The 1,044,250-nt window shown below is 36.0% G+C and overlaps 3 protein-coding genes and 1 long non-coding RNA gene across 7 annotated transcripts in view; 2 read left to right on the forward strand and 2 right to left on the reverse strand.

Moving 5' to 3' along the window:
• The first annotated feature begins 251,633 nt into the window (after positions 1-251,633).
• On the forward strand, positions 251,634-862,570 carry LOC145694628 (uncharacterized). 3 transcript variants are annotated; one of them, XM_081771034.1, is made up of 19 exons: positions 251,634-252,320; positions 499,989-500,111; positions 563,340-563,450; positions 569,041-569,076; positions 642,992-643,018; positions 772,123-772,165; positions 786,723-786,877; positions 807,562-808,083; positions 820,920-821,022; positions 826,857-827,025; positions 838,259-838,399; positions 838,937-839,244; positions 843,158-843,372; positions 844,281-844,442; positions 848,183-848,212; positions 852,278-852,310; positions 853,394-853,709; positions 855,019-855,172; positions 859,679-862,570. In XM_081771034.1, exons 1-19 carry the CDS (start codon positions 252,081-252,083, stop codon positions 861,033-861,035), a joined length of 4,245 nt encoding a protein of 1,414 aa, XP_081627160.1. In that variant the 5' UTR covers positions 251,634-252,080; the 3' UTR covers positions 861,036-862,570. The 3 variants fall into 3 exon arrangements, with proteins under 3 accessions (XP_081627160.1, XP_081627162.1, XP_081627161.1); XM_081771035.1 differs by lacking the exon at positions 852,278-852,310 and having other exon boundaries at positions 251,635-252,320; XM_081771036.1 differs by lacking the exons at positions 848,183-848,212; positions 852,278-852,310.
• LOC145694629 (uncharacterized) lies at positions 855,180-881,463 on the reverse strand. The gene is made up of 3 exons (XR_014133031.1): positions 881,284-881,463; positions 869,226-869,388; positions 855,180-859,460 (listed from the first exon to the last, which is right to left on the reverse strand). It is a non-coding gene; the product is annotated as an uncharacterized LOC145694629 (long non-coding RNA).
• An 84,134-nt stretch (positions 881,464-965,597) lies between these two features.
• The window catches only part of LOC145694630 (uncharacterized), a gene marked incomplete in the record, with an annotated part of 79,597 nt that continues 944 nt past the window's right edge, over positions 965,598-1,044,250 (forward strand). The window contains 8 exon segments of the mRNA XM_081771037.1: positions 965,598-965,733; positions 978,090-978,174; positions 980,372-980,473; positions 1,026,715-1,026,810; positions 1,029,244-1,029,339; positions 1,035,030-1,035,096; positions 1,039,064-1,039,182; positions 1,041,278-1,044,250. Of these exon segments, the coding sequence (XP_081627163.1) occupies positions 965,708-965,733; positions 978,090-978,174; positions 980,372-980,473; positions 1,026,715-1,026,810; positions 1,029,244-1,029,339; positions 1,035,030-1,035,096; positions 1,039,064-1,039,182; positions 1,041,278-1,044,250 (3,564 nt within the window).
• On the reverse strand, positions 989,458-1,005,493 carry LOC145693974 (uncharacterized). Of its 2 annotated transcripts, none has more exons than XM_081770134.1 (3): positions 1,005,330-1,005,493; positions 1,001,391-1,001,505; positions 989,458-991,179 (listed from the first exon to the last, which is right to left on the reverse strand). In XM_081770134.1, the coding sequence occupies exons 1-3, from the start codon at positions 1,005,389-1,005,391 to the stop codon at positions 990,283-990,285; spliced, it is 1,074 nt and encodes a 357-aa protein (XP_081626260.1). In that variant the 5' UTR covers positions 1,005,392-1,005,493; the 3' UTR covers positions 989,458-990,282. The 2 variants fall into 2 exon arrangements, with proteins under 2 accessions (XP_081626260.1, XP_081626261.1); XM_081770135.1 differs by lacking the exon at positions 989,458-991,179 and adding an exon at positions 994,108-994,664 and having other exon boundaries at positions 1,005,330-1,005,483.

The raw sequence follows: 1,044,250 nt of genomic DNA on the forward strand, positions 1-1,044,250 counted from the left end.
AGCATTCATCCCTAGAAAACAGTCTATAACAATCAGGGCACTCGCGTTTAATATTATTATTACAAACATTGTGATACTTTTCGCACATTATGCATTTGAAGTTACACTTATGATTTTCTGTGTGATGATATCCTTCCAAACAATATTGACAATAACTTTTCTTGTTTAATAGCGTTGTAATATTAGTAATTAATTCATAATGTCCTTCAGTATACAAAATAAAAATTTTCTTTGGTCCATGTATTCCAGGATAAATTACATTGTAGTTTCGAGTTAAACGATTCTTTTCGTAAACAACAATTTGATAATGAGGTACTAGCTTATTTTGAAACTTTTTTACATCATCAATAGTGCATCCATGCTGGATTTCAATGTCAACTTTAGCATTGACACAGAATTCCTTTGCCTGATTTAACAAACGTTCAGAATTGTTTTTCAATGTATGTAGATAGTTATAACGATGATCAGCCCTACCCATTCCAAGAATAATACTTTTGGGAAGACAATACACATCCTTTTGTATAGGAATAGTACATTGCTGCATGTGTGTTACAAGATCAACATATTTTGCTGAACCCATAGTTCGTCCCCTACCTTTACGTGAATCAACAATATGAATTTTGAAATGTACTTTATCACCAAAATAAATAATTTTCATTACTATTTAATACATTTTCAATACTACGAAATAGAATGTCGGAGCTTAAATCTGACTTTTGACGCCACGAAATATATATTGGTTTATTAATCGTCGAAGCAGAACTTTCTATTGTTATACCAACATACATATCATCGGCGGCATCATTTAACACATTCTCCTTTACAAATTCAAATAACAACTGAATATATTTTTCAGGATCATCAATTCCATTTGTGTGCATACGTTCAATTGTAACTTCCTTTCCTGTAAGTCCAAAATAAGTATAATGTTTGGTTGTATTATTAACAATACGAAAATATTCAGCCGTTCCACCACTCCCATACATGTTAAGTTCTGATACAGAATTAGTGTTAGGGCTTGGGAAGTTTATAGAATTTCCCATGAACACGCTAAAGTCATCAGTAGTTAAACCGTTAGTTTTTCCTTCAGACATAAGCTTTATAAATTTTTCACGGGCTAAATTCCTCATATTATCTTGATGAAAGAAGCCTACATGATATAAATCAATAATATCTTTCGCAGTCTTACAAGTCTTCAAAACAACACGAGGATTACAACTAAAATGCATAAATAATGCATGCAATAACTTTACATATGATTCATTGCTTATCCTTACACCCGTACCATGGCATTGCGTTAACACTTCCCACGTAAATAAAACTTCGTTAGGATTTTCGTATCCGCGCGATTCTTGTGTTGATAACATGGTGCAGATCACAGAGTGTCCTTCCATTGTATTACTCTTGCACAATGTATGTAATCGCAGTTTCAATTATTGTTTTTAAAACAGTAAATATTTTACACGGCGATGTACTATAAATAAATTAATAGTGTTATTCGCAGTGGACACAGAAGTTTTGATAGTTCTTTTCGTAGTTTTCAAATGACAAGGTTCCGTAGGTAGACTTTGTGATATGATCCAGAATGTGTTTACCGAAGATACACTTTTTAAGAATCCTTTCACACTTATCAGTAACTATAAATCACAATGTCCCGTATCTTTTTTCAGTTCACTAAGGATACACTTAATACTTTACTGTTTCAATGTAATACAACTTCACTTAATCCACAAGATTTACCGGCAATACACTTGAAAGCTTATCGGCAATTGCACCAATACTTGCCGTTAACTATAATAATAATATTTCCCGTAACTTTCAGTTGAGCTTAGATGCACTAGTACTTGCCACTAACTATATTTTATAGTTTACCGAAGATATACTTCTAAGTTTATCGGTTAATCCTTCACTACTTTCCGATAATTGTAATTTACAAATTGCCGTAATGAAATTGTTTTTAGACTATTTACAGCACGCAGCGTAAACCAGGAAACGTATTCACTTTCTCAATGATTCTTCAATACTGAATTACAAACAATGTATTGTTTTATTATGAACACAAATAATTGGAAATTTGAACAAGTTAACACGAAGATTGCCGAACTTTCCCGAACTTTCCCGAAGTTTTACAAAAAAATGCCGAACATAAGCATGAGAATGTATTAACTATTTTTGTACACGTTTATTAAATGTAACTTTAAAAATCAGCAAAGGTATACTTGAAAGTTTGTTAGATGTACGTGTACTTTGCAATCATTGTAATTTTATAACGAAATTGTAGTAACAACACACAGAGTATAATGATAAACGGCTTCACTTTAACGGTATTTGTTGTATAGGGCACGGTGAGACTTGCTGCGGGAAATTTAATCTCGTACCCAAAGGCATTTAGTTTGTAATCTCGTACCCAAAACCATTTAGTTTTGTAGTCTTGTACGCAGGTGCTTTAACATATTTTATATTAGTAACAGTAATATTACATAATGTGATGTAATTTGTAATGGTAGTATTATTTTTTATTAATTTGCTTGCGGTTCAAACTCCTTATTTATTTAACCTTTCGTATCTTTTATTCTATCGTTTCCTTTGGAAACTCATTGTTAAAAATGTGAGCATACCAAAGATGTTCCGAAAATATTAAAAGTTGTGTGAACCGATAAGAAATGTCCCGAAAATACTAAAATGTGTGAACCTACAAATAATTTGTTTTACTACGTAAACTTCTAATTTTAATGGATCGCTTGCTAATCAATCTCATAAAGAGAAACTGCGTTTCGAACTTATAAATAATTCGCTTCGTATGGAAGCTCAGAACAGCCACGCTGTGATCCTACAAAATAATTTTACGTGTTATTTCAAATAACACTCCTTGTTAAAAATGTTTGAAAATACTAATTGTTTATATTCTCCTAATAAATTAGTCGGAAGAGCAAATTTCATTTGTGAACATATTAAGAATTCTATAGGAATGTGAGCAAACTATGATTGTGAACCTACTAATAATTCCGAAAATATTAAAATTGTAAACTGTTAAATAATCAGAAATACTAAACTTGACAAAACATACGTTGAACACAAAGTTATTTTTCTTAACACAACACTCGTTCACTGTGAACGTATTTAAAAATCCATAGAAATCTGAGCAATCTATGATTATGAACCTGCAAATAATTCTGATAGAAACTCAAATTAACATAGTTGCAAACTGTAAACTAATTCGAAATACTAATTGACAAAACATACGTTGAACATAAGAAAGTTATTTCTGTAACACAACACTCGTACTGTGAACTTGAAAATTATTTACATGAAACTCTTTGATTGTAAAATGGAGAAGTAAAATTTTAAGGCAGTGTTGCAAACCAATACGCAATTAAAAACAAAAAGAACAAGTTACGAAATAAAATGTAGAGCTCAAAATTAAAACGCAGAATCAAAATTTAAACAGTGTTGAATTCCAAAATGTAAGAAAGAAAATTAAAACTACAAGTTACGAAATAAAAGCGTAAAACTGAAAATAGGAAATGCACAAAAACATTTGAAACACGATGTTGAAATTCAAAATGCAGAAAGTAAAAAATAAAAATGCATAAACAAAATGCACAACTTTAAGCAAAAAGAACAGAAACAAAAAATTAAAAACACATTGTTGCAATCCAAATTGCGAAAGATAATTAAAAGTACAACTTTTAATATTAGAAATGTAAAACTGAAAATAAAAAAAAAACAGAAACAAAATTTAAAACACAATGTTGCATTCCAAAATGCAAAAGAAAATTTAAAGTACAACTTTAAAATTAAATAATGCAAAACTAAAAATAATAAAAAATCAGAAGTAAAAAATTTAAAACACAATGTCACAATTCAAATTCCGAAAACAAAATTAAAAATACAACTTACGAAACAAAAATGTGAAACGAAAAATAAACAATGCAGAAGCAAAACTAAAACTAAAACTTTAAAATTAATATGCAACCTAAAATAAAAAAATGCACAAATTAAAAATGTAAACTGAAAATAAAAATACAGAAATGAGATTGAAACAATGATGCATTCTAAAATACAGAAAGGAAAAATAAAAATGCAGAAAGTAAAAACTCAAAGTGCAGAAACAAATTAAAAATGTTAAACTGAAAACGAAAATACAGACACGATATTAAACCAATGTTGCAATCCAAAATACAGAATGGAAAAAAATGCAAAAAGTAGAAAAAAACTAAAATCGCAGATACAAAATTAAAATTACAAGAAATGAGAATACAAAACTGAAAATAAAAAATACAGAAACAAAATTTAAACCACAATGTTGAAATTCAAATTGCAAAAAGAAAATTAAAAATACAGCTTTAAAATTATAAGATGACATCTGAAAATAAAAAATGAAGAAGTAAAATTTTAGAACACAATGTTACAATTCAAATTCCGAAAACAAAATTAAAACTATAAGCTAAGAAATGAAAATGCAAAACTAAAATAAAGTGAGAAAACAAATTAAAAAATGTAAACTGAAAATGAAAATACAGAAACAAGATTAAAACAATGTTGCAATCCAAAATACGAAAAGGAAAATAAAAATACAAACATAGGATATACACGAAACATTATGTAGTAGTATAGACCGTACTTCTCCCCGTAATTCGTTGCAAACTCATGTCATTAAAATAATGACTGTAGAAGTATGGTCTATACTACTACATAATGTTTCGTGTATATCCTATGTTTGTATTTTTATTTTCCTTTTCGTATTTTGGATTGCAACATTGTTTTAATCTTGTTTCTGTATTTTCATTTTCAGTTTACATTTTTTAATTTGTTTCCTCACTTTATTTTAGTTTTGCATTTTCATTTCTTAGCTTATAGTTTTAATTTTGTTTTCGGAATTTGAATTGTAACATTGTGTTCTAAAATTTTACTTCTTCATTTTTTATTTTCAGATGTCATCTTATAATTTTAAAGCTGTATTTTTAATTTTCTTTTTGCAATTTGAATTTCAACATTGTGGTTTAAATTTTGTTTCTGTATTTTTTATTTTCAGTTTTGTATTCTCATTTCTTGTAATTTTAATTTTGTATCTGCGATTTTAGTTTTTTTCTACTTTTTGCATTTTTTTCCATTCTGTATTTTGGATTGCAACATTGGTTTAATATCGTGTCTGTATTTTCGTTTTCAGTTTTACATTTTTAATTTGTTTCTGCACTTTGAGTTTTTACTTTCTGCATTTTTATTTTTCCTTTCTGTATTTTAGAATGCATCATTGTTTCAATCTCATTTCTGTATTTTTATTTTCAGTTTACATTTTTAATTTGTGCAATTTTTTATTTTAGGTTGCATATTAATTTTAAAGTTTTAGTTTTAGTTTTGCTTCTGCATTGTTTATTTTTCGTTTCACATTTTTGTTTCGTAAGTTGTATTTTTAATTTTGTTTTCGGAATTTGAATTGTGACATTGTGTTTTAAATTTTTTACTTCTGATTTTTTATTATTTTTAGTTTTGCATTATTTAATTTTAAAGTTGTACTTTAAATTTTCTTTTGCATTTTGGAATGCAACATTGTGTTTTAAATTTTGTTTCTGTTTTTTTTTTATTTTCAGTTTTACATTTCTAATATTAAAAGTTGTACTTTTAATTATCTTTCGCAATTTGGATTGCAACAATGTGTTTTTAATTTTTTGTTTCTGTTCTTTTTGCTTAAAGTTGTGCATTTTGTTTATGCATTTTTATTTTTTACTTTCTGCATTTTGAATTTCAACATCGTGTTTCAAATGTTTTTGTGCATTTCCTATTTTCAGTTTTACGCTTTTATTTCGTAACTTGTAGTTTTAATTTTCTTTCTTACATTTTGGAATTCAACACTGTTTAAATTTTGATTCTGCGTTTTAATTTTGAGCTCTACATTTTATTTCGTAACTTGTTCTTTTTGTTTTTAATTGCGTATTGGTTTGCAACACTGCCTTAAAATTTTACTTCTCCATTTTACAATCAAAGAGTTTCATGTAAATAATTTTCAAGTTCACAGTACGAGTGTTGTGTTACAGAAATAACTTTCTTATGTTCAACGTATGTTTTGTCAATTAGTATTTCGAATTAGTTTACAGTTTGCAACTATGTTAATTTGAGTTTCTATCAGAATTATTTGCAGGTTCATAATCATAGATTGCTCAGATTTCTATGGATTTTTAAATACGTTCACAGTGAACGAGTGTTGTGTTAAGAAAAATAACTTTGTGTTCAACGTATGTTTTGTCAAGTTTAGTATTTCTGATTATTTAACAGTTTACAATTTTAATATTTTCGGAATTATTAGTAGGTTCACAATCATAGTTTGCTCACATTCCTATAGAATTCTTAATATGTTCACAAATGAAATTTGCTCTTCCGACTAATTTATTAGGAGAATATAAACAATTAGTATTTTCAAACATTTTTAACAAGGAGTGTTATTTGAAATAACACGTAAAATTATTTTGTAGGATCACAGCGTGGCTGTTCTGAGCTTCCATACGAAGCGAATTATTTATAAGTTCGAAACGCAGTTTCTCTTTATGAGATTGATTAGCAAGCGATCCATTAAAATTAGAAGTTTACGTAGTAAAACAAATTATTTGTAGGTTCACACATTTTAGTATTTTCGGGACATTTCTTATCGGTTCACACAACTTTTAATATTTTCGGAACATCTTTGGTATGCTCACATTTTTAACAATGAGTTTCCAAAGGAAACGATAGAATAAAAGATACGAAAGGTTAAATAAATAAGGAGTTTGAACCGCAAGCAAATTAATAAAAAATAATACTACCATTACAAATTACATCACATTATGTAATATTACTGTTACTAATATAAAATATGTTAAAGCACCTGCGTACAAGACTACAAAACTAAATAGTTTTGGGTACGAGATTACAAACTAAATGCCTTTGGGTACGAGATTAAATTTCCCGCAGCAAGTCTCACCGTGCCCTATACAACAAATACCGTTAAAGTGAAGCCGTTTATCATTATACTCTGTGTGTTGTTACTACAATTTCGTTATAAAATTACAATGATTGCAAAGTACACGTACATCTAACAAACTTTCAAGTATACCTTTGCTGATTTTTAAAGTTACATTTAATAAACGTGTACAAAAATAGTTAATACATTCTCATGCTTATGTTCGGCATTTTTTTGTAAAACTTCGGGAAAGTTCGGGAAAGTTCGGCAATCTTCGTGTTAACTTGTTCAAATTTCCAATTATTTGTGTTCATAATAAAACAATACATTGTTTGTAATTCAGTATTGAAGAATCATTGAGAAAGTGAATACGTTTCCTGGTTTACGCTGCGTGCTGTAAATAGTCTAAAAACAATTTCATTACGGCAATTTGTAAATTACAATTATCGGAAAGTAGTGAAGGATTAACCGATAAACTTAGAAGTATATCTTCGGTAAACTATAAAATATAGTTAGTGGCAAGTACTAGTGCATCTAAGCTCAACTGAAAGTTACGGGAAATATTATTATTATAGTTAACGGCAAGTATTGGTGCAATTGCCGATAAGCTTTCAAGTGTATTGCCGGTAAATCTTGTGGATTAAGTGAAGTTGTATTACATTGAAACAGTAAAGTATTAAGTGTATCCTTAGTGAACTGAAAAAAGATACGGGACATTGTGATTTATAGTTACTGATAAGTGTGAAAGGATTCTTAAAAAGTGTATCTTCGGTAAACACATTCTGGATCATATCACAAAGTCTACCTACGGAACCTTGTCATTTGAAAACTACGAAAAGAACTATCAAAACTTCTGTGTCCACTGCGAATAACACTATTAATTTATTTATAGTACATCGTCGTGTAAAATATTTACTGTTTTAAAAACAATAATTGAAACTGCGATTACATACATTGTGCAAGAGTAATACAATGGAAGGACACTCTGTGATCTGCACCATGTTATCAACACAAGAATCGCGCGGATACGAAAATCCTAACGAAGTTTTATTTACGTGGGAAGTGTTAACGCAATGCCATGGTACGGGTGTAAGGATAAGCAATGAATCATATGTAAAGTTATTGCATGCATTATTTATGCATTTTAGTTGTAATCCTCGTGTTGTTTTGAAGACTTGTAAGACTGCGAAAGATATTATTGATTTATATCATGTAGGCTTCTTTCATCAAGATAATATGAGGAATTTAGCCCGTGAAAAATTTATAAAGCTTATGTCTGAAGGAAAAACTAACGGTTTAACTACTGATGACTTTAGCGTGTTCATGGGAAATTCTATAAACTTCCCAAGCCCTAACACTAATTCTGTATCAGAACTTAACATGTATGGGAGTGGTGGAACGGCTGAATATTTTCGTATTGTTAATAATACAACCAAACATTATACTTATTTTGGACTTACAGGAAAGGAAGTTACAATTGAACGTATGCACACAAATGGAATTGATGATCCTGAAAAATATATTCAGTTGTTATTTGAATTTGTAAAGGAGAATGTGTTAAATGATGCCGCCGATGATATGTATGTTGGTATAACAATAGAAAGTTCTGCTTCGACGATTAATAAACCAATATATATTTCGTGGCGTCAAAAGTCAGATTTAAGCTCCGACATTCTATTTCGTAGTATTGAAAATGTATTAAATAGTAATGAAAATTATTTATTTGGTGATAAAGTAAATTTCAAAATTCATATTGTTGATTCACGTAAAGGTAGGGGACGAACTATGGGTTCAGCAAAATATGTTGATCTTGTAACACACATGCAGCAATGTACTATTCCTATACAAAAGGATGTGTATTGTCTTCCCAAAAGTATTATTCTTGGAATGGGTAGGGCTGATCATCGTTATAACTATCTACATACATTGAAAAACAATTCTGAACGTTTGTTAAATCAGGCAAAGGAATTCTGTGTCAATGCTAAAGTTGACATTGAAATCCAGCATGGATGCACTATTGATGATGTAAAAAAGTTTCAAAATAAGCTAGTACCTCATTATCAAATTGTTGTTTACGAAAAGAATCGTTTAACTCGAAACTACAATGTAATTTATCCTGGAATACATGGACCAAAGAAAATTTTTATTTTGTATACTGAAGGACATTATGAATTAATTACTAATATTACAACGCTATTAAACAAGAAAAGTTATTGTCAATATTGTTTGGAAGGATATCATCACACAGAAAATCATAAGTGTAACTTCAAATGCATAATGTGCGAAAAGTATCACAATGTTTGTAATAATAATATTAAACGCGAGTGCCCTGATTGTTATAGACTGTTTTCTAGGGATGAATGCTTTGCCAATCATAAAACAGTATTTGTTTGCGGAAAGAGTTTATGCGAAACAAAGAAAATCTGTGTCCAATGCGGTGATATGGTTGACATGCGTTCACGTAAGTCTGAACATAAATGTGGTGAACGTTATTGTAAAACATGTTATACATATGTAAACGATGACCATATTTGTTTTGTTCAAACGTCTATGGTGCAGCATGTAGATACCTTTTTGTATATCATCTTTGATGTAGAAACAATGTTGCTTCCTAAAAATGAACAGGGAGAACAAGAACATCACGTAAATTTCGTGAATTGTATTCATGCCTGCTACAAGTGTAAGGACATAAAGCTTGATGATACATGCTTTGTATGCGGAGATAAAAACGGATTCCGTTCGTTTGATTTCTACGACATTGATGGATTTGTTAATCATGTATTAATAACTCGACCAATATTTAAAAAAATCATTGTACTTTCACATAATGGCAGTAATTATGATATGCAATTCTGTGCTAAAACTTTAATAATGAACCATCATTTTACACCTGAAGTAATAATGTCAGGGCAAAAAATTGTTGAAATGCGTTTAGGACAAAAGATTTACTTCCGTGACACGTATTTGTATATGGGCGTTAAATTATCTAAATTACCTAAGACGTTAGGTCTTTCTGCAAATTTACGAAAAGGAGATTTCCCGTACTTGTTTAATACATTAGAAAACCAAAATTACATGGACAAAATTCCTGATCTAAAATATTTTGATCCTGATTCACGGAGCACTGAAGATCGAGAGCAACTTATCATATGGCACAAAGAACGTGTTGCAAGTAATGAGGAATATAATTTCCAAAAGGAAATGATTGAATATTGTCGGAATGATGTTAAAATTTTAGCAGAGGCTGTCATTAAATTTTCAAACTTAATTGAAGACAAAACAAATGGTATCCAATGTTTTATCGTCGCGTCAACTATTGCTAGTTTGGCAATACTAACGTATCGTACCTTATATTTACCCAAAGAAATTATTCCCATTATTCCACCCTATGGGTTTGACCATCGTGATCGTCAAAGTCTCAAGGCAATGTACTGGCTGCGATACTTAGAACGTACTACTGGTAATGAAATCCGTCATTCCGGAAATGACTTGGAAAAGCGATTTGGGAGGTATAAGGTTGATGGATTTGAAAGTAAAACAAATACAGTTTACGAGTTTCATGGATGTTACTATCACGGGTGCTTGAACTGTTATCCTACACTGCGACACGTATCCTTGAATTCCACCTCTAAGCAATGTACATCACTACAAGATCGGTATGAAAAAACTATCACGAAAATCGCATTTCTTAAAAAATTAAATCTTAATGTTGTTGAAATGTGGGAATGCGAATGGGACCACCTGGTGAGAAACGACAAAAAATTACAAGAGTTTATTCAAACACAGTGTCATGATCTTGTCGATCACCTGGTACCTAAGGATAGTTTTCATGGTGGACGTACTGAATGTTTCAATGCATTGTACGAATGTACCAGCGAAGAGTTCGTGGCATATTATGATGTAACATCGTTATACCCGTGGGTAATGGCACGTAAACCATTGCCTATAGGTAAACCAAAAATATACAAGGGGCCAGACTTTCCACAAGTGGAAAGTATTCATGGATTAGTCAAATGCACCATCTTGCCTCCAAAAGACTTATATTTTCCAATTTTACCATATACGTGTAATGGACGCCTTTTGTTTGGGTTATGCCGTACGTGTATGGAACAAAATATTAACAATTGCATGCACTGCGATTCCGAACGTGTCATCACTAGTACGTACTGTACCCCTGAACTTCATGTAGCTTTACAGCTCGGATACAAAATTCTGCAAATTATCGAAATTTGGGAATTCAAATTATCCGGATTGGAAAATAATCTGTTTCAAGATTATGTGAATTCCTTCCTAAAAATGAAACAGGAGTCTTCAGGGTTTCCCAGCGGGTGTAAGACTAAAGAAGACAAAGAAAAATATATTGCAAACTATTATGAACATGAATGCATTCAGTTAACGGAAAATAACATTCAATCGAACCCTGGTCTGAGGTATATTTCCAAAATATTCCTCAACTCGTTATATGGAAAATGGGGACAGCGAACAGATTTATCGCAATCTGTGATTGTTGATACTCCAGAAAAATTTTTGAGTTATCTATGGGCGCCACAATATGAGGTACAAACTGTATTACCCATTGGAGAGCAACATCTCATTGTAACGTATAAAAACATTGAAAACAAAAACAAACCATGGAAATTTTCAAATGTTGTCCTTGCAGCATTCATCACCTCGTGGGCACGTCTAAAACTTTACGAGTTGTTAACAGCTGTACAGCCTGATCGTGTATTGTACTGCGACACTGATAGTATTATGTTTGTACAGCGACGTGATGAAAAGTCTCCACTTTCTTTAGGTTCCTACCTGGGTGAACTAACTAATGAAGTTCCCGAGGGATGGGAAATAAATGCATTTATAGGATTAGGGCCAAAAAATTATGCGTATCGTTTAAAAGAAGTTGAAACGGGGAAAGTAGATTATGTATTTAAAATTAGAGGAATAACTTTAAATCATCGCACACGACAAGAAATTAATTTTGATCATTTTTATCAACTAGTTCGGGATAAAGTTGACAAAAAACAGTTAAACAACCCAGGGAGGATTGTACGAAAGCCAGGTTTTGTCATCGTGTCCAAGTCTGAAGCTAAAACACATCAAAAAGTTGAAAATAAAAGACGACGATTAAATCATGACAGTATTACTGACTATAGGACATTACCTTATGGTTATCAAAGTATTATGTGTGTTAAATGATTGGTATTGTGTATATATAAGTATATAAGTAAATATGTAAATAGTAAACTGTGTAAAGGTAACATTGTGTCGTAACATAGTCATAATATCCTCAGATATGTTCATAAGTTTTCACAACACCCTTCAGTTGATACTCCTACCTATATATATATATATATATATATATATATATATATATATATATATATATATATATATATGTAAATATGGGCATAAGTTATTAAAGAATATTGTAAGTATCGTAAATATCTTATTTAAAGAATATTGCAAATATAGAAATATATATATATGTCATTATTGGAAATAGAATATTGTAAACTATATAAATACAATAAATCGTTACAATTTACGCTATTATGTTTTATTCTATAACTATATACAATCAAGTATTGATATATTACGAAGTATGTGTATTCTATATAAGATAAAGGAAGAATACGTATGCTTCATATAAGGTTATTTATACGTATTTATAATATTTTGTGTTCCTACAATAAATCATCCTCAGTTGGAAACCATGTTGACGTCATAATGTCTTCTACAAGATGAATCATCTTTATAAGTAAGTAAACGTATCAATATTTTTATTAGAAGCCTTGACTTAAAAGATACACATAAGCAAATGAATTATACTACAGTGATATCCTTTATACTTAAAATACACCTAGGACATGCTTAACAAACACTTACGCACGTAAAAATCACAATATATATCCCAACATTACATTCAAGGTAAAGTTAAAACACTTACATACATAAACAGTCATAATATATAAGCCTACAATACAAACGAAAAGTTGGAGGTTATGCAACCCATCATTACATTCAACGCATGATTAAAACCCCTACATGCATAAAAAGTCATAATATATAAGTCTACAATACAACCCAATATTAATACAATACAAACAATTCAAATGTTTGCATCCATCCTAGCATAGCCCCAAAGTTATGCAACCCATCATTACATTGAGGGCATGCTTAAAACACTTACATGCAAACGGAAGATGATATGCAGGCAATATTGTACATATATTCCTGTCCACATATCAAAACAATATGTATACATTCGTCTCTTAACTAAACTATTCATATATACATATCTAATTTGTAATTCAACTGAGTTTCGTACACGAATATACCCTTACATCACCCCAAAGATGATACTCTATGCTAAAATTCCCTATCAGCTAGTAAAAACACCATATAAATACATAAAATACTTTTCTTAGAGTTGCGTCTCTTTCCTCCCACAATATCTGATACATTTATGTACAATATGTACTACTCTATACTACACATATCACAATATACCTCTAAATAAACGTTAAACACGAAAAAAATCATTCTTTCTAAACCTTTCATTACCAATTAATTAATATTCATGAATAATTAATTCATTAATCTAATTTTTAAAAAATGTGTTAAAGAAATCTTGTTTGAAGCCTTCCTGCTAAAGGAAAAAAGGAAGACTCAACTCAGGTAAAGATTTTATTCTATCTGTAATGAATTCAAACTCAGGTAAAGAAGGGTCGATCTTCCCTAACCTCAGGTAGTAGGGTCATTATCAAGCTTGTTGACAATAACAAGCCAATTTAAAAAAGGTTCGTTTCCTCATGAAAGGACTCCCACTCCACCTCCAATCCTCTGGACCATCAACATTCATACCATCTGGCACTAAGCCCTTTCTTTACATGCCGTCAAAGAATTCTATACACGTTCTCACCCCTCCAACCCATGTTTTTCTGTCGTCTCATATTGTATCCCTCCTACCTCTCACAAGGGATTCTATTGTTTTGATTACCTCCCCTTTTCTCCCATAAGTTTAACATTGAGGTCCGATAAGCGCATAAGTCTACTCCCACCCCCTCTTCCTGCTCCTTTCCCCCACTGGTTACCTGACCTTAGGACCCACCATTCTTTCACCATATGTCTCTCCTTCCTTCAACCATTTCCAATTAGTTTCTTGAACACAAACACCAGTTCTATTTAAGATTACCATAACCCTCTCTTGGCATCCCCTCAAGCTCATTCAGCTATTCTTCACCACTTCAGGGAGGAATAAGAAAGGGAAGGAACAAGTTTCTTAGAGGCTTGGGAAGAACGGTAAGTAACCTTTGCATTCTTAACCATTTGTGTGTTTCTATCAAGTGTTACCCTCTTTAGATATCAAAGTATATTATCAAAAATATTTTACAATAATTTTTTGTTGGATGGCAACACTGAAAATCACTATAAATATGGCAAAATGTAGGAAAAATCACCAAAAATTGTATAAAATTATCATAAAATCACCATAAATTGTATAAAATCACCACTAATTATACCAAAAAATAGCATAAAATTCGTAAAATTTTAATAAAATAGTATAAAAACAGATAATTTAATTTTAGGGGGTTGGCAACGAATTACGGGGAGAAGTACGGTCTATACTACTCCGCTCTGATGGTAAAAGGCCTGATGGCATGACTCTGGTACCGTGGAAAAATGGAAAGGCACTAGTCTGGGATTTCACATGTTCCGATACGTTTGCTCCTTCCAACTTATCCCATTCTTCAATTCAGGCAGGTCTCGTCGCCGCTCACAGAGAATCAGACAAAAGACTAAAATACTCAAACCTATTGGACAAATATTGGTTTGTAACAGTAGCAATAGAAACCAGTGGGTCTTGGGGTCACGAAGGATCTAATTTCATTAATGAGGTTGGTCATCGAATAGCAATCAAAACTGGTGACCCCCGAGCTACTGCATTCCTTTTCCAACGTATCAGCATCGCCATCCAGCGCGGAAATGTGTCATCGATCTTAGGCACATTACCTCCTGGTAAAGAACTGGACGAGATTTTTCTTCTATAACACACAATAAGACGGAAGTAGAGACATCCTAGGAGGCTGACAACCACTTTGACTATGTTCATGAAGAATGTTTTGAATCCAGTTTGGATAAATATAAATTCTAGGAAGTCATGGCTAATGCCGGTAAATTTGGGAGTGGTAGCAACATTCTTTGTTGTACAATACAACAATTTACTAAATAATTTTTTCACACATATTTAATTGATAGAATATACTGTAAGTAAATATACATTTGTGCGTACTCTCTACATCTAATAAAGTGTTAATAAAGTTTAAAAAAAAATTTAAATAATCTTTATCAACATCTATGTCAAATTTTAACTTGTTATTAATTACATCCTAAGTTCAATAAAATTTTAAATCAGTTTGACGGTAGTTTCCGGAATTTTAGAATTTAGAGCTAAATATTTCTAAAAGCATGCGTTTTATGAAAAATTGTTTCTCTTTTAAAAATATTGTGTTATCTATGTCCTATACAACGACACTAAATTTATCTCTTTATGTTCCACCATAGCGAAGATATTGCTATTTTTACCTGGGTATTGTTCATTTAACACTTCCGGCTGCCATTTTCCAATATGGCGGCGAAGGTCACGTGGGATTTCAGGGAACTTTTAGTATGTTGTCTAGAACATCATTCCCAACATCTGTACCAATTTTCAGCTTATTACTAATTTGTTCCTTACTTTTTGCTAATTTGACTGCACTAATAATAACGTGTATCATCTACAGATGGTGATCAGAAAAATGGAAACACCTGTAGTTGGCAACACGTCAGATGTATGGTTTGGCAGTGGTGTCGTGGCGCCCGCAGCGCCGGACCGCTGGTGGTGGTGTGTTAGGTCGGTCTCCATACTACGTCAGGCGTAGTGGAACAGCAGTGTCCAGTGGCTGCAGCAGGCGGAGGTAGTGTAAAATGGGAGACCTCTCAGATTTTCAAAGAGGGCAAATTGTTGCTCCGCGGTTATGTGCAGTGAGTGTGACGGCAGTGGCTACTGTGTTAGGTGTGTCGCGTGGGACAGTGTTGAAGATGATGACAGCCTACACAACACACGGGAAAACCACATCGGGGAAGCGGAACAGTGGGCGGAAGAAAATCATGAGTGACAGGTCACGCCGGGTATTAAAGGGCATTGTCACGCAGAACCGTCATGCCACTGCGGAGCAAGTGACGGAGGAACTCAATCAGCACCTCCCCCACCCTGTTTCGACAATCACAATCCGCTGCGAATAACATGGCATGAACTTACGGGGTCGTGTTGCACGGGCCAAACCGCTCATCAGGGACCATAACTCTTTCGCACGCCGCAAATGGTGCCGCGACCATGCAACTTGGACCGTTCAGGACTGGAAACCTGTGATATGGTCGGATGAGTCATCCTTCACCCTATTCCCAACTACGGGCCATGTTTATGTGTGGAGAACGACCAAAGAAGCTTATGATCTGTAGTGTCTCCGCCCAACTGTGAAACATGGCGGCGGCTCGGTGATGCTGTGGACCGCAATATCATGGTTTTCATTGGGTCCTGTGGTCACACTTAGCGGACGAATCACTGCCAACGATTATGTCGCAATTTTAGGAGAGCAGTTGCATCCTATGGTCCTGATGTTGTTCCCGGACAATGACGCCATCTTCCAGAATGATAATCACCCATTCACACAGCTGGCGTTGTTGCAGCGTGGTTTGAGGAACATCGGGTTGAAGTTCAACACCTCCCTTGGCCGGCCCAATCCCCAGGTCTCAACATAATTGAACATCTGTGGTCCGTCTTGGAAACACGACTTCGGCGACGATTTCCACCTCCATCCTCTCTCACAGAACTGGCCGATGTCCTGCACGATGAATGGTGTAAAATTCCACTTGCTACCATTCACGACCTCTATGCCTTCATCCCACGTCGCATCAAGACTGTTCTGAAGGCGAAAGGTGGCCCGACACAGCATATTAATCTGGTAAGTTGCAATTTCGTTCAGGTGTTTCCATTTTTCTGATCACCATCTGTACGTACACTCATGTCCAAAATTATTGTCGCATGACTATAAATATGTTGTTCTAGTAATATAATTTGATAACGAATTCGCCCGGTATTTCTTATAATGTTAGTATGTGTATAATCAGCAAAGACAAGTATGTGGTAAATTTCATGTCAAAAGAACAGTAAATAAGAACAATGAAAGGAAAATAAATATTTTTGTCCATTTAGTTACATTTTATTTTACTCATTATGATTTTCGTATCTATAATTCTTTTTCTATGAAATTTACCACAAAGACACATTTCCTGATTATACACATAGTATCAGTATTAAAAGTTCTCTGCAAAATCATTATCAAATTATATTCTTACAAGAAGACAGTTATAGATATGCGACAATAATTTTGGACATGAGTGTACATACCTGATCTGTCTCCCAATCTTGAAATCTCCAATTCCTGTTAATGCTTCCTTCATTAACCATTCACTGCAAATGCTGAATAATTAGGACAACATACTACATCCTTGTCTGACTCGTCTTCCAATCTCCACATGATTTTTTTTCTCCTTCATTCAAGCGCATCTTGAATCGTTGTTCTATATACAGGTTGCGAATGAGCCATTGGTCTCTCCAGTTGACCCCAATTTTTAAAAGTATTTGCAAAAGTTTCGTCCAATTGACCCTGTCGAAAGCTTACTGTAAATCCAAAACTAAAGACAGCTTTTTGTGTTTCTTTATCTAAAGAGATAAGACAATATGAATGTTCAGGAATTTGTTAAACTAACGATTTTATCGTCAGAGAGAGAACATAGAAAACTATCTATTAAAGAATATGCCTTACCTTTAGTAGGTAAATAGATTATTGAAATTACGTTTAAATCATAGCATGCAAAAAGTAAAGTAACGTTGCTTATATAAGTTTTTTTTTTTTTTTTTTTTTTTTTTAAGAGACGGAGAACTTTATGTTGAAATAACACAGAAAAACGTTTTTAATATCCATGAAATTGGCTTTATTTGATAAACCATTTTATGGCATTAATATTTGAATATGATTTCGGGCATGTGGCCACCGCGACTGGCGCGTACATGGCGTAATCTGGAGGTCCAATTTTCACACATTCTTTGCAATAAATCAAGCTGTATTTCGGCAATAACGTGTCGAATATTGGCTTCCAAGTGCTCAATTGTTTCTGGTTTCTCGGCCTAGACATACGACTTCACATATACCCCAGAGAAAATAAACTACAGAAGTAATGGCGTCAAATCTCACGAACAAGGTGGCCAGTTAACAGGTCTATTTCGTGAAATTAATAGTTCGTCAAATGTTTCAGTAAATTGTGGTGCGCGCTGTGTGGCATGTGGCGCCGTCCTGCTGAAACTACGTGTCTGCAGCATTAATGTCTTTCAATTGAAGCATGAAAAAGTTAGTAATCATGTCTCTGTACCGCTCACCGTTGACTGTAACGTTCTTACCAGCATAATTTTTGAAGACATATGGACCAATCAATGATTCCACCGACCCATGCGTCTTACGGGATGCGTACTATAGTTTAGAGTATTACGAAAACGATCCAATTCTCGAATTAATCGCTCTGATGGACAATTATGAGCACCGTAAAATGCACGCAATGCCCGATGAGTTGGTCAAATTGAACCATGGTTTTCAAAATAAATTCGCACAATTTGCAAACGTTGCTCTGGCGTGAGTCTATTCATGATGAATTGCCAAATCAAACTAATCTCAAAACAACCGAGAGCGGTAATATCAGCTGTCAAAGAAAACAGTGTTGCCAGTTTAAACTTCTCCGCCTCTTTAAAAAAAAACACCCTTTATTACAGAAACACCCTTTACTCTTATTTATTTGTATCATGGCGCATGTGGGCTTTAGAAGATTGTAGTGTAAGTATATCGTCCCTACGTACTCCCATGCGCAAAAAAAAATTGCGCGTATACTGTAACTCAAGATTTTTCGCATTTATTCCATTTTCCTTACGTTTATGGGTAAAATTCAGTTATTAGTATGTGGAGATAATAGAAAGCAATTCATCTAAGGAGATATTTCCAAAAAATATAATAAAATAATAAAAATATAAGCAAAAAACAAAATTATGCTCGGTTTTGTGTATACTGGCAACGATGATTTCTAGGGATTTTTTCAGTAGCAGATCACAATTGCGGAGGGAATTCAGTAGGGGAATCGAGAAGTTGGATCAAGAAATGGATAGTGGACTAAAATGTTGCATTTATTGGTTAAAACCTAGTGTGTAGATTGCCTGCCAAATATAAATTAGCTTCTGTAACTAAGATGTCGTACGAAAATATAGAATTAAACAGAAAAACTCTTATCTTAAGGTTCGAAGCGATACGGACCATGGTTATGAAGATTATTTCTTTAAAAAAAAGAGCCAATACAAAGAAGCCTCCGTGGCTAGGTGGATAGAGTGGTGGACTCGTAGTTATTTTATAATTTTGACACTACATCGAATCCCATCCCATCCCATCCCATTTCTTTTTCTTTTCTTTCTTTTTTTCTTTTCTTTTTCTTTTTCTTTTCTTTTTTTTTACAAAACATTATAATTTTCATGTTAATAAGAACCGAAGCAATATAATAAGGACAACTTACTGATATTTTGCTGTAATGACGTATTTATCGAGGATTAGAGAACTATTGTTTTCTGTTCATGCTGTTGTATAGTTTCTCTCATCCTGGTTTCTTGGGGAAAAAACAATTTTGTCTCCAACGAAGTGTGAAGGATATATACGGACAGAAAAAGACATCTGAGTACCAAACGTGATTTATCGTGATGAAGTGGACTAGTTTGCCATTATTTAAAAAAAAAATGAAGTTGGCTTTTCTTTAGGATTTAGCTTAAAAAAATATTTTTTTCTTTATAAGACTATACTTTATGAGGCAAGGTGTGTGATCATACCCACAAATTTAGCTAGGGAGTGAAAGATAATTGTTTATACAAACATTTTACAGGTTTAGGTGCGTGAAACACCAATACACCATGGTCTCGCTTATCCGACCATCCTTTGTTCCACATACCATATGATCCGATATATCATTGCAAATAGCATCAATCGGCAAGAAGATCTGCAAGTTGTGGTCTTAATCTATTTTTCATGCTGTGGAGTCTATCGCCTAGCGCGCCCGTCTACACCTTGACTCATACGTCTATCATTCAGTGCAGACACGTATCCAGGTTTTCTATTCGGAGGGGACCCAACACGAATCCTCGTAAGCACGTAATTCTAATGTTTTTAAATATCAATAATAATAATAATAATAATAATAATAATAATAATAATAATAATAATAATAATAATAATAATAATAATAATGCAACAGTTCTGTACCTCTCTTAAACTTTTTCCTACTTTTCATTTATAAACCGGTTTATTTTGGAAACTGCATTATAGCACAAACAAAATGAAACATATTTTCGAGAGAAATGTAACTAAAGAAAACTGTCTGCTACGTATATCACATAACAAAAATAGCAAGAAGACATGGAGTGTATCGTTCTAATATATTAAAGTTAAAAACAGAACGGAAACGAAATGTTAATCCTATTTAAAACTGTTCTTTAATTCCACCTGGTCAGTGGCGTATTTACGATTTTGTTTCGGGAGGGGCTTTGCTAACTTTCGGGGGGGGGGCTTTGCCTGGAAATGTGAAAATTCTGCAAGATTTCATTTACTTTACTATACTAAGTAAGATTTCGTGGGGGGCTTAAGCCCGGAAGCCATCCCCCTAAATACGCCACTGCACCTGGTATAATGGCATTATGGTATGTTCTTAGAATTATAACAAGACAACAGCACATTGCCCAAAGTTTGGACACTGACTACTAGTAAACTGATATAAAAGAACCTCAAAAGGGTAAAGGCAAGTTTATTAAAAAGTGCTTGTGTTTCGGAGAGAGACAGCTGTCAGGCCCTCACGCTGGATACGTCCCTGATTCAGTGCAGTGCAGTTATTTGTTATAAAACATTATTATTAGATGCGTAATATGTAAAATTATATCATAAGTTTTACTTTTAATAGGTCTTTTCTTAACACATCCATATTATCCAACGTTCTGCCTGCCTGTTTATGTCGGATAAGCGAAACTCTACTGTATTTCCAAAGCTAGCATATACATGAACTAGAATTGTATCGTCCTAGAACAGACAATAGTCTAAAATGCTTATATTAAAAGGCTGAATAAAAAAAAGCATAAGTACTGATTTGGAAGCGTGAGAACAAATTAAAAACAATTCAATATATTTCCTAGGTATCAGATTATCATCTTATTATGTCGATGTGTATTCTTTTTTAAACATAGTTTTAAAAGTTATACCATTCGCAATATTCCTGAGGAAATCGAAAGAAAAACTCCTTGTGCCTCTTATGGCAAAGAGGCTTAAGTGCATGGTCCGAAACCGATTCCCACGTTAAGGTATAGATAAAGTTCCCGGACTTCAAAAATGCAAATCCGGGACGCTACTAAATTACGAGAATCTTTGAAATGCTTAAAACTGAAAGAAGTGTTGAATACTAATTTACTTTCCTCCATTAGATAGAGTTGTTCAAGTATTACGTTATCACATTTTTATTCATTTCACTAGAACTTCCAAGGACGCCAATTTCTCTTTAAATTTGGAGGGGGGGGGCATTCAAATGCAGAAGATATATATATGACGATTTTAAGACAAATTACACTAAAATAATGCCAAATATTGTATATTCATAAATACAAAGGAGGCCTACATGAGCTTTGAGCGGGCTCGGCCCCGCAGGATCGGCGCCCTTGCCTTCTTCCTAGTTAAGCAAACGTAAGCAGATGATTTACTCCCTCCCCCTGGTAAGCAAAATTGTTTTTTTTTTTTTCCCTCAAGATCTGTTGTGTTTCGTGAAATAACAGCAGGAATTTCCTGATTACTTAACCATCTAAATGAATGTTTTCACTTAGAGCCATCCCGTCGATTCGCGTTGCCTAGGACTAAAATAAATTAAGGATCAATAATGAAGATGAGACTTCCATATCAAACATGAAGAGACATGTGGATCGGAGATCTTTCTTTGCTCCAACTTTGATTTTTTTCAAATCCATGATGGGAAATTATATTATGAGTACAATTTTCGAAATTAATAGTATACAATCGTAAAAATATCTTACAAAACGATGGTTTATTGCAAAATACTTTGACTCAAAGAATAAATTACAAGTAATAAACTTGTTACTTTTCCTGAAGAGTCTAAGTCGTGAATGAGACGGAAGCTGTCGAGCGTAGTGCTTGGAACGATTGCCTCACTTGTTCTACCTTCCCGTGGCGCAGCCTTCATTCGACTTGATCCTAAACGGATTGTTCAGAAGTCGAAGTCGGAAGATGTTTCCCATTTTTCCAAAACACTCTTGGTCGATTACAATCTGCCTCACTCGTGAGGGGACAATCCCATGCCGTAAGCGTCGGTGGACCACCGATAGGCGACTAGTGAGATGTCCCCAAAAATTGGCGGTCCCGCAGCCAAAAATTGGTCCCACTTCCGTTTTGAAAATTATACCACCACCGGCAGAGAAGCGACGGAACGCCAACGAACCACAAAATTATTCCCCTAAAACACGTTAAATCGCCTATATGCGTAATTTCTTTGCATCAAGATGAATCTAAAAACATTTTTTAAAAAATAAAACGAAAGTGCCCTGAGCTGGGCGTGAACCATCAACCTTAGGATTACTAATTGCGTGTTCTTCCGAATTCGTCACGGAGGCGATTATGAAGACACAGCTTGTAGAGTGATAAATCGTTGAAGTCTTTTTAATATTTCTAATTAGAGTGCTTCTTTAACCGTGTATATTTGAAGACAACTGTTTGGAATCAAATCAAATGCACTCGTCATGTAATTTTATAACAAAATGACAAGCGTCTATTTACTTTTTTCATAGTTCTCCCATATTCACTTGCTAGTGATCGGCGATAGTTGCCAACCAAATTCATACAATTATACGCACCCACCTCAAGATTTTTCACTTCATGATGTAAAGGCAGGAGTTACTCTTGACCCCCGGAGCTCAAATATTGTTCTCATAATAACAATTCGTCAGGGAAAAATAATATATAATAATAACCGCATGCACATGACTGGCGATAGTTCATATTGGTCCCTTTACGATTCTCCGTAACAAATCAAACGAGCGCGGACAAAAATGAAGTCCTCGTTCTTACGTTGTGGTAACTTCAATACCCCCGATTCTAGATATCTGCTTCGACTCGACGAATCCCTGCCACTAGTGGCACGTTAGCGGCAATCCTTCGACGCGTCGCTATATCGACGATCGCCATTTACCGGCAAGTGAGCCACTAGGAGTTGGCGACGTTTACGGCATGGGGAAGCTAATAAATAAACAAAATAATAATAATAATAATAATAATAATAATAATAATAATAATAATAATAATAATAATAATAATAATAATAATAATAATAATAATAATAATAAATCTAAAGCCTTATAAAAAAGTTTTCTGAAAAGTTACATCTAGCAAAATCATTTGTTGGTATTCCAGAACTGTGAATTCACCTTTATTCATAATTTACTTCTATCGTAGTTTTGATATGAGAATGATATGTCTGAAACTAACACAGGTCACTAATACTTTTTTTTTTTTTTGCTTTACTCAGATTTAGCAGTTTTACTTAACAGTCAGTCAATTTGGATCTGTGATATCAGAGTTTTAGAGATTTCCTTAATTTTTTCATTTCTAAAAAAGTTTGCAACTAACACCATTAACGTATCTCTTTCGATATTTCCATATGTAATGGCTTGGTCACTCCTAGTATATTTCAAACAATAAAATATTTACGGTGTCTTACTCCATTAATCCGAACTACATTTTATATCCAACAACTCTGTGCATTTTCCCTTAAATCCGCAAACTTTCTACTAGGTTAAAACTCAGTATTTTCTATTTTCTTCCTTTCTTGCTAAAACGAAAGTGTTCTTTAGACAACCTGGAATGATGACTCTATACTACATTATGTTGCATAGAGCATTTTATGTAGCATATCATTTGACAGTTGGACACTTTCTTTTTATATTGAAAGCAACAGGGATTAAGTCCTTCTACACTTATATGATAAGTAAACACATTCTTTCTAATTCGTGGAATTGTGCCAATGCACTAAGTCCAGAGAGTTTTTAATTTAAGATAATAATAATAATAATAATAATAATAACTATTATTATTATTATTATTATTATTATTATTATTATTATTATTATTATTATTATTATTATTATTATTTTATTGACAGGTTTTCCTGAATATTAAGCAATATTTCACAAAAAGCTGGTATTTTTAAACAAATGTGTTCGATATCAAGTTTTCATAAAAGTAGTCACTCTCTCCTATAAATAATTTCAGAGGGGCCGCGGTGGCTCAGTGATAAAGCGTTCACCTTTGGTGCATGGGATCCTTGGTTCGACCCCAGCTCGCAACAAATGAATTTTGTGGTGGAGAAACACCATGTGCAAGGGTTTTCTCGGGGTTCTTCCGTTTTCTCCCACTTTTTCATTCCACCATTGCATTCATTTCTCATCATCACCGTGTCCTTTAGCCTAGCCGGTATAACCGTGGGTCGTAAAACTTAAAAATTTGATTTCAAATAATTCCAACCCAAACAGTTGCAGGAAGTATGTCATTTCGAATAAAACAAACCACTCTATAAAATTCTGAGTATTATTATTTTTTATATATACAATTCTAGCGGACCTTATTTCTAAATCGAAGGGTAAGAAGACTAAATTCATTCTCTTATTATTATAAATCCATTTCAATTGAAGCAGTTAAAATAGTTGGGAAAAATTAGAAAGCCATACCCTATATTCCAGTGTGCCACAACCGGATAACGTGGCACACTGACGTGCCCAGCAAAATGAACAGTGTGACGCAAACTTTTACCTATTATTTACAAGAATATTTGTCGAGGTTATTTTATTTATTATTATGAACGATTTTTCCACGGATCAGCTCTCTGTATACAATTAAACAAACAAGTATCACATTGAGGGAATGAGTGTAATTATTTACTTTAATAGTAATAGAAATGTATATATATATATTTGTATTTTCTACCAGGAATAACTGCATCCGGTCTAGAAAGCTGGGACTAACAACAAAGGAACCCGATGTGGTAAACACACACCACCTACGCACTTCAATACACCAACGAAGGTGCAGACTATTCATGAATTAAAGTCTCTCACCCAATGTATTCTCCTAACATGTCTCCCAGCGATTACAACATTTTTTGGTATCTCAATCACTTCCTAGTAGGATAGCTTTACCTAGAGACCACTGATTAACCTGGTAGAAAAAAATATTGGATGTTTCACTTTCTTACCTTTGGAGTTGACAGTCATCGGTTGGACAATCTCAGACGCAAATATCTAATATTAACAACGTTTCTTCTATAATTTCGTAATATTGTATTATTTCTTTGTATTATTTATTAGGTTGGTTAGGCTTGTTTCAACACTTTTCTCTTTGCACCTACTTATTACCTATACCTTAACGTTGGATAAAAATACACTAGCCCTCACCGGGAATCAAATCCAGAACCAATGGACTTGAACCATTTGGCAACAACGAGGCACATTTAAATAGAAGTTTCGATTTTGTTAGGAAAATTGTGATTAGGTGTAACATTTAAAAATATATTTAAGAATGGGTACGGATGAAACGCACTGAATTTTCTCGCTCGAATTTCTTAAACTGACTCGTGTTAGGCTGCAGCTATTACTGAAACATTTATTTGGGAAATGCGAATAAAATAATGTGTTTTGGAAAACTTTGTTCGAAGCAACTTATGTCCAAAAGTAAAGTACCCATTGGTCATATTTCTGTTAGAAATAACTTATGCCATGTATTAGAATTATTAAGGAAATAATTGCATGTGAACTATGAGCAAAAGCGTCTGAGTACTTTCTGAGAAATCGTCAAAAAAGTCATCCCCAAGAATAAAATATCCCTTGTGTATCTTTTCAGGACAAACGAAATACGAACAAAATTGCCTGAGTCGTTCTCCACAAAATCGTAGGGTAAATCTTACTCCGAAAAGTATTATACCACTTCTAGCTTTTTAGGATGATGGAATTATGCCGTATCGTTAGGTTATTTATGTGACATTTATTTATGAAATATGAACAAAATTGGGTCAGGCGCTAATGGGAAAATCGTCGAAGAGTAGGCTAAACTATCCTTCTGAATGTTTACAGGACGAACGAGTTGTGTCATATTGTTAGGTTATTAATGATACATTTATTTATAAAATGTGATTGAGAAAATTGTTCGAAAAAACGCATCCCATACAGTAAATTACACCTTACGTATTTTTTCAGAGCAATGATTCAAACTATATTTGTAAAAAAAAAAAAAAAAAAAAAAATCTTTACAGCTATTTTTGAAACAATTTAATTATTTTAAATTTTCATCCTTCAGGAAACTACCCTTATTTTTATGTGTCGGAGAATATAGAATTCGAAACGATAAAGTGTTATAAAAACTTCATGTCTAGACTTAGGTCCAGATACGTCGAACAGTATGGCCTCTATTTGAATGCATGTAAAAGCGTGACGAACCAACAAACGAACAGATGGACAGACATCAAAATAAGTTTTTCGATATGTGGGGGCGTGAAACTTGAATTCATTGAAATCTCGAATTCGATTTTTATCATTATTACTACAATTTCTTCTTTTTTCGTCGCTTGAACGTGAAAAAGAATAGGAATACGACACGTAAGGTGATAATTTGTAATTCTTAAAATTTAATGAGTTACGTTTAATGTGTTGCCATGCTAGAAAAAAAAGCTTATGCCTGTTTGTTATATCATTTTAATATCAGTTTTTCACGCTACTATATAATGTAGAAATATGGTATGATTATCGTTCATATTCATTCTACATTTGGAAATATTCGTGTTCCGTATACATAGATCTGTATAATTTAGTTACGTTCAACGAAAGCATTCTTGCACTTGTGGATATGAAAAAAAAGAGAGAGAGAGAGAGAGAGAGAGAGAAAGTCTATACTCTAAAAAGCAAAAAACAAGCACACACACACACACACATAAACGATCATTTAACATCAGGTCGATGTAACAAGGGGTAAGACGGCAGACTGTCAAGGTCGCGTATGTTCTTCCTGACACACAAACCCGAAGTGAGTTGTCTGCTGTTCAAGAACGGGAAGTAACATGCAAGACTATAAACTGAAAACAATAACTGTTTCCAATAGTACACGTATTCTAATACTGAATAAATACGTCGATTAAAGGATACTACCAATAAATTATTTCCTTATTATATTGTTTCGGTTCTTATTAAGATCAAAATTAAACACTTCCTATAATGTTTTGTAAAAAAAAAAAAAAAAAAAGGATGGGATGGGATTCGATGTGGTGTCAAAATTATAAAATAACTACGACTCCGCCACTCTATCCACCGAACCACAGAGGCTACGTTGTGTTGGCTCTTTTTTTAAAGAAATTCTCTTCATAACCATGGTGCGTATCGCTTCGAACCTTAAGATAAGAGTTTTTCTGTTTAATTCTATATTTTCGTACGACATCTTAGTTACAGAAGCTAATTTATATTTGGCAGGCAATCTACACACTAGGTTTTAACCAATAAATGCAACATTTTAGTCCACTATCCATTTCTTGATCCAACTTCTCGATTCCCCTACTGAATTCCCTCCGCAATTGTGATCTGCTACTGAAAAAATCCCTAGAAATCATCGTTGCCAGTATACACAAAACCGAGCATAATTTTGTTTTTTGCTTATATTTTTATTATTTTATTATATTTTTTGGAAATATCTCCTTAGATGAATTGCTTTCTATTATCTCCACATACTAATAACTGAATTTTACCCATAAACGTAAGGAAAATGGAATAAATGCGAAAAATCTTGAGTTACAGTATACGCGCAATTTTTTTGCGCATGGGAGTACATGCATATGTTATTCTACATGATAACTCTTGAACGAATCGAATTTTTGAATTCTTTCTTGGCAGTAAATAACTACAGCGATTACCTTGGCCAAGTATGTTAATGGAATCAACCCGTTAACATCTTAATCGGTAATGGTGCCTTTAACGGTTTCTATCCATATTCCATACATACAAATAGGAGCTGAGGTCAGATTTTCTAAAGTTAAAAGGTAAAAGATATATATATATATATATATATATATATATATATATATATATATATATATATATATATATATATATATATATATATATATTGTTGAGGAAGTAAAGTTAAATGGATTTATATTTAAAAATTTATAATAATTGGCTCAAATAGAGACAAATAAAATGTAACAAAATTAAAGACAAAATTAAAAGATAAAATTAAGAGTCAAGAAATTACAACAACGCAGAATTAGGTTAAGAAAATAGATTTCAAAATTATGTTGTCTAAGTTATTGTTTTGGTTTATGTTAGATGTAAATACAGACGTGTGAATGTGCAATGTTTTGATTACAAAGGACAACAAAGAAGTAATGCAGAGTCAGGAATATTGTGAGAGTCGTTGTAATATTTATTTTGTTATTTGTTAATTGTTAACATCAACACAAATTTTATGATGTGACAAAATTGTCAGATTATGGAGATAGACGTCTGGAGATTTTGTCTATTTGATGATCGTTGCAGAAATGTGAATTTCGGCAATGAGATAGCAAACATGTGGAGTGACGCGAAGCAAGGTGGCAGTTTGGAAATTGACATGTTGGAAATAAATACCCTACCAAGATTGGAAGGTGATCATTGAAAGGAGAGAAGTCTCAGACGATCAGTTGAGGACTAGCTTTCCAAGTATTACGATTCGACGAGATTTATTTAGAGAATATTCACTAGCTATGGTGAACTGGTCTACAGTATAATTTCTACAACTATTCTACGTTTTAACATCTTGGTAGCATTATCATTACAAGTGGTTGGAGTTACACCCTTTATTACAGAAACACCCTTTACTCTTATTTATTTGTATCATGGCGCATGTGGGCTTTAGAAGATTGTAGTGTAAGTATATCGTCCCTACGTACATGCATATGTTATTCTACATGATAACTCTTGAACGAATCGAATTTTTGAATTCTTTCTTGGCAGTAAATAACTAGAGCGATTACCTTGGCCAAGTATGTTAATGGAATCAACCCGTTAACATCTTAATCGGTAATGGTGCCTTTAACGGTTTCTATCCATATTCCATACATACAAATAGGAGCTGAGGTAAGATTTTCTAAAGTTAAAAGGTAAAAGATATATATACATATATACATATATATATATATATATATATATATATATATATATATATATTGTTGAGGAAGTAAAGTTAAATGGATTTATATTTAAAAATTTATAATAATTGGCTCAAATAGAGACAAATAAAATGTAACAAAATTAAAGACAAAATTAAAAGATAAAATAGATTTCAAAGGTATGTGTTTGCTATCCGATTATCGTCGTCAAATAGAGAAAATAGTCAGACTTCACGGGTTGTGATCTGATGACGTTTTGTTCATTCTCTACCCAACACACAATACACTTTAATAACAAAATATTTTACTGAAAATACAATGATTATTAATGAAACTTGGCATGTGTTTATTTTCTTGGAATTAGTTACTGAATTTTCCCGGACATTATAGAGAATGTTCGGAGGACTATCTCCCTGCGGTTTTGAGCTACGCATTTGCTTTAAAAGGCACACGTAGGGGGGTTGACAATATATATATATATATATATATATATATATATATATATATTGGTGAGGTTAAAACCTTGAATACTTTACTGGAGATATGAGAGAGTATATAGAGCCCAAATGTTTTCTTATCCTTTGGCATTAGTTTAAAATCAAATATAAGATGGTTTTTTTAAACATCTAAAAAATATTGGTGATATTAAGAACACCACATACTTTGGTATACTTGCTACGTTCAAATCATCCCCAACCGGCTTAAGTTGTACTCAAGCAGAAACTTTACCCTAACCAAATTCATAAATACATTTTGTTAATATGTATCAATAATAATAATATGAATAACATAGAAACATTAAAGTAAGACTCCTTTCAAAGTTATTCAACATATAAAATATGGAACTATAAAGATCAAACATGTTACTAAGTTTGTATATTGCTTTCTGTACAAGAGGGTAAAAAAATAAAATAAAATACGTCTCTTTCTTTTCCAACGGGTCAACTGGAAGATCACCCTGAATTGAAAGGATTTATTGAAATATCCCTCTCATGTAACAAAGAAACATTTGGGTTACTTCAATTGTATTCCGCTTCCTTAGAAGCCACTTGAGGATAGTTTGGTCGCGCCGACTTTACGTGAGAATATATATAAAATCTAGAGCAGCGTTTCTCAACCTTTTTTTCCTTTAAGACACACCAAAGTACGTTTCAATATTTCGCGAGACCCCTGCATGTGATTTTTTTTCCTAGATGCAAAAATCGTGTTATTGAAATTACATTCCTGCCCAGTCTTTCTTTCCAAAGAAAAATGAACACCGTTAAAAACAAACTTTCCAACTTTAAACTTGGAAAAAACAAGTGTGATATCAAGTTGACTGGCGATAAATTTTTATTTTCTTCTAAAGATAATTTCTTTTTGGAAGATCTTAGAAGACGTTAAAAATCTCGCGACACACCAATGTGTCGCGACAGATTGATTGAGAAACGCTGATCTAGAGTATTGTTGTTCAGCAATAGTTTAATAAATGTAAATTTCGTATGATTATCTTTACTGCTTTTACCAGAGTTTATATAGAATTTATTATTATTATTATTATTATTATTATTATTATTATTATTATTATTATTATTATTATTATTATTATTATTATTATTATTATTATTATTGGTGTTTATAGTTGCTTTGAGAGGTAATTAACCTGCTTACCTTCTCCGTAGCACGCCACGGTTAGCATTATACTTTTATATAATGTTAGAAGTTTTAGAGGCTCTTTTAGGAGGCTTTTCATCTCGTTTTAATAAGAGTCTAAAATTTTAAAGCCTACTTACGACGTTCCACTCTCTAACCAGCGAACCATAATTCTTTAACAAAAATCAGTTCACATTAATAAATTAGCATCTCTTGTTTCCGATAGTTGTGTATCATGAAGAATTCATTAGGGAATTCATCTAAGGTCATAATGGAGACGCTCGTTACTTTTTTTTAATTATTAAAACGAATAAAAAGAGAAGAGGAAGAAAGAAACGAGAAAGAGGGTGACAATATTCTAGTTTTTATCGCAATGTTAACAACAGATTTCAGGGAATTACATTTCCACGTTTAAGTGCCACTTTGTTTCAGAGTGTAGTTCCCAAATATCCTGAAGGAAGAGAAACTCTGGGCGAGAAAATCTTTCTCTCTTTTTGCTATTTTCTGGAAGGCAAGAAAGTAAACAAGATGGCAGCAAGAAAAAGTACTTAACAGTGTTACCAGGAATGGCGAAATTTCTTGTTGCATCAGATAATTTTGTTTCCAAGTTTTATTAGTAATCTATTTTTGTAATTTATAGCAATACCAACTGATAAGTGCTAGTCTTCGCACGGAGAAAATAATGTATATGGAAAATATTCAATATTGCCAGATCTGACCATTGAAAAGTAGCGAAGTTGTGCTCCAAAAAAGTAACTAATTTGAACTATTTTTTGCCCAAAAATAAAAATGAATTATTTAGCAACTACACACTTTTGTTACTACTGCTGCTGCTGCTGCTACTGCTACTACTACTACTAATACTACTACTACTACTACTACTACTACTACTACTACTACTACTACTACTAATAATAATAATAATAATAATAATAATAATAATAATAATAATAATAATAATAATAATATAACTTTATCGATTTAATGGAATGTACGTCAGGTGTCTGGATTAGCAACTGTCAGGCGGCGACCGCGGCTGTTGGTGGTGGTGTGTTAAGGAAAACTCACTGGGTAAGAATCAGTTAGACGGCAATGTGCAGTGAATTCAGGAGAATGTGGTAATGTTAAAGAAGGCAATTCAATTTTGTGGGCTCTGAGATACACTTTAAATTATTATTATTATTATTATTATTATTATTATTATTATTATTATTATTATTATTATTTACTTTTATTCCTCACTTCTTCCATTTATTCCTCACTTCTATCTCCGAGCGATGAATTTTACAAATTTTTATTATATTTACTCCACTATCTCATTCTGTTAATTTAGGTAATACAATAACACAATTAAATTTAAGATGTTCCCATTTACACAGATCCGTTTAACTTTAGCTTAGGTATTAACCGAGACAGGAACACGGTCAGTGATACTGCAACAGCACAAACTCAACAAAAGTCTAGTATTGCCAGATTTGAAACTTAAAAGGCATTAATACAAAGATTGAATTAGTATCGAACATGTTATAGTGCGTCCAGTAAGAGAACGTCTCTGACAGCTCGCAGTGACATTGCCACTACTCGCGTGTCAAGGTTTTTTTCGGTGCAACTGTAGTGACAATTTAATTAATGGTATAAGATAGAGTGATCGTGGTTGGTAACACTGGTATCAAAGTAGGGGCTGCAATGTCCCACCGCATGTGGTAAGAAATGTCAGAGACCATCTCTTGTTGGCCGTGCTATAGTGAAACAATTATTCATTGCGAATAGAATATTCGACAAATTTTAATTGCATTATAACTAATATTGAAACTATAATTTTTTTGTGATTTCATACATGAAAATAAAAATAGTAGCGTATTCTTTAAGAGTTATAGCCCGCAGATAATTGAAAGTAGAACAAAAAGTAGTGTGTCGCCCAATTTGATATTTTGATAGCGTGGGCACTTAAAAAAAATGCCCAATCCGCTACTTGTAGTTGAATCTGTCGACACCGAAAATATTTGAGTTGCACTCCTTAAGATACGTATCCCAATCGAAATGAAATGATAACAACCTAGCTCGATTCAAGTGCTAACTACTTTCAAAAGTTCATTTCAAACGGTTCAGACATTTCCTCATATTTGGACATCCTTTGAGTACAAAATTGAAAGTTAAAATTTTATATGGTTACTCTTCTTCATCCTTAAAAGCGAAATTTTTGAAATCACTGGAACAAACGACCAATTATCTTTTAATGAGATCAATTTATGTGCCAAGTTACAACTATCTAACTTGAAGGGATCATGAGATTCTCTATTTTTGGCTAAAATTTTGAGCCTCTCTTCGGAAACTTGGTTTAATGAAAGTGATGTGATAAAAGCCAAGTTCGAAGTAGGTACTATGTTCCAAAAATTTATTTTAAACAGTTCATCGAACAGGGTGGATTTGTACAGCACACCAACATATATTCAGCTATATATATATATATATATATATATATATACAGGGTTTTCGGAAACAATGCCAACATATTTTGGGAAACAATTCTTCTTCTTCTAAGCCTTCTTCCTATTTGGCTTGGGTCGGTTTTTCGAATCACTGTTCTCCACCTGTTTCTATCTTCTATCATATCCACTGCAACAACACACTGCACCATTTTAGTCCCCAAACCATTTCAGTCTACTTTCTTGCAGTTCTCCACAACTGGACTCATTTTTACTGTTCCTTTCATCCTTAATTCTGTCCTTCAGCGTCATTCCACACATTCACTGCAGCATCTTCATCTCCACAATACGCAACTTCTATTGTTCTTTCTTCTTTGTTATCCAGTACTTAACTTCCGCTCCATATAATATACACTGCTTGACAAATGCTAAGGAATAGGGTAATTTTTCGGAATAATTCAGAATAGACATCGAGGGAAGAAATGAAACGTAGTACATATGCAATAGAGACAGTGTGCAATTATTCTAACGAGAAATGGTACAGATTGTGCCACGTGGAGAAAGAAGAAAAGGAAGAAAAGAAAAAGATGCTCTTTGGAGCATGCCCAAACAGCCACGCGAAAAGGGTCTTCCTGCCAGAAGGCCAAAGATATGAATACCTCAGTAAATGTGTAACCTCCACGGATACTAATGCACATTCTGCATGTGTTATTTATGCTGTCCATCAAATTAGTGAGAAGTCCTTAGGGAATATTATTCTACTCCTTTCGCAAGGCGTTTGTCAGTTCTTGTACAGTTCGGGAAGGGAGAGTTCGTTGAGAAATATGTCTTCTGAGGACATCCCAGGCATGGTCAATAAAATTAAGTTGCGGAGAGTAAGCAGCCCATTGCATACGTGTAATATCTTCACGTTGAAGTGTGTCCGATACTTCAACGGTCCTGTGTGGGCCCGCAATGTCGTCCATAAACAGAAAGTCCGGGCCTACCGCACCCCGAAAACGACGAACATGATTCAGAAGAATCTCTCTGCAATACCACTGTGATCTCACGCTACCTCGCTCAAAGATGTGAAGCGGGGTTCTGCCATTCTGTATAATGATTGCCCACACCATCACGCCTTGTCCATAGCGATCACGTTCATGAACATTTTGTTATGCATAACGTGTTCCCGCTCTCTCCGCAGTAACTGGTGGCCAGAATCACTTGTTACAGTAAAACTGGATTCGTCGGAGGACATCACTCTGAACCACTGTTGCTGATCCCAACCAACATCTTCCTGACACCACTGTAATCGTTCGCGACGACGATGTAGTTGAAATGAAATGCATTTAACAGGCTTCCGTGCACACAGACCAACCTGATTTAAGCGCCTTCAAAATGATTCTGGCAGATAAATGTGTGCCGGTAACGGTTGCAAGATTTGCAGCTATCTGACGCGCTGTCTGTTTCTTTTCGCCACTAGGAATACTTATCGATCATCTTGAAGCGTGGTCTTCCTTTGACGACTACTGGATGCTTTTGCATTCCATTTCCACCGTCTGCGTCCTTTCTCAATCATGAGATGTAACTTTTTGACACTTCCCATTGCTATCACCACAGTAGGGACATTTTTACCCGCTTCCAGCCATCCAATTGCACGTCCACAATCGTACGCACTCAAATGCTGTCTTGAAGCCATTTTGCACTTAATTATTGTCCAACCACACTAAATTTCAAAGAACTGAGTTCCACCACCTACGGCGCTATTATCGTCAAACACCTTACTGCATGCATTTTCGACTGAATAATGACCTTTCGTGCACTGCCATTTATACAGATAACAGGTCCTCCTCAACTTCACCCTCTGCATTGCATTTGATTGTAATTGGTCGGCTGCCGGGAATGCTACGTGGCACAAATCAGTCGTTCCTTAGTAATTGTCAAGCAGTGTAGTAAGTCTCTACTCTTTTGCAAATCTTTCCTTTCAGGCGAATTGGTACCTTATGATCACACAATACTACTTCCGCTTCTCTCCATTTTGTCCAACCGCTACTAATTCTGTCTTTACATATGCTTCTATTCCTACATTTTCCTGCAATATTGATACCAATTACTTGAATTTCGTCGCCATTACCACCTCTTCCTCGCCCATATTCTCGTATTCTCGATTACATTTTTTCCTGAAAGTACAATGTGAATATTCTATCTTGTGTTTCCTAATTCTAAGTCCTTTGCTCTCCAATGATACTTTCCAAGCATCCAATTTCTCTTGCAGTGCTGCCTTGGTTTCCCTCACCAGCATGGTGTCTCTGTAAATACCATACTCCAAGACGATAACTCTTGGATATCCTTTGTAGGCTTGTCCATCATTGCACGGACATATGGGCTAAGACTAGATCCCTGATGACGTCCCACTTTAACTGTTAACTCTTTTATTGTTTCACACGCGCTCCTCACTCCTGTCCCAAATCCATCATATATGTCTTGAATTACACGGATGTATGTGTTCGGAATACACTTCTTCAGTGCCTACCAAATCAGATCCCATAGCACTATATCATACGCTTTCTCTAGGTCAACGAAAACCATATGGAGGTCCTTCTGGCATTGTCTGTACTTTTCCATTAGCACCCTAAGTGCAAATATTGCATCTGTTGTCAACCGTCGTGGCATGAAACCATATTAGTTCTTTGCTATTTCAGTCTCTTCCGTCACTCTTGCTTCTATCACTTTCTCCCAGATTTCATTACATGACTCGTAAGTTTTATTCCCTTGTAGTTGCCACATTCTTGCACATTTCTTTTGTTTTTAAAATAGAGCAATTAGCTGCTTCTCCATTTTTTTAACATATTTCCTGTTTCTAATATCCAATTGAAAAGTGGAGTAAATGACTGCACTTTTTTTTACCTCAACATTTCCATGCTTCAACAGGAATATTATTCGGTCCTGGAGTTTTTCCTTTCGAATATTTTCAGCACTTGTCAAATCTTTTTTTCACCACTTCGTTCGAACAGGAACACTTTTTCGTCGTCTTCCTACTTTTTTTCCCTGATGTAGAACGATGCAGTGTTGCTCCGCTAGACTCTCACTTGGTACTACTTTGCAGTCTTTTGCACCACGTAGGTTTTGTCTCCCCCATACAATAAATCGATCCTAGACCTTGAGGTGCTATCCTTGTATGTAATAAAGTGTTCTTCTTATAGGACCTATCCGGGACAGCAAGATCGTATGCTTTCTCCACTTCTATCACATCCGTCAGAATATGGTTTCTTCTCAGATAATGTCAGAACCAATTCCTAGTTTCCTCTTTTTGATCATATCCAGTATTGTTTCTTCCTCACTGACTACGTATTTTCAGCTCCTCCTCAATGTTTTTCCAAACGATGAACAGGTTATTTGAGGAAGAAATCGAACCTTTTTTTTATGTCAATCGCTTACTTCCTTCTCCGAGCCCACATCTTTTTAATAACTTGTACTATGGTAGAAATATCAGAAGGCTATGACATCCATGCATGTAACTAAATAAATGCTATTCCCATCATAAGATTAGACGCCCTAAAAGCTACTAGTCCCTAGATACCTTTAAGAATGCGTAATTAATTTCATACGTGCATCGTTCCATCAGAATCTTTTTCTCTCTTTTCTTTTACCTCTTTCTTTAAATTTTACCTGTTCTCCCAGTTTGTAACTTTAAAGAAATCCACGTTCTTCCTCTTTGATATATTTATACAAAATCATATTTCGAATTTCGGTGTATGTATACGATTTCCTGTTCTTTTTCTGGCAAATACTTATTGAATAATCATTTCTCCACATCTCATGCAGCCGATAAGTTGAGAATAGCTACCATATGGCACACTCTTTCATTAGCCTGTGCCCTAGCCTTTCATGTCTCCCGATTTAAATTAATCTACATTTATCGTTAAATAAACTATATTTTCCACTTCTAATCAGAAATTTCCTTTTAACTTTTGGCAACACTGATTCAAAGGAGTAAAGAGAAGAAAGAAAGGAAGAGTTCGTAAAATTTTGTGAGTTGAAGTGAAAGAAAATAGAGTATAAAACAGAAAGAAGACAAGAAACAAGAAAGAATAGAAGACAGAAGAATGGAGGGAAAGCTATGTGGTGGGGAATAAAGAAAAGTTGTTCCAAGTTTTATGAGTTATAATATCAAGATGAGTTGCCGCTTATGAAGGGAAAACTTTTTCTGCTCACTAAGAGAAAGAGTTTTGTAGGTTTTTTCTTTCTAGTTTTTAGAAAACACACTGAAAACAAGTTGGAACAATACAAAAACGCCACAACTTTCAGAAACAAACTCCTATTTTCTTACTAAATAAAATGAAAAACTCTTGTTCTTCCTTTACAAAATATAATGGAAAATTAAAAAGATCTAAAGTCATTTAAGTTTTATTTTTCGGTTCTGCAATTCTTGTATGTTTGGCACGTCATGTGTGAAACAGGCCAAGTTATCTTATCTCTTTATACAGGGTGTTTACACAAAAATGTTGATTTTTTCAAGTGGAAAAGTAAAGTTTTTACTACCTTACAAGGCTATAAGTTTCTCCGTTTGTACGGAGAACAACTGTCCAAGTTTGACATTAGAAGATGGTAATTTGCCTCATTACAGAGTGCAGTTGTCCCTGTTTGACAGGAGTAGGATGTAACTTACTCTATTAAAGAAAGCAGCTGTCTAAATCTGACATGAGAAGGATATCAGTTGTGTCATTAGATAGATCAGTTGCCCAAGTTAGACATAAGAAAGATCTAACTGGCTACCATTAGAACAGAGATAGCGTGGGTCAATGTAAAGTTGATCCATGACCCACTGACCACCATCCATCGTGATACACGATCCACGGACCCACCACCCATCGTGACTCACTTTCATCCACCAAAACATATTGCCATCAACTATGACCCACACCCTCCATTTCACTGACTTCACTGAATTTACACTTGTAATAAAACAAGAGTATGAAATTATCACTAATTGTAGTTTGAATTTCTACGGCCAATGGTTCAAGCACCACTCTGTTACAATACCGATGGACCTCATCGTTACTATATGAAATGGTAATGTGTTTGGCATGAGCCAAATTACGATGAATTTCAATTTATTTATCATATATAATTATTTCCTTGTTGAATTACACATACTTTTCAGTGAGAAATAGACTGAAATTTGAAAATCTCAAATTTGAGAGCGAGTCGATAGGTCAGAGTAGATCATGATGGGTCGGTGGGTCAGAGCGGCTCACGGTGAGTGGTGGTCACAGTGGGTCATGTCCCGTTGACCCACGACTCACTGACCCACTTCATCTCTGCATTAGAGAGCAAAGGTGTCCAAGTATAACATGAGAGGGATGTAGCTTGCGCTATTGGAGATAGAAACTACGTATAATTTTCACATGAGAAGGCTAAGTAAAGAGAGCCGCTGTCCGGAATGTCCAAATTAGACATGAGACGGGTGTAATTTGGGCCCTTAGAGAAAGTATCTATCCAAATATAACATGAGGAAGAGCTAACTCGCGGCTTTCGAAGTTTGTCATGAGAAAAACGTAACAAGAATATTTTGAAGAGTAGCTATTCATATTTGACCTAAGAAGGACGCAAATTGTCCCACTAAACAAAGCAGCTCTTTAATATTGGAATCAGTAAATGTAACATGCAATATTAGAAAGAGTCCACTGTCCACGTTTGACATCAGAAGGATGTGATTTCGTCAGGAATAGCAGCTGATCAAGTTAAGATGAATTAATCATAGTCCTACATGTGTGTGTATTCTTGATATGTGGTACACATTCATAAGTTAGCCAAATTCCTGTTATAACTGATGAAGTCTATTATTTGGAGTGCCATATGTTGTCAGACCACGACGATACTCAATATGTCTGGCGTTATGGTATCCAATTCCTCATGTTACCACATCATGAAGGCCCTAGAAAGATGTGAATAATGATGACACGAAACTGTGTTTTTTAGCTCTTTGGGAGTCCATGCACACAAAGTGCACCTAGAAATATTAGGTATACTTAATTAATCCATTAAATATTAAAAAAAACTAGTTACAATAATGCAGCAAATTATAGATGGGGTTAATTCATTTCTGAAACTACTGAAAGCTCAAAGAAGCTTGCAATAACCGTAAAGTCCTCCCTTTAAAAAAAAAATCGCTATTTGGTTTCCTATATATTGGTGACGAGTTCTTGGAAGTAATGTTTGGTATCAGAAGAAGGATTAATATATACTATATCTATGCCAGAGAATCACTCATGTGTCTCCTATAGCATTCAATTTTGAAAAGTGATATTGCAAATTATTAGCACCCAATAATTAAGTATGTTAATCGAAAACAGGGATCTCAGATGAAACAATGGAGCTGATTATAAAATAAGAAGACTGTGGATACATAAGAGTATATCTTCAAAATTTCGTTATTTTATTATTAGCTCCCGGCGTAAGCGTAGGGAAGCTTATACTTTCACGCCAGAGGCATTGTTCTGTAACGGTCTTCGCGAAATTTGCGGACTGTCGTTTATGTATATATTCAGTTCTTTATTTTCTGACAGGGACAACGCTACGCTATATAGGGCAAGTCAAAATGATAGACCCGATTTCACAAATTTATTCTGTGAAGTCTAATAATAATATGTTATTGTGAGAAATGTGCTAAGAAAGGTAAACTGTCCAAGTTTTCTTCAAACGTGCTAAACTACAAATGTTCTATATGAGCACCTTCCGTAACACACCACACATCAAGTCGATAGTCCATCTCTTATCAAACCTTTTGTAGAATCTTATGGTCAATATCAGCAATTTATTTCGTGCTCGCTGTTATAGTGCTGCCAAAATGTCTTGAGCCGTGGCAAAAAATGCTTACTAAAGCTCATTCCCTCTACTCACCCACGCGTTGCACCAATAAGGGTTCAGCTGTTGCTAAGCAAGAGAGCCTTAGCGAAAGGGAGTGAAATTCCTTCAGCCGATAGCAACGCTTGGAACGGAAGACTAAGTGTCAAGTCAATGTGGTATAACTATGACTCTTAGCGGTAGAAAGAGGAAACACTGCATGGAAGCCAAAGTTTGAAAGTTAACCTTTCGAAGAGCATGTCTCACAATAACATGTGTTTATTAGATTTCACCTAATAAATTTCTGAAATCGAGTCCATCATTTTGAATTCCCCTGTACTTTGTATACAGATTTGGATGTATATTATAAGGTAACTCTGGGATCCCTAAAGCAGTTTCAACCAAATGTGGTAGACATATGACATACAATGAGTAAAATGTACTGTGGGAGTAAGACACCCTAAAGGTTGAGAGTTGGAAGGGGTGACATGTAAAAATAGTCCAAAATGACCGATATTAATGTGCAATCCATTTTTGCAGAGTAGCTGAAATGACTAGTGACGCCCCCAATACCGTTTTAGTTCAAGTTCAGTATCATCGAAGAAGGTACAGGAAAGGGATAAAAAAATATCAAAAATGACAGAGATTTGTGTCGAATTCATAGTGTTAGGGATTGGCAAAACGATTGACCCGTTTGAAACGACTTTTGGAACATAGGTAGTACTTACTTCAAGCTGGTCTTTTGGTTCATGTCAATTTGATTAAAGGGGTAAGATTTTCAAAATTTATGCCAAAGGTAAAGTATCGTCTACATTTTTTTTAACCCTTATCCGGGCAAGACATTTTTGTAACGTAAGCGGGCAACCGGGGCCTGTGAGGCCCATTATATATTTTAAGTGCAGAATACACAAAATCAATGCCTATTGTCACTTACTGTTCAGACTAGTCTAGAATGTACCGGCAAATATATATTTTTGTCAAGTAGCGAAACTTCGTGTCACGCTTTTGTAAGCCGACCAAGCAGAATAGCAAATCCGGTCCAGACATTTTTGTAACGTAAACGGGCAACCGGGGCCTGTGAAGCCCAGTATATATTTTAAGTGCAGAACACTCAAAATTCAATGTCTGTTGCCGCATACTGTTCCGACTAAAGGTTACAATAGTCACGTGTTCAATATATAATTATGTGACAATTTGATCTAATATTTGACAGGAATTTCACTAAAGTTATACGGGGCCTCCTAGGCCCCGGTTGCCCGGTTACGCCAGGAAAAGATTTTCAAATTTAAAAAAAAAAAAGCTTTACCAACTCGATATGTTCATGATTTTAACTTCGACGAAAGATAGAAGAATTCAGTATTTTATGTCTTCGAAATATGTATGGTTATTGAGAAATTTTAGAAAAATGAAGCTACTGGGCCTGGGAGGCCCCGGTTGCCCGGATAAGGGTTAACTTTAGACTTTCATTAAAATACGAATTCTAAGGGAGAAAGAGATTCAAATAATTCCATAAACTTATGTCCTTCATGCGAAGAGCAGGCATTTTCAGGCTGCTGCTTGCGTCGTTAATATTTGCTTTGAGAAATAAATAGAGTACGTCTGAAATCTAAAACAAAATCTTTCCACTTTTCTTCCTTACTCACGAGGATAAATACATATTGTACATATAAATAACAATAAAAAAAAAATACTTGGCCTAACAGCCCATTTTGTGAGCCCAAGCCTGCTCCAGCGCCTTCCGCTAGCGACAGGCTGAACGTCGTGAAGACTAGCGCGAGCACGTCCTTAACAGGTGCATCAGGAGCTTCTTGTTTCCACGTGACTCCTCAGTTTGCCTCACGATGCTGGGTGGACGACGAAACTTGGGAAGCACCGGCCAGGAATGGAAGCCGGATCATATGAGTCTAATGCAGTAACATCTAGACCACGGTGATCCCATAAAGAACAATAAAGAGGAAACCAAAAATTTATTGTAAAAACTAAAATTACAAATATGCACCTGGCAAAATTTAGTGCTGTCTGTGTTTTTTTTCGGGGAACTCCCGTTTTCTTCCACATTCTCGTTTCATCGACCCTTCCATGTTCCATCATCATTCACTTGCCTTAATCATCCCTTAGCATAAAAGCCATTCTCATGGGGCGTTAAACTGAAAGATTACATTTCATTAAAAAAGAAATTCAAATATTTGAACCGCGTTTTTTTTTTGAAATATTTAAACGAAATAATTGAAAGGGTGTATTCCAAAAGAGTCTAAGTCTTTTTTTTTTGTCAATTTTGATATATTGGAGTAGTATTGATTTAGTGTGGTGACCATCAAAGAGATGCCGCGCCTTGATAAGAGATAGTTTATCGCTTGTTTAATTAAGGATAAGGCCAGATAGTGAGTATGGAAGGAGGTGACGAAATAGGGTCAGGTTTTTTTTTTCCTGGAGATAGATGACGAAAGGAAAGGTTGAATGACCACTACGAAGGTCACAGTGGATGCTCCCTACTGCATGGTCCCTGTGCAGGACCACAATGGATGACCCCTAGGGCCCATGGCCCCTGTGCAGGACCCACGCTTCATTAGAAGCTACCTGTTAAAAGATGTGAGATTATTTTAATCCCTCCGCTTCATTAGAAGCTACCTGTTAAAAAAGGTGGGAGCAGATAAAAGGAAATGGCCCCCGTACAGGACTACAGTGGATGACCCTGGAAATGACCCCTAGGACCCATGGCTCCTGTGCAGGACCCACGCTTCATTAGAAGCTACCTGTTAAAAAAGGTGGGAGCAGATAAAAGGAAATGGCCCCCGTACAGGACCACAGTGGATGACCCAGGACCCACGCTTCATTAGAAGCTACCTGTTAAAAAGGTGGGAGCAGATAAAAGCTAATGGCTCCCTTCCCTGCGTGAAGGGCCCCTGGAAATGAGCCCCCAGGACCCATGCAGGACCCACGCTTCATTAGAAGCTGCCTGTTAAAAAGATGTGAGCATCCCTCGACTGGAACAACGTGAAAAGTTAAAAATAAGCCCCTCCCCCTCCTACAAGTATACTATGAAAAGGGTAATATTTATTAAAATTAATTTTTCTTACTTGAGAGTTGAAGACTGAGTGGCATAGACATCCTTCCTTGAGAGCCGTTGAAATTGAAATGAACGAGCGAAAAGCCGTTTGGCTTGGCTTTAGTGACGTCAAGATTAACTTTGTACCGTATCAGAATGATAAAACTGATTAAGCTAGACTTTACTTATTTACAATAAACAGAGATTACTTGCAATCATCTACAAACATTTGTATGATTTGAACTTAATGAGAACTCTGAATAACAATCACGTGCAAGGTTAAAAACCTTTATTATTGACAATCATGAGTGATATCTAACAGAGTTAATCACAGACGGATCACGAGTTTATGCGTCCGAGTTTAATTAATATTGATGATAGAGAAAAAATAAACCGATAATTACGAGAACTGATGGGTTATTGAACGCTTGCCCTATTACAAACTGAACTTGTATTGTAAATATATATAAACAATTTGGAAACGTTATTTCTTAGAGATAACCAGAGAACGGCGAAAACATTTATTTTGTTATTAGAATGTAATACGAGAAAATAAACTGCAATTTTAGAGATTAATGCCCCGAACTGAACAATTATTATTATTGTATGGATTCAATGTTCACAGTGAGAACATTGAGCATGCCCCGCCTATATGCAATAAAGCATATGGACTTATGGGTAAAAAAATGGTTCCGCCTATACTAAATAAAGTACTTATATATATAAATTCCTTTGCTCCCTTTTTTCTATATATTATAATTGTTACTATTGAGAGTGTCTTTTATAGTAATTAATTGTGTGATTTTATGTGTGTGTGTGTGTGTGTGTGTGTTTGCGATTTTGAAAAAAAGTTTGGACGACAAACGAAAATTGTAAGTTATTATTGTAGTTGATGTGTTTATCCACACATATTCACTGACGCGCCTTTTGTACATTAATATTTAAACCTAGGGCTACCGAACAAATGTAAAATTGTAATTCACTTTAAAAGTATAACACATAATCGTTAACGTGCCACCACAAGCATTCACATTGAAACGTGAGAAAAAAGTGATTATTTGTAAAACATTTTAGCATTAATGCCGAACCTTTGTTTAAAATGCTATTAATCTTGCACGCTTACACAAAGATTTATTTTTATTATAGCAAGCATTCCCCTAACATATGTTGGTTGTACTTTTTACAATTGCACGTACGCGAACGCGAAATAAAAATTACTGTGTGCACCTAGCACATACTGGTTGCACTTTTTACAATTGCACGTACGCGAACGCGAAATAAAAATTACTGTGTTCACCTAACACATTTTAAATGTACTTTTTACAATTGCACGTACGCGAACATGAAATAAAAATTACTGTGTGCACCTAGCACATATTGGTTGTACTTTTAAAATTGCACGGACGCTAATACGGCCACCAGCTTACATTTAAGAACGCATTATAAAATAGTTTGTGTTATATATAATTTCCGCGGACAAATTAGTTGCCTAGCACAAAATTTAAATTGCCTATCCATTATTAAGCTAAGCTAAGATGGATATACTTGCTAACGCGCCTTAGTGGAAAACCACATTTTTTTACTAAGCTATTGTAACGTAGCCGTCGCTAACGCGCCTTTACTGGAAACCATATGGTTCCTTACTAAACTAACCTAAACTGGATATACTTGCTAATGAACACCTATGGTAACGTAACCGTCGGTAACGCGCCTTTACCGTATAACCTAACTTAACGCAGCATTATCCACCTTTGAGAATAATGTATAAAATAATTATTATTTTGTTTTAACTTGTTGCTACGCGTTTGCTAATACTGAATAGTTGCTTGGAAATGCACACCGACCTTACCCTACCCTGAACCACTTGGTTGCGCGGTGATTTTACTCTGGCCTGAACCAATTGTTTGCGCGTATGTTTTGCCCTACCCTGAACCACTTGTTTGCGCGTTGACTTTACCCTGCCCAGCACACTTGTTGCCGCGTAGCTTTTTTATATAGAATAAACGCAAGTGCTATGTATATACCCTAAACTTATTTGTGGAAACAAGTTAAATGCACACCGGCTTTGCACCGCCCGGCCCACTTGTTTGCGAGTATGTTTTACCCTGCCCTGCCCTGCTTAATTGTTGGGAGGTATGTTTTTTATATAAATTAAGCGCAACTGCTATGTATATACCCTAAACTTATTTGTGGAAACAAGTTAAATGCACACCGGCTTTGCACCGCCCGGCCCACTTGTTTGCGCGTATGTTTTACCCTGCCCTGCCCTGCTTAATTGTTGGGAGGTATGTTTTTTATATAAATTAAGCGCAACTGCTATGTATATACCCTAAACTTATTTGTGGAAACAAGTTAAATGCACACCGACTGTGTTCCGCCCGGCCCACATGGTTGCGCGTATGCTTTACCCCGCCCTGCCCTGCTTAAATGTTGGGAGGTATGCTTTTTTATATAGATTAAGCCCAAGTGCCATGTATATACCCTAAACTTATTTGTGGAAACAAGTTAAATGCACACCGGCTGTACCCCGCCCGGCCCACATGGTTGCGCGTATGCCTTACCCTGCCCAGCCCTGCTTAAATGTTGGGAGGTATGCTTTTTTATATAGAATAAACGCAACTGCTATGTATATACCCTAAACTTATTTGTGGAAATAACTTATATGCACACCGGCTTTGCACCGCCCGGCCCACTTGTTTGCGCGTATGCTTTACCCCGTCCTGCCCTGCTTAAATGTTGGGAGGTATGCTTTTTTTATATAGATTAAGCCCAAGTGCCATGTATATACCCTAAACTTATTTGTGGAAACAAGTTAAATGCACACCGGCTGTGCCCCGCCCGGCCCACATGGTTGCGCGTATGCTTTACCCTGCCCAGCCCTGCTTAAATGTTGGGAGGTATGCTTTTTTATATAGAATAAACGCAACTGCTATGTATATACCCTAAGCTTATTGTGGAAACAAGTTAAATGCACACCGGTTGTGCCCCGTCCTTCCCACATGGTTGCGCGTATGCTTTATTTTGCCCTGCCCTGATTATATGCGTGTTCATATGGTTTTTATATATAGATTAAGCGACACTGCCATGTATATACCTTGAACTTATTTGTGAAAACAACTTAAAGGTATACTTGCTTTGCACGGCCCCGCCCACATGATGGCACGCATGGTTCTTTTTTATATAAATGGACACTGATTGCCACGGCTTTAAAACTAATTATTGTACACATGCTTCCGTATAAATGCACGCACGTTTTTCCACATGGACATCGACTGTTACGCCTTAAAATTAATAAAGGTACGATTGCTTCCGTATAAATGCAAACACGCATGGGCAGCAATTACAACGCTTTTAAAAATAATTATCAATATATTTTTATGTACCTACATTAATAAATACGAAATATATTTCATTTTTAAAACACGGAAAACAAGAACAACCTGCAATCGGCTAACATTCACATGTCTGAAATACCTTTAAATAGTGTAGGCCAGCATCATTTGCTTAATGAACATAACAACGTTTATATTTTCATAAGTATTTATAAAATAAATGTAGAAAAAAGATCAATAATTTGAAATACTTCATTTCTAGTACATACTAAATAATTTAATGGTAAAAAATGATATTAAACTTACCTTTATCTTCATAATTTCAGCATGTGAGCACACACCACTTATTCCAACATACGCGTCAATAGGAAGTGACTCAACTTCCTGTAGCAGTGTTGGTAAATTTTTATATTTTGTGTTTAGTTAGAGAATTGTAATGGAAGATTTTTGATTTAAAGAGATTAATAAATAAGAAATTATTATGAAATGTGGAATTGTTTTTGGTATACTTTAATTACAAGTGCGGGAAAAGTATTTGTGTTGCCTAGTTTGTAAAATAAAAATAAATGAAAATGCTTTAGGTCATTTTGTATTGTAGCCTATAGGAAAATGAGCCGATTCACTACCCTTTATGATATTTAGACTGCAAAACACAGAATACAATGTAACACATTTGCTTATTTTATGGATTTTGCGATGGAATATTTACGCAAACTAGAATGCGAACACAATTTAGTAAGACACAATGTGTTAGTAACAGAGAAAAAAGGGGGCAAACTAAGAATAGTTAAGGTCTATTTAGGTGGTAATTAGGGGTTAGTTACGGAATACTAAAGATGGTCAGGGGGCTAATTAGGGTATACTAAAGATAGTCAAGGGGTAGTTATGGAATACTAAATATGGTCAGGGGGATAATCAAAGGTTAGTTAGCCCATAGTAAGGGTAATCAAGGAATAATCAGGGGATATTAAGAATGCTTAAAGGGTAGGTAGCCCATAGTAAGGATATTCAAGGACTATTTAGGGGATATTCAAGGAATATTCATGGTATTTTGAAGGAATATTCAGGGGAAGTTTAATTATAGACTGCAAAATAAGGACTTTTTTTGCGATACTTAGTTTCAGAATAAATATTGCGGTGGGCCGCAGTACAGAATGAGGGCCTTTTCTTTTAATATATTTAGTTTTAGAATAAATATTGCGGTGGGGCGCAGTACAGATTGAGGGCCTTTTGTTTTGGTATATTTAGTTTCAGAATAAATTTTTGCGGTGGGGCGCAGTACAGAATGCGGGCCTTTTGTTTTGGTATATTTAGTTTGAGAATAAATTTTTGCGGTGGGGCGCAGTACAGAATGCGGGCCTTTTGTTTTGGTATATTTAGTTTGAGAATAAATATTGCAGTGGGGCGCAGTACAGAATGCGGGCCTTTTGTTTCGGTATATTTAGTTTCAGAATAAATATTGCGGTGGGGCGCAGTACAGAATGAGGGCCTTTTGTTTTGGTATATTTAGTTTGAGAATAAATATTGCAATGGGGCAGAATGGGCTTTAGGATATTTTACAATTGGAATAAGGCTACATAGATGTGTAATGTTAACGCAAACGCGTATAGAATGGGTCTTAGGGTATTTTAAAATTGGAATAAGGCTACATAGATGTGTACTGTTATTGGAAACACGTATAGAATGTGAATCGGAAAAAAGGAAAGAGACGTGTTGTTTTATGAACCCGTTTGCAGACGACTTAATACTATACTGAATGCTTTTTGAATAAGGCCACTAAGTGGCAATACTTAACATATGTCTGCGTGAAAACATGGGTGAACTTGTTGAATATAATGATATATATATATATTTTATTTGGCATTATTTTGTATGTCTAGCCATATTTGATTACAGTACTAAAGACGGAGTCTTGTTCTCGCACATCCATTACCGAAGAACTTAAGACATGAACTGAGGTTTAGCGCGCTTTGAAAACCCGGATGAATTGACCTTTGTACGATTAGATAAACTTGTTGATCGACGAAACATCATGTGACGATGAGTAATTTTGACCGTTGATACATGACTAAATATCATGTGATAAGTAATTTTGTTCCTTGATACGTGATTAAACATTATGTGATAAGTAATTGGGGTCATTGACGTATGACAAGTAACTGGAGCTACAACCGTATGAATAAGTAACATGTGATTGATAATTATTCACGTTTGATTATGCATAAGGTGAACACGTGATGGCATGCACAGCAACACATGAATAAGCATCATATGACATTGCCACAACTAATGTTCATTTCACATATTGTGAACATGTGATGGGAACGCTATGATAAGATATTATAAAAGAAACTGTTGACGTACTACGAAATAAGATAGATAGGGTATTGAACTTATATGATTAAAGAACCTTGTCACTAATTAAGATTGGCAGAGCGTTGAATACACAAGCGAGAGATTACTAATAAAATTTTATCAGTGTATATTACTTGTTCTCATTTTTTTTTATTTCGTTAAATGTATTTTTCTTTTGTGTAAATGCGTTTTACATTATACTTAAACTATTCTGTGAAAATTAATTCATGCAAGTAAAAACAAAAGCTTTAACATGTGTATATAACAAGGCAAAATTCACATATTATAAAATTTACTTGTGCATTTTATAATGCATGCATGTAAGAAAGCTTTTTTTTAGTTTGCGTTTTTTGCATTTTGTATTTAAACTTGTATTTTTATTTTCATTTTGCATTTTGTTTTTTAAACTTGTTTTTTCAAACTTTTATACCATATGTATATGAAAAAGTTTCTACAGTTTTCATATTGCAATTCTAATTAACGTATAACTTTTTATAATTTACAATTTGTGTATTTAAAAATAAGTTTCTTCAAATTAAAGCTCATTGTAAATACCAATTCTTATACCCAATAATAGTATATTACCTATTTTTATTATTATTCAGGAAAAGTTTTTAATAATAAATAAAATCAGAAATAAAATTTTGGTTAAATATTTATTTCACTAACAGAAAAATATATACAAACAAAATAATATAAGTACAAAACAAAATATGTATACAAAAATCATGCTTTAAATGTTACATTTCTGTCTTTCTCCAATAGTATATTGGGTAAATCCTCAATATATTTCGGATTTTGTAATAATTCATTATATTGTTTCTTAAACAATTGTTCATTAACATACATATTAGTATGTGAAATCAAATAATGAATATAAACGTCGTTTCTTACATTTTCTGTTGACATAATAACCCATGCTTCCGCCTCCAATGACAGTTGGTTTGTCAGCAAACAATGATGTGCAAACTGATTGTAATAATTAAAGGCGCAGCCTTGACACAATAATACATTTTCAGGTTTCCAATTTAAAATACTTTTATGTACACAGTTTTTGTCCACAATATCAAAACCGCACTCACACTTTTCTTTTCGTCGCACTGATAAATCTATTGGTTCCTTTTGTGGTGATGGTGTAACACTTGCAATTGGTGTATCAGGTTTACATTCGTCCAATTCCTCAAATAAACGAAGAATTTCCTCTTCTTCCACCTCAGTAAATAAGTCTGGCGATGGGGGCCTTACTTCTTCTTCCTCCTTTACATGTGACATTGGTGGTCTTGCTTCTTCCTCCTCTTCAATAAATAAACTTGTCAATGGTGGTCTTGCTTCCTCCGCATCCACATATAATGATGGAAACCTTGCTTCTTCCTCCTCTTCAATAAATAAATCTGGTGATAGGGGTCTTGCTTCTCCCTCCTCCAGATATATCAATGGTTGTTGTTCTGGTGGTCTTCCTTCTTCTTCCTCCTCTTCAATAAATAAATCTGGCGATGGGGGTCTTGCTTCCTCATTCTCCACATATGTCAATGGTTGTGGTCTTGCTTCTTCTTCTTCTTCCTCAGCATCCGGCGTTAAGTTCCATTTCATTGCTGGTACTTTTAATGTTGTACCAAACAATGGTCCAGTATTTGATGCTCCCAATAATGAAGGTGAACCCAGTGGAGATGTTGGAATTAAAACCGGTTCATCTCTAAGATCAATAATCTCCTCCTCAATAATTATTTCTGGAGATTGCGGAGCGTCTATAAAAATTTCAGAAAAATAGTCTGAAGACTTAAACTTCTTCATTGCCGGTTCAATATTAGAATCCATCTCAAATCTGCCTCTCTACTTAACTCTTAATCGTCTCTACAGCGTTGATGACTCTATGAACAAGTTCTCTTCAAACCCCAGTATATAAGGAAACATTTTATCACCAACGTCATATCACATGATCATTATATTTTTCAAATATAATTTCAAAAACAACCCGTAATCATAAGCACATGATATACGGAAAACACGTAAACAATATGTTATCATGTTGTAGTCAATCCACATAATATTTTAAACCAACCTATTAAAACAAATATTATTTCGAAAACAACAAGTTTTCAAAGTTCAAAACATCTATAATGTTAAATTCAGTTTTATTTATCATTGGTAATCTCTCGCTTGTGTATTCAACGCTCTGCCAATCTTAATTAGTGACAAGGTTCTTTAATCATATAAGTTCAATACCCTATCTATCTTATTTCGTAGTACGTCAACAGTTTCTTTTATAATATCTTATCATAGCGTTCCCATCACATGTTCACAATATGTGAAATGAACATTAGTTGTGGCAATGTCATATGATGCTTATTCATGTGTTGCTGTGCATGCCATCACGTGTTCACCTTATGCATAATCAAACGTGAATAATTATCAATCACATGTTACTTATTCATACGGTTGTAGCTCCAGTTACTTGTCATACGTCAATGACCCCAATTACTTATCACATAATGTTTAATCACGTATCAAGGAACAAAATTACTTATCACATGATATTTAGTCATGTATCAACGGTCAAAATTACTCATCGTCACATGATGTTTCGTCGATCAACAAGTTTATCTAATCGTACAAAGGTCAATTCATCCGGGTTTTCAAAGCGCGCTAAACCTCAGTTCATGTCTTAAGTTCTTCGGTAATGGATGTGCGAGAACAAGACTCCGTCTTTAGTACTGTAATCAAATATGGCTAGACATACAAAATAATGCCAAATAAAATATATATATATCATTATATTCAACAAGTTCACCCATGTTTTCACGCAGACATATGTTAAGTATTGCCACTTAGTGGCCTTATTCAAAAAGCATTCAGTATAGTATTAAGTCGTCTGCAAACGGGTTCATAAAACAACACGTCTCTTTCCTTTTTTCCGATTCACATTCTATACGTGTTTCCAATAACAGTACACATCTATGTAGCCTTATTCCAATTTTAAAATACCCTAAGACCCATTCTATACGCGTTTGCGTTAACATTACACATCTATGTAGCCTTATTCCAATTGTAAAATATCCTAAAGCCCATTCTGCCCCATTGCAATATTTATTCTCAAACTAAATATACCAAAACAAAAGGCCCTCATTCTGTACTGCGCCCCACCGCAATATTTATTCTGAAACTAAATATACCGAAACAAAAGGCCCGCATTCTGTACTGCGCCCCACTGCAATATTTATTCTCAAACTAAATATACCAAAACAAAAGGCCCGCATTCTGTACTGCGCCCCACCGCAAAAATTCATTCTCAAACTAAATATACCAAAACAAAAGGCCCGCATTCTGTACTGCGCCCCACCGCAAAAATTTATTCTGAAACTAAATATACCAAAACAAAAGGCCCTCAATCTGTACTGCGCCCCACCGCAATATTTATTCTAAAACTAAATATATTAAAAGAAAAGGCCCTCATTCTGTACTGCGGCCCACCGCAATATTTATTCTGAAACTAAGTATCGCAAAAAAAGTCCTTATTTTGCAGTCTATAATTAAACTTCCCCTGAATATTCCTTCAAAATACCATGAATATTCCTTGAATATCCCCTAAATAGTCCTTGAATATCCTTACTATGGGCTACCTACCCTTTAAGCATTCTTAATATCCCCTGATTATTCCTTGATTACCCTTACTATGGGCTAACTAACCTTCTATTATCCCCCTGACCATATTTAGTATTCCGTAACTACCCCTTGACTATCTTTAGTATACCCTAATTAGCCCCCTGACCATCTTTAGTATTCCGTAACTAACCCCTAATTACCACCTAAATAGACCTTAACTATTCTTAGTTTGCCCCCTTTTTTCTCTGTTACTAACACATTGTGTCTTACTAAATTGTGTTCGCATTCTAGTTTGCGTAAATATTCCATCGCAAAATCCATAAAATAAGCAAATGTGTTACATTGTATTCTGTGTTTTGCAGTCTAAATATCATAAAGGGTAGTGAATCGGCTCATTTTCCTATAGGCTACAATACAAAATGACCTAAAGCATTTTCATTTATTTTTATTTTACAAACTAGGCAACACAAATACTTTTCCCGCACTTGTAATTAAAGTATACCAAAAACAATTCCACATTTCATAATAATTTCTTATTTATTAATCTCTTTAAATCAAAAATCTTCCATTACAATTCTCTAACTAAACACAAAATATAAAAATTTACCAACACTGCTACAGGAAGTTGAGTCACTTCCTATTGACGCGTATGTTGGAATAAGTGGTGTGTGCTCACATGCTGAAATTATGAAGATAAAGGTAAGTTTAATATCATTTTTTACCATTAAATTATTTAGTATGTACTAGAAATGAAGTATTTCAAATTATTGATCTTTTTTCTACATTTATTTTATAAATACTTATGAAAATATAAACGTTGTTATGTTCATTAAGCAAATGATGCTGGCCTACACTATTTAAAGGTATTTCAGACATGTGAATGTTAGCCGATTGCAGGTTGTTCTTGTTTTCCGTGTTTTAAAAATGAAATATATTTCGTATTTATTAATGTAGGTACATAAAAATATATTGATAATTATTTTTAAAAGCGTTGTAATTGCTGCCCATGCGTGTTTGCATTTATACGGAAGCAATCGTACCTTTATTAATTTTAAGGCGTAACAGTCGATGTCCATGTGGAAAAACGTGCGTGCATTTATACGGAAGCATGTGTACAATAATTAGTTTTAAAGCCGTGGCAATCAGTGTCCATTTATATAAAAAAGAACCATGCGTGCCATCATGTGGGCGGGGCCGTGCAAAGCAAGTATACCTTTAAGTTGTTTTCACAAATAAGTTCAAGGTATATACATGGCAGTGTCGCTTAATCTATATATAAAAACCATATGAACACGCATATAATCAGGGCAGGGCAAAATAAAGCATACGCGCAACCATGTGGGAAGGACGGGGCACAACCGGTGTGCATTTAACTTGTTTCCACAATAAGCTTAGGGTATATACATAGCAGTTGCGTTTATTCTATATAAAAAAGCATACCTCCCAACATTTAAGCAGGGCTGGGCAGGGTAAAGCATACGCGCAACCATGTGGGCCGGGCGGGGCACAGCCGGTGTGCATTTAACTTGTTTCCACAAATAAGTTTAGGGTATATACATGGCACTTGGGCTTAATCTATATAAAAAAAGCATACCTCCCAACATTTAAGCAGGGCAGGACGGGGTAAAGCATACGCGCAAACAAGTGGGCCGGGCGGTGCAAAGCCGGTGTGCATATAAGTTATTTCCACAAATAAGTTTAGGGTATATACATAGCAGTTGCGTTTATTCTATATAAAAAAGCATACCTCCCAACATTTAAGCAGGGCTGGGCAGGGTAAGGCATACGCGCAACCATGTGGGCCGGGCGGGGTACAGCCGGTGTGCATTTAACTTGTTTCCACAAATAAGTTTAGGGTATATACATGGCACTTGGGCTTAATCTATATAAAAAAGCATACCTCCCAACATTTAAGCAGGGCAGGGCGGGGTAAAGCATACGCGCAACCATGTGGGCCGGGCGGAACACAGTCGGTGTGCATTTAACTTGTTTCCACAAATAAGTTTAGGGTATATACATAGCAGTTGCGCTTAATTTATATAAAAAACATACCTCCCAACAATTAAGCAGGGCAGGGCAGGGTAAAACATACGCGCAAACAAGTGGGCCGGGCGGTGCAAAGCCGGTGTGCATTTAACTTGTTTCCACAAATAAGTTTAGGGTATATATATAGCAGTTGCGCTTAATTTATATAAAAAAACATACCTCCCAACAATTAAGCAGGGCAGGGCAGGGTAAAACATACGCGCAAACAAGTGGGCCGGGCGGTGCAAAGCCGGTGTGAATTTAACTTGTTTCCACAATAAGTTTAGGGTATATACATAGCACTTGCGTTTATTCTATATAAAAAAGCTACGCGGCAACAAGTGTGCTGGGCAGGGTAAAGTCAACGCGCAAACAAGTGGTTCAGGGTAGGGCAAAACATACGCGCAAACAATTGGTTCAGGCCAGAGTAAAATCACCGCGCAACCAAGTGGTTCAGGGTAGGGTAAAGTCGGTGTGCATTTCCAAGCAATTATTCAGTATTAGCAAACGCGTAGCAACAAGTTAAAACAAAATAATAATTATTTTATACATTATTCTCAAAGGTGGATAATGCTGCGTTAAGTTAGGTTATACGGTAAAGGCGCGTTACCGACGGTTACGTTACCATAGGTGTTCATTAGCAAGTATATCCAGTTTAGGTTAGTTTAGTAAGGAACCATATGGTTTCCAGTAAAGGCGCGTTAGCGACGGCTACGTTACAATAGCTTAGTAAAAAATGTGGTTTTCCACTAAGGCGCGTTAGCAAGTATATCCATCTTAGCTTAGCTTAATAATGGATAGGCAATTTAAATTTTGTGCTAGGCAACTAATTTGTCCGCGGAAATTATATATAACACAAACTATTTTATAATGCGTTCTTAAATGTAAGCTGGTGGCCGTATTAGCGTCCGTGCAATTTTAAAAGTACAACCAATATGTGCTAGGTGCACACAGTAATTTTTATTTCATGTTCGCGTACGTGCAATTGTAAAAAGTACATTTAAAATGTGTTAGGTGAACACAGTAATTTTTATTTCGCGTTCGCGTACGTGCAATTGTAAAAAGTGCAACCAGTATGTGCTAGGTGCACACAGTAATTTTTATTTCGCGTTCGCGTACGTGCAATTGTAAAAAGTACAACCAACATATGTTAGGGGAATGCTTGCTATAATAAAAATAAATCTTTGTGTAAGCGTGCAAGATTAATAGCATTTTAAACAAAGGTTCGGCATTAATGCTAAAATGTTTTACAAATAATCACTTTTTTCTCACGTTTCAATGTGAATGCTTGTGGTGGCACGTTAACGATTATGTGTTATACTTTTAAAGTGAATTACAATTTTACATTTGTTCGGTAGCCCTAGGTTTAAATATTAATGTACAAAAGGTGCGTCAGTGAATATGTGTGGATAAACACATCAACTACAATAATAACTTACAATTTTCGCTTGTCGTCCAAACTTTTTTTCAAAATCGCAAACACACACACACACACACACACACATAAAATCACACAATTAATTACTATAAAAGACACTCTCAATAGTAACAATTATAATATATAGAAAAAAGGGAGCAAAGGAATTTATATATATAAGTACTTTATTTAGTATAGGCGGAACCATTTTTTTACCCATAAGTCCATATGCTTTATTGCATATAGGCGGGGCATGCTCAATGTTCTCACTGTGAACATTGAATCCATACAATAATAATAATTGTTCAGTTCGGGGCATTAATCTCTAAAATTGCAGTTTATTTTCTCGTATTACATTCTAATAACAAAATAAATGTTTTCGCCGTTCTCTGGTTATCTCTAAGAAATAACGTTTCCAAATTGTTTATATATATTTACAATACAAGTTCAGTTTGTAATAGGGCAAGCGTTCAATAACCCATCAGTTCTCGTAATTATCGGTTTATTTTTTCTCTATCATCAATATTAATTAAACTCGGACGCATAAACTCGTGATCCGTCTGTGATTAACTCTGTTAGATATCACTCATGATTGTCAATAATAAAGGTTTTTAACCTTGCACGTGATTGTTATTCAGAGTTCTCATTAAGTTCAAATCATACAAATGTTTGTAGATGATTGCAAGTAATCTCTGTTTATTGTAAATAAGTAAAGTCTAGCTTAATCAGTTTTATCATTCTGATACGGTACAAAGTTAATCTTGACGTCACTAAAGCCAAGCCAAACGGCTTTTCGCTCGTTCATTTCAATTTCAACGGCTCTCAAGGAAGGATGTCTATGCCACTCAGTCTTCAACCCTCAAGTAAGAAAAATTAATTTTAATAAATATTACCCTTTTCATAGTATACTTGTAGGAGGGGGAGGGGCTTATTTTTAACTTTTCACGTTGTTCCAGTCGAGGGATGCTCACATCTTTTTAACAGGCAGCTTCTAATGAAGCGTGGGTCCTGGGGGCTCATTTCCAGGGGCCCTTCACGCAGGGAAGGGAGCCATTAGCTTTTATCTGCTCCCACCTTTTTAACAGGTAGCTTCTAATGAAGCGTGGGTCCTGGGTCATCCACTGTGGTCCTGTACGGGGGCCATTTCCTTTTATCTGCTCCCACCTTTTTTAACAGGTAGCTTCTAATGAAGCGTGGGTCCTGCACAGGAGCCATGGGTCCTAGGGGTCATTTCCAGGGTCATCCACTGTAGTCCTGTACGGGGGCCATTTCCTTTTATCTGCTCCCACCTTTTTTAACAGGTAGCTTCTAATGAAGCGGAGGGATTAAAATAATCTCACATCTTTTAACAGGTAGCTTCTAATGAAGCGTGGGTCCTGCACAGGGGCCATGGGCCCTAGGGGTCATCCATTGTGGTCCTGCACAGGGACCATGCAGTAGGGAGCATCCACTGTGACCTTCGTAGTGGTCATTCAACCTTTCCTTTCGTCATCTATCTCCAGAAAAAAAAACCTGACCCTATTTCGTCACCTCCTTCCATACTCACTATCTGGCCTAATCCTTAATTAAACAAGCGATAAACTATCTCTTATCAAGGCGCGGCATCTCTTTGATGGTCACCACACTAAATCAATACTACTTATTGGTTCTATTAAGTTCCCTTCCAGTATATCCGTAAACTGAACATGGTTTCATGCCAAAACTTCATAAATCAAATTAATTGTAAACAAAAGAAAACAATATTCTCTTCCAAGGTATCCTAAGTCAACAATATTCTCCGAAGCTAATTTCTGACTCATGCCTTAAAAAACACTTATAAAACTCTCGCTATAGATGATAATTTCAACGCTATCTTACAAAAAGTAGGCAATTGCAATTTTCTTTCATGTAGGTTAGTTTTCTTTCAAAGAAATAGAATGATGGAAACAAACACAAAAATGGTCTCCTGAAAAACTTACTTTTTTCGACTTAGCTGTTTTGGAATTGAGCTCTTCTATTGTACAAATAACTAACTATTCGAATAAGAAAAGGATTCATAAAATTAATGGATTTTTTTTAAAAAAATAATGATTCGAATAATGAGAATAAAATTAAATTATTACAAGGATGCGAACTACATAGCCTAACAGGTGTTCCATAATTTTTTTTTTATTTTAAAAAGGGAAAAAAACAGCGTTAGCAAAATTGTTTATAGCTCAACAGCTATAAAGAAAATTAATCTAGTAGAAATGGAAAAAAGTTGTCTGTTAGTTCGTTTTGAATAATTTGAATGAAATTTTCTAGTTTTAGTCCTTCGCTTATGCTCTTAGGCTAAAAGAAACGGATGATTAATGATAATTAGAAACCGGATGTTAGACAAAATGCCTATTCTCTAATATTAAAGATATGATAAAAAAATAATGTTTTAAAGTTTATATAGGGGGGTTACAATTTCAATATAATTTCAATCTATAAGCCAATTTTATTTTGCATATTTTGTGCCTTACTGCCTAAATTATTGTTTTAATGCCTAATGTTGCCTATTCTATGCATTTTTTTTTCAAAATAAAACATCATTGGGAGAACTATATAACTTCGTACTTCAAGAAAGGATCCTGCCTCTTCCGAGAAATAGAAGATTAAGAGAAGCTAACTTATGAGCTGGTTTAGCGAAACGATTTAGCCATTGTTCGCTAAACGATTTAGCTTTCATTGCTACCCACTATTCAATTTTGCCAGACGCGATACCGTTTCTGGAAGAGAAAAATAAAAACCTTGAGCAACTCCCTGGAACACTTTAAAGTCTGTAGTGGACATACTTTGGGGGTATCTCGTTCGATCCCAGCCCCCGCCAAGTGAACTTTGTGGTGGACAAACACCGTGTGCGTGGGTTTCCTCGGCGTTTTCCCGTTTCCTCCCACTTTCTTCATTCCATCATTTCATTCATTACTCATCATCACCGTCTCCTTTAGCCTAACCGGCATAACCGTGGGACGTAAAACTCAAAGATTTTATTTCATTTCAGCTTTGCTCTGTGCCAGATCGTTCGTGAGAAATGTGAGAGAGTTATTGCAGTCAATAAGGACTTGGATAAACTAAAAACAATTGAACAAGTATTGAAAGGCGAAAACGTACCCAACGAATTTGATCCATATGTTCTTGCGTACTTCAAATCTGTCCCGGTTACATCCATGGAAGTAGAGCGATCTTCCTCAATTTTGAAATATGTGTTGTTAGATCGAAGACAATTTATCAGTGGAAAACCTCAAAAAATATCTTGTAATCACGTGCAGTCGGAATGAATAATTCCTCGTGTTGGCAAACCATTAAAATACACGGAACAATTTATCTTTTGTTTGAAATCTGCCAATATTTCATCTTCTAACATTTGTGTGTTGTGGTATGAACTCCTGTGAGTAAAAATCAAATATTGTAAATTACGAACTGCTGTTTGTAGTAATAAAATGTCATAAAACTTTGGACTCCTATGTGTACTGATAAAGTGCTGTAAACCTTTGGACTGTTGTGTACTGATAAAATGTATAAAATTTGGACTTATGTGTAGTGATAAAGTGCTGTGTAAAATGTATTTACTAAATATATATGGAATGTATGTCAAGCTTCGTTTTTATATAGCTATCCAGTAAAAGTAAATATTAACAAACAGGCATGTTTCTGTATTATTTGAACATTATCTGTGACTTGAATTTATTTTTCTAATTATATTGAGTATTTATCTTCATTATTTCGAGTTTCATTTTAGTGTCTATTTTACAGCCTATTTTATTAAATTTTAAGTGCCTATTTGCCTGACAATTTTCCAGGTTTTTAATGCCTAAAAATCCGGTCTCTAATTATAATGAATGATTATAATATAGTTAGTGGAATCAGATGTGAGAGGAAACGGGAGAATCTAGAGAAAATCCACCAGAAACTATGTTGTCCACTAATAAAAACTAGGCCTGTAATCGAACCAGAACCATTTCTACCAGAACTGGGTTCTCTACCACTAAGCCACCTTGACCTCATACACTTCTTTTGGGCATCACTGTGTTTCTTCCCCAGTTTCCTATCTCCATAGTTTTTTTTTTTCGTGACTATAATCCGTAGCCCCAACAGCAAGCTCAATAGGCCGAACAGCGGGAAACGATAGACTGGCCAACTAACAAACTGAGCGCTTTGCCGAACATGTGTCCAACTAATTTAATTTCCAACGTGTCCTCCGCGAAAGAAATAAAATTGCGAAACAAATACCATTTGCAAATAACTAGGTGCAAACTGTTGGATAAACAATGGCAAATTACATTTTAACAAACGTTGTACCAATGTAGCTTGCGATTACCATGACGATCATTACTCTACGAAGAACCTACTAAGTGTTCTTCTAGTGAGGTTCTCTCGGGGTGAGGGTAAGTGAGGAAGAGGGTGAGAAATGCAGCTGCTGGTGATGATAAAAATATGAAAAAATAGTACGGGTTTAGTAATGGGGCCACACTATCTCACTTTTCTGTGATTGGCTGAGGAATATCATGTGACCTTATCATGTGATATGACGTCATTAATGCCCTCTTGATTTTGGCAGGAGTACTTTGGTCTGCCCCCTAAATTTTGGCAGGGGTATATAGGACCACCCCTTAAATTTTAAAAATTTACAAATTTTAAATTTGGTATGGTAGTATAGCACAAGGTATATACCTCTGTAAGTTTTGGGGGTGGGCCAACGTACCTCTGCCAAAATCAAGAGGGCATTGACGCCTATGACGTCGCATCACGTGATCAGGTTACGTGACATTCCTCAGCCAATTAGAGAAAAGTAGACAGGGTGCTCCCATTACTACTGTTGATAGTACTGAGTAAGCTGAGAATAAAATACCCTTTGTATGTAAGTGTATCGTACCTCGTTTGTCCAAACGTAAATACTACATTACATGCTGAGAACAAATAGAATTTGGTGCAAGTGGATTCCGTTACAGATAGGTTCTACTGTATTTTGTAGATAAATATTGACATTCGATTTGTGTCAATGATGGATAGTTGAATGTATAAATGATGGATAATGGCACGAAGATTGTTCCTTTAAACGCACTGCTGTGTTTTTTCAACAAATACCAGAGTGGTGCGGTACAAAATGGAGTAAAAGAAGAGGGAAGGGGGGCTTGGCAGAGTAGCAATTGAAGGGGAAAAAAGAGGCAAAAAGACGTTGCTCGGTTGGTATGGACTGGTCTGGTCTCTTATCGATCGTGGATGCCTGGAGTAGAAACCCGATGGAGAGAGAGAAAATACGCGGAAGGAAGGAGGAGGAGGTACTAGACATTACCCCTAGAGCGGCAGGGGGTAAACTACCGTAAAAAGATGTAGTCTACCTCCCCCCAGTCACCTCCCTCCGTCAGACAAACACACAGAAAACTTATGTTCCGTTCCTGGTGGTTTTGGTCTGATGAGAGTATTAGCTAAAACATGGGTAAATGTCGCTACTGGTATTTAAAAGGAGAGAGAGAAAAAAAAAACAGAAAAGCATCTAATCGCTAGTTAAAAAGTTGAAGTAAATTTGAAAATAACACCAACTCGTTATGAAAAGTATCGTCTATACAGGGCTACAAAACAGCAGGCAATTCCCTATTGACGTGCTGTGGTAGAGAACAGGTTGGTGAAGTTCTTTTGGTCAAGGCACATAACCTCTGGGTTCCATTTATTTGGTCTTTTGTTTCCGTTTTCTCTTTCCCTCTTTTGTTCCACATTGACAAAGCTTTCCTCTCTCGCTCAGTGGAACACATATTGTGTATAAAGGAAAGCTATAAACGTGTTCAGTTGATTGATGTTGGAGCCTTTGGCGCTATGAAGTAACCAAACAACATAAAAGTATATTATACCATTAGTTTAATTTCATGGCTTGAATTGTTCGTATTTTCGATGTAATATGTACGTAACTTGTCACTGTTAACCAAAACATACAGTGACGTGTGTTTACGCGCGTAATCATAAAATTCGTTACGCTAATTGTGGTGATCGCAAAGACCCATGAAGCTTGACCTGGATTTACCAATTTCACTATCCAATAGAACGCGAGGTTGTGTCCCAGTCGTCTACATCCACCGATTAAATTTCTTTCGTGTCATCTCTCGCGTTATACGGAGACATCTTCTGAGGTTACAATGTTGTTAGATAGCTGCTAAGTTTCGTTTGTTTGAGCCGCCATGGCATCTATATGTAAAATGAGAAAGTATACTTAATTATTGGAATATTTACCACATCACACGTCAAATGAGTATTTAAAATGTGCCACCTGAACTTAGGTCCAAACAGGACTAAGAAAATTGATCAAAACACTAACTGTATTGAGTTATGTTACAGTTTTGGGAATTTTTCATTGTCATAATTAGACACATTACTAAGATATGTATTCTGATTATTTATCCTGAAATATCGTCACAAATAGCCCTGCCACTGGTCAAGTTGTAAGCAAGCGTTTTTGGTGCATGCAGTTCAGATTCGATTCCTAGCGGGAAAGTGTTGAAATTTAATTATTATGCGGTGTTTGGATTTGAATTAAACTGTAGCTCCTGTCTTATAATAGAATAGGCGCTGAAAAGGGACGCTAAACTTTAGCCAATCTTCAAAAAATAAACGAGTTGAGAATGCTCCAAGAGCATTGCCAGAACGAACTTAAAAAGAATTAATTTTTCATATTAAGAGTCTTCATCCCGGCGAAATTAAAATACCGTTAATTTTACAGTAATTATGTGATATCTTCAAATAGATAAAAGATAATTGAAATATGGAACAAGAGCGCCCTAAACAATATTATTTTGCGTGAGGTACCGTTATCACAAGTCACCTAGTGGCTTTCCGTTTTCAGTTGTTTAGAAACGCGAAAATAAATGACGATTTTCAAAATGGCTCGAGATCGAAAGCAGATAAGTGAATCGTGATAACGGTATCTCATGTAATATAATATTGTCTAGGGCGCTCTTGTTCCACATTTCGATTATCTTTTATCTATTTGAAAATATCACATAATTACTGTAAAATTAGCGGTATTTTAATTTCGCCAGGATGAACACTCTTAACTTCTACAGGTTTTAAACCAATTGTTCTATGTACTTTATTATTATATTCATTAAACAATTCTTGTAATATATCTATCCATTTATAATTTGCTTGAGTACTAAATTTTTCCCACATGTTTTCTTTACGAGTTCTGTTAAAACGTTCTACGACCTGATGTTTTACGAAGACACATGCTCAAAATGGAGGGATCAAAATCGAAAAATTCGCAAAATATCGTCTCTCTATGACTTACACAGTCCCCGATATATGGCTCCTTAAATCTCCCGAAATCCGAACTTTTTTGGCCAATATCTGGGAAACGGTAGCGAGTTGGCCAGTGGCCACCGGTTACTATTTGACACCAAAATGTTCACCATTCTCTTAGGTATTGATCAACACCAATATGATCTCTCTATGAGTTACGGTTCCCAAGATATGCCTCTTTAAATATCTCGAAATCGGAAATTTTTTGGCCAATATCTCGAGAACAGTAAGAGTAACGCGAAAAATTCCATCACTTCTTTCAGATAGTTTTTGATGCTCTGTCGAATGGAGGGCTCGAAATTGAAAAATTCGCAAATAATGGTCACACACACAGACTTAGAGAATTTAGTAACAAACCTTTTAAGAGTCTTCATCCCGGCGAAATTAAAATACCGCTAATCTTACATTTATTATGTGATATCTTCAAATAGATTAAAGATAATCTAGATGTGGAACAAGAGCGCCCTAGACAATGTCATTTAACATGAGATACCGTTATCACAACTCACTTATCAGCTTTCGATTTCGAGCCATTTTGAAAATCGTCATTTATTTTCGCGTTTCTAAACAACTGAAAACGGAAAGCCACTAGGTGACTTGTGATAACGGTACCTCAAGCAAAATAATATTGTCTAGGGCGCTCTTGTTCCATATTTCAATTATCTTTTATCTATTTGAAGATATCACATAATTACTGTAAAATTAACGGTATTTTAATTTCGCCGGGATGAAGACTCTTAAGTTCGTTGAAAATTCACGCATTTACAAACGGTTATATATATATACAATCCACTTCTGTCTTTTTTTTTTCCACAAAATTGTAAATTTTGGTGCAAATTTTCAACAAATTACAATTTCCCACGATTCAAAACAACTAGACATAAGCTGAACAATTACTAACCCTCACAAACCTATTACAATATTCTTGTTTTCCTCAAACACCTGTTATATCTAACACCTGTTTAAAATAATTATACAGCATATTAACTTATTTTAACATTCAACTCTTGTTTTCTTCTTTTTATATAATACTTTTCCCTGTCCGTATACCAGTATTTCTTGTCTACTTGTTCTAGAATAAATGGGATAAAGTATTAGAACAAAAAGAACAGAAAGATAAGGACAGAGTAAAAGTAACTTATATAAAGGGACGAAAACAAAAGTTTACAACTATAATATATATATATTACAAACATTTACATGAAAATAAGAGGATATTCGAATTGATAATTAGAAATAATAATAATAATAATAAAACTGTGAGATTACGCCTAGTGATTTTGAATCGTGAGAAAGTGAAAGTTGTTTCAAATTTGCACCAAATTAAAATAGTGATTTGTGAACAAGAATCGAAAGAAGTAGCTTGACTGTTTATAAATAGAGAGGACAACTTTTTGTTTCTGTATCCTTAGAATATGACCTAAAATGTGGGACACAGTCCAATGGCGTGTGGGCTACGCAAATAAAATGAAGCCTGCAAACGCGACTTTGCAAAGTGGTAAAGGGTGTTGCTAAGAGTGAGGCAGGTAATCAGGTGACAGGTACATTTCGTTCTCTGGTTTATAGAGGTTTTCAAGGGCCGGAATTTTTAGCCCGGGCCCGACCAGGCCCGACCCGTGAATTTATAATATGAGGCCCTTCCACAGTCCGAAATATGTTTTAGCACAGGAATGCAAAAAAAGCAACAAAATTTTACTAGCCCAAGAAAAAAAGCTAGTAGCCCATATCCCACAATAGAAATCATTTACTTACCTTTGGTATGATATTAAATACTCGCCATCACCGATGAACCATTTGCCCCGGGTGAGTGGTTATTTGCATTCCTGTTTTAGCATTTAGACCTGAGGCCGGCCCGAGCTTGTGTGTTAAACAAATGAGCCCGGCATAAACCCGAATTACAGAAACTTAATAATTAACGCAAAATTGTATTATTATTTACAGCAAGTACAAGTTTAATTCTGCAGTTGTGCTCTAAACGTTTTCTAGAAAGAACGGTCCAATAAGTATCGTTATACAGTATATTTACAAAGTTAGGCCCGAAAAGGCCCGAGAAATATGGTTGTATATTTAAAAATTTACGGTCCATGCCTGGCCCGAACCCGAAGTTCTATATGCTTTGTACACCTGAGTCGGGCCTGCGGGCCGGGTCGAGCTTAAGCCCGCGGGCTCGGCCCGAGTCCGTGCAGACCTCTGCTGGTTTAACAACGTAGATAAAGCTTTAGTACACCACAGCCCTCTCATTTGCTTATATCATTTACAGAGAACTCTGAGCGCTGCCTTCAAACGGCGTAAACGGCGGCCTTCGCATACTAATTTATCTAATGTGTCGATTATTTTGAAAACCGTCTTAACAGAGATGAACGCACCTAAACAAAATGCAACTTACCTTATTTCTATTATGTACAACCACCGTTAGTCTACAGAAAGACTCTGACACTAAGTGGAAGCTGATATAAGTCATGAGTGGTTTCCCGACAAATATTGTACCATTCTTCATACAGTGCAACAAAATTACCTCAAACAGTTCCAACAGTGTAAACAGTGTGAATCAGGGTGTTGTCATTTTGGAAAATTGCGTGATTGGTTGGGAACGACACCTGGACCATAAGGAAGCACGTGGTCTCCTAAAATGTCCGCATAGTCAGTGTCAGTATATGTCCAAGTAACGCTCTGCAGTTAAGATATCGGAGATAATAAATGGGCAAATGATATGTGTCTCCCAGATTCCTGCTCATACCGCAATTTTCCCTGTAGAAACTTTTTTTTTTTTAACATGGATCTATCCACTTGGGCTTATCTGAAGACCAATAGCGTAGATTTTGTTTGCTTACTTCCCTGTAACATAAAAATTTCCATCAACGATGTGTAAAATTTTCATTGCAAAGTTGGGATCCTGCTACAAATGTTCCACTGCGCACTCACAAATTTGCACTCTCTGATCTGGGTCATCCCCAGAAAGATGTTGCTGCAGCTGCAGCTTGTCGGGATGTCACTTTTGAGTCTGTAACATCCTGCAAGTGGAAGTTTGGCTGACACGTCATTCCAGTGATAATCGGCGTGTACATCGCTGTGGAAGCCTAACAAGTTCGAAGAGGCAGGATAAGCCACGTGGCGAAGGAGGAGACGCTGTGTTCCTTCGTCAGTAGCAGTTCTGGGTCTACCTGATCGTGGCTTTCTTGCCTCTTCGAACTTGGTCAGTAATTGTGTCACTACAACGTGCGAAATTGAAACATGTTGAGGATGCCTTTCATTGAAATCACGAGATACAACATGGACACTTCCACCATCCCACATCTTGACGATGTCCATACGGTCGGCTTTGACTAATGACATAATTTAACACCTGAAAATAAGAGATAAAATTGAGTTTCATGTGATTATGACTTCAGTTTTACTATAGTTACGTTAAAGCTGATTACATCATTGCCGTTCTCTTAAAAGTCTAGCCCTGTTTCATATACTACATGCTCTCAGTTTCCCATTTAAACTTCTTGAACGAGATTCAAAACGGCGGACAACAAAGTGGCGGCAGGGTAAAAGATTTATCTTGTTACACTTTTGTAACTTTTAAACTAATGAACAAAAATGGACATGTCAATTTAAAATAACTAAATACAGTTTCATCTTTTTTATATATTTATCCTAAAAGAAGGAAAAGAGGTGAGAAGAAAAAGGGAGGGATATTTTCATCACAATATCGCACAAAGTAACACGTACAGCATTTACTAGTAGGCCTATACAAAATATAGAAGGAAGAACGCAAAATATCGCCCAAAGTAACACCTGAGGCCATTCGCTAGTATACAAAATGTAAAGGGAAGAATGCAAAATATAGCCTAAAGTAACACGGTGACTGCATTTGTTAATGTACTAAATATAAAAGGAAGAACGCAAAATAATGCAAAAGCAACACGTTGGGCATTTGCTAATATAGAAAATATAGAGGAAAAGTCGCACAATGTCGCCCAAAGTAACACATGGAGGCATTTGCTAGTGTCCCAAATGTAGAAGGAAGAACACAAAATATAGCCCAAAGTAACACATGGGAGTATTTGTTAGTATAGAAAATATAGAAGAACGCAAAATATTACCCAAAGTAACACGGGGGAGTGCATTTGCAGTATACAAAATATAGAAGGAAGAACGCACTATATCACCCAAAGTAACGCTTGGGGGCATTTGCTAATATCCAAAATATGGAAAGAACACAAAATATCGCTCAAAGTAATATGGGGGTTCTATTTGCAATATACAAAATATAGAAGGAAGAACGTACAAATTATAGAAGGAAGAACGCAAAATATCACCCAGAGTAACACGTGGGGGCATTTGCTAGTATACAAAATATGGAAAGAACTCAAAATAGTGCCCACAGTAACACGTGTTGGCATTTGGTAGTTTTTATACATATAATTCATCACTTTAACATTGAGATCACACTAATTGAACAAAAACTAATTTCACAGCATTTTTAAAGTAGCTAAAATATCATCAGAAATGTTAATATTTTTATTTCTCTAACAAAACAGAATTCAATTTATTTTGCCTGGTCTTTTATTTTTTGCTTACAACATAAATAGAATATTATTTTTCCTCGAAAATTTTATCTACATATTTCTCCTCTTTTTAACTCGCCTCTTGAAACCTTAAACAAAACTGAAAAATGTAGTCGCTTGTTCAAAAATATGCACATTATCGTAAAAAGAAATTTGAGGGTAAAAAATGACAAAATGACTTTTTTTCTTTGCTTATAAATTCTCGACTGTTTAGATCGCATACATACATGTATCTCGTACTACAAAAGGGAATGAATTAATGGAAACAGGCAGCGTTATGATGGCAGAGAAACCTTCTCCACCCATTAGTCCATAGCCATGGCAACAAGTCTAAAATGTTTGAAGAAAGAAAGAAAAAAAAACGTCAGACGAGAACTGACAGAGCTCTTGCTACATTAGATTTATTTTTTAGAAGAGAAAAAAGCGAACATAATATGCATTACTAAAGGAAGAGCATGTATAGAAAATTCACCATTTGAAAACAATACAACGCAAATTAGAAATCATATACTTTCTTTCTTTCTTTCTCTTTTCAGAAGAATTGATATGGAGTAGGAAAACACAAAACATCAGCTAAATTTATTTTTAAAAAAATTAAAACAAAAAGTGGAAACAAGGAAAAGTTGTAATACGCATTATAGACCTATACTGCCGTGCTAAGCAAAAAGGCCATAACTCCATTTCACATACTTTCGAGAAAATAAGCAAAACACGTTTTGGCTTAGGCTGTACGTTCATATTTGTTGTATTTCAGTAAAACTTTATTAAATATATTTGCACGATCTAAAATTTGTGTGGTAATACAATTAAATATTTTTGTTTATGAATTGCCACTTAAGGTCTTTTTGCTTACTTTCAGTTACAGTTTTGAACATAAGATAAACAATCATGACGTCATTACCCTCTACCTATTGGTCAAACCACGTCAATTTCACTTTAGATAGATGCAGAATTGTACTACGAACATTCCCATACCAATATCTCGAATTTCGAAAAATGTGAAGTTAAGGTCTTTTCGCTTAGGACGGCAGTATATATGAAGAATGATCGAAAGAAAATGTTACAAAGCATAAAAGTTTTATGTTATTCACTGTAACTTAACGAAAATTTATATATAAATTAACAACATATCTATCTTGGTGTAGGTTTGAAGATTCGGATACTAGTCATGTATTCTCTAGAAGCGAACATTTTGGCCAAGAGTAGAAGTGAGGTTAGTGGTGCTGTTCGTGCGCACAAAAAAAAGCTACATCTGCTGACATTCATAGACAAGTTTCAGGGGCGTATGAGAAGGCAAAATTTCAAAGGAACTCAACAATTTAATTTTATATTATCTTTTGGAGACCCTTTCAGCGGTAATAATGCGACTGACAAGGTACATTCGCGAAGTGTTCCCTTGGGATTCGTGAAAAATTTATTCAAATGCAAAGTACTCCGCGGCTCAATGTGTATTGTACTAATTTTAGCGGCAGATACAGGTAATTTGCATATTTATGGGCCTAAATATATCCGAAATTCAATCATTCACTACTATAACGCTCGGACACAAAATTGCTTTTAGTTTCTTTAGATGTAACTGGACATGAATGTGGGCATATTCAAAACAAATTGCATCAAGTATTGCTTCTCTGACACATGTTACCCACCTCGGCCACCATCTTTGATTCGCGATATTGGATTCTACTTTTGGTTTTTCAGATGGGAATAGATGTATATGATATATCAAATTCATGTACAATTTTCTCGGAAATTCATTGGTGTATTTACTTTTACAGTAGCTTGTACCGTTTGCAAGGTACCGTATTGCATGTTAAATATCAGGCACTTCACGAATATTGAACCAAAGAGAATGTTGTTCAGGGTTCCGTGTGTAAACGTAATCTTTTACATGATTTATAGTTGACAAAATATTCTCTGTGCGTACATACATACAAACAGACGTCAATACGAAAATTGTAGGTCTTCACCCAAATCTGGTCTAGCTGGATTCACATTAAGCATTTTATCTCTAATACAATATTTCCTTCTACTGTATAACATGGAAGTAATAACAATCACTCAAAGAAATGTTGTAAGATTATGACACCAATGTCATAAAGAGTTTGTTTATACCTACAGTATTTTTCCCTTCTAGAAATTGTTTTGATTTGTCAACATCAAAAACGTAAGCACAATAGACATTACTCTGCAATGTCTATTCGCGAAGTGCCAAAAGGGATTTAACATGTAACACCATCCACACGGTACAAGATACGGTAAAATTCATTACACCAGTGAATTTCCGAGAAAATTGTACATGAATTTGATGTATCGCTTGTATCTATGTCCATTTTAAAAAAACGAAAGTTGAATCCAATATGGCGGATCCAAGATGGCGGTCGAGGTGGGTAACGTGTCAGAGAATCAGTACTTGATTCAACTTCTTTTGCATATGCCCCATTCAGTTACATCTAAATAAACTAAAAGCAATTTTGTATCCGAGCGTAGTGAATGATTGAATTCTGGATACATGAAGGCCCATAAAAATGCAATCGGCATGGGCCGCTAGAATTAGTACAATATACATTGGGCCGCGGAGAACATTGCATTTAAATCAATTTTACACGAATCCCAAGGGGACACTTCGCGAATGTACCTTGTACGTGGAACTTGTGGCACGAATGGGTCAATGCGCATTCAAAGTACCTTAGTATCGAATATTATAATTATGATACCGAATAAATAGGAACAAAGTTAAAAGAAATTGAAAATTTGACTCTTTTTTAGAAGTTTTTGCATTCACACCTCAATTACTCTCACAGTCAAAGGAAAAAAGTGCGTACTTGTGCATACTACATTTGTTCAGTGTGGAGAGTAATGGTTTCTGCAAAAGTTAAGCTGAAGGGGTGGGAACACTTTCCAATCACCTTTGAATTCGTTAATCTAGCAAGAGCTCCCTCGTGGCTAAGTGGTTAGAATACATGCCTTTAGTGTGGGAGACGCGGTTTTTATTCCCGGCGGGAGCTCATGTATTTCGGATCCCACACTAAGCTGTAGCTCTACGTCTCATATAGCCTCGTTGCTGAAGGGAACGCTAAACTCAAAATCAAATCAATCTAGCATTCTTATAAGTATCTAACAATAAAGTAATGACAACATTCTTGTATATATATTGTGGTAGTCCCCTCATACAGAACTCTCCAGGTGACGACACCCTACAGGTTGGCAACACTGCTCTCGAGTCGGCGAGCCTACGAAGCGGCTATACTCTGTAAGCAGCGAGAGAGTCTCGAGCACTTCGAGGCGGCCGAAGCAGGCAGTAACTTGGGATCCAGCGTTGCGTTAGAGGAGCAAGTTATTTATCTTGTTATTTTCTCTGTGCTACTACTGAGAAAAGAAGAAAGGGGAAAACACGTGTCACAGTTTTTAGGAACAGTGGACAAATATTTACTTAACTATTTTTGCACTGTAAAATACTTTTTAAATTGTATATTTAAATATTGAGGCCCTCAGCTTAATAAATATTGTGATTTTAATTCGGTTGTTTTTGATCATTCACTTAGTTAATAGTCGCATGTCATTTAGCTGTTAACTTTCCCTGTATGTGGTTTATCTGTGTTTTTGAGTGAGTAACGTGGAAGCGTATTCCTGCTGTTAGCTACCTTGGATAACAGCGGTGAAATTTTCACTTGTTGTAAGGGTTTTTTGGTCCCCGGATCATTTAATTTCGGATATTATTCCATAATCCTTCATTTAAATGAGCCGGCGCCCACTATATATAGGGATGGGCACGAGTCGAGCTGCAACTCGACTCGACTCGATATATATATATATATATATATATATATATATATATATATATATATATATATGAGGACTTGTGGTGTTTTATAGTAACCATGACCTCTGCAAGTAGTAATTAATGAAAAAGGTCTCAATATTTCATCAATTAAATGAAAAGGAAGAGATTATCGAAAGTCTCCATTAAGTCTTAAATGTCTTGTCACAAGTGTTGAGATAGGGAACCAGAACGTTTTACCCGAAAAGATTAAAAATTCTAAAGTTTACGTCAAAATTATATACTGAAAAGTATCCAAATAATAATATAATAATAATAATAATAATAATAATAATAATAATAATAATAATAACAACTATGAGAAAGCGCGAGATGAAAAACTGGAAGAAGCTGTGCATCTAAACGGATGAAAGAGAGGTTCTGTAGTCTGGAACTTTATTTTTAAGAAAACGTTGTAATTGAACGGGAAACCCCGTGGTTTGGTCAATTTTAAGGCTAGTACCAGTTGGTTGAAGCATGATATTCTTGAGTTGAATGTCCAAAGAGAACGCTTATGTATGTAGCGATTCGATTCGACTGCAGCTGAAGAATTCAAAACTGATTTACATATTTTTTAAAACAGCTAAGGTTATTCTCTTGATGATATTTTATAACGTTTATGAGACTGGTTTATGTTGAAGATCATTACTACGTGAGTCACTTCCATCAAAGGGAAGAAAGTCAGCTCCCAGCTTTAAAAAAGCAAACATCAAGTTACCGTCTTAGTGTGTGCAAATGACAATGGTACTCACAAAATACCTTTACATAAGATTGCAAAATCTAAAAAGCCTCTTTGTTTCAAGAACGTAGAAGTGTTTTCCCGTAGACTACAAGGCCCAGGTAAGCGTTTGGATGAATGCTTGGATTATTTTATGACCGGTATGCGAACGAATTTATGCCAAATGCGAAGAGATCCAAAGAAAAAGAAAAGTGATCCTTTTACTGGGTAATGCACCATCACATCCAGATGTTGAACTGTTGAATTCAGTTGACGAGGATTTTCAAGTCAAGTATTTGCTCCCAAACGTAATAGCATTAATTCAACCGATGGATCAAAGTGTGATATACAGCAGAAGCTAAAACGAATGTACAGAAAGAAGTCTTACGTCATTTACTCTTGAGAGAAAATGACTAGAGTGTTATGGTATATCCGGAAAAAAAAAAAAAAAAAACCTCTCTTCAGGATTGTTGTTACATGTTAGCTGATGGTTGGAACACCATGTCACAAGAAAATCTTTGAAGTGCATGGAATAATTCAGCGGGAGAGTGAGAGAGAAAATGCTGAAAGAAAACAGACACTGAGAGAAAATTGAATGAAATTGCACACTTATTCCCTCAAATTCCTTTTTGTTCTGAGTGCGACAGAGAAGATACCGAGGCGTTGTTTGAAAATGACAGTGATCCAGGCTTTCAAATTTTGAATGACGATGAAATTGTTTCATTGGTGGAGGAATGGAATAATAAAGAAGAAATTGAAATATATGATGAAGAAGAGAATGGACCAAGTCACGAGAAATGTTTATTGCATTAAAAACTGTGTTATCGTGCGAAAAATCCAGGAATAGAAATTCTTCAACTTAGCTTCTTCTATTGAAAAAGATACGAGATTTAGCTTTTTTTTTTAAAAAAAAAAAAACATATAATCTGGTCCTAAAAAGATTATTTGCATAAATAACACAGGGCTGTAATTACACATATATACAGTGTCGAGTATTTTCTCATGTATTTAGTGTTTGTATATGTATTCAGCACGCGTAGTACTGTACTGTACAGTATTTTTTTCTATAGCTAGTCGAGTCACCAAACATTTTTGAGAGGTCAAAAGTCAAGGACATTGGCCAAGGTCAATAACCTAGGACCACCCCCTCTATATTATGGCGGGACATCTTGGCCCACTCCTAAATTTTGGCAGGGTACGTAGGAACATCCCCCTTAAATTTTGGAAATTGCCAAATATAAAAATTTAATATGGTAGTATAGGATCAGAGTATATACCTCTATCAGTTTTGGGGGTGCATCTCGTTCCCTTTTAGGGGTAAAAAATACCAAAAATTCAAATTTCGTGTTTTTTTATACCTAATTTATCCTCTTTTATGTGGTCGTATACTTTATATGGTTATATGGGTGTATAAAGGAGTCTATTTTCTTTCATAATATATGGGTATATTGGTGCACCCCTTTGAAAATTTGGGAGGTACGTTGACCCACCTCTTAAGTTTTGGAGATTCCCAAATATAAAAATTTAGTATAGTAATATAGGACCCTAATAAAACCACTATAAATTTGGGTGGTCAATCTCGTACTCTTTCATGAGTAAAAAAATCGCCAAAAATTAGTACTTCCACGTGTTTGCCATTAAGTCGGTTATTGACCCAATTTATTCCCTTTGGTGAAGTCTTACCACCTTATATGATTATATGGGTGTGCACAAGGGTGCTTTTTCTTTCATAAGGTATGGGTACATTAATGCACCTCTTCGAAATTTTGGGAGGGATTAACTAGAACTACTACTTAAATTTTCGAATGATCAACCACTTCGTACATTGATATACCTTTAAATATCTAAGAAATTATGTGGTTTAACTCTAGATAAAAACAATGCTGGAGCTTGTATGACTAATTTAATTTCTACCTGGCAACACTGCTATGTCGTAAAGTGAGAATACCCCACTTTCCCCATTCTCTCTGTAATACCTTGCAATATCTTTGCAAACAAAATTTCAGTTAGCCAATGATGGTTTAACCGGACCAAAATAAATCGGTTTTCATTGTGTCGTTTAATATATTTAAATTGCTTCTCTTCTTCTTCTTCTTCTTCTTCTTCTTTTTTTGTACCCATTTTAAACACGGTATTTGCTTTACCATACGCCTTTAATTTTCTTCTTCCCATTTCTCAGTGTTTCAGATACCATATAAAGTTCTCCGTAAATCTTTAACTTATTCTTCGCAGCACACTCTTCAGTGAATAGTACTAGTTTCTATAGAATGTCTACTTTCTTATACTATTCTAGTGCCAACATCTTTTTCTACACTTATTTACGTATATCGTGCTACCTTCCAAAAATTAAAATCTTTATTTCTATAATTTTCTCACAATTAGGAATATTCTTAATTCTAAATTTTCAGATAGGAAACTGATTTTATCAATATTGTGAGGATCCATATTCTCACATGCACTTTAAGCCACAAGTTCTCATTACAAACATGTTTTTACAATTATAAACAAACAATGGCAGACGACGGAAGGAGACTACACCTCCAGGAAGAAACGGAGAGGATTCGGAACGCTACGAAGAAAGCCGACAACTCCTCCATGGGTCCTCCCTCCAAGAAGATGGCTTTAAAAGAAGACGACGAAACGAGGAAATTATCAGTTCAATGTTGATCGCTCGCCTAACAAAACCTTCTGTCGAGGCTGTCACGGATGCGTAATAATTCTTTAAAGAAACATATCCTTAGGTTGCTATTAGCAAAGAAGAAATCCTCTAATATCTAATCCCGGGGCTGCTATGAGCTACGGAGTATTACCGATCCCCGTCTGAGGTTGCTGTGCACTAGAACAATTATCCTATTCGAAACCACGTTGTGTGCCGAGGAACACCTAACTTATTGTACACTGAAAACATTTTTTTTAGAGGAAAGACATACAAGAACTTTGTAAAAATTTTACAAGACAATTCTTTTTATAATACAAGATGAAGAGTTAAAACTACTCATACATTATCTAAGACTCTACCAGCCAGAACATTGAAATATATTCAATGTGTCCCTCTCAATGGATAATTATTTATACATATTGCATCTAACAAAAATGTGAGAGACGCTATGAAGAAATATGTTCAGATTAATTCGATAATAATGATCAAATGGTCAACATGGTGCCTCTTCTTGGCTAAGTTACTAACTCTCGTGGTCCTGGATTCGATCTCAGATAAGGACACTAAGCATCAAATTAGAACAAGTAGTAGTTTGAATCCTACTTAAGCAGTAGATTCTGTCCAATACGGTTCCTGAAAACGGATGCTAAGTTGAAACCAATCAATTCTTTTAATCGTATCAATGCCACTTTGTTGCATCTAACTTACTTCTACCGTAAGCTGCTTAAAATCACTGATTCATATATGTTCTTTAATCTGGTTTATTCTTAATCTGTGCCTTACTCTCTCTTCATATAAATCTCATTAGTATCATAAATCTTACATCATACTTATCTTTATAATCGTAATCTTTCTTGTAATCTTAAATTATATCTCTTCTAGTTCTCATTAATCTATATCTTCATTATATCTTATTTCTTTGTATTTGAACATACTCAAACCATTAACCATACAGACAGCTAGTGTCACATTTTTAAATACAGTATGCGGCAAAACAAACAGTACTGAAATCACATCATTGACATTTCTTTCTTTATTTTTTGTATACCGTAATGAAACATAAGAAATGTCAAAAGGATGTCAACTAATTGTTACTCAACACAAATTGTAAATTTAAGAGGCTCTATCACTTCGAAATTAAAATACCGCTAATTTTACAGTAATTACGGGATATCTTCAAATAGATAAAAGATAATTGAAAAGTGGAACAAGACCTCCCTAGACAACGTTATTTTGCATGAGTTATCGTTATCGCGAGTCACCTAGTAGCTTTCCGTTTGTAGTTATTTACAAACGCGAAAATAAATGCCGATTTTCTAAATGGTTGGAAATCGAAAGCAGATAAGTGAGTCGTGATAACGGTATCTCACTTTACATAATATTGTCTAGGGAGGTCTTGTTCCACTTTTCGATTATCTTTAATCTATTGAAAGATATCACACAATTATTGTAAAATTCGCGGTACTTTAATTTCGCAGAGATAGGGCCTCTTAAGAGGAATCGAAATGTTGACCATTACGTCTAACATCCTTCATAGCCGTTCTGTAGATCGATGAACATGTTAGGGAACACGGCTTGCTGGAACAACAACAAAAAAAAAAAAAAAAAAAAAGATCGAATCTTCTCTCTTAACTCCAGTACAGTGGTAGGGTATTATCTATTCGGAAAATTGCTTCCATTAGTATACCCCACATGGAGGGATCTCGACTCATCTCCTGCAGTGAGATGCTGGCCCACAACCTATGAGCGGAAATAATGCTCTAAAATAAACACTTTCTCCTCTGTTTTGAGTAATATTATCTTCGCTCCAAGTGCATACTCCGCTAGTCCACACACAGCTACGCATACAATGTAGCGCTCACAGCTCATACCACATTGTGCCCGCACATCATTTGCACGCGAATTTCAGTACTGTTTATTTTGCCGCATACTATACTTTCTACCTATGTACTCTTATATTCCAACAGCCCCATTTCCCAATAATGTTTTACCGGTGTGACGGAAAGGACTATTTTACACGAAGAAAGGAGTCAGATTATAGAGAGATATGGGAGCTCGGAATTATATATACTTCAACCTAGCAGAACCGAAAGTTTCGATTCAGAGTAACGAATTCTTGTTTAGAGTAATTAAATTTGAGAATCTCGTAACAACACAGAATCACTCAATGAAGTGGAATGAAAGAATTTGATCCAGAGGAACAATGCGGAATTAATTGGAAGGAATCGATTCCGGTAAATGAATCGAACTCCCGTCACTTCTGAACATGATGTGGGTAGAGCTGTGTCATGCTTACATTTAAATTTTACTCATTAGTAAGTTAACCTTTCTGATCAGTCTATTAAAATTTTTCAGGAAATATTTTTGTTTTAATTCCTTTGCATGCGTGGAAAGGTAATAACATCGGGGAAAACATCTACCACCATTTCTAGAAATAAATTTCCTGTTGTTCTTGTTATGTCCAACTGTTGGAATACAACAGAAACTTTGTTTTTCAAAAATAATTAAAAAAAAAAAAGAAAAAGAAAAAAGAGAAATAAACTGACCACATCAAAAGACAAAGCGAGCGAACGTGGGAGGAGAATGGTAGTAGAATCAGACAGAAAACAGAAAAGAGTTAAAGATAACACGGCCCAATGACAAGCCTTCGGGAATTGAAAATTCTCTTCCTTCTCCCAGGATAGCACTTGGAAAAAGAGCCTTTTTAAAAAAGAAAAATAATGACAAAACAAAAAAGGAAAGAAAAACAGACGAATATTCTCTGAGTTAAAAGCTATATTGTAAATATATACATACATACACATACACACACAGAGAGAGAGATGAGAGAGAAAGAGAGAGAGAGAGAAACTAACACAGAAAAAGACACAGATAAAGACGGAGAAAAATGAAATGTTAACTCAGAAAAGGAAAAGTAGTCAAACATAGGCAAAATAGACAAAAGAAAAGCAATATTCTGATGCAGAAAGAAAACGGCGGCTCAGTCAGAAAGGGAGGGGGGAAGTTGTAGCATGTATCTGGATCAAGATTGAAAAAAAGTAACAAAAAATATAAGGAAATACAGTAGGAAAAGAGAATCTTTTCAATCCAATTTGTTTTCGTCGTAAAAATATAGAGAAAAAAGCAGAAAAATACAAATAGAAAAAGTACACTAACCTGAAATATAATATTTTTCGACGTAACCCTTTTTCTGCTTTCTTTTCTTTCTTTTTTTTTTTTTTTTTTCTTTCTTCAACCAAAAACACATGTTATAACTTTGCAGCTTTTGATACGAAGCTATTTGCGTCTTTTACTTCCACCAAACAACAAAGACAATGCGATAGTACGCTACCATTACCATTGCTTGAGTGAAGCAGGAGAAAGATGAAAACAAAACATTAAAGAACGGAAAAAGATATGCCAAGCGTTTGAAAGAACGTAAAGAAAACCGAAAAACAAAAGGCAACTGAAACAAGAAAAGGAGGAAAAGAAAGTAATGGAATGATATAAAGGAAATTGTGACATGTATCTCAAGAAACAACAATAAATTGAAAAACCAAAAGAAGAAAAAAAAAAGCACATGAAGTAAATAGGTTTTTCGAGAATATGAAACGAAACGAACAAGATATGCTTTGAGGAATACGAATGTAAACCAGGGAAACAATATGAAAACATTTGAATCAATACTGTTTTATGGAATAAATCAGCTTCCATTTAAGCTTTGAGTCTATTTCGACTGCTAGGAACGTGGTCATTATGCAAAAGCGATGAAAGAAAAGATTGGAGGCTTTTTCGAGTGTGAGTATGAAGAAGAATGTAAAAAATCTCAGTTTAACTTCCCACGATTATGTCCTTGAGGCTAAAGGAGACGATGATAAATGCAAGTGAATGATGATGGAAGATTTGATGAAATGTGAATGTGGGAGGAAACGGGAGCACCCCGAGAAAACCCACGGACAGCAGTACCATAACTCAGGTTTAACCCATTCGCTATGGATTGAATACTAATGCGGCTATCCGCAGCTATAGCCGCATTCACCTCTTCACGCGTGTCTTCTATGGCAACAACATGGGCTTGACCAGAAGTGGGATAATCAGTTCACGCCCTTTCGGAAACATTCTGGCCCAGTCTACCACTGTTGTTTTGGAGACGCATGCATCACCATACACGTCTTTCATACGCCAAAACACTTCAGCTGGTCGACAACCTTCGGCACTCAGAAACTGGGTGACGGCACGCTGGTCTTGTTTGGACGTATTGTGGATCTTGAACGCCATCTTTCACTCGTTATAACTGCAAAACGAAAACACGTATCAACAACATTCCTATACCCAACACACAGAGACATTAGGCATTACACACTATTAAACAAACAATATCCTTCTACACTCTATACCAATAATACATGAAACGAACGGGTTTTAGTTGATTGCCCCTTATAATAATTTTTTTTTTTTCGTTTTTGTTTCATTTGATATAACTTACATGTATGTACGTGTTAATAAAGGCGAATTATTAAAGTTTGTCCTCGGGAAGATCATTTTTAGTACCCTTGCATAATTAGAAACTTTACATGAGCGTTCTAAATAAAATTATTAGCGTTTATTAGCTGTTTTATCGAGAAAAAAATATCGTGTGCAATAACTGTGGGTTCAGTTTCTAAAAATAATAGAATTAATAATTTTAGATTTATGTAATATTTTGTTCATTTATGTTTCACTTTATCCATCAAACAATAGAATTTACAATTTTTCTGTGGGCGAATCATTTTGGTAGATTATTTCTAAAGCGATATTTTCCTAGAAATTCAACCTGACAAATTGGCTTAAAAAGTTAGCACGAAATCCTCTTTACTGGTTCGTACAGGATATAGTTTCCAACTTCTGAATAAAGAGTTAAAATTTTGAAGGAGAGACTGGTACAAATAATGTTTAAATCCAATTTGTACTGGTAGTAGTATAGAAAGGAAATAACATTTTAATTTTTACTTGTTTTTTTTTTCTTTCTTTTTTTTAATTTAGAAAGCACATCTGTGGAAACTGTTTTTATCTTTTACATATATGTACATTATATACACAACAGAAATTATTTTTCGTATGAATTTATATATATTATTAATAGCTGGAAAATTAATTCGCTAGGCGATTCTAACAGCAACGTACTTTAGTATATAGATTTTTTTATTATTATTATTTATTGCACGAAACTGGTTTTTAATTGCAAAAAATAGACCTGAATGAGCATTAACTCACACTAAAGGGCAAGCTATATATATATATATATATATATATATATATATATATATATATATATATATATATATATATATGTGTGTGTGTGTGTGTGTGTGTGTGTGTGTGTGTGTATAAAGTTAAAATAATTCCTTTCAGGTTGAATACTGTATCATATTTTGTAACAAAAGAAGTATATGCTCTCCCCCTTCTCTCTCTGTATCTAATTATTTCCCTGTTTCATAAGTCCAGTCGTCTAAATCAATTGTAGTTATTCAGGTATTGATTTCAATTTTTTTTTTTACCCATTTATTTCTTTTTTGCTTTGCTCTGTGACATTTTATTTCACAAACAAACAACTAACAAAATAGGAAAGATAAAAAGGAATGCTGTAGGTAATATTTGCTACACAATTCATTTTCATTGTGACTTTTAATAACACACAAATAATGTCTCTGCTTCTGATTAAAAAAAGAAAAAGAAGGAAAGAAAAATACCAATCTAGTAAACTACTAACTTTTCTCCCCGTTTCATGCACACGTTTGTGCGCACACACACAATAATTTATTCTCGGAATCTCCGAGGTGTATTCAATCCATAATAGTAAATAAACAACTAAAATCATTCTGTTGCAGCCAAAACCGAATTGATATTATATTGGTACACAAGAATAAATTTCTATTGTGCTACCCACAGAAAGTACTCAACTATTTAATTATCCTTTATCTTTTAGAGGACACATTTATCTTTTAGAGCAACAACAAGATCTCTGAATGTATTCGAGGTGTCAAATGTTACTTCAAGTAGCGAATAGAGAAAATTTTTAAACTATTTCTTCCCTCCTTTTTTGAGCCTTTATCATCATGTTTCTTTAATGCGTCTCTAATCCCATTTTCTCCCATTTCTTATCCCTTTACTGCTACTCTCTAAATCTTCACATAGTTCATTCTAACTTTGGACTATGGTTTTCTCCCCTTTCCTCTTCTGTTACTGCTATTCTCTTAATCTTCACGCGGCTCATTCTAGCTTTCGGACTACAGTTTTCTCCCTTTTTCCCTTCGTTTACTATTACTCTCTCAATCTTCATACTGCTCATTCTAACTTTCGGACTACGTACACTTAAATAAAAATAAAATTTGTCCAAAACAAACACTCAATAGTATCAATCTGTTACGATTTTAGTTTAACGTAGCCTTTTAACGTAATGTTGCCTTGAGTAGTAATCGCGGGACTTGAGGCCATTTTTACCGCCCCCTGGAGCGAGGCGCCCGCCGCCGCCGCCCAAAATTTTGCGCCCCGGGCGCCCGGCGCCCATTTTTGGGGTTACGTGGCCCGGGGTCAATGACCTAGGGGGCGCCCCCGCCGCGAAAATTTTGCGCCCCGGGCGCCCGGCGCCCATTTTTGGGGTTACGTGGCCCGGGGTCAATGACCTGGGGGCGCCCGCCGCCGCTAAAATTTTGCGCCCCCGGGCGCCCGGCGCCCATTTTTTGGGTCAATAACCTAGGGGTACATAGGATCACACCTTTTAGATTTTGGTAGGGATACCATGGCCCACCCCCCTAAATTTTGGCAGGGGCACCTAGGACCATCCCCCTTAAATTTTGGAAATTGCCAAATCTAAAAATTTGGTGTGGTAGCCTAGGACCATAGTATGTACTTCTATCAGTATTGGGTGTCTATGTCATTCCCTTTCATGGGTAAAAAAATTGCCAAAAATTCAAATTTCGGGGTTTTTTGACCTAATTTATCCCCTTGGATGAGGTGTTATTATCCTATATGGTTATATGGGCGTATACAGGGGTCCATTACCTTTCATAAGATATGGATATATTAATGCACCCCTTGAAAAATTTGGGAAAGGTACCTTGGCCCACCCCTTAAATTTTGGAAATTGACCAATTTAAACATTGGGTATTATAGTACTGCACCCTAATATGTATTATGATAAATTTGGGTGGTGCACCTCGTTCCCTTTTAGGGGTACAAAATTGCCAAAAATATAAACGTAAGCAATACGTTGTACCACGTGTTTGTTCTTTTGGCCCAATTTATTTCCTTGGATGAGGTCCTATTACCTTATATGGTTATATGGTTATGTATAGGGGTCTATTCCCTATCATAAGACATAGGTACATTTGTGCACCCCTTTAAAAATTTGGGATGGGTACCTTGGTCCACCCCTTAAATTTTAGAAATTGACCATTTTACATATTTGGTATAATAGTATAGGACCCTAATATATATATATATATATATATATATATATATATATATATATATTACTATAAATTTGGGTGGTCCACCTCGTTCCCTTTCATGGGTACGAAATTGCCAAATTTTAATACTTTCACGTGTTTGGTTTTTGACCTAATTTATCCCCTTGGATGAGGTATTATTACCCTATATGGTTATATGAACGTATACAGGGGTCCATTACCTTTCACAAGACATGGGTATATTAATGCACCCCTTGAAAAATTTGGGAGGGGTACCTTGGCCCACCCCTTTAATTTTGGAAATTGACCAATTTAAACATTGGGTATTATAGTACAGGATCCTAATATGTATTATGATAAATTTGGGTGGTCCACCTCGTTCCCTTCTAGGTGTAAAAAATTGCCTAAATATAAACGTAAGCAATACGTTATACCAATGGGTTCATTTCCTATCATAAGACATGGGTATATTGATGCACCCCTTGAAAAAATTTGGGATGGGTACCTTGGCCCACCCCTTTAATTTTGGAAATTGACCAATTTAAACATTGGGTATTATAGTACAGGATCCTAATATGTATTATGATAAATTTGGGTGGTCCACCTCGTTCCCTTCTAGGTGTAAAAAATTGCCAAAATATAAACGTAAGCAATACGTTATACCACGTGTTTTGTTTTGGCCCAATTTCTCCCCTTTGATGATGTTTTATTACCCTATATGGTTATATGGTCATGTATATGGGTTGATTTCCTATCATAAGACATTGGTATATTAATGCACCCCTTGAAAAATTTGGGATGTGTACCTTGGCCCACCCCTTAAATTTTGGAAATTGACCAATTTAAACACTGGGTATTATAGTACAGGATCCTAATATGTATTATGATAAATTTGGGTGGTCCACCTCGTTCCCTTCTAGGGGTACAAAATTGCCAAAATATAAACGTAAGCAATACGTTATACCACGTGTTTTGTTTTGGCCCAATTTCTCCCCTTTGATGAGGTTTTATTACCTTATATGGTCATGTATATGGGTTCATTTCCTATCAAGACATGGGTACATTGATGCACCCCTTGAAAAAATTTGGGATGGGTACCTTGGCCCACCCCTTAAATTTTGGAAATTGACCAATTTAAACACTGGGTATTATAGTACAGGATCCTAATATGTATTATAATAAATTTGGGGTGGTCCACCCCGTTCCCTTTTATGGGTAAAGAACTACCAAAAATTAAATTTCGGAGGTTATTGACCCCTTTGATAAGGTTTTAACATGTTATATGGGTATGTACAGAGGTTTATTACCTTCATATGTTTATGTGCCCTTTTAAATTTGGGAATTATCAAATAACAAAATTCGGTAAACCTTTTCTAGGACCCATTGGTGTTCCTCTTATGGCCAAATATTCAAAATTTAAAGGTTATTGACCGGCTTTATTATTGAATAACTACAGGATTTATTACTTTTTCATAAGACACAGGTGTATTTGTGTACCAATCTTTAATTTTGGGAGGGGTACATTTCTTATTGTCATATCAATAATTGGTAATTGTTCTTAAAATTGGATAGTATCTCATTCATTGGGTAAATCATTGTCAAATATGAGTATGATCACGTGATCAGTTATTGACCTATGATGGGATTAGGAGTCCAGGACATTGGTACATTTAAACTTTGTAGGATAATTTGAGAATGCGTCATTGGTTTCGATTATTCCAGCCAAATATAAACGTAAGCAATACGATGTACCACATGATTGACCTTGATGAGGTAGTGTACAGGGATACATAGCTAACCTTATTGAAACTTATGACTCATAGTCTTAAGGGAATACATGCTACAACACTGGCAAAGTTATTGTTGATGCAATTTGATTGGTTGATCACTATCTTTCGTGCAATCTGCTTGGCTGATCACTATCTTTCGTGCAATCTGATTGGTTGCTGATTTTCAAATCTTTGTTGCATTCAGTTTTAAGTTTTGTTTAACATTTAAAAATCTTGGTTTCGTTCAATATTTTGCAGTCACTAATAAATATGATCAAAACCGTTTATTTGTTAATCGAATAGTTAAAAACCGGATAAAGTTTGACGGTTAACCGTGAAACGTAATTTTTTTCACTTTGAAAATTTTTTGTTTGAAAGTTTGTTTGAAAACTCTTGTTTCAAATTTGTGTTTGAATTTTTTGTTTCAGAATTTTGTTTTAAAATTTTTTTGTTTCAAATTTTTTTTGTTGCAAAATTTTGTTTGAAATTTTTTGTATACAATTTTTTTGTTTGAAATTTTTTTGTTTCGAATTTTTTCGTTTCAAAATTTTGTTTGAATTTTTTGTTTCCAAATTTTTCGTTTCAAAAATTTTGTTTCAAAGTTTGGTTTGACATTTTTTTTTAAAGATTGTGCACTCATTAGTAAAGAACCGGAACTGTTTAGAACAAAAACCTTTGTAAATATTTTTTTTCATGATGCAATAGTACACGTCAGAACCTGGGTTGTACTTAAAATGAAAAACACAAATCATTGAAATGGATCGTTTTATTACACTCCACATACATCCATACCAGATAGTGGTTCTGGATATTGTCGATACAATGTATTTTGAACTTCTTGCACTAGTTTGTCTTTAGCATATAATTTTAATTCCAATTGAAGTTTTTTAAGATCTATTGCAATATCAATTGGTGGAAACTCAATGTCCATTTGATCACAAATAAACTGTTTATCAATACAGGTATGCACCCACGAACGATGTTGACAACCATCACAATATCTAGATACATGTTGTACAATATGCATAACACATTTTTCAAAATAGTACTTTTTCAGGAATATACTTGTTTTGTTGCACACTTCCACTGCATGTTTCACACACTGAAATACGCTGATGAATTTGTTCCATTCCGTTTGTGTTAGATACACCATATTGCGAGGGACATGGAATGTACTCTTTTTACGTAACAGCACCATCTTCTCTTCGAGGACTGTACGCAGCACCACTTCATGATTTGAGCCTAATGATTTGACTATGGTCACATTTAGCTCATCATGAAAATAATCGTTCATTTGGTCGATTCGTGAACATAATATTTGCCATTCTTCAAAGGTCAGTTGTACACCAAATTGTTCTGCTTTGCCTAATCGAATCACTGGTTCAAATGTTCTAGCACTGATACCAATCATCACATGTTTTGTTTGAAATATATTTATTGGATAATAGCTTGCGAAGATGAACTCTTTATCGTTAGAAGTACACATCTTTCCTCCTGAAAAGCACTTGCTCAAATGATTTCGTGGGATGAAAGTGTATTGGTTGATTTATAGTTATTGCTGACGTCATTGGTAAGGAATGTGCTGACATTTGAATTCATGGTTTCATCACAGTTGCTGACGTCATGCTGACCAACCAAATTCATACAACTATGTCTGACGTGCTGACGTTTGAATTCATGATTTCATCACAATTGGTGACGAATCTGGCTGTGTACTAAATTCAAATTGATGACTTCGACCCAAGAATCCTTTGTAACATAAAGATACAGATCCAGTATTTAAGAAACGCAGCAGTTCTTCTTGTTTTGATGCTTCCATGGGTAAATATCTTGCTGGTAAAATTATATTCTTATCATTTTCAAGCTTCACTACGATTCTTAATCCAAACTTTGTAGGGATCATTTGGCTAGCTAAGATTCTATAAGGTACATTCTGTTGTAAATCAGTAATCTTGGTAAATGATTTCATCACATCACGCGTGTTTAGAAACTGCAGACAAGTAGCCATGATGATGTTATCATGAATACTAATTCGAACGATACTTATATATGATGCAAAACTGATGACGTTGCATTATCATGTTCTGACGTGTACTATTGCACCATAATGTTGCCAAAGGTTTTAGTTTCTAAACAGTTCCGGTTCTTTACTAATGAGTGCACAAACTTTTAAAAAAAATGTCAAACAAAAATTTTCAAACAAAAAAATTTGAAACAAAATTTTCCAAACAAAACTGTTCAAACAAAAATCTTGAAACAGAAAAAAATTTTTGGAAACGAAAAATTTCAAACGAAAAAATTTAAACAAAATATTTTCAAACAAAATTCTGAAACAAAAAAATTCAAACAAAATTTTGAAACAAAATTTTCAAACAAAAATTTTCGAAACAAACATTTTTAAACTAAAAATATCAAACGAAAAAATGTCAAACCAAAGTTTCAAACTTTTTAAATGTTAAAACAAAACTGAATGCAGCAAAGATTTGAAACTCATCAACCAATCAGATTGCACGAAAGATAGTGATCAGCCAATCAGATTGCACGAAAGATAGTGATCAACCAATCAAATTGCATCAACAATAACTTTGCCAGTGTTGTAGCATGTATTCCCTTAAGACTATGAGTCATAAGTTTCAATAAGGTTAGCTATGTATCCCTGTACACTACCTCATCAAGGTCAATCACGTGGTACATCGTATTGCTTACGTTTATATTTGGCTGGAATAATCGAAACCAATGACGCATTCTCAAATTATCCTACAAAGTTTAAATGTACCAATGTCCTGGACTCCTAATCCCATCATAGGTCAATAACTGATCACGTGATCATACTCATATTTGACAATGATTTACCCAATGAATGAGATACTATCCAATTTTAAGAACAATTACCAATTATTGATATGACAATAAGAAATGTACCCCTCCCAAAATTAAAGATTGGTACACAAATACACCTGTGTCTTATGAAAAAGTAATAAATCCTGTAGTTATTCAATAATAAAGCCGGTCAATAACCTTTAAATTTTGAATATTTGGCCATAAGAGGAACACCAATGGGTCCTAGAAAAGGTTTACCGAATTTTGTTATTTGATAATTCCCAAATTTAAAAGGGCACATAAACATATGAAGGTAATAAACCTCTGTACATACCCATATAACATGTTAAATCCTTATCAAAGGGGTCAATAACCTCCGAAATTTAATTTTTGGTAGTTCTTTACCCATAAAAGGGAACGGGGTGGACCACCCCAAATTTATTATAATACATATTAGGATCCTGTACTATAATACCCAGTGTTTAAATTGGTCAATTTCCAAAATTTAAGGGGTGGGCCAAGGTACCCATCCCAAATTTTTTCAAGGGGTGCATCAATGTACCCATGTCTTATGATAGGAAATGAACCCATATACATGACCATATAAGGTAATAAAACCTCATCAAAGGGGAGAAATTGGGCCAAAACAAAACACGTGGTATAACGTATTGCTTACGTTTATATTTTGGCAATTTTGTACCCCTAGAAGGGAACGAGGTGGACCACCCAAATTTATCATAATACATATTAGGATCCTGTACTATAATACCCAGTGTTTAAATTGGTCAATTTCCAAAATTTAAGGGGTGGGCCAAGGTACACATCCCAAATTTTTCAAGGGGTGCATTAATATACCAATGTCTTATGATAGGAAATGAACCCATATACATGACCATATAACCATATAGGGTAATAAAACATCATCAAAGGGGAGAAATTGGGCCAAAACAAAACACGTGGTATAACGTATTGCTTACGTTTATATTTTGGCAATTTTTTACACCTAGAAGGGAACGAGGTGGACCACCCAAATTTATCATAATACATATTAGGATCCTGTACTATAATACCCAATGTTTAAATTGGTCAATTTCCAAAATTAAAGGGGTGGGCCAAGGTACCCATCCCAAATTTTTTCAAGGGGTGCATCAATATACCCATGTCTTATGATAGGAAATGAATCCATTGGTATAACGTATTGCTTACGTTTATATTTTGGCAATTTTTTACACCTAGAAGGGAACGAGGTGGACCACCCAAATTTATCATAATACATATTAGGATCCTGTACTATAATACCCAATGTTTAAATTGGTCAATTTCCAAAATTAAAGGGGTGGGCCAAGGTACCCCTCCCAAATTTTTCAAGGGGTGCATTAATATACCCATGTCTTGTGAAAGGTAATGGACCCCTGTATACGTTCATATAACCATATAGGGTAATAATACCTCATCCAAGGGGATAAATTAGGTCAAAAACCAAACACGTGAAAGTATTAAAATTTGGCAATTTCGTACCCATGAAAGGGAACGAGGTGGACCACCCAAATTTATAGTAATATATATATATATATATATATATATATATATATATATATATATATATATATATATATATATATATATATTAGGGTCCTATACTATTATACCAAATATGTAAAATGGTCAATTTCTAAAATTTAAGGGGTGGGCCAAGGTACCCATCCCAAATTTTTAAAGGGGTGCACAAATGTACCTATGTCTTATGATAGGGAATAGACCCCTATACATAACCATATAACCATATAAGGTAATAGGACCTCATCCAAGGAAATAAATTGGGCCAAAAGAACAAACACGTGGTACAACGTATTGCTTACGTTTATATTTTGGAAAATTTGTACCCCTAAAAGGGAACGAGGTGGACCACCCAAATTTATCATAATACATATTAGGATCCTGTACTATTATACTAAATATGTAAAATGGTCAATTTCTAAAATTTAAGGGGTGGGCCAAGGTACCCATCCCAAATTTTTAAAGGGGTGCACAAATGTACCTATGTCTTATGATAGGGAATAAACCCCTATACATAACCATATAACCATATAAGGTAATAGGACCTCATCCAAGGAAATAAATTGGGCCAAAAGAACAAACACGTGGTACAACGTATTGCTTACGTTTATATTTTTGGCAATTTTGTACCCCTAAAAGGGAACGAGGTGCACCACCCAAATTTATCATAATACATATTAGGGTGCAGTACTATAATACCCAATGTTTAAATTGGTCAATTTCCAAAATTTAAGGGGTGGGCCAAGGTACCCTTCCCAAATTTTTCAAGGGGTGCATTAATATATCCATATCTTATGAAAGGTAATGGACCCCTGTATACGCCCATATAACCATATAGGATAATAACACCTCATCCAAGGGGATAAATTAGGTCAAAAAACCCCGAAATTTGAATTTTTGGCAATTTTTTTACCCGTGAAAGGGAATGACATAGACACCCAATACTGATAGAAGTACATACTATGGTCCTAGGCTACCACACCAAATTTTTAGATTTGGCAATTTCCAAAATTTAAGGGGGATGGTCCTAGGTGCCCCTGCCAAAATTTAGGGGGGTGGACCATGGTACCCCTACCAAAATCTAAAAGGTGTGATCCTATGTACCCCTAGGTTATTGACCCAAAAAATGGGCGCCGGGCGCCCGGGGGCGCAAAATTTTAGCGGCGGCGGGCGCCCCCTAGGTCATTGACCCCGGGCCACGTAACCCCAAAAATGGGCGCCGGGCGCCCGGGGCGCAAAATTTTGGCGGCGGGGGCGCCCCTAGGTCATTGACCGCGGGCCACGTAACCCCAAAAATGGGCGCCGGGCGCCCGGGGTGCAAATTTTTGGCGGCGGCGGCGGGCGCCTCGCTCCAGGGGGCGGTAAAAATGGCCTCAAGTTCCGCGATTACTACTCCTTGTATTCTTATTGGACACTTCTATTATATCAACATTTATTTTATCCGACAATTTTTAACTTGAACATTAATTACACTTTTTGCCATATAAAGAGTAATGTCTTACAAGGTACATTCGCGAAGTGTCCCCTCGGGATTCGTGTAAAATTGATTCAAGTGTAAAGTTCTCCGCGGCCCAATGCGTATTGTACTAATTTTAGCGGCCCATATGGGTAATTTGCATATTTATGGGCCTTCGTATATCCGAAATTTAGTCAAACACTACTATAAAGCTCGATCAAAAAATTGCTTTTAGTTTCTTTAGATATAATTGGACATGAATGTGGGTATATGCAAAACAAATAGGATCAAGTACTGCTTCACTGACACCTGTTACCCATCCCAGCCGCCAAAAAAATCGCATATCTCTGACCGTTCTTCCTGTGATATCTATCGATAAACAGACAGACGAACGGACATTAGCCGTTCTATGAGACTTTCAAAACATACTCGTAGATTAGAAGTCTACAACTCAAACTTGGGGCGTACGGTTGCTAAGTGGTAAAGCGCTTACCTTTGGTAGGTGGGCTCTCTGGTTCAACCTCCAGCCAAGTGAGTTTGTGGTGTGGTGAAGAACATCGTATCCCTAGGTTTTCTCCGTTTCCTTCCACATTTTCATTCTGCCACTTATTCCACAATCATTCACTTGTCTAAATCATCCGTCTCCCTTAGCCTAACGGGCATAGTCGTAGAACGTTGAACTGAACGAAAAAATAAAACTCAATCTCAAACTACTACTACTACTACTAGCCCTCTTTGCTGGTTTAGTGCCACACCTATGATGAACGTGATCCCGATTTCGATTCCTTCTCGGAGAGGAGTGAACGCATTACAGTGGTTCGAACTCCACCTTAAAACATTCCAAGTCTCTTATAGGCTCGACGCTAATAAGGAAAGTTAAACTTTCAATAACCATACTACTACTACTACTACTACAACAACATCCCAGTGTGGGCACTCGATCGAAAAAGTGTAAACACTTTTTCATTCCAGCCACCCTGAATGAGGTTTTCCTGGATTTTCCTCATTCACACCATACAAATGCCGAGGTGGTACCTAAATTATAGGTCCTAGGCCACTTTCTTCCTTCCCTTTCCCCGGATAGTGTGCTCGCCGAGGGACGGCGTCATCTCTCAAACGTAACGGGCTAAATGGCCATAGATGCTGAAATCCCGGAAATCTAAATCCTAAATTCTACTACTTCCACAAAAAGAAGGAAAAACCAAACATTGGAAACCGTGAGAGTCGAGAAGAGTTGAAATTGGAAATATAAACGATGCAAACCACTTCCAAAGCTTTTAAACTCTTATATCACATTAATAGCTTGGTCGCATATTAATTACTTAAAAATTAGGTCGAAATCGTAATATACAAAGAGTGTAAACAACTTGGAAGAGGGAATTTATTTTGGTTACCCACTTTAAAATAAATAAATAAAAATAAAATAAAACATAAATCCATTTTTTTTTCTTTTTTTAAATGGGAAAATCTAGACAATACACAAAAAAAGTAAGCGGATGGAGTTAAGGGAAAATTAACAAACAGAAACCAAACAAAAACAAGTGATTCTAATCCCATTTATTCTTTTATTTTTATCCGCATAATTTTTATTTTCAAAAACTAAGGCTCTTTTGTTTTTTCTCTTTTTTTCTGAAAACAAATGAAAATCTCATTATGGTTAAACATAAAACCAACATGTTTAACTAACCTTGAATTTCCATTATTTTTTAAAGAAAAACAATACAATAAACATATTTTTGATCTTTCATTTATTCTGCTTTTGTTGGAAGCAAAGAAAGAAAAAACACGACTTTTAAGCAGAAATCGAAATGTTTTGCCTGCAGTACTGCAAATTTATTCGTGCAGTGGCGGATGGCAATGGAAGATCCTCTAAACGTTCCTTTTTTAGGTACGTTTCGCCATCCTCCCACCTTGGAATTTCGAAATAAAACTAAGTAAATCATTTGTAATACGTTTATACCGGAATGTACCGCAAAAAGTTTACGTTTGTACCACTTCCGGTAGAAATATATATATGTTTTAAAGTGGGGGAGGGTTGTGGAATCGTTTTAATGGAATTCCAAAGTGGGAGGCTGAAGTTTCCAGAGACAACCACATGAAAATTCTTATATCTTTGTACCGGAAGTGGTACAAACAAAATTTTTGCGGTACATTCCGGTACAAACGTAGAACAAACAATTCACATACCTTTTTGTTTCGAAATTCCAAGGTTGGAGTGCTGTGGAAACGGCATCCTCCAGTTTAAAACTCTTGGTATCTTTGTACGGGAAGTGAAACAAACGAAAATTTTTGTTTCCCATTCCGGTACAAACGTAGTATAAACGTTTGACATACGTTTTATTTCGAAATTCCAAGGTGGGGGAAGGGGGTTGGCGAAACGTACCAATTTTTTTCTTTCTTCCAGCATTCAGTCGTTAGGGGACAGAAGTGTCGAATTGGATAATTCTGGTCCTAGTTCCTTGGGCCGGTCGCGATACAGTTCGGTATATAAAAGTGTATAAAAGAAACTAATACCTCAATTTTAGTTATCCCAGCCCCCGCCTAGTGAACTTTGTGGTGGACAAACACCGTGTGCGTGGGTTTTCTTGGGATTCTCCCGTTTCCTCCCACTTTCTTCATTCCACCATTTCATTCATTACTCATCATCACCGTCTCCTTTAGCCTAACCAGCATAATTGTGGGACGTAAAACTCGAAGATTTCATTTCATTTTTTTCAATTTTAGTTATTAATAAGAAACGAAATTTCTCGCAAAATATTTTGTATTAATAATAAAAGAAAGGGAAACAAAACAAAACTTTAAAGTTTCCATTATACATAATAGATATTATGTAGTGTTATTTTATTGGACTTTTTTATTCGTAAATACAAGCACTTTCCGCTCAATCTTTTTACTTCTTTCTATCATTTCTGGACTAATGAAATGAAATATACATAGAATGAAGTAGAAAGAAATCGACAAAAGTGCTGAAATTTTTGTTTAGTGTAAATGCACTATAAAATATAGTCTAATATCATTTCTTCTTCTTCTTCTTCTTTTTCTTCTTCAATATTTGCATGTAAATCACAAACCTTGTTGATCTTAGATTTGTGTATCGAAATATTTGTCAGTATAGCACGTTCGTTGTCGAGGAAGCTACAGCTCTGTTACAAATGCTATAATTAATAAAATAAACAATCAGTTTTGTGGCATGCTCCTTGATGTCTTTGCCACTCAGTGTTCATTTCTGCCCCCCAGAAATGTGTACATCCCCCCCCCGTCCCCTAAGAAATTGTGCTGGCCACAGAACTGGGTGGACTTGTCGTACATTACGAATTGTCTCTTTAATGGTTGTGAAGTTCTGTTCACCTTTTCACACACACACACACACACACACACACACACACACACATACATATATATATATATAGATAGATAGATAGATAGATAGATAGATAGATAGATAGATAGATAGATAGATAGATAGATAGATAGATAGATAGATAGTGGCGGATCCAGGATATGATCAAGGGTGGGGCTAAACCATTGTTTGCTGCTTTTGTAAAGCAGGATTGAAGTCCATTTTATCCAGTGTATACCTGAGCGCCAAGGGAGGGTTCCGCGCCTGTAAAGATCCATAGTTCCAATACTATAGGGACCTACCGTAGTCGGGTCAAGACTTCACTTTGGGCCTAGTATGTATCCTATTTAAATATCCATGTTTCAGAATCCTGCGGTATTTCTGCATCAATTTTTATAGAGGTAGTTGGTGAGTACTTCGAATTATATGTCGGTAGCTCTACAAAAATTGTTGCATGAGTACTTTAGGATTCTGAAATATGCATTTTTGGATAAAGCGCATAGTAGTTCCTCAGTGAAGTCTTGATTCAACTACGATAGATTCTATAGGTTTGGAGCTATGGACTTTTAAAGTTCATTTTTTCATGTTTTCGGCGGCCTATAACTCCGAAAGGAAGCATTTGTGCATCCAGGTTGCTCTATACTTTTCGTTTTATTTTGGTGTCAGGAATCACCTTCCAAACGTAGTCGGTGTTGTTCTGAAACACCCTGTATATATATATAAAGATGAAACACGTATTTAGTTATTTTAAATTGATGTGTCCATTTTTGTTCATTAGTTTAAAAGTTACAAAAGCGTAACAAGATAAATAATTTATCCTCTCGCAATTTTGAATCTCGTTCAAAAAGTTGAAATGGGAAGCTGGAAGCATGTGATATACGGAACAGACCTAGAATTTTCAGAGAAAATCATAGGTGTGTGTAATCAGATTTAACATAACTGTAATAACTTTGAAGTTATAATCACACGAAACTCGAATTTATCTCTTATTTCCAGGTACTGAACTATGTCATTAGCCAAACCTGACCACATTGAGACCATCAAGATGTGGGGTGGTAGACGTGTCTTTGCTGTAGCTCGAGAAGGCATCCTCAACATGCTCGAATTCTTCTTGCTGCAGTGGCACAGTTACTGACCGAGCTTGAAGAGACAGGTGCAGTTGAAGTCAAGCCACGATCAGGTAGGCCCAGACCTGCCACTGATGAAGGCATATGTATGGTAGTGCTCACATCGTTTATTAAGTCTCCACCGCGCAGCACAAACCGATTATCACTGAAATGCCACGTCAACCAAATCTCCATTTGCAGGGTGTTACAGACTCATGTATATAAGAAAGAAACATACCAAAAGTAGACGTCCTTCGAACTAGTAATAAGTACTTAATTACAGAAGGTCAATTTATTCACAGCATAAAAGTAGCTAATTTTGTTTTTGTCTTTTTTTTAAAAAAAAAAGTATCTTTTTTTCTATTTTGCTATCTTAGAAGCCGAGTCGATTAGATTTAGCACCTTTTGCTTCAAATTGCCAAATACAGTTAGGTAAGTCGCCCTCTTCTGGTATTTTTCCGTAACACCAAGATGGAGGCTTTACTGCTCCCATGCATGTGCCATCCCGCTGAAATTTGTACATCACAGTCTCCAGAACGAATTGGTTGATTTGGAACTTAGCATCCCGTCCTGCGCCGAGGCTATACGAGACGTTGATCTACAGTTTAGTGTGGGATCCGAAACACATTAACAACCACTGGGAATCGAGAACCCGGTTCTCCCGTATCAAGGGAGCATATGCTAATCATATAACCACGAAAGAGTTTGTTTCTAGTACAAATCCGATTAATTAGAACCCATTTTTATCATTCTTGCTAGGTGTTGCAATTTTCACGTTCAATATGTTTTGCAAAATTTGGCCTAATTGTTAAATAATAAGTACCGAGTCGAAGGGAGCTCTAAATTCAATTTGACTAGAATTTTAGAATTTCTTTTTCTTGGTTCTTCAGGTAAGCACTGCCCCATTACAGAACTTAAGCCAGAAGAAAAATCATTTTAGTCGTATTTTCGTGTTAGGGAATTCAACCCACACGCCACACGAAAGTGTCATTCTTAGCGACAGTACTTGCTAGTTGAACGCCAAAACATGATGTCGATTTTTCTCTTCAGGTTAACGTTTTATTTTACATGTAAAATCTTTTATTTTACATGTATTCTAAGGTTAACAGAAGAACCAGCCTATCTTACAAGCCGTTTACTAAGGGACAAAGAAAACGAATAAACGACCGATCCACTTTTGATTGAATTCGTACTACCACCACACCACTAGTAGATTGTCATGCTCCTTTGAAGGAGGGAGAAAACATGTGGAGACACTTCAAGAATCATAAGGAGAAAAAAAAGTGAAAAGTAGAAAAAAAGAATCAGGAGTTCTTCTACAAGTCATAGCGAAGCAGACCCTCCCTTTTCCACTACTAACAAAGTTTTTTTTTTTTTTTTTTTTTTTTTTTTTTTTTAGCAGATAAAAGAGAGTCGTTTCTTTTTAAATCGTCTCGCACAACCAAAGGTGACTTAAGAGGTCCTATCACTGCGAAATTAAAGTACCGCGAATTTTACAGTAATTGTGTGATATCTTCCAATAGATTAAAGATAATCGAAAAGTGGAACAACACCTTCCTAGACAATATTATTTTACGTGAGATACTGTTATCACGACTTACTTATCTGCTTTCGATTTCCAACCATTTAGAAAATCGGCATTTATTTTCGCGTTTCTAAATAACTGCAAACGGAAAGCTACTAGGTGACTCGTGATAACGGTAACTCATGCAAAATAACATTGTCTAGGGAGGTCTTGTTCCACTTTTCAATTATCTTTTATCTATTTGAAGATATCCCGTAATTACTGTAAAATTAGCGGTATTTTAATTTCGCAGTGATAGAGCCTCTTAATGATCAAACCAAAATTCTACAAGATAATTAACGTTTAACGGGGGGGGGGGAGAACGTGAATCGTGCAAACAGTACACGTTCAGCAATCAATAGATCTCACTGAGCTTGTTACAACTGAAAATACGTTAACTAACGTCTCAGAAAAGATACTATTTCAAATTAGACTTCTGAAAGTAAATCTCGTATGATGAACGCCTACTACAATTTGTGAATGGCTTCCATACTAATCACCGTTATCATTCAGAGAATAACACTACCTAGAAATGCATGCTACTCATTTATTCAGTATTCTCTTGATACAATTCCTTGCATGAACTTACAACTGGAACTCTAACGTTCCTTCAGACACTTTAAATATTCAATTCTTCTACAAAAACATTTTTTATTCATATCATTTTTCAACGTAGTCACCCTGTTTTTCAATTCACCTGGTCCACCATTGTACAAACTTTCCAATACTTTCTGCAAAAAAAGGTTTTGGGTTCCGCAGCAAGCCACAAATGCAACAGTTAACCTGTTCGTCAGATCTGAATTAACGGATTCCGAGAGAATCTTTAAGTGTATCAAACAGATTGTAATCTGATGGAACGAGATCGGGACTGTATGCAACACATCCAAACGCAGCAATTGAAAAGTTTGAGGCGGTATGTGTATGCGCGGTATGTGTATGCGCATTGTTATGCAACACAAGAACGCCTTCCGACAATCAACCTCTGGGTTTATTACAAATTGCAGGCTTCAACTTGCTTATCAGCATATCACTGTACCTTTTATTGTTTATTGTTGACACATTTTCCAGGTAATGTTCCAGGATTGGCTCTTGCGAGTCCCAAAACACTGTGAGCAGCACTTCCACTGTAGAAGATTGACTCTTGAATTTCTTCTTGACGGGAGATCCAGGTTGTTCAGCCTATGTTTCGCCGATTTTGTTCCTTCCCCCTCCTGGGCAGAATGGACTCACCCGACCTGGCTCGTGGCGTCCTGTAGTGTTGTGCAGTGGCTTCCTGGGAACGGAGTTGTTTTTTTCCGCTTGGACGACAATAACGCACAATACAGGACCATTATTGTGAGTGTTGTGTTAAATTTGTTTCCAAGTATGTGGGTTTCCGCTCTGTGACCAAAATGCCGCCCAAACTAAGCCGGTTTTGGGAAGGCTATGTTGCGGCTCTTTATGACGCCCACTTTGTGTTTGTCATTAGAAACCAGTGCAAGAAGAATGGTTGCAACATCAGTTTAAGAGGAATAAAAAATTTTATTAAAAAGTACAAAGGCAACGAAGCTCTACAATTTGGATCACCAACGAAGTTGCCTTGGAAGCGGGAATGCACCAAGGCCACCCCCACCATGCAGAGGAAACTTAGCAAAATGGCAATGCAAGAAAATCCACCAACACAAAGGTGTATGGCTAATCGTCTTGACGTGTCTTTGGGGACTGTGAGCCGGACGTTACACCATCAACTCAAGCTGGAAAAAGTCATGAAAGCTCGCGGCCATCTTCTCGCGGATGCCCACCAAAAGGAACGAAAGTGTAACGCCCGGAAGCTGTACGAACGGCATTTGGCAAAACAAAGGTGGATGTACGTCGTAACGCTCGATGAAGCATGGATTTACCTTTCCGACTGCGGCAAACCGAGAGCCATCATGTACCGAGAGAAAGGCGCCAAGAACTTCAGAAGGTGGGTCCGTGTCTGTAAAGAATCCTTCCCAAAAGGGCTCAAGGTCGTTACTGGCTACTGTTACCGAGGTAAACTGAAGATTCGTAGGGTGGCGAAGAACTGCAAAATAAATTCGAAGTATTTTCAGGAGCAGATCATGCGGCCGAACTACGAGCATGAGATTCCAACAATGCACGGAAATGACGCCAATCTGGTGTGCATTTACATGGACAAGGCGTCATCACTATATTTTTCTATATTTTCATAGTTTCATTCATTGAATTTTTTTTTTTTTTTTTTTTTTTTTTTTAAGAAACATGTGCAGCTGTTTCTTTTACTTTAATGTTTGCAATCCGGAAGTTAACACGTCACTGTTTCGCTTTGTACTTATGTTCTTAAGCCATATTGTTTAGAAAATAAAACTACGATCACCACAGCAACGAGACGGATGTGACGTCACACTATTTCAGTATATTGTGTTGCATCAACTGGAATTTTTCATGTTACAGAAATAAAAGTATACTGTCACTCATGTGTGCCCGAAGGAGGGGCAGGGGGTCGCTCCCCTAGCTAATGAAAACGTATTAAATTTCTTAATGCAAATAAAAAAAATACCAAATGTAATAGGGTATATAGTAAAGAGGGAGATGAGTCCCATGGAAAATTTTCATCGGGCGCCCATGCTGTCACTGCTTTTTCTGGATAAATGAATTGTTATATTTGAAAAATATTTCTGTAAATGTTGTTTTTAACTTTAATTTTGTTCTATGTGTTCTGGTGTTTTGTTAATACATATGAGCGTTTAATAAATATGGAAAGTTCTATACTCTGAAAATTTGGTGACTTTTTTTTTTTTTTTTTTTTAGCATTGATGCCACTGTTATATAATTATGCACTGTAGGCAGTGTTGTGTGAAGTCATATGGTTTTACACTTGTTTTGTCATACTTCTGGTCATTCTCAGCTATGTTGTCAGGTGCCTGCTTGGTTATCTGAAACCGTATTTGGTATAACAACTAATGTGACTCATTGCTATGGCTAGATCTGACACATTCGGTTTACGTAGGCTATTTCGATTTTTATATTTCCATAATTTCACCTATATTCGTTGCCAGATCAGTACCTTCATTATATATTCGTAAACTACTCATCTAGACGAGTTGTTTGATAGGTCACACGATATAAAAACGGTCAATAGATTTTGGTGAAAACTAGTCGTGGTAATAATTTGAGCTCATTTACTCGATCCTAACAGCTCTTTATTTTTACCTATATAAAACCGATTGGTCACCCTCCAGGGTTTAGGCCTTCTAGTCACGACAAGACCCAGATAATGAGAAGGAAGAAGGCATTGTCCCCCTAACTTTTTGAGAAAAAAGTAAAAATGCCACCTATAAGATCCTTCAATTCTCATTTGTATTTACCGTGCCCCCCCCCAGCAGACAATTCCTAACTCCGCCCATGTGTGTGAGGTCCACGTAACTCACACTGCATCACATCACTCGACGGCATGATAGTGAGGTTCATTAATAAATGATATTTATAGTGAAATAATCAGTGGCTACTCGTGCTTTGAATTTTAGGTGGTGCACAATGGATGACCTCTCCTTTTTCATTATTATTATTATTATTATTATTATTATTATTATTATTATTATTATTATTATTATTATTATTGTAAATAATAATAGTATAATAATAATAATAATAATAATAATAATAATAATAATAATAATAATAATAATAATAATAATAATAATATTTGGTCTAGGAATTAATTCGTGCGGTTGGTACGTACACATTGAAGCTGTAGTACAAACACAAAATACATAAATACCTTAAGAAAAATATTGTCCATCGCTAGCCACCACTTTCGCCCATCTGTCAGGCAATGTACGGATTCCGTGGCGAAAGAAGTCCTCATCCTTGGAAGCGATCCAGTCAGAGACCCATGTTTCGATATCTTCTGAAGAAGTAAACCGCTGTCCAATCAAATCGTTGTTCATGCAATCGAACAAGTAGTAGTCCAAAGGAGCAACGTCTGGTGAATACGGCGGGTGGGGTAAAACTTCCCATCCGACATTTTCTAAATAGGTTTTGACCGGTTTTGTGACATGTGGGCGAGCGTTATCATGTTGAACAATAAGTTTATCATGTCTGTTCTCCCATTCTGGTCGTGTTCTGGCCAGAGCTTGCTTCAAACGCATTAATTGTCGTCGATAACGTTCTCCATTCATAGTTTTACCCGGTTGCAGCAGCTCATAGTACACCACACCTTTCATATCCCACCATATGCACAGCATAACCTTTGCACAGTGAATATCTCGTTTTGGTTGTGATGGACCTGGTTCACCTGGTTTCACCCAGGCCTTTTTTCGTTTAGGGTTCTCGTAATGGATCCACTTCTCATCACCCGTAATAATTCGATGCAGAAACCCCTTTCTGCTCTGTCGTTGAAGCAGCAATTCGCAAATGGTTTTTCGTCTTTCAACTTCTCTGTCTTTCAATTCATGTGGAACCCAATGTGACATCTTTTGAATCATTCCCATGGCTTTCAAGCGTTTGGAGACTGTTGTTTGATCAACGCCTAATGCTGCTGCAAGTTGTTCCTGCGTTTGACACGAATTCTGCTCGAGCAATGCTGTCAATTCTTCGTCTTGAATTTTTTTTGGCTGTCCAGCTCGCTCTTGGTCTGCCAAGCCGAAATCACCACTTCTAAACCGTGCAAACCACTTCTGACACGTTCGCTCAGCTAGAGCATGGTCATCATACACTTCCACCAAAATACGATGACTTTCAGTCGCACTTTTCTGCATGTTAAAGTAATGCAGCAGGACACCCCGCAAAAACACTTTATCAGGCACAAATTGCGCCATGTTCACTTAACTACAAACTGGTGTTGTTGACGCTTTAATCCACTGCCCCATACTACGAACGATACGCGATGACAGGGGTTTGCAACACATGTGTGGATACACGGAACTGTGGGACGCTCCGTTCGTTGCGCCATCTCTTGTCCACCCGCACGAATTTATTCCTAGACCAAATAATAATAATAATAATAATAATAATAGTAAATATAAATTAGGGGCAGATCCAGGACAACTTGTAGGGAGGGCGGTGGTTTGTAATACTGGTACTTGGAGCTACTTTTAAAAGCTCCAAACTCTAGGATGGGTTTTATTTATATATAAAATAAAAGAAAAGTTTCTTCTTCTGTGGGGGCAATTGCCCTCCTGGTTCCGCCACTGGTATAAACAATAATAGCGATTTCTTCATGGCATTCTTGTACTGCTTGTGCTGAAAACCCTGATGAAAAGTGCATGGTTTCTTCTTAGAGCTTTCGATTACTGTGATAGTTTCCATTAGGTGGCCCGCGTGATCTCCTCTTATATATCCACATCCTACCAAAATCGGCCAATCAAAATGAATCACATAATATTAGGCTGTTTCATCTCCATACCCATCTCCTTTATTGTTGTATTCATTCTAATTTAGACTAATGTGGTGTGAAATGAATGCTTTTGGCGCACGTTTCACGATGTGTATCGCAAATGTCCCACTGTCTAAGAGAAAGTTTTGAACAGTACCGCAAATATCCGAGAAAAACTGGTTTTCTGGTTGTACCGCAAATGTCCTGATACCCTTTGATATAGCCTATAGGATATATAGGTCAAGTTGTTCTATATATTTCCAAGCCTGAAGGGGTGGGGTACTTCCGAGCAAGAAATTGAAACTTGTTTTGGAACTTGCTCGACAAACCCTTTCAGGAAATACGTAGACTATACCTAGATTCATGGTTCAACTTTGAACTCATCCCAAGTTAGATGCTGTTGCTCATTGTATACATATGAAAGATAAATACAATCTTGTATAGATGTTCTGTACTTCTTCTAGTTACTGTACTTATTTTGTTATATGAATAAATAAATAAATCAAATTGTATCTATGAATGTATTTGCAAGCCTACCAACATAAAGTTCGTAAGGCGAAACGGGAAAATGCAGATCGAGATTTCCCGTCCCGCCTTACATCAAGATAGAAAGTGAAACAGTTTTTATATGCGAATTTCATTGCTAGTGGTCATAAGGCGAAACGGGAAAAGGCGAACAGTGCAGGAACCGGTTTTCACGGACTACCACATGTTTCCGAACTTGAAGAAGTATCTTAGTGATCGAAGCTTTGATTAAATGATAAAATGATTGCTTGTGTTCAAGATTTCCTGAACATCAGTCGTTCTTTGCTGCGGGTGATGATGTTTTGCCAGAACATTCGCAAAATGCGATTGACTATCATGGAAAATTGAATAAACCTTGTTAGATGTTCAATAGCTGTTTGCTTTATACGAGTTTTTTGGCCAACTTGATACATCAATTATCTCGTAGAACTATAATAAGTTTATTTATTTATTTATTTATTTTTGTAAAGATGATGATTTTGGGCATCCTTCAATTATTAAACGGCGTGACAAACATCTTGGCATTTGAAGGCAGCGCTAGTTCCCGCTGCTAACAAATGAGAGGCCAGCAATATTGCCACGTTTACTTGTACACGTCCAAGCCTATCCCCTGCCACCTGATCCCGCTGTAGTTCGTTTGCTTAGCCAAGCCACACCCTTCTTTACTACTCGGCAACGTCGCGTCAGAGCTTGCCTTTTATTCGTTTGGCTGAAATGCCAAGATGTTTGTCACAGGCTTTTGTTTATTATTGGCGTATTTTGTTTGTGGAAGTGCTTAGCATCTAAAGCCTGTGACAAACATCTTGGCATTTCAGCTAAACAAATAAAATGCAAGCTCTGGCGCGACATTGCCAAGTGGTAAAGGGATGTGGCTATGGCTAAGCAGACAAACTACAGCGCGATCAGGTGACAGGGGAGAGACGTGAATGTGTACAAAATAAACGTGGCAATACTGCGTCAAATTAGTGCACAAGATTATCCAATAAGTAAATTTAAACAGACTCATGGCCACGTAATTATATTTCTTCTTTCTAGGTTGTGACAATGAAAAACTTATCACATGACACGCTGGTTACCAATAGTGTGATAAGAGAATACTACCTTCCTCTTCATCCGCCACTGAATTGTATCAATGGCTGTAATCTAGACACCAAAACTTGTTGGGAATCTTTTATACATTTTTCTTTTTCTTGTAGTTGTGCCTTTTTTAAAAAAAATCTTTTATTGTCTGCAAGACGAGATCTCCTTTCGTTCTTCCTGACAAACTGCCATCTTTTGGCGTTTTATCGAAACGAAGCCAAACAAAACACAAACGACCATTTTCTTCTTTTTCTTTCTTTCTCGAGTTTTTCTTTGTTTTCTTCTCTCGTTCTATCACACACACACACACACATACAAACATGTATATACACAATACTAACATACACACACGCGAGTGCAAAAAAAAAAAAAATCAAGCTTTAGGTTCTTGCCTTTTTTTTACTACCACTTTTTTCTTCAACACTAAGCTCTTTTTCTCTTCCTTTTCTTTTTTCTATTTTTTTTTATCCGCGCAGTAGTCTGTGATCTGTTGGTGTTAATTTGGTGGCCTCAGCTGAGCGGTTGCCTTTAATGAAACAGGCCTCCCGCCTTGAGATACACACACCAATATTAATTAGCCAAAAGCTCCATCCAAAGTATCGATTGCGTCTTTAAAGAACTGGCAACAGTGAACAACAATGGCTCTTCAAGGCATCTGTATAAAGGAGAAGTTAAAGAAGAGGTAGAGAAAGAAAGTGGGGAAAAAACACTCTTGCACAGCAGTGTTGGCAACTATTATCTTAAAAGATAAATTCACGTTCTTTTTTTTTTTTTTTTCGGGAGAAAAGAAGTGGGAAAGAATAGCAAATTAATGAAATTATCATCTAGTACAGAAGTTCTTAGACTGTGCAACACTGGAATTAAAATAGTACGAGTACCGAAACAAAAGAAAACCTACTTTAGGGTATTTTAATGAATCAAACAAGTTATATTCATTTAACAGTGTATGTTAACGGTGTTTCTGGGGGGGGGGGGGACCAAGCCCTTACGGAGCTAAAATAAATTAAATTAGGAGTACATGTCACTGTTGTGTAAGACATGTCCTTTACCAAAGTACTGTTCCAGTGTAGTCCAATGCAGGCAGTACCTTACATTTTGATTCTGCCAGCCCCAGACAAAGCTTTCTGGGGAAAAGTCTGTTATGTTACATTCGATATCTCGGGGCTAACCTAGCAGCACAATTGGCAGTAAGGGTGCTCGCAGGAAGGTTTTAGGGCACATTTTGCCCTATTCCCATGAGAATATTTAGGGAGAGACAGATTTTCATTGAAAATTGTACATTCAAGGAGCAAAATGGTAAATTTGAGATGGATAGAATGAGCAATTTGGGTACAAAATGGTGAATTTCAGGGGGGAAAATATTACATTTGTGGTGTAGAATGGAAAATTTGAAGGTAAAATGATAAATTTGCGGGAAAGAATATTACATTTGTGAGGTAGAATAGAAAATTTCGAGTAAAATAGTGGCTTTTACAAAAAGAGTATTACATTTGTGGGTAGAATGGAAAATTTGGGAGAAAAATGATAAATTGGAAAGAACATTATTTGTGGGATAGTATGGAAAATTTGGGGATAAAATGATAGATTTGAAGGAAAGAATATCACACTTGTAAGACAGAATGGAAAATTTTGCGTAAAATGGTAAATTTGAGGGAAATAATATTACATTTTTGGGATAGAATGAAAAATTGGGGGGGGATAAAATGGTTAATTTGAAGAAAAGAACCCCATATTTGTAGTATAGAATGAAAAACTTTAGGGTAAAATAGCATTCGTATAAAATTATAAATTTGAGGGAAATAATATTACATTTGTGGGGTTGAATGGAAAATTTGGAGCAAAATGGTGAATTTGAGGAAAAGAGTATATCATTTGTGGGTTAGAATGGAAATTTTGGGGGTAAAATGGTAAATTTGAAGGAAAGAATATTACATTTGTAGGGAAAATTTGGGGGAAAATTATAAACTTGGGGGAAAGAATATTATTTCTGGGATAGAATGGAAAATTTTGGGTACAATGATAAATTTGAAGGAAAGAATATACATTTTTGAGATGAATGAAAATTTGGGAGTAAAATGATAAATAGGGAAAGAATATTATTTGTGGGATAGAATGGAAATTTTGCGGATAAAATGGTAAATTTGAGGGAAAGAATATTACATTTTTGAGATTGAATGAAATATTTGGGGGTAAAATGGTCAATTTCAAGGAAAAAATATTAATTTTCTGATATAGAATGGAAAATTTTAGGGCAAAATAGTGTTAGGATAAAATGTTAAATTTGAAGGAAATAATGTTATATTTATGGGTTTGAATGGAAAATTTGGTGTAAAATGGTGAATTTGAAAAAAAAATGTATTACATTTGTGTGGTAAAATGAAAATTTTGGGGGTGAAATTGTAAATTTGAAGGAAAGAATATTACATTTTGGGGGTTGAATGAAACATTTGGTAGTAAAATGGTAAATTTGAGTAAAAGAACATTATCATTTGTGGAATAGAATTAAAAATTTGGTGTAAAATAATAAATTTGAGGAAAATAATATAATAATATTAAAGTGTATTTTGTAATTTGAGGATAAAATGAAAATTTGAGGATAAAATTATAAATTTCGTAGGGGGAAATCTTAAATTTAGGAGGAAATGGTAAATTTAGGATTGTGCTGGAGCCCTTTCGGAGAAGTGGGCACCCATTGGCCTTACATAGGATAACTGTCGATATGATTGGGAACTGGTAATTCCCAAACTAAATTTTTAAAATGACGTTCTTCAACGTAAAGTGTATTTGGCCAAACAACACTTGGTCAAGGGTTACCGGACATCCTCTTTTACCCTGACATGTCGCCGTTTCGGCCATAAACATATGGTCCAGGCGGAAGTTTTGAAAAATGGGGAAATGACGTCTTTTTGTAGCATAATATATAACTGTTACAACTTCAAGGTTCGTAAATATAAATATTTGTAAATATCGCTAATTTTAAATGTGAATGTGGTTGCGACCTTCAACTTTCAGAGGAAATACAGGACATCCACCTTGTAAGCACCAAAGTAGAAACTCAAGTTTTCTATAACAGGGATTCTAAAAGTTAAGTTGTACAGATTTTATTTTTTCGCTATCTAGCCATTAAGGTGAGTTTAGAGGAGAACTAACCACTAATACGTAGCAGTATATTTCCCCTGTCTTTCTAATGAACGATGCGTGTCCGGAAAGTAAATACCTTTTTGAAAAAAAAAAAAAAAAATGTTTGTTCAAGTCAAATTTAATTTTAGATGAAAGAGCACACCTCATACTATTTTTCGACGTAGTTTCCACCAATGGTCAAACACTTGTCATAGCGGGTAATGAACTTCTTCCAACCTTCCCCAACGAAACATCCTGCCAGTGTCCGGCAAGCATGCACCGTTTTGCTTGAACATTGGTGGAAACTAAGTCAAAAAATAGTTTAAAGTCTGCTCTTTCATGTGAAAATAAATTTGACTTGTACAAACCTGTTTTGTTTTTTTTTTTTTTTTTTTTTTTCAAAACGCTTCGTTTTTCGGTAGTGGGTGACAATATTCGCAACAATTGAATCAAATTCAAGAGACAAATATTCAACCTTTGTCCAAAGACAAGTTGAATCAATAATAGGATCTGTGATGTATTTTTATATATTGTTGCTTTCGTTCTTAAGAGAATTTCATTCCTGGAAGTATATTTCTGAAGAAAAAGATCAAACGCTCTCAACAATGAATAAGACAAAATAGTTATAAAGTGTACGAATTATTCTCTAGTTATTTATTCAACTTGTCTTTGGAAGCATGGTCGGAAATTCATCTCTTGAACGTCATTTAATTATTATGAACATTGTTACTTCCTACAAAATACGAGAATGATCCCAAAAGTAAGGTATCCAAAGCTCTGGGGACGCAGGGAAACTGTCCTTGAGACTGTTAGAGTCTTTCTATTGAAAGTGTGTCCGTGCTGACGCTGCTGTAGATGTGTGTTACTCCGATTTATTTCACCGGCTTCGCTGTACACTGCCTTGTTATCCATTCTAAGTAGCTCACGATCTTTATTCGCCAAGATCAAATGACTGAACGACAAATTGACAACACAGCAGAGGTCATTCACTTCCTTCCCCACAGCATCGTAAGAGAGCGGCCGGACTAAGGCCGAAGTATGTTTCACATATTTTCCGAGGACACACTTACAATACAAAAGACTAGCAACGCTATTCTCTTTGTTATTTTCCCCACTACAAAACAAGTCTTTTATCATGTCGCTGTGTGAGACATTTAGTCCTGGCTTAGCAGCCGTTTGTAATGGAGCTGCCTTTGACGGTAACGCCAAGGTAAACTTCGCACAGTTATTCGGGTTTCGAATGATTGAAATTTATCGCCATTGACGGAAGTATATGAAAAATCGTACATGAATGTCAAAAACGTCCATAAGTGCAAATACTGAAATTGACGTGAAAGAAAGAAAGGAACGGGAAACCGCCAATTTCCGACAAGACAGCCGTCAATTCCGTTAATTTCCGTGAAGGTTGAGCAAACAACTTATTAATACCATTTCCTAAATTTAAAGAAAATTGGACAAGAATGCACTTCAGCGAGGTGAAAGATGAGATTCAAGGCTTTCTCAAACATATGGCAGCAAACCGGTTTGACATGGGCATTAAAAAAAACTGCCACAGTATCTACAAAACTGCATCGACCGAAATGGTGCTTATGTAGAAAAATAAATATACAAGCTTTAAAATAATATAAACACTATTCAAAAGAAACGTTTCGTTGCATTTAAAATAAAATAGTAGGGAAGGATATACAGGGAATATAGCGGAAATGTGATGCCAATAGCGGGACCATAGTCGAACCTTTATCTTAAAGAATTTAAGTAACTAACCACCGACACAACAGTCCTTCGCGGACTTGACTCTATTCGCGGACGTGATCATCCTAGCCACGTGGGGCTGAGCGTTGTCCTGTAACAGGAGAACCCCTTTGCGATTCAGAAGTTTGAGTTTCTCTTGAACACCGCTCAACTGCTGACAGTACACACTTGCATCGATACTCTGACCAGCTGGTAGCAATTCCCGATGTACGATGTTGTAAGCAGTCTACCAACATAGAGACGCAGTGCTGGTTTCGGCTGTTTTGGAACCGTTTCATGGAATGCTAACCAATGATGACAGCGCCGTGGAGCTTCATACAAGATCCACTTTTCATAATATATCAACACGCTGTCCAGAAATGGCTAATTCCTCAGACAAGACAACAAAAATGCAGGTGTCTGCTCGGGTTGCCTTCTGGACAGCGGCAACCATGTGGGACCCATCGACCCAACTTGTAGTGCTTGTCAAGTTGATGGAGGTGCTAGCGAATGGTTTCTCCACTTACACTGGTTTGTAGTTGCAGTTTCTCATATGTCTGGCCACTTTTCGCCTCAATTGCTATCTGAAAATCTTCATTTTATACATATGTTGATCTGGCGCGTAGTGTGTCTTCGAGGGTTTTGTCACCGTCCGTAAACTTATTAAACTACCGCTGCACTGTCCGCGTAGTCATGATACCCTCATCAATGGCCTGGCATGTCCTCCGCCTCGCTGCAGTAGCGTTTGATCCCAGTTTGAACTCATACAGCAGACACGCCCTTATGACGCTCTATGGAGGTTCCATGTTCTCTTTGTTCTTACGCAAGTTCACGGTGTAACTGAACTGCCACAACCAATTAGTATGTTGGATATACTCACACCAAGAACTGACCTTCGCCTTATCTCCAATCCCATTCAACTCACGGTATGAGGGGCAGTCGAACACAGACCTCAACAAAAAGCGACAGAACCTTCTTGGTTGCCTTTATACTAAAGAATACGCATTTTGCCTAATATCCGGTCTCTAGCGATAACAAAGGATACTCTAGAGTAGGTATACAGTTGGTATTGTAAAAGCGTACACGTATTCTGCAAAGACAAACAAAAATAAATTAAAATGTAGTAACCTTGAGTAATCATCATTGTACGATTGACTAATTAATACATAAGATAAGCCAACTTTGATTACGTAACTATTAACGTTATGGGTTGGGAAATTTGATGGACATCTTTTTTGTGACTTTTCCATTAGGGTCTCTTGTTTCAACCCTTATTCTTGTTCGATCAGTTTGTCTCATAACCATTGTTTTCATTAATCATTCATGTCTTTTAGCACACGTTCATACCTATGAGGTGTAAAAATAGAAGATTTAATTTTTTGAATATATTTTAAATCTTTTACAGTCTTTTATTATTATTATTATTATTTTACTTTTCGCAAGTCTGTCTTAACAGCTTCCAGGTAGTGTTCACAGTTGGAGGGAAATTTTCGTAATGCAGGGAAATTTAGTAGATAAATTTAGCGAAAAGAAAAAAACGAATTTTTTCGACAAAACGTGAAAACCCAAGGAAATTCTCGATTAAATTAGTTGGCCAATATAAATGTTTAAACTTTTCTTTGTTCTTCAGAAACGCACCAATAGGATAGCAATTATATGCGTGTGTATGTGTGTGTGTGTACAAATTTTCAAAGTACATGTACATGTAGTATAATTTGTACCCATTGTTCACTGGGTGTATTTGTGTGTATTAAAAAAGAAACAGTTCAGGAGAAAGTAAAAAGAAATAAACAAATGAGTTGTCACTTCCTTTAATTCAGATAAACTAATATTATCACGTAACTTCTGTCATAGGAATTTTACATTCAATAAACTATGGAAAATTTGAAAAGAAAAGAGAAAATTTTGTGTTATTCGAGGGATATTTTCTTAAGGAAACCTACGAACACAGCTTTCAGGTTGCATATTACAGATCCTTACCATGCTGTTGAAAACGGCTAATTTCTATTTCGCAGAACACCTTCAAGCAATGCAACGTTGCCAAGTTTACACATTCCTGTTTCGCAGAATCACATGAAAAGTTTTCATAGGTCCTCAATATTAGAAATATTTTGGTGAAATGAAAAAAACACCAACATAAATCCAAAGAGGTGCAGCTCGCAATAGAGCTTGTCGCATAAATGCGATCATGATTTACTGCAACAAAAACGAATTACAAACACAGACACATAAATAAAAAAAATGCAATTAACAACAATGTCATGAACATTTCGTAATAAATTTAGTATACAACTGAGACTATTAATATCACATTTTTCATTGGATTGTAATTTCAACTATCCGAATTAACGCAATAAGATACTGCATTAAAGTATGGAATAAGTCCAACCTTGCCAAACCTTAACCTACTCTTAAGAACCCGATTACGACTGTCTGAACGTCTCCCCAATCTTCTCCAAAAAGTTAAATTCCCTGCTTCCAGCAGCCGCATTCTCGGACAGTGCTTGTTTCAAAAGTAGAATAATTCTGTATCAGGGTTGGCAAAAACCATGGTTTTGATTGAAGAAAACCAAAAGCCCGGTTTTTTGGTTTAAACAGTTTTTTTTTTGGGGGGGGGGGTTAAATAATAATTTGCTTTCTGTATTTAAATCACATATGAACAGAAATAAGTTTGTTTCGTCTTGGTGTTATTATGCAACAACCTGATTATGCTGGAAGGGGTCACATATGTTTAAACCGGAATCCAAACCGCTTCTCGGCTTACATCCGACAGAAATTGTCTTCCATTTGAACTTGGAACCGAGACTAATTGACCACAAATTCGAAACATCTGCCCACTCATTCACGAAGGATTCCTGATAAAAAAAAAAAAAAAAAAAACGTTTTACTGATCTTTACATACTTGTTAATGTAATTGTCAAGAGTCATTTCAAAAGGACAAAATGATAAACAGTTCGATGTATGTTATCAATAGTAAATATTATTTAAACGAGGCAATACTTAGAATTTTTTTTTTGATTGCAGTTGCATAACAATAATAACAAACTATAAAAAAACACAAAAGAAACATTCATAAACTTACAAAAGAAGTTGCTTTTGTAGTATAATCTTTTTGAGTAATGAATGGAGAATTTAGGTCTGAATTTAACACGAATAATATACGGGAGTGAAACGTGGTAACCCACAAATGTGTGCTCATCCAGACTTTTCGAACACTTAAACTTTTACGAACTTTTTTCATTTTTTGGTTTAAACCAGCCAACCTTGATCTGTATATATAGGGATGATTTAAGTCTACTTCCTATTAAACTTGAAATGCTAAACCTCGGCATGGTTCTAGTTTTTATCGCTGTTATCAAATTCATTTCTTATTGCCATGAAACATTAATAAAAATATAATTAGTACAATGTGAGTCATATAACAATCCAATATAAAAAAGTAAACTTTCAAATATTGTTGTATTAATGGGTGGAAGATTGCAGTCAGATCAACATATGTATTCGCCAAATAGTCTAGGAAAACTTGTGCCTCTGAGATTTCGGAAGCATCGTTTTGTATTTAAGATCTTGGGTTTTTGGGGTATTTTTTTTAGATTTTCAGTCAAGCAGCATCTGCATCGTCACTATTTATCCTAGGATCATGGTTCATACCTCATTCTCTTCAGAATAGAGCAGGCTTTCAAATGGTACTACTTACATGCCCATACCATATACCACGGGAGGGAAAATTGAGGGGAAAGGGGAAATTTTGGAGAATCTTTTTGTCATATTGTGGGCCCCTCTGGAACGGCCCTGTGTTAACGTAGAGATCTGAAAAAATCTTATAAATACTACTCGGTAGACTAAATGTGTGTAGCAAATATCAAGCTTCTATCTTGAATAGTAAGGACGGGAAAAATTTATCAAGAATCTCCACAATGTCCCAGATTACCGCAAAAGACCCTGATCTCAGGTTTAAAAAAATCCTGAGACATCCATATTCATCCTAGAATCATGGCCACCCATCATTCTCTTCAGAATAGAACTCAATTTCAAACGGCTATTCACATGTCCCCATCGTGTATCTGAGGCGGCAAAATTGCAAAGAAAGGGATTTTTTGGTTAAAATATATCTTTTTTCAACTTTTTGCTCCTCTGGAGCCCCTCTGTTTTAACACAGAGATCTGAAAACAACCTGATAAATACTACTCGGAGCACTGAATGTTTGTGCAAAATTTCAATCTTCTAGGTGCAAAAGTAAGTCCGCCAAAAATTATACCCACAATACCCCATATTCCCGTATAAAAAGGATCTTGGGTAAAAATTCCCTAAGACATCCCTAATTACCCTAGGATCCCGGTTCGCACATCATTCTCTTCAGAATAGAACTGCCTTTCAGACGGTACCATTCACAAGTCTTCATCATGTATCTGAGGCGTAAAATATTAAAAAAAGAAATTTTTGGTTTAATTTTTTTTTTTTTTTACTTTTTTCCCTTCTGGAGCCCCTTTGTGCTAACGCAGAGATCTGTAAAAAAAAATCTGATAAATACTACTTGGTGATCTGGATGTTTGTGCAAAATTTCAATTTTCTAGGTGCAAAATTAGGCCCGCCAAAAAATAATGAAAATAGGCCTAACAAAAGAAATATTTTTAAAATTATGACGTCATCACCTCCTATGTCTCGGCGCAAGAAGGTGTGAGATCATACGTAATGTGTAATACAATGCCTCTAGACTTGAAAACAAACAAACAAACAAAAAAAACGACGAAAAAGCTCAAATAGGAGAGTTATAATGCAAAGTACCATAAAACACCCGTAAGGTACAAATTGTGCCATAAGATCTTAAAAGGAATGTGGAAATGCATCACGAATGTCTTCAAGAGAAGCGAGTGGAAGTGCATCTGCTCTCCTAACCTATTTCCTCATATCATTATCAGCCTTGTAAACTGGAGTCAATCCAATATCTTTTACTTTTCTCCATATGGATTGGGTAAAATGAAAAAAAAAAAACGCGTAGTGTCGCTTGCTGGAATGTTTCTCTTGTAGCGTTTATTTCCGCTTGTTCAAAGTCAGTTATAAATTCTTGCATACGAAACTGGAAGCAACAATCATCAGCTTTTATCTTGATTTGCTGAAGCATGAGTGTGTACAATGACTGAGTTTTGCTTTGCAATAAGCAGAAGAGGAGTAGAAAAAATGTCCAAAATATTTTCTGTGCAATGTATATAACTATGAAAATAGACGTGGACAAATTTTAAATATTCCATTGTCACTATATTTTTATTCCTTCCACTTTACGATGTGCTGATATATCAGTCATCTTGACTTTGAGAGTAATTTATGAAATAATTTTTTTGTTACAATTTGTATATCCGATTACCATATTACGATGGAATCAATTTCTCAACATCTAATACAAATATCGGCGTATTTCTGGTACAGTACAGGGTTTCCATAAACGTATATAAAAAGTAAAATTTCTCTTTCTGCGAAACAGGAACACCCGGCATTGGATTATTTTTATGTTCTTCCAAACATTGTAACGCTGAGAGTGAAAAACAAGCTTGTACCCTTTCTTCGAAACAGGAACACAGGTTGAAAACAAGTTTGAATCATTTATGCGAAACAGGAACACGTGGTTGAAAACAAGTTTGAACCCTTTCTGCGAAACAGGAACACACGGTTGAAAACAATACATCTAGCATGACTCGTCATCGGCCTGAAAATACTGTAACAAAACTTGTAAATGTCGAGAACACCTCGACAAAGGGCAGCAAAGGGTTAAAGGAATTATGAACAAATGTAACCAAGCAGAGAGAAAATGAGGTAAATTGTTGAGAAATTTTGACTCAATGTAAAGAATCTACATGGAAGGTCAATGTTCAGCTTGATAGTTGATTCAAAGTAGGATGTTTGCATCTTACCGTTGGCGCAATGCCCTTGCAGGGATCTTTTACAATTACTACTTCTAATATTCGAATTATGTAGATGTTGTGCTCTGACACTATTAAACCTAGATAGTATATTAATATTTCGAACAGATATAGAGAAATATTCGAATGCGAACAATCATAATTGATTTATTTATTACTTTGAATGTCATACCAATGTAACAAAGAGCGATCACTAAAAATGTCTTCTAGCCATAAAATTAAGTTAATGCGTTGGGACTGGGGAAGAAGGGAAATATGTTCTTACCTTAAAAAGAAAGATAAAAGAAAAAGAAATAAATTATTGCAGAGGTACAAAACAGCAAATAAAAATCTACACTATCTATGAAATTGTCTCCAAAAAGAAATACATAACACAAAGCAGAAATAGAAAAATGATAATAAAAAAAAATTAAAACATTTTTCGCATGCAATGGAACGTCCAAGTACTTTTTTTTCCTCTATCGTCTTGTCTTCCTAAAACCATTATTTTGTCTAACAATAACAGATGATCACGGTTAACAATGAACATCAACTTTAAGAGGGAAAAAATAATAGCTTCTTCGACGGTGCTTGACTTTCAGTTGTTTTTTTTCGTGTTTCGTTTCTCTTTTGTTTTTCATTTCTTACACCAATCAGTTAGAGTGCACCACTGACGATCCTTTTTCCTTCTCTTTTTCAAGCTCTTCATCGTACTTTGGTGGAAATTTATCGTTTGACTACAGAGCCATCTTCCGAGACGAGTTTTAACTTTTTTGTGAGGGGAGGGAATGCTTTGTTCCTATTGTTATGTTACTCTCATTTTCCTGTTTTTCTTTGCGTTTCTTTCGTTTTTTTATTATTCCTGTCTATCTATTTGTAGCGTTTTTATCTGCTTTATTTTCGTTATGTTACTTTTCCATTTCCTATTTCTCTAAACGGGAGACTTTAAAAAAAAAAATTGGCCAAAGAGACTGCTTCCGCTTTTGTAATGTCAATATTAAAACAGTCTCTATCCTTTTTTTCAAAATCTCTTTTTTTCTTTTTCTCTCCATCGTTTGGCCCTGTTGATCACCATACGGACTGTCATTTTGAAGTTTCTTTATAACTTTGTAGCCCGGAAATGTAATAGTGGTTCTAGAAGTAGCAGTTTTATTCTTTTCTTTTTCATAAAATGATTTTTTATCGGTTCATAATATAAAGTCGTTGCTTGACAGCTTGAAAATAAAAATATTCCACACCAGAAATATGAACAGTCAAAGTTAAAAAGAAAAACAGCTAATGTCTACATGTGTATTCGAGATCCTATCCTGCAGTAGTGACTGGTAGAATGTAAGAGCAGCGGTTGCAGAAACAAAGGCACGTATGCGCGCTCAATTGACAGGGGAGTAAGCTTCAAAACGCAACTGGCGTCAGTCATCGACGAGCTTTCATACGGTGTGCATCATGCACCATGTTTATAGGCTCAATTGAAGCTTAAAAATGTTTTAACGTTCTATCAGAGCTACACCATTAAATTCTGTGTAGATTTGTGGAATTCGGAAAATCGGCTATGGAGACGTTGATCGCATGATTCAGCAAGTGTTCGAAAGTGAAGGCTTATCAAAAAGCTACTGGTTTGAGATAGCACAAATGCTTCAAACACGGTCGAGAGAGTGCAGAAGACGAATCCCACACAGGACGCCCGTCCACGAGCAGAACCAAGAACAATAAGCAACGTGTGCGTAATGTCTTGAACTTAAACTCAAGCGTTCGAATGATCGCAGACTGCGTAGGAATTAATGCAATAACTATCCACACCATCATTGCCGAAAATTTGCAGATGAGAAAAATCTGTGCCAAGCTATGCTGAAAAAGACGACTAAAGGCAAAATCGTGTCCTCGTTTGCAAAGATCTTTTGCAGCACGATCAAACAGACCCTTAGTTTTTAAACAATGTGATATCTGGCGTTGAAACTTAAGTATTGGAGAACGATCCAGAGAGAAAACGCCAAAGTGCCGAATGGCACGCAGCGGTGTCCCCGCCAAAAAAAAAAAAAAAAACAAAAAACAAAAAAAAAAAAAAAAAAAGACTCGGATGTGCAGGTCAGAAGCCAAGTCATGCTCACTGTCACCTTTGGCGCCAAGGGTGTGGTCCACCAAGATTTTGTATCTGAGAGACAGACAGTCACGGAAGTGCTGAAAAGATTGTAGGTAAGAGCCATAGCAGAATGAGGCCAGATATTGCCGCCAATTGGAAGCAGCATCATGACAATGCACCAAGTCACACCTGCTTTGTAGTCAACGACTGCCTGGCCCGGAACGGCATTGCAACGCTTTCCTAACCACCCTACCGTCCTGGTCTGGCCCCGGTGGAGTTTTTCCTGTTCCCCTGAGTGAAGAAAGCTCTCAAAGGACTCCGCCATGGGACCAAATCAGAGGTCAAACCGCGCTTTGACGCGATTCTTAAATAACATTTCGGAAAAGAAAGGGTGCCTTCAAAGCGTGGGAAACTCGTTGCCAGGAATGTGTCAAGGCCCAAGGATCCTATCTTGAAGCATTTTATCAATTTGTAGCCATATCTTCAATTTCCCCCGAATTTGGTCTCATTACTTTTTATACAAATACTACACATATAAACATTTCTCGCTATGTTCTACAGCTTTTGCTCTGATACCTGTCAACAAACGAGACGAACACAGGACATAGCCGTTTATAAGACTTCCGATATTTACGCAAAGTATCTCTGTACACAGTCTGAACTCGGGTTCTTACTTCAAATCCTTCAAAGTAAATACGTACTCGCCTCTGGAACAGTTTAACTCAGTCAATTCATAACGTACCAATAGTTGCCATTAAAAAAAAAGAAAAAAAAAAGAAAAAAGTATGAATTCCTTTCTCTTGGACTTAGACAAAGTTAAAATAAGAGTAGCACATGAGATAATACTCAAATATATTCATTTTAGCAGATTATCAACAACTTATGTACGAATATACACTTTATTAGTATCATTTTTTATTTCAATTGCTTATACATAATTATACATTTCCTTTTGGTTATCACTATGTATATGATATAATATACAATCCTATAATATAGTATAATATATGATTCATGTTTCTCCGTGTTATTTTTATTTTAAATTGTATTCTGTCCAAATAGATTTTATTTTATTTTATTTTTATATTCTTGTAGTATTTTACTATTTTTCACTTAAGATGTTCTCTTTTATATGGAGAACTAGTATCGATTACCCTCTTCGTCGGGTTAAAATAAAAATTTGAAATTTACAACTCCTTATTTTACGTGTTTAGTATCCGAGAAATATGCTGTTTTTGATTTGGTAGCATGGATTTAAACAGCATTGGAAGTGTCACTGTTCTTCTCAGCAACCCCGAAAACTATAGATTAGACGCTAATATCGGTCATTTTCGATCATTTTTTTTAAATATCTCCCCCTTTCCTCCCATAAGATATACCGTCAAAGTGGTATGACAAAACCCATCCCAGGTCCGAACCTCATCTATGTCGAAAATTTGATCGAGATCGGTGGGTTTTTTTTCAAGAGATTAAGGATCACAAACATATTGACTTTAAATTTTATAATACAGATACTAGCTGACCCTGTGCTATTTGTACCCAGCACACAGTTCTAATCTGAGCGTGAATCTCCTTCACACTTCTGTCTTGTGTAAGTCCCTTTACGAACACAAGTAAAGGACAGGAAGATTCTCAAAGTGAGTGAATTGCATATACATGTATAAACATATAAATGTAGTACGTATTTTAATATGTAGAATTTTGGGGTGAGTTTGTGGCAAGCCAGTTTGCAATAGATTTTGTCATTCAGATTAACGCAAAGCGCCTGAAATGTCCATCAACCCGCAATACGTAGCTCCTCTACTGGTTGCCTTTCACAAGGGTATCAACCTAGTGGCAATCTATCTATCTATATATATAAAAGAGAACGTACAAAATCCTTTGTCCGCTCATCACGCTAATACGGCTGAACCAATTTCTTTCATTTTTGGGGGGTTATTAGGATTTGGACCCTAGATGGTTTTTATCATATCACTTTAATTTTTAATTACCAGTGTCTTGAGATAATTGACCATTCAAGTGTCCATAACGTACAAATCCTTTGTTATTAGTTCATCATAGGTAAAAATAAACGTATTTATATGCAACCCGCATGACCGTGTCACTCGGCGGGTTAACATAAATGACAGGCGATATACAGCGGAAAATAGCTTGAATCTTCTGTTTAAAATTTTTTAATTGATTTGCTTATTTTTACAGACACTTTTACAATATGCCAGCACCGGGATGACCGCAGCGAAGCGGGGCGGGTTAACATAAATGACAGGCGATATAATGTTAAGATTTACTGCAATCTTCTATGGTTTTTATCATATCACTTGAAAGCGAAAAAGTAAAAATTATCTAAGTAACAAAGTTTATTGCGTTCCGGGGTGACCGCAGCGAAGCGGGGTGAACGCTGCTAGTATATATAAAAGAGAACGTACAAAATCCTTTGTCCGCTCATCACGCTAATACGGCTGAACCAATTTCTTTCATTTTTGGGGGGTTATTAGGATTTGGACCCTAGATGGTTTTTATCATATCACTTTAATTTTTAATTACCAGTGTCTTGAGATAATTGACCATTCAAGTGTCCATAACGTACAAATCCTTTGTTATTAGTTCATCATAGGTAAAAATAAACGTATTTATATGCAACCCGCATGACCGTGTCACTCGGCGGGTTAACATAAATGACAGGCGATATACAGCGGAAAATAGCTTGAATCTTCTGTTTAAAATTTTTTAATTGATTTGCTTATTTTTACAGACACTTTTACAATATGCCAGCACCGGGATGACCGCAGCGAAGCGGGGCGGGTTAACATAAATGACAGGCGATATAATGTTAAGATTTACTGCAATCTTCTATGGTTTTTATCATATCACTTGAAAGCGAAAAAGTAAAAATTATCTAAGTAACAAAGTTTATTGCGTTCCGGGGTGACCGCAGTGAAGCGGGGTGAACGCTGCTAGTGTTAAACTAAAAGAGACAAAACGACGCCTAAAATGTGGAAAAAGAAAAATAAATACTTTTTTTTTTTTTTTTTTGAAAATTTGAATGAAAACTACCAAATCTACACAAAATTTGGAATCGACGGCACGTTTCTAGCACTTGTGGTTTTCGAGATTTCATTGTCGAAAGGATTGGTTACAAACACATAACTCTTTCTTGACCACAAACATAAACCTAGCATTTTATTATATAGATGTGAGTTAAATTATTTTTTAATAATTCTTTATATTCTTTGTGTATTAATGTACTCTAAAACAATGTATGCACGTGGTTATGTATACGGAGAAGGCCACCACGTAAAGGAAGCCATCTTTCAATCAATCAATCAATTACTAGCTCGGATGTCTAACACGGAGATCGTAGTAATGGGTAAAATATCTATTTCAAATGAGGGAGATAATTTAAAAGAACCATGTTGTCTACCAAACAAAATGTTGAGAAAAAAGAAAGTGAAACTCGAAACAACTTGTTGAGTATCTACAATGAATCTGATCCAACTAACAAGTTTATCAACAGAAAATCCATTGACAATAAAGAAACACTCCTTTACAAGATACAAGGATATTACGAATGTTATCCTCCATTACAGCCTTGTTGAAAGACATTAAGTCTTATATATTACACAGTTGTTCGGTACCATTTTAAGCAAAACAAGCGCTCTTTCCTCTCTATTGGTTTATAACGGATGCCGCTGGTGGCGGATGTTCTGCTTGTACTTCGATGTCGTAGAAAAATAGTTCTTGGCTTGTTTCAATTTTTATTCACTTGTCGTGCTTTTTCTCCTTCGCATCTCCTGCTGGCTACAATGTTGCCATATATTCCAACAAGAAATTTCGGGTTTTCCCTTTTCTTACAGCAACTAAATTAGCGTTAGGTTTAATTTTCTAGTGAACAAACACGGTGGCTCACTCGTTCACTTCTGATGCAACGAATTCCTTGTTCGATCTCAGGCTATATGAGTTTGGTGTGAATACTAATTTGTCCGTGAGTTTACTCCGGGTTCTTCTGTTTTTTCCCACATTCTCATCCCACCAATTACTTTATAACGTTTTCATGAATTATTCATCTCCATTAGCCTAAAGGCAGTAGCGGATCTAGCCCAGTGCTAGGCCTAGACCCCTCAGTTTTTAAGCAAAAATAATTGAAGTTATGCATATTATTTGCCTTTTTTATGGGAACATTTTTGAAACATTAGATATAGTTTCAGCTGCAATTTTTCTGTTATGTAATGTGTAAAACAATACTTAATGTCCACAATGTAAACGTCCAATCTAATCATATCATCCGTCGGGAGAGAGTTAATTTGGGAACTTCTGCAGGGCCCATGAAAAATTGTAAACTCATGATATACCTATCATAGTCTGAATTCTGGTTGCCCCCCTAGTTTTTACCTTCTAGGTACGCCACTGCCTAAAGGACATAAGTATTGAACGTTAAATTTAAAAAAAAAAAAGTTGTAGGAAGGGAGTAAAGAAAATTTTATAGTGGAGTATATTAATCAAGTTTGAACTTAGAGAGATATCTAAAAATGAATGCAATGCAATGAAATGAAATGTATAGTTTCAGGTCCCACGGCTAAAGATTGGGTCGGAGGAAACAGGAGAACCCCGAGAAAACCCACGGACACAACGCTGTCTACCACAAACTCACTTGCCCCTGCATCTAACCAGGAATTCCTAGCACCATAGGTAATTGCTCTATCACTGAGCCACAGTGCCCCTATAAATGCATTTTGTCTATGAAGTAGACGCGCACCAGGCCCGTAGCCAGACCAAAAATGTAGGAGGTCCCGGTAGAAGTTACGGGGGCCCTACCCAACCATAGTATAGTTCATCACCATATTATAGTTCATTTGCAAGCCTACCCTGAAAATTTTAGGGGACCAGTGAAAATTTAGGGGCCCTGCCCCCTAGCCCCCCGTGGAAACGAGCCTGGCGCGCACCCAGAAATGTTTGTTGGGAGGGGTCCTAAATTGATGGGGGTCCAATACCGCAACACAATACGTTTACGTAGCATTCAGTGTTCATATGTTTCCTCCCTAGACTGACACAAAATTTTCCCTTTTCTTATCAAAATTTCTCTTAATTTGTTGAATGTTCAATTCTTATAACAGAAGTTACGTGATTACATTAATTTAGCTATATTCAAGGAAGTGGCAACTTGTTTGTTTTATTCCTTTTACTTTTTCCTTCACCTTTTTTAAAATAGAAAATACACACAAATACACCCAGTCAATAATGGGTACAATTATACTACTTTGAAAAGAAACACATTATTGGTATTGTAAAAAATGAAATGAAATGAAGTTTTACGTCCCACAGTTATGCCGGTTAGGCTAAAGAAGACGGTGATGATGAGTAATGAATGAAATGGTGGAATGAAGAAAGTGGGAGGAAACGGGAGAACCCCGAGGAAACCCACGCACACGGTGTTTGTCCACCACAAAGTTCACTTGGCGGGGGCTGGGATCGAGCCTGGGACCCCAAGCACCAGAGTTGAGCGCTCTACCACTTAGCCACCGCGCCCCCCTTGTATTCCTATTATGTTGGTTCGTTGCTGAAGAACAAGAAAAAGTTTAAACATTTATATTGTTTAACTAGTCTGAGCGAAAATTTTCCTGGATTTCCAAGTTTTATCGAAAAAAAATCTTTTTCCCCTTTATTGCTAAATTTACCTACTAAATTTCTCTAGATTCTGGAAATTTTCTTCAAACTCCGAACACTGGTAGTATTGAACCAGTGTTATTTTATACTTGAAAGAGTAGTAAGTAATGTTAGGTACTCCCACCTATAACCTCAGGAAATAGTATAGATCTAGGTGTTTTTATAAGAAGAAAAGTATAGATGAAATGTTAGAACTAAGTGTTTTTAAGAAGAAAAAGGTATTGATGAAGTGTAAGTGCAAATCTTTATACTAGATCAAGCATATCTCAGCTAACCAAATAGTTTTATATATGTTATACTATGTATAAATAAATGTCGAGTAACAATAGAAAATGTATAAATAAATGTCGAGGTACGAAGTGTGGGTGTGTGGGGGGGGGACGGGAAGAATTTGTCACATCAAAATAAAAGAAAAGTCCAGATGAACTTGTGGAGAAAAGCGCATAATTTCAGAGCTAGGGCTGTCGAAAATCGTGGAAAAGCTAAATTTTAACCCTCACTATTTCGAATTCGAGAAACGGTGGAGTGGCGATCCATATCAGCATAAAAGAAGTCACATATTCGCAAATCCAAAAATGCATATTTCATCAATGTGCAATGGGTATACAAGGAATTCCCTAGAGGGCATAATTCCAAGACATCTCCCCAACAAAACTCTGAGAAGCGTTCCAATTTCAAGGTTGATCCAAGGTAGACAAAAGGTAAACTTTGACAATAATGGACACAGAATGCTTGAGCGGGACATTAGAAGTGTTAGAGACTTAAATACGTACTTCATAGTTGTTGTTCAGTACCATTTTAATAAGACAACGTCTTCATTAGATAAGTCATATTAGGGCAATATATTTGATGAAGACATTGCTATAATGCCGAAATAGTAACGCAAGTTTACAAAATATTAATTCAACCTTAGTTTTACTCTGCTATATATTTATTTGAATATCAATATTATCCATACAACAATTCTTCCTTTATTTTCACCAAAAGAATATTAGAAATCCTTAAACGCATGTACAGTCATGCCCAAAATGATTGTCGCATATCTATAACTGTCTTCTTGTAAAAATATAATATGATAATGATTTTGCAGGGTACTTTTAATACTGATACTATATGTATAATCGAGAAATGTATATTTGTGGTAAATTTCATAGGAAAAGAATTATAAATAAGAAAATTAGAATGAGTAGAACAAAATTTTGCTAAATGGACAAGAAAGTTTTATTTTCATTTTATTGTTCTTATTTACTGCCTTTTTGACATGAAATTTGCCACATAGGCCTACATGTCTCTGCCGATCATACATATACTAACATTATAAGAAATACCGGGCGAATTCGTTAGCAAATTATATACCTACAACAACATATTTATAAACATGCGACAATAATTTTGGACATGAGTGTACGTATATGTTTTCTAAGATTCAGTGATAGACGGCGACGTATTTAGTTCAGCATTTGGATTGTGTGAGATAATTTACAGTAGTTTATCCGGTAAATTAGTAGGATGGGCTAATATCTTTAAACATTTATCTCAACAATTGAGGGGGGAAACAAAACAAAAATGTAGAAACTAAATTTAAAAATACTCCATAAAGAATTCAGTTGCTTTCAATAGTAATTTAACACATTCAAAACTTTTGTATCCACGTTGGACATAAAAAATGTAGTCCTTACACATTAATTAGATGTAATATATTAAAAACTCTTGTCACTTTATTCCCCTTCTAAGGAGTTAGGGCCCTGTGAGTTTTGTGGTGTGCAATATCGTGTCCGTGAGTTTTCTGTGGGTACTCCCATTTCCATCCACCAATTCTTTCATCATCATTCACTTGCCTTAATTATTCGCCTTCCTTAGTCTAACAGACATAGGTGTCTAATTGTGGAGCGTTAAACTGAAAGATTTCATTTTCTTGTCACTTTGCTTTTTGTTAAGAGAGAGAGAGAGAGAGAGATACTAACGGATTTAAATGTCTCATTATGAAATGCCTGCATCGAGTAAGTAGGCGTTGACGTTACTAGGGATGCGCAAGAGACAAGATTTGTGGCTGTCTCGTCTCGAAAATGTGTTGTAAAAGCACCGAAAAATGTATATTTCTCTATTGGAAAAGCCGTGTCTCGACTCGAATTTTGTCAGGAAAATCCTGTCTCGACTCGTCTCGTGCGCATCCCTAGACGTCACCCTTATATCCATCTCGAAAAAAAATGAAATGAAATGAAGTTTTACGTCCCATGGTTTTGCCGGTTAGGCTAAAGGAGACGGTGATGATGAGAGATGAGTGAAATAAAGAAAGTGGGAGGAAACGGGAGAACCCCGAGAAAACCCACGAGCACGGTGTTTGTCCACCACAAAGTCCACATTGCGCGAGATGGAATCGAACCAGGGACCCCAAGCACCGGAGGTGAACGCTCTGCCGCTGAGCCACCGCGCCCCCTATATCCATCTCGAATCATACATGTTCTTGTCTTTATTGCTAGGAGTGGTAAAATTTAGGAAGAGGTTTTTTTTTCGATATTCGATCATGAGTTATTTTGTCAGTCTTCGCATATTCTTATGATTGTCATAAAAATGACTTCTAACGTATACGTATGGTATTGCAAAATTTTCTAAGGATTACTGTTAGAGAAACCCGCTAGGAGCCCAAATTTGTAAAAAAGGGACGTTTTCCCAAAAGAAAAGATCTTCTTCAGCGCATTACAGGCTTACAAAATTAGTATAACTGGAAAGCTTGTTTCTGTGCTGAAGAAAACAATATTTGGATATGTTAATAAACCTTGAATATAGATATTATGACATGATTTCACTTGTAAGTTCATTATGTACAAGATAAATTATTTCGTAATCACTATTTTATTATAAATATGTTCCTAATTAATGTATCTTAATGGTTCATCCTTTTCATACGTTAATGAATAGCTAGATTACGATCCAAGATGGAAAATTGAAGAAAACAATAGAGACCAGAAATCAAAGATAAAACACATCGGAAAGAATTAATAAGTGTATAAGTGTTAAAATCATTATAAGTGGGGATTTAAAAAAAAGAAAAAGAGAATAAAAATAAAAATATCATCTTCAAACACACAACGGCAAAATCTTGAAGATTACATAACGATCTATGTTGCGTTACATTACTGCATGTCTCGGTTCGCTTGCTTTCCAGATTAAATTACGTGATATTACCTTAACAGGTAAATTTTAACGGTGGAACGTACAAACGTTCTTCCGCAAGGACGCTACGTCCTCAAAGTCATACAAATTTAAATGTTCTACTAGGAAACACACACATCTTTCGAGCAAGACAGAAGCCTATACATTTTACTATGTGTTATGTTTTTGAATTAGCTAACCAAGCTACTTTGATTGTAAACTCTGCAATATTATCAGCGTTTCACGAAAAATAGTCCAAAAATAAGGTATATATCAATAGATATATCTTATTAACGTGAACAAAATGACATGCATGAGTGTAAAATCTCATGCGTAGTTTTTGAGAAAAATTAATTTATTTTGTATACATAAACATTTATGCCGTACAAGAACTATACATACCACTTACTGAGGTGAAACTCATACGGTAATATATGTCCCAATCAAGCTCTTAATTGTGACATTAACAAGACGAAAGTACAGTCATGTCCAAAATTCTTGTCGCATCTCTATACATATGTTGTTGTAAGAATATAGTTTGATAACGAGTTCGCCCGGTATTTCTTACAATGTTAGTATGTGTATAATCGGCAAAGACATGTATGTGGCAAATTTAATGTCAAAAGAGCACTAAACAATAACAATAAAACGAAATTGAAATTTTTCCCCTCTATTTAGCCATATTTTGTTTTACTTATTCTAATTTTCGTATTTATAATTCTTTTCCTATGAAATTTACCGCAAATATACATTTTCTCGATTATACACATAGTATCAGTATTAGAAGTACCCTGCAAAATCGTTATAAAATTACATTCTTACAAGAAGACAGTTATAGATATGCCATAATAATTTTGGACAATAGCCTAAAATTATTATCATATTAACATTTTAATTTTAATTTTTGTTTAAAATATTTTTCAAAGGTAAGACAAATAATGCAATCGATAGTTCAAATAATTCCATTGGTATTCCTATATTTCCTGCCGAAAATTTTACAGTAGTTGGCAACAATGTGAGTATGTCTTAAATTTAACATATTCTGCTCAATTGTGCTGGTTTCTCCTTCTTCCCCCTCCGTGCCTCTCTTGGCTGCAGTGCTCGTTCAAGCATGCTTGTATGCGACAGATTTGGAGGTGTAACTATGTGTTTTGATATATGGATCATGTCTTTGTAAAGTAACTTGAGTTTATCTTGGCGGGTGGCAATATTTCACATTAGAGGAAGGAAAGAAAACTACCTACAAGTTTTAAGAATGTGCCAGCAGGAATACGCGCAAAATTTATGGGAAAACAGACAAATAAAAATAAAATCTATACATTTCTTTATACAAGAAACTCTATAAACTATTTGATTTTATTTTGTTTCCGTTAAGTTGTATGAGTATTTAATATTTGTGACACTTGAGATAAACTGATAGTGCCAAAACTAGTTTTTATGCTGGTGTTCCGATAGTTAGTTTTTATGCAAATACAGTATTACTCTCTTTTAACACAGAAGATACAAGGTGATTATATAAGGTTTGTAACTAAATAAAAGAACAGATGAACACCGTCTTATTTTAAATACAAATTTGCATTACGTGTTCGCCACAAGCCTTAATTAATGCTGTTAAAAGACAAATAATTCTACACCTCAATAGTGGAACCATTAGTGGAAAATAACAAGAGGCTTTTTTTGATGTGTATGGGGTGGAGAAGACTTAATGAGATTATCATAGTTGGACAGAAATCCAATGGGACATTATTAGGAATAGTGGGAGAAATAAGAATAATACTGGCAGGGGCGTCATTTACGGGAGGTTGAGGGGGCAATTTCCCCCCCCCAATAGTTTGAGGCATACATATACTTTAATCGATTGTCTAATAATATAATAGTACAAAACTTGAAAGTCTTATGCCGGTAGTGCTCTTGCCCCCCTTCAAGCGAAGTCTGAAATGACGCCCCTGCATACTGGAGGTATGGCTTAGTCTGTGTACGATATGCTATCATGAAAAATGTTATCTGAAGTGAGGATCTAATAGTTTATTTATTAAAGTTTAGCGTCCCTTTTCAGTGCTGAGGCTGTACAGAGCAAGTTAAAATGATGGATCCGATTTCAGAAATGAATTGTGTGAAATCTAATAATCATACGAATGTTATTGTGAGACATGTTCTAAGAAAGGCAAACGGTCAAAGTTTTCTCCAAATATATCACAAGTATTTTATGTGAGCACCTCGCGTAACACAGCATGCATCAAGCCGACAGGCTACATTGACTTGATCCCTAGTCTTCCGTTGCAAGCCCTGCTATCGGCTGAAGGAATTCCACTCGCTTTCTCTCGCTTAGCAACAGCTGAACCCTTATTGGCTCAGCGCGTGGGTGTGTGAGGGTGTGAGCGTTAGTTCGCATTTTTGCCACGGCTCAAGACATTTTGGCAGCACAATATCTTCTGCCAAACCTTTTGTAGCATTCACTGCTGAGCCTTAGCTGTAGAAAGTGGATCACTACGAAAAACTTAAAAGTTAACCTTTCGAAGCACATACGTTTATTAAATTTGAAAATGAAAATGAAATGAATTCTTTGAGTTTTACGTCCCACGAATATGCCGGTTAGGCTAAAGGAGACGGTGATGATGAGTAATGAATGAAATGGTGGAATGGAGAAAGTGGGAGGAAACGGGAGAACCCCGAGAAAACCCACACACACGGTGTTTGTCCAGCACAAAGTTCAGTTGGCGGGGGCTGGGATCGAACCCGGGACCCCAAGCACCAGAGGTGAACGCTCCACCACTGAGCCACCGCGGCCCCCCTGTTTATTAAATTTAACAGAATAAATGTCTAAATCGGGCCCATCACTTTCACTTATGCCCTATATGAGACGTGGGTCCACAATTTAAAGTGGAATCCGAACCACCGCAAAACATTCGAATTTCATTATTCTGCCAGTGGGAACATACATACCCACGACCAATGCCGGATTTACGTATAAGCTAAACAAGCTATAGCTTAGGGCCCCACTCTCTTGGGGGGGGGGGGCAAAAATTAAAGAAAACAACTGGATGTACATTTTCAAAATAAGAAAACTAATGAATAAAATATATACATACAGCAACAGTGCTTCGTGTTATGTAGACTTATGTGATGCAAGTAATGGTTCCTCTTTTGCTAGCCTGCTCTCTAAAGTATCACTAGTTTCTTTATTTCTGTATACAGGGTGGCTACAGTCATCTTGATACTTAAAGGGTCCATTACCTTCAATAGCTTAGGGCCCCACCAAACCTGAATCCGACTCTGCCCGAGACCATGTCCATCAGAGTATTTAATTGGACCCCACGCAAAATCATCTAAAGATTTGCAAAAGTGAACGTTTAACAATAGCATAAATTATTCGAAGCAATTATTTAATCAAACATTAAGTTGTCTACAATATTTTGAAAAAAAAAAAAAAAACTGCTGTGAAAGAAACTAAATAATATCATACCTTCAGTTAGATATGTTCTACACCGTTTGCACTATGCTAAAAGAACTGTAAGGTTAGTTGGTTTGAGTTGCGTCCCTTTCAGAACTGAAGTTATATGAGATGTGGTACTCGAACTACATTATTGCCTGCCGGGGATTGAACACGGGTTTCCCACGCCAAAGACGCGCACGATATCCATATAGCCACGATGGAACTGAGAATTGCAAGCAATGTTTCTTCCAGGCATACATTTGCTTGCCTTGACTTTGACTTTGCCCTCTTCATTTTTAGTCAACACATCTTGCCCGTAGTTAACATAAATTAAATTGTTATTACATATCATTCTTATACGGGTTCTCATAGTCAACACATCTCTTTCATCAAATATTGTCACAGTGCAGCCCCCTCATATTTTTATTTTTCCCTCCCTCTCGAAAAAAAATATCTTCTTGAAGAAACATTGATTACAAGTTTTTTCGGACAAAGTTACAAGAAGAGCCTTCACAATATTTTAAAATTACACTTTTTTTAAAAAAATAAAACTATATGTAATAATTATAACAAAAATAGTGCTCAACGGTGGCATTATGGAATTTACTTGAACATACCTTCGTTTGAGCCGAACACAGTTCAAGAAATGTGCGGAATGTTTCAAAGGACAGTTATCAGCAATAGAAATGGACTCCATAAAACCTTGAATTTTTGTTGTTTCTGTTTTAAGATACTAAAAAATGAAATCTTTAAGTTTTACGTCCTATGGTTATGCTGGTTAGGCTAAAGGAGGGGGTGATGATGAGAGATGAGTGAAATGAAGAAAGTGGGAGGAAACGGGAGAACCCCTAGAAAACCCATGAGTACGGTGTTTGTCCACCACAAAGTCCACACGGCGCGAGCTGGGATCGAACAAGGGACCCCAAGCACCGGAGGGGAACGCTCTACCACTGATCCACGGCGCCCCCCTTAAGATACTCAAGTTTATTTCCCTGGGATCCAAAACAAATCTCATTGTACCCACAGGTTCCAATCCTGGGGACGTGGAATCCCGGACCCCTCAATTACTTTGTCTCCTTAATATTTGTATTACGATTATCATTGATTTCTTGTAGATGATATATGACAAGGAAACACATGTATCTGACCCTCTCCCCCAGAAAGTTATACAGAAATCGGCGCCACTGAGTATACTTCGCTGGCAATAAGCTTGTACAACTTCATTCGTTCTTTTAAGTTGGTCTATGGTCATTTTGTTGAAACGGTCAACGTTCAAATAGGACATTTACTGCCAATAATCATAACCTCTACGTAAACAGTAAATTAATTTTACATTAGCGTGTCAAAAGGGAGAAAAGGAGTTTTTTTTAAATGTCATTCTCGTGTGTTATTGTGGCACAAAAGAAGAGATTATTCTAGAAGTACACTTAAAAAAAAATTAGCTGTGTAAAAACTTAATTGAAAGTCATGGACTGTGGTTAAACGTTGAACTAGCCCTGCAGCAAACATGAGATGCCAAGGTCAAATGATTTTGGACATTTAAATGTGTATTTTCTAAAAACAACATGAAACTTACAAATAAAAATGAGAAAAATTCATTTTTAAAAATTTGCATAATTATAGAACAACATTTATTCCTCATCTCGTGTTTCTGCAGCAACACAATTTGCATTTTAAACACCTAAAACATACAATAATAGACATCTGTATATGTAGATGTCAGAAAACCAGTAATGAAGAAAAAAGTTTTCCAAGAAATAAGCTGTGATTTGTTGATTAGAATATCATTGGTGTTTAAATTCGGTGCAATTAGTGGAGCTTAATGGAAACATTATGTGAAAAAAATGCATCCTGTGTTTCATGTTGAAGAGTTATAGTTTTGTATATCTTTCAGTTTTCTTTTGGCGTACCACTCAAAATAATTGTAAAATTATAGTTCTTTCACTCATTTCCTTCGTATTGTCTCCTAGATGATTTGTGCTGGGCGACATAAAAATCTCACTTGGTATAGATAAAATTCAAAGGGCCATCAGAAGTAATTGTTGAAAAATTACAATTCTTTTATGGTTTGCGCATAAATACGGCGTCCGGGTATATGGCATAAAAACTACAATGCAGAAAACACAAATCAACCTGTGCTACGTGGGCACAAAAAAGCCCGAATGCTATTTTACCGAGTCAGGGCAGGGCGAAGCTGGTGATCCTAGACGATAACTCAGGGATACATCCGAAGGGAGCAGGCGTATCAGTGTCGGTGAGTATACATGTAAGCGATGATAATGAAGGCAAATGGGTTTTGGGTTGGCAATGATACAAGTTTCAATAGCACTTGCCATGGTTTCATACTAATGACTCTACACTTGTAAACATAACATACAATTTCTGTACACTGTGCAGAAATACATCGCTGGTGAAAAATAATATCTAATACAGTCATCTTTCATACTCGTGTGCTCTTACTTATTTTATTCATCGTAAAGCACTTATAATGGTTTTACACTAGTAACCCTACACTTGTGAACCTAAAATACAGCTGTGTAATTATGTCGGCTGCAGAAATTTGTCTCTTATAAATATATCTTTTTATGCAGACTATTGAATTTTACCTGTAAACCTTCCTAAATGTGGAGTACTAAAAGTAAACCATCACGATATATATATAGTGTTTGCATCACTGTTGCGAATGTATCACAATTAGGATTTTGGATACAGTTTTACTATACGGATCCATAGATTTTAAGATGTACAGAAAAATTTGGTCAAGTTTTTAATTTGCCCACTTCGTGTCGAGAACAGAACCCAACCAACCCCTGCAGGGCTTCTAAACTCTTCCTACTACTACTACTACTACCACTACTACTTACTATTGACCCGTATAATGAAACTGCACGGGATATTGTATATTTCCATTAGAAAACAAACACCAATAAATTCAATTTGCTACATAACTGCGTATTTTTATATATTCAGTAAATAAATACATAAATAGTCTGTTTTGGCAGAAAATAAACTATAAATTATTATTGGCAATGAATGGCATATTATTTAGTGCCATGAAAATTCGTTTTCTTTGATTTTCTTAAAAACTACGTTATCAAAATTTTGCCTTCAAACATGCCATTTTGGTTAGCTTAATAAGATCTGTCGATTGAAATACACTGACCAGCCAGAAAATTATAACCGCCCACTACTTTCTGAGCGAAATTACTAGGATGGCGTAAAAGTAATATGGTGCAGCACGACCGCTCACCAGACGGTGACAGAGATTTCGCATGACCAGTCAGTCAGTGTGAAGCTTTGCGTAGAATGGGAAACGTCTGCAGTATATCAGAATTGGATGGAGTCCAGATTATGATTACAAGACGGCTGGAAGCGAGCATCTCGAAAACAGCACGGCTTGTCGATTATATATACTGTGTGAGAACTGATTCATTAACTTAATATTTCTAGTAAATAATCTACATTACTTAATGTTTTTCGCGGAAATGTTGCCTTTAATTACGCAATCTTACGTATTCCCTATATAAGCGAGGGGCATTTAAGAATAGGTTCCCTTGATATTCCTATCAGGATCTCAGGGACAAGCAATTTGAGGCGGTAGACTGACGATCGTGAGGCGAAACCAGGGATGTAACGTTAGGACCTGCAAGATCTACAATGCAGAGGGTCTCGCCATGGCTTTGGATCTAAAGACTTTCCTTTTTCTGAATAAGAAAGGCCAGGGTGTGCGTTATGGCAATTTATAGGTTAGTCCTTGTGTTTATTATGGATAGAACAGAGGAATTATCAAAATATCAAATAATTTCATATTTTAATTTTTGTGTTTGAGGTCCGTGCAATTGTAAAGAAAAAACAAACTCGATGGTATATCGACTCTCTTGCGTGCATAGTGCTCTTCTTTCTGTTAGCATTACCATAAGTCCAGCTGTGAAATCAAGTTATTTCAACATGAAAATCAGAATGGTATGGGTCAAGTTTGAAAAATTCCAGTATAAATGCAGTTAACCTGTTTCTGAGTTGAAGAGAAACATAATGAGTAACTCAACTATGGAGCATCTCCTCATATGGGCCTTAATATTTCATCTAGTCTTACATAAAATGTTTGTAACTAGCTAACAACTTTTATACAACATTAAGTATTTGCTTGTGGTAGTAGTTAAGTGGTTACCGCATTGAACTTCCACCCAAGAGAGTCAAATTCGAATCCCACCAGAACCGAACTTCATAAGATGGTTCAATTTCAATTTCAACCTATACTCAGTGTGTTAACCAGGATCTTCTCCTGTAGAAAAGGAAAGAGATAGAAGATTGAAGGGGAATCGGAGAAGGTCAATACATGGAGACAAAGATATACAAACTTATTTTCTTTAATTGTTGCAGATTTGATGTTCTCAGTTTCGTTCAACCATTTTCTAACTCAGGTGTGATCAATGCTTCTATTTGTCCTCAAATACAGCATGTAATGAAATAATGTATAATACGCACGACTTATAATAATTGATATATCAGTGTTAATTGAAGATAGGGATGCGCACGAGACGAGTCGAGACAGGATTTTCCTGACAAAATTCGAGTCGAGACACGCCTCTTCCAATAGAGAAATATACATTTTTTGAATCGAGACATCACTTTTACAGCGCATTTTCGAGACGAGACAGCCACAAATCTTGTCTCCTGCGCATCCTTAATTGAAGAACGCATTCCAAACAAGAGACTCATCTTAAATGGAGAAATTTTTCGTACATCATCCATACAGGCCCGTATCCACAGCGGGGGCTCCCCTAAATTTTTAATGGCCCTCGGCCCTCCTAAAATTTTCACGGTTGGCTTGCAAATGCACTATAATATGGTTGGATCGTCCCCCCCCCCCTCCATTTTTGGGCTGGCTACGAGCCCGATCCACTATACAGTATAAAGACAGTACAGTATACAGTATAAAGACAGTACAGTGTTGTCACTACAGAGAAATGTTTTGTGTAGTTGGGTTGCATATTATCCAGGTGTTTGAAAGCTTCAAGTGTGTTGAGGCTCAAAGAATGCAATTATAGTACTCAAGGGTCCACATTATGTTACTGGTGACTGTACAACTATTTTATTAGCGTCCAACTTAGATATTAATATACACTATGTGATCAAAAGTATCCGAACACCTCCAAAAACATTCGTTTTTCATATTAGGTGCATTGTGCTGCCACCTACTGCCAGGTACTCATTACCAGCGACCTCAGTAGTAATTATACATCGTGAGAAAGCAGAATGGGGCGCTTCGCGGAACTCACGGACTTCGAACGTGGTCAGGTGATTGGGTGTCAGTTGTGTCAGAAATCTGTACGCGAGATTAACACACTCCTAAACATCCCTAGGTCCACTGTGTCTAATGTGATAGTGAAGTGGAAACGTGAAGGGACACGTACAGCACAAAAGCGTACAGGCCGACCTCGGCTGTTGACTGACAGAGACCGCCGATAGTTGAAGAGGGTCGTAAAGTGTAATAGGCAGACATCTATCCAGACCATCACACAGGAATTCCAAACTGCATCAGGATCCACTCCAAGTACTATGACAGTTAAACGTGAGGTGAGAAAACTTTGATTTTATGGTCGAGCGCCTGCTCATAAGCCACACATCATGCAGGTAAATGCCAAACGACGCCTCGCTTGGTGTAAGGAGCGTAAACATTGGACGATTGAACAGTGGAAAAACGTTGTGTGGAGTGACGAATCACGGTACACAATGTGGCGATCCGATGCCAGGGTGTGGGTATAGCGAATGCCAAGTGAACGTCATCTGTCAGCGTATGTAGTGCCAACAGTAAAATTCGGAGATGGTGGTGTCATGGGGTGGTCGTGTTTTTCTTGGAGGGGGCTTGCACCCCTTGTTGTTTTACGTGGAACTCTCACAGCGCAGGCCTACATTGATGTTTAAGCCTTCTTGCTTCCCACTGTTGAAGAGCAATTCGGGGATAGCAATTGCATCTTTCAAGACGATCGTTCACCTGTTCATACTGCACGGCCTGTGGCGGACTGGTTACACGACCATAACATCCCTGTAATGGACTGGCCTGCACAGAGTCCTGATTTGAATCCTATAGAACACATTTAGGATGTTTTGGAACGCCGACTTCGTACCAGGCCTCACCAACCTACATCGATACCTCTTCTCAGTTCAGCATTCCGTGAAAAATGGGCTGCCATTCCCCAAGAAACCTTCCAGCACCTGATTGAAAGTATGTCTGCGAGAGTGGAAGCTGTCAAGGCTAAGGGTGGGCCAAACACCATATTGATTTGAATTGAACAGTACCGATGGAAGGCGCCACGAACTTGTAAGTCATTTTCAGCCAGTTGTCCTGATACTTTTGATCACTTAGTGTATATAATTATTCCATTAGCTCCCAACTTTGATATCCGTATAAGAACAATTATTCTACTAGCGCCCAACTTAGATATTCACCTGGAACAACTACAGTAGACTCACGAGTATCCGGCTTAATGTGGTGGAAGGCAGGCCCGTATCCACGGGGGGCAAGAGGGGGACGCCCCCCCCTAAATTTTGGCTGACCCCCATAAAATTTCGCGGTAGGCTTGCAAATTAACTATAATATGGTGATGAAGTATAACATGATTGGGTCGGCCCCCCCTAATTTCTACCGGGCCCCCCTAAATTTTGGGGCAGGCCGGAGTTCTACGAACTCATTTCTTTGCCCCACCTATATCAGAAGACAAATTTTTTATACCAAAACTCACTGTTATAATACAGTCTATTTTCTCACTTCTTATTTGGCTCTGTACTGCTAGTTTATAAATGTTCATGTACTGCACTGCACTTTTCAAGAATTTATTAGGGAAAAAGTAAGTTAAAGAATACATACAGTATATGTAAACTGATCACATTTTAACATAAATCTAGGCCTAATTCTTAAGAAAATTGACTCAAACTGATTTTACAGCACAGAGATATGAAACGGCAGCCCTAAGATAAGAGTTAAAACTTAGCTTCCTCATTTAATTACGATAAAATAAAACTATAATAAGCCAGATAGTGCGGAGGCTGGATAGTCGTGAGCCGGATACTGGGGAGTCTATTGTATTCTATTAGCTCCCAATTTAGACATCCATATGGTACAACTATTCTGTTAGTGGCCAACTTACACATCCATATAGTACAACTGCTCTATTAGCTCCCAACTTAGATATCCATATGATCAGCTATTCTATCATCTTCCGACTTCGACAACCGTATGATCTGTTCTCTTAACGCCCATCATAGATATGCATGTGCTACAACTATTGTATTTTTTTCTTCTTACATATTTTATTTATAATTTTTTTTTATATTGGTCGCGACGATAACTAAATTAAGTTGTTATAATAGGTAATATTATACCAGCGACGTCTAGCTTGCTAAACAATGGATTGCAGCCTGCATCAATGCATTCATCTAACTTTCTACATTCATATATATATGCATACGCACTACACACTCTATCTATAAGGGAACAGAATACAGTCTTCCTCGCGGCCACGTTTCAGGTTTTGTTATGAATAATTTATCTCCTAGTGTGAGGGCTGCGTGTTACATAGATTCAGCATCAAACACGCTGCCTGGACTGGGAGGAAGTTTTCGGCAACGTAACGCGAAAGAAAATATGAAAGACAGCTCGGAAGGTAGGATAATGGAAGAAAATTCTCCCCTTGTTCCTGGCTTTTTAACTGCACCACTGGCCCAGAAGACAGAATGAAAAGAGTGTGTGTAGACTCGCTCTGCAGGTAAAACACGTTCAGCGCCATCTTTTAGCGTGTTTGAGAACTAAATACTTTTCCTTGGTTTCCTTTTTTTGCCCCTACGTTCTTTTCTTTCATTTCCTCTCTTGTTGTGTCTGTGACGACAGGGAAAACATTTGCTCTTGTTCCTTTTGTAACGCTGTGTGTTAAAGTGCGTGGAAAGGGAAATGGGAGGATATACAATACACACAGCGGTTCGATTCCACAGAAAGAAGTGCTCTCATGTCAGACATATACAGGAGATTGTAGTAGAAAAAAGTTTTGAAAAAATGAAAGACGAGATTAAAAAAAAAAACATTGTTAACAAGCATAATAGAGTCATGATATAGAACTTATCGATTCTGAAAGCTTAGGGAAAAAATAAAAATAATAAAGGAAAACATTTTCGAAATATGTTTGTCAGATTTCTTTCAGTTGGGACATTAAGAAATTCCATCATCATCATCATCACAGGTATGTTTTCAAGATTTTTTTTTTTTTTACATACGCAACACCTGGGTTATAAAGGACAGAGGTTACAATTAACCTGGACTCAGACCACGACTGGGCATGAGTCTAGTGCAGTTGGTGGATGCACAGACGGCTCCATTGTTTTTGTAAACAAACTAGTTAGGACAATCACTTCACTACTGTTGCCTTCCAGTCGAATATTGTATTCTTTTGACAAGGGTTAGGTGGTAGAGCAGCCATGGCTGAACCTCGCCCGCTTCAATAAAAACATTTTCATTTCATTTCCAAATTTCAGAACATCTACATAGACTGCATAGACTCATCAAAAGGGTAGCAAGGACAAAAGATGTTGACTATGGACTTTGAAAAAGCTGCAGTGAATGTTGCTGTGCAGTTTCCCTAATTTGAAAACAGTCAAGTATAACGATACCGGTATTTCGAATTTCGTTTTTAAAAAGTGGCCCTGCAGTGGGCAAACGGTCAGTGATTGATGATTGTGCCCATGAAACTTTTTCTCAGGGTCAATATATCTACAGCATATTACGGTTTCAGTTATTTTCACCGAAATCCAGCATATCGTTATCTTCGGTTGTTATATATATAAAGTGGTTGTGCAGTGGCTAAACGGTCAGTGATTGGTGATTGTCCCCATTGAAACTTTTTCTCAGGGTCACAATATCTATAACATATTATATTTTCCAACAGTTCCTCCGAAATCTAATTTCCATAAGGATTGTGCGGGATCCTTGGTTTGATTTCTTATAGAGATACGGTACTATGTTACACTATGTTACATGCCTGATTTAGAAATGTTTAGTGCGTAGAAGTGAATGTAATATGAAGATTTTTTAAAGCGTATATATATACAGATGGTGATCAGAAAAATGGAAACACCTGTAGTTGGCAATACGTCGGATGTATGGGTTGGCAGTGGTGTCGTGGCGCCCGCAGCGCCGGACCGCTGGTGGTGGTGTGTTAGGTCGGTCTCCATACTACGTCAGGTGCAGTGGAACAGCAGTGTCCAGTAGCTGCAGCAGACGGAGGTAGTGTAAAATGGGAGACCTCACAGATTTTCAAAGAGGGCAAATTGTTAGTGCGCGGTTATGTGGAGTCAGTGTGACAGCAGTGGCTACTGTGTTAGGTGTGTCGCGTGGGACAGTGTCGAAGGTGATGACGGCCTACACAACACACGGGAAAACCACATCGGGGAAGCGGAACAGTGGGCGGAAGAAAATCATGAGTGACAGGTCACACCGGGTATTAAAGAGCATTGTCACGCAGAACCGTCGTGCCACTGCGGAGCAAGTGACGGAGGAACTCAATCAGCACCTCCCCCACCCTGTTTCGACAATCACAGTCCGCTGCGAATTACATGACATGAACTTACGGGGTCGTGTTGCACGGGCCAAACCGCTCATCATGGACCATAACGCTTTCGCACGCCGCAAATGGTGCCGCGACCATGCAACTTGGACCGTTGAGGACTGGAAACGTGTGATATATTCGGATGAGTCATCCTTCACCCTATTCCCAACCACGGGCCGTGTTTGTGTGGAGAACGACCAAAGAAGCTTATGATCTGCGGTGTCTCTGCCCAACTGTGAAACATGCCGGCGGCTCGGTGATGCTGTGTGCCGCCATATCATGGTTTTCATTGGGTCCTGTGGTCACACTTAGCGGAGGAATCACTGCCAACGATTATGTCGCAATTTCAGGAGACCATTTGCATCCTATGGTCCGGATGTTGTTCCCGGACAATGACGCCATCTTCCAGGATGATAATGCACCCATTCACACAGCTGGCGTTGTTGCAGCGTGGTTTGAGGAACATCGGGATGAAGTTCAACACCTCCCCTGGCCCACCCAATCCCCAGATCTCGACATAATTGAACATCTGTGGTCCGTCTTGGAAACACGACTCCGGCGACGATTTCCACCTCCATCCTCTCTCACAGAACTGGCCGATGCCCTACACGAGGAATGGTGTAAAATTCCACTTGCTACCATTCACGACCTCTATGCCTCCATCCCACGTCGCATCAAGGCTGTTCTGAAGCCGAAAGGTGGCCCGACACCATACTAATCTGGTAAGTTGCAATTTCGTTCAGGTGTTTCCATTTTTGTGATCACCATCTGTATATATATATATATATATATATATACTGTTTATTTCCACATATTCATTTTGAGACACGACTTGTCTCTTCATTGTGACTAATTGTTAATATTCTTTTAGTGATTTGTTCAATTTTAGTGATTTTTATTGTGTATTTGAAATAGTTTATGTTAAAGTTATTTGAAATAAACGTGTGTAAGTCTTATATGAAATAGTTAATCATTGTATTGTCAACAAAGCCTTCTTTATACATTGTCATAACTAACTAACTAACTCTATGGCCTATGGAACCCGGAGGTTCAATGCCGCGTTCACAAAAGCTCTCCACTGACTTCTATCCTTAGCTAACTGCATCCAGTTTCTACTTTGTATTCGAATCTCTGCGAGATCCATCTTAATATTGTCCTCCCATCTGCGCCTAGGTCTTCCTAATGGTCGTTTTCCGATTGGTCTTCCAGTCAAGAATTTGAAAGCGTTTCTACTTTCTTCCATTCTAGCTACATGACCCGCCCACCTAAGCCTCCTAGACTTGATGACCCTAACAATGTTGGGTAAACCGTATAAATTATGCAGTTCCTCGTTATGAAGTTTCCGCCATTCCCCATTCCCGTTCCTCTTGGGTCCGAATATTCGTTTCAGGATCTTGTTCTCAAATACTTTCAGTCTATGTTCTTCCTTCAGAGTAAGTGACCATGTTTCGCAGCCATACAGAACAACAGGCATGATTATCGTTTTGTATATTTTAAGCTTCAAATTCCTCGACAGAATTCGAGACGACAAGAGATTTTGAACCGAATAGTAACACGAATTCCCTGTTTTTAGTCGACATTTAATTTCTCCGTGAATATGATTTTCCTCTGTTAATATTTTCTATAAAAGGGGTATGTCCATCTTGATATAAGATCGTTAGGCGAACTGGGAACTGGACAAAATACGAATTCGCATTTCGCCTAAAACGATAGATGTGATTTTTATCTGTGAATGACAGCTGATAAAACTATTAGGCGATGTTGGAATTAGGCTTATTGACGAGTAAATCATGCTGATATTTCATTGCTAAACTTTATTTTTTTTAATCCCAGGCCAAAACCTATTAGAAAAAACGCCGTTTTCTTTTCTGTTTTTGTCTGCAAAAAGTCTTTTTTTCCTAGCGCTTTTATCTCTTATTCTGTTGCAAGATTTGGTACAAAAATCCTTTCTTTTACTGTTATCAATAAATAATGGTTCCTATCCTGGGACGACAATTAGGGGGGCAAGAGGGGGCAGTTGCCCCCACTTTTTTGAAGTAACTTCTTAATGTATATAGTTTCATTTAGAAATGTAAAATTTTGTATGTGTTACTTGTTCATAGAAAAAAATAGTGGCATATAATATTTGCCGTTTCGTGAGTACGTATTGGTTATTTGTCTTCCCATGGAGTTATGAAAGCTACAGAAATTGCGTTTTAATTGCAATTCAAAGCAATTAATAATCCAATTGAATATTTTTTTAAATGTCGTAGCATATGCTTGTAGTATTTACTGCCTTTCATTTTCTAAGAGTAATAACAAACATTTAATGGCATGTGTGGAATTAAAAATATAAGTTGTTCATTAATCCCCAGTTTCAATATAACGTCTACAAAAAAGCCTCATTATTCATTACTATGATTAATATTATCCCTTCTATTTATTTGTTATGCAAATTTGTTATTAAATAATCTGATCACACAAATTTCCAGACAGAATTTTAAGATGTTCATAAGCAAGTAATCAAGTCTTTTCTTACACTTTCGTTGTTTAAGAGTACAAAGTGCTAGTACTTACTTGCGTTACTCTTGTCTATTTACTTAATAAAATATGAAATACAATACGCGGTATTTTAACTGAAAAAGATGGTATTCTATTAGTTATACACCCTTTCGTCAAACAAAGTGTTAGAAACAACCAAGAAAACTAACATTGATATACAAATATCCAGATCATGTTATGCTTCCCATTTTTAACGTCCAATCACCGCCACCGTTCCTATCCATGTTAAAATTAACTTTTTAGAATCATATTTCTTTGCAGGCCGGTAGCCAGCCCAAAAATGTAGGGGGGCCTGGCTAAAGTTAGGGGGGTGATCCAACCATATTATAATTCAACACTAGGGATGCGCACGAGACAAGATTTGTGGCTGTCTCGACTTGAAAATGTGCTGTAAAAGTGATGTCTCGACTCGAAAAATATATATTTTTCTATTGGAAGAGCCGTGTCTCGACTCGAATTTTGTCAGGAAAATCCTGTCTCGACTCGAATTTTGTCAGGAAAATCCTGTCTCGACTCGTCTCGTGCATATCCCTATTCATCACCATATTATAATTCATTTGCAAGCCTACCGTAAAAATTTTATTGGGGCCAGCAAAAATTTAGGGGGGCCCGGCCCCCCTAGACCCCCCTGAATACAGGCCTATTTCTTTGGTAGCTCTTAAATCAAGAAGGGGTCACCATCCTTTTATATCTCTCTTTAACTTTAAAAAAATCCAAAAAATAAAAAAATGAAAAAACGAAATGGCAATATGAAATACTGTATTAAACGTCAGATTATAGTGAAGAAATCAAAGTGTTTAGTATTTTTGACACAAGTCGTATTGCCCACTGCTGATCACTGTATAATTTCAAAAATGTTATGTTGAGTTGTACATATATGATAAGGAAAATACTAGGAAGACCTGAAGAACAACTGTACTATCTAATACAGAGTAATTTTTCACAGTGCATCACAGAGCGCACAAACACAAAATATTACATTTGCCGACCACGTACCTTGCACGAGAGTGAAATGTAATTGGAAATTAATTTATTTGAGCTTGAGAGAGGAGGAAGGTTGATCCATTCCGAGAAGACACAGCCCAATTGAAAATATGCCTGGAAGTAATACTGCGTACGAAAGAACGTAAACTTGAAACACTATTCTCTCAAATGTTATAGAAAAAGAAATGAAAGATCGGCAGTATTTAGCTACAAAGACAATTATCAACTAGTAGCTTACACGCAGCAAAGAAAACTTCTCCAAACAGTTAAACAGTAATTAGATCACTTATGTTAGATTTAACCTGTATAACGTTTCAGCACCTCCTGAATATAAATAAGTGCTTTATACAAGCAAGCAAAACTCTACAACATGCCTCATTTACCTGTCAGTTTTTTTTTTTTTAAAGTTAAGGATGTTTCTGTTTCTTTTTTTCTGAAAAAAAACTGAAGAGCATAGGTATGAAGATAGCAACTCAAGAATTGTGATAATTAGATTTGAAAAGGTAGCAACATAACAGAAATATACAAAGAAAAATAAAAACAAAAGAAAGAATAAAAAGAATGAAAAAGAGAAAATAAACTATTTAGACGTTATTCGACCATTCTCTTCAGCAGGTGTTACTGCAGTTAAGAAACCAATGTACAGAAGGTCCATAAAGTAATATGCAAAAAAAAAAGTTGTTTTTCTGCCTTCTTTCCTTTCATGTATTACGCAATGCGATTTTCTTTCTTCTCAGTCACGTAAATGACATGCTTACTACTCAGACCCGAACTGGCCCAGGTGGCTAGGCGGTGATCGCCGTCCAGACAGGGGCCAAATGAAAATTTTAACAAAGAGAGGGGGCCACACAAATTTAGAATAAAATAATGTATATCGAAATAAAAATTCATTACACCAATTTCTTGTAGCAATATTAGGATTTATTATTGATAATTTCTTTCCTGGTCTTCCTTTTCCTTTTCATCACATCGCAACCATAGTAGATAATTTCATTACGACCACCCTGTAGACCTATATGTACAGACAATTTGCGTAAATACACACAATCTGGGTGGTACTTAACATAGTTCGTGTACCACAAGTGCTTATTGATATTAATGTCCTTATGAGAAGATTTTGTCGTGCTTGTTCTGGAAGGTATATCCCCCTCGGAAAAATATTTCGGGCTACCTGCAGTGGCGTTTATCATACCCCTTCACGAATACTAAAACCGCCAGTGCTAACTTTACATTAATTTGTCCGTAGTTCTTTATTAATAAATTACAAATTTCAGCCATCCCAAAGCGAGATGGGAAAAAAAAAGTATGCTAATGATTATTGTCTGTTTTCTCATAAATATTTTTACATAACTATACCCTGACCTTATGTAATGATCTTTATGTTATAATGTACGGTGTGGCTGCTAAAGAATAGTGGGGTTTATTTAAGATAATAGTGTGCTTTTGTCGTGGGGAAAACAGAGGGCAGTTAGGATAATGGTGGTTGGGGGGATTGTGAATTCGGGGCCAATACAATATGTCAGTCACCGGGGCCAACTAGTAGCTAGTCCGGCACTGTTACTACCAGTCGTTCAGAAAAATGTTCCGGGGGCACTGCTGGTACTATTCTATTTATTATTATATTGTATTATTTTGGTCTCCTCCAGGGGGGCACTCTCAGAGCTCCAGGGGGGAGGCAGTGCCCACCAAAAAATAGGTCTCAAAGGAACACTGTTTATTACTGTAATCAGTCACGAAGGCACCTGGTATTTATTGATAAGAAACTTACCGTTAGTTTATTTTCCTGACTATTTATTTACATCTACAAATCACCACTTGTTACACAGGATCGAATCCTTTGACTCTGATAGGTTGCTGTGTTCTAAAGTTCTATCTTGTCACAAAACTTTTTTTTTGGGGGGGGGGGTACTCCTTGGAGAAAATTGGGCGTTCGGAAAAACTGAAGCTTCCAGGATTCTTAATGTTGTTCAGTACAGTGGAATTTGATTCACACAGAGAAAATACGGCGTTAGAATAACACACTATGCTCAAGGGCATATTTAAGTTTTTGCAGCCACGGGCCAAGGGTCTTCACTACAGCGAAATTAAACTACCGTTAATTTTAGAGCTTTTCTGTAATATCTTCGAACCAAATAAAAAATATTCGAAAAGCAGAAACGTAGTGAACTAGACAATACAATTTTGCATATGATACCTTTACCACAATTCACTTATCTGCTTTTGGTATGCCGCTATTTACAGAATCCGCAAAAAATGCTAAATCTATCTACAGTTGCAAATCGAAAGCAGACAGATGAGTTGTGATAACGGTATCACATGCAAAACCGTGTTGTCTAGTTCACTACGTTTCTACTTTTCGGATATTTTTATTTATTTTGAAGATATTACAGAAGAACTCTAAAATTAACGGTAGTTTAATTTCGCTGTAATGAAGTTCTTAATGCTACTCTTACAAATGTCGTGACATTAAATAGAGATAGATTAAATTAGAATAGAATAAGTAAGCATAATACTCTTTACTATGTAAACTAATTAATGATATCTCAGAAATCTGATTAAAACACATATTTAAAGATAAATAAAATAAAAGATATAGATCTGCGCACTAAACTTTCTCCTTTCCATCTATTAAATTAAATCAAATTAGTTGCAGTTATTATTAAAACGTTTATTATGAAATAATAGCAGAATACCCCTTCTTCGCACGGGGAGAATACGTTTCATTTTGGACATAAAAGGGCGAATTTTGCATTTAAACGGCATCGGAAGTGTCACTGTTCATCTCAGCAACCCTGAAAACTATAGATTCGACACTAATATAGGTCATTTTCGAGCAATTATATATATATATATATATATATATATATATATATATATATATATATATATATATATATATATATATATATATATATCCCCTCTCCCTGCCCCAAGTTGTGGAGCAGAATTTGGATTTAAACGACATCGGAAGTATCACTATCACTGTCAACCTCGTATATGTTGAAAATTTGATCGAGATCGGTCAGGTGGTTTAAGAGATATGAAGTCACATAGTCAATATTATACTAGCAGATTGCTTGTTCTTCGCACGGGGAGAATACATTTCATTTTGGACATAAAGCGCAATGGAGGCTGGATTTGGATTTAAACGGCATCGGAAGGATCACTGTTCCTCTCAGCGACGCCGAAAGCTATGTAATCGACACTAATAGTGGTCATTTTCTATAATTTTTACCTCCCACTTCCCCCGCTCAACTTGCAGGGTTGAATTAAGATTTAAAAGGGATCGGAAGTGTCACTGCTCATCTCAGCGACCCCGAAAACGATGTATTTCGACCATATTTAAATATCTCCCTCTCCCCTAAGTTGCACCGTTAAAATGAAACGATAAAAAACTTCCCAAGCCCGAACCTCATCTATGTTGAAAATTTGATCGAGATCGACGCTAAAATTTGATCGAGGTGGTTCAAGTGACGCGAAGTCACAAATATAGTAACTTTCATTTTTAGATCTATAGATTAAGAAAATTATAGTGGGCATTTTCAGAAAACTTACTTACCCCAAAGTTAAACTACTCCTTGTTGATCTTTTTACTTCAAATGACATGTGCTATATTTAAGGGTTGTTATTTGTTTATTTATAAAATATGAGCAAAATCACCTTGAGTAATTGGAAAATTGTCTGAAAACTCATCAAAATATAAACTACCCCTTGTGGATATTTTCAGAAGAAATGGCTCACAGCACATTATTGGATTGCTTAGAAATATAAACAAAATTGGCTGAAGAGTTTTTGATAAAAGAAAGTCTGCAAACAAGACTTAAGATTTTTGAGTTTAGGATATCAGCAAAGAGAGTATATGAAACATCGACCTACAATAACATGAGATCCGAACCACATGAGTTTCCGCCGAGCACCAACTCGGGTCTCCCACGACAAAGAGTTTGGTTCGATTCTATGTATACCCCCAAAAACAAACTGTCAGTTGTGGATATCTTCACAAGAAACTGCTTCGTCACATTACAGGGTTGTTAGCGAAATATTTATTTATGAAATATGAACAAAACGGCTTGAGTAGTTTCCGATAAAACCGTCTGAAATAAGCTCATCCCAAGAGTACACAACCTCTTGTTTTTCCAGAAGAAATAGCTTCAGAATAATTTTATATGGTTATTATTATTATTTTTTTTTAATTTAAACAAAACCAGGTGATGAGGTTTTCAGAAAATCGTTCGAAAAAATTTCAGTCCCCAAGAATAAAGTAACCCTTTCGTAATTTTTCAGGAGAATGGCTTACGTTACATTACAGAACAATTAATGAAATATTTTGTTTTGAAATACGAACAAAATCACGTTAGTCGTTTACGAAAAATTCGTCTGAAAGCACAATTCAGGAGTAAAATAACAGTAGTGGATTTTTTTAAATGCGAAATTGTTTACATCGTATGTCTGTTAACGAAATATTTGTTTATAAAATATGAGCAAATTTGTCTGAGCCATTTTCTAGACAATCCTCAAGAATTTTACTCCTTGTAAATATTTTATAGAAAAATAACTTATAATGTATTAAAGGTTAATGGTATATTGATTTATGAGCTATAAACAAAATTGATAGAGCTGTTGCAAAAAAAAAAAATGCGAATTTTGGTTTTCAGCCTCCAATTATCTACCCCTATTTTTAGGGGTAGGAGGAAAAGTCCAAAAACTCTCTTGGAAAGTCTAGAAAATCTTAAAAGATCCATCAGGCAAGTGTGTATGCATCGGGAAGAACGAGCAAACAGTTGAACATCAGTTAGAGTTCGTGGGTTTTGAAACTTGTTTTATACCCTTTCTGATTTCGGCCTTGTCTAAATCCGTGTGTGATTCGTGCCATTCCGCTTAATACAATTACCATAATTTCACTCGCTATATTTTATTTAGTTCAATGTCACTGAAGAATTACCAAGAAATTTGTGTACAAGAATTTTAGGAATGATCAAAAAAATGGATCAAAAGATTGGAATATTGGCCAATAATTAGTTTTTGGATCAGGGGCGACAAAATTTTTGAACAACCCGTATATCGAGTTTTCGTATTTTTAACGGAATACGCCCATCACACTGAGTTAAGTGATAGTTTGAGTTAGGCTACACTACATGTAGTTTTCCGTATATAAGGTCTACAATATTTTTTTTGTTGAAATATATTGAATCTTTTGAACCAATTGGATCAGGGGCCACAAAATTTTTGAACGGCTCCAAAATCGAGTATTCATATTTTCTACAGAATAAGCACATTATATTGAGCTAAATGATAGTTTGGGTTGGGCTACACTGCATGTAGTTCTCCAGATATAAGGCTTACAAGAAAAATTTTGATTGAAATATATTAGATCTTTTGATCCAAAAAGTTTGCTGAAAAGATTGTCTATTATTCGTTCCTATCTGTTTACATTTCTTAATCTTGTATTTTCTTAAAAGGATTAAAATGAATTTTAAATAAACCTTATTTTTCATATATTTAAGTTGTATTTTTGTATAGCACATACGGACGCATTTGAGAGCCCAATGAATATTTAGGGGTTCCAGGCCCTTTCAGTGGTGGCCCCCCCTTATGTTCATGACGCACTTCCCGCAATTGTCTATCCATAGGTGTTCTTCCATGAAAAAAAAATGTTTTCGATTAATTTTTACACCCCCTCAAACACATTTATATAGATTTTTAACCCCCCAAATATTTCAATGACGTAGTTTGCGTCATAGCCCCCCCCCTTGTGGGCACCCCTGCTATAGTTGCGGGTGTTATACAGTAGATAAGCCAATAAAAAGTAGAATCAGGAAGGATATCTTCAAAGGTTCTGTATTTATCTTCAATATGAGACGCAGTGACCTTGAACTTTCGCTTTAGTAATATTGTTTAGTTACTGGATTTCAAAATCTCATTAAGAATCATATTTCAACCGAAAGAAGATAAAAGTAACAAAACAAAAATTAACTACCGACTGCTGAACAATGAAATGAAATTCGAAGAAACAAAATGTTCCAACATGTTTTAAAAAATCGTTATACTGTCTCCTCTCCCCCCCTTTTTTTTATATATATATCGTTTTGCTGTACAAAAGAAAATAAAGAGGAAACAATCTACTGTTTTCGTTTTAAGGTTGCAAGAAGATATTCATTATGAACCATTAATAAAATCTCAAAGTTAATTATATTTCTTTTTTGTCTACTACTTTTTTTTCTTTTACGTCTTTCCAGAAGATAATATCTCCCTTTTTTTTCCTTTTTTCTTAATATTTTGTCTTCTTTCTTTATGATATTTCAAGAAGAAATACAGTTTCTTTTGTAGTATCAATTTGCAGTTTTCGTTCTTCAATGTATCAAGTAGAGGGTGTGCTTTTATTTAGCTTGGTTCCTGGTTCGATTCTTGTAAAACACTAAGCTCTCAGTGTTCACTCAGAATTACGAGATAATAAACTAATTGAATTAAGAAGTAGAGAATTCCGATGTACTGAAACCCCACCCAGTGGCGGATCTAGCCCGGAGCTGGGGATAGGCCGGTAGCCAGCACAAAAATGTAGGGAGGTGGTAGAATTTAGGGGGGCCCGATCCAACCAACGTATAGTTGATCACCATATTATAGTTCATTTGCAATCCTACCGTGAAAAATTTAAGGGAGGCAGTAAAAATTTAAAGGGGCGGCCCCCCTAGACACCCCTGAATACGGGCCTGGCTGGGGTACCTAAGCTCCAGTTTTTTGAGTAAATAATTTATTATTTATATATGCTTGAAAGTCTATTGTAAACTCATGATAGTCTGGGTTCTTATCATAGTCTGGGTTTTGGCTGCCCCCCCCTCAGATTTTACCTTCTAGATACATCACTGTCCCCATCCCGTTAAAAAGAAAACCAGTTGAAGTTGCTCTGCTGTTCATCAATCTTCCAGACTAGAAACACTATCTATCTTAATGGGCTGTGATGCCAAAGAGCTGACAGCACAGAAGACATACGAAGGTTGATAGGTTACACATAGACGAAATGAAAAAGACACGGTACGATGCAGGGACAGCACAAAAACGTAAACTTTGCGCCACCATTGTATAAGGTTTGTTTACAAAGTAATCGAGTTGTGTGAAGTCTAATGGCACTGAAAAAGAATCAATTCTAGGAAGGCACTCTACTACTCCAGTTGTTCCAGCATAATTGCACAGTGTCATCAACACTAATTTGTTGTTGAACACTGCGCTGTGAATGTCGTAGTAGTGTAATATGCAGCACGACCGCCCATGGTCTGTGTATCACTGACCAAGCCACATGCAAAACGGACTCCAGTGAAGTTGACACCATCACCGTGAATCAAGATATTGATGGTGTCGCAGAATTCACGAACACAGTATGATAGTGTTAACCAGCTTTACATGTTCCAACTAACCATCCAACATTTTTATTCACTAAAAGTTACATCTTAAACTAACCGTATATTGGCCAGAGGAAATGCCAACTAAGCCGAGGCAGGGAGAAGCAGGAGAGGCTAGGGAGAGGGAGACTTAAATAGATTGGCCCAAGTCTCAATCACAACGTACAATAGGCTTTTGTCTAGCATACTCGGATGAGTAAGCGGTAAGAGGCTTTGTTTCTTTGTTCACAGTCTTCTTCCCGTACTGCTCCTCAATTTGACTCTTCTGTCCTCTCGTCAATAAGCGAGGTCTATGCCTAGCATGTACTCGGATTAGTAGGCGGAACGTCGCTTTCTTTCTATGTTCAGAGCCTCCTACCTGTAGTGCTCCTCAATTTGGCTTTCCTGTCCTCTGGTTAATATGCGAGGTCTATGTCTAGCAAATGCGCCGATTAGTATGCGGTACGATGTTTTATTCCGCTGTTCGCAGTGTCCTGCTTGCATTGCTCCTTAGTTTGCCTATCCTATTCTCTAGCCAATATACGAGATCTATATCTAGCATGAACTCGGGTGAGTATGTTGTACTAGGTTTTGTTCCGTTGTTCTCAGTGTCCTGCTTGTACTGCTCCTCAGTTTAACTGTTCTATTTTCTGGCCAATAAACGAGGTGTATGTATAGCATTAGCTAGGGTAGGTAAGCGGTACGAGGCTTTGTTTCTTTTTTCACAGTCTATTTCCTGTATTGCTCCTCAATTTGACTTTATTGTCCACTGGTCAATAGGTGTGGTCTATGTCTAGCACATGCTTGGATGAGTAAAGGGTACGAGGATTTCTTTCTTTGTTCGCAGTTTCTTTCCTCTACTGCTCCTCAATTGGGCTTTTCTCTCCTCTGGTCAATACGCGAGGTCTACATCTAGTACGTAACCGTGTGTATATGCAGTATAAGGATTTGTTCCGTTGTTCACAATTTTCTGCGTGTACTGGTCCTCAGTTTGCCTCTCCTTTCTTCTGGTTAATATCCAAGGCCTGTGTCTAGCACGTCGGGTTAGTAAGCGGTACGAGACTTTGTTTCTTTGTTCACAGCCTCCTGTCTGTTCCGCTCCTTAATTCTACTTTCCTGTCCTCTGATCAATATACTAGGTGTATGTCCAGCACGTGTTCAGGTGAGTATGTGGTACAAGGCTTTTCGATTGTTCTCAGTCTCCTGCTTGTGTTGCTGCTCAGTTTGGCTGTTCTATTCTCTGGTCAATATACGAGGTCTATGTCTAGCACGTTTTCAGATGGGTATGCGGTACGAGGCTTTGTTCCGTTGTTCACAGTCTCCTTTCCGTACTGCTACTCAATTTGCCTTCCCGTCCCCTAGTCAATACAAGAGGTGTATATCTCGCATGAACTCGGATGAGTAAGCGATACGAGGCTTCGTTTTATTGTTCATAGTCTTCTCCCTCAGTTTGGTTGTCTTGTCCTCTGATCAAATATGAGAAGTCTATGTCTAGCATGTGCTCGGGTGAGTATGCAGTACGAGGCTTTGTTCCATCGTTCACAGTCTTCTACATGTACTGCTCCTCAGTTTGGATGTTCTATCCTCTCTTCAATATGCGGCTAGTCTTCAGGTGGTCCATAAGATGAATCTTAGTGCACTGAAAACCAGCCATGTGTGGATGAAGCTGTACGAACTACACCAGGCAGGAGATTAATGGAAGTTAGTTGTCTCTGTTCGTAGACAATGTGTGAATATATCTGATCGATTGTGGAAAGGTTCTAGAAATTACCTACAAATGTGTCGATGTAAAACGATTAAGCATATTTCGTTCGTAAATGTACCGAAACTTAGGCAAGGAAGCAGATTCATGATTGTGACGAAGTTATGTTACAGGAGAAGATTAAAGACAGGCTTTGCCAATGAGATAGGATTTTGGGGACAGTAAAGTGAATAATCAAGTAAAATCAGGAAGAACAGGAGAAACAAGTTACATTAGAAAAAGTGGCTAGCACCTATTGTTTTGGTTTCTATTTCCAGTGAGTGTAGTCGCATCAGGTACAAATCGGGTAAAGAATCGCAGAGACGTATGCAGGAGTTTATTTCGGGAGATCCAAATTCAATACTAGGATAAATTAAATTAGAATATGTAAAATAACTCCTACAATTAGACTAAATTTACAAATAAGTCCGAATTTCGGGAGAAGGGGTCCGGATGCACCTCACTTGCCCAAAACTTCGCGTGGCCAAAACCTCGCCGCCCAAAACATCAGATGGCCAAAATCTTGCCGCCGGAAAGTTTGCGTGGCCAAAACATCGCCGCCGCAATCTCTTGGGCCAAAATCTTGCCTGGTTAAAACCTCGAAGTCGAAAACTCTCTTTTCCAAAACCCTGCGGGATGAAACGCCCTTCTTCTCTCCTAAGTTGCACCGTCAAAGTGAAATTAAAAAAAAAAAAAAAAAATCCCAGGTTCTAATTTAATATATTAGGCAAATTTGATCGAGGTCGGTCTCGTGGTTCAAGAATTATTAAATTTTATTTATTTTTATATATCTCCCCTTCGCCGTACCGTCAAAGTGAAATGATAATAACCATCCCAGGCCCGAACCTCATATCTGTTGGAAACTTGATTGATATCGTTGGGTGGCTCAACAGATATGATGTCAGAAACAGTCATTTTCATTTGTAGTCTATATACGCGTATGTATTTCCAAAAAACATGTTAGAATTTTTTTCTTGTCATTATTTTAATTCAATTATGTGTAATTACTAAATATATACATATAGCAAGCAATATATAAAACATTCTACATCGAAGAAATCGTCGTGACGAGGTTTCATACTAACAACATTTCTTTCCAGGCGAAATTACATGCCGCGTAGTTTAAGCCAGGCGAGATTCTGTGTCGCGAGATCAGGCCCGCGAGGTCTTGGCCAGGCGAGATCAGGACCGCGAGATTTTGGGACGCGAGGTTTTCGGCGACAATGTTTTAGTCAGGCAAGATATTACTCCAGCGAAATTTTGGGCCCGCGAGGTTTTGAGGGTTGAGTTTTTGGCCCGGCGAGATTTTGGGCTTCGAGGTTTTGGGCGGCGAGGTTTTGTACCCAAACCGATTAAGGCGAGTGAATGATGTGGGAAGAATTGGTGGAATGTATGTGGAAGGAAACGGGTATACCCTTAGAAAACCCACAAATACGATGTTGTCCACCACAAACTTATTTAGCTGCGGATCGAACCAGAGACCCCACGCACCAGAGGTAGACGCTCTACCACTGAGCCACCGTGCCGTCTCATATAGCCTCGTGAATGCCTTTAAAACCGCAAATCAATCCAAGCTGATAGTGTGTTAGGTCTGTATCTAATACCAAAAGTATGAAGGACGGGAACTGTTAACGTGGCTTCCGAAACAAGTACACAGACTATCATCCAAGGTCAACCCTTACAGTATGAATAATTCCCTTCCCTCACCTCTAGACAGCTGGATTACTCGATCATGTCACCGGCCTCGGGTAACTCACCCAGAACCACAATATTTTGTTATTGTGGTTATTTGTGTATTTAACAGTGTACTTCTCTAACTGCCAACAGTGTTTAAGTAGCTTAGCGCTTTGTTGTTTTTGTTTCCAAGAAGGTGTAGAGACAAGAGTTGCAGTTTTTGATGGAGCATGTGGTACAATCGAACATTTTACAATGTAGTTCGAACAATTAACTACCTTATCACAAGCAGTTACAACTAGAAGCTTTGGGAACATGTCAGAGTTTTTTATGTAGTAAATTATATGCAGTTAAAGTTACAATCCATTAAATATAGCGCATTTCATAGTTAGTTGCACTCGTGTGGTGACACGAATCAAACTTTTAAATTACAATCCGCCAGTGACGTATTTAAGGGGGCTTCCGGGTTTAAATCTTCCCCCCCGAAATTTTATTTACTATTTTAAAGTACTATCTTGCAGCATTTTCACATTTCCAGGAATAAAGTTAACAAATCTGCCCCCGAAACAAAATCGTAAATACGCCACTGCAATCCGCCATGAACATTGTTTCTAGCATTTTCATTTCATTTTAGTGAAGGTACCGTAAGACAGGGTTACTTTGCACAAGATTTAAGCAATTTTAGTGAAAATCGCGTGTAACTTACAAACGTAATGAATTGGGACACTGTATTTTAAGCATACAGTAGCTAGATATGTATATAAGGAAAACATTAGTGTAAGTACATTACTAAACATTCAGTATGACCATAGTTATTGAAATATAAACTTTGCACAACATACAAAATAGTATGTTCAACATACAAACATAACGTTTCTGTGCAGTTTTCCCTTCAGTATTTACACATTTCACTTCCCACACAAAACTGCATGCAGTCTATAAATACTGATATTAGAATGATGGTACCGGTATCAGTACTTAGTTTGAATTATCGATATTTGTAAAGAAAATTATGTATTTTCTGGTACCGGCATAGGAACCACATTCTAATAGTTAAGCGTATGTCCCACAAAGATGCCAACTCAGGAACAGAAGAAAAATTCCCCGTGAGCTGCTGATTTGCCTTGGTTATTCATTATGCCCAACAATATTACCTCAACTATAATCAGTGGAAGATTTACGGGGTTTGGGACTTTCAGACTGAAGCCCACCCAAATTTCATGATTTCTTTTTAAAAAATCTTATGTTAGTTATTCCTATGCGTGTGAGCTGCAATCCCCCCCTCCCTCCAAAAAAGTCTAGTGATTTCTGAAAAAAAAAACGAAGCCTTTGTGAGTGAAGCCCCTCTCAAACAACTTTTCTAGATCCGCCACTGTTCATAATTTATTTTCCAAGAAATTCATTCCGACATCTACCTAAATTGGAAATTTATCTAAATTTAGAATGTAGGAGGTTCCAGTGGTAATAATTTCCTATCTAAGGGGTATTTTGGACCGGTGCAAAGTAACCCCGAGTAGAGGCTGAAACCGCTTTCTCCCAGTTTTACTTTTGTTTTTATGACTTTAAAACATTTCACATTTCAATTTCAACTATTGCATCAAAATCCCATTATACACAGTAGTATTCTACGAAACTGACTTAACTTTGACGAAAATTCTTGTAGGTGATATCTTTCAAATTTTAACGGCCTTTACAGTGATTGCTTTCCATACCTCTACAACAATGAGCCCTCCCGTTAATTAGAACTGATGTTAACCGCCAACATTATAGCCAAAATACAGTTAGCTGTTCTATGTTGCGGTGGCAGTTGGAACTTTCTCTTTACTGTTCACGGTTTTGCCGACAGAGGACTTTGAAAGTTTTTTTCGTATTTTGTGCAAAGTAACCCCTGATGTGCAAAATAACCCCGTCTTACGGTATTTCAAAATATGGTACTTGTACCGATTATGGCTCAGGTCCCTAATATGGCCCACAGACAATATCTCTGCAGATTTACGTTGGTGCTATTGATTAATTTAGATGACAATATAAACTATGTCCTCATGACAAACGTAAGCATTTTTTCGCGGCTCAGAGGACATAGTTTATATTGTAATCTAGTAGCACCAACGTAAATCTGCAGAGAAATGGTGGGTGGACCATATTAGGTACCCGGGCCATAATCGGTACAAGTACCATATATACATTTACATGTACAATTACAGTTCTTTATTTTTATTTATTTATTTGCTTAATATATACTAATACATCTGTCCATGATTTGTCTTTTAAAAAAAATGTTCGTAATCTTATATAGAGATTTCCCAGTTAACATTTCCATTTAGTAACATAATTTTGCGGTTTGAAGCACTGAGCACACACACACATATATATGCATGCACAAAACATGTCAAAGAACCACCTACTCATCTACATCTATCTATATACCATTAACTTCAATGAGATAAATCACCGGAGGCGCTTGGAAACAGTTGAAGTTTTTTTTTTTTTTTAACGTACGTAAATATAGTCAGGTATTCTGCGAGAGCTCCACTTTTTTCTTTTAATCTTTTATATATAATAGACAATTTATTTCAAAACCAGTGAGGTGTAGATAGATATTCAAAGCTATTTTTTTGTTTTGAAGTTACATTTTTTCCCACCAGGAGGCAGACAACGCGAATAACACATTCAACAAAGAAAGGAACATTGAAATAAAACCAAAACAGGCTAAGATAACCTAATTAGTTGAGTGAGCGCTCGTATATACATATATCGTATAAAATGCACACAGAGAGATGAAATGGAGGGGTTTTGTTTTTATTGAAATTTAATAATTGGCTTTTTTTTAGTCAGCCACTTTTCAAACATTAATAATGCTTGTAGTTTATTTAAATTTGCTTCAGTTGCAGAGTGTGTCATTAAAACATACCAGAATGGTTGAATGTTCTCTCAATTCTGTACATACAATATTGTTGTGATATATTGATAGTGTTGTGTTATATTGAAGACTTACATGACCATATCCTACCCCCTTTTCGGTGATAAATTTTTCACTTCAGCCGTAAATTGATTATATTTTGTATCATATATGCGTATTTTTTCAGCTCCATAATGAAAGTAATGCTGTGCGAGTTTCGTCACAAAGAAAAATGTAACTAGCTTGATTCATAAAAGATGCATAATTTTTTTGTAACGTTTATTTAATACATGGACACTGGAAAAACACAATGTCCTCAAAAAGTTTAAACACTTTATTATCTTGCGGTGCCTCTACAGGTGATTCGTGTCGGCAGGGGCGAATGTAGAAGGTAAAAACTGGTGGAGGGGCCAGAACGCAGGCTATGATAGGTGTATCATAGTTTACTTTAAACTTTATATATATATATATATATATATATATATATATATATATATATATATATATATATATATATATATATATATATATATAGGAAAAGGTCTAAATACGGGCCGTGGTCTAAATATGGGCTAGGTGACGTTCTAGACTTCTGTATGCTTGTCTAGTACTAAAATCTAGTGACAAATGTGTGAAAGCATTATTCAAGGACGAAAGCGGCAGCGTGATTCAGTTGGCGATGAACAGTTGGGTCTGGTTGATCAACTTGTGTATTTTGCCTGTGTGCAATCGTGTGAAAGTTTTATCAAGTATGTGTTTTGTATTATTTTTGACCATAAGAAAACCCAGTTTGAAAAATTGTAACAGGTAAGTTGTATTATGCAGGGATAACACTTGTAGTTAGTATAAAATGAAAGGTAAATAATATTGTGTATGAGTACTGTTAAGCGACAAAGCAAAATCTATGAATGGTCTAAATACAGGCTACCTTGCTAGGTCTAAATATAAGCTAGTAGCACATATTTGGACCATCATTGTAAAATTCTCAAACTATGTAGTTTGTTTCAGCATGCCAAGATCGAAACCCAAGTACGTTCTAAAAGGCAAGAGAAAAATGCGGAAGCAAGATGTGGACATGGCGAGTGCTATTTGCGCCGTAAGAAAAAAAACGCATGGGGACACTAAAGGCAGCAAAGATTTTTAATGTCTCACTTAAAACTCTGCAAACGTTAAGGAAGAAACAATCTAATTCCCATTGAAGCAGCAACGACAAAACTTGGAAGAAAACCTATATTAGAGGACAAGCTTGAAAAGCAATTGGTAGAATATCTACTCCTCATGGAGCAAAATTTCTTTGGATACACCAGGAGCGACTTGCAACGTATGGCGTATCAACTAGCATAACGAAATGGTCTTCAACATCCATTTAGGAACACAGAAGCTGGAAAATCGTGGTTTGATCTTTTCCTTCGTCGGCACAAAAACGTTATTGCGCTTCGTAAACCATGTGGAACGTCTTTTGCTCGCGCTTTTGGTTTCAACAAGGAAGATATTCAGCAGTTTTTTCGTCTGCTCGAAGATGCATATGATGAATGGCCCAACAATTGTTCAAAGCAAATTCCCGTCTCTAATTGGAAGGAAAGGTAAAAGACAAATAGCAGCTCTAACTTCTACAGAGAAAGGTGCAACAATCACAATTATTGCCTGTATGAACGCCGCTGGACAATTTGTGCCTCCCATGGTCATATTTCCGCGAACGAACATGAGTAGTCAGTTAATAAAAGGAAGTCCTCCAGGATCCGTTGGAGTAGCGCATCCAAGTGGATAGCATGATGACGAAGATGAAAATTGTATATTCTGCGATAGGAAATTTTCTGAAGAACACAAGGGGAGCATGGGTTAGATGTATCATGTGTTCAATGTGGGCACATAACGAATGTGCTGGTGCGGAAAAACGTAGACTATCTGTGACTTTTGTAAATAGACAGTCATCACATCTACATTATTCTTTCACCTTATTTTTGTACCATCAGCCATTTTTCTTAGTATCTTTGTAGCAAATTTCGAAGGTAGCCCATATTTAGACCATACTTTCAAAACTTAACATTATGGCCTCTCTCAGAAAACTGTATGTGTTATTGTTAGTTTTGGAATTTTCAACTATATTTGTAACTCTGTTATGAAGTTAATATCTCTCAACATATTTGGACTTGTTATTTCGTACATACCTTAGAACATTTTATTGATATTCGAAAAATAAAAATGGTAGCCCGTATTTAGACCTTCTCCTCTATATATATATATATATATATAATAGCTTCAATTATTTCTGTCAGTCACTCAAAAAACTGGGAGCCTAGCCCTCTTCCCCCCCGGCTCCGGGCTAGATCCGCCACTGAATGTCGGAAATTCCCCAATGAAATTTTTAGAAAATAGAGAACTGGAACATTTAAGTTAGTTAGAAATTAACGTTTAGAATTTAAAAAATATCATTTACAAAAAAAAAAAAAAAAAAAAAAAAAATCCGAATGATTCTTGTTTAATGGAAAATGTCCTCTTTTTGAGCGGTTTAATCTTCTGTTCTTAGATTTTATTTCTTATCATTAAAATGGGAAATATTGGAATGAAAGGTGATGAAATAACACATCACTCAATAAGTTCGTTGGATGACTTAAAATAACTTATTTTAAGGCAAAATTTTACTTTATTCATCAATAGTCTCCTTCAAGAATGATACATTCATTCCAACGTTTCTCTAAGATTTCGATGCCTTTTCGGTAGAACGATTTATCTTTAGCCTCACAAATAGGCTTCAGTTTCAGCAATTCACTTCTTTATTAGAGCCAAATCTCTTTTCGTGGAGCATCGTTTTAGGTTTGCAAACTGGCAGTAGTCGTTAGGAGCCAAATTCGGAGAGTATGGTGGATGGGGAAGCAATTCAAAGTGCAATAAGTGCAATTTTGTCCTTATTGCGATCTAATTGTGACATGGTGTATTGCCTTGGTAAAAAAGCATTTTTTTCTTCCTAGTCGGTTTTCCGCAATTTCTTCCTTCGAACGGTCGAATAACTCCATATAATATTCGCTATTGATGTGATTCTCAAGGTAATCGATGAATAAAATACCATGAGCATCCCAAAATACGGAGGCCAAAACCTAACCAGCTGACATTTGCGTTTTTGGTCGCTTTGGGCGGCTTTCGCCGGTTGCTGTCCATTCAACTGACTGCCGATTGATTCTGGAGTGTAGTGATGGATCCATGTTCCATCCAGTATTACACGCCGCATGAGAAAAAAAAAATCTTTTTACTACGCTGAACACTCTGAATCGTCAACGCGTTGTTGGTTTTAGTCGACTGTGAGCTCTGTCTGTACCCATTTCGTACAGAATTTTCTCAGGGATAAATGTTCATGTAAAATGGTGAACACACTGCCGTTATCTTTAAGGTATCAGTTATCTCAAGCAACTTCACATTACGATCACCCGAAACTATTTTGCGTATGTTTCTAAAGTATCCTGGAACAACTACTGAATTTTGGGAGACTAGAGCGGTCAGCACATTGGAATTTATACGGCCGCATTTTAATTTATCAAACCACTTCTCTACGATTTATCTCGATGGAGTGGAGTCAAGCCATTGCTTTGCTTGAACGCTACTTTTGTGCATTAAAAGAAATGCTTTTTCAAAACACGAAATTCAGAGTTTTCGATTGTTTTGAAAATCACAAAAGTTGCGTTACCTAAGCCAGCGTATCTTGTGAACTAAATGTCAGATTGTTGTGAAATTGTGACACGTATTACTTGAAGGTTAGTGCTTTGTAAACATTATATGGATTTGTGAATAGTGGCGATATCTATATGTCATCCTACGAACTTATTGAGTGATGTGTTACTACAGTCCGGCTGAAACCTCCTGACGTGTAAGGCGTGTCCTCCTTTTCATAATATCCAATGCAAGCTGGGCGACGTTGTCCAATAGTTTGGTTCCTGGATTAGGAGAAAACAATTTCAAAGCTACGCCCTTATGATATATATATGTCACTATAGCGTTAATAAGATTGTAAGAACGAATGTTTTATTTTATTTTTTTCAATATCTTAAATTCTCGCCTTAATGTTTTACGTTATTCCTGTATACGAAAGGAAGCGAAATCCGACAACGTCACACTTGCACATTATTGGCTTTCGATAGATGTCAAGAGGTCTGAGCCAGACTTTACATGCCATATTTTAAATTTTAATTGATAATTATATAATTGTTGACCTGATACACTGCATTAAAACTTCCATAACCAATATTATAAAAGTTGGATTAATTACACGTTCTCACTATGTCATTAGTAGAATAATGCTATATTATACAATATGTATATCAGTTTTATTTAAATTATGTTTTTTGCATAACAAATTGCTACTAAACAAATGTAAATTTGTATATTTATCTATAAGTTTCATATAGCATTTTCGTCAGTAAAGATGATTATTATTATTATTATTATTATTATTATTATTATTATTATTATTATTATTATTATTATTATTATTATTATTATTGGTAATACTGTGTATTTTACTTTTTCCTGAGGATATGACACATATACCGTTTCTTTCTCCTTTTTTGTATACAAACAAAAATTATGATAAAAATCAAAATAGAGAAATGTAATTTAATGTCTACTTATTTTACGGAAGATAGTTTCAGCGCTACTTTCAATAAAATAGATTACTGTTTCATTATGTAATTAATCAGTAGTAGACTTATAAGTTATGTTTATCCACCAAGATAGACTTTAGTCTCCTTATAAACAAAGTCACACAAAGACATGTTGAAAGAAAATTTTCATATGATCTCAAAGACAAAAAATTGAGATGTCGTAGACCTTTCCTCGATGTTCTTTCTCGCGATTATTATTAAGTACTCTACGTCTGTGTTTATTTGAGAATGCGTTTTCGAAGCGTTACCCCCTAGAGCGAACGCGACCAAGGTGGCTATTTGGTATTTGGTGGTAACTTTACTTTTGCCAGAGTTATAAATCATACTGTGAGCCAGCCAGGATTTCCAGGCAGATAACAGCAGAGTTCCAGTACTCTGCACAAAGCATCTTCAAAGCAGCTGTTTCTTGCTAAAATCCCCTTGCCTGGCAACACGTCTTTCCTTTTTTCCTTCCTTTTGACATCTTTTAAACAGCAGGCGGTCTATTGTTCCGAAACGCACCAAATACGCTCGAACTGATGTTTTCTCCGTGTTTTTATTGCTTTTGCGTTTGTGATTAGCCATTGTTAGCGTATTTGGTTAGCTTGGTTAGCGTATTCCAAGAGTACGCATGAGAAATAAAAACGCATTTCGACGCTTCAAATGCCGCCCTGTACTTGTTGGCAGGTCCTGGGTAATAAGAGCTCTCCCTCCCCTTTAAGTTAGGGTCTGGAATTGCGATTATATGTCATAAATTTTTAGGACACACCCTTTCGCAAATAGTGTCCCAGTGCAGCCTCCTCACATTTTGATTTTACCTCCTCGGATAAAATGTTCTGCCAGACTACCTGTAGACATACGACTGAAATTTGTTCAATAAGGTAATTTTTGCTAACGAAAAACAATTCACATTGAATTGTAAAAACATTAACATCTCGAAATAGCATTCCTTAGATGGTTGTTATTAAGAATGTAGCATCCGTAGGATAGTATGAGTGTTGAACAGTTAAGACCTGCAAGGTGAGAATAACAGTAACAGTACAAGAACAAACACGTGCATACTTTGAAAATGCAGATTACATCTCGCTGTAAAGAAAGAAAATGAACTATGCCGAAGGGCACTCGTGAAACAAAACAATGTAACAAAGGACATGATACAATATGAAGAATTGTGAAAATATGTTCTAGCAGGGTGTTAAAGCTCCTTGGAAATAAATCGTATATTCATACTTTATTTAGTTCAACGACTGATCTTTTACTTAATAATTATAATAGATAAGCATCAAGTGTTGCCAGACAGTAGATGGGTTAAATACTCTTGACACTTCCGGTTAGTGCTTTCACGAAATGAGACTAGATATGTCTCTTTTTTTCTACATTTTGTGGAAGTCTCATCTCGTTTCGTTTTGTAAATTTACGTACAAATTTATGCTCTATATTTTCCCTAATTTTATCTATAAGTTATCAGAATATTTCTGTGTCATAAGAGGTCCATGAAGGCCATCGTGTCCGATCCCCCCCCCCCAAAAGAAAACTTCCTAAATCAATATACATTTGTACACTTTCTCAATAAAACTAAATTTGTTTAACAGGGAAATGATCGACGTATCATGAAAATTTGATCTTACACTTCATCTGTACTCTTTCTCTTGTAAAAGCAATCTAGTTCTATCATTTTTCTCAAAATATAGGTGAAAGTATTTTACAATTATTTATCGTCTTTTAAGGTGCAGAATAAACACGTTCAAGACTACATATAGGTAGTGACTTGTAATACTGAACCCCCCTCCCAAAGCTTGTCCCTCCCAACAATCTCGGTGCGCGTCTGTTGACATTGATCACTGGTAAGTTGTTCTGGTTATTTTCTTTTAAATATGTATACAATTGGAGAGCTTTTAGTTCCATAATGGCATAGTTTCGATCTTAAAACTTAGAATAATAAGAAAATGTTTTCTTGCGGTGAAAATTTTGAAGTTAATGTATTTCCCTTACCAACAGAGAGGCTATATAGGCTAAAATGCGTACACTTTAGTTGAATCTGAACTATCTTTCCGATCTGAACCACTGTAAGTACCCGGCTATTTGAGGCGATCGCAAAGCGTATTTCTTGCTCATGAGTACTCTTGGAATACGCTGACCATGTATTTAAATGTAGATGGCTAATCATAAACGCGAAAGCAATAAAATCGCTGAGAAAACGTCAGCTCGAGCGTATTTGGTGCGGGTCGGAACAATAGACCGCCTGTTGTTTAAAAGATTTCAAAAGGAAGGAAAAAAAGGAAAGACGTATTGCCAGGCAAAGGGATTGTAGCAAGAAACAGCTGCTTGGAAGATGGTTTGTGTAGAGTATTGGAACTCTGCTATTACATACCTGGACCTGGCAAAAAGACCTGGAAACCCTGACTGGCTCACAGTATGATTTACACATCTGGTGAAAGTAAAATTACTGAATAGCCACTTTGGCCTCGTTCGCTACAGGGGGTAACGCTTTCTCAAATAGCGTAAGATTAAGGGTTCACTAAGATAATCTACCACCAGAAATCGAACGTAGAACCTTGTGCAACAAAGGAGTGCGCAATAGACATCTGATAAGCGGATATACCTAATAATGCAGAAAGATATTTTAGTGACGGTTATCATCATAGGTATTCTGCCAATACTGGCAGGTCACTTGGCGCAACTGAGAAGCTTCCATGCTCCACGGTCTTCTGCTAACCTCTTCTTCTTCACGTACAATTTTTCTGTATTGATACCATCCATTAATTGTAGCTTCCTTCGCCCCCTCCCTCTCTTTCCTGCCCACCATTCGCCAGCACCTCCCTCATAAGAAAGATCCTTCTTAGCCAAGACCCAACCAGTTTCTTTTTCTCTTCTCAATATGAAAATTATTCTTTTCTCCCTAGCATTTCTAAGACCCTCTCATTCGTTTTCTGTTCGACCCAGCAAATTCTCTCCACTTTTCTCCACACCCACATTTCAAAAGCTTCCAGTCGTTTTTCATCACTTTTGCCTAATGTCCATGTTTCTGCCCTATACAGTACTATACTCCACACAAAGCATTTTACGAATCTTTTTCTCAACTCTTTATTCAAGGTCCCACAAAATAGTATTTTCTTCCTCCTAAAGACTTCTTTCACCACTTCTATCCTTGCTTTTATTTCACGTTTGCACTTCATATCATCAAGAATGAAAATAATATTGTGCATTACTTTGGCAGATAAATGCATTAGATTTAGGAAATGATAATGGATGTATCGAAAACTAGGTACCCGTTCTAGGTACCCCCTAACTAGGTATCGAAAACTAGGTACCGCCTACTTCGTTCCAATCGCCGTGGCTTTTGCCTTTCTAACATTTTTTTTTTTCATCCCACACTTCATAGCTCTTGCTCAACTTTTCTAATCTTGTTGATTTTCTCTTCATATTAGGCAACAACCGCCATTTCATCTGCAAAATACACCTAATCATTCTACCTCCTATCGAAATGCCGTCTTCATTGTGTAGGCTCTTTTTCAGTATCTCTTCTAGGTAGATATTAAATAAAGTTGGCGAGAGACAGCATCCCTGTGGAACTCTCTTTCCAATTGCGTTCTCTTCTGTCACTTCCTCCCCTGTTCTAACACTTACTTCCTGGTTCATATTTTTCTATATATGTTTCTTGTAAGTCTTCGATCTTTCCATTGCAACCTAACTTTCTTTAGAACTTCCAACAACAATTTCCAATTCACGTGATATAAACATTATCTACAAACGGAGCGCCTGATCCTTTAGTGTAGTAGACCCGTACGTATCCTTCGACCAGTCCGTCTATTTGTTCAAGGAGGAGACATGAATTTTAAAAAATGCGAAACTATACTGAGAACAATTTCTGTATGTTACTTTTATTAATAACATGATAGATGCGTATTTTCCACAATTAAAAAGACAAAATGTGGTTTATGTTTCGGTTCTTTAATGTTTATCTAAAAAGAAAAAGAACAAAAATCTCTTCTCGTATATCCATCTTCCCTTTTATTGCGGATCTTTGTTTTGTTTTATTTTCTTCCTCTTCAATTTGCCTTTATTTCATTTCTTTCTTTTTATTGTGACCGCTTCCTAAAAATTTTCCCTCTTTAGTCCAGCCTTCTCTCTTCGCTTGGTCTTTTCATTCTGCAACCAACTATTTTCTTCTCCCCGGCGACATTACTTAATCTGAATCCCCCCCCCGTTTCCAGAAACACTCTCTCTACATTTACCCATTCTTTCTTCCTCCTTTTCTTTCTTTCTTCCTCTCAATCTCTTTTCCTTCATCTTTCTTACCGCTCTTAGAACAGGGGAACAAAAGAAAAGAATCCTTTCTATATAGAAAAACGCCCAAGTTTACGCTATGGGATGCCATTTTCTTCTTCTCCCTCGCGAAAAAAAAATCTATTTAAAATCCGAAAGAAAAAGCGAGAGAAATGCCAATGATTTTCTTTCTTCGTTCATAAACAATTCCCTTCAGTTAGGAAAGAAAATTCATATCGCAGGGGAAAAAAATGAAAAATGAAACGAAAAAAAGTAAAATAAAAAGATAAATTTTCACGCTAAATGTTCATAAATTTGTGTTCATTATACTCACTCAAAGCTGTTTTATTTATTTATTTATTTATTTCTCTGAATAACTTCAATACAATGAAGAATACCAAAAATTTAGAAAATGAGCTAATATCATGTACGAAATGCTATTGAACAAACTATCATAGTAGATCTTTTCAGAGTTTTATATATATAAGAGTACATAAGCCAGAAATCTGATTGCAGCGTTTATGGCGAAATAGTTTTCAGGTCTCAAATTTGAAAGGATGATTGAGAAAGTAATGTCTCGAAGGTGATAGCTTTATTTGTGTTTGACAGATAGCACCGATACAGATATCAGTGGAAATCTTGCAATGTCAGCTACGAAATGGTGGCACCATTTTTCAACGTAGTCCCCATTATGGGCAACACAGTTGCCCCAACGCGAAACAAGTTTTTTTTTTTTTTTTTTTTTTTTTGCGCCGTTGGCTAAGAATTGTGGTAACAGCATTGCCATACTAGTGGTTCCATTTTTGCGTCACAACTGTAGCGTTGGCCCTTAAGTTGATCCTTAAGAGTCTTCATCCCGGCGAAATTAAAATACCGCTAATTTTACAGTAATTATCTGATATCTTCAAATAGATAAAAGATAAACGAAATGTGGAACAAGAGCGCCCTAGACAATATTATTTTACATGAGAAATCGTTATTACGACTTACTTATCTGCTTTCGATTTCGAGCCATTTTGAAAATTGGCATTTATTTTCGCGTTTCTAAACAGCTGAAAACGGAAACCCGCTAGGTGACTTGTGATAACGGTACCTCACGCAAAATAATATTGTCTAGGGCGCTCTTGTTCCATATTTCAATTATCTTTTATCTATTTGAAGATATCACATAATTACTGTAAAATTAGAGGTATTTTAATTTCGCCGGGATGAAGACTCTTAAGTTTGGGGAAGAGCCAATAGTCGCAGGGCGCAAGATCCGGATTATAGGCATGATGAGTCAGAATGTCAACAACACTTTGCCAGCAGATGGGGGGACAACTGAATTTTTTGGAGGAAGAGAGAATGTATGGCTGACTGACGCTTCGTTTCCGGGTCGTAATGGTGTATCCACGATTCGTCGCCGGTGATGAATGTTCCTGGGCGTACAACCTTCCCCAGTCAGAAATTCAATGACAGCCCGCTTCAACCGGACTTGACCATGGATTGCTCCATTACTCTGGAACGAGAAGAGATAGGCAAGTGAAACATGTGGCACATTCTATAGCTTAAACATCAGTGCATTAATGACAAACAGTTCAGAGTGTTTGCAGTACTATTGGCCAAGTAGTGGGCTTGGAGGCATTACTTTCTCAATCACCCTCGTACATTGAACTCTCTGAATATTAAACAACCATGAGACACTATCATTTGATCTTAATTGAGAGCTGACCGTTACAGAGAGTTCACAAACTTAGATTTCTTAAGTACATGTGATAATTGTATACAGTATACAGTACGAGCTCGTAAATGAATTATTTATAAATGTAAATATAGGGTAATTCCGTACTCACGTTGTTATTGGAGGAATGAGTGATCAAAACTCTCTCAGTAAAGAAACAAAAGTATCACTGTGTGTATATATAAGTGCGTGTACTGAAAGATATGATGCATGTGTGATAATTTTCGTCTTAAATATGTCATTCCTCTATAGAAGTCTGTCAATTCGCTTATTCACGTTGTGTCCCTCATTACTACTGATCAAAGTTCAAATTTGACGACGTAAAGGAATTTCCACTATATGAGAGACGGCAAGCCTCCGACCTTATATAAGACGTTACGATGAACTTATGCAGTATTTTTAGGGACAGTACATATCGCCTAGATTAGAAAGAGTACAGAAGCGTCTCCTAAACCAATGAAATATGACCTAACAAATATACACCTTTGCTAGATTTCGCCTGCAAATTAGTGGAGCGATACCAAAGAATCTCTGCCGTAGTTGACGAGAGTAAACTAATCGATCTCATTCATGTTGAATAATATTCCTCCAGAGGATGCAAATATTTTAAGAGCGAGCTCTAGTTATAGTGTCAATGAACCATTAATGCGTATCACGAATATGCAGGATTACACTTCGATGAACTGGATCATTTCCTTGAGCCGTAACCGAGACAATCTAAGAAATGGAGAATCAGAGGTAAATGGACTTGGAAAGAAGTTCAATAGGAAATGTAACCGGTAACCAAGGATTAATTGCGTGAAGAGAGCAAAGATGGACAGTAGATCCCAAACGGAGATACCTAACATGAAGCCAATATCAGAAATGCCACAAGATCCTAACAACCTGTGGTATGGACGAAGAAGAAACGGGAATAAAAATCATTAACGTGGAAGACAGAGGAGTTGGAATGCATTTCCACTTCCACCATGGGTGATACGAGCGAAGATATACCAACGAGAGCTTAACTAAACAATGACATTCAATGTTACGAGAAATGACGCTAATGTAAATGACGAAATGACGAGGAAAATTTTAGTTTAATTTTTTTTTCACTGCCTCAAACTATTAGCTCACTGGAAAAAAAAAAAACAAGTCTAAGAAAAGAATCGCTTCTGAAGAATCAAAACAGTTTAGAATAAAACATCTGGCAAGAATTTTATCATTACGATACAATCATATATTTACTAACATTTTTACTTTAAATCAGGATCCTCCTTATAAAATTATATCCAGCCAAATTATATATATATTTTTTTTTTTTTTACAAAGTTTAGATCCAGATTACTTGTGATTCTGAAACTAACTAACTAACTCTGTGGCCTATGGAACCCGGAGGTTCAATGCCGTGTTCACAAAAGCTCTCCACTGACTTCTATCCTTAGCTAACTGCATTCAGTTTCTACTTTGTATTCCAATCTCTGCAAGATCCATCTTAATATAGTTCTCCCATCTGCGCCTAGGTCTTCCTAATGGTCGTTTTCCGATTGGTCTTCCAGTCAAGACTTTGAAAGCGTTTCTACTTTCTTCCATTCTAGCTACATGACCCGCCCACCTAAGCCTCCTAGACTTGACGACCCTAACAATGTTGGGTGAACCATATAAATTATGTAGTTCCTCGTTATGAAGTTTCCGCCATTTCCCATTCCCGTTCCTCTTGGGTCCGAATATTCGTCTCAGGATCTTGTTCTCAAATACTTTCAGTCTATGTTCTTACCTCAGAGTAAGTGACCATGTTTCGCAGCCATACAGAACAACAGGCATGATTATCGTTTTGTATATTTTAAGCTTCAACTTGTGATTCTGAAAGCTGATAAAAATGTTATTTTGTCTTCAAGGAAGTTGAAAAACAACAGGAGCTATTAAGTTTTTTTTTTTTTTTTTTTTTTTTTTTAATACCAGTACTGTATACTTACCTGTATTTTACAGAAAGTTTAGTAGAAGATATCATCAATTCAGATTTAGTACACAAACGCATGAAATACTTTGTTAAATTTGAAAATAATGCTTATTGAATCTGTTTGTACGTATACGTTGACTACGATGATGGATCTTACAACGTTAGCATGACATACAATACTTGATGAGGAAATTATGCTTCTAGATAAGAAAAATACAATACATGTGGTTTGTAATATTGTATACCTGTCACAAACTTAATAAAACAAACTTACGAGCGAATTGCAGTGTACAAAACATTCTGTTGAAGTATGATGCAAAACAAGTGTATCTCTTTAATAATAATAATAATAATAATAATAATAATAATAATAATAATAATAATAATAATAATAATAATAATAATAATAATAATAATAATAATAATAATAATAATAATTCGAAAAATGCATTACTCCTATATCTCGTACATTTATGTAGACTATCTATAGTTCTCGTAATCGTTATTAGTTGCACACTCATGTCCAAAATTATTGTCGCATGTCTATAAATATGTTGTTCTAGGAATATAATTTGATAACGAATTCGCCCGGTATTTCTTATAATGTTAGTATGTGTATAATCAGCAAAGACATGTATGCGGCAAATTTCATGTCAAAAGAGTAGTAAATAAGAACAATAAAACAAAAATAAAACTTTCATGTCCATTTAGCAACATTTTGTTTTACTCATTCTAATTTTCGTATTTATAATTCTTTTCCTATGGAATTTACCACAAATATATATTTCCCGATTATACACATAGTATCAGTATTAAAAGTACCCTGCAAAATCATTGTCAAATTATATTCTTACAAGAAGACAGTTATAGATATGCGACAATCATTTTGGACATGAGTGTACATTTGTATTAATGAACAGTTTATTTGTGACAATATAGAAATTGATTTTCCATCTATACATAGTACCATAAACTTGAAAAAAAACTTCAATTTGAATTAAAATTATACTGTAAAGAAAACTGATGCAAGAAGTATAAAATAAGTTGTATGAACAATATCGAAATCCTTAGTGCAACATTAATGTTTATGATTAACAATAATGATGATAAGCCAGTGTTTATAGGAAGTAAAAATAAAATTATAATTGTAGTAAACATGTTTCTTATTGCAGGTACAATACAAAGGTATCAAAAGAAATTTAAAACGGATATGGTGCAATTCTGTTGATGTTATATAAACTTGTTCTCATATGTATAATTATATAATGATGACGAAAGTCTTGTGTAGAGTGTTGCACGATATTTTTATTCTGAAGTACTGCAATTCTTTTCTTAGACTTGTAAGTTTTTTTAGTGAGCTACAAAATTTCAGAAAGTAAAAAGTTCTTAAACATAATTTTCAAGCTAAAAATTTTTAAACAATTTTTCAGACTTAAATTACTAAACAAAAATTTAGAAACAGTGAACGATTTTTTTTAAAAAAAAAATGAAAATTCAGATTCTCTAAAAAAATGTTAAACAAACACTTGAAAGTAATCAGCCTAAAACTTTTCAACGAGTGTAACATTTTTGAAAGAAACTTGAAAAAATGTAAATAAAGATGTTTGAATAAAAATTTTAAAACAGTGGTTGAAAACAATTTAAATAAAAGTTTTCAAGAACTTTTTTTTAATTAAACAGTTTTCAAGTGATTAATTACGCCAAAAAATGACTTTCCACTAATGACCATGAGTTGTGACTAAAGTTGAAAGTAAGAACTTGTTGTCGTTGCATGTTAAAAGATGAATTAACATGTAATTATTTTTTTTTTAATTAAAAAGATTTTTGCTGACGATGCGGGCGAAAGGGGGTCAGTTCTACTACGTCCCTTGGTGATCACATTATCCAGAAAAGGATGAAGGAAGAAAACAATAGGGAAAGAAGGAAGCAGCTTGGGACATGCATGTAGGTACCACTCGACATTTGCTTGGTGTGAATGAGGAGAAACCATTCTCAGGATGGCTGACCTGAAAAATTTGCTACAAATTTTCGACTGAGAGTCCTCACTGGGAAATGAATCCGAGAAATGTCGTTTTGTGTTTGTCGTTATGAAAAGACCATGTGAAAACACTAAGAATTATGTCTTTAAATACAAGGTATTATTTTAAATTAAAAGATTATTTGTTCTAATTGATTAATAACAAAAGATAAAAAATAGAAAATAATTGTTGAAAAGAATATATAGGAAATGAAAAGAAATCTTTGAGTTTTACGTCCCACGGTTATGCCGGTTAGGCTAAAGGGGACGGTGATGATGAGTGATAAATGAAATGGTGGAATGAAGAAAGTGGGAGGAAACGGGAGAGTCCTGAGAAAACCCACGCACACGATGTTTGTCCACCACAAAGTTCACTTGGCGGAGGCTGGGATCGAACCCGGGACCCCAAGCACCAGAGGTGAACGCTCTACCACTGAGCCCCCGCGGCCCCAAAGAATATATAGAGTTATTAGATAGTGTATAATACGTTAGGAAATACATAAAGAAAATAATAGAGAAATACGTTTACCTGGCTCAAACTGACACTGAGCAAGAGGACATCTGGATCACTATCACTGTACTTTTATTGAAATTTGCATCCTAGAGGGGGGGGGGGAAAGGGTGCAAGTATTTTACCTAACCATGTCGGTCCCTGCGTCCCCCACAGGGGACATAGAATATGACGAAATTATTATTTCTTTACAACTTTAAAATCATAGATGGATCATTGGATTGTAAACAGTTTTCAATGTTGCCAGTCTGATTTTAAAGTTGTAAAGAAATAATAATTTCGTCATATTCTATGTTCCTTCTGGGGGACGCAGGGACCGACATGTTAAACCTATTCTCCCTGTGCGAGGAACGGACATTTCAAGTAATCATATTCTAAACTTAAGTTATTCGCCAAAGTTGAAAACAATAGGAATAAGCATATAGGAAACCTTTAATTGTACTTAGGCTCTTTAATAGCGTTATATCTAGTAAGCTCACTTGGGTATAAACAAAACAAACCAATATATACATATACAGTACACACACACACACACACACACACATATATATATATATATATATATATATATATATATATATATATATATATATATATATATATATATATATATATATATATATATATATATATATATATATATATGGCATTTATACTATTTATAGTAAAACGATAATATAGGAGGAGGAGACAGGAGAACCTTTGTCTCGACCGTCCTCTAATTAGTTTTGTTTCAATTTTCCACTCAATGTAACACAACAGAGACACAAACACAGATACTTCGAGGACAATTTAAAATGACCGTGCTCTTCAATGAGTCTAGAACTCACAACCGATTGCATGTTCTGATTCGAAGTTGAATGTTCTAGGATATTAGCCTATTGCTCCGTCAGCATTTAGTCAATGCGTTTTCCTGCTTGAAAAAACCTTCATAAGACTTGAAGTCTGCGTATTTGTGATGACATTGTGGATAAATAATAATAATAATAATAATAATAATAATAATAATAATAATAATAATAATAATAATAATAATAATAATAATAATAATAATAATAATAATAATATGAGATGCTGGAAGTCATTTAGGAAACGACTAAAAATAAGGCTTCGAGATGGGCTCAGTGATAGGAGTAGACATGGCCCGCCGAGCCGGGCAACTAGGCAAATGCCTATATAATAGAGCCCCTTCAAATATATATATATATATATATATATATATATATATATATATATATATATGTGTGTGTGTGTGTGTGTGTGTGTGTGTATGTGTAGGCCTATATGTATGCCGGTATATAAGCTTAATAACGAAAATAAAATTAGTAAATTTTCCTAAAATATTTACATTCTCTTTCTGAAATTATACACGTATGTTGTGAATATTTGTTGGTAATTAGTTTGCAAGGCGCGTGTAATTATTATTATTTTAATGTCCCATGATTATGCACTGAGGCAAAGAGAAACGGTGATGATGAGATGGATTATAATGTTGGGATGAGAGAAGTGGGAGGAAACGGGAGAACCTCAAGAATACACCACACATAAAGTGTTTGTCCACCACAAAATTCACTTGATGTGGGCTGGCATCAAACCTGTTCTCTGAGTCCCCAGATTTTAACATTATTGGATACCTATAATGAGTTCTGGAACTCAAACTCTGAAGCAGACCTCATCCTTCATCTTCACTGAAGGTATAGAGTGCTGCACGGCATGAAGAATGAAATGAAACAATATTCGTCTGGGAACCATTAATTACTTATGTGCCTCCATTGTCCGATGGGTCAGAATTGTTCTATATGTTAACAGTTGTCTCCTGCTGTATCACAATTCTATATTAGGTAAGTTGCATTTTCGTTAGGAGATTCCACTATTTTGATAACCATCTCTATATGTTAATGAAAATAAAAATATCATTATATATATATATATATATATATATATATATATATATATATATATATATATATATATATATATATATATATATATTCACTCTTTCATGGAATTCATAGATTTTCTACATCCTCCGGAGCTTCTTTCATATGAACCCTCCCTGCTGTCCGGAAAGTGCTTCCACTCGTGAATACTTGAAATTCTGGCTGTTGTAGCCAAAAAACCCCAAAACTGTCTGTCGTTGAAGCTTCAGAGGATTAAGGTGGGTGGTTTGCACTCCTGAGGGGGAGTTGGGGAGGAGGGAAACGATGACTCTAGTATTTCCAAAAGGAAGGAAAGAGAGAGAGGGAGAGAAAAAAAATATTCGAATGGGCAGAGACCACTGCGGAAAGCGGGTATTGTGGGATGAAAGAAGAGGATGAATTCGTTCAGTCGAAATAAAGATTTATCCAGGAAGAAAGGTTTTATGCATCAACTAAAAGGAATTGAGGGAGCTGGAAAGTAGCAAATGTAGTAAAGATTCATCCACTTCGAATGAAATGGATACGGAATGAATATGGAATGCTAACTTCCCAGTCTTCCCATTAAATAACGCTACACATATTTTTCAACGTTATGATGTAAGTAACAGGCCGTTTGACAAGGAAATTTAAGTCAAGGATGACTAGATTTCTTTGCTATTTTATTTTTCTTGTTCGATGATCATTCTATAACTTTGATATAACAAGCAGACCAAAAATGAAGATCAGTTCTAACCATTATCGTATTAATCTGACCAGTAGCGTACCCAGGAATTTATTTCGGGGGGGGGTCCAAACTAAATATGAAGCTATTTTATATTAAAATTGCTAAAATTGCCCCTAAAATTAGGCTAAATTTTTAAAAAGTCGAAATTTCGGGGGGGAGCGGACCCCCGTGTCCCCCCCCCTCCGTACGTCCCTGAATCTGACAATTGTCCCTAAAATAATTTTCTACACTGAATATCTTTGTTAAAATTAAATATGAAAATTCCACACGAATTCCAACCATGAAATTGTGCTTGATGACTAATAATCGTAAATGAGTTTTTCCGAAAACGTAAATTAGAGAGTAGGAGAAGTTGCTCAGTCCAGGGACACTTATATATATATATACTAGCATCGATTACCCTCTTCGCTGGGTGAAAATTAAAATTTAAATGTACAACTCCGTACCTCATGTGTTTTGTACCCGTGAAATACGCTGTTTTCGCTTTCATTGGCAATGATTTAAATGACATCGGAAAGACCACTGTTCACCTCAGTGACTCCGAAAACTATGGATACGACACTAATATCAATCATTTTCGATCATTTTTATATATCTCTCCGTCTTCCAATTTGCAGGGCTGAATTTGGTTTTAGATGGGATCGGAAGTGTCACCGTTCATCTCAGCGACCCCAAAAGCTAAGGATCAGACATTAATATCGGTCATTTTCGATCATTTTTATATATCTCCCCCTGCCCTGCTCCATATTGTAGGGCATGGCATGGGAAGTGTCACTGTTCATCTCAGCGACTCCGAAAACTAAGAGTTCGACACTAATATTGGTCATTTTCGGTCATTTTTATATCTCCTCCTCCCACAAGTTGCGGGGCTGAATTTGGTTTTAAACGGAATCGGAAGTGTCACAGTTAATCTTAGCGACCCGAAAACATAATATCGGTTGTTTTCATTCATTCATAAATGTTCCTCTTTCAGTTGTTCCTTCGTAGTTGCTTCTTTCAGAAAGTTAAGTAAAAATTGCAATTCTTCCTTTCTTCATAGTATTTATAAGTCAAAGCATTACGTAACCATTGTATGCTACTTACGTAGCTCAGAGTGCCTCAACCAGGTATATGGGGGAGCAAGCGTGGCACGTGCTCCGGGCATATGGTTGAGGGGCGCCTAAAAGGAAGGTTATATATTAGTATTTTTCCTGCCAGTATTTAATACTTTTCATCAGAGTGCGAAATCATGAAATGGAAGTGGGAGAAGACTGGAGGACTGAAGTGTTAAAAAAAAAAAAAAAAAAAAAAAAAAAAAAAAAAAAAGCTCTACGCACAAAGGTTCGATATAGAAATTTCACGTATTTGGGCATCCATAAGTAGTAAACAATACAAAGATATTACGAGTATACCGCTGAGCACTAGTTCACGTCAGGGGTGCCCATCCCCCCCCAAAGCTGATGGCGCACTCCCCCCCAAAACTAATAATCTCTTCCCTCCTCAAAACCCAAGTCCTCTAAAAACAATTGCCCATGTAGCAGTAGTTTTTATAGTATTAGTAATTGTTATTTTTGTTGTTTTTATTTCCTGTAGTAGTATTTATATTATAGAATACTTGTAGTAGTAGTAGGGGCAGTAATAATTATAAAAATGACATGGGCGTCTCTGGCGGGGGGACGGGGGGACGCGTCCCCCCAATATTTTGAAATACGAAATATTCAATATTTTATTTTAACTTAATTTATTTAGATACTCACTAGCAGTTAGATAATTTCCTTTGATGTCCCCCCCAAATTTTACATGCCAGAGACGCCAATGAAAAATGTCATTACTTTTATTAGTAGTCTTGATAGTGTACAATACTAAATATGTTCTATAAGGATATTGAAGGGTATAAAAACTTCTACACACTGTGTATGGCACAGGTATTCTTTTTTTACAATTAGTAGGTTTTTTTTTTTTTTTTTTTTTTTACAAAATATTGATATAATTCCCTTGTACATGAAAAGTAAGACGCAAGTTACAAGTTATTGAGTTTGATACCAAAAGAAAATGTTATCCTCGAAATTAGCCTACAAAAAGGAGTGATATCCAACAAAAAACATTCCTGTAAAAGAGCCAAGTACGAGTGGCCTTAAAAAGAATTGAAATCAAAAATAGGCGCCAAGTTCTGGTGGACAACAGTTACAAACACTCACTGGTTCACTTCAATTTTAGATTTGAAACTTGGCTGCTGTCTGTATGGTTACCACTAGCTCACAATTATGTCAAACTACTTTATAATTTTCAACATACAACATAGGCAAGTTTCAAATCTAAATTTGAAAGTGATTCCTTGAGTGTTTGTAACTGTTGTTCACCAGAACTTGGCGCCACCCTTTCATATAGCAACTTGCGCGGTACTTCATTCATCCGAGTATCGAAGCAGGGGGTACGGGGGTTCACCCCGGAAAATTTTTGAAAATTAGCTTCTCAAAATCGTGTTTTAATGCTATTCCGACAGTAAAATTGCTAGTTCGAAAGTAGAGTAAAATCCCCCCCCAAAATTTTTCTCAATGGCGCAGCTTGCGCCATACATCCCCCCTGTGGGCGGCCCTGGTTCACGTAATACACGTTGATTACATATGAATTACTGTAATTATTTTGTTCTATTTTTTATTTTTTCCTTCATTTTTTTTATTAAAAAAACACAAATACATCCAACCAACAATCGGTGCAAATTATGCTACTTTAAACAAAACACACGCGATATTGTTGTGTATTGTTATTGTATTAGTTTATTTCTGAAGAACAAAGAAAAGTTAAATATTAATTTTGGTAAATCAATCAGCGTGAAAATTTCCCTGGATTTTCAGGTAATATCCAAAAAAAATCCCTTTTGGCTAAATTTGCCCACGAATTCCCCATGTTAGGAACATTTCCCTCAAACTACTAACACTGGTTTTGTTTCGTAATAAACGCTTCAATTTGAAACACAAAACCATTAAAATCAGTAGAACTATTAATACAAAATAAGCACAGGGTGGTATGTCTATGGAAAACTGCACAATTTTGTCTGCCGTACCATATATAATAAGTCATTGCGTACATTAACAACTTTACAATATTACAAAAGCCAGACCAGAAGTTATTGGATAGAAAAACACAAAATTCCACAGCACTAGTAATGCTATACAGTACGTAACCGAAAGCGGAATTAACTGCAGTGCTAACCATGTTCCTAAGCCGACTCGGATTATGCTCTGCTTTAGAGCTTCCACAAGTACACCAAAGGCATCAATACACTCAGAATAAGGGTTTATTTACTCACGCTAATGTAATTAAACAATCTGCGTGCATACTCAAACCAATACATCAGTGACAAAACATACGATACATACCATTCATAAGCCATTCGATTAAATAATCAAGAAACTGGATACTCCAACCAATTTTAGTTGTTATATCTATTATGAAAAAGGAAAAATCCTCTACAAAACAACAAAAAGTACGTATACAGGGTCCATTCGGAAAGTATCCCAACTTATTTACTTGCAAACAATTTATTGACGACAATTAATACTGTTGTCAATAGTCGTCAATGTAGACACCTTGAGTCTCAGTACAGCTAGTATAGCTACTTTTCTCCTATTCGTAGCAGTCCTGGAAGTCCTTGATTGACACCCTCTTTAATGTTGCGGTCGTCGTGGTTTGAACCTCTCGAATTGACACAAAACGCTTCCCTCTTTTTACCTTGGCAAGTCGGCCGGTACCTAGTCCGGGCTATAAGGAAGATGAGGCAACGTTACCACCGTACCTTGGGCAGAAACTCACCTACCATCAGCGGTGGTGAAGTACCCACCGCAGCATTCGGTGAGTCAGAACGGACGCGCTGAACACCCTGTCGGAGACACTCAAGCACTGTTTTGTAGTATAAAGTACATTCACGGTGGTCCCAGCAGGTACAAATCGTGCACGACGCCCTTCACGTCGAAACAGAAAATGAGCATTGTCATTACCTTTGACTTGCACATCCGGGCCTTCTTTTCACGAAGGAACGCGGGGATGTGCCACTCTGAACTTTGTCTCTTGCTTTCGGGTCGTACTCGAATAGTCAAGTTTCATACAATAAATTTATATAAGCTATAACCAATATTGCCAGCACATTCTGGCTATTCTTCAAAATACGCTCAAGCTTAATTAGTGTGAATATCCATTTTCCTTTCCAGCATAATTTAAGTTGAAATAATAAGGGGGGGGGGGGGAACTACATAGGACGAAAAAGCAGGAACAAAAAGGTTCTTTACAGTCAAATATATATAATCCAAGTTCCGTCTAATTTATATTTTGCATTATATTTCTGGGAAGCTTACATTATAGCTTTACAAAGAATAGTGTCGGTAGATACAATTGATTAAAAAAAAAAAAAAAAAAAAAAAAAAAGCCTTCCTGAGTTGGGGTTTCTTGCGTTTTCCTCGTTCAAACCGAACAAATGCTGGGATGATACAGGTCCCAGATTGTTTTTTTCATTCCCCCTCCCCTTCTGAGGATAGTTCGTTCGCCAAAGGACTTCATCCTTCATACGTGACGGCTTAATGCCGTAAATGGCGATAATGCTCAGAAATATGTATAAATAAATAAATAATGAATAGTGTACGAAGTACGCAAATTATATTCTTCTAAGTGCGATCGCGATATGTTTATATAATAATAATAATAATAATAATAATAATAATAATAATAATAATAATAATAATAATAATAATAATAATAATAATAATATTGGAAGATTACGTTACGTCAATGTATAGATAATGTAACTGAATATTGTGTATCTTTTATAAAACTTTTCCAAATGTCTTAAGAATTCTATTCTATTAGTGACTTTTCCATCTGTGCGGAATTACTTTGGCTTGATATAAGAATAATGACTTATTATTATTATTATTATTATTATTATTATTATTATTATTATTATTATTATTATTATTATTATTATTATTATTATTATTATATCTCATTTGATGTGTCTGTGCGTGCGGCAAAATTGCAAACTAATTTCCTTGTTTACAAGTGATGTCATTCATAAGGCAGGGTTGCAAGTGTTTTTTTTTCCTTTAGATAAAAGGTTTATTTCATATTCAGTGTTTCAAGAAAAAAAGATTGATGAACTGAATCAAATGTAATAGAAGCAATTGTTTACACACTTTAAATCGCTGTGTGCTGAATACGTAAAACTATGTAATATGGGATCAAACACTAAAGCATGTAGATGGCTGTAAACTTAATTTTCCCATACGAAAATAGAACTTAAAGAATATTAAGTAGTATAAAAAACATTAGTTTATTACATCTACAGCAGTAGAGCCAAAAAAATCATCATGAAATTAATAAACCGTAATAGTGAAGAAGCGCGAACATGCATGAATATATTAGGGATGGCCACAAAGTTTCGGTTCCGACGGAACCAGTTCCGCGAAGAATCGGTTCTCGGAGATCCGGTTTTCAGGACCGGTTCTGGAACCGGTTTCGGACCTGGATACGAAAACCCGGTTCCAGAACCGGATCTTAGGAACTGGTTCCAGACCTGAATCCGAAAACCCGGTTCCAGAACCAGATCTTAGGAACCGGTTTCAGACCTGGATCCGAAAACCCAGTTACAGAACCGGATCTTAGGGACCGGTTCCAGACCTGGATCTGAAAATCCGGTTCCAGAACCAGATCTCAGGAACCGGTCCAGATCTGGATCTGAAAACCCGGTTCCAGAACCGGATCTTCTAGAACCGGATCCATTCAGACCCGAAAACCGGTTCCACCAGGAACCGCTTCTGGCCATCCTTAGAATATATATACACGATTTTGACACGTTCTGTAATCGGTATATCATTTACAATTGTCAATTGTTGACTCCAGCTCTTGCTTTGCGTTGCGTTGCGTTGCCACCCACAAAATTTTGCGCAGACTAATACGGCTCCTCGAGTTTTGAAATTACGATCTTTAGAAGTTGTGCCTTTTGCATATGTAGAATATTTCTTTGGAATTCACCGGAAGGAAGCAAATTACGCCGAAAGTACTGGTGGAAGAACATCGAGCTCAACTCATTTCTTGTAAGTTCCATATGCAGAATATTTCTTTGAAATAATTGATATAGGAAGTAATGGCGGAAGCACGTTTTGTGCTTGACTCGTCTACTGCATGTTCTATATGTAATCACTTCTTTGGAACGGTGCATGGGAGCACCCACGGGTTCACCGCGTCCGCACCTCCCCCTCCCCCCCAAAAAAACTTCCTAATCAACGTACACTTGTAAATTTTCTCAGTAAAACTATATATACTTGTTTAACAGGGAAATGGATCATGTAGCATGAAAATTCGATCATACAATTCATCTGTACTCTTTATCTCATAAAAACAACCTAGTTTTATCATTTTTTTTTCTGAAAATATAGTTGGAAGTGTTTTACAATTATTTTTGTTTTTTTTTTTTTGGGGGTGCAGAATAATACCTGTTCAATACTACATAGACCTAGCGGCCTGTAGTATTGGATCTCCCTCCCCCCCGGAAAGCTTATACTCCTACCAACAAAAATTTCTAGGTGCGCGCCTGCATTTGAGAGCTACTTGAAATAAAAATTAGAGAACTCCAATCTTTAAAAAAAAAAGTCGAAATAATGGTGATGGGAAAACGTGCTGACCACACATCACTCAATTCGAATTACAAGACGTCGAGCCTGTCATAGTCATAGGGCTCTGTAATGCATTGGAATTTTTGAATTTTTTTTTAAAACTATAATTTTGAATATATCAGCAATCAAGGTGTTGTTATACTTCATAAGCATATACCTACTAACACTGGTTTTTTTTTTTTTTTTTTTTTTTTTTTTAAATATGTTGTAACTTCCGTCTAGTTCTCACAACCTCTGATATTTATATACGTAATCTACTGTGTTTTTTGAAATAGCACGGGAAAGTCTTAGTAATTTACCCCAGTTCCTCTTAATTTGCAACTACAGTTCTTATTAACAATTCAAGGTTTGTGTGTTACTATCATGCAATGTGCAATTGGTAGACCTTTTGTTTTCAAGGACTTCAGGATTCAGAGTCGTTGCATGTTAAGTACGTAAGTTAGTTGTACGATAGGTTTTTGACTAACCTATAAGATTTTGCCGGTTACATTAAAACGAATGCCAGGCAAACATGTCCCCATTTCATTATTATTCGGTTACATACTAAGTAGTACGCAGTTCAGTTGGCCCAAGTTTTTGTGTCTATGGGTTCCTGGTCGAGGAACCATGATCCAATATTAGGACACCCCCCTCTAAATTTTCGCATTAGGTATATTGGGTTCACTCCCCTTAATTTTAAATGGAGTGCACATAATCACTTGTTAAATTTTGGATATTATCAAAATAAAGTTTGGTATAGCTGTATAGGATCAAGGTATGTACACTTGAAAACTTGGATATTCCATTTAGTTTACTTGTATGGGTTTAAAAAAAGCCAAAAATTCAAATTTTGGGGAGATTTTTGTCCTAACTTATCATCTGTGATTATGCGTTACCACGCTATACGGTCCTATGGATAAATACATAGGTTCGTTCTCTTTCATTAGATAGTGGCACTTTGGTACACCTTCTAAATTTCGGTATGCTAGCAACCTTGTATTCTTTCGTTGCTAAGAAGGTTGCCAAAAATATAAGTAATCAATGTATTTTTTTTCACGTAGGAGGTTTCTGTCCTAATTTATTCTCTAAAATGAGGTATTATTACAGCATATAGTTATATGGATGAAACAGGAAAGGAACATGGATAATATTAATACACAAGTGAAGTATTGAAATATACGAGGAGTAATCAGAAAGTAAGGTTATAAAGCCCGCAGGGAAACATGTATATATTAATTCATACAACCAATACAGCCAACAGATAGTACATACATTAGGTTATTTTTAGACATAGACTCCATATCGGCTGAGGTACTTATGGCATCGTGGGGTGAGTTTGGAGATTCTCTCCTGGCAAAAATCCTGTCCTTAGGTGTTCAGCCACGTTGTCACGAAGTGTTTCACCTCGTTGTCTGAAGCGATGCGATGGCTTCCTAGGTACTCCTTCAAGTGCGAGAACAGGTAATAGTTGCTTGGAGCGATATCTGGGTTGTAGGGAGGGTGGTCGATGATGTCCCAGTAAAACTGCTTCAATAGCGTGGTGGTCTTTTAGACTGTATGCGGGCTAATTTTTGACATTATTCTACGACATGCTGACGAGACATTACAGTCTCTCCGTAAACTTCTACCAGTTGCCGATGAATTTCAGCCGCAGTTACATGTTTTGCTCACAGAAATAGAACAACTGAGCGGACTTCTTCGCGAGACCAGTTTTCCAAACGAGTCGCCATTTGTGTTTACATACAATAGCGCCATAGATGGCGGGTGGTTGAAACTCTGCACAGTTGCCAATTGTATGTATTAAAATTACCACACACTTATCATTACTCTATAACAGACAAAGCTCCAGAAATATTGGCCTTGCATCATTACTTTTTGATCCTTCTTCATAATTTCTTACCATTATGGTCAGTACCAAGGCAGCTATTTCCGTCAAAGCATACCTACGTGTATACTATTATGTAAAATAATAATAATAATAATAATAATAATAATAATAATAATAATAATAATAATAATAATAATAATAATAATAATAATAATAAAAGTGACATAATCATCAACCTCCAAGCCGTGCTACTCTACATAGAAACGTGAAATTTTAACAGAAAATTCCTTTCGTCTCAAAAGCAAAGGCTAAGAAGAGATTTTTAAAAATACGTATCCTAAGGGGGAGGTAAAGGAGATTGAATGGTTTTGACAATAATAGAGTATCTCAAAAATCATTGAACTGAGGGAGATGAAACTTGATACATTAACTCCTTTTAAGAAAAGTATTCGCCATTTTCGAAAATCACGTACAATTTCTATAATATTCAAAATTCCGACTTTTTTTTTCTTCAGAAAATGATGTGATTATTCACCGAAGTTAGAGGTGCCAAATTCTGTATATAAGCTCTAAATTAAGAAGTGAATATGTGTTTCAGCTTTTACGAAAATTCCACTTCTAAAGGAAAAAATGGGATTAGTTGCTACAATATTCAAATTTATGTGTCTTTATTCAGAAACTAGCTTAGACTTTGGCTAGCTGGGTTCTCCACCCCCAGACCCCCGCTTTTGCTCGGCCTACGGCCTCGCATCTCTTATCTATCAGCTTTTGCATCAAGAGTGAATTTTGTGCATTTGCTCTTTAATTACATTTCCTCAATTTGGCCCAGCTGGGGGCTTCCCCCCTGACCCCAGAGTTTACTCGGCACCTCTTACACTTACAGTTCTACCGAATTTCAAGTTTCTTTTCCTATTTCAACTATCTAAAAGATAAGATTTTATATTCCAAGAAAACGCCTATTTAAATAACATGGGGAATTTCATCTCCCCTTTAGACAACCTAAAAATTAAAAATATTCACTTTTGGCAATTTTCCTGTCGGTTAGCCCCCGGAAAACTGCAATCATGTGAAATTTCAACTTTCCACGTCAACCGCAAGTACCCTTTTAATTTTTGTCAGTTCATGTAGTTTTACACAATAGTTAGGATGTCAAAAATGTGTGGATTCGCTTAAGTTAGTAATGTGAAATTCAACGTATTAACCCTTAAATAATAAATAAGGTAATACGTAGTTTCGTAGTCTAAAGAGGGGAAACAAAATAAAATTTCCGTTTCTTTGGATTCGCTATTTAAACTTTTTATTAAAAATAAAGGAACAATTGTTTAATCATTTTCGACAAATCTACTTCTAACTTAACGAGAAATGTCTACAGCATTTAAAATTCCGGTTTTGTATTCGTAACACTTTATTCTTCGCGTGCGAAGAACAGAAACTTGTGGTCGTAACAGTGTAATTGATTGAGCACTCTTCTGGAATAGTAATGTTTTGTATTGGCATGTTGTATTGATATTTGTTGTTATGAGTAAAGTGGATATCTTGTGTTTATGTCTGAATTATGAACAGTTGACACAAATCACTTTTTATTTGTTTATTTGAAGCACTAATACTCCATGTGAAACTGAAACATGGTTATATTTTTTTCTTGCATTGTATTGTCAACTCCTAACAAATATATTGCGTGAATCACCACTTTCCGAGAGGTATTTAATTCTATACCCATTTCGAAACTTCACGCTACGTTACTGTTTGGTGTTACAAAAAGCATTATGTATATTTCATGTCACAAATGCCTTTGATCTTCTATCATTTATTAATATCTACCTTTTACACTACTGCTGTATACTTTTGTTGTGGGAAACACTAAAATGACTTTACAAAGGTGTTTATATGAGAACATGGTATAAGCTACTTCTCTTCTGATCTTAAAGCTTACAAAGTTCAACTTTTTATATACAGAGTGATCACAAAGTTCCGCTACCCCCTATATATATTATATAGGTGTTAATGAATTGTTGTTTCTTATTGTTGCAGATGCTGATATGCATCTAAATGATGGCTGATGAGTCCACTTACACTATGGATAAACGGATCGTAATGAGCACGTGAGCTCACGAAAGACTCCATACAGGAAAATTAATGAGAGATATTCAGCAACCTTCAGAAGGTTTCGGAAATCTTCCCCTCTAACTGTAAAACTAACAATAGACTGAAATAGTGATGTCGTCCTTCCTTATCCGTTACCATGGTAATCGTTTTATATATATATATATATATATATATATATATATATATATATATATATATATATATATATATATATATATATATACACAAACGCGTGAAGCGAATGGTGTATTTTAAAGTCTAGTACAAGCAAAGACAACGGCTGTAAATTTATTTACAATTATAAAATATTTTAACGACTAATAAAGCTAGTGAGAAAGGGTACAGATTTAGAAATTGGAAATGCGTTTAGGAAACTACGAATAAAATCAAGGAAATCCATAAAGAAAGACTAATATCTAAGGAACTTATTTCTAAAAGCGTCACATCTCTAAGTAATAAGGTAGAAATCAAATAATTAATATAAACATCATTATCATGTAATTCACCTTAAGAAGCAATTATACACAATATAAACTCCCTAACATGCAGATTGACAAACTGTCGGCACAAGGAAAAGTGTAAAAAATATACCATTTTTTTTAAAAAAAGAAAAAATACCTTTTAGAACAATGTTCATTCTATTGGGACATTTATTTTTATTATATCCAGTCTCCATCATGGAAGTGCACAATATTAGTACCTACAATATTTAAAAAAAAAAAAAAAAAAAAAAAAAAGTAGCCTTTGGAGATTTTCAATCCGGACCATCAGTGGATCGTAGATCAGATCTTTCCTTATACAGTATTCTCTATCAACTTTTTTTTAAAAAAAAAAAAAATAGAAACAGAAGAAAACATCCAATTATGAATGGTTCAGCATATATTCTTAACAACTGTTAAACATTAATCCTGTCCACGTATGCAATGTTATGAAACTTATATTAATGAATCAAAGATTTTCCAGAATTATTTGTTAATATCTAATTATGAACAAGATGAGTACATTTGTTTTCTCTTTCTTTATCTATATCTCTGTTGTTGTTGTTTTTTTTTTTTTTTAGTTTCATTGATTAGAAATATTAAAAAGAAACATAAATATTTCATTCAGTCTAATGTTCGCGATTCAGAAATGTTTCATCACTATTTACGTTTTGCATTTACGTAATTTAGGTATTTAAGCTACTTGTTGTTTAGAAAATAAAATGGCGATCACCATGGCAACAAAAAGGATGTGACGTCACACTATTTCAATCTATTTTCTGGTGGGAGAGAAAGCTCTTTGCAACTGGTTGCATAAAAGATAAGTCACGGTCAGAACAACCACCAACATGCTCTGTTATGAAAACGGTGGTGTACGCACAGACACTCTGGAATAAATAATAAAGAATAGTCACACTACCTCAAATTTGTCGTCTGCCATGATCGCACATTAATACAATACGACCATCTATAAATATGTGGACACGTGATTGTGGTAACGGAACTTTGTGATCACTCTGTAGATAACTATAGGAAGCGTTACAAATTCCAACCTTCATTTCTTTAACTGCAAAATAATTGAGATATTTTCTTTCGATTTCTACAGTTCCAGATAGATAGGGTTGTTGGAAGGGACATCAATTTAGGATGTCATATTTATAATTCTTTTTTTACTAGTGAAGTATACAACCCAATAGACGTCTGCATCGCAAAATATTGTTACAGCACTATTCCAAATAAAAAGTCAGGATTTTGTAACCCATTAGCATATTTATGTTATCTCTGACATATTACATTTATTTAATGTCTGACACATTACATTTGTTTTCCCTTTTGATTCTCAGTGAGTCGATCTGGCTTTAAGTTGTTCACTGCCTCCCTCTTCGCCTCTCTCCAACTAAAGCTCCAAGATGTTTCAGCGCCGAGAAAATTGATCGGGAGTTTGCTCGTGGTTGTGGTTACGCTCACATCGTGAAGAACATGGTGTCTTGGTGGTGAGGTTATCTTCACAACAGTTTGACACTTGAAAACTATATGCTCCCATCAGGCCATGCGCCCACGGCGTCTAATCTTCATTATATGCTAAACCGTCAACTACTTAGCGTCTTCCATAATAGCCTCTCAATGAATATCAAAAGCAAAAGGATATGATCTAGAAGAGGAACCCCATTTTAGTAATAATAATAACTATATTATCTATATATATAAAAGAGAACGTACAATTCTTTGTCCGCTCATCACGCTAATACGGCTGAACCAATTTCTTTCATTTTTGGGGGGTTATTAGGATTTGGACCCTAGATGGTTTTTATCATATCACTTTAATTTTTAATTACCAGTGTCTTGAGATAATTGACCATTCAGGTGTCCACAAATCCTTTGTTAGTTCATCATAGGTAAAAATAAACGTATTTATATGCAACCCGCATGACCGTGTCACTCGGCGGGTTAACATAAATGACAGGCGATATACAGCGGAAAATAGCTTGAATCTTCTGTTTAAAATTTTTTAATTGATTTGCTTATTTTTACAGACACTTTTACAATATGCCAGCACCGGGATGACCGCAGCGAAGCGGGGCGGGTTAACATAAATGACAGGCGATATAATGTTAAGATTTACTGCAATCTTCTATGGTTTTTATCATATCACTTGAAAGCGAAAAAGTAAAAATTATCTAAGTAACAAAGTTTATTGCGTTCCGGGGTGACCGCAGCGAAGCGGGGTGAACGCTGCTAGTTATTATATAAAATAGAGATTCATGAAATATTTAGGTGTATCTTAAAACTAAATATGATTTTAATAATGAGTAATACAGTAAAACCTGTCTTTAGCGGAATCGAACGAAACTTGCAAGAATTCCCGTTAAAGATAAGTTGCCGATCAACGAAGGCAGACCTATGCAAAAAAAAAAAAAAAAAACGAAAAAAAGAAAAAAGAAAAGAAAAGAAAAAAGAAAAAAGAAAAAGAAAAATGCATGTATATCAAGGATGTTATAAATAGAGGATCTGCCCATATGTATCTTCATCCTATTAAATCGATGAAGCCAAAAAACAACCGAGCATCGACACGTCTGATTGGCTACTTTCGTTTCCGCCATGATTGTTGGCTCAAAACATTGCAATCCTATTGGGCGGAGTGGGCAGAGTAGGGGTGACGAACCTGTGACGTATGGCTTCAAGATTTTGTTGTAAGGGCAGATCCTCTATTTTATAAGATCCTTGATGTATATAATGGATATACTGAGATAAAATAATCCTACCTACGTATCCTAGTCAATTTCCAGTATTTATTTCTACTACGAATTGATACAAGGAAAACGTACAATAAACATAAAAATACTGTACGCACTTTAACTTAATTTTTCCAATACTCAAGAAGCTTTTCTATACACATCTTTGCATAAAGCCTTTAGTCTGAGAAACCACATTAAGCATATTAGTATAATTTCGAAGTAAGGCAAATGTTGGAGTTCCTTTAAACTTTTGACAGAATCTTGATAAGCCTTTAGCCTACACTCTTCTTCCAACTTAATGCCATATTTCTCTTCTTCCTTCACTTCATCTTCTCCTTTCAGACTTTTCGTATAGGTCTAATTCTCATTTAAAGTATTAATATCCGTTGTATCTGCTTTGGTTTGCACATCACTGTCTATTTTACCAAAAATATATCTAACCTCTCATAGGATGTCTAAATGTTGCACTTCGAAATTTGAAATTTTTCGTTAAGAGGCTTATTTTGATTTCCGTTGTCCGCGTAATACAATTTCCGCTTAATGGAGGGAATTTAACACAACAATTTTCACCAGTAAATTCATAGGACCGTGAAATATTTCCGTTTAACAAAGTTTCCGTTTAATAAAGGGTTCGTTGAAGACAGGTAGTACTGTATTTTTAATACTTATTTACGCGTGTTATGTGTTCAGATATTAGCAAAGAACGTTGAAAATAATACAATAACCAGCAATTACTTGATTTATTAAAAGAAAAAAAACTCCTGACGTTGGGACAAGGTAAGAAGATGTCAGAAATTATATATGTTAAACATATACAATCAATAGGGTAGAGGATAGGTACGAAAAAACTTTAATAGGAAAATGTCATAAAAGCATTACAAAAAGTATGCGTATTTTCATGTAATTTAATAAGAGAACAAGAAATTAGGAATGATCAAAACAAAATGGATTAAAAAGATTGTGATCTTGGCCGCCATGAATTTCAGGAATGATCAAACAGTGCATCAAAAGATTGTGATCTTGACCATTAATTAGGTTTTGGATCAGAGGCCACAAAATTTTTGAACGGCCACTAAACCGAGTTTTCGTATTTTTTACGGAATAAGCACATCATACTGAGTTAAGTGATAGCTTGGGTTTGGCTACAGTACATGTAGTTTCCCAGATATAAGGCGTAAAAGAAAATTTTTGCTTGAAATATATCGGATCTTTTGATGCATTTTTGGATCAGGGGCCACACATGTTTTGAACGTCCCCTAAATCGATTTTTCGTATTTTCTACGGAATAAGCACATCATACCGAGTTAAGTGATAGTTTGAGTTTGGCTACACTTCTTCAGATACAAAACCTACAAGAAAATTTTTGCCTGAAATATATTGATCTTTTTATCCAACAAAATATGTAATTAAAGATATGTAAATGTCAGTTTGTAAATTACAATAAATTCAAAATTACATTGATAAAAAAAAAGTTGTGTTTCTGAATGTACCGTACGTACAAAATTCTCTAAATTTCTGTCTGACTGATCAATATTTCCAGCATATAAATAAAATATTATTATTATAATCATTTTCTATTTACAATACTAATTTAATTTTGATCAACTTTTCACCTACGTCTACTCAGGCTTTCTTCCAGAAAATTTTGTCCGGGAGGACAAAATCAAAGTGACTAAAATCGAAAACTTTTTTGTTAAAATATTGTACGTGCCCTGCACAAGTGACACAAGTAGTTGCAAATAAAATTTTCTTATTTCTAGGTGGTTGGATTACTTGGAGGTTGGGGAGAGGAGAAGAGGGGGAAAGATCCCTGGAAACATTTCAGGAGGAAACACTGCTTCTACCTAATCGATATTCTTTAAACTTTTAGAGGGTACTCGTTGGCGTAAGTAGAATATTTTGCAAGGGGGTATGGTTCCTTCCTTACTTCTGAAAATCAAAAGAGCCTTTCAATGACCACAGTTTCAGCTTATGGACAAGGATTTTCTATGGGAGCCTGTCTGCATTAGTAAAGTTTATGTGGAATGTAAAACTAGATTTTTGAGGATGAAATACCGTGTCTCTTAAGAAATGTTCAGAAATGAAGTTCAAAGTATTAATAAAAGTATAAAATTAAGTCCACGAAAATTCATTAACTAACTATGTAGCTTAAAGTAACCTCAACCAAGATAACGCAGCAGGTTAGATAATTAACGAGATTTTTTTTTTCCACTTGCATTCCCCATCAGGATCCTGTCGCATGTAGTCGGACAATTTGTTCATGCCAACCAGATGCCGCGGTCGGATTGCCAGTGCCGGAAACCGGCGTCTTTCCGCGCGATTTTCGACCGCGACGAATAGTTGCCTTGCCAAGCAGTCAGCAAAGAGCCGGAAATGAGCATTAAATGTGTCGTCGTCGCCGTCGGAAAGTTGCCTTGCCGAGCAGTCGGCAAACAGCCGTAAAGACGCAGTAAATGCGCCGGCGCCGCCGTCGAAAATAGGCCGGCATAAGGAGTCGGCAGAGGATCGGAAAGAGACCTTTCCGACTGTTTTGCCGATTCTAACGATCGGCAACAGTCAGCAAAGGGCATTTTATTTTACGATTTTCGACCGTTTGCCGCCTCGGAAAAGGTCGGCAACTTTGAACAAGTAGATCGTTGTGCTGCCTCGGACGGGAGCCGGTTGCCTCCGGCGGCCTGCCACCGTCGACGGCGGTAATCCCTCTTTCCGACCGCTACTTCCTGATGGGGTTGTTCGATTAGTGAGTGACGCTACTATTGATATAACTTGTGGTTTATAGCATCATCTAGAAGAAAAGTTATTACGTACTTTTTTTGCGTGTTAATTTATTTTTCGGACAATATATATATATATATATATATATATATATATATATATATATATATATATATATTTACTACATATATGATAATCGTAATAAAATATAGGCCTTTGATATATCGGACTTTCAAGAACATTTTACTTACAGAACTCACCATTAAGTTTTGTAAATAATGAAGAAAGTACGTTTTACCTAGTAGAACAAAAAGGACGTATTCAAGATGGTCCACTACATAAAATTGCCTGCAATGAATTGTATACCTGGAGCACCATTGAGGCAAATATAAAGCAAGCAAATTTAATTTAACATTATAAAGCAATTAAACTTGTGAATGGGAAAGAAGCTAATGTATTCATGTCTATATTGTGAAGAAGTATACACCGAATCCCCAATGGATGATTGAATATTATGTAACACATGTGGGGATGGTCCCATAAAGAATGCAAGAACTATGAAGGGCACGATATTTTCCAGTGTCACTTGAACTAAAACAATTATTATGCATTACTGTACTTAGATTGACATAGGTTAAAACAATATTTAATTATACCTTATTTTGCATTATGTGATTATATGAATAAATACAGAGGTCCATTTTCTTTCAAAGGACCTTTGCCCATTGATATATTCCTCATAAATGTTGGAATTGGGCCAACAATCTTAAATTTTGAAATTGTCAAAAAATAAAAATTGATAAATCTTCTCTAGGACTCGGGTATATAGTTCTGTAAATTTGAGTGATCCTACTTGTACTCTTCCATGGATAAAAAAAAAATAGTCAAAAATATACGTAAGTAATATATTTTATCATTTGGTCGCCAAATGGTTGGCTTTATCGAAAGTTATCCTCTTGCTTTACTAAACATATGATCATGTGAATGTGTACGTATATATATTGTGCGTATATATATATTAAGTTTTTGTTTACGCTTTGACCCGTTGCCATTTTGCACAGGGTTATTGTAAAAAGAGTCGAAACTTCCTGCATTTTCTTTCATTTTAGAACAGCTTTCAAATGATGTGCCACTTAACCCCCTTGCTATTTAAAATTTTTGAGTTGGACCCCATCTGGGATCCTGCGGGGGACCCTGGGACAAAGTTTTTTACCCCAAAATTTTGTCGTTGAAAATGATGGGATACGTGTTGGCCGAGTTTTCCACTTACCCAACCGTTTCCGAACAAATGACTCGGTTCAAACCATTCTGCCAGTTTTTTTTTTTTTTTTTTCCTTTTAAGTTCTTACATTACAAAATATGTTGTAACTCAAGATATTCCGCTCGGTGGCACGTATAACTTTGGGATTCATATACTTATGACATATCAAATGCAAACACAATTGTCTCGTTCGGATCTCAGCAGAGCCACTGCGCGACCCTTCCTTGTTAGGTTTGCACTATTTGCAAGCATCAAACCATCTTATTACATCACCCGTTCTTTAATCATAATACAAATAAGCAGATAATAATAGGTCTGAAGAATTTTGTAAGCCAACCAAATGTGAGCCAGCTCCCCGTCTGTTAGAGAACATTTATCAATTTTTAGTTTCTTACAATTTTCAAATTTAAGGGATAGGTCAACACACCCCTCCCGACATTTAGGAGGGGAGTATCAGTGTACCCATGTATTATAAAAGAGAATGGTCTCCTGAAGTCCTCTATATAAAGCCGCATAATGAAAAACAAAGCCTCTTCAAAGAGAATAAATAGAACCAAAAACTCCCTAATTTGAATATTTGCTATTTTACCCATAGAAAGAAATTAGATGGACCATCCAAACATTCAGAGGTACATACCTCAATCACATGCTAACAAAATAAATTGTTTGCTGAGTTGATTTTGAGTTTTTCGTATGCGTGGAGGCCATCTTGGAATATGGTTGCCATATTAGTTTCGCACCATTTATAAGCATGAAATCATCTCATTCCACCATCAAGGCCCCAGTCCCAACACAAATGAGCAGAGAACAGCTTCAGTAAAACTTTGCAAGCGAAATGTGGTTCAACCACTGCACCTGCACTATTACCTTTATGTATGTATATACAATTGAACCACATTTAGTTCAATTGTACACAAGATTCTTATAGATCTGAACCAAGTTTCGTTCAGATGTATAACAATGCACTAAGGCAGTTGTTCTCAAAGTGGGGTACGCGAACCTCTGGGGGTCCGTGGGACGTAGCCAGGGGGTACGCGACGCCTAAAATTTGAAGTGTGTTATAATAAAATGGAACTCACAGCTGTTATGCAACTTGTCAGTGATAATTCTAATCAGTATAGTTTTTAATACCATGTGAAATTTCAGATATCATTGCAAAGGGGTCCGCGGATCACTTTCCGAATGCACAGGGAGTCACTTTCCGTTATCGGAAAGTTTGAGAACTACTGCACTAGGGTAAGACTGACAGTAGTTGGTAGAGTGAAAGAGTTGGTACAAAATTTGCATTTGACTCAATACAGCGATTATAATATAATCAGAAGAGGGAAAGTGGCTCTACCAAATGTTATCCTGAACCAAGAGGCTGGCTAGAGAAAAGATAATTTTATTAATATGTAGCCCTATTTCAGTAATATAATTAGTGTTGTCCACGGGACGAGACGAGATGAGACGAAGAATAAGGATATCTTGCCTCGTCTCGTAAATTTTGTAGAAATTTCGCCTCGTGTCGGTGCTCAAACAAATTTTTCCCGTCTCGCTTTGGAAATTTATGCCCTAATTAAAAAAAAATAATCTAAAAATGATCAGAATCCTTCTGCGTCTCGAGAGGCCCATGAAAGGTGTGGTATAACAACATTTAAAACCATATTTATGATTGGAATATATTGTGTAATGACTTATGTGCTTTTAAATGTTGATAACTGCTCTTCATTGTGTTCGCACAATCCCTTACTTCAATCTATAGTTTGTACTATAAATATGTAACACTAAAACAATATTGGAGATCTAAGACTTGAGGGAACTAGTGTTACTCACAAGACTCGTGAGATTTATCGACTCGTCTCGATTATAGTCTCAAAAATGAGACGAAAGTCTTTCGCCTCGTCTCGAATTTTTTAAAAAAATTGTCGTGTCTACTCGAGACGAAATAAGAAATTTCTGAATTCTTTTGGGAAACACTAAATATAGCTTAATGACTTATGTATTAAATAAATACTATATATATATATATATATATATATGGGGCCGGATTTAGGAGGGGCGCAAAGGTGCACGTGTACCCCCTTCCCCGTCATTGTAAATACACACTACCTAAAGTGAGAAGATAGCAGTGACTTTTGCAAAATTAATAGTTTAAGTCAATTTTCTGAAGGTTGAAGGAAAAGAATTCATCGAGAGCAGACACACAGCATTTCCAAAGTAATACCTCATTCACATCACAGATGTCTAAAGGCATTTAAAAAACTCAATTTAATTCAAATGTACTGGTAGTTGTTGGTGCCCCTTCCCCCTCAGAGAATCCTGGATCTTGCATCAAAATAAGAGAAAAAGTTCATATGGACCTGTGGGGAAAAGTGCATAAGTTAGAGAGCTAGAGCTGTCCAAAATCGCGAAAATATCCAATTTCAAGAGGCCCTATTTCGAATTCGAGAAACTGTGGATGGTGGTCTATATCAGCGTAAAGGAAGTCACACATACGAAATCCAAAAATGCATACTTCATTAATGTTCAATGGGTGTACAGACTGTTCCATACAGGGTGAAATTCCCAGATATGCCATCAACCGAATTTTGAGATATGCTCTGATTTTATGATTGGTCCAAAGTAGGCAAACGATAAGCTTAGATAGCAGTGAACACGGAATCTTTTGTCGCGATGTCCGAAGTGTTAAGGATCGTCAGCAGCACGGTCTCTCGTAGTCGGGAGAACGCATGCTGTAATGTTTTCATTCACGCTTATAAATGAAGAAAACGTGAAATATACCGAGACGAAATACATCGCATCACACGTTATTCCGAACACACACACACACACACACAAATGAAACTACCGGTTCCTAACACTTCTGACTTCCATCCGAAGCATTGGATGTCCATTGTCGCCAAAGCTTACCTCCTGCCTACTTTGAACCCTCCTTGAAAGCAGGGTATATCTGAAAACTCTATTGAGAGCAAATGCGAGAATTACACCCTGTAGGGAATGCCCTGTACTGTACACCTATTGAAAATTGACGAAATATGCACTTTTGGATTGTGGATGCGTGGCTTCCTTTACGCTGATAAGGACCACCATCCACAGTTTCTGGAATTCGAAATTGGACCTGTTGAAATTTGGCTTTTGTGCGATTTTGGACAATCGTAGCTCTGAAACTATGCATTTTTGCCATAGGTCCATATGACCTTTATCTCTTATATATATATATATATATATATATATATATATATATATATATATATATATATATATATATATATATATATATATATATATATATATATATATATATAAAACTACATAAGCTGACATAAATTATTGAGCACTTCCTGTAGGGCTACAATGATTAAATTTGGCACGATTGTAGCTTTCCGGAACTAACCCACAGAAAAATTACCAAAAGTGAATATTTTTAATTTTTAGGGTGTCTAAATATGGGATGAAGAATTTCCCTATGTTATTTAAATGGGCCTTTTTTTGGATGTATAAGCTCGTGTTTTAGGTACTTGGAATAAAAACTTGAAATTCCGTATGCTTGTACGTTTTCATTAACGTTGCCTAAGTGAATCACCAGAAATAAAAAATTCCAACCGTAGAGTGGTTTTATGGGAAATTGAAAAATCTTTCCCATGTTATTTATATGGGACGTCTTCTACACCCCAAAATGTTTAAGCACTTCCGGCAGGATTAGAATGATGAAATTTGGCATGATTGTGACCTTCCAGAACTAACCGACAGGAAAATTGCCAAAAGTGAATATTTTTAATTTTTTTAGGGGTCTAAAAGGGGGATCAAAAAATCCCCATGCTATTTAAATGAGCGTTTTCTTGGGATACAAAATCTTATGTTTTAGATAGTTGAAATATTAAAAGAAACGATAAAATTGCGGTTTCAAGAGGTGCGAGGCCGTAGGCCGAGCAAAGACAGTATGTGGGGGCGAAGCCCTGGGACGGACAGATTGAGAAAATATGAAAAGCAAGTTCACGAAATTCACTGTGGATGCAAATGCCGATAGATAAGAAATGCGAGGCCGTAGGCCGAGCAGGCACGGAGGTGTGGGGGCGGAGCCCCGACTATCCACAACCTAGTATATATATATATATATATATATATATATATATATATATATATATATATATATATATATATATATATATATATATATATATACTCTGCCCTACGTGGACATAAAACTACTTACATTGCAAATAATGCCTCTGAATAACACGAGAAAACCTTCGCTTCCCTGGGCGCAAGAAGGAGGGCAGGGGGCCCGGCCTCCCCCTGGCGCACGAAAATGTATCAAACAATAACTTAAATTTCTTAAGATTTTCTTAATACAAATAAAAAAAATACCAAATGTAACATAGTAACCAGGAAGATGGCCCCCTAGAAAATTTTCTTCGGGCGCCCATGATTCCCCATATACCAATCAAGTTCACATATTCAAGAAGACTGAAACATATGGAGGAAAACATGCAATAGTAAGCAACAATTACCAACAAGATAAATCACATCTCATAAATGCATAATACTGTTTAAAACATTACTTTTTAAAAAAATACATACTTTTGGTATTTGAGACCAATGGCATTTAGCTTTAACTGAGCAATTTGGCTTCCACTTTAAACTTGCTGCTGGGCCTTAGGACCCTGGGCTCCTACTGAGTTTCTTCCTGACTCAATCCATATCAATGTTTAATACGTGAACATAAATTAAGCAAGAGCTGGTCTTCTATGTCATCAGATAAATACTGACTAGTGTAACGAATTGACTGCTGCAGAAAGATTCAGTTCCCGATTTATGGAGGAAAAATGTTTAAAATAAACGATTTGATAAATATATATCTAGCTTGTAATATAGGGAAGATTGCTTTGATCCGTTTCCTTTTTGGATTGAGTACATGTAGCCATTTGGTTTTTATTTACTGCGTATGATGTCATCCTGTGTCCTGTGTTTACTTTTTGCTTTCTTTTTTAACTTTACTTGATACGTAGCCAATTAGGTTAAGTTGCTGTTTGTGTTGTAGATTACCGTGTGAATACATGCAAGTGACTCAAACGAAACGTTTTTGCTAATCGAAACAACTACGGGTTGCTAATGAAAATTATGCGTCTTTGTGTAAATATCACAGAATAAACAGTATGTTACAGATATGAATATATATTCTATGATTCGTATTTATCTTACTGTGCTGGATATTACCACACTTGATTTATTATGAAGTTATAAAATTGTTAATCACTTGTCGAAATGAGTAAGTGGCAGGCGATAAGTCGTGCCGACGTTACTTTGTTTTTATGCAAAGTTCAGCACTTGTGCCAGAATTCGAACAGCTTGGAATACGAACAAAAACTTCATACAAAATTTTGCCTCGGAACACGGATGCTGCTTTAGAATTCGAAATCGCGGTACGCTTTTTCTTTTCTTTTCTTTTTTTTTTTCTTCTACGTTTTACATTCGCTTTGTCGTTCAATTTGTTGTCGACTCACAAGCTGAAGTTAAAAAAAAAAAAAAAAAAAAAAAGCATCTCGTGTTATTGTATTGTACCTGTTGTGTGTTATTTTCTTGTATAGTATATTCGCCATTGTCCTGAAAAGTTCATATTTATTCAAGTATTAGAAGAATACCCGTTCTTCGCATGGGAAGAATACTTTTCATTTTGGATATAAAGGGCTGGATTTGTATTTAAACGGCATCGGAAGTGTCACTGTTCATCTCAACGACCCCGAAAATTGTGGATTTGACACTAATATCGGTCATTTCGATCATAATTATGTATCTATATTTGTCTGAGTATATAGTCCACCTTACACTGTTAGATATGGGCCTCCGCACCTAACGCAGGGGCGGATCCAGGGGGCGATCGGGGCGATCGCCCCCACCCCAGAAGTTTTTTTTTTTTAAATTTTATATATAAATAAAACCCATCCCCGAGTTTGACGCTCTTAAAAGTAGCTCTAAGTACCAGTATTACAACTCACCGCCCCCCTCCCCAGAAGTCCGTTCTGGATCCGCCCCTGGCCTAACGTCTCACACGTATATTACGTTAACTGCATACCACTAATCGATGACGCCTAGAATGGATAAGTGCCAATCATCATCAGGCCGCAGATCACATTGCATGATTCGATGGATCATTATACTGTCTCCATTACATTGATGGCCAGGTCAGAATCTATCGTCGTTGAGGGGTACAGCTACTCGAGACGTGCAAAGCAGAGTGACGGCAGGTCGGTGGTGGCTCACTTATGCTTTGAACAACCTTCATATGGTCATCCATGAACCCATAGTGTGTGGGGGGCCAGCCAGGGGTGTAGCCAGCAGGTTTATCTAGGAGGGGCTCGTGGTTTGTGAGGGGGGCAGCTAAAATGTACAAAACAAAAAAAAAGTGTTACAGCTAGTTATTTTGAGGTCTTAAAAAACGGAGAAATTTAGTTTTCATCCGAAAAACTAAAAACACTGTTATCTAAGCTTTTTTATTCTTTTTCCCCATAAATATTATGTACCAGGTATATTTTTTATGCTTAACCAAGAACTACTGTCCTGGACCAAACATCACACCTTTGTACATAACTATTTGAAATTTAGCCCTTGTACCAGAATCTATCTACATAAGACTGACTTTCTTTGAAATTTCATTTAATTTCTTAATACGAATAATGAAGATTTCCTAACAAAAATATTTATTTATTATTTGTGACTAAAACACCATAATTATTTTCTAAATTTAACCAAGGAAGTTCTGTCGCTTTTTCACCCACCACCTTCGAACATCGACATGTCACCTAAAACGTACCTAGAAGATCAAAAATAGTCCCCATCAGCGTCTACGACATTCTGATAACGTTCTGGAAGGCCATAGATTCCATTGCGGTAGAAATTGGTGCGCTGTGAAGTGAAGAAGGTATCAAGTGCATTTTGCACCTCTACTAGGGATTTGAACTGGCGTCTTCTTAGGTGATAGTCCAAGGAATAGAACAGGTGATAGTCGGACGGTGTAACGTCCGGGAAGTATGACGGATGAAATAGTGTTTCACATCCAAGATGTAGAATGGTGTCCCGGGTCATCTTAGCCAAGTGGGGCTTAGCGTTATCCTGTAACAGGAGGAGCCCTTTACAATCCAGAAGTGCTGGCTTCAGAGTTTTGAGTTTTTCTTAAACATGACTGAACTGCTGACAGTACATAATTGCATTGATGCTCTGACCAGCTGATAGCAGTTATCGATGCACGATGCTGTGTGTAGTCTGCCAAACACAAATGAGGACCTTCTGTTGCAGTTCTGGTTTCGGCTGTTCTGGAACCGGTTCATGGGATGCTAACCAATGATAAGGGCACCATGGAGCTTCGTACAGGACCCACTTCTCATCACATGTCAACATCCTGTCCAGAAATGGCTCCTTCCTCAGACGAGATAGCAAAGAAACACAGATGTCTGCTCGGATTGCCTTCTGGTCCGGAGTCAAATCATGTGGGACTCATCGACCCAACTTGTAGTGCTTTTCAAGTTGATGAAGGTGCTTCCGAATGGTTTGTCCACTCACACTGAATTGTAGTCCCACTTCTTCACATGTCTGGCCAGTGTTCGCCTTAATTGCTGCCTGAAGATCTTCATTTCGTACATGTGTTGATCTTCCGGCACGTGGTTCGTCTTCGAGTGTTTCATCACCCTCCCTAAACTTGTTAAACCACCGCTGTACTGTCCTCGTAGTCACGATACCCTCACCACAGGCCTGACATATCTTCCGCCTCGCTGCAGCAGCGTTTACCCCAGTTTGAACTCGTACAGCATATACGCCCTTATGACGATCTGTGTAGGTTCTATGTTCACTTTATCTTTACGCAAGTTCACGGTGTAACTGAACTGTCACAACTGGATAGTATATTGGATATATCCACACCAACAACTGACCTTCGCCTTATCACCGTTAATTCAACTCACGGTGTGAGGGCCAATATAACACAGACCTCCACAAAAAGAGATAGAACTTTCTTGGTTACGTTTATATTAACAGCTATATCTCACTTCCTGTTTTACACCAAGTAGTAAAAAAAAAAAAAAAAAAAAAAACAATAAAACGTTGTTTTTCACCAATTTTTTTCCATCTAATAAAAAGTATGTTGTTTTAAAACACTAGGCTAGTTACAGTATGTAAAAAATATAATGTACTTACAAGTCAGTTTATTACCATTGTTTTACTTACGACAATATTATGGTACCTTGTTAAACATTTGTTTTCAAGCTGTCAAATATATAGGTAAATCATAGTAAATTGTGTAATCTGTTGTCACAAAAAAAGTAATTAAAACTGAACTTCAAGAGTTTAATAGTTTTTTTTTTTTACCATTGGTCATTTGGGGGGGTCCACGAAATCATTTTGGGAGCCTGATCTCGATGCCCCCCTGGCTACACTCCTGCCATGATAGCTGCTAACTATCGGCAGATCATTGCTGATCACGTACATTTACTCATGTCAGCGTTATTTCTAGCTGGAAATAGAATAGTTCAGCAGGGTAACACTTTCACAAGGCCACTGTTGTGCAGTGGTTAGAGGAGCACTGTGATGACTTTCAAATGCTTCATTGGCCCCCAAATTCACCCGATCTTAACCAAGTTGTACACCTTTGAGATGTCATTGAACGTAAGATTCGTGTTCATTGACCTACCTCCATAGCCACCTACTAAAGTACAGTGTTGGGTAAGTTACTTGTAAAAATGTAACGCGTTACAAGTTACTTTAATTTCTCTTAAAATGTAACGCGTTAGTAACGCGTTACTTGCCCCCAAAAAGTAACTGTTACTTTACTTCGAAAGTAACGCGTTACTAACGCGTTACTTTTAGGTCCGAAACTTTAAAAATGTGAAAAAATTATGACTTCAATTTTCCGTACTACTATTACTACCGCTATTCTTCTTCTTCTTCTTATTATTATTATTATTATTATTATTATTATTATTATTATTATTATTATTATTATTATTATACGTTCTGAATCGCTTTATGTAAATGCGAATTTTTACTTGATATATGAACATTTTCATGTAATGTAACATTGATAAAATGCCATACTGCGTTACTCGTAGGGATGGACACGAGCGAGTTCGAATGAGTTTTCTTTGACACTCGATTCGACTAGAAACAGACATCTTTGAGCTCGACCCGAGCACTCGACTCGAAAAATTTCCTCCAACTCGACTTGAATTGGGGTAGAGTTCCGAGTCGACTCGAGCCAAATCCGGTGTGTAGTTTCGAGTACATTTTTCAAGTATATTACATAGACAGTATAATTATTATCAATTACTACAACCTTTATTATATTTATTATTATTATTATTATTATTATTATTATTATTATTATTATTATTATTATTATTATTATTATTATTATTATTATTATTATTATTATTATTATAACACTGTATATAAAAAGAAAGATAGGTGGTTTGTAGTTGAATACTAAAACACTAGTTGAATGAGAACCTCGGTAGTCGTGAACTCTAGGAGTCAAGGACATTGTTCACTAGCTTCTGAATTTGGGTTGAGGGTCTAGGTTGAGTATTCGGGCTCGAGCCAAACACTGTTAAAAGTTATAGGGCACTGGCCAAATATCTTCAAAACTGCTCGGCCCGGGTTTAGAATTGTCAACGACTCGAGCAGCTCGACTCACAGCTCATTCACTATCGATCCGAACCGAGAAGTGAGCCGAGCCAACAGCTCACCCAACCGAATCGGCTACAGCCCTCGGCTCAGTTGAGCCGAACCAAGCAGATGGCTCATCCCAACCAAGACAGCTCGAGCCGATGGTTCGATGGTTCACCCCAAGTGAGCCGGCTCGAGCCATCTTCTCAGTTGAGTCAAGCCGAGCTGAGCTTGTTATTAAAAAATCTCTTGTGGTCTCGTTATCGAGTCGAGATGAGATGCGAGCAGTGTCCCCTCTCGTGAGCAACACTAAAAGTATTCCATGGCTTTCGTTTTCCAGTGTAATCAGGCCATGAAAACGAACGAGCAATTTATCAAACTCGACTGGACACTAAACTCGACGCCAAAAAACTGAATCGGCTCGGAACTCGACTCGAGGATATTACCCTTGACTTGACTCGAAACTCGACTTGAATTAGAGTCGAGTCGAGTTTTAGCTTGACTCGTGTTCATCCCTATGCGTTAAGAAAAAATGGTTGCTTATTATTATTGTGCTAAACTAATTATATAATAATAACAATGTTATCTAAAATTCAAAATAAAGAATATAGAGAAACATTACACTACTCTATAATCAACGGGACTCTAGGATAAGCAAACTGATCTGATAGAACTCCAATATTACATACCATCAGCAAACTATTTTCTAGTAATAAAGTAGGCCTGCTCATCAAAACACAGTTTATTCATATTAACCCCTTATTGTAAATCGTTAATTATGGCACCCTAGTTGTTGATAAATATTTTCCGCCGGGGCACTTCAGACACTTTACTTTTAAATTCTGTCCACCATCATCCTCAGCTCTTAAGAAAAAGGTATTCTTTCAAATGTTCGAATGGTAAAATATTTTCGTTTTCCATCTTTGTAAAAACAACACCAAAGTAAAATAGACTACCGGTATCATTGCACTCCTAGTTCACTCACTGGATGTATTGATTTGGAGCTGTCGAAATCTACGACAAAATCTTCCAGGTGCTTGCAATCAGTACACGTGATTTCCCTAAGGCTGTCCTCATCTAAAAAAAAAAAAAAAAAAAAAAAAAAAAAAAAAAAAAAAAAAAAAGCAAGTGGCACTACGAACTTATCTTTTTCTCTGTGTGTCTGTGACTGTGGGTCACTGACATACGTAGTTCATGCTCGATTGTTTCATTCTGAGAAATTCATTTACAGGAAAGAACCATTTGTTTCCGAAAAACAAAAATACATATATTGTAGTTACTCATTCGAAATGTAACGCGAAAAAAGTAACGCAAACTAGGTACGTTACTTAAAAATTTGTAACGCGTTACCGTTACAATTACTTTGGAAAAACTGTAACGCGTTACTAGGAAACGTTACTTAAAAAGTAATGCGTTACAAGTAACGTGTTACTTGCGTTACGTTACTTCCCAACACTGCTAAAGTATCATTGTTTCCATGCCAAATCGCATTATTGCTGTCCTGCGAACCAAACATGGACGTACCAGTAGTAGGTAGTTATAATTTTCTGGCTGATCAGTGTATATTTGTCGCATAATGTTGCAGATGATTGAGCTTTTTCTTAATCTTGAGCATTGAAAGCCCAAAAAATAACATATTGATACTAACAAAGTAGTCAACGAAATCCTCTTCTAAACGGTTGGAGGAGCAGGAGTTGGAACATTGTGAGCAGTATCGAGAAGTTTTCGTGAGTTTTCATATATTAGTTGTGAATATTTTATATGTTAATTCATTTAGGAAGAAATTTCTCTTATTTTTTTTAAATTCCATCCAATTGCTTCAAATAATAATAATAATAATAATAATAATAATAATAATAATAATAATAATAATAATAATAATAATAATAATAATAATAATAATTATTATTATTATTATTATTATTATTATTATTATTATTATTATTATTATTATTATTATTATTATTATTATTAGCATTTTTTGCATAATATGAGCAAGTAATAACTGATTATGGACCATCCAAGATCAATAATATGTTCTCTATAAATTTTACTTGCCTTCATGAACGAGGAAACAAGGAGGGGAGGGGCTTTTGACATTTTTGCGGAGAGTATCCAAACATTCTTAGTTACGCTACTGACTCTCCTTCAGGAAGCAATTGTATCATTTGTCCGCCCATGTTAACCTGCAGCAGTGCCTTATCTTCAATTTGCTGTACTGAAAAATTTGACTTTCAGTTGTGTCACTTCTCTACTAAAGAAACTGCTATTTCATATCATTGGAAACACCATGGATGCATATTATTATTATTATTATTATTATTATTATTATTATTATTATTATTATTATTATTATTATTATTATTATTATTATTATTATTATTATTATTCAATTTTAACGTATTACTGACTGGCCTCTAGATAGATCTACTGGGTTTCACTTGCAAAAATGAACTACTGTTGTAACCCAAGTGGGGAGTCAGAAAGGGTCGAGTAAGCGAATAGCACAGACGGTCAGGGCAAAGAAAGTTCAGGGGGCAGGCGCTGTACGAGGTTGCTCTCACAAAAAGTACAGCACACGTAAGAACCCTTTGTTCAGGAAGATCACATACTGGTTCTATAGTAGTTGTTCCCAGCGTTGTTTACCTGGCGGCGTCCTCTCTGAATTCTGTATAGTTCGCGCCTCCTTCTCTTTCCTTGTCTGATCCCTTTTGCGGTTTCAGGTGTTAGATTGAGTTATCAAATCTTCAATAATAGTTATTCTCATCAATTTATATTTATTTCCATCAAAATTTTTGAAACACTTCTATATTACATATAAATAGCATTAAATGCCCGTTCTTCACAACGGGAGAATATGTTAATGGAAAATAATTGAACTCTCTCTCTCCCCCCTTAGGCATGGGTGCCCACAAGGGGGGCTATGATGCAAACTGCGTCATTGAAATATTTGTGGGGGGGGTTAAAAATCTATATAAATATGTTTGAGTTGGTGTAAAAATTAATTGAAAAGTTTTTTTCATGGAAAAACACCTACGGATAGACAATTGAGGGGGGGGTGCGTCATGGACATGAGGGGGGTGGGCCCCACTGCCTTAGGATACGTGTTTACACAGAAGTATAATGATAAAAATGCATAAGACACTCTGTTTCTGTCATACGTTTCAATTAATCAAGAGCCTGCCTTACTAAAAATAATACAAATTTTACCATTTTTCTTTTACTTGTTTATTCATAAGTGAAAGGAGATAACAAAATGCAACTTACCGAAATCATAGATAATGCTATTTTACAACAGAAATATGAACCTGAAGAATGTTCAGTGGTGCCATCCATAGAAATTACAATGTTGCCAGAATAACAATTCCCCTAAAATCTAAGTTAAGGCAGCGACTAGAAGAACGAACTCAACTGTATTTGATTACGTATCATGTTGTTTTGGTTCGCTGTGAACTACTTTTTAAATAATAGTTGTATTTGGTTTGTAATAAACAAAATAGTTTTAACATACAGTTATTAATATTAAACAATAATGCTGTTTAAAAAGTAGTTCACATCAAACCAAAACAACATGATACGTAATCAAATGCAGTTGAGTTCGTTCTTCTAGTCGCTGCCTTAACTTAGATTTTAGGGGAATTGTTATTCTGGCAACATTGTAATTTCTATGGATGGCAACACTGAACATTCTTCAGGTTCATATTTTCTGTTGTGGAATAACATTGTCTATGATTGTGGTAAGTTGCAGTTTATTATCTCCTTTCACTTATGAATAAACAAGTAAAAGAAAAATGGTAAAATTTGTATTATTTTTAGTAAGGCATGAGGCTCTTAATTTCTAAAATTCATTTCAAACGGGCCAGCCGTTCTCTTGTGACGCGATTCACCAATGCAGACAATATCACTTTCTGTATGGCGAAATATATTTATATGTTTCAGAAACGTTGAGACACGTGTCCGCTCCTTTTTAATACGATTATATACTGAGTTTCAACGTCCTAACCTGACGGGTACATGACAATACTTTTCCACATAAATTATGACTCTCGCTCCTCCCTTAGAGTACTCATTTTAATCATAGTACAGTGAAACCTCTCTAAAGCGGACAGCCGCGGGGAATCAAAAATTGTCCACTATAGAGAGGTGTCCGCCTTCAAGAGGTTTCAGTATTTTTATGTAAATTAGTAAGCAAGAATATATACAATTAGAAAAAATATTTTTGCATGAATCACGTATTTACGAATATTACATGCATTATTCTCTGTCATCCAATACTCTATGTTCGAGGCACAACATGGAAATAACATATTATAGTTCTCTGCACTTTACACTTATCAGTACTTCCTTCGTTTTCAGTATGGTGCTTTAATTTGTGGGGTAATTGGAGTCCTGAAGTGTTCTTTTTGAGACAATATACATACCTGAGGGCAAAAAGTACTAAAGTTGTCTTCTGGTTGGTTAGAGACTCCAATGGGACAGTAGCATAATGTGTCATCCCTAACGGCGGGCAACTGTCAATCACTTTTGTGCCTAAAACAGCTTGGGTGGGAGTGGGATGCAAGCAAAGGACAGAGTGTTGTTAAACAGAGACGATTCGTCTGGGTTGCTGAGCAGACAGTTGAGGAGGCAAAATGTTGTCACAATGCTTCCTTGGTGATACATGTATGAATTACTAAAAATGTATTTTTACTACATTTTTCAACTTATTTCTAGAGAAAGTGTCCGTAATACGGAAGTAAATAATACCTATAAAAGACAGAAAAGACTGTCCGTGTCCGTACTAGAGAGTGTCCGCTTTAGAGAGGTTTGTCAATATGCTTTTTCCTATTCCAGTGTTTGGGGAATACAAAATATGTCCGTTAAGGGAGGTGTCCGCTTTATAGAGGTGTCCGTTAGTAGAGGTTTCACTGTAACATGATTTTTAAAAGAAGTTCGAGTTAGAACTATCATATTCTAAAATTAATTTCAAATGGTTCACCTGCTCTCCCGTGATTCGATCGTACACAAGGTCCGTTTCGTTTCCATTATACGAGGAATGATCAGTAAGTAAGGTAAGGTAAGCCTGCAGTGAAACGTATATATCCGGACCTTAAAGGCAGAGGGAAGTAAGTCATTTTTATTAAATTTTCAGGAGAGACAGAAAACAGTGACTTACTTCTTTTTTCCCTTTAAGTGCCTTCGGACTTATATCCAATTTTATTGTTGCTATTTGATAAAGTATTCATAATACAACTACAAGCTTTCTAAGAATGAGAGATATCAGAACACGCGTTTCAAGTCTGGCAATAACTCATTTTCAGGAAAAAAAAAAAAAAGACTTACTCCCCTCTGCCTTTAAGGTCCGGATATATTATACAGCCAACAGATAGTACATACATTAGGTTATTTTTCGACATAGTTTTCATATCGGTTGAGGCATTTGTTACATCGTTTGATGAGTTTGAAGATTCCCTCCTGATAAAAAAAAAAAAAAAAAAATACTGTCTTTGTGTGTTCAGTCACGTTGTCACGAAGCAAAGCGACGGCCTCCTAGGTGCTCGAACAGACGAAAGTCGCTTGGAGAGAGGGCCTCCTGTTGTCCTTAAAATCAGCTGCTCCACGCGAGCTGTATTCAAATGTGTTGATGCCGTGCTGGGTCAGCCGCTGCGCTCCTCCGTCGCTGACGTTTTCTCTACCAGCCGTAAACTTTCGACATCATTCTGCGACATGCTGACGAGACATTACAGTCTCTTCGTAAACCTCTACCAGCTGCTGGTGAATTTCAGCCGCGGTTACATGTTTCACCCCACAGAAATCGAATAACTGAGCGGACTTCTTTGCGAGACCAGTTTTCCAAACGAGTCGCCATTTGTGTTTCCCTACTACTAGCGCCGTAGGTGACGGGTTGCTGAAACTCTACATAGTTGCCAACTTCATGTATTAAAATTACCGAACATGCCTCATTCCTCTACAACAGACGACACTCCAGAAATATCGGCTTTGTAACCTTAGTTTTTGGTCCTTCCTCGTATTATACTATCTGAAATGTGCGTTCTTCGCACAAGGAGAATAGGCTAGTGGAGAATATTTGAATCCTCTCTCCCTCCTAAGGATATGAATTTTAATGAAAGCATAATGATAAAAGCCTATAAAATATTCTATTTTGAGCCCCCTCTACACCCTTTAATCAAAATGTAAAAGAAAAAAATAGCTCTAGGTAGGTCTAGTTATTCAGCTGTTAGGCAATCACAAATAACACGTGTCTGCTTAGTTTTAATGAGGAATTTACATACCGAGTTTCCTCTTCCTAAATTGGCAGGCTCGTGAGATACTCAATTTCTCGCATAAATTATGACCCCTGCTTTCCCCCTTACGATATACATTTTAATCAAAGCTACAGGATAAAAGCCAGTTCGAGTTAGATTATTACTGTAACCAAATATTCACTTCGATCGGTTCAACGTGATTCCAGTGATTCGATCACAAATAATGCCAGTTTATTTTATATATTAGGTTACAAATATAGTTTAACTTCTGTCAGTGGCTTGCGCTCCTCACCCCACCCCGCGGTTGGGAACCACTGTTCTAGAATTTATTGCACGTAGAGGTTCAACTACAGCGAATAACTACCCTTGTATTAAAGCGTACCGTGTTCATGTTTCTTACTTTCTTTGTGTATTCTAAAGTAGATTGTAAATACAACTTGAGTCGTTATAGCCTACACTTATCTTTCTGTTTGGAATTAGTTTAACCATACAGTTTTCTTCTAATCAAAAACATTAATAAAAACGAATTTAATGTAATGTTAAGGATATCTGACATCCTTGTTCGATGAAGTGTCTACCACATTATAGTCGTGTCACTGCATGAACCATCCTCCAATCAGGTAATACTACCGTCTAAAGCAGAAGACAGTACCAGACAGCGCGCTTGTCGTTGACTACTGATGGCTTAATACGCTGGTGAAGAAAACGTCATTTCCGCTTCCTGTTTAGCTAACTGGTTACAAACAACCCCAGCTTCGAGCGGGCAATATAAAAAATTTTACGTACTCGCCTCTGAAAATGATTTGTTTCGCTTTCGGATATAACCATAATAGTTTAAAATACATGCATCTTTTTTGTTATACCAAGAATGAAATTAGAAATATTGTACTATATAATATACGAAAGGAACAACAAAGCCACACTATACAACAAACGATTGGACGAACAGATGAATATCTCAATCTTCTTGACACTTTCTCTCCTTGCATATTCTGCCACAAAGAAATTAAAACACTTTTTTCTTTTTAGCAAAAGCCCCCTTTCTCTGTGTTTTCTTGTTTGTGACATTTTTAGGCTAATTTCACTAACTATTTAATACATATTAATACTCAGAGCACTGTAATATCGTTTCTTAGTAGTGATAACTGAATCACATGTTTAAAAAAACATACTGTAATCTTCGAACAGTATATTCCCCAGCTTGGAGTGTGATACGTCAAAAGCGCAAGTTTGATAACAATTTTACCCTTGTGGTAACATTTACGCATAAAAATTTGAAACAATTGAGATTTGCAGGCAATGAATGATTTTAAAATTGGTAAATCGGCGTTACATATATACGTAAGACAATCACATTTAAATAAGTACAAGCTAACCTAACCGCACCTTACCGCATATGAATGTTGGTAAGAGTATAGTACAGGGAATATAGTAAACTTTAAACCGGACTTGTTAATTTGTCTGATTTCGTTTGACATAAACTATAATTGTTCCATCCTATCGATCTACACTAAGTAGGCATGAAGAATACGGGATTATTTTTCGAAAATTAATCTACAAAAATAGTTATGTGCATCAAAAGTATTTATGCAGGAGAACATAGAAACCGTTAAGAAGTGTCATGGTTACTAAGAAATTGAAATGCAAATCCACTTGTAGTGTTTACTAGCCCAGGCTGGTTTACGTTTTTCGTACCATTTTTTCCACGCATACCCAACTTCACTGATCCACCTGCTACCTACAGATGCATCCTTACATGCGCTCGAGCTTCAACTGTTCTGAATCATCATAGATGTGTTACGTAAAGTGACCACCCAGCGTAAGTTGGTACGTGATTTATGTCCTTTTCACATTATCCGGCGATTTGCCGGATCCGGTTCCGGCGAATTGCCTGACGAGGTAGAAAGACATTGCAAGCAATGAAGCTCTTCACATATGTCCGGCGGTCGCCGGACATTCATCCGGCGAGCAAAAACAGCCGGATCTCCCTGCTAGAATCCGGCGCGGCAAAGCGCCGTGTATAGCCAAGCGGGACATTACAAGCAATAAAGCTCTTCACATATACGCGGCAAACTACCGGATAGGTGTTGGGGGGGGGGAAGCAAGTGTTGCCAGGAAAGAGCAGAAAGTGGCTGCTATAATATGGGAGCGTGTGGTTTTGTGTGTTATGTGGAGTGTGTTTGTGTATGTGGTTATGTTCTAGCCCAGTACATCTGGAGTAATTAACCAAACCTGTATATACAACATATGGGGAAAGATGACATGTAAAATTAATTGAAAACGACCAATACTACCCAAGTGTCGAAATCAATATAAATTATTATTTTTCTATGTAATAGAAGATTGGGAGATGTCCGTGTAGCACTGGACAAATGACCTTCTATAAATTTGTAGTGACCCAAAATTGAAATATACACTATCAAATATTTCAGCAATACAGTCTTTTGCTATATATTTATGTACTATTTTGCTACGCAAAGCAAGAGAGAATTCATGATGTGATATTTGATAAATATACCGTACTTTATATATTTTATAATTATCTGGCTGTAATTTCTTGAATAGTCCTCTGAATTCAGAGACTAGAGCAGTGCTTTAAAGAGACTTGAGGCAATAGTCGGAACGCTTAAAACAAAAGAATAAACCCGAAATAGTATAATAATAATAATAATAATAATAATAATAATAATAATAATAATAATAATAATAATAATAATAATAATAATCTAATATAAACAAAATAAAGAGTTTATGTGTCTGTCTGTCTTTGTGCGGCCTAGGGACCATATGAGTGGACCGAAAGTTACCAAAATTTGGTCACGGGTACCTTGGTCCAGGCTCCAGATCAAACCGATGCGGTTTTTTTTTTTTAAATTCGAACCAGGATGTCTCAGGGGGGCGTTTACCAGGACATGTAAAAGTAGTAGAAAATGACCGATATTAGTGTCAAATCCATAGTTTTCGCGGTCGCTGAGATCAATGGTAACACTACCATTAGCGATGACTTCAGCCACCATTTGTATGCGGGCCGGGGATCACCAGAGGGGGGGGAGGAATTTCGAAACATGTAAACATGTCGAAAATGACCGATATTAATGTCAAATCCATAGCTTTCGGGGTCACTGAGCTCAATGGTGAAACTCAAGATAGCGTTTACTTTCACATTTAGTCCCCATCAGCTAAGGAACTTGGGCCAGGAGATCACTGAGACATGTAAAAGATAATCCACAATGACCGATAATTCACAGTTTTCACGGTCTGAGATAAATGGTGATACTTTCATTGGCAGTGATTTTCAAATTCAGCCACCATTATATGCGGGCCGGGAGTCACCGGGCTGGAGAATTGCGAGACATGTAAAAATAATTGAAAATGACCAATATTAGTGTCAAATCAATAGTTTTCGCTGTCGCTGAGATGAATGGTGATTCTCCCAAGGCGTTGACTTCCAAATACAGCCCCCGTTAACTGGGAGCCAGAGGCGTTGTATTTTCAAAATTGGAACCAGAGGATCAGAGAGGCGTTTACTTTCTATGTAAAAGTAGTAGAAGATGACAGTTGTTAGTGTCACATTCATAGTTTTTGCGGTATCGACTGAAGATTAGAGGCGATTTTTTCACAATTTGAACCAGAGAGGGGTCTCAGGGGGCGTTTACCGGGACATGTAAAAGTAGTAGAAAATGAGCAATATTTGTGTCCAATTCATATTTATCGAGGTCGCTCAGATGTATATTGATACTCCTGATAGTTCAAATTCAGCCTCCATCGGCCTTCCCAATGAAAACACGTACGTTGTTGGATACACATTCACACAAAATGTATCTAATTTTAGAAATGCTTCTTAATTCTTCTCTCATTTTTCAGTTTGTTTACATTGATATTTTATCTGACCCGTGCGAAGAACGGGTATAACAGCTAGTAATAACCAGGGCCCGAATTTTGTTGACCTAAAATTTTCTAAAAAGTGACCTATAAAATGACACTAAAATTCCTGTAAAATGACCCTAAAATTCACAAAAGTTGACCTTAAAACTTGCAGTTTTTTAAACGTTTATTTCATTAAAACACTGATATTTTTGAATATCTATTGGATTTTAATTACCGTTTACACTCATTTTCAAAAGTTTTGTTTCAGTTAGTTGCAGTCAATTGATCATTTGTGTCTTTGGTTTTAAAAAAGCAATAATATTAAAACTAAACTTTCACCAATTTAGTAAATAGCTAAGCATTTCATATTTGAATTACAAATATATAGGCCTATATCCACTTAAACAACATATAAACATTTTATAAGCAGTGATACAACAAACTAACTCAGGAACTTTGCAATCGTCAGAAAATTTAGCTCATACTTTATTCAGCATTGCACTAGACAACTGTGAACATTGTTAAGATTTTATTAAATTAGCAGCCTTAATTATACACGGAGCAGCATCTGATATAAAAACAACATGGTCATGCTGGACACCTTCAGGCCAAAGTAGGGATATCGATTTATCGATAAGTCTACATATTGTAAAATGGTTGACAGATTCCAACACTTCACCAGTTAGCAAAAATATTTTGCTAGATTCGTCGGCTTTCATTTCCCCAACAATAATATTGACTATATAGCGTTCCTTCACATCACTAGTCTTGTCTATAGAAACAAAAATTTTCAGAGTCCAAAGTTCCTCTCTTATTTTTCTTATTGTGCCCTCGTTACACTTTGGCATGTAATTTTTCCTAAGATTCGTTTCGTCTGGAATGGAACGACCTGTATGACGCTCCAGGAAATCCCGCAATTTCACATTACTGAGTTTCCAAGGAGGAATATTTGAAGACACAAAAACTTCACACAACTCTTTTGAAAACTGAGGATTTGCCTTTACTAATCGGAGCACTCTCCACAAGTAACAGCTGTGAACACTTGGTTCTATATTTGTTTTCAACTACGGGTAAATGTTTTTCGCTTCCGATATGCTTTTGCACAGTGTATCTTTTCTCTGTTGCCACTTTTGCTTCACATACCTTGCAAAGTAATATTGTGCTGTCAGTACTAAAAACATCCACACCAAATTCAGAAACAATCTGTCTTAAATGAGAAGTTGTAGATGGTTTAGGCCTCGGCATTCTACCTACTGAAAGCATCAATTCACTCTCAAGTTGAAACTAGGAAGCACACTTAAAGAATAAAAGTTCGCAAGTGTAGATTGTATACACCAGAATAATAGATAAAAACCCTGTTTAAAATCTTTGTACGTCTTCTAATCTATTTTTAGTTATTCACGTAGTCATATCCTTTGTGGTAAACAACCTACAACCATCTGGTTTGGCCACTTACGAACCCCCAGTCCTCGTCAACCAGCTACATTAACTTGTTAGGAATGCAGTTTTTCCATCCCAATAATCAAGAATCAGGAAAAAAGATCATTTAACTTCGTGTTTTTAAATCCGTAAACAGTTTTCATTTTAAGATTTCCTTATGTAGAAAAAAAAGAATAAAAAGACCATAACTAACTAACTAACTCTATGGCCTATGGAACCCGGAGGTTCAGTACCGCGTTCACAAAAGCTCTCCACTGACTTCTATCCTTAGCTAATTGGATCCAGTTTCTACTTTGTATTCCTATCTCTGCGAGATCCATCTTAATATTATCCTCCCATCTGCGCGTAGGTCTTCCTAATGGTCGTTTTCCTATGGGTCTACCAGTCAAGACTTTGAAAGCGTTTCTACTTTCTTCCATTCTAGCTACATGACCTGCCCACCTAAGCCTCCTAGACTTGACGACCCTAACAATGTTGGGTAAACCGTATAAACTATGTAGTTCCTCGTTAGGAAGCTTCCGCCATTCCCCATTCTCGTTCCTCTTGGGTCCGAATATTCTTCTCAGGATCCTGTTCTCAAATACTTTCAGTCTATGTTCTTCCCTCAGAGTAAGCGACCATGTTTCGCAACCATACAGAACAACAGGCATGATTATCGTTTTATATATTTTAAGCTTCAAATTCCTCGACAGAATTCGCGACGAAAAGAGATTTTGAACCGAATAGTAACACGAATTCCCTGCTTTTAGTCGACATTTAATTTCTTCGTGAATATGATTTTCGTCTGTTAATATTGATCCTAAATATTTGAAAGTATCCACTTTATCAAAAGTATTATTTAATATTTTAACGCACCCACAATTTGCCGTATTACGGTCCCGACGCACTTCCATGTATTTAGTTTTCTCTGCATTTACTTCTAAACCCATGTCCCTGCAAGCGTTTAATAAGATCTTGCATTTATTTCTACTGTTCTCCTATCATCCCCTATTAAATTTACATCATCAGCATATGCCATAACCTGGTGAATGCCGTTCAACTGTAGGCCCTGGTTGCTATCTTTGATTTTCCTTATGGCGTATTCCAGCACAAAGTTAAATAATAATGGCGACAACGCATCTCCTTCTTTCAGGCCATTTTCGACGTGGAAGCTCGTGGACAAAAATTTTCCTACCCGGACTTTACTTTGGGATTCACTTAAACATATCTTAATTAATCTAATTAGCTTTCTCGGTATTCCAAGCTCTATAAGAACGTTGTATAATGTTTCTCTCCTAACCGAGTCGTAAGCCTTTCTAAAATCAATAAATAGTTGATGTACCGGGGTATTGTATTCCCACTTCTTTTCGAGTATTTGGCGAATGGTAAATATTTGGTCGATAGTTGATCGATTTCGTCTAAATCCGCACTGATAATCTCCAATAATTTCATCTGCTTACGGGGTCAATCTTGCTAACAGAATATTTGAAAGGATTTTATAGGATGTTGACAGAAGAGAAATGCCTCGATAATTATTACAGTCAGTTTTGTCGCCTTTCTGGTGAATTGGAACAATGATTATAAAAAGACCATAAGTGACCTAAAAGTTACCTTAAAATATTAAAAATTGACCTGAAACTTCAAAACGGCAAAAAGTGACCAAAAGTTGACCCTAAAAAAATATATTTTTAAAACCAAGAGTTGATGGATAATGTTTTTATTTGAACTTGCCTTGTGCTATGCGTAACAGAAAAAAGTTGATTTGTCAACAAGATCCGGGCCCTGGTAATAACAATAATAATGCCTACAGACCAGTCTTCGGGTCAGTGGCTGAATGTTGGCTTGAGATTCTCGAATAGACCTCAACGGTTGACTATCCAGAGAGGACTTTGGCCTGATTTTCTCAGTCACAACAGTTGAATACCGGAACGGTATTTTAAATATCCAGAACCGGGCCGCTATTTTGCCCAAGTTTATCAATTGTGGAAACAGTATAGAAAATGTCTTCCAAAATACCGCTTCTCTAATAAAAAGTGCACATCTTTTCTGTATGTGGTATGTTCTCTCATTCGGTAGCAATCAGGCCCGTGTGTGTCTCTGACGTTTTTTTTTTCTGCCTGTGTCTTAACAAGGCGAGTAGAAAACACATTTTGCGTCTGTCCATTACAACCACCACAACACGACAAGAGTCACTGAGTTTTGTATCTTCAGTTGCACAGCAACCCTGCTCGCATATTTTTCATCCACGGCAAAATGCCGGATAATATGAAAGGGGCCGAAACCGGATCCGGCAAACAGCCGGAACCGGATCCGGCAAATCGCCGGATAATGTGAAAGAGGCATAACTTATGACTTTTAATACATGTGTATCCGGCATGTTACAAATCTGTACGCCGTTCGTGGCAGATCGTAAAGAAAATAATTCAGTTAACAATAGGACATTAGGTAGGATAGTTAGAGAATTATACATTTAAATAATTATTTCTGGTGGCGCCGTTCAACTTTACCAGTGCAAAGCAGGAAATGGACAGTCGCTAACAAAAGAATGAAGAATAGGCCTAAATGAGGAATTATTCCCATAAAGAGATGCTAAGTTTCTGACATCACATATGTTTTAAAATGCATTGGTTATTCTAGCGCTGTCCCGAATATCTGATTATTAATTTAAAAAAAAAAAAAATCAAGTTCCTTTCATATTAAACGTTTTCAGTGAAGATAAACAAACAATATGACAAAAGTATATAGCATGCCAATTTTCTATAATTTTAATTAATCTCAATCTAAAATAATTATTATGAGGCCCTCGTGTACATGCTTGGGGTTGTCACTCACTTGTTGTCACTCATGCCAGCAAGATATTGGCGATCGCAGTAATTAACATGTACTGCAGAGTAATTTTCTTTCATATTATGATAAATATAGCTTTCCTATACGCATAGAGTAAATATATTCATTGCTATTGGTGAAATAAATTACTTTTTTTTCTTCATAATTTTAAGTTTATTTCACAATATTCCCAGGTGCTACATACGACGCCATTGAAACTGCCTTAACAACCACCTTAGCAACAGTTTGTAACCAATATGGCTGCGCCCAGTAAAATTCACAGCAGACGACTTCAGCAGCGTATATCCTAGAAAGCACTCGGCTGTTGCCAGTCACGGTAATACGCAAAACCTGCACAGCCATGACTGATTGAGATTGTTAAGGGGTGTGCGCTAAATTGCAACACAGTATTAACTCCACATGCTTCCAGGTCAGCGAGGATAAACAAGTGGGTTGGACCGGGCCAGGAGTATAGTTCTCCGTTGTAAATAAGCAGTCGGCCATCTTGGTGGTTGAAACGTCGTAATATCCTTAAACCGATCTGTAGGTCCTTGCTCCTAGGGTGATTATTCAAAAAGTTGGTACCCTAAATTTGTGTGTAGTATGGGACATAACTCATGCAATTAAGATAATGGGATATACCCTTAACTACATGTCTAAAGGTTAAAACTACCTCCCAGTTATACCTATTGGTGGATGAAACTTCTCTAGTGAGGAATCTTTTTACATCTGTGGTGTTGGCATGTGAGCATTAAGACAAGCTCACACCCTCCTTTCGGTACCTGAAGGCACCGCCAGGTATCGCATTCCGTGATATAACTACGAACCAGCATATTCTAATCCATTCTGAGATAACCCATGGAATTCCAGAAAAGGCTTCCAATCCAAGCTCTGCTTACTTCAGCAACATTCAAAATACCGTGTTAAGGACCTCTACATCCCCAGACTCAATGACACGTGTTAGTCGCCCATTTATGAGACGAGACAAACCTCTTCTCCCTAGTAGAGCCGGATACCTAAATAGCAATATATATATATATATATATATATATATATATATATATATATATATATATATATATATATATAAATCCAAATTTTGCCACAATTAATCTCTTTAAATATTAGAGTAACAGAATCATTATTCCTCTGGTGGAAATCGAACCTATGATGCTCACGATCTCTATTATGAAAGAAATTAGTTAAATTCTTGGTTACTGGGAAACTTAAGGCACTTAAGAAAAAAAGTATTACAATAGTTCTTCAGTATTTGCTGCATGAACGTTTTCTTTAAGGATTTCCACTTAAACCAGATAGTGTTCAAAGATAATATTTCCGGTGCAGAATATTTGAAATTCCTAATATCTCTAATACTTCTATAATCCTAGTACGGTGGAAAAAGGACACTAACTGATAAATTCCTTTCCTTTCAAATGGTCGACCTCAGATGAAGCAATAATGTGTGGGCCAAAGAGTCTTATCACGTTAACGACACACTGTCAGAAGATTGCTATTTGTTAAGGAGAGAGTCACTGGCCTACGAAATGTCTAGCTGGCAACGTGGAACTATTGGATGGGTTTCCCATGACTAGAAGCAACTCTGTGCACAAGGAGAAAACAGAAATATCAAAATTGATGCAGTGGCGTATTGAAAAGTGGCAGTTCTTCAGTCTTTCTGATTGTGTGAATTCCTATTATAGGGGAAATAATTGTATGATAAAAATGGTGAATAAAATTAACTTCTCATTTGAGTAATTGGAATTTATTTATTTTTTTAACATCGAGATGGGAGCTACTGCTTCAAGTAGGATCCGAACACTACAGGAGTTCGTATCTGAGACTGAATGTTCCCTACCGGAAATTAAACTCAGAACCACGGGTGTTAGCTACTTGGGCATGAGGGAAATAAAATTACTTTCGTATTTCCAATTCTTTTCTTCTTCTTTTTTTTTTTTTTTTTTTTAAAAAAAGCTCTACATTGATATTATTATATTGCCCAGTTTCTAATGGCTGAAGTTTACACAACAATGAAATTAAACGTATTGATGAAAAAAATTGAGCAAGATTTCGAAATTTTCTTTTGATCTTTAATCGTTTGATTCTAGGCACGTAATCAAGAATTTATTTCCAAAAGGGTTCAATTCAAAACTTTTGGGGAGAACAAAATTTAATACGAGGATAAATTTTACTAAAATTTTCTAAATATCGCACTAGTAATATTAACGATTGTTTTGGAGAAAAAAAAGAAAGAAAAGAAAAGCAGGACAGATGGTGTAAATCTGGAATATCTAGGACCTTTACTCATATTTTGTGTTTATTTGCTTTTTTTGGGATTTAGCGCCCCTTGTAACAGCAAGGTTATATGAGGCGTGGGCCTACAGCTTAAGGTGGGACCAGAACCACATTAACTTCCGTCGGGAATCGAACCAAGGTCTTTAGTGTACCAATATTTGATACTGCAGAAGTTAAAGCAGTAAGAAGAAATTAATTTATGTTCTTATTGAGGCTACTAATGTTCTTGTTCGGGGTGCTGAGAAAATTCGAAAGGAGTACAGAAATCATCGTAGAGTTTAGTTGGGGATGGTCTGACATTGAAGTTCGGCAAATGTTGGCATTCGAGTGTGAACCTATGTAAACATGATTATGGATAAGCTCTAAATGGTTCATGGCTAGTCTTTGGACAATGCAAATGCGAATGTGGGAAAACGGAATCCGAATTACGCTCGTGCCCTGAATGTGAGGCTTTGCATAGCACTCTTCCTTTTTTCTTTTTGATGCTCCAAAACCATGTAACCACCTATTCGTGCCACAAATGAAATTACAAGAACAATGTTATGTCAAACGTAAATACTTCGAATCGTTGAGTGTTTGCTTTGATAACATGCTGTTACAGAACGTAATCGTTAAGTACTTATTCAACGATATGAACGTATTTTAACATTATCCATTATCAGTCACTTGAACTTAGATAGTGTTAAGAATTGTGGACTTTAGAAATATAATAAAAATATCGTTCTAACCAATGAAGAAAGTACTTCACTAATGGATTTAAAATGAAACGAACAAATACTTTCATATGTCTGTGGCAGTTAGTATTTTACAGCATATTCCTTCCTTGCATTCACTCTCGCTACTTAGGAGGCCGCGGTGGCTCAGTGGTAAAGCGTTCACCTTTGGTACATGGGGTTCCTGATTCGATCCCTGCTCGCACCAAGTGAACTTTGTGGTGGACAAACACGTGTGCGTGGGTCTCCTCGGAATTCTCCCGTTTTCTTTCACTTTCTTCCTTACACCATTTCATTCATTTCTCATCATCACTGTCTCCTTTAGCGTAGCCGGCATAACCGTGGGACGTAAAACTTAAAAGATTTCCTTTTTTCTCGCTACTTAACAAATTTTAAATTTGTGCAAGTGAACAACAGATTCCAATTCTCAGATACCATTATATGCTAAATATACATCTGGAAATCTCTCTACCTTCGTTACGTACGTCCAGTAATTCAATAGAAATATTTAAAAACTAATGAAAACACTTTAGCCTCCTCTACTTTCTCAGGCTCAAATTTGAGGAAACCGATTTTATATAGAGAGATTGTTTTCGTTTTGACTAATAACCCTCCAGCATTTTGTAGCACAGTTCATCTTCAAACAAATATCATTGTCTTCTGTATTTCTTTTCTAATTGACCTCAATATTATTAGAAATACTGAAGCTTAAAGGAACATCTCATCAAATGCTTCTCTCAGAAATGCATATTCACTATTTAAGCAATGTCCCATCAGCAGCCCAAAAAATCCATTTTGTCGTGACATTTTACGCTGTCACTGTAAGCTGAAATTAGGTAACATTAAAATGTTTATAAATTTGAATTTTAGAGTACACTGAGCTACATACAATATCTTAAATGGTAAATTAATGTCTTAACTATATTCAAATTCGGTTCATGGAAATATACTACAACCAATAACAAATTTAGATCCTTTATGCCTGTAGGTCCAAGAAGGTGTTATAAACATGCTAAGTACTAAATGAAGGTTCTTTTTAGAGAAACAAAATTATTCTTTTAATCTTTATTTTATTTTTTTATTTATTTATTTATTTACATATAAGGAGTACGTAAGGAGAAATGAATGGGTGAAAATCGTAACGGTACCAACCAGTAACATTTTGGTCAAAATTGGGATAAGTTCATAAGTGACAACTACAAATTAGGAAAATCGCGGCAAACAGCTCTATACAGATAATGTTATATTCTGCAATTGTTAATAATCTCAGATTTTAAAAGAAACTTGAGAATTGAGCCAACTTTAAACTCATTATTCTCGAAAACAAAATTTAAGCATTTACAGTATACTGTTATGGTTTTCAGCCATTTGAATAAGCATCCACAAAAGAAGATAGTTACTGGTGAGTAGTGTGCAGATGCCATCAGAGCAGTCCTTGGAGAGTGGAGGCTGACTACAGGTAATTCTCATTATGTACGTAGTGCGTAAGGGTGAACTGCCCGCCGGGCAACCGGACAAATGCCCAGTGCGCCCGGTTGTCTATGGTGTTCTCTAATATATATATGGTACTTGTACCGATTATGGCCAGGGTCCGTAATATGGCCCATCCACCATATCTATGCAGATTTACGTTGGTGCTACTAGATGGCAATATAAACTGTGTCCTCATGACAAACGTAAGCATATTTGCGCAGCTCAGAGGACATAGTTTATATTGTCATCTAGTAACACCAACGTAAATCTGCAGAGGTATGGTGGGTGGTCATATTAGGGACCCGGTCCATAATCGGTACAAGTACCATATATATATATATATATATCGGGGGACTATATAACAAAATAAAATGAATACATTTTATCTTTGTATGTTGTGAAACTTTGTTGGTTGTAACTTTTCAAGATGCGTGCAAGGTTGATTAAATTACCCGTATATTGGCGGAGCGCACTCCTAATGTCTATACCACTGCCAACCCAATATTTAGGTAGTTTACGCTCCTGGACCCGAAAAAATCCCCCCCCCCCATTCTTCCTTACTTGTTCCCAGTCAGTATAGCTCTAAACAATATGGCCGCGTCTGCTTACATTGAGCCACTAGCAACGGTGCGGGAGTAGGAAACCAAGTGCTTGGATTACTCTGGCAGCCTGTAATACTTTGTGTGAAGTAATACCTTCTTCTAGTGTGTGCAATTCTAGACAGAATGCCACCATTTCGTCGTACTGCCGCAGTGCTTAGTAACATAACATTTGTTGAAAAGCTAAATTTCCCTACATTTTATCTCATATTCATAAAATCTCCCTTCTCTCTCCTTAAATAATTCTTTGTTAAATTTCCCTGCCCCGCGGGAAATTTCCCTCAAACTAGCATCAGTGGGCAGTATTTGGTCTTGTTCTTAAATGGTAACCCGTGTAAGGGTTACAATGAATGAGATGTGGCACCCTTAGTAGCCATGTCCGCTACCGCCCTGGAATCATTAAAAGATAGAACTAAGGTTAAGCTCTGTTAAAGGCATTGCAAAAGTTGTAGTTGTAACTCCTTGCGTCCAGTAAAAATCCTTGGAGAAGGTGTATATTGTGTGCGCTGGATGGCAGTACTTCTCAATTACTCATCGTCTTTTCGGATACAGAATAATACTGGTTCAATACTACATAGACGTAGTGACTCGTATTTTTGAATCTCAAACTTTGGATCACTCCCAACCAGTAATGCTAACCCGTGGGGAAAAAAATCCCATTTTGTAGAATTTTTTGACAAATTTCTCGAAAAAGGATAAAGGGAATTTTCGTGACGATTAGCAACACATATTTTTCATACTTCATCAAAAACAACAGAGTTCTCTACGGAGACTAATTACTCTTTAATAAACTTAAAATCAGTGGTCAAATTTTGATGATGTGCTGTAAAATGCATGCATGTTGCTGCAGAAGTAACTTGTGTTTCTCAAACAACAAGCTCCAGGACACCTAAATTGTGCTCTGGTGCTTAATAAATAAAATAATAATAAAAAGCAATTAACGAAAAAGTAAAGACAACTACTTGAAAAATATTCCACACAAACTGACTGGAGAATAAAATTCTTCCAAAATCGTTAAGATCATTAAAAGATGATCTCGCAACAACATGATGAAAATGCTAAATGCTTTTAAAAAATGTACTTGCTTAAGTTTACATTTTCAATTTTCTTTTCCAATTAAAGAAAATACTTACTCATAAACTATTTGGCAAATGCACAAATCGAAATTTACGAACAGACTAATTCACTCATTGAAGAAAGCAAGTGATATGCAATATAATTATTACATTTTGTAATTAGTTTAATGTGGGAAATTCAAGAGTAAACTGGAAATTTCTGCCTCTTCATATGGGATTTTATAACGTTTCAGGCTGGCATCAGTACTCCCAACGTTAATCTCTATGTGCGCCTCTGGGTCAGAGATAGAATTTATTGTCGTGACGTTGGAGCCATATCAAGAAGCTATATGTTGTTATCTCTTGCCGTTTTGGCTGTATGAACCTTAATATTAAAGCCGTAAGTGGTTGTAGAATTGTACAACTTCCAGCTGCACTATAGTGATCGCGACTACACATGAAATCTAACCTCTATACCAATCACAGAACTGCTTTGCCTCAAATGTGATGCATCGGAAGAATTCGACATGATTCGTGGAGCTGTCTTCCGAATAGGGATGCGCTCGAGTCGAGACATGTCTCGAATCTCGACTCGACTCGACTCGAATTCGAGTCGAGACACACTTTGTAAAATTCGAGACGAGTCGAGACAAACGTATTTCTCGACTCGAATTTTCGAGTCGAGACAGCTGGTAAAAATCTCGACTCGACTCGAATGTCTCGAAAATTTGTCTATAATTTTTAATATTATTTTGAAGAAAGAGCTCGCTCAGAAACACTCGGCACGAGAATTTCGGAAACTGCAGGACTTGTCAGGTGTTCGAGGAGTGTTGTGGTGATTGTCTTCAGCAAGTGGCGAAACCAAGGGGAAAAGCCGTCCAAATGTCGAGGGGTTGGGTGCCCCCACCTCATTACAGATGTCGAACGTCGTAAGCTGGGCAGACTGGTAAAACAGAACAGGCGGCGAACTGCGTCGGAACCAAGATCAGAGTTTAATGCTGGGCAAAGTACAAGTGTGTCTGAACTAGTGTTGTCAAATTTCCGGAAATTTTGAACCTGTTTTTCAAAAAAAAAACGTTTTTTTTTTCGTTTTTCCGGAAAAATTGAAAAAAATAAATATGTTTGTATTAGGTTAATTTTACTAGTAATGATATCTCTTTTTTTTTTCAAACACGCGAAAAATTTCAATATTGCGAATATTTAAAAATAGCACTCGAAAATATAACTATTCCAATTATTATCTATATATTAAAATACTAGATTTACGCGTATATGTTTTTCCTCACAGAAAATTTTATATGTTTGTCTCCAATCCTTTCAACAATGAGATCTCGAATCCATAAGTGCTGGAAACGTGTCGTTTTCATTTGTCGATTCCAAATTTTATGTAAATTGCCCAATTCTAATTGAATATTTTTATTTAAAAAAACATGGCCATTAGTTCTTTATTACATTTATAGGGGTACACAAGAAGTACTGTGGGAGCGCGGTGGCTCAGTGGTAGGGCGTTCACCTCCGGTGCTCGTTGTCCCTGGTTCGATCCCAAATCGCGCCGTGTGGACTTTGTGGTGGACAAACACCATGCTCGTGAGTTTTCTCGGGGTACTCCCGTTTCCTCCCACTTTCTTCATTCCACCATTTCATTCCTTTCTCATCATCACCGTCTCCTTTAGCCTAACCGGCATAAGCGTGGGACGTAAAACTAAAGATTTCATTTCACTAGAAGTACTGAAATTTTTGAAAAAGTAAAGCATCATACCCTATGAGTTATATATTCCAACATCACATAGTTGTATATAGGGGTTGTATATCTGTCAGGCGTTTGTTTCATGGCCAAATGATAATGAAAACGAAGGATAACCATTTCTCCAGTCTAAGATTCATCTTCATTGTTTGGAGTGTTTTTTTTTTTTTTAAATAAACACCGTTTATCACTGACATAACTAATTGTGTGTGTACTTTATTTGCTTATTAAATAATGCATGGAAATGCATGCATACACGATATGGGCATTCAGTAAATGGATACTTGAATATTTTAATTCAATTATCTATACAAGCCGGCTACGACTTGGTGCTAGATCTAGCATAATTCACTCCCGTTTAGCATCTTGACTTTAGCATCTTGGCAAAATCTCATTCTTTCCTCTGGAGAACAGAAAAAGAACGAAAATTTAGGTGGCTCACTGACCGTTGGGAATTATCCCTTAGTTGAAGCGATGGTTGGAGTAATAAAACCAGTTAGTATTTCCGCTGTTGTATTGTTGAATTCACAGAAATGTTTAAAAATAAGCAAAACGTGACTCTGCACAAGATGTTTACTTACCAATAGTTTTATTATTCAGCTTCAAGCTGAATTTGATATTCTGATCGCAATAAACTGCTTTTTGGTGAAAATCCTAGAAAACCTTCCATATGCAATAGCACTTATGCAGGGTCAGTCGTATGGCCAAGAATTCTACGCAAAAGATGCAAAGATCTTCCCTTCCTTAACAAATTTAGTCCCTTTCCTCCCCCCCCCCACATGTTTCTTCTGCACTGAGGATTCTCAGGACACTTGCTAATGAGTTTTATTACCCTTGTAGAGGAAAAAGTATGCCCTTTTCGTTAAACAGAAGAGTTTAGTCTGTTGAAGTATATGAATCCCTCAGCAATATTATTTAACAGAAATGAATTTCTCCTTCAACCCTCCCAGTAATTTAAATACTAAATAGAGTATTTTCTCATTGAATTTTACGTATTTAGTCTTATACATAATGTATTTACTGTATATTACTGCATATAATTACCGCTGAGAGAAATTAAATTTCTGTAACCTCTCTGTAACGGACACCTCTTAGTAACGGACAAATATTCATGTCCCATTGTTGTCCGTTATTCAGAGGTTTCACTGTATTAATATCCACTGGATCAAGTGAAAGTATAAAATAGATTTGATGACTGCCAAATTGACGTCATTTTGGTAAGTCATTATTTTTTAATATTTAGTAATATTAAATTAGATTATAGTTTAGCGTCGTTTTCAGGAGCAAAGCTCTACAAGACGTGAACGTACAGTTTAACGTCGGATTTGAAACACATGAGCTCCTACCATGAATCAAACCTCGTTCGAGAAAGGCGTATAGGCTAACCACATAGCAACGGGGAGCTCAACATTTAGTGATATGTATATTAAGTTGTAAAATTATATTCGTTTAATTTTCACTAATATAATCTTCACAATGTAAAGCATTCGCTAGGCACGTTATCTTGTTTAAAAACAAAAAGCCTATCTCTTATGTTTCCGTCTCGGGGTTGGACTGCGGGATGATAGAAATCCGAAAGAGATGTTTTTATTATATTTTGTACAGTAGATCTACTCCTTCATAATCTCCGTGTTTGATAAGATTGAACCTCCCTGGCTCACGAAAATGTATACGTAATATAAAAAACCATGCACATTAAATGCCAGACAAATATAGCAAACATTGAAGATGCCCTCCTAGAAAATTTTCTTCGGCCGCCCATGTCTGAAGGTACACAATTTCGCAACTCAGTGGATACGATGTGGATGTATTCAAAGTCTACTGATTTACCCATAAAATTTAAATTTTATAACAATATTCTCAGTGAATACTAACCTGAAGAGAACTATTTTTTTTTTTTAATTCGATCGCTAAAGGATTTTTTTTTTCACCAGGTCTCGGTAATCGTCCGGCACGAAAACTGAAGTTTCTACAAGTGTTTCCCCAGCAATTTTTTTGAGAAAAGGGTCCTCCAGGAGCGTTATTTAGGGGGTAATTTCCTTCGTTTGTTATATACATATATAGATATAGATAGATATAAATATAGATATACTGTGTATATATATAAAGATAAGTAGGAGCGGGTCTTTAAAATTAGTTCGGAAAGATAATATGAAAATCTGGCATAATTTGCAAGAATCTATCGTCTAATATAAATAAAATAAATAGTTTGTTTGTGTTTGTCTGTCTGTATGCGGCCTGGGGACCAGACGAGTGGACCGAGAGTTACCAAATTTTGGTCAGGGGTACCTTGACCCAGGCCCCAGATCAAGACGAATCTTTTTTTTTTTTTAATTCGAACCAGGGGCTCTCAGGAGGCGCTTACAGGGACATGTAAAAGTGGTAGGAAATGGCCGATATTACTGTCGAATTCATAGTTTTCGCGGTCGCTGAAATCAGTGGTGAAACACTGATCACATTAACTTACAAATTCACCCTATTCGGGCCGAGGGTCACCAGGGGGGGGGGTCGGATGCCGAGACAAGTAAAAGTAATCCATAATGACCGATATTAGTGTGAAATCCATACTTTTCGCGGTCGCTGAAATCAATGGTGACAATTCCATTAGCGATGATATGCAAATTCAGCTACAATTGCATGCGGGCCGGGAGTCAACGGGAAGGGAGGGGGATACCGACACATGTAAAAGTAATCCAAAATGACCGATATTAGTGTCAAATCCATAGTTTTCGCGGTCGCTAATATTGATGATGACACTCCCATTTGCGATGATTTGCAAATTGAGCTATAATTGTATGCAGGCCGGGAAAAAATCTTTAAATTTTACGTCCCACTGTTATGCCGGTTAGGTTAAAGAAGACGGTAATGATGAGAGATGAGTGAAAGGGTGGAATGAAGAAAGTGGGAGGAAACGGGAGAACCCCGAGGAAACCCACGCACACGGTGTTTGTCCACCACAAAGTTCACTTTGCAGGGGCTGGGATCGAACCCGGGGCCCCAAGCACCAGAGGTGAACGCTCTACCACTGCGGGCCGGCAGTCAGCAGGGGGATACTGAGACATGTAAAAATAATCCAAAATGACCGATATTAGTATCAATTCCAGTTTTCGAGGTCGTTGAGATCATTGGTGACACTTTCATTAGCGAGGACTTGCAAATTCAGCTATAATTGTATGCGGGCCGGGAGTTAGCGGGGTCTCAGGGGGACGGTATCCGCCCCCCGGTGACCCCCGGCCCGAAAAGGGTGAATTTGGAAGTTAATGCGATTAGAGTTTCACCATTGATTTCAGCGACCGCGAAAACTATGAATTCGACAGTAATTTCGGCCATTTCCTACCACTTTTACATGTCCCTGTAAACTCCCCTCTGAGACCGCCTTGATGGATTCCGAGACATGTAAAAGTAATCCAAAATGATCGATATTAGTGTCAGATTCATAGTTTTTGCGGTCGCAGAAATGAATGGTGATACTACAACAGGCGTTGTCTTCCAAATACTGCCCCCATGCCAAGAATGGGTCTATTCAGCTGTCTAATATAAATAAAATAAAAGAGTTTGTTTGTGTGTTTGTCTGTCTGTGTGCGGCCTGGGGACCAGACGAGTGGACCGAGAGTTACCAAATTTTGGTCAGGGATACCTTGGCCTAGGCCCCAATCAAGACGAAAAGTTGTTTTCAAAATTTGAACCAGGGGAGTCTCAGGGGGGGGTTACCGGAACCAGCTTGGGAACCAGAAAAATTGACCGAGAGTTACCAAATTTTAGTCACGAATACCTTGGTCCAGGCTCCAGACCAAAGTTAAACGATTTTGTCAAAATTCGAACCAGGGGGGTCTCAGGGGTCGTTATCGGGACATGTAAAAGTAGTAGAAAATAACAGATATTAGTGTTGAACCGCGGTCACTGAAATCAATGGTGAAACTCCAATCGCATTAACTTCCAAATTCATGCTATGCGGCACCAGGCCGGGGGTCACCGGGGGGGGGGGGGAGTTGAGATATCGAGACATATAAAAGTAATCCACAATGACCGATATTAGTGTCAAATCCATAGTTTTCGCGGTCGCTGAGATCAATAATGGCACTTCCATTAGCGATGATTTGCAAATTCAGCTATAATGTATGTGGGCCGCAAGTCAGCGGGGGGGGGGGGGATACCGAGACAAGTAAAAGTGACAAATGACCGATATTAGTGTCAAATCCATAGTTTTCGCAGTCGCTGAGATCAATGGTGACACTTTCATTAGTGATCACTTGCAAATTCAGCTACCATTGTATGCGGGCCAGGAGTCAGCAGGGGGGGGGGGAGGATACCGAGACATCTAAAAGTAATCCAAAATGATCGATTTAGTCTCAGATCCATAGATTTCGCGGTCGCGGAAATGAGGGTAATATTTCCACAGGCCTTGACATTCATGCGAAGAATGGGTATATTTAGCTAATATATACCAGTATGTATGTATATATATATATATACTGATCAAAAAATTAGGGAATCAGATGAAAACACATGTAAAACTTCTTACGAATAATGTGAGAACACTGTATCTTGTCCAGTTCAGATTAAAATCATGAAGGCCCAACGTGCAAACGAACCGTTTGGAACATCTGTGCACGTGATCAAAGACGTGGCGCTAGCAGATATAATTTTGTAGTGTGGCGCTGCCAACACATTCCAGCTCCAGGATACCTTTGTTTTCATTGTGTTTAGTGCGTCACAAATCTACGTAGTGAAATTGCGCAACAACGTGATTTGCCAGAATCGTTGGCATGGCGAGCTGTCGGCAGGTTGGAAGCTGGTCAGCCATGGCGGAAGGTGGCACATGCCACAGGAGTGGAACAAAGTGTGATTTCCCGATTGTGAAATCGATTTCAAACAACTGGAAGTGTTCGAAGAAGACAAGGGCAGGGCCGTCCACTAGCAACCAAAGCCAGAGACGATCGTTATCTCTTGTTAACAGCCAGTCAAAACCGGCGTCAGAATACAACTCTGCTCCCGCGAACCTCCCGAACAACCACAGGACGCACAATATCTACTCAAAGGTCCGCAATCGCCTTCGAGAAGGTGGTCTTTACGCACGTAGGCCTATGGTGTGTGTCCCATTAACTGCACGACACCGTGTTGATCGAAGAGCGTAGGCGGAGGAACATCGTGGGTGGGGACGCAATGAATGGGGCAATGTTTTGTTCCCTGACGAGTCTCGATTCAGTGTAGAGCCTGATAATCGACGTGTTTTCATCTGGAGAGTGTGGAACACGACACAATCCCATGTTTGTGCGGGAAAGATCATTGTGGTGGACTGATGGTGTAGGCAGGAATCAGCATTGGTGGGCGTACTGAGCTCCACATCATCCGAAATGGCTCTTTGACGGCTCTCAGATATAGGAATAAGATCATGAAAACTCTTGTTCTTCCTTATGCTGGTACCATTGGTGATTCGTTCCTTTTCATGGATGACAATACTCGTCCTCATAGAGCTCGGTTAGTGGATGAGATGCTGGATGCTGAGGGTATCGCTCGGATGAAGTGGCCAGCATGCTCTCCGGATCTCGTTCCAGTTGAGCATGTCTGGGATATGCTTGGCAGACGAACTGCCGCTAGGCCAGTAAATCCAACAACCATTCCAGAGCTGGAAGTCGCTCTTCTGGATGAGTGGCACAACATCCCCCAAGAACTCGTCGATAATCTGATTGAATCCATACCACGCAGGTGCGAGGTTCTGTTGGCAATTCGAAGTGATCATATGACATATTAAGAAACAACCAGTGTTATTGCCTTGCCTGTTTGTGAGCAGTTCGAGAGGTGCACACATAACCATCTTGTGTCATGAGCCATGTGAACAAGGTTTTCCGTGCCCCAACACCAGTATGTGCCCCATTTTTCTAGTGTATCTTAAAGCATTCCTTCTTGTATGATATATATGAGTCAAACACAAGCTTATTCATACACTATCTTAAGGTCTTGTGTGATATTTCAGCTGAACCTCTAATTTTTTTTAGCATTATATACAGTATATATATACAGTGGCGGATCCAGGATATGATCAAGGGAGGGGCTAAGCCATAGTTTGCAGTTTTATCCAGTGTATAGCAGGATTGAAGCCCATTTTATGCAGTGTATACTTGAGTTTGAAGGGGGGCTATAGCCCCCTTGGATCCGCCTATGTATATATATATATATACATGATCGAAAATGGCCTCGAATCCATACTCGCTGAGATGAACAGAAGATGCTGTTTAAATCCACAAATTCAGCCCCATTAGTACTCTAAGGAGGATGGTGACATGTAAAGATAATTGAAAATGATCGATATTAATGTCAAATTCATAGTTTTGGGGCTCCACAAGTTCATTGGTGACAGTTTTGGTGCCGTTTGTGTTCAAAATGAAACGTATTCTCACCGTGCGAAGAACGGATATTCTGCTACTCTGTAATAATAACTAACGGAAGTTTCACTTAATATATTTCTCGCTGCTCAAATTTACTCACTTGTGCGGTATATGTGTGTAAAGTAGAATTAAAACCTGTTGCTTTAAGTATTTTTCCGTTAGCGAAATACATTGTATATACAGTAGGACGTCGATAATCCTAACGTCAAAAATCCGAACGCGGTCCCTAGAAGCTTTTTACATTTTGTCTTAACGCTGGCGATAAACAAACAATAGCGTGTCCATCGACGTTATGTGAAGTCAGGTTTTTACAAAAGTTCATTTATATGTAATTGTTTGTCATGTATTTTTATTTTTTCTTAGGCCTATAAGTTTTAAGTGTGACTTGCAAGAACAGTGTTATTTAGAGTACAAGCAGGTTCTTCAGAAACATTAAATGTAAGTAGCCTTACGTACGGTATTCTAATTACTGTATGTACTGAATAACCACTGTATCGATAGAAGAACATACCGTGCAGTATATGTAAGCCTAAATGGCATTTTCTTGGTCATATTCGAAAATCCGAACAATTTGAAAATCCGAATAGCTGTGGTCCCAATTAGTTCGGATTTTCGACTTCCCACTGTATATGTTGCAGACATGTTACAGCAAGTAAGATTACTAGCATCAGGCCAAGAAATAGTTTTTAAACTACATTTTCCTGTTTCTGTCAATATTTCCGAATAAATTATTTTTTCTAATGGTTTCAAAATTTCCGGAATTTTACATAGAACAATGAAGATATCTCTATGAAATATATGTTTGATTTAACATATTAACTAAAATGATTCTGTGATTAACAAAAATGATGATTCTGATAATACTCAAATTTTCATTTCTTCCCCAGCTCGGGGAAACAGAAAAAAAAACTGTTTTTTACCCAAAATTTCCGTTTTTTTCACAGGCCTTCACAACACTAGTCTGAACACACAGTGCACCGAACACTCCTAACGATGGCAAATGTTAACACCACGACATCGGCAACTATAACTGAAATGAACACGTGACCATCGCCACTAGACCTTGGCACAATGGCAGAGCGTTTCATTGTCTGATGAATCCCGATATCTTCTTCATCATGACGATTTGAGAGTGCGAATCCGTCGTGTTCCAAGGGAAGAGCTCGTTGACATCTGTACTGCGGGACGGAGACAAACTGGCTGCGGCTTAATTATTATCTGGGGAATATTCAGGTGAGCATCCATGTGTCTAGTGGAGCTCGAGCAAGGCACCATGACGGCCGAGGCTTCGCACGCTGCTTGCAGATTACGTACACCCCTTTCATTACGGCCATGTTTCCCATCGGTAGTGGCATTTTTCGACAAGATAATGCACCATGTCACAAGGCCAGGAGTGTAATGGAGTGGTTCAAGGAACACAGGAGCGAGTTCCCAGTGATGTGATGTCCCCCAAACTCTCCGGATCTGAACCCAATCGATCACATCTGGGATGTGATTGAACGTGACGTGAGGGCGCATCACCCCCTCCCCGGAATTTACGGGAATTAGATGACCTTTGTGTGCATATGTGGTGCCAACTCTCTCCAGCGACCCACCGAGGAACATTGCGACCATGCCAAGACGCGTTGCCGTTGTTACTCGTGCCAAAAGGTGGACATACTAACAATTAGGTATGTAGTCATAACGGTCTGGCTGATGTGTGTGCATATTTTAACTCGTATATTTTGTCTTGACTCGAATTTCGAGACGTCTCGACTCGAATTCGAGTCGAGTCGAGACAGAGACTGTCGAGTCGAGACACGAGTCGAGACAGCAACATATTTTCGAGTCGAGACAACATTTTCTCGAGACGAGTCGAGACAGGCTTCAATCTCGACTCGACTCGACTCGTGGGCATCCCTACTTCCGAACGCACACTTAAGAGTCTTCATCCGAGCTAAATTAAAATATCGCTAATTTTACAGTAATTATGTGATATCTTCAAATAGATAAAAGATAATCGAAATGTGGAACAAGAGCGCCCTAGACAATATTATTTTACATGAGAAACCGTTATCACGACTCACTTATCTGCTTTCGATTTCGAGCCATTTTGAAAATCGGCATTTATTTTCGCATTTCTAAACAGATGAAACGGAAAGCCGCTAGGTGACCTGTGATAACGGTACCTCACGCAAAATAATATTGTCTAGGGCGCTCTTGTTCCATATTTCAATTATCTCTTAACTATTTGAAGATATCACATAATTACTGAAAAATTAGCTGTATTTTAATTTCGCCGGGATGAAGACTCTTAAAGAAACGTAAAACAACGGAAGTGCATCAACAATGTTGCCAAACCTAGAAGACATGGCGAACGAGCGACAAAAAAAACTATAACACGGACAATAACAATTACTTGAATTGAACAGTAAAATAATAGCAAAAGTATAAAACAAAGACACAACATTAACAAACATAAACAAAATGAAACTTAGCGTTAATCTGACAACACTGTACTCTGTAAAGCACGAGAATCGACAGTGGTAAAACCTTATGAATGGAGGTTGACGACCGAGACACACGCCCTCGCGTTCTATTGTATGCTTAAATTGATAAATCTAGGTCAAGCTTCATGACTCGTTGCGATCACTGTAGAGTAATAAACTCGGAGATGGAACATAATCTTCGGACGCGTAATCGATTGCAGAAATTTGTTTGTCTTACGGGCTATTCTTAGAAAGTAGTGTAACCGAAGATATAGTAAATTTCTAAAACTCTTTGTTTTAGTAGGGATATGCAGGTGAAGGTGCCACGGTGGCTCAGTGGTAGAGCGTTCAGGTATTTCCGGTAGGATTAGAATTACGGAATTTGGCATAATTGTAGCCTTTTGGGACTAACTTACAGGAAAATTGCCAAAAGTGAATATTTTTAGTTTTTAAGGGATCTACGGTAAAGGGGGATGAAGAAATTCCTCATGTTATTTAAATGAGTATTTTCTTTGGATACAAAATCTTATCTTCTAGGTAGTTGAAATGGGAAAAGGAAATTTAATTTCAGTAGTATTGTGGGTCAGTATAATTATATGGTGTAACATAAATGCATGGCCAAAAGTGACGAGGTGATCCAAATAAATAAAAATGTTCTTATAAACATGGGGTCCGATCCGCTTCGTTTCCGAGATACAGAATGTTCAAATGTCGAGCCCTTCCAATGGCTCCCTATGGGGAAGTGAATGGAAATGTTCAATAATACGAGAATAATACAATCAAGTGGAATTATGCCTGTGTAACCCTAGTAGCAGAGACAATTTGCAAACCGCTTCCAGTAAGCTTGAATTGCAAGTCGGCCAAGCTTGCATTCAGCTTGATTGGAAAACGTGCTAGCATGCCGCAAGCTGGATTCCAGTAACGAAGTAACATGGGGACAACCTTGCATTCAGTGTTTTATTTAAGCTTGACGCAATCGTTTTACAAGTCAAGAGCCAATGAACGGCCAATAATGATATGACGCTCTGCGAAGGGTCTAAAGCATTGCTTCCAGGTACAACAAAGGACAGATTGTATAAAAGCATGCGTTTCAAGTGCAAGCATAGAAAGCCAAAAACCAAGCACTCGTCAACTGGCAGAAAGCTTTCTTGCTACTAGGGTATACATTTACACTAACATAGAGAATGAAACATTCAACATTTGAGGTTATTGGGTTGTCAGTATTGCCAACCTAATACAAAGTATTATGTTTTGAAATAATCTAAATGTTTAGATATCAAAATGTTTCTAAACATGGGGCACTTGTCTTCCGAAGTTTATGTGCGGTATAGACGAACGATGTGGCCTCCATCGAATACCTTTCCCAATTACTTATCTTTGGAAACATGCAATAATATTCAACCGTTGTGAGCCGTGAATTGACTTCACACTTGGACGCCTTGTCTTTCGACAATAAAGTGGAATTTGCCCCATGTTTATAGGAACATTTTTACTTACTTGGATGTACGCAATCACCTCGTTTCTTTTGGCAATGCATTTATCCTACACCCAGGGCTGCAGTCGAGGGTACACGGCGGTACACGCCTTATACCCTCTGCTTAATCTTAGGCATTAGAGTGTACAGTACCTTCTGATTCAAAGCGTATAGTAGTTTCTACTTTTGTTTTATTTTTATTTATTTATTTAATCGGACCACGACTCCAATGATAAAGTGAATATATCACCATTTTCCTCTTATATTCTTAGCAGGTGTTCAAATGAGTCATGAAGAAAAATCAGACGCTATCTTTTCTGTTCCTTTGAATGAGTTGGTTCCCTCTCCATACCTACACCCATTTATGTTATTAATGCTGTGATTTAGGTAAGGAGTGTCATCAAGAAAATAGCATGAAGTGCTTTTAGACTATAAAACAGTAACGTATTCTTTATATATATTGAATTAATTAATACATACGATTTACATAGTTTATTTAAAAATTAATTTAATGTTTCTTATGACAATGATAGATGATGACAAATCAGCGTATACCCTCTGAAAATTTCAGGACTACAGCACTGGCTACACCCTATATATATATATATATATATATATATATATATATATATATATATATATATATATATAAGGGCGGATCCAAGGGGGGCTACGGGGCTATAGCCCCCCCTTGAGGCTCAGGTTTACACTGGATAAAATGGGCTTCATTTCTGCTTTACACTGGATAAAACGGCAAATTATGGTTTAGCCCCTCCCTTGATCATATCCTAGATCCGCCACTATATATATATATATATATATATATATATATAGGGTGTAGCCAGTGCTGTAGTCCTAAAATGTTCAGACATATACTCTATACACTATAAAGCATGATAAAATAAAGGTATCAACATTAGTACAGTATTTGGAAATTATTTCACTGTTATTCTAGAATTTCTACTTCACCATATTTTACTACTTGTACGACTTGTACTAATAATAATACGCTCAGGCACACAGCCAAGCACCCTCCCCCTTCGAGACCAGAAATAAAAAAAAAAATAAGGAAGGATGAAACAAAATGAAATGAGAAAAAGAAGGATCAGCGTTAAAAATTAAAAAAAAAAAAACTACAGGAAGCTTTTGGTTACTTTTTCTTATGAGGAGATTTGTATTACAGTAGGACGTCGATAATCCGAACGTCAAAAATCCGAACGTGGTTCCTAGAAGCTTTTTACATTTTGTCTTACTGCTAGCGATAAACAAACAATAGAGTTGTCCGTCGGCGTTGTGTGAAATTAGTGTTTTTCAAAAGATCACTAATATGAAATTGTTTGTCATGCATATTTCTATTTTTAATTTCCCTTAGGCCTAAATAGGTTAAGTTTTAAGTGTGAGTTACAAGAACTGTGTAATTTAGTGTACGAGCAGATTCTTCAGAAACATTAAATGTAAGTAGCCTTATGTACGGTATTGTAATTACTGTATGTGCTGTATAATCACTGTATCGATAAAAGAGCATACCGTACAGTATATTTAAGTCTAAATAGCATTTCCTTGGTTATTTTAGAAAATCCGAACAAATTGAAAATCCAAACAACCTGTGGTTCCAATTAGCTCGGATTTTCGATTTCCTACTGTTCTTGCAATATATGGTGGCGAGGTGAGCGAGATATCCTGGAAGAGTCAGGGAATTTGAAATTTCTAGAAAAGTTACGGAATTCTCAGAATTTCTGCTACTGGTCAGGAAGATTTCAAGCTTCTGAAAGCATAGTGCCGTTGTGTAACAGCGTGGTCATTTTTTAATGTAATTTTTCTTCATCGCATCCTTGCAGTATCAAACATGTTATTTGTCATTTGGAACCGACAGTAGTTGACGGAATAATAAAAACAAAAATTTATGTGGAAAGAAAGTTCTGTTAGCATTTGATTCAACAGAGAAAGAAACGCAGATATTGTAAAATATTTTCCAACACATTATTGAGTGTGTACTTTTTATAATAGTAAATATGTACTTTTTATAATAGTTGAGGTCATAATGAAAGGAAAATTGTTATATTTGAAATAAACAGAGGAAGGACGTAAATATAAAATCTTTTTCAATACGTTTTTATTATTATTATTATTATTATTATACTCGAGATTTTTTCGTAGTTTGTTATTAAAATACTTACCAACACATCCTCATTTTATTGTCCTATCAAACCAATGTATGTTGATAGTAAAGTAGTTTACATTGATCAAGCTCCTGGGCCTTCAGAATTTCATGTCAAGCCCCCCTCCCCCCTTCCGTTAAGAAATCCTGGGTAAACGAACCAATATATGTTCCAGTAAAATAGTCTAGAATGATCGAGCCCCTGGTGTGATGACCACAGTATTTCATGTCACGGAACCCCCATTCACGAAATCCTGACTACGTGCCTGATACGCCTATGTTAAATTGGCTCGTAATTCGCAATAGCGCCAGAAAATCTATGTAATATACATTTAATATTCTTAAATTACGAATTTATACCAAGGTACTGTACATCTGACATAATGGTCCCAGGCTACTTTCTTCCTTCTCCTTTCTTTTCTTCCTCCCCACTTCCCCAGGGAGTGTGATCTTCGAGGGACGTCATGCCTCACACGAACGGACTAACATGACCATAGATGCTGAAAGCCCAGAGATCTAATTCCGAATCGATGAGTCATGCTAGTATCTCAACGAGGGTAGGCAGAACTGCTATTATTTGCGCTTCCCAATCGAGAGATCCCGGGTTTGAATTCTGCAGCCGTGGTATCCAATCTGATGATTTTGCTTTAAGTAAGGTGACCAGACATACTCTTTTTAAGAGTATTATACTCTTTTCGAGGTTTATATACTCTATACTCTTTTTTCTTCCCAAAAATATCGAATATACTCTTTTGTGGTATTTTCAAATTCATTTAACGTTTAATGCATTTTCCCATTGAAAATCGCATTTTTTTTTTTTTCCTGTAAAAACTTGGACGTTTTCAAGGCTGCGTTTCTCGTCTTCGTTGCGTTGTAGGGTTGCCAGATTTTCTTTTTGCAAAAGAAAAAAAATAATATAACTAAACTGTTTTTATTAATTAGTACTAAAACTATAGTAAAGACGGCAAAATTGAAGTGATAGATTTATCCAAACTTTCAACGTTTTAATTATTAAATTGTTAATTAAATTGATTGAGTACCTGGAATGATTTATATTTTCGGAACTTATATCTGGTATTCCTACAGTTCATGGCACGGGGTTTTGTTTTCCCTTCAAAGTGAGTCAGTTCTTGGTAGTGGGATCGTGCAGTGATTATTATTCTAATTAACGTGCGTACCTACACTCAATCAATTATATTATTTGAGGATTGGAAGGATTTATTTTATTAATAAAGTCGCGAAGAAAATGTCAGTATAATCAAGCGTTTGAATTAAGCTATCCTTGCATTAAAAGGGCCCGCAGTAACGATGTTTACAAAGCATGGTGCACGGTATGTAAGAAGGAGTTCTCTATAAAAATAAAGGGAAATATGATATAGAGCAACATATAAAATCTAAGTCGCACACTGAGTGCTCATCAACTTCCGAAGCAGGTAAGTTGGATAGTTTTTTCACCACAGAATCTTCAGAAGAGCTAGATTTAATTCAACTAGAACTTGTGTGGTCATACCATAATGTTAAACATAACCACTCTTTTAGAAGCATGGACTGCACTAGCAAACTTGAAATCAACAGTGAAAAATAATACAACAGGAAACGTGCATAGCGGACTAGAGTGCAGGTTGAAGAAAAGTGTTTTGCCTATCGGGTGTGGGACTCATATCCTTCACAATGGAATTTCTGTGGCGTGTTCGAGAGTAATACCGATCGATGTTGAGAATTTGTTTTTTAAAATATACAATCATTTCAGTATTTTTACTGTAAGGACAGAAAATTCGAAAAACTTTTGTGAGTTCATTGGCTGTCATTATGAGTTTTGTATCACTCAAAGACGAGATTCTTGTCTCTCCTTCCGTGTGTAGAAAAAATTGTACGTCAGTATGAACCACTTAAGGAGTACTTTTTGAGTGATGAAAATGCTCCAATAGCTATAGTCAATTTCTTTCGAGACGAAACAAGTCAGTTGTGGCTGTATTTCCTGCATGTTCAGCTAATCTTGTTCACTGAAACAATTACAAAAATTGATAAGGAGGATATAACAGTGACTGAAGTTTCTGTTGAATATTTTGAACTTCTGAGGAAATACAAAGATAGAATTGAACAAAACCTTTTTCCGTTTTTTTGCTAGAAATTTACTTACGAAACTTGTAGAAGAAGGGAATATAAAAGAGGAATATGCCTACTCAGTGTCAAGAAGGTTTTACTTTGAAGTAATAGCATACTTAGAGATGTGGTCGCAGCGTTTTTTCGGAGAAGTAAACAAGATGAAACATTTACTACTTGAGACATCAGTTACCTATGATGAATTTCAGGAGTCGTTTGCATATTTCTATGAGCAGGTAAAACATGTAGACAGTTCGTTGGAATTCAGTGATAATGATATTTTTGACACTTACCGTACAATATCCAGATATCTTAAAGAACACCTTGAACAATGGGGAGAGAAAAGAGAGACAATGATGGGCAAATGGAAAATAGTGGACAAAGATTTAGTGCGGGCTGGGTCAAATTTAAAAGTGATTGTGCCACTCGTGGAATTCTTGTTTACCGGGCACTAATGTTGATTGTGAGAGGCTCTTTAATGCTATTAACACTTACTGGAGCGAGGAAAAAAGTCAACTCACAGTATCGACACTGGAACAAGTGATGAAAGTGAAGTTCAATGTAAGCATGGCCTGTGAAGAGTTCAGACTGGCAATAAAGGATGACATTAACTTACTCAAGAAAGCAAGATCGTCGCAGAAGTATGAATGATGGCGAGTAAAACTGTTTTAAGTATTTAACTCATTTGCATGCGCATTGGATAAAATACTGTAATTCATCTTGTCTTCATACTTAGTCATCTTTTATATATATATATATATATATATATATATATATATATATATATATATATATATATATATATATATATATATATATATATATATACTCTTTTGGATTTAAAAAAATCTGGTCACCCTACTTTAAGGCTTTTCTCCAATGACATCGCAGATTGAGCCCCGGGACGGTATTTCTAAACGCTTCATTGATAGCATTCCTAGGTTCACAGCTATATCGTGGGTAGTTTATCTGTACTTGTATTTTTACATTTTCTACAGAGTTTAGGAACCTTCTTGTAGCTTCTATGATGCACTTGGAAGTTATTACACAGAGTGTCCGAAAAATTCCCTATTAATAGGTTTGAGAGCAATGTCAATGTAATTTTAATTTATTTATTTAGTATATGCTCCTTCGTGCTGATCACACATATACTGTATGCGCAGGATTGGATCCAGGATTTTCTGGCGGGAGGTGCACCAATAAATACCAGTACATTTGAATTAAATTTGGATTCTTTTACTGCCTTTAGGCATCTGTGGTATGAGTAAGGAATACTGTTTTCCTTGGTGACACTCCTTTTCCTTCAACCATCAAAAACTTCGACGTAAACTATTGCTTTTGCAAAACTCCACTTTCTTTTAAGCCTTAACAAGACGTGAGTGCAGAAAGTTCCGGAAAGTGTTGCTATTTTCACTGCTAGCTTCTCATTTTAGATAGTGTATATCTATTTACAACAAACGGGAGGGGGGTTGCATGTGTACAGGTGCACCTCCTTTAAATCCGGCCTGTATGTGTGTGTCTCACGTTCTTCTTGACATGTTACGGAACATCTGAGGAGTTACCGGTCGTAAACCTTCTCCACATTTACGCGCAGTTATTTGTCTGCCTTGTATTGATAATGAGATATATGTGACTTATTTTTTCTCGACAATTAGTTATAAGTTTCTGGATTCGTGAGGATGGAGATGTTGGAGAGCAACGCCCAATCCAGCGAACTAGAAATTGTTTATTGAAGAAATCACACACCTGAAGAGTCCCGTCCTGTTATACCCACACACAATCTACGACTCCCTTCTCTTGTAGCTGAGGTATTACCCACGTTGCACTGACATTGTTTTTTTATGATACTCAAACCTAGGAGTACGAGAACTTGTCGGACACCCTGTAGATCCACGTCTCGTATGGCCTCGGAGATGAAAAGAGACGCTAAATTACAACAAACAGGAAAAGTTGAAAGATTTTGAGATATAGTGTTCATGTATTTATTTGGCACATTCTGAAGCAAATGCATGTTTCTCTTAATGAGACAAAGCTACTTTAGAGATAGGTGTTTGCCGAAAAAATCTCTAAACTCACTCGTTGTATCTGTTATTTTTTGGTTCGTATATAGTCATTCGTGCACATGCCACTAAAACGCTCCACATCTTGAAACAGAAACCAGTCACATCACCCATGGCTTCACAATTGCAATGTTGTACATGACCTTGAACACAGAGTTATTAGACAGTGCATGAAAGCTAAAAAACCAGACAGTACTGTATATGATCTGTGTCACATAGGCGTTATTCTCTATAATACTCAAACTTAGGGTTATGGAGACTTTTCGGACATTCTGTAAAATATAATTTGTAAAAAAGTTATTGACAGTTAATGATTTGGTACTGAGTGCCGTAAAATGTTGGGTCACCCGTATACAACATACTCTATTTAATAGTACACACACCTTCAAACAGGGGCGGGTCCAGGACGGACTTCTGGGGTGGGGCGGTGGGTTGTAATACGGCTACTTAGAGCTACTTTTAAAAGCTCCAAACTCTGGGATGGGTTTTATTTATAGATGTATAAAATAAGCAAGTTACCTCTTCTGGGGGAGGGGTGATCACCCCTCCCTTCAAACTATAAGATCACTCAATCCTACATCTTTCATCATCATCAATCATTTTAATCAATTTTACATAAAAATTACTGTATTACAGATCAATTATTAATAACAAACTCAATGAATAGGTAATTGGGACTTAGGTACAGTATGAACCTGAGGCCACATTTTGTAATGGTTAGCGTGACAACAACGCAAAATATGCTGTTTACTTTGCGTTAACTGGCATAGCATTACAAATTGTACGTAGTTTGATAGAAGTTTCTCTAATCTAGTGAAATTTTGTAGGTAAATTTAGCAGAAAGGGAAAATGAGATATTTATTTCGAAAAAACGTGAAAATCCAGGGAAATTCTCACGCAGACTAGTTGACCAGTAAATACATAATTTTTATTTGTTCTTTAAAAATAAACAAATAGAATAGCAATACTGTGTATGCGTTCAAAGTAGCATAATTTGAACCTATTCTTGGCTGAGTATATTTGTGTGTATTTTTTGGTAAAAACAATTGCAGGAAAAATAAAGAAATACAAGCAAAAAGCAAATGAACAAAATGTATGTGATTAGCAGTTCCTTTATTTAATATATCTAAATTAATCTTATCACATTACTTCTCACATAGGAATTGGACACTGAATAAACTAAGGAAAATTTGATAAGAAAAGGTAAATTTTTATGTCAGTCGAGGGAAATTTTCTTCAGGAAACCTACGAACTCGGATTACAATTGATTTTTGCAAGTTTTGTGTTGCTGAATGTTACGCTCCATAATGTTTGCGAAGTTTAATACGGAATAAGGCCACTGAAGATACAAGTCCTAAGTTGAGATTAAGAAAGGAAATAAACTCACAAATTACCTAGTAACACCACGAAAAAATGTAATCAACCGCTACACCTCCCTCGACCGTGTCGCATGACATAATAATGTTTTCTAGTGTCAGAATGCATGTTCTGATATTTCTTTCTATTTAAAATGTTATTTATTTAGTTATTTTGTACCACCGAGATAAACCATGGAAATACTGAAGAAATAAATTATGAAAACCTGGAAAATATAGTTGAAGTAGGTGATAAGTACTTTGACATATACCTCACGTTTTGATACACAAGAAGAAAGAAACTTTTTCGAATCGAAATTAATAAACAAACAAATGATTGATTTTAAAAGGTTGACTTGAAATCAAAAGTGTATAAAAGAAGTAAATTGGAATAAACTTCTTCGATTCTAGCAGAATAAATTTATTTGAAGTAAAAAAAAAAAAAAAAAAAAAAAAAAGTAACAGGTAATATATAAAATGTATTTAAGTGTTGTTTTGTGAAAGTGATAAGTAAGTTATGGATACTAATTTCAAATCTTAGGTCGAGAAAGACTTTCTCTCCCTAAACCATCTGCCACCGTAATATGGAATTTGATGTGCAAAAATATATAATTAAATTCATAAAAATTTTATGTTTATATAAAACATTAAAATTCTGGATCGTAGATGTGCTGAATATACATTAGAACGACATTGAATTTCTGATACCCGAGAAGGTAAAAGTGTAATAAATCATTTTACCTTTAGCTACAATTAGAGTACGGTGCAGTACCATGCCGAAGGGGGACGAGCGAGGCGACGGCCCCGGGCGCCGAAGTAAGGGGCGCAAAATTCGGGAGGAAAAAAGAAAAATATACATAAAATGAAAGGAAAAGTATTAAAAAGTGTTCAAAATTAAGGAAAAACCGGGTTCATTTTTGAAAATTTTCTTACGGTTCGCGCCAACCATGTTAGCGCTTCACGGCTGGTCTGTCGACCTCACTCATATGTACGGGAGGGCGCCGTTGTATACTTTCGCCCCGCGTGCTGAATTTTCCCGGCACGGCACTGGTACCGTGAAACTGTTAATAGAAAATGAATCTTGTCTAAAATACAGATATAATTATATACGTTGTTACATAAAATTGATAACTTAATTAAATAAAAATAATTTTTAAGTAAACAAAGTAACAATATTAACAATGCAAACACTACCAAAATAAACATAATGAAGGATAGAAAGAGGAAAATATTTATGTAAAATAAATAAATAAACGTATACAATAATAAATACTGTCGGTGTGACATATTCACAACACTTCAAAACATGCCATTTATTGCGCAAAAGAAAATTAGAACAAAGAAACAAACACACAGAACAGAGTTATTTGAAAGAAGAAATAGGTGACGAAACCTTTGACCTGCGCCGAAACACTTACCACAGAAGCTGGTATGAAAAAGAAGAAGAAATTCAAAATGAATTTAATTATGTCTTGTTCACATATTTAGTATAGACGGATACTACGATGAATGGAAGGAGAACTAAAGGAAGCAGTGGCGGATCCAGAGGGGAAACTTTTATTTTATTTTATATATAAATAAAACCCATCCCAGAGATTGGAGCGAACTCTTAAAAGTAACTCTAAGTAGCAGTCTTACAACCCACCGCCCCCCCCCCCCAGAAGTCGGTCCTGGATCCGCCCTTGGAAGGAAGCCATACGAAACTTGAAAATGAGGTTCCGACGGAGTGTCTCGAACTTATATTTTAGGCAAGAGTTCACTTTGGGATGAACAAGTAATTTTGCTTATCTTTTAGTTTCTCCTCAACCTTGCCCCTAAGCAGCCAAGAATCCAAGGATGTAATAAAATAGCACCTATCTTATAACATCCTTGCAAGAATCATTGCATTCGTTTCGCATTTTTTTCTACAATACTAGTGCTGAGTCCGAACACTATCTCAAAGTGAGTTTGAAATAGAGTAATGGATGACACTAAACTGTAATGAGATTTCAAATATATTTAAATGCCAGTTTCTATTTTAATACTTTCAATTCAATTCTGTTGCCTGGAGAAATTTGTTCCTTATAAATATGCCGTTTCATGGAATGTATTGAATTTGACCTCTTAATTTTCCAAAATGTGGTGTGCAAAAACTTGACCCGGACAAACTTATAAGAGTACATTCATTAAAAACATTCCCTTCCTGTCGAAATTTTGGTACTCACTTTTTTAATTTGCACCAAATAATTACTGTTAGGTAGCAATGAAATGAATTTAAATGAAAATTTTTCAGTTTAGTTCCCACGTTATGCCTTTAGGCTAAGAGAGACGATGACTAGAGTAAGTGAATGATGATAGAAAAATTGTTGGAATGACAAAGTGGGAGTACCCCCGAGAAAACCCCCACACACGATGTTGTCCACCACAAACTTACTTGGCCGGGAATTGAATCAGTGACCCCACGACAGAGAGGTAAAATCTTTACCACAGAGCCACCGTGCCACCTATGTCTCAATGAATATGCCATTTTGAATACATACATTTAGCGGCGTACCCACGGGAGGGTCCACCAAGCCCGGACCTACACAGAAACTTCTTAACTCAACATACATTTGTACACTTTCTCATTAAAACTATTATTGTTTAATAGAGAAATGATTCATGTAGCATGAATATTTGATCTTACACTCTTCATCTGTACTCTTTCTCTTATAATCAGTGGTATGCGTTCACCTCTGGTGCTTGGGGTCCCGCGTACGATCCCAGCCCCCGTCAAGTGAACTTCGTGGTGGACAAACACCGTGTGCGTGGGTTTTCTCGGGGTTCTCCCGTTTCCTCCCACTTTCTTCATTCCACCATTTCATTCATTACTCATCATCACCGTCTTTTTTAGCCTAACCGGCATAACCGTGGGACGTAAAACTCAAAGACTTCATTTCATTTTCTTTCTCTTATAAAAACTTCTAATTTTATCATTTTCCCCCTGAAAATACAGGTGGAAATATTTTACAATTACTTACCGTTTTTTCGGATGCAGAATAATATCTGTTCAATATTACATAGAAGTAGTGGCTTCTAGTATTGGACCCCACAACAAAAATTTCTGGTTACGCGATTGCACACATTACGTATAACACATTATCTAAAAACAACTGATTTACGAGGGGAGGCCACAAATTTCTTACCCTCACCATGATAGAAATATACGTACTAGTAATGAAACTATTTACACAATGATAGGTTAGCATCTCACTAATATCTGTAGCAGACACATGAAGAAATTTATTTTGAGAGGATTCCAAAGCTTCTGGAGGGGTCCAAAGTCAATGTGAGTATAAATTGTATTAGAAATTTGTAAAATCTAATCTAGACTAAATTTTCAGAAAAGTCGGGATTTCGGGTGGGGAGTAGGTCGTGGACTCATGGGTACGTCCCTATTTTATAGGTCCTGTTAAATTTATGTTAGCCAGAAAACTAGGAAGTGGTAACAGACAAAATCGAATACAGAACTGTGGTTAGGTTCCTTCATATTCAAGGAGAATCGGCACAAACGACACATAAGGAGAGGTCAGCTGTATGTAGTGAGTAATTTCCATTTTATGCCACAATGAAATATTGGAAGAGAATATTAAATTATAGATGCAGAAGTCTACTGAATTACCCAAGAGATGGTCGTCTAGTAACGGCTGCAGACCCAAGTGTGGTAACAAAGCTTGATTAGCCAGTGTTTAAAGATAGACTATTAATTGTTTAGCTAGGGTGGTAAATATTAGTAGGGAATTGTTCACATATTATTACGTGACATTCTGCATACGTACAAAGTGGCAACGAGGTTTCCTTCAGATTGTTGATATTTTTTTAAAAAACAGCAATATGAGCAATGCTCATAAAGCATCCTGCACCTATACCAGAAGGACAAGGTAACTTCTGTAAACAGATTAGTGCATACGAATGAATGCTGTGTTCTAATTGACCCTGAAACCAAAGAAATAAGTAACACATGGCATCATACCTTGTCTTCACCCCCAAAAGGTCCAAGTGCAGCATTCATACAAGGTCATATTGTCCATGTTTTGGGACCACAATGACTGACAACTTACAAAAAGGGACTACAGCTACAGAAACATATTACAGGGATCTGCTACAAACATCACAGGATGCTACCAAAACAAAGACATGGTGCCTGCTCTCGAAATGATCTGCTAGCTGGCACACCAATCAGCAGAAACTCTCACTTTCGTGCGCCAACGTGGTTATGAAACTTTGCTTCACCTTCCATATTCACCTGACGTGGCTCCATCTGAGAACTTCCTGTTCACAAATATAAAGAAACATTGTAGGGTAGGCGTTTCCTGGATGATTAAGTCATTAATGCTGTGAAAACCTGGTTTGAATTCCAACTTCGCAAACTTCTATGGCCATGGTATAACGACCTGGTTCATAGAAGATAATACCAAGTGAATATGAAGAGATGGATGCATCTATGAACCAAATGGCAGACTTTTAGATCATCTCTATTATTGTAAGGATAAGATGTTTCTGTCTACTTCTCGTATAATATCAACTGTTGAAGAACGTCTTGTAATATTCAGCCATTTTGGGGCCAATAGTGGTCGAATTGGAGTCAAGAACTTTGCCTCGCATGGTATATTGTCATTTAGTTTATGCAGTCATTTATCACAAAACACATTAGAGGAGGAGACTTTCCTAAACTGTGTGCCTTGTCTGGCTTTCAGCAGAGCCACGAAATATTTGGAAAATTTTATCAAAATTGAACTTACCCTGGTAACCCACGTCATTTTCGAACTTGACTGATTATTTACAGTGACTCTTCCGTCCACTAATTAGTTTCACTCATGAGAGAAGACAAGACGAGAAATAAGGTTCTCTCGTCTCGTCTCCTTTTGTTAATGAATGTACAAAATTTATGTCCTGACACTCTTCTTAATTTCATCTGGGAGTTATTATAATCGTTCCGAGATACGAGAGGTACACGCATACATTTAAATCATAGTTATTATTAGAGTATATCATGTGTTCCTAAAAATCATTGTAAGGATTTATATTTTTTAAAAAATATTATGAATTATGTAACACTAAAATCATAGGCGCTGACTTTGGAGGGGGGGGGCAGGGCAATTTCGGCCCATCCAATATTTAAAGGTGGGGTCCTCGCCCCCCAGTATATTCCAGGCGAGGGAGAATTAACGAAGAGGAGCAATAATTTCTCTGGTAAATTTCGTCGTGCCTTTATTTCAAAATTAGGAATGGCCTTCTTATTCGAGAGAAAATGCTGTTTTCAAAATGGTGTTCTTAATAGAGCACTGAAGCTTCAACCAACACTCAAGGCAGCACGATGTGAAAAATAAAGATTAATATGGTGCTCAAAGGTGCAGTAATGGAGTAGTGGACCGAGATATGGGGTGGGAAGGGGACTTTCATCAAGCAGTTGATAGAAAACAGCTGAATATGATGATATATTTATTCATTGTTTGCCCCCCCCCCAATGTGTTCAAGTCGGCGCCTATGACTAAAACAAAGCTTTGAAATGTAAAGCTTGGGTTAAGTCTTCCTCCCGGCGAACTTAAAATACCGCTAATTTTACAGTAATTATGTGATATCTTCAAATAGATAAAAGATAATTGAAATATGGAACAAGAGCTCCTTAGACAATTTTATTTTGCGTGAGGTACCGTTATCACAAGTCACTTAGTGGTTTTCCGTTTTCAGCCGTTTAGAAACGCGAAAATAAATGCCGATTTTCAAAATGGCTCGAAATCGAAAGCAGATAAGTGAATCGTGATAACGGTTTCTCATCTAAAATAATATTGTCTAGGGCGCTCTTGTTGCACATATCGATTATCTTTTATCTATTTGAAGATATCACATAATTACTGTAAAATTAGCGGTATTTTAATTTCGCCGGGATGAAGTCTCTTAACTAGTGCTGATCACGAAACAAGTTAAAATTTTCGTCTTGTCTCGTTTTCAAAGCGAGAAAATTTCTCGTCTCAGAATTTCTTCCAATGCTACCAGTGTTAAAACCAAACAAACGACTTGGTGTAACATCCCATTTTGTAGGCCTAACCCTGTTCCAGCGCCATCTGCCAGTGACCGGCAGAACTACGTCCAGCCTAGCGATGGGCAGCTGTGACGCCCTGTCCATATCAGATGCATCAAGACCTTTCTAGACCTAGTGGCCGTCACGTCTTGTTTTCACATGATTCGCCAGTTTTGTCATTCTACTCTGGGTGGACGACGAAAATTGGGATGCACCGATCGGGAATCGAACCCGGGACCACGCGGACGTGAATCCAGCGCTCTAACAAGTGAATCCAGCACTCTACGGTGTCCCCCATACTCCCATACTGCCACGACTACTTCACGAAAACAAAGAATGTTTGCTTTCTCAAAATATGTACGTACCCAAATATTTTTCACGCTTCCTTCATAAATTGATCCTGAATTTAAAATGCGTTTCAGTTTGTTCTATGTATGTAAGGCAAGGCAAGTGAATGATGATGGAAGAATTTATGGAATGATAATGTGAGAGAAAACGATAACTCATTCTAAGGTATTAGAATAGGTCTAAGATAAAAAAAAATAATAATAGCAATAAAGTGAAAAGTAATTTAGAACCAAATTCATAGTCAAAGGTTATTTGATTCATTCAAATAATTCACTGCTGGGAGTAAGAAAAACAAAAATAGCTGGCAGCATGAGTCTGGTTACTGCCACGAATCTAACGTTGTTGCTTCATATGCATTTGATCCAGGGTTTTACCCCCTGGGGGGGGGGGTATTATCTCTCGGAGTAGTAATTCAGATCCTACTAGATCCGATCTCATATAGCCTTGAAGTTAAAAAATAACGTTAAACTTGTTTTTCATGATTAATCACTATATAATTTAATATTTGTCTCCTTAGTCCAGTGGAGGGTACGGTGGCTTGGTGCTACAGCGCTTTCTCTGATGCGTGCGGTCTTTGGTTCGATTCCCGATCAAGTAAGCTTGTGGTGGATATATTGTGTCCGTGGGTTTTCTCGAGGTACTTACGCTTCCTCTCACATTATCATTCCACCAATTCTTCCATTATCATTCACTTGTGTTAATCATTGTCTACCTTAGCCTAAAGAGCATAACGTGAGACGTTAAACTCAAAGATTTCATTTCATTTTTCTTAGCCCAATGCTTCTCAACCATTTTTACTGACCACACATTTTTTTTTAAATCACCTACGACATCGTGACTAATGATGTCCACGAGACGAAACATTTCTCTCCTAGTCTCGATTCTAATCTGATTCGAGACGAAAAGTCAATTTTAAGAGTCTTCATCCCTGCGAAATTAAAATACCGCTAATTTTACAGTAATTATGTAATATCTTCCAATAGATAAAAGATAATTGAAATATGGAACAAGAGCGAACTAGGCAATATCATTTTACATGAGATACAGTTATTACCATCGCTTTCGATTACCGAGTTACCGTTATCTGCTTTCGATTTTAAGCCATTTTGAAAATCGGCATTTATTTTCGCGTTTCTAAACAGCTGAAAACGGAAAACGACTAGATGACTTGTGATAACGGTACCCCACGCAAAATAATATTGTCTAGGGCGCTCTTGTTCCATATTTGAATTATCTTTTATCTATTTGAAGATATCACATAATTACTGTAAAATTAGCGGTATTTTAATTTCGCCGGGATGAAGACTCTTAAAATTGACTTTTCGTCTCGAATCAGATTAGAATCGAGACTAGGAGAGAAATGTTTCGTCTCGTGGACATCATTAGTCACGATGTCGTAGGTGAGTTGAGACCGAACTAGAAATTTCATGTATCTCGTGGGCAACACAAGTCTTGGATCTCAGACACTATTTCAGCATAACATGATTCATACATACATTGATATTGTCATGTATAAACATCAATTTATCAACATCATGTATAAATTGATGAAGTGATTGTACGAACACAATGAGGAACATTTATCAATGTTTAAAGATACGCAAGTCATTACTCAATATTCTCCAATAATAAAATATGGTTTGAATTCTGCGATGTTTCAGTGGTAGAGTGCTCACTTTTGGTAATTAGGATCCCTGGATTCAATTTCAATGTGCGCCAAGTGCTCTTTGTTTTTTCGGGGTTCCCCTTCTTCCTCCCATTTTCTTCATTCCACCATTATCATCAATCTCGTCATCTCCGCCTTCCTTCGCCTTGGTGAATAATCGTGTCACGTTAAAAAAAAAAAAATTTGGTTTTAATGTTATCACACGGTACTAAACCTCTCGTGTCGCGGAAAAATTTTGATAATTGCAACAGGAAATCAAGAAATGGTCAGAGAATAAATTTTGTACATAAATTCACAATACGAGAAGAGAAAATATTTTTCGAGAATCCAGACGAGACGAAACTTCTACAAAATTGAAGAGACAAGACTGGAAAAATCTTTTTCGTCTTGTGATCAGCGCTAACGACAAACGTACTGGTGTTGAATACCTGTGCAATTTTTGACTTACAAATACATTTCTATCGATTTTCCCCAATATCTTTATGATGAACTCGGATTTTAATTGATTGATTTTTACAGATTTTTTAAAAATCTATTTTTAAGTGTCTCTAAGTTCGTAAAGGTTAACTAACTCTATAGCCTATGTAACCCGGATATTCAACGCCACATTCACAAAAGCTCTCCATTGACTTCTGTTCTTAGCCAACTGGAACCAGTTTCTGTTTTCTATTCCTATTTCTAAGAGATCCATCTTAATATTGTCCTACCGTCTGCTCCTAGGTCTTCCTAATGGTCGTTTTCCGATTGGACTTCCAATTAAAACTTTGAAAACGTTCCTACTTTCTTCCATTCTGGCTACATGACCTGCCCACCTAAGCCTCTTAGACTTAATGACCCTAACAATGTTTGGTAAACCGTATAAATTATGTAGTTCCTCTTTGTGAAGTTTCCACCATTCCCGTTCCTCTTGGTTCCGAATATTCGTCGTAGGATCTTCTTAAATACTCTCAGTCTGCGTTATTCCCTCAGATTAAGCGACTATGTTTCGCAACCACACAGAACAACAGGCATGATAATCGTTTTTTATATTTTAAGCTTCAAATTCCTCGACAGGATTCGTGATGACAAAGATTTTGAACTGAATAATAACACGAATTTGTGGCTTTTAGTCAACGTTTAGTTTCTTTGTGAAAATTAAATTTTCTGAAATCGTATAAGTTAATATTTAGTAATGAATTTGAAATAGTATTGAATATAAATACGTATTATGCAAATTCATTTTGTTTTTCTTTTTAAAAGCAGGGGGAGCTTTAAGAAGAAGTAAAATAAAACTAGATTCATTTCGAAGAAAACAGACGTGTTTACCCAATATATCAATGAGTTAAAAAAAATTAAGATGGTGTAGGTCACTCAACATTTTTCAATTCTTCATGGTAAAAATAAAACGTGTCATATGAAGTCTAGAGTAATAGGCTTTTAGGATAACATAAAATTTATTTTTAAATTCGAAAAATGCACGACATATCGGTTAGGAAAAACAGCCTAATAGATTACAAATCATAAACCATGAATTGCAAAACTTTTTGTTTTCTTTTCTTAAGCAATCAATGAATATCATTATGTAAAAGGAAGAACTTGAGTACTTTGTGAATAAGTTTACACTAGCTGAACCTGCGCTGTCTACTCAACGCATCATTTTGATATGATCATCTTTCTTCTCCCCACTTCCAGTAACGGATTTAGAAGGTAAAAACTGGGGAAGCCAGCCAGAACCCAGACTATGACAGGTATATCATGAGTTTACTATAAACTTTCAAAAATATATAAATAATACCTTAAATTATTTTTGTCACTCAAAAACTGGGGACCTAGCCGCCCTGGCCCTCACATAGATTCGCCATTGCCCACTTCCTCACTATTTGCTAATTTCCTTTAATATAAGTAAAATACAAGACGATTTACAAAGGGAGAGAAAATATAAACGTAGCTTTTAATACATAGGCGTTGGGTTGAATTTGTGGCAAACTTGGAGAAGTAACAGATGATATCAGATGGAGTTTTCTTCCCCTTGTAAATCCATATCCGTCCAAGTATGGCCCATTGCGGCTCTCCTAGCATGCAATAGGTTTTGCCATTCCGATTTCAGCAAAATGCCTGTAATGCCCGTCAACCCGCCATACATAACTCCTCTGCTGGTTGCCTAGTACAAGGATATAAACCTTAGCTTCGGCCTAGCGACAATGCTAACCTTAGGGGCTCAAAACGGCTCCTAAAATGTTGAATAGAACTATAACGACATGGTATTTGAAAATTTAAATGGGAACTGGCAGGTGCACACAAAATTCGAAATAGACCAGTGAACATAGCACGTTTCTAGAGCTTGTAGCTTCCGAGATCTCATTGTCGAAGAGAATGGGCCACAAACGGAACATCGGGCCATAAACGGAATTAACCAGAAACATATAAACCTAACATTTTAATATATAGATTCTTTAATGAAGAAAAATGCAACAGAATAATTATTAATAAATGTGAATATATGTATCAAATGTACTAACTTTTTTAAGACTTGAATACATGCAAAATAATATGATAACAACAATTATTGAACCTTTAACCGTTTATTTCTCGCAGCTCGTGTTCCCAGTGATAAAATTTATTGTCCATTTGCATCTGGTTTCACGTGGTGTCCAGCTGATTCTGTTATTTATTACCAACCCTTTTTTTATAAATCAATAATATCCGAATATTGAATGGCTTACTGAAATTTCGCTTTCAACTTCCTTGGTAATCCATAATATAAAGCCGAGACTGACGCCTGAATAAAATAGGAAGAAATATGATGTCGGTATAGAAACCATTTTCTTGAAATTTTTTTTTTTTTTTTTTTGGAAATTCCTGAGATTTATATCTTGATGCTGAAGAAAGTAAAATTTCTTCTTCTTCTTCTTGGTGCATTAAAATCTAGTAATTTTACTGTGAATTTTTAATCGATAAACTAATTTAATTAATTGTTATTTTTATTTTTATTTTCGTAAACACAAACTACCATGTTCGTGTAAAAAAGGTTATTTATTTTACAAGCAACACTTTCCAGATTTAATTTATTAAAACCAACTTTCATTTAAACCTATTAATTTAATACAACGTAACGCAAATTGCGTTTCTAGTAGGGATATTAAAGTAGCAAATGAAATAAAAAGGAGAGTTCGGAAGCTTAAAACGTGTTAATTTCAATCTGCTAGTCACAGTTAATTAATGAATCCTATTTGGTAATTATTTGCTTTAATAATATGCCGAGGGCGTTGTTATGTTGTGTTGAGAACGCTCTGTAGATCTTACGACTAGCGTCGTGTGTTATCGCCGTACCCACTACAGCTGATAGCGTCCGCTGTCATGGCCCCAACTCCCAATTTCTTACCATGTGAGGTTAGCAAGTTTACGGCTACACTTCCCCCCTCCAAGCTTATGGGTTTATACAATGGCTGAGAGTTGCTGAGTATTTAATCCCATTTAGTGGTTCCAGTGTGGTGTATAGTTGTTTAAATGTTTGATAATACAAAATACTAAACTTGTACGTAATTGTGTTACAGTGATTTAGATATTTAGAAGTGTTTATTTCAAGAATGTAGAGACTAGGTACATTGGTGGCGGAAGGATACACGGCCATGTTAGCGGCGATGCGGCAGGCTGTATTTTCCGCCATTTGAAACAATCAAAGTGTTTTTCCCCAGGTGCAACCATAGGAATTTTGACGTATAATCTGCAGTATTTGTGAAAATTGTGAATGTGTGGTAGTTTATGCGTAATCTAGAAATCTTGAGGATTTCATTGATGTGACAATATTGTGTGTATGTGCAGTTAAAGATGAAATAAAGCGATGGAAAGCGAAGTGAAGCAACGGAATCAAAGAAATCGTCGACGTGAACGGGCTCAGCGCATGCAAGCCCAAAGAGAAAGCAAAGCTAAAGATGGGGATAGTGGGGAAGATGAATCCCCTATAAGAGAAAAACCTCCTCGGCCACCAAATCGGAGAAAGAAATTAAAAGAACCAGTGTTTGAAGAGGACATAATTGACGGTTTTGCCATCTTGGCATTCAAGACTTACGAGGATTTAGAGGTAAAATTTCTACTCTCGCACGCTTTATTTTTTTCTGTGTTGTAGTATTGATTTGAAAAAATATATTATTTGAAGTCTAAAATTCATCGACCAGTCATCATATATTTATATAAAAAATCCCCATTAGTGAAATAAATAGCTAAAACCATTTAGTTTATTACAATCTGACACTCCTAGTGCTTCTCCCATGAGCCTATAATTATTTTCGGAAATAATTTTCTAGAGCCCGTGAACGCAGTTTTTTCGCAAAATTAGAAAGAAAAATAAATAAATTTTTGAATAAAATGTGAGTGAGCAACATTGCTGTGCTTTGTGAAATTTTACTTAGAAGTGATTTCTTTTTTTTATTTTTTTAAAAGTGCGCTGTCGTATATACTCAATGTGTGTATTTATTTATTTATTTATTGGGAGTGCATTTATTTATCCTGTTTTACTTGGTAGTAACTAATAACTACCATTATTGGAAATTAATCTGTGTACGTTATTGATCTTTTAAGTGTAGTGCGTTGTTTGTAAACAATCCCAGAGATCCGATCAATAATGTCAACAATTCGTTTAATTTCACTTTTTGAAATTATCGACAGAATAATCGATATTTATGTAGTGGTGCTCTTTCACAAAAGAAATCAGAACTACAAATTAAAATAATTTCAAGTGATAGGAAGTCTGAATTTTATATAGTGACAAGCTGTTTACAAAGACAGAATTTACCTCCACTCCCCCCATTTTTTGAAAACTATTAAATTTAGTTTTGGGGTAGGCCTCTTGTTTAGTTTGTAATATAATTACCTGTTTCGACCCCAGGAGATTGAAGTCTAATCTCATTTTAGGCGTAGACGTTTGCATGGAGTAAGCGCCATTGTGCATACTACACACAGAACAAAGAGAAGAATGCTGTTTATAATAAATACGGTAGCTAGTGCAGCACGGATAATTAAAAACTTATATTCGGAATACAAGAAAAACTTTATTTTTTCTAATCTCAGCTGAGATAGATGTTGGTTGCTAATTCAATACAATATTTTAAATTATTTTAAGTGCAAGGGTAAAATCATTACTTGTGCCCTTGTACATAAACGAAGCAAGCTTATTTTGCTGCTTGCTTTTTAGAATTTGTTTCTGTTAAGGGGGAAGTTAATTTGGACACTGTGAATGTTATATATTACTATATAGGTTAAACCGGAAGATCCATCGCCACAGAAACGGAAATTTACAGTTTCATTCTGTTTGTTGTACGTAAGGTCAGTTAGTATTATTGTTAACTGACCTTCGATTATCTTTCCATTTTGGCCAGTTCGAAAGTAGCTCTCCGACGGATTTCGGGGAATTGTACCTATTGGATGAGTCAAGAGTTCAGTTTTCAGTTTACATGTAGCTTAGTTAATTTTCAGAGATCTTTGCGGACAATTGTGGTTATCTTCTTTGTTGTTAGGAGTGTGATCTGTGGACAGTTCAAGAACTTTAATTATAATGATTATTTTTGAGAGAAGTAGTACATTAACCATTGTTGTTGTACGTAGAACCTACCCTTGCACTTGGTTTATTCTATGTATGTAACATTGTGCAAAAATACTAACGTGTCTACGTTTGTGACGTATCGGTAGCTGAGATAATTCATAAATATATATTTATTTTCCATACTGGTCAGCTAAGGTAGCGTTCGTAGAAAACTTTTTTTTTCCTACGCAATATATTGAATTTACAAGTTCTTAAATCTATTTACTGACATACTGGGGGCGAGGAAATTTGGATTTTTGGTGTCAGTTGTACAGTAGTTGAAACTACAGGCAATTATAGCTACACACTTGAAATACGGTAGTTTGATCGTAGCTCTCTTTTACATTTGCTTCGTTGCCAGTGTGCTTTCTCCATGTAAATATTTCTGTCCATTCCGTGAGTGCACAGGGTGCATAGATTGGTTTCTCGATGTTAACATTAGATACTTCCGCCATGTAATTTTCAATTTTTGGCGCTAGAGGTCGAAGGGTAAATAAGGTGATACAGGGGGGTTAAACATCGACTATATCTTTTTAATATGCTGTATCTAAGGTGCACTGATTTGAATGTTGCTACTTTTACTTGTAAAAGTAATTCACGTAGTAAACTTCAAAATTTATCAATACCAGAAAGACTCGTTGTTTATAACAGTGAAGGCTTTGTGCTTGTCTTTTGCTCAAGTTTTGAAGTGAATGAGATAGCTACTTTGTAGCTAATTCTGTGTAATTACAGAGTAGACTCTCGCCAGTTTTTATTTTAGCACACGTTGGGCCAGTGGCTGCATATTCATTTTTCTGTAATGAGTTCTAAGCTATTCCGATGGAAAAGTTCATTGAACCGTTAGTTTGGGTACCGTTACTGAGTTAGTTTGATCTACGTATATTTGCCACTATTTAATTTCTATTTTCACCTGTACAAATTTCTCAGAATAAGGTACCGTATTGTTTATTTACGGTATGTTTCTGTGAAGTGATATAGGCTATTAAGAGTACTATTCTAAACTTCTTCAGTAATGTCCTCCAAAGTAGTGTTTAGAGAAAATAAATGAAATGTTACTTCTTCATTTACTAAACGAAGGTTTTTATTTATATATTTGTATGATGGGATGATCTTCAGTACTGGGTGTTTTGTCCTCTTTTAAGATTTTACAAATCGTATTCTGTTGCTGTTGTGTGTTTCAGTCGCTAAATATTGTGTTGGGTTGTAGGCGTTGTGCAAGTAGTATTTATTTCCGTTACTGGTTTATTCTTCCAGTCTCAGTATTACTTATTCTCGCCATTGGTTTATTCTCTCAATCTCAGGTATTATTTATTTTTCCTATTGGTTTATTCTGCCAGTCTCATTTTTATTTATATTCAGTATTGGTGTATTCTTTTAGTTACATTCTACTTGTTGCTTAATTGTGTGCTATTAAAATCAGCTGTATTCTTTTTTGTAAATGTTAAATCACTTTGTTCTGTAAATACAACTTATTAGTTGTATTTGATATTCTGAATTCAAGTCTCCACTGCCAATCTTGGAACCATGTAAATCAGCCATAGCCTAGATCGTTAGCCGAAATACATGTTTTCAAGGCTCACCTAATGTGCAGAGAGAATTAGTTGTAGCTAGTAGGTAAACCTCAGGTTATCGAACTTCTCTGACTACAAGTTGAATACATTTGTATTGTCTATTCGATAGCGTTCAGTTGATGTTTCATTCATTATTAATTTGATGATTGAACCAGTTCGAACCAGTGACTGATCAGTGACGTCGGACCAGTGACAGTTCCACGTGGCTGGTGAGTGACGTTTCGAAGGATGGCTTCGTCTTCGTCGGGAAGGAGCAAACTCATAGTTTTCTTTTTTCTTTCCTTTTATTTTTTTACCATATAATTTACACGGAGACAAACAAGGAAATGTGTGTATTTTTGTAGATGCATGTAGATATATTCTGTCAAGGATTTGTCTTCTTAACACTAGGAGAGTGCAGTGTCTTAGATACTAATTTACCTGTCCTAGTGAATATCTGTGGCCAAAACAGTCAGTTCTTACATGCGTTGATGCGTTATATCCAACTTAACCAGGTTCACAATTGCAAAACAGGGACACCTTGTATCATTTTTTCAGATTTTTGTTTTAGCGTGTTTCTATTATGTCCCTTAAGCGTTGCTATAGTAATAGTTGTACTTATTTATATAGGAAGTAGGCTTTTTAAAACAGCATTTAACTATTTAACACTACCTATATTTCCATTTTAATACAATTTAAATAACTAATAAAGGATATTTAATTTACCTCACAATTTAGATATGCTTCTCAGAAGAATTAATTAAGGAAGAGCTTATTGAGTATGAAATAATAGTCAGATTGTAAGCAGGAGTGATGAAATTGTGATCTAATAATAAGGGCAGCTTTTAATGTTTCTGTATTAAGCTAGTGTTTCCTTTAGTCCAATTCATGTTCATTAGACTACAGATGCATTCCACATATTCGGGAATATATAAAATAAACTGCAACGTTTTGCACACGCTGTCAACGATGATATGTAGATCCTAGCACAGTACAAATCTTTTTTAGTTTTTCAAACGAAGTAACCATTTCCTTAAAAAAAATTCTAACGTTTCTAACGCCCTGGAAAGTATTCTTGGGACATCGGGACAGCTAGCAGATAACTGGGACTGTTCCGGTAAGTCCTGAACGTCTGATCGGCTTGTTTGTGTCTCCTGTTTTGATTCTCAACCTACCTCTGTGGTAGAGTTCCGTAAATGTAATTTTCAGGTAGTTTTTATTATTTTTTTTTAAATAATTATTATAGAGAAGGGAGCTGCAGCTACTGCAGCAACTAAATATCTTCTGCTTTACTGGCCCTACTAGCTACGTGTGGTAAGTGGGCGAGAACTGAAAGTTACATTTGACCAGGACACACTTGAGAAGATAATATTGAATTATCTATTTCAATTCAATGATTCTAAGGAAAAAAAAAAAAAAACTAGTCACTGTAGAGTAGAGATGCTGTTGACACCAAGGTCATGTACCACGCGAGTTGAGATTAGTAACGGTACCACATGTAGTGATTAGTGCGAAATGTGTGGTGATCTAGCTCTCAAGCTAAGTTACTTGATAATGTTATTTTCCTACAGTATGACTCTGCATACCTTTCTCTATTTCCCATTAAGCAGGCCATAACCTCTCATTTACCCGCAAAGTAACAATGAAGATAAAACAAGTTATTGTATGTTAGGTCCTTAGGATTTAAAGGTTACAACTAGAGTGTTAACACAGACTCCTGTTTTTCTTGAAGGTATTTAGTTGTTATCGGCAGATTGAAATTGTTCCTTTAGTTCAAAGCTTTTACCTTTCTGTTGAAAGCAATATGTTTCTTACTCTTTCAAGTTGAGGAGTTTGAGGTATGAATGTAGGAGTACCTTTAATTTTTATTTTATTTTTTTAAGCAGAGGTAGGACGTATGCTCGTTTCAGAGTGAAGTCTCCATCACTTAAAATTACTTTTGATCTTCACTCCGTACTTCTGACTGTATTGGTCTGTGAGGATTTATGGATTTTTTTTTTCTCGGTAGTTGTATGTCTTTATAAGTTTTACAGAAATTAATTTTATCCCTTAATAGTACGATTTTATACGAAGTGTTTGTGTTAGTAATTTTCTTTTCTTTTCGTGCTGTATATCATTTTTTAGTATTGTAAACTGGCCTTTATTTATGATTTTGTAAGAGGTCGAGGATTTATTAAATGACAGATCAGGTACTTGTGAATTTTTTCATTCTGTTTCTTTTTTCGTAGTTCTTTTTCTTCCTTTTTTTTAAAAAAAAAATAATGATCGAAATTCGTCAAGTTTCGTAGGGCAAGACGTTTTGATAGGCTACCCAGATAGTAGACCGATACGAAAGAAGTGAGTAATCATCATTGTGATGTAATTGGTTTGGCATAGACTGGGAGGCTTTTGTTTCTCTAATAATGAAGCTTCCTGTTTCTTAAACCATTGAGTGAGTTTGTAGAGTTACCCAATAATAGAATAAGTTTGTAGGTCATAGAGTGAGGTTTTCGCTTATCTAACAATATAATGGGATTGCAGACCATAGATTGAGTTTTCAGGCTTGTCCAGTAATACAAGGCCCGAAATTTCAGGTCTGAATCTAATAGTTAGATTATAGAATTCGATTGCCATTTTTTTTCTTTACAGTTTGAAGGTAAAACAAAGTAAGGCTACATGCCTTTCGTCAAACTAAAGTATTTAATCGCCAATGGCGACTGGAAATTTCACCGTACAATAACAGAATGAATTTGTAGGCGTATCTAGTAGTAGAATTAGGTTATAGGATTATCGAGTACCAAGCATAATGAAGGTCATCCTTTTTGGAGACATGCTTTCCTCGCTGGTCTAGTAATTGCACGCGTGCTTCTGGTGCGCGTGCTCCCTGGTTTGATTCCCAACGCAGGATCACTGAACTCATTACGGTGGTTCGAAAATGAAATGAAATCTTTCAGCTTAACGTCCTACGTGTGTGCCCTTTAGGCTGAGAGAGATGGTGATTAAAGCAAGTGAATGATTTTGATAGAACTAGTGGAATGAGAAAGTGGGAGGAAACATGAGTACCCCGAGAAAACCCAGTGACACGATGTTGTCCAACACAAACTTACTTGGTCGGAGATCGAAGGAGGGACCCCACGTACCAGAGGTAAACACTCTGCCACTGAACGGTGCTTCGAAATCCATAGTAAACTGTAGAACCATGTCTCATGTAATATTTATTTATTTATTTATTTATTTATTGTGAGGAAGAGTAGCAGAAAATAAGGGCAGTACTTCTATATAAATACCCCGGTAATAAAGTGCATAACCCTTATATCGTCGCTGTTCTCACAAGTAACTAGATCCAGAATATTAGTTTTGAGGTAAAGCTGTTTTAAAGTTCCTGACCATTCCTAAGATCGGTTTGGCAGTATTACTTAATTTGCTGTTAGGACATACATCTTCGTGTGTAAATGTTTGTGCTGCAAATAGCTGCTTCATTGGCCAAGATCCTAACTATGCTTCTAGGGAATGCTAATAACTCACAGTGGAGCCAAATTAACTTTTCGTTACATTTTATTACTTCTCAGGTGCTACATCACACTTCCTTATCACAATGGACACGTAGTTTCACGTTGCAGAAAATATTCTCACAACTTCAATTGCTTCAAAACTACACAGAATGCAAATGATTCCCTAAAACTTTAACTTAGAACAAGTACCCGACTTCAGCTGCCACAAAGTTTATATTGTCTGTTTACACAGAATGACATTGCTGCGTACTACTCATCTAAGTGTGTGTTTCACTTTCCGTCCAATTACTTCTAATAGATGTCAAATCAAAATTTAATATGATTAAAATGCAAGCTTACCCAAGCCCATATGATTAAGAATCAAACCAGGGACCTTTTGTACAAGAAGTGAGCGCTTTTCCACAGATTCACCGTGCTCCTGTTTGTCAGTACAATGACTGTTGATCGGCTGGTTGTCCCCCGAGTTGCCGAACATTTTTGTCCCCATAGGGAATCGTCCTTGAGATTATTTATGTTAAACATTTGGGAGCACACATGTGTGATAGTCATACGATAATCCCGTCGCTATTTTTATGTTTCATCATTGCTTTAAAAATATACAGTGAAATAGAACATGTTTTGTGTACGAATTTAAAAAAAAATTAAGTTTCATTCTATATCTTGATTATGAATTATTATTTATATCTTTCGAGTCGATGTAGTGGAATTGCTAATACCTGTTTGTTCCGCACTACCCGCGCGAGTATTGATTTTGCTGTAAATCCACGAGGTGTTATGAATATGATTAAGGGAAAAGAAAAAGCAAACGACTATCGTGACAGTTATTAACTAGGATTTGTTATTCGCTTTTTATTCGTTGTTTAAATATATAGACTATCACATAGATCTCTGTTTCTCCGCTTTGAAAAGTGTTTTCAAAGCAATTTAAAAGCTTTCTGATATTTAATTTTTAGATTATATCAATGTGAACACTTTTATCGCATTTTAAAAATATTTTTCAATGTCTTTTGTGTTTTCAGTAAGGGCTCGGATTGATTTTTATTGTTATTGTTATTGTTGGAGTGTTAGAAGTGTAATAGTCTGGTGGTTAGGAAGGTAGTGGAATATTTATGAGGTTCTGGTTTCGTGATTTAGTTTGTGTTATTACGTCTATTCTGTTAATACAGCTACGTATTTCTTACATTTATTTTTCACATTTGTTGTCATAAAACCAAGCGGTTACGTAGCGAAATGATTGCAGATTTAGTTGTCGATAAGAGCACGGAATTTTCGAATTGATGCAACTTCGTGGTACACTTTGGAAGCTAATTGAATTAAGAGTCTTCTTCCCGGCGAAATTAAAATACCGCTAATTTTACAGTAATTATGTGATAAATAGATAAAAGATAATCGAAATGTGGAACAAGAGCGCCCTAGACAATATTATTTTACATAAGAAACCGTTATCACGACTCACTTATCTGCTTTTGATTTCGAGCCATTTTGAAAATCGGCATTTATTTTCGCGTTTCTAAACAGCTGAAAACGGAAAGCCACTAGGTGACTTGTGATAACGGTATCTCATGCAAAATAATACTGTGTAGGGCGCTCTTGTTCCATATTTCAATTATCTTTTATCTATTTGATGATATCACATAATTACTGTAAAATTAGCGGTATTTTAATTTCGCCGGGATGAAGAGACTTAAGAATGGGAACGGTTGCTCAGTATTAAAGTGTGACGGATTTCTGGTTCAATCCCAGATAATGAAGAGTTTAAGAGGAACAATATTGTGTGTGTTTGGCCGGAAGGACTTCTCGGGTTCTCCCGTTTCCTTCCACATTTTTATTCCACTTATTTCATTGCCATTCAGTTCCATTAATCATCTGTCTTCTTTAGCGTGAAAGCCATAAACGTGAAACAAGAAGATTAAATTAATTTCATTTGAATTCAGAGTAAATGCAATGGGACTGATTACATATCATGTATGGTGCACTGGGTCTCGGGTTCGATTCCCTGTGGAAGAATCTTGGCATTTGAACTAACACATCACGGTGGTTCGAATACCATTCAAAACTAGAGCCACGCCTCAAAAATGAAATCTTTCTGTTTTAGGTCCCTCGGTTATGCCGGCTAGAATAAAGGGAACGGTGATGAGAAATGAATGCGATGGTGGAATGAATAACGTGGGAGAAAACGGAACAGTGGCGTAACCAGGATTTTATTTCGAAAGGGTCCAATACTACCTAGTACAGTAGTCTGCAAACGACGTGCTGGACCACCTGATATGGGGAAAATTGAAAGTTTGAATTCTTCTCATCACAAGAAATGTAGTTGTCCCTATTATTACCATACCAAGATCTTTAAATAAAAATTCAAATTCAGAAGTATTAAGGCGATATTTCGCACGTGTTGTCTCATTCCTCAATGTAGAATAAGAACACTCGTCACACACGGTGCATGTGTATGTAAGTTTGGATACTTTTAAAGATACTGGACAAATAATAAGCAATAATGACTTTTTTTGGGGGGGGGGGATTTAAAATTTGTCTACAACGCTGTTGTATAAGATAGGCCAGGTTAGTTTCGGGAGAGGCCGGGGCCCCCGAGCTCATAGCTGGTTGCGCCACGGAAACAGGAGACCTTCGAGAAAATCAGCGCACACGGTATTTGTTCATCATAGAGTACACTAGGCGCAAGCTGGTATCGAATCAGGGACCCCACGCACCACAGATGAACACTAGGCCCCACCGCGGCCCCGAACACGTCTCGGGTTGACTCGGCTGATCCCCAATCCAATCCAGTCCAGTCCAGTCAGCCAGTGACATATCATCTAAATACTCATGGTGAGAACGTTAGAGAACTTGTTCGTAATTTCCAATTTCCAGTATTTCTTCCATAACTTTTATTTATTTAATTTTCGGAGTGTGTATGAGTAATATCACAATAACACGTCTATATCTAGTTATCATTAGGACTAAGATTAGAGGTTTGTTTAAAAAGTATTAATAACGTAAAGAAGACAAGCTTTTGGAAAAAAAAATATATATATAGAGAGAGAGAAAATAGGAAATCAGTAAGGAAAAGAAACAGATCTTGCTAAACGTGGTTTATTTATGGATGCAAAATAAAAGAGTGTAACATTTCAATATTCCATACACGAGATGAATGCAAGATTGAATCAATAAAGGAATGAAGCACCATAATAAAAATTATTAATACGTTGTAATGTAAATGCAAATGTTTAACCAACATTTCTAACTTAAATGGATCACCGTAATTGTCGATTTTGGCGTTTGACAGGCTGAGTGTGACGTTTCGATTGTCGTATCAGTCCATCTTTATTTTTTTTCTCGTTCACTGTTGTCATTAATAGATCAAAAGCGTTTTAATGAGAAGTACATTATATAATTAATAGTTGATAATTATGTATGGAGACAAGTGTAATAATTCATAATTCTTAATTGTTGTCCTTATTTAAAATGGCATATATATGTTTATTGAAAATGAGCCATTTATCAATACTTCATTGTATGATGGATCACTCTATTCAGAATCAGATTGACAAAGTAATGTGAATTGGTTTTTAAATGTGATAAGAACAAGGCTTAAAGTTTTTTCCTAAATATTTTTATATTACCATACATAATTCTATATGCATAAACCGTTACAACTAGAGACCGGATGTTTAGCCATTTAAAAACCTGGGAAATAGGCAGGCAAATAAGCACTTAAAATTTAAAAAAATAGGTACTAAACTGTAACTCGAAATAAAGAAGATAAATATGTATTCAATGCAATTAAAAAATAGATTCAAGTCATAGACAATGTTTAAAGGATATAAAACATACCTGTCTTAATATTTTCTTTTACGGTATATATAAAAACGAAGCATCATATGCGGTCAATGCAGCAAAACTTCATATCACATATTCACTCAAGCACGTGCTACACAGAGATCTCTACCTCGACTTGGCTGGCCTTCCTTGGTCAATATACAGCTCGTTTAATAATTAATTTCTGTCCTTCATAGGATTGGTGTTGTATTAGGACGCAAAACATAAAGCTCAAACGCCTTGAAATTTGAACAGTTTTTGGAGGTTCAGATTTGACGTTAAATCCTCCAGACTTTAGGTTCATACAGCCTCGGTTTTCAAAGATGCTAAAATCCATTCGAACAATCGACTCATTTGTGTGTATTATCCGAGGGGCACGGATGGCTCAGTAGTAGGACGCTCGCCTCTGGTGCGTGGAGCTCCTGGTTTGTTCCCTGGCCAAGTAAATTTGTGGTAGACAACATCGTTTCCGTAGGTTTTCTCAGGGTACTCCCGTTTTCTCCCACTTTCTCATCCCACCAATTCTTCCATAATGAGTCAATTCCTTTAATCGTCTCCCTTTGCCTAAATGCTGTAAACGTGGGACGTTAAACAGATTTTATTTTATTTTTGCATATATTATTTTCTTTGTTCTATTGTGGTACGTTAAAGTGTAAGTTTCATACGCGTTTTATTGAACGAAATCTTGCCAGTGCAATATTCTTTTCTTCTTTGTTTTCCTGTGTTGATCTGTGTGGTGGTTCATAGTTCCCGTCGTGTACGGTTCACTAAGCTTACGGCCTAGAATATACGAGAACCATTAGATTTCAAATGGGGAAGAAAACAAAGAGAAGAATTTAATGGTTTTAACTCGCGATATATAAAGTTTTTTTTTTTCGAAAACTTTTTTTTTTTCTTTCTGAACGAAAAGAACAAAAAATAGTTCTGTAAGGCAGATGCTAGGAAGATGGTGACTAGTGAGCAGTTTAATTTTCTTTTGTTGGTTTGGTATTTGTAGACTTTCCAGTTTCATTCCTTTTTGTCAATTACAACTAGCAAGCGCTTCCTCGTGAAAGTGTAATCGAATTTGTTAACAGGTCTTTTGTTTTCTAGACTTTGATTTTTTTCCTTTCTGTCGTGTAGTTTCTCTGTTGACTGCTTTTTCTCTTCTTGTTATTTTCTGTTTTCTTCTTTCCGTGAGCAATCTCTCTTTCTCTCTCTCTCTTTTGTTTTAATAATAAGTAATTGTTCCCTCATAGTTTAGAAATTCCAACTCGAATTCAGTAGTAATTTACGTGTACCGTATGGGATTTACCTACTGCTCTCATGTGTCCTAATAGTATGCTTCACTTCGTTTGGTGCTTGTGATATGTGTGATTTCCACAGAGAGCGGAGAATTTAAGGCAATTGGAGACGTACTTGAATTAAGGCTTTTCGTCACGCTTTCCAGCCTAAGTTGTTGCACCCAAGCCTTCGGCCTGCTGTACATAGCTAGTTAAAATCGCACTTAATTAAGGATTCTAATTGTTTACATTTAACTTTTTTTTTTTTGTTCACGTAGCAACTACCCCAAACTCCATACGATATTTTTTTTTTATGTTACTCAAGAATTTCGTCATACACAACAATCCCACAGGTAGCGACATATATTAGCTTTTGTTTACTGCTAGGATTTAACATGACAGAATTTTCAGTCTCTCTCTCTCTCTCTCGTTTTTCTACAAAGTTGTAAAAATTCCAGAGTAACGGAACGCACAGGCTGACTTTTTTCTTTTATTATTATTATTATTATTATTATTATTATTATTATTATTATTATTATTATTATTATTATTATTATTATTATTCAGGTTACTCTGAGGAATGAATGCAGACTGAAAGTGTTTGAAAATATAATCCTGAGACGTCGGGAATGGGCAGGGTCGAATATGAAACCCTTTAGATTCCCTTTAAAAGATTTTGGCGCCCGCACATTGAAGTACAGTAAGACCCTTTGTGAACCGACCATCATGGGTCCAAGCTCTAGTCGGATAAGAAAAAAAAAAGTAGATTAAAACGAAAACAACATTTCATAGTCATACATTTTATTGTGACGCGACTGTACGTTGCAGCGCGCTCTAGCCGCCAAGATCGATGGTGGTGTAGGTCAACTATCAAGCGAGTGCTTGCTCAGTTTCTCCAGCTTTCGGAAGTTAAGAGCGGTCAATTTCGTAAACGTCTTGTTTTAATCTTGTACCTCTCTTGTACAAGTCGCGATGCAGCGCGCACTTGTCGTGACCAGTTATCTGGCCAGATTAATATGGCAACGCTGCCCTAGCCACCCTACAGCCCCGACTTGGCTCCCGTGAACTTTTGTGTTTCCCCATTTGAAATCTCCGTGAAGGGACATCATTAGGGAACAATTTAGGACGTGAAAGTAGCTTGTGGAATGGCTTTAAACGTATTTCCTGAACAGGTCTTCCAGGATATTTTCGCAGATTGGAAGTCGTGCTGGCAAAGATGTATTTACGCAGGGGTTTTCATGTACAGGTATTATTATTCGTAGGATATGTTTCTTTTCTTTTTTTTTTCATACTTGTAGAGTAGGTGACGTCACTTTCCGGGTATGCCCGGTGACGTCACCTATTCTAGTGATATATATATGTCTCATCTTGGAACATCTCTTTCTTTTCGTTAAACGCTAATACTATTTGTAGAATTTAGTTTTACAATTCATAGTGCCCTGTAAGTACTAGCGGACCAGCCAGGATGAAACTTGACAACCTTACACATCTGTGACTATTGTAGTACCAAGCATTCGGCTATTCGAAAGATACTTCAGTGTAGTTATTTACTTGTCTACTCGTTATATATATATTGCATATTAATTAACAGTACGTCGATTGATTTCCTTATTTCTTTTTATCGGAGAATGTTCATTCCGTAACAATACAGAGCGCACAGTGCATTAGCCTACGTGGTCATTGGCCTATTCTAGGCAAGCGCGTATATGTTTGATCTCCCGTCAGGCAGTTACATAGATCAATGTTTGCTTTTAGCATTATCTGTTGTTAACATGGATTTGGACAAGTCCCAATAAAATTAATGTGGAAATTGCTACTTAAGCTGTACTAATGAAGTTGTGAGTGACCTTCAAATGGAGTGGTTTAGACACTTAGATGAAGAAAAGGAAAAAAAAAAAAACGAAGGAAATGAACGGAAATGTGGGTGGGATCATGCCTGTAAAGAACAAAAAAAAAAAAAAAAAAAAAAAAAAGTATGTAGAAAAAATATTTTGTAAGCTGTAACATGGATAGGATTTTCTTTTAAAATATTGATATTAAGAAGCAAAACAAAATTAATGAAGCCGATAATTTTGCTTGCTCTTTGTTAAAACCTTTTGTTGTTTGTAACTTGTTAGATGATGTGAGTGGGCGGGGCTTACTGTCAGTTGTAGAACACTTATTTCTGGTGCATGGGGGCAGTGGCGGATCCAGGATATGATCAAGGGAGGGGCTAAACCATAGTTCGCCGTTTTATCCAGTGTAAACCAAGATTGAAGCCCATTTTATCCAGTTTAAACCTGAGCGTCAAGGGGGGGGGGCTATAGCCCTCCACTTGGATCCGCCACTGCATGGGGGTCCCTGGTCCGATCTCCAGTCAAGTAAGTTTGGTGGATAACGTTGTGTCCGCGGGTGTCTTCAGGATACTCCCGTTTCCTTCTACTTTTTCACTTCACCAATTTTTCCATCCCCATGCACTTAGGCTAAAGGGTATAATCATGGGGCGTTAAACTAAAAGATGTTATTTTTTGTTAGATGATGTGACACATTTAGCTCTCTGTGTGTAAAATGAATTGAAATTTGTTTAATGATTATGCCCCTTACTCTAAAGGAGAGAGATGATTAATGAATGTGAATTATGCAATAATTAGTGGAATGATCATGTAGGAGGGAATGGGAGAAGACCAAAAAGTAAGTTAGCATTTTCGCTTCAAAGTGAAGATATCCTTGGTGTGCTTCTGCAAATCATTTATTCTCTTTCTAAATCTTTCGTTCTTTTCCAGAATTTGTGTTATTCAGGATGTGTATCTGAATGGTTATAGTAGTATTTCTGGGTTCTATTCTCCTGTGGAGCAAAACATTTTTGAAGCAGTACAGGATATACTTAAATTAAACGGCACGGTTCTTTTGTTGCGCTGTAAAGTCTTTACATACAAGATGTTCATAAAAAGAACTTTAGAGTTATTAAGCTATGTAATATTTCTGAACTTTGACGTACTGTAATGAATCAGACGAAATTAATCAAATAGATAAAGTGAGAGTAGCACTTAACAGTTTTTCCTTTCGATTCTTCAATGTGAGTACCTTCAGTCGCACGGCATAATTCAACCGATAGGAAAGTTCTTCCCATATTTTAGTCAGAATTTGCGGGCCAATGAAAGCTACAGCTACTTCAATCCTGCATCGCAAATCGAATAGGTCAGTAGGTAATGAAAACACGGTCAACTAAGGCTGTCATTTAACCCCGATATTATTTTAGGTGAACACTGTATTTACAATTTGAAATGCCACTGACTGATTATCAGATTACTTGTTTCAGATAATCTTCTTAACGTAATGATGTAAAATTTAGCAGGGTTCATAACTTCCCGTTGACTAGGTCCATTTCGCCAGGTAAGGCGGTTTGGTGCCGAGGCGCTTGGCTGTGGAATACCCGACTTGGATTCTTAATGTGATCATATGGTTCAGATTCCATGTAAAGCTCCAGGGCCATGTCTCATATAGCCTCGGTGGAAGGAACGCTAACTTCAAGTCTTCCAATCTTTTTTTTTTTTTTTTTTTTTTTTTTTTTTTTTTTTAGAAAAGGATGCAATTTCTTGGAGTTACTTTCAAATATTCGTACTGTATCGTTTCCTCATTGAAGTAAACACGTTGAAAGAATAAGCAGAATACTCACAGTAAAAGAGCGGTTCAGAGCATGCATGATTTACGTCCATTAAAGAAAACTTAGCTTGAGGGATAGGGGAAGGCAGAAAATGGAAAATTAGCAGTATTGTCAAGAACGCGTTTTCTCATTTCCTCCCAGATTTTTTTTTTTTTTTAACGCAACCCATGAAAGCGGGGAAACTTGAAAAATTTTGTAGACATACCAGACTGTTGAAAATAAGATATTTTCTCTCAGAAACTTGCATCTACAACTCTGTAAAAGATAATATTGTGTAGCATGAATTTAAAAGAAAAGGGAGGACGCCAAAATTTCCCCTTTTCCTTATTTTAGATAAATATATTTTTCACGGAGAACTGTGAAAGCGGTAACAGCCATGTATTAACTAGTGAATGAGAACAAGAACATAGACTTCGATAGAAAAATAAGAATTGTAATATATTAGTGCATTTAGACTAAGGTGACTAATTAGTTATTTGGTCACCAAGACTTTACCAGAGAGTAACTAAATTTTATTACATGGTCTCCAAAAGGTTTGTTCTTAGATGCTGGTTTTTTTCTTTAGTTCAGTCTTAGGAAACTGAGCAGAGATTTCGACTTGTGCAGTACGTAATGGCACGAAATCAGAAATCTGGAAGCTTTTAATTTCAAAAAAATAGGAGTCTTGTAATTCATTTGCATGAATTTAATATGGGTGACGGTTGGGATGGAAAAGAGGGGAGTGAAATATTGATCGTAGGAAACGTGAATGAATTAGGGTTGTATACTTAAAACTTAAGTTTTCAGTTGGGCGAAATACGTAAAAGAAAGGAAGAAAGAAAAAAAAAAGATATTTTGTGCCCCACGATACGTTTTATGTTCTGTGTTATAATTTTTTATTATTTTATGTTCGGTATTATTTAGGGCTGCTCCAAACACAACACCTACGAGATTTTTCATATTAATTGTCCAAATGAGTATTGTCAGTTGCTTTATGTGCATAAATGTAATAAATGCAATACTTGTAAAAAAACAAAGGCGTAAAAGAATGTTCATTCATGTTAGCTTTTATTCTCCATACTTAGAGGCTGAGCGTCTTCATTAATTAGTATGTAGTCTGCTGTGAATAATTGTAGACCTAATTAAAATTTTAGAGAGACCTCGTGAATTAATATTACGTCTTCAAGGCCATCGTGGTCATTACTCTTCAGTCTTGTTTAAGAGTGTGGGTGTGTGTATAAATTATTAAATTGAATTAAGTATGTTTCAAGACATTCTAGTGACAGCTGCATTTTGATTGTAATTTGGAATAACTTCGGTTACTCATTAATTTAAAGATCTCATATATGGTTTTCATCTTACTAGACAGAAATCAGACCAGTCCTTCGTTATTTAACTTGCCAATCCGAAAATTATTCTGAAAAATGTTTTCGTTAAGTACAGCCATTTTTTTCTTCTGACAGTCATAAGCTAATAATTAGTTGTACTCATAATCATTTCATAAAACTAATGGTATCTGCGTTGGATGTATTAGAACATGACCACTTCAGTAACAAAGGTGTTTTTTGGGCGTTAAATAGCACGATTATGCCCTGTACGCTTATGAATACGGATGATTAATGTAAGTGAATTGTTATGAAAGAGTAAGTGGAATGGGAATGTGTTAGAAAACCCCCTAGAAACTTGCGGACACGATGTCCGTCACAAATTCACGTGTTCTGGGATCGAACCAGGTACCTTTCGGACCAGAGGAGCACCCTACCACTGAACCAGCGTGCTGTTCTTTTGAATAATATTATTTGTGTGTAATGGCAAGTTAGAATAAATAACTTTTTTGTGGTTTTAAATGATTACAGAGAAAACAGTGAATATTTTATACAACTTTTGTTTTCTAACCAAGTAACTGAGTACTAAAAATAATAAATTACCGTTGTTTTATTCACTGTGCTGTGATTTTCATGTGTGAGTTAAGCAATCTTACATGTTCTGTGGTTGCTCTGGGTTGAAGATTGGAAAGGTAAAACCGACGAAGACTCTTCTTGTATTGGGGTCAGCCTATTTCTAATGGTAGGCTTAAAGAGTAGGTTCGCTTTGTTTTCACGTGGCATTTCTTGTAAGTAGGTCCCCTCGTCGTTGTTTTAGTACCGTACGCGTCTTCTGTGTGTGTAATCCCGGGTTCGATAATATCCTTTAGTCTTACGGTGACAGTCACTATAAGGTGCAAACTCCTCCTCCTCGTTTCATTACAGATTGGGACCAGAGACCTAAAGGAAGTCTCTGTCAGTATGACTTGAATAGAACACACATTCTTTCACCTTTTTCTTCTGTCTTTTCAACAACACTCAGGTATCCACAGGCCAACAACATCGTCTGGTTGGAAGGTTTTTCTCTTTTGTAATCATGTGATGAATGAGGAAGGGATTCCAAGAAGCATTTCTAATTTATTTCAGTACTTAAAAAGTAAGAACAGTTTTGAATTCTTGTTACCAGACCAAATTGTCTGGTAGGATTGACACCCACAATAGATGAATCGGAAATAGCTAAAATCTCCAATGTGATTCATAAAATATAAATTTTGCGGATAAGGAGGTGCGTCTTTCTCTTTTAAACGAAGAAAATAGTACAAGAGTGGATGCATACTCTTTAAGACATCACGGATGACTAAAATATCCTCATCTTTGTAACCCGTTTTATCCGGATTTGGTTAGTTTGATTTCTTTTGTATTTAGTGTCCCTTTTCAGCAGCGAGGCTATAGGAGACACGAACCTACACTGTAGTATGTGAGTTGGGATCTTGTAGCGTGGTTGCCTAACCCAATTTTCTTATACTTAGAATCCTTCTCTGTAAATGAAGAATTCTTTAGATGATTATGAGCAGCGGCACAAATCTGTCTTCAATATTGGGGGGGGGGGGTGACGAGTAAGATCGTTCCCATAATCTTTTTTTTTTCTTTTTTTTTTTTTTTAAGCGTTATTCAAAATATGTATGAAGTTGAAAAACAGTGTTGTGGAGGATCAGGGGAGCAGAGGTGTCTTCAACATTGGGAAGCACGCAGATTTAAGGTATACTCTGGGGGGGGGGCATAATTTTATCTCACTTTCCTTTGTGACAATCGGACACAAGTCATCACATCTCCTCCCCCCAAAAAAAACATTTCAACTCAGGTTGTTGGGCGGACAGCCCTCAACGTCTAGTTCCAAGATTGGAGGGAACATGTTCCCCTTATCCCCCCTTGATTTGCGCCAGTGATTATGAGAGCAAACTCTTCGGATAATTTTAGGAGCACTAATCCATATTTCAAACTGATAACATGTCAAAACAGTAAGTAATTTTGCTTCTGTAGGCGTATAATGTTCAGAGCATGCCTCAGAGCCTTTTTTCTTCCCCTTCGTTTCTCAACAAACGACTTAATGCTGATAGGAAGAAGTCTTGTGCGTTGTCATTGCTTCAATTGAGTCCAGTGAACTTGCACATTCTTTGAGTGAAAGAAGATAATGTTCGTATTGTTGTGGTATTCCCAACCAGAAAGCCTCTACTAATTAAATTAGCCTGCAAGTGCTCGAAAAAAAAAAAAAATCTATACTTATTCCCTTTTGTGTACGGGTTCTCATCATTTGATAGCTTGATCGTGTGACTGATTCCGAAGTAGCATTTTAGAAATAAATAAATAAAAAAAATAAAAGATTCTACCTTGAATTATTTTATTTTCATTGAAAGTGGACAGTATAATATATAGAATCGGTAACAGTTCTTTCACCTTCCTTTCTCTCTTTCTCTTCTTTTTAAATCCATAACGATATTTAACATTTGTCGTACTCGTATATTTTAACCACGCTCAACCCTAGCCATAGGAACTAAATACACGGTTCTGATTGGTTGGAGTTATTCGTTTCTCGCCATGTAGCATACATATAGCACAAAGCAAACAGCAGATGGGCTGTCAGCCCTCGTAGCCGAGCGTGTAGCGAGCAGGCTGGTAATGAAAAGCGTGTTTGGCGTGGGTTCAAACCCGGGGTAGTTGGGCCGGTGGTACCTTTGCACACACAACTTTATTGATAAAAAAAAAAAAAAATTACTTACAGTGCAGTTGATACTACTTGTCCCTTGTGACAGCTCGCTGCGCACACCTGGTGCTCAATGCTGTGTTGCCAGCTTTTGCATCGGGTATTGAAGCTACACGAGTAGTATACTCGAAACACGAAATTATTCACTGCAAGTAAATCTCAGTTTTATAAAATTAAATGACAAAAAAAGAGAATTAAAAAGAATGCTCTCAGGAAACAGGAGGTCCACTACTCAAGAGAACATCCGACTAAAAACAATGTGCATTTGTTTATATTCAAACTGGCAACGTGCGGAGAGGTTGGAATGTTTACCACTGCAGAGCGAGAGAAATGGGCGACTATAATTGGCTGAACGTGCTGTTGCCATAGAAACAGTCCTTCTTGGCTGATTGTTATGGCCACGTGCAGGAGGGAAAAAACAGAGCAAAGCAACTGTCACAAGGGACAAGTTGTATAAATTGAATTATACGTTACGAAATATGGCTGAGCGAGCGAAAAGGGTTAGAAGCCCTGCAGGGCTCGTTTTGTTCCACCTTGACCCTCATAGATAATATGTCACACTCGGGTGGTAGACCTACATCTCGAATGTCAATCTAACCTCACCTGGTTCCTTGTCCAACTTATCAGTTGGCTAGGGTAGCGCGTAAAGAATTCTTGTACTGGGTTAACAATGTATTTTCTTACGATATCAATTATTTTTACTATTATTAATGTTGAGCTTCCGTGTTATTAAAGTATCGAAAATGACAGGAGAAAATAGTATTGTACTGAAGAATATTTCGAAAAGAAGAGATAGAATGATTGGACACATTATGAGAGGAGGAGGAATCACCCTGTTACTGGGATTGCGATAAGTCGTGATGCTTGACCTAGATTTATCAATTTCAGCACCCAATAGAACACGAGGATGCGTCTCGGTCGTCACCCACCATCCGTGAAATTTTGCCAGTGTCGTTTCACGCGCTTATGCGGAGAACATCTTGGGGGTGCAGTGTTGTCGGATTGCCGTTTTGTTGTTATTGTTTTTTTCTATTTTTTTTGCTATTATTGCTACTGTTTAATTTGAATAATAACTGTTAGTGTTTGTGTTATAGTTCTTTAAGGGCTATTTCTCTTTTTGGCTCGTTTGTAATGTCCTTTAAGTTTAGCAACGTTGGTGGTGAACTTTTTCTGTTTTACATTTTCTCAAGTGGCCGTTCGGAAGGCAACTCTGCGAATCGTACCGAGGTCTTCCGATGCATCACACGTGAGGGGAAGCAGTTCGATGATTCGTGTAGAGCCATGGCTTCAACAGTCGTCGTGGTCATTATAGCTATCGAGGGAAGAGGGAGTCCGCAATTGGAATATAATGCTATAATGCAAAATGTGGGGTAGCAAGAGTACATGAAAATGAAAAGTCTGTCTCAAGATAGGGAAAAGTGGAAAACTGTGTCGAATGAATCGAAAGGTAGTTGACCTGAGAAGAAGTAGACTTCCGAACTATGCTATACATAAGTATGGGAAGTCATGTAGCTGCCTGACCGTCTTCGAGATGTATCAGAACAAAAACGGTAAACGATAGCAAGTTTTTTTTTAAAAAATTATTCAGCTTGTCATCTCTTTACTTAATCCTCTGTGCAAAGCAGAAGTCATAGAAATCAGCATTTTCGATTTCGGCATTGATCACTATAGAGGAAAAGCGTTATAGATAGCTAGAAGGTGCAACCCTCATTATTATTATTATTATTATTATTATTATTATTATTATTATTATTATTATTATTATTATTATTATTATTACATGCTTTTGGGGTGGCATCCTTCATGTTACCAGCCAATCACGGGATACAGCATTTGTTGGTTCCACAAGTTCAGCTTTTTTTTGGGGGTGGGGTGGGGCTGGGCTTTCTTAGAGTTAGTATTGAAGCTCATTATCCCAGTCAATCCCTTCGAGATGGTGGGTCAACACGCAAATTTGCCTCGTCGAGAATTTACGTAGTCCCCTGTTGGGTGAAGAGTAATAAGCTATATTTTACTCTGACAAGGAGTTACTGTGAACATTGTCCCTCAGTTTTCTTTTTGTTCTTTTTCTCAATTTTCAAAAAGGGAGGAGATTAGAAGAAAGTTGCTGACATACAGTCTTGCTTAAAAAAAAAATCTTGGCCACCCATCTTACCTAAGAAGGCCATGTTCTTGAAACCGTACATAGGAAATTTCAGTGCCTTGGCCAAAGAATAGTCTCCAGTGACCAAAGAATAGTCATACCTGTTTAATTTAACTCCAACTGTAGGCAAAGAGTGCAGTTGATTTTCAAGCAGAGGTGGGTGGTCGGGTTTTTCTTAACAAAATTGTGCACTGGCACGTTTTTACTCTTACCTCAAAGAAATCTCTGGTGGTAGATTACCTAGGTACATATTGAATCCTAACTATATTTAGAAGCGACTATACAAGGCGAGAAAATGTTGTACTTGTTTTTGAAGGTTATGTCGTACGTAGATTTAAGCTTTTGTTTAAGGCTCTGAAATATGGAATTAACCATCCTGGACAGAATTTAGGATAACTGCACGGTGGGAACAGTGCTTAGAAACTTCAGAATAATTGGAACAATACGCGGCTGGAAACTCCAGAAGGTAGTTTATGAATGAGACGGAAATGAGTTCTGCAAAAACCTCTCTGTGTCTACTTAAGTTAAGAGGTGATAGATAAGTAACTGTAGTCTGAACATCATTGATTTTCTCTCTCTCTCTTCACAGAAATTTATCTAATATTCAGCATGCGCAGTCGGTTTGTTAAACAGAATAATTGTAATATTTTTTTCTTTATTTATTTCTGAGCTACCATGTGAGTCAAGTTTTGTATTCATTAATAATAATTATTACAAAATATATAATATAAAAGAAATTCCGACTGTCTTGACTGACTGACTGAGCAACGCCCAGGTCAAAACCGTGTAAACTAGAAGCTTGAAATTTGGACAGGACATTGGATTTTAATTTAAGATTCCATTAGAGAAGGATTTTTGGAAGTTTGACGAGGAAGGATAGGAAGAGGGGTAGCATTTATTATCTTTAAAATGTCCTTATTTTGGAATATCTCAATGTTAGAGACATAAAATTTGGTACATAGGCTTCTCATTTAAGGCATGTGTTTCAGTCTTCTTCTTCTTTTTTTTATTTAACCTAGAAAGGAAGAAAGAGGGTGCGAATTACAATTGTTATAAGATTTCCATATCTCGAAATTCGTTAAGGTTAGAGACGTGAAATTTGATACTTAATTAGATTTTATTTAAAATAATTAGAGATTTGTTTCAGTGTTTTTTGATATTTCGCCTAGAAGGGAAGGAAAAAAAACGAGTAAAAAAAAAAAAGAGTGAGGGTTCCAATTGTTAAAAGACATTTTCTCTAAATCCGTTAAGGTTAAAGACATGAAATTCGGTGTTTAGATTTTTCATTTAATATAATTAAAGACTTGTTTCACGTAGAAAGGGAGAGAAAGGCGGGAAGAAAGAAGGGTGGGGGTTTTAAATTGTTAAAATAACATTGCCATCTCTTGAAATCCTTTAAGAGTAGAGGCATGTTAATCAAAAACATGATTTTTGACGTTTTCGTTGGAAGGGAAGAAAAAAAGAGTAGGGATTGCAATTGTTGTAATAAGATGGCCATATCTCGAAATCCCTTAAGATCAACGATATGGTAGGGATATGACAAGTGCATGAACGTAGGTTGAGGAAATGCGAGCGTCTAACGATGAAGTCCGAAGGTTAGTTACAAAATAAAATAGTAAAATTAAATATTCATTCGATTAATAAAGGATTGCCGCTTATAATAATACTTAAAGGGACCAACCTAGATTAATTTCTAATTGCGCATTTTATAGTAATGTGAGGACGCTGAATTCAATGGAGCTTTTTTTTTAAAATTTATCCGTCCATGTGCTCACGAGAAAAGTGAGTATAAAATATAAAAGAATAAATATCCCAACTTTGAGGTGATTTTTCTCGTTATTCTATGGATGAATACCTTTAAAACGGTTCCAGAGATGGAGTGGGTCATTGGGTCGTGAGACAAGATTTGTGAGTGGGTTGTGGGTAAACAGGCATGACTCATCGAGGCATTCTGCTCAGTGCATTGTAGACAGCATTTTCTAAAACACTGGTGAATTTCTCTACGTTTTACTTTGAAGGCCTCCATTTTTCTTTTTCGTTTTCATTTGTTTCTATTTAGTTACCTGACATGAGCATATCTAAGTAAAAAAAAAAAAAAAAAAAAAAAAAAAAAAAAAAAGATATTGATATTTGTAATAATAGAAATATGACTTACTATTTGGCTTTCAAGACATTCGAATTTTACACTCTTTTTAACTTTCGTTTCCATTGGTCTACTTTACCTTGATTTGAGACTTTCAAATTTCATCCTATTTTTACTGAAAAGTATCTGTAATTCAACAAAGAAGTAATTGTATAAATCGTAATTAAATTGAAATACATCGTAATATGGCCCATGACGACACATTTTAATATCGTAAAGGTCAGATCTACCGGTATGTAACAGAGCGGTGCTTGTGCGATTGACTGTAGAAGTTCAAACTCCGATTTACAATAATTTTACAGCCTTGTTATATTACAAGTGTAAAAACTCTTAGTCAGTGGAGAAGAGGGCGTGGATCATGGGTCAGAGTGGGTCGTCGTGAGTATGTGGACCCACGCCATCTCTGAACATTTCCATTGGATTCAGCAACCTCACATTATTAAAAGGTACAATTAGAAATTTGTCAAGCGTGGGTACTTCTTTACCATTGTCGTAAGCGGTGGTACTTTCTTTTCTTCTGCCATTGATAACCATAGTCCTATCTTTTGGCTGCCATAGGGATTGAGGTTAAATTGTTGTGGCATCTTCAATGTTTTTGCATATTCTTGGCAATGGAAGTAAAGTCTTTACCAGCTAAAAATTGATTCTTCTTGTGTATAGAATGGTATTTACATTTGTTTAGTTCGATTGTAATTGTTATTGAATTGTTAATATCCACTAATTTGATGCATTGGATTGCTTACCTAAGTGTTTCATTTTGTATGAAAATCCTTAAAAAAAAAAAAAAAAAGTTATATACAATTGGACTGTGGCTGTCAAAGCAAGTTAAACTGTTAATTCACAGAAATATCGATTTTATTGTCTACGACACTTTTTTTTTTTTTTTTTGTCGTGATTACAACGAACGCTTACCTCTCATTCAGACTTTAATTAAAAGATGGAAACTGGCGTCACACGCATGGAATGGAAAACTTGTGTTAACACTACACGAACATCGGAATGCCGGTATATAATGTTTTATTTAATACTAGAGCATTGCAACAGTTGATGCAGAGTTTTTTCTTTTTTTCTTTTTTTTTTTGTTTTTTAAGTACAACTACTACTCTGTAATTAGCACTTAACTTAATACGAAACTAAAGCTGCCTGAAGCAGTTTGAAGCGCGACAAAAGTTGGTTATAAACTTGCACACTTCATGGTGATAAATAAATAAGCATTTCAGAATTAAACAGAAAAAGTAAGATAAATTTTGTGAAAATAATTTATATATGATAGTTAACGGTAAAATTTAGAGTTAAAATGTGTGGAACCATAGAAGAACCGATAAACGCCACGTTATTTTAATGCAAAATGTGCTTCATGTGTTCATTACCATTCTCTATATACCTCTTCCACGTACTGCTGTGCTACGTTTAGTTCTGGGACTGAGGCAGTTTGTACAGTAGTAATTCTTTTCCTGTAAATGATCCAAATCTCAGCTTTCATTTCTGAATCCAATGCAGTTTTTACACTAGTTATCCTTTCCCACAAATGAACCAGATTTTCTGAGCGTACAGTTCGAATTTCGAAGTTCTCCAAATGGCGACATTTTTGTGTTTAAGATAAAGCAGTCGTGTTGTCCACTTCACAGTTTACATTACATTTCTTCTCCCACTTCATATGGAAAATACTTCATTTAGCAGGCCTTAGATAGTAAACTATTCTGTCGTGTATTCCAGACTTGTATAGTCTTGTTAAAGGAAGGACACAGCCTGGCTATCTACCTCACTATGAAAATCTTTGCAAGATTGTGTGTAGAAGGCCGTTCAAAGTTGTGTAGGCAAGAAAAAAAAAGTGTAATTAGGATTTATAGTTCCTATGTAATGTTACCGTTCCTCGTTTCCTATTTCTAATGATATTTTAAAAATATTCTTACTAAGGATTATTTAACATCAGTATTCGTGTTGTCAGTGGCCTGAAATATTGCTTTAAATCATCTTGATGTATATTCTTTTCTCGTGATTCCCCTGTTTATTTAATTCAATAATAGATAAAGTTGTAATACAAAGACTTTTTTTCTTTTTAATGTATGTTTGAATAGTGTGTCAATTTACCTGGCCATAGGTACTAAGGTCCATTAAAGTCAATAGAGCAGAGGGTGCCCAGTTTTCCCTATTGGTTTAAACGATATACTTGAAGACCGGAAGTTTTAATCTGGAGTGAAGGATAAATTGCGAATTAGGAGGCAGATCCTGTACATAAGAACTTGTAATTATGGTTTAGTTATGTATGTATTCACTTGCATACTTCCTAAGATATATATATATATATAAATTGGCTTCGTCCTTTGAAAAAATATTTTATTTTATTTTTATTATTATTATTATTATTATTATTATTATTATTATTATTATTATTTTAAGATATTGGAGCGTGAAATAGGAAGAACTGAAAATAAAGCTTTTTGCAATACTAAGCGCGTGTGTAAAGTGGGTGTCCGATCAAGAAACATTCTTCCTACGCCGCTTCCCTGTAATGAACTATCAATGTGTTTTCTGTTTGTTGAAGTAATATACTCTTTGGGTTTGCAGAAATTAATTGTTCTTTTGAGCTTTCTATCCGCTGTCTCTGTAGGTTAAAATCGTGCTCAATTAGAAGCTTTAATCGTTTATATTTTATTGTATTGATTTAAATAATTAAGTAGCAATAGTAGCACAGATAGCAACATCTATTGCGTGACTCTTTTATTATTAGGAGTTAGCATGACAGACTGAAACGTTTGCCTTTTGTTATTAGGATTTATCCTGAAATCGACCTGTTCATTCGGAATTGATTAACAAAGTGCATTTTAGTAGGCCTACGTGGATTAACGCATTTTCTTGTCTACAGTAAACTTGGTTTTGTTAACTGCTTAACTCCGTGGCTTTAACACTTGTCAAGTTTAATTCGAAGAGCAAATGAGATATAAAGACGCGAATGAAGAAAGAAAAGAGAGAAAAAAAAGAAGGAAGGAAGCTAAAATAAGCTTTTCAGTCAGTTCCTTCACGTTCTCGTGTGCTTGCGAATCGATGCAATTGAATTCTTCCGAATAGTAGTAGTACCATCAGCAGTAGTAATACTTGGAGTATGTGAGTACACAACGAGAATTGAGGTTGAAATAAAAAAAAAAAAAAAAAAAAGGAATTGTGACGTCGCCAAGTGGTTGATAAGAACAAAGACCGATCAGTCAGGCTGATAATACTGTTGACTGCTTTTCCACTCCTCGCTTACTCTATCAGCTAGCAAAGATAATTGCGTGGACATGTTTATAATTTCTTGATTTGTTTTTCTGTAACAAACTTTAAAAGCTTGTTCCAAATTGTGTGATTACGTTGTATACAAACATAATCTTAATGACTTAAAAAAAATTAGTAATTTCCTGTTTCATTTATTTATGAATTGGTTTCTTCTATTAGAATAGATGTGTGTAATTTTATTTTTAAAGTTGTGCAACCACTTGGGTGATATTCAGGAGGTTCTTAGTTCGAGTTTAGGTGCGTCATTTATGTGCATGCGCTATTATAGTTATTGTCTTTTCAGCTTTAAAAAGAGTGCTAGAGGCACTGGCAAACATTTTTATGTGTAGTTGTGTCAATAGAAGATGAATATAGACTAATTGAAAATGAAACTTCAGTGAATGAATGCCCTGTTAAAGAATTGTGCAATTAACTTTTCATTTGTAGCTCATGATATAAATATTTAAGAAACTTTAATTCAGGCGGGCCGGCGGCGGTGGCTCAGTGGTAGAGCGTTCACCTCTGGTGCATTGGGTCCTAGGTTCGATTCCAGCTCGCGCCAAGCGAGCATTATGGTGGACAAACATGCGTGGGTTTTCTCGGGGTTCTACCGTTTCCTCCCACTTTTTCATTTCACCATTTCATTCATTTCTCATCATCACCGTCTCCTTTAACCTAGCCGGCGTAACCGTGGGGCGTAGAAGTTAATTTCATTTGATTCAAGCATATGTAATACACGTATTCCGTATTTTATTAATTAGGAATATTTTTAAAGGTACAAATTTGTCATGTAAATGAGAAATGGAAAAACGGTATAATATATATGCATCCTTTTTCCCAAGAGAGAAAATTTTTGTCATCATTTTTGTATGAGGTCGCTTTTTAAAAATGATTTTACTCCAAATCATTTTTTTTGTTGTTGTTGTTGTTTGTTTATGCTACATATATATTCAGATTCATAATCGATCTCTTCACTAGTCATTTTCATTCTTCCTGTTTCCTTGATCCAGATTTCTTTTCTCGGATGTCATCGTCAATCACCTTACTCTACTTCTTTAGAGGTTTTCTTCTTATTCCCTCGATTTCATCATTCCATTTCTTTCTGTGTAGTGTTAGTCCCTTCTCATAACACGATGAACTCAGTTTCGTCTATTGCATCCTTAGTAATTAAGTACCTATATTCTCACATAAAGGAAATCATAATCTGTCTTAAAATTATACCAAAATTTCCTAAGTTCCTCACAATGCTTGAAGAAACTGCTATGTTTTGTCTAGTTCTAGGATAAGATCATTCTGAATAAAGTTCCTGTTTCGAATTATGTGATCATACATTTCGCTCCGCACTGATATAGTGGTAGTGTGCGCGCCTTTGATAATGGGATTCCGGGTTCGATTCCCTGTGATTACCATGGTTCGGATTCCACCTTAAATTGTGGTCCTTGGTAGGAAAAAGGGGCGCTAAAGTCCAATTCAATAACCTATCCTGAGCTCCTCCGTGGCTAAGTGGTTGGCGTACGCGCCTTTGGCGTGGGAGACCCGGGTTCGATTCCCGGCGGGAGCTCATGTGGTTCGGATTCCAAGTTAATCAGTAGGTCCACGTCTCATATAGCCTCGCTGCTGAACGGGACGTTAAACTCAAAATCAACTCAACTCAATAACCTACCCATTTTGCCAGTATTCCACATGTTCAATGAAAAAGCAACATTGCCAGTTCAACAAACTGTTCCCCAGGTTCTCACACCATACGAACAATACATCACTGTAGATGTTCTTTGTTGCCAGACATAAATATGTGCATTCCGGTGAGGGCACTCGCTCGAAAAAGTGTAAAGCGCTTTTTCAGTCCAGTCATCCTGAATGAGGTTTTCCTCATTCACACCAGGCAAATGCCGAGGTGGTACCTGACTTATAGGTCCCAGGCCGATTCCTTCCTTTCCCAATTCTTTCTTCCTTCCCTTTCTAGGGATAGTGTGCTCGCCGAGGGACGTCATCCCTCAAACATGACGGGCTAGATGGCCTTAGATGCCGAAAACCCAGAAATCTAAATCCTAAATAAATATGTGCACGTTCCAAGTGCCATTTTTGCGTGATCTTACGGTTCCGTTCGAACATCATACTGCACTGGAAACGTTGTTTTCTCTTGTAACATACGGGTCCTTACGATGTGGAGCCTGAACAGACAGTGTGATTGGAAAAATTTCACCAACTTAGATCGAAAACCACTTATTTTCAGCAGCTTTCCTCTCTTTTCATCTTTTTTTTTCCGTATCTTTGCTCCTAATGGAGTAGGAACGTGGTTGTAAACTTTTGATACACCCTGTATATAAAAGTACTGATCGTTTTCTGACGTGTTAACTGATCAAGTCAAGGCCAAACTGCTTAAGAGTCTTCATCCCGGCGAAATTAGAGTACCGCTAATTTTATGTTAATTATGCGATATCTTCAAATATATAAAAGATAATCGAAATGTGGAACAAGAGCGCCCTAAACAATATCATTTTACATGAGAAACCGTTATCACGACTCACTTATCTGCTTTCGATTTCGAGCCATTTTGAAAATCGGCATTTATTTTCACGTTTCTAAACAGCTGAAAACGGAAAGCCACTAGGTGACTTGTGATAACGGTACCTCACGCAAAATGATATTGTTTAGGGCGCTCTTGTTCCATATTTCAGTTATCTTTTATCTATTTGAAGATATCGCATAATTACTGTAACACTCGAGGGTATTTTAATTTCGCCGGGATGAAGACTCTTAAGCTAGAAACGTGAAATTAAATAGTATGATATATCAGTGAGGAAGGATTTTTGGAAATTCAGTTTTGAAAGTGGGGAGGGGGAATGAGGGTAGAAGTTACTATAATAAGATGTCCATATCTCGGAATTTTTTAAGGTTAGGGACGTGATTTGGGCTTTTCGTTATATTAATTAAACAAGTGTTTAAGCGTCTTTTGATACTTTATCTAGAAGAAAAGGGAGTCTAAGATGCCTATACGGTGTTCGAATTTTGTTCAGGACTTCAGGTTGAGGCGACTTCTATATGAGAGACGCAGGAGGAGGATTGCCTGTAGTAACACTCGAGGACATTTGTTAGTTGTCAGATATTTCTTGAATTCCGTGCAATTAGAGATCAAAAATATATTATCCAACAAGATTTTCTTTCCTGTAGGAAATATGAACCGCTTGTTTATCGTATGAATAAAGAAAGTAGCAATTACCTGTGAAAGAGCGTTAGTGTAAATGCAGCAAATGATATAAATTAACGAACAAGTAATAACTCAGTTATAGACCGTTGATTGCAGTTTCCAAGTGAATAGTTAGCGTTCTTATTAACAGTTACTATGAACAGTAGTTAATGAATGGAGAAATGAGAAAGAAAGCTTCTTGTTGGCAAGGTATATGAATAGTCATTTGGCATTCTGCCTATGTACAGGTGCCAAGTTGATGTACTTAACAACTTATGGCTTTGTTAAATAGAACTAACATTTATGGTGTTTTGTATTATGTATGTTTGCATATGAGTTTAAAAATAGTTCTACTGTCAGTTAACGCATAGACACATTTTTCTAATGCATCATCGTAGGAACATTGTTGCTTTTTAGTAGAATTTATAAGTAGCTTTAAATGTAGCGTTAAGACGTATAGCTTTGTTCAACCCAAGATAGCAAGGAAAAAAGTCTAAAATGAAGTTTTAATTAAAATGTTGAGAAAATAAAGAACTTGCAAATAGGATAAAGCAAAAAGAATTGTAAATAATAGGAGAGTAGCACAAAAATGATACATTTGAGCATATCTCTTACTATGTTGACAAGTTCTGTGAAAACTAAAATCAATGCAGATTCGTGGTGACCAACCGCAACAATGAAAAATTGGATCCTTTGCAATACAACGGATACCTTATAAATTAGGTCAACTTTTGTATAATAGTGGGGGCCATCTTATTTCAATGGTAGAACGTTCACCTCTGATGCGTGGATCACCTGATTCGATCCCAGCTCGCGCCAAGTGGGCTTTGTAGTGGACAGACACCATATGCGTGGGTTTTCTCGGGGTTCTCCTGTTTCTTCGTACTTTCTTTATTCCGTCCTTTCATTCATGCTCATTGTCACCGTCTCCTTTAGCCTACAGGGTATAACCATGGGACGTAAAACAAAGGAACCATTTTGTGTATAGCAGTGATGGAACAGGTCACTTGAGTCATGACTTTTGTCTGGGTCATTCGGTCTGGATCTTGCTTCTCAGTGCGCTTACCTCTGTTGCATGGGATCCCTGGTTCGATCCCGGCCAAATATGTGGACAACATCGTGCTTATGGGTTTTCTCGGAGTACTCCCGTTTCCTCCCACTTTACCATTCCACCAATTCTTCCATTATCATTCACTTGCTTTAACCATCGTCTCCCGTAGCCTAACAGGCATAAACCTGTGACGTTAAACACAAAAATTTAATTTGATTTTCAATTGTATAATTACACTTAGTGAATAAAAAAAAGTCCCTCTCCATAAGGAGTTACACTTTTGCTTACCTTTAAAAAACGTGACACTTTCCATATCCCTGGTAAGGCACAATTGTCTTTTTTGAAGTGTCAACTAAAATTAGAAACTTTGACCTATTAACCAACTAGAAATTTGACCAATACACAAAAGTGCTTATTGTGAAGTTTGACCCGAAATGCATTTAAAACAATGCTGTTTGCAAAGATATTTTAGTTTATTGAAAGATTTATTTAGAGCTGAAATATTTCCATTATTTTATTCCTGAACAAGGTAACCCGTTCCTGTTTGAGCATTGAGTAAGGGAAGTACTTCCGTGTATGCAGATGGTTGGATGAAAGTCTTACGTTCGATTTCCGGTGAAGCTTAAGAATTTTCGTGAACCAGAAATCCATTAGATTCAAAACTTTTTTCATAATCTTCCAGGATAAATGTTGCAACACCTGGCGTGATTTCTGTAACAAGAAGTAAACTTTTTTTTTTTTTTTTTCTGACAAACTTCGGGAATACCTGATTTAGAGAGAAGTATGACATACGTCTGTTTTAAAGAAATAGAACGTTAACTGAATTCACGTTGATAATACACAAAGTGCGGGGTTTCCCAAAATGTTCTTTGCATTCCTTTCATCGACTGTACGTGTGGAAGAGAGGAAAAAAAAAATATTACAAAGTTTGAACAAGATACCTTCAGTCTACTTTTCATGCGCCACCCATCAGAAAAGCATCATTTTTAAAATCATAATATTGGATTAAAGTTTATTATTATTATTATTGAGTCAGATGATAATTCCGAAGAAGAGAAAAGAAAGCTGCACTACTTTTTTAAATGGTGATGTAACAACTATGTTGAATTGTAATGCCTTTGTGATTTAGGAAATACTGCATCCCTTGCAGTTAGCTGTGGATTCAAGTTGGTTTTGCGTATTACATTAATTGGGTTATAAAATCTCAGAGCAGCATTGTCTCTCTCTCTCTGTCTCTCGTCTTTCCCCTTTGCCAGGAAGATAGACTTCTTTTGTTTAACATCAATTGCTGATTATAGATAACTGTTATCAGTTTTTGTGCGGAACATTCTTGTAATCTTGTCCCGCTGAAGAAAAGCAGAAAATTATCAGTTTGTAAAATATAGTTTTTCTCAAGTGGCACTGAAGGATGTTATTGTCTAAAGTTGTTTCAAGAGTCTGTGTAATTCTGTTATCTCAAATAGCGAATACAAGGTTAAGAGAGGAAAACGATGCCTTCAAGTTATTTCTGTTTTTTTCTTTTGTATTTTTTCATTCATTTTGTTCTCTCTCACACACACACTATTTCGCTGTGAAATTGTAAAGGAAATCAGAATTGGAACATTGAGGAGATCATGTTCTTCGTTAAAGATTTTGAATCAATAATAATAGTTTTTGAATCAAAAGATCCAATATATTTCAGTCAAAAATTTTCTTGTACGCCTTATATTTGGAGAACTACACACGGTGTAGCCAAACCCAAACTATCACTTAACTAAGTATGATGTGCTTATTCCATAGAGAATTCGAAAACTCGATTTAGGGGAGGTTCAAAAATTTTGTGACCCCTGATTTAAAAAACAATATATGTCAATCAAAATTTTTTTGTGTTCGCATTATATCTGGAGAACTACATATAGTTGATTGAGTTGATTTTGAGTTTAACGTCCCTTTCAGCAGCTAGGCTATATGAGGCAGGACCTACTGATTAACGTGGAATCCGAATCGCATGAGCTTCCACCGGGAATCGAACTACATATAGTGGAGCCAAACCCAAACTATCAGTCAACTTAGTATGATGTGCTTATTCCGTAGAAAATACCAAAACTTGATTTAGGGGCCGTTCTAAAATTTTGTGACCCCTGATCCAAGATCCAATCAAAAATTTTCTTCTATGCCTTATATCTGGAGAACTACAGATAGTGCAGTCAGTATGATGTGCTTATTCCGTAGAAAATACGAAAACTCGATTTAGGGCCATTCAAAAATGTTGTGGCCCCTGATCCAAAAATTATGACCAAGATGACATTTTTTGGATCATTCCTAAAATTCTTGGCGAAGATTGCAATCTTTTGAGCTATTTTTGGATCACTCGTAAAATTCTTGTTTTCCTTTTTCTTTTGATATCTTCACTGGAACACCTACTAAAACTGTAGATCCTGTGTCGGGAATCTGGCAAGCACATCGCCCAATTCTTTGGAATTATCTGCCAATATTGATATGTTTATCTCCAGTATACGTTAACCAATATGACAACAAAGTGACATACGTGTATTTTAGTTTGGTGGGCGTAAAACTGTAGGAAGTCTCACTAATACCTTTTAAATAAAAGTTTAATTACGTTGTTTGAAAATAGTATTTTAATAAATTAACAGTTTTTATGTGAGTCTTGATTTTGAAAATCAGTGTCTGCTTTAAGAAATTTGTATCTTTTAACATTTATATTCATATTTTACAAAGTGCTGTATTTTTGCCCAAAGTAAGTTCGTATTTGGAGCTATTTTGGCATTTAGAATTAAGAAGCAAATAGTAGAGTTTACAATTCAAGCTATATTTTCCCGGCGGAAGCGCATGTGGTTTGGATTTCATGTTGATCAGTAGGTCCCGTCTCAAATATCCTCTCTGCTGAAGGGAACATTAAATTCAAAATCAACTGAACAAGCTATATTTATACAAAATTTAAAATTGGAATTTCTGGGATTTCAGTCGCTGTAGTGGTTTTTGTATTGTATGTATGTATAACTTAAAAACAAAAGTTCGGAAGTGTGGAAATCCATCTGTAAGAAGTAGTTAGCAAGTGCATTAAAGAGAAATAAACTAGGCTAAATATTCCTTAAAAAAAAAAAAAAAAACCTTTTATGATGGCGTGTAATTGAACACTTTCAAAGATTGCAAAGAAAGAAGAAATACAAAAAAAAAAAAAAAATTCAGGCATCCGACACCTTTTCTTTTTCCAGGGCTGTCAGTAACGTTTAATTTCATTGAAAAGCTAACCTATAGCCCTGACATAGGCTACGTTAATGTTGATCTTATAACGGTTTTATGCATTTATATATAAGATATATATTTCGGCCAAAACTTTTAAGTAATGTCAGGAAAAATGTTTAAGTAATTCCCAAAAAATGTTTGTATAACATGATTTCTGGTGCTGATTGTATATTGTATTGTGGTGAAAACATGGGTAACGTATGAAGACAGACAGTGCGATCACATTACATCATTATGATGATAAATTATTACGTTTTATCATTCATGTAATGGCTCTTTATATTAAGTATGAGGTGTTAATTTGCATTTTGGAAAAACAAGATCTTCATATACCGTTAATTCAATTAAGAGCTCCCCCCGCCCCTTATATCTACGTCTGTATTTTTTTTTCTTTTTCTAAATAATTACCACGATGACTTGCTATTGTGTAGCAGTGAATGTTTCCACCGCCGACTGCGAGTGTGTGTGAAGCCCCCATAGGCATTCTCACGCATTGTTAATCCATCAGTTTTCAAGGCCGTTTCGTGCAATACGTCATTGTCTTCTATGTGCAACGGAGCATAATTTTCATTTTCAAATGAATTCTTTCTGTTTCTAAGACTAAATGTAGAGAAAAGGAAACAGTAATAAATGCTCAATGAGAAACTGTCTGAAAATGTGCTTTTGTGCCATGATTAATGCCTAACGATAGAAGTGTTCGCTGCTGCTGCTTTTAGAAAATTAGTGTTAGTGAAATGTAACGTTTAGATTTTTTTTGTTACTTTTGTCAGTGTGTGAGAAAATGGTCTCATTCTTTTTTGAATATCGTACGTAATAAATGTAGATCACTTCATTATTTGCCTCGTGCAGTGTTCGTATTTTAAGGGAAATTTAGTAAAAAGGGAAAAAGAGAAGTTTTCGATAAAGCGTGAAAATTCAGGCAAGTTTTCGTGATGAAAGATTGACTAGTATACATGCTTAAACTTTTTTTTTTTTTTTGTTTGTTCTTGTCGAATCGGTATTGAAAGATAGCCTTCCTTGCTGGGATTTAGGAAATTTATTTCATGAAATTTAAAAATAAATTAAATAGAATAATTTATGTTCTGTGAGGCTCTTCTGTGCTCCTTATACGTGAGATTGAAATGAGTCTATAATGTAGTAATGAATTATTTATTTCCCATTGGTAAAAAAAAAAAAAAAAAAGGCGAAAAATTCGTAAAACTTCTTCGATTTTCATGAAACATAGTGAAATTGATAAATGGCGAGGTAGTGAAAATTAAAGAAACTTTTGTTCGCTTTTATAATAGACACCAACGGATCACGAGCAGACATGTACGCAAAAATTTATTTCAAGGGGATAAATTTTATTATGAGAGTAAATTATATTGAAATTCGTAAAATCGCCTCTAAAATTTTACTAAATTTAAAGAAAAGTCGAGATTTTTAGGAGGTAGGATCCACCCCTTGTGTACGCCCCTGATAACAAGTATCGCATGAAGTAATGCAGTAAGTTCTGATACATGAATTAATGAAAACCAATAAAATAGTTCACATGACAAATTGTAGATAATTCTCAGAAATAAACAAGAATTCCCTTTTTCTTGAAAATTCTTCTCGTAGCCTTAGGAAGTATTCTTGTAACAAAGTAATTTTATTCTAATAGGACAAGATTCGTGTTACGTCTCTACAATACCACAAGATTGCATCATATTTAAAAGTTCATTTGATGGTAGCTGCATTTTTTTTTTAAATATTAAAAAAGAAACGCCATCTGGTACTTCTGTGTGAGAAACAGCAGTAGCAAACTAACCAAGCTATCAATACCGTTATAGACTCCATTAATATTAATTTTCCTCACGCTTTGTGGCAACGTGAGCGATGAAAAATGAATCTGTGAAAAATATTTTTTGTGTGTGTGTTCAATTTATCTGATTGAACAAGGTATGAATTTTGTTGGATTTCTTTATTGTAGGAAGAAAATCGTGAGAAGGCTGTTTTCCTCTTTCATCTTCCTTTAATGGTAGTTGTAGCATTTCTCTGCTTTTGTAATTGAGTTTCATAGTTTTGCCTGTAGTTGTCATGTTTTGCTGATACGAATGCTGCCGCATCATGGCTTGGTTGTAAGGTTGGAAATTGTACTTCCATTACTGTAATCGTACGATAATTTATTTGTTCGGTCAAAACTTCGCTACTGTACAGTAAAATACGACAATTTTCAAGTTGTGTATTGGATATATGATCTAAAAGTTCAGAATAATTTTACTTTATTTAGGATCATAACTAGAAATATTCTTCAATGAATACCTGTCTGTCTGACATGTTTTGTTTATTGTTCCACTGCCGATTCGAATGTTTCCACGATATGCCTTGGTGTGGTAACATACCGTGATTACTTGTCGTGGAGCCAAAACCGAGAAGTTATGGATTATATATATCGGGTGTTCTAAAAATGGCGCCCACAGAGCATTATTCTACAAGTCATAATAAAGCAATATATATATATATATATACAGAGCCGTAGCTAAGGGGGGGGCAGCGGGGCTCCCGCCCCGGGCGCTGACAACAAGGGGGCGCCGAACGAGCAAGGAGAAAGAAAAAGTTTTGTTGGACATGAATAAAAGACGAGTCGCCCCCAGAAAGTATTGGCGCCCTATTAGATCAATATTGCTGTCGGTTATCAATGAAATACGTAGATTTCTTAAAAATTTTCTTGCTCGCTTCGCTCGCAATCCAAAAGTTTAAATAAGTCACAACTAGTTTTTACTTATTACTTAAAGAGTTATAGATGATTTCTTAATAACATGTGGTATACAAGGTGCCGAGTAATGACTTATAGTGTACGCAGGAGCATTTTAAAACTCAGAAACGAGCAAAGTCGTGTTTGGCGTTTTGACAGTGATGAGTTTGCTTAGTTCAAAACGTTTTTCTACCCCTGGGGGCTCAGTGGTAGAGCGTTCACCTCTGGTACTTGGGGTCCCGGATTCGATCCCAGCCCCGCCAAGTGAACTTTGTGGTGGACAAACACCGCGTGCGTGTGTTTTCTCGGGATTCTCCCGTTTGAATTCTCGGGATTCTCCCGAAGCAGAAAATTGAAAGAAAACCAATTAGTTTGGTGTGTGCAGTGGCTACAATAATGTTATTTCGACATTATTTTATCAAAAACATAGAGTGTTACATCATAAAAGGAAATATTCCTTATATTCGCGCCTAAATAATATAACAGATTATATGATTGGCATAAACAAACGCGTGGGCAATATGCTTTGATTTGGCAACTTACGATTGACTTACATTCTTACGCATGACAGGAAAAAGTGTACTTATTCTTTTTACAACTGAAGAGTAATACAATTGAAGAAAAGTTCTTGCTTCTCAAAATTATTTCCAAGTTGTGGATGATTCGTTATGACAATGAAGATGCAAGGACGCTTCAATACATAAAAATTATCTCATCACAAGTTCTCGATATATTATCAGATGTATTAAACATATTATGATTTACAAGCATCAGTAACCTGTTCAGCTTGTTTCATATATTGCATCGTGCATTACGTGGGCTGATTTCAGGGCTTGATTGGAACACTCTGAGCTAGAGCGAGCGGAGGCTCATTACAGTTGATTCCAATGTCACTTCTGTGCACGCATCGCATCACAAAAAAACGCAATACTGAATTGATCAACACCATTTTAAATATGGTTCTATCTTATGGTCCATAAATTGTATGGCAAACATTGACGTTTCAAAATATCGCCACCATTAATCACACATGTTTGACTAGAGTTTAGTTATGTTGGCGAATGCCAGAGAAGTATGATTGGATGTTGGTAACAAGATGGGTCCTAGGGGGCGAAGCACCAAGTAGGTTTGGCGGCAAAATTCCCAGAATCGATCTATATTCAACTTTGTCATTGCGTGCATGGCGATCACACGTCTAATAATCTAACACTTGCTCTCACATTCATCCCACCTCAATTCAAAAGCAGCATTGCATCCAAAATGCGGTTTTCCTCAAACATTTTCATGCGCTATATTTCCCAAAAGTGCAAATATGTGCAGGTTTTCACTTTGCATACAGTAAGAACAATATTTCCGCTACGATATATTAAAAAAATCACAGACATAACATTATTATGCCATATTTTCTACTAAAATGCCATTCTATCGTTTGACTACAGTTTATATGCTTTCAGTACCACAGCATTTTCCAAATATGATATTAAGTAGGGGATTACCATAGGGATATGATACTGATATTAACAACATTCCAAATATGATTATTGATTACACATTACCTCAACATTCTAAATATACAAAACGATACATACATGTCGGCCGTGTCACCATGTTTACCAGTCACGGAATATCTACACGCAATGTAGGAATAGTCACATTCAAAGTCAATTTCCTATCTTCTGTCACTAAGCAGCACCTTTCCTGCTTCGGTGGATAACCAAATTTACACGTCCCATGAATTCATTGTAAATAGCTATCACTTCTTTTCCTGCACACTATCTTATGTGTACACTATTAAGGTTTCATTATAGCAAATTATATCAAGTCAATCTTTTACTTCATTCTTCGAGTTTTTGCTAAGAATTGCCTGGTTTGGCCCCACTGTGCGACGTTGAGAATGAAGGTATGAAAGTGAGAAGAGTGAAGAGACACATTCAAGCTGCTGTTTGCGCGGGAATATTAAAACTAAAAGTAAACGAGGGAAACAATAACATTTTCGAACTTCAAGCAGTTGTAGAATAAGGGCTTAAGAGATCAGAACTTAGCCCGACGAAGTTCGACTTTTTTACACACACTAATCACTACCAATGATTTATTTTAAAATTCCATTGACATATCAAATGCTTCCAATTTGGAGGAATTTATTGAGGTCATTTTTTGTGTTTGCGTGTCTAGTTGTGTGATGTTTTTATCTATCTACATACATACAAAACATAAGTACACACATTCTTCATATATGTACGTGTTAGTGTATTTTAATACGTTAATTAATAATAAGTACCTTAAATTCGGAACTTTCATTCATTACGAAATTAAGTAATTACTATAATTTCAGACATATGTAGTAGCCAAAGTATATTTTGGATTTTAAGTACAAACATTGAACATATTCTTCACCTCCATCGATCAATATTTAGAAATTCACAAAGAAGGATCCTTCTGAATTTCCATTACATTTCACAAAATATTTTTTACCGTTAAGAGATCGAAATTAATTAACATACTATTGATGTGGTCACATACAGAATAAAATTAAAAAGTTTACAATTATTACTGGAAATTAATACTGTCACCCATTTGGAACAATTGAAAAGCACATAGTTTTTAATGTATTAAAATTTCATTTCTTATCAATAGTATGAAATGTTGTAAATAGTAGTAACTTTCCATAACTGTTCTCCTAGCGAATTTGTATACAACCAAAGGTAGTTTTGTAAAGTTTAACAAAAAGTCCAAAATAAGACTCTCGAAAACAGCTCTTATTTGGAAAAGGATACATAATGATCGTTTTTGGTTGTTGTAATGGTCTTTCCAAGAAGATTAATAAAAATTCAGCGTAACAACAAAAGCTGCTTTTCTTATATATATATATATATATATATATATATATATATATATATATATATATATATATATATATATATATATATATATATATATATATATATATATATAATGATTGCTAAAGTGAGTGTAGGGGCGCTGAATTCTACTTCGCCCCGGGCGCAGAAATCTCTAGCTACGGCTCTGTATATATATATATATACCTTTCATGACCTTGTCTGGAGACACGAACTGCACAATATGGCAACGTTGCAAATGAAGAACCATATAGAAGATCTACTAATCTATCAAATTGTTACATCGATTCTTTCTAGATGGCAGCTAAAATCGATAGAGATTGATACCAGCATCACTTAATAGTGTAGCAATCGATTTAACTGCTTGATGCATTTGTAGAGTGATGCTAATGGTTCCAAGTTAATCTGCGACGTTGCCACATTGTGAAATTTCAATTCCCCACAGCGGCTCAAAGAGGCCCCGGAGGGCAAAACATTATATAACATTTTTGCTTTATTTTGGCCTCTAGAATAGTGCTCTGTGGTCCGTGGGTGCCATTTTTAGAACACCCGATATATATATATCGAATTCAGCAGGGTGCAAGCAAGAATAAAGGAAAATATTCTTTCGATCCCTGGCTAATATAGTTGATGGTGGACAGCATCATGTTAGTGGACTTTCCCAGGGTACTTCCGTTTCCTTCCGCTTTCTCATTCAACCAATTCTTCCATCATTCACTCGCTTTACTCATCGTCTCCCTTAGCCCAACAAGCATAATTGCGGGATGGTACACTCAAAGATTTCATTTCATGAAAACATTCAGCTGTTTTCATGTAAGATGTGACTTACACTGTGTTCCTGTTTTTCTAAAGTGTAGAGGAAAACTAGCCTTTTTTCTAAAATAGTTCAATACCGCAAGAAACAACGCAGGAAAATGGTATTTACTTGTAATATCAATACCTGTCTTCACGACGCAGTAAAGTTACCTTATGTTAGAGAGTATAATAGAATTGAAAGTAAACTAAAATTTGAAGACACAAATAGGGGTTGATACACTTTTTCTTTCTTTCTTAAAGCCGGATAAAAGAATCCTCAATGAAGCAGCTAAAAATACGGCGTGCGGTAATTCCAGCCGAAATATGTTATTTTTTTAATGCTTCTACACGATCTTTACGATGTTCATAATTTCCAACCCTGATTCGTCGTTTATTGTTTGGACAAGGTGAAAGTAGCGCAACAGTAGGCGGAAAATTGTTTGTTTATTATACGAAGCGAAGAAAAAGGCTTGAAGAGCCCTAGAAAAAGCAAAGTAAATCTATGTAATGAAATTGTATATGGCTTTTCCCCAATTATGATGCATTTCTCTGCAACTGATCGGAGTTATTGATGTAGACAGGAGTGCATTTCCTGAGGGAATAGCTGGAAAATGAAGTTCTAATTGGACTAATTGGAATGACAGTCTAATTGTCGTATTAATTGACATATTTGTTTGTTCAGTAATATGTAGATTTCAATGCAGTAGTAATCACTTTAGTCTCTGCAGGTTACATACCGAGCATTCGGTGATGTTTAGTGGGCAATATTCTTTTAAGCTGCTGTCACATTTTATATGATTGATACTGTCCAGTTTCAAGTTTGTTTCTTTTAAGGAAATCAGTCGAATTATTGTATAAATGTTACATTATTCATTAATGTAAATTAGCAGTGAGAAAGACTAGATCAGGGTTTCCCAACCTATTTGATAGCACAACCTCCCATTTATCACATCTTGTTAGCGATTCCCATAAGTAATTTCTGATTTATAATAAGCTTTTTGATTTTGCTGCTTATCACTTACTGTGTTTTATATATATAGGGTGGCCCATAATTATGATGTTTCAAAGACTGTGGTAAAGGAACTAGCAACGTCACCTGAACATAAGCACATTACTCTAGTACCTTTCCTTACAAGAATTTTAAGTGTCTTCATCCCGGCGAAATTAAAATACCGCTAATTTTACAGTAATTGTGTGATATCTTCAAACAGATAAAAGATAATTGAAATATGGAACAAGAGCACCCTAGACAATATTATTTTGCGTGAGGTACCGTTATCACAAGTCACCTAGTGGCTTTCCGTTTTCAGCTGTTTAGAAACGCAAAAATAAATGCCGATTTTCAAAATGGCTCGAAATCGAAAGCAAATAAGTGAGTCGTTTGTCTAGGGCGCTCTTGTTCCACATTTCGATTATCTTTTATCTATTTGAAGATATCACATAATTACTGTAAAATTAGCGGTATTTTAATTTCGCCGGGATGAAGACTCTTAATCTCTGTTCTCCATGGCATAGTCCAATAGTCCACCAATGCACCACCCAAATCGATACATGCCTAGAGACGAAGAGCAACGTTGTCACAAGCAGTTTGACAGGCCCGTACTGGTATTCTGTGGAACTTTTCTGTGATAGCTTCCCGTAGTGTGATCTTGATACGCTTTGTCCTTTAAAATATCCTTTAAGAAAAAGTCCAGTGGATTCAAATCGGAAGATTAAGCTGGCCACTCCACAGACATACATCGTCCAATCCACCGATTCAGCAATGTTTCGTTCAACCACGCTCGGACTGGTGCGGCATACATAACGGTTCGAAGTCCAGTGACCGTTATTCCCATTCTCAGTCTGCAGTGTTGCCGTATCGAAACTTCTTGTCCAGAATTATAAATATCACAGTTAGTCAAACATCATATACATAATTACAAACCAACCAGTATGTGTAGCCTTCGTTTTGAATTGTATTTTAACATATATATACAGCTTCTTACTAAAGATACACCACATTGACTTGACACCTAGTCTTCCGTTCCAAGCGTTGCTATCGGCTGAAGGAATTCCACTCTCTTTCGTTATCCGCTCTCTCGCGCTTAGCAACAGCTGAACCCTCATTGGCTAAACGCGTCGGCGTATGAGGGTGCGAGTTTTAGTTCGCATTTTTGCCACAGCTCAACACTATAGTTTCATTCCTTCTTTATTCTAGTTGATTTTTAAACTATTCTTTATTAGTTTAAATTTTTGATATATTTCGCTAGGAAATGAAATGAAATTAATTTTTTTAAGTTTTACGTCCCACGGTTATGCCGGTTAGGCTAAAGGAGACGGTGATTATGAGAAATGAATGAAATGGTGGAATGAAGAAAGTGGGAGGAAACGGGAGAACCCCGAGAAAACTCACAAGCACGATGTTTGTCCACCACAAAGTCCACACGGCGTGAGCTGGGATCGAACCAGGTGCCACAAGCACCGGAGGTGAACGCTCTACCACTGAGCCACCGCGCCCCCAATATATTTCGCTAGGTTTGGCAATAAATATAGACATTAGAATGTCTTATCAAAATTTAAAATAAATAAAATAAAAATATTTTCTCCGCTATTAAATCCTAATTATATTTTATCATTTTCACCTCCGTTCGCGACCATTTTCACCTCCTCTCGCAGCTTCTAGGTTGATAAACTCTGAACTAGATGATCGATTAGTTTCGTGGGTGTTATAGGATTAGGAATTAGATTTCTGGGCTTTCGGACTCTATATCCATTTTAGCTCGACACGTGTGAGGGATGACGTCTTTCGGTGCTCACACTATCGGAGGAAGGCGAAGGTAGAAAGCGGTCTGAGATCTGTATGTTAGTTATCATTCAAGCATTTGCCTGGTGTGAATGATGAAGAAAACCCATGAAAACTTCATTTAGGATCGCTGGTCTGAGAAAGCTTTTACGCTTTTTCAACCGAGTGTCCCCACCGAGAATCGAACCCAGCACCGTTCGCTGGTTGTTATCGAATGAATAATAAGTGGAGAAAAGGATTTATCCTGTTCAAATTTTAACTATTGTAGTAACGAGTGGCCCTAATTGAGGAAAAACAATATGTATGTGATTTTAAAAAATGTTTATTAGAAGTACAGGGAATTTACTTAACATTTAACCTGAATCTAATTCAGTCGATGATTGCAAAAACGACATAAGTCACATTTTTCTGAAATTCGGTTTATGACCTTTTCTATTTCTCTAGGGATACACACAGCTTTGTGTATAGAAAGGACAAGTGTAGAAGACGCAACATTGAACTATGGGTGGAACGCAAGAAAAGCCTTCAGTCCTGAATTTAAGCAGATTTTGTTTAGTATCCCAAAGTTACACAAAATGGACGTAGGCCCTTTTTGCAAACACCGATTCAATTTTTATTATTTATTTTTAAATGATTGACAGAAAAGTACATGCAAGACAATACTTCAAACCAAAAACAGCAGAAAGAAACAGGAAAGAAATTTCTTATTTCTTTCATTGTCGTTTCCTTTTTTCGTTGTGTAGCAGCAATTGGGTTATCTTGCAAATATATATATATATATATATATATACAATATGGAACGTTGAAGTTGGTTCCCTCATTTAGTATGTTACAATCCTGATGCTCATAATCGGTAAAGAAAGTGTATGGTGATATTTAAGTGATCATTCACCTTATTTAGTTATCTTGTTTCGCCTATCTCTTTGATCGCAGGTGATTAAAGGTCGTTTCCTACGTCGTAATTGTGGTTTTCACTTCCTGTCGCTGATTAAAATACATAATGTGTATATTACCATTTCTGTTTGTTGATTAGGAAGATGCAGGACGGGGTTTATTCATCGTTTTCCTTTTAAATTGTTTGTAAATACAAGACGCGCGCCTTTTTTTTTTTTTTTAACAGATGGCTTAACATTAACGTTGTTTTAGCATTTAAAATTATATGCAAAAGTACACTTAATTACTTGATCATTTTGATTAATATATATAATTTAGGCGCTTTTAACTCTTTCTTAAGTATCGAGTATGATATGGAAATCAGAGAATTAAGATAAAAGAACAATCAAGGAATGTAATGTAATGAAATGAAATCTTTAATTTTTACGTCCCACCGTTATGCCAGCTAGGCTAAAGGAGACAGTGATGATGAGAAATGAAGGAAAATGGTGGAATGAAGAAAGTAGGAGGAAACGGGAGAACCTCGAGAAAACCCACGCACAGGTGTTTGTTCACCATAAAGTTCACTTGGCAGGAATCGAACCAAGGACCCCATGCATAAGAGGTGAACACTCTACCACTGAGCCACCGCGGCCCCCAGAGAGAATGTAATGTAATTTTCGTTTTTCTAGCATAGTAAAGATACTCTCTTTGGCATGGGTTAGTAATTTGAATTGCGCGTACCAATAAACAAATGCAGGGCAAATAATATGCATCTTTTACAGCATTAATACAAGGTAGGAAGATACTCTAGATTGTAAAATACAGGATAATCCTGTATATACGGGACGTCAGGCAAACTTACGCATGAGTTTCTAGTAAACTAAAGCAGTAATTTGAGAAGAGATGTTCTGATTTCGTGGTTAATTGCTGGGAATATTTAGCCACTCGGATGGCTTTGTGTATAGCATGCGTTCTGTGTTCTGTGATATGCGTGCTCAAGTTATTCACTCATGTCCACGATTATTATCAAATGTGTGAGTGAGGGGAAAGGAATGAGACAGAATAATTAATATACAGTTAGTTGTGTATGAAACTTCGTTAGACAGAGCCCAACATGTTTGTATTACATTTATTATGTTCGGAGTGTTTCGTTGGAAATAAGAGGTACAGTTGTCTTTGTTTCTTTCGAAGTAGGAACAAATATCTATATCTTAGTTAACTAAAGACGGATGTCCATTTTTAGCGCTTTCTACGTTTTAACATTATATTACTAAGTACGAATGACGTATCAGTGTAACAAGCTCTCACGGCGCTAAACCTGCTGGTTTCGGTGTTATAGAAAAGACGGGTGTCTAACAAGTTCATATATCAAGGGGGGGGGGCGAGGTATAGGGGGCCCCGAAGTCTTGCGATGAATAAAGATTAAAAGAAGTAGAACTTCAACCTTACTTCTGTCGACTTTACAATTGGGCCCCTTCTCTATACTTTGCGGGGGGGGGGCTGCAAAAGTGTGCTACGCCACTGTATATATATATATATATATATATATATATAATTCTGAACAAACTTCATTTTATGACAACTGCCCTTAGTGAACTATCGTACCTCTCCTTTTGATTTTTCCAGTTAGCTATATTTCGTATTTTCTCTGCATATAGTTGCGGGTTCGATTCAGGATAGAAAAATACGCGATTTCAGTCCTACGTTAAACCGAAGTTTCACACGTGGCCTCGCGTGGCGTAGTTGCTAAAGCTCTTTCCTTCGGTACGGGCAGTCCCGGGTTGGATTCTCGGTGGGGACACGTGGGCGCGAAAAGTGTAACTGCTTTATCGGGCCAACCATCTTGAGTGAAGATTTTCCTGGTTTCCTCCCAGTCACACCAGGCAAATGCCGGGATACTACCTAACATAATGATCCCAGACCGCTTTCTTCCTACCCTTTCCTCAGGTAGTGTACTCGCCGAGGGACGTCATCCCTCATGTACACACATGTCCAAAATTATTGTCGCATATCTATAACTGCCTTCTTCTAAGAATATAATTTGATAATAATGTTGCAAGGCACTTTTAATACTGATACTATGTGTATAATCGGGAAATGTAGATTTGTGGTAAATTTCATAGAAAAAGAATTATAAATACGAAAATTAGAATGAGTAAAACAAAATGTTGCCAAATGGACAAGAAAGTTTTGTTTTCATTTTATTGTTCTTATTTACTGCTCTTTTGACATGAAATTTGCCACATACATGTCTTTATCGACTATACACATACTAACATTATAAGAAATACCGGGCGAATTCGTTATCAAATTATATTCGTAGAACAATATATTTATAGACATGCGACAATAATTTTGGACATGAGTGTACGTGACGGGCTAAATGGTCATCGATGGCGACAGCCCAGAAATCGAATTTTTTCTTCTCCGAAATTTCACATACGTTTGATACTGGAGTCAGAATTTAGTTGAAATCTCCTGCTTATTGCTTTATTATTATTAATAATAATAATAATAATAATAATAATAATAATAATAATAATAATAATAATAATAATAATAATAAGATGCTAATCGCCCAGGCATATCTGAAATGGTATCTTGAAATATACATGAGTCCACCGAGAAATATCGTTCTCAATCTTAGAACAAGTTGATACTCAATAAAATCTTCTTTATTTGAAGAAATCATACACTTATACTACTGTTACTGACTTCCGGTTTTCAGTGGAAGCTTGTCTAAATCACTTGTAAAACACACCGCAAAGAGAGTTAAAAATAATCTTCAATGAAATTCATGTCTGTAGAACCTTCTGGGTGTCATTATTACTGTGTTCCTTCTAGTGTGACCATGCATTTGCACGTAACGATATATTGTTCTCTCTTTCTCCTCTTCTTATTGTTTCTCAGTGTCTTTTTATAAGATGTTTCAATTAATTTAATCGTTTCCTGTAAAATAATAGCGGAAGATCCTAGTTAATATTTTCAAGTAGTTGTCGAGATCGTTCGTGGCTAAGTGGTTAGCGTACGCGCTTTTGGCGCAGGAGACTCGGCTTCGATTTCCAGCGGGATCTCATGTGGTTGGGATTCAGAGTTAATCTGTAGGTCCCATCTTATATAGCCTCGCTGGTGAAAGGCACGTTAAACTGAAAATCAGCTCCACTCAGTTCTAAGAAGTTGTCATACTGGTAATATTATAGATAGAAGTCTGCGCGGGTGCGAATATCCTCATCAGTATGTAATATTTTGCACGTATAAAATTGCTGGTGTTTGTGAAAAGATAATTTTCATTATCATTCTTCGATTAACTTCTTGTGTCAAGGTGTGATTACTCGTTTGGAACATATAACCACCAGCGCAAAATTGTCTTGTTGGACTTCACTTTGGCTTGGAACTCGGTGGTTTGTAACCTGGGAGACGCGCTTTTTGGGAGGACGTGAAGATTGACCAAGCTACTAAGAGAAATGAACTACATTCGTAATTACAAGTAATATGAATGTTGTTACAAAGAGACGTTGAATTGAATATTGTAGAAACACAAAGTAACTGTTGAGTAAGAACTACTGCACTACAGCAGTACACCTCACAGATGACGAGAAGAACCCTAGCAGAAGTAGTGTGACGTAGGTATCGACTTGCCAACTTTTCGCACGGGGGTTTCAAATGACACCACGGAATAGCATACAGATAACTACCCGGAGTAGCAGATGACATCTAAGTATAGACCACACCTCAAAAACCAAAAATGGGCCTGACCGTGTCGTTGATCTTTCTCCGCTTCCCCTGTTTTAGGGTTCTTCTCGTCATCTGTGAGTTGTACGGTATGTAGAAGTTTTTATGGGAATAAATATGAATTGATTTTGTTATTATTATGGAAGATTTGAAAATTCAGTGCTGTATCTTGATATCGCAAAAGGAGTCAGACCAACGAGCAGTAAGGAAAAAGGGAGAATGTAAAATAGGCAGGTAGTAGGAAGGGACACCAGGTAAAAAAAGGTTGAGAACCATTGCTGTAAATGCTAATGTGATTTATTCAATTTTAAGGTACCGGTATCGTATTCTTTCTCAAGGATCCCTTATATCAATTTCGCTTTTGTGTTCTGAACAACAATGATCTATTCATACCTTATTAGTAATAAGATTTTTTTTTTAATAGAAAAAGACAGGATAACATTACTAGCAACTTCATTTCTTAAATGGAGGCCGCGGTGGCTCAGTGGTAGAGCGTTCACCTTTGGTGCTAGGGGTCCCGGATTCGATCCCAGCCTCCACCAAGTGAACCTTATGGTGGACAAACACCGTGTGCGTAAGTTTCCTCGGGGTTCTCCCGTTTCCTCCCACTTTGTTCATTCCGCCATTTCATTCATTTCTCATCTCCACCGTCTCCTTTAGCCTAGCCGGCATAACCGTGGGACGTAAAACTCAAAACTTTCATTTCATTTCTTAATTGACTGTTACGCGGTAGACCCGGGTTCGATTCTTGGTGGGAGCTCGTATGGTTCGGATCCTACATTAAACTATAGGTCCACGTCTCATATAGCCTTGCTGCGAAAAGAGACACTATCAAAACCCATCCAAAACAAAAAAAAAAAAACTTTTTAAGGGATTTAATCGTCATGGGACATTAAATGTATTTCTTTTACACTCATTTATTCATAATTTCCATCTGTGTAGATTTTATTACATTTAGCGTAGTTGAACTACAGCCGAGAAGAATTGTACAGAATTTAATGTCCAGCTTATTTTATTGATATATAGCATTTTTATTTTTAAAGCTACATAATGGATGTTTTAAAATATTTTTCAAAGAAATGTTATTGAAAGAAAGAGAAAGTAAAGAAAAATTACAACAAACATAATACAAATTACAAAAGTACATCTGAAATTTCAGATGTACAGAAGTATATAAAATGTAGATAGAGTGTAACCTAATTATAAAGTAACATAATAATACGAAAATATTTTTACAATATACTAAAGCAAAGAAAACGAAAGAGAGAGGGAAAAATATTACTCATTGGGAATTGCATAAATCCAAATTTCTTTTATTTACATTGTTCTTCATCCTTGTCTAAAGGAAATCGGACTTCCAGATTTCCTATACTGTTCAACATACCCGGTATTCCAAGGATGATAGAGGGCTTCGGATTTCCAGAAATCTCATCTTCCGGTTCGGGCAATGTAATTGACAACATTAATTTAAATAAGTACATTTGTGTGTGAGGCAGATGTTCGTGTGTAAGTCAGTTTCTTTAAGTCAGCTGATTAATGCGCATATTTAAGTTAGTTGTACATTTCAGTTTTAATCCCCCCTCTAACATAAAAATTAGAGTTTTTTTTTATATAGAACATATTCTAGGCGAACATTGATGCCTTAGGGTTGTGATACACAGTTTGAGAACCCCTGGTATGGATGAGCAAAAGACCACAGATCAGTGAAAGTGGGTAATTTGAACAAGGTTCTATTGTTGAAATACAAATTTTAACGAATTTGAGTTGTTTCTAATATCTATGTTATAACCTACCATTATTTCAGTGTTTATTGAGGCTAATTTTTTCTCTTTGTTTTGCAGGTAAGTTGTGAAATTCCAAGGACGTGGAAGGTTTACAAGATATATACCATGTATTTATTTCGCGGTGAGTAAATGTCGTGCAGAGTACACATTATTTTTTTTCCCTTTCCTAACATTATTGCTCTACATATCCTTGAACAGTTTCTATTCGCTGCTGTAAAAGCAAGGAAAGTCAGTAAAAGCATTAAGTGCATCTAGACAGTATTTTGTTTCGGAGAGTACAGTATTTTAAATTACACTACATTATTCAACATGCTTTGGTAGAGGCGGCCACTGTAACATTCAGAATATATTGAAACGAATGATATAATTTTATTTCATTTGAAACTTACGGAGAGATTGAACCCGATTGTAGGTTGGTAATTAGAAACTTCTCTGATATACGAAAGACAGGACGGCCAATGTAATGTTCAGAATACATTGAAATTAATTTATTTCATTTGAAACTTAGGTAGAGATTGGCCTCAATGTGGGTGGGCTAATTAGAAGCTTAAGACTACCTGATTGGGTTAAATTTCTTTACTGATGTTTTCTTTCTACGAGGGTCATTTCATAAATAATGCACCCATGGCAACACTGCGGAGTGGATGATGGAATCGAGATAACAATTTCGTTAGTTTAAGTTGAAGTCGAGGCTGTGCTTGTGCGCTCTCAAGTAAACTCAGTGTGGCTATGACAAGTGTTGCAAATGGAAGCAGTAGGTGTCTCAGGTAACGTGTCTCCTGAAGATCAGAGGTCGTACATAAAGATCGAAACTCCACAGAAGTTCACTGTCTTACGTGAAGTTAGTGGTGAACAGTGCACCGTAGTACATTTTCTCGTCGGGCTGTTTGTTTTCGTAGTGGTCGTGTGAGCGTAAAGGATGATGCAAGACAAAGAGAGCTAGAATCATCAACCAATGAAAGAAGTGTGCAGCTTGTGGCAGATGCATTTGAACGAGATCACCGTGTGACATGTGAGAAACTTTCGCCCACTTCTTCACTGCTGAGCAGAAACAGACAATGCAACGATGGTGAAATAATCAACATCGAAGGTGATGACTTCCTGTGTCGCATTATTGCTATTGATGAAACAGTGATCAGAACTTTGAGCCGGAGTTGAAATCACAATCCAACGAACGGAGATCTCCATCTTCTCCAAGACCAAAAAAGTGTCGCCGATCTCAATCAAACGTTAAGCAGGTGATAATTTTTGTTTACGATCACCAAGGCATTATCATAACGGAAGAAATGTCACAGCAGTGTGTTATTGTGAATTACTGAAACTGCGCAGAAAAATGCACAATACCCAACCGCAGTTGCTCAGGACGGGTTCACTGATTCTTCACTACAACGCTTGCCCGCACACCGCTAATACTGTGCGTTAGAAACTCCGCAAATACGGTTGGAAAATGTTACCTCATGCTCCTTATAGTCTGGACATGAGTCCACCTGACTACGACCTGCTTCCATGCGTTGATATCGGTTTCCGTGTCTGTAAGAGCTTTCTGCCCAAACCATTTGACATCTTCAGAAAGATGGCGTCCTAGATGAAATACAGAAGCTACCGGGACGTTGGATTCCGTCATTACCAAACAGGGAGATTGTATTGAAGGCCTATAAAGAGATTATCCAAACAATAAACGTACAAGTTACAAAAAATTAATATACATTATTTATGAAATAACCCTCGTAACAAGTTTAGAAAAAATGCACTAAAATGGGAAAATACATTTTTAGTGGGATAATTCTATGAATTAGATATATTTTAAATCAGGGCTCTCAGGTCACTATTGGCAACCACATATTTTAGTTTGGTGATAGACATTTGTCTTTTACTTTATTTGCCTTAGAATAGGAAAGAGAAAATGTCGATCAAACTGTGACGTGGCTCCTGGGTTCATATCTGAAATTTCATGCCTTGTTTTAGATTGACGGTCCTGTAAGGCTCTTCGTTAAGCTCATTCGCCACTTTAAATTATAGTAAATAACTTAGACAATGAAGATATATCAAATTGTAGAAAGTGAGCCAGATAGAATGTACGAAACTCTGTTATATGAACTAATACAGATATTGGACACTGAAACTGAAGACTTTGAACGTGCGCGCACGTAAACAGTCCGTCGTTACCTGCATAAGGCCAACATCTATGGTAAGGTTGTGATACCGAAACAGTTTATCCGTAGCACAAATGCCACAAAGCGAGGTCAGTTTTGTCTGAAGCATAAAACCTGACATTTGATGACCTAAAACGTGTCATGTTCACAAATGAGTCCAGCTACACTGTTTTCCAAACAACAAGAAGTGTGTTCGTCTAAGAAAGCCCCTCTAATGTATACAACCCAGACAGCTTCTCTCACAATCAGGCATGAAGATGGATCCGTTATGGTTTGGGGTGCAATATCTTGTCGAACTTTGGGCCCCCTAATTCTTCTAGACAGTCGTATCACTGCCAAGGACTATAGGACCATTCAGGAGGACTATTTATACCCTGTGGTTCGAACACTCTTCCAAGACAGTAGTGCAGTATTCCAGGGTGATAATTGCCCTATTCACAGTGCTAAACTTGTCACAGAGTGGTTCGATGAGCATGACAGTGAGGTTGAACTTCTTATATGGCCCACTTAATCGCCGGATCTCAACATTATTTATTTATTTTGTCTGAAGCATAAAACCTGACATTTGATGACCTAAAACGTGTCATGTTCACAAATGAGTCCAGCTACACTGTTTTCCAAACAACAAGAAGTGTGTTCGTCTAAGAAAGCCCCTCTAATGTATACAACCCAGACAGCTTCTCTCACAATCAGGCATGAAGATGGATCCGTTATGGTTGGGGGTGCAATATCTTGTCGAACTTTGGGCCCCCTAATTCTTCTAGACAGTCGTATCACTGCCAAGGACTATAGGACCATTCAGGAGGACTATTTATACCCTGTGGTTCGAACACTCTTCCAAGACAGTAGTGCAGTATTCCAGGGTGATAATTGCCCTATTCACAGTGGTTCGATGAGCATGACAGTGAGGTTGAACTTCTTATATGGCCCACTTAATCGCCGGATCTCAACATTATTGAGCCTGGATGGAGTTTGTTAGAGGATCGATTGAGGAAACGTTTCCCTCCTCCACGTGCATGTTCTGAACTTATCACGGAACTTCAGGAGGAATGGCTGAAAATCCTTTTACAGGCGGTGCAGAACTTCTATCAGTAATCCTTCTCAAGTCGTGTTGCTACTGTACTGACCGCGAAAGGCGCCTTCAACACCTTATTAAATTCAAATGGCTTTCTTTCAGGTGTTCCAGTTTCAGTGTCCACTACTTGTAATTGTTTTTGAGACCTTTGGGTGCCCAAGAATTTTAACGTCAATAAACTACACACCAAAATTTCTGGTTTATAAGAAAGTTTGAAAACGGTTATTAGTTTATTTAGTATCGTTTTGTAGATACTACGTGGCTTACTTTCTACATTGTTTATATTCATCATTGTCCTTATGTTATTCACTAGAAATCAAAAAATGCGGATAATAGTGTAGAGTTTGGAAGAGGAGTCAAATAAGGATGTTGTATGTTGCCACAGCTTTCAACATTTACAGTGAATGTTTATTGAAGGAAGCATTAATGGGAATTGGAAATTTCAAAATTGGAGGGCAGATCATTAACAAGATCAGGTATGCAGATGATATAGCTAGAACCGAAAGAGGACTGACTACCAGGAAATGATTGACAAAATAGTTGAAATTGGGAAACTAAATGAAATGGAAATCAACCGAAAGTCATGAGACTATCCCGTGAAAATGCGCCCTTGCGGATGAGAGTAGAACAAAGAGAACTTGAAGAGATCGATAATTTCAAGTATCAGGGAAGTATTTTGATGAGAGATGCTTACTGCACCCGAGAGATTAGGTCAAGAATAGCCATAACCAACGAAGCATTCAACAAGAAAGGATCACTCTTAACTAGCAGGCTCAATATTGGACTTACAAAGAAGTTGGTTAAGTGCTATATATGGAACATTGGACTGTATGGTTCAGAGGTTGGACATTACGGAAGTTGGAGATGAAATATTTAGAGAGTTTCAAAATGTGGAGTTGGAGGAAAATAAAGAAGATAAAATAGATATAGAAAGCAGTAAGCGAAGATATTTTAAAATGGATAGGAGAGAAGAGGATAGGAGGAGTTCTCTTAGCCAGCATCCTTCCTAGAAAGGCCAATTGGATTGGACCCATCTTGCGAAGAAAATTTCTTCTTACCACCATAGAAGGAAAGATGGAAGGAAAGCGAGGAATAGGAAGAACACACCTGATCGATGATTTGAAAAAAGGAAGAAAACGTTGGAAGTTAAAAGAGGAAGGTGAAGATCGAGAAACATTTCCAGACCCAAATCTAAAATTAAAAAAAAAAAAAAAAGTCCCAGTACCCGCTGAAAGGCAGAATACTTAATAATAATAATAATAATAATAATAATAATAATAATAATAATAATAATAATATACGTGCTTAACATATCTCGTTGGTAAAAAAAAGATGTGAAAATAAGAATACTAGACTGTTTAGATTTCCTTAGAAATGTCAAATTGTAAGGGAGCTAGAGATTTCCTTTAGTTGAGGTTTCTGACACTACTCGCTGACCTTGGTCCTGCCATTTCAGAACGCTTTATCGTTACAAAGGTGATCAATGATCAATTATTGAGCGATTTATGTGACAGCGTATTCTTATTACTCATATGTATATACATTTGATTGATCCATTAATGACATTAGCCGATGCAAAAACTAATGAGGAAGATACACGTATATGGAAAGAGAGAGTCATGGGAAGTCATTACAAGGTGATAGTTGCTGCGTCATTTACACAAGTAGATGGAGGCTTTTTATACTTTTCATCAAGCATTACAACACAGCAATGAAAATACAAGGAAATCACGTAATGACTACTTTCAAAGCTTTAAGTACTGGCTATAATTACGTACTGGAAACGCATCAGTCCTCTAATTATATCTCAACAATGAAAAAAATAATAACTGCAGTGGTTTAAATGGAACCATTAATTCAATAATATAATGAAAGATAATAAGCTATCACACCGGAAATTAATTCTTAAGCTGTTAAAGATATTTATTAGTTTTGAAAATTTGTCTGTGTTTAAGAGGTACTTAATTGTTTATTTCTAGTATTTTGTACAGTTCGAGTTGAGTTCCTCATACGTTGCGTACACACCTATGTCTATTATAAAAATATTGCCGTATACCAGTGATCCTCAAACTTGTTACTGCGACCCATATTAAATAGTAAAAAGTATTTTGTGGCCCACCTCCTGTCATTCAAATACTCATTGACAGTCTACGTAATGGTGGTGTATTTCAAAGCAATTAAAATGTAAATTTATGAACATAGTGGCCCTGTTGGTACGAGAATATCAGTCAGTGACGATCGAGCAAGTGCAATGTGAATTTCTTTCTCAGCAACTGTATCATATGAAATTGTACACATGCTCAAAAAGAGCTAAAGTGTTGCCATAGAAAGGTAACACAGAGCTAACACTATGCCCGACCAGTGCCCTATCCCGTTCACCTACCCACGCTCTTTCCATTCTAACCCATCATCTCTGCTGAATGTATAACAGGACACCACGTAGTTTTCACATTACGAAACGCTTCCAAGTTTCGTTTTCTGAATTGTACTTCACAACATATGGTTCTGCATCAAAATAAAATTTAGCTCGCGCCGTGTGGACTTTGTGGTGGACAAACGCCATGCTCGTGGGTTTTCTCGGGGTTCTCCCGTTTCCTCCCACTTTATTCATTCCACCATTTCACTCATCTCTCATCATCACCGTCTCCTTTAGCCTAACCGGCATAACCGTGGGACGTAAAACTTAAAGATTTCATTTCATTTTCATTTTCAAAATAAAATTTTTACAATTAAAAAGAAAAACTTATCGTAACCCACTAAAAAACGGTCCGCAACCCATACTTTGAGAAACACTGTTTTATACTATACAACTTTTGTATACACACACCTTATATTGTACTGACTTTTTTATTTATTGGACACCTATAAATTGAATAGTTCATTGTCCATCGTTGAAATGTTTAAGTGTGTAAGGTGCAGTATTGTTGCGGTTAGACTACAAGGAAGAATGTAAGGGATTGTGTGCATAAAATGAGTTACACCTTCCAGTACATACTTGTTTATTATGGCTTTCTCGACGTCAAGCTAATGTTCTGATAACACTGCGCGAAAACGTAAAACAGCAATAAAAAGGATGTGTTGTGTTTGCTTGTGGCATCCATTGTATAAATAAAAACATGGTGAAAAGAAAGAAACAGATATTGTAAATATATAAAATTAGGAAAAAAAAGTATAACTACAAATTATTGTCAACGGAAGTAGTAGGCCGGTTCATCGTATTTTATTTATTATTATTTATTATGTTAGAGCTTTTAAACACGTTATTAAGACATTGCATTGAATGAAATGTGCAATAACTGTTTCTATTTTGTATATATGTTGTTTAATAATAATTACACGCAATGGAATTTAAATCAATGAACTCATCGAGGAGAAAAAAAAAAAAAAAACTATGACAGCAAATTTATCATTATCCGCTGGCAAGCCGAAAACCCGTTTGCCTTGATATAATGAAACCTTCAGGTATTCTGCGACAATCAACACACAAGAAACCTCCAATATAACAAGATGTTCCATTCCACAGCGCGCTGTGTTGCCGTATCATCGTCATTGATCTCCATCCTCATGATCGAGAAAAACGAGAACTTTCTTTCCTGTGCTGTTCACTCATGAAACGTGTCAATCTATCAATAGTTTTCTCCCACTCAAAGGGGGGAGGGAGGGGGAGGAATAGCCGATAACACTGATCAATGCAAAAAAAAAAAAAAAGGAAAAGCATTTTGTAAACAGTCAGTGTATTCAATGTTGCATGTGGTTCGTGGCTTCCCGTCTTTGGTCTGGAAGACTAGTTTCTGGTAAAGGCTTACGCTAAATGGGGCTACAACAATATAACGCGATTTTTAAATCATCATTATTACAGCTGATTTATTTCCGCTATAAAGGAAGGAAAAGGGGTTTCTGGCGGTTACCTAGAAAGAAAGTGAAATGAAATCTTTTAAAGTTTTACGTCCCACAATTATGCCGGCTGGGCTAAAGGAAACGATGATGATGAGAAATGAATGAAATGGTGGAATAAAGAAAGTGGGAGGAAAAGGGAGGATCTCGAGAAAACCCATGCACACCGTGTTTGTCCACTGCAAAGTTAACTTGGCGTGAGCTGGGATCGAACCAAGGACCCCATGCACAAGAGATGAACACTCTACCACTGAACCAACGCGGTCCCTTTTCGCCTACAATGGAAAATATAGGTAGACACCCCATTATATCAATATTTCTTGCTGAGGATGTGTACTTTGCTTCCGCTCTCCTTCAAAAAGAATAGTTCGCTTTCATTGGCTGATGTTTTAAAATTCTTACTTTCCTGATTGGCTAGTTCGTATAGCTTCTCGGTTATGATTGATTCTTCTGTAGTCTGAGTGCTGTACAGCCTTGTCAAAGAATGCCAAATTCAAAATTTTCGAATTCGCTTAAAAAAAAAAAAACTAAATCTATGGTGGGTTGTATAATAATTAAGCTATCCCTCCAGTAGATGTTAAGATATATATATATAGTCCATATTGAAGTATCTTTTATAGATATCTATTGCTTGTTTGATTTTTTATTAAAGTTCTTCACTGTGAGAGCCAATACACGTGATGGAGTGATTCTAAAGCTTGTTTTTATTCGAACCTTTCGGTAGTTATCTTCATTTTTGGTGGGTATGTTTTTGGCTTATTTTTCCGTATTATTGTTTTAACTCGTATTGCGTCTGGTTACTGGTGTATTAATACGTGCTGTGTGAGCCTTAAAAGGGCTATTGCTATTTTTCTTGTTCCGTTCAATATCTACTGCGATTGCTTGCCCCAGTGCAGCGTCCCTTGATTTTACAAGTTGCGCAGAAGTTTTTGCTTAAAGGTATTAATTTATTTATAATTGCAGATACAGTATGTTGGCCATTTTACACTTAAGCACGTAATACCAATAATACAAAAAATAAGCCTACATTAATAATAAACAATATCAACAAATATTTACATATTATTCATAAGCTCAATTGTGTACAATTCGAACCGGAAAATTCTTTCATGGTAAAGATGTCTGTGATAGATGGAAGTTCGTTGAATTCAGTAGGAAGCCTATACATGAATGACCTTTAAACTTACACTTTGCAAGTCTTAAATTTCAGAACACAGAAAAGATTCGTATTCCATGTTGCACGAATGGGCACTTTGAAATTATGTGAGGGAAACAGAGAGTGAGAATTTAATTTTCCATTTACCATTTTATTTAGGAACTTTTTTTTTTTTTCCGACAAGAAGTGTATGATGCCATTTTGAGTGTTTTCATGATGGTTCGTTATTGGACCTACGCAGATCTGGAGCACAGTGACGAACAATGTCTTGCCTAGCTTGGAAAGATGTGGGATAGGCCATTCACCAATTGGCGAAAATAGTTCCACTACAGGAGAAATTAAGACCTAATTTATGTAGGTATGTTACTCCAGATCTGTAGCATATATAATTTGTTGCACTGAGTAGTCGATGACCATGTTGAGAACGATTCTAATATGGTGCTGATTGAGGAGCGCTTCTTGATTCTTCCACTTTGTACTTTGTTCTTCAATTTGTACTTCATGTTCCAGTATATTATTGATTGTATCTGGATCCGGAGAGAACAGTCGAGTAAGCTTTGTGGGTGTTTCGTGCGATATAATTCTGGAAGTGATAGATATTTCTTCTGGATTAACAACAATGATCACACAGGTGACGAAAGTTATTTTTTTATTTTTTATTTTATTTGTTGATGTATATTTTATCCTTCGGGCGATGAGTCATCATTGTCAATATTTCCCCCCTGAAACAGTATTCTTCGTCATTGATGATACGTGATCATGAGATGTGTTGTTCTTTGTTTGTTGAGTGATCGTCTCAGTGTAGTCATTATCTTTTTGATAATTGTCTTCTTGTCGAAACACTTCTGTTTCTTCAGTTAAGGGTAATATTCTGTAGAACTGGCTTTCTTAAGCAATTGTATATCACGAACCCCCTTTTATCGCATCCTTTAACCAGCGACTTCCGAAAGTAATTTCCCGTTTGTGATAAGCTTTTTGATTATTGCTGCATATCGCTTACAGTTGTATGTGCATGTGTAGCTTCAATATGCGGTTTTTCAACACTTTCATTCCTCTTTTATTCCAATTGTTTTTAAAACTACGGTATGCTTTAAGAGGTTTTTTTTTTTTTTTTTTTTTTAAAGTTTAGTATTGTTTCCTGCATTTGACAATAAGTATGGATTCAAAAATATGTGTATCAAAATAAGAAAGCCTTAAAAATATGTATATTCCCGCTACTACATCCTAATTACATTTTTCTTTTCATCTCCATTCGTGATCCCCATGAATTATCGAGATCCTCAGGTTGAGAAACACCGCTGTAGAATGTCTCGCTCTCGTTCAGCGAGTAATTCTCTTTCTTCACAAGTTGCCTTGTGAGTTCTTCGGCTCGATCCGCAAAGAGAAATCCTTTGCTGATAATCTCTTAAGCACTGCTATTCACTATCTTCTTAATATTGTTCATCAGAGATAGTGAATACTTTTCGAGTAAATTTTCATGTGTTTTCTGTAAGATGATCAACTGCTACTTGTTTCTTTGGAACTATATTGATCTCTTTCTTTCTTATCTTCTGTAGTTGATCAACATCATTTCGTGGAGCAAACTAAAACGCCTGTACTCTCGGGGGCGTCCCAACGATGATTCTCTTCGATTTTTGCTGTAATGCTGTTTTTGCTATTCCAGATTTTTAAAAGTAACCAGATAAAATCAGTAAACAGTACATATGCATATGTACAAATGGAAGTCGGGTCAAAGCATTTGTTTGTAAGATATGACGATATTAACTACAATTGGAAAGGGTGGGGGTACGGTAGCTGAGTGCTCGCCTCTCGTGCGAGGAGTCCTGGTTCAGCATAAAGCTATGTAAGTTTGTGGTGGACAACTTCATGTCCGGGGATTTTTCGGAGTTCCCTCGTTTCCTTCCATATTATTCCATCAATTCATTTCACAACCATTCAATTTTGTTAATCAGCTGTCTTTACGGAAAAGTGAAAGAATTCATTTCATTCAAAAAATGAAAGATGAAATCTTTCAGTTTAACGTCCCACGATTATGCTCTTCGGACTAAGAGAGATGGTTGATTAAGGCAAGTGAGTTGAGTTGATTTTAGTTTTAGCGTCCCTTTCAGCAGCGAGGCTATATGAGACGTGGACCTACTGATTAACGTGGAATCCGAACCACATGAGCTCCCGCCGGGAATCGAACCCGGGTCTCCCACGCCAAAGGCGCGTACGCTAACCGCTTAGCCACGGAGGAGCTCATTTAAGGCAAGTGAATAATGATGAAGAAATAAGTAGAATGATAATGTGCGAAGGAACGGGATTATCCCGAGAAAACTCCACCGACACGATGTTGTTCACCTTAAAGTTACTTGTGTATGGATCGAACCAAATACCCTACGCTCCAGTGGTTAGCGCTTTACCATTGAGTCATCGTACCTTCTTTCATTTTCAGATATTGAAGGATCTAATATAGGATTATTGCCACTGTGTACTCTTTAATTTCAGTACTGGACTTCCTTTCTTTTCGTGTTCTTTTCGGGTTGAAGTAGGAGAGCTGAATTATTATTGGTTAATAATGTTTCCCGTACCGGTAAAAAAAAAAAAAAAAAAAATATCTAATGCTTATCCGGTGAGATCAAAGCCGTTTCTGAACCATTTCGAAGCAAACTTACACTATTAATTACTGTAGGGCATTACCACCACATTTGAAATAATTTTGCTCATGAGAATTTACTTTTGAAACTTGATTACAATCATTATAAAATGTTTTATTATTGCAATATTTAGAATGAATGGGAAGTTACACGTAACTAGTTTGAGTGAGAGAGGGAATATTTTATACAACAACCATTACGAAAGAGTGAATATCACAATATTAAATATTTTGATACTATTAACAGTGAATAAGGTTTGTGCTCTGTTTCTCAATATTGTCGTGGACACTACTGGCGCTTAAACCGATCGGATCTAACCATATTTCATACCAGCGTTTTGTAAGCGAGTTTCGTAGACTTTTTAACACTTAGAAGGCAGATCAGTACTGAAATACAGTTTTTTTTTGTGTGTGTGTGTGTGTGTGTGTCGTTGTCAGGATTGCTTAGGCTAGTATATTGACATTCGTTTTATTTTTTATAATATAATAGACTTCATTTAATGTAATAGATAATTATTTTTAATTTTCCTACCATAAAATTGTGATTTTTTTTTTCACAAATTCTAAAGCATGTTTCCTGTGGCCAACATTCTATTATTGGAATCCACAGAGGAAGTGTAATGCTGTAAGAACATCCCATCCCACACATGAGATGTGTGTTACGAAGGATACCAGACTCTTGTAGACATGAGAAGGACCGCTTTTCTTGTATTTAGTATTTAGCTTGTGCATATGACAGCACGGGGCATAACAGGACGTGTAATGAATGTAGCCGGTTATAGGTGTAGGAGGAGCAGCAAGTAGCACCTGGCTGGATACGAAAGACAGAGAGAGAGAGAGAGAGAGAGAGAGAAGACAGGTGGGTAACCTGCCCGTTCAAGGCTATCCTCTTCCGAAGTGCAGGTTCACGACATCTAAGAGCCATGGTTGCCAGTTCACTTCCACTGCACGCAGGTATTCATCTGTTTATTCGATGAATTGTGGGTGGTTTTCCATCGATTTGTTTAATGAGATGATTTATAAAAAGATAAGAAGGAATGTAATGTACTGATATTTCTACGAAACACAAATCATTAACCTGTTAATAAAACAAAAATTAGAAAACTATAAAGGCTTGCAAATCGTACACCGTGATATATTGCAACTGTTACTTTTACATAGTGCGAACACGCATTGATTCGTCTGGTTCAGCTCCCGAAGTATATTGGGTGGATACTAAATGACCCATGTTAAGTATGCACGAAAGTAAAAAGAAAAGTATGTACCAGGACCTATGTAGACTTCCTTTAGGGCCTGTTATTGATTCATTATATTATTATTTTAAAGTTTTAACTCGCAGGAGTCAGTACTATAGTGCTGCCAAAATGTCTTGAGCCGTGGCAAAAATGCAAACTAAAACTCACACCCACACGTTGAGCCAATAAGGGTTCAGCTGTTGCTAAGCGAGAGAGTCTATAGCAAAGGAACTGGAATTCCTTCAGCCGATAGCAGGCGCTTGGAACGGAAGTCTAGGTGTCATGTCAATGTGGTATATCTATAGTAACTGAAACGTAAAGTGCAACCTGGGCTGGGTTGGGCCCATAGTCAGAATGTTAAAACAAGCGAAAGGGTCAGTGAGATACTTTTGGAAGGGATATGAAGAGGACACTTTTAGTCAGTATCCTTCATAGGAAGGGCAATTGGCTTGGAAATATCTCGCGAAGAAATTCTTCTTCATACCGTGATCGATGATTTGAAAAATGGAAGAAAATATTAGAGTTAAAAGAGGAAGCTAAAGATCAAGAAACGTGGAAGAAATATTTCCAGGCCTAAACCTATTTTTTTAAAAGCCCCAATAAATAATAATAATAACTTGAATTCACTCCACATACATACCAAGAAAGAATTGATTAATGAATGTGGATGCTTGTGGAAGCATGAGTGAAATGAGAATATGAGAAAAATGGCAGAACCTAGAAAACCCATGCCCTAGGATCGAACCATTGACTTCTTGCACCAGAAGTAAGTAGAATTTGTCCACGACACAAAAGTTGAGGCTATCTCGCCACGAAAATAGTTTAATTTCGTAGATAACCGTTAAGGTGAGCACTCTACCATTGAGCTACCGTGCCTGTTGTTTTCTGTTGAAAGAGGAGAGCTCGTAACAAATAATTTGTGAAAGAGGAAAAGTGACTTGAAGTGGATTCAGTGACTTGAACAATCTTCATATCCGACAATTTTATATTATTTATTTACGTCGGAATTGATTCAAAACGAAGTTTGTATGAGATTTAAGCTCTCCTGAAGTGAAATGACTTCCGAATTTCATCTTATCTGACAGGTTTGTGTGGTGTGTGTGTTGAAAACGGAATCTTGCCCAATACAGACTTTTTTTTTTTTTTTTTTTTTTTAAAGGACCTGCCTCGAGGAAATGGAACCACATATAAGAAATTCCTAGTAATCTTAACAGCTGCTCTGAAGCACATACACAAATTTTAAAAGAAAAAGAACATTTACTCCTAAATCTAGTTTTTTTTTTTTAAAAAAAATATTAATGTGACGTCAACAGAGACCTACGTGTGTTTCCAATTAAAATGAATACAGTTTATAATGTGATAGAATGAAAATTAATTTAATAGATATGAACTCATCTGGAATTCCTCATAAAATGTCTTTGAATGCTCATTACAGTTGATAAATAAGTGATTGTCAAATGGAATATTAAATCGTCGTTCAGAGCGGAGAAAATGTTCTTACAATTACTTCTTCCAGTGTACCGTATCCTTATCATCATGGTGTAATAGTGCAGTAAAATTGAAGGAATGTTAGTGTTGTTTGATAGGTAGAAACCTTGAGTATATGATTAGAATAGAATAGGAAGATAAAAGACGTTGCGGGAGAAAATATCGATCGTGTTCTGAAAAGATTATAAAGTGATAAAGGAACACTTAATGTTTCCTTTTATTGTTGTAGTATCTAAACGAGAGTGTATTCTTGACTTACGAACTAAGTATTATGTAAATGTTGTATGCATTTTAATGCTATGAAGGAGGGATAAATAAAGTACTGTGTATTGTACCAAAAATAGCCAGTCAGTGAAAATGTTTCTCAGTCTGATGAGATAGTTTACCGTGTTTATTTAAATGGCAAATCTTTCGGAATTAGTTTGACACTGAATCCGGCAAGGTATATCTCCTATTCTGTATTCTACAGTTAGGGTTTATTACCATTATGATTATTTTATTATTATTATTATTATTTCGCCAAGGAATATAATAATTGGTTCACTACTGTCGGGGTACGCTGCAGTGAACAGTTGGATACTTGGATTAGGTCAAGAAGTTGGACTTGCCAGTTAGAAGAAATTTTGTTCTCTTCGGTACGATCCCGTATACTTTTTTTTTTTTTTAATTTTGTGAATAACTTAGAGAATGAAGAATAATCAAAAATTTTAGAAAATAAAACCCTAATATGCACAAAATTGTATGTTTTCGTCTGGGTTTGATACACTGAGAAAAATCCATTCTCCGGACAGCGGTATATTGTATAAATATACGGAATCCTCTTGCTTACGACAGAAATCAGTATGGAGCATACATCACCCATTGCTACATACGCATTGCCCTTAGATGTTACATCATGCCGTTGCAGGATGTCTGACATCTAACAGTTTTCCGTATATCACATGCATATGCTTACGTTACATTCCTCAGCTGTATGTCATATACGTCCATTTGTATATGAGATCTTGACCGCCTATATTGTTTCATACGGAAAGTACGTATAGATGGAACACTTATACAGAAAGTATTATAAAACCTGCGTTTCCAGTTATACGTCTGCTGTACGTTAAGTCCAAAAACTACAGGAATTACGCATGTAACCTATCTTGTTAAGTATGCCACCTACAATTTTTTTTCTCAGTGTATTGGCCTTAGAAAGGCGCAATTTATGATACCATAATTGTTGGACATTTTAATTTCTTCACTCTACGAAAGGACTTAAAAACAATTATTAGCTTATGTAATGACACTAATTACTGCATCGTGGCTCAGTGGTAGAGCGCTTACCTCTGGTGTGTGGAGTTCTTCGTTCGGTCCCCGGCCAAGTAAGTTTGTGGTGGACAACCCCGGATACTCCCGTTTCCTCCCACTTTCTCATTTCACCAAGGCTTCCACCATCATCCACTTGCTTTAGTCATCGTCTTCTTTAGCCTAAAGGGCATAGTCGCGGGACGTTAAACTGAAAGATTTCATTTTACTAGTTATTGCGCTCAAGCCTTCAGCTCGTTGAACGCTGTAGGGTAATATTGAATTTGATTAAAAGTTCTGACTATTAACATATTTATTTTATTTTTTTCTAGTTTGTCCATCAAACGCCCCAAATTCCATACCATATTTTTAATGCAATTATACACAACAGGCTCGCAGGTAGCGATCGCTATTAGCGTGACTGTTTACTATTAGGAATTAGCATGGTACATTGAATGATGTTCATTTTTAAAAAAGAAATTGCCATTGTGTCCGTTATCTTACAACAACCAACATTACAGATTACTTAAGCAAAGCTGTATAACATTCCTGAATAATGTTGACGCACAAACTGACATGTTTTCCTTTCATTACAATTCTACAATGACTGTTTCTAACTTCTTAATGTCTATAATTTTAATTCTGCAATTCCTTTCTGGCTCAGTTTCTAGCTTTTTAGTGTGTATTATTAATATATGTCTGTATTTAAAATTCTGTAATTCCATTCTGGCTCAGTTTGTAACTTTTTAATGTCTATAATTAGAATTCTGCAATTACTGTTTTGTGCTAAAAAAAAAATATATAAATTTTATTTTCTGTCATTCAGTACCTTTAATTTCTAGGAAATAACCCAAAATTTTAAAAGTTTTCGTGGTGGACATAAAATACCCTCCGTTGGTGTAATGCGGTACCATAATGCGCATCAGGTTATATCCAGTTCAAGTTGAAGATTCTGACACTAGGCGTTGCTACGGGTACAGTTGACGCAAATCATCGTACACCTAAACGGAAAAGGTCTTCGATTTCAGAGTGATGATTCAAAGTGGAATCATGGGTTACGTGTAACACCACACGCGAAGGGAGGGTTTTAAAAAAATGTCCACCACATAAACAATTATTTTCTGTCCCAGAAAATGTAATATTCTTGTTTATGTTGTTCCTTCAGTTGGCTTAGTCTATAGTTAGTACGAGGGCAAGTCAAAAATTATCTACACTTTTCATTCTACAGTTTATTTACATGAAGCTAGGGTTATACTATACACATCATTTTTCTACGTAATCTCCCTCCTTATCAATGCACTTAGCCCAACGGTCAACAAGCTTACGTATTACTTCCAAAGAAAAGGTTTTCGGTTGGTCGTGAAGCCAGCCACTTTTGCACCGCATTTTGCACGTCTAAATTTGAGGTAAATCGGCAACCACTCGTCGTCGTGGATGATTTGATGGGCAGAGCCATGACTGATGTTCAGAGCAGCTGCTACCTCATCGATAGTGATTCACATATTCGCCAGAACCATCTCTCGAGCTTGCTGAATGTTGTCATCTGTAGTGGAAGTTAATGGCCGTCCTGCTCCCTCTTCATGCGTTACACTTGTTCGACCATTTTTAAACTTCTCGAGCCACAAAAACATAATTTTACGTGATAGTGCACTTCTCCCATATTGCGATGATAGTCTGCGATGAATGACTGACGTTTTGACACCCTCCGACCAGAGGAATCGGATCACTGCTCGTTGTTCCTCTTTGGTGCGAACTTCTAATGGAGAAGCTATGATATATCTGCAATAGAAGGAAGAAAAATGGAGGATTTAAGATCACAGTTTCACAGCATTAGCACAACAGTATAACAATAAAATATGCGAGGACAGAAGACAAAGTGCGCAATGTAAGAAAATTTGACAGTAGTGTAAATAATTTTTGACTCGCCCTCGTACAAAATGGGGAAGAATATTGCATTTTCTGGGACACAGAATAATGATTTGTGTTTTGGACATATTTTTACCTTCCTTTGGTGTACGCGTAACCCTTTGGTGTAAGTAGGGTTGATGTTTTGTAGTGGAGCAATGCAACTCACGAGCACCACGCCGACTTCAGTTGCAGTTGCTATTTAGTTTGAGTGTAAACGCTGTCTAACTTGGCAAAGAGAATGACTAAAATAGAACGTTTAGTACTGCAGCTAGAGATCGGATATATTCCGTCTTTGAACTAAACTGCATGACAGGAAATGAGAAGCTAATCCTGTCTGTCACGGATGATTGTGTGTGGTTGTAATGGGATGGAGCTGATGAATCATTGAATTAGTGCGGAATTATGTTGGACAGAAGGAAATGCGAAAAGACCTTCTTGCGTGTTTATCAATCATTGTCAAAGCGAGCTGATAATGAATTAGTACTTTTTAATGTAGGTCATTAGGGCTATGTTAATTAAATTCTGAAGTTGTGTTATTGACCTCCCGATAACCTATAGCAAATCGTTATGTATAGTGATTCTTGTTTCAAATGTGATATACAACATTAAAACATTTCTCTGTTCATTCATTCGAAGCGAAATTTCTGATGAAGTAGTTTGAAAATAGACTGTATTTTAACAGAACACAAAAAAGGTAAAGTAGATTGAGATAGCGAAGGTAGAAGTTTTCGATTCACTTAGTAAATATCGATTGTGTGAACCATGTTCAAACGCTCAGATTATAAATCTTCATTTTTTTTTTTTTTTTTTACACAGGCTAAATTTGTAATAATAGTCTTTGATACATAATTTTCTGTATTGCACTTAGAGGAGCGCAGTAGCTCAGTAGTAGAGCGCTTACATCTGGTCCCTGGGGTCTCTGGTTCGATCCCCGGCAAATTGATTGTATTCATTTTTTTCTGGCGAGATGCAACAATATATAGTACTGGCACCTTCTTTTCAGAAGTGTTCTGAAAATGGTGATTTCACTTCTTCTTCTTCTTCTTCTTCTTCTTCTTCTTATTATTATTATTATTATTATTATTATTATTATTATTATTATTATTATTATTATTATTATTATTATTATTAGTTTTGTATTTATGAAGTGAACGTTATAACTTAAATAAATTTGAAAACTGTAAAAAAAAAAAAAAAAAAAAAAGAGTATTGATATGTATTTGAAAAGTATACAGTTGAAGAACTTGTTAAATTCTTTCATTTGATTAAATTTAAATGACTCCCATCAGAAGGCAATCAGAATGTAGAATAACATATTCGCGATAAATACCGACATCTTAAAAAAAAAAATTAAACACTTTTTGTATATATGATCTTTACTAGAAGTAGCTCGAATGTTTTAATAAATTAATAATAGGAAGAGAAGAAATTCTTACAGGAAACCCAATTTGTATCAAGCGTTGTATGAAAGTTTGTACGTAATTGGCTTGTTTGAGGTATTTGAATTCTTTTCTTTTCCAGTACCGTAAATTGAAATTTGATTACAGGAATAATGATGCAGTATTTAGTATTGTAAAGGTTGGTAAATAGTATAGTGTAGTTAGGCATATGGATCGTTCTCGTAACAAACATGGACAATAGATTCGGCTATTTATACGAGTTGGTCAGTAGAGAAACTATATGAAAAAAAACTGGAAATAGGCTTATTTACTGTTGATATATGCATATTCAGTGGCGGATCCAGAATATGATCAAGGGAGGGGCTAAACCATAGTTTATCCAGTGTAAAACAGGATTGAAGTTTATTTTTATCTAGTGTATACCTGAGGGTCAAGGGGGGTTATAGCTCATATAGCCCCCCTTGGATCCGCCCTTGTGCATACTTATTTTTATTCATACTTAGAGAGAGAGAGAGAGAGAGATTTGATTTAATTTGATTTGAAGTTTAGCGTCTCTTTCAGCAGTGAGGTTATACGAAATGTGGACCTACAGCTTATAACGTGGGATCCGGACCACATGAGCTCCCACCGGGCCTCTAACCCGGGTCTCCCACGCCAAAGGCGGTACCCTAACCTCTTAGCCACGAGAGGCTCAAAGAGAAAGGTATGAAAAGTTAGTTCTGAATTAATAGAGATAGCAATTAGTATTGTAAATGTAGAAAGGTCTATTAAAGACTTCGTAAACATAAACTAGATTATTGAAATGTTATCTTCTATCTCAGTAGATAAAAAAAGGCCCCGTGTGGAGCATTTACCTGCCACAAATTAAATAACTTGGTAGATAGCTTATATAATCATTTACAGTTTGTGCAGTAAGTATGGAAATAGTTGAAGGAATAAAATAATAAACAAGATTCTGCTTCAACCACATCATTGCAGAATTGGTTTCAAATCCAGCTGTGAAATGCACAACGTCACGAATTTCGTCCTGTCTTGTTGTATGGAAAAGTTTACCTGTGTTGAAATATGAGGCAACCCTGGACTGCCGTAGGGATACTTGCCTTATATGGCACGCGGGACAAAGCCACATTGTTAGGAGTTTCTTTCTTAAGTGCTGGAAGTGTGTGTGTAATAATAAAAAAGTAACAACAGCAGGAGAAGGTAGAGGTGGTTTTCTTCTTTAAACATGCTACCTGCATTGCGTTAGAGAGAATCCTTTTCTAAATACCCATCGAAAGGTGTTTTACAGCTGCTTTCTGTAATAATGTTCAGAGTTCCTGAGGTTGTAATAGGGAACGAGTGCCGAAACTTTTTTTAACTTCTTTTAAAAATTACTTTTGTTTGATTCTGGAAAAACAAATCTTGCCAACTTAAATTTCATACATTTCGATACTAACTATAGCGTATCGTTTCAATACAAAATTAATCGAGCGCCTGGGGGGCGCGGTGGCTGAGTGCTAGAGCGTTCACCTCCGGTGCTTGGGATCCCTGGTTCGATGCCAGCTCGCGCCGTGTGGACTTTGTGGTGGACAAACACCGTGCTCATGGATTTTCTCGGGGTTCTCCCGTTTCCTCCCACTTTCTTCATTCCACCATTTCATTCATTTCTCATCATCACCGTCTCCTTTAGCCTAACCGACATAACGTGGGGCGTAAAACTAAACATTTCATTTTTAATCGAGCGCCTGCTGCTCATACAACACGAAACGCACACAAGTTTTGTTGGTTGCAGTCTACTAGGCGAACTAGAAACAAAGAATAAAAGTCAATAACCGTAAAAGTTGTAAAAGCAATGCTTATATAAAATGCACTAAAGTTGGGAGGGAGACATAAAATGAAGAAATATATCTAAGAACAAAAACATTTGGCGCTATTTATTATAAGGGACTTTTAGCAACCAACTTTCCTGATATCCAGAACAAAGAAATAAAATAAATAAAACCTTAGCCTTTAACCTTAGGAATAACGCCCATGTTTTAGTCACATTTGTTCATTTCAGTCTATAAATAAATCTCCGTTTAGTGCATTCCATAATAACATTTTTAAATAGTTTTTTTTGTTGGTTAATTATTAAATCACTGCATTGACATACAGATGTTAGTTAGTATGTACAGATCACGATAATAAGCCCAGCTTAGTACATGGGATATTGGTGAGAACGTTATATAAACTCCCTTTTCATTGAGAGTGAAACATTACATGAAATTTGCATTCATCTAGAGAGGGATGGGAAAGCTTTCTTTCTTTCTTTTTCTTTTCTTTCTTTCTTTCCTTCTTTTTTTAAAGCTACATTGACGATGTTCATTTGCCAAGAAGATCGCATATGATGGTTTTTAGTAGACCTAATAATTGTAGCTGACGGTTATGAGTTATATCGTTACATTAATAATTTTCCTGAAAATGTATACAACTGTAACAAAGAAATAAATAAAAGTAAGAAAATTTATCGTTCATTTACTTTTTCAGTACTTTATTTCTCGTGTATTTCACATTCCTTATATAATTGAGCATTTTTAATGACAGACCCAGAAGGTCGCACGTATGGCTCTGAAGGCAGCATGCGGGCTTTAAGGACGCAGATTTCCCTCCCCTGATCTAGAGCAAAGGTGATACATGCATCGACCGACAATTCGTGAGAGGTAGCCCGCGGTGGTCTTCTTGCACTATCGATTCTAGTGCGACTACAGAAGTGAATTAATCCTGTTAGAAATAATCAGTATAAACTACATTACCTTACAGCTTTGAGTAAGAATAAGTAGAACTTTTATACTCCCCAATCATTTTGTAGCTCTTTTGTGTAAATGTTTCAAATCTAAGCATTTTATATTCATTAATTTATATCAGTAAAGCCGTATCAAAGTCTTCCTTATTTTATAGTAAGAAAAGTTAACCCTGTTCCTTTTTATATATAAGTTTTTCACACTACAGCAAAGATCATTTTTGAGTTGCAAAAATTGCTGTATACATCATTATGATGCAATGCTGAATATGCACTGTTGTGCCTGTGGGGTACAAGAAATTATGAAAGGTATTATGACGCTCGCGTTTATTATAATTGGGTACTACTGGTTCATATTAACATAAGTAGATAGCTGGTGGTTTCTGAAATTAATAATAGTCTTCAAATCTGAAAAGGTTGACCATCCCTGATCTAAAGTATTAATTAAATCCACATGTAGTTAAAAAGTATAATCTCATTTATTGTTATTCTGGGTCTGTAGTGGCTGAGGGTAACTAAATTATAACAAACTAAGGAAAGATGGTCGATGAAGACACTAGATAATGCGTATTTGAGTGCCAAAGTGAGTTCAAGGAATTTTAATTTTCTTGTAACAGGTTGTTAGTGACTTCTGTTCATCCACCTGTATGCTGCACACTTGACTAATGTGTGACTGTGAAATACAGAATATTTCAGTATGAACAAAGCTACCATAGTCAGTATATTATTATTTTAAAACATATGGGGCAACGCAGATGTCAGGAAAGCAGTTTCCTGGCTTAATTATGTTGTTATTAGTAAACAGACAGCTATAAGGCTATTGTCAATACTTGGTTTTGTGTACATTGAAGAAAAAAAATAATAGCATTGGGGTTATTTCCCCGTTAGAGTGAATTTGCAAACTTTGATGAAAGAAAATTTCAGAAAAGAAAGGCTGTGTTTGATATCTTCATGGAATGAAACTGTTGTAGTGGTAGAATTCGCTTGCACGTGAAAGAAATATATTTTACTAAACAGGTCATCGTCGCTGCATGAACGTCAGCGCATACAAAGTATAAGTTGAATATATATAGATATCTCTATGTGTGTGTGAATGTGTGTGTGTGTATACATGTAAGGAATTTAAGTGGAGCCTGACCTTATGAAATAGCTGTAAGCTTTGCATGCCAGCCAAGTCAACTTTTGAATACTTCCCAGAAGAACTTTTAGTGATGTAGAGTAATAGGCGACTAAAGACCTTTCTACTTTTTTTTCAATCTTTGTTAGAACTCTCTTTGTGGCTGGGCCTGTGTTTCGCTTGTCCATAGGTGAATATACTGTGGAAACAAACCTTAGGATTTGGAGTCACGCAGCTTCTGGAGAGAGAGAGAAATTCCTCCCAGCCAGGAATTTCTTTTCTTTTCCTTTCTTTTCTTTTCTTTCTTTTTTTTTTCTGTTCGCTTAAAGAGTTTTCACTCGATCGTAAGGGATTTTTACCTTGTGGCAGCACGGTTTATTGACCGTCGTTCGTCACGCCAATTTATAACGTCGTGAAACACATCAAGATAGTATTCTTCGTTTTCGTTATTATTGATTTCTTTTTCACCCGGAGAATAGAGTTTGTGCTAGAGTAACAGAAGAGTATTGTACGTTGTTTCTTTCATTCATTTTCTACCTCCTTGTCTTCTTGTATAGTCGTGTAATTAACGCGAATGATGAAGTGTAGTAATAAATCATCTGACATGTTCCGGAAAAGCATTTACAGCTCTATGATATGAAAAGAAACTAACCTGGAGTTTCTTTTCATTCCAGTAGATGTTTGTGAAGGATACTGTAATTATTATAAGTATACTTATAGCATGTTCTTGTTGTAGTAGTTGGGAGACAGTTTTGGAATTGGACGTTCTTGGGTTTGATACCGACTGCATGCAGCCAGTCATCGTGACTAATTTTCTCCCGCACTCCGAGTCTCAGAATTATGTAACTGTGTTGAACAAGGTCTATTTGTGAGTATCTATGAGGATTACGGATCTTCCAGCAGATGTTTGTGGCATCTTGACAGCTTTCAGATTTCGTATTTCTAGAGGAAATGTGTTATGGTTTGAAAGTAGTTGAATGAATGATTTGTAATTTATATTTAATGTATTTGAGACTAAGTTTTGTTTTTATTACTTCTTTAATGATGATTGAAACACTATAGGAAAGCTGAAAAATATAGTATCTATTGTCCACAATAAATAAATACAAAAACAATAAATCTTCATCTTCCTATATGTCTTTTTTTTTCTTCTGAAGATTATAGAACAACATAATCTTTTTATATATCAAAATCTGAATTATCTAAATTAAACTTTATGCTGTTGATTCCCAGGCAGTTTAAAGTAAATTAGCTGGTAATTTTAAGTAGAAAAGCAGCCTTCATTACTACCTCACTTGCTGATTTTCTTACCGATGTACGGTACTACATATAATGTAAAAAATGTATGTGTATGAGTCGAACAGCACATGTTCAAAATGACATTTTTAACATCCCACAATTATGGACTTTAAGCTAAAGAAGACGGATGAGTAATTCAAATGAATGATAATGAAATAATTGGTGGAGTAATAGAATATGATAGGAAACCCATGAACATGAGGTTATCCATGGCACATTTTCACAATTTTATAATTTAGATTTATGCGATTTCGTAAAACTGGAGACGAAATTAATTCAGCAGGGTGAACGTAAAGTCATACTACACCTGACAGTGATTAATTCAGTGGAGGTCTACTGTGTTCCATATGCAAAGCAATGTGGTCCACATCCTTCATGATATGGAACAAAGTAGATTATTGATGTAGTGCTGTGGAAAGTCGCTTCTGCACATCATGCAATTGTGCGTTTTGTCGTGTAGCTACAAGCAGACTCTTGACAGTTTCCTACCAATCCAAGACAGTTCGTTGTGATGAGATTGGATGATAATGGTTTAGGTGATGATTGTACAGCAGCACCACAGGCCTTGAAACTTCTATTTAGGGAGGCGAAGACGAAGAGGGATTACGCGGATGTCCTTCCGTAAGTCTCCTTGTCTTGAAGCCGTATTAGGCATTTGTCCAATATCTTTAAAATATACCAAATTTACAGTATTTCATTATTGTCTATGGTAAAGCGACTTCACGTGGTTGTAGTTTTTTTTTCTTCAAATGACCATTAATACAGAATGACAAGAACGTTGCAGGTGCTCTATGTTAACGATATGATTATGTTAAATTACAGATAATTGAAATCTGGAAGAAATGTGTAAAATAATCGCGAATTTGTTTAGGATCATTACTTATCTAAGATCATTATTTCATTACACTATTTGCAACACCAAAATGAAAAACATTATTGTTCAAGTGATAAAAGCTGGACTTAAAAACAGTCTGGTCATATGTCTTATATTAGGCTATTTAGATTGGCAAACAGCTCAGTAAGGTTTTTTTTTTTTTTCTTCTAACTGTAATACCTGCTGTGCAAGAAAAAAAATGCGTCCTTATAAATCCAGTCAGTATCATAAACCGTGAACTTTAGATTCCATTATTAACTTTCAAAATAGAATATTGTTTGCTTATTGAAGAAAGAAAGCTGTTTTTTAGTCTTTTGTAAAGTATTCGGCAAATAAATTGACGATCATAATAATAACAGTACTAACAGCATTGAAGCTGAAATTGTAGCGTTGTGCGGAAATATTACCCGTTCTCGTGTGTAATGATTGGATCGATAAGTGAAAAAGAAAGAAAAAAAATTGATGCGCGTGCATGATATCGGGCCTTGTATCTGGGCGGATAGGCTTGTGTAATAAACAAGAGAGCTTATTGTTTACTTTTGTGTTTTGTGGAGTGATATGTGTGTGTAGACACTGGAAGAGCACATTCTTTCACTTATTTTATAGCTTTTCCTGTTAAAAGAAAAAAAAAAAAAAGAAGAAATGTAACGGCTAATGCGAGAGACTGATTTCGCTGAACATTTCTATTGAGTGAGTGACTATAAAAATTAGGACGGTCCATTTATGTTGAAAATCGGGGAGTTAGTACGACAGAATTATCAACAGGAAAGTATCTGTATGTAGCGTTAGGTGTAAGTTTTAAGATTCTCTGTAGTATTTTGAGTCAAGATACAGGAAGCATAGCTGTTTTAGACAAAACTAACTGTTCTATAGAGAACTAACAATGCCAGTTCTTCGCACGGTAAGATTATAGTTCATGGCAAATAACTGAGAAGATATTTTTTTATGGTTCTAAAATATTTGCTGATGTAAGTTAGTTTGACTAATACGAATAAACATTCTTCCCATCCTATCTTAGAGGTCACGTCAGCGTAGGGTACGTGAAAAATATTTATATAGTTTCGAAGGTCTGCGCCTAATATTTTTGAAGATCTGGAGAACAAAGAAAATCAAGTCCCTTTTCTCCCTTTCAAGAGATTTTTCTAGCAAAATCCCGTCGTATCTACAGCCTATGGTCAAGCTCAATATTTATAGGAAATTTTACGTTTCTGCTCGTAACGTAAGGTCTGGTGATGAATGAACCAATGAATTTACTATTTTATATATACAGCGTAGGTAGATTCATCCGACTGAATTTAACTTGTGTGGCTAGTGTCACTTTCATGGCTAGAGCTATATGATATGAACTTAATACCTAACGTGTTCACCGTAGGATCCCACCGGAAATCAAATCATGTCTCGTTCCTCAGGTATCCATTTAGCAATTAGGAGGAAGTTCTGAATACAGTCACAAGTTATGATACTTATAATTATATTTCTGTTACGTGGCTGACTGATTTTTACCTTGTGGAATGAGGAGTATTCAGGATTTTCACTCTGTTACCTGTCTTTCTTGTAGGCTAATGCTTTCCATTTTTAAAAACCGTTTTGGGATTGTTAAGGTAAATTTTGGACTTTCAGTGTAGCAGCTACTATATCTTCACTATTTATCCTAGGTCGTGATTCGTACTTTCTTCTCTTCAGACCATTCGCAGTACCGTTCGCATGGCCGTAACAAATACCTGAAAGGGAGAATTTGAGGAGAATGGGTATTTTTTCCAGAAAATATCCTTTTTCAAAAGTTTAGACCCCTCTGGACCAGCCCTGTGTTAACGTACAGTTCTCAAAATCACTTGAAAAAAAAATACTAAGTACTATAACACGTGTACCCTATTTGATAGTGATGTCGACGACATATGTATGTGTTCTTGGATCCTTTTTAGACATCACTTACAAGAGAACAAAATAAGCCTTTTGTGACAGGCTTACGCAAACAGATGACGTCATGACCCCCAACAACTTGACGAGCTCCTTGTCTAAATACGTGTGACCTGTTTCACAATGCATGTGCGACTGAATAATAAAAACACCCAGCAATAATACTGTAGATGTTATAACCCGAAAAGATTAACTGTCGACGAACTTTGTGTCAGTGAACATTTGCGACACGTTTAGGTTAGGTTAGATTGAACAGTGTTGCTGCTGTTGTAGGCGTTGACTGGTACAGTCTGTCGCAAAATTATTTTAACGCACTAAAAAGGCTTTATGGTAGAAATAAAATGTGTCGTATAAAGTCTATACTTACAAGGGGACAAAAAATGTATTTTCAAATTCTAAAATTTTGCGACACGCCTCACTGTGCTGTGTGACATATCGATTGGGAAAGCCTGTTTGTAGCAGTTTCTTTCCCATCCATTGCCATATTGCAGTTTCATATATATATATATACAGGGGCGGATCCAGGATATGATCAAGGGAGGGGCTAAACCATATTTTGCCGTTTTATCCAGTGTAAAGCAGGATTGAAGCTCATTTTATCCAGTGTATACTTGAGCGTCAAGGGGGGGCTATAGCCCTCCCCTTGGATCCGCCACTGTATATATATATATATATATATATATATATATATATATATATATATATATATATATATATATTTAATAAAATGAAACAAAATTTTAGTTAAACGTCTTATAATTATGCCCTACATGCTGAAGAAAACTGAAAACTTGAAATAGTACAAAAATTTGATTCCAAAAACTGCATTGCGAAAACTAAAGTAGTAGAAGATATTCCAAATGTGAGCCTTTAGAAATCGGCTAAGGCAATAGTCATTTCACAGTCAACAGAAATCATTTACCCTATTCATAAGAAGTTGCATATAGTTTTGTAGAATTCTTTTTTGCGTTTTGTTCTCCGAAAAGTTGTTCAAAGTTCAGAAGACTAGCAATAAAATGTTATTGCATGCTATAATAGTGTTGAATAGTAAGTTTTATAGAAGCGTGTGGTCTCCATAAATACAATACGTTGAAATATTGGCCTACAGTATATTGAATTAGTTGAATTGAATACAGTTTAAACCCCATAACCTGGACGCCCTTCCCTTTGGTACTTTTGTCTATGGAACCTATTACAAAGGTTTGCATATACTATTAAGCCTTATTCCGTTCTTCTTTAAATATCTCCGTAATTGGAACGGTTTTCGAAACTTTATCGTTTGAAGTTTTGAGTTTGCTTCTTTCTCAAATACGAATAGTCTTCTGTACATTATTGACAAAGCTCACTCCTTTATTGTGCTTCTCTCAATATTTCGAAACCCACAACAAACAGAAATAATACGCTGCGCGTATATACCACGTATTTGCAGTCTCTCATAAAGATTATTTATTCGATGCTTAAACGTAAGGCGTCATATTTACTCACCGAAGAAAGAGTAAAAAAACAATAAAAATATGTAACAAATACTTTTTGATAATAAACAGTGCTACTATGAATATCTCCTGTTATTATTTTTCTTATGTATGTAGTTGGAAATATTATGGCCGTCGTGAAATATAATTCAAAATTAAAACTTAGGAAGCTGATATGCATATATTATGCGTGCTCAAAGTATTGTTTGTGAACAATTCCCATGTGCATACTCACCAAAAACACTCGGACTTTAAATTTCATTTTAATTATTCAAGTCGCACACACATATATAGTTTTTAGAACAGTTCGCAGTTAACAAGCGTATTTTCTTCTCCTGAAATATTATTGGTAATATAGTAGCAAGGAAAACAATAAAAAGAAAAAAAATCGAGATTGTCATGTTTGCAGTAAAGCTCGCCATGCGCATCTAGTGCAGTTCACCTAAAACAAGTTCCGCTTTTTCTCAACTAAATTACTAGTGGCAGTACTTTATTCTATTTCTTCAGAAAGTTTCAGTGCATTCCATTGCTTATTCTAATTAGTGTGAGAAACATACATTTTATTGATGGAGTTTTTCTTTGCTTGGAGTGTAAGGGCCATGGCCCTTGTCTTCCATTTAAGTTTTACACTCTCGTTGCGTGTAGAGACGTATTTGGTGTGTAGGAGACGCACACCACCCCTTTCTTAATTGTTTCTGATTATTGGATCGTTGTGGTCCTGTTGGTTTGGGCATCCTTATGTATTTGTTTCCTGGAGGTTTGCCGGTTCCGATGTTGTCTATGTGGTTACCGTACTTGTCTTTGGTGTGGAAGACTGAATTCGATTCCCAGTGGGAGCTTATGTAGTTGGGATCCCACGTCAATCTATATATCCACGTTTTATATAGATTCGATTACTGAAAGGGACGCCAAACTCAAATTAAACAAAATAAAGCTGGTCCGATGCTTGAGAGGGTTGGACTTTTTTCCAGAAATCAGCTGAGCGTTGTGTTCTGACGTTTTGTAGATATGGAAATTCAAATCTATATGAATTTGCTCCAGTCTGGTGTCGGAATATCCGGTAATGGCTCGACTGTTTTACATTGCAGCTTATTGCTACGCAAGATGGGTGTACATCATTATTGCAGTGTTATCAGATTAGGATAACAGAGTTCCCGCCCAAAATCCTGAGGTTTCCCGATCGCTCGCAAAATTTCCCGCCAAGAAAGAATATAATTAATTAATTAACCATTATATTAATAACTTCAAATTAAAATCAAATAACTATGAATCAGAAGTACATCTTCTGCGGGAGGAGAAATCTATTATAAGGCCATCCTTCTATTTTCTATCTGTAGTTTATTTGGTAGTCTATAGAGCAGGTATGCAAATAACCTCTCGCCCAGGGCGAGTATTTAATATCATAGCGAAGGTAAGTAAATGAATTCTATTGTGGGATGTGCTAGTAGCTTTTTTCTTGGGCTAGTAAAATTTTGTTGCTTATTTGCATCCCTGCTATAGAGATACATATACATTTGTGAGTGTGCTACTTCCAAGTATTATATCCTTCCCCTCACTTCACTTTAAAATTCCGTGAATGACTGGCCATAACAAATATAGTAAGCAAAGGGCCATAAACTCTCCCTCCCTTGTTTCTTCTCGCAGAAAATGGGTTTTGGCGTGATTAACAATCAGTTCCGTTTGCTTCGGTTTATCAACCTCTCTTCCTGTTCTGGTTCTTTTGACCTTCAAAAACCCTTCCAATCCATGTATTATTCCATGTACAAAGAGATGAACACAAGAAATGATAAAGAGATGACATGAAAAGGAAGAAAAGTTGACAGAATTTCCCGCCATTCCTAAGAATTTCCCGTTTTGCGGGGAATTTCCCGCCATCTGACACCACTGCATTATTGGGTGAATGCTCATAATATATATCGTACATTTTGTCTTTGTGTGTTGGGAGGCGAAACCAGTCTGGTTTTCGGTTAAAAAAAAAGTTTACAAGAGTTGTTTGAAGTTAGTTGCATGTACGTTTGGTTCCACACAAGACTAAGAGATGATGTCTCATATCGAAAAGTCGCGAAAGTGACGTATCGATTTTATTAGTATTGTCTCGTCTTGTCTCGCGGGTAACCCCAGAAGTATACATTGGAAGATACGGTATTTCTCATTCCGTAAATACAGCAACCCATTACTACAGTTTTAAGTATCCAATCGTGGTTTGAAATTTCCCCCCCTTTAATGGCACAAAAATAAACATCAGATTTCTATATCAGAACCGTGCTATGAGTTTAGTTAACTTTTGTTACGTCTTACAGCTACTAGCCATATCAGTATTGTAGATAGTAGCGATTTGTGAATTCATAGTTTCTCTATTCGTAATAATGAAGTAAGAATTATTAACTGCTAGCTTAGAACTGAGAAGATGATGATGTCCAACACTCTCACATGGTCTGGGATTGAACCAGGGATCCCTTGTTCCAAAGGAGAATTCTCTACCACTGAGCCACATACTTTCCTCTTCCAAGAGGAGAAATGGTGTAGGAAAGGTTTCATGTAGTGTTTTGAGACTTGAGTAGCAGAATATTGACCAAAAGAAAAAAAAAAAAATCTACTTCTGCCTGTAAATGCGAATTTTCGCTTCCACCAAGTTACTGTTCATCTCAGTGTCATGGCTTATGCAAAATCTCCCGCCATCTAAATCGAATGATTATTAACTATGTCTCTGTTACCATGATTTAAGAGTATTTCAAGTTTTTAATACACTGCATTTTAATACAATACAGAGACAATTGTGAACAGGAAAAAATAATATAGTTCTTTATTCATTCGTAATACGGAGTTGAAGAAAAATTGAATTGATTCAATATTGAAACAACTTACGAATCTCAGATATGATCAGAGATGAGTGTGGGTCATTGGGTCATGCATCAACAAAACATGACCTACTGCGACCCACAATCACCCACTCCACTCTGATCCACCGATATACTCTGCTCAGTGCATTGTAGACAGCATTTTCTGAACACTGGTGAATTTGTCTACGTTTTACTTTCAAGGCCTCCGTTTTTCATCCGGTTTCATATGTTTCTATCTACTTACTTGAGATGAGTATATGTAAGTGAGAAAAAGATAAGAAACTTTTGGATATTGATATTTGTATTTGTCGAGACAGTAGAATTTTACTTTTTTATTTTTTTTTATTTTTTTTTTTTTACGTTGGTCTACTTCACCTTGATTTGAGACTGAAATTTCATCCTATTTTCCACTGAAAAGGATTTGTAATTCAACAAGGAAATAATTATATATGATAATTAAATTGAAATTCATAGTACTATAATAGTTAAGTTATATCACACACATTCTTCATTGCTGTGGTTTGTAGAACTTAACTTTCTCCCCTACACGTTCTGATGTTTTCTAGCAGAAAGGGGAGATCCTTTTCCCTGGAAAGATATTATTTAGAAAATGTTTTACGTAACTTGCTCAAAATAAGTTTCATTAATTTGTTGAAAAGTTTGTAAAGGAAAAGGAAAACATTTCAGAAGCTAGTCTTTTTTTTTTTTTTTTTTTTTTTTTTAACTACGAAAATTCGAGAAATGAAAAGAATAGTACTGTTAAACTTTGAATAATTCATTATTCGAATATTGGAAACGAATATTTTAATTTCAAATTCGAATAACAGTAGAAAAGAGTATATTTTAATTAATACTATACTGAACGTTTCAGTAATTAGAAATATTAACGAAGATTAATAATTTTCATGTATGACTCTCAGATCTTCTTACATAGTAGAAGCATTAAGTTTTTAACATGGAATTAATATCCATTTCCTCTACCTTGCGACTATCAATATGGCTGCCGCATTAGCATTCGAATTACATTCTTGTGAGTAACTAAAGGAAGGTATGTAAGCATAGCACAGCGGAAGAGCAGATAAACATCTCAGGTAAAGAAAGCCTTTTGCTGTTGTTTTTCTTTTTTTTTCTCGCGTTGCCAACAGCCGAAGAGAAGAGTAGATTCAATATCCTACGCGACTTCGGAGAAGTCCGTAGGTAATCGGGTAGATTCGTATGGGGATCCTTGCGCAAAGTCGGTGGTGGGGAGCAAAGGGCGGTTGAAAGAGGAAGATTATTCAGGCTGGGTGATCGTGTAGTGTAGCGGCAGATAGAAGAGGAAGAGCGGAGCGTAGTAACGGGAACTGGAAACAGCCTGTGTGGAAAACGGAAACTACCGCCCGGCATTTCATCTGTGGCACTTAATGATTACGCGAGTTTCGCGTTTTCATCTCCTCTTATTTTTTTTCTTTCTTCCCCCCTAGACTGAACAAGTGAAAAATCTCGTAGAACGTGACGCTAAGCGTAGGAGAGAAAAAGAGGGAGAGAGAATAAAATGGCAAAAGAAAACTTTTTGTTGTGTGCGTAAGTTGTTTTTGTTCCAAAAGTAGTGTCGTTTCAAGACAAGGGAATTGCTCAACGCACCGAAGTTACTCAGAGCGAATTAGTAGAGGCATGGCCGTTTAATCGTAGTTTAGTTGGCACTGTTCCATTTTGGATACCACTAACTACTAGTAGCAGCAGCAGAATTGAAAAATAAAATCCTATTATATCATTGGAAAAAAAAAAAAAGCTACCGAAGCTGCTGTATATGAAAATCAAAAGTTGTGTCGTTGTTAGTGTGTGTGAATGTGTGCGTTTTTTAAAAATAGTTAATATTTTTCTTTCTTTAAATTACGAAACGAATAAACGCGATTTAATTGATAACAGATGTGGATAGATACTTTTATGTTTACTTCTCGAGCACAGCGTATCAAGGAAGATTTAAAAAAGGAATAAAATGGAAATACAATAGAGAATTATATTGGATGTCACGCTAAATTACACACAGAAGACTTGTTGACAATTGTTCTCATACAGCACGTGAAACGTGTATTGTTTTGTGTGAGCAATGCTCGTGCTAAATGAGAGAGAATTAATTGTATTATGTACAGCTGTGATGGCGAGGGACAGACACATCGATACATGTTAATTCGTGATGCTGTATACACACAGTAGCAAAATAAAATCCGTGCAATATTATAACAAAACAAAGTTAGTGCTTACATGGCCATGTAGTGACAAATGATTGTGTGTGTATGTGAAAGTGTAGAGCGTATCATTTATAAGTTCGTGTATTTGTGTTACTCATATATGTATCCGAATTGTGTGCTAAAAGAGTTAATCATATGAAGGTAATATATAATTTTGGAGTTGTCTGTGTTTGTGTGTGTGTGCTGTGTAATTTGTTAATTTGTTGTTCAACATTGTGACACATTATCTTTTCGTTCATTGCAGAAGTGTTAAGTGCTATTGTGCGAAAGTGTGCGTTTTTTTTCTTGCTCGTCCGCTTGTGTGTAATTAGTAGTTGAAGCTTCGTTGTACAGTGTTATCGCACTGTCGCACTTAAAACCCAACAAATTATTTAAAAAAATACTTGAAAATGTAAAAAAAAACAAGCTTTTGTACATTCAGATTTGTGAATGATCGGCGATAAAACTCTCTCGTAGTGAAATAGTTGATATAGTCTCGCGTTTGCTGTGGGAGGTTCCAAAATAAAATAAAATTTCTATGCCCGCATCAAAATTAGAAACGAATTGTCGGATCAAAAGCATGTGGAATTCGCGAAGCTGCGTCATCGGGTTATTAAGGTCACCGATAGAGGAGTCAAATCATAAACTTCGTGGTGGTAGTTACGAGGGGATGATTTCTGTAGAAAGGGACAACAACATTACCATGTTGCTGTCTTGTAACACGGTGTTCAGAAGTGCTTGTTAATCGAAGTGACGGGAGCAAAGTTGACGCCTAAGCGCAATACACATCGGGTGGCAACAGGACAACACATGCTCCCCCAAATGTCAATTCGTTTCTTATTGTGATCGAAGTATAGTGTTTGTTCCACGTTTTTGCCGTTGGGTTAAAGGACACGAGAGATTGATGAAAGACAATCATTATACGATAATTGGTAAAATTAGAATGTGGGAGGAAACCCGAGAACTCACAAATACGATGTGTCCAACACAACTCGTTGCACCAGAGGTCAGCACTCAACCACTTAGCCACCATTCCATCCAGCGGGAGATTGGTTTGTCCCATAATTTAACATGTGAGGTTAAGGTCTATGTTCATTGTTCATATTCTTCCATATTGGGAAGGGATGCTAAGATTCTAAGAAAGAAATCGAAAAAGAGAAGTAAGTATCGGCCGATATTAGGTATTGAAAAATGAACTCATTCAGTTTAATGTCCCACGTAATGGAAGATTGGTGGAATGAAAATAGGAGGAAACGAGAGTACCCCGAGAAAACTCACGGACACGATGTTGTCCACCACAAACTTACTGGACTGGGGATCGAACCAGGGTCCCCATGCATTAGAAGTAAGCGCTCTACCACTGAACCATTGTGGCCCCTTCATTGTTTTGTGTTGAGAATTCGTCATTAGAATGATGCTTGTTGTAGATCTGTGGAGCACAGTGATGTCAACCGTGAAGTCTTCAAGATTGGAATTTTTGACGTTAACAAAATATGGGATTTGCTGCTAATAACAAGGTTATTGGATTCGGTTAGTTGAAGTTTAATACCACTTTTCAACACCAAGGCTGTATAAAAAAAAAAAAAGTTGTATTCAGGATTTTATTTGAGGTTGAGTACCTCCACACTGAAGAGCAAACCTGGTATCGCACAAGAATAGTAATTTGATTTCAGTTTTGAGTAAGATTGAAACCTGAATCCTGACGAAAATAGTGTTCTGCAATATTGATCCATAGAGAAATTTGATTCTGGTATCTAATCTGTGTAACACGATGATAAACGAACTTAGTTTCATCATTATAAATCAGAGTTAATGACCTCTCTTTATAGCAAGTTGTAAATACGGAGAACAGTACTTTTCCAGATTTTGTTCTTTATCTTTGCATTATTTTAGAGAAGATATCAAAGATATGTATAGCGTGATAATTAGTGTATGTGGAGATTTTTTAATAATGAGATAACCATGAACGGTAAGTGATACTTGGACGCGCTACTGATGTTGAGAGTAGTTTTTTTTATATTCAGAAGTCCTGTTGATTTATTTTCTTAATAAATTCGTTTCTTATACGAAATAATAAAATTCTTGTATTACTTACTATATTTAAATCGTATATTTCATTTTGTATATGTGGTTACATTGTTAAACTTTAATCTTTATTTTCTTGTTATTTTTCGTTCTTTGATCCTATCGACGACAAAACACCCCGACATTTCGTTAATTAACTGAATATTGTCTACCGTTACCGATTACTTGGGGTTTTACTTTTCAGGTTATTAGAATTTACATATGATTTTTATGATACTTACTTGAATTCTAAAATAATATAGTAACTAATGGCAGAAGCGGATTTGGTTAATTTCTTGTACATTACGCATGTTTGTTGAATTTTTATTTTTGAACATTGATGCTATAGAGACGTGGACCTAGTTTAAAGTAAGATCGAACCAGTAATGCATTCAGCTTTGAATGTTTACCAAACGGGAATTTTTATCCGGGACAACGTGCACCAAAGTCGCGCGTACTAGCTACAGGACCAGCGGGGAGGGCACGCATTTTGGTGTTCGTATGTCCACTAATTTACTTAGCCGCAAACCGCAGTTGATTAACAAGTCTAACTGTAATTATTTGTGCTTTTAATACAAAAACTACAGTAGATTATATTTTCCATTCTGATGTTGGAAATGGCTATGTTGGGGCCACAGTGACTTAGTGGCAGAGCGTTCACCTCTGGTGCACGGGGTCGTTGGTTCGATCCCGTCTCGCACCAAGTAAGCTTTGTGGTGAATAGACATCGTGTTTTTCTTGGGGGGTTTTCCGTTTCCTTCCACTTACTTTATTTCACCATTTTCATTTATTTCCCATCATCAGCGCCCCCTTTAGCCTAGCCGGCATACCATGGGACGTAAAACTTTAATATTTCATTTCATTTCTGATGTATATGTTGTTCACGAATATAGTGAATCGACAGAAGATATTTAAAATGTTCATATCTATATATATAAAAGAGAACGTACAAAATCCTTTGTCCGCTCATCACGCTAATACGGCTGAACCAATTTCTTTCATTTTTGGGGGGTTATTAGGATTTGGACCCTAGATGGTTTTTATCATATCACTTTAATTTTTAATTACCAGTGTCTTGAGATAATTGACCATTCAAGTGTCCATAACGTACAAATCCTTTGTTATTAGTTCATCATAGGTAAAAATAAACGTATTTATATGCAACCCGCATGACCGTGTCACTCGGCGGGTTAACATAAATGACAGGCGATATACAGCGGAAAATAGCTTGAATCTTCTGTTTAAAATTTTTTTAATTGATTTGCTTATTTTTACAGACACTTTTACAATATGCCAGCACCGGGATGACCGCAGCGAAGCGGGGCGGGTTAACATAAATGACAGGCGATATAATGTTAAGATTTACTGCAATCTTCTATGGTTTTTATCATATCACTTGAAAGCGAAAAAGTAAAAATTATCTAAGTAACAAAGTTTATTGCGTTCCGGGGTGACCGCAGCGAAGCGGGGTGAACGCTGCTAGTATATAATATATATATATGAACAACATATATATAATATATATATATATGAGATCTTTCAGTTTTACGTCCCGCGATTATGCCAGCTAGGCTAAAGAAAACGTTGATGGTGAGAAATGAATGAAATGGTGGAATGAATGAAGTGGGAGGAAACGGAAAAATCTCGAGAAAACTCATGCACATGGTGTTTGTCAACCATGAAGTTCACTTGACGCGAGCTAGGGTCAAACCAGGGACCGCACGTACCAGAGGCGAACGCGCTACCACTGAGCCAGTGCTGCCCCTTTCTCTGTTGAAGTGTGAAGAAGGAAAAGATTGAACATTTCTACAGTATGACCCGACAATTTTGTAGACTTACATAGGAAGGAAAAACATGATCATTTGTCCAATCAAGGGTAATGCTGCACAATAAGCTTCAAACTGAAGAAAGAAAATACTGTATCATTAAGTAGATGGATCTTTGTTGACAAAAGAGTTCCAGATGCTCATTACAAAGTGAAATCATCTTTATTATGTATGTTGGCTTTCAACATACTTCTTTGTGCCTTGTTAAGAATGAGAGTTGTTTGTTGCTTCTTTAATATACGTAGAGACTTAACGAATTATTTGCGTGCCAAGGCCTATCGTAAGCAGCTTGGCATCATTCCATCGTCAATGACATACACCAATACCATTGCAATTTCTTAAGCATTTATTTCGAAACAAATTACCTTCCGTTGCTTTCGAAAAAGACGAAGAATCGACGCGCTTTTAACTCTGACGTGTTGAACTGGCTGCCTTAGTCGAATAGAGTCAGCACCGATGCAATAGGAGACAGGTTCTGCTGCTTGAAATGGGATCGGAGACAAGTACCCTGAACAGAAGTGAAATCGGGTTCGCGTATGCTTTTGTTTGACTTAAGAGTCTTCATGCCGACGAAATTAAAATACCGCTAATTTTACAGTAATTATGTGATGTCTTCAAATAGATAAAAGATAATCGAAATGTGGAACAAGAGCGCCCTAGACAATATTATTTTACATGAGAAACCGTTATCACGACTTACTTACCTGCTTTCGATTTCGAAGCATTTTGAAATTCGACATTTATTTTCGCGTTTCTAAACAGCTGAAAACGGAAAGCCACTAGGTGACTTGTGATAACGATACCTGACGCAAAATAATATTGTCTAGGGCGCTCTTGTTCCATATTTCAATTATCTTTCATCTATTTGAAGATATCACATAATTACTGTAAAATTAGCGGTATTTTAATTTCGCCGGGACGAAGACTCTTAAAAGGGGCAGTGAATGATGGATGTCTGTTTGTCATTATGCCACTACTTAAATTTCCCAGGGCAAATTCTTATTGTTGAATTTTTCCTGTGGTCCTGTGGTGTGGTCCTTTCTTATTTATGCCCGTTTGGCCTTTGTGTGTTTCGCTTTATGCCCTCAAAACATATTTTGACAGACAACCGATAAGGATGTTATCTTAAGGCGGAACGGGATCCGTATCTATAACATCATCTTATTTCTTATTTGAGGTACAAATACAAGGCTGCATGAGCAATTGCTTCAGTGTGTAACATATAGTATGTTTGTACAAGACGCAGGTAGTCCGTCGAAACAGAAGTATTATATATTATTATTATGTTTATTTTTGTGTATTTGCTCAGCTAACATTCTATTAAAAGTCTTTGCAAAACTATTGGCCAATATAGTCACAACATAACCATACCTCTCATTCGCTTAGAATTAAGGTTTTATTTAAACTTTTTCTAAACAGTGACGCAAATAATACATTACCCTGAGTACTTAGGGAAAAAGTATCGGTGTCATCCCTTTGTTGAAAGTACATTCATTCCAGCTCTGTCGAAATATATCACTCCGTTTATTGAGAATGCTACACAGCGATGTAATGTTCTTTTATTATCGCACTTTCAAGTATCTTCTTGGCTATAGAAAGAACTTTGAGTTCCAAAAATGTTAGTGAGTATTAACATATCAGATTATCTTATTTGGGGTCGAGCCTAGAGCCTTTTGACTGAAGGGACTTCGTATCCATGTATGCACAATATATTTAGAGGACAAATTACTTGTAGCGGCAGTAGTTCTTTCCGACTACTATTTAGGTTTCTTTTTTCTTTCTTTTTCTTTTTTTTTTTTAAGTTTAAGAAAATTCCTTTTCGCTTCAGGCAAGTAAGATATATAATAATCATGACAAGATGATTATGTTCTCGCGTCGCTCCATTAATTGGAAACATGGGAAAACGAAAGTGTTAAATATATGTGACAGTATATTAATCTACCAGGAGATATTATAAGATGATGATCGTTATTTAAAACGCTTTTGGCAAATAACTCCTTCCTACATGCCTGTCGTCTTCTCTCTTTTTTTCTTTCTTTCTTTCCAAGCAACAAGTGCAAGTAAATAGTTGCTGTTGAAGAGTAATTTGATTCTATTCACTGGAATAACTGGTTTTTCTTTTATGTCTAGCATGACAGGCAGAATGAAGTTAAAGATTTTTTTTTTAAAAAAAAAGAAAGAAGAATTAAGAAAAGCTTGAATTTTGTTCGGTATTTTATCAATAAAAAAGCAATAGTAGCTTGCAATGAATGCAGAATTAATGTTAGAAGTATGTTGTTGCGAACAAAAGGAATTTGTTTCGTACGTATGTATTCAGGTACTTATGTTGCAGGTTAGGACAAAATATTCTTTGTGTTTTGATGTGAGAAATGTTTGTTTTGATATATATAAAAGTTCCTTTAGAAGTTAAATATAATAATGATAGTAATAACTTCTGCATGTATTTGTTCATACTTTGAGCTTGAATTTGGTGCTAAGTAACCGCGTTTCACTGTGATAGGTCGATAGGAAACGCTAGATCGAATCTTTTTTTTTTTTTTTTAAGTAAATTTATAGACCAATAACCAGGGAATCAAAGTTCTCCACAGGAAAATGTTCGACATGGGTACGGAGCAAGTCAGGGTCTACCCTCTTCAGCAGTAATGGAGTGAGTTATAGATTACTTGGGTCACGACTTCCGTCCGGATCTCGCTTCTCTGACCCGGACACACCCAGTCAGACCCGCTGATCCAGACTACGGGCGACCCCGAAGCCATATCATCATCTCGACAGCATTACTGCAGAATTTTATAGTTGAGTAATTAGCGTTTACTACTCGAGTTTGAACATTCATTTGTTTCATTCTCGGTGTGACATATCTTAATCAAAACAGGCTCAGCGATCTTTTATATTCAAACAAGTTTTAAATGTCGATTCAACCTTGACGATTCCTCATAAGAGAAATCTGTAGTTTATCTTTCCTGTGAATCTGACGCGTTTGTACTCTGATATACCTTGTAGTTATCTTCCAGTGCAATTATTGACACACACACACACACACACACACAAGCGCAAAGGCGAGAAAGAAAATTATGAGTAATGGAAAGACAATGAGAAAGGAGAGTATTATGTTTGTTAGATTGTGTTAATAACTTCACATATATTCCCTGTGTATGACAGCGTTTCGTCTCCAGGCCATAGGTCAATCCGGGTCAGACCAGGTCATGAATGTGTTCGGGTCATCGGATCTGATTGGTCATGAGTTTCACGAGTCAGGAAGTTCGTGACCTATTCCATCATTGTGATTGACAAATTTGGTCAAAATCGGATGGATTCTGTAGATCGTGTACGATATTTACTGTCGTTGCGATTTTTTGATTGTGTTTTAAAGAAAAAATCAAAATTAGAACGAAAATTGGGCAGAAGAAACCATGCTTTATCGATTCGTATTTTGGGAACAAATTACGGAAGGTAGTGGAGCAAATGATTTAGGAAACGATACTCTTAATTGACGAAATAAAGTGAAAGAGAACGAAATCCTTCAACGAATTTAATTGTTTATTTACTATAAACAGATTATGAAGTGTTTGAAACATAAGCCATAAGGTACGATTATTATTGAGGATGCTGATTAGTTGATCATTTCGAAGACTTTTTAATCATGATTGTCTTTTAAGATTGTAAGAGCGATATCTCTGACCTTGAATTGCCATCAGTCGACAAGCTTTTAAATCAGTGATGGCTGCAGATGGCCGGTTCACAACTAAACTAAAAAAATAATAATAATAAAATAAATAAATAAAAATAGTATTGTTTGAACTCCATGTTTAGCAGGAAGAGTAGGTGCCATCGTAAGATAACTTGCGTCGAGAAGTGTGATTTTTTTTTTTACCACCAAGCCCATTCTGCAAGGCAAAGCCGATTAAAAAAAAAAAAATCATAATTTTAGGTATTTGTTGTTCATGATCTAATTAGCATAGACATGCAACAAAAGGCAGGATACGGAGAATAGAACAACAAATCAGAAAATGTATGGCTTACATTCGATAAAGCCGCTGCTCTAGGAAAGGGAGGGAAAGATAAAATAGCCCCCAATGTTTTAATTTTTGTCCTGGCTCAGTGTACTATAAATTGTCCGTTATTGCTTCAAGTTCAAATGATTCTTGAATTCTGGACCCTGTCTTTTTGTATAAAACTAGCTGAACCTGAGCTCTCTACAAAGCGCATCATTCACATATGAACATGAATCTCCTTGTCATTCTCCACAACATCTGTACATGTCCCTTTACAGACACAAGTGAAACACGTCTTGATAAAAATCGGCAAAGGGGACACAAAGGGGAGATGTTTTCCATTATTTTTTTTCAATATCCCGCACCGTTTGCAAAATTTGAGCCTACTTCCGGTTGGAGTTTCTAATTCAGGTATGATCAGTGTTTTTTTTTTTCTTACATGCAGTATGTTATAAGCAAATATAATACACACACACAATTAATTATAATGCCAGTTATATATGGTGTTCATTGGGCAAAACACTCCCCAAAAAAGGTTCATTTTAGACTGGAGAAATGGTTATCCTTCCTTTTCCATTATTATTTGGCCATGAAACAAACGCCTGAGACATATATAACCCTGATATACAACAGTGTGGTGTTCGAATGTATAATGCTTAGGATGTTATGCTTTAGTTTGTTTTTAATTTCAACACTTTCAATGTACCCGTAAAAATGTAATAAAGAAATAGTGGCCATTTTTTTTAATGTTCAATTAGAACTGGACAATCTACATGAAATTTGCAATCGATCAGTGAAACGTCATCTTTCTAGAGCCTGTAGTTTCTGATATCTCATTGTCGAAAGGATGGGTCGCAAACATATATGCGTATTTTAAAAGAGCTCCAAAGATGGCAGCACAATTCATTTGCATTTATTTCGGAGAAGGCTTACTAAAGGCAAAGGCCTTTGAACAATAATTTAAAAGGATAAACTTTGTGAAAAATATTTCTTTAAGTAATTTATTTAAAATACACTTTTAAAAATATTTGTCTTTGCTATAAACGTGAAATCACAAATAACCGTAAATCAAAGGTTTGAATGCTAAGGTTATAGGTTAGAGCTCGGTCGCTCTTAATTGGTACTGTAGCATTTTAATATATAGATATTTGTTCCTTTATCGATGACGTTAAAGTATTTGGGTAGTTTTCTGGCTGAACTATTTTCAGATGTTGCTATTATCGATGGTGTACAGCAATTATAAATTGTAATACACTTCAAGCTATTCATACATGCCTCCCTCAAAAAAATACAGTCAATGAAACTAAATTCGGTTATAGTATTTCAGGTCGTCAAGTATAAAGTGATATGTTACATCGTGACGTTAACTCTCATTACACAATACCCTCTTGAATATTTGCAATATCTCAGTTGATGGGTGTTGCCATTGTAAAGTTCTCACAGCTATAAAGAGCCGCTTAGTGATCGCACCCATCGAGGCAGACCAGGCGAAACCTTTCAGTTTGGTGTTGGTGTGAGTGAGTGATTCTGGCTGTTATCCAAAACATTTCATTTGCAGACGATTGAGAAGTTTTGAAATCTATCCAAGGTTGACTGGAGGCAGTGACAAAGTAGATAAACATTGTCGAAGGCATTTGATTCAAGCGTCGAGGCCTGCAGTTTGTCTCTCAGCCAAGATTTCTCTTCCTCTGATGCCAGAATACATTTCGTGGATATGGGTTGAGTAAACAGACTGAGAAATCGTCCACACCTGAATATAAATTTCCACAACTTTTTCCTGTTTAGAAGAACTGTCTGAAAAATCTGTGTCGATTTGCTTGACAAGGGATTAAGCAAACTTGCTTTGCTCGTAAAAGAGTTTTGATTGGTTGCAGTTTTCCTCTCTCTCTTTTTTAAGTCTACATATTCTAACTTCTATGATGTTAGCGTATACTGAAAAAAAAAAAAAAACATACGATGTATATATATCAATCGATGGATCTTACTGGAGTAAACAGTTATATGAGTCTAAATCCTTATTTATGGTTTTCGAGAAGTTTCTTGATATCCGGTGATAAGTTCGACAAAGCACACCTGAGATCACTTTCCACTTCCAAACTCTTGCGATACTTTGATTTTATTGTGGTCAGCGTCGCAAATTGTGATTCACAGAGGTAAGTTCAGAACTGAACAAGAACTTGTAAAGCTTCTTTTACTACCTTTGAGTAAACAGGCAGGAAACAAACATTACATTATGCAGGAAACATTATGCAAACATTAAACATCTTGCGAAGACGTTGACTAAAACAGTTCTTTGCTACCAGAATCACACTTCAATGTAATTGCTTGCTTCTGAATTTCATGTAGAAGTAACTTCATATCAAGTGTTCTTAACATTTTCAGCCCCAACCCTGTTTGAGTAAATTTCACCCCTGGACCAGACTACAGTTTGCTATGAACATTGTCAGCCAATGTGTATCTATTTGATACACGTGGTCCATCAGTAAACCCTCACTGTGTATCAAAAAGATACACATGGGGCTGAAAGTGTTAATTTGCGCTGCCAGTCTTCTTCAAACAAATCAGGAAAATATTGCTTGAATTCATCATAGACTGAGTCTATGTGTGAATAGATATTGTCCCTCGACATGGTTAAATCACACTCTTTTATTGTCAAGAAGTTCATTTTATCGGGCGTAGAAGCATTCAGTGGGTGTTTCCATAATCTTTTCCATGGAAGCTCTGTTGCGTCATAAGGAGTTATACCACATTGACTTGACACCTAGTCTTATGTTCCAAGCGCTGCTGTCGGCTGAAGGAATTCCACTCGCTTTCGCTAAGGCTTTTTCTCTTAGCAACAGCTGAACCCTTATTGGCTGAACGCGTAGGTGTCGTCGAGGGTGTGAGCTTTAGTTCGCATTTTTGCCATGGCTCAAGACATTTTGGCAGCAGTATAATATGTTCGTGTTTCTACGTTGGAGTTTGAAATTATTTAATATTTCAAAAAGTCAGCAAGATATAAAAGAGAAAATACAAGTGCTGTTCAGTTATTGAATCACTGAGAAACTGAACCGTTCTAGTATTGGACATTATCAAACATAACGATGTTGTTATTAGAAAATACAAAATACTCAAGTAGCTTAATATCGGAAAAATCGATCATTAAAATTGTTCGATATTTGAAAATATTGTTCGATCCATATATATTAGAGAGTTAATTTAAGAGTCTTCATCCCGGCGAAATTAAAATACAGCTAATTTTACAGTAATTATGTGGATCTTCAAATAGATAAAAGATAATCGAAATGTGGAACAAAAGCGCCCTAGACAATATTATTTTACATGAGAAACCGTTATCACGACTCACTTATCTGCTTTCGATTTCGAGCCATTTTGAAAATCGGCATTTATTTTCGCGTTTCTGAACAGCTGAAAACGGAAAGCTACTAGGTGACTTGTGATACCGGTACCTCACGCAAAATAACATTGTCTAGGGCGCTCTTGTTCCATATTTCAATTATCTTTTATCTATTTGAAGATATCACATAATTACTGTAAAATTAGCGGTATTTTATTTTCGCCGGGATGAAGACTCTTAAGCATAGCCCTAGTAAAGCATTGCTATTGTCTATAAAGTTTTTCGTTCTTCTTCTGGAGCTTTTGGTTTGTTCTGGATTTCTGTGATACTAGCTTCAGTTGCCGTTTGACTTAACAAATAGACCAATATACATTATATGCAGGAGGATACGCAAATGTTTTCAAGATCTTGCAGATAAGAATTCATCAGTCCCTTATTTATTCTGGGATAACTTGGTTTGACAAATAAAAAATACCAGTGTCTGGTAATTTGCATATTCATCATGTTGTGTATGTATGTGTTGATAGTGAACTTTTGATCCTATTTCCTGTAGATCCTACTCCAGCAGGTCTAGACTTTTACTTGACCAGCGAGTTTTGAAAGAAGATACTTTGAATAGAGGTATTTTATATGAAGGGTAGAAACCTGGTTTAATCGGTGTTCTTCTATTCTTTGGTGTTTCTCATGACCTTGTGGAGGAAGAAGTGAAAAGGAAAGTTGTATGTCTGCCTACCTCAATCGTCTGTCGAGTTCTCTGATGTCGGTGACCGTGACTTCACTGTTGTTGGTGCGTTACATTGTATATGCGTGTACGTATAAGGGTTCATAAAAAAAAAAGTAAGGAAGGGGAGGAGTAGCGTGTGTAATGGATGTGGGTGGTGAGTGGAATATGTAAGCAATACCGCGCCACTTTATCAAACAATTGGAAGATTTTTTTCTTGGAATTGAGATAGGGAATAGAGATAGAAAAAGAATATACAGGTAAACGGTGTGTTTCAATCAGTAGCATAAATTTTGCTTTTGTGCTTCCAGTTCTCCAAGAAATATTAGCCTTACTGAAATGTAATGGACCTAGAATATATTTCACCAGAAAAATATGTGCTTTCATCGCCCAGTGTAGGATTTAGACTGAACAGTGTTTAAAATTTGTCTTGGTGAAGAATGGATTTCAAATACTATTTTTTTTTTAAGTTTTTAATTTCAGGAAAGGAACATTTAGGAAAGATTGAATTAAAGACTTCTTTATATGACAAAGAGTTACCAAGCTTGATTCACCTGTCGTCTTTGGGTTTGACCAACGAAAAAGAGCATATACCTATGTGATAATACAAAATATAATAGTACGAATGTTTAAGTGTACTAGCTATATACCGAGAATTTGAGATATTTATTCAGCACCATATTTTATGTATTGCACAAGGTTTTAGGGTAGATCTTCAAGTTAAGTTTACAGTTTGCTTGCAACAATCGTACTTATTTATTTGTTAATACGTGAGAAAATAAATAAACCGCAAAACCATTTTCATTATCGCGATATTTTTCAGTGGGACATAAAATTTGTTAAAACGACTAATGTAATACTTATTATCAGGGCTTGAAAAAACCACTCGCCAGTGGCGAGTACTTTTTTTTTTTTACATATGGCGAGTAAAGTCTGATCAGTCAAAAAGGTGAATTTAAGAATAAATAGTAGATGTCACTCTTTGTTTATTTGTAAGGGACATGTCAATAAACAAAACCAAAAAAAGTTTGATATGTTTATTATATCGCAGACTGATTTTTGTTTACTTGTATAAACACCATGACTGCAGAAAGTGGTCTGGCTAGTAGATTTTGGCCGGAGAGTACTTGCAAGCAAGATTGTTCAAGCCCTGCTTACAATAAAACAAACAAAAAAAAAAAAAAAAGATTAGTATTCTAAATAGGAAACTTAACAAATATTTGAACTAGAAAAATGTACACGAGATGATTTTAGAAGACAGTTTTGGTTATAATTATGTTGCTTTAATACCTTTTACACGTCGAACCTAAAGCACATCAAATTTCTGTTTCACCAATAAGCGTTCCTTGATACACTTGTAGTCCGTTTACTTTTAGCTTCCAAGTGCGTCGTTCATCAGGATACAAGAATTTTAGGGGGGGGGAGATGAAAAGCTTGCGATCTGGGCCAATAATTAGATTTTGGATTAAGAGCCTTAAAATTTTTGAACGGCCCCTACATCAAGTTTTCATATTTTCTACGGAATAAGCACATCATACTGAGTTAACTGATAGGTTAAGGTTTGGCTACATTATATGTAGTTCTCCAGACTACAAGAACTACATATAAGGACTACAAGATATAAGGACTACAAGAAAATTTTTGATTGAAATATATTGGATCTTTTGATCCAAAAATAAGAATTATCGGATTCCTGGAGGGTCAATTGGGTCTTTATGGAGAGACTTTTAGCTCCCTGAGTTGGATATTTATATACATTTTTAATCAATAGGATAATAATATACAATGATATACGTGAAAGTCTACTTACATTGGGGAACTGCCGGTGCAGTGGTACGTGAAGCACACAAACTGATCGATTACTCAAAAATGCTACTTGTATATATAGAGAAATAACCAAGGAAGATTCGTTTTGGACACATTTGCAGTTGAAATTGATTTTCTATATAGTTGTCTTTCGGATGTTTTCAGTGCATAAATTCATGTCTTGCATGCTACTCCATTAATATTCTTTATGGGAGGAAGAAATTGTTCTGAGTTGTAGTCAGTATTGAAAAACAATAAATTCAACACTTGCCGAGCCTTTGGTTTTAAGTATACACTAGCTGAACCTGCGCTCTCTACACAGCGCATCATTCGCATATGAGTATAAATCTCCTTATCATTCCTTACAACATCTGTACATGTCCCTTTACAGACACAAGTGAAAGTCGTAAGTAGTATAGATTTAGTATCATGACCGTCAAAGAGATGCCGCGCCTTGATAAGAGATAGTTTATCGCTTGTTTAATTAAGGATAAGGCCAGATAGTGAGTATGGAAGGAGGTGATGCAATAGGATTAGGAAAGGGGGAAAGGTCAATTGATTGATAAAGAACACGTGATGTGTTTCACAATGATAGATAACGAAAGGAAAGGTTGAATGACCACTACGAAGGTCACAGTGGATGGTCCCTGGAAATGGCCCCCAGGACCCATAGCCCCTATGCAGGACCCATGGCCCCTACGCTTCAATAGAAGCTACCTGTTAAAAAGATGTGAGCATATATAATTGATTAGAAGCTACCTGTTAAAAAGATGTGAGCATATATAATTGATTAGAAGCCACCTGTTGAAAAGAAGTGAGCAGATAAAAGGAAATGACCCTGTATAGGTACACCCTGCCCCTGTTTAATGAATTTTAAAAAATATGAAACTATATTTATGTGGACACAGGAATTGAACTTGGGAAAATAGGAAATAACTTTATTTTATTTTATTGCATTATTTAGCCGTACTAAAGACGGAGTCTTGTTCTCGCACATCCATCAACGAAGAACTTAAGACATGAACTGAGGTTTAGCGCGCTTTGAAAACCCGAATGAATTGACCTTTGTACGATTAGATAAACTTGTTGATTGACGAAACATCATGTGACGATGAGTAATTTTGACCGTTGATACATGACTAAACATCATGTGACGATGTGTAATTTTGACCGTTGATACATGACTAAACATCATGTGACTATGCCAGAAGAAGTAATTTTGACCCTTGATACATGATTAAACATCATGTGATAAGTAATTGGGTCTACAACCGTATGATTAAGTAACATGTGATTGATGACTAACCACATTGATTAGGCATAAGGTGAACACGTGATGGGATGCACAGCAACAGATGAATAAGCATTATATGACATTGCCACAAGTAATGTTGATTTTACGTATTGTGAACATGTGATGGGAACGCTATGATAAGATATTATAAAAGAAAATGTTAACGTAGTACGAAATAAGATAGATAGGGTATTGAACTTATATGATTAAAGATCCTTGTCACTAATTAAGATTGCCAGAGCGTTAAATACACAAGCGAGAGATTACCATTGATAAATAAAACTGAATTTAACATTATAGATGTTTTGAACTTTGAAAACTTGTTGTTTTCGAAATAATATTTGTTTTAATAGGTCGGTTTAAAATATCATGTGGTTTGACTACAACATGATAGCATATTGTTTACGTGTTTTCCGTATATCATGTGCTTATGATCACGGGTTGTTTTTGAAATTATATTTGAAAAAAATATAATGATCATGTGATATGACGTTGGTGATAAAATGTTTCCTTATATACTGGGGTTTGAAGAGAAGTTGTTCATAGAGGCATTAACGCTGTAGAGTCGATTGAGTTAAGTAGAGAGGCATATTTGAGATGGATTCTAATATTGAACCGGCAATGAAGAAGTTTAAGTCTTCAGACTATTTTTCTGAAATTTTTATAGACGCTCCGGAATCTCCAGAAATAATTATTGAGGAGGAGATTATTCATCTTAGACATGAACCGGTTTTAATTCCAACATCACCAGTGGGATCACCTTCATTATTGAGAGCTGGACCATTGTTTGGTACAACATTAAAAGTACCAACAATGAAATGGACGCTGGATGTTGAGAAAGAAGAAGAAGCAAGACAATCACCACCACCAGCGATATATGTGGAGAATGAGGAAGCAAGACCCCCATTGCCGGATTTATTTATTGAAGAGGAGGAAGAAGGAAGAACAGCAGCACAACTACCATTGATATATATGAATGAGGAAGAAGCAACAGCAGCACAACCACCATTGATAAATGTGGAGGATGAGGAAGCAAGACCCCCATCACCAGATTTATTTATTGAAGAGGAGGAAGAAGGAAGAACAGCAGCACAACCACCAATGATATATGTGGAGGAGGAAGAAGGAAGAACACCAGCACAACTACCATTGATATATATGAATGAGGAAGAAGCAACAGCAGCACAACCACCATTGATAAATGTGGAGGATGAGGAAGCAAGACCCCCATCACCAGATTTATTTATTGAAGAGGATGAAGAAGCAAGGTTTCCATCATTATATGTGGATGCGGAGGAAGCAAGACCACCATTGACAAGTTTATTTATTGAAGAGGAGGAAGAAGCAAGACCACCAATGTCACATGTAAAGGAGGAAGAAGATGTAAGGCTCCCATCGCCAGACTTATTTAGTGAGGTGGAAGAAGAGGAAATTCTTCGTTTATTTGCGGAATTGGACGAATGTAAACCTGATACACCAATTGCAAGTGTTACACCATCACCACAAAAGGAACCAATAGATTTATCAGTGCGACGAAAAGAAAAGTGTGAGTGCGGTTTTGATATTGTGGACAAAAACTGTGTACATAAAAGTATTTTAAATTGGAAACCTGAAAATGTATTATTGTGTCAAGGCTGCGCCTTTGATTATTACAATCAGTTTGCACATCATTGTTTGCTGACAAACCAACTGTCATTGGAGGCGGAAGCATGGGTTATTATGTCAACAGAAAATGTAAGAAACGACGTTTATATTCATTATTTGATTTCACATACCAATATGTATGTTAATGAACAATTGTTTAAGAAACAATATAATGAATTATTACAAAATCCGAATTATATTGAGGATTTACCCAATATACTATTGGAAAAAGACAGAACTGTAACATTTAAAGCATGATTTTTGTATATATATTTTGTTTTGTACACATATTATTTCTTTGTATTATTATTTTGCTTGTATATATTTTTTTTGTTAGTGAAATAAATATTTAGCCAAAATTTTATTTTTGATTTTTATTTATTATTAAAAACTTTTCCTGAATAATAATAAAAATAGGTAATATACTATTATTGGGTATAAGAATTGGTATTTACAATGAGCTTTAATCCGAAGAAACTTATTTTCCAAATACCCAAATTGTGAATTATAAAAAGTTATACGTTAATTAGAAATGCAATATGAACTCTGTAGAAACTTTTTCATATACATATGGTATAAAAATTTCAAAACAAGTTTAAAACAAAATGAAAATGAAAATAAAAATACAAGTTTAAAAACAAAATGCAAAATGAAAATAAAAATACAAGTTTAAAAACAAAATGCAAAATAAAAATAAAAATACAAGTTTAAAAACTAAATGCAAAAAACGCAAACTAAAAAAGTTTTTTACTTGCATGCATTATAAAATGCACAAGTAAATTTTATGACATGTGAATTTTGTCTTGTTATATGTACATGTTAAATTTTTTTTACTTGCATGAATTAATTTTCACAGAATACTTTAAGTATAATAATATTGTAAAACGCATTTACACAAAACAAAAAACACATTTAAGGAAATAATAAAAAATGAAAACAAGTAATATACACTGATAAAATTTTATTCACAATAAGATATACACACAGATACATTTGTATTTTTAATAATGTTAACATTCTTTGATATATTGTTTAATACATTTAATATTTATATTAGTATATGCACATTTACATATTGCACAGTTTTCACTAATTTATACACATTGTTTTATTATTTGTAATTGATTAACAGAAGAGTTTCCATTACAACTTTTTAAAATGCGGATTATATAGTAAATCTTTTTGTAAAAATAATTTGGTAATTAATTCAATGTTGTCTTTGTTTAATAAAATGTTATATAATGTCCATGTAAATTCCCAATCATCAATTTCAGTATCAGAATGTACTTTTACAAATTGTTCATATAATTAATCAAAAGTTTGTGCGCTTACCATTGTACGCCATGCATTATAGCATAACATATTATAGTCCGAAGTAATACAATCGTGTTCTTCTATTTTGCTTCTGTTTTGAAAACATCCGTAACACAAAAGTTCTCGATGTGGTTTCCAACGGGCAATACACATTAACACACAGTGTTCTTTTATAGAAAAAGAAGAAAAATGATTTTCGCATTCCTCGTATTTATTTAGGAAAATACAACGATGTTTACAATAACGATTTTTGAAACACATTTTTATCCTTTTCCAGATATGCTTCTCTTAAATCAAAAATATGATAATCATTTAATGTAATTTCTTGATATGAATAGTTAAATTTGTTTATAAGATTTAGAATATTGTTGGTATTTATATATTTTACATGAATTTTAAAATATTGTTTTAATATTTGATCACGTGTTGATTTTTTAATTAGGAAATTCCACACAACAGTATTTAATTCCTCATCGGTTTCAGTTAAACATTTATGTGCAGTTTTATTTTCACTACGATTTGCACAACCTTCACAAAGTAAAGGTTCAGAAAGTTTATAATTTTCTAGTAATTGTTTTACACAAATTTCACTTACGTTATTAGTAGTACAATTACACTTTACTTCGTTGAATATAAGATTATCATTAGAAATTGTATTTTGACTTGTTACTTTCTCTTGAAATGGTATTTCAGTTGATTCTCTCAAACTTCTTCTATACACTTGTTCGGGTATTGGCTCCTGTGTTGGAAATATTATGCGACATGTATCATCTTCTTCAGGAATTTCAGAATCATTTGGATTAACAAGTATAATTTTCTTTTGTTTTTCAAGTTGAAACTGTTTTTCACGTGGAGAAATATACTTAGAGTCTACAGTATTACTTTTGGATAATAAAAGATTAGTTTGAATTTCACCTTTTTGTTTTTTATTATGAGAAGTTGAAAATGGTTTTATATGTAGTGATGTATTTCTTTTTCGTTTTGCAGTAGCGGAAACAGACGGCCTTTGACTGTACATCTTATCACGGTAGAATCCGCTTTATATTAGTATAAGTCATGACCTCATTTATAATCACAAACCTGCGCAGAAGATTGCGCATTAACATATTTAATTTTTACATACATTGAATTTTGTTTTATATGTGAAAATAGACATTTTATAATAAATTACATGATATATAATTATTGTACTTAAAAAACATTAAACCATATATTACTAAATGTTTAAAGATAAGGTAAAGGATACAATGTATAGGAATATGTTCATACATTTAAAGGTTAAAACTAATATTGAGCGTTTTGCAGTGCATAAGGCTATACATTATATATAATTAAAATAAAAGAAGTGTAAAAGGATTACATAGTTTATTGTAGATTTCTTTAAATGAAACATTTTTATTTTATGTGCAAGCAAATTAGATAAAAATAAATATATTGCAGAATGTTATGTCCACAAAGGCATAAAGTTAATGGAGGATAATATTGGATTGAACCCTGGCTTAAGGTACATAACCAAGCTATTCCTCAATTCGCTCTACGGTAAATGGGGACAAAGAACGGATTTGTCACAATCAGTGGTTGTTAGCACGATAGAAAAGCTTTACGGCTACCTATGGGCACTGCAGTACGAAGTACAAAGCGTACTATTCATTGGGGAAAACATGCTGTTGTCACATATAAAAATGTTGAGGGCACTGCAGTACGAAGTACAAAGCGTACTATTCATTGGGGAAAACATGCTGTTGTCACATATAAAAATGTTGAAAATAAAAATAAGCCGTTAAAGTTTTAAAACGTTGTACTTGCTGCGTTTATTACATTATGCCGCGGCGGCTAAAGCTTTACAATTTGTTGACAACTGTGACACCGATAGTATTATGTTTAGCGGCGCAATGAATAACCTAAGCTTACGTTGGGTTCCTACCTGGGAGAGCTAACCAATAAAGTTTTGGAAGGGTGAAAACTAAATTATGTATACAAAATCTGGGGAAAATTAATTTTGAACATTTTTTATATTTTAGTACATGCAAAGGAGTGAGACAAAAGAAAAAAAATTTTTAAGTAAAAGAATAGACATATAGTTGTAAAAAAGTATAAGTATAACAAAACAATTGAAGTATATAATAAAAGTTTTAGCGAAAGTATTAGTTAAATTATAAAATTTATAAAAGTATGATTTTATAAGACACTAGTGCATAAATATCATGTACAAGTTTAAATATGTACATGTTGACTACTACTACTATTAAAAGCATAAACACAGCAATATTTAAACATTCATTTTTTTATTTAAGAATTAAACTCAAAGGTATTTGTCACGAAATTATATTATTAGTATTGACTGTACAATTGATGTAGTACTAAAACTGGGTAAACATCACCGTGGAACACTATTTTTGGGATGATAAAAATAATAATAATAATTATTATTATTATTATAAACAAGTATATCTATTAACGCTTACTGTTTACTATAATTATACTATTTATTAATACATAGTTTAAGTAACACATAACAATGAATACTATTTTTATATATTTCTTATACAAAGTTAATGTCATGTAAAATAGTTGGAAAAATATACTTTTCCAATTATATTGTATTTTAAGAAAACTGTTAACATTTGCAGAGAATTACTTGTTATTATTAGCACTATAAAAAAGTCACTTTTTTGAAACGTATGCATACTGAAAAAAATTGTTTAATAATAGTTCACAGCAGTGCACATTACATTTTTTGATTCATTGATAACAGTTTCACATTATTTCAAGTTTTAATTACATACATACAACATTTTCAAGTATATGCCTTTTAAAGTCCTTTTCTAGGAATATTTTTATTAGTTCATTAATAAATTCCTCAGTTTCAATTGCTTTTTCATATATATTAAAAAATTGTTGTAATGTTGTAAATGTTTTTCCATGGGATTTTTGAAACTGTAGTAAAATCTCATCTTGGATGTCCATATTAGTAATTAAACATAAGACACTTGTTTTTAAAATATCCTTGTGTATGACCAGACATTCACGGTTAATACTCTGCTTATATTTGTCTGAACACAGAACACACACTAGCAAACTTCTTCTCTTGGGCTCCCACAATTGAAAGGTTTTTATTAAACATTGAATGTTAATTTCATTATTTATGCATTGGCACATGGTATTCGCCATGATTTAGCAGTACATAGAAACAAAATTTTCAAATAAGTCTTTTACATATATACCCAAAACTAAGGTATTGAGTAGATTTCTTCATTTTAACGCTGTATTTATATATATATTGCTGTAATGTCATTGAGCAATCTTAGTGGAAACGCCCACTTAAATTTAAGCAACCAATCATTTTCATTCTTGTTTATGCTTTCCGCGGTATCAGTTTACAAAAACTTTATTCTATGTAGTTTACACTATTACTAACTGGCTCAATGTCCTATTCTTTATAACTTTAATATTGCCTTCCACGTACTGAAAACCGTACAAAACTTCGTGCAGGAAAAGTTCATCAACCATATTGAACTCACCATTGGAACACAGAAAATCCATCTAAAACAAAAGAAAGGAAAGATTTTGAGTTCTATGTAATAAAAAAAATTTAGCAAAACAGGCAATAATCAATAACTTGCTTTGAAAAACTATAAAAGAAACTTGTTTATTAATTATTGGTTAAAAAAACAACCACAGCTAAAGAAATGTTCAATAAATATATTAATTATTATTATTATGAAATACACTCACCTTTTAATTCTTAGTTGTTCTTCAAAAACTGTTAAAAACGGCCTCGCTAATGTTTATTTTTGCAAGTGCACACTGTAAAACAGTAATAATAGTTTTCACTAAATGTTATATTTTCAATTCAATACTACTATTAGCACTAGTAATATTTATTTTAAATTACGTCAAGGACGAGTACAATAAAATGATATTAAAACGAAATATTATATTATTATATATGTCATTACATTAAACAAGTTTACGCATGTTTTGACGCAATGATGTGATAAGTATTGCCACCTAGCGGCCTTATTCAAAAGCATTCAGTATAGTATTAAGTCGTCTGCAACCGGGTTCATAAAACAACACGTCTCTGTGCATTTTTTTCCAATTCCCATTCTATACGTGTTTCCAATAACAGTACATATCTATGCGGTATTGTTCCAATTGCAAAATATCCTAAGACCCATTCTATACACGTTTCCATTAACAGTATACATCTATGTAGCCTTATTCCAAAATTCTGAAATATCCTAAGACCCATTCTATACACGTTTCCATTAACAGTATACATATATGTAGCCTTATTCCAATTCTGAAATATCCTAAGACCCATTCTTTACGTGTTTCCAATAACAGTACACATGTATGAAACCTTATTCCAATTCTAAAATATCCTAAAGCCCATTTTATAGACATTTGCGTTAACAGTATACATGTATGTTGCCTTATTTCAATTCTGAAATATCCTAAAGTCCATTTGATACACGTTTGCGTTAACAGTATACATCTATGTAGCCTTATTCCAATTTTGAAATATCATAAGGTACATTCTATACACGTTTCCATTATCAGTATACATCTATGTAGCCTTATTCCAATTCTCAAATACCCTAAAACCCATTCTATATGCATTTACGTTAACAGTACACATGTATGTATCCTTATTGCAATTGTAAAATAGCTGAACGCATATTTTGTTCACCGCAATATTCATTTTTAAACTAAGTATCGCAAAAGAAATGGCCCTCATTCCGCACTCTATAATTAAGCTTCCCCCTTAAATATCCCCTAATAGTCCTTGAATATCTTTAGTAAGGGCTACCTACCCTTTAATTATTCTTAATATCCCCTAATAGTCCTTGAATATCTTTAGTAAGGGCTAACTACCCTTTAATTATTCTTAATATCCCCTAATAGTCCTTGAATATCTTTAGTAAGGGCTACCTACCCTTTAATTATTCTTAATATCCCCTAATAGTCCTTGAATATCTTTAGTAAGGGCTAACTACCCCTTAATTATTCTTAATATCCCCTAATAGTCCTTGAATATCTTTAGTAAGGGCTAACTACCCTTTAATTATTCTTGATATCCCCTGATTATTCGTTGATTATTCTTACTATGGGCTACCTACCCTTTAAGCATTCTTAATATCCCCTGATTATTCCTTGATTAACCTTACTATGGGCTAACTAGCCTTTGATTATCCCCCTGACCATATTTAGTATTCCGTAACTACCCCTTGATTATCTTTAGTATACCCTAATTAGCCCCTGCCTATCTTTAGTATTCCGTAACTAACCCCTGATTACCACCTAAATAGACCTTAACTATTCTTAGTTTGCCCCCTTTTTTCTTTGTTACTAACACATTGTGTCTTACTACATAGTCTTCGCATTCTAGTTTGCGTAAATAATCCATCGCAAAATCCATAAAATAAGCAAATGTATTACATTATAGTCTGTGTTTTGCAGTCTAAATATCATAAAGGGTAGTGAATCGGCTCATATTCCTATAGGCTACAATACAAAAATGACCTAAAGCATTTTCATTTATTTTTATTTTACAAACTAGGCAACAGAAATACTTTTTCTGCGCTTGTAAATAAAGTATACCAAAAACAATTCCCCATTTCATAATGATTTCTTATTTATTAATCTCTTTAAATCAAAAATCTTCCATTACCATTCACTAACGAAACACAAAGTATTAAGATTTACCAACACTGCTACAGGAAGTTGAGTCACTTCCTGTTCTCGTCCATGTGACTAAGATGCAGATTGCAAGTGCTGTTCATGTGTTATAATAAGAAGAATTTATAAAGGTAAGTTTAATATTTTTAGCAAATAAATTATTTAGTATGTATATGCTTTTATTATATATTATTTAGTATATATCTGCTTACAAAATCATAAAACAGCTCGCTTCCACTAGGGATAATATATTTTCAACTTTCTATTCCTGTGGTTTTCGTGATTCTTGATATATATGTACATGATTTTATGTGTTGTGCTTAATTTATTATTAAAATATAAACGTGATTTTTATATACATTAAACAATTGTTTAGCAATTGGTGTCCATGCGCGCGTGCATTTATACGGAAGCATGTTTATATTTATTAATTTCTATCCGTAGCAGTCAATTTCCATGTGGAAAAACGTGCGTGCATTTATACGGAAGCATGTGTACAATAATTACATTTATTAGTTTAAACGTATCGCAGTGCAAGTCCATTCGGAAAAAATACTTGCATTTATACGGAAGCATGCATATATTTATTAGTTCTAGCCTTAGCAGTCGATGTCCATGTGGGAAAACGTGCGTGCATTTATACGGAAGCATGTGTACAATAATTACATTTATTAGTTTAAACGTATCGCAGTGCAAGTCCATTCGGAAAAAACGTGCGTGCATTTATACGGAAGCATGCATATATTTATTAGTTCTAGCCGTAGCAGTCGATTTCCATGTGGAAAAACGTGCGTGCATTTATACGGAAGTATGTGTACAATAAATAGTTTAAGCCTTAGCAGTCGATGTCCATGTGGAAAAACGTGTCTGCATTTATACGGAAGTATGCGTACAATAAATAGTTCTAGCCGTAGCAATCGATGTCCATTTATATGAAAAAAAAAACATCCGCGGCAACAAGTGGTTCAGGGTAGGGCAAAGCCGGTGTGCATTTTCAAGCAATTATTCAGTATTAGCAAACGCGTAGCAACAAGTTAAAACAAAACAATAATTATTTTATACATTATTATTATCAAAGGTGAATAATGCTGCGTTAAGTTAGGTTATACGGTAAAGGCGCGTTAGCGACGGTTACGTTACGATAGGGGGCGTTAGCAAGTATAACCAGCTTAGGTTAATTTATTAAGGAAGCATATGGTTTTCAAGTAAAGGCGCGTTAGCGACGGTTACGTTACAATAGCTTAGTAAAAAAAAATGTGGTTTTTCACTAAGGCGCATTAGCAAATATAAACATCTTAGGTTAGCTTAGTAAAAACCATGTAGTTTTCCAGTAAAGGCGCGTTAGCCATCTTAGCTTAGCTTAATATTGGATAGGCAATTTAAATTTTGTGCTAGGCAACTAATTTGTCCGCGGAAGTTATATAACACGAACTATTTTATAATGCGTTCTTAAATGTAAGTTGGTGGCCGTATTAGCGTACGTGCAATTTTAAAAGTACAAACAGCTTGTGCTAGGTGTACACAGTAATTTTTATTTCGCTTTCGCGTACGTGCAAATGTAAAAAGTGCAACCAATATGTGTTAGGTGAACACAGTAATTTTTATTTCGCTTTCGCGTACGTGCAAATGTAAAAAGTGCCACCAATATGTGCTAGGTGCACACACTGATTTTTATTTCGCTTTCGCGTAAGTGCAATTATAACAAAGGCGTAACCAACATATGTTAGGGGAAAATTGCATTTTAAAATTATTTCCGTAAATGCTTGCTATAATAAAAATAAATCTTTGTGTAAGCGCGCAAGATTAATAGCAAAAAAACTGCTGTGGCAGCAATAAGTATTTCAACTGAACTAAAGTTTTCTTTGGCAATTATACCTTGGCACCTCTGGTGCTTGGAATTACTCTAATTATTTGAACATTTTATGACAATCATTAAATTTTGGATTTTGTGGTGGCTGTATGCCTGTGTTTTTTCAGGGCTGCTTTCTATAAAGTTTAAAGAGTTTTTTATAAAAGCTATACAGGAATTCATCCTACCCTAACTATAGTGAATCTCCATATCATTTTTCTTGAATTCAAAGTGGGTAAATGGTATCTGAATTAATATACAGGTTATGCTTTGGCATTTTTACCTTAAATAGCTGGATAATTTCGTGTTTTCATATGAAATAGCTTGGCCCAAAAAGAAATACCTAGTTAATTATTCAAGACATTCAATGCGTGTTCCCTGCTGCAAGTAAATTTTACTGTTAACAGAAAAAAAAAGTTTTGAAATTCTTTTCACTTCGCTGCATAAAATTTCTTGAAATTCTTAAATTCGGTCATTTTTTTAAGAACAGACTAAATAGTAAACGACAACCTTGTTTTAATTCTTATTTATGCAAACAAGCAATTATTTCAATAAGTTTCTTTCACCCTACAACTATGTATATTGGTCAAAAAAATAAGAAGAAAACAAAGTAGATACCATCAAAACTCAAGTGTGATTTAAAAACGTAAAGGGAAACCAAATTAGTTGTGGTAGACATTGCATCAAAATTTAAAAAAAACTTTTTAATGGTGGGTGTTAACTAAATAGTGCCTCATGCTGAAAAACCATGAACATTCAAAAGCGTTTTTAAACGCTGTTGTTAATAAGATATTTATATGGATCATTAGACAATATATTGCAATATAAGTTCAATATAACCAGGAAAGAAAAAATTAGACATTTATAACCTTTGTTAGGTAGGTTTAAAAATTCAAAGGAAAGAAAACTCAAATTTTTCCATTTTACCCAAAATACACATTTATTTCACAATATATTTATATATATATATATATATATATATATATATATATATATATATATATATTTATTTACAATTACTTACAAAACTATATACCCAAAATTACTTCCCCTTCATCCCACATTTCTTTGTCTTCTTTTGCTATTTTTTCTTCTTTTTTATGTATTTTCCTAATTTCTTCCTCTTCCTGCTGTTTTTTCTGATTTCTTTTGCCCGCTCCGCCAACTCCCACGGTAGTCCTAATATAATTTCTGTTACTTCTTTTTTCACCGATGGTTTTGCTTTTACTTTTACTACTGGAAAGTAGCATTTTCGTTTATTTTTTCTTAACTTATTTTCCACATCTTCTTCTCTACCCCTCTTCTCCTCTGCTGCATTTAATAAATTATCAATTTTGTCAAAGCACTCCAGTTGGGATATGGTAAGGGATGTCGAAGTGCTCGGTTGAGGTTCCATTTTTCTAAAATAAAAAATAAAAAAACTGTAATTAGTATCAATTATAATTATTATTTCTTAATATACAAAATATGTATATATATTTCTAGCTTGTACTATCAAATCTAAGTTAATTTGGTGTACCTAAACTCTCATAAAGTTAAACTTTGTGCTGGTTCATGTCTCATATAGGATTGCTACTAAACGGTTGGTTAACTAAAATTAAGCTGTTAGTAATATGTTCGTAAATATTTTAATGTTTGGTGCTAGCAACCCCATGTTCAATTTCCGGTTGTGGTAAACTAATAGCGACGTATAGCCACGGTGCTGAACGAAGTTATCATTGTACAAAAATTCTTTTGTTTTTTTTTCCTTTCCGTGAAACACTTCGGAAATCACTTGCCAACAAGCATACATGTAATTTCTCACAAAAATAAATAAATATTCTAAACGCTCGCTTAAATTAAGCTTCCATGCTTTTAAATAAAAAATTTGTTATTTATTCTCACGTATAAAAGTCAATCAGTCATATTTCCATAATTAATGCAAGCAAACCCTCTAGTGAATTTGTTCCCCTAAAATAGTCATTAAGGCTCTCAACTATTGTTATAATCCTAGAAAATTCTCCTATCGTACCCTCTTTTTTTTTTCAAAATTATTCAAAATTAAATCGTGGTAAGTCCCAACCTTTTGGGCTCAATTTCTAATGCTTTTACCTAACATACACGCCTTTAGTGCAACGGTTCCAAGTCGGTTTTAGAAATATTTTAATAAACAAAGTCCAACAACACAAACTTAAGGAAATACGATTAATTAATACTAAAAAAAACTTGCTTAAGCTCAATTTCAAGATTTTAAAACACTGCTAAAACTTAAAAGTAAATCCGTCTTTGGAAATCCTTAACCATAAAAAATCTATATAGACATATATCTTCTTATGGTCAATAACAATGGATTATAACTAGTAAAATCAGTATGAGTACTATGTTAAACTTTACTACCTCCAAAAAAAAAGTAGGGTAAAATAACCTCGAAACAAACGTTCCTATTTAGCGGAAAATTCTAAATTGTCATGTAGTTTTTTTCTTTCTTTCTTTTATCTCAAATTCTTTTGAACACACACACACACACACACACACTGTATTTATTTATATCAATTATGCATTATTAACTATTTGAAAATAATAACCACGCTAATAAATGAAATGAAATGTTAATTCATGCTTTTAATTTCCAAACGCAGACTAATACAATCATACGCCCGCGGGTTTAATTCCCAACGCACTCGTGCGCGGTAGCAACAAACGCGAATCTAATTCCTAACGCCCGCGGGTTTAATTCCCAGCGCAGCCGTGCGCGGTAGCAACAAACGCGAATCTAATTCCTAACGCCCGCGGGTTTAATTCCCATCGCAGCCGTGCGCGGTAGCAACAAAGGCGAATCTAATTCCTAACGCCCGTGGGTTTAATTCCCAGCGCAGCCGTGCGCGGTAGCAGCAAACGCGAGTCTAATTCCAAAGGCATTCATTTACGGTCAAAAAGTACATTAAAAATATTAATTTAATTACTAATAAGTAAAACATTATTTTATTTTCCATCCAATGGTAGATTATACTGTAATACAACAACAATTATTTATTGCCCACAACTCATATGTCATGTTTTTTCATTTACTGTAAACGGTATTATACTTCAATTCCCAATTGCTTACACATAACGTATTCATTAAAGCCTGTGCAAGCACGCGCAAATTCAATTTGCAATACATAAACTAGCGCTCACATTGCTTTTAATAATAGCTAAAGCTTAGTATAAATAAACACTCCGGGTAAGACTATGATGTCACCTTACGTGTTTTACTATCTAACGTCAGTGTAAATACACTAAAATTCACAGTATAATTGTTTTTTTTTCTTATAAAATACTATAGGATACAACCACTTCCTTCTCACCCCTCAAAAATAATCCGTTAAACAATTTTCAATACTATTCCAAAAGTCAAACAACTCAAATTATTAAAAAAAAAAACGCATTCGCTTCACATGTTTACGCTCTATACTTCAATTTTAATTCCACCCTCAACTAAACAAACACAATATATAAATATATATATATATTAAATGCATTAATAATAATACATGCATCTATTTCTTTCAAGAAATACTTATTATTTTAATACTATTACTATAATAAATTGGTGCTAGTCGTGAAACCTTTGGGTAAAAATTCTGAAATAGGATTTAGTACACAAGCTGTTCTACAATAATAATAAGCAATCTCTCTTTAATTTTAAGGTAATGTATACCATTATTTATTAAAATAAATGATATATTTCTTTTCTTAACCATTAGTTAATAATTAAAGGGATACACATGTCAAATTTTCTCTGTTGTTCCTATAATATTAAAACATTTTAATAGGCCCGTATATTCTGGAAATTATTTCAACCACTGAAAGTTAGTTCTATAATTCAAGTAATACAAGTATGGGTTACATAACTGCTTTGATTTTTAAAAAAAACATCTAAAACAATCTTCAGTAATAAAAAAGTATACGTGTACTACCTAAAAATAGTAATAAAAATTTCCTATGTTAGTGAAACCGTTCGCTTTGCGTAAATTATCTAGGGACTAATGCAAATCTAGGGGTAACTAACATGTTTCTTTCTTACCATAAGTTTCTTTTAACAACAATTCATATAATTGGAATATCCATTTCTATATTTCAAAGGAAGCTTTTCAAAGATATAACACTCATAATACTAAAAATCAATGTAAATCCACGTTAATCAAAAATAACTACAGTTCATTCATGGCTAAGCAAATAACGTACACAACTTTAACGTTAGGGCTCAATTCTAAGCGGAAAGCTCATGTAGGTTCACACTAAGTGTTCTGTGCTTGCTTAGCAATCAATCCGTGAAATAAGTTGCTCCCACTAATTTATTACAAAAGTATAAAATGTTTAATTATAAACATCCTATGTTAACTGGTCGCGTCAGTAACTAAGGGTACACTGGTCTTTTGCAAAACAAAACAAAAAATTATTTCCGCGTAAGTTGCTCCGCCTAATTTATTACAAGAGTATAAAATATTCAACCATGGACAACCTATGTTAACTGGGCGCGTGAGTAACTAAGGGTACATCGGTCTTTTGTAAAACAAAACAAGAAAATTATTTCCGCGTAAGTTGCTCCAAATAATTTATTATAAGGGCAACCGTAAACAACCTATGTTAACTGGGCGCGTGAGTAACTAAGGGTACATCGGTCTTTTGTAAAACAAAACAAAAAAATTATTTCCGCGTAAGTTGCTCCAAATAATTTATTATAAGGGCAACCGTAAACAACCTATGTTAACTGGGCGCGTGAGTAACTAAGGGTACATTGGTCTTTTGTAAAACAAAACAAAAAATTATTTCCGCGTAAGTTGTTCCAAATAATTTATTATAAGGGTATAAAATATTCAACCTATGTTAACGGGTCTTATAAATTTATTATAGTTTCCGTTCCCCTAATAAACTCGTGTGAATTAAATCCCAACCATCAACTATAAGTTTACGTTTCACATAGCCTTACTGTTAAAAGACGCTGTAAATATGGTATTATTAATATTATTATTATACAAATCTTTCTTGTGCAGTGGCGTAAAATTTAGATTCAGCTGTAGGTTCACATAACCTTACTGTTCAAAACACAGTAAATATATTATTATACATTTTTAATGTGTAAAACCTGTTAAGTTAACTAAGCAATTAGTTGGAAAACTTACGTTTTTTTTTCTCCCAAGAACCAGGTCAATCAACAAACAATAGACGTAGCACACAAATCAGTATAATGCTGCTAAAAGTAAAAATAATAGAGCAATTGTTGTACAAAGAATTATATATATATAAGCATTTGATTAATGGAGGGGGTGGAGTTACTTTATACATACATTATAGGACAATTATAACTTTGGGTTAAGTTTAAAAGTTTATTGAGCTTCAATTGGTTAGAAAATATCACATTAAATCAATGACGTATGGGAAGCATTTAAATACAGATAGTCTGTTCAAATTTTAACTTTGGCTAGTTTATTACAAATAAAGTCATTAAGCACATAATTTCTCAAACATTGGGGGAAGTCGGAAAAGTCCATGTATATTGCGGGTAAATATTGAATTTTTTCTTTCTTCATTTCCCAGTTAAGTTGCATTAAATCAAATAAGTCAAGCTATATACGACAATTAAAATTCTTGTTGCTAAAGCGTAAACAAGGTCATCATAAGTTAAGCTAATATCATAGGGTAGGGGGTAACAGCACATAAGTTCGTTCACTATAAAACATTAGCTTATCTGTCTAAATAATCTCTAAACTTAATTTCAACTTTGGTTCATGTACGTACACCTCGTGATCATTCTATGATTAACTCTGTCGTGGCAATCGGGCGAAACAATGTTCATATGACGTCATAATATCGCCAGTCAGCATCTCTATCGCAAAAGTCAGTCTCGTTTCAAAGCATGTCAAGAAAAAATCATTACAGCCAGTGCTCCAAACAACTTTCCAGCTTTAAAATAAAGTTGTTTCCTATTAAAGGCTTCATATAGATATAATTTCATTCAAGCAAAATTTTAATATAATCATAAATATTTTATTCGTAAGGATAGGGGGTCCTGCATAAGGGTCATATTTTAACAAAAAAGCTTTTTAACTTCTCACACCTTTTTAACAGGTAGCTTCTAATGAATTATATATTCTCACATCTTTTTAACAGGTGGCTTCTATTGTTCTCACATACTGTTCGTATGGGTCCTGGGGCTAGGGGGTCATCCACTGTGGTCCTGGGAAACATTTCCTTTTATCTGCTCCCACCTTTTTTAATAGGTAGCTTGTAATCAGTTATATATGCTCACATCTTTTTAACAGGTAGCTTGAGCTCCTCCGTGGCTAAGCGGTTAGCGTACGCGCCTTTGGCGTGGGAGACCCGGGTTCAATTCCCGGCGGGAGCTCATGTGGTTCGGAATCCACGTTAATCAGTAGGTCCACGTCTCATATAGCACCGCTGCTGAACGGGACGTTAAACTGAAAATCAATTTAATTAACAGGTAGCTTCTAATGAATCGTAGGAATAAATAATGTGGGTCATGCAAACGGACTTTTCTATAGGAAATATTCGGATCTTACATAAAAACTATACCACAGGAGGTTCCTGTTTTATCAATACAATTCTTCAACAACTCTATGGAATTTTTTTTAAATATTTGTAGGTTTGCATTTTTTAAAATATTTTCGAAACATTTTTACAACAAGTATGCTCTGGTATACAAACCAATAAAAATAGCAATCAATTCGTAAAATAACTTGCTCCGGCTAATATATTAGAAACATATACAATAAAAAAAACAGTCCAATTTAAAATTAGTGAATATGTCATGCATTTAGTTCGATAACTATCGTTTTTTTTCAAGTTGCAAGTCCTGCAAAACAGTATAATGGTACTAAAAGTAATAAAACGTTTATTATACAGTGAAATATGTAGACATGTATAAAATATTCAAATTTTTTAACTAGTTTATTACAGTTAAAGTGCTTAGGAAATATTCTGTTAAGCGCATAATTTCTCATTGTTTTACATATAAGAGCTCCTCTGTGGTTAAGTGAATAGCGCACACACCTTTTGGCATAAAAGGTCCAGGTTTAATTCAACGTAGGTCCACGTTTCAAATAGCTTTGACGGGCGCGGTGGCTCAGTGGTAAAGCGTTCACCTCTGGTGCTTGGGGTTCCCTGGTTCAATCCCATTACAATACAGTGTTCACCTATAGCTTTGCTGCTGCTAACGGTACAATCAAGCAATTAATACACATATAAAATACAAAATTTCGTTAACCTTAGGGTAAAAATGGAGAAAAAGTACATGTATATTTCAGCTAAATACTGGCTTTTTTTTTTCTTTCCTCATTTTCCAATTAAATTGCATATAATCAAATAAGTTTCTCATAATTCAAACTATATACGTCAGTTTGTAATAGGGCAAGCGTTCAATAACCCATCAGTTCTCGTGATTATCGGTTTATTTTTTTTTCTATCGTCAATATCATTTAAACTTGGTCACATAAACTAGTGATCCATCTGTGATTAACTCTGTTAGATATCACTCATGGTTGTCAATAATAAAGGTTTTTAACCTTGCACGTGATTGTTATTCAAAGTTCTGATGAAGTTCAACTCATACAAATGTTTGTAAATGATTGCAAGCAAGCGTTCAATAACCCATCAGTTCTCGTGATTATCGGTTTATTTTTTCTCTATCGTCAATATCAATTAAACTCGTGATCCATCTGTGATTAACTCTGTTAGATATCACTCATGGTTGTCAATAATAAAGGTTTTTAACCTTGCACGTGATTGTTATTCAGAGTTCTGATTAAGTTCAAATCATACAAATGTTTGTAGATGATTGCAATTAATCTCTCATTCGTGTAAATAATTAAAGTCTATAATCAGTTTTATCATTCTGATACGGTACAAAGTTAATCTTGACGTCACTAAAGCCATGCCATACGGCTTTTCACTCGATCATTTCAATTTCAACGGCTCTCAAGGAAGGACGTCTGTGCCATTTAGTCTTCAGCTCATAAGTAAGAAAAAAATAATTTTAATAAATATTACCCTTTTCATAGTATACTTGTAGGAGGGGGTAGGAGGGGGAGGGGCTTATTTTTAATTTCTCACATGCTGTTCGTATGGGTCCTATTTTTTACCAACAAGCTTCTATTGTTCTCACATCTTTTTAACAGGTAGCTTCTAATCAATTATATATGCTCACATACTGTTCGTATAGGTCCTGCATAGGGGCTGTGGGTCCTGCACAGGGGGCAGTGGGTCCTGGGAGTCATCCACTGTAGTCCTGGGAACCATTTCCTTTTATCTGTTCCCACCTTTTTAACATGTAGCTTCTAATCAATTATATAAGCTCACATCTTTTTAACAGGTAGCTTCTATTGAAGCGTAGGGGCCATGGGTCCTGCACAGGGGGCAATGGGTCCTGGGGGTCATCCACTGTAGTCCTGGCAACCATTTCCTTTTATCTGTTCCCACCTTTTTAACATGTAGCTTGTAAAGTTCTCACATCTTTTTAACAGGTAGCTTCTAATCAATTATATATGCTCACATACTGTTCGTATAGGTCCTGCATAGGGGCTATGGGTCCTGCATAGGGGCAATCTTGGGTCCTGGAAGTCATTTCCAGGGGTCATCCATTGTGGTCCTGCAAACCAGGGACCATCCACTGTGACCTTCATAGTGGTCATTCAACCTTTCCTTTCGTCATCTATCTCCAGGAAAAAAAAAAAACCTGACCCTATTTCATCACCTCCTTCCATACTCACTATCTGGCCTTATCCTTAATTAAACAAGCGATAAACTATCTCTTATCAAGGCGCGGCATCTCTTTGACGGTCATGATACTAAATCTATACTACTGTCGTATTGATCAAAACAAGCCAAGGGCTATCATAAAGGGGAGATTTTTTCAATTATTTTTTCTCAATATCTCGCACCGTTTGCAAAATTTGAGCCTGCTTCCGGTTGGAGTTTCTAATTCATGTATGACCAGTGTTTTCTTTCTTCTTGCGTGCAGTATGTAATAAGCAAATACATTACATACACAATTAATTATAATGTCAGTTATATATGGTGTTCATTGGGCAAAACACTCCCCCCTCAAAAAAAAAAAGTTCATCTTAGAATGGAGAAATGGTTATCCTTCCTTTTCCATTATTATTTGGCCATGAAACAGACGCGTAAGACATATACAACCCTGATATACAACAGTGTGGTGTTGGAATGCATATTGCTTAGGATGTGATGCTTTAGTTTTTTTTTTAAATTTCAACACTTCCAATGTACCCGTAAAAATGTAATAAATAAATAGTGTCCATGTTTTTTTTTTTTTTTTTTTTAATATTCAATTAGAACCGGACAATCTACATGAAATTTGCAATCGATCAGTGAAACGTCATCTTTCTAGAGCCTGTAGGTTCCGAGATCTCATTGTCGAAAGATTGGCCACAAACATATAAACGTAGTTTAAAAGAGCTCCAAAGATGGCAGCACAATTCATTTGCATTTATTTCGGAGAAGGCTTATTAAAGGCAAAGGCCTTTGAACAATAATTTAAAAGGATAAACTTTATGAAAAATATTTCTTTAAGTAATTTATTAAAAGTACACTCTTTTAAAAATATTTGTCTTTGTTATAAACGTGAAATCACAAATAACCGTAAATCAAAGGTTTGAAAGCTAAGGTTATAGGTTAGAGCTCGGTCGCTCTTGATTGGTACTGTAGCATTTTAATAGATAGATAGAATCACTTATTGTCAAACAAGAATAGAACCGCGTGATCACAATCATAATTTTGTATATACTTCCCCCTCCCCTTCGTATTATCCACACACATGACTTTACAGAGCCTCTTTCAATTATTGTAATTGTCGTACTTACATTCAAATGCGGGATCATAATAATTGTTGGTAAACGGAAACCTCCTGACATTGGTCCTTGAATGGCGAAACTAATGTTAGTTGGAGACACGATACCATTCATGATATACTGCATGATAGCCATCTACGTGGTAATTTCTATTCATGCTTCATGGTTTACGTGAGGAAGATAATTGTTAAATATAGCGCGAGTTGCTTCCAGTCATTGTTTGGTTATGTACAGGATACACGCAAAGGGGCTGTATTCCTATATATATTCTTCTTAATAAAAAGTAAAACTTTGTGTTCCAGTACTTGGCGAAGTATATTTAGTTGAAACCATTTATATGATGCACGTCCAACAAGTACAGTAATACATGTAGTAATTGCTTCTATACACGATCGATTGATGTGATGTTATTATTTGTCTTGAGCTCATTTTTATTTGTTTCCTTCACTTAGTATAAAGATATATATACGAGGTGATTCAGAAAGTAATGCCTCTAAAGTGATACCTTATTTATGTTTTGACAGATAGCGCCGATACAGGTATCAGTGAAAAGCTTGCAATGTCAGCTACAAATGATGGCATCATTTTTCAACATAGTCCTCGTTACGGGCAACACACTTGGCGCCAATGCCTTCGGCGAAGAATTGTGGTGTCTGCTGGCATCACACTTGGCGCCAACGCCTTCGGCGAAGAATTATGGTGACTGCTGGCAACACCATTGCCGAACTTCTGCGAGACTATAGGCCGAGCAGTTGCATGGCTCTGTGGACTATTTTGCAGAAGATCTAATCGGCAATAGCGCGATTAGTGGCCTTTGTTGCCTAGGAACAGTGTGAAAGAATATTGTGATTGGTGAACAACGCTATCCTTTGTTTTGTTTACAGCAAACACAGTCACCCTTCAGACGCCAATCTTTCTTAACTGTACAATAGATACGTTAGATAAATGAACTAGAATAGAATACACTGACAAGACATAAGAGGTGGAATTACTGTGTCTTACAGTGTATAAAATCCCAATAAATTAGTATGTTTCTTGCTGATATACACTTAAGACTTTTTTTTTTCTGTATGATATCAAATAAGTATTTGCTGTGCTTCATTACGTGTCAAGATACGCATAATAGAGAAGTTCCGTGACTAAGAGGAAATACAGAAAAAAAAAAATTAAATTACCACCAGCTGAGAGAGGATGGATATTCATTGCAAATTAATTAAGCGGATCTTCGTTTTATATGAGTGTCTGGTAGGAAAAGCCAGTAATTAATGAAGTCGGAAGTCAAGGAAGGTGAGCTGCATATTAATTTCCAAACTCCTTTTTATTACAAAAGAACGATGTTAACATACGAATAAGAGAAACAAAGAGTAGAACGAATTAGAAAATTCAAATACTAAAATCCAGTAATGATACACGCCAGTCGTTAAAACCGTAATCACCATAATCAAACTATTTACATTGGTTTTCCATTAAGGAATTGGCCTTTTAAATTAATAGTCTAGGGGTCTCACATATAAAATAAGGAGCGACTTGAGATTTTATGGTATTTTTCATAACTTTTTTTATGTATACAGTGTGTACAGTCACGAAAATTAATAAATGGAGGCTGAAGCCATTATTTCTTATGGCTCCAACCTCCATTTATTAATGTTCGTGACTGTACCACAAAGGAGTTTACACTGTTTGAATGTTAATAACAGAGAAGATATTAAAGATAACCTGATCAAATTGGTGTTACTTGGCCCTCTTATGACTAGTGTGTGTATGTGTGTGTAGCCATTTATTTTTGTTTCTTTTCCTAGTCATTTGTTTTTATTTTAGTTCAGTTGCCAGTAGTGACAAGTAATTGACAAGATAGCTGGGAACTTTTCCTTTGAGCAACGAAAATGGGTTTTAAATGTTTCTGGGAATATGAAGGATTGCAGAGGCGATGGCTACTGCGTTACCGTCACTGTAACAATTACGAAATTACGAGATAAGTTTGGGAGGGAAGGAAATGAAATGTGTGTGATATGAAGAAGGGATGGTGTGGGAGGTAGAAATCATTAGTAGACTTATTTAAATTGGATGGAACCACCAATCGCCACAACTAGAAAAATCGTTTTATTATTGTCAAGAAAAAAAAAATGAGTGTAAAGAAAGGATCAAACATGACTTACTCTTAACAGCAGGTCTATCCACGAAGCAGCCATTTTATTGACTGTACAAATGTAGTAGCTCAAAAGAATTAATGACAGGAATACTTGCCTTTCTTGTAGAATATTTTGAGTGTAATCCATTGTGTATGATATTTAAGATTCAACTCCTAGCAGGCAAAGTGGTGGAAAGCCAAAAAGCATAATCGAGCTGCTTCTTTGGGTTGCTGGCTGTGTTTTACCTATTTAAGATGACAAAGAGCATTCAATTTTTCATTGTTGACTCTCCGCAAGTCACACAGCATTTAGAATAATTACGGAGTGGCAAGTAGAGGAAAAAGGAGCGTTGACTGCAGAGATGTTTGTGTCTGATTTGCTGACGTGTTGAGTGAAGTGTTCTGGTGCTACTATTGATGAGCAGCCGCTGCTGTTGCGTTGTGGTTCTCTGTATCTGTGTGAGCGAAGCGCGAGGGAGGAAGGGAAGAGAAGCCGCGCTACGGGATGTTTTTGCTTTTGAGGCGGAAGGGGGGGGGGAGAGAGAACCAAGGGATGGCTGGAATGTGGGCTGCGGCGAGTGTCGGAATGTGGCCACCCTGTTTTTGCTTCCACCGATGCTGTTTCTCGCCGGACAGCCTTCACACAGCTGAGAATCAAGGTTGCCATTCGATAAATTTTCTTTTGGAAAAATCACGAATTCCAGCTGTCCTAGTTTCTCTATATATATTGTAAATATTGCAAAATTCTTTTACATAATTCCTTTTATTGCACCAAAGTCGGACGAATATGCTAAGTAAGTCAACATGGAGGATGAGAGCTTCAACCTTCAGTAGTAGTCTGAGAAGGACAAAGTTATGATGCCTACCATGTAAAATTGTAGATGCATTATATTATGAAACATTAGCACTGTAATTGGGTTGTGCGTATTTTATGAGTAAAACGTAAATAAAGTTTCTGCATATGAGTATCTAGTATTTATTTGTTAGTGAGGGAACTTTTTCTTTTCTTTTCTTTTTTTTTTTTTAAAAAAACTTTAGTGCTGAAAAGGCAACTTTTGTTATATTCGTGTTTCGGTTTTTCCAAGATTACAAAGGTGTGTTGTAAAGTTGTGATTAAGGCAGTGGAGTACATACAAGCCCAATCTGAGCAAATACTTAAATCCGAGAAATTGGGACGCCTTCGGAAATTCATCGAAATTCAGTTAATCTTGAAACTTCAATCAGTAATAACTCTTCTGCTTGCAGTTTCGTTACAGTTATGTTGTACACAAAAAAGTTGGTGAGCCATGCATTAAAGAAGTTGAGTTGGAGGGGAAAAATCAAAATGACTGGATATTTCTCTGTTGAGAGAGAAAATAAGGTTTCAAATCATTGAAGACGCTTACAACCTTCTGAAGATCAGGAAACGGAGATATCCATCTATGTTTGATGTGTAGCCTGAAACTAAAATCAAGTTTCGTTTGTAAAAGTATTTGAACATTTTCAAGCAGTGTCCTTTTTTTTTTTTTTTTAATTACCGGAACACTTACATGTCCCACCATTTTTTCAGGAAATCGGAACAAGTAGTGGAAAACCAGGAGTGTCCCGCTAAATCTGGGACGTCTGGTTAGCTTGAGTACATAATCCTAATCTGTAATCCTATTACATAAAATATTTTCAGTTCTAAACAAACCGTTCTTTGCTTCTAATATTCCATAGTAAGACATAGGTCTTTTCTTTCCGATGTAGTTTCTTTTTTTTTTTTTTTTTTAGGGGAGTTTAAATATTGATGTTCATCACGTATGACAACTATTACACGAATATTATGGAGTGTGCCAAGACGGCTGTTTGATAATAGCGGTAAAAAGAGGGTGGCAGCACTGTCAAAATCATAATTTTTCAAGTAATTATTTGGATTACGAATTACTGTTCGAATATTGAAAATGTATTCGAACAATGATCGAGTAAGTTTAAATGTACACATACTTTGTAAAGAGAGAAATATTTATTTTCCATCCGCAAAAAATCAAACATATACTTGCATTTCATATAGAGATGAAACGTAGAGAAACTTTAGAAAGAATACTTCCTGACTCTTGAGAAGGTTCAGTTACACTATACCGAACCCCTTAAGTGTGGAGTTTCTGGGTAGGCTTGAATAATATGTCGTAAAATTTGTTTGAATATAATATATTATATATTATTCCGTTTATATATATATACCTATTACTCAGTCTATTGCAACAACATTGTCAAGTCCCGTAATTGTTAACAGAAAAATATATATAATATGCCCTCTAGACATAAAGTCTCGTTGGTTGCATTGGAGTTTACCGCCCTTTCACCACCAAGGTTGTATGGGACATGGGTCTGTAGCTAACCGTGGGATCCGAACCAGATGAGCTCCAACTGGGAATTAAACCGTGGTCTTCCACAAATCAAAGCGCATACGCTAACCATATAGCCCTGTGGGGAACTCTCCATACTAAAAAGGTTTTAACACCTAAGTAAAATATGAATTAAGTTAGGGAGCATAATTAATATACAGATAAATATCTGCGGACTGAATAAGCTACCCTTATCAATTCATCGTGTTGAGCTCTGAATATATTACCTACTAATCAGCGACAGGTGAGGGGGAAAAGAAAACTTCGTAACTGTGCGTGCGTGTTGTGCGCGAGGGCGCTCAGTCTGACTTAATTTTGTTTTACTCGGCTGCATATTTATCACGGGAATCCATATTCTTTACAAGTGCCAAATGTTTCAACACCTCACGGAAGTGTTAATTTGATTTTTCGTCCCCTCTCTCTCTCACTCGTGTACTAGACTCATTTGCATTCTCGCGGGCTGAATAAATGCCCCGAAGAGAAATCTAGTCCCGTGTCTCCCGTGGGGAGTCGTGTTTAATGGAACCTTCTGCTGCAGCCAACCCTTGTTATTTCTCCTCTTTTTTCAACGCATTTAATCTTTTTCGCTTCTTCTTTTTTAAAAAAATCTGTTTAAATTGCTCATGTTTCTTGCTACGTGTGCTGTTGAAACATAATCTTACTTTTGTGAACAATTTTCAGGCACAGTTGCTTGATACTGTATTTGATGAAAAAACAGTGTTTTCTCATTGAAGGATCCAGAGGTATGAAGTATAGAAATGTATACGAACGCTCATCTTAATTTGTACTTTGGTAGTAACTCAGAGCACCTTATATAATCTCATTAGTTTTGATAATTCTATGTTACTCCGATATTTAAGCAATATTAAATCCAATTCTTACCTTATATATGGATATTTTTAACAACCGATCGACAGTATTAAATACCGATCTAGTACTAACATGATACTAAAGAAGAAATTTCATTGTTTGTGATGGTAACCGAGGCTTGAGTCAACGTCTAGGCTTAGACTGGAGCCGGGGCGGCATACAGCGTAAGGGGAAGGGCTTATTTTAATTCAAAGATTTACCCAACAGAAAGCGAGAGAAAAGCCTTTGATATAAGTATTATCTGGTTCCTATCTATCTCTTAATTCCTTTCAGTATTTTGTTTTTGCATAGTCTTGTTATTCGTATAGTCCTTTTATTCATTTAATTTTTAAACTTCTGATATGCTGAAATGAGAAAGCTCGATTAAAATGCTAGACAAGTTTATGTTCGTGGACGTTTATATGTTTGTGGGCAATCATTTCGACAGTGATATCTTGGGAACTTTAGATTCTAGAAAGATGTGCCATTTTACTGATGGATTGCAAATTTTGTGTAGATTGTTCAGTTCTAATGGAATATTTTTAAAAAATAATACATTTCCGTTATGTCTTTATTACATTTTTTAAGAGCACACTTGAAGTGTATCCTATGAGTTATACATCTCAACACCATATATTTGTATACAGGGGGTATATATATATATCAGGCTTGTTTCATGGCCAAATGATAATGAAAAACGAAGGATAACCATTTGTCCAGGCTAAGACGAATCTTTATTTTTTGGAGTGTTTTGCCCAATGAACACCATGTATTACTGACATTATAATTAATTGTGTGTAATGTGTTTGCTTATCACATGCTGCGTGCAAGAAGAAAGAAAGCATTGATTATACATGAATTAGAATCTCCAACCAGAAGTAGGCTCCAATCTCGCAAACGGTGTGAGACATTGAAATCGTCCTTTTATGGTACCTCTTGCCGATTTTTTACCAAGACGTCTTGCACTTGTATTGTAAAGGGACATGTACAGATGTGAGGAATGACAAGGAGATTCATGCTTATATGTGAATGATGCGCTGTTAAAAGCGCAGGTTCAGCTAGTCACAAAAACATAATAAAGCAGCAACAGCACCTTCAAATTCGGTAAATAGGAATGTATTTGAAAATACATTATTTATTTATTTATTTTTGGGTGAAGAAGAGAGGTTTCGGAAGTAGATTTAGGGCTCCAGTGTGTGTGTTTAATTCAGCCGTCATTAGAGTGCGAATCACTGCATTCAGACATAATAATAAAATAAATTACATGTATTGACGAAGTTAAAGGAAGCTTTAGTTATACAGATGACTGACGCCTTTTTAATGATATTTGTTACTTTTTAAGAAATTAAGAAAGACTTGCTGTTGTTTGAGGAGACCCGCCACTGATGCTGATACTTGGGATCAAGCGTTACCATTTTAAATTCCGTTTATTATATTTCTTTTATTGGGCTGTTGGATATAAATGCGTATGTGTCAAGACGAAAGAATGGCCTTCACACGTGGAACAGCTGCTTACTTTCCTTTGCAGAGAACTTCATTTTCTTTTAACTAAGCGACGTAACACACGCGTTAAGGAGTCAAGTGCGAAAAGCACCTTTAAAGCTTACAATGAATGTACCTTTAATCATTTCACACGATCATTAAAAAAAATAATACTTACCTACCTGCCACTTAATTTCATACTTCACCGCCCTTAAATGAACACTTTTTAAAAAATATGGTTTCCCTTCCATTTGCCGTGAGCAAAAGGGCTCTCCCTCCAGGCCATAGACTACTACTGCATGCCAGCAACATCAAAATACGTCGGAACTCATGTAGAAGGAAACTGCCATTAGATATTGTTGTTATAGCCTGTTTTAAGAGCTAGTGAACTCCATTCGAATCATTCGGCATTATGTTGCGAACACAGACACGCTGTTGAATATTTAAATATACTCACTATGTTTGCGTGAATATTGAGGACCAAGACGTCTAATCCCGTGTAAGGCGTGAGTTACACTATTCGTTCAGACATGAGCATATAACGTATGAAGAAAATAATCTTTCATTGCATTTCTGCTTAGTGTAACTTATTCATACATACAGTTCAACATATCCTGCGCAGAGCGAAGCACGAAGTTGGTAAATTAGGAGCATTTTTCTTAAGACTGTTTTGTTCATGCTACGTGTCTAAACTTGTAGTATAAATTAGCAGAGTGCCTGTTCTTCGCATTGGGAGAATGCCTTTCATTTTGAACATAAAGGGATGAGTTTGGATTTAAACGTCATCGGAAGTGTCACTGTTCGTCTCAGCGATACCGAAAACTATGGATTCGACACTAATGTCGGGTATTTTCGATCATTTTTTTTATATATATTTCCCGCCTCCCTAAGTTGCACCGTCAAAATGGAATGATAAAAAAAAAAAAATACCAGGCTCAAATCTCATCTATGTTGAAAATTGGATCAAGATATGTCGGATGGTTCAAGAGTTACTAAGTTACGAAGTTATTTTCACTTTTATCTATTTTTATATATCTTCCTCTCCATCTCCCCTACTCGTACCGTCAAAGTGAAATAATGATAACCATTCCAGGCCCGAACCTCATCTAATGTATGTTGAAAGTTTGATCGAGATCGGTCTTGTGGTTCAAAAGGTATGAAGTCACAAACATAGTTTCATTTATATATATATATATATAGATTAAGCCTAACATTGCAAGATAAAGAGGATGCGTCAGTCGCGAAGGAAATATGAATAGAAGGTTGTGGGTGAAATGCCCTCGTGTTGGAAGATATTCTAACGGTAAAAAAGCAACTATTCTCTTTTATCTTAGCACAGAGTAAGAGCATGAGGTGAGTTGATTCTGTGGTGGTATTTTTTTTTTTTTTTTTAAGAATGCTCATGAGAACACAGTGGCTTTAATAGTAGGGATGAATTACCTAATACGACCTGTAATACGAGGGATCTTGGCTCGATTCTAGGCCATGTGGGGCACAGCACCATGTCTGTGTTTTCTCTTTGTTCTCCCACATTTTCATTCTAATCTTTCATAATAATTTATTCTTATTAATCGTTTTTACTAACACTATGGCTGTGTAAGTCATAGCGTGAGTTAAAATGAAATATTTACTTTGAGGTCTGATGTGATATGTAATGATACATGAAGAATCATTGATAACTCACTGAAATAGACGAACAGTTGAGTAACTAATGTGTTACAGTTTTTCAGCGTTTGAGGAAGACAACGTTGTTGAAACAGTAACACATTAGTTTAGTTTTAATAAGTAATTAGTTTGGTAAGTTATTTATCTAATAAGTTCCAGACTCGTAATGGATAGTTATACGGGCAGTCTTTAAACCCAGTAAAAATGAATATAGTTAAATGGTGTATTACGTTACAGTATGTATCATTGTGATTTGGAGAAGTCACTGTAGGTGGACCCCTTCACTTTACTTAGAGAATATGTGTGGTTCGAATCTACGCCTATATTCAATAAATGTCCGTACACCATAGTGTGAACGAATGTTAAATTTCCAAATTAAAGTTAATTCTGAAGTTTAGCGTCTCAAGTCAGCGCCGAAGCTGTATAATACGTGTATTAAACCGACCTAGGTTTAATACCTCGGGTGCTAATTACGTGTGTATATATACAGAGAGGATGAGCTTCTGTAGACTGTGGATCACATACAAGTATGTACGTGTTTTCATTCAGAATATTTTCTTGTTTTTCTTTCACACTTGTACGGAGTTAACAATTCTTAATTATTCCTTGGATTTCATAGATTGTAAATCTATTATTAGATGATGCAAAAATGCTCCTTATTGTTCTGTTAAAATCCTTGTCTGAAAGCGATGTGCATGTTGTTTTACGGGGAAAATGGTGAGCAAAAGTCTGTTGGACGACATCATTTCCCTCAATTTGGAAGAAAAAAAATAGCGTTAAGTGACTGCGATCTTTCTGATGGAGAAGTATTTCACTTGAATCTAACTGTTTTGGTCATTCCTTGCATACTATACAACAAAACTAACAGCAATAAACTATCCCTTTTTGAATTCGTGACGTAAAATTCATTGTGAGGCACTCGACCCAGCCAGGAGACTTCCAGGATCTGTAATTACTGATCTGACCACAGGGAAACATTGTTTGCTCAAAGTTCCACCACTTCCGGTAAAGAAGAACCGGCGAAAATAAGTGCAAAGTCTGCTTGAAGAAAGGACAGAAGGGGAAGCCCAGAAGGAAGTATACTTACTACGAATGCAGGCATTGTGAAGTCGCACTTTAAAAAAATATAGAAGTTTGTGATTCAAGAATAAGATTTTAAGTTGATTTACAGTACTGCAGTGTAGTTGCCAAAAATGTGATCCAGCATTTAAAAAAATGTTATATAAACGAGTCTAGTAAATAAAATATAATGCACGTCCTTCCTTTATGTACAAATATATAATTCGTCAACTATTTATCCTTTGTGAATTTTATGCAATACATAATACACTTTCAAATATAGCCTTATTATTGGAATATAGAATATGATGTACCAAATTAAAAAAAAAAAAAAAAAAAAGCTGCTTCAAACTTCCCAGTGGTGGGTGATTTGCAACGAACTTAAAAAGTTCTTTACTGAATTCTCTCTCTCTTTCTCTCTCTCTCTCTCTGTGTTTATGTCTGTCTGTTATTTGCGAATTATTCAATTTTGGGTCCTCCATTCGATAGAGCATCAAAAACTGTCACTAACTAAAGAAGTGATGGAATTTTTCGCGTCACTCTTACTGTTCCCGAGATATTGGCCAAAAAAAGTTCCGATTTCACGAGATTTCAGGAGGAACCACGTAAGTCATAGATGATAATTCGTGTTGGTTAATACCAATATTGATTTAATACCATTATCACTTATTAATTCCATAATTATTGCGTCATTAGTTTTTCACTCAATAGTTATTGCGTCATTAGTTATTGATCCATTGAATTTAATCAAATAAATTTAATATAAAATTTCATGTACATTTCGAAAAATAACTAACTATATTTAAAGTTCGTTCTGGGAATACTCTTCGAGCATTCTCAACTAGTAGCATTTCTAGATTTTCGGATTTGATATTTTAGAGTATGTGTAGCGAAACGGGCCAGCATTCTTGGGAAGACCTTTGTTTGAGGCTCTCACCCAGTGTTAAGGTCCTTCACTACAGCAAAATTAAACTACCGCTAATTTTAGAGTTTTTTTTATAATATCTTCAAACCAAATTAAAATATTGGAAAAGCAGAAACGTAGTGAACTAGATAATACGATTTTGCATGTGATATCTTTACCACAATTCATCTATCTGCCGCTATTTACAGAACCCCCCCGAAAATGCTAAATCTATCTACAGTTGTAAATCAAAAGCAGATAGATGAGTTGTGATAACGGTATCACATGCAAAATCGTATTGTCTAGTTCACCATGTTTCTGCTTTTCGAATATTTTTATTTGTCTCAAAGATATTACAGAAAAACTCTAAAAATTAGCGGTAGTTTAATTTCGCTGTAGTGAAGACACTTAAGGTGGAATCTGGAACCCCATGCCCCAAGTGTGCGTGCGCTAGACACTAGATCAGCTGGTTTAGGTTTGAATGAAAAATAATTGTGTATGATTTCGTGATACGTTAAGTACATTATTTCTTTCGTATTAACTGCTTATAGTGGCTTGACCTGAAAAGAATAGGGTATTACGTTTTCTTTTAATTATTCTACGAACCGTGAAAAATGAGTGACAGATAATGTTCCTCCCATTTAAATAGCTACACCCACAGTCCTAACCACATAATGAAGAGAGAGAGAGAAAAAGTTCATCTAAACCACAAGTTTCCATGTTTTTTTTTTTTTTTCATTCTTTTCGTTCTACAAATAATATTTTGCACAATTTTCCTGGAAACAAAACAAGCCGCAAAAAATTTGCATTTATAATGTAAAGAGTATAAAAGAAACAAGGTAAAGAAGAAAAAGAAGACAACATATATCAGAAAGTATCCCTTCTTTCTGGGATCAATGAGTCGTAAACTTAATTTTAGTTCCGTCAGCATCCAGCAGAAGGCGGGCGTTCCAATCTGTTCACGCTTCGATGAACAGTCGTTTTTTTTCTCTCTTTCTTTCTTCCTCCGCACTGACTTCATGAACACAAAACGGCGCTGAATCATAACTAATCAAACCTTTAATTTAAAACCTCTTATAATCTCATTATTCATTCGAATATTCAAAATTCCATCTTCATTCACTCACTCACTCGGAGTTTGCGTTAACTTTTAACAACACTTTTCCTATTCATGCGAGTAATGAAACAGTGCTGTAGAATAAAATAGCCCATTTTTCTTTTTAATAATTATATCCGCCAAGCTAAATATTGATGTTGATGATAACTTATTCTGTATTTATTTCATATATATATATATATATATATATATATATATATATATATATATATATATATATATATATATATATAGGGTGTTTGTTAATGAACTATACCGAAAAAAGTAATGAACTATTTTAGACAGCACTAGCTCTGAAACTATGCATTATTTGCCATAGGTCCACATGAACTTTTTCTCTTATTTTGATGTAAGGAATCACTTCATACAGTTTGTCGGTAGGTCGGTATATATAATTTCAAAACAACTTCGACAACGTTTGGGAGGTAAATCCTGACACCAACATAAGACGAAATGTATAGACCAACCTGGGTGCACAAATGCTTCCTTTCGGAGTTATGGGGTGCCGAAAACATGAAAAAATGAACTTCGAAGGTCCATAGCTCCAAAACTATGGGACCAACCGTAGTCGGGTCAAGACTTCACTTAGGAACTAATATGGGCGCTGTCCAAAAATTCATGTTTTGCCCCATAGTTTTGAAGCTATGTACCTTTGAAGTTGTTTTTTTTTTTTTTTTTTATATATGTTTTCGGCAGAGTATAACTCTGAAAGGAAGCATTTGTGCACCCAGGTTGGTCTATACTTTTCGTCTTATCTTGGTGTCAGAAATCATCTCCCAAATGTTGTTGGTGTTGTTTTGAAATACCCTGTATATAAGAACTATATTCACTGTATTGCAATTTATTTCCTTCAATAACAATGGATTCCACAGTCAACGATAAACATTTATTTGTTTGTTAACGAAGTTTCAGATAAGCTGAATAACCATTTCACCGAGAAACACTATTGTCAGAAAGAAAACTTGAAAGAAATCAGTAAGTGCTTATGTATTAAAAGTACATCCCAGCATTCGTCTAGTACGATTTCCTGGAGACAATTTGAATCTGGGCTCTCTCGATTACGAAGCATAATCGCTAACTACTATATATTTTTTCTTTGTACAACTACATATTATGATTATTTCCAATAGTACTGTTAACATATATAGTACTGTTAACATATACATGTACGTTACGTGACTAATTATTCTGTAATTCGAATTTCTGAGTACATCATTTTATAACATCCTTGAGCTGTACTCAGTTCATGACTTATGGTTTATCGATAGTATGAGGCACTGCCCGATAATCCGGCATTGACCAAGTCTCGAACGTACCGGATTGTCGAAAGTCTTTCATAACCTTGGGTTGCATAAGAACGTTAAAAAAAATCTCAATTCTACTTCCGAAACCTTTCCATTTATAGAAATTTTGCGGATTACATCCGTCTACAAGTGGTTTCCCAATTCTGGAAAATGGTCGTTCTTCATTGTTTTATTTTTAGTAAATCTGTTATTGAAATTTATTGAAATGGTGATTCTTCCTCTTCCCTCCCCTGGAAAATCAATGTACGACGAAACCAAAGGCAATGACAACTAAAATTGCTGTCAGTTGCTATTCGGTGATAAATGTTTCAACGCTTCTGCGTGGTTGAGATTTTATTTTCAGAAATATAACTGCTTAACATTATCCAGATTATATTAGTTGATGTGTTTTCTTTTCGAAAGTAGTATTTTCTCTCTCTCTCTCTCTCTCTCTCTCTCTCTCTCTCTCTCTCTCTCTCTATATATATATATATATATATATATATATATATATATATATATTTTTTTTTTGAGCATTAGGTTATTCTAATTTTAATACTAATCCATATAATCGGCCATCGATGCTAATTTCCAAAACGAGCAATGGTGTCCCGAATGCTGTGCGGTCTCTGACTAGTGTGAATGAATGAAGACGCGAAGTGAATTTGCTGACGCTTTGTGTTGCAGGATTGTTGTGCGGCAGAGGGTGAATCGAAAGGAAAATTGTGTTCTTTGTGCAGAGAGCGACGGACGGTTCTAACTTGATTTGTATTCCGCAACACTTTCTGCCGTGAACAAACCACTCGAAGGGTTAGAGTGAGAGAGAGAAAGGGAGATGTAGCTGGCAAGTTGCCGCCACACCCGTCAGTGAGGGAAGCTGTAGCTGTATAACAAGGACCACCTCTACACACACTTCCATTGTCCAGAGCATCATCACTCGAGAGGGCAGGAGGACTGAAAGGAAAGAGCTGATTACAGAAGAAGCATCACTGCATGAGATGCACTTCAAATTCTGATGTCGCAAGAATAACATTGTGTCAAAAGATTTATAAACGACAAATTATCTCTTCTTTTGCTGCTGAGAGAAACGTAACACTTTGAAACTTCTGTTTTTGAGATAAGGGGCCGCGGTGGCTCAGTGGTAGAGCGTTCACCTCTGGTGCTTGGGGTACCGGGTTCGATCCCAGCCCCTGCCAAGTGAACTTTGTGGTGGACAAACACCGTGTGCGTGAGTTTTCTCGGGGTTCTCCCGTTTCCTTCTACTTTCATCATTCCACCATTTCATTCATCTCTCATCATCACCGTCTCCTTTTAGCCTAACCGGCATAACCGTAGGACGTAAAACTCAAAGATTTCATTTTCATTTTTTTGTTTTTTTGTTTTTGAGATAATCTAAAAATTTCTGTGGCGTTTTAGAATCTTTAAGAAGATTAATTATATTTGTTACTTTTTCAGCACAGGCAAAACAGTCAGTGTACAGAAAGAGTGGAAAAGAGTATGTGTTTCGAAGAAAGCATGAATAGGAAAAGCGGGATGACATTTCTAATTTATCTAATGCCTCACGTTTTTGCCTTGTTGGCAAAAAGAGACGAACAATTAATCAAAGTGGGTGATTATGAAATAATTTGTGAAATCAGAATGTGGGAGAAAACGGGAGAACCCCAATAAAACTTATAAACACGATGTTCACTACAAACTTGTATTGCATGAGATCAAACCAGGGAGTCCTTGCACCAGACGTGAACTATGTGTCACCAAGCCACTAATAATCTTCCAGTTTCTTTAATACTTGTAAATTATTTTCTGCTTAACATCGTAGCACTTACGAAAAGTGAATAAAATAGTCAGTGTTGTCAAGCTATTGTTCATTGTAGAGCCACAGTTGATGGCCTAAATTTTGTGTCGTCAACTTTTTTTTTCACAATGAGGTAGTCGGCCAATTCTTTCTAATCCTTTTACCCATATTGTTAGTGTAATTAACTGTATTATAAAAACACTGCTAACAATAATGCTTTTATAAAATGCACTTGAAAAGAGGCACTTTTTATGGGATAAAATGAAGAAACTGGACTAAGAGCATTGGGCGCTCTTGCTAAGGCCGAGAGCTAAAGTTTTTATGGATATTTGGGAATTTGAGTGCCGCAGTGAACACGATTCATTTTGCTTTGCACTTCTAGAAACTTATCTGTAGAGAAACGTAAAGTTAGGTATTTTCTCATAATTTTATCAGAAAAAAAAACTTCGTGCGAATAATAATAATAATAATAATAATAATAATAATAGCGCCACAAATTGTGATAACTGATTCAATTCCTATTATATTTCATGGTTAAATGTGGCTCAGTTTCGACTGATATAATAACGTAATATTTGGTACTTATCAATATGTGACATTCTCTGTGAATTGTTGACTTAAGCGTTATCATCACCAGCGCGAAGATAGCAGGGTCTGTACTATGCTACTGTGTTTAATTAGATCAGAAATACGAATTAATCGATTAATATGTTCGGAATTATAAATACATCAATTTTGAACACAAAATACACACTCATGTTCAATTGCTTCTTCCTGTATGGGCGGTTGCGTTCTCACATTTCAGACTATCATATCTGTTGGTGTCAGTATCGTTTTCCTCCCCTAGTTATTGGAAGTTGAGTGGCATCTGTGTAAGGAGAACGCTGTTATCTACAAATATTACTACTGACAAAGAAATTATTTTCTAAATTAATCCGCGTAATCTTCTGTCTTCTGATATAAATAAAAATGTTTGTGTTTGTTTGTCTGTCTGTCTGTGTGCGGTGTGGAGACCAGACGAGTAGACCGAGAGTTACCAAATTTTGGTCAGGTGTACCTTGGCCCAGGCCCCAGATCAAGACGAAGCGTTTTTCTCAAATTGCGAACCAGGGGGTCTCGGGGGGGGGGGGGGCGTTTACCGGAACCGGCTAGGGAACCAGACAAATTGACCGAGAGTTACCAAATTTTAATCACGAATACCTTGGTCCAGGCTCCAGACCAGAGTTAAAACGTTTTTGTCAATATTCGAACCAGGGGGGTCTCAGAGAGGCGTTTACCGGGACATGTAAAAGTAGTAGAAAATGACTGATATTGGTGATGAATTCATAGTTTTCGCGGTCGCTGAAATCAATGGTGAAACTCCAATCGCATTAACTTCCAAATTCACGCTATTCGGCCCCTGGCCGAGAGTCACCGGGGGAGGGGGGAGATACCGAGATACATAAAAGTAATCCAAAATGACCGATATTAGTATTAAATCCATAGTTTTCGCGGTCGCTGAGATCAATGGTGATACTCCCACAGGCGTTGACTTCCAAATACAGCCCCCGTGCGAAGCATGGGTATATTCAACTATATAAGAATAAAATAAAGTTCTTCTACCGTAGACTGAAGATTTTAAATTCACACAAATGACGAGAAAATCTATGTAAATTGGATGGAAACGATAGTAGGATTTCCCTGGAATAAAATCATTTATAAAGAAACATTAAGTAGATCATAGTATTAAGTACCAGTCTATAGTATTTTGGTAGTCTTAATCTTATTTTTATTTTTAATTAAATTTAATTTTAATTTTGGTGATATAATCTTAATGAAATATCAAAAAATAAGGAATTAAGTTGACTTGTAAATAATTTATTTTATGTGTAGAATTGGATCGTGATGTAAACACTCTGTTATACACTCATGTCTGTGAATTTGTCTTATGCGCTTCACTTACATAAGTAGAACTCATTCCAGAAAGCAAGCGCATACATTTTTCTTCTTAATTTCCGAAATTTTGTTCTGGAGCTTCTGGAACTCGGACTCGGAAAAAGTTTTATTAATGCATGCGGCTTTACGTCACTCCACGAACTTTAAGATTATCCACCTCAGCAGAGGTTCTGGTATAAAATCTTAGGTAATTTTAAAGGTTGTGTCCAGTGGTATTTAGACAATAAACGACGCAAGATCTATGACCGTCATCATCAGGGACAGAACTTAACTTGAATATTCTGCGTTAACAGACTTAATTTTGAACTATAGCAGAGATAGACTGGTAACTTTCGTAAGCAAAACAATATTCATTACTGCCAATATAGTGGGTGATAGATATAGTTTACAAAGGACTAGTAAGGGAATACTAACCCATCATTATATCCTCTCCAGAAAGAACTAACTACCACGGATCAAAGTTATATCAGAATTGGAGCTGAATGATTATCAAAAGCACAAAATAGGAATATTCATCATATATCAACAATATATTGAACTCCGGGATGCTATAGAGGGCAACCGCTTACGTGAGAATCGTAATGGACTCATTTCAGCACAGAAAACGTGGAATGTTTAGCGAGGACTACATTTGACATTATGAACATAGGAAGTAATTCTATAATATTAGTAAGTAAAGGAAAGAATTCTATAATCTCATTGAACTGAAAAAATCTAAAGGGAAGTGTAAGTTTTTATGTGTAGTTCTCGAAAAAATAACATAATCGTGGGACGTTAAACTGAAAGATTTCATTTCATTCCATATTTTTGTCTTAATCTTTTAGATCTATGTTAATCGATACTTAAGAGAGAGAGAACGAAGTATGTGAAGTACCTCTTAACCAAAATGGTGTGTAATGTTACGAAAAGCGAACATGATATATTTTTAAATGCCAAAGTAACTTGTGTATTGCATGTATATTTAGAAATCCGATGTTTTTTCCTTCCTTACAACCTGCGTCCTATATTTACAATGGTAAAATGTGGCAACCCTATTCTAACTACACCATATTTAATAACGCATATACTACGTTTAAATAAATAACTCACAGAAGAAAATTGTCGATTTTCGAATTATTTAATAGGTAAATATTTATTATTAGTAGTATATATTTCTGAGCAAGAGAAGCACTATTTTCAACTTACTTTGGCTGATGATCTTTGTTTAGGCGTCCGTTCTTTAAAAAAGACTTTTCGTTACGGTGTTATGCCTGTGCAAAATGATGCTTTTTTTCTGCACCACCCGCTTCCCTTACGTAACACAATGTAACAAGCACTTCACATCCGGACGTCTTATATATATAAAAAAGACCAGACTTTCATGAAAACGAGACTTCTTTCCTTGTGGGTAATTTGTGAATATATTGTATGTATGTGAGAAAGAGACAGTGAGAAATGTTAACACGATGTATGAATTTGCATTACAAACAGCAATTCTGTAATCATAACACAGTACAATGTAACAAGCAAAAATGCTACTATAAGTAAGAAATTTTCTCCCTTTGATAACATACGGGAACGCCTCATTATTATGTCTTGTAACATAGGTGGTCCCACCGTTTTGGAACACGAGATACACATTGCCTCAGAATTAAGACTCGAGTACAGTGACGATTTTACAGTCTTCCTTAAACTTGTCCCACTTCGTGTGTCACTGTGTCCTTGCCACTGAAACTTACACTGCACATATGATACATAAATTTATATGTAATATACATTTATATTATATAAAAAGTTAATCATTATTTATCTGTTTTACTATATCATAGTGTTAAAATAATGTAGAATATGACAAAGTGCTGTATTTTTTGCTGCATTTTAGTTTTTCTCCGGACGTTAAATAAAGTCTATTATTATGATAATGTTGTTCTTGTCTCTCATAGTAAGGTCCATATAAAAGAACTTAAATAGGTCTATATTTGTTGATTCTATTATTAGGACTGATATTTGGTTATATGATTGGGTATATTATGTGTTGGTAATACAGGTCTACTTTGTTTCCTTCTTCTCTTGGTTCTCTGAAGCTATTTAGATTACCTCTTCTTCATATAAATTTAATAGATTTCCAATCGTGGTAGATCTAATCGTATTTTTTTTCTTCAACTATACACTTTCAATATTACTATTAGCATTGATTTTCACTGTATGACTTCGTATATACTTCAAGTTTACTAGTAATTATACTACACAGATTACTTAATTTTCACTTGTATGTATTTATTATTATTGTTGTTGATTCTGGTGTAAATTTGCCCCACAGGAAGTATATGTAAACAGTTAAATATTGATTATGATAAGACATACATACATATTTTCCGACTCAAAAAGTATGATTTCGGGGCCCAGCAGATGAAGTCTGTGTAAATAGAAGATATAAACTTAAATAACAGTGACAAATTTCATTTTTGGTATTACCTCCATAATAAGCTTACTTTTCTTGTAAAATATTGAGTGTGATGATTTGTTTTTAACTCTTCAGAATTTGTTTGAGGGCTCGTGAGTATTCCATTCACACACAACAGGCTTCCACGAGGACGAGATCCAAACCACTGTTGCAGAACAGGTCTTTGTGAGCAGGGCAGCTGGCTATCGATTCACAAGCGAAGCTAATTTGAAAGAGCACTTTAGCCCTTCCTGCTTCCTCATTACACAGAGGCTTGTAAATCAATGAAAACCTCGCAGGGAGGGGGTAGATTAGTCTCTTTCACCCTCCCGGTAGCTTTCTTCATTGTATTTTTAAGAAAGAAAAAAAAAATATACAAAGCTCCTCGTCCTTGCATTAGTTCATCTATTTTGCTGTTATTATACACCAGGGAAGAATAACAGTGATTCAGCATCCATGGCAGTGGTTGAGGTGGCAAAAACTCGGAGAATATTTGTCTTCCCAAGTAAATAGCCATCTATGTTAATATCTTTGGGTTCATTTTATGTTCTCAAAGGCTCTGTGCAAAAGAGCAGGCTTCAGAAGTAAAAACTACTTTCCCCCCTTGATAAACAGCCACAATAAGTAAAGCTGAAACAAAACACAACTTTCTCTTGTTGCACCAAAGTTTTAGTAATAATAACTGCAGAATTTTTGCTATTCAATGTTACACTGGATAAGATCTAAAATTCTTCACTAAGGTCACTTCCAATTGTTTTTGAATTTTAGTAACTTAGGTAATGAAGAACATCAAAAATTTAGAAGCTGAGGCAGATGTTATCTGCAAAATACAATTACAGTAACTAATAATAGTTTTGAATACACTTCTTACACTGCTGTATACATTTGGGTGTCCAACAATTTTGACAATCTGCGCACTCATATTTTTCGTCTATAAGAAAGCGCTTGGTAACCGATTTATTTCTTTAATTATTTAATTTGTTTATTTAATTATTAATTTGTTTACAGTTATTTAACATTTTGTAGATTACTGCTTTGCACACTTTCTAAATTTCTTATATACTTTTATTGCTTTAAAGTTATTCACTAAACTTTTAAGAACTTAACGAAAAGCCTTACAGTTATTTAAATTATTTAATTTTAATAACTGTAAAAATTATTTTGTTTATTACAAAAATTATTTTGTTTATTACTTGTCAGTTGTCAACCACAAAATATTATAAAATTTCAAAACCTTGCTTTCCCGCACCGACTAAAGAACCTTGCTCAAAAATCGAATTTCGAATGCTGTTCATAATGGCAGCTGTGGTTTCTTTCATCCAGATCTATGACTACTGAGTTGCAAAAAGAAACACGCGGTTCGGTGGGCTTCTTTGTAAATCTGAAGTTGAAGAAAAATATCTACTAGATGTAGAATATTTTATGCTGTACAATGTGATATGTTCAGAACTGTTATCAGTGTTTCTTTCAAACCTGATTTTTCATTTTAAAAAAAAAAAAATCGTTGCATATTGGTTATTTAATTATTTGAACATGAATAGCACTGTCCATGGATGATTCTATTTGGGAACGGACAAGTGCAGAGAGTGGATAGGAGGTGGACAGGGAACGCAGTGAGTGATGATAGGACACAGATGCTGGGTGTTAATTTGTCCGTAAATAATGAAGGGATAGAGAGCACGTAATGGATGAACTGTCTCAATTGTGTACGTGCGGTGAGTACACACACATGTTGTATTGGACCAATAATCTCGGGTATATCACTCAAGTATATGTTGAACTAAAATGTGTTTCGTCTCTCTCTTCAATCCCTCCCTGTGTATGGCTTTAAAAAAAATCAGCGTTGGTAGTTGTGGTGTTAGCTTTAGAGCTTTAGGGCTGGGTGAATTTCAGGCGTTTTCGTGGTTTATCAGCAGCAAGTGGTGTGTGTTCAACGCGAGAGCGACGGAGTTGAAGCTTTTTGTGTCTAAACACACAGCTCACGGAGTTGGGAAGACGGCGAGAGTGGAACAATAAACCAGGGTGTGTTGATACGACGCTTTATCCTTCACCCTCGTCCAACAGAGGATTGCAACCTATTTGAGGGAGATTTTTAGTTTCATGTAACTGTAGTTTGAGAAGAATGCGGATGTTTAAAACATGTTATCAATTTTGTGAAGGAAGGAAGAGAAAAGTAGTTTCTCTTAGTTTATCCATCTGTGGTATAGGCAACATTATACCATATTCATCTGTAAGGAAGATGCACTTTGATATATATATATATATATATATATAAAATATGCCTTGAAAGTTAGGGTGACGCTTAAGTTTTTCTAGTGTTTACCCTAGTGTGCGCCTTTGACGTGCTCCAGGGTTCGGATCCCACGTTTTATGTGGCCTCGGTGCTGAAAGAAACGTTTAACTTCAATCCAACAACAACAACAACAACAATTTACAAAAGATCGGCTTTACAACATTCGATATACTAAATTTTATTCAAAATGGTGCTGATTTCATATTTTAAACCCATAAAATATTCTTTCTCACATCATATTATGGATTAGGATTTAGGTTTCTGGGCTTTCGGTATATATGGCCATGTTAGCCGGTCACGTATGAGGGATGACGTCCCTCGACTATCATACTATCCGAGGAAAGTGAAGGGTGGGACCTATATGTTAGATGTCATCCTGGCATTTGCCTGGTGTGAATGAAGAAAAGTCAGGAAATCCTCATTGAGGAGATCTGACCTAAAAATCTTTTCCACTTTTTCGACCGAGTGTCCCCGCCAGGAATCGAACTCGGGACCGTTCGCACCAAAGAATATGTATTGTTCTCTTGAAGACTTTTTTTAAAAATTATTAATTACCTTCAGAATTAATTTGTAATTGCTTTTATTTATAATCCCCTAACGTTTAGATGGATTTCTCTTTTTATGCATCTAATGCATTTCTCTTTTATGGACTTCATTCGTTTATCTACTAGTTTTAACAATGCGTAGATACTTTCTGAAAATCTAAACATTTATTGTGTTTTTGTAGAAAGAATACTTCCGTCGAGCAGATAAAAATAATAAAAATGAAGTTCTCGTTTTTCACGAGACATGGAATTGAAAACAATGAGATAATGAAAAAAAACTTTAAAAAAATTTAACACAGCAAAAACCTAAAGAAGAAGGCAAGAGGTTCTGAGTGATGAGTGCAGAAAGATGTTGAAAGGAATGAAGGGAAGATTGCTACGCTTCAGTGATTGTCTATAGCTCTTTGAAGGGTGTGCGATAAAATTCAAGAAACCATATTTCCTCTTTGTGTTAGCGTCTTCTGCTCTTTCGCATTTCTCCGCTCTTCACTTAAAAAGGTTTGCTTGTGTCATAGTTCGCACATCGTCTTGCACTTTTGTGCAGATAGTATGGAAGCATTTGTTAATATGGAGTTCGTTGTATGCTATCATAATGAACATGGAGTTGAATTATAAGCAAAATCGCAAATATATTTATTATTTCGTTACGTAGGACTTCTAAAGAAGTATTACACCGGTATACACTGCTATTATTATTACAATCAGGATTTAAAATCTTCGCTATATTTAAATACAGTCAGTACGCAAATATAGTATACGATATTATTGCAACAGTATTTCTTTTTCTCGCCGTAGGATTTTCAAATTCCTTCTGCACACTCATTCTCCAACCGAGTGTTTATTTATTTGTTGAATTATTATAATTTAGATTATCGTATTTAATTATTCTACGCGAATGCAATTGTAATCAGTTTATATAACGTGGTTTCACTTTGCGGGGTCACTAAATTGATAGAGAAATAAAAAAGGCTACTGCATTTAGCTTTTGATTTATGAAAGTGTATGAAAAACTGGACATTAGAACAGAGACGGTCAAAATCGTAAGCCCCTTTCTTGAGCTCCAGGGTTCGATTCTTGGTTAGGACACTTGGTCAAAAAAGTGTAAAAGCTTTTTCAGACTAGCTATCCTGAGTGAGGTTTTCCTCATTCACACCAGTCCAATGCCGGGATGGTACCTAACCTAGATGTCCCAGGCGGGTTTCTTCCTTCCTCAATCTTCGGATAGTGTGATCGCCGAGGAATGTCATCTCTCATCCCAGAAATCTAATTCCTAATCCGAACGCATGATTTGGTTTGAGACCTCTAACTGGATACCAAGCCAAATCCTGAGTCCAAGCGAGCGCGAGTCCCAGTGAGGTGACTGAGACCAAGCGCAAGCGTGTTCAAGCCTCATTAAAAATAGCGAGCTCGGGCCTAGTGACGATAGTCCTTGAGCAATGAGCCTCAAACCAATTGCAGAATTGCCATTTCCTTACATTAGAGAGCTGAAGATAAAGGATACCCACATATCACGCATACAAGAAGTGAGTCATAGTGGTTTCATTATATAACTTGTCATTTTGCAGACATTAATTAATATTCGTATGACACATGGACTTCTGTCATGAAGAAAGAAGAAAAAGCCAAATTATATTTTACACTTCAGCTGTAGCATTTTGTAAATATAGAAAAAGTTAGATATATTACTATTATTTATAACATGTAGTTACAAGTAAAGCGTGGGACGAAGTTGATGGCGTGTAGTCTAAGCGAATGAAACGAAGGTTGTGCCGCGACGTTGCCATATGGAAAAGGAGTGTTGTTAAGCAGACGCACTGCAACGCGATTAGGTGGCAGATAGACTAACGTGGGTGTCATTCGAAGAGGTGGCAACACCGCAGCCCTCCCATTTGCTAACAGGGGACTGAGAGCGCCAGCTTCAAACAACATCAAGTTTGTCTGCACTTTATTGCGATTGTGTCAGCGTTAAGAATAGACAAATCACATAGAAAAGCGTCAGTTATCAGTGTATTTCACTATATATACACATAGTACACAAATTAATTATTTATAGCTGAGTAAAAAGTATAAGTTATTATTGGGAACGAACGACAGACTTTTCAGCGCAAAAGAAATTTTGTTTCTCGAGAAACTACACATCAGCATTCACCTTCAATCATCTCATTTAGTTCAGCTCTTATTTGATGTATTGATCGATGTGTGCCTTTGAACAATATTATAGTTCAATAAAAATGAAACAGTTAATAATAATTTTCAATTGTATATCATTGATCATACTGTCTTGCTAGTGTCATAATGAAAGACTTGATTAGTATCAGTTTCACGGTAATAACTGGTGTGATGTTCATACAGCATCAATTTTTAGATTTACAAAAAGAAGTTATTCTCAAAAATAACGCATGGCGATTTGTCCTCACCCATATTATTTCCTAAAGCTCAATGAAATATATTGTTTGGTATTTGTTTCATCTTTAGATATTTTTTTTCCCTCGTCAAACGCTAATAAAATTACAGGATTTTTCACAGTTGTCAGAAAACTGACAGTATACAGTAAATTCAACAGTCAGCTGTAATTAGTCGTGCATAGAGTTGAGTTGATTTTCAGTTTGACACCTCTTTCAGCAGCGAGGCTATATGAGACGGGACCTACTGATTAACGTGGAATCCGAACATGAGCTCCCTCCGAGAATCGAATGTGGGTCTCCCACGCCAAAGGCACGTATGCTAACCGCTTAGCCACGAAGGAGCTTTAGTCATGGATAGAGTAAGACAAGAGAGAAAGGCCATAACGTTTTCATTTATATCTTTTTTTTTTTTTTTTTGTGTGTGTGTGTGTGTGTTAATATAATTTCCGTTATAATTGTCAATTAATACTTGTGATGTGAACAGGCCTACTATAACTGAAGGTTAAAAACTAAAACTGCAATATAGGATGATAATGTGTAAGAATTTTGTGTCTGTTTCTCTTTTTACATCTTTGTATTTTAGCAACAAATCCTCAGAGGTAAAAACAAAGTTAAACATTTCAATATATCCGCTGTGTCAGTGTGGATGTTGGTACTTTTTTTTTTTTTTTAATAAAAACCTCTTGTTGAAAATAACACAAACTGCAAGAAATGTTGGCATATTCTCGGAGTATGTTTGCTCAAGCGAGAGGAGTAATAAAATTCCGTTTTCTCAGCTGGAACAAAATGTTTTCCCCTCTTTCTTCTCATATATATATATTCGCTGTAATTTTCCTCTCATCTTTAATATATATATATATATAATATGGTATGCTGTTTTTTTTTATTTTGTTGGTCTAAAATTAACCCAGCAGCTGGAAGATAGTCGCGTTAACTGCTTCACTTATATTTAACAAACTGACAATATAACAACATTCGTGAGATGCTACTTTTAGGAATTTTAAATGAAAACAGAAGCTAGGCGGTAGTTCTGAAGTTGCGAGGTAGGTGGATAGCTTTGCTATAGAAAGAACTGCAGATAAAATTTTGTCATAGAGTTGTGTTCATACATTTTCTACTTATTTGCTTCGAATCAAAATAAAGATTGTGAAGATCCTATGTTCGGTAGCTTCATTCCACAGTTAACGCTAAAACTTTTTTCACCGCAACTATTCATAAGAATAATTTTAGAAAGATGTGGCCATGTAATTTTATTTTCCCGATGAGGGCTGAACTTTGACGTAGACGACATGAGGAGTGTCTCTATTCATCTCACATAATTGTCAGATTCGACACTAATTTCAATTTTTCCGATTATATTTACGTTTCCCTCTTCCCACCCTCTCTATAGGAGTATTACAACCACAGTTCTTTTTTTTTTTTTTAAAAAAATGAGATTGTACTTCGTATGCGTTCACATTCTTCTAACACGAGTACCTCGTGTAATAAATTAGAAACCACATCTTTCCATTTGGCACCCGTTCTCCCCTCTTAGGATACGCATCAAAAATTTTAAATACCGTTCAATCTCTCCGATGCAGTTACTGAGGAGTAGAGATGGAAGGGCTCGGAAAAAACCGGCTTTTTTGGAAAAAAACTCGGTTTTTTCTGCTTTGCTTTTTTGCTTCGGAAATTTTGGGCTTTTTTCAAAATACTGCTTTAAATTGATAAAACAGACTTTGTATCGCTTCTCTATAACACAAAAAATCATTTAATTAGTGGTTGATGCTGATAATAATATAAAACATCGAAAATAAACTATGAATTTCGAAAAAAAATATTTCAAACAATTTTTCTTCAACATATTTACATTATGAATTCCACAGGATTAACCAATGTATATAATAAGAATTTTTTAACCTCCTATATACAAAAGTAAGCAGAGTTGGCAAGAACCGTGGTTGTTTTTAAATATGCCAAAAACCCGTTTTTTGGGGGATGTTTAAACCAGGCTTTTTTGGTTTAAACCAGGCTTTTTTGACTTAGATTTTTTGCTTTATGTATTTATATTACATATTCACAGAAATAGCCTAAGTTTGTTTCGCCTTGATGTTATTATGCAACAGCGGGGTTATGCCGGAAGAACTCCCATAAGCTTAAAAGTGCGGTCAGTAATAAGTTGAGAATCTCCCGCCCTAGCCATTGGGAAAATCCCGTCATTACTTGAAATGTAAGACAATAACGGGAAAATCCTGTTATTGCTTTGCATGTAAAATTTAAAGGTCAACGTAGCATAATCAGTACGCTAAAACTGAGGTATTAAATTACAAATTTAGTACCGGTACGTAGATATCATTGAAAGTCCAATCCAAGCTAATGTTGGAAGCTACGTAGGCAATCGATAAATTTTGCCAATTTCTATCAATATATTTAAGCAATATTGGCTTCTTTATAAAACAACACGCATTTAGGCATGTAGAAATATACAATTTGGTTTGTTTCGTATATTTAGGCTTAACATCCTTACGAAATACCGAGGTTATCAAGGAGAAGACTTTCGCTTAAACTGACATCCGAACCGCTACTTGGGTTACGCATGAAAGAAGGATTGTGGTTCGACCGAGAATTGAACATGGGACACCTTGATTAAAAGGTGAAAAGGAAATAAAACTATTGAGGTGGTTTGATATCTGGAAACGTTACCATGAAGTTCACACGATTCGCATTTTTCATTCTTTTTATTTTTGTGGTTTAAACCAGTTATTAAAAAAAAAAAAGTTGGTGTAAATCAGCTAACCCTAAAAGTAAACACTTCTTTTTAAAGAATACACAAATAACTAGCAAAATAGTATGTAGTATTTTTACTTCAAAATATTCCATACCCTCTTTTTGAAACAAAATAAAATTAAAATAAAACATAAGAGAAATACTTAGATTTATATGATACACTTAAAGGCTCCACATCTAGAGCTTTTGGTTCTGTATATTCTTGAAATTCTACAGTTAAGTTTTATAGAACCACCATCACAGTTTACCCAATCCTCAAGTTTTCTGAATTTTTAACAAGAGGGATTCAACATATCATTACGGAACTCCCCCCCCCCCCCAAAAAAAAAAAGACTACGGAATATATTTAAGTTAAGCTAAATACAACTGCACAACAAACATGACTGAGTGATTAGCTTTTGCGCTTCTATCGGGAAGTCCGGGATTCAACCAGCATTCGACCATTCTGACAAAGCTTTTCTTCATTCCATCTGTGAATGTAGAAATAGTGCGTGTACTGTGAGTTGGGCGACTTCCTTTTTTATATTTTTCGTTATTATTACTAATTACCAGCAGTGACGGTTTTGCGAAGGTTAGGGGGGCGGTCTTTCGGACTGAAGCCCGTTCCCCAAAGTTACGGAATGTCTGCAACAAACGAAATATCTATTATTTATGCCTTTACTCATAAACTTTAAACTCCCGTCAAATAAAAATTACGAATGTTTAAAAAAACTAAACCTTAGTAAGAAACCCTTCCCAAAATACTTTTCTAAATCCGCCACTGATTCTCAGTATAAAATGATTTTTAAAGTTGTATCCGGAAGATTATTGCTAAACATATAAACGAAACGAAATATTAGTTATGTCTGTACTCATAAACTTCAAGCACTTCCCAAATAAAATTAGGACTTTTTAGGAAACGAAACAATCAGAAAAACCCTCCTAAAGTACTTTTCTAAATCCACTACTGATTATTTGTATAAATTGGTATTCAAGGTTGTGTCCGGAAAATTATTGCTAAATCACTTCACAGCTACAGTATAACAGAAATGTGGAAGTACGGTTTGACGGATATATTGAAAAACGTACGCTTTGACGGATAAATAGAAAAACGGGCAAGTTTAACTTTTGCGCTAGAAGCTAGAGTACTAAAAGCTCTTAGAAATGAAACACGGATGACAAACTAGAGAAGAAAAAAGATGTCGATAACTCAAAAGTTAAAATAAAGTTAAATAGCCTCTAAAATTACCCTCAAATACTACATTCTTCATGTTAGCTTTAATTCGTAAAACATGTGCTCCATCCATCTTGATGGTGAATTTCAGAGCGAAATATCACATTCAGGTCATGGAATTTTTATCTAACTATAGAATATACTATGAGAAAGCTATTTAGATAGAAAAATCATGAAGTTGAAAAAAGCCAAAATTTCCAAAATTCTCGTTTTTTTCCCAAAAAAGCCGGCTTTTTATGTGAAAAAAACCATCGATTCAAAAAATTGGCACTTTTTTGCATCTCTACTGAGGAGTATGCCACCATTCATTTTTGTGTGTAAGATATCTTATTTAAGCTCCGTAGTTTTAATTCGTGGTATCGTTGGACCCCTTCGAACTTTTATTCCAAACGACGCGACGCTAGGAGATATGGCAACTCTTTTCCTTCAAGTCATTTACTAATTCACTCGCATTTTCCTTTTCCTTAAAAGAAATTTTTGTGTAATACAAATTTTCAGAGTGGCGATACCCATGAAAGAGTTTCTTGGGTGAAATGCGTGACACATGGAGGACGGGAATGCACTTGTATGCGCGAACTGGTTATGGGGGGTCGGTGCTGCGAGCACGCTATCTTACGTGTACATTGGAGTTATACAATTGAAGATTTGTGATTTAAGGGAATGGCAGTGCACCACTCAATGATTTAGAAAACTTTATTTTATTTGTTCTTTCGGCCCTGTCTCTGAATTGTTTCTTTAGTGTATAGTTTTACCTACTATGCAAATATTTGGAAGTGACAGACGCAAATACAGCAGTAGCGGATAGTTGGCTGACTTCTGTACAATGAGTTGTAGAAACAGTGCCACGCTTATTTGCTTACAGATTTATTCGAGATAAGTAATGTTGGTTCTGTTGCAGATTATGTTGACGTGCAGAGCGTGGCAGGTATATGGATGGTTAGCATGTTGCAAGAATGTAAGAAACGCCAATGCGAAACTTCGCTTATCTTTTTACTACAGCACAAAAAGAATGTCGGCAAGCGCTTGTGTGTGTGTGTGTCTTTTAAAAATCTAACTTAAATGCTACATAAAACAATTAAATCTTAGACAAGCAAAAGAATAAAAGAATCTAAGTTTATAACAGCTAGCAAACGTGGCTCATATTTTGTGAATAATGACGACACTCATGTCCTAGGTGGAATCCGAACTACAACCAGGGCCGTAATTTGTGGGGAGAGGTCAGGGAGGGCAACTTCCTCCCCAGGGAAGCTGTCCGCCGTTCGAGGGGAACCCACTTCAATACATTTTTTTTAACTCCATATACAAGACGAACATGAAATTATAAATGAAGCATCAAATAGGTTCACTACATTACATAAACAAAGCAGCACACAAAAGGTAAATAAAACAAAAATGAGCCGTGGGCCCATTTTAGTAAAAAATGTCTACTATTAGGGACCCTTGAAATCATATTTAATCGTATGGTTTTGAGATTTGTCAATATTGTCCCCTTAATTAATTTGACATGTATGGAACGGGCCCAGGAAGTGCGGGAGGGCCCAGAGACTCCGGGGGCCACAAAGAGTAAGAGAAAGATGGAAAGAAGGGGTCTATTTTCGAATTTTGCGGGAAGGCACAAAACAACTTTTTCTAGGGGGTCCAAATATTAATGCTTGCCCTCCCAGAAAAAAAAAAGTTACGGTGCTGACTACAACAAACATTTTGGGAACTTTTTCTTGTACGATGGGTCCTTGGTTCGATTCCCAGGTCATGAGAGTTTGTAATTGACAGTATCTTGTCTGGGTTTTCTCGGAATTCTTTTGCTTCCTCCGATAATCTCATTCCACCCATTATTTCATAAGCATTCATAAATCATCCATCTCCACCTCCTTTAGTGTAATGGGTAAAATCGTGGGTCGTAAAGCAGAAATTTCGTGTCATTTCAGCTGAAAGGTCAGGTGCTTCCTCAAATCATTGAAACTAAATTTCATGTTAGTCCTTGTATTTGTTTTTTCAGAATATCTGTGAAATAAAAGGCTATACATTGTATTTTCAGCTGACAATAGGTAATACGATGTAACAACGTTCTCAGCTTAAAACCTGCGCCTCGGTTTCGTAGTATTGCCTACGATTTAGGAAGACGTGTTCTCGAAATTCTTATGTTGTTTCGTTGTATAGTTATTTTGAAAGAGAAGATAAGAAAATGAGCGCACGTCAGATCGCTTAACTATTCCGCCAACATATTTATTATTTACTGAGTTTTTTTTTTAAAGGACTTTATTATTTACATTTCTGGGCTTTCGACATTTATAGCCATGTTAGCCCATCACGTTTGAGGGATGAGCACACAGTTCGGGGAAAGGGAAGGAAGGAAGCGGCGTTAGGTACTACCCCGTTGCCTGGTGTGAATGGGGAAAACCCAGGAAAACCATTTAGGATTTCTAGCCTGAAAAAAAAAGTCTTTACACGTTTTCGAACCCGGGACCGCTCGCACCGAAGGCGAGGGCGTTAGCGACCACGCTACGCGGGGCCATTATTTACTGAGGGAGTGTCATATAGTGTGCTGGAAAGAATTAACTTTCAATCTTCTCTAGTTATTGTAGAATATCAATATTTTCCAAAAATCATAATTATCAGTCAATACAATATTAATAAAGTACAGGATAAGTGTACATACTGTCTCTAGTTTCAATTAATTATATGAAGAGGTAATCAATTAATGAATCTTTTTGTGGAGAAATAAGCTTTCTAAAGTTTTTCTGCAATGCACATTTCCCTCCTAGGTTATCACTTCTTGTGAAGCAAGAAAAATGTTGACTTAAGGGGTCGTTTTCGCGTGCGTCATTGCAAACATCGCTAAAATTGATCCCGTCGTACTAAGCAGAATGTGACATGAATTCGAATAGGCTTTATGTGTGCGCTGTCAGGTATAAATCACACATGAGACTTAGTTGTACTAAAAAATAAAACTAATTTTCCTTTTGGTATATACAAATTATATTTATCTGCGTTCGATTAAAGCAGAGTAATCAATCATTGAAATCGGAAACCTCTTTTAGGGTTATCCTGTATTGCTAATTCCAAAACAAAATTGCAGATTCATGAAAGTAATTGGATTTTAAATTCAATAATGTTAATTTCTCTATACAACTTGTAGAATCAGAAAGCGCTACGGTACTGTAGTTTACTTGTTCCATTTTGGTTATCCTTTTGATTATTAGTGGTCAGCAATGGAACCAAATGTGTGGTGCCACCTCTAATAGTGATGTCGGAGGGAAGACCATGAATCTAAACCAGTCTGACCATTGCGTTTTGTTAGGTGTAGCCAGACGGTATTTGCCTGTAGGCAGAGCTGCTCCAAAACAGCTGTTCCCGTATTATCACTAAGCAAATTATACACGAAGAGCAATTCAACAATGTTAGCATCTCATTACACGCGATGTGCCCAGAGCCTATTGCTTATATGTATACTGTTCTATTAGCATATGACGCGTTCTCAGATTAGAGTTGAGTGGATACCATTTGGTAATGAAATGGTAGCTCAATTAGTAATGGATATACAATGAAAATACATCTGTTATTAAGTAAATGATTTTGTTTATTAAATACATGTAATTACAGTTTTTTTTTATTAATCTGCTAATACTGAACTAATATCAAGCATTTAAGAGTCTTCATCCCGGCGAAATTAAAATACCGCTAATATTACAGTAATTATGTGATATCTTCAAATAGATAAAAGATAATTGAAATAAGGAACAAGAGCGCCCTAGACAATATTATTTTGCATGAGATATCGTTATCACAAGTCACCTAGTGCCTTTATGTTTTCAGCTGTTTAGAAACGCGAAAATAAAAGCCGATTTTCAAAATGGCTCGAAATCGAAAGCAGATAAGTGAGTCGTGATAACGGTTTCTCATGTAAAATGATATTGTCTAGGGCGCTCTTGTTCCACATTTCGATTATCTTTTATCTATTTGAAGATATCACATAATTAATGTAAAATTAGCGGTATTTTAATTTCGCCGGGATGAAGACTCTTAAGACTATCAGGAACTTTTTTTTTTTTTAGTTGGAAACATATGATGAGCTTCCTCGAGGCTAAGCGCTCAGCAGACGTACCTTTGGTGTGGGAGACCCGGTTTGGATTCCCGGCGGGAGTTCGTGTGGTTTAAATCCCAAGTTAAGCTGTACTAGCGTGTGAATTAATAGTTAACTTTGCCATGTACTGTACATAAATCTAATCTCTTAGAAAATAATAAGGTATACGGAAGACTTGGTATTTGCTCACAGAGAAATGACCGATAAACTTTCTAAATGCAGCTAATATATAAAATTATCTTCTGTAAATTGGGATTGCTGCTGTGCAGAGTATGATGATAACATAAAGAAGGGAACATTAGGAAGTATAATAGAATATTAGTTTGTTTATTGTTTAAATGCCTTCTGCATGATGCTGGAGACTCAGAACTTAATGAAAGATTTTTATTCTTTTGTAATAGTAAAATTCAGTTATTTTCATTTTTTTTTTAAATTAACAAGGAAAATTTTAAAGGCAAAGTAGGGATAATTCAATTTATGGTTTTAATCTGGTATAAATCCTCTGTATACCAGATTAAATCTTCTGTATCGCTTTCAAAGTCTTGACTGGAAGACCAATCGGAAAACGACCATTAGGAAGACCTAGGCGCAGATGGGAGGACAATATTAAGATGGATCTCGCAGAGATTGGAATACAAAGTAGAAATTGGGTGCAGTTACCTAAGGATATAAGTCAGTGGAGAGCTTTTGTGAACGTGGCATTGAACCTACGGTTCCATAGGCCATAGAGTGAGTGAGTGAGTTAGTTTAAATCCTCTGTATCAATCATTATTATCACAGAGATAAGCTCTGCCACTCAATATTTATAAAGTCCTTCTTTGCAGCGGGAAACATACTGACATTGGTTTTATGGAAATTCTGCCAGAAATAAAGAAGGTTAGTATGACCAAGATTCTCAGGTCCGAAGTAAAATAGATAGGATAGGGTAGCTTATAGGAAAGTTTATCGAATTTAGATTTATTTTTTTAAAAAGTCAGTAATTCAACATAACTTAGTGTATGAAAATCGATTACCCATATAGATACCCGAGTGGAACTGTTATCCGTTAACCAAGAGTAGGGGTGCCTACGGGATAAGAGCAGAGGTTATCTTGTCTCGAAGAGGTGTCATGAAAGTGATCTGTTGTGTCTTGCAAGGTGTATCTGTTTCATTTGAAAGAGTTCTCTCTCATTTCATATCCCAACACTAAAATTTTGCCATATTTCGTCCCGTGAGGAACTCGGACCAGGAGGACGATTTCATTTTTTTGTGCACTTACGTTCGAAAATATTGTAATCCTTACTTATCATTGGAGATCAGTATAAAGTATTCTATTGTAGATTCAACAAAATCTTATTTTGTGTTGGATTCGCAGAAATCTGGTTTTACATTGTCTTCATGGCATCTAGGAAACACACATTAAGAAAGAGAATTATGATCTCAGCAATTTTGAATGTTACTGCGATTTATTAGTCTATAAATTAGTGGTGGGCACAAAAACAGGTTTTTCGGTTTTTAGGAAAACAAACCGGTTTTTGAGATTTTTTAGAAAACGGGTTTTCACTGGAACCGGTTTTCACCGAATCCGGTTTCGGTTTTCTTCAAAACCGGTTCCGGTTTTTTCCAAAATTGTTTCTATTTCTGACCAGAAAAGTGTTTTGTTCTCTAGAAACCGATTCCGTTTCCACAGAAATAGTTTTTTTTTAAAGTTTTCACCGAAAACAGTTTCGGTAAAAACCGAAACCGGTTTTGGAGGAAAACCGAACCGGTTTTTGGAGAAAACCGAAATATCGCTTGTTTGGATTTCGGTTTTTATAAAAAATCGGTTTTGCTCATTCCTACTATAAATAGGTAATGAGAGAATAGATTATAATACATTTATAAATATTATACAGTTACTGGCAGGCCACAATCTTCCACGCTCGACTGTCCATCATTATAGACTTTTTGGCTTACGAGCTACCTTAATGTTGTCAGCTTCAATCTTGCTATTTCACTTTCCACCACATTACCTTAAATTTTGCCCCAACAGGTTTCGCCGTCTCTTTTTACCTGTCTCTAGCATTGTGTTGAAAATAATAGGTTTTAGGATTGGTCAGCATTGGAAGAAGAAGAGTTTCATATCTCCTGGTTATTTCAAGAGTGACATAACTGAAAATTCCTAACTTTCCAGGAGAAGTGTTTGAAAGTGTCGAAACACAATGAAAACAAATGGGCGTAAGAACGACACAAATGCTGTCTAGCGCCCAGTGTGGGAAGAACATCTGTGAAATTTTTACCAGAGATAGGCATCTAGGATTAGCTTTCATTTTCTGCCCATAAGTCAATAAGGGCGATTTTTGAGTTACTCTTGAAATAAACAGGCGAATGTGGCTTAGGGAACTATTTTTCAGTGAAATAAACACTGTCGAAAACTACGCTTTTCGACACAATGCACTTTACGAATTCCTTGTTATAACATCAAAACTAACACAGTCTAGTAATACGTATTTCTTTTACAACTGTGTTATTTCTGCAGAGTTTTATTTACCCTATATGAATGAGAATTGACACAAAAGTACGATTTTCAAATTTCTGAACTGATTTTTCATCCTGCCAGCAAATTGCCTCCATTTTTCTTCATAGCCACATTTTAAACACTTTAATTCACATTAAATAGTAAAAGTGAACCATTGTGGAAGGCAGTGGTTCTCAACTTTCCCGTTAAAGGCGCCACTAAAATCTCGAGCAAACACCAGACCAAATGGAATTATATGCCTCATGACGTACCAGCCATTTGGGGGTATCCGAGAATTGTTCCGTGATTTGCTAATTAGCTATTTTCAGAATTCTTCTTTAATCATTGATCTCGATTAAAGAAAAGGTTGGGATTACTCATACAATTTGCATTTACTCTGATCTCGAAGCAGCACTTACTTTCTCTGCCATTCAGAGTTTTACAATCGTTATCAATTATTGGTGGATTAACTGTGCAATCCTACGTCACCTATAGTTGGATAATATATGCACTTCATGTTTGGCGGTTAACTTGTGCTTAAGCACGGCGGGGCTTAAGTAATTGATACATACTCAGCTGGGTAGTAGACCAGTGAGTTGTATTTAGACTGTGGTGTTCAGTTGAATTGTCAATACACGTGATGTAACAATTCTTAAATGGATATACATTTGAGTATTTGAGTAGCTCTCGAGCTCATGATATGTTTAAGAATTAACATATATATGCAGTTTCTGTGAAAAAAATTCATGTGTTGTTATATAGGGAATTAATTTAGTTATTTATGCCAGAAGAGTAACAAATACGTTTTACAACGGATAGGAGAGAAGAGGGCGCTTCTAGCCACCATCCTTCCTAGAACGGCTAATTGGATTGGACACATCTTGCGAAGAAATTGTCTTGTCCACACCGGCATAGAAGGAAAGATGGAAGGAAGCGAGGAGTATCGAAAAGAACACAATTGATCGATGACTTAAAAAATAGAAGAAAATATTGGGAGTTAAAAGAGGAAGCTGAAAATCGAGAAACATGGAAGAAACATTTCCGCCCAAACTGAAAAGTAAGAAGAAAAAAAAGGAAGCCCTCTTTAGTCCCAGGACCTGCCAGTAGGCAGAATAATAATAATAATAATAATAATAATAATAATAATAATAATAATAATAATAATAATAATTTATGGCAGCGTATGTTATTAGGGTTAAAACTTAAAATATTAGATATAACACCTATAAAAGGCTCATTTTTTTCTTATTGCATAGCTAGTTTTAATGTACTAACTTTCTACCGGCACATCAGTGGTTCCATTGATGCACAGTAGTACAGTGTGACCACCCAGCAAAAATATTTCGTACTAATCTATGCAGAAAAAAAGTACTAGATCTGGGGGAAAAGTACTAAAATATTACCTGCGTCCCGTTTCATCCTATTTATGACATTTTACGATATTAATATCTTACTAGAAGCTTTCCGGCAGCTTCCCTTCCTCTATGGTGGGGGAGTGACCTGCCACATTCTTGAAACAACCCCCAACTTTAAACTTTTTACAAACAAAATTCAATATAAACCGTGCAAACCACTTATATCCTCCCAATTCTGACTTTACATCCACAAACTAAAAAGCCTGCTTAGTTGTTGTATTAGAATTCACTGTAAAATCACTAAAGTAACACAAGAGTGACAAATATAGAGGATGTCGGGAGGAAACAAGAAATATAAAATGGGCTTATTGAGAAAATCAGAGTTTTAATTCCTTAATATTCTTACTGTTTAAACGGATCACCAAATATGTAATGTTGTTTACTGTAGTCATTTATTACTTTTAACCCTTTGTTCTTTCACGCTTTTGTGCTGCTTATTTTACTCAGTAGAATGAACTGTACGATGTTACCAGAATTCCTTCTCGTTGGAGGAGGCGACCGGGCGCCTCTGCTCTTGTAAAATACCACTGTTGAAAAAAAAAAAAAAAAAAGAAAGAAAAAAAGAAAAAAAGAAAAAGAAAAAGAAAAATTACCAGGAATAGTGAAATTTTCGTACATTGCCAAACTTTCATGAGATTCCTTTTTCTCTCTCAAATGTATTTATGAGAAAAGGAAGAGAAAAGTACTAGATTTGTTGGTGAACGTACTAGAACACTAAAACATTATAAAAGGTACTAGATCTAGTACGAAAGTAATAGCAGTGGTCACAGTTCACTAGTATGCCGGCGCACACTGTAAATAGCAGTTGCCATCTACTGAAGTAATGCATAATTAACTGACGTTGCCTATGCCTATACGAAATATAAATATATTTGTAATGGTTAATTTTACAGTAAAAGCTAGAGAGAAAAGTACAGACTTTCAGAGCTATAGTATGGAAGTGCCTGAAATTTAAGTAGCAAAATTTCATTCAAAACAATCAAGATAAGTTACCCAATTAAAAGCATTATGTTAAAAAAAAAAAATATGATGAAATAAAACATCGATTTGTCAGCTTCGAAAATAGTGGCGGAAGAAAACTATTAAAGGTTTACTTACTATATTTTTCGGGTCATTGTTTATTTTCTGAGACAAAGACAAATCAAATACAGTAGTCACCTCAAATTCTATGGACTGAAAGTTGTGAACACAATGTCTTTTCTAAACTAAACATATTTGGAAGTCATCGTGTCAAGTCTTTCTGTACTACTACTGTTGCTACTTGAAAGAGCAATATCACACTGGTTAGGTCCGGGGAGGTATTTTTCTTTTTTTTTCAGTGGTTAAAGGATATGGGAAAATGTTTTTGAAACTTCCCGTTCGTTTTTCTTTAGTAGAGATTTGAAACACACGAAAGGAATCACGAACCGGTTGGTTTCTTTCTTATTTATGTATAGGGGAGATTGTGAAGCGTGTCTTTTGTTAAGATGTTCAAAGGGGAAAAGTGAACAAGGCTTTTAAAACTATTTTTTTTTCTTTCTTCGGTGGATCCAAACTTGACATCGTATGTTGTAGAATCCTTGACTAGAATTTCCGCTTGGTGGCTAACGTCGCTGGATTCAATTTATGGAGTCTGCTCTGCTGTTTTCTCCCTCCAACCCTCTTGATCCCCTTTACAACTCCCGGTTATCGACCCAGACACAAGACAGAGAGATTGTGTAGTGTGTGTGTGAGCAGAAAGTTAGGTGTTTTCTGAGAATCGGTAACCGCTTCATCGTTGCGAAACGACCCCACTGGCTACATTTCATAAGGAGCAGCCGTAGAACAAGATGTTGGGGTCGGGGGAGACGACGATCGTGGTAGGAAGAAACCGGGCACTGTATCACACGAAGAAATGCTCCTGTTGTTAAGCAAAATTCCAAAATAGGCCTAAAGTATCTGTTTTTAATCTTCGTAAAATTCATTTTTCGTATTTTTGTGTATCAGAAAGCTTTTTATGAGTAGATTAATAGCATCATATGCCATTTTGAGCTGTACAATGCATTCCTCACTTTTCTTGAATTTTAGTAATTTAAGGATAATGAAGAATATCAAAAATCAAGAAAGTAAGCCAAATAATATCTAGGGATGCGTACGAGACAAGATTTGTGGCTGTCTCGTCTCGAAAATGTGCTGTAAAAGTGATGTCTCGACTCGAAAAATGTATATTTTACAATTGAAAGAGCCATGTCTCGACTCGAATATTGCCAGGAAAATCCTGTCGCGACTCGTCTCGTGCGCATCCCTAATAATATCTATAAAACGCTATTATTTAAACTCGTAATTGTTGTAGATATTTTGTATAGTACACTAGCAGCGTTCACCCCGCTTCGCTGCGGTCACCCCGGAACGCAATAAACTTTGTTACTTAGATAATTTTTACTTTTTCGCTTTCAAGTGATATGATAAAAACCATAGAAGATTGCAGTAAATCTTAACATTATATCGCCTGTCATTTATGTTAACCCGCCCCGCTTCGCTGCGGTCATCCCGGTGCTGGCATATTGTAAAAGTGTCTCTAAAAATAAGCAAATCAATTAAAAAATTTTAAACAGAAGATTCAAGCTATTTTCCGCTGTATATCGCCTGTCATTTATGTTAACCCGCCGAGTGACACGGTCATGCGGGTTGCATATAAATACGTTTATTTTTACCTATGATGAACTAACAAAGGATTTGTGGACACCTGAATGGTCAATTATCTCAAGACACTGGTAATTAAAAATTAAAGTGATATGATAAAAACCATCTAGGGTCCAAATCCTAATAACCCCCCAAAAATGAAAGAAATTGGTTCAGCCGTATTAGCGTGATGAGCGGACAAAGAATTGTACGTTCTCTTTTATATATATAGATAAATTTGAATACATAGCAATTATGATGTCACTAGCAGAATGCCCGTTCTTCGATCTGGGAGAATACGTTTCATTTTGGACACAAAGGACACCAAAACTGTCACCAATCAACCTAGAGATCCTAAAAACTATGTATTCGACACTATTGGCCATTTTCAATTATTTTTACATGCCACCCCGCTTACGAGTACTAATGGGAGCTGGATTTGGATTTAAACGGCATCGGAAGTGTCACTGTTCTTCTCAGCGACCCCGAAGACTGTGGATTCGACATTAATATTTATATCCCTCTCCCTCCCTAAGTTGCACCGTCAAAGTGAAATGATAAAATGCATCTATGTTGAAAATTTGATCGAGATCGGTCGGGTAGTTTAAGCGTTATTAAGTCACAAAACATAGTGACTTTCATTTATATATATATATATATATATATATATATATATATATATATATATATATATATATATATATATATATATATAGAACAGAACTCTCGAACAATTTCAAAGTTATTAGTCGGTCCGCAATCGGGCTGTCTTTATTGTCGATGTGCGGTCAGTAAAAGTTATTTTTATGAATTTCCAACTGTGAATTGAAAACTTCTAGACCATGAAAACTTTAAAATAGCCGTAAATTCGATTATGTAGTTTGAGTGGGAACCTTAATAACATTTTTGTATATACTACCTGGCTTACTTTCTACATTTCTGATATTCTTCTTTGTTTTCAAGTTATTGACTAAAAACCAGAAAAGAATTGAGCTTAGCGAAGAGGTTGTTGAAATATTGTTTTGTTTTAAAACTTCGAAGTTTTTGAAGCCATAAACACAATCACCTTAAATTATGCCCAAAGTGTAATTCTCATTTGTTATAATTATCAGAAATAATTAAATATATTCGTTACTGTTATGAACACTTGCCTTTAATAGTGTGCCTACTTTCGTGTATACACTTACTGGTAATATACCGTAAGATTAAATTAAACGCTTAATTTTAACGTAGGGAAGATATGTCAGCTTGGACCTAATTTCTTAAAACATGAAACAAGCTGAGACCTTTCATCCTTGCAGCGAACTGAATTTAAGCAAATTACATTAAAGTACGTGTTTTCCTAGAACAAGTCTCTCTGAATGCTAATAAGAGCTCTTGCCAGCGAGCGATGCTCTTCGCCTTTGCTTGTGTGAGAAGTAGTAGTAGTATGCGAATAGCTTTTTGACTATTTTTAATTTGTTGCTTGACGCAACGCTTTGTTTGAAGGGAGTAATGAAATCTTAGCAGACAATTAGCACTAGATCAGCAGTTGGGCTGCTTAATAGCAAATGTCGCTTGAATTGATAACGGCCTACGTTTTTCATTCAAACGAGACAGCAACGACGTAATGGCCGGGAGCCAACAATGTTGCCAGTGATTGAAACAAAGTATATCTAACGTGGTTAATTTATCCTACACAGTGGATAGTGAAACAAAGCAAACATTCTGTGTCATTGGAAAAAGGAGAAACAACTGTAATAGGCCTATTTTATAAATACAGAAAGCATTCAGGTTTGGAACAGAAAGTTTCAGCTTTATTCTTTTCCTTTATGTAACGGACTAAAACTACAGTATAATAATAAACATCTTAATATAATGACACAAATATACGAGGGATGATCGAAAAAATTACAAAGCGTATTACGGCTTATGTGTGAGACACAGCTTAGAGATCAACACACCTGATAAAGGGCACTCAACAACAGTCAGTTTTTGTTCAAACGGTTATCACAACAACAGATAAAAGTTTTCTATACCATTTGCATAGAAATCCGCATCAAGTTTTCGTAGCCATCATGAGGCAGCGGTTTTGACATCGTCTAATCACATGCCAGATAATGGTGGCCAGCCATTTTTTTGCTTTAAAACAGAGAAAAGGTGAAAGTCATTAGGGCTAGGTTAGGGCTGTAGAAGGGATGTTGTATTCGTTCCAAGCGTAACGTCAGTTGTTGAAGTACTTGGACTACCGCTATGTCCAGGGTTGTCATTAAAAATATTGGCCTGTCTTGCTTTAAAGGCACGACACCACTTGTTGCTACATGTTGCTTTGAAATTTAACCCCCCCCCCCCATACACCTCTAAAATCTTTCTATGAATGTCAACAGGTATATTGTTTTTAGTTAACATGAACCACAACAGTGACCTCACTTCACTTGATCAATTTGCCAGACTAGTCATCACTTCTGGGGATACATGAACAGAATCCGAAGTCTTCAAACCTACACCAAGACAGACATGTTATTAATCTACAAATAAATTTTCGTTAAGTTACAATGAATAACTCAAAAGATTTATGCTTTGTAACCTTTCCTTTCGATAATCTTTCGTATATATGTCATAATACAAGGTGACAATGTTGGTTAAAAAAAAATACAAGAAGTAATAAAACATTTACATGTTATGCATGTAGTTTAAGAAATGAAACTAAATGTGTCCAGAAGGTGCTGGAAATGTTCTCCCTGAGCATCCAAAAACAACATTGTATGTTTCTGAAAGCTGCTAGAGCCTCTTGTGAAGGCTGCTAGAACATCCGATGTCACCATCTGGATTTCGTGACATACACCCTGGCCCCATCTTGTTCGTAATAACTGAGTGAGAGGTAAGAATCATCTAATTCATTTCAGTCACAAGGTCCCGAAAATGTAAATGAAATCATGAAATAATTACAACAGCAAAGAATATTATCGGGGTACCTTCGAGTTAGACACCTGTTATTATGATGCAGGATGTTATAAAAGTTGCTTTTCACTAAAATTAAAAAGAAAAGCTAATATTACTTTACCCATTCTTTCAAATCCTTTCCCGAATTTGTTTAAAGTGAGACCGTTTTTCTCGATACACAAGTCTCATGGGTGAATCACCGAGTTACAGAAGGCAGAACGTAACTTTCAATTTGCTTTCTCTCTCTCTCGAACGATAGTGTGATTAGCTGTTAGAATTGGTGTAAATCTTACGATTTCGTTTCTAAAACATTACCTTCCACGATACCCGAAAGCGAGGAATCATATGGTATTAGATTTCATTGTCTGGGTGGTCATTCTTTCGTGCCGCTGTGGTCAATCCATTCATGGAAATGCTGGTTCTGGTCCCAAGAAGTTTCTTACCGGTGTACTAAAAGCCGAAAAGCGTGTACCCCATCCTGTTATCATATCAACTGCATATTTGGAAATCAAGGGCTGTTTTCGAGTTATGAGTAACTAACCAAGTTTTATAATATTGCAGCATGTGTGACTGATTCTTCAAAACGAAAAGTCGCTGTTTTCTCGCTTTGCTTTTGTTTTTCTTCATTTTTTACTGAATCTTTGGGAAAATAGCGTTTATATATTATTAATGAACGTAACATATGTTCGTTTCCAGATTCAGTTTCAGCTCTCATGCACCGGGAAGACAATAAGTGTTTCAATGTTGAACATAAACAAATGTATGGAAGGAACTAGAATATATGCCTAGTGTAATATAAAATGTTTTTTTCCACAAATAATTATGTTGTTGGTTCCTGAAAAGAAAAAGAAAAGTTGGATGCACCAGCACCAACATATTTGGCTGATATAACTTAATAGTAAGCTTATACTTAGAAGGTATCCCTTCCCGGTGGACTAGTGGCTACCGCTTTGCACGAGGTCATGTGTTCGAGTCACGGTGGGAGGGTAGCAAACTCTATACAGTGACTCAGATCTCACTTTAAACTGTGGGTCTCGACCTATATACTGTAGCCTCTTCCATTGCTATCGAAAAAACATAAATTCAGATCACTCAGTCAATATTTCGAAGATAATTTTAGCAGAAAAAGCCTTTCTTTAAAAGCAAGAAGCTAAATATTTTTTGACAACTATGTGTGAGATTTTACACCTTAAACTGAGACCCACATCTTATATAGCCTCGATGTTGTAAAATGAACGCTAAACTCCAAATCAATTAAACAACCAATAAAGACATAGTATTTAGCATGTCTATTAGAGAGTAATGCTATGATTAAACTATAGATATTCATAGTTTACTTTCAGTTTTTGTGCTATCTTAACAGATGTTCTTTGGTTTTCAATGTTATTAATAAAAAAAATAGTTTAAGAAATTAATAGTGTTTGCTGCAGTTCTTCAGGAAGCACTATAGGGTGATGAAAGGTTGAGAGATTCAAACCCAAAAACAAGATTAATAAAGCAAGTTCGAAAATAAATGTATGTTTTTAAATTCCATTAGACTATTTTCTTTCTTTTTTTTTTATGTTTAAGCCCCCCACAATAATGCACTAAGGGAAATAGTGATGATGAGATGGATGATGGAATGAAAAATCAACGCTTACGGTGTTTGTTTACCACAGACCCCATTTGGCGGGAGCTGGAACCGAACAAGGTACTTCACGCGCCAGAAGTAAATGCTGTACCCCTAAGCTACCGCAACTCCATTAAACTTGATTTCTGAAGGGACTTCGTGACTGTACATATGATTAGCGTGGCGCGGGAGATCCTGAGTTCGATTCCGGTGTTACCTAGTCTGGTTCAAATCACACGTTAAGATGTAGGTGCATGTCTTCATATAGCCTCGGTGCTTAAAGTTGTTCTAAACTCCAATCCAAGCATTTTTTCTATGTAAATAATATTAGAGTAAAATAAAATCATTTTTCTGTTTAGGAGCTTATTGCTTCGAGAAAAGAAAGTAATATTGTTTCCTTTTATGAGACAAAAAAATAGGAAGAGAAAAAGAGCGAACTAGAAATAGCTCTTCTCAACCCACTCTCTCGCAGAAAAATGCAATCACATTACATTTACATGGTTCGCGCGTTGTTCCTCCAATATGGGCAGTAATCACGCAACAAGGTTCCGTAATTGTATTTTTAAGAGGCGGCTGTTATACTGAATTCCGGTGTTCAGTGGATCGTGATCACGGAGGGTAATTATTGGCAATGGAATAGCTTAACTTGCTTTTCAGCTTTCATTGTTTCTCTTGTTTTGTTCACTTACCTTTTTCATTTCTCTATTTTTATTATTCTTGAGGAATGGAAAAAGAAGAAAAGAAGAGAAACAAAAGTGCTATTTCTTTAGAAGAAATAATTCGTATGCGATCAATAAATTCGTTTAACTTCTAAATGAAACTGACATTTAGCATGTAAAAAGTTCTTTTTTTTTAAAAAAAAAAAAAAAGAAAAGGAAAAAAACTAGCCTGAAAATTTTCTTTTCTCCTTGAAATTAAATTTGTGGAGAAATGAGGACCAGTTTTAAAGAGCACGGTAGCTCAGTGACAGAGTTGTCTCCTCTGTTGTGAGGGATTCCCGGCGTAAGGTCTGTAGTTCAGATCCATGTTACGCTGTAGGTCCACGTCTCGTATAGTTTTGCTGTTGAAAGGGACGCTAAATTAATAAATACATTTAGTAAAGGGATCCCTGATTCGATCCCAAACTATGTGAGCTTGTGGTGGACAACATCGTGTACGTAAGTTTTCTCGGGATACTTTTTTTTTCCCCCCTAGGAGAATTGTCATTCCGTTAGAATACTTTCGTGATCATTCACGTTCATTACTCCTCGCTTACCTTTATGGAGCGTAACTATGGAACGTTATAGTAGAGATTACATTTCATTTTCAGGACAGGTTTAATATTTCTTTCTTATCTTACATTTAATAGAACATAAAATAAAAGATAGTTTGCCGAAACTGTAACGTTATTATTTATTAGATAGTATATGCTTTGGTCAGAATTTCCTTTATTTTATACCAGAAGTTCCAAAGTGGTATCCATAGAATAGTGTATAAGCAGAGCATTGCTATATTTCAGCGTTAAGGGTTACATTGAAAGAACAATTTTCTGTCGATAAAGAAACAGTGAATTGATTTATTTTTTGGTAGTTGACACCGAAACACAGTTTCCTTCTCCGATATGTTAGTGCCGTGCTCTAATTTCGTAATTTGCCTCGCTGGTGAAGTAACTTATTGGAAAGGTAGAGGTTGTAGAAGTTTATATGATAAAATTTCATCTACTGTATTATCTGGTATTTTGATGTCTCGTAATTTGTCAGTTGGGACCATAAGTGTATATCTAAATCTTTATGTTGGTAAATGACAATATACATATGTGAATAGAACCCAGCTCGTACTGTAATCTATACAATGCCTCCTAAGAACTGTTTATTCTACAGTAATTCGTCTCGACTTTCAACCTACACATGGACCTTCAACTTCTCTTGACCTTCCAGTATTTCTGTCTGCCATAAATCTACCAAGGATACTCACTTCTTTACAGATTTCAATAAATTCATCTGAGACATACACGCTCTATAAATCTCAATTCATTAAACCAAGAGTGCTCCCTGAGTAATACATAATAGCTCATTCAATTGTCTTCCAGAGACTATCTGTTTTCATAAAACAATACATAGGTAGTGCTACATTCATCGGACATTTTTCACTCGAGAACACATAACTTTTACGTTTCAACAGGCCTACTGCTGTAGAGTAGTAAAGTATTAATATTATTAAATGACAAATTGCTACTTTCGTAAGTCCAGAATTGTCATAAGCCATAGTGCCCAACATTGCCTACTCTATTCTTGCTGTCTAGTGTGTGTGTGTGAGAGAAAGGAATATTAAACTGTTCAGTATGTGGAGTTTAAGTCGGTTTGATAAAGTTTGATCTTTAGGTTTTCGATCTCTTGTTGAATTGCTGTTTGATTTAAAGTTAACGTCCTTTTTCAGTATCACGGTTATATGAGATGTGATCCAGTAGTTTAATGTGGGATACGAATCATCGAACTCCCATTGGGCATCGAACTCTGCACTCGTGCTACATACGTAGCCACAAGGGAGCTCGCGCATACAGATAATAGCAAATAGCAGTTGAACTAAGAGAAATTGCCAGTAATATGAGAATCTCGTTTCCACTTCCTCACTGTGTCTGTACATACCCCTTTACAAGACACAGGCGAAGGACGGGAAGGCTCACAAACGGAGTGAATTGCTTTAGATGGAAGAATTTTCAGTTATAACTTTTTTTTTTTCATCATTAGACATTATAGTCCTTATGCAATTTGTTTTGCCATTCAGATTACAAAGCAAAACTCCTGCAACGTCTGTCAATCAGCTATATATTGGTCTTTTGCTGGTTGCCTAACACAAGGCTATCAACCTTAGCAATGCTATCGATTATTTTTAATCTTATGCACTCAAAACAACCCATAAAACGTTGAATAAAAATAGAGACGCAAGTTTTTTCGAAAATTTTAATGACAACTGGCAAATCTACACAAAATTTGGAATCGACCGGTGAAAACGGCAAGTTTTTAGAGTTCTTCTGGAAGTTTTCAAGATCTCATTGCCGAAAAGAATTGGCCGTATATATAAACGTAGCATTTTAATATAAACTAGATTATGCTGTAGGTTAGATTTTGGTTAATAGGTTGATTCTTTCCTATTGTACCAGCATCATTGACGGTTATATACTAAGTTTTTATTATTTGCAGTTGTTTTATTATACAGATCTAACCATATTCAGTAGATACCTGTACATAGGTTGAGAGTTCAGAACTTCATAAATGAATTCTGGATCAATCTTTCCACTACCTGCCTACCAGGAATGGAACCTGGAATTATTGACATAGCAGGATATTTGCAGATAGTTCCCCACTTTCCACATTCATGTAGAGACGCAACACCTGTATATCAATGGAAAACTTTTCTTTTTATTTTGGCTGTTCCATCAAGTCAGTTAGTACTTTCATATCAGGTGGTCTAAAAAAATATTTTAACTTTTTGCTTACGAGTGGAGTTAGTATCCAAATCTCAGGGTATATGAGTCGCAGTGAGTCAGATCTAACGTCATTTGTCAGCTGAACTTAAATGTGCAAAAATTGTTTTATTCTTACAATCAAGACATATTGTGCTGTGGAAATAGGTGAACTTTCTGGAAAACTGCGCAACACTTTGCAATTTTGTTTCAATAAAGGCACAAATGTTGCGCAGGTCTCTGAAGAAATTCATGCTGTGTATGAGCAAGATTAGTTATCAAAGCAACAGTCAAAAGATAGTTTAGTTGCTTTCGTTTTGGAAATTTCGATGCCCATGGTGCCCTTCGCATTGGGTGACCAATCACAGCAAAAGTGGATGCTATTCTGGCAGCAAGAACCTAGCAAGGTCGATATGTAAGCAATCATGACATTATTGCCATTGTCCAAAACGTTCATCATCAAACAGTGTTAAGCTATTTGGAGAAGGCTAAGTAGAAAAAGAAGTTCGATGTTAAGGTGCCACATAATCTGACTCAAAAACACTTACTTGATCGAATCTCAATCTACGAATATGTTCTGAAACATAACTAACTCGAGCCATTTCTGAAGCGGTTGATCATGAATGATGAAAAGTGCATGACCTACGACAACAGTATGCGAAAATGATCGTGGTCGAAGCGAGGTTACTTCCACAGTCAGTGGCTGCAAATCCACGCTGATATCCAGGAAGATTATGGTGCGCGTTTAGTGGGATTGGGAGGGCATCATGCATCACAAGCTGCTGCCATCGTGCAGAAAATAGATACAGACAGGTACTCTCGACAATTAGTTCGAGTGCATCTAGCAATAAATAAATAAATAAATAAGGAACTGTTCAGCAGAAAAGGTGTCATATACCACCTAGGCAATGCCAGTCAGCATTTGTCTTTGACGATCCGTCAGAAATTGAGAGAACTTGGCTGGAAGACTTTAATGCAGAGACCGCATAGTTTGGACCCAGCTCCGTCAGGCAGTCATTTATTTGGGTCTCTGTAGAACTTCTGAATGGTGTTCCCAGCTTGATTTTGTTCTGTTTGTTACCAAGCAAGAAAATAAAATTTATTCACTCTCAGTTTAAAATTATTGAATATTGTCAAATCATATTTGTTCATTATTCCAGTGTCTGTACAGTGTGTTCGCGGTAAATAAAATAGCTTTTTTGGTACTAACCTGAACTTTGGAAGAGAGGAACTTAAATGAGCCCCCTTTTGTAGTGGCCCCTCCGCATTACGAGGTTTGTGGGTCCGTTATTGGTTACCCCATTGTTACCAAGTATCTATTTACTCAAGAACATCAAGAATACTTTCTGGTTTGAAGTCAAAAGAACGCGAAGAGAGTCATATGTATTATTTCGTTTACCATAATTAAGCCTCACCCTACTGTTTTCTTTTTTTCCATTAAGATGATTGTTGCTTTCTCTCTCTCTCTCTCTCTCTCTCTCACACACACACACACACACACACACACACACACACACACACACCATGTGTGTGTGTGTGTGTGTGTAGGCAGATGATGCTGTACCTTCCAGCGAAATACTTTTGTTTTCATCAGCAAATATAAAGTGCACAAACAAAGTATATATAAAAAGCAGATACTTCATAAAATTATAAACGCGTTGCCTGGAGCTTAAAACTTGTTTTCTGCTTTTATAGTGAAGGCAGAAGTTATACATGTTTTTTGCTATCCTTTGTTTGTTCGGGTGATATTTGTTCTCTTCAGCTAAATATTTATTGTTTCCGTTGTGTGGGATGAGCGAGTGATTGATTTACTTGTGTACAAAGTAAATAAAAATATTTTAACTTCTACCTAAATATTACACTAAACGAGATGGAGTAATTAAATAAAAGTTAAAAAAAAAACAGTAATGGGAATGTTATGTTTACTTCTGCTATATACAGTAAACATAATTTAAATTGATACGTAAAACTAAAAAGTGATTTAATATTTTGACAAGGTATTGTTGATAGTTCGGTAAATATAGTACGTTTTCAGGGCAATGATATCAAATACACATACTTTTATTTAAAAAAAAGCTTTTATTCTGTAATAGTAGTACATTCTTGTATTTATATATGTTTGGTTTACTCAGTAATGTAATTAGAATACAAAATGTAATTAATAATCACTGTTTGCATCAAAAATATTTAGTTGTGCCATTTATATATTAACAGTATATCGCTACCATTTCAGGGAAACATTTATTTCTCAAAATATTATGGTATTGTAACTTATTTCTATTGAGCACAAATTTCTAATTCACACATATTACATATTGATTTGATGAATATTATGTTAACTAATAAAGCAGAAATTCCAATTAACCAGTAAATATAATAATATTTGTGTGTTTATATAACTTAAATATTTTACTGCAGTTGCTAGGTTAGTATTGCATGGCGGCTTAGTAAAAATGTATAAATTTTGAAACGTGTAATTTTAATACAGGATATTAATAGAAACTTGCTAAAGGGCCTTGCTCTCTAATATAGTTTTCTCTGTGGTGCTGATTAAAAAATAGAATCACAAATATGAGAAAATTCAGGTTAAGTTTAGAGGTGCCCCTTCGTTATATATATATATATATATATATATATATATATATATATATATATATATATATATATATATATATATATATATATATATATAGGAAAAATTAATTAAGAAATGATTATTTGGAGTTCTTATGTGATGTTTAGGTGTGTAAGTTTAGCAGTAAAGTTATGTTTAATACAAGAAAAGATATGTAGAATTGTGTACTATTTGCAAGACGCAGAAGGTTTCGATGATTCGGCAGCATGGTAGTCGTATAGGATGGCGAATCGGTGTGTTGAATGTGATCGCATTGAGTTTTACAGAATTATATAAGAATAATGAAGAGAATCTATTAAGTTTTTACGAGTACAGGTTCCATTTACTGTTCTAGTTTAACTAAAGTCTTACCAGGTAATTTAACCTAACCTAACCAAACCTAGTGTACCCTAACAATTTTTTTTTTGTGTTTTAACTGCTTTTTTGTAGGTTTTTAACTGGAGGGGCATCTCGAAGCTTTAAGCCGAAAATTCCGAAACATGAGAAACAGATAATGGAGAAAAAGGGAGGATCAGTTGTAATCTTGGTTCAGATATTTTTTTTTCGTGCAGAGTTTTCATGGTGTTGCCTACGAAATGAGACGGGATGAGAAGTAATATTTCTTCATAAATTTTGTACATGTATTATCTCGTTTCGTTTTATAAATTTATGTACAAAATTCGTGTCCTGATCTTTTGCTGAAATTCATCTAGAAGTTACCAGGATCTTTCCGTGTCACGAGAGTCCACGACGGGTATGGTTTGAAGGACATATTTTTATGTATTTGAACAGTAAGCCCTCTTTTGGCCATTCCATCAACTGCCCAGAATTTATTTTCCTTTTTATTTATTTATTTATTTATTTTGTCTTTTTGATTAATGTGTTTACTGTTTGTTAACTGTTTTCTTAGGTGTTACTTTTCTTACTGTGTTACCTTGATCATAAAACAATTGTCTGCTGTCCGGGGGATATAAGAAGTGTACATTGTCCCCTTTTGTGAATTTAAATTTAATATGAGTGTACTTCCTGCCGATAGGCGTTTATATTTTTGCTAAAAAAAAAAAAAAAAAAAAAAAAAAAACTATTGGTGGTCTGCGATGAGGAACTATAGGCTACGTGAACAATACTATATTGAAAAAGAGTGAGCCAGTGGGGTGTTAAGCCAGATGGTTTAATCTTTGAACCGGTTCTGAATGCTGGGGGCCACCTGCTGTTTCTCCTTCCGTCAATGGAGCTACTGGTTGTACTTGTACCCACTGACAGAGAGAATACACGTTTACAATCAGTTGTCCTATAGGGAAAGGGGTCAGTCTTCAGTTCCAAAGGTCACGAGTACATGTAATTTGGGATTTACATTGTCAAGATGAATGTGTCTAGGTGAATTAATATAGCATTTGTTTGTTTTCAATACTGCATCGTAAGGATAATATGTAAAAGAAAGTTTGTGTTTGTGCTTTTTAATACTAAAAATTGCGATCACCGTGACTCAGTGGTAGATCGTTTTCTTCTGGTGCGTGGGGTTCCTGATTGATCTATTGCTAAGTAAGTTTGTGGTGAACAATACCGTGTTCCAGTTTATTTTTCGGGATGCTCCCGTTTCCTCCCACATTTTCATCCATCATTTGTTCCATCATTCACTTGCCTTAACCATCGTCTTCTTTAGCCTGAAGAGTATAATCGTGGAAAGTTAACAACGATTTATATTGAGAAAGGCAAACCTCGACTTTTCCCCAGAGTTGTCCAAACGCTTTAGTATAAATCAAGCTAGACGAGCCCTTTCTTACATTGATTTCTCCTATTTTACTTGGACAACACTGCTTAAAAGTCGTGGTTGGCCTTTTTCGATATAAATCGTTGTTAATTTCACTTACGTGTTACTAAATACGGAAGTTGGCATCACACGTTAGTCATCCTCTTAATAAGAAACGCTAAGAGCGACTCTTCATAATGCCCAGAGTATCTACAGTATGTAAGTACTAAAAACTAGTCACTTGATTTACTTTTTCTGCTCCTTCTATACTTGAAGAACTTCGTTTCAGTACCATTGTCTTTCTAGCGTGTGTTTTCATTCCGTCGTTTTCACAGCCCGTTCTCACGCTTTTTAATGATCTTACACGTTAGTCTAGTCGTATCATCTGCAAATTTTCCGGTATTTTGCCGGTGTACCATATCCCTTCTTTGTTTGGATAGGAAGTTAATTCATGCGTATTAGAAGTGGCTGCAACGTTAATACACTCATTCGGGGACGATGATGACACATACCTGTAATCAAGATCTGCTGGAGGCGATATACTGATGTGGGGAATGGTCTGCATTGTGAGGGTTGATCTTGAATGATGGTCTATGTACCTACCATCTCCGTAGCAGAACATGCCGCGATCTGCGATGTGATCGCAGAAAACTTGCCGCACCTGGGCAGAAATATTGCCAGAGAGAGAGAGAGAGAGAGAGAGAGAGAGAGAATAGCCAACAGAAAAGTATAAAAACATGCCAGCTATGTGTAGATATCTTATAAATATAGTTTGATCTGTTTTTTACGTCGCGTAAAGCGCATTTTCAAAAATCATAAGTGATTCTTCTGCAGAAAACTTTTGACTTACAAAAGCTCATCGCAGAAAGACAAAGAAAGTACTGCCATCAGGCCTACCATCTGCATAGCCCTGATCGTAGTTCCCGTCCTTCATAACTTCGGTATTGTATATGGATGCAAAACACAAAAGTGTCAATAATACACTCAGTATGGCCCTTTCAAATAATCACACTTTCATGTTCATTGTCCCTTGTTAATTTGAGGTAAAGGAATTTTCATTTGTCATGAGGGTAAATTGGCAGGAAAATTCAAACAAACCATAACATGAGAATTTAAAGTCAGAGATTATAGGCTATAGCAAATCGTAACACAGCGACACGTCGTCAACACTTTGTCGAAAGATCGTATCTCAGAATCTCACTTTTTCAGACATGAAGAAAGAAAGAATAATTACGTAGACAGGAAAGGAGTTGAATATGTAATAACTCGTCAATATTCCAGATAATAATTATGTAGAATATATAATCAATTATTGCATATTTAACATTTTTCTCCTCTGTGGAATTATATTACTTTATGTCTGAAAAAGGAGATTTTGAGATACGACTCTTCGTCAAATTGTTGATGACGTAGTCAGAGAGAGCAAATGAAAATATTAGAGAAAACAGTTGATTGATATTAATTAATAGGCGTTCCTAGAAAGTAAATTTTAGTAAACAAGTAATAATAGGAAAAAGAAGAAAAAGTTTTTTAAAAAAGCAATTAAAATTTTAACATCTTATCATTGTGACTTTAATCATAAAAGACTTACGATGAATGAACGTCTTGAGGAATTGATAAAATTTTAAAATGAGATAATAATAATAATAATAATAATAATAATAATAATAATAATAATAATAATAATAATAATAATAATAATAATAATAAAAACACGATCGTGCTGTCCAGTATAACCAGTCACATCTTGTGATCGAACTTTGTACCTTTACCATCAGAAGTGAGCGCTGTGGTGTACTCGAAGGAACAAAATCATTTGAACATAGACGGAGTACTACAGAATTTTGTGATAAAACTTTATTTTATCTAGTCGCGATTTTATTTTTTCGCTTCGTGAATGTTGTTGTATATAGCCATTTTTAAACTGTTAGTGGTTAAGTAATGTTGAGATATTTCTAAAACTTGTTTCTAAGTTGAAAACATCAAATAATTATGAATATTAAAAAATAAACGAGTTTTCATGTTATATATATAAATGTACTCCCATTCGTAGGAGAAAGTTGGCGCTGGAGAGCGTTGCGGTTGAAAAATTGGAAGCCATAACTTAAACATGAAGTAGTTCTCTCATGCAAGCGAGCACTGAAGACCACGCTGACATTGTTATATATATATATGTTGGACATTAACAAAGTGACGTGTTCTTTTTTATTCTTCTGGTAGTGTGTTTTAAAAAATGCTTTAAAACAAGCATTTAAATATACTTTTGTACATGGAAAAATAACAGGTTCTGTGACTATAAAATAAAATGTATAGGGTGTTCGGAAACAACATTGACAAAATTAAGGTAACTTTTTCTCACTTGAGAACAGTCATAGACCAAAGGGGGCATAAAGGCCATCATTCGAGAGCCAAATGCCCTCCTTGCTGATGTAGACTGGCTAGCGTGTGCGCCTTTTGTGCAAGGGTTCGCCGGCTCAGTTCCCGATGATTCAGCTTTGAAGTTTGAACGCATTAGGTGGTTTAGATTCCACTTTAAAGTATCGGTCTACGTCCCATGTAGCCTCGGTGCTGCAAAGAACGATAAAATGAACCAGTCGAGAACCAAATGTTGACTCAAAGTCGTATAAGAACACATATTAGACATTTTGAGCCGTAGATTCCATTAAGAGTCTTCATCCCGGCGAAATTAAAATACCTCTAATTTTACAGTAATTATGTGATATCTTCAAATATATAAAAGATAATTGAAATATGGAACAAGAGCGCCCTAGACAATATTATTTTGCGTAAGGTACCGTTATCACAAGTCACCTAGTGGCTTTATGTTTTCAGCTGTTAAGAAACGCGAAAATAAATGCCGATTTTCAAAATTGCTCGAAATCGAAAGCAGATAAGTGAGTCGTGATAACGGTTTCTCATGTAAAATGATATTGTCTAGGGCGCTCTTGTTCCACATTTTGATAATCTGTTATCTATTTGAAGATATCACATAATTAATGTAAAATTACCGGTATTTTAATTTCGCCGGGATGAAGACTCTTAATATATCAGACAGTGGATGTGGAGCAGAGACAGCGACAAAGTTAGAGGGGCCATCCATTGACCAAAGGCAGGACAGCTAAGAAGAGATAGAGGGAGGCAGGAGAGGATATGGAAGGAGAGCTGTGAATGCATTGACCATGTGTCTTAATTAGTGTTGGAGAGGCCTTTGGCTATCACATGCTTGGGTGAATATGCGGTACGTGGGTCTGTCACAATACTGTACCTCCGTTCATCTGTCCTGTTCGTCTGGTCATTGTAGAGACCCTGAGTCCGCAGGACCCACCCCTTGCGTACATCCATGGTTGCTATTGTTGATTGCCACAGTCTGCCCCAAAATTGATTTTAACATAATAATGAAGACTATAATAGAAATAAAATATATCATATAATCAACATCACATGTATTCTGCCATTATTGGCATAGTACTTGGCGAAAACTGAAAAGCAAGTTTGCATTGTCTTCAGCTAACCTCTTTGTTCCACGTAGGAGTTTCTGGTTTAATACCGCCCATTAACTATTATGTCGTTCTCCCTCTGCTACAATTCACTCGCAGCCTGTGTCCAAACCACTTTCTCTTTTAAATTACATTTAAAATTCTTTTAATTTTCCGTTGAACTCCACTAATTCTGTTCTTTTCCATACCCATGTTTTGTAAGCTTCCTTTTTTTTTTTTTTTTTTTTTAAATCTCTGTTAGTGTCGGTTTCTGCCCCATAAATTACAGTGCTCCACTCAAAACATAAGTCTTTTCTTTATATCTTAAAATTTCGCGACATATTGGTTTGGAAAGCCTGACTTAGAGAATAACAGTGTAACTTTATTAAGAAGACAACTGTTATTCTCAGTAATGCCATATGGCGAAGAGCGTACAACTTTCCCATCTTGTATTGTTAGATATGGTGAAAAAAAAAAAATGCCTACAACAACGAAATAAAATGGAATCTCATGTAAGAACTGAAGAATAGTTAACCTAGTATTTGTGTACTGAAAACATAAAAGCCATCTGGGAATTGAATTTAATTATGTTCTTCGTTAATGTAGAAGCAAATGTTACAGGTTTGATTAGGTGTTTCATTTCCCCGCGAGGATATCGTTGCATTTTCTGTCTAGTTTTGTAGTGAATGTTACTTTCCATGTTTTGATCCCGAGCATCATCATCAAATGATAACGGATTCAATTGTGTGCTTGTTTCATTGCACAGAACCCATATATACTGAACACGAGGTAATAGTTATTAGAGGGAATTTGTAGTGTTTGGCATTGTTTGCGAGACCGAAATGTAACAACGGTAAACTGGAAGAGGGTTGAGGGTTTATTGTGGATTGAATAGGTAATATTGAATGAGTTTGTTTTGTGTTACCCAGGTCTCGTGTTTGATCATAATTAAGTTGGGCAAGCTATCAGTTCCATGTTGATGACAGCAATGGTGCGTGCAATATTCGTGTCCATTGTGCCAAATTTCGCTTCGGGGCATTTCTGTTTGTATTTCAATTTGGAACTAGCCCGAGGGCGTGTTGTTTGCATGTAATTAGCACAAAAATATGAACTCTGCTCGCACATATTCAGAGAGGGTAACACTCGAGCTTCAAATGGAAATCTTTCACTCGATGTGTGTGTGTGCTAGATACATATATATGCTTTTGTATTGTATGTTTGTAAGAGGAAGAACTTGCTAGAATTTTATATACAAGCCAAGCAAGATGTATGTTTTATTAATTTTTAACTAGCATTTATATTTCGAATGAAATGTTAAAGTGCTAATAGCATTAGACTATAAATGTATGAGTTCAGAAAGATATAGTTTTATTTATCACCAAATGATGTAGAGTTTCTGATTCATGCTTGCGCAGTGGAAGCTAAGGACCGATTGCTTTGTAAGGTAGTGGTCTTGTGTATGTACACTCATGTCCAAAATTATTGTCGCATGTATAGATATATATATAGTTGTAGGAATATAATTTGATAACGATTTCTCCCGGTATTTCTTATAATGTTAGTATGTGTATAATCGGCAGAGCCATGTATGTGACATAGTTCATGTCAAAAGAGCAGTAAATAAGAACAATGAAACGAAAATAAAACTTTCTTGTCCATTTAGCAACATTTTGTTTTACTCATTCTAATGTTCGTATTTATAATTCTTTTCCTATGAAACTTACCACAAATTCCCGACTATACACATAGTATCAGTATTAAAAGTACCCTGCAAAATCATTATCAAATCAGTATTAAAAGTACCCTGCAAAATCATTATCAAATTATTTTCTTGCAGAAAGCCAGTTATTGATATGCGACAATCATTTTGGACATGAGTGTACCTTGATTATGTAGATGTTGGGGAGAAGGGAGATGCTTAAGTTAAAGTACCAACGTATATCATAAGCTTTATTTAACTCTAAATTCTAGATTTTTAAAATGTTAGTTATCAATACCTGTATAATGTTTTCCATTGAACAGAGTTAGCGTTATTAATTCATTCGTTTTGAAAAGGATACATTTTCAAAAGTATTACACATAAACATACGAAGGATGTATGAAAAGAACCACAAACTCATCAAGTTTGTATTGTGTGGCAGCACGAGCCCATTATCTTTCCGGTGGGATGTGGCAATACGAGATTATAGTACTCGCGCCCAGTCGTGAAGCTTGGGCTCTAAACCAATCCCAGCAATATTTTGCTTGAGCTCCGATGCATCGGAAAACTTCGGTACAATTCGTGGAGCCGCTTCCCGAGCGCATATTTGGGAAAACATCAAACAGCTGAAATTCACCAACAATGTTGCCAAACTTTGAAGAGATAGAAAATGAAAAAAAAAAAATACCAATAATAACACTGCACAACAATAACCACTGTAACAATTATTCTAAAACGGTAACAATAACACGAATAGTAACAACGAAAATATAACGCAAAAAAAAAAAAGTAAAAACGGAACTTGGCGCCAATCTAACAACAGTGTACTCTCGGGAGATGTTTTCCGTATAGTGCGAGAGACGACACTGACAAAATTTGATGGGTGGGGGTTGACGACTGGAACATCCCCTCGCGTTCTATTGGGTGGTGCAATCGGTAGATCTAGGTCAAGCTTCACGACTCGGCGCGAGTACTATAGTACCTGTTACCTGTCGAAAATAGAGGGAAAGCAAGAAAAAAAATATGTGGTTGAATATGCCAGATATTCGTCTGTTATAGCTGTGCAACGCGCTTTCAGAAGAGAGTATGGAAAATAGCATTTTACCGCCATGTAAACAGAGCATTTTGCGGTGGTATCGGCAATTCAAGGATACTGGTTGCTTGTGTAAAGGGAAAAGTATCTGGCCTCCTAGAGCTCCTGATTTAACGCCCTGCGACTTCTTCCTGTGGAGATACGTTAATGACCTTGTTTACCTACTTCCACTACCGCAATCCTTAGTGACCTAGTCAAAGAACGCATCAATGCTGTAGTACAGACCACTGTGACAGGACTATGCCATAAAATGTACGGAATGAGCTGGAGTATCGTTTGGACGTGTGTGTCACCAAAGGGGCACATACAGAACATTTGTAGAGGGTATATAAACTTGGTGAGTTTGTAGTTCTTCTCACATATCTTTCATGTGTGTATGTGTAATGGCTTTGAAAATATAACCTTTTCGAAATGAATGAATCATTTATGCTTCATAAGTTTGTTTTTATAGACCTGTTTAAGTTTTGCTTTTTATAGACTTATATTTCAAGTACTTACTGAGTTAAACAATACGTTTGTTGTTAAAATTACTAACATGTAACAGTTTTGTCAACTATCCAAAGTGGATACTTGGTGAAACTATTCCACGTTAATAATATTTACCTTTTACCTTTACAAATACACCTTTTATAACGTAACAAAATACGTTCATAACAATATTTTACGAGAGAGTTATGTTTGTAAGTACACATTTCAAGTGTTTTTTTTTTTTTTTAAATCTAAAGATTTTTTTTTTATATATATATAACAAACTGATGACTTACATATATTTCATTTCTCATTTCAGGTAAGACGATTCAGCTACTCTTAGGATTGAGTTTCGAAAGGTGCGGTAAGTATGCCCCGAAAGCGAAGCAACTTTTACGGAGGTTGTTCAGTCCACATTTGGCCAATTTCGACTTACCTAAAAATTTAGAAGAATCCATGGCGCTAGGTCCGTAAGTGTTCGATGTGTTTCCCTTTGTTCCTAACAATAGCCCGACAGCGTAATTTACACTTTAATAGACTTCTCTGAAGAACTGGGAGGGTAATCTTGTCACATTCCCTTTGCACAGCTTTCCAAAGTCCTTCCACAGTTGTCACACGCCATTTTCCCTAAGCCCGCTTCAGCAATCCAAATCCACAATAGTCCATAGGACTTGCATCTGGAGATTTAACAGGTACCTCATTGAAAGGTATTACCTGTATACCACTTGCCTCCTCCATCTCCCTGTAGAATGCGAGGGACGATCGTAAGGTATGTGGTGAGTCCTTATCCATGTGAATGCGCACTAGATTGGCGTCATTTCCGTACATTGTTGGAATGTCATGCTCGTGGATCGGCCGCATGATCTGCTCCTGAAAATACTGTGAATTTATTTTGCAGTTCTTCGCCACCCTACGAATCTTCAGTTTACCTCGGTAACAGTAACCAGTAACGACCATGAACCCTTTTGGGAAGGATTCTTTACGGACACGGACCCACCTTCTGAAGTTCTTGGCGCCTTTCTCTCGGTACATGATGGCTCTCGGTTTGCCGCAGTCGAAAAGGTAAATCCATGCTTCATCGAGCGTTACAACGTACATCCACCTTTGTTTTGCCAGAAGCTGTTCGAACAGCTTCCGGGCGTTACACTTTCGTTCCTTTTAGTGGGCATCCGTGAGAAGATGGCCCGCGAGCTTTCATGACTTTTTCCAGCTTGAGTTGATGGTGTAACGTCCGGCTCACAGTCCCCAAAGACACGTCAAGACGATTAGCCATACACCTTTGTGTTGGCTGATTTTCTTGCATTGCCATTTTGCGAAGTTTCCTTTGCATGGTTGAGGTTGCCTTGGTGCATTCCCGCTTCCTAGGCAACTTCGTTGGTGATCCAAATGGTGGAGCTTCGTTGCCCTTGAACCTTTTAATAACATTTTCTATTCCACTTAAATTGATGTTGCAACCATTCTTCTTGCACTGTTTTCTAATGACAGAAACACTAAAGCAGGCGTCATAAAGAGCCTCAACATAGCCTTCCCAAAACCGGCTTAGTTCGGGCGGCATTTTGGTCACAGAGCGGAAACCCATACACTTGAAAACAAATTTAACATAACACTCACAACAATGGTCCTGTTTTGTGCGTTATTGTCGTCCGCGCGGAAAAACAACTCCGTTCCCAGGAAGCCACTGCATAACACTGCAGGACGCCACAAACCAGGTCGGGTGAGTCCATTCTGCCCGGGAGGGGGAAGGAACGAAATCGGCCAAACATTGGCTGAGCAACCTCTGTACTTTTCTTACTGGATGTAAAGCGCTACTTCTCTTCATCATTAGCGTAAATATTCTGCCATCACTTGGTCACTTCCGGCAAATTTCGAAACTTTCATCAGTCTTCAGCTAACTCCTTTTTCTTGACGTAGTAGCTTTACTCACTTTTACGTGATTTGCACTTTCCCCCTCCTATTTCCTTCCACCGTACAATGTATTATGCTCCTCGACATATAGTCAAATAGCATCATTGTTTTATTTTATGGTTTTAATTGACCCTAGTATCGTTTCCTTCACTGATGCTGGTAACACTTCTGTTATTTTCTGTTTTACATAGCCAAAATTTTTAAAATTCTTCACTGTGTCCTCATTTTGAGAGCTTCCGACCATTTTCCTTTTCATTTACTTTCGTTTTTGGTAATACCCTAATGTCAGAGAAAGCATGAACATACATAAACAAAATCTACAAGTTACATATATATGTATGTGGTGTTCGTCCACACACACACACACACACACGCACACACACACACACACACACACAAAGTTCAGGTAACCCAACAACCCTACATTTCACATTTTTGCAATAAAAACAAAATGAAAGCAGAAACAAATGAAAGGTTGATTTGGATAAGGGCGTAAGATAAAATTCGAAATTTTGTATGGTAGGTTTTCCATTTTAGTTTTTTTTCATGTCATGTTTAAAGAAATTATATCATGCAATTAATATTGTTCGTGATCTCTATACACTCATGATGATACGAAAAAACCGTAAAATTTCAAATTTGTTATATGAGCCTTTACCCAAATCAATCCTTTGATATTACTTATTTAAGAATACGATTTTTATATATGTGGTTTTTATGTATATTGAAATCTTCAGGCTATTATAGCTCTGGAAGTAGTAAAGAAGGGAAAGTGGAATACCGACAATTTGTTGTGTACGTTAGATAGATCTTCCTTGTTGTATTTGGGACCATAACCCTGATTACAATAAGCAATGTGCGGTTTTGAAAGAAATTGCATATCTTTCTATACAGTTCTCCTTTGTTAATGAACTCGAAGCGAATGGAACATTTCAAGTATAGTTGTTTTTGACATAGCAAGCATCTAACTCCTGCAATTATTTTATTGTGTTAAAAGAAAAAAATAAAATGAAATCTTTGTCTTACTTCCCACGATTATGTCGGCTAGGCTAAAGGGGACGATGATGATGAGAAAATGAATGAAATGGAATGAAGAAAGTGGGAGGAAACGAGAGAATCCCGAGGAAACCACGCACATGATATTTATCCACCACAAAGTTCACTTGACGCGAGCTAGGATCGAACAAAGGACCCCATACACCAGAGGTGAACCCTCCACTGCTGAACCACCGCGGTTCTGTGTTAAAAGAAAAATATGAAATGAAATATTAGAGTTTTACGTCTCACGGTTATGCCGGTTAGGCTAAAGGAGACGGTGATGATGAGTAATGAATGAAATGGTGGAATGAAGAATGTGGGAGGAAACCGGAGAACCCTGAGGAAACCCACGCATACGGTGTTTTTCTCTGTGTTAAAAGAGTACGTAGCATGGGCATAGACATTTTGTGATTATGTATGAAGGTTAAACAATAAAAATAATCAGACTCAATTAACGAAGTAAATGTAGGCCTACAATTTTAAAACACAGTCTGGAGTCCCTTGTTATATTAATACACCATTGAATATGAACGACAGTTTGTCTCATCTTTTTCAAAATTAAATCTTCAATTTATTGTTTTTTTCTCTTTTAATTTCTACCATGTATTTTTTCTTTCCTAATTTCCTCGTCTGTGTTTGTATTTTAGTTCCCTTGAAGCGAGGTTTCCTGCCGCCAAGTGGCGGACGTAATTACTTATAATTAAAGTAGAAATCAGGAGGTGAAATGTTTTTAAATTGGAGACAGCAGCAGTTCACATTTTTCTTCATCTTTTTTTCTCTCTCCCGATCTTTAAACGCCCTCTCGTAGTATTTAATGTTAAAAAAAAGAAAAAAAAAACACGGAGAAAAACTCAATTTCAGCCTGAAGGTAAAGAGGAGTGTATTAATTAGCAGAACTAAATGTCTGCACATGACTGTTCAGAATTGAATATTTTTCATGCTTCGTTGGTGTCGTTCTGCTAATTTAAGATTGATAGAAAGTAAAGGAGGAGAAAAACACAGAAGGAAATTACTTTCAGTATGCTGTTACAACGGAAAGTAGGCAAACTAAATCAGTTTCTTTGATTTAAGTGTGAATATTTTTCAAAAAGCAAAGAATCCTTGTTCTAGTTTTAGTTGGAAGCAAAAGTTTTTTTGTTAATACTTGAAAAATGATAAGTTAAAAGAATAAGAAAGAAAAAAAACTAATAAACATAGTTTATCAGATGTGTTCTTTGTGACGTGTGTACTGTACTACAAAAAATGTGGGAAAATCAATTTTTTAGAGTAGCCTAGCGTATAAACTAAGACAGTCATTTCCTATTGGCTTTTTTAATATATAAAAGTTTAACGTTCTGTGTTTATGATTCGAAGCTAAGGGAGACTGATGGTAACAGTGAATGAAACAGTGGAATTAAGAATGTTGGAGAACACGGGCGAACACTTATGCATGGCGTTTTCCACCGCTAAAGTCACTTGTTGCGAGCTGAGATCGAACCAGGAACCGACCCTATACAGTAGAGCAGCGGTTCTTAACCGATGTGTCGTGACTCACTGGTGTATCAGGCAGTCCCTAAGTTGTGTCGCGAAATTTTAGAATTTAAAAATCATGAAGAATTTAATATTAATTAGTTAAAATTGGGACAGACTATGCCAGTCAACACCTCCAGAATAGCAATAACGCTAAGTGCTATATAGAATCATTATAATAACTAATAGGTTTCAATATTATAATAGATATTATTATTATTTATAATAAAAATATGAAACAAGTGTGTCGCAGTTCAAAAAGTGTGTTGTCAGTGAAAAAGATTGAGAACTACTGCACTAGAGCGCTGGAGCACTAAACCACCGCGGCCTCCACCAATATATCTTACGTATGATGTAGGAGCGCAATTTGAGGAAAAATAGTGTGAATAAGTATAAGAGGAGATAAAGTAGGAGAATCGAATAAGGAAATGTTGGCATTGTATGCGTCGTCATGGATCGATGCCTGCAAAACCATCGACTATCACCATCGACCATCGAGGTCCAAAACACCAAGATGGTACAAGTTTTCAACGTTGTTAAGAAGGTAAATCTGGTGCAAATAACAATTTAAAAAAAAAATTGCGAAAAAAATAACCCAAGCTAATATTTATTACTGTGTGTTTAACGTATATATCCGGACAGAGATTATAGCTTTGAATGATTGGAGAAAGATGTAATAATAAATGGCTGAATCGGAATTCACTTAAATCGACTTGTCTGTCTGCTTTGAATACATTTTTCCACATTGGAAATGATTTGCAGCATTTCTTTAAAATGCGACGAATCGCAAAGGCTTTTTCTCCTTTTCTTTGGCTGCGCTTGTGAGAGTCTCTGCTATCGGTTGAAATAGCACAGACAAAAGGAAAAACCACGTGAAGAGAGAGAACGGTAAATATTGATCGGCGTGGAGCAATTCCTCTTTTCCCCCTTCCCCAAAAAGCTGCTGTCTGATAGTCACGTAGGCTCCCTGCCTCCTCCCCCTACTGCAGGCAGTTTCCTTCCTGTTTACCCCCCTACGTACTCAGCCTGTGTTCTTCAAAGGGAAAAAAAAAATCTCATTCACGCCTATAAATGTTAAGGACTTATTATAGATTTTTCTCCCCCCAATCCCATTCTCAATAAGTGATGATAGTGTTTTGTGAGACGAGAAGTGTGGATTCTCGCGCTTTTTATTTTTTCAAGAACACACATTCACAAGAAAATGTTCCGGTTCTGCAGCGTTATTCGGTAGATATACTCATTAACCTTTAATCTTGTTGTATTTTCAACTAAACTTTTTACACACATAACTAGGGAGTTACGTTTAACAGCAGCGCCTAATAGATTAGACAGCACTTCCTTTCATAAAACAATGTTGGTTGCATACACAAGGATAACATTTCAATTCGTATCTTACGGGAGAAAGAGGTTCAAATACTTTCCTTAAATCTGTTCTTCCCGTGCGAAGAGCAGACTTTTCAGACAAGGGTATCATCAAAGACATTGCTCGTCGCTATTTATTCTACTTAGTTGTGTAATTTGAAATATTTTTTTTCCTTAAGGTTGGTGTAAAGGGACAAGTTTTGCCGATAGATGTCACTAAAGTCTTCGTATCCCTCTCATGTATTTTTTTAGCTTTCACAAAAATTCATGATTTCTCTCGCAAATTTCAGCCTAAAACTCCAAATTTTTAGAGACGGAACTTCATAACATATCGAAGGCAAGAATTCGTGCCGATTTTTTATTTAGAATTTTCTTCATTGTTGAAGTGGACATCCAAACTATTAACAATATAACTGTTTTCAAGAATGAAGAAAATTCTAAATAAAAAAATCGGCACGGATTGTTGCCTTCGATAGGTTATGAAGTTTCTTCTCTAAAAATTTGGGGTCTCTAGGTTGAAATCTATAAGTGAAATCGTGAATTTTCGTGGAAGGTAAAAAATACATGAGAGAGATACGAAGACTGTGGTGCATCTATCGGCAGAACTTGTCGCTTTAAACCATCCTTAAACGTTATTCTTCTCGTACGAAGAACTGGCATTTCAGCAAGTTGTTACATGAATGATGCAGTCTTCGTTATTACATTCAACAGGGTTCCAACTGATCAGGAAAAACTCAGGGAAAATGATGCAGGAAAGTTACCAGGGTATTCAGGGAAATTTTATAAAATATATTTTTTCTAACACTAATTGTACACCAATTACAGCTTAGCCAACCATTAGAGGAAAAAACAGACGTGAAGCAAAGGAAGATTATAACTCAAATTGATGACATTAAAAAGGAAATAAGCAGTATTGCCCAAATCACAAATCTTAATTCAAAACAAAATGTGGATATTTTAGTGTAGCTTTGTAATTAATGTATAAGACGTCTCATATCTAGTAGTGTATGTCTCAGTATCAGATGTTCGTATATAATCTAATAATTACAGTATTGGATAAATAATATATCTTTATTGAAACTGAATATGAATATTTTAAAAGAGCATTATTATTACATAAATATATAAGAAGAATCGTGTCAGACGTTTATGGGTAGCTATTAATGATCACAGTATGGAACGTTGTTCAGATTTTTATGGGAGGTAAGTAGAATGTAATTATGTATGAGCAATTGATTAGTATTTGTCTCTAAAATAAATATTCTCATATATAAGTATTCACCGTTATTTTATTCCTTATTTATATGTCAACGACATTCGACACCTATCAGGAAAGTCAGGGAAATTCCTGCCAAAGATCAGGGAAATATATTTCTCCAGATCAGTAGGAACCCTGTACAATACAAATTTGTTAGATGTATTTTGCATTCGAATAATATTTAAAATAGTTAAACTTACATGGCTGATTGTAAGTTAGTTACTCCGCTATACAAATCCACGCTGTTGACTTAGGCATATGAATTACTGTGTAAAACATCTATAACTTCCTGTTTTATCTGAGCAAAATGGAGTACTCATCAGCTTATTAATCAGATAAACTGGCTCTGGTGTAGTTTGTACAGGAGGAAATTAAAAAGTTCCAAATCACATTTAACACAGCTCCCTCGTGGCATGCTGTTAACAAAGTAGTGTGAAAGATAAGGGTTCAGCACCCGGCGAAACTCTTGTGGTTTGTATTCCACGCTGCTGAAAGGGACACTAAACTCAGATCAATTAAATAATCACATTTAACACAGAAATTAATGAGTGTTAACCAGTATTACAAATTTTCCGCTTATTTTATTTACTAGTTCAGTGACACCTGTATAATTGGCTACCTTCGATGAAAATCGTTCATCGTAAGTGGCCAGCTTAAGTATAATAAAATAGCTTTTTCTGACCATCTTGATATTTCCGCAGAAGTATAACCAACTTGTTCATGAAATACTATTTACAAAGGGCACTCGGAAAGTTTTACAATAGAACAGAACGGATCATCACAGGAGTTTGCAACTTAGCATGTGTTTAGACATGTTCAAACCTGCACTGTAGAAGCTCTAGTCATTGTCTTAGTGTCAGTTGATTTTCAGCTGTGTTAGTGAAAAGAGGTGGAGATGTGGTGGTCAAAAACTGAATACTGCTTGGAGAGGATTGTCCTAATCGTGCAACGATATTTAGGTGGTAGGTCACATTGCTGCAGTAGGGAAAATGTTTGAGACAGATAGACGGATTACATACCATCAAATAGAGGTATGCTTGGGCATTAATACACCAGCAGTTTGTGCTGTTCTCCGCGGTCATCTTCGAGTTAGAGAGCTTTGTACCCTTTGGGTACCACATGACGACCGACGAGTACATGCCACACCGTGTTTCATGGTGCTGTGAAATGTTGTAAAAGAATTAAAAATGGAAAATCTCCTCTGTAAACAGTATTGTGACAGGTAACGAAACTTGGCTCTATTATTATGACGACGCAACCAAGGCTCAAAACAAAGTGTGGGTGTTCGAAGATGAGGAGACACCCGTCACTGTTCGAAAGTCCGCATCAGTGAAGAAGACAATGGTGGCGGTATTTTCTGGTGTGCGAGGAATTGTCGAGGAGGTGTCTTAGAAACACAGAAGGCAGTTACAGAAAAGCGGTATACCGAGGAATGTCTGCCTGAAGTTCCTACAGTTTGAAGCTCTCAAACAGTTGCGCCCAAACTCAAGGATGAACAGATTGTTTCTTAACCACTCCAACTCTCCAGCGCACCTTTCAAAAGTTTGCTCAGAGTATTTGACTAGCATTGGACTAAAACTGTTAGAGCACCCTCCATACAGTCCAGATCTCGCTCCCTGTGACTTCGCGCTGACACCATGTGAAGACCAGACTGAAAGGAAGGCGTTTTACAAGCGATGTCGCCCTACTAAGAGCTTGGGACGATGAGTGTGCCCAGATCTTGGCCGAAAGATGACAGAATTTCTTCGAAGACTGGTAAAATGTGTAATGTGTGGTAGAAAGTACTTTGAAAAAGTATAAGAAATAAGGTTGTATTGCAAAACTTTCCTAGTATCCTTTGTAGTTTACTGAGCCGCTAGAGATGAAGAGGTTTACAAACCTAGTTTAAAGATTTTTGCGAAGCTTACTCCTGCATTTTAAATTTTAGTGGATAACTGAAAGGCAGTAAAGAACATCGAATGTTCAGAAAGTGAGCCATATAGTGTCACGTAAACTAATAATTTTTTTTTAAGGGGGGGTCTTGGTGGCTCAGTGGTAGAGCGTTCACCACTGGTGTGTGGGATCTCTGGTTCGATCCCTGCTCGCGCCAAGTGGACTTTGTGGTAGGCAAATACCGTGTGTGTGTTTCCTCGAGGTTCTCTCGTTTCCTTCACTTTATTCATTCCACCATTTCATTCATTTCTCATCACCGTCTCCTTTAGCGTGCACGGCATAAACGTGGGACGTAAAACTTTAAGATTTCATTTCATAATAATTGTTTCTAAGACCTTCCTCATAGTCTATAAATTTGAGTGCCAGAAATTGTGATGTCATATTGTGCACCTAAATTTCTGCTCTACAAGAAAAGGATTGAAAATAGTTACTAATTTATTTAATAGAATTTTGTAGGTACTACCCGACTTATGTTTTTCGTGTTCTGTGTTGCGTTTAAGATACTCAGATTTTGTTTAAAAGTTAGTGTGGTGAAGAGCGTTAAAAAGCCGTATAGGTGTAGGAAAAATATTCTTTTATTGCTACCTGAACATCTCGTGTTTACATTTTTTTTCCTGAAATGTATTTCTTTAGTTTTTGGCCGACTCCTCTCAAACAATTTCTTCGTATCTTTATAGCTAACGACTAGTTGAAAATGCCATTCATACTATACTTGGGAACTATTTGTAATAAATATAGTTTTATGTTGATGATGCCATTTATAAGACAAGAAACATGTAACAACAGTAATGCAAAAAGTAACAGAATATCAAGAAAAACCTTACAAATATTTACGTAACATTTATAACTTTTTGCGGATCAAAAACTTCTTCCAGGGCTACAGATGTCTAAGGTGGGTGAAGTGCGTTAAAATCAGCAAGATACCTGTTTATGAGCGACGTTTGGATGGACTATTGCAAGTCTAGGTTTCGGGACAGAATAGGGTTATATTCCATGTTGTGCGAATGGGCATTACGAATGGGTAAGTGTGGGAAGTAAAGTGATGGTTTAATTTCCCATTTGCTGTTTTATGTAGAAACAAATATCAGCTGTTTTTGCGACGAGTTGCGCAGTGCTCTCACCATAGTTTCATTACTTGACATGATAGAGCTCTGGAACCCTGTTAACTCTTATTGAACATTTCCAATTATTTATTTGTCACCTGCAATAGGAGCGCGCTCTCCCAATTACAATAAGCTTACACAATTTTTGGATATTAAAATATTTATATAGTCAAATAAAAATAATATAAAAATATAAAAAGAAAGAAAAATTTAGTGAAACGGAAATCTGGTAGGAAACGGAAGGACTGAGAAGAAGCCAACGGACACAGTGCTGTCCATGTGAAACTGATGGCCTGAGAGCGAACCCTGAACATTTTGCACTAGAGGCGAGCCCTGCCACTGATGCACCGTGTCTCCCGTGTAGAAATTTGAAATTGATATTATTACATGATATTTGTCTTCTGAACTTGAGTCAAATTTTGCAGTAATAATTTTAACTCAACACCGAAAGTTCCGTGACCCCATCGGAAGTCCAACTCAAGACTAATCATTTGCATACACGATACCTCTGCCCTCAATAGAACGAATCTCAGTTATTTAGTTTTAGTGTTTCGGACAACAGGAAAAAAAAAAAAAATCTTTGGAACAACATAATCACATCTTTGAGGGAAATCGACATGATTTTTCGACTTCCAAATTCTGCTTCCTGTTTTTTCTTTCTTTTTAAAGTATAATTTTACATTACAAAGTATATTGACATACCTACATTGGGAATGCAAATGTAAAATATACAAGAGAATAACATGATTCATAGATAAAAAGGTTTTACCTGAAAGAAAGCAAAAATGAACCAATTATTCTTTTGTCTAACATGCAAGCTTCTCATGTAATTATGTGTAGTGTCGTCATTTTTTCATTTCTTAACGCCTTGGAATTAATGTGTAACGCGAGAGCAGAAAGAGTTTTATCTTTCATATGCTTCTCTCTCTGAAGTAACACTTTTGCTCTCATTCCGGGAGAGATGATTCCCACTCCTCCTTTGCTACGACATTCAGCGAGTGCCTCTCCTGACACGTGTTTCAGATAAATTGTGTTGGATTAGCAGAGAGGAATATTCTTAGCAGCCACTGAGGAGAGAATGAAAGAGAACATCATGTAGCTGCTTTCTTTCTTTCTTTTATGTACATCTCCATACTCACTCTACTCTGCTTCTTTTCTTTCTATTTGCTTGCTTCGAGTTGAGCGATCCTCAAGCAAAAATCTTGGAGGCACGCCAGGTTTTCTGCTAGGGAATGCCAGTGTATCCATACGGAGTATTTAGTTTATACCAAGAGCACCAGTTACTGGACCAGGATAATAGCCGAATCTCTTGCCATAGTTCATGAACCGAACAACGTTAATAGAGACACTGGATTTCAACTCAGCCCCCTGTGGAACCCGGTCATCAGTACCACAGCAAAGAAAACGACACACAAACATCCAGATAACCCTCAGCCAATCACTAGCACAGACTACGGAACATAGCCAGCCAATCACAGCTCCAGTTTTTCAGATTGAACCAGCCAATCAGGAACCAGCATTTTCAGCCAATCAGGAACCAGCATTTTCTCCAGCCCAGAGTATATATTACTTATATCCGCTGATCTCTACATAATTGCCCTGATGACGAGAACGATGACAGCTCTCGAAACGTTGGCCTATCCACTAGTTTTCACCTGGCTGATTGCCCGAGAAGAACTTTATCACATACTGTATTGTCTCTCTGTTTAACCGTGTCAGCAGGATTAGATACAGCGAGCAGGTAACGTTCATAAGACCTGAATGGCACAAGACCTAATTTTAGGTGTATGCCGTTTATGTTTTGTGTCGCTTAATGATTTTTAGGTCTTGTGCCGTTTATGTTTTGTGTCGCTTAATGATTTTTAGGTCTTGTGCCGTTTAGGTCTTATGCCCTTTAGACCTTGTGCCATTCCCGATGCAACAAATATGAATTAAGAGTTTCGATTTACCATGGTCCATAAATACTTCTCATTATACAGGGTACGTTACGGAAAATGGGACAATTCAAAAATAGGTAGAAATTGAAAACTTTTATTGGCCTCCCACGACATACAGACATTGCCATTAACATAATTAACGTTGAACATTATTAATTAAAAGGTAACCAAGAAAGTTCTGTCGCCTTTTTACCCACCACCTTCGAACATCGATGTGTTACCTAAGATGAGCCTGGAAGATCAAAAATAGTCCCCATCAGCATCGACGACCTTCTGCCAAAGTTCTGGAAGGTCATGGATTCCATCGCGAAAGAACTTGGCGAGCCGTAAAGCGAAGAAGGTATCAAGAACATTTTGCACGTCTACTAGAGATTTGAACTGGCGTTCTCTAAAGTGATTGTCCAAAAATAGAACAGGTGATAATCGGACGGTGCATTGTTCGAGGAGTATGGCGGATGCAATAGTGTTACCCATTCAAGGAGGAGAATGGTGTCCCGGGTCACCTTAGCCACGTGAGGATTAGCATTGTCCTGTAACAGGAGGATCCCTTTACGTGTCAGAAGTTCTGGCTCCAGAGCTTTGAGTTTTTCTTGAACATGGCTCATCTGCTGACAGTACACCGTTGCATTGATACTCTGATCAGCTGGTAACAGTTCCCGAGTCACGATGGCGTGAGCAGTCCACCAAACACACAGGAGGACCTTCTTCTGGTGCAGTACTGGTTTCGGCTGTTTTGGAACCGGTTCATGGGATGCTAACCAATGATGACGGCACCGTGGAGCTTCGTACAGGACCCACTTTTCATCACATGTCAACACCCTGTCCAGAAATGGCTCCTTCCTCAGACGAGACAGCAAAGAAATACAAGTGTCTGCACGGGTTGCCTTCTGGCCCGGAATTAAATGTACACCAAACAACAAATGTCAAAGAAAGTATAAGCCCCGTCTCATCATGGAAAACAAAACCTTCAAACTGAAGCAGATTTACTATTTTAAACAAAACAATATCGTGCAATAGAGTAGATACTGTCTTAGGGACGTATGCAGAGGGTGGGTTCTTGGGATCTGGACCCCCTCCAAAATCTCGACTTTTCTGTATATTTAGGGGTGATTTTTACAAACATAAATACAATTTTTCTCATATTCAATATGCGACCTCTCCCCTCCGAAATAAATTGCTATGTACGTGGCTGGCATGTTAGACAAAAACAAACAAAAAAGCAACTTAATAGACATTGCAATACTGTCGGGTAAGCTGCACAAGAAATACACGGAATAGAAAGTACACTGACCTAGCAATTATAATTCAATATATATGGAAACAAGAAGTGATTATGTCCCATTTTGAATATTTGACACAAGATTTACGCCCACACTCGGCCCAGAACACACAGAAATAATAATAATAATATAATTTTTAAAAAGATAATAAAATATTTTTTGCTGAAATATGTCAATATACTACGGTAAACAGTAACTTAAGAAACGAGTAAAGAGAAAATTTCGCTGTTTATAGATGGATTGTAAATTTTGCTGAGCGTGTTAGAGACCACCCTGTTAAATGTTGCTGCACATCTCATTTCATGACACTTCGGTTCAGTTGATTAGCATACCAATAAAAAGGGGATTGTTATCTGTCAAATGCCAATATGAAGTTTACCTTCTTGGCAGTCACAAGGGGATCAAAAGAAGCCGACTATCTGAACAGTTTCTTCCTCACAAGGGACATGGAAAAGTTATATGAAAACGGGGAGCCTGGGACCATGAGATACCCTAGGTCTCATTTGCATGGTGATGTGACAACTTTAAGACCTAGTAATTCAGTCGAGAGAGGGGGAGAACGAGTTTCTTGGCTTTGTTGTTCTGGTATTGGATTGGAAGTCCCTTGTTTGCCTGCTGTTCGGTCACACGAATATTGAAGCCAATCTTCCCCTTGTAATTTAAACACCCGTCAGTTGTAGTTGTGTTTGAGATCATGGGAAGACTAGTAATACGTAACGATCGAAGATAAGCTAAAACTGTATGAGAAAAATAGCAATCTGTTCTTGACATTTACCTTAATTTCTATTGTATTGGTTCAAGACTTATAAGCGTGAATTTTATAGCATAGTTTCTTTTTTGTTTTTCCAGAACATTAGCAAAAATGTGTACCGATATTTTAGTACTCGTGTTGATCATATCTGGATGGCCATGTATGAGCTATGTATCGGATTCTAAATGAATGACAGCGGACGGGTCATCGCCGTGGATTTTTGAAACCTTCCTATGTTATAATCATGTGCCAAGTTAGTCCGCTCTGGATTACTATTACTTACCTCAGTAAAATCAGCTTTATATTCCTGATGAGTGGACGACGGCCCGCGGACCAGATGTGGCCTCCTGAAAGATTTTCCAGCCCGAGACATGATAAGAATAGAATTTCTTCCAAAGACTTGTGTTAAAACAGATTTTCATGTTTAGACATCTGGATCGACTTTCAAAGTGTAGGTTAGATTTATATTCCGTCATAATAGTCCAAAATACATGAATTGTCCAGTGTTAATAATGCATTGCAATAAAATTGCAATTAATGACTCTCATCTTCCAATCATTGCTAATTTAAATCAAATATAATACAAAAAATAAAGATAATATTAAACCTAACAGTATTGATTGTTATTAAATGACGATAACCAGTATTCATTTTGTTCAATAATTAATGGAAATTAGTATACATTTATAATTAATTGTTACAAGTATTACGTCAATTAACATTCAACTATGTATATTGAAAATTGCATTACATAATTTCTGTTTCCTTTACGAGAATCTTAATGTTTAATTTACATTTATTTTTGTTTAAACTTACTTCGTGCAGACATTTGGGTACTAATTATTACAGACTGTGGTTGAGGGATGAACTAATTATGACGGTTACGTACTTACGAGTAGATATAATATTCTTATAAATTCAGAGCTAGCTGAAACTACTTTATCATGGTTGGTCACAATGAGAATGATGAATATTTTATAGTTCAGATTTTAAAATTTAATCTTTCTTCTCGAAATAAAACAACAGACAAACTAAAGCAGAAGTTACGGCATTCTGATTTCTCTCTTTTTGAGCTCCATGGTAACATAAGAAAAGAAAAGAAGAAAAATGTTTACATGGTCTGTGCTGCAAATTTACGGAGACTTGGCACTCATTCGGAATCACATTTAATCATACTCGTTAAGCACGCTAAACGTGATACAGCAAAGAAGTTAAATGTTTCCTGATTTCTGATTTATCCTGTTAGAGTTGGATTACACCAGGAGCTTAGCCTTAAGCCCATACTTCTTTAGCGTTGTCATGGATAACTCAAGATATAAGGGATTAAACCCTCCTGGTTTACGATGTTTGCCAGTGATATTATACTGTGTAACACAAATATGGAAGAAGTTGAAAGGAAAGTAGATAGTTGAAGGAAGTCTTTGAAAGACAGAAGCCTAAAAATTAGTAGAAAGAAAACAATGTCTTGAGTTCGACGGAGTTCTATCCCAGCTCGCGTCATGTGGGCTTTGTGGTTGACAAACAACGTTGTGGGCGTGTTTTCTCGTGGTTCTAGCTTTCCTCCCACTTTCTTCATTAACCGTTTCATTCTTTTCTCATCATCACCGTCTCCTTTAGCGTACACGACATAACCGTGGGACATAAAACGAAAAAAAAAATCATTTAATTTTATTAAGAGTTCAACAGAGAAGAAAATGGGGGAGTAAGTTGACAAGATAAATGATTGAATAAAGTGATGAAATTTGATGATTTTGAGTTTAGCGTCCCTTTCAGCAGCGAGGCTATATGAGACGTGGATCTACTGATTAACGTGGAATCCGAACCACTTGAGCCCCCGCCGGGAATATAATCCAGGTCTCCCACGCCAAAGACACGTACGCTAACCGCTTAGCTACGAGGGAGCTCCAAATGAACCGATAATGCGTCGGTTGAACGAAAATTCAGCTCAACTGGGATAAAGTTTTTTGTGTACAGTATTAGCTATATACAGGGTGGCCCAAAAGTAGATATACAGTCCCGTACTAATCAACTCATTGCTTTTTATATCACTTCTTATTGTTATCCATCAGGTAGACTTAGTTTCTTTATTATTTGTTCTTATTGTGTTTTTACTTATCTTAAGCTCGGAACAGCTGAAGCAAATAAACCTATAAGCTACAATGTTATACTTGATCAATGCAAGGGTATATACCTACTTTTGGGCCACCCTGTACTTAATATATTTTTAGGGTAGACTAAAATGAGGAGTTGGTGATTCCAGACACCGCATCGAAATAATAAACCTTGATAAATAACTAAATAGATCAAAATAAATATTATACTCATTGTTTGATATTTGTAAGTAACAGTCGCTCATGATGACTTCATTCGATTATATCGAACTGGACGCTCTTCACACTTATGGTGTGTGTTGTATCACTGAAACTTTTATGGCTTTTCTCATCGAGGCGTTCCTAAGCTTAAGGTAACCGTCAAGATTTCGAAAATACACACAAACATTAGTAGTAAATAATTGGTATTTGTATGCTACTTGAATTTAAAAGTCCGTATATAATGAGTATTTTTGGTATATTATTCAAGTCAAGAATGAGGATAAAAAGATTTTAATGGCTGTATGCTGCTGGTTAACTTCTACCTGCATTTTTTAGAAATGCTATCACGAAATGTCTGGAATTTTGTTTCTTTCCCATGTTTCTTTTCTTGTTTTTCTCGTGTAGCGGTAGTAGTAGGAGCCAAAGAGCTTATTTGTGGCCGAACAAATGACGGCTAAGTTCATGCATTATGCGTGCTGACAGAACACGAGGATGTTTTTACGGAGAATTGTCAGGTGTGGCAAAATGTAACAACAGTTTTGCCTTTCAACATCTAAATAAAACTGCCTCCTACTCATCCGTTGTTAAATCGAAACACTGCCAAGAGAACGAATGAATTGTTTGACAGTTTTTCATAAGTGTAAGTAGGAAGAACGAAAAGAGATGGCGTTTAGTCAACATGTTTGGATTGTTTGTTTTCCCTGTTTGCCGAGGAAATGCCTTGATAGCATGGAAGTGTTAGGATGCAAACAAAATGTTTGCTAACACGAGGAGGATTTTTTTTCAAATCGATGAAGAGGAAAACGAAATGATTCCTTAACATTTCTTTAGTATATAACAGTCATTTCCAGTTGCATACTCTATACCGTCACAGTTTTCTGTTTCCTTTCTCGATGATCCACATGGAGAGAACAAGGAGCAGATAGGCGTTGAAACAGATCAGCGATGATAGGCAAAAAACATTGGTGGCGTAGAGCAGCGATAGGTAGGTTTAGTAGGCACACTACTCTTACACTACCAATACTTAATTTTGGATTTCTTAACATTTTCCACGGGCGTACCACCATAAGTCGTACATGCCACCCAGCAGCGACTTGTATAGCAGAAATGATTGGCCGCAGTGATAGAACGTTCATCTCTGGTGAATGAGGTCCTTGGTTCGATGCAAGCTCGCGCCAAGTGAGGTTTGCGGTGGACATACACCGTGTACGTGGTTTTTTTCGGGGCTCTCACGTTTCTTTCCACTTTCTTCGTTCCACTTTTTCCTCCATTTCTCATCATCACAGTCTCCTTTAGCCTATCTGGCATGACCGTGGGACGTAAAACTTAAAAGATTTCATTTCATTTTCATAAATGATTGGCGTGCCGCCGGTTGAGAACCCCCTGCTTTATTCCATTCTACTTTGTTCTTTTGCTTGCTCTGGTGTTTCTTTCTGTCATTTCTGTTTGTATCAAAACTTGTTCCTGTCATATATCGGCCTGTTGGAAAGGATTGGTATCGCAGGATAGTATTGATGCATGATGCAGAGAATTTACAAAGCGTCCGATTCTTTAGTCTGATACTGATCCCATACACATTCTCCTTTTCCATGCTCGACATGACACTAGCTTGGGATTAAAAATGAAAACGAATAGAGATTCGGTTCCCATTTCAAGCAGTAGTTAGCATCTTATATAGCCTCGGTACTGAAAAGTGATATTAATGTTAAACTCGAATCAATCCAGAACTTGCTCGAACAGTCATAAAGGACCTTATGCAGAGTCGTTTTGATGCGTGATTAGTGGCATACTAGAGAGTTCGACTGACATATGTTCCCTGCAGTAGTCAGGCTTTTAGTATGACGCTAATCATAACGTCAAAACGACTCTGCATAAGGCGGAAAGGGTTTAGTGCGACGATTGTAAGCTGTAGCTGATAAATGGATGGAATAGGTCAAATACACAATTTGAACACGAAGGCCAATCTTACATGGTAGTACCTAAATTGCTTAAAATAATAAAATACACTATTTCAGACGTAGTACGAAAATTGTGAAGGTGGTAAAAGGTTATATGAATGTGACAGAGTTGGTCAGGAAAATTAAATCAAGAAATAAGTTTATTCAAATTATCATTAGAATTTCTGGAGAAAACTAGTAAGAAAATAAAATTATAACAAATGTCACACGTAAAGGAGTATTTTGTTGGGACGAAAACAATTTTCGCACAAGAAAACTTAATTTTATGCCTGCCAGTTATGCAACCAAACCTGCGTTGATGAGATTTTGGTTGTACACTTATAAGGGCAATTGAATTGTAATATACGAGGAACCAGTTTTTCATTGGCTGTAACTTATCTCCAGATAAGTAGATAAATCAAATTGCTGTGAAAGGCGTAACCATCTATGTAATTGAATGTGATACTTATCTAAACACTTTTTCGAAAAGAAGTAATTTAAAAAGTCAAATTTTCAATTCCTTGTAACTCTGTGATTGTTCGAAATATATCATAAAATGATGACCGTAGTATTCGACATCAAGATACTTTGGATGTACGTTGGCTCGCCCGTGTCACCTGCGTAATTACTGTTGTAGAATTCTCCAAAATTTGGTTGTTCCTCGATAGTTGTAATCACTGTAGCTTCTGTGGTGTGCAGCACTGCATAATAAGTGTGAAATTGTAAGTTTTCGGTTTACGTGCAGATTGTGTCATTGGACGTTCGAAAATTATTTATTAAGACTCTGGTATGAAACTTTACGGATCAGAGACGTGGACACTGAGAAAAGATGTATCCAAGCTGGAAGCATTTGAAATGTGGTGTTGGCGCAAAATGCTGCGCATATCATGGACCGAGAGGAAAAGAAATGAAGACATACTAAAAGATGCTAATGAAGGACGACAGATCACGAAGATAATAGGAAAAAGAAGAAACAGAAATCTTGGCCATCTTATTCGGCACTCCAATTGGATCAGCGTGTTAATAGAGGGAAAGGCAGAAGGAAAACCAGGAAGAATAAAACCAATGATAGAATGTGCAGATGTAATTAGGAAGAAGATTCCCTATCATAGTATAAAACAGCTCTCCCAATGGAGAGAAAAGTTTTAAAATTTCCATGTTGCCCACCAGTCTATGGTTGAGGTGAGGCGAAGAGTGCCATCTGAAAAAATCCAGCTTTATGGTGGGCTTTGTAATAGTGCTAATCTGGTGGTATTAAAGAGTGTCAAACAGTATCTCCCTGTCGATATTTGCATGGTACAAAATTTCGGTGTTTTTTGTTCATTGGTTTAAAAGTCACAAGTACGAATCAAAATAAATAGTCCACTAAGATTAAGTTCAGGCCATTTCACTTGGGTATTTATCTAAGCATAAGTGTAAACTGATAACAACACTACCACCAGCGAAATGTGCAGTATGATGTAATCTGACAGGCAGAAACTGAAGTTGGCTTAGAAGCTGTAATGCAACAGTTCCTCCTGTTACATACCGTAATTAACTTAATGCTACGGTCCATGGCCAGGGAGTGTGGGAGGATGTGATGAGAGGTGTTATAGCAACCGACACGTGTTTCCTCAGTATGGGGGAGTTAACAACGCCGGGGGTAGGAGTGAAGAGAGAAATGCCAGGCAGACGAAACTTCCCAGTGCAGGGGACATAACACATACTCTCTCTCACACACACATGAGGATGATCTAAAATAGTTCCAGAGCATGAAGCTGATTGCAGCAGGAAGTTCAGTGGATGCGCAGAATTGTCCTCTATCGTTATATTTAGAACGGCGGCAGAATAATATTATACTCTGATCCTTTTACGTCCACATTTTAAAATTAACATTTGAGAAGGAATTTGCCCTGCATATTAGGAAAGTAGGCGCACTAAGGAGACGAGTGTTCGAGTCCCAATAATTATAACTGGAGTACGTACTATGTTCTGTATTCTCGAAGTCAACATTTTCCGGTGATTTGTTCATAGCTAATCATTTGCGTTTCCAGGGCGAGATTACATTCGACTTTTGGTGGGTGGAAATTCGTGTGGTTAAAATTGAACATTAAAACAATGGGTTCTCGTCTCATGTAGCCTCGATGCGGAAGAGGACTGTTCAAATCTACGAACGAAATCTCGTAAGAAGCTGCAGACTATTTGCTTATGTATGTATTTGAGTCACTTTACGTGATAAAGCATTTTGTTCACATTTTTTAAAAAGTAAACGTTTAAAAACTAAAAATTGAATTGGAACTACATGCACTCCCGGGACGCACGAATTTTATTGGTAATACCCGCGGTAAAATATAGTAAAAGTATTGTGTAGTAATTTTCACAGCATCATTCACTTAAGATGAGAACCATATTTTATTTTTAAACTAATCCACTGTTATGCTCAGTTGGCAGAAGGGGGGGCGCTGGTTCAGTGATAGAGCGGTCACCTCTAGTGCACATGGGGTCTCGGGTTCAAACCCTGCTCCCGCCAAGTGAGTCTTGTGGTGGACAAAAACCATGTGCTTGGGTTTCTTCGGGGTTTTCCCGTTTCCTCCCACTTTCTTCATTCCATCATTTCATTTCTCATCATCACCGTCTCCTTAAGCCATAATCGTGGGACGTAAAACTCAAAAGATTTCATTTCATTTCATTTCAGTTGGCAGAAGGAGGTCAATAATAAATGTAAGTGAATGATTATAAGAGAATTGGTGGAATGAAGATATGATAGGGAGCGAGAGAACATAGAAAAATCATGGACACGATACTGTTTACCAGAAACTCATAACTGAGATCGACCTAAGAACTCTTCATACCAGAATTGAGTACTGTACAACTATTCTTATGTTGTCTATTCTATCTTAATTTTGACTGACAATGAACAAAACTATTTGTATCTTACTGCCAGTCAGAAACCTGATTGGCTAGTGACGTTTTCATCCCATACTTATAGAGAAAGGGGGAACTCATACACGTGCTCTTTGTCGATCTTGGTCACATAGAGGCTTTCAGAGTCGAGATAAAGACTTAAACATTGTTATTTATGAGGGTTCCTGCATTGGTCCGAAATAGTACTTTTACATTTATAAAAGTCACAACACAATATTTCCAATTTTCTTTAGGGACATACAGTTTCTCTCAAGCACGTCTGGCAATTACATTGTTTAGGAACGTCGTCAGGCTACGATGGGAACCCTCATTAATAATATTGTTTGTCTTTATCTCGACTCTGAAAGATTTGTAATATTCATTTTAATTTTTGGCACTGTTATTAATTTGTATCGGTATTATCCACTACGACATATTTGTTTAGAAGTGCATACTTAATTTATTTGTAAAAATATTTCTTGCTCTTTGAATTCACTTTCTTTTTTAAACTTGTAAGATTTACTCTACAAAGGAGTAAAATGAACAACCAGGCTATAGATTCGAACCACTGGGTACGGAGATATACTTAGACAAAAAATCTATAATTTGGTGTCCATTTTTAAATATGGAAACCAAATGACTGTGATCTGGATCATGTGACCGTTTTTATACTCGAATATGTGTTTAACAAACCCCACAAAAAGACTTAGGGGACATAAAACTTAGCGCGTGAGAAGGGCTAGCGCCTGCAGTACAGATATATTGATTGTTGGAAGGTGAAAACGGCGGAAAAGCTATTTTTGTAACAATTAAAATCATACATATTATTAGTTTGCCTTTAATATATAGCCTAGTTTTAAACTAAATCCAGCGTGTTGTATAGCGTTTTAAAGCTTATTAAGTTCTGCTTCTTTTTTGTGTCTTATTGAAATGTTGAATTATTAGCCATTTTCGAGAAAATTACGAAAATAAAATAAAATTTTATTTTCAATTCTACTCTTTTCAGTTTTTCGAAAAAAAAAAAACGCAGTTTCGCGAAGTGCAAGAATATGAAATTGTAGAGTATAACTTTTCCTTTCCAAAGGAAAAAAAAAAAACGATTATTAAAATCGGTCCAGAAATAGCCGAGTTATGAGCGTTTAAAGAAGGTCATGATCCGCCATCTTGAATCCAATATGGCGACTAAACGACCATACACCAGATTTCGTGACCAAAAGAAATTAACTCTCTTTTAAGTAGGTAATAATACTCAGCAGTCAAAATGAGGGCACATATAACTGCACACGTGACATGAGCTAGCGCCTAGACTAAAAGAAGAATTTCTGAGAATAACACATCTTTACTATTGTGTTTAACACCGTATCAATAATTACCGGTCTTGGCTTTAATTTTGCGTTATAGAATACCATAGTAAACTGTTTCCGATTAATTTGTTCATTGCCGTATATTCTTACTTATCGTTTGAATTTAGGCATTCCAGCAGGCACGTAGCCAGGATTTCGTAATAGGGGGGGGGGGGTCCGAGACATGAAATACTGTGGTTATCACACCAGAGTTCGAGTATTCTAAACTATTTTACTGGTAATATATATTGGTTCGTTTAGTCAGGATTTCGTGATGGGGGGGGGGGGGAGAGTTTGATATGAAATATTGTGGTTATCACACCAGGGGCTTGATCAATTTAAACTATTTTACTAGCAACATATATTGGTTTGTTAAGACTTTAAAATTAGGATATGTTAGCAAGGGCACCGATTTCTCTGTAAATTTCGGGAGGATCATTCAGATACAGAAGGCATATATGAGGATTTTAAGACAAATTGCATTCAATTTATGCCAATATATTGTATATTCATAAATAAAACAATTGCGCCCAAATGACCTTTGGGGGAGCGGGCCCCCCAGGATTGGCGCCCATGCATGTTAGTAAGTATTTTAGTAACAAACTATGAAGAAATCTCGATTAAAAGAATATTTATAAAAATATTTTTTAAAAAATTACAATATCTACGTTCCTTCTGTTCATCCAAATATAACAATTTTCCTTTCATTATGACCTCAACTATTAAAAAAAAAAAAAAAAAGTACGTATCCAATAATGTCTTGTAAAATATTTTATATCTGCGTTCCTTTCTCTGTTGAATCAAATGTTAACAGGACTTGCTTTCCACATAACTTTTTTGTTTTCATTATTCCGTCAATTACTGTCTATTCCAAATGACAAGTTAAAGGAGCAGTAGAAAACCGTTTCTGAAATAACATGTTTGATACTACAGGGAAGCGATGATAAAAAATTATTTTTATTTTTAACTTTATTTTTATCTTTATATTTTATCTTTATTTTTAACGCTGATTCTTCCTATTTCTTGTTTCTTTTTGTTTCGTCCTTCCTTAATTTTTTTATTTCTGGTATCGAAGGGGGGGTGGGGTCCGGACCCCCCGGACCCACCCCTTGGCTACGTGCCTGATTCCAGTGATAGTTTAGTTTGCATAATTTCCCTTGCAAGGGAATTCAATGCAATACCAGTGTGAAAAACAATCCATCGGCAGATTGAACGTCGGACTCACATAATGTGTTGTAAAGTATTTGGAAAATTCAGGAAAGCTAAAGTTTGAAGTTATATTTTAATTTTAATAAACTTGCTTCTTATGAGAAAAAAGTGTCGAGACCGAATAGATAATAGTATTTGTATTTGTATTTATTTACTCCATTTGAAACCAAGATACATTTGGTATTTGGAGGGTTCAGACAGTCCTCTTTCTTTTTTCAAATACACTTAGAAAAAGAAATATGTTACACTATTTAATACACATTATTGCAAAGATAATCTGCTACGCTGTAGTATACTTTATCCACCAGGAATCTCTTGAGTTTCTTTTTAAAAACATTTATATTTTCTTCATTTTTTATTTCTCTGGGCAGCTTATTGTAAATTTGTACTCCCATATGGCTTGGGCCTTCCTGTACTAATGTTAGTTTTGTAAAATATTGTCTTCTTTCATTTTGTTGTCTGGTATTATAAACGTGACTTATTTGGGTTCCATCTTTCAGTTTAGCTGCATAGATTGCAGTTTCGTATACATACATAGATGGTAGGGTAAGGATGTGGTGCTGTTTAAATTTTTCTTTGCATGATGTTCTCATGTGTAGACCAAATATTATCCGTATTGCTTGCTTCTGTTTCATGAAGACTGCTTTGCTGCTTGAAGATTTGCCCCAGAAAATGATGCCGTAATTTAGTATAGGGTGTATAAGCCCGTAGTATACTTGGATCAAAGCTTTAGTATTTAACGTTTCTTTTAGTATCCTGAGTGCATAAAGTCTGGAATTTAATTTTACTATTATTTCTTTAACGTGGGTTTCCCAAGTTAGGTTTTCATTTATATTTAATCCTAAAAATTTAATTTCATGGGTGAAATCTAGTTTTAGATCGGTCAATTTATTTTTGGTTTCTTTTATTTTCGTGTTTTGTTTTGTGTGAAAAAGTAGGTATTTTGTTTTTGTGTTGTTTATGCATAAGCAGTTACTTTCGAACCATTTTTTGGCTTGATCCAATACTCTACATGTGTTGTTCCTTAGCTCACTTACGGTTTTACCCTCTACAATTAGTTTAATTAATGCACTAGCATTACGAAGTTCCCTTGGTGTTTTTTTTTTTAATAAGTGGTTGGATTATTTAAAAATGACAAAAGAAAAACATGCTGATTGAAACTTAAAAATAATTTGGTAAAAGGTATAGTGGAAGGAAAATTAGGGAGGAAAGAAAAGTACCACAATTTTTGGGTAGTATTAAAAGGATAGGTAGATAATTCCTACATCACGGAGAAGTTAACTCAGGACCATGGTAGAAGGAATCTTTCCAATAATGTGGGAATGCTTCGCTAATGATGAGCAATACTGGAATAAGAAAATGATAAAGAGTGAATTCCCCTTTTTTTTTTTAAAAAAAAACCTTTTTGCAGTAAGCGTTTCGTATATTATGTAGTCTCACGGCTGACTGCACGTGCTGTTTGTGTGTGTGTGTGTGTATATATACATACATGTGTGTGGAGAAACCGGCAGGTGTGCGTATATATGTGTGTGTGTGTCGCACCTTGCGTTGAATGGTTAACGGGGGAAAGAGGAAAGGATGAGAGAGCAAATGTCATTTGTGTTGATATTTCATGGTGTCTTGTGAAGGAACCGGTTGCAGAGGTTCTAATAGTAGGGGGGGGGGGGTAAGGGACGATGGGAGAGAAGGCAAGAAAGCGAAAAAGAAACTTGTCTTCACATTGTAATTGGAATATAACAGCAGTGTTTGTTCAAGGTGTGTGTGCATGTGTAAAAGGAATATAAAAGCAGCATTATGTTATAAGTGCTAACAGTGAAGTACGACAGGTTCATTTACTACCTACATATAGTGGTGACTAGAAAAGATATATACCTAGATATATAAACGGTGTTTTTTAAAAATATTTTTATCATCCTATTTTCTTATATTTATCTTAGTTGGCCACAGAGTGATAGAGAGGACATTTTTTAAAAATATTTTGCATAAGCATTATTTTTTAATTTAACGTCCCACATTATGCAGTGAGGCTAAGGAAGACGTTAGTGATGGGATGAACGATAATTTTGTGGAATGACGAAAGTGGGTAGAAAGGGGAAAACCCCCCAAAAAACATATAGATGATGTTTGTATAACACAAAGCCCACTTAGCGACACCGGGAGTCGAACCAGGGAGATCACGTGCTCCAGTTCTCAGAAAAAAATGCAATTTATACCAATGTTCAGTGTTGCACCTAGTAAAAAGAGATTTATGCTTCAAAAGGACTTTGGCTAGCTTTGATGAGGTCTTTAGTACTGATTGAAAACACAGGAGTAAGTTACCTGGGGTTTCAGAGTGGGTTATTGCAGTAATCACGCTTAAGAAATGCAATTTTGGACTTGTTGAAGGTATTCACGGTTTTGTTTTGCAACTTAAGATTAGTTGCGTCATAAATGTAAATTAGAATGGTGGATGAATAAGTTGAAGACACCATGAAACAAAACAAGTGAGAGAATTCATTACTTAAACCCATTGCTTCTTAGTTAAAATAATTTATAGTTTTTAATTCACTTTAAATACTCAAAATACAATAAATTATTCTTTGATAAAACCATGCATCTCGGAAGTGTAAGTAAATTTATTTGAATGCCTTTCTCGAAAATACATAGATACCAATTGTAGTGCCAATCACTGTTTTGTAGGGTGCCAGTTATTTCATTGCCAGTGCTAGTAAGTGATATTTTCGGGTAATTTTGTGGAAGTTATTGTGACAGCACTACATTGTTATGAAAAGTTCTTCAGTTTCACAATATTATTAGTAGAGCTGGGAATTATAGGTAATGTGCACTTTATTTTTTTCTTTTCCCTTTTCGCTATTACAATGTCCAAATTAACTTCAAAGAATGAGAAGTAACTCTCTTTAAAGTGTGAGAAATAAACAAATAGGTTTAAACGAACACTTAAAGATAATTTAAACATAGAAAGGTCTATTCTTCCGAATTTTATAATATCGAAATACTAGCACTACTGTAAGTAGTTTGCAGAAGCTTTCTAGCAGCCTTCGTATTAGCACTTAAGGGGGTAGACTACTAAATATTTTTGAAAAACTAATAATTTTTTGTAATAACTTATTTATTTTGTAATAATTTATGTAAGTTTTATAAAATAAATAGAAATATTATTTAAAAAGTAGTAAACAAGAAAGGTAGACAGCATGATAAGTCATCAATTACCGTTGAGTTCATTTTTCTAGTCGCTGCCTTTATCTAGATTTTTGAGTAATTCAAATTCTGGTCACACTGTAATTTCTATGGATGGCAACACTGAAAATTCTTCCGATTGGTATTTTCGGGTGTAGAATAACATTATCTATTATTGTAGTAAGTTACATTTTATTACCTCTTTCCACTTACGAAAAATGGGCAAAAGAAAAATTATTAATTTTTCAAAAATATTTAGTAGTCTGCCGCCTTAACAAAAAAATAAATATATGCTAATCGATAGTTTTTATTAAGTCCAACAAAGTGATATGCATGAGCGTACAGTCAGGGACAAAAGTTCTTTCCGTTTAGTAAAATTTATTTTGGGAATAACAGTAGTATGGCCGGAACGTATAGAGCATTACATTCTTTTCAAATGTACTGGAAACTGTACTCAAATTGTCCTTCCATTCTGAAGTTTTTGCGAAACTAATTTCATCGAACGGAAAAAACTCTTGTCGCTGACTGTACAACTTATGGATAATTTTCGAGAAAATAATAATAAGAAAATATAAACTTAAAAACTGATGCTGTAGTACAAGAATCATTCCACCTATTGAGGTGAAACTATAGGTAGACCACATTGACTTGACACCTAGTCTTCCGTTCCAGGCTCTGCTATCGGCTGAAGGAATTCCACTCCCTTTCACTAAGGCTTTCTTGCTTAGCAACAGCTGAACCCTTATTGGCTAAACGCGTGGGTGTGAGCTTTAGTTCGCATTTTACCACGGCTCAAGACATTTTGGCATCACTTTAGTGCCAAAATATAATCTCATTATGTTCTTCATTACGTCTTCATTACGACAATACATAATATGGATAATAAGATAGGCCTGAAATTACAATTAACTCTTCAATTTTAATATCCGTTTAACTAAAATATTGTCCAAATGTGACAGACACATCAGTCGATAGATCATCTCGAAATGAATAAAATAACATGCTTCAGGGCAAATTCTAATGCGTAGTTTCGAAAAAAAAATATTAAAAATATCATCGGTAACGCCGAAAAATATGTCGTTCGTCATTCGTTGCCAGTAATAATTGACAAGTTTTATTTTTCTGGCAAAAATATTGATGTGTGTACTGTGTACATAGCAAAATCTTTTCAAACGGTGGCAGACATTTTTTGCGTACATATTACTTGTACATGTTATTTTTAAAAATTGGTCAAAGTTTTCACTAATTTATATTCAGATATACAGGGTGGCCCAAAAGTAGGTATACAGTACCGTAATGATCAGCTCATTACATTTTTTAAAAAATCTTTTCTTATTGTTATCCATCAAGTAGACTGAGTTTCTTTATTATTTGTTCTTAATGTGTTTTCACCTATAGTATCGGAACAGACGAAGGAAATAAACCCATAAACTAAAATGTTATACTTGATCAATGCGGTGTATACCTACTTTTGGGCCACCCTGTAGTGTGTAACTAAGATAACATTAAAACAAGTAAAGATTTTTAAGTGCTAATGGTTATCTGTTTTTTTTTCCTCCTCTGTCTCTCTTAAGATTTTAACTGAAAGATATCAACGTAATACCTGTAAAAGTGTACATTAGAAATAAATATTGTGAGGAATTTCTTTCAAAATTCTGTTTCCGTTTTTCCTTTCAGATGACTATGATGTTAAAGGGATTTCTTTTTTGTATTGTGCGTTGCGCATATAACATGGGCTACCAGGTATTTTCTTTCACACGAGCTCAGTTCAGCTCTTCTGTGGTTGTGGTATGTTGGGTTCTAAAAGAAGCACCTTGGAGATTACAACACATGGGATTTGTTCTTCACACTCTTTTGCTAGTATTTTGAAAGAGAAATTGCCACCACCTTCTGCGACATAAAGGTCAGGAAGATGGGAACTTATGCCTTCCTGCATAGAATCTTTTTCGCTCCTTCTATATGCAAGAAGTGTTCATGGTTCACATGGTGAGGTCAAGAATGTTGCTGTTTATACAGACGGGAGCAAATATTGGATTTTTTAAGTCATAGCTAGTATTTTTTTCTTTTCAGTAAACCAGAGTTTGATTTGTTGAATTGGAAAAACATATTTAGTGGTACATTTCGTCAGCGATTTGACGAAGGATATAATAATAATAATAATACAATTTTCAGGCTTAAATAAAGAAAAATACGTGAATGAAAGAAGTGAAATATGTAATTTCTTGCCATCTATTCCAGATACTATAAGATATGACGACCTTTTGTCAAATCGTTGACGATTTAAGCAGAAACAAAGGCAATAGTAGACTATACGAATTTTAAGCCGTAATTTCATTACTTCGGTTAATATTACATATACATTGCATAATTTAAAAGAAAAAGGGCTAGACGTTAATAATTTTAAGTTATATTGCATTGACGATAATGCGTTAGGGGGCTATGGTGGCTCAGTGGTAGAGCGTTCACCTCTGATACGTGGGGTTCCTGGTTCGATCTCACCTCGCGCCAGTGGATTTTGTGGTGGACAAACACCGTGTGCGTGGGTTTTCTGGAGGTTCTTTCGTATCCTCCCACTTAACTCATTCTACCATTACATTCATTTTTCATCATCACCGTCTGCTTTAGCCTAGCCGGCATAAACGTGCGAGTTAAAACTGAAAAAAATTCCCATACTATGTATTGGTTTCTTGTTTAATAAGGTGTCATAAAGACTTTATGAGTATATATTTTAGTATCAGTTTCACTTTATTAGGTTCTCATATAATCCGTTTTTTAAAATCCATTTTGGATTTTTTTTTAACTACGCGTGAATATTTAGCCTCAAACATGCCGTTTACTTCAGTTTGATAAGATTTATTTATCAATTGATATATACTCTATCTTTGGACTCTTTCCCCCCTATTATGCACTAGTGATTTTGTACAATTTGTTAAAATTTGTGACGCTCATATCACTGGTAGAAAGAGCGAATGCTTGGATAAATTTCTGATTATGCTTTTTTGTACTAATTTGAGGATGCTGAATCTAGTTAAGCTGTTTTAAAACTTATCTGTCCGTGGTTTCATGAGAAGAATGACCTTAAAATTAGTACACTTATGTTTATTTAATCCTAAATTTGAGAATATTTTCCTCCCAGTCCTGTGGAATGATCTTAAAAAAATGTTCCATTGGATTCAGCATCCAATTTGGTATACGAGAGAGGATCAGAAACTAAGATTACAAGGCCAATATTTTTGGAGTGTCCTCTGATGTAGAGGAATCAGGGATGTGCGGTAATTGTAATACATGGAGTTGGCAACTATGTAGAGTTTCAGTTTCGTTTGGAAAACTGGTCTCGCGAAGAAGTCCGCTCAGTTATTCGATTTCTGTGGGCGAAACTTGTGTCCGCGGCCGAAGTTCACCGGCAGCTGGTAGAGGTTTACGGAGGGACTATAATGTCTCATCAGCATGTCGCAGAATAGTGTCGAAAGTTTGCGGCTGGTAGAGAAAACGTCACCGACGATGAGTGCAGTTAAGATATCATCGACCACTCTCCCTACCGCCCGACACTCGCTCCAAGCGATTTATATCTGTTCCCGCACTTGAAGGCAGCGTTGCCAGACTCATAGCTCGGAATTATTCCAAAACCTGATTGAAATTATGGTAGATTCGGTCAAATTATGCTAGATCCCCATAATTATTAATTCAGAAGTTTTCAAAGAAAAAAAAAACGGAAGTTGAGATACGATAACGTAACTTAAAATACGCAGAGCGCAAGAATGCGAGGATAGAACTCAATACTTCACACACCAAATCTTTAACTCAACTAAACTATTGCAGTCGTTGCCAGACTCACAGCTTGGAATTATTGTGAATAATCTATCATTTTAAGAGCAGGAAAAGCTTGGCTTCTAAGAAGAATAAAGAAAGAAAAATATGTCGTATAAATGGATGCAAAGTGTTTGTTTACATATTTTGAAAGAAAATGACCTCACAGTCAAAGGATTAGAAAATCCTGGGTGAAGCTACCAAAAAAAATGGCATCTCTGGGGTGGACTGGGTCAAACACATGGCGAAAGGCCTTTGAGTCACCTGCATTTGTGTGCTATATGTTTCATCTTAACGTCAAGAAACTACCGTCTGCAATAAAACTCGTTTTCTAACACATTTTCAGAAACACTAAATTGTTTTTATTCCCAGGCTCCTTCTCTAAAGACATTGGTAAAGGGATTACCTCCCGCCGTTTCGAACTTGCTGGCTGCCTGTATGGTTTACCGACTATCGAAATTATGCTAGATTTGGACAGGATGCTAAAAGTAAGATGCTAGATGCTAAAGACATGCAAATTATGCTAAATCTAGCATCATTATGCTAGATCTGGCACCGCTGCTTGAAGGAGCACTGAAGAGACCGTGACAACACACAAAGACAGGATTTTTCCAGGAGGGAATCTTCAAACTTATTCCACGGTGCAACAAATGTTTCGATCGATATGGAGACTACGTCGAAACATAACCTAATATATGTACTGATGATGTGTAATGTAACCTAGTGTAATGAATATACACGTTACGCTGCAGGCTTTGTAACCTTACTTTTCGATCGCTCCTCGTAGAAAGCGCAATTAGAAATTTATTCAAGCGTAAGCTCTTTTTATCAGTGGCATGAGTGTTAGATCTTCTAATACATCCTACAATGTTATTAAGGTGCAGTATAATTTAAAGAGAAAAGGGAAAAAGAAAGAATAAATAAATCTTATCACGCTTTCCTTTTTAAGTCCTAATTTGTAGCTAGGGCTTTTGTAAAAGAAAACAATTACAAATATTCTTGGTTTTTGAATTGAATTGGGTGCCTTCCAAGAAGGAACTGTTAACCGTGGGAGATAACCAAGGTCAGAGGAGTGGAAGCCAGCAATAAAAGGATAATCGTCATAGCTGTCGAGATGTGATGTCGTTGTGCGAACTTCATTTTCAAGATCGTTTAAAGTTCATTCACATTGTTCCGAGCTCGTGTCTTTTTGCAACGAATCTGTTCGTATAGTACTGAACAGATCGTTGAATCGGCTTTTTTACGTGCTATAAGAGAAGAGAGAGATTTGAAAAATGGAAAATTTGTGAGATTTTTTTTTTTTACAAGAGTCCATAAGTATTTTTTTTTATACAATGAAAGTCCACTATTAATAGATTTGTATTCAGTAGTGATTCTAGGAGGGCTTACACTTCTTACATTGCTTTTCATGGTGTTAAAAGGTGGTGGTTTTCTGTGGACTCACAGATTTTTAGTCTTACTAATTTTAAAACAAAGGGACACCGTAATCTGGTGATTAGAGTCTTGAAATCACGTCCGCGCGGTCCCGGGGTCGATCTCAGCCCCGTGCTTTCCAATTTTTTCACCCAGTGTCGTGAGGCAAACCGGGGGATCACGTGAATAGATCTAGCAAGCTCTTAAGAGTCCCTATCATTGCGAAATTAAAATAGCGCTAATTTTACAGTAATTATGTGGTAGTTTCAAATAGATAAAAGATAATCGAAAAGTGGATCAAGACCTCCCTAAACGATGTTATTTTGCATGAGGTACCGTTATCACGAGTCACCTAGTAGCTTTCCGTTTGTAGTTATTTAGAAACGCGAAAATAAATGCCAATTTTCTAAATGACTGGAAATCGAAAGCAGATAAATGAGTCATGATAACGGTATCTCACGCAGAATAATATTGTCTAGGGAGGTCTTGTTCCACTTTTCGATTATCTTTTATCTATTTGAAGATATCACATAATTACTGTAAAATTAGCGGTATTTTAATTTCGCCGGGATGAGGCCTCTTAATACGCCTGTTAGAGACAGCACGCTAACCAGTGTTCGGCTAACAGGTGGCGTTGGAGCAGTTCAGGTCCATAAAAAGGGCTGTTACGCCAAGTGGTTCGGTTTCGTTATTTTTAAAACAAGGAAGAACGGCGAGCTTCAAAAATTTTTGTAATTATTTGGTACTTGGAACATACTGTAAAACTTTTTAGATTTTCTAAGAATCAGCTATTCAATATGTAATGTGACCGCCTGTTATTTGACGACCAAATCGCGATCTCCTGTTCGTAAATTGCTCTTTACACTAGTTTTAAAGTTTTTTTTTTTTTTCCCTTGTGTGTCTGTTTTGCGTCCGTCCCTAAGACCGAAGTTACGAAATACACAACCTGCTATAGAGGAGCGAGCAAGAGGTTTCTGATAGCTCGCAGCGGCGTTGCAATTGCTCACGTGTCAAGGCTTTTTTCTTCGGCGCATTTATAGTAGCATTTTAATTAATGGTTTAAGACAGAGTGATCGTGGTTGATAAGACTAGTACCAAAGTAACGGGTGCATTTTGCCTCCACATGTAGTAAGAAACTCCAGAGACCATCTCTTCTTGGCCCTGCTATAGTAACCGTGGGCTTCAAACTTCGACAGCAGTTTGAATCCGATGCAGTTGGCAATACTTACACCATCATGCAAGATCAACTCTCATAATATAGGCCGTTCCTCATCACACTGTCACGCTTCGTGTGAGATACGTGAAATACAAGAAGAATTAGAATTGAAAATGTTAGCTGGATCGAACAGAAAATTATTGCTTTGTTCATAGGGCTTAAGAGGCACCATCATGACGAAATTAAAATATAGCTAATTTTACAGTAATTATGTGATATTTTCAAATAGATAAAAGATAATCGAAACGTGAAACAAGAGCTCGCTGGACGATATTATTTTATATGACATACCTTTATCACGACTCACTTATCTGCTTTCGATTTCCAGCCTTTAGAAAATGGGCATTTATTTTCGCGTTTCTAAATGCCTGCAAACGCAAAGCTACTAGGTGACTCGTGATAGCGGTACCTCATGCAAAATAACATTGTCTAGCGCGCTCTTGTTCCACATTTCGATTATCTTTTATCTATTTGAAGATATCACATAATTACTGTAAAATTAGCGGTATTTTAATTTCGCAGTGATTAGGTTTCTTAAGGTTACAGAAACTAAATGCATGCACTGTATTTTTGTTCATGTTATAGAGAGCACGATGGCTCAATGGTAGCGCGTACCTTTGGTGCATAGGGTCCCTGGTTCGATCCCCGCCAAAGTAAGCTTGTGGTGAACAACATCGTATCCGTGGGTTTTCTCAGGGTACTTCCGATTCCTCTACATTCTCATTCCATCTATTCTTCCATCATTGTTCACTTGCCTTGATCATCTGTTTGCTTTAGCCTAAAAGGAATCATCGTGGGATGTTATATTCATACTCGTAAAAATATGCTTTTAAAGATTTTATTTTATTTTTTTAGTAATCTGAGAAAAAAGACTTTCTCGCTATTGAACTTTTCACCTCATTAATGAGAATTCCATCCCTCATTTAGAAGGATAAAAGAACTACTTCGATGCACAGGAAAAAAACGAAAAATGATGGTTCTGATAGGACCATTCTGACTACCCCATCAAATTATCTAATAAATCAGGCTCTTATTCTTTAAATATATTGTCGAGTGATGACAAGAGGGAGAAAAAGGGAGGTTTTGTAATGGCGAAATAATAGAATTTGAATTTTCAGTTAATTTAGATATGTTTCATGGTTCCTGCGTAAGAAATAATAATAATAAAAAAAGCTTGTATTGTGCACTGTTTCTCATATGTCATATCCTGTCTGTCAGCTACCATGCAACGATCACGCTGTGAGCCTACCAACTCAGTCAACCATGTTGGAAACATATGATGAAACTGACATTGAAAATGCTAATTTTATACTGGATCCGGCCGGACTTTGTCAAATCATGTCGGTGCTTCAGCAATGCTACTGAATTTTGAAGTGGATTAATGATAGTACCTAGGTACTCGAGTATGAATTATTCATCTGTTCGATTCCGGGTGTAATTTCTTAAATCACGGTACATTCAATTTACTTGCTTTGCGAATGCTATGCTGTGCCAATAGTACAAAAAGAAATGATTTCGACTGACTTTACATTTGTAACTTTGTTAGAATATTTAAAGAACGTACCGAACGTATCTGATACATACATACACACACAGTGAAACATCTGAGTAAGAAACACTAGTGGATCATGACTGTCCATAAAGGGAGGTGTCTGTTCAGTGGCGGATCTAGAAGCTAAAACTGGGGAGGGAGTAACCAGAACTGAGACTAATGATGGGTATAACATGCGTTTACTATAAAATTTCAAAAATATGGAAATAATAGTTTAAGCTATTTTTGTCACTCAAAAAACTGGGAGATCTAACCCCTTCCCGTCCCGGGCTGTATCCGCTTCTGTGTCTGTTACAGATATATTACATAAATTTAGATTACTCACTGTCCTTATGGTGCAGTTTACAGTAAATATATTACTAGTTATTGTATAAATATAAATCTAGGCTAATATTTAAATATGATACTGTGTTCGAAATACTAAGGTATGAAGGAGAAATATCCTTCTAAAAAGAAACAGTGGTATCGCTGGAGGATGTGTTTTGTCGGGGCCGGTGGCAGGAGGCGATCAGAACTTTTGCGGCCACTGGTGAGGGAGTCCCACCACAGGTCACGAACATAAAAAGAGATTATTAGCGACAATATCTCTACCAAAGGTAGCCGAAATCCAACTAACAGAATAATTAATAAAGGACCACGAAAGGTCTCAACAATATCTCTGACTTAGAGGGTTGCCTGACATTAAAAAATGTAATGGAGCTGAGCAGTCTATGGGGCTCGGCAATTTATTAGTACGGTAAGGAGGAGGTCCGTCCTGTTCAAACAATGTCCGACTAACCAGGCTGTCGGCAAGGTGAGTTGATAGAGAGAGAGAATAGGATGAGTGCCTATGTATGACAATACTTAATTACAAAGTTCAAGCACGAGTTTACGAGGTTATAAGGGAGCCTTGCTCCGTGAATGTCCCGCAGGTAATTGCCAGCGCTTTAGGGCAGTGGCGGCTCCAAAGGGGGGTCACTAGTTAACGTGAAGCCCACACAACAACGAGATTAATTGGCACACCAAAATAATAGACACTAGGACTCGTGCAAAGGAATAAATATTTGTAGCGGGACGACAACTTAATAATTAGGCACGTATTATACAACAATGAATTAAAATAAAGCTAATGCAATGGAAACAGGATTATTAACACACTTAATGGACCTCAAATACTTAAACTTCACAAGACAAGGTCAGGCTTGGCTATACTTAAATAATTCAGCCTAATAACAATTTAATCGATAAAACAATAAAATGGAAGAGATAGTTATCGCTAACAACCTTAGTTGTAGAATCACTTTATAAAGACACAAACATTGAAATCGGATATTGGGTGCACAGAAGTAGACGTGATTCTGAGTCGATGCGAGGAATCAAGATGCACAATTAAGATCACTAAAACAATTTAAATCACTCACCTCGCAATTGAACACCTACACAGATGAAAGAGTTCCAAGTGGCCTCTGGAGATATCGTCGAGTCCTGTATAAGTCCAGTTGAGCTTAGCGTGGTAACAAGATGTTCGTTGCAACCAAGAATTCCCAGAAGGTGTCTGTATTGGTTCGAGCGGTAAAGCCAACAAGATGCTTCCACTTCCTACGGAGAGTGAAGTTCTTTCTCCAATCGGAATTCTCACGGCGAATGCAGGAATAGTACTGGGGTCGCAGAACACACACAGAAGGGTGATGGTTCACTCAACTACAGAAGATAAAGAGTTCGGTCCTCAACAGGCGTGACTGGTGTAGTGGTTCACGTAGGAACCAGAGAACGAAAGAGATGTGATAATAATGACTTCGACGAACGGCTTCTTCGGAGGTACTTTCTAAGAGAATATGAGTAGGTGAGGTCGTATTTTGAAAACTTTAGATAGGCGTTTTAAATGACTGGAACGCCGAGTTAGAAGTAGTATGAATTTTATTGTAAGTTGCTTTTGTACAGCGCAGAAGAGTTGATAAGCAATAAGTTGTTATACATCAGAGGTAATTTTAGATGACGCACAAGTCTAGTGGCGTATGCGTGAAACTTGAGAGGGGTCAGAATATGACCAATGATAAAAGAGAAACAAGGGCAGTTCAATGAAGAGGTTGAGTTACGACTGCCTGCATGTAGTAGTAGTAAACTTACTAGAGACAACGTTCAGCACAGTAACAAAGTTCTTGCTGTATTGCACACACGAAATGAAAACAGAGATGGTCCTTGGTAGGAGAACGGAGATGACGGAGTTCTCCACTAACACAGTGTAATAACACACTCGGAGAATGCACTAAGTTCTTCTCTCTATGACTCTAACAAAGTCAGAGAAGAAACGCAAGTCCGGCGGGCGAAGGACAGAAGCCTGAGCCCGAAGAGTGGGCCGGAGCCCCCGGCGACGAGCACGAAGCTCGTGCCTCGTAGACACACAATGATTTCCCCCTGAGAACAGCTTGTACAGCTATTTTGTATTCAGGGAGTTTATTCACACGTTACGTACGTGGGAGTATAGTAGGGTGGTATCTTCCCAAAAGGGCGGATACTCGTGTGCAATGAAATTAGTCTTTACGTTTAGATTGGGTACTGATAATCTAAACGACTATTTAGGGTGTTAACTAGAATAGTCACGCATGCGCGTTATTACAAACAGTATAAGGCTTTAGCGTCATCTAGTACATAATATCCAAATTAAAAGTCAAAGGTTAATTTGATATTACAAGAAAATCAAGCTTTATCCAGATTTTACAGGTTTCTTAATCGTTTCACAATGATACCAAAAATACAAGTGTTCCCAAGACACTTATTTTATACGGTGTCAAAATAGACATATTTAGTATTTTCGAAGTGTCAACTTCGGCGCCAAAATGTTAATTATACGTCTACCATGTTTTTGAGAACATCTGGGCTTAAACAGAGGACAATGAGAGTATTCAGAAAATAACATCAGACTCTCAGATAAGACACAAGGGTTAGATATTCCCTTGCACGTGCAGCGAATCGAAGGTTATAGGTTACCAATTCAGATCTGTTTCTCAAGATGCAAAGAGGGGAGAAAAAGATATGAGTTTCCTCTTACGAGAAAACAGCTAACTTTAAGTATTCGTCTGGCTTAGTTATTCCACAGAAAGAACAAAATATAAAGAGAGAAATTTAACATTGACTAATACCTGCAATAATTACATGGCAATAAAGCAAGTAAAAGGTTTTTAAATAGTAATTATGAATTTAATAACAGTAAGAAAAGCAAAAAATTAGGTCGGCCCGAAGGCGCCTCAGGTCGGCCGCTACAGTCCTCCCGCGTAAAATAAAAAAAAAATAGACGAGGGAACTGAGGAATATTTTTTTTTGACTACTTGGGCTTAAATTTTTTTTTAAAAAAAATTAAGTGGCAATATTGTTTTTAAACTTTAGAGTTGGCAACACTTTTTAATCTTTAGGATTGGCAACACTGCTTAATACTCATACATAGATATATTCAATTAAAATTTCTTAGTCCTAGTTGGCAACACTTACTAATTCTTTAAGTAAAGTTCATAAAGGTAAAACTTTTTTTTTTTTTGCTTATACCAGCGAATATTATTTTATACACAATTATAGCTAAATAATCGAAGTACTTAAATCCATAAAGTAAAAACCCATTGAAATAATTATATAGTATTAGGTAACACCATAATTAAATAATGACACAAAAGTAGTTATATCAGTAGTACAGAAGTACTCGTTAAAATCCCAAAATTGCTTAAGTATATATATATATATATATTTTTTTTTTTGTATATAAGAAGATATACGATTATCTAAAGGTCTAATACCTAGGTCATACCCAAACAATTAAAAAGTTAAAGAAATGTTTATATATATACACCTATAACTAGAATTAAATATGAGAACCCAAAATCATTATTAAACTACGTTAATAAACAAAGTTATCATTAGACTACCAATTATTTAGATATAAAATCTCGATTGTGAGTGACTCACAAATTTAAGAAATTACTACATGGCTCTACCAATGGTTATATACGTATAATACAGAGTTCCTAGTTGGTACGATTTGTTCCTACATATTTACAAAACTAAGCTTTGTCTATAAAAATATACAAAGACTAACAAGGCCAATACAACATGATTTCATATAACTACTTTATACCTACTAAAACATTATAGTGAGGGATAACATAAATGACTTCAATTATGTACAGTACACATTTAAATTTTTTTTTTTTTTTTTTTTTTTACTAATCTACAATCATTTACGGTAGTTGGATTCTTAATCTCTCTAGACATTCAAGGAACTGCACATGTCCTAAACGAAAGTTCCACTAGGTATATATACAGAATTACTAAATTTAACAAAAGATTTGAATGACTTCTATATTATTAAAAAGTACAAGAATCAACTACCTAAAAATCCTAGAGATTATAAACACTACACAGAATCGCAAGACTACCGTATACAGAATATAACTACATTAGTTACTGAAGGATTTAATTCATGATTTTTTTTATTATTATTATTATTATTATTATTATTATTATTACTATATGTAAATTTTTCTTTTTCTCTACATTTTGTTTTTGGATACATTAATTAAAAATTTACACTTTATCACTTACTCCAAAATTGTCAAAACAAACCATTAATTATACGATAAGAAAGGGAGCCAGTTTGTTTTTATGCTCTTCTAGTCTTTACCAAAATTGGGTTACTGGGACTCCCTGAGGTCGAAGGTTATCCACTACCGGAGGGTAGTTGGGAATTGACACTCAGATGTTTTCTCTTTTTTTTTTTTTTACTACACTCCACGCTGAGGTCAGGGTGGTGTGAAGGAAAAGAAATTATACTACAACCCTGTCTGGTAAGGGTCTGGTTTTTCTTTAAACAGAGAACGGCCAAAAGAAGAATTTCTATGTTTCATACAAGCTTTCGAATGAAATGAAGGCTGATTTCTTTTAGCACGAAAGGGATAAACTAGAACATATATATATTCTTTAAACACTTTATAACATTCATCCTTTTAAACAATTAGAATTCAGTACGAAACAGCGTATGAATGTTTCGAAATAAACCCTTTCTAAATAGCATTTATATGGAACACGACTCAATACAGGGTGTTCATAAACTAAATGGCAATTTTATAGTTACGTCTAAAATACCTGAATTATAATATGACGCAAACGACCAATATACAAGATCAATTATGGTCTAAGCTTTCAACATTTTCATTTAACAATATGCCAATTAACGCGTGGTTCAATATTATTGTTTAGTGACTATTGTCACGCAGTTGAACAGACGCTTAACAAAATCAATCAAATAAATCATCTCAATTTATAGAATGAACTGCTACAAATAATTAATCAACGCAGTTGAACAGACGCTTAATAAACTTAATCAAATAAATCGTCTTAATTTATAAAAGGAACTGCTACAAATAATTAATCAACGCAGTTGAACAGACGCTTAATAAACTTAATCAAATAAATCGTCTTAATTTATAAAAGGAACTGCTACAAATAATTAATCGATAAGAGAGGTAGAGTTACAATATAAAATTTCAAATCAACATATATTTAATTGTACTATTCGCACAGAGGTACTTCACTTTTACGTCATTTTATTAACAAAGGAACCAATTATAACTGAAGTACTGACGTTTAGAAATTAATAATGAATTTAAATATAACTTCAGGCAATTATCTTGTTGCCTTACTATGATAACAACTACCTTTTACAGTAAAATATTGATATCATTCAATTGGTAGGTCTTAATTTCAACCTGGATATTCACCAAAATTCATATTAATTATCACATATAGTAGATATCAAAATACAATTATCATATGCATTATAACGCATAATATATCAAATGCCATTATCATATTTATTATAATGTATATTCACGTTAGAATATTATTAGAATTACAGCTTAAAATGTCTATTCCTAGTAAATACAATAATCAATATATCCAAATGATAAAAACAGAATGTGCCACAACCTTATAGAAATACAATCGAACGGGAATAGACTATAATTACTTAAATACATTTAAGAACAATTAATACAATTCAACGAGAATTCCTTACAGGAGACATGATGTCGACTCTTAGATACAAATTAAGTTGGCACTCGGACGTCAGGAGGCAAGAGAGGTATAATAAGGATTACTTTTAGCCTATCTTCTAATATTAACTCATATGACCCTGGGACTTACATTTACTTCGCATTTATTCATAATTTTAACTTTGAGGAATTTAACCGCTTATTTACATTTTAGAGACCTTTTGGGATATCTATACGCACAAAAGAACGATTTATCATTTCAAATAGGAGACAAGAAAGAGTTTATATGCAATTACAAAGTGATCAATAATGCACTTATTTACTAAACAGGGCGGCTGTATTTGACATTTAGGCCCGATAAGAATTTTATTCTAGAAAATAACTCGATTCCTGGACTTGCAAAAGCATTTCTTTTACTCATGATATTATAACATCACTAATTTACGCGGAAGCTAGAAAACATAACAATACTTGATACATTGGACAACGAATTTAATTATCTCTTCGGACAACCTTAGATTTTCTTAAGGACTCGTGCTTGGTCTCATTAGGGAGCAAGAGTGCTCAAAAGGATTAGGTCTACACAAACGCACCTTTGATTAGATTAGGCACTCGCGAGCAAGAACATTTATGACCATTTAAATACAACATTAGCTTCCATACATATCATTACCATCTCGAAAAGCACATAATTAAAACTTTAACACCATAGGGTGTCTTTCGAACGAAACACTGGGCTTCCTTCCGAAAGAACCAAACATTCTCTGGTCGTTCGTTAGTAAACAGAACGATAATAAACAGCTGCGGGACCTAGGGGGTCCATAGCGACCTGGGATGTAATAGGAGGGTCCCGTACCTTTAAGGGGGTAAGCCTTCTCAAAGATCCGGCTTAACATCCTTACAATTACGCGGACGCACCATTATACAATAAGGTCGATATAACAGAGGCTCCACATTAGAGATTGCGCGATTCTCAGCTAATACAAGCGATAGAAACAAGCGGCAATTCTCTGAAACGACCAATTTACGCTTTGGGGCTGATAATTGTAGTTAATTATCACGTTTGATGGAATTGGTACAATAAGATCGATTCAACGGAGTATAAACATCAGAGATTGCACGATTCTCAGCTAATACAAGCGATAGAAACAGGTGGCAATTCTCTGAACGACCAATGTACGCTTTGGGGCTGATAATTATAGTTAATTATCACGTTTGATGGAATTGGTACTCTTTTTAGGAAAGGGAATTGACACATCCTAACCTAATCTAGACTCCATGAATTACTGCTGGAACAAGGGAGAGGTATGATCACTGTCTCAATATTTTCCGACAGGGTGTCTCCCAACGATACGTTCCAAAATTAGATAGCTCGCTAAAATTTACAAGATAATTATACAACTCGAGGCATTAGCGCTCGGCAAGGAATAGCAAAATTAATAACAATACTACAGAGCACGGTTTTACGTCCTGAACAAATGAAATTATTAACACAATGACTACGGTCGAATTTATCGTGACCGGAAAGTAATAAATTTATAGATAATTCAACTTCTAACATAATGAATAAGAAAAGATTCATTGATTAATAATGTCTACTAATAAATTATTTAAACGTTTCCTTAATTAATAACAATAGCTAAGCACAAACGGAATTGTTAGGATTAGTCTTTCTACTACATTAAGTTCACGTATTTCTTCCTTAATAAAACAGCCTTACACTGGCAATTAAAATTTACAAGAGCTTTATTAAAATTACAAAACTTTGATGCCATGGACTTCAAAAAGCAATAACGCATATCCTAATAATTTACGCTCTTATCATTCAATCAAAATACAAGGGACTTCGCGGTCTTAGAATACAGGGTACTATACTTCAGGGGTGTCCCACATTAGTGTTGTCTTTATTCAAACACGACTTAAAATAATAAAATAACGAATTAGGCTTAATATTACAATAACTTATTAAGAATGGTCTCTACTTAAAACAAATTACTAAACTGAATTTATTGCCCTTTTAAACTTTCAATCTTGGTATACTTAATTATCTCATAATTAACAAAAGCACGTCCATTCATAAACAATAAAATTAAATTGGCCTCCAAGAAAATTTAAAATAATTTGAAAACTTCAAAATCACAGTAATGAATCTCATTATGAACTTTTACTGAGAAACGAAACATATTAAGGCTTTAGTTCGCATAATTCGTGTAAGGAATCTCTTTAGCACCTAACATAATATTTAATTTACCACTAACGCTGAGAAGCCAGTCGGGGAAAGATCAAGAATTTACCCACAATCAAAGAACTAACAACGCGTGAGTATAAGGACTCACAGAATGAAAATTTCAAAATAAATTTCAAAATTTCAATGATGTTTGTTTTGACTGACTTGTTCATTAATCACACAAGCAGAATTTGAATACTTGGAGTTCCTACACCAGCCTTGCGACTGATGATTCTTGAAATGAATCTCGCGAAAATCCATTGCAAGAATCGAACTCAGAATACGTTGAGAAGCTTTGAATACAGAACGGAATAGCTTTCATCTCGATAGGTGGAGAAGGAAGTATCCGTCCCGCATTTGGCGCCATAAACCTTCTCAAGGTATTGTGTTGATATTTTCTCCCTACAGTTTTTTTTTTTTTTTGAATACTAATGCATTACACAACCGAGGAACGCTAATCAACACACTTCCTTTTTTTTCGCTCTTTCTTTCTTTTTTTTTGTTTTGTTTTGCCCAGCTGGGGAAACCAACAGAGAACAGATGTTTTCTCTCTGTGTTGAAGAAAAAGGAACGAACTATTCTTTTGATATATGGACTGTTTCTTTTTCCTTCCCTCATTGACTTCTCTAGAACAAGCAAAATAATAGTTAAGCGTTCAGGGTAGAAGGGGGCATTTGCCCAATGCAACATATCAACACAAAATGTTTACTTTCAAGCAAATTAATAGGAAACCTGTCCTTTCAATTAACACAATTTAAACATTAAATTATATGAAACTCATTTAGAATATAAATGTGACCCTAAGCAAACTACTTAACACAAATGAAAGTAATAATATAAATAACTCCTGCTTTGTCATTTACAAAAGCAACATAGGATTCTATAATCAATATCAATTAACACATTATTAGATGACGAGCTAATGATCGAATCCCACCGCTGCCACCAAATTTATGTCGGGGCCGGTGGCAGGAGGCGATCAGAACTTTTGCGGCCACTGGTGAGGGAGTCCCACCACAGGTCACGAACATAAAAAGAGATTATTAGCGACAATATCTCTACCAAAGGTAGCCGAAATCCAACTAACAGAATAATTAATAAAGGACCACGAAAGGTCTCAACAATATCTCTGACTTAGAGGGTTGCCTGACATTAAAAAATGTAATGGAGCTGAGCAGTCTATGGGGCTCGGCAATTTATTAGTACGGTAAGGAGGAGGTCCGTCCTGTTCAAACAATGTCCGACTAACCAGGCTGTCGGCAAGGTGAGTTGATAGAGAGAGAGAATAGGATGAGTGCCTATGTATGACAATACTTAATTACAAAGTTCAAGCACGAGTTTACGAGGTTATAAGGGAGCCTTGCTCCGTGAATGTCCCGCAGGTAATTGCCAGCGCTTTAGGGCAGTGGCGGCTCCAAAGGGGGGTCACTAGTTAACGTGAAGCCCACACAACAACGAGATTAATTGGCACACCAAAATAATAGACACTAGGACTCGTGCAAAGGAATAAATATTTGTAGCGGGACGACAACTTAATAATTAGGCACGTATTATACAACAATGAATTAAAATAAAGCTAATGCAATGGAAACAGGATTATTAACACACTTAATGGACCTCAAATACTTAAACTTCACAAGACAAGGTCAGGCTTGGCTATACTTAAATAATTCAGCCTAATAACAATTTAATCGATAAAACAATAAAATGGAAGAGATAGTTATCGCTAACAACCTTAGTTGTAGAATCACTTTATAAAGACACAAACATTGAAATCGGATATTGGGTGCACAGAAGTAGACGTGATTCTGAGTCGATGCGAGGAATCAAGATGCACAATTAAGATCACTAAAACAATTTAAATCACTCACCTCGCAATTGAACACCTACACAGATGAAAGAGTTCCAAGTGGCCTCTGGAGATATCGTCGAGTCCTGTATAAGTCCAGTTGAGCTTAGCGTGGTAACAAGATGTTCGTTGCAACCAAGAATTCCCAGAAGGTGTCTGTATTGGTTCGAGCGGTAAAGCCAACAAGATGCTTCCACTTCCTACGGAGAGTGAAGTTCTTTCTCCAATCGGAATTCTCACGGCGAATGCAGGAATAGTACTGGGGTCGCAGAACACACACAGAAGGGTGATGGTTCACTCAACTACAGAAGATAAAGAGTTCGGTCCTCAACAGGCGTGACTGGTGTAGTGGTTCACGTAGGAACCAGAGAACGAAAGAGATGTGATAATAATGACTTCGACGAACGGCTTCTTCGGAGGTACTTTCTAAGAGAATATGAGTAGGTGAGGTCGTATTTTGAAAACTTTAGATAGGCGTTTTAAATGACTGGAACGCCGAGTTAGAAGTAGTATGAATTTTATTGTAAGTTGCTTTTGTACAGCGCAGAAGAGTTGATAAGCAATAAGTTGTTATACATCAGAGGTAATTTTAGATGACGCACAAGTCTAGTGGCGTATGCGTGAAACTTGAGAGGGGTCAGAATATGACCAATGATAAAAGAGAAACAAGGGCAGTTCAATGAAGAGGTTGAGTTACGACTGCCTGCATGTAGTAGTAGTAAACTTACTAGAGACAACGTTCAGCACAGTAACAAAGTTCTTGCTGTATTGCACACACGAAATGAAAACAGAGATGGTCCTTGGTAGGAGAACGGAGATGACGGAGTTCTCCACTAACACAGTGTAATAACACACTCGGAGAATGCACTAAGTTCTTCTCTCTATGACTCTAACAAAGTCAGAGAAGAAACGCAAGTCCGGCGGGCGAAGGACAGAAGCCTGAGCCCGAAGAGTGGGCCGGAGCCCCCGGCGACGAGCACGAAGCTCGTGCCTCGTAGACACACAATGATTTCCCCCTGAGAACAGCTTGTACAGCTATTTTGTATTCAGGGAGTTTATTCACACGTTACGTACGTGGGAGTATAGTAGGGTGGTATCTTCCCAAAAGGGCGGATACTCGTGTGCAATGAAATTAGTCTTTACGTTTAGATTGGGTACTGATAATCTAAACGACTATTTAGGGTGTTAACTAGAATAGTCACGCATGCGCGTTATTACAAACAGTATAAGGCTTTAGCGTCATCTAGTACATAATATCCAAATTAAAAGTCAAAGGTTAATTTGATATTACAAGAAAATCAAGCTTTATCCAGATTTTACAGGTTTCTTAATCGTTTCACAATGATACCAAAAATACAAGTGTTCCCAAGACACTTATTTTATACGGTGTCAAAATAGACATATTTAGTATTTTCGAAGTGTCAACTTCGGCGCCAAAATGTTAATTATACGTCTACCATGTTTTTGAGAACATCTGGGCTTAAACAGAGGACAATGAGAGTATTCAGAAAATAACATCAGACTCTCAGATAAGACACAAGGGTTAGATATTCCCTTGCACGTGCAGCGAATCGAAGGTTATAGGTTACCAATTCAGATCTGTTTCTCAAGATGCAAAGAGGGGAGAAAAAGATATGAGTTTCCTCTTACGAGAAAACAGCTAACTTTAAGTATTCGTCTGGCTTAGTTATTCCACAGAAAGAACAAAATATAAAGAGAGAAATTTAACATTGACTAATACCTGCAATAATTACATGGCAATAAAGCAAGTAAAAGGTTTTTAAATAGTAATTATGAATTTAATAACAGTAAGAAAAGCAAAAAATTAGGTCGGCCCGAAGGCGCCTCAGGTCGGCCGCTACAGTTTATATGGCATGTACTGCAAAATATAATGTTTATATGATAATTTTCCTCTGAAGTACAAATCACATTTCTATAAAAGTCTCTTAATTAGCTTCCTGACTATATTAAAAGTAATAGTAACCTAATAAGAATATGCAGCATTATTATTACTAAATGCTGAAAAGTGGCCCGCGTAGCATAGTCGTTAACGCTCTCGTCTTTGGTGCGAGCGGTCCCGAGTTCGGTTCCCGGTGGGGTCACTCGGTCGAAAAAGTGTAACTCGCTTTTTCAGGCCAGCTACCCTGAATGAGGTTTTCCTGGGTTTTCCTCATTCACACCAGGCAAAAGCCGGGGTGGTACCTACTTCATAGGTCCCAGGCCGCTTTCTTCCTTCCCTTTCCCCGAATAGTGTGCTCGCCGAGGGACGTCATTCCTCAAATCGTAAAGGGCTAAATGGCCTTAGATGCTGAAAGCCCAGAACTCGAAGAAAATTTACCCAGAAGTAACAAATCATGACGACGTACGGGTTTCTTGAAGAAAAGTCTGAAATAGTTGTCTGTCCTGTAGAGTCTATCTGCAATAATTCTACGGACACTACTTTCTGATCGAAATTTGTTTGTAACTGCTAGCTCAGTTGAAGGGATCAACTATAGATTATTTTAAAATTGTAAATACAGGTTTGTGCTGAATAATTTCTGTTCGTTATGAAGAAACAATTAAAACATTCGGGGAGAAAGAATTGAGTTGAATTTGAGTTTAGCGTCCCTTTGAGCAGCGATTCTATATGAGATGTGGACGTAATGATTAACGTGGAATCCAAACGACATGAGCTCCCGCCGGGAATCGAACCCAGGTCTCCCACGACAAAGGTGCGTACAGTAACTGTTTAGCCACGATTTCGGCTAAAAGGAAGACATCCGTGTCCATATCTAAGATTGGCTATAAAACGGATGGTTCTCCCCTGTGATAATAAATATGTTCTTGCCTGGACAAAAAGTTCTAATTCGTTCAAGTGGGTCCCGAACTTGAAAAGATTGAGAACCCAATATTAACTCATGAAAGATGCGTTTGTACTTTCCTGTTTGCTGTGTTTGAAAGTAATTATTTTTTAAATTCATGCTTGGCAAATGTGAAATAAGAGGAAGCGTCGGGGTTTACCGGTGTAGAGAGAGTATAAAGCAGGCTCAGCTCATCGACGAGAGTAACAAAAAAAGAAGCGGAGCTCGTGGCGTAATCTCCGATCTTTTCCGCTTCAACGACCACCCATTCCATCCGATCCTCAGAGCCACTGCATGTTGCGGGAGAAACGCGAGAAATTGACGATCAAGTTCTCTCTCTTGTTTTCTTCTTGTTACATTCCTAGAAGTCTGGTGGCTCCTGCTGGTATCTTCAGTAACGCGCCACCCGTAGTTCTCTTACAACTTGCCTACTATGTTTTCATCTTTGCAGAGAATATATAAATATATACTCAAATGTATTTTAACCTTTGAGACGAAAATTTTTTGTCCAGTATAAAGTTAAAGTAAGACCATTTTGTAAATTGTAAAGTTCGAATCGACGATGGAAAGGTATACAGGGTGTCCTATTGCTACCGAATCTGGCATTTCGTTAATTTTAATACAGTACTATACTGAGAGCAAAATAAAAAACGAATTTACATTTGAATGAGCACTTGTTGCCATGTCGTGAGGAATTCGCTGTGCTCCTTTCACTTCGATTGACAAATACTTGTGAACCTGCGTTACAAAGGACAACTTGTAATTTTGTTGTTCCTTTCTTCAGAAACCTTCCATTTATAACAGTTGCCTCATTTATGGTTGGCACTTCTCTGGATGTCCTTAATACCTGCATGACGTAAATTCTCTTTTGAACACATTTTTTCGAAAATAATTGCAACGAAATTCGAACAGCAATAATTGTGCCTTTGTTGTATGGTAAATTAAGTTTGTCTGTAGTGTGACACCTAATCGTTGAGATACAGAGCAATTGTTGACACGTAGCATGGGACAACTAAAGATTTGCTAAGATTCGGAAACCCAATTTGTGCATCCAGAGCCGGCGCTAGCAGTTCTGCCGCCGTGGGCGGTACTTTTATATGCCTCCCCATTAATCCGCACACCTTATTTTGACAGATGATGTTCAAGTGTCAAGAAAATGTAAGATACCCTATTTAAAAAACATGCATAAAATTGAAAAGTAAACAAAAAATTGAACTACCTCTCTCGAATGCTTACGTAATATTTAAACGACTCCATATATGAGACAATATTCAGTGTGCTCGATTTCGTTGTATGTTTGTGATATACAGCAGCGCATACACACTATAAAATTTTAAAAATATGCTTTAGTTACGATTAATACTTTTAATTTTCAAGCTTATTTTATATCAAAAGGTGTTTCTAATAGAGTATGGAGAGTGAATCAGATATTATGGCAAACTAAGTGATTAGCCTAAGCCTTATAATGTACTAGGCCTAAAACACAACAGAGATACATAAATTTAACATACTTTAAATGTAAGAAACTTTTCTTGCTTTGATATGAGCAAATTCCTTTATACATTCGCGTAGTCCAATGTTTCAGCCAGTTCATGTTCTATTGATATCATCGCTAAACCACTCAAGCATGTTTCAGATATGGAAGAACGTAGATAGTTTTTAATAAGCTTAAGTTTCGAAAAACTTTCTCCACTTGCCACTGTTATCTGTAAGGTTAACAAGTTCTAAGTGTAACACTGTCATTCCACTTAATTAATTTTAAAGTATTTTTTGGTGAACGTTTAGCCTTAATTATAACGGTTAACACTTTCAGTTCGTCTTTCAAATCACTGGGGTTAATATCTTTTGATTCTTCGTATGTTAAAATGCTGGCAAGTTTAGTACATTTTTCAGACAGTTCAGGTGGCATATCTTTAAGATTACCTATATCGTAAAGAAAATCGAAATACTCACTGTGATGTTTAAGTTGCTCAAACCTTTCTCTTAACCTCCTGAGACCCTGCGTATTGCATACAATACGTTTTTCGAACGCCCGTCATGGCTACGAATATTTAAGAACATGCCCGAATCTCGGTTATTCTATTCGGGAAGTGTCGAAATTACTGCAGAAAAGGCAGCTGGTTTTTGTTATTACCTACAGGTGGCTCTATTGTCTGCTGAAGGCGGGAAGAAGACAATTGGGGTTATGGACGCATCTGATCCAGGTGCATTGATTGAATAATTTCTCAGAAAATAAAACATGGCGAAGTAAATTTCAAGTTTAATGATTTACATATTTTATGCTTATATTACGAAGGGAAATATACAATTTTCCTTCTGTATTGTATGCAATACATAGCTATTTGAGACCCAAAGTACTGCATAAAATACGACCCATTATCGACAAACAGGAAAGCAGTATGACAAAATTGTTTTTAAATATGTACTATTGGGTCTATTGCTACCTAATATACAAAATTTCATCAAACGTTCTTGACAAATAAATGCTTGGGTCTCAGGAGGTTAAAGCTAACAATCACGTCTAGAACTGCAATAAAAATCGAACTTCTATCATGTTTGTGGATCTTCAGTAGCTTCATCCTCTGCCTCGTGCCGAAATTGTCTCTTCTTTCGTCTTCGAGCTTGCACTGTATTCCTATCCGTATCTAATTATCCCTATTTAATGCTGATGCCAACTCTATCGCATCAACTAAGTAAGATTGAAACTTTGCATCATTTCTGCTCCTCTCAAAGTACTCAGATATATTTTCAAGAAACTCGACTCCATGCAACACATGAGAATCAATGCTTTGGAGACTTTTGCTTACTATGTTTATGTGAAGTAGAAAGTCATACCAGATAACGAGTAAGCAAAGGAAAGTAAAGTCACGAAGCTCGTTTGCTATATACAGAGCATCGTAGGCGACCATAATACTGTATCTGTTCTATTGATATTTGAAGGAAGGCATCATGAACCTAGCTTATTTGATATCTTTGTGGAATCAGAGTATCAATTCGGCTCTCAAACCTTGTGGTCCTTAATGGTTTTAAAGTGAAACTGCTAATACATTCTTTAATATGGCCCAACGTTGAACTGATACATAAAAAACGTCATAGACTTTTTTTAATTATACAAGAAAACAGCGTACTGAGGTGCTGTGGCTGCATCGTTAACAAGATTTAGTGAATGACTACTGCAAGGAGCATACAAGGATTGGTAGTTTATTTGTAAAATTTTCTTCTGAATACCTGAATGTGTCTTTCATATGGGAACCACTGTCATATCTGTAACGTATATCCTGTTTCTAAATATAAATTTATATTAGTACTACAATTATTTTGGAAGGATATTAACACGTTACACGCGCACCTGCCTCCGCAAAGACAACTTAAACGTGCACGCTGGAAGGAAGGAGAATTTAATTCCCCCACTAAAAAATAAATTATGATTATGTCGGTATAGTTCAAGTAACTGAACAAAAGTGGGAACTTATTAAATCCAATAGCTACTAGTAAAAATACTCTCATAGCACGCCAGGTAAACTAAGCTCTACATTAGTCAAATAATAGAGTTAAATCGGATATTATCAACTTTATATCTGTAAACTCGAACAATATAATTAATTGCCAAATTTTGAGAATACAAAAAATAACACAAAATGAATTTAATTTAGATCACAAAATTGAGAACTCAACTATAAAACTCATTATCATTCAAATATCGACCAGCGATAGCAGCATAGAAACAACCACAATGTTAAATGGCGTACTAACTTGCCAAGAGAAATTCTAGAAAATAATTTACTTACAGTAGGTATTCCAGTTATAAACCAAAGCTTTTTCAGCAATAAACTCACATATTCACAATTTATCAAATACACTATCAACACTTAATTTAATTTAGAAGCCGATTAGGTTGAAACATATTCAATTTTGACACCAAATATAATCGTTTTCCTTCCTATTTGATAGCTGCCTGTGATCTGACGATCCCAGGTAGCGCTGCACTTGAACAAAATTATCATTCCAAAAAGTACCACCAGAGGTCATTGAGAACCATAGCTTTTCTTGAAATGATTTAAATCTCAGTTAGGATACTATGATTATTACAATTCGGTGCAAAACTTGTTATCTCGTTTTAATAACAGAAAAATCGAGGATAATTACAATTTACAATTATTATTTTAGAAAATTCAAAACCTTGACTATAAATGACATATTACACACATCCTGCCCTCCCGAATTAAAAAGTTAACCTTTTTAATATAAATGTTCCTAAATTATAATCCATTTAATAAGCAATTGCCATAAGGTAACTACTCATAATATCTCCGTTAGTTGATTTGAATCATCCACTCCATCATTCATACCTAACCCCCAAAAAGAAAAAGAAAAAAAAGAAAAAGAAACGAACTAAACAAAATCAAATACTAATAATAACGAGAATCATCCATCGCCATACAAAATACATTCACTCATGGACCTCTACTTCTAATCCATCACCCGTTAATAATTATGGCAATTAACTCATTAATAAATTATAATAATACAGCCTAAATTATTTTTATTCTTGTCTAATAAGTAATAGATTGATTTTAAATTTTATTCCACATAAGCTTTATCAACCTAATTATCAATACTCAAATTAACAAAATTTAGCTGACTCGGAAATGCAGAATTGATTTTTTTTTTTTTTACAGATATTGGCTCTCCAAAACATCCATTTAGGCAATAAACAATAAAAACATACTACTTACATACAGCTGACAAATTCTGCAATAATTGACAATATCCGAAACCAAACTTATTCATGGACACATACATACATCAATGGTAGTCGCGACAATACACAAAACACGGCATTGCAGGCCTGCAATAGAAATAACAATTACTATTTGATCAAAACAAATAATACACAAACAAATACACAACCAAACTAAAACTGTGGTAAGCGGTAACACTCAGACTGAGATACTCTAAATTAGCCGGATTTTTTTTTTTTTATGTTGCAGTTATATCTCTTCTCTCTCGATACTTTTTAGTAAGGGCTACATGTGACCTACGAACATCATTAGGATTAGCATCAGATCTAATTTGAACACTGTTCTGACCCAGGAATTTGACCAATGTGTATGGGCCCTCCCAACGATAAGCCAAGCTCTTATTAAACTTGTCCACCAATGATGACTTAACTTGCGATTTTATTAATAATTTATCCCCCACCTTATAATCAACAGGAATTCTCTTTTTATCATATAACGCCTTCCTCCTCTTCCACGCTAACTCCATATTACGCATCGCCGATGCCCAAATTTCACCTTTATTCTTATCCACAAATATTTTATCTACATTCCACTTAGTGTCAAGAGGGTCACACACATTATACCCGTATACCATATCCACTGGACTACACTTTAGTTCTGTGTGGATCGAATTATTGAGTGAAAATTCAATTTCGTGTATGCCCTTATCCCACTGTTGTTGTTTATCATGGAAAAATATCTTTAACCCATTTTTCACAGAACGTATGTATCTTTCACTCAAATTCGAAAACGCTGCGTAAGGGGAAATCCTGATATCTTTGATTCCTTGACTATATAAAAAGTCCGTGAACAATTTAGATACAAAAATCGAGTGACAATCATGGGCGAAAGCATGTATAAACCCATGCCTACACATTAACCTATACATCTTATTTATAATACTTTGGCTGGACAAAACTTTAATAGGTTCCAGATAAACGAAACGTGAACAGCCATCTACTATAATTAAACAATAACGTCCTGATTTTGATCTTGTTATTGGCCCAATTACATCTCCATACCAAAGACCGTTTACAGTCTTTTCATATTCTGATACTAGCAACCCCATCTTTTTCCTATTTTCGGCTTTTGCTAATTGACATTCTTTACAAGTGGTTACGTATTCCTTAATATCTTTCAAGATACCAGGCCATGTATAGCGCGAGGCTAATTTCCCAATCGTACGGCTCACCCCTCCGTGACCACCGGGCAAAATTTGTCCATGATAGAATTCCAACAATACTCTCCATAAATTTTTGGGAACACAAACCTTATAGGGATTCTTATATGCTTTTGTTTTCTTACAAAGTATTCCGTTTACCAATTTATAACCTTCTACCTGTTGTTTGCTTTCCAATTTTTTAATTATTTCTGACAGAAAAGGATCTTTATACTGATGCTCCTTAATAGATAAAGATGCATAGGGCATATCCCACATATTTACCATACATAGGTTTTGCATTTCCTCATCACTAGATTGTACATTCTCAATCAATTCGAAATCATGGGTGTTATATACTCTAGAAATAAAATCAGATGTTACATTTAAATTTGACGATATGTGCTTAACATCAAAATGAAAGGCAAACAACCTATGCAATAAGCTACCATATTTTTTTACACGTTTAATATTCTTGAGGGCATAAGACAAACTTTGATTATCTACTAATAATTCAAATTTATTATGTAAATAGATTTTAAATCGTTCTAGAGTCTCCACTACTGACATCAATTCAAGCAAATAAATGGGCTTACTATAATCATAAGGACGTAATTTTCGACTGAAATACGCTACAGGTCTCAAGTAGCCTTCTGAATCGTACTGTTGGATCACCCCTCCAAGACTTTTTAATGATGAATCGCAACACACTATAAACTTTTGGTTTAAATCGGGTAATTTAAGCACTATGTGGGATTCGAACATTGCCTTGATATCATCTAAGGCTTTTTCCTGGGCGGGTCCCCAATGAAATGCCACCTTAGGAGATCTCAATTCATTTATTGGATGCATTATTTCATGAAAACCAGGCACAAACCTTGAGTAATATTGCAAGAATGAACATAAACGCAACACCCCCCGACGATTTTTTGGTGCTGGTAAGTTGCGTATAATATCTAGGCGAGCAGGATCCATTTCAAATTTATTATATTCAATAATATGACCTAAATAAGAAATTCTGGTTTGAAACATAACACTTTTATCAAGTGACAGCGTAATACCATTTTCACGAAAAATATTCAACACTTTTGTCAACAATTTCTTATGCGAAACAATATCTTTAGAAACCAGTACGACATCATCAAAAAACCACTCCAATCCTTCCTCTTTTAAGGGATATAACAAGTCTGTCATAAGTTTTGACAACAAGTAAGACCCCACAGATAATCCGAAAGGTAAATAACGAAATTGAAAAAGGCCTCTGTGCGTCAAAAACGCAGTATACTGGCGCGAATTCTCAGATATCTTCAGTTGTAGATAAGCTTTACGTAGATCGATCACACTAAAGATACGCCCTTGAGATAATTGTGCAATAACATCCTCAATAAGCGGAGTATATTGAGAATTAACCAACAGTCTGTCATTCAAACCTTTGTAATTGACTACTAATCTTCTTCCCCCACTCTTATTTTTAACCAAAAATGCAGGAAAAGCCCAACAACTATTACTTTTTTCAATAATGTTCTGTTCTAACCAATCATCAATAATTTTATCCATCTCCTTCTGTTCACTACGTGAAATCGGATATGCTTTATTTCGAATAGGGGTTTCATCAGTCACTTTTAATTCATACTCAAAGTTTTTAACTGTTCCAATACGATCACTGAAAACGTCAGAATAATTAGCAACCAATTCATTTACATACCTTGGTAAATCAGGATCCTCATTCACCAACTTGGGATCGACCAAAACCTTGGTAGCCTGCCTATTAGGAGTTCTCGTATCCTCTCGTACATTGGATCCATCCCCCTGTGTACCAGACTGTTGAAAATTATGTACCACCGCCCTGGATGTAGCTCTGCTATTTGAACCTGTTTCTGCTTGCACACCTTCGCGAGACGCCTGATGTTCCACAAACCATTTAGAAGTCGGAACCTTATGGGACCTGGAATGATTAGTTTCTGCGGCAGAATCATTTTTCAAAAGAGTAGGGGTATTATTTAACCTTATTGGAACTTTAACTTTTCCACCATCTATTATAAATTGTTTCTTGTTAATGTCTATTGCTCCTTTAAGAAAACTAATTCCGTCTATTCCTATAATAAACTTAGGTGACAAGTTTTTATGCAAAAAGAATTTAAGTTTGTAAGTTAAATCACCAATTTTTATCGGTAGAACAACACATTGATCTAAATAAAGCACTTCCTTTCCAATCCCCACTCCACGAAAAGTATCTTTAATATATTGCACTCTCCATTTAGTGTTTTGCTCCCATTCTTTAAAAGAGTCTATATCACAAAGATTCACTGTACTGCAAGTATCTAAGGCTCCTTCTAACTTTCGTCCCAAAAAATACGCATCGATAAATGTAGCTATAGGTTTCCTAATATCCTCGGTTGACGTTCTATTCATCAAGGCCGCCTGTTGTTTTTGTTGTTGCTTTTTATACATACAATTTATAACCTTATGATCCCCGCCACAAAAATAACATTTTATTCTCTTTTTACACTCAATAGAAAAATTTGACCCGCACATTTCATCATAGACTAATTTTGATCTTTCATAATTCACATATTTAACAACTTCCTCATATAGTTCTTGATAAGTTGATGGAATATTATATTTAAAGATTGCGTATCTAATATCTGGTTTCATACCCTGTAAAACATTCACTTTAATACCCTCTTCATTTAGAGTGCCTTGAAACACCACATAAGCATCATAAATATTGCTGATATATTCTAATATATTTTCATTCTTGCTCTGAATACGTTCAACAAACAATCTATTTATTTCTCGTAAGCCTAATGGTGTCAACAGAGAAGTTCGTAAGGCACGACATACCTCCAACCAGTTATTAACATTGCCCAACAACTTAAGTAATTCTGTATTTAATAACCCAGTAGTTTTTCCAATAGCCAACATCATAATACATTCTAAGGGAAACAACCTCAGTTTATTAATTTTATAAACAGAAAGCAAAAACTGAAAGAGTTCTATATCTTTGCTTCCATCACAAAAGGGTATATTACGAGCAAAATCGTTTAAAGATTTTTGTGCTGAATGAGTTACAAGTTTACTTAAATCTGTTCTCAAAACAGAAGCATTAGTATTGCATGTGAAATTATTTACAACTGATTCTGAAGGAAATATCTGAGTTCCAGCCAAGTGCGAACGAATTGCTCGTATTTGTGCTGATAAGCTACCACCAGCTGTTGGAGGTGAACGGCCTTGACCGCCGACTGCTGTTTGCTCGTGGCCACCTGACACCCCCGGGCGACTAGGCGAAGTCTTAATACAAACGTTATCACTCTGATTTTTATTGCCACTTGCAATAACAAATGAATCATTTTCTACCGTATTATTCTTTCCAGCGTCACTCAAAACACCAGGATCACTAGCGTGATTTTCCACACTAGGATTTGTCAATTGAGTTGGGTTAATTACTAAAACTCCAGTATCACCATTTTCGAAATGATCAAGTTCAAGACGTAGGTCATGATTAACAGGTCCGGTCGCCATCTTACGAACCACTCGGTGACGCTCAATACAATTTTAATAACTTACTATTTAACTATAATGCAACCCTTTTACAGAATAATCCGGCTCTATCTATCACATAACAAAAATAATAATATATTTTACATTCCCACTCACCAACTGAGATCACTGGCAGCTATTTAGATTTGTAACGTATATCCTGTTTCTAAATATAAATTTATATTAGTACTACAATTATTTTGGAAGGATATTAACACGTTACACGCGCACCTGCCTCCGCAAAGACAACTTAAACGTGCACGCTGGAAGGAAGGAGAATTTAATTCCCCCACTAAAAAATAAATTATGATTATGTCGGTATAGTTCAAGTAACTGAACAAAAGTGGGAACTTATTAAATCCAATAGCTACTAGTAAAAATACTCTCATAGCACGCCAGGTAAACTAAGCTCTACATTAGTCAAATAATAGAGTTAAATCGGATATTATCAACTTTATATCTGTAAACTCGAACAATATAATTAATTGCCAAATTTTGAGAATACAAAAAATAACACAAAATGAATTTAATTTAGATCACAAAATTGAGAACTCAACTATAAAACTCATTATCATTCAAATATCGACCAGCGATAGCAGCATAGAAACAACCACAATGTTAAATGGCGTACTAACTTGCCAAGAGAAATTCTAGAAAATAATTTACTTACAGTAGGTATTCCAGTTATAAACCAAAGCTTTTTCAGCAATAAACTCACATATTCACAATTTATCAAATACACTATCAACACTTAATTTAATTTAGAAGCCGATTAGGTTGAAACATATTCAATTTTGACACCAAATATAATCGTTTTCCTTCCTATTTGATAGCTGCCTGTGATCTGACGATCCCAGGTAGCGCTGCACTTGAACAAAATTATCATTCCAAAAAGTACCACCAGAGGTCATTGAGAACCATAGCTTTTCTTGAAATGATTTAAATCTCAGTTAGGATACTATGATTATTACAATTCGGTGCAAAACTTGTTATCTCGTTTTAATAACAGAAAAATCGAGGATAATTACAATTTACAATTATTATTTTAGAAAATTCAAAACCTTGACTATAAATGACATATTACATATCCTTGGCCTCTCATGTCTTCGATAGAAATGTTCATTTCCTTTTTCGGTTTAATTATTACTTCTGTCAGTCGTAGACCAGTGGCATCTGTTACCGGTACGAAACTAAGAGAGTGTTCGCAATTTTTTACAAGGCATTCTCCACTACCGTATGCAATTTTTACAAAACGAACGATTGTCATTTGCCCTGTACCAGAAATATCCGGCGCACAGTTAAGTATTATACTATACAATTTTGCAGCTCTCAACAAAAACAGTAGTTTACTTTTAATTTGTTCACTAAGAATTTGAATAATTTAAATAGAACATTGCTGAATAGAAAAAAAAATATAAAATGCACCTTGATATTCTAATCCACCCTAGCTGAAAATTTTATCTACGCCGCTGCAAGGGAAATATTGAACGAGATAACAGTGGCTAGTAGTTTGATAATTGAAAATGATGGAGAATGCTCTGAATTTCTTGAGTGGGTATTTTTCTGAACGTGAGTGAAGTAAGTTCAATTACATTCTCAGGTGAACACAATTTTTTTTCCATGTGGGTCTATTACGAAGCATAATATTTTGATAGTGTTTTTTTCTTTTTTTAAAAAATTTTGCCGCCCTGGGTGGTGGCACGGCTCGACCCCCCCCCTCCCGCCGGCCCTGTGTGCATCTACCTTAAGAAGTGGCACTGTTGAGGCCCTGGTCATGGAGGACAGAAGGTTTAACCGTTGAGGATATGCGTAAAAACCTTAGGATTCTCTCATTGCATTGTGGGGAAAAAATGGCAGGCCACTTAGGTTGTTACGTTCGGTTCATATTGCGTCCTTCGACAGCTGGATGAAGATAAAGTGGTCTCTCAATTGAGTGACATCTGTCCGTTTGCAAAACAGAAAGATTCATTGTAAGGCAGTCGTTTTTAGTCCAAAAATGTCTCCAAAAGTGACATTTTCCAGTGTTTAAAACGTACCTCACAAAAAGACTTCTCAGTCAGTTTTGATAGTGAGATACAAAGATTTCAATGATGTGTGGAGATGGGCGGAGATTACGTTGAAAAGCGACGGACAGGTCTCATCCAAATATTGGACATGACCGGAATTTTATGTTAAAGGCACTTTTGGTGTGCACCTAATATTTTCAATATTGAGGTATGAAGAAAATGAGTTCACTAGCGAATAAGATAACCTTATAATAATAGGTAACATCAATGCTTTACTATGTTTTCCTTGTCTGCTAAGAAAAGAGGATGGTTAATCGAAGATGAAAATAAATAGAAATTGCATTGAGGACAACTTGGCTTTGCTATCGTTCATGTAAAAATGTAGTTACATGTACTTTGTAGTCTTCTCTACAGATGATTGCTACAAATAGAGATGATGTGCAAATAGCAGATGATAAAGGGTCTGTTGTTTAAAAATAATCTGTTGGCAACAAAACATGGAGGTATATGTACTGTTCGATATAAATCGTACTGTTCCATTTTTGTGGAAATGTAGATGCTTTTCAGGTTCTAGAGCAGTGTGTTTGAACTTCTTTTTTATCTGCTTTTGGCTCTCTAAATCAGCGTTTCCCAACCGGTGTGCCGCGGCACACTGGTGTGCCGCGAATGTGCCGCTGGTGTGCCGCGAGGAAATCGAAACAAAATTATTAGACTAATTCTATTACAACCAAATTGCAAGACATTGAGTCTCACATTATATTTATGAGGAAAAATGTATATCTGTGTTTCACATTACTATGAATCTACAATTTTAAGTTTCATATTCTGTTAATATTCTGTACATTTTTATTGTTGCAGATTATTTCGTAACTTGAAATTTTGAAATATCATTCAATCCTTTCGAAAAAAAAACAAACATGGATACAAATGACCTAGATTTGTGTTTTAAAAGTACAAGAGATTTGTTTCTTTGTTCTTTAATGATCTTCCTTCTTAATGAAAGTTTGGATACAGTTTTCGAAAAAGAAAGCGTATTTTGAAAAACCTGAGTGCTATACTTCATTGTAATTGTTTTCTATTTTTAAATTAGAATGAAAAATAAGCATAATGGTTTACCACGGAGGAAAACAAGCGATCCAGCTTTCTTCTCTGTGAAAAGAATATCAGTAATCACAGAAAAAAATTACCACGGTATTTTATATTTACAAATAATAATAATAATAATAATAATAATAATATATGAGTGTGCCGCGAGAATTCAAGTTACACCTGTAGTGTGCCGCAAGTTGAAAAAGGTTGGGAAACGCTGCTCTAAATGAACGGTGTAATTTAAAATCCAGCGACATATTTATAAAAAAAATAACTTTCTTTTTTCATTGCTAATGCCAGGTTACTTCGTGTTTTTGATCATTAAAAAATATTACCAACGGAACTGCAGCTGCCTATCAAATAACGAGAAATGTTTATTGTTGCCGTTTTGAAATATATAAATAGTAAACATTGCTATAAAACGTGCGTTATATTCCGTAACGTAATAATTTTCTCACGGCTCTCAGTTTAAAAATGGTTACTCCACACTGTTATTTCTAGAACGAGAACAGAGTAGCGAACAGTGAAGAAACCTCTTTGTCATTCAATAGGCCTAATATTCGTTCAAAGTTTTTTCTTTGTCCTGTAGTATCCGGAAATTCCCGGAAGCCGGTTGCCGAAACTATTGATCGCTTCGGGCAGGGACGGACGAATGCACGTGACACAAGAGGACTACCCTATTATCCGTGCTTCACGCGTTGTCAGCAGGGATTTTCTCCCTACACTCGCCTTGTATTCATTTGGGGATCACGGTTGCCCTATGTCCGTTGCACCGTTTTTTGTTTGTTAGTTTGTTCCCGATTGTCGTTCAAACCTCGGTGACAGGTAATCAAGCGGAACAAAAGAGAGTAAAGCTCTTAAACGCACAATGAAATTGGAAGCACAGGGAAAGTAAGATTAAATGTCATTCTGCTTGGTAACATTGGTACACTCGGGGACAAGAAAAGGTTATCAATGAATGTAAATAACAGCTTTGTTTATGTATAATGGTTTTGTCATCGTATAGTAACATTGTGTAATACTGTACTTATTGCCCAGTTCGTTTAAATGATTTTGAACAACCCTTTTCGTCTCTCTCTCTCTCTCTCTCTCTCTCTCTCTCTCTCTCTCTCTCTCTCTCTCTCTCTCTCTCTCTCTCATATATATGATTCAGTCGAAAAGCCACAGTTTAATTTCCATTACTGCTTGAATTGAGTTTACTGAATTGTTGTTAGAAAATTGATAAGAAGGACTAGAAATGCGTTTTCTATAATTCCAAAGTTTATAGCACGGTGCTTGCCAACCATTTCTCTCTACGAGTAACTTTTGTATACTGTTCACAGTAATGTATTTATCTATTACAAAAAAAAAAAAAAAAAGACCAAAGGAACTATATTTATTTACACCATTTTTGAACCTTGTTAAACGTCCTCTAATAAAACTGTCGGCCATTTCTTCTCACCCTTACAAGGAATTTCAAGAATTCTGTTAGAAGTAAATATAGGCCTATGCAGGTCATAGGTTCGTACAGTATTAAAACAGAATGGTTGATCGTGATCCTAGCTGCTGAAATTGTTATAAATCATTGGTCAATAATAATAATAATAAAAAATACATATGAAAATTGAAAAAGAAATTCCATTGCTTACTAATCTTTTCCAATCCAAAAATAAAAATGCAAGCAATAGAAGTTCCAAATATATATATATTTATACTATAATGACATAGGTGAAATAATCGTATATTCCTTTTTCCAGCTTGTTGTGAGAAGTGTTCATTGAACAGGTGGGGGAAATTTTAAAAAGGAAAACTGACAAGAAATCCTAATTTGGAAACAACCTTCATACAAACATTTCGATGCATTTGAAATTGGCAAAGAAAAAAAATGAAAATAAGTGGCTAATGCCATATTTGTAAAACAGTGGTAGTGCCAGCATAAAATTTTATTTAAAAATTTATAGTTGGGGATCAATGTATATTTACAGTACATTGATAGGAATCGAATTGTTAGTAATAATAACTTATCTTACGATTGAGAAAATTTAAAATTGTCATCATCAGATGTGTTTATGATCTTAAAGTGGCACTTGACAGGATTTTGTGAGATTATAATTGAAAGTATTGCTTTGTCACCCCATGAGAGGCATTAAATCTAAACTTTCGTATGTTTGATACTGCTTGATAACAATTTGTGTGATCAAGTTATAGCTAATGAAGCTAAGCTATTATTATTATTATTATTATTATTATTATTATTATTATTATTATTATTATTATTATTATTATTATTGGTGAAGATCAGAACTATATCCGTGAGTAATGAACTTGTAGATCCTAGGTTGAAAAATATGAAGCATAATACCGGTATTGTGATCAAAGAATATGCAAGATATATTGCAATAATTTTTGAACAGTAAACAGTGAAATAATTCAGTATATTGTTTGAATATATTATTCTTCCTATATTAATAGCAGTATTTGTCCCGTCCTCTGAAATATTTTAATTTAAATCTTTGTAAAGACATGACAGGCGTTTTTGAGTAAGCTCGGACTAAATTGTGTTTTAATTTATTTACTAGCTGAACCTACACTATTTACACAGCACTCAGTTCTAATATGATATCCCATTAGGATATCCAATGGGAAGGTTCATCCTTCCCATTTCTCACTATATATATGCAAGTCCCTTTACGGACACAAGTTAAGGACAGGAAGACTCTCAAAGGGAGTAAATTGCTATAGACAAACATAAATGTAGTATTTTCATATATAGAATGTTGGGGTGAGTTTGTGGCAAACTTGGATAAGTGATAGATGATACCTAATGCAAATATTTTTTTTTCTTCTTACAATTCCATATCCGAGTATCCATCATTGTGGGTCCACAAGCCTTCGAAGTTGGCAGCTTGCAATAGATTTTTTTCATTCAGATTAACGCAAAGCGCCTGAAATGTCCATCAACCCGCTATAGATAGCTCCTCTACTGGTTGCCTTTCACAAGGGTATCAACCTTAACGTCCTAGTAGGAATATTAAACTACTAGAGTAAAAACGGCAACTAAAATGTGGCATAGAAAAATATACGCTTTTTTTTTTTTTTTTTTGGAAAACGAATGAGAACTGTCAAATCTACACAAAATTTGGAATTTATCAGCGAAAACGGCACCTTTCTAGCACTTGTATAGTTTTCGAGATCTCATTGTCGAAAGGATCGGCCACAAACATATAAACGTTTCTTGACCACAAACATATAAACCTAACATTTTAAGATATAGATATGTAAGTACCGGGTTTACTCGCGTAATAGTCGCATCTTAAGTTTGCAGTAAAAATATTCGCCAAAAAATTCCCTTCATAAAAGTCGCAGTCTACGGGATTTTTGTCTTCGTGAACGATATTTCGAAATTTGTTTATGTTACGCGAATACGAGCAAAAGAGTTTTTCGTGTTTACTGACACGTAACATCGTGACCATCTGTCAACAGAGATCAACCAACTTACTTCCATCCTCTATTTTATGTTGACACAATGTTGTATGTATCAAAATTCGAAATAGTTTTGATCATAGCGATAATTGAATGGCAGCTTTTGGATTTTGATATTAAAAAATTGGTACAAAAAGCGCTACTATTACGCGAGTAAACACGGTATATTAGAGAGATACGGGTCTGCACTTACCTGTGTTTTTATTGTTGAATTTGTTTGTCCTATATCAGGAGTGACCAACGTTTTTAGGTTTGAGCACTTCTTCTAGGGATCACTGGTGGTCTACTTATCTGATCAATCATAAATCAATGACAGTGGTGGATAAAAGCAGTATTAAGACAGCCACCGCGGGCTACTTCGTACGACGTGTCGGTTGACTGCAGGAAAATATTAGTCCATAAATATAATGTCAACAAAACTCTCATGTCCAACGATCAAACGAGGAATCTTTCACGTTAAAACTGAACGATCTTGCTCTGAGTAACTAATTCTAAGCGTAAAAATTGCTTCTTTTTTCTTCCTATCTTTCTTTTTAACAGAGAAAATTGCGAAGTTCCCAATAACATCTTTCCGGTTAATTCTTCTTGTTGTTTCTTTACGGCAATAATTGAAATATTTTTATGTCAATGAAAGTTTTACACCTACATAACGTGAGAGGAACATTCTTTCATAATCTTAACAGGTTTTACTGTAGCGAGCTGACACACTCGTTAAAGTCGTCACATTACTCTTTATTTATCTTTCAGTACGTCTTTACCATTACATTCTCTCCTCTGTTTTAATTTGTTCGTCTCCTTTTGAATCCCATTTCTGCAAAATAGTAATACTGTTATCATAGCGTAGCACAGCAGTCGGCTTTCGTAGTAGTTAACTCTATCTCGTTTCTCATCCTCATCAGTGTGAAATGTACCGCCTGCGTTGTGAATCACAAGTGAAGATGCCTCGGAAGACAAAGAGGGAGGTAACGTAGATGCCTGACAGGATATATTGCCAATTTCCTTTTCGAGGAAGAAAGCAGTATGCAAATTGTTGCTTGTGCTTCGTATACTTCTCTCGGTACTTTTTTTATTATTTTATTTTTGTTTTATTGTTGCCCGCAGAAGGTTCAAAAGCTGCGAGTCGGTAAGTTATGAAACTCGGTGGAAAATTAGTCGATTAAATTACCCGACAGCTTTGAGTAGTTTTCTTGTTCGTGTTGTTGCGAAGGGAGGAGAGATGTTACACAGCGGCTGTCACTCATTCAACTCACTCAACACGGCTGTTCTCATTACACAGAGGAAGAGAGAAAGATGTTGGAGCATCGTCTAGAGTAAGCTATTTTATGTGTCGTTAAGATAAACATTAAATCAAGACAAAAATAACGTGGATTTAGTTTGCATTATGCTCAGCAAATTAAACAGAAGAAAAGCATCTTTGGAAAACTAGAAGCGTGAATAATCTCTTCTTAATAAAATCATACTACGAGAGCTTATATTTTCCTTAAATTGTTATTAGGTAAGAAAAACAGAGCTATCACTTTACGTTGAAATGTACGGAGATAAAAGGGTGTTGTTGTAAGTTATTTTGTATTGAGCTCCCTGTACTTCTTATTGCTATGAATAGCAATCCTTTAAGACACACGAGGATGGGATAATGAAACGTTGCTGTTCTTTATTGAGAGAATATTGCTTCGTGAGATCAGAGAAATCTCTAGCAAAATAAGAGAATATCATATCAATATATGTCGTATTAAGTAGCTGCGTACTTCGCATTCTGAAGCATTTGTTCGGTTCCCGAAGCGCTATTGCTACACGTTGGCGTACTTCATTTTATCACTCAGTACTTGCAGATCTAATGGGTGGATGATTGTAGTTGTTTCACGGGAGATTTTTTGAAGTATTTTAATATTTTATATTTCAACTTTTTTTTTTTTTTTTTAATGTTGCGTTATTCAATGTTTGTCGATATGTCGATCAAGTTTCAATAGTTATCGACTTTCGATATCCAAATCTGGATATTACTCACTGTCAGTTCTAGCTATAGCCCCCCTTTGAGATACAACTTTTGCACGATATAATAGCGCTCATGTCATGTAATACCATTTTACAATGCAGTGATAGACCAGGTCTGGGAGACGATAAAATATCATCATGCACACGAGGAATATGTGTGAATGTGAGGCTGCCAATCTAATTCTAACAAACATGATTTTCTGTCAGTCTTTACGAAATCTATGATGATCTTATCTCACTTGCTGTGTGCATATTTGTGTGTCAAAGCATTGCAATGAAAGATAACTACAGGTTTAACAATACACCGCAATGCGTGAGAATCATAGAAAATATATGGTAGATGTTTTTATTTATTTATTTAACAATCACCAGATAACAGCTCAGAGGCTATTTTATACAGGATATCTGTGAGAGATAATCAAAGTTCAATCGAATCGAACTGTAAAACGTGGCGTTTATAATACAAAAGATGGCTCTTAACCCAAACAATGGTTTGTTAGATCTTTTTTTGTATTATCAATGTTCCCAAAACTACTGTATTGCTTTTCAGTTGCGAAGACAAATAAAACTTGTAATATTCAAGGCATGAAAATTTGATTATGAAATGCCATACAAATTGATATTCGAATTCGAGTAGTGACATCTTTAGTCCACTATTCTGGAATAATACTGCAGAGCTAATACTTTGGGTGCTTCCGGGTCACTAGGTCAGACCAGGTCTGACAAGTGACATCCAGACTCGGATGACCCGGGCAAAAAGTCTTGATCCGTTCCGTCATTCTTACAATCGACAAAATTTCATATGGATACCCCTCTCCCTCCCTTATTTAAATCTTGATACTGCTCCTGTGTATTGTTTGTAATTTTGTGGTACACACAGAATATCTGAGTGTAACAATTTTCACTAAGTTACCTTCGTTGCATACTGTTAATGTTGATTTCGCTCGGCAGTACTGTCCATATAACATCCCTGCTCATCGTCGATATAGTTATTTACTCTTAAGAGTCTTCATCCCGGCGAAATTAAAATACCGCTAATTTTACAGTAATTATGTGATATCTTCAAATAGATAAAAGATAATTAAAATATGGAACAAGAGCGCCCTAGACAATATTATTTTGCGTGAGGTACCGTTATCACAAGTCACCTAGTAGCTTTCCGTTTTCAGCTGCTTAGAAACGCGAAAATAAATGCCGATTTTCAAAATGGCTCGAAATCGAAAGCAGATAAGTGAGTTGTGATAACGGTATCTTATGTAAAATAATATTGTCTAGGGCGCTCTTGTTCCACATTTTGATTATCTCTTATCTATTTGAAGATATTACATAATTACTGTAAAATTAGCGGTATTTTAATTTCGCCGGGATGAAGACACTTAAAATCGGTAGCATCGGCCTTAGTTGAGCTCCGTAGCGGAAATTCCGTGTTTGGTCACTATTCATGCTCATCATGGTTTCTTGGAATGTATCAAGTGATGTACACTCATGTCCAAAATGATTGTCGCATATGTATAACTGCCTTCTTGTAAGAATATAATTTGATAATGATTTTCCAGAACACATCTAATACTGATACTGTGTGTATAGGGAAAATGTATATTTGTGGTAAATTTCATTGGAAAAGAATTATAAATAAGAAAATTAGAATCAGTAAAACAAAATGTTGCTAAATGAACAAGAAAGTTCTATTTTCGTTTTATTATTCTTATTTACTGCTCTTTTGACGTCTTTGCCGATATTGCCACATACATGTCTTTGCCGATTATACACAAACTAACATTATAAGAAATACCGGGCGAATTCGTTATGAAATTATATTCCTACAACATATTTATAGACATGCGACAATAATTTTGGACATGAGTGTACGTATAAATGTGTATTAGCTGAATTATTAAGGTGCATTATTGTACACTATCAAAATAAACACTTTGATACAAGAGTTCATTACTTGACAAATATTCCATGCTTAGAGACCAACTGTTCGCTTTATATTGTGTGCGCGTATATCTTTACGTCTAATCTGTTTGGTAACTTACGTAGATAGTTGGCAACATTTGCTGAACATTTGCATCGATTTAGTTCGAGTGGCTTATGATTAATTGATTTTTCTCGCTAATAGATGACAGCGTTATGTTGTGCCATGATAGAGTATTAACAATGACTGAGTTTTACGACTTCATAGCGTGATTTGAATCGAGAGATAGGATTTCGTGCTGGGAAGCTGTAAAATTTTCACTGCATAATCATAGGTGATGGAATACGCTGTGAAATTTCCGCTGCTAGCTAGCTACCAGTCGCGCAAGAGATAGTTAGTAGATGGAGATGGAGATTGGAGGACAACCTAAAACTCATCTTCAGCGCTGCAGTAATTTTCGATTCGTTAACAGAGAGCGTGTGCATTGGCAATAAATTACCCGTCATCCGTTGCCCTTCCGTGGTTGGATTCTTTCATTGTCTCACTTGTTATCAGATTGGTTGTCGAGTTATCGTAGAGGCTCTGTTTAACGGTTTCTAGCGGTGGTAGTGAGGTTCGATTTAAAACGATAAAAGTAATTAGGAGGTAAAGTTACTAGTAGTAGTAAGCAATAGAACTTTCTGCGTTGGGCTGTGGCAACCAGCGTCCATGTTTCTTAGAAATTTCTATATTAGGGCTTATATCTCATTTTTACTTTCGAGCGATGAAAGGAGAGAAGAAAGTACAGTGATTTTATATATATATATATATATATATATATATATATATAATTAAATTTGAGATTTCAACCGATTTAGATATTTCATGGCCTTACACAAATAGAAAAAGTTATTTTTCGACATCTATCCCGTCTGTTTGCCCGTTCGTCCTGATATATTTTTTCCTAGAAGCCATCCATCCATCGTTTTCACACGATTCTTCAGTTTTTCTTTTTGAATTTTCTTCTTTCGCATAAAAATAAGAATAGTTTACTTGTGTGTAAAAATTGAAAACTGCGGGTTTCCTCGAAAACAGTTGTAGCGATTTCCTTTGTATTTCAAAAATCATTTATCCAAAAACAAACCCATCATGTGGTATAAGTCGTTCTTCTGAGAAAACGGAAAAGTGTAGTTTATTTTTTGGGGATTTTTTCGAATGATTGTTTTTAACGACTCAGGTAATTTTGTTCATATTTTATACATATTATCAGGTTATTAATGAAATATTTATTTATTTATAAAATGAATAATCCATTAATAACCTGACAATATGGCATAACTCATTCGCCAGGAAAAATCTATTAGTAGACAGGGGCGGCGATTCGGGGGGCAAGAGGGGGCAGTTGCCCCCCACTTTTTTGAAGTGACCCCGTAATGTATATAGTTTCATTTGGAAATATAAAGTTTTTGTATGTATTACTGGTTCATAGAAAACTGGTACCGTATAATATTTGTCGTTGCGTGAGTACGTATTGGTTATTTGTCTTCCCGTGGAGTTAAGAAAGCTACAGGTATTGCATTTTAATTACAATTAAAAGCAATTAATATTGCAATTGTGTATTTTTTTAAATGTCGTAGGATATGCCTGTAGTATTTACTGTCTTGCATTATCTAAACCGTAGGAGTAATAAGATACATTTAATGGCATGTGTGGAATTAAAAATATAAGTTGTTCATTAATCCCCAGTTTCAATATAACTTCTACAAAACAAGCCTCATTATTCATGACTATGATTAATATTATCGTTTCTATTTATTTGTTTTGCAAATTTATTAAATAATCTGATCACACAATTTTCGAGACAGAATTTTAAGATGTTCATGAACAAGGAATCAATTCTCTTCTTACATTTTGGTTATTTATGAGTAGCTACTTGCGTTGCTCTTGTCAATTTATTTAATAAAATATGAAATACCATATATGGTATTTTAACTAAAAAAGATAGTATCCTATTAGTTATACAACTTTTCGTCAAATTGTATAAAACAATCAGGAAAACTAACATTGATATACAAATATTCAGATCATGCCTTGCCCCTCCACTTCTAACATCCAATCGCCGCCACTGATAGTAGTTTATTCTGAGGATGAGTTTTTTTGCAGATTTTCCCAGAAATGACTCAATTTTCTTCATATTTCATATATAAATATTTCATTAATATCCTGACGATATTGCGTAACACATCAGTCCTTTAAAAGAAATGCGAGGGATAGTTTCTTTTTGTAAACGACTCTAAAAAACGACAGGCGTTTTTATTCATATTTTATAAATAAATATTTCATAGTATTTCATGTTGTGTGAGTTATTCCGTACAAAAAAATGCACAAGGGGTTACTCTTGGAAATGAGTTTCGTTTTAGACTTTGTCGAAAACAACTCAGGCAATTTTGATTGTATTTCATAAATAAATATTTTGTTAATATTCCTATAATGTTGCTTAATTCACTTCCATGGGAATATCTACAAGGGGTAGTTTACTTTTGGGAATCTGTTTGCTTTAGACGAAATTTTCCAAAAACGTCTTATAATTTTGTTCGTAATTGCAGGTTAAAAAAAAAAAAGTGTAGTGCGGTGGCTTTCCTACGACTTGCGTGGTTTACGGTGGTAAGCAATAAATGAATTGATTAGAAAAATTAAAAGAGCTTAGAACTAATTTATTCACAGCTAATGATAACTGTTTAATTAGGACTAGTTATTAAGTTTGTTGGAAGTTTGCGCAAGATTAAAGGAAAAAGGAGATGTTATTTTATTTCATGATGTTATTCAAAGTTCTAGGGTTAATGTTATTTTATTTATTTATGTGGTTTTTGAGCCTTATAATTTTAGGAAGATAATTTATATATATATATATATATATATATATATATATATATAAATTCCGTGACATAGTACTATAACGTAGTGGAACTATGCAAGCGAAATTACAATGTGCTGCCTAAAATCTCTACTAACTATATGCTTTAGTGGTGACCATTAATCCGACCTCCAATTTTGTCACGTTTTTCAGAATATTGAATGTTGGAGATCAAGGGAGTAATTGCTGTTATGAAGCACATACTGCTTTAAAAAAAAAAAGGAAAATAAAATAAAAAAGAGATTAATTATATACATTGTTGATGTTAGCTTTGATTCTCATATCAATATGTAAACATCAACTATGTATGCATTCAGTTTATAATTATTCTTTTTCTTTAATCTTACTTTTTTTTAACGGCATGTGCATGTAATAGCAATTGCTGCCTTAACCTTCAACATTGCGGAGACTACAGAATGATAACTAAGGTTTCTGTGTATAATTATTTAGTACTTACATAATATATACGTAGGTTGGATAATACAGGATATGTGTTCCGCATTGACGAAGAATACGTCTTCAAATCAGTTATGAAGTAATGTTCTTAGTTGAGGAACTGAACAAGAACGAATACCACTTCAAAATAGTTTACTGAGTGGTATTCCGTGCTTAGTAAGTTATTATGAAGAGAAGTTATTATATTATCCTTCGATTTCTGCAACATATTGAAAAAAGTAACTTGTAAACTAATGAATCCTTATAAAGCAAACGTGTCTGTGACTAACAGTAATATGCACACTTCAAAACTTTTTAAGAGTTACAGGTTGCAAATATTTAGATATCTTTATATAAACCTTGTTATAAACGGTCAGTCATCCTAATTCCCAGTAGTTCACAGTCAGACGCTTGCTTCACTGCCTGCTGCGTAACTCCAGGAGATGTCGCTAGCATGCAGAGGATTTGAAGACGAGTCAAAGGCTTTGGGAAATAACTAATACATTTTAGCTGTAGATCAGATTATATTTCATTACAGCTAAAAGCGGCAAATACGTAAATAAGTAGAAGTTTATTGTATGTTAATTCATATGTACTTGTGTGTATTCTTATATAGTTTTATCCTGTTACTAGTTACATTTTTCTTTCTCTATTTCAGAACGCGGTAAAGAATAATAAAAAGTTTAGAAATGCGGTAGAGGAAAAATTAAAACCAGATACTGGGCAGACAACGCCCACGAAAAAGGAAAATCACAATGCGCTGCCCAAAATATCCACCCAGGTAAGTGTTGCATGCAGGTTTTCTTTTCCTTCATTTTTACTTTTTTTGTTTGTTTCTTCCCACTTATACATGGATGGTGGAAGCAGCTGAAATTATTTTACATAACAATCATACACGACGGACATGCAAATGTGTATTATTATACATGTATATAGGATATTGTTTGGGGGTGACAGCTTATTTTTCTATAGACTTAGTTTTAGTTAATGGTTTTCAAAGATGTTATTTTATTCATTTATTTATTTATGTGTATAATTTCATATACAGTACGTTGGCCATTTTGCACTGAAACATGCAACAAGTTAAATAATCAACAAGAAACATGCAGACAGTAATACAAACAATAACAATATCAAGAAAAGAATGAATACAGTAGACACAGTCAGGACTACCCGGCTAAATGTTGTGGAAGGACAGGCCGGATAACAAAAACGCCGGACGGGCTGGAGTTATTTTAATTATTCACTTCCTGCTCCATCTAAAGCAACTATATATCAAAACTGTACTATACTGTATGCTGTAAAAAAAAAAAAAAAAAAGTTCAAGAACAAAAATATTTTAGCTGCAGAAAATATAAAATGCTGTGCACTGTGCAGTCTGAATACAGTTTTAAAATGAATAAAGCATTAAGTTGAAACTTAACGATACATCTATTTTACTGTTCGCTGATGAATGATTGCACTAAAGTGAAAAGGTTAGCGCAAGGTAAAAGTCTCAAAACTTGGTTTTTACTTTTTTTTTTTTTTTGTTGAAAAAGTCCTTGATAGATGATAGATTACTATTTTGAATGAACGCTATTCATGACTGGGTACATTTACATTAAGCTGCGCGTATGCCCTGTGCTATCAACAGTCTTGAGCAAGTTACTTTTCGGTTCAACTTGGATTTTAACGTAAAGTTAAGGGAATCGAGGGTTGAACCCGGATTTAAACGTTTGCAAAATTTCCAGCCCGATTAAGTAAATTAAAATCAAGCTGTCTGTCTCTCTTTCTCACATACACAAGTACACACATACTCACTCGCTGCTAAAGCATAATGAGATGACTACATTCTGGAATGATTAATATATCATTAATTAATTACTATTTGAAATAATCAGCACGAACAAACAAACTGGTAGCTTTGTTATATTTCATGTGGTTTCTGTTAACTAGCTTTGTTTTAGTTGATGTGATCTCTGCTGACTAGCTTTGATAGACATCTAGTAGATATTGTTTGAGAGTTCCTCTAATCATGTTGATGGATGCTCATCGTATATATATATATATATATATATATATATATATATATATATATATATATTTCAGGACACAAAATTTCAAAGTTCGACGCACTCGCCAATCCAAAAATGATGATCGCCAGCATCTCCCATGTGCAAATTACAAGAGGTCCTATCTCTTCCCCCCCCCCCGTCCCGTGGTCTTTGATTTGACAAAGAGATTACGTTAGCTCATAACATTTCTAAGCCATACAATTAGATTCAGGATAATCAATTTTGAATTAGACAATTAATATACATGTTAAAAATATCTTATTCTGTACCTTATGACTTCACGTTTGTGTAACGCTTCTCTCTCTCTGAACTGAAGTACCAGTTGTCGATTGCAGTTTTCGGACCAAACTCCTTAAGATTTAAGAACTATTTTCGTGTGAAACAGAAACTGCGCAGAACTGTGAGTTCGGCCAGAAACCATTCCTACTGAACACTGATCGCCAGCTCTAAATTTCTAGTCGCCAGTGGCGATCTGGCAGCCGGAAATTTCTCTCTCTCTCTCTCTCTCTCTCTCTCTCTATATATATATATATATATATATATATATATATATATATATATAGGTGTCTCTCGGTCACGAAATCAGAAAACGATCATGAAAGTCAAGAAATTTAGCTTCTGGGTCAGTTTTTTTTTATCTGTACAAATGTAAGTACAGGTTGAAAAATTTTGTTCTACAGGGTGGCGCGTATTGTATCTACCAACTTCAAATGAAAATACAAAGGTGTGTTATGCAAGTTTTAATGCAAAACTGTTATGGAATATAAGTATATGGACTGGCAATTTGTACACTGTACAACACTTGTCGAAGGAGCTCACTAAACTTTAAAAATAACGTCCTGTAAATGTCCGCCTTTTTCCTGGATGCACTGCTGCAGGCGACGTGGGAAGGCATTCATCACACGCATTAACGTATCCTGTGGAATGGAACTTATCACATGACGAATGGCAGTCTTCAGTTCGTCAATTGTCTTCACGCGATTGGCAAAGACCCTTTCCTTAACATATCCCCAGAGGAAGTAATCAGGAGCTGTTAAATCTGGGGAACGGGATGGCCATGAGACATCGCCAAATCGGGATATCACGCGGTTTGGAAATGTTTCTCTGAGTATAGACATACTTTGGCGTGCCGTGTGTGCCGTAGCACCGTCTTGCTGGAAATAAACGTTATTGATCACACCCCTTTCCTGCAATTCCGGAATGAGAAACGTCTGTAACATATGGCAGTAGCGGTCGGAATTTACAGTTGTTGCATGTCCGGCGTCATCCTCAAAAAAATAGGGACCAATAATGCCACACATTCCAACTGCACACCATACCACAACTTTTGGGCTACCTTGAGGCTTTTCATGTAATGAACGAGGATTCTCCTGAGACCAATACCGGAAGTTTTGCTTATTAACATACCCAGTCAGGTGGAAGATTGCTTCATCGGACATCAAAAGTTGTTGGAGGAACAGTGGATCTCGGTTAATCAACTCAAGAATGTTCTGGCAGTTATTGAGTCTGTTTTCCTTATCAATGGCTCTCAACTCTTGTACCACCTGCAGTTTATACGGATGGAACTTCAAATCACCCAGCAAACGACCCAATGAACGTCGTGTCAAATGTAATGTTCGTGCATGTCGCCGTGCTGAACGTTTGGGACTGCGTTCCATCGCTACGCGCACTCGTTCCAAGTTTACATTTGTTCGAACACTTCGTCCACGACCTGGTGATTTCCGGTTCACAACACTACCTGTGGCCCGCCACTGTCTCACCCATCTCAGAATACTGTGTCTCTCGGGTATAGCAACATGGCGATCATCACTGTTTCGTCGCAGTGCCCGCTGAGCCTCACTGACAGAACCGGTTCGGATAAAGGCTTCCACCGCCGCAATTCGCGTCTGCACAGACCACCGCTCCATGGTAAACTAATTGCCAGAGGCCCTGCTATTCAGTGCCGTAAGCATGCGCAGCATTCGTACGCGCATTTGATCAGGGTTGCCAACTGCAACTGGTAGATACAATACGCGCCACCCAGTATAAAACTTCAACATTCACCACCAAAAATGCCTATGGTCGGCTTTGGACGCTACCAAATCTCAAGCGAAGTACGCTTCTATCGCATGTATGAAAATTCGGCCTAAATCGCATCTAAATTCGCTTTTGAGATTGTCCTTCAGCTGGCATCATTGAGCAGTGAAGATGTAAACCGCATCGCCGAAATCACCTACGCATCTAACCAGTTTATTCAACTGAGAAGACACCAAGTTTTTATCGCTCCAGGAAACAGCCTGGATAAGTGCTAAAGAATGTAGATACTGTTATTAGTTTTAAAATGTGTCGAAATTTTATAGTTTGGTAAAGGAAAGGTCACGAAATTTCATTTTGGAATTTTAGTAGACACCCCATATATATATATATATATATATATATATATATATATATATATATATATATATATATATATAAATGGAAAAGATACAATTTTAAGGCGGCTTCATTAAATGAGAGCAAACCCACAGAAGTGTTACCAATCATACAAGGTGGTCTTGCATCTATTTGGATTTAACTCGTGAGCAAGTCAATTACAAGCGTAATCCAGTTTGTATAATCCTGCCAACACTGTTTAAACGTGAGCAGTATTTACTTGTGTGGTAATCAATGCGCATCTCTTTCCTTGCTTTCTTCGGTTTACTTTTTAAGCAGTTTGAGTCATTAAATGAAACGTAATCTGTTGCATAGGGAGTTAGATGCTTTGTTAGTATCTCTTTCTCGGAACTCTGACAAGTCTTTTTTCCTTTATTTTTGCAACTTTCTGATCGATCATCGTTATTTTTTTTTCTTTGCTTGAAAATAGTTATTTAAAAGTAAAAGAAAGTTTTGCGAGACTTGTTTTCGGATTAAACTCAGATTGTACAGTTAAAATTTTTAATGTGGACCCATTTATGTTGGGCACCGTTTTATTGGATCAAAAGATCCAATATATTTCAGGCAAGAATTTTGTTATAGATCTTGTACCTGGAGAAGTACATATAGTGTAGCCAAACCCAAACTATCACTTAACTCAGTAGGATGACCTTACTCCATAAAAAATACGAAAACTTGATTTAGGATCCCTTCAAAGATTTTGTAACCCCTGATCCAAAAACTAACTTTTAGCCAAGATCACAATTTTTGATGCATTTTTTTGATCAATTTTGAAAATTCTTGGCCAAAATTGCAATCTTTTGACTCATTTATGGATCATTCCTAAAATTCTTGTCTATCTTTTGAACCCACTCCTAATGTTTCTGATACCTGTCTAGCCAGTTGCTTTTCCATTCCTGAAATATTGCGTTCCTCGATTTCAGATATTGCCAAAATAAACGAGAATTTAATGTGCTTCTGTGATTGTAGTGCATTAACTGTTTGCATCACCAAATGGTCGTATGAAACGAGATATAGCTGTAAGGGACGGGAACATGGGTCTTACAGCTTTCCTGGCCTTCACTAAAGGCGTATCAAATCTGGAATTACGCACTCATATGACTCGTACCCGATTTAGAAATAGGATGATTCTGTTTTAAGGAGCTCATTCCCAACAACAGTTATTTCCCAATTTATCATCAAGAGAGTGAAGAAAGCTGGCTTATACAGAGAGAGAGAGAGAGAAAAAGAAAGAAAGAAAAAGAACGAAAGAAAATATCGATTGAAGGTCAGCAGAGAAGTTCATGAGGGATCTGTTCTTTTAACTTATCGATTAAGTGCACGACTATTCGATGCGTTCGCAACGTATATGTTTGGAATACGCTGACCATGTATTTAAATGTGGATATCTAATTGGAACAATAGACCGCCTGCTGTTTCGGAATCAGTAAAAGATATCTAAAGGAAGAAAAAAAAAGGAAAGACGTATTGCCAGGCAAGGGAATTTTAACAAAAAATAGCTGCTTGGAAGATGCTTTGTGCAAGGTATTGGAACTCTGCTATTATTAAATATGTGCGTGCATAACAAAAGAAAATTCACAAAGGTAATTCCGAAAAATTAACTAATCACTATGTAACAAAATAGGGTTATATCTCTTATTCGCATGAATAAAAACAAGGGTGTAGCAGTAAGGCCTGGAAACCGTGACTGGCTCACAGTATGATTTATAACTCTGGCGATAGTAAAATTACTGAGCAGCCACCTAGGTCGCGTTCGTTGCGATTGATAACGCATTCTCGACTAGCCATATACTATATTAGCACATTAATAATTTATTTTTCGGTAGCCTTCATTTTCTTGAAAGTAATGAAATTTTATAGTAATGAATTTTCTCCTTCCGAAACATGATTAAGATAATGTAAATAATAATAATAATATTCATCGTAATCAGAAAATGGCAATTATTGTGTTTAATTTTAGAGGTTACAAGTATTTTGTAGACAAAGAACATAAGCGTATTTGCTATCGCGAATAAAGATAGCTATAATTCTCTGCTTAACCATGCATATATCTTGTTTTCATTGCAACTAATAATGCCAGCGGTTTGACAGAAGGAAGAGAAAAGAAAGAAGTCAGATGTTTTAATGAGATAACCATTTGTTAGTAGAAGAAAAAGCTCTAGTGATGGGTTAAGCTACTTAAAGGATTGCTACAGCACTTACTCCACTTGTCAGAGTAGCTAACTTCTACATTTTTGTACTGCGGAGGTCAATATTAGTGGTGGTTAAAACTTAAAAAAAAAAAAAAGTTTCGTTTTTTTCCAAAACCGGGTCGGTTTTTCACCGAATCCGGTTTCGGTTTTCTTCAAAACCGGTTCCGTTTTTCCTCCAAAATTTGAAGAATAATGTTTCGTTGTTCTCCGGAAACCGATTCCGTTTCCAGAGAAATAATTTTATCTTTTTTACAAAAGTTTTCACCGAAATCAGTTTCAGTGAAAACCGAACCGGTTTTGGAGAAAACCGAAACTGGTTTCGGCGAAAACCCGGTTATCGGTTTCTCCAAAACCGGTTCGGTTTTTCACCGGATTCGGTGTCGGTTTTCTTCAAAACCGGTTCCGTTTTTCCCAACATTTGTTTTTTTTTTCTTACCAGAATAATGTTTCGTTTTTCTTTGGAAACCGATTCCGTTTCCAGAGAAATAATTTTATGTTTTTTCCAAAAGTTTTCACCGAAATCAGTTTCGGTGAAAACCGAACCGGTTTTGGAGAAAACCGAAACTGGTTTCGGTGAAAAACTGAACCAGTTTTTGGAGAAACCCGAAACCGGTTTCGGTGAAAAACCGAACCTGCTTTTGGAGAAAACCGAAATATAGGTTTTTCGGATTTCGGTTTTTCTAGAAACCGGTTTTCGGTTTTTGTAAAAAAAAAAACTGTTTTGCCCATCCGTAGTTAATATGGCTAGCAAATTTAAGCACCCGAATATATATATTTTCAGTTTCTTAGGCATGAACCTGGCCTCTTGATAATACAGGAACTTGGATTAAGTTAGTGGTACAGATGAATATCTTTGAAATTAAACTACATACTGTACGTTCTATTGTAGTGTACGTGATAATTTTGAACCTTGGTTTAGATCGCTCTTTTTGATTACATTTAGAATAAGTAAGAGAAAAACATAGGGAAACCAGGAAAAAAATAACGTTTTGGCATGGTAAAATTCTGTTCATGTTTGTAGGATCGTGGTGCATTTTTTATTGCGGAACAGCTGACCCAATGAAATATTGATTGTATAACGAAATAATAGTTGGCGACACTGTGTCCTAAAGGTAAGCTTGTGCTTTTCCGTGTGCTAATGGCTGGTGGAAGATCTCTCTCCATGCGTTGAGAGAACACGGGAAGTGGGAGGGAAGGAGATTTTCTGCTGAGGAGTTTTGCGGTCGATGTTGCGGTCGCTTCTGAACAAGTGAAAAGCATGTACCGCTCGTTTGGCTTGAACACAGAGAGTCAAGTCACCCTCTTACTTTGCAAAAGTCAGTTTATTCCAACATGTGTAAAGTATATAACGAATGGAAACAGTTTCATTCGAGATTCATAAGGGACTAATCTACTGGAAAGCAGTGGTGATTTGATGTTGAAATTTTTTTAGTGGTTCAGAAACCTTTAGGAAGAAGAGAAACAACTCTATTTTGGATCATTGAATACAAAGTTCAGTAAATGCTTGTAGGAGATGGTGAATGCAGAGGTAGTAAAAGATCATGACGGTTATATTGTACCACTTGACTAATTAATCGAGTGTGTACGTAACATAAAAATAAGGAGGAAAAAAAAACTTCAAATGGGATTAAGATTATTAGAACCATCGACTCACGGATCAATTGGATAACGTCTTAACACGTTCGCCCATCAAAATAGTTCTGATATTTATTTTGTAAAAGTCGTATTTGTTTGAAATCAAACATTGGAAATAATAATAATAATAATAATAATTATTATTATTATTATTAACTAACTAACTAACTAACTCTATGGCCTATGGAACCCGGAGGTTCAGTGCCGCGTTCACAAAAGCTCTCCACTGACTTCTATCCTTAGCTAATTGCATCCAGTTTCTACTTTGTATTCCTATCTCTGCGAGATCCATCTTAATATTGTCCTCCCATCTGCGCCTAGGTCTTCCTAATGGTCGTTTTCCTATGGGTCTACCAGTCAAGACTTTGAGAGCGTTTCTACTTTCTTCCATTCTAGCTACATGACCTGCCCACCTAAGCCTCCTAGACTTGACGACCCTAACAATGTTGGGTAAACCGTATAAACTATGTAGTTCCTCGTTATGAAGCTTCCGCCATTCCCCATTCTCGTTCCTTTTGGGTCCGAATATTCTTCTCAGGATCCTGTTCTCAAATACTTTCAGTCTATGTTCTTCCCTCAGAGTGAGCGACCATGTTTCACAACCATACAGAACAACAGGCATGATTATCGTTTTATATATTTTAAGCTTCAAATTCCTCGACAGAATTCGCGACGACAAGAGATTTTGAACCGAATAGTAACACGAATTCCCTGCTTTTAGTCGACATTTAATTTCTTCGTGAATATGATTTTCGTCTGTTAATATTGATCCTAAATATTTGAAGGTATCCACTTTATCAAAAGCATTATTTAATATTTTAACGCCTCCACAATTTGCCGTATTACGGTCCCGACGCACTTCCATGTATTTAGTTTTCTCTACATTTACTTCTAAACCCATGTCCCTGCAAGCGTTTAATAAGATCTCTGCATTTATTTCTACTGTTCTCTTATCATCCCCTATTAAATTTACATCATCAGCATATGCCATAACCTGGTGAATGCCGTTCAACTCTAGGCCCTGGTTGCTATCTTTGATTTTCCTTATGGCGTATTCCAGCACAAAGTTAAATAATAATGGCGACAACGCATCTCCTTGTTTCAGGCCATTTTCGACGTGGAAGCTCGTGGACAAAAATTTTCCTATCCGGACTTTACTTTGGGATTCACTTAAAGATATCTTAATTAATCTAATTAGCTTTCTCGGAATTCCAAGTTCTGTAAGAACGTTGTATAATGTTTCTCTCCTAACCGAGTCATAAGCCTTTCTAAAATCAATAAATAGTTGATGTACCGGGGTATTGTATTCCCACTTCTTTTCCAGTATTTGGCGAATGGTAAATATTTGGTCGATAGTTGATCGATTTCGTCTAAATCCGCCCTGATAATCTCCAATAATTTCATCTGCGTATGGGGTCAATCTTGCTAACAGAATATTTGAAAGGATTTTATAGGATGTTGACAGAAGAGAAATGCCTCGATAATTATTACAGTCAGTTTTGTCGCCTTTCTTGTGAATTGGAACAATGATTGACTCTTTCCACTCTTGTGGCAATTCTTCCTTGTTCCAGATAAGGAGAATGAGTTTGTGTATCTTGTTCCACAATTTTTCGCCTCCAGCTAAAATTAACTCAGCCGGAATTTCATCTACACCCGGAGATTTGTGTTTCTTCAATTTCTTTATAGCGGCTTCCACTTCTACTTGATTGGGTTCTGGAATATACGGTTCTGCGGTGTGTATCTCCTTTTCTCCACGCACATTAGTTTTTGGCTGCGTGTTCAGCAAATCGTCAAAGAAATCTTTCCATCTATTTAAGAGGCTATCCGTATCGGTGAGAACTGTTCCGTCAGATTTCTTTAATATATAAGCACGAGGTTGATAGCCTTTCTTAAATTCGCTGATCCCCTTATACATGTCCCGAATGTTTTTATTTTTACTATTATCTTCAAGTTCCTTAATTTTAGCTTTCAGAAAATCGCGTTTCTTTGTTCTAAAAGTTTTGGAAGCTTCCCGCCTGATATCTGCGAAATTTTCTGTAGTTGTTTCATTCGGATTTTGTAGCCACCGTAATTTTGCCTGTTTTCTCTTCTCTGCTAGTTTAATGCATTCTTGGTCGAACCATGGTTTGTTCCTACGTATTTCCGCGTGTCCCAATTTTTCTATTGCTGAACTTTTAAGGCTATCTCTAATTTCAATCCAAGTATCCTCAACACTAGTGCACTCCGAGTCTTCTAAAACCGCGAATTTATTCGAAACTTCAATCTGGTATTCCTCTCTTACCTGGCTCTCTTCTAATTTCTTTAAATTAAATCTCTCCTTTTTCGGACATTGAATATTACCTTTATTCAACGATAATCTCTCCCGTATTATCGCTACTACCAGATAGTGATCAGTGTCACAATCAGCCCCTCTAAACGACCGGACGTCAATTATGCTAGATTGTCTTCTTCTATCTACTAAAACGTGATCAATTTGATTATGTGTTTTTCCGTCTGGTGATGTCCAAGTGTATTTATGAACGTCGCGATGTGGGAATTTTGTACTCTTCACGATTAGGTTTTTGGATGTTGCAAAGTTCACGAGTCTAACACCGTTGTCATTACTTTCCTTATGCAAACTTTCGTTCCCTATAATCGGTTTGAAAATATCCTCTCGTCCTACCTTCGCATTGAAATCCCCTAATAGAATCTTCATATGGTATCGCGGGAGTTGGTCAAATATCCGTTCCACTTCTTCGTAAAAACTATCTTTTATATCGTCACCCTTATCTTCAGTTGGAGCATGTACATTTAAAACAATAATATCACACCACCGTCCCTTAAGAGTAATAAAAGAAAGTCTGTCAGTAACAAATTCAACCCGTTTAATTGCTGGTAATATTCGTTTGTGAACGAAAAACCCTGTTCCTAACTGGTGATTTTTATTTCCTTCCCCGTAAAAGAACGTAAAATTTCCGGAATTCTCAGATCCATTTCCTTCCCACCTAACTTCCTGAACTCCTACTAAGTCCATCCTGTATTTCTCTAACTCACTCGTTACAGATTTTAACGCGCCTGCCCTATAAAGACTTCTAATATTCCATGTTCCAAATCTCATGTCCATTTTCTTTTGCTGATGTCGTGCCAAGTTATCAGTCCTTGTCCGAGGCTTTTGTGAATGTTTCTGAACAAGTACCTTTTTTTACAGGATGAGGGTGTTAGCCTTACCCAAACCCCCAAGCTGGAGGACCACTCCTAGTCGTCTGTCCGCGACTGCTTATTCAGTATATTCGCAGCTAACCTCTATATCTAGAGGCCTTCTCCTCGATCCGCAACCTGAGGACGCGCCATGCCGTGGTGACAGGAACCCACGTTACACGGATTATTATTATTATTATTATTATTATTATTATTATTATTATTATTATTATTATTATTATTATTATTATTATTATATTAAAGTGTAATGTAAGCGTATATTTCTCATTACTGTAAGAAATATTACCGTAAGATTATTACCGTAAGAAATAGGTTTGGCAAAATATGACAGTAGAGCAAGTTTAATAAAATCGTGTGAAAGAAAGTAGTTTACTTATTCATTCATGTTTATTTTTTTAGTATGACTGTACAGTAAAATGAGTAATTTTACCCTGTAATAATTTCCCCTTGAGAATTACCAGCCACCGCTTCGTTTGTCTCTGTATCAGCACAATAGATCGGAAGAATACAGTATGTGTATGTATGTGCGCGCGCTCGCGTTTCGATTTGATTTTCTAATGCAGTTATTGCCTTGTCATGCAGTTAGTAAGTATCCTGTCTTTATTGTGAAATGTGATTTACTTGTCGTGACATGTCAGTGGCAGTTGCAAATTTCTGTTTCACTCTTTATTGACGATGTCTGTGCCTACGATCTGCGATGAATTCTTAATGGGCCACGCCTCAATGTCACGCTCAGTTTTATTGTGTTTTCCTCCTTCCTGTCTTGATAGTTTATATACATGTACATGGCTTGGGTAAATTTCTGTCTACATTTCGATGTTTGTACAGGTTTTATGCGTCGGCGTACAAACAATTGAAAAGGAGAGAGAAAATAAAAACTTTCCTAAGAGCCAGCAGGAGCAGTGTATGGAGAGAGCTGAAAACAACAGGATACATTTTTAACACAGGAATTGCGTTGAGTTAATTTTTGTTTGTTCAATATTTTTAAAGGATAAAGGGATTTATCAAAACCCCTGTGTAATTACCGTGTCTGTCCATATATATACATAAGAGATAGGATCATAAACTAAGGTTACTAGGCCGATATTTCTGGAGTTTCGTCTGTTATAAGGGAAAGAGGAGTGTCTGGTAATTTTACTAGATGGAGTTAGCATCTGTGCAGTTTAAGCCACCCGCCACATAACGGCGCTAGTTCTAGATAAACACAACAATCTGCTCGTTTGGAAAACTGGTCTCACGAAGAAGTCCACTCAATTATTCGATTTCTGTAGGCGAAACGTGTAACCGTGGCAGAAATTCACCGGGAGCTGGTAGAGATTTACGACCAAGACTTCTTACCGAGGGCGTCGTCTTCCTTCACGACAACGCGCGCCCGCATACATCCCAGAAGACTACCACGTTGTTGAAATAGTTTTGCTGGGACATCATTGACCACCCTTCCTACAGCCCGGACCTTGCTCCAAGCGACTTCGTCTTGTTCCCACAGTTGAAGTACCACCTAGGAGGCCGTCGCTTCACTTCAGTCTAGAAAGTGAAACACTTCGTGATACTGTAGTTGAATAGGCAAGGACAGGATTTTTATCTGGAGGAAATCTTCAAATTCATCCCACGATGCGACAAGCGCATCAACCGGTATGAAGACTGTCGAAAAATAACCTAATGTATGTATTATCTGTTGGCTGTATTGGTTGTATGAAATAATATTGCAGGCTTCGTAATATTACTATGTTCGAAAGACACACACACACACACACACACACACACACACACACACACACACACACACACACACACAAAAAAAACTACTTACCGGAATACCTTTCATTTTAGCCAGGGTGTTATTAGGTTCAAAGTTAGGAATCAAGTTTAGTTTGGTGGTGATATTCGTACCGGAAGTGGCAGAAATAAACCGTTTTTGGTTTATAGAGCAAAGACGGTAATAGGTAGGGAAAAGCGGTTTTCGGCAATCGATTAAGCGTCCCAAGAACACATTTCATCTCAGTTCTTCACTCTGTAGTAAAGTGAGAATAATCTACTTCCAACTTCGGTCCAATATTGATGTACACTCATGTCCAAAATTATTGTCGCATATCTATAACTGGCTTCTTGTAAGAATATAATGTGATAATGATTTTGCAGGGTACTTTTAATACTGACACTATGTGTATGATCGGAAAATGTATATTTGTGGTAAATTTCATAGAAAAATAATTATAAATACGAAAATTAGAATGAGTAAAACAAAATGTTGCTAAATGGACAAGAAAGTTTTATTTTCGTTTTATTGTTCTTATTATCTGCTCTTTTGACATGAAATTTACTACATACATGTCTTTGACGATTATACACATACTAACATTATAAGAAATATCGGACGAATTCGTTATCAAATTATATTCCTACAACAACATATTTATAGACATGCGACAATAATTTTGGACATGAGTGTACGTAGAGCAGAACGATGAGATAGCGAAACTCTGTTTAAGCCGGAAGTGGTAGAAATCACATTTTCCAGTTTTAACGTTGATCGTTATAGATAGCAAAATCCTGTTTTTTTGGAATCAGTGAAGCGTCTCAAGAATATATTCCATCTTCCTCTGATCTCCTACTAAAACCGGAAGTGATAGAAACCCACTGGTTTCAGTATTGAGAAAATATCACGCGATACAACCAAACACCTCCACGTGGTGTACACGTAACACTGCTATTTGTTGCTTAAAATAAAGTTGTTAATATTAAGCATATATAATACCATTATTTATATTGAACATATTCATATTCTGTCAGAGAGAGAGGAAAAATTACTATTTACAATGTATTATTATTATTATTATTATTATTATTATTATTATATTATTAATATTATTAATTTAGAAACTGTGGAATTGTATTATACTTACAGTAAAATGATACATGAATATCTTTCATAGTCATTCCTTACGTAATTACAGAAGTTACATCTCCAGTATTAAGATACAGATATATCTGGTATAAAGCTAATAATCAGTAATTTGTGTCGGTGATATGGTACTGTAATTCTGATGACTGTCTTGGAGGCAACTTAGTGTCGTGGGGAACGAACTATAAATTTGATCTTGTGTGATGGTCTGTGCACTCTCTAATTGTACCGAGAACCCACATTAATAATAGATGCTGCCCTTCTTAACCTCGGTCTTTCATAATAATAATAAAAATCAAGTTAAATTCATAGTTGTGTAAGTCAGTTTTTTCAATCACAGTGTTGGAAGTCTGACAAACACCACTTCCCATATGAACAAAGAAACTCTTTTATCAGTTCATTGCCGCCTGTTGGCATTTTAATGAAACTCGTACTTCACATTTTTTGTTTACGGATTGACTTACCCAGGTGTGGTTTCTGTGTCTGTTCTTATTTTGAAAAAGTGGCTTACACTGTACCTCTTAACCCTTCCATGTAGCTATCTGTAAGCGTTACTACGTAATGAAGAAAGAAAGAAAAGATAAAGTGTATGGCTTTTTTTTTTTGAATGGAAGTTCTTTTAAAGAAATACGTTGAATACCTATATCTTTAATGTAAGATTTGCAGATTTTTTTTTCAGTGAAACATATTCACACTTAAAAAAAAAAAAATGTTGTAATTGTTAGCATAGAATTGCTGTTTTCCCTTATGCCGTTAAAATTACTCGAATATATATTTTGTTTATTTTTCGACTATTCCAGTATCATATGTGAAATGAATAAATTTTTAACATTTCGAGTGAAAGAGCGAAACATGACAGGAAGCGTTCAGAATGTAGGTATGGATAAGAATGAAGAAATTAGAACGATAAACCAATGAAACGGTGTAACCAGAGTCTTAACAATGTTGTAGATAATGAAAAAGATGCTTTTTAAAAAAGGGATTTAGATGGTAGTGATGTTGATTCAATCACAAAGTTTGACATATTTGGTGGTAAAATGAATTTTATCAAGGTTTATCGAATTATGCGTGGTATTAGGGGTGCCCACGAGACCAGACGAGACAGATACGCTTTGCAACACGTGCGTTCACTTTCACGGATCCTTTTCAAAACGAGACAGCCTCAACTGTCTCGTACGCACTCCTTTATGGCATATTCATAGGTGATACAGTGCACACTGTTCATTTGTTGAATAAAGCAGTTTTCTGTCTTTATGCAATGTGTGATTACCTAGATTATTTCTGGAAGGCATAATATGTATAACGATCGTGGCGATAACAGAAGGAGCACATAAAAATGCACTTTTGAACATAAGTAACGGTGTCATAAAATATGTTTCTTTTTTGCTTTTACATTTTTTTTTCAAAGGCAAAGAGTAGCAAAATGGAAATAAAGTCTTTAAAAGAACAATGCATCAGCAGTCAAGCAACGAGAGTTAACTTGCTTTGATAAGACGTTAGGAGAACACTCATCATCAAGTTATCAAGACGAGGAGGCTTGTTTCTTGCTTTTTGCCCCTTCTGCTTTCGTACGGTAGATTTGTTTCTTCCTATAGAAGTCTCAGCTAACTCTCACGCACCTCGAAGGCAGCAAACACACTGCGACGACGACACGGGAACGATTAATCAACGTCATTCCCACAGTGTTGCCAACATTAATATATAAACTTTTTTAGGTGACACATAATGTATTGTCTAGAATATGGTATATGAGAGAAAATTTTTCGTACTTACATCCTGATATATATCACAACTACATTCTACAAGGGTCTATAGGAAGCATCATAATTCAGTGATAGATCATTCATCTCTGGCGCGAAAGATTTCTAGTTTCGATTCTCGGGTGTGTGAATGGTTGTAGAGTATTGTGGAATTAAGGAAAACTTCGTCTAACAGGTAACTGATATCCTATAAAGAACACGAAGATGGTGGTTTTTCTCCAATCAGTATAGTATTCTTTCACGTTGTTTCTAGGCAACCAAAGTCACTGATGGCGCTACTGCCTGTAGTCGAAAGTTGAATCTCCTGTGTCAAATAGTCCAAATACTATTACTGTTATTGGTTTGAAATCTTATATAACGAATCTTCCTGTCTGTCCTATGATTATTATCACAGAATTATGACTTGCCACCCAAGCTATACTACTGTAACTAGAAATGTAAAATTTGGACGGAAAGCTCCTTTTGTTACGGAAACAAGAGATAAGAAAAAAAAACTTCTTGTACTACAATCCTAAGATGTTCAAATATTGTCATCCTAAGGTGCTGAAATGTTTTGTCAAAGAATAGTGTCTCACGCATCACTGAAAAAATAAACGTCAGTTTAACGACCCACAATTATGCTAAGGGAGGCGAATGGTCAAGGCAAGTGAATGATAATAGAGGAATTGATGGAATTAGATTGTGGGAGGAAATGGGGGTACCTCGAGAAAACCCACGAACACGATGTTCTCCACCACAAACTTAACTTCACCGGGAATCGAACAGGGAAACCCACGCAACAGAGGTAAGAGTTTTACCACTGGCCCACTGTCCCCTCCCGGCAGACCACAGAAGTCAGAGCGGTGAAACTTGTCATATACACTCCTGATTAAAACCCATGTCTTTCTGGTTCGCTGATTCCTATTTCGCTGAGTACATGTGGCTACCAAATTATTGCACAACTGAGCAAGCGGCCATGTTCGACGAATCAGGAATTCCTGTTTGGCCGCACATGGTCGACTGGCCATGTGAGCGATAATTTCGCAGCTTAAGGCGTTTGGCAAAACAGGAATCGTCGAAACAGACAGGAACCTTTAAAACAACTGAACACGTGTTCGAGCGTTTTCGAAAATTTCTTTTTTGTGAGAAAAAGGGTCCATTTCTATTTTATTTCTGTAAATTTTCGACTTTAATAGGATTTGCAAAATTCGGTATATAAACTATCATTAATTAAAAGTAAGGAGAATACGTATTTAAGCATTAAAAAAATCACTTCCTGAAGGGGTAGATGGGGCAATTTCCATAATCTAACGTCCGATTTTATATTCATGATGTGCCCAATATAAGTATGTGCTTAAGTTGAAGGTGTGAAATTCGGTATATAAACACTTCAGTAAAAATGAGCAATCACATGTTGCAACGTGTTCAGAATTTCTGTTTTTAAAGAGAGAAGATGCAATCTATACATATAAAAGTGTAAGTTACTATGCTTGTGACTTAATATCTCTTGAATCACCGACCGATTTCGATCAAATTTTCAAAATAGATGAGGTTCGGGCCTGGCATGGTTTTATCGTTTCATTTTGACGCTACAACATAGGGAAGGGGGAGATATATAAAAATGATCGAAAAATGACCGATATTTGTGTCGAATCCATAGTTTTCTTAATAACTGAGATGAAAAGTGACACTTTCGATGCCGTTTAAATGCAAATTCAGCCCCGCAACTGAAGGGAGAAGGAAAAAAGAGACACAAAATGATCGAAAATGGCCGATATTAGTGTCGAATACATAGTTTCGTGGTCGCTGAGTTGAACAGTGACACTTCGATGTCGCCCAAATCCAAATTTAGCCCCCCTTTAATATTCTTAAGGAGGGATGTAACATGTAAAAGTAATTGAAGATGGCCGATTTTTGTGTCCAATTTATAGGTTTAGGGGTCCGCAAGTTGATTGGTGACAGTTCTTTGTCGAAAATGAAACGTATTCTCCCCGTGCGAAGAACGGGTATTCTGCTAGTTTCTACAATATTCAAACTTATGACTTAAACATTATCTTTGTATTAAACATATTTATTACACATTATCCTTCTTTCGCGAAGAATGGATATCTGTGCTAGAGCATACATTTTGCAAGGAATTTTCTGAAAAGCTGGCAACACTGCTTGTTCTTTTTCTTCTCCCAAGGAAAAAGATGGTATCAAAAGCCAAAGCAAAGCAGTAGTATTTTAGTGGTAGTGGTAGTTGAGATATTTTCCCTCGACAGATAACTCCAGTAATGAGTTGACTTCATAAACGTCTGATTCAATCATTACCAACAAAAGGAGACTCAGTCACTCACTTGCTTTTTCTTTCTTTCTTTTAACGCAGCTCGTGCTTCTCTCTTTCCTTTTATAACAAATGATCATTTGTAATGTCTTTTTTTCAAAAACGGATAGCCGATAGCTCTTGCTTTTTCGTCTCGTTTAATTATTTCAATTCCGCTCTGCTTGTTGCTTCAAGCCTGATATATTACTTGTTTCGGACAAGCCCAGCATTACAAGTTTTTTTTTTCTTTCCTTAAAAAATCTGTGGTGGAGTTTGCTTATTGCCTCTCCAATTGATTTGTTGCTGTACAGAAGGAAGTTACTAAAATTACGCCCCTTCCTCTTTTACAGTTTTCATGACAGCGGAAAAATACATAATTATACTGATAATTTGTAAGATTAACACTGGCAGCAGGATAAAAGGATACAAAAGCATTTGTAATGTTAGAAACGGAAGAAATTTCAACTATACTTTCATGCACCAACGTTCCATCCTTTGTAATCGACAGACTTGAGTCTTCATCCCGGCGAAATTAAAATACCACTAATTTTACAGTAATTATGTGATACCTTCAAATAGATAAAAGATAATAGAAATTTGGAACAAGAGCGCCCTAGACAATATTATTTTGCGTGAGGCACCGTTATCACAAGTTACCTAGTGGCTTTCCGTTTTCAGCTGTTTAGAAACGCGAAAATAAATGCCGATTTTCAAAATGGCTCGAAATCGAAAGCAGATAAGTGAGTGGTGATAACGGTTTCTCATGTAAAATAATATTGTCTAGGGCGCTCTTGTTCCACATTTCGATTATTTTTTATCTATTTGAAGATATCACATAATTACTGTAAAATTAGCGGTATTTTAATTTCGCCGGGATGAAGACTCTTAATGTAGAAGTACATTCTTTGAATATTAACAGTGTAGATCATAATGTTGTTTCTAAAGGATACTAAGCCTTTCCCGCTGGTCTAGTAGCTAGCGCGTGCCTTTGGTACACGTGGTCCCGGGTTCGATTTCTGGTGGGAGAATAAAAAAAATCAGAACCTTTAACTTCCATTAATTAACCTTCTCCTTTAGCGTAAACGTTAACTAAAATTTCGTTTCATTTCATTTAAAGAGTACTAGTTGTTACCCAAAATCTTCGGTGCCCCACTAATATAGTCGCTAACGCTCTCGTCTTTGGTGGAGCGGTCCCGGGTTTGATTCCCGGTGTGGATACTCGGTCGAAAAAATGTAAAAAAAAAACTTTTTCAGAGTAGTCAACCTGAATGAAGTTTTACTGGATTTTCTTCATTCACACCAGAAAATGCCGGGATGGTACCTAACATACAGGTCTCAGACCGGTCCTTCTTCCCCAAATTTTCTTCCTTCCCTTTCCTCGGATAGTGTGATTGCCGAGGGATGTTATCCCTCATACGTGACGGGGTAACATGGCCATAGATGACGAAAGCCCAGAAATCTAATTCCTAATCCTAATACCTTTGGCTTTTCCACAAATTGTCTGCTCGCTAGCGCCATCTCTTGGCGTCAGGTACTTAGTGGAGCTAGCAACAACTATTAGCTTGACTGTGAACTATGGAGAGCGTAAGTGACAGACTGCTGCGTTTTGCTTTTATAATGATTGTAGGGTGGTCCACTTGTCATCGGTACGGAAGACCCTGGTTCGATCCCCAGTGGAAGCTCTGTGATGTTGGTCCTACGTTAAGCTGTAGATCAATATCTCATATAGTCTTAGTGCCAAAGGAGACACTAAGCTCCACTCCAATCAAGCAACAGAGTTGGCGATAAGAGACTGACCATCGTGTACTACATCAAAGGTTCTACTTCACCATTCTGTAACCTTCACAACATGGAAATTGAATTTTTCTGGTGTAGTAGTACGGAACAGAGATGTCTATTTTGAAAACTCATTGTATAGTAATATTGTATTCTAATAATTTCACGTTGTGTATTATTTACTTACATCGGTAGAAAATCCAGCCTTCCTTCCCTAAAGCAGAACTCAAAATGGCACTGCTGCAAGAAGGACACTTCAATTAATAAATAATAGCAGTGATTCCTTCTATTGTTGAGTGAGGACATACTTTACTACGACGACATCGTGACGCATTTTCTTAAGATTAAAGCATTAATGCTGCTGTTACATGCGATGACTAATACAGTGTGTCTCAAATTTTGCTTCAACTTATGATGACGTAAATATATTGTTAATGTCTGGGGCTGCACAATGCTTAGGATCGGACACTCTAATCGTACATATTCATTTCCTTTAGTGCATGCTGTTAACTGTCCGTATTGTGAAGATTGTATCTTCCTACTTAGTATTGGGCACATTTTTGTATAAAGACCAAAATACTCAGACCGCAGAAAATGTTCAGGACTGCCTAAAAGTCGTGAGACTTGGGGGATAATGCTACCTGTAGTGGCCGTATTGTTACTTTTATTCGTGATATTGTAATAGTTAATATGCTTAGATAGAATGACCCGATGTTAATTGGCGGTTCTGTGAAACAGGAATAACATTTGAGAGAATATATGTATATTAAGTTAAAATTACTGTTACATTCAAGCAGAACTCTTCTTCCATGTTCGAAGTTTACTTACTTTCTTGTTCCTTATTATCACGCTTCTTAGAAAACGAAAACAAGGTAAACTGAAAAGGAAAACATTTTGTTTATAAATGAAGGGGAAATGTTTTCATCAATATAACAACAAGGAACAGCTGACAGTCGTTGAAAGGAAAAGCATTCGGATGTATCTGCGTAGCCGTAGGTAGTTACATCAATCCTCCGATAGATGGCAAACAAGCACACTGGTTCACTTGTGTTCAACAAACTGGAGAACTGGCTAGCAGTGTTTCCTACTACGCTGATCCGATATATTATTTCTTTTTTTTTCGATAGAATTTGTTTATTTTTTAAGAATCTCTCGTGTTCATTTGTCTTTCATAGCAGGTAGGCAGGCTACTCATGGATTAAATGATTCCATTGTTATATTCCTTAGACGGTATCCCAACTTCAAAACATTTTAGGCTTAGGTGAATATAAAGCTTCTTTTGAATAACTTTGGGTCGCCCACTCTCGAAGTTCGGCGATTGCGCGCTCGTTTGAACATAGGTTGAGGATTTCGTAACTAAGCTTTGAAGATGATGATAATTCGAGCGAAAAGAGACGAAAAAAAAAAAAACAGGTGAATAAAAAAAGTTTGTTTCGTTCAGTGATTGATCTAGAACAGTGTTTCCCAACCAGTGTGCCGTGAATGGGCCGCTGGTGTTCCGCGAGGAATCGAAACAAAATTATTAATTTTATAGCAATCAAATTGCAAAACGCAAGGAAAATGTATATTTGTATTTCACATTACTATGAACCTCTGCTATGAATCTACAATTTTAAGTTTCATACCGGGTTACTGTTCTGTATATTTCTAATGTTGGAAAAAATATTTGTTATAATTGTTATGACCATTATTGCTTCTTTATTGTTGCAGACTATTTCGTAACTTGAAAATTTAAAATTTAATTCAATCCTTGCGACAGATTACCTACATTTGTGTTTTAAAAGCAAAAGAGATTTGTTTGTTTGTTCGTTATTTAGTGATCTTCCTTCTTAGTAAAAGGTTGGATACAGTTTTTAAACAGAGAGCGTATTTTTAGAAACCTTAGTCCAATGTTTCATTGCAATTGTTTTCTATTTTTAAATTAGAATGAAAAATAAGCATAATGATTTACCAAGGGGGAAAAAACAGTGAAAGACCTTTCTTCTCTGTGAGGAGATCAATAATCACAGAAAAAATACCACTGTGTTTAATATTTACAAATAATAATATCTATAAGTGTGCCGCGGGAATTCAGGTAACACCCGTAGTGTGCCGCAAGTTGAAAAAGGTTGGGAAACGCTGATCTAGAAGGTAAAAACTGGGGGGGGGATGCTCAGCCAGAACCCAGACTATGATAGATATATCTTGAGTTTACAATTTTTCATGGGTCCTGGAGAAGTTTCCAACTTAACTATCTCTCGATGGATATTAGGCTAGGTTGGATGTTCACATTGTGTATCTCAAGTATTTGTTTTACACATTACATAACAGAAAAACTGTAACTGAAACTATATTTAATGTTTCAAAGATTTTCTAATAAAGAATAAAAGGCAACGCTTACTATAACCTTTCAAAAATGTGTAAATAATAGCTTCAATTATTTTTGTCGCTCAAAAAACCGCTAGCTCTGAGAGATTTAGACCCCCAGGGTCCCAGGCTAGATCCGCCACTGTTTTCGTTTTACACTGTAGAACTAGGTGGACTTCCAGACTATTGAGGTTCAGTATTGAAATCCGAAGTAGTACATCTGTCACTTGCGTTAACAATAGAGAGATATAATCGGAGATGGAGCCTGCTTTTGGGAGACAGAACCATATTAAAACAGTTGCTATCTCCTACAGGTTTTGTTCTGTAAAAATCAATATTAAACTCGGAAGTTGCACTGTTTTTTTAGTACTTCGTTTTAATAGTAGTAGTGAGATAAAATATATTCGTGGGGTTACTGGTTCGATCCCAGCTCGTGCCAAGTAGGCTTTGTGGTGGACAAACACCGCTGTTTGTAGGTTTCTCGGGGCTCTCCCGTTTTCCTCCCACTTTGTTAATTCCACCATTGCATTCATTTCTCATCATCACTATTTCCTTTAGCCTAGCCGGCATACTTGTGGAATGTAAATGATTTCATTTCACTTTTACAGTTTTTGCTCTATAGGAGTCAATATTGGAATGGAAAGTGATATTCTTATTACTTCCGGTTTTAGTAGATATGTAAGGGCGGAGATGAAACCTATTCTTGATACACAGAATCCATATCAGAAGGTCATTTCGTGCTATATTTTACTATTTCCGCTCAGTAGAAATTGATATTGACACCGGAAGTGATAGATTGCTACTAATTCCGGTTTTAGGAGAGAGAACGAATAGAAGCTGGATCTATTCATGGGACGTTGAAACAGTTATCATAAACTACTACTTATTGCGTTACCGTTGTTGCTATATGATGATCAGTGGTAGATTTCTGCTACTTTCGGTTAGAATAGAGTTAATGGACGATGTGAACCTACTCTTCGGACAGTATATCTACATCAGAAAACAGTTTTTCGTATCTCTTATTACCTTTTTTTCTGATATCTGTCGATGGACATAGCCATTCTATAATTTTCCACACTTATGCATAACGTAGTTTCGAACTATCTAACTAACTATATATATATAAACCGTAACAGACAACAGAAAGGTAATGTATAACGAAGTGAAATGTGGATAATACTAAAATCCACGAGAAGAATTATTTCAGTTTGCTTCGTGATGGACATGATTTACGGCTAAGCGCTAAGCGTAAATAGCCCTTCCGGCTGGTTTAGTGGTTCGCTCTTGCCTTTGGTGCATATGGTCCTGGGTTCGCATCCCGACGGGAAAGCTTTGAAGTGTAAGCACATTAACGGTGATTCGGATTGTATTTTAATTTGCGAGTCCACGTTGCATATAGTCTCGGTTCGGGAAAGGTCTCTTCAACAAACGAATCAAAGTAAGTAAGTATAAATAACTCGCATTTGAAAGCACGTAACCACAGACAAGAAACATAAAGATGTACTTCTTATGTATCCAACTAAGAGGAAGCATTCTGTTATCGATTTTTTTTTATTATATTAAAACTTTTTTTTTTTTTTTTGTAACAGTTATCGAATGTTTATTCTTGTCATGTTTGATTGGATTTCATTTACTGTATTGCTACTCTGAATGAAAGATAATGTTTTCTGCTGGACTAGTAGTATGTTAGTAGTGATTCCGTGTCTGCTCAATAGATGGCAGGAGTTTCTAGCGGAGTTTCGTCGCTCGTTCTCTGCTGTGAACGTCGTAGTACGGAAAAGTGCTTTTGGTTCAGTGTGTTCGTGGTGGGTAAGAGAGCCAGGCGATATTGAACAATCTTCTGTGTAAACAGCGGAGCGGAGTGGTTTGTGAAGTGTGTTGTGTTTACATTACCGTGAATTGTGGGTAGGATTTGTTAGACAACACGCTTGAAGGAGGAGAAAAAAAAAGTGGTTGGAGGAAAGAGCAAAAGAGAGTACACTGTATACATAGTGATAATGCGGTGTGTTTACTTTTTTTAAAAAAATAAAATGCTTGTGAACATTTTTTGGACTGGTTTCTCGTTTGTTTTTTCTGTGAATCACTTTTAATATGGGATCGTGACAGTGTGTATGTGATGAATGATGCTAATAAGTGTGTGTGATATGCACATGTGAATCACATTGATAATATTTATGTGGTAAAGTGCTCTGAATATCCGCTGAAAAAGGTGTTTATATATGTATAACTTAAGTGAAGTGTGTTTTAGATCATAAGTAAAGAGGTGAGTTGTTGTTTTTACTCTTATGCAATATATATATATATATATATATATATATATATATATATATATATATATATATATATATATATATATATATATATCGGGTGTTGCAAAATAAGTGTTACAACTCTTGAGAGGTGAATCCTGCCACTGAGACAAGAAAAAAAGTTCTCTTGAACTTTCGGCTATCGGGCATAGTTTCAGATCTACAGGGTGCCGAAAGCGTGGGAAAATGACTTTCGGACGCCAATAGTTTGGAAACTATCCAACGTAAAGAGGGCGGGTAAAAAATTCACTGAAGAAGTCATACCAGATGTATTGAATGGTGCATGTTTCACAATCCTACAATGCACGCGCAAAGGATTCCCCAAAGGAACGTAGGGAGTCCCGAATATTTTGCTAAATGAAAATCGGTCTAAATGGATATGAGTTGATGGGGTTTCTACCAGGTAACAATAATTCGTTTGTATTAAGTCGATATCTGGAACAAATACAAAATGGTGGACACTTTCATGCTCGCTGTGTGTGGTTGCATAATCGCCAGGTACGGATGATGGGCAACAGTGAAGTTCTGAGTATTAAGTGTAGCGAATTTGTACTCAGATGCTGTAGAAAGACATCTGGAGTGTCGGCAGAGCATAACAGATGGAGCAGGGTGATTCACATGTGTGGAACACGTAATGAAGAATGCCCAGAAATGCACTCATACTCAGTAAACGTGAGTTCAAAACGTCGGAAATGTAAGGATTAGTGTCAAGAACATGAAAACCAATTCACCAATAATATTCCCCCAAACCGACGCAATATGATGTGCACGGTTGCACGGTACCATTAAGGACGCAACAACTGAGGCCAAGTTGAAATTGTGCAAAGGGACTCACTAAGAAACTGGGTAAACTAAATGAATATCTCTAATGGGATCGCATAATCGATATTGAAATGTGGCCAATGTGTGTGTTGATATCGACATACAGCTAATGGACAAATGTCAACATGTCCCACTACTGCTGGAACACCGTCTCACATGCGAAAACTAGGAAAATAACGTTGTACATTCTGCTATTACATCTGGTGTACTATTTGGTAGAACGTAACTAGAACAAGATTGTATCAATTTCCAACTTTGTTTTGGACATTGTCCCACAGTCGACACATATGAAAAGAAATCTCTTAATCTATGGTTCAAATTGTGATAGAGCGTGAAAATAACAAACTTGTATCATGTCTCACGTCTTCTGGGACATATGACGTACTCGATATCAAAATATCTATAGAAATATGTATCTTCCACACAGTACACATGCCAAGACAAAGACGAAAATGAACCAATTTGGCACATGTAACACTGCAGCTGGAACAACATACATATGGAAAATAAAACGACATGAGAAATAGGAAGAAACGTCTTAAAGCTCTGATTGTTTACAACTGTGCAGCAGGAGTAACAAAATGTAACACACAAGCATGTCTGGAGGCTGTACAAGAGCGCTTGCCAAACAAAGTGGGTACTCCTCAAAGAAATGTATACAGAGAAAGTCAGGCTCCCTCGAGCCTCAGGGCTAGAGCGCTCGCTTTCGATCACGTCGTCGCAGTTTCCAATCCTACTGGGACCCACAGCCTCAGATTCAGAACCCGAGTAGTTATTTTCCTATTTTTCCCACGTGGGACGGTGTCCCAGCAGTAGTGGCACATGTTCACATTTGTCCATTAGCTACATGTCGATATCAACACACAAATTGTCCGCATTTCAATATCGAACATGTGATCCCACTAGAGATATTCATTTAGATTACCCAGTTTCTTAGTGAGTCCCTTTGCACAATTTCAACTTGGCCTCAGTTTTTGCATCCTTATTGGTATGCAACCGTGTACATCATATTGCGTCGGTTTGAGGGAATATTATTGGTGAATTGACTTTCATGTTCTTGACGCTAATCCTTACATTTCCGACGCTTTGAACTCACGTTTACTGAGTATGAGTGCATTTCTGGGCATTTTTCGTTACGTGTTTCCACACATGTAAATCACCCTGCTCCATCTGTTATGCTCTACCGACACTCCAGATGTATTTCTAGAGCTTCTGAGTACAAATACGCTACACTTAATACTCAGAACTTCACTGTTGGCCAGCATCCGTAGCCTGCGATTATGCAACCACACACAACGGACAGGAAAGTGTCCGCCATTTTGTATTTGTTCCAGATATCGACTTAATACAAACGAATTATTGTTACCTGGTAGAAACCCCATCAATTCGTATACATTTAGACCAACTTTCATTTAGCAAAATATTCGGGACTCCCTACGTTCCTTTTGGGAATCCCTTGCGCGTGCATTGTAGGATTGTGAAACATGCACCATTCAATACATCAGGTATGATTTCTTCAGTGAATTTTTTACCCGCCCTCTTTACGTTGGATAGTTTCCGAACTATTGGCGTCCGAAAGTCATTTTCCCACGCTTTCGGCACCCTGTAGATCTGAAACTATGCCTGATAGCCGAAAGTTCAAGAGAACTTTTTTTCTTGTCTCAGTGGCAGGATTCACCTCTCAAGAGTTGTAACACTTATTTTGCAACACCCGATATATATATATATATATATATATATATATATATATATATATATAATATGGAGCACATTATGTAGTTACACTGTTGTCAAGTACAGTTGATGTTCTCAAAAAAATAAATCCAGGACTTGCTTCCGACTGAATGTATTTTTTTTCTTAATAGTATTTTTTTTTTGTGGGGATAATATTAATAAAGGTTGAACTTTTTAGGACACAGCATACTCCTTTGTTAAGAACTTCGGAAGGAATAAATAGATTTGAGTATGTTTTCATTTTCGAGAAGATGATGACGAGGAATTTCGTGACTCGTGAGCAACACTAGTTCATCCAAGTTTTAGATCACTAACACACTTTTAGTATTACATAATTCATGTAAAAATTGATAAAATGATTGTATAGTGTGTTCACTCAATAGGAAGGCAGTTCGAGTGCAGTCTTGGAAGTTCCCATGTTGAATTTTACAACAGTATCCCCTTCCTCCCTATATTCCTCTTTTGACCTCATTTGCGAGATTGCAACATCTTAGCACCCATTATGTCTGTACTTTTCCCCCAATACTATGACCAATATAAAACAAGTGTCAGGCAATGTTAGAACAAGGAAGTGATCTTGGGAACAGGGACTCGAGCACTAACTTAAAGGACAACATTTGGAATTAGGAGCAACTAAGACTCCACGTGGATTTAACAAGCTACTGTCAATTGTTTGAAATGAGGGTTCTGGTTAGCTTTTTACGAGGGGGGGGGGGTTCCGCAAGCTCCTTGAACGATGACTTATTTATGGCACCAACCACCATACGTAGAAGGCAGCATTTATATATATATAATACACGAATGCACTCCGGTTGAAGAAACGAACTATACGAACAGGACGAAGAGCATTTATCAAAGATACACAACATATTACATAATATACTCCAATAATAAGTGTTTGTTTTTAAATATTGTTATATCACACCCTTCGTGGATATCTCGTGACGCGGAAGGATTCTGATTAATTCTAGATTAAATTAAAAAAAATAATCAGAGGATAAATTTTGAAAAGAAATTTTACGAAACGAGACGAGAAATTTTTTTTTGAGAATAGAGACGGAACAAGAAAGAATTCTTCGTGAATCGAGATATGAGATGAGATTTCTACAAACCAGCTACGAGACGAGACAAGCTCATTTCGCATCTCGTCTCGTGGTAACGATAATTTTATTCTCCCCCCCCCCAAAAAAATATTTTTCGTGCATTTTCCTAAACTTCTGTTAATAAGGCAATAACACTGAATTGTCTCACCAGAATAATTAGTTTCTTGTGTTTAGTGCATTTTAGAACAGCACTGTTTCGGTTTTATTTTACGATGGCCAATAAAGGGAACACATGAAAAAGGTTAAATGTTACTGAAATGAGAGTGCTGCTCTGGATGTGTGGGATAACAAGAAGAGACAGAGCGAGAAATAAGTAAAATGATTCAAGAAAGAAGACTGAAATAGTATGGTCATCTAATGAGGCGAACAAACGACAGTTGGTTAGAAGGGTAATTGCAGTAGAAGTTGATGGGAAGAAAGAAAGACGAGACCAAGTAAGAAATAAATGGATGTGGTTAAGAATGACTTAGGCAGAAAAATCTAACAGGGAAAGAATTTCGGGACAGAATTTTATGGAAAAGACTCATCATGAACGTCGACCCCACGTAAGTGGAAAAAGACGGAAAGAAAAGGGGTATTTTTAATTGCAGTGGGGAAGGCAATAAGTGTTATCTTCCTTCTTTATTACATAGAAAAAATGCTGCTGAAATTTGTTGATATGGAGTCAACAAAACGCCTAGATGTCTGCAACCAATCAAACATCTTAGTGTATGGGTTGTATAAGCAGTAGGTGGTTGATACTTGTTTCTAAGTATATATATATATGGGTGATTCCACGAAAAAGGGAAATTTTCTGTCACGGGCATTTCTTCAAACTACTACTAGAAAGAATCACCTCATTTTTATTTTGTTTGGTAGTAACCGTCACAAAGTAGGTATGCCATGTATAACAGTTTGCAAATATAACACGAAACATACGTAAAAAATTAATTATTACCCAATTTCTCAACACCGTGGGCTGTCACAGACTACAGTTGACTGATTTTAATCAATAAATTACAACTGAAGTCGCAAATCAAACATCATTTAATGGTAATTAAATGGAAGAGAACACTTCAATGTTTCAGTTTTGTGGAAAGTAAACCTTTATAACGATTATTTTCGAAAGCTTGACTATGCTTCGTTTCTGTCACCTCTATTTCGTCTCAACTCCATGACAATAGAAAAAATGATCATTGCTCTCAACAGATAGCATGGTCGTCCACATTCGCAACACCCACAAGAAGACAAGGCAGACATGTTTGACTGAAGAACAGAAAAAGTTGTGTGCATGTGTTAAAAGCTAAAGGAAAAATATTTTTGTGTGTGGAAAGCAGGTGCGTATATTAATTGATACTCAACACCATGGCATTTATTACTGAATGTATTTGTATGGTATATACCTTCTTTTCCTTGAGGAACATACGCCTTAACGTAGAAAATTCGTGCACAATTACTCACATGTATTAGTTAAAAAGTGGGCCGGTAAAGATAAATTATATTCGATTTTCTCAACTCCATGGTTCTCAACTCCATGTCCATCTGAAAACTAAGGAATCCACGGTGTTGAGACAAGTTCACGGAGTTGAGAATCTTATAGTGTTTGTTATGCTCATGCTCTTCCAGATATTTGTTCTTTCAATATTGATAGAAATAAAGCTCGTTTATGGTCTAGTGACTAGTATGCTCGCCTTTCGTGCGTGGTTCTGGGTTTGTTTCCCGGTGGAAGCTCAAAAATTAATGGTGTTTACTTCGCACAGTGAGGCAATTGAAAAACTCATTTGAGTAGAGATGTACTGAAACCTGATCGCGCATACCATCACAACGGTCGTAGGAGCCAACACGCTGACCACGTGTCATTCACACTCAAAGGCCGGCTGGTGGGTCCTAGCCCATTTAAGGAGTGTTTCGCGGAAGTTCAGATTTGGGGCTGTCAGGTAGCCGGAGGTAAAACTTCAGTCAAGTCAAGATGGATGGTATCTGTTTTTAACCTATTGACGTCTCAATCTTATGATCAGCTAATTGTTTTCTTTTTAGGGATTGTCGAAGAGTCTGAGGGCAATGTACGGACAGTCAATTTTATGGCGCGGATCGGGAGAAATTTCTCCTGGCCTACTAAACCTGACGTTTAAAAAGCGTTGGAGTTGTCATTCTGTGTAGACTAGAACAGCCCTTCCCTGTTTCCTCAAGACATTTCCTTCATTGGAGTGGAAAATGAGGGCTACTTAACAAATAACATCGAATTATCCAAAGAAAACAGAAATGAGTGCCTTACACTGTCATTTAGTGTGCATTATACAGGGCGTTTCAAAACAATACCGACAATGTTTAGGAGGTGATTCCTAACACCAAGATAAGATAAAAAGTATAGACCAATCTGGGTGCACAAATGCTTCCTTTCGCAGTTATAGGCTGCCAAAAATATGAAAAAAATGAACTTGAAAGGTCCATAGCATAAAACTATGGGACCTACCGTAGTCGGGTCAGACTTCACTTAGGAATTAGTATGTGCGCTAACCAAATATCCATGTTTCAGAATCTTGCGGTACTTCCACAACAACTTTTATAGAAGTAGTTGGTGAGTACTTCAGATTATACGCCCGTAGCCAAACTCCCTCTATCAAAATTGCTTCGTGAGTACCTCAGGATTCTGAAACATATTTTTGGATAGTGCACATATTAGTTCCTAAGTGAAGTCGTGACCCGACTACGGCAGGTCTCATAGTTTTGGAGCTATGGACCTTTAAAGTTCATTTTTTCATGTTTTCGGCAGCCTATAACTCCGAAAGGAAGCATTTGTGCACCCAGTTGTCTATACTTTTCGTCTTATCTTGGTGTCAGGAATCAGCTCCCAAACGAGTGTGAATTGTTTTGAAACACCTTGTATATATACCAAATATACAAATACACTTACCAAATGTTGAAAAAGTATTGCACTTTCGACGTGTTGACTTGATCGCACAGAGAAGACGGACGGTTTACATAAGCTCAGAAAACAAATGAAGTAGACAATAGACAGGTTTAGTGACTACTTCGTCAGTTTCGTAAGCTGATGTGGAAAGTTTATCCTCTCCATATGATAGTCAACATATTGAAAGCGCAATAATTTTTCAATATTCGATAAGTGTATGTGTATTTCTTTTTTCTTATTTGCGTCACACACACACACACACACACACACACACACACACACACATATATATATATATATATATATATATATATATATATATATATATATATATATATATATACACTCAATTTTTGAACCTTCATTAGATATATTTTCATATGTTTGCAGTATTTTCTGGAGTATTTTTGTATAACAAATTACGCGTCATCTACTTTGTTAGAATTTTATTCAACATAAGGAGAATAATTCTAACTTACAAAAACTATTGGAAAATTATTTCAATTTTTATGTAAATTATAAGCTTAATCACTTATAAACCAAAACTTATCACCCAGATGTATCACGTTTCTCAACTCCACAGCAGTTTTCAACTCCGTGTTAACTAATCTCAACTCCGTGACCTATGGTCTCAACTCCGTGGGTGCTGAAAAGTTTATTATTTTTTATTTACTAGACCAATAACGATTCAGCTCTGCTGAATACCTAATTAACATGTACTTAGTAGTAGTAAGTGCATCTGATATTTTTTCCGAAATAGGCGACCATCAACGGAACAAAAATTTTCCAAGTGAAAATTTCCCTTTTTCGTGGAATCACCCATATATATATATATAATTTTAATAATTTTACATAAAACAATAAGCTATAGCGAAGATTTTATGAAAATAGTAGTTTCATCTGGTTTATTTCTCTAAAGAAGTCCTGAGTGTTGACCGATGAACGCCCAGGACAAACTGCTTAAGCTGGAAACTTAAAATTTGGACAGTGGCTTTGTAACATAAGATACCACTAAGGAAGAGTTTTTGGAAATTCGACCGGTAAGAGTAGAATTGGGGCTGGCAATTATTGCAATAAAATTTCGATATCTTCGAATCCCTGAAGGGTAGAGAGATGAAATTTGATATTTAGAATTTTTATTTCAAATAATTAAAAGTTTCGGCTTTCTTAGATGTTTTCCCTTAGAAAGGAAGAGAAAAGGATGGAGGTAACAGTTGTTATAATAAGATGGCCATATCTCGAAATTGTTGAGATCAGAGACATTGAGGATATATAACTTGATAAATGTTAAAATAAAAATAATTCTACCCCATGTTACACGTAGATTTTTTTTCAGCTCGAGTTGTCTCCAAAGTATCGCTGGCTAATAGATCTTTTGGTTATAATTAAATTTTCCTTAACAAATTTCGTAGAAACAACATGGTTTTTTTTCAAAACTAAGCCATAAAATTTTCTTAATGTATTTGAAAAGTAATATGATTATCCGTAAACACTGAGGGTAAATTTTTCAAACTATATATACAGTGAAACCTCTACTAGCGGACACCTCTCATAACGGACATATTTTGTAATCCCCAAACACTATAATAGGAAAAACTATGTTGATAAACCTCTCTAAGGCGGACACTCTCTCGTACGGACACGGACAGTCTTTTCTGTTTCTTATAGGTATTATTTACCTCCATATTACGGACACTTTCTCTAGAAACAAGTTGAAAAGTACAGAAAAAGTACATTTTCAGTAATGTATAGATGTATCATCAGGGAAGCATTGTAATAACATTTTTCCTCGTCAACTGGCTGTTCAGAAACTCAGATGAAGCGTCTTTGTTTAACAACACAATCATATCCTTTGCTTGCATTCCACTCCCACCCGACCTGTTTTCGAATCAAAAGTGATTGACAGTTGCCTGCCATTTGGGATGACACGTCATTCTTCTGTTCCGCTGGAATCAAGCAGAAGACATGTTTGGTATTTTTTGTCCGACGCATATTGTCTTAGTGCTTCTATTTGTAGAAGGAAATCTTTTTAAGTCATTCTGCATTGAATAAGCAATAAGGTGTAAGTTGTTGTGAGCTTTCGAAATGTCACGAGAAGCGCTAATGTTTAAATCGAATTGATTGAAGTTTCGAAGAATACTGAGGTGTGCGAAGGATAGCTGAAAATTTTTGTATCGGTAAAACACAAGCACCTGAGATAATATAAAACCAAGACAAGTTAATAAAGTTGTGGTGTGAAAATGACAATGAAAATAGTGACTCATTGCTTTGAACAAAGGTGGTGTGCAAGTGAATGGTTTTGTAGAGTGCGGAATGAAAAAAAAAAAAATCTGTTAGGGTCGATGTTAAAAGCTAAGGATTTGGAGGTAGCAACAGAAATGGATGTTTCAGATTTCAAGGTCTCGAACGAGTGGTTAGAGAAGTTTCGAATTAGACAAAAAATTTCTTTCAAAGCGATTTGTGGAGAATTCGCAGACGTCGACATGCCCACAGTCATAGAACGGTTTGATAAATTACCTTCAATAGTTTGTAATTACATATTACTTTGTTTACTAATTTACGTAAGAAAATATCGAAACCTCTCTAAGACGGACACCTCTCTATAGCGGACAATTTTTGATTCCCCACGACTGTCCGCTTTAGAGAGGTTTCACTGTATATGCATTTTCTTCTGTTAGGCTAGAGAAACGTTTCTTATACTGTGATCCTCAAGATTTACTCTTGTATTACGCTTAGATTGAACATTAGTCCAAATCAGACAGAAAAAATAAAATTGAAATAGCCTAGATTGTCTATCACATATTATAGTTGAGAATGTTATATAATATTATATTATACGATTTAATATAATAAAGGAAATAAAATTCTAATAGCGTACAAAGTATGTTGCAAAATATTCTTGATAGTAGTCAATTGTTAAAGCAATGTATATTTTCTGTTACAACTAGTATAAAATAACAGGACTTTTAATTATTATAACACTACTTTAGAAACATAAATATACTAGTAATAACATATATACAGTAAAACATAGATTTGCTTTCTAAGGGGAGAACTATAGGATGGTCCATAAAGCATCCTGACTAATAAGAGCTGTCCCGCTGTGAAAGAAGTTTAGAACAAACTACAATTTTGGATTTTGAAATTATAAACCCTGATTTAATTAACGCCCCGCCCCAGTTATCGAGAGTATACGAAACTATACCTGCTGTTTTAAGTGGAACACGAATAGTATTACTTGGACTTTTGTCCGAGTAATACAAGATTTTCCATTTAGAACCGGTAGTGGTGTACGTAGTAGAATGTTTTGAGGTTTAAACCATCCACTTGAGCAAGATAAAAACTCTCTCTCGCTCTCTCTCTCTCTCTCTCTCTCTCTCTATATATATATATATATATATATATATATATATATATATAATATCACGCTTATTTGTGATTGAGAACTTGTGATTGAACACTTGCCGTTCCCCTTGAAGAAATTCCATGTTCGCCACTAACAACTGTTACCACATGGCAGATAGTTACATGTAAACATCATGAACATGATTTAGTTACCATTCAGCACCACTTTGGCGCAGTCTCGCGAAGAATTCCACAATGAATTGTTATTTGTGTGTTCAGTTTATAATTGCGTGTGGGAAGTTGTTCAGTAGAAACTGATTGTGAATTAATATTGTAAAATCCCATTTAAAGACACTGTATTATTGGGACCAAAAGCGTGTTTGTTACTAAATTTCTCAATTTCGTCCCAACAACCAGTTTAATCCAAGATTTATACTGAAAGTGGAGGATAACAGAGTCGGGGTAATTGCAAGCAAAAGTAAGCTTTCGAAAGTGAAGACCCAGGAGGTAATTGGCAGGATTCTCAGCGACATGACCAGAAGCCACAAGAAGTGAATACGGAGATTATCTCGGCAAGTTCGTGTATATCCTACTCAATCTACCACTGAGTGTTAAGGTGAGCGTAAAGGAGTACAAATCACCCAATACATGGTAGCACTTTCTTCTATCTTCTCAATGCATTTTGGAATGCAGCGACAATATTCGCAACAATTCAGTCAAAATCAAGAGAGAGACTTCCAAACTTTTTTTTTTTTTTAAAAAAAGAAAGAAAAAATCCTTAACCGATTTAACACACGTAACCTACTTGTTGAAAGTGTTTCAAACAGAGACGTATAATATACTATGAAAGTATTCCGAAACTTTGAAGTAAAACCCCTGTGTTGATATGCAACTCTAATCGCACTAAGTTGAGGTTCTCGTTCACCTACGTCAGACTTATGCGTGAACATACCCAGAACATACGTAAGCTTTATATATATATATATATATATATATATATATATATATATATATATATATATATATAAAATTGAATTAGTAACCCGGGAATCCATATCGTTTTTCATTGTTAGGAACATGCTTCTGAAGAGTAACATTTAAATGCTCTCAGTAATAAAAGAAACTTTTTCCCCCCAAAATTGAACGAATTATCCTCTGAACGTAAATTTAACTTGTTGGTAGACAAAGTTAGAATATTCATCTCGTATCGCCCTTCTATTTTGCTCGCAACACGATTTCTAATCTGACCACTGAGAAGACCAATATGTTTATCACACTTCCTCTTTTACCCTTTTAAGACCTGATGGTCGATTTATCGATGTGTAGAATTTCCCGTTTGAAATTACTGAGTCTTGTAATTGCTTTATAAGTGGCTTTGTGCTATATCTATATAGATATGGATGACTTTGTAATGGTACTATAGTCTTGAGCCCTGATTATCAGTTGTATGGAAGCTAAAGTTCAGAGTTGTGGAAACGTCAGATTGAGAAGGTCGATCGGTCACACTTCTCTAATGATTTTATAAAATATTAACAGTATATGGAAACTTAATAATCGTATTGCAGTAGCTTAAACCATAAGTATCTAATATTGACATATATTTTTTGAAATTTGTATCTTAACGTATAAATGTTTAACAATAAATTTATAGGTCGATATATCGACCACCGGGACTCAGTTCATTAAACATATATTGTATAAAATCGTTTTCTGAATATTACAGCTAACTTTTTTTCCTAGGTATTTAAGTAGTTATCGTAATGATTAAATGTACAGGAACTTGTTATTTTGTTGTCAAATAAAATTGTTGACGGAATCTTAAGTCTTATGACATTTAGTCATCAGTGACTCAGTGCGGGATATTGGATGGAGAAACTGCGATTTGAATAAAAAGTAGGACATAGAGACTCCGAAAAACCCAAGTCAGGATAACCGATAACACAATCATTTATTTCCTAGTATGTAATTTCCTTCTTCCTTCCATATTTACTTCCAGGAGATTGTCGCCTATCAATTTCAGTTACCAGTTATAATTCGTTCTCCTCGAAAGTAAAAGGAAATCCTAACTATTGACGAATCTATTTCTTCAATCGGAGGGCAGTTCGTATATACGTGTAGTGGCTCGTGTCATAAGTAAGTCATCATCTGAGGGACCTTGTGGAAAACACACCTGATAACTAAATGACCAACCAGAGCCCTAATTTCAAACAATTGACAATCGCTTGTCAAATCCACGTGGAGAATTAGTTGTCACAGTTGCAAATACTGTCCTTTAAGTTAGTGCTCGATTCCATGTTCCAAGATCAGCTTCCTTGTTCTTACCTTGCCTGACATCTGTTTCATATTAGCCATAGTATTGGGAAGAAAGGATAGACATAGTGGGTGTTAAAACGTTGCAACCCCGCAAATGTGGTCAAAAGATTGATAAAGGAAGGAAGGGATTCTGTTGTCAAATTCAGTGTGGAAACTTCAAAGATATTTGCCGTGTCAAACTACACTCCTATTGAGTGAACACACTGTAAGAACAACGGTGTTTTGCAAAATTCCATGAAAATTGAACCCCAAATTACATCTGTTATTCGTACTAAACTTTCACATTTCAGTTTTACTTATGTGTAAACAAAAGCGACTGCTTAATACGAAGGCAACCAAAACATAACTGTGCTCATTACTGATATATTAAAAGAATAACACTTTAAACTAAAGATACTTTCACATACATTTTACGGGATAGAAATTGTATTTGTCAATATCATATTCTATATTGTAATTTACCTGTGAAATATAAACTCAGCGGTAGATACATCGACACCCGTATAATAACACCCATATATGGTTAACCACCGCAATATTAAAATTACGAGCTTAGAGCAACTTCGTAAATAGAAGGAATCATATAATTTTTAACGAAAATAATCTTCGGGTCTCAGGGGGTTACTCGGGCATATTCTTTTTGAGAGGGGGGGGGGAGATAACTGATTCAAGATCCGTAGTACGAGGATGGATCGCTAAGTAATTAGTATTACAAGAATTTTGTAAAATGTTTCATTGTTGTTTTCAATATAAATTACATTGGCCCGCCTAATTTTTTCTTCCTTTCTTAATTCCTTTCTAAAAATCTTTGTCCATCGCTGGGCTGGGCGAAGGTCTGTATATAGAATAGTTACTTGAAATAATCAAAATGGCAGTTTATTTCCGGAGTCAAGAAAACCTTCGTGCCACATAATCGTGTCCTGTCTTGTAAGGTGCTCCTAAAAATTATGATTTTATGAAATTGTGAAAAGTGATTACATTTGAGGAAATCAAGAACTAAGTTAAAATTCCATGGTAATAAACCTCAACCAAGTATCTACTACAACACAAACATCTTCATATGAGTGATATGTAAAAAATGCCCTGCAGTAATAGTACTAAACATAAGTAAAATTACACCATCAGTATTTTTCTATAATTTGCGGTACATAATTTTTAAAATAAAAAAAAGTAGTTCTAGAAATACATGTTAGTTCAATCAATGTAATACTAAGAGATACATGCTCCGTTGTTGTATGAAAGGACATACAGATACATGAACCACACTGTTTTTAGGAGTGAACTACTCGTGCATGAGTGGCCATATATGATCCAAACATTTTCTTTGTGAGTAACATGGAGCTATATATTATCAAATATTTTGTGACATTCAGACTGTAGATGTGTTCGCCCTCCCATGATATGTCTTTAATTTTAGCATTTATAGGTTATGTAATTATAAATTGCGCGTCATTTCTCTCTCATATTCACTCTACTACAACGTTGCAGAACCTGTACCAGGTTACAACACTTACTGAGAACAACACAGAAGAGGTCCATTTCTGGTCTAAGATGTATAAAGATATTGTAAACATAAACCACTGCATAAATTATGATATATATATATATATATTTTTTTTTTTGTGGTTGGAATCAAGTATGAACCAGCATGCAAAAAGAGGTTTTAAATAAATAAACGCTTGGACGACATTCTCATTTTTCAGAAAGTAAAGAGAAGTCATTAGTGTGCTTAAAACAATTAGAAAGGAGCAAGAGAAATTATTTTTATGGTAGTTTTAACTAATTTTTAAATTGACCAATTCCCAGAGTACCCTTTAATATTGAAAAACTGTGAGAATTTCTCTCTTGTATCTGTGTCTGTTAGTGTTAGGAAAAGGAAACGCATTTTCACATAATTCCACGTAGTACATACACAGCCACGCCCTGAGATCAGGCAGTTTCATGCTCCGTTGAATCGAAATAAATCTTCAGACTCATTACAAGCCTCTGGGATTTACTAAGTTTTAACTCTCTCGTTCTACCGTTCTCTTGCTCCCTTTAATTCAGAGTGGTTGACTCGTTCGTTGCGGGCCTGCAGGCCAACAGAAAATTTCGTTCGTAGTGAATCTAACAGCGAAAGTAAGTCTGGGAAATGGGAGAGGAAGTAGAGATCAGTCATCTCGCTTCCTCCCCCAACAGCAATGAAACACGCCCGTTTTAAATTAAAACAAGAAATGTTATTAGGGAGTGAGATTGCTTGGCAAACAATGTTATTACCCGTAATAACCTAGCCCGTGGTTAGCCTCATTACCATGTGTAAATGTTACCTAATTACATGGTCGCTATGGGAGCCACCTGGCGAGGTCGCTATGAACTAAACCTAAAATAATAGGGATTTTCTCTATCCAAGGACGCTCGCTGCTTATTACTAGAAGAGAACAACATTAGTAACATGTAATAGAGAAATATGCAAGGAGGAAAAGAGAAAAAAGAAAACCATACATTAAGATTTTTTTCCCCTAATGATGTATTACATTAAAAAGCAGTCTTCCATCAGCATTCTGAAAGATCTCACTTAAGAAAGACATGTAATTTTAAAACTTGTGCTGTAAGAAGTGTTACCCTAGTATTACTTATTCTAGCCACCAAGTCCACAATATTAATCAACTATTCTTCGGAAGAATATTCACTTCGAAGGTTATCAGATTTAACGTACGTCGTAGTTCCCTTCATGAAAGGGAATAGTTCAGAAAATGCAGTGCTTCTTGCGTACATATCTATATCTATATACTAAACCAGTATTTCAATAACTTTCAGTGTAGAACCCAGCTCGGAAGGTGTTAAACTTTATGTTACGATGCAGTAGGCTATAAAGAAAATTACTATTACCCCCAAAACTAGAAAAAATTGTTTTGATGCTCAGGAAGTGAATACCACTGATGTGCCCCCCCCCCCCCACACACATAACACGGGGAGCTCGTGTTAAAATGGCAATTAATTTATATCGTATTTCTCAAAATGCATTAAAACTCTTCTTGTTTATGAATTGCACTTGAATCCAAGAACATCACCTTGTTTGTTTGCAAGTCCCAGATCCTATTCCTGGTGAGGGATCATGGGATCTGCGTCCCATATTAAGATATTGTAGGTCCATGTCTCACATAATCTTATGCTTTAAAAAAATTAGAGGATGAAGGGGTTGAAGTTCGCATGTTAAAACTGTTAGAGCATTGTATAGACAACAGTCGTGACCTTTCCTCATGAGCCACGGTGGTAGAACATTCCCGTCTGATGCATGGGGTCCTTGGTTCGATCCCACTCGCGCCAAGTGAGTTTTGTGGTGGACAAACACCGTGTGCGTGGGTTTTCTCGGGGTTCTCCCGTTTTCTCCTACTTTCTTCATTCTACCATTTAATTCATTTCTCATTATTACAGTCACCTTTAGCCTAGGTGGCATAAGCGTGGGACGTAAAACAAAAAGATTTCATTTCATTTTTCTTTCCTAATGAGGAGGCAAATTAACAGATTTATTTACAATTTCAGATTCAAGTTAGTAATGTATGTAGTTAATATCCAAGCGTGCATAAGGTGAGAATACATTTAAAAGCCATTTAATGAAGTATAGTGTAAACTTGTCAGTACAAATTGACCAATGGATTATTGGGTATTTCCTACATTATGACATGTTTCAGGGAATTATTTAGATATTAGCCTAGTGAACGCTTGCAAAAGCCGCTCTGCCAGCATTGTTTACATCACAGTCTTATGTTGTTCTTTCGTCGTCACTAAGAAAATACTTCACAAAAAACTGTTTTCATTCTTGAATACTTTTAGAATTCAGGAAAAGTTTAATTTTCGATGTTCATGTCTCTCTTCTTCACACAGAAGTAGATCTTCTTCTGTAGGTTGCGGTATCCCAGTTGTTATGCATTCTGAACACCTTTAATCCAAGCCTTATTTTCTATCTATTAACATGCTATTTCTAATTGATGAACCGGTGAGTCTACTTAAAATGTGAGTAGGATGGCGGCGATCCAGTCAGTGCATGACAAACCTAAATCCTGAAGTAATATTTACATTTTGTGGCTTATTGAGCCATTTTGTGTTTTTTCTGTTTTTGTGCATTAAATATTTAACATACGGACACCCGACAGTAATTTTCGTGCTGTGAAAACAGACTGGAGTTGCTTCAATATTATGATGTTTTTGATAGTTGATAATAAATAAAGCCAGTCATGCAGGCTTGATTTTCTTCTCAAAACTTTTTATGAGGCCTTCAGTTTCCACCTTATTTATTTACATAGATAACACCTTGAGTGATCTGTTTGGAGAAAATAAAAGAGCAGTGTAATATTTTAAGACACGTGAAAGAAAGTTATAACAAACTGTTGTTAATTTACATGCGTGTTATGAAGACAATACATTAACATAAATCTTCCAGATCGTACTATTATAAGAAACAACATGCCCCGTAACTAAATGTTGGAGTGCATGTTAAAATCGTATGCATCATGTATTTGGATACATGTATGTGTATATATATGTGTATGTAATGAACGTTTTATCTTATTAGGCAGTTTGTCGTCTCGCGACGTTTTTATGTGTGAGTGAGTATTAACAGCGACTTCGGCTTCCCGTCATTATATACAGACAAGGGTTCTACCATTCAGTGTTGCCACACTGCATAATTGTTATGGTACTTGGTGTGAAGGGAGAATGTGAGTCATTCCGGATTTTTTTCAAATGGGGATACTTTCAGCATAGGAAGTTGTTTTAGTTTTCACTTGTACTCATTCTAGTTCTATTAAGGATGGAAAAGATAAACAAAGAGATAATCTAGATAAGGGCAGAATATTTTTCATATCAGAATCCAGAATAAATACACCGTGTTTTTCAAGCACCAAAAGCTGTGAGTTCGGGAGGCGAGCAGGGCTTATTAAATTAATAACGAAGGATATAGAAATAATCTATCGAGGAAATAATCTATCCAGAGGTGTTCCAACTCTAAATTCTGCTCATGGCCTAAACCGGGCTCGAACTCACTGTCAGTAGTAGAGCCGAGGTTGATGAGTTGGAGCCACACCAATGATAGCAAGCTCGAACGCGTACGAGCCTGGGCTAGCATAAGCCTTATTGATGATTCCAAGCTCGAACAAGTATAAGCCTGAGCTAGTGTGATGAGCCTAATTGATGGTACCAAGCCCGAACGAGGATAAGACTAATCTAGCGTGAGCCTCATTGAGGATACCAAGCTTAAACGAAGATAAACCGGAGCTAACGTGAGCTTGATTGATAATACCAAGCTTCGAACGAAGATATGCCTGAGTTAGCCTGTGCCTGATTGAGGATACCAAGCTCGAACGAGGATAAGCATGAGCTAGCGTGAGCCTGATAGAGGATACGAAGCTCAAACAAAGATAAGCCTGAGCTAGCGTGAGCGTGATTGATGATATCAAGCTCGAACGAGGATACGCTTGAGCTAGCATGAGCCTGATTGAGGATACGAAGCTCAAACAAAGATAAGCCTGAGGTAGCGTGAGCCTGATTGATGATACCAAGCTCAAACGAGGATAAATCTGAGCTAGCGTATAGTAGGCTAATGAATAGTATTTGATTGAAGATAAAGAGCCTAAGCCCACTCGAGCTTGAGTGAGCCCCATTACGAATTAGTCACACAGGGTAGCAATATAAATTGTGTTAGTGTTGGCTGTTGTAATATTGTTATTAAAATCATCTTCATATATTGTGTTTTGTTTCCCATTTACTTCTTGTAAGCTATTCTGTTGTACTTCGGATAGATAAGCAAGAAAATCAAATGATGCTATGTTTCTTTGTATCGAGTAGTCCATCGCTATGGTTTGAATGATATTCTTCTTTTTGGTAACACTTTTATCTTCTTAACGCTAAATTAATAATAATGAAAAAAATGTTTTGCATGGATATACTGTGCAGTCGTAATTCTGCGACCAAATCAGATTTTGAAATATTGAATGTGTATATATATATATATATATATATATATATATATATATATATATATATATATATATGTTTACAGTTACCGACTAATCCCTGAGCAGAGAGAATTGAGATCATTACAACGAATTGAACCCTTAAATCAACTTAATTAAATCAAACGCGATTGCGCGTTAATCTGTTAGTCTCGCTAGAGCCACATGTAATAATATTTCATAATACATCAAAACTCAGACTCTCATTTTTGATTTGGTGTGTTTGACTTCAGGATGAAAGTGATAACACTCAGTTATCTTTGTAATGTTAGTTTGGTAATTGAATGGAAATCTTCAAAGAACTAAGTGATACTTAAATTTCATTCGATAACTGAAACATAGTTATCTTTATTAGTCTGTATTTTAATTGCGAGCTATTAAAGTTTTGTCGAAGGTTATAGTGATGAATGAAGGGTATACTTAATCTATACGTAAGTTGTGTTCTACTTCCAGATGTTTATATCGTCCGCCAGCTAAACTAACGCGTATTTCTACGTCATATTATAGGTATAGATACATATAAGGTTCTCGTATTTCTAGACTAAAACTGAGGATACCACATAAAACGTTATACTATATTCATAGTTACGCACTTGCTATTTCTAAAATAATAAATAAATACATAATACATAATAGATCAACAGTCACCAGGAGTGAGTGATAGAGAAGAGATTATTCCTATCGGTTGAATATAGATGATTAATAATAGCATATATATATATTGCACGAATAATATTAACATTACAGTTCCAGGGGGAGGTTGAATCAAACAGTATAAATCCGGTACTGTCTTGGGCTCGGCTGAGCCAATTTGGATCCCTATATGTTGAAATATCACTAATGATTAACACATTATTTAATAATAATTAGGGACCAGATTTTAAGGTGCAGAAATGTGGTAGGAAAAAGGGAATAAAAGGGGCTGAAAATTCATTCGAAAATGTGCAAAAAAAGGTGCTAATTGGATATCTTTATTAAGTGCTATATTATACAGTTACATTAACATTCTTTATTCATTACATCAGCAAATATTGTAAAATCTTGGCTTTAAACATTGGACATAAATTGCAAAATTGTTTTATTTAATTCCAAATTTGTACAACATGTAACACTCTTGTAATAAAATTGTGGTGAAAACGAACTAACTATTTAAAAAAAAACTTGAATTTAGCAATATTGTGACTTGAGAAACCATTATATACTACTGGGTCTTCAGAAACTAGTTATACGTGATTATGCACATTTCTATGTTTTCAAATGTTAGTTTCTGTCGCTTGGAGCTCAGGAGATCCTTGTATGTGGAGAAACTTCTCTCGACATCAACGGAAACCAGTGGTGCATATCTTGTAAGCACATGGACAGGAAGTTCAGTTGACGTTGCAAAGGTTTCTATGTCCGGATTGTTTTTGCAAATTCAGTTCAAATTCATCCCTAGCAAATCCGTCAAGATTGCGTCTAAATTTATAGGATGTTATGTGTAAACTAGATTGAAAATAAAGCTGATTGTCCTGTCCATTTATTAAAAAAAAGAGAAAAAAGAGACAATAAAGGTGTTGAAGGCTAAAAGAAATAAAAAGAAAGGGGGAAATTTTATGAATCTACCGAAAAAGGTGCAAAATTCACTAAAAAGGTGCAACAGAGTGCGTTCATTTCAGTTCGTTTTATACCCGGAAATACATATTTTGAACATTGGTTGTTATAACAACTACATTTTCAGAAGAGGTGCTACACCTTAAAATCCGCTCTCTAATAATAATAAACTAGTTTAGATGCAAAAGTATGTGAATTTAATTAAGATTTTCCAGTATACTTGACGGTAAGCTTATGTTTTAAGCTTTACGTTAGGTACTGATAGAGGCAAATCGAGAGTATAAAATTACGGACTGTGCTAAACGAATTACTGTGTGTGCAAGTGTAGTAGCTACATAGATTTTAGGATATGTAATCAAATCTGAGTAAACATACAGTAGCCGATGTCCAACGATATTTCCGCGTATAGCTTCTGATTTATTGTCTGATATGATAGATTTACTCGATCTGAACTAGTGCCTACAACTTCTCATGTTTTACTCTTTGTAAAATCATCTGTGCTTGCTACGTGTGGTCTTACTATTTTACTTTTTGTGTGAAAAGACGTGTCTCAGCCTAAGAAGATTTTCATTATCTGAAGGTGCGAGGACACGGGATGCCAGAATTTAATACTTTTTGAAAGTTGTTCCATAATGGGAAATGAAGAAGACAAAGTGTATGATCAACATTCTTCCTGTGCACTGAATGAATAATTATTCATAGTATCTTTCGTACCCATTCCTCGTATTGCGAAGTAACGTGGAAAGTAATTCCTCAAGGTAGAGGGTTGTTAGAGAGACCTTCATCCACAAGTTGATTGACAGTGGTTGACTGTGATGATGTATACCTGACTTTGTTTGATGAAACATCATCCCAATTATCAGAAATACCTTACCTTGTACAGAAAAAAGAATATTATCTATTATAAAGTTTGTTGTTTTATAACATATTACCAGTGAATGTATTTTGTATTTGAAATATTTTTTTTCTGGTTCATATTATATGAGCAGTAGAAGTGATATTTAATTCTATCGCGAGCGGAACATATTCTGTCTTTGAACACTTTTGGATTTTTTAACATTGGTAGTTTTTCGTTTTTTGTTTTTTTCTAAATGTAAATAAATACATAAATAGAGAGAGAAGAAGAAGAAAAAGAGAACACAAGAATAGTATATACGATCTATGAAACTAAACTGATCTTGACCAAACTTAGACCTTGGCGAGCTTAGTATTTATATTATTTATTGTGATGTTCAGCCCTTTGGTCCCGATCTATGAGCCAGCAAATTTGAACTTAGAAAATGTTTGTGAAAAGCCCTTGGCATGGGAAACCTGGGTTCGATGTCACGTTAATCAATAGGTCCCGTCTCATATAGCCTCGCTACTGAAAGAATGTTAAACTCAATCAAATCAAATCTTTAATAAACGTTAGTTCAAGGATAAGAAACTAAATGGGTGAAGCAGTTAACTAGCTATGTTGGAAATGAATGATCTTCAAAATTAAAGAATGAAGGAAAATAAATGGCGGAATTTTTCTCCAATAGAGAAATACGAGGACAATTTGAAGCATTAATATTTGTATAACTGCGGTCTCTGCTACTTTCGAATGAAGTCTGTAGATTTTAGTTTCGCGTGAAATCTGCTGGATTCAGTACTATTATATTAAATATGGCATCACTGCCACTATCTGAGAAAGCATACTATTATCGCCTCATGTTTAATGCATAGTGGGTAGTAGCGTGCCTACCAACCAGCTTTATAACAACCTCTTGTCCCCCTCCTTTCTCTCCGAGTCAGCTTTTCTTTATCGTAGTTTTTTTTTTCTATTTCAACTCATGTATTATGTACCACGAATTAAACATGGAATATTATCAGCTTTGATGATCTTTATATGAGAAGGATATAAAATAAAGGAGTCTTTAATTTTTTTTAAATTTTTTGTTATAACTTTTCCATTATATTTTCTTTCATGTAATACCGTCATCTACGCCCTTTTTTCGTGTCTTTTTAACTTTTCAAAGGAAATGTGCTATCGCAAATTGAAAATGGCTAGTGTGTCTTTAACACGAGAAGCAATTAGGGTTGTGCCGGGCACACCAATCAGCTCTTTAAGCCAATCAACTTGGGAATGGGACAATTACGTACCGACATTATTGTTGGTCAAGATAAAAGCTTAATTTAGTCGTAATTTTCAGAAATAATTGACGGCAAGGATGTAAGAAAAAGAAAGAGGAAAAAAGCGAATAGAGATTGCATTCCGTTAGCTTGTACGACAACGTATCAACTACACACACTCATTATGCTTCTTATGCTTTTAGAGGCTCCTTTTCTTTTCCGTTGTAATACAAAAGCGACTGTGCTTAACGATTACGGATTTTTAACCCACACATCAGCGACTTTTACCATAAGATTTTATCCTTTTATTTAACACGGCTCTATATACCACTGTAATTATAATAGAATAACAAATTATGCTTTGTTTTATCTGTAATAGAACACCCTTTCAGATATCAGGAATTATTTGACTATGTCACGTAACTCAGAAATAAGAGAAAAAAATTTCTTTTTGCAAGAAAATTTCTCCTGGGTTTTTCCTGCAGAGATTTTACAATACCTTAGAGCAATAAAACATGTATTTCCTATTTATAATACAAAAACATGTCCATCTGTAAGTAATGCTAATTCCTAATAGTGCATAGTGAGACTAAAAGGTGGCGTTGTCTGCCTGTTTGATGCCAATAGATGCCGCTAGCATACAAACAATTTGCAGATTTAAATCTATTGTGATTATTTAATTGCAACTTAAACTGTAGTAATTCCATGTAGTTATTTGAAAATGGATAATGATGATACTGCACATGAACGTGTTTTATCCTTTATTATTAGAACAAGTAAAGAATTTGAGCTCTGAATTAAGCTCGATTTTAACTTTAGTGTACAGACGGCCGAAGGCTTGGGCACAATAACTAGTGTGTATACATAAACCATGGATCAGAAAGATAACAGTAGTGACTGATATTACAATGTATGAAAATAGCCATTGAAGAGGTAATGGATTGGACATATTGCAGGAAGAAATCAGTGAACAAAAATAATCAAGAGACGCAAAACACCTAGAAAACGTCGTCATACAAGATGCTGAGACGAAATAAAGAAGCAGTGGAAAATAATTTGGAAAATAAAGCAGTAACGTGGAAAATAATTTGCCCAAGGTAGATACAGAAGAGACCTTCATTCAGCAGTTCATATACAACGGTTGACAATGTCAATATATTAATGACTTCATTTCGGTGAAATAACATCCTAGGGAAGCATGGTTGCTTAGTGGTAGAGGGCTTGTCTCAGGTGCGTGAGGTCCCTGCTTCGATCCCTGGCCAGATAAGTTTGTTGTGGACAACATCGTGCTCGTGGGTTTCCTCGGGGTACTCCCGTTTCCTTCCACATTCTTGTTCCACCAATTCATCATCATCCACTTGCTTTAGTCATGGTCTCCTTTAGACTAACAGGCATAATCGTGGGACGTTAAACTCAAATAGTTTTATTTTATTTTATTTTATATTTTTATTTTTTTGTTTTTGAAACAACATCCTAGTTTGAAACACCAAGTTTCTCCCAAAAGAATACCTTGTTGCATTTTGGAGAAAAAGAATATTGCCAATTATGTAAACTTCACGATTGTTTTTTAGTATTTCAGCAGTGAATCCACTTTGTGTTTGAAATGGTTCTGCTTTTGGCCCATATTAAATGAGCAAGAGAAGTGACAATTCTGTCTTAGTAGAACACATTTTCGAATGTTAAAAGTATCTAGTGACGCGATACTGAGGAAAATTTTATTCTTTATTTTTTTTTTCTTCTTTAGACTATTCTAGCATCTGGGTAATTCACACAAGTTATGTAAGCGAAAAAGTTTTGGGTATACTATTGAACTGAGCTAGTATTTTTGGAATGTAAAAAGATGAAAATATAAAGCATCTGAAATCTAGTATTGTAATCCTATTTTCCAGCCTAGACATTTTATGCTGCCACTGTGTTGATAGTACATGCATATTACACGAACACAGAACATAACTAGCATTCAACAAAGCATCAGTTTATGTCTCTGCAGAAAAAAGAAATAAAGATGCTAGAATATTCTAATAGATAGTTTAGGGGGGGAATCAGTATGGTATATGGCAGCTAGAGGGGTGATGCCAGAAATAATTGCTATTGACCCCATCGTATATAGTTGAGAAAATGCTTGAAACATTGTGCTTAATGAAGAACGGTTAAGGTTTTGGTGAAACTTAATTGGAAATGCCATATACGAAGGCCGTTCGGAAAGCAATCTCCGATTAAAAAAAAAAAAAAAAAAGAAAGAAAGAAACATTAAAGGAAATAGGAAGAATTTATTATATACATCTGAAAACTACTACTTTGCTCTATTTTTCAACAGTTTCCGTAAACATTCAAGCACTTATTATGTATCTGCACTAGCTTAGAAATTCCATCAGCATAAAAATCCCCTTTATGCCTTGAGCCAGTCTGTGACCGCATCTTTCAGCTCAGCATCACCACCAAAGCGCTGAGATCATATAACACAGTCCTGGAAATTTGTGGAAAATTCATCGGAAAGCTCCGAGATTGTGAAACTGAAAAACTGATTTTCACGAACTTTTCCATCAGTTTGCTGAACAAGTTCAGCCGTGACCACTGATGGCCTTCCATTCCTCTCTTCGTCAGGAATGTATGTTCGTTCACTTTTAAGTGAACGAAAACATTCACGAACAACTCCTTCACTCATCACACTTGGTCCATACATGGCACAAAGTTCCCGGTGAATGGCTGCTTCCGAATATTACTTTGCCGTTACATCTTGAGACGCTACAAAAGTGGAACTAAACGGCGTGACAAACATCTTGGCATTTGAAGGCGGCGCTTTTAAATGCTGCTAGCAAATGAGAGGCCAGCGGTATTGTCATGCTTATTTTGTACACATCCACGTTTATCCCTGTTAACATAATTAAAATTTTCATGAGTTACTGTTCTTAATTGTTATTTACGCCAGTAATTTAACACTAATTACCTAATACCAGACGTGCACTTTAATATCACTTTGTAGTACCACATATACTGATATAAATTATAACATATGTATAAAATTTAGATATAAGAGCCAATACGTTTTATAACTGTAAAATCTTCAAAAACTACAATATAAACAAGCACATTATATCCTTCTTTTTCTTCTTTTAACAACAATTTTACATTGCAATGATCTGGTGAGTATTATTTCAATTAACACGTCTTTCCAATCTCCTAACAACTGATCGCGCTGTAGTTTGTCTGCTTAGCCATAGCCACACCCCTTTACTACTTGACAACGTCGCGTTTTATTCGTTTAGCTGAAATGCCAAGATGTTTGTCACAAGCTTTAATGATAAAACAACCTTCACTCTACCATGGCTGGATGCAAACTGATCTGCCGCGCACAGCTGTACAAAGATGGTAGCGCGCAGTCTTAACAACTTCATGCACAGTGACCAGTCGGAGGTTACTTTCCGTACGCGCCACGTAATTTAATCTGCCCCTGATGAGAGTTTGTGACGGACATTATGTCCGTGTTTTTTCCCCAGGTTTTCCCTTTTCTCCCACATTGTTATTTCACCAATTCTTTCCTCATCATTTACTTTCAATAATCATCGTCTCTTTTAGTCTAGTCGTTCCATAATCTGTGTTAAGCGGAATCTACTCAATGCAAAATCTGACGAATAACGAGAAAATGTAGACTATTATTATTATTATTATTATTATTATTATTATTATTATTATTATTATTATTATTATTATTATTATTATTATTATTATTATTATTATTAGCTGAACCTGCGCTCCTTGTTTGCTAAAGAATATTATCCTTCAACGAATCCTAAGCTCCGAATGCAAATAAACATTCAATTGTTTTCAATAATACTGGAAATAACTGCTTAATACAATGCTAATACTTTTTCTTTTAATTCACTCATCTCTTTTGAAAATGAAAAAAATATCGTTTTTAACTTGCATTTTAAATTTTCTTCGATACTGGAGGTGACGAAGCAATCACGTAAAAACTTTGTTTAATACATAGTCCAAGTCACTATTTCTATATAATGACCATTAAAAAAAATTAAATGAGGACAGCAGTGAATACGTGATTCAGGGCCATAGATCAGTTTCTTTATGGCATGTGACAGCTGACAATCTTGGTTGCTTGTCAACTGTTTTCTGATACTATAGCGCCATCCTATTTTTCTGAAGTTGTGGATGTATTGGGGGTTTCGCGTGCATCGGAGGGTTCGTGATCTTTCCCACGCGAGGGCGTTATTTATGTAGACACAGCGCCGTTTGTTTCATTGTTCACGCGTTAATAGCGACAGTAATCACACCGTGGGAAATAGACAGGTGCTGCCATCTGTCCAATAAAATGACACATTGCGTGCTTACCAATATGGCGGTAATAATTCTACTTTTTTTTTCAATACTTTTGTAAGGGGAGGAATAATTCTTCAGTGTAATTTTTTGTAGTGTTTTATAACTCGATAATGTCTGCATATTAAGTGAATACAGCTGCTTTTCATGTACTCCATAAATACCTATAGAAAGCCTTTGAAGATTTCGTAAGCAGTCGCTGGTATCTATGAAGAGTAAACTTCATTTAGGATTTATTACGTTTAAGGCGATTGTAAAACAGTGACGACGCTAGAATGGGTCAAGGGGGCCGGCGCCCCTCGGTGACAATTGTCCGTTCCCTGATTACCCCTCAGCAGTGAAGTAACAAGGCTAGTTGTGGCCTGGGGCAAGAACTCGCCTTAGCGCCCCCTGACCAACCAAACCAAAATATTCCCTCAAATATTCGCCCAATTTTGCGCCCTCCCAATCCGGCGCCCGAAGCACAAGCCCCGTGTCCCCCCTTAGTTACATCACTGCCACCAGACATAATGTCTTAAATGCAAGTCAAGTAATATAAAACTATTATTTTCGGGATACATAAAAGAAACTGCCCCTCCGCTTGCACTCCCAAGGAATTAAAGCTAGCGTCGTCACTGGTGTAAAAATATCTCAATTGTAAATAGATTGCAGTACGTTCTCATGTTTCCATTGTTTTATTATTATTATTATTATTTTTAATGAAGCGTTACTATTCAGAATAATGGAAAAGGGGAATTTTGAAATTGTACTGAAAAGCAGATTAAATAGATCTTCAGAGAATAATCCGTGTACTTCTTAATAATTTTGTTTATGCATTGTTAAGAATACATTTATTTACACCGCGATATTTCCAATAATGAGACACTCTAAACGATGAGTGATGGAGATCATGTCGGCTACTGGTAGAGCGCTTATCTCTGGTGGGTGGTTCGATTCAAATAAACTTGTGGTAGACAACATCGTATACATGATCATTCCACCAATTATTCCATCATTCACTTGCCCTTAATCATCCGTCTCCCTTAATCTAAAAAGAATAATCGTCGGACGTTAAACTGGAAGATTTCATTTCAAAACAATAAGTGGAAAAATACCTGAAGGAATGCACTGATTGATTACTGATTCGATTTGCCTTTGAACGAAGATTCAACGACCATCTCTTCAATTTGAATTATTGTGAATATTTGGTATAAGAAGATTGGAGGCACTGCTGCGATCTATTAGGCCAGGGGCGGATCCAGGCCGGATTTCTTGGGGCGGCGGGGGGTTGTAATACTCCTTTTAAGAGCTCCAAACTCTGGGATGGGTTTTATTTATGTATAAAATAAGGTTTTCTCTTCTGGGGGGAGGGGGCGATCGCCCCCTGGATCCGCCCCTGTTATAGGCGCACTTTTACAGTCACCATAATAGGTTATTGACTATTTATTGCCACCACCACTGTCTGTCTAACATACCTACAGTATCTTAGGAAACGTAATTATGTGCAGTGTTTTACTAGAGTTCTCTAGAAAGGGGAATTCTGCAAAGGTATGAAATTTGGACAGGTTTGTTACTTTTAGAGGAGGGAATTTTGGAAAGTTACTACCATTGTAATAACAAAAGTATTCCCATGTTAGAACGCATTCGAACAATACACTTGAAATGAGATATGTTAGCAAATGTCAAATCGTGTGTGTATATATTATATACATAATATTAGGCTAGGAAGACCGGGATAAGCGTAGAGACAGGACAATCCGTGGCCCATCCCCTACAGATTAAATCCTGTTTTTGTGCTATGAATTGTCTAAAATTTGAGTATTTTTTCCTTGACATTTTAATGAAATTAAGCACCGATTTCATTACCTTTAAAAATATAATTTTGTAATTCTTATATATATATATATATATATATATATATATATGTGTGTGTGTGTGTCTGTGTGTGTGTTTACTATTTTAACTTTTTCAGTTGTTTCTTATATTTGGTCTAGGAATTAATTCGTGCGGTTGGTACGCACACATTGAAGCTGTGGTACAAACACAAAATACATAAATACCTTAAGGGGCTAGACTACTAAAAATGATACAAAAGCTCACCGTTTTTCTTTTGCTCGTTTTTCGTAAGTAAAAAGAGATAATGAAATGCAACTTACCACAATAATAGACAATGTTATTCTACACCCGAAAATACGAATTAGAAGAATTTTCAGTGTTGCTATCCATAGAAATTACAGTATAGCCAGAATATGAATTACTCAAAAATCTAGGTTAAGACAGCGAGTAGGAAAATGAACTCAACAGTAATTGATAACTTATCATGCAGTCTTGCTTTCTTGTTTACTACTTTTAAAATAGTATTTGTATTTACTTTGTAATAAACAAAAAGTTATTAAAATTAAATATTAATATTCTTAGGAGATTTCGTAATGTTTAGAAGGTAAATATGATAAAGTGCCAAGATAGAAGTCAAGAATACACTTTAACAATAACACACATGAGTCCATTTACATTGTTACTGTGAATTTGTGCCTGTAATTAGAGTAATTCGAAGCTAATTGCAGGCTTTTTATGTAACGGCATACGATACTGCCATCTGTTGGCGAAATCGGGAAAGACATATTTTTCGCGGAAGGATATATCATCTCGCGCAGGTCTTCTGCTTTGACTTTATGCGGGTTGTGTAAAGTGGCGGTCGGCGCCAAACTCGATTTGAGAGTGGAGAGCTGAGAGCGGGAATTGGGAAGAGTAAAGCGTAAACCATGCCACCAGAAAGGAAGAAAGCGAGATTGTTTTTGTCTGCCTAAAGAAAAAAAAAGAAGGAGAAGAGAAAATTTAATAAACTGGCATAAAGAACAGAAGCAAAAAAGGCAAATATATTCTATAATACTTTTTTGTTTTCTTATCATAGACTAAATATTTTTTCTCAACTTTGTAGACAATTTTTACCGCTAACAAACAAATGTTAGATATTTGTTTTATTCAATTTTATGTGTACGTTTATTGGGTGAGAGCGGAATCTGGGACCTAATAGTTACCATTTACTATACTTTGTTATGTCCCTCATGTTCTCCTTCCCCTGGCTAAAGGTTTCGTTTTACCAGTGTAAATTTGCCCGTATTCTCTATCTCTTGTTTTCATTTTCGCTGCTTTTCCAGCTTGTTATTCTCTATCAGTATAGTCCTGCCCTTCGTGTTTCTTTACTTTCTTTGCGCCTGTTATTCGATTCCATCTTGTTGTTGTTGTTGTTGTTGTTGTTGTTGTTGTTCTTCTTCTTCTTCTTCTTCTTCTTCTTCTTCTTATTATTATTATTATTATTATTATTATCATTATTATTATTATTATTATTATTATTATTATTATTATTATTATTATTATTATTATTATTAGATTAATACTGTGTAAAGTAGCGTCAATATAATGTCGTAACTATGTGCTATGAAACTAGAGATGTTTATAATTTAGTGATAGTAATTCTGTCATCAGATCGTAATATTGCAATAAGCTCCCAATTTTTCTTTCTGGAACCCAATATTTTTTACAAGGAAAACATATCAACAATTGAGGAGTTAACTTTCAAAAGGTAATATATCCATTTTGATCGTTCAGTGAGCACATTTTTGTGTTTTCTGCTTCGTTTCTAATGTATGTAATCACTGAACGACCAAACTGGATACGTATCCTTTTGAAAGTAACCTTTCCAATTATTTCCTTCCGAGTTGCTATTACCTGTACAGGTGACGTAAGTTTCACAGTTTCTGCTTTCCTTATCGATGAGAGAATGCCATCACAGTTCATTGTTCTCCACAATCAAATTTTAAATTACTTGAATGTAATCAGAGTAAAGTTTCATGTTCTTTAAAGTCTTATTAGACTGAGGAACTTAACTTTCGATAAACAAAAAAACAAATATGGATTTTATAATTGATTTTCTTCCGAAAGATGTAAAAAAAAGAAAAAAGTCAAGGGGATAAATAAAAGGGAAACCAAAAAATGTCGCCTTTGCAAAAGGAATTAAGCTATAGTACACTCCCTGATGAGTCCCTAAAACCTTTAGAATCTACGTTGATAACAATAAAATGTTGAGTTGTACTAGATTTAATGAACGGTCGCATTGTACGAAGTGTCAGTGAACAATTTATTCCCATTTCCCCATACTAATTTCTAATATTTTCAATTCTTTAAAGCAGGTTTCAATCACAAAAAGTGCTAGTAAGCCGTACCGTTGCGAACAGCCAGAAAAAAGGGCTGGTTGTTATTATTATTGTTATTTTGTTAGTGTGGAATATCTGTCTTCCTCTACGCGAAGAACATCCTGTGAGTGCTCAGTGTCCGGTATCTGTCCGAAGCGGTTATGTAGGTTGTTTTCGAACAACCGTGATTATCCGCACCAATTCAGTCTTCGCAGATATAATTTTATTTGTATTTATTATTATTATTATTATTATTATTATTATTATTATTATTGCCTGTAAAACATTTTCCCCGCAGTAAAGAGGGAGAAAGAAAATGAGCTATGCTTCAAACATCCAATTAAAAAGGGCGATGTGATGAGATTTTCAATCAGAGCAATATGAATCCATTTACATTGTTCTTTCATTCATTGCAGGTGAATGACCTTGACATCTCTTTCTAAAGAGAACGGAAGGGAAATTGTCCTTTTTCTTTTCAGTCATCTTCCTTTCCATTCCCCGCTTTCTTCTCAAATTTCACCCAGCAATTGCTAACAAAGCCACCCTCTGATAAAGCTGGCACGTTCCAGGAACACAAACCCTGACAAGAACATAATCTTTTCACGTAGTTATCCGCACCCTATTCTTTAGAAATCTGCCTGTTGCAGAGACCCTCATGTGTGAAATTCCGGAAATTTTTTTATGTAATTTCTTCGATCATCACTTTCTAACCCTCATTTCAAATGGTTCGCATATTATATATATATATATATATATATATATATATATATATATATATATATATATATATATATATATATATATATATATATATATAAAAATGTATATTGTATATGCGTCTATGTGTGTATGCTTCTTCGACAGGCAATTATTATCCTCCATCATTATGTTCTGCCGCTGATTCTCGGTTTGAAAAAATGAGAGGTAGAGAGAGAATCGTTAGCTTAAAAAATGCATTACTGATTTTACTACTAGCCTTCAATAGTTATCCACATTGAAAGGGCTTATAGCTTCAACGTTCGGCAGAATTTGCAAAATGAAATCGACGACTTCTTGCCAAAGTATAATAAAATTCCTTTTATACTCTATACCAGAACCGCTGCAATGATGTATGGTATTGAGAAGGAGACGTTTGCTGTAGAGCAGTTCGAGGCAGAATATAGAATGAAGGTAAATCCCATGGTAGTAATATCTTATTTCTACCATGGTAAATCCTTGCGGATTATTCATTGATACCGAGAAGTGCTATTTAGGCGCAAGTCCAGATGGTATTATTGGAGTTGATTCTGTATTAGAAGTAAAATGTCCGTCTTCAGCAAGCTCCATGACACCAGAAGAGGCAGTAAGAACCAAGGTTACATTTTGCATGATAAATCCTGATGGTAGCATGTGTATTAAAGACAATGACAACTTCATATACTAGGTTCAAGCACAGTTACATATTACTCGCCGAGATTATTGTTACTTTGTCTTTTGGACACCAAAAGGAATGCTGGTGCAAAAAATTCTTCGTAGTGACAAGTTCTGGGAAGAAAAATTGGAACAGCAACTTCAGAAATTTTATATGGAATGCTTGCTTCCTGAAATTATCGATCCTCGCCATACAAGGAACTTAAAAATTCGAGATTCCCAGTACATTATTGATGTTAAGCAGGGCCGTGCCGTGGAAAATCAGCGCCCGGGGCGAGAATATACGACGGCGCCCCCATACATATATTCCAAGCAATTTTTCCTATCTTTTTCCTTTTTTCTCCCGAATTTTTCACCCCCTTACTTCGGCGCCCGGGGCCGTCGTTCCGCTCGCCCCGCCCCCACGGCACAGCTCTGATGCTAAGAATAAGAAATAAAAAAAACGAAAGAGTAGAAGTATATATATATATATATATATATATATATATATATATATATATATATATGATATTGCATTCTGTAGAAAGTACGTCATTTGTATGTAGAATTAAGTTTTCTGCAGTAAATTGTGTAGAAATGATACTATTAAAGGCGTAAGTACCATTTGAAACGCTATAATATTTTAGTCGAAATACGTTGTTGTAGTGTTACTGAAATTCTGTGTTTTTTATTTATTGCATGTACAGGTTTTGGTGTGTAACCTTTTTGTATTGTCTTCACATATTTACATGAAGACTTTATAAAATATTTATTTTAAAATTATAGTCTAAGCGAGAGCTTCTGTAAATTCGCATTGAACATTCGGGTTCCATAGGCCATATAGTTAACATATTCAATGCTTGAATTATTTTTAATTTTATAGTGCATTAATTATTATATTTCATGTATGCTTTATGCTAAATTATTTGTTGAAGTTACTAAAATTTTTGGCGTCAAACAGAAAATATTAGTAAAGTAAGAAATAGTGATCAGGTTTTAATGTTATTTTATGTACTATTTTGTTCGTCCTTCATTTATTTTTTAAAATCAGTCAAAAGTATAGTATACATCGTACACTGAGAAAAATGATTGGGTTGAAATTGACCCTATTGGTGCATATTTTAACCCAACCACGTGGCTAAAACTGCTCCGACCCAAATAGGGTCAAAGCGTTTAGTTAAATTGGGTTGAAATAAATTCAACCCAACGTGTAGTTAAATATAGGAGTCCAACCCAACGACCCAATTTGTTTAAAATCGCTTAACCGGTTAATACATTTAACCCAACTTGGTGTACAATATGACCCAACAAAGTGTAAATTCCATTAACCCGATAATGCGTTTGACCAAATGTGTAGTTAAAAGTAAATAAACATAGGGTAAGAAATGACCACAGTGTGGGGTCGCTTGTAGAAGGGGAGTGTAAATATCCCACCAATGAGATAAAATTGACCATGGTTGAGTTAAAACATGACGAAATAATGGGTTAAAAGAGTAAATATCACATTAACAGTTACGGTATTTAACAAACCATGCGTTGGTTACATAGGTGACCCAACACTACACAATATAAAATGATTACCACTTTATCGTGTTACTTGGAATTTTATTCAACACCAACGATATTGCCTTCCGAGTATATCAGAAATAATTACGTACTGGCTGTGAATATTTTCATTTCTCATAGCCAGTAATTAGTTATTTCAAAGCTTTTCGCAGTACATTTGACATTTGTGCAAAGCTACAAATAACGTTCTAAGTTTCCTGTAAATGGCCAAAATAATCGTTTTTTAAACTTGTGAACAGTCTGACAATAGTTACATAGTAATGGTGGCGCCATCTGTTATTCTTATATGCTAGGACACAAGAATAACATTAGGAAAAAAGATTACAGCACTGCTATTCATGCATTGTGGTTTCGATGCAATGATTTTTTTCTTTTTGGCGCTACTTTCTTCCTCCGCAGCCTTCCGCTTGGACCGGAGCTAACGTTGCTATTGTAATCGTGCTCTGTCAAGATATAACTCTGTATAATTTCGACTGAATAGACAGTAAATAACAAACATGTGTTGTAATTTTTGTAGTACTTAATAGTCCACTTAAATCAGCTTCGATTAGACTATATGTTTCACGTATCATGACACTTTCCGTTAACCAGGTATGACTCAAGTGTTGGTTTAAAATACTCTACGGTGACATATAGTCATTTTGTTGACCCAACGGTTAATGCAGTTGGGTTGCAAGTGACCACCCATCGTTCCTAAAAAACCCAATTTGGCTTAAATCTTTTTAACCACACCGCATGGTCACGTTTCAACCCAATCATTTTTCTCAGTGTACGCGATCGATCAAACTCATCTAATGAAATATCAAGTTCAACGTCCCACGATTATGCACCGAGGCTAAGGAAGACGGTGATGATGAAAAATGAATGAAACGGTGGAATGAAGAATGAAGAAAGTGGATGGAAACGAGGGAACCCCGAGAAATCCCATACAAACGGGCACGCACCACAAAGCTTCCTTGGCGAGCGCTGGATCTCACCAAGTAGCACATGCACCAGTGTGATGTGAACGCTCTACCACTGAGTCCCGCGGCCCCAAACCCATCTAATACTGACTAAACTTGACATGGTAGTTGAGCTTGACGAGAATAGTGTGTATGTAATAATATGGTGTGCAATGCGTTGGCTTTCAAGTTATGGGTCACCGAAGTTGAAATTTCGAATTAGTTAGATTAATTATGTTGTTGTTTCAGTACCTACTTATAATGAAGCTGTTAAAATCGATGAGGGACGATATTTCTTCTGAATAGCAAATTGACTTTTGTTGTTGTTGTTGTTGTATTGTGTAAAAGTTGCATTCGTGAAAAATGTGTTTGTTTACGTCTAGAATTAAGTTTCCTGTCGTAATTACGTAGAAATGTTCGTATTGTTTAAAGATATCTGCAACTTTCTAAAGACTAAAATATTTTAGTAGGAATTTTGAACTTCTGGTACTCATTTCTTATATTTTATTTCATTAACTTTTATGTATATTTTGTTTTATGAGTTGGGGTTGTATTGTCTCGAAAAGATGTGAAAGTGAAAGTTTTTTCGGAAAGTCATCTTTTTCTATTGAAAGAATTCTGTCCGCCTAGAATATGATAATGAAAATTTTGTCTCTCTCGTCTCGTAGGGAACATCGTGCTATATAGTGTTAGTAGAAATTTTTGGTACGCTAATATGCCAATTGTTGATAACTCCTGATTTACATGCAGTATTTTATATAATGTTTGACAATAAATATTTAGGTATAAGAACGGTTGACGTGTAGAAACAAACTGGATATCAATTGGTAATGAACTCGAGTACAATACTTTTTGTGGTGTGTGATTTCCATTATCGCTATTTTGGATAAGAAGGTTATAATAATAGTTTTGAACTTCTACAAGAAAGGAGGTATATAAAACAGGGAAAGAAAATCAATCCCAATTGAAAAAATGGAAAAGTACTGTAATTACATCTAGGGTGCTTATAACGGAACATACTTTTTTTTTCTTTTGAAAATTGTATCGTTCGTTTCTTAGAGCGGGTTGAAAACTGCTACTGAAGAATAGACAAATAGGTTCAACAAACAAACTTTATATAAAAAAGGATGTTCTATATGTAAATAACAAAACATCTGTAGAAACTGGAAATGTCTTCGTGTAACTCCTTTCAAAAATATGTCCTTTTCTTAGAATTATAAATATGCTAGGAGAATGTCTTTCTTTGCATCTACCAGGTCAGACAACACTGCTCCCGCCAGCAAACCCACAGTTCTAGCATGATACGCCAGGTGACATCACCGAATCAAAAATGTCGGATGTAAGGCGAACAATCTTTTGTATATTCATTTGTGTGCGCTTAAGTGTGTATTATACAAATTTCGTGGCTGTATGCTGAATGATTATAAATACGTTGGCAATAACAATGGAAAAACATTGAATCAACCTACGTATCCCTTCAAGTGGGATTACTCAAAACTCCATCTTAGTCTGCATAGAGAACATTGTACAAAATTTAATCTTTCTAAGGCAGGCCTGCAATTAGGGGCCCAGCCCCCTAAATTTTTTGGCTCCCCCAAACTACAATGTATCCGTCTGATGTTGATGCAAAGAGATCTAGAATTGTTACCATTGCCCCCCTAGCATATTTGTCCCACCCAAACTTTAGTGGCTGGTTACTGATCTGTTCTAAAGTATTGAAATTCAGAAAATTCGGTGTTACCCAAAGTCTAGTCTAGAATCTGAGGACAACATCTATATCAATTATCTGTACTAAACCGAACTGTTTCGGGGATCTGACGCCGAAAGAAGTGCTATGGCGTTTTCCCCCCATAGAGCATTTCTATAACTTTGTCTTCTTCTAAACCTAGGGAGGTTCACTCATAACATGTGCAAAATTTTAAGTTCCATGCCTGACATAATATGGGAGAACAAAAAAGTTTTCTTTTCCCCTTAGAAGTTGAATTTCGCGAAATCCCGTCTTTTAAAAGCCAGGGGTGTTTTTGAGTAAGGGTGACATTTACTAACACTGGGAATCTAATTCGAGTTATCGCACCAAATCCAATATTCAAGCATACCTCATCTAATTAGAATTTCAGTCTCCTTGAGAAAATGGGATTTTTATATATTGCATATGGAATCTCACACAGTTAATAATGGCGTTAAACACCTCGCCAGCATCTAATGTTCTCACATACTGTCGCCAAGGAACTTTGATCATTCATTCTCAATCTTACCACTTATTAGAGTTGATGAACTTGATTGACTTTCTTACATCTCGGTTGTTTTTGAGCGAATAATAGTACCGTAATACAGACACACAAAAGAAGTGGTCTGTTCCGAAGATAAAATCTATGTATCCCTATGCTTATTGACGCGATCTGACGAGGTGTATCGACACGATTATATTATATCTATCACTCCTGTAATTTTTCTGATCCATGTATTCCTTTTCCTGTATCTGCGAGTTATTGAATAAAGTAGAGAGATAATTATTGATGTACAGAAAGAAATTAGCTATTACAATTTATTAGCAGTATATTATATTCTTATCCGACTGCAAGCTTGAACCCTGAACCAGTGTCGGACTGCCAAGTTAAGAGCCCTTGGCGCGGGTCCTTAAAAGTCCCATATATATAATGTGTGTGTGTAAACTTAACAGGTCAGTTGCAAAGCATGGTAAGTGACAAAATTCATATTTTCTGTATTGAATAAATATATAGTACAAAACAGATCGCAAAAAATGTTACAATAATACTGAAACAATCAAACGTAATCGTGAAGTTACTTCAGTTACTTTGACAGTTTTGACTCAAAGAAAGCATTTGCGATCGCGAAAATTCTTCCAAGACCTACAGGGCAAGCCCCTTGTGATCCCTGTGGGGCTCCTTGGGCCCTTGGTAATCGCTAAGTAGTCAACGTGGCCAGTCCAGCACTGCCCTGAACCCAAGGCACTAATCTACATCCAAATAATTACGCAAAATACACATATACGCACACACAAAAAGAAACATAGCTACAAGACAATACACTTCAAATTCAATGGATATCCACGGGAAAGAGAAGAGAGGTTTTCTGATGTGTCTTTCTAAAAACGTAAAAAGAAGAAAAAAAAGAAAAACAACCCCCAAAGGCGAGGCAATAAGTCCCTTTCCACCGCTGTGCCTTATGTGTTCTCCTTCCCTTTTCCTTCTCCTCCCCTTCCCTTTCTTTGCTTCCCGATGTGCTTTCAATAATGAACTGAAGGCCACTGACATGGGAGGAACCGTGGTAGGAGGAACTATTTTTTTCTTGCGCATCCTTGCCATTTCATCAGTAGCGGTGCGTCCCATGTGCAGTTTAACTTTTCTTTTTGTCGATAGATGTCTCACAAGAGAGTGTGCTGAAATCCTATCTGTGATCCATCGCCTTAAGAAAAATATTGTCCATCGCTAGCCACCACTTTCGCCCATCTGTCAGGCAATGTACGGATTCCGTGGCGAAAGAAGTCCTCATCCTTGGAAGCGATCCAGTCAGAGACCCATGTTTCGATATCTTCTGAAGAAGTAAACCGCTGTCCAATCAAATCGTTGTTCATGCAATCGAACAAGTAGTAGTCCGAAGGAGCAACGTCTGGTGAATACGGCGGGTGGGGTAAAACTTCCCATCCGACATTTTCTAAATAGGTTTTGACCGGTTTTGCGACATGTAGGCGAGCGTTATCATGTTGAACAATAAGTTTATCATGTCTTTTCTCCCATTCTGGTCGTGTTCTGGCCAGAGCTTGCTTCAAAAGCATTAATTGTCGTCGATAACGTTCTCCATTCATAGTTTCACCCGGTTGCAGCAGCTCATAGTACACCACACCTTTCATATCTCACCATATGCACAGCATAACCTTTGCACAGTGAATATCTCGTTTTGGTTGTGATGGACCTGGTTCACCTGGTTTCACCCAGGCCCTTTTTCGTTTAGGGTTCTCGTAATGGATCCACTTCTCATCACCCGTAATAATTCGATGCAGAAACCCCTTTCTGCTCTGTCGTTGAAGCAGCAATTCGCAAATGGTTTTTCGTCTTTCAACGTCTCTGTCTTTCAATTCATGTGGAACCCAATGTGACATCTTTTGAATCATTCCCATGGCTTTCAAGCGTTTGGAGACTGTTGTTTGATCAACGCCTAATGCTGCTGCAAGTTGTTCCTGCGTTTGACACGAATCCTGCTCGTGCAATGCTGTCAATTCTTCGTCTTGAAATTTTTTTGGCTGTCCAGCTCGCTCTTGGTCTGCCAAGCCGAAATCACCACTTCTAAAGCGTGCAAACCACTTCTGACACGTTCGCTCAGCTAGAGCATGGTCACCATACACTTCCACCAAAATACGATGACTTTCAGTCTCACTTTTCTGCATGTTAAAGTAATGCAGCAGGACACCCCGCAAAAACACTTTATCAGGCACAAATTGCGCCATGTTCACTTAACTACAAACTGGTGTTGTTGACGCTTTAATCCACTGCCCTATACTACGAACGATACGCGATGACAGGGGTTTGCAACACATGTGTGGATACACGGAACTGTGGGACGCTCCGTTCTTTGCGCCATCTCTTGTCCACCCGCACGAATTAATTCCTAGACCAAATAACATTCTTCTTCTTCTTCTTCTTCTTCTTCTTCTTATTATTATTATTATTATTAAAATAATAATCAAGTTATAGATTCTGATTAATGATATAAGTCGTATTCGGAGAAAATGTGTCCTTTTACATTACTATTATGAATTTCGAGTAGTAACATATGACTGTACTCCACCTGCCATTTAATATTTATAATCTTACAATAATGTGATTTCTCTTATTTTTGCAGGGCTACGTAGCGCTGAATCATGACGCTGGCACAAGCGACGACAGCGGGAGAGCGTCGGAACGGCTAAACGGCCCCGCGACACGGGAGAGCTCGCACGACCGCCTCAGTGACGTAAGTACTACGAAACGTCATTTACATTCATTAACGTAATTTACTTAGAATTTAAGAAACAGCATTAGCGCAAAGCTGCAATGTGGAGTATGGTCTTCAGTATCATAGGCGTATAACGGGAAAAAAAATCGAATGTAAAACATTGTCCCAGAATCTATGTTAATGTTAATGAAATGGTTCTACTCAGATATCTGGTGCTTGAAGGAAAGAGAGTAGAGATTTAAATTCTACTTCTTAACCTACTTTAAGGAGAGGAGGAGGTTTTTCAATTCAACTGTATATATTGAGTGTTCTAAAAATGGCGTCGACGGACAGTAGAGCTATATTTTACAGGTCAAAATAAGGCAAAAAATACTATATGATGGTATAAGGCGTTTGCTCCTGCAACCGCTGTGCGGACTCAAATGTTTTACTATATGGTAACGGGTTGTAGATTATCTTGGAAACATTAGCATTGTTCTAAAAATCCATCAAGCAGTCACATCGACTGTTACGATAATAGGTGGTGCTAGCATCAACATCTGTCAACGTTACTGCCATCTAGAATGATTTATGAAACTATCTGATGGATTGACAGATTTACTCTCAATTTTTTTTTTTTTTTAAATTTAATGAAACCGGCAGTGAAGAATATTAAAAGATATAAAAAAAAATGTCAGTGATTGCTGCAAAATGCTAATAAATGTACTTATAACCGTTTCCAAACCTTTTCTTGTAGACCAATATTTCGCAGCGCAGTCTGTCATAATTTATTCCATATGAACAATTTTAAAGATCTTTATTAGTTCGTTCAATAGCATTTTGTAGTTACTGTCTGGCTCAGTTAATTTGGGTGGTCTTTATTAACCTATTCACTGAAATTCAAAAAAGTGGAAATGAACGTAAAGAAGAACTGGAAAAGGGTTCCGAATTACACAAACTCCCACCAGTAATGGAACCCTGATCTTACGGTATATATTGTAATGTCCCTCACGGTTGTGTTCACAAACACTCAACATGTGCTTCTATTTGCAAACCAACTACGTGCGTCTTTACTATGGATTACTATGGTTGCGGGCAAGGGATGCGTACGAGACGAGTCGAGACAGGATTTTCTTGACAAAATCCGAGTCGAGACACGGCTCTTCCAATAGAGAAATATACCTACATTTTTCGAGTCGAGACCACTTTTATAGCACATTTTCGAGACGAGACAGCCACAAAGCTTGTCTCGTGCGCATCCAAATTGTAGACGACAGGAACAGCAGCTACATCACTGATCATGTGACGATGTTGGAACAGTAGCGCCACCGCCTCATCTGGCGCACCTATATAACCGAGAGCATTTCAACGAGAGGCATCAGTCTGCGACTGGTCATTCCTCTAGCTTGCATGGAGCTTCTAGGAGATACCTAGTTTGCCCGAAAGTCTAGGCTTCCTCTCTGCCCTCTTAGCTTGTTCGGAGTCTGTTCGGCCTCCTAACCTCAGTTACATAACTTGCTTTGGAGCTCGGTGACTCAACCTCCTCACTGCTTGCACGGAGCATTGAGCACCGTCAAATCAAATCCACCTAGCTTGCTTTGGAGCTCTGTGGAGATTCTGCCCTAGGCTGTTCGGGCGTTAAGGTCGCCTCTCTTTACCCAGTATTAGAGAATTTACATTATAGTAAAATTTTTGTAATATCCTCTTTATAGTGGATTTTGTAATAAAAATCGGTAGTGGAAAACGATTTCGGACTGTAATTTGCTCTATCTACACGTGCACAAGCAGAACTTTACTATATGCTCGCTATGTGGTACGGAGGAAATTCGTCTTTTGACACTTGTCTTTTGGGCAAAATTGAATCTATATTAATAATTCTATGTAAGGGACAAAAGAATCTGGAAGTGTTAACAGTTATGGTGTCCGTACTTCAATTCGTATTTGAATAATTTATTTTTAGAAAGAAGGGGAAAAAGAAAATCACGGTTGAATTCTGGTTATTCGATATGTGCGTACTACATTCAAGAAAGAAAAGGTTTATGGTTTCTCTAACAGCATTGTATGTGCCTTTCCCGTTCTTCTTCTTGCCTTTTGAATCATGTAATACTTTATGAATGTTTGCGTTGTAAAGTAAGTGAAAAAAAAGGCATTCACGCTTATCCATCGTTAATCTCCGAGAAAGGCTATCGCGTGCTGACATGTAGTTAGACACTCAGGACCTACACGTTATTATTCTTTCGTCTCCTTCTCTCCCCCCCACCCCCTCTCCACTTCCCGTCATGGATTTTTTTCTTTTAGTTTTTCTTTCTTTTTTTTTAAGTTAGTCGATCGAATTTCATTAACAGTTAGTACGTTAACGACAGAAAGGGAGAATGAAAAAGGGAAATAAATGAAGGAAAAAACTGCTAGGTGATGTTTTGGTGTGTGTGGGGGGAGAGAGAGAGAGAAGTAAGAAGTATTAAAAGAACGTAAAAAAAAAGAAAGGCGAGATAAATTAGTGGGTTTTTAAATTATATGTGTCAGAGCGCATGTTTCGTACATGAACACATTAGAAGAAAAAAAAAATGCTTTTGGATAAAAGACTACTTTTTTAATATTCGTGTGAATATAAAACTATCTTCTCCGGTCTCTAAGCAAACTGTACGCTTTTAATTTCAGTTTAACATGCGACAACTACATTATTACATGCTTATTTTACAAGTATGAAGAGGACTAGGGTTAAAAAAAAAAGAAAAACGTAGGGAGAGGAAGTAAATTAAAGTTGTGTTAACCGTTTGTGTACAGAATAAAAATTGTCTTTTTTTTTTTTCCTCAAGAAGAATAAATTTGTGTGTCATGCTTATATAATTAATGTGTTTATATTGACGTAGTAAATTAAGTTTTATGTATATTGAATAATTCTGCGTTGTTTGTCTGTACTGTAAAGTTATTCTGGTTTTAAATTACTTTTCTGTCATTTAAGTTAGATTATGTGGGAGATATGACAGAAAAGGTCAACTTTCTGCGGTTCGAGTTCAACCTAAGACCTCGTAATATTTTATGATTGTTAGTTGTGCTATCAAAATTCGAATCGATATCTGTGTAGCATTATTAATATTGATATGAAGTGTGAATGTGAAATAAAAGCAGGGATAGTAATGGCGAAAGAAGCCTTTAGGAGGAAGAAAATGCTGTTTTGTGGTACCTTGAGTAAAGAGTTGAGAAAGAGACTGACTGATAAATTGCTTCGTGTGGAGTATTGTACTGCACGGGTCAGGAATATGGACATTACGTAAAAATGATTAAAAACGACTGGAAGCTTTCGAAATGTTGGTGTGGAGAAGAAGGAGAGAATTAGCTGGGTCGAGTGTAAACCGAATGAGAAAGTATTTGAAGTGTTGGAGGGAAAAATAACAATTTTGGATATTACCTGGGTGTTAAGATTATGAAAAACTGGTTGGGACACTTTATCATGAGAATGTGCTAGAGAATATGGTAGCAGGAAAGAGAGGGAAAGGGCGAAGAAGACTACAATCAATGGACGATATCAAAACAAAAATCGTATCTGAAGACCAAGAGGTTACCGGAAGACTGTAGAGTATGGAAGCTTCTCAGTTGCAGCAAGAGACCTGCCAATAATGGCAGAATATCTATGTTGATGAATAATTCGAATATTCAAATAATAGATTTTTCGAATTTTCAAACAAATTTCGTTATTCGAATTGCTACTCGGAATTACTCGAATTGTTATTGAATAAGTGTAATTTCTATATATTTTTTTTTCCGCCTCGTTAGAACAGACGTATGTTGTTAGTGATTGCATTATGGTGAACGGTTTACCCGTTCGAAATGAATCTTGGAACATATTATTATACGTGCTTCAAGATTTTTATCGTGTCACATTGATTGAGAGAATGGGCGCATCCTAAGGGTTTAAGGAGTTCAAAATTTATGCCAAAAATAGAGCATCTTAGTATTTTTCTCTTAAATTCAATTTTCATTGAAATACGTATCATAAGGAGAAAGGGGATTTAATTATTTTCGATAAGTCTATTCTTTCCATGCGAACAACGGACAGTTTAGCTAGTTCAAGGTTGGTTTAAAAGGACAAGTTTTGCCGATAGATGGCACTACAGTCTTCGTATCTCTCCCATGTATTTTTTATCTTTCACGAAAATTCACGATTTCTCTTACAAATTTCAACTTACAGACTTCAAATTTTTAGGAAAGGAAATTCATAATCAATCGAAGACAATAATCCGTGCCGATTTTTTATTTAGAAGTTTCCTCGTTGTTGAAATGGCTTGATTGTTTAAATGGATATCCAAATCTTTAACAATGAAACTGTTTCAACAATGAAGAAAACTCTAAATAAAAAATCGGCACGGATTGTTCCCTTTAATAGGCTATGAAGTTCCTTCTCTAAAAACTTAGTCTCTAGGTTGAAATTTATAAAAAAAAATGTAAATTTCCGTGAAAGGTAAAAAAATACATGGAAGAGATAGGAAGACTGTAGGGACATCTATCGGCAATACTTGTACCTTTACACTAACCTTAATAATAATGTACCTTTAATAATAACCGCGCTGTACTCTAAAATTGTTTGGTGTAATACAATCAATCACTTTTTTTTTTTTTTTTTATTCATTCATAATAGTCGTAAGGGCGTAACAAAACGACTTCGTAAATCTTGTTTCTTTGTGTGCGTGTGTTGAAAATCTGGTATCACCTGGAAAACCTGAAAGTTAATTTGTCCCTCGTTAATTCTATGACCTATTTGAGATCCAAACTGCCACCCTTAGTCAGATGTTCGTCATCAAGTGAAAGCAGAAATACCAATCTTAGTTCAGTAGTTTAGAAGTTTGAGAGTGAGAAGCATTGCAATATTGCTATGCTTCAGTGTTTCTATACTAATTTAATATATATAGGTGCAGCAGAGGTGATAGTGACGAAGACATTCAAGTACTTGAGATCAATACCACAGGAAAGTATGGGAATAGAAGGTGTATACAGCAGATTTGGCAGCAGTTGGACAATGTGGAGAGAAGCGTCAGGAATATTGAGTGACCGCAGGATACCAATTCGCCTTAAAGAAAAATTGCACGAAATAGTAATGAGCTTCTGTATTCTCCATCTTATATCTTATTGACAACTAGCGCCACCTGTAATGAAAATAAAATACTGTACATGAATACAAATTATGCTGGGTGCCCAAAAGTAGATATACACTACCGTAATGGTCAGCTCATTGCATTTTATATCATTTCTTCTTGTTATCCATCAGATAGACTTAGTTTCTTTAGTATTTGTTCTTAATGTCTTTTTATTTATACCGTAAGCTCAGAACAGTCGAAGCAAACAAACCTATCAGCTAGAATGTTGTACTTGATCAATGCAGGGGTGTATACCTACTTTTAGGCCACCTTGTATATGGAAGGTCTAATATCTACAGAGGTCAATTTATGCCAAAATTACTCAATAACAACGTCTAAGGGTTAATTAAAATTTTCCGATATTCTCCTCGTGTTGTCTAAATGCTTAGCAATCAATGGCAGAGGGTATTTTTTTTAAAAAAATAAATTGTTTTAATGAAAAACTTTTTGTGTTTTAATACATTGAAGTTAATAACATTTTTAAAATTCTTTTACAGGCCAGCAGTCATTCCAGCTCAGGAAGAGGCTATATCGTAAGTAGATTACATGCTTTTTGTAAGAAGAGCACCCATTTGTTTTCACTAGTGGAGATTCATGGTTGGTTTGCGTATCGTATCTTCTGCGTCACGATTTGGAACTTCCTAAATTAATACGAAAACAAAGAATGGATTTAGATACCGACTTCAAGAAACGTACAACATAATATAGATTGAAAGTGTGTGTGTGTGAGAGAGAGAGAAATAATCGGTAGCTTGGCCCTGCACTCAGTGCAGTCATTTATCTGTGGAACTATGTAGAAATAGTAATGTAATTAATTATTAGTCTGGGCATTGTTACTGTTAAGTTGAACATTTTCTGGATCCAAAGATTTTCAACTGAAACAGGGTTCTTCGCCGATTGTACATGAGTTAAAGTGAGTTTGGAAACGAAGAATTGAGGAGTTCTTCATTTTTGTACGCGTTTATATTTGTTGATTATTGTACAATGTAGTTATTCCCAACAAAACGGGGAAATTCTATTTTTTTTTTTTTTAACCTCTGTTACCTTTGGAAATTTAAATACCATTGTTCCGGATATTGTGAGCTCACTTCATAAAATTTAACACTAGAGGCGGAACCAGAAGGTAAAAACTGGGGGGAGGGCAACCAGAGCCAGATTATGATTGGTATATCGTGAGTTTACTATAAGCAATCAAGAATATATGAATAATAGCTTCAATTATTTTGTCACTCAAAAAAATTGGCCCCTTGGCCCCGGCCTAGATCCGCCACTGTTTAACACTTTCGTTTACTAACATTTGAACGAGTACCTACACTAAAGAAGTTGCCAAGTTGGAAAATTAATATCCGAACTCTGTTAAAAAAAAAAAAAAAAAGTAATTTTAATATTATCTAATACTGAATATTACGAAATAACGTTCGTCACTGCGTAAGTAAATGTTGTAAATATCACGGTATATAGTCAGGGTTCCCACGGATCTGGAAAATCTGGAAAAGTTACGGAATTCAGCTTACTCGTAAAAAGTTCTAGTTGAAATAGCTAAAAAAGTCAGGGGATAAGTACTGATCCTTACTTCCGAGAACTCATCTCTCTTTTTTCCTTACCGGGCTGTTTGGTTGGAGATATTTTATAAAATAAGTTAGTTTGTTTTGCAGACTTTGTGTACCTACACAAGCACTATATACATGTATCTGCATAATAGATGAGGAACTCCTTGGGCGGGAAATTTTTTTTTTTTAAAAAAAAAAAGATTAAATATAGACCTCGAAAATCTGGAAAAAGTGAGGGACTCGCCAAATAAGTGGGAACTTGGTAGAGAAGTCTTAATATCTAATGCTCTGAAATTTTGAATGCAAACTGCGGAAAGACCACCATGAACTATCTATGATTGTTTTTCGATTTTTATAAATTAGAAACTGGGATAAGAGCAGCGGCGCAAATCTGTCTTCAACATTAAAGGGGGTGTTATACCGTTCCCATATATATATAGATGTTCAGAATATTTATGAAGTTGAAAAACAATGTTGTGGAGGATCAGGGGAACAGAATTTTCTTCAGCATTAGGAGGCGGTCAAATTTGAGGCTTATTTTGGGAGACATCAATTTCATCTAATTTTTCTTTGTGGCAGTCGGACACAAATCATCACATTTCTCCCCAAAAGAACACACATTTCAAATCAAATTATTGGAAGGACAGTCCCCCAGTTCCAAGATTGGAGATGACATGTCCCCCTCATCCCCTGGTATTTACGCCCGTGGATAAGATAATCGAAAACTAGGCCTGTTCTTGCATATGCTATTCCTTCCTGCAAGAATTGCAGGTATTCCTCTCTGTTGTTCGCTTGACTGTTATCCATAATGGTTTGAAATTGCTAAAAATAAGAAGGGTTAAATTTATGGGAAACTGATTTATTGAATTATTTTAGTATATATTGTAAAACATTTTTCGTTATTGAGTTTGCATTGCTATCCACTTCAATGGTGAAATGGTTCAGCTTCATATCGTTTTAATTAATATGGAATTTTTAAAGGGCCGTAAAATTTTCAGATTGAGTTACGTACAAATTTTAGTGTATTAAATGACTTGATAATGAATTCATAAGACCGTATCATATTGTTTTTTTTTTTTTTTCTTTCTTCATAAAATGAAGTGTTTTGTGGGTCTCAGTATTCAAGATATTTCTGCTACATACATTTGGATTGCCATTGTTCGCGGTTTGCATTTATTTGTGTTCTATCCGAAAATATAGAGTGGGTGAACAAGGTTTTGGGGCGGTAGGTGTTATAAGATGTGTGAAACAAAAGAACCTTCTCATTACTTGTGGGGGTAGTTTGATGCAGCACCAACAGATGTCGGTGGCTGTTCGCCAAAAAGGGCAAATCGATTTTTCTGCGGCGAGACCACGGGATCGCTTACATAGAGGAGTTTGATGTCTGCGGGGAGCAGTTAGGAAGATACGCTCCCCTTCCTTCTCCCGCAAGTTGCTCTGTATGAGTTCTGTATCTCCCAGAAGTGCCAACCTTTTCGTGTGTTAGCTAGATCAATATTTTTTTTTTCTTTTTTAAAAAAAAACTTTTTTGGCTTGGGTGATCATAGCAAACATGACAAAATGTGGGTCTCCTCTCTTTTTGTGGGCAAACAGTACATGAAAATAACTGTGTTGTGACAGTTTACAAGAAAACAATTTATTTTCTTTCATTGAATTAACTACAAGTTAATTATGTGACTACCAGTAAATAAAGGGTGACTAAGACACAAGACAGGATGTGCCCATAAGATCGAAGAACTTGGTGAAGGTGGCACTTCACATTAGTATAGTCCACAAGACAAGAAATCAAATTGTTTCGCGTCGATTCTCAAAAAGCTTGTCTCGTCTCAAAAAATTCTCGTTTCGTTTTGTAAATTTATCAGATATACAATATTTATGTCCTGATTATTTTTTTAATTTCATTTAGAAGCTATCAAAATCCTCCCGCGTCACGAGGAGTCCATGAAGGTTATGTTATACTAACATTTAAACCATATTCATTATTGGAGTATAATGTGTAATGACTTGAGTATCTTTAAAAATTGATAAATACTTTTCATTGTGTTCGTACAGCCACTTTATAGCAGTTGATAGTTTTTTATATTATGAGCACCAAAACAGTGTTCGGAATCTTAAGTCTTGGGTGAACCAGGGTTTCGCTCTAGCTCTTATTAAATATCGTCACGAAAACGAGGCGAGAATTGTCGTGTTTCTTTAATAATGTACTTCTCAAATCATTTTCGAGACTAGACGAGATATTTTTCGTCTTGTGTGCAACGCTGCTTTATATATTTGCAATGAAAAATGATTGAATTGTTCCGAAATGTGAATGTGGAGAAGAATGGAGAGACTGGGCTGAACGTAGAAATAGTGTGAGAGAGAAAATAATTTTTAGATGTAATAATAAAGAGGAAGAGAAGCTGGTAGAGACATTAATTGAGAAAGAACTCTGAGGAGAAAGGGTTTAAGATGATATGGTGGAAGGAAATAAGAGGTGGCGTTCCAAAATCTCCAGGTGCTGGACAGTATTAAATCAGAAAATTCGTACGTGAAGACGAAGAGGTTCGCTGAATAAAATAGTGCATTATTAAACTTCCAAGCTATGCTACGTATAAATGCGTAAGTTTTGTAGGACCGCTATGTTCATGTATCGAGGTATCAGAGCAAAAACGGTAAAGCAGATCAAGAAGCTGTTGCAATCGATTCAGCATTCCAAGAGTAGACTTCGTCTTCTAGTTAACCTGTTTTTCAAACCGGCAGTGGTTGAAATTAGCCATTTCCGGTTTCAGTGTTTATCGCCATAGGACAGAAACACTAATTGCGACAGTAATTTTTTGCAATGGTTTCAGTATTTGAAGGGAACATATAGTCACCACCTGCAACACTCTACCGAAACCGGATATGGTTGAAATTTACTGGTATTTTCGGTTTCAATACTGATTACCATAGAACAAAAACGGTAAATAATATCGAGAAGCGTTTCTCAATTGATTCAGCGTCTAAAGAATAGGTTCCGTCTTTTCTGTTGACCCTCTATTAAACCGGAAGTGGTAGAAGTCAATTTCTGTTTTCATTGGTCATGGCTGTAGAACAGAAACGCTAATAGAGACAAGGGTTCTTTTTAATCGGTTCAGCGTCTCAAGAAAACATACCATAGCCCCCTGCAACACCCTACCGAAACCGGAAATGGTTCAAATTTGCTACTACCCAATTCCAATATTGACTTCCGTAGAGCAAGATCGGTGACATATCGAGAAGCGTTTTTTTTTTTTTTTCCATCATACAGTTCAGGGTCCCAAGAACAGGTTCCAGATATTCCGTTAACTCTGTTGTAATCGGAAATGCCAGTTTTAACGTTGCCAGTTTTAACGTTAATCGCCATAGAACGGTAATAGATAGTGACAAACGGATTTAAGCAATCCATGTAGCGTCTCAAAAGTACATACTATTACCATCTGCAATACTCTACCAAAACGGGAAATGCTTGAAATCGACCAGTACTTCCGATTTTGATATTTATTTTCCTAGAGCAAAAATGGTAAAGGATATCAGAAAACGGTTTGTGACATAGGTTTAGTGCCCTAAAAATGAGTTTTGTCTTGTGTATCTGTTGAAACCGGATATGATGAAAATTGCGTTTTTTCCGTTACAACACTTATCATACAATGGATAAAACGGATACATCTCGCGATAAGCAGATTTTTGTTATGGGTTCAGTAGCAAGAATATGTTTCGTTTCTGATTTTATTCTTTTTACTGCAGTTCTCTTTTAATGTTAAGAGTCTTCATCCCGGCCAAATTAAAATACCGCTAATTTTACAGTAATTATGTGATGCCTTCAAATAGATAAAAGATAATTGAAATATGGAACAAGAGCGCCCTAGACAATATTATTTTGCGTGAGGTACCGTTATCACAAGTCACCTAGTGGCTTTCCGTTTTCAGCTGTTTAGAAACGCGAAAATAAATGCCGATTTTCAAAATGGCTCGAAATCGAAAGCAGATAAGTGAGTCGTGATAACGGTTTCTCATGTAAAATAATATTGTCTAGGGCGCTCTTGTTCCGCATTTCGATTATCTTTTATCTATTTGAAGATATCACATAATCACTGTAAAATTAGCAGTATTTTAATTTCGCCGGGATGAAGACTCTTAATCCTCAAAAACAGTAAGAGAAAGCAGCAAGTGATGGTTTTCAGAGTCCCAGAGCAGAAGAGGCTCTTTGATCTTATTTCTCTATTGTAACCAGTAATTATAGATGTAATACTTCAAGTTTGAATATTGATAGTATTGCATTCACACAGTTTGTAAGTCTACCGTAGTTTCACACTGTGGTACGTAGATCGCATTGTTAGTCATGTTTCATAGGAACGCATTGGTTTGAAGGGAATTGATGAAATGCAGCTGCCATCGGCTAATATTAACTAAAGAAAGATTATTATTTTTATTACTGCTTCTTAGAAAGAAACAAAATGATTCCATATGCAAACAATCATGTAAACAGTTGTTTCACTTGTATAAGAAGCAAAGCAAAGTATGGATTATGATAGAAAGTGAGGTTGTTACATTGCTTCTTAATGTTTGCTGAGAACTCGTGTACCGAGAGACTATTGATCAATAGTCTTGTAATTAACACATGAGTGACACAAGTAGTTACGATAATTAGCGTGCATTATCGTGCTTAATCAAAGCATGACGAACAGCTGCCGCTTGACATTGAGTGAAGTCCACGGTTACTTATTGCTTGTTAGTTAATTGTATTCAGACGCTGAGCTGCGTATTATTTGCTTATGATGATTAGCTTTTGTACAAACTAAACTGAGATATTATATAAAGTACGTACATATAAAGTGTTTTAGTAATATATTATGACGAAAGTTTGGAGTGAATTTTCGGATATGTCTATAAAGAAAAATAGAAGTTAAGCCATGTCTGGGAGTGCTTAGCGTCTGAGGTATTAGTTTTCTTTTTCAACTCCCCCTAATACGATATTAAATCGTTGATTCTTTAAAGAAGGCATTGTGTAATTATCCTGTCAGTGGTTCTTTGCCTTCTTTCTCTGGTGCCCCCTTTGTAAACCCTGCATATTTTACGTTCCCCCTCTTACCCATAACAAATTGCCACATATGTAGTGTCTGTAAAGATTGTCAAGTCAAATCGATGCTTTATTCATACTTTCACGGTTTATAGTAGAATTTTGCTAATCTGGCTCCTCGGCTTCTCAGTAATCCGGTCCCAACATCTGGCGTTCTGCCGCATAACGTTGCAACAATCTATCAACGATTATATTTGTTTTGTTCATACTGTAGTAGCTGAAAAAAAAATATATATATACAGCACTATTGTGGCTTCAGTTTATTGTTGTTTGCAAAGCGGTTGCGTGATAAGATGCCGCTGTCGAGCATCTTCATTGCTTCAGCTGAAAATTTGAGACATGCTTCATGGTGAGTGATCATCTACGTACAATCTCAAACATTAAGTTACTATTTTTTTTTCTGTGATAATCTATATAACCTTATATTTAATAAATTGTGGATCTACTGTATGTCAGTAATTCGGCACTTCCGTTAATCCAGTTAAGCCCTCTATGGAAGAGATGGCCGGATTAGCGAGAATCTGTTGTATTTCTGTGAGTCACCTACGCCGCCTTTGCTTGCTCTTCATCTCCCCTCCCCAGTTTTAGAACTACTGCTCTAACTATCAGGGTTGGCAAAAACCATGGTTTTTATTTAAAAAAAAAAAAAAAAAAACTTTTTTGGGTTTAAACCAGGTTTTTATGGTTTAAATAATTTGCTCTATATATTCATATCATATATGGACAGAAATAAGTTTGTTTCGCCTTGATGTTATTATGCAACAACCGGGTTATGCTGGAAGGGGTCACATAAGCTTAAAGCGGAATAAAAACCGCTTCTCGAGTTACATCCGAGAGAAATTGGCCTTCATTTGAACTCGGAAAAGGGACTAATTGGCCACAAATGCGATACGTCTGCCGACTCACTCACGAAGGAATCCTGATTAAAAAAAAAAAAAAAAAAAAAAAAAAAAAAAAAAAAAAAAAAACGTTGTATTGATCTTTACATGCTTCTTAATATAATTGTCAAGAATCATTTCAGAAGGACAAAAAGATAAACAGTTGCACAAGTGAAACCATTACACAGAATTACATATGAACAATTTCAAAGTACTACGGAGTACAGAAGAACTAATTTAGTTCAAGTTAGTTAACAACGACTTTTATTGGTCCAAATTAAAGAAATACACCGACTTAATCTGCATATCAATAAGAAAAGTGAATAAAGATACGAATTATTTGAGTCCATTTTGGCTCAGACTCATTTATACATGAATAGTTGCCAAAGATACTTATTTCACTAAATGCCTCTTGTGGGGTCTGTATGACCCCCCCACAAAAAGTACGGCATTTTCGATGTATTTTATCAGTAGTAAACATTGAAACGAAACAATATTTAGAATTTTTCTTCGATTGCAATCACATGACAATAATAACAAGTACAAAAAATCACAAAATAAACATTTATAAACTTATAAAAAAAAGTTGCTGTTGTAGTATAATCTTTTTGAGTAATGAATGGGGATTTAGGTCTGAATATAATACGAATAATATACGGGAGTGAAACGTGATAACCCACAAATGTGTTCATCAAGATTTTACAAACACTTACACTTTTACGAACATTTTTTTGTTTTTTGGTATAAACCATGGTTTAAACCACCTTGGTTTAAACCAGCCAACCCTGCTAACTATTATATCGAAACGTTACATTTGTTACACGTTTCTCATACATTCTTATAGACGAGAAATACACACACACACACACACACACACACACACACACACATATATATATATGTATATATATATATATAATCGAAGAAAACATATTTCGTAATGGTAGCGTTAAATTTTGAATAATTTTCATTTATCGCTCTCCTATCGGATTTAAATTTTTGCATGTGTTCGCAAAATAATGTCGTTTGCTGATAAGAAAAGATGTTTCAAACATCCTATTTGTAATACGAAAATATATCGGTTTGTAGTGGTGCTAATTCATAATAGTACACAGTCAGGACAATAGGTGTAGCTACCGTGCATGCCTCCTTGATATCAATAGATGTCACTAGCGTGCAGACAGCTTGTACATTTAAAACTATTTTGACGATTTAACTGCAGCTTAAAAATTGGATTGTTTTTTTATTTATAATTTTGTAATGATGATATTGAATATGAATGGAACGTGCTATGCAGTTTATTAGTAGAACAAGTAAAGAATTTGAACTTGTAGTTAAACTCGATTTTAACCTGTAGTAAACAGAGCGTCGATGGTCAAAATAAAAAATAAAATGGAATATAATGGTATACTCTTCGAGGTCGCTTCTGGCAATAGAGCCAGCCGAAATTTGACAATATGGTAATGTCGAGATAAACGTTGAATCAATTGCAGCATTCCTGTACGAATTCATTAAACAGTTACATCGATTCTCGCCAGATGACAGTTACATCTAGTGGACGTTGATACTAACCCTATCTATTAATATGATACAAGTTACATCCTGCTGCAAGAGAAGTCACATCTTTAGGAATTTGTGTTCCTTTGTTAGCAAGGAAGTTGTGTTTATTTCTGTTCATTTACATAATTTGTACTGATTCCGTTAAATGGGGCAATTACCAATCTCTTGGCTAAGAAGGAACTGTATCATGACGGATGTGATAGAGGGTATGGTGTCAGGAAAGAGGGAGGGGACGAAGGAGACTACAATTAATGGACGATATCAAAACAGAAAAATCGTACAGAAGACCGTGGAGAATGGAAGCTTCTCAGCTGCGGCAAGTGACCTGCCAATAATGGCAGAATACCTGTGATGATGACCACCTTTAACTCAGGAGCGTCATTTCAGATTTTGCTTGGGGGGGGGGGGGCAAGACCCCTTGATATAAGTAAAATTACACTTTTTCATCGATTTACTAATATTCTATTGATAATATCTATATAAATCTGAAACTCGGGGGGTGCAATTGCCTCTCCCTGCCTCCCCTAAATGACGTCCCTACTTTAACTGCCATCTGGAAAAAAATCGATGTAACTATTTAATAGATTCATAACTTAACGCTATGATCAAGCATTTACCTTCGGCATTGCCGTATCGTCAATTTTCTAATCCGAAGATGAATGACCCCGGAGGTTATCCATTTTGTAGCATTTTTACTCGAGTTTGACCTGTGAAATAATTTCCTGTGGTCCTTGGGTGAAATTTTATATATATATATATATATATATATATATATATATATATATATATATATATATATACACTCGATAAGTTATCATGTCTCTTGGGTTTTTACACTGTTATCTCATAGTCTATACAGATACAGACAAAGTCGTCCTATGGGACTTCCCATACTGATGCATGGCACAATTTAGAAATCGAAACTAATACATTGCTATTAACGCTTGCAAGGCAACAATATTTTATTGTATACTAAAAGATAGCACAATCTGGATTACATGTAAGGACGCGTGAGCAGACCTCCGTTCTGTTGAGACTTTTTGTAACTCTTTTCTATTTAACTCCACCGTATCAGTTACAACGTTAAGCTCTTAGGTAGAGACCAAATTCTTGTAGTATATTGTTTTAGAAGGGTCCATAGAAATGATACTAAAATATACTAGAAGTTCACTAATACACATATAACTTCTCAAGGGTTGTTTCACATAAAAGGTTGAAAACCACTGCTGCCGGAATAATACATATAGTGGTAGTGTGTACAGTACTACTCCCGAAGAGAAAACTGATTATTGTCCTAAGAGACGGTTGGGGGAAAACAGTCACATTCATTTGACATTTAGCGCGTTGAAATAAATGTTAACATCTCGTGTTTTCCCCCGCTTGCGTCATCCACGTAACGTCTTTTATTTATTATTACCCCTGCGACACAGAAAAGCGCTGATGATTTTTAGAATCGGTAGGGGCATCTGGTGAGAGATACTGTTATGAACAGAACACAATCGCCGAGTTAACAGCGCACAATTAACTGCTGCACGGGGGAGTTTCATTCGCCGGCGAAACATCCATTCCGAGTAATTAATGGAGGGATAATTGCCAATCCGGACGACGGCACTACAAACTTAATAGAGGTATTAAATCCTCGTGCGGCACCGACGGAGCTTGCGAGTCGGCGGCCCCCGGGAAACAAAAGAGATGAAAGGAGAGGGAGATTGTATAACTGAGTTTGTGTCGTTTCCTGACGAGGCAAGGAGAAGGGAGGGGGAGATGAGTAGCTGAGGAGTGATAACGACGCCGTGCGGCCTTATGCCAATGTTTCCACACAGTAATGTTGTTCTTTTTTTTTTTTTTTTATTTCCAGTGTTCCCATCTGTGCAGTTGTCAATATTCCCAAGAGGAACACATACGAAGGGAAATTGCAGCTGTAGAAAGCCATTCATTTCATGTTAGGAAACAAAACATGCTGATCATCAATTTGTATCGTTTTCTTGCAACATAATCGGTAAAGGGTTTTAAAATTTATGAAACCTAAAGGTTGACAAGCTAATGGTAGTGAAATTAATGCTGTAGCTCCAGTGTTGTTCAACCATAATACAGTAAAACCTGTCTTGAACGGACCCTTTATTAAACGGAAAACTGTCTTAAACGGAAATATTTCACGGTCCCATGAATTTTGGAGAACAAAACGTGTAAAACTCCCTTCATTAAGCGGAAACTGTGTTACGCGGACAACGGAAAGAAAAATAAACATTTAACGGAAATTTCTGAGTTCCGGACTACAGCGTTTAGAAGATGTTTAGACATTCTGTGAGACATATACATTACACTGTCTGCGATAAAATGTTCTTTTGTTAAATATTTCTGGACAGTGTTGACTTTCCTCAACCACTACTCATATTCACGCCCAAAAATTGTCCTTAATCCCCGCAACTTAATCAAGAATCATACGGAATGTCGGAAAGAAGAAAACGAGATAGAGGAAGAAGAGGAATACGATACCGAGTCTCAAGAAGAGTGTAGAATAAATACATATCAAGATTCTCTCAGAAGTTTAAAGGAACTGCAAAAATTTGCCATACGAAGAAATGATTCTGATTCATTTAGTATAATTTCTCAGGCTAAATTTATGCGGAAAGTCAAGCAGCCAAGCAGCAATGTACACAGAAAACCCTGCTTGGCTATCAGAAACATAAAGAAAACGTGTGCATAGAGTATTTTGTATTCATGTTAATTTTTTTTTTTGTGTATTTATTCGTAGAAGAAAGAAGTACTGTAATCGAACAATGTGCGTACAGCAATATATTTCCTCAGTATGCCCCTTTATAAGCATGTTTTTTTTTTTCTTTTTTAAAAAAAGAAAGGAAAGGTCTACCTCCACTAAGCGGAAACCTGACTTTAACGGAAATTTTTGCAAGTCCCGCTCGATTCCGCTAAAGACAGGTTTCACTGTACTTCAGATGTTACTATGTTTTAAAGCTTTTTCCCTCTCCTTAATCCGCAGTTTTAACGTCGCATAGTTATGCTGTGTACGGTAAAGGTTTGAGTGTTCATGTTCTACGTCCTTATTCAACACATAGGTTATGAAAAAGAGAATTTACTACTAACGTGAACTTTGAACTTGAGCGGGGGTTTGTATTTGGCGCTGTTGTGGGTGCACAGACCATCATGTAAGAGCAGACCTCACTGTATAGGTAGTGTTGCCAATGAGACGAGACGAGAAATATAGTCTCGTAAATTTTTGGAAAAGTCTCGTTTCGATTTTCGAGAAATTCTTTATCGTCTTGGATTTTTTCTACGTTTCGTTTTAAGCAAAACATTATGCAATGACTTTTCTTTTAAGTTCGTCTAGAAGTGGTTAGAATTTTTCCATGTCACGAGAGGCTTGTTGATATAAATTATTTAAACCATATTTATTAATGGAAAATGTTCAAGGCTCTTCATTATGTTCGTACAATCACCATCTGTTCATATTTTTTGTACAAGGCGTGTTCGGAAAGTAAGTACCGTTTTAAAAGAACAATTACTAAAACAGGTTTGTCCAAGCCAAATTTATTTTTATTTATGAAAGAGGACACAAACTATTTTTCGACATAATTTTCACCAATGTTCAAACACTTCTCAAAGCGGGTGACCAACTTGTCCAAAACTTCCTCAACGAAACATTCCGCCAGTGTCCGGCAAGTACAGCTCACAGATGACGAGAACAACCCTAAAACAGGGATAGCGGGGAAAGATCAACGACACGGTCAAGTCCATTTTCGGTTTTTGAGGTGTTGTCTATACTTAAATCTCGTCTGCCACTCCGGGTAAACTTATATGTGTGCTATTCCGTGGTGTCATTTGAAACCCCCGTGCGAAAAGTGGGCGAGTTCATACCTACGTCACACTACTTCTGCTAGGGTTCTTCTCGTAATCTGTGAGCTATACACACCGTTTCGTTTGAACGCCACCGCAGTGCTAATGCCGGCAGTAGTAAGCGTTCTTCCTTCTAACTTGAATCCGGTGACCACTCCAAATTCCTACTGTGGTTTCTCAAGATTTTTCCTCAGTTGCACCAAACAAATCGTGGGATGGTACGTTTATATATCGCCCTAGGCAATAGTGTTGTTGTTATTGTTCGTTGCTGATGATTCCAGTATGAATTGGCTTCCCAAAAAATAAAAGTTTACTTAATAAATAATTTGTTGTAGCCCATGGCTGACTGACTGTCGCAAATCGTTTTTCTGTAATTGCTCTTATAACCAGTGCCATCTATACAATACCTGTATGAAATAATTGAATCTCTTGCGCATACCTATCTAAATAGCTGAGTTTCTAGGTTAACTGTAATTGCACAAAAGTTTTCTACCTAAGATGCATGAAATAAGTTCGGGATGTCCCATAAACTGTCACCGTCGCATTTGCGCTAGAGGAAATGTGACGGTGCATATACCTTAGTTTCGCAGATGGCGCGTGGAGTGGTGAGGTGGTATCCAATATTATTTTTAAATAAGAATCAAGGTTTATAAATGTTTCCTATTATAAAATTATTGGTACCGTATACAGACTGTACAGGTTCAATAGTGTAGGTAGAACACTTATCACGATATCCAGCCGTCCATTGCACTTAACTAAAAACTGAGTCTACAATTCTCGTCGCACTCGTGTTTCACTCCATGCTGTGCGGTACTTCATCTTCTCAGAGCCTGATCTCCGGTGCCCTTCGGTACGGGTTCCGACCCGCTGCTGCTGCCGCTGTTGCTGTTATCCTCTCGGGTCCCACTTGAAGAAGAAAGCTCTCCTAGGTCCACGTCTCATATAGCCTCGCTGCTGAAAGGGACGCTAAACTAAAAAATCAAATCAAATCAATCTCTCTGATGTATAAAGCCCCCTTGGCCGGATCCTGCGCTGCCACCTGCTGGGAAAACTGGGAACCATCCAAAGACGTTTCAGAAAACATGGGACGATGTGGTGGCGCTGACTACCACAAAACCTGGGTTTACTTATTCTCCGTTAATTTGAGGGTCTCATATTTTGAGCTAAGTAAGCTCGATTGGATGTCTAGGCGGAGGGAAAGCAACTCAAAAATATTAATAGCAAACGGGGTCGAGTAATTTAAAGAACTGGATGAAAAGGATAGTTGCAATATTGTTATAATTCTTATCTGTGAATTAAATTGAGTTTTTAAAAACTGTGGCATCTGTGGTGTGAATGAGGAATTGCCCTGAAAATGGTAAGTGTGTGCTCCCGATGAATCTTTTTCCTTCAACCTTCAGAAAATTATCTGAAACTATTGATTTTTGCAAGACTCACTGCCACCTTCTCATTTTAGGTAGTGTATATTTACAACGAAGAGGGGGGTGCACGTGCACCTTTGTACCCCCCCTAAATCCGGCCCTGATGACCGCCATGTTTATGACTTTGCCATACCTGTGACAGGCGTCGTAATTAATTTTTGCCGTACCGTAGTATGGCACCGATGATGGATTTTCCTGGGTCGTAAGGTTCCTACGAATTGGTTCTTTCATCTTGGCGAAGAGATCGTAAGCACACAGATTCATAGTCAGGGAATACAGCAGATATTTTGAGTACCTTTCATCGCCAGTTACGCGAAAGATCGTGCACAGCGTTAGTTGTGTATTAAATGACATTTCCTATGCAAGGTGATAGGTATCGTTGTCAGCAAGCGCTATCGCTTTCAGTACACTGTAGCAACCATCTGTCCTTAGGGTACAGGATGATGTGAGATTAAACCGCATTCAATTTTCGCTTCAGGCATAGTTCATAGGAGCGACAGCAAATTTCGTTTCTAGTGTCGATCCGTCCAAGAAATTTGTCATCTTTTCTTTAGTGGCGGTTTAACAGGTTCTGAGCAATTGCATAGCATTGGCATTTTTGCAACTTATTCATTTGATGGGATGCACCACACTACATATTTGTGAAACCCTGAATGTTATTCAGGATGTGGAGCACAGTTTTGTGGAATGCAACTACGTTTGCGGCTAACTCAGGTGCAGTCCACTGGCGATCCACTTCACGCAAGGAAGAAGAAAGCTGAATTGTGTGCTTGGCAGTTTGGGTCTATCCTGAACGGGGCTTTCTGCACATCATCCCTGTCATCCCGAAACACTCGTCGCATGTTTGTTCAATCTGGATCGCTTCATCACCACATAATTCACACGGTCCCCAAAAAACTGTCTTGTGCACTCCGACCACGTGCCACTTCAGTTTTGATCAACGTACCTTGTTACATTTCCGTTGCAGCCTTTAAATCTCCGGCTGTACTTCATGGCACTGGAGTGCAGTATTTGACTGAATGAGACACAATCATGAGCGCATTCACGGGGTATCCATCGGGGCCGGACCTCCCCAAAACTTCCTAACTCAACATACATTTGTACACTTCTTACTAAAGCTATACTTGATTAACAGGTAAATGATTGATGTAGAATGAACGTTTGATTTTACATTTCATCTGAAAGTTTTTCGATTGCATCTGTAACCAGTTTTCCACCACATCAATGACATTTAAATTTCTTAACTTCTGGTAATGATGGGTGTTCGCAGCCTTCCAAACCATGCTCGCATCTTACTTTTCCGGTTCGGGATGATGTCGGAAACCCAAGTTCCTCAGTCGTTGAAGTCGATTGCCTGCCGGATTTTTCATCGTCACATAAAGAAGTTCTTCTCTTTTTGAAACCGCGCTATCCATACGTTGATCTTTCTTTGCGATAAACAGCTATCACCGTACTGTACTTGCATTCGACGAATAATGTCCGCAGGTTTCACACCTTCCGCATACGAAAAGCGAATCACTGCTCTCATTTCCTCCTTGGTTCAGATCGCCAATAGAGCTGCCATGTTTAACGGTCTGCTACACTCCAAAGACTAGTGCAGGAATATGAACGACACGTTGTCTCGAAGTGTTGCCAACTACACTCACTCAGCGCTGGTTATTAGCAGTGCTGCCAATCCGTGGAAAGAGGAATTGCAAATATGCCTTTACTTTTTGAATTCCCCTCGTAGTATTGGACACCCCCTGCCATTAAAAATTCTAGGTGCACGCCTGGGCACAACTGCTACTTGCAACATTTGCTAGTCTAACCTTCCGTTATAAGGAGTAACACAATACGAGAAACACTCGACGAGAGAATCAAGAACACATATGTTGATACGAAATTAGCACTACTTGTGTATGATGCGCATGGTTGTTTTTCTCTTGAAAATGGTGACAAAAACATGCGTATCACATACTGCAGAATACGATACTTCGTTTCATACAGGCTGGTGGTATCTCGGTAAGGATACTAGCCTCGTTTATATGTATATAATACTGTTCTGAAGAAATGTCCGTTCTTGTTTTTTATTATTATTATTATTATTATTATTATTATTATTATTATTATTATTATTATTTTTACGGAAACGTCAGAATTTAATCTTAATAACATAGTATGCAACACTGAGTAAGGTCACTATAGGGAAGTAAAAAAAAAAAGTTGAAAAAATAGGAAGTAATGTCCATGGTGTTCTCATTCGTCGATAAGAGCTGCCCCGTTTTGAGTACGTCGTAACCGTCGAGAATATGTGGATCGCAAGAGGACCCGACCACATGGACATTTGATGAACGCTATAAATTGTATAATGGCTAGTAGTTGGCGCTCTAGCTACTGAAAGGTAATAAAATTTTACGCACATACACCCAGACATATATATACACAAACACATATATCGTTTCTGGACGCACAAACAGCATGAAATGACTCTCCGTATTTTATATATATAATACATGTGTGTGTGTGTGTGTATTTGTGCAGGTGTTTGTGCGAAAAAAAAATAGTATGAAAGCAATAAAAATGGTAAACATTCTGTCTCTTGTTTCACTATCTGAATCTTTTAAGATTTAATTTCTGTTGTAAAACGGTATTCAAAATGGCATTTTGCTTTTATTGTTCTGCTAGAGGGTCGTTACTAACAAGACTTCGTTTGTGGGGATCTTCATGAGATGTACGTATTTACTTCAGTCTACGAGGTGAAGATTTTCTTTCAACTGCGCCGATTTTATTAATGGAACCATATTCGTTACACCTAATTTTTTTTTTTGTTCTAAAAATATTTTCCTTTCCGAAAATAAAACAGGATTTCATTGTTGTTTATGTCACAGAACTGAGGAAGAGTTTGCGACTAAAATGACAGTCATAGCGTTAATACATAGTAAGCTACAATCCTTATAAAGGAATCCATGTTACTTTTTATTGCGAGATCTTTACAGTATATTGTCAGGAAGAAAATTACTACTCTGCAACATATCTTTGTGATATGCATGATATAATAAATAAACTAGGGTGTCTAATAACTTTGAACATAACGACGTTTATAATAGATTGAGAAGTAAATTTCTTTCCTACTTCTAAACTGAAATTGAACGTTATAGCCGCCAAAGAACTGTTGTTAATGAACTTGCCAAATATCTTTTTATGACTTTTATTATTACTTCGTAATAACTTTTCAATATCCTTATTTCATAACTTTTAATAGTAGGGCTGTGCGATGTTCGGATTTGGAATCCGAAGTCGGCATCGTAAAATATCGAAACCATCGATATATTCTAAATATAAAATATCGAGAAATATCAAAATAATCGAATTCATCCGCCATCTTTCACCATCATCGATTTTTGCATTGAATTTACTGTGATACAAAATAATTTTATTAATAACATTACTTAGTGATGTAAGTGATTGTGACGAAGGCTTCACCTGAAGATATGAAATCTTAATTTAGGTTATGAAAGAAAGAAATATCAAATATCGGGAAATTAATAAGATATCGATCGATATATAGCACACACTGTGGAAGTGTGTTACAACTCAAGAAAATGGAAATTTTGAGTTATCATCGCTCTGAAGGGAATACAGAGAGAGAAGCGAACTCTACCTGGTGGTATTTTTGCACAAACGGAATGAAACAAATTAACTCCTAGATGGTAGAAATGTCTGTATTTCAGGGAACAATTTTAATAGAATAACAAACTTTAAAAGTCATGTTCCTTCAAGTGTGTATTTTCGACTTGTAACAGTCTTTCACCGGCTGTGCGATATATTGATCAGTAATATTTCTAGTATTGATATATGAGTATTTATTATTTGAAAATGATCGATATATCGAATTATCGCACAGCTCGAAGGGTAGGTAGACTGTTCCACTTTCTGGTGTGAATAAAATATTGTTACCCGTGACACGAGAATTGAGGTTTTTCTGTCTCGTCTTGATTCTCGACTCGTTTTGCCAATTTATATACAAAATATATTCCCTGATTTTTACTAAAATTTCATCTAGAAATTATCAATCTTTCTGCGTCACTAGAGGACCACGAAAGATATGAAATAACAACAGTTATATCATATTTATCATTAAAGTTTATTGTATAATGACTTGCATATCTCTAAACATTGACGTTCTTCACTGTGTTTGTACAATCGCTTCTCAATTTATAGTTTTTATACTATGAATAGTGTAACACTAAAACAGTGCTTTAAATCTGAGACTTAACTAGTGTTGCCCACAACATTCGAAAAATTTCTCTTCTCGGCTCGAAAATGAAACGAAAATTGTAACGTTTCTTGTCTCTTCTCGAACTTAAAAAGATACTTCTCGCTTCGTGGGCGACACTAGAATGAAAGAGAAGGAAAAATCCAAGCTTTTCAACAATAGATAACATCTAGGTATTTTTCTAGTACATTCAGTTCCAACTAGATGGTGTGTGATGTCACAGGATACTGTTCTATCCTCATTAAATAACTCATAGACAGGAAAAAGACGAAACAAGGAACATTGCCTTTTGATAAAGACAGTGAAGACCGGCAAACAAAAACATCGATGGCAGAGTATGTGAATTTTCAGGTACATTACTCGTACACTGCCAAGCCTTTTCTAGTTTATTATTATACTCTGTCTCCTCCTCATCTTTTCTGTGTTTGTTTCTCTGGGTCGCTGCTCCAAACGTAAAAACATGCTACCACGTGATATATCAGCCACTTAAAACTAGAGTAGTGCGATTCAGAAAGAACCAATACGACACTAGAAGAAGGTTTCTATGAACTCATAAATTCCCTGTCGAATTCCGTGAGCGTTTTTACTTCCTCTTTATTTCCTAAATTATTTATGTATATTTCTCATTACATTGTGCGGGTGAATGCATCTTTTGTAGAACAATTATCTGAATCCTTTGTATTGAATTTTTGTTTTCAATAGTCATAAAATGATCACCATTAAAAAAAAATGAGACTGGTTTCTGGTGTGAAAATTGACAGGAAAATGAAAGAAATGTCGTCTGTACTTAAGGTGGATGATACGCGTACGTTGTCAGTATATAATACAATGGTTAGAGGAAGTACTTTTGATGTACACTCATGTCTAAAATGATTGTCGCATATCTATAACTGACTTCTTGTAAGAATATAATTTGATAATGATTTTGCAGGGCACTTTTAATACTGATACTATGTGTATAATCGGAAAATGTATATTTGTGGTAAATTTCATAGGGAAAGAATTATAAATACGAAAATTAGAATGAGTAAAACAAAATGTTGCTAAATGGACAAGAAAGTCTTCTTTTCGTTTTTTATTGTTCTTATTTACTGCTCTTTTGACATGAAATATACCACTTACATGTCTTTGCCGATTATACACATACTAACATTATAAGAAATACCAGGCGAATTCGCTATCAAATTATATTCCTTCAGCAACATATTTATAGACATGCGACAATAATTTTGGACATGAGTGTACATGGTTACAGCTTAGATACTGAATACCATGATATAGTATTTTCTGTGTTGATTCGGGATCGTGATGTAATTGGGGACATTGTAATTAAGCGAACTCTGGTCTAGAAATGGCATTAACAACTAACGCTCTAACCATGTATCATCGATTTAAACATTCTTAATTTATTCGGCCATAACAGCATATCATAGCAGTGGCGGCGTAAAGGGGGCCAGATGTGTCATTTTCTGAGAGGCCCTGTCAGTAGTGGCCAATTGCTTTGTAATAAATCGCGCGTCTTGAGAGTGGTGTCGGTGATACAATAACATACTAGCGAGATAGTAGTGCGGCAGTTGGAAATGTCATTTCATGTAATAATATATACTGAATATTATTTCTATGGATGCAGGTGGAGGAGGTACGTACATATCTTTAATATCCCGCCTCAAGAAAAAAATTACAAACAGTAAGATCCGGTAGCCTAGGAGGCCAATGAAGAAACGCTTGGCGGGAGTCCAGCACGACCAATCCATCTGTGTGGCAGAACCTCATTGAGAAGGTTACGGGCATTACGATGCCAGTGCGGCGGTGCTTCATCTTGTTGAAGAAAGTAGTCACCTACCTCCCCTACCTGCATCCAGGGAAATTCTGTAGGACAGAAGGCCTTTGGTGTGGGAGATCCGGGTTTCATTAGCGGCGGGAGCTCATGTGGTTCGGATTCCACGTTAATCAGTAGGTCCACGTCTCATATAGCGTCGTTGCTGAAAGGGACGCTAAACTAAAAATCAGTCAATCAATCTGCAGGACAGAACCACAGATGCTGTAAACACAATCACAGCGGATATGCTATTCAGAGATGAGCTCGATTATCGCCTAGATGTTTGCCATGTGACAAATGGAGCACACATTGAGAGCCTGTAATGAACATTGTCTCATGAAACTTTGAGTTGTTGCACGTCTACCGAAAAAAATGAACACAATATTCCCCAATTTTTTCATTTTATAACCAAATAAAATCTAGGAATGTTTTTGTGGACACACTGTGTACATAAAATCTAACTTCGTGATGATGAGTTGCAACGGAAAATAAGGATTCCGGGAAAGTAGCATTATGCGCTCAAATTACTTTCGGAAGCTGATCTCAATGAATTTCACTTAGCCCGAACTCCAGTTGGGCTTACGCCACCTCTGTGTCGTAGGAATTGTGGCCGCCTTCTATGATTGTACTCCATATGACAGGGAGAGAAACCCTGTGGTACTTCATAAGTCTACAAGGTTTTTAAGACCATTTACGTGGAAAGTTTTCAGCATTTGTTGTAATGAGTCATTGTTGTTCCTTATACATGTAAATGTTATGCAGCCGAAACGAAATACTAGATAATTATGTGTTGTCATCACGCAGAGTTAATTTTACTTCGTCTGACACTATGAGATTGTTGTAAAGACGCAGCATGTGAAGTTGGAATGAGTCAGAAAGGAACAATATTAATTCAAAACATCACCCTGCATTTGTTATTACCGGTACAATGGGCGACATCGTAAAGTGAAAGGTAGAGTTAGTTGGTTCTGGTGTTTAGGGTAATTGGTGGGTAGCAGAAACAGTGAAAAGCCAACAAATCTATCATTTGTTCTTTTAGTGATTGCTGGAGAGAAATGTTCCGTCTTCGTTTTTACGATTTGAAAATATAGCCTCTTAAGCGTCAATTTGGACCTGGCAGTAAGAACATTTTAAATGGCGCAATAAGAATTAAAAAGAAAACAGCTACGAATAAACGGAAACAAAACATGCTCGTGTTTGAGTCAAAACGAATAGGTTTTTTGTTCGTGGAGAAGTCTTTGTTTTATTACTTTCTTTGTTTGTTTTATCTTTATTTAAAATGAGAATTGCGAGCGCTGTTCTTGCGTGTGTACGTTCGTTATAATAGCCATCTTCAGAAACTACCATTCCCCCCCCTTTCTTTCGTATGCGTGTGTGTTCATAGTGTAGGATTAAATGTACCATAGTATGTGCGTAGGGAAAAGCTTCTGTAAAACTTCTATGTTAGAAACTCTTACATGATGTATTTAAGAGATATAATTTCTGAAAGTTGTCTACCCATATTGTAATTAATTACCTTAGTGACATACATGTATTCTGCATACAATGTATGTTTTCGGTTGTAAACCAAGAAGAGGGGGGGGGGAGGACTGTGCTGACATTTATATGCTTTGGATGAGAGGAAAGAGCAAGTGCTGGAACAAATCGCAAAGGAGGGGATAGAATTAAAATTCTGTAAGGAAGTGTTTGTGAGCGACAAGAAGCTTTGTCGTAGCAGCGTTGTTGTAATTCAGTGTTGATCTCTAAGGACACTGCTCACTCACTCACAGTCACCCAAGAGATAAAAAAAGGAGAAAAGGAAGACCCCTTTTCGTACTCAATGATGCCAAGTCGGCGCTCAAATCTTGTCTCCCCTGTTCTTCGCCTTACATCCTCCGCTCGCCTACCCCCTTCCCCTCCGTTTCGTCCGTGCACTCAAAGTCAGCGGAGAGAAATTGAAACTTTTATACCTCATAAATTCTTGATAACTCACCATAAAGCGATGCATTATATCCATTGCGCCATTTCCCTCTGAAAAAAACTAAAAGAAGAAAAAAGGCACTTAGCTTTTCGTCGTAAAAGTTTAAAGCTAGTGATTATGCTGTTTGTTAGGGAATTTTATAGTTTTCTATTTTGCACTCCTGCATATTTCATTACTCCTCTCTTTCTATTTTTTTCAACATATTATATTGTGTCCTCATCCCCGCTTTTGGTTGAAACTCACATTTTGGGTTTTGATTATGTTGAGCATATAACATAGAATGACGAGGCAAAAGAGTGGGGGACGCGACGTCATGGTTCTTTTTTTTTCTTTCTCTCTTTTTGTGCCAGTGTTTGCGACATGAAAATAAGGACGAAAAAAATTTTTTTTGAGTACCATTGACATGACGAACCGAAGAAGATAAGAAAATGTTGCGTATCGCATTGGGTGTCGTATCATTGTGCTGTTTATTCTGCTTCTCGAACCCTCTTTATTGGTCGGGCGTTATGCCCGGGAGAAGGACAAGGTAAGGATAGGAGAAATATTATGGATATTGAAAGGCTGTGCATGCTGTATTGATTTTTGCGTAACTTTTTTTCACCTTTCAGTTGAATGCGTTAACAATAGAAGAGTGAGAACGATCTTGTTCAATTCAAGAGAAGAAACTGTTTTTTTCCTCCTTTTCTCTCTTTGGTCTCAGATATTTGGTATTGTTATTTTACGATCAAAGAACTGCTACTGCTTGTGGTTTGAGAGCCAGAGGAAAAGTGCATTGAATTTGAGGTGTTTATGATGGAATTTGTGTGTCAAAAGGCAATGCATAGAGAGAGGTGTGCGTGGATGTGGATATCCGCATCAATATACGGTTTCGAGGTTTTTCGGGACCTATCTCGCAGAAACTTTGTGAAAGTTGAGCCTGTTATTCATGACGTCATATGCAGAATCATGACTAATCAACATATGGATTGCCTCGTCATCAGCAATCACTCATCTGTTATTCAGAATCAAGGCACGGACTCGTTCAGTAATGACATCAGTTGACTCTGTAGCTGGACGCTGTGCTCTTTCCTCATTCTTCACGCTCGCTCAACCACTTTTGAGCTGTTCAATCCACTGGTAAACACTTCACTTTGGAAAAAACATTGTCCCCGTATTGTGCTGAAAGTCTCCTATGAATTTTCACTTCGGATACACCTTCAGACCACAAAAAAACGGATGACAGAACGCTTTTCTTCTTCCGTACACACAGAGAATGGCACGGCCATCGTTACTTCCAACAGCGCAAAGTAGACTGATGTGATAACGCTGCAACCTACCGGAGGTGAAGCCAACGGTGACATCTAGCGTCTGGTGAACACACGATGCCATAGAACCAACCTGAAAAGAAATACAAAAAATATTGCAGTTATTTAATGACTTACCCTCGTAGCTCTCTGCAGATGTATATTTCTATTATTATTATTTTGCGGAAAGTGAATAAATAAATGAAATGTCTAGTTTAACGGTTCAAGGAGCCATGATTAATGAAAGTAAATGATTAATAAAAGTATTGCTATAATGAGAATGTGGGAGAACCCCAGAAAACTCAACGATACGATGTTGTCCACCACAAACTCTCGCAGGATATGATCGAACCTGGGATCCCGTGCACCAGAGTGAACGCTCCACCACTGAGCTACTGTAACCCCCACTTAGAAATGGGAAATCGTTACTATTGCATGATTGGTATTATTACTGTCTAGTATATTATGGCGATCAGTGTTGAAACGGGAAATCGTAATTCCTAGCATTTCCGGTTTGAAAAGACCGATGGAGTGAAGAGTAAAAACCTATTCGTGGAGAACTGAATCCATCAAAGATCATTTCGTGCTATCTCTTATCGATTTTACTGTATTGAAATGAGCTTTGGAACCCAAAATGGTCACAGATTTTTGCAGCGTTTGGCTTTGGTGAAGATATAAAAGGGAGTCTCCGTAGTTTAGTAGTTAGGGCCGTAGTTGAACTCTTGTCCTTGTGGTCCCGGGTTTGATTACCGGCTGTTGGACTCCCAATTTTCGGCGTCCATCAAGCGTCGTGAGTCAAACTGAGGAAAATGAAATGAAATCTTTGAGTTTTACGTCCCACGGTTATGCCGGTTAGGCTAAAGGAGATGGTGATGATGAGAGATGAATGAAATGGTGGAATGAAGAAAGTGGGAGGAAACGGGAGAACCCCGAGAAAACCCACGCACACGGTGTTTGTCCACCACAAAGTTCACTTGGCGGGGGCTGGGATCGAACCCGGGACCCCAAGCACCAGAGGTGAACGCTCTACCACTGAGCCACCGCGGCCCCTCAAACTGAGGAGTCACGTGAACAAGAGACATGACTATTACTAGGTCTAGAAAACTCGTCATATGCCTTTTAGACACAGAGTGACGCAGTGCACAGACCATGTGTTTGTCAATAGGCTAAACGTAGTTTGTCGGTCGCTAACAGTGTGTTGGACCTGTTCGGGCCCACAAAAGGACTGTTACGCTAAGTGGTATTTTAGACATATGAAAGGTGTACGTGAAACTCTTTTGAAACGGTGACTTCGTTCAAAATAAATAACTAAAAGCTTTCCATTATGTGTTATCGTTTTTGTTCTGTGGTGATAAATGTTGAAACGGAAAATGGTTGATTTCTATCACTTTCAATTGGAACAGAGGGTTAAGAGTCTTCATCCCGGCGAAATTAAAATACCGCTAATTTTACAGTAATTATGTGATATCTTCAAATAGATAAAAGATAATTGAAATATGGAACAAGAGCGCCCTAGACAATATTATTTTGCATGAGGTACCGTTACCACAAGTCACCTAGTAGTTTTCCGTTTTCAGCCGTTTAGAAACGCGAAAATAAATGCCGATTTTCAAAATGGCTCGAAATCGAAAGCAGATAAGTGAGTCGTGATAACGGTTTCTCATGTAAAATAATATTGTCTAGGGCGTTCTTGTTCCACATTTCGATTATCTTTTATCTATTTGAAGATATCACATAATTCATGTAAAATTAGCGGTGTTTTAATTTCGCCGGGATGAAGACTCTTAAGAAAAGAGATGGAACCAATTCTTGAGGCACTGAGTGTATCAAAAACCGATTTCTTTCTTTCACCGTTTTCGCTCTTATGTACGCATGAAAAATTATTATTGTTCTTGCTACCTGTGGTATTGAACATATAACGAACTCAGTTTTATACCCTACAAATTCTAGGCTCGAAATGTAAATAAGTGTACACTGAATTTTAGAGCGTATTCTTTCAAAATGTTTTTTTCGGCTTGTGTAATATTTAAATTTTTGAGGTCATGAGTCGTGCGAGGTGTTAATGGATTTCTTTTATGAAAAGCTGAAAAATGAGAAACCGTGTCAAGAGTGAGAAAGTAAAAATGAGATGATAGCTATATCCCCCCCCCTTCCCCACCGTTTCTTTGTGCGAAAAATGTTGGTAAGGAAGGCCGTTGTAATGTTATCAATAAATATGAATAATTCACCAAAAGGAGCCACACTCCTTTTCTTCCTTTTTTTAAAAAAGGAAAAAAAAACTTTGTTGGTTGTATCTAAGAATAATAAAAAAGGCGAGGAGAAATTGCTTTCAACTGTCAACTAGGTAGGAAATGGCTTGTTATATTTTCTAAATAATTCAAGTCTGCCTGCGCCGGTTGTTGAACAGTCCGCAAGAGGATTATGAATTTATTCATCTTCCAACCGTAGAGGAGCTGCTATAGGGTGGGAGGGTGCATACATAATGCTCTTTCGCCGCCGGAGATTAACGCACTGCAAACTGAAGGTGGATAAAGAAAGAGGTGAATTATTTTTCTTCTTGCACTTGCCTCCGTGCGTCAAAATAATAACCAAGCGCGGTTTTGTATAAAGACTAGCGGCTTTTCTATGCAGAAGGTGAGAAACTCGCACCATGTTACGCACTTAGTTGGATGTAATTAAATATAGATCGGTGTTGAAGTTTATTCGAAGTGGTAGTCTCCATATAGGAGATCTTTAAAACGTGAAGACTATGTAAAGATTTATAACTAAAGTCCGCGTTACCCAAATTGGCGTATGGCATCGGCCAGTAAGCTGGCAGTTTGCTGTTAGTAAACCTTCAGGGAGGAATCTAATGATTCATAATTGATTTTGTTCGTATTTGTGGACTGTTATGAACGATTAGATTCTTCACTGAAGGTTTGGTAACAGCGCACTGCTAGCTTATTGGCTGATGCCATACACCAATTCAGGTGGTGCGAACTATAGATGACAAGATGGGTAATTTGTATCCTTTACTGAAAGAGCTTCCATAAAGCTTGGTGCCCATTACGTTACTCTTTTTATAAGGCGTACTATACTAAATTTAAAGTATTACCTGCCCAGTTCCATTTGTCAGATGCCCACAGCTACGAGGGTAGGTTAAATTTTATCTGCAATATAGCTATTACTTTTTTTTTTTTTTACATCGTTAATACTGATCTCTGTCCTTGTTTATTTTATTGTTATGTTGTTGTGGTCTGCAGCTAGATCCCTTCTCGTTGTTCCTCTTTGATGCAAACTTCTAATGGAGCGGCCATGATCTATCTGCAACAAAAGAAAGACTAGTGGTAGAGCGTTCACCTCCAGTGCTTGGGGTTCCTGGTTCGATCCCAGCTCGCGCCGTGTGAACTTTGTGGTGCACAAACACCGTGCTCGTTAGTTTTCTCGGGGTTCTCCTGTTTACTCCCGCTTTCTTCATTCCACCATTTCATTCATTTTTCATCATCACCGTCTCCTCTAGCCGTGGAACGTAAAACTCAAAGATTTCATTTCATTTGTTTTTCCATACACATGTATACGTGAATTCGTTTTGATTATAGCACATTGTTCCATGTAACTGAAATCTGTTGGAAAAGAATAGCATGAATGCTTTTCTAGTTGAATTTGCAGTTAGCAACCTTGGCATTCGCTTGCATTCTCTCTTGTGGTCGTTGAGAGAAGTGTGGGAGTGTAGGGGAGGGGAACAAAAGCGATTGCTTTTATTGATTTCACCAGGTTCCGTTGTTTGGAGAACAAAAGGAAAACACGCGTTGTTGAGACTAGACTTTAATACGACTATCTTAACAAGAGTACATAAAAGAAAAAAAAGTGAAGTGGGGATAGAAAAATTTAACATGGCTCTTCGTGGTTACCTATTCCATGGTACAGAGTGCATGAAGAAGGGGAGGAAGATAGTTTTAAAAAGGGAGGTAACTGTTGTCCATATATGTAGGAGGAGGAAGTAAAAATCTGTCCGACATAAGATGATACATGTTTTTTGGTTATTAATCGGTGAATTGAAAATAATAGCTGCTTTGACATTTATTGTTGGGAGTTTGACGTTCCTTTTCAACATCGAGGCTATATGAGACATGGTCCTACAGTTTAAAATGGGATCCGAACCACATAGCTTCTACCGGAAACTTCATGCCAAATGCGCGTGCGCTATCTGTTGCCACAAAGGGGCTTCATATGCCGTCATACACACTGACGGCTCTTTGACCAGCCAATGGTAATCAAAAGTGTGATTGAAACTGTTGTAATCGTTTTTACTTCAGATCCTGCATAGACCCACTTCTCAACTGAATAGCGCTCGACCGCATGTGCCTCACAGTGTCCTAATAAACTGTAATAGTGTGACGTCACATCCTTCTCGTTGCCATGGTGATCACAGTTTTATTTTCTAAACAACATGGCCTAAGAACGTAATTACAATGCGAAAATAGTGACGTATTAACTTCTGGATTGCAAACATTAGATTAAAAGGAATACTTGTATATGTAAAAAAAGATTTCCAGTGAATGAAACTACGAAAAGATAGGAAAAGCAACCAATTTGTTAAATAATATAGTAAAATATGACAAGCGTTGGAAATGAAACGTTTCCTTTGATACCGTAGATTTTGTGTATTTATCTATACATTTGGAGGTTACATTAAGTGTCAAAATACTTAACTTGTTTATTATCGGATATTAAACGTAAATAACTCTGGAAAATCTTTATTTAGTGCCATCAGTATCGCACATTACATTGCATATATGTAGGGCTACAGAATTAGTATGTAAAACTTAACCGATCAGAAATCGGTCCAGACTAAAAATTCTCAGCACGTATATTGCTACAAGTCTAGTGTCCTTTTTTGTTTTGATGGTTTGTTTCTTTATTTTGTAGCCACTGTAACTGTGCACTCATATTTGAAAGCGTGGGTGTAAGAAATCTGAATGCGCCAATATAATTAACATTATTTTCAAAGGAGACAGTGATTTTTTCTTGTAGACAAATCGTATATTTGTTCTAGTTTCATTGTGCCGACAGCCTGTCAGTCTCTACCTTAGAGCTTCTACATTGCGTATAATTGCTTTTGTTCATTGCGTATAATTGCTAGCGTTTCTTATGCAATTTCTATCTTACCATTTTACGTAGAAATGTGGTCCCTGTAGAAGATTCCTTAGATGTTACTTCAAGAATTACTGAATTTCACTCCTAAATTTTCTAAATAGTGACCCAATATTCTTAATCTGTACCTTTTTACAAACTTTACTTTGTCTTCAAAATATTTGACAGTTGTCTAATTAACAATATGTTATTATTAACAGCAGACTTAACAGCATTTCTTTCGATTCATGTTTTTGTTTAGAAAAAAAACAAGGCGATCACCATGGTAACATGGAGAAAATGACGACATCACTATTTTAGTCTTTCTGGATGAATACAATAAGCGAAAACCACTACCTCCTTGGTTTACTGGCTCTGAGCTCTTACCCTCTATGTCTCGTCGAGTTGCAGCTAGTTTCAACGCTCTTAAGTGGACTCCCTGCTACAGGCTTGATTAGGTTCTTGCAGCGCTGCGGCTCAGAGTACTTGTACTTAAACAGAGCACTTGTATTTAAACGGCCTGCCACATTTAAAACTGCTATCTCGTGTTTGTATTACATTTTTAATGTCCATCAGTTTTTCACACCCTTCCCCGGGATGTAACCACGCGAAAATACAAGAGTTGACTACGACCAGGGGCTCCTAACTATATATATATGAACACCATGTTAAGGAACAGAAAATGACAGTATCTCTATTTCAATGTGTTTTTATTGGTAAGTATTCATAATTATAAAATGTTGCGGCCTGAACTTAGGTATTATGAAAAAGTCACAAACATTTCTAGGTCAGAAGACTCATTCGTACACTCTTGAACAAGTAAAAGTGTCAACTCGTTGAAAGAAGTTGAACACGTAAAGTGAAATATAGTTAGTGGCTCAGTATAGAAACAACAATTTTAGTCTTTGGATTGAGATGACAATTTTTTTCTTTTCGTTTTTTGGAACACGAGACTAATGGTTCTCCAGGGTGCTTGGAACATAGGATACTCCTCTGAGGATAGAACCCAAGCCCTTGATGACTGAGTGTGCCTTTTATAACAGGCTCTAGGGATGTAAACAATAAAATTCTCTGTTCAATTTTAGAAAATTCCCTTCTGCAACAGACCATATTTCCCTGTGAATGAGTCTCTCAGATAAGTGAAAATCCCATCAAATTAACAGAAGTGTAGAGTATTCTACAGTTCACTTGAAGAGGAGGGATAAAATGTGGTTGCAGACAACGCTAATGGGAGTTATTTGTGAGTAGATGGAGGTGGGAGGGAGACAGCGAATGGAATGGTAAAAGCAGTTGGAACATTGGAGGGATGGGGTAAAAAGGTATTTAATTTCCCCATTCCAGTGACTGGAGCGAGCGAGCATTTCTCCTTGGGGGATATCACGCGTCGCTCCTGGGGCCAACCAATTCTCAGGGTCTCTAACTAAGTTTAGAGACGGGAACAGCTCATTCTATTTTTCTTCTCTCTTCGTTCCCGAAACATTTCCCACTGAGAAAAAAAAATGTAGGTGGCATACTTAAAAACGTAGGTTACATTCGTAATTCCTGTAGTTTCTGGACTTAACGTACAACCGTATATAACATCCTGCAGCAAACGTATAGCTGAAAAAGTATGTATTATACGTACTGTCTGCACAAGTGCAATGACGTCATTCGTGTGACGTTATCTGCAGTAACAAGTATATACGGAGGTAATATCTAGCTTTGTGACGTCAGGGTCGTATGTAGCATGTGGGTTAATAATGACGACATACACTGACTATCAGGACGGAGCATGATTTCAAGAAGTATGCAATATACGTTCTGTACGTATGTTTCTTGCGTTCAACCCCGAGACAGCATCTATATTGTACTTGTGCCCCATACGTACGACTAGATACAGTATACGTATTGTACGTATGTATTATACAGATTTTCCTTATGTCGCACACAGCTTGTCCAGATACAGCATACAGAATATCCGTATGCACCATACAGAGTGCATATATGTAGCTTACAGACTGTCTGCATGCAGCATATAGATTATACGTATGTCGTGTATACAGGTTGGCCATATGTAATGTATAGATTGGATGTATATAGCTAATAGGTTGTCCATATGAAATATACAGATTTTACCTGTATCGAATACGTATTGCCTTCTTGTAATGTATGGATCGGACATATGCAGGATCTAGAGTGTACGTATAGTGCACCATTATTAAAGTGCTGCAACATACTGCAAAGTGCATGATACATTCTTACTGTAATGTTGTCAAATATTGTTTTACTCTGTATGAAAACAAAAATAGCTTAAAATATGGTTGATCTCCTTTGTGCCAATAATAATAAAATTAACAATACTACACTTTTCAAATCTTAGTTTGGAGCAGTGAAACTGTCCAAAGAAATGTATTTACCTGCAGGGTGTCCTATAAGTTTGGGCTTCCTGCTAATTCGTTGGAAAGCTACTGCAAAGTCAAGTGTTGAAAAGTGACACAAGCGTTAATTTTAAAATTATGGGCACAAAGCAGGGGCGGATCCAGGACGGACTTCTGGGGGGGGGCGGTCGGCGGTAATACTGCTACTTTTAAGAGCTCCAAACTTGTTATGGATGGGTTTATTTATATATAAAATAAGAAAGTTTCCTCTTGTGGGGGGGGGCGATCGCCCCGATCGCCCCCCTCTGGATCCGCCCCTGGCACAAAGGAGGTTAACCATATATTAAACTATTTTCGTTTCCATACAGAGTAAATCAATATGTGATATATTACTGTAAGAATTTATCATATGGTTTGCAGTTAGTTAGTTGCAGCACCTCAATAATAATGCAAAATGCACAGCCTTATACAATCCTATATTCAAACTCAAACAAGATTTACGTACAATCATTTATTAAGCTGTTATCATCCATTGCTTGTACGATATAAAGATTATTTTACCTCATTCTTTTCCTTAATAGTATCTTCTACTAAAGTGCAGTTGTTACCACAAGAGGCCTGAATAGAATTTTCCAGAAATAACTTCTCTGTACATTTTAATTAACAGGTATGTTTTTTTTTTTTTTTTTAATGTCGCAATAATTAAAAGTGTGGTGTCAGCCGGAAACGCATTCGCTTACAATATTATTCCTACTCAGTACTCGCCATTAAAAATGAAACACCAAGAAGGAGACTGGGTAGATGCGCCAAAGTTCCCAGGCCGATACCTAATAGTAAGTGCAGAATACTCTTAAACGTTCGCTGTATTCGCTGTGTGACAACGTGGTGACAGCGGAGGCGTTGTGCAGCAATCGACTAAACATATTTATTCTTCCCTGCTATAGACATTCTGCAAATTTGGACTTTCCTGGATGCATCCTTCTTAGTGCAACATTTTAAGGAAAGAGCAATTTAACAGTCTCATACATTGCTTAAAGAAAGAGCAATGATTCTCAGAATTACTCGGAAGATATATATACACAATAATTTAAAACGGTTATTTCAAACTTTGCAATTCAAAGCACGAAAAGAACTATAGATAAAGGAACACTGATTTTAGCCAAATAGTAATTAGTAAACTCAATCACACTCAGTACCATTAGTTGCTTGGTGTTATCCGTAAGTCAGAGATCACGGTATCTCATTTCGTATAGATTTTTGCATTTGTTTAACGCTAAAAATGTATTTTATCGCTAATTGAACCCAGTACCATATATATACCGACAGGACGTACCTTAGTCACAAGGTGACATGAGTGAAACACTAAACTATTCGATTGACACCTGCGGCCTTGTCAACACTAGAGAAAGTTACAAAGTGATTAAGTAAATACGGAACATAGTTCATACAAAGTATAGCGATGTATGAAGTCTCCGTTTCATACGACTTGGATAAAGGATACATCTGAAATAGCAACAAAGAAATATATAATGATTTCTCTGGATAATTTGGATTAGTCCAGAATTCGAACACACACACGCTGGTAAGTCCAACATTTTTTTTTTTTTTTTTTAACTTCTTTCTTCGGATTCCCAATAAAGTTGACTACTGAAAAGCTGAGTTATAGATTCTGTATTAAAACAACACCTTCGCTAGACATGTTCAGTATACACATTGTCTTACATACAGAACAATACATTAGTTATTAATGCATGTCTGAAATAATAGTGCTTCGTATAGAATTTTACTTCATCCAATCGCAATAGCACAAAGATAAAAAATATTGCTAGGGATAATGTTCTTATTACAGAGAAAAAGAATTAAAATGACTTAACATTAACAATCGTTTTCTTTAAACAGAGATAATATTTTATTATAATTTATGGAAGAAAGAAATAATTTGTAGTACAGTATCTTTATTAGGGTTATATATTCGTACAAAATAATGTAAGTACAACTGAGTCTGTCTTCAGAAAGGGCGTACTTTTAGCCACAACCTACACTGCTTCTTTTGACTGTCTTTCAAGCAGAATCCTGGTTTGATGCACGAAATACCTGCAACAAAAATCAGAAAATATTTAAAATGTTATATTCAGTGTGCTTAATTTGGTTGTACTTAACAATACAAAGTATCTTAACATTTTTGAGATTAAATGGACAAAATCTGTTAGGTCAGGTATGGACTTTTGGGTTGCACGTAGAAAAACTATGAAGTGTTTATTGATGCTGAACAACAACTCAAAATGTATTACCATTCAAAAGTAAGTGGGTACCTCAATGGTGTTCGGGCTACCATGGGGTACCTAATGTCTGTATTTTTTAGATATATGAAAATATATGTCTCTAAAATGTAAGGAACTGACATCTGTTTACCGAAAACCTCAACTCGGTAAGCCTTATGGATATCGAGATATGGGAAAATAAAGAGCGACACTACAGAACTGTGGAGTTTGCGTACTAGATGGTGCAGTTTCGGAAACGTAATTACGAGGGCTTACAACAACCTCAAAAGTAGTTTCAATTAAATACACTACACACACGCCCTGATGGGGGTTTTCGGGTACCATGATATTCCCAGAACTCTCATTTCTAAATATTCTAAAATATGTCTTAATAACGTTTTAAAGAACGTTAGAGGTGTGTGTTTACCGAAACCGCAAGTCGGTACGCCTAACAGTTACCGAAATATGGTGAAATAAAAAGCGACACCATAGGTACGTGGAGCTTGCATATTAGACAGTACAATTTAGAAAATTAATTAAAATATGACTATCAAGATATTGTCAAATAAAGGGAGGATCCATATAGTTATGGGGTTTTCGTGTTAGGTGGTAAAATTTCCGAAACCGGTCATGTAAAGTTAATAAGCATCAGTAGCAATTTCATCTCAAAATAATTAGGTATTTCCATGGAGTTTAAGAACATCATGGGGTCTACCAAGATTAAATTTTAAAAGTTTTGTAAAATATATTTTGACATTTGTAAAGAGTATTAGAAATATGTATTTACCTAAAAGTTCCAGCTAGTACATCTAGCAGCTAGAGAGACACCATACAATAAAAGCGTATTAGATCTTGAAATTTCAGAAAACAATTATTGATCCTAACAAAAGTTAAATAAGATGGTACTTATATGGGTTAAGTGAGAACCTCAGACTCGTCAGTACAATTTCGATCGAAAGATTAATTCAGCTCTAAATTTTCTTTGGACAATTCCAAGCGTTCATCGGGCTCTGAAATAAAGTGAACATTTTTTGTCAATATCTAATATAGCAAGCGAGATATAAGGAATTATGTATTTTATGACGTCGTAAAAATAGAGACCCACATGGATTTGTACTTTTGAGTATTTGCTGTAAGAAGAAGAAATTTCAGAAAACAACCGTATATACCTTAATAGACAATTAAATGGGCGGGGGCACAGTGGCTTAGTGGTAGAGTGCTTACCTCTGGTGTATTGGGTTCTTGGTTCGATCCACGGCCAAGTCAGTTTGTAGTGGACATCGTATTCGTGGGTTTTCTCGGGGTACTCTCCTCCCACCTTTGCATTCCATCAATTCTGTCAACAACATTCACTTGCTTTAATCATAATCTCCCTGAGACTAAAATGCATAATCGTGGGTCGCTACACTGAAATATTTCCTTTTATTTAATTTTAAAATTAAATAGGTATGATCGTATTTCTATGGGTTAAGTGAATACTCCAATAGTTTCTGCAAAAAAAAAAAAAAAACAAAAAAAAATTAGTTAAATACCCTACCACTAAGCTACTGTGTCCCCGCCCACTGAATTGTCTATTAAGGTATATACAGTAGTTTTCTGAATTTTTTTCTTTTAGGAAAGACCCAAAAGTACAAATCCATAAAGATCTCTATTTTCACGTCATAAAATATATAATTCCTTATATCTTATTTACTATCTTAGATATTGACAGCGAATTTTCATTCTTTTGCACAGCTCGATGAACCCTTGGAATTGCCTGAAGAAAACCTAGGACTGAACTAATCTTTCGATCGAAATTGTACTGAGGTACTGATTTAACCCATAGAAGTACCATCTTATTTAATTTTGTTGCGACCAATAATTGTTTCCGAAATTTCAAGCTTTTATTTCACAGTGTTTCTCCAGATGTTAGATGTACTAGCTGGAAGTTTTGGGTAAATACATATTTCAAATACTGTTTACAAATGTCAGATTATATTTTCAAAAGCTTTTAAAATTTAATTTTGGTAGACTCCATGATGTTCTAACACCCCATGAAGATATCTAATTACTTTAAGATGAAATTGCTACTGGTGTTTATTAACTTTCCATGACCGATTTCGGAAATTTTAGCATCTAACACGAAAACCCCTTAACTGTGTTGGTCCTCCCTTTATTTGACAACATCTTGATAGCCGTTAGTCATATTTTAATTCAATTTCCGAATTGTAGCTTCAAGTATGCAAGCCCCACATACTTATAGTTTATTTTCCCATACCTCGGTATCCATAAGGCTTACCGAGTTGCAGTTTTCAGTAAAAAAAAAAAAAAAAAAAAATCAGTTCTTTACATTTTAGAGACATGTATTTCCATATATCTAAAACGCAGAAATTAAGAACCGCATTGGAACTCCATTGGAGTACTCACTTACTTTTGCATAGCAGGGTAAAAACGCCAGTGGTTCTCACTTTAAGGTTGAAAACATACTATTTTGTCTCTTCTCTGAGCATCGTGAATCTGTCGGAGCTGTACCATAGTTGGAAAGACTCACTGATCCTTCCTATAATGACCATGTAGTTAGAATTAAAAAAGGAGTAGCCGTTGGAGGAAAAACAATATTTTAAAATCCTTGCACCAGTAGTCGTCACCTTAAAATCAAAATGTTCCAGTAGTAGTCAGGATTTTCTACCAGTGTTCGTCACTCAAATAACTTGACATAATTTATTCAAAAACGCACTGTGTATCAGTTTAGGGTTAAGAATACAATATAAAGTAGTAAGCTTAATAACTTTGCATCACTTTTAGCACTCAAGAAATAAAATAAAAACGTTTTTACATACTTTTTAAAGCAATTTCAGAGAGAAAAATGTTAACTGAATTCAAAAGTTAACTGTATATCACTTCCACGTTAAGAGTACAATATTAAATACTATGTTTAATAACTATACGTCACTTTAAACTCTCAAGAATGAAAATAAACGTTTGTACATACATTTTAAAAACAATCTGAGAAACAAAATAAGTTAACTGAATTCAAAATTTAATTATACACCACCTTAAGCTTGAGAATACACTATAAAATACAGAGATTAATAAAAAATGAAATCTTTAAGTTTAACGTCCCACGATTATGCCGGTTAGGCTACAGGAGACGGAGATAATGAGAAATGAGTGAAATGGTGGAATGAAGAAAGTGGGAGGAAACGGGAGAACCCCGAGAAAACCCACGAGCACGGTGTTTGTCCACTACAAAGTCCACACGGCGCGAGTTGGGATCGAACCAGGGACCCCAAACACCGGAGGTTAACACTCTACCACTGAGCCACCGCGCCCCCCTGAGATTAATAATAATGCATTACTGAAGAATGAAAACAAAAATGTTTTAGCTACCTATATTGTATTTACATGTTACCGGTATTTCTCATTAACTTTTTTTTTTTTTTTGATACCTCATGATCAAGTGTAGGGATGCGCAAGAGAAAAGATTTGAGATTGTCTCCTCTCGAAAAGGTGCCGCGAAAGTTATGTCTCGTCTCGAAAACTGGATCCGTTTCTATTGGAAGAGCTCTATCTCGTCTCGAATTTCGTAACAAAAATTCTGTCTCGTCTTGTCTCGTGCGCATCCCTAATCAGGTCCATAGCCAAAAACTTCATTTCGGAGGGGGTTCGATAGGGCTTTGGGATATCCGAATTTAGATATAGATAATCGATATTGACAAACTATCGAAACTTGTTCGAAATATCGAAAAATACAGCAATATCGAAATATAAACAATATCAAAAATCGAAAATATAGAAATATGAAAGAGATCAAAAATATGGATATATCGATCAAAAATGGATATATGATCTTGGAATACGATTTGGTGGAATAATGAGGGAGAAAAATAATCATTGATTAAATATTAAATTGAAAAGAAATAAGAGCCTGACGCTCAAATACTTATCTATCCGGCACCCATCTTGATCCCCATAAAATATCATGAAGTGCTTGATTGATTCTAAACCCAATAATAGTAATAGTAATTTAACAACAAACACAGAATATATAATTTACGCACCTTGAAATGTAGAAATTAATGATTGTAATCCCCAGCTTTCCAATAGACGTTTGATTTCTCTAAATGAAGATTCGGATATCTTGTTTCTTCTCAAGCAATAATGGGTTACAATAATCAGTTGCAGTCCAAAGCCAAGTCACTAAGTTAAGCATGAAAATAAAGAATTCATTAGTTAGATGCATACAAAATCCTACGCATATAAATCCGAATCTACTTGTATTAAATTGTAAATTTAAACAAACTAAATTATACTACTTTGGAAAGCGTCTCCAAATATAATGTTTTCATTCTAAAGTGAAGGAATTTTTAAAATCGGATGACCCGTTTGCGCTGTACACTCGCTATGCGTCCAATGTGAAATGAAAATGCAACATTGCCATTTACCTGGACCCACAACGTAAGTGAGTGAAGTTACTGTCTTTTACGCTAACATGTCGATGGCCAGCCCCCGTTTCAAACAGTAACTTCATTCACTTATGTTGTGGGTCCAGGTAAATGACAACGTTGCATTTTCATTTAAAATTGGGTGCATAAAGAGTATACAGCACAAACATCTCGTCCGATTTTTTTTAAAAAGTGTTCACTTTAGATTGAAAACGTCATATTTCGAGATGTTTTTCCTCTTACATTTTGTTGTAACTCTGATAATAACAGAGTTATCCTATGTCAGGGAACGTTTGAGACATCCTGTATACATCATAAGAAGTTCCTTTCTAAATTCTACACGGATGTGGTTTCATTGAATGTGAGGTGGGTGATACACATTAGGCCTTTTGGGAGTACGTCACACGGACGACCGTAATTTTGTGTTCAAAATTTTTATGAATTGATGGGATATGTGATACATATGGCCACGGACTAGAATTTTCTCAGTATGTCAAATATGCAATCAGATTTCATGCAGCTTAATTTGGTGAAAAGCTATTGCCAATTGAACGTTACATTTACCTCTTTCTTGCAGATGTTGAACCATGCCGTTAGCACGTGAGGAATGGATCGAAATAATCAAACTGTGGGGCGGGAGGAGTATATGTGCAGTGGTTGCCGATTGCAGTCATCCACAATGTGACTCTGTGTCACATGTTTCAGTGTCACAGTAATTAACTAAATTTGAGAAGACGGGGACATTCGTGAACATACATCGTAGCGGTTCAAACTCGCGGAACCTTTTTCCTTCCCCATTTTGAACCGGTACATGAAAATGCCATTTTCTCCATGTTTGCCTGCGCCGATTTTGAAAATTCCTTCACTAATCGATTTCTCTCGTCGAGTACTACAAGAAACAGTTAAAATCTCGCGGGCCCTTTTTTCTTCCCCATTTTGAATTGATACATGAAAATGCCATTTTCTTCATGCTTGCCTGCGCCGATTTTGACAATTCCTTCACTAGTCGATTTCTCTCGTCGAGTATTACAAGAATCAGTTAAAATCTTGCGGCCCTTTTTTCTTCCCCACTTTGAACCGGAAAATGAAAATGAGATTTTCTCTATGTTTGCCTGCGCCGATTTTGAAAATTCCTTCACTAATCGATTTCTCTCGACGAGTACTACAAGAATCAGTTAAAATCTCGCGGAACCTTTTTCCTTCCCCATTTTGAACGGGTACATGAAAATGCCATTTTCTCCATGTTTGCCTGCGCCGATTTTGAAAATTCCTTCACTAATCGATTTCTCTCGTCGAGTATTACAAGAATCAGTTAAAATCTTGCGGCCCTTTTTTCTTCCCCACTTTGAACCGGAAAATGAAAATGAGATTTTCTCTATGTTTGCCTGCGCCGATTTTGAAAATTCCTTCACTAATCGATTTCTCTCGACGAGTACTACAAGAATCAATTAAAATCTCGCGGTCGTCTTTTCTTCCCCATTTTGAACCGGTACATGAAAATGCGATTTTCTGCATGTTTACCTGCGCCGATTTTGAAAATTCTTTCAGTAATTTATTTCTGTTGTCGAGTACTATAAGAATCAGTTAAAATCTCGCGGGCCCTTTTTTCTTCCCCAAGCCAATATTTTTGTATATTTTGAATGTATTCAAGTATGGAACAAAAGTATTATATAATTCCCTTAGTAGGTTTCTCAACTTCATATTTTTCAACTTAAATTTTATTTATTTTAATTATTTATTTTCTTGTGACTCAATATTTAATTGCAATCGTTCATTGGGGAGAAGGGTGGCCATTCTCAAATATATAAATATAGTATTCTTAAAATTTATGTGTTCTCGTACTATTAGTTTCTTCCACTAGACCTGGAAATTGAAAAATTAATACCTGGAAAACCTGGAAAATTCAGGGAAATTGAGTTCCATATTTATATATGAACACTGCTATTTACAATTTTTTTTTCGAATAGGGAGAACTGTACAAAAGGGTGTTTTGGGAATGGTATAACAATAGGTTTCTGGGAGTGTTGTTCGAAATGAAATCTTTAAGTTTTACGTCCCACTATTATGCTGGCTAGGCTAAAGATAACGGGGTGTTGTTCGCAGTGTTGAATTCAGACATTTACACCCGGGGGGGAATGTCAACTGCTCGGGGGAGGGTTATTTTTCTGTATTTTTTTCAAGAAAGCAGCATATTTAACAATTCCATTCACATACACATCTTACCTAATATTGAGACTAATTGCTGATAAATATTCAATGAGATTATAATTTTAAGAAAACAATCGTTTGATTTCATCTAAAACATTAAATAAAGACTGGCAAAAATAGTTTAGACTAAACTTTAACTGCTATTTACAGTAACTATTTTTATTATTTCCTATATTCAGTAATTACTGTTTGTTACTAATGTAAAAATTTTTAAAAAGATTTAAATTAACTGAAATATTTTTTCTCCTAAAACAAACATACTTAGGAATATCTTAATAAAAAGTTATCATTCTTTCTCACACTTCTGATTCTAAATCAAACATATTAGCCTTGGTTTCTTCACTGCATATACATCAATAGTTTAGTTGACGAAATCTTCAGTAGGATTAGTGCCGTGTCGTGGAAAATCAGCGCTTGGCGCGAGAGTATACGACGGCATCCCCGTATATATGAGTGAGGTCGACAGACCAGCCGCCAAAGGTGGGAAAATTTTAAAAAGTAAACCCTGCTTTTCCTTGATTTTGAGCACTTTTCATTACTTTTTTCCTTTCATTTTATATATGTCCACATGTATTTCATTCCTCTGTTTTTCTTTCCTTCTTTTTTCTTTTTCCCTCCCGAATTTTTCACCCCTTACTTCGGCGCCCGGGGCCGTCGCCCCGCTTGCCCCTCCCCCATGGAACGGCAGTGAGCAGGATCTTGGCCACCTTCAATAGCAATCTTTCACTTATATACTATTATCATATTGATAAATTCTATATAAGTCTCTAATCAAGGAGGGATAACTGTTCCTCCCTGATCCCTCTAAATGACGCCCACTGAATCTCACCCTTTAACTGAATTATTTTTAATTAAAGAAAGATGTGTTTACTTTAACAATCGTAAAACACATTTACGTCTGTTACTTCCGATGCGAGAAATGGGATTTAGGCGCCCTATTTCAAATAATGTAGGAACTGTATATTTTCAAGAACTGAAGTCTGCTGACATGAGAGATTATATGGAATGATCGAAAGATCTTCCCTATCTTTCCTTTCGTATCTCAACCTGTGCTAGTGCTACCTACTAATATATAATATAGGGCGAGAGTATAGTACCTACTAAAATACAAACCTTTCTTCAACAGTTAACAATTTCATGTTCTGCCAAACTCAGTCATAGCGTTAAGAAATACAAGTTTTATTCACTATTTGGTATTCTATCTTAGATGTTACATGTTAACATTTATATAGAATGGGTCTGCGTCATTTATATGTATATTGAGAGATCGGATTTCGTCTGCACGTACACGGACAGAAAAGCAAATAATTGGGTGAAGTAATTTCTACATTTTGTGACTGAAATTTTGGGAGTTTCTCCGGGGGGGAATGAATTTTCTTCGGGGGGAGATTCCCCCCGGGCTACCCCCTGAATTCAACCCTGGTTGTTCGGTGGGGGTCAATGTTGCCAATTTTGGGTAAAGTCGCTAAATAAGGGGAATTCGACCTCAACGATAGCGTAGGTTGACCATAAAATTTTCAGTTAAAAACGGGACAGGTTCTTGCAACCCTAGACTTTTAGATCTACCTTTGTTCTTATCAGTGCCTTGATATCAGATTTCCTCCTCTCTCTCTTTGTTACAGAACGGGTACTTATGAAAAAGGAAAGACACGTTGAAATTTGTTCAACACACAACCAACTGCTAAAACCTCTGCTGCCTTTCGAGCAGTACTGCGAACTATAGAGTATGTTTAATATAGGGAATTTCAGTTCAATTTTTGCCTCTTTGTTATTATTAATTATTAATACTTTTAAAAGGAGTAAAGATACTGGGTTTGTTATTTACTTCTTTCATTTACATAGAACGGGACGAATACTACTTTTTCCATCTACTGACGGGACGGCCGGGACACGCCACTAAAACGGGACTGTCCCGGTCAAAACGGGACGTATGGTCGCCCTACGATAGCGACAAAAAATATTTTTTTCCGATTGGAGACTTTTTTGGGTGATTTTTAAATGACGATTTACCTACTTACACATTTAGCGACTTTCTGCTCCAAACAAAATGTTCATCTGTAGAGAAGCATTATTAGTTCAAAACAGTTTTTACGTTCTTTTTTTCTGTTTGTTTGTTTTAATCAGCGCAACTGATGAAGAGTTTGGAAATACAGCATACTCACTGCCCCACAATCCTGCATTGTTATGTTACCCTTGCCCTCTAACGAAGAACAACTACAAACTTGATGTCCTTTAGTTCGCAGAGTTTCCGTTGAGAAACACACGTAATACATCATTACCGATAGCAACAAGATTAGCTATAGATTGCGTGAATAAAGGCGAAGAAGATGTTTGTTATATTTGTCCTTTGGGGTCTTTTAATTATTCTGCACTTTTTCTTTTACAAAAAAATGATCCCTGAATTAAAGGATTGGTTGCGCCCTATTTACAAAGATGTGAGTAGAACCAGCGGCGCAAATCTGTCTTCAACATTGGGAGGGGGGGGGGTAAGACCGTTACCATACTTTTTTTTGACGATGTCCAAAATACTTATGAAGTTGAAAAACAATGTTGTGGAGGATCAGAGTTGTTTTCAGCGTTGGGAGGCTGCAGATTTGAGGCTTATCTGGGGGACATCTATTTTATCTCACGTTCCTTTGTAGCAATCGGACAAAAATAATCAAATTTCTCCCAAAAAACACATTTCAAATCGGATTATTGGGGAGAAGTCCCCCTCAGTTCCAAGATTGGAGGGGACATGTATCCGTCATCCCCCCCCCCCCCACGGATTTGCGCCAGTGAGTAGAACATATTGTTTAGTTTACATCTACAACTTTAAAACAATGCTTATAGACAATGAATTTCTCTATTATTTTTTATAGCGACTTTTCACCCAAAATTGGAGTCGTCATATCCCGTTTCGCAAACTTATTGCCAACATTTTGGAAACTGGTTGCGAAGAGAGCTACAATGGATGAGTCGAGTTATTTCGTCGCTTCCGCTGTGAACCTAAGTACAAGATTCCAAAGAGATTAAGAAAAAATGAAATGAAACCTTTGAGTTTTACGTCCCACAGTTATGCCGGTTAGGCTAAAGGAGACGCTGATGATAAGCAATGAATGAAAGGTGGAATGAAGAAAGTGGAAGGAAACGGGAGAACCCCGAGGAAACCCACGCACAAGGTGTTTGTCCATCACAAAGTTCATTTGACGGGGGCTGGGATCGAACCCGGGACCCCAAGTACCGGAGGTGAACGCTCTACCACTGAGCCACCGCAGCTCTTAAGAGATTAAGAGTCACAAACATAGTCACTTTCAATTTTGTAATATATATAGGTCTATATATTGCATCACTGACTAATAACTAAAATCCTTGGATTGTATATATAAAAGTCGCCCCCTGCCCGTAAAAAGCTTCATTCGAACTCGGAATCGAACAATTGCATCTGTAAAACAGTGCTGATTTGATTTTAACGTTCCTTTCAGCAGCAAGGCTGTATGAGACGTGGACCTACAGATTAACGTGGAATCCGAACCACATAAGCTCCGGCCGGGAATCGAAAAAATGAAATGAAATCTTTGAGTTTTATGTCCTACGGTTATGATGGTTAGGCTAATGGAGACGGTGATGAGTAATGAATTAAATAGTGGAATGAAGAAAGTGGGAGGAAACGGGAGAACCCCGAGAAAACCCACGCACACGGTGTTTGTCCACCACAAGGTTCACTTGGCGGGGCTGGGATCGAACCCGGGACCCCAAGCACCAGAGGTGAACCTTCTACCACTGAGCCACCGCGGCCCCCGGCCGGGAATCGAACCCGGGTGTCCCACGCCAAAGGCGTGTTCACTAACCACTTAGCCACGAGGGAGCTCATCTATAAGGCAGTGTAAGCAAACAAAAAAACGCACACTGGATGTTTGCGCAACTGAGGATCAAAACATTCTCAATGGAGTATGAGAAATAGTTAACGCCAATCAAAGTGTGCTTTTGCTTATTTATTACTTCGTTAATACTTAATTCCTTCTAGAAATAGTGAAACTATACTATGAAGAAACACTAATAAACTAATAATAATTACGTTGTATTTCTTACCACACCACGACCATTTTTACCACCCATAGAATTTGAACCTAGTACTATACTGCATTAGTCACGCCGTAACGAAAGATGAACATCTGGCACTCGTAGCTGTTGAAGCTACCTGTATATCACGCGGCCTGCGTTGGTACTCCTCAACATAAATACCTCACAGCCCAAAGCCAGGAAACATCACAGACAGAAGACAGGGGCACAAGCAGTGCCTGACACTTCACGAACTCTAAACCCGCCAAGACTCAACTCAACATGACCTTCAATTACGTTCTAGAAACCAAACCAATGCTAAGGCACAAACTTACCAACTTCCTATATGAAAACACAAGAAAAAAAATCTAACTTTTTTGGTTCCAAAGTGATGACATAACAATAATACTAAAAAGGTTTTAATTTTCAGTAACCCAAACATTAATTAACTAGGGAACATAACAAAGCAAAAATAAATAAAAATAAAAATAAATTAAATTAAAAAATAAAAATCTGACAAGTAAACTCTCCCTGACTACTTTTTTTTTTTTTTTTAATTTCAGTGAGGCTGTAAAATATGTTAGTATCTTCGTAAAATATATATATTTCAATGTAAACAAGTTCTTTAAACAAAAGAAAGCTTTGTAGTAGAGCGCTTACCTCTGACGCGTTAGGTCCCTGGTTCGATTCCTGCTCCCGACAAATAGCCTTTTGGTGAACACTGTAGGTGTGGTTATTCTTAAGACTTTCCAGTTTCCTTACATTTTCTTGATTCCACCATTATCATGTATCTCATTGTCACCTTCTCTCTTACATTGATGTACAATCATGGGGCGTTAAACTAAAAGCAAAAAAAAAAAAAAAAATTTTTTTGCAAATATCCTAGTAAAAATGAGTTTTCTAGACTACACAAGTGGCCCCGCGTAGGGTAGTCGCTAGCGCTCTCGCCTTCGGTGCGAACGGTTCCGGGTTCGATCCCGGGGGAGAACTCGGTCGAAAAAGTATCAAAAGATTTTAAGTCCAGCCATCCTGAATGAGGTTTCCTTGGGTTTTCCTCATTCACAGCAGGCAAATGCCGGAGTGGTACCTAACATATAGGTCCCAGGCCGTTTTCTTCCTTCCCCAATCCTTTCTTCCCTTCCTTTCCCCGGATAGTGTACTCGCCGAGGAAAGTCATCCCTCATATGGGGTAACAAGGCCATTGATGCCGAAAGCCCAGAAATCTAAATCCTAAATCTTCACTACACAAGGAAATTTCCGCGCTGAAAACGGTTTATTAGCAATTATGTTAAGCAGTCCTGTAGTAAATCTGCACCAAGTAATAAATCGTCACATATAAAATGGAATGAATAAACACATAACATTCATTTTGCTACCTTGAAACATAATATGTTTCAAAACATTAATATTCAAAGTTTTTTCAAAATTCAGATTCACCCATTCCATTCTCCTCAATCATTTACGAGTTACAATAGTAAGAATTGTAGTCATAAACTACATTACTTACTTAGTACTATATTAAAGCAAGTTACACTAAAAGAATATATAATTAATGGGAATATTTAACTAAAGTAATAGTTAACTATTGTACTTACCCAGGCTTCCCAGGTTTCCTTCCTCTCTTCTGTTCCGTTTGTAAACAACCTCGTTTCGCAAGCAAAAGACGGTAGTTCAATGACGTCAGCCATGGCGAAAGAAAGAGTGTCTATAGGCGGTCTGGATCTTACACACAGATGGACGTATATAACGTATAGCTGAAGTATTTAACATACGTATACGTATGTAAAATACAGAAGATTGTTAGATATCAGACATCCTGCAGAGACATGATGTAATATCTAAGCGGGTAAAAGGCAGTACCTATGTAGTATATGGATAAAGTACGCTCCGTACAGATTTCCTTAGTAAACATAACGAATCCTTGTATTTGTACAATATACCGCTGTCCGGATAATGGATTTTTCTCAGTGCCGGACTGATCTGCGGAGAATATATTCTCACTGGAAAAAAGGGTTGCCATAATCCATAAAATGTTTCACAAATTAAGATTTTTTTAAAAATGATGTTAATTCATTATTTTATTAACAAGGTACGGTATATATCGTCTCAAATTTCAGGCGGCAGTTTTACGTATTTTATCTGTCGTTTCATCCCTTATTTCCATTTCACCAGTTTATAATCAATTTCGTTGATCATTCGTCTCATCCCGGCGAAATTAAAATACCGCTAATTTTTACAGTAATTATGTGATATCTTCAAATAGATAAAAGATAATCGAAATGTGGAACAAGAGCGCCCTAGACAATATTATTTTACATGAGAAACCGTTATCACAACTCACTTATCTGCTTTCGATTTCGAGCCATTTTGAAAATCGGCATTTATTTTCGCGTTTCTAAACAGCTGAAAACGGAAAGCCACTAGGTGACTGGTGATAACGGTACCTTACGCAAAATAATATTGTCTAGGGCGCGCTTGTTGCATATTTCAATTATCTTTTATCTATTTGAAGATATCACATAATTACTGTAAAATTAGCGGTATTTTAATTTCGCTGGGATGAAGACTCTTAACCGAAAAGGGTTTATGGACGAAAAACCAGGAATTTCATTGATATGCGAGGAATGCTTGACGAGTTTATTTCTTTCAAATATGTACGAAATTTGTTCGAAAAGTATCGACTTTTATTTATAAAAAAATAGTAAACTCTTAAGATACCAAATATTAACATTAATCTCCTTCAAAGTATTCCCCACGGTGGTGGAAGCCGCGCTGGAACACCTCTTTTAAAATTGCGCATAGCAAGTTCGTCACATTCTGCATATTATCTTCTGTGGACTGAAATCTGGTTCCTGTCAAGGGCATTTTCAGATTGTGGAAAAGCCAGAAATTACATGGAGTGATGTCGGGAGAGCAGTTAGCCTGACAAGTCATGGGAATGCTGAAAAAAGTTTGAGTCTATTGTCCATACATGTTCCGTGAGGTGCTCATGGCATCATCCCCAAACGTCTGTTTGATCTTACTAATCGTTTTCATTTTAAATTTTCTAGGCTTGACATGAAATGTAATGCAGTGGCGTTGTTCAAATGTTTCAGTTTAAGTCGTTCTTCAAAAATTGAATTCCGACGCCGCTTACTTACACTTCCTCACTAGGGGGCGCGGTGGCTCAGTGGTAGAGCGTTCACCTCTGGTGCTTGGGGTCTCGGGTTCGATCCCGGCCCCCGCCAAGTGAACTTTGTGGTGGACAAACACCGTGTGTGTGGGTTTTCTCGGGGTTCTCCCGTTTCCTCCCACTTTCTTCATTCCACCATTTCATTCATTACTCATCATCACCGTCTCCTTTAGCCTAACCGGCATAACCGTGGGACGTAAAACTCAAAGATTTCATTTCATTTTTTACACCTCCTCACCCTTCGACTGTCTTCCGGCAACTGACTGCTGCTGCAAGCTTTAAAAAAAATCCGCATTAGGATCAACTACATACGTACATCAAACCACGTCCTCCATAACTACTTTGTTTACACAAAAAGTAAATAAAATTATTAAGATCAGATACATTTTTGAACAAACCTCATATTATGAAGCTTCAAAAGTAAGTATATAGAGGAATGAAATTAATATGTTCAATTCTCAGTAGATGATTTTATGTTCTTGCTTTGATACTCAGAGCTCATAATGAGATCCGGTTCCAAATAATGAGATGTGTATCATTAGTCTTAATCGCATTCCCAAGCTTCTGCTTTAGCAGATACTCTTACTGTGTTACTGCCACATTGTGTGCTGGAAATCCGAACACAGATTTGTGAATGATCATGTACAGCTAGTAATTATCATGGATGCAACAGTTTGCTACGTATGAAGGGAAATGGAGAATACCAAACAAAACAAGTACACTTATTTGCATTGAATACATTACAGGTTAGAATGCGTATCTGTTAATAGTAATAATAATAATATGTAGGTAGAGACAATGACAGTCCGGGATTCTAGCCCTTCACGTAATTTATTTTATAAAAATATTACAAAATAGTATTTGTATCTACAAAGCGAATATCTTAAAATCTTCCTTATGATCAGTGAAGTGAAGGAAGGAAATGTTTTATACGGGAACCCGTTAGTTCATAGTAGTCTCCAGGGCGTCTTGCAGGGACCTCAGGATACGGTACGGTAGCTCATGGCAGCCTCCAGAGGTTCAGTTGGGATCAGGAATCTCCTTAGCTTATAGCAGCCTCCAGGGATTTTGGGTAAGGTAGTACTCCTTCGTCCAGGGCGACCTCCAGACCAGGTATAGGTTAAGTGACCAGTAGTCAACTGATAACCTCTGTCCTCTTCAGGTCCCTTTTTATAGGCCATTTGTGGGTGGTCCGTTCCTCTTCGGTTCCCGTCGTGCTGCCTTCGAGTCTTCTATGTGTATCATCTGCTGAACTAATGCTTGCATTGAAAGATGGAGACCTTTACATTATTTCCCCTAATGTATGTTATCTTGTGACTGTTGTAAATTAAAAATATTCGATCCTAATCCTGTGTACCTGAAATTAGTGATTTATTGAAAATAATAATAAAAAAAAAAAATCTGTACATTATTAAACAACTGGAACAGTCAGGGATTTTCACTGTTCATTGGAAACATTTATTTTATTTTCATGTCTTATTTATATTTTATATAAATAGCAACAATTATTTTATAAAAAAAGCATTGGAAATGAGAGTTTCATATGGGCTGGAATGAAGAAACGGGAGTAAGATTAAAAGCACTGGACGCTCTTTGTAATATTAAGGACTAAAGTTCTTTTCTTTTCAATTAATATCACGGAAGGGGTTAGCTGTAATCCATTACAATCAACCACCATAACTTTAAAAATTTCTTAAAATTCCATTGTGTGAAACTTTTCCTGGCTTTTCCGTTAGAGGCGCCACATAAAAATCTCGAAACAGCTGTGTGTGAACCATTCTGCTATTTACAGAAGGAATTCTTAACCCTGGAAATCCCAAGGGGATGGTCCTCGAATTCACAAGATATTTTCGTTAAAAACTTCCAAAAAGAAACCTTACCAGCCAGTTTTGTTTTAGTTAAATATTGGTTACATTTATTTGGACAATTTGCCAGTGATGTAAAAAAAAAAAAAAAAAAAATTAGTTGATAAGTATAGCTTAGAAAGTAGGATAGTCGATCAGAGGAGCCCCCCCCCTCCCTGGGACTACCTTGTATCATTTCAGTTAAACATCATAACGAATTTAATTAAGTACCAAACTATTATCTGATCAGAATGTCAAAGCTAATTTTATATCGTATGTTTTTTTAAGTATGTATTTTATATCTATTTGTTGTCGAATCAGGCAACAGTTCTATACTATTGGCGACAAATGTATGTTTTTCTACATTTTCTTGTCACCTTGACACCAAAAATATTGCAGGTTCCTTTAGAAAAAGCAAAATAAGTTTTACGAGTTTTGTGTACGAGAGTACATTGATGATGATCTAACAAAATTTAAAATAATCCCTTTACTTCTAATTATATAAAAGAGATACCGAGTGGATTCGAGCAATTCCCTTCCCTCCTTAGCATGACCTGTAACCTCGAACAACTTGGAAATCATGGAGTTGATGGACTTGTTTGCTAAATCTCTTGTAAATGCCCGATCTTCTTGATACGAAGTCGAGAGTTGTCTGCAACCAATTTTACTTCCGTGAGATGTGGGTTGTATAAGCAGCAGGCGCTTGGTAATTATTTCTTACTAAACGGCGTGACAAACATCTTGGCATTTGAAGGCGGCGCTCCAAGTTTCGTTTAAATGCTGCTAGCAAATGACAGGCCTGCGGTATTGCCACGTTTATTTTGTGTACACTCACCCCCTGTCAACTGATCGCGCTGTAGTTCTTCTGCTTAGCCAAGCCGTAGCCACACCCCTTTCTCACTCGGCAACGTCGCTTCAGAGTTTGCGTTTTATTCGTTTAGCTGAAATGCCAAGATGTTTGTCACAGGCTTTAGTTTTATTAATTTTACAGTAAAACATTAAGCTAGAGTGAAAATTATGACTACAAAATTTTTGAGTCTTTAGCTCAGTGGCGTATTTACGATTTTGTTTCTGGGGTGGGGGCTTCGCTAACTTTATTCCTGGAATTGTGAAAATTCTGCAAGATACTTCATTTATTTTAATCCTTTCAGCAGATACCCTTCCAATTGTGAATGCTACTTTCAGTTGTCAAATATGCCAACCAAAGGATTTTAGTACATAAATTAGCTACAAACACATTTGTGAGTGTCTGAGTGATAAGTTGTCAGGTACTGAATTGCCATCTGTTGAATATATTGCAAATCACATCGTTTATAAGTAGTGCATTCTGCATTCACAATTGTAATGGTATCTACTGAAAGGCTTAAAGTAGTAAATAAAATTTGGTTGGGCTTAAGGCTGGAAACTTCACCCCTTAAACATGCCACTGCTCTAGCTAGTATTGGAAGTGCGTGAAATTTAGATTGCAAGATTTGACTGATAACAACACACACACAAAAGTAACATAGTACAAACATTGTAATGAAAAAAGGCCAGAAAAACAGTGATTCGGTCTTGGCACCGTTGATAGCGCTAATGTTCGAAAGGACAACGTGTACAAGACCTATAAGAATGGGAATAACGTGAGAAGGCAGTAATAAGGAACAAAAGAATAGGGTGATTACTGGTTGAATGTTAACAAACAGAATACAGAGTAGCTGAAAAGTAATGTTTATTTCCAAAAAGCTTACTACTACAGCAGTTCTAAGAAAAGATAACAGTTGGCGCCACATGAGAACGGCTGAAGAAAATGACTAGCGAATGGGAGGAGCTCGGCTATCTCGATGAAAAAAAATATTATGGCACAGAGCACAATATATTTTTTTTTTTTTTTTGCTTTTTCTAAATTATGGTTATTGCTGGAAGATTATCATGAACATGAAATGCAAGCTCACTAAAACTCTGATATTACTATATTCTCCCCCACCCTTGTTGCTCTCTCCTTCTTTTTATGTGTTCTTTCCAACATTGAAAGCAAGAAAGACGAAGAAAGCAAAACAGGAAATGGCCTTCATGTTCTATTCTTTTAACTGAAGTGACATGCAGAGTGAAACTTGCACGCTATGCAATATACGAGCCATCGTATAAATGGTCAGTATTGCGACATAAATGAAGACAAAGAGAGGGAAATAAGCGACTATCGACGTTTCCATAATTGCACGTTTGTGTTAGTTGATAAAAAGGGGTTATTTTGTCGATAATGGTGTTTGCTGACATTATTTCTAACTTGATAATGGACATATATATCGCTATTATTTGTGTGGTGTTCTAGGCCTTGCGGTCAATACGTAAAACCTAAATTAGCGTTCTTCATGTAAGTAAAATGATTGTGAGTGTAATTAAAAACTTAAATATTGATAGTCGAAGAGGTTTCTTTTTTCTTGAAATTGAAAGATTCTTCCGTCAATATATAGTAGGTGTTTTAAAAGTTGCCAGATATGAAAGCCTCATGGACTCAAGGTCATACCACCTTGAAATAACTTGTAATGTTGTCGAGATATTAAGGTTGACGCAACAGAAAGTTTTCGAAGAATTACAGGAATGCTTTCTACGTTATGATTAAAATTTCGGATTGTTACAGAAGGTTGTTCGCTGTATATCCGACCATTTTCGATTCAATGCTGCCACCTGACGTATTATGCTCGAACTATGAGTGCTGGCAGGAGCAGTGTTGTGTCTGACCTTGTGAGTGCATAAGTGTTAATATTGGGTGATATCAAATGACACCGAAAATCAACTGGTATTGGGAGGTTAGGTAATGGCCCTTTTCCATGCTAAGTTTTCGTACGCACACATTGTGAAACAGTGTCGGGATAATCTGGGTGACTTACTGCGAAAGCTATTGTGGGCCGTTACACACAACAGATTTCCTTTGCGAACCATTCACTCAGAAAAAACTAGCAAGAGAAGAGCTACAAACAAAGTAACACGCGTAGTGCTGAGGGGGATCCGTCTATTGGCGTGCCAAGAAAATTCCCCAACGCAATGTGTTATGGGCCACAGTTTCCACCTCGCACCGTCAATTGTAAACAAAACCATAAGCAAGCGCCTCAGGTTGAAATGTGTGCAGAAGGTCCGTGTACACAACTTACTATCGCGTCATTGCAAACATAAGACGAACTGCAAGAAACTGTATGAACAATACCTGGCGGGTTACAAATGGAAGAAAGTTGTCACAATGGATCCATCATACTGCTGGTGATCACATTCGGGCGATCACATGCTGTCACGTTGACAGCAAGGAGCACAACAACTTTGTTAGTCAGTGCAGGGAAAGTTTCCCTCGTAGCTTTATGGTTGTTACGGGTTTCGGATATGAGAGTAAGTTGATGATATGCAAGGTGGAAGAAAGCCTGAAGGTGAATGCAAGATACTTCCAAGAACCCATTCTGGCACTTATCTATCGGAGAGACATCCTGCAATTGTATTCAACTGACACTAACCAGGTGATGATACACCACTACGTTTTTATCAGGAAATGACAGATAAATGAGGAATTCGTGGCATTCCGTTTGAAGACATTCCTGTGAAAAGCCGATATGCTAGTCCAATGGATTTATGCGCATTTGGACTGTTTAAACGACGTCTTCGACGTCACCGCCCGCGCACGTTAGATGGTCAATGGAAAGCGGGCAGGGAGGAGTGGGACAGAATTATCATGCCTGTCTTGTGTCGGAGCTTGCTGCAATGGAAACTGCGATGCATGGGTCCCAATGAAACCTAATTGTTGATGGCGGCGCGGTATCTTTTAAGGTGAGTAGCCGTCAAAACTGGTCAGATATAAAGCGAACAACCTTCTGTATTATTATTTTTTAGACAATAATGGCACATTGAAAGGCCGTCGTCACAAATCTCTGCTGAAAATACCTGTACGAACCTTTGGAAGCGAAATACAGTCTAAACCGGTTCGTAGGTCACGCAACTTCTTTTTTATTCACTAAATTTATAATAGATACCAATCATGGAGATAATTTTTGTAATACGTAAACGTATTAACAAATAAAAAAACGATTCATAATACAGCACTCTTCGCTTTTGAGAGCTAGAAAAGCTTTCTATTCTCGTATTGAATAGGTTTCGCTTAATAAACATTCAGTTCTATGGAATTTACATGAAACTGCATGGAATTATTATTGTTGATCCTGTACTCCCGTTGCTGAAGACAGCTTCAATGTATGTGAAGTCAAAAGTTTAAGATTACCTCGGATTTAGGTAAGGCTACTGTGGAGTCTCGAAAAGTTCATATGGCCAATTGTCCTTCGTTGGATTGGCAACAACGACCACTACGGTTCCATTGGGTGACCATATCAACACATAAGGCCATCGCAAACATTTTCCAAAGTGCAGTTAATTTGCCTTTTTAAACGTTAACATATCAACAACCTAAAAAGAACTATAGAATGTTTACAATTTATCCTTTCAAATTTGTCACTGTATCTTTCCTGTATATAAATACTGCCTCATGTTCCATCTTTTTGTGTACATTATGCAATATCTATTAGAAAATGGCCTTTTTTTTAAAAAAAAAAATCATTTTGGGAAATATAATTTCGAGGATCGTCCAGAAAGTAAAGAACGATTGCGTATCGCGCGTGTCGTCGATCCCCATCACTGCGATCACGTGCGCGACAGTTAGCTTCTTCACCTCATTGTGAACCCTGTCTCAGTCAGTTACTCTCCTTGTTTTTACAGCGATTCAAAATGGCGGCGCGAATCGAAGATCCCGCCAGATGTGAAGTGCGGAATGTCATTCGTTTTCTGAACGCGCGAAAAGTTAAACGTATTGCAATTTATAGGCAAAGAATGTTTATGGTGATAGTGCAATGAACGAGTCATCAGTGAGGAAATGGTGCATTAGGTTTAATCAAGGAAGGATCAGCGAGCGTGCCTGATGAAGATAAGAGTAGGAGGTCATCACTTGTTACTGCCTTCCACTACAGCCCTGATTTGGCACCAAATGATTTTCACTTATTCCCGAAACTTAAGAAAGTTTTGCTAGAAAACAGTTCGCAGACAATGAGAAACTCAAGCAAGTAATGACAGCCTGGTTGAAATCTTTGACGGCAGATGAGTATAACATCAGCATTAAAAACTGGTCCCACCTATATAACAAGTGTCTTGACAACCATGGCAGTTATATAGAAAAGTAGAGTAACGTCCTGTGGCTTTGTAAATAAAGTTTTGTGCTGATCTCTTATTTTTATTTAACCGTGCCAAAACGTTTTTTTTTTTAAATACTTTTTGGATAACCGTTCTAGATAGGCCATATAGTATGCAATATCTCTTCAGACCGCAATCCAACTGTATTCAAATTTTATGTTTTGAAGAGCACTATCTGCGATACACGGCTGCAAAGCTAATGCGCCAAACAGAAGGTCTACAGTAAAGATTCACCTAAGTCCGAGGTAGTCTTAAACTTTTGAATGGTACTGTAGTATCTAAAAAAATGTCTTGAAGTTTCTTGAATAATATAATTCTTTATCTCTTATAGTTATCTTGAATTTTTGTAGGAAATTTTTACTTTAAAGCTTCTGCAAACAATGAATTGAATCCGTACTAGTAGTTCTTTTCCTTTTACAAAATGTGAAATTTTTCACAAACTTACAAGGCTTCCTTCTGTTCGTAGTCTTTTCCTCTTTCTTTTGAGATGAAAGAAAGAAATAGGAAAAATGAATTACTACGATCTTCTCTCCTACAGCTTCCTTCTTCTTCTTTTGTTGGTCTTTGTTTCCTATGTCTTTTTTTATCATATATATATTTGTGCTCCATTTCTTGGTAGTCGCATAAGTAAAAGGAAAGAGACAAATAAAAAGAAATGGAAACGGAGAGGAAGATTATTTGCTTCGAGGGAGAGATCGTATCTTGCATGGACATTGGATGACCTGCAACCGCATAGAAACGGAAAGAAGTAGAAAAACTACAGGGCTTCCAATATTCTCATCTCTGTTTTCTTTCTTTAACTTAGGTTCTTTATAGGATAGGAAAAAGGGAAGAAGTACATCTTTACCATTAGAGGCATATAAGCTGCGTTTTCGCTCTTTTTCATGTAGTTTTTGCAACGTTCGTGCTGTAGTGTTTCCATCCGTAGAGCTTAGAATCTTTGTCAGCGAAATTTCTTAGAATTAGAAGTACGAGGCATGTCCGGAAAGTAAGTACCGTTTTTCTTTTTTGTAAAAAAACAGAATACTAAAACAGGTTTGATTAAGCCAAATTTATTTTTACGTGAAAGAGCATACCTTAAGCTATTTTTTAAATATAGTTTCCACTAATGTTCAAACACAACTGGTGACCAACTTGTCCAAATCTTTCTCAAAGAAACATCCTGCCAGTGAAGACAACCGTAACTCGACGGTATTTTCTTTTGTGTGTGTGTATGTCGTCGTCACTTAATGCCAAGCTCACATTTCCGGTGAAGGAACATGTGATAGACGGCGCCAAATCAGAACTGTACGGCGGATGGTTAAACTGCTCTGAACCAAACTGTCGGATTAACGTTTGGGTGGCACTAACAGTACGAGAACGAGCATTGTCATGGAGCAACATAACTTATTGACTGAGCATTCCTCTTCTTTTGCTTTGGATTGCACAGTAGCGGTGTGGTGGCGTTCAAACGAAACAGTGCGTACTTGCTGGACACTGGCGGGATGATTCGTTGAGGAAAGTTTGGACAATTTGGTCACCAGCTCTGACAAGTATTTGAACATTGGTGGAAACTATGTCGAAATATAGTTTTTTAAGGTGCTCTTTCATGTAAAACTAGTTTGGCATCAACAAACCTGTTTAACAGTACTCACTTCCCGGACACACCTCGCATAATCTTTTCCAGTAAATGGAATACACTCTTTAATATAACGTCCAATAGATACGCACCTTAGACCAGGTTTCTGAGACTGTGGACCGCGGACCGCAAATCGAGGACTGCCTTTGTGACCCTCTTAAATTGATCATTAGTCCAGAGAAGTCAGAAAGAATGAAACTAAAGATAATTGCATATCACACACTATATTTGAGAATCTCAGAATTCGGAAATTATAAATGAAAGCTTCTTTTGCTTTTGCTCCTAGTCTGTAATTATATATATATATATATATATATATATATATATATATATATATATATATATATATATATATATATATACAGTGGCGGATCCAGGATATGATCAAGGGAGGGGCTAAACCATAATTTGGCGTTTTATCCAGTGTAAAGCTGAATTGAAACCTATTTTATCCAGTGTAAACCTGAGCGTCCAGGGGGGGTTATAGCCCCGTAGCCCCCCCTTAGATCCGCCCTTGTATATATATATTGTTTTATTAATACAAATATAAAATTAACGTAATTTTAATTAAAAATATAAGTTTACTTAGACAAGAGTATGATGGGGCATATAAGCTCAAACGGGGTATAACAAGTGTTGAAGATTCGCTATGCCCAGGACGCTGTGCAGTCATGGAGAACAACATTGCGAAAGTTGATGAGTTGATACGGGAAAACAGGCGTGTCACCTGGCACTCACTTTGGAACCCACCCCTATTGACGGAGAATTTCGATTGATTTCAACCCTTCAGCTAACAGAAATCTAATAATATTTCACTGTTCCACCTTGGTGAAAACCTGCAATGATTCCGCCATCTTGTTTCACTGATCTCCAGTATCCTGTTCGCGAGTCAGGCAAGACATAACCCAAAAAATAACAAAGAAGCACAAACTGTATATTTTTTTAAATACAACTTGTCCAGTTATTTATTGAATGTACTCTGTATATCGATTTTCATATTGCATTTTCTGATGTCTCCAATAAACCTCGGCTAATCAATCAATCAAATTGCATTTCTCGGGACTATATAGTTGGGATCTACAGCGGATATGTATGAAAATGGTATTTCTTTGTACTTGACTCACGTATTTCATCTAAATCATTGACGAATGGAAAATACTTCATTTTCCAAAAGCTCACATGCTTGTTGAAAGAGTAACTCAACAGAAACTGACTCCACATAATTAAAAGCTTTACTCCAGATATTTAGATAAGGAAATAAAAGCAATAAAACACAGAAACACACACACGAAACAATAATTGTACAGTGAAATCATTCAATAACACACTGATAAGACATGATATTTTGTCAGAAAATGAGACACATCCATTACACAAATCTAGATTACTCACAGCTTATGTAGTAATATAGTACACAGTAAACAGTAAATATTAATTATGAATGTAAATATAGGCTACTGTCGAAATGCTGAAAGTACTGGAAAGATTGTGGTTGGGGAATCATAACCACACCCTGTAAAAAAAACAGAAGCTTTGCTGGGCAATATGTTTATACGGACGGGTACTAGAAAATATAACGCTTCTTTGAATTTTCTTCTCAAGTTCAAGTTATATCTCTACAAAAGTCCCTTAAGAGTCTTCATCCCGGCGAAATTAAAATACCGCTAATTTTAGAGTAGTTATGTGATATTTTCAAATAGATAAAAGATAATCGAAATGTGGAACAAGAGCGCCCTAGACAATAGTATTTTACATGAGAAACCGTTATCACGACTCACTTATCTGCTTTCGATTTCGAGCCACTTTGAAAATCGGCATTTATTTTCGCGTTTCTAAACAGCTGAAAACGGAAAGCCGCTAGGTGACTTGTGATAACGGTACCTCACGCAAAATAATATTGTCTAGGGCGCTCTTGTTCCATATTTCAATTGTCTTTTTACTTTATTGAAACTAATAGAATATGCAAAATTATCATCATATTATTAAATACTGAAAATGTAGACAGAGATAACCATACATGACGAATTGTGAATTTCTTTAGGAAAAATCTAAAGTAGTTGTCTGCTACGTAATTCTTTGGACACACGGAATTATGAGCTAAATTTCTGGCCTTATAGTGTATATGGCTTTACGTATGAGGGTGGACGTCCCTCGGCGCTTACAACACTATTCGGGAAAGCTAGTAAGGAGAATAAGAATGGGGAAGGAAGGAAGAAAGGAAGCGGACTGGTACCTGTACATTAGGTGCTCCATCCCGGCATTTACATGGTAGAATGAGGAAAACTCAGAAAAATCCGGACTCAGGATGGCTGGCTTGAAAAGGCTTTCACATATTACCGACCGAGCGCTCCACCGGGAATCGTACCTAGGATCTCTTCTGCGGACACTCTCTTCTCATCGAAACTTGCTTGTAACTCGTGGATTAGTGGGAATCAACTGTAAGATTTATTTTCAAATCGTGGCAAGTATTTTTTGTGCTACATACATATAAGCTTGAGGTAATTCTTGAATACAAAAATGTTGGAACTAAATGAAGAATATTTGTTTCCGTAAAAAGGAGGGTCCTAATATATATAGCTTAAAAATCCATGGAGGTGTCCGCTATTGAAAGGTGCTCGTTAAGGGTCACTGTACTTTTTTTCCCCTGGAAGGTATGTAGTGTTTTCTATTTTATTGAATCTTTTGTTTGAAGAATAATGAAGTTACTTCAACCGAAACTTGCATCATCCTAAAAACGTATGTTAATGACTTTTATGTTAATATTTGCTTACGAACGGAAGCTGTTTTCTTTTTGACATATGGAAAATCAATTTGTATGGTTCAGTTGCATGAGGTAAGCGACAGTCACAATGCACTTTATTAGCTATGTAGTTCGACTTACTATTGTGCGGCCTCGCGTCTGACAGATAGCTGCACGCACTGGTGCCGTGCGGAGGTTATTTTTCAACTACACACTTCGGTTTACTTTAGTTTAATTTGACAAATCTAATGATTTATCGTAACTCATGTAGTGCAAACAAACTCATTCATAAGCATGTAAATACACAGGGGCGAAGCCAAGGAGATTGGGAGATGTATCACTCTTGCCCCTGAAATACGAAAAAGTCATTCAAAATATTATGACAAAAACAGTTCTCTAAGAAAACATTATTTCTCAAAACATATCACCCTCTCTCTCTCTCTCTCTCTCCGAAGTACGTTCTTAGGATTGCTCATTGCTCCCTGCAAGTACGTATAATCTGCAAGGCTTACCACAAAAATTTCACAAATTTGCCTGTTTTATCTGAAAAGAACGTGACCTGTATGTGGCCTGTGGCCTGGCTAAGAAATGTGTTCGCGTGTCTTTTATATTCCAGTGCAAGGGCAACACAAGGGGAGACCAAAAGAAATTTGGAAATTCTTCTGGTAATCTACCAAATTGGTCTATACTTGTTTGTCTTATCTTGGTGTCACGAATCAGCCCTAAATGTTGAGGTTAATTCTTCATCCTGTTTATAATGCTACCTGTTAACAAGTTGTTTGCCTGTAAGATATTGCAACAATGTTCAAAAAGCTTGAACACGCATTTCGCTTTCCAAAGCTCATCTTTATCCGTAAATACCTTTTTAGCAAACAAACGTATGCATTTAAAAATTTTTTAAAACTCTTGTCTGCAAATCTATAAAGTGAAACTTACTGCCTATCGGGACGAGTAGAGAGAGCTACTGTAAGAAAGCAATTTTACCGCTCATGTCAATGGGAAAGCGACGCTCACGCTTGGACAAATGTCTCTTTGCTCTTTTTATACTAACTTGCGTGTATGGAATTCAATGGGACTATGAGTATTTTTAAACATATCCGTCCATGGGGTCACGAGAAAAGTGACTTGAAAATTGGGGTATTTAAGTTTATTTATATCCCAACTTGGAGGTAATATCTCCCGTGACCCCATGGGCGAATATGGTTTAAAATAGTTCCATTGGATGCCATATCCTCAAATTAGTATAAAAATCAGAATAAGAAATGTATCTAAGCTTTGGATACTTTTACCCTCTGCAGGAACGGTATCTATTTTCCGAACATGACTACGCATGTTTTACAAGCAGACTGAAATTTCTGTCCAGGAAGCAACACTGCTTTTTCTTTATCGTATTCCTCCGCCCCTTTGCCTGATCCCTTCGGCGGTTGTGCCTAGAATGAAGACGAAAGTAACTTTCCGTATCAAGAGCTTATTGCGAATAAATTGATTTCTTGTGCTATGAAGCAGGGAGAAAAAGAGAGAGGCAGTAGATGAAATAGGGAAGGAATGAAATGAAAAAGGATGAACACGACTGAAAAGAAAGGAATAAAAAATAGAAGGGGAAATGCAGAGAAAAGTAGATGACGAGGTAATGAAAACTAATCTCATCTTTTTCCTTTCAGAACTTTTTAAAGTGTTACAATTTTCTTTGTTCAGAGATAAAAAAGAAATGAAGGAAATAAGGTGTAATATTAACGTCATCAATCTTGTCAAGTTAACGTTTCGAAGGATAATCGTATGTATCACCATTAACGTACTGTTTGCGAGCAATACCAGATTCCTTTAAGAATTCGAAGCGTAGTTCGTTTTTTCCAATAGTCGTGAGATCTACACGTGTTTAAATTATATGTCATAGAAGACGCCGTGAAGTTTACTAATAGTATGTGTGTCTCACTTTTAGGATCAATATACCCAATCTGCAATCACCAGTGTGTATTTTTAAATATATAAATAATCTATTTTAGCAGAATAGAAACTACCAATTGTTGCATTTAATAAGTGTGTATGCCAGCTTTATTATTGTTGGCAGATTGTCTGTGCAAAGAATATAAATTGAAGTTACATGATTTCACAATGAAGGTTGTACTAGAACATTTATAAGAACATTGATTAAAATTAAATAAGGTTATAGAATAATCAGATTATGTTAAGAGAAAAGATTAATTAAAGCATGGTGGCTCAGTGGTAGAGCGTTCACCTCTGGTGCATGGGGTCCTTGGTTCGATCCCAGCTCGCGCCAAGTGAACTTTGTTGTGGACAAACACCATGCGCATGAGTTTTCTCATGGTTCTCCCGTTTCCTCCCACTTTCTTTATTCCACCATTTTCCTTCATTTCTCATCATCAGTCTCCTTTAGCTTAGCCGGCATAAGCGTGGGACGTAAAACCTGAAGATTTCATTTTTTCAATACATTTAAGTACACCGACAGAATAAGTTACTTTATGCGTATGGTATAGAGTGAAATTAACTATTCTAAAATGATTGATAATATTACGTACATAATTTTCTAGAGTTAAAAATGCTTCTCCCCTTTAACTTGAACACACTTTTTAATTTAAACACTTACCTGGGAACCACATATGCCTATCATAGAGAAGTTATGCTATACTAGACATTTTAAACCAATGGGGTATTATTTACCTTATGTAAAAATGCAGTTTAATGCAAAACATAAAAAAAGTTATAAAAATGTTTTACTGTAATTCTACTTTTATCACATTCATTGCGAATAAGAGAAAAATTTGTTATCATCGTAGTTGCTACTGCACATTAACATTGAATCTCATGTCATTTGTAACTTGCTGAATATACATACGTACAATTGACCTCATAGGACAAACATTGTTACTTGAGGGTCAAAATCAATATTGCATTTGCATCCTAATAGATATCAAGGGTGTAATTAGGAATGAAAATTACTAACCGTAATCGACTTGAATAATAAAAGGAAAATCTAATAATTACAATAAAATTGCAATTAAAAAATATATTGCATTTTGCCGTTACATTCACAGTATATTTGTGTATATTGCTAAGGACCTTACATTATGTAAGTAATAACAAGTAGCAACGTCATGTAACAGGTGAAGGAGTTTGGTTTGTATGAAGTGTTACTTTTTCAGTATTACCGCATCCAATTTTACTATGAGATTAGAGTGGAGATTCAATGTATTCTAGGGATGCTGGATCTGAATGCAGAAAGCCACTTCTTGCTACCTATTACTGTTTTTATTCTATAGCGATCAACGTTAAAATCGGAAGAAATGGTTGGTCTACCACTTCCGGTTTGGATATAATCATCAACAAATTCGAATCGTAGCTTCTGACCCTGTATCTCCTGGCCAAAAATTGATTGTAATCCTCGAGTAGCTCTTGAGATCTTTTGTCTTTCGGACGGACAGATACACAGACAAACAAGATAAATGTATAGAGGAGTTTTGGTAACAACTCTTGGAAAACGATCGTTAATATTTGCTTTTATTGACTGCGAGGAATTATTTTTTGCAGTATGGGGACATTTGCTGAATTCCAACATTCCAGGATACATGTGACCGGGCATTATCGTGTTAATGGCGTTCAGAGTTGTTTGAAGGAAAGGTTTTAACCTCGAGCTCTAGAACTTTTCTAATGTCTTAATCAGTGAGGATGCCCTCAATGTCTCAGCCGACATCACGTCTTCGTAATGGCGTCCACCCGACCTCCACTGTCGACAGGATATTTATGGGCATTACTGCAGGACAGCTTAAATCGGGATTCGTTCAAAAACGTCTTACACTTAGCATGCCAGGAACAGTAATAATAGTAATGACTACTGACAGGGACAGTAGTTAACGCGTCCACTATAACGTGAGGCATTGCCATTCTGAATTGAAGCGCTTGGAGGATAAAGGTGTTATGTTGCATTTTTCGAAATATTGCATTCTGGCTGTTCATGCACGTGTTATATGCTACTCATGCTACCTAACACATTATTTGTCGAGTCCTCGTGCTAGTGCAGATATTTAGAAACGATGAAGATGGTATGTTAACGGGCAAAGTTGTGAAAGTCAATTTTCCCATCATATTCAATTTGTTACATACCACCTTTATCCTCCAAGCGCTTCAATTAATAGAAGGCTACGCAGGGGCAGCCGCGCTGTTAGTCCAAAGTTCAGAAGACACCATGCTCCAATGTCGACTAAATGATGTGAACAGCGCTCCACGGTCTGTAGTGGTCGTGCGAGCAAGATGTCTATTATCTCGTGGTGTGGTCACATGATGCATTGCACTGCCCCTGCGCTGCGTACGTTACGCTCTTGCCCATACTTTTTCCTGTTCGGTTCTCCATGCTCCACCAGAGTGCTACGTAAACCATCCTCTCGTGCTGCTACTCTGAGCGCTAGACGAGAGGGCTGCCGAGCTCTCGCATGTGTAATCCAGCTGAAATTATAAGGTTCGTATCGTCATCTACTGCAGAAATCTTGTGAGTTAGGATGTATTCTCATTATTCCTTCGTGATGTTGCAGTTCACATTTGATCAATAATAAATGTCTAATGAAGTAATCTTAAAGAAATGTATACTAGAGTACAATTTTAAATGCATGACAATATGCGTTCTTGTCATTATCACTCAATTTGTGCGAAGTGATTGCTCTGGATTGTGACTTCAATACTCTAAATTAGAAAACACATTTCTTTAATCTTACATTACACGTAATGTTAAACAGTATGTTTTAGAGAATTTACAGTCAGATTTTCGGAGAGCCATTGCTGTTAAGTAGAACATTAGGTAGAACATACAACGTAGACGTTTTAAAGAATTTACAGTGAGGTTTTCAGGTAGCATTGCTGGTAAATACATAATTAATTTGACACGTAAATTAAAGGTTGTACGAGAATTCAGAGTAAAGTTCTCAGATAGACATTGCTGTTAAGTAAACGTTAGTATGATACACAAATAGGAGGTTAGAAAATTCATAGTAAAGTTCGCTGGGCCTGCTAAGTACACCTACGAATACATTGGAGGTTTTAAAGAATTTACAGTGAAATTCTCAGAGCTATTGCTGTTAAGTACAACGTTGTCCTTTGACAGATTAGGGATGGACATCATCTTTTAGATTTAAGTATTAATTTTCGTTTCAAAAATCTCTGGCGGTCTCTTTATTTCTTCAATAGCCCGTTAGAGGGAATCATAAAACAATAATCGTGATCTATAGATACAGTACAGGGTTCCTACTGGTCAGGGAAACTCAGGGAAAAGACTGGAAATCAGGGAAATGTTAGAAAATATATTTTTTCTAACATTAATTGTACACCAATTTCAGCTTAGCCAACCATTAATGATCACAGTGTGCAAGGTTGCTCAGACTTCTGTAGCTGGGAAGTGGAATGTACGTATGAGCAATTGATTATTATTAGTCTCTATGGAATAAATGTTCTCATACATAAATATTCACCGTTATTTATTCCTTATTTATATGTCAACGTCATCTGACACCTGTCATGAAAGTCAGGGAATTTCTTGCCAAAAGTTAGGGAGAAGTCAGGGAAATAGATTTCTCCAGATCAGTAGGAAATATGCAGTACGACACAGACCACTGCGTGCTACCTCTCACGACTTACCGGTCAACGCATTGGTCACTCCTAGTGTTGTAAAGGCCCGGAAAAAACCGGAAATTTTGGGTAAAAACTAGTTTCTTAGTTTTTTTCCCGAGCGTGGAAAAAAACGGAAATATTGGAAAAAATTGAAATTTTCGAATATTTTACAACATTATGCTTTTAAAATGAAAACTATTTTATATTTACTAGTTTACAGTTTAGATCATTGAGTAGTTATGTTTCTTCTATTAGAATAGGCAAATTTTGTGGCAACAAATATATTTGTACCACTCCTTTAAAGTTAGTACCGTGATAGAATGGAGTTATGGCTACAAAAGATACTAAAATATAATCCTAGTTAGATTAATTAATATAGACACATTTAAATTATCTTAAGTAATCTTATAAAGTTACCGTTTTATGGCAGGAAAGTATTAAATAACAGGGCCAGAATCATTTTAGTTAATACCAATATGTTAAAATCAAATATAGTGTATATTTTATGGAGACACGTATTGTCTTTGTGCTGTGTAAAATTTCCGGAAATTTTGAACCCATTAGAAAAAATCTTTTGTTCGGAAATATTGGAAAAACCTGGAAAATATAATTTAAGAATTATTTCTTCGCCTGATTCTAATCTTATTTGCTGTAACCTGTCTTCAGCATATATGCAACGTATTTCGCTAGCAGGAAAAAATACTTAAAGCAACAGGTTTTAATTTTACTTTTTAGTTTTCTGATTTCTGGCAAAAATCCCTCTTTCAAAAAGAGAGAGGATTTTATTTTCATATACACACATCTACCGCACAAGTGCGTAAGTTTGAGCAGCGACAAATATATTAAAGAATTTAACATGTGAAATTTCCGTTCGTTATTATTAAAGACTAACAGAATACCCATTCTTCGTACGGGGAGAATACGTTTCATTTTAGGTATAAAAGTCACTAAAACTGCCACCAATGAACTTACGGACCCCAAAAACTATGAATTCGACACTAGTATCAGTCACTTTTATTTACTTTTACATGTCACTTTCCCCCTTTAGGAGTAACTAATGGGGGCTGAATTTGGATTTAAACGGCATCGGAAATGTCACTGTTCATCTCAGCCACCTCAAAAACCATGGGTTTGACACTAATATTTGTCATTTTCGATCATTTTTAAAAAATACATTTCCCTTTCCCCCGCCACCAAGTTACGAGGATGAATTTTGATTTAAACGGCATCGGAAGTTGTACTGTTCATTTCAACGACCCCCAAAACTATGAATTCGACACTTAATATCAGTCATTTTCGATCATATTTATATATCTCACCGCCCCCAAGTTGCGTGGATGAAATTGGATTTAAACAGAATAGGAAATGTCACTGTTTATCTCAGCGACCCCAGAAACTATGGATTTGACACTAATATCGACCATTTTCAGTTTTATATATATATATGTCTTCCAATCCAAGTTCTGGGCTTGCATTTGGATTTAAGGGGCATCGGATGTTCATCACAGCAACCCCAAGAACTGTGAATTCGACACTACAATTGGTCATTTTCGATCATTTGTATATCTCTCCTCTCCCCCCGCCCTTAGGTTACGGCTCTGAATTTAAATTTAAACGGCATTAGAAGTGTCACTGTTCATCTCACCGACCCTGAAAACTTTGGATTCGACACTAATATCAGTCATTTTCGGTCATTTCTTCTATATATATCACCCCTTTCCGCATTCATCAAGTTTCGGCGTTGAATTTTGATTTAAACGGCATCGAAAGTGTCACTGTTCACCTCAGCAACCACGAAAACTATGGATTTGACACTAATACCGGTCATTTTTGATCATTTTATGTATCTCCCTTCTCTTTCCCCAAGTTGCAGTGCTGAATTTGAATTTAAACTTTATCGGAAATGACACTGTTCATCTCAGCAACTCCGAAAACCATGAGTTCGACACTAAGATCGGTAATTTTCAATATATATCCACACTTCCTTCCTCCAAGTTGCACTTTCAGAGTGAAATGGTAAAATCCATCTCAGGTCCGACGCCCGAACCTGATCTATGTTGAAAATTTTTATCGAGATCATTCTGGTGGCTCAAGAGTTGTTAAATTACAAATATAGTCATTTTCATTTTATATATGTAGATAGATTGTCGCATTAGAAAACAAGTATTTGTTTACATACAAAATTGTGTACGTAAAGTTTATAAATAATAATAATTATATGTCTTAGTGCATGAGTATTAGTGAAATTTGCCTACTGCTCTTTCTTTTAAGAAGTAATTTGGTTGAAATTAACAAAATTTAACCAGATCAAAGAGCACATTAAAAACTCAGTTTCATTCGAGAGCCCTATTTGTTGCAACAGATACGCTTCATGATGGTAGATGTGTATGCAATTGTAAAATTTCTGTAATTAATGCACAACCAGGAGTAAACGACTAAAAGGCACATAAAGGAAATGTGCAGAGTCTATTAATTTTCAAGAATAATTACAACTGTTTTATTTTCGAATGCTTCTTTTGTAAATATTCACAATATTGAAATTTCTCATTTACATTTTTCACGCCTTCGAAAAAAAAAAAAAAACGGTTCCATTACTAGTAAAACTAACCTAATACAAAGATTTTTTTTAAAATTTTTTCCGGAAAGAAACCGGAAAAAACTTTTTTAGCAGCCGTTTCAAAATTTCCGGAAATTTTACAACACTAGTCACTCCTGGTTTAAATTATATCGAAAAGATGGAAACTTGATGTAAAATTTAAGAAGTGTCATTACTTTTAAGTTTCCTCTATTTTATTATTGTTGTATAGTTTGCCACATTGGCATATTTGGACGTCTTTTTTTCCCCTCTGTTCTGTCAGAGTATAACATGTCGCCTTGTGTCGTTTAAGGCTTTTCTCTGCGTGACACAGTGTTTCTTTTCCCTGTTTGAGTATATGTGCTTTCTTTTCATTTTCTTTTTCCTTGTTTTTCGTTACGTAGTTTGTAGACATTTTTCACTTTGAAGTATAGTCGTAGTATTTTTCTTCTTTTCTTTGCGGGGTCTTTCTTTTTATCTCCCTCCTTCCTTTTTTGTCCCTTGCGATAAACGTCACTAGACTGTCTTTTGTTTTAATCTTCTTTCTTTCTCACTATTTTATTTTTCCCATTTGCTTCCCTCCTATTCGTGAAATCATCGTCTCTTTTCCCTTTATTCTTTTGATTTTCTTTTCCCCTCTCTTTTCTTGTGAATATCTTTTGGAATTGCTTTTTCCACATAACAGATGGCGCTGGGGTGCTGTTGCTTGAGGGAAAGAGGGTAGGAAGATGTGCTTTTTTTTATATATATATATACAGAAGACAAGTAGAGAGGTTTGTGCTCGATCTCACGCAAGAAATATGAACGACAAGGAAAAGGTATTTTACGAATACGAGAAGAAGGAAAAGGAAGGAAGAAGCTGAGTACCATTGCCGGAGGGGGATGATATCCTTCCTCTCCTCTCTCAGAGCATCCCACCACTCTGACAAGATCACCCTTTCCATTACGATTTAATGGTTCCCCGGTGCATTGTTACCAACTCCAATAAGAAAGTATCTCTGTTAAGAAACTTAGGTTCTATGATATTGTGTTTACAGGACAGGAGAAGTAATGTTACAGTATTTTGTTGCTTTTTTCCAGTAATAGGGAAAAGGCTAAAATTTCCCGTAAATGAGTGATTAGCACAACTGCCCTTGATTGCATACTATACTGCGAAACATCGTTTGAACCTTTGGAGGTAGAGCATGAAGTTCAGAATTTTAAACGTAAATGGGTACTTCACATTTGTTCTATCTGAGGGCACATTCACTGTTAATTAAGCATAATACCCAGTAAGTGACTCAATATCTCGCCCAGCACTGTCTAGGTCTGCGTAGGGACATCATTCTGTTCGCGAGAACGTGACATTCAACGTCAATTATGTTGGCTTAGCATAATTTCAGTTTACAGTTGCCTGTAATATAGTGTAAGTAATTTGTACTAATATATTTTTACAGTTGACCATGTCGTGTGTCTGTTTTGCATTTGTTTCTGCTCAGATCAGGATAGCGTTTGTAATAAGGACATATTTCCAGGCTAAAAAATAAAGTTTTAACCATTTTTGATGTGAGTGAATTAATTAGTTTGTACCTTGACGTTTTTTGACTGGCAGATTTGTGGCGAACCAAACCGTGCAGACATGATATGTATATATAAAACCACAGATAATACACAGAGTTTGGATTATTATTGGATGCGATATGAACTTTTTTTGGTATATTTTCCTGAATCAGTGCAAACATCGATAAACAGCGAATACAGATTTCTCTGTGATAAAGATATCAAGATTTAACTCACTCACTGCAGAAAATACACATCTACCTGTCATAAGTGTTATTCTTGTTATAGAGGTACCAATTGTTAGAAATATGGCAAAGTATACATGATCCTTCCTTGCTGAGGCGTAGTAATTAAATATTGAAACTACCCAATAAAAGTGACGTTGATTAGATGCTTGACAGCTAACGTCACATACCCAAAAGAGGAATCAGAAGACTATTGGTTAGTATGCACACACGTGTTGCAAAAGCTATATAATAGACCAAGAAATTGCCTAGGCGGGAAATGAGTTAAGATAAATCTTGCAAATTCTGAGCAGGATTTCAAAAGGGGACGAAGTAAAAGTGAAATAAAAGAATTGAATGGAAGTAAAACTATTCTTCACATAGCATGTAACACATTAACATTTTGTTTTATTTATTTATTTATTTATTTTAATTTTTCATGAGGTAGAGTTGTTACAAACAGTCTTGATTAATTCCTGTTAAGTCATGGATTTCAGAGAAATGTATAAATGTGTGAAGTGCTCAAAGTAATTTTTCTTACATATATACTTACAAGTGGTTGTATCTGAGGCAGGAGTATGAAGATTCAAAATTAGTCCAGAAGTGTACAGATGTCAAGTGCAGTACTTCATTATCTGGATCATAACATAAAAACTTCGGTGTAAGTTTTCTTTTTTTTTTTTTTTTTTCGCCGTATGGGAAGTATAAAGGGAGTGTATTTGCCAGTAAATGACAAGTTTCTCCTCTACAGTTTTTACGCAGCTGACAGAATAATTCAATCAATTTCAAGTGGTAAATGGTGAAACTTAGCAGAAAGACAATTTGAGATCAATCCGCGCACTTCATTTTATCTTACAGGGAGTCCATAAAGTCCTGCAGGAAAGTAAAAACTGTAACTTGGAAACCGTTACGTAAACCGAACAAAACTTTAAACTTCTCTTCTTCCAACCCCAAAAATTTTTAGCGTCAATGCCTCATCCATTTGAGGTTCATTTCTGTCATTTGATATTACACCATCTACCAGCCAGCCTGCTTCAGCTTCAGCTTGGAGATATCTTTGAAAGAGTAAAAATTAATCGTCTCGAGAAAACTGCTTGCAATTTTCATCTTTAAAATTCAGTTGTAACATTTATGAAAAAAGGAAATTAAACAACAAAATTTGTCATAATACACAAATAAAGGACTATCAGCAGAACTTTCCTCACTATGAACGAAAGCTGCCTTTGCAGGATGATCTAATTCATTTAAAAGAAACACATGACTTAAGTTTTCCATTGCACATGTTTCTCAATGCACCAAAGCGTGTGGCAGGAGCAAGTGCCATCAATACTATTGAAAAACTCAATGTTGAGATAAACGTCAAGTTCCTTATTGGTAAGGCATAGGATTTTTAAAAGAAAACAATAAAAGTGAAGGGGTTGGTAACCGTCGTTCAAAAGGCGTCTAAAAGCCCGAGTATTACACACACACACGTAAGGATTTCTCCCTTTGTTCCTTTGGGAGGTGTGGTTTTTCCCCACCCGTTTTTCTTCCTCTGCTGCTGCTGTTTTGTGTTGTCATCGGGAACAGGACACCAGGATTGTCAACGGGATCTCAGGGAATGTGGAACGTTTTTCTTCTGGTGTCTAGGGAGCAACCTGACCTTTATTTTTCGTGGTTTCCCACGGGAGAGAGGGCGGGATTCCGCTGTGACGTCAGAAGTCATTTTACCGCGGGTAGAAAGAGGAACGATACCGATGTGTGTGTGTATGTGTGTGTGTGTGAGAGAGAGAGAGAATGTTGCAAAATGGTTTAAACTAGTGGGTCAGGTGCAGGTTATGTGCCCAGATAATTAAAAAAATTTAATTACTGATATTTCCAAGTAATCATCTTTGGTTATATTTACACTTCATTTGAACACAGTAGAACGTCGACATACGAACAATATTCCTTATCTAGTTTGCGAATTAGTTCTTCCAGTTCGTGAAAGTTAAGACTTCCAAATTAGGCTCTGCATAAGCATGGGACGCCTTAAAGACATTTCTATCCATTTGTCAGTCTTTCGACAAGAATAGAATAAGGACAGTCTGGAAAGAATCGATGTAACTATTTGATATATTGGCACGTTTTCTCTATAAAATTTTATCTACAACGTTGCCATGAGTGCAATTCGCGTCTGCAAACGAGAATATGCCAAAACCCTCACTAACAAAAGTTCCAGAGGACTTTTTTTGTGCTGGTTTCGGTGTTGGGAATCAGCTCCCGGAAGTTTGTTCAAATAGTTTCTTACCATCTTGTGTATATACATTCTAAAAACTTCAATTATAAATTTGCTCTCGAAAGAAACAAAAATAGGGTGATCCATACAAGATGTAATCAATAAAAGTGGTCTCCACTTAAAACTTCTGTGTAGATATTAATTCAATAGTTTTGAAGCCTTAGAGCTCAAGGCGTTCCGGGTACTAAAAGAGCGAATGCAACATGTTAAGTTGATATTGAGTGCCCTTGCTACCCGTAGCGCCTTATAAAAAACTGAATTTTATATAATAGCATCGATCTCTTACAACCATTTAAAAAGCGTCAGGGAGCGAAAATATTATTATTATTATTATTATTATTATTATTATTATTATTATTATTATTATTATTATTATTATTATTATTATCTCGAGTCAGTCCAGATTTCTTTCTTGGCTTGGTTAAAATATAAATTACACGATATGACTAGTACGGAGATTCTTGCTAAGCTGAATTTACTAGCTGTTGAAGTTCGGCGAAATTTAAGGTAAATCAAATTTATTCATGATATAATACAGGCTAGAGTGAATTTAATTGAATATTTTTATATTAAAGTTCCCCCGTGTAATTCTAGGGTTTACCGTTCTATATTATGTAACAATCAATTGGTTGGTTCTCCACTATTTACTAGTGTTGACAATATAAATAAAAAAATCTTAAAATTGATTTATTTGATCCGAATTTTACTTTACTCAAAAAACAATATTTGGAATGTTTTATTTAATAAATATATAAAATTCACCATGGTTTGGTATATTCTCTATTGAATTTTCATTGTCTTTGTTTTATCTACTCTGTTTATATCTGTTTGTGTATTATTATATAATTTCGTTGTAATTTGTTCGTTTTTTATTATATTCAATATATTCAATTTCTTAATAATACAATACCTATTGAATTGAGGTTATGTCGTAACTTTATTTTATAATTTAGTTTGTATCAAACTTATGTGCTATTTTTTTAATTTTTTTTGTATTTGGTCGAGATGATTTGATGTATTTTAATTTGTTTTGTTTTGTTTGTATTTCTCTTGTAATCTTTTATTGTATATTATTGTAGATATGACCATTTTTGGCTTTAGCTGTGGTCTTTACTATCAATAAATTCAAATTATTATTATTATTATTATTATTATTATTATTATTATTATTATTATTATTATTATTATTATTATTATTATTATTATTATTATTATTATTGAAAGCCAGAAGAACGTTCAAAACTTAGGAAAACAACAGCATTTTCTCCCATATAATGCTTTCATTGTAGCTCACCCAAATGTTTCGTCCATAGAAAGGAAGAGTAAGAGGAAAGGATCTTTGAAAGAGGAACAAGCTTGGTGACCTTGACGAGGTCGTGTTTAGTTTTTTATTCTTCTTCCTTTTTTAAGATCTTCTAAGCCAAGGTCGTTCATTCTCATTTATCCTTCTTTAAATAACTCAGTTTTTATTTTTATTTAAGTAGTCAGTGTTCGTTGATGATAATTACAGTTTCAACCAGACAGGTTACATGGGTAAATAACTAAATGTTAACCTGTTTCAGTGTTAACATGGAATTAAAATAAAAAATGAAAAAAAAAAAAAAAAAGCGATAGGTTGTATGTGATGTAACAGAGGCATTCTCAATATTGGTATTCCACTGCTGTACAGGATGTTGTGCTCAAATTGTCGGTAAATGTAGCAGATTATATTCTGCTTGGTGGAAGACATTCGGAAAAGTTGGGATCTATCAATATCTAATCAAATTTTGACATAAATATTATTTTGCCCTATCATAACTCAACGGATTTCCCAATTCTGCCCTATCAGAACTCAACGGATTTACCACGTCTATGTTCTTTACTGTCTTGTGGTAAATTGAATATGCCTTAAGATGTAACAGAGATCACCGGTTTGCATTGATAAATTTCAAACTCTCAATCAATTCGCTATTTAGTGCTATATTTTAATCATGCATTGAGAATCACTGAAGATTTTAAGGTGTATTATTTTTAATTCGAACTCGAAGTAACGTGAAGAACGTTTCCGTGTAAAATTAATCGTGATATCAAAATGTTTAAACTTATTGGACCTATATTAGAGATCTTATATCCTTTTCCATTTTACGATTTACATAAAATACGGTAACTGTTAACGTTACAGTTTTTGTACTGGATTGAAATTTTCAAGCAAGTATTGATACATTCTTAAGTGTACAAAACACAGATGCTTCATTTAATACGTGTTCACCAAACATTTAGTCCATAACTATCAGTGGGAGGTCGTTTTAGATTTCCGAACTATGCTATGCATAAGTATCGAATCGTTACGTAGAACAGCTATGTCTGCCTGTTTGCCAACCAGAGATGGAGTGGGTCGTGAGACAAGTGGGTCAAGATTTGTCAGTGGGTAGTGAGTCAACAGGACATGACTCACTGCGACACCCACCCACCGTGACCACTCTGCTCAGTGCATTGTAGACAGCTTCTTTTGAACACTTGTGAATTTGTCTACGATTTACTTTCAGGGCCTCCATTTTTCGTTCTTTTTCGTTTATTTCTTATTTACTTACCTGAGATGAGTATATCTAAGTGAGAAAAGGACTACAAGCACTTTTGGATATTGATATTTGTAATTGTAATAATAGCAATAGGACTTACTACTTGGCTTTCAAGACACAGTCTAATTTTACACTTTTTTCTTTACGTTGGTCTGCTTTACCTTGATTAGAGACTCAAATTTCATCCTATTTTCCACTGACACTGTAATTTAGCAAGGAAATAATTATATATGATAATTGAAATTCATCGTAATATGGCACGAGACAAACAAGACCATTTTATATCGTACAGGTAAGATCCATCGATATTGTAACAGAGCGGTGCTTGAGCGATTGGCCGTAGAAATTCAAACTTCGATGGTTCGATTAGTGATAATTTCACAGCCTTGTTTTATTACAAGTGTAAACTGTTTAGTCAGTAGAGAGGAAGGCGTAGATCATGGGTCACAGAGTTCATGATGATGAGTTATGGTGGGTGGTGGGTCAGAATGGGTCACAGTGGGTCATGAATCAAGTTACCATTCACCCATGCAATCTCTCTTCGGTGTGTATCCAGTAAATTTATATTTATCATTTACAGATTATCTTATCTGTATTTATCATACCTAAGTGGCCAAATCGGCTGTTGCTCCTTTGTCTCTGACTGGTTTTACAGAGCTAAAAAAATGTACCACTTGTCAAAAATGCCGTACCGTCATTATAAATATTACTTTATTTTGGAATTCGGGAATTCATTAGATATTTGCTTTTAGTATACAGTTTGGCACGCATCTCAAGTCAATTTTGTATGAGATTTATGCCTTTCTTCACCATACACTGTGCCTGAGAAAGTTCCTAAAGAAGCAAATACTTACTGCGTGGCCTCCAATTTTTGCAATCTTGTTAGTGCTAATCCAATAAATATTATGACATTATATTTGGAACATGGGCACAATTCATGCAATAATGATTTACGTTTGAAAGAAAATTATAATTCTTGTGATTTTTAAAATTGTAAACAAAGATTTTAGTGTATAATTTTTTTTCTAATTATCATTTTCTTTTAATTTTTCAGTGTGATAGTGAGAGTGAGGACGATAAGGTAAGTGGACTTGTCAGTTTTCTCTGTTGGCTTAGAATTTAGATTCTTAAATTGAACGTTAGAAATAGTGAGTGTTTTAGATTTTTTATCCAGTTTCTTCTAATGTGCTCAATTGATACTTGTGTAGACGGTATATTAAAAACATAAGTCTCTTAAGAGCTATTATTTGCAGTTGTAACGAATAGATTATACTAATGAAATCTATATATCACAACCGGAAAAAAAAAAAATAAACAACACCTAGTTCATCAATATATTCTCGTCAGTGAACGATATAGTTGTTAGATCAAGACGACTATGATGGACAAGACACGTCACTCATATAGTAAACTTGCCCAGGACACAGCTTTTGTTGGATCCTCTGAGTAGGGGAATCAATAATGTAAGTACAGTGTACAAATATAAAATTAATTCGGGAAATAGTATTTGTTTTGTGTGTGTCTTGAAGTTTAGCGTTCGTTAGCACTGAGGCTATATGAGACGTGGAACTACAGTTTAAAGTTGAATTCGAACCACCGTAATGCTTTCAGATTTTTTTAAAGCTTTTCCAGCTTGAAACAAATCTGGGCTCCGTGCACTAAAGGCGCGCGCTAGCTTTTAGACAACGAGGGGCACTTGGCAAGCACGATATGTTAATATAGAACATATTTGGGGAGTAGGGTGTACAATATAAAACTTATTTGGGAGTTTGGTTTACAAATATAAAATATACTCAGAAAGTAGAGTGCACCAGTCTCGACACGATTGGCTTGGCAGAGTACTGGATCTAAAGACATTGTTTGGATCTATGCAGATGAATATCTAGCAATAGAGGTATTACTACCTCACATTTTAAACAACTATTAATTCAAACTAACTTGTAAGAATTTAATAAGAATATTATAGATGCTTGACGGATATAGGAAGTTAAGAGTGTATTTTTTCGTTGAAGAACGTTAACTTCTTGAGCTGACGATATCAGAGAGAAAATGTGAGAAATATATTGCGTTGAGAGATAAAAATACGTACATACATGTAAATTGTATTTATTCTTCTTTAAAACAATTTTATTGAACGGGAGGCTCCTGTGTGATTCTGAGTTTGTGAATGTACGTCCTCCTCCTACCGGAAGATATGGAGGAAAGAACGTTTTGGAAACGAAGACGCGGACGGGGGAAGGTATAAGCGAGAGGAAAGAAGAAAAATTGAATTTCTGTGAAGAGGATGGAAACGAGATTTTCTGTCCTGCGTTTCACGTCGTTTAGACAAATCATTGACGATGTTATTGGCTTATCACATTTCCTCGTTGAAGGTAAGATGAAGTGAGTCATCACGTACACTCACCCGGAAAACTCTTACTCCTTCTTTTGGATCTTTCGTTCCACTCAACTACGTTTATCCTATTTCTTATGGTAGTTTGCTTTCAGCTTTTGTGGAAGGTCGGCAGGATTTTGGTGTAAGAATATGTAGCATTTGAGAAAAGGGATGTGCCATTTATATGGAGTTCTTGTATTGTCGTGTGTGGATATCATACTCAGTGCATTGTTAAGACTACGTGCGACGTTCGAAAAATCCAAATGTAGCCTTGTCAGATGTTCTTAATTTCACGAATCACTAAAATTTTGTAAGCCTGTTGGCTTTCAGCTGAATTTGGTTTCATGTTCAATTTACATAGATACTATCAGATTTCTTATGTTGACTACTGAGCAACTTTCAGAAAATTGGATTAATGCTTTAAAAGTCTGGATAGTTCGAAATAAATTAAAAAAAAAACTGATTATGTTGCCTTGATATTCTCGTCATGCTTTCTTTATATCTGTTTGTATAGTCGTTATGATATAAGTTGATGGGTATAAATTACCAACGGAGTAATAAGTGTTTTTCAATTAGAAAGCAGTGGCGGCTCTTGAGGGAAGTTAAACATCACTAAAATTACCACAACAAAGTAAAGGAAGGAAAGTTATATTCTAATTGTTGTATACAGAAGTTAGGATACTACGTAAATTTTCTTCCTTTAGTTGGTTGCGATTTCAAATTTTTAGGGATGTGTGACTTCCCTTAAACGAGTCACCACTAAACTGCTATATAGTGTTAGGACACACTTACATGCCGTTCCCTTAGGTAACGGACTAACGTTGCAGATTTATTCCTTGCTTGAAAACAAGAAAAAATTTCGCCATTGATGATATGTGGACCTGGGTTCAGTTCCCGATAGGAGTACATTGAACATATTACAGTGGTTTAGATTCCATCTTAAACTTGAATCTACGTATCATATAGCCTTGGTGCCGAAAAGGTTTCTAACTTCAACAAATAAATAAGATTGTATTTTTCGTATGATCGCTAAGCAATGCATCAGCAAAAGTTGTCAATCAAATATTAAACATTAACTCGAGAAGTATGCAAGAAAAGAAACCGACAAAGTTGCTGAGATGCTAAAACCGGCTAAATATTTGGCAGCCTTGAGCTTATCGAGCGTTGTGTATCTCTTAGCAAAGTACAAGATGAACTTGTAATATTATTTTCGTGTTAGTAACTTATGAACAGCGTTTCTTCCGAAATACCCTGTATATATCCATTTGTTGCGCTGTTAGAGGATAGAACGCGATTTGAGCCTGTGTCATCGTTTGAACTACAGTTCTAGTCTCTTTGGTCTTCTCATCCCATTCATTCCCCTGTCTCTCTCTCTCTCTCTGCTCTTCTTGCAAATTGTTTTAAGAGGGAAGTCTGGGACCATCATCATCAGCAAATTGAGCGGCTGTCCCTCGGCGCCACACGACGATGTGTAATTGAGTTGTCTCCAGACCGAGTGAGTGATTGGTGGATGCCCCTGCGCTGTTCCCATGGAGACCAAGACACACACGAATACCTCATCTCTTCTATATCTCCTCCTCACAATCTTGTCAGCGGACAAGCGTATCTGAAAGACAGCTGAATAGGAATTCTTTTTTTTTTCTTTTAATATCAGTGCTTCTAACTCTGGAAATGTAAAGTTTCCTGTATTATATTATTATTATTATTATTATTATTATTATTATTATTATTATTATTATTATTATTATTATTATTATTATTATTATTATTATTATTATTAAAGGGGGTATTCAAAAAACGCACGGTTTTGGATCGTGTGGTAAAATTTTGTTTCTCGGTTGTCGACATTGTTTTGTATTGTTGCCTTACCCACAAACATTCCAATTGTCACCTTAGTCTGAATTTCTCGCATTTCTTCAGTCTGTGTTTAGCCATAGAGCAACATGTGCTAATTGTGCAAATTTCGCGCACCACCATTGAGGCTAGAGATTTAGTGTGTATGACTGTGGAATCTCCTCGTAACTTTTACACAGCCACCTACCACTCTTGCGGTTTACCTTCTAGTTCTCGACCAATTTTTTTCTTATTGGAGAAAAACCAGAGCATTCCGGGATCTTCCACGTGTTTCAGCTTGTTCAGAAGACGCTTGGCTCTTCTCAGTCTGTTCGACGTGGTTCTCTCAAACCAGAACTGTGCTTTTCGCTTCACGTACGACTTGTAACGAAGGATTTTGTGAACCACAATTTATATGGTTTCCTTGTCAACTTTGCCCTCCTCTTGGACGTGCCTGTATGGACATCCCAGGATCCTAATCAGCGGTAGCTTGAATATAACGGATCCTTGATTTCTAGAGTCTTGATGCCTGAGCAGCGACAATGTAATTTCTTGCACAGTCATCCCTGGTAGCTTCCAGTTCTCTCCGAGCTTTGAAGACGAATGACGGAGCAACATTCAGGAATGCAGCAATCTCTGAGTCGGCATGTCCTGCAGTCAAAGAGACGATAACAGGATATGTCTTCCACCTTTACCTGTAAAAGAAACGATTTGTAACTATTAGTACAGGATATTGTGTTCTCAAATACTTGTTGCACCCTGTATTCCAGCTTGGACTCCTCAGTTAAGCCAAGCGGTGAGACTTAAGTACACATGATCACTATATATCCAGTTGCGGACCGTGAACATGTGTGATAATATTAAGAAATTTGGCAACTGTCAGGCGCGGAACAGTAAGGTTTTTTTTTATATTTCAATTTTATCCGGAAGTAAGGTTGTCAATTCTTAAGGAAAAAAAAAACATTAAATTACCGGCACCCCTTCACAAATTGCGTCCTCAGTTCGGACTTACAGGTACACAAATGTTGAAATAAAATATTGTGTATTCGCTATTGAGGATGATAAATACAGAGCGAAAGGAATCAGAAACTACGTTCATTAATAAACATTTTCTTATACTTCCACTATTTTAGTATACTCTTTTATATCCATTCAAAAAAAAAATCTCGAAACAGATGAATAATTGTTTTTTAAACGTGGAAATATTTAGTTCAGCCTTACAGGAAGTTACGTATCAGAAACAAAAGTTAAGTAAATTTCTGTTAAAGGTGTCACTATCAGTCTTTTAATTTTTGATAGTATCAAGTGAACATTAAAATACCGGTCATATTCATGACTAGTAAGAAGTCTGTACCATCACTGGCCATATTCAGAGTGGAAACATTATTTTCTGCCCTGCCTATAAAACACCAGTCAGTTGGTAACCCTACCCAGAAATTGGAAGACTTCGGAAACCACTTCTGGTGAATTCAAGGACACTTTGAATACATTGAAAACATGGTACAGTGACGGTGTAAAAAGAACTAGAATCGTGCTTTGATAATGTGCTTGAATATGTGTAGCGAGTATGTTGAAAAGTAATAAGCCATGTAGTTTTACACGAAAACGTTCCTTTGTTTTTCTGGATAACCCTCGTGCAATATCTTTCAGTTAAGTTATACCATATGAAGTAAACCTTCAAAGAAATAAAAAATCAGTTGTTATGTTCGTGTTCTTTAAATTCTTCATTTGTTAATGTCATCATAATAATTCTTACTTTCCTGTTTGTTTATCAGGTGGAAGACCAGAGCCACACAAGTAACATAGATATTGATACTTAAAAACATGTTAATGAAGGATACAATTAGTCACAATATACTTTCTTTTAAAGACCGTTGGTTATTGCTTTCCCTTTGTGCATACATAGTTATAATGTGCTTGTTAATTTCCCTGTCAACTTGAATGATTTGATTGTTCTGTTAAGTCATCGTATTATTCCCAACTGCTGTTTCAATTGCAATCAAGAAAAAAAGTTTTGTTTGCTTCATATTTGATTATACCTTTTAAAAGCAAAGTTGGTAGGTTATATAATAATAGTATGGTTTAATGTTTTACTGTTTAACCCACTGACTACGATCACCACGTTATGATAATTATACCGTACAGTGATCCAATATTCTTAAAAAGTGCATTTAGTAGTAATCGAGAAAATTTGCGGAACCTTTTTATTTTATTTTTTAAAACTAAATCGTAATTTCTTTTCAAGTCTTCAGTGCACAATTCTTTGATAATTCACATGCATATTTCGTTTGTCTCGTTTCGCGTATAGGACATGACTAGGCCGTGAAACTAAATTCTTTTTCATATTACGTAATAGGAATCGATCGAATTGTTGTTTACCACTATGCAATATCTATTCCCATCAATATAATCTGACATAGTAAATGAAGACTCGAATTTCATTGTGGTAGTACATCGAACTGTACTTTGTAGGTTTTGAAACTGCTACCAAGCACGTTTTTGTTACTATGTCATGTCTTTTCTTGTTACCTCATAACTTTTATATAAATTTTTAATTTTAACTAGGACTGTCAATGAAATATGGTAGGACAAAATTTTTGTGACAAAACTGAATTCTTCCAGTAGAAACATACTTCCAAAGACGACACTTTCACGGTACCGTTTTGAGAAAAGACAAGTTCAGTTCTGTCTCTTAGGCCATTGGTTCTCCTCAACCGATGTGTCGCGACACACTGGTGTGTTACGCTGTTCTCTAAGGTGTGTCTCAAAATTTTAGAATTTAAAAGTCATGAAGAATTTAAGAACAATTAGTTAAAAATCGAAACAAACTGTACCAGTCAGCACCTCCAGCGACAGCAATAGTGCTCAGTGGTACACTCCGCATCAAAAAATTGCGACAGCTAACGCCGTGCAGCTAGGCCACTCAATATACACCTTATCCCATAATCATGTCTGGTAAAGATACCTCCTCTCTGTTCTCCTTTCTTCTCTCCCATACTAAAATTAGCTAATAACATGAATGCAATTCTAATTTCAAACTGCACATGCATTAGTATCGATAAAATGAAATAACAAAACCGAGACGAAACAAGATTCATAAGTTGATTTAGGGAAAAACTGAAACACACACAATGAAAAATTTAAACTAATAGATGTCTATTACACAGGTTCAGAAATGAGGCAGAGAGAGAGAGAAGGCGAGAGAAGAAAAAAAGGGAGAAGAGATAAAAATGTGGAATTTTAGACTTAGTAAAAAAAGAACCTAACATTATAAAGTTCCGTTACCAGAAATCCAACAATAATATAAAAATAACGTTTGTTATATATATATATATATATATATATATATATATATCAGGACTATTCGAATATATAGAGGATGTTTGAAACATTCATTAAGTCACTTTCGAAAAGAATAGCATACTCAATTTTCAGTAGAACTGTAGATCTCACAGACACAAGATAATGTCTCTTTACTAGACACGATTATGGAATAAGAAAGTGTATATTGGGTGGCCTAGCTGCACGGCGTTAGCTGTCGCAATTTTTTTGATGCGGAGTGTACATAGTAACTATAAAAACTAATAGGTTTCACTATTATAATATTATTTGTAATAGACATATCAAATAAGATGTCCCGATGTCCTAGACGCTCAGTAAAGTGTGTCCACTGTACGCAACCTTTTAGCATTTACATGTTTAAAACGCACTCCTAAAAGTTGAGTGGAAAGGAAGGACTTGGATGTAAAAATAAGTACACAAAAATAAAATATTGTACTAATATCTTGTTAACGAACAAACTTCATTGGAATTGTTATACATACGTAATATTGATCTCAAATTGTATTTCCATTTTGCTTTATACCTTTAATCTTAATTTTCCTTACTGAAATTTTAGGCAGAATCTCCTTGTTTTCTGTCCAAGTTCAAGATTGACTTTAACTCGTGGCTAAGCGGTTAACGTACGCGCCTTTGGTGTGGGAGACCCGGGCTCAATTCCCGGCGGGAGCTCATGTGGTTCGGATTCCACGTTAAACAGTAGGTCCACTTCTCATATAGCCTCGCTGCTGAAAGGGACGCTAAACTAAAATCAACTCAATTGTTGGTTCACGTATATGTTTGAAGGCATCGCTACTGTCGCAGACCCCTGATGCTTTATACTTACATTTTACGCAGAAAATGGTATAAAACGTTATAGTCAACAAAAGTGTTGACTTCCTTATGCAGAGAAATCAAATTGGGTCATTTGTAGTAAAGTGGTTTCATACTTTTGAAATTCCTATTCCTTTCTTTTCTTTTCATTCTTGTAATACTCAGGGAGTATTTTCTCCTTGTAAGAGTTGAGAATCTCCTCAGAGATCGTTAGTGCTGCCACCTCGCACACTTCTCGATGTATCACATTAAATCAAATTGTGATGTCGTCACTAGCGCCGTTTCCAGATTTCGTTTGACATTCAAAAGGCGATGTCTACTCTCCTAATGCGTTTTTCGCCGCACGATCTTATTTTCTAGCGCTGACGTGTTTGGAAGGCTTAAACAGGGTGGAAAAGGGAGGGTTCTGAACGTGAACGTGATTTTGCAGACTGAACTAGCGCACCTTCTCCTCTTCTCTTGTGCAACTTTTCTACCCTACAAACCCCACCACCAACCTAACACACTCACATACACATATATACACTCCATACTTCTCCAGATGTCAGTGTTGGCACTTCTCGCAGTAAAATCAGAATAAGATGTTTGGATTATTTTCTCTTTAATCTGAGCAAGCACATGTTAACTTCAGCCAACATGTTAAATTGTTCGACAGTGTTTGCGATGTATTCACCTTATTCTTTAAAATTTCGTAGCTAAATTGTGTATCTGATATTCATTATTTTAAACAAAGAGGAAAATTGCCATTTTATGTTTCTAGGTGCACTTATGTACTAGATGTTAATTGATGACCGTAAGAATTAACTAATAACAATGCTAGTAGAAGTAAATGAGAGCACTGAATAAAAATATATGCGTAATTGTTTTGTAAAGTTAATTTTCATATTCGTTGGAATCAGAAGGTAAGTAAGTATTGATGGAATGTTACATGTGTGACATTTTAGTTTTAGCATCTTATTAAATGTAATACATGTATGCAGGTAAGTATGATTGGGGTTTTATAAGAGAAAGCAAAAGCAAAGCAATAACGTTTGAGTTTCTGTTCTGGCTAGCACAGTTCTGTGAGACTATTTACTGCAGAGCAATGCTTTCCTACCTCCCTATACTCATGGAGCGGCAAAAGACTGCGTTATGTTGAGGACCTGCAAAATAGAAACCACCACACTCCTAGTGACACTAAGCAAAAATTTCTCGGTCCAACGGTTGGAAACTATTAGAAATAAATGTTAATAAAACGAGGGATGATTGAAAAAAAGGTTACAAAGCGTAAATCTTTTTATGTTATTCACTGTAACTTAACGAAACTTTATTTATAGATTAATATTATGTCTGTCTTGGTAAAGCTTGAAGACTACAGATTCTGAACATATATACCCGAGAAGCAGACATTAGAAATGATGACTCGTCTGGAAAATTGTACAAGAGTAGGAAGGATATCAGTGGCGCGGTTCCTGTGGGCCAAAAACAATACACCTGCTGACATTCATAGGCAGATTGTAAAGGTGTATGGGGGGAGAGCAGTTTCAAAGCAACATGTAGGGAAGTGCTGTCGTATCTTCAAAGAAAGATGGACCAATATTATTATTACAACCCTGGACACAGCGGTAGATCCAGTATTGACGTTACACTTGGAACGACTCGAGCACATCCCTTTTACAGCCCTGACCTAGCCCCAGTGACTTTCACCTCTTTCCTGTTCTAAAGCAAAAAATGGCTGGCCACCATTAGTTGGCATATGATTATGTCAAAACCGCTGCCTCATGGTGGCTACAAGAACTTGATACGGATTTCTATGCAAATGGTACAGAAAACTTTATCTGCCGTTGTGATAAGCGGTTGAACAAAAACTGTAATTACATCGAAGACTATTGTCGAGTGCCCTCTATCACCAGGTGTGTTGATCTTTCAGCTGTTTCACACATAAGCCATAATAGGCTTTGTAACCTTTCTTTTCGATCATCCCTCATATTTCAATCGAATTTATGAGTTTGAAAAGTATCAACATGAGATGGACATCAAATTATAACTAATCTTAGCAGAATACCCATTCTTTACACGGGGAGAATAAGGTTTATGGAAAATGTTTTTAAAGACACACTTTTTTCTGGTTTTCGAATACTTGATGCAAGTTCGATTAGCAATCGCTTACCCTCTTTTCCTCAATTCGAGGTTACAATTGTTAAACTTAGTCTTATAGCGAGTCAAGAGTACAAGGGGAACATATATATATACGAAATTTCTGTGCCTCGTAGTTTCAAGAGCTGGAGATGAGTGAATTAGTAAATGAGTCAATGAGTTTACTCTATTGTGTATATAGATAACTTGGTTTTGAACTTTGCTTCGTGTAAAGAAGTTGGGTCTTATTTTTTTTTATGGAAAAGAAAAAAATTACGTTGTTGAATGGAAAGGTTTGATTTTTTATTGGTAATTTTATTCTGTGAAGACATTTGAAACATTGACAGTGTAGCTTATTATTTCTTTTTGTTTGTATAGAATATTAAGCCATGAAAGTGGATATTTACCGAGTTGAAAAGTCATACACACATATTATACTCTGAACCAGTATTTCTCAAAGGAGACTCCGTAGTCCAGTGGTTGGAGTGTTGAACTCACGTCTACGTGGTCCCATGTTTGATTCCCGGCCTGCACCTCAGCTTTCGACGTCCATCCACTGTCGTGAGGCAAACGAGGGAATGAATAAAAAAATCACGGCAATTACTTAGCACAAGAAGCTCCGTCCGTACACGCCTGTTTTCTAATTTGTTATATATAAACACTTGTAAATTATTTTCCAGAATTTAATATGGGTTACATAGGAACCTCGTACTTTGAAAGGAAGAGTGTATGCGAAGTACTTCTACACGTGTAGCATTAAAAGCGATTATAATAGCAGTGTGTGTTACTGTTGCCAGTGGATACGTATCAGATAGTGAAGTGTTTCCAAAGAAACGAGGGGAAGGGGGAATGAAACTTCGATTCGAAACAATGGGTGTCATTATTTTTCCAGGATCAGACAAAGAGTACATTCAGTGTATTGAGTGAGTTTGGGAGCTGTCACAGATTTGTGTAATACGCGTTCTTATTTTACTTTTATATTTATTGGATGTGATTAGCGGAATAACACAAGCAATTACTGCCGCGGCCATTTGCTAAGCGAAGGGGACTAATGGCTCGAAAGAAACCTGCAGTAGTGATATATATTTCCGTCCTTCTTAATGTATTCTTACATATTTGATATGCCTTCAGTAAGTGGGATTAAAAAAAAAAATCCAAAAACTATGTTTATAATTTCTTGCAGATAGAAGACAGTTTCATGTTATACGGTGCCATCTGGAAAGTTTTTTCAACATATTTTTGAATCAAAAGATCCGATATATTACAATCAAAAATTTTCTTGTACGCCTTATGTGGAGAACTACATACAGTGTGGCCGAACCCAAACTACCACCATTTCACTCATCTCTCATCATCACCGTCTCCTTTAGCCTAACCGGCATAACCGTGGGACGTAAAACTTAAAGATTTCATTTCATTTTTTTCCAAACTATCACTTAACTCAGTATGATGTGCTTATCGCAATCTTCTGATCATTTTTTTTTAATCATTCCTAAAATTCTTGTTTTCTTAGAAATTAAACTAACGTTGTATGAATTATAAATTGCTTAATTCGAATTGCTGAATCACTTAGAGAAACGTATACCGATTAATTTGTGGGAAGTCGGCTGGAATTTGTGGGAATATACACTCATGTCCGTGTTTGTGAAACAGTAGATCTAGATCTTCCTTTTTTTCCTCACGATTTTCAAAGCATAAGGAAAATAAAAGATTTGGGTCACGTAACGATACTATAATACTTAGAAAGGAAAGAAGTTGAAGTATGTTATGACATTTTTTAAATTCCAATTTACCGCTGGTCAGTCATTACATATCCGATTAATTACGTAGTGATAAATATCCTAGATACATCTACCAGTTTCTTTTTATATTCTTTTTAGAGCTCTACTTTATGAAACCCATATTTATTTATCATCTCCGTACGCCGTAATACCCTTTATGAAACCCAGATTTATTTATTTACGTATTATCGTAATGCGTCATTATACCCTCCATTAATCTGGCTACACATCTAATATTGTCATGAAATTAGATAAAAATATCTCTGGACAAGAACAATGTTTGGTCCTCAGACTCTGATTCTCCGCAACCAACAATACTCTTTAGTTTACCGTGGCAGTCTAACTACTAGGCGCAAGAACCGATAACTATCACTAAATCACAGGCATTCTGCAGAAAGAAAGGCATACGATTTCTGATATATCACGTATTTGGAAAAAGTAAATAATAGCCCTAAATGGATATTGGCTTCTTTCTTTCCATAGAAAGAGATAGGGATATGAGTTTCGTGTAGTAAAGGCGAACTGAACAAAAGGCTACTAGTGCAATCTGAATGCTCGAAAAATAATCATCCATATCAGTTTGAATTAGTTCTCGTTTAAATATACCAATTGTCTTTCGATTTCCCTTAAATTAATTTGAAAATAAATTCAAGATAATTTTGATCGTTCGGAATGCACTAGTAAGAGGCATTTTTAGGAAACAAGCCTTTAGTACCCGAAAGAACTTATTTTCTTCAAGCGTCGAACTAAAAATGCAAGTTATGTTAATGGTTAGGGATTCCTGAACTATTAAAAGGAGTACCCGCTTTTAAAAGAACATTTGGGAACCATCATTATTTAAATTCATATACGTATGTATCGTTATCCGCGAATATATAAGTTTTGGAGGCAAAAGGTCCGTAGGGAATTAACTACGACAATAAATGCCGAATAAATTATGTACAATAATGTCAAAACACTATTATTATTGAAGTTGATGAATGAAGTTGTTGTCGAGAAGGCATTAAATAGTCTAATCCAAAACTTTATATCGAAAAAAATTATACACACATTTGCGGAGCTCCTATAACTTTAGTACGTGTGTGCTGAATGAGTGTTGTAGTTACAGAAAGCATAGTTTGTTTTGGTTTTTGGTTAATGACACGAAAGTAAAAATAGGAGTTACGCAACTCCGAATTGTGTCAAAAATATATATCTTTGACGTAGATATGAGGCTGTTTCCAATTTTTAGGTTACTGTAAATGTTTTCAACAGCCTCACTTTTGCACAAATAGTTCTTTTTTTTTTTTTGCCTTATTATCCTTTGTTTGCTCGTATGCGAACACTTTTTTAATTTTCTTTTAGGAGCTCAAATTTACAGAAACCTCTTTTTCTATTTACGAGCTATTTTAAAATTTACCCTTAAGTGCGCTGACGACAAGTTGTCGCTTGTAACTTCTTTTAGCCTCACATTTTCACAATTTGAGACATTAATTCTAAAGTACCGGGAGTATAGCGTTGGAGATGTTACACACAGGGAACAAAAGGGTTAAAAAGTTTTTTCGTTTTGTTTTGTTTTTATTACCAACTGGGAACTTGCAAGCATATATATACACATATAAACAGTAGCTTTCGTGTTCATTAAGGACATTTCTCTCCCCCTGACTGCGAGAAAACAAAGTGGTAGTTTTTGAGGGAGAATGATTCACGTTGCACTTGTTTTTTTAGAACATTATTTTGAGTTTTCGCTTTTTCCTCTGGCATTTGTTTCTTTTTTTTTCCTAAATCCCTAGTGTTTTTTTTTCTTTCATTCTATTCAGAGGCAGAATGCGTGTTATTCGAAACTCTTCGCACATATTTTTCTCTTCTGTATACAAGTCTTTTTTTTTTTTTGTATATACGTATTCAACATTCGTTTGTTTTTTTTCTCGTTTGTTTTCTCTTTTTTCTTTATCCTCGGATGTTTTCTTTTTTTCGTTTGTTCCTCTTCTGCTTCTACTGGTTTCCCACTGCTCTCTCGGGTTCAGTTACTTTCGTATTCCCTCTTCCCCGGTTTCTCCCCCTGCTGCTATTTCTTTTTTGCTTCTTTCTTTTTAGCTTCTGTCTGCTCCCGTTCAGGTCAGCCTTTCTTCTGCTGTAGGAAGTTGGGCCACAGCTTTAGTCTGTTTTTATATATCAGTATTACAAGCTACTAATTCAGATTACTACTAAACGAAGTTTATTTCTTGTTAATACTATTCTTTAAAAAATATACCTTCATATCGTTTTTGCTTAATCTGTTTGAGAAAGTGTATTTATTTTCTTGTCGAGAAATTTCGGTCTGGTAGTAATTGTGATAGTATATGTGTGAGGGTTGTTTTTGTCACGGCTATGTGCACGAGTGCTGCAGAGAGTTTAAAAGACTTGCCGATACACAACGAGGGCGGCCAAGGGTGGAAAACTTTCCCGTCAAATGTCTTGGCTGAACGCATGAATTATGTGGTTGATGAAAGGCGTAGATTACGATTCGTGAACTGTCTGTTTTGAATTCCTTGAAATTTGAAAATCAGCGCCTGGAGAAATCGAATTATACTTGGCGATCACTTTGATTCCATTTGATATGTTTTAAAGCTCTCTACTTCACAAGGGTTAGACTAAGTCGTGTTTGGGAGGGGGGTAATGTTCAGAAATAGTTTTTTGTTCCCATTTCATTATCTCACGCGGTTCTCTGATGGCTTAGAAGGAAAAATTCGTATAATTAATGCTGAATAACAAGTAGAATATCAAAGAACTATTTTGTACAACCAGGGCTCAAACTTAATATACATTTACTGATGCACCTGTCATCACACTCTACACCTTACGACTGGTTTACACTTCATTATGTGCTTATAAATGAAACATGCTACTCACAATATTACAAAAACATATACTTGGAAAGATCCACCAGTACAGAAATTATGAACAATAATTTGCGGAAACTGAGACTGAGAACCAAATTTACATTAAGCCTCTTTAAAATTAATTCTCAACATGCATTTAAAATGTAGTTGGAATTCTGTAAACCGCAGTGTATAATTACCGGTAAAACTGTAGGTCCCTTCTGTTAAACAGAATGGTAATAAAATGGACATTGCGGATATATATGCTCTTTGCTATGCGTTTGGTCAGCAAATACAAACCTACTTGTGTGAAGATGTAGTTACTGTCAGAAATTGCGTTGGGAATCGATACGCTGACAATGTATCATTAGACCTGCCGTTAGTTGTCTGTTTAACTTTGAAGTCCTCAGAATACTTTATAGTAAACACTTTTTATTGTCTGTTCATAGCATTAGTGATCAATTGTTAAGCAAACTGCAGAAGATATTTAAAATCCGGAAATCAATTGATTCATTTTTGTACAGCTGTTTCTGTTTGTTTGTACATGGTGTGGCAGTCATTATTGGATAATTATTATTCACAAACCTCTTGGAACTGACTTGGTGATTCATCGTTCTTCGGTTTAAAAGTTATTTGAAAAACAAGCCTTTAAATGGAAACATTTAAGAAATCAGAAACATGCGTTAACACGGCCAAACTTAAATTTTTGTTTAATGTTGGTTATCAATAATTTGACAGTTATTATATTCAGATTTATTATGTAAAATACAAATGAAGGTTTCAAACCGTGAACTGACTTTGCAAAAATTTGTCCCTCAACCTCCCTATAGTCCGGACTTCAGATTTTTTCCTGTTTGGTCGCCTGAAGGCTCGCCCGCGAAGAAAAACATTCGACAGTGACAAGGCCCTCATTTCTCGTGTGAAACAATGGTCTAAAAGTCAGCCACCTGAATTTTGCCAAATTGCTTTCAAGGCATGGAAAGAACGTTGGACGAGATGCTTCAGAGCAGATGGAGGCTACATTGAGTGACATGGTTTTGTAGCCAAAGGATCACCTAAGATTTCATCATCATACACCATATTGCAGACTAATAATATTATAACCCTCAGTGCAAAACTTATTAAACACCCCTTTTAATTACGTTTTTGTATAGTACATTGATAAACGGTTAAGATTTTTATTTCGCAATCTGGGGACCCTGGGTAAGTTTTTCTCAGTTCAAGAAGACAAGATCTGAGATGATACCCTGATGATATTCTGCCCCACTACCTTTTTACGTATATAGCCTTGTTTTCAGTGTAAAAATGACTTACAGTGACTTTATCTTCTACCTTTGTCAATAAGTAAATAAGTGAATGAAGATTCAGCGTTCTTAAACTGGAGGAGTTAATTTGAATAGCTAATACATTTGAATGAAGTGAAATTTTAGTTTAATGTCCCACAGTTATGCCCTTTAAGCTAAAGGAGATGGATGATATAATAATCAATGATTCTGAAATTAAATTCTTTTGAGATATCCCACCGGTAATCGAACCCAGGACCACGTATATCAATGGCGCACGCCCTAGCTACTAGACTAGCGAGATGGGGCTATGTAATACATTTCTTATAATTAGTATTTGTATGTGTATGGAATATAAAGAAAAATAAGCTGAAATTTATGTGCGTAATCTAGCATAACCATTAAGCATTTCATAAACATTGGTAAATAAATCAAAAGAAGTGGTGCAACACTGAATAATGCATATGAACAAAAGAAAAGTGTGAAAAATGGTGAATTTGTTTGTATCTGGTTGGCAACACTAGGAGGAAACATTACTTTTCTCTCCCACCTTTGTTCTTCATCCCAGCACTTTCCTCCCACCAAAGAAGACTGAACTTGGTAGCTAGCACGCCCCGCTTCTCCACGCCGGAAAGTGTCTTCATGCAGCCCTGTAACTGGGATCATTTCCATGCGCTATCATCCGCTGGGGACCGTATCAACCCTGTTTATTGCCCTAGTAAAACGGTGAGTGGTCTTTCAAGGGGAAGTTATGTCCGTTCTTTTATTACGACACGCGGCCCCGTTTTACGCTGTTATACGACAAAGTTACTGTCTATTCTTTAACTTTTACGATATTATAAACCCGACTAAATTTAGGCGAGCAGCCATCAAAGTCCCCGGCTGTAATTTTATGAGAAACCCCTGAATGGGCGATGTTTTACAGGAAGGCGAAAAGAAACAGTGACGAAAAAACAAAAACTATCGTGTTAGGAGGGGAAAGAGCCGTATTTCGAATAAATCCAGGAAAGAAAGGGGAGCGTGGGAGGGGGACTTTTTTAATGTTAGAAACGAAGAGGGGAAAAGAGAGGTAACAACATTCCATAGAAGTCGATAAAAGCATGTTCTTATCCCACTGAGCTGAATCTAGCTACGCGTTGATAAGGCAGAAGGATACAACATTCTCAGCTCTTGTCACTATTAATTAGGAAGGTTACAACCCGGCGATAATGTTGGCCACATCTTCGTCTCTCTCTCTCTCTCTCGCTGTCTCCAACCATTTTACCTTAACTCTTGTGTGGTAGAAACGATGTTCTCTTTCTTTTTCTGTCTCCCTATGAAATCTTCGTGGTGAAGGAAGCTGTGCGCACGGATGCTGGTGCTGCTATCTAGCGAGAGGTAATGATACTATCGTGGGCTGTTTTAATGAGGTAAGGTCCCTGCGACATAAAAGTCTGGCAGAATCTACATAAAAAAGAATAGGAGAAAGAATAAAAAAGAATGCTGATGTGTTTCAAGGGTATGAGGGAGGATTTTATGTATGAGGTCGTGGGCGGTTTTGAGTGCCGTCGCAAGCCGTAACCGTAGCTCGCTATTGGTCCGTATAACGTCTCCTGAATCAGATGAGTACTCTGTTACGAGCCTTCGGTTCGCCTCGTAAAATTACCTGTTTATGAACATGATGAGTCGCCTCAAAGTGTTTAGGGCCATAATGAAACCCTGTGCCGCGGCTTTTACATTTCGCTCCGCCCTCTTGTTTGATTGAGAGCAAGGCCACTAGGAAGCGCTGGTATTGTGTGCGCAGGCGTTATTTTTTATTATTTTATATTTTCAAACGAGAAATAAAAACGATGAGAAGCCATAGTTACGTATTTTTGCAAAACATAATGGAACGAAGAAGAGTTTTGTTTTGTAATGTTGTTTTTATAAGCCAATGATAACAGTAATAGACGGTGACTTAATATACACATAAGTTCTCTATAATAGATGGTAGGTGTTATGTTTATTTTTCGTTAAAATTTCATTTTAACTTTTATGGACTAAATCAAAGTAAATAGAGCGCACGTCACCTGTTCATAGGTAAACTTTCAAAACCAACAACAATGCCTTGTTTTGGTTGGCATATATGGAAAACAAAATCCTGTATTGAATAACATTCATTTTCTGAAACTGCATCCAGAGAGAGAGAGAGAGAGAGAGAAAAGAATTAAAAATGAAACCTGTTCTTGATTCGTTTTGAAATTTTGAAATCAGCACTTAAGAGTCTTCATCCCGGCGAAATTAAAATACCGCTAATTTTACAGTAATTACGTGATATCTTCAAATAGATAAAAGATAATTGAAATATGGAACAAGAGCGCCCTAGACAATATTATTTTTCGTGAGGTACCGATATCACAAGTCACCTAGTGGCTTTCTGTTTTCAGCTGTTTAGAAACGCGAAAATAAATGCCGATTTTCAAAATGGCTCGAAATTGAAAGCAGATAAGTGAGTCGTGATAATGGTTTCTCATGTAAAATAATATTGGCTAGGGCGCTCTTGTTTCACATTTCGATTATATTTTATCTATTTGAAGATATCACATAATTACTGTAAAATTAGCGGTATTTTAATTTCGCCGGGATGAAGACTCTTAAGAGAAAGCAGGCTGGATGCAGTAGTATGAATTAACAGATTTGATTTAACATGGCGATGAACACTTTCCATGAACTTGAAGTTTTTTGAAGGGAAAGAATGGCACAGTAGTTCACATGAACTATTACAGTTTTTTTTAAATAAATTATTATAGATCTGAAATAATGGAAAGTGTTTATGATCCACATTAAATTAATTCTTATTTATGAAACCTATTTCGTTTCTCATTCACTGACACAGTTTCTCGAGGATCATGAAATCCGTGTTGAAATGAACATATTAATAATAACTTTAGAAAATCGTATTACTAATATTGTTCTCTAGCTTTCTCGCTAACACGAGATGTTCTCCCTTCTTTAGAGAGGTTCCTTAGGAATCAGAAGAAAAAAAAGAATGATGCTCTTTCAAAAGCGTCCTTCTCTCACATTTAAGGGTCTTTTCTTTTTATTTGAGTGGGCCCTTTTATATTGCGATCTGTGCTGATAAAATATGAAAAATGAATGAAATGGTGGAATGAAGAAAGTGGGAAGAAACGGGAGAACTCCGAGAAAATCCACACACAAGGTGTTTTGTCCACCACAAAGCGCACTTGGAGCGAGCTGGGATCGAACCAAGGACTCCATGCACCAGAAATGAACGCGCTACCACTGAGCCACCACGGCACTCTAAGAAAATATGAATAATTATTCAAACAGTCGATATGAATATACTAGTATTCAAATAGAAATAATAACAGTGGTAGCAATGAAGAACCGCTAAAAGATAATGAATCTTTTCTCTTCCCGTCCGTTGTGCAGATTTTCAGACTTCGGGTTATGGTTGTCTGTTCGATATGCATGTGGACTAACCGTGTGCGTGGGTTTTCTCGGGGTTCTCCCGTTTCCTCCCACTTTCTTCATTCCACCATTTCATTCATTACTCATCATCACCGTCTCCTTCAGACTAACCGGCATAACCGTGGGACGTAAAGCTCAAAAGATTTCAAGATTTCATGTGGACTAACTAGCATTGTTGACTTCATTCCTTTGCAACCTCAATAAGTCATCGCGAAAAGCTATTACGTTAGCGAGCATTCGTTTGGATTGTACCTAACTTGAAATGCTACTTGGAGAGTATTATCTTTAAAATAATAATCTACAATATATCTACTACAGAATCGTACAGGCATTCTGTGTCGCCGTTGACTACACATGGAGTTCTTAAACTTGCCGTAAAGGAACCACAGGTGAAGGCACATTCCCGCCATATACACACCTATGTAATAACAAACTATTTGGGATGCAGAAGGCAAGGTTCTTCATTGCGGAGTTGTGCCACATTATGTTGCTACTGTCGATTGATAAGCATTGCATTCTTTATCAGATTTTATATCAGTGGCCTCAATCTTCTCGCAGATGTTACATTCGCCATGAAATCAGCCCAGTTTTTATATGGACAAGGAAAGATATGCAAATGAATTTTTTGATTTGACTCAGTTGTGAAAGACCCGATTAAAATATGAAGTGTAGAAGAGATGGGCATCATAAAACAACCTTCAGTATTGTGTTCCAATTGGAAGCTACTTTTCAAGTACTGCATACTATTTGAAAAGCACTGCAGAAGTGCATACTTCTTCCATATGAACAATCACTAGCAAAAATTCACTGGCATCATTAAGAAACAAGACTCTCGTTGTTGAAAAAGATTATTAAGAAAATATGGAATTTCTGAACCCTTGCCTTGCGTCTCAGCAGCTTAATCAAAGCTTTAGATGTTTTTTTTTTTTTTTTTAATTGAAGTGTATTTGCTATGATATTTTGGAGAGTGAGTCAGGTAGTTGATGTATTGCAAGTAAAATAGTCAGTCTTTGCAACATCATAAACATGATGATGTATCCTATTTTCAACATTTATTTCATCCTATGCAAGCCCTATTGTTTAGTTTTAATGACCCATACAATTGTTGTAAAACCCTGTACATGCTCTACAGAATCAAAATTATATTGCGAAAGTAGTGATTGAAGTTTACTCATGGAGCAGATAAATTCTTTTCATGGTCGAAGTGGATTAAAGGTATCTTTTTGTGTTTAGTTGCAGGATGGGGAGAAATAAAGCTCCCCTCCACCGATGCACTTGTTTCGGAGGCAACTATAGAGTTCTGTAACAAAAGACACTATATATGGTGGTTCACCCGTGAGCTTGAAGGCGGGAAGTTGCTAATCTAATGCGAAGCAGTTCCCGGTTTTCAGGGCTCCCATTTTCCAAGTAAAAGCAATTTTCACAGCGAGCAATGAAACCGACCAAGGATCGTGTGCGAAGATGGCTGATGCAGGGCGGAGGAGTGTTGGGGGGGGGGGGAGCACTAGAGAGGTAAAGTGTAACGCAAAACCGGTTTATGGTTATCTGCGGCTCCGTGCCATATAAACAACTTTACGATCGCGAATTTCAGTGCGCTTCGAAAGCGGATACAGTCCTTCGTCTAGGGTTTATGATGTCGGTTTGTTTTTACTCTCGCTTGGTCTCTCTTTCTGCTCTGAGGAACAGACCCATCACCACTTGTGTCCCGTTTTACCTTAAAGCCTCGCGTTCATGACTCATTAACGGGGTGTTTCCAAAAGCACAGTGCTGCCATCTCGTAGTGATGGCTGCAGTCTTTACGACCTTTTTACAAAAGATTGCCTGCTACGCGTGCCAAACACACTTATCTATTTTTATTTTTAAAATTATTGTGAATAAGTTGTTCATACACTTGTTTCTGCAAACGAGTCAGAATATCGAACACTTTGAGGTATCCTAATCCAGAATTGATACGGAGTTATTTTTATTTTATTTATAAACAGGATTTTACGTGTATTTTCAAGGCTGTTTCCGGTCTGCAGGTACGAAGACTCTGCAGGCACTGTATTCTCATATTGCGGTAATTATTACGAGATAACGTAGATTAAATCTGGGAACTTCTTGAAATAATGTTTATACTGTTATGTTTCCGTTCAGCTTACGAGTATGGCTTTTTTTCTTCGTTCCTGTGATACTACGTTTAGTAGAATAATGCTTAATATTGTACCCCGGATTCGATTCCCGGTGGGAGCTCATGGGGTTCGGATTCCACGTTAACCAGTAGGTATCGTCTCATATAGCCTCGCTGCTGAAAGGGACGTTAAACTCAAAATCAACTCAACTTAATATTGTACATTATCTTCATAGCAGATAATTATGGAAGAAATACAGTTTAATAAATATTTTTATTTTATTTAAAATAGTGATTTGCTAGTGTTTACAAAAATAATTTCAGCAAATATTTAGACTTGAATAAATTTCTATTTTGATTCTGGTATAGAGCCATGCTTAGAGTCCCTGAAAAAGTGATAGATTATCGTTGGATGGCATATGTATTTAATTATAAGTAGTGAAATATCAATTAATACAATATGAATATTATAACAAATTTGTATTTAAGTATGAGTCAACATTAGAGTAAAATAGTGATGTAATAATATGTGTGGAGAAAGCACTTATGCCATTTTTTGATTTGGTGTGAATATTAACAATGCGTGTACAGAAAATAACAATTTAATATTTCATAAACTATGCGTGTAAACACCTAAGCAGCACAACCTTTGCATGAAAGTGTGAAATTTATTGTATTTAAAATTTGAAAATTTCGTAACTATTGAAAACCTATTATAGCGACAACTGTTAACAAAATTGCAAAATTATTCCATATCAATTTTCACTAGAAGTTCATTGGAAACTTTTTCTTTTAAAATGCCCATATACAATTTTCTTTGAATAAAGATTAACCTAATTACTACACAATTTTATTTCCTTATTTAGCTTAATAATTTCGTGCATTTTGAGAGTTACCTCATGAGAATTATGCAGTGTATTTTCAATTATGAGAAATTCGTTTTTTAAAACTAGTAACAGCAATAGGGTTCTCATGTGTACAAAGACGAACGTGGAACACATTATAAGTGAACAGATTTATAAGTCAGATTTGCAGTTGCGAAAGAATAATAAATATTTATTTTTTAAGAGATTTTTTAAAGCGTTTGCAGGGGCATATTTCCCAACACAGTGGCGACCCTATATTAAATATCTTTATTATCAGCACATGTGTAATTTAAGTAAGTTAATACCGTACTCGCTGATCTAGTGGCTACTGCATGTACCTTTGGTACACTTGTTCCTGGGTTCGATTTCAGGTGGGAAAGCACAAAAAGTTTTTCCGTCATTCGTTTCCATTAATCATTTGTCCCCTTTAACCTAAAAGGTATAAACTTACATGATGAAATAGAATGGAAACTAAAGCTTTAAAAGAGCTGAATTGTTATGCTGTAAAATTACTGTTGTCCATTTAAAAAGTAACCCCTCCTTTTTTTTTCTTCAAATAGACTGAAATGTGTCGAGTTTCGAATACATGAGGTATTTTGAACCACAGCTAACTTTGATCGATGCCACACAATCTTGTGAAGTACCTCTAACATTCTGACCCTTCTTTTTCTTAATCTCTTACCCTCTTTTAAGGATTTCCGTTTTGATTGTGTGTTGTATGAGGCGGCATCTGCCAATCAATATTTGCCTTTGCATGCTTCCACCCAGACCATCCTTTCCTTTCTTTCTTTTTAATTTTAACTTTTCGTCTGTTTCTCCCTCCTTCTTCAATCAGCGGGGGTGTATGCTGATGAAATGCATGGGAAGTGAGGCCGAGATGTCCCATAATGATATGAGGAACAGATTAAGCGTATAATTGACTTAAAAGGCAATTTAGAACGAAAGCTTTAGTTCTAATGGAACTCACTGCGCGGCGCTAATTAATGTGCATTAGCTCGACTTCCGAAACGGGAGGGATTTTGGGTTTGGAAGACGGGCATGGGGGGAAAGAGAAGGGATGGCTTTCTCCATTCCCTCTTGTTACAAGGGGGAGGGAAGAGCGCCCACGTGATTATTCTTTACCCAGCGATTCACCCGACCCTCCTCGACCCTAGAACTGATGGAGGAAGTACTAGGGAACGAATTTTAATTCAGTGCTTGTAGATGTTCTTATTTTAAATGGTTTTATCTCTCTAAATGGCTTTTTCTCTCTTCCCTTTTGTTTTTAGTATATAGCTTCTTATGAATTTGGATTATTCATGATTCTGTATACAATAAGCTTTATTTATATATATGTACAGTCTGTAACATATTTTTTTTTTTAATTCTTTGAGGGACCGCGGTGACTCAGAACGTTCACTTCCGGCGCACGGGGATCCTTGGTTCGATTCCAGCTGGCGCCAAGTGAGTTTTATGGTGGACAAACAACATATGCGTTGGTTTTCTTGGGATTTTCCCGTTTCCTCCCACTTTCTTCATTCCACCATTTCATTAATTTCTCATCATCCTTTAGCCTAGCCTAGCCTACTAGTAACAAGCGTAGGGAAAGGCATGGGCTCGATTCCCGGTTGGAGCTCATGTTTTGATTCCACGTTAAGCTGTATGCCCATTCTGATATAGTCTCGGTGCTGAAGGACGCTAAGTTCCAAGTACAATTACTAACCATCAGAAGAAGAGTGCACAGAATAGTGGTAGTTTCGTTACGAGATGATCGTTACTTTATTACATTGTTTGGCTCTAATGGAATGGAATAGTGTGATATTATATCGTAGTCACGATGATCGCCATATATAAATTGAAATATTTTGAACATTCAATTTTTAATGTCGTATTATCTTAAATAGACTGTAAATGAAAATAAATGATTATAGAAGAAAATGTATGAGAAAATGTGACAATTAAAAAACGGACATGGTATTGCTCAACACAGCTAACACACTGATCTAGACGTGAGCACTGTACTTTTGAGGAACCGTGCTTCCTCTCTATCTTCTGTCTCTGTCTGTCTGTCTATATATATGGAGTGGATGTATACAAAGAGAGTAACTCGTACAAGAACCCTCATACATACACACACACACACACACACACACACACAAAAAAAAAAAACTATCTATAAGGTGCACTCCGGACAGGAAAGTGTTCTAGCCTGCTTTTGAATTCTACACTGACCTGCCACTGAATTAAGCACTCGTACCTAGTACCATGTCCTTAAGAACTGCAGCGACAAGGCGAGGTGATAGCTCGACCAGCTTCTGAACATTGTGTGAAGGTATTGCAAGCCATGCATCATCTACTTCGGCCCACAGCTGGTCCATGTTCACTGGTGGGGCACCATAAGTCTGTTCCATAAGTCCTTTCCACGACATTCCGCAAATGTTCCACTGAACTCAAATCTGGACTGCGAGCTGGTGTCTGCATTAACTGGGGGGCCGTTAGGATCTTCTGAACCACTCCACTAAACACAATCCAGGACCTTTGTGCTGGGCAGTTGTCTTGCTGGAAAGTGACTTGTCACGTTGGCATGAACCATGGTCATGAACAGGTGTATGTGGTCCCTCAGTGTATCCACATACAGGATGGCTTTCAGGAATCCTCATACGCGGGCTACTAGCTCCAATGATGTCCAACTGAAGACACTCCAGGTCATAATAAACCCCCCACCACCTTGCGCTGCACCAACCTGACATATGAGATCCATAGCTTCGTGTTGTTGTCGCTAGATTGGGACTCATTGCTCCAGGCTATCCATTTCTACTGTACCATGGTGCAATATCTGTGCCTTCGAGCTGATGCAAGGAGTTCAGTCATGATCAAAACACATCGGAAATTTCGATGTCCCTCTGTCGTTTTGCGCTTTCTGGCTTGCTCTACTATTTGTTCTGACAAGTGTATCATCTAACGTTGTGTAAAGATGGAACGTATTATCAAGTATTAGATTACATCGAACTCAACTATACATGCTTAACGATAAATTCCTATGCGCAATTTTCGAGAAAATCGAATTTTTAGGGCGCTTAAAGTGTGCCCTTTGTTGGATTACATCTATTCTAGCTATGATACACATACTTCTAACAGTGACGCAAATACTGCTAACAGGAACGTTACTTGTGATGATGATAAGAACCCACGAAGTTTATAAGCTTGCTATTGACGAAAGTGAAGAGTTATTGACAACAGGGAGACCTTTTCAAAAATAACTTAGTACTTGCAAGTGAAGGTTTATGGACTTGATAGTTACTTTACATTCAAAAGCAGAGGGCGGAGTCATGTGTTATCTTTCTAAATATACACTTTACAGTATACCTGTATAAGTAATAAATAATTGTTACCCATGCATTTGGCTGTGCTGCATGAAAGCTATTCCCCTTCATTATAACTACATAAAGTCATTAATTTCACTCACAATAAAGGGTAAACTAGCGATTTATAGTAAATTTACATTCATTGTAGTTAAGAGTACCTGACTTACGTGCATGCATAACAAAGAAAGAAAGAAAAAAAATCAATCAACTAGCTATGTAATTTCGGTTAAACGATTTAAGCATAATTAAATGGATTGTGAGGACGGGAGGAAGGGGGAGTGTATATATAACTAAACAGCTTAACCAAATCCAACTATTCTCCTCCCCCCTCTTTCTCTCTCTCACAGAGCATGGTGCTGCCTGCCTGCCTGAATTTTAATGACAAGGTTCGTGATGGAAATGAAAGCGGTAATTTACGCTTTAATCCTGGCGCGTAATTATTGTGGGTTAATTAATTGTGTAATTATGCCTCCCTCCTTTACATCTCTTCTACATTTTCTCTGTGTGTTCCCTTGGTTTTCTGCTTCTCTCCGTACCGTACCATTCGTTGCACCAAACTGACGACATTTTGCGGGAATCCTTTTTTTTTCCTTACTGGTGCTAGGGAAGAGAGACTTGTAACGAATGACCGCAAAGCAAGGGTGAGCAGAGAGAGAGAAAGAGAAAGAGAACGTAACTAACGAATATTTCCGGAAGTAAGGGGTCAGCTGCCGTACAAGGTAACTTCTATTAATCAGGTCACGCCACCACTTTACATGTTATCTTTGTAGGGTTGCCTTACTCATTTACTACGCGTCATCATTCCACGTGTGACCTCTATTTGTCTTTGGATTTTTTTCTTGTGTTTTCTACTTATTTTTCAATTACGAGAGACTTGTCTCAAAGAATCGCAAGATCTGTGTGAAAAAGCATTTACACAAAAGAAAAAAAATATAAGCTATATACTTCCTGGACATTAGTAGATACCCGGAAAACGAGTCGGTACGTATCATTCTACGTACCAGGGCACACCATCTATTGTTACAAACCCGCCAGAAAGAAGATGTTAAAGACATAAAAAAAAAAAAAAATTCTTTTATAGCAGACAACTTTGCCAATTAAAATGAGTTTACACCTTGGAGGCAATGCTTAAAGACAAAACATTGAATTGTAATAAAAGTAAATTAGAAACTGAACTGACAAGACAAATCATGCTAACACCCAATCTTTGGCAATTAACCATTAAAATAAAATTTGAAACTTAAAGAGTCTTCATCCCGGCGAAATTAAAATACCGCTAATTTTACAGTAATTATGTGATATTTTCAAATAGATAAAAGATAATCGAAATGTGGAACAAGAGCGCCCTAGACAATATTATTTTATCATGAGAAACCGTTATCACGACTCACTTATCTGCTTTCGATTTCGAGCCATTTTGAAAATCGGCACTTATTTTCGCGTTTCTAAACATCTGAAAACGGAAAACCACTAGCTGACTTGTGATAACGGTACCTCACGCAAAATAATATTGTCTAGGGCGCTCTTGTTCCATATTTCAATTATCTTTTATCTATTTGAAGATATCATATAATTACTGTAAAATTAGCGGTATTTTAATTTCGCCGGGATGAAGACTTAAGATAAAAGGTCCCGGTTCGATTTCCGGCCAATAAGTTTGTGGTGGATGACATCGTGTTAGTGGGTTTTCTTGCGATACTTCCGTTTCCTTGCACTTTCTTGTTCCACCAATTTTTGCATCATCATTCACTTCTTTTAATCACCCGTCTCCCATAACCTAAAGGGCATAAATGTAGGACATTGAGCTGAAAGACTACGTTTAAATTTTTAAGTGTCTTGATCACATTCTCTTGCTAGCAACCCAAGAGGTAATTTCCTGTTTGTAATAAGCCATAATAATAATAATTATTATTATTATCGCTATCGCTTACTTCTTAAAATTGTATATACTCATAGCCTTCATTTTGAATTATATTCTCGTGTTTTATTCGTCTTTTATTCAAATCGATTTTTAAACGATCATTTAATAACTTGTTTAACAGTCTTTCGTATATTTCACAGTAAGTAAGGACATAAAAACAATAAATTCAAAGTAATAGATATAGGCCGGTAGCCCAAAATGTAGGGGGGTCTGGTAGAAGTTAGGGGGAGCCCGGCCCAACCATATTCCTCTTACTTTCTCCTTCCTGCTCGTGATCATAACAATCAGACAAAAAGAACTGTTTCTATGGCAACAGCACGTTCAGCCAGTTATAGTGGCTCATCTCTCTCGGTCTGCAATCATAAACCCTTTCCATACATTGTCAATTTTATATAAACAAATGCACATTGTTTAAGTCGAATGTAAATTTCAATAGTAGATTATTGAGAGTATTCTTTTGAGTTAAGTCATGTAATTTTATAAAACTGAGATTTACTTGTAGTCAATAATTTCGTGTTTCAATACTCGACGACGCAAAAGCTGGCAACACAGCATTGAGCACCACGTGCGTGCAACAAGCTGTCAGAAAGGACAAGTAGTATCAATTGCAGTATAGGGTTCTCGCCCCGAAATTCAGAAACCCTATTCACAGCGACTACCGTCACTTCCTGTGATTTGTCACACGCTTACCGGGACATAGGCTGATGAATAGGGAGAAGGTCCTTTGTATATAAAACTGTTATGCTTCTGTGTTGATACCGTACTTTTTTTTCGTTTCCTTAATTCGAGAAAACAGAATCGTAAGATAATGCATTACGTATATGAACAGAGCGAATATATTTAAAGTTGAAAGTGTTTAAGGGGCAGACCACTAAATATAATACAACAAATAACCGTTTTTCTTTTGCCCATTTTTCGTAGTAGTGTTATTCTACACCCAAAAATACGAATCAAAAGAATTTTCAGTGTTGCCATCTGTAGAAATTACAGTGTGGCCAGAATATGAATTACCCAGAAATTTAGGTTAAGGCATCAACTAAAACAAATGAACTAAAAACGTACCGTTTATTACAAAATTATTTATTTTGTACTGTTCATTACAAAATAAGTACAAATATTATTTAAAAAGTAGTTCACAAGGAACCAAGACAACATGATAAGTCATCATTTTACCGTTGAGTATATTTTTCTAATTGCTGCCTTAACCTAGATTTTTGGGTAATTCATATTCTGGCCACACTGTAATTTCTGTGGATGACAACACTGAAAATTCTTCAGCTTCATATTTTCGGGTGTAGAATAACATTACCTATTATTGTGATACGTTACATTTCATTCTCTTTTCATTCACGAAAAACGGGCAAAAGAAAAATGGTTAGGTTTTTAGTAGTCTGTCCCCTTAACTCATAATTTCCACGTTTAGGTTTTGTTAGTTTTTCACTTTTTTATATATATACTAACAATAATTTTGGTGAAACATATAACCCATCTCAGTACTAAATGTACAATAATGGATCACTTACAGATTGAGAATGGAATATTAAATCATGGCGTATCTGAAAGTAATTTCTTTTATAAAATGTTTTTAAAGATGGCGTATCTGACATCCATAATTAGAGAGAGAAAAAAAGAGTTCTATTCAAATAAGATTGAAGGGAAATGGAATTGAAACACTTATTGTGTTGTGTGCGCTGAAGTATTTTAGCAGTAGACATAAATATCTTAATGAGACTTATCCAGAAAGAGTGAATACTATTTAATGGGCTATATGGCTATTATTGTAAGCGAAGGAAAGGCATTGTGTTGTGACTGCGTAGTGGTAAAGCCGATCGGAAAGAAAAGCATATGTAGCCATAATATGTGTATTTTCCTTGTTCACACGCAATGGAAAACATTGGAGACAGTCATTCGTGTGTGGTAATGGAGTATTGAACGATTTATATTACGCAATACAAGGATTGCGATGTGTCTTTATTAAGACGTTACTTTGCCATATTTTATGATGAATGCAACATTGCAATTATGCGTCACATGGTGCATGGAGAGAAATTCTACGTTAATATCTCTTTGTAAATTATGCAGATTGTTCTAATAGGCGTTTGCGCAACACTAACAAATAGAATTCTGCAAGAGCCAACAAAATGTCTTATGTTTAAAATGACCGAGTAAACTTCGGTAAGTTTCAAGGAGATGAGATTCTCAAGTTAGCATGCTTTTTTTCTTTGTTTTGTTTCTGCCCTGGTTGTATTGATTCGCGACAGAAATGCAGCACTCTTAGCCATTGCATAGTAACATAGTTTCTCGAAATCTGGTTATTGTTCTTTTGTAAGTGTTTTTGCGGTATGCAAAGGAAAAATGAATTGTTGCATACTAAAACAGTCTATATAATCACAGGCTGTCCGATGTATGATAGCTACCTTGAAAGTTAAAAATATTTTTTTTTTCAAGAAGTGAAGATAGTTTTTCTTTAAAATAATTCACTCAAAGTGCACAGACTTCTCCATTGTTTTTCTTTATGTTTGTTGCGCAATGTGTTGTAATTTCACTTTTATTGTAGAATTGCGTCACAGATTCAGACAGTCAGAATTATATTTGTGATGTTTTGTGAACAACTTTTGTGCTAATTGGTCAATTAGAGCGTAAGTTTCATTAATTTGTGACATGTGAAAGCATATAGTAAACTATTTTTAGTTTATATAAGACTGAAATCAAGTCAGTTTCATTCCGTAGTTTTATGGGAAACCAGATTGAAACATAAAATATGCAGTTATAATGCCAACATATCAAGCTAATTGACACTTTTAAACTGATATTTAATATATAATGCGCTTTATTAAATCCAGGGGTTATTGGGTTGGAAAACAATGGTAACAGAACATTAAGGTTATCATGAATAATCAAGGCATCATCATTAGGGTTGCGCACAAGACGATACGAGACAATTTTCGAGACGAGACAGAGCTCATGACATTTTCGAGACGAGACTGCTCCAACTCTTTTCTCGTGCGCATTCCTAATCATAAAAAAATGTATTTTTCGGTTTTACATCCCACAGTTATGCTATGTAAGCTAAAGGAGACCGTGATTATGAGAGTGAATGAAATGGAGGGATGAAGAAAATGGGAGGAAACAGAACCTCGAAAAAAAAAAAAAACATGCACACAGTGTTTACCACAAAGCTCCCTTGGTGCGAGCTGGGTACGAACCAGGGACTCCACACACCAAAGATGATGATAATTACAGGTATTGAACAATCACTGATAGGTTACTTGCTGCAAATGTATTCTTGTCTTCTGTTCATGTCTTAGTTTTGGCGTACCCTCGTGTTTAATATTTTCTATAATCACAATCTTGTACACCATTTTCTTTTACTGTACTTTGTGCCATACCCCTTAGAATACAAATTATGTATTTTAACATTTTCTAAACATTGACTTTTCGTTCCTTCAGCTGATTTTATCTATTCTTCATACCTTGAAACGCCTCTGGCGCAGTTTAATTCCGAAGATTGGCGAAAAGGGAGATTTTATATGAGTCGTCGAGTTCCAAAACGGTTCTTGTCCATTTACAGAAAATCCAGGAAACCCGAGAAAAACTGTAGGATCGATACGTTTTGTAGAACTGGAAATATTTGAGGATGTTGAAGTTTTTCACTTGAAGACACTGAAGTATTCCCAGTTCTACAAAACATGCAAATCCTATATTTTTTCTAAGTTTTCTGGGATTTTCTGTAAATGGCAAGGTGACCAGAACTTTTACTTTCAAAAACGGGACGCATGCGAATCAGCGACAGGACGGGGGGAAGGGGAGTGTTCCACATTGCATTTTGGGACTCAGAAATGTTTTCAATTTACAAAATACACAAGTAAGAATGATAACACGGCGTTTCTAACTTAAGTACTACCCAACAATACTTTAAACTACTTGAACACTCAGAATTCCCACTCAATTCCCACTTGAACCACAGAACACTGAATTCTCATTTGAATATTCAGAAATTCTAGGCACGGCTGAACCTTCCCAATGAGTGCTGGTACGGAAGAGTGTGGAATTTGCACTGACCATTTATATTTTGAATAATAATTACGGGACACCTGGGTCATTTAGCTTAAAAACGGGACATTTAGGCGTCCCGTTTGAGAATCAGATAAAAACGGGACAACGGTTGAAAATAAGGGACTGTCCCGGCTAAAACGGGACGTCTGGTCACCTTAGTAAATGGACAAGAACCGTTTTGGAACTGGTCGACTCATTTGATCATCATTTTAAGAGCTATTGTTCTTCTTTATTATTCTTATATGTCCATGAAGTTTCTCGTCCAAATATTTTGTGTAAAAGCAAGTAACAAGTCCTGAGACCCTGAGTTAAACAGAAACTCTCATCAGTAACTAAGTACACAAATAACAAGACCCTAGCTCCTGACGGTACCTTAGCCTTAGTTTACGCGCTTTCGGCGGCTCGCATCTCTTTCTACTGATTCTCCAAAGAATTTTATACTTCAGAGAAAGTAATGGAGTAAATTGTGCAGTTCAAAATGTACTTATTCAGTTCTAAATTTTGATTTAAAAAAAATGAATAAAATTATTTAAAACTACTTTAATATTGTTAAATATTTTCTTTAAACTCACTGATATTAAATTACAACAATGCTATCAACAACAGAATCTGGTAAATAATCGTCTGGTTGCTACCAGTCGACGGTAACGACACCATGCGGTGCTCTGAACGATCTTGCTCCTGTTTTGCAAGTAGTTAGTATATAAACATGTAGAGGCGGGAATGTGCTAGGACTTGTAGCTAGAGATGCAAAAAAAGACATTTTTGAGAGAGGAGGACAGCTGAGGTTTCCTTCCCATAAAAAAACCGAATTAAAAAACGGAGATATTTTCGCTATTTTATTTATTTATTTATTTAGTTATTTATTTATTTTTTACTATTTGTGATTTTTTGTTTAATTATCACTTTTGTTTGGTAAACACAGTTCCTTAATTGTAGAAACCACAATATCCAATACATACAGTGTTTCTTTCAGAAAATTGTTACGGGGGGCATACTTAATATTCGGAGGGACACATGTTATTTTCACACGGTACTGCTCTATTTATTATATTACAGACGTATTATTTTGGTCTACTCCGGCGGGGCACTCTCAGAGCTCCGGGGGGGGGGGGGAGAGGGCAGTGTCTTCCAAAACGTCTGGAAGAAACACTAAATACTGTACATATGAGTCATATATTCAGTTTGGGGCTGAGTGTCTTGTTTTCAAACTGGCATTGCGGTTGTTGCCAGCAGATGTACGTTACGCAACCACAATTATTTCAAATCTAGTCTTGGGCTGTCGTCCCAAGTACCCTGGGAGTTATATACATCTTGATGTATGTGTTTAACTGGTTGCTTAAATTCAATCTAGCAGGCAAGAAAAAAAAAAACTAATAAACCAAGAAACAGATACAAAGGCTTTCTTTTTTATATTATATTATATTATATTATATTATATTATATTATATTATATTATATTATATTATATTATATTATATTGTAAAAATCTTGCTTTCTTCTCGTTACCTGTTCGGGAAACATTTTATCATGTGCTTCAGAGAGTTCAGTTTACAAAAACATTAAAACTGTAAAATGGCTATTTTGAGTATATTTAGTTTGACGTCATTCACAGAATTCCTGCTTTCTGTACTGTTATATCGTTACAAAATTTTTGAAGTGAGATTTGTGGATAGCGTTTTAATAATTCTCTCCCTAGAATTTTAGAGGCCTCAATAAATGTATATAGTTATAAAGAAGTTATAGTTTATTCGTAAAGTTTAAATGGTAATTTTGTTTCATGAAATCTACATATTCAGGACATTATCAAACTTTTTAATGAAACACTATCTGAACCTGCGCTCTTTGCACAGTGCATCATTCACATATGAGCATGAATCATCTTGTCATTCCTCACAACTTCTGTACATGTCACTTTACACAAGTGGAAGACGTCTTGATAAATAAATAATAATAATTTTTTAAAAAACGGCAAGGGGTACTATAAAGGGAAGAGTTTTTCGATTTTTTTTTCAGTATCTCGCACCGTTTGCAAGATTGAAGCCTACTTCTTGTTTGGGTTTCTAATTCATGTATGATCAGTGTTTTCTTCCTTCTTGCATGCAATATGTAATAAGCAAATATATTACATACACAATTAATTATAATGTCAGTGATATATATGGCGTTGATTGTACAAAACACTCTGAACAATAAAGGGGGCGCGGTGGCTCAGTGGTAGAGCGTTCACCTCTGGGGCTTGGAGTCCCGGGTTCGATCCCAGCCCCCGCCAAGTGAACTTTGTGGTGGACAAACACCGCGCTTGTGGGTTTTCTCGGGGTTCTCCCGTTTCCTCCCAGTTTCTTCATTCCACCATTTTCACTCATCTCTCATAATCACCGTCTCCTTTCGCCTAACCGGCATAACCGTGGGACGTAAAACTTAAAGATTTCATTTCATTTCTGAACAATAAAGATTCATCTTAGACTGGAGAAATAGTTATCCTACGTTTTTCATTATTATTTGGCCATGAAACAAACACCAGACATATATACTGTTCCATATATAATTGTGTGGTGTTGGAATGTATAACTAGTTGAATGTGATGCTCTACTTTTTTTAAAATTTCAGCACGTCCAGTGTACCCCTAAAAATAGAATAAAGAAATAACGGTTATGTTTCTTAAATGCTGAATTAGAATTGAAGAATCTACTCAAAATTTGCACTCGATCAGTGAAAACGGCATCTTTCTAGAGCTTATGGTTTCCAAGGTATGACTGCGAAAAGAATTGGCTACGAACGTATAAACGTGCATGAATATATCAAATTTTCTTAACCGCAAACCTGTAAACCTAGCATTTTAGTATACAGATATTTTTGTGATTAAATGATAATCAAATAGCTCTATAAACAATTTGTTGGAATTAGAGTGCGTCCACCAATTGGCACTTTTTCTCCTGTCGACCGATTTTCTTCGAGTTTGAATCATTTTTGAGGGTTCTTATTAACTTTGTGTTTGTTACATGGGAATACCAAGGTATAACGTACTGTTATCTCGTTACTAAACTTGAAATATTTCAAAAAGCCAAAATTTCTCAGACTAAAGTGCCATGGAAAATCTTTTCTTTCTTTCAAGAAAGTAGTTTATATATATATTTTAACTGTTGTCTTTATAGACAATTATTTGCCCTTTTACGTTATTGTTATATCATTATATCATATGTCTATCTTCTGAAATCGGTGTACAGTGTATATATAAAGCAAGGGCACATTAAATGCTTGTAAATATATAACCTTGAATGAATAAATGAGTGATAATATGCAACCACCAACAAACTGTGCCATACAACAAAATATTGAAGGAAAATGTCAAGGTTGAATACAACAGTTGACTTAATAAGAGAGAAAGTAATTACTTTAATCATGTGAAAATTTCAGTCATATACACATTTTTAATAATAATTTGTTTCATCAGCTTTTTGCATTAAAAGGAATCACCTATCAAGTTTTATACACAGTTAAATCTTCGCCAAATCTAATCACATTGGAGGAATTCAGGGAAAGGGTTCAAAACGTATCCAAAATGTATGAACATTTCTCACAGTTTTTTTTTTTTCTGGGCTTATCTACATCAAATGAGACGATCAATCTTCACTATTGAAGTTGAGGATAATAGAACGAATCGTTAAACTTATTTTGAACAGTCTTGATAGTATTTAAGCACAAGTTTAAGCTGAAAACTTCTATCAACCTAGGGGATTGGAAAGGGGACGCATGCAAAAGTAATCGTAAAGAACCGAGATTAATGTCAAACTCATAGTTTTCGGAGTCGTTGAGATAGTTGGTGATAATCCAGATTACATTTAAGTAAAGGGGATTTAGGAGTTAGTTTTCTGGGCTTTCGGGATCTATGGCCATGTTAGCCCGTCACGTATGAGGGATAATGTCCTTCGGCGAGCACATTATCCGAGGAAAGGGAAGAAAGGAAGCGGCCTATATGTTAGGTATCATCCCGGTCTTTGGTCAGTGTGAATGAGGAAACCCTCATTCAGGATGCTGAAAAACTTTCTTACACTTTTTCGACCGAGTGCCCTCACCGGGAATCGAACCCGGGACTGCTCACACCGAAGGCGAGAGCGTAAGCGTTTACATTTAAGTCAAGACCAGAAGTGGCATGTAAGGCGATCCGGGAATTGACAGAAGCAGCACCTAAGGCGTTTCTCACCGTCATTCATTTGTCATTTCTTTGCTTTCGACAAGGATAACAACGCGAAAGGCGGGTTCCGTGAATTAAAAAGGGTCAGCATTGAAGGTATAGCTCTTCATTATTTATCTTGCTTATTTTAATTTCAAAGAGGCATTGCCAAAGCTGTTGCTCTTTCTTGTTTATTTCACTTGGTGTTGCCTGGGAGTGACAGGGGCACTCTTATTTATTTATTTCACTTCCCCGTGCAAAGAATAGGCATTTTATATATTGTAAAATAACTCAGACTAAAGCACTGATGAAGGGGTCACGGTAGCTCAGTTTTAGAGCCCCTTCTTTGATGCGTGGGGTCCCTGGTTCGAACTCCGGCCAAGTAAGTTTGTATGGACAACATCGTGTTCGTGGGTATTCCTGTTTCCTCTCACTTTCTCATTCCACCAATTTTTCATCATTCACTTTCCTTGCTCACCGTCACACTTAGTCTAAAGGACATAATCATACGACGTTAAACTGAAAGATTGAAAACAAATGGGAAGATCTGCTTGCTTACATCGATTCTTATCAAAGTGTGTATTTTTAATTGTTGCCTTTCCAGCATTTTAAGCTTTCCCGTTAATCATACTAGGCGAATGCTTTGATTTTGACTTCATGATCAAGAAAATGTGTCTATCGTAACATATTTGGATTCACAGTCTCTGCTAAACGGGCTCAAACATTATGGCTGTTTTTTTACGTGTGGTAAAAGCAAAAAATCCTAATTTAAGCAACAAGTTCAGAATTACAGGGAGGTAAATTATAAATCAGTATCAATCATGCCAGTGCAGGAGAATTATTTCAATATTTACTATCATTTCTTAAATCATTTTGTGTAGCAGGCTGGCATGGTCGAGAAGTTCAAGGCATTGTTGATTTTTTTTTTTTTTGAAGTTTTGTTTATTCGGTCAAGTAAATTATTGTAATTAACTAGATGCTTAAATTCGAAACCATTTTTTCTTATTGCACATAAGCTACTTAATTTGTGCTCAATGGCCAAGCCTATATTTACGCACGGACCACAGGAAGAGGAATATTTTTAAACAAGAATTTTAGGCATGATTTAAAAAAAATGGATCAAAAGATTTCGATCTTGACCAATAATTAGTTTTTGCATCAGGGCCACAAACTTTTTGAACGGACCCTAAATAGAATTTTCGTATTTTCTACGGAATAAGCACGTCATAGGACTGAGTTACGTGATAGTTTGGATTTGGCTACACTACGTGTAGTTCTCCAGATATAAGGCGTACAAGAAAAATTTTGATTGAAATATATTAGATGTTCTTATCCAAAAACCGAAGTTGAACCGATCTATGCTGAAAATAATGTTCGTACCACAGTGCGATCGAGTTTTCTTGTATGACGGTACTGACGCAGTAATCAATAAATTAAAAATGGAAACTTATCTCCTGCATTAGATTGTGTGTATCTTTTCCTTCTAGTTCTTGAAAGAGTTGATCAGGTAAGAATACATTTTCCATTGTATATATTCTTACTAGCTGTTCCTTCAGTCTAATAAGGCTACATTAGATACTAATTACATTTATATTAGGGGCCGCGGTGGCTCAGTGGTAGAGCGTTCACCTCTGGTGCTTGGGGTCCCGGGTTCGATCCCAGCCCCCGCCAAGTGAACTTTGTGGTGGACAAACACCGTGTGCGTGGGTTTTCCCGGGGTTCTCCCGTTTCCTCCCACTTTCTTCATTCCACCATTTCATTCATTACTCATCATCACCGTCTCCTTTAGCCTAACCGGCATAACCGTGGGACGTAAAACTTAAAGATTTCATTTTTTTTTTTTACATTTATATTACTCTTTATGTGTAGCGAACAGCCTTTCTTGATCATCTCTTGAAATAGATAAGAACTTTTCCTCTCAAAGTTTAACGAAATTGAAATTCAGCTTCTAGCGGGAACATTGACAGAATATTGCCTTAGAAAGAACATTACATTTTATTCATAAGACTAATTGCCCTCACTAAGCTCTCAACATATTATAGGTTAACATTACTCAAACGTGGTCCGCGAACAACAAGTGGTTCTAGAGTTATGCCCTTGTGATCGTGTTAGATTGAATACCAGTTTAAGAAAGACAATAAATAAATAAAATAAAATTGAAGTGAATTGTCTATTACATACTATAGTTGAGAATCTGAAACAGGTGTACATTACACTTTTAATAGAGTAAATAATATAATAAGGTAAAGGTTATATAGGCTCCAACAGCTTATATAGTTGTATTATTATAAAATATTACTAATAGCCTTCAAAAATCGCAGTATATTCAGGAATCCTGTATACTTCCATTAATACCAATATAATTTGAAGGAAATTTTAATTAATATCATATATTAAAATGCTAGTCTGTGGTTATTATATGTTTGTGGTCATATGTTTGTCCCCAATCCTTTCGACAACGAGATCTCGAAAACCGCAAGTGCTAGAAACGTGCTGTTTTTGCTGGTCAATTCCAAATTTTATTTAGATTGTTCAGTTCTAATTGAATATTAAAAAAAAAAAAAAACATTGCCATTGTTTCTATATTACATTTTTTAGGGGTACACTGGAAGGGTCGAAATTTTAAAAAAGTAAAGCATCATATCTTATGAGTTATATATACATTCCAACACATTGGTATACAAGGGTTGTATATCTCTCAAGCGTTTGTTTCATGGCCAAATGATAATGAAAAACGAAGGATAATCTTTCTACAGTCTCAGGTGGTGGATCTTTATTGTTTGGAGTGTTTATATATATATATATATATATATATATATATATATATATATATATATATATATATAATGTACACCATGTATAACTGACGACATAATTAATTGTGTATGCAATGTATTTGCTTATTACGTACTGCAGCAAGAAGGAAGCAAACACTGATCATACATGAATTAGAAACTCGAACCGGAAGTAAGCTCAAAAGTTTCAAACGGTGAGAGATATTGAAAAAATTATCGAGAAAAATCTCCCCTTTATGTGGTACACCTTGCCGATTTTTATCAAGACTTCTTTTACATGTGTCTGTAAAGGGATATATACAGAAATTTTGAAGAATGACAAGGAGATTCATGCTCATAAGTGAATGGTGCGCTGTGTAGAGAACGCAGGTTCAGCTAGTTATTTTTAAAATATAGCTATACTGATGTAACGGTAAATTTTCTCTCTCTCTCCATACATATATATCTAAATTTTCGTTTATTTGATTTTGAGTTTAGCGTCCCTTTTCCGCAGCAGCGAGACTGCATGACCTACAGCTTAACGTGGGATGCAAATCACGAGCTACCTCCGGGAATTGCATCAGAGTTCCCCGTGTCAAAGGCGCGTACGCTAACCACTTACCCACAAGAGAGCTACCGAAGGTGACAAGAGTTCGTAGAATATTCTGACTAATGAAGGTTATATGTTATTGGAAAAACTTTAAAGAGGTACTGGTTGTCGTTTGTGCTGTTTAGTTTGTACTAGTAAAATTGTGTAGAATATGATATGCATGGACATCCTAAGCTCTGCTGCGATGATACATGATAAGCTTACTTGGAAAAATACTAGTAATTTACACATTTAGCTAAAATTAACTATCGTAAATAAATTTACTGGTATTACAACGTTGATAATCACATACACTTCAGGCTCATAAAATAACATTTCTGTAGATTAAAGTAACATGTGTATATTTTTTTTCGCGACAAATAGAGGAGAAAAATGGTAGAGACCGTGTTGAGCGGAACGCGTTGAGCGCAGTAGCATCCCCTCGAAAATCTTGGGGGATAGTGGAGATAGCGCATCTTCAGCTGCAGTGGTGGCGGTGAAGAAGATCCGGAGCGAGTTTTCGATTTTTTCCCCTCCCTCGCTTCTTCCTCCCTTCTCTTTGCGCCTGTGTGTTCCGGGAGCTGTATCCTGGCAGGATATGGCGAAGTGAGAGAAGAACTAGGCTCGCCAACTAGGGAGCCGGCAAGTGCACGGGGCGAATCGTGGAGGCAGTTGAGAAGCAACCTTTGTGGAATGAGCATGTTGTGTGTACGATGTGGAGCGCTCTCCTCTGTGAACGGTGTTTGTGATTATTAAACATCCAGTGGCAATTGTAACAGTGAATTGTGATTTTTGTGCTTTTCTTTGTCGTGTTTCTAATCAGTGTATTTGTGAGTGGTTGTGATAAACCATTGGTAAGAGAAAAGAAAAATTAACTCACTGGTGTTTGTGGCATTAAGAGTTTCCTGCGAAACCGCAGGTAGGGATAAGAATAACCTTGTCGATAAACATTGCAAATGGGTTTTTCCTTGTTTTAATTTTTAAATGTATTTCTCCCGTTACTTTTTCACTGCTTATTCCTCCCGCAACACATCGGGCAACATTGACGTGTTTTTAAAAGTTTAGTCAATGTTATTAAGAGATGTGATAATCCGTAAAACATACGTAGTATCAGAACATGTTATAATTGTAGTTGATACATATACTGTACGAAAACTGTATCCGAGTGGAAGATAGCTGTTCTTAAATGTGTATCAGATTCCTGTCTAGTCTGTAGTTTTGACTTACATTTCTGGTGTTTAGAAGAACTGTCTTCTTCTTCTTCTTCTTCTTCTTATTATTATTATTATTATTATTATTATTATTATTATTATTATTATTATTATTATTATTAGTCCCCACGATTGTTTTACTTGATAAAGCTCACATCCAGCAAGTGAGTGTTAATTTGATCCTTTACATTTACATATTAAAATATTGCCCATACGAGGGCACATAGTGGCTCAGTGGTAGGGTGGTTACCTCTGGTGCTTGGGGTCCCTCGTTCGATCTCCGGCCAAGTAAGCTTGTGGTGGAAAACATCGTGTTCGTGGATTTTCTCGTCGTACTCCCCTTTTCTTCCACTTTCTTATTCAACCAATTTTTCCATTATTCACTTGCTTTAATCGTTGTCTCCCTTAACCTAAAGGGCGTAAACGTGGAACGTTGAAGTGAAATATGACATTTCAATATTGCCCATACGAATATGAGTAGGGCCTATTCTATATTTTAATTGGATTTAGTCCTCAACAAAACTGTATAAAGACAATTAAATCTGATTGTTACCACGTTAGATATATTCTTAGATTGGACACGTTTATATACTTTTTTAGTTTGTAGTTGTTGTTCTGCATACGTTTGTTTCTCTTTCTGATGAGGCACAAATCTTTAGGTAAAACAAGTTCGGAAGTGATTGAGATGTTACTTTTAATCTCTTGGTCCTGTCTCATGAACTCTCGTTGCTGAAGAGGGGTGTTAAACCTTATTAAATGAACTCATTTTACGTACTATTTTCTGTATACGCTTATTCGTGCATCATGTCCAGAGGGAACCCTTCTCCTCCCAGCATTGTTCGTATGTTTTCTAAAGGATAGGCCAGGTTGGCGTGAACCTAACAATATTTTTGTGACGAAGTAAAAGGTATAAGCTTTTACTTTCTCAGTTTTATTTGCGATTTTCTTTTCTTCCTTTTTTGTTTTATACTTAGGCAATACGAAGGTTATGAAGAGTGTGTCCTATCATTGAAGGGGATAAATATTTTATTCTGTCCAAGAGCAACAGGGTTTAAACGTGCGACTACTCGCATTGGAGGCTAGCGTGCGTGCCTTGTAAATGTAAACAATAGGTCTCAGGATTATTGGTGGCGGGTCGATTATTGGCGAGGGAGCATTGAAGTACTACAGTTGTTCAAACCCCACTTGATACTAAGGTCATCCTATATAACCTCACTGTTCACAAAGAACTTAAATATAAATCAGTCAGTCAATATGTTTTACTTTTAGAAATACTGAATACAGCAAGCTATTTTGCACAATAAGCAAAGAAGGTTAAAATGCACACATATTAGTAACAGTAATGTTAACTGTGGGAAAGGTATAGTACAAACTATATGATTTCTCGCAGTATTGTAAAAGCTATTTCGGTTTAGAAATAAGTGCTACGTGAAAGAAGAGGCAGCAAGTTTAATTTGAAAATAATTCTCATTTTTTGCTTTGGTATCTTTCGTGTAGTCCGTTGCTGAACTACTTCGAAGATTGAGTCTAGAAAATAAAGAGTTTAATTTTGGTTTTCTCCAATTTTGTTCCCCGTATTCAGTGACATTTATACATGTCGTGTGGTAAGTTTGTTATCATCATTCTTATTTCATATCTGTAGAATCAAATTATTCATCTAAATTGTATTCGCACTCCTATGTGCTTCATTATCTTCTAATAACAGTGACGACCGCAGTGATTTAATTGGTTTATTTAATATCTTTTTGACAACACGCGTTACAGAGAAACGAAAGTAGCCCCGAAGCTCGTAACAAAATTCATGTGGTGGCCCACGTGACGAGAAATGTGTCCTGTTGTTTTCGAGAAAAAATTAAGCACGTGCACCCCCTTCCGTTCTGAATATACACTATCTAAAGTGAGAAACTGGCAGTGAAAATAGCAATACTTTCCTAAAATTTCATGTCATGTTTCTGTTTCGGGCTTAAAAGAAAGCGGTTTTGCTAAACACAATAGTTTGTAAGTTCCTCATACACATCACAGATGCCTAAAGGTATTTTTTTAAAAAATAAATTTGATTGAAATGTACTGATAGTTCTTGGTGCACCCCTTTCAGAAAATCATATATATATATATATATATATATATATATATATATATATATATATATATATATATATATAGAGAGAGAGAGAGAGAGAGAGAGAGAGAGGGTTAATTCCAGGATTTTCTTAGGAGGGTGCACCAATAACTACTAGTACAGTTGAATTGGAATTTTCAAAATGCTAAGTGTCTGTTCTCTGTGCATCCTTTTCTTTCAACTTTTAGAAAATTGCCTTAAACTATCGATATTGCAAAAGTTCCCTTTGTTTTAAGCCCAAACGGAAATATGACAGCAGAAATTTTTCGGAAAGTATTGTCATTTTCACTGCTAGCTTCTCATTTTAGGTGGTGTATATTTACAACGAACGGGTGGTGCACGTGCACCTTTCCACCCCCTAAATCTGACCCTATATATATATATATATATATATATATATATAATGTGTGTGTGTGTGTGACAGAGAGAGAGAGAGAGTGTTGAAATCTTGACCTCCGTTGTGAAGTGAAGCAGTCACGCTTCTTTTCAAAAGGCAGAGGGGCACGATGGCTCAGTTCTAGTGTACACTCCTCTCTAATGCATATTCAATCCCAGTCCCAGGACACATAAGTTGGTATGCACACGTGTCCGTTTCCTCTTCCCTTCTCATACTACTGCACCATTATTAATTATTTTTATTCACTTATCGTCCCTCTACTTTAGTCTTTAGGACATAGTCGAAGGAACTTAAGCTAGAAACTTCCACTTAATCCTGGTTCGTGACCAGAATGCTTTTTTCTTCCTTAGAAAAGGGTAATTACTGTATTCGCTAACTGCGTGTATGAAAGTGATTGCTTAATCATGTAATTATATCTCTTGTCCTGTGCCGGAACCTATCAATCTTTAATGTAGCTCATCAATCTCCTCATAGAAGCTAAGAATTGTGTACCGCCAACAAGAAGATATATTTCCAGAACTCTTTGTTGTATGAGACCCAAGAACTATTTACATATATATTCGGGTTCCACATCAATATTTTATGGCCTATGAAGCATGTTTTCTTAATCCTAACAACGAAACAGTGTAATTAGCTATGAAAAGGTTAGTTTAGTTCTTGTGATACTATAGTGAAATTATTGGTACTTACGCATAATATTGCCGAAGAGACTAGACTAGAAAACTCCAAACCTGCTCTCATGGGCAACACTACTTAAATAGACCTATATGCGGATATAGAACACAAACTTAGACAACGACAGGAACATGTCCGTATGAGTTGAGGTGTAAGTTATTCCTCTTTTAACTATCTGGTTACTCCATCTGTATAAAGTAATGGAAATCATCATTTTCTGGATGAATATTACAAAGATATTGTGTAATGTAATATGAAGTTGTTATTAATTGTTGTTATATCCCATTGACCTCAAAATATGGGTTATTCAAGAACAACCCAATTTCGTGAAGCTATGTATTATTAGGACAAATTTCTTCAAACTTCCAACCAAGTCATGGGTATTCTACTGATAATCAAGTTTTTACAAGTGTTAATGTGGTCACCACTTCTAGCAGCACGGACCTCAAGGCGATGTGAGAATTCTTCCCAAACGCGTTGCAGCATATCGCAAGTACATTGCTCCTGTTTCGCGGCCACTGTTTTTAAATTGTCAAACCATCATCTAATGTTGATGGAAGAAGTGTTGTTTAATCGTCTTAGAAAAGCATGTTACATCGTGATAACGGAACTGGTTTCTGCAAGTTTGTGATAACGAAACTGGTTTTGATGACGTGTCGCCGTTCCAAGTATTAACAAGCAACTAAGCCAGCGTTTCCCAACCGCTGTGCCGCGGCACACTGGTGTGCCGCGAGGAAATCGAAACAAATTATTAATTCTATAGGAACCAAATTCCAAGATATAGGGGAAAATATATATTTATATTTCACATTACTATGAATCTCTACTATACTATAATTCTACAATTTTAAGTTTCATACTGCTTTACTTTTCTGTACATTTTTAATGTTGAAAAACGTATTTATCATTGTCATGACCATTATTGCTTCTTTATTGTTGCAGACTATTTCGTAACTTGAAATTTTAACATATCATTCAATAAATTCAACAAAGCAAACATGCATACAAATTACCTACATTTGTGTTTTAAAAGTATAGGAGATTTGTTTATTTGTTCCTTATTTACTGATCTTCCCTTTTAGTGAAAGGTTAGATACACTTTTCAAAAGAGAAAGTGGATTTTTAAAAACCCAAGTTTTATATTTCATTGCAATTGTTTTCTATTTAAAATTAGAATGAAAAATAAGCATAATGATTTACCACGGGGCAAAATCAGTGATCGAGCTTTTTTCTGTGTAAGAAGGAGATCAGTAATCACAGAAAAATACCACTACAAATAATAATAGTAATAATTATATATATATATATATATATATATATATATATATATATATATATATATATATATATATATATATATATATATATATATATATATATAATATGGGTGTGCCGCGAGAATTCAAGTTACACCTGTAGTGTGCCGCAACTTGAAAAAGGTTGGGAAACGCTGAACTAAGCGTTGAGGGAGAATGACAGGACTAGCCCAGTCGACGAGATTAGAGCCACGTGTTTAGATTCGAGACGAGACGAGACGAGAATGTTCTTGTCTGGTAGGCAACACTACCCACATAGCACACTACGTCCCTGGGATTTCCCATTTTGATCCCAATCATCCCATTCGGTTCCCGGGACTATCGGGACGATGAGAAGGCATCCCATGGACGTCCTACATGGGACGTCCTGAAGGATTTCCATGTAGGATGTCGACGGGACGTCCCAGATGGGACAGGAGGTCCGAGGGAAAATCAATAGACATTCCTTCGTAGTCCCGTTGAATATCCCGTATCCCGGGATATTTGTGGACATCTGGATCTCCCGCGGAAATCCTGTAGATGTCCCGGAGCACATTCGGATAATCCCGGGATGTCCCGTCGTTCGTTGCGGGCTCAGTCTCGGACATCCTGTGGACGTACTTGTGCTATCTGGGTAGACACCTACTCTTTCAAATGGCAAGTGATTCACTGCATAAAGTTGCCTGTGGAATACGACATAGGGCTTCGAAATCGGTTCATTTCTTTTGAGTAACCCTGTACATCGTATAGTAGGTGCAATAGGCTAGTAGTTGTAGCGCTCTTGCTTTGCAAAGATGTTCGGGTCTGGATTTTCTTTAATTTTGTTGGACGAATACTGGGGTAGTACCTTAAATATTGGCCCTGACTGACTTCCACTGTATGCTGACGTTCCCATTAAATCACAATCAATCAATCGACTTCCACTTTCTTTCCATCGTTATCTGTTATTTATTGGAATGTAAACTGTCCTCGCACGCTGAACCTAGAAATTTTGTGAAATAAATGTACAAAGACCTTAATGGGAATTTCGAAAGAAACGTAAATAGCCTACTGTATAATGCACTATTTCTATTTGAGGCTTCACATAAAAATATTCACTGATATTAGTTGGATGTATGAGAATTTATAATACAGCAACGATTAATCTGGTATAAATAGATAGCTTGTAAAACGCTATATAAAATCACATTTGTGGTCATCTTATATAGTTGTGTGTTGCAATTAATATGACTTGCAATAAAAAACTATTTCTCTTCGCCATAATAAATTCTACAATCGGTTTGATTTATGAGCGCTGTTGAGGGCAATAATATTCCAAGGCTCAGTGGAGGGAATCGTGCACGAAATGTTAGTTCAATTATACCAGATCGTGGCTGTCGATACATATAATATAAAATTTAGATCGTAAACGAGACGAACCAAGGAATTTGTATCTTCCATCATTATTCCCTTGCATGCAGTGTTGTTATATTTCCTTTTAACAACCGACAAATTATTGCCCGCATTTCAAAGTAAAGTACGCAATAGTGTCCAAGAACGAGACAGGCTGTTTATAATAAAAATTACTAATTAGCTATCTACATAAATGACAGCATATCATGTGTTAAATTATTTAACTTACTGTGGTTAGACAGCAGGCTCTTCAATTGATGATGGCTGTAAATAGATATGTGTAAACTATATGTTGTTCATAATTTTAAAATTTCCGGTTTTATAGTGATAGAAATATGTATTTTCGTGTTTTTGTTTGTTTTTTGTACAGTACAAGTTGAACCCTTATGGGTTTGTATAGAACAAAACATTTTCGTGCGATATTACACTATCTTCTCGTGGTTTAAAATTGTAATTTGAACCTGCAAATGAATGGAAACACCTACACCAAGGCCAAGTTTCTTGTATGTAGAGAGAGAGAGAAAGAGAATGTATGTATACGGAGGGGGGAACAGTTACTGTAAATCGAAGTAAGGGTAATAGCATTTGAAATATGGTTAGTTACATGAGATTCAGCTGATTTTAATCAGTGGTGGAGTTTTGACATCTTGCTGCCTTAGGCAATTTCTAACCGGAGCTCCCCACTCCATTATCTCCTGGAATAATAACGAGTTATTCTCTACCTGGGAAAAAATTCTAGAAGAAAAAATAGTTGTTTGGGAATACTAATACTATTTAAATAACTTGCAAACATGATCGCTTACTCTGAGGGAAGAACGCAGACTGAAAGTATTTGAAAATACAACCCTGAAACGAATATCCGGATCCAAGAGGAACGTGAATGGGGATTGATGGAAACTTCATAACGAAAAACTGCATAATTTATACCGTTTACCCAACATTGTTAGGGTCATCAAGTCTAGGAGGCTCACTGCCGTGTCGTGACAAAACGCTGTAACTTTGGCGAAGAAGTTTTGCGAAAATGAGCCTTAAAGTTTTCATCCGAAAATGTGATCTGTATCGTGTAGAACCAGTGTAACTAGGCAATAATGGTCAGCCAATCAATGTTCACCAAATTTAATCACACAACATGCATTTACGTAACATTACATGTAACCACGTGTTTCCAAAGTCAAGATACACTATTTCTACACGATACAGATCACATTTTCGGATGAAAACTTTAAGGCTCATTTTCGCAAAACTTCTTCGCCAAAGTTACAGCGTTTTGTCACGACACGGCAGCTCAGGTGGGTAGTAGTATAGCTAGAATGGAAGAAAGTAGGAACGCTTTGAATATTTTAACTGGAAATCCAATCGGAAAACGTCCAGTAGGTAGACCTAAGTGCAGATGGTAGGACAACATTAAGATGGATCTCGCAGAAATAAGAAACAAAGCCAATGGATCCAGTTGGCTAAGGACAGAAGTCAGTGGAGAGCTTTTATAAACGCGGCATTGAACTTCCGGGTTTCATAGGCCATAGAGTGAGTGAGTTTAGTTAATAATAGGTAATTAACAAAGATATAGTGTATTCTCATATTGAAAATGCACTTGAGTAGTCTTTCTTTTAGAACTTAATCAGGTAAAGTGTTAAAATGACACTGCAACACCCGGGGAGAGGGGGACGTAGCTCCCGCAGCAGGGTCCATGAAGGAATCTGAGCCTGCAGGTTCCGATGCTTATGAATGCATGTTTGTGTGGAAACATCCACAGATATCATTGATAGGCTGTTAATAGACTGATTTTGGTTAAACTTTAAGTACCTTCTTGAAAGTAAAGAAGATTTTTGTATGTGAGCTGCTAAAAATAATTTCAATTATGTTAGTAAAATAATCATTTGAATACAATATTCGAATTTTATGAGGGAGTTTATTGAGCAGTGGTAGAGCGCTCACCTCTATTGTAAGGGTTCCCTAGTGCGATCTCAGGCCATGAGAGTTTGTAATGGACGACATCGTGTCCGTGGTTTTTTTTTTTTTTCTCCTGTATTCACATTCCACTAATTCTTTAGCTACCGCTAGAGTTCTGTGTGTTGTATGGTGTTTTCATCTATGTCACGCTTTGACAACGAGTGCTCGCGTATTTTAAAGCAAATAGCATGTTTGTATGTTACCAGTCCTGAGAGAAAAAAAAAATGGGTGTGTTATAACTTGAGTGCACCTCGTATATAAGTGAACATCAGGAGTGGTTCATTCGATTTGCCTCTTTTATCTTTCCGTACTGATTGCTAAGTCTAGCCCTGGCGTGTTAATTCGACTTTTTGTTTTTCAATTCTTTCGAAGTTGACTTTGTTTTTCAATTCTTTCGAACTACATTTTTTTTTTTTTTTTTTTTAAATATAAGGGCTACTTCCGCTAAGCCATCGGAGGAAGACCACGTGAGATGATGAAACGAGGTCAAAACTAAACTGTTCACTGAATATTCCCCGCTCGTATATCGACAGACTGACTCTGACGTTCAATAGTTGTAGAGCAGAGAGACTCAAAACATAAGTACAATCTAAGCGTCTAGGAAAATGCAAATTTTATCGAGTTAAGATGTTCATAGGTTAGCCCGTAAGTGACCTAGAGTGACTATGGAAAACGAGAAACAAGGTGCGCAAATAGAGCAAAGATTCAGAAAATGTATTATATAACATATTCAGTAGCTGTCGCCTCAAGAGTGGGCAAGAACAATTGAAAGTAGAGCCCCCAAATATGCTTAATATTTTGTTCTGGCCGGCAATGCATTTTAAATGAGCCACCACTGCCTTAAACGGAATATATTAATGTAGGTTTTATCCTATGTGAGGGTTCCTACTGCTCAGGGAAGTTCAGGGAAAAAGACTGGAAATCAGGGAAATTTTATAAAATATATGTTTTCTGATATTAATTGTATACCAAATCCAGCGTATCCAACCATTATAATGGACATTGTTCAGATTTTAATTGGAGGTTAGTGGAATGTACGTTTGAGCAATTTATTACTATTTGTTTCTATAGAATAAATGTTCTCATAATTATATAAATATTCACTATTATTTATTCCTTATTTATATTTGGTCTAGGAATTAATTCGTGCGGTTGGTACGCACACATTGAAGCTGTAGTACAAACACAAAATACATAAATATCTTACGAAAAATATTGTCCATCGCTAGCCACCACTTTCGCCCATCTGTCAGGCAATGTACGGATTCCGTGGCGAAAGAAGTCCTCATCCTTGGAAGCGATCCAGTCAGAGACCCATGTTTCGATATCTTCTGAAGAAGTAAACCGCTGTCCAATCTAATCGTTGTTCATGCAATCGAACAAGTAGTAGTCCGAAGGAGCAACGTCTGGTGAATACGGCGGGTGGGGTAAAACTTCCCATCCGACATTTTCTAAATAGGTTTTGACCGGTTTTGCGACATGTGGGCGAGCGTTATCATGTTGAACAATAAGTTTATCATGTCTGTTCTCCCATTCTGGTCGTGTTCTGGCCAGAGCTTGCTTCAAACGCATTAATTGTCGTCGATAACGTTCTCCATTCATAGTTTCACCCGGTTGCAGCAGCTCATAGTACACCACACCTTTCATATCCCACCATATGCACAACATAACCTTTGCACAGTGAATATCTCGTTTTGGTTGTGATGGACCTGGTTCACCTGGTTTCACCCAGGCCTTTTTTTCGTTTAGGGTTCTCGTAATGGATCCACTTCTCATCACCCGTAATAATTCGATGCAGAAACCCCTTTCTGCTCTGTCGTTGAAGCAGCAATTCGCAAATGGTTTTTCGTCTTTCAACGTCTCTGTCTTTCAATTCATGTGGAACCCAATGTGACATCTTTTGAATCATTCCCATGGCTTTCAAGCGTTTGGAGACTGTTGTTTGATCAACGCCTAATGCTGCTGCAAGTTGTTCCTGCGTTTGACACGAATCCTGCTCGAGCAATGCTGTCAATTCTTAGTCTTGAAATTTTTTTGGCTGTCCAGCTCGCTCTTGGTCTGCCAAGCCGAAATCACCACTTCTAAACAGTGCAAACCACTTCTGACACGTTCGCTCAGCTAGAGCATGGTCACCATACACTTCCACCAAAATACGATGACTTTCAGTCGCACTTTTCTGCATGTTAAAGTAATGCAGCAGGACACCCCGCAAAAACACTTTATCAGGCACAAATTGCGCCATGTTCACTTAACTACAAACTGGTGTTGTTGACGCTTTAATCCACTGCCCTATACTACGAACGATACGCGATGACAGGGGTTTGCAACACATGTGTGGATACACGGAACTGTGGGACGCTCCGTTCGTTGCGCCATCTCTTGTCCACCCGCACGAATTAATTCCTAGACCAAATATGTCAACGTCATCTGACACCTGACATGAAAGTCAGGGAATTTCCTGCCAAAGGTCAGAGAGAAGTCAGGGAAACGGATTTATCCAGATCAGTAGGAACCCTGTATATAACGTCACTGCTGATAAAGAGCGTAAATCTAAGTCAATTAAAATTTTCTCACCAATTTCCAAAAGCCTCTCGCCTTTTCCGGGTTATTATGAACCATTGATGGAGTAGATGTAGTACAGACACGTAACAATAACGAACTGTAAACATAATGGCTTAAGTTGATGCATTCTCATACACTTCACCTACACAGCAGGTAGAAATATATTAACGATTTTTCTTCTGTTTATTTCTGCTCTTCACTTTGGCCTCCAATTGCATAGCCTTCGTGCTTATGCAACTTTTTTCTTACTCTCTCTCTCTCTCCGTTTGGAGCCAGCACTAGAAAAAGAAAGGGAAAGGTAGTAGGAAATGTTTATTTTACTTAGAGGCGATCAATATGGCGCGTCTGAGGCAGGTCGAAATAGATTGCAAGACAATTGATTTACCTGTGTCGTTCCATTTTGTAGCAATTTAGCGGTTGCTACCCACTTTGCTTCTTCTTTCCTCTTCACCGCTTTTCTTTTCCTCGTTTTCCGCTTCGTATTGGATTGTTGTCTAGTGAAAAAACCATTGAAGAAAAATGCCGAAAAACGTTCTTGACAACAGCATTATGGGGGAACGGCACGCCATCTTGCGTGTCGTAAGAAAAATAGTTTTAGCTTGTGTGGTGATGCGCTTTCGTTGTTTGTTACCTGTCCTTTTTTTTTTCGTGTTCTTTTAAAGGGTGATAGTATGCTTTGTTAGTTGGGTAAAATAAATATGTTATGAGATTGTGCCTCCACAATGATAGAAGAAATGCGTTGTATACATATGCTTGTGGGGTTTGAAACAGGTGATCAAAGGTAAATAGACACACAAAGTTGCTGCTAGTTTTGTGACCCGCAATGTCTCTTAAAGTGGACGTAAAAGTGCTCTAATCGCCAATATGGTAGCATGTATTTTTCTTCCGTTTTCGTTCATTTGATTTTCGTTTTTTTTTTTTCTAAACAAATCAAACACATCATCATCTATTCTGCTGTTATTGACAGGTCATTGTCGCAAATTGAGAAGCTTCTATGCACAACATGAGCTCCCTCGTACGCGCCTAGTAGACTCGGATTCGATTTACGGGAGATCTTATGTTCTACGGTTTCTACGTTAAGCTACAGGTTCGCGTCTCGTGTAGTTTTGGTGCTGAAAGAGACGCTGAACTATAATGCACTCCAGATGCCACGCTTTTCATCTAACCTCTTCGTCTTTACGTAGGAATTGTCTCTTAAAATTGTCCATCATCTGTAGCTTCTCTCGTCTCCTCTTCCTTGTTCTTGTCACCATACCTTCTAAGCACAATAGTATTCAACATCGTTTTCGCGTACTCCTAACGAATATTTTTCCATTGAATTGTGTTCCCCAAGATTTAAGGTACCCCTAGTTCAAATTACTGGTAACTACATCTTAAAAAATGTTATAGTATGTATTAATTATTATTCATTAATGAAATAATACAGTTTTATTGTAAATAGGAGAACTATGCTACAAATTTAATCGAACTATGGTGCAGTTAGCATGAAATAAAATATTATACTGTAGTATAATGTATTATTTATATTGTGGACAAGTACCGTGGTACCGGTATTGTGATAGACAAGTACCGTGCTTGTGGATTTTCTCGGTGTTCCCCCGTTTTCCTCCCACTTTCTTTATTCCACCATTTCATTCATTTCTCATAATCACCGCCTCCTTTAGCCTAACCGGCATAACCGTGGGACGTAAAACTTAAAGATTTCATGTCATTTCCAGTTTGAATACCGTTGTTTTAGCACCTCCCTTATGATACAAATGGGAGTTCCGTCTCAGCCAGTGCCTTATTAAAAAGACACAGGGCTCATTCATTTGGAACAGATGATAGGTGCTGGAAAACGACTACGACACAAACAGCAGCGCCACGTTTTAAGCCCCTTAATGTCAGTTTTTGTAGACTGGGTGTAAGTGAAACCTGAGCCAAATTGCAACGAGAATAAAATGAAAAATAATTACACTTTCACTGGGATTGAACAGGGGCCGGTCAGTTAATACACCTTACCGTCTACTCAGCTCACAAAGTTCTAGTCAATATTCTCTACAGTATTGGTTTTTATGTGAAAATATTTAAAAGTGTGATGCACGTCATCGATTTAAGAAAATAATATTATAGAAGAAATAATAGTATAAGAAAATAATATTATAGAAAGTCTGATATAGGAAAACATTGATCAGAGTTTAACATAAGTGCATTCGGAACCTTTAGTGATAAAAATAACCAAGTTTAGTGCTACGACATCTATTATCACTACGAATAAACTAGAGTGAAGTAATATATATATATATATATATATATATATATATATATATATATATATATATATATATATATATATATATATATATATATAAAAGCAATTCTCTAGTGTATTGCCGTGAAATAATAATAGCCAGATAGGCCACTTCAAAGTCGCGGCGTAAACAACAACAAAGGGCAATTAAAACCAACTTTACCAGTCGTCCTCGGTTTGTTGTTTTGCACCATTGACTGCCAATGCGAAGAAACAAAGCACAACTACATTTTACGGCTTCAAGGCAATTTCAAATGCATGTAATGCCATCTACAAATTCAAATAAAAACATTGTAGTTATGATTAAATACATCAAGTACTTTGTATATTTGGTTCTTTCTTATATTATGTCACAGTCTTTATTTTTAAATGACATGTTCAGAGTATGCAGCATTTGTTTTTATTTTATTTATGGAACTCGCTTTGATTAGTCCTTTTCTAGCTAAAGCTGTTGGAAAAAAATATGTAAGCAAGAAATTGGACATAAGGAAAGCAGTTTGAAATGGAAATAGTAATACGTTCCTTATTGCTGAGCAGTAAGACATGATAGAATTGCCGACTTATTTTTTTTTAAACAATAGATAGTATCTCGGAAAGACTGACCATTGTACTTAAAGGGAATTTATAAAATTCTAGAAAGTTTGAGTGTTAACATTTTAATGTTTTGTTTTATTTGTGAATAATTTGACAGATGATAATAAACCCGATTGAACAAATAAAAGTCATTCAAATAATGATAAAATATTTTTTTTAAAAAAATTCTTACTGCTGCAAATAATATTTTGTTAATTCGAATTAAAAAAAAAATAGAATTTCAGTAGTGTGGATATGAGCAGAGGTAACTTAAAGGTCGCGTGAGATGGTGCAGATTTTACAGTTGTTTGTGCTGTGTTGATTTGAGTAGTTGATTTGGTATAGACTTTCGATTACTTACAAGTTTCACGGTTGATTGGGTATTGTGACTACCTCCCTATTGACTTTAGGTGCTGATCAGTAAGTATTTATGTTCCAAATGAATAATGCTGGAGGAAAACAATGAGCGTCCAGTAAAAGCTTTTTTTCCAGAAATTGAACTTCTCATAAACTATTCGGGTGTGCTGCTTTTATAACCTTCGTAATAAGTCACATTTCATCCAAAATAATAAATTACTATTAAGTACAGAAAACAAATTATTAAATGGTAAAGTTGTTAAATTCTTGACAATATAATATAATATATTTGTTAATGGTGCTTCGGTTAAATGAAAACTTGGTTATCCGGAATAAAGGTTTTTTGATAGGTCTATGAAGTACTGTATATTTGTATACAAATCTCAATCGGCTAGTGTCTCGTGTCCTTGACAGTACAGCACATGCGCTAAAAATATACGGGGATGTTGTTGTGGGTACCAACGTATCGTAACAATGAACGTACTCTTTGGTAAATCACTGTTAGATCAAAACAAATATTATGCTCGTTGTTGGTGTTTTTAAATAAAACTCGCGCACAAGTAAATGATTTGTTTTTAGCGATTCAGTTACTCCAGACATTAAAGACATCCAATTGACCCTGTAGTGTGTATGTATGAAGTGTTCCAGGAGGAAACTGACAAATTCGCACACATTCCTTACATCAAAACAAAAGAAACGTTTATTTTTCATTTTGGTGAGAAGTGCTTAGTTTCATAGATATAGTCACATCTGGCAATTTAGTGATAATGATGCAAGGTTGGCTACACTACAACCATCAACAAACAGATTTAGTCAACTTGTTCCTTACATCGAAATAAGATAAATCTTTATTTTGCATTTTGCTAAGAAGGGTATAATTTTTGAGATAGAAACAGTTTCAGACAATTTAGTGATAATGACGCTAGAAGAATGGCTACACTGCGAATATATGTACAGCATATATATGGGTGTTCTAAAAATGGCGCCCACAGACTACAGAATACTATTCTAGAAGTCAAAACAAAGCGAAAAGTATATTTAATTGTATTCTTTTCGGGCCGCGAATCGCACTCTGTGGCAACTTCACAAATAAAGAACCACCGAGTAAATCTATCCATACATCGATTACTTCAAGATGGCAGAGTCGATAGACGTTGACATTAGCACCATATATTAGTGTAACAATCGATGTAACTTGTTGATGGATCTGCAGGGCAATGCTAATGGTTCCAGGTTAATCTAAGATGTTGCCACATAATGAAATTTTTGATTCCCTATAGCGGCTGAAGGAGGCCCCGGAGGGTGTCATTTTCACTTTATTTTGACTTGTAGAATACCTGTCTGTCGTTCATTGGCGCCATTTTAGATCACCCAATATATATATTGGGCGGATCCAGGATATGATCAAGGGAGGGGCTAAATCATATTTTGCTGTTTTATCCCGTGTAAAGCAGGATTGAAGCTCATTCTATCCAGTGTATACCTGAGCGTCAAGTGGGGGGGCTATAGACCCTATAGTCCCCCCTTGGATCCGCCACTGTATATATATATATATATATATATATATATATATATATATATATATATATATATATATATATATATATATATATATATATATATATATATATATATGGTAAATATTCAAAATCTCTTACTGAAAAATGACAAACTGAAGCTAGAATGTCCACAGTGCTGCATGCTGAAGTGAAAAATGTCATGTGCAACCTGCCTAACCGGCGAGTTACCGTCGTCTTCGCCAGCTCGCAAGCAGTTATTACCAAATTTCGCCCCGCTCATTAAATTAGAATATGTATGTAGAATATATATTTGTTCTCTCTTTAAACCTCCATGCGTACCAGTATGAAGGTAGCTGACCATCATATAGTATACCTGAATCGAGACTTTACTTATAATTGTGAAAATAAAATTTGTCTTTAAACTTCTGGTTATCAAGCCATTTTACAAGGCAAGACCGGGCTGATTGTTAAGAAAATGTAGATTTAATAGGGTTACTTTCAAGTGTTCGTAGCTCAAGCCTGAATTGATTTAGACACGTTAAACGAGAAGCAGGATACGCAGAATAGAAAACAATATTCAGAAAATGTATGATGGCACATTCAGTGGAACAAGGAAAATAAATTTCAAGTATTGTTCTTGTTTCGTCCTGGTCTGCAGTATATTATAAAATGACCATCACTGCTCTTAGCATTCCAATCCTTCACCAAATGCAAAACTACAAATCCCACAGTTAGCAAATGTGCGTACGTTTTGAAACGTGAATACAGACTCACCGTGTTTCCAAAGGATCTCTCAACAACAAAATATATTCTCATGTGAAAGAAAGTTCATAAAACGCTACGACTTCGTAAGATTATTGTAGAAACTTGATTGAATATAACATTTATTCCTAGGTATTGTTAAATGTTAAACGCCTCTGAATATTCAAATCTTGTTTATATTATAATTATAGTTAACTCTGCTTACATGGTTTATAACAATCTTTTGTTAATTTTGTATAAAAATATAGTTATTGATCCAACTCTGTAAAACATACAGTTGATCTAACGCTTTGTGCTTCCTCATCTACTTCACTTGGAGATAATGTAATATGCATATTGAGAATCTGAATTTATTCCACAATAACTGAAGGGCTGAAATGTTACAAATGTGTGTAAACCCGTACAATATTCTCACCTAATTTTGTTCGTAGCATATCGATTAATAGTAAAAATTAATTAGGAACAATTATCTGAGCGCCTATTGCTTATACAACCCGAATTTCACGGAAGTTTGGTTGGTTGCAGATGAGTAGGCGTTCTTTTGACCATATACACTAGTTTGAATGAAAAAAAAAACTATAGACGCTTTTTAAAACACTGCTTTTTATAAAATGTAGGTACTAAACAAACATAGGACATAGGACAAAATCGTAAAGCCATACGTCACAGTTTAGCCACACCCACTCTGCCCGCTCCACGCCAATGTTTAGAGCCAACAGTCATGGCGGAGACGAGAGTAGCCAATCAGACGTGCCAGCTCAGACGATACTTGGTTGTTTTTCGGCTTCATTGAGTTCATAGGATGATGATACGTATGGGCAGATCCTTTATTTTATAACATCCTTGGGAACGAAAAATTCATAAACAATGCACTACGTCTCATGGTTATGCCGATTAGGCTAAAGGAGACGGTGATGATGAGTAATGAATGAAATGGTGGAATGAAGAAAATGGGAGGAAACGGGAGAACCCCGAGAAAACCCACGCACACGGTGTTTGTCCACCACAAAGTTCACTTGGCGGGGGCTGGGATCGAACCCGGGACCCCAAGCACCAGAGTTGAACACTCTACGACTGAGCCACCGCGGCCCCCTGCACTAAAATGGAGTGAATTTCTTTGAAATAAAATGAAGAAATAGGACTATTAAAAACACTGAGCACGAGCGAACCACTTTCCTAATACACTAATATCCCACCATAAGTATTTTTTAGTACATTTTATAAAAAAAAAACATTGTTGATATTATTTACAACTATTATGTATCTGCCTGAAATTAAGTCTCAACCTTGGGCAGAGTTAACATTACACACTAACTAATATTTTTGCTACTAATTATATGAAATTATCAGATTTTAAGTTGATTAGAAATTCAGCACGAAATTTGTGAATTTTAGATAACCAACCAGGAAAAATGCGGGAAAATGCAAATGAACTCGTGTAGAAGAGAAGCAGTTGAACATCTGTGGTGTCAATATTAAAGTGGCAACGAAGAAACAAACAGTAAACCTTAATATTGTTGTTGTTTTTTTTTTTTTTTTTAATCCTAAAATAACCACTCCCAATGCAGTTATTTTAGCGTATACAGGCTGATATATATAATTTTCACCGAACTTACTGAACTAAGTTCGTTACTGAATTCTCTCTGTATGTGTTATTTGCACATTTTTCAATTTTGATACCTCCATTCGATATAGCATCAAAAACTATCTAAGAAAGTGATGGAATTTTTCACATCACTTTTACCGTTCCAGAGATATGTTCCGATTTCGGGAGATTTAAGGAGCCATATCTCGGGAATCGTAAGTCATAGAGAGATGATATTGGTGTTGATCAGTACCTAAAGAGGATGGTGAACATTTTGGTACCAAATAGTAACCGGTGGCCACTGGCGACTGTTCCCCAGATATTGGCCCAAAAAATTCGGATTTCGGGAGATTTAAGGACCATATCTCGGGAACCATAAGTCAAGTCATAGAGATGATATTTTTCGATTTTGAGCATGTGTCTTCGTAAAACAACTTATCGTAGAACGTTTTAACAAAACTCTTAAACAAAACACGTGGGAAAAAAATTTAGTACTCAAGGTAATTATAAATGGATAGATATATTACAAGAAATATTTAATAAGTATAATAATAAAGTACATAGAACAATTGGTTTACAGCCTGTAGAAGTTAATAAGAAAGATTAATTCTTTTTAAAGTTCGTTCTGGCAGTACTCTTGGAGCATTCTGAGCTGATTTTCTTCCTGGTTTGAGTAATGTGAACTGAAACATATTAAAGATTTAGAGTTACAAACAGCTCCCCCCCTCTCTCTCTCTCCCTCTGTGTGTGTGTGTGTGATTCCTTTCTCCATGGATTGTCGTATTTCAAAATGATTGTAGTATGTATGTTTGATTAGCGTCCCTTACAACACCATGGTCATATGAGACATGGATCTACAGCTTAACTTAGGATCCGAACCACACGATCTTCTGCCAACGAACGAACGTAAGGTTTCCCACGCCAAAGGCGCTTCGCTATCGACATAGCGACGAGAGAGCTCTGTAGTGTACTTGTATATGAAATAATTTTAAGAAGAGAAAATGACGGAATGTGAAACCACTGACATCTCTTATAAATGTTAGTCTCCAGTGAAAGCCAAAAGTTTTTTTTTTCTTTTTGGTAAAAATTAATGTACGTTCCATAATAAAATGACGTGATTTTCTTATTAGCGGTAATAACAGTGCCATTGTAAAGGCACGTAAAAAAATACAAGAGCATTAATGAAAATGCCTATTGAACGAGATAGTAAGAGTTGAAATGCATGTTGAAGGGTGAGGTTGGTTGTGTGGCGATTGGCTTTAAAATTCAGTAGAAAAACCATATATAATATCATAAGTATCTTTCCGTTGCTGCTCTTTTTGTTAAACCTCAGAGATTGAACATGGAATGAGGGCATACAGGAGAGGAGAAACCGTTGTTAATATTTAATGCGTTTTCTGTGGCGATGTTTTACATATCCATGTGCATATGACATGAGTAGTTAAAAGGCTTACGAAGAGAAAATGAGCAGGTATAAAAATGGACGATGAGAGGTCGTTAGTGTGGTATTATTTTTAAAATATGTACACAGACGTTGGGGGAGAGAGAGAGAGTATTAAAAAAAATGAGAATCAGTGTTGCAAATTGCTGGCACGGTTCGTCATTTCAGACCACTGATAAATTAAATCATGGGACGAATATATATAAAGGTTTCTCAAAATTCATTCGTTCATTTATTTAGTATCCAATCGAATATACAAGTATAACATGGAAGTTGTCATGCAAAACATATATACGAAAAACAAAAGTATTCTCTAAATATATAATTCACATCATACACAAGGCTACTATAAATAACCAATAATTGCTGAAGATACTATCCCCCCCCCTAATACAACACATTTTTCTTGCATTTTGTAGACATGTTTCTTACAAATCATTTTAGTACAAGAATTTTGAAAAAAAAAATCTAAGCTTTCCTTGGATTTTTAGTACAGTAGAAATGAAAAGTACGCAAACAGTTGCCGTATGTCCGTTAATCTTCTTTTCTTTCTTTTTTTTCTTTCGTATATATGAAGCTGAATGTTCATTTGTTTGTCACTTTGCAAATCCACACGTTCATACTTCTAAATTTGCATATTTCTAGGTATACAATTTTTTTACTCGCAAGGAGCGTTGTTTCCAGTTTTTAAGAAACTTCCGAAAATTGATGGCAGTGTTATCTTACCCAAGTCGGAAGATCGGACACAATCTTTGAGTTAGAAGGTTTTCTTTCTTTCTTTCTTTTTTTCCTCGCAAAGGAGGGCAGACGGTATGGGGTCGCTCGTCTAGGACATTCGTAGGAATTTTCTTTCTCGTTACTTCCAGACTATTAAAGGGGAAGATAATCATCATCATAGGTACTCTGCCATTATTGGTAAGCCACTTGCCACAACTGAGAAGCTTCCATGCTCCATGGTCTTCCGCTAACCACCTCGTCTTCACGCACAATTTTTCTGTTTTTTATGTCAATTAATTGTAATCTACTTCGCTCCTCCCTCTTTTTCTACCACCATACCCACTAGCACATCTCTCATGATGCAGTACCTTCTTAGCCAATGTCCCAACCATTTTTCTTTCTCTTCTAAATAATATCTAAAATTGTATTCGTTTACCGCTTGACCCAGCAAATTCTCTCCATTCTTCTCTACACCCACATTTCGAAAGCTTTCAGTCGTTTTTCATACTCCATACGAAGTATTTTATGAATCTTTTTCTCAATTCTTTCGGTGGTTTAACATTTATAGAATTATAGATGTTGGTCTAGTCTAAGTTAAGCAACCCAAACGACCGTGGTGTGGTCCAGGTTGCATACCATTCAGACCATGCGAATACAGAAGATCTATTCGTTTGTGTGTCCGATTTTGACATTTCACCTACCGTAGGAGAAAACGACGGGAACACTATCGGTTGTTCTCGATGTGAGTATCATGTGGCTTGGCAATAGCCCTGCATCGTAACTTCCATTGTAGGAAGCATCGTTGAAGTACAGGAAAAGAAATCTTCAGCCACTCCTTCTGGCAGGCTTTCCAGAGGTCGCTGACAGTGGTGGTATGGCAAAATGCAAATGCTCTTTTCAGTGGGCCAGACCCGCAAAACTCCATACAAATCCACATCGGTGGACCTTTGCAGTGGAACATAGTTGCTCAAGTCGTTTTTTTTTTTTTTATCATGCCCCTTTCATTAAAATTATTGGCCAAAGAGGAGAGGGTGCAAGATTTATTCCGAAAAAGCTACGAAGATGAAACTCCTTCCTAGACTTATACGTATAAACTCCTCACTAGAAATAATTGGACATGTATCCCAGCGTTTTGATAATTCCGCTTCTAAATGGGGTTAGAAGGGCAATTTCTAAAATATTTCAAGTTCCCATTTTGTATTAATACAAATGACAAAAATAAGAAAATGACTCAACCGTTTAAAATGAAATTTTGTCATACATTTAGGTCAATCTAGGATTTTATAATTGAAATGAATACCCTAAGGGGAAGAAAGGGAGCTTAAAATTTTCATAAGGAGCAATGGTTCTACCATTTAAAATTAATTTTTGAACATATTTACCACTTGGGTGGAGCTGGGATTTTATAATTTCATTTAGATTTAAATACGCATTTTACAGAAGAGAATAGGGGTCGGGTATTGTCCATAAATCTCAATCTTCCCATGTATTGCAGCAAGTAAATAAATAGAACGTGGATGACATTTAACGTTGAATATATGATGTTTTTATATGCTATTTTCGAGAAAATAGTGCTTTCAGTAACTGCATTACCACTGTAGAAGGCATAGTTATTGAGTTATGAGGTATCGAGTTACTCTGTACTCTCTCAAATCATACTAAAGCTAATTGATAATAGGGTGTGCGTGACTCCGCCTTATCCACTCATCCTGTATGGAAGTTACATTAATTTACTAATCTGTAAGTGTGGTTTTATTTTTCATGGCAGAAGAAATAGTGTTGTCTGTTTTTCTATCTATCAGCCGTAAGGTAACTCTGTTTTTAACATAGAGCTGTGGAGATTGTAACATTTTCAAGGTCAAGCCTAGGGGCGGAGTTTGCACTGTATCTCATAAATGCACTTTCGAAGGTAACAGGGTATCCTCGTCGGAGAATTGTTGAAGTCTTCAAGGCATTTTTTTTTTGTGTAACATGTGACACACACACACACACACACACACATACACAAAAGAAAAGTGTCGTGCATAATAGATCTGTGCGATTGAAGTTTTTTTCTTCAGAGGGGTATAGTGAAAGAATCCTTTTCCACTGAATAATGCGTTGTGCGTGTAAGAATACGATACGTTAGTATCCCCCCTCTCTCTCTATGTATATATATATATATATATGTGTGTGTGTGTGTGTGTGTATTCGTTTTGTTATTTTTGAAAGCTCGTTAAGGAGTCAGATAAGCCGGAATGGATATGGCTGCGTTCCATTTCGTTAGATCGAGTTTTTTTTTTCCTGCTTCCTTTATAGATCTGTGAAAATACAAAGTATAAGGAGATAGAAGGACGATTCCTTTTAAAAAAAGGAAGAAAAGTAGGAGGAGCAACCGTAAAGAGGAGAGATGGAGTGAGTACGATTTTGTAATGCGTTTTCCCGGGGTTTTTATGGGCCACGCAGGGATTTGCAGACAATCTGGAGGGAGACGAAGGAATAAAACTTTATTGTATAACTAGGAATTGTCCGACCGCCTTCGGAATTGGAATGGAGACTCTGCACTGCCTCTTCTGCTACTGATGATGCTGTATATATGTATACACATAAGGATATGTGTTTGTGTGTGTGTGTGTCTAGGGTTACAAAGAGGGTAGAAAGAAACTTTTCCTTTGGGGGTTTTAGGGGCCGGAGGGGGACGAGACGGGAGTAGAGTTTGTAAGTGTTCGTTTGAGGAGAAATAGGGAGGAAATACAGCAAGGGGAAGAGGGATTTTGGCAACGAAGCCCAGCCACTCGTAAAATGCGGCCCCTAGGGTGCGCTGTGGAGAAAAATTGCTACCTTGTGAGTGATTCGAATGTAAAAATGGTTGGAAAATGGCGACGGAAGGAGGGTAATACGTTGCCGCAATACCAAAGAAGTCTTCCTCTTGTTCCTTTTTCTTTTTTGTACTTTCTTCCGTTGCTTTTCTCTTGTCCTTTTTTCCCTTCTTTTTTCTTGTCAGATCCTCCCGAAACAAGACTGTTTCCGGGCGCTGCTTTGGCTGCCGTAGTCTTTTGGCGCATCGGGAAAATTGGAAGGTTGTGGAAATGGGAAATCAGTCTTTTGATGCAATTCCTACGGGGACGTCTCTAACAGGATTGCCAGGTGGTTGTGTTGTGGTTGTGACATTCTCCTTCCAACCCTTATCCGTTTACTTCAGTCAGAATAAGATTTTACTATGAAACGAGATAAGAAATAGAATCGCTGGTAACATCTTTATTGATAGGGGAAAGAGACATGGATGTCTTTTTGAAAATAATATTACTCTTTTAGTTTGTTTGTGTTCATTCGCATGCTGTGGTTGGTGGAAGAAATAGTGACATGAAAAGAATGAAATGAAACAGGATAAGCTCTCAAAAACCACCTTATTAGCACACTTGTGTAATCAGAGGTCAAAGCAAGAACTTGCACTAGAGATGAGTGCTACCTGCTCTTTTTCATGACGAAAGATACCAACATTTGCCTTACAAAACAGTGTGATAGCTGACTTCGTTATTGCCTTTGCACAGTCAGATGTAGAGTCTTCTGATGTATCTTGTTTTGCTAAGAGATGCGTAACTCATGAGCTAACCTCTTAGGCTCAACCTACTTTGAGCTCGATAAATGAGTGACTACTGAGTTCGCCTACCGAATACCTGAAAACTGCTTCTGTCTACCTAGGTGAGCGGAATGACCTATTCTCACCTTGTGACCGTATGTTTTATTGTAACTTGCTACGGCGTTATTGAATGATGTAGGATTACATTAGTAATCTTGTAAATAGTTGAAGAGAAATTTATCCTTAAGGTTTCAAAATCAAAACATTAAAAGCATCAGAGGTACGATATTCTTAGAATCGAAGGCATTGACTGAAACGAAGAAGAGTATCGAATAGCAGTCTTCTCTAATTGGTGGGTATCCGTGGCATTATTTACATCTTATAATTTATAAAATATCTAAATAATTTGCCTATATTTATGCACTGTATGCTGTATGCCTATAACAAAAAAAGAAGTTTGTAATTTCATTGTTGCTAGTGTTGCTACATAATCTGAACTACTATTACTACGTAGGTACCAAAATTTTAAAGTGTGGAGTCTATACCTTGCCTTAAAAATTAAAAAAAGGGGGGGTCCATAACTGTGAAATAATTGGGATACATCGTTTTAGAGGGATATTTCTCTCAAAATAAGAAACCTGAAAATGTTCATGGAAATGCCATTAAGCGTTTGATGAGATCTCGGGAACTCTTCCATCGGAAGTTTGAAAGAACCCAAGTTCGACTTGTCATCGTACAGTACAAGTTTTCTTCTAAAAGGACTTTATTCACTGCTCGCATTGTATTAAAAGTCACAAGTATGAATCACAGAGTTGTTAACGGAGATCTTTGGTGAACCTTTCGTGTTGAACTAACTAAATAAATAAGTTGGTGTAGTTTTCGTGTGGCTTTATTAGAAATATTTTCTAATCGAGTACGGTAGAACTGAATTTGATTTTTCCGTAGTAGTATATGTGGATCGAACGCTATGTTAATCTGTAATGTCCAAAAGTGTATGCATCATTATGTGGATTTATTTATTTTTCAATTTTACATCCGACGTTTGTCCTTCAGGCTAAAGGAGACAATGATAAATGAATGGTGATCATTATTGAGAGATAATTCTGGTTTTTAATTGTGAATGGCCCAAAAGTATAATTGTAATAGTCCATGTTGAAAATAGAGATCAGCCAATCACTTAAATAGAAAGGTCGGATGTTTGCGAGTTTATGAATTATAAGTATTGTTGATTTTTAATGTATGAGTCAATTTTAGATATTTAATGTTGTATTTAGCCTATGTGGCTTATAATTCAGAAGTGTCTGCATTTGATGTGCTATAATAAAAGTGGTTAATATTCTAGGATATTGTTTAATTATTGTAGTGTTGTAGTTGGGATTGAGGACTAACCCTAAACACACATGATCATATAAGTGGTAGTACTAGTTAAATTTTAACTATTTTGAACTTTGGGACAACTGTTACTTAGAACAAGTTTAAGTTATGTAAACACTCCTGCAATAGTGAATTATTAAATGACAATACATAACACCCATACCATCAGGATTTAAATCTGCAACACACAGATCTTGTGACCACCAGGCATTCTACCATGTTAGAGATTTCTAAGGGAATGGGGAACTGAGTTTCGTTTTCGTTCAGTTTTGCGGTCATTTTCTTTTGTGTAGTTTGTATATCGTCCGCAGAAAAACTATATGAAGTACCATCAAGAAATGTAAACTCTGCTTTCCCCCCCGATCCTTTACGGGAAGACTAATTCCAAACAAGAACTCTTCGCTTCGTCATTTTCTTCCACCTTTTTTGCCTGCTATTGTAAATACATAATGGAAATCGAAGCGGAAAATCGTGACTTGTTTGACAAGATATGGAGTAGTGACAACACTGGAGCAACTCAGCCGAGAAGATAGTGTCCGGTGTGAGGGAAGGGGGAGATCTTGTAAAAAAAGCTGTGACTAAATTCAAGGGAGAAATTGGTGTAATGTTGTAAGAAGAAACCAGAAAGGAAGGAATAAAACGAGAGGGGAGAAAGTGTTTCTTTTGTGTCCGTTGGCTGGCAGAAGGGAGATAGAAGAGTACCGCCGCCTCGTGCTCATTTCTTAATGGAGCGTGTGCTAGGGACCCGTGGTGCTTGGAAATAGGCAACTAAACATCGCGGGAGTGTCACTTTGTATGTTGGAGCTTGGAGGGAGATGGGCAGATGAGAATGAGAGAAGAGTAAGAGAGTTAACTGTATTCCCCTGCCCCGTTGCCCTCTGTGGGAAGTGAATTGTCCAGGGGAGTTTTCGGAGCAGGATAGGAGAGACAGTGTTGCCACCGTGTACCATGTTTGTTATATTTAAGAATAAGAAGCGTGTGTTCCATAATATATCAAACATTACAGTATAATAGGCATAGGATATTCGATTTACTAATTTTCATTCAAAAACTACTAGATAAGATGTTTTACTGCATATGGCTTTGATTCCCGTAGGCCATAACTACCAACTAAAGTCACTTGTTTTACTCTCTTCATCTCGAATTCTTTCCAAGGAATACGTATATATCTTTCCCAATTAAAGAACGGTAATCTTCAATTCAGTAACGTTCAATGAGAGAGAGAGAAAGAGAGAGAACGAACCTAATCTAACTGTCAACCGGAAACTCAAACTATTCTCGAAATTAACGTTTTATATCTTGATGTTGCAGACCGAGATTTTAGTCACTTATAGCTACACATAGGATTTTTATTCACTTAAAATTCAGGAAATATGCTTGCAATTATGCTGTTAAATGTGTTAAAATATGCATTTGATGTGCACTAACAATCCAATAGAAAAGAGCATGTTCAAACATATAGCAAAATTATGACAAAATTTTGTGGGCGAATTATACTATTGAAAGTGTTCTTTACTTTTCAGAATTTATTTTTATGACAATTACAGTTTATATACTCGTAACTTTTTTAAAACACAAAATTAAAATATTACAATAAACACTGTGATATAAGAATATGATCTCTAGTTTTTCTTCACATTCGTATTTTAGAGAGCATGTAGTTCACACGAAATAATACATGTCTCACTTCTCTGCATATTTACACTGTGAACAAGATTTTTGTTTGTTTGTTTGTTTTTAAGGATTTACTCCTACCCGTAATTAGCCTTACAGTATATCACAAGATACTTCTCTTCACTTTTTGGTAACGGCTTGTGACATGTATAGGTAGAAAATGATCTGTTAATGGTAGCAGATGTTACTGGACAATATTTATAGAGAGGAGCAAGTTTAGTATTTATATTTTCTGGCAAATTGAAATTTAATCCTTGGAGGTATTTTTCCGTAACTTCAATTCTTTTGTAGACGGGGTATCTGCCAATAGCACTCGTCTTTTTCTTTTCCATAGTGCACCTAAATTTACCAGGAACTGACTGGAGCTCGTTGTGAACTTAATCATCTAGAGCTAAGCATTCACTGAGAAGCATTCCTCGCGTCTTTGGTTTCTGAATTGATATCAACACGATATTACAATGCCTTTATCATCAGATTTCTTTTAACGTGTTGACAGTTGTAAGCGTCTCTGCTCTGATGATCGGTTGCTAACATTATTAGTCCTCCATAAACTACGCATTTTTTCATTTTCCCATGAAAAAGTCCATTCTTTTGCATAGACATGTAAATATATTGAAAATACAAACTAAAACTGGATTTATTGCATACTATAAGCATACGTCTGAAATAAAAACTTAAAAAATATACTGAATATGCTCTTAAGCACAATATATGATCTAACCTTTGAAATATACATTTATATGCACTGTAAAACTTCAAACTCGGGCTATATTATTGATAGAAACCCCTGTCAAGTTCAAGAGAGATGCATATAAGCAAACGAAATATGCATTTGGATAAAAATCCGATGTTTACTTATAGTAAATTGAACATAAATGAAAGGTAAGGGGAAAAAACAAGAAATGTCCATGTGTGTGCTTTAACGGGTGTTTTGCCCTATCTGTTGATGACTCTTGGTTCTATTCGACTGTATATGCCATGCATGCGTAGATGTAGAAATGACCAAGGAAAGGGGCAAAAGATTTGACTAACCCTATTCATTTTGTACGCGGTTTTCAATATTGAAACGTCATTTTCTCGAAATACAGTTTTGTGACATTCCTTCTTTTTCCCCCTTACCCTTCAAATATGAAAATGGTCGGTGGTGATAAAGGATGATAGATGAAACTTTATCCTATATTTATGAACTTCAATCACACTACGATCTATATAACATAAACAAACAAATAATAAAATAAAAAAAAAAAAAAAAAACACAACTAGTAAGAACAAGAATAGAGTTACTGTCCACCTGCTTAACTCTGAGAACATACACTAATTGTAAAAGTTCTTTAGTTATTAGAGTATCAAAACAAATTGGGATATTTTCTCGATTTTTCTTTGTTCTATTCTGTTACTTATTACATTAAAAATGAAGGTGCTGCTGTTTTCTTCAACTGTCCAGGTATAGTAGCAAACTACTGTAATTGTACACTGGTGATGGTGACGGCAATTAACAATAAAGGTATCATATCTCTGTGGGGAATCCGTTAATCTTGTTAGGTGGTCTTTACAAATTATCCCTCTCCTAAGTGCCTTTTCTTACCCACGCAACACTGATGACAAAGCTTTCTTTTGTGTCATGCAGAAAAAAAAAAAAGACCTCAGAATAAAATGAAATGAAGAGATGTTTCAACAATTTCCAGAAGAATTTAAGAGAGAGGAAATCCTTAGAGGATGATTTTTTTTTTAACCGTCCTGGAAACAGAGAAAAGTCTTCGTCTAATGGGGTTCTTTTCTGTATTTTCTCCACGAGATAAGAATTTTTTTCCTCATAGCATTTTTTTAATGTGCTGGCAGTTTTATTTTTTTCCTAGCTTGTTATCTTTTGTTTCCAGTTAACGCTGGTCTCCTTAATCCTTTCCTTAGTGGAAGCCCATTAACTCCTCCCTTTGCGTTTTTTTTTTTTTTTCGGTGTAATCTCCCTCTTTCCTCGGCTTCAAAGGGAGTCGCTGAGTCTTGTGCTATCGGGTGATGAGTTAGTTTCTTGTTGAACTTCAGTGTCTGAGATTAAAAAAACATTAAATAACTTCTCCATGAAAAAATGTTTTAAAAAGTGTAAGTGCAGAAACTACAAATAGATAATAAAAGTAAAGAAGTTAAATTGTAAAGTAATATTTCTTTGGGTGTTGTGTAAAGAGGATATTTCCCGCAATTTAACCACTGAGGAGTTATAAAGTTACATATTTGTTTTCATCGATAATTGCAGTTTTTGTCCATGATTTTTTTTTTTTTTTTTTAATGTAAAGTTGTTCCGCGTATCTCTTCAGCGATCGTGTAAGCTTACACAAAACGTCATATTCAAGACACGAACGTTTGTTAGTTTTTCTGTATAAAGTTCCCTATAACATTCAAGTTAATATGAAACTCAGTTGTACAGTTTAATGTGGAATTCATACTATAAGAACTCATGTCGGGAATCAAACCCAGGTCTACCGTACAGAATGCAGTAGGAGTAATCATTTAGATAGACCCTTATCATCAGTCAGTCACAAGATTCAGCAAATGCCTGGAAGAGAAAAAAAAGACTTCAAAAGGTTTTTGATAATAATGTACCATTTTCTGCATATATTTCTGTAACTGTTCTACCTGTTGTTATTTGTTTATTACTAGCAGAATTTCTCGTTTTTTTGCACAGGAAGAATAGTGTCTAATCTTTGGAAATAATGAAATGTATAACGACGGGCAGTGCCTTGATCATTGCTCCTACCGATTCTTGGCTCAGGAACTGGACGATAGGCAAAACGGTTGGGCAATATGGTTCACTGTACATGTGCATACTCCATATTTTGACTCTCCGACTCTCTCGAGTCAAAAATCACAAAAACGGCTTTGTATGCGATTAGATCTGGTGAGGATGTGTCTCGGTACAAAATTTGGTGGCTCTAAACGACTATAATATCGAATGTTCTAAAATTGGCGCCTCAGGTCAAAATAAAGCAGAAATCTTATATAATGACACCCTCCAGGGCCTCCTTCAGCTACTAGAGGGAATCAAAATTTCACTGCGTCGCAGATTAACATGGAACCATTAGCATTGCTCTATGAATCAATCAAGAAGTTACAGTTTTAGAACACCCCATGTGTTTATGTGTTTTAACAAACAGTTATTAAGTGTTGTTCTTGAAATTCGTACAGTTTTGTTAGCTAATGGTGGCTCTTGGTTTGGATTTCATTACAAGCTACAAGCAAACTATGAAACAAAGGCGCATTCTGAGCACATCTTGTGTTTTACGTCTTCCCTTCTGGAAAGAAGACCCTTGTTGGATTGCTAGTGGTAGTTCACGTAGTTCATCTCGCGTCAGCCATAGATTCTTCCAACTTACTGAGTCTTTTGTATAGCCTCAGTGCTCCATTCCATTCTACCACTGTATGTGTTATTCGTTATTTGAGATCTTCTATATATATAAAAGAGAACGCACAAATCCTTTGTTACCTCATCACGCTAATACGGCTGAACCAATTTCTTTTATTTTTGGGGGGTTATTAGGATTTGGACCCTAGATGGTTTTTATCATATCACTTTAATTTTTAATTACCAGTGTCTTGAGATAATTGACCATTCAAGTGTCCATAACGTACAAATCCTTTGTTAGCTCATCATAGCTAAATCTAACCGTATTTATATGCAACCCACATGACCGTGTCACTCGGCGGGTTAACATAAATGACAGGCGATATAATGTTAACATTCTTCTATGGTTTTTATCATATCACTTGAAAGCGAAAAAGTAAAAATTATCTAAGTAACAAAGTTTATTGCGTTCCAGGGTGACCGCAGCGAAGCGGGGTGAACGCTGCTAGTACTATATCAAATTGAATCAACAGTAGTGGCCCTTATAACTTCGCTTCCTTAGTAATTGCTTTTATTGTTAGAATAATACTCGAAAAATAAAGACATAAAGAAGTGGGTAAACCACATTGACTCAGTTTAGTGAAGGCATGGAATTTTCACAAGAAACTTAAGTTTATTCAACGCAAAAGGATTAAAAAAGGGGGAGGTAACGAAAAACAGGGCTTCAGTTTAGTGCTTTGACAAATGGACTTTAGAGTGTGTAAGTGGGGGGAATGGCGAAGATCGTTTTTCGTTGACTTTCCCCTTTCCTTTCGGTGCTTGTGGACACCGTTGTGACGGGAGAAAGGGAGAGAGACTGGCTATTCAATTAGGCCTCTGTCGTTATCACGCCTTTGCGCAGGCAGGCCTTTTTTTTTTTTTTCTCCCTCTGTGCCAACCGAACTGGTCTCGTTGATAGGAGCTCATTAGTTTTCATTAGGCCACGACCCGCGCCTCATCTTTTATTAAAAGAAGTGACATAATAAGAAAACCACAATCAATCTGCTCCCCTCATTTTTCCCTTCCTTTTTTCTTTTCATTTTTATATGCTCTTTTATGACACAGTTGCCATCTCCAGTGTAGAGATTTCTCCCCGGTTCGACACCCTAGTTGTATCAGCTATTTTTCCACGATAATATACATAATGATATATGTTTTACTGGATTTAAGAGAAGTCACCATATTATTTTACTATTTGTCTCTGTAACTTTTCTACCTACAAAATAAAATTCACCAGTAACAGCTGTTGGGATGTTGCGCAGAAGCAGGGCAAGGGGAGTTCGTTGTGCATCAAAGAAACCGGTTGCACACTTCGTTTTGAAAAACATGTTAATCTTTAAATTAAAATTTTAAAAGGTTAGGGAATATATGTAATGCAGGCGCTTACAAAGAAGTCCAAATTGATTACAAGGCTTATTATTGCAGGTTTGCCATATACCCAAATACTTGTATGTAAGACGAGACATTGTGTTCTTTAAATTATAAAGCGTTGCATATTGTTAGCTACATGTGAAAGTCTTAACTAACCCGCAATGCGAAGACTTAATAAATAGTATATTATTATTATTAAATATTCTAGTTGTTGGCATTTCCTTGGACTACTATTTTTTTTTTTTTTTATTTCTTAAACTCGGATCTAGAAATGTTTGTTCCACGTTTCTCGATCATCAGTTTCCTCTTTTATCTCCCAATAGTTTCTTTCCACTTTTCGAATCCGATCAATTGTTCTTTTTCCTACTCCTCGTCGTTGTCCGTCTTTCGCTCTATGGCGGTATGAAGAAGACAATATCTTCGTAAGATGTGTCCAATGCAGTATTCCTTCCTATGGAAAATGTTGGCTAAAAGCGTTCTTTTCTTTTCTATTTGTTTTAAAACATTGTTTGGCATTCTCGCCGTTCATTTTATATTCTAAATCTTCCTCCAACACCACATTTCGAAGCTCTCTAAATATTTCTTTAACTTCCGTACTGGCAAGTCTCTCTGAAATATAGAGTCCAATACTTCATATATAGCACCCGACCAGCTTCTTTCTTAGTCCAATATTGAGCCTACTAGTTAAAGAGTGACCCTTTCTTTGTTGAATGCCTCTTTGGCTACGGAATGCCTCTTTGGCTACGGCTACGGTAATGCCTTCTTGGCTTTATCTTTTTGCTCGCGAATACACTTCTCAGTTATTTGAAATAGTCTGCCTCTTCGAGTTCTCTTTGTTCTACTCTGACACGTAAGGGCGTATTTCTACTGGATATTCTCATGACTTTTGATTTTTCGACTTGATTTCCATTCCATATTGATATCTCAGTCAATTTTGTTCATCATCTTGTGGAATCTTTCTTCGGTTCCAACCATAATAACCGTATCATCTGCATACCTGTCCTTGTTAATAATCTACCCTCCTTTCCCATTAATGCTACCTACGTTAAACATTTATCATAAATGTTGAATAATTGAGGTGACATACTACATTCTTGTCTCATCCCTCTTCCAATCTCCACCTATTGGTTTCTTCTTGATTTATGCGCGTTTCGCTCATTGTCCTATGTACAGGTTGCGAATGAGTCGTCGGTCTTTCCGGTTGACTCCGATTTCGTCAAGTTTTGTCGAAAGTTTTTTTTTTTTTTTTTCAGTCGATGAAGCACAAACAACTCTTCCTTTACGTCAAGAATTTGTTCTGATACAATTCTCATCAATCCAATAGCATCTCTAGTTCCTTTTCCTTGTCGAAATCCAAATTGATCTTCCTCCAACATCTCTTCTATCTTACTTTCCAGCCTCCTGTTCAGCATGGGTGCAATAATCTTTCCATTGTGGGAAATAAGGCTAATGGTTCTGTGATCACTGCACTTGTTTGCTTGTTTTTTCTTGGGTAATGCAATCATTGTAACGTCAAGAAAATCTTTTGGCCATTCTCTACTCAAGTAGACTTGTTAATAAGTGAAGTCAGTACTTTCATTTTATTGTCCCCTAATCCCTTTCGCAAATCTACTGATATATCATCGTCTCCAGTGGCCTTCTTCCTTCGCATGTCTTCAATGGCGTGTGCTCCTTCACTTTTCAGAATGCTGGGTTCTTATAATTCATTATCCACCTTGGAAAAAAAATAGTACATACTTATTCTAATACTTATAGCGTTACCCTTAAAAAGAGACAGCGGTCTTGCAATAAATACAAGTACAATTTTCGAAGTGAGATACAGCCCTTCCAGTAGTAGCCCAGATGAGAAATCACTTTCACGACGACCTTTGCTAGACGAGGAGAACCTCAACTTTGGTCTCTATGGCAACCCTAAATTCTTGCTGCTTTTGAAATCTTTCGTTTCCTGCTATATCGGTGATTGTATATACAAATTACTCATTCTTCGAAATACATATGTTTTAAGCAGATTAATATATTTTCCGACTAGAGAAAAGATGAAAAATAGCAATGGAAAGTAAAATGATTTGACTGTCAATAAAATATATACTTCCATTGTAAAATAAATTTGGTCGTTGGAAAACAGACCAGTATAATTAATTTCTAATATTGTAGTTTAGTAAAAGAATTCCTGTTCGTGAGGTTTATTGCATGTTAGTTCATCACCAATCCATGTTCACTACGTCATAAGCAGAAAGCTTTTGGTGTTGTACGTGTTGCAAAGACTGAGTCTGTAGTTACAGTGCAACCGTCTGTAAGGAGAATGGTAAGAAGACGCTTACAACTACGTCCTTATCGTTTGTAGTTGCTATAAGGTCTAAAGCCTACAGAGTACGGTTTACGTGTCAACTTTTGCAAATGAAATGTTCCTGCATGATGATGAAGATATTTTGGATCGTGTCGTCTTGAGTAATGAATCGACATTTCACCTAGCGATGTGAACCCTCATAATGTTCTCATCTGGGGTCATCAAATATCCACGAGCTAGTATAGTATCAACGAGACACCCCTAAATTGAATGTGTTTTGTGCCATAACCCAGCGGAAAGTTTATGGGCTTTTCTCGCCTATCGACTCGATATGTGCCATATGACGAATGGTGCTCACATTGAACACTTGTAGCAAAAACTGTTGCTCTTTCATTAGATGTATTATTTATAAGTGTAAGTTAAATGTAATCAATATTACAAAGCCTTCAAACCCCTGTATATCTGTCTATGAGTTCATGAGGAGAATGACTTCAAACTTGGGATCTTAGCAGTACCGGTTTTTTCAATAGTAAAAAATCCTACGCGTGGATACATTTTTTCTAACTGCTTTTTATACTAATTTGTAGACGTTGAATCCAATTGAACTGTTTTTAAACGTACACGTCCATTGGTTTCCTCGAAAATTGATCTCAAATTTGAGATATAAATAAATTCAAACATCCAATTACGATGTAATCTTTCTCATGATTCCATAGACATATATGTTTAAAAATAACTTCATTGGATTCAGGATGCCCAAGTTAGTGTAAAAAGAGGAATTAGAAGTGTATCGAAGTGTTGCCACTTTTACTATTGGCGTAAGCGGTACCTCAAACATCTAAACTTTGAGGCCAATTTTCTCTTGATCTCATGGACGGACACGTTTGAAAATATTACCATTGGATTCAGCATTCTCAAATTAGTACAAAAAGCACAATTAGAAATTTATCTAAGCGTGTAGATTCCTTTTACCAGTGACATGAACGTTACAAGTTTTCATTATGATGCCTGTATTCTATACACGTAGTCGATAAATATATATTTTACATATTTCAAAGCTGTTGATCCCTGAACTGATTTTATTTATTACTCTGATTTGTTTGGTATTTCAATAGTATTGTTAAATTCAATAATTTCCTGTTCTGGGAGCTATGGGTCTATGGTTCTACTAAGGCACTATATATATATATAAAAAAAAATGCACATTCATCGTTACAAATGTAAAACATTGTATTCAGGCTTTTAAAGAGAAATAATTGTCAGTTGGCAACCCTCTTCGTAGATTTTCCCCCTTGCGGTAGCCAGTTATTTTTTTTAATACTTTCCCCCACGGAGCGGTTTCTATGTCATTCACCATAAAGCCCCTGACTGTGTGGCGTTCCCTTCAATATGATGTTTTGTATGTGTTAGCTTTGTTTTGTGTGCTTTTGACATAGTAGCAAATGATCTGGTTTGACTCTAAAGGGATTAGGATGGAAGGGATATCTTTGGGACTTTTTTTTTTTTTTTTTTTAAATATTCAGTATGCAGCATGCATGAAAAAAGCCGTTGTTTTATTATTTGCGAAATGAAAAGAGGAATCTGTTAATGGCTTACTGAATAGGCAGTCTCACAGGGGAACTTCAATCTTGTATAATTCGCATTCATTGCGTCAACAACCGCTATGTGTGTGTGATGTATCCGTTTCTGCTATATATATATACATTTTTTTTACTCTTGGGCCGGTATTTTCCTTTCACTCAGGCGACTCACTGGACATTTGTGGTGAATCGGGATATTGTGATCTCATATCTTTTTTTCTCCCTATTTTGTGATGTCGAAGTAGATTAAACAATGCGCACTAAATATGTACAGAGTATGAAATATGTACAAGTTTTATTTCGTGGGTTGAAAAGGCACTGAAACCGTAATGGAAATATTTATTAATTAGAAATTGGCATTTTTCACGAAACTTGTGCATATTATTAAAACCAATACAAATGAATAGAAAGTACTACTGAGGTTGTAACATTTCAAGTTTTTCCAGTTCACATTAACGATTAGACGACTGCAGGTTAAACTGTAGCTTCTAGATCATCACGTGTTACTTGCAGCGCTCTGTGTACTTCCCTAGTACCCATTAATGAGACACTAATAAACACCATACCATTATTTCTAGAGTTGCCTATGAGACAAAAGTAGAGGCTGTCTTGTCTCGAAAGGGAATCTTGGAATTAATGTTTTGTGTCGGAAAGTGTATTTGTTTCTATTAAAAGAGATAGTTTCGTCTCATGGGCAATAGGTTTGCATTAGATTACAACTACAAATTGAGCTGTATCTTCCAGCGTTTAATTAGAACACTACATCATTACAAAAAATTGTGTAATTGTTGCTCGGAACAAACTTTTAGGATATCATTTCCGTGGGTTGTCGTGGGTTCTCCCGTTTCCTCCTCCTACCAATCATGCCATCAACATTCACTTGCCTTAATCATGTTTTCCTTAGCCTGAAGGGCATAATTGTGCGACGTTGAACTATATTATTATTATTATTATTATTATTATTATTATTATTATTATTATTGCCTATAGCCGCGGTGCCGTAGTTTGTAAGGTGTCTACTTACCAATTAGACAACTCGGGTTCTATCCTTGGTGAGGCGGAATATTTTTCTGTTTTTCACAGCCTCTGTCAAATAGACACCCAGACAAACTTAGAGGTAAAGGCGATCGGATTAATGTACACCTCCTGTGTGCTTCAAAGTCTTAAAAGTGTAGAAGCTTACGTCCACCCAGCCCATAGACATCGAATCCCCCTGCCATCCCAAATGAGAGGTATCCTTTATCTTGCAAAGAACCTTTATTTATTGTCAGCTTCATGAGTTTTTTTTTTTTTTCACTAATTGTTATTTTAAAGGTGTACTGAGTCTCCAAATGATATTCATTTTTCCCCATCAAGTACAGTTCGCTTGCAAAATAAAGGAGTATAAGACACTGATTTGTCAAAGAAAAACGGTCTCACGTAGAACACAATTACATTTATCATTTATGACATAGTATTTGTGATTGATGTATGTTCAGTAGTCACTTTGTTCACTTGTGAAATTTTTTCATCTCTTTCGTAGCTCACAAGATGATTCGCTCAATGGCAAATGCCGAAGCTGTACACCCTAGATTTGCAAGAAAACATGACGGGATGATTTTTTGTTTCGTATCCTGCATACAAATATCCGAGAATCGTAAGAAACTCCCATAAATTGTTTTGGTCGCAGACCTGTCTTATTGTCGTTTGATACGAATTATTTTCAAGAACTACTTGTCCATTGCGAAGAATTAATTTCTTGACGTACGGCAGTTTTTAGAAGTATAGTTTTCGAAAACAAAATTTTGAGAATATAATACGGTGCAGACAATGAGATCAAGATATCTAAAAGTACGCTAAGAAAGTTAGTGGATATATACGTAAAATGGATGTATTTTTTTTTTTTTTGTTTTGTTTTTTTTTTTTTTTTTTTTTTGTTTTTAGGTAGACCAAAAAGAAGTAAGATGATGGTATAAAATTGGATTAAAGTAAAATTGATTGACTTAACACACCCCAGGATTCAATGCCGAAGATTGTTTCTTTGGCTGTGAACCTATAAACTGAGTAAATGTAAAAATATGTTATCAGAAACAAACTTTCAATAAATCTTAAGTACACTTGAGTTCTCTATTTTAAAACTAGTATTCAAATTACTACACAGTTTCTTCTGAAAATGTTTACAAGAGATTGTTTGGGGATTCTGGTAGGTCACTACTACTTGGACATTATTTTCTTAAATTTCCTTGGACATGTATTTTCTTAAATTTCAGTGACATAAAAGAAATGTAGAAAATGCAGTACATAAAACTAACTAAATTCCAATATTCTGGCATTGGAAGTTAATATTGTATCGCATTTCGGTAACTTTCGGTCAAATTTCGTTCCTGATTCGGATAGGTAAGTGGGTGATTTTCTGATAGAGCGTTCATTCATATTCCATATTCTATGGTTCGGTCCCAGCTTAAGGTTGTTTTTCCCTTTTACAATCTTCACTTCATAGTTTACTTTTCCAATAATTCCAATGTTTGTGTGGGAAAAAAAATGTTTTGCATTGTAGCAATTTAGTTTTTGTATGCGAAGAATTTCATTCAAAATATTTCGTTCTGATATGTTTCGTCCTATAAGAATTTAGTTTTTGTATACGAAGTATTCCATTCAGAACCTCCAGGTAGAGTTATGAACTTCTGGACAGCCTACAGTGAATTTTTCTTCTACGCTGATAGCTTGTAGATGATAAATTTTCGTTGAATTTTACGGCCGTCAAGGCCCAAAACGTCTGTGGTTATGTCAACCTGGTATGCGTTTTTGGTATAACAACGTGAAAGGTTTGCTATTTTGTTATGCGATATTGTTACTTGGGGAGTGCAAATAGTTAAAGCTATGCGTATGTATGCGACAAACACACATACACACACACACACAGAGAATGTCTTTAAAAGTGACCATAATTTTTAAAGAAGATGTGTAGCACAGATTTTATTTACATATCTTAGATTTTGGCACCAGCACTAGCTATTTAACTGGCAGAGGCATTACAAAATGCGGGAGAGATTATCAAACATTACAAGAGGGCAAAAGATGTTACATTCCCTTTCCGCCATCCTCTTTACCCCATTCTTTTGAGACATTTCTTATACAGTTTTAATGGCGTCAAGCCTAGTTCCTGCTCCCTTGTCTCTTTATACAAACTCACTTTCACACACACGTACACACTTTTCTTTTCTATTTTATTTTACTCGTCGAGCGCCGCGAGAGGGGCGAATCTGGTAAATTGCTTCATTTAAAATGATACACTGCAGTTCTCGGATATTACTGTCAGCTTTATCGCTTAGAAACCGAGGCCAGGCCTACTTTTTATTTCTTGCGAGGGAACGACGAGAATAGAATGAAGTATGCTACTTACTAGCAAAAGCATGATGGCGGACGCCAAAAGGTTTTTTCCCATGGTGAGAGGGCATTATCTTTAGGGTGGAGGAAAGAGCGCTTGAATAGCATCGTAATGCAAATAGAAGAGATATTATCGGTTCTTTCTTTCTCTGCTGTTCATTTTTTGTCCCCATTTTTTATCTTTCTCCCCCCTTGCTTGCACCAACTTCTTGCTTCAAAGATACAAAATCTGCTCCTTGTGTTCTTTTTTTTTTCTTTTTTTCGTTTTTGAATAGAGTGAAAAAGGGACACACACACAGGACTAAGAATATGTTTCAACCATTCTGAAGAACGCGATACAATGAACTACCAATGTAATTGTTAACTATCGTTGCTAGCGTTCAAGGTGCAAGATATCAGGATATGCTGTAACCTAAAAAGAATGATAAATAAAAAAAAAAAGATTGTACGCAATTCTATCACCAGGTCTTTTTGTGATACTTAATCCTTAAAGTGAGTACTCCTGTCTAGCTCCATCTAGGTAGTTGTCTTAAAGCTATAGATAACATAATCTAGGATTTGACGCCGGAGATTGTGCACTATAGGTTGGTTTCAGCAGACATGTGCAAGATGAAACAGAGGGTGGGCCAATCACAAAGAATTCAGTGGTCTCGAGGGCCGTACGAGACAATGTATAACATTTTCACAAGAATTGAATTGTTCAATGGAGAAACTGGTTCATCGTACAGTAACACCACAAAAACAGAAAAACTGCTATAACGATAACGAAAATATTTACTTACTAAAAAAAATGCAGAAAAATCTATTTACGTTCTGTTTTAGTGAGAAACTTGATCCTTTATGTTCTGAACTAGTCCCTCAGTGTCCGGTGGTAAATTAGGATGTTCCAACGCCAAGAATATTTTTAAGGTGCACATCAATTATCCAGGAAAAAAATCAATTCAGGTTGAGAGATAGCGTAAGAAATACATTTCCAATAACGGATCAGGCTGGCCGGATGAAAAGGTTCAGTGGGCCGCAACAGGCCCAAGGGCCGGTTGTAGTACAGGTTTCTTTTATTTTTTCAATTTTGTGCGTAAGAACTTAAGGTGAAGGAGACTTAAACCTTTCCTTGCAATTCACGAATTCCCTGAAACTTTTGGGCTTAGAAAATCGAAAATTTATTCAAAACTCTAAGCTGTAGATCAGCGGGAGTTTTATAAAATTATACCTCGAAAAGAGACTTGAGCCTTTCCTCGCTATTCACCAGATTTCCGAAACCTTACACATAATAAGTTGAAATTTTCGTGCAAATGCTAACATTTAGACTCCAGAAAATCTTTTTAACATTACACGCGTATGTTATTTAGGCTAAAAGAGACGAAACATGAATGTATCAATTGGTGGAAGGAAACGGGAGAACACTGAGGAAACCGACGGACGCAATTATGTCAATCAGAAACTCACTTTGTGTGAAATCGAACTAGAGACCCCTCCTACCAGAGGTAAGCGCAATAATGTTATCATAGTATTGTTCGCGAACAGCTTGACGAAACAGAAAACTTGAGCTAAGTATGTACTTTTTAAGTAAGATAAAATATCTCGCCTTTTTATTTTATTTTAAGAGGCCCTATCACGACGAAATTAAAATACCGCTAATTTTACAGTAATTATATGATATCTTCAAATAGATAAAAGATAATCAAAATCTGGAACAAGATCGCCATAGACAATATTGTTTGACATGAGATACTGATATCATGACTCACTTATCTGCTTTCGATTTCCAGCCATTTAGAAAATCGGCATTTATTTTCGCGTTTCTAAATGGCTGCAAACGGAAAACCACTAGGTGACTTGTGATAACGGTACCTCATGCAAAATAATATTGTCTAGGGCGATCTTGTTTCACATTTTGATTATCTTTTATCTGTCTGAAGATATCAGATAATTACTGTAAAATTAGTGGTATTTTAATTTCACAGTGATAAGGCCTCTTAAGGTCATTGTATCACCCTTTACGTGAATGAACTGAAATTTCTGTTTTAACGTTCGGCAATTATGCTTCGAGGGTCAGGAAGACGATAATAATAGTAATTGAAATAATGGAATGAAGAAAGTGTGAGGAAACAGGACAACTCCGGAAAAAACCCACACACGGTGTTTGTACCAACACCCTCTTCGTTTTTCTTTGTATCAAAACTTGCTCTTCGATTTCAGTTTTAGCCACATAAAACTAACAGTAAAGTCATTTATAGTTTCCTTTCGAATAAAGCTCTCTTATTTATAAAGATCTTCATTTTTTTTTACTGTATACTTTGTTTTTTATTCCTTACTTATTTATTTTGCACTTAAATTAGTACATTGTGGCAACTTTTCATTTTGTTACCCTGGTAAGGGAGATAAAACAGAAAGCATGCGAGCAAAAACAATATTCGAATCCTTTAGGATTAAGGAACAATTAAAAAGACCAGTAAATTGTGGGTACATGAATTTGAAGAAACCTTCAAAACAGAGGAACGATTCGCCTATCAGTAAATAATAATTATAATATAAAAATTATAAAGTACTTACGAGGGGGAGTCCGAAAATAAGTTTCCCCAGGCGACGGTGGACAGAGGTGGGGATGCAAGACCTGAAATAGAATGTGACATTAAAGATCAGAAGTACCTTTATTTTTTCACATAAGTACCACGTACATTGAGACATTTATCATACCGGTCTATAAGCTTCAAAAACTTTTCCAGGAAAAATTCAGGGCTCTGCATATGAAAGAAGCGTCGAATTATTTCTGTGACTTCAGCGTTGTTTCCAAAGCGCCTGCCGCCGAGAATCTTCTTCAAAGCCAGAAACAGATGGAGTCACTGGGTGCGAGATCAGGAATGTATGGCGGAGAGGCAAGACGCTCCCACTCAAGAGTTGCAACGAGAGGGGATCCGTGTGTGTAAAATATTATATCTTCTAGAAATAGTGCATAGTTTTTAGACACTTGAATAAAATTATCATTAAAAGCAAAGTCTTTTTGAGTTATTTCTTCTTACACGTTTATTATTTGTGTGTGTGTGTGTGTTTTTTTTATCATCTGTTTGAGTTCTTAAAATGTAGATGTCTTTACTTATTATTGAGCTTTTCTTTCTATTTTCTATTGAGCTAAATAGAGCATAACTAGATTGATATTTTCACTAATTAAATGTTTTTTTTATTTTGCAGGTAAGCAGTTATCTTCGCGGTTCGCTGAAGAATCTTTTTCATAGAACACGTGTAAGTTGTACTGTAATATTTTACATATTAGTATGCAATAAACTACACGTCCATAGTCAGCGGCCTTTCTGAAATGCCTATCATTGTTTATTTCTTTAAGCCCGTAGTCTGATTGAAAATATAAATGTTCTGGTAAGGAACTACGTATATCTAACTACGTGGCAGCCGAATTGACGTTTGGCGTGAACCAATGAACACACAACGCGCTCTTGTCAAATTTCATGTGAGAGATATGTGGATGTTGTGTTGTGTTAACAAGATTATTGTCTCACTAAGAACAGACAGCATGTTTGACCGAATAGACTTTTCACATCGCTGCGAACAGAACTACTACTCGTGTTATTCTACCCCCTAAAACAAAGTTACTACTTGTAAAAATCTCCAATATTTCGTCACGTTGAATATTGTGATTTAGCTTTATCAGACACAAATGAAGAATTAATGTACCGTTTACAACGTATCCGAAATACCTGTATGCGGTTTGCTTATAATTTCAAACGATCAAATCATTTAACTCTATACTACAGAAAACTAGGCCTTCTGAAACTTGCTGATAGACATTATCTGCATCGACTGACACTTCTCTTTAAGATTTTGCACTTTCAACAACCTTCCTACTTATTTCAACGTTTGCAACCATTAAATGCTCATCGCGATCACGATTCAAGATCAAGTATAAATAAACTTATGTCTCTTCCCCTACACTCGTCGAAATATTACTCGTATGCATTCTGTGCATCCACTGTCCGTGCATGAAACTACCTTCCACCCAGCATACGACAATCTAACTCAATCTATTGAAGATGTTAGTTGAACAGACCATCATCCATGGGTCTCCCTAGGCTTACTGACAAAAATGCTTTTATTTTGTTCTCTCGTTTCCTAAATATATCTGAATATATTATATGCTTCCTTCTAATAATCTGTGTGTGCATGTGATGTGTGTGGTGATTATGAGTGTAATTTTTATTATCATTTTAATGTGTGTAATTTCATTTATTTTATAAATTCTTGGTATTGTCGTATTAATCCTGATCATAGAGTGGTCAAATGGGTAACAAGGCATGATCAGCCTTAACTTCGTCATGTAAAATAAGACTAAATAAATAAATAAATATATAAATAAATAAATAAAATAAAGCTCAAGATTAAAGGTCAATTCGACTGCCGTCGCAAATAAGATATAGCATATAGGACTTTCAGGTTTCTTGAAATTTGAAGAAGTTTGTCTCTCCTAACCTCGTAGTTACGGGCATGTATTTCATTGTTATTTGGCTTTCCGTATAGTAGGAATAAAGTTTTCTTTCCAGTAAGTAGGAATAAACAATTCATTTTGAGACTTGGCTGCTTATGGCAGCCTGGTCAAAAGGGAAACAAAAAGTTTGGCTATCAACCTCTCTATAGAAGACTATTCTAGGAATCATATGGAGACTATGTCAGTATTGTCATTTGAAATAAAAATCTCAGTTGAACAAGGAAAAGTAATATTTGTTTAATGACGTTAACGGGTGATGATATAGGGCTTTCTAAAACTAAGTATGTGGCCAAGGTTTTAGTATAAAACTGTGCTGTTTACTGCTGTTGTTTTTATTAAAATGTGTATGTTTCTTTTCATTATATTACAGAATGGAAATTAGAATCAGAAAATTTTAAGGATGAAAATACGCAATTTCAGTATACGTGTGCATTGAATATCTAGTTCCATTCTCATTGTCTTACGAGGTTATTAGTAAGAGGTTTGTTTCCGTGGAAACGAAAGCAGAATTGATCTACTAAAGACTAAAGTGCTCTTAAGCCGTTATTTCATCTAATTGGTCGTGTGTGTGTATCTAGTACGAAAACAATTTGCCATGTTTACTGTTAGTGCATTGAAGTCAATTTAACACCTCTTGTGACTTTAAAGTTAGAAGTTTTGCAACATCGACAAACACACATGCGCATTTTTAATGTACAGAATGGATATTATTTTACGTACTTGAATTCAACAATACTCTGCCATTTTTTTTCCCCTTTCGGGTGAGTTGTAAAGTCTTTGCTTACACACTTTAGCGACTATTTCATTTGAAAGAGTAACATTCTGCATTTTTTACATGTAATTGAGTCTCTGTAATCGACCAATCCAGGGTCTTTAATTTTTTCCGGTCCTACTTTCATCAGGCTCTAAACTTTCAATTATAGAGCTGTACAGATTAAAAAAAAAAAAAAAAAGCGACGAAAGGAAAGAAGAAAGTATGGTGGTCGTGAAAAGATAGAATTCGAGATTTTAACGGGTTTAAACATTTCCTGCCTTATACATACCGAAAAAGTAGTTTTAGCTTCTTGAGGGGGGAAGAAGGGATGCGTGCTTTCATTTTTTTTTTTTTTTTTTTAAATTCTATCTCTGAAGGATCATTTTCCACGCTACATCTCAGTAAGGGCCATTTTTAAGTGGTCACTTTTCTATTAAAGGAGAGAATGTATGTCTGTTATTCGATTTGATTTGATTTTAACGTCTCTTTCAGCAGCGAGGCTATTATGAGGCGTGAACCTACAGCTTAACGTGGAATCCGAACAGTGAGTTCTGCCAGGAATCAAACCCTGCTCTACCATGCCAAAGGCGCGTACGCTAACCGCTTAATCACGAGATAGCTCGTAGTAAATGTATTATGATGAAGATACCTTTGCATATTTGGTAAAACCATACTCGCATGGCTATCAGTGTTTGTCGGTAATACGATATCTACGTTTATTCATTGATATAACATGCCAATTAATATAGATTTCATTATAATAATGGTTAATGTTTTGGTATTAGACCTACTCTTTTTTCAAACTTTGTGGATAACACCTTTATTAGGAGTAATCTCATTGAGAGCTTTTGATTAAATCAACAGTTAGTCTATTAAGTCGTGAACTCTTCGATTGCTTGCTGGGTGGTTGACAAGAACAGTAGTATCATTAAATAACTAATTGCCATAGGCGTGTGCAACGTGAGTGCCACGGGTGCCTTGGCACCCATTAGACAAACTTTTTATGTAGAATTATTACAAACTGAGAAGAGCTTACGTGTAAATTATTTCCCGTCTGCATGTGTGCCGTGCGTCGCCGACGCAGCGTCGGGTGCAATGACGCTATCTTCTCTTAGGGGAAAGGAAGGGGGAGGACGACATTCCATATGGTGGTACTATAGATCTGGCACCCCCATGCCCAATGGCCTGCGCACGCTAGTGCTAATTGCTTACGTAATAATACAATATGAACTCAACTGCTCGTATGAAATGTGGTGAAGAATGGGTTTATTGGCTAAGAAGCCTCCAACAGAGAATATAGCGGTGGAAGTTCCAACTTTATAAAAGTGAAGACACCATAATTTCTCTCTGACCCTGACATTTAAATTTCTCGCAAGACTCTTTCCCACGAAGTTTCCGCATTATGGTGACATGCACTCACCTGCGTATGAGACGGAAATAGACGGTTTCAGTATGAATTTCTAGATAAACCTGTCACTAAAACAATTTCTGAATATTTTGTTTTAAAGAACATCTGTTTTTAAGGTAGTTTATTAAACAATTATTTTAGTTTAAAAACTACCTGCAATTCCCTGTTTACCCGATATGCCATTGACTGTTTGGAATTAAAATCTCAGAATACACGAAGGCTTACTGTAAGGTTACCAGACGTCCTCGTTTCCCGAGGGCAGTCTTCACATTTAATTGTTTTAATGCATTCTATTATAAAGACAAACTTCCTGTTACTTTCCCGGATTCATTGAAAAAATCTGTTAACTTAATGCGAAAAGAGGGATCCGTACCACTACTCGGATTTATGTCCGAGGCAAGTTTCTCTTGGGAATTGGGGTCCCAAGACCATGTGCGTAGAAAACACTCTTGTTAGGATCTTGACCACGAAGAAGCACAAGCCCTAGCCGTGTTTTATTTAAATACGTCGATTGGACATTTAATAGATGCAATTATTTAATTACTTACTAAAAGAGGAGAGATACTTGTGTGAAACTTTAGTCCTACAATGAAGTAGCCAGCGCTCACAACTCATTGCCACCGATGTCGAAGTCCTATAGCAACGCCTGTTCTGTTGATGGTTTTGACGGTGCGGTCTGTTGCATGAAGAATCTCGGGAATATTCGGGAACCGAATGCCACGAAGTGGTTCCTTCATTTTTAGGATTAAATAATGATCACAGGGCCGTAAGTATCAGAACTGGGACCTAAGCCCTTGTGGTTAAGATAAACTCTCGTTTGGTACCATAGGGTCAGATATGACACCAGCTTTGTTTGCACTGCTGTACTTTTTAATGTATATGAAATAGCTTAAAACTTCTTTTTGCAGAGTATTTTTACCGTAGTTTCACACAACAGTGATGCTTAGTATAGATTTTTTTTTCGAATGTAGTGTACTTAATTGAATTTGTCATTATGTAATTTTTGGTTCACCTCATGTGTTCGAAAATACGTAATGTGTTTAATTTGTGTTACGCTATACATATTCACACCGAATCATATATTATAAAACTGGTGTATCGATTACGAGGTAATAATAATAATAATCACTACGTTATCGTGTCTTAGTGTCTAGCATATCTATTAATGATGGTTCCTTTAGTTCATGGAATTCCATTTTTACCGTAATGAGAACATAGATTTCTCATAGCTGCAGTGTATATTACTTAAATCGAACATACTCATACTGAAAGAACACATTGTGAAAGGGGATAATACCTTTTCCTGGTGACCGTACGCATAAAGTCAACAACGCCATCTGCTTGTTCCTTCACAGATGAATGTTGAAACAAGGAAGAAGTATTAAGATGCCAACTATTAAAATAAGTAAATAGGAAAATATTGATGTAAAATACATAGCAAATAAGAAAATGGAGGATGTTTTTAAGTGCAGAGGACACGAAACGCAAATTTGGTGAAGCTGAATTTCTGTTTGCTTAACCAAAATTCACGTGAGGCACTAAATGTGTGTCTATATGCATAGCTGTCACAAGGTGTTTAGTGAGATCGGCTTAAAACTTAATCTACACAGAAAAGAGCACCAGAAACAAAACAAAACCAAAGGTAGGTAATGTCTTCATGGTGTTATGGTTATTTCGAATCAAGTGGTTTCGGAGTCGAGATATGTTCGTGTGTTTCATAACGTCTACAAATTGTGATATGAAGTAAATATAATAATAAAAAACTCAAAACAAAAGACATTTGTGCCTCAACAATGATAAATTAAGGCCTCTGCTTATTCATAATTCTTTACTACTACATATAGAAAGATTTTTTTTTTTTTTTTTGTAGTGTAATATGTAACCAAATTAACGTTGAGTTTAAGACCCGTGGTTCAGCTCCAGTGACATGTCTAGCCCGGCATTGCATTTCATTGTCTCCTTTCACTTACGAAAAACAAGCAAAAGAAAAATAGTAAATTTTGTATTATTTTTAGTATGTCGGGCTCTAAACGAGAGTACCTAGGTATATGAAGAAAGAATATGAGTAGTTTTAAAAGCGTTCACACCATAATAATATATTAATAGAAAAAAAAATGTAGTGTATTAATAACAGAAATAGTAGGAAAATGAGGTTAATGTTTTAAGTTGATTTGACCTTGTAGATTTTTTTTTTGTTTTGCGCCCTTATGCAACACCTAGGTTATGAAGGATGGGAACTATTATTAGTGTGGACTCCGAATCCGCAATTGACCGGGTCTTTTATTCGAATGAAGTTGGTGAGTGCACAGAGAATTGTGCAAGCTCTCTCACACATAACTATGCAACCGATTCCAGATTTAACCCAATAGAAACGGTTATAAGGATTTTAAACAAAATTGTTCGTAATATACAGTGGTCGAGAAGAGGTTAATTTGGTTACATATTTACTACCCATAGTGTAAATCGTGACAACTACAAATTTTCAAGTACATTTGTGTTGTGTGTAATTTTCATTAGTGGTAATTTGTACTTAAAAATTTGGTAAAGTATCATTACAGTATATTTATCCGTTTTAGTACTAGCAGCTATATCAGTTTTAGACCTTTTAAATGCTTAAGTATCAATGCTAGAAGCTTGTTCCTGCAATTTTCTATAATTCTAAATGTGTGTTTTAATTGCAAAGTTCTTTATGACTTAGATATCTTCAAAAACTGTTAAAACGCAATAAAATTCTCTCAGATTACAGTCCAGAAAGAGTTGTTCTAGCCGGAGTGCAGTTCGTACATAAAGAATGCCACCTTTTACGTGTGGTGGCTCGTCCCAGGGATCTTGTGGAAAACATCCTCGATAACTAAATAGTCAACCAGAACTCTTATTTCAAATATTTAACAGTCGCTTGTCAACTCCATGTTGAGTCTTACTTGCCACAGTTCCAAATGTTGTCATGTAAGTTAGTGCTCGATTTCCTGTTCTCAAGACCAGCTTCATTGTTTTTACATTGCCGGACATCTTGTTTCATATTAACAATAGTATTCTAAAGAAATAACAGACATCATGGGTGTTAAGGTGTTACAACCTCGCAAATGCGGTCAAAAGAGGGAGGGAAGGGGAAGGAAGGGATGCTGTTGTTAAAAAGTCAGCATGGGAACTTGAAAGAAATCTCCCAAACTGCACTGATGAATAAACGCACTATATATGATATTTGATCAGCACATCGATTGTCATGATGTTTGGTTGGCTATTTCTTATTTCATGGCTTTCTGTACCAGGGTTTTCTACCTAAAATCAAATAGTTTATAATTACCTCACGGTGGTAGGTGAATACCAAGAATTGTGTGTCCGATTGGGAATCGAATTCGAGACCTTATTCATTAGTCGCTCACACTAACCATCCGACTAGACTGAACACATATATAGGTATTTGCAATATTTTTGTGCAACAGACCAAGTTCTATTCCCAATAGGATTTTACGAGGATCAGATCCCACGTTCCACTGTAAGTTCAAGTTTCATATAGCGTAGGTTCTGATCAGAAACGCTATAAACAAACGAGAATTTTAATGTTTGCGGTGTTCTGAAAACTGTTGGGAAATCAGGCTCTAAGTTAGATGAGATAATTTTAGGACTACTTACATATACAAAACATGCTTGTATTTTTTTGTTTTGGGGCTGAAAAAAAAAGTCTAAAGTAACTGTTTAGGCAACATATGTTCTTCGTTCAACACACCAAAGGAGAGTAGCGAACAAAAAATAACACAACGCAACACCACAGTATCGGCACACGCTGTAAATAAACTGCTTGTTGTGCGGCTTTGCCTTTTATGTTGGCCACGAGTCAAATTGGAAGCAGACCCATCTCCAGTGGGAGAAAAAGGAGAGAAAACACCTGTTCACTTTTCAACAACACCATCATCGAAATTCCTGCCAGTTACTATCTTGCTCTACGCTGCTGACATCTGGTGTAAACAGAAAAGAGTTAACTCAAAAGAAAAAAGCTCGTGTTTAGATACGAGTTTAATCTTTTTAAAAGGCGGATAACGCTAGAATGAAGGATGTGAACTCTTCTTTCACTTTCTCCTACAGATACAAAATAATATATCAGTATATTGAAAGGCAATATGAACATAAAAGATAGTGTATGCATTCACATGTACAAGATCTGGCTTAAAAAAATAACAGGACTGGTGCCAAAAGTACGGCTTATTGTCACTAACTTACAATTAAAGATGACCCCTTCAACATACTTCTTTCTCCCCTCTATACACGTTTGCGTACGAAGTTTCCACTGTTGTAAGAGTTATGGAAAACTTCAGATGTCACTCTTCCGTCTTAAGTGCCGCTGTCACACTCTGTTTAACTTTTTCCATAGTCCCTTGAGGATAGATTTCATTTTGAAAGAATAAAAAATCGCACGGTGCCAAGTCCAGCGAATAAGGTGAGTATTCCAACACCGGAGTCTTCGTAGCTCCCATAACCTCTTAACGCTCAAAACAGTGTGCGAAGGAGTGATGTCGTGATGCACAATCCATTCATCGTTCTTCCACAAGAGAGGTCCTTTTCTTTCGTACGCGTTTTCACAGCTTAACGGAAACCTACTTATAGTACTGCTTATTCACTGTCTGAGCTGATGGTATCCATTCAATCAGGAGCAGGCCATTGATACCAAAGAACATAATGAGCATGACTTTCACTTTTGATTTGCTCTTGTGTCTCTTTTTCATTCGCGGTGATGAGGGAGTTTTCCAGTGCATGGATTGCGTTTTCGTTTCAGGATCATGCTGAAAGATCCACGTCTCGTCACTAGTGACGATTTTCATTAACGAGTCCGGTTCTACTTCCAGGTATTCCATTGTGTCACTGCACACGTGCTTCCGAAAGTCCTTCTGCTCCTGTGTTATGTTTTTTTGGTACCCAAATTTTGCGCATGTTCAAAGATCGTGCAGAATTGCGCGGACAGGAATTGTGTCTTTATCGATGCCCACCGCGTCTGCTATCAGTCGAATACTAAGTACAATCTTTTCGGACAATGTCAGTCACTTTTAGCACATTTCCCTCTGTTGTTGCTGTGACAGGACGACCCGATCTTTCATCATCAATGTTCTCGCATTCCTCGCTGAAACGTTTGTGCCACTCAAGTACTCGCGTACATGGTATCGTGTTATCACCATACACATCCTGCAACACTTTCACACACTCACTCGGTGATTTCTTTAATTTCAGAAGGAATTTCGAGTTAATGCGCTGCTCAATTTTCACATTTGCCATTCTTCCAGCAACACGATTGCACACTTGTCTCCTCAATCGCTGCTTACAGATTAAACTCGACTGATGGAGCGGCAACTGCGTTTCTGGAAGGTTCAAGATTCTGCGCGCAAGCAAGCGCTCCTCACTGATCTACGTGTACTGCTGACAGGGTTGCCAGTCCCGTTTTTTATGCCAAGCTTCGTACATGTAATATATAATGTGAGAAACTATGAGCAGTAACAATATTGAAATCCGACTACAAATTGATATGTGTCTAAAGATGCTAATTTTCGAAACTTATCTAACTTTAGTGAAAAACAGGAGGGAAAGAATTGTGTCCATATGAATAGAAGAATTTGTAAAAAGAGAAACTATTTCAAAATTTGTATTTAAAAAGGAGGGGTTTGCAGTTAATTCGCTCTGTCAATCGCTACGTTGATTCAGCTAATGGCGGTTTTCGTAAATACTACTGCAGCATGACGCCTGCATTATATATTACCTTAACATTAGGACGAAGATGCCCAGTAACGAGACAGTTCCGCGTTCCTAGAAGGTACAGTATGTTCGTTAACGGTGTTGAATACCTGCGCTATCTTTGTTTTTTAGCCGTTGAATCTTAAAATGTTTTTAAATGTCCCTTGCAACGTAAAAATAAAATGTTAAATGTAGTTTTAGTATGTAATAAACAAATTATGTAATATTAAATGTATATAGAGCAAGGAACATTTAGAGTTGACTTGAAGAAAACAGTAGAATTAGATCACCAAAACTTCAGTTCGTTTCAAAGGGGGAAAAGAACTCCCTACAAGTTCCAAGAAGTTCCCCGAGAAGTGTCCGAAAACTTCCCGTAGCCGTAGGTTTCAATATCACAAAGAGCAGTGTCTATGTGGTATTGGTTGTGAATTTTAGTTGTGATATTGGTAACACTGCTTTCATGGTCATAGACAAAACTTCTGGTATCCTTGCATTCAAAGTTATATGAAACATTTGAGTTGTGAAGCGATGGCTGCTGTAAGTGGTTTCAGTTACATAGTTGAGGAACGGTTCGCATGTGTGGGTGCACGAATGACCACACGTGTAATGACTGCGTTTGTAAATCTCTTTGGCAAGGATCCACTTGATAAAGCACCCCTGTTTGATTGGGAGAAACGTGAAGGAGCCTTTCGAACCATAGCTTGTCAGGTGCTCCGTAACATGTCAAGGAAGATATGGAGACACATGCATCTGCATATATATATAGCACAATGAAACATGTATAAATCCTCTGGATACTTAGTTTGTATATGTAAGTAGTTGACGATAGTGTGTAGTAAATAAATATAAAATTATACCGACATTGTTTTCTGTGATACTCAAACCTAGGGGTGGGTACTGTTAGGACACCCTGTATATAAATCAGTGGAATATAAAAAATGATGTCGGTACCAGACACCAATAGTCAGTGTATTCTATCCTGATTTTGAACTATCTCAGGCATATAAATGGCTTGAAAGAAGCTACCGTCGAAGAAAATCTTTACCGTCGTCGCATTGAGAGTAGTGTTTTTATTCTTATTGCAAGATAATATAGTATGGGCATAACTAAAGCAGTTGTTTGGAATGTAGATTTTAGGAGTAGTGTTCGTTGAACATAATTATTCTGACAGCGTCTCTGTTTATATCTTTTGTCAACTCACAATCAGAAACAAAACAATGGCTTTGTATTACATGCGAAGTATTTTTCTTCGTTACTGACATAGTAGTAAATGGATTCTTTTTGTAACAGACAGCTTGTAAAGGATTAATGAGTATAAACACTACGCGCCGATGGAAGATAACAGGTCTTTTCTTTCGTTGGAAGAGTTGTAAATTCTTCTGTGGAATACCGTATCACGCAGTCATCTCCTTTTTCACGCGCTACTCTCCGTGAAGAGTGTTGGCTATCTTTCAGAAATGTTGAGTCTTTTTCGATTCTGGCACTGAGTACTCTTTAACACGTACACACACAGACAAACGCAGAACGCTTGTTGTGTGCAGGTATCTTCAACAACTTGGCTAAAAGCTTCACCACTGAAAGTCAATTTGTGGTGAACCGGCAGCTAATTGTGAGACGTTACGTTTGAGTTCTCTCTGTGAAGGGAAATGGCTTTATTGAGCAACACTTCGTCTGTTTTTAAAAGAGTTCATATACGGGTAATCGAGAAACAAAATGGCGTTAGGGAGCTATCCAAACAATGATTGATTTATATGTGAAAAAGAAAAAACTCGGATTAAATGTTCACATGGATAAAAACAAAGCATACTGTTTCGTATACCAAAACTACGGGAATTACATTCTGACAATTTCGCGTGTGCGGTGACTGTTGCAGAAATCTTTCGCAGTTTGCATGGCCTTTTCAATGTTCAGCCATCGATGACGTGGTAGATCTAGAAGGTTCAGTGTGTAAATGAAAGAGGGTGGATTGGGTGTGGATCAGTTTCAGAGGTTATTCATCCTCGTAGTTTTTCAATCTAAATAAGCATCTGTTTATGTCCATCTTACAATCAGTTTCCTTAGAGAAGTGGAATATCAAACATTTTTTTCCTCAACTGAATACTAAATGGATTCTGGTTGTGAATCGACAAGTGGTAACCATTTGATTCCATTAAAAATTTGCGAATTCAAACCACGAAGAGCTTGCAACATTTAGTTTTACCTATTTGCTACACAAAACACAGAGCTATATATTAGTATTGTCATATTGTTGTTGTGGAAGGTGTCATATACGGTTGGAACTCGGATTACGCACAGATCATCATTCCCTCCCCACTTTCTTTAAACCACTCACTCATGGGTAGAGCTACCTGCTGAAACTTCCCACCAAATTACAGTGGCCTACCTTGTTTGACTGGGTTCATTGGCGTCACCGACATTTTTTATTTGGCATCTCACAAAACTATTGGATTAGTATTTCTATAACATGTTATATAGATTACTGGTTATTAGTATAAACAGGTGCGTTGAAAGAAAGTAGAACAAATCCTACGAACTCGAGACAATTATCATATATGTATTCCTGAATTCAAGGCCAGTTTTGTGGTCGCAATTTTGTGCCCAAAAATATGGGGCCGTCATACTTTTGCGACATCACATTAAAGTTTTTCTTTACTGAACAGAATTATGGGCTTCCATTATGCTCTGAATTGACCCCTTCTTCGCGTAACCCTTAACCTTGAGCGTTCGCAGATCCCGTACAGTCTTCTAATGAGTAAGACTGAGAGATTTCCATCTGATTTGATTTTTAAGTGTGGTTTTATACTAAGTTCAGAAAATATAACCAGTATGACATGTAGATGTATTTTTTGTATACCTTTGTTGTAATTTTTTAGTAAACCTCATCATAATCATTCAATTCAATGATGACTCGTCAGATCATGCTACTATTTCCTAATTCATGCTTTATGTTCTCTCCGTCATCTTTTAGCGCTACAGCGTTAGCGGCAGTGACCAAAGGTTTCGAATCACAACCCAATGACGGATGTTGGGGAGAGCTCCTCCATCAGAAACATACACTTTCCGAGACGAGACATCCCTTTCGAGACTAGGCAGCCTCAACTTGTGTCTGATAAACATTCGTACTACTGACTGACTGAGTACCTAGGTCCCGTAGCTATTCGCTGCCGTCGCATCAAGGTCCAATCCAGTATTGAAAGTTGTGATCATAAGCGTATGATTGACTTATGTAAGGCTACAGCAGGCATTTCAAACCCAGCATCTCAACTTCACCAAATAGTCATCAGTGTACAATAGTACGGACCTCAATAAAAATTAACAAAAAATCGTACTTAATGGTTATTTAAAAAATAACTAAATACATAAACTTACGTGATAATAGTTTTTTTTTAAATTTATATACCTTTAAAAAAAAATAGTAACCGACTTCAACAAAAGCGCTAAAAAGTAGAAAATAATAAAAGCGCTAAAAGTATAAAATAATAAAAGCTGTAAAAAGCAGAAAATTATAAAAGCGCTAAAAAACAAAAATAATAAAAGCTCTAAAAAGTAAAAATAATAAAAGCGCTAAAAGTAAAAAAAATAATAATAAAGCATTTTGAATCTAGGAAATGACTCGTTCTACTATCTATAAATATTTTGAAATTGTTCCAAACCAAACAAATTTATACTTAATAATATTAGTTTTATAAAATATTCATAATCATCAAAATCGGTACATCATTGTTGAATTTGTGCTTGATCATACACACAATTTTGTTATGAACACTGGTGGCCGTTGAATAGTTCCATGCTCTAGCTCCGAAAACTATTGTTAAATCCTATGAAGCTTAGACCACAATAAAAGAAAACTCTTTTCTTTTATTATATATATATATATATATATATATATATATATATATATATATATATATATATATATATATATATATATATATATATATATATATATATATAAAGCAATAATATCAAGGTTGGTTAATTACGGTTTTCACACTGCACCGATTGAGATGTTTCATGGTTAGCCCTGAAGACTACCATTACATCCTGATGAACTTTGTGGGAGCGCCGGGAAAGTATGCTCATTCAAATAAAAAATAATTATCAAAATCCGTGGACCGACGTCGAAGCTATGCATGAACGTAGACATAAATAAACGATTCAAATTTAGAAATTCTTCCTTCTTTGAAGTCTGTTAAAAAATAAAGTGATTTAACGAAATCCGAACACTTAGTGTTTCTTTCCCAACATGGGGCATCTTTTTCCTGCAACCCTTTTTGGATATTTGGAAATATTTTGCTTTCACTAGCAATTTGCAGAACAGACATCAAATGAATGAATGAATGTTATTCTGAATCTCGCTCGAACTTGTTCTTTTCCTAAGTGAGAATAGTTGTTCACACTGATGAATATTACCGAACAGTGTCATACCCAGTGTGTTGCTTTGTGGTTTAAACCCCTCCTTGAGCCTACAATGGAAGATAAGCTTTTACTATATTAAAATATATACAAAAATCTCACTTGTCGTAAAAGGAAATGAAAATTGGGTGCTTGAAACGTCCTCATAAACATTCTCCTTACATCACTGCTACCGAACATGGAAATGACATGATGCACTTGCGTGTTTCTGGGAACACTACAGGCAATAATAATAATAATAATTCTGTTAATGAGTAAATTATATTGTTATAAAATTTTCGCAAGGTGAACCGAGGGTCATCGAAAAAAAAAAAAAAAAAGTCAAGGACTGCATGGGAGTTGCAGGCCGGTAGTTTGACGTGCCTGTGTATAGTGTATATTTATGTAATGAAGAGGATCAAGAGTTAATATCTAAAAGCTGTGCTGTTTCAATTATTTTATGGACATGATAAAAGATAACGGAATAAAATACTAAGAAAAATATTGCTACCATTGCCTTTTCGTGTTTTTCGTTGTCGTGTGTGTCAGTAATATCGAAGGTTTCATTTACTAAGTACAACGAAGAAGAAGAAGCTAATATTATTTCGTGAAACGAAGTTGAATATTGGGCTTCCTGCTACGGTTTAACAATGTCATCGTCGGTCCCCTCCCCAGTCCTCATTATTTCGATAACTCTGTTTGAGCGAGAGTGGGAGGAAGGCCTATCTTATTGATTGTAGTACCGCAGCGGCCTGCTGACGAGGTAATCTTGCCCAATAAAGCGGTTAGGAAATAGGTATTTGAGTTGATTAATGCGAGCAGAGGGGAGAGAGGAGGCTGAAAGGGTTGGCATGGCCAGCACGTTCTTTTCAGCACCAATTGGAAGAGGGAAGATCTCGTGACTGGAATTGAGGGATCTTGCCGTAGACATGGGTGACCACGGTCTATTGAAAGTTCAAGATGGAACAAGAACGTAAGACGCATTTACCGAAACGTTTCAAGACTCTTAATTCAAGTTTTACTGGGTGTGACAAAACAAATGTGGCAAATCATGGGTTATCCATTATTTAATGATGCTTAACACGAATGGCGTGTAATAATAATGCGGTAAGTTAATCCTTGTTTGGTGTGAGTGTATTATGAGATCTCTTCATCACAATAACTAATGCTAAGTCACAAGCGCCGTAATGAAGTCTTAGTATAAATTAAAGTTATTATTAATTTGATATGATCAAGCCTATTTACGCACAGGCTACAGGGCGGCACATAAAAAAGCCAGATTGAAGTAGGGTACACGAAAAAACTACGTTGTCTACGAGAGAGAAGTTTAAGGAACATCTCTAATGAAAACAATTTGGTACCGCAGCGCGACCGAATCTTCATAGTTACGACGCTACTGGCGCAATATGGAGCTAGCTGAGCCTATTATGGGCTACCAGCGTAATCCGTGCATTTAGTTCCATACGCCCCACCCTGTTTCCAGATGCTCAATGTAAGCGTCCGCGGCTCTATTATTTAGGCATGTACTGAATTCGAACAAATAAGGGGAGGGACGCGCCATTTTCTTGAGTCCCAGGGAGGAAGGGCGCACAAGTTTCTTCGAACTAGGGGCGTAAAATACCTGAATACGAGTTTGGATATAACAAAAAGTGAGTACAATGTCTCTTGTAAGGTGTAGAAAATTTGATACACACACATACACACACACACACACACACACAGAAAGAGAGAGAGAGGTGTATATATATACCCCATGCCAATTGATTTTGTTCGTATTTGTGGACAATTATGAATGATTAGATTCCTCCCTGAAGGTTTAGTAATAGCACACTGCGAACGTATTGGCTAATACCACACGCCAATTCGGGTGACTTGAACTTTAGTACTATTCATAGGTTTAGAGGCATTCTGTATTGATGGGATTATTATATAATTCTGCTTTTATTTTAATTAACATCGATTGATTGGGGTTTATCGTTCTTCTTAGTACTGAGTCTTTATGAAGCAGGAGCACTAATGTAAATCCGGATCCGAGACACTACTTCTGTCCGAAGTAAGCACTCCATCGGGAGTCGATTTGGAACCACGAACACACAAAACACGCGCCACTTGATGATGAAGGGACTACTTAAGTTTACTGAAGAGAAATGTAGATTAACAATTCTTTTTAAAGAATGAAATATTGTGAAATAGAAGAGAAATCACCGGAGGAAACAAGATATGTTAGATCTAACCTATTCCTGTCATGAGTGTAAACACGGCAAAAGTTGATAAGGATATTAAAGAAGCGATCGTCAAAGTAGTTGATCTTTATTTACGTCGTACTGCACAATATGATAAATTGCCAAAAGGAATCTATTTGTATATAATTTTTAGTTTAACATTCCACATTTATGCTCCGGAAGCTAAAGAAAACAGTATGATGAAAACTAGCGAAATGGTGAAATGAATAAAGCTGGAGGAGACAGGAGAATCCCGAGAAAAGGCATGCACACGGTGCTTGTCCACCACACAACCCACTTGGCGCGAAACTTGTAATTCATAGTCCTATTTCTTCAAACAGCAAAAAAGTTCTCACTCAATATCTACAGCATGCCTTGGATTTTGCCGACAAATATAGTGATTTTATTTCAAACTCGTGTGTAATTTGAGATTCGAGGAATTGCCGAACGCAAATAGAATACACACGGTTCCATTTGTCAATGAGAAATCAGTCTTGTAATCATTGACTGATCTTTTATCACAAAGTTTTACAACTATCTTTATTACTTTGATCATCGACTCCAATCTGAGGTACGCGTACTGAGGTTGAGTCAAATAATTTCATCCGTCAGTTGCAACGTAAGTGCAAGATTCTAGTAAAGTGATTACCAGTGATTTTCATGCAATATGTATTCGTATCTTCATTATTTGACCTATTTATTCTTTGAAGTTTCTTGCTTCGGACCTATTATCAAGCACCGTTCAGTGTTTTCAACATATTAATTAGAACTTCTTGATTAGGGAAGGGTATTAAATCAGCGGTTCTTTTACTAGTCAGAAGTTCTACAGACTAGCCTTGTTGTACCTTTCGGAAGCAAATTTATTCTTTATGCTTTGAGAATGTATACCAATAAATTTATACATAAGACCACTTATAAAAGTGTTCTATCAGAACTCTTCCATTACAGGAACTAACTCACCCTATGACCTATGGAGCCTGAAGGTTCAATGGCCTGAGCCGGCAGCAATCAGTAAAACTCCCCATTGACTGCCATCCGTAGCCAACTGTATCTAGTTTCTACTTTATGTTGCTACTTCTGCAAGATGCATCTTAATATTTTCCGCCCATCTGTGCGTACATTTTCCTTAGTTGTCTTTTACGTTAATGGTCTGTTATTGGAACACTCGCCAATTTTGTAGAAAGTTGTATGCATCAGTTGTCTAATATGAAACAAGATTTCGATAGTTCGGTTTAATACAGTTGTCATGTAAAACTTTCGTAGTTCCGAATCCTCGTCTAACCTACTAGAGACATGTTCGATATATATACATGCAGAAGGTTGTATTTATTTTTGATTATTTTCAGCATAACTATAACAAATTTCAGTCTTTTTTTTAAACGCCACCATGTAATCTTATAAGGGAATAGATCCGTTGAAAATAAAAGTAGTGAAAGGTACAAACTATAAAGAAGGTTGGGAACCGGCGTAATCATTCTGCAGTAAATAGTAAAAGTTGCATATTGTCTCATCTTGTGGATAACCCTGTATGTAGTCAATTCAACAACAGTCTATTTTATAAAATGAAAATCTAAAAATGGAATATGCTTTTCTTTCATACGATACTACATATTGATACACCACAATGGCTTCTAATTGCCCCATCTCACATAGAAACCTAAATAGTGGTTCAAATCATACTAACCTCAAACATTGCATGAGAACGTAAAGCAACAATTGTAATCCACAGTGACGTCTTATTTGAGAATATAGCCTTTTAGTGCAGAAGAAGTATGTAGGAGGATAATAAATGCACATAATTGTATTCTTTGTCGTTATGTTGTGTATGGTAGTAGTAGGAATTGATTCTGCGAATTGAACACTTCTTTGAAAAGAGTGGTGTTTAGAACATAAATGTGCTTAAGTATATGTTCCCGCCCACCTGTTTCGAAAACTAACGTTCGATCCTGTTTTGTTAGATCAATGCTCCCAATGGGAAATTGTGGATATGGAAATAGCTGTGTTCTCCCTGCAGCGTTTAGATTAATAACTTGTGTTGAACGTTGACCAATATTCTGCTACCCCATGACAAAGATGTCTGCAGGGCAATGTCGGTCGTCGTTCTTGACAGAAATCTGCACACAGTCATCCATCGCATAGACTGGCTGCAAATTGTGCCTTTCCTTTCAGAGTACACCAGCATCCCCACACTCATAGTACATGCACGCTTTTCATTTCATGTATAGCCTTGTAACGGACTGAGGCAGGTTTCAGTATTAATAATTTGTGTTTGTTAAACAAGATACTCGGAGCGTTCCCTCTTCTGAACAGACAAAATTGACTCTGGCGTCTGTCTCGGGAGGAGAGGTTCGGGGGGGCTAGCAGTATTCATAACATGTTCATTTCCATTTTACAAGTCCAGATTTCTACTCACTGCACCGTCCGCATATTTAACGAAACACGAACTAGTAATATACAGCATTCTCCAGATAGAAAAGAAAACCAGAGGGATGAGGAAACGAGAAAGCCACTATTTGGCAAATTTAAAACCTTTACTCGTTGATTTGCAAGTAGAAGTGTGTGTGCGTGTGTTACATGTATGCAAATGTGACTGTGCGCGCTCGCTCGCTCGCTAGTACAGATGCATGTATGTAAGCGTGTGAAAAGCAGGGAATGGATTAGTTCAGTTTCTTTTTTTTTTTTTTTTTTTCGTTTTTTTTTTTTATTTCCGCCTCGATTCGTTTCTAAATTGAAAAGCAAGGAAAACAAACTTATTGAAGAAAGAAAAAAAATATATAAAAGAGTTTCCATCTTATGATTCCGTAAACTTTGTAACAATATCCGTAAATTATTAATAAAGTGTTTCTGACAGTCACTGAACCTCATTCTATATTGGAAGCATTAACAAAAAGACCAGGCGTTTTACAGGAAAGTAAAATAGAAAAAAATATCCAAACGGCCGCCATCTGAGACCAAACCCAGGACATTCCCAATAATAAACCTAATACGCTAACTATTTACTAGGCCTGCACGATGCATAAATTTTAAAATATGAAGATGAAATTTCTAGTATTACATCCCACGATTATGCCCTCGAGGCTGAAAGAGACAGATAATTAATGAAAATGAATAAGTAATTAGTGAATTGAAAATATGAGAGGGAACGGGAGAATTCCTAGAAAACCCACGGAGACGATGTTGTCCACCATAAAAAGTGTGATCGGAGATTGAACCAGAGATGAGTACCACTGGGTCAGCATGCCCCCATCATGAATATAAATTAGGAAATATTACTTTAAAGCAATGATGGGAAAAATATTTTTGCTACAACCAAGTCAGAATTCTATATTGAAAAATCAATTTGTTAAAAGAGTTACACATATGCACGATATACTGAGTTCAGACCTTCATTTCAACTGGAAGTGCTCGATTAAAATAATTTTACCCGTGAGTGAATTGCTAACTATTCTCATCTTCTTCATGATAAACTTGTGTTCGATATTTGGTGCGGTTCATGTGATACGAACCCGCGTAAGATCTTATTGGTGGAGAATAACTCCTTTTTTAAGCATCAAAATCGTATAAGATTAGACATACTGCGTAACATCCGTATCTATTAGTGAAATGTGTATCATAGGGTGAGACGAAACCGAGATCTTCCAATAGAAACATTTCGGAAACGAGACATTGGTTTTCGTGGCCTTTTCGAGACGAGACTCAATTCTTAAGGTTGGTCTAAAGGGACAAGCTTTGCCGATAGACGTCACTACTGTCTTCGTATCTCTCGTATGTAGTTTTTACCTTTCACGAAAATTCCCGATTTCTCTTACAAATTTCAACCTAGAAACTTCAAATTTTTAGAGAAGTAACTTCATAATCTATCGAAGGCAACAATCCGATTTCTCTTACAAATTTCAACCTAGAAACTTCAAATTTTTAGAGAAGTAACTTCATAATCTATCGAAGGCAACAATCCGTGCCGATTTTTTTATTTAGAATTTTCTTCATTGTTGAAACAGTTATATTGTTAAAGGTTTAAATATCCATTTCAACAATGAAAAAATTCTAAATAAAAAATCCGCACGGATTGTTGCCTTCGATAGATTATGAAGTTACTTCTCTAAAAATTTGAAGTCTCTAGGTTGAAATTTGTAAGAGAAATCGTGAATTTTCGTGAAAGGTGAAAAAAATGAGAGAGATACAAAGACCGTAGTGATATCTATCGGCAAAACTTGTCCCTTTAAATCAACCTTAAGTAACCCTACCTAAGTAAGTACCTTACCCGGGATTGAGCATAGGACCACTCACACACATAGCGCGGGCATAAGGTGCTAGAGCATGGTGAGAAAAGGACGTCAAACTGCAAACTAATAAGAATAAAATTTCAGTTCTATGCTTCACAATTATACCGTACAAGCTAAAGGATAGTACTAAATACTAACGAAAGAATAGGTTGGAAAATTTAAATAAACGCACAGAATAACTAAAGCTGTGCATTTGATTTAGGGGAGAAAATATCTGTTATAAATCGCTAAAATAAGCTCATGATATTGTTTTCATATAGTTCTACTCATTGTATAGTTATGCTCGACATGTTGTCTCAAAAGAGCTTTTGCGACTGCTTATAGAATCAATACTAGAAGTTTTGTAAATAAATAGTCTTCGATTAATGTGGCTTCATAAATAATCAGAATTTCTTCCTTGCTTTTAGTAAACTCAACAAAAAATATAGCGTACTTGGAAATTGGCAATATTTCTAAAGATTTTCTTCGTCTGAACATAAATGTTTAGCCAGCCACTTTAAAATCCTTTTAGAGAGAATGATGAATGTATACTGGGGAGATTTTTTTCATGTAGAACAACGCATGAATTTTCGTGTAAAATCGATTCGTAAGTGTTCGCTGATCGAACTATCACTTCTTTTTTTTTTTTTTTTCATTTTTTCGCTTAACAATTAAAAATTCCATTCCTAAGTAATAAGTATTATTACCAGAAATAAATTTTATATTTTTGCTAGGACTTATAGTGCTTCGAACTTTCATTTGAATATATGAATCCAAATTGATGCTATAACAGGCAGTGAATTAAGAACATCTAAGTCTTAAGTGTAGTTCCTCACGTTTTGACCGAGAAAACTAAACTCTAGCGGCTCATCATTTGCTCTCAGTTGTTGGCACACCACAATAATGCTCCATTCATGGACCAGATACTGAGATATGACGGGAGATTGGTGTCATACAGTAACCACAAAAGAGAGCATCATTGGTCGTTCTCTGGCATTTGCCCCCAAACTAAATATTCATCAGTACAAGAACTGCTTTGTATATTTGTTGGACTAGGACTGGTATTGTGCACTTTGGATTCCTACAGAGTGGCAAAACCATCACAGCCGAAGTGTACTCGTCTCAGTTGCATAACGATGCAACTGCGTCAGAAGCAGCCAGCAGTAGTGAACAAAAAGGAATGACTTTTCTTCAAGACACCGACAGACCTCATATGGCGAAGGCGACCAAGGAAGTGATCCACTTGGTTGGGAACTTTTACTTTATCCTCCTTACTTCCCGGACAGCGGTCCATCCGACTATCACCTGTTTTTGACCATGGGTAGCCGTATGCGTTAGCAACAATCCTGAAACCAAGATGATGCCACATAGGCCATAAAACAACTTTTTGATTCTAAAGACATGAACTTTTACAAACGTGGGATTTTATAAGCTTGTATGCCGTTGGAAATATGTAACTGAAGCTGAATATTATTATTTTGCTGAATAAAACGCATTTGTATGAAATTACCGGGTCGTCATTTCGCACTGAAAAATACGACACTAACTTTTTTGGATACCTGGTATATGAAAGGGAGGGGGAACAACATAGTATCAGGCGTCTTAGTTTAGTATTAGCTTCATATGAATAAGTGTCATTGTTACCTTACAGCATCAATTTTCAAGTTTTCTTGAAAACTGTGCGAGAGTATTTACGTTCACCTATACGAGTATCAGTTTGTTCAGTGATAGATATCAATCGGTGTATGCTTCATTTCATATTTTCTTTTCCATTAATCGATGATGATATTGTACATTTTTCTTTAGCAATAATTTAAATTTGATTTCCCTAGTTTTAAAATTAATTTTACCAGTTTTGATTGGTATACATAATAAATATGGTTATAGGCTCTGGCAGCAGGGGTAATGGCCTTTCCCTTGGAGTTTCGAAAGATGTTCGGATATTCGAAACATATTAGAATTGTTTACTCACACACTACAGTATTTAGTGTATTTACAATAGTTAATAAAGCTACGCAATTTACGTCAATAACAATAGCTTTACATAAAGTATTATATGGAAGCACGGTGGCACAGTTGTGGAGCCTTCACCTCTGGTCTGTGGTTTGATCTCAGCTCGTACCAAGTGAACTTCGTGGTGGACAAACATCGTGTTTGTGGGTTTTCTCGGGATTGTTTCGTTTCCTCCTACTTTATTCATTCCACCATTGCATTCATTTCTCATCATCATCGTAACCGGCATAACGTGGGACGTAAAACTGAAAGCTTTTATTTTGAATCATTATATGGATCAAAGTATGTATATTCACGACTTCGCGTGTGTGTGCCGGTCTTGGCCCCACCTTTTCCCACTCGAAAAAAAATCTTGCGGTCGTTTCTGGGTATAGATGTGGGCAGACTTAAATTTTGTTTCGGGGGAAGAACTTCCTATGAATATACAAAGATTGGAAAATGTAATAAATAAATAAATAAATAAAAATAAGAATTATAACTCCTTCATTGAATGCCGCCTTGTTAGTCGAGTTGGCAATTCTGTTTTGTGTTCTATAGACATCTAGCTCTTTTTTGCGGGAGTGTGTGTGTTTTAGAAACCAAGAGGAGTAAGGGACGAGTAGAGAAACTGAGGGAGGATATGAAAGTGTTGAAATATTGAAACTGTGCTTGTGCAGTGTATATATATATATATATATATATATATATATATATATATATATATATATATATATATATATATATATATATATATATATATATATATATATATATGTTTTTTCCTCGCCTCTTTTTCTTTTGATCTTAGCGAAGCTTTGGTAGTGAGTGAGAGATGAACTGTGCGTCAGGACTTCACAAAGAGGAAAAGAGAGAAACGCCTAGCCTTCTGATTAATTACTGAATTCAGCGCAGCGCCATGTTGACAAAAATCCTACCCGCATCCAGACCAAATAGTTCCCCGCGAAAGGTTCTTTCTCTCTCTTTTTTTTTTCAATCTTGTTTTTAATGGATGAAGCAGATTGGGTTAGATCAACGAGGAGCTAAAATAGACGTTAAAGTTTTTTTTTTTTAAAAAAAAGAAAAGAGTGGAGAAACGGGAATTAGAAAAAAATCACATAGAAAGATAGATACGGTAGCGAGGGTAAAAGAAAAAACGTTAAAACTAAAGAGCTGATGTGGATGCTGTGTTTTAGATTAAAGTGTCACTGGTTCGTGGTGCTAGTGGGCACCGAGCTGTAATCTATTACTATATTTCTTTTTTTTTCCCTCTTTCGTTTCTTGTATGTGTTTTTCATGTTATTAAAAGAAGATTACATGGTTGAAAGCATTGAATATGAAATATGAGCTATCTTTTCGGAAAGAAAACTAGTCGAGAAAATGTTTAACTATAATGAAAGATTTATTAAAAGATCCTTTGAAATATATACTTCTGTAATAATAACTAACCACGATACGAGTTAATTGGAAGTACTGTGCGGCTGGCCATAAATGAATAACATGCATATATTATCAGAACCGTAGAATATCACTAAAACACTGGCAAATCATCACTTCGATACCGTTGTTAAAAGCAGTGACGAGTGCAATATAGTAGAATAATAATAATTGAATGTAATTACTTGTGATCGTTAAGTTGTCTCTGTGTTTTACTTTCGTGGTAGAGCGTTCACCTCTGGTATATGGGGTCCTAGGTTCGATCCCAGCTCGCGCCAAAGTGAGCTTTGTCATGGACAAACACCATGTGCCTGGATTTTCTCGGGGTTCTCCCGTTTCCTCCCTTCATTTCACCATTTCATTCATTTCTCATCGCCACCGTCTCTTTTAGGCTAGTCGGCATAATCGTGGGACGTAAAACTTAAAGATTTTATTTAATTTCCAACAACAAGGTTATGAAGAGCAGGACCTATTCACATCGGCTCCGAACCTCGGCGAAGCTTGATTCTGGTTCTGTTGTCGGTTGCGAAAGCTATCATGCAAAATCAATCCTTACAGTATTAACTGTTCCCCACCATAATATCTCACCTCCAAGAGAAGTGAATTACGGGACCTCACGATTGGTCCTGGCATTAGTGGTCGTGATTTTATTATTAGTTTGATATAAACTATTCTCCTTTTTTCGTCGGATTGCAATGTTACAAACGCCAACATACGAGTCACGTCTACAAACTAAGTGTACTAGGACCCTCGCGGGCAGAGGGAATTTGTTACTTATATGTTAGTGACACTGCCCTGTAGCTTAGCGCCTACCCTTTCCAGCAAGCCCAATCATGCGCCAGTACGACCAAAACTGTGGCCACAGTAACGTCTCCCGTGAAAGATGATAAAATCTGCGTCAAGTGCGAGATTCGCAGCGATATCCGTTATCTCGTTGTGAAGGGAAACTCTTCTTCTAAAGTTTTTAACGAAATCAAATCAGTTTATGGCGAAGGAATTATGAATCGTACGAGTGTGTTTAAATGCTGTCGTGAATTTGAAAACGGTCGTACTAATGTCCACGGTGAGCAAAGGAGTGTAAGACCGTCGAGTTTGACTGATTCGTGCATTCCCCTAACCTAGTGGCTTCAGACTTATCATCTATTCACCTCCCTGAAGATGCACACGGGTGGGACAAAAGTTTCAACTGACGAGGAGGTGAAGATGGAGATGAAGAATTGGGCAAAAGAGATGGCGGCAGACTTCTTTGACCAAGACATAAACAAATTGATCCCTCGTCTCACTAAGTGCATCCAGAGGGATAGCGACTACATGGAAAAATATTTCACATATGTTCTGATGCTAACCATGCTAACCATTGTAAAAGTTTTGTTTTAAATATTTTTTTTTTAAAAAAACCTACAAAATTCTACTACATTTATTTTCTGGATGTACCTCGTATTATTGGTCATTATATTGTAACTGATGAATATTGCTGTGCTCCTATTTTATTCATAACTATCTGAGTAATTCGTAAAATATGTTTTAAATGTAAAATCAGCTTTACTGAACATACAGGAAATACATTAAACTGAGATATAGGGCAGAACACACAGTTTACAAATACCGATTAAACTAGTAAATCGAGTGCCTATATAATTTGGCTTTAATTATTTTTCTATAGTTTAAATGTATTTGGTATTCACAATGCAATGCGGTATTGTGTTCATTTTCCCCCGTTCTTGCGCAAATTTTCAATATGTAATCTGTTTGTGATAGATATACAAATACAATATCTCTACTATTATTAACAGAAGACTATAACTAACGCGGTACGGTATTGGAACGTTCATCTCTGGTGCTAGCGACCCTCTAGTTCGAACCAATACCATGTTGTTGTTTTTTTTCATTCACTTGTAATTGTCATCCCCTTTCTTTATCTTGGGTCCTGCCAAATAAGTCTGTGGTAGGCAATATCGTGTTCGTGAGTTTTCTGGGGGTACTCCCGTTTCCTCATTTTCTCATTTCCTTGCGTTAATCGTCGTCCCCTTAGCCTAAAGAGAATAATCGTGAGATGTTAATTTGAAATATTTCATCATTTTCAGTTTCTTTATCGTACAGACAATTTATTTCAAGATTTCATAATTATCATTACAGTATTATAATTAATGGATTAATTTGCATTTATGTTCCTTGTCAGCAGCGTAGCCACGTAGAAGAGACTTCATTTTAAAGAGGAGTCGGAGCTACTCCGTTGCATTCGATGCTCGTCTATTGGGGGGCGCGGTGGCTCCGTGGTAGAGCGTTCACCTCCGGTGCTTGGGGTCCCTGGTTCGATCCCAGCTCGCGCCGTATGAACTTAGTGGTGGACAAACACCGTGCTCGTGGGTTTTCTCGGGTTTCTCCCGTTTCCTCCCACTTTCTTCATTCCACCAATTCACTCATCTCTCACCATCACCGTCTCCTTTAGCCTAACCGGCATAACCGTGGGACGTAAAACTTAAAGATTTCATTTCATTTTTCATTTCGATGCTCGTCTACCAGAAGTCGAACTTGTGATTTCGTACACCAAAGCCAAGCGGAGAAGAATGTATAATATGATAAAGTTTAACTTACCATTATTTAACTGTTAGCGAACATTTATATAAATGTGCGTAATAAGAGAAATTTAACTTATTGAAGTTATAAACAGAGAAAGCCAATGTTAACATACGGGAACATGTATACGTGGAGGACCGATGCCATTGACGCGGTCTGCCGACGTCTGAAACTTTTTTTTCAAGTGTAGCGAAGAAAGGTTGAACTTCATCCCGTAGCGATGTTTCTTTGATTTGTTTCCTAAAAGCTGTCTCTAGAGTGTAATGAAGAAACACTGCGTTGTGAGGTGCGTAAGCTCGTGTGGAGACAGCCTTTCCATTTTATTTTTTGTTTTCCGTCCGGAGAACACCCATTTGGAGAAAGAAAAATGAAGTGAAACGAGATTTCTTAGTTCAGGTTCCCACTGTTATGCCGTTTAGGCTAAAAGATTAGGGCTGATGAATGAAAGTGAATTTGAAATTAAATTTTTGTGCTATTTCAGCGGGAATCGAACCCGGGAATACGTGCACAAAAAGTGCATGCACTAGCTATTAGATAAGCTAGGAGAGCTATTTGAGGAAAGAGAACTCGCGACATAATATACTATATACCTATATCATTCTTCCGTGGAAAGAACACTACTGAGGATCCCCACGGGACGTGACGAAGCAAAATTTTCGTGATGAAATAACATAATTTTTTCGAGACGAGACCACGTCAGTTCTTGTTTTTGTAGGCAATCATTTCCACTATATATTATTGATATTATTAGGGTGGGGAAAGATAGGTTAATATTGCTGTTATTGTTGACGCAACGTAATAATAGGGACTGACTGCAAAATTACCATCACCGTTGTTAGATTTTGCGTAAATAAATTGTGGCGTGTTCAAATCATTTCACGAGAGGTAACGTACACACGCACACATAATTAGGTATAATTGCACATTATGTTCAAGGAGACTGTAGAATATACTTGATTGTTTCATGGTCGGATATTGTGTATTTCGTTAAAGCCATGCTTTTGTATAGAAGTAGCTCATGCCTTGTCTGAAGATAGATTTGTTCTCTTCGTGAAGGCACAGAGTTGTTCTGTTAGTGTAAGCGATCTATTTCAGTATAGTAATCTGGACACCGATAAGCCGGACATCGCTTAATCAAACAAACAAACAAAAGGGCAATGTGGCTAGAAGTCAATAATCAATCGCATTCGTTACACATCTCCGTGGCGGTTAAGAATACTGTATTCTATTTGCTCATTATTCTGAGTAATACATTCCAAACTGTTCCAACAGAATACAGACATGCACTTCAGACTAGAGTTTCGAGGGTTGCTGTACCTTTCAAATACGTTAGTGAAAAAGAAAGAAAGAAAAAAAAAACTGAAGTCCTGACCGTCAGCTGTAAGGCCCCGTCTTGAAAGCTCCGAGAAGGATGAAGGTTAACAAGCAGTCGGAAAATGACCCTCGTCGTATCTTCCTTTAATTTCTGTCTACAGGGTTCCCCAAAAGTAGATATACACCCCTGTATTGATTAAGTATAACATTCTAGCTTATAGGTTTATTTGCTTCGGCTGTTCTGAGCTTAAGATATAAGTAAAAAACACATTAAGAACAAATAATAAAGAAATTAATTCTGCCTGATGGATAACAATAAGAAATGATATAAAGAGCAACGAGTTGATCAGTACGGGACTGTATACCAACTTTTGGGCCACCCTGTAGTTTAAAGAAGCATTATCATAACCGTGAACCTTGATATATTTTAAATAAATTTCAAATTAACTTCTTTTTAAATAAAAAAAATAAATGATCACGATTTGCTCTTCCTCATTTGTAAAAGAATTATTTTGTTCTGTAATGTAAAAAAAAAAAAAATTTTTTTTTTTTGTTACTTTTGTTTTCCGCTTGACAAACTTTCAATCAAATCATTTATTTAAAGAAGAGGAAGAAGAGAAGAGAAAGAAATAGACTGAAGAAGAGAAATAATTTGTCTTAAGGAAAATGAGGAGGAAAGGGAGGGCTAATTACGACTCGATGAAAAGAGCTTAACTTTTATTGTTTGCAAGTCGTAAAAGTTTCTTTTACCTGATTAGCTGGAAGGAGGAAGAAAAGAACAAAGTTGAAAACACACAAATAATGTTTTTTTTAAAAAAAAAAAAAGAAAGTGGTACGGGTTTAGAAGAGTGGGAGAGACGAGAATGGTTTGAAAACTATCTCCCTTTTTCTTGTATTTCTTCCATGCGGAAACATCAACATACAGTTGGGTAGTTCTTTAATGAAGGTACTCAAGTATATGTATTAAAGTCCAAAAAGTTAGTGGAAGAAATAATGTATTTATTTTTTTATTGTAGTATTCAAAAAGATTTATTTTTGATTATCAAACCAGTTAGGACTGAGTATTTTTGAATGAGATTTGCAGAGGCTACTCCTGTGGGAAGTCATTCTAGTAGACATTGAAACTAAGGGAATAAAGGTTTCCTAATGGATTAATACTTGTATAGAGCAATTAATACATTAAAAAAAAGTTTCGGTTTAGTTTCAGGCGAAAAAAAAAAAAATACCAGTGAGACCACTGTGGATACAAGTGAGTTTCAGTTCAAAGACAGCAAGCACATCAAATTAAAGATAAATTTTCCAGCTTTAGCGGAAACGAGTTTTTCGATTAGAGAAAATTGTCTTTTATTGATTGTACTCATGCGTTTACTTAACGTTTAAATTCAAATTAAGGTATGACATGTTTAGTCTATGTATTTTTCACGTAAGTCTTGTTCTCAATAGCAAGCAGTTATTATTATTATTATTTTGTTCATTCTATAGTGGAAATGTGACTAAACCCAAATTCCAGTTTTGATAGATGGCCCATAGCTTTGGAACGAAATGTTAGCATATTAAAACATTTCACATGTGTACTAAGCAAGGTCTGCTACCTTCATGCCAAGTTTGTCAGGATCGGATGAGGTGGTACAGTCCCGTTTAACCGAATTTCTGGGCTAACCGAATTGCTAAGAAAAAGTTTTTTTTTTCTTTCTTACAAGCTGAATTAAATTTGAGTTTTAGTCGTACGACTTTACCTTAGCAATGTTGAAGGCATCATATGTTGGAAGCAACATCTTTTCATGCTGAAAATATATCAAATATACAGTATTGCAGGCTTTCCAATGCTCCTATATTTCCTATTTTTCCTATAGATTTGCGTCTCTTCCTATAAACTCCTATATTTCCTATGTTTTAACGAAACCTCCTATATTTTTGTGGCATTGCTACTTCCACTTGTGAAAATAACATAAGGATATAAGGTGTGGATGGATGAAGGGCCTTTTATCTCCACAGTAGGGTGGTTGAATGGAGACTCTTTCTGTCTTTCGTCCTTTCTTGCTTATTCTCTAAAGATAATTACACCAAACAATATATAGTTAGCGCAAACAGTATTCATATACCTACAAAATGGAACAAAAACTAGTTTCCTCATATTCATTAAAAAGTTCTATGGAGTTGTGATTTTAAAGACTTATAAATAATTTATTTAGGTGTATCAATGCTTTTTTGCACTAATTGTAGGCAAATAATAGTAGAGTATGTTACACAGTCAAATCTTACCTTAAAAACGCAAGCTGCACAATGTTTACATTTTAGATTTAATTTACATTTCATTTAGATCTTTGGAGACGTATTCTTACAAACACTGATTTTCCGATGCAGGTCCTTTTCACACTTTCCTTATGGTCATAGCTTAGTACTGTTGAGCTACATACGAAAACACTAAGAAACTCGTATAAAATTTTTCAACGAGATAATTACCCATTTAGTTATATTTAGAGTAGAATGTATGTTCATAACAATTAGTGTAATTTTCATGTTTTTGTATTTCTACCTATTGAATAATTGAAGTGTTCCTCTTTCACAGCTTCACAAAACCTCCTATATTGTTTTGTCGTGATTTCCTATATTTTTTCATTAGTATTGGAAAGCCTACTATTGTATGATATTTGGGATATATTAAGTGAGTTTCATTTCACAGTGTGAGAACTACACTATACTTCCAAATTATGGGAATTCAGTACTCGAACTTGATGTAGTACATCTATAGTTTCTGAGTGCAATAGATTAATATCAAAGATAGAATCTGGTGTAGGACACTGAATCCATTTCAAAAAGCCATTACTCGTTATATCTTACTGATTTTGAACTATGGGGATCAATATAGAAAAACTGGGAAATCCATGTCGAAGCTGAATTTGTCAGGTTTTTCTACTTCCCCGAGATGACTACTTATGAGTCTTGAATGTTCCCAAAGCTAACAATGCCACCGAATTTTCGGACCTGTGGCGTAAAGACATCATACGGAACTCATTTCCACGTATATTCTTGTTTCAAACTCAAAACAGACCATCGAGAATTGCTTCCAAGTGATGGAATCATTGGGAGAATCGTGTGCAATCTGTAAAAGACTGTTTTTGAACCGCCTTAGAATTTGCATTTTCCAGCTGATAGTTGAAAATTTTCTCGGAGGAAGTGTATGTGTGGGGGGGATCTGAATAGCACCACGAAGGAATTTTAAAACGAAAGTTGTGACATTTGTTTTCCGTTCCGGATCTGACCATTGAAGGCTCTAACATGGTGTCACTTTGAGATGTAATACCTGACAACTGACTGCACGGATATTCACTTTACAAATTCGAAATACTTGACTTTAGAGACAATTGAAAGAATGGTTAACATTTTCGAGATTTTTTTGGTATAAATCTACCCAAGTAACATACTGATCTGAGTGAAATACTCTGTTTTATAATGGAAGTCGGCTGCGTAAATCAGTGAATCATTTTTAATTAATTTTCGCTCAATAGGAAACTCTTTTTTTTTTTTTTTTTTTTTGTTTGTTGCTAACTACTATTAATTTAGAAATTGCATAATATTGAGTCTCATTATTACACATTTGCTGGATAATTAATGTTTGGCAGAATGTGGAAATCGATTTATTTGATACGTGCATGTGTGTTGTATGAAAGAGAGAGATGGATATGCATTTTCGTCGTGAAAGTTTTCAAATAGGAAATTGTTTAGTGTGCTCGTGTAACATCATATTTTGTAGAGAATGAAAACTCTATTTATATTTGCCATCATTGAGTGTTTTTACTCGTCTCTTTTTTTTTCAAATTCTCTAAAAATAAAATAAAAAATAAAATGAAAGCGGAAGGAATGGGAGTTCTGACCACGATTAACTTCGTCTGTGTTTTATTACAGGCTATCATTTTCTTCTACCCCTTCCTCTGCGCTTGTTACATTCATAACCAGTGCTTGAAATTAACAGTAATTAACTGTTAATGGAGTTGTGTTGCGCATTGCATTATGGTTGGTGGGGGTGCAATTTGCTTCTCAAATTTGGCAAACGAAAATTAAACCGGGGGCCGCGAGGGGAGGGGAGGCAGGAAGAGCTCCAAACAGAGAAGAGAGAGAGAAAAAAAAAGAACAACTACTAGTGAAATTAAGGTTAGATTATGAAGTAAATTGGTGTGGTTATGAAGATTGACCGCCAGAGGCGCTGCGTTCATATAACCCCGCCTCTCTTGTTTTCTCGCATGTTGCTGGATCGTTGTGGTTTTCTGCCATATTGCCAGTGTTGCCAGTGAACAAACATACCTGGTGGATGAATATTTTATTTGAAATTTGGAGCAATGCTTTGTGGAGGGACATAAAGAATTAATATGCTTATTTTTTTGTTTTTACTAGCACGCAAAATATGTTGTAATTATTTATAATTGTTGTTTGTTCATTTACTGCCATGTTTATTCCCCTCGTTATTTATTTTCTATCAGTTGCAGGAAATGTTCAGGATTCCTAAATATGCATAAAGTTCAACAAAGTATAATAGGTTTCTTACTTAACCGTAGGTTCCCTTGTAGTTACGTAGCTAATAGTTTTGCGTTCTTGCGGAAGGCTTGGATTAGATTCCCGATTGGAACTCATGTGGTTCTAATCACACGAAATGCTGCAGGTGGATCTCCCATGAAATTTTGATGCTGGAAAGGGAATTTAGTAACTGAGCTTGGTAACATCGTCAGAACACCACAGAAAAGTGAATGTGTATTAATTTGTTCTTTAAAATAGTACAATGAATATGGTATGATGTTTAAGTTAATGTAATCTACTGCACTTTTGCCTAACTGGGAAAGATAATGAGAATATTGTTCGTATGCTTACAAGTCAAAGAATGATACTGATTAATAACGCATTTACCAGGACCTAATAGTAAATCTTTCGTACGTGGTGTGATTGGAAAGTTTTAGAACTGGGATTATAGGCCTAATATATAAGAATGACTTACCACAGTTACTATAAAGGTCTCCACTTAATGGAAGCACTCCTAGGAAACCTCCTTGAAGGCCTTAAAGTTTTATCCGCATTAGTTTGAACTTCTTCTGTTCATCAAACCTCGTCCCTTTGAATTGTACTTTTAATTTTGGAAACAGGCTTAAATTTGGCAGGGGCCAAACCTGGAGAATAGACTGGTTGAAGTAGCACAGAAATTTGGAATTTATCCAAATACACAATGATTGAGAAAATATGACGACCAGGGGCGTTATCTTGATGGAGGATGTAATTGTCACCACGCCAGACAGTTTCTTGCGCCAAATTATCTTGCAATGGCGTGAGAACACTTTTATAATATGACTGGTTGATGGTGTGCCTCAACACTCAATGTTTGGTTGCACATTTTAACTACTATGTCTTACCTTTTTCGGTCGCGGTGAAATTAGCTCTTCCACTGCGAGGTGGTGTTGACAATCCGTAATCGTCTGCTGTCTATTTTCCCGTTTCAAAGCAAAATTTAATGCACATAGATTACTCATTTTTCTCTACTGTCACAGTAACGCAAATCCCGAACAGTCAGTTGGTCTTACGTTTTACTCAGCAGGGATTAAGCTCCACTGATTACAGACAGCAGGATAATCTCAGGATCTTGCAAGGACACAGAGAACTTTCTCCTGCATATCCTTCATCTTACTTTCCCGAGGAATGGCGACTCTTTAAAACATTCTAGTATATCACGTACACCACACACACACACACACACACACACACACACACACACACACACTCACTCACTATAATCTCTGAATTGTTATATAATTTCCGTCCTGTGCTTTTCCTGTATTATGAGCTGTTACTGTTAAAGTGATGCTGTGTATAGTAGAAAACGAGTTTTTACTTTCTTTTTTTATTATTTTTTTTACGGTTGATACAGGAACGTGTTAATTCTTTTACAGGCTAAAAACGTGTGTCGTCCGTATTCAAAATCGCTCAAATTTTTCGCCCGTGAAAGGATTGACACGGTCAGTCGTTCTGGGGTTTCGAAAGTTAGATTTTGTGTAAAAAATAAATGGAGTCCATACCTTTGGAACTTTTAATTTAATTTAATTTTTTATTTTATTTTATTATATTTTATTTTATTTTATTTTAATTATTTTATTAATTAATTAATTAATTAATTAATTTATTTATTTTTGTATAGCTGTGTTGTGTGTGTCTTTCCTATCCAAAATCGCTTAAGTTTTTCGTCCATAAAAAAATGACACGGCTGATCGTCCTGGGGTTTCAAAATTGGGATTCTGTGTAATAAGATACGTAATCCATACCCTGGGATCCTGTGCACACAATATTTGTGTGTATGGGGGGGGGGGCAGTGTTATGAAACGATTTGGAATTTGAATGTATTAAACAGGACAGCCCCAAGAAAACCCAGGAACACGATATTGCCCACCTCAGATTCACCCACATGACCTAGGATCGAACCAAGGATTCCTTGTATCACTGACGATTCCCGTTGTATCTGAGTTCTGTGTGCTCCGATCGGAAGATGGCCATTTGTGGTGTGTGCACACTAAGTCGGAACAGTTGATAACCCCTTCCTATTTTTGAAGACTCAGGAAGTTGTTACATTTTTACTTAACTGTCAAGTCAAATTTTCTTTTAATTTTCAACGTTGTAATCACCTTTAAAGAAAACAAAAAGGATAATGAGCTGACATAATAAAGGAGGCTCTTTTTCGCACGTGAAAGGAAACAATGACAGAAAGAGATCGATCTTCTTCTTCTTTGTGGTTGTGTGTTTTGTGAATGGTTAGAGAAGAGGAGATCCTTTCTCTCGTTCTCCGACTCTCGTGAGTACAAAGAGCAAAGCAGATAATTGTCGGAGTGGCGTGGCACAGCTTGTCTCACCAGATGGCAGCAGCGGGGGTGCGAGGCATGTAATCCTTTCAGATGTAGCGGCGTTTCCTTTCCGCTCAACAAGTTCATTAGGGCAGGTATCACCGCGGGGATCTGGTAATTAATATCTTGGCCTGCACTGGCTGGGATTAGACGACCCAGCCCGCGCGATTAGCATAGTAACGAGCATGGGCTTTCTCTCTCTCTAATTTTCATCTCAAATGCCGAGAGATAAGGTCGGTTGTAATTTTGGGGTGAGGGGATTAACCGACTATTCCTCCCCCTCCCCAACCCCCTTGTCATGGTTGCTTGAGATAGTAATCAAAGAGTGAGATAGAGAGAGGTAGGTCACTTGTTAACAGACGAGCTGTGTCTTTCTGAATGATCATTTTCTTCAATCTTTTACTTTTAAAAAAATCATCGTGATTTGTTTTTTTTTTTTTTTCCTTTCTTTTCGCTGGAAAACAAGTACTGAAAGTGATAGGAAAGCAAATACCGTGATGGAATGATGATGATAGAACGCAAGGACCATTAATTTGATAAATTTTGAGTTTTAATTCACTTTTGTATTTGCATTAAATTTATTACGGAACAATTTAGCACTTAAAACCACGTTCTATACAGTACATGTACGGTATAATTTTCATATTAAATTAATATTCTAGTTTTCTTTAAAAGTCTCAATAAAGCGGAAAGGTTTGCATTTTTCTTTTTTTAAATCTCGCTGCCGTCGATTTCCCTTTTAAATACAAACATGTACCGCAAAAATACCGTCGAAGGTGATTTTAAATGTGTACGTGTAGAAGATTGTACGCAAACTGAACTCGTCTATTATCGTAAACAAAGTTTTAGAAATGAGTGGGAAGACTTTTCTACTCAGTCGACTCTTTAATTCTTACACGATAGTGCCGGACCTTTTTTCTTTCTTTCTTTTTCTTTGTTTTGGTAATATTTCTTCAAGGCTGGATCGTTGTAAATTGAAGTTGTTGCTTGAGATGTTCTCTTAGCTTGTATTTGATGATTACCTGTATTTAAGGCATGCTGTGCGATTATTTCAAATATTTCCAATAGACTAATCAAATAGCACTTCACTTTCGTTTGCTTATTGTAATCACGAATACATTTTCGTATTAATTTTAACTTTGATTGATTGGTAACAGTTTATCGTCCCTTCTCTGAACCGAGACTATAACAAACAAACATGTTTAAAATGGGATTCGAAACATATTTGTGTTTGTATCTGGCACTTTATCAGCTATCGAAGATTAAGCTCTTTCCGCTGGTCTACTTTGCTACACGCTGACTTTTGCGGTTCCCGGTTCGATTCCCTGTTTGAGAGTATTAAAATTTAACGTATTACGGTGGTTCCGATTCCACCGTAAACTATAGTTAAAGTATAGGTCCGTCCACATATAGCCTCAAGGCCGCTAAACTAGTTAACTAACCTACCGGGGATTGAATTTGAATCCACATGCACAGCAAGAACATTAATTAGTCACTTAAACACAATACTCTGTTTTAAAAAGGTATAACAGAAAGTGTAAAAGAAATTCCATGTGTTGACACTCAGTACAGAAGAAAATCAACCAAGTTCTAATAACGGTATATTTTGATAGCTTTTAAGTTCGATTAGAAACCAAGAGGATCCTGAATATAATGAGAAGCAGGATCCCAGAATATGATACCATTTTTATATCTTATTCCATTTAGATCGGGTTACGTGGCTGCTTGCGCCAGATATTTTCTAAAAAAATTTTTAAGAGGGAAGACCAATAACAGGGGACATTATCTTCCTGGTAGGTACGATCGGGCCACCGATAGATGTCTACAGAGGGAATCATAATTTTATCACTGCATAAAGTGAAATTGTTCTTGGGCCCTCAACCACAAAATATTGACTTAGCTATTTTCATTTTATGGCTTCTTCTGTGATATCGTTGCTTCACTTTCCCCCCCCCCCCCATTACATAATTTCATTTTAGAGAATATTTCTTAAAAAAATCTGTTTGAGAATACTTCACTCAAATGTTTCAGAGACAGCAGAGTACAATTTTTTACACTAAAACTAATTAATATAAAATAACACAATGTCACAAGAACAAATTTTAAAAAAAACAAAAGGTATTGATAAAATCAAATAAATGGTTATTTTCGATTTGAAAGTCTTCTTGGGAACGGAAAAGATCCAGATTAAGTGGTAACGACTTCACAAATATGTCAGCATTGTATGATTCATAAACCAAGAATGTGTTGTTCAAAGCTAACAGCGGGATATGCGGCTATGAAAGAAACTCTAGTTTGAAAATTCCGATCATTGTAGATACTTTCTCGTTGAGCAATTTGAACAGAAATAAGTAAAAGGCTTTTATTTCGTTTTACGTCAGGAATTTGAATGCTGATAAACTTTTAGTGCTTCTACCTTATTTAAGAGTTGGTTGATAGGATTTTGTGCCTAACAATAGCAGTAGGAAAAAAGTCATAATTCTTTCAGTTCGACATATACTTGTTGATGACGTAATATTCCGCATTCAATGAATGATTTTCAATTTTGGGTGACATACATGCCTTAAAATTCGTAAGTAGTGATTTGAGATTCTGTTTCTAAAAAAAAATATGTTAAGGAATTACCGTGTCCAAGTTTCGAGACTTCTTTATTTCTTTGCGTGTGTGTGTGTGGGGGGGGGGAGAAGTTAGGTGTTACAACTGCTGTTCATTGAATATTACTCGTATATTTTTTTGTAGCAGTTGACTTTATTGATTAAATTTGTGTTATTAAGATAGAGAAAATTATTCTTTTACAATGGAATATAGAAGAGTTTTATGGGAAGTCACGTTCAAATTTCGGAAAGTACACCAAAAGCTCAATTATTGTGTCGGATCCCCGTGTTATCGCTGCCTTCAGCTGTTCAGTGAAACTTTTCGAGATATTTTGGAAAATACAACATATGTTGATGTGGGATGTGATGAGTAACTTTTTAACTTTTAACAGCATGACAGCAGCGTTGCATATTAGTATTAAATAGGGGAATGCGACGGTAGTTGTCAAATTCTAAGCCGTGTTGATCCTCACACACGCTAAGTTCTAAAGTGCAGAAGACTTGAAAAACAAGGCTAAAATGAGGGGCGCTAACATTGCGTCCATGCTGAGAATATTGTAGATTACAGAGGTTTCTAAAAATGAAGGCAAAATAGATTTATACATCAAAGAAATAATCGTACTCCATCTAAAACATATTTAGGTAATATTTATTGTTCATGTTTTCTTTAGCATAGGCATGGGGCGAAAAATTCTTTTTCTGATTTTCCTATTTCTAAATGGCACAAATCTGAATTAAAAAAAAAAAAAAACACTCTTGTTGAGGCTTTGACCTACCTCGACGGAATTTATATTTTAAAACAACGCGCATATAAAAAGTGTCTTAATTCATTTTTACGATGAAGTAAGATCTTTTATACATAATTCGTGTGTAACTGCAATAATAATAATAATAGTTTTAATATAATTAATATAGCTGTTACCGATGGAATTAACTGGGTTTGTTAGATTAGATTGAGAAGGAGAATGGGACATCAACAGCAGGGCCAATTCTTCCCGTCACGATAAAAATGAGTAACCAAACTATGTTCGTATCAGTATTGTTGTAACTTCTGCACGGTGCACGGTAATTCATTTCTCGGTAAGTGAATGAGGCATGGATAATTCCTAAAGTGCAGAAGTCCTCAAAAATCAAATAGACGTACCAGGCCCTAAACTGTACATGTATATATTAAGTATTCTACCTTTGGCAGATCCTGGGACTGTTTTCTCCTTTTCTTCCTAATTTTCAGTTTGGGCCTGGAAACGTTTCTTCCATGTTTCTCGATTTTCAGCTTCCTCTTTTAACTACCAATACTTTCTTCTATTTTTCAAATCATCGATCACTTGTGTTCTTCCTATTCCTCGCTTTCCTCCCATCTTTCCTTCTATGGCGGTATGAAGCAGACAATTTCTTCGCAAGATGTGTCCGATCCAATTGGTCTTTCTACGAATAATGGTGCTAGAAGCGCCCTCTTCTCTCCTGTCCGTTCTCCATCTTCCTCCAACACCACATTTCGAAGCTCTCTAACTTCCGTAATGTCCAAGTCTCTGAACCATAAAGTCCAATGCTCCATATATACACTTGACCAGTTTCTTCCTTAGTCCAATATTAAGGATGCTGGTAGAGGGTGACCTTTGTTGAATTCTTCTTTGGCTATTAGTTGTTTTTGTTGTTCTCTCAGCCGTAAGGGCGCATTTCCAGGGGATATTCTCATGACTTCCGATTTTTCGATGTTGATTTCCATTCAGTGTATTTTCCCAGTGTCAACTATTTTGTCAATCATCTCCTGTAGTCCTTCTTCGGTTCTAGGTATAATAACCGTATCATCTGCATACCTGATCTTGTTAATGATCTGCCCTCCAGTCTTGAAATATTCCAATTCCCATTAATGCTTCTTTCATTAAACATGCACTGTAAATGTTGAATAATTGGGGCGACATATTGCATCTTTGTCTAACTCCTCTTCCAATCTTCACACTATATATATATATATATATATATATATATATATATATATATATATATATATATATATATACCTAAATTTTAAGACTTGTGAACGTTACCCCTTTATAATTTACGATATGTGTATGCGTACAGATTCTGACGTTTAACTCGGTACAAAGATATTTTTCTGTATAATTGTTATTTTTAAAAATGAATTTTATAGTTAAACTAGTTTGCTACCACTAGCAAATAAGACAAGATTAGATGGTAAAGAAGGTGGTTGTAGGCTGTGAATGATTTGATGTCTCGCCTTGTGAAATGTTTAGTCACAATTGGTATGCCTACAGGTTTTCTCTTTGTAAACGATTTGCTATTTAAACCTTGGCTGGTCTCAGCTCATTTGTTGCAGTTCGTTTTGTCTTTAGCGTTCCTTCGTCTCGTCTCCTGATCGACAAAAAGAAGTGGAATAAATGGAGTCATGGTATAATAGGAAACCAGTGTGGCATTGTTTTTCATGATACTCAGCGGTGATTAAGCGTGTCAAAAAACAACAAACAACATCTGTGTTTGTTGGAAGATAAGCATACTCTGTCACACATATAAACACACACACCACACAAGAAAGAAAGAAAGAAAAAACGAATGCTAGTGCGAAATACCGTGACTTGATTAATCGTTATTCGTTCCACTAGTTATACTTTTTTACTTTTGTCGTTGAAACTTGGCGATTGCAGTTGTTTGTAAGATTTTGGTCGTTTCGAAAATAGAAAAAAAAAAGAACTATCTAGGCGTCAGGAAGTCACGCGACATGAAAGGTGGAAAATAAAAGGAATTTGTTTGTGTGATTGAACTGCTTGATCTGTCAATAGATTGTATTAGGAAGCAAAAACAAATCGTTACATCAATTTACCCAACAGCGGTTCTAGTTCATTCTAAGGCTTCTGACTTCTGATTAAAACTTGATCGTTTTAACAGCCACGACAATGTTTAGTATGCAAACAGTGGACCAAGATAAATCAGTAACAGTATGCTGATCGTATGCTCGAAAATCATTCTATATATTTCGAAAGTTGAAACAAATTTTCATGTAATTGTCTATGTTTTTCACTGACAATATGATGAGTGCATTACAGGGGAAAAATATGTGATTAGGTAATTACGGTAGACTAATAATTTAGTCTTCGTAACCTCAATATTGTCTCCTGTTGTTGCGTCAACACAGATAATCCTGAGGTATATTCAGCACGCGTAACCTTTTCATAAATACCTAAATGAAGCTATATTGAATCGCACAATACCTTATATCTAGACAACCCAACGAGCATGAATGTGTTGTGGGTCAACTACATACTGCATTTTTATATTTATAGTGCAAGTTTTCTCAACCTATTTCATAGCATGACACACACACACACCCTTTTATTACATCCGCTTGCGAGTGATCCTTGCAAGTAATTTTCGGTTTGTAATGCGTTCTTTTTGATTAAATAAGCTCTATTTGACTATGTATTGTAATAAAAATGTCAAAATCTCTAAAATGTATATATTTACTCCTCCGTTGGACTCCCATGCATTCCTTTCACGGTCCTTATAGGGGTCCGAACACCAAGGTAGAGAAATAACAGTAATAGTCATTTCCAATTGAATACGCATTCCGGTCCTCTTTTCTGGGATGGGGCATGGTGCCTCATCGGTAAAGCGCTCTCCTCTGATGCGAGGGTTCCGTGGGTCGATCCCAGGCAATGAGAGTTTATGGTGGATAACGTCGTATCTGGCTATCATGTTTCCTCCCACATTCTTGTCCCATCAGTCGTTTCGTGATCATTAAGACTGTCTTCTTTAGCTTGTAGAGCATAACTGTGGGACGTAAAACTTGAAACTCCTCAGTAAACTATTTATAGAAGAGAAGGTGCAGGCACGAAATATGGCCTTAATAAAAGATAGTGATGACAAGAAAAGAACAGCATTGATAGCATAGTTCATGGTTTTGCAGGTATACTACCTGTGGACCTATGACTACGCGTCCACTGTTTATTTTATTCTCCTACCTTATCTCCTCTTCTTTGCTCAGCGTGTTTCTTTCTGCGATTTCGCTTCTTGTAAAAGCGCGCTTCTACGTCATACATCTGACTGACTGGTAAGGAGTAAAGTGAGAGAACTCCCATGTTTCATACGTAGAAGGATGAATTTATACATATTCAAGTGCATTTTTGGAGGGTGGAGAAAGGGCTGGTTAGACTAACGTAGATGTGCTTCACACGACTATGACTATTAGATAATGGAAATTGTACTGTACTGGATGGCTAAGTAGATGGTACAAACTGAGAGAGTGGATATTCAAAAGGCCTGTATGACAATAATGAAAATAATGTATTTTATGTTCAGGAACAGATACCAACATAAGTTTCTATCTTTTGTTAAATGTATGTATCTAAAAGGAGGTCCTTCGTGAGGCTAAATGGTTAGCGTACGCGCCTTGTAGCGTGGGAGGCCCGGGTTTGATTCCTAGCGGGAGCTTATGTTCGGATTCCACGTTAATCAATAGGTCCTGTCTCTATAGCCTCGCTGCTGAAAGGGACGTTAAACTCAAAACCAAGTCTCTCTCTCTCTCTCTCTCTCTCTCTATATATATATATATATATATATATATATATATATATATATATATATATATATATATATAAATTAAAAATGAGTGACATACTTTGAGCACAATTCTGGTTGAAAGTTATCATCGTTATAAGTATTCTGCCATTATTGGCAATTCACTTCCCGCATCTGAGAGACTTCCATGCACCACACTCTACAGCTAATCTCTTTCTCTTCACGTGCGATTTTTCTGTATTGATACTCTCCATCAACTGTAGCCTCCTTCACTTCCTTCTCTCTTTCTTTTTCTCTCTCTCGCTCTCTTTCTTTCTTTCTTGTCACTATACCCTGATGATAGTCCCTTTTTAGCCAATGTCCCAGTTTCTCTTCCTCTTTTTAATAACATTTTTTTTCTTCTCTTCCTCAACACTTCCCACATCCTCTCATTTCTTTCATTTGTTTTCCTTTCGACCCAACAAATTCTCTCCATTCTTCTTCACACCCATATTTCGAAAGCTTCCAGTCGTTTTTCATCACTTTTGCATAATGTCTATGTTTCTGTCCCATATAGTACAATACTCCACAGGAACATTTTATGAGTCTTTTTCTATACTTTTTATTTAAAGACCCGCAAAATAGACTTTTCTTCCTTCTAAAGGCTTCCTTCGACGTTCCTATTCTTTTTTTTTTAAATTTAATTTTCGCATACCATCCACGTCAGGTGAGTTGTAAATGAGCGCTTGTTCATTGACAATAAATTAGCTGCAGCAGTTTAGCGTCCCTTTTCAGCACCGAGGCTAGCTGAGATGTGGGCCTACAGGTGGAATCTGAACCATCGCAATACGTTCAGATTTCAAGGCTTTCTTACTGGAATTGAACCCGGGACTTCGTGCACCAAAGACACGCGTGCTACCCACTAGACCAGCAGGAAGGGCTGCTCTTGTTGCAGATTAAACCCAGAATCGTGTCGAAGTCAGGCTTTTTAACTATTCTGCGCACGGAATCTGTCTGTTTCACAATAAGTTTCTGGATGTAATTAGATAGATTCTATCTATATAATGTTACAAATTGTACATTATATGATATAATAGCGTTTTCAAACATACACATTCTAAAAACTATTGTTTGTGTATACTAGGGATATGTCGATTAGGTAAGTTAAGTGGAAAAAATGAGACGCCTGACTTAAATTCCATTCACTCAATAGGTTACATAACAAGAGCCTCCAAGTGTGTACACATACTAACAGGCAAATACTTTTGATAATGAAGGTACATTGAAAAAAAGTTACTTTCGTTCCTGAAATTCTTGAATGGAGCGTTAGAAAGCAATGCTTCACAGCGTTCGACGACGAGGGTCTGTGAATTTATATAGCTCTCGGTGTCATTGAGGGATCATTAGATGTGGTGTCTGTTTGTCACTTGGTGCTTTGTTGGTTTTGGCTTCAGCAGCTGCAGCGAGGCTGCTCTTTCCTGTTCTTCGTTCAACGCTCGTGTCAACTGCTGTGTGTAGCATAAGATACCTTTTTGTCAGCTGAACTTATTTATAAAAGGTATGAAAGAGCGAAAGCTATCCATGTGAAAGTAATAATCCTGGTGTCCCCTGACATCATGTTAAGCAAAGGAAAAAAAAAAAAAAAATAAATGAAAGAGGAGCAGAAGGTTCTTTTGATACCTTTGTATAAACACCTGGCTGGGAGCTTTTCATGTGTATAAAAACCTGCAGTCCGCTTTCTATTTTAATTTGACAACAGGTTTGGGATAGAATTCCTTGTGAATGGATAGCATTACAAGTGATACATGTGTTTCCATTTTAATTATATATGGTGTAAATGCTATACTACAGATCAGTCTATAAGAAATATTTACCATTAGCCCATAAGTTAAGGAGTGTATCGAAAAGTAGTTAGCAACATTGCATATGTCAGGAAAGTCAGAAGAAAAGATAAAAAGTGAAGCAAACCCACATTTTTATTAATAGAGAAACTCTATGTATCTACATGACAAAGAAAATACAACTTACATGTCCCGTCGTACATATAAACGTAGTTTCTGTTTAATTCCAGCCATTAACCGTTGCACAGTCTCGACGGTGCATTTCCTCGATGCTGCAGCCCAGTTTCTCTTGAAGTCCGCCATGTTGCGCACTGGTTTATCATTCTTTCGGAAGTTGCGTTTGACAATTTCCCAATATCTTTCGATTGGACGGAGTTGTGGGCAGTTTGGTGGATTCATGTGTTTCCCTACAAACTCGATGTTCTGTCCATTGAGCCACCGTGCTGTCGTCTTAGCATAGTGTGCTGTTGCTAAGTCGGGCCAAAACAAGGGGGAATTGCATGCCTTTTATACAATGGCGGCAGTCTTTTTTGTAGACATTCCTTTCGGTACACGTCTGTTTTTATGGTGGATTCTGCATAAAAAAAATACCGGAGCGCAAACCACAGGAGCAGATTGCCTGTCATACCAGTATTTTCCCCCAATTTTTCCACGTCAACGTACCTCTGTGCAGCACATACATCACCAACATTGCCTGCAGCGTAATATTGGGGTCCCGGAAGTGTTTTTGAGTCCTCTTTTACGTACGTTTCATCGTCCATCAACACACATCGCTCTGGTGACTTTACGATGTTGTCATACAGCTTGCAGGCTCTTGTTTGTGCCGTTTGTCTCTGCTTTGGTGTTTGTTTCGCACGTTTTTGCTTCTTATAGGTCTTCAAATTATGTCTGGCCTTGATACGCTGAATCATTCCTATGGACGTTCTCGCTTTGGTAGCCAAATCCCGCACAGACATTGATGGATTTTGGTGTATTAACCACACAACTTCACGGTCGAGTCCAGGGTTTCTGGGACCCTTTTTTCGCCCAGATCTCGGCATATCTTCAAACTGTAATGTTCACCGAATTTCTCAATGACCAATTTCACAGTTGTATGATGAACCCCACACTTTTTTCCTATCTGATTGTATGTTATGCCTTTCACGGTGCTCCAATTGTACAGGATTTCCCACTTCACTTCCCGTTTCACACGCGACATTTCCCATTTAACTCGGAACACAGCAACAAGCACACGGCTATCCGTTTACAAGACTTCAACTGACCAGGTGCTTCCAGGTTTTGCCGTCTATGCAGCCTCACAAGTGCACACCGACACCCCAAAAGTTGCTAACTACTTTTCGATACACTTCTTATATTAGTGAAACACTATTGTAGTAATGTGGCTATATTTTCAGCCTTGAATGTAAGGATACCTTATAAGTGTTTGATATGTTTACACATCAAGAGGTAATCTCGTTATCAGGCAGATTTGTGCTATACCCTATTACTAGGGCAGTAACATAAACCGCGAAGTCATGCGAACGAGAGTACTTCCGCTTCTAGATTGGTCATTGTAACGATCAAAAAGTAACGCCACTAACAGTAGCAATGACCGTCGACTCAAATCATTGTTTCTGTGTTCCTCAACTTGACAACACTTTTCTAACACTTCGTGGGCAACGCGTCGATCACGAAGTCGCGAGAGGTAGCCAGCGGTGGTCTGTATCATACTATCTGTTTGGATCGTTGTTCTTTTGTATTTCCCTCTAGCAGACGATTAAACAGATAAGTAGACCGCCAGTGATTGCTGAAATGAAAAAATAGCTCTCAAACCTAAAACGGTTGACCACTCTTGCTGTATAAGAACATAATATACTGTAAAGTATGCAACCATTTATTACACCTATGTTGCATGGGTTATCAATATTCCAGGGGTATTTCTACATCCGATTTGATAGTTTATCATCATCAGAGTGATAGTTTATTATTACCAAAGTGATCAAAAACCAAGCTCGACTTGAGTGCTTCATTTCAAACGGTTTAGCCGGTCTGTCATGAAAAGGAGATACATAATATCTATTTCATTTTTAGATGTGAAGGTATTTGCATTTTAAGATGGCTAATAAAAATATGATATAAAATCTTCCTTTTCTGTATTGATGTTTTAAGTATGCACATAATCTTTACGTTTCTAATAAATTTTCTGATCCAGTAGCTGTAGGCAAACTGTATTTATCGTGTTAATGTCTTTTTGAACTTCAAATGGTATAAGACGTGCAATAGTTTAACTTATGACTTCGAGCCACATGTATAGTTCATATCAAAACATGACTTCAATACCAGGAGACGTTCGCAAATCGCCCATGGCGGGATTTCCTTACATTTGAGTGAAGAAAGAAAATTCGAACAGCGACCCTTGGTTGATGGTTTGGTAACACCCATCAGTTATCTTTCCATGAAGAGGGTAACTTTTTTCGTGAGAACTTTTATTATGAGGGTCTTTGTTCTGAAAAGGACTAGGTGCTCACTAAAGAATTTATTTTGGTGTATAGAAGAAAACTTACGAGGAATATTGACGTAGGCTATTTTCCGTAGACTATTTTGCCATGTTTTTATTCTATGACAGGTGTTATTGGTAATAAGAACTGAAGTATATGTTTGTCTTCTCTTGTACAAGTAATATTATGTTGCGTTATTTAAATAGGGTTGTCATAATTTTTTTTGATCCAAAATACGAACAAATCTTAAAATAACGACCCATCCAAGATATAGTGCCCAAACATAATAAATATTTTGAAATTTCTTAGCTAAAAATTACGTTTTTAGGTTATCAGCCAATTCTTTACTGTAATACTTAAAACAGTATTGGAAACTAACATGTTTTATATTTTTTTTAAAATTAACACAAATATAATAAATCATGCCATTAATTACCTATACTAAATCTAAAAAAAAAAAAAAAAAAAAACCTTGAATGGAAAACTGAAGACACTTTTTAAAAACATATGTTATTAATAGTAATTAAAATATATGATGAAAACACAATTCTTTTCGCCTGAGATATTAGCAATTCCCGACTCGGAAATTTTCGTGCAGCTCCAAAAACTGTCAAATACGGACATTTTCCTATTTGATGTTTTGGTACGATACGGACACGGACCCAAAAGTACAAACAGTCCGTACGAAATACGGACATATGACAACTCTACGTTTAAATAAATAAATAAATAAATAAATAGCCATCATGCTCATAATATTAAATTAATATGTGTATTTGTGGGAATGAATCGAATTCATGAATATTTGCTGTGATCTGAGTTTGGGAGAATGATAAGGAACTTCATTAAGTAATGTTAATATTAATAAAAGGAATGACCTTTTTTATTTTATTTTTTTTTTTTTAAAGCTGTTAGAAGAAATAACGGTATAGAATGGTTTGCTTTTTGTGTTCTCCCCTGGATTCTTTTAAATGCGGGAACTCTGTAGAAAAGCGCATGCGTTAGCAAGTTCGATCCATGACTAGGCGGCCTTCTCCGTCCCTCTTCGTCCCTTTAGCCCGCTTTTTTTCATAAGAGAGAAAAAAAAACCGAGAGAATGGGGATGAAGAAACTACCACCACGATGTCTGCTGCTTTACCATTTTTCCCGCCCTAGCATCAAGGGAAAAAATACACACTTAAAATCATCTTCAGCAGCGTTGAGCTTTCACTGAATTGATTTCTTGCCTTTCAGCGTGTTTTCCTCGTTTTTTTTACTCCCATATTTCTGTGGTGAGAAGAGACAGAAGAATTGGGAAGAGTTTCAAGCATCAGATTTTTAGACAGCTACAAGGCATTTTCTGGTTTAAAAAATAAAATATGGCTTCCCAAGGAGATGCAAGTTTCGTTGTCTCGAAATGTAGAGGTTTTTTTCCCCTACGTATTTTCTTTAGTTTCTCTTTTACCGCTCATTGTCACTTTTTTTTTAATCATCACGTTTGTAGTTGAAGAGCAGGGAAAGGGGATATAGTATCTTAGACAGAGAAGAAATGTGATAACGATGTTGGTAGAAAAAACTGTTAAAAATACAACAGTGATATTTTAGTAAATACGGTGCAGACGTTCTTATTCATATATATATATATATATATATATATATATATATATATATATATATATATATATATATATATATATATATATATATATATATAATATTGGGATGGGTCCTGGGGGTCCGGACCTCCCCCGAAATTTCGACTTTTGTGCAAATTTAGCCTAATTTTATGGGCACTTTTAGGAATTTTAGTATAAAATACCCTCATATTGAGTTTGGGCCCCTCCCGAAATAAATTCATGCGTACGCTACTGTCTGATTAACTTGTCTTTACGTAAAACGAAAGGAAATTGCAAAAAGGCTTAGTCTAGCATTAGTTCAAAACTTTGTTTTTTCTTTCTTCGATTCCTGTACCCGTGGACCAAAACGACCTTTTTGGACTAATGATTGCCACTAACCTTGAACCATATTCACCGAAAGCAAATCGTGTTAGTACGGTTATTACGTGGGTATTAACAAATTATCACACTGTCATGTATTTGATTCATGTGAGTTAACTTTTAAATTACACTGTTATTCAATCAATGAATATTACCAGTAATGATTTTTTAAGAAACTTAAATGATACTTCTGTTATAAGTAAAGAAATGAAAGTAATGCATTACTAAATTTTGTTTTTCTTTTTTCTAGGCCTCAGATGCCGGTTCCGATCTCTTCACAACTACCCGAAAACGTAAGTGTATTTATTTATTTTTGGTTTCGTTTTTATTTACAATGAAATACGTATTGACATAAACTGAAGAAAATAATTTCTGGTATGAGTAATGACTTAAAAAAAAAAGAAAGAAAGAAAGAAAGAAAAAGAAAAGAAAAACAATATCATCACTTTTATGTTTTGAAAATTTTGAAGTCTTACGGAGTGTATTAAAGTGTTGACTAACGTTTTGGTCTTTGGATTTTGTTCGTAAATTCCGTTTCTTGTGCCTATAAAGATAAATACTAAATACATAATATTTTGTAAAAGAAGGACATGCCTTCTATAATGAAAAGTCTCTATAATCCTTTCAACCAAAGTTAGTATACCTTCTCATTTTGAAATAAAAAAATTTCCACGAACATGGGAATATTCTTCCGTTCACAGTTTTGTTCCAATGATCTTCCTCAGTGTTTCTCAAAGAGGCAAAGCATACAGAAATCAATTGTTCGCAAAAGGTCCACGATTGTCAGGGCAGAATCGTGATTCATGGCTTTTGGAGACGTTGTGGGTGGTGTGTGAGGGACGAGAACAGCAAGATAAAGTTTGAAATGGAATTTTTAGTTGTAACATCTCTTAATTATGCCCTTTAAGCTAAAAGAGACTGATAGTTAGTGAAAGTGAACGATCGTGAAATTAAACTTCTATGCTGTCCCACTGGGAATCGAACCCAGGACCACGTGTACCAAAGAGACATGGCTATCTACTAAACCAGCGGGAAGAAGTCTCGCAATTCTGAGGGTCTCTACTCAAAAGTCTTAAAACTCGGAAGTAAATTTTCAACATCAAAACTGCATATGCATAGTGGTGTATTCAAGATTTTATTTCGGAAGGAGTGAAACTAAATTTCATTCTACTTTCGTGTAATTCTGGTGAAACTAGAGTCCTACAGTTGAACATGTATCAAGATATACAGGGCCGGATCCATAATTTTCTGACGGGGAGGTGCACCAATAACTACCAGTACATTTTAATTAAATTTTATTTTTAATGGCTTTAGGCATCTGTGGTGTGAAAGAGGAGTTGACATGAAAATGCTGTGTGTGTTGTCTTGGGAATCGAACCCACGACTGTCCAAATCCCCGAAAATGTAGGCTTCTGACGAGAAAATTGGCTAGTTGGAAATTCCGTATGTCATTTTCTTTCCTTCTCAGAACAAATGGAATATCTTTGATAACGAAGAATGAGCCACTGCCAACAAACTTTCATAAGATCATATTAATACGTCTTATTTATGGCAGGACATTGAAAAGCAAACAAGAATGAAAATCTAACGAAATATAATATTTCTCTGGTGATTATTTGCTCCCAAAGGGTCAGCAGTTAATAGCGTTCAGGGGAATGAATGCGAAAATACTTGTCTTTTCACGGATATTCGCAAATTTTACCCATCATCTGCATAGAAACAAAATATATGTATAAGCGAGAGCTACAATATATTGATGCAGATATTCCGTCCGTGCAGACCTCTCCGTTAGTAGCAGAGATTATTTGTTGCAGTTTGAAAAGCTTCGATGTTCTATGATCTTTTACTAACGTCGTCATCTGGACGAAAGAGCTTTCCGCTTGCTAATACCATTCTCCAGTTGTAGGGTTGTTCTATTTATCCCTTGTTTTCCTTTCATTGTATCTTCTATCATGTTTCTTGTAAGATGCATTTGGTGTTCAGTCAGTGTCCTAACTAGTTCGTTTTCTTGTTTTAATTATTCTCAGTATTCTTCTTCTTACTTCTGCTGACACTTTATCATCAGATTTCTGTATAATCAAACTGGTTCTTCATATCTAGAGACCAGATGTTTAGGCATTAAAAACCTGGAAAATAGGCAGTAAAATATGCACTAAAATCGAACTCGAAATAATGAAGATACATACTCAATACAATTAAAAAAATAAATTCAAGTTATAAATAATGTTCAAAGAACATAGAAACATACCTGTTTGTTAATAACTTCTTTCACTGTGTATTAAAACGAAGCTTAACATGTATTCCATGTAGTATATATTTGATAAATACATTCTCTACAGTACATTAGCACTACACATAACAGTGCGAATTTTATACACTTATCAATACATACAACAAAGTTTTACAGCACTTTATCAGTACTCATAGCAGTTCAAAGTTTTACATCTTATCACTAGAAACAACACTTCTATTTCTCGGAAGGGACAGAATCCTTTCTTCAAATACTAAATTATATGTTTCCCCCCAGTAAAGTCTTATTTTGAAGAAAATGCATGTAGACACTAAAGTAATTATTTAGGCAGAAATAGGCAAAATAAAAAAAGGCTTAAATTGAAATTATAACCCTCAAATAAACTTTGAAACGTTAATTTTGATCATATCTTAAAAGAGTAGGAGGCATTTTGTCTAACATCCGGTCTCTATTCATATCCAATTTCAGAAGGCCCCTCTAGTTGCTTCATACGCTTGTAGAGTCTGTGCCTCGCTAGCTAGTTTATGGGAACCACAAAAATCTGTACCCTAATAGGCCAATCTATCATCTATTGAATTTATTAGTTTTTATGACATACATTATCACATTCTTTTTTAAAATGGATTAATCTTTAGGGAACTTGTAATATGAACTTTCGTGACAAGTATATTTTTTCTGTGTGTGTGTGAGAGAGAGATAGGGGTTATAATATTATATGTTGTTTTGCGTGTTTCACGGGATCAGTGCACAACGATAACTAATCCTGATAATTTTTTTTTTCTTTTTCGGAAAAGAAGTAATGAAAAATCTCGTCTGGAGTTCTGGAGTCCAACGATAACAGTAATAATAACAAACCCCGCCTTCAGAAGAGATACAGGACCTGTAATAATCGCGCTCATGTTAAACCGTGTTTCGTGTATGTTAATTAAGTGGCCCCGAGTCACCGTTTTATGCCGGCTGTTTTGTTCTGTTTTCCGTCCAATTTAACACGGTGATAGATTTCGTTCTCCCCCTGTAGTTGGGCAGTTGGGGGAAGTAATAAAAGCTTTTTTTTTATTTCTTTTTTTTTCTTTTTTTTTTTTAGACTGGGGTCTGAGATAAGATTCCCCTATGATTGGTGGAAGAATAAAGTTGTTGACTGTTGGACGAGATATAGCGTGAATTGTGTGGATAGAATGAGAATACATTCGCTTTTATTGTGTAGTTGTATATGTATGGGAGAGGAAGTGGATATGTGTATATACGTGACACTGCTTGTCTACGTTACCCAAATTTACATGTTTTAAAAAGTGTGATAAGAGCTTTTTGTCTGAAAATTTTCAAACGACAACCACTATTGTCAGAGAATGGCGATAGCGCTTTCAGAGTTTTTCCACTTTGAAGCCCAACATAAAATGTGTTTTAAACAAGTATACTGCGTTCCCGATTGTGGAAAAAAATCGCCCTTCATAGATTTTAACAAATCTTTTATTACAAGTACACACTACATGTATTTAATGGTTTAACAGGTTGATTCCGTATCATCATTATCATCATCATAACTATTTTGCCATTACTGGTATTTTACTTGCCTCAACTAAGAAGCTGTCATACTCCACGGTGTTCAGCTAACCTCTTCGTCTTCATGTACAACTTCTTTTTTAGGCACAGTGGCTGAGTGGTAGAGCGCTTACCTGTAGTGTGTTGAGTCCCTGGTTCGACCCCAGCAAAGAAAACTTGTGCTGGTTAGCATTGTGCTCCGCGCGTTTTCTCGGGCACTCCCTTTTCCTCTCACTCTCTCATTCCACTAATTCCTCCCTCATCATTCACTTGCTTTAATCATCGTCTCCGTTAGCCTAACGCATAATCGTGGGACGTTCAACTCAGATATTTCATTTTATTTTTTTATTATCTGTTTCAATACCGTCCATCAATTACATCCTTCTTCGCTCCCTCCCTCTCATTCTTGTCACCATACTCTCTAGCACGTCTGTTATGGCACATTTCCTTTTCCGCCAATATTTAAACCAATTTATCTTCCTCTTTTCAGTTAGATCTAAAATTATTCTCCCCCCTCATCAATTTCAATACTCTTTCATTCGTTTTCCGCTCGACAGAGCTAATTTTCTCCATTCTTCTTTACACCCACATTTCGAAAGTTTCCAATCTTTTTCATAGCTTCCATAATGCCCATGCTTGTGCTTCATATAATAGAATACTTCACCGAAGCATTTTATGAGCGTTTTTGTCAACTCTTTGTTCAAGGACTTCAAAATAGACTTTCCATTCTCTCCGATTCCTTCGTCATTCCTTCTCTTGACTTTAATTTCACGTTTGCACTTATCATCATCTCTAATAATACTACCCAGGTATCGAAAATTAGTCACCTGTTCTGTTTTGTCCCTTTCTACTTCTATATTGGACACCGACCGCTTAGTTTTGTCTTTCTGACATTTATTTTCATCCCATATTCTTTGTAGACCTTTCTGAAATTTTCTAATATCTTACTGATTTTGTTTCCCTATTCCGCCACAATTGCCATATCATCTACAAACCTTATACACGTAATCATTCTACCTCGTATCGAAATATTCTTCACTATGTTCGCTCTTTTTTTACTCTCTCTTCGAGATAGATATGAAATAATGTTGGCGAAAGACAAAATCCCTGTCGAACTCTCCTTCCAGTTGCACTCTCCTGTGTCATTCCCCACAATTCTAACTCTTACTTTTTCCGTCTTCGATCTTTGCCTTTCAATCCGACCTTCTTAAGAACTCCCAATAACAGTTCGCAGTTTACGTGGTCAAAAGCCTTTTCTAGATTAATAAATACAAGATACATCGCTTTCCAGTTTTCTATAAACCTTTCAGCAATTACCCGTAGTAAACCAGTTGCATCTCTTGTGCCCTTGTCTCTCCTAAACCCGAACTGTTTCTCCTCAATTTCTTCATTTGTTCTTTGATACAACCTTTTGTTCAGTATTCGAAGCATATTTTTTACAGCATGCGATATGAGAATAATACTTGTATAGACCCCACATCTCTCTGAGTTCGATTTCTTAGCGAACGGTATCATGATCTCTTCAGGAAATCTCTTGGCTATTTCTCTGTTTTATGTATTTCATTACAAAGTAGATATAATTCTTTCTTGCCCTTGTCTAAGATATTCTTAATGAATTCTGTTGGTACATTATCTATCCTGATTGCCTTTCCATTCCTAATCTTGGATATAGCATTTTCAAGTCATCGCATTGCTTTATTAATGAGACGCACAATACATCCAATTTACAATACAGAAACATCTTAATTTGTGAGTAACACTGATATACGAAGTTTGAAAAGAGTTGTGGGATGCATAAACATCTGGACGAAATTAAGAATTTAGATATTCCTAATCCCTATTACAAACAAAATGCTCTCGCTGTTTTAGAGCACTTTATTTTACACCATCAACATGCGTCTGACAATGAAACACTCAATTAGTTAAACAAGATATCAAAAATCTAAGCGGAATATCATTCGATTATATTGGTTCAATTAGTTTAGGAGAGTTATTTGAATTAAGTAACCTTATAAAATTAAATTGAGAAGTTTGGGAAATTGCTGCTGTGTAATGGCGACTGACGCGCCATACATTTATCTGGATAGTGCACCCATTTTCTAATAGTTTGTTACAGTAATTATATATATATATATATATATATATATATATATATATATATATATATATATATATATATATATATATATATAATATGCACAACTCTTACCATAGCTTCATTAATCAGGGTGATTATCACTTCGTTTCTTGTTCTCTGTGTTTCACATCCCAAGAGGTTACAGAGAGAGACGTACACTCTTTTTAATAGTAACTGCTTTTAATAGTAGCTTGTGATCTTTAGAGGGCTGGCATCATAGTGAGAGGAGGGAGAGGAGGACAGGATATACGCCCAGGATAGCTAATAACATAATTCTAATGCAAAAAATAAATAAATAAATAAATAAAGCCATTTTATCCAATCTGTCAGGTTGATCTGTAGATGAATCCGTAGACAAAGTAGTTATGAAGAGGCTAAGGTTCCTTATCGTAAAGACAATGGAAAATCCTCAGCAAATACAAGAAAGAACTTGAATGTGGCTGGTAATAGATTAAAAATTGAAATTGGTTTAAGAGGTAAAAATTGCAATACTCTGTAATAAGGGGAAATAACTTCTTTACTGTCCACAGAAAATAAATGTGGGAAGAACTTCTTTCAGAAATAACATGATTTATTGCTTTATGTCAGAATTACTGAGTTGAATCTTCCCCAACAAGTCACTGGAGGATAAATTGGGGATCTCCAGAAATAAATCTGGAGGAAAACCTGTTGATGGTGTGGGTTAAAAGGAGAGTCTAACTAATTGTAGTTCTAACACCGTAATTCCTTTGGATTTCTGTAAAGATGAATCATGTTGATGGCGTTATGTTTAAGAACCACTAGTTGTTCCGCCCGAGCCTGAGGCCCCGCTTTACACTATATGTTAAAATCGTGTCAATTAAAAGCACTAATTCGTTTCGTTTAACAAATTTTATGTATTAAATTAAAATAATACAGTTTCTAAGTTGCAATTAAATCATTATAATAGTTTCAAAACGGCAAATTGCGTGCACAGTTTAACACCTGATAATTGAAGAGATCGACGTCTGTTATTATTAGGATAAGCGTGACATACAGACTGGAACGTTTTACGTTTATTATTAGGATTATACCTTAGTTCCTTAGGTATAAGATACAAGGTCTATTCAATAAATAACAGAAAAAGTTGTATAAAAAATACACAAAACTTAGACAAAGTTCGTGCTTCTGTGTCACTTTTGGTGGTGTCCTAGAACTATTATCATATGGGCCTGGCACGCCCGCCTCGCAAACGGGATGCCGGAAATCAGTGAAACAAGATGGCCGCACCCGTGCAATAAATTATACGTATTTTGTGTGACGGGTGTGACGCAAATATATTAAATCTAAATGTCAGTGTATATATAATAATTATTAAATATGCATACATATGAACAATAAATTGTGTTGATGTGTTCACATAATTTTCCATTCGTAGCGTGTACTACTCACAGTTGATAAACAGTTGACTGCAAACACACAAGCAATGTTGCCAATTTGTAATTTATAAGCATTCAAGAGATCAAATACTGCTTGCATTTAACACTGACGTTTATATTTAGTAATCACTGTAAATCGCTTTGTGATCAATTATATGAAGTTCGTTCTAAAAGTAAGTTTCGTTTGGTAATAAAAAAGAGATCGAGTACAGATAAAGAAAGCAATCAATTAATAAAACTTAACATTAGTTTTCCACATAGCTCCCGTAAGTTTTCAGGCATTTTTCGTAGCGTGTATAAGTTTGTGTATTGCTACGTCATAGAATGTTGCTGCCTGTGTTGTCAACCATGTGGTAACATGTTCTTTTAACACTTCATCGTTGTTGAAGCGCTACCAGCAAGGAAAGACTTTAGATGCAAAAAGAGATGAAGTCGCTAGGAACGAGGTCGGGACTGAACGGAGGATGGTCAAAAACGTCCCAGCCAAAGCTTTCAAGGAGTTGTTCGGTCACATTCGCAGTGTGTCATCGGGTGTTGTGAATGAAAATCACACCTTTGATGAGCATTCCTTTGCGCTCGTTCTGTATTGCACGTCGCAGTTTCTTAAGCTTCTCGCAATAAACAAATAGATAGTTGCACCTCGTGGTAAAAAATGAATCAGTAAAATGCCTTGTCTGTCTCAAAACCCTGTGCACATGACTTTCCGGGGTATCAAGAATTGCTTTGGACCTTTATTGGGGACGAAGTGTGCCTCCATTCCGCGGATTTGCCAAATCCAGGTTTCATCCCTCGTGACTGTCTGCGATAAAAAGTTCTCGCCGTCACCATGGTAACGTGTCAGAAAATTAACTGCGCTGCCCCCCTTTGTTGTTGTTGTTGTTGTTGTATTCTTCAGTAAAAGGTTTAGATACCAGCGTGGCCAGAGTTTACGAAAACCCAGTTTTTCAGTAACACTCTCGTAAAATACTGTTCGTGAAATTTGTGGAAATTCAAGACTAAGAGCATCGTAAACCTACGTAAACAATCGTAAACTTATTGTTGTTCGTAATCGTTTCTTCGACTGCACTCACCAGTTCATCACAAAGCACAGATGGACACCCACATCGTTCTTCGTCGTGCATTTGATCACGCCTTTTCTTAAATTCTCGGACCTATCTTCTCACCATTGAATAACTCATTGCATTTTCTACGTAAACCTCGCAGATTTGTCCATGAATGTTACTTCTTTTACGTTCGTCGCACAGATCTAATTTCACAAGCGACGGAATTTTTGATCAACGCTGCCATTATGAACAGTTACTACGAACGACCATAGGCGGAGCTAGGAATTGTCTGCTGGGGGGCAGATCTTTTGGTCGATCTCGGAGGTCTTGGTAGGTGGCCATTTTATAAGTGGCATTTTATTTTTTGTCAAGCCCCCCATAACTCCGCCCATGCGAACGACACTCTGTGTTGTGTGTCATTTCGTTCTGCTTGGATCAGAGTAACTAGTCCAGTGCGCATGAGCGGAACTGCGATCGTAGCACTGTCGCGGAAAAAAAATCGAAACGAAATTTATTTTACGAACTTCCTATCGTAGAAATTTCAAGTAGCGTCGTACCAGTATGGAACCCTGACAGCAGGTGCGATTGGAAAAATTCCTCCATTTTCTCGTATCTTTACTCATAGCGAAGTTGGCCTATGGACCCGAACTTTTAATACAACCAGTATAATTAGTGTAAATATACAGCTTAAAAACACAGCCCTGTAACACTCATTTATAGAGTTAATCATTTTATAAAAATAATGGCTAAAGCCTCCGCATCCAAATTTACATAAGATAAAAATAGAACTCGTTGCACATTATTCACTATTCCTGGGCTTATTGATAGAATATAGTTGAATGTGCTGAGAAAGCTGTAATAATGTTGATGCCAGGTCCATCTACTGAACATCATAAGAATTACAAGCAATTGGAAAGAGCGTTCGTTCACCTATATAGTGGGAGCATATATATATATTTCTTTTTTCTTTCTTTTTTGTGTGTGGGTACGGTAAAAAAAAAAAGGAGGGAGTTGAAGAGTCCTGTGGGCTGCTTTTAATATAATTGTTAGATCGTATCAAAACATCATTATAAGTGTCTTGTCCAACAGTTCGTCCCTAGCCGATGGGGACATGAGATAATTTTTCCTAACATGGGTGGTGACGCCAGTGTTGCAAATGCACAATGGAGATTATGTCTTAGATAAAAGCAAACTACAACTTGTATATTTTCTTTCAATACTTGTTTGGTTATATCTATCAAAATTTAAAATAACCTGCTATGTTTCTTAAAATAATAATTTAATATACAAATTACGTTGTAATAACCACTGTACTTTCGTACGCAAACTTTTTCTCTCGTTACCCATCTGTTGCACTATAACTACATTGCAAAATTTAAGGTAAGAAACTTGCACGAAATGCAGGTGTTGAGCATTGTGAGGCGTCAGTGTGTAAAAATTCAAAGACGTCACAAAACGTGGCAGACAACTAAATCAAGGTGAGCAACAAGAGATGTCGCAGTGTATAGATATGATTACAAAAAATATAACTTAAGAATTGAAACATGTAGAGATAATTATACTAATATCACTAATATACTATGTTGTTACTAATATAATTCATACTTATCCTGGTCCTGAAGTGATAGACGCTATTCATTGGGACAATCCCAAGCAGAAAGGAAGATGTTTCTCCCAGCAAGAAGTTCGAACAGCTTAGATTGAACACACACACAAGCACTGATTATTTCATAAGATGGTTCCCAGGGGGAATTCAAATACATTGGAATTAAAAAGTAGTACTGTGAAAAGAAAAGTATTGGGAGGACGATGGGAGATATCTACAAAAATGATTCCAGAAACAGCTGAACACCAGATTATACTAGAAGATCTAACAGATCTAAGACATTGTAACATAATAATAATAATAATAATAATAATAATAATAATAATAATAATAATGATAATAATAATAAAATAACATGTAAGTGATAACAAGAAAGGTTAACAGTAAAGTTTATCCACTAAAATGACGTCGTAGTGGAGTTATACGCTGCTTCAGAATTAAATAAGTCTATGGATGTATGTGACATTTCGTTGTATAATTTAGGAAGCCTGTAGAACAGAGAACGTTGAACTATTGAAAGTCTAGGTCGTACTATTTGAAAGAGGTATGTGCTACGTGTTTGTCTGATGGGAATTCGGAAGTACAATTCTGAGAGGAGCGTTTCGGACCTGAGTTGACCATGTGCGAGTTTATACAGATATTTGAGATCACTGATTTTATGACGAGTGTTAGGTAGTTGGATATTTAGTGTTTGCAATAGTTCGAGTTCTGATATCGCACTATTGCAAGGAAGAAATTTAGAACTGAGTTCAGCTGGGATAGGTTTGTAGCAGCTGCCATTGCCCAGATACATAGGTGAACAGTATTCCAATTTAGGAGAAATTATTTCGTACAAAGTTGCTAAGGAAGAGATGTTCCGTATTTCTGTTAATCTGTACGGAAATCCTAGAAGACAGATCGAATGTTTAGTGATAGTGTTTATATGTTCTGTGAAAGTTAGTTTTGTGTCGAAAGTAACTCCGAAATCCTAATGTCTGCGTTAGGCGGGGGGCTCCGGGGAAAAATTCGCCGAGCCACCACCTATCGTCACTACGTACGCAGTGACTACGTAATTACTAAATGTATACGATGTACTTAACTTTTAATGACAAATTTTCCAGTCTGTTAATCAAACAAAAAGAAAAACTCAGTTGTGGAATTTTAAAACAAGACTACTTATTTACCACACTTTATTTTTCAGGAGTCAGTACACACATTTCCAAAAAAACAACGCGACTGTCTGAACTCGATAAACTTGTCGCATGCGTGAAACAAAATTTTGTGTGGTTGATTCAACATTACTTTTTTTTGTGTGCATATTCTAAGGGATTTGTATATTCCTGCATATATTTGAAATAAATCATTTTAGTACTTCTAACGCCCTGAATCAATAGCTTCGTGTTTTATGAGGATCGATTGCTTCTCCTTTCGTCTGAGTAATGTTAATACTCTTTTCTAGCATCAAGATCTTGATTTCATTAATATACAATTTTTCGACAACTGGTGAAATAATGAAAAGAGTTTGCGAACTCGAAGTGAATCCTTCTGCAAGTCAATCGAACTTTGTAAGAAAGTAATTATATATATATATATATATATATATATATATATATATATATATATATATATAGTGGTGGATCCCCCCCTTAACGCTCAGGTTTACACTGGAAAAAATGGGCTTCAATCCTGCTTTACACTGGATAAAACGGCAAACTATGGTTTAGCCCCTCCCTTGATCATATCCTGGATCCGCCACTGTATAAGAAAAGTTGGATAAAGTACTTAGCTCAAATTAAAGATTGAGTTAATCACTTTGCATGTGTGGGATTAGATTAATGTTTCGAACCTTATGTCATTGTACAACTTTTGTCCCAATCACGTTAGTTATTGTTGAAATGTCATTTTCGGGATATTAATTAGTTTAAACAAACAGTAGATGAAGATTAACACTAGAGAGACTTGAAAAACTCCTAGTAGTGTACAATGAAAATTCATTCTGCACACAGTAAACATTATAAATAAGTGGATCTGAAAGGAATAAGCTGTTCCTTAAGTGTATATTATCATCATTATTTCGTAGTGCATATTTTATAACTTTTTATAGCGCATGTAAATTCGGAGGCTAATCATTGTAAATAATCTACAGGAACCAAGTAGGGGGGCACTGTGGCTCAGTGATAGAGCACTTCCTTCTGGTGCGTGGGGTCCCTGGTTCAATTCTCGGCCACGTAAGTGTAATGGATATTGTCCTCGTTGATTTTCCACTTTTTCATTCCACCAATTCTTTCATCAGCATTGACTTACGTAATCATCGTCTTCGATAGCGTAACAGGCGAAATCGTGGGCGTTAAACTCAAAGTTTTCTTTTCAGGAACCAAGTAGGTTGACAGTTTTTGAACTTTCAGAAATATTTTATCGCAAGGCTTATATATATAATAATCCTATATCGCAAGGCTTATATAATATCCCTTCTATATTTCGCTCGTAATTTCAGTGTTAATTGAGTGATGAAGAGTTTCACATTGTTAATTGCAGAAAGATCTATGGTGAAACGTATGTGAGAATACTAGAAAATGAAAGTTTTAAATGGATCGCAGCTGGAGTTTTTTTAAATTTTGTTTTTCTTTTTATATACGTGTGGCGTGCCCGGTTCTTTCAGTTCCAAACACTGGAGCTGCTCACTCACTCATTCAACCAACCGACCATAAAGTTGTAGGTCTGATCCTTCATTCGCTTTGGGTGGTCCCTATTTACAATGCAGTAAAGTCTCAATTGGAGTAATCGCATGCTTCCTATCTTTCTGAGGGAATAAATACATTTGAAACCAACGTTGATAGCGGAATTCCTCGATTTGTTCGTTACTCAAACGTGAAAATTCCTCATTTTAAGGTTCATGTATTATGTACAGGATCCTTATGTATAGTAAGAGAAACATAACATTACGCATTTGCTAGAAGATGAAAAAAATAACTTCAAATAATAAAATCATGATTATATTTAAACTAGCAAGTATTATGAAAGTTTGATTTTACAGTATGATCTCTGAGGGAATAGGGTTCAACGCTTCCTATAGCATTGTTTCTTTTAGGCATGTCTTTGGGGGCAGTGTACCCCTGGTTTCAGAATATAATAAATAAATAAATGAATAAATAAACATTTTAATATTGCTACTTTACAAGTGTTCTAAAGCTCGTACTGAAGCTTTTTTTTTTTTTTTTTCATATTTAGAAATTAGGTGGCACCTTGTGTGTTTAACTTGAATAGCTAAGTGACAGTTGAACGTCTTGTTGCGCGTACTTCAGAAAAATGTAAGACAAGTAGATATAGGCTTTGTTAATACATAGCTTTAGAATGCCATCTCTTTGCATGTTTTCTGAAAGAAGCACTTACAAACATGGAATAACTGGAAAAAGCGAGGAATTTTTCGAAGTGTATTTTATTTTTCTTACAGGAATTGACTGTTTTTTCTTTCTTTTCTTCTTATTCTCTCCTTATTCTACATACATTATTCCTCAATTGGTCGTTTGGTAGGTGATACTCTACTCAAGCCTTTCCTAGTATGAAATCTCGTAACAATGCATTATAATCAATATATACATATTTAGTTTTGTATGTTCTACAGTAACTCTTGTAGGAGTTGTGTTTATTTAGCATATAATATATTCTCTTTTCAGTTGGTGTATTTTTGCGGGATTTTCTCTTTTTAATCGATAAAACATTTTTATTTGTTTTCATGGAAAAAAATTAAAGAAAAAAAGACTTGGAAAACCTAGAATTAAAAATTGAACATTCATCAATCGCCCTCTCATCGTGATGTGTGTAAGTTCCATCCTATACTGGTTTGGCTTTGATTACATAAACATCTCTCTCTCCACGTGGGATAATCTGTTTCTTCTACTGTTTCATCATGTCAGAAGTTATCAGACTTTAGAAGAGTGGTGCCCTTCCTTCCAGGTTCTACATGAGACCTGTCACTTTCTTATCAGTACGTGAAGTTCAGCGATTTGATACTGCAAGCCGTGGATGTTTCGTCCAAGTTCAAATTCTGTATATGATGTTCCTAAAGGATCTACATGACCATTGATATCTTCATTTGACATGAGATCATTCAAAAAAAAAAAAAAATACTAGTTGTCAACATCATCGTCTCTACGACACAAACCAGTCATTCTCCTCATTTGTTGGTTAATTAAAATTGACTTCGTACTACTTTAAGATTATTCTGTCGTACACTTCTCTAAGTTGTATTTTTTTTTTCTTTTCTTATGTAAATATTTCACCGATTACTTTTAAAAAGCCAATTGCATCTCCTGTGTCCATACCGCTCCTAAATCCGAACTGTTCCCTCTCAACTTCATTTGTTCTTTCACACAAACAGTATCCAAAGCATAATTTTTGCTGCATGCGATATGAGAATAGTTCTGTAGCTCGATTTCTTAGAGTTTAGCTGAAGATAGTGGAAAATGGAAGATTCTCAGTTGCTGCAAGTGGCAGACTACCTTTGATGATGATTATTGTTTCGTTCGCTGATTTTATTCAGTATATACAAGGATTCTCTTCTGGTCAAGTCACTGACAGTAGTAGTCTCGATTTCATTGGTCTGTTTGGTACCTGGTTATTGTTCCCGTGACTGTCCACATTATGCAAGATACTTGGCTACCTACTCAGAATGTGATAGCACGTAAGGTACAGTTTCAGGCAGGTTATAGAATGCAGAGTTTTATCGTCAAGTAACTAGACACGTTCTGCCCATCATTAGTGTACGGACTATTAAGTATCAACTAATTAGCATTAATAATAATAAAAAAAAAAATTACCAGTCACTGCTTGACAAGTTTTCGACCGTTATCATATCAATTAAACTCTTCTAACCTTCTGCTTCTTTTATCTGTTTCCAGGTGAACTCCCTGTGCTGTGCAGCGCTAACGCTGTGGTCAACAACGGGACGGCGAGCGGCGGGACTTGCACAGGGACAGGGAGCGGGACCGGCAGTGGGACTGAGCGGACCCCCAGCCCCCCGCCTCCCGCAACCCCGCCTCCCAACAATACTCAGGTAAGTGGAAAAATGTGTTTCTGTGTGAGCAAGATTTCTATTTTCGCTGATTTTTCGTAATATTTCCGTATACATTTCTAAAACTAATTTCTGTACAGTATGATAAAAAAAAAAAAAAAAAAGTTTTAGCCCCAGACTTCAACCATTTTCGTATTAGATCCAAATGGGACATTTTGTCTTACTTCAGAAAAAAACAAATCAGAAGAACTGTGACGTTTAATCGATTATCGTATACAGTTCTTGCTGGTAAGGCTAGGTAGGAGTGATGAGAAAATATTCGAACTGTCATGTGTGAGAAATAACGTTCAACTTGAACATAATTGCTTACAAAGAGTTCCAGAGTTTACTTTGCCATTTTGATTCTTATTACTTACGTGACCCAAATTAGGGTAGACTCGTTGTATGTAAGATGGTGTTGTCAAAGTAATGTTTTGTTGCGAAATGATTTTTCTGTGGGCGATTACTCATCTTGCAGAAGAAAGTAGATGTATTTATTATCTAATTTACTGGATGGAGTAGTGCGTTCTGGACTGTCAAACCGTTTCTCGTTATATCGTATCGTTCTTGCTCGGATGGACAGTCGTTTCAGAAGATTCCCATTCTTACGCATACCATACATTGGAAATTAAAAAAACCGTCTGGACTGACACAGCTGTTTGGTGAGCTGTAAACTTGGAAGTTTAGTTTAGTTCAATGCGTGAAGGAAAGTGAGGATACCGCTAAAATTTTAAGGGAACCGTTCGTGTTTAACACACTTTAAGCTAAATTAAAAATCTCTCTTCGCTCACACATACTATTTTGCATATACGAGCGGCCATGGTTCAACTGGTCCTCATTGAAGCTCTCTGCAGGATTTTCAGGTTGTGACAGTTCCATTGTGTATAGGCAGTTTATTATTATTATTATTATTATTATTATTATTATTATTATTATTATTATTATTATTATTATTATTATTATTATTATTAAGTATTTTAAACAGCTCATAGCCAAAAACGGATCAGAAAATTTGTATTTAGAATGAATATTAGAGCAGGTTAAGTAAGGCCTTTGTTAGAATGTTAATATATTTAAATTACAGGGATCAAACTGATTTATAAAACAAGATTTAAATAAAAACAGTCAATTTCATAAAATACCATTTACAGAACTATGCAAATGCAAGTTTCATTTAACTGTCATTCAAAAGAATGAGTCTGCTTAAAATTACACATCCGGCATGGAAAAAATTCTGGTCACTTATTGTCATATTTCAACATAAAAGATTGGTTCTTTGAATAAAAGATTATAACAAAAGATATTCTCAAGATACATAATAACTATAAAATAAAGATTGGCTGTTAGATCCCTTGTCATAAAGTTAAAACAGTTTATAATGTTTGTAAGAATTGCTCTGTTATTTCCTCCCAAGGCATTGTCACTCAATATTTCGTGCTTTGAATTTAGTGTTTCCAATGTCGAACAGTATTATTATTATTATTATTATTATTATTATTATTATTATTATTATTATTATTATGTACCTTCTTTGTAATGTACATAAGATGTGAGAAGATAAAGTTAAACCTTTACTTCATTTAAACAAAGTTAAAATATTTTTTAACATAAAAAAATTACGAGTAAATGACAAAACTACTGTGAGGTGTTGGGCTGAGATGGCTCAGTGGTAGAGCGTTCACCTCTAATGCATGGGGCCCTTAGATCGATCCTACCTTGCACCAAGTGAGCTTTGTGGTGGACAAACACCGTGTGCGTGGGTTTCTCGGGGTTCTCCCGTTTCCTTCCACTTTCTTCATTCCACCATTTCATTTATTTCTCATCATCATAATCGCCATCTTAGCCTAGATGGTATAACCGTAGGACGTAAAACTGAAAGATTACAGTGAGGTTTTATAACGAATATTCCACTCCACATTCATTATATGTATGGATAATTATGTACTATGGATAATCCTTAAAGTACCAACATTCAGTAGTCATGTTGGTATTTTAAGGATTATCCATAGTTGCTATTACATTAAAAATTAGTTTTGAATGCTTGTTAGCATAAAATATTTACTGACCTCCAGGCCGGTAGCCAGCTCAAAAATGTAGGGGGGGGGGGGCGGCCGAAGTTAGGGGGGCCCGATCTAACTATATTATAGTTCATTTGCAAGCCTAACATGAAAATTTTAGGGCGGGCCAGCGAAAATTTTTGGAGGGCCCGGCCCCCCTAGACCCCCCTGGATACGGGCCTGCTGACCTCCACTATGTTTTCCAGTATTTTAGTAAGTAGTAATGTGGCCACTTCTGAGAAAGGGGGGAGGGTGGAATTTTCTAGTACACGGGCTTGGCTAATAGCTCCGCTACTGGTCCAAACTTCCAGTCTTAAAAAACTAAAGCAATGTCAGACGAGTAAACCTTATGCCCAGTGTGCTTGTTCTCGGCTTTCTTTAATATATAAAGTAGCATTGAAGGTAGAAGCATGGAAATCAAAGAGGGAATGAAAGGCAGAGGGAGAGTTAACGTTTGATCTCTTTTTTGTCGCTATGTGACTGTGTGTGTGTGTTTTAGAAGCGAAGTGAAGCTGCTTCACAGTTTATTGGACGTGCAACAGGCTTGTTTTCATTAGCTTTTACGAGCTTCACCTTAGTGATGCAAAACTCGTACATTTCACGCATCAGTGGCCGGCTAATTCTTTCAATCCCGTTTACAGGACACTTGTCTTTTTTCCTCTAACAAACAATTTTCATTAAAAAAAAACTTACATTCTAAGCTTGAAAAACGTGGAATCAAACATGATGTCAGTGTTTCCAGCTGTTAGTCGTTTTTCGTAAATAGCATCATTTGCCATCCCTTGATGTATAAGCAAGAGTCACTTTAAGAAGAGACAAAACGAGACATCGTAACAATATTTACTTAAAAAAAGGTCGCTATAATTCGAATTTCATATCCCCTTGCCCATTAACACTGCTTAAACTTCGTTTGTCAATAAATTGTTTGCATTTCTGAAGCACTGGTGCTTTAATTAACCAGGCCGCCCCATCGATTTAGTGGCTACTGCACACACTTTCTGTGCACTGGTCCTGGGTTTGATTTCCTGTGATGTAGCATTGAGATTTAAACACGTTACGGTGGTTGGGATCCCATCTTAAACTATCGGTCCACGCCTCATACAGCCTTGGTGCTGACAATGTGCAGTAACGTGTTCGTTTTCCGTAAACATAAATGTTTTCTCTTGTAACTGCTAAGGGAAATTTCAAGCCCCTACTTTTGTTCTACAAGTTAAAGATGCCGGAAAATAAATGTAAAAATGTAATGTTTGTGGACGTAATAAATATGTTTGATTTAACATGACTTTCGGCACCGAAGTATAACTAGACTGAATCTACTACTTAATGTCATTGGAATCATATGACTGACGAGCCATGGTTGTACAAAGTATTTAAAACGTTTAATTCCAATGACAATCAGAACTCGCGAAGTGTAGTCAGTCAATATAAACGAAAGTAAATAATAGAGGAGACACGTGGTTCGGGGATTTGCATGTGTTGACAGCAGTGAATGTAAATCTGATTCCATTTGGTTAAACTGGGATCCTAGTCTCTTGTCCGTGTGGAAGTTAAATACCTTTACCCGGTATCGAACCCGTAACCACGCACATTAACAATTTGTCAACTAAAGGCTACTAAATGGCCGATTGATAGTGTGGTCGTTCGATGTGTAAGGACACACTATCTGGTGAGAGGACGGGCGTCCTTGTGTTAAAGTGGATTTGACACCTACCAATAAATGTGTGTGAAAGTGGATCCGAACATTTACAGAAGAGAGGTAAATGAACAGCTTCTTTGCTTAATGAGACTTCTGCATCGCCACTTAATCTTTTTTCACTTGACTTATGGAACTTGTCATACACATTTCACTTGGTGCTAGTCAATAATTTTTCTACACAATGCACTTACTTAACTTATATATCTTAAAGCTACAGACATATTCGCAATCTGGCATCAATTTTGAATAGACCACTTCAACTATTTGCAGCTTAAATAACAAAAGAAGAACGTCTTGTGTTGCACGTAAGTGCGGATAGCACATGGATTGTAGTGGTAGAGAACTTATAGTACTAGCTCCTACTACAATAGGATTAAAGGGGAAAGTAGAAGGAAGACCCTGAGAAATCCCTTCCCGATGCTGTCCACCACAATCTCCAACATCCTGAGATTTAACCAAGAATGATCTCTCAGTCACTGAGCAATGGATCCCTTCTTACCTGTACAAGTAATTTGAATGAGTAACATTATAGTTCTGGTCATTATACAGTGTAATTTATATATATATATATATATATATATATATATATATATATATATAATATTAAATCGACTAATGTGTTTCAATATATTTCCACGAATAGAAGCAACAGGCTGATATGTGTGCTTATCAACTCATTGAGTGATGAGATTCGAGTTTTTTTTTTTTTTCCTACAGTACTAGATATTTTCACTGATTTCACAGATATAGTTAAGGAACATTGATTTTTCCTTTTACTTTTTTTTATTTGTATAATGCAATATTTCATTCTGTTCCTACATGATACTGTTTTTAACGTAGCAGCGCCCTGTGTCCAACTCTGTGATTATTCTGTTTTACATATAGATATACTGCAAGTGACTAGCACACATGTGCAAATGGGGCAAGCGGGAGACGCCCATTACTGCCAGTTTTTTTTTTTTTTTTTTTTTTTTTTTTTGTAAAATATTGGGAGCAGTATGTTATTAAAGCCTACGATGTTTTTATTGTTTTCAGAAATAATTCTAGCTAATGGAAACATCTCGATAACACACTACTTTTCTGGATACTATTTCCAGTGAAAATAGTTAATGATGCTGTTCGTAATATAAGCAAGCAATAGCCTTACAAGATGGTGTTGTATTGTCCGATTAGAATTGTACAAAATAGGGCTCTTCCCGCTGGTCTAGCGCTTGCATCTTTGGTTCGCGTAGTCCCGAGTTCGATTTCCGACGTGAAAGAGCAAAAAATTATAACCATCCACTTCCTTTAGCCTAAAAGGCATAACGGAAGGTAATTAAATCAAAACTTCATTTCATCTCATTTTCTAAATAAATAAATAAATAAATAAAAGATTATCGATGGCCGTCAGAAATTGCATGGCACCAACTTTAAACCAAATTATCGATGTAAAAACCAGTAACTTGACAAATATGATATTGATAAACTAATTAACCAGTTTATCACACAAAAACCCAAAATATACTTACGAATATTATCCTTGCTTCATAGACTACCCGCAGTGTTGTTGACGCTAGCGTTTTAGTATAATGCTCAGGATACAAAATACTAATCTGTCTGTAGAACAACACTACGTTGAAGTGGAACTAAATAACTTTACTCGACAAATCTAAAGCCTTAAATGTTTTGTTTTCAAATACCATTCAGCTTATAAAGTGTACTTCATTTTATTTTAGGTAAAATGTTATATTTAAGCTTAGACTTGATAACATTTAGCTTAAGAAGTGTGGTTTTCCAAAACCAAACCACACTCTTTCACGTGGGTACCGACACTGCTACTTTGTTTTTAGAATAACTATCATTAACTAGTGCTGGCGTGAAATATTTTTGTTTCTGTATAGATATAGATATTTTTGTCTTGCAGTGTTTTTTGCACCTGATTCCCACGAAACAAAGTGAACATTATTATTTTTTTTTTTTTTGTGTTGAAAAAAGACAATTCTGTTTTATTTTATATCGTTTTTAATAATATAGAATGTTGCAGTTAATTAGAATGGAGTTTTACGTTTCACTAGGTACAGATAATATCCAGTGATGTGGGGCTTGTTTGTTTCGTTGAACCGTCAGGTTATCTTATGAAAATTACATGTTAATACGTAAGTGGCAGGTTGGTTAGATGGTGTCTGACAAGGGAACATCTTATATTCATAGTAGCAATGCCCAATCAAACAATACGCAGTCGATAGATGAGTGAAGAAAAATGAGAAATCCAAAGTTTTACGGGCCGACACCCAAAAACACGGGAGATACAGAGGAAAGAAGGATCTAGAATCGTGTGAAAATAGCAATGCAAAAGATACACTGACACAGAAAGAACTTCAAAATGATTAAAGTAATCAAAATGATATTTGCACAATAGTATAGTAAACAAACATTGTACCCACAGACATGCTCAATAACATATGTAATGCAGTGTTGCCAACTGAGCACAAAATGAAGTTCTGTTAAATGGCACTGAACACAAATTATAACATCTAGAAAATCTAATTAGGAGTATAACCATACCTGTAAAGTCGTGATGTACAGTGTTGTTAATAATGTGTGAGGTGCTACAATATTACGTCCAGCAGAAACGTCAGCCTGCTAACCAATTGTCAATCCAAGAGCATGCATCATTTCGGTTTTGTGTGTTGTATTTGATACTATTCTGATTTTCCACTTGGGCTAAACTGGTTCGACACTGTGCTTCGACCCTTATTTTCGTATTTCAGTGATTATATTCTTGTTTGGTCTCATATTTTGGTTTTAACTAGTTCCAGTCGTATACTGTGTATACAGTACTCGTCTACATCCAAGATTGATATAATAATTCATATAGGCCTACCCCAAACGTTAGCAACACTGTACATTAAGACTTCACAGGTATGGTTTTACTCCTAATTAGATTTTCTAGTTACAATTTGTGTTCCGTGCCATTTAACTAAACTTCATTTTGTATACTCAGTTGGCAACACTGCATTACATATGTTATTGAGCGTGTCTATGGGTACAATACTTACTATACTATTGTGCAAATGTCATTTTGATTACTTTAATCATTTTGAAGTTCTTTCTGTATCAGTGCATCTTTTGCATTGCCATCTTCACATGATTCTAGATCCTTCTTTCCTCTGTATATCCTGTGTTTCAGGGTTTCAGTCCGTAAAACTTTGGATTTCTCACTTTCCTTCACTCCTCTATAAAGTGCGCATTGTTTGATTGAACAATGTTACTATCAATATAAGATGTTCCTCTGTGAGTCAAATGGGCCAAAAGTCATTATGTAAAGAAAGGGTCTCAATCAGTGGTCGAAGTGAGATGATATGCGGTGGTACCGCCTCTGGTTTTTCAGTAATGAGGACATACCATTTCTGGTTTTTCAGTGATCAAGATAATTTTTAAATAGCTGGTATGTTGAGTCAAAATCATAATAAAACATACCGCCTCTGCTTTTTATTCACTTCGAACACTGCTCTCAATGAACAAATTATGTTCACCAGGCGCATATAACCACACAATACTCTGACCCTTGCCGCAGGACTTCCGTGACGTCTTGCAAAGACAGTGTGTATAAGGTGAAGTTCACCACTATTAAACATCGCGATCAACCAATCTTTTGATGTTTCGTGCATCCATGGCGTTGGACAGATTGTGCTGTTTTCAAAGTGAATGATTGGAATGTGTGTGTTGTGTACAGTCCGCAGAAAAAAAAACTGCAACATGAGCATGTGAGTTTATTGTGAAACTACGCTTAACAGTGGAGGGAACCAACATAACGTCTTAGTGGCACGAATCATACCATAAGAAACCTCGGCGTCCTCCCCTGCACACTTATTTTGGAGCAAAAGACTTCGTCGTTTCACAATAAACTTGCAGGCTCATGTTGCAGGTTTTTTGCTGCGGACTGTACATGTGTATCTGGAATAATAGAAGTCATTGTTTCGTTATATTGTATCATACATTGTGATACCTGGGGTATTTTCGAAATCTCCTGACTGGCGGAGAATTTCCAGTGGCGCGAACAAACATAGTAAATTATGTACATATTCAGATGATTGTAACGTTGTTTTTATTTAACCTTCATATATAATCCTACGTCAGAAACTTCCAGTGTACGAATACTTTTTTGAGTCACTGTATACGAATAGGTATAATAAAGCCTTGGAGAGAATTATATTACCTTAACTGGCAACACTATGTGTTGAGAGAGCACGTTGTTCGCTTTTCATTCCACATAAATGCACTAGCATTGTAGGTTGCCAGTTAACGTGAATATGGTAAAAGGGAAAAGCAGCTTGTGTAACATTTTTAGATGGACATTCTGGTAATATATATATATATATATATATATATATATATATATATATATATATATATATATATATATATATATATATATATATATATATATAGCAGTATGTGTCTGTTTAGCGAAAAGTGGATCGAGTATGGAGAATCAAAATTAAGTGTGATGGTATTTCTCGCTCATCGTTTCATGTCATCGAATGCTTGAGCGCAAATGCAATTACCTTCGCCATCGATTCCTGTATCTGAAACAAGAGAGAGAGAGAAAAGTGGGGAAAAAGTATATGAAGACAACTATGTTACCGGAAAAACTAGTGAATTGTTAATATTGTTAGAGCGTTGGATTTTTTTACTTAATGCATATAGACGGTCTGCACCGGTTTGCTGTTTTTACCGTAGAACCGTAACGAGTATTTTGTGTTTCTGAACTACGACACAACAGAAAATGAGGAAAGGAATTGTTCATGGATTTTCCTGTTTTTTTTTGTCCTTGACTACTTTATGCCTATATAACACTTGTAAAAAAAAAAAAAAACAACGTGGTTGAAACAGGAAAATGTAACACTTATGAAATTATGTAGACATACAAGACATTCTAATAATAATAATAATAATAATAATAAGGAAGATACTGAGGAAGTAATATTTTTTATGTTTCGATGCATGAACAGTGTCAGATTGTATTTTCGAATCAATCTGATTTAGCTTTGTAAACTTATACTTTGTACGCGTATGTGTATTTAAAAAGAACTTTGATAGAACAAAGAAAATCGTAAACAGTCATTTGTCTATTGTAGTGCCTGCCTTCGTTTAAAGTACAGTTACGGTTATTACTATAGTTATTACAGTTATTATTACTTATTGTATTGTTGGACAGAACACGTGGTGCGTTAGAGGCGCTATTCCGAAAGGGTCTGCACGAATAGAGACAGTAGCAATGGCTACAAACTGGAAACGTATTATATTTTGAAATAACAGAAATAATGGTACTGCACTTGGAACATTTGACAGATTTAGCAAACAATGATCAGCGATCAGGCCCCTTTCGTTTTATCTACCACTCGCCAGCGTTTCTTAACCTTATCAAACTTTTTTGCTTGCAGTTATTTCGTTATTCCTTCCATCTTCTCAGTTATGAATGACATCTGTGTATTATAACTATTACTTCTTACTGGCAAAGCATGTATCATTTCCTGTTGCACTGTTGTCTTGATCCGTAATTGAATGGAACTATTGACCCATAATATGCTTTCTATCTTTCTTCTGCCTCTCACACGTGTCAGTAAAATATACAGTAGAGATGAACCTTTTTCGCAACAATTTTGATATTTTGTAGCATTAATTATCACAATATTCGCATTGATGTTACATTTATTTTTTTAAAGGTAGCACATTTTTTTTTTTTTTAATATGGAACTTGGTAGTAAGGTATATATCTAATACAAAAGTGAGGATTCCCTTGATTAGATGCACATTCTAATGTATTCACTGAAATATAGAAATTAATGCAAAAATTTAAACACTTTCTTTAACCCCATCCTTGGTTAAAGGATGATAACATGCAGCAAGATATTACCAATTTTTCTTTTAAATTTGTTCTCCTGTCAGCAACCTATCATATTATACTTGAAAAAAAAAAAAAAAAATCTCTCGGCGTTAACACTCGGGACTGGCAACCAAATTGAATGTAACGATCTGAGAGCAAAGACCTGTGGTTAACTTTTAAATTGTTGAACAATGATACAAAGTGAACTTCCTTATCCTCACTGTTGGGAATTTCAATAACCTTATTTTTAAATTCACGGTAAGCAACTGACAGATCATGAACATTTTCATAACAAAACTCAGTCAAGGATTTAAACAACAGTTCAGTTTTGTTGATGTCTACATCTTTATGAAGTGAAATAGTTTCTGGATCAAATAACTGGCAGAGCTTTTTCGTAAATTCAACATTTTTCAAAGTTAAATAGTATTGAAAATGCGCTTTTTAGTTATTATTAGCAATAATTAACAAGAATTCCACATTTTCGTTTTCATTCGCACTTATCGCAATTAATGCCTAATTTCGCAAAAATTCGCGATAATATAACATTATTCCTGGCTCCGAAACTAGAAGTTTGAAGTTTCCTGAAACATATACCCATTTTTTTAACGTTTCGCACATATCGCATTAACGAAAAAGTTTCGTCTCTTCATATAGACCATGATTTTTTTTTCTGTTTCCGTATCTTGCGATATATTCTTCCATTCAACAGTGTAAAACCCATCTCTTCATCGATAAACTATACAGGATGTTCAATTTACAATGCAATCCGGAGTTTGGGATGGTATATTTTTTGAACCGGAAGTAGTATACGTATAATGCTTATACCAAAAAGAATCCTTGTTCGTGTAGATATTTTTAAACGGGGAAAGAATGATTGAATTTCATTAGTATCCTCACAGAGTTTTATCAGATGTAACGAAAAGTGTAAATGAAATGTTTTACTAAGCATGTAAAATTGCATGTAACACACCTGATGGACATTTGGTCGTTAATTTTCAGTTTAGTTGGTCGAGTAGCTCCGCATCTACGACAATCAAACAGAGTTCATTTCTACCAATAGCCAATCGGATGAAGCCTCTGTAAGGGGGAATTAGAGATTTATATATATATATATATATATATATATATATATATATATATATATATATATATATATATATATATATATATATATATATATATATATATATATATTAAGACTGAGTTGGCAACTCCGTTTGTGTTCCAATGCCAAAAAGGATGTGATTCAAAACTGTATACATCATTCAATTACTGAAAACAATAACAGTAATAAAAAGTAGCTTGGAAATTGGAAGATAACTTTTGTCATATTGTAAGATAGTCTTTCACTTCCTCCCGGTTCCTGATTTTCCCTTATAAAGATTAAATTATCGGTCATAATATATTTGTTACGGACGTACCTATCCAGGTGTATGAGAAGAATGGTGACATTACAGGAAGTAGTGGCCATTAACATCAATGCATTCGTGGACACGCCTCGTCAACTGTTGCACAATAGTAACATGATATGCACTCAGGTTTGTTGGTGTTTGCTTTTTGACAACTACTTGAGTGAGCTTGTGAAAATTTTGTATTTCCTATGACAGTCTACGCCAGAACTTTTTTAAAAGGCAACTGGAGATATGAGTCTGACCCAAACACGTACGTAGAAATTTATTTCGGGAGGGGTCAAAGGCATTTGGGGGCGTCCAAATTCAATTTGAGGATAAATTGTATTAAAATTTGTAAACTTGCAACTACGATTAGACTAAATTTGCAGAAAAATCGGGATTTCGGGGGGGGGGGCGTCGGACCCCCAAAACCCACCCCTGCTTACATCCCTTCTCTGGCCCCTAGATATTTTAAGGTTAAAATATATAGGCCTAATGTGTCACATTTAATTTATATTATTAGGCGCCTGTATCACAAGAAAATGTCTCGAATACTTATCGATGCAACGACTTTTTTTTTGGGACCAGCAATGTTTTTCACTTCTGGCAATTTCAGGCGTTCACATTCAAGCACATTCAGCAGTGTTCACGTTGCTTCCTGGCATGCATTGATACTAATGGCGACCGTTTTCAATATACATTGTGATTTCATATATCAGAATATATCCGTAGCAAATTTCATTACATTATGCTCAATAATTTGATTTTGTGATCGAAAATCGGGGACCGAGTGCGAGTGAACACCCTGTATAAAATACGAAGAAAATTATTAGATCAGTTTTAAAGAACATTGTCCAAATGGATGTGCATGATTATAGAATGGACCCTACGAAGACAGAATACTGGCTGTGTTCTTATTTTTAATCATATAATTCGCATGATATATTCTTATTTAGTTCGTATTGGTTTTATGTTTTAAAATTATATATAGCAAGGCTCCTAATTTATATTTAGCTCATTTGAGTGATTTCAGTGTTTGCAGTGACGTTACCGCAGAAAAGTAAACTTACATTGCATGTGCATATACGAGTAAATGATAGAATAATAGAAATATGCATTGTATGGAGAGAACACGCAACCCACATGGGTATCATGCAACAAAGCGATGTAGGTGATAACGCTAACAGTGACAATATTTATCTAAAATCTAATGTAATAGCACAGGAAGCGTCCATTAGTTGGTGCGGTAGACTGCAACGTTTAGCTTCCTCATATTCGTAAAAGTTATATACCAAGCAATTTGGATTACACAATCAGATATGGAACAACTAATAGAACTAGGTATATTTATTTTCATTTCGGAAAAGAACGTTGTTTGCGCTTGTGTTACAGCTACGTAGATACTATATGGCAATATTCGTGTGCTTGTATGAATCGAAGTGTATTGTTTTTAAAATGTAAATATTTTAGTGAAATTGGAGATGGTTGTTAAATAAACAAATCTTTACAAATATGTTTTATAAGCGAAATGAATCTCCTGTTTATTGCTTGAAAGGTATAGTAGATAAAAAGTTGTTTGCATTCAAACTGAAACTAGAGGTGTTATTTAGACATGCGTATCGCAGATTAATTTATGAGAAAAAGCATAGCGAATGTTTGTTGTGAAATTTGAGTTCAAGAGCTTGTTTTTAGTACGCTATATATATACAAGGTGATTCAGGAGGAATGCCACATAATTAGTGAGGTGATTCTACCTAGGTACATGTGAAAATAAACTGAAAAAGTCCTATGAACATGTGTCCGATTTTCGATTGTTACAGGACTGGAGCGGATTGAAGACCCCACACATCCATGAATGATTATGAAGACAAGTGTGAATATTACTTACTGAAATGCTGTGTAGGCGCTGTGGTAGACAGATGACTGATCCATCCTGCAAGAGGTGTTCAGAAAGTCTCCCACCCATCTCAATACACTCGTCAACGCGTTGGAGGGTGTGTTGTGCTGCACATCGAACATCGTCTTGGTGGGCTTTAATGCGGGCAACAGCGTCGGTGATAAGTTCTTCACATGTATCCACCTTCTATACATCACCCTTCAACCAGCCACATAAACAGAAGTCCAGTGGGGTTAGTTCGGCTGATCTGGGAGGCCAGTTAATTAGACCGCCATGGCCAATCCACCGTTGAGGAAATGTGTTATTCAGTTACTAGGATACTTGTCTGGTACAGTGAATCGGTGCAACACTCAAGTACGACACGCACGCGACCTCACGACTGCTCACTGATCCAACCCACGATTGCACACTGGGTACGCTTGCATCTGTTGCCTCGGTGCGACATCACAATGTTGTCATTTGTTGGAGAACTCCCACACCTTTTGTCTCACCATTATTCTGTACACCACAGCGCCTCTACATTTCGGTAAATAATATTCACACTTGTCTTCATAAACACGCCCCAGTTCCGTAAAGATCGAAAATCGGACACATGTTCATAGGACTTTCTCAGTTTATTTTCATATGTAGAATCACCCCACCAGGAATCTTACCTGGGACTTCTTGCTCTAGACCAGGGAATAGGGCTCCGGATGTCAGCCCCTCATATAGTGCTAGAATAAGGCAGAAGTTTAGTCACTACGTACTGTGATGCTGAAGTACGGAAAATTGCATTTACACAAATATAAGAAACTAAATATAGCTACATCAGTTGAACTTCACATAAGAAGTATTAGTATTTGAATGAGTTAGATTTCTCACTTATACTAATGGAATACATGATGGATACGTTTCGTATCTGATGCTCCCGTATCCCAAATAAATGGAATTTCATCACACAAGAGAACTTTCTAATAGTTGCATTGATGTGAATTAGTATTTTTTTTTTTTTATTGTTAAAACTATCCTGCATCGTTACACTGCTTGGATGCATGTAGTTACCGTTAGCTCTGATATTCCGTAACTGAGCATTGTATATCGAAGTTGGCTGGTGCTAAAATAAGCTAGAATTTGCCTGTAGCTACGTAGAGTAACAGTTCGTATATATTATACGAGGCATCCAGAAAGTAAGTTTCGATAGATTGTAAAATACAAGACAAACATCAGAAAAATGATTTTATTAGTGTAGAGTTAAGTGATACCGTACATAAGGAACTTTTCAACATCCTTGTTGAGGCATTTGTCGTACCACCAGCTTTGGTATGCCTGGTAAAAAAAAAAAAAAAAAAAAAATGTTGCCAAGAAGAGGAACTAGGATGGCACAACAGGTCTGCAACTTCGTTGCGTCCTGCAACTCAAAACCTTGTCCGGCCAGAAATTGCTTCAGGTGGGGGAACACGTAAAAGTCGCTGGACGCAAGATCGGAACTGCAGGGGGAGGTTGCTTAAGAACCCCTATGTTTCGCCCCCCAGTGACAGTGCGATTGAGGAACTGATTACCTTACTGGCGAAACGCAACAGGAAGATCGAAGCTGACGCTAGGCGCTTCATGTGCTCCATTGAAACGCATCATGCACACAGCTTACGAAACTGTAATCGCTTGGTGGCGATCTCATGCAGCAGGAACGAGATTTGCGGGAACATGAGACTGCAAATACAGTGAACTGATGGTTCTGCAGAATTGCTGCTGGACACTTTCCACTTATTCAGTGTGACAGTGTACAGTTGGCCACTACAGTGTTCGTAATGCTCATTGGTGCAGCCTTCTGTGAATTGTCTGCACATCTGACCACACTTTCACATGTGACATCCGGTCTATATATTTCACACAACTGCAAGTGAATCTCTGAGAAATCGGATTACCGCACGTACCTCACACTCGACAGGAGACTGTGTGCATGTTCACTGTACTAAGTTCTCTCACCATTGACTTCACACATCTTCCACGTTATGACTACATGTGTGCACTACCTCTTTTCGTGGGCGAGCGCGATTCGCTCTGACCACTCGTGCCATTTTGGTAAGCTTTCGAAACTTACTTTCTGGATGCACCTCGTCTCTCTCTCTCTCTGTAGTTCAATCCCAGCTTCCGCCAAGTGAACTTTGTGGTGGACAAACACCGTGTGCGTGGGTTTTCTCGGGGTTCTCTCACTTTCTTCATTCCACCATTTCTTTCATCACTCATCATCACCGTCTCCTTTAGCCTAACCGGCATATGCGTGGGACGTAAAACTCAAAGATTTCATTTATTTTTTTTTCTCTCTACGGGTTTTGATCCTTCAAGACAGATGTTTAAAAAAACACATCACACAATAATAAAAAAACTTGTTTCTGGTATTTTCAAATTTTAATTTTATATGCTAGCATAAAATAAAAGTATATACGTATAGATGTGTATTACAGCTCTCCAACTTTTCTCCTCCATCGTCGTTTTTCAACGATAAGAGAACGATCCTGTTTATTATGCCAATCGCGAAGTTGACGTCTTTTTGAAATGCAGGAATTTTCCATCAGATCTATAGATGGTGCTGGAAACGATGAAAGCTTTTGGTTTTGACCGTATATTGCACGCAATACGAATAAGCTAATCGATCCCAAACGGGAACGAGTTTTTTCTTCTTTTTTATCGTTATTATTATTTTTCTTCGGTATCGATTGTAAATGGGCAAAGAGGTTCTTACGGGCGAGAGAATATGGCTACAACTAAAATGCAGACATAAAAGAGAAGTAATGAAATGGGGCAAAACCGTGTGTGTATGTTTGTGTGTCTGTGTGAGAATTGCATCAAAACTGCCAGAATAACTTGTCATAACAATCTAAATCGATTCGCAAGCGACAGCAGATTGGCGCTAACACGATTATTTCTGGACTTTTTTTTCTGTTTTTGTTTCTCTTTTAACCGTTCGCAGGGTATTCTGGGTAATACGAGCGTCTTTTGGAATTGAGGGTGGTACTTTAGATGATAATGGACCTGTTGTGAGCGTCGTTAAGTGTGCTATGAAAGTTCGCTTTTAACTGCGGCCTGTGATGGCGGCAGCACTCCTCTTTCCCTGCGTACACTCTCGCTCTGAAGCCAGACCTGGACTTGGGTTGGAAAAGAGAATCTAGCCTGGGACCTGATTGCACCAATTTATGACGAGTTAAACATTACCAACGCCCGTTTACGAAGCAAGTTATTGCGCAATTCAGGGAAGTAAAATTCTTGGCCAAGTAAACCCTAGGAAGCTCTTGATGCTATATGAAGACCATAATATCGACATATTTAGTAGGACTTGCTGTTTTAATGGTCGCTAAATTATGAAGGTGGTAAATTGCGCTTTTTGCACGAGGGGGTGTAGAGGGGAGGAGGGATGTTTTCTGCGGGCAGGATATATTCACTTGAATAGAGCGATCTTCTGGTTGAAATTTCTCTGGTAGCAAATGCTGAATGCTTTCTATGAGGTCCATGCCTAGCTTTAATGCGTCTTGCTCACATTAAATAATGTGTTTTATGGAGCTATCATGTAACCCTCAGCCGGAGCAGAAGAAATGCGTGTTGGGAGTTATTTGCGCCATACAACAGCTCAAATGTATGCTGTAAATAGTGCATAAACTTTGGTATTGTTTCCCAAATTAAAAAGGAAAATCTTTACCGTTTAATTAAACCTATAAAAAACGGTGGTGGTTATACATAATTGCATCGCCCATCTGCAGCGAAAAGCGAGTTTCGAAGCTGTATAGATCCATTGTATTGAAGATAACAAAAGTTTACAGATTTAAAACTTGTATAGCTGAAAGATATAATATAGTCATATAGAAGTAATGGGTTATTTGTCCTCTAGATTAGAACTTCATTACATTAAAACATCCAAACTTTCTATAAAGCAAGTCTTATTTTAGTGTTCTGTCTTATCAAATTTGAAAGAACTAAATGATGCTATATTGAGTTTATAGTTTATGGTTTTTATATTCTCTTTTCTACAGCTCTGAGTAGTAACTGATACTTTTTTTATTGTTATTTTTCCTCGTTACTGCAGGCATTTGTTCTACAGAGTAAATATATGTATTCGATACTTGAATATGCCTTCAGCAATTTTTATTGATCAGTTTTATCTATCTCTGTGTTGTAGCAGAAAGTTCTATTAATACTGAAAGCCTGAGGGAAATATCCTTTACTTAGGCTTCGGTATTTATATGTTTTACGATTATTCGAAATACAGCTGAAAATACAGTATTAAACTCACACTACAACGTGAAAATATCTTTGGATGCTGTTGAATAGAGTTAAAGTTATTACACATATTTTCTTCGTAGTTTTTTCGCTCAGTCAAGTAGTGGTTTGTCTTATAGAACGTTGAAACACTAAATCTTTTGACGAACAATCTTTTGTGAATGCCATAGGATGTTTCTTCTGCAGTCCAAATTGATCTTGATATGTTTAAAACTATAGCCGTTGTATTTATTATTATTACGTTGTTTTATTTGGCTACTTTTCTGCCTACGAGTGATATCTTGCAGTAACTCATTCGCTTCCATTGCCATACTAGCTAGAGCATCGTTTTACTGTAAAGTTTATAAATGTATTTATATTGTGTATGTGTATATATAGGTAATACAGTGGCAAGTAACAGAGCGCCAATTAATTGAAAGGAAATGAAAACTAACTTTTATTCTGTTATCCCACGAGTATTCTGGCAAGGCTAGGAGACGGTGATGATGGAAAAAGAATGAAATTTAGAAAGTGGGAAGAAACGGAAGAACCCCGAGAAAGCCCACGCACACTGTGTTTGTCCACTACAAAGCTCACTTTCGCGAACTGGAATTGAACCAAGGACCCCATGCACCAGAAGTGAACGCTCTACCACAGCCTCCGCGGCCCCAACGTCAGTTAATTAAGCACTATTGCAATATATGGCAAGTAGTTCAGGGCTGGTTCGAGACCTTAGTGTGGCGCCTCTAACGGAAAAATAAAAAACTATTACTATTGCTTTGCTGTTAAGAGTACAGAATTGGTTTGTAGGATATTGGACAAAAATTTAAGCGTTTAAAAGAGGAAAATATGCTTTTATAAAGTGCACTTTATCGTGGAGGTGAGGGTAATAGAGAAATGAGACTGAAAGCTTTGGACAAAATTTAATGTTGAAGTGACATTTCTACGAGGGTACTTCCAAAAGTTTCCGACTTGATACTGAAATATCGCGCCTCTGGCAATAAACCTTTCGTGTCATGTAGCGCCATCTATGAAAGAAATAATGTACTAGTTCCAGCTGTTTAGATTGGATACGGTCATTTGAATCGCTGTGCGTTGAGCGTGCATACTGCACGACAGTGCTCCAATCCACACGAACAGTGCTAAGCTGGGCTGTAGAGTGGGTACTGGATCATTCGAAGCCACATCTTTTCACTGCAGCCTTGGCAACAATACCTGTGTGTGCTGGAGCATTCTCATGCAGTACCGGTATACAAGCTCAATGCACAGCGATTAATTCAAATAACTGTACCCAACGAACTGACACAGCTAGACAGTCGAAACTAAAGCCTTTGACAAACATCTTAGCATTTCAGCTAAACAAATAAAACGCAAGCTCTGGCGTAACGTTGCCAAGTAGTTATGGCTTAGCAGACAAACTACAGTACGATCAGGTGACAAAGGATAGACGTGGATGTAAACAAAATAAACGTGGCAATACCGCTGGCCTTTCATTTGCTAGCACAATTTAAAGGGAACTTGGAGCGCCACCTTCAAATGCCAAGATGTTTGTCACGCCGTTTAATATGTTATTTCTTCCATAGATGGCAATATATGCCACGAACAGGTTATTACTTATGGCGCGGTATGCCAGTTTTGGAATACCTTATCAACCATCATCCTTATATTCGAAAAAAAAAAAAACAGTGCTTTTAGTCTTATTTCCATTTCTTTATTTAGTTTGTCCCACTAAGACGATTTTCTCTTGTTCATTTTTATAAAAGCATAATATTTAAAAGTTTTTTTTTTTTTAAATAAAATTTATTTATTTTTTGGATACTTCAATTCACTATGTGCAGCCATAGTCAGAAGAAAATAGCATATTTCTTACACAGTATAATATAAAATTTGCTTTTATTTTCTTACAAACAATATAGTTCAAAACTTTTAATGCTCACTTAAAATTGGAAAAGTTTTAATTATAGAGCTTTTAGTGAAGATTCTTGTTTCCTTTCTCAAACAATTAGTATATCTCTGACAATTCCTTTCGTTTATTAAAGATTAAGGTGCAAGATTCTTGTAATAAAAGAGAGAGAGAGTGATTAAAGTTATTGAACGTAATGCTATATATGAAATAACAAAACGAGAAGCAATCAAAGCTTGGGCAATGGGCGTTTTAGAAGTACAGTAGAGCGTCGATTATCCGAAGTAATTGGGGGACATGGGTGTTCGGAAAACTGGTTTGTTCGGATAATCGAACTGTACATGTTTATTTGCCAGGCGCGGAGCGGCACGCCTCAACTCTAAGCTGGCGCAGCTGTTGCTGTGAACAGCTTTGATACTGCCGGTACTTCTACAGCCAGTGCCAAACCGACAGAAGTGTGCTGATCGTTGAAACACAGCGACTGGCGGCTTGGCCGGTCAGCAGCGCCTTATGAAGGCCCCATTAGAAGCAATGTTCCGCCAGCGGTGGCTCAGTACGGCGACTACTATGGGAAACTTGGTTTGGGAGTGAGGGGGATGATGGACGGTAGGGTGGGAGAGTAACAGGTGCGAGCGAATTCACAGTTCGGTTAAGCGGTCGTTCGGTTGACCGACGTTCGGATAATCGACTCTCTACTGTAGTATATTCCCGTTAGTGTGATGTTGAATGCTAATTCTGATGAAAAGGAAAAAAAGTGAAAGAAGTTACTTCTTTGTATCAATTGTGTGAATGGAACAGGGAAGAGAGTTTTGAATAGTTTCAAATACGTTTTCTACTTTTTATATTCTTACATTACTCCAGTAGGAGAGAGTCAGAAATAGTACATCAACAGACCTCTTATTAACGAAGTATGTATATCATACGTTGCTTCAGTGTTTGAACAGTTACTAGTTGTGTATCAGATCTAAATATAGCAGTGTTTTGGTATGTATTAATGAACTGTGATGTTTCTTATACGTTTTTACGTAATTTGATTCTTTGGCTATATTCAATATATTTAATAATAATAGTTCGAACTAAACTCTCGTTCGTATTACATGGTTGAATCTTTCAAGAAATGTTCAAACTCCTTTTTAGTATAACGTTAAATTTGTCGGTCATGTGTGAGATGAGGTCAGGATTCACTATTTAGCAAAATCTGAAACAGAAGAGTAATGTGTATTAGCCGTCGACATATTTAGCTCTAAAATGACGTCTTTTACTCTTTACAAAGCTATTCTTGCAAGTGCAGTTGCAAATTTCATTTTCGGTCAACTTAGCATCCAGACCTAAATCCAGTCCAGTTTACTATCAGAACCATTTTCAGTCAATTGTTTATTAATTGATATATTATTTCAGTTATTACAATATATTGATTACGTGTTGTATAAATAGTTTTATTAATTAATAGAGTGTGAATCTGGTCTACGTGAGTTTGTTGCAAATGGTAAGAACAGCAAAGATATTTCGTCTTTCGGTTCCAGTTCGTGTTCAAGATTAGATGTATCTGAAGGATAGAAATATTGTGCATGAAGTGACAGTTTCAAAACATTCTGTGAATTGTTGTGTTTTTCAAGTGGAGTAATTATGAATTTGATGTGTTTGCAGGTGTCGAACGGTCCCCGAATTCCGGAGCCTCCTTCTCCTCCGAACTGCACGGTCTCCTCCAACTATTCGTCTTCGCTAACCACCTTTCCTCCTTTGTCGCCTGCGAGCTCTGCGCCGAGCAGTGTTCCGGTCCCCGTACCTCCACCTGTCAGTCGACCTCCTGTTTATCCGCCACATACGACTCATACCACAACAACAACTACCACCACCACAAGTTCTAACCCTAGTCCTTTCCCTCCGACGCTTTACGCCCCGTACTCCAATCTCCACAGTCCTCCCGTTAACTACGTTCCTCCCGCGCCTCAACAACCTCCACCACAGCAGCTTCCACCACAACAACAACAACAACCGCCGCCACAACAACAACCTGTTCCGCCTCAACAACCCCCACCACAGCAGCAGCAGCCGCCACCTCAGCAGCAGCCACCACCTCCTCCACCACAACATATTCATCATCAACAACAGGTGAAGCCAGAGTCACGCGCATCGCCTGCCTCGGTCCCAAGTCCCCTGCGACATGAGGTAAGTGGGAGCTATTCATTGGGTGATGGTAGTAGAACAGTAGCTGCTGACTTCTAGATTCAGATTTTTTATTTTATTTTATTTTTATTTTTTATTTTTATTACTATTGTAGAATATTATGCATCTCTGTTCCATGCAGTGGGAGAAGAATGCTTTCTCTACTGAAGATGAGCATAAAAAGTATGACATTTGAAACATTGAGAGGTGTACTACATAAAACCAACAGCACAGTAGAGTAAATCTACCTTTAGAGAGACTGGGTACTGTGACATTTCAATAACAACATTGAAAATTCTTCCTCACTGTTTCTTGAAAGTCATGTTTTTTCATGTTGACATCCTGTTTTCTGTAACATGCTTCAGTAAATAGTAGACGAAGAACAATTTGCACGATGACGCACCAACTCATTGCAGTCAGATTCAAAGTGCTATTGTGGATTACGTTCTGTATAATACCTAGGTTGCGATTGTTAGTGAACTTAGCATCCAGAGGTAAACCCAGTGCAGGACCAATCAATTGCTTATCAAAACCCATTGAACGATAGATAAACTTCATAGTATTTACCAAATTACATTATTATATTACTAAACTTGTATGATGGTTGTTTACTATTCATCTGCAACATCCTTAAGTTAGTTCAGAGATGGTTTAGAGCCCACTTAAATGATAGGAATAACCATTCGTCATAACTTTGATGTTGTACAGGGATGTAATTAAATGTCAACCAATATCATTATTATTTTCCAGTTACATCAACGGAATATTAAATTCGGCCAGAATTAGCCCTAACATGCGGGATTTAATATATACTGTTCATTAGCATGTATTCTATTACGTGGAAACAGTTTATCTCATTCATGAATGGCTTTAAGGTTGGTTTAAAGGGACAAGTTTTGCCGATAGATGGCACTATAGTCTTCGTATCTTTCCCATGTATTTTTTACCTGTCAGGAAACTTCACTATTTCTCTTACAAATTTCAACCTACAGACTTCAAATTTTTAGAAAAGGAACTTCATAATATATCGAAGGCAATAATCCGTGCCGATTTTTTTATTTAGAATTTTCTTCATTGTTGAAATGGCTTGATTGTTGAAAAAGATATCCAAACTTTTAACAATGGAACTGTTTCAACAATGAAGAAAATTCTAAATAAAAAGTCGACAGGGATTGTTCCCTTTAATAGGTTATGAAGTTCCTTCTCTAAAAAAATGAAGTCTCTAGGTTGAAATTTGTAAGAGAATTGTAAATTTTTGTGAATGGTAAAAAATACATGGGAGAGATACGAAGACTGTAGTGATATCTATCGGCAAAACTTGTTCCTTTACACTAACCTTAACTATTCTTTTGTTTCTTTACCATAATTCATCCAATTAAAAATCGAATCAACGTGTCACACCAACAAGAATGCTGTGACATTCTAAACGCACGTCTAACGAAAATATTTCTGTTGATATGTTTTTTTTATTTTTATTTGTTATTTTTAGAGCTCTAGAAATTACTAACATAGTTCCTTTTGTTCATAGTTCACTCAAAGAATACAATGAAATATATGCGAGGTATGAGACATTATGTGATGCTTGTGAAGGCAAAACTTCCTTTTTAAAGTTGTATTGCCGGTAATTATGTTAATCCCTTATCCTTTCTGAAAAACATTCGTTCGTTATCAAGTGGGAAGAAAACTGCCGTAGGTATTGGTTGTTAAAATGGACTATAGTTTGAGTTATTTGCGGAGCACACACACTTTTATTTGAAGTATTTTATGTATTCACTGACTTAAGAGTCTTCATCCAGGCGAAATTAAAATACCGCTAATTTTACAGTAATTATGTGATATCTTCAAATAGATAAAAGATAATCGAAATGTGGAACAAGAGCGCCCTAGACAATATTATTTTACACGAGAAACCGTTATCACGACTCACTTATCTGCTTTCGATTTCGAGCCATTTTGAAAATCGGCATTTATTTTCGCGTTTCTAAACAGCTGAAAACGGAAAGCCACTAGGTGACTTGTGATAAGGGTACCTCACGCAAAATAATATTATCTAGGGCGCTCTTGTTCAATATTTCAATTATCTTTTATCTATTTGAAGATATCACATAATTACTGTAAAATTAGCGGTATTTTAATTTCGCCGGGATGAAGACTCTTAACTAACTTCTTTCTTCAAAGAAAAAAACTATATTAATCACGAGGAATCGTGGAGCTTGACCTAAGTTTACCGATTTCACCATCGCACTGCTGTGACACCACACTGCACCTTAACGTTCTTAACACATTCTTCCCACTTCTTTGGCCGGCCTCAGGCACGTTTCTCACTCACTTCTATAGCATCTGCTATGTACTTTAAAAATCTTCTTACATGCCCAAACCATCTCAGTCTACCTTCTTATAGTTTTTCTACTACTCGTCTTACCTTTACCGTTCTCCGATCACTTCGTTCTTAATTTTGTCCTTCTGCATCACTCCACACATCCATCGCAACATCTTCATTTCCGCAGCATGCAACTTATGTCCCTCTCTCTTCTTCGTCGTCCAACATTCCGCTCCCCCCTTCCCCAACAAAAAACTAGCTTTACTAACAAAACCCTTTGGAAGTAACAAGACAGACTGTCGATAACAAAAGGTTGGATTACTTCTTGTTTATATGTCCATCCACGACATTTGCTATATAAGGACTTCTTGCTACACCGAATACGAGCTAAATTGAATAATCAAGTCAGCACTTGGCAGGTCGTTTTGAAAGGAATTCTGTAAACCAAGGAGAGCGTGAACACTAGAATGATATTCCCCAAAATGAATTAATCTTTCCGAAGCATTTATCGAATTACAGTTACCAAACTGTATTTCATTCAAAAAAAAAAAAAAATCTTGAAAATCGGATTTTGAAACCTTTCAAAATCAACAAACTTAAAAAGGATTTGAACATGCTCAGCTTTACTGTAAGGTTTCTCAAATTACTTTTGATTGAGTTTCTTCTTCTAACAGCTCATTTGTTGGGTTGCTCCGATATAAAACCGCACACTGCCAAACCAAAGCCGAAACCGTGCCTAAGGGTTCCCATTATTAATATATATTGTCTCTATTGCGTACTTTGAAATTATCTAGTCAGTCATGATCATGGACTTGGCAATTGGTTGCAGTCAATCATATTCACACTATACTGTACGTGTATTAAACGGATGAGTCATTTTACAAAGTAACTAAGTGTAGAAACTATAAAATAAATATGTCAAATCAGGAATATGAAAAGTACTCGGATAGTATGCATTAGAATTCTAACTTATTCGATGTTCGTTTTCAAAGGCTGTCATCTCGAACACTCGCGACACACCAACATTCTATTTATCTTAGAGACACCTGGTTAGTGAACCGAATATCCACAGTTTGGCTCCGTTGTAACTCGGAGGCATTTTTCACTTTACATCAGCATAATCTGCGCGCCTCAGTCCTACCCCTCCTGACGAGCTTTAGTTGGTTACCCACCTAATACATCGCTAACAGTACTCAGGTGTGCACACGCATCCTCAGAATTACCACTAATACTTCTTACGTGTTGCAAGCAAAAGGTGTTTCCGTTATTTTGATAGTCATGTGTACGGTATAAAAACATTTACCTTTATGAGAGACCCAGACCCAATTTCCGCATTTTGATTCAATGTTAAATTATGGGTACATATCAATATAGCCTCGGTGCTGAAAGTGGACATTATATGTCAAATTAATTCATCAGTCAGTTAACCAGATAGATACTCCTCGCCATACGTTATCTGGTTATTATCGTCCATCCGGATTTCACACACACACACACACACACACACACACATATATATATATATATATATATATATATATATATATATATATATATATATATATATATATATATATTTGGTCTAGGAATTAATTCGTGCGGGTGGACAAGAGATGGCGCAACGAACGGAGCGTCCCACAGTTCCGTGTATCCACACATGTGTTGCAAACCCCTGTCATCGCGTATCGTTCGTAGTATAGGGCAGTGGATTAAAGCGTCAACAACACCAGTTTGTAGTTAAGTGAACATGGCGCAATTTGTGCCTGATAAAGTGTTTTTGCGGGGTGTCCTGCTGCATTACTTTAACATGCAGAAAAGTGCGACTGAAAGTCATCGTATTTTGGTGGAAGTGTATGGTGACCATGCTCTAGCTGAGCGAACGTGTCAGAAGTGGTTTGCACTGTTTAGAAGTGGTGATTTCGGCTTGGCAGACCAAGAGCGAGCTGGACAGCCAAAAAAATTTCAAGACGAAGAATTGACAGCATTGCTCGAGCAGGATTCGTGTCAAACGCAGGAACAACTTGCAGCAGCATTAGGCGTTGATCAAACAACAGTCTGCAAACGCTTGAAAGCCATGGGAATGATTCAAAAGATGTCACATTGGGTTCCACATGAATTGAAAGACAGAGACGTTGAAAGACGAAAAACCATTTGCGAATTGCTGCTTCAACGACAGAGCAGAAAGGAGTTTCTGCATCGAATTATTACGGGTGATGAGAAGTGGATCCATTACGAGAACCCTAAACGAAAAAAGGCCTGGGTGAAACCAGGTGAACCAGGTCCATCACAACCAAAACGAGATATTCACTGTGCAAAGGTTATGCTGTGCATATGGTGGGATATGAAAAGTGTGGTGTACTATGAGCTGCTGCAACCGGGTGAAACTATGAATGGAGAACGTTATCGACGACAATTAATGCGTTTGAAGCAAGCTCTGGCCAGAACACGACCAGAATGGGAGAACAAACATGATAAACTTATTGCTCAACATGATAACGCTCGCTCACATGTCGCAAAACCGGTCAAAACCTATTTAGAAAATGTCGGATGGGAAGTTTTACCCCACCCGCCGTATTCAGCAGACGTTGCTCCTTCGGACTACTACTTGTTCGATTGCATGAACAACGATTTGATTGGACAGCGGTTTACTTCTTCAGAAGATATCGAAACATGGGTCTCTGACTGGATCGCTTCCAAGGATGAGGACTTCTTTCGCCACGGAATCCGTACATTGCCTGACAGATGGGCGAAAGTGGTGGCTAGCGATGGACAATATTTTTCTTAAGGTATTTATGTATTTTGTGTTTGTACTACAGCTTCAATGTGTGCGTACCAACCGCACGAATTAATTCCTAGACCAAATATATATATATATATATATATATATATATATATATATATATATATATATATATATATATAGTGGCGGATCCAGGATATGGTCAAGGGGGGCTATAGCTCCTATAGCCCTCCCCTTGGATCCGCCCTTATGTATATATATATATAATCTATAACAGTCAGCGATGTACACAAGGTGGTTTCCGGGTTTAACTCTCCCTTGAGCAAGATATGCAAATACAAATATTTATCATAGATGATGTGTATAGAAACACCTGAAACTATATGAATTTTGGAGCTTGAATCCCCTCCCCTCTCGACGAAATTCTACGCGTGCTACTGATAATCGTTCTGTTTTTGGCATCGTTCCTAAACATTTCATTGGAAACGTGCAAACAATGAATAATCGGTTCCAGTGTTCCGTAATTAGTGGGAATAAGGAAAAGAGACACTGTTTCATTACCCCAAGATATCTTTCCCTTTGTATGTGTGAAGACCATGACAGGAGGGGGGGACATGGGGAGCGAAAGCGTGGACGCAAACTCGAAAAGCGAAATGGTGTTGATACAAGCGAGTCAAGTGCGCGTGGGCTTTCAACGTGTTCATAGCACTGATACTGTTAACTCTTACGCACACACATATGCAGAGACGAAGCTTGGGTAAACCTAAACTGCCACTCGAGATAATGTGAACAACTTCATCTTGAAGCACCCGCGGATGATGTCAGATCGCTTCATCTTGACACTTTTTCTCCCCCCCCCCCCTCGACGAGATAAACAGACACGGGGTCCCTTGCTCTCGCTGTAGCTGTATATGTCTGTTGGTTGAAGAGGAAGACAAACATCGGTCTCCGTGTAGCACTTTTCGGGAAGCAGCGATTAAAAAACAAAAGTGAAAATGTGTGGTTGTTAAGTGGATGGGGCGGTGGGGGGTGGGGGGAGAGTTGAAGATGCCTCGGCGTGTTTGTATTAATTAGCGACTCTTGGAGAAAGGCAACAGAGCTTGTGTTAGCACTTCCATTACTTGCTATATACGTTGCATTGCATCGGTTTCATTGCAGCAGACGAATATTGTACCCCAAGTGTCATATATGTAATTTCATTGTGTACCATTGTGTGTGTGTTTGTGTGTGAGATTGACAATTTAGACCTTGGTTATTTTCCTACGTTACAGTAATATACTTCATGTAGAACCATTATTATCATGTTTCACTGCATTAAGAAGCATTTTGTTACATGTTTTTTTTTTTTTTTTAATTTTCCTTTTCTGTGGTAAGACTATAACATGCCGCATACAATTCAAGTATCGTAAATGAAACTACAGAAAATATATTTTAAAAAAACGCAGAACCTACACTATTATTATTATTATTATTATTATTATTATTATTATTATTATTATTATTATTATTCGAGAACTATACCTTTTTTTCAGTTTGAGAGAGTTTTTTTTCTTTGTAACTTTTTGCTAACACCTGGAGGAGAGGTTGTATAGTGGTGAGTGGCCTATACTGTTAGGGTTGATCTTCCGTAAGGGTCTCTGCGCCCGACGGATTTAAATCCCTGTTTTCATTCTAAATCCAAGTTAGTAATAGGTTTCGTCCTTCATAAATTTGGTGTTGCGTAAGGACGGAAAACATAATAAAAACCAAAATCAATAACTAAAGAGTCGGGGGGGGGGGGAGCGTTTCAAGTGACATTTCTTAATTTGTATATTTTTATTTCCAATCTACTATTTTTTTTCTTCTTTGTGACGAGTACTGTGTGTTCAGAGTTACAGCACATTAGTCAACGTAGGCTGTAAACACCTTCACTACCACTGGATAACGAACCCGAGGGAACATTTTTTTTTTTTTTTTTTTCACGTAGCTTATTCCGATAGCTTTAATTCTGTTTGTGGAAGATAGCCTATAGTCAAACAAGGGTGTTTAAAAGCAAGCATACATCTTTAATTTTTCGCCAATTCAAATAATTGTGTGCAGCGTTTCCTCAATAAATGAGCGCGAGCCTCATTCTGCATATCAAGCTCAAGCGAATCAGAGTCTGAGTTAGGTTCAGTTTCGCTGAGATTAGTAAGCAAGAGGACAAGCTCGAGAGAATGGGACTCTGAACTAGCTTGAGCCTTTTTCACATTAGTGAACACGAGCCCTGTTGAACATGGTGAGCTCGAGCGAATGAGTCTGAGCCAGTGTTAACCCTTTTAAGATTAGTGAGCACGAGGCCAAGCTCGAGCGAATGCGACTCTGAGGTGCCTTCAGCGTCTTAGAGATTAGTGAGACGGGCCCAGTTAAACATAACGAGCTCGAGCAAATGACCTTGAACTGGCTTCAGTCTCTGAGATTAGTAAGCACTTGGCCAAGCTCAGGCGAATGGGAATGACCTAGCTTGACCCTCCTTCATATTAGTGATCACAAGTCCTGTTGAACATAGCGAATTCGAACGAATGAGTTTTGCTGAGATTAGGAGCACGAACCCTGTTGAACACAGCGAGCTGGAACGAATGAGTTTGAACTGGCTTCAGTCTCACTCTGGTTAGTATGAACGAGGCAAAGCTCGACCAAATGGGACTGAGCTAGCTTGAGCCTCTTTGAGATTATTGAGCACGAGTCCTGTTGAACATAGCGAGCTCGAGCGAATGAGTGTCTGAACTAGGTTCAGTCTCGCTGAGATCAGTGAAATGAAAATGAAATGAAATCTTTGAGCTTTACGTCCCACGTTTATGCTGGCTAGGCTAAAGGAGACAGTGATGATGAGAAATGAATGAAATGGTAGAATGAAGAAAGTGAAAAGAAACGGTAGAACCCCAAGGAAACCCACGTGCATGTTGTTTGTCCACCACAAAGTTCACTAGGCGCGAGCTGGCATCGAACCAGGGACCCCAAGTACCAGAGGTGAACGCTCTACCACTGAGCCACCGCAACTCCCCCTGAGATTAGTGAGCACGAGCCCTGTTGTACATAGCGAGCTCGAGCGAATGAGTCTGAACTGGATTCAGTCTCGCTGAGATTAGTGAGCACGAGCCCTGTTGTACATAGCGAGCTCGAGCGAATAAGTCTGAACTGGATTCAGTCTCGCTGAGATTAGTGAGCACGAGCCCTGTTGTACATAGCGAGCTCGAGCGAATAAGTCTGAACTGGATTCAGTCTCGCTGAGATTAGTGAGCACGAGCCCTGTTGTACATAGCGAGCTCGAGCGAATGAGTCTGAACTGGATTCAGTCTCGCTGAGATTAGTGAGCACGAGCCCTGTTGTACATAGCGAGCTCGAGCGAATAAGTCTGAACTGGATTCAGTCTCGCTGAGATTAGTGAGCACGAGCCCTGTTGTACATAGCGAGCTCGAGCGAATGAGTCTGAACTGGATTCAGTCTCGCTGAGATTAGTGAGCACGAGCCCTGTTGTACATAGCGAGCTCGAGCGAATGAGTCTGAACTGGATTCAGTCTCGCTGAGATTAGTGAGCACGAGCCCTGTTGTACATAGCGAGCTCGAGCGAATGAGTCTGAACTGGATTCAGTCTCGCTGAGATTAGGAGCACTAGCCCTATTGAAGATAGCGGGAGAATGAGAGTCTGAGCCAGTTTTACCCTCAATGAGATTAATGAGCACAAGCCCTGTTGACGATAGCGAGCTCAAGCGAATGAGAGTTTGAGCCTCTTTGAAGTTAGTAAATGCAAGCGCCGCTGAAGGCAGTGAGACTGAGACTCGTTTGCAAACTGGCCGCCAGAAATAATTGCGATAAGCGAAGAAAGTGAACCGCTCCTCTTCTTGAACTTGATGTGAACAGGCATGCTGGCAGGTGATGTGATAAATGTCGTTTGTTAATTTTCCTTTTAAGTTCATCTTTAAAGTTGTTGTGTGTGGAAAATTGTTGCATTTTTAACCTTGTATTCACCTCCGTTCTTGAACAAAGATATTCTGACATCATTCGCTTATAAAACGAATAAAATCTTTTTTGATGCTAAGACACATTTGTAGTTAATGAATGACTGACTATGTACCTTTTTATTAGCCGTTTCTCTAGTTTTCTTATTAGGAAAAGAAATTCCCAGAGGTTAATGATAATGAGCAAACACAATGGGATCTCGGGACAATGAGCCAAAGAAGAAAAAATAACGTTTTGTGCTTACAGAACAAATCGTTTGTTTCCAATGAAGTGCTTATATTGTCACCACGACTATTAACACTGTTGTAGTTGGCAAGAAATAACAAGCAGAGAAGAAAAGACTGGTTATTACTGAGACACTGTACTACGAGAAAGGCATTTGATGAAGAATGTTGCACAGTAAACATTTAAGTGAAGAAAGAAAAAAAAAGTAGAAAGAATCTATGCAGGGATACCAACTTCTCTGCTCTTCTCTCCGTAATGTTTCATTCTCTTCGTTCTAATACCCTTCTTATATCAATTCCTTGAATTGGTGTATGATATGGAGCAAGCATCTATGTCTTTTTCTGACTACGCCATTTTTGCAGTGCTTTTATTAGCGTATTTTGTGTTTGTTCGAATCAAATTTCAAAACTTGAATTTGACGAGCTCTCATACTATGTACAAATATTGTAGACAGTGATGCATGGAGACATTGGTTCGATCCCAGCTCGCGCCAAGTGAGCGTTGTGGTGGACAAACACCGTGTACGTGGGTTTTCTCGGGGTTTTCCCGCTTCATTCCACCATTTCATTAATTTCTCATCATCATCGATCTCCTTTAAGCCTGGCCGATATAACCGTGGGACGTAAAACTTAAAGATTTCATTTCATTTCATAAGTAAATACTTCAGTAATAACTGTAACATGACTTGATTTTGGAAATGAGAGCGATGAGTTTAGTGCGGTGGTCCATATCTTTCATGGCCAGAATGTAGTTGTGCATTATGGAGGGAAAGAACTAGCCTAGTTTGAACGTTGCAATGTGGTTCGAGAATAAGGTTGTCTATGAGACAAGGCTGTCTCGTCTCGATACGTCTCGAAAGATGATGTGTTTCTATTGGAAGACCTGGGTCGTCTCATGGGCTACCATAGTTCCGGGTCCACACAGATCATATTGTTTTAACTTCGGTAATAACAACACAACTTTTGTTCCGAATACTAATTTATTTCGTGTTTTACTGGTTGCTTATAAAATCCTTGGTTCTTTTGGTTTATTATATTCATTTGTACATCGAAAAAGATACCAAGTTTTATCAGTTTCTAATTATTGGATAAATGAATAAGAAAAGGGAAAAAATCCGTCGAGAAAGAAATGGGATTACCTAAAGAGTTTAGACACCGTCCCAATTCTTTAGATTAAAGAAAAAAGAAAAAGGAGAAAAGCAAAAGTAAGAGAAACAGAAAGAAAGAAAACTAAAGTTGGTGGTTGGACTATGATTTCTTCTCTTCCCTTCATCATCATTTTCCATCTACCCAAGAAGTGCATATCAATTCAATCCCTTCATGAGTTCTCATTAATTAGACTCTCGTACTTGGTCACAGCTCAGCCTAGAGAGATAGAGAAAAGGAGGTATTTTTCTTTCGTCTTTTATCCCCTTTTAAATATGCCTTCTTTTGCTCTTGTCAAAAATACAGCTCACTCATTCTCACTTTCTTTTCCAATTTCAAGATAAGAAATAAAAGAGATGATGAAGGAGAGAGAGAAAGAGAGAGAGATCAGATAGCAAGCTGTTGGTCGTATAATCTTTTACTGCACCTTGTAATCATTCGAGATGGGCCTGGAAAAGTTGGGAAAACTCATGCATAATGAACTTATTCCTTCCTTCCTTCGTTCTTACGAGGTAGGGGAGGGGGTGGTAAAATTTCTCTCTGGGAAGAAAGTGCAAAGCCACCTCCTTTTTACCCACCGTCCTCTCCACCTTCCTTTTCCAAAAACGCTGTATGAACTGAAAAGTAGTTTTAAGAGGCCGGGAGACGTCGTGAGTTCTTACTAATTAAAGCCCCGTTTTCCACTCTGCTTCCTTCAACGGCGAGCTCCTCCTACTCCTCCGATTAAAATTAATTACTCACTCTCTCGTTTAGTATTTTTTTAATTATTTTTTTTTTTTTTTTTTTTGCAATTCCTCCTCCTTGCCTTTTTTCTTTTCTTCCCAGAGATTAGCAATATGCACTTGTGTTAATTAATAAAAACACTAATTGGATTCTTAGGCAAACTACTGCTACTACCTTTTCATCGAGTACTGTGTGTATGTTGTGTGTGTGTGTGTGTAGATGTTGGATGGTTCTGTAATATTGTGAAAATGAAGGGGGATTTTATTTTTACAAATGAGTCTTCAGAAAGTAGGAAAAAATATAATAAAAAAATTAAAGCAAGTCTCTACTGAATTTGATTACGTGTAAGGAAGATGGTTGGGTATATATGCTTTTATTTCTTTTTTGAAAAAGTAAAAAGCTGTCGTAGAAGAGAAAATAAAAGAACAACTGAAAGCAGTTTTTTGTGTGTAACTTTTTTTTTTAAAAAAAAGAAAGTACTTACAACAAAAAACTAATATTTGTTTTGAGGTACTAGTTAGGGGCTATGATCGTATTTTGGGTCTTCACTTAGTGGCGCTTGCAGTTACAATGTTTCCCTATAGGTATCTGATATAGGCACCCCAATTGTCGTTAGTATAGAATTAACGGGAAACATTTTTTTTAAAAGTCCAATATATAAGATAATACAATCATTTTGTATTAGTGTGAAAGAGGCGCTAAACTCCAAACCAAACAACCAACAAATAATTTTTAGTTTGCGTCAAACTGATAAGAATTTTACCCTAAGCCACTGAATTTTATTGATAAAAAAAATAAAAAATAATCGAAAACGTGTTGGTGTATACTTGTGAATGACACGTGGAGTTCACAATGTCAATTTATGGCCGTTGTACTGAGTTGCTTTGACAGCAATTGGAGAGCCGATAACTGTGTGGGCTAATATAATATATACGTGTCAACATCACTTCTCTCGTTTGCTCCAAATTCACCTAAAAATTTTTCTTCGTCAAGTGGTAGCATATATATGTCTGAACTCGCGAGTTCGGTTCTTGGATTTAATCAACCCAAGCTCTATGAGGAAATAGAGGGCACGAAGTTTAATCAACCCAAGCTCTATGAATGAATAGAGGGCACAAGGTTTAATCAACCCAAGCTCTATGAGTGAATAGGGGGCACAATCCCCAGTGAGAACAGTGAGCCCAAACTCTCATCAAGCATGAACCCATAGAGATTAATGAGCGCAAGTTTTATAGAGGATAGCGAATCCGAGCTCGATTGAGTGCAAATCAGAGAAAGACTGAGCCTTATGAAATTAGTGAACGCGAGACCCATTTAGTATAATGAGACCGAGCCCGAGTGAGCGCAATTGCAAAATGACCCTCTCTGAATGGCAGTTACATGAGAAGAATCGAAGTGAAGTTTACGGAGAGAGAACTATACCTTAAAAACGAGCGATCACTTATTGCAGTTTGCTAATTCGTGTGGTATGCGAAAACCTAACAGTAGCAGATCCAGTAGTCAGTCAGCGAGTTGATATTGCATTCGTTTTTTAACTACATATTTCTGTATGAGAACTATATTATTTTGTAAGAAAATATATTTTATTTAAGGTTGATGCATATTCATACTTTCTAATTTGTGAGATGCAGTACTCATTTTTTTAAAATTAATATTATCAGGAGCGTGATTCAATAATTAAACAAATGTGTATTCTCTTTCTTTACAGAGACCTGCGAGGTCACCATGTTCAATAATTCCTCCGAAGCAGCATCCTGCATCTGTTGGTGTACCCGTGGTGCCAATTCAATCTAGTACACCAGCCACTGCAGGTATTTTATTTATTTCTATCGCAACATCTTATCAGTATAAAATAACTGTTTATAAAAAAAGATATCTCTTGTTAATAAGGGAGGAAAGATTCTGTGTACACTATAAAAATATTAGACTATAATGTCAGCGATGGAGTAGTCGACATGTTACTAAATAAGGTAAGGTTTCAAGTACATTCAGGTATTTGCCTAAGTACTTCCGTAGTTCTACGATTAACACAGATCATAATTTTCATTGTTCATTCGTATTTGACATATATAACAGTTTTTCATAGATTATTTTAATAGACAGACTTCTTTCCTTTACTATCTTTTAGAAGACAGTTTCATTGGTGTGTCGTGTCGTGTCGTATCGTGCGTGAAGATTAGACTGCTGATTCGGTATATCTCTACAGAGTTAGAACCGATGAATATATCATAAAATTCTTGAGGAAATTCTCTGTGACCCATTCTAAAACTTCATCTCCACAAGGTCTATCTTTCTCTCTCTTTCAGATCTGTTTTTGATTGGAAGAGATATAAGTTACTGTTCGTTAGTGACAACTCCTCTGTACCCAAAACGAAGTAATGTTCATTCCAGCAACTTGAGTCAAGCCATTGCTGCGGTGGATTCTTTCTAGACGACGTGATAATTCTGCTGATTACTTGCCCTATCGGAATAGTTTTAAGAAAATTAACATCATAATGTACACAGTATTTCATATATTTATTCAATATTCATCCTAAACTTCGTTGTGTTGCGGCGGATATGTTACATTTTTAATAGCCTTTCTATCATTTTCAACTGGGAGGCTTGTAGATGTATAATAGTCGTCGATGTGCAATGCAGCTGTTTGAAAGAGTAACGAGCACAGTAACGTTTTTAATGGTATTCCCCTGTACATGCATTCATTTGACAGTGTAAAGTAAGCCATAACCATTCCAGTGTAGGATATATCGTTATTTAATACCTTCAGTAGCTGTTATTGATCCTTCAACCCTGCCATTTGATAAGCGTGCCCAAAATGCAGACCATAAAAATGTTAATGATTGCTAGCAGAGAACAAAGGGAGCGCCGCTGTTTAGAACCGTTGTGCATTGTTTCCTAAATCTCCGAGATAGTTCATGGTCTGTTTTTATAATCAGCTTTTTGTTAATAGGCTATAAATGCTTTCACTTAGTTAGCAATCAAATTTGATTTCTTTCGAAGTGAACACTAAAAGTACATAACATTGAATCAGCGTGCACAAATTAAAAGAAAAAGAAAAAAAATCATAACGAAAGTCGTAATATACAAGGTTTTTGTCTTCTTTGCAAGACTGGAAAATTTGAACCCATTAAAAATGGAATTAGTTTTGCTATTTGAATAGTTATCATCTTTCAGATGATTGTGAGTGCATATTTCAATAACGATATATAACATTTATAGTGTAGATAAAGATCCCTATTAGGCTGTGTATGAAACAAAGGTATTCTCTTTATTACCGCTTTTATACTTCGCTCTGTGGTTGGATAAATTAAAATATGGAACTCGTAAAATAACAACCCAAACAAGTCGGTTGTGCACAAGCCAAGAGAAATGAATAACCTCTTTCGTTTCATTTATTATCTTTGTGTGTTCTTTATACTGTTGTTATTCCAGAACTTAGAAATGTAATGGTGACACAATCTTGCTCAGTTCTACAATATTTTTAGCGTTTAACTGAAAACAATTGTCCGAAGATGATAGATCTCATTGGCTGAACCAATTGATATGGGTGAGTGGAGAAACCTCATGCGTAGTTTTTCGAATAAAACTTAAAGAAAAATCTGAAAATGATGATGTACGATGATCACACTACCTGTTAAGATCAAATTGATGCCGAAATCTATCTTCATCAAGCATTTTATAATGACTCTAGCATGGTTAATGAGGTATAGCCCAAAGTTCACTCGTAACTATATTGTCTAAAAGTTATTTCGATAAAATCGAGGAAAACTAATTTTTATCACCCTAAGATGCATGTCCTAAGTTTTTATTTTGCTGAAGTATATGTTCATTTATGTATTCGTAAGTTCCATTCAATAAGTAACCGGAAAAGTTGTATAACAGATACAAAACCGACAAAATTTATGCTGCTTTATTTTTTATTAATTTATTTTTGTGGTGTCCTAGAACTTCTATCAGATGGGTCTGGCATTCCTGCCTCGCAAACGGGATGCTGGGAAACAGTGAAACAAGATGGTTGCACCTTTGCAAGTTTGTATCAATGTATAACACCTGAGTGTCGTTAGATTTCTGTTAACTGAAGAGTTAAATCAAATCGAAATTCATCCTGGGATGTCAGTGCAATATGGTGAAAGTTGTTTGAGTCGAACACAAGTGTATGAGTGGACACATAAGTTCAAACGTGGTGTAACAAGTGTTGATGATTCGCCACGTCCAGGACGCTCTGCCTGTTCAGTCACAGAGAACAACATTGCGCGAGTTGATGTTGTTATTATACCCCCGTTTGAACTTACCCGCTCACTCGTACACTTGTATTTGACTCAAACAACTTTCACTATGTTGCACTGACATCCGACGGTGAATTTCAACTCTTCTTCAGGTAATAGAAATCTAACAACGCTCCGCTGTTGTACGTTGGTGCAAACCTGTAAGGTTGCCGCCATCTTGTTTCACTGATTCCAGCATCTTGTTCGCGAGGCAGGTGTACCAGTGCCATCTGATAATGGTTCTAGAACACCACCAAAAATAACAAAGAAGCACAAACTTTGTTGAAGTTTTATACAACCTTTTCGGTTATTTATTGAATGGACCTTGTATGTATGATATATATATATATACTCTTAAGTAATACTCTTGCATCTGTTTATCTTCTAACGCTGATATAAATACACCTAACAGTCACGTACATAAAACGTCTAAAACCATAGTATAATGGCTAACAATAATCTTGTAAAAGAATTTGGCCATTCCTTCTTGAATTAAAAGCCCTTGTCTGGCATAAATTCGCTCCGACGTCAGGTGAATCAACGAATAATGATTTTCTTCCGTTGTTCCTCTTACTCCCAGTAATGTTTCAGTTCATTCATTTATTGTAAACTCCCCCCCCCCCCCCCCCGTGGAAGAAATGCGCGACGTAGTCGAAAGTCAATGAAATTTCCAAAGTTTTAGTGTTTCCGTTTTCAACCCATGGAGTACTATGGCCTGTCACATCAGGCGCGTTTGATCGGTGTGGTCAGCGGTAGCTTTCTCCTCTTAACGCTTTTATTTCTGGCTTTCTGAACTGAAATTCATCAACTTTTAATACAGGAATAAGGTACATAATACAAAAAGCACGCTTGTCCTGAAAGGATATAAGATTGAGTATTCCTCTACGCTACTACATACATCTACCTTTTCGGTAATATCTATAAGTGAGTTCATTCCTCAGTGCAGGTTTACTTTAGGTGGGCATAATTATTACGGCTGTAAATGCAGCATTTTCTGGGTAAATTTCGAGAAATCGTAGCCTATTTAAATTTTTCCCGTGCAATCCTAGGTCCTTCAGCTTCCTAATAACATACAATATTTACAATATAAAGAGTTACTGTGTATATTATCATCTATAATACGTTTTTGTAATTTTGATACCCATTTTTCTGTAAATGAGTACTTCTTATTTAAGCTAATTGTTGCCAACACAGACAGGTTTTATTGTAACTTTGGTGTACTTCTATATTGCATTTATTTTCTTGGAAGTTGTTTACTGTTCTGTCGTAACTTTAAATGGTAAATTGCAGATAAATATGATAATAGCAGTAATTAAGGCTTCTGTTTCTTTCTCTCTGTCCCTCTCCTTACCATTCATAGTTCCAGAAATAAATTTTAATCTTCAAATGTAAAGTATGTAGTTTCCCTGCAAACTAGAACTTACTGATAGTTCGTGTGTACACATATATATAGCAATACTTGAAAACGTTTTTCAACTTGCTGAGTGTAATTACTGTTTCCTTGAGTTATATGTGCAAAAACCTACTTATAATTTACCTTAGCATTGGGTTTCGCTACTGATTATATTACGTGATACCTTTGTGTAGCATGCAAAACGTTAAAGATAAACTCAAAAGTATGTTGATTCTGGAAAATTTGATTTAGAACTTGTATTTCAAGTTTCTGAACTTCTATGACTATAAATTGCTTGTTTCGTACATCGTGTAATCTGTGACAGGTTCAATGCAGATAATTTTACCTGTATAATGTGCCAAGTTTTGTTGGTTATATATTTAAAAAGTTGATACATATAGTGTCATTTAAAAATGTTGAGATTTAGGAATGAGAAAACTTGGAATCTCTCGATCTGAAATACAATAAAACCAGAGAATTATGGGAACAAATTTTGTTCAAAGATGAAGTCTATATCAATGGATATTTAGTTTGAATATGAAACACTAATTGTTTTGTAATAACCTTTAATTAATTGTTCATTCAGAAGCAAATGGAAAATTCCCGTATGGAGCAAGGGCTAGGTCTCCTGGCTGGGTTGTTGCTTTGAATCTATAAACTTTTTTTTTAGCTCCTTACGTGATCAGTAGTGGACTGAATGAAGTTCACATAAATGTATATGACACTAGTTGGCTAGCAAGCTGAATCAAAAGAATATGCATGAATTGAGTTTTAAGCCATTCGTGCGAGCTGAATATGTATGAGGGTTGTTCAGAATACTAAAAAAATATCCTTGAAGGAGGGATCCTGCGACACACTTGATTTGTCACAACTTCCTTTATCTGGATGAATTATTTTGAAAATGTAAATCTCTGGGTGAATCAAATACCCCTTTATTGCGAAGTGAAGATCATTTCCGCTGATCCATCAAATATCATAGGTGTACCAGTGTTGTAGCTAGCATGTTGTTATAAGGAGATGCATTACTTTCTCAAAGAGCAAGTTTTTACATATTAAGAGAAAGCCGTCCTCCCGTCTGGTCTAGTGGCTAGTACGTGTCCCTCTGATGCACTAAGTCCCGGTTTCGATTCTCGATGCGAACGCCTTGGAAACTTTGAACGATTACGGTGGTTTGGATTTAAACTGTAGGTTCACTACATGTCACTGAATTAATTGTGGTCGGAAGAATCCAAGTTTGAAAAAACAAAAATGAACAAATGATAATAATATGTAAGGTTCGCAATTCTTTTTTCTCTTTTATTTTTATCCATTATTTACAAACGGATTTAGAAAACATACATAGAGAATATTTGCCATTTTGTTGAAAATTTTCTTTATAATTAGGTAGATAGTTAGTAGAAATTAAAGTTAGTAGCATTAGTGGTACAAAAGCGTAATTGTCAGTTTCTATGATGTTTATGAACACAGTTTGAAAAATTGTAAAACTAGGGCATCTTTCCTCAACATGGATGCCGAAGATGCCGCACTTGAAGGGTTTTGTAAAGGTTTATCTTAAGTTCTTAAATTTACTGAAATAAAATTGTCTTTCGAGATATTACAAACAAGACGTCAATCTTCTATTTGATCATAAACTCAATAACCTCAATTGCAGGAGTGGAATGTAGGTAATAATGAAAAATGGGGCATCTTTACCCAAGTTAGTCTACATTATTGCTAAAAGCTAAGAGAAGAAGCTTACTTAATGTACAAATTATTCTATGCAGCTTTCTGAAACTGTATAAAACTTCCACCTCTCAGCTTTTAGCAATAAGATTTTCAATTTTACTGATGAGGCATCCCTCAAAAGTGCCACTGGATCTAGTCCATATCAATGCTTTAAATTTTCGTTATTGCTTATGAACGTAAACTTCATATGTTTTGAAAGTATACTATGTCGAAAAGTTGTATATTGAATTATTTTGTACTAATGTATTTTTGTTTGTTGTAGGTTCTGCTCCTATTCCCGCGACAACAACAGCACCAACGGTAACGACTGCCTCTGCTGTGATCGCCACTACGACTACTGCCAGCCATAGGGACATCGTTATAACTCCCATCGTTGGTCGTAGCCACTCACCTCGGGGACACAGTCCCACAAGGGAAAGAGAGAGTTACAGGTATACATCCAGTGTGTGTGGTCATATGATTAAGAACGTATTAATTGATAAATTAGGACTTCTCTTTTTAAAGGATTGGAGAGTTACATTGGCGACTTTTGACAGAAATCATACTGGTAAAAATTGAATCGCTTCAAATCACTTGTAGACAGTAATTCAATGGTACGCTCGTACCCTCACCCTCGGTTTCACGGACGCCAAGGCGACATGAAGGCAGAACATAAGCGGAAATGTTAATGTGTGGAGAAACTTGCGCAGAAATGTAAATATTTTGAATTGCATTGACAGAATTAAAGTATACGGCCCTCATAGGCTTTTGTAACTTTAAACATGCACAAATATTTCAGTACAAATCGAGGATATTTAAATAAATTTTACGGCACAGAACCACAAGAGAAAGGTAGATTTTTTTCCTGCTTAGAGTGATGGATTGTAATATTTTGGAAAAGACAGAAATCAAGGATTTCTGGGTGATACTCGATCATAGATAATCGTCGTCTTTCGGAACATATATTGGAAAAGTATGTATGTGATAACTAAAACTTGTATCATATCATATAACTAAAACTAACTCTATGGCCTATGGAACCCGGAGGTTCAATGCCGCGTTCACAAAAGCTCTCCACTGACTTCTATCCTTAGCCAACTATAGTCTAGTAGCTTAGCAGCATAAAAGGGCCGAATTGTGCAAAATATGATACCAACATACCACTTTCAGGGATGATAGACCTATTAATAAGAAGTAAATCCTGATATAGACCCAAATCGGCGGGAGTCTTGTTTTAGGTATATGACGTCATCAATATGGTCGCCAACGAATTTCGACTTAACTGAGTTTTAAAATGTACAACTCCATTACCATTGAAGGTAGAAACTTCCTTTTACCTTTATTTTGCAGAGAATATATTGTACCTTTATTGTCATTATAAATACTTGCCTTATATTGCCGCCATTTTTAAATATGGCGTCTCAAACTGGAAAAATGTTTATTTTCAAAACGATTTTCTATGTTTTATAGCAAATAACTTTGAAACTGCTATGATTATGGGAAAATACTTTGATACAATCGTCAAAGGTCATTTCAATAGCTTTCGAACGCGACCAGAATCATTGATGTATCTCAACAAATAACCGAGATAATCAATTTTTTGTAGGACTAAATGTCGAACTTTCGTGAATAATGTTCGAATGTATCCGTAGATGTAGTTATATGGCATTTGTAGTTCCATTGCCCTTTGATAATAGGAACATAGTACCGCTACCAGTATGTTCCTTCACAAGTGTTTATCTTTTGTCCGTGCTGAAAACCCTTTATAATGTCATAAATCCAAGATGGCCGCCGCGGTTTATCTCCGGTGAAAATTTCTCGCCACAGAAAAATAAGAGAAACATGCAACAAAAGCCAATCTCTTTCTTTGGATGTGAAAAAATCTTGACATAACATGTGATTGACTCTCCTTTGTGTCTACAAGCCAGTATATGACGTCATAAACACAGTATGGCGCCATTGCTTACATACGGATTATGAAAATTATTTATTTCTCGCATTAGAGAAACGATAGAAACGTACAACAACTACCAATATCTTTTTTCATATGTAGAATCAAAAAGTAACATAAGTTATTGTGTTTTCTTTGAGGCGAAAGTAAACAACTCATAAACCCAAGAGTTCTTAAATATGCATTCGATTCTTAAATATGCATGAAGAAAACTGTGCCTTTCTCACCTAAGAAACTTGATAGAAACGTGCAAAGCAACTATTTTTTCTCCTTAAATAAGTTAAATCATGAAGCAACAGAAAGGTGTATCGTGTTTGCGCCCAAAGGTTAGTATTTGTCTTGTTTAAGTGTATGACATCGTTATACAAAGTAGCCGCTGTATGTATTTTGAATATTATATTATGCATTAAACTGAAAAACTAACAAAGCTGAAATTATGCATTGTTCGAAAATAAATTTGAAATATATTCTCTTTAATACTAATTATCCAAAAGTGAATATTTTTCATGTTATTAAACAAAGAATTATGCGCTATATGAAAGTATAAGGCTTGCACTAGTATTTGCGCTAAATGAATATTTCAAGGAATATGGGAACTGTGCATTTCGAAAGACATATTTTACATTTAAAATATTTTTAATCAGTCCATTGAGAATGTAATTGTCTGAAAATTATGCTTTTCATATTATTTTACAAAATAGCTCGAGGCAAAAGGCGTCACATTTTCAAACCACAGCCCAGCTTAATTTGATATTTTTGGAGTTTGTATTAAAATGTTTATGAAACAGACTCAATGTATAAATTTAACAGTATATCAGCAAGAGTGAAATTTACAACACAATAAACAGTTATACAATTAAATATGTTAAGACTTTAGAAGAGAAAATATTAGTGATATTGTATGACTATTAACTTAACATCTGAAATGTACTTCAGAGAACTAGGGGGAAGTAATTTTTGTTAATCACATTTCTTATTTAGACAAGATCAACACACAATAAAGTGATCTTCTCGATCACACTGTCCATCGCAGGTACACATTAAAGTGCACACTAATCCCAAGTTTTGACACTTGCAAGAATGTTGACAAGGAGTCTTGCCACCAGAGCGAATAAGTTCTCTACAGGGCGCTGAAACGTCTGGAAGTAAGGACCACAGAGGATGATAACCACGATCCACCTTCTTCCAACCCCTTTACAAATTTCGGGTATTATGGGCACTTTCTGGAGAGCTTGAGACCAGTAATACCCGGCCTGTAGGGCAGCTCGCAGACAGTGTTGAAATAAGGCTGTCTATGTAGGTGCGATCCCTTCGTAAGAACAATTCTTTTTCGTCATTAATCTTTGTCGACAGTCTTTAACATTTAGTAAAGAACTAGAGCGATCGTACAGGAGTACGGTGAAGCGCTGAAGAGATGCAAAGTCCTGAGCTGAAATTTTAGCAGGAGTAACTGAAAGTTTGATAAATATATCCGTTATTTCAGGGAATTCTTGCTACACCTGCCAAGCTGTCTTCTTGCCATGACCACCAAAAGCGGACACTGTGTCACGCCCTGCAAATGCGTACCAAAAGAACAGGGCTTTTGAGTGAGACTTTCCTAGGCTTGTTGCAATTTCGTGGACAGGAATATATCTCTTATTTTTACCACTCCCATATTCAATCCACAAGTGTGATACATTGAGCTCAAAGAATAAAGCAACGGCAATAACAACATCAGAAGCGACAGTTTTAATTGAGATATTCTTATGTCCGTGGTTGCTGGCATGCAATGCATGCAAGAACATGCGTGTGTCTGCTTCTTCTTATTTGCAGGGCATAAGGCTTATCACGTCCATATTAGAGTTTGCTGATTGCGGTATCATCACATGCACACACAATCTCTCTCTTACCACCAGAATCACTTATGTTCTGTGAGTGTTTACACAGAAGTCGAAATAAATCAGTTTTGTTTTCAGAATTATTCAAAAACAATGCCCATTTTTTGGGAGTCAGTGTGGAGTCTTTCACAAGTATTCTTGGTCCTTTTCCTCGTTGGTCTCGTTCTTCTTTTTTCAGACTGTCGGGATCATAATTGTCAAAGACTATGTCTATTCTGACGACATCACTCGCAAACTTTTCTAAAGATGGTTGAACTGTGTTAGTGTAATACATAGAAAACGCCTGTCCCGGAATAGGCTTCAGCATGTGAGCTAATACAGCTTCATCAAATATAACACACGATACACTAGGTACATCGTATTGTGATGTCCTAAGTGGTTCTAAGCAAGAAATAATATCTGAGTTGGCTCCCTTGCGCAATTCACCATTTGAAGAGAGTGACGGAGGGTACGAAAGATTTTCGTGAGCAAAGAAATCTTTGATGTTTCCACCTCGACTTTGACAAGCTACGTATAAGCGAGAAAACAGGTTACAGTAACTCTTTAAAATTGACTCCTTGAGTCCTTTCTTCGCTCCTTCTTTTTGCGGTGTGTGAAAAAGCGAAAGTTTATTTCTTTTAATCGGTTCTCTTAAAGGCGTCTGGCATTCGATGAGCCGTTTCCGAACCAATGTTTGTCCTGTTGCTTTCCCAATTCTTCTGCTTTGAAGACAGACTCAGCTGCTTTCTCATCCATAACAGCATATGTGGCAACGCATATTAGGGCACCATTTTCTTGAGCAAATGTATTTCTGTCATCATCTTCACATGCATTTATTAAAGCTTTCACATGTTTTTCGAACCTAGAGGAAAAAGCGTCTGTATCTTCATGATGACTGTGATAATCTGAATCGTCATTTATTTCTGCCTTTTTCTCAAGTTCGGTTAGTAATCCTGCAATCACTGGACCCGAAACCATCCAACGCAGAAGAGCACATTCATTATCAAGACCAATGGCACCTCCTTCACATTTTAGATCCTTATTACATTGTTCATGTAACAGGTCGTGGGACATGTACGAATATTTACTGTTAGTCATTTTTTTTTCACAAAATTACCTTTCTGAAATTCATCATATACTTATGGGTTTCGTACATTAAATTCTCCCAAAGACTTTACGAATACTGACATCCAACGGGCATAATTGATATGATCCAGGGCATACATCCAGGGACAAATCTGGTCCAATGCACTACAATAGGAGGAGAATTTCACCGATCGAATGAAATCGATTGTCCAGCAAATAAAAAAGAAATGATTCAAGGTTCATGGCCGTGTACCAAAATTTGAATTGGGCCGAGAAAAATAAATCATATCATATTATGCATTACACATATTTAAGAGTCGACGGCAATCTTGGGTTTATGACGTCATATACTCGTTTTTCGCCTGAAAGAAAAGACAAAACTTATGTTTTTATGATTCTACATATGAAAAAAGATATTAATGTTTATTGCACGTTTCTATCGTTCCTCTAATGCGAGAAATAAATAATTTTCATAATCCATATGTAAGCCATGGCGCCATACTGTGTTTATGACGTCATATACTGGCTTGTAAACACAAAGGAGAGTCAATCACATGTTATGTCAAGATTTTTTCACATCCAAAGAAAGAGATTGGCTTTTGTTGCATGTTTCTCTTATTTTTCTGTGGCGAGAAATTTTCACCGGAGATAAACCGCGGCGGCCATCTTGGATTTATGACATTATAAAGGGTTTTCAGCACGGACAAAAGATAAACACTTGTGATTTGCTATTCTCCACGTTAAAAGGAACATACTGGTAGCGGTACTATGTTCCTATTATCAAAAGGCCAATGGAACTACAAATGCCAATCTACGGATACATTCGAACATTATTCACGAAAGTTCGACATTTAGTCCTACAAAAAATTGATTATCTCGGTTATTTGTTGAGATACATCAATGATTCTGGTCGCGTTCGAAAGCTATTGAAATGACCTTTGACGATTATATCAAAGTATTTTCCCATAATCATAGCAGTTTCAAAGTTATTTGCTATAAAACATAGAAAATCGTTTTGAAAATAAACATTTTTTCCAGTTTGAGACGCCATATTTAAAAATGGCGGCAATATGAGGCAAGTATTTATAATGACAATAAAGGTACAATGTATTCTCATCAAAATAAAGGTAAAAGGGAGTTTCTACCTTCAATGGTAATGGAGTTATACATTTTAAAACTCAGTTAAGTCGAAATTCGTTGGCGGCCATATTGATGACGTCATATACCTAAAACAAGACCCCCGCCGATTTGGGTCTATATCAGGATTTACTTCTTATTAATAGGTCTATCATCCCTGAAAGTGGTATGTTGGTATCACATTTTGCATGATCCAGTCGCTAAGCTACTAGACTACTAGATCCAGTTTCTACTTTGTATTTCAATCTCTGCGAGATCCATCTTAATATTGTCCTCCCATCTGCACTTAGGTCTTTCTAATGGTCGTTTTCCGATTGGTCTTCCAGTCAAGACTTTTAAAGCGTTTCTACTTTCTTCCATTCTAGCTACATGACCTGCCCACCTAAGCCTTCTAGACTTGATGACCATAACAATGTTGGGTAAACCGTGTAAATTATGTAGTTCCTCGTTAGGAAGTTCCCGCCATTCACCATTCCCGTTCCTGTTGGATCCCAATATTCGTCTCAGGATCTTGTTCTCAAATACTTTCAGTCTATGTTCTTCCCTCAGAGTAAGCGACCATGTTTCACAACCATACAGAACAACAGGCATGATTATAGTTGTGTATATTTTAAGGTTCAAATCCCGTTCGACAGAATTCGCGACGATAAGAGATTTGGAACCGAATAGTAACACGAATTCCCTGCTTTTAGTCGACATTTAATTTCTTCGTGAAAACTTGTATCATATACTATGTTTTATTTAAACTAGAAAAAGAAATCAGTGAACCAAGCAACGTTTATTTTGAACTAATTGTTGAACAGTTTCGCCAACTTTCATCAGAAGCCAGTATGTTCAGTTAGTTGGCGACACTGTTACACAGTTATTATTTTAAAATAAACGTAATGCAAAATAACAATGTAAAGGCATGAGTAGTTTCGGTAGAGGGATCTTTTTTTTTATTTATTTATTTATTAGTACTGTATACACAATGTAGAATTCGAAAAAGTTCTTATGTTAATCATACTGTATCATTAAACTAAAATACAAAATTGGTAGAGAAAAATCAGTATAATATGTTACCTATAAGAAGAGAAATCAGCGAGCAAAATTTATTTTACAAACCACCAATGAATCAATGAAAAATCAGGAAATTTTAAAAATTATTGAAACTCAATATGAACACAAGTAGGTTATGCACTTACGCAAATAAGTTTGTTTTTGCTTTTGCAAGGTATTGTACTCCTTGTTCACGTATCATAAACCGCCGGTGCGTCAAACTAAGAGAAGATAACATACCTAATGTACTTATTTTTGTGTACTAGAATTATTGTATTGTATTGTATTGGGTAAGTTCTTTCTTCCTTTAGTTTGAACCGATATTTTTTTTTTTTACCGATATGACTTCCCTCAAGAGCCGCCAATGGGATGTTTGTTTCGTAACACACCAGTTTTGTACTATTACTATTGTTTAGAAATTGTAAAATACCCAAATTCTACAATTGTACGTGAGTATCATAGCATGTATCTTCGTGTTACAAGTAAATGCATTTGTATTTACAATCAATCTTGATTACCATACTATGTTTTTTTCTTTTTCTTTTTTTTTTGTTTGTTTGTTTGTTTGATAATGTCTGATAAATTACATAATGAATATGTGGACTTATAAGTATTCTGAGATGTACAGCTGTTGCTAAGAAAACTAGTAAAAGCGCTTATTGTGTCCTTAGTAAAATGAGAGGAAAAGTTGTAACCTTTTAGCTGTTTTGTTTTAAATATGGCAGGCTATTGTCTAAATTGTATCTTAATACCTGTTTCAGTTAGAAATACCTTTATTATTATTTACATTTTTAACACACTTTCTCTTTAAAGTTTCTTAAAAATTTTCTTTAGGGGTAACACAGAATATATTATTCTGCTTAAGCCATTCATAGCAGATTTTGTATAAAAAGAAAGCAAAACCACAAAAGTTACCCGTAATTTAGTCTAAGCATAATACATGTTGTAAATAAAGCAACAGTCGTTAAGTATGTCTGTAAGAAATGGAAGGACGGCGGGTCAGTGGTAGATCTCTCATCTCTGGTGCTAGAGGTTCCTGCCCCGATGCTAGGCAGATGAATCTGTGATAGACGACACCGTATCGATGTGTTTTCTCGAGATTCTCATGTTTCCGTATACATTCTCATTTCCACTTAGGGGCCGCTGTGGTTCAGTGGTAGAGCGTTCACCTCTGGTGCTTGGGGTTCCGGGTTCAATCCCAGCCCCCGCCAAGTGAGCTTTGTGGTGGACAAACACCGCGTGCGTGGGTTTTCTCGGGGTTCTCCCGTTTCCTCCCACTTTCTTCATTCCACCATTTTCATTCATTACTCATCATCACCGTCTCCTTTAGCCTAACCGGCATAACCGTGGGACGTAAAACTCAAACATTTCATTTCATTTTGCTCATTTCCACTTTCCATAAAGTCTGTCATCATTCAGTTTCGATAGTGACCGTCTCCTTTATCCTAAAGAGCATAACGGTGAGATGTTAAGTGAGATTACACAAGGAAAACAAAACTACATATATATCATATGAATGAAAGTGACCTATCCGACCGATCTCAATCAAATTTTTAGTATAGATTATGTTCAGGCCTGGAATTTTTTTTATCATTTCAGTTTGACGGTAAAACGTCGGGTAGAGGTATATATAATGTTAATAACTCTTGAACTACGAGACCGATCTCGATCAATTTGCTACATAGACGAGTTTCGGGCATGGGATGGTTTTTATCATTTCACCTTGACTACAATTTATGGGAGGGGAGAGATGTGTAAAAATGATCGATATTAGTGTCGAATCCATAGTTTTCGGGATCGCAGAGATGAAGAGTGACACTTCCGATGCCGTTTAAATCCAAATTCAGCCCCGCAACTTGGGAGAGGGGCAATATGTAAAAATGATCGAAAATGACCGATATGAGTGACGAAACCATAGTTTTCGGGGTCACTGAGATAAACAGTGACACTTCTGATGCCGTTTAAATCCAAATTCACTTTTTATGTCCAAAATGAAACTATTCTTCCCGTGCGAAGAATGGGCATTCTGATAGTAAATTAATTAATTAAATCTTGTTTCTGAAATATGGGTTAGAAATGGGACTTCAGTACGAAATAAGAAGTCAATCTAACATACTCTATAGGTTACCTATTTTCTAGAAGTAAGTTCTCTAAAGGGCCGTACAAATGAGTCAGAAAAAAAAATTACTCAGAAGTTGAAAACTTTCATCATTTAGTAAATATAATCCCCAGACATTTAAACAAAACATATTTAGCAATCGCCTCTCAAAACACTATATCCAGTGGTTTACGAAGACAAGATTTTACTTAGTTATTTGTGCTGAATGTTTATTTATTTGGTATTTCTCTCTTTATCATTAATTTTAAACTAAATATATATTTGTTTTTACATTTGTTGGTTACATAATAAGTGTAAGCTAATTTCCTGTCAATTAATTTGCTTCCTTTCAGCGTTTGTGGAATGAAAGATTTCAGGAGACTGAAAAGACGTATGTTCTTTATTTTATAAATATGAGCATGTATAAAATCAAACATCGTATAGATTTTAGCACTTTCTGCGTCATTGTCCATAGTACTTCCTTTAACATGTAATGTTTAAGGTACCTCGTATCTGTAGATACATATATAAATCATGAACATACACGGCATTTCAGTAACGGAAAGCTATTTATTCATGTTGATGGTCAATAAAACAATAATCATATGCAGCTTTAAAATTTTAAGAAAACTAAATGCATAATATTGAAATTAAGGAACTGTGTTTTTAAATATATTTGAGGATATCTTGATGCAGAAAGTAAAAAATGTGTGGTGATGTACGCAAAATGTTATCTTTTACTTGAGTTTATGTTTGTAGTGTCCTTCTCTAAAGAAAAAGATCGTGTGAGCGCAGGTAAAATGATCAACCTGACATATGAGCACTAACACATATACCGGTGTTTCAAGATAGTACGGTTTGTCGTCTCTCACTTTGACTCGTCTATGATAATGAGAAATCATCAGGTATCAGTTTTATTATTCCTTTTCTTATGGCGATCGTAGGTAGCATCACTGTTTCAATATTTATCACATCCTATCCTTAATATGAAATGTGTTCTCCTTGTGTGAAAGCAGTGCACATCAGGCCTTCAATATTTACGATGCTTAGGGTATCCTTCATGTCTTTCGGCTACCTGGTTCGAGTCTACAAAGGGACACACTACGGACGAATACGATGCATGTATAAGAGTTTCTCATTTCCTTGTGACGTCAGCGCTAAAAATTACACAATAAGTCGCTTACAATTTGTACAAGTTACGTTTTATCTTCTCTCTCTCCAAATAAAGATGCAAAATTACCGTAACTCAAATTTTCTTCAATCGACTATGCGAAAGGTATATCCACTACTTCTTAACGATAGAAGAAAAAGAACAAACTTTTGAAAGCAATTACATAAGGCTGTTGTTTTTTCAATGTTTACTTTTGCCATAATATTGTAACCTTACATGTTTTGTTTATGCACTGCTCAACAATGAACTGTTGTGTGTAGAAATCGCAGTTTTGTATTTTGGAAGTAACAGAATGTTACAAACTTACTCCCTCCAAATGCAAAGATAAGTTGTACAACAAACTTGATGTGTAACGTGCTTGTATGTGGTTACCGTTCTTACAGTTGATCTGTCTAACCGACTGTCTTACAGTTTGAGAGGTTTGAAAATAATAAATATAAGTAGCTGAACCTCCGCTGTCTACCCAGCGCATCGGTCTATTATGACCATCAATCTCTTTCCCACTCTGCATGTCTCCATACTCACACAAGTAAAGGATAGGAGGCTCACAAAGGAAGTGAATTGTTATGTATAGATATTGGAGTGAGTTCGTAGCAAATTTGTAGAAGTAACACGATATCAAGTGGATTTTTTTTTCTAATAAATCCATGTCCGTCCGAACGTCTCATTGCGTCTCTTGAAGCCTTTTAAGTTGCCGGCTTGCAATAGGTTTTGCCAGTCAGATTTAAGTAGCGCGCCTGCAATGTTGGTCAACCCGCCATTCGTAATTTCTCTACTGGTTGCCTAACACTGTAGTTTCGGCCTGCAACAGTGTTAATCTTACGGACTCAAAACGGACCCTAAAATGGTGAGTAGAACAATAACGACGCAGTTTTTTTAAAAAAAAATGAATGAAAACTGGACAGTCTACACAATTTGAAATCGACCAGTGAAAACGGCATGTTTCTAGCACTTGTGGTTTTTGAGATCTCATTGTCGAATGGATTGCGGACAAACATATAAACCTAGCATTTAGATTTGTAAATCCTCGTAAAGTTAGGACAGCTTTTTAATATTTAATAAAACATTAAGTTTGATATGGTTGCAATTTCATACTTTAGCTATATTATAATCATTGGTAGATGAATTTCGCTCACCAATTATGATGTGAGCTTCCTACGTGGCAGATCACCATGTTTGGCCCAGTTGTAAATACTGGTCATAACATTATTTTTTGTGTTTGAATAATTAGATTTTAAAAATTCATACATTAGATCTTATAAGCTGCATGCCCATATTTATTTACTGTAAAGATACTTTTTGTTTCTATTTTCGTTGTGCTAAAATTGTTCCTTCTGTCCTTTTGCAGCAGTAACGTCAGCAGTCTTAGTCGTGGTAGTATAACTCCAGTAAGCACAGCAGCGCCTCCAAGTGTTATCACTACAACAACTTCCCCTTTCAGCAGTAGTGTATCTAGTCTCTCCTTTACAAAGACTTCTGCGTGGGGAAGGTAAGTTAAAGATCAACGTTAAGAAAACTAGAATTGGTAAAAATATTACTTTTGTCAGAATGATGTGCTTCCATTTAAATGTATTCTAAAATTGATAGGAAACTATCTAAAATTAGGTAGTAAACGCAGAAATTAAGGATACAAAAGAGAGACGAGGTAAATATTATTAGAATAATGAATTATTTGTCCCATACTATTTTTTTCTTTTTTTCTTCTAATCGCAATACTTGTAACGTTACAGAATTGACTTTTCGTTCATTGCAGTCAAATATTTAATAAATCCTCCTCCTGGAAACAAAATTCCTTAGAAAACAAATTTATATCATATTTTTTATAACAATGTACTTCTAACTTGTGAAGGTCACTATAATTTCGTAATCAACATAAGCTTTTTCTTATCCATATACCATTACATATATTATTTTAGGATGCTTCTAATCTGTTAGATTCCTTTAATTAACATGTTTTTTTAATGTGTTTCTTTAGTATTTATAGTTCACGTAGTTGTCGACCACTAATAGAGGAATTTTTTTTCAGTTCAAGTGGTCCTTTGGGGGCTGCGGGTCCTCGGTTGTCTCCAGCACCAACGGTTCCTCGGCCGACTCCACCGCCTGCCACTTTATCGACAGGCCATCCGTTGCACCCTGCAAGTCACCACCCGACGTATCAACTTCCAGGTGCTCCTCCTCCTGGACCTCCTGCGCCGCCCCCACACGGCATGTTCGCACCTCCACTGCCTCCAACAGCGGGAACGAATCCATTAACGAGTTCGGGACCATTGCCCCTCCCACCTGCCGCCACTGCCAACCCCAATCCTTTTGCTCCTGAATCTTTATTCCAGTCAAGTAAGTATTACACGAGACTTGCTTATTTTATCGTTGATAATTCAAAAGTAAATTTGCTTCAACGTTTGTTCCGACACTACCAGATTGACAGTTGTATATATATATATATATATATATATATATATATATATATATATATATATATATATATATATATATATATATATAACTTCGATTGGTGATTCTCCAAGGTGTGTCTTGCAAAGCAACATGGATACCATCTTTAAGTTTTTTATTGGAACCAATAGAAAAATGAAAAGTTTTGTAATGTTAAGCTTACAAGAATCAGGATGTTAATTCTTAGCTGTTGGTGTAACATTTTATCGCGGAACAATAGCAACTGTAGGAAAACCGAACTACCTTTGACTTCTAGTATATGAACATAAAGTCATCAGTAAATAAAATAAATTAAAGACTTACTCTGTTATAGCGTAGATCTTAATCTTCGTCAGTTTTTAGTAAAATTCCAAGTCCTTAGTGTGGTACAATAATTAGTTGTATTTTCTCAGTAATGTATATTTTAACACATGAACGTAGAATTTATTGATATAACACACTGAAAACTGAAATAATTTTACTACTCGAAATTGTAAAAGTTAAAATAGATTCTTTGATCGTCAAACAAATGCAAAGGGTGCCAATCCTTCAGCTAAATCTCTAAGTGGTATAGATGATGGTTAACAGACGTGAGAATTCCGAAGAGTTCGAAACTTCGATAACAGGCTTTGAAATACAAATTGTTGAGTTTGTGTGAAAGGTATTAAGTAAGTAAAAGTTGAGAAACGTACGTACTCATAGTAGATATCTACGTAGGACGAAGCTGAAGGAAGTGCCTAGTTTTCATTAAAAGTAAGCTAATTATTGAGATTTCGGTGACAGTCTGCAGATCCATGATACGAGCGTAGATATGTAGATGAAGCAAACCAAATTAAATTTTCAATAATAATTATCTTTTCATATTGGTATAGCTATGAAGCGTACAGTTGTAACACTATAGAGTCTTCGATATACTTTTTCTGAAGATCAAAGAATACAAGGATCAACGTATATCAAAAACGAATTCCTTCGATTTGATTATATTCTCATTTGATTATATTTTGTATGTTAAAGTGTGAACATTTTATGTGAGAAAGTATGCATACGGAAGATTCTTTTTATAAAAAATAATTAGATCATATTTATTACTAAAAAAGTTTTTAGTGGGTAATACGTGGATACTGGTTTGCTTAATACGTTTCATTTTGTGAAGAAGAAAAGAAAAGAGATGGAAACTCAAAAGAAAAATCATGTTTGCATTCATGCGGAGTGTCGCTGTTTAAAAATTGAAAATGACTGACGATATGTGTTGTGATAGTTCTTTATTGTAGTTATCTGTATAAAGTTCTGGTTCATAAATACTGCATTTAAATGTTCTAAGCTTAGTTAAGATGGTTGTTCATTTTATTTGGCTTTCGTAGTAAATTTGAAACCGTGGTTATTCATTAGATTTCTTCATGAAGTTTAGTTGTTTAAATGCACTTAAATAATATAATTTATTTACCGAAAATCAGATAAAGTACTGTTTTCGAACACAAAAATAAATGATCAGCATTGTCGCAGACTTTTCGTCAAACAGGAAGAAGTACGTAAAAAGATTTAAAAGAAAACGATAAATCACAGCAACTTAATTTAATATGATGTGAAAATAAATCTATTGATATCGTTAAAACAAAGGTTGTTGAAGGTAAAAATAACTGTTCCCGTCCGAGCGAAATAAAAGTACAATAGATTCCCGATTATCTAGCCTAATGTGACGGAAAGGAAGGCCGGGTAGGTCAGAGATATATAATTACTCACTTCTTGTCCCGCCCATACCATTAAAAATATACTTTTTATATCAAAACCCGCTCTTATTTACATTTTGTGACATTACAGTATAGGTCAGTACGTTATAAATGTTTATGTACTGTACTGAACGTTTTAAAAATTTATTACAGGAAAAGGAAGTGTAAAAATAAATGTATTGTACACACTTTAATAAATTTTATGTCTAGCTTAATTTCAGGAATGTACACTGTACATACTTACAGTGTTAACGTAAGCAAAACAATAACATAAACGTAGACTGGCTTCACACTAGGATCTTGTGAGTTGCTCGTGTAAGCCGCTCATGTGAACCTGTAATGAAGAAGGCATTGAATACTTGTGAGCCGCTCAAAAGATCGTGATATCAAAATGGCAGCCACGCGAGAGCCAGAAGTAGCTGCAGCTTTAATCTTGGCGATAAATTGCAAGAAAGAAAGAAAAAAAAAGGAAAGGAAGTTATAGAACAATGTGGATTCATCCTATAAATCGATCAAGACTTGAAGAATGTTCATTTTACAGTCTGCTTCCTAAACCGAGAGAAGATGAAAGAAAATTTCTCAGGATGTCTATATCTTTGTTTGACGAACTGTGTAATAGTATAAAGTGTGCATTTCATCAAAGTAACACCAAAATGAGAAAATTTTCGACATCAAATATATGTACACTTTTCTCCATTCCAACTGAGTTCACGCTCACGTGTGAAGGGCTCTCGTAAGACTGCGTATTATTCTTTTTTCCCCCACCAGCAGCCCGCTCAATCTTCGTAGTAGCTCAGAGCCGGGGCTCACTCACTTGCACCGAAGCGCATGTGTGAAGGCTTACATTTAAGACAATGTAAAGCTAGCAGCTGCAGCTCCCGCCAGCGGCTCACATGATCCTAGTGTGAAGTCTACCGTAGGTCTAATTCTTAAATAAATGATTTAACCGTGTTTTTACAGTTCATATGATAATTTATTACCCAAATGTGAAAAGAAAGACCTGAAAAATCAAAACGTACAGATTTTGAAAAAGGTCCTTTATAGACTTGTGCTTTTTCTTTCCACAATCGCGTTTTTGGTGTTACAAGTCGAATAAATGGTTTAAAAATTATTCCGGACTTACTATGGAATTTTTTTTATATAATAATAATAAAGTACTAGGCCGGATAGTCGATGGTCTACTGTAGTTGTTTAAATTCAACTGCATAGCACATACGTATTTAAACAAATGCAATTACTGCTGAATTTTTCCGAAGTGTAGTCTCAGGAAGTTAATTGTTAGAATTCTATCCAATTCTTTTTCTGGTGGTGCAATATTCAGTGTCACCTGCTTGACTTTTATCTGTAATGAAGTAGTATTATCATTTTATCTTCTCTGAAGGAAGGGAAAGTGGATATCACATTTGGTAACATTTCTAATACGTATTATTTAACTCTTTCAATCCTACTGTAGTTTCGGAACGACAGGCTGTAAACTTAATGTTAAATCCAAATGTCCTTCGGGAACGACACGGTCTTTTAAAGTTTAAAATACGAACCAAAAATGAATTTTGTATGTTTTTATTTGAGAAAGTAATTTTGAGTGCTATGTGAATTATCTACTGGCAAATCTGCTTCAAGAATGCCTTTCAGTAATTGTAGAAAGGTAACTAAAAGTGTATCATTATCATTTACAACACTCAATCATTATTATTCTGTAAGAAATAAAGTTATTGTTTGCAGTGACTATTCATATGTGTCTTGTATGGAAACCACCATCTTCTAGTAGATTGGTACTTTTTCTTTCATTTGTGAAAGTTTCAACCATTTAAAGTAAAATCTTAGGAAGATATGATTTTTTAAAATAACCCTTACTTTTTCCCAGGACACAGGGCTTTGTCAATTTAAGTACCCCTAGGGTCGAAAGTGTTAAAGAATACTATAAAATGAGGTTAACATCTCAGTCTATGAGAACATTAACATACCATGGCAGCTCCTTTATTTATGGGGGGAAACAAATAGCACTGCTTATATTTATTATACGTTAGATGCTAAGTAAAGATTGGGCAACTTCTTCAAGTAGAATTAACGATATGAAATTCCTTTTACAGACCAGGCAGCAGACTTACTACGAAGAGAGCTGGACAATAGATTCCTCGCTTCTACCGACAGGTCCCTGAATGTGGGGCCACCTCCTTATCTTCGGACTGAAATGCATCATCATCAACATCAACATACTCACGTTCATCAACACACAGCACCTCTTTTACCTCCACCTTTAGGGCCAGTGCCCAACCCCGCTAATTCCTTATTTCCACCCCCTTTGGTAAGTATAACATCATTTAATGATTACTCTTGCAGTACAAAGAAAATATATTTAAGTTTTTGATAGTCAAAAGTCACAATAGATTCACTTAAACTCTGGTCTCAGCCTGAAAAGTTACATTAGATTTTTTTTTTTTTTTTTAATGCAAATTAATTTCCGTATCTTATTCTTTGTTTGATACCCACAAGGTTAAGATTAATAAATTTCCTCGGAAAATCAGCTGTTTCACTTTAGTAATGGGTTTGCTTGCCTTATAATAATAATAATAAATAAATAAATAATAAAATAAATAACTGAAAAGATGTTTCATTTACTGTGCAAGGATTGGGTTTGTTCAATTTTATTTACATTTCTTTTCTCTATATGTAAATAGTTCTCTAGTTTGTCTATACTGGATAATAGTTGCTGTTGTAGCTATACAAGTAACTCTTCTTCCATGCGTTTAAACCGAAATACTAGAAATGCTTCGGGAAGTATTTTCGTAAATGTAGGATTCATTTCGCCTCATAGATGTAGACTTACTTGACCTGTTATCGATACCTGTCAATATTCGAATCTTAATTATCGTAGTTGAGGATAGATGTTCTTCCGCGTGTTTTAAATCTAAATATACAGTATATAACTATATTTCATAGCTAAAATAAACGTACTTCATGATTAAATTTTGAATTGCAAATATATTCCAAATGTTAATAGTCAGCTAGTAAACTAAATGTATCAGTTGAAATTAACTACATCATGTAAATTATTATATTTATTCAATATACATAAATTCAGTACAGTTGATGGTTATAACTTTTGTGTCTAACTGAAGTAATATAATGTGTGGACATTTTGTACCTACATAAATTCTAACTATAATGTGTTATTTTGTGTAAGTAATATTTTTTGTTTTGTTTTTGTTTCAGTTCAAAGACATACCAAAACTTGGAGGTGTAGATTCTCCATTTTACCGTCAAAATTTGGGTCTTGCGGGTTACCCAGGTTTTTCTCCGTTGTTGCATCCGCCTAGTCTAGCAGCGTCAACGCCGTTTAATCCACCCAATCACTTAGCAACGTTTACACCAAAGGTATGGCACCTCTACAAACTACAATGTTGTGTAAAAGGACGTAGTATAGTAAGGACATTTTCTAGTACTTCTTAATAATTCCATGCATGATTTAATTATTTCTTAACGAGTCCGCTTATTTCATTGTATAATACGGAAACGAATTACCCGTATGCGGATTTTCATACTTGAGAATGTTAAGTTCGCGTATTATTATAAGGTAGATATTTGTAAGGCATCACTTATGCTTGACCTTGAATTTTCCAACTGAGATTTTGTTCATTCTGGGTCAATAACACTACAGGCGATGTCTGTTTGGAAGTGAAATGTAAAATTCAAGTAATTGTCAGGAGTTCTCTGTAATTGGTACTACAGGTGCCCACCGACTTGGAAAACCTAAAACACTTCCTGAAAAGTCAGGAAATTCAACTTACTCGCAAAAAAAGTCAGGGAACCTCATTTTCACTTCTCAGAACTTTTTTTTTTCCTTACCCAACTATTTGGTAGGTGATATTTTATAAATAAATTAATTTGTTTTTGTTATGCAAAACTCTACCTACACGCACACTATATACATGTACAGTCAGCAGCAAAAGTTCTTTCTTTTGGTAAAATTTATTTTGGGAATAACGGGTGGTCTGGCTGGAACGTAGTATAAACAACTAGACAAAGCCTCAAAATAAAATATGAAAATAGGAATTGAACAGGTGAAAACCAAGACCGATGACTATATAAACTGTCTCCAATTTGGACAAAGGATCTTTCTTCTTCTGGAAGTAGTCCTGTTGTACATCGGTCTTTAGGAAGTCACAGAAGCACATATTTTAGAAGCTAGCTTGGAACGCAATAAGATGGTGTTCAGAAACCAAGACATGTTAACCTCAATCTTGTAAGTTACACCTTTATTAAGTACACGTTATGTAAAAGTCTAAACAAGTGGTTCTGAGAAATGCGGAGGTCTTCCGCGCACAGTACAAACTCTCATTATACAAACGTAAGATTCAAGTAGTCATGCTTTAGACACATTTAAATAACACTTGATTTGTAAATGTTAATAAATCTAATTTATAGGCATATTACGTCCTTTGTACTTTCTTCTCATAACTATAAAATATGAATTAGGCTTTTCTATTTCCACTATGCTACCATAAATAAAAGTGTTATTCAAATTAACCATATTAGATCATTTAGTACACCAAACCACACCATTAATTTTAATTTACCGAAACATTGGAGGTGCAGTTCATTAGTTCTTCAGTTGTAAATATCGTAATATCAGAAGCCAATGCTCTTCTTGAATAAGGAAGTGTTCCCATATATGCTGTTTATGCCATGTTATTTACCACTTTTAGAAAATTGAATTGATATTTCTATTGCCAATTCATAGATACACGGAATAATAAAAAATCGCGTTAGAGCAAAACCTGTTTCAAACCGCTCACCGGAAAAATGTTCCTTTCATGTATTTTTTAGCCAGTGCTTTCAACGGGCATTTTTTCAGGGTTTAGGCCTAAGATTATGTAGGCGCATGAGGGGATAATTCAAATTAAGAAAAACATTGGTTACTTACTCATATGCCCTCCCGTAAGAAAACTAAATATTCTCCAAACGTATCGAAACAGCAAGCTAGTTCTGTCTTCAGTGGTAAGGCAACAAAGATAAAAATGGTTGAGAGAATTATGGTATGGAAAAAGTAATACACACCTCCAAATAAATATAACGTGAGAGATGGATACTAAAAGCAACTCTGCTCTGTGTGCTCTGCTCGTTGTTTTTGGTATCCATCTCTCACGTTATATTTATTTGGTGGTATAAATTCCTTTTTCTACACCAAAATTCTCTCACCCATTTTTATCTTTATTGCCTTACCACTGAACACGGAACTAGTTTGTTGTTCCGATACGTTTGAAGAATACTTAGTTTTCTCACGGGAGAGAACATATTAATAAGTAACCAATTTTTTTGTTAATTTAGGCATAAGACTTTCTTCGATGTATGTCTTCACATAGTTTTGGTAAGTACTGTAGTACGGATATATAAACAATTCTTTACAATACAGTGTAATTTGGCTACTACACTAACAATTAAATCTTTTTTTTTTTTTTTAAAAAAAAAAAAAGAATACTATCCTGTAATCTTCTACGATGAATATTATTGTCTTTTGCCCGATGGATGTTCAAATCCCTGTATGAATAATGTTGCATTTAAATCTTAAGGGTTGAATTAGAACACCAGTTGACAACAGTGTTTAATTTGATAGCATTGTACGTACAGGAATTTGAACGTCAATCTGTTACAAGACATAATAATATTCATCGTAGAAGATTGCAGGGAAAAGATTCCTTTAGAAAAAAATACAAGAATCAGTTTTAATTTAATTGTTAGAGCACTAACCAAATTACACTATATTGTAAAAATGGTTTATATATACACACCACTGTAATTACCAAATTATGTGAAAACCTGCGAGAAGTACTTGGAATATTGGATAAAGAATACTTGAACATTTTTCAGGTTAGTTGTTAATTAATTAATTATTATTATTATATGTTCCATACGCTTAATAACCAATTACTCGTGTACTTCTGCATAGTAATTTGTTGTGCTGCAATTTCGTGGTTTTAATATCAAATTTACGATACAAAAGACACACCGAATAAATTGGGGAAAAAAGGGAAGAGTGAACTTATATAAAATCCAGAAGCAGGAATGGAGCTACTTTCTAAAAGTCAGTTCTTAATCTGCATTGTCCTTTACATTAGTGCTATTCGACGCTCCTTTCAAAGACTTGAATTGTTTATTTCATTGTACAAATAAATGTTATTCCTATAGATCCTCTATGCCAAGATGATGATAACTCTCGTTCAGTTACAGTTCGGGATACTCTGCAAGCACCAACAAATTGCAGGATTATTCCCGTTTGAATGAGTTAAAAAGTTGTAAGAATAGAACGAGAGGTGGTGCTAGTAGAATAGCATATCTATTACTTAGCGTCATTTATTGCTTCGTTCGTTAGAATGCAAAATTTCTTAACTTAGTTGAAGGATAGTGAACTTCAGTTCCCAAAGACTAATCATTTTCGGTTTGTGCGGTAAGTTCAAAAAAATATAAATATAGGAGATACTAAATAAAGTATAATTTTTAAGGCCTATGTATATATGCAGGTATCGACATTTGTACTGACTAAATATATGGTAAGCTCATATTGGCTGAGAAAATAATTGTACTAGTTGGACCTTATAATGGAATTGTTTCGTATTGGGAATTACATGTGTTGTCAATTGCAATATGTGCAGATATTTTAGGTTTAATGTGAAGCAAACTTAACAAAGTACGGTTTTCTGATACTAGAGCTAAGATAATTTTAACTTTAGGAAACAATAGTGCAATATTTATAATAGTAAGCACAAAACATTATTACATCCATATGGTAGAATTATGTATTTTTGGAGAGGTGTAATTTAAAAACGCTTATTACTCTTTATAATGTCAACATTAATATTAAAGCATGAATAGTTTATATCCTTTTGAATTTTAGTAATTAATTTTTTTGTCCTTATTTTTAGTGTGGCGATAAGTAATTATTTATTAAATATATATGGTTTGCGGCCACTAATTTTATTTGTTTTTACATTTTGTTTTGCATTAACACATTAACTGTTGGGTTTGCTGCAAATAATAAATGTTTAATATTATTAATGCATGTGTCTTGTTTCCTTCATTTGCTTTTGTTTAGTAACAAATTCTCTCTTTGTTCACAGATGGGTGATCCTTCCAAACCTAAACCAGTGGTAGGTGTTCAGAACGTTTAATTCCCTAAGTAGTTCTATTTTGTTTCGGTTTTTTTGTTTCTTTCTAATCCATACTGCCCAGTTTATTTTTAATTTACTTAACATGAAATTACAAGCTTTATATACAATTTTAATTTCTAACACTGTTTTCCTGCTAGTTAGCTAAGTTCTGTTTGTAGAATAGTATGTGTGACAGTCAGTAGTAACACTGAGAACTGTTCACCAATCGTTTTAATAAACAGAATGTTTAAAAATAGTTTCAAACTTCAGGATAAGTATAAGCAAAACCATATAGCCTCTTGTTGGTTTACGTGGGTTGCACTAGAACTACAATGTACACTACCGCTCAAAAGTTCTCCAACTTTCTGGATTTTTGTGACCGTATATTGTGAACCTATTATTTTGGCATGAGAACTTTGCCGTCTTGTGTCAGATATACTCCTGCCTAAAGCATAAAATTTGACGACAGTTAAAGTAAGAGCTGAAAGGTACTGCAGATTATGTCATTAATTATAATTCTTAAAATTTAATATATAAAATTGAAAATCACTATGTTTTTGATTTCGTACCTTATGAACCACCCGATCGATCTTGATCAAATTCTCAACATAGATTAGGTTCGAGCATGGGCTAGTTTTTATCATTTCACTTTGACGGGGCAGCGTAGGAGGGGAGGGGGAAGATATTTAAAAATAATCGGTAGTAGTGTCGAATTCATAGTTTTCGGGATCGCTGAGATGAACAGTGATACTTTCGATGCCGCTTAAATTCAAACTCAGCCTCCATTGCCCTTTATGTCCAAAATGAAATGTATTCTCCCCGTACGAAAGCGGGTATTCTGCTAATATATATATAGGCGCGGATCCAAGGGGAGGGCTATAACCCCCCGCCTTGATACTCAGGTATACACTAGATAAAATAGGCTTCAATACTACTTTCTTTACACTGGGTAAAGCTCTTTCTTGATCATATCCTGGATCCAGGATATATATATATATATATAGCTACTCATTTCCTAGTATAAACACAAAAGTGTAGAAGGTAGAGCAACATGTTATTCCTATTTGAAAGACATAGACAATGGGGCCAATGCAGCGACAGAAATTTACAAGAATAAAGAGTGCTTCACACTTTGTGGATATGCTAATATTTTTAAAACTCAAAAGAACCACAATTTGAAAAGTGTTTACGACGTACAATGTACGGTCTTATGTACTGAATTGTCACTGAATGGAAGCATATATGAAGTGCTCATCATTGGTTTTTGAACCCGCAATAATGGGGCATACGAAACCATCGTAAGTATTTTTCAAAATATGGTACTTTTGGCTTTAAGAAACGTTAACATATATCAACAAAATTTGAAAAACTGCAAAACATGTAAAACTTGCTTTCCTTGTGAATTTATGTCACTGCATTGATTCCCTATGTCTGCATCTTTCAAACAAAACTAATACATTGCCTCACCCTCCACACTTTTGTTTATATTATGCAATATCTATTTCAAATTGTCATTTTTTTTTTAAATTTCAGTTTTAAGAATTACAATTAGACATAACATGTACAATACCTCTTCAGATCTCAATTCAACTATCGTCTAATTTTATTCTTTAGGCAGGATACTTCTAACGCACGGCGGCAGAATTCTCGCGACAAAACAATAGGTCCACAGTAGATACTCACAAAAATGCGGGCTGTTGGAAAATTTCTGTGCTGTAGTGTACACGGAGAAGCTGCTTCATACGCTTCTTCAAATGACATGTAGATACGAACTACAATCTTATAGAATACCTTCAACAATATAGTTTAACAAAAATAATAATAAGCAACTTTAAAAATAACTCCCTGGTACACGTTTAAGGTATCTTTACTATTATTTTGAGAATTTTCTGTTTTACTCTTAAATGTGTTCATGCTTTTTCAAATTTTCAAATGTTACATAGACCAGAGTTTACCTGTTTGAGATCCTCAGTTACAATGTGTGATACGTAATTCACTTAAAATTTTTATTTTTCTGTGTGTCCGGCCTAATGTTCACTCTAAGAGAACTACAAAAGTATACTTTAAGAACTACAGTTAGTGAAACAGTGATGTAAGCTAAGACTGGTAATTGAACCTGATATGGTCACATTTACTACTCAACTTTTTCATTAGTTTCTGTTTGTAGTAAATATATTTTGGAAATACATGCTAAGATTTGAATCAACATAAGAATCAACAGTATTGTCTTAAATGCAGTTATTTAAAACTCAAGAGACCATATTTCATAGGGATAAGGGGTTAGCATTATAAAATAAAATTTCATGATAGCAGAACGAAATCTTCCTCTTTATTTCCAAAACTTTCATTACTACTTTATCCTGAAGATTGGTAACTTATTTCAAACACACTGTGAAATCCTATGTACACTCATGTCCAAAATTATTGTCGCATGCCTATACATGTGTTGATGTAGGAATATAATTTGATAATGAATTCGCCCCGTATTTTTTATAGTGTTCGTATGTGTATAATCGGCAAAGACATGTATGTGGAAAATTTCATGTCAAAAGAGCTGTAAATAAGAATAATAAAACGAAAATAAAACTTTCATGTCCATTTAGCAACAGTTTGTTTTACTCATTCTAATTTTCGTATTTATAATTCTTTTCCTATGAAATTTACCAGAAATATACATTTCCCGATTATACACATAGTATCAGTATTAAAAGTACGTTCAAATTATATTCTTACAAGAAGACAGTTATAGATATGCAACAATCATTTTGGACATGAGTGTACATTCTTTTGCATTTTCTGCTATTAAAAGTTAATGACGGTAAGTATTTTGACTAGACAGTAACTAAAATGCAAATATCAAATGATAAATAGGTTATAAGTGAATTTCGTCATTTACCAGTCTCCGATATAATAACTCTACGTCAAACTTTTGTTATTTCATCAGACATCTTATTGATTTCCTTTTACACATCAAAGAAAAAAGAGAACTATTCTTGTTCCATTCCATAGAATGATCATTCATTAGTCCCAGCTCCAGCATTTTGCTGATTCAGGGTTTGTGTGAAGAGTTTCCAACGACTTTTTATTCCCATCCTACCATCTATTCCTGGCTCATTTTCTGGTTCCAAAGTTATCAAGATGTTTCATTTCAGTGTACGTACCTTACATATTATGTTCTTTTTCTTTAGTTCTTTTCTTCTTTCTCTTCTTTCTTTTTCTTTCTTCATTTCTGTTCTTTCTTTCTTATTTATTTATTTATTTATTTATTTATTTATTTAGTTAGTTATTTCATCTGACTCGAGAATAAGTCTATCGTAACTCTAAAATGTCAGTTTTAGATGTAAGCCAAGAAAAATTGCAACATCTAAAGAAAACATTTTTAATTATGACAGTCTTACTCTTGAGGTTCGATTTATTTATTTTATTCTTTGATTGATTGGTTCCTTACCAATGTCGATTTAAACATCGAACAATTTTGCTTTAAATGCCTTCGGTTTCTTCGCCTTACATTACCCTTCTTTGTTTTTGAAGACAGTGGAATTTTGCATCTGGTTTTATTATCCTTTTGTATGTAATTTAAGAAAAGAAGAATCTATGTATTACTTCCGATTTTCCTTTGAAACATTTCACTTCGACCATGAATCATGTTTGATTAGCACTGTTTGTCTGTATTTTGTCTCTCTGTATTTCTTCTCTCTTTTTTCCCCTTGTACTGGAGTTTTCTTGTGCCTCTACTGTCACCTAATACGAGTATTGGTTTGACTTAAATCCTTCTTGAATTATAATGTATTGTAATTATCATGTATTGTGAATAATCTATTCAGATATATATATATATATATATATATATATATATATATATGAGTATATTATATGTATATAATATATATAATTTATACTTTTAAGGTAAACACTGGAGTGTGTTTGTGGAAGCTTTCATATGTTTATAAATATAATTACTTTTTCGTGTGGTACCTCTAGACGTGAATATTGGGATCATAAACTCTGTTTTTAACTTTTGTTTTCATTCAAATGCATAAAACGCTTGTTTAATATGTTTTGCAGATGTCGATGGAAAGCAGTTGGTATAGAAAAAAAGTAAGTTAAAAGAATAAATGGTAAAAGGTTTAAGAATGTGAAAGGAAGCATGAATTATATATATAAATAGAATAAGATAAGGGGTGCATAATGAAATATCGGTTTTTTGCCTTCTCCAGTCTATAGATGCTTCAATGATTTCTAAATTAATTTCATAATTGCCGATTTTTTTTAAAACTATGTGGATTATTTGTTGCAGAAAGGAAAAAAAAAACTACTGTCATATGCACGAGGGCTGATCAATGAGTAACTTAATTTATTTAATTTATAATTTATATAGGAGAAAGTATAATAGGTAACACACCAACAATATATACAAAGTAAAGGCTTACATTAAAGCTACTTTTCAAAGTAGCCACCAAATCTTTCAATATATTTCTTCCAGTGTGGCACAAGGTTCAAAGTAGTCTGTCTTTTGGGGTATAGCCATCTCCATACAACCAATTAGATTTCGTCATCGAAACTTAAACGTTGACCTGTCAAGAATTTTCTCATTGGGTCGTATTATGGTTCCATACAAAATGTGTAACATCTTTGACAATGTTCGAAAATGAATTCGCCAGATATTACAAATTACCTCTTCAGTAACTTCGCTCTTTAAAAAAGAAATGTACCACCTGGAGATATTCCATACAGTTAGTCTTCCCCACGTATGCACATCATTTCCCACTTAAATTTACACAGATATTGCTCACAAAAAAACGAACTACACGACTCGTTCTTCACAATTAGATAACTGTAACACACTATCCTTAATCGCTTTTGCCGCTAGAGGTACACCTGATCGAACAACTGCCGACTACAGTGCGAACCACAAAGTATTTATCTCAGATTTGACGTGCCAGATTAATATAATATTGCTTGAAAAAGATTTTTTACTTATTGATTCGTCCTCGTATTACAGGGGTAATTGTGCTATTTCTTATGTGTTGTGTAAATCCATCATATAATGATTTAAATATTAATTTTCGATATCCAAATCAGAACACTACACACTGTCATTTAATTACTAATACATATCTATATTTAGTAGCTTTATTCATAAAGTGTGTTAATGAGTAAATGTTTTTGTTTGTATTACAGAAAACCGGTCGCTGGAATGCTATGCATGTGCGTATTGCCTGGGAGATCTACCACCACCAACAGAAGCAACAAGCAGAAGCGAAAGCCGGGGCTGCAGGCTTGGGACCAAGTGCAGCTGCAGGAAAGACTGCCGCGAGTGCAGCGGACCTCCTGCGGCCTCCCAATCACCTGTTCCCAGCATTAGCACGTCCGCCGGATATTCCACCGTTCTCGTCCACTTTGCTTGGGGGTCCTTCTGCAGGAAGCAGTCATAGGGCTCCCTTCGATACGGGTCCACATCACAGTAGTTTCCTTAATCCTCCTGCCACTCATTTGGGTACGTCTTCATTTTCTACTGTTCCTCAGTTTATTAGCAGTAAGTACAGTTCTAAATTGAGATGTATTGAAAAGTATCTGAGAGATGTAGGAGTTTGTGTTCTAGTCTGATCGTCGCGCACGAAACTTCTATTCCTACATGCAAGGAGCTTTAGCAAAGAGAAGTATTTTAGAGCATTAAAGTTACCTCATATTCTTCTCATGTTTGATTTTTCTCAGATGTTTATTATAGAACTGAAAGCATATCATTTGGCTGTAATTCATAAATAAATTTAAAAATCTGAAGAAAGTTGTTTCTGAATGCTAAACGCAATGAGGTGGATAGAAGGCTGTTACATACTTGTTGAGTTCTCTCAGGGAAAGGTAGGAAAAATTTTGGAGGTATAATTCAGAGTTAGTGATATCCTCAGAATTCAACTACCTAGGAAGGAAAATCTTATCTAGTCTGACTATTTTAGATCTATTTTACACTGATTTTATTGATCGGAGTTCGTTAAAAATTTCTCTTCGTCTAGTGATCGAGTCTGTAGATTTTTCAGTTGCTTTTGAATCAATTAATGTGTGATGCCCAGTATCAAGTATAAAATTTATTTAAATGCCGATAATATTTTGCTCACTTCTTAAATCACTTTTGGCCACTGAAAGATCGGGGTGCAAAAAATAAATGTTAATGTATATATGTAAAAACTTTTTTATATATATAATCTCTTCAACAGCAATCTAATCTTACCCTCTGTTTTATAACAATGGACAGACATTTCATACCATCCTTGGAAAGGGGAAGGGAAATAGAGAGTGCGTAAAATTCAAGGAGCAAAAATAAATTCCAAAATAATCCTCTAAAAATTAGGGTGCGTAAATTATGTGAGCAAATGCGGTTATACAACCAAAATAGAAAAGAGGGGGGAAGTTCATTTCAATTCAGGCAGAGTATGTACCATTATTATCTCCGATATTGTTCAAACTTTTTTTTAATGGAAATTATACATGTTTTAATATAAGAAATCCATTTTTTGTTTTGTTTTGTTGAGAAAGAAAAAGGGAGTGGGAATTACAGTTATTATAATATGTTCATATCTCGCAAGTATTAAGAATGAACCGCTCATTAGGAATATGCATTGTAATATTATCATGAATTCATGCAAAAAATCATATTGATTCAAGTATGTTGCGAAAACCATATCCGAGCAAGTGTCGCTATTTTTTCTTTACAAAGTATATATATATATAATGTTAAAATAATAGAGATGATAAAGTAATGAAATGGAGCATAGAATCTTTCGTATAATGGAATTCTTGATTATTTTCAGGTGCCGGAGTGTCTCCATTTGGTCGGTATCCAGGTTTCGGAGCACCCAACTCAACATTCGGTGGTCTGTCGTCCTTGGGCAGCGGAGTGTTTCCTGGAAGAGATCTGCCCGCACTTGCATCACTCACCTCGCCTGTTCACGATCAATGGAGCAGGTAACGAAGTTAATACTAGTTCAAAGTTAATACTCTTTGAAAATTGGATTAAGTAGTTTTAGTAGGAGAAATACACACTTACACATTCACACACTTCTGTGAAAAATCTCTCTGCACATCTGTAAGCAAAACGTTTTTGTGTTTATGGAGGCTTTAAAACAAAGAAACTGTGCTTTAGCTAGTAGTATTTCAGCGTATCTTTTCTGTGAGAAGTATAGTATTTCTTGTCCGTTTCAATTACAGTGAATTCTATATCGCATACTTTTAGAATTACAAGAATTTCTAAGCAAATCTGATCTCAACACATTACACAAATCCTTATGTTCATTTATACGCATTATCAGAATAGTTGTCTCTCCCTTTCAGATTTCCATAGATGTTAATTTTTTTTTTCTACTCTCAAGAGAAACCTCTCACTTCATGTGATAAACTTCAGTATTTACAGTATTTCTCGTTGTTAATGAATGCTTCCGCAGTAATGACTTACGCTTTGCTCATATACTAAGATACATTAGCGGCAAAATTTCAAGGCTGTCCACTTTTCCAACAGACTCGTAGGTTTCTTTCACACGCTTGCCGTTGGTTTCGAATCTATAAAGCATATATGAAATTTCGTGAGCATCTTTCAGTGTTATTTTAATATTGTTACGATTGGCATTATTGTTGATTATTTTCTGGTATTTAAATATGTCTGTATGTCAGTGGCGTATTTAGGATCTTGTTTGGGGGCGGGGGAGACTTGAGAACCAGTAAGAAGCATTTATGTTGTACGTAAAATACTAAATAATTCCTTGAGTCCAACAGCCACCCTCTAGATACGCCACTAGTTATGTTTGTGTTTTTACAAGTTCTTGTAAAATGACCTCTGTACCTAGATCATTTTATTAGGTTAACAAACAAATACAAGCCTGTCTGCGAACAGTGGCAGCATAGGCAATAAATGAAGGTCAGCAGCGAAAGGAGGAGGGAATAAAGTGTTGCGCATGTGTCTGTTATTTGAATAAGAATACTTACATTTACAGTGGTTTTGTAATTAGGTTGATCTTTGTAACTAAAAAAGTAACATGGAAGAGGCCCCTGAGAAATGTTCAGAAACGTTTAGAAATGTTTATATGTATACAATGACTCGACGACACAGATAAGATATTCTGGAGAACTGTAATAGATAATTTGGTCAGAAAGCTAATCTCTTCTTTATATGTGTCCCAGTAATGCACGCTAATAGGAGGACCATAAATCTAATGAACCATTCACCAATAAAAACAGTGTCTCAAGAGGGTTGAGTCTGTGGCAGTTTGGGAGAGTTTTCTTATAGAATGTGCTCGAACGTTAAAATGTTAATAAAATCAACCAGCGTTAGCTCCGCATTGCTACTTTTATTTTCGAGACACACTTTGTTCATGCTTATAGCTAGAACTGTGTCCGAATAGTCTGACTGCAATATTGTTCCATCTTGGGTGAACGCAGAATGAAATTTAAATCTCTAGACCATTTTGAGGAGAGCGGCTGAAATGCTGCGTCCATGTATTTGTGACGAAACTTGGAATACAGTGCTTTTTGAATAGCTTATAAAATGTAATTATATCTTTCCCTGTGGAGTCTGTAGCAGTCAAAATTCATGTGATTGAGAAGAAAAAAAGAGATCCTAACCTATTATTATAATTGTCAGCTGTTGTTGTCTAGTGAGCTCAACAGCAATATGGACATCAGTTTATAAAGTATATGAAGTAGCAGATATCTTCTGACAAAAAAATCTGTAGAAACAGTCAAATATTTTGTGGATAAAAATTACTGTTTATTTCAGGTGTCTTCTTCCGCACAGACAGTTAATTATATTTCATGTATTCGATCAATTCAGTTACTTTAAGTACATCAATAGTCGATAAGCCGCTGTTACTCTTTATCAGGATGAGGGGCCGCTGTGGCTCAGTGGTAGTGCGTTCACCTCTGTGGTTGGAGTCCCGGGTTCGATCCCAACCCCCGCCAAGCGAACTTCGTGGTGGACAAACACCGTGTGCGTGGGTTTCCTCGGGGTTTTCCCGTTTCCTCCCACTTTCTTCATTCCACCATTTCATTCATTACTCATCATCACCGTCTCCTTTAGCCTCACCAGCATAACCGTGGGACGTAAAACTCAAAGATTTCATTTCATTTTTTTCTTTAACAGGATTTTATATATATATATACTTTCTGTAGAACTATTTGAATTCTATCAATAATTCTCTCTCATTTACATCAAAATATGAAATGGATGGGAAGATTTATTTCTCGTAATTTACAAAGCAGCAAATTTGTCACCAAGGTGTGCACTAAATCCACAAGATACGCGTAACATATACGCGCAAAATTGCTTATTTCTTCATAAATCTCTGTGCTCTTAATGAGCCTGTGACGCCTATACCTTCTAAGCCCAAAACGATCCTCCGTAAATTCATCACTTGTTCTTCTATTTAGTCTTCCGTCCATATTCGAAGCATAATTTTTGATATAAAATTAATCATTCTGTAGTCTTTTGCATCTTTCTAGGTTCCATTTTTAGTTAACGCCATTGTCATCTTCAAGATTTCTCTTTGTCGCTTGTACCAGGTCTTTTATGTGGAAACTATATTGAATTGCATACGATTTACTGCGTAAAAATTACTTCTGGCATTCGACGTAAATCAAAATTTTGTTGGTTGTGGAGTTGGTACCTCATTTTAGATGTTACCTCAAAAAGTAAATTCATATCGTCATTTTTATTGTAATTTCTATGTAAATCTCTTATCGTAACATTAGTTGTGATGATCAGTGCCTGAAATTAACAAATTTTTATTGCATAAATAAGTTTGAATAGTATTTACAAACTTTTCTTTAATTCAAATACAAAAATATATGTTTTGTGCATATTTTGAATAAGGTCTTTTCTGCTTAAACGAGTAAGAGAACTTTTTATTTAACTTTTTATTTTTTTTCCCTCATTTATGTAACTTTCTACTTCAAATTGGTTTGTACTACAATCTTTTAAATGCTTTGAAAAGTTAAGAAAAATTATTGTAGTTAATCCTGATTAAATACGTAAAGGATTTAAGAAATAAAGAAATCTCACCTTTCTTTCGAAAGCTCTGATCAATGCATGCATTTATTTGAAGTTTGCATCAATCGTTCAGGTGTGAGCGCGTTTAATATAATGGAATTGAGTATGAGAGAGAGGAGATAACTTACGAATGAAGACTGCAAACCAGTGGTGCCCCCCCCCCCCCTTATGTCCATGACGCACCCCCTTCCCCAATTGTCTATCCGTAGGTGTTCTTCCATGAAAAAAAAATCTTTTCAATTAATTTTTACACCCTCTCAAACATATTTATATAGATTTTTACCCCCCCCAAATATTTCAATGACTCAGTTTGCGTCATAATCCCCCCTTTGTGGGCACCCCTGTGTAAACCGTAAGAAAAAGTACTTAAATTAAGAGGTAGCTAACTGCGATCCTGAAATTCAGAAGCAGTAGTATTAGGAACGGATACGCTGACCAAAGATCACCCAGTTGAACTAAATCTTGTAGTTGGCTATAGTCATTCTTGCACTGTAGCATCAGGAATTTATACAGAACTTTCTGTTGTTTTGTTTCTTTGTTATTGAATCTGTAGTTGTTATATTGTAATTATTAACTTGTAAAAAAAGTTCAAAGAACATTGATGTAGAGACGATAAGGGAACATTTATTTCTAAAATTTTAGAATGGCAAGATTAAATTAAGTAGGTGATGCAAGATAGCTGGAGTGTCAATTATTAATTTTATTATTTCTAAAAGTGATGATTGTAGCTATATACCGGGTGTCCATAAATGTTTACCCTGATAACAAAATGTAAATTGAATACAGTAAATGGAACATGCGTTATACCACATATGCCTATTAAGTTTTGAGCCACAGATAAACATTTAATACAGTTAATACACTTTGACATTTAAACCACTTCAACATATGCATCTCTGGTAACACGCAAAATATCAAGCCGGTATTCTATCTCTTGCCACCAATTCTTCAACGTGTCTGGTCTGATTGTGTCAGTGGCATCTCTGATGCGTTATTGCAAGGTCACAATATCAGGAATTGTGTTTTGTACACAATATCTTTCACATACCCCCAAAGAAAGAAATCCAAGATGATCTGATTTCTACAAGCCACACAGCACATTGAGATTTCTCATGAGAGGAAACCATTTTTACCATATACCTCACACAACTCCTTGTGGCGAAAGTGTTGAACGCGACACAACTGTACAGAATTTTCGTGGGTTCCAAAGTAGACCTGTAATAAAAACCAACGTTAGAATCATAAATATAATTGTTATATAATCCTGAAATCAGGGTAAATATTTATGGACGCGGCGTATTTATATTTAGTGTAATTTTAATTTGCCTACATAAAGGTAATGGTTAACATATAAGCATACACTTACAGAATGTTTTATTCTCAATATTGAAAAGTGCATTCATTTGAAATCTAATATTGTGAATTTGTTTTAGGCTGCACCGGACGCCGCCTGGTTTCCCAACACCTCCGTCGACGACAGCGTGGTCACTGAAGGCGGAGACGTCAGCGTTGGAGCAACGGGAAAAGGAGCGACGCGAAATGGAAGAGCGAGAACGGGAACGATGTCGTCGAGAGCGAGAAGAACGGGAGCGACGGGAGCGAGAAGAGAAGGAGCGTGAAACGAAGCGGAAATTGGAGCAGGCGGAACGAGAACGACGTGAGCGAGAGATGCGGGAGCGTGAAAAAGAGCGGGAACGACAAGAACTGGAAAGGCAGAAGGAAAGAGACCGGGAAGCGAGGCTGTTGCATACAAGAACTACTCCAACGTATTTGGAAAGTGTTAAAGAACGTGAAAGAAACTCTCACTCACATGAACAAATGTTGAAAGACGGAACTCCTCCAGAACTCGAACGAAAATTACGTGAACGATCTCCAATACGACCAGACTTAAGTGGCCTGCGGACTTCGCAAGAGAATGGTGAAAGTGGTGTGCTAAGTTTAGGTTATCGTAAGGATGAAGTGAAAATGGAGAAAATGTCGCTTCCGGAAGCCATCAAAGTGAAAGAAGAGCCTCGAAAAGAGGACGAAGTGGTAGTGTTGGGGGGAAGGGAGCGTGTGGATAGACTTCCGGTTATGATTGAACGGGAGAAAGAGCGTGAACGAGAACGCTTACAAACTATGGCGCGAATGGATGCCACAAATAACTACTTGGCAAGGACTGCTTTGCCGCCAAACTCAATGCCAGTCTCTCTCCTGGACCGTTCTCGTGTGATGACTTCTATGGCGTTAGGACAGCCGTCGACGCTGGATCCACGAGCGCCGCCTCCGCCACATCATTTTGGACCATGGACCAGTGATCCATTCCGGGACCCTTACCGGCTGGACTACCCACGGGATCCCGTTTTGGATCGGTTGAACCCTTTGACAGCAGCCGCTATATTTCGCGAGAGGGAGGAATTAGGAGTGCCACCAGGAGCAGGCTTGGATGATCGGCCGCTGTTGGACCGAACGAAACTCGCGAGTGGATTGTTCCCTCCAGGTGCTCCTCCAGGACTTTTCCATCCTCCAGGCCCTATTCTCAACAACGCAGCCGCGGCCGCAATGGCTGGGAATAGAGCGAAGGCTAGTCCTCCGCATCCGAACTCTATTCACACGAGCTCAGCGCTTGCTCCTCCAGGAATCCCTCCTCTCATCTCGTCAGTGGCGAGCCAGAACCACACAGGCGGACGCAGTGCCGGCACTAGTCCAGCCATTCATAAACTGTCAGCTCATGCTACGTGTGCCACGCCTCCACGATCTCTTGAAAATTCCCTTGATCTCCACAAGAAAGAAGAATCACAGTCAAGATAAGGGAAGGGAAGTGCTAGTGTTAGTCTCTTCAAGGCGGCAGGGTGAAAATATGCATAGACACATATCGCAATTCGTGTACAGTTCGTGTGTTTATACATATTTTTATGCTGGCTGGCTTGTGTTCATTAAATACTGGTGGTGATAATTGTGATTGTTGCAATCTGTACTTTATGTGTTATTTATTTTATTATACTAAAGAGAAAAAGTGTGTGAGAGTACGTGTGTGTGTGTGTGTGTGTGTGTGAAAGATAGAGAGAGAGATAGAAAAACAAATCTTTAAATAATAAAATATATCGATTAAATGAAATGAATTTGGTAAGGCAATGTATGTGTTTGCATTGTTTTTTTTTTTTAGTACATATTCATTAGTTTCGAAACTAGTGAATAATAATTTTTTTTGAATGCATTAAATGAAAAATGAATTTTAAGAGTCATAATATGAAATAGTGTCTTTTGACATGTACACATACACACAGAAAATTATATATATATATATAGAATATATTATATATATATACATACGTATATATTTTTTCGTGAGTGAGCAATCTCGTCTATTTTGAGTGATGAAATCCTCTTTATATACGCATGTCTTTCAGTGTGGATAGTTTTAAATTAAGAGAAACTAGTGAACGAGAAAGAGAGAGAGAGAGAAAGAGAGAGTGCGAGAGCGGGGGGAAAAGTGTTTAATAAAAAAAATGAAAGAAAGAAAAAGCATTCAGGAAAGACAAAATTTTTTGCCTTTGTATATTTGAAGTGTCTCTTAGTTGCTTTTATACAATGTAGGTGCTGCCATCTGTGTTTTGAGGTGCTTTAATTAAAGAAAAATACCAAGATTATACTGTCAGTGGGAGCTTTTGGACTTAAAAAAAAGAAAGAAAGAAAAAACGCTGCAGATGCTCATGTTGTACTTGGGCATTAACTGAAAACCCAACTTTTAAAATGTATAAAACAATATTGTGAAAGCATTTAACGTTTTCTTCAAATGGCTGTGTTCCAACACTGCAGATAAGGGGATGGTATTACATTTCAAAGTATATAGTATAAAAGTATATATATATTATACATACATACATAAATACACTATGTATAAAACAGATTTTGGGACCTCAGTATTTTCAGGAATCTGATTCCTTTCCCTGTTCCCCAAATCCACGTCCCCTACTCCCACAACCATCCCTTTTATTGTTTCAAATGAGAAACCGCTTGTAATATAGTATTGATGTGAAAATTCTTGTAATTTTTTCCTATTTAAAAATGAAGAGAAACCTTTGTAGATACTTGCTCTGTTGTAAAAGTTTTGTAGAGGACCTCATAAAAAAAGAAATAACAAAGTGATGAAATACATTTTCGATGTGATCCTTTGTAAAGGGGTCTTAATGATTGTATAGTGTTTCTAAAATTGTAGAAACAAAATGATGTTTCAAAACTTAATACATGGACTTTTTTAAAAAAGTGAAAAGAAAATTTTATCCTTTATTTGTATTTAATGTGTATAAAAATGGGCATTATATATATATATACACTCAAACACATATATATAATACAAATTGTGTATAATAATGGATACGTTTGGTTCTCTTCCGAATCATGTCTCCAATAGGGTAGAGTTCCTTTTAATGTGCTGGAGATTATTTCATTTGTAATACAATGTTCTCGTCGTTGCATGGTAATGGGACGGATTGCCGGAGGAGAAAGTGGGAAAATTTCTCTCCCAAAATACCGAAAAGTGTGCAGTTGTGTGTAAAAAGAAGAGAGAAAAGAGAACTTTTCTCGTCTAAGTTCTTTACTCGCACCTGTTGGTACGAAGGAGAATCAGATGAATACCTTAAAGGTGCAATACATATAACAATGAAAAGGAAATCTTACGTCTTTTTTTTTTCAACGTAGTGCCCTTGACGTTCAATGCTAGTATTCCACCGCTTCGGAAATGCATGGATATCATGTTGGAAAAATTCTTTGGTCGAGATTGTAGCCATTCGCGCACCGCATTTTTCACCTCCCCATCACTGTTAAAATGTTTGCCTCCCACCGCTTCTTTGAGTGGTCCAAACACGTGTCACTGGAGACAAAGTCTGCTGAATAGGGTGGATGAGTGAAACACTCAAATTTGATGTCATCGATAGTCTCAACGGTCAAACGCCAGCATGCAGTCGGGCGTTGTCATGCAGTGACAGGACATCTGAGAACAGAAGTCCTCGTCGTCTACCTGATTGCAGGGCGAATTTGATTCTTCAGCAGGCTGGTAATTGTCACTTTTTTTTTTTTCCATGTACTGTTTCAGAATTACTTCCTTTGTTTCCCAGAAGAGAGTGGGCGTGACCTTTCTTGCTGGTGGTTGAGTGTTTTTTGCGCGAAGAGCTATGCCGCCATTCCTTGCTCCCTTTTTTGGTTTGTGGTTGATGATAGTGAACCAAAGTCTCATCGCCTGTAATAATCCTGTCCAGAAATGCATCACCCTCGGCAGTGTAACGACGCAAAAGTTCTTTACAGTCGTCGACGCTGCGATCTTTCAATTCATCAGTCAACTGACGTGGGACCTATTTTGCAGACACCTTATAGAAATGCTGAATATTATGCACAATATATTGAGCTGAACTAAAGCTAATATTCATGATTGTGGGGATTTCTTTCAGCGTGATTCCTTTACAAGGTGTTCTGATAACGCAATGTTTTCGTCGATCACTACACGGTGAGCCTGTCTCGGTCGAGGAGCATCCTCCATTAACTTCTACACCACTCGTATACTTGCTGCAGTGACAGACACGAATCAACATACTTTGCTGCCATCCTGCGATGAATTTCAATTGGTTTCCATCTTCACTGCTGAAAAATCGGATCACCGAACACTGTTCTAATGCGTTGCATGTAGGAAGTGGAGCGACAAATCTTGATACTAACGCTGCTGCGTTCGTCGTTCTTCCAGCTACACTGTCACCTGTCAGTCATTAAGTACAACTCAGGGCATATTACTGCAACGTATGGAAGCAATCGTTCAATTTTACATTTGATTGCATTTTTAAGGTTTTCATGTGATCCTCCCTCGTAATATGTTTTGATACATAATCTTACAACAAAGGTTTGGAACATGCGGCTAATGTTGGATGCTTATAAAGAAGTGAGTGAAGGCGTATTTGAATTGTCGAAAACCTACTTTATCAACGGCATATCTCCATCATCATCAGTGAAAATAAAGAAACTTGAGCTGCAGAATGCTTAACATTATGGAATGTTAGCTTCTATTTCTCTGGACCAAAAGTGTACTCTTGATATTGAACTTTACTCCCTGGGAGCACAATAGCTTAATGGTAGAGCGAGAAGTCTGTGGTTCGATCGTGGGTTTGTGGTAGAGTGCTTTTTTCAGAGTGGGGTGTTCTACATTTTCGCTCCAGAAATTCATTCTATAATGATTCACTTTCATTAATTATCTGTCTCCTTTAGCCTACAGGATACTCTAGGACGTAGAACAATATTTTTTGAAGTTTATTCCACACTTCGAAATCACATTCAAACAAAATAGAAGGTGAGTTGTTTTAGCAGCTTAATTTTCTTTATCTTCACTGAAGATGATAGAATTCAACTATTGAAACAATATAATATATACAATATAAATATTAGAGGAGCTTAATTAGGTAAGTTTTATGTCAATGTCGAGTGTTATATGCTGGGATTGTGCAAAAGCACATCTAGAACATCGCAAAGAGAGGTGTATGTCTAACATTATTTTCTCTCTACTAACCTTGAACTCACCGTTTACACACCTGTTTGTATGAGTTCAGAGCAGTCATTTCTAATGGAATGCTTTGTGATGTTAATCTCAGTAAACCATAGAAAAAAGGATAAGAGCGGGCATGTAACTTTACGTTGATAAAAGACAGTGATGACATGCGAAGAACATCGATAGAGCAGTCGATGGATGATATTCGAAGAACATCGATATGTGAAGAAGTCAATAGAGTAGTCGATGGTTTTGCAGGTATTGTTACTCGTGAATCCATGAGTACACGTACATTAACAACAGTTTTTATTTTACTCTCGTACCACATGTCTTTCCCCTACTTTGCTCAGGTGTTTTTCTCTGCTTCTCCTAAGAGTGAAAAAGCACGCTCTTACGTCATACATCGATCAGTTGAAAATGGCTGGATTACGGTATTCGTGAGTTTCGTCCTTACTGTTAAAAGAGATTTGACGGAAATCAAAGAATAATATTAAAGATTTTAGTTTGTAATTATTTACTGTGTAAAAAATAGTACTTAGTGCAATAATTTGTAATGTTGATATATTCTTGATTGTGAATGAATATGAATACAAATGAATTACCATGTCCTGAATTAAACTTCAAATGACGAACTGAACAAGAATGAAAGTCACATCTAAAACATTCACAAGTTCACTCACTATTGTATTCTTACCATAAAATTACACAGAGTAATGTTACCATTATTCTTTGACTCCTGTAATATTTTAAAGGAAAGAGACATGTGAAATGGTAGAGACGGGACTGGTGAGCGTTTTTAAAATACAGGATAGACTACAAGTTACTTGTCAGAAATGCATTGGAATGAACTATTTATCAACAAGGAAACTATGAACTTATTTCAAATTGTATCATAACATTAAGTTAGGTTAGGGCCGGTCCATATCAAAGGGACCAGTGGTCCCAGCTCAACCATTCCCAAACTTAATTAATTTATTGGGGGAAAGGTTTTGTATTGTCTTTGATGGTTATGTGCCGAATATCCGTTAAATATCTGCATTCGTTGCATGTTCAAAGAGAGGCCACTCACCTTCGCTTCGCTTGCGGAGGTGGAACAGAGATCCTAGTTTACCTAGTGATTTTGAAAGTTGTAGTAAACATAAAAGATCTGGTCTTCTACATAATTCGACAACTTTTGAAGTTAATTCAGAATATGCTACAAAGCAGACGTTTTAAATATACCTCAATATAGATACAACTTCTGAAAGTTCGGAAAAAAAAAAAAAAAACGGAGCAATGAAGGGAACCTACATTCAATACATCATAACTCGCTGTAAATGCACCAATTCTATGATAACTTGGAGGTGTGATTCCCACTTATGATGCGATGTGTAGATTAAATTCAGTTACCACTGACCTTTGGGTTCAAAGATATACACTTGCAAAGGTAGGCGAAATCTTGTTCTATGAAAAACTTTTTGGAATCTTTGGGGGACAGTATTACAACTGTACCCTCACCATCTTATTTTTTTTCTCACGCTTTGGAAAGACAATGCATAAGCAATATACTTTAATTTTAGAATCCTGTGTTTTAATAAGAAAAAAGAAGTTTATAAGTAATAGCACTTGTAATAGTTAGTGAACATTTGTTTAAATGAAGTTTGTGTGTTTATTGAATATATTGAGGCAAGGTAATCGAAAATCATTTGTGTTGTACTGAACATGCGTAACAATAAATATACATATCAATTTAAAACATTAAATAAATAGGAACATACACAGTAAATTTGCAAAACGAACAATACATTGAACAGTCACTTCCATTTTTGGCCAAATAAGCCTGCAATCCTGTCTTGAACAGACTCTGGATAAGTGTATGTTGGTCTGGAATTCAACAGGTATCTTAAACAGTTGGCGTATGGAAGAACCGAGCAGGACCATAGTGTATGAAACTAACAAAGGGATCTTGTTTTTCATATGAAACTTCGCATACACTTCCCACTCACCAGTTATTGTCATACATATATGTAACGAACTGCTCATATTGTAAACCTGCAATTGAAATGGCTAAAATTTTGTAATTTGCATCAAAGATCTTTAACTAGGAATGCTGCAGCATCATTGGATACTCTGATCTTACTGAAAGTAATGGGCTGTAATTGATAATTTTCTCTTGTTCCAACAGTTGTCTGCCCATGGCAGATCTTTCTTAATCAGCTTCAATTTGTGTAATGTCCTGTCACAAAAAAAAAAAAAATAAATAAATAAAATAAAAAAAAATAAATAAATAAAAAATAAAATAAAATAAAAATAAAAACCTTCATGCCTGGAATATTGTCATGGTAGAATTTAAACAAATCATATGTAGCCAATATTTGGTCATCTAAGGGTTTCTGTGAACTAGCGTGAGTTGTTGTTGTTGTTGCTGTTCCTCCAATGCCGTCACAAGGAGATTTTCCATGGCTTGTTTCAAAGAAATTCCATTCAGGAGTGATGCCAAAGTCCTCTTCATACAGACATAAGTTAATGAAATTCTCGAAATGCATGTACTGAGCAGCCAATTCATCACTAAAGTAATAAATGTTTTAGATCACTTTTATCTTTATCCTTAGATATTCATTCAAACGCGTTAGAAAAGCATGAATAGTGGTGTAATCATAGCGAAGACAATCACTGATCACATATGTGTTAATATTCTGAAGTTCGTTTTCACCAACGTTGATGGCAAAGCGATGCAATGTGGCCTGACTATTCTCTCAGTGAAATGCTTGGACAGCATCTTACACAACAAATTAGTTCTCAGCAAAATTCATGAATATGATCACTTCTTCATCTGTAAGATTGTCTTAAACTTTGGAGTTTTATCAAAAAGTGATAGCTTTTGAAATTGCAATTTTTAAAACAGTTCTTCTGTGAAGTCTTCAACAGTTGCATGGAATGTCTGCAATATGTCACTGTCCGTATGAATCCATTGCTTGTATTCTGTCATTTCGCCTGAATCATAGTCTCTCAAATAAGACTTTAAGGTTGCTTTAAAGGGACAAGTTTTGTCGATAGATGGCACTACAGTCTTCGTATCTCTCCCATATATTTTTTTACCTTTCACGAAAATTCACGATGTCTTTTACAAATTTCAACTTACAGACTTCAAATTTTTAGGAAAGGAACTTCATAATCTATTGAAGGCAATAATCCGTGTCGATTTTTTATTTGGAATTTTCGTCATTGTCAACAAAATTTGTCCCTTTACACTAACCTTAAGTTGAATTTTTTCTTGGTATTTTGCTTTCAAACTACACAGTTTTCTTGATCAGTTCCTTGTAATCATCTTTAATTGTTGTTGCTGCAGCGCCCCCCCCCCTCTTTTCTCTCTCAATGTGTTCCAGAAGCACCACTTTGGTCGTACTTTACAGATTTTCGAGAAGCTGAGTAGATTGCCGTATTGGTTACAGTATGATATGAACATTTCTTTCAAGTTACAAAGAAGCAGACGTTCTTGCCTATGAGTTTTTTCGCCATTGATTCTTACTATAATCGCGCATCCAAGTTTTGATTGAATTCGTATTTTCACAGTGTAGTTATGGTGTGTTAAATGTAATCTCTTATATTGCGCATTTTTTTTTTTTTCAACTTTCAATAGTTGTATTTATATGGAGGTATGCTTAAACGGCTATTTAATAACATATTCTGAATCAGTGTCAAAAGTTAACCAAGTGTGCAAAAGACTAGGACATTTATTGTTTATTACAATTTTCAGAAATGCTGAACAAACTTGCACCTTTGTACCTTAGAACTTTTATACATGTAACTAAAGAAGATATTTAACTGAAATTTGGCGCATAACTATCACACAGACAATATAGAAGCTTTCCACCAAACTTCATAAACTTTGTAAATAGTTGAGCTGAGACCATCTTTGGAATTGGTTCCTTTGACATGGAATGATTCGTGCTGCCTATACCTAGGTTTTTCAGTGCAAATATTACACTTTTTAAACACAGAACATTACATCACTAATGTTTTTGACTTGATAAGTTATCAAATTCAAGAGTAAGATCCTCTTTTAAATGTTCGGTATCTGTAATTATTCACAGAGAGAAAAGCTTTTATCTTCCATCATTCCCCAGACAGAAGAAGTTTACTGGGCTGAGATCTGTCCATTGTAATCATGTCACTACCACTTTTGAAATATAGATAAAACACACGTTCCTCCCATTGTAACCTTCTGTTCATTGCAAATTTACTTAATTACAAATGAAACAAGTTTATATTACTTATAAAATCACTTCTTGCAATCGTCTCTTCTTCACTCACGTATTATGTCAATTAGGTATTGCTATTCTAGTTAATTCAGAACTGAATAACTGCTAATGTCAATCGACTCATGGCCTATGCTGTACTTGAGCTAGAACTATCTATTCTTTATGAACAATCTACATGCAATGACTTAATAGAGCAAAGGAATATCAATACTAGATTAGAAGAACACTTACGGGAGTCCGGGAGGATGATGAGGCTACCCAAGCATTTGAAACTAAACATATAATACAGGAATTCAAGGTGTTACGAGATGAAAAATCCAAAATTAAACCCCGAAAAGGGGAATTCAGATAGAGAATGGAATACCATTATCTCAAATTACATCGCAGTTACCTGCTAAAAAGATAACAAATTATAATAGGTAAAATTGTATTAGTGTTAAGTGCACTTACACTAAATTTAAATCCAAAAAAGGGGGGAAAGAATACACTGGGTAAACACCAAAAATACAATACGTTACTAGGTTAAAATACTTTTCTTGTTAAAAAAAAAAAAAAAAAAATGAAGATTTGCACTGAGCTTGAAGCTTTAAGCATATGAAGATCCTGTTGCTGCATACGTTTTAAGTCTTTATGGTCCTTGATAATGGATACTCGGCAAAGTATCCGAAATATTAAATATTATTTCCTTGGGAATATGTACAAAAGGGTTAAATGATCTACATATAATTTGGCCATTTTCAATAACGCTTTTTTAAACACCTGGAAGAGGAGTTGTGGAAACAAATGTGCTGCGCTGAAAGCAAAGGTAAGTTTATTGAAATATAGTGGTTGCGATGAGAGTTGCAGGAGCGGTCCTTGTGAAGAGCGCAACTCCAACAGCCTCAGTGGTTGATTATATTAGAAGAGGAAAACAGTTTAGTTGGAAAACTTTTGGAGTGTATAAAATTATCAGATTTTGTCAGAGATTTCCTAGATAAAGTTGATTGGGGTTACATTTCTCAATTTCAAACATATATCACAAGGTTTTATCACAGTTCTAAGAAAATTTGAGTGGCGGTATATTACGTTGCATCAAACATTATCAGTGGATTTTACCATAGAATTTCAGGATAAGGTTGATTAGGATCGTATTTCTCAATTTCAAATATTATCAGAGTTTCAGGATAGGATTGATTAGGAAAGTATCTCATGCCGTTAATAATTATCAGAAGATTGTATACCAGAATTTTAGAACTAGTTGATTGAGAAGCTATTTCAAAATATGAAACACTGTCAGAAGATTATATTAGATAATTTCAAGATGAAATTTGTTTGAGGTGAAATTCGCAGTATAAGAATTATAAGAAGAGTTCATTAGAGTTTCAAGGTAAGGTTCATTGAAGTTACATTTCAAAATATCAACGACTATCAGAAGATTTTATCCGAGAGTTAGAAATAAAGTTTGATATTCTGGAATATATTCTTCCAATCATCCTTACGTTTCCTCATTTCTTCAACAGCATATACTCGAAGGTTTGGATTTTCATAACATTTAATCAAATATTTTACTTGTACATGCTTCGTCATTACTAAATCGATTTAATTCATAAATTGTTTTTCTATTAAATGGAGTTGTTTGCAACATCTCCATAGCTTACAAAAAAGTGTTCTGTGTATAACACTATTAATCCTCTTAATGAATTTGTTAAAAATAATGCTATGAAATAAACTGCAAAAAAATACAGTAGAATAACAAAATGTTGGAAAAAGTATATTGCCAACCATACAAAATTTAACACATTTAAAATCTAAACTGCATGAATTATTACTGTTTAAGCCAGGGATGCAAATAAGCAACACAATTTTACTAGCCTAAGAAAAAAGCTACTAGCCCACATCCCACAATAGAAATCAATTAGTTATCTTCGTTATTATATTAAATACTCGCCCGCACCAATGAACCACTCGCCCCGGGTGAGTGGACGAGTGGTTATTTGCATCCCTGGTTTAAGCATAAAACAGAAGAAATTATATTGCGTGGTTTGTCAAGTTTTCATTTTAAAAAGTCTCTATTAAATTAACTTGGAAAGTAATACTATGCAAGTCAAAGCTTTACACATAAATAGTGCAATTAACAATCAAAATGATACAACAGTTAATTATGGCAATATGATATTTAGGGAATTAGTTATGCTAAAGATAAACAACTGGGGAGATTTCTAAGTATATAAGCAAAGATTCCCTTCGTAATTTTATATGAATACATAATTTGAAGAAGAATCCAATCTCTCTCAGATAAGTAAAAAAGCGATGAGAAAGCTCAATATACAATCTATAGAAAAACTAAAGAGCAATTAATACAAAGATTTTTTTAAAAAATCCAGAAAAAGTTTAAAAGAGCAAAACCCAAACATGTACAAAGATGTACTATGGCTGAACTAAGAAAATATTGTCAATTACATAAAGTACACAACTCAAAGAACACTAATAGATTACATTCGAAATCAAAAGAAATATTATTTTGGATTTGATAATTACGAGGGGCATTCAATAAGTAAAGAGACAAATTGCTATAGCTCAATAAAGATTTATTTCAATGTTACAAAACTAAGGCTATTTTTCAATATAATCACCCTTTACAGTTATGCATTTGTCCCATCTTTCTTGCAGCTTCCTAATTCCCTTGGCGAAGAAATCTTTCGATTTACCCCGAAGCCACCTTTGCACCGCTGCCTTAACTTCCTCATTGTTAGCAAATCTTTTTCCACGTAGGGCGTCTTTGAGTGGTCCAAACAGGTAAAAATCAGATGGGGCGAGGTCTGGGCTGTAGGCAGGATGAGGTAAGACCTCCCAACCCAATTCTTGAAGCTTATCTCGGGTCAGCTGGGCTGTATGAGGGCGGGCGTTATCGTGCTGAAGAATGACTCCTTTTCACAAGAGTCCACGCCGTTTGCTCCTGATAGCTGGTTTAACTTTGTGTTCTAGCATCTCAGAATAGTATAGGCTATTGATAGTTCGCTGATCGTCAAGGAAATCGCAATAGATTGGACCCTGTGAGTCCCAAAAGATGAATCAGCAGCACTTTACCAGCGGAAGGTTGAACCTTGAATTTTTTGCGAACTGGAGAGCTAGTGTGTTTCCACTCCATACTCTGCCTTTTGGTCTCAGGGTCATAGTGATGGATCCAGGCCTCGTCGCAAGTCACTATTCTTTCAAAAAAAGCGTCTCCTTCAATCAAACTTCGTTGCGTTAAGGCTTGACAAATGGAAAGCCTTGATTCTTTATGAGCGTCAGTAAGCTGTCTGGGAACCCATCTGGCACACGTTTTTCTGTAATTTAAAATGTTCCTAATGACATTGTGAACAGTTCCAACACTTACTTGAACTTCCTCAACTATCATTTCAACAGTAATTCTTCTGTTATCACGAATAAGTCCGTCAATCCTCGATTCCAACGAAGAACCAGAAACTTCCACTGGACGTCCACATCGGGGTTCATCACCTACACTTGTTCGGCCACTTTTAAACCGATCAACCCACTTGTACACATTCGCACGGTTCATACAACTGTTGCCGTACTGTCTCAACATTCGAGAAAAAATTTCACTTGGTTTTACACCTTCTGCGACTAAAAACCTAATGACTGAGCGCTGTTCTTCTAAGGTGCAATCTTGTAGAGGACTTGCCATGATGAATTGATATTTTTGAAGTTATGTTGACATAAAATTACGAAACAGCAGATCAGAGCATATCCCAAGGTTGCCAGCTATCACCCCTGAAACAAACAAAAAAAAAAAAAAAATTGATTAGTGTTAAAAATATAGACTTTGTCTCTTTACTTATTGAATGATCCTCGTATGATTTTTCTAAGCCACGTGAAAGAAACTAACATCCTTTTTACCCAATTAATAATAATGATGAATTTAATTCAAAACCGCACACAGAGGATAATTATACAATGTTTAATTTTTTGAAAGCACCTCAGCCAAAAGTTAATGAAGTTACAATCACACCTGAATAGAAATCTAGCACAGAAAGTATACAAGTTAAAATGGTAGAAATCACTTATGAAAGTAGACTTTTAAGTTGAGATATTATTAATCAGTGTAATAAAATAGAAGACATTGAGATATTCTTGGAGGTTATAGGGGAAATTGTGATTGGTAAAATTCACAATGCACTTGAATTGTGAAAGTCTAAAAGCTCACATGAAATCATTTGCTACATGGTTATCAACATGAAAAATCTAATAGAACAAAGGAAAATGAATTTTAAAACATGTAATAAGGTAGTTTATCGTTCAAACGATTTAGCCAGATATAATAATTTTAAAGGCAATCTTTTAGAAGAATCTCAAGAGTTTGATGCAAGAGATGGATTCCCTTGGAAATTAAAACTGACTGAACTTTTACAGCTTAGAATAAGTAAGTAAACCCCATGAAAGCATTATCCTATATTGATCTACCAAAGAAATTAAAACTTAAGGTGGACCACCACCCGGAAGTCAGTACATATTTTAGTTCATTCCCTTAACTACTGCGCAATGAAACGTTACACATAAATATTGTACTATAAGATAAAGTAATGTTTCAGCTACAACACAAGACTAATTCATTTGGTTGTGTCTTCTGATATCGAAAAAGGTAAATAAAAGAAAATATTTGATTTGTTTTACAAAGAGCATACAAGATGGCACTTGCTGTTAGATCTTACTAGAAGTGCTCAATTTTATGAAATGTTTATTTGAATGTGTAAAGTACTTTAAAGTAACGATCTTATTACGAAATAGATATAATGTTTGAACGTTTTTCGTGTTATGTTTCACATTTTCTTTAATTATTAATTTACATTTAAGGAAACAGATTTTGAGAAGACACCATAATGCGTTGTTGCTAAATTTGTACGTTTAATTCCTGGGTTTTAGCATTGCAGTTTGAGAAGCGGGACTTAGCTGTGAATTGCGGTAAGGGTCGAAAACTAATTTCTCCGGTAAGTATCCAAGCAGAATTCCATGATTATTTCCTTTATTATCTGTCACCAGTAAACACTCGACACTACCTGGCAACGCCGCACTATTCAAGCAGGTTTAGCATAGCACCGAGAACACCTAGTGATCCACCTTTAAAAAGCGTATATGAATATACAAAATGATGGCCAAAAGTGTTTCATATGGTACATTCTTCATGCAGTGCTTCGCCCAGTTGAAAAGTATCCTAAACAGCGGCGTGCCGTCAAGGGGACTAGGCTAGTCCCCTGGCATTTTAATTAAAGTATTTTGTGATAAATACATACCAAAGAAAACGAAAACATTGTTTGTATTTCTCTATTTTCGTAAAATAACACTATTTCAATTGTTCTGACACAACTTTAGTCAGCGCTCATGTGCTGGGTGCGACAAAGTGGAGATCGGAAACGTTCGGGTTTTAATCGGCTTTTCTCGGGGAAGGGAACAGGGTCCAGCCAGCTAGTCCTCATATTATGTTGTCTAAGCTCTAAGCACGGGCGTTCTGTCGTAAGCGAATTTAATACTCGTTTGCTTTTTACAGTTAATAGTTTTAACGCTATTAAATCTACAGTATTAATCTTGACACTTTAAGAGATCTAGTGAAGTGTGAACTTTTTAGATTGTCAATATATTTTGAAAATGACTCAAAGAATAAAGTATGGAAGGGGACTCGTTTGAGAAACCGAGTCCCTTGCAGCAAAGCGATGGCACAAGCAGTGATATTACTTCAATTGGTACAGGAGACAGTAGGGGTGGGGATCGGCCGTTTCAGTGTCGTATTTTGGACCAATTATTCATGGTATCATTTGGATTCCTTAATTTTCAAGAAAAGCAACAAATAATAACCAGTGGTAGAACAACTCCAAGCATTTCCATTTAGACAAAAATGAAAGATTATATACATAATATCAAAACGGATTATTTTGCTTCTTCGAAATAGTTAATTGCATGTAAGACAAGAAACAAACTGTATTGCTGGCCTTGTATTCTGTTCCACATAGAAAAGGACGTGTGGAATAATGATGGCTTTTGTGACACGAGCAATTTTCACAAACCCAAGTTGCTCCAAGAAAAATGTTATTCACACCTGTCCACAATAACTAAATTGAAAACTTTCGGGAAACCAGAATTGATTTTCAATTGAGCAGGCAATGCAGAAGTTGATTCAAACCGAGAACTAATGAACCGATTGATTTAGTCCTCTTGTTTTATGGCTAAACAAGAGCTATCATTTAGAAGTCATGACAAACAGGAAGATTCTATCAATTAGGGAAATTATATTGAAGTAATTCAGTTACTTTCTAAGTACGACATTAAACGGACTTGCAGGGGCACCTGAAGAAAATTTTCTAGGGAGGGGCCCATCTCCATGGTTGCTATGTTGCGTCTGGTATTTCTGGTATTTAATATATGTGGTTTGCTATATTACGTATACATTTTCGTGAGCCAGAGGAAGATCCGGGCCCCACCCTGCCCTCTCGTTCGGGCGCCCATGTTGACTTGTCATATTCACAGCGTGGGAGTGTTTAAAGAAACATCAAACAGAATTCAGAATTATATTATTAAATGTGTTGGTGAGTAATTCTGGATAAAATTAAGTCAGAAATAAACAATACACTTCTTACAGCAATAATGTTGGACAAAACTACGGACATTGCAAAGATCTCTCAACATTCAATCGATATGTGAAAGACGGCAATTCATGAAAGATTTATTTGTTTTGCAGATGTTACTAGTGATTGCACTGCGACTGCTTTAAGTGAGCATGCTTTCCAAATTGTCTCTCATTTTAATTGTAAGCAAAAGCTTGTAGCACTAGGCTATGGATGGAGCTGCCACATTTTCTGGACATTTGAACGGTTTACGATCTTTTGTGAAAAGGTGTTTGAGTGCACTCACCATACACTGCTATCATTACAGACTCAATCTCGTTGTTCCACAGTCTGTTAATCACATCAAGGAATGTAAAATATTTTTTAGAATAAGTGGCATTCCAAATTTCTTTTCATATTCATCGAAACGCTGTAACGCGCTTGCTGAATCAGAAGTAACTAAGCGATTTCCAACGGTTGCCACTATAAGATGGAATTACAATTCCAAAATTGTGAATGCAGTAAATGAAAATCAAATAGAACTCTTACCGTGTTCTGAGAACATTGTAGAAGATTCAGATAATTGCGGCACCGAAGCTTTCATGACTACAAAAAAGAAAAAAAAGAAAAAATGTGTGTTATCATTGAAGGATTTCAATTTTGCATTTTTACTAAAAGTTTTCAGTCATTTTTTTCTTTTCGCGCACGGATATACTATTCAACATTCTTTAAAGTAAAACCTTGGATGTGAAATATTGCATCCAAAAAGTACAAAAGATGCTATCTCAACTTAGAAATGCAAGAAACGATTTTGAAGACTTATAGAAAAGTAGAATTGGATGACAACGGGAACCTTCTAATAAAAGACGTAAAGTAGATGACTCAACAGATTCAGAAATTAAATACGTGCGTCTCTTCAATGACATTATTGATACTGTGATTTCAAGATCTCAGTGAGTTACAATTTCTTGAGCTGTTAGATTTAAAGAATTTTCAGTGCTTGAAATCTCGATTTTCTGATTGCTTGTTTTTGACCCTTAAATCAATTTACGGGAGTTTTTGTTTTTAATTTTAACAATTTGCGGAGTGAATTAATATAGGTTTACAGACTTATTATACATTTTTCAAATAAAACTGTGACTGAAATTATCCACTTCTTGAAAGAAAGAGGCGTGGTTGAAGAAGGGTTTACAGAAACATATAAATTGTGTTATTTGGTGTCAACAATACTACTCAGGACCTCCACTCTACAGCACACATTCTCTTCGAACCTAGTCCCCTGTGAGAAAAGTCACGGCACGCCACTGTCCTAAAAGAATATCCAAATATAAAGAATTGAATATGTTTTTAAAGAACTAAAATGGATTTTTCCCATAAAACATGATGTTAAAACATTTAGAAACATTTTCATTGATGTTCATAGTTTCAGGAAAACGAAGACTTAATACTCTTAGAAATTGCTAAGAAAATACAAAAAAGATGTTTAGCTTTAACATATTTAACTCAAGGCGAAAACACACATTGTGTTCTCATTAATAGCTGGAATAAAGCTGTTAGATCATAATGCTCAAAACAATAACAAAAAAGAGTGTGTTATAGAAGATGTTTCCTGTCTATAAAAACAAAAAGATGTTGGTATTCATGAAGAAAATTGTAGTGAGAATGCTACTGTATAAATACAAATTCTTGATAAGAGGCAACTTGGGGAGAATTTAGTAAGATTCAATTTACACAAAAATTACGATTTGTGATCTATGTAGATTTTGAATCACTACTGTTTATATTTGATGGTTATAATGATGATCCTTGTGAACCATACACAAATATCAAAATCATATACCTTGTGAGTTTTATTATTACATTCTATATCCTACTGGTACTTACAAAGAACCAGTAATTTACAAAGGGCTTAATACGCAAAACAAATTTATACGATGTATCAGGAATGAAGTTTCAAAAATTGAGTTAAAATATAATGAAAAGAACATGTTTTCAACAGAAAATTAAATAAAATATAATAATAACACAAGATGTGAAACGAGTAATAAAAATACATAAACACAGATTTTCTCCCTGTGAAAATGCCAGTTGTATTGAACAAAATGAGTTAAATCGAAAAGTTAGACATCATAATCACTTTACTGAAAAGTACATATCTATTCTTTTTTATAATTGTACAGTTAAAGCTTTCTAAATTTTGTGCCGGTGATATTACATAGCTTATCAGGATATAATGCTCGTTTATTCATAAAAAGTTTAAATTATGATATGGGAAAAAAATAGTTACTACCCATTGGCGAAGGAAAACATATGAGCTGTACGAAGTGTATTGATAAGTTAATTTAAATTTTTAAACACATTCTTAGAGTAATTAGCAAGTAATATTGAAGACGAAGATTTTAAATCAGTAAGAAAGTACTTTTCCAAGTACTGAATGCACTTACTTATTCGAAAAGTAGTATATTCATATGATTAACTTGGGATAGATTTAATGAATCAAAGTTTCCAAAATTTGAGAACACGTTAAATGGATTATATAATAAACATGGAAACTTTATTCCTGACAAGACATCTTACAATGATTATTTGAGAATAAAGGTAATTTGGCAAGAATCAGGCTGTAAAAATATGGCTGATTACCATGATTTGTACTTAGAAAGTGATGTACTATAATTACTTAAACTTATGGATTATATCTTGCATACTATTTTGTATTGCCTGGAATAGCTTGGAATGCTATACTTAAATTAACAGTGATTAAGCAAGAACAAATAAGTGATTGCAATATTATATTAACTATAGAAAAAGCAAAACGGATTGGATCGTCTCAATGTAGTAAGAAATATGGAAAGGTAATAATACTGTATATATACACAAAAGATTACAATTCAAATAAACGAAATTCTCATTTATTGGATGTAGACGCCGACAATGTTTGTGGATGGGCCACGATACAATATCTACCATTTGAAGAATTTAAATGGTTAGATCCACATTATGATAAAATTAAAACTACAGCTAATGTTGCTAATGTTGATTACTTACTTGAGATAGATTTAGAATATCCAGAGGAGTTACTTGATGATCGGGAAAACAATACGTTGCTATTTGATCATTATAAAATTTAAAACTCACGATGCATTTAGCAAAATAATAACTACTTCTTCTTATGTAAAATGTTTATTTTATAAAAAGAACAAATAAATACGTTAAAACAACGTAATATTCTTTATAAAGTTACTGGCGAAAATTTATGGGAAACTAGTTTGTAGCCTATAATAATATCAGATTTTGTCAGGAAGTTCAAAGGTAAAGTTCATTGGGAATATAGTTCAGGATATCAAACATTATCATGAGATTTGATAACAGAGTTCAAAGGTTTTATCATGTTTTGAGTTCATCAACGAGGCATCCTTTTCATCAACAAGGCTATACGAGACATGGACCTACCTAATGTTTAAAATGGGATCCGAACAACATGAGTTGCCATCGGGAATCGAACACGTGCTAACTGCTTAGCTAAGAGGGAGCTCAGAATTCCAAGATAAAGTGAATTGAGGTTACATTATACCATGTAAAAATAATAACAGACTTTGACTTCATTATTAAGTTTATTGGGCATACTCCAGATATAAAATGAAATTACATAACGGTTTCCGTTTTGTATGGACAACTCATTGTATTATTTATTTCATTCATATTGACAGGGACAACGTCGAAGGCATTGATATTATTTATTTATTTATTTATTTATTACATTAATGTTGACAAGGGCAACACTGAAGATGTTACTCTTCATTATTTATTTTATGTGTATTTCATATAACGCTCAAACGAGAAAATATATTTTTCTATAAAATAGATAGAATAATATTTTCTATCTATTTTCTATATTTCAAATCCATTCTCTTAAATACGGCTCACGCAGTTTTCTTCATATATATGTAAACATAGGTCCGATGCTGCTTCGTTTTCGAGATACAGTGCGTTCAAATGGTTTACCTGTGGGAAAGTGAATGAAAATCTTCAATATTACACGAATAATACAATCAAGTGGAATTATGCCTGTGCAAATACGTTTACAGTAATAAAGAATTAAACTAATCAACATTTGATGTTAGTGGATTGTCAGTGTTGCCAACTTGGTACAAAGTGTTGCTTTCCAATAGCACTAGATGTCCACACGTTACCATATAATTGCTGACGTCAAAACGTTCCTAAACATGGGTCACATTCCGCTTCGTTTTCGAAAGACAAGGTGTCCAAGTGTGAAGTCAACTAACGGCTCACAATAGTAAACAACGGATCATAGATCACAACTATTGCATGCTTCCAAAGATATGTAATAGAGAAAGATATTTGATGGAGGCCACATCATTCGTTTATACCACACAAACTTCGGAAGACAGTATCCATATTTAGGAACGTTTTGATGTCAGCAATCATATGGTAACTTGTGAACGTCTAGTGCTATTGGAAAACATAACACTTTGTACGAGGATGGCAACACTGACAATCCACTAACCTCAAATGTTGATTAGTTTCATTCTCTATGTTAGTTTAAAAGTATTTGCACAGGCATAATTCCACTTGATTGTATTATTTGTGTAATATTGAAGATTTCCATGTACTTTCCCATAGTAAGCCATTGGAGGGTCTCGACATTTGAATTTGAACACCCTGTATCTCGGAAAGGAAGCGGCATCGGACCCATGTTTATAGGAACATTTTTACTTATTTGGATGTCTGCAATCACCTCGTTACTTTTTTCCATGCATTTATGTTACACCATGTATATATGATCCATTAACAAACCTACAATATGGTATGTCATTTTTCATTAAACATTTCAGAACGGGTTGTTTACTCCTGAGGTATGTTCTTTTCGGACCTTTTTTTAAAAAAAAAAAACTGTTGATTTTCTTCGTATTTCATAAATAAACTTTTAATTAACAATTCTATAATATGGCATTAATCGCTTAGCATGAAAGAGTCCAGAGGGGATAGTTTATTCGGGGTATGTTTAGTACAAGGGGTCCAGAAGCACGTAAAAAACACAAAATTTACAGGAGAAAAGAGTGATGCAAGTACTTAGACGTAAGATAACGTAACCAAATCTAACCTAACATAACAAACTAACCTAAGCTAACCTGAACTAACCTAAACTAACGTAATATTAGTAGAAATAAGCGAAATTCAATCATTTTTTGGAAAATTATGCGGGACTCCTACACTAATAAAACATAAACTAAACTAACCTAACGTAACCTAAACTAGCCTAACCTAACTTAAACTAATCAACCCTACCCTAAACTAACCAAATGTGAACAGAAATTACCAAAATTGTAACATTTTTTAGAGAAAAGAGCTGGACCCCTTCTGCTAAACATAGGCCGTTTATTCTTGCAGGAGAGTCTTTTACGGACGATTTTCTAAACAACGACTTATACATAGAATTTTGTTCATAAGTCAACACTTCTCTAACAACCCCACGATATGGTATGAATAATTTCTCATGAAAACCAAAAGAGATAGTTTGCTCTTGAGGATGTTTTCTCCGAGAGTTTTCCGAAAACACCTCATAAAATTTTGTTCATATCACGTAATTAAATGTTTCCGTAATAACTACATGTTATGATTCAATGTAATAGGTGAGAGTAAGAAAGTTTAGTGAGATGGCCAGTACTTTTTATTCGTAATTATAATTAGCTTACCTTGTAACGGACCATTTTGGCATCCTAATGAAATAGAAGTAACTAAGATGATGAAATCTGGATATAACAACGACCATCTGTATATATTTATGCTGACTATCACCAACGACATAACTGGTAACTAAATTTCATCTATAGCACGAAAGAAGACTGGGACCAGTGCTTAAAGTGACATCAGATGAGGTGACGATATGGAACAAATATGACCACTTTGAGCAGAAATTTTGACAGAACCCTAAAAAGTATCTCTACTCCTGACATTTTTGTACCGTTTTTGACGTGAAAATCTATAGAAAGAGAATGAGTGAGTGAGTGAGGACTAATATGTAAATGTTTTACTCCCCATTATCATCAGCCTAGTATTCAATGAATATTGTTTTCCGTTTCATTCCATTGTATTGCACTTTATTGTAATCCACGAGTATTTGATTTTTTCCAATTTTATTCCCATTTTCAAAAGCTTCTTCTGGTCTCGTTTTGTATCGCGGTCAACACTAATTTTCTTATACCAGACTTAGAGGTCTGCACGGGCCTGAATTTTTAGCCCGGGACCGGCCTGTGATTTTACAATGTGAGGCCCGACCCGAGTCCGAAATATGTTTTAGCATTTAGGCCAGAGCTTGTGTGATAATCAAATGAGCCCGAAATAAGGCCGAATTACAGAAACTTAATAATTAACGCAAAATTGTATTTTCATTTAGAGCAATTAGAGGTTTAATTTCCCAGTTGTGCTTTGAAAATTCTCCAGAAAGAATGGTGCAATATATGTCGTTGTACAGTATATTTACAAAGTTAGGCCCAAGAAATATGGTTGTATATTTAAAAATTCACGGCCCAAGCCCTTGCAGACCTCTAATCAGACTGTCCCGGAAGTCCTACACCATCAGCACACTGACCTGCATGAGGTAAAACTTTGGAAGGATAGGTGGCGCCACCAGTGAAAACTGTTGGAAGGCATAGAGGATAGGTTCGTGGGATTAAGTGAAGGCAAGTACTGCGTGTGTAGCGAGCGTTTCTGTAAACCCAAATGGGCAGGCAACATGAGGACTAAATTTCAACTCGAGCTGTGCTACGATTTTTATGGAAAAAAGGACTAACTGCAAAAGCTGTAGCGAAGGAAAGGAGACCGTACAAAAAGCATTGCATTTCCTCTCATCATCAATAGCCACGCACCTTCTGATCAAGATAAAGCCAATGCCTTTGCCGATTATCTGCAAGACATCTTTACACCATCCCCTCATATCCACATCTTTGATCATCCAGTCGATCATGTAAACACCACAAATCCAATCCTCCAACCAAATCTTAATCATCCTTTGCCGCCACATGAACTCACATCTCCCATCACCATTACTGACATAACAACGGTTGTTCAACATAAACGAAACTCTGTTCCTGACTTTGATTCCATCACATATCGCCATATTAAAGAAAATCCTATTTCTCTACTTCTTCTCCTTGCCTCCATTTACACTTTTATTCTTAGAACCGGCTTTTTTCCTGCTGAATGGAAAATGTCCAAAACGCTCATGTTCCCGAAACCGAACAAACCTCCCAGCGACGTCTCTTCGTATCGACCAATACAACTAACATCCACTTTCAGCAAAATCCTTGAACGCATCCTTGTCAACAGACTTCATCCATACCTTCGTACACGTCATCTCTTACCATCTTTTCAAGCTGGATTTCCCCCGTCATATTCCATTAACGATCAGCTTCAACGTCTAACCACCCTCATTACAAATCACTATAATTCAGTCCGTCCTTCCTGCCTTGTTCTATTTGACCTAGAAAAAGCATTCGATAAGGTCTGGCACCTTGCACTCATTTTCAAACTCATCAAATGTAAATTGCCCATGTCTTACATCCGCTTTATTTTTCATTTTTCGGCCTGCCGTATCACCTATGTTAATATCAACAATCATCTGTCACATCCTATATTCTTGAAGTCTGGTGTTCCTCAAGGCTCAGCTCTGTCTCCTTTGCTCTATTTACTGTTTGTTTCCGACTTCCCTTCTCTTCCAGACGATGTGTATCCTTTTCAATATGCAGATGACACCGCCTTCCTTGCCCTTGGACCATTAGTCATATCATCATCATCTTGCAGGAATCTATAAATCGTTTCTCTCATTGGTGTAGTAAATGGCACCTCACCATTAACGCTTCCAAGACACAGGCCATAGTATTTCTGTCCCCACGAAAACGTTCCAGGACCCACAGGAATCCTTCGCTTCTTTCTTTGTCAGTTCAAGGTACGCCGATCCGTCCATCTAAAACAGTCACGTATCTTGGTATTGTTTTTGACCACCATCTCACCTGGGTTCCTCATCTTAACTACACGAAAACCAAAGTCTATAATCGTCTGAATCTTCTTAATCGTCTCACTGGAACTACCTGGGGCCCCAGCTCCAAACTCATACTCAACACCTACAAAGCCTTTCTCCGGCCCGTGCTCACATACGGTTTCACTGCCTGGATATCAGCTCCCGTGTCCTACTACTACAAACTTACCACCTTTGAACGCCATGCCTTCCGTATTGCTCATCGCATATCTCTTCCCAGTCCAACTAGATACCTGTATTCACTCATCACTTTTCCTACACTACTTTACACCTTGAATCTCTTCGCCAAAAGTTCATCACTGTCCGCTATATGCAGCAACCACTCCTGTTAGCCACCATGCACTACCTTGCACTTTCATCGGCACCCCCTCGATATTACCACCTCCCTCTAAATTTGCTGTTTACCTTGTATTGTTATACCTTGCCGCCAAATCATCCAGACTCAGATCTCTTGCAGGACCATCGATTGCATGTTCATCTTCCGCATATATATCCATCACATCAAGCACAGTGATCAACCTCTGTCTCTAACAGGGCCTCCCCCGTCTTCATCGGCCTAGCGTCGCCCCTAGGCAGAAGATGACCTGCATTTGTCCTTACTAATATTTCCCATGTGTTGTGACGTCATCTGCACCTCATTCCATCCCTCATCTTCATCTTTGCAAAAAAAAAATCCTGCATTCCTTGTTATTATTATTTATTATACGATCTTTTGGACGCAAAGCCCATAATGACCTACAAACTTAAGTATTTATTAATAAAGGAGCATCCCATAGCCCAACGCCAGTCATATCACATCCAAATAGCTTCCTTTGCAACCCTTCCCTCCAAGAGGGTGTAGCCCTCTACAGGGTAGCTAGCAATAAAAAAAAAGCATTTCCTCGTCTGTCCGATTTGGATGCTTTTTTTGGGATATGTTGTAGCTGAGGACCTCCCGGAAATTGTTTATATAGGGTCAACTCCCTATGACCAACCCTGTGCCCTCCAGAGATCACCAAAGGTCACACAACGGATGTTGGTAGAATTGGTTCAAACTTGGCATACGAAAAAAAAATAGTTGTGTGTTATACTGGGCTACGGCAAATCAGGATAGTCCACGTAACGATGTGACTTTTGGTGACCTCTGAAGGTCACAAGGTTGGTCATAGGGAGTTGGCTCCATGTAAACAATTGACCTGGGGTCCTCAGCTAAAACATATCCAAAAATCACGCAAATCGGACAGACAAGGAAATGCAGTGCTTTTGTACGGCGTTCTTTGTCGTTTATAACACTGACAGCAGAACAGAGCATGACAAAGGAATACTGGATCGATCGACAGCTACCCGTTGGTTCACAAAATTTACTTCGGGTGATTTAAGCCTCGCGGACAAGCCGCGTAAGGGTAGATCTCCGATGGATATTAACGGCCCTCTGCAAGATGCTGTGAGTGCTGAACCAGAATCGAGAAGGTGTGTATTTAGAAAGAGCAGTTTGGACATCCAAATCGACAGGAAACCGTCGATTGCATGCCATGCAGTACGTCAATAAACTGTCCCGACAAAGTCCTCATGAGCTGACAGAGGAGCAAGCCCAGCTCGGAGTGGCAATTTGCTAGAATTTGTTTTAAGAAGTCCGCGTGATCTTCGTTTCTGGTGTAGAATTGTGACAGGAGATAAGTGATATTTTTGGAAAACCCTCACACACGTAAACAGTGGGCGTAAAGAGGACAGGAATCTTTGGACAATGTGAAACAAGACAGATATGAAAAAAAAAAAATCATGTTGTGTGTTTGGTGGTGTATTGACGGGATAATTCATTTTGAGTTTGTTCCAGAGGGTCGTGCTGTAACGGGTGAACTGTATTCTGAACAATTACGCCGAGTGTATGCCATTCTGAACGAGAAATATCCGGCATTAACAAGAGGAAGAGCTTATTGCTGTAAATTGACAATGCTCTGAGTCATCGGTCTCTAAATGTGACCAACACCCTGGCTGAACTTAACGTGTTTGAGTTGTTACCTCGTCCTGTCTATAGTCCAGATGTTGCACTCTCAGATTATTATTTCTTTCGCTTTTCTTTCTTTCTTTCTTTCTCTCTCTCTCTCTCTCTCTCTCTCTCATATTTCGTGTGTGGTCGGCTATTCAATTCATATGATGAAGCGTATGCTGCGTGTCGCGAGTTTTTCAATTCTAAACCTTCCAACTGGTATCGCCATCAGATTGAACTATTGTCCCAAACATGGGTGAAGGTCATCGAACATGATGGCCTGTATTTTTCTAAGTAAAAGTTTGTCTTTGTTTCTGATATTAGTGTTTCTTTTTCCTTTATGTATGATGCAGAGCTTTTGGGACAACCTGGTAATTGTAAACACAGAACTCCAGATAATGCTAAAACAATCCTTTCGAATTAAAAGAAGTCCTGTGAATGACAGAGGAGGATCTAGGTTAAACATTTTAGGCGGGTGGTACGGTAGTTAAAATTTTTTTGAGGAGGAGTGGATTGCTCGCCCAAATGTTGAAAAAATCAAGAGCACAAATTCTACCATTGAATAGGGTGATAGGGAACTGTTACTTCTTTCGAAGCAGCAGAACGATGTATTTGATAGTACATTGTTGACTCGATGCTAACGTCGTACTCATTTCTATGTGTAAAATATTTTCTTTTCTGCACGTAAATTACAATTTAAATGTGAGAAATACAGGATGGACTTAGTAGGAGTTCAGGAAGTTAGGTGGGAAGGAAATGGATCTGAGAATTCCGGAAATTTTACGTTCTTTTACGGGGAAGGAAATAAAAATCACCAGTTAGGAACAGGGTTTTTCGTTCACAAACGAATATTATCAGCAATTAAACGGGTTGAATTTGTTACTGACAGACTTTCTTTTATTACTCTTAAGGGACGGTGGTGTGATATTATTGTTTTAAATGTACATGCTCCAACTGAAGATAAGGGTGACGATATAAAAGATAGTTTTTACGAAGAAATGGAACGGATATTTGACCAACTCCCGCGATACCATATGAAGATTCTATTAGGGGATTTCAATGCGAAGGTAGGACGAGAGGATATTTTCAAACCGATTATAGGGAACGAAAGTTTGCATAAGGAAAGTAATGACAACGGTGTTAGACTCGTGAACTTTGCAACATCCAAAAACCTAATCGTGAAGAGTACAAAATTCCCACATCGTGACGTTCATAAATACACTTGGACATCACCAGACGGGAAAACACATAATCAAATTGATCACGTTTTAGTAGATAGAAGAAGACAATCTAGCATAATTGACGTTCGGTCGTTTAGAGGGGCTGATTGTGACACTGATCACTACCTGGTAGTAGCGATAATACGGGAGAGATTATCGTTGAATAAAGGTAATATTCAATGTCCGAAAACGGAGAGATTTAATTTAAAGAAATTAGAAGAGAGCCAGGTAAGAGAGGAATACCAGATTGAAGTTTCGAATAGATTCGCGGTTTTAGAAGACTCGGAATGCACTAGTGTTGAGGATACTTGGATTGAAATTAGAGATAGTATTAAAAATTCAGCAATAGAAAAATTGGGACACGCGGAAATACGTACGAACAAACCATGGTTTGACCAAGAATGTATTAAACTAGCAGAGAAGAGAAAACAGGCAAAATTACGGTGGCTACAAAATCCGAATGAAACAACTACACAAAATTTCGCAGATATCAGGCGGGAAACTTCCAAAACTTTTAGAACAAAGAAACGGGATTTTTTGAAAGCTAAAATTAAGGAACTTGAAGATAATAGTAAAAATAAAAATATTCGGGACATGTATAAGGGGATCAGCGAATTTAAGAAAGGCTATCAACCTCGTGCTTATATATTAAAGAAATCTGACGGAACAGTTCTCACCGATACGGATAGCCTCTTAAATAGATGGAAAGATTTCTTTGACGATTTGCTGAACACGCAGCCAAAAACTAATGTGCGTGGAGAAAAGGAGATACACACCGCAGAACCGTATATTCCAGAACCCAATCGAATAGAAGTGGAAGCCGCTATAAAGAAATTGAAGAAACACAAATCTCCGGGTGTAGATGAAATTCCGGTTGAGTTAATTTTAGCTGGAGGCGAAAAATTGTGGAACAAGATACACAAACTCATTCTCCTTATCTGGAACAAGGAAGAATTGCCACAAGAGTGGAAAGAATCAATCATTGTTCCAATTCACAAGAAAGGCGACAAAACTGACTGTAATAATTATCGAGGCATTTCTCTTCTGTCAACATCCTATAAAATCCTTTCAAATATTCTGTTAGCAAGATTGACCCCATACGCAGATGAAATTATTGGAGATTATCAGTGCGGATTTAGACGAAATCGATCAACTATCGACCAAATATTTACCATTCGCCAAATACTCGAAAAGAAGTGGGAATACAATACACCGGTACATCAACTATTTATTGATTTTAGAAAGGCTTACGACTCGGTTAGGAGAGAAACATTATACAACGTTCTTACAGAACTTGGAATACCGAGAAAGCTAATTAGATTAATTAAGATATGTTTAAGTGAATCCCAAAGTAAAGTCCGGGTAGGAAAATTTTTGTCCACGAGCTTCCACGTCGAAAATGGCCTGAAACAAGGAGATGCGTTGTCGCCATTATTATTTAACTTTGTTCTGGAATACGCCATAAGGAAAATCAAAGATAGCAACCAGGGCCTAGAGTTGAACGGTATTCACCAGGTTATGGCATATGCTGATGATGTAAATTTAATAGGGGATGATAGGAGAACAGTAGAAATAAATGCAGAGATCTTATTAAACGCTTGCAGGGACATGGGTTTAGAAGTAAATGCAGAGAAAACTAAATACATGGAAGTGCGTCGGGACCGTAATACGGCAAATTGTGGAGGCGTTAAAATATTAAATAATGCTTTTGATAAAGTAGATACTTTCAAATATTTAGGATCAATATTAACAGACGAAAATCATATTCACGAAGAAATTAAATGTCGACTAAAAGCAGGGAATTCGTGTTACTATTCGGTTCAAAATCTCTTGTCGTCGCGAATTCTGTCGAGAAATTTGAAGCTTAAAATATATAAAACGATGATCATGCCTGTTGTTCTGTATGGTTGTGAAACATGGTCGCTTACTCTGAGGGAAGAACATAGACTGAAAGTATTTGAGAACAGGATCCTGAGAAGAATATTCGGACCCAAGAGGAACGAGAATGGGGAATGGCGGAAGCTTCATAACGAGGAACTACATAGTTTATACGGTTTACCCAACATTGTTAGGGTCGTCAAGTCTAGGAGGCTTAGGTGGGCAGGTCATGTAGCTAGAATGGAAGAAAGTAGAAACGCTTTCAAAGTCTTGACTGGTAGACCCATAGGAAAACGACCATTAGGAAGACCTAGGCGCAGATGGGAGGACAATATTAAGATGGATCTCGCAGAGATAGGAATACAAAGTAGAAACTGGATGCAATTAGCTAAGGATAGAAGTCAGTGGAGAGCTTTTGTGAACGCGGCACTGAACCTCCGGGTTCCATAGGCCATAGAGTTAGTTAGTTAGTTAGAGTTTTACCGATATGCCATACCGGCCGAATTTCGAACTTTCGGATGCATAACCGGCTCATACCGGCTCACTTTAAGCACTGACTGGGACATCATTAGGTGTTAGGAGATTTGGTCAGGGATCTCAACTACTTACTCGACCATAGTATTCGTATCAGCTTCAGGTACCAACATATCTACCATTCACTGTTTTAATAAAAAAAAAGAGATATATGGTTAAACTTATATGTTTATATATAATATTAAATATGGGATACAAAACAACTAGTATAATCCCTGTATTTAAAACGACATACACGTTTTGTAGTAACTAAACGTAATTGAAACTTTTGACACAAATTTTCATGACATTTTTAAAACCTCCATGTCAGTAAATTTTGTCACTACAACTTTTTTCTTTTTCTTCTTTTCATAAATTTTTCATTAAGAGTTCAGTTTTCATTAAAATAACAAAATTGTGGATTGGATTTCCAAAGAGTTACAATGGTAAAATTTATAATTTGTTACATATTTTGAAATATATTTAATTACAAAATTGACTTTTTATTATATAGTTCATTATTCCGAATCTGCATATTTACTAATAAATTGAACATCTAGATATAAATAATCTTTGAAACAACGACGAAATCGATCAAATAAACCAAGGATCTTATAAAATAGAGGATCTGCCCTTACAACAAAATCTTGAAGTCTACGTCACAGTTTCGTCACCCCTACTCTGCCCACTCCGCCCAATAGGATCGCAATGTTTTGAGCCAACAATCATGGCGGAAACGAAAGTAGCCAACCAGACGATGGCAGAAACGAGAGTAGCCAATCAGACGTGCCGATGCTCGGTTGCTTTTTGGCTTCACCTATTTAATAGGATGAAGATACATGTGGGCAGATCCTCTATTTATAACATCCTTGAAATAAACAAACTATTTCAAACTTTCAAATAAGTAGCTAATTCAGGAATTGACAAAATCAAATTTACATTAAAGCATACATATACTGAAAGGACCATGTGCCAAAATAGTCCGTTACAACCTCTGTTCTCGTAAATAATATCTGTTAATTCTCGTAAAAATTTCGGACCTTGCTAAGTCCTTATTCAGCACCTACTACAGCTATTCCATTTTTAAAGTTGCCGTGTGAAAATCAAGGTTAGAAATTAAATAAATTAGTTTCCTGCCGAAGCAGGTTTTAAAAATAGGACTCAGTAAGATGCGAATTTATTCACAATGTTTAAGAGATAGTATTTACGACATATAGAGGTAGGCTAATTACAGTATAGTTCATTGATATATATATCCTATTTTACCCATCAGCAAGTATCTTTTTCAAGGCGAATCTGATTATATTCCCGCTTATCTCATCTCGTCACTTTATCTTGTGACGCGAATGGCTATAGAAGCATATGTTAAGTGGTCCAGTATTATTATTATTTTAGGTCAGAATTCCTCTAGAGTAAATGAGTAACTCTGTCTTCAAGTTAACTAATATTTCTATATAAGAAGAAATTTGCAAAACTGAACAATTTAATGAATTCGAGATTGTTTTCCATTCTGCGACGGTAATATTTTTCGCCATATTGAACGATTAGTTGCATCAGTCGTTGACACTGTCTTACCTGATTTGAAGCAGTCAAGTAAAAAATGCCAAGGATATTTTCATTATACTAGAATCTAGGACATCGCTAGTTTTTTGAATTCTTGTCACCTGCATCAAAATTGAAGAAAATGATGTTGCTTATCCATATTGTCGGCTCGAACAAGAGAGCCAAAGTGAAGTCCATCGATTGTGAAGCGAAGCCTGAAAACACAAACGCGGTAGTTTCATTGGTGATATTCTACGAGTATAGCAGTTCAGAAATTGGTATTTACGAACTGTCTACCAGTATTGAAATTGTACATTAATTCTGGTTGATATTTGAAACAGTTTCCGATCAGCAGTACGTGACCTCCTGAACTTCGTTCCATCTTTTTGCGTCTGGTTTATTTCCGAGTAATTAGATCGCACCATGTTTTGTTTAGTTCCTAATTTATATGTTCCAAACACACTGAAAGTCACAACTTCGATTTCACTTCACCGTAATTTTAGTGTACTCACCATAAATACTTTAACATTTCGAGAAGTCGAATTTAGTATGTTGAGTTTCGTATGGTATTTAGAAACTAGCATTTTAAACAATTTACTTGCAATTACAGTTAAATCAATTTATCCTTTCATAGCCGAGAATTAATTTACGCCAGTGACGTGCCGTGGAAAATCAGCTCCCGGAGCGAGATTATACGACGGCGCCCCCGTACATGAGGTCGACAGACAAGCCGCAAAGCATCACCATGGTTGGCGCGAAGCGTAAGAAAATTTTCAAAAATAAATCCTGTTTTCCCTTGATTTTGAGCACTTTTTTATTACTTTTTCCATTTATTTTATATATATCTTTTCTTTTTTCCTCTTCGAATTTTGCGGCCCCTTACTTTGGCACCCAGGACCGTTGCCCCGCTCGCTTCATCTCCCACGGCACGGCACTGATTTACAGATGCTGAATTTATTGATACGTGATAGGTTGTTATGGTTTTAAATTAATTGTGTTGTATGAATCATCGAGTGTTCTACGGTTTGTGTGCTTATGTAGAGTTTTGTGGTATAATACATGCTTAACAGTATGTAAGAGTGTGCATGTTTTGCTGTAATTGTGCGTGACTGCACTTTAATCACGTCATAATTATTTTACTTTTTATTTAACCTATTGCAAATAGTGTGCATAATGTGCAGCATAGACGCAAATTAAGCATATCTCTTATTTAAGATAATTTTGTTGTAATGGGTTTTGTTTCATATTAATTGAAGCAGAACTAATTATTTCGTATTCACGAGAAAACTTCAATATGCAATTCCAGATATCATAAAAAATAGAAAAACCTTATACAATAATCACAACTTTAAATATCTAGGATTTTATTTAGATACAAAACTGAATTGAAAATATCATTTATCTCATCTAATAACAGCAATAAATAAATATCATAATATACTTAAAAGTTTAAGGTCCAAAAGATGGGGAATAAATACAACTTGCCTTCATTAAATTCTTTTACAATGTATAATGAATAAAATCTTATATGATAGTATATTTTATGCGGAGAAGATGAATTATTTTTTTACCAGAAACTAACAGAATTCATATATATGAAGACCACAGGGGAAAAAGGAGGTAAGTCAAGAATGGTCGAAAATGAGTTAACAGCAGAAAAATGTAGTATACATGGACTAAATTTCACAGTAAGAAGAAGGTTAGTCACCAAGAAATTTAATGCTAAAGAGTTTGCCTACAGGGAAATAAGTAAGTAAATCAGTGGAAAACAGGGCAATTGTGTAAAATTATAAAAAACTGACTTGTCCCTTTTCCCCCCTCAAAATAATACTTTCTCAACCTAGTTTTTGCACAAAAAGATGCTAATTTTGAAGAAAATGATGCGCTTTCTCTACCAATTCAAATATGTAAATTAGGAGAAAATTTTATTTTATCAAGGATGGCAAAAACAAACCCCATTTTTCATCATCAGATATATATATATATATATATATATATATATATATATATATATATATATATATATATATATATATATATATATATATATATATATATATATATATATATATATATATATAACATAGTTGAAAAAAGGGTACTGTATAAAAATAATCTACCATGGATTTTTCAAGCTTTTACTGCTATTAAAATGTATGGAGAAATGATAGTTAAAACACCATCAATACTAGGGATGTGCACGAATCGAGACATGTCTCGAATCTCGACTCGACTCGACTCGAATTCGAGTCGAGACAGACTTTGTAAAATGCGAGACGAGTCGAGGCAAACGTATTTCTCGACTCGAATTTTCGAGTCGAGACACGAGTCGAGTCGAGACTGTTCATAAAAATCTCGACTCGACTCGAATGTCTCGAAAAAATTTCTATAATTTTTAATATTATTATGAAGAAAGTATTCACGCAGGAACAACCTTGAAACCAATTCAGGCATTTATTACTTTAGAAAGGTAAAGAACGCATAAACTTAGTAGTTAATCTTTCGAGATCAAGATTTAATTTTCAGCTCAATTCAGTTAATTGAAACTAATAATTAATGTCGTGATATTTGATTGTACTTCAAATATAATAATAATAATAATAATAATAATAATAATAATAATAATAATAATAATAATAATAATAATGATTGATTATCTAGTTTGTATAAAACCATTGCAATAAAGTGAATATCATAAATTCTCTGATGCCCGGTTGCACCAACCGAGGATTCATCCGTGGATAGGGATTAAACTAAAGTTAATCATCGCAGTGAGGATAATGTGTTGCACCAACACTGATCTGAAGATTATATTGCCAGATCGTCGAATTAAGATTAGCCATCGAAAACGGGAGTTTAATCCTTGATAACGTCGTGATCAGCTGTGTAACGTTTAAACTCCCAGTTTTTTCCTCTAGCATTCAAATGTGATACAGTACTATTAATACAATCCTATTTTGGACATTTATAGGGAACAGGCCATTTGAATATATGTTTGGGCCAAACTACACGGCATTTTACAGATGCCGAATGGAATGGAATGGAATAGATCAGCTGTGAGTAGAGTGAATATGCTTGCAAAAGATTTGGATATTTTAGGTGAATCTGAAGTGCTCGAACAGATAGAATATGCTATCCGACCTAGAAGAATAATGAGACAAGGAAAATCCTTTTGAATACTTCAACGATGATGCATTTTGTAATTGTTTTCTCCCGTCGAAGTACTCTGTTTTGTTGCAGGATTGCTTGCAGAAGATATCAATAATTTTGCTATTTATGTGGTTATAAATGGTGTTACTGTGCTTATTTCAATTGTTCCTAAAGCAAGAAAGTGATATTTGTATCAATAAATATCTGTCATTACTACAATAGACCGATTAAAGTAGCATACTTGCACTAATTCATTATATTCATTGACTTATTTATTATAGTTTGTGAATTGAAGAAGTGAAGTTTTTAGTGGCTACCTAGTAGAGTTGGACAATGTAGGTTAAATTTACCTAACATTTAAGGTAATTATATTTATAAGATTCGACCTTGCTGCAAGACGCTCACTTGGGGTCAATTATATTTTATGGTATACACTGCAACATTCGTTTATTTAACAGGTCTATTGGCATTTTAAATCTTTACAATTTTGGTTTATTTGGGTTGAATATGCCCTTGTATATTAAATGAAGTAAATGTGAAAAGAAAAGTAATAAACCGAAGCAGAAAATTGGAACATTAACTTTGTATGTCATACAATAGAATTGCTCTCATCCTTACATTAAATCTGCTAGCATGTTCTGCAAATTTTACAACAAAAACTATTGATTGCTGCCATCGTGCTTCTACCAATAATCGTGCCCCTATACTTGATGTGTATATATATTTTTAAAAAATATAAGCAAATTTTCATTATAATTTTCGGTGCACCTTTACTGCACGGATCCATAGATTTGTAAAATTTACAGAACAAATTTGTAATAATATTTTAACAGAATAATGTTTTACTAATCGAAATATGTTTTCTTCTTACCTGAAGACATCCCAAATACATAGCTACGTAAAAATATATTAGTGAAAGTCGAACCTGTTATTCGCGGACTTGGCAAGATTCTAGATTACTGGTCCCCCTTCCCATTGATCAGTAATAAAGACAGAAATCAACGTGCCGTGCGGGGCTCTAACCCGCCTTCACTCGCTAACGCTCACTCGGCTGTACTGTGTAAATTAAATGTATATACTTTAGTACAGAAAGAAATCAACCGAGCTACTAACCTACATGGGGGACCAGTAATCTAGAACCTTCCCCGTGGACTTTCCTATAAGGTAGCTATTAATCACAGTATATGAAGTAAAGTATCTGAAGACAATGTGCTAATTCATACTGCGCAACGACAAATGTCTGAGCTTAAGAGGTTCACATAATTGTGAAATTTACGTTAGTAATGTGTTATGTTAATTTGAGCATTTGTGCTGTATCGCCGGACTACACGAAAATCGAAGCAAAAAAATACATTTCGTTGGATTAGATTAGATTACATTATATTAGGTTAGTGTTAAGTTTAGACTTACCCCTCCGTTTTTTTATATAAAAATTAGGAAAATTTACAGGAGAAATGGAGTAAGAAATGATGATTTGAAGTTTTTATGCGTTGTTTAGGTATGTAACTTTGGCAGTAAAGTTATGTTTAATACGAGAAAAGATATGTGGAAGTGGATACTATTTGCAAGACGCGGAAGGTTCGATGATTCAGCAGCGTGCCCATTTTATGTCAAGAGCAGAACCCTTCTATCCCGTTCCTACTCCTACTCTCACTACTACTACTGCTTATACTGTGGATCCTGATAGTAAAATTGCACGTTTTGATGTTTTTACTGCTTTTTTGTAGGTATGAAACTGGAGGAGCAACTCTAAACTTAAGCCTTAGGTTAGGTTAGGTTGAGTTACAAGTCAATTATCTCGAAAAACAGATACGTATAAACTTTTACAGCTTGGAATAAAAAATCAATATATTCGTATAAATATGGAGTCCGGATATAGGTATGGCATAAAAACTACAGTGCAAAAAACAAAACAACTTGTACTAGGTGGCCACTATAAAGCAGAAATGCTACCAACCCAGTCGGGGCAGGGCGAAGCTAGTGGACTCACACGATAGCGAAGAAGTGTATCCGAAAGGAGCGCGCGCGGAGCGGCGTGTACGCGCGCAAGTGAGGGAGTGAAAACATGTGAATTTTGGTAATGATACGAGTTTCAATAGCACTTGTCATGGGTTCATACTAATAACTATCTGCACTGTTTGCAGAAACACATTGTCGTAGTGGCCACCTAGCAGGTTAGGTTGGTTAACTTACATTTAGTTAAGATATAATTCGATAAAACTCAAATATGAGTGTCTGAACTTTGACACATACGCGCCATAAATCATAGCAAGCGTACCTATCCGCCAAATAGTCCCTTCCGCCTACATATGTAATGCCGGTTACATCGAAAACAACCAACAACAAACACTTCCTTAACTTCAACTTTTCCCATCACATGACTTTCAATAATTCTTCATCAGAAATCAAAATAAATTAACCAATTTACCCGGTAAATTTCCTAAAACTGGTCCGGCGATACAGCACTTAACCCTTAATTTGGAACACAAATATAGAAGCAATAAAAAATCGGGATATTACCTATAACGTTTTTACTAACGAACAAATACATTATTCAACATCTAAGGTAATTTGATGCCATATATAGTGTTTGCACTATCCTCGTTTATATCTATACCCACCTTCGCTAACGCACACCCTCGTTACCGATCGGGTCACTCCTCTGCGCTCCTACCGTAACTTGCTTAAATAGCATTCATGCTTTTAGTGACCATCTAGCAAGAGTTGGTTAATGTCTTTTGCGCAATAGTTCTTATCGTATACATACACTGAAGTTCCCCTAAAATGAATCTGTACAAGGGAATGCCTCACCCAAGAATGATTATTTAAGATACAAAAAGTCGATTTACTGAAAAAGAAGTAAATATATGCAAGAAATTAGTGCTGGATCCATACGTAAATCAGCACCGCATCGCGAATTGGTAACATTATGCAAACCCGACAGTCAATTACTAAAATAAACTTTACTTTATAAAGATGACGATATTTACGTACACCAGTGCTACTTTCTGGAATGAAGTATAACCAACTGGCGACGCAAATGTAAACTTAAACCTTTTTTTTTTTTAGCGGAACTGGCGAGGCGATGTAGATGTAAATCTATATCAAAATTTGGATTTTATAAAGGTGGTTCGAACAGAGTCGTGGGGGGCGAGACGGGGACACATAACCTCATTGTTGATGTCCCTATTATTCCCCCACTCATACTCATATAACTGTTAAATACAGTGTGATGGTGAGACACGGCAATATGATGAGTTAACCTAACCTAACCTTTCCTACTCTTCTCTACACTTCAAAATAATAGCCTAAATATTGATTGTAAGGTAACCTAACGTAATGTAACATAACTTACTCTACTCTACATTTGGAGCGCTTACCTCTGGTGCGTGGGGTCCCTTGTTCGATTGCAGGCTAAGTAAATTTGTTTTGGACAAGATCGTGTCCGTAGGTTTTCTCAGGGTACTCCTATTTCTTCCAATTCTCATTCCACCAATTTTTCTATCATTCACTTGTCTTCCTTAGCCTAAGTGGCATAAACGTGGGACGTTAAAGATTTCATTTCATTTTTCTGCCCTAAATTTTAAAATAGTGGTTAAACATTGAGCTAACGTAACCTACCTACTCTACCCTACCCTACATTTGAAAAAATTGGCAAAGCATTGAGCTAACGTAATCTAACTTACCCTACGCTACTCTACCCTACGCTACCATATTCTATCCTAATATTCTCTACTTCTCCCTATCCTATCCTATCCTACTCTTCAGTGCAAATACCGAACGTTGGATTTTAAACAAGACGGTATTTGTGTGAAGCTTAGCGTAGTTTGTAGTCAAAAATTATTTAAGAAAAATGGACTAACCACCCTTACTTGAAAATGTCTCTTAACAGCCGGATAAAGGAGTTTGATCTGATAGAAAAAAGCTATTCTTCTATTTTTTTTCAATTTAATATTTGGACCTTAGATATCTATATTGGATTTGGTTTGGAGTTTAGCATCCCTTTCAGCAGCGAAGCTATATAAGATGCGGTCCTACAGCTTAATGTAAGATCCGAACTACATGAGCTCTCGCCGGTTGATCTTCCACGTCATTCCGCTTATCCAAAAAAAAGCGATATATTTTGGAATATCAGAAACAGCTTCTTTTTAGTATTTGATATGACTTTATTATTATTATTATTTGTTAAAGGATATGTTTGTCCAAAAGCATTAAAACATATTTGCCTTCCCGAGCAGTAAACTTTACCCGCTTTTTTCCCATATCTAGTACAAAAGTTACCACATGCTACGCGAATCAGTTTTCAGTTGTTACTGCACTGTTTTAGCCAATCAAATGCATGATATCGCATGACGTCATGCCATAAACGTCATAGTTTTATACAGCTTCCGATTACTCGTGGATAAGTTAATCCTTTCTCACAAACTGTTGGTGCAACGATGTAAGATTCTTATCCAAAGATAAAAATAATCAATGGATTATCTTATCCGATCTTAATCTTCGGTTGGTGCAACCGGGCATGAATGAGCAATTGGCAGTCTATAGTAATTTATCATATCTATAGTAATCTATTGTGTTTTTATTTCCATGAACGCAATAGGGCTACATAACTTCTGGATTATTCGTTTCCCCAATCACGTGTTACGGATAATATATAATGTAACATTTATTGTACATCACATACATGAGACTATTTTACATAGTATATTACAATAAATTGACTGCTTGGATGTCAAAAACTAGTACAGGTACCTTTCACTTCTATAGACAGGTATTTTTTAAAAGGAATTTTTTAAACACTTAGGGCCAGTCCTACAATATCCTGATATTGTTTCTGATTACTATCAGTCAGAATTAGATATCAGGAAGTTGCCAGTTACTTTAACCCGTGGTTCGTTCTACAATATACTGTGCCTGACATATACTCTGTCAGGTAGTTAACCCGAAGCAAGGTTTTAACGGACCATTTGATTGGTTGGTTTTCTGTTGCTCATACTGAAAACAATTGAAACGTCAAGTGCGTTTTTAGTATGCTTGTTTAAATTATCCTATTGAAAACATGGGAAACAGAAATGAGTACCGGTATTTTTTGTTATGAACGTTATTGTCTAGGGGTACACTATCGTAAAGGCAAACACAAACTTAAGTAATAAACTGCATTTTATAATACCACACGTAATAACACAATCTGAGCTTTCAATTAATTCATTTATTTGATATTCCACCTCTAAAAATATGTAAATTAGATTAATAATTTAGATATGTTTTTATATATCATTCAATTTCAATAATTAAACTCTATATTTTATATAGAATATATTTCTTCATCTTCTAACTACACAAATTACATGGCGCTTATGTGCTTGCACTTGTAGCCAACGGGTACTACTTATCGTTATAAATTGCCATATATTCGAGCTAAAATGGTCTTCTAGGCCTCGCTATATATTGAACAATCTCCTCATCGTCCTCGGACACCATCAACAATTCTTCGATTTCGTCCATGATTCACTACACGACAACTAACAAGTAGCTGATAGCTGTTAACAAGCAATTGAACTTCCTGTCAAAGTACCAACCAGCTGATAGAGTTTATCAGTCACCTGATTGTTATCAGGACATTGTAGAACACTTATCGGAAAAATGTCAGGAGGATATTTATATCAGACAGATATCAGAAGATGGTAGGATTGGCCCTAAATAAAACAATAAACTACATACAGTAGTTATAGTTTTGGTTCCCAACATAAAAGAAATATGGATTGTTCATGAATTATTGAACTTCAACTTTCACTCTTGGAAAATTTAAATTTTGAGTTAGACCACTTGGCATCAAAACAGTTTACTGTTAGATAAATACACTTCTCACTTTACTCTTCTGGTTGCAACGCTATTCCTTTTTTTTCATAACAATTCCAGATAGGTTTGTTTTGTGCTGGGAGTATATTTTATATTCACCTAATAAAACTATGGATTCATTTTGTAATCAGTTTTAAATTTACAGAAACTATTAATATAAGTCACGATCAAATCGAGCTAATTGTTTAATGCACTTCGAAGGCTTCATAATCGTAACATTTATGTACTACGAAACTATGAACGTAAAGTGGACTCGACCTAGCCGCGGGTCCGCTGTGACTCAGTGGCACAGCTTTCACCATTGGTGTGTGAGGACTCTGATTCCATCCCAGCTGGTGCCAAGTGGGCTTTGTGGCACAGAAACACCGTGTATGTGGACTTTCTCGTGGTTCTCTAGTTTCCTCCTACTTGCTTCATTCCACCATTTCATTCATTCTCAACGTCACTGTTTTCTTTAGCTTACAGAGCAAAATCGTGCGACGTGAAGTAATACTGAAAGATTTCATTTCGAGTTAGCTGCCCAAAATTATCTTGTCCTCCTCTGTTTTAAGTTATGGTTGGAGGCCTGAGTTGGAGGTGTGAAATCCAGGATGCAAACACTTTGCTCATGAAGTAAGAAACAGTAATTGCTATACTGCTCTAACTTCAGATCTTATATGCACATAATGTTGAATGTGAGGATTCACTTAAGTCAGAGACGTGAATTATTGATTATAAGCTCCTCAATAAGAATGAGCAAACACGTATTCCAGTTTTCCCGTTTTTAAAGGAGGAGAGAAGTTATTTCGTATAACACTGAAATTTCTGGGATTTTATTCATTAAACTTTATTCTTCTTCACGTAACTGGGACACTTCTGCTAGTATATGTACTTAGGTATACACTGTTGTGCAACTTTTAGGACAAAAGTAAATTCCGCGTGCTATGTCATTTGCGAAAGTGAGTTTCGTATGCCCGAAGTGGCATAGATTGGTGGAACTTGAACCATACATAGAAAGAATGATACAGGAAGCAATACAAAGAAACACATGATTACAAAAAATGACACTTTTATTCAAACTCAACGCTGAAACCACTGCGATTCATGATATCTCCTCAGACATTACAGAAGGTACTAAGTGGTCCTTACAAGGTTCTGTGATTACCACAGACAGTGATGCATGCTCTGCACTGTGCTTCCATGCTACTTACAAGGTTGGTAATGAGTAGACATCGGATTTTTATGCAAATGTATATTTTATTTGCTTATATGCATCTCTGTTAGACTTGGTAGGGGTTTCTAACAACGATAATACAGCTCGAATTTGAAATTTTATAGGGCATATAAAGGTATATTTCAAAGGTTAATGTATATATTAGTGCTTAAGAGCTTATTCAGCATATTCTATGTTTTTATTTAAGATATATGCTTGCAGTAGGCAAAAATGTCTGTAACAGAATGGCTTTTTGCATGGGAGTATGAGAAATGCCTAGTTTATGGAGAAACAATATTCTTAGCAACCAAGACAAGAGATAAACTTGTGAAATGCTACAGTTTTATTTCTCACATCCATTGTTCCTTCCTCGCTTTCTAGAGGGACTAGGCAGAAAATGGAAATTAAAAAAATGCATGGTCATTCTTTTGTAGAAGGCGAAGGAAAGTTTAGAGGAAGGAACAATTGGTACACTCCCTCCTACCTGCTCTCTCTCTCTCTCTCTCTCTCTCTGCCTAGTATATCTTGCCTGACATCTGTTCCATATTCATATTAGCCAGTAGCGGCGATAAAGAGCGCGCAGACCCCGCGGTGCGGGGGAGTAGACTTGAGGGGTCCGTACAAGGTACACACAGCAAGGCACCTTTTACTTGTCATTTATAGTTTTAATGCATTTTGAAAGCGTTTCTACACCGCCTATAATTAATTCTAACAGTTTCGCAGAATTAAATAATGAAGTAATCATTACAATTAAATAATGAGGTATGATTGTGAGCCTAAATGTCAGATTGCTCTTTGCGATTTTCCAAAGATTTTATTTTCCAGTGTAACATTTACATATTATTATGTTAGTCTATAATGCCATATTTTCGTTATCATGTATCTTAGACTACAATTACCATGTATTACAATAAATTATCGTGTTTACCAGAAATATCTTCGAAGAAAACAATTCGAGTTATTGCAACTTGTTAATTGAAGAAGACAGTTGCTTACTGACAAGGGAGTGTCTCCACTGACATCCGAACGAGACAATTGTGTTCGCATTTGATATGTTATAACTAGACGAACCCCGAAGTTATACGTGCTACCGGGCGGGATATCGTGAGTCACGACATATTCAACGAACTTAAAAAGTTCGTTATTGAATTCTCTATGTCTGTGTGTTTGTCTGTCTGTTCGTCTGTCTGTTATTTGCGATTTTTTTCAATTTTGAACACTGCATTCGATAGAGCATCACAAACTACCAGAGAAAATGATTAAATTTTTTGCGTCACTCTTACCGTTCCCGATATATTGACCAAAAACTGGCCGATTTCCAGAAATTTAAGGACCCATATCTCGGGAACCGTAAGTCATAGAGAGATCATATTGGTGTTGATCAATATCTAAAAGGATGGTAAACATTTTGGTACCAAATAAAAACCGGTGGCCACTGTCCAACTGACCAATGGCCAGTTGACCAGTGGCCTTCAATTAATATTGGTACGAAAATGTTTAACATTCTATTATGGATTGATTACCCCCAATATCATCTCTCCATGACTTACCATTCTCGTGATATTGGCCAAAAAATGCCAATTTCTACATATTTAACGAGCCATAGCTCGGGAACCATAAGCTGTAGAGAGATAATATTGATGTTGATCAATACCTAAGAGGATGGTAAATATTTTGGTACCAAATAGTAACCGGTGGCCATTGATTAACTGTCTACTTGCCAACTGGCGACCGTTCCCCATATATTGGCCAAAAAAGTTAGAATTTCTAGATATTTAAGCAGTCATATCGAGAACTGTGAGTCATAGAGAGATGATTTTTGCTAATTTTTGCGAGAAAGAGAAGAAGGTACAAATAAAAATATTTACTTTTACATCTAGAAACAATGACAATTATCCTTCCTGCTCCATATCTCCATACTTTTTAAATTTGTTCTGGCAATGCTCTTGGAGCATTCTCAACTGGTTTGCAACGTAAAAGCTACAAAAAATTACCTGGTAGAATAGTTTGAACCGAGTCATTTGTTCGGAAATGGTTGGGTAAATGGAAAACTCGGTGAACACGTATCCCATCATTTTCAAGGGCACACTTTTTGGGGTAAAACGTTTGCCCCAGGGTTCACCGCAGGTTCCCAGACGGGGCCAATTCAAAAATTTCAAATGGCAAGGGGGTTAAGTAGCACATCGTTTGAAAGCTGTTGTAAAATGAAGGAAAATGGAGCAAGTCTCGACTCTCTACGACAACCCTGTGCAAAATGGCGGCGGGTCAAAATGTAAACAAAAACTTAATTGCAAAGTCCACGGCCACCCCTTAAATCGAAAATCGTGAGACAAATGTAAAAACACTCCGAGATCCGAGGCGTATCTCACACTCCTTCAAGATTACGTACACCCCTTCACGACGACCATGTTTCCCAACGGTAGTGGCATTTTTCGAAAAGATAATACACCATATCACAAGGCCAGGATTGTGATGGAATCGTTCGAGGAGCATAGGGGCAAGTTCCAAGTGATGTGCTAGCTGCCCAACTCGCAGGATCTGAACCCAATCAAACACAGATGGGATGTGGTTGAACGTGATGTCAGAGCGCATCGCCCCCCTCCCCAGAATTTACGTAAATTAGGTGACCTGTGTGTACCAACCAACTCTCTCCAGCGACATTTCAAGGATCATCGCGTCCATGCCAAGACGAGTAGCCATTGTTATCCGTGGCAAAGATGGACACACTGACAATAAGGTAGGTAGTCATAATATTCTATCTAATGTGTGAGTATATTTTAACTCGTATATTTTGTCTCGAATCGAATTTCGAGACGAATTTCGAGATGTCAGAAACATATTTTCGAGTCGAGACAGGCTTAAATCTCGACTCGACTCGACTCCCTAATCAATATCCTGTTATATGACAGACTACTTTAGCAATTTATTACAAATAAAGGTTATTACGACGAAATATTTCACATCCAATAATTTAAATAAACTACAAAGTATAAATAAAAATATTCGGAGTCTATGCTTGGATCTACTTTCTACTAATTGTACATTAATCTTCGTAGATGCAACTAAATATATAAAAAAGTTAGTGCAGCAATACTAATCCCTAATCTAAATATTACAACATTAAACCTCCTATTTTTTTATAATCTTTGAAGGAGAAGCTTTTGCAATCCCATAAGATTTATTACTCATTAAAAATCTACACTTGTACAATTCAGGTAAAGGTTCTGATGCACTTAATGTACTCCATGCTTTACAAAAGAGCAATTGGATAATTAAAACTACCTGGGTTTTACTTAATATAAAAATTATTTCCAAACAATTATATGAAAAAGGGTATACCATTCCATTTTTACATACGAAATCGCACTCAAATATAAAATTTCATAACGAAACCAACATTGCTGAAAAAAAATGCATGTAATGAAAAACAACCAACTTTAGTCATATAAATTTTAAAACAGTAGTTAAGTTAAAGCAGTCAATATACGATTGGAGATCAGCAAATAGACTAGGTCCAGGAACATACTATTGGAATATCATATCTCTAAATCATGGAACATCATCCGTACATGGACTAGATGTAAAATAATTTTGCTTTATATTTTAATCTTTAATACTGCATTAATTCATAGCAGGCCCGCAACTATAGGGGAGCCAGGGGGCCTGGCCCCCCGTAAACTTTTCATGGCCCCTCCAGACCTCAATACAAAATGCTGTTATTAATACAAAAATCACAATTTAGATATCTTTAAGATAATTTTTAATGACGCCCCCCCCCATCTTATTCATGGCGCCCCCAAACTTCTGTATCTGGTTGTGGGTCTGTTTCATAGAAATTATATGCAATAATTAAAACTGACACAAACGGTTAAAAGAACGTTGGCTTAATAGGCTATATCATACAGTTTTTGCCTGTAAAAAAAACCGAAAAAGGAAGGAATTACATATTAGATAAAATTTACAGACATTTGGGAGATGGACCTTATTCTCTTTGAAACCTATTGGTAACAAATAACTGGAATCTAATTCAAACAATTATGGAATTCTTACCATTCAACGAAATTCAACTATTTAGTAAAAATCTGATAGAGTATCTAGCGAAAGACTCATGGTAATAAGCATTTCATATAACTTCAATGTCCATAGTTTTACATAAAATAACTGGTTAACTCTGACTAGTTTGTAAATCCAAATATAACATTCATAAAAAAAAGACAGTAATTAACCAATAATAATTTAATAACGTCAAATAATACCGGTGCTTCTTAATCAACTTGCTCCAAAGATTTTACTGGACACAATAGAATTCGAAATGTGAATGGATCATCCCTCAATCTCCGAAATCTTTATGATTATTGACTCTCGTAATGGGCAAAGTATTTATGTTGTATGCGGTGTGTATTAACACGTAATTAACACGTGATTATCACGTGTCAATTTGATAGTATAGTGGTTAGTATGAGGTAATAATTTTAATAACTTGATAGTACTTACATCTAACATGTTGTCACGTGAGAAAGAACGAGGATTTTGTTAATACTAGTAAAGTTTTATAATTATTTACATTCCTAGTCTATTATTTTATTATACAACTAAATGATTTAGACAAGTGCAGCTAGATTGGCCCTTACAACTAAATTAGGATATTTACATGAAATCAAGACATGATTGTCTGCTCTATAATTGAACCAATAGCTCACTTAATTGCATGAATATTTACAAACTAATTGGTAATTAAAATGTTGTTACTTAACTCTATTCTCAATAAAATAATATAGAATAGAATGATTAAATATTTAAAGCAAAAGTTAATATGATACAACGTTTACAAATTTTAATACACATAATTTTAAGTCCTGGCACAGAGGCTTAAGGTGCGTAAGGAATGCTAATTAGGACTAATGCTACCTCTGGTAATAATCTTATGCTTATGACAAAACACTAAGAGCATTTCCAACTTACATGTTTGTCTCCTTACAGCAATCCAATAATTTTATCCCAAGACAACACCCTTGTGAACCTGGCCCCTCCACCTCTCGGTACAAACGATTTCCGCATATCAATAAAAAGTACTTCGTTTGTACCGGTTTGTACCGCAAATATTTTTGTTTGTACTGTACTGCAGTATGAGAAATTTAGAAAACAAAGTGGGGGCCAAGTTCACGCAGCCCCCCCACATTGTCCTAGGATCGATTTAATTGGCTCATTTGAAAGATTTTCGTTTGTACCGGATTGTACCGTAGTTTGTTTCGTTTGTACCGTTCTGGATTATGAAAAATTAACGAAACAAAATGGGGGCCCAGATCAAACAGGCCCCCAAATCACGACTTAATACACCTGGTACACATTATTTTTGTATGTCACATAAAAGTACTTGGTTAGTACAGGATTGTACCACAAGGAGTTTTATTTTAGCCATAATAGATTATGAAAAATTAAGATAACAAAATTGGGGGGCTGTGTGAACCTGCCTCCCCCCACGACGTTGTACAAATGATTTAGTAGGCTCATTTGAAAGACTTTCGTTTGTACCGGATTGTACCGTAGTTTGTTTCGTTTGTACCGTTATGAAAAATTAACGAAACAAAATGGGGGCCCAGATCAAACAGGCCCCCAAATCACGACTTAAAACACCGGGTACACTTGATTTTTGTATGTCCCATAAAAGTACTTGGTTAGTACAGGATTGTACCACAAAGAGTTTTATTTTAGTCATAATAGATTATGAAAAATTAAGAAAACAAAATTAGGGGGCTGCGTGAACCTGGCCCCCCACAACGTTGTACGAACGATTTAGTTGGCATATTTGAAAGATTTTCGTTTGTACCGGATTGTACCGTAGTTTGTTTCGTTTGTACCGTTCTGGATTATGAAAAATTAACGAAACAAATGGGTCACAGATAGAGCAGGCCCTCAAATCACGACTTAATACATCGTGTACACATGACTTTTGTATATCATATAAAAGTACTTGGTTAGTACAGGATTGTACCACAAAGAGTTTTATTTTAGCCATAATAGATTATGAAAAATTAAGAAAACAAAATTGGGGGCTCTGTAAACTTGGACCCCCACCACGTTGTACAAACGATTTAATGGCTCATTTGAAAGATTTTCGTTTGTACCGGATGGTACCGTAGTTTGTTTCGTTTGTACCGTCCTGGATTATGAAAAATTAACGATACAAAATGGGGGCTTAGATCAAGCAGGCCCTCAAATCACGACTTAATATACCGGGTACACATGAGTTTTGTATGTCATATGAAAGTACTTGGTTAGTAGCGGATTGTAAGACAATGAGTTTTAGTTTGATTTAGATTTAAGTTTGTGGGTCAAACTGGCCCGAACAACTTATTTTTCATTAAAATTCACATCAAAACGGTATCAAATATTTTTACCCGATATGTAGAAATTTGTAACGCCAAAATTAAAGTTTGTACCCTCATCAATATCGAAAAAGATTTGATTTTTGATAACGGGTGGAGCAGAGCAGCGCAACTCTTTTTCTTTCCAATTCGAATCAAAATGGAACCATAAATTGGTACCCCATACTTACCAATTTGTACCACCAAATTAGAACTTGTACTTCCACCAATTTCGAGAAATTTTAGGTATGATGGCTGGTCAAACTGGATTGCACAACTTATTTTTCTTTCAAATTCGAATCACAACGGTACTTTTCTTTCAAATTGTACTCACTATGCGCCCACTTGTACCACGAAAATTAGAATTTGTACACACTACTTATTTCGACAAAATTGGGATGTAATGGAGGATCAGTATGACGTCAACTGGCCTACACACACATTTTTTTTATCAATTCGAATGAAAATGGTACTAAAACTTTGCAAACAATACGTACCAATTTGTACCTCCAAAACTATGATTTGCACCCTCACGAATTTGGCGAGAATTGAATTTTTAATGGCGAGTCAAGTAGGGTTTCATACTTATTCTCCCCAATTCAAATCAAAACGGTACCAGAATTCTGTACCCAATGTGTACCAATTTGTAACACTAAAATTAGAATTTATATCCCAAGAAATTTCGTGGAGCATGGCAGGTCACATCAGACAGAATTTTGTTGGCAGGTCGAACTTGCCCACACAACTTATTTTTCTTTCCATTTTTAATCAAAATTGTTCAAAAATTTGTACCGGATATATACAACTTTTTCAACAAAAATTAGAATTTCTAGCCCCACCAATTTCGAGGAACTTGAATTTTTGATGGCGCACAAACACTTGACCCACAAACACTTTCTTTCCAATTTGAATCAAAAATTTGTACCCATTATGTACCAACTTGAACTACCAAAATAAGAATTTGTACCTTCACCAATTTCGAGAAATTTGAATTTTTGTTAGGAGGTCAAGCAGGCGAGCACAAAACTTTTTTCTTCCCAATTCGAATCAAAACTGTACCAAAAACTTGTAGCCAATATGTAACAACTTGTATCACCAAAACTAGAATTTGTGCAGCAACCAATTTCAAGAAATATGAATTTAATTGCAGGTCAAACTGGCCGGCCAACTTATTTTTGTTTCAAATTCGAATCAAAACCTCACCAAAAATTTGAACAAAATATGTACCAATTTGTACCGCCGCAATTAGAATTTGTATCCCCACTAATTTCGAGAAATTATAATTTTTGGTGTCGGGTGAAACTGGCCCGCATAACTTATTTTTCTTTGCAACTGGAATGAAAACGGTACCAATAATGTGTACTCGATATGTATCAATTTCTACCAATAAAATTAGGATTTGTACCCTCACCGATTTGGAGAAATTTGAATTTTCAATGCTGGAGCCAACTTAACGTCGAAACTTGGCTCGCGCAACACATTTGGTTTACGAATTCGGATTAAAATGTTACCAAAAGTTTGTGCCAAGTAAGTACCAGTTTGTACTCTCAAAATTAGAATTTCCAACCTTACCAATTTTTAGAAATTTAAATTTTCATTGCAGTCTTCCTGGGCAGGGCAATCCTTTTTTTTTGTATTCAATCAAAATAGTATTCGATTCGAACGAGAACGTGCAACCAAATTTCCCCGCAATTCATAAAAGCGGAATGGAAAATTTGCTTATGATTTGCATGAGCAAAATCATGTACGAATAAAGATTAGAAATTGTTATTCAACGAACGGCCAATTTATCACCAAGTCAACTCTTCCAGGGCAAAGGCTTATTCAGAATTCATATGAAAATTGTCCAAATTTTTTTAGACAATTTGTAACATAAAAGTATTACATTGTACCTGCACCAATTCAATAAATCTGAAATGCTTACTCAAATATGTGTATCTATTTGATCTCAAGGTAAACCAGAGAAACGCATTTTTTTAATTCGACATCACTACTTCGCAAATGAATTTTTTACTATTTCCATTAAATATTTTAACTCTGGAGTGCATTATTGATGGTAACTGAATTTGTAAAAATTTGTATAAGCAAAATTAGAACTTAGACTCTGTTTTCGAAACGGAGATATGAGTGGATACAGACGACTTCACAGAGCTGATCCTCTGAATGAGTTCTCTAATAAAAATTAATATTGTCCATGTTCACAAATGGTTGGAGAAAAAAATCACCCACTCACAAATATTTTGGAGTCCTCAACATATGTAGATGTTTGACCCTCCCTCCCCCAACCAAGTTGCACAAATGTCAATGCTATCCATTTAATCTACCGCCTACCCAACAAGTTGTTTTGTGATAATGCTTTCCTTTATTCTTTCTAACATTTGGTACACCGTAGAAAAATATTAAAATAATTTTGTCTTCGGTGTTTATAGATGGCGCAAACTGATATCTATTTGGCACAAATTTTTGGTAACATTTTGATTCGAATTAATAAAAGAAATGTGATGGGCAAGCCAGGGCGAACCAGGTTTCGACGTGAAGTTGGACCGAGCATTGAGAATTCAAATTTCTCAAAATTGGTAGTTGCACAAATTCTAATTTTTGTGGTACAAATTGGTACATATTAGGTACATATTTTCGATACCATTTCGATCCGAATTGGAAAGAAAATAAGTTGTGGGGGCCAGCTTGACGTTGAAACCAAAAATTCAAATTTCTCGAAATAACTGGGTGTACAAATTTAATTTTGGTGGTAAAAATTGGTATATATTGGGTAAAAATTTTTGGTACCGTTTTCATTCGAATTGAAAAAACTATGTTTTGTGGATCAGTTTGACCTGCCATCAAAAATTCAAATTTCTCGAAATTGATGGCAGTACAAATTCTAACTTTGATGCTATAAATTGATACATACTGGTACAAATTTTTGGTGACGCTTTGATTCGAATTGGAAAGAAAACAAACATGTGCGGGCCAGGTTGACCTGCCATGACAAATTCAAATTTCTCGAAAGTCATATGTATCCTGTGTTTTAAAACTTGATTAGAATGTTTGCTTGAATTGGGACCCAGTTTGTTCCGTTAATTTTTCATAATCTACGGCGGTAAAAACGAAACAAACTACGGTACAATAAGGTACAAACGAAAATCTTTCAAATGAGCCAACAAAATCGTTTGTACAACGTAGTGGGGGAACAGGTTCACACAGCCCCCCAATTTTGTTTTCTTAATTTTTCATAATTTATTATAGCTAAAATAAAACTCTTTGTGGTACAATCCTGTACTAACCAAGTACTTTTATGTGACATACAAAAATCATGTGTACCCGGTGTATTAAGTCGTGATTTGGGGGCCTGTTTGATCTGGGCCCCCATTTTGTTTCGTTAATTTTTCATAATCCAGAACGGTACAATCCGGTACAAACGAAAATCTTTCAAATGAGCCAAATAAATCGTTTCTACATCCTGGTGGGGGGGCCAGGTTCACACAGCCCCCCCAATTTTGTTTTCTTAATTTTTCATAATCTATTATAGCTAAAATAAAACTCTTTGTGGTACAATCCTGTACTAACCAAGTACTTTTATGTGACATACAAAAATCATGTGTACCAGGTGTATTAAGTCGTGATTTGGGGACCTGTTTGATCTGGGCCCCCATTTTGTTTCGTTAATTTTTCATAATCCAGAACGGTACAAACGAATCAAACTACGGTACAATCCGGTACAAACGAAAATCTTTGAAATGAGCCAACTAAATCGTTTGTACAACGTGGTGGGGAGGGCCAGGTTCACACAGCCCCCCAATTTTGTTTTCTTAATTTTTCATAATCTATTATGGCTAAAATAAAACTCTTTGTGGTACAATCCTGTACTAACCAAGTACTTTTATGTGACATACAAAAATCATGTGTACCCGGTGTATTAAGTCGTGATTTGGGGGCCTGTTTGATCTGGGCCCCCATTTTGTTTCGTTAATTTTTCATAATCCAGAACGGTACAAACGAAACAAACTACGGTACAATCCGGTACAAACGAAAATCTTTCAAATGAGCCAATTAAATCGATCCTAGAACAATGTGGGGGGCTGCGTGAACTTGCTCCCCCACTTTGTTTTCTTAATTTCTCATACTGCAGTACAGTACAAACAAAAATATTTGCGGTACAAACCGGTACAAACGAAGTACTTTTTATTGATATGCGGAAATCGTTTGTACCGAGAGGTGGGGAGGACAGGTTCACAAGGGTCAAGACAACTTAATAGACTCGCGACAACGATTCGATAAACGCGACTCGTAAAGTCTCGTCGTTAAGAGGCAACAACTCCTCTTCCTCTAGTTGAATTTACCAGAGTTTATATACAGAATTTGTTTTTCACTTTCCATCTTTCTGTTCTCTATTTCTGGACTATCCTAGCCACAAAAGGTTGTTTTCTGTGACGTCAGTACGGAAGTCCTTGACTACCTTCACCAATATTTTAACACAAGTATACGTTTCTGTTTCCACAAATAACTTATATTTTTCCCTTTCACTAAAACTTGTTTTGCTTTTAAAAGTGGATTGAGCCCGTGTAGTATTCGTAAATTCGCTTTCTAAACACCTTTAAAATTAATTGTTTAATAAAACACTAAAAAATTTTGGTCTAGTCTCTATATTCACGTAACAGTACAATACCTTTCTTTAGGAAAAATGTTATGGATCTACTCTTATCGGGATTTACTTTTAAGAGCCATGTTTTACACCAAGAGGAAAAATTATGTCATTTTGAAGTAGGCCGGAGCCTTCTGTACAGTTCACTTCCCTGAAGACATTACAGTCGTCTGCAAATAATAAGATTCTGCTGGAGGTTGAGTTTAAGCCATTAGCTAGGTCATCTAGGTACAACATGAATAAGAGTGGTCTAAGTACACTTTCCTGTGCTACTCTGGATATTACAGGCAGTGGGTTAGAAATTGATCCTGCCAAGATGACTCTCTGGTGCGCTTCCTTGTAGGTAGGTATTTAATTATAATAAGAGTGACCCATGAATAGCGAATCTATTAGATTTTGTAAATTAAATAAGCATAGTTATAAATTATTCATTGGAGGTTTGGAAAATTCAAGATTACTAATAAAACTCAAACTGACCAAAGTAGTATATATAATTTTAAGATTACAGAAGAGAAGTGGCGATGGATTATAGAAGAAGGAGGAGAAAATCTTATAATATTTTGTAGATATGTAGATGATGGCCTTGGAATATGGAAAGGAACTAAGAGACAGTTGGAGATTTTTTTAAAAAATAACTGAGGACGAAGATAAAGAGGTTAGGCTAGAAATGGAGATAGGAGAAGAGAGGAAAATCAACTTTCGGGACATGACTATATATAAATGGGAGGAAAATTCGAAACGAGATGGCACAGGTAAGAATGCGATGCTGGGATATACTGCCACAAGAGAAGTGACGGAGACAGGGGAACTAAGAAGAATTTTATACAGAACATGAGAAAGAGAATAGAAATGATAGATAGCAACGCAGAAAGAAGGAAAGAAGACAGAAATACTGTGGCAGTTATTAAAGGGAAACGGATACAGAAGAGAAGATTTAAAAGGCAGAAAAAGAGCAAGAACCAGAAAAAGAAGGAAAAGGATGGTTTGGTATTGAAAGTTTAGGCGAGAAATCGGAGATCCTGAAGAAGCTGTTAAGGAAGGAAAGAATTAAAACTTACAGAAAAGGAGGAAAGAGGATAATAGACTTAGTGAGAGAGAAAAGAAAGAAGAAAAACAAGGAGATAAGATCAGAAGAGGAAAGAGTGGTGCACCAGGTTAATTGTAAAGAGTGCGATATGAAGTACATAGGGGAAACAGGAAAGAGAGTAGAACAAAGGATAAAACAACATAAGGACGATGCCAGACTAAATGAGAGAACAACGCAATATATAAACACTTTAAAGAAACGGGACATGAGATAGACTGGGAAGGAATAAAAGGATTAGAAAGGGAGAAAAGGAGTTTGATAAGAAAGTGGAAAGAAGCCCAGTGGATTAAGAACTATGGGAAGGAGAAATTGATGAGTTGACCTATTGGACGCGCAATACATGTATTATGGGAAAAGATAAATAAATGACAGATGAAAAGATGATGGGAAAAGGATCAACACGAGCTGTTGGAGCAGATGTACCATGCAGGACAGCAGATGGGCAATAGCGAATAGAAAATGTAAGTGACAAACACCTAATTAAGACTTTCATAACAGGTGCGCGAAAAGAGAAAGTGACTACACTAATTAAAAATATACTTTTTAGAGCCAAATAATACTTTACATTTTGTAAAGAGAAGGTGGGCGTGTCTTGCATTCAAATTGTATATAAGCTGTCAAAATTAAATATTTCTCTCATAATGTATCTGAGGAAGGCTATGTTACATAGCTGAAACTGTAACACAAATATATAATCTTAAAATATATATACCGCTTTGGTCAGTTGGAGTTTTATTAACAATAAGGATAGTTAATGGAATCGAAGGCTTTAGATAAATCGAATGAGATGGTATCACGGTGTACATTGTTGGGAACACTATTTATGACATGATTAAGCATGTTACTTAAATTTGTTTAGTAAGACAAGAGCTATTAGGCACGAAACCATGTTGGGTTGTGTTAATATAGGAAAAGATAACTTGGAAAAGTCTATCTTTGATAGTTCTCTTGCAGACGTTATATATGTTCGAAAAAAGAGAAATAGGCACGTGATGACACGTGATCTTTCGGTCCGAGTTTCTAGATGGAGGAGACATGGGTTGTTTTCCAAAAGGAGGAAAAATACCTCTCTATGAAACATCTGTTAAAAATGAGCGAAAGCGGAAAACAAATAGATGTTGTGGAACGCAGAAAGATCGAGCTTATATTATCAGATCCTAAGGTTTTCTCGAATGGGAGAGACAATAAGAATTATTCAACCTCTGAAGGGCTGGTAGATATATGAGATTGCATATGGGCAAACAGACTGAAGAGGTTAGAAAGTGGATGATGTATTTAATTAGAGAATTTGTTACAAAAAATCAGTAGCATAGGTACTTAACCGTGAGCGCACTTTTCCCCCTTCACCCCTAACTACCAAAAAATTATGAACCCGCCACTGACCATAGTACTTTAACAAAGAAGAATAGCACAAAGTAGATTGGGTATTGTACACTGTGCATTGACTTTTACCACATTTAAAATGATAAAATCTTACATCTAAAACTTATAACTTATAGTGCTGTCTTTGATTGAAAAAATAGTTTTTTGTGCGCATAGGACCTTATGATGTTATAACCATAAAGTTTTTATGATTAGAAAATACATTTACAATTTAAACAATCCTCATTACCACATAAAGACTTGGAGTTAATAAATATAATTCTATAACAATTTCGATTATATTCATTCTGGTATATATGTAATTTTCCATTTTTAATATATTTTTAAAGATGATCATAGTGCTTTTCGTATCTGGATGGTAGTTTTAATAGTTTTTTCTTCTTCTTCTTGTGATAATAAAACAGCATAAATTTCTCCATTAATAATTATATAATCAAAAATATCTTGTAGCCCTTCTAAATAAGTACCTTTAACTATAGTATATTTATAAAGTCTGGTTTATTTTTTCTACATTCTATACTTTTTTTTAGCATTTACACATCTTGGGTTTATTTTAAATTCTTTTCGACACATTAAACATGTTAAGGGTGGTAATGTTTCGTACAGACATTCACGACAAAGAGAATCTTTTTCTATATATCTAAACTGAGCTTTATATTTTTCTTTCTTACATTTCTTACTAATTTTAGTTTTACTATTTTCTTTTTGTGTGTTAGTCGTATTATGTTTTTCTATATCTAGTATTTGTTACATGCTTCACAAAGTGTCTTGCTCACATTTGTAGAAATATAATATTTTTTATATTTAAATTCATTTTTATATATTATATAGCCTGCTAAAACTTTATAGATATATCAATAAAGTTATATTTATACCTAACTTACGTCTACAACTCTTCTAACTTATAATGTCCCCATGCTAGGGTAGTTATCCCATTCTTTAAAACACACCTTTTATCATCTACACAACTTAAAGCTAACTTATTTACTTCTATACTGTACAAATCATGCTTATAACTTCTGATTAAATTCATCTTCTTATAATATTCTTTTTGGTTGAACAAACAGTCTTTATAATCGTTAAATGACAGTTCTTTACTTACAACATTTTTCTTAACTCCTTTTGCTTTTCTACGACATTTATCCTTTTCGAACTTGATTGAATACATTTTTGATCTTAAACCAACAAATTCTTCTATGATTGTTCCTTTAAGTTCATCTTTCATCTTACCAAGTATTTTCTTATTGACCTGTGGTATCTTATATCTGTTATCTATAGGGTAATCACTCGTGTCTAAGTAATCAATATAATTTTTCATGTCCTCGTACACATCATCTGTTTGGATATGGTATATATAGCTATCAGTATCTATAACATACTTCTAATTTGTCTTGGTATTTTGGTTTCATCACATTATAATGGAAGTCGTACATTAAATATTTCGATAGATCTAAGATACTCATTCCAACATATATTGGTTTATTGAAAGTTAATTTTGTTTAGTTCATCATGATTGCACATAGATTCTCAGTATAAATAATTCTATCTTTAAAATTTGGTTTAGCAATTAGTTTTTCTACTCTTATTGAGTCACATTCTTTTTTTATAGGTTTACATCTCTTTCTAATATTTTCCATAGTCTTTCCAAAAACTTAATTGTTCATTAGCTTATAAAAGTCTTTTTCAAAGTCATTTGTTGCTCTAGTTCTCATCTGCGTGTTTAAATCTATGTAATTCTTTAACCAATCTGATTGTTCAAACTCTATTACACGATGAATTTTCTTAAGTTTTAATCTAAGTGACAAACATTGTTTTAAGTTTCGATAGTGAATTACATATTTTTCTTTGTCATATAGGGTTGTTAATAGTTTTGATTGTTTTATGTGTTTTGTTAAGCTTGTTGAAAAATGCTTTCTTTGGAGGTAATTTTCTTTGACTAAACTTATTCCAATCACTAACATAATCGTACGGGTAAACACCTTTTCTTGTCACAAGGTTAAATTGTTCTTCATTAGAGTAGAAGTGTTGTGTGTGAGTCATTTGTTCCCTCGTTAGGTTTGATGATAATTTGTCTAAACTATATGCCATAAATCTAAATGAATCTACGAATTTCAATTTGATAGTTCCAACTCTTTTACTGAATGATATGTAACGTTGTTCGTTACTAGGTATTAATTCTATTTGTTCTTTATTACATCCTAGTTCTTTTATAAACAAGTGGGAGTCATATCCAGATAACTTATGTATAATCACTGGTATAAACTTAGGTATTCTAACTTTTAAATTATAGTTGTTACCTAATGCGGCTACAAACTCTCCTGTTATATGATCGTCATGTTTAACTTTGTGGTTTTCCGGTGTATATTTTACTTTACAGTAAGAGCAAGATTTGGATTTGTTGAAATCTATTATCTGTTTACGTGTTAATGGTAATTCGTTATTTTGTCTATATATGTTTGATATTTGTTTAGCTTCTTTTTTTAACATTCTTATGAACTTCTTAGCTGCATCTTTACCTCTATACACAACAGGGTCTGTTTTACTTCCATCACTTTTTACAATATAGTAACAGAATTTAGATGGTTTGTGCTGCTGATATTTTTTGGTATATGCTTCATCTTCTGGATAACATTGTTTACATCCCATAACTTTATGTAACAGACATTCAATGGTAACAGCGAAAATCACGAATGGTATCTTCATCGTATATTGATAGTTTTGAAATTCAACATATGTATCTTTTGGTGACATTTCTATCTTAACAGCTTCGTGAGTAGAACAATCTTTTTCGTGTTTATCTAATGCACTTTGCGAGTAAAAGTATAACAAACATCTATCACATAAGTATTTTCGAGCTCTCCATTTGGTTATTTGACTACTTACTAATCTACTTAGGTCTTTAATCCAACAATACTGTTTTATTTTCTTTTTTACATATAATAAATTCACATGGGTGTCTTTTTTGTTTTTAGTATGATATAAAACGTACACTATATATTTTCCATCATCAACATATGTATAAACGTTAAAAGATATATCGATGATCTTTCAATTTTTGGAATGTCACTTAGTTTTACAGGATAATTGATACCTTTTAATTTTGTTTCTAAGTCTATAACAACATGCTTGTACTTTGGTGGTCGTTGTGGGTCTTTTTCAACACGATGTAATGCAGAAGCAATTCAATACAAGAAACATTTTTCATCTTTGTTCTTTACATTGATAACAGCCCGTTTTCTTTTAATTTCATTTGGCAGTTATATGTATGATGACCCTCTATATGGTGCATATTTATTAAGAGCTAACTCTAGGTAGTTTATATTTGTAAGAGCCAATCCAGAACCTCTAGCTTGGAACTCATCCATTCTTGTTCTTAATATTTCTTTAGCATCACTTATGAACTCTTTTAGATTGGTTGATTGAAATATCTCTTTGTTATTAATGTTGAAGTAAATGTTTTGAATTTCTTTGCCTTTCTTATATTGACAGCTTATTAGGATATTAACCTTTAACGATCCATGTTTTTGTAAGCTGATGTTCAATCTATTTATTAAAGCCTTTGATGTTGAATTGATATATTGTTCTAGAAGATCAAGCTCTTTATAAGTTGTTGTAAATCTCAATGTTTCTAATCTTGATTTGAATGCCGAGTTTTTAAGTTATACGTTAATTGGCTGTGATTCAGTTTTTACTTTTGGCTCTTCAAATACGTCTTTTTAAAATGGGAACAGTTTTAAAGCTCTCTTCCTACTTAATCTCTTAGGTTTGGTTTTTCAAAAATATCTTCTTGAAAAGGAAATGTTTGGTTAAAGTTTAATCTGTTTTGTTCATCTTCATGTTCAATAAGTTTGTCAATAAGTTCTGCTTTTCTTAATCGGGAATATCCTTTTATTCCCTTTCCTTTACATAATTTTTTAATTCAATTACAGTATGTTTAATTAAATTCATTATTATTCTATCACTTTTTATAATATAAAAATAATTTTAATTTTCGTTTTGTAATACAACAGCTAATATTCATGTGACCTAGGAAATCTCAATGTCTATTAGCATATTGTATTAGAACATGGCTTTCATGGTAATAACCCATCAAAGCTACTATTGATCTAATGGAAACTAATTCATTTTTTAACAATCTACCTCCTCACTATCATTTGTAGACTCAAGTTCTTTGTCACTATCCCAATTTGATTCTGGTGTAAATCTTTCTAGTGCTGCATTCTCTCTTTCTTTTAATAACATTTCTTTTAATAACATTTCTTGCTCTTTTAATAATATTTGTTTTTCTAGTAGTGCTGTTATGAGTTTAAGATCTTGATGAATAAGGCTAAGCTTATTTTGTATCAAATCACAATGTGCTTCCATATTTATTATATAGAAATTAGGAAAAATGATTATTATTTTTCTAATTAATATACAAAACGAGACTATGGAGAGGAAAACTATTCTCCAACTTAAACAATACTGTAGAGAGAAAGGAATACATGGTTATTCAAAGCTTACAAAAGCAGAACTAATAACCTTAATCAACGAGCACAGAAATAAGTCTCTAACAACAACTACCACAAATTCACAACCAAATGAACAAGGTAAAACAACTGCTACAAATTCACAACAACTAACTGAACTTATAAAAGACATGGCTCAAAAATTAAATCCTGAACATATTGTAAATTACTTTCAAAATCCGCTTTGTAGAAATATAGTTATAGATGTACTTAATAATCGAAATGCCAAAGAATGGAAACAAATTTCAGAAATAAAGAGCTTATCCAATGAATTTCTACATACTTTCAAAAACAAGGTAAATTGGTATTCAGTTACATCAAACCATAATCTATCTTTTTCTTTTATTGAAAATCATGAAGAATACATCAATTGGGCTAGATTATCAAAAAAGAAAAGACTTGCCTAAACATGAAAACATTATTAATAAGTATGGCGATAAACTTTCCTGGGACAAATTGTGTGAACCAAAGTATAGATCGAGGTCTTATCCTCATTTAAAACCAGAATTTGTATTAAAACATAAAGAACATACAAGACAGCATATTCATTGGGATTACTACACGTACGAATATGCTCGACAAATGAGCAAAGATTTTCTTAATGAGTTTAAAGAAGAGATTGATTGGCTTGCGTTCAGTGAAAGAAATAACTGGACAAAGTATACACAGAAACAAGCTATTAAGTTTTGTGCACAATTCAGAGAATACTTACATTGAGATATAATCTCTCATCATTCAAATTTGCTCAAACTTGCGTTCCTAAAAACCTTTAAAGATAAACTCCGTTGGAATATTGTTTCTAAAAGGTGTTACATTGAAAAAAAAGAACTAACAACCTTCTTGAGCGAATTTACTTCTCTTATCGATTGGCAAGCCATTACACCACAACTAGATGAAACACATGAGAGAAAATACCAAAATAAAGTTTATTGGCCAAAAGTTAGTTTAGATGATAAAAGCGAAAAATTCATTCTCGAGTTTGAAAGAAAAGGCTTAGATTTAAGCAAGATAGTATATACTTGTTGGAATAGGAGGTTCTCTGAAAACTTTCTAATGGCGATCAAAGACAAGATCAATATAGTTCAATTCTTAAGAGTAAATAAGCATGTTAGCAATCCCCTTAGAAGCAAACTAATATTACTATCATCAGGTTTACACTTAATACAAAACTCAGAAGAATGTCCAATATGCAAAGAAACCAAAACTGAATTGTGTAAAATAACATGCGAACATGTGTTCTGTGTTGAGTGTATGCTTACCTGGTTAGGAAATAATAACACTTGTTCTTTGTGTAGAGCGGTTATACATAACAACAACAACGACAACAACGACGACAACGATATTGAATATTCTGCAGAAGAACTTGATTTTGATAATCCGGATTATTCTAGATATCCTGAAAGTCCTGATATTGATAGCACATTTTTTTATGAAGAAGAAGACTGGAATTAGGTTAGTGTAGATTAATGTTAAGCTTTTATGAATAATAATCATAAAAGTTATATTTAAAGCTTTTACATAGGATTAGATATTAACCGATCATATAAACCATCAATTTCTTTAACCAAATCTTCTTCTGATAGGGATGTCCAAAACTCATTACCCTTACCTTTACGAATATCTAGTTCTTGCTGCATTAGGTTAAATAACTTAATACTGTTAGGATCTCTAAACTTTTCATATATTATCTCATGATTCGGATATTTTTCTTCTGCTTCATTAAGAGGCTTATATAGGCTTCTCTTTTGGCATCTGATAGCATAATAAGGGAAAGGATCATTAAGTTTGTTCTTCTTGTATATGATTAGGCAATTATCTTTTGAATTATCGTCTGTATATGGTGCTGCAATTTCTTTTAAGCCCTCGTTTTGAATTCTCAATTTCTCCATTGTTTGTTTTATTTTTTCTACTCTCGTTTGCAACTCTTTTTGACATTCTTAAATCTGTTTAAAACTAGAAACGAAATAGTCTTCAATAATATTATAACACTTATCGTAAAACTCATTCGAGATCCAAAACGAAATACTTAATATTAGTTCTTTTCTTTGTTCCTGCTAACTTTATATTTGTCTCTCTTTCTCCACCTTTGATTGTGTACATAGAGCGGTTGGTAGAATTTCCCCAGCGCCTTTTTTATTGTAATAGTCTATTAGTTCTTTTGATTTTTGTAACTTTAACCATTCTTTGAATATTTTACCTCCTTTTTGACACAACTTAGTAGCATTAAAGTATCCTGTGTTCTTATCTATAATCAGTTTAAAATCACCAAAAATACCATACCAATAATTGTCTTTAATCTGTTCGTAACAAATATCGTTTAAACTTAGAGCACTATCCATAGTACCCATATTTATTGTTTAGAAAATATTTTTTAACTTATTTTCCTCGCTTTCTTCAAGTTTTATTTCGTAAGTTGCATTAATAAAGTTCCTAGAATTAGAAGGATTAAGATTTTTCGCTACATATGCTCCGGAAATAATAACATTTGTTTTTGGATCTCCTCCATCCTTTACTAGATACTTAGAGCGACTCAAGTGGAACGATTCGTTCCTATTAAACAAGTTATCCTAGTCATCTAGCTTAAACACAAGTGGAACGATTCGTTCCTATTAAACAAATTATTTTAGTCATCTAGCTTAAACACAAGTGGAACGATTCGTTCCTATTAAACAAATTATTCTAGTCATCTAGCTTAAACACAAGTGGAACGATTCGTTCCTATTAAACGAATTATTCTAGTCATCTAGCTTAAACACAAGTGGAACGATTCGTTCCTCTTACATAAATATCTTTAAAATCATTACATAAACAAAGGGGAACAATTCGTTCTCAGTTTTCTCATTTACACTAGCCTTTTATGGAATAATAACCATAAAAGATAACATTTAAATTTACACTACAACATTATTTTTATCTATCCAACTATTATGTGAATCATCAAATCCTAACCATTTAACGTATACTTTGCTACCTTTCTTTCTCAACACCTTCTCCACCAAGTATTCATCTTTATGTTTCGTCTTTAATAGTTCTGGTTCGTTAAATCTGACTTGTACATCCTCTTCTTCTAAATCTTTAATTCTATACGTAGGTGGATTAGATGGAATAACTTCGCTAATAACAAATACTTCTGTTGACCAATTAGGTGTATATCCTTTCTCAAATAACCCTTTCGATTTACTTACACAAACATAATCGCCTAATTTGTATTTGGGTTTAATACGCTTATATTCTTTTTGATACACTTTCTCCAATATTGTTCGCTCATTCTTCTTGTTAACTTCTATAGGTTTCAAACCAATTGTTTTATGAATTTGATTATTATATTTGTTAACTAGTGTTGGTAATATTTCTATCCATTTATAATTTCCTTGTGTTGTAAACTTCTTCCACATATTTTGTTTAAGTGTTCTATTGAATCTTTCAACAACAGAATCTTTCTTACCGCTATAGGTTGAGTACTGATTAACCTTATTTACCTCCATCAACTTCTTAAATTCCTTATTGTAAAACTCTTTGCCTTGATCTGTTTGTAAGTTATTAGGTTTTCTAATTTTTAATATTGGTTCAAACGCTTCTATAACATTTTTACCACTCTTATCTTTATCGGAAACAGCAAAAGCATATTTCGAAAAGACATCAATAATCGTTAGCAAATACTTATAGCCTTTATTTAACTTGGAGACACCTTTTAACACACCACTATCCATTTCCACAAGATCAGCTTGCCACAAATCATCTATACCTTTAACAATAACACTTAACCTAGGATAATTCTTTTTGGAAGTTTTCTGAATTTCTTGTATTATGTTTTCTCTAATACCTTTACCTTCTTCTAGTCAATCTTTCTTTTTAACGAATTGAGATTTAGTAGCACCACATACAGAACATATACCTTTCTTTAGATATCTTCAATTCTTTGTTCGCTCTATCCTAATGGTATCTTTCTTTGTATCTGTTGATTCCTTACACTTAACACAATACATCCTATTTATTGTATAGAAAATCATTTAAGTTCTCTTTCTATGTACATAATAACAGTTAATAATTGCCCTTCTTCGAAAGCTAAAGAAACGTAATTATATCACCTTTTTTAACGTCTAGAGGAAAAGTTTCAACTAAAGTATCGTTCAAAAATATATGTAGAAAGTATTTATCTAAACTTAATTCCATATGCATTATTTTCCCATTATAGAGAAACTTATAACCATTCGATAGATTAAATATTCTATAGATTGGATCTTTAACATTTTTAGTTCTCAATCGACATAATAGATTTATAGTTTCTTTCTTCATAATGAACATATTTTGCTTCTCTGTTTGATGTTTGGAAATCTTCTTTTGTAACAAATTTATCTATATCATTCTTTGTAACAACATTCTCTAATTGGGATCATATTTCTGCTTTGTATTGATTGAATTCTGATATAGGAACTTTTGCACTAAACAAACGAACTACATTATTATTAGTCTTTTTGATTTCTTCCATATATTCTTTCCTAAAAGCGTTAATATCATCTATCTTTTTGTATGTGTCTTGTAATGATTTTAATACAACTTCAAATCTGTTTCTATCACTTTCTAATTGACTATTTATTGATTCAAGCTGATGAAAAGTTACTACATCTTGTTGATCAATAACATCAGCTACGTTAACAAGTCTTTTGTTTTTAAAATCAACCCATGTTGTATTATTTGTTGTGAAAACTTTATCTAGATCACTAAGGTTTTTGAGCTCTTTACTAATGATGTTGTTTTCCCTACTTTTAACATTACCAAAGATATCCATATTTATTATATACAAAATTTATATCTATTTAACAGCGAGAAGAACAGTTATACGAGCTCCACCAAAATCAATTAAATCACCATTCTCATCTCGAATTGAAACTTTAATATTATTAAATTAGTTGTGATGTATTGGGAAAAATATTTTTTCTTTAGGCTCATAAATAATTGGTTCTCTAAATTCTGCATTTGTTCTAAACGTTGCTATTAAATCTGTTTCGTTGTGTATTGTATCTTTATCTTTTAAAATCATGCCTTCTGCTAAATCACAGTGAATATTTATAATATCGAATGGGTGAAACTTTGGTACCTTATCTCCAACATGTTTTATGTTTTTGGTCAAGTTTTTTCGCTAAAACCTAATACAGTATTAATGGTATCTAAGATCATGTCACAATGCTCGTTAAATATTTTAACTCTATTTTTCTCTCTGTTCTCAGTAAATTTAATATTTTTATAGGCATCGGCTGAGTATGGAAGAGATGTTCATAATTAACACAAGCAAGCAGAAATCAGTAACTGTAAATGATAGAACCAATTTGAAATTAACTGTTAATTTTGAAAGCGATGTGCCAGAGAATACGATTTATGTTGTAATGATTGGCAAGAAAAACCTTGAATGTGATGTTCAAAAAGATAAGATGATTGAGAAGATATAAATCAATATTGTAAGATTGCAAGATTGTCGTCAACGATATATTCTGCAGTCAAAGGTATGATATAATCATATAATTAGTGCATAAATGGTATGTGTAACTACGTAGTTAGAGTGTAAAATGTATATTGCGAAGTGGATACCAAATGTGTTGGTAGAAGTAGGCGCAATGTTAGCAAGCCCACTTGTGCCGAATATCGCACCCTGCATATGTTCCAAATACCGCACGGGTGCGATATTACAAATAGCACTTTTCACCTTGGAATGATACCACATAAGGCTGTACAGGGCATGTTCCGTGAGGGTTGTGCATGTGAACAGGATACAAATTGTTGAGCAAACAGTGGCGTAACTAGGGGTTTCAAGGGAACAAACCCACTCTAGGCTAAAGCCTAGCCCTACAAGAAGAATCAAATTTAATATAAACGCATGGCAATATTTTTTATATATATTTTACAAACGTTTTAAACGCCATCCAGTTTGACAAATATTTTCATTGCTGCTAGAAATAGAAATTAAAACGTAGATTTTACTACCTTTCTACTCAGGTAGCTCTCTATAAATCAACGAGTCCGCTTAGCCGCTTGGAATATTAAGTACACAAACTAATTTTAAGATAAATATGGATCTAAAATCCTTTTAGTTTTCCAAGCTATTAGAGTAGTGGCTCTTATTTACATGTATAATTATTGACAAACGATCGAGTGATGATGAGGTAATGCAAGCCAAGATGATATGAAAATACTTTCTCTGGTTTAACCAAACATAAAGTTCACAGCTAGAATATGATATTTGTTAACGATTACAGGCTAACCAATGCAGTAATAGCTATTTTTGTTTAAGCAAATCTAGTTTCTTTGGAACTCTCATGGGTTACCTTACGTGTCAATCTGTCTTTTGTTGGCCAATTATAATTCAGAAGTTACAAGCTAACCAACAGGAAAATCAGTGTTTATTCGCAGATTTTTTTTTACAACTAACCTAACCTGAAAATGTAAGAAACTTTGCAATATGTGGGAAAACAGTCTGTTAAAGTAGTTCCATACTTTTAAGTGTCGTTTTGGGAAGAATATAGATAACTGGTACACCGTATCGGTGAGAGAAAAGCTGTAATAGTTTAAGTACAAGGGTTAAAATATTACACAATACCGTTCCTCTCTAGGCCTATTGTTTGGTATGAGATATTTATTACACCTGACAGTATGTGATGAACAGTCCTACGAAACTTTTAAAATTCGATTACGACTTTATGATAAATACAGCAATAATGGACCTAACCTACAAAATGTTTTGTATAAAAACGAAGCCATGATGGGGAGAAAAATAGTGTTGATACTAGACGACAAACTGGTAAAATTTGTAGAAGGTAATGAAGCCAATTGTTAGAAATTGGTCTAAATGTTAGCTTTGCTTATTTAGCACGAGCAGGCTACGTGTTTATCTTTACACGTACAATGAAATTGCTACGGACGTAATTATCTGAATTTGGAACCTAACAAACTTCTCAATTCTTTTTTCAGATGGATAGAAAGAAACGGAAACAGTGGTCCGAGGAGAACATGAGGAACGCAATCATTGCTGTGAGATCCAAAGAGATGGGACTAAAGCGTGCTTCTAGGATCTATTCTGTTCCCAAATCCACTTTAAAAGACAAAGTGAACAGAGCCGAACAAGATATAGATAAGCTAGTTTCCATTAGGTTAGGGCGAAAACCAACTCTTGGGTACAATCTGGAAAGTGAATTGGTGAAGTATTGTGTAGATATGGAATCTGTGTTTTTCGGTTTAACGGCCAAGAATAACAAACGTTCAGCTTTTCAACTCGCTGAAATCAATCGAATTCCGCATCCATTTCCGAAGAATGATGAGTCAGCTGGTGCTAAATGGTTTCGTGACTTTATGACTCGCAATCCGCAGCTCACTCTACGAAAACCTCAACCGATAAGTCTTGCTAGACTTAAGGGATTCACTAAAGAAAAGGTTAATGCATTTTTTGATATCTACGAACCACTGGTTGACATTGTGCATCATGACCCAACAAAAATTTACAGGTCTTACCATTGTCCAGCACAAAACAACCACGGTGATTGCTCTTAAAGGGAAAAGGCAAGTTGGTTCAGTTTCGTCCGCGGAACGTGGTTCTCTAGTCACAGCGGTTTCATTCATGAGTGCGTCAGGGCATTTTGTAATACCCCTTATTGTATATCCTAGAAAGAATATGAAGCAGGAACTTCTGGATGGTGCCCCTTATGGCACCATCACTAATTGCCACAGCTCAGGCTGGATACAAATTGATAGTTTCCTTAAATGGTTCCAGGAGCAGTTCTTAACGAACGTCAGACCCTCCAAAGATAATACAGTCATTCTTATTCTGGATGGCCATTACTCACACACGCGCAATGTTAGATTCCTTCAATTGACACGCAAGAATGGTGTTCACATTTGTTCTTTCCCACCACACACGACACATAAATTGCAACCTCTCGACAGAGCTTTTTTGCAGCCACTGAAAACATACGCAAGCAATAGAGAAATGGCTCAAACATAAAACAAACACAGAGCAGTCACCCAATACCAAGTTGCAGCATTCTTTGGAGAAGCTTACAAAAAGGCTGCCACAATTGAAGTAGCTGCCAATGGATTTCGAGTGACTGGTCTGTGTCCCTGCGATCGCAATATATTTCCTGAGCATGAATACATTGCTGAAACAAACGAGGAAGTCAGTAAGGAAGCAGCAAACGGAGGGACTGTGGCTTCCACACACGTGAGAACACTTAGGCCCACATCATCAACAGAAGACCCCACGACATCTACAGCATTAGGCCTGCATGAGCCACCTGCTGCTTACTCTTCAACGACGTTTGAAGGCAGTTATTTAGGAAACACCGATACGTTCAACCAGTCTTCGCATTCTTCAAATGGATGCACCTCCAGTGCATCGTCGCTCGTCTTACCATCGGGTGTAAGTCCAGTGCCTCATCATGTGCCTTATCCTGATATGTCTAGAGGAAGACGAGATGATTCTGCTACTCTTCTAACAAGCTCACCATACAAATATAAACTCACTGAAGATTTGCAACGCGCATCTCAAAAAGGAACAGTCAAACAAAATGAAAAGAAAGCAGCAAAGCGAATTCGAAAGGACACACGTCGTACAGAGAATAAAGAAACGTTAAAGAAGTGGAAGAAAAGAACACGGGAGAGAAGCCCTAGCATAACCAGTGATGAAGATTTGGATATGTCTTTTCATTTAGTGTCAACTGATGATGAAGACAGTGAAAATGAAGACTGTGAATGCCCTTATTGTAACGGAACATTTTCACGTGACAAAGGAGGCGAAAAATGGATCCGTTGTATTCAGTGTAGTTCTTGGTATCATGAGCTTTGCGCGGGTACTGACGACTACAAGCTGTTTGTGAGTGATTTGTGTTTGGAACATTAGAACATAAGTACTTTCACATTGAATTTGACGTGAACACTGAACCGCATTGGCGGCATTGTATTTTTATTTCGCTTCTTCTTTAATTACATCTTTTCTAATGGTTTTTCAAAGCATTTATTCCATACTTCATTGAATATTTCTAGCTTTGTTTGTAGACCTATGCAATTTCGACGTTTCATTTGTAATTTGTAGCACTCTAGTAGGCTATTCTGCAATGTCCATGTTCCATTTCTAGATAATTTTTACCAGAAGGTGTTGTATGTTTTAGAATGTAGACCAAACATTTTTTTCTATCGTAGCATATTAACATTAAGAGGCCTTAATAGTTGTAGCATAATATTGTAGCATATTAACATGTATGTGTTCTTGTTTTAGGCAATAAAGTCTTGCACATTATGCCCTTATAGAATGTGTTCTTAATATCGCACCGGGGTACGATATTATGCACACTTGTTTTCAACTCGCAAAATCGTAGAGTTTTGTTGAAAACGTTATGTACAAGTATATAATGTATTGAAATCCATTCTAGGCATCACACGAGTTGGCAAACACTCCATCCTTTGCCTTGTCGTTGTTCTGTTTTCATTCTCAAATATTTCTGCTTCGCTACGTACGAAAAATAAAATGGGTGCGATATTCGGCACCTCTCCCCTACAGTGCCATCTCACGATTGCTAGCTAGAAGTTCTGTTGAAGAAAAGAGAGAAAGAGACCCAAGAGATATTTCGTCATGGATTCAATGACGTCATGTATTACGTTGTCTCGTTCATGGAGACTACGTCATTGATATAGCGCCCTCTCACGACTGCTAGCTAGAAGTTCTGTTAGAGAAAGAGAAAAGAAAATATGTTGGCGTGAGGAGAAGGAAAAGAAAATCGGATTGCATGTCACGTTCTAAGAAGAAAAGAGAGAGGCTATAAATCTAATACATATATGTATACTCTTGTTTCTCTCAACTGAAACTGGCTTGTAAACTTGAATGCATGTGTGCGTGTGTGCAATTGAACATGTAACGGCTGTATGCAATATACTAAATTTAAGTTCTTACATCAGATATTTCTGGACCGATTTGCATCAACAACTATTTTTTCAATCAAAGACAGCACTATAAGTTATAAGTTTTAGATGTAAGATTTTATCATTTTAAATGTGGTAAAAGTCAATGCACAGTGTACAATACCCAATCTACTTTGTGCTATTCTCCTTTGTTAAAGTACTATGGTCAGTGGCGGGTTCATAATTTTTTGGTAGTTAGGGGTGAAGGGGAAAAAGTGCGCTCACGGTTAGGTACCTATGCTACTAAAATCATAAAACATTTCTGTTCTTTTATCATCTTCTGCACTCGAGTCGTCATTGTATACTACAAGAGATATATTTGAAGTTTTTGACAACTAATGCATAGATAGGAACCCAATAAAAACGATCTTTTACCAAAATATGCTGCTATGTGCGCACGGTAGCCGGAGCAAGCCACTTGCATCCCTTGGTCAACTCTTTAAGGAGTTCGGTATTTTAAGACATCTAGTACTGTATACAGTCGTACTTATCGATGCAGAAACGAATAGAAATGTGTCATGTTAAGGAAATCCTTTCACAAAACTCATCCATAATGTTTTGAATAGGCTTATTTCATCAGAGTATTTCCATTCGCTATGAATGCTTGCACAAAAAGATTTTCTTCATAACCCAGTGGGAAGTGTAAGAGGCCTGAGTAAAATAAGGCATGTGAAATCTACATGAAATTTAAGTGCAAGTACGAGGAACCTTTGAAATCATTAAAGCTTAAAAGACCTTAGGCTTAAGGCGTTGCAGTTGGTACATATCATGAATGTGAGGGTCAATAGTTGGAAATTTATGGGTACACCTATACATTTAAAGACGAAGAGAAACTTTAAAAAAACTTACTTATGTTTACACTGAACATGTAAGTGAAATAGTTACGTAGAAACAATATTTAAAAGGTGTGCGCCTTTACCAGGCTAAATTGCGAAAAGCAAAAAAATAATGAATCGTATAAAAGCACACGTAAACGAATTTCAAAATGAAAATGAAATAAAATCTGTGAGTTTAACGTTCCACGATTATGCCCTTTAAACTAAGAGAAACGATGGTTACAGCAAATGAATGATTATTGAAGAATTGGTGGAATTTGAAGTTGGAGGAAACGGGAGTACTCCGAGATAACCCACGGACACAATGTTGTCCACCATGAAATTTTATCTTTAGCTGAGAGAACCTCTTCAGATTTACCATATGTAATAATGAGGTCCTTAGGATTATGCCATGAATTGTTGTGATATTCTTCGTAAAAGGAGTACCAGATTTTTCCCGTAAAATTTTTGTAATTTTATCGTGAGCCACTAACTATCTCGTTTCTAAGTTAGCTTTATATTTCTCAAATTTAGGATTTGATAGCCTGACTTTAATGTTCTTTAAAAAAATGCTACCGTTTATACTTTTTTTCTTTGACATGCTTCAGCTTAATTCGCTTTTAAATTAGGGGTAGCATTCATATTCGTTGACTCCAAGATTTTTATCCAATACGTGATTCACTAACTCAATCATAAACTGAAGAGGGTACTAAGTCACAAAGTCGATGACGTAGTAAGCAACAAGAGTTTGGACGTCTTATTCCGTCTTCCAATAGTGGACGGTTTTGGGATCTGTGAAAATGCATCCAACACCCAGTCACGGCTTTACAAGTCTCATTTTTGAATGCACTTTTATGCAACATTATCACTATGTAAAAGTATATTATGATCTGCAATGCAGAAACGTCCATACGAGAAACTCTAGCACAAAATATTAATTTATTCTGTGACATTAAAAGTCGGTCAGAAAGACCCAAATATACCTCCCCCTGGCTTCACCCTACCCAAATCATTGGCCGTGTCCAAAAGATACAAGTGCACATTTGAAGTACGCTTATTACCGGAAGTGACGTCACCTAGTGAGCGTCAAAAGGTCCAAGTTCACAAGTCTGTGAATGCATAGTGCGTAGTGTGCTAGGATGTACACTACGTTAATATACCTGTGTGCTCAACATGGTGTTTTTCCATAAGATGACATAATAAAATTTTAAAAGGCATATTTTTAATATTTTTGTTGAAATGAATATATTTGCGGGTTATCTAATAATAATATGCTTGATAAATATACAAATTAGTGATTTTGCAAGTGCAATATAAAAATGTTACATAAATAACAAATTTATTTACGTTATGTTCTTTGAGTATGGTGAAATTTAAAATAGTGTAGGGAAAGCAACCAAATAGTTCCTTTAATAATGCTATAAAGACATTTGTGCTTAAATATTACATGGTTTATGTAGCTTAATTGAAATAATTACATTATCGGTAATGCAGCTATTTGCACGTAAATGACAAATTTTAATGGCCTATGAATTAAAATGTTAAGCTCTCGCATGGAGTAATGAATACCTAGACTATTCATTTCTCTCCCCAGCTGCAAATATTACTTCGTATGTAGATGGACCTAATTTTCTAGTTTTGATTCTAAACAAAATCATTTCAAAGCTAGCATATTTCCTTACACTTAAGAGAGACTAGAGACTGTAATATGCCAATTACCGACATTTTGCATTTTTGACAGCTGCCCAAAAGTGAAATACAGTTTAAAAATGTCTTTCTCCACATTTATCAAAGATTTCACAAATATCTTACTAAGTCTTTACTTTGACCATTTCATTCATTTTGTTTTTATCCTTTGATTCAGTGATTTAATCTTTCTGTTCCGGTTTTGAGAACTTTCCTGTTAGCCCATATATATAAGTTAGTAGCTAGGTTGGTTTCTTTCTTCGCTAAAGTTTAATGTTTAATTCACATACCATTGCCGAGCGAGCGTCAGCGAGTAAAGGCGAGTTAGATACCAGCAGGGCACATTCTTCTCTTTCTTCGTTACGAATTGTTCATTGATTGAAATGGCCAATGAAAAGACTTGCCTTCCTCAAAATTCATATAATCAAATGTACCCACTATGAACGATTATGAATAAATAATTACTTTCGTATAGTTGGACAGTTTGAGCTGTTACATTACATATTGTATTTTTTTAAAACCGTCTTATAATTTTCATAAAATTCTTATTATATTAGTAATTTTTTATGGTTATACTCGAAAATGGGGATTTGTTTCGTTACTGAGTAACCATTTTCGCAGTGGGAAGCATGCAGGATAGACAGCGGGTGTATTACAAGAAAGATGCAGTGCACCCCGACCTGGAACCCAGTGATTAATACCTAACATGTCCGAAATCTTCATTCAGTTTAATGCTGAGTTGAGTTGATTTTAAATTAGTGTCCGGTTCAGCAACAAGGCTATATGAGACATGGAACTATCCATTAACATGGAATCCGAATTACATGAGCCACCGGTAATCGAATCAGGGTCTTCCACGCCAAAGGCTTCATTCAGTTTAACCATAATTGCAACACAACTACCTAGGTATAATGGACATAACATTTATGATTCTCTTTCCCATCCCTCACAGTTCAGAAATTCAGGATCACTTTCTAGACAAAATGTTTCACTGTCGTTTAGGTGACTTTAGACCGCGCCTCCATTTCTTCCGAATGCGAACTGCGAATTCCTGTGCCTCTACTAGACCCGAAGTTTTGCGAATGCGAATCAGGTTGCAATATCTCTATCAGAGCACGAAGAAACCGAATGTGGTTAAATGACATATTTTTACCAATAAATGAAGAGAGATAATTTAACTTATTGCCTTAGCTAGAGCAACAACAAGAAAAGTTTTCGAGTATTTTAGAATGACACCTGCAACATTCTATTATATACTTAATAAAGTTAATAATGTTTTGTTGCTTCTAACGAAAAGAAAGAAAACTTACCTAATACAGTGATACGTATACAGTTAGTACGGCAAACTATCGTCTTTTCCTTTGATTGAAACAATAAAACTTTAATTTTTGTCAATATGACTTCCCTCAGGCGCTAACTCTGAATATAATGTAATATAAAATAATAATATCTGCAAGGGCTCTATATCAATTTATACAATTATTATATTGGCTGCTTTCTACTTTTAAAACATTTTCTTCCTGGAATTTAATTAAGCTTTTAAATGCACACAAATTTTATCAAAAACCTTGGTAATCTGGATGAGCTTGGTTCCACAATGGTACTTTATGAAAAACACAATTTATTAAAGCATCAACAGGTATTTCCATCTTTATTTTTATTTTTAACTTTTTTTTTATCTCCGCACCTCGCAACGTCGTCTGCTTTCACGCAAAACAAACATTCTTTGCTCACGTAGCGCTCAACGAATTTAAGAAAGGCTATCAACCTCGTGCTTATATATTAAAGAAATCTGACGGTACAGTTCTCACTGACACGGATAGCATCTTAAATAGATGGAAAGATTACTTTGACAATTTGCTTAACACGCAACCAAAAACTAGTGTGCGTGGAGAAAAGAAAACACACACCGCACAACCGTATATTCCAGAACCCAACCGAATAGAAGTAGAAACCGCTATAAAGAAATTAAAGAAACACAAATCTCCGGGTGTAGATGATATTCCGGCTCAGTTAATTTTAGCTGGAGGCGAAAAATTGTGAAACAAGATACACAAACTCATTCTCCTTATCTGGAACAAGGAAGAATTGCCACAAGAGTGGAAAGAATCAATCATTGTTCCAATTCACAAGAAAAGCGACAAAACTGACTGTAATAATTATCGAGACATTTCTCTTCTGTCAACATGCTATAAAATCCTTTCAAATATTCTATTAGCAAGACTGACCCAATACGCCGATGAAATTATTGGAGATTATCAGTGTGGATTTAGACGAAATCGATCAATTATCGACCAAATATTTACCATTCGCCAAATACTCGAAAAAAAAGTGGGAATACAATACCCCGGTACATCAACTATTTATTGATTTTAGAAAGGCGTACGACTCGAACGTTCTTACAGAACTTGGAATACCGAGAAAGCTAATTAGATTAATTAAGGTATGTTTGAATGAATCTCAAAGTAAAGTCCGGGTAGGAAAATTTTTGTCCACAAGCTTTCACGTCGAAAATGGCCTGAAACAAGGAGATGCGTTGTCGCCATTATTATTTAACTTCGTTCTGGAATACGCTATAAGGAAAATCAAAGATAGCAACCGGGGCCTAGAGTTGAACGGTATTCACCAGGTTATGGCATATGCTGATGATGTAAATTTAATAGGGGATGATAGGAGAACAATAGAAATAAATGCAGAGATCTTATTAAACGCTTGCAGGGACATGGGTTTAGAAGTAAATGCAGAGAAAACTAAATACATGGAAGTGCGTCGGGACCCTAATACAGCAAATTATGGATGCGTTAAAATATTAAATAATACTTTTGACAAAGTGGATAGTTTCAAATATCTAGGATCAACATTAACAGAGGAAAATCATATTCACGGAGAAATTAAATGTCGACTAAAAGCAGGGAATTCGTGTTACTATTCGGTTCAAAATCTCTTGTCGTCGCGAATTCTCTCGAGGAATTTGAAGCTTAAAATATACAAAACGATAATTATGCTTGTTGTTTTGTATGGCTGCGAAACATGGTCACTTACTCTGAGGGAAGAACATAGACTGAAAGTATTTGAGAACAAGATCCTGAGACGAATATTCGGACTCAAGAGGAACGGGAATGGGGAATGGCGCAAACTTCATAACGAGGAACTACATAATTTATATGGTTTACCCAACATTGTTAGGGTCGTCAAGTCTAGAAGGCTTAGGTGGGCGGGTCATGTAGCTAGAATGGAAGAAAGTAGAAACGCTTTCAAAGTCTTGACTGGAAGACCAATCGGAAAACGACCATTAGGAAGACCTAAACGCAGATGGGAGGACAATATTAAGATGAATCTCGCAGAGATTGGAATACAAAGCAGAAACTGGATCCAGTTGGCTAAGGATAGAAGTTAGTGAAAAGCTTTTGTGAACGCGGCATTGAACCTCCGGATTCCATAGGCCATAGAGTTAGTTAATTAGCGCTCAATTCCTCTGTAGACGACTTTTCATTCGCACAAATTCGGACGAACAATCCCAACAAGTTGGGATCGTTCGCATTCACATCTTTTAGTCGGTTTTCGGAATTCGCAGGTCGGAACTAATCGAGGCACTCCAACTTATTTACACGTGCTGGGAAATTCGCTTTCGCATTCGCGATCGCATTCGGAAGCAATGGAGGTGCGGCCTTATAAATAATTTGTGACAATTAAAGGATGTCACAAGTTATAATATTTTCACCTTGTACGAAAGTGATATGGTTATAAAAAATGCTGTATGTCAATATGAAAAACATTAATAATTTATCCACTAAATAACAATAACTCACACAGGTAATATAACTTAGTAACGACAAATATTGCATTAATTTGTATTTCTTTTTGTCTGCTTCAATAACTAGCTGCAACTCATTTGAATCCTGACAGGGTTTATTACACTTTTAGGCAGCTCGAAATTATTTTTACTAGCGGCCTCGCAGAAGTATCGTTACGCTAGTAGCTATTTCCCCACTATCAACATTGTATTATGTGATTAGTATACAGTATATTATGGGAGTGGCATTTTAGGATTTTGTTTCGGGTGAGCTATGTACAACACGTGAATAAACACTTATATTTTTCCTTTTGGGTGCCGAAAATTTTAATGAAGGTGTTCATATAACAAATTTATTTCGGGTGCTTGAGCCCGATAGCTACCCCGCTAAATACACCATTGGTTATGGGATTCACCTAAAATTTTTAAATTCATCAGTTTGTTCTTCCGCAGCTCGCAATATTTTCCCTCGATTTTTAAATTTTTATGCTGGTTTGCTTCAACTAATCGCAAAATATGCTTTTTCATTCATTGGGGGCTATTGTTTGATTTGCAACGTTGATAACATTATTTCTTACTTCAATAATTGTAAAATATATTACATTGTTCAAAAGCAAGATAACAATCTATTACAGAGTTATTAATTTCTATTTTGTTGCACCGACCTATTACATGCAGCGATTGTTAAGTACTGTATTTTTCTGCTATCTCGGAAGAAAGACTTTGGTTGCTGGAAGGTGGTAGGGTTTCCAGTGAACGAGAAACTTTCGCACTAGATAAAATTTTTGTATCCATGCTTTTTAAAAGATGATGTGACTATGCTTAAACTTAACTGTTACACACTTAACCCAATTTTTTAAAACTGATCTCTGCTACGAAATAAGGAGAAAAATAATTATGTAGTAAACTAGATAACAAAATAAAGTAAGCACGCATTTGTGGGTTAATTATCTGCTAAGATAGTGCAGATTTCTTTTACAATAATTTGATTGCCGAATATTAGTAAGCCAATATATAGAATCAAATTACACATACTGCTAATATGCTTCTGTAATTACGAATATTTCCTCAATTGTAACGTTAGTTTACTTTTCGTTGCCTTCCCTGATTCAAATATACTTGGAGTACTTATAAAGTCCATGATATTATAAATGAATTGTACCACAGCTATGCACTTTTATATTATATACATTTTTCACATATACCTTATTTGTCACCTTATAATAATATACATCCAATTATAACAATATGGTTCTTCGGTCTATATTTTTCTACATTACCATCGTCACCAAATCAATAAGTTGTCATAGCAACGACAAGAAAAATTTCAATATTCTTTTTTTAACCCAGACGTAGGGTTTAGGTTTTATTTTAAACAGCCTTGAAACTGTATTCCCTATTACACTTTACTTGGTTTGATATGAGTTGTATATTCTGTCTTAATAGTCCATGATCTGAATGAAAATTTCGTGTATGTGAGGTTGCATATAATCCTTGAAAACAAATTATTGGAAGGTCTTCTCTGAATTTATTGGTCTCTGCTGATATATATAAAGTTGATTTTTTTTAAATTTTATCTGACGGGTATAGAAAAGTTTTTTTTTAAAAAAAAATCACACTTAATTATACGAACTGGTCTGAAATAAATCAGTTTTTTTTTCATATTTTGGTAAATTTTAATTATAATATTCTAATTATGAGTTTTCGCTGAATGCTTCATCAGATTTATCCGTGTTTTTTTTTTTTTAATATTTGAATTTCATTTAATTGTAGAAATTCTATAATGGTGTGAATGGTTTTCCAATTATTTTGTAAACAGTAAGGTCCGTATCCAAAATTTCTAGAGATTGTATCCATTATAAATTTCCTTCTTTTTTTCTTGTTTCACAAGCAAAATTTATGTGGTCAATAGATTCAATATACTTTTTTGCACCAACATAGATTAGTTTTAATTTTATTTATTTGGTATAATTTATGGGGTGTTAGTACAGTATTAAAGAGTAGTCGGTAAAACAGGATAATTTGATATCTTGTCCAGTTATGTATGATGTTCCAAGATTAAGGTGTATTTATATCCATAATCCAGTAGTATTTGCCTGGACCTTGTTGATTAACTATTTTCCATTCATTTATTGATTGAAATTGTTGTAGACAAACAGCTGTTCTAAGGTTTAAATGACTTATTTTAATCAAAGCAGGTTGTCCTTCGTTACAGGTGGATTTCGCAGCCAGGTATGTTTCATCATTGTAATTTATGTTCGAGTGTGATTTTGTATATAAAAACTTAATTGTATACCCTTTTCCTTGTAATTGTTTGTATATAATTTTAATTTTGAGTAGAAGCCAGGTAGTTTTGATAGTCCAGTTAATATTTTTGTAAAGCATGAAATTCACTGAGAGCATCAATGCATGAACAATATAGTTTTAGAGTTTTAATTTGGATAAGAGCTTGTCGTATAGCAAAACCTCTCCTTTGAAAATTGTGAATGGTTTTGGAAGTTTATATTTTTTAAAGATGTTCAAATTAAGAATTGATATTGCTGCTCCATTTTTCCTTTATATTTTGGTGCGTCCGTGAAGAGTAAGGTACAATTAGATGGATGTTGATCCAAATGCATATTCCAAATATTTTTGTTGATTTTTTTCTATGTTGTTAGATGTATAATATTTCGGCGTGATGAGGTTCTATTATTTCTATTAAATTACTAAAATAATCAATCACATAACAAGGTAAAGAGGGTATCTCAAATATTATTCCTTCATATCTTTTAAGATTGATAAAAGCTTGATAAATCCATGATAGATTGTTCTTATATGGTATCCTTTTTCTTCTATTTCCAACTATAGGGTAAATGTGCCAGTAGTCGACCATTTAAGGAGATTTTCAACTTTGTTAAAGTATAAAAAAATCATTTTTTACTAATAACTTTTACTGCATATGTCATTAGAAAGAACAGTGTTTAAATTTTACGTTTGTGTAGCTCGCATGGGAAATCTTTTATAAATAATTACACAGGAAAAAGAAAATACCAGAAACCCTGAAAAAAAAAAAAAAAAAACAGTAGTCGGCCTATGAAAACCAAAGGTCAGCCATTACTTTAACCAGTACTCAGCCACACTATAGAATTGACTTTTTTAATGGAATTTTAGAGATCAATTCCTCAGTAGCAAATTAAGGGACAAATATATTGCACTCAGAGTTCCTACAAAGAAAAACTACGTGGAAAACAGGCCCGCAACTAGAGGGAGCTAGGGGGCCTGGCCCTCCTAAACTTTTCGTGGCCCCTCCAGACCTCAACACAAAAAACACAATTTAGATATGTGTAAGAGATTTTTAATGACTTGCCCCCCCCCCTAACATATCTATGGCCCCCCAAACCTTTGTGGCCAGAAGCAGGTCTGGTAGAAAATATATTGCGATACAGGAAAAAAGACTTCTTGTATGATATTTACCATAAACTAAGAAAAAAGTGCCTCGGCCTAAACTAGCCTATTTAAAACTAATATATAGGCCTATTTATATTTACATTTATACTTACATTGATATTTATATTTAGCTATGACATTAACTCTTTAATATGAAGTTCATTAAGCACATTCAGGACACATAAGCACTTGTTTAGCAGGTTCCTAATACGATAATTCACTGAGGCACGTGCATTTTAAGTGGTACCAGTGATCACAAAAGTGACACCCAATATATTTAAGTGTATCGTTCTCAATATCACTTATGAATTCTTCTTCAGGCCTTAGACGGCATTTCAACAACTTCTTGCGTCTCGTCTTTTTAACTACTAGTGCTACTTGGCTTGACAGTCCTTTTCTTTTTGTTTGACTTAAAATTTTTCTTTCTTTTGTATTCTATCCCTTTTTCATTTTAGACGTTCCTCTTCTAGTTTTCTTTTCTTTTCATTCTTTACCATCTGATAATTTCTCCATGCTTGGGAGGATACTGCACTTTGAACTTTTTCTCTGGGCACATGTTTGGTAGTTTTGTTTTTGATTGGAGCTAGCCAGAAAAGATGCTAATCAAAGCCAGATGATATGGAAGTATTTTACGAAGGTTTTCTTTGAATTTCTTCTGAGATCATATGGAGTTATTTCTGGCTCTACTGACTGTAGAAACAGAAGCAGACCTTTCACCTTGCGTCGCTTCAGTACAAGATGCCATAACGGATATGTTGTTTTCCTGGTTTGAGTCAGACGTAACGTCTATTTCTGATATCGAAGATATATTTGTAGGCTCTAGACGGCCAATTGCTAAAATTTGGTATGTTCCAGGACTAAGATATCGAACATTTCACTAGCAAGTATCTACTGATAGCAGATCGATCCTCTTCGGACAGAACAATAGCCTTATATGTGTTCATTAGTGTAGAATAAGAAGACTCTTTGGATAGAGTATCCTCAACGCACCTGATTGCAAAAACATCTGACACTGAGTCTATTCCAGTAGATGTCTTTGGACTGGTTGAAAGAAACGCTAAATCACGCGTTCTTAAACTGTTAGACATATTTTCCTCACGCTCATAGTGAGTTAGAATGTAAATATTTATGATTATTCTGTATCGTTTCGGCAATCAGGCAACTCTAGGAACAGAGCAGATAAGAACATATACTACTACTACTACTACTACTACTACTACTACTACTACTACTAATAATAATAATAATAATAATAATAATAATAATAATAATAATAATAATAATAATAATAATAATAGTTGAAGAGCAATTGCAGCCTTGGAATTAAAAACGTGCAGAAACGCGACATTGTGCGGAGTAATTTAAAAAAATAAATCAATTAGATATTGATAACCCTTACTTCCTCATAGCTACCTTAGATTAAATGACTAAGCTATGATCAGGGTCAAGGGCGTCGATCCTGCTAGGCCCGGGGGGCCCGGGCTCCCAAAGCTTATGTGGGCCCCCTATTGTATTTATGAATATACAATATTTGGCATAATTTGAATGCAATTTGTCTTAAAATCCTAACCTTCCGCATCCGAATGACCCCCAAATTTACAGGGAAATCGGCGCCCTTGATTAGGGTAAAATAAATACTCATTACCTGTCCTTTAGAGAAATAATTCAGACCAGCCATAAATCTTTGACCTTTTTTCCCTCAGTTCTAGAAAAATACAATAATTGAAATGGTTACAATACCAGACTGATATTAAAGTACGGGACAAAAATAAACGACCAACATCGTCATAAGTTTTAATGGCATTTTCGATCGTTTAATTTTGTCCCGTACTTTATAACTGTATTATACTTGTATGATGCAATTAATGACATCATAACAGTTACTTTTTCATTAAATCGTTAGAAAAGTCTTCTACGTATTAGTTAAGTGTCTTAGTTGTATGTCATGTGTCATTTAAATTGAATGAATGATAAGTGGATGACTACTGGAGTATATGTATCCAGTAGTCGTCCGTTGAAAGTAATGGGGGGCTGACCATTGGAAATTGAAGTGAAGAGTCATTTCCAGTTGTCAGCCCCTAATGGCTGACTACCGGAAAACGTTATCAAAAATGCAACTTGTAGTCAGCCCCCCTTATTTCTACGCAATATCTTGTTTTGTATCATAAACCACGAATTTTTAATAAGCTACGATACATCATGCATAGAAGAAAGCAATAATTCGTACTATTTTACAATAATATAATTTTAACTTAACTTTGAAGTAAAGCTTCTTCCTTATTTTTTTTTTATTAACAAAATGCGCACTTTGCTCACTTGCATCAGCAGACCTCAAATGATAATTTTTCTTTTCTGCCACGAGGAGTCACACCAGGCCAGAACAAATGAGGTTGAATACTGGAGCTCTGATTTAAGTTGTAGTTGATTATTTGTTTGATAACAAGCTACTGTATGTTTATTTAATATGCTTTTTACTGAAAAATGGCTGACTACTGGAGACGGCTGCCTTTAGGCACACTTACCCTATAATTTGTGAATGATGATATTTTTTGATTTTGCCATTCTGGATAAGATCAAGTTTACACCTTGTTTACATATTTGGTATTGTACAGGAATCGTTCCAGTTTCTTCAAAAATAACATTTTTTGGACAGAATTTAGGTTGAGATGGTATGATTTTGAGCATATTATAAATGAAATTTGTTAATTTCTGATAAAAGTAATACATTTTCTCAGTGTAAAGAATACTTCCATATAACATTTTATTTATGACACATTGTGTGATAATTTTTTAAAAAGAGATATAGGATTGATTCCCCAGCGGTTGGAGCTTAAACTTTTAAGTATGTTTTGATATTTATTTAGATTTGTAATTAAATAAAATAAATGGTGTTTCCAATTGAGTTTTGTATCTAAATAAAGTCCAAGTTTTTTTTAGTTAGCTAGCTATGGTGTAGCTAGCACTCATTGCGAGGGCTACACCCTCTATTTGGGAAAGATATGTAACATTATTATGGCGAAAAATAAAATTTCTGTTGGGCGAAGAGACATTTATGAACTGTATTAAACCGCCATAAGTTTTATTTATTTATTTATTTATTTATTTATTTTTTATTATACGTGAGGAGGTCCTGTTAGTGACAAGTGGGTTTCCTGTGCATGATATGAAGGTGAGATATGGGCCGGTACGTGTGATGTGCTGAGGATACTGATGATGTTATAGTGCGGATGATTTGGAGGTACGGTATATTTATATAATGCGAAAAGCAGTGAGAGAGGTGTAGCCGTGTGGTGATGGCTGTGAGTGTAGGGAGCGTCGCTGTAAACGGTTTCAAAAAATAAAGCGTGTTCGCTGTCATACCGTTGATTATATATTTAATACGAAGAGCTTCAAGATGATAAAGAAGGTGAGGAAATGTGATGCGGTCGTACAATTCACGGGTTGGACTTGGTAATTTAATGCGGTAGGCTAGGCGGAGAGCATGTCGTTCCATTATTAACAGCTTTTCGTAATGTTTTGTGCTTGCTGATATCCAGGAGGTAAAACCATATGTAAGTACGGGACAGAGGAAGACCTTGTAGGTGTTGATGAGCGTAGAAGAATGGAGACCCCACGTTGTAAAAGTCCAAGATACTTAAAGTGATTATTATGATAAAGAGTATGTCCTTCTATTATGAGTTCTGGAATTGTGTATTGTTTCTTCCTCTTAAAAAAACGAATATATGGTTTTATTCCAATTTATCTCTATCCAATTATTAATTGACCATTTAATCAATTTGGTTAGGATGTGTTCAAGTTTATTTTTTCTTTTATTTAGATCATTAGTGGCCAAAAGTACCACTATGTCGTCAGCTTACGAAAATATTTTAATGTCTTTTGATATATCTAAAATTAATTCTAAAATTCAACACGTGTTACAGTTTCGCCAACTAACTCTTTCATATATGTATGTATATATGTGTAATTATTTACTTAATTGTTTAAGTTAATTAATGCGCAAAACGTGTTATTTTATTATATTATTTATTTATTTATTTATATTTTATTCAGGCTGATGGTAAACGACCTGATGACATGACATTAATACATTGGATGAGAGGCAAATCACTAGTATGGGATTTTACATGTTCGGACACATTTGCCAATTGAAGTCTCCCATTGACTATTGTGAAGGCTGGAGAAGTTGCTAGACGTAGAGAGGTAGAAAAGGAAAGGAAATATAATAATCTCCAATAAATTTATATTTGCTCCAATAGCCATCAAGACCAGTGGAGCATGGGGTTCTAGAAGCCTTGGTTTTATCAGAGAGGTAGGCAGACGCATATCTATCATTTCTGGAGATGTTCGTTCAGCATCCTTTTTTATTCCAACGTATATCCATTGCGGTCCAACGTTTCAACGTTTCGTCAGTTCTTGGTACGTTGCCGCCTGGAAGGGAACTAGAGGAGGTGTTTCTTCTCTAGTACAACAGAAACAAGCGAACAATAGAATAATAAAAATAATATATCAACGTTCAGAGAAATTAAACAGTATTTTAGGTTTAAACTTTAAATGTTGATCCACCACCTGTAACATAATATTTATTCAAATTGCGTTTGCTCCTTAGAAATCATGTTTAAATTTCATTGTTGTTATTGTTATAAAATATTAATATAGAGACTTAAATATAACAATGAAATTTAATCATTGAAAATATTAAATGGAAGGAATAAATTACTGTCAAATATTGTAATTTAAAATTGAAAAATTTCTAGAATTATTGTAAAATATTAAAATTATTTCTTTATGTAATTTCATCTTCTTCTTGATAGCTTGTGCCTTTTTAATAGCTCCTTTTGCCCGTAAATAAAAATGATACTTAAAAGTACATAAGAAATATACATTATCGTTGTATATACACGTCTCCAAAAATGCATTACCACCTGCTATTCTCCTTTTCCTGCAATAGAAGGCGGATATAGTATACAACGGTTTCTCTTCATTTCCCGAGGACTCACGAAGTTCAGTCTTTTACGGATTATTCATTGAGGATCTAGGAACTTGAAAATGGGGTAACAAAGCGACTTTCATTTACTTATCGACTGAAACTTGTACATGACATACCACCATTTCTGTACGTGGTGCAAGAGTTAGAACTATCCTCGAGTACGGTGCACTTTATGTGCGCCTCTGTAGTGCCCTTGTACTTTATATTTCACTATGTGTGTGTGTGTGGGGGGGGACTTGAACGCATATTGTATGTCTTGTGCTCGTGGATAGTTCTTATTGTTGCATTACGTACAAACGTGATGGTATTTCATGTAGAAGTTGTAATAGCACACATAAGAAACGCAGATCACGATGTACTCATACTGCATATTCCAGTGTGAGTACAACATGATCTGTGTTTCTTATGTGTTCTATTACCACTTGTACATGACAAACCACCATTTCTGTACGTGGTGCAAGAGTAAGAACTATCCTCGAGTACGGAACACGATGAGGAACTGTTGTATACTATTACCTAGAAGGCAACCCAAAAAGCTCGGTGGTTGGGTTGGTTGCGAATTCGAAAGGCGTTGGACCAAACCTCAATTTTGTAACAAATACCTCAGTGCGGCAAACTGCAAATAAGAGAGTAAAACAAATTGTTAACTCTGACAATTTTATTATCTTGACGGAGATGGATGGCATCAAAAGTTACAAAATGATCTCACTTAAACAGTTCAAACAAGATGAATGGCAAGAAATAGATATAAGATGAAAGCATTTCTCTCCTCCCCCCCAAGAAAAGAATCACATAAAAAAGAAAAAGTTACATAATGTAAAGGTTTAATATCAAAGTCCCACCCAAAATTTTGAACGTTGACACCCGAAAGGCAAGAACGACAAATAAAGTGATTGAAATTGTGCACAGATATTGCAGACGTAAAATTAAGGAATACAGGTTTCGTATTTTCCTGGAAAAAACGGTTGGGTGCGGCACGGACCTCTTCAAACATTTGACCACGAAATATCAAAAGTGCTAATAACAGTATGTTAGATGCGCGTAAAGGACATGAAGAATTGCAACATAACTTGGTGTATGAACAATACGCAAAAAATAAAAGAAGAAAGTTTGTTTTATTTTCTGCGGAAAATCGGTTTCAGGGACAAAAGAACTCACTCCAAAATTTTTGAAGTTGACGTTTGAAAGTTAAGAAAAGTGAACCGACGTCAATGAAATTTTGCACAGATATTGTAGATACAAAATGAGGGAATACTGGTTTTCTATTTTCCTCGAAAAGACGGTTAGGGGGGGGGGGGGGCACGGACCCTTCCAAGCATTTGATAACGAAATATCAAAAGTGCAATTAACTGTATGTCAGCTGTCGGTACAAAACACGAAAAATTCAAACGAAATTTTGTGTATGGACAATACAAAAAATGAAGGAATACGGCTTTTAAAATTTATGCGGAGAAACGGTTTAAGGGGGCAAAATAACCCACCCCAAAATTTTGAAATTTGACGCTCCAAAGGCAAAAAGGAGTGTACTGAAGTGAATGAAATTCTATACAGATATTGTAGGCATAAAATGAGGGAATAAGGGTTTTGTATTTTCCTGGAAAAATGATTGGATGGGGCACGGACTCTTCCAAACCTTTGACAACGGAATATCGAAAGTGGTAGTAACAATATGTCAGATGTCTGTAAAGGGCATGAAGAATTAGAACGAAACTTTATGTATGGACAATACGCAAAAAATAAACGAATAGTTGTTTTTTTATTTTCTGCGGAGAAAAAGTTTTAGGGGGCAAAAGCTTCCACCCAAAATTTTGAAAGCTGACTCCAGAAAGGAAAAAGGAAGTGAACCGAAGTGAATAAAATTGCACACATGAAATGAAGGAATATGGGTTACGTATTTTCCTTAAAAAAAACGGTTGAGTGGGGCACGGACCCCTACAAACATTTGATCACGAAGTATCAAAAGTGCTACTAAAAGTATGTCAGATGTACTGTATGTACAGGACATGAATTGCAACGAAACTTTGTGTATGGACAATACGCAAAAATGAAGGAATGCGAAATTTTTATTTTCTGTGCAGAAAGGGTTTAAGGGGGCAAAAGATCCGATCCTAAAATTTAAAAGTTGACGCCCGAAAGGCAAAGAGGAGTGAACCGAAGTGAATGAAATTTTGCACAGATATTGTAGACATAAAATGAGGGAATACCGGTTTCGTATTTTCCTGGAAAAAAGGGTTGGGTTGGACACGGACACCTCCAAACCTTTGATCACGAAGCATCAAAAGTGCTAGTAACAGTATTTCAGATGTGTGTACAGGACATGAAGAATTGCAACGAAACTTGGTGTATGAACAATACGCAAAAAATAAAAGAATAAAGTTTATTTTATTTTCTGCGGAAAATCGGTTTCAGGATCAAAAGAACGCACTCCAAAGTTTAGAAACTTGAAGCCCAAAAGGTAAGAAGAAGTGAACCTAAGTGAATGACATTGTGCACACATTTCGTAGACATAAAATGAGTGAATAAGGGTTTCGTATTTTCCTGGAAAAAAGGGTTGGGTGGGGCACGGACCCCTCTAAACCTTTGATCACGAAATATCAAAAGTGATAGTAACAGTATGTTAGATGTGTGTAAAGGACATGAAGAATTGCAACGCAACTTTGTGTATGAACAATAGTGTTGCCACGAGACGAGACGAGACGAGACTTCAGACTTTCTCGTCTCGTCTCGTGCAAAGCATGTCTCGTCTCGTGTCTCGTCTCGAAAAAAACGTGCTCGTCCCGTCTCGTGTCTCGCCTCGAGAGGTTCTGTTCCGTCCCGTCTCGTCTCGTTTGTCTCGTTTTGTCTCGTCTTGTCTCGTTAAAAGATATAGCAGCATACCATGGGAACGAAAGTAAAATGTACCAGGCTGCACCATGCTAATCAAGATACAATTAAGTTATTACCCAGAACAAACAAGACAAGAAATGTCACGGTCAGAGTTGGCGTGGGTCAATGAAAACTTGACCCACGATCCACTGACCCACCACCAACCGTGATCCACGACCCACTGATCCACCACCCACCATGACCCACTCTGACCCACCATGACCCATCACCCACGGTAACCCACTCTGACCCACTACCCACCGTGACCCACCACCCACCATGAACCACTCTCATCCACTTTGACCTAGTCTGACTCACCAAAATCCATCGTCATGAAGTCTGAACACGATCCACGGCCTCTTCTGAACTGACTAAAGAGTTTACACTTGTAATAAAACAAGACTGACATTGTCACTAATCGGAGTTTGAATTTCTAGTCAATCGCTCAAGCACCACTCTGTTACAATAACGGTGGATCTGACCTTTACGATATAAAATGGTAAAGTGTTTGTCAGTGAGGAAACAGATTGAGGTGGGGGGAAATTAGTGTGTGCCTAAAATATACTTGTACTAAGAGAGTATTCTTGCTATTCTTGCTAAGAGAGTATTCGTTAAATTTAAGTTACAAATATGCATAATTACAATTATTATGAATATTTATTCAAACGTAGTTTACCTAAACCAAAGAAGAGAGTTACTGAAAAGTAGGTACAAAGTTGAATAACACAAATAAGCCATTAGTAATACAAGTATACATTTTCCGTAACTCGTAATTTTCCACCTTAAAACAAATCTGAAATCGGATTTATTTCCTGTTGGTAACTTTCTGGCGGTATATCATCCGCAGTGGAATGATGTTCATCCTTCAGCCAAGAAATAACTAGCTCGTCTACTTTGAGCTTGTCTATCGGTGGGCCATTAACATTGATGAGCAACAAGTTAGACAATGTTTGAGCACTTAATCTATTTCTAATATCAGTCATATGTAAATTCATAAGGGGAAATCCCCGTTCGCACTCTGTCGTGGAAATTGATAATACTTCTACCCGATTTCTGCAACTTCTCATCGACAATCTACTTGATAGACTTAAGTCTGATAACGATTTTTCTCGGTCAGTTTTGAAATACTCAGCAAGAAGTACGTATAATCTCTCTATCACCATACAACATCTTTTCCATATCGACCATGTCAGTTGGCAATGTCAACCCATGTAGAACAGAAAATTCATATACGACGCCTTTGATGGGGAATCTTGTGAATAAATTATGAATTAAAGTCTGATAAACTGATGATTTCTTATTTGTTTATAAATTTATTTTTTGTAATTACACATGAAGGTTTGATACCATTACCAAGTTCGTTCCCCCGTCAGAAAGCGAAAGGGAACGAGGTTTCTGGAAAGTATTCAGAGGTGAATGGGAATTTCCCTCCTTCTTCAACTTCAATTACCACACTGCTGTTTGCCATGTGCCAAATTACGATGAGTTTCAGTTAAATTATCATAGTATAATTATTTCCTTGTTGAATTATCAATACTTTTCAGTGGAAAAAGGATGAAATTTAGAAGTTCCAAATCAAAGTAAATAGACCAACGTAAAGGGAAAAAAGTGTAAAATTTTCCATACAATTATGCGTACAATCCAAATTTCAAATTTCCGTGTAATTAAGCTTACAGTACACATTTTATGCCTATTTTTCTCACAACTTTATGGGTTGATTACCCTGTGCTGTGAGCGCTCCATATAATAAACATAAGCTTCAGCAATTATTATAGCAGAAAGCAATTTATATATGAAGCCAAGCACTGTATTTTTTGTTTCTGATTTTTTTCTGAAATAACGTCGATCGTTTTCGATCCTTTTTACAAACCAATTCACTACCAATTTTCCATGTATTTTCCATGTGAAAGTGCGCCCCCCTCCCCACATAAAGGAGCATTTAAAAAAATGCTAGGACACATTCTGTTTATTTTCAATAAAGAGTTAATACACTTAATGTATTAACAGCTCCGTAAGTTTAACGGCTTGCGAGATACTCATTTTGTTTCGCAAAAATTCGGATCCTCACTACCTCCTTAGGATATTATGCATTATAATAAAAGCAATATAACATCCTAATTTGGATTAAGGCCTAACTATATACCAAAAGTAATTTCATTTGACTTTGCAATTTGACCGTGATGATGAGGCACACATAGTTACATTCAATTTTTTATAAATAATTTATATATTACAGTGATTCAAAAGTGATTTTTTCCCGTAGTTAGCTCTAAAAACCCACAGGTCTTGAAAGCCAAGTTGTAATGTAAGTCCTATTGCTATTATTGCTATTAAAATATTAATATCCAAAAGTGCCCGAAGTTCTTTTTTCACTTGGTTAGATATACTCACCTCAGGGAAGTAGACAGAAACAAGTGGAAAAGAAAGGGAAATGAAGGTCTTGAAAGTAAAACGGAGACAAATTTACCAGTCTTCAGAAGATACTCTCTACAATGCAGTGAGCAGAGAGGGTCGGTAGATCATACTGAGTCGGTAGGTCGCAGTAGGTCACGGTGGGTGGTGGGTCGCAGTGGGTCATGGTGGGTGGTGGGTCGCAGTGGGTCACGGTGGGTGGTGGGTCACAGTGGGTCATGGTGGGTGGTGGGTCGCAGTGGGTCACGGCGGGTGGTGGGTCACAGTGGGTGGTGGGTCGCAGTGGGTCACGGTGGGTGGTTGGTCACATGCTGTTGACCCACGACCCACTGATCCACTCAGAAAACTTGACCCACTTGACCCATTGATCCACTCCATCTCTGGTCACGGTAGCTACACCGTGAAGATTTACCTCTGGTGTGTGTGGTAGTCGGTTCGATCTCGGTTAGTGCCATGTGAGCTTTGCGGTGGACAAACATGGAGTGTGTGTGTGTTTTCTCGAAGTTGTCTTGTATCCTATCACTTTCTTCATTCCACTAATTTCCCCATCATCATCTATTCGGAGTGGGCCAAAGTTGCCTGAAGGTCTTAAAAATAAATTCAAATAAGCTGACAAGGTAAGGGCAAATAGTTTACAAGATAATATATCTCTGCTGTTAGTTGTCTGAGGCTTCTCGACCCTGGCCTTTTTTTTTTTAACATTTTGAAACATTGAAATTTGTTTTACCAGTTTCAATACACGAATATATAGTAAATTGCTCATAGGTACGTGGAAGATGAAGACACTAATGTCAAATGATGTTTTCACGACAAGCAAAGTCCGATGTAAAGGTGTCACCATCCCCGACACTACCGTATACTACCAACCACCATATAGGGGCCCACTTGCTTTATAGTGTCGGTATATATATGTATATATTAGATAGATAGATAGATAGATAGATAGATGTGTGTGTACACTTTGATTTCGTATATTCCAGCCTTTAGGTTTCACAGTGTTAACCCATACCAATCCAAAAACTACTTTCCATTTTAGCATGTTTAGATTTGTTGCAATTATTATTATATATTTTAAAAAGGCTTGGAACCAAATATTTTTATTGAGTAATGGAAAGTATTTGATTGAAATTTTATAGGTTACTGCACAGTAAGCTCTATTTGACACATCGGAGGAAAGAATGCTTGGGGCCAGTCTACACCTCCATGGTACAAATCTCTTCCCATACCCGCGGGGTGTGTGCCCCTATATGGTGGTTGCCCCGTTTGTGTAACAAACTCATGACAGTATACCCAGATTAGCTTGTGGTCTAAAAAAAGGATTTTTGGGTGGCCATTTTGGATTAAAGTTTCTTATATTGTCGTGATCTATTCGTAATCATACAACGTACATCTTCATACCAAACCGAGCAGTCTGCGGTGATAGACCATCGGCTTGAAGGCCACGGGTTGAGTCCCGGAAGGGTCATGTGTATGGATTTTAACAGCATTTGTTTTTCCGTATTGTGTCAGGGGGCGAAATCGTACGGAATAAACGGATTTCAGTCTGAAAACTTTGGAGAGAATATCCTGGCCAGGTTACTTTCATGGGAGTACGGAATTAGTAAAAATATAGGATATACATTTTATAGCAGGGTTAAAAATATGGTTTGGGTATCCTATTTCTTTTCTGTTAATTATGTTCTTCAATGTTCGAATTTTGATCATTCTCATAATATTTTCTGCTTTCAACGGAGTTCCATGAATATCATACCAAATGTTCTTTACATTTATTAAGTTCGAAAGGCTTAATGCGCCTGTAAGAAAACATTTTTGAAGATAATTCAGGTCCTAATGAATATTTTTCACTAGGAAAGTGAAGTATTCCCCTCCTCCCAACATAGAAGCAGAGGGCAATTTCGCACTCTGGTCAGATCAAACATTTCCGCGTAACAAAAGGAAGGCCCCCCTGTAAAACCTCTTCAGCTCCAGGGTTATTGTTACTATAGGGGTACCATAAATTTGCTGAAAGCAAACAATTTGAAGGGTTCGTCGACAATATGTTTGCTTTCTTTGTCCTTCGCCGGCTTCCAAACGAAGATGTGAATTTTTCAACATGACTGCTGTAAGCGGGCGATTGGTAAAACGGTAAAAGTGTATTTTTAAGTGTGTGTGTGTGTGTGTGTGTGTGTGTGTGTGAGGGAGGGAGAGAGAGAGAGAGAGAGAGGACACAATTTTAGTTGCAAGATGTACTTCAATTGCCGTTTTCAGTTCATTTAGTAAATAGAATACCGCCGCGCTACCAGAGAATAAAGACAAGTGTTGTCTGTTTCTCTTTGCCACCTCAGCCAGAACTTTCAACTACAGCCGGTGATGAGTATAGACCTTACCCAGTTTTCAAATTGAATAGCTGGTAATGGTAGTTCGGTTTCTTGACCTTGTAAAAATCTTCCCTGTCTTTGTTTTGTTTGTCATCATTCCAGCCAGAAATGAAAAAAAAATGAGAAATCCTCAGTTTACAGCAAGGAGAATTTGGGACAAGAGATTAAGGATGATATTCCTGGAAGCTCACGTATCACGATTGTTTCATTCAATAGACAGAGGACACTTTTCTATGAAGGCTTTTCAACATGTTTTCTCACAAAGGGGATTTTCCTTTTGCAATCTATATGACCACTGGCAATTTCAATCTTGTCCATTCCCGCCAGCGTTTTGATTTTCGAGACACGAGACGAGACGAGACATTTCACGAGACGTCCCGTCTCGTCCCGTGTCTCGTCTCGTTTTCGAGACGAGAAAAGTAGTCTGTCTCGTCTCGTGTCTCGTCTAAAAGGGTTCTGTCTCGTCTCGTTTACGAGACGAGACGAGACGAGACACGAGAAATGTCTCGTCTCGTGGCAACACTAATGAACAATAGGAAAAAATAAACGAATACGGTTTTTCGGCAAAAAAATAGACGAATAAGGTTTTTTATTTTCGGGGGAAAAACGGTTTTAAGGGGCATGAACCCCCATCCAAAATTTTGAAATTTGACGCCCGAAATGCAGAAGGGAGTGAACTGAACTGAATGAAATTGTGCAGAAAGGAGTGATCTAAACTGAATGAAATTGTGCACAAATATTGTACACACAAAATGAGGGAATACGGGCTTGGTATTTTACTGGAAAAAATGGTTGAATGGGGTACGAACCCCTCCAAACCTTTGATCACGGAATATCAAAATAGCAAGTACAATATGTCAGGTGTTTGTAAACGATATGACGAATTGCAACGAAACTTTGTGTATGGACAATACGCAAAAATAAACGAATACTGTTTTTTTTATTTTCTGCGGAAAAATGGTTTTATGGGGCAAAAGCTCCCATCCAAAATTTTGAAAGTTGAAGCCGAAGTTAATGAAATGTGCACAAATATTGTAGAGGCAAGATGAGGGAATACATGTTTCGTATTTTCCTAAAGAATAAAAACTGTTGAGTGGACCGAGGCATTGAGTGGTGGGAGGAGTTTACCGAAGCGAACGAAATTGTAAGTAGATATTGGATATGCAAAATATGGCCTTTCGGGTTTCACAAGTGTCGAGTGCCCATCCGATTTCTTCAAATTTAGCATATCAACTACAAGCACAAACAGTATAGTGTATTTTATAGTATTTCAGGAGGCACCTTTAACCCTTACAATGGTTTTGTGCATAACCAAAAACACGTGTCGATTTATTTCCAGTTTGCTGTTGATCTGGGACACTTGAGACCTTACTTAAATAGGGTCTATATAATGTCTACACACAATTTCATTTGCTTCGGTCCACTTCTTCCTGCGCTATTACTTTAATATTTACTTTTTTCGGATGGGTGCTAGGCCCCAGCACTGTTTTTCCCCAAATATTAAAACACGTTTCATTTATTGTTTTGCAAATTGTCCCTATACGAAGTTTCGTTGCAATTCTCCATATTTTTTTTACAAACTTCTGACGTAATCTGATTTGCACTTTTGATATTTCGTATTCAACCGTTTAGAAGGTAAGTGCCTCACTGAATCGCATTTCCAGAAAAATACGAAACTCAGTTATCTGATTTTACGTCTACAGTATCTGTGTACAATGTTATTCAATTCTGTGCACTTCTTCTTGCCTTTTGGGCCTCAAATTTCGAAATTTTGGGTGGGGGCTTTTGTCCCCCAAAACCGTTTTTCCACAGAAAATAAAAAACCCGTATTCCTTTATTTCTTGCGTATTGTTCATACACAAAGTTTCGTTGCAATTTTTCATGTCCTTTACACACATCTGACATACTGTTATTAGCACTTTTAATATTTCGTGATGAAAGTTTTGGGGGGGGTCCGTGCTCCACCTAACAGTTTTTTCCAGGAAAATTACGAAACCCTTATTCCCTCATTTTAGTTTTTAGTATCTGTGCACAATTTCGTTCACTTCGGTCAACTTTCAAAATTCTGGGTGGGGGCTTTTGCCCTCTAAAACAGTTTTTCCGCAGAAAATAAAAAAACATGTATACGTTTATTTTATGTGTAGTATCTACCTGGCAAATTTTTTCAAACTCGGAGTCTTACACTTGGGAAGTGTTACTTGTCAGACATTATAGAATTAGTTTCCCTGTTCCTCCATCAATAAGAAATTGTCTGACAAGTAAATGGTCTAAATGGATGAATCGGGTTGCGGGATGAGATGCAGTGCGACTGATAGAGAATGTGGAAATATGTATATGTGCAAAGTTATAAGGGCTGAACGTCATAAGAAACGGCGGGGGTCAAAACTGATGAGAGATGGGTTACGCTATGTTACTGTATTTAAATACATCAAATAAAATGTTGAATCCTGAAAATAGTGAAAGATAGACAATGCAAACGGTGGTTGTTTCACATATTGGCAAAAGAAGAATGAACAGAGTAGACCACGAGCCTCCGGCGCCATTTTGAAATCTGATAATTTTGGAAATGGAAAGGTAGTGATGTAGTATATCAGTTAGGGCCAACATGTTCTCAAAAGTCAATTATGAACTTTAGTTATCTTTATCTGTACTTATTTGGAAGATTTAGGATACGAAAATTTAGGAAACTGATACTCGTATGTTGAAAATTTGGACTATCACGAAAACACATGTAAGTTGAACATATCCAAAGCGAAGAAAACTAACCGCGAAATTTGATATCCAAGTTGTATATTATTACATTTTACTGTCGAATATCAAATTTCACTGTTAGTTTTCTTGGTTTGTAGATAAGTGAGCTATTTCTTGTCCATAATACGACTAATAATGCTTAATACTCACAAACCCGAATTTAGTCCTTATCTTTAGCATTTCTTACAATCAACGTACAATTGTAGTTCTCAGCCTTTTCGAAAATTATGAGCCCCATTGTCTCCTTCTTCCTTACAAATAATAGTATCAATAATACAACCTATTAAGATCTTACAATAATACAATCTTAGCTGTAATCCACCGACAAACTGTAAGCAACCCCTGTAAAATGAAATGAAGTATTTCATTTTAACGAACCACGATTATGCTCTTTAGGCTAAGGGAGACAATGATTAAGGCAAGTGAATATTGATGGAAGATATGATGGAATGAGAATTGGAGTATCCCGAGAAATCCCACCCACGATACGATATCCACCACAAAGTTTCTTGGCTGAGGATCGAACCAGAGATCCCACGTACCAGAGGCAAGCTGTTTACCACTGAGTCACCGTGTCCTTCCCAATCTCTAAGAGACACGGACATCCAGTTAAGAATGACTGACATAGAAAAACGTACTTACCATTTTCACACGAAGGAAACTCCACAAATCCCACACTCTGACCGTTTGTACTTCTTGTATGTTGGTTTAACACACACAATATTTAGTATATCGATACATCTGTCAGAATCATAGTGTTTCCTCCAAAGTAGGGGCAGAGTGACTTAGTGATAGAACGCTTACTTCTGGTGCGGGATGGACCTCCTTCGATCCCAGACTGTTATAAGTTTGTAGTGGATACCATCGTACCCGTGAGATTTCTCGGGATTATCCTGTTTTCCCCTACATTCTCATTTCACGAATTATTTTCCAAAAATTAGCTTCCATCTATTATCATTATTATTGGATCGGATTTCAGTTTAGCATCCCTTCGGTAGCAAAATTACATGAGATATGGAGTTACGGATTAACGTGAGATCCGAACTGCTTGCGCTCCCGCCGCGAATCGTAGCCGGGTCTCCTATGCGAAAGTCGCACACGCTACCCCATAGCCATGCATGATCTCTGTCTTCATTAGCCTAGAACGCATAACATTTAAACTTTATGGACATAAGATAATTTCAGTTTTTCCTCGATAGCGAATACTATAATGAGACAAAGTAGATCAATCAAATATGTGCACCTTCCATTTTTTTATAATTTTAACAATGTTCTTGTAACTTCAACCGAGTTCTAAGATACCTGTTACTTGAAATATCGTATTTAATTGTAGTTAACTTGTCTCAGTCAACGTTTCATAAAATATCCCAATAATTCTTCAATTTCTTTGGGGTGAACTTTGTGCTGCCCCTGTACTATATTGAGTTGTGCATTAATGGAAGCTATGACTAAAAATAATATACATTTCCTCTCCCCTGACTTTGATCCGACATTTTGTTCCCGAGTTACGGCTGTTTTGGGCATTTTTCCGAAAGGTTTTTGACTGGTCATAGCGCCAAAAGGAAGCATTTGTTCACCCAGGTTGTCTTATTTTGGTGTCAGGAATCAGCTCTCAAACGTTGTCGATGTTGTTTTGAAACACCCTGTATATTTCTATCCTGTTTCTGATTAGCTCCTGTTTGCCAATCAATTTTCAGTATTCACAAAACAAACCAATGTGAACTAAATTCACTAAATCGCCTTCCCCCTATGCTTTCTTCTTGTATAGTACTTATTAAATATTTATATTGTAATTGGCAGAGATTGCCAATATTGATTGAAATATATGGTTAAAATGCTAGTAGAGGAATTCCCTCTTTAGTAGAAATTTCCTCCTTGCATCCTACCGCCATTTTAGGCAAGATGGGATTAGGCAAGATGGGAATTCCCATCCGCCTAAAATGGCATACATTTTTATCTTGGAGATATAAGTGGCTGATAGGCGAAGTGAGATTAGGCGAGATGAGATGGAATCATCTGAAAAGGTAGTGGGACGGCAGGTAGCGGCATGACGTCACGCCATCCCCTATCTTTGCCCATTGTAATTTCGTAGGAACTTGGGGGACGCCGTACATATTTTTTGGAAGTGGGGGTACGGAATCCCCCCGCGTTCCCAAACACTTTTACCCCGGCTGCTAAGTATTAATTGGTGTGAGACCTAACGAAGAATATGTGATAGTAATAATAATAATAATACCAATACTATTACTACTACTACTACTACTACTACTACTACTACTACTACTACTACTAATAATAATAATAATAATAATAATAATAATAAAGGATCTGAATGATAAAGATATTTTTTCAATTTTCTGTTACAATTCCTGTGGGCTTCCGTGATTCTGGATATATTTTTTTCAAGGAATAAAGAAGCTTGAATCTACAATTTGCCATTGTATAAAAAAGCCTTATCAGTTGTTTTAAAAGAGCTAAGAAACTGACAACTGACTTTGTCTCTGTTTTTTTAACACAATGTTACGAGGCACAGAAGCCACGCCTGTGGCCAGCTTGCTTTTTTTGCCTAAGGCAACTTCAGTACTAAAATTAAGACTTTCATTCTGTCAATTTATGTTGAGCTAACAATCAAACACACAGGTTCTTTGCAACGCTGAATTTTACAAGAAAGATTTTGTTCATAGGCTTAGAAGAAATTCCATCGTACGTTGTAATCCCTTCCCCTCTTTTGGACAGTGTGTGAAATTTAACTTGTATACTGTAGTGAGTTACAGAAAAGGAAATGCTATTTTTAAAAACATGACATTATCAAATAAGATTGACCATTATCACAATATATTAAAGATGAAAATATTAATTTAACAGCCGTCGTACTTAGTTGCTTGTACTGAAATTCCTATAATGTGCTTTCTTCTTTACTAATATGAGCTCCGAGCTTGTTCGTGGCTAAGTGGTTAGCGTAAGCGCCTTTGGCGTGAGAGACCCGAGTTCGATTCCCGGCGAGAGCTCATGTGGTTCGAATTCCACGATTAACCAGTAGGTCCCGTCTCACATAGCCTCGCTTCTGAAAGGGACGATAAAATCAACTCAACCCATATTAAGCACCATAGGAGATATAACTCCGAGAGTAATTTTGTCCCTGGAAAACCTCCGAAAATCATGAACAGTACCCATCTAGACAGACAAAAGAAGAATAGAGGCTTTCCCTCAGAAAATTGTGTTCGAGGGTGGGGAGTCACATAGGCCCGTATCCATAGGGAGTTTAGTGGGCCGAGCTCACCCTAAATTTTTACATGAGAATGAAATATGAGTATTAAATTAGTCAACCATTAGGATTTTTTTGTTAGAATGATACCAGATTCGACTCCTGGTGTAAGCTCAATTTTCAGTCCTATGTCATTTGCAGGTCTCGTCTCATACAGATTCGTAGAAAAAACTCTAAACATGTGCTATAACTAGTATACTAACTAAAGATCTTTTATCAAAAGAAATACATTTTTTTTCTGTAGACTCTGCCCTGTAATCCACTTTTCCTGGAGGCGTGATAGTATGGTTGGGAACCGCCTATCAGATTCAAGCTCCGAACCCACATTAAATAGACCATCCTTTATAACCTTGATGTTGTATAAGAACGAAAAGCAAAAATATACTGATAGCTCCAGTAACAGATATTATAGGAAAGAGATTTTAAAAATAGTTGGTTTTGAAATGGAGAAAGAACCGTACCCAAGCTTTATTAGTATTACTAGCATATATTACTCGCTTCGCTGGGTTGAAATGAAAATTGAAATGTACAACTCCGTATATCATGTGTTTAGTACCCGCGAAGTACGCTGTTTTCGTTTTTAATGGCATTGATTTAAACAGCATCGGAAAGATCATTGATTATTTCGGCAACCCGAAAAATCATGGATTCAGCACTAATATCAGTCATTTTCGATCATTTTTAAATATCTCTTTCTCCCCCTCTTCCAAGTTGTGGGATTGAATTTGAATATAAACGGGATCGAAAGTACCACTGTTCATCCAAGCGACCCAGAACACTATAATTTCGACACTGATAGTGGCCATTATCGATCATTTTATATATATCTCTTTCTCCCCGTCCCGCAAGTGGCGGAGCTGATTTTGCATTTAAACCGGATCGAAAATGTCACAGTTCATCAGAATGATCCGGAAAACTATGGGTTAGACACTAATATTGGTCATTTTCGATTATTATTATAATATATGCATCTCCTCCTCCTCCGTCCTGCGACACACCATCAGAATTGTCACTGTTAATCTCAGCTACTGCTAAAAGTATGGATTCGACACTAATATTAGTCATTTTCGATCATTTTTAAATGTTTATCCCCTTCCCCTACGTTGTACCCTCCCCTTTTCCAACCATCAGGGCTGACCTTGGATTCAAACAGTATCAGAAGTGTCGGGTTTCTCTCATCGACCCCAAAAACCATGGATTCAACGCTAATATAGTTTATTATGATTATTTTAAAATTGCTCTCCCACTCCCCTATGCCTAAAGCAATTCCTGTCCCTAAACTCATGTATGTTGAAAATTTGATTGAGATCCGTCGGGTGGTTCAAGAGTAATGAATTCACAAAGGCAGTGATTTTTTTATTTTTTACATATATGTATCTCCCCTCCCCTACGTTGGCTCGTCAAAGTGAAGCGATAAAAACACCCAAGGCCTGACCTGCATATATGTTGGAAATTTGATCGAGATTGGTTGGGTGGTTTCAATAGTTATTAGGTTCTATTAGTTTTTATTTATACGGTACCCTCCCCTCCCCCTCCCCTAGGATGTGCCGTTAAAGTGAAATTACAAAAATGTTTCCAGATCCAAACCTCATATATCTTGAAAATTTGATTGAGATCGGTCAGACAGTTCAAGAGTTATTAAGTTACAAAATAGTCAGTTTCAATCTTATATAAATTGATTTTTATATATCTCCCACTCCTTCTCCTCCCCCACGTTGCTCCGTCAAATTTAAATCATAAGACCGATCCCAGGCTTGAACCTCACCTATATTGATAATTTGATCGCGATCGGTCGAGTGGTTCAGGAGTTATGAAGTTTTATTTATTTTTACACCCCCTCCCCCTCGCTCAACCCTCAGTACTATCTTCCAGGTCAATAGCCTAAAACCAGCCCAGAATTGAAACTCATTCAAGTTAAAAATTTGATGGAGATCGGTGGGGCGGTTCATAAGATTTAGAGTCACAAACATAGTAATTTTGAATTTTATATATAGAGATTGGTAGTGTCGAATTTAGACATTTTACTATGGGAGCAACGTAAAATTTTACAGCACTTTCCACCAGCCCCCTTCTTTCCAACAGAACGGTGGATGCATTGCTTTTACCACTAGCAATCCTCAACATTGAGACTTTTCCCAAATAGGCAGTCCTGGCTTCTATAGAAGGAAAAAAGGTTTGAAGGGCCGGATCGGGGCAGTGAAGAGTTATCTTTTTTTTTAGCTACACAACACGACTAGCCGACGTGACGGCTACCATGGTCTCGCATCACGTAGTCCATTTTTTAAATTTTCAACGGAGTCCTGCCTAAGTATTTTGAATTGCACAGGAAGGTAGGTTTTATGCATTAACATTACAAATGTATGAGCATACTGGTATTGAAATTTGAAAGACGTTTAGGCCAAATTGAATTTAATAGGTGATTGTATTTCCTTTTTAGGAGCTTTCACTTTTTACTTTTCGCAGCTTGCCATCCCCTAAACTGCCGCTAGGAGCGTTTGACCCTTTCTCCTAGATCTGGCACTGATTATTGGAGATGACTGTGATCTGGACAGAAGATCACGACTTAGTTATAAACAATAATACAGTAAGAAACTAAAACGTAAATATAGTGAGAATAATAACAAATCGCTGATTGTGCGAGTAGATTTTTTTCACTCAGCTGATCTAATAGCAACTGTGCCGTACTCAGAACAAGTACAGGAGAATTGGCAACGCCACACGCGAACCCGCCTGAAACAAATATGAGATGAAACTTCTGAGTAATTCTTCCAACCTACATTCAAGGTTTCTTTATAATGAAAATAATGACAAAAAATTTATTGTATATTTTACGTTGAACTTCGCTTACAATATTTTGTTCTTGTCTCCAAGATTTTAAGTTCAATTCCCTTTTCTTTCTCTTTGTTGATAAAAGCTAATGACTTTTTTTTTTACTTTTTTTAACAAAGGTACTGAACTTTGAATGTAGCGCTTGAGAGTAGAAGAAACATACGAGCTTGATATGTCTGCGCGAGACCAACATCCATTCATCACTGAGTTCTGTTGCTCGCCACTAGATGGCAATATAAGATGCAGTTACGAAAAACGAGCAATTAACAATTTGAATTCCACTAATTTCACTTACAAATGTTAACCGGTTGCGTTAGTACTGCATCATACCTTTTCATAAGAATGTAATTTGTCGTTAGCGCTTAATTTCCAAGCAGAAATAGACCAGATGCTTTTGATCTTCACTAGGACATTTTTCTTTCTATTTTAAATAATATTAAATTTGCGTACCAAATAAATTAATTTTCACTGAGATACAGACACCTAATAATTACACAGAAGAAATCAGTACAATCATAATCTTGAAATTCCCTCTCGTTTCGGCTCAAAAATGGAATAGTTTCCCATATAAATCAATGGGGAACATTTTAAAAATGGCGGCGGTATTCAGTCCTGTTAAGTGGAAACTGTCACCAATCATTAGAAAATTAATATGGGAGAGCTATGAAATAAAGTAAACAGACACGTGTTATTCTGTAATAAAATAAACTGGCGAGTGCATCTTCTCTGATCCGAAGCTGTTTTCGTCGAATATACACAATTAAGGAGCTCTGATTGCCCAAATTAAAAAGACATCTGTCATTTATCCTTCTACAGGCGAATTTTTCTTCGTCGACACCGGTAGAAATACGAGTTTATTTTCCTGGTAAAAAAGAAAACAGTTTAGGCAGGACACAAACCCCTCCAAAACTTTGTTCGCCAAATATCAAAAGTGCTAACAATAGTATGTCAGAAGTGCTTGAAGAACATGAAAAATTGGAACGACACATTGTGTAGGGACAATATGCTAAAATAAACGAATAAGTTTTTTTTATTTTCTGCGCAAAAACGGTTTTAGGGGGCAGAAGCCTAAACCCAAAATTTTTGAATGTTGACGCCCGAAAGGCTAGAGGAAATGAACCGAAGTGAATGAAATTGTGCACAGATATTGTAGACATAAAATGAGGGAATGCAGGTTTCTCATTTTCCTAAAAAAGGAAAACTGTTTAGGTGGGACCCAGACCCGTCCTAAACTTTGATCGTGAAATATCAAAAGTGCTAATAAAACTATGTCACAGTTTATTAAAGGACATGAAGAATTGAAACGACACATTGTGTAGGGACAACAGGCAAAAAATAAAAGAATACGTTTTTTTATTTTCTGCGGAGAAACGGCTTTAGGGGCAGAAGCCCGCCAAAAATTTTGAAATTTGGGACCCAAAAAGCAAGACGAAGTGCACCGAAGTGAATGAAATTGTGCACTGATATTGTATACATAAAATGAGGGAATAAAGGCTTCCTATTTTCCTGAAATTATGAAAACTGTTTAGGTGGAACCCAGACCCTTCCAAAACTTTGATCGTGAAATATCAAGAGTGCTAATAACAGCATATCACAAGTTCTTAAAGGACATGAAGAATTGGAACGACACATTGTGTAGGGAGAACAGGCAAAAATAAACGAATACGTTTTTATTTTCTGCGGAAAAACGGTTTTAGGGGCAAAAGCCCCCACCCAAAATTTTGAAATTTGAGGCCCAAAACGCAAGGAGAACTGCACAGAATTGAATGACATTGTGCACAGATATTGTAGACGTAAAATGAGAGACTTGGGTTTCGTATTTTCCTGAAAATAAAACAGGTGAGTAAGGCACGTACCTTCTAAACCGATGATTATGAAATATCAAAAGTACAAATAAGCATACTGCAGAAGCTCGTAAAGAATATGGAGAATTGCAACGAAACTTCGTATAGGGACAATTTGCGAAACAATAAATGAAATGTGTTTTAATTTTTGCGGAAATACAGTGCTGGGGCCTAGGCCCTATCCGAGAAAAAAGTAAATATTACCATAATAGCTCAGGAAGGAGCAGACCGAGTCGAATGAAATAGTGTGTAGGTATTATATAGACCATACGTAAAATATGGCCTTTCGTCTTTCTTAAGTGTTCTTATCTGTTTTGCTTCAAACTTGACAGATCAGCAGCTAACTGGAAATAAATCGACACGTGTTTTTGTTTATGCGCAAAAACATTGTAAAGGTTAAAGGTGCCTCCTGAAATACTATAAAACACGATATGCTGTTTGTGCTCGTCGTTGATATGCTAAATTTGAAGAAATTGAATAAAGATACGATAGTTGTGAAACACAAAAGGCCTTATTTTACATATCCAATATCTACATACAATTTCATTTGCTTCTGTTCACTTCTCAATCCACTCTACGCCTTGGTCCACTCAACAATTTTTTCTTTCAGGAAAGTACCAAACAAGTGTTCCCTAATCTTATCTCTGCAATATTTGTGTACATTTCATTCACTTCGGTCCACTTCTTCCTTTTCGGGCGTCAACTTTCAAAATTTTGGATGGGAGCTTTTGCCCTCTAAAACCGTTTTTCCGCAGAAAATAAAAAGACAGTATCCGTTTATTTTTTTGCGTATTGTCCATACACAAAATTTCGTTGCAATTCTTCATGTCCTTTACACACATCTGACATACTGTTACTAGCACTTTTGATATTTCGTGGTCAAAGGTTTGGAAGGGTCCGTGCCCTGCCTAACCGTTTTCTCCAGGAAAATACGAAACTCGTATACCTTCATTTTATGCCTACAATATCTGTGTACTATTTCATTCACTTCGGTTCACTTCTTACTTTTCGGGCGATAACTTTCAAAATTTTGGGTGGGGGTTTTGCCTCTGAAACCGATTTTCCGCAGAAAATAAAAAAACGTATTCCTTTATTTTTTCATATTATCCATACACAGAGTTGCGTTGCAATTCTTCATTTCTTTTACACATACCTGACATACCGTTACTAGTACTTTTGGTATTTTGTGATCAAAGGTTTGGAGTGGTCCGTGCCCTACTTAACCCTTTTTTCCAGGAAAATACCAAACCCGTATTCTTTCATTTTATATCTACAAAATCTGTGCACAATTTCATTCACTTTGGTTCAATTGTTCTTGCCTTTTGGGCGTCAACTTTCAAAACTTTAGATTGAGCCTTTTCCCACTAAAGCCGTTTTCTTCGCAGAAAATAAAAAAAAACGTATTTGTTTATTTTTTGCGGATTGTCTGTACCTAAAATTTCGTTGCAATTCTTCATGTTCTTTACACAGATCTAACATATTGTTACTAGGACTTTTGATATTTTGTGATCAAAGGTTTGGAGGGATCCGTGCCCCACCCAACCCTTTTTCCGTGAAAACACGAAACCCGTATTCCCTCATTTTATGTTTCCACTATCTGTGCACAATTTCATTGAATTCGGTTCAGTTGTTCTTGCCTTTCGGGTGTCAACTTTCTAAATTTTGGGTGGGGCTTTTGTATTAAACCTTTACATTATGTAACTTTTCTTTTTGATGAGATTTTGTTTTGGGGGAAAGGAGAGAAATACTTTTCTCTGATATCTGTTTCTTGCCATTCACTATGTTTGAACTGCTTACGTGAGATTATTTTGTAACTTTTGATGTCATCCAACTCCGTCACGATAATAAATTGTCATTCTTAACAATTTGTTTTATTCTCTTTTTTGCAGTTTACCACACTGTTATATTTGTTACAATATTGAGATATGGTCCAACGCCCTTTGAGTTTGCAACCAACCCAACCACCGAGATTTTTGGGTTGCCGGCTATTGCAGGGAAAGGAAAATTACAGGTGGTAATGCACTTTTGGAGTCGTGTATACAATCAAGGAACGTCAGTTGTTGAAATTTGGTTAATTTCATGAGAGAACAATGATATTTTTTTATACAAAACAAATGGGTTTTTGTGAGCAACCACTGTTTGGAGGTGTTTTCTCGGGATCTCCCGTCTTCTCTCACTTTCTTCACCCCACCATTTCATTTATTCTCATCATCACCACACCTCCTTTAACCTACATGTCATAACCGTTGGACGAAAATTTGAAAGATTGATCATTGAAATTGGAAAGATTAATCATTTTCATTTTCTGCTCTACAGAACATTTGAAACTTTTAGAGAAATATTAATATGATAGTGATTTAATTGATTAACACAGAACCAATGAAGTAGAGTTTACAAAGTGAGAATTAAGAAAGAGGAAATGTAATGGATATAATAGAATAGGAAAGCAAAAGTATAAGATGTAATTTGCAAAAGTAAGAAGTTTAAATTTAAGTAAGAACAACCCATGACAGTGAGATTTTTTGTACTTGACGTTTCCCTATTATGACTGAAATTCTCTCAGAGAAACGGTAAATACAGTGAGTCGAATTCATGCTTTCTTAAAAATAAACTTTTATTTATTACCGTTTCACATTTCCTAGTTATAGTAGTTTTTGACTCCTACTTCTACCTTCGAATTTTCCTACCGCAAGATGCGTCATAAGAACTCATCGGTTGCCACTGGTTTTAGTTTTCGATAGCGATGTTCGCTATAACACTTACAATTGCTTGTTTCTCTATTTACGTTACGTTCCACTCCAGAAAAATTTGCGAAGGCTTCTATGGAAATCGCCCCAGATATTTTCTTTTGCGTAAAAAGTAATTTTTATTGAAATTTATGTTATATAAGTTTCAATGTGGACACGGAATGGCGTTAATTTTTTTGCTGTGGTTTGTTAAATGTCTTTGCAGAAGCAATGATAGTAGCTCACTCTGTCGAGGTGGTACTTCAATAGATTTGTATCGTATAGTTGATTGTATTTTGTTTTTGTTTCCGCGTCTATCGCGGGATTAGTGCGTTTAATTGTAAGTAATATTAGTTAATTACGCATGTAATATTGACTATAGTATATTAATTGTACTTAGCATTTAATTTTAAAATTGCTTTTCCTGTCGTAAACGAAGTAATATGCGTATTAAGAGGAATATTTACGTTGCTTTTACAAATGCGAGAGATTCATTTTGTATATAATTACTTGCTTATTGGACGAGGTGATAAATGATGCAAGTTTAAGGGGAGCTATAATAAAAACTGAAAAGAATTGCTAGATGAAAGCTAATTAGGGAAGAATTATCTCGTATGTAGTAGAATGAAGCGTTTAGAGTAAATGGAGTAAATTTAGTAGATAGCCAATATGGGGATGGTCGCTAGGGTCTGCCATTGTTGACAAACATTAACGTTCTCCGGTAAGTAAGAGTACAGTATACACGAAAAATGTGGTAGAAATGCAAATCTTAAAGTATTTAGGGAAGTTACTGATCTTGTTTTTAGTTCCTAAGTGTAATGGTTCAGTGTAATGTGCATTGCATTTGTGGAACAAAGAAGCGCGAATTGTCAAGGTCACGGCGTTAGAGCGGTTTTCGTCCAAGTAACGTGGCTGTAATGTGTTCTGAAGTTTGTGAGACATTTATACTGTAGCTTGACTTGAAATAAATGTAGAAGTAATGCACTTGCTTAAGTTTTTATCTAGCTTGATCTATACAGGCTTGACATTGTAATATTGCAGTTTGCTGTATCGATTTTCATGTGACGTTCGATGTGCGTGTAATGAGCGTCGCAGCGTGTCGGACAAGGTTAGGAATTTTTCATTTGTGAATTCTTTATTTACGTAATTGTGCGTTAATGGGTGTTTATTTAGATATTGTTATTGCGTACTATTGTATTAGATATTGTTATGTTACTTTCGTAAGTTTTCATTTGTGCTTGCACGATTGCTTTCTTGTACTTTATAAAAATTGTAGCGTTTATAAAGTACAAGGCTTGATATGTCGTACAATTCTTAATAACTTGATGTTTTGTAGACTAGTTTTCAGCTGTATACATTAATACCAAAATTCGTTGTAGGTTAAGATCCATTCAGCAATATTTTGCGGAATTTTCTCAATAAATATTTTATTTTTACTGTAAGAGATGTGTTGTTTGCAGGGAATTTTATTTTCGGCTATTGTTTAGCTTTGGGGGGTCTGGTTTTTAACAGACTTTTTTTTTTTTTTTTTTTTTTGCGATATTCTATTCACATTCAGTTAGGTTAATAACAGTTAATTCATACAGCATTGCCGAACGAGCGTTAGCGATGAACGCGGGCTACAGCCGCGCAAGGCACGTATTTCCTGTCTTCCTTAGTGTTGGCCCCCTATTACTAAACAGTTACCTTATTTTCTTTCGCAAGTGTAAGCGTACAGAGTAGTAGATGATATTTATTTATTTTAAAGTTTAGCGTACCACGATTGTGTGCTTTAGCTGAAAGAGGCGGATTAACAGATTTTGGGTCTAGTTCCTTAGTTGGTATCGTGAGACGGATTGTTACGAAAGTAGTTTGGTGATGTTGATGTGCCACGTTGTCATTTTCAAGTTGTTAAACATGCCTAAGTTTAGTATTGGTTAAGTGCTGCAGATGGCGACCCCGAAATACAGAATTTACGGATAAATGAATAGAATCAGACGAAATGTCCACGTAAGAGTAATTCAGGACTATGAGTTCGCGTATTCATGCAATATTAAGTAAATAGACAGTAGAGATTAATATGGCAATCCAAACCCACTGTCTTACTGCCTAACTTGGATGTGTATGCTGCAGTAATGGTGGGAAAACCTTGTTGTAGAGCGGGAACTTGTAAGAAGGGGGTTGCGTCTGAACCAAATGTGGTGGACTTGGACAGATGTTTCGGTATTATCCCATTTTATGGGGGCATAAATTTGTACAATCTACAGAAGAAATATTAGGCTTACTTGGTTTCACAATACGATTCTATAGGTAATCAAATTATATTGGATTTTTATGTCTTACATGTATAGTAAGTTTGAAATACGATATGGAAAGTGTGCTCTTTACTTAACAAGAAAAACAAGATGCAGTGAAATGCTAAAAAAAAGGCGGTCTACAAAGTGATTGTAGCAGTTGCATAGCTGTGCTACACGTAAAGCATATGTTTTTATGCCATATGAAGTGTTTTCCACTATCCTAGTTTATGGGTATACCAATCGTCGCTGACGCTCGCCTCCCTGCTGCACTCTGACTCAGATAGTTTTTCTGTTTGATGCTCTACTGTTTTTATGTCATATGTGCGCACGTTGTAGTTTTACTCAGCCGTCCTAAAAGCAATCTGTACCCAGTAATGCAACTCCTTCCTTACGAAACTTGGCAGTGATGATGCTTTCCCTACTAAGAAAAGTTCAGATTTCATGAATAGGAGTATCTTAGTACAGGAAAGAAGTATTTTCGTACCGGTATGCATTTTTTGATATGGGGCTCCACCCCCAGCTCCTCTAGAAATTTATTTACATAATACCATGGTAGAGTGTTAGTTATAGTGCTGGTTGGGGACATTAGAAGGATCCATTGTTTTTGTTATTTTTGTACACATAACAGTTAGAAGGTATTAATTTTGCGCAGTAATTCAATACAGATTATTACGTATTTAGTGAAGAGCAAAGAAAGCACAAAAATAGAAATATTTATGGTTAGCAGCAAAAGTGAATGACAGGAGTTAAAGAGGAGTAATTTATGTAAGGCATATTAAAATAATAATAAATAAATGGCAATACAACGTTGAAAACTTGCTCATGTGGGTCTAATCCGGGGTCGCCATTTGCGGATTAGCCTTAAATATGGATAATTGTAGTAGTTATTTAGTTTGTGTTGTGGGTTAGAGCAGGTTTGCTCTCTTCGGCGTCTAAACAGAGAATAACTTTTTATTAGTTCGTTTTTCGTTACTTGTTCGTGTTAAAAGAAACTGAATGTAAAGGTTGCTTTTGGTATTTATTCATTGATTTGTGGTGTTTTGTCCTCGCTCCACTCAGAATGTTTTTGTCCCAACTTGACAGGTATCTTGAGATACCTGTTAGTGTATTTTGTCTTGTTTGAGAGCTATTTGGTAGTGGTAGCATTTTTTGAGATGACTCATAGTTTTAAAGCATTATGTTTGGTTAGGTGCCTAATAATGTTATCCCATGTATCTAGGCTATGTTACGTGTGTGTCATGGTAGTTGTGAGTTGATTGGCCACGGGATACGGTTAGCACGTATTTTTTTTTTTTTCTGTTTATCGGGTGTCGATGTATACCGTGAGTCGTTATTTGGATTTTTTTTTTTTTTCGTAACGTGCGTGAGTTGGAATTGGTTATACGAATATTGAAATAGTGAAATTTTGATTGTATTTTAGGAAGACTTTTTCACAGAATCTTTCCTTTGTACTTTTAGTTTTGGCAATTTTCTTTCAGAATTATAATTTAACCGTCACTGTTTCACTATTCAGATAACCGTTTAAAATGTTACTTGTTTTGAGAGGCATACGAACTAACGAACGTTACCCATTTTGCGCTTAACATCTCAAGATTATGCACTGAAGCTAAGGGAAACTGTGATGACAAGATAAATGATAATAGAGGAATGAAGGCGGTGGTACGAAACGGGAGTATTCGGAGAAAACCCTCGCACACGGACACGGTGTTTGTCACCACAAAGATCAGAGTACATAGTAAGTCATTAATTCATCTAAAAAAAAAGAGAATGAGCCTGAATGACCCTTGTATTTGCCTGACAGTTGGGTGTAGAATACATATATGTGAAACAAGTTAATGATTGCAACGTGTTTTCAAACTATACAGTTATTTTTAATGGTGCTATCAGAAACGCGCGGTGGAAACTGAAAGTAATCTGTGTAAGAGATGATTTTTGAACTTTGGCGGATACTTAACGGGGAGTAGAGGGCGCTACGGCCTACTAGGAAGTGCGAACTTTAATTACAAACATATTCCTTATTGCTAATGCCCTATTTCTATAGCGTGTTGAAATAATTCGTTGCTGGAATTAAATACTTTATATCGGGTTTTAGTACTTTAACTTGATACGTCCGTGTAACTTTTAAACTAATAGGCAGAAAACACGAAAATTTTATACCGCGTCGACAGGGGGGACATTGTTTGGCACTTACAGTGTTGCCTACTCAACATATCGTTTATTTATTTATTTCAAATGACAATATGTCATATTATTGCATATTTGAAATTAACATTTTAAACCAATACTTACTATATTACAATTATTATTGTAAACTAAGGATGCTACAGTATCACAAACGTCCGAATTTTGGTGAATTCGACAACGGTAATTACACAAATTGGACAGACAGGGCAAGGCACATCAAATGTAATTTAGTGTCTAATATAATTGTAATGAAACAGATGTCGAGTGAATACAAACAAGGGATTGACAACTAGACTTTTTTAAAGGTATTTAATTCGAAAAACTGCTTAGGTAAGTGCCTCATCCAATTAGACAGAATGTTTTCAATAGATGAAAGATCGTAGTGCTGTTTACAGCAATTCGATAATTTAAACCATTCTGGAGATATGGTAAGAAAAAATGTTAATGTTTGCAACACTGCTAAAAAATATGTAATTGCAAAAAAACTTGCTGTAATTTCACTTAACAAAAAGTATTGTTGTAATTATGAACAACAAAAAGTATTGTTGTATGTAAGAATATTTTAAGAAGTTTTCACGAATATGCCACTTGGGCAATATATGAAATTGATGTAAATGGGTCTGTAATCTTCATGTCTGTTGAAAACCATGAGTGGAATTTGATTTGATCCTTAAACGGTTTCTCGAAATGAAATCCTTTGAAAGAGTGGAATTCTCAGTTCCTTATAACTTTATTTATACTAGTTCAAAGAACGTTATACGATGACCGTAGTATTTTACTTCAGAGTGCTTTGCATGTATGTTACCTCGTTTATGTCAGTTGCATTATGCCTGTTATAGAACTTCGAAATTTGGTTATTTTTGGTTGTTTGTGACACTGGCGTCCTTAGCTTGTGAAACTACATAAAAGCGTGGTATTATATGTTTTCTTTTTATATTTGAAATATGTAATAATCGGACTAGTGTCAAAAACAAACTTTTGTAAGGTTGACAACACTATTAAGCGTGAGCTATCATAGAGAATATGTCAAATAATGTCCTCTTGCTGATATTTGCATTGTACACTCATGTCCAGAATTATTGTCGCATATCTATAACTATGTTGTTGTAGGAATATAATTTGATAACGAATTCGCACGGTACTTATAATGTTAGTGTATGTATAATCAGCAAAGACATGTATGTGGTAGATTTCATGTCAAAAGAGCAGTAAATAAGAACAGTACAACGAAAATAATACTTTCTTGTCCATTTAGCAACATTTTGTTTAACTCGTTCTAATTTTCTTATTTATAATTCTTTTCCTATGAAATTTATCACAAATATATATTTCCCGATTATACGAGTAGTAGCAGTATTAGAAGCAGGGTTGGCAAAAACCATGGTTTTTATTGAAAAAAGCAAAAAACCAGGTTTTTTGGTTTAAATAATTTACTCTGTTTATATTAGATATGGACAGGAATTAGTTTGTTTCGCCTTGGTGTTGTTATGCAACAACAAGGTTATGCTGGAAGGGGTCACATAACTTTAAAGCGGAATCTAAACCGCTTCTTGGCTTACATCCAAGAGAAATTGTCCATTTGGACACGAAACCGGGGCTAATTGGTCACAAATGCGATTGCCGACTCACTCACGAAGGACTCTTGATAAAAATACTGTATTGATCTTTACATAGGCCTGCTTGTTAATACAATTGTCAGGAACCATTTCCGAAGAACGAAAAGATAAGCAGTTACACAAGTAAAAGCATTATACAGAATTATATATAAATCGGGAAACGCCCGCCTTAGCCATTGGAAAAAACGAGGCAACTCTGATTACAAGTACCCTGCAAAATTATTTTATTGTTATATTCTTACAAGAAGACATTTATAGATATGCGACAATCATTTTGGACATGAGTGTACATAATTTCAGGTTTTTTTTTTTTTTTTTTTTTTTTTGTATTAGTTTAAAAGAAGAGGATATTATGATAAATGGTCCCTCATATTACCCCATGCACGATTGCTGGTCATAGAAATTTACAATTTGCGGGGTGTTAACGCTCATGTGGCATTTGCGGTGAGTTTTAATTAATGAGTAGATGTTCTTGTGGCTTTGTTAGTGAAAATTTGTGACAGTTTTCTGACAAAATGTTTTTATTGGTATTTAATGGTAAAACTACATATAATTTTATCCGAGGATCTGTTTAGATTATAATTACATTTAATAGCCGTGTGCACCAACGAAGTTTAAACGAGCGTACACTTAAACGCGTTCAACATTAAACTTTCAAGTTTAAACGTGGTTCCCGGACTTTTTATGCATCATTGAAAGTCGAAGTTCAGTACACCTCGTTTAAGTAAACTTCGGTCAATTTGTAAAATCAACTCTGATTGGTTCTGGTCTTTTGTCTCTAGCCTTCGTTTAACAAAGTAACAAATGAAAAAAGCATATCACGTGCCGGGGTTTTCGACTTTAGAAATTGTGTGCATCTCGTCTGAATACAACATCAAAGAATGGACTGGTACGCGGTGTTGCAATATTGGTAGTAGATTTTAGATTAGATTGTAGCGTGTAGTTTTACTATACGGATCCATAGTATAAATAGTAGTAGGAAAGGGTTAGATGTCCCGCAGGGGTTTGTTGGGTTATGTTCTCGGTGCAGTTTGACTGTATGGATACACAGATTGCAAAATGTACAGAGAAATGTGGGCAAGTCTGTAATTTTTCCATTTTATGCCGGGAGCAGAACCCAACTAACCCCTGCGGGGCTTCTAACTCGTTCCTACTACTACTTATACTATGGATACGTATAGTAAAACTGCACGTTCTCGACATAAAATGGACAAATTAAAGACGTCTGCAATTTTTTCCGTATATTTCTCAATCTGTGGATCTGTATATAATAAAATTGCACCATAAAGATTACACTAAACGTATAACAAAGAACAAATATAATGTGGATCTATGTGGACCAGTGGTGATTTCAGGAATTTACCGGGAGAAACTTCTCCGCGAGAACCATGAAATTCCCTCGGGACAATATATCCTGTCATGCTCAATGTGGATTCCTAGTATTTTCGCCACCACTAGAAAAAAAAATAAAAAAAAAAAACTTCTGGAATCAACTGATGGGGAAAATTAATTCAACAATTATACATATTTCATCGTGAAGATGTTATTCTAATGTCTTGGCGTTTGTCTACAATTCCCAGTTAGCGTAGGTAAAATTGAGGAGCGCTACCATTTATTCTTTCAACTTATGATCTAACGACTTCTGCATTTTTAATTTCTCACCTGTCCACCAGCTACGCACACATTTATAATATGCTTACAGACTTATGTTATAAATACAATAAGTGCAAAAACCACGCACGAATGTGTGCTAAATGGGTAATACAAAGTAAGTTTGTATCTATCCGATTAGAAGCAGGGCACAATGTGAGGGATCGCTCGTGATTTTGTACGCGAAAGCAGGCACATTAGCCATGGTGGTGTGTGCATAGGAAAGACCAGTGTGGAAAATATCAACCTCCTGTTGTGCGGTGCAATTTCTCAAAATGCATTCGATACACACGTAAGTGATCTGTGATTATAGAGACAGCGTTAAAATGTATGGTTCATAATTATGCAGTTATAATGTAAAACTATCCTGTAGTGATCACTTACTACAGATTGGTACGTGTTTTTTGTACTAATTTGTTCATTACTCTAGCAGAAGCTTTCTTTTAGCAAAGTATGTACTAAATGAAGAGCTCCATTACTACTTGCAGATTGACTTCAGGATGGCTCAGTACTGTATAAAGTGTGGACGTATAGCATAAAAACTACTGTGTATAAAACACGAACCAAGTTGTGCTAGGTGGCCACTAAAAAGCACGAATGTTATCTAACCGAGTTAGAGTACGAGCGCAGTAGGGAGGCCCGAGCGGTTGCGTCCATAATTAGCAGGCGCGTCAGCGACGGGGTATACTCATAAACGAGGACAGCGAAAGAGCACAATTACACATGCAGTAAATTCTTTATCACTATTAATTCATTTCAATATGCTGGGATAGTTGGTAATTACTTATATTCACACTTTCATTCCTTCATGAAAGATATTTCACGTCATATTTTACCTATAAATTTTCTATTTGGTAGAACTGTTTGCTCGAGTGAAACCTTAATTTGCTCACACGTATACCTACCATCGCAAATTTGCCTGTTCTCTACGTACATACCTCGACTATAGCCCACCAGCTTCACCTTGGCGTAAACCGTGATAGGTTCAAAAATAGCTTGTAATGAGGAGCTTGCAAGGTTTGGTGCGTGGTTTTGAGGCGTGTGGCTTTCACTAAGTTTCTATGTGTCTTATACAGTTGTGCGCAATTGGTTAACACTCTAGGAATAACTGAATAATAAGTTTTACGCTGTTTTCATGGAATTTTGACAGAAAATACTGTATTTATAGACATAACTTTTATGCCTCCTTGAAAATTGTTTAGAAGATACATTGTTGAAAATGCTATGAGCTGATTTTCTCCCCCCCCCCCACAAAAAAGTAGTTTATTTCTAGTGGGCTCTCTATTGTAAACCTACAGCCTCTCAGGTTTACTACCTACATATTCTCCTTATTTCTTTTTGCGAGTTAACAGACTTTACCTGAAAATTAAAAAAAAGATCTGTATTCCTAATCTACACCGTTTATTTTATTTTTTTGCTTTTGTATTTCAAGAACAAACTTCAGAACATTTATTTCATTTTATTGATATACATTGTATCTAGGAAAAAATAATGAAACCACGAGCAAAAAAATTTTCCGAACACGAGAAATATATTGTAATTTCATTCGTGGAAAAATAGAAAGACATTATTGAATGTAAACGGACTGACTTGGATCAACGAAGTTTAAGCCTCCAAATTCGGCCTTTCAAGCTAAAACCAAGTTCAACCACCATTTGACCGAGACCTAACCTTGAACGTTGTTGGTGCAGCAGACATTTTCACCGAACTTAGTTATGACCCTCGTTCAACAGTTGAACTTCGCTGATGCACACGCCATAAGTGTTTGATTTATTATTAATCCTATGTTATATTAAGTAGTTCTTTGTACTTGCGATTTGATTTGAACAAAATTTAGACTTTTTTTGTTTCGTGTGTGTTCTGACTTACCAAAGGAACCCATATTTCTTGTTTATTGTAGTTTTTACATTTCTTTTGGTGATAATAATATAAATAATGTATAACTTTTTAATTTCCTGATGTATGTATTTCGTGAAATAGTGTTTGTATTTTGTTAATGAAATCTCATTTATGGATGGTTTTTCGAACTTCATGAGATTTTTGAGAACTTATAGACTGATTTGTACCCCCCCCTTTTTTTTTGTTTGTTGCCTAGAGACAATTTTAAAAGAAAAAAAGGTTTTATTAAATTCAACGCAATAGCAAGGTGGCAGAAAGGGGCACAGATGTTAAAAAAATTTAAAAAAAAAGTTCCAAAAATTTTATCCAAGTTAAATAGAACGTTATAAAGCGGATCCAGTTTCGAGATTGATTTACACTGAGATGCACATTACACTGAGATGCAAATTAGTTCCATGTTTTTGGTGCAAGATGCATAATTTTATATGGCTAAATATAAAGTTAAATAAGATACTTATGATTACCCACGGTTTGTTGAAGTGAGCCCAAACCGGGGGGAAAGGGATATAGATATGTTTCGTAACTATTCTATCAGGCCTTGTTTCCATTTTGTACTAATACACAATAACACACTGAGCAAGGCTATGTGATAATGTGTAAAAAACAATATCACGTAACAGTTTCAACACAATAACTGTGTCTTCGTCAGACTTCCACTCCTTGTACTCCTTAGCAGAAGGAGTGGAAGTTTGATGAAGACACTGTTATTGTGTTGAAACTGTTACGTGATACTGTTTTTTTTTTTTTCATTTCATATTATCACATAACCTTGTTGAGTGTGTTGTTGTGTATTAGATATGTTTCGGTATACGATTAGATAGACGTAAACAGCTTGACAGTTTTGTATCGTTTGTGGTCACAATTTGGTCTTCAGTCGTGTAAGTTGTAAGTGTACTGAGTTTGGCACAGGGTGACAAGGCACGAAATAAACTTTTTTTTTTTCTTTCTTTACAAACCAATATACTGATTTAGCCTTATACTCAACCACTGAAGAGTCCTCCCTTCTGTTACACGGTTAGTAATGTATCATAATGCTGCACACCGAGGGAGGGATAGAAAAGTCTTGAAACCGCAAGTGTTATAATTTAATATAGGGATGTTAAGATAGGATATCTTCGTCTTTTAAATATTAATTACGCTTACAGAGCTCATAGCGAGTCTCTCTCTTTTTTTTTTTTTTTTTTTAACTAAAAGTTACTTTTTTTCAAATTTGTCACTAAAAGTTAGTTTTTTGGGAGGTAAAGTGACTTTTTCGTGTGTTTTATGTTTTTTATTGGCAATTTTCTAAGAAAAATATTATAAAAATAAATGAAAAAAGGCAGAAACTTGTTACTCTTTACTCTTCTGAAAACTTCAGTACTTGCTGCCACATGTGAAACAGTCAGCTTTGTTCTCACATCAGCTTTTATTCTTTCTAAAGCACAGTGGATAGTTGCTGGATGCTTAAGCTCTCAAGATGGGGTTGAGAACACTTCTATGTCTATTCTTTCTTCTGTCATAATAGAATTTTAGTTTTCTCTCGTAATAGTTAACGCTCCGCTCAATGTTGTATGTGTGTGTGTGTTTGTGTGGTTCATGTTCGTCTTGCATTATGCTTCTTGTATGTTCTTCTTAACAATAGGTGATGAATTTGAATATTTCATGGCTTTGAGAACTCTAAATGCTAAGTTAAATATAATGTCTGCGGTGAAGAAATTCGGAAATAGACCAGAACTGGTTCCACTTACTAAGAAGCTTCTTACATTTGCTAAGCCTGCTTACCGTAACTACAAAGCATACTTAGAAAACCTAAGAAAGGAGGAAGCTCAAAGAAAAATAAAGTAAAGAAGAAAATATGAAACAAGACAACAAACAGAGAGGTGATGGAGAAATTGACAAAGGAAAATAGGGGCATGATGAGATTTTGATCACTTTTTCGTGTACTTTAGGTCACTTTTCAACTATTTTCAAGAGACTAGACCACTATGAGCGCTGCGCTTATATACTGTTCATCAGAAAGTGTTCCTAATTGTGTTCTGTAGGAATCCAATGCTTAAGCTAAAACTAAAAATCCTATTAACTAGCTCACAGGCTTTCAGCTTTTCCTTTTAATTGAAATTTTTATTCTTCACGAATATGATTTTCGGCAGCGGTTAATGCTGCGTCAACAGATCCTTTCCTTTACATTTCCACTTTTAGTTTTATTTTTTAACTATGTCATAGATGATCTTCACTCAGTCGAAAATTTCAATTTAGAGAACAAAATGTTTCTTATGAGCTTCAATCGGTAGATAACTTTCACTTAAGAACCATTCCGTTACAGGTTTCCGACTTTTAGAAGTCATCTTTCTTACTTCTAATTTTGTTCTGTGTAATCATTTTACTTTCAAGTCTTGGCTCCCCTAGAACCTTGTCCACAGGGGATGGAAATCGGAGTAAAATAAATATATTAAGAGACTAAGAGAAATGGATTCGCCAGGAAAATTGGAACAGAAACATCTTATCCTATATTTCTTTTAGAACAGCGAATACCAAACACAAATACTGATTGATTAATAACAAATGAAGGAAACTGGAAAAAAAAAAAAAAGCGATCGTGATACAAATGCCAGGTGTAGGTAACTTCCACATGTCACATAGAGCGACGCACCGGGTGACGTGTCCATTTCACAGCGAGCTGTTGACCATCACTTGACGAATGAATTGTAGCAGTTAATAATGAAGATGTATCTGCTGCTCTTTAGCCAGTGGTGACTTAATTCCATTTGATTTCCTTTGCTTCTATTTTTGTCCTCCGTAAAGGAATTATTTTAGCATGCCAATGAGAAAGAGAGACTCGTATTGAAGTATTGCGCCGGAACCTTGTGAAACAAAGAATGCAATTTCAGAATCGGATAACGTCACTGTTTTGTTTGTACTTTTTTATGGCAGTAACTATAATTTAAAATCAAAACAGTAGACCCATGTATCAGATTGGAGTTCGTGGTTTTCAGAACTGGCTCCTAGGTTAGAAGATTTAGAGCCCTGTCTGTATATTTGTCTGTAGCATCAATTATCTTTGCAGTTTCTTTATTAATCACTGCATCGTTATCTAATGTAATTTTTATTTCTGTTTCTCTGTTCTTTGATATTCTTCTAACGAGCTACTGTAGGATAGTGTTTGATCATTCGATACCAAATTTCAGTTCTTAGTTTGTTGAAAGAAAGAAAGGAAGGAACAAGTGGAAAAGACAGAAATTCCAGACTAATTTTCACTTCGAATAAGTAAAATCGATAGTGATAAACACAGCTAATATTCCTACGTCTCGTAATAGCTCTGGTGCTTGCTGTAAAGGGAATTTGTTGCGCCGAACATACCGGTCCAAAGAATTGTTTATGGATTAGTGTTGTTATGAATTATACAAATGTCTGACGTAAAGGACAGAAGCGGGCCGGCTCCTTTTGACTTCCTAAACGTAAGAGGAACGTATTTGGGAGCTTTTTGTATGAGCGTGTATGAAGTAGGCAGTGCTTTATAAAGTAATTTCTGCAAACGTTTTTTTCACATATGTAAAGTGTTTTTTCAGCTCAGTTCAGAATGCATATCTCAAAGTTTAAAATTGTGGGCTAAAATGTTTGTTATGGATAGCGTAATTTCTGGAAAAGTAAATGATCAATTATGTAAGCCTAGGATTAATTATGTTGTGTAAATCCAGGTAGCTGCTTCTATTTAGATAAGAGCAGGTGATTATGCAATGAATGTAGTACGTTGCCTGTGAGTGTAGCTAGAAGTGAATTTATGCTATATGATTAAAATTTATTATGATGTTTGTGTTCGATTATTATAAGCGTTCATGAAACGGTTTGTTCTTTTCTTTCAGCAAAATGGAGACGATAGAAGCCACACAGCGACTTGATTTATCTTACGAGGAACCGACATATTATAAAAATGAAGAGAAAATTCAGGTATTAACTTTATTTGAAAATTTAGTTTCCATGACGTAGAAAAAATAAATCCTTACAACCTTATTTAGGTGTACATTTTATATTATTTTTCTCCACAAACTACCTGAATATTTAGGAACGCATTTTAAGCGCTAAGAGTTAGTATCCCTTTATTTCTAGCGTTGTCTTACTTGTACCACAAAGCAGCTTTCCCGTGTGTAGCCGATCTTCAGACTTTTTAAAAATATCTATATACATCGGGTGTTCTAAAAATGGCGCCCACGGACCACAGAGCACTATTCTACAAGTCAAAATAAACCAAAAATTATTATATATTTGTATATCTTCCGGTTCTCATCTGGAGACGCGTATTGCATTATATGGCAACGTCAGAGATGAAACCATGGAGTAGATCTATCAATACATCGATTTCTTCCAGATGGTAAAGTCGATAAACGTTGGCACTAGCACCACTTATTACCTTATCAATCGATGTTACTGATTGATTGATTTGTAGAGCAACACTGATGGTTCCAGATTAATCTGCAGCATTGCCACGTAGTGAAATTTTGATTCCCCATAGCGGCTGAAGGGGGCTCTGGAGGACATTCCACCATATAGTATTTTCGCTTTATTTTGACCTGTAGAATAGTGCTTTGTGGTTCGTGGGCGCCATTCTTAGAACACCCGATATAAATGTACAACATCTTGAATAATAATTACATTCTAAGAATTTTTTGTTTTTTCTTAGTATTTAAAAATGTGTTCCGTATTTTGTTTAGTTAAGTTCGAAGATTGTCTCTCAGAAAGTACAACAGCGAGCCACGGTTCCTCAGTAGCAGAGCTAATCTCTGGTGTATGGAGTCCCTTGTAGAATTGCAGGTGCATTCAAGTGGGCTTGTAGACAATCACCGTAGACGCGAGTTTTCTCGGGGTTTTTCCATTTCGTCCTACTTACCTTCAATCTCATCATTACAGTTACCGTCATAATTTTAGCACGGTAAAAAATTTAAAAAAAAAACACGATACATTTTCATTAAAATGTTTTGGTATTTCTTAAAATAAAAAATAGCAAATGTATTTCATCGTTATGTGATAAGTATATTAATAGTAAAAATTGATATTTCCTGCCTGTAAAATTGGGTATTGTCTCACTTTTCGAGTATTTACTCAGTATTTTTCCACTTCATCCATTTTTTGAAATCCTAAACTAGTTATACCACACGAGTCATTTAATATCTTAATGTCGTATTTATGGTACAGACGTTCTGAACATGCATATAAAATAAAGTTTGACATCAGTGGACATAAATTCGATCTTAACTTCGACTTGTGTTAATATAGTGTTAATATACTTACATTAAAATATACTATTGGAAAATAAGTGCGTGAGTATGATTGATGTTTTTCGGTATTAGTCAGCAGTATGGGAGATTGCGATATTTCATACCTATTTATTTGTTGTACGCACTTTTTGAAAAAGGTTTCATGACGTTCTTTATTAGTAGAAAAAAATGTTCTAATTGTACAACCGTAAATTATTTATTTACCACTTATGAAGAAAGAAAATTATCATAGACCAAAAAAGGATCTTGACAAACCTCATCCTTAGCAGATCGTTTCTTTGTGCAGTCATTTTTAATATTTCAACTACATATATTGAGTAAATATTAGTTTATAGTTTCTATTTTAATAGAGTGAGTAATGTCTGACGACCCAGCTTGAAGTGTAAGTATATGAACTCATTTGAACTGAGGTTTTTATTAACTTATTTTGCTGTTACCAATAGGTCAGTGTAACTAAGTTCACTAATTTGCTTGGCTGAAAGACAATTGATCAGAGGAACCGAATCGAAAAATTAGAATTATTGGTTATTGCACTTTAGATCGAACTTACGATAATGACATTTATTTCCTTTAATTAAAAAAAAAAAAAAAAAAAAAAAAAAAAAAAAAAAAAAAAAGGTAAAGAAATATCCGTTTTAATAATAATAATAATAATAAAACACCACAGACTATTTTAGGTTTTAAAATATTGTTTTCCAACTTCTGATTTATGAGCAAGAATTTCTTTCAAGCTAAACATTCTGGAATACATTCAAAGTCAGTCTGAATTTGAAGCAACAGCACTACACAGTTCAGTTTTGGAATTTCATTGGTTTAGTAGAAAGATTTTGCAGTCATGCGAAAATTAATCTTTGCTTCCACTGTGTTTGTAGGTAGCTGCGATAGAGGTGAACGGTAAAAAGCATCCAGTGTATAATGGAGTCAATAAAATTGGAAGAGATCCAGCTGTGTGCAGCATTGTTATTGATGATGCGGTAAGTACCAGTAATCTGATCTTTAAGAAATATTGTGTTTAATTTTCCTTGTTCACTTGGCATCGTGAGGCAGTTGACACTTGAGAGCAAGTAGTGGAGAGTGTCAGTATTCTATTCGTTTTTTAAAGACCAATACCTTATTTCCCGAAACCAGAGTATTAAGCATTTATATATATATATATATATATATATACACTTTATTATGTCTGTGTATTTATCAAGAAAATCCTTTGGCCATTCTCCATTCAGGTAGATCTTGTTAATAAGTGAAGTCAGTACTTTCATTGCATTGTCTCCTTATCCCTTGAGCAAATCTGCTGGTATGTCGTCGTCTCCAGTCCCCTTCCCCCAGCACATGTCTTTTATGGCTTGTACTACTTCACTTTTCGATATACCGTGTGTCATTTTCCTCATTATCCACCTCTTCCTCTTCTTCGGTTGCAATATCTTTGGGGCCGTTTTTCTGATCACATAGATCATTTACGTATTTCTCCCAAATTCTAAGGATTCTTTGATGGTCAGAGACTACCTGACCTTGTTGATCTTCGATTCCAAACGTGTGTATACTTTTGTTAGCTTTCACTCCTAATTCTTGTGCTTTCTGACACATCAGATAATATCTGCTGGCCGTTGAAGTTACATTATTTGTTCACTATCTGATCCATGTACTTTTCTTTGACTTTGTCCGTCTCTGTTCTCAGTTCATTATTCAGCTTCTGTATTCTTTTGTGTCTGAGTTTCGCTCTTCTCCGTTCCTCATCTTCTTAGGCATCGCTTCAGTTACCATCTTTTCCTCGGTGCTCTTGCCGTCCTGCCAATGTTATTGTGGAGTATGTCAAGTAGAAACTAATTAATTTTTTCCCCTGTTATTTTCTGTATTGCCTACCATTTCGCCCATTGCATAGAATTCTTCAGTTTTTTTTTTTTTTTTTCATATGACTGTCCATATTTCTTAATTGCTCTGTTCCATTTTCGATTTCTTGTTCCATTTTTCTTTATTGACTTGAACCAGGTTTTGCACTTCGGCCACTAGGAGATTGTGATTTAAATCAACGTCCGTTTCCGGTAGCGTGTTCACGTCTCACACTATTTCTGAAACGTTGCTTGACAAGAATGTAATTGATTTGGTAGCGTTTCTTATCTTCTGGACTATTCCACGTGTACAGCTTGGTTTTTCTTTTCTTAAACCACGTGTTCGTTACCACCATAATGTTGTCTACAGAAGTCGATAAGCATTTGGCCCCGTGCGTTTCTTCTACCTAATCCAAATGGTCCCATCACCTTATTCGTGGCCCCTCCTACTACACTGTTGAAGTCTGCCATTATTATGGCATTGACCTTTCTTCCCTCCTGATGCAATATGCCACAAATATATATTTTACTTCATTGCCATCATGGTCGGTTGTTAGCATATACACTTGTATTATCACAATATCCACTGATATTACACTTAGTTTTACAAGCTTCAAGCGGTCACTGCAGCATTCCACTTTGGTTATATCTCTTTATACTGCATTCTTCATTGCTGCCGCCACACCATTCTCGACTTAGTGCCACCCGAATAGGATATTGTGTAATTTCTCGATACTATCTCACGTTTTCCTGGCTATCTCACTTAACTCAAGCCCACTATGTTCACTTTACATTTGTCCATTTCAATTTTTAAATTTTAAGTTTACCCGCACGTCGTAAAGTTCGTACGTTCCAGGTTTCTATGCAGAAATGAAAGTTATTATCTTTTCTGATGATTCTTCCCGGAGTAGTTCTCACCCGGAGATTCGAACAGGGGATTGTTTTACCTCAGGAAGAATCATCATTATATTTACACTCCTTCGTCGTCCCTGCAAGGAAAGAGATAATGTGTTAGTATTCCCATTTCCTTTCCACATTTCTATGCTGTTGACCACTTTGAGGTTCATGCGCCTTTTAGGACAGTTTCCCCTCCTAAGTACAAGAAGATTTCCTGACCTCTACTTGCTCAACCGCCTTCCAAGAAGGCTTTTGGCACCTGGTACAGCTCACAGATGACGAGAAGAACCCTAAAACAGGGGAAGCGGGGAGAGGTCAACGACACGGTCAAGTCCATTTTCGGTTTTTGAGGTGTGGTCTATACTTAAATGTCGTCTGCTACTCCGGGTAGTTATCTGTGTGCTATTCTGTGGTGTCATTTAAAACCCCCGTGCGAAAAGTGGGCGAGACCATACCTACGTTACACTACTTCTGCTAGGGTTCTTCTCGTCATCTGTGAGCTGTACAGGTTGACTCCTTATCCCGGGAGTCAGTAAGTTCCCACACACGTTAGCCGCCTAAAACGTTGTCCACTTTCTCCCGTGGAAAGGTGTAGGTTGGGATTTTCCCTTCGTTTAGGATGAAACGCGAAAGCATTCCTTAAACTTTCCAATACTCTTAGATACCTGACTCGCTATATTGCACTAGTTTGAAGAAAACACACAATACATTACACAGAACTGTAATTATGTGTTGATCTACTTTGTTTCGGGATTTCTAGGTCTTCCATCTTCCTTTTACGTGCCTCTAGAGTTGGAGCGAATCATGTCTATCTTGAGATAAAGGAAAATTGTCCTAAATGAAACTCTGGGCGCTTCGAAAATTGCAATACTTTTTTTTTTTTTTCTTGTTGTTAATTTGTATAGGTCAGGATTGCATATTTATTTGAGTATTTTCTGCGAAATGTCTCTTCTGAATGCATTGGAGCAATTTTCAGCTTAACTGTTTATATTATTCATAACAACATTACAGTGTTTCATAGCGTATCAAGAGTCTTCGGTAGGCAACAGCATAAATAGATATTTTAGATCAAAACGTGAACGGACCTATTTGCTTATGGATTCCATAAATACATATTGAATGTTGAAAAAATGAATAAAATTTCTTTTCTTAGTATCCGGTTCAAAATAAGTGATTATTAAATAATTTCGACATACGCGAATGTCTTCATCAGTAACCCGTAACCTAATGGCACTTCAGACTCATTAAAGGAGTTTCTTTTTCTTTTGTTTCTTCAATTGTAAATCGGAAGGTTAGTTTGTAGTGCTATGTAAATCATCGGAATATGGATTACTAATGAAGGCATCAGAGTACGTGGAAAAGATTAAATAATAACCATTTTGGGCCGGATACTAAGGCAAGAAGGTCTATTCAAGTGAAAGGACCTAGCATACATCCGATGATACATATCAACTCTCGTTCCTTGTTAAGAACCGTTGCAGTTTACAACTGAAAGATAAACGTAAAACGATTTCCTGGGTTTCCAAATGTAAAATATACACTCCTCGAAATGTTGGGTAAATAGATCGTTTTAAGACATTTTAGTTGCAAACACGTATGAAATAAATCGAAAAAGTACTGTTTAATTGCTAATTAATAACAGTTCAACGTAAATACCTAATTAGTTCATGCATCTTTCACTAGATGGCTCCGAAGATAGAATTTAACAGTTAATATTGCTTCTTACGTCAGATGTAAGTACTGTTCGGAAATATGGGCTGTATCGGAAATTTTTTACTAAAGTAAGAATTTATATAGCGCCTGTTTATTTCAAGAGTGACATAACTCAAAATTCCTAACTTTTCAGGAGAAGCGTTTGAAAGTTTCAAAACGCGGTGAAAATAACTTGGCGCAACGATGCAAGTGCTCTCTAGCGCCCAGTTTTGGAAGCACATCTGTGAAATTTTTACCAGAGATGAATATCAAGATTAGCTTTCATTTTCTGCCTGAAGTAACTAAGGGAAATTTTTTTGTTATGTTATCTTGAAATAAACACGTGATATATGGAATTTACGTAACTCGGAGTCTGTCTGTAGTTTTTATGTCACTAGTGTTAGGTTTGGTCCTATTTTTAAAATTATGTTGTTATTTAGTCGTGTTGTTCATACTTTCCGAAAAAGCCCGCTCCGCTTCGAAATATGGGCACCGTAGTTTTGAAATAATTTGCTTTAGAAGGACGATTTGAGAGAAGAAAGTCTTGTGGTCTTGAAAATGAACGAATTTGAGATTTTAAAGAATTTACACTTTTTATGAACCTTGCATGCCGAAGTGAGTTTTAGATATCCGCCCGTTCTGATATATATAGATATATGTATATACGCACGCAGAGTCCATACTACTCAACATATCCAGACCAAATTTTAAACTTACGAGTTTGTATAGGAACTTTTGATGGAGAACCAAGTTTACTGAAACCAATATTATTAAAATAATTAAATAAACTTCTGGAGACTTGAGCGAAGTTCGTAAAAGTTTATTGGGGAGCATCCACAGTTACGTATACCATCATCAACAGTTCACAGTAGTATTAGCTATAACTTGTAGAAATCGTGATATTTGGCTACCGTTTAAGTTTAGACAGATACCCCAGCTATTCTCAATACTAACTAATTATGTATAGTAGTATAGATTGCGAGCAGTGATAATAGTCACAATAGCACGTAAAAGATAGTGCTTCAGACTCACCGCTATAAATCACAAAAAGAGTAACCCTTTAGAGGAACACGGCCCTCGTTATCATCTGACTTGTCAGAAAAAGGTTAAAAAGGTAAAAACACGTAGGAAGGTGAAAGGATAAAAAAAAAATAGTTATTCAAAGTAAACAAATCACTTTATGTCCATGAACACTATTACTAATGAACGTACGTTCAATACTATGAAGATAGTCACTGTTTACTGTTATTGTTGTCTTTCTTTCCAACCGGCGGAAGCATGTATTAAGGTAATGTCGTATTAATTTCCCCTTTGTCCGTATTGAGTTCAGAGTTAAATTTATTACCGTAACAAGACTCCTTTATTTTGTGTTCAGTGGTAATTTTTGCTTTTCCATTACGCGCACTTCAACAATATCATATTTATTTTCCTTAAGGTTCAATAACAGTCCAGATAATTGTTGAGTGTTCTAGTAGCGCAAATGTATTCAGCTATTTTGGTGCAAGTGTTCCTTTTAGTTTGAGTTAAATACAGTTTTTATCACACTGCCAAATGATGTTCACACTGTATTTATCCACCGCAAAGCTCGCTTGGTGCGAGTTGGAATCGAAACAAGGACCCCATGCACCAGAGGTGAACGCTCTGCCACTGAATCACCGTGGTCCCCAGGTTGTCAGTGGTGTCATTCGTCTAGCAATGTTAATTTTTTGAAATATTGTTGAGAATCGGTGAAATAAGATTTAAAGTTAGTTGGGAATTTCGCAATTGATTTGGGGTACTTTTCTGGAGCATTAATATTATATTTTTGTAATATTTTCTTTATCTTTGTACCTAGGTAGAAACGTGTGGAACTAAAGTGATACCAATCCATTTCTTCGTGGTAATGGTTTGTTGTTAAGTTACAATTTGTTGTTGAATTTGTTTGCACTATATGATTAATATTAATAATAATTTTTGAAAACCATTTTTTTGTTCTATTTATGTGAGATGCTGTTTTTCCTGATTACGGCCCTCAGCAAGATCTGAGAGTAAAACGGCTCCCTTACAAAATGTTTTCTCGAAATATTCATAATCTGAAGCCAAGAGTGTGATGATCAGAAGTTAATATATGTGATCCCGTCAGGTTTGCGATATATTGAGGTTATAAGTTTATTTTCATGTTTTATAGTGATATCTAGGAAATAGTGCGTACCGGTTTCTTCATACTCCATGGTGAATCTAGTTTTAGAGTGTATCTGGTTGAGCTCGTTAAACATTTTTTTTTTTTTTTTTTAATTATTAAATAATAATAAACTTCAAGTTTGACACGTTCAACCAGATTTACGCTGAGGACCATAGTAAGGAAATATAAATAGAACGGAAAAATAGTTTTTAAAAAGTATATTCAAACAGCGCAAAGAAGTTCAACAACAAATTTATAAGCCTTGCACTCAATAACAACCATTATCACAGAAAAATGCATTGCCATCACTTTAATTCCACTACAAAGATAAAACATTACAAAAATATAGTATTAATGCTTTAGAAGTTCCCTCAAAATCAATTGCCAAATTCCTGAATAACTTCAAATCTTAGTTCACCGATTCTCAACTATCTAGTGGAGTTTACATTGTCACTTGCCAGTGTGATAAACTGTATATAGGTCAGTAGAGAATTTGTGTCAGAATAACTGAACGTATTTACGCTACTAGAAGTCTCCAACACGGAGCTCTGTCATCGAATCTTAAGGAAAATAAACATGATATTGTTAATGTGCGCGTAATGGAAGAAGCGAAAATTACCACTGAACCCAGAATAAAGGAGTCTTCTTGTTACATCCATAAATTAAACCCTGAACTCAATTTGGACAAAGGGGAAATAAATCCAATACGGAGTGACCTTTTTAATACGTACTTCGCCAGTTGGAAAGAAAGAGGAACAGTAACAGTAAACAGTGGATCTTCATAGTGTTGAACGTAGGTTAATTCGCCATAGTATTCATGGACGTAAAGTGGTTTGTTTACATCGAATAACTATTTTCTATCTTTTCACATTCTTTTTAACCTCTTTTAAGATTCAGGCCAGCTGATGATGACTGCCCCGTCTCTCTAAAATGTTACTGTTGTGTAGCGGTGGGTTTGATTATCTTCTACTTGCTGTTGTGATTAAATGTATAGCTCATGTCTTCTGGTGTCATCAGCCTCTTCAAAAATTTCATAGCATTTATGATTGCCTTCTTAGTGAATGAAATAATACAAAATATGTTAGTGAAAGATACAAATAGTGTACTTGCTGAATTACGTGAAAGTTCATTATAAGGTGCAAGTACTTAACTTGAAATTTTCCTACGAGGATGATCTGATGATGTAGCTGAATTTCACTAAAGTTATTCTCATGCTAGAAAAGCAGAAAATAATATGTACAGAGATTTCGTTGTTTTTATAGCTTTTATGTTTGTATTGAAAACCTTGGTGAATTTTATATTGTAGAAAAATAACAAGTTGAGCTTAAATCATTGTGTGTGTGTGCTGATTTTCATAAGCATTTTAACAAATGCTTATCAGATTCGTAAACCATGAACTCGAGCTGTTGATTCCTTTGAAATTTCACCAAATTTTGTATCTCGTGACAATAATTGTAAAAATATGTATACAGAAGTGAAATATGGATTCTGAAATAAATGAAATAAATCGAACTTTTAAAATTACGTCATTGATTGTGATTAAAGTAAACTTCAGAGGAGGTGTGTGTGGTGTGGTGAGTAGTCTGTAATCTTGATGTTCTAGATACAGTGAATTTTAGTAACAATGCTTGCAGCATTTGATTAGTGAACATGTCCAAAGCTACGTACGTGCACGGCGCGCACTTCGATGACAATTTCGCCTGCCGCCTTGTGCTCCTGTCTCGGGAAGGACAAGGACAGTCATTATTAGTTGGCTTCACAACTTTAAAATAGGTCGAATATCACGAAGAAACAGTGATAGTAAAATGAATGTTAGGGCACTTGAAAATGAGAAGGCGATATGGCTTGCGATGAAAAGAAACCTTCAAGGATCTCCTCGGCTGTGATGTAGATTATGTTTTGGCGTGTACACTAATTTTCACTTATGCGCTTACCATTTGTTGCAGTAAATAAAGAAAACAAAATTCCAGTTTGTTTTTATAATAATTTAAAAAAGAGTTTGATTGCCCAACCCTGCATTTACCTTTGCAATAGGTGTATAGTACGATTGAACGGGACCCAGTTATTTGGATAGTATTTTTTCCGAAGAGACCACTTTTCATCTGTTCGCAAAGGTTAATAATCAGTGTTCGGCTATGGAGGTCTGGGAATTCGCATGTGGTTTATGAAGTGGAAAGATTAGTCTGAAGGTAAATGTGTGTTGTAACAATTTTTTTTTTTTTTTTTTTTTTTTTAAAGATATCACAGGTATCACTGTTAATTCTAGGGTCCACAAGCGGAGCAAATACAGTCAGACATTATTTTCAGTTGGACTGAAAAAAATAGACATTTTGTTTTTTTGTTTTGAATTCACTATATTTCTTTCTTACACAAAAGCCTTTTTAGCTTTGCAGTCTGTACTAAACCAGCTTTGACACTTAGTGTTGCAGTTCATATTCTTTTCGAAAATAAGCTATATATACACGTTCCAGATCGAGGTAATAAATAAATTACAATTTGTAAGTAACACATATTGTATATAACCGTATGTTAAAAATGGAGGACAAGCATAGTTGAATTACTAAATTATATTATTATTTGTATCATGTAATTAAGCTAAATAAAACATGCGTGTGAATTTACATTTAAAGTTTTCCGTAACACATAGATAAAACTATAAAAACCTCCTATATACAAGTCCCGTGAAACTTTTGAATAACAGACATTGATTGATGAAACATGATTATTTGTCTGCAAATGAGAACTGTCGGTTAGATAGAGGTTACATACATTTAGATCACTCACACTTCATCTGGTAATTTGTAAGGAATACAATATCGTACATTAGTTATAAACATAGGTTAGTACCGAAGTAGTGTACTCAGATATTGCGCTACTGAGGAGTATGCACCTCCGTAAACAAATTTAAATACCATTTGCGGATGTGTTTATATCGGCTGCACAATTTACTGTGTATTTTAATTTTCTTCGGCTTTTTAGATAAACTGACGTTCATTTATTAATTTATGTACAAAAAGTACGATATGTAAACCAAACCATAATAAAATATAGTTTATTTATATCCCTATCTACATACCACAACAAGAATTATAACTCTACCTGTCTCCATAGCTGAATGGTGAGGCTCTTAAGTTGACCATATTCCATGTTTTCTACAATTCATAAATTGTACTCCCCATCTTTGATGGCCTATTACTTGGCGGGAAAATTTTTTTCGACAAAACAAAAAAAAAAAAAAAAAATATATGGGTCCCTTAAAAACATGTATACTTTCTATTAAAGAAGTTTCAACAATATCTGAGATGATGATGGTACATTTTTTATTTTATTTATTTATTTATTATTATTATTATTTTTTTTTTTATTTTTTTTTTTTGCTTGAGTTGAAATGGAAGGCACCTTCAAAGAAATTTTTAACTACAGCAATTGCGGTCATCCCCTATACGTAAAGACCATTCATCGTGATCAAATGCTTTTTTTACTTTCTTAGGAACCACGGTGGCTCAGTAGGAGAGCGCTGATCTCTGGCATATGACGTCCCTGTTGCTATTCCAGCTCCGCCAAATAAGCTTTGTGGTTGACAAATATCGTATGCGTAGGTTTCCTTTGGGTTCTCCCACTTCCGTCATTTCACCACTATCATTCATTTCATCATCACGTCTGCCCTAGAGTCGGTGCATAATCAAGGGACCTTAAACTAAAAGAAAATATCTTTCTTTTCATCAGTTTGAATCGGTGGGAACATGGTGGGCATTTGTAGAAAATATTTTTCTTGAAGTTATATTTTCAAAGGTAATGAGGGTCTTCCTCATAAATGATGAAGTAAACGATTTTGAAGTCAAACTGCAAAGAGTACTCCAATACGTGTAGTTTGTTTTTTCTTATGGGTATATATGACGTTTATGTACGGAATAGTTGAAAGATGCATGTATATATTTTTATACTTCAGACATCAAGAAGGAATGTGCAGTCATGTTTTGTAGGCTTCTCGGTTGGCTTAAGTATCAGGTCATAGTTAACGAAATTTCAGAGGCGATTTTCATACTATGAGTCATGCTGGCGTAATTCCAGCATTTCTTCGACATATCGAGGGTCGTAATGGAGGGTGATCTATCTTCCCCCGTCCTATCATAAGATATAGGAATAGACGGGGTACCTCATTCCGCCTAGCTATCGTGCATCGTGGCGGAAGGGTCTCCCTTCTCCCTTAACCTATCGGTCGTGGCAAAGGGGGTCCCACCTTCTCCCAACCTATCGGTCGTGGTAGAGGGGGTCCCGCCTTTTCCCAACCAATCGGTCGTGGTGGTTCCACCTTTTCCCAACCAATCGGTCGTGGTGGTTCCACCTTTTCCCAACCAATCGGTCGTGGTGGTTCCGCCTTCTCCCAACCAATCGGTCGTGGTGGTTCCGCCTTCTTCCAACCTAGCGAAGTTGCTAGTGGATGGGAACCCGTATTTCCCCTACGTATAGAAGTTCCCGGTGGAGGCGGTCCCGCTTTCTCCCAACCTATCGGTCGTGATAAAGGGGGCCCCACCTTGTCCCAACCTATCGGTCGTGGGAGAGGGGGTCCTGCCTTCCGCCATTCTGCTGAAGATCTTGGTGGAGGAGGTGCCTTTCCCTCACCTGTCGAAAGTCCCGATGGAGGTCGTCCCACTTTCCCTTTACTTATCGGAAACTCTGGTAGATGGAAATTCTCCAAATTTATTGAAAATTTTGGTAAAGACACTTTTGGTATTTTAACTCGCCAAGCATTGAAGGAAGAAGTAGGCCTAAGTTTAAAGAAAGTTGGCCTAAGAACAAGAGGAGAGCTAGGGCTATGATTAAAGGAAGTTATATATCGATTAAAGTTTTTGTATTGAGCTTTTCTTGTCGATCGCAATGTGTTCTTCGGATACCACACCAGATCCAGACGTGTTTTTCTTTCTTCATTTTTTTGTATTAAGTTGTTCTTTCTCTGATTTAGAACCATGCTATCCTTACGGAGCACACATATTCCTTCAGCGTGTTCTGGTAGCGTTAGTTGGTTAGGATATGGGTTACACATGAGTCCTTTCGCACATTTTCCATAAATTCCAAATGTACCCATACATCTTTCTCGAATGCCCTGCAAAGAAAATAAAGTAGTTCTAAACTGAGGGCTCAACTTTTTTACTAGAATAATATTTACTGAAATGCAAAATTTTGAAAACAAAGCTTTGTTGACGTTTGAAACTGTTAAAGTCTCTCATAGATGGTTTTATATTTGTAGCGAAATTTTGACACATATGTTGTAGTTCGGGAAAATTGCATTCATTAAATGGTTTCAAATTCTATTTTATTCCCAGATACTTAAACAAAACCTGTTCCTTTGAATTTTACTGAATTTGCATGTACAGACGATATGATGTGAGTAAAAAGTAAAATGTTTTCTCCTTTTAATATATGAAAATTGTTTTGATTATTTTTCTCATGTGAATTAAAAGACAATAAATCGTTTTTTTGGTATGCCATTCTTTGTTGTACTGTATTGTAGCCACAACGTAGCTATTGCTTGTGCTTTCTAGTGGGGCATGATGGCTTAGTGGTAGAGCGCTTACATCTGGTTCTATTTCCGTCCAAGTAAGTTTGTGGTGGACAACATCGTGTCCTTGTTTTTTCGTGGGGTACTCCCGTTTCCTCGCCACATTTTCATTCCACCGTCATTAACTTACTTTAATCATCCGTCTCTCTTAGCCTAACGGGCATAAACGTGGGACGTTAAACTGAAAGATTTACCTGTGCTTTATAGAGTAGCCTTAATTGTGGGTCCATGTAGTCACGTTGTCCATAACTTCATGAATGATCAAGTAGTCAGTAAAGTAATAATTTGTGTATTTTGGAAATGCAGTGGGAACTTCCCTTAACGGATACTTCAGTAATACAGACAGATGTTTTGGTATCAGTAAAATATATGTATTATTATGGAAGAGAACGGATACGGACAGTCCTATTTTACCCGGACGTTTTAGTAATCTTTTTGTAACGGACGGGAATGGAATTAATTCAGACGTATTTAGCAGAGAAAATACGAGGGCTATTTTTTTAAAGTAAGGTCCGACTGTCAATAGAAATAAAAATAGTAAAGATAGTGCCATGCCATTTTGGTTATTTCCTCTGTCCATTTTAAGCCAGAGGTTATTTTTCTGTATAGTTTAAACATTTATCATAGCGTTCGACAACGTTTATATGTATAATGCCTACGTCATAGAAATCACCCGCCTGTTTTTACTTTTTCATCGGTCCAGAATTGGAGGTGAAATATTGTGCAAGACATATTATTTATGTATTATTCTTTTTTTTTCTGTTAGCTTTTGAGAGAGGCATGAAGTAGATCTTCGTGATTCAGCAATTTGCTGAATGTATGTGATTTCTAAATATGTTGTCTTCTACTGTGCTGTTTCTTGTTTCATACGTCTAGGTCAATAAGAACCTGAGCTGCGAACAGTTGAAAGTCGCTTCTCAAAACCTGCATTTTTCTAAAAATCGACCTGGTACCATCGTCCTTACTTTGTTGAATGTAGTTTACAGTTATAGTCGAGTCTCGGTTCAGGTATCTATAGTGGCCAGCTACACATCGAGTTCAAAAAAGTAATAAATCACACATTTTTCATTTTCATTCATTGACTAGGTTAAGCATAGGACCATAATTTGGCCGTCACAGGTTTAGAAAATAAAGTTACAGGTTATGTACAAACACACTATGTTTAAATTCAAATATTTATTGAAATTAATTGATGTGTACAAATTTATACAAATAAACAAAATTTGAATACATTTTTTTCCTACACACACACACATTCTGTTAGCTGTCAGTCTGTACACAAAAAGCTGTGATACTTAATACATTTAGAGATGATGTGCAAGGTCCTTTTGAAAATAAAAGGAATAATATGTACATCCCAGATGGAACTTAATAAATAATTAGAACTACTTTTACGTAGATATAATCCGTAAATATCCAGAAAATAGTAAAGTAGAAAACATTCGTGATCAGTAGAATATACATGATACATAATGTCTACTATAGTGCAAGGACGTAGAACTAGTACTACAAGTAGTAAAAGCCCTTACATATAATATTTAGACATACTGTGTCAAAGATGTTATCTTTCTATACATTGTGTAAATATAGTTGCGGGTACGGACTAGTGGAAAATTACACAATACGCTCATTTACGTTTTTGTGCAGAATTAAATTTTGAAGCAATTGCCTCAGCTGTGAGAAATCATATCAGAATTTACATTATGGCTGTGATATTAATCCTTAGAAGTTGCTTTGTCAAAAGGAAACATTGTTTTTTTTTAATTGATTTACAAATACGAATTAATTGATTGGTAATAGTTTTTAATTTGACAATCTGAATCATTTAAAAGTATTTCTTGTGTGGATAATGTATCGAAAATAAAAGTAAAATTTAACGGCGTTCCTTCTTAGATATCTTAATTTAAAGCAACTGTGATAATTAATTATGGTATACCGAGCAGTAGGTAAATATAGATAACTTTGAGTTCTAATGCCGTTCAGGCTACCCATCATAATTAGGGACTTTTTTGAGGGGAAGGAGGGATCAATCTTCATCGGTGAGGTCTTATATATTGTCTTAAAAAAAAAAAAATAGAATGGGACAGTTTTTTGGGGGAGGTCAGCTGTGGTAATTGGATGGCTATTGAAATCGAAATGAATTTATTCTTCTGAAAATAAATATGAAGATTCTTGTGAATACAGACAGTCCACGAGTTACGTAAATTCATCTGATATAAGTATAACTTAGGAAAATACTTACATCTGAAATAAGATTAAATTTGTAAAATTCTATATTGAGAGTCAACTAGTGACTGAGACACAAGCTAATTAAGGAATTAAGTATTCCTGAAGTGTTATTTATTAGTTACATCTTATTTTTTAACCATCAATGTTGTAATGAATAAAGTTCTGCACCCTATTTATAAAGCAAATTATGTAATCGACTTTTTGCATTGCAGTATTATTAAAGAAGAGTTTTTTTTTTTTCGATTTTTAACGTATTGAATTTACGTAAATTTGGACTTACACAAAGAACTGTGGAACTATCTATTTACGTAAGTCGAGAACTATCTACATGTTTTAAAAACATGCGATTTATACCCTCATTGGTGAATGTACAATCTTCGTGATGGCTTATGGACTCCTCTGTCGGCTTGAATATCATCTCCTCCTGTGTGGAGTTTCCATGAGATTGGTTTTCCTGGTGCTGCCTTTGGTGGTAGTCTGGTAGGTTTTACTGGAGTGCGTCTCTGATGCGGCCAAGCGATAAGCATATCCCGGTCTAAATTTTTGTATTTAGCTTGTCTTCTGGATTGTGATGTGTTTTGCGGATACAAAATTGGCTTCCGAAGGATTTTTCTGTTTTCATTCTTCTCTATTTGATTGTGATTTCTCTGATCTTGTAGGACCATGTTATCCTTCCCAAATACACAAATCCCTTCAGCCATTCCTGGTGGCATTACTTGGTCAGGGTCTGCTTTACATATGAGTCCTTTGCCACATTTTCCGTACATCCCGTAAGTACCCATACACTTTTCTCCAGGACCCTGTAGAGAGAGAGAGAGAGGAAAAAAAATAGAAAACAATGCCACAATGATGGTACATTTTTTTAAAACTAAAATTAATATAGGTATGGAGAAATGTTTAATGCACCAGCTTTTTACAGAAGATTTTATAGTTACAACAGGACTTAGGCACAACTATACTTGTTTAAAAATATGCATCATAAAGGGGGTTCTAATGTAGTTTCTCACAGCCAGGTACTTAAATGGAAATGATTTCTTTGAATTTCATTGAGCTTGCCCGTATAGAAGATATAGGATTCGGAAAAATGTAGGTTGTTTCCTCCATTTTTTATGTAAAATATATTTCCTTGTCATGTCGTGTAAATAAGGAAACAAATAATATTTTATATGTCTTTGTCTCTTGTACTAGTTGGTTGCTTTAGATTTTCAAGTTTACGTTAAAGCAGCGCCGATACCATATAATACATTGACTGATTGCTTAACACGGGGTTAGAATTAATGAGTACAGGAAATCAAACGCTCTCTCCTATTCCAGAGGGATATATGGCAACTACATAACACGATTCCCTTCATCTTTTGACTTTGTGGTGGACCACCGTGTGCGTGGATTTCCTCGGGATTCTCCCGTTTCCTCCCACTTCTACCATTTCATTCATTTCTCATCATGATCGTCTCCTTTAACCTAGGCGGCATAATCGTGGGATGTAAAACTCAAAGATTTCATTTTTTCATCTTTTGTTCTGTATTGTAGCAACAACGTAGCGATCACCTATGCAATGGACGTAGTAGTGGACGACGTTCAAATTCATTTGTCAGTAATTTCGTGAATAATCAGAGTTAATGCTACAAATATTCTAATGCTTTTGTAACTTTTTTTTTTAAATGTTTCTAATGTTATAATACGAGGATGTAATTACCTAGATAAACCTGCACACTGGCCTGGCGGATAGTCAAACCTCGATTATTCCCTTAGTGTGAGCTTCGCTGCTGAATTGAGCTACCAGCAACACGGCCAATTTTTCTGGGAGTTTTATTCGTTTATTCCTGCAAATGAACTATATGATGGCTTGTGAAGCAAACCAACATGATGGCAGATTTGTAGGAACTGGAGCAAAACAGCGCTACAACACAAGAAAAATGACCATGTTGCCGGCAGCATAGTTGGTTGGAGCGACTGTCCAAGAAGTAAGAGATTGGTGTTCGATTCCCCACCAGTCCATTGCCCAGACTTTTCTGGGTAATTTCATCATTATACTCATGTCTTAAGTACCGTTATTCTGACCTACACAAATCGCCTTGGTTTTATAACCAGTATTTTTGGAGCTGTTTCTTTCCCTTGTGTTATAGGAGTATTTAATTTTATCCTATTTAACCAAATTCCCTTTTCTGCTATCTTTGGTGGAGCTTACATTTGGAGGAGAAATGTTACTGAAGATTTATTAGAATTCGTACACTGGTAGCTATGACTACCGTAAATACGCGCGTAATTTTCGCCCTCGCATAATTTTCGCATCCCAATTTTGAAGGGCATTTTCTGTATATTTTATTTTCCTCGCGTAATTTGCGCACGCGTAAACTTTTTGTGAAACAGCATTTTTTCAGGAATCAATTACGGTAGCTAATGAACAATTTGCAACGCAGCAAAGCCATTGTTGTAAGGTAAGAAACCACACGACTTCTTAATCAATTTTTTAATGTTATTTTTCTACAAATTTAGAATTAGTTGTTTGTTGTCAATTCTTGCTACAAAGAAAATGTGTACCGGTATTTTCGTGTTATTTTGACTGGGGAAAAATTAGATGATGTTCACTGATGTGGCTAATTTTTCCCCCCGCATATTTTACGCACCCTTGTTTCAAAACAACTTATTTCGTCTAAAAAAGTGCGAAAATTACGCGAGTAAATACGGTATTTGTACTATATCTGATACGGAGGTTAGCACTAAGGCCGTCATCTACGTTTAAGTACCAAATTTTTGAAAGTTGTCTGTTTTCCTGTTCACAGTAGGAAAAATAAACTCATCAAAACATATTACATTGTGTTTTGTACCTTTATATTTGCGCAGATTATTCTAATTTCTGATATTTGTAGAGAACAAAATGGAGATAAGAAGAAACTCCAACAAAATAATTCAAACAGGGTATGTTAAAAAGTTACAAGCCGATGACTAACAAAGGTATATGAGCAAGAGTTCTCTCTGGTACTCAAAAAGTTTAGATCAATTATCTCAAAACATTCTACGATATTATACGTGCTTATTGCCCTAGACCATGCGCGCATTCAGATTTTTTTGTTGGGTCCAATACTACTATCCACTACTACGTCTATGTAGTATTGAACGGGCATTATTCTCCACCCGAAAAGACGATAAGAAATTGTAAAATACTTCCACCTATATTTTCAGAAAAAAGAAATGATAGAACTAGAATGTTTTTATAAGAGAAAGAGAATAGATGAAGCGTAAGAGCGAATTATCATGCTAAATTAGTCATTTCTCTGTTAAACAAATATAGTTTTATTGAGAGTGTGAACAAATGGATGTTGAGTTAAGAGGGTTTTTGGGGAAGGGGGGTTGGTGGACCCCCCCCTGGGTGTACCTCCTGCCCTCGACGTAAGTAAACAGAACTAACGAGTACTAAGCTATAGTAGCGGACACTCATGTACGCAAGTAATCTTAAATATTACCAAAGACACACTGAAATGATGAAACGTAATATTATTAGATTACACAGACACCAGAAGAATTTAGCGTATAAGGTGTGACGACACATCTAGCACTACCTAATAGAAATAGGGATTTTGTGCAAAGCTAGGAACAATAGTAAGAGAATAGTTTCTGAAACTTAATACACTTTCAAGTTTTATAGGTATACACTTGGCGACACTGGTTATTTGTATTTTCCTGTTCAGCTGTCATGTACAAGCAGTTCAAATATGATCACAGATTATTCTTTTACATACAGTTTTAATGTTGTAGACAACTCCGGGTTACGTGGCGATATAGGAAACCTCCTAATGTTTGCTGTAATTTTTTTTTTTTTTTACCTTACGTCTAACCTTTGTAATATTTTATACAAGAACTAGCAGCGTTCACCCCGCTTCGCTGCGGTCACCCCGGAACGCAATAAACTTTGTTACTTAGATAATTTTTACTTTTTCGCTTTCAAGTGATATGATAAAAACCATAGAAGATTGCACTAATGTTAACATTATATCGCCTGTCATTTATGTTAACCCGCCCCGCTTCGCTGCGGTCACCCCAACCCGCCCCGCTTCGCTGCGGTCATCCCGGAACGCAATAAACTTTGTTACTTAGATAATTTTTACTTTTTCGCTTTCAAGTGATTTATAGCGCCTGTCAGTTATGTTAACCCGCCGAGTCACAGGGTCATGCGGGTTGCATATAAATACGTTTATTTTTATACCTATGATGAACTAATAACAAAGGATTTTTTGTACGTATTGACACCTGATTGGTCAATTATCTCAAGACACTGGTAATTGAAAATTAAAGTGATATGATAAAAACCATCTAGGGTCCACATCCTAACAACCCCCCAAAAATGAAAGAAATCGGTTCAGCCGTATTAGCGTGATGAGCGGACAAAGGATTTTTTGTACGTATTGACACCTGATTGGTCAATTATCTCAAGACACTGGTAATTGAAAATTAAAGTGATATGATAAAAACCATCTAGGGTCCAAATCCTAACAACCCCCCAAAAATGAAAGAAATCGGTTCAGCCGTATTAGCGTGATGAGCGGACAAAGGATTTTGTGCGTTCTCTTTTATATATATAGATTAATGATATCGAAAATTCGATTAACTTGGCAAGGGCTATTTCCCAATGAAGGAAGGCTGCCATTGTATTCAAGTCTGAAACAAATTTCTAAACAGGTGTATGGAAACAACAAAAATCAACTTACCTGATTGTGGTGTTGAACTACATTTAGCCTGTAGTACAGCTTATATTCTTTGCGGAATTTAGGCGTTTCAAATTGTGAATCGAATTCATAGCAACAGTGAATCATTTCTTCATGCAATGCACCGCTTAATTGCAACAGCAATGATAAAAGGGGAGAAATCTGAACCGGACTTGCTACTCTAAAATTCAACATAGTCTTTCAGTTGATAGTATTTATAATACATCATTGTCAGTCCCTAAATAACGCTTGTTCCTAATAGTTAACGAGCGCCATTCTGCTACGTTACAACATTCCTGCCTTTATCTAAAATGTTTTTATATTATAAATAGCTGCCGGACTTTATTTGGAGATGAATAGCGACAATGCCGAACATGCTTTGTTGTTTATTGTGAAGACAGAGTCAGTATTAAATGTAAATAAAGTTGTAATTACTTTTATAAAATCCACAAGTATTCATTCCGTATCAGGCACAATATAATTTTTTAACTAAGCAACATGAACAGAGTATTTTATAAACTGCAGGCAGTTTTACCGTTGTTGTGAACACTGTTGCGCGTGACCTAACATTGGCAGTTTGGATAGGATACTCTAGCTCCTACCAAGAGCACACACTCACATTAGGATCACACTGACGTTGAAAATTAGAGAAATTAAAATGAGTAAGGAAAATACTTCAAAACGTGCCAGAAGTTAGAGAGCTCTACAATAGCAGCCCACAGAAAAACATCTCAAGAAAACAAGACAGATTCAAGAAGGTGATGGGAAAAGGCTATATATAGTACCGCTCAAAAGTTTTCGAACACCCCGGATTTTTATAAGCATCTACTGTGATCCTATTATTGTGACACGAGAACTTTACCGCTCTGCATGAGAGGTACTGCAGATTATATGTCAAATCATAATTATTAAAATTGAAACCAAAAAAGGCAATTTGGTATATATATTGCATAGTAGAAACAAAAATGTGGAAGGTGAGACAAGATGTTAGTTTTGTTTGAAAAGTGTGGACATAGTGGGTCAATATTGTGACAAAAATTTGAAAGAGAAAGTAGCTTTCCAAATTTTGCAGTTCTTTATAGCTTGTTGTTATTCTAACGTTTAAAACGCCAAAAATCCCATATTTTGAAAAGTGCTTACGATGGTTTCGTATGCTCTATTGTTGCTCGTTGAAATAGTAACGACGAACAATACGTATGCGCTTGCACTAAGCGACAGTTGAGCAGAGAAGGACGTATATTGACCGTCGTAAACATTTTTCAAAGAATTGTGTTTTTAGGCTTTTTAAAGCAAGCATATTTATAAAGTATAGGTAACTACAAAATTTGGAAAACTACTTTCTCCCAAACTTCTGTCACTGCATTGACCCTCGGTGTCTACACTTCCCAAACGAAACTAATAATTTGCCTCACCTTCCACACTTTTGTTTATACTAAGCAATATATATATTGTCGATTTTGGGGTTCAATTTTAATAATTATAAATTGACATATCATGTGCAGTATCTTTCAGACGTCGATTCAACTGCCGTCAAATTCTATGCTTTAGACAGGAGTACATCTGATGCAAGCCGGTAAAGTTTTCATGCCAAAACAATAGGATCACAGTAAATGCTTATAAAAATCCAGAGTTTTCGAAAAGTTTCGAGCGGAAGTTTTATGTAATCTATATAATGATTTTTTAAAAAAATAATCAAATAATTTTAGAAATAAGTAATTTTAAAACAGAACTGACACACAATGTTTACGGCAAGCACATGTAATAAATTTTAATAAATCCATGCATATCATATCTAATAAATTGTATTTACTTTGTATTACCTTTTAAGAAACCGTCACCTAAAATCGAAGCGTTCAATGTAGGTGGGGATTGCTCTTTATAAGTGCTAAGCTCACACCCCACTTTTTGAATTTTAGTAAACAACTTAGGCAATGAAGTGTATGACATGTGTAGAAAATTAGCCAGGTAGTATCTATCTAGAAGGTGCAATTAAATAACTTGTTACCGAAGCTTAAAGGGTAGAAATTTGGTTACACGGTTTGTAACATCACAGTTATTGGTAACTAAATTTATACGCTATACGAAACGTTTTGGAAACAATTATTAGTTCGTGTAATAACGTTTTATAAGTACTATCTGACTTAATTTGTACATGGGACCGCGGTGGCTCAGTGGTAGAGCGTTCACCTTTGGTGCGTGGGGTAAAGATTTCATTTCATTTTAAATTTCTACATTAAAAAAGTAGCGATCTTAGCGAACAGTTTTAATCTAAAAAGTTCCATCTATCATGACTCGTACAGTCAGCGACAAGAGTTCTTTTCGTTTGGTAAAATTTATTTTGAAAATAACGGTGAAATGTACACCGTTTCACCGACTTTCAAAACTGGAACGTACAGAAAATTATGTTCTTTTTAAAGTACTGAAAACTATACTCAAATTGTTCTTTCATTCTGAAGTTATTTACAAACGGATAGAACTTTTGTCGCTTACGTACTTCCCGCATTAGTGTTGATTGATATTTGTAGCATGAGAATGTAGATGTTCTGAAATTTAGCTAGAAATTTTAAAAGTGAATATTGTTGGATTATATTCTTGTGTGGATTTTAATTTTCCTTTTCTGCACTGACACTATATGAAGACTGACGTACACAATTTAACATAGTATTTGAATCTCATGAGTGGGTATCGAGCCCAGGGTCTCCCGCACAAAAATGCAGAAATGATAATCATTTTGCCTCAGAGAGCTCATGATAATTTCTCTGCACAATATTGAACTCACAAATGGATCTGAAATGATCACATAGAAATGTAATAAATATTCACCTTTGCACAAAGGTTGCAACATCCGCATGCATCCTTAACTACTCCATAGGCGCATTTTCGAGGCTTCTCTCCACAATCTACTTCACTGCATGGGACACATGACAATCCATTAACACTGCAAGAAGAAGAAGAAAAAAAAAAGGGTGCATAAGTAACAAAAAGCAAGTTTCGTTAAACAAAATATTTTGAGCTTCAATAGATATGGATTTTTTTTTTAACTGCCTGTATAGAATATTCACCATTTCTTAAGGCAACATATCGTCGGCATTCAGGGAAGTCACTAACTCCAGATACATATGAATGGAGTTAGGTACTTTTTCCAGTACGATAACGATACACAAGGTGAAATACACGACGTTCTAACGTTGTCAGGCTAGATGTAACGGGTAAAGTTGTGGTGTTAAGCGTGGTTATTCTGTGCATAACATCATCATACTCATCTAGCCTCATAATACGTATCAGAACGTCGTATATTTACCTTGTATATAGTCCTCGTATTGGAAGAAGTGCCAGCTCCATCCTTATGTTTTTGGAGTTAGAGACTTCTGCCTGAACGCCGACGATATTTTCTAATATGTCCAAGATGTTCTTATATTGCTTTTACGCACATGTATATAACTGTAATAATAACTAAAAAAAATTAATAAATAAAAAAATAATTAAAAAGAAAAAAAAACACGCTACGTATCGATTTTTCTGTCCGATCAGTTTTGATTTCACATGGTTGCTCTTCATCAGACCTGATGCTTTTAGAAGAAAATTCGAAGCGCTATTTTATATCACATACCTTGTAGAAATAAACTAGAGATATCCTACGTTTCCGTGGGATCGTCAATTGCTCGTACTTGAAAAACGATAAACTAATAAACACAACACTCAACATCTCACCTTACTGCTGATGCTCTTTAAGACATCAATTTACCTCGCAGTGTTTCTCTACTTTCTGAGACCGCGCTCTCACGCAGTTTTGACAAATCTTAATCAGTTTGTGATGACATTAGATTATAATTCCGTAATCTTCAAGAAGAAAAATGACCAGAAGTATTCTGTAATGCAGTCTTGTCAATCTGTTCAACATTTGTAAGTTTTGCATTCAAACACTATCAGCAATTTGAATCTCCTTTGAGAATCTGAATGTCTAATTACGAGTGTTGAATAGATTGGTAAGAGTGCATGACGGAATACTTGGGGTCATTTTTCCTTTTGCAGATTATGAAATTATAATGTAATCACAAATTGATTGCGGCTTATCACAATTGCACCTGAGCACGCTCCTGGAGAGAACAGAAATATTGCGAGGTGAATTGGTCCTAAAGAGAATCAGGATCTTTATGTGCAAGGTAAGGTTTAGTTTTGGAATGTACTTGAGAGCATGCAACCATAATTACAAGTAAAGACAAATTGATCTTAAACTTGTTTTTGTATAGGCCTAATATTTTTTGTAGTAATGATTAAGAGTGGTGCTTACTGACGATTTTTTAATTCATATTCTGAGAAGCGAGCATATGCGTAGTTCACTAGGAGTATAATTAAAATAAAACGGTAGTGATGATCAGCACTGAAAGGAAATAAAGTCTTGAACACAGCATGGTAATAAACTTAATTTTTGATCTTAAGTAAGTGGCAAGGTGAGAGATGAAGAAAACACTCAGAAAATACGACACACACAGTGCAACAAAGCCACAAGGTGTAAGCGGGTTTTATTTGGAAAGCTACTGCGCCTTCGTACCAAACAACAAGCTTTTGCAAAAGCAGATCAAATATGTATATATCCCTTTCATTTTCTAATATTATTGCAAATCGGTTAGTTAACTGACTTAAATAATATTACATCACAAAAATTTAGGATTTAGATTTCTGGGCTTTCGGCATCTATGGCCATTTCATCCGTCACGTATGAGGGATAACGTTACTCGGCGAGCACTCTATCCGAGGAAACGGACAGAAGAAAGGATTGGGGAAGGAAGGAAGCGGCCTGGGACCTATAAGTAGGGTACTGCCCCGGCATTTGCTTGGTGGGAATGAGAAAACTCGAGGAAAACCTCATTCAGGGTGGCTGGTTTGAAAAAGCTTTTTATACATTTTCGACTGAGTGCCCCCATCGGGAATCGAACTCGGGATACATCACACAGATTGTATTTGGTGGCGAACTGTATAATCTAAGTCAGATATTTAAGAGAGGATTCTTGATTGATTTTTCTTAAAACAGTATTGAATTATGAGAGAGGAGAAAGTGAGAAAATTGGGATCTAACAATCGTGGATCAGATATCAACTTCGGTTGGTTCCTTGCTACTTTATTTATTTATTTTTTGACTGAAAGCAAATATCAAAATGGCGATCTTCATGAGGTAGTGTTTTTAAATATGATTTTTAAAAAACATTGAAAATAATAATGAAGAATCTTAACATAAACAGGTGGTAACATCAGTATTTACTGTTAGTTTGAGCGTCGTAAGGAGCATCGTTTTTCTTCACTAATTTTATTTATTTATTATTTTTTGTAAATAAGTAATATAATTTAAAAACACGGCTATTTAATATTTGATGCTTAATTTTTGCTTATAAGACACTTTATATCAGTGGTACTTTACCTGGGAACGTGAAGAGCGAGCAAGGTGGCGCAAACCACTTATTAAAATAGGCTACATTGCTGATTAGAAATATTAAGAATGTAACAGAGAGGTATTAAATTAAATTCCGAACGAACGCAAAGTAACTGTCGCGAAAGAATTTTGGCTCCATTAAAAACAAACCTGATAGAAGAAGAAAAAATAATATTCTATACAATTGTATGAAGATGCAGCAAATAAATATCAATTGGTGAGAATAATAATTGTAGATACTATTTGACTGATTTCATATATTTTAATGTTCTATTTTGTCTTCAAATGATTTACTACAATTCATAAAAAGTGATGGGGAACAAAGGAAGATCTTTAAAACATATATGAACATTTTTCAGATTTATTTACCAAATTTTTTTCCAGTAATATTATGAAAACTGTAAGTAATATATTTATTAATTTTCTATATAAATAAAAAGGAAAGTGACAATGTTTGTGACATACAGTAATAACTCTTGAACAACCCGACCAATGTCGATCAAATTTCAGCATAGGTGAGGTTCGGGCCTGGGATGGTTTTTGTCATTTCACTTTGTCGGTGCAACTTAGGAAAGGGAGGGAGGGAGGAGATATATAGAAATGATCGATATTAGTGTCGAATCCATAGTTTTAGAGGTCGCTGAGTGAACAGTGACACTTCCGATGCCGTTTTAATCCAAATTCAACCTACAGTAGTAATATTTAATTTTTATTTATATAGATTACTTATTATTTTCCGATTTTTCATTATATTTTCTTTGTTTCTGTCGATTTGAGAGCACTTCAGTAATAGTAGAAAGTGACTGACAAACGGAACATATTACTAATTTATCTTATTTTAACCCAGTGAAGTGGGTAATTGACACTAATAATAATAATAATAATAATATAAAATAGAAACAAACAAAAGTAACCAATTCTGAATTTAGAGGTTTGTAACTGAAATAGACAGGGAAAGGCAGACACCACTGCATGACCACAATTCAAGAACCTGTACCTGGTTCAGGATTCAATTCCCGATAGGAAGCTGCGAAATTTGAACGCATTACGGTGGTTCGGATTCCGCTTGATAAACTGGAGATCCATGTTTCGTATAGCCTCTGTGCTGACAACAAATGAAGTCCGTAATTGGTGAAGATCAAATTTCGCGATGCCAAACTATATTGCAAATAAATGAAATTCCTACATGGCACATTTTTGAAAAAAAAAAAAAAAATTTATCATTTTCTCGTAAATTGAATTTTGCAAAAATGAACAAGAACAGCGAATTTACGATGACTTTCTGAAGAATAGCGAATAAAAATGGTATAGAAATTAAGAACGAAATAGCATACCTGTGAACCAGCTGCATAACAGCTATCGCCGAAAGAACCACGAGGATCGTAGTGGAATTCATGATGAAAAACGGAGCGAGAGGAGAGGATCTCGTGTATGAATGTGACAACCAGACACACTACTCACTTATAAACATGGCCAAACCGGAAATTCCCCCTCGATACCGGCGTTACGTCTGAAACACGCCTTCTTAGAACATCGACCTTACGTCACATTTTTTTTCATTTTTTCTCTTTAATTTTGTTTCTTCTTTCCTTGTCTACAAGGGACGTGCTTTGTGTATTGTGGCTACAGAAATATTAATAAATCGTCGTATGTGTCACTTCAACGAAACGCAATAGAGAAACAGAGCAAGGTGAAGTAGTGACCTTGCTCGGAATTTGTAAGTCTGAATTTACAAGAAACTTAAAGCAATCGGAGGCTTGTGAATGGAGATTTTCCTGAACACCCGTAGAAGATGGATGGAAACTTGAACAATGGCTAAGAGTAGTTCGTAGTATTGTTCCCTTGACCCGTGTAACAGCATACCAGTTCTTTACTTATTGTCGTTCCAAAATTCTGGGAACTGGTTTTATATTTGCAGCTGGTTTAAACTCTGGCACTGATCCACAAATATATAGTATAATGGTCTATGTTGATATGTCTCATTACTTCATTAGAAGTATACATACAATGGGGTATCTATTTGAAGGATTTGCTCTGGATCCAGCAAATTTGAGCCCTAAAGGCATTCAGTCCCGTTCCTACTTCTCATTTTTTCAATATATTGCAGAAATGAAAGAGTGACACTAAACTTTTTCTGCATAAACTTTCTAACAAGTACAAAATAAAACTTTTAAATCCAAGTAATGTTACTGAGATAGGCGACATTCTTGTGCAATTCATGTAAATCTTGACAACACAATGCAATTTCATTACATACTATTTTCTAAATATTAGCTGATTCTATTACGTAAGGAAATTTTGCTGTTGCTCTTTTTTTAATTTTTTAAAAGTATTTTCAAAAATATGAAACGAATGGGAACGGATCTGATGGGTAGCCATAAGGTAAAGTAGACTTAGATAGATAAAGTCCTATCCCGAAAGTCTGAAGGGTGATGATAAAGATATAAAGTTTTTTTTTTTTTTCATTAGAATCTTCATTATAACACGTGGTTACTATGCTTTGCCACCAGATTTATACATGCTCTGTAAAGTTAACTTGGGCATACCTAAACATTGAATGAACTAGAGAAATGAAATTTCTAGTTTTACGTACCACACTTATATTCTTTAGGCTATAGAAGATGGATGATTGATGATAGAGGCACGAGTTTTTTTTTTTCTTCAAGTATGGACTGGTGATAAGTGACAAACGTACAACACTGAAGGAGGAAAATGTAGAAATATGTAACATGCTTATGTTTAATGCTTAAATGTATCTTATGCCTATATGTTTTCGGAGACAACAAAACTTTCCTACTCATAGTAAGTTTTGATACCGATTTTCATTAAGTTTAATTTAAAAAAGTATATATTTTTGTATAAGTGAAATTTATAATGTCAAGTGAAATATTCAGTGTATTTTGTTTTTAGGGAATTAATGATTTATTTCTGTAGTGATCTATGAATAAAAGGTACAATTGTAAATATGTCAGGGAACATCTTTTCTACAAGAGTCACAAAATGTGAAAATTTATATGGAAAATGCAACAAAACGCGAAATATGAAGAACGAAACGCGAAATTTTCAAACTTTTAGTAGTGCGAAAAACTTGTGCCCCTAATGGTAGTGAATGATTATTAAATAATTGGTGGAATGAAAATGTGGGACAAATGGAAGAACCTTGAGAAAATTCATGGACCATCGCATTAGGAATGAGCGCTGACCACTGAGCCACAATGCACCTTTTACCCCAAGAGATCAACAGGAATGAAGAGGGGCTGGAGGAGGTGATCAACGGCGACATTAAGAAGAATGATCTTAATGGTATGGATGAATGACGGACCGATATGGATGGAGTCTCATAAAAAGCAGCGACTCCATAGTGGAAAAACTAAAGTCAAGTTCTGAAAAGCCACTCGATTAAAATCCAATATACATGCAGTTTCAATAGTATTTTGGGTTCAGCATTTCAGCATACAATCTACTATTATAAGGAAGAAAATCTTAGTTTCGATTTCTTGTTGGAGAATGTTTATGAATGCTAATTGTACATGATGTGTTCTGATGCTTTCCATTACTTAAGATGACATTGTAAATATATTACATAAATACATAAATATATTATATATTACGATCAGCTACACTGGAGCCTTTACTAGCACATCTTTTTAGTCAGGTCTAACCGACTGAGCGCCCAAGCTCTAGAGCATTTGTACTTACAACAAATAGTCCTAATTGGAAGACGGATTGGTTCTTACTGGAGTTGGTTGTGATTACAATACAGAAGAGTGTACTTTGTACTATATAGGGAATAACAAAAAGGTACGGCAAAATTTTAGGTTTGGATTCCTTACGGGTAGACAAGTAAAAAAGTTCATATGACCGTATGTCGGGAAATGCATCGTTACAGAATTACGGTCAGTGAGCAGTCTAACAGTGTGAAATAGTCACATTCTGGTCGCCCCCCAGTTTGACTCAATTTAAACTTCAATATCTTAGTTCCTAATTAAGATAAGATAATTTTGGTATGAATGTCTGCCTAAAGGATGAAGCTTTCCATTGATGTACATTTTCATGGGTGGGTGTAGAGCCAAGAGCAAGTTATCCAATGCGTCTAGAATTGTGGGTTTGGAAGAAGTCTCGATAGGTGTTTCGTGTCAGTCTCTCTAGGAGTATGTGTGGGCCTAGTAAAGTGTTACCAAAAATACTGCGCCACACACTGAGGGAAAACTGTTGTTGTCATGTCTCCTGGGACTGATCTCATGAGGATTATCATCCGCTCAAACATGTACATTATGGTAATTGAAGATGCCTTCTCGTGTGAACTGAGTCTCATCTGTAAACACTATTGCGGATGGGAAAATGAGATTAACGGCACACTGCTGGAGGTATCACTGGCAAAAGTGTACTCGCTGTAGGTGATATGGATACAGGCTCGCTCGATGACAATACACGCCATATCTGCGTGTGGTTTGTACGTAGTTCATCCTTCAGGAAGACATTGATATCAAAATTATCTTCTTAGCTTAATTAGGAGCTGAGTCACATTGAGGAGCGTCCAGAATGTAACTATTTCACGCCGTCAGGCGGCTCAAGGCCGTACTTCTGTAACGATGCACTTCCCGACATATGGTCATAGGAACTTTTTTTTACATGTCTCCCGTAAGGAATCCACTCCGGAAATTTTGCCGTACCTTTTTTGTTACACCTTGTATAATGTATACTTATCCTCAAACAAATTTGTTTTACCTTTCTGCTAATATATTGATAAAATATTTGAGTAAATAATCAAACAAAATACTATAATTTTTTGCTTTCGAAAACAACGTCTTTACGGTAGTCACAAATGTATTTAGTAATATTTTAAAAGTAAAAGTGTCTTTGTGTGCGTGATTTCTTTGTACGGAATTTGATTAGGTTCATTTGCAGGGAAGTAGAACATCTATAGTTACAGATAAATCTATAATTTATGTATTATAGGTTATATTAGAAAATCTGTAATTTATAATTATATACATAATGTGTTAAGAAGTCCCAGCTAATTAAGGATTATTTTTCTTCAAAGTATCCCCGGCATCTCTCTCAACAATCAAATTTATCTCGAGTGAGAGTATCTGAATCCAACACTTGTATTACCTCCATATTCTTCTTCTTCTTCTTCTTCTTTTTTTTTTTGAAAGTTTACCATCTTTCTGCTAGAGCAGTGGTTCCCAACCTAGGGAACGTAAAGAGTGAGCGAGAGTTGTGCAAGGCTACTGAAAGAAGTAAACTCGAATGTTGTAACAAAAAGGTGGTAAATTAAATACCGCACTAACAAAATAATTATTGACTAAGAACTGTGGTTCCACTAAAAACAAAGCTGGCAAAAAGAATAATGCACTACAGTGGTATGTATGCAGAAGTTTTGCTGGAAATAAATGTAAATTGGAGATGATGGTGATGATATTATTATTATTATTAATGATCATGATGAAGAATATTGAGAATTCAATGCTGCATCTGAAATCGCAGAATGAGTCAGACCTGCAAAGAACAAGGAGAGGAGGGCGTGAAATATGCAAGGTTTACGAAGGGAAACCAAGTAAACAAGGTTGGGAACCATTGTGGTAGTGTGTGCTTCCTCATAAACACGTTCGAATAGTTACTCAGTCTTCTAAACTATTATTAGTTCTTATGTTATTAATGATGATGATTTCATTTTCCCAATCCGTAAGGTAAGATCATTCATTACGTAAGGAAATAGTATAGAGAATATACGAATATAATTGAAGTAAGGTATCAGTATTGCAGCAGAGAACGTATTTTCTTGTGTTGGTTGCCTCTTGACTCCCACTGTTACTTAGAAGTTCTACTCATCATTCTTTCTGAGTCAACAATTACATGATTGTGTACTTTTTTGATTTGTTTTAAAAACACATCAATATGTAACACGCTAAAGAATGAAACAAAAAAAAAAAAAAAAAAAATCCTAAAGAAAAAAAATCCAGATTTGTATGGAGAAAGGGATCTATTTATTACAAGTATGATCTATTTATGTTTCATTGCGTGACGGGATCTGTTCGGCTATAGAATTCGACAGCGCTAAAAGCAACCATTTAGGGCAGTACCTTGGAAATTATCATACGAGGGTCTTTGCAAAAGTCACGGCAACTATATTTTCCCTCAAAAATGGTAACGAATAAAAAAATTCTGAAATATGCAAAAGAAATGTTATTTCATATGTAAACATTACGTGTAGGGAGATGGATGAACCGCCATAAAGATATAGCACGAGAAAAAAAATTCTCGTTTGAAACATGTATTTCTGTAAATTGCAACAGTACACAATAGTACATTACAAAGTACGCAGTGTGTGATGGATTCTTTGGAAGACTACGTGGAGGGACTCTGAGATGTCACAGTTACGTGTTCCTGCCCTGTGCTACTGTGTACTGTTGCAACTGATAGTAAAACACGTTTGAAACGACAAAAATTTTTTTCGTCTTTTTTCTCCTGCTCTATCTTTATGGTGACGTGTATGTTCATCCATCTACCTACATGTAATGTTTACGTATAAACTAACCTTTGATTTGCATATTTCACAATTTTGTTATTCCCTACAATTTTCGAGAAAATAGTCGCCATGACTTTTGCAATGATCCTCGTATATAGCCTCGACGAATCTCATCTTTGACGAGAAAATTACAAGAACTGTAATTATGATTAATAAGATGATTAACACATTTATCAGAACATGAAAATATTTGGCATCCTGCATACCTTTTCCGTATTTGATATCCAACCAAAACTACGGAAATTTATTCGTTTCACACAAGTTAAAAAACCCAGCGCTAGCCTGACGCTGACTTCATTTATTTAAGTATCTATGGCGACTGGAAGATCACAAAGTATTATCTACTTGTGCTGAGAAAAACTTCGCTCTGTATTTATTTTATTCTGCAATCTGCAAAATAGAAGCTGTTGTTAGTTGAAACCTAAGGAATAAGTAAGAAACAGAAAACTGGCCTTGTCGTTGGTAGCTCAGTAGGAGAGCTAGGTTCGATTTGCCGCCAGTACGCAATATATATTAATCGAATGTCAGTGTTAATAGTATTTACAAACAAATAAGTGTATTTTTTCTTTATATGTTTAAATATAATAGATTTAAAGAAAATGCGAACATATTTATTTATTTTATTTGTTTGTTTATTCGGCTGGAATTGTCTCTTAACTTGATTATGTCTTTTCATGTCTCTTTAAAACACGCTAACATGTAACCTAAAAGTTAGCCTTGATATCTTGCAGAAAATGCAGTTGAGCTGCCGAATGTGTATCGATTTGGCGAGCAAAGGTGAACAAGAAAAACTGGTAGGACGTGTTCGACAGAGACTAGACAATAATTTGAAAAGAATTCACTCTTTAATTTTTTTTTTCTATGAAACTTGTGATTGTATAAGGGGCAGATGGTGCAATATTGCTTTAAAAGGCAGATGTGTGACTGCGGATTCTAGTAGTCTTTTATATAAGAACACGCGTCTCATCTCATCCTGGTTCCTGGCACGCGTAGTATATCTGAAGTAAACACATTGTAGGTTAAACATTTACTTTATTTTCATACTTTTTCCCTATTTACTAGTAAAACAGCACTTTCCTATTAGCAAATAATGTTTAGAAATATCCGAACTATCTATACGTGAACATATGGAAATAATAATTATTTCTCTTACTCCATAGGCAATGTGCAGATTCATGTTGTTCTTCGTTCCTAATTCCTGTGAAGAAAATCGTAATAATGATTTTGGGAATCTTGACACGACAGTGTCAAAATGTTAGAACTTGTTTCTTTTAATTGTGAGTTATCTCGCAGCTTGTAGTGTTCAGCACACTTCAATCAATATCTGTAATACATCAACGTACTCTGAATTTGTACGACTTTCTTTGAGTGTTCTCTGTGCTCATGTTTTCAAACATTAATAACCGCATATTGAATGTGTTGTTTGGAACCAAAGAACTGTTTTGAAACTAGAACTCCGCAGCTCCGCCCCTTCTACAACTGATATAAGAGACATTAGAACATTATGCACATTCACGTATATATATATATATATATATATATATATATATATATATATATATATATATATATATTTTTTTTTTTTTTTTTCAGTGATTCGTCGTCCTCTTCATTTTATGTGATTCGTATTCAAGAGTCATGTCCTTCGGAGTTATTAAAACCACTTTTTTTTCTTTTTCTGAGAATGATGCGAAGTTTTAAAATCCCAAAAAGTAGAACAGATGACTCAACTTCTGAGAGCGGGTGATGTCTTTAATACTTTCTTCATATAACTTGGTATTATCAGATTCAGATGTCGTGATTTTCAGATTCTAGTCCCTTCTAAACTTTCGGTGTTTGCAGTGGATTTTTTTTCCATGCTAAGAGACGATAGAATGCTATTTTTCAAACTTACGTTTTTTTATTTCATAATTTAATCCTTAAACTTTATATATATAATTAAATTCTAATTATCCGGATTAATGAATTCTAGACGTAATCTGGCTAATTAAGTAAATAATCAAAAAAGGTTATGTGAAATAAAACATTCTCTAAAATCAATTTTGTTTAATAAAAGATGAATCTAATGTAGGTTGAAAATAACATTACGTTAAAAAATGTTGATTATTTGTGTACTCAAAATTCGACTTCATTTTTTAAAATTGAATTTCTAAAAATAAGAATTCATTCATTATAAAGTTAATTTCTTCATTTAAGGGTTGGAAGAGGATGAATCAAACCTATTCGGTTGAAATTCTACGTTATTTCTTTTTAATGTAAAAACATCTGTTTAGAAGAAACTGGAGGAAACAGTCGTTGTTTTTATCATTTCAAGTTTGCCTCTCTCGTGTTAGCACTCATGCTTTTTCCATAGAGGTTGTATTTGCTCTTGGGATGCGCATTCATATGAAATTATTGTGTAAGTACAGTAAGTAATCAATCCCCAGCCCTATCAGCGCTTACAATTCCAACATCATTTCACAGCCCTGACTATCAAGAAAGCGAGAGCTGTTCATTTAAATTTACTATTATACTAAAAGATGTGTTACTTATCTTCCTAATACAGTTAAATACGAGTATAATAAAGTGTTTTAAAATATATAGAGCTATTACGAAAGTTATAATTAATTCTTTGTATATATGTACATACATTGTGTACCTCCACACTCGAGGCTTGATTGCGGAAAGAGAAACACCAAAATTCACATTAGACCAGGTGCGTGAACGTGAAGAAAGAAAAAAAAAACTTGTTTTGATCTCCTATTAACTTATCTAGAATGAAACAGGAAAAAACTCAGTTTTTTCTATCAACATTGTGCCCATGAGGTTTGGGTAATTTGAAGTTTAACGTTCTTTTCAGCGCCGAGCCTGCATAAGATGTGGATCTATAGTTTAATGTGGGATCCGATCTGGAATCGAACCGGGGTCTCACCAGAGTCACTTTTCACACAAGGTTTAACGAAGACAATACTAATATGAATGAACGGTTCTAACTCTGAAATTCTTCTTTGCAAGATTGGTTGGTCGAAAATTATTGTGATTGAGATTGTTAAGGAAAAATTGATTCTTTTGTTTGAGAACAAAATGGATCTCCGAAGTCGGGCTTTAAGATATCCTGACATTCTCATGGTAATTATTAAACATGGAGAAACCTTAGTGTTTTTCTAGTCGTACTCGTTTCTTGCCACGAAGCTTTTGTGTTCAGCATTGTGAAAATAATTAAAAAGCAGGGTTATTTCTATTTATAGCGAAAATTTGAGTATAAGAAAATGCGGAATAGGAGAAACGTTGCTTCATGGTTACATTTATTTTGATGCTGTATATTAAGGCCATGAGTTGATTCAGGCATTTCAGTAATTAGTGGCCTAATACGAGAACGTATCTCGCCGCTTTGTAACTATAGTTCCTTCGAATTGAATAAGGCGTTGTGTTTCAATTAACATAATTTTGCCATTATTATGGTTGCGATAATTGTAAAATGTTAGTTTAAAATCTAACATTTAGGTGGCATGCATCACGCGAATGTCTGTCATACTGAAATGCCTTTGGGATTTCTCATTGTTTGTAATTGCCTAATTCATGCAAAAGGGAAAGGGGAGTTGTCCATTTTATCGTGACCTTTGATGACCTTGTCGTTTGAGCTGGTTACTTGGAATTAGGTAATGCAGGCAAGCTTTCCATCAGCAACCCGTTTCTCTTGAATGAGATAGTAAGCAGAGGAAGCTGGTAGTGTCTGTGCTGACGACAAAAGTTTATTTCTGTCGATGTTGCCAGTTTAAGCGTCATCAAAATTTATTTCCTGTTTGGTTTCTGGGCAGCATCCGCTCCTACGTAAACTACTCATAGAATGGGTAACGTTGTCAAAATTTCGTTTGATTTCCCCTCCCTCCCTCTCTTTTTATATCACTGAAATAAAATATTTATTCACAGATACAGGCGCGCATTCGGGTACTGCTGTTTATGTCGCATCGCATAACTTATGCGATGGCGTGATAAAAATCTGTCAACCCGAGGTCGTCCATTTTGCTGAGGAATATATAGCATCACATAATGCTTGTATATGATACGCTCTGTCTTGAAACAAAAAACGTGCACATCTTACACAAGGTGTCAGTGTATTCTTTTGTTAAGGCTCTAGTATATGTATGTTCCTCTCCCATTTTTTGAGTTTCAGTGAAGAACTTAAGACAATGAAGAATATCTAACTCTATGGCCTATGGAACCCGGAGGTTCAGTGCCGCGTTCACAAAAGCTCTCCACTGACTTCTATCCTTAGCTAATTGCATCCAGTTTCTACTTTGTACTCCTATCTCTGCGAGATCCATCTTAATATTGTCTTCCCATCTGCGCCTAGGTCTTCCTAATGGTCGTTTTCCTATGGGTCTACCAGTCAAGACTTTGAAAGCGTTTCTACTTTCTTCCATTCTAGCTACATGACCTGCCCACCTAAGCCTCCTAGACTGGACGACCCTAACAATGTTGGGTAAACCGTATAAACTATGTAGTTCCTCGTTATGAAGCTTCCGCCATTCCCCATTCTCGTTCCTCTTGGGTCCGAATATTCTTCTCAGGATCAATGAAGAATATCAGAAATGTAAAAATGAACTAAGTAGTGTCTACAAAATTCTATTAAATATATTACCAACTGTGCCAAACCTTTTTTTTTTAATAGTGGGGGTCGCGCTGGCTCAGTCGTAGAGCGTTCACCTCCGGTGCTTGGGGTCCCTGGTTCGATCTCAGCTCGCGCCGTGTGGCCTTTGTGGTTGACAAACACCGTACTCGTGGGTTTTCTTGAAGTTCTCCCGTTTCCTCCCACTTTCTTCATTCCACCATGTTATGTTGTAATGTTTTTTTTTTTAAAGACCTAGCAATAACACAAAAGGGAAAATGTGGCAACAACAAATCTGTCACCCTCGCTGACTTTCCTTCGACCAGCCATAAATAAGCCCCCATACTGAGTTTGGTGACATCCTACACCACCCGCGGTGTGTCGGCATCGGACAGCAACTGTATACCAGTAGAGCGGACGTACTATAGCAAGCAAGACGACCCAGAAAGTTGCACATGGTTTGACTCCTTGCAAGATCAAAAAAATGTTGCATCTCTCTTTGAAGATTATGTTTACATGGAGAAATATTGTAGGCTTGTAAGATTATTTTAATGACAGCTGCAAGATTCTTGCAGCATGGCAACCTAGCTTAAGAAAATCACTAAATTTCAAGAAAATGTGGATGAACTTATTAAAGAGCCTTAACAAGAAATTGTTTGAGAGATTTTTTTTTTTTTTTTTAATATTGCGTACTTAATAGCGTAATTCTTTGTTGGTGCATAGGGCACTTCTCGGATAAATTCAGTTTCTGTACATATATTGACAATATTAGTAGAAAATTTTTGCTAGAACAGCAGTAAGGACACCATTCCGTAACGTTTTGCGTCAACGTAACGCAGAATCTGCGTTTTGGTCTACGATAATAGGCATAGTATTTAAAATCAATATTTTACATTATTTGCGTTACGCTCCTCATTTTGTTGTTGCTGGCACGGAATGACACCATAAGTCTTGTCAGTTTCTCAATATCCGTCATGGATTCCTTGGCATCTAGGACTGTCAACCCTACTCTTTATCTCCGTATTTTGAGAGAAAATATCATTAAGATACGTATGGGCAGAATGTGGTAGTGGTCTATTTTTTAAAATTACTCCCGGTTGGTTCTGTTCCAGTAGGGACATAATAAACAGCCCGAATGTATCTAGGTACACACATTTTTGAGTCTGCGTTTTAACTAAAAGCTACAGTCACTTTTGTATCATCTTTGATATTAGTTTTATGTATTTTACTATAAAACTCCGTAACTTATAAAACACTGACTTAAATATCATTTATGATCTCGGAAAAAGTGTTGCATACATACAGTGTTACGCGCAATATACTAGTGCAGGGCCAATAATGTTCTATTTAATCCGCCATTTCTAGATTTCGAGCTCGGTCGTGGCGAAATGGATAGTTAATCGCTTTGAGTGTAACAGTCTCCGATACAGGTTCGATTTCCGCTGGCGAAACATTGTGGTTCGCATCGCACATTAAAATGTATGGATATGTTTCACGTAACTTATGTCTGGCATACAAACGAACATCTTAAAAGACTTAAAACAGACTTTTTCACGCGTGAGACACACCCTTAAGCATTGCTTAGGAAAGAGGTGGAGTGGTTATGTGCTAACCATTTTCCTGCTCTTGTTCTACTGAATGAAACTTTCTTTCACAAGTATTATCACACCATCGAATTCAGCGTAAATGACGAACTGTGAAGAATTGACAGGATCTGGAATATTTGAATAAGGATTCTTCAAATATTTGTTATTCGAATATTCGTAGAATTGTTCGAATATGAAAAAGATTATTTATATTCGAATATAATAATAATAATAATAATAATAATAATAATAATAATAATAATAATAATAATAATTATTATTATTATTATTATTAAGTAATCAAATATTAATAATAATAAAAATTCGAATAATTTTAACAACAGTACTGTAGACAACAATTTCATGGAATTGTTTTCGTCCTATTACAGGGTGTCTATCGATCACGAATGTCACGAAAAAGTCATGAAATCAGAAAATGGACATGAAAGTCACGAAATATGGCTTTTGAGTCACGATTTTTTTTAACTGTTCAAATGTAAGTACAGATTGGAAAATTTTGTTCTATAAAACGTCAAAGTTCACCACCAAAAATGTCTATGGTAAGCTTTAAACGCTACCAAATCGCAAGCAAAGTACGTTTTCATCGCATGGATGAAAATTCGGCCTAATTCACACCTAAATTCGCTCTTGAAAATATTAGGAAATGTTATGATTTGATAAAGAAAAGGTCACGAAAAAGTCAGGAAATTTCATTTTGAAATTTTAGTAGACACCCTGTATTATTACAAGATAACCAAGAAAGAAAGTCCTTGCCTTTTTTTTTTTTTTTTTTTTGTCACATTAATCATCTGTTCATAGAGAGAAAACGAAGTGACACACGTGCCTGCCAAGCAATCGGGAGTTAGTTTGACCATCGGTCTACAGGACACACATACAGCAGTCGAAGAAAAATAGAGGTATCGAAGCAGCTTGTTCGCATTTGTTTATTGTATGACTTTAAGGTGGTTCTGTTAGTTAACACATTAAGTTACTGTATATGCCAGTCATTTGGGAAGAATGCCGCGAACGCACGCACGCCAGGCATTGGTTCTAGAAATTCCGTTCAGGAGGCAAGTCTTTCGGATTCTTGCAGTGGGCGACCACATGTGATGGATGACGAGGCCCTGAGAGCAGTCATCGAGGAAGAAAATAGTCTAAAGTGTAATAAACTTGCAGAAAGGTTTCGTGTTCCCGCTGAGACAGACTGCACCTGCATGGTATAAAGAAGTATACAAGTTAAGCAAGTGGGTATTCAACACATTGCCGGCAGTCAACAAGAAACAACGAGTGACAGTCTGTTTGTCCTTCTTCACTTGGTACCTGAACACAGCATCTTTGATCGCTTGCTCACTGGTGACGAAAAGTGGGCCCTCTATGACACTCCCAAGCCTACCAGACATTGGTTATCGCCATGTAACTCTTTTTCCCACACCTCAAGACCACCTGTGTACCCATGAAAAGTTACGCTCCTGTATGGTGGAATTATCGGCAAGTGGTGCATTACGAGCTTCACCCATCTGGTCAGACTATCACTGCTGACCTGTACTCTCAGCAGTTGCAAAGAGTGCACCATACATTGCGGAAGAAGGAGCCGCCATTGGTGAAGCGCAAGAGTGTGCTGTTTCTGCATGACATTGCCAAGTCTCATGTGGCAAAGAGGACCCTGGAGACCGTTCAGCAACTTGACTGGGAGATTGTCATGCACCGTATTCATCGGACCTTGTACCAATAGATTACCACCGTTTCACTCCCTTGACAACAACACCGTGAGAAATCCTTCGCAAATAAGGGAGACCTGCTTAACACACTCACAAAATACTTTGCATCCACGGCTGCCGAATTTCGTCACCAGAGTAATGTGCAGCTGCAGTAACGTTCGCAAAAGGCCTTGAATGCTGATAGAGATTACTTCGAAACGTAAAAATACGCATCTTCCATTGTATTGGTCTTCATTTATCACTGCTCTACCACAGCAAAAACTAAGTACGTTTTCGGTCACTATAGTAGAGTACACATGATCTCTATGGTATCTAATGTAGTATATATGTTGTTCCCTAAGAACGACGCACGTACAAAATGACAATACACAGTTAGACCTGTTAAAGCATAATTCGAGAAAGTTCAGGATGAAAACCATCATATATTGGTCCACTAAATCTCCCTACTCAAACATCGTAGAACGTCAGTGCTCAGTTTTAGAACATTGGGTCCAGTGTAGGTTTCCTCGTCCAATATCGCTTATGCAGCTTCATGCTGTACTCCATGAAGAATGATCCACAAGTTTCTGGAAACTATTCAGGATATAAATGTCCCAATTGCACGACAAATGCAAGGTGTACTTCACATACTAAATGTGGTCCACGATAATTTGCTTTTCGTTAAGGTATTTTCAATATTCGGATAACCATCTTTATAATTCTCTGATTGCTTAATTGTATAAAATGATGTGAATTTATCCATTTTGAACTAGAAAGAACATAATTTCGACAGCTAAATAAACATTTGGCTTCATCAGACATTCAGTACTATGTATGGTGAAGTCAAATGTTTAGTTGGTTGACGAAACTGTAACAGTTTATAATTTTAATTAAAACCTTTTGCTTTGTTCCGAAACTGTACTTTTTCTAGCTCGAATTATTAAAGCAAGGCTAACGAACTACTTACAGTGAAGTGCGAGGAAGCGATTTAGCTAGGTCTCATTGTTGGAAAAAGAAGTTTAGGAGCCACTGGGGTGAAATTTCATTAATTCAAACCCATGTCAACAATTTTGTTGAGGTAGCATATTTTTCATTAATTCTATTATCAGCTGTCATTAAATACGATGCAAAGTACGTATGGTGTTCTCTCCAACATCATTGGCGTAAGAATTGTAGGTATACGTAGAGAATTATGTTTCCTACCAAATTTGAGACTGTAGATTCAGAGAAAATAGGTAACCCTTAAGCGATAGCCTGCTGCATCAGCTTTATGGCCAAATAATACTGACAGTACTCAACTTCATTGTCCGACGCATATAGAAGAAAATTACGCGTCTGTGAACAAGTATTCATTGGAGCTTTTAATGTAATATTTACTTAAGATAATTACTTAGAAAACTTTGGATGCTAGTTATTTTATTACTATGTATATGGTGATTAGTAATTATTATTCTAACAACAAAACAACTGCTACCGCCATCACCCAGGACAGAGCAAATGCATTGCTGCTGTCCTTTTTCGGTTGCACACAAACTTATTAATATAATTTTGGAAAGAATGATATCGACTCTTCGATTTTATATTACGTACTTTCTCTTCTGTGGAAACTATTATTGCTCGTTTTATAGTGAAATCATTGTATGGTTTGAAATCTGTCAAATATCAGGAACGGAAATCCTGCGGATGCATCTCGAATAAAGGAAAAGGTACCTTGATTCACTCTAGGATGAGATATTTAAACTTATGATAACGAATATGAAGAAATATATTTTTAGCAAAGTGACTGAAGAAATATATTCTTAGCAAAGTGACTATCCCTGTAGGAAATTTTCTTCTTAAAGGTTCTTGAAATAAAGTTGCTTAACTGGAAAATTTTATTTAAGTGTAAGGAAAACTTAAAAATGGTTTAAGTTTTAACACATTAATTTAAACAAAGACGAAAGAAGTAACGTTTTGTGGCAATACATAATGAATTTTTCACTACTCTATAAAGGATTTCAGGAGACATAAATCTGAAGTATTCTTACTTAAAAATTTATCGTCATTTTTCGTATACGTTAAAATAGTGGCTGCAGATTCGAGGGAAAAAAAAGCTACATTTAAAATTCATATTGAACAGCAAAGGTATTGTTTCTTGAACGAAAATTCAGTTCATGTCTTTTATTTCTTGTTAATTATTTTATTTTATGTTCCTGGATTAATATTTTGAGGTAATATTTGCATTGACAAGTATAACACAAGACATGTATAATGATGTTATTAATAGTTACGTATTATTCAGATGCTTTAGCAGTGATATTCGACTTTTTTAAAACCCTTTTCCGAAATGCTGAGGGGGAAAGGGGACTGAGGAGTCCCGTCAGGCGGGTAAGCTTGGACATTGTAACGAGCACAGGAGAAATAATGTATGAGCAAAGAAAATGGGACTTAAAAGTCCCGACAGTCGAAAACGGATTAAATGCAAAATTCACCTTGAAAATATTAAACTCTCATATAGCACACAAATAAAGTACGTATTATTATTATTATTATTAAAGTTTTGCGAAATTGTCTGAAATATTAAATATAATTATCTTATACTCAAATTCTAATATGTATATATAGAATATGAATTTAAGTGAATTAATTTATTTCTCTCCTCATATAAATAGAATTTTTTCTTTAAAAATATTTAATATTTATAAAAGTAGTAGTTCGCTTCAAGCTTTTGCAAATTGCTACGCGTTGGGAATATATCTTGGCGTTAGTTAAGAGGGAGCCCAGCTACCAGCGACAACTATTAAGCTGACTGTCAACTGCAAGGAATTAATACCTATTGTGCGTGAGGTCTGTGGCTCGATCCCTGCTCGCGCCAAGTGAAGTTCGTGGTGGATGTACACTATGTGTGCGTGGGTTTTCTCGTTTCCTCCTACTTTTCTTCATTCTACCACTGTCTTGCTTAGCCTCGGTACATAATTGTGGGACGTCAACAGTGGCGGATCCAGAAGATAAAAACTGAAGGAGAGCAGCCAGAACCCGGACTATGCTAGGTATATCATGAGTTTACTATAAACTTTGAAAAATATATTATTTTTGCTGCTCAAAAAAGTAGGGGGCCTAGGCGGCCCCGAGCTAGACCCACCAATGGACTTCAAACTAGATTTTTTTTAATTAAGTATTTGCTGTACTACAGACTGAGGCATTTACGTTTATAATAGGTTTATGAGTATCTAAATTTTGCCTAGGTATTTATCAAACCCGTAACTCTTCATGTTTTTTTGAAGTTTGGATGTTAACATTACTGACAAACTGAGATGTTTTTGTTTTTAAGTAGAATTAGCGCTATATCTGAGTTGAAGGCTGTGAGATTCGGACGGTTTATTATTTTTAAATTTTATGTATGTACTGGTAGTAGACGCGTTCCAGAGATACTACACTTGTGGTTCTAGGACGAGGTTCTTATCTGGAGACTGATACGAGCTTCCTTTTGTTACATCATTTCTTTTTGGATGTCGAATGCGTATGCACATGTATGCAATTATTAGGTTCCCGCTATCAGTTTGTGGGCCGGAGTCGTAGATGATGATTGCATATACAGGACAGAATATGTGGGCCACTGCGACTCTCTTAGAACTTCGAGATAGGTGCTTGATCCTGAGTGGAAGAGGCCGTGTAAATTCTGTGGTTGGCTCCGGCTTGCATGTTCAAACCCTGGTTGCGCTGTATGATTGATTATTTTCTGTGTACCTAATTTCTGACTATTTTCTCTTCTACTAATTGTTTCAGGTTATTATTGTTTTCTTTAGCTTTAGAACATAGTGGGAGACGTTGAAGATTCGATCTTATTTTGTTTCAATCAGAATAGTTAGCGTTTCGTTTTACATGAGGACTACAAGTACGTTTAAACATTTTCATGTCGATTGCACTCTCACCAGGCGAATGATGCAACGACAATTTCAATAGCGGTCAGGTCATTTGTTTCTACCATTATATCTTTTGGTCGGATTGTCTTTCTTTCTTCATTGGAAGTCACTATTCGGACAGCTTAACCCTTTGCGTACACACGATAGGAGTTTCGTGGTACGTCAGCGAATATTTTCAATTACTTTTACTTTTCAGATTTATCTTGTACAACAGTAATATTGAAAACGTGTGAGTTCTTACTGAAGTACTCAATAATTTGCTTTTGAGACGTCCTCTCTCTCTTTTAAATCATTATAATTAGTTTAATGATATTTACTTTTCCTTTAATACTAATTAATGTTGATTTTGCTGTTGTTTGGTAGTTACGTTGTTAACAGGTAAAAACAAATAAGAAACATAGATAAAGTTAAGAGGACATTTAGTAGTTACAGTGGTTATACCAAAGAGCCATTTTGTTTGTGTGTGATAAAAGGTATTTAATTTCAAATGTAATAATATGATAAGAGAAGAAAACAAGTGATATATCCTAGACAAAAAAAAAAGTTTGTTACTGATATGGGTAGAGCCAAATTACATATTAGTTAACCAATGCAATGAAAAATTATAGATTGAATCTTAATGATTTACATGTAATGGTAGCCTGTCTCAGAGACCATCCGTGATATTGGACGTGATACGAAAGTGCTTCCATTTTTAACTATTTGCCCTTCTCTCAGCGTTCTCTGTATATGATTCTGAATGCAGCACTGGACAAAGTAAAAGTAATCAAGCCTACGAGACCATTTTTTTTCCAAACGGAGACAAGCGAAGAGATCTCCAGTTCTTCCAACCAGTCGCAGATTAATCAGAACTAAGATAACCCGTTAGAAAACTCCAACATTGCATAGTGTTTCTCCCTGTGTGAGTGTACTTTCTATTTTTATGTTGGTCATAGGCTTGTGTTCAAAATGGGACATTCGTCTTTCTCTTCTAAAAGTAACCCTTCTATTCTAAGACGGTTGAAATAAATATATTCCAACAAAAGTGAAATATCAGAAGAGATTTTGTTTTTTTAAAAAAAAAAAAGCTTTTTCCACTTTTTCAAATAAAATATTTAAGTAACGTTATACTTGAATTACATAAATATTAAGGATAAACATTTTTAAAATATACATGTTCACAGAAACTTTATTATGTACTGTATAATAACAAAAATAATTGTACTCTCTCCCAGTGGCTTTTGTTATGGTAGACAAAGTGTGCATGGATTTTCTGGGGGTTCTCCCGTTTCCTCCCACTTCACTCCACCATTATCTTCCATCACATCATCACAGTCTCCCTTTGTCTCGGTGCTTAATCGTAGGGCGTTAAACTAAAAAAAGAATAGTGTATTTAAGTTTTAAACATATATTTTAAACAAATCTGGTGATCTTCTTAATTAAATACTATAATCCATTTTTTGGAATGTATGAACTTGTTACGTACTTTTTTCGATATGAGGATAGCATCGTTCACAACTATACAGAATGTTGTGATTTCAAAACAAAATAAATCATAGAAAAAGAAGAAATGTAAATAGTCACACGAATTGTTACGCGAAATTAGTGAAACTGAAACTATGTGCCCCCAGCATAATTTTGACTTTTGGCACGTTTTCTCTTTATCCTCACATTGTCTTTGTTCCTCATAAACTTTACAACATACTGAAGTGTAAATTTTAGGAGTCGCCCTGAGTCCCAAACCCACTTTACTCTGTTTACATATATTAAACATCTCATTTTACGTAATGTGCCATCAATCTTGTGTATTTATGAGTGATTGCAGTTGAAGCCGCATGTCATGAGGTTGTCTGCTTTCAATTTCGTTTTAGTTTCTTATGAACTCCCAATGGCTGCAATACTCTGCTCGGGTACACATAGTCTGGATTGATTCTGCTTTACATACTTGAGTAAAAATGTAGTCTGAGGACCAGAAGTCAGGCATTGGGAGTTCGATGGGCTGACCACGCGTCACCCACCTGAACGTATGCTGTTTGGCTGGATGGAAAGGCTTTGCAGGATGCAGCCACAGTAATTATTTTGTATGTAATTAGTTCCTTCTAGTAAGTAAAACTGCTTCTTTGAGCTTTTTTTTTTTTTTCATTTCTGTTTAGCCCTTTATATTTTTTATAAACACGTAACTTGATGACGGCAGTGGATGAAAGAGCGGATGTTGAAAAAAATAGGTCAATACCATATTCCATAGACTTGCTCTACTTATTGAAGTTTTTTTCACACCCTCGTCATAATTAGTTTCATATATAACCTTCACCATAATACCATAAAAAGTACAAATAAGGCATTTTCAAGTGAATAAACATGGTTTTGATTATGCGTAAACTTTGTCCCATTTTTCTTAAGATATATTAACAGTATTTTTTATATAAACACACAAGATTGCGTACAACTAAATGTTTTTACATACAGTACTATCAGAAATGCTCTTTTCTTACACTGGAAGAGTGAAAAATATTTGAAAGGTAAATTTGAACTCGTTCCTCTCCTTAGGATACAAATTTTATTCAAAGTAAAATGATAGAAACCTAGGTCGGTCCAATTTCTAACTACGTTCAAAATCCATTTCAGACGATTCAGCCATTTCCTTACGTTGAACATTTTTACAAACACAAAATCGGAAATTAAAATATAGAAATTGCTCACTTCCCTTTAGAAGCGACATTTTGGAAAACGCTGAAACACGTGTCCATTTAATTTTAATGAAGTGTTTATATACCGAGTTTTATTACCAACTTGAAGAGCTCATGAGGTACCCTCCCTTTTTTTTGGCAAACGTTTTGAACACCTCTATTTCCTTTTTTTTTTACGATGCGCATTTTAATTTAAAATAGATAAACATCCCTAACTCGAGGCTTGGGCGCCGATCCTGGGAAGCGATGCCTCTCCCCGAAATTTATTTGGACCTTAATATTCGTATCAAGATTCTCATTGATGTCTTGAGTCACCTTTCCCTCTCTAAAAGAAAAATTAAACGTAATCTTTAAGTATAACGTCCTATGATTATGTCCATTAGGCTAAGGGAAAATGGAAAATAAAATCTTTTGAGTATTACGTCCCGCGGTTATACCGGCTAGGCTAAAGGAGACGGTAATGATGAGAAATAAATGAAATGGTGGAATGAAAAAAGTGGGAGGAAACGGGAGATCTCCGAGGAAACCCACGCATACGGTATTTGTCCACCACAAAGTTCACTTACCAGGGGCTGGGATCGAACCCGGGATCCCAAGCACCAGAGGTGAACACTCGACCACTGAGCCACCGCGACCCCCCTCCCTAGGCTAAGGAAGACAGATGATTAAAGCAAATGAATGATGACGGAATAATTGTTGGAATGAAAATGTGGGAGAAAATCTACGGGCACAGTGTTATCCATCATAAACTTACTTAGTTGAGGATCGAACCAGGGACCTCACGCAGTACAAGTAAGCGCTCTTCCACTGAGCCACCGTACCTCCCAGCCTCTAAAGGAAATAATAAAAGAATTGTTGTTTGCGTAGCAAACACGACATATATTTTTGTATAGTTTCCCATTTTATTTTGCGTAATTAGTTCTTTTTAATATAGGAAACAAATTTGTTTAAGAACTGAAGTTTGTTTACGTGTGTCTTATACCCTAAATGCAGTAACTGAAGTGCTCTTGTTCGCCCGATACAAATAAAATTAATAGATAGGCTAACTTGTTTGAATCGTGAGATTTCTATCTCCTGAAACTCAGATTATGTGAGTGCCAATCCACTGAGTTCCCGAAGTTCAGACTTACTTTTGTTTAAAAACTAGGTTTACCCTATTTGATAAAAATTGTTGAAGCAATGAACGAATCAAACCAAAATAAAGAGTTAATTCGATTCTTCACACACTGTTACATTTGTTTGGTTGAAGTTTATCGTCCTGTTCGGCAGAAGTGGAAAAATTAAACTAAAAAGAAAAATAACCGACTTCAAAAACACACTAAAAGCAGAGAATAATTCATTACTATTATCTATAAAAATTTTGAAGTCTGTTCCAAGCGAAAGAAATTAATATCTAATATAAAATAAGTTTGTATGCTAAATTTATGAGGAACTAATTGTTAGCTTTGTAGAGACTTAAAATTTTTATAGGTAATAGTAATGAATTATTCTCTGCTTTTGAGTACTTTATTATTATTATTTTCTGCTTTTTAGTGGTTTTGTTGAAATCGGTTAAAATTGTTTTCCTTAAAAAAATAAAAAAAAGTATAAGTATAGGCTATGGCGACTTAAGAAGAAACTACCGCTTTTTATTATGCTCTTCAAGCTGTTTAGTTATAGTATGAAACTATTTAGTAGTAGAACATTTGACGACTGTCATCAGTGTCAGATAATATAATATTTTTTTCCCTTCTTTTGTGTAATTGCAGAATATCTCCAAAGAACACGCTGGAATCGAAGTGCTGCAGAAAGATAGCCATATGCTCTTTGATCTCGGAAGTACAAATGGGACGTTCTTGGGAATGGTGAGTAGCCCATGTGCAGTTCATATACAGTATTCTGTGAATTCTTTCGCTATATATATATATATTATCTTTTGAGAATGCTTACAAGGTCTATTCAGATAGTTTTGCAAGTGCAGACTTTGTCCACACTGAACTACAATGGTCGTGGGCTTTTAATTAATACAACTAGATTCACTGTACTTTGACGTATAAAAACATCTAGCAGTGCCACCTTTAACATGTACAGCCTGAGTGAGACAGGCTTGTGCTAATTAGAGTTGGTGGTGGTTAGCATTTCTCACTCGATTTACAGACGAGGCGAAAGCGCTAAGAAAATCCATCAGAACTTGAAAGCAGCTTATAGGAATTAAATGCGTTCATTTAACATCATTATCAGATGTATTTGATCATTTGAGGAGGAGGAAGAGTTCGAGAGATCGTCCTGGCTGTGGCTAACCCCTGAAAGCTTTGCACGAGAGAACAGTTCACAAGGTGAGGCAATTAGTGGGAGAAAATCACCGTATCATCGTGTAGATGTGAAGTATAGGAGCTGGGATTAGTGTTAGTCGTATTGATATGATACCACACCACCATTTGCATATGGGGAAGATCTGTGCAAAGTGATTCATTATTCTCTCACTCATGAATAGAAGATGGCAAGGAAGGATTGTGCGGCAAAATTGCTCACTATTCCATCGAATGGTCTAGAACGACTGACAGACATATGTATAAGGGATGAAAGTTAGTTTCACGATCACACCATAGCAAATAAAATCCAGAAATGATCCATAACGTTTTGAAACCTCGACATAACTATGCATCTGCTCAAAAAATATGTTCAATTGCGCAGAAACTGAATGATGAAGAGGTCCGGATTCTTGGGCATCCACCCTACAGTCCCGACCTTGCACCAGTGATTTCTCGTTTCCTTGGTTGAAGTCTGACATTGCTGGAAAGACTTCTAAAAGTATACAACAGTTTGCTTAAGCCATAAATTCAGCTTCACTGACATTGTCCCAGTCGGAGTAGTATGTTGCTTCTGATAAGTGGTTGCAGCGCCTCTAAAGATGTGTGAAATATAATGGACAGTTCTTTGAAGGATTATAAAGGTAAATACTTCAGTAAATTTTATTATTGGGGAATTTTGAAAGGTCATTTGCAAAACTTTCTGAGTGTCACCCTTATATGGTTTACATTATGTTCCTGTTTTACCTATACAATCTGTACTCGAATCCTGATCGAGAGTTGAAACGTGAAAAATCTGGTTTGTTTTGAAGAGCGAATAGTAACATAAACAATTTGTTTGTTTAGCGGCCTTTTTAACACCGATGCTATTTGAGACGTCGCTTGCTTTCCTATCGGCAATCAAACCCCGGGACCACGTGCAATGCACCAGCCTCTTGACCAGCTTGAAGAGGATAAAAGATTGTCTTCGTGGTAGTCACTTATATCGGAAGTAGTATTTGTTTACGAAGTATATACATGCATGATTGCGATAACTTATGATTAATGCGCATGCTTTAAAAGAAAGTTGCTTCAATACTTTGGTCATCTGATATAAATCTGCATAAAGTAAAGGTAAAGTGAAACCTAGTGTACATATCGTGCCGGAGATATTATTTGCGTGCAAGGGATAGCTATTGTCTTATGCCGAATGATTCAAACTTACGTCCCCTTTCCTCCTGTGGGATTTCTTTCAACGAAGACGCTTACTATCTATCGGAATGACTCAGTATTAATGCTGCAGTTGATGGTCACCTTCAATTAGCAAGCTACCACCCTAAAGTAAGGTAAAGTTATGAAAGCTCAGTAGAATTTGTACTAAATTATAGGCATTGTAACTGTTAATTCTGTTACTGAAAGAATGTTTTTATCATTATTTGTTCTAACGTCAAGAAAATTATAAAATCCAATAAATTGAATGTTGTTCGATTCATTAATTGTATGCAATTATTTCAAGTATTCTGTCAGTTGGGATTTTCCACGAGTTTCCCCAGTCCATTCTGCGAGAGAGGAATTGCTTTAGGGATCGTGGCCCGCAAGCATATCTTATTACCGGACGATAGTAAATATTTTTTCTAATATAATAATTAGTGGAATGTTGCAATAAAATGGAACTTCTCCAAAAGAACATAGATACACGATGCGTCTTTCATAGAGTTTACATAGCATGGTCAAGATTTGCACATGCGAACCTTACTAAGAGTGAACATCGTACTACCGAGCCATCGTGGATTTTGGAGTTTCATTATCAGAAAATCAATTTGTATTTCCGACAGAGAGTTTTACTGGCAGATAGAAACGTACTTTTACATAATGAGCGTGGAAATAGCTGTGAAATGGTCAATCTCTGTACCGCTCATGGTATGTACGTAGTATATGGCCAATAAGATTATACCACGCAGGAAGATATTAAATATTTCCTTACTTATGTTGATTTCTGTTCTCTTTCAGACTAAACTTGTGAAGGACACTAGGTATCGTATACAAGATGGAGACAAAATAAAATTCGGAAACGTCATATGTATTTATATTGCTGATCTGAATAAGGTGAGAATCAAATGCTAGCTTTATTTATGTTTTTAAGCTTATTGCTATGAAAGTTAAAAAATAAAGGTGCACAAGTAAAACTGGTAATTTATGGGGTTTGTTTAGAAAGTATCCGGATTTTTTTCATTTATTTAAGAAAATGTGTATTCAGATACCATAGTTTTACAGTAATTCCTTCAAAGTAGTCCCCAAAGCAACGACTGCACACATTGGAAGCAGCTCTGGAACGCTTCTTTTGATATTACCCAAAAGTGATCCGCCACATTCTGCATTGGTGTCTTCTCTGAACTGAAGTGTGGTTCCTTTCAGAGGCATTTTCATCTTGGGGAAAAAGGCAGAAATCATATGGACCCATGTCTGGAAAGTAGTAAGCCTGGTGAAACATAGGTGTGGTGAGTTTGGCCAGGAAAGTCTGTATAAAATGTGAAGAATGGGCGGGTGCGTGTGTCCATTGCATTGTCCCGGAAGATGTGTCGAATCTTGCGAATAGTTTCCATTTGGGATTCCCCAAGCTTGATACAAACTTTAGTGCAGTAGTGTTGTTCATGTCTTTCAGTCATTTTGTTAAAAACGAAATTCCGACACTACTCACTTATATCTCCTTGGTCATTAGCGGGCTGCCGGCAACTGATGCTTCTGCAGGCTAGAGAGAGAAGAATGTTCGTTAGGATCACTTACATACGTGCATCAAACCATGCCTTCCTAACTACTTTTACGGGGAAAAAAGGTTGGATACTTTTTGAACAAACCACGTATCAATTGTTTTAGGTCAAGCAGTCGAGTTCTTTCTACTTTTGTAATAAGTATTGTTGAGCAGGAAACCGTCCCATTCATTAAGTCCTATAGTTTCAAGTTGTCTTTGTTAGTCTTGTAGTTAAAAAAAGTTTCCGGAAGCTTACTTGGAAGATGTCTGTTTATACGGACATAATTTATTCAGGCAGCTGTTAACTCTTCACATGTAAGCCGAGTGGTAACCTTACTGTGCTCGATGTTAATCAAGAATCGTGAGAAACTTGAGTGTTTCTTGAATTAAGAGGTATTAAACCTCGTTTAGGAAGTCCAAAATAGTGCTGTTGAGACCGAATGCATTGGGAACATCTAACCGGCTCTAGTTCGTTGTGGGTAATAGCGCCAAGGAGTTATTATTATTAGCACTCAAGAGTGCTAGTTACCAATTTCACCCAAAGTTTTTAAAAATATAATCGGGTTTCTGTAGTTACAACAACTGCTGTTAAGTTTCTGTCCTACAATTGGCAATAGAAGTGGATATTCCATTCATTTGAATGTAGTTATTTATACGGTAAATCGACTGTGTCAGCGTTAACGTCATATTCGTGTTGTTACCATGATGATCATTACGCTGAATTCTTAACGCGCTTCGATACAGGGCTCAAAAACATTTGGTAGCAGTGAAACAATATAGGATTGCTGAATATTTTTGGGGAAAAATTTAAACTGACTCGGAAAGAGGAAAATGTTGCTATACATCGGGACAGCCTTAAAGGGCCCTTTCCCCAACCACTGCTTCTTTTCACCCCCACAACCCTCGGTTAGTCCTCGCGAGCGTGTAAGCTGTCACTGCTCTGTGTTGCCGTACCTCCAATCCACTTGTGTAGTTAAAGTCCGGCAAAATAAGGAGAAAGCTTACCTTCCTATTTTCAGTTAACAACAACAAAAATTTAAAAAAAAAATATATTTCAACTAGGAAAAAGGAAGGAAGGAAAAGGACAACATTGGTTTTTAGCCAGAAGGGATCATAAATGTCTACCTAGTGATGGGTAAATTCCCGGGAAGATATTTTTCGGGAATATTCCTTGGGAATATTCCCGGGAAGATTCCCAAAATGGGAATTTATCCGGGAATTTATGTACAATCAGAAAGAAAATTCCATTCTATTACTAAATTATGATTTCAAAGTTGAATTAATTTTTATATCACAGCATATTATTACTGTTGTCCACAGAGGATTCTTTATAATGTATATTCTGAACGGTACTATGTTACTTTATTAATATTTAATTATATTTAGAGAGTAAGCATAAATGTCTGTTTATTTACAATATGTTCTATCAATTAAATATGTGTGAAAAAATTATATAGCAACAGTTTAAATTTATATGTAAGTGGATTTGCTCAACTTGACTCTATTACTGATATTATAAACATATTAAATTTATAAATGTTATAAACCAATTAGATTGGGTAAATGCTAGAAGATACATGTCTCAGCAATTTATTAACATTTGCACATACATATTTATGTTCACAAAATTTGCAAGATACTTCCTTATCTTTATATTTTAGCACGTAACATTGCCATACACGACCTTTCATTCTAGCTATTTCTCGAAATTCCATACGTTAATTTACATGTAAAAGAAGTCCGAGTACCTCTTCAGAAATTCGAGTCAGAGAGAGGAGACAGACCGATGTCTATTACTAATGATGGTTCAGGGTTTATTAATAGTTCTTCATATCTATTTCTACATAATTCTAAATTACTTTACAAAATGGTTCCTTTTCATCATTTGTAAATTAGTACTTTGCTAATTTTGGCTATTCTTTATCATTTGGGGCCATCTTTTTCACTTACTTTTTTGCGATATTCTATTCCGATGCGGTTGTTTTATGGTTTCATACGTTAAATTACGTTACCAACATCAAATTCAGACAGCATTGTAGAGCGAGCGTTAGCGAATGAACGCGGGTTACAGTCCCGCATGGCAGGTTGTTTTCTATCTTCGTTCCCAACAATTCACTTTTTTTTTTTTTTTTTTACATAAATCACTTCCACTTACCTTTCCGTTTTGTATAAATCACCTATTGCCCTAAAAAAATGTGTTCGCCACTTTCTTGACTACTTGAACATCACTATCAACTCATTTCTTCCCCAAATCATCCTACTTTTTGCTAGTTTTGGCCCCCCAATACTAAACAATTACCTTACTTTTTAATGCAAATGAAAATGGAACTAAAAAATCATATTATTAGTTATATAAAGTACCGTCAAATAATTTTAAATTTTTTAACCTCCAAATTCTTTAAAACCTACAAGTAAATCATAATATATTAAAATAAAGTAATTAGTCATATGGTTCACATAATTTGTAAGAAAAAGTAAAGAAATGGAAATAAATTCCTTCCCGGGAATTTATAGGCCAGGGAAAAAACCCGGGAATATTCCCATTTTTAAATTCCTTCCCACTGGGAATATTCCCACTGCCCATCACTATGTCTACCACGTGTCGCGGAGACTAGTTAGCGGAAGGTTTAGAGGGGTGGACAGGGTTTTCAGAATTCTTGGAAAAAGAGCTCTCTAAGTATGACCCAAAGTATAAGGGAATAAATATGTTTGCGTGCTGTTATAAAATAAATAAATAAAAGGTTGGAGCCAGCACGAAAGAAGGCGGCATATAATAGAGAAAAAAACTTGTATAGAGATGAATCTTCAAATTAGATTGGATTACGGAAATAAATGAGCATGAGGCAATCTGGAGGATGGGAGTTAAGGTAGACAAAGCATAGTACTAATTTACGTCATATATACCGATAGTTGCCTTTAATTTATCCAAATTTCAGTTAATCGTAACAAAGTTCGTTTGTTTATTTATTCTTAATATTACACGTTATATGGTAATTAATTTTGGAAGACAATACCTGACAACGGGTTCAGTGGTCATATGGCAGAATTTTTCTTTTTTTTTGGGGGGGGGGGGAAAGACGTGGTGGAACCTGGGTTCAGTTATATAGTAAATTGGAAGAGCATTAATTCTAAAAATAGTAATTAAAATTTAGAAAAATAAAAATGTCCATTGTTTCTGTAGACGTAATTCATATTTGTGGAAACTTGAGAAAGTGTTTTGCAGGTGTGACAGATGTGCAACAGTTGGCAGCGAAAGTCGATATATATCCTACATATCCTACACAAATTCGGAAGAGTCAGGCAGGTTTAATTTAGGTTTGACGTAGAGAGAGAAACGAAGTTCTGTGCACTCTGTTAAAAACTTCTTTCTAATTTGTAATTCTTTCGGAAGGTATTGACAAATTAGCATGTAGAGTATATGTATTTATTTTTGCTGGTGAGTGTGGAACTATAGTTTGCGTTTGAATGAAGTCCAAAATTGATTGAAATTTTCATCTTTATTGTAATTTACGTCTGAATTTTAGTATTTAAAAAAAGCGATAAGAATGTAAGAAATACATTTAAAATATTGTATCGATTTACTAAACATCGTAGAGCAATGTTCTCCAAGGGTCGTATCTCCTTGGTGGGGCGCGAAAGTCCAGCAAAAAGTTATGTTGACTGATGAAAGATTATGTCGTTAAAATACAGATGGTGGTAAATAATTACTCTGTTTATTCGTTCATTCGTAGTAAAATGAGTTTTTCTTTCCCCTTTCCTTATGTTTGGTTGAGTTCCTTAGCATTCGTCGTGGTTTCGGATGTGAGTATAGTAGTAATAGTACTATTATTTTGGGCAAGTAAAAAGAATGGTCCGATGCTGAGTTCCCTACTACCAGGAACGCTTCATATACACTTGCCCTTGCATAGAAGCAACACAGTCACATTTATGAAACTTGCAGGATTTAATTGTTTCCAATATTGACGCTCAGAACGATACACTTTCTCGATTATCGAAGAATACCCAATCAGGCTTTCAAACTATAGTTCTACTGTTGATGAAAATACTTCATACTCTGTTGAGAAATGCCTACCCTTCAGTTGTTTATTAGCTATGAAAAAATAGAAATAATCTGAAGGGGTCAAAGTACTGTAAATAAAGGCTATAAGGCAACAATTTGAAGTCCGCATGCCTAACAAATGCGAATGTTTCTTGAGTTTTGTGAGTTGCTGCACTATCTAGAAACAATTATAAATTTTTCGTAGCGTTTCTACTCCAACATATAACGCAGTTTTTTTCCAGGGTAGTAATTTGCAGTGACGTCGTATCCGGATATTAGATCATATTCCCATAGATCACATTCCCATAATAGTAACATTTTTTTTTTTTTAAAGGCGGAGTATTAGCTTTTTTTCTGTCAGTTATAGATCGATGTGTTTGCAATCGTATTGTGGCCTTATTTACGCGCGAAATACTATTGAACCGACACATGACTTGTCACTGCCCGATCCCTAGATACCAGTCTTGGACAACCTATATCGTCCTCTATTGTGAAGTGGCATAGCTCAGGACGCTTTAACCTGAAAAGACAAATATCTGCACAAGAAGTTGTATGACATCGTAGAGCAAATCATTAATGGAGCTTAATTCTATACGTTCTTTAATTTTAACATCCTATTTTAGTATAAGGTTGTATGAAAAATGGTCGTACAGTTGAATATGTATGCTGGGTATGGAATCCAGGTCTCGTATACTAAAAGCAAGGATGCTGCATTTAGTGGTAACGGAATTGTGTTGATTCTATAGTGTAAGCCAACTGGGAACTAAGAAAAGGAAATTCTTGGCAAAGAAGAAAGTTTTGACCTTTCTAAAGAGCTGTCGCGTCAGATGAAAGAAATTCTAGATATATTATACTGTTTCATTTGCGCTGATAGCAAGATTGTTTCAGACTAATTAGTTAATTTTTATTTATTTACGTTAATTATGTTTCGTAGTATTGCTTCTGTGAAATAGAAATATAATAGATTATCCATATAAGTTTATTTATTTATTTATTATTTTTTTGTAGCTACAAGATGAAGAAAGTGAGACAACGGGGTCAGACTCCATGCTGAATTTAGAGGACTCAAGTAGAGGTAAGTTTAGCACAACTCTTTTGATTAACATTTTAGTTTTGCTAGAAGTAAGATGTTGATTATTCTTAAAATCAAACTAACAGGAAAACAATGGATAATATTAAAAAAAAAAAAAAAAAAAAAAAAAACTTTCTAGCAGTCACATATTTACAGAAGATTGTTCAATGTATATCCAACCGATTTTGTCACATTGCAGCTACTTTTTGTAGTGAGCCAGAAACATAATACTGGTGTCTTTTTCATTCTGCTGTGTCAGTTTATAGGTGCCAGATTGTCGTATGGTGCTAGTGAAATGCTGGCGAAAGTGAACTGTTATTTGGAAAGTCCTTTCCAAGGACACTTTTTTGTACAACAGAGTGCTGAAACTGTGTTGGAAAAATCTAACCATCGGAGTTATCACAGCAAAAGATGTCGTGTCCAGGCAAACATAAATGAGATCCTTGAAAAGCATTTGAAGTTAACAGTGAAATTGTCACCTGAGGTGGTTCGTGAAATTCATCGACTGGCAGGCCAGGTGCATTCATCACCCCTACGTAACATGACGTAGAGATTAAATCTGGTACAGTCCACTGTTAGCCATAAGCTCCTCAGATGCCACATCACTGAACATACGACAACTATAGGAGAGGCATTTCGGTGGGGAAGGGATGTCAAAATGGAAGATAGTTGTTACATTGTATGACATTTACATTCATCTTACCTGTAATAAAAACATTTGGGCAATTACGTCTCGTGATGTGTCTCGCAACGAATGCATTGCTAATGTAGATAAAGTCTCTTGCAGGAAATCGTGATTGTCACCGGATTCAGTTACGAGGGAAAGTCGAGGCTCGTAAAGTGTACTAAAACGTAAAAGTAAATGCTGTATACTTTCAGCAATTCATCGTGGCCCAAATCTATTGAAAAGACATCCCTCGTTTGTACGGAGCCAACAAGACACTTGCAGACCCACATGGACAAAACGTTCACCCATCCGCTCGGATTTTATCATGACACAAAGCAGGAAATAGGAATCCATGTCATTTCTTTTCATGGCATTCCCTTCAAAACTCCTGACACCATCCTAGTTGATTTTTGCGCAGTTGGACTGTTAGAACGACGTCCATAACATCATCATCACTGTCTATGGGAAATCTGCAGAGAGGAATGAGATGGAATTCCTATGCGTGTGCTCCAAGGTAGTTCGTTGCAGTGAAAATTACGATCTCGGGCTATACTCCGCAGTGCTGGGAATGTAATAGAAAATTATTAGTCTCGGCGACGAATTTTCTTTTCTGGTGAGTATCCTTCCATTCTGTCGGATGTAAACCAAATAACCTTCTGTAGAAGATAATTCAGAGAATGAAAAAGTGTGATTGGACCTCGAATCGATTTGCGTCTTTAGCTTAATGTGCCGTTATGCTAACTACTACTCTGCCTATTTTCTTCCGTTACCATCTACATATTGTAATTTTTGAGGTCGATGTTCAGTCTTTCACACTAGTGGACTGTACCTCAGCTCTTGTTTTTCTTGAACAACTCGTGTCTATATTAATGAATATCTGTGATGGTTGAATTAGACATTATTGGGTTAATAGAGGAAACAATTTTTTTTCCCCATTCTATGTCCGCTAGAAGGTGTTCTGCGTTGTTTGTTGCATGATAAATATGAACCATTTAATTGATACTGTAAGCAATTCGAAATGCAAGAAATGATGTATAAATTTTTTCACACTGAATATTATTAATACCTAATTAATCCGTTATTGAATGCTTATTAGTATGGAGTTCAAAAGTAGTGGTATAGCCCATGTGGTCTAAATGGCTGAGCAGTAACTTTAAGGGCGAAAGTGTGTGTGTAGATGGTCAGAAGGCAGACCGCGTAGCATAATGGTTCATGCACCGGCACGGGTAAGTCGGAGAACGTGATTCTATACTCTTGGAATTTTATAGAATTCGCACCTATAGAGTATACAATGTGTGGAAAATTGATTGGTTGTTTCCCTATGTATTTTAAACTTTTGTTTGTTCGAAAGAAAATTAAAACCATTAACAATGATCGTAATTCTTGTACTGATGATATTTGGAAAGAAAAGTTGGATAATTTGAAATACACTCTGAAGTTCTTTGTTTACAGTTGTAATGTAATCTGTTTTTGCTAAATGAACTTTTAGAGGAGAATGTTGGAAAATTTTACGTAATTTCCTTATGATAAAATAGCAATTTAATGTTAGAACTTTGAAGTATTTGACATTCTGAATTTGTTGACTTTTAAAAATCTTAAGAAAAGAAAAACGACTTCAATCTCAGATAGTAAGAATTAGAAACAATCTGTTTTTTTATAATAATATATGGGAAAAAAATTATACTAAAAGATTATTATTTGTAAAAATCCCATTATTTTTGCTGGGCAGCTAGAAATTTTATCTTAGTTTGAGTTTTATCGAATATATTAACCCTCGAGAAGTCGCGCTGAAAAAGTAACGCGAGTAGTCGCGCGCGGTCAAAAGGACCGCACGAACGTAATGTCTTGCAAATATCGTTTTAAACATTTTTCTTGTATTAGAAACGTAATTTTGTATATTTTCTGAATAAGAGGGAATAACATTTTTATTATTGTAATAAGTTTTACAGTAATAACTATTAGAGAAACCTACAATTAGACATGTCCTTTTTGTTATTTCTCATTTGGAATATTTTTTTTTCGTTACATATTTCTTTAGATAGATAGCTACACACGGGTTTTATTGAAAATTCTAAATCTGATGATGATCTTTTTGTCAACTCTGGTTCGTCTAAAATTATAAATGCACTAGTAAATTAGTTAAAAATATACTATATAAACATACACTAAAACAAAGCTTCACAGCGCATTTTACATTGAATTAGAGCTCACTCGTAGCTAAGCGGTTAGCATACACGCCTTTGGCGTGGGACTTCCGCTTCGATTCACGGTGAGACCTCATGTGGTTCGGATCCTTCGTTAAGCAGTAGGCCCACGTCTTACATAGCCTTGATGCTGAAAAGGGCGCTAAATTGAAATCAAATCAAATTTACATTGAATTATTTTACGGTCCTGTTATTTTGAAATTTCACCTATACAGCACTATATTGAATTATTTTAGGTTATATTCAAATTTACACTGTTCTACACTTCGTAGTCGCTTATTTCGTCCTCTCCTGCTCTGACTACGTTCGGGTAATCACTGGTTATTTCTGGGTTTAAGATCTTCAGATTCGCTTGCGTACTCCTCACTTCACCTTTCGTGTTCACTCATATTATATATATATATATATCCAAATAGTCCATTCCTAACATTTCCCTCCCCTGTTTTAAGCTGTTCATTTCTAATTTTCTCTTTTTTCATACTTGGTATCAGTTTGTTAACTCTGTCGACCTCTTTTCTGTCCATTAAAATAATATTTGAGTTTATAAAGCTTAAAACATCTCCAAAGCAAAGGTCACGTGCAGAGCGAAACACTGAGAAAAAAACATTACACCGTTAGTCGCGCGCGGTGGAAAGCACCGCAGAATCACTAAACAATCACTAGTAGTTAAACTAAATAACGGATAACGGAGTGATTGAGCAGGAATGTTCGGGAAGGTGAGGGGGAAGATTAGCTAGACGGAGAAGTCTGTCGGACAAACAGAATGGACACACGATCGAAAATAATTTCCCTGCGGTGCTTTTGACCGCGGCGCGACTACTCGAGGGTTAAACTATTTTCCTTAAAATGTGTTGTTGGTAACGTACTAGTCCAATCTAAAATGCATGGAAAATTACTCTTTTTATCTGAACAGTACTGTGAATATTGTACTGTGAATACTGTGAATATTGTAATGTATATTTATTACCATTTCGTTTAGCTTACAGATCATAGGATATTAATCTAAAGAGTTGATTTCATAAATAAAGCATGGTCCATATTTAACATCTAATTTCATAGTATGGTATTTATATTATAGTTTCGCTTTTTTGTGTTCTAGATGGCAGTATGTTCGTTATTCCGGAAACTCCTGTTCCAAACAGGACTGACCAGAGGATCTCAGCTCTGAAGGAGTCCGTGCTATTAGTTCCAGAATCACCTCCGTTGACACAAAATAAGGTATGTTTAATTACCTATCACCCAGAATAATACAACGTTATTATACAGGGTGTTTCAAAACAACACCGACATTTGGGAGGTGATTCCTGACACCAAAATAAGACAAAAAATATAGACCAACTTGGGCGCAACCTACCGTAGTAAGGTAAAATATGGAACTACCGTAGTCAGGTTAAGACTTAACTTAGGAGCTAATATGTGCACTATCTAAGAATACATGTTTCCGAATCCTGCTGTACTCACTCAACAATTTTTATAGAGAGAGTTTGGCTACGGGCATATAATTTGAAGCACTCAACAACTACCTTCGGAGGATTCTGAAACTTGGATATTTGGATAGGGTACATATTAGTTCCCAAATAAAGTCTCGACCCGACTACGGTTGGTCCCATAGTTGTGGAGCTGTGGACCTTTAAGGTCATTTTTTCATATTTTCGGCAGCCTATAATTCCGAAAGGAAGCATTTGTGCACCCAGGTTGGTCTATTCTTTTTATCTTATCTTGGTGTCATGAATCACCTCCCAAACGTTGTCGGTGTTGTTTTGAAACACCCTGTATAAGGTAATGTAAAATTCCTCCTTAATCGTGGCAAAATTAAAAAGAAAGTGAGGATATTTTCATATGGAGAAAGAAGACATCATTAAAGAATGCTACAAGCAACATAAACTATTCAAACATTACTTCGACCATGGCCGTTGTGCAGAAGTAGTTGGTGGCTGTACGCTGCTCTATTTTCATCTGTCAGCTATGCTCATGATCAACATGTAGCGCGATTCCTGTATTCCATAGGAAGAGGCACTGCCTGTCGTATCCTTTTTCTCTTTTTTTTTTTTATTTGGAGTAAAGATATTTTTTTAGAATTTCTGTTCCATTACCAGTTGGGAAATTTCTAATCTCACTATATATTAACGACCAAATTGTGAAACGAGTAACATTGCTAGCAAAAAGTATTATGTAACCCTAGAAAGATAGAAATAAAAATCTCTTAGGTATCTGTTTAAATTTAGTCGCATATCTGAGGAATGCTGCTATTACATTGAAACTCTTCCAACTTGGACCCTTCTGAATCTGACCCCCCCCCTCCCCCCAATTACTTTCTGTTTACTGAAACTCCTATAACCTGATCACCCCTCTGTCTTGCATCTTGGACACACACATTTGAAACGAAGTTGGGCCAAAACAAACAAAAAATAAATAAATAAAAATAAAAAGGAGAATGGATCAACAGTTGACAGTTAAGTTATACTCTGATACATTATGCACATTATAAACTGCATTATATAGTATGTACCCCACAATCTATTGTACAGTTCAATTCAGTTGGTTTCTACATGAAGATAGTGTAAAAGTATTAAATAAGAGCAACATATGTAAATGTTATTCTGCACACAATACAGTATATTGGTGCACGTAATAGTGTAGCATTATTCATTACATAATATGGGTACGATATAAACTTTTACCCCTTTGTCTTGGACACACCTTGAACTAGGACAGTTTTTGAAGGGACACAGATGTCCAGCTTAGATGCGTTTCACTGATTTCGTAAATTGACTCTCATGAAGTACATATTGTGGTTCCATCTTACACAGGTTTCACTGTTTATACTAGAGGAACCTGGGTGCACAACGGGCTCTCTAGTATTCACTGTAGTATTCGCGTTCAAATATTCGCTAGAAGAAAGCTCGTGGCTATATGTCCCACCAGTTCTGAAGTAAAATCTGGGCTTTTTACTCAACATTTTCATTTTGGCACTTAGCACGGATTTTTATGATTAGTCTACATATGATGGTTCGTTTGAGTTTAATGCCTTTTTTCAACATCGAAATTATGAGACCTGGACCCGTATTCAGTGAGATATTCCCATATTAGAATATCAAATAATCGGAGAACATGACTTACTTTTTTTTTTTTTTTTTCATGCATTTATTAAATTGTAAATGAAATTGAAGAACAGTGACAGCCTTAGTCTTCGAGGGAAAGAAATGTAATCTACTGTATTCTAACTTTAATATGAGTGTACAGAGATATAATTATTTCTTTGGTTATTAAATGTAGAAAACAATATATATAGATATTTTTTTTTTTTTTTCAGACTATCATTTCTCCGGACTCATCGATCATAGAATCATCACAGAAACCACCGTTGAATGATAGCAGTAGACAAAACGGAACAGAGAATGCCGAAGAAGATTCGGTACAAAATAACCACAAAGACGGAGCGAGGAACTTACAAGACACAAGCTTTGAAGACCAGTTGTCAGGAGATGATGATATTTTCAGTGCTCCGACGCAAGCGTATGTTCCTGACGAAAAACCAAAAGAACAGACCACCGAGGATGATGATATATTTGATCAGCCAACGCAGCTTGTGAATGTAGAGGATAAAACACCAAAGGGTAATAACATTTTGCCTCCAAAGAAAGAATCATCGCCAAGTCCTTTTAAAGTTCCTGCTGCATCTTCGGATCTCTTGGACGAAGATGATGATATATGTGACATGCCAACACAGCCAAATCCTAATCTTCGGGAGAACGCTCGAAATGGAGAAGTTAATCACACAGTAGAGCCTGAGAATAGAGATGAGGGGAACTCTGCCACAAAAGGGTTGGAACTTGATGATATATCGAGTGAGGAAGATGAAGATCTTTTCGATGCACCGACGCAGCCGTTTAAACCCAAAGAGGAGAGACGGAAACCCGAAACAGAGAACGAAAATACCTCGAAGAATGAGACTGAATCGAAGGATGATATTTTTGACGCTCCAACGCAAATTTTCCAAGATGAGACTTCTCCACAGAAATCATCCAGTGGTAGGAAATCGGAGCAAGATATATTTGAAATGGAAACTCAAAACATAGACGAGAAAATTTCTCCAGATAAATCTTGCAAAGATGGTGATGAAATTTTTGACATGGAAACTCAGGCTACTGATGATATTTATGATATGCCAACACAGGTAATACCAAGGAATGAGGACACAACAAAGCCGAGTAAACCACCCCAAGAAGAAAATAAAGAGACTGAAGGAAATAAGGAATCAGAGAAGATGGATTCGGAGGATATATATGATATGCCTACTCAGTTAATGGAGCCCCAAGAAACCAAAGCACCCGAAGGAGAACCGGAACAAACTGAGAAATCTTCTAACCTTTGTGAAGAGAAAGATGATAATTCAGATAGGTCACATATACAACAAAGTGAAGTTTCAGTTACAGAAGGTCAGAACAATACTACTAACGAATTCTCGGCGGGTGAAGCGGAAATAGAAACTGAAACAAATGTAAACGAAGAGAAGTCAGAACAAACAAAAGAATCGGAGGAACCAGTAGAAAAAGTAGCATTAGTGGACGATGATAGCAGTACAGAAATACCACAAGTAGAGGATAGTGGTAAACCGGAAAAAACAGAAATAGAGAATGAAAAGACTGAAGATATTGAGGTACCGTCTGAAGAAGAAGAAAAAGCTCCATCGCCGCAACTACAGGAGGACAGTTCCGAGGCTATGGAAACCGAAGATGTCCCTCCTTCAGAAGTAAAAGAGATGGAAGTTGAACCTGGTGAGCAAAGTATGGATGTCTACGAGCCTTCTGCTGAGGACGCAGATGAACAGAAATCTTCGGAGTCAGAAGATCAGCCAGTAGAAAGTATGCAGACAGAAAAGGACGAGAATTCTAGTGAAGCTGTAGAGCAGTCCGAGAGTGTGGAAGAATCCTTGGAGAGTCGCGAGACAAAAGAAAATGAGTCTCGTGAAGAATCGAAAGAACAAGAAGAAATTTCAGAGGGAAAAGAAGAAAGTGAATCCAAAGAGGAAGAGGAGGAGGAGGTTGTAGATGATGAAACACAAGAGGCTGTTGCAGATCGTGAATTGGAAGATGAAGATTCACGAAGAGAGAATATAGAAGGTGACTCTGATAAAGCTATCGAAGAAGACACGACTAGTACAGAGCCAGAAGTTTCAGTAAAGAAATCAGAAGAACCAGAAACAGGACAAGCAGATTCATTAGAGAGATGGAAAGATGGGGATGAGACAGAGGATAAAACAGTTGATATGGAGGAATCCCAAAGCAAAGAGGAGGAAGACGAGAAAGAAGAAAAAGAGGTTCTTGAATTAGTGGAACCAGAAAAGATTGAAGAAAGTGAAAGCTCTCTAAGCGATCAAGTAAAAGAAGTAGAAACTGTGGAGAATGAAGGAAATTATATTTCAAATGTTGAAAGGGAGGAGAATGATGAAGCAATGGATGTTTCAGAACCAGTTGAAGCCAAGGAAGAAGAAAGAACTTGCGAAGTGTCCACTGCTGAAAATGAAGTAGAAACTGCTGAAGATACAAAGATCGAAAAGCAGGTAGATCTAGATGAAACAGGTGAAATGGATGATTTTGATGCGCCAACGCAAATTTGTACGCTTAATGAAGAAGAAGAGGAGACCGACAAAAAGGCTGAAGACAAGGAAAATAAAGATGATGTGAGTGATCAGGAAATAAAGAACGATTCAAGTGAAAGTTACGACTCGATTTGTGATGCACCAACGCAAGTTATAGGAGAGATAGAACACGAGGAACAAGAACAACCTGAGCAGACAAAAGTTGCTGGGGAACAAAAAGAAGAAGAGAGAAAGGGTGCGGAAGAGAAAGAAGAAAAAGGAAAGAGTGCGGAAGAGAAAGAAAAGAGAGTGGACGAAAACGAAGAAAAGGAAAAGAGTGCGGACGAGAAAGAAGGTGCGGAAGAGGAAGAGGAGAAAGAAGAAGGTGCGGAAGAGGAGAAAGAAGCAGAAGAGTCTCAGAGTCTGTTGGAAGAGTCACAAAGTCTTTTAACGGAAGAATCACAGAGTCTTTTAGCGGAAGAGTCACAAGAGTCACCTGAAGAGGAGGAATCACAGAGTTTATTAACTGAAGAAGAAACTACAGTAAATGAAAGTGAGACTGAAAAGGAGAATATCGCCGCGAATGAAGCTGAGAAACTTGAAGAGGAGAAACGTCAAGTAAGTGAAAAGGATAAACCAGAAGATGAGATTGAAGCTAAACCTGAAGAGGCTGAAGATACCCAAATAACTGCTGAAGAAGAGGAG

This window comes from Thermobia domestica, chromosome 9 (assembly GCF_964235325.1).
Source record: "Thermobia domestica chromosome 9, izTheDome1.hap1.1, whole genome shotgun sequence".
Lineage (NCBI taxonomy): Eukaryota > Metazoa > Arthropoda > Insecta > Zygentoma > Lepismatidae > Thermobia > Thermobia domestica.

What these genes read in the sequence shown, in the direction of transcription:
- LOC145694628 (XM_081771034.1), top strand. Translation starts at nt 252,081, where the DNA reads ATGGAAAGCGAAGTGAAGCAACGGAATCAAAGAAATCGTCGACGTGAA. An exon ending in CTTCCAAACCTAAACCAGTG is followed by an intron (nt 848,213 to 852,277) that starts GTAGGTGTTCAG and finishes TATGTTTTGCAG; the next exon opens with ATGTCGATGGAAAGCAGTTG. An exon ending in GTTCACGATCAATGGAGCAG is followed by an intron (nt 855,173 to 859,678) that starts GTAACGAAGTTA and finishes AATTTGTTTTAG; the next exon opens with GCTGCACCGGACGCCGCCTG.
- LOC145693974 (XM_081770134.1), bottom strand. Translation starts at nt 1,005,391, where the DNA reads ATGAATTCCACTACGATCCTCGTGGTTCTTTCGGCGATAGCTGTTATG. An exon ending in GTTATGCAGCTGGTTCACAG is followed by an intron (nt 1,001,506 to 1,005,329) that starts GTATGCTATTTC and finishes TTCTTCTTGCAG; the next exon opens with TGTTAATGGATTGTCATGTG. An exon ending in GTTGCAACCTTTGTGCAAAG is followed by an intron (nt 991,180 to 1,001,390) that starts GTGAATATTTAT and finishes TTTTCTTTGCAG; the next exon opens with GGCATTCGAGAAAGATGTAT.